We start from the raw sequence: 1,153,433 nt of genomic DNA, 5'->3' as shown, positions 1-1,153,433 counted from the left end.
ATGAGCAGTATTTTTATATGCACATAATTTTTATTAAATTCTACTTAAAAAATGTGAACCCTGCCTTTTTTCACTTATCATGGGTAATAAGCATCTTATCAGATTAAAAAGAACTCAAAATCAATCACAGTTTTAATGACTGCATAAAATTTCATCATGACTGTGTCATAATGTCTTTAAGTCATTGTTATTTAGGCGGTATTTCCTTTTTCATTGTATAAATAAAGCTATGATAAATATCTCTGTACATAAACATTTTTCCACATCTCTGATTATTTCAATTATATGTCTAAAGTATAATTTTAGGTTAAAGAGCATACATTTTTAACATTCTTGATACATATCACAAAACCAATGTCTAGAAATATACACGATGTCCCCACCAGCTGTGTATGACAATGCTGGTCTCACAGCCTTCAAACACCAGCATTAAGTATAGCATTTTTAGAAACCTTTGCTGATTTTATCAGAACCAGCAGAGACCAGCCCCACTTGCATAAGCTCAGTCGGGGTTGAGCCCTGCTCTCTGGGCACGGCCAGCTGGAGAAGCTTCCCCTGGAAGAGACTCAGAACTGGGAAGCTGCTGGGGAAGGCGGCAGTGGGAGTCTCAGAGTAGGGTACCACTCTCAGGGAAAGAAGGGTGTGTGGGGTTTGGGGGAGCCAGGAGAGCACCCTGGAGGCACTTTAAAGCTTGGGCAGAGGCAAAAAAAAAAAGGGGGGGGGAGGAGTGGTAGGAGAGAGGACCTAGAAGTGCAGGCAGGAAAAGACTAAAGAGAAATTTTACCTAATTCATGGCTTTGCCCAAGATCTCCAGGAAATTGCCCAGTCACAGCAGAAATATAAATTCATCCATCCATCCATGCATTCATACAGAGCATACTTGTACCTAGTATGTCCTGTGTACAAACAATGCCACGGGCAATACACAGACCCTGCCCCCAGGCCTCACACAGCTGTGTAAACAAGGCATCACTTTCGTTAATGACAGCATCCGCAGTGCTTCTCAAACTATCAGTGATGAAGGCCAGGTTCGTCATTTTCCCTGAGGCATGGACAATTCGGTGGTCCTACTGTGCATGGCTAGAAAACAGCTTCCACCACAAGCAACTAACTGAGATCTGTACATCACTGAAACTGGTCTATGCTCTGCTCAGTGAAACAAGGCCATGGACCATGAGCTTGAATGTTGTGGCGATGCCCAGCTGCTATAAAGCTTCTAAGTGCTTACCCTCAACTTCTGTTCTTCTCTCGCCATAGAGCAGTACCAGACCACTCTTGAACAGCATTGCTCTAGAGCGTAGTTCTAGAATCTACAGCATGGGTTCAAATCCTACCTCTGCCACCCTATATTACAGATGGCAAGTTACTTATCCTCTGTGATCCTTAATGTCCTCATCTGTAATATGGGGTAATAGCAGTACCTACCTCAAAGAGTTGTTTGGGCAAAATAAATGAGATTATGAAAGCAAATTGTACAGCGCAGAGCCTAGCACACAGTAAGCTACAATAAATTCTCTCAATTCCATTTGAGCCCAACCTTGTGAGGTTAGTAGGAGTATGGGTAACAAGTACCTCCAGAGTTATGGGTAAAATGCAAAAGCTGGGGAGGGGGTGGAGAAGGGTGTTCGTGTTACTGTGTTCCTACTGTGTGCCAAAGACATAACATATACTATCTCATTGATCCTCAAAATTGCCCTGTGAATTAGGTAGTATGCCTATTCTGTAGATGGAAATGAAGATTCAGAGAAGTGAAATAATTTGGCCACCATCACACTGCTGTACATGGCTGAGTCCAGGTTGAAATCTGTAGGGGCTGGGCCTGGAAAGAAAGGATGGATGGATAGATGGATGGATGGAAAGAACGTGAGCAAGGTGAATGAAGGGTCAGGTAAAAAGCCCCTGCCCTGAGTTACTTGTTTGCTGTGTGCAAAGGGCAGCTGAAAACAGCTGACCTATATGGAAGTTGTTAAAGAAATCAGCAGACGGCCCTGACCCTTTGCACGTGTCCTTGGAAATAAACACAGGGAGAACTTAGCTGAGGAGGCCTTTTTCTCCTTCAGAGTTTGGTCTCTCCTCTCTAAACACTATGTGTTTCGAGTAATCGTTCATTCCTTCGCTAATGAGCTCAGCAGCGAAAAAGCAGCTGCAACAGAAACCCAGGCCTGCCTGGTTCCAAGCCTTGTTCTTTCCGCTAGGCCACACTGTCTCCCTTGGCTAAGTCATGTTCTCTCTTCCTGTGAAGGAATCTTTTCGGCCTGAGGCAGAGGCCCACTGCAGTAGATTGCATCAGTGTTCTCAATTATTCATCGCCTTACCATCATGATAGAATTATTCTTCCCTGCCCCATCGACTGAGCTGTGGTCCTGTGACTTGCTTGGAATGACGGAACGTCAGCTGCACATCCTGGCGGCAGCTGTAGGCGCCACTGCCTGGCACCACCATGTTGTGCCCCAAGCCCAGCATGGCCCAGACAGCGGCTGCTCCTGACGTTGAGTCCGTGTATGAAGACAATTTGGGAAGGAGCTTCGGCCAGTGTGAGAAGTCAGCCTGTGTTGTTGGACACGCGGTGATTTGGTGGCGGTGGGTTGGGGTTCACACACTGTAGCTTAGTGAAAGCTGACCCGATACGCTCACTTCTCCATCCAGCTGCCCCTCACACCATGAGGCTACAGGGAAATGCCAGAAGGACCACATGGCTTGGAACAGGCCCCTGACCTGGAAGGCTGGGTGCCCTCTCCCTCGAATTAAGAGCCTGAAACCCGCCTGCCTGTTCCACTGAAAAAGCTGGAACACCTTGAGAGGGTTGTTACCATCCAGGGTGCTCAGCAAGCCTGTGCTGGGGATGAGAGCCCAGGCTCCTGCTTCCCTACCTCCCCAGAGCCCAGCCTGGAAGGAGCAATGCCCCTTGGCAGATGTCTTGGCCCCAGGGCTGGGGTGGAGCAGGATGCTCATGACTCAGCTGTGTGGGCAGGCAGGGCTGAACCTGTTGGATGTAGATAAGGGCCCCTCCCGACTCCCACTCCCTCTCTCCTTCCTTGATGTTATTCCAGGAAGGTAGGCTTTCCTTTTGCTTGTTTTGAATGGGTAAAAAAGAGAAGGCCAGAGCACTGGCCTGGGGATATCTGAGGAACCCTCACACAGGAAAGCTGTGGTGTCACATTACTGACCCCTGAGTATCCTTCTGGTCCCATGGGCTCTCCAAGCCTCAGAGGCTCCCACCTGAAGGGTCATCAAAATCGCCTGCAGAGCGTGTACCAGCCCCACCCGGGGCCGCCACTCACAACAGCGCAAGTTGCTTCCTGCACTGAGGGGACCCAGCTAAGAAGGCAAACGGGGCCGGAAGTGCAGTCCAAGTTCCACAATCCAAGGCGGTGCCACCACCATAACAGGGCTGCGCTCCTCAAAAGAAAGAGGGATTTTTCTCCACTTAACGGCCCTATTTGCCAAACCACATCCCAGCAGGATGGCGTGTGCCCCGAGCAAGCACTTTTTTTCTATTTCATGGAAAGATAGCAGGGACCATGTCCGTGCCCAGGAGATTCTGATTCATGCATTGGGGAATCCTTATTCTAAGGTGGTTCTGAAGGTCAGTTGGCTCTGGGAACCTTGGCCCTGGAAAATCCCTGAGCTTCTCAGCCCTCCTTAGGGAAGGGCCCCTTCAACTCCAACAACAGCTGTGTGCTGGCTGAAGATCCGCCCCCACTCCCAGGTGATGTGACTGGCCAATCTCCAGCCTGGCCTCCCACCTGCACGCCAAGGCTGGTATCACAGCACCCCCAGTCCACACCCCAGCTCTGCCCCTGGGAGTCTCCACCTGTGTAGCCAGATGAGCAGTTTGCTAGAGAGATTAAGAGGGGTGAAGCCAGCCCCAACAATCCCCAAGGCATAGCTGTGAAGTAAGAGGCCCACTCGAGGGGTCGGGGGTACTGCAGACTTCTTGGGACTAAAGATGGGAAGATCTGGTGGGAGGACTGAATTCTGATTCTGAGCAATCATGCCCCTTTTCGGAGTTCCCTGTAGGAGCTACTCTAACCAGGAATTCCAAAAACTGGAGCATGAGGCTTCTAAGGGCCCCAAACAGCAGAACAGCATGTGATAGCCAGCTAATGGAGACATCCCACCCTCACCAGGGCCATGACTCCAAGAGAGGAGCCTAGGGTGCAAAATTTAAGGAGGCACACACTCAGTCGTGCAGGTGCCCTGAGAGTGTACGGCACCACCTCTTGAAATCTTGCCCCTAGTCAGGCCTAGAGTGGTGGATGTCTCAACTGCAGGGTCTTCTTCCTGCCCAATGTGCACCCACCCATGCTGTTTGGAGATTTGGGGCCTTGCTCAGCTTCCACAGCAGGGTGAAGGTGAATCTCTCTCACTTGAAGATCTGAAATTGAGGTCTTTTCCTGTGCAATTAAGAATGTGTTTTCAGTAAATGCAGAAATAGAATAAAATAGCAAACAATGATTGAGAGAACAGGCTCTGGATCTGATCTTAGTAAGTGCAGATCTGACTCTGGAGGTCTGTGCTAGGCCTGGGACTCAGCATTTCCAACAGGCTCTGGGATGAGGCTGATGCTATTGCTCAGGGACCACACCTTGAGTGGCAAGGATTTAGATGACCTTGATCCTGCGCAAGCTACTCAGCTCCACTAACAGAGATACCTTTTTTTTTTTTTTTTTTTTTTTTTTAGCCAGACTGGATTCAAGGCAACAGAGATACCTTGAACCCAACCAGTCACATACCTTGCAGGTACTGGTGCAAAATTGGTGCAAATTTCAAGACATTAACTGCAGAGCACTAAAACAGGCACAGGGCCCTTTGAAGAGCAGGTGCCCCTGGCAAATGCCTGATTCCCATAGAGTTGTTGAGAAGACTCAACAAAGCTAACCATGTAAAGCACTTAGAAAACACCTGGGGGATGGTACATCTGTGAAGATGTTCCTGATCATTATTGACCAGCCCCAGACAGCCTCTCCCTGAACATCTGGACTATCCCACTGTGAGCTCATGTAGATTGACCTTCACTTTACAAAGGAGGAAACCGAGCCCCAATGTAGGAACTCAAAGGATAAATGTTGAGTGAATGATTTGTGGAAGTCACAGTCAGGCCTTCAGACACCCAGGCTGGGGCTCCTCTTTCTGAGCTGTCTCCTCCATGGGCAAAAAGAAAAGGTGATGACAGCAGGGAGGTAACACTGCGTCTCTCAGAAATGCCAAGGACAGCATGAGACTGGGTGGATGGAAGGATGGAAGTTGGCCTTTAGGAACAATCCTAACCATTGGATCACTCGCCTGTCAGATGTCTAGAGATGTGTGTTCTGAGCCATTGGTAAGAGCCTGGAATTATGCAGGAACTACAGAGAAGTCCTTGAATGTTTTGCCTCTGAAATGGACCCAGGCCACTGTGCTTTGTGGGTTCTTGGTCTGCTCTTCATAGTTTTTCTCTCTCCTCCCTTACTGCCACCTGCCACTTCTCATTGCCATTAGGCTGCCCAGCTCTATAGCTACTCTATAAATTGCTTACAATCTGATAGACAAATAACCGGGGTTTTTAGAATGGTGTTCAAGATGCGGATAAATGGCATCTGACTGGTATCCAGTCGGTCATGTGCATGTTTTTTATTTTCTGTCTTGACATAATATCTTGACATCTTAAAAACTCCCTAGCTGTGGAGAGACTGCCTCTCCCAAGGGCTAGCCAATTCTTAGAAAAAGCAAGAGCTCAGCTGGGAATATGCTTCTGATATATAAAGTAACCAATCCTGAGCCATCCCTTCTCTATCTGGCCCATACACCCCAGGAGACAATATTTCTCTGTCTTAATCATCCCAGGGCCAGGTGCCAGGCAACAAGGGACCACCCCTATAGCTTAGAGCCCCCTGAAATTATTCAAACTAGCTAATCAAAACCATTTGCCCCACTTTACCTTTCCCCCAGAAGCCCCAATAAAACTCTGACCTAATGCTTTCCCCTGGCTCCTGCCTCCCGACCACCCTTGGTGTCTTTCCCACGTGGCCCTGCGTGGCGAGCTGTGCCTCTCGTACCTAGGATTTTTGAGTGAGTGTAGCACAGTTTGTTTTCCTGAACCTCTCCCATGTCTCCCCTGTGGCCGTACCTGGTTGACCAGCACATAAAAGAATACAAAGCGCAGTTTCTCCAGGCTTTCTCTGGTTTGCCTGATTTCTGGTTCTGTACTTTGTTTTGCATGAGTGAGGTTGCTAACTATCGAATTCTGAATAAGTTATTGCTTATTGCTGTAGCAAGAAGAAAAATGATAATAGAAAAATTGCGGGTTTTAAAAATTATTGCCACTATTACTATTTTAGTTGTCATTATTAGGATAAGACTGGCAGTGGATTTCTGAGGTTATTCAGATCGGCTCTTCCTATCCCAAGTCAGGGTGTTCCATGCTCCAGTAGTGACTGTGACTTCTGTTTCCAATGACCACCATCAGTCAGCTTATTGCCCTTGACAGATAATTTCATTTTTCCAGGGCAAGGCGCTATGTTCAGAGGTGTGATGAGCTATCCAGCCCTCAGATGTGTGGCCACCGCCAACCAGAGACCAGAGCATAGACTCCTCTTCCCTCCCTCCCTCTTTCCCCTCGAGGTGACCTGTGATTGGCATAGGAAGGGAGAAATGAAAGGGTGAGTCCAAGTGTCCAAATGAGGCAGGCCACCCCAAGGGCTGAGTAAGGCCAACACCCAGAAGGTCCTCCCCACTCCAGCATCATCCTGCTTGTCCCTCAGACCACCTCAGACCCACATGGGAAAGCCACCAGCACTCTGTCACCATAGCTTAACATCAATAATAACGATAGCTGGCATGCTTGGGGCACTGTGCTGAATTGTCCCTTAATCCCAACAGCTGTGTGAGGTAGGTGCTGTTATTCTTCATACCTGCAGGTGAAGAAACAGGTTAAGTGACTTGCCAAGGTTGTTTAGGTCTCATTCCAAACTCCAGGCTCTGAACCTGTGAGGTGCACTGAAATAGTGTATCACATTCTACGGAGATGACCTCCCAAGGAGCAGCCCAGCGCAGAGGCCTGCTGCTCCAAGGACTTCTGAGTGGAAGGCAGGACTGACTGGATGAATGAATGCAGGAGATGGAGGCTTTTCAGAGGGCCACACAATTCCAGGGATCTTCCTGGCCCTGCAGAACTGAAATGCTCTAGGGTGCCCTCGGGTGGCCTCCTCAGGATATTGCTGGCTTCTGGAAGTGGATATGGGGAGGAAGTCCATCACCTATGATGCTTAGATCTCTGAGAAATAGGCCTGGTGGAGAACAGTCTATATTTTCTCCATGACCAGGAACAACTTGAGAGAATGAAATACCTGTGAGTGAGAGATGCAGAGGTGCTCACTTGCAGAGCGCAGACCTGGTGTGGGGCCGCCCAGGTGAGGCCTGGAGCAAACTCCCTGCGAAGCCCATTTGTATTACCACTACCAGTTTGGTCAGCTGGGGCTGCTGTAATAAAGTACCATAGACTAAGTGGCTTAAACAACCACAGGTGTGGGAGGTCAGATAGGGCAGGTTCAGGACCTCTGAACCTTAGGGCTCATACCAGGTCCAGCTCTGCAAGTGGTAATGTGGCTGATCTCATCTAAAAGGCTCACAGGCTGGACCCAGGCTACTATCTGTATATATGTGCACAGGTACATGCTTACATGCAAGCACACCCACACATACCTGTACTGTTGCATGTGCCTGCACACACGCACATAGGCCAACCTCCCGGGCTTCTCTAACTGCCGGCTGGTCCCAGTCTGCATCTTGGCCCAGGAGTGGGATAACAAGCACAATAAACAGACCTCCTATTTACACATGGCCCTTTGGGCCCTTTTTTCTAAGCCAGTGTTGTCCAATAGAACCTTCTCTGTTTATGGAAATGTTCTATATCTATTCTGTTCAATACCACTAATGCTAGTGTGCACTAAAATGTGGCTAGTGTGAGGAACTGAAGTTTAAATATTTCATTTTAATTAAAATTCAGCTACATGTGGCCAGTGGCTAGCAAATTGAACAACACAACTCTAGACTAATAGGGATCACCACGCTTTCCAAATTGAAAACCAGGACTCACTGTCTGAAAAATGGGAGTGCATGAATAGGGAAAAATATTTGAGATTGAGATTGGACTGATAATTCCTGGACTCTTGATGTGAGCTTGAGCCCTAGCTCAGGTTTAAACACCTCATCTTTGTCCGTCATTTATACATTTTTATTTCTAATCGTCACAGCATCTGTGTAAAGAGAACAATCTTACTCCCATTTTGCAGATGAAGCAACTGAAGCTTAGAGAAGCTACATGTGGCCCCAGGTCAGGCCGCAGGCCGTGCTTTGGCCTCACGCCCAAAGCTGTCTGATTCCAAAGCTGGGTCCCCCCACTGGACCCCCACAGCCTTAGACTTTGTTTGTTTGGTTGGTTTTTGAGGCAGAGTCTTGCTCTGTTGCCCTGGTAGCGAAGCGTGATGTGGCATCAGCCTAGCTCACAGCAACCTCAAATCCCTGGGCTCAAGTGATCCTCCTGCCTCAGCCTCCCAAGTAGCTGGGACTACTAGCACATGCCACCACATTTTTCTTTTTTGTAGAGATAGGGTCTCACTCTTGCTCAGGCTGGTTTCTTTTTTTTTTTTTTTTTTTGAGATAGAGTCTCGCTTTGTTGCCTAGGCTAGAGTGAGTGCCATGGCTTCAGCCTAGTTCACAGCAACCTCAATCTCCTGGGCTCAAGCAATCCTCCTGCCTCAGCCTCCCAAGTAGCTGGGACTACAGGCATGCGCCACCATGCCCGGCTAATTTTATATATATATATATATATATATATATATATATATATATATATATATATATATATATGTTAGCCAATTAATTTCTTTCTATTTATAGTAGAGACAGGGTCTCGCTCTTGCTCAGGCTGGTTTCGAACTCCTGACCTCGAGCAATCCGCCCGCCTCGGCCTCCCAGAGAGCTAGGATTACAGGCGTGGGCCACTGTGCACTAGCCCTCTCTCTCTCTCTCTCTTTTTTAATAGCTGCTCTAACTCAAGGAATCCTTAGACTTTTTAAAGTCAGTTCATGGGAGGTGGTCCAGCCCTGCCACACAGCCTGGGGCACTGCTGCTGAGAGAAACTGGGCTAAGGAGCCCTCTGAGTTGAGTGGCTGAAGAGAAGAAAGTGGTATGTCTAGGAGAGAAAGGGAGTGGCCAGACACCTCCTAGCAGAGAAGAGGGAGGAGGCAAGGAGGCTGCTGTGTGGGAGGTATAATGTCCGGGGCCCTCCTCCTGCCTAAAATCCTTTGCTTGCTGTCTGAATGCTACCAACCATAGGCTGATTTTTTAAAAAAATTATTTAGTTTATTATTTATTTATTTTTATTTGTTTATATTTCAGCATATTATGGGGGTACAAATGTTAAGGTTACGTATATTGCCCTTGCCCCACCTCCGTTTTTGCTCTGTGTTTAAGATGCAGTTCTCTAGTCCCTCTGAGGAAAAGGGGGAGGGTTGTATGGAGTGGGGAGGGAGGGAAGGCAAGTCTGGGTAGAAACCCACAAGGGGAGAAATTCAGTCAAAGGGCCTTGAGGACACATGGTTCCTGGGGGCAGTGTGGGATGAGCAAAGCAGGGAGAGGGTGGGAAACGGGAAGACTAGATTTGGGGAAGCACCAGAGGCAACCTTTTCAACCAGCTTCAACTCTAGGCTGCTCCTCTCTGGGCTCTCCCGCTGCCTTGGTTCCCTCCTGCCCCACTGGTCTTTGCATGCATTGCTCTGCCCTCTACTCCCAGTCCTGGCCGGCATCTGCCTGATTCACCCCTCTTCCTCCTCCTTCAGTGCTCAGCTTAAAGGGCCCTGTCTCATGGAGGTCTTTCTGGCTCGCAGGCGTTACACCACGTGCACTGTGTGTGCTCACAGCATCTGCACCTGCCCTGCGTATGCTCAGCCCTGTGTCTAATGGCACACTTGCTAGGGTTGCTATTAGGGTAGCGTCCTGCTCCCTCACTGGACTCGGAGCTTCCTGAGAACAGGGACCATGTGTGGGTTTGCTCTTGATTTTAGACACACAGCTCGCTGCGGATGCCTGGTGCCTGGGTGCCACACCATACGTGTCAGCTGAATAAGTTACACGAATAAAGGTGAAGCCCATCCACCACAGGACTTTCCCTCTCCACAGAGAAGGTGGGCCTTCCCAGGCTAATCACCAGAACTGTCATTCGTCCATCCCCAAATCCACCCTAACTTCTCTCATGCATGGAAGCTAATGTGTACCGGTTTGAATGCTTTGGCTGTAAGGAGGCAAAAAGTCAACCAACAGTGGCTTAAACCCAAGAGAGATGTTGTCATTTACTTAAAAAGAAGTCTAGAGGTAAGTGATTCCAGGGTCAATACGATGGCTCCGCACTGCCATCAAAACCCAGGCTTTTTGCATTTTTCTGCCCTGTCATCATCAGTGTGTTTGTCACATTCTCTGAAAACAATGTCTCAGGCAGAAGGAAGGGGACAAAAAGGGGCTGGGAGAGGCCATTTGTCTGCAAGATCAAATTAAAAAAAATTCAGTGGACATCCATAGAAGCCTCTAGGGTAGTACTTATGACATGATTTTGTAATTACTTTTTTACCTGTGACCACCCTGCCCTCTACTCTCTGCAGCCAGCTTGTTCACAACAGAGAGACACTGTGTTTTAGGGCTCTGCTTCCCCAGCCCAGCCCTGTCCAGGCACCCATGGTGCTGGCAGAAGAGTGAGCTCTGAAGGGCCCAGGAGTGAGAGGTGGGGAGGGGCTGTGTCCGTGGCCAAACTGGGGAACGAGGAGGGAAAGTGGGCATCAGGGTGCCCAAAGAACAGAAAAGAGGAAGTGGCAAGTCAGAAGAGACAGGAGTGGCAAATATCAGCACAGCTGGGAGGGAAGTGCTGAGAAAGGAAGGGTGTGGAGCCTGAGGTTTGTGCCAATGCAGCTTCTTCCTTTAAGCCCCACAATGTTTCTTCCATCTCAGTGGGTATTGCTTCCTTCCAGCTAGGGTGAGTGTGTGGCCGTCACTCTGCCCAGAAGCATCCAAACAAGTGGGCCCTGGGATGGGTATTGTGGATGGCTCCTGCAATAGTTGGAGGAATTCAAAGATTTTAAACCCACCTCTTCCCACCCATATGGTCTAATGGAATTGAATGCTCAACACCAGGCAATTTTTTTCTAAAAAAGGAGGGGAGGGGAGGCTAAAATATTTGTGGTAAAGAAAGAAGGAAGTGGACCCAATCCCCTGTCTCACCGCATCTTTCCTCCTGTTGTCCATGTCTCAGCATCTGGCATTCTCCCTGGCCTTGGGTCATGACCTGTCTGAGCAGGGTTCCTGCTGAGACTTCCATGGGTGTGGGAGGAAGCCCACAGGGTCAGCAACAACATGCCCACTGCTCCAAACCTACTTTGTGCCTTGAAGTGGGTTCAGAGCTGTCCAGGCCCAGCTCTTGTCCATGAGGGCAGCCCAGTTTCCCCAACCCCCTTCCGTCCTCCCTGACGTTGGTCCCTGGGAGGCAGGTCTCCCCTCTCCGTACCTTAAGGAAGGACATCATCCCAACTAGCTCAACTGCTTTGTCTTGTCTGGGTCGTTTCCAACAGTAACAATTAACTAGTAGCTAATACTAGAGATGAAAACATTTTCATAGCTGGTGTACACTGCCTGAAACAAAACATACCTAAGTGGTTTACTAAACACATCAAAACCCAAAACAAACTCAATATCTAACATTTAAAATATTCAGTATGACTCTCAAATTACCTTTTCCTCCGGAAAGATAATCAGAACAGCAGTCCCTGAGAAATTCTCCACACAAGGAAGAATATTATTGGGTCCGACAGGATCTCTGCCCTAGTTGCTGAGAAAGGGGGAGGATTTGGGCTTTACCTTGGGGTTTTCCATGATGATCTAGGCAAAGGGAGCTAGGAATCAAAGACCAGGGACCATGGCTGTGGGACCTTTGAAGGTATGGGGAGCTCTGTAACTTGCCCTGCTGAGGTTTCACTGTCCCTGGGCCCTGGCTATAGGGACAATCAGTAATGCCTCTTAAAACACAGCGGCCAGTGTGATTGCCTTCAGCTGCAGCAGAGAGAGGGCAGACCTTGAGCCGGTTTGCGGAGATGGTGTGCATAATGTTTGGTTTTAAGAGAGATGGAGCGAGGCCCCAGACCCCGAGGAGCCAGACCTCAGGCCGCCTTCCTCTGGGGCTTCTCCAGGCTCCAGGAGCCTTTCCTCTGCCCATTGGGAAAAACTCAAGGAGCCAAAGGACTTGGGAAGGTGGATGTGGGAGATGGCCGGGGTGCACTGTGCTGTGGAGGGCAGGGGGGATGCTCGAGGTGGCTGATGACTATGGGTTGGTGGGTGGCATGCTCAGGTAGAAAAGCTACACTATAATAGCTCTCACAGTCCCTTATAACTGAAAGCATCATCCAAACACTATTATAAAATCATCGTGCTGTCACTTTAAGAGAACTTCTGCGCAGTGGCCACTAGGGGGCAGCCAAGTCCCACGAGGTTGAGACCGTCACGGGCAGTAAGGTCCCTTGGTCCACGAGGGAAGGGGGCAGCCCTGTGGCCGTGGGAATGCTGTCAGTGCCGGGCCCAGGGGCCCTGAGGCGAAGCTGACGCAGATCGCCTTTCCGGGGGCTTCCCCCCGCGCTCTCTGGAATCCCTGCCCTGTGGCCCAGGGCCCCTGCGGCGGCTGTCCTGGAGGAGCTCCTTCTAGGACTTAGGTCTCCTCCCCTGGGCTCTGCCGAAAGGCTGGCTAATCTGAGAAACTCTTGTACGCTAAAGAGCCAAGGGGATGACAATGTCGTGTTTAGCCCTTCCAGGGTACTCGGACCTGGGGATTTGATCCCTCCTGAGTGTGTAAACTTAGTCTCCTCCGGCCCCGGCCTGCTTGGGGCTTACAGTACCTGTAGGACACGGTATTGTTCTGGCCTGTTCTGCCACTATTGTGAGACCGTCCCCCAAAGTCTCTTGAACACAGTTCCGAGATACCCCGGGAAATGCCTTTTAGCCTCCACATACACCCCAGACCTCCAGAGTCAGTGTGGGGTCACCTCCTGGGCTGCTTCTAGCACGTCAGAGGAGCTGGTGCACCCACAGTCACACAGAGATGCCCTCCGTGTACCAAGCCCAAAGCTGTATCTTGCTCCCTCGGATCTTAGTAATATTCACAGCCAATACTTACAGCCACTCATCATGTGCCTGGCACTTTTGTAAGTACCTATATACATTTTATCTGCACAACAACCCAGTAGGGGGAGAACTATTATTATTATCATCACCCCTGTTTCACAAATGAGGCATTTGAGGCCCAGAGAGGTTAAGTACTTTGATCAAGGTCACACAGCTGGTAAGTGGAAGCCAAGATTCAAACTCAGGCAGTCTGACCCCTCAGCTGGGGGTCCAACCAGTCCACACACTGCGTCTTTAGAGAGCGAGTGAGACTGCATTTTCGGTCTGTCCTCATAACCTCCTCCTTCACTAGGATTCAGTCAGGGAGAGACCCTTGCCCTACTCACTGCTGCCCTTCCAACCTCAGGCTTGAGGGCCTGGCCCTCCTTCCTTTAGAAGCAGGTGTCTGCCAGGCTGCTCCTACAGACTCCGAAGCTCCTTCCCTGCTGCTGGGGCTGTAGAGAGCCCGCTGGAGAGAGAGACTGGCTTTGGTTCGTAGACGCCAGGTGGAATTTTGGCAACCTCTTTTACCAAACACTGTAAGCTGCCAGCCACCTCATCTGGCTGCCCTAATGTTGGTCCCTATGGCACGTGGAATTATCCCATTAGAGTCAAATCGATAGCAGCATCACAGAGTCAGAAGGAATGTTAAGGCTCAAGATCCATCCTCTCATTTATTTTTGTTTGTTTATTTATTTATTATTATTATTATTATTTTTTAGACAGAGTCTCACTCTGTTGCCCAGGCTAGAGTGCTGTGGTGTCAGCCTAACTCACAGCAACCTCAAACTCCTGGGCTCAAGCGATCCTTCTGTCTAGCCTCCCAAGTAGCTGGGACTACAGGCATGTGCCACCATGCCCAGCTAATATTTTCTATATATTTTTAGTTGGCCAATTAATTTCTTTCTGTTTATAGTAGAGATGGCGTCTTGCTCTTGCTCAGACTGGTTTCGAACTCCTGACCTTGAGCAATCCGCCCGCCTGGGCCAGAGTGCTAGGATTACAGGGGTGAGCCACTGCCCCTGGTGTATTTATTTATGTATAGCCAGCCAAATTTAGCAGTGAAGGGGTTATATACCAACTTTAGTGGCACTAATGTTAATAAGTTCTGATAACCAACTACCATCGGACCAGCCCATCCTCTCATTTTACATAAAATAAGAGCCCACAGAGATGAAATAACTTATTCAAGTTCACAAAGCTCAATTGGGCTGAAGCCATAACTAAAATGGGACCATTCTGTTAATAGTAACAGTAACAAAATGATGGCATCTAACATTTATTAAGGGCATAACATTATTAAGGGCATGCTATGTATAGGACCAGCACTAAGCCCTTTACATGCACTATCTCATTGAATTCTTTCAATAGCCCTGTAACCTAGTGCTGTTACTATCTCATTTTACAAATGAAGAAACTGAGATTCCAAGAGATTAAGTAACTTGTTCAAGTTCACATAGCTTGTAAACTGTGGAGCTGGGATCGAGCCCAGGTTTGTCTCTGACTCCAAAGTTGCTGCTCTTAATGACAAGGCACATAAGGGAACCACAGGCATACTTATAAAACTCTTGTGAGAACCTGGGCAACATAAGGTGATCCCATCTCCATAAAAAATTTAAAAATCAGCTGGATGTGGTGGTGCACACCTGTAGTCCCAGCTACTCGGGACGCTGAGGCAGGAGGATCACTCGAACCTAGGAGTTCAAGGTTACAGTGAGCTATGATAATATCACTGCACTCTAGCCTGGGCTACAGAGTGAGACTGTCTTAAAACAAAACAAAAAACACCTTTTGTGAGGGGAGAACAAGTCTGGTATATAATGACACATGGAGACAGGTCACAACCATACATTCCAATCCCCTCCTACACCCAACAAAACCCCATAGAGGGGATGACATGGACCCAGGATCCCCTGGGACAGAACCTGAACCCTACATATTATTTAATTGATCTATATAGAGTCAGGGCTGGGGAAGAGTAGGTTATAGGAATAACATCAGGACCCAGGGAGGGGAAAAACACTGCCATAAGTGAGGAAGGATCCTGGTGGCCAAAGTGGCTGTGATGCAAGGCTGTGCTGGGCCCCGGCCTGGTCCCCTGGAATGTCCGAGTGCTCTCGAGGAGAGGGCTTTATGGTCAAGCCCAAGGAGCCTTCCTACTGGGGCTCGTGTAACTTTGCTATAAGCCCTGCACCCTAAGGAAGGAAGAAGAGGGAGGCCTTTCTCTGCTGGCAGAGAGGTGACTGAGTGTCACATGGATCTGTGTTGATGCTATCAGGAGATGGAGATCTGGAGGTGGCAGGTGGTGACAGCACCTGAGGAGTGGAGCCTTGGCAGCGAGCCGGGCAGTGCGTGGGCTGGTGCAAGTCTGAGACACTTCCCGGGACATCGACTCAATGGGGGAGGCCCAGAGACCTCAGGACTTGGGCGGGCCTGTTCGTCACTGGGGGCAGAGAGAGCCACATTATGTGGACCACAAAGCTCAATTTCCCATTCTGAGCCCTTGGGGGCTCTGCGGTCAAAGCAGTCCCTTCTTGCTATGCCTTTGGTATGAGTACAAGGCCTCAAAGTGTGCAGGGGAAACCGGCTTCCCAAATACACCTGGTCTCTGCAGGCAGTCTTACTGGTGCTCCAACCACCTGGCAAGAGGGTCCCTATTCTCTCTAGATTTCAGAAAGATAAACCAAACAATGGAAAATCCATGGCAGGGCTGAACAGCCAATTCTAGTCCACAAAATCTGGGCTGAGAAGAGCAGGGGAAAAGGGTTCGGGAGGTGTGAGCTGGGCTGTGTCCCAGAAGCTCCCCGATAGGGAGCTGGAGCGGGAGAAGGGGACAGAGGTTCGTGTTGGTGGCAATCAGTGCCCACACTCTAGGTGTCATCTTTGGGTGACGTTGGAACCAGGGCATATAGTTTCATTTACTTTTTCCTCTTCGTTGTGTGTTAAAATGTTTTTAACATTATTTTCAATATATATGTAGAACTGTCACATGGAACAAAAAGGGATATAGTGAAAAGTGCGTGCCCCTCCTGCCCTACAGCAGCCACTATCGATTGGTGATATCCGCCCAGTACTTTACAGCTTAAACAGTGTGTCCCCATAAGTTATCTCACGGGACCCCAGCAAGGACTTTCTGAGACATGTTGGGCTTAAATTATTACTGTCTCCATTTACTGATAGGAGGTCCAGCTTCAAGAGCTTTAGTGACCTGCCTAGAGTCAAGCACCTAAAAAACGGCAGAGCCAAGAGTTAGACCCTGGTGGTCAGAGCCCAACTTGTGAAGCCTTTGAGTTATGCTGCATTGTCTCCCTTAGCCAAAGAGCTCTGGGCTCTTAGAACCCGGAATGTGCCGTAAATAGTTCGCCTTCTACAAAGAGAAACTTGTGGTTGGTCAGGAAACAGGAAAAATTTCATCATTTCTTGAGTATTTACATTCCAGAGCAGGCTGTTCATTCTCTGCTCGCGGGCAGGTTTACAAGGACACTTCTCCTCTGTGTTTTAGATAATCCTACAATTAAAAGTCAGCAGCGGGGGAGCTTTCGGGGGAGACAGAAGATCCTGTGTGGACTAGTGTCCTAGGGCTGCTGTGACAAAGTAACACAAACTGGGTGGCTTAAATCAATAGAAATGTATTCTCTCACAGGTTAGGAGGACAGAAGTCTGAGATCAAGGGGTGGGCAGGCTTGGTTCCTTCTGGAAGCTGTAAGGGAGAACCTGTTCCTGGCCTCTGTGCTAGGTCCTGGTGGTTGCCAGCCACTCTCGGTGTTCCTGAATTTGTAGACATGTCGCTCCAATATCTGCCTCTGTTGTCAATGCTGTGCTCCCTCTGTGTGTGTGTCTTTTTTTTCTCCTTTATAAAGACACCAGTTATTGAATTTAGGGCCCACCCTAATCTAGGTATGACCCTGTTTTAACTAATCTTGTCTGCAAAGAGCCTATTTCCAAATAAACTCATGTTCTGAGGTACTTGGTGAACATGAATCTTGAGGGGACACTATTCAACCTAGTGCTCTCCGTTTTCCTGTTTTGTTCAGTAAATAAGGATGACACTTCCAGAATACGGAGTCTTCCTTAACCAGCAATGTCCCAACTCGGGAAAGTGGTGCCCACCTTACAGGGAGGGGAAGGAAAAGGAAGTGAGGCAAACGGAGGGACCCGCAGAGCAGCTGGCAAACTGCTTCTGGCTGACGCCAAGACACAGTGCACACTGGGCCTGGGGGTGGCCAGGAGTGTATCGTTTTAGCTGCATGATTTTTTTGGGCCAAAATACTTGTATTTCAGTGAGCATGAAAATAAGAATGGGACAGAGGGAAGAGAAAAGGGAGGGAGAAGCCTGGCTATTTGTAGGGGCCAGGCCTAGAAGAAACGATGGATGGATGGATGGATGGATGGATGGATGGATGGATGGATGGATGGATGGATGGAAAGAACGTGAGCAAGGTGAATGAGGAGTCAGGTGAAAATGCCTGCAGGAAGCTGCTTGTTTGCTGAGTGCAAAGGTCAGCTGAAAACAGCTGACCGATATGGAAAGAAAGGATGGATGGATGAATGGAAAGAACATGAGCAAGGTGAATGATTTGCTGTGTAAATATCAGCTGAAAACAGCTGACCTGTATGGGAAGTTGTTAAAGAAATTAACAAACAGTCCTGACCCTTTGCACGTGTCCTTGGAAATAAATATGGGGAGGAACTTAGCTGAAGAGGCCATTTTCTCCTTCAGATTTTGGTCTCTCCTGACTTCTCCTCTCCTTTCCTTTCCTCTCTAAACACTATGTTTCAAGTATTCATTCCTTCACTACCAAGCTCAGGAGCAAAAGAGTAGCCACAACAGCTATTCATAAGAATGACCAAAAACAAAACAAAACAAAAAAACAAAAAACACAAAAAAGGAAATAGTTGGGAATTAATTTAACTTGGAATAAGTGATATTTTTTCAAAGAAAATTTTAAAGTGGAAGAATAAAGGAAAACATGACTGAATAAAGAGATAGATCATGATCCCAATTGTGAAGTCTAAATAGAGTCAAGACTAGAATGGAATATAAAATTAAAGACAAAGTGAGGCTGGGTGCAGTGGCTCACGCCTGTAATCCTAGCACTCTGGGAGGCCGAGATGGCAGGATTGCTTGAGCTCAGGAGTTCAAGAGCAGCCTGAGCAAGAGTGAGACCCTTGTCTCTACTAAAAATAGAAAAATAAATTAGCTGGACACGGTGGCACATGCGTGTAGTCCCAGCTACTCGGGAGGCTGAGGCAGGAGGATCACTTGAGCCCAGGAGTTTGAGCTTGCTGTGAGCTAGGCTGACGCCATGGCACTCTAGCCCAGGCAATGGAGTGAGACTCTGTCTCAAAAAAAAGAGTCTGGGCTTGGTGGCTCACACCTGTAATCCTAGCACTCTGGGAGGCCAAGGTGGGTGGATCATTGGAGTTCAGGAGTTTGAGACCAGCCTGAGCAAGAGCAAGACCCCATCTCTACTAAAAAAAAAAAAATAGAAATTAGCTGGACAACTAAAAATATATACAAAATATTAGCCCAGCATGGTGGCATATACCTGTAGTCCCAGCTACTCGGGAGGCTGAGACAGAAGGATTTCCTGAGCCCAGGAGTTTGAGGTTGCTGTGAGCTAGGCTGATGCCACTGCACTCTAGCCCAGGCAACGGAGTGAGACTCTATCTCCAAAAAAAAAGAGAGAGAGAGAGATGTATCATATAATTTAACAAATAGGAAAAACTCACCTGGAGTATAAATGGGCCAAATCTAAAAAAATTTTTTGGGGGGAAAGAAATTTGATGGTGAATTTAACCAGTCATTGCTATATTATATTTTATTGGGATAAAGACAAGAAAATTTGGCCAGGGGAATAGAATAGACTCTACAGAAACAGATTCCAGTTATTTAAGGAGTTGATAAAAGATGAATAAGCATCAACACAATGTTACAAGAAAGAGTCACTATTCAACAACTACCATCTAAATGGAGGACGTCAGAATGGATCAGAATTAGCTTATATCCATAATTTTCACACCGTGTACTACAGTACATTTCAAATGGGTCATAAAAAGCCAGAGAAGGAAATGGAAAGGCAAATGTGTTTCGACTGTGATGAGGAGAAAACATTTTGACTATCAACAAAATAAAGATCAGAGACAGGATGGACGGATCCAAATGTGTTTTTAAAAGCCTTTTTGTGCCACAGACTGTAATAAAGCAAACACAAAAATAAAAGCCACAGAAGAGGGAGATATATATATGGCAAATAAAGCTTTCTATCTAAAATAGCTAAAGAACTAATCCACCCTAAAAAGCCAGTATCCTGTTCCTTTTTGACAAATAGTCAAAGAAAATGGAGAGTTTACACAAAAACTTTACATAGAAAATGAGCAGCCCCACTATGAATCTTTTTTTTTTTTTTAGAGACAGAGTCTCACTTTGTTGCCCGGGCTAGAGTGAGTGCCATAGCATCAGCCTAGCTCACAGCAACCTCAATCTCCTGGGCTCAAGCGATCCTACTGCCTCAGCCTCCTGAGTAGCTGGGACTACAGGCATGTGCCACCATGCCCGGCTAATTTTTGTATGTATATATTTTTTTAGTTGGTCAATTAATTTCTTTCTATTTTTAGTAGAGACGGGGTCTCGCTCAGGCTGGTTTTGAACTCCTGACCTCGAGCAATCCGCCCACCTTGGCCTCCCAGAGTGCTAGGATTACTGGCGTGAGCCACCGCCTGGCCCACTATGAATCTTGAGCTTGCAATGGCAACAACTTTTATGTTGTTATAAAAAATCAATTTAAATGATAAAACTTAATGTTTAATTATTCAAATTCCCTGGATCCTAATTTAAGCAAAACCTACAAAACAGTTCCTATCCTTTGATTTCATAATCGTACTTCTAAGGAAGTAGCAAAAGGAAAATAATGTTAAAAACCCCAGATTTCTATGAAGTATTCATTGCAGTGTTATTTAAATAGAAAAAAATTATAAACTAACCACTTGCACAACGATTTCTAAGTCAGTGTTTCTCAAAGCGAGGTCTGAGGACATCAAAATCACCTGGGATGCTCGTAGACTTGCAGACTGGGGCCACACCTGAAACCTGGTAAAACAGAATCCCTGAAGGGAGCCTAGGAATAATCATTTTATCAAGCAGCCGGATAACTCATTACTGTACTGAAGATTGAGAGCCACTAGACTAAGCAAACCACAGACCGTGAGAACATGTGGAGTACTAAAGAGAGTTTCAAGTAACAGACCTACCCATGTATAGAAGTGAGAAAAGGGAATAATGATTATTACAGAGAGAACCAAACCCTACTGGCAATGTCTTAGTCCATTTTCTGTTGCTTATAACAATATCTGAATCGGGATAATTTATAGAGAAAAGGAATTTATTTCCCACATTTACAGAGGCTGAGAAGTCCAAGGCTGAGGGGCTGCTTGCTGGTAGGAACTCTCTGTAGTGTCCTGGGGCAGCGAGGGTGCTGAGCATGCTAACATGCTGGCTCATGTCTCTCTTCCTCTTCTTACAAAGCCACCCCCAAGATAATCCATTAACCCATGAATGGATTAAGCCATTCATGAGTGCAGAGCCCTCAGGGTCCAATCACCTCTTAAAGGTCCCACCTCTCAATACTGCCACATTGGGGATTAAGTTTCAACTTGAGTTTTGGAGGGAACACTCAAACCATAACAGGCAGCAATGACACATGTGTGAGATGCCCACAGGCATGGCCACAACAGGACAGAGTGACTAAAGTCATTGGATTTTTGTAATGTTATTCTTTGTTCTATAAATTGTTTTAAAATTTTATCATGGTCATAGTTTCCATTTATTTGTCAAACTCCTGGGAAGATCACTGGAATAGTTAACAGAATATGTACAAAGAACCTCCAGGACTCTTGCCTCAAGCCAGCCCTGCCTGGATACTACCCCTTCCCTTTCTCTGCCTTGGCACCCCAGTCCTGGTGACTAACAGGCCCTGTCTGCCTTGGGTTCTGTCCAAGGCCTTGCATCCCATAAGCATCACCCCACTCTGTCCTTGGCCATTGTGTGGGGGTGTAAGTCCTCTCATCAGGATAGTTCATTGACCACACATTTTTGCACCAGATAAGACCAAATAAGGGGGACGAGGGAAGAGCTTCCTGGAGACTGGAGGCTGTTGAGTATTTCCTTTTCAGGATGTAGAGGGGAGACGAGTCTGATGGGATGTGCTGCAAATGCGGTTCTGAGCTTCTCTGGCTCCCAGAGGGCTTACTTCCCTGAGGGCCGATCCTGGAGGCACAGAAATGCCACCATCGCTCTGCTTCCCACAGCAGCCTCCTTCCTGGAACCTTCAGATCCGTTCTTGCCCGGAGCCTTGGGGCTTCTTGCCAGGACCTGTGGGTGTCACAGATAGTACTGTCCAGCCAAGGTTGGCCAACCACCCCCAAGAAGGCTGTGCAAATACCCAGGACGCCAGGCCAGTGGGCACCTGTGTGTGGGAGGATCATCCTCTCTATGGTGGAGTAGCTGGGGGATATCGGGGGTGGTCAGGCCAAGCCCAGCAACACACCAAAGGTTTTATTCTTAGCACTCTGGGGCCCTGGGGGAGAATACAAACTCCTTTCAAACCAGCTCGTCTCTTCCTGGCCCTGAAATCCCGGCTCTCACCGCTTCCTGGCTATCACATAGTGACCCCCTCTAGGTGGTACCCAGTCTCCACCAGCCTTGCATAGTCCAGCTGGGGGAGCCCCTTTCCCATGAGGGAGACGACACTTGGGGGGAGGAGTTCCTTCAGGACACCAGAGTGACACTTGGGAATTGTTACTCTGCTCCCAGCCTCCATCCAGCCCCCCATAATCTCACTGCCACCTTCAGCCCTTTCCCATGTCCTTCCTGTGGAGGGTGGGGTGGTGTGAGATACATCCCAGAGAGCAGATTCAACACTTTCCCAGGCCTTTGTGCAGTGACCTGCCCTCTGGAGAGACAGCAGAGGACAGAAAGGGCCGAGGAGACACCGACAGAGGGCTGAGGTCCTGTTGTGACTTGCGTAGTGGACCTTTCGTCTTTCATCCCAAAGTACTTCTGGAGTGTCTATTATGTGCCAAACACCGTGCTAGGAAGCTACTGTACAGGCAAAGGGAAAACTTCTCCTTCATATTCTCAAGTTTTGCTGAAAAATCAACTCACAAAAGACAGATTAAGTGGAGAAAAGGTGTGCAAGTGTATTAATGTGCACACAGGGAGAATCGCAGAGTGATTACTCAATATCCCGAGTACAGATGCTCGTACATCCTCCTTCTTAGGGGAAGGGAGACGGGGATGTGTGCATGACTTCAGGGGGCGAATTAATGATTTTTAGGGGACTTCAATGAGCTTGAAGAACATACAGTGGCCTGGGACAAAGTCTGTTGGGCCCGCAGAGTAGACAATGGTTTATAACAAAAGTCTGTCCGGGTTTGTTGACAGACGTCTGTCTTTCTTCCTGTGATATGAGTTCAGTGCATGAACACTCAGGGAAGGAACCAGGGGTGATTATTTTCTTTTTTGGCAGGTCCAGACTTTGGGCAGATAAGGAACTTCAGAGAACATCCTGTGCTTTGGGAGACACAGGACTGAGACACAGGTGTGGAGAGAAGGTTGGAGAGACCTTGCAGCTGCTGCTTTAGTTCAGCACATCCGAGTGCCATATTTTGGGGTATTGGTTTCTGAGCCCCAACACTACAACCACAAATAGACAGACATGACCCTGCCCTCATGGAAGTTACAGTCCAGGGGAGGAGGCAAAAAATAAACAAGTAAGCAAAGTGTCACAGTGATATAATCAAATTGTAAAGAGGGCCAGGCACGGTGGCTCACGCCTTGTACTCCTAGCACTCTGGGAGGCCGAGGCGGGCGGATTGCTTGAGGTCAGGAGTTCGAAACCAGCCTGAGCAAGAGTGAGACCCCGTCTCTACTATAAATAGAAACAAATTAATTGGCCAACTAATATATATAGAAAAAGATTAGCTGGGCATGGTGGCGCGTGCCTGTAGTCTCAGCTACTCGGGAGGCTGAGGCAGGAGGATCGCTTGAGCCCAGGAGTTTGAGGTTGCTGTGAGCTAGGCTGACACCACGGCACTCACTCTAGCCTGGGCAACAAAGCGAGACTCTATCTCAAAAAAAAAAAAAAAATTGTAATGAGCGCTCAAAAGAAACAAACAGTGATAAAAAATTACTGGGATTCTGCTTTGGATAGGATGGTCAGGGAAGGGCTCTTGGAGCTGAGGCTGGGTGGCAGGGAGCTGTTGGCAGGGGAGAGCAGTAGGCTCAGGGAACGGCCTGCAGAGGAGAGAGCTTGGTGCCTTCAAGGAACTTCAGGTTCACTGGGGTTGGGGTTCAGTGAGTGAGCCCCAAAGCCTGTGGCATGAGATGGTTGGTGGGGTGGGCAGGAGCCAGATCAGGCGACCAAGGGATTTCAATTTTTGTCTGACTCTAATGGGAAATCACTGGAGGATTTTAAGCAAGAGACACGATCTGATTTAAATGTTCAGACATCACTTTGTCTGCAGGTCTGAGAACAGTCTGTGGGGGCAGGCATGGGAGGAAGGGAAGCACGTAGGAGCCCCTGCAGTGTCCGGGTGAGAGGATGCTGGCTTGGACTTGCTGGTGGAGTGCAGGGAGAGAGAAGTTGGGGGATTTGAGGTCGATTGGGGCGGTACTGTCTAGTGGACTTCCTGATGCTTCCTGATGGGCTGGAGTGAGGAAGAGGGAGGAGTCGAGGCTGCACCCCAGATTTCCAGTGTCAACAATCCAAAGATGGGTGGTGCCATTCACCACAGTGGAGAAGACCAGCGGGAGGGAGGGGTACAAAGAATGGGAAACGGGAACAGGTTTGCTGGTCTTCAAACTTATCCCGATTCCAAAGTCAAGAAACGCATTATCTTATGTTCCTTCTCTGTCTGCCTATAAAACCCCACTTTTATATGGGGTTAGTCTGTGGTTGAGCCCAGTGAGTCAAGAGTTCGGGGCTAATAGATAATAAAAGGAGCCAGTTTGCCATTTGAGGCCTCATGCTCCCAGGCTAGGACCCTCGCTCCCAGCCCAGTCAACCTCCTCCCGGAAACTCCACGAGGCCTCTGCAAGCCACATTGGCAACAGCTCCCAGGACAGGATGCTCTGGCCCCAAGATATTTTGTCTCATCCCTAATCTCCCTGAAGCCTCCCTCCTTTTCTCAAAATGCCTTATTCAGGGGATAAAAATTGTGCCTATATCCTAGGGTTATTGTGAAAATTAAATGAGTTAGCCTTTTTTTTTTTTTTTTTTTTTGAGACAGTCTCGCTCTGTTGCCCAGGTTAGAGTACAGTGGCATCGTCATAACTCACTGCAACCTCCATCTCCTGGGCTCCAGCGATCCTTCTGCCTCAGCCTCTTGACCAGCTGGAACTATAGGTGCACACCACCATGCCCGGCTAATTTTTCTATTTTTTCGTAGAGATAGGGTCTTACTTGTGCTCAGGCTGGTCTTGAACTCCTAGCCTCAAGTGATCCTCCTACCTCGGCCTCCCAAAGTCCGAGGATTACAGGCATGAGCCACTACACCTGGCCATGATTTAGCTTTTTAAATACTAAATGTGGAAGGTCTTGAGAATAGTATCAAAAATGGGCTCTGCATATTTTAGTAGTTGTAGGTTTTCATCAGTATGTGTCTGTCCTCTGGGGGGAAATGTCTCTTTAGCGTAGTAGACATTTCCCTTCTCTCAGCTGCAGAAGAGGAAAGGATGGATTAGTACTGGACTAATGATAAGTTACAGACTGGCAATTTTGGGAAAAGGTGCAAGGCTGTAAAATTAATCCTACCATATTAGAGCTTGAAGTGGACCTAGGAATTCATGAAATTCGATAGTTTCTAAATTCCAGACATCAGAGCAGTACCAGTCTACAGTGATGTTTTCTCCAATCTAGGGCAATATAGAGAAACAATATGCACAATGTAGTAGATTTTTCTTTAATTTATTTCATTTATCAAATTTTTGATTTTTTTCCTTTATACTTTTAGCATTAAAATATCCTTTCATTTATAAAATGTTGTTGGGCTGGGAGTGGTGGCTCACGCCTGTAATCCTAGCACTCTGGGAGGCCGAGGCGGGCAGATCCCTCAAGGTCAGGAGTTCGAAACCAGCCTGAGCAAGAGCGAGATCCTGTCTCTACTAAAAATAGAAATTAATTAATTTTCCAACTAAAAATATAAATAAATAATTAGCCAGACATGGTAGTGCATTCCTGTGGTCCCAGCTACTCGGGAGGCTGAGGCAGGAGGATCGCTTGAGCCCAGGAGTTTGAGGTTGCTGTGAGCTAGGCTGACGCCATGGCACTCTAGCCTGGGCAACAGAGTGAGACTCTGTCTCAAACAAATAAAATAAAATAATGTTGTTGATATTATAGTTTTTGATGATGTGATTATGATGACTAATGATGATTTAAAATGGTCCATGAAATTCAAAATCCTTTTACAAATGTGGAAACTGGGTACAGAGAAGAGATGTGACTCACTCAAGGTCACGAGTCTGGTTTGTGAGAGAGCCAGTGCTAAAACCTACGTCTCCCGACTTTCAGTCTAATGCTCTTTTCTTTTTTACTTTAAGAATCTAAGGACCATCAACAATGCTCTTTTCACTGGACTCATCCACAGCTTGTTTACGTCTGCAAGTGACTGAAACCCAACTCAAACGAGCTTGAGCAAAAGGGAAATCCAAGATGAATTTCAACCAGAAGGAGAAATAGATTCTTGGCAGGAAAAAACACTGGATGTTCATGAAAGCCCTAGAAATAAACCTCATCAGAAACAAAGTCTCCCCTCTCTGGGTCAAAACCTTTGACTAGTCTTCCCTGGCCTCTTCCTTATTTCCCACCACTACCACTACCTTCATCTCTCTCTCTCTCTCTCTCTCTCTCTCTCTCTCACACACACACACACACACACACACACGCACGCACGCACGCACACACACACACACACACACACACACACACAGTGCTCATTCTGAGCAGGGCCCTCAGGACCCATTTTTTGGCTCATTCCACACTGACTCAAGCCTTCTCTCAGGATGTACCAGCCATGAGTGTCTAATCAACCCCCAATCCAACCAACCTCTCTTCCTTGGGGACAGAACATCCTCCCCAGCAAAGATGGTCACAACACACCGTCCCTAGCAGACTTTCAGCCATTGTTTATTAGCTTGGTAATTATGGGAAGCATCTGCATTTTCTTTATTGTGTTGGTGATGATCTGCACATACCCAAAGAACTAAAAATAAATGGCAGGAGGTCTGACTTGTTTGAAGCTGAGTAAATGTTTATTTTCTTAGAGATTGAACCTCCTTGATACGGACATAAGGTTACACGGATGTGCCTTAGGCCCATGGACTGTGGTCTGTGGTTTGAATACACAGGAGGATAGGATTTACACCAAAATCCTTAGCTGTGAAATTTCTGTCCCACTCACCTTACCCCACTGCTGGATCACAGCCAAGGCATGGAAGACACTCCCTGTTGGCCTGGTGCTGCCCTGATTCTATTTCACCCCAGGCCTTGACACACTGAGCAAATGGGCTCCCTTCCCTACACCCTACTTCCTCCATCTGGCGAATGGGCAGGAGGAAGAGAAGGCAAGGAAAGAAGACAGAGTATTGATCCTAATTGTTGTAGTGCCATTAGTCCCTGACAAAGCCGCAGAGCTCGCCTTTTCTGTAATCCACTTTTCTCCAAACAGAGAGCCAATATTCCAGGAATATTGAAGCCATGGGATGAAAATAAAGCATCAACTTTTACTTATATATTTTTTGGGAAAATAAATATGAATATAATATAGAGTAGAATGCAAAATTTAGATGAACTTTTTTAAATGAAAAATTCAACTGAAAAGAAATTTCCCAGTTATGGCTGCTGCTGTAGGTCAAGCTAACAGACCTGGGGTCCAAGTTCATGCTCCTCTGGCTTAGAGGAAGCTCTACTCCTCCAAGTCCAGAGAAGCAGACCTCATCTCCTGGGGCCTCAGCATAGGCCAGAGATATTTGACAAGGTATGGAGAGGGTTTGTGACAGAGGGCAGAGGAAAAGTCAGTCCTCCAAGGCCCTGGCCTTCTTTCTTTCCCATTTCTTCCCACTAGAGATTAAAATGCACTAGGTAGCAGTCACCAAGTGCAAGACCCTCTGCAGTGAGCCCAGGTAAGCACTGTGTGTGTGGTCACTTACAAAGGGGTAACTCCAAGAGAGGGCCCATATGTAATCTACTCCCTAACACTCAAGGCTCAGTAGACACACTGCCTAGGGCCCTGTGATAGTTCATTTCGTGTGTCAAATTGACTGCCTACATTATTCTGGGCATCTGTGCAGGTGTTTCTGGGTGAGATTAATATTTGAATCAGTAGACTGAGTAAAGCAGATTGCCCTCCCCAGTGTGGATGGACCTCATCCAATCTGATAGAGGCCTGAATAGAATAAAAGAAGCAGAGTAAGGGAGAATCAGGCTCTTTCTGCCTGACTGCCTTCGAGTGGGGGGACTTTGGTCTTCTCTTGCCTTCAGACTCAGCCTGGAACATACACCATTGGCTGTTCTGAGCCTAGCTTGCCAACTGCAGGTCGTGGGACTTCTCAGCCTTCATGTACAGCTTTCATATACATGAGAATACATCTCCATCTTACTGGTTCTGTGTCTTGGAGAACCCAGACTACAGGCCCTCCACTTTAAGGGGCCCATAAAAATGTTCTAATTTTAATTTCTGCAATCATTAGAAGGAGAAGATGACTGTAATAGTAATGAATGAATCAAAGTTGGATTATATGTGTCTTTATACCAATATAATCATAAAATCCAATTTTTAATACATTTTTATAGAAGAATGAGCCCACAAAGGCGTACGTGCCTAAGACCCATGAAAGGCATGACATGGCCATGCTAACACTCACCTTTGGAGGGTTATGCATCCTTGTATCTGGGAATCAATGTCTATGCATTGGTTCAGTGGATTGAGCAGGATGGTGTTTCTATGGCCTTTCACTGACCTTGAAGAAAAGGTTATTTTTGGAGTGGTCGTCTTGAGTTTTACCTAATAATGGAAGAATTGTGGAAGTGTGCAGAGGGGGGCTGGGCCCAGCAGTGCAGAAGTAATCCAGAGCCAGGTGCGGACAGGTAGTAGCTTCTCCTTCAAAAGAGGGGACAAGCACCTGTCCCTGGCTCTACCCCCAGTTCTCCTCTGTGTCCTGTCCTGGTTCTTGTCTAATGAGGTTGACCTGGCTCTCTCTCACAAATGTTCACTGTGCACACATGATGTGTGAGACACTGTTCAGGGCAGAGGTAAACAACTGGATGCCAGCAGCCTTTTGAGGCACACAGCCTCGTAAACAGGCAGGTAGAACCAAGTACAGAGTTCGATGAGAAGACATATGTTAATTCTGCCTGGATGCACCTCGAAGGCTTCGCAGATTAGGCAGCACTTGAGCAGCGATTGGAAGGACAAATATGATTTTGACCATATATTCGGCCTCGGGAAAGGAAAGGGTGGGCATGTATCCTTCCAACCTCCCCTAGGGAGGAACTTGATTTTAATGAGTGTCAGAAATGGGATAAAACTGATGAAAGTTACATTGAATGAGTTCTGTAAATCGTGGGCCAAAAATTACAAATCTATTTATTCTGTAACAGTGCAACACTATTTCCTCCAGTTAAGAAGTAGAAACAAATATAAACTCAGAGTACTATGTCATAGAAGACCTACCACTGCCACAAAGTATTCTGTGCTCCACAATCTTTTTTTTTTTTTCCGAGACAGGATGTCACTGTGTTGCCCAGGCTGGAGTGCAGTGGTCTTATCATAGCTCACAGCAACCTCAACCTCCTGAGCTCAAGCGATCCTCCTGCCTCAGCCCCCCGAGTAGCTGGGACTACAGGTGTGCACCACCACGCCTGGCTAATTCCCACAGCCTTTTTAATCATCTGCAATCTTGACAGGAAAAGAAAGGGGCAAGCAGGTGGCACGGCACAAGCAGAGGGGAGGAGGGCCAGTGTTCAGGGAATGGCAGGTAGTCCTGTATAGTCAGAAACAGTGGTGCAGGAGCCAGGTGCAGTGGGAAGCACTGGTAGTCCCAGCTACTCAGAAGTCTGAGGCAGGAGGATCCCTTGGGCCCAGGAGTTCAAATCCAGCCTGGGCAGCATGGCGAGACCCTATCCTTAAAAAGAAAAGAAAAAAGAAACAGGGTTGCAGGAATAGCATGGCCCCAGTTAAGTCCCTTGACCCGGATGAAGAACCAGATACTAAGAAAGGAACATCCTTGCTCTCTGGGGGAGAAGAGTGGCCCCTGGATGGTAAGTGTGATAAAGTATGCATCCAGAGTATATTTCTCAGCCTCTAAGCTGTAATCATCCTAGCTGATTTAGGAACTATATAGTTTAGAGTGACATAATATAATATAGCTCAGTCTTTGTTCTTGGTTCCTATATGGAGCTCCTAAAACTCTTATAATTTCCTAAGTGATTGGAGAATCTTTTCTTATTCATCCCTCTTTAACACACCTGAGTTTATGCTAATGAGATAACTCAGGGTGGGACCCCAGATAGCTTCAGGATGAGGCCTGTTTACCAGAAAGACCAAAGATATGATTAGAGGGTGGGAACTTTCAGTCCTACACGCTGACTTTGGTGGAGGGAAGAGGGGCTAGACAGTGAGTTATAGAAACTCTTGAACATCTGAGATTCAGAGAGCTTCTGGCTTGCTGAGCACATACCTTGCCCTATGCATCTTCTCCATTTGTCTGTTCCTGGCTTGTATCCTTTATAATAAAGTGGTGATCATAAGTAGAGCCCTTTCTGAGTACTGTTCTAGCAAATTATCAAACCTGGGAGGAAGGGGGTTGTGGGAACCTCCATGTTTGTAGTCAGCCAGGCAGAAGTGTGGGTCACTTGGAGACCCCACTTTTGGCTGGTGTCTGAAGTGGAGCAGTCTTGTGGGACTGAGCCCTTTAGCCTGTGAGATCTAACACTAACTCCAGGAAGATAGTGTCAGAATTGAAGTTTATTGTGGGACACCCAGTTTCTGTTAGAGAATTGGTGTGGAAAAACTGACATTATTTAGTGTCAATAAAAGCACAGATTTGGTGTCAGAAAAAAACATGCACAAAGAAGTGATAATTCACAAGGAAACATCATCAATTTGGCTTAAGGGAGGCAATTCACAAAGCAGCTCATGCACTTTACAGTTTGTTTATGACTAATGTAAAGTCTTTTTGGCTTTGGAGCTAAGCCTGTAAGAAAGGATCCAAAAAACAGGCTTCCCAGGAAAAACTAGATCTTTTGTTCATTTTCATGGCAAGCTGAGAGGCCCAGATAGAGGCCCTGGAACACACAGGTTCTCCCAGCTCCCCATCCTCTCTGCAGCCGGATTGGTATAAGGGGGTCTTGGGCCCAGCCTGACTTCCAGTGATGCCCTCGGTGCCTTAGGGCAAGTTGCTCCCCTCTTGGGCTTAAGTTTTCTCATCTGTAGCATGAGAGGTACCAGACTGGATGACTGCTAAGGTCCACCAGCCCTTCAAGCAGAATTCCGTGGCTCTAAACTCAGGGCGGTGCTAGAGGACACAGTAAAATAGCAGTGTAAGGTTCATCACGTTGAATAACAGTGAGTGTGGAGTAAAGGAATTCTTCAGGGAAGCCAACAGTCTCCAAAGGACTCCTGCCCTGCCCCCGAGCCAGATGCACTCTGCGAAACCAACATCAGAGAAACGCAGAGGGACGGGACGCTGGCCTCCAGGTCGGCGGAGGCTGTGCCCCGGTGTCCTGCCAAGCACCCACTACAGTCCTGGCTTCTCCCCCAGGTGTCCTTTCCCGGGAGGATCGGCATGGTCACCACCTACCACATCTTCAGGGCCTGCTCATCTGATGAACCGTGAGGACACTGAGGCTCATTCAATATGTACATGACGCAGAGCAGGGAGGGAGAGCCGCTGTGCTGGCTGATAGGATCTGGGTTCAAAAGGTGCCACTGACTTGAAAGATAGGCTGAGGCTAACAGGATTATGTTTAACATGGAAAAATGAGGAGGGGGGTCAAATGGGGAGAAAGGGGGATGGGTCTAAAAAGGTCAGCGAGGCCAGGCATTGGTAAACTACAGCCTGTGTGCTAGATCCAGAATGCTGCCTTTTTTGGGGGACGGGGGGACACAGAGTTAGGGCACAATGGCATCACCATAGCTCACTGCAGCCTCAAACTCCTGGGCTTAAGCAATCCTCCTGCCTCAGCCTTCTGAGCAGCTGGGACTACAGGTGTGTGCCACCATGCCTGGCCAATAGCTGCTGAGTTTTATATCTTACCATTTTAGTCAAAAGAGAGGCACTCAAATTCAAGCACCCAAGAAACAAATTGATCAGATTAGAGACAAGCTTAAATTTAGTGACAACCTCTTAGGCAATCAACTGGCCTTGGGGGCAGAGTCAGAGATGAACATGGCAACTCCTATAAGGACTGCATGGATGAAATGTGGGGGGAAAGGTGCAGTTTCCAGCAGGAAGCCTGGAGAGTTGGAGGGGAAATGCCAGGGGAGGGGTGGCAAAGGGAGTTAGCGGACAACAGCGCTGGCCTGTCGTGCTCTGAGCAGAGATCCTCAGTCTGGATTCCTGACAAATCCATTAGAACATAGTAGAGGTAGAATTGAAAGCAGTGGGGATATTTAATCTAGAAAATAGAAGATCTGGCAAGGACATAGTGATTCTCTTCAAGGCTGTGAAAGACTGTCCCATGAGAGGAACACTGCGACACTCCAAAGAGTCAAACTAGGCCCAGAAGGTGGTCATGATTACAGCCCGGCTTCAGGAAGAACTTCTAACCATTTCACCAAGCAGGATGGGCTCAGTCTTAGGAGGGGCTGCGCTGGCATCCCGAGGGCAAACCCGCCAACTCTGCTAGGACTGCGGGGGATGGGATTCCTGCCTTCCTGGACTGCTTGTTCTACCTGCACGTCCCCCTGCAATACTAAGAGTCTAAGCATCACCATAAATTGGTCACCCAGTCTGGCCAAGAGGATTCAGGAGGAGCCAACTGCAGCCCAGGCTGAGTAAAGTCTGCAGTGAGGGAGGACAGGACCTGCACTGGTGTGATCCACACTGCCCACAAGGCAGCAGCTGCCCTCTTTATTATTATTATTTTTTTTAATTTTGAGACAGAGTCTCGCTCTGTTGTCCAGACTTGAGTGCTGTGGGGTCAGCCTAGCTCACAGCTACCTCAAATCCCTGGGCTCAAGCGATCCTCCTTCCTGCCTCAGCCTCCCGAGTAGCTGGGACTACAGGTGCCCACTACCATGCCTGGCTAATTTTTCTATTTTCAGTAGAGACGGGGTCTTGCTCTTGCTCAGGGTGGTCTCGAACTCCTGACTTCAAGCAATCCTCCTGCCTTAGCCTCCCAGAGTGCTAGGGTTACAGGTGTGAGTCACCATGCCCAGCCAGCCTCCACCCACTTTAGAAGAGGGTTGTTGTGGGCACTCAGGAGACCCTGGGAAAGATGCTCTTTCAGGGCACACCTCTTGCTGATTCTTGAACCGAAGGCCAGGGGGTGGGGCATGGGGGTGCGGGGGTGGGAGGGCGAGGAGGAGAGTCTCCCACTGCTGTCCCTAGCACCCTGTGAGCTGATGGGCAGAGACAACACACTCTCAGAAACAACTTAAAGGCTAAGATAGTGCATGTGTTGTAGCATCAAGGCCTTCTCTCATTTTACAGTTGAGGCCCAAGTGACCATATGCTTAAGCTACTGGCAGGGCCATGATTAGAATTCTGCTCTCCAGGGGAGTGCGGGGGAGTGCTTAGGAGCACAGACCGGAAACAGGCCATCTAGGTTTGAATCTTGACTCTGCTACTTACTAGCTGTGTGACCTCCAGCAGGTTACTTTACCTCTCTGTGCTACCGTTTCTTGATTATAAGACGTGACTAGAGATAGCACCTACCTCAGAGGGCTGTGTTAAGGATTGCATTGGTTATTATTTCCAAGGTGCAGAGGTGGTGAGGAATTTGCCCCCAAGATGACATAGACAGGAAGAGGCAGATCCAGAGTTTGAACCCACACTTGCCTGATCCTGAAACCTGAGCTTCTCCCCTCCGTCCCTGCTCCTGCCAGCCATGCCGGCCCCTGCCGCCCACAAATGGAAACCTGTTCTATTGTCACCTACGGAGGATTACTTTGGTCAAGCCTGCATGTGCTAGAAGCTTGAGAAGCTTCTGTCCTCACACATGGGGAAAGTAAGGCACAGTACAGTCACAGTGATGGGTCACCCCACCCCACCCCGGGTCACCCCACCCCACCCCCATCCCCGGGACGTGGTACTGAGTGGCTGAATCCTGTGCCAGATGTCTTTTGAGTCAAGTTCTTGATGTGAAAGTAGCCAGTGTGCTCTAAAGCTGCTCCAGTTACCCCCTGGGGGATCAGCTTGGCCCTAGGGCTCTGTGTCAAGGAGGCTGGGTTGGCCAAATTGACCCTTTCCCTGGTTTCAGGTAATCCTGAGCCTGTCGGCCACGTGCAGAAGAAGTCTCTGAGAAGAGCAGGAGTGGAGCAGATGAAGGAAAGGCATCCTGCCATCCGAGCTGGGCCGTGCCACAGAGCATCTCTGTGGGGCTCCGTGTCCCACCTGCCCGCCCCGTAGGCCTCACAGCAGCCTGCTCAGGCACCTGGGATGCTGACTCGCTGAATCCTTGAACAACCTTCCCTCAGGTCGGCTGTCACCTTCCTGACCATCAGGGATGTATAAATAGATTTTAGCTGCACCTATTTTTGCCCCCAAAAGTTGCTGATGGGCTGAGCTGTTCCTTATCCCGTGCCAGGTCAGGTTGGTGTCCCTGTCTCTGTCTCGGTGGGTTAGAGGTTCAGAGCTGGGATGGGAAGCTGCAGGGGGGAGGGTGGTGGAGAGGGGGCGGCTGAGCCAGAAATGCGCATGGAGGGCAACCATCTGCCAGGCCTTGGCCGAGGTTCCCGAGCTGCGCAGGGAGTGGCAGAGGAGGCACCTGGGCTTAGAGCTCGGCCAGCCGTGAGCCTCGGGAAGACAAAGGACACAGTGGGGGTGGCTGCAGTCCTAGAGCCTGGCTCTGCCACTCATCAGCTGTCTGGGCTTTGGCAATCTCTTTGAGCCTCAGCTTTCTCGTCTGCAAAATGGGGGAGAATCACACCTGCCTCTCAGGAAAGCCTTAAAAAAAGACATCAAGCCCTTAGTTAGCACCAGGAGGAGAGCAAGAGCTGGCTTGAGGGCAGCATGGGGTGGGGTGAGAGGCTGGCTTCCAGAGCCAAGCTGCTTGGGTCCAAAGCCTGGCTCTGTCACTTACTGGCTACATACCCTGGTAGGCAGGGAGGGGGTGTACTTAACCTCTCTGCTCCTCAGTTTCCTTACCTGTAAATAGATATAGTAATAGTTAAATGCTTTCTGTGATTGTTATGAGCATTTAAATAGCTTAGTGCTTGCAAAGCAGTTAGAACAATGCTTGGCACATAATTCACAAGCGTGTGCTAAATCCGAGGCTGACATTCTTCTCCATCCTTACAAGCCCATGCAGCTTTACCTGCTGAAATTCCATTTTAGCCACTGGGAAAAAAATTCTCCTTGAAACTGTCATCCCTTCTTCCTTCTAAGGATGGCACCTTAAATCCATTTCTCCTTCGTGTGGCACTAATGGTGTGGCATGCCCTCACCTTTCCCCCAGCTTTCTGGACCCTTCTGCAAAGGTCAGCTGGGGCTTCCTGAGTATGTGGAACTCAAACACCTGTCCAATGTACTCTACAATCTGTGTGCACTCATTCATTCATTCACTCATTCATTCACCAAACATCAATGGGCACCTATCGTGTCCCTCCACTGGGCACTGGCAGCATAGGACAATAAGCCAAGGTCTCTGCCTTCAAGGAGCTCACAAATTGAGAGGCGGAAACTAAAAAGTAAGAAAACATGTCATGAAAGTGGACTTTTTCTTTTTTTGAGACAGGGTTTCACTCTGTTCCCTGGGCTAGAGTGCAGTGGTGTCAACGCAGCTCACTGCAGCCTCAAACTCCTACGCTCCAGCAATCCTCCTGCCTCAGCCTCCTCAGTAGCTGATATTTTGGAGACAAGGAGTCTCACTGTATTGTTCGGCTGGTCTTGAACTCATGGGCTCAAGGGATCCTCCCACCTTGGCCTCCCAAAGTTTAGACCAGCCACCGCTCCTGGTCTAAAGTGGACTTTAATAAACTTGTATGATAAGGGGAAACCCTGGGCCCTAACCCAGGCTGGGGGGTGGGAACAGTTTTCTGGAGGAGGTGACGTCTCCTGAGAGACACCCTGCCCTGGTCCCAGTGAGCACATTGAGACGTTCCTGGCCTGTCTCAGGCTGCTCTGGCCTCTCCGAGGGTGCTGACCAGCTCTGGCTGTGGCTTCCCTGCCCCGTCTCATCCTGCACACCCTCATCCTCACCCTCCTCACACCCCACTGTCCCTCGGTTTCTCATCCCACATGCTCCCTCCCACGACCAGGCCTTTCCGGGGCCATCCCCTGTCTGCAGGGTTCTTCCTTCTCCACTTTGGCTTTCAGTTAACGACTCTCTTCTTTTAGATCTCGGTGCAATTGTGACTTCCTCCAGGCAGCCTTCCCTGACCTCTCTGATGAGGTGGAACCCCCCATTACTGATGCTCCTACAACTATGTCCTCCTATTTTGTAGTTCTGACATACTCATCATGTGATTATCTGATTCTCATCTCTCCTAAAGAGCAAAAACAGGGCTGAAGGAATAATTGAACTAATTAATAATAAAGGGGTAAGTAGAACCATGTGTATGTTAATCCTGAGAGACTAAAGAAATTTCTGCTTCATTTATAACAATCACTTATTTATAATTATTGATGATAACTATCATTTATCATAATAATGACATTGAAGAAGGGTTCATTTGTTTGTTCATTCATTCAACAAATATTAATTAAGCTTCTGCTTTGGGTCAGGCACAGTTCCCAGTGCTGAGATGAAAAAACAGTGAAAATTAGACGTGCTCCCTGACCTGTGGTGTTTATGTTCAGGTGGAGAAGACAGAAAATAAAGAGATAAACAAATACATAAGGAAAAAAAATCACAGACTTTGGAAAGCAACTGGTTATCACAGCCCCCCAGCTGCAGGAGGGACCTTCAGAGCTTGTCCTGCTCTCTGGGAGCTCACAATGAGGAAGATGACATTGGCCCAAGAAAAACAGGAAATCTCTTTGGAAAAGTCCAGCCAGTGAGCCAGGCTCTAGCCACTGTGAAAGGACTCCCTAGTGTAGGCTGAGTCTCTTGTTGGTACCAAATGTCCAGGAGCAGCAGAATGGCTGGGCTGAGAGATGACAGAACACCTGAGGCCTAGGCTGGCGGTAGACGATGAGGGCATGGCTGCTCTCTGGTGCCAGGTGTCCCAGAGTGCTGCTGTCGGCCGCTGATCCCTGTGGCCTGACGTTCCCCTGCCTCAGCAGCCAGGAGCGGGAAATGGAGGAGGAGCTGGCCAACTGTTGTGGCAGCCAGTCCTGCAGCCCTTGAAACCTGAGGAGATGGCTGAGGACAGCCCTTGCCTCTGCTCCTCTGTCCCGGGGTGAACTCCAGGCTTCAGATCTTTGCTGCACTGAATGAAGGACCCATTACAGTGGATCCAAGGTGGGAGGATGGATTTCTGGGATGAAACCAGAGTGAGGGGTGAGCCCCCCCCCCCCGCTCCTCCTGCCCCCTGTGGTGCACTGTCCCTCATAATAACACCTGCCAGCTCTCCCTGGTTCTATCAACAAATGTTTATTGAGCTCCTACTATGCGCCAGACACACAGCAGGCTGGGTGCAGGATATGGCAGTGAAGGAGACACGCTTCCCAGCATCCGCCAGATCATTTGGGCAATACTTTGTTTTTTCTAAAGCACTTGTCAAGATTTCAGTTGACATTAGTCACAATCCTGCGAATTCCAGGAGAGCATTCCCGTTGTTCCCATTTGATGGATGGGCAAGTGGAAACTGAGAGCAGTTAAATAGTTTACTTAAGGGGAAGCAAGATAGAACCAGCTGCCCAGGTTTCTTTTAGTCCTTTCAGTGACCACCCACCACCACCACCACCACGAGGAGTCAAGAAAATGGTACAGTATTTACTGGTACAGTAAAAACAAATACAGAATTGGTTTTTAATGGTTCACCATAACCATTAGAGTCTGATAGAAAACTGATGAATTAGGGAAGGTATTGTGGAACCCCTTAGCTTGCTTTCCCTAGTCATTATTTCATTTTTTAGTACTTTCTTGTTGAACAGAACCGATGTCCTTCACAGGCAAGGGATAGATTAGAGACCTATTTAAAGTTCTTGCTTTCACCAGGCACGTCACGCCCTGATGCCCATCTTGAAAAGCCCTGCTTAGAAGGCCTTCCTGGCTGCACACAAACACAGCTTGGTTTAAAGTTGAAAGGCCCGTTGGTTACACATAAGCTCCCTGAGGGTCAGAGACGCAGCTTATGCTTCTGTGTCTCCAAGCACCAAAGAGCACGCTGTTCCCCACGTAGGCGCTCAATAAACCCTAATTGATTAGCTGATTGAGAACAACAATTATATAGTTGAAGTGCCTGGAAAGACAATTTCCCAAAGGCTGCCAGCCAGCTGGGGGCTCAAGGGACAGGTGATTTCAAGTCAATGTGCTTGCTCATCCCCAGGCGAGTTTAAAGTGAATGACTGAAGCATTATGCTAGAACAGTGCGAAATTGCAAACACGCAAATACCCAGCAAAAAGGGGAGAGCTAAGCTAACTGGGTTATATTAAGATTCTGGAAGATTCCATAGTTATTTTAAAAAGCAAGTATGTTGTCTATTTTAATACAGAGAAATGTGTATCAGGTACCTATTTCTGGGAAAAATAGAATCTGAAAATAATGTAGAAATATACATACATACACTTAGAAAGACAAGAAGAAAAGTGTGGTCTCTCTTTTTGTGTGTGTGTGTGTGAAGTTCATTTAGTAAAGGAAATTATAACAGGGTTGTGACTGTCACACTCTGTGGTGTCCTGGGAGGAGTCCCAGAGCCAGATCCTTGTGCTGCAAATTATGGACCATGTGACCTTCAACAACCCACTCTCCTGATCCTCAGTTTGTTATCTCTGAAGTGGGAATTATAACACCTGTCCTGCCTTTCTCGCCAGATAAGACGATTGTAAGGCAATTAAGTATTTATCCCACAGAGTATAACATTCATAGGTTTTGGTGTAGAAATAATGTATTTGGTTATGGGGTGCTGACACCTGGCTCAGGAATGACACACACCTGGCTCAGGAATTACAAAATATACAACACATAAATGTTATTCTTTCTGGAATCCAAAGTCTTGCAAAATCCCATGGGTTGTGGGTAAAGGAGCAAGGTAATGTACGAAGCACATTAGACATACTATTTTATTTATTTAACTTAACCTTCACAATAATCCTATAGAATAGGTTTTATCATCCCTGTTTCATACATGAGAAAAAGTGTGTGTAGAGAGGTTAAGTAATTTGCCTTCCTATTAATAATAAATGGTCCAGGCTAGATTAGGACCATTCCAAAGCCCAGAATTTTGGCCATTATGACCACACAATCGAAAATCCAGAAATGCTTGCTGGAGTGGCATGTGCTTGCACTTATGAGACTAATGAAGGAGAATGTTTCTCCTAATAGCTTACATTGGTTGATGGCATGCTAGGCACAATCATTGTCTCGTTTCATCTCCAGGAAACTGAGGCTTAGATACCGTGTTTCCCCGAAAATAAGACCTACCCAAAAAATAAACCCTAGCAGGATTTCTAAGCATTTGCGCAACATAAGCCCTACCCTGAAAATAAGACCCAGTGATGGCAATACTTTGTTTTTTCTAAAGCACTTGTCAAGATTTCAGTTGATATTAGTCACAATCCTGTGAATTCCAGGGGAGCATTCAACAAAGACCCAGTATGGCTACCCAGCATATCTGCACAACCCATGCATTTCGTCTGGGAGTGGTAAAGAAGACGAGGAGCCCTTCTCATCTTCCCCATCGTGACAGCTACTATCCCAGAGGTGACTGGAAAGGTGCGGGCAGCCCCACCAATGAGGTCGTCTCCCCCTGTCAGGTCCCGGCCATCCTGTGCCTGCTGCGAGCTGAGGCTTTGAGGGGAAAGTCTCCTCAGTGAAGTGAGGAGCGGGGCGCTCCGCTTTAGGTATTGTGTGTCCCCACGGGGAAGAAGGAAAGCTGTGGCTGCCATTTTACTGTGATGATGTTCCAGAAGAAGACGACTTAACTATATTTGAATAAATGTAGATTGTAGTACTGTACTTAAAAATAATAACACATTCCCTGAAAATAAGCTCTAGGGTGTCTTCTTGAGGATAAATATATGTAAGACCCTGTCTTTTCAGTGAAACACGGTAGGTTACATAACATCAAGTGAGTCAAGGACCTGGTATTGCAACTCCAAAGCCCAAGATGTTGGCTCTTTTGTTGGGCAATCAGGAAGCGCCCAGGAGTATGTGGAGGGCGAGAGGCCACATTCCAGAAAGACTGAAAAAGGAGCTAGTTGCAAACAGTTATGAAAATGGAACAATCTGGCTTCTTCCATTTTCTGATCCTTCCCCTTCCCTTTCTTTTTGCTTACTGTCATCCTCCCTCCTTCTGGACAACAAAGTCAGCTGTCATCTCACAGACATGACATGTAAGCCAGGATTGAGTGTCTTGCCTTCAGCAGAGTTATAGGAAGGGATAAAAACAAAGGATACACAATGTCAATCGTTATTTCTTAGGATGCTCTGAGCACATGCAGAGGCAGAAACAATGAGATATTTCTGCAAAAGATGCCATCTGGTCCTGCTGGTCAGCAGGTCTGAGACCCTGGGGGAACATAAGCAGTGAAAGTCAGCAAAAGAACACCTAATGTCATTTTGTTTTCATTTCTAAAAGGATCCAAGGAAGAGGCTTGCCCTTTGGTGTTGAAGAGGTCCAGGCAAGGTTCTGCCTCCTGCCTTGACCCTTGGTTTAGTTTGGCAGGTCAGATTGTCCCTGTGGGCAAGTGAGGCAGGTGCTGGGTACTAGCTGTCCTTGACTGCCTGTCTGTAAGGAACTCCTGGGGACCCTATGGCAGAAAAGGACAGTAGCTAAATCTGATTAATCCCAAGTGGATCTGGTCAGCATCCTGGAGTATTCATAAAATTAGAAATGTCATGATATGCGTTTCTGGGTGCTTTATAGTTTATGAAAAGAAGGGCTTAGCTTGGGGCACCCCTGCATTGGAGCTTCTTCCAGCCATCAACAGAGCCAAGCTAAGACTCAGGAGTAGGTGAAGGAGGGGCTGAGCACAGTCTGTAACAGGTGAGGTCTCTGGAGGTGGGGTGGAGGTTAGATGGGAGATATTAGCTCAAAGCATGAGCAGCTGCTCATGAAGATTAGGCAGGGGGAGCATGAGGGCTAAAGATACAATCACAGGTGATGGTCAGATGTTTAAAAAGAAGTCAGGTGGGGTGGTGCGCACCTGTAGTCCCAGCCACCGGGAAGCTAAGGCAGAAGAATTGCTTGAGCCCAGGAGTTGGGGGCCACAGTGAGCTATGATGACACCACTGTGTTCCAGCCTAAGCAACACAGAGAAAAAGAATTTATTTAAGTCAGGTTTATAGCAGGAATCCAGACTGCCACATAGTGAAGGTTGTCCTTGTTATATAGAGTGGGGAGAGGTGTTGGTTACAAATAACAAAACCAGCTAACATAAACAAAAATGATGGCCAGGCATGTTGGCTCATGCCTATAGTTCCAGCTACTCAGGAGACTAAGGCGGGAAGACTGCTTGAGCCCAAGAGTTGGAGGCTGCAATGACCTATGATCTCGCCACTGTATTCTAGCCTGGGCAACAGAGCAAGATCCTGGGTTTTTTTTTGTTTTTTTTTTGAGATAGAGTCTCACTTTGTTGCCCAGGCTAGAGTGAGTGCCGTGGCGTCAGCCTGGCTCACAGCAACCTCAATCTCTGGGGCTCAGCGATCCTACTGCCTCAGCCTCCCGAGTAGCTGGGACTACAGGCATGCACCACCATGCCCGGCTAATTTTTTGTATATATATTTTTAGTTTGTCAATTAATTTATTTCTATTTTTGGTAGAGACGGGGTTTCGCTCAGGCTGGTTTCGAACTCCAGACCTTGAGCAATCCGCCCGCTTCGGCCTCCCAAAGTGCTAGGATTACAGGCATGAGCCACCACGCCCGGCCTCAAGATCCTGTTTTTTTAAAAAAAGGATTTATTGGCCGGGTGCAGTGGCTCACACCTGTAACGGTAGCACTCTGGGAGGCTGAGGCAGGTGGATCGTTTGAGCTCAGGAGTTTGAAACCAGCTTGAGCAAGAGCGAGAACCCATCTCTACTAAAAAATAGAAAGATATTAGCTGGACAACTAAAAATATATAGAAAAATTAGCCGGGCATGGTGGCGCATGCCTGTGGTCCCAGCTACTCGGGAGGCTGAGGCAGAAGGATTGCTTGAGCCCAGGAGTTGGAGGTTGCTCTGAGCAACCTAGCACTCTAGCCTGGGCAACAGAGTGAGACTCTGTCTCAAAAATAAATAAATAAAAAATAAAAAGGATTTATTGGAAAGCTGTGTGGGCACCTCATGGAGTCAAAGAAAAGGGTGAAGAACAAGCTGAGAAAACAACAGCAACCCAAACACTTCCAAGCATCTAGGTATCAAGAATTATCAGACAGTCTGTTTAGGTTTTGTGTTGAGATTCAAATTAAAGAGAAAGAGGCTGATAGTTCTGGTTTGGGTCAGGAATCTATCCTTGGCTTGGGGAAAGGAGGACCGACCAATACCATGTCTAATGCAAGAGGGGTCATTCTGCAAAGCAAGAACTAAACTGTATTGCAATTAGTAAGAAGGCTTTAAGCTTCCACTAGGTAGAGTGCTAATTTGTCCTGGTTTGCCTGGTTGGACATGGAAAGTTCCATGTTCTGGGAAACCCCATACTCTAAAAAACTTCGACTTCAGGCCCCCTCACCATTTGGTGGAGCTTTATAAATCTGAAAACTTCATCAAGAGTTTCTTAAAGCACCCACTGCGTGCTGACATCATTCCGAAGTGTACTCAGGGCACAGTGACGTCTGCATTTCTGGTCAGTGAGAATTCAGCCCGCCTCTGGAAGCACAGTAATGGACCCTCAGGTAGACACTATCTCTTCCCTGGGGGTGAGTCAGGGTCCTCTGTCAGAGCTGCTCCTTGGAAGACTGGTCGGTATGGTAACGTTCTGGGCTTTCCTCAATGTCTTCGTCCCTGGTTGGCTGTCAGCCTCCCAGGACCTAGCCTGGTCCCTGAGTCACTGCAGCAGCAGGTCAGTTCTCAGGCTCATCTGAGTTTTCAGAAGGCACCTGGCAGAAGGTTCTTACCTTGCTATGAGGGGAAAGCTTTCATCTAGAAACAGGTTTCAAACCTGAAACCTATAGCCAGGGGCCCAGGCTTCAACCCAAGAGAAGGTAATAGGATCAAACAGAAAATCCCCCCTCCGACCCTCATACTCCCAAACATTTTAATTTAACTTTGCAAATAGCACTCACATGGGCTGGACTCTTAAAGGTATCCTGGATCTCAAGTGCAAAAGGACATTGGGCACATCACAAATCCTGCCCCCCTGACAGTCTCTGCTTATGATGAAACAAAAGAGTGATTTGCAGAGAAATGTAAATCCAGGGGTGTGGACTGTTTGCCAACAGACCATCTCTGTAAAATAGGGCAATAATGGTGGCCACCTCAAACAGGGGAAGATAAGAGAATGCAGGGAGGGCGCTCAGCCCGGTGCCTGGCTGCAGCTGCAGTACTAGTGGTCGTGTGCTAGCCATGGAAGGAACCCCAGCTGCTGTTTCAATTTTTAAGACCTGGCTCCTCTAACCTGCCATACAATGAATCAGCCGCTCCCTTTTCCTGTACCTGTTTCCTTCCTTGGTTGAACCAGAGGGCAGTGTGGAGGCGCACCCTTCTGAGAGAGGTACCCTGGGAAGACAAGGCAAGGCTATGGCCATATGGAGCCGTATTTAAGCATTAGACTGCTGCAGAGGCTGGGCAGATTTCAGAAGATGTGGCCAAAGTCCTTGGCATTAGCTCTCCTGACTCATTTCTGTCAATGCAGTGTCGCTAGAGGGTCCCTTTGGATTGGGTGAGGAAGGAGCAGAGGAGATGAGGAAGGAAAGCATCTGGAAATGGGCACCCATTGAGTAGGGTGCAGTGGGACCTGCCAGTTAAGAAGGGTCTTGGGTCCCTTCAGTCTTCCTGCTCAGGGCCCTGCCTCTTGCCTCTTGTGCGAAACTCCAGAAAGTGACCCTGTGTCTTTCTGCTTGCCTCTTTCTTTCTATAACATCCTGCTCTAAGGGAACCGCCTTATAAATTTTATATTGACATGTAAATGACTGCTGGGGCTTTATGCTAGCTCATTTTCATAAACGGAGAAGCTTTCAGTCAAAGAAACAAATACCTTTAAGTAAGTGAGGGAGGCAGAAGGCCCTCCCAGCGACTAAGAAAGCACACTGCCCACTCCATCCAGAAAACTACCCGTGTTCCATAGCCTGGCTGTGGCAGGAGTCCCTGGCCGTTTGGGTTTAGCGGAACTGGGCAACGTTTGAACCCTTCATCCTCCGCCTGAAGTAGGAAAGTGGGCAGGGACGTGGTGGGGGGAGGCCAGGGAAGTTGCATGGAGCAGAGGTACACAAAGTAGGGCTTACTCGCCCCAAGTGCACTCCTCAGGGAAGGCAGGGGTGCGGAGAGCAGGGCAGAGCTCTGTGTCTTCAAAGCATGACTCTTCACTTAACTTGAAGCAAGGGGCACTGGCCTTCTGGCTCTTTAGGGTACCCTCAGCCCCACCTCTGCCAGGCTCTCCTGCACCATGAGACATCCCAGGCCATGGCTGGTGTGTTTGAGAGGAGCTCGTCTCATGGAGAGGTGCGGCCAATTTCAATACTGTCTGGGACTCACCATCTGCCTCAAGGGCTAAGACCAAACTAGGCCTGCATCACATTATGCTACCCAAGTGTTGGGGGTAAGAGGGTGTATTCAGGTTATCAGAGCAGGTCCAAAAAAAGGACTGGCAGGGAGTGCCACCTGCCCTTCCCCAGGGCAGCCCCACCCAGCAGCCCTCTTTGTTCAAGAAGGTCCTGGCCCAGCAGCCCCTGGGAAAGGGGCTCCAAAACAAAAGAAACAGGCCAGGCACTGTAGCTCATGCCTGTAATCCCAGCATGCTATAGAAGGCCAAAGCAGGAGGATTTGATTAAGGCCAGGAGTTCAAGACCAGCCTGGACAACAGTGAGACCCCATCTCTACAAATAATAGAAAAATTAGCCAGGTGTGGTGACGTGCGCCTGTAGTCCCAGCTACTCAGGAGGCTGAGGCAGGAAGATTACTTGAGCCCAGGAGGTTGAGGTTGCTAGGCCGATGCCACTGCACTCTAGTCAGGCAACAGAGACCAGTCTCAAAGAAAAAAGGCACACAAAACAGAAGAAACAGAGCCAGTCCTGGGACACAAACACCAGTATATCTTTATGTGCACGAATGTGAGAAGGAAGAGACAGAGAGACCAACGAAGACACAGAGCAGGCAATGGGTGCACAAACTGACCATGTGTCCTTCTCAGGAGCTGCCCAGCTGGGAGACAGTGCCACCTCTGCTTCAAAGGCCCTTTTGCAGAGTCAGGGCCTGCAGCTCCTCTAGGTCTGGGGTGGCCTCAGGGTAGAAGGCACTCTCGCTGCCATAGCGCGTCTAGGGCTGGGCCTCTGACCTGTCTTCACCCCCCAGTGACGATGTCTGCACAGCCCAGAGCTTCATAAATGCAGGTTATCATGAACTGACCCACTCAGCAGCTGCCCGCCTCCCCAGGAGACCCATTCAGAGCGAGGGACCAGAACAAAAGGGCTTCATGGGCACACCTTAGGTATTATTGCTGTGAATAAGCATAGGCCATTGTGACTCACTGGCATCAAAGAGGGGACAGGGGACGGGATGCCTAGCAGACATTGGAAGTGGTTCAACCATGCAGGGCAGCACTTTGCAACCAGTAACTCAGAGATGCTGCCATGTCCAGCAGAGAGAGGCCCAGGATACCAGGTGCAAGGACAGCCCACCAGCACCCCTACTGCTTAGCAGGGCTGGGATTACTCCAAACTTTTGAGTCCCTGGGCACTAAGGGATTGGGGGCCTAAAGATACCCGAAAAAGTGAAAGTTGAAGTCTGAGATGCCCCTGATGAGATCTGAACCTGCAGATCCTGTGGTCAGGCCACAGGTTGTTGCCACCCGTTGTTGGGGGCTCAGTGCCCTGTGAGGGGCAATAGGAGCAATGGGGCACTAGATGTAGCAGAAACGATGCTGCACGTGCCAGGCACACAGGCTCACCCCGGGACCTCCTGCACTTGGGAGCTTACAGGGCCCAGAGAGAAAATGGTACCAGGGAATGCCCACAAGGCAACGTCTGGAGCGGCAAAATCCGGTGGGCCACCTGAGGGGGCTTGCTCTGGCTGAGAATTATGTTTTTTTTGTTTTTTTGTTTGTTTTTTTTTTAATCTTCCTGGTCAATGTGGAAATGGCTGGCTGAGAATTATGGAGACCTTATGCTGGGAGACATCAACAAGCTGGCCACTGGATTCAGTTGTGGAAGGGGAGTGTGAAGGTGGACAGTGTGGCCTTGGGGTCCACACACCTAGATAATATGAAATTGAGGGAGGGGACCAAGGAAATTATGGCCCAGAGGGAACAGGAAAGCCAGACAATATTCTCCCTCTGGAATCCTCTCCACTCATAGAATGGGAGCAAACCACCCCCGCCAGGAGCCCGATTCCCTGTAGCCCCCAACACCTGGGAACTGGGGCCATAATGAAACCAAAGGCAGGGCTGGTCCCTGCAGAATGTAGTTCACCCCTGGATTAGAGGGGCCTACCCAGGGAAAAGGTGGGGAATGCCCTCCATTCTTCCCTAGACAGGGCCAACTGCAGAAAAATCCTGCCAAAGGCAGAGTCTCCAAGTCTTTCTCCTGACCTAGGACGCCACTGCCACCCACCCCGGCCCCGGCCTGTGCCCCGGCAGAGCTATCTGCATGGGCTTGGTGGAACAGCCAGCAAGGAAGAGATCCTCTCCACAGATGGTATTGTCACTTTTTAATGACCTATAAAAAGGGAAAAGCTAATTTCTATCTAAGAATCCTAGTGTGGTCAAGAAGAGACCAGGTACCATGGGATGGGCCACTTTCCAATGGACGCCTCCCCTCAGAGTTGGGGGCAAAGCCAGAAGTGTGCTGGAGTGAAGATTCACCTGTCCACTGCCAGCAATGGACCTGTCATGGGGGCAAGAGGGGCAACCAAGATGACAAGGCCCAAGAGTGTGGCAGGGTTAATACTGCTTAAGGAGCAAGCTCAAAGAGCCAGCCTCGTTGGGAGGAGTCGGGGAGAGGGCAGCCCTGAGAAGGCTCTGCAACAGAGCTGGGGCTAGGGCAGAGCCAGAACTGACCCATTCCCACAAAGGATGCTCCAAGAGCCTTCCAAGGCTGCAGGGTCCTTTCTTCCTCACTCGATCTCCAAGGGTCTCAACGCAGTAGCTGCCTCCTCCATCCCCTAGAAATTAGACTGCCCAGTTGGCTAGGAAATAAACGAGTCAGAGCATAGATGACCTAGGACTCTGCCCCTCTCCACTTAGCTGTCTTACCTCTAGGCCCCCACTGTGGATCCACCGGGCCCCTCTCAGCTTGACTGGAGGGTGTTATTTGTTTTCAGCAGGGCCCACCGGACCAGAGGGGGTGGGGAGGCATACCTCTGGAGTGCCCCCGGCAACAGGCCAGCAGGAGCGGTGGACAAAAGGCTGCGGGACAGGTGGGGCCTGCCTGGCAGCTGCAGTGTTGGCCAGGGACTCAGGGATGGGGTGGGTGTGGTGGCCACCATGGACAAAGGGCCGCTAGTGGTAAAGGCCTTGAAAACAAGAGAAAAGGGGAAACGCCACCGAACGCAGGGGGATTGAAACCTCCAAAAGCCCAAGGTTGGTGGGAATCCAGCACCACGGGGGCCCCCAAAAGGCCAAGGGAGCAGCGTGGGGAGGAGCCACGGGACGGTCTCCCAGCCCTTGCAGACCAGCCCTGCTGCCAAGCAGCCTCCCTGCTGCCCAGTCTCGCTCAGGCTGCAGCTCAGAGGCCCCAGGGAGGTATTGGTTGCAAGCAAGCACCTGAATATTGCCTAATGGAACCAGCCAAAGCCCAGCTAAATCCCGGTGAGCGGGAGGAAGGTCAGGCCTGGCCTCCCGCCCATGGCCCCATGCTCAACGTCCCTTAGCCAGGACAGGGCCTGCTGCTTCCACAGTCGACCGTGTAGTCCAGTCAGCCACAGGCCTCCTGCCGCCAGCCTCCGAGCTGGGCCAAGATCCATCACTCTTCCCAATGTCCTTCTGCTGCCTTGACATCCTCCCCCAACACCTGGCCACCACCCCCAGCACCAGCCCACTCTGGAGGGCGTGGGGCTGTGGGTGCCCCACACAGCTGAGGCAGGCCCAGGCCGGGCTTGTGCTGCACAGGAGGGGCAGCCCCACCAGCTTGGTCTCTTTGTCCATGAGTTCCACGAGAGAGCCCCAGGCCCCCCGCCAGCCTCCCTACTCAGTCGGTCTTGACGTGGCCGTTGGCCAGGGCCAGGGGGCCGCTGGGCTCCCCCGGCTCTGCGTCCTTGTCGAAGCGGAGGCGGAGGGTGTTGCGGATGATGAACTGCTCCATGATGAGGGCCCCGCAGAACCAGGGCACGGCGTACTCCAGGGTGATGAGGCCCATGAAGTCAAAGTCGAACTGGGAGTAGTCCCAGGGGCAGGCGTTGAACTGGCGCAGGATGAAGCCAGTGGTGAACTCCCACAGGTAGGTCCAGAGCGTGTAGATGAGGCAGCGCAGCAGCAGCGGGCAGCGGCCCCGCAGGCGCAGGTACATGCGCTCCACGATGAGGATGGAGGTGCCGTAGATGAAGAGGGCCCACACGCTCGTGACCCCCGGGAACTTCCAGTTCAAGTTCACCACGAACTCCCAGGCCGCCGTGAACATCACCTCGCAGAAGTAGCCGTGGATGGCGTACAGGTACCAGCGGGACAGCGCCGTCAGGGGCTCGGCAGAAGCCATGGTGCAGACTGGGGCTGGCTGCCGGGGACACAGAGACACGGGTGAGGGGAGAGCCACCGCTGCTGCCACCCCCCGCAGCCCACGCCTCGGGTGTGACCGGCTGGCGGGGATTTCAAACCTGCCTCTACTTTCTCCGTCCCCTAGGGAGGTGTCTACTACACTCTCTCTGACTTCTTTGGATTATCTGTGGTCAACTGCGGCGTTGGCTGTCTTGCGCCATCAGTCACCTCCATGTCTAGGCTGCCGGCAGATTTCTCACCAGGCCCATCCACTGGGGACCCCATGTCTTCCCTCATTTCTGCTCCAACAATTCCATGTCACTCACATTTCTGAGATCTTTCTACATAACCTATCACATTTGCATTCCTGTGTGCATGCATTTTAACCATTTTAAGTGTACCAATCCAGTGGTATTAACTATATTCACAATTTTGTGTAACCATCACCACCATCCATTTCTAGAAGGTTATCATCATCCCAAACTAAAACTCTGTACCCATTAAACACCAACTCCCCATGCTCCCACCCTTAACCCCTGGCAACCACCATTCCACTTTCTCTAAGAATTTCACTACTCTAACTGCCTCACACAAGTGGAATCATACAAATACTATCCTTTTGTGACTGGCTTACTTCACTTAGCATAATGCCTTTAAGGTTCATCCATGTTGTAGCGTGTCAGAATTTCCTTCCTTCTTGATGCTGAATCGTATTCCATGTACAGATCACATTTGTTTATCCACTCATCTGCTGATGGACACCTGGGTTGCTTCCACCTTTTGGCTACTGTGAACAAGGCTACTATGAACACAGGTATACCAATGCTTTCAATTCTTTTGGGTACAAACCCGGAAATGGATATGCTGGATCATACGGTAATTCCACAGTTAACTTTTTGAGGAGCCACCATGCTGTTTTCCACAGCGGTGGCACCATTTTACATTCCCATCAGCAATGTACAAAGGGTTCCAATTTCCCCACATCCTTGCCAACACTTGTGATTTTCTGTTTGTTTTATAATAGCCACCCTAATGGGTATGAAGTGGTATCTCATTGTGGTCACATTTGTCTCTGTCACATTAAATGGGGTTTTGGTGTTTAGTTTCAGTGTTGAGGAGAAACCAATGAATTGGCAAAAGAAAGAGTCCTCCCTTCTCTTTATGTCCTGCCCACCCTCAAACCCTGCCAGTCTTCACAGCCCGGCTCCCATCCTGCTTCCCCGAAGACCAGGCTGACCCACAGGCATCTCTATGTCTTTCTCGCCTTCTACCAGTGACTGCGTGGACCACTCGTTTGGCCCATTATCAAATGGCACCCTACTAACTTTTGATCCAACTAGCCCATGTGAACTCCTGAGGGCAGCAACTATTGTGCAGCCCTGTGTTTTGCACCTTTGGCAAGGGCCTCTTCTGAGCAGGCCCTCTGTAAATGACATACCCTATTTACGTGCAGGGTGGCGTGGGAGAGCTCCGGGCGGCATCAAGAATGGGAAGGCAGGGGACACCCAGCTTGACATCTCTGCCAATGCCCTCTTCAAGGTGGGAGAAGAGACAGAGGTTAAGGAGACGACATCTGCAGGACACCTGCCTGCCTGGGCACCCAGCCTCATTTTTCAGCTAAAGCAGGCCTGGTTACTGTACCTGCCCCCCACTATGCATTGCCTGGTGTCTTCCATTCACATTTTGTCCTTGGTTCTTATATAATTACGACTCATATGCAGGTCAGATAGTTTTACTTCTATTTTTTTTTAGATGACACAATTGGGGCTCAGAGAGGGGACATCATTTGCCTCATATTCCGGGGCCAGTAAATGGAAGAGCTGAGACTAGGACCAGTATCTCTTGTTTTCTACTTCAAAACTCATCCCACCGCATACTGCGACCCTTCTCCTGGACATGTGTGCCTAATGTCACTCCCCTGCTCAAGAACATCCACCAGCTCCCCATTTCCTAAGAAAACACTACAACGTCCCTGGCCTGGCATTCAAGGCTGTTCATGACCTTGCCCCAAATCTATTTTTCCAGCCTTATTCTCTCTCACAATCCTGCTCTCCTTGGCTTACCCCCATGCCTTTGCAGCTCCTATTCTTGCTGTTTGGTGTGCCTTTGTCCTCTTACTTCCACAGGTACAAACCCAGCTTACAGGCTACTTTCGGAACAAAATCTTTCGTCCCCTCAGCCCCAAGTCCTCTCTTCCTCCTCTGAATTTTCATAGCACTTACTCTGCCTCTTCCTCTTCAGCACAGATTTTCTGTTGAATTGCGTAGAGAACTTTCAGTCCCCAGCCAAACCTCTTTCCTGTGTTCTGCACCTATATATTAAATATCTTGCTCCTTCCTAAACACTTCCGCCTAAATGTCCTATAGGTACCCCAAACTCCTTTCCTAAATCAAACTCATTGTCTTTCCCCAAAACCGATATCCCTCCTAGGACCCCATCCTGATTAATGGCACCACCGTACACCCAGTTAGAAGCTGGAGGTAGGCTGGGCACACAGTGGCACTCGTGTAGTCCAAACTATTTGGAAGGCCAAGGTGGGAGGAAAGCTTGAGTCCAGGAGTTGGAGGCTGCAGTGAGATATGAACACACCACGGCATTCCAGCCTGGGCAACAGAGCAAGACCCTGTCTCTATAAAACTCACAAAGAAACAAAGAAAAAAGCAGCAGCAGCAGCAGCCAGAGGCTCTGGAGTCACTTAGCTCCCTCTGTCACATGCCCACTCTGAAGTGAGTGAGAGTAGGGGCCTTGTCTGTCTGGTCCGGCACTGTATCCCCAACACAAGCATATAAGCCTTCCCCACACACACAGTAAGCAGTCCATACAAGAATGAAGACGCTTCTTAGGCCGTTAGCAATTGCCACGTAACAAATCATCCCCAAACTCTGTGGCCTCAATCACCTGTCATGTACTATTATTACAGCTCGCATATCTGTGGGTTGGTGCATCTTGGCCGGCCTTGGCCATGAGACTGTGAGTCATCTGGGGCTCCTGGCTAGGGCAGTGCAGCTGAGGTGGCTCTGCTCGCCTGTCTCTCGTCCTCCTCCTGGGCTCAGACTTGCCGGGCATGCTCTCGTCACATCCAGGGCAGAGGCCGAGGTGAGCCTGCCCGGCTGCACAAGTGCGGCTCAGGGCTCCGGTTAAGGCATGCCCACAAACTTCCCATGTGCCAAGGCAAGTCACTTGGCAAAGCCACCAGGTCAGCCGCTAAGTCCTGCCCTTTCTACCTCTTAAATGTCTTTGGAATCCATCTCCTCCTTCTCCATTCCTCTCTTCTCATTGCTGCTCTTCTGGTTCAAGCCCTCATCATGTCTCACATGGACGACTTCTCAACAACTGTCTCCCAGCTTTGCCTTGTTCCCTCCCAATTCACTGATATAAAAGGGTCTGTATGTAGAGAGCAATCTTTCTAAAACGCAAATGTGATGTTTCTCTCTTACAGCCCATTAGTGGATCTTCAGCATCTACAGAGTAAAGCTCAAACCCCTAGGGAGGGCTGGCAAAGCCCTTCACAAGCACTCTCTGCCTCAGATCCTGTCCTCCAGATCTCTACACTGCAGTTTGTGCCACCTGGGACGCCCTTCCCACCTGTGACCTTTCTTCCCCCCACGCCTGTGAGGCCATACTCCTGTTTCAAAACCCAGCTCCTCCTCCATGAGGACTCTCCTAAACACCCCACCTCCCACCTCCATGCCCTCGCTTGTCTGTGGTCCCAGTTAGCACTCTGCCCTGCTACGACTCATCCAAAGGCCAGCACTAGTAGCCAACAAGTAAGAATGTTTAATACAATATTGAGAAAAAAGATTCAAAATCGAATATTTATTTAACATGACTGATTTTGCAAAGGCATACATACATGTAAATAGACAAAAAACTTAGCAACAATCATCTCTGGATGGTGATATCATGTGACTTTTTTTCCTGTATATTCTAAAAGTTTTTCCTAATAAGCATGTATAACTTTTATAAAAATAAAATTTTATCTTAAAAATGCTTGTTGAGCCCAGGACTTGAAAGTTAAAGTAAGCTATGGTTGTGCCATTGCACTCCAGTCTGGGAGACAGTGCAAGACCCTGTCGCTATTTAAAAAAAAAAGAAAGGTCTTTGTATCTGTGTAACTGAAAAAAAAAAAAAAAATGCTTGTTGAATGAATAGGTATTAATTCTCTTGGTACCTTGTATTTAGAAGATGTCCAGTAAATTTGCCAAACCAGTGAACCTAAGGAAACCTGAATTCATGTAGAGTTAATGCAGGTTTTTCCCTCCTGAGCCAACCTAACAATAAACCATGACTCACAGTTTAAACATGTTGAGTTGGTTGAGCTCAGGGGCTCCGGATCCTAACTGCCTGGGTTGCAATCCTGGCCGATGCTCCTGCCTGTGGGATCTAAGGCTTGGTACCCCTGACTGCTCCGTGCCTCTCTCTCCTTATAGGTAAAGTGAGGATAATAAAAGTAACTACCACAGAAGGTTATTGTGAGGATGAATGAGCTAATTGACCTAATATATACACACTACCTAGAATACACCAAATGCTCCAGAAAGGATAACTGTCATTTCTGACACAGAGCCAGACTTCTGGACAGTCCCTCCTGCTTTGAGCACACCTCCTACCTGAGGAAAGGTCACTCTGCCCCAGCCCTTGCCAGCCTCCAGGCAGCCTTGCCTGTCTGGCAGGTTAGGTCTTCACCTCTACCCTGAGCACCAAGCCAGGGAGCCAAGAATGCCTACGAGGACAATAATCCCACATATAGCCCCAAGAGAACAAAACTCCCACATACAGCCTAGGAGAGTAACTGTGAGCTGCCAGTGTCCCTGTGGCTACACAGGGATTACTTAAAGGGGAAGGAGCTCAGAACCAGCACTGAGGGTCAGGCCTGAAAAGAGGTGGAATGAGGCTGGGCAGGATGGGTCTGTAATCCTAGCATTCTGGAAGGCCGAGGTGGGAAGATTGCTTGAGGTCAGGAGTTCAACACCAGCCTCAGCAAAACCCTGTGTGTACTAAAAATAGAAAAAATTAGCTGGGCATGGTGGTGCATGCCTGTAGTCCCAGCTACTTGGGAGGCTGAGGCAGGAGGATTGCTTGAGCCCACGAGTTTGAGGTTGCTGTGAGCTAGGCTGACACCACAGCACTCTAACCTGGGTGACAGAGTGAAACTGTCTCAAAAAAAAGGAAAGAAGAAAGAAAGAAAGAAAGAAAGAAAGAAGGAAGGAAGGAAGGAAGGAAGGAAGGAAGGAAGGAAGGAAGGAAGGAAGGAAGGAAGGAAGGAAGGAAGGAAGGAAGGAAGGAAGAAAGAGAATGGAATGAAAGGGGCACAGCCTCTTACACCCTCATTTTATCCTATATTGCCCCCCATCTTAGGTGAGGGGAGAACAGACTTAGGCTCCAGTCACATACCAAGGAGGGGCTGTGGCCCTGGGGCAGGGCAGCATGGGCACAGGGATCTGGAGACCACTCAGCTTCCCAGCTGACTCAGGCCCCTCTGAATTTAGGTCTGCCCACCTGGCCTGCACACACACCCCTGGCTCTCCCAGCCCCCAGGACCTAGGCTGGGGGAAGGGGCTCCCTGCTCAGAGGTACACTCCTACATCTTGACATGACTGCATGGATCTCATTACTTGGGCCAGCCCCCGCCTTGACGCTAACTTTAAACCTGCTCTTCTAGCCTCTGATCTCTTCTTCCCGGGACGGCCAAAAATGGTTTCCCAACCAGTAACTAATCAGATGTTCCAGGCTCTCCCCCTACCCTACCCCATCAGGTAACTTGGCACAGCTGGACCCCAAAACCCTACAGCAGCAGATGAAAGGGGTAACTGTCAAGGGAGAGAAGAACCTCGGGTGAAAGAGGGCTGGGATGGCAGCTCACAGTGCGGTGGGAAATACTGGGATTAGAGGCAGGGAATTGGCATGGGTACTTGTTCAGAACACCACTCCCCAACCCATTTCAAATAATCACAGGAGCCATGCTTAAACTTTGAGCTAGGACAGGCTCACCAACCCTCTGCTGGGCACAACAGGCCCCCCCTCACTCCCCCACCTGACCTGCCATGGCCCAGGCCCCTTCCAGTACCTTCTCGCTCAGCTGTGGGACAAAGAGCCTGGGCAAAGCCTGCAGCAGGAAGAACCAACAGCTCTGCGGACAGTGCCTCTTTCTCCCCTGATAAATACAACCATTCTGAGTAATGTGACACAGGACAGCCCAGGGACAAAAATTTAAAGTGGAGTAAAGAGGAGGAGGGCATAAGCAAGAGTGAAAGCTGGGGAAAGAGTTTCAAGATTAGTGGATGGTTTCGTAAGCGGGATTTGAGAGAAAAACACATAAGAGCCCTCATGCTTGATGAAAGGGCCTGGGGCCACGCAGTCCCAGCACAGGCCAGGACTCAAGGTGACTTGTCAGGGCAGGGAACTGCCCCTCCAAGGGAACTAGTGACAGGGAAGGGAGCTGGCCTTCAGAGTAACTCACCTGCTGCTCTCTGAGCCTGCTGACCTATTCCCCAGGGGACAGAGGGCAGTGTGAGCAATTGAGAGGGGTGAAGAGTTATAGGTCTAAGACAGGCTGGAGGCAAAACCAGATGCCCCTGGTTTTGTCAAAAACTCCCATGTTGGCCGGGCACGGTGGCTCATGCCTGTAATCCTAGCACTCTGGGAGGCCGAGGTGGTAGATCGCTCAAGGTCAGGAGTTCGAAACCAGACTGAGCAAGAGCGAGACCCCGTATCTACTAAAAAGAGAGAAATTAATTGGCCAACTAAAATATAGGGAGGCCAGGCGCGGAGGCTCACAGCTATAATCCTAGCACTCTGGGAGGCCGAGGCAGTGGATCACTCAAGGTCAGAGCAAGAGCGAGACCCCGTCTCTACTAAAAATAGAAAGAAATTAATTGGCCAACTAAAAATATATAGAAAAACTTAGCCAGGCATGGTGGCACATGCCTGTAGTTCCAGCTACTCGGGAGGCTGAGGCAGAAGGATTGCATGAGCCCAGGAGTTGGAGGTTGCTGTGAGCTAGGCTGATGCCACGGCACTCTAACCCAGGCAACAGAGTGAGTCTCTGTCTCAAACAAACAAAAAATCCCATGTTGTTCCAGGAAGTTAAGGTGCCACCACACAATGACTCAGGGAATTTCTGTCCAGAGAACTATCTTGCTAGAACATTGGGATTCCCTTCCCATGCAGGCAGGCCTTCTTCTTTCACTTCTCAAGCTTCACTTCCCACCCCTTCCAAACCCACCTAAATCCCCACAGTTTCATGCCCTCAGGAGACCCACATCCCTCCTAGGAAGCCCCTGAGGGCAAGGCAGTGGAACCAGTCCTGGGAGGCTCCATGCTGGAGGTGAGTGCAGTCCATGGGAGGAAGAAGTTGCTCTTCCATGTGGGCTAAGATGCAAGGTCTGAAACTACCCTGAGCTTCCCCTGCGGCCATCAGTTAGAGGGGGAGGAAAACAGGGCTTGCTTCAGGGCCAGAAGGGAAGCAAGTGGAGGGAAACACCTGCAGCCAGTGATGGCTCAGATACCACAGGGCTCCACACTCTTGCTATAGGCAGCCCCCAGGAAAGCCTTAATGGGGATCAGTGATGCTACAGGCCGTAATGGGGTCCTCCCCCACCTCCCAACTCGGTACTTTCCATGTTAATCCTCAAGCCCATTTTAGAGATGGGGAAAGTGAGGCAGAAAGAACCTACATTCTTTTTTTTTTTTTTTTTTGAGACAGAGTCTCGCTTTGTTGCCCAGGCTAGAGTGAGTGCCATGGCGTCAGCCTAGCTCACAGCAACCTCAAACTCCTGGGCTCAAGCAATCCTCCTGCCTCAGCCTCCCAAGTAGCTGGGACTACAGGCATGCACCACCATGCCTGGCTAATTTTTTCTATATATATTAGTTGGCCAATTAATTTGTTTCTATTTATAGTAGAGACGGGGGTCTCACTCTTGCTCAGGGTAGTTTCGAACTCCTGACCTCGAGCAATCCACCCGCCTCGGCCTCCCAGAGTGCTAGGATTATAGGCGTGAGCCACCGCTCCCGGCCAGAACCTACATTCTTACAGCTATAAAAGGCAGAGTAAGAATTCAAACCCCGCAAGTCTGGCTCGAGTCTTCACTCCTAATCAGCACACTGCACTACCTCTGAGGCTGACCGCAGGCTGCACAGACGGCATTACCATTTTCTGAATTTCTGCTTCTGGAAGGCTGGGATGGTACGTGGAGAGACAACAGGAAGCAATGAAAAGGACATGAGCTTCTAGGTAGATCATCAAAGCTCACAACTGGGTGTTAGAGCTACCAAAGGTTCCCAGCCTATTCCTCAGGCCAAGTTCTGACTGGATCCACACAAAGTCCTACATGGTCAAAGCTGATTCTCCCAGGACCATGGCAACTGCCAACCTTCAGGGCCTCAAGGTATGTGCCATTCAAAGACCTCTCACCAGGACACAGATGACCCAGAGCCTCCTTGGCTACCAGCCCACCCCAGTGCTCCTGGGAACCTCAGACAGCCAACCCCTGCCACAGAAACACCAGCTGAGAGCACCGCCTAGCGTGCAGGAAGCCCAGGAGCCATCTACCTGGGGCAGCAGCCACAGTACCAGGAGCAACTGTTCCACACACAGGATTTTAGGGGCCTCAAATACTAAGCAGTCCCAGCAGAAGGCACAACAGGGCGAGTGGGCTTGGAGAACGGAGTCAGTCTTAGCATAGAGGTCCACAGGGCTCAGGAAGCAAAGGCATTTGGCATGTTGCCTGGAATGTTCTTCCCAGGCCTTCGCGTGGCCACCTCCCTGTTATCATTCAGGTCTCAGCCCAGCTGTCACCCCTCAGACCTTCTCTGGCTCCCCAATCCATGATAGCCTCTGTCACTCACATCATTCCATCTTATTTTCTTCATAGAACTTTCACTTTCTGATATTTTGCTACTTATTTATGGTCTGTCTCTCCTCAGCTAGAATGAAAGCTTTATGAGGGCAGGCCCATTGTCTTGTTCGCTGCTGGGTAACCAGTGCCTAGAGTGTGCCTGGCAATAGCAATAATGACTGGGGAATCCATGGATGGATGGATAGTGGATAGGCCCCTAAACACTGATGAGGGCAGGTATAAACAGCTAGCTGGCTTGGCCTCTCTCTTCTCCTCTTTCGTAGGAAATACAGCCTTCTAAAATTTTTAATTCTAGCATTTTAAAATATCTTTGTTTTTTCTGATTACAAAAGTAATGTGTGCTCACAGCTAAAATTTACACGTTACAGAAACGAATGAAGTAGAAAGCAAGAGTAACCCATAATCTCATATCTTAGTGAAAGTCACTATTAATGGTATGTGGTAAAGTCATCCAAATTAAACTTCGTTTTAAAAGAAGCCAATCCTGACCCATGTCTCTCAGTACAAAAAAAATAAATAAGTAAAAAAAGCCAATCCATGCATCACAGAAAAAAAATAGATAAATGCACACAACTAACAGACATTATCATTTCCCCTTTATAATCTTTTCCCCTGTGTGTTATTTTACAGGTTGCCTTAATCTACTTACACTGCAACCTGCTGTTGATTCATTGTACTATAACTGTTTTTCCAAGTTGCTATATAGCCTATGTGCACATTATTATAGTAGCTGTATAATATTCCACCAAGTGAAAAACTATAATTTACTCAACCTAGATGTTGATTCCACAAAGGGAACAACTGTTTCCCATTTCCACTATTACGGATGATACCACAAGAAATATCTTCTGGCCGGGCGCTGTGGCTCACGCCTGTAATCCTAGCTCTTGGGAGGCCGAGGCGGGCGGATTGCTCAAGGTCAGGAGTTCAAAACCAGCCTGAGCGAGACCCCGTCTCTACTATAAATAGAAAGAAATTAATTGGCCAACTGATATATATATAAAAAAAAAAAAAATTAGCCGGGCATGGTGGCGCATGCCTGTAGTCCCAGCTACCCGGGAGGCTGAGGCAGAAGGATCACTGGAGCCCAGGAGTTTAAGGTTGCTGTGAGCTAGGCTGACGCCACGGCACTCACTCTAGCCCGGGCAACAAAGTGAGACTCTGTCTCAAAAAAAAAAAAAAAAAAAAACAAAAAAAAAAAAAACTAAAAAAAAAAAAAAAAAAAAAAAAAAAGAAATATCTTCTGGCTGGGGCGCAGTGGCTCACACCTGTAATCCTAGCACTCTGAGAGGATTGCTTGAGGCTTGAGGTCAGGAGTTCGAGCGACCAGCCTAAGCAAGAGCAAGACCCCATCTTTACTAAAAATAGAAAAATTAGCCAGGCGTGGTGGCGCACACCTGTAGTCCCAGCTACTTGGGGGCTGAGTTAAGAGGATCGTTTGAGCCTAGGAGTTTGAGGTTGCTGTGAGCTTGGCTGACGCTACAGCACTCTAGCCTGGGCAACACAGTGAGACTCTGTCTCAAAAAATAAAGAAACATCTTCTATGCCTTTGATAAAAGAATTCAGTCCTTTTCTTCTGTAGGACTATTTCCTAATAAGAAGTAGAATCACTAATATCTCCAAGTAATATGAAAAAAGAAAAGAAAAACCAATAGAATCACTAGACCAAAGGGTAGAACCGTCTTAAGGCTGACGGTGTAGACTGCTCTGGGAAGACACGTCATGTGGGGCCTCCCATCTCAGTCACATTCCAATCAAGAGAGGCTTTTACGTCCTCAAATCCCCCTCCTACATGGTCTAGGCTTGCTCACACCACCCCAGCTACAAATCCACTCAAGAACACCCTTCTTGGGCCGGGCGCTGTGGCTCCCACCTGTAATCCTAGCTCTTGGGAGGCCGAGGTGGGCGGATTGCTCAAGGTCAGGAGTTCAAAACCAGCCTGAGCAAGAGCGAGACCCCGTCTCTACTATAAATAGAAAGAAATTAATTGGCCAACTGATATATATATAAAAAATTAGCCGGGCATGGTGGTGCATGCCTGTAGTCCCAGCTACCCGAGAGGCTGAGGCAGAAGGATCACTCGAGCCCAGGAGTTTGAGGTTGCTGTGAGCTAGGCTGACGCCATGGCACTCACTCTAGCCTGGGCAACAAAGCGAGACTCTGTCTCAAAAAAAAAAAAAAAAAAAAGAACACCCTTCTTGACACCCCACCCCCAGTTATAACCTAGTTTTGCAAACCCAGGCTAAGTGGGAAAACAGATTCTAGCCCTGAGTTGTAAACTCAACTGCGAGAGTCAAGATCTACCTAAATATCTACCTAGTTACCCTTTTTCCACTCCCTGCAAACTTCCTGCATGGAATCCAGTCAAGACTGCAAAGGTGCCAGCCCTGCCTGCCTACCTGCCTTCCAGGCAGGTCCCTTCTGCTCATCCCCGATCCCACCATTGGACTGTCTGCCCTGTATAGACACAACAGCCTTCAGGCCAGACATGCCTCTTGGGCTTGGGAAAGCAGCCAATTGTCATTTTTAAAAGCAGTATCAAGGAAAAGCTAAGAGACTGAGCTGGGAAGGAAGGCCAAGTGAGGACAGGCAAGGTTGTGTGGCTAGGGGCCTTCTCACCCTACCTGGAGCTAGCTACTCTTGCTGAGAAGAGATGATGACTCATGGCAGAAGCAGGAGGACTCGGTTCCTCCTGACCCCCTGATGGTCACTTTTTTTTTTTTTTTTGAGACAGAGTCTCACTTTGTTGCCCAGGCTAGAGTGAGTGCCGTGGCGTCAGCCTGCCTCACAGCAACCTCAATCTCCGGGGCTCAGCGATCCTACTGCCTCAGCCTCCCGAGTAACTGGGACTATAGGCATGTGCCACCATGCCCGGCTAATTTTTTGTATATATATTTTTAGTTGGCCAATTAATTTATTTCTATTTTTGGTAGAGACGGGGTCTCGCTCAGGCTGGTTTCGAACTCCTGACCTTGAGCAATCCGCCCGCCTCGGCCTCCCAAAGTGCTAGGATTACAGGCGTGAGCCATCACGCCCAGCCTTGATGGTCACTTTTATGGCAGCTAAGGCTTCACAAACTCCCTCATCCCTCAGGGCCCTGGATGCTCTACTCAAGGGACAGCACCACATGAATTGCTCATGGCTGCTGGGCCGAGTGCAGTCCCAGGTGAGGTACCGGCCCCCCTGCACGGATGTAAAGCCCAATGGCCAAAGTAGACGCTATCTTCCAGGTGTGGGTGTCTGGCTTCAGTCGTGTCAGCTGAGCTGGGTCTGGCCCAGTTTGGGGTGGCCATGTGGCTGTAAGATGGCTCCAGCACTGGACATGGCCTGATATTTGACACGGCCCTCCCACTCCGGAACTGTAGCCCTGTGATGGGCCCCTGGACAGGAAGCAGGCTCAGAACTAGACCTCCAGACCCGCGCTGTTAAGGCGCCAGGCAGGCAGCTGGAGCTGGCAATCCCCTGGGTGCCCGTAACATACTCACTTATCACACCCTGGAGTGCGCGGCTCAGAACAGACATCAGGATCACTGCCCAGGAGTGTCCCGGGTTCACCTCTGTTGGCTGGGCCTCGGTGCCATTCTCAGCAATGTAGGCAAGCACCAGCCCCAGGGCTTAGCTGATCCTTGGCTGGTGGGCTGGCAGCTTCCATGTGTCCCTGGGAATAAAAGAGGAGGCCTTCATTAGTTTCAACTGCCCCCAGCAGATCCAAGGCAAACACTGCAAGGCCCTGGGCTCTGGGCTCAGCACTGCACACTCATCCTGCCCTGGCCACCAGGGCCCTTTCCTGGAAACTGCCACCTCCTCTGTGCTATTCTGTTTGCTCAAGTCTGATTAATCCAGCCACGTGAACCTGTGGACAGTCCATACATGGCCTTAGGACTTAGGGTTTCTTGCACCATAACTGAATGTGTACACACTTGTTAATCTGAGAGGGGATATAATTTTAGAATCCATTTCCATCCTCATTTAGCTTCAAATTACACTCTCACCTTCACCCTGTAGCGGGTACATCTGTTCTCAAGGGCGGTCAAGAACCCCATGGAAGGCAAACAATGTAGGACATGTGTTTTACCATTTGGGGAGTCAAGAACAACCACACAGAGGACCAAGCAAACAAACACACTGTGTGCTAAAAGCCCCTGCCAGCAGTTCCACCACCCTAACATCTATATAGCTCATTTTATTATTTTGCTATTATTATTACAGCTCTTTTTACTAACATCCATAACTGGCTACAAGCTGACATAAATCCTACTTTATAATGCCCTTTGCCATGTACATATTTTTAATAGTATCCCTAAGACTTGACCAATTTATAGAGATGCCAACATTTTTTGTTTTAATATGAAGGCGCTGAAGCTTCCCTGAGAAGCCCCTGGATATAGCACCATCTGCACATGCCCAAGGACAGCACTCAGGCCCAGCATGGCCCTACAGGACAGACCAGCCGCTCAGAAGCTAAGAACAGTATGTGACTGGGGGTGGGAGCTGGCAGTGCCTTGTGGCTGGCCAGGCTGGGTGGAGCAGAGGTGCCAGCCTGCGCTGAAGCCCACGCACACTTCCCTCCCCTACCCACCCCCCAGGCTCTCTGAGTGGAGGCAACTGTGGGGCAGCAGGGGAGCCGAGGAGAAGTGAAAGGGCAGGGGGTAGGGACCTGAAACTCACTGTGTGCATGTGTGCTTTTGGGAGGGGGTGCCTCCCTGGGGCCTCTGCGATGACAGCAGAGTGGTGAGCTGAGGTGCTCGGTGCTCAGCCTGGCCTCCGTCCCTCCCCAGCTTCTCCACAAACAGGAAGCTGCAACCCTCTCCCACCTATCCATTCTCCTCCCAGCCTGGCTGAGGGTGGGCAGGGGTCACCCTGGCACATACCTATCACTTCGAGGAAAGGGCTTTAATGGGACCCGTCTGACACCCTCCCCCATGAGCCGGTGCCTGGGGAGTTCACTTCTACCTATGGGCACTTCCCCTTCCCTAGGGCCTAAGCAGGCCACACAGCACAAGTCAAAACAGAAACAGAAACCAAAGACCACATCCTGCCACACAGCCTGCTGGTTACTGCAGTCAGCCCTGGAAGCCCGTTGCTTGCAGGAGTGCCGCTGCAGCAGTCAGAACAGGTTCCTCTTGGGATCAGCCTTTGCTGGACACCTCCTGCTCCCTGGTCTGTGGGCTTTCCCCCCAGGAAGCTGGCGGGAGAGGCTGAGATCAAGGTGCTGGGGATCAGGTGCTGGGGCCCACCTCTTCCTCCAAGTGGACAAGCTGTCTGCACCCCCCTCTGACACACCCTGGCCCCCAAGAGGAAATCCCAGGGGACATAGGGCATGGGACTCCTTGGTAGACTATACAACCTGAACCGGAAGTTTTTGGAACATATGAATGTATGACAAACCCTTATAGCAACTAACACGTGGGTAGAACGCATATCATCTCTCATAATTCACTCAAGACACCTGTGGGGCAGGGAATGCAGAGGTGATCACGTTCATTCTAGAGATGAAGACACTGAGGTTCAGGATGATAAGGGATTTGGCCAAATCCACACATTGGAATGAAGTCGCTCTCTCCATACAGCATGCCTTCCAATTGCTTCCCACCTGAATCTCACCCTTAAGGCATGCACGGGTCTGCACATACCAGTCTTCAATTCAGTGGAATCTACTTAGTCATTCTGTAAACCACTCATTTTGCAAACATATGGCTCAGTTTGCCCACCTGGCTTCTCCATCAACAGGCCCACGGTGGTCTGGGAGCACGAAGGAACAGAGACCACCGCTCAGGGTTAAGCTCTGTCATCTCTCTCGCCTTCTTCTGTAGCCACCCACTCCCTCCTCCTCCCAGACCCTGCTCCAAGCCCACTCTGTGGCACTGTCCCACTTCCTCTGGGTCATTCCATCACTGATGTTCCCCCACAGGACATTGATCATCTTTCTTTTTTTTTTTTTTTTTTTTTGAGACAGAGTCTTGCGTTGTTGCCCAGGCTAGAGTGAGTGCCCTGGTGTCAGCCTAGCTCACAGCAACCTCAAACTCCTGGGCTCAAGCGATCCTCCTGCCTCAGTCTCCCAAGTATCTGGGACTACAGGTGCAAGCCACCACATCTGGCTAATTTTTTGTTTCTATTTTTAGTTGACTGGCTAATATTTTTTCTATGTTTAGTAGAGACGGGGTCTCGCTCTTGCTCAGGCTGGTCTCGAACTCCTGACCTCAAGCGATCCTCCCACCTCAGCCTCCCAGAGTGATAGGATTATAGGCGTGAGCCACCATGCCTGGCCTTGACCATCTTTCTATTGAAACTTGTCCCACCTTAAAATTATTTCCTACGTGTCTGTTTCCCCCACCACATGATGAATTCCTTGATGCCACAGAATTTCTGTTGGATGGATAGACATCCAACAGCATCCAAGGCAAGCTGCAGAAGGGTCCAGCTATATTTGTGGGTGACTGAATCATCCAGTGTTACTAACCAAGCATGGTAACATCTGGCATTTCTAATTGCTAGGCCACTATCCTAGAAGGGCTTTCTCCGCAGAGCGCCATAAACATTGGTTTACAATGGTCGAGGTTATCTCAGCAAGATGAGGGAAATAAGGGTTGCATGCTCTCCTTCCTCCCATCTGCAAGAACCATGACACGGACTGAGAGGTGCAGAGAGACAGAGTGGGTGGCTGGACCATACAGAACACATGTCCAATGTCACACCTCCTTTACAGGGAGCGCTGGGGCAGGAACAGAGCTACCCAGGCAACCTGAGACACTGTAGGCTCCTACATGGGCAAGGGGCCAAGAACAGGTTCAGGTCAGAGAATAACAATGCCTATTCTGTCATTTCTACAATGTGCTGGCACTCTCAAAATGCACATCCACGGTGGCTCATGCCTGTAATCATAGCAGTCTGGGAGGCCAAGGCAGGAGGATTGTTTGAGCTCACGAGTTTGAAACCAGCCTGAGCAAGGGTGAGACACCATCTCTACTAAAAATAGAAATTAGCTCTCTCCGTCTCTCCTCCCCCCGCCCCTCCCCCCTCCGCCCCGCCCCCGTAAAAAAAAATAAAAAATAAAAAAAAAAAATAGAAATTAGCTGGACAACTAAAATTATATAGAAAAAATTAGCCGGGCATGGTGGCGCATGCCTGTAGTCCCAGCAATGCAGGAGTCTGAGGCTGAAGGATCATTTGAGCCCAGGAGTTTGAGGTTGCTGTGAGCTAGGCTGATGCCACAGCACTCTAGCCTGGGCAACAGAGTGAGATTCTGTCTCAAAAAAAAAAAAAAAAAAAAAAAGCACATCCAGTTTTCATGCACGTAGGATTCATTTCCCAAAGAGGTTTAACCAGCAGCTGCTGGCAGGAAATTCCCTCTGCATCATTTTCTCTCCTCCCCTGTAACTATTTAGAGTAAGCTGGGTTTGCAGGTTTGGGTCTCTGTTTCTCTGACTGGAACCTAACAACCAAATCTACCCCGACCCCCACCACGCCGTCTCCATGGCCTGGAACCTAAGCACGCAGGCAAACACTAGCCCCTTTTTGCCTGTACTCCTCTGCCTTAACCCTCCCCAAATTGCCCTGTAAAGGAAAAAAACAGTCTTCTACGCTCACATGCAACACAGAACACTTCTGTGACCAGATGTGGGGTTTCCCCACATGCCAAGCAATTCTCCAGCGGACACTAACTGGGCATCCCAAGTTCATTTCAACTCTGACACTACCTACCCTGAGGTAGGTAGATGCCACATTTTGAAGGCTCAGACCTGCAAGACTACCCCCACTTCAGATGCCAATCACAAGCAGTAGGTTGTCACCTACACTCCTGACCTCCAGCCTACAAACCAGGGGTCCCAAGACACCCTACTTGGGCTCAATTAATTTGCTAGGATGGCTCATAGACTCAAGGAAACACTTACCTTTACCAGTTTATTATAAAGGATGCAGGTGAACAGCCAGATGAAGAGGCAGACAGGACAGAGGTGCGGAGGCAGGGCACACCAGCACCTCCACCGGCTCAGCAGCCCAGCAGCTCATCAAACCTTCCTCAAGAGTATTCATATAGCTTCCTGGAGGTCCGTGGGTGGGGCTGAAAGTTCCCACCCTCTAATCCTCTAATCATTTGGTCTTGCTGGTGACAGGCCCCATCCTGAGGCTATCTAGGGGCCCCACTCTAAGTCATCTTATTAGCATAAACTCAGGTATGATCAAAGGGGGTTAATATGAATAACAAAAGACACTCTTATCATTAAGAAAATCCCAAGGGTTTTAGGAGCTCTGCGGACAGGAACCCAGGACAAATACCAAATACATTTCACTTTATACTACACTCCCCCACCCAGGTGCCCACAAAGTAAAGAGAAGATGCCCAGGGACCCACTGGGGGTCCCTCTGCTTAATCAAGGCCCCCAGTTCTTCCCACATGACCCAGAACAACTGCTTTTACTTATCCTGTAAGCCCAGCCCTGAACACAAATGGATCTGGCAACTTCCCAAACCAAGGAGTGAGCACGCTCAGCCCAGCTACAGATGCAGCTGGTATTCCAAATCCCCCTGGGGAAAGGATGTGTCTGGCCAGTTCCTCCTGGGACACTAGGAGGGTGCTGACTGGCACAGGGAGAGCTGGTGGAAGGGGAGCCAGCCCCACCCCCCAACCCCCCATCCCCCGCGCTCTGTCCTTGCACTCTGTGCCCCCTCGTGCAGGGCATGGGATCTGTATTGCCCTGCATGCCCGACTCTTGCCCTCATCTTCTGTCTCACTTGGAGGCTACCTCATCCTGCCACCCTCCTCTCCTCTCATCTTCCCCCCATCCAGCCCTCTCTACCTTATACACTCCTTCCCATGTGCCCCCTAAGCAAACCCTGCTCACTCAATTCTGACACGTGGAGGGTGGTCTCTGGTCTCATGCTCCTTTCCTCTCCCCCCCCCCCCCGCCCCCCAGCCTGGGTAGCTGCTGCTCTGCTGAGAGGCTGGACAGCTGCTGGGCTCTCTAATTAGCTACCTGGCCGCCGTCCCAGAGCGAGGCATGTGTTACTGTAAAGAACCGCCTCACCCCCTTCACCAACAGTCCCCTCTGCAGATCCCGTCAGGCAGCAGCAGAGGGGCCCAAGAATCCCCCTCACATGACAACAGCAAGGCTCCTGTTGGCTGGGAAAGAAAAGGCAATGGCCTCACAGCCTCACTGGCGCAGTGACCAGGGGTTTATCTGGGTTCTCCCCATCACTGCCCATGTCCTTAGTGTGTCCCACAGGTGACCCCCGACACTGTGCCTTCAGGGGCAGTGGGGATCCTGCAGGTGGAAAGTCTAGAAGGTCTCTCAAAAGGCAAGTGACACCAGGCGCTGCTTTTCACGGCCCCGCAGAGCCAAGCCACCCCAGAGATTTCTAAACAACCAAGAAGGCCTGCGGTAGCTGGTTTGTTTATTCAAGGTGTTGTATCTCAGTATGTTTGCACACCTGCTGAAGGCCAGGCACTGGACTCCTGTGACCAAGGTGACGCCTCTGCCCCCTGGGAGCCACAGGCTGATGGGAGACAGACAATGAGTGGTGAACACACCGCAGTTGCTGATATTATGCCGATATGATGCCGCAAAGATGTGGAAAGACCTGGTGGGGGACAGAAACAAACTGGATGCTGGACGAGTCTTAAACATTAAGGAGGTAGCATTTGGGCCTAGATCAGAAAAGATTCAGGGATGGATGCGTGCTCCAATCAGAGGTCATCCTGGGACCTTCATGGGAATGACCAGAAAAGAGCTGATCACTCTGTTTTCAGGTGACTTGGAGCTGTAAGGACGTAAGTCTGAAGTTGACAGGGTGAGAGTGGAAGCAGTCTTGAGAGAAAGAGAGAGAGAGAAAGACCAAGTCCAAGGGTATCTATAGGAATCCTGGATCCGGCTGTTAAGGATGAGCCTTGAGAAACCCCCTAAATGGGCTTTGAGAGCCCCGACACTGCCTGCCAAGCAATCAGTTTTCCCATTATTGAAAGCAAAAGGTATTAACAAACTAGGACCATCGGCTGCATGCATTTATTATTTATTTATTTATGAATGAATGAATGAATGAGACAGCTTCTCACTCTGTCACCCAGGCTGCAGGGCAGTGGTGTGATCATAGCTCACTGCAGCCTTGACCTCCTGAGCTCAAGTGATCCTCCCGCCTCAGGTAGGACTCCAGGTGCATACCGCCATGCCGATCCACCACTGCCAATCTACTCCCCAAAACACAGACCACATATCCACAGTGAGATACGATCACTGCCCAGACTTTGTAATTTCCCCGATTGGTAGAGAAGATGATTCGCCTGACCTTGCCAGCAACTTGGCACACCCTGACAATCTTCTGCAAACAGGACTCATGACGGCTAGAGACAAAGCACAGCCAAGAATTGGCAGCACAACAAACAGATTTTTTTTTTTTTTTACAAACTCCAGAACTGCACTACCCAATTTGATAGCCACTAGCCACATGTGGCTATTTAAATATAAATTTTAATGAACTAAAGGTGCATAAAGTAAAAAATTCAGTTTCTCAGTTGTACTATCGGTATTTCAAGTGCTCAATAGCAACATATGGCTAGTGTCTACCATACTGGGTAGTCCAGATATAGAGCATTTTCATCACCATGGAATGCTCCATTGGGTAGCCCTGCTCTAGAACTTACAAAGGGTGAACAGAAGGCCACCAGCACTTAGACCTAAAGTTAAGCTCCATTCCCATGCTCTTGGAAATCTTTTCCTTCTGAACAGACATGCCTGCCCTCCCTCTCACTCTCAGGCTCAGGCCTAGTTAAAGGCTGCCATTGTGAGAAGGAGGGGAGGGTTAAGCCTTGTTCCTAAAAATCACTATCTACTTGGCTGGGCGCGGTGGCTCACACCTGTAATCCTACCACTCTGGGATGCAGAGGTGGGTGGATTGCTCAAGGTCAGCAGTTCGAAACCAGTCTGAGCAAGAGCAACACCCCCGTCTCTACTAAAAATAGAAAGAAATTAATTGGCCAACTGAAAAAATTAGCCGGGCATGGCGGTGCAAACCTGTTGTTCCAGCTACTCAGGAGGCTGAGGCAGAAGGATCGCTTGAGCACAGGAGTTTGAGGTTGCTGTGAGCTAGGCTGAAGCCATGACACTCTAGCCCAGGCAATAGAGAATCTGTCTCAAAAAAACAAGTCACTATCTACTGTCTGAAGAGTGACTTAAGTCCAAGAGGCCAGGAAAGGGCCCTGGCTATTGGGTGAATGAGGCTAGCCCTTGGATCTCGGGCTACAACTCAGATTAGGGGGTGCTACTTGGAGTGTTTAAAAAATCCCACACCATTTATTCTTGGCCTTCTATGTGCCAGGTAGCTTCCACTCAGGCCATCTCATCAGTCCCTTCTGCAAGTTTATCAGGCAGCCATCAACCCTGAGGCAAGCGAAGCTCAAAGAGGTTAAGGGTCTTACTTACGGCCACAGCTAGAAAATAGAAGGGCCAAGGTCTCTACCAGCACTTTTTCCCCTTACACCACTCATGACAGATGGGCACGTGTGGACAGAAATGAGAGTGACTTGATTTACCCAAGGCAATGGGCCACCTACAGTTGACAACACCAGACAATCTCACATAAGCTACTCCCGGGGCTTGGGAGAGCTGCCTTCCAAAGGTATAAGCCTTGAAAGGTGGAGGCTGGTTCTTGAAAGACACCACACCAGAACCACAGGGAGGTCTAGCCGATAAGATAAACCTGGGAGGGGGTGAGGGCAGGGTGCAGACAAGCGGCAGTTCTCCCAGGGTAAAGAGGGAAGGGCATGATCCAAAGTTTTCTTAGAAGGTATCTGGACCATGTGCTCCTTCTCTGCATCCCCATGTCCTGGATAATACTTGACACCGAGTAGGGACTCACTCTCCAGTTGCTGATGAGAGGAAAGCAGGGTGCAGGCCCTCAAAGGGGAAGGAGCCTGAAGTTCAGGGGCATTGGGGGAAAGACTGAGGAACAAGAGTTGTTCTGGGGGAGCCATGATGGTCGCTGTTTGTTCTCCACCTGACCCAATCTGGACTGTCCCTTTCCTTTAAGGAATAGCCCACAGGCTGGTACACACAGGGCTGGGCACTGGCCCCAGCCACGCCAGGCACTCCCACCACGAGCCATAAGCCCAGCAACCCCAGCTCAGCCACTTGCTGGACAGCTCCATCCACTGAGAAAGCAAGGAGCCTGTGACATGCTCAAAATAAGGCTCCAAACAGCAGTTAGGCAAGAGTAATTAAAGGCAATGTTATCTCAGTCAGTCTCTCATTAGCCACGTAATTAGACTGCTGAAAATAATTAACATTCCTTTTGACAAAGGAAACAGAGGACCCATTACATTCATTAGGACAGCCTCAAACCAGCCTGAGGAAGGCAGAGAAGAGAATTTATTAATAAGACCGAAAGAGGTTACATAGCTTTCTCAAGGTCACAGTGCTAGCAAGTGCCAGGTCTAGGATCTGAAGCCGAGCAGGCCGTGTGCCTGTGGATTCTATGCTCCACAGGAGGAGCAGCTCGGGGGGCTCCAAGTTTGGAGCCAGCAGATCTGGGGTACAGGAGGGGCCCTGAGTTGGTGGTTATTGGATTTGGAGCAGCCAGGCCAGTCAGCCCCCCAGCCCCATCATGCCCTGGACACTGGGGTGGAGGGACAAGGGGACACCCAGACAAGCTCCTGCCAGTGCCCAGCAGGCACATGCCACCCTCCTGTCCAAAAGCAGTGGGGCTGTCTCCAGTGCACAGGACCAGCACTCATAGAGCAGGGACCAGGAAACCTCAAGACACGACAAAAAGAGCACATAACCAAGGCTCACCCAACATTTGACAAAAATCAAGGCTGTGGAAGAAGCACCAAATTTAAAAACAGAATTTATAGCTGAGGGCTGGGCACAGTGGCTCATGCCTGTGATACTAGCACTCTGGGAGGCTGAGGCAGGTGGATCACTCAAAACCAGTCTGAGCAAGAGCAAGACGCCATCTCTACTATAAATAGAAAGAAATTAATTGGCCAACTAATATATATAGAAAAAATTAACCGGGCATGGTGGCGCGTGCCTGTAGTCCCAGCTACTCGGGAGGCTGAGGCAGCAGGATTGCTTGAGCCCAGGAGTTTGAGGTTGCTGTGAGCTAGGCTGACGCCACAGCACTCACTCTAGCCTGGGCAACAAAGCAAGACTGTCTCAAAAAAAAAAAAAAAAAAGAATTTATAGCTGGGAAACAAAATTAATAGTACCAACAAAATTAAATGTTTTAAAAAGTATTATTTAGCTGCATACTAGGTACTAGAAAGAAAAAAAAAAAGTATTATTAATATCCTCTGAGGGATAAGAAGGACTACTGTGTCTGTGAAACAAAGGAATGTTGTTACCAAAAAAATAAATATCTTAGAAATGAAGGAAATATACCATGGTTAAGTCTGGATGAAAGAGTAGAGTGACTAATAAAAACTCTATACAGTTGTCCCTCAGTATCCATGGGGGATTGGTCTCCACCCCCAATGGATACCGAAACCCTCAGATGCTCAAGTCCCTTACATAAAATGTGTACTGTTTGCATGTGACCCACACACATCTTCCTGTATACTTTAAATCATCTCCAGATTACTTATAATACCTAATACAATGTAAATGCTGTGTAAGAAGTTGTTATACTGTATTGGTTTTATATTTGTATTATTTTTAATTGCTGTATTATTTTTTTCTCAAATATTTTCCATATTCATTAGGTTGAATCTGAGGATATGGCATCTGTGGATGCAGAGGGCTGATTGTATATTTCTACTTTTCTAAACTTCCTGTATTACTTTCAGAATTCTAAAAGTTATTTTTTAAAATGCCTGGCATGAGGTAGCTGCTTGGTAAGATTTTGTTGAACAAGCTGAAAGCGGACAGGGGATAGGTCCTGTCCCCTGCACTAACTGCTGGCCCTCTCCAGGCTGGTCCATAACTCGCTGTCCCCCAGTCACGCCATCCGCCCACAGGATTCCCCCACCTGGAATGCCCTTATCTCCTGCATTTGCCTGTACTTCGATGTCCACTCCAAGACCCTCGTTAACCCAGCTTGATCCCTCCTCCCCCAAACTCCTAAGTGCACCTAGTTCTCCAGGGTTGTGGAACAGCTCTGGTTGAGTTGTCCTGAGTGGTCACAGTATTGACAACTTATACATCCCTTACCTTTCAGTGAGGCCAAATCTTGTCTCCCTAACTCTATCATAGGCTGCTTAAGGACACAGGGAAGGCACTAGCCTTCCTCTTACTTATACCCCACTGTGCCCAAACAAAGCTGAGGAGCTTTTGCAATAACATTCTTTTATGTCATTCGAGTGAATGACGATTGAACTGTTGTTTCTGGTGGGAGTAGGAAGAGGAAAACAATTATAGAGATGTGGTTACTCAACAGGGCTGGGCCCAACATAGCCAGGCCCTTCCCTATGGGTGAGGCCTCCTCTAAACGAGGCATCTGGTCCTGGAGAGCTCTGAACTCCCACTCCTTGGGCTGGGGTGCAGAAATACCTTGCAAACTCAAAGTGGATGGCTGGCAAATCTGGAAGCAAAATATTGATGAGGAGTAGGATATTTATATGGTCTTAAGATGTCTCCCACGGATTGCTTATTAGTAGGAAGAGGAAAATGTTAAATATATAGTGAAGAAACCGGACAACACCTTGATGGAGTATTCAAACGTAACATCACACATGAGGGCAGAGGGCCACCCAGTGCCTCTGGGTGTGATACACGGGAAAGGATGCAGCATCCCTCATGTATATTCCAGCCAGAAATGCATAACCCAGAGTCTAAACACGCGGCAACATCAGACAAATGCAGAAGGAGAAAATTATATTTAAAAAGGGGGGGGCTTCTATATTCTTTAAAAAATTCAATGTTATAAGAGACAAAGAAAGGGCAAGGAACTGTTCTAAATTAAAGGAGACTAACGAGGAATGACAACTAAGTGCAGTGTGTGACCCTAGACTGGGGTCCTGTACTGGAGAAGCAAGATGCTGTCAAAGACACGGGGGTCAACTGACAGAACTGAATAAGGCCCGCAGAGCAGATAACATACCGTATCAATGGCCAGTGTACTCAAGGTTATGTAAAAGAATATTCTTATTCTGGCCAGGCACAGTGACTCATGCCAGTAGTCCAAGAACTTTGGGAGGCCAAGGCAGGAGGATTGCTTGAGGCCAGGAGTTCAAGACCAACCTGGGCAACATAGCGAGACCCTGTCGGGGAAAAAAAAGGGGGGGGCCTTATTCTTAGGAATATGTAGGGGCCATGATGTAGGCAGCTTACTCTTTATGGTTCAAAAAAAAAAAAAATTAACCAGAGAGAGAACACAAATGATAAAGCAAGTGGGGAGAAAATGTTAAAAAAAATAGGTGAATCTGGATAGTTTGGAGAATAAAAAGTTTGGAGGAAGTGGAAAAAACAACAAAGGGGACCCTCCCATAGGACGGGTGGGGTACAGGTGGAACAGATGTAGGGGGAAAATCTAGGGAAAACAACATTGGTCATCAGAGGTCTTCACTGGGGACAAAAATTCCAGCTCTGGGATCTCTGCCTGCCAAAATGTCCCTCATGGAAACAGTTCCTCTCCCAGTTTGGCCCTTTCTTTTCTTGCTCCTCCATTGATTTACTCCTCTCTCTCCCCAAGATCACCAGTCTTCCGGGAGATCTCCATCCCAATGCCAGAAGACAAGGTTAAACTTTGAGGTCTATTAGTGTATATAATTAATTAATATTTCCTGCTGACGTTTTGACACATGCTTTGTCCACAAGCCTGTAACAATGAGTCAGGCTATACGTGTTAAAGCACTGCCTTCTGAGTGTTTTCTGATACTTCATTTCCAAAAAGTTCTGTTACTAGTCCCAGTCACATTGGCTAACATAGGCCTTCTGGCCATATTCCTCCCTTCTGAAATCTCATGCAAGCAGATACTCTATGACACCCCATGACCATCACAATCACCTAATTCCAAACTAAAGCCCCGTCCCCTAATTCCAAACTAAAGCCCCCAGACACAAGCACAATCCCCTTCCTCAGGTTCACTGCCACAGCTATATGTTGCCACTTTAAATAACGCACGGCCAGACAGCTGAAAGTGTCTTTAAAGAGACTCACTGAGGGCTACAGGGACCCAGGCAAACCACTGTATTGTACAAATTCATTTACTTATTAATTCAGAAATCCTGTCTCCTGTGCAACCACTGAATGCTCTATAATCTGGCACATGAAGGCCGAATCACAACAACAGGGCTGATTGTTTTCAAAATATTGGAAATATAAAATCTTGGAAACTCTGTGACATCAAACATCAGAAAACTAATAATAACTTATAGTCTTACAGTGCTTTTTACTTAAACAAGCCCTCTCAAGTTCATCTCATTATACATGCATTCATTCACACATTCATTACACATTTACTCAGTACCTATTTTGTCCCACCGGGTACATGCAAAGACCACAAAGTCAAAGGCCCCAGCCCAGACTGAAGGAAGCTGACATTCTATATGGTCCTGGATTGCCCACTGGCACTGCACATGCTTGGGGCACCAGCCACAACGGGGAATCAAAGAAAATTATTTTAAGGAGGAGAAAATGAGAGAGAATCAAAAAGAAGCTATTTATGGCCTCAGCACACACACATATAAATTTTCTGGTTTCTAAAAATGCAGCTTTATATTATAATTTAGAATTATGTTAATTTATTTTTAATTACTTATGGGACCTTAATATTATCAGTGCTGAGGGCCTCTAAAGGCCTTAATTCAGCCCAAATAGTAAATCAGGGGTTGTGAACCTAAATGCTAGCAAGGGTCAAGCAGCCAACACAAACTGGTGAAGACTATTAAGAAAGCATGATTGACAGGCTCTGTGAGTGATTTGTCGGGACAGGGGAGGAGGAGAGAGGAGTTGAAGATGACACCCAGATTTCTGGCTTGGGCAGTGGGGCCCAGGAGAAGAGATGCAGGAAGACGCGTGAGTCTCGGGACCCACAATGAGCTGTGTTTCAGATGTTCTAAGTGTGAGACGCCCACAGGACATGCAGGAACAGCCAGCTCTAGGTTGGAGACAGGTGTGGGACCCCAGCTGGAGGAAGCACCGCAGAGGAGGAGCATGCTAGGGAGAGGTGCAGGGGTGACAGCCCGGACTAGCAGGTGATGAGGCACTGTGAATGGGCCTGAGGAAGGACCAGGGAGGCAAGAGGACACCCAGGAAAGGGCCTCAGGACACCCAGGGAAGCAGAGACAGGAGAGTGCTCAAGGCCACGGTCAACTGCAGAGACAAGTCAGGGACTGGGAAGAGTTAGCACAGAGGTCACTGATGACCATTTAGGAAGAAGTGAGCCAGGCATGGGATGGGGGGTGGTGAGCATGTGCCTCTAGTCCCAGCTACTGGAGAGGCCGAGGCAGGAGGATGGCTTGAGCCCAGGAGTTCAAGTCCAGCCTGGCCCATACAGCAAATCCCTATCTCTATTCATTTAATTTCTTTTTTTTTTTTTTTTGAGACAGAGTCTTGCTTTGTTGCCCAGGCTAGAGTGCCATGACATCAGCCTAGCTCACAGCAACCTCAAACTCCTGGGCTCAAGTGATCCTTCTGCCTCAGCCTCCCGAGTAGCTGGGACTACAGGCATATGCCACCAAGCCCAGCTAATTTTTTCTATATATATTAGTTGGCCAATTAATTTCTTTCTACTTATAGTAGAGATGGGGTCTCACTCTTGTTCAGGCTGGTCTCGAACTCCTGACTTTGAGCAATCCACCCGCCTCGGCCTCCCAGAGTGCTAGGATTACAGGCGTGAGCCACCTCGCCTGGCCTATTCATTTAATTTTTATATTTATTTGTTTGTTTGTTTGTTTGTTTGTTTAAGACAGAGTCTTACTTTGTTGCCCTGAGTGCCCTGGCATCAGCCTAGCTCACAGCAACCTCAAACTCCTGGGCTCAAGGGATCCTCCTGCTTCAGCCTCCTGAGTAGCTGGGACTACAGGCACACTCCACCATGCCCAGGTAATTTTCCTATTTTTAGTAAAGACAGGGTCTTGCTCTTGCTCAGGCTGGTATCAAACTTCTGAGCTCAAACGATCCTCCACCTCGGGCTTCCCAGAGTGCCAGGATTACAGGCATGAACCACTGCACCCAGCCAAAAAAAAAATTTTTTTTTTCAAAAGAAGGAGGGGAAGGAGATGACTGAGACAGTGTGTGTGACTGACACGTGAGAATTAGCTTGTTTAGGAAAGGAGAGAGAAACGCTGCTGGAGGAGAAGCAGAGGTGAGGGAGGTGTCCTCCCTCCTTTCTTCCTTCTTCTCTTCCCTTCCCCTCTTTCTTTCCCTCCCTCCCTTCCTTCCTCTTCTTTCCAGATTAGGGAGCTGAGGGTGCTTAAATGCTGAGAAGAAACCACAGTGAGGCAGAGCTTGGGGATGGGATATTAGCAGTGATATAGCACAGATATATCTATGTCTAGAACCTAACACCCTTTCTGAAATAAACACAGGGGATTTTTGCACGGTTTTAATATATGCTGAACTGTCAAGGAATGCCATTAGCATGCAAAGTGAGGGGATTCCGTACTTGATGTTCTTTGGAACTTTAACAAGAATGGTTCACCATTTTGGAAAACCACATCAACCCCAGCAGTACCTCACCTGGTATTTGAGTCTCCCACACAATACACCTGTATCTTGTGGGTATTTGTAGATATTACACTTTCAGTGAGTCTATGTAAAGGTTCAAGCATCTGACTGCATCCTTCTGTCTTCTGTGTGGTCATGCCCAAGCAACCACATATTAGAATATGTGATATTATATTGTTGGGGCTCAGAAACTAATACCTCAAGGTCTCTCTGACCTTCTCCCTCCCCCCACCACCGATTCTCCCAAAGGCAGGATCAAGGTCTCTGAAGTTCCTTTATCTGCCTAAGATCTAGACCCATTGGGAAGAACAATTGTTTTTTTCTTGCCTTCCTTAAAAGACCAAGAATGTAACCACACCTGTAAACACTCCTGAACAGACCCTTTATAAATTAATCTCTGTTCCTGGATCCATTCATTCTCCTTACTAATCCTTTATTGTCTCACAACAGAAGTCTTCCCTCTCCCATAATTTGTTTTGCCAGGATGGTGTATAAGCTTCTGAACACCCTTAGGGGGTGGGCTATCACTCCATGATTCTCTCTGTGTGCACATTAAATAAATGTGTGTGCCTTTTCTCCAATGAATCTGCCTTTTGTGAGTTGATTTTTCAGAGAATCTTTAGAGGGTGAAGAGAAAGCTTTCCCTGGGCCCCTACGGTATTGTAACTATTAAATAATTTTCCCTTTATTTCTCTTTAGAGTATAGTTGAGGCATTATTGTTACTCCTAAAAACTTATGTATATTGGTAGGTCATATTATCTATGAAATTTTCTTTTTTTTTGAGACAGGGTCTCACTCTGTCACCCCAGCTAGAGTACAGTGGTGCCATCATAGCTCACAGCAACCTCAAACTCATGGACTCAAGCGATCCTCCTGGCCTCAGGCTCCTCAGAGGCTGGGACTACAGGTGTGCGCCACCATGCCCAGCTAATTTTTCTACTTTTTGTAGAGATGCGGTCTCGCTCTTGCTGAGACTGGTCTCGAACTCTTGAGCTCAAGCAATCCTCCTGCCTCGGCCTTCCAGAGCAGACTAAAGTCTTCTACTGGTATCAATATGATGTTCCTAAATGATGGGTACACAGACAATGTCAAGCTACAGGGCTTACGAAAACTGTGCAGGTGGGCACCTTTGGGAAATTTCATTTCCTTGATTAATTCAAATTATATTAATACTATATCTCAGCATTTTCCAGCCTAACAACAGTAGGTAGACGACCACAAGTCATCTGTAGGGGCCAGGGAAATGATAAATGGTTCAATGTCTTTTAGGCGAAGTCAAAAAAAAAATAGGTGCCAGGCTTGGTCTGTGGGATATCTTCCCTAATGGACAAGAAGATGAGTAAACAGTATGTAAGAGGATGCTTAAGGATATTTATGGAAAATGCTATATCGTGAGGAATCATGGACCGGAATAGGGATAGAAAAGTGATGATCCCAGAGGACCTACAATAGGTTAAAAAGGAAGGGCCAGAAGTATTTACAGCTCAGACTCTGAAAGGGGCTGGTTATTTAATAGTGGGGGAAAGGCGGCCTCAATTCCCACAGGCATGACCCTCACTGCCAAACAGGGACGAAGGGTAAAAAAAAAAATGTGCCCTTCAATGAAGAGGGGATAGCTGATTCTTGTGTCCTCCACACAACCTGAGGACACCTGGGGGCTGGGAAGAAAGGAGGGGAGTGGCCTCCTGGCTATGGAAAGGTCCAGAAACAGGGCTTGCCTAGCCTGGCTCTGGCACTGACACTGGCAACTCCGAGTCGAGTCACCGCTCCTCTCAGTTGCTGCATCAAAAATATAAAATGCAATAGAACATGTTAGATTCCATCACTGTGCACTTTTGTATTGTTTTCATGTTTTTCCACGTGCATGTGTACTTTTTCAAAATCTTAAAACATCTGGTCAGGCCAAGCACACCTGTAATCCTAGCACTCTGGGAGGTTGAACTGGGAGGATCGCTTGAGCTCAGAAGTTTGAGACCAGCCTGAGTAAGAATGAGACTCCATCTCTACTAAAGGCAGAAAAATTAGCTGGGTGTGGTGGCAAGCACCTGTAGTCCCAGCTACTCGGTAGGCTGAGGTGGAAGGATCGCTTGAGCCCAGGAGTTTGAGGTTGCTGTGCGCTAGGCTGACACCACAGCACTCTAGCCCAGGCAATAGAGCGAGACTCTGTCTCAAAAAAAAAAAAAAAAAAAAAAATCTGGTCAAAGCAATTATAGAAATTAAGCAAACTGACTCTCAAATGAGTAGCTGCATCACCTCCCAGATGAAAGTAGAAGAAGGCACATTTGTGCTCCAAAGAAATATCCACATACAGGAAACGCTTCCAGGAACCAGTCTACAAGCCTCTTTGCATGAGCTAACTTGGCAAAAGGGCAACAGGGCCCCACCCATGTTGAACTGCAATTAATGCAAACCTCCAGCAGGTACCCCTCACCCTGAGGATGGACCAGTTCATCCTCGAGTCATGGCAGTGGGAAGAGGAAACGACTTCTTGGTTTAGGAGTCATGCAGGGATTGATCCACAGACCAGGACGAGGTGAGGCAAGAGAGGCACTCGCCTCAGGCACAAAATTTAAGGGAGTGCCAAAAACCTTAGTAATCAAGATGAATGATATTTTTTAAAAACCAAATTGGTAAACCAGAAATGTAGCTATATTGGAACCAGGGCTACAGTTAGGGAGAAGCCAATGAGGTGGGGTCCCCTGTGAGGTTCTGTGATATCCAAAGAGCCCAAAGACTTAGTCCACTCCCAGCACTAATAGCACCACAATCCCTTACCTGAAACCCTTGGAATTCATAACTTTTCAGATTATTAAAAAGGTAATGTAGAGCACAGACCATAAATAACATAATCCCCACAATAGGGTCTGGGGTGGCACCTCCTAATCAAACTTATTAACATTTCTGCGGTGACATCTATGAGCATTCAAACCTTGTGATGTGAATAGACCAGCAATGGCCTCCTGTTAGTCCAGATCAGGTTTTGCTATCACTTGAGTTAAAAAAAAAAAACTTTTGGGGGATCTTGGGGGCAAAAAAAATAAAAGCTTTCAGTATTAGAATCTTTCAGATTTTGAAATTGCAGATAAAGGACTGTGGGCCTTATTAGCACGATGTTAGGTCTCTCAAAGAAGAAAGGCACAGCCAGGCACAGGGGCTTGTGCCTGTAGTCCCAGCTATAGGTAGGATGAAGCAGGAGCATCTCTAGAGCATAGGAGTTTGAGGCAATAGAGCCCTACAATCATGTCTTTGCTCAAATACACCTTTGTGGGTAACCACTGAACTCCAGCCTGGGCAATATAGCAAGACCCCATCTCCAAAAAAATAAAAAGAAGAAGAAGAAAAGAAAAAAGGCAGCAGATTCGACCCAAAAATTTTGTTATAAACTTGTGCTGAAAAGAGAAGAATGTCAGAGAAAATATGAGTTGAGGAGAGAAAAAAAAGCAAAGAGAACTACAACATCCTTGCTAGTGATCATCCAGAAGAAGGCAATTTCTAAAAGTCGGTCAAGTCCAGAGCAGACTTATCAAAATATGTATTTCCGAACAGCCAATCAACTAATATTATTAAATACTTTCTGAGTGTAAAAACCTTGCGAAAGAGTCCAGAAATGTACTAAGATATACAAGACAAAGTCCCAGCCCTCAGGAGCTTAAAAGTTTGTGGGAACAATAAGATAAACCTAAAATCATAGAATATAAAAAACCAGAGGGATCTAATCCACATTCACAATTTAAAGATGATGAAACCAAGGTTCAGAGCAGTCGAGGGTCTTGCGTAAGTCAGCAACAGGCCAATAGTGGCATGGAAAGATCAGGACCTGTATTTGCCATCTGCCATTTACTGCCCCTTGCATAAAAGTACAAAATTATTACAACTTAGTGATGAAATTTCAAGAGGAATTAAAAGATCCCAGCAGAAGTGGTTTTGGTCAAATACACCTTTGCAGCAGAGATGGGCTCTGACTTTTATCTTTCTTTTCATTTTTTCCTTTTTTTTCTTTCCAAGAAAGCAGGATGTAGATAGGCTCTGACTTTTAGAATGACTATGATTTGGATAGGCAGCAAGGCAGATGAGGGCCCTCCAGGCAGGGGACAACATGAGGGGAGTGGGTGTGTGCATGGCAGGTTAGCTGTGCAGATGGATTAAGCTATGCTAAAGGGTGTAGAAGAAAGAGAAATAAGTTTGGAAAAGCAGGTTAAGGCAATGCATGGAGAGCTTGAATGCCAGAATGAAGAACCTACAACTCCCTCCTAAGGTAGCACGTGCCACCTTTGTAACTTGGCATGGCTGCCCGCCAACCTAGTGAGAAGTGACAGAGTGTAATGGTTTAAAAGCACACACTCTTGGGTCAGATTCCTTCCATTTGAATCCCAGTTCTGATACCAACTGTGTGACCTTAGACAAGCTGCTTAACCTCTTTGCCTCAGTTTACTCATTTGTGAAGTAGAGATAATACAAGTACCTCCCTCATGAGGATTAAGTGAGAGCATGTTTACCGCACTAAAAACAGTACCTGGCATTATAAGTTCTTAAATGTTAATGTCATCATTAACCTTTTTATTTAAGTCAGTTTTTTAGTTAAATATGTACTGTAGCCTTACCCTAAGCAACAATACCTATGGAATCATGGGCTTACGGTGACAGCTATGGTTTTGATGATATACATATAACAAGATGTTTAATAGAAAGTCTTAGCTAAGGCACTGAGACACAACAGGCATAATGCTCCCAAGTGTGACACCAGACAAGGGTGCACTTTTTCAAAAGAGACATGCAATGACCTCTCCCCGACACTGAGGAAATGAAGGGTCAGAACAGGCAGGGATTGGAGGAGAATCTCTGGGGAGATTTTGGGACTACTGTTGGTGTGCTGTGATCCCACCCTACCCCCACAGAGCATTTGCCCTCCCAAAAAGCTGGTGACAGGGGCTTTACGAGGCCCATTCAGGAAACTTGGTGTCTGTCCCCTGCAACTGGGAGGACAGGGTGGACTGGCATCTGACCACCTCCTAAGAAATCAAGCTCGGGCTGGCATGAGGACAGAGCAGGCCTTGTTTAGGAGGGCGGCTCGGAGAGCCTGAAGGACCTTAGCTGAAAGAAGCTGGAGGTGAGTCGCTGGATTTTAGGGGCTGAGGAAGGAGCAATGATCTAGAATAGAGGATAATTTACTGTGTTCAAGACTGTGGAAGTGAGACATCCCAGCAACTGAGAGGGGAGAGGGGTCTCTGAGAAGCCCAGGAATGTGGCCACAAGAGAGAATCAGCATTAAACACCTGCCAGGCCCAGGGGCTGGAAGCCAGATGACAACAGTGCTGACTCGTGAGCACATCCCTGCCCTTCCCAGTCCAGTGACAAAGGAATGGATGTATTAAGTGCTTAATTAAGACTATGTCTGTGACTTAAAGTGACCGCATGACCTTCTGCTGCCTATGAATGACCAAGAAAGTTATATGGCCTGAGTTTTCATCCAAGGGCAAGGAAAGAGCTAATCCCACTGGAAAAACATAAAGGGACAGTGGGAGGCAAAATTAAGTGGCTTGATGAGTACATCCCAATGAGTCACGTTTCTTTGCGCTCATTAGAAACATAGCTATTAAAATGAAATGTTTGTCCCTGTACTATACCCCCCAGTGGCAGGGTAACAACCATTAGAAGTAACTAGTATAGGGCAATAAGGACCTAAGGAAAAAGACCAGCAGGGACAGAAATACCAGTTTGGTGCGTTCAGTGAGAACGCATTTGCTCCTCATCCTTGAATGTGATGAAATGAAAATAGAAGATGTGCCAATGAATGGAAGAATCCCAAAGTCCTTAGACAAATGGCTTTGTTCAAAAGGAACTCAAGATAGCCCAAGTCCGTGAGCAAAGAAGCCGTGAGCCCTGAGCTCCTGGGCTGAGTTTATGTTTTGGTCTTGGCCTTTCAGGTTGAGTTGGGGCGGCAGAGGACACATGTGCTCACCAAGCCTGAGTCCCCCAGAAAGCACCAACCAAAGTCCTCAAGTTCTGGAGACCTGCATGGTGGGGTGGGAGGGAGCCTGGGGGAGAATCCTGGGCTGCACCAGGCCCTGAAGTCCACCATGCAGAACGTGAAACATTCTCCCAAACCACAACTTTACTGCTGCCTTCGTTTGGGTGCTTCTCCCCTCAGGGACAGTCAGAAGATGAAGGGGGAGGTGAAGTTTAAGTTTTAAGACAAGGTACGAGGGGCACTCCCCACGGCGCCGGAAATAGAGCACAGGGTACACAGACACCGCCTGTCAGCTGCCCCGTTGAGACAGTCAAAGGGGTGACTGCACCCAGTCCCCCTTCACAGGAAGAGACTTACTCCACCTCTGACTTTGTCCCTTAACCTCCAATGTGGCTTCTTTCTCCTTCAACACCACCTCTGCTCTCCCAGCTCTGACTTCCTATAGTTCCAGACCAGCTGAATTATTCCCTGAGAAAGGCCAGAATGACTCAGTCTACTTGGCCAGCCAGCATTCTTACTAGAATATATGTTAGAGAATATCTTGTCCAACATTTTATAGGTGAAAAAAAAAATAAAGGCCAAAGAACTCATGTCATATGCCCAGAGTCACTGAGCAAGACAAGAGCCCAAGTCTCCTGACCTTTATCACACTGCTCCGTTACACAGCATCATGCTAACTCTCAAAGAGGGCTCAGCTCCCTGCCCGGCCGCCACCTCATTCCTCTTCTACAAACACTCCGAAATGGTGGGAGAGGCTTAGAGTTGGCATGCCTGGAAACAATCAGGAATGGATCTCAATTAACTAGTTGCTGGTCACCTTTGAATGGAGAAATCAGTGGCCATAAATACTTTCTCAGAAGAACAAGAGGGTCTAATGCTTGCTGTACTTTGCAGACTTTGCAGAGTGTACCCGGGACCCCAGAGTCACAATCAGGTCTCCACAGCTGGATTGTAACAATGGGCAGGGAAAGGCCCAGAAACTAGGCTGGAGAATGAGGACTAGAGTCAAGAACCTGCAAAGATAAGCTGCTATGACTAGTGGCAGTAGGTAAGAGAAAGAAAAATGCTGCCCAAAGAGCTTGTTAAGCAAGAGGAAACTTTTGAAATCAAAATGAAATGGGGTTTATGAGACACATTCCTATGCCAAGCAGAAAGCCTGTTCCCCTTCTAGTAACTCCCAGGCCATCTGGTCTATTTCCCTGCTGCAGGGTATTGACCTCTCTCTGCTTCCCGAACATTCACTGGGATGCTGTTTTTCAAATAAGATTGGTACTTCCATCTCCTTTTACCTAGCTGTGTTTAATCCACATCAACTGTCCTTCTTTTTATTTATTGATTGATTTTGGTTTTTTTAGAGACAGGGTCTCTCTATGTTGGCTAGGCTGGCCTCAAACTCCTGGGCTCAAGCAATCCTCCTGCCTCAGCCTCCCAAGTAGCTGGGATTACAGGCGTGGGCCACTGCATCCAGTTCAACTCTCCTTCTTATATGCTAACTCACACTACCTCCACTTCCACTTTTACCCTCTCCCCAACATTTGTTCCATCACTTGATCCAAGGCTATAGAACACAATAGAACCAGACACATCTCAGTTCAAATCCCAGTTTGGACACTCACTAGCTGCATGATATGTGCAATCACTTTATTTCACAGAGCCTTAGTTTTTCCAACTGTAAAATGTGGATAATTAATAGATATGTCATTACTGTGAAAGGAGGATATATGTCAATATATGTATATTTGTACATACATACATGTATATACATATATGTAAATATATGTATATTGTGCTTAGCCCAATGACTGACATATATTAATTAATAGTAAGTATGCAATAAATGGTGGCTGTCATTGTTATTGCTATGATCACTGAAGCCAGCTAAAGCTCCATTTGCGGAATTAAGTCTCAGAAGGCTGAAATGGGCTGTCCGAGGTCACACAAGTGAGTGAATCATGGAGGGATCCCAGATTTCCTGATTTCTGAAGCCTTTGCCAACCATCAGCTCCCACACAAACGACATCATTGCCCAATGACCTAGAAATCTGGGTATCTGATCACATCCAAGTACCACAGCTGGTGATTTAATAAGCACTCACCATGTGCTAGAAATTGTACAGGCTATATGAAAGCTTTGAGGCATCCATAGGTCAGTACAAGAAGGTCGCCTTATTGCATATAGCAAGCATAAAAACAAGACAAGACACAAATCTGAAACCATGGCTTGTGTTGCCCAGTGGTGACAATATTTCTTATCCATATTTGTTTTAAGAAGGTAGATGTAAGACCAGTGCTTTGGCTGCCTGACTCCTGGCTTTGAAAAGGCCTTTCTGATTGGGAACAAGAGGGAGAGAGACCCTACTAAGGACTAGGGAGCAAAATGGGGTCTGGCCAAGGGCAGCTGTGAAAAGGGAGGTAGGGGTAAGTCAGTAGGCTAAAAACAGGTCCCTGTACGTGCTCCAAAGATCGATAGCTATTATCAGCAAGGTGGGCTTCTTGCTGTACCAAGGCCTGTCCCACCGCTGACTGTGCAAGAACTGAAACCATGGAGCCCCAGAAAGCACATCTGATCTTAAAGCATGAATCACCCTTTAGAAGCCCAGAAAAGAATCCCCTCTTTGTGGTCCTGCAATCTCCTTCTTGGCTGCCATCCCCAGCTCTGAGGAGCTGGTGTCAAGGCCTTACTAAAACTCAGGGTGAGTGACCTTTCTGATGGAAACGGACCATTCCAGAAGCTCATGTGACAGGGGTGCCTCTTAATAACTGAAAGGAAACAATGAATGAATGAACCAGCTAGAAGGCATTCGTCATTTGAGGCTAACTGCAGCAGTCAGAAGTGGATAATCCAGTACGTTCTGAACAAGGGGCTTCTGGACAGCAAAGGAGTGGCAGAAAGTGCTCTCTCCCTTATCTATTAGATCTCCCTGCATTAATCGACAGGCAAAGTCTTTTATTTTTTTAACTGCCAGCCTTCTGGAGGATGCAGCAACAGGAAGGAGCAATCTGAGGACCCAAGTCCTGTCCGTGTAGACTACCCTAATTTCAAGGATGCTGTTCCTTCTACGACACCAGCCACTTTGGGAGCTAAGAGCCCTGAAAGGATATCCAACTCCCTTCAGGGGAGCCAGCAGAGAAAGGATATCAGGGAGCTGGATGTTCAGAAATGGGAATTGGTAGTAACTTTGGTTATTCCTCAAACTGCTAGCAGACTGGCTTGTGACTGACCCTAAAGGCAGCAGCACCAACATTAGAAGAGGGAAAGTTACCTTTTGGAACTATCTTTTGAAGGAGCAGGAGTCCAATATTGCTCTGTGACATCAACCCCACTAAATTTATACATAGGGGAACTGATGTTAACATAAACATTAAGTACAGCCTTAGAGGGGAGGAGAGCCGGAGCCCATACCTGCGGCCTGATGGACATGAGCACAGGCAAGGGAGGAGGCCCTCCTGGGAATGTGAAGGATACTTACTCAGCCCCAGCTCTATCTACAGATGTGTGTGTGTGGGGAGGATCCACTTCCTTTTCCTTCAATCACAGCAGCACGGAGCATCCCATAGCTCGAAGTCTGAGGCAAATGCACACCTTGAACCAAACATACCAGTACCTAAATTCTATGAGTACATCTTTATCTTATAATGGAAAAAATACAACCTTTGGGTCTACTTGGGTACTTGCTTCTAAACACTCTTAAATCCCAGGAAAGGAAAATTTCCCCAACACATGCATTCACACACACCGCAGCCAGGGTGCTGACTATCAATGTGACTCAGTTTCCCTACCGTAAGCCATAACTCCACAGTGCCCCTCCTAACCCTTCCCCAAAAGTCAGCTTACACTTTACTTCTCAAACACAAAGCCTCTGATTTCTGAGAAGTGGTGGTGGAATAAACAGATCTGGTCAGAAAGGCTGAATTTTTTCCTGCTCAGAACACCAGAATCCCTTTCCATATTCCCTCCTTGGCCAGGTGTCGCCACAAAGGGAACTGAGAGTTTGCCAAGTCAGAAATCATCCTCACCTTAAAAGGAATTTTCTTGCAATTAAAAAAAAAAAAAAAAACCAAACCACCTTGTTTATAAGTTGGGGATGGGAAGGGGAAGGAGGGGGAGAGTAAAGGGATACAAATTTGAAAACAGCCAGGCTGTGGGAGGGTTATATTCCTTCTCTCCCCTCAAGGACAGCCAGATCTGATATGGGCTGCTGATAAGACCAAGCTGCTTCACTTTACTGCCCTTACCCAGATCTCTCTTTATGACATCAGAGTCCCCAATATCATTGTAGACCCTTCTCAGAGCTTAGAGGGTGATTGTCACTAATGTCCTGGCTGGACACTGTCTACCAGGAAAAATCTCACCAGGAAGGAGCTCCAAGACTCCCAGAGAGCAGAGCCAGACAGAAGAAAACACTCGCTGCCTAAGTGCTGTAGCGAGAGCTTTTCTGATAAAAACTATACTTTTAGAACCAACACTGAGCTTTCCCTATCACAAGCTGTAATTTAGCCCCTTCCTGTAAAATGACACCTTTCCCTTTAGAAACAATATATAAATCTGATACAACTGAAATAAACACAGTATAATGCTCACTAACTCATTTAGCATCTTTCGTTTAAGGACTGGAGGCTCTTAAATCACTTTATAAATGTAAAAATTCATGCCTCATCACTTGAAAACAGGGAGTCAAGGGAGTATCATTTTCCTATCTTACAGTCAGCACATTTGAGGAACATGCCATGGAAAAGCCCATTCTCTCACCATTGGAGGTGGCAAGGTCAGGCCTCCATATATATCATCGTCCTCAGGTTGGAATAAATAGCCTGGGATAAACCCAATGGCAGATTCAGTGATAATCAATCCTGCCCAGTTAGAGGGGAAAGGTCCCTAGAGGTGGCACTGGCTGTGCTCTCTGATCTAGCACCTGTACCTGACTTTAGCCACAAGTTCCAGGGCCACGGATCTATAGCTCAGGGGACTTCATTTTCTCCTGCTACCCCTTACTGGTCCTGGAACCTCCCTCACTCCTATATCTATAAGTGGCCAAAGTCAACACTAAATAAATTAGCTTGTCATTTCCCTCCAAGGATCAGCTCCCCACCAACCCCCAGCTGTCTCCCCATTTGCCCACCTCTGTCTCCAAACACAGAGTTTTGCAGAGGGATGCTAAGTTTAGTCTGAGAGCCTTTCCATGTCTCTAAAGCAAGTGTCCCGGCAGGCCCACCCCTGGCCCAACCACTGGTATCATTAGCTCACTCACAGGAACAGGTGGGAGAGTCGCCAACTAGTCCAGTGCCTTCTGGCTCCACAGGCAAGTAGAGGTGGCTCTGCCTTCCAACCAGGGCAAAAAAACCTGAGCTACCTACCAACGGACTGTCCTGCCACAGGATGAAAGCTGGTGGGCACATGAAAGCTGGCTCAGAGCCAGAGGCACATTGTTCCTGGAGACACAAGGCCAGACCCGTAAGCTGGCCTGTTTGTTTTCTAGAGAAAAAGACACTATACACCCCCAGGGCAGGCTGTTTGGCCCTCCCCTTGACCCCTCTTCCTGGCATAGCAAAGACAGAAACCTAGGCCTCCTGATGACCCAGGTCTGAGGGCCAGAGAAACCGCTCATCTGTTACTAGGGTGCTGAAAACACTAGAGAACCGGTGAGCACAGACCCCAAGGTTATGCTGGCAGACAGCTCCCTGCGGTCCTGCTCTCTTCCTGGGAGGAGAGCCTTGAAGCAGCATCAGAACAACCTGCCACCCCAAGCTCTATACCTGAGGCAACCAAACGTACCCCCAAGGAAACCTGGAGAAAGAAAGGAGACACAGTTCAGGGAAGGAAGGGAAGGGGGTCTGTTTGCGACTGGGCATAGAAAGAGGGAAAGGAAGACACCTGGGAAAGAGGCCAATGTCTCTCTGCCCTTGCCAGGAATAGGACTGTAACACTGCCCAGCCCAGCCCAGCATCTCCCACCCAGGACAAGAGATCAAGGAGAGCAGGCGGAGAGCTGGCAACCAGGGGGTTGGGCTGGGCCCGGGGGCATGGACCTGGGGAGGAGAGTACGCCTAGGTGTGCATTCCATCATCGCCCCATTTTTTCATGCACCCCTGGGGAGAAGGTGGCAGGGTCATTCAGACAGGGCTCCCTCCCCTCTGGCAAGTCCTCAGCCTCAGCCTCGACAGGGTCTGTAGTTTCCACTCCCAAGCTCTGGCTGCCCTTCCACCCGGACTGGAGCCCCCACCCGCCCTCCTGAGGCGCCCTCCCGAGTGCTCTCCGCTTGGAGGGAGTCGGAGGGTGTCAGCCTTCTGCTGCCTGAGATCCTCAGCTTGCCCCTTCCCCTCGTCGCTCCCTGACACCCCTTTGTTTCAGGCGGGGAAAGTTGCCAACATGCACCCCCTTCCCCAACACGCCCCCCTGTGCGCCCATCCCCCGCAGGGAATCCAAGCACGGGCGCACCATCTAATCCGCGGCTCGCTCTCGAACCGGGGCAGCCGCCTCGAAACCGAAAGCAAAGAGGAAGTGGGATCTGGCAGCGCCCCCAGCCCGGTCGCCCCGTCTTCCCCATCGCCGCCCCATCGCTCGCGCTCCCCGCGCTTGGCGCTGCCCGCCCCGCACGGCCACCTCTGCGGGCGGCGGAAAGGCCTCTCTGCGGGCATCAGGGGCACCTACCGGTGCGGGGCCGGGGCCGCGGGCAGGGGCAGGGCAGGGCCGGCCGCCTGCCGGGCGCAGGTGCCGCCAGGAGCGCCGTCTCCGCGGCTGGCTCCCGCTCCTCCTCCCGCGCCGGGACTCGGGGCGCTCTTCTGCGCCGCCTGCTCCCCGCCCCCACGCCCGGCGCCCGGGCTCCCCCCGCGCTGTGTTGCCGGCCGTGCCTCCCCCACGCCACCGGCCCTCCGCCGCGCCTAGTCCCGCATTGTGTGTCTGCGCCCGCCGCGGACGCGCGGGGGCCGGGGGCCTGTAGCCGCCGCTGCCCGGGCGGAATGCAGCCCCCGGCGGCAGCGGCGGCGGCACTCACCCATAGTACGGATGCGCGCACACTGCACATGCTCGCGTCTGACAGGCGCTCTGCCCCGGGCCCCGCTTAACTCCTTGCTCGCCCGCTCGCCCGCCGGGCCCGCTGCCCGCGGCGACCCCGCCGCATCCGCCGCCTTCCGCTGCCGGGGGTCGGCCCCTCCGGCATCTACAGGCGCCCCCCTGTCCGGGCCGTGGCGCAGGTGGCTGCGGGGCCGGGCTCCTCCGTCCTCTCTGCCCCCACCACCCCGCCTGCATTTGAGGTGTCTGTCGCCCGGGAGGAGAGGACTAACCCGGGCCCCCCACCTGCTTGTGGGAGTTGTGGGGACCGCATGTACAACATCCACTGTGGGTACCATGCAGGCCTGGGCTACCTGAGGGCCGCGGTCCACATGGTGTGACAGACCCACTATGTGCCAGCGTCTTGTTCCGTGCAATCCGTTGGTTGAAACAGCCATGCGAAGTCTTTTTTATTATCCCCATTTCCAAGATGGAGAAACTGTGGCCGGTGGAAGTTAAGGAATTTGCCTAAGGCAAGGCCCACAGTTTAGTTTATACTGCAAAGATTAAAGAGAGTATGTCCTTTCAGAGGTCGATCTAGATTCTTTTATTGGGAAGTGGGAAATGATGAGTGCTATCTGGAAAACCTAGAGATTCTAGAATATGTTCATTTTCACTTTTTTTTTTTTTAGATGGAGTCTCGCTATGTTGCCCAGGCTAGTGCTAGTGTGGAACTCCTGGGCTCAAGTGATGCTCCCGCCTCAGCTTCCTGAGTAGCTGAGATTACAGGCGTGAGCCACCGCGCCTGGCTGGGAGATTCCGGAATACGGAACGTGGCAAATCGAGGTCGGGAGCCCTGATTTGAGATGGGTCGCCCAGACTGGTCCTGGGTCCTGGAGACAAGGCTGAGCAGGGAGTGGGAATGCCATTCACCGGGCATTGGGTGCCTCAGGCAAGAGGAAAAGACATTTAAAAAATGTATTATTCCCCCTGGGGGTGTCCTTTTGTAACTAACCCCTCCAGAGAGGGCGCCCTTTTCTAATTCTCACACAAACCCTATGCGTGCCTGAACCGGATGTTAGGGGTCTGATGGCTGCTTCTCAACCTGTGGGAGGGAGGCGGGGAGGAGGAGGGATGACGAGAGCCTGCGGACCTTCCCTCTTTTTATAACATGCCACAGTGACTCAGAGGTTCAAGGCAGCACAGAGTCTTCTAAGAAAAGGATCCTGAGGCTCATCCAATCCAGCTGGTCTTGCTCCACTTTGGGTGAGAAGATGGGCTGCTTTCCTCCTGTCCTTCTGTCTGACCTAACCTTTTTTTTCCCTAGACAAGATCGTGTTCTGTCAATCATGCTAGAGTGCAGTGGCCTGATCATAACTCACTGCAACCTTGAACTCCTGGCCTCAAGTGGTCCTCCATCTCAGCCTCCTGAGTAGCTAGGAATACGGGTGTACAACATGCCCAGCCAATAAAAAGGTTTTATTCATAGAGACAGGGTCTCAATATGTTACCCAGGCTTGGCTCAAACTTCTGTTCTCAAGCAATACTTCCTACCTCAGCCTCCCAAAGTGCTGGGATTACAGGCATGAGCCACCATGCCTGGCATGAGCCTAATATATAATTTTTTCTTTTCTTTTCTTTTCTTTTCTTTTCCTTTTCTTTTCTTTTCTTTTCTTTTCTTTTCTTTTCTTTTCTTTTCTTTCTTTCTTTCTTTTTTTTTTTTTTTGAGACAGAGTCACTCTGTTGCCCTGGGTAGAGTGCAGTGGCATGATCATAGCTCACAGCAACTTCAAACTCTTGGGCTCAAGTGATCCTCCTGCCTCAGCCTCCCAGAGTGCTAGGATTACAGACATGAGCCACCTTGCCCAGCCCTGAATCTAATCTTAATCTGATTTTGTGCCTTCCCCTACTTGTCTGATGAGCCATACATCTCCTATCAAACTCCTGTCCCTGGCCAGGATATTCAAAGATAAAGGTACATCCCAAAGCTGGCAGTGGGCAGTGTCTGACCAGGAGTTCTAAGCCCATCGCCATACATACGCTGTTCTTGGGCTGGCCAAGCCATTCTTCTCAGAAGGAAAGCCCTGGGTTTCTGATGGGAGCAAGGGAGTTATGTTGAATTCCTCAGACCAGCATAGGAAGTACATAGCCATGTGGTGCCAGTGGCAGCAGCTCTTGACTTCCGTGAGTTTGTTTCCTTTTCTGTGAAAGGGAAGTATCACCTACGTCATGAGTATATCATAGACCCAATGACATAATGCATGTAAAGTCCTCAGCACACAGTAGGCATTGACAACAGAAAACTATTTTCTGCGGGGGGATTCGGCAGAGAGAAGAGAAAGAGGTGCAGGGCTGCAGGCAGGCATATAGACTGTCCCTAGGACACTGTCAGAGAGGCAGGGGACAGCCCCCTCTCAGGGATGCCATGGTGAGAAGCAGCTTCGGTTAGTCTGGCAGCAAGGTGCACCTGATGAAGAGGAGAAGAGGACATCCCCCGCACCCCTTGCCGTGGAGGCATAGTACTCCCACTCCCGTTCTCTATCTGTGGCTGGCAGCTGGCTCCGCTCTCCCAGGCTCCGGGAGGCAGCACCGTGCAGAAGGAGGCATAATGCGCTGGAAGGGCTTCAGAAGCTCTGAATGCCCGGCAACTTATCCATTAGGCACAGCGGGGATTAGGGGCCCACAAAGATGTTTGAATTTCTTTTAAAATCAGAGGCAAAAATAAACTTTGAGGTCAAAGAAAATGTTTTCACATATAATATTGATATTTTCATCCTTTGACTAGAAGCCCAGATCTCAGTTACAGAATCAGAAAGAAGGAAGAGTTAGGAACTAAGGCACAGACTTGGCATCATCCCGTCTTTACTGCATCTAACTCTCCCATGGATTTAACTCATTCTTTACAGTAGGGATCATTTCTTCCTAACAAAAATTTATATATTGCCTTACAATAGATATATTTTTCTCTTTGAGTAGGGTATCTATTTTTATCCTCATTTTATAAACGAAGAAATGAAGGCTCAGAGAGGTTGTATGGTTTGGTCAAGGTTGTATGGTTTGCTAGTAAAGGCAAAATGCAGTTCAAACTCAGGTCTTCCAGTATCCCATCCAAGTTCCTTTCTATTTGCACCAAGATTTCAGATAAGATCAGTTGTGTGCAGGGAAGAACAGTCTGCTGCAGATGTGGACTCTTTTTGAGAGAGAGGGTCTTGCTCTGTAACCCAGACTGGAGTGTAGTGGTACACTAATAGCTCCCTGCATTCTTTTTTTTGTTTTTTTTTTTTTGTTTTTTTTTTGTGTGTTTTTTTTTTCATAAACATACAGAACAGGAATCCCTGCATTCTTAAACTCCTGAGATCAAGGGATCCTCCTAAAATACTGGGATTACAGGCATGAGCCACCTTGCCAGGCCAGAAGTGGACTTAAATACAGCATCTGTAACAATGTGTGGGTTACCTGGCTTTTTACTCAAAGAATGTTGAAAACTGCATACAGAGTTATGGGAAGGGATGGGGAGGGTGACCCTGAGTGCAGGTAGGCACAGTAATTGTGGTGCTAGTGATTCAAGTACAGTTGAAGGTTAGGGGGCCTGGGACAAACCAAGCTCTGTTGTACTATCACACATCAAATGATGCCAGCCCCTGCTTTGCCTGCTTGTTTTATCAAAGCAAGTCAAGCTGCATGGTGAACTGGGCCAGCCATAGACTTTGCTCAGGCAGACTTGGGTTTGAGTTCAGACTTCACATTCTCATTGGATGTCAGCCTATTTCCTCAACTGCAAAATAGAAATGGCAATAATACCCACCCCCAGGGCTGTTGTAAGAATAAATAAGATGATGCATGCAAGGTGCTTAGCATAGTTCCAGGCACATAGTATATAGGTAATAAATAGCAGTAGCTCCACACTGTCACGTAAAGTCCCTGCCACAGTAGGCAGTTAGTAGTAGTTCTCTTCACACTTCTCTTCCACCACCAGGCAGAGAAAATCTTTTAAGTGTCTTTGTAGTCTCTAAAGTGCCTTGAACATGTTAGGTCCTTAGACTTATTTTCTGAAAGACAAGAACTTTCCTGCCCTTCCTTCAAAGCAAACCATCCATAAAGGGGTTGCTCTTGTCCACCATAAGTAATTTTCTTGATGACTTTCGAAGGGAATCAGAAAGATTTCTTTATGCTTGTTAGACAAGATTGGTTCCCTGGGGGCTGCCCTCTGACCACAAGTCAGGAGAGATGTGGCTCAAGAGGGTGATTTTGGTGGAGGGACTGGCCTGCGGCCAGATCAGAAAGGGTAGGAGAGGGAGGTGGAGGATGGAAATTAGAGATCAAGGGAAGATCACATACGGTCTGTCTTGGATGCCATGATTAAAAAAGAGGGAATGGAACTAGAAGCAGAAGCAGCATCAAAGTCAAAGGCAGTCTTGCATTTGGAATTATTTGGATGGGCTTTACAGGAAAACAAGCTGGATGAGAGAGAACTGGGGGATAGGGGTGTGTGGGTATGGTCTTGGGGAGAGGAGTCAAGGTAATATGCTGGCATGTGAAAACAGGGGGAGTCTCTTTACAACTTCTCCTTCTTGAAATAGGAAGGAAAGCCCCTTCCTATTTACATACAGAGGCTAAGGAATGTGAACGTGTATTATTTAGGATGCTTCAACTGCAAGCAATAGAGACCGACTTTTGCTGTCTTGCTAAAAAAAAATTATTAAAAGGATATGATCAGGTGGCTCACAAATTTGAAGGGAATGCTGGCAAAACAAGCTCGAAAAGACTAGGAGCAGGCCAGCTGTGGGAGTCCAGGTAATGGGAAGTAATTGAGAGTGTCCTCAGGGTTCTGCTGCCAGAACAACTCCATCTTGTTATCACTTCTGCTCAAGTATCAAGAGTCAGGTTTGCCTAAATTGAGTCATGTATCTACCTTCTCTCTTGGCTAGGGAAGGGTCCAGCAAGACGCCCTGGTGTAAGTCCTACTAGCACCAGGCATCATAAGAGGGGAGCAGCGAAAGAAATCAAAGGGCTGTTACCAAAAGGAAGGGACAGGCTGCTAAGTAGTCCCTAAATAGCAAGTGTCCATGGATCAGTATAGGGACTTTATACGTGACTCCGTGCCCCATAAGATTCCTTTTTTAAAATAAACTTTCTTTTTCCTTCTTTTTAGAGACAGAGTCTCACTCTGCTGCCCAAGTTAGAGTGCAGTGGTATGGTTATAGCTCACTGAAGGCTCAAACCCCTGGGCTCAGGTGATCCTCCTATCTCAGCCTCCCCGGTAGCTGGGATTCAGACTACAGGTACGCACCACCAATGCAAGCTATTATTATTATTATTTAGAGACGGGGTCTCACTATGCTGCCAGGCTGCGCTCAGACCATGGCTTCAAACAACCTTTCCAAAATGCTGGGATTACAGGCATGAGCCACCACACCTAGCTAGACTGTATTTTTTAGAGTAGGTTTAGGTTCACAGCAAAATTGAGCAGAAGGTACAGAGATTTCCCATACAGTCCCTGCCCCTCCACCTACATAGCCTTCCCCATTATCAACATTCCCCACCAAAGTGGTACATTTATTACAACTGATGAATCTACAGTGACACATTATTCTCACCCAAATTCCATAGTTTACATTAGGTTCACTCTTGGTATTGTACATTTTATGGACATGGACCAATGAATAATGACATGTATCCACCATTATAGTATAAAATGGTATATTTTCACTGCCATAAAAATCCTCTGTGTTCTGCACATTCATCTTTCCTTCCCCACTAATCGCTAGCAACTACTGATCTTTGCACTATCTCTATAGTTTTGGCTTTTCCAGAATGTTTCATAATTGGAATCACATACTTTATAGCCTTTTCAAATTGCCTTCTTTCATTTAGTAATATACATTTCAGTTTGCTCCATGCCATTTCATGGCTTGATAGCTCATTTATTTTTGGCATTGAATAATATTCCATTGTCTGGATGTACCATAATTTATTTATTCATTCGCTTACTGAAGGACATCTTGGTTGCTTCCAAGTTATGGCATTTAAGAATAAAGCTACTGTAAACTGTGTGTAGGTTTTTGTATAGACATAAGTTTTCAACTCAAGTCCTTTGAGTAAATACCAAGGAGTATGATTTCTGGATTGTATGGTGAGAGTTTGTTTAGTTTTCTAAGAAGTCGCCAACTGTTCTCCAAAGCAGATGTACCAATTTTGCATTCCTACCAGTAATGAGTGAGAGTTCCTGTGGCTTCACATTCTCATTAGCATTTGGTGTTGTCAGTGTTCCAGATTTGGGCCATTCTAATGGGTGTGTAGTGGTATCTCATTGTTGCTCCCTGTAAGGTTCTTGGCTATGAGAGAAGGTGAAGGGAGAAACAGGTAAGCCCCAAGAAAGCATCAGGAGGCTCTGAAAAGTACTGGGACAGGAAAATATATATTGCTGAATAATATCACTTCTTGTGCTGGAGCCTATATGGAGCTGGGTGACACATCATTATCACCCAAAGTCCTTAATTTACATTTGGGTGAGTCCATAAATTACATTATAAAGGCAGACTTTTTGTAGATGTCACATAGCTATGATCTATGCTCAGGAATAGGTGAATTGTGATGAAGCAAATGCAAAAGGTCATTAAGGATGTCCTTGAATGTTTATAAAATGTCACAAAGGGAGAAGAAGCATTAGGCCCCAAGGAAATGATCAAGTTCACTGCAGTTTTATCAGAAGGTTTGCTATCCATATGTTCATGTGGGAAAGGGGTTTGCACTATCACAGAGGTCTCAAGATAATGTGTCTTCCTACTTTGGGGGATATTTAAAAGCCCTGTCCTCTCTCTTTTCTCATCATCAGAAAGAAAATGCAGGGGAGAAGGACTATGCAGTATTCATGAACACCTTGAGCCTGAAAATGAAGAACTCACAATTCTGTGATAATGTGAATTCATCCATAAAGCATTAAGACATTAATGTGTGTGCACTAAGACAGCCCTGAAAATTAGTGCAGGTTCATAAGACTGGCAGTAAATTAAGGAGGGAAAAGGCCAAAGCTAAAAGAAATCAAAGTGAGAATAAGAACACACACTGAAACCATATCCCTTCATACTTTTAAGTGTGGGTTTAACTGTGAAGGGTTAACTATTCTAAGGGTTAACTGTGGGTGTAACTGTTCTAAGTCTTTGAGGGAATAGAGGTGACTATGAAACTTGGGAATCGTGGGGGTGAGCCCCATTCCACACACATTCCCTGTACTCTGCCCCCCACTCTGCTACTCTCATTTCCGTCTCAGCAGTCAGCACAGATGCTGGGCAAATTTAAAAGAATTTCTGCCCTAGAGATTAAAATCCCAACTCCAAGCTGGTCACCTCCCCTCTTGTGCCTCCCTTTGCCAGGATACAAGAAGCTTAGGAGGGACAAAGGAGTATTGTTAAGGAGAGGCTGGTTATAAGAAGGCTTTGCAACTAAAAGCTTTTATGCTGCTATCTAAGCCATTCTGCCTGGGGGGACACTGTGTGCCTGTCCCCACTTCGCTGTATCAGTTCAAAGAGAAATTTCAGCCAAACGCACTGATTGCAGGAGGATATCTAGGGACTTGGCAACATTAATAGGTTAAGAATTTCTGTCACAACATTCTCATCCAAGTCCCAACTAGGTCCTGGGATAAGATGGAGTGGAAAATCTTTCTTTTTGTAGATCTTGAATCAAAAGATTTCTCCCCATAGGAGCTGGCTGAGAGGCAGCCCAGCCTGGAGCACGGGGGTCTGGGGTGCAGATTGCTGCACGGGAGGTAAGGTAAAACCTGTCTCTACTTTTTACCCTCCTTGTCCTGGACCTTCTAGGAGAACTCTGCCACCTTCAGGAAAGGCTGCAAAAACATGAGGGGTTGACAATCCCAGAGAATTAATTCAGCTAGTCTCAGATGCTAATTAAGTAGAAAATATGTATTCATTGCCTAGCACTGTACTGTTTTGAGGACTGGGCCCCTGTCTTCAAGGAATGTGTTATTCAATTCAACAACCATTAATGCACTGTGCTAAGGATTAGGGTCATACAAGTAACAAGGAATGAAATTGAGGTGTATGGAAGATGAGGACAATACAAGATGGTCTATAACAAAGCATTATGCTGTGCTCCAAGTCACCGGTTTAAATTCTGCACCATGCAGTGGAAAGTGTGTGATTATTCGTGTTCTACAAGGGGGCTGTTTTCATGGCCAACCTTTATCTCTACCGCATGTTATTTGTAAATAAGCCCTCTAGTTGGCTCAAAATTGACCAGTATTTATAAATACACACTTCTGTCAAAAGACTATTTGATCCTCTTTCTTGCCCACAGCTTAGGTCGAGGTCTGCTTTCTCTTTTGTCCTTCAGCAAGGTACAGACTTGGAAAGAGGATAATGACATCTTTGATGGAATTTTTTTCACATCCGTGGGCAGTAATGTCAGGCATAGAGTTGTGACCTCCCCAGAACTGCAAGTCTATGTTCACAGTGGGTAGGCTAAGAAGGGGACTGGTTGTTCCAGGACCCATATTTTTTGTTTGTTTGTTTTTTAGAGGCAAGGTCTCCCTCTGTTACCCAGGCTGAAGTGCAGTGGTGTGATCATAGCTCACTGTAACCTTGAACTCCTAAGCTCAAGGGATCCTCCTACCTTAGCTTCCTGAGTAGCAATGACTACAGGCATGTGCCACCACATCCAGCTCATTTTTGTTTTGTTTTGTTTGTTTGTTTGTTTGTTTGTTTTTGAGAAAGGGTCTTACTCTGTCTCCTGGGGTAAAGTGCAGTGGCGTCAGCCTAGCTCACAGCAACCTCAAACTCCTGGGTTTGAGCTATCCTTTGCCTCAGTCTCCTGAGCAGCTGGGACTACAGGAACATGCCACCACACCTGGCTAATTTTTCCATTTTTTGTGGTGATGGGGTTTTGCTCTTGCCCAGACTGGTCTTGAACTCCTGGCCTCAAATGATCTTCCAGCCTCAGCCTCCCAAAGTGGTGGGATTACAGGCATGAGCCACCGCACCCAGCCTGGGAGCCCATCTTGACCCTGTAAGTGCCCTGTAGTTGTATGATGGGAGATTGATACTCTATCATATCCTTGAGCTTTTACTACTTAAATCAAAATTCATGCTCTAAGAAGATACTGGGCCCAGTGGGCCCCTATCCCTGTCCTAATTGCTAATTTTTCACCAGGCTGAATTGAGGTAGTTGGTGCCCTGGAATTCTAAGAATGCCAAAGGACAGGTCATGGTGGTCTCTGGTGCTGCAGGTAGGACTATGGGTGTTTGTGGAGGAGTAAGAAGGGGTGGAAGAAAGGAACTTCTTCCTTGAAATCATTCACTATGCTGCTCCCACCCAGAACCTCACAGTCAGGGCTCTGGGCTACACTCAACTAGCTTCAAGTTCCTTCTTTCCTCAAGTGGAGACAATGGCTGAATAAGTCATTTCCCCTGCAGGATGTGAAATGGGCCTAGATTAGAAGTAGGGGCTCAACTTAACTCTGTCCCCAGATTTGTGTCTGCTCCTTCAAGACTTGGACAACCTCCAGACCACAGGAACATACTGTATAATAGGAATCCAGTAATGCTGTTGTGGTCATAGCTTAATTGCTTTGAAGAGATAATAGGGATCCAGATAATATCAAAAGTATGTGAGTACCCTCTGATCTTAACATTGATTTCCCAACTCCCCCAGGTCCTGATTGTCATATCCCTCCCCAGTATCTTAACCACTTGCAGGCAGGACTCAAGGGGTTGGCATTATACTTGAACAATGGATGGCAATGGGGGCATATTCTGGCTCCTGGACTGGCAGTTTGTGGCTTTATTGAGTTAGTTGTCAACTTCCCTGAATCTCAGCTTTCTAGCTTACTCATGAGATCAATACTTTTAAAACATTTTAATAGCTTTATTAGAAAAATGATTCATACTCCTTGTAAAACACTTACATAATATAGAAAAGAACAAAGCAGAAACTAAAAACATTATGCCAAATTCCTACACCCAAAGATAGTCACTGTTAATGTTTAGAAAAAAATCTTCTACCCATATTTATATACAGATATACATATAGTTATATATACAGTTTTACACAAAACAAATCATGTTCTACATACTTTTCCAGAAATTGTTTCATGTGACAGTAAGTAATGAATATCTTTCCATGTCAATAAATATAATTTTCAGCCAGGCACAGTGGCTCACACCTATAATCCCAGCACTTTGGAAGGCTGTGGCAGGAGGGTCACTTGAAGCAAGGAGTTTGAGACAAGCCTGGGCAACATAGCGAGACCCCCATCTCTACAAAAAGTTAACTGGGCATGGTGACACACACCGATGGTCCCAACTACTCAGGAGGCTGAGGAGGTAGGATTGCTTGAGTCCAGGAGTTCAAGGTTTCAGTGAGCTATGATCATCCAATTGCACACCAGCCTTTATCTGTGGCAGATCAAAGAGATTCTTAACCTGCAGCTTGGACTTTGTGAGTGTCTTCCTGCTCCATGCCTGTGACATGGCTGGGTGAAATGCTTGCCTAGAACGAGTGCCAAGCTGATGGTCTGTATGTGCTGCTTTAGGTCCTGTGCTTTGCACAGAAGGAAGAGGTACACATTGTTTGGTGCCAGGCACCTGGCACTGGGAATGGTGAGAATGTCCTTTCATCTTTCCCTCGTCTTTTAATACCATGAAGTTTTCCAGTCCCATTCTCTGAAACTGCAAAATTGAACAGAAACAAAGTATGCAGAGTTCAAAGTCTCCACTTCATCAGAGCCTAAAGCCCCATTAACCACCATATTTTGAGGTGACCAAAGCATACAGTGGTCACTCCAGAAGGGAACAGATCTGGCCTTCAGTGTGTGAATGCTGGGGGGGTTCTGGGTCCTTGAAGAAACAAGCCATCCTGGCCACTAGATGGCGCTGAGAGATAGTCTCCAATCTGCAGGCCCGTCATGCCTGGGACTGTGAGAGGGAGGACAGGTATATCCTCAGAACTTTGACAAAGAGGAGCAAGCAAGGAGGCTTCCAATGGGGTGTGAGCCCTGACACTTCTGTAAAAACCTTGAAAACAAGGGGAAGTTCTGATCATCAAAGGAAGTAACAGGCCTATTGGTTTCATGCTAAACCACTGGGAGGGAAGGGGCAGGGGAGCTGCAATGGCTAGGTCCTCTCATTCTGTCCATGCATTTCACATCTTTCCTTTTCTGTGAATCCTGGGGTGCTTGTTGGCTCACTCTCATTGCAGCCACTCAGCCTGGAAGGTGCACTGCAGGGGACTGCATGCATCCTTGAACACAGTGGCTAAAAGCATGGTCTTTGGAATCAGAGCAGAGTTTGAGTACTAGCTTGGCTACTTTCTTTCTGTCTGCACTTAGCAATGTCACTTGGCCTCTGTGAGCCTCAGTCTACTGATCTATAACATGGAGATAAAAATAGCTTCTGCTCCAGAGAACTGGGAAAATTAAGATGATTCCTTGTAAAATGTTTCGAAGGTCTGGAACATAGTCATCTGTCAACAAATATTGGCTTTAAATGTTTTGACTTTCAATTAGGAGGTTAGAGAGATTTCATTTGTTTGCAAGTTGGAATGGCTGGCTGCATCCCAGGTGTGTTTGGGGAAGTTGCCTCTCTTCCCATCCGGCCATTCTCTCAGCAGCCTATAGTGGGTTTTGCACGGCAGCAGCCCCCCATTGCCTAGATCAGAGCCCAGTTCTCTATCCCCAGGCTGAGGATAGCAATCATGAAGGCCCTGCTCCTATTTCATAGTTGGGCAAACAGAGGCACAAGAAGTTGCTGAGACTGTCCTCAGATCACAGAACAAAGTGGCCACTGAGCAAGAGCTCACACTCACAGCCCTGTTGTGGGGAGAAGGGGGCCCACCCAGACCTTAGGCTCTTCCCATCAAGGAAAGGAGCAGTTAGAGGAGGGAAGGTCAAGGAGTGTGAAGAAGCCCACCAAGGTCCAGTTGCCCTGGAATGAGCCACATCTACTCCTCCACGCCCTCCCTCTCCTGCAGTGAGTGGCCCACCATGTTCACGCAGCACACGTGTGTTGAGTATATGCAAGCAGGACCCTTGCTCATCGCACCTCTCATGTTGTCAGCTCAACTCTGAGATGAGTTGCTGGTGGGACTCGGGCAGAATTGAGTTTGGGGATGAAGTATGGGTGGGAAAAAGACGTTTCTTCCTCTCAGCTTTGGTGTGACATCAGCTGAAGAGATAATAACAGCCGGCATTTACTGAGTACTTACTAAATGCCAAGAACGAGCTAAGTGTCAGAGCTGGAAACTGAACTCTGGAAGTGGAACCCCAGAGGCCCATGTATCTGCAGCTGCCGCACATGTCATAAAAGGAGACAAGTGCTACAGCCAGCTCCCTCACTGGCCTGAGTTTCCTTGGCTTCCTGTGACCCCAGAGTCTCTCCCCACACCAGCTCCCTGGGCCATCGGAGAAGCTGCCACCTACTTAGAGCCAGTCCCTGCCCAGCTCCTCCCTCCCCCAGTTGATGTGAGCAGCCATTGTTTTCGTCTTTGATGAAAGCTGATGGAGAAATAAGGCAGCTGGTTTAAAACTGTGATGTTGCAAGTTCTAGAATGATCTAGAATTCCAGTTAGATAGCTGGATTTATCTGGTCCTTATTCCTATTCCCTGAGCTCCACTAGCTGCCAACTCAGCTGCCCTATCTCCCTCCCTCTCCTGCCCCCATCCCACTGAGCCCCCATCCACCTGGCTCTCTGCTGGGCAAGCCCACAGCTGCACTGGACAGATCATTTTGCATTGATGTATGTTGTAATTGCATCGGTTCTGCCCTGCATTCCCCTCTGGGGCTGCTGCTCTCTGAGAAGATCACTGAAATGATGAAAATGAATATGACATATGGCATGCCAGTCAATACAGACCCCTGACAGGTCCCAAGGGGCATGAAAATACAGCCCCCTAGGCCTGCTGAGCTGAATGGCCAGGGGTGGGGCCTGGAATCTGTATTTTTATGTCAGGATTTTATGACATGACATTACATTTGCAATCACTATCTACTTCATCATTGGAATCTAGGCACTCCTTCCATGCCACTCCTTTCTGTTAGCTTCCAAATCCCTTGTCTTTGGGTACCTTGCTCGTCCTTTACACCTTTATACCTTCAAGTTCTCTCCTCATCTGATAATATTTACTAAGTGTTGATAATATGCCAGGCACTGGGGCAGGCCCTTTATCTTCATCTTTGAAACAACCCTCTAAGGAAAGAATTCTGATTCCTGCTTTACAAATGAAGAACCCCTCCCCTCTCCATCCTCTGCCTGGCTCTCTCTGGCCCCAGAGCCCACACAGCTGCACTGGACAGATCATTTGCAGTGATATATGTGGTAATTGCATCAGTTCCACCCTGTGTCCCCCACCAAGATTCAAGGGCAGGCAGGCTAATTCCAAAGCCAGTGCCTGGCTGGGCATGGTGGCTCATGCCAGTAATCCCAGCACTTTGGGGGACTGGGGCAGGAGGATGGCTTGAGCCCAGGAGTTTGAGGTTGCTGTGAGCTATGATGACACCACTGCACTCTAGCTGGGGTAACGGAGTAAGACCCTGTCTCAAAAAATAAATAAACAAACAAAACCTGTGCCTGGGGTTCATGGGTCATATTTGCCACACTTTCCATAGTGCCTAGAAAATAACAAATATTCAATAAATATGTTAGTATGTAACTGAATGAATAAATAAATGAAAGAAGAGCCCATGCTTAAAGTTAGGACACATTCTCACACCAACCCCCATCTCCCCATCTCCCTTTCTATTTCTCTCTCTCTCTTTCTTTCTCTCTCTCTCTCTCTCTCTCTCTCTCTCTCACACACACACACACACACACACACACACACACACACATACACACTGAGAATTTGATCTCTGGGCTATTTCATTTCCTTCCTACCCTGCCCTTCTTTGCATGTCCAATCACTACCCCTCTCCCAGCTTGGATGGTGACGCTGAGACTGTGACCCAGCCCATGGGTACCCCAGATGCTCCCACAGATTCAGCAGTAGAAATAACCTGCCTTCTCTGTGACCCAAGGGCGACCAAGCTCTGCCCCTGGCTTCTAAGGCAGAAGGCTGGCCCAGGACTGGTCCCAGGGCTCCTGGGAGTCTGAGAACCCTTTCTGCTCCTTCCAACAGCAACTGAGAACCAGGCCCTGAAGGCAGAAGGAGGAGTCTTTTTGGTGAAGCATTTTGGTGAAGTAGGAGGGGTCTCTTTGGATACCAGAGCCCTACTCAGAGAAAAAACGGGGGTGGGGGGGTGGGGGGGGGTGGGGGGGTTGGGAAGTAGGATTTCTAGATGGCTCATTCATGAGAAGATGAATTGTCCAACATTTCATCAGTTCTCCTTAAGTTATTCTTGTCTCCCAAACCATCTGCTTATCTATTGTAATCCTGCAACAAAGACAGCTCCTGGTAAACATTGGACCTCAAATATTTGTTCAAAGAATGAATAACAAAAGCTGGCATTTATAAATCACTAGCTATGTGCCAGGCACAATACTATCTCATCTAATCCTTTCAACATACCTAAGAGGCAATAATTATTACTATCACCATTTTACAAATGAGGAATTAACTCAGAACACTTGAGCAACTGCCCAAGGTCACATGACCACATAAGTGATAAAGCTGGACTTGAACTAAAGTGAGGTCAGTTCCAAGGTCCCATTTCTTTCCCACAGTGCTGCCCAGGGAACCAGGCCCAGACTAGTATGCTGTTATATTGACTCTGTAGGAATTTAATTTTTAAACATTGCAGCCTAAATCTTGTGGTGTGTGTATACAAACTGACTCTCCTCTCACCCCTAGAGCGGTTAGTTAGCATCTGAAGTGTTCTAATCAGGAACCTGCACTCCAGAGCTTGGTTACATAAGCACTTCAAGCAACATCCAAATCTACACCTGAGGGCTTAATGTGCTTGAGGGATGCTAGAGATAATCTTTCATTGGTAAAATAAGTGGTTTTCAAAACTTGGAGTTGACCAGGAAGATGACCTGCCCTGGCATGCATGAAGCGTAAGAACGAGACCAGGCCAACTGCCAGACTCTTTGGAAGCAGGCTGTGACTGTCTTGTACCTGCTTGACAATATATGTATATTTGGCAGGATCTGGCCCTTGCCATTTTTTTTTTTTTTTTTTTTTGAGACAGAGTTTCACTTTGTTGCCCAGGCTAGAGTGAGTGCCATGGTGTCAGCCTAGCTCACAGCAACCTCAATCTCCTGGGCTCAAACAATCCTTCTGCCTCAGCCTCCCGAGTAGCTGGGACTACAGGCACGCGCCACCATGCCTGGCTAATTTTTTCTATACATATTAGTTAGCCAATTAATTTCTTTCTATTTATAGTAGAGACAGGGGTCTCGCTCTTGCTCAGGCTGGTTTTGAACTCCTGACCTCGAGCAATCCGCCCGCCTCGGCCTCCCAGAGTGCTCGGATTACAGGTGTGAGCCGCCTCGCCCAGTCCCTTGCCATTTTTAATATCCCACCTGTAGGAGGTTATAGAAGAGAGGGCAAATGGCCTCCTCTCACCTCTCATGTCTCGTGGCTGCTAGTACAAGAACCCGACAATTGCCAAAAGGCCAAATTGGTTCAGACTAGTTGACAGTGGGTGCCCATCCTGGCCTCATCTCTTCTCACAAGACTGTCCTAACTGATCCTTCAACTGAGGGCACGTGATGTCCCATCTCTCTGCTCCATGCTCCATTCTCTGTTGTCAGGCCACCTTTAATCATAAGCTAACATATGTGAACTTTAGGTGTGGTGGTGGGTACCATTTTCCTGTGGATTCTTTGAGGGATCGGGGGCCTTTCCAGTAGGCTTCTGGGGCTCCCTGCTTCCACCCCAGCACTGCCTGCTCTCCTTCCTCCACCACAGCACCAACCAAAGGTGGAACCCAGATGGCCTTTTCTTTATGTCAGCTCTGCAAAATCCCCCTCTGTAGGATTTAACTGTGGGACTGTGGTGACTCCCTAATAATCCTGCTTGTTCCTCCAACTCTCAAATGTTCTGATCTCAAGGGTAGCAGTGCTAGGAAATAATTTCCCCATTCCACAATAGGACAAACTGAGGTAGGAAGCAAGGAATTGGCTTAGCCAAGCTTACAGTCATGGGCATCTAATAGAGTACCTGGAACAACTTAAACTCAGCTACTATAAGTGAATGAAAGGGAGGGAGGGAAGGAGGAAAGACAAGAGGGACATCAGTGTTAGCTGATGTTATTGTCTGCATTTGACCAGTGACCACGGTTTGACAGTTTGAGTTTCAGTTCCATGGAAGGCTACATAGAAAGTACCTTAAGACAGAAAGATTAGCCAGGCCCAGTGGCTCATGCCTATAATCTGAACACTCTGGGAGGCTGAGGCAGGAGGATTGCTTGAGCTTAGGCATTTGAGACCAGCCTGAGCAAGACTGAGGCCCTGTCTCTACTAAACAGAAAAATTCTCTGGGCATCATGGCGCATGCCTGTAGTCCCAGCTATTCGGGAGGCTGAGGCAGGAGGATCGCTTGAGCCCAGGAGTTTGAGGTTGCAGTGAGCTACAGTGACACCACTTTACTCTACCTGGAGCAAAAGAGTGAGACTCTGTCTTAAAAAAAAAAGACAGAAAGATTGTGGGGGGAAATGTGTCTGACACATCCCAACCCTTAATCTCAGGGTTAAATTAGAGATGGGCCGGCCTAGAGGTCCCCATGGCTTCATCCCTGGGTGAGTTGGTATGTGGGCTGTTGTTGAGGGTGCCCAGGATCTAGGCCTCCCTGGAGCCAGAACAGCTGCTTCTGCTGGTTGGGGACCAATGGGGAAGGTGGAAGAGATACAAGAAACCCAACAAGAGGACCCATAGGAGGGAGGCAGAGAGGACCATCCTAGGGTGCCTGCATGGAGTGGCTGGGATCAGGTAAGCAGGCAACCTCAGCAGGCTGATGGGACAATCCCTAGCGTCAGGTGGGAAACTCTACTGGGCCCTCTAGTATCCCATTGGCTGGTTATTAACTGCATCACCCCAGAAATGCCAGGGTCCAGGGCTGTGGGAGTCACTCTTCCCCTGTAGCAGGGGAAGGGATGAGCCTATTCTCCTCTAGGCATCCATTAATTCTGGTGAGTACTGGGTAGAGACCCATACTAATAAATAGAAGGGTACATAACACAGCTGTAAAGGACATTATTGGGACAACTGGGGAAATTTGAATGTGGCCTACATAGTAGATGATAGTATTACATTGATGTTAAATTTCCTGAATGTCATTATGTTAGGAGAATACCTTGTTCTGAGGATGTACATGCTACAGTATTTAGGGATGAAAAACCATGATGTATACAACTAATTCTCAAATAGTTGAGGGAAATATATATATATATATATATATATATAGAGAGAGAGAGAGAGAGAGAGAGAGAGAGAGAGAAAGTAAATGTGGCAAAATGTTAGTAATTGGTAAATTTAGATGAAGAGTGTATGGATATTCAGTGTACTGTTTTTTTCTTTCTTTTATTGATATATAATAGCTACAGATATTTTGATGCCTGTATATAATGTGTAATGATCAAATCAGGGTAACTGATATCCATCACCTCAAACATTTATCTTTTCTTTTTGTTGGGAACATTTCAAATCTTCTCTTCTAGCTATTGTGAAATATACAATAAATTATTGTGGACTCAATATACTAATTTTACAACTTCTGTAGTTCTGAAAATTTCCTAATAAAAAGTTGGAGGCAATGGAGAAAAATCACCATGACATACTTATAGAGCAATTATTGGATCCCAAAATTTATGTAGCTCTATTATCTGATTTAATCTTAAACCCCAGAGAGGGTCACTGATTTTCATATCAAAGATAAGGAAACTGACTCCCAGACAGGCTAAGGAATTTGCCCAAATTCACAAAGCTGGGATGAAAACAGAGCCCAAAGAGAGAGGGAGGTCCCATGGAGAAGTGCTGCTGGGACAAGGATAGCTGACACTTTCTGAAGCGCCCACACATAGTGTAGGTTGGTGCTGTCTCCTTTGAGGGCCATTTGGCAACATCTTCTGAAATGTAAAATCCACATTGTGTTTAGAGCTAGTGATTTCACTTCTAAGTATTAAATCATAAAAATAGTCCCATATGTGAAACAAGAAGTGTATACTAGCTGTGCGTGGTGGCTCACGCCAGTAATCCTAGCACTCTGGGAGGCCAAGGCAGACGGATTGCTAGAGGTCAGGAGTTCAAAACCAGCCTGAGCAAGAGCAAGACTCCGTCTCTACTATAAATAGAAAGAAATTAATTGGCCAACTAATATATATAGAAAAAATTAGCCAGGCATGGTGGTGCATGCCTGTAGTCCCAGCTACTCGGGAAGCTGAGGCAGCAGGATTGCTTGAGTCCAGGAGTTTGAGGTTGCTGTGAGCTAGGCTGATGCCATTGCACTCACTCTAGCCTGGGCAACAAAGGGAGACTCTGTCTCAAAAAAAAAAAAAAAAAAAAAAAGAAGTGTATACTAAGGTACTCATAGTACAAAGGTACATAAAAGTCAAAGATTGGAAACATCACATATTCGTCATTAGGAATATTAGGAAACCACCAAAAAAGGCAAAGCAGATCTAAATGCTGATATGTCACACTTAGAGTCAACAAATGATAATGTCATGATTAAAAAAGCAAGGGATGTTTCTTTAGTATTAAAATGTGGATGTGGGCCAGGCTCATGTCTCACACCTGTAATCCTAGCACTTTAGGAAGCTGAGGCAGGAGGACTACCTGAAGCCAGGAGTTTGAGACCAGCTTGAGCTACATAGTGAGACCTCATCTCTACAAAAATAAAAATAATTATCTGGGAATGGTGGCTCATGCCTGTAATCCCAGCTACTTGAAAGGCTGAACTGGGAGGATCGACTGAGCCCAAGAGTTTGAGGTTGCTGTGAGCTACGATGATGTCACTGCACTCTAGCTGGGACAACAGAGTAAGACCCTGTCCCAAACGAACAAAAAAAGGTGGATGTGAATACATGCACATGAATATATATACACATGAATACATATGTATTACGAATACATATAAATACATGAATATTTATGTATGTATAAAATATGCTCAAAGGACACATACAAAAACTTATCACAATAGTTGGATTGGGGAGGAGTCATCTGTGGGAGAAAGGACAGGATAGGAGGAAGACATTTTTCATTGTTAACCCTCTGTATTAGTTGAAATATATACCATGTGCTGATTACCTCTTCAAAGTGGATAAATAAATGAATAAATGAATGAATCTCCCTGTAGCAAAATCCAGGCGACTTGCTTTTGAGCTTCCTTAGGCAACTTCTGGAGTGTTGAAGGGGATAGCAGAGGCCCGTCTCCCACAGAACTGGGGCTGATCTATCCCAGTCCCCAAGAGCTATAAAGCCATTTGCAAATTCAGCCCTTGGAGTCCCATTGGCTCAGTTAAACTTTCACCCTCAGCCTCCTGGACTACAAGGACCAGCTTTCCTTAGAGTCTGTGCTCTCAAAATTGTGCATGAGAATCCCCTGCAGAGCTTGTTAGGCAATTTCCCTGCCCCACCTCCAGAGATGCAGATTCAAACGGGGGTGGGGCCGGTGGATTCTTCACGGGTGCCTGGGCTGAGACTTCCAACGCCCATTTGGAGAAACCTTTTGGAGAAACGGGCCCTGCTGGTGTTTTCCTTCTCTTCAGGCCTTGACTGAGATTGCCTGCAGGGTTGTGGAAGAAAGCAGTTTTGAAACGCGGATCCTTCCCAGCAAGCGTCTCTATTTGCATCTTCCTTACCCCATGCTCACCTAACCGAATGTTGAGGGTTCCAATTCCCTCCGGGTGTGGGATTACATTGGGTGAACCTTGGGACTGCTAATGCCAGGGGAGCGAACGCTGATGACTGCCCTGAAGCTACCTGGCAGGCAGTGTCCTGCCTCTCTGGCTTCCTGGCCAGAAAATAAATAACACATATATAAGCAAGTTACATTCTGGGCTACGGTGACTTTATTTTTTTCTCCTCCTCCAAATTACAAAACAGAACATTTGGTCTGCCAGTGGGACAGACTGAAATAAGGACTTCTGTTCCAAACATCCGGGCGTTAAAGTTCTCACAGGTGGCCGGATAAATCCTCTGGCCGGGAAAGTCTGGTCTGGTCCCCCAGCCCGCGTGCGTCCCAAGCTATTATTGATATATTGATATTTGGGGCGTGCAGATCCCAGGGGCGCCCTGGCCGCCCCCTGCGGCAGCTGGCGCGGCCTCCGCGGGGAGCTCCGGGCCGCAGCCGAGGAGACTCCCGCCGCCCCCGGGACCCCGCAGCCCTCCCCGCCGCCCCCGGGACGAGCCCAGCGGTGCGGAGAGGTGGGAGGCTGGGGCCTGCTGAGGTCATTTCCTGTGCCTCTCCGCGAGCTGCCGGAGAGCCGAGCCCGGCGCTCTGCCTTTAAGGAGCGGGAGGGAGCCGAGGGGAGGAGGGAGCCGGCGGAGCGTTGAATGGGGCGCCGCGAGGCTCGGCGGCTTTGTGCAGCGAGCCCGCGGGCACCCCTCCCGCGCCAGCCTCGCCCGCCCCGCCCACCGCGACCCCTGCTGCCGGGGAGCGGAGACCCGGCGGCCGCTCGGGACTCGGGCGAGAGCGACGCAAGGTCAGCGGCGGCGGCGCGCCGAGGGCGCCCGTGTGCCGGTGCGCGGCGGGACGCCCGCCAGCTCGCGGAAGGTGAGCGGCTCCGCGCGCCCGCCGGCCGGGGTGGGCTCGGGGGTGTGCCGGCGGGGCAGGGCGCTAGGCTGGGCGGCGGGGACGCGCTCCCTCCGGCCGGGAGGGCGACCCGGAGCAGGTGCCTCCCTACCTGGGAGCGAGCTCCCAGCGGCGGGGAGCGCCGGGAGCCGCGGCCGGGCGTGGGGAGCCGGAGCCCCTGGAGACCCGCGCCGCGAGGGCAGAAGGAACCTTCCTGGGGAGGACCTGGAGTTGGGGACTGGCTCGATCCAGCTGCTCTCGGAAGGGGCCTCGGCATACGTGCAGGCTCCCACTTTGTTGTTGGTGCTCGCTGCTTTCACCCCTCCCGCGCTCCTCCCCACCTCACCTTAGGTTTTTCCTTTTATTTCCCCTGTAATTTCTGGGTGGTTCTATTAGGAGGTCCTATGGGTCAGGATAGACTCTTAGAGGCCAGTCAGCCAAGCAGAAAAGAAAACAGGTTGGCTCCGAATGACATCTGGAGCATTGTGTCCTAGGAGGCTTAGAGAGGAATCGGTCACCAGAGACCGAGGTGGGGCGGGGGAGCCTTACCGGGTGGCAGAGGCGGTGAGAACGCTCATCTGGAAAAAGAATTCTCTCGTTGGATTGTTGCCTGCCAGGGTATCTCCTCCGTAAGCTTTTTACTATGAATCCATCTCATGAAACTCTTCCGGACAGAGCCTTGGTTCCAGCTAAAACGCTTCAGAGATCATTTAAACAACTCTCTCAACGGAAGACTTATGGGTCCCCTCCATCAAACTTTTTGTACCGTCTCGTATGTGCCAGACACCGTATGTAGTGCTGGTAATATCAATTAACATTTTATAGAACATCAATTTTAGTGTTTCCACGTATTATTTACCCCCATTTTACAAAGGAGGAAACTAGAACTCAGAAAAGTGACTTGCTCAAGGTCACATAGCTAAAAAGTGGAAGAGAAATGACTGCAACCCAAGCCTCCTTCCTAAATTACAAATGTAGGGTTTGGTCCACTATCTACCACGCTCCCTCGGGCCGCTGCGGGGGTCTGCTCAGAGCTGGATTATGGTGGGGTGCACCCCATGGTCCCAAATTCATTGAAACTGGCAACTGAGCTGAAAACATGTGGTGCCTTTTCCACTGTCTTCAGAAGTCACCAGCTACAAGGGAGAAGTATGTCCTGCCCACCCCACTCCCCCAAGGGGCCTTCCTCAGTACCATCCCCTTTTCTCTAGGGGGCTGAGCTCTGTGTGAACAGTGTGCTCCTTAGGGGTTGGAGAATGCTTTATTCCTGTGGATGCTGAGGTGCCAGGATTCCCTCCCCCCTCTTTTGGGTGACTTCACTGCAGGCTGGCTGCTGAGGGCTCGTCCTGCCCTTCTATCAAAAACTAGTTCAAAACTGACCTCCTCTGTGGAGAAACAGGCACTTCTGACTGGCTGAAGTAGGAATTAGGAGAGCCTCAGGGGAGGGCAATTTGAACTGTCGAGCAATTTCTAGTGCCAGACAGACATCCCTTTAAATTCTACAATTAAATTTAAACTCTCCTTATTTAAATTCTACCACAATTCCATTTCTGGGACTCTATCCTCCAGATATACTCTGATGTATGTGAAATAACGTATATCATATGAAATTATATGACATGATGTATATCGCTGAATATTCATTGCAGCCTTGTTCATTTTAGCAAAAGGTTGGAACAACCCAAATGTCCATCAGTAAAGGGCCCTTAAAAAAGATCATATAATAGCCACCCAATAGAATATGCTAAAGCTGATAAAAAGCATAAAGCAGGGGCCAAAGCAGGAGGATTGCTTGAGGCCAGGAATTCGAGGCTGCAGTGAGCTATGATCATCCCATTGCACTCCAGCCTGGACAACAGAGCGAGACCCTGTCTCTTAAAAAAACATGGAGAGGCCAGTCATGGTGGCTAACGCCTGTAATCCTAGCACTCTGGAAGGCCAAGGCGGGCGGATTGCTCAAGGTCAGGATTTCAAAACCAGCCTGAGCAAGAGTGAGATCCGGTCTCTACTATAAATAGAAAGAAATGAATTGGCCAACTAATATATATTCAAAAAATTAGCCGGGCATGGTGGCGCATGCCTGTAGTCCCAGCTACTCGGGAGGCTGAGGCAGGATGATTGCTTGAGCCCAGGAGTTTGAGGTTGCTGTGAGCTAGGCTGATGCCATGGCACTCACTCTAGCCTGGGCGACAAAGCGAGACTCTGTCTCAAAAAAATAAATAAATAAAAAATAAATAGATAAAATAATTTTTAAAAATCACACGACCTCCTTCTTGAGGGGGATCTGGTGGTGAGCACATCTATGGGCCACATCTCTTATGTTGGTTTGCCATTTATTCGTTGATAGTAACAACAGCTGTCATTTATCAAGTGCTTACTGTGCACCAGGCTTTTGTGATATCTCTTTTAATTCTCAAGAAAATCTTGCATTATGTGATCTATGGAATTGCCATTTCTGAAGGTCAAAAATGGTTAAATGTTGACAATTTCCACAACAAAGCCCTCAAAAAAAAAAAAAAAGTTGACAGTTTCATATGGCTCAACCTAATATTAGTGCCCTCATTTTCAAATACTGTTGCCCTGAATTTCAAAATGGAACTGAGGTTCAGAGAAGTTTAAGGTCACAGGATTATTTAGTGCCTGAGCCAGTAATCAAACCCAGGCCTATTGGCACCAGCTGTTTTTTTCCTCAAGGGGTGCTGTACCTGGTTGTCCTGGCCCTTTCTTTCGATATTTAGATCCCCGAAGCCTGGGACATGCTCACCTCTTTCTTTGTCTCCCCCAACATAGTATGAAATGTGATGCAGGCACCCAGTAGCCGTCAAATGCATGTTGCTGGCTTGGTCAGATGACAATGCTGAGATCAGAGGGAATTGTCCCCTGTTTCTGCTTGCACCCTCCTCCCAGCTCCATCCCCCAAAGGGGACACAAAGTTCTTTCTTTCCCACAAGTGGGCAAGCGGGCAGCCTAGCCTAGCAGAGTACTTTTAGAAGATGGTGGTAGCCTATCACTAGCAAGTGGAAATCACAAAAGATACACTCAGGGAATGAATCATAGTGGGGTAACATAGGAGAGCCCAGTAGAAATTGTACATATACTAGAAGCCCTGTTATCTTCTGATGCATCATGCATCCTCTGCAAGATAGAAACAGTGAGCTTTCTGGGCCCTGCAGTGACCTCTGACCTCTTTCTTTTAGGCTTCTGTATGTTGCAGGGAGATACCAGGTTTTCAGCTGTAGAATTGAGCCTTGGAAACCACAGAATCTTTATTCATCTTTATATCCCCAGCCTTACACATAGGAATCACTTAAAAGTTGGTTGAATTTAAATTTATTTGTTTATTTTTAATATATACATGCCAGGGAATACTAGGTTGAATTAAATTAAATCTCAGCATTTTGTCAGTTTCTGGTCAAATCCCCAAACTTAGCAGAGAGATCCCAAGTCAAATTTGTTTGCTGAGATACCGGCCCTGAGTTTGAGGTCATCTAATGACTCCTGTGCCTTCTCACTCACTACCCATCCTACCCCAGCTCCTGCCTCTGAGGCATATCCCTACTGTGGTTTCAGTCTAGGGTGTTGGAGGATTTAGGGAATTCCAAAGCAGGCGTCAAGGCCATGGCAGTCATACGGCTCCCCTGCCCAGAAGTTTAGTGTGCTGGACACCAGTGGAATCTAAAAAACTGGGTTTCATAAGAATGGCCATGAGTTGATGATTACTGTAGCTGGGTTTTGGGGACAGGGATTTAATGTACTATGCTCCCTACTTCTTATGTGTTAAAGTGTTCCAGAATAAAAAATGAACAATTGAGCTGAGTTTTGTTCCCAGCTCACTTCCCCCCTCTCATTTCCCCATTTATTTTTGCCATTAATGTTGTATTTGTTTTAGGCTAGCCTGGTAGTATGAGACATGTACCACCACCGCTAAAGCATTATGGAAAGAGGACAGTTCTAGATGTTGGAAGATCAGGATTCTCGACCCAGCTCTGCTACTCCTTAGCTCTGTGTCTCTAAGCAAGTCATAGATGTGATGAGTGTTCTCATCTGCTGACTGTGAATAATTGCACTTGTCCCCCATCTTGGGGATAATGAGAGAAATAACATGCACATCACGGTACCTTGAAAAGCTATGAACCGTTCTGCAAATGTAAGGTATTCATCTCTGCATATCCTTGTGCATCTTTATGGGAGGTACAAGTGCAAACTGACTGAGCAGGTGAGGTTCTACTCACTGGCATCTTCCCTTAACATCCCTTGTTTTATAGCTGTTGCTCTGACCACCTGCTTCTGTCGGAATAGCCTCTGGGCCTTGGGCTTGGCAGCAGGCACCTTGCTCCAGATCTGTTTCAAAACTTCTTAGTTCTCCTCACATGCCAAGGCAAGCCTAGCACGAGTCCCAGCCTCCTCAGGAACTTGCCGGCATCCCTAAAGCAGGGAGAGGATTAAGCAGACCACTTGATCAGGTTAGAACTGTGATGTCATGGAGATGCTTGATTGGAGAAAGCACTCCTAAAGTTCAGGGCTAATCTCAGAGATCAGGGGTAGGCAGACAACAATGACATATTTTATTTCCAAAGTCCCTGGAGATTTTGATAATTCGGGTTTTCACTCTGCCCATGGAATCTAAGCAGCAGCTTTGACAATCAGTAGGAGGGAATTAAAATTAATCAAACTGTTTCAACTACACAAAGGATTAAGTTTCTCCTGCCTCTAGGTTTTACTTTTGTGCTTTTACTGTTGTTCTTTAGCCCTGAGCTAAGTTGCAAGACTCCCAGGTCCTAGTCTCAGATCTGCCATTTTTTTTTTCTATTTATACAAGGAAAAGCACAATCTCCTTAAAGGACAAAGAAAATCAAACATGAAGCCTCCTGGCCTTCTCTGGGAGCCCTACAAGGTTCTGTTTTGTCTTTTCAGCTGTGATCTTAGCTCAGAGAAGGTCATGTTTTGTTTTTGTCTTTTGTCTTCCTGCCCGTTCCAGTTGGTTCCAGTCTTTTGAGGTGGGGATCGCTGGGAGGTCACAATGTCGGGATTGTTTGGGTGACAGGGCTGGGAGAGGAGGGCTGAGGGCATGTGTGCAGTGTTCTGAGGAGCCAGAACCGGAAGACTCAAGACACCCCACCCGTCAGTGGTTTAATTGTTGGGCCTTTCTCTACAGAACTACGGATCCTGATTTTTAAATGAGAAATCAGGACACATGGTAAGTGTCAGTGCTCGTGGACATTATGAGGTCAGAATATTTGCGCCCAGGATGCCTGGGAAAATCTGGGATATAGGTTCAACCTAGTGCTAGGGCTTCTGAAAGATCCAACAAAATATTTCTCTCATTAACAGTCCACTTCACTCTTTGTGAAATCAGAATTCTTTTTGTTTTTTTTTGGATGGGTAAAGAGCACAGTGGCTAAGAACAAGGACTTTAGAACCAGAATTCCAGCCCCACTACTTACTAGCTGTAAAACTACCTGAATTAGCTTCTCCGTTCCTCAGTGTCCATCTGTGTACGTGTGGACAAGAGTGCCTACCTATTGTCTCATCGGCTGTCATGAAGATTAAAGAGGACACATGTGCCTGGAATACAATAAGAACTCAATAAATGATAGTTATTTGTAATGTATAATGAGAGGAAGATCCTTGTAAAGGTCAAATGTGAGGGGAGAGGCACTATTGGCAATTCACTCATCGAAAGGATTACTCTGCACTATGGTCATATTTGGCAACAGTACAGGAGGTGGCTGGGTTTTCTGAGGCCATGTGGCTCCTGAGGAAGGAAAAGGGGATTTAAAAAAACAACAAATTTTTATTATGGAAAATTCCAGGCATATATTCAAGTAGAGAGATCAGTATAAAAACTCCCATATACCCATCTTCAAGAATTATCAACATTTTGACACATCTACTGCGTCTTACCTCTTACCCTGGAGAATTTTAAGGCAAATCCCAAACATTATTTCTTTTCACCTGTAAATCATATTTATCGGTAACAGATGACATTAAAAAAAATATTAACCTAAAAATTAATTATTCCTTAAAATAATCTAATACTAAGGTAGCCATATGTCATGGTTTGGGACAGACCAAATTTATGCTTGTTGCCAAGTGTCATTAATAATGCCCTAGAAGAAGGGGGATTTTAAAAATCCTGATGATGGATGTGTCTTCCAGGCCTCTTCTCCTTCTGCTCACTTTGCCTGCACCTCCTCTCCCACTTATACTCAGGCATCCTTTTTCTTATTCTCATCCTCCACCCAGTTTTTCTTTTCTAAAATATGTCCAGGAAGCCTCTAGGTAAATCCCCCTGGCCGGGGATATTATAGGTGTCTACTTGATTTGTTCTGCATTTGTGCCAAATTTTTTTCCCGAAGACGTGTGGCTTTCTCTAGAGATTGCAGCAAAATATCTAGCAGTTTTCTGGTTTGCATCTTATAACTTGAAAGAGAGGAGAGGGTAGGAATCTGTTCCAAATCAGGATGATTCAATGACAACAATTGGAAGAATCCCAACTAAATAGAAAATTGTCAAGGAAATGCAAAGTATTATATTTTCTTTCTCATCTAACATCTGCATAGGTGGAGTAGAATAAGAAATAAAGTGTAAGCCAGGATTCTGCCTCTCATTAGCTATGTGACTTTGGATGAATCTGTTACCCACTTTAAGCCTACCCTAAACACATCCCCCCTCCCAAGTCATTTCCCTTCCCTGTCCCCATGTATCCACATATCAATTGGCAGTTATGACTACATTGCAATTTTGTAATTAGACTTTCCTAAGAGCTCCTTGAAAAACTCAAAGACAGAGGACGTCCTATTTACTTTTGCATCTCTAGTGTCTAGAACAATGTCTGGCACTCACATGGTTGTTGAATGGATAAGTACGTGTTAAATGGATAACTGAATGAAAAACAATTGAGCCCTATTCTTTCGCTTCTGTCAAAATGTGACTAGGTCCTCCTTAAGGTTTCTTAGGTTTCCCGGTTTCTGTTCAGCTAACTTAGGACTGAGCAGGATAGCCTGAGGTGAGAAAGGCAAGGATGTGGCCGAGGGGAACAGGGACACTAACTCTGCCGCAACCCTGTTTTCTCTGTCCTGCTCTGCCCACCGCCCCTTTCTGTGCTGAACTCCTCCTCATGCTCTCATTTCTCTTTTCCTCTCTTTGTTTGCTGGTTTTAGGGCTCCCTGGAATATCCCAAAGCCGATTCCATCATGGCAGAACTCAAGGTGGAGACTCAGGCCAGTGTAGACTGGCAGAAACGCTGCTTGGCCCTGGAAACACAGCTTTTCCGGTTCCGCCTCCAGGCCAGCAAGATAAGGGAGCTGCTGGCTGACAAGGTGAGTCCCGGGGAGCAGGGAGCTGCCTGTCCACGTGGCAGAGGTCTGTGGCAGAGCGTGCCAGTGTTAGAGAGGAAGGCGGGGAAAATACACTTTCCATAAGATGCTTTGCAACACGTGCAAAGTGAAACCCGAGGTAGTTTGTTTTGTTTTGTTTTGAAATCAAACTCTGAGCAACGTCCTAAGCTGTCATCTTGCATTCTTTTCTGCCCTGCCTCATCTGGTACACCAAAGGAATGGTGCAGATCTCCTTGGTCCTCCACCACCTCTGGAGTCACTTGTGGCCACCGTGGACAGGTTCTATCATTCCCTTAACGTTTCTTCCTCAATGTAGGGAAGGATGATGTTTTAGGAAAGAAAAGTGGAAATCTCCACCCTTCTGTTCACCCTTTATTAAGCATATGAGCTACAGAAGGCAGCCTGGTTTCCTGGTGACAAGGACACAGGCTTTGGAGCCAGGTCTACTTGGTTCTGCTGCTTACTAGCTATTGTGACCCTGGGCAAATCCTCTCCTTTCTAAGATGAGGACACAAATGTCTACCTCTCAGAGTTATTTTGAGAATTAGATCACGTATATAAAGGTCCTGGCACAGACTAGTTCTCAAATGGGAACAATTTTTTTCTTTAATCTTGGGTGGACTGGTCTGGAAAACTGACCACTTTCCAAAAGGTTTCTATGGGAAGATATATTCTAAACAACTGACTTTCAGAGACATTTTTGAGCATAACCCATCTAAAGAGTGGAGATCTGCACTTAAAATATATTTATATACATATCTTGGTCGGGCGCAATGCTATAATCCTAGCACTCTGGGAGGCTGAGGCGGGAGGATTGATTGAGCTCAGGAGTTCGAGATCAGCTTGAAAAGAGTGAGACCCTGTCTCTATTAAAAATAGAAAAATTATCTGGGTGTGGTGACGAGTACCTGTAGTCCCAGCTACTTGGGAGGCTGAGGCGGGAGGATCATTTGAGCCTGGGAATTTGAGGTTGCTGTGAGCTAGGCTGATGCCACAGCACTGTAGCTCAGACAACAGAGCAAGATTCTGTCTCAAAAAATAAAAAAAATATATATATATTTATAGACATATCTTAAGTGAATTAACCATTCTCCACAGTTTTGTTCATAGTCTCCATCTGTTTAGCAAATGCTTCTTTTATAGTTCAAAGGTAAAATTCAGCTCACCCCTCTCTAAGTAATATCAAATCTTGATTAGTAAAACCTGAATAAATGACTTTTTTTTTTTTTTTTTTTTTGAGACAGAGTGTCACTTCTGTTCCCGGGGTATAGTGGTGTCAGCCTTGCTCACAGCAACCTCAAACTCCTGGGTTTAAGCGATCCTCCTGCCTCAGCCTCTCAGAGTAGCTGGGACTACAGGCATGTGCCACCATGCCTGGCTAATTTTTTTTCTATTTTTAGTTGTTTGGCTAATTTCTTTCTACTTATAGCAGAGATGGGGTCTTGCTCTTGCTCAGGCTGGTCTCGAACTCCTGACCTTGAGTGATTCTTCTGCCTTGGCTTCCCAGAGTGCTAGGATTATAGGCATGAGCCACCGCACCCTGCCGACTTTTTTTTTTTTTGATAGCTCTACAACCTGAGGTCCTGAAAAACAAGTCAATGGTATCACCATGGCTATAGGGAGTGGTCTTGGACAAGCCTGGACTAGAACTCTCCAACCTTAGGTCTGTTGGCATTGTGATTCCTGCTAGGTACTGCCAATAGAAAAGGAAGAATTCAGCCACATCGGGACAGGGTGCAGGCCTTAGACAGTGGTTCTCAAAGAGTGGTCAGAACCATTTTGCCAGAACCCCCTGGAGAGCTTGTTAAGTGTGTATATTCCCAGGCCCCACCCCAGTCTTCTTGGGGTGTTGTTAATAATGTGCTGTGTTTAACAAGCTCCCAGAAAATGGTTTTTACACTATAAAGTTTGAGGTCCTGGCCTCAGGCTATGGCATTGAGAGAGGAGTGTGAGAGAAGGAAAGGATAGGGAGGGAAGGAGTCAGAGAGAGAGGTCTGACTCAGAGGGAAGAGACTTCTGTTTCTAGTAATAGGGACAACAGAATAACCTAAAAAAAACCAAAACAAACCCTGAACACCTAGAAATTTCAGTCCATGTTGACAAACGTAGTAAAAAAGAAAGATAAAAATAAAAAAAAAGAAACACTTAGAAATACTAGATTAAATATTTAACCCTCATAGTGCGGCGGGCCGAAATATCGGCTTTTGTGCCCTAGATGTAAAAGCCGATATTTCGTTTGGCCGCACTATGAGGGTTAAGTTATCCTATGCAGACCTGAGCTGAACAAAGTAAGGGGAAAATGGAGTGGTTCTCAACTCTGGCAGCTGGGGCCAAGGGATCCCTACAGTAACTTAAGGTTTGAGGTTTGAATTTTAACATCTGTGGAAACAGAGATGAGGTCTTGTTTGTTGGAAGCTGGAACTGAGAATTCTGCATAAAATCAGGACTCTGTACCCCCATAATATGCCGAAATAAAAATAAAAAAAATTAAAAAGAGGAAAAAAAAATCAGGACTATTAAAGGGCTTACCCTAATGAAAAGGTAGACAAGAAAAAGAAAATCATCCACCAGCACAGGGAGATGACAGCAGTGTCTCAGACTTAGTTAAGGCTCTGGTAGAAAAAACAAAAGTACTGAAAAAGAAAAGTAGCCAAGGTGGGAGGATCACTTGAGGCCAGAAATTCAAGACAACATAGGAAAACTCCTTCTCTACCAAAAATAAAAAAATTAGCTGGGCATAGTGATGCCCTCCTGTAGTCCCAGCTATTTGGGAGGCTGAGGCAGGAAGATTGCTTGAGCCCAGGAGTTTGAGGTTGCAGTGAGCTATGATCATGCCACTGTATTCCAGCCTGGGTGACAGAGTGAGACCCTGTCTCAGGAAGGAAGGGAGGGAGGAAGGAAGGAAGGAAAGAAATTGAAAACATGAGACAAGAACAAAACACTATCTATAAAGATTAGGTAGACTTGAAAACCCAATAAAACTTCTAAAGTGAAAGTGTTTTGATTGAAATTAAATTTTCCATGGATAGATTAAACATCAGATTAGATACCATCAATGACAGATTTAATGAACAGTAAGATAGACCTAAGGAAATCATCCAGAATGCAGCCCAGAGAAATAAAGATACAGAGGCTGAGTTGTGGATACTAGAATGACAAGATTCTATATCCACCAAATAAGACTCCAGAAGTGGAGAAAAGAATGAAGGAGAGGCATTACTTGAAGAGATAATGGCTAAAAAGTTTCCAAACATTGATAGAAGATGTGACCACCTCAGATTCAGAAGCAGAATGAGTCTAAACGGGATGAATTTTTAAAAAGCCATGCCTCCTGTATTAGCTAGATCATAGGTTGGCTGCTACTAATGTAAGAACAAACCCAAAATAACAATGGCTTAAACCAGACTGACATTTCTTTCTTTCTCATGTAACATTCCAGGCATAAGCAGCCCAGCTCTAGGGTGTTATACTCTCATGTTTGAAGATGGTTCACTCCATATCCACATTGCAACCCCTCCCTGCAAGTCTGTGACCCAGAGGTTGTATCTATTCTTTCTGCTCATATCCCATTGGCCACATCTTACCCACATGGTTACACCCATCTGCAAGGAAGGTTGGAAAATGTACTCTTTATTCTGAATAACCATGTGCTCAGCTAAAAGTTGAGGGTTCTGTTTATGTAAGAAAGAAGGAGAGAACAGATACTAGGGAATAACCAGCAATCTTTAGGTCTAGAATAATAGGAGGAATAGTAAACAGAGATAGAATATATATAACTTTCAAATCAGTAAAGCAGGGAATTAGAATAAAGAAAGTCTATTAAATCCAGGTAGAGAAGAAAAAAAATATGTAGAGGAAAAAAAGGAGTAAATAGAAGGGACAAAATGCAAGGGTAGAAATAAAGCCAAATATATTGGTCACAAGGCAACATATACAAGAATGTATATTGCAGCATTGATGTATGAAAAATTAGAAATATTTAAATAGCAATGGGGGATGAATATACATATTTGCTATATTTGTATAGTAGAATATTACAGTGCAGTTAAAAATGAGTCAAGTAGAGCTGCATGTGTAAGATCAATAAATCTCAAAACTTAACACTGAATAAAAAACATCAGAAGAATAATTACAGTATAATACAGTTTATACTGTAACCCTGCAAAAACAGTACTATCTGTTGTTTATTATTATCTTTTGTTTCTTATCACAGCTCCACACTCACGGATTTTATTTTATTTTTTATTTTTTTTTTAAGCCTCTAAACATTTGGCATACGGATTTTATATATTTGAGAATAAACATATGATTTTAATTGAACAAAAGGTTCACTGCTAAAAAGAGTTGAAAATTATTGTCTTTTTTTTTTTTTTTTTGAGACAGAGTCTCACTGTGTTGCCCGGGCTAGAGTGCTGTGGCGTCAGCCTAGCTCACAGCAACCTCAGACTCCTTGGCTCAGGTGATCCTACTGCCTCAGCCTCCCGAGTAGCTGGGATTACAGGCATGTGCCACCATGCCCGGCTAACTTTTTCTATATATATTTTAGTTGGCCAATTAATTTCTTTCTATTTTTAGTAGAGACAGGGTCTCGCTCTTGTTCATCATGGTTTCGAACTCCTGACCTTGAGCGATCCGCCCACCTTGGCCTCCCAGAGTGCTAGGATTACAGGCTTGAGCCACCGTGTCCGGCCTATTGTCTTTTTTTGTTGTTGTTGAGACAGAGTCTCACTCTGTTGCCTGGGCTAGAGTGCCATAGCATCAGCCTAGTTCATAGCAACCTCAAACTCCTGGGTTTAAGCAGTGCTTCTGCCTCAGCGTCCCAAGTAGCTGGGACTACAGGCGTGCACTACCATGCCTAGCTAATTTTTACTACATATTTTTAGTTGTCCAGCTAATTTCTTTCTATTTTTTTTAGTAGAGATAGGATCTTGCTCTTGCTCAGGGTGGTCTTGAACTCCTGAGCTCAAATGATCCACCCGCCTCAGCCTCCCAGGGTGCTAGGATTATAGGCATGAGCCACCGAGCCTGGCCAAAAAAATCATTGTTTTTGATTACAACTGTTAAAACTATTTAATAGCTAACCTGGGGGTTGCAGACTCAGATGTTTACAGATAACTTAGATAAGTGCGACTGTGAAGAGAGCCAGGTGGGTTCTGGGAGAACTCAAGGGGATGGGCTGAAGCCACTTACTGCCATAAGAATGTATAACCCTAGGTATTTTTACCAAACGCAAATAAGGCAAAAATATAAACACAACCAAAATAAAAACACAACCAAGTGTACCAGAAGGAGAGGAGTAAAATGGGGGCAAAGTACACAGGGCTTCAACTATATCTGTCATAGTCCATTTCTTTTCTTTTCTTTTCTTTTTTTTTGAGATAGGTTCTTGCTGTGTTGCCCAGGCTAGAGTATAGTGGCATCATCATAGCTCACAGCAACCTCAAACCCCAGGGCTCAAGTGATCCTCCTGCCTCAGCCTCCTGAGTACCTGGGACTAGGCATGCACCACCTGTTAAACACCATCTGTTTAACTTTTCTATTTTTTTGTAGAGAAAGGGTCTTGCTATGTTGCCCAACTCCTGGCCTCAAGCGACCCTCATGCCTTGGCCTCCCAAAGTGCTGTGATTACAGGTGTAAGCCACCACACCTGGTTAGTCCTGGTCCTTTTCCTAAAGATAAACATCAAAAGCAGATGTGACAAAAATTAAGGTTCTATAAAGGTGAATGGTGAATATGCATTTTTAAAAAATTATTCTTTATGTGTTTCTGTTTGTCTAAAATATTTCATAGTAAGAGATAAAGTAGCACAGGTAAAGTGTCTCCCTGTCCTATTCTTCAGAGGCCAACAGAATAACTGAAAAGCCTTAAACACATCCTAAACAAATACCTTCTGTCTCTACAGCCCCTGGGTCTGGGTAAGCTGAACTTTCATCATATCAACCCCTTCTTGTCTTCAAGGCTGTCTGATTATCATGTAACCAGAATGCCCACGTAGAAATGCTGGAGGCTCATAGTGTGACAGGCAAAGAAAGGGGCAGGTACAGACACAGGGCAGGAAAGACCGGGAGTGTGGGAGGGAAGAGAGAAATGAATCTGGACTAGGGACCATGGGGTGGGACACTTAAGTAAGGAAAAGGGCTGGGACATTAACGCAACACTGGACCTCTTGGCAGGAAACCTTAAGGCCATAAACACTGAATTGTTCAGTTTTGGGGTTGTGCCTGTCCCCTCTAGTCATCCCCAAACCTGTAGGACAGGTCCAGCAATTCACGAGGGATTTTCCTCAGTAGTGCCAAGGTAAGTTTCAGATTCCAGGGAGAGATACCTCAGGTTTCTTAGGAGAGCTCCCGCGGGTGTGCTGGGGAAGCAATCACGATCAGTCGCCATCCATCCATGGAGGGAGCAGGGAGCGTCAACTGACTCTGGCGGGTCCTCTCACCCGCCTGCCCCCTACCACTCTGCGCAACTGGCCTGGGGAGATTGCATGGCCCGTATGCCCGAGGGCTCACTGCCAGCTCTCTTGCAGGGCCAGCAAAGCCTGGGTGCTTCCCAGGGGACTGTCTCTGCTGGGATCAGACCTGCCACTGGCTGCAGAGGCTTGGAAGAATGCCCTTCCTCCTTCCCCAACACACAGCCTATTCATACATACTCCCTCTTATAGAATTGTCATCCTAGACATGGAATAATCTGCGATAGAAAGAAATCTTTTTTTTTTTGAGACAGAGTCTCACTGTGTTGCCTGGGCTAGAGTACTGTGGCGTCAGCCTATCCCACAGCAACCTCAAACTCCTGGGCTCAGGAGATCCTTCTGCCTCAGCCTCCTGAGTAGCTGGGACTACAGAGATGGGCCGGCATGCCTGGCTAATTGTTTCCATGTATTTTTAGTTGGCTAATTAATTTCTTTCTGTTTTTAGTAGAGATAGGGCCTCGATTTTGCTCAGGCTGGTTTCGAACTCCTGAACTTGAGTGATCCACCCGTCTTGGCCTCCCAGAGTGCTAGAATTATAGTCATGAGCCACCTCGCCCAGCCAAGAAATCTTTTTTTAAAAACTAAAAGTCAAGGCTGTTAAATAATCCCTTACCTAAGGGAGAGGGAGTCAGACAAAGGGTGAGAATTGGAGGCAAAGGGTAAGAATTGGAGGCCTTTGCTGGGGCACCTCTCAGAACTGCTGTGTTGCCATGGTCACCCAATTGCCAGGGCCACCCCGTTCTGGAGCCAGATCAGCCATGGGTTCCCCTCTGTCTCGTAGAGGAGTCTGAGGCGTGGCTGATGATTCAGAAGGCACATCTTGTGCTGCTCACTGGGCGCCATTTTCCCCAGCTGTCTCTCTTGGCCCGCTGGAGAAGTCATAAAGGCTGTTCAGATTAATGGAAAAATTGACACTGTTCTGAGAGGCCAGATAAGTAGATATTAAAATATGATTCTTCCTTGGACTTTTTCATTCTTTTTTTTTTTTTTTTTTTGAGACAGAGTCTCGCTTGTTGCCCAGGCTAGAGTGAGTGCCGTGACGTCAGCCTAGCTCACAGCAACCTCAAACTCCTGGGCTCAAGTAATCCTTCTGCCTCAGTCTCCCGAGTAGCTGGGACTACAGGCATGTGCCACCATGCCTGGCTAATTTTATGTATATATATATATATTGGCCAATTAATTTCTTTCTATTTATAGTAGAGACGGGGTCTCGCTCTTGCTCAGGCTGGTTTCAAACTCCTGACCTCGAGCAATCCGCCCGCCTCGGCCTCCCAGAGAGCTAGGATTACAGGCGTGAGCCATGAGCCACCCGCACCCGGCCTTTTTCATTCTTGCTCAACCTGTTTGGCTGTTATCCCATCAGAAAAGTGGGGGTATAAAGTCTACCTACAGAAGAGCGTTGTAGGAATTATCATGATGAATACACATCATCAATATTAGAACTAATAGAAAGTTTTTATTTATTTACTCCTTATCTGCTTCTAAAAGAGATTTGAGGGGATTAATAAAAGAAGAAATAATATAATAAAATGTCTCTCTTTGTAGCTTAAAAATATCTAACTGAAGTGGCTTTTTCCAGTTCCAGTGTGAATATGTGTACTTTCCATCTTCCAGAATCACTTACCAGCTTTGCAGCCAAGGCTTTGAAGTATAGTAACTCAGCTTTAGATTTATATACCAAAAATTTGTAGTTCAGGAATTTTGGGGGGTAAATAAATGGGTCAGTTCAGTCCCTTAAACAAAAGAACAATGAATATCGCTCCTCCCACCTCAAACTATGGATTATACAGAGGCAACAGTAACCAGTGTTACAACATATGAATAGAACACAAGACCCAGAAAAATATATCTTTAAATACCTCACAGTTTGTGATAAGGACAGGTACCATAAAGGAAGAGTACAAAGGATGTTAGGCTTACCGTGTGTGTTTCCCCGAAAATAAGATAGGATCTTATATTTATTTTTCCTCAAGAAGACACCCTATGGCTTATTTTCAGGGGATGTGTTATTTTCCCCTCAAAGCCTGAGCTTTCAGCACGCACAGGATGGCCGGGACCTGACAGGGGGAGCCAGCCTTGTTGGTGGGGCTGCCCGCACCTTTCCAGTCACCTCTGGGATAGTAGCTGTCACAATGGGGAAGATGAGAAGGGCTGGTCGTCTTCTTTACCACTCCGAGACGAAATGCATGGGTTGTGCAGATACGCTGCGTAGCCACGCCCATCACTAGGTCTTATTTTCGGGGTAGGGCTTACATTGTGCAAATGCTTAGAAATCCTGCTAGGGCTTATTTCATGGGTAGGTCTTATTTTCAGGGAAACACGGTAGTTGAGTAAAATCATCACAGAATGGGTCTATAATCTCTGTGCTCACAGATATGATTTGCTTTGGGAGGAGATGCCTTCTAGAACATTTATTCATTTCTCTCTCTCTCTCTGTGTGTGTGTGTGTGTGTGTGTGTGTGTGTGTGTGTGTGTGTGTGTGTGTGTAAAGAGAGACAGTTTTTAAAAATTGTTTTTCTACCTCCCTATTTTTATAAGGCTGTTCTCTTGCCCGCTGTAGTATTTCTCAGGAACCATAGCACTGATGCGCTCTGTAGTTCTGTGAAGCCCTTTGGAAAGAGAGGCTGATGTCGGCCCCAGGGTACATCCCTGAAGGAGTCAGCTTTGTTTTTGTTCTGTGGCCAGGCCAGTGTTTTTCAGAGTGTGGTCTGTGGACCATCTTCATCAGAATCACCTGGGATTTTCTTTTTAAGCACTGTCTGGGTCCATGCCTAAGACTTGCTAAATAAAAAACTGTGGGCAAGGCCCAGGAATCTGCATGGTGACATGCTCCACATGTGATTCTTATGGCCTTGAAAGTCCTCTTAAACAACTAACCTGCCACTAGCCTCTGTCGTGGCCTTGCCTCTGGCCCCATTCCCCATCTTTCTAGTGGGTACCTTGAGGCCCGTGGCTCAGAGGAGGTTGTGGAGCTGTGCGGTGTCATGGAGCCCACAGACAAGCCTTAGAGCCCTTTCTTGTCCCGGCGCCACACGTGTGCATTTTATATATTTGGGAATAAGCATTTGGTTTCAATGGAACAAAAGGTTCCATTGCTATTTTTTTTGCTATTAAAAAAAAAAGTTGATTCGTAGTCCATTTCTGACGAAAAAAGAAAAAAAAAAGTTGAAAGCCATTGTCTTTGATTACCACACACTTGTTAAATGGTTTTAACATTTAATAGCTAACCTAGGGGTTGCAGACTCAAATGTTTACAGGTAACTTAGATAAGTGAGACCGTGAAGAGAGCCAGGTGGGTTATGGGAGAACTCAAGGGGATGGGCTGAAGTCACTTTTATTGCCATAAAAAAATGGAATCCTGGTATACCAGATCTGACTTTTTGAGAGAAGCTGGAGATGGGACTACAGGCATGTGCCACCATGTCTAGCTAATTTAAAAAAAATTGGGGGTGGAGCTAGGTGTGTGATGGCTCAAGCCTATAATCCTAGCACTCTGGAAGGCCAAGGTGGGAGGCTCCCTTGAACTCAGGAGTTCAAAACCAGCCAAAGCAAGAGCCGGACCTTGTCTCACTAAAAATAGAAAAATTTAGCCAGGCGTGGTGGTACGTCCCTATAGTCCCAGCTACTTGGGAGGCTGACACAGGAGAATCGCTTGAGCCCAGGAGTTTGAGATTGCTGTGAGCTAGGCTGATGCTATAGCACTCTAGCCCAGGCAACAGAGTGAGACTCTATCTCAAAAAAAAAAAAAAAAAAAGAAAAAAAATTTTCTTTTTTAGAGATGGGGTCTCGCTACGTTGCTCAGGCTGGTCTTGAACTCCTGGCCTCAAATGATCCTCCCACCTCGGCCTCCCAAAGTGCTGGGATTGCAGGCATGAGCAACCACACCTGGCAGGACACTCTTGAGATGAATAGTTGGCAACCTCTGGCTTAAACCCATTCTTTTTTTTTTTTTTTTTTTTGAGACAGAGTCTCACTTTGTTGCCTAGGCTAGAGTGAGTGCCGTGGCGTCAGCCTAGCTCACAGCAACCTCAATCTCCTGGGCTCAAGCGATCCTCCTGCCTCAGCCTCCTGAGTAGCTGGGACTACAGGCACGCGCCACCATGCCCAGCTAATTTTTTCTATATATATTAGTTGGCCAATTAATTTCTATTTATAGTAGAGACGGGGTCTCACTCTTGCTCAGGCTGGTTTCGAACTCCTGACCTCAGGCAATCCGCCCGCCTCGGCCTCCCAGAGAGCTAGGATTACAGGCGTGAGCCACCGCGCCCGGCCTAAACCCATTCTTTCTGTAGGTGAATCCCAACTAGTAGGACTATGTAATCTATCATCTAAGCCAGGTCACTGGAGAGAGAGTGAAAGGAGGCTGTGTTGCTTATTATGCTGAGACAACAGGTGAACATTAGACTCTCACAGGCAAACTGGTCTTCCTGGTCCTACATGCCATCTTTGTATCGGAAAAAACCAACAAGCAGCTTATATCTATGCAGTGCCAAGTGCCAGGTCATACACATGTGCTTTGTATGGGGCATCTCGTGTAATCATCACAGCACTGTAAGACGTGGATGCTGTCATTGCTCTTTTTTTTTTTTTTTTTTCTGGCGGTACACAGAGGCACAGAGAGGTGAAGGAATTTATCTGAAGCCACACCGTGGTGGAGTTAGTCAGGTTCCAGAGCCTCAGCTCTTACCTGTACCATTCTCTCCCATGGGTGCAAGGCAGTGGGAAGAATGCTGAACCTCCTTTTCAGACGGATTGTTGAGACCCAGGACTACTTGGGGAGCACAGAGAGCACCCATTGCTCCTGCCACCGTGACGCTGATGTTTCACAGCGTCACTGCATGTTACAAGGAGCTGTGGGCGTGGGAGCTAAATACCAGATTGGCGCCAAGTGCATTTCATCGGGTTGCTGCAGCCAGCTCTTATGTGCTACCTAAACCTGACACCTCCTTGGCTGGCCTGTCAGCCCAGATCCACACACTAAAAGGACAGCTGAGGACACGATCTGAGAGGGGGAACAGGACCCAAATAAAGGGTGGCTCACCCATAGCGCCAGCTTTTCAGAGCTCCAGATGTGGCCCTTTAAGCAAGTGTGAAGGAGAAAGATCTCCCCTCATGAAAATGTTGATGCTGGGCCTAAAAGAAGCGTTTGAAAAATGACATTTCAGCATAAGACACTCCTGAGAGTACTCCAGGAGCAATAGAAAGATTCATTTTCATAAAAACAAAGGGAAACATGATGTTAAAAATACTCTTTTCAAACAAGGATAGCAGGCTGGGCGTGGTGGCTCACGCCTGTAATCCTAGCACTCTGGGAGGCTGAGGCAGGCGGATCGTTTCAGCTCAGGAGTTCAAGACCAGCCTGAGCAAGAGTGAGACCTCTGTCTCTACTAAAAATAGAAAGAAATTAATTGGACAACTAAAAATATACAGAAAAAATTAGCTGGGCATGGTGGCGCATGCCTGTAGCCTCAGCTACTCGGGAGGCTGAGGCAGGAGGATTGCTTGAGCCCAGGAGTTTGAGGTTGCCGTGAGCCAGGCTGACACCAACGGCACTCTAGCCAGAGCAACAAGAGTGAGACTCTGTCTCCAAAAAAAAAAAAAAAAAGACAAGGACAGCAGAATGTTGGAGAATGTTGGTAATTGTTGGAGCACAGTAACAGATACGTGGATGGTCATGGTACTTTTCTTAAAAAGTTCAAGATGTTCGAAGTGTTTTCAACATTCCGAAACTAGTTTTAGAGAAATAAAGAGTACTCTAGCATAAAAATGAATGGGAAGTGCTTTGAGTGTGCAGTGTCCTTGCCGAGCAGGTGGAAGGACTGGGAGAGTCCAGCAATGAGACCACCTGGCAGTGACAGAGACCCCAGCTCTGAAGGGGGCCTTGCCTTTCCATCCACCTCGGTGGTAGCATGGCTTAAAGGGTTGGCTCATAACATCCCCAGGAGAAATGCTTGCTGTGTCGTCAATAACAAAATGATTTCTGGCTCTGACCAGTGTCATTGACCACTCTTGACCCAAAAGGAAGTACCCATCTGGGAGTTAAGACTCAAATTTTGTCTTCACTCTACCTTGGTCTCCATCTGCAAAGCAGCAAGACAAGTTTTTCCATCAGTCGAAGTTAGAGAATACTAGATGATTGTTGCCGATTCAAATGAAATATGAATTATCACTTCGTGTGAAAATCCTATGCCTTCTTCTGGGCTACAGCCGTTACATCTAAATGGTCCAACTGAAGGTCAATCTAGGAAACTTGTGAGAGTCCAAGGCCTTCCTACCTTCCCATTCCACATTTCACTTTATTCTTTTTTTTTTTTTGAGACGTAGTCTTACTCCATTGCCTGGGTAGAGTGCAGTGGTGTCATCATAGCTCACTGCAACCTCAAACTCCTGGGCTGAATCAATCCTCCTGGCTCAGCCTCCAGAGTAGCTGAGACTACAGGTGCATGCCACCATGCCCAGCTAATATTTCTATTGTTTGTAGAGACAGGGTCTAACTCTTGCTGAGGCTGGTCTCAAACTCTGGAGCTCAAGCAATCCTCCCACTTCAGCCTCCCAGAGTGCTAGGATTAGAGGCATGAGCTACGGCAACTGGCCCTCATTTTATTCTTGAAAAACAAAACGTTCCCAATCACTACATTAGTTAGACTGTTTCTGTGTGGCTAGCTTAAGCAAATAGGGAATTTATTAGATCCTGGAGCAGCTCACAGGACTGAAGGAACTGCGCAGCAACCATGACTTGGTGACGTTTGTGTACCTTCTCCAGCCTCTGATTTCTTGATTTCAGATTCTAGATTCTCAGGGAGAGAGAACCTGGTTGGTCCACTCAGGTGTGGTATTGAAGGGGAAGGATTATGTAGGACTAACCTGGTCACTAGGGGCCACCACTGCGTATCAACCCCCACCCCAAATAGAATCCTCTTGCTCTGGGCAGCCAGCCCTATAGCCATAATATTGATTTATGCTGTGCTGTTATCTGCCCCGTAGCTGCTTAGCAACTGTTTGAAGGTCAAGGAACTCCTCTAGGACAGGCACGAGGACTGTTTGATTTAGGACAGTGTGTCTGACTGTAATTGATACTTGAGTCTGACCAGAACCAATCTACCACTTAGCTCAGTCAAGAGGTTCAGTCATGTTATTAAACCAAGGAGAGGAAGGAAAGAGGAAGGGGCCCTGGCCTCAGCACAAACACCTGTCAAAGGGGGTCCTATCCATTGGGAGCCTCAGGGGCATTTTTGTCCCATGGGTCTTAAATCTTGAGTTTTACTTGGGATTTTCAGTTGAGCATAACCCCAACTCTCTGCCAAAGGAAATGTATCCAGGAAGCATCTGTGTCTCTCCAATCCCAGAAAGGAATGGATGAGGAAGCCCATCCTAAGAAAAGGGGTTCCCCAGGTTCTTAGACATGAGCTGCTGCCCATGTAGCTTTCCTTTCACTGTCCAGCACTGGGATGTGGGCCCCTTCTCTTCCACCCTTTAAACAAGGAAAGCAGAATTTCAGCTGGGAAGGAGAGAGATTGGGGAAGAGAGAAGGAATTGCTCAGTTCACTGGAAACATCAAGCCAGGGTCCAGGCCAAGGGGAGAAGGTTGAGTGGCCAGAGAGAAAAGGCCAAATCGTCAGAGGTGAGGTTGGGCCAGAGCTTGGAAAGTGAGGGGGCACTGGGCCTGTCCCGCCTCGAGGCACGATGCTTCTGGTATATGTTTACTGCACACGTGTTGCTCTGGGGCAAGGCAGGCTGAGGAAAGAAGCAGCTGGCTCCAGCTAGGCTGTGGCACATGGCGTTTGACATGAGAATCAGGATTTGCTCTGCTCCTGCAGCGCCTCTGTGCGAGGGTGTGCAGCGTGGGCAGTGCACGGGTGGGAGCCGACTTCGGCCTACGCTCCACCTACTCTTGAAGAGATGCTGTGCGGGCTGTGGGCTCATGAGTGGCTCCTTTGGCTTCAGCTTGGACCTGGTCCCTGGAGGTGCAGGAGCACCGGTCCCCTTGCCTGGGCTGCTTGGTGGAAGATTCTAGAACTACCAAGCTCCTCAGTCTGGAGTGATGCCTCTATTGGCAGCAGGATAGAATTTTAAAAAAATGTATCTTGAGCCTCTCTTTCTCTTTGTAGTCCTTTAAGGTTAAAGAAATTAAGTAAGAGGACACCCATGAATGTCTTTTCAGGCAGGAGTGTCCTCAACAGCGGGTGAGGAAGTATTTGTTTCCAGCCAGTGAGATACTCAGGGTGGGGAGGAACATTCTCGACCAATGACACGAGGTGGGCCTGCATGCGACAGCAGAATGGCCCTGCCTGTGGCCCAGTGCTGAGAGGATGGGGCCTTGGGGAGGGGAGACTGAAAGCAGGGTTGGGTGGAAACACTCGTGAAGAATGACCGTGGTGCTGCTGCCCTCTGTGGACACCCTACGCCAGGGCGAAAGAGCCAGGCCCTCACTCCCTCAGCAGAGAGGAGAGCAGCCACTCGCTCTTCACAGGCCCCGTAAACTCAGGGTCAGGGAGCTGAGAGTTGCCATGAAAATCTTTACCCCGACACCCTTGAGCTACTTGAGATGGGCAGTTGAAGCCTGGCCTGTGTACAGTGTGCACAATTGGCTCAAGTGGCCTTGAAGCCATGTTCATAGTAGGGACATGGCACTTACAGCTCCTCTTCCTCTCTGGCCGAGCAGATGCAGGATCTGGAGCAGAGGCTGCTGGAGGCCGAGCAGAGAGCAGAGAACGCCGAGACCCAGGTAACAGGGGCAGAGGGTTGGAGGGAGTATGCTGAGGAAATGACATCGGGCTTTGCTGGCTCTTCCGGGGACACATGTGAATGAAGGAGTCTTTGAAAGTAAGGGTCAGTGCAGTGAGTGGGCGTGTTAGTGCAAATAAGCTAGGCTATCTGTGGAAACACATAGAGTCTGAAATCTCAGTGGTTTATCACATTGAGTTCTCACTCATGGTGCCTGTCCCCTGAGGGTGAGCAGCAGTTCTAGTTCAGCAGCCTTTTAGGGGTCCAGGCTAAGGGAGCCTCCCCTATCTGGAACCCACAGTATTCTTGGTTGCTACTCAGGGAAAGAGAGCTAGATGCTTGTGCACCAGCTTTTAAATACTTCCACCCAGAAATGATGTGCCATTCATACCCGGAGCCCATAGATTGGATCAATTATGTAGCCCCGTCTAACTACAAGAGGGTTGGGAGACAGGGAAGCACGTGGAAATCCAGCCAGCGGTGCATAGCTCTGCTGCAGGGGGGCCAGCTCTCCTAGGCCATTTGTCCTGCCCAACTCGTCCCTACTGGGGCCCCCAGAGGTAGATTGCTCAAGACCTAGCTGGCTTTTCAGAGTAACCAAAATGAGTTTCTTCCTTGTCAGCTCCTCTTTTTTCCCAGATAAGGGCTTTATCAACGGTCATTTAATTAATTGGCCCAGACTGCCCTGGGTAAGGGCTCTGCCTGGGAGTCACAGGCTGGGGCTTCAGGAGACATCCCATCCCACATTATTGACCATGGCACACACCACATGGGTGGTGTGAGGTCTAAGAGATCATTGGTACTTTTCAGGTGGGTGTCATGGAAGAGAAGGTAAGACTGTCCAGTCTGCAGAGCGTGGACTCAGCAGGCAGCCTGCATCGGAAATACCAAGTGCTGCTGAAAGCTGTGCAGGGCAAGAATGAGCTCATCAGCCAGCTGGAGGCCCAGCTGGAGGAGCAGGTAAAGGCTAACGCACACCTGAGCACCTCCCCCTCTAACACCTGCACTGCCGGGCCCCCAGCTTCTCGCATTCCCTCATGAGCCTGTTCTTTTATGTGGAGATGTAATTACAGGAAGGTCGGTTGCTCTCACCTCTGTCCATCAGAAGCCAGGCAGAGGGTATGGTAGGTAAAGGACCTTAGAGGCAGAACACCCTGGCTGTGAATCCCACCTCTAGCACCTGCTGCCTCTGACTGTGGGCAAAGTGCTTAAGTCGCTGATTCGCATTTTACACATTATAAAAGAAGAGTTACAATACCTCATGGGGCTGTGGGGAGAATTAACTTAGGTGCCCTGTGTACGGTGTCAGACACAGATTGGTGCTTGGTAAGGAGAGCTTTTCCTTCTCCATCCTGGCCTTTCGTGCCCTGCCAACACGTGGTATGTGATACTTGGCTGTAACATGACCAGAGACACACAGAGCTGGACGGTCAGCCATGGTCAACTGGTGGCCAAAGTTTCTCAATGAACTTGAAGAGGCAGAGACCAAAGTTGCTGCCACCTCTAACAATCGGGGCCTCCCCTCCTGAGCATGTGGGAGCCCAGGAGAGGCCACTGCCCAACATCTCAGCAATAGTTAGCACCACTGCTCCAGAGAGGACTTCTGGAGCATCCCCTGGCCTGCTCCTCCCCTTCACAATCTCATTAACTCCATCCTGATTCTGCCCCTTCCAATTCTGTCCCTTCCCTCTGCTGTTGGCCTTGCCTACCCAGCTTTTCCCTGGTGCCGAAGCTCCATCATTTCCAGCTAAAGACCCCACGGTGCGGTCATATGACTTTGAATTTCCTGCATGTATCTTCTCCTTGAAGGTTCCAACTGATCCTGGGAGTACCTTCCAACCATCATGGGCAAATTTGTAGTCATTCGTCAGCATTCACTGAACATTCCCTTAGTGGATGTATGGCCCTTGTATGCCTCGGGGCACCTTGTGTTCCTGAAAAGTCATGGGAAAGTTTTGACATATGGACTCTGCAATCAATTTTTCCATTGAGATTTAGAGATACCTTATTTTTTCTTTTGAGTGGTTCAGTTAGAAGAGGCAGCATCCTGGGTATTGGTGGGCAAAATGACTCCCCCTTAAACTCCTTAGTTCAGAAAAAAATCATTTTATAATTATAATCAATAGGTCAAGATCATAATAGAAAGAATGCCGTTCCATCAGCCAAGAGATCTGGTTTTAGTCGCAGCTGGGCCATGAACTGACAGAGGCAAGTCACTTCTCCCTTCTGGGCCTCAGTTTCCACAGCTGTACAAAGATGATATCCAGCTAGGTCAGAGGTCAGCTGACTTTTACCGTAAGGCCAGATAGCAAACATTTCAGGCTTTATGGGCCACATGGTTTCTGTCTAACCGCTCAACTCTGCTGTTGTAGCTTGGAAGCAGCCATAGGTAACATCTAAATGAATGGGCATGGCTGTATTACAGTGCAACTTAATTCACAAAATAAAGTTTTGTGGGAGTGGCAGCAGGTAGGTGGGGGGCTGGATTTGGCCTGAGGGCCCTAGTTTGCCAAACCCTGAACTATGAGACCTTTAAGGCCCTTTTAGCTCTGAAATACTGAGAATCTGATGTTTTCACACGCCCGACTCATTTCCACACACTCCCTGATTTGGAGCTTATGTCTGTCATCTTACAACTGTCAGGCGGTTTTCCCCTAGAAGTGTGAGGACAGCTGCTGTTGCTGGTCTCGGACCTGCTTAGCGTGAGCCCGTCGTCTCCGTGCTGTCTGGATCAGGAGCTGGCTCTCATGTAGAACTGCTCGGCGCCTGAGCCTCGGGCACTGTGCTGTACACTCTCTCTCGCTCAGTCCTCAGAGTGGCCCAGCAAGGGAGCTGTGCCACCCCCATTTTAGGGGTGGCAGTGCAGGCCCAGTGTCTCACAGCAAATAGGCCCTTCATGTAAGATCAAAGCCCACGTTCCATTCTATCCCAGGCTGCTGTCCTTTAGATATAAACCTATCTAGTCGTCCTCTACTCTTTTGATTATTTGGAGGGAAATACCTCGGTTATATGTTAATTTAGCCTTTTTTGGGGGGACAGTCTCACTCTGTTGCCCGGGCTAGAGTGCCATGGCATCAGCCTAGCTCACAGCAACCTCAAACTCTTAGACTCAAGCAGTTCTCCTTCCTCAGCCTCCCATGTAGCTGGGACTACAGGCAAGTGCCACCATGCCTGGCTAAGTTTTTCTGTTTTTAGTAGAGATGGGGTCTCGCTCTTGCTCAGGCTAGTCTCTAACTCCTGACCTCAAGTGATCCTCCCACTTTGGCCTTAGCCCTATTTTTTTTAACTATAAAGATAAAACATACAAAAATACCTATAGTAAAAAATGCAAAAAGACCGGAAGGGTATAAAATGACAAGTAACACTTTTTCTCTATCCCCTGCCCTTCATGTCCCCTCCTCTCTGTTGACATTCCTTGTGTATGGAAGCACAGCATTCTGCTTTCATTTTGTGGATGTGCCATGTTTATGGAACTAATCCCTTATTGGTGAACACTTAGACTGTTTCCAGTTTTGAGTTTTTTTATTTTATGTTGCTTTATCGAATAATACTGCAACAAACAACTCCTGATCAATGGTTTTGTTAGTTCAATGGTATATACATATAAAATGTTGACAGATATTATCAAATTGCTCCCCAGAAAAGTTTTGCCAATTTATATAACTAGGGTTGCTCCCAACATTCCTGACAATTTGGGGTAATTTCAAACTTTTAACTTGTATTAGTCTAAATTTATTGGATTGTTCATTTCAAATTAGCCCTTTGTATGTGTGTCATTTGTGTTGCAAATCCTTCCCCAGTTAACCTGATTTTGTTTTAGGGATGCTTTTTTCTTTTTTTGGTCATACAGTAACTTATAGTGGTAATATGTATAGATTTATTAGTCTTTTCCTTCATGGCTTTTTAGGATTTGTATTATGCTTAGGAAGGCCTTTCCCACTTTGAGAATTTTTTTTAAGTCATAACTGAATTTATTTTCTTCTCCTGGGCCACGCCGATCTAGTCACTTGATGTTTCTTCCAAGGGTTTCCCCCCTCCAGAGAATTATTCACTCTCCTGGTAACTGTCATGATGAGCTAAAGGCCCTCTCTTTCCCATAGAAGCAGATGAGAGCTGAGGAAGCAAAAATTGTTCAAGAAAAAGCTGCCAAGATCAAGGAATGGGTGACATTAAAGTTAGCAGAGGTGAGTCGAAAACTCATCCTGGGGCCTGGGCTTGGGGTGTGGCCGGGGCTGCCCTTGTGCCTGTCGCCTTCTGTTTGCGGTTCCCTGACTGACCTTCACCCATTTGTCACCCATTTGTCCCCCATTTGTCCTTCTTGCTGTGACACCTCACTTCACTCTACTTTCCTTTTGTCTTAGTCAGGTTTCCCGAGAGCTCCTAACAAGCTTTGTGCTATGTTTAAGTTTGGGGAGAAGGAATGAGTCTGAATCCTGAAAAGTCCCCTCAGTTTCCTTCTAAGGAGCTCACAGACCACTGTCCGCTCTCTCCACTTTCTCCTCTGGACTCTCTATTCTTTTTAACTTTTTTTTCTTGTGGTAAAATATACATAAAATTGACCCTTTCGGCTGGGCGCGGTGGCTCACGCCTGTAATCCTAGCACTTTGGGAGGCGGAGGCAGGAGGATTGCTCAAGGTCTGGAGTTTAAAACCAGCCTGAGCAAGAGTGAGACCCCGTCTCTACTAAAAATAGAAAGCAAATTAATTGGCCAACTGAAATATATAGAAAAAATTAGCTGGGCATCGTGGTGCATGCCTGTAGTCCAAGCTTCTCGGGAGGCTGAGGCAGAAGGATTGCCTGAGCCCAGGAGTTTGAGGTTGCTGTGAGCTAGGCTGATACCATGGCACTCTAGCCCAGGCAACAGAGTGAGACTCTGTCTCAAAAAAAAAAAAAAAAAAAAAAAAAATTGACCATTTCAACTGTTTCTTTAAACGTACAATTCAGTGGCATTAAGTACATTCACATTGTGCAAGTATCACCCCTATCTATTTCCCAAGATTTTCATCACTCCAAACAGAAACTCTGCCCACTAACGTGGACTCCCTATTATCTTCCCCTTGCCTCTGGCAACCTCCATTCCACTTCCCTCTCTATCCATTCATTGTTGTAGTTCAACACTTGCAACATAGCTTTATTTAGGAAACTCGGGACTAGAAGCTGCAGTGCTACCAGCAAACAAATAAAAAACCACCTCTTTCTAAACAAAAGGAAAGGGAAGGGCAGTTTGGAAAAGGAAGAACATACACCTCTTCTTCCTCTGTCCTCCTGAGACAAGCAGTTCACACCTGCAGGAGGGCATCAGCTCATTTTACCTCCCTTCCCCTTCTTCAGACACACATCTCAGATCACCTGGTAGATTGCAAGTTCTTGGGAACAGAACTGATGGCTGGTTTACCTCCATATCGCCACTGCCCCAACCCTTGCTAAAAAGAGGCTCAATAAAAGTGTGTTGGATTTAATTTAAAAGAAAATTCAGCAACCATGAGGATGGATGTCATAGATATTATATTGAACAAAACAAGCCAGACCTAGAGCAGGACATACTGTATAATTCCATTTACCTGAAGTTCAGAAATGGGCACAACTACACCAATGAGTAGGGATGCACACTTAGATGGCAAAACCCAGAAAGCAGGACAGTGAATCTGGTAAACTTAGAAGAGTGGTTATCTTTAGCAGGGACTATGTGTGAGTGTGAAGGGGCTAGTCAGACGGTTGTCTAGGTGCTGGCAGATTTCTACTTCTTAGCCTGGGTGCTATCACCTAAGTATTAATTTCAGAATCATTTGTTAAGCTGTTCATTGATATGGTATGCACTTTTTTTTTTGAGACAGAGTCTCACTTTGTTGTCCAGGCTAGAGTGAGTGCCGTGGCGTCAGCCTAGCTCACAGCAACCTCAAACTCCTGGGCTCAAGTGATCCTTCTGCCTCAGCCTCCCGAGTAGCTGGGACTACAGGCATGCGCCACCATGCCCGGCTAATTTTTTATATATATATCAGTTGGCCAATTAATTTCTTTCTGTTTATAGTAGAGACGGGGTCTCGCTCTTGCTCAGGCTGGTTTTGAACTCCTGACCTTGAGCAATCTGCCCGCCTCGGCCTCCCAAAAGCTAGGATTACAGGCGTGAGCCACAGCGCCCGGCCTTGATATGGTATGCACTTTTCTGGATATGCATTATATTTCAAAAAAATTTTTCTAAAAGTTTAAAAATAACTAGAAAAGAAAGTGCAGGAGCTGCCAAATTGTATTCTGTCCCAGCCCAAACCCGTTGGTATGAAGGGAGGGAAGCAGTCAGGGCTGTCTGGGAGGTCAGCACTGGATTATCGGGACACCAAAGGCTCTTTTTCAAAGATTTGGGCTTTTAATCTTATTTTTAATTATATGCCCAAACTTACAGGCTGGATATTCTAAATCTTCATTTTTCCTTTTCCTCAGCTTGAGACAGAGAACCAGCACCTGAAAAGCTGTAATCAGCACCTGGTGGAACAGGTGGGAGCCCTTCAGGATGCGCTAGTAGGTACGTGCGCATGCGTGTGTATGCGTGTGCAGTGCGGTGGGGGGCTGAACCGAGCGAGCTCTCAATGTGCCTGTTTTTGCCCCAACCACAGCTCTTCAGATGGCTCCTTCGGGGAAGCTGCTGGTGGCCCCCCAGGGAGCCCCAGAGCAGGATTCTGTTTCTTCAGGGCCAGTACCGCAGACTACAGGCAAGGACAGTGGTCCCCAGGCCCAGGGTCTGAAGACGGCTGTGCCTGTACCTTCTCCAGGTGCCCTGCGGAGCAAGGACTCTGTTTCTGAAGCAGGAAGCCCCTTGGAGGATTCCAGTTCCAGTGTGGTTCGCTCTGGGGAAACAGCAGAGGGCAAGACCCTTCAACCTCATTTGGAAACAGAGGGCTCTCCTCACCGGCTGTGTGCGAAGCCTCGTATCCCCAGATGTGGTTCAGCTTCTTGGAGTGAGGGCCTGGTCACCGCTCAGGGAGGGATGCCCCCTGGGATAAAGACCTGCGCTAGGGAAGGTGTCCCTGGCAGCAGCCTGACCCTGCCAAAGGTGCGGGCTCCTGGCACGCCCCGGGACAGCATCCAGGTGGCCAAAAGGCACCACAGCCAGCCCCAGGTGGGCCCCGGGCACTTTGACCACGTGGTGAGCATTGAGATTGGGGCCTTCTCAGCTCTCCACTCCTCTGGCCTTCGAGCACTGGAGGCCCGAGCTGAGTTTCTGGAAGAGCCAGAGCAGATGGAGATGGAGGAACCGCCCCTGGCAAGGAAGAAGGAGGAAAGAGAGAGCCGGAAGGCCCCCGGAGCTGAGCTGGAGGAGGTGGAGCTGGGGAAAAAACCGCCCACACCCCCCCTGCACCGGTTTCCATCCTGGGTAAGAGGCGACCTTGGGGCTGGGCAGGGGGCTGAGCTAAGCACAGGAACTGCTGGAGCACATCCACCTGCTGAGCAGGAGATGAGGCTGGTGTCCTTGTGGCCCTGGGAGGAGGGGACCACGACCCTGCACAGACCACCCAACTTGTTTACCTCATTTCATCTTTGTTTTGGGGATTTTTTGTTTTGTTGTTTTTCATTTTTATTTTTTCTATTTGTTGACTGGAAGATGGAATCATTTCATCTTTGTGACTCTTTGAAGTGATATGGTATAGTAGGTAAGAGCACAGGTCCCAGAAGCAAATCACTAGGGTTGAATCACTAACTGTGTGACCCTGGGCATGTTACTAATCCTCTATGCCTCAGTTTTCCTATCTGTAAAATGGGAATAGTAGTACCTACTTATTGGGTTGTTGTGAAGGTATTTGCAGTCATGGTTCACAGTAAGTGGTATGTAAGGGTTGCTTATTTTTATTTTTAGCTTTAGCTTCCTTCTTTGTAACTCTGGGTAAAATGACATGTGGTGGAATTGCTCCAGAAGCAGCAGTCTGGGGTGGGCATGGGAGATGCAGAGGAAGCGTGACTGGCCGTACATTAATCTTTGCCAAGCCGGGCGATGGGTACATGAGGTCCATCTTTATATAATTCTCTCTGCTTCTATGTCAGACATTTTCCATGGTAAAATATAAAAATAAAAATGGGGGAGTCTATACAAATGGCATTCCACAGGTCATCATTGGTGAGGAGGACATGAGGGTATGAAGGGCTTCGCACAGAGCCTGTAGGAAGGATCCTTCCCTGTGCAAGGTGCTGTTTGTCCTTTTTACAGATCAGGAAATCACTTTCCCTCACAGACTTAGGTACTTGCCCAAGGTCAGTGGTAGTTAGTGAGGAGCCAGGCTTTAAATGTAGGTCCAGCTGCCCCCGAAGCCCAGCTCTTACTTTCCAGCGATATGCCCCTTAGGGGACATTGCCAGAGCAGATGTCAGCCTCTTACTCGTGGGCAGACCCTCAGGTGCTGCTGTGGCGTGAGGCAGTGCCATGGTGGGCATCTGAGTGTCAGTTCCTGGCAGCAGAGGGAAGGGGGTCTCCTGGGGAAGGGGGTTTCGTCAGGGTGGTACCACTCCACACCACTGCTTGGGAGACCTGTATCTTCAGCAGCACCTTCCAGGGGCTCCTTCTGAAATGCTGGTTGAGCAAGGCTCACAGCCCCGGGCTGGGCTACATCCTTACCCGTGAGCTCCCACCAACTGCTGATTGCTACAAGGATACCTGCAAGACTGGAGACCCAGCCGAGCCTCAGAGCAGGGCCTGAAGGAAGACTAGGGTCTAGAAAAGTGCAGGTCCCAGGGGCTACCGACCTCTGCCTGCTCTGGAGTCCTAAAGCAGAGATGGGGAGTGGGGGAGCATTCGGGCCAGGGATGTGGCCAGAGGGCTCAGCAGAGAGAAGTGTTGCCCACTCCTGCCACTTTGCACAAATACAGCCATGTCTGTGACAGGTCAGAGTGGGTCTTGTGCTCTGCCTGTCCATGCTAAGTGTGTGTGCATGGTGGGGGGGGTGTGGAGAGGAGGAGAGAATAAGTATGTAAAACACTGCAGATGACACTCTCCCCACATGAACATCGGCCAGACTGGGCGTGAAGGTGTTAAGGCAACATCAGGTCCTCCCACAGCCCCTCCCCTGCTCTCAGCCCACCCTGGGGACCCAAGAATCACCCAAAATAATTTAAGGAGAATCTGTCTCTGGTTTGCAGTCCTCTTTGTAGCTTGCTCCTGAGGAACATAAGACCCAATGTCAGCTCCATCAGGTCCCTAGGGCACGATGGCTCCTGTTGGACCGAGAGCTTAGGGGAACCCACGGTGGCTGGAGAGCCCAGCCTCTGTCTCTCAGGCAGGACCAGCTGGGCCATGACTATATGGGAGAAAAACAAAGACTGGAAATTCAGAGAATGACATTTCTCAATTCGAGGGAGTGGGAAATACTTATGTGCCTTCAGGGTTTGTGGAGCATTTTCAATCCTTAGATTAGATAACCTTTTGTCAAACAGTCCTATGTTTTGTTTAATCTAATTCCTTCAAGTTTCATTTCCTCTGTGAAGTTACAGGCCTGTCCTTGGTTGAATTCCGTGACCACTAAGGGCAGAAATTATCTTTTGGATGCCTAATTTTGCTACTTGGACCCAGCATATCTGCCCAACGTGAGCACAGGAATGCCATGCCCGGCTACAGTGCCCCTCCTTGGCACCCTTCCTCATACCTTGCTGCACCCCCCCTCCCTCCAGTTATCTCAGCATCTCATTGTGGCACTCGCCAGCCCCACCTCCTCCCCGCACTGGCCCCAGAGCTGCTGCTCCCGGATGTCCAGCTGCCTCCTGGAGCTGCATGGCATTCCTCTGAAGGCTGGTGACCTCACCTAGTCAGCCTCTGTGACTCACAGTCACCTGAGCAGGCTGTTGTTTTCCCTTTAGGGTTAGTGGAGAAAACAGATATGGAAAGGCATAGGTGGGCCTCATGGGTTGTTTGGGGAGAAATTAAGGACATTAGAAAAAGCTCCCCGGCCAGTGGCCTACTTCAGCCACCCGGGCACCCTTAGGACAGGCATTCTCCCATAGAAGTGTCCTCTGCATTGGTGTCCCGTTGGGCTAAACAGGCTTCGTAGGTTAGCCCTGAAGCCTAACCATGATATGATATAACATTCTTACTATAGGAAAAAAGAGCTCTGGGTTCCAAAAAACTGTCCTACAAAAGAGCATGCCCTTGAGGCACACACCTGTAGTCCCAGCACTTTGGGAAGCCAAGGTGGTAGGATAATTTGAGCCCAGGAGTTTGAGGTTGTAGTGAGCTGTGATGACACCACTACACTCCAGCCTGGGCAACAGAGTGAGACTCTGTCTCAAAAAAAAAGAAAACAAATAACAAAAACATGCCCTCCTTGTGTGGCCCTGACCTCCTCATTATCAACACCCCCAACTTCTGGGATGAGACCCTAAGACCCGAAGGTCTCTAAAACAGGCAAGGTTCCTAGCAACAGGTTACTGAGCCCCTCTGCTCTTGGACCTCTTTTGCCCCAATGGGAAGGGTGGAGGCAAGAGAGGGAATGAATAACTGTTGGGCACTGACTATATTCCAGGGGTTAAATGCTTACGTTAATCATTTCATTTGATTCTCTCAGCAGCTTGAAAGGTAAGTATTACCTCCGTGGAGGAAAAGGATGCTAGAAATGAAGTAACCAAAATTCCTCAGCCAGTCCCTGGCCCACTTTGGATATGGACCCGGGTCTGCCCACCCCCAGCACCATGCTTTCACTTGCACACACTGGAGGGGCTGCTCTGGGAACAGTCCGGGGCCCTAACCCTCCTGGGACCTCTCATTCCAGGAGAGCCGGATCTACGCCGTGGCCACATCGGGCATGCAGCTCTCAGATGTGTCTCCCAAAAGTATTGCTGCCTACTGTGGTGAGTCCCAAGTGAGGTGCAAAGGGATCAAATGCCCAAGGTGGGAAGAGTGGGCAAGCCGGGAAAAGAATGAGCAACCCCAGGGCCAAGGTCGCCTGGCACCCCGTTCCCTTTCCCAACAGGTGAAGCTCAGGTGGGATCACGCAAGGGTTGCCTAGGAGGGAAAAAGAAGTCCTGCAGGTTCAGCTCATCACAGGGTTGTAGCCAGCCACACAGCTGGAAGGGACCTTCGAGGGTCCTACAGCCCAGCCTCCCACGAGAACAGGTTTCCTCCTGCAGGATGAGGCTGTGGGTGGGAGGAGCCCCAAGTGCCCTGATCTAGATGAATCCAACCCACTGGCTTCTGAATCATAGCCCCTGCATCGAGGGGAGAGCCCCATAGCAGCATGATTAGTAACTCACGTTGGCAAGAGTCAGACACGGTGCAAGCCTCATGGAGCATGAGATGATTAAAGGGCGAGGCTTTGTAATTCCATTGTGATGGATTTTTTACTGCGTGGGGACCACGGTCCCCAAAGAAAGTTAAAAAGATTGGAAAGGAGGAAGAAAAGATGAACAAGGCCTTGGACTCCCCTGAGATCTATATCACCTGGTCTGCTCCTGGAGGGAACGCTGTCTGCATAGCTCCCCCCTTCCTCCTTGTCTCCTCAGTCTTATGCCTCCCCCACACCCTTCCTGGGTTTTACCACCCAAGTTAATCTCATCCCCTTTTCCCTGCTCAGCTTCAAGCCCTCCTGCCCTTGCATCCCCTGGGCCTTTCTCTGGTCTCATCTACAAGAATGTCACCGTGCCTGTCTACACAGCACTGAAGGGGGTAAGAAACTGCTGTGCAAAGAGGGGGTGTCGTGTTCAGGAGAGGCCCTTGGTCTTGGCATGCAATGACTCAGGTAGGGCTCTCGGGTCAGGCCACTGCTCTCAGTGACCCTGCTCAGGGAGCTCAGCCCACCATATGTCATTTTGTCTTATTTATTTTTATTAGGTTGTTGTTATCAAAACTCTACATTTACAAAAATTTGATTCAGTATGAATGTGGCCAAAGTAAGTTTAGGTCAAACCTATGGCTGCTTCACCTCTCTCCATCTTTCCTCAAGTCTGTCCCACTCGCCAGGTGCTGGAGGGCAGCGGGGCTCCTTCCAGAATTGTTTAGATATGTCAAACACGTATTACCATAACATCACTACCTGTTTTTTATAACAAAAATCAGATACAACTGCAACATGATGTTTTCAAACACATTTTTGTCTCTGTTCTTGGTTTTTCAATCATAATAGTTACATTTCATAAAACTTTTTTTTTTCCTCTTCGGGAAAAACTTTTTATAGAAGAATAAAAAACCAAGAGCAAAATTTCCTCTCACATTGCTTTTCCCTGATTCCTAACCCCAGAGGCAACAATCATTAATGGCTTAGTGTTTTATTCTGTAAGGCCCTTTGATGGCTTTACAAATACAGACATTTCTCATCCCCTCCCTCCCTCCCTCTCTCTCTCTCACACACACACACACACACACACAGTAGGGATCATATACATGTCATCTGTACCTTAACTGTTCACCTAGCCATAAATGGCAAGCAGAAGTGCCGTCTTCCCTATGTGGCTGCCGGTACCTTTGGTATAGATGCACCCTAAATATTATAAGCTTTCCGATTATTATAATTTAGGTTGTATTCCTGTTTTTCTCTAAAATCAGTGTTGCAATAAACATCATTGTACAAATATAACTTTGTGAACTTACATATACCTATCTCTGTAGGATTAAGTTCTAGAGGTGGAATTTCTGGGCAAATTATATGCATATTTGATAATTTTTGACATACTGCCAAATTACCTTCTAAAAATGCCTTACCGGCCACAGCATCCTGTTTCCCATGTTCTTTACATATTCTCACCAACTCTGAGATAATCAGTCATTTTAAATGTTTGTTAATGGAGACGATCTCTCATTGATTGTTTGGAGGATGTCCCCACGTATTTTTAAAGCTCCTGTCCCATGCTTGCCCTGTGGTGTGGCTTTCTGGCCCCCTAGTGGCAGAGAGCAAGGGTCACAGCGTGTAGGCGGTTAGTCTGGATGGAGCAGCTGCTTTGGGGACCACAGAGGATGGTGTCTTAGGGGGAGGGAGGCCCAAGGAGGAGCTTGGAGGTAATGACACAGAAGCGAGGCCAGGAGGCAACTTGTGCTGGAACAGTTTTTCCAGAGCCCTGGCTGGGCAGTAGCCTCCACGTTGCCACAGACCGGCTGTATCGGCCACATCCACGGTACTTGGAGCCAGAGCGTGAGCTGCAGTGGGGGAGGGGGCCTGTCTTGCAGAGAGCCACCCAGATCAGCACGGTGCCCCTTGTGGATGAGTCCTCCGGGTCCGATGACGACTGCAGCTCTCAGGCGAGTTTCCGGACCTCGTTTCCCTGCTCTGAGTCCAGGAAGACCAGTGGACTAGGCAGCCCTCGAGCCATCAAGAGAGGTACAGAGGAGGGGGGGGTGTAGCAACAAGGAGCTCCTCACCTCTTCCCATGGGCACTTGAGTACGGGGGTCCCTGCTTGATCTGTGCTGTGACCTCCAGCAGCTCCACCCTCCCTAGACTTAGGGGTCCCTCCCAGGTGGGTAGGGAAGGCTCTGCAGCTCCCGGGCTGTGTGAGTTGGAGGTGTGCGACCCGGGCCTTGACCCCTCCTCCCGTGTCAAGGTGTCTCCATGTCCTCGCTGAGCTCAGAGGGGGACTACGCCATCCCCCCAGACGCCTGCTCGCTGGACAGCGACTACTCAGAGCCTGAGCACAAACTGCAGCGCACCTCGTCCTACTCCACCGACGGACTGGGCCTAGGAGGGGTGAGCTGGGAGCACGACCCACACCCTGCTGGGGGCGGGGGACGGGGTGGGAGCACAGCTCCGGCAGAGGCTGCATGGGGCCCTCAGCACAAGGTGCAGGGCCTGGGCTGGGTGGAGGGAGAGGGCATGGGGCTGGGCTGGGGGGTTGCGCAGTAATGGAGGCAGACACACGCAAACCCCAGGAGGGAGGGAGGAGGGAGCCTGGTGAACTCCTCAGCATACCAAGAACGGCCAGTTGCTGAGAGCCCACCACGGTGCACGGCCCTTGTTTGATCACCACTCTGACCCTGGAATGGTAACTCCAGCTGACATTTACTGAGCTCTCACAGCGTGCCAGGCGCTGTGCTCAGTGCTTTTCCTGCCTTGTCTCATTTCTCCTCCTGATCCACTTGGCATTATTACCCCATTCTGTGGATGAGAAGCCTGAGGCTCTGAGACATGCTACTACCTGTCATGGCCGGCAGTAATATGGATCTATCCAACTTCCAAGCCCTCACCCCATACCTCTCTGCTGCCCTGTCCCCTCTCCCCACTCCACAACCCTCCACCCAGTCTGGCTGATGTGCCTGGTGTTCCCAGACCACCTTGCCTTCTCTCCCGTCTGTGCTACCTTCCTCCTCTCAGCTCATCTTCCAGGGAGAAGCTGGCTCTTCCTTTAAAGGCCTGTTCAGGTCTAGCTCTTTCCTGATGTCCTTCCTGGCCCACCTCTCCCTCTTGCAGCCCTTGATCTGCCATCTTTTCAGGGTGAGGTCTTCCCCAATTGTCGTGGGAGCCCTTCAGTGGCAGGACCACCCATGCTTTATTCAGTTGCCTCTGAACCCTTAGCAGGGCATGGCACAGTGAAAATACATGTAGTAGGTGCTCAATAATTTTCTTTTAAAAATTGATACCAAAGCCGTGACTCAGCTGGACCATTTAGGCCTGTGTGATGTCCAGGAGCCCCAGGTAATTTCCCTTTTCTGTTCCTCTCTTCCCTCCACACTCTTCCACCCCTCAGGAGTCACTGGAGAAGTCAGGCTACCTGCTGAAAATGGGGAGCCGGGTGAAGACATGGAAGAGGCGCTGGTTCGTCCTGAGACAGGGACAGATTATGTACTACAAGTCCCCGGTGAGAGCCTCCTCCCTGGCACTCTAGTCAAAAGGACCCCACCCAGATAGATGCTGGACTGTGTGAGGTGGGACGGAGAGGGCAGGTGTGGCCCAGGGCCAGAAGGGCAGAGGTCTGGCAGGCAGGGAGAGGCCACCTGACTGGGCATCCAAGTCTTGGAGCCACACACGGGGACAGAGGCTGGTAACCAGTGTTCACAATGGAATAAGGCGGAGACAGGTAAAGGCAGCTTAGGCCAGTTGGCCTGGCGAGTCCTTCTTCCTTCAGAAGCTGATTTCCTCTATGCCCAGTTCTGTAAAAGAACTTTCCCAGGCTGCCCTCACATCACCTAGAGCAGGGGTCCCCAATCTATGGTGAGCTGTGTAATTATTTCATTATATATTATAGTGTAATAATAATAGAAATCAAGTGCACAATAAATGTACTGCACTTGAATCATCCCCAAACCATCCCCTTCCCTGCCCCCTGCCTGGGTCTGTGGAAAAATTGTCTTCCATGAAAATGGTCCCTGGAGCCAAAAGGGTTTGAGATCACTGATCTAGATTGTTCTAACAAGCGAGTTGATTGCCTCCTCCAACCTTCTTCCTCCACTGTTTGGAATTAAGGAGCCTTGGATATAGGAACTAGTTGATGGGACCTCCCTGAAGAACCAATGTTAATGTTTTAAAGAGGGCAAAAAGGCCTCTTGTGCGACTATAAATGACTGGCAGTGACTGTTGTGAACACCACGATAAGGATTCTGGGCCTGTGTGCTCAGTAAGAAAGCATGCCGAGATTGATTGGTAACATCTGCAGTGACACTGGAAAGGGTACTAATAGTAATACATATGTCATTTACTTGCCATACTTGGTATAAAGGATATAGTAGAAAGAATTTAAGGGCTTTGTAGTTCAGTAATAACCAGGTGGCTTCTGACCCAATTTTAAAGTCTCATTCTATCCTTTTTTGTTTCTTTAGGGTTTTTTTGTGACAGAGTCTTGCTCTCTCATCTTGGGTAGAGTGCCATAGCATCAGCCTAGCTTATAGCAACCTCAAACTCCTGGGCTCAAGCGATCCTCCTGCCCTACCCTCCTGAGTAGCTGGGACTACAGGCATGTGCCATTATGCCCGGCTAATTTTTTCTATTTTTAGTAGAGGTGGGGTCTTTCTCTTGCTCAGGCTGGTCTCGAACTCCTGAACTCAAGCACTCCTCCTGCCTCAGCCTCCCAGAGTGCTGGGATTACAGGCATGAGCCACCCAGCCTGGCCACATTCTATCCTTTTTGAGGCCTGGGTCAGAAGGATCCATGTTTCTAATTAAGGTTCCATTTAGCTATTAATTTTTTTTTTTTTGAGACAGAGTCTCATTCAGTTGCCTGGGCTAGAGTGCCATGGTGTCAGCCTAGCTCACAGCAACCTCAAACTCCTGGGCTCAAGTGATCCTTCTGCCTCAGCCTCCCGAGTAGCTGGGACTACAGGCAGGTGCCACCATGCCTGGCAAATTTTTTCTATATATATTTAGTTGGCCAATTAATTTCTTTCTATTTTTAGTAGAGATGGGGTCTCGCTCTTGCTCAGGCTGGTTTCAAACTCATGACCTTGAGCAATCCGCCTGCCTCGGCCTCCCAGAGTGCTAGGATTACAGCACTATGGCTATGAGCCACCATACCTGGCCTTGCTATTAATATTAATAGAACCAGAATCTATAATAAGTTACCCGCCATAACGTAAGTTACCCACCAGGCATCTTGGGAATCACTATCCTGTTTGCCTGTGACCTGGAGTAAGCTGTAAGGGGAAGGCTCCACACTCCAATCACTTTCCTCCCTTTCCTTCCTTTACAGAGTGATGTCATCCGGAAACCTCAAGGTCAAGTGGATCTGAACTCCCGTTGCCAAATTGTTCGAGGGGAGGGTGCCCAGACATTCCAGGTGAGCTTGCTCCTAGCAGCTAGTATTCAGACAGAAGAGGTGCTGGGTTTGGATATGGCTGTGACTGAGACAAAGATGGGGCAAAATGAGCATGAAGGAAAGACATGACATCAATATTTGGGTGTAATCCTAGTTTGTGAGTATGAGAAAGGAAGAGGAGACAGAATGTGAGAGGTGGAGGGAAGGAAGGAAAGACAGGGAGAAGAGGAGGAAGAAAAGAAGGGAGGGAGCCAGAGGGTAGGAAGAAGGAAGGCCCAGTGGGTTCTGGGGTCTGGGCCACCCCAGAGCCAGGTCCTGGTTATTCCATCCTCCTGTCTTGCTACCCCTGGCCCTGTGTCTCACCCTCCACAGCTCATCTCTGAGAAGAAAACCTACTACCTGACGGCTGATTCACCCAGCCTGCTGGAGGAGTGGGTCCGGGTGCTTCAGAGCCTGCTGAAGGTGCAGACCACTGGGCCTCCAGCCCTGCCTCGGGGTGGCACCAAGCCCACAGTCAAGGGCTGGCTGACCAAGGTATGGCATGGGGCTGACAGCAAAGGAATGTCAGGGGAGCCAGGAGTGGGAGTGCCAAGGGGTGGTGAGTCCCCTTCTTATATCATACACGGCTCCTTTCTCCAGGAACTTCCTCACAGTGATCGCTGGTTGGCCTTAAACATGGTCTGACCACAGGTGATGGTGACTGATACCCTGGAAACCAAGATCAGGGTTGTTAGAACAACTGTTCTATCCAACTGCTTGTCTTGGCTTTCTTAAAAAACAAAAAAAACTATTTTCAAGACAGAAGAGGGACAGGAATGTCTTATACCTACTTTGAGGTCATTAGGGGTTGCCCCCATCCCCACCTTGTACCCACCACACCCCAGCCTCAATAGTGGGAAAGACCCAGACGAGGTAGTTGTGGTCATTCACAGACTTGCAGGATCCCCGGCCTGCCCTGAAGACATTTCAGTTAGGGCTTTCTGGTTGTAAGGAGCAGAGAAATATTTGGTAACTCCAAGAAAAGGGAAGTTAACAGGGAAGCACGTGAACTAGACCAGAAGACCGTCAGGAACCAAAGCACCTCGTGCTTAGCAGCCTCAGTGCTCGCGGGCTCGCTCTGTCTGCTTCTGCTTCCTCATTCAGTCTGTGTTTGTGTCATTCTCCTCTGCCTGTGTGTGGTTTCTGTTCCCTGCCATGGCCCTTACCTCCCTGACAACCCTGGCCTCTGCCAATCAGCAAGTTCTTCCTGTTTTCACATTCCTGGGGGGATGTCTGATTGGCCTGGTTAATTGTTTAATGGCAGGTCATAAGGCACTAGGGTGCCACGTGGTGCCCACCATGGCTTCTCGCTGTGAAAGGGGTGGTTCCATTAGCAGGGAGTCAGAGTGGCATCCCCACTAAGGACCTGAGTTTGACTGTAGGTCCAAGGTCACCTGGTTCTCATAATGTGGATCATTTCTGTCTCACAGGTAAAGCATGGCCACTCCAAGCTGGTCTGGTGTGCTCTCATCGGGAAAACTTTCTACTACTATCGGAGCCATGAGGACAAGGTATTTCTTCCACCTCCTGTAGCACCCACTCTCCTGCTCCCCCTAAAGCACATTACTGTGGCTCCATCCACCCCACCTAACCCCATGACAAGTATAAAAGCCAGTTGGCTGATCCCTCCAGAGTGCGTGGCCAAGTGCATGTGGCTGGCAAATTGTGCCTGTGTGGTCCATGGTGCTTCTCTAGGCAGGCCTCATTCTGCTCCTGGCCCGGCTGGGGAGCTGCAGTCTGCATTGCCCACCTCCCCGTGCTGTCATCCGTCCACATCCACACTTGCCAGCCCTACAAGCCCAAGCATTCAGAGAGAAGAGACTCTCCCGTCCCCCACTGGCTCTCCCATTCACGGAAGGCTCATGTCCACAGCGACCCCTGGGCTGTCTGCCTGTGCGGGACGCGCGCATAGCGGAAGTAGATCGATCCTGTGACTCAGACGAGGACTATGAGGCTGGAGGAACTGGCCGGCTGCTTTCCTCCCACTGCACCCTGGTGATCCACCCTCCAGAGCACAGCCCCACCTACCTCCTCATCGGCACAAAGCATGAAAAGGTAAGGAAGGGGGCTGGGCCTCCGTGGCCAAGCTTCTGATCTTCTTTCTCTCTTTCCCCTGAGCTTCCCAAAATTCAAGTTTGTTTCCCTGTTGGGCAGTGTGGCAACTAATACTCTCTGAATGGGAATATTCCTTTATATTAAATTCATTACCAATGACCAGTGTCTCTTCACTGGGGCCATGGGATGAAACTTGGAAACTTCAGTTCATGTTCACCTGATCTTGAGTCTTTCCTCTTAGAGACTGTTGACCTTTTCTTGTGCCAACCAAATTAACTGAACCCTACCATGGGCTTGGCCCCTTCAAGACCCTTCAGATTCCCCCCTCTGGAGGCACCCCACACTGTGCTACAGCAAAGACGGGCTGTCCACCCCCCTCACCACCCTGCCCTCTGAGGCCCTGCAGACAGAGGCCCTCCTTGGAGCTCTTGCCTCCACTCTTCTCACCATTCCTATCTGGTGGCTTTCTACCCTCTTCCAGGATACGTGGCTTTACCACCTCACAGTGGCTGCAGGTGGCAGCAGTGCCAAGGTGGGCACTGCCTATGAGCAGCTCATTGGAAAACTGATGGATGGTGAGGGAGACCCAGGTAAGGCAAGGGTGGCATTGCTGCTCAGGGTGGGGGGAAATGGCTGGGTGATTGTTGGTCAAGAACACAAAGCACTGTTGTGCCATGAAGCTGGTTTTAAAACATCTAGGCCACAGAGGGGACTTCCCATCCCAACTCTAGGGCCCCTCTGTCTCTGGCCAAGATACTGCAGTGACCACTCTGAATCTTGGGGGGTTTATCTGGGAAGCAGACTTTCCAGGGACTGTGTAAATGGTTTACTTTGTTCAACCTGCAGCTTTGCTGGCTGGGCAGAGGGTTGAGGAAAGAAGGTAGCTGGTTAATCTGTAGTTAGAGTTTGTTAATCAATAAATGAAACCTAAATAGGCATCAGGCTAACCTAAACCTAGGCTGTTTGGGGTCTTTATTTCCTACTGATCCTCAGGATCCTGAGAAACTAACGAGTGACACATCCCTCAAAATCCCTTTACTACTGCTCCGAGGCTTCTTTATGTCAGGCCGATTCACATACTCCTCCGCCCAAACCTGACACTCTAAGTGGCCTCCTCTGCACACATCCTCTTGCACTCAGACACCCACAGCCTTGCACACTCACTCCTGCTGCAGCTCCACGAGGAAGGTGGTGGCCTCCGCCTGTACAGCCTTGCTGGGAGTGTGCTCGCTGCATTGCACACCTGCATACCCCACTCTATGGAGGATAAGCCCAGCACAACCCATGTGTTCCCGATAAACCATTATCTTCCCCACAGATTAAAGTCGGGGGTAGGTGGGAGGTGAGTATCCTCGGTGGTAACTGCTGCTGCTCTCTGGTGCTGTGCTTTGGGCAGATTCCCCCCTCTGGAGGCACCCCACGCTGTGCTACAGCAAAGACGGGCTGTACACCTCCCTCACCACCCTGCCCTCCGAGGCCCTGCAGACGGAGGCCCTCAAGCTCTTCAAGGTAAAGAGGGAGCGTAGCTCAGGCCCACTGCTGGCAGAACCCACACCACATTGTTCGGGCTCTGCCAGGAGCAGCTTGAGCCCACTGTGGTGACGCTTGGGTGGAGGAGACCCATGCAGTCAGGGGGTGGCCCACAGAGGGATCTGGAGGAGAAGGGACAGAAACTCCCACAGGGTCCCTGTTGCTTCCTTTGTGGCAAGAATGTAATCCTCTCCCTGGGAGGGAGGAAGCTCTGGAACATCATGCACAAGTCCTTGGGAAATGCGGATGGAAACTCTCCCTCAAGGAGCCCCCCTCCCTCCTGTAGTTAAGCAGGAAAGGCCAGGTTCATGTTGCCTCTGGACCCGAGAGATTCTGACCTATTTTAGAACATTCTTTGTGCCCATCTGCATTTTCTATTTTTATAAAAAAATGAATTTATCTTGCTTATGTAATGGAAACATTAAGAAAAGGAAAGATCCTATCCCTTTCAGTAAGCATCTATGCTCTCAAGCAGTAAGAGTGCTTCTCTTAGAAAGGGCTGTCTCTTGGTGAACTTGAGCATCCCTCGAGCTCTGGGGGAATGGCCCAGGTTGTTTGCCTCTCCGCTTAAAGTCAGAGACCCCATTCAACTGTCAGAGATGACAGTGACCCAGGGGCTGTCAGTCCACCTGTGCTCACCGTCGTTTCCCTCCCAGTCCTGCCAGCTCTTCATCAACGTGCCTGTGGAAGCCGCCTCAGTGGACTACCACGTGTCCCTGGCCCAGACGGCGCTGCAGGTCTGCCTGGTTCACCCCGAGCTGCAGAGCGAGATCTACTGCCAGCTCATGAAGCAGACCAGCTGCCGCCCACCTCAGAAGTATTCCCTCATGCAGGTGGGCCTCCCCAGGCAGAAGAGCGGACAGGAGCCAATGGCAAGGGCTGCCCAGGTGGGAAGGGCAGGCATGCACTGAGCCTAGCCAGCAGGTGTCTAGGTGCTTGAAGCTGCTTCGGTATAAGCCATGCTGTCCGTGCACCATCAGATCGGGTGACTGCCGCTCTGGGTCAGCCTGACCAACTGGGCCATCCCAGGACCCACTGCATCCAGGGCTTTGGTTTGGGGAAAGAGTGCTCAAGGCTCTGCAGCTCAGGGCTGTGAGGGCAGGTGGCGCTGCAGACCCAGCACTCACCCCATGTGCCTGTGTCCCTGACAGTGCTGGCAACTTCTGGCTCTGTGTGCCCCACTTTTCCTGCCTCAGCATCACGTCCTCTGGTATGTCAAACAGCAGCTCCAACGCCATGCAGATCCCAGGTGAGTGAACCTGGCTGTTTCCTGTCACTCGAGCACGGCCAACCGCAGCAAGAATAAGAGGGACGAGGAGAGACTAGGACAGAGCAGATCGCTCCCACCCTCTCTGATTGCCTAGTGGTCAGGGAGACTTCACCCATCATTGTGCACATAAATAGGCACATGGTGATCTGGGCATGCTTGGTCTTCAGTGCACACCAATCCATGTGTCCAAGGATGTATTGTGACAGCTCTCATGTAAAGCCACATTGCTCCCAAATTGTCCCCAAATGCTCATTCTCTGTTGCCATGTCCCCTGGCTTCTGGAAGAAAATATCCATGCCAACAGCCAGCTACATATAGGTCCTGAATGACAAATTAACACCCAGACCAGAGTCTGCAGGGCTGTCCTCACAACCTGCCCCAGCTATAGTTTTGGTCTTGGCTAAGTCTGGGTAGGGACTCAGGGTGCCAAGGTGGCAGGATAAGCAGAGTCCCTAACAGTCTTGTCTTCTCTTGCCTTTTAGAAATGAAACTGGCCAGTATGCCACCTACTGCCAGCGAGCAGTGGAGCGGACCCTGCAGACTGGGGAGCGGGAAGCCAGGCCATCACGCATGGAAGTGGTGTCCATCTTGCTGCGCAACCCCTTCCACCACTCCTTGCCCTTCAGCATCCCCGTGCACTTTGCCAACGGGACTTACCAGGTGAGGAGGCTAGGCGTGCTCCCTGCCCCGGGTCTTCTGTTGCTGTCCCAGGGGAGAATACCTTTGAGCCAGGTGGGTCCTAAGGCTCCTTAGGCTTGGTAGATTCTTTTTAAAAAATCATCCAGCCCAAAATGTCATTGGCAGATTCTTATCAGGCAAATTAGCAAAAGGGATGGGCGTAGGATTTGGGGGTAGGACTGGGGTGGTTAGTGCCAGTATGTAGGGAGAAAGGAGCTTGGATTATAAAAGTGCTTCACTGGTGCCCTGGAAATAGATCTCTTGAACCCAATGCATGAACAGCAAGGCTGAGTCACTGACCAAGAAAGTGACATAAGAAAGGGCCCCCAAAATACTGTCAGTACAGGAGGGACCAAGCTCACGTCCAAATCCAGTTTCCAAATGGGCAGGCTCACATCCCTCATGCACCGGCCCTCTGCATGTGAACACGGAAGCTGACTTGCTCTGGCCTCTCGAGTTCACCCTGGCTCCTTTCCACCTGCTGTGCTCAGACCCCTCCACTAGCCCTAGCGAGCGCCTCTCAGGAAGTTTGTTCTGGGAAAATCACTTCTCCCCCGACAGGTGGTTGGTTTTGACGGCTCCTCCACAGTTGATGAGTTCCTCCAGCGGCTGAACCAGGAAACAGGCATGAGAAAGTCATCCCACTCTGGCTTTGCCCTCTTCACAGATGATCCTTTCGGCAGGGACCTGGAACACTGCCTGCAGGGGAGTGTCAAGGTGACAGCCTCCCCACTAAGCCAATTGAGCCCCTCCTGAGTCCCCTCCCAGCTCAGGGATATTGGTGGTGGGTAGAGAGCCCATCTAGCGGGTACCTGACTGTTCAGCAGCCTGTTTGGTGCTGATCCCAAGGTGCTACCTGGGTCAGCATTCCTGTCATCCTAAAATTTACCTGGGCAGGCAGAGAAAAGCTGACCTGTTGTGTGCCCTTGTCTCTGGAAACAAGATCTGCACACCCTGCCTTCCTCAAGTGGCTGTGCAGCATCCAGAGGGGAAGCCTCTTAGATCAGTGTGTTGACAGGGAGGCCCCACAACGCTGCTGCCAGTTCCATCTGCCCTCTCATAGGCAGACAGTTCTATGCCTAGACCCACTAGGTACCATGTTGTACAAGTGCACCTCACTTTTACCTTTTCTGCTGGGGCCCATGCCATGCTTCTGGGTTCAACCATATTCTAAGAGGTAGGTCCTTATGGTACGCCTGCAAGTAAAGACCCTTGAAGGGGATTTCATACTGATCTTGTATTGTGGCCTGGGACTAGTACCATGGCAAGTGTTAAGTGTTTCTGGGAACCTGCTATAGCACTTGATGAGTCTTTTTTTTTTTTTTGAGACACAGTCTCACTCTGTTGCCCAGGCTAGAGTGCCATGGCGTCAGCCTAGCTCACAGCAACCTCAAACTCCTGGGCTCAGGTGATCCTCCTGCCTCAGCCTCCTGAGTAGCTGGGAGTACAGGCATGCGCCACCATGCCCGGCTAATTTTTTTTCTATATATATTAGTTGACCAATTAATTTATTTCTATTTTTAGTAGAGACGGGGTCTCACTCTTGCTCAGGTTGGTTTTGAACTCCTGACCTTGGGTAATCCTCCCACCTCGGCCTCCCAGAGTGCTAGGATTACAGGCATGAGCCTCTATAATCTTTTAATGTTGCCTAGCAAAGCTGTGCCATGTATCTTTGTAAATGTCTGGGCATCTGTAAGGCTCTGTTACAACAGATCTCTGGGTATGTTTGTTGAAGAGGAGAATGGCAGTGAATAGAATGGAAATAGAGCCAGTGATATGAGGCCATGTTTTTTGATTGGCACCTGCCTAGCCTCTGGGGAGGCCCCTCAACTGTGAAGGTGTTGGGGGCAGAGTTCCTGGCTTTGCTGCTCCCCATGCTCACAGTTCCTCATCTGTGAGGGAGTCCATGGGTTCTGGGAGCATCTCAGGTCCTGAGCATGAGGCCCCGCAGGCCAGCCTCCTGATGGGAGGACCTCACTCAGCTTTGCTCTGCTTGGCCCAAGTCCAGCTCTGGCTGGACCATGTTCCCCTTATCAGGGGCTTTCCTGACTTTCCTCTTTTTGCCTCTTCAAGATCTGTGATGCCATCTCCAAGTGGGAACAAGCCCTGAAGGAGCTGCATGCTGGAAAGTCTGAGGGTGGGACACGCGTCGTGAAGCTGATATACAAGAACAGGTCATGAGCACTACATGAGGGTGGGGCCAAACACAAGGGCTGAGTACCAGCTCATCAACTCAGCTAGTGACCTGTCTGGACAGGCACAGGACCCACAGATGTAACACTGCCTGGTGGACACTAGCTGGGGCCCAGGCTGGCTCTGCTTTTGATCCTCTGAGACCCAGGGCAGCGCAGGCTGTCAACCTTCCCTGTACTGTGTGTGTGCACATACGTGTGCATACACATGCCAAGAAAACAGACCAACATCATGGGAATGCTGCACATGTTACTTTATCAAAGTGGTTTTGTGTGATTACCAGATAGTTAAGGCTAAAGTATAAATAGCTCCTATACCAATTCCAGGAAATGCAAAAGTAGACATCCTGACTTTCTATCAATTTGAGTAAGAAAATCCCATCCCAGTATGTCTCTAGGCAAATAATTTCCATTAGTCCTTGGAAGGTTAACGCTAATAAGCTGTGATTCCAGGTACCAGATTCTGCTCATCAAATCCAGTAAGTCTAATGGTATATTTGGAATTAACTATGTCTTCCTGTTGGCATGAAGTCTGTATGGCCCTACATCTGCTCTGTGTCATCCTTGATTACATGTTTCTGGAGGCAAAACAAAATAGGCTCATAAACAGTGTAAAATGAGTAGTTTCTCTTTTTGGGAATCAAGATAACAGATCCAGAGAAAGCCGTCTCTCCGGGATCCCAGCTGAGCCCTGGCTTCTTCTCATTCTCTTCCCTGTAGGCTGTACTTTCGCAGTCAAGTCAAAGGGGAGACGGACAGAGAGCGGCTGCTCCTTGCCTCCCAAGCTAGTGGAGAGATAGTGGCAGGGAGGTTTCCTGTCAACAAGGAACTGGCCCTCGAGATGGCTGCTCTGATGGCCCAGGTAAGGATCTGTTCCTGAGGCAGGAGGGTCATGCCATCTGAGGGCTGAAACACGGAGGTTCTGCAGATCCTGTGTTGCCCAGGAGAGGGCGGCCTGGCCACCTCTGGTATGGAGCACAGCTGACTCCTTCCTCATTGCAGACACATGAGCACAACGATGGACTTGAAATCCAGAGACCTGGGTTGGAGTCCTAGCTACCTTCCCACTGTGAGATTTTAGCCAAGGCACTTCCCTTGTCTATCCTTTAGTTTCCTTCTCTGTATGTATTTTTTATCTTGATTTATTGAAGCTCAGAGGGTTTAAGTAACTTGAGCCAGGACACAAAGCTGGTACATGGCAGAGCTGGGATTTGAGCCAGGTGTCTGACTCCCAAGGCCAAATTTGGAACGCTCTGCCATGCTCTAGGGTCTGTAGCATCTTCAATCCTGTATCCCATAGCTTTTATATATATATATATTTTTTTAGTTGGCCAATTAATTTCTTTCTATCTTTAGTAGAGACAGGGTCTCGCTCTTGCTCAGGCTGGTTTCAAACTCCTAACCCTGAGCAATCCACCCGCCTCAGCCTCCTAGGGTGCTAGGATTAACAGGTGTGAGCCACTGCTCCCAGCCTCTAAGGTCTATAAATCTTGAGATGACAGATTTTTCCACAGTGTTTTTCACATCCATTCGTACCCCACCAATTAAATAATAAAGTAATGGCTTATTTCACCTCTCAAACAGCACCTACCTGGCCCCCTATACCTCTAGATTCTTGATTGGTCTCTGCATGTGTTCCTACCACAGGTAGAATATGGGGACTTGGAGAAGCCTGTCCTGCCAGGCCATGGGGGCACACCCCCTGCCAAAGCACAGCATCTCCTCCAGCAGGTCCTAGACAGGTTCTACCCAAGGCGCTACAGACACGGGGCTCCCCCAGAACAGCTGAGGTAGGTAGGCTGCAAAGTCTTGTGGTCCGTCCCTGTGGATGGCCTTGGAACTGGAATGAAAATATGTTGGCACTTCATTGGCACCCTTTCTCTCCATCTGCCCAAACCAGGCACCTGGCAGACATGCTGACCACAAAGTGGGCAGCGCTGCAAGGCTGCTCCCCTCCTGAGTGCATCCGCATCTACCTGACCGTGGCCCGGAAATGGCCTTTCTTTGGTGCTAAGCTCTTTGCTGCTCAGGTAGGTGCCAGTGGAAGGAATGGCCCACACACTCGGGAGCACTCTTAGTGTCTCCTGGAGCCGTGTCCTGTCTGCTCGTCCGGAGCTAGGCCAGTCTGCAGCCCTCACCTCCACCCTGGCAACACCAGGGCTCGCTGTCTCCCCACCCATTTCTGGCCTACTCCAGACTTCCAGATCCAGAACAGAGCTGTGATTCATTGCTTATCTTCATCTTTCCTTTGCTGACTTCTCAGTGCTAATCCTGAAAGAAAAGATAGGATCGACTAATTCACTCACAAGGATTCAGACTTGATATCACTCTTGAGTGCTTTCATTTTTAAAAAGTTTGCAAGGTAGAACAATGTATAACCTAAACAAATACATCTCCACTGGTGTGGCATGGCACATGGGAATCACACTACTCAGGTGACAGTTAATTGCACCTCTCTGTGAAGGCCAGTAGTAATTTCAGTGGGAACTTTTCTTCACCAGGTATCTGGTGTGTATGAACTTTATAGATAATCACAGGCATTATCCCGTGCTCAAAGCTAGATGGTGATCCTGTTCACTAAAACTACAGATGAGAAAATGGACATTTACTCATTCATTCAACACACAGTTGTTGAGGTAACTCCCACTATGTCCAGTGCTAGCTATTTGAGGTTATAAGAGGTGAGCAAATCGGATACAGTCCTTGCCTTCATGGAGCATCCCTTCCAGTGGGGGAAATACTCATTCATCAAATAATCATATGCATAAGTCATTCTCATTCTCTCTCTCTCTCTACATATATATATGTAAAATTTTAACCAGCTGTCTTAAGTGCCATGAAAGAAAAGTATAGGGGTATTATAAAGGCATATAACGGAGACCCACTTGGTCTGGGAGGCTGTGAGAGGCTGGGAAAAGCTTCTGAAAAAGGTGACATGTTCATCTGTCTCCTTCTTGGGTAGGAGAAATAGATCTTCTGGATTACCCTACTGTAGCCTGGGCAGTGAAAATTAGTCATTGCAGGAAATGTCCACTGAACAGTCACTTTCTTACTGGTAGGGATAAAGCCCATAAGGTTGCATTTTTTTCTTTCTTTTTTTTTTCTTTGTTTGGTAGAGATGGGGGTCTCACTCTTGATCAGGCTGGTCTCCAACTCCTAAGCTCAAGCAACCCACCCATCTTGGCCTCCCAGAGTGCTAGGATTACAGGTGTGAGCCACCCTACCTGGTCAAGATTGCATTATTGCTTTCCTATTTCTTTTACAGTCCCCAGGAAAATGGTTGAAGCCACATGCACTTCAGTTGGGAGCCTGTGGAATCCTATGTTCTTGAGAACTAGGAAAAAGCCTATTCCTTATCCCCAGGACAGAGCAGCCAGGGCTGGCCTGTATTTTATAGCACAGAGCTTTCCATCCAGTGTACTGTGGCAGCATGGGTTCTAGGTATGCCTCGAGAGTGATCCCCTCTGCCCTCGGGATGGTTAGTAGGTGGCCAGAGCCCCAAGGCTAGATGCCTCCTGACACAAACAGCCTTATCTATTTACTGTGTATACAGTACAAATACCATCTTCAGATCCACAGATGTGCCTTCTCATAAAGTCCTTACAGTTCAGAATCTCTGTGGATATGACTGATGAGATTTTTCTGTTTCCCCAGCCGGCCCAGGTGTCTTCCAAGGAAAACACTCTGCTTTGGATTGTGGTGAATGAGGATGGTGTCAGCATCCTGGACCATAACACCATGGTACGGCAGGGTGAGGGCTGGCTCCCTGACCCTCCTCCTCCTGAACACTGTCTTTTCTTCTCCTCTCTGATCTCAAAGGCCTGAGCCAAGTGACCCTGGTTTCCCTACCCACACCCAAGTTGCTGTTCTCTAGTCTAGACAAAGCTTGTAGACATTCAAGATGAGTATCTCCAAATTATGACCACTTCAGAGTTCTCCCTTCTTGGTTAAGGCTTCCTGTGCCTATAAGAGACAGGGAATGCTGGTTCCTAGCTCAGGGGATAGGTGGAAGGTTCCCCCCAGAACTAACTGGTTCCTTTCCACAGCAAGTGCATGTCACTTACCCCTACTCTTCAGTGATGACCTTTGGTGGCTGCAGGGATGACTTCATGCTTGTGATTAAGTCCATTCCAGACCGAAGCTCTGGAAAAGGCCAGATTGAGAAGTTGATCTTCCGGATGGCTGCTCCCAAGGTGGGTCTGACAGCTGCTAAAACATTTTAATCTGATCTTGCATGATGTAGTGGGCTTGAAGCTTAGAGGACTAGAGTTATGACTGTGTTCTAGATGGGCCCTACCCTAAATAAAATTATTTGTAGTTGGGACAAATAAAAAGGGTTCTGGTGGATTTGTATATAGGATCACTGTTGGGCTAGTAGGTAGAAGAACGAGTTAGGAGGGAGCTGACTTTGGTCTAGCTACCTACTACTGTGCTCTTTACTGGAATTCTCCAAGCCCCAGCACCACACAGGCCTGAACTGGGTGCCCACTTGCTCCTCTTCTTTGCAGCAGACCCCGGGTAGAGCAGCTTCCTTTGTAAGGTGCTCTCATCTCACCCCTGGGTTCTGTCGACCCAACACTAGGTACAAAGTGGGACAGTCTCCACACTGCTCCTTCTTCCTTGTGGTCTTAAAGATGGCAAAAAGACTTCTTTTGCTTTAAGGACTCTGTTCCTACTCAGTACAGAAAATGTTGACCAGCAAAAATAATAATTACAAAGGCTCAGAAACCTAAGTTCTGATTTATTGTTCCTGACTCCCTGCTGAGAGTAACTGGAAACCCTGTTCTCCATTATCCTCAAGTTGAAGTTTGCCAAACCACCTCCTCCTTTTATTACCACCCCCGCTAAAGAAGAGGATATACAGACCTCTTACCCAAGAAGGCCCCCTTCCCTGGCTGTAGAGCTAACCAGAGCAGAAGGTTGGTCCTCCTTTTCTCAGGAGGGTACTGTGTCTCAGAGGACTCCTAGTCCAATGCTCATTTCACTAGGCCTGTAAACCTTACAGTAATGATTCCCTTTGGGTATTTTCTCCCAGGTGGGTATTTTAAGAGATTAAAGAAACCGAGGCCCAGGAAGGCTATATACCCAATATAACATCTACATCTAGTAAGTGAGAAAGTTAGGATTCAAGCCACGGCTAGTTCAATTCCTTCACTTCTCTGACCTCTCCTTAGATTGCGGAAGCTACCTTCATCATGGCCAGCTACATGAACCATTGCTCGGCAAATGTGAACCCATCTACCAACCCGCCAGCAGCCCGTCAGCTGTGGGACCTGGATGGACGACAGTTCTTTGCCTCTGTTCCCCATGCTACCAAGGGGCCAACGTTGCTGTGAATATTTCTCCTACCCCTTTCCCCACCACCACTGGTGCCTCTGGGATTAGAGATATATATCCTGGGGTGTGATACTACTGTGATGGGTCTAACAGCCCCCCTCCCATTTGTTCTGTGGAATATGTATCTCATTGTCTGTGAAACCTTTATTCTCTACATGCCTTATAATGTTTCAGGGCCCAACTTTTAAAAATCCAGACCCAATGTAAAAACCACTTACTCTTCATAAGAATAATGACTCTGGATGCTACCTGATTCTAGACATAGACAGGGATAGTCTACTGTTACTGAGGGCATCAGTGAAAGTTGGGGCTTTCTGCACTGATACTCTCAAGGAAGCTAATATTTTTGTATAGTATATGGTCCTTATGGAGATTTATACTTGAAGTTTTCCAAACATCCTTGAACAGAATAGGACTAAAATTTCTAATTCACCTGGACGCTTGACAAAAGCCTAGAACTCACTAAAACCGGCCTTCCTTTTCCAAATAGGAAAGGTGTTAGCAGGGATGGAGAAAAAGGAATAGACTCACTTTTCCCCTTTATTGGTGAGTAGGCATTTGTAGTGCCCCTTCTGGGGCAGCAGCTCCTATCCTTGCAGGGCAACACACTATCCCTGCTAAGATAGAAGCTCTTTTCCCTCACACTGCCCTATAAGCCAAACCCACTACTAATATCCAAACAAGGGCAGTGGGAGGTCTGATCTGACCTCTCCCTGTCTCCTTTTAATAACTGGACAGGGCTCAGCAAAGGCTGTGCTCACTACTGTAGGACATGGTAGTCATCATTTGTTTCCCCTTCTTTGGAAAACCAAGCAAATGCACTCTGCTTTTTGCTGCTGTCAGACCAACTAAGATGAGTCAAGAACACAGAAGATACCCCAGGCTCGTAGGCCTGGATGTTCTCCTATGGACTTCTGACGAACTTTTGCTAGGAATTAGTTTGAGGGCAAAGAGTACATAATGTGATATAATATATGTCCTAGCCTAAGAGCATTAGGTAAAAGAAATAAAGTTTCTTTTACCTTTTGCCTTCCTAATAACACCACAATCCCCCTCAGACCTTCTGATTGAATACAGAGGAAATGATCTTTGTCTATACCCTCCCCAAACAGAAAAAAACAAAAGAGTTCATACTCTGATTTTCCAACATCTGAGAAACTGAGTTTTATTTCATAACTCTAAGGCAGCCTTACCATTTGTTAAAAAGTAATGAAAACTGTATGGGTTTAGCGGTAGCACCCAAAAACCAAGCCTTTAACCTCAACAATGTGTGTATGTTACGCGCTGCAAAAACTACAAGGCTGAAACTAGTTACCTAAAAACACCTTAGCTGCTGTAAGCCTCTCCTCACTCACCCTTTAAAACTTGATAAGCATGATGGAAAAAAGCACATCAGAGTCTCTGCCTTTTAAAAATTAACTTGACTTTGCAAGTCTGGCAGTTTTACAGTCATTTCTGTTCCCATCTTTCACCCCAGGATTTGGGGGTCTAGCTAGACATTTCTACCTCGACCAAGTCACATGGACCATGGGCTCCTAGATAACTCCTGCAGTGCTAGTGTAAAAGAGATTACAGCTCTGGTTTGTAATATCTTGAGTCTCTAAGGCCAATATGGATAATAATATCTCCACAGGGAGTTTAAAAGAAAGAGTAAGCAAGAATGGAGTGGTGCTCATACCAAATTTGGGGGTCAAATATTTTCCCTATTCTCTTTCCCAACCCTTCAGGAATCTTCCCTTAGTTTATTAATTTTATACAGAAGAAACTGCCTTAGAAACAAAGGCTTTTATAGTTTATTTATTTATCCTTCTTTAACATGGAAGTCCCATGTCTGAAAACCAAAGTTAATCTGTCTGGCCTTTTGTCTCATCCCTCTTGGCAAAGCAGCTTTTGAAACAATAGAAAATGCTGATTAACAGAAAGCTATTAATGTGCCTGAACCCATGACTGAAATGCCATGATCTTGTTTGTCAATAAAAAGCACCTATCTGTGAACCAGGTAATTATTTTGTGTTTTGGAAGGAGATCTGTTTATTAAAGAGAGTCATCATAAATTAACCCTGTACAGAACACAGGAGCTAGATGGACAGAGACTACTCTTGTGCAGGATATTTCTTCCTGCTAACCATTACCTGAAGGATTTGACATTTTTTTTTTCTTTAACTTTATACAAGGGTACTATGCAATTGAAAATTACACCTTTCTCAAGAATTTGATATCAGTTTCCCACTGTCTTGTTCAACAAATATCAACACAAAGTAAACCTGAATATGCTTAGGAATTTCACAAAGTGCTCTTTGCCAACATTAGATATATCACGTCAAATTCTTAAGGTCTCTCCTCTATTGGTAAAGTAGGAAAAACCTTCAAGGGGACCACTATGATACAAAGAAATACATCGAGTTAGAGTTCCAGTCACCTGCTCTATGACTCTGAGATCCACTATAGCCATATAGTTCCCCGAGCTGTGTCTACCAGACGGTTCAGAGTACACAAATAAGCCAGCCACTATGGCTTAGCAGTTATCTCCCACAGAAGTCAGTACTGGCTTTTTGAATGCTGGGACTCACGGACTTGTTGACATGGTTTTCTGATGTGCCAGGATCTCCTGGCAGCTCCTATACACTTCAATCAAGCAGTCCAGCCGGGGCTTGGAACTCTGAATTACAAAGGGGAGAAATGCAGAGTCAAGGTGAACATGAGACAGTGCTTAGTGGTGCTGCATCCACATACAACCTCGCTCTCTCACCCACATCAAGTGGTCTCAATGGCAAAGGCATGAGATCAGAGAGGTAGAAGTTCAGGCTTCAGAGCACCTTGCTGGGGAGAGTCCCAACTAGGCTCATAGCCCAGCCTGTAAAATATGCAAGGCAGGAGATCAAAAGATAGCTTTTTAATCTGTCCAAATGTCATGACCTCCTTACCATCTGTAAGAGCAAGTAAGAAGAAAGACAGGGATGGACCCTCTTAAGAAATGCCACAAGTTGTGAAACAGTCCTCAGAGACAAGAAGGCAGTTTAGTATGCAAATATTGAAAAATATTTTGTACAATTAAATGTAACACAACCAAAATTAACAACTAAGCCACAGAATGGGAAAAATATATGTGGAAAGTATATTTAATAAACATTTGCGCCGGGCGTGGTGGCTCACGCCTGTAATCCTAGCACTTTGGGAGGCCGAGGCGGGCGGATTGCTCAAGGTCAGGAGTTCAAAACCAGCCTGAGCGAGACCCCGTCTCTACCAAAAATAGAAATAAATTAATTGACCAACTAAAAATATATATACAAAAAATTAGCCGGGCATGGTGGTGCGTGCCTGTAGTCCCAACTACTCGGGAGGCTGAGGCAGTAGGATCACTGAGCCCCGGAGATTGAGGTTGCTGTGAGCCAAGCTGACGCCACGGCACTCACTCTAGCCTGGGCAACAAAGTGAGACTCTGTCTCAAAAAAAAAATAAAAATAAAAAAAAAAAATAAATAAACATTTGCTACCAAATATATAATTATTAAAAATATATTTCTAAAGCAAGTATCTCACGGTAAAAAAAATATATATATAAAGAATTGTTAGAAATGCATAATATCTATTCTAGATTCTACTTGGCTAATAGAAAAGATGGATATTTTAAAATAAGAGGAAATATTGGTGGAGCGCTGTGGCTCACGCCTATACTCTTAGCACTCGGGGAGACCAAGGCAGGAAGATCTCTTGAGCTCAGGAGTTCAAGACCAGCCTGAGCAAGTGCGAGACCCCACCTCTACTAAAAAACAGAAAAAATTAGCCGGGCATGGCACACCTATAGTCCCAGCTACTTGGGAGGCTGAGGCAGGAAGATCACTTGAGTGCAGGAGTTTGATGTTGCAGTGAGCTATGATGACACCACTGCACTCTCAGAGCAAGACCATCTCAAAAAAAAAGTACAAATTCCCAAAAGTAAAGTTGTCTAATCTCCAGAGCCCAATCTCAAACACTAAAAATCTATAAAATTACTCATAAACTTTAATAAAATAATTTTGAAATATAATACAAAATAATTTTTTTTAGCTTAGCTGTCTTAAATCCTTTGAAAAAGGAAGGGCAGTGAGGCAGGGTTAACTGTATATATAAATACATAAATATTTACCTATAAAATAATTTATATAATCATATTTGTATAAATTTTTTTTGTAAGAGCAAAACAAAAAACCTGAGCATGATTTAAAAAGCTAGCCAAAGAGTGGCTAAATAAAGTTGATATTTCAATATGATGGAACACAATATAATTATTTAAAATAATAAGTATAAATGGGCTTTGTAGAATGTATGTTAAATGATTTAAAAAGCAAGGCACAACATAAATGTTTAATAGTGCGAGTAGCTCAATCAATAACATCTAAGTAAAAAACTGTACATTAGTAGATTGACAGAGTCAAAGTAGATAAATGGTGATTTATAGGCAGAAGTTGCTATGTATATTTGATTTTTTTCTTTAAAATTTCTATTCCTAATATTTTTGAAAGCCTATATTTGCCTCAGAGAGGAACTTAGGAAATAACTAAAATCCTAATTCTCCCTAAAAATAGCTATCAGGTATCTTCTAATACTCTTAACAACAGAAGTTTACATTCCCACTGAACATAAGTGGCAATGGATATTCAGAAAGAGGAAAAGATAGAAGATTTCATTGAAGAAAGGTAAAAGTGTTCTGTGCTCACCTGGAAGACAGGTACTACTTGGGATATCCCATGTGGTTCCACTGGATCCTTCAATAAAATGCAGAGGTAGTAAATCACTTTCTGCTGTAAGAAGAAAACCAAATAGCAGAGGTCTAAGTGAAACTCATTTTGTGTTCTTTTTCTTCAAGGTAAGGCTTAAAACTTTTTCATAAATGGTTATATCTGAGTAGAACACATGATAGTTAGAGTACGAACACATGATAGAAGTGAGTAAGAAATATATTCTTATTCTTTAAGTGGAAAAAAGACCACAAAAAAAAAAAGAAAGAAAGAAAGAAAAAAAAACAGAGATAATTTTGGACCTGGGATGATAGATGATACAGTTGAAATGCTAACTCCCTTATCCACGAAAATCTGCTGTATGTCTTTAAAAATAAAGGGATTTATCTTTTCAATATAAATTACTCTTTTATGGTTTATAGACATACCAGCCAGAAAAAAATATTACAACTATTAGAATAGAGGGTCCTCACTTTAGGTATTAGATTTAGATCGTGGAATACGCCATGAGCCAGCTACTTCCTCCAGAAAGGCCTGTAATACTCATCTCTCAAATACTTACCATGTAAATAGCCTCATTAATGACAACATCCTTGACCTTGCCCATCTCTATAAAGGTAGTGCTTTCTTTGCCTGAAGCATAGGATGATGTCATCTGGATGCCAAGGGAATCAATGATTAGCAGAGTCTCCTGATCAATCTTCACAAAATGGAGGTAACCAAGAAGGCCTAAGAGGGTGATGAAGATGGCAGCAGAGAGGATCATGCTGTTCTGAAGAGAGAGCCAGACACAGGTGGTAAGAATACCAAGTGGTCCTCTCCGCATATCTGTGCTGTATAACAAGTCATCTCTAGACAAGGAAGAAAAAAGCCTTTGTTCTGCTGAGTGGAACAGATAGGAACATACATGCAGGAAGAGGAAATCCCTTTTATTTGGGCTGACAACAAATGGATAGGTCTGGGGAAAACCTCCATCAGCAAATGTCCAGCATCACACCAATCTCAGAAATTTTTCTTCCAAAACTGCAACTTAAGGACCCAAATCTTCTCACTCCCTCAGCAAAATACAGATGCTTATTGACTTAGGATGGGGTTACATCCTGATAAACCCATTGCAAGTTGAAAATATTTTAAGTTGAAGTTGAAAATGCATTTAATACCCTTAACCTACTGAACATCATAGCTTAACCTAGCCTACCTTAAATGTGTTTAGAACAGCCTGCAGTTGGGCAAATCTTCTAACACAAAGCCTATTTTATAATAAGGTGTTGAGTATCTCATATAATTTATTGAATACTGTACTGAAAGTAAAAAACAGAATGGTTATGCAGGTATTCAAAGTACAGTTTTTACTGAATATGTATTGTTTTTGCACCATCCTAAAGGTGAAAAATCCTAAGTCAAACCACTGTAAGTCAGGGACCATCTGTACATAGGACAAAATCATAGCCTGAACAACTGTAAAGTGCTTAGCACAGTGTAGCAGATGCTACTCCTCGCCTAATAAACAGCCACTCATCCTTCCTAAAAGAATTTGGAGTGAATCATGATTGGTTTCCACTCCTTCAGCCAATGATTGGTTTAGAAATGGACATGGACAGAACTCTGGCTGATGAGATGTGAGGAGAGGTCTGCTAGAGGAGCTTCTGAAAAACTTAGTCTATCTTAAAAAGATGTAAGAGAAGATCCCTTCATCATGAGGTTTAGATGCCTGGAACTACTATGCCCTCTGCCAGACGAAGTAGATGGCTAGTAGAGGACAACTAGAGGACCCTAAGGGTGGAAGTGTAGTTCCTGCACATGGAAGACCAAGTAAAGGACAAGTAGAGTACACTAAGGGTAGAAGAGCAGCAAGATGAAAAGAGCCAGAGTCAAATGAGCCTCTTACATAAACTCTGGAGCTCACCTACATGACTTACTGTTTTGTTAGCAATAAAGGTCCTCGCCTGTAGTCCCAGCTACTAGGGAAGCTGAGGCAAGAAGATGGCTTGAGCCCAGGAGTTGGAGGCTGCAGTGAGCTATGATGATGCCACTGCACTCTAGCCTTGGCAACAGAGTGAGACCTTGTCAATAATAATAACAACAATCCTTATCATTTAAAGCTTTTCTAGTTGTTCGTGTTACTTGCAGCTGCCTGTGCCTAAGTTATATGTTAAAAGCTTAAAAATTGGTGTCTATTATTTATACCCTTGAATCTAAGACAAATTTAGAACATTTCAACATTTCTGAAGTTCAAATGTGTTCTTCTATTAATGTGTGTTTCTTTCATGTGGCACTGTTTTCTTTTTCCCAGAAGCTATTATTTAGAAGGCTGACATAGGAAAAAAATCATTGATGACCTAGAATGAGGGAAATTCAGTAATTCTGGACTGCATTCCTTCAGGGCAGGATGATTCTATTTGAGGGCTGTCACTAAGTTACTGCATTTGACCAGTGAAGTTGACATGGCAGATATTAATTCCATTTTAGAGATAATGAAAATTGAGGCTCAGAGAAAATAGGAATGAGTCTGGAAATTGAGCATAGAAACCATGCATGTCGGAAATTTCATAATTCTTTAGAAAGTACTTGAAATTGGAAAAGAGTTTGGGAGAAGGGAGGGTTAAATTGCCTTGAAAAACAGAGATTAGGAAGAACTAGAACAGTATATACACATACACTTGTGGCATCAAAGACAGTTTGTGGAAGACTATGTAAGGTATTGTTAGCAGTAATCCCTTTGAGAAGTAGGCGTGATGGATAAAGACGATCCACTAAACAGTTCTTTGAACTCTTGTAATTAAATAACTACGAGCCCGTACTACATACAGAACGCGGAAGTTAAAGTTTTAGACTGTTGTGCAAGAACCCGATGTATACGGGTGGATCCACAGAGCGCATCGGCAACCCTGGGAGGGAGAATGTGCTGTACACAGAAGCACAAACTTCACTAATTGTAATGAATAGAGCTGTCCAGCAGCCGAATGGCGTCCACAGAACCAAACAGCGAGTTTCCGCTCTCTAGTCCTACCACTGTAGGAGGGTCCGACTAAAGGTCCGGGTTCGACCAAAACCCAAAAGATCCTTCCAAAGCCGAAACCCCCGCCTCTGAGCGCGGGGAGGGGCCCACCGGCCATTACCTCACAGAGTGTGAAGAGGCCGTAGGCCGCCAGCCACACAGTGCAGGTGACAGCGGTGAGCGAACGCAGCGAGAGCCGAGGGCAGCTGAGGCAGAATTCCCGGCAGGACGGGGAGTAGTAGCGGCGCTGCAGTGCCAGGCGGCCGCCGCAAATATCGGAGAAGCTCCGCTCTTCCTCCATGACCCGATTGCACACACGCCACCCTAGCCAGCCAGCGCCGACTCGCCGGCTCCAGACCCGCTTCCGGGGGCGGTGTCAGCCCTTCCGCGCAGGCGCAGTTGCGTGCCGAGACAGGTGCCTGGGTACAGAGCTGTAAGTTCTTAAGAGTCTGGGCTCAGCCCGGATTCTGTGATTGTCTCTTTCCGGGGACTCCTAGGGACCAACAATTCAGCGGACAAATTAAAACCTCTATTAACATGCTTTCGCTCGATATACTGATTTCTTGTTTTTCAGCAAGAGTGAGCTCCAAGGAGACAGTCCACAGATATTCATTCATTCCACTTATTCATTCCTGTGGCAGGTATTACAGTTTTAGGTGCTGAGGGATACAGCTGTGAACAGTCTTGTCAAGTAGCTTCCTTTCTAGCAGAAGACGAAGTGGAAATAACTTCAGAGAGTGTTGTTGGCAGTAATATGCCGACTGGCAGGAATGAACTGGGGACTTCAAATAAGGCAGTGAGGAAACGTTTCTCTTAGTAAGAGACACTGGAGTTACAAGGATGAGGAGCCAGACTAGTCTGGGGAAGCTCTGAAGGAGGAATTTGCCAGAAAGGACCAGGAAAGGCGGAGCCTCCAAGGCTGGAATGCGGTCGTCTCATTCAAAGAATCAAAAGGCCAGAGAGGACCCCATTTTCATTTTGCCAATTGGACTTATGTCTTTATTGGTCATTCAAGTGGGGCAAAGGACACATCCATTTAAAACTCAGGCAAACTGGTGTTTGTCTTGTATCCTGTCAAAGGAAACAAATGGAAAAAGAAAAAGGCCAGAGAGGCTGGAGGTGGGGAGAACAGTTGGAAGTTGGGGAGGTATGTAGGGGTCATTGCTTGGAGCATTCAATAGGCAGACAAGTCTGGCTGGGAGGTAAGTGAGAGATGTAGAAGGAATGGATAATAAAACTACTCAACGCATGGGTAATAGTGGCTTGTGGGTTTACTTTTTACTTATAATGTGGCCCAAAAGTGGCTGTGTGGCCTGTCAAAACAGTTGTGGTGCTTCAGCCCCACAGCATCATCGTGTTTTAAAGAGTTGATCCCTTTGTGTATAAAGATAAATGGCATAAAGGTTTCACCAGCTTAAAGTCTCCCTGATGAATGTAAGGTTCAGTTTCTTCATGCAAGATTTTGTTTCTCTTTTCTTTTTCTCGAAAGGATTCTCTTCAAGTATTGCTTAATTTTTCTAATCTTATTTCTGTGCCTTGAATCTGACTGATTAATACACCCCTTGTTTGTATATATCAATTCATGTCTTTTATAATTATAAAAGTGATATTTGCTTATTGTAAAAACTTTGAAAAATGCAGAAAAGAAGAAAAATTTAAACCACCCATATGTTCTACCACTCAGAGATAAATGCTGTTAATACTTTGAGGAAACCTTAGTCCTGGAGTTCTTAACCAAGGCTCCATGAATAAAATCAGGGTTTCATCTTTAGTTTCATTAACTTTTCATTAAAATTTAACATTTCTTTTGATTATTAATGTAGGCAACAAACCAATTAGTGTTAGCAGTATTTGTCAGGCCAGGCGTGGTGGCTCACGCCTGTAATCCTAACACTCTGGGTGGCCGAGGCAGGCAGATTGCTCCAGGTCAGGAGTTCGAAACCAGCCTGAGCAAGCATGAGACCCCCGTCTCTACTATAAATAGAAAGAAATTAATTGGCCAACTAATATATATAGAAAAAATTAGCCGGGCATGGTGGCACATGCCTGTAGTCCCAACTACTTGGGAGGCTGAGGCAGGAGGATCGCTTGAGCCCAGGAGTTTGAGGTTGCTGTGAGCTAGGCTGACACCACGGCACTCACTCTAGCCTGAGCAACAAAGTGAGACTCTGTCTCAAAAAAAAAAAATCACAAATCTTTTCATTTTGTTGTTAGTTATCTCAAAATGTCATTTCCAATCATTGCTACTTCAAAATTGCAGTAATTATTAGACCTACCACTAGATGTTCTCATTTAATGTGTCAGTGAAAAGAAAGATATTACTATAACACTTTTTTTTTTTTTAGACAGAATCTCACTCTGTTGCCCGGGCTAAAATGCTGTGGTGTCAGCCTAGCTCACAGCAACCTCAAACTCCTGGGCTCAAACAATCCTACTGCCTCAGCCTCCTGAATACCTGGGACTACAGGCATGCGCCACCATGCCCTGCTAAGTTATATATATATATATTTTTTTTTTAGTTGTCCAGCTAATTTCTTTCTATTTTTTTAAGTAGAGACGGGGGGGGGGGGGGGAGTCTTGCTCTTGCGCAGGTGGATCTCGAACTCCTGAGCTCAAACAATCCACCTGCCTCGGCCTCCCAGAGTTCTAGGATTACAGGCGTGAGCCACCATGCCCGGCCACTATAACACATTTTAAAAATATTTTGATAACTATATTTTAATTCAGATGGTTTTCTTTGAAATCCTACATATCAATGCATTCTAAAATATTATTGTGGCCAGGTATGGTGACTGACACCTGTAATCCCAGTACTTTGGGAGGCCAAGGCAGGAGGATTGCTTGAGCCCAAGAGTTCGAGGCTGCAGTGAGCTATGATCACACCACTGTAGTCCCAGTTACTGGTGAAGTGGGGCAGGAGGATTGATTGAGTCCAGGAATTCGAGGTTGCTGTGAGCTATGCTGATGCCATGGCACTCTAGCCCAGGCAATAGAGCAAGGCTCTGTCTCCAAAAAAAAAACAAAAACAAAGATGATAAAATACTTCAGGCCAGACATATGGAATAAATAATAATTTGAATTTTAAAGGATAATAGTAATATAAGTTAGGTATCCCGTATCCAAAAATGCTTAGGACAAGATATATTTCAGATTTTGGATTTTTTCAAGTTTTGGAATATTTGCATATACATAATAAGATATCTTGGAGATAGGACACAAGTCTAAACATAAAATTCATTTATGTTTCATAGACATATCCTGAAGGTAATTTCATACAATATTTTAAATAATTTTGTTCATCAAAGAAAGCTTTGACTGCAACCCATCACATGAGGCCAGGTGTGGAATTTTCCACTTGTGATGCCATGTAGGAACATCATGTAGGAACTCAAAAAGTTTCAAATTTTGGAGCATTTCAGATTTTGGATTTTCAGGTTAGAGATGCTCAACCTGTATATTTTAATCTGCTATTCACTCCCCCAATGCATTATAACATAGAACTAGTAATTTACCTCTAAGCTATAGGTCGTGGAAAACCACTAAAAGTGACATGCAGAATTAATATGATACTTTGGAAAGGTCAATCTGGTGACCCTCAGTAGGTGCTCAAGAAGCAAAAGGTTTTTGCATTAGCACAGGAGGGCCTGAGGCAATCTGTGCCAATATCAACTTTAGGAAACATAGAAAAGGAGTGAAAAAATTGGATGTGGTGGCCCATGCCTATCATCCCAGCACTTTGGGAGGGTGAGACAGGAGGATCAGGCCACTGCACTCCCGCCTGGGTGACAGTGTCTGTAAAAGAAAAGAAAAAAAGAAAAAAATTCAATGTGGTGATAGGCAAGAGAAAGGAAAATACCAAAATGATTTCAATGAATAGCACAAAGTATGACAGTATCAGTGACTGAATACCTGCCCATGTCCTCACCCATTCCTGGAGGTCTTGTTTTTATTGTTTTGTCTTGTGTTTTGAGACAGAGTCTCACTCTGTTGCCTAGGCTAGAGTGCCGTGGTGTCAGCCTAGCTCACAGCAACCTCAAACTCCTGGGCTTAAGCAATCCTTCTGCCTCAGCCTCCTGAGTACCAGGGACTACAGGCATGTGCCACCATGCCCAGCTAATTTTTTCTATGTATATTTTTAGTTGGCCAATTAATTTATTTCTATCTATAGTAGAGACAGGGGTCTCACTCTTGCTGAGGCTGGTTTCGAACTCCTGACCTTGAGCCATCCTTCTGCCTCAGCCTTCCAGAATGCTAGGATTACAGGCATCAGCCACTGCCTGTAAGGAGGTCTTGTTAAATAGAGGTTGCTTGTGCCCTACTCCTAGAGTAACTGATTTAATAAATTTGGGGGTGGGGCCCAGGAGTTTGCATTTCTAACAAGTATCCAGGTGACGTTGATGCTGCTGGCTTAAGACCACACTATCAGAATCATTGCTTTATACAGTATCACTGTGTTTGTTTAATTAATGCCTCAGACACCTTTCTTAAACCAGCAGGGGGAGACAAATATACAATGATCCTCTAAAAATAAAATGCCTTAGAGCAGCAGTCCCCAGCCTTTTTGGCACCAGGGACCATCTCCAGGAAAACAATTTTTCCAGACATGGTGGGGAAAGGAGGAAGGGGGTGGGGGCAGAGCTCAGCTGCTGATGTGAGCAATGGGAGCAGCTGTAAATACAGATGAAGCTTCCCTTGTGCACCCACCACTCACCTCCTGCTGTGCAGCCAGGTTCACCTGTGGCCTGCTGGTTGGGGACCACAGCCTTAGAGTACTAAAGCTCTTTGGAGTTATGTCGTTGCCATGGAAACTTTGAACTATTTTGGAGAGCAGCATGTAAATTGGCATGAGATGAAATAAATTTCAGTGTTTATGTAAAAATTCATTTTGGCAGGAAAAATATCTAGATTCTTGCATGCCATAGTGTCATGGTTAAGAACTTGGAATGTGGACTCAGACAGCTCTGCCACTTACATTCTGTGTGACTTTGGCAAAGTTATTTGTCTTCTCTGATATTGTGTCTTCTGCTTTAAAACAGGCCGTATTTTATAGAATTGTTGGAAGGTTAAAGATCTTAGAACTTTTGTTGGTTATTATTAAAATATTTTTAGATGTTAAAACTCTAAGTATTTAGTATTTTCAGCTCTTTATCCTGCCTAAAATTTAGAAATAGTCCAAATATGTGGAGTACTACTCAGCCATAAAAATGGTCAACTAATACTTCTTATATTAACCTGCGTAGAACTGGAGACCATTCTTCCAAGTGAAATATCACAGGAATAGAAAAACAAACACCGCATGTGCTCACATTAAATTAGAACTAATCTAGCAACACTTTCACGCACCTACAGAAATAACACTCTTTGGAAAACAAGCAGGTGGGAGGGATAGGAGGGGATGGGTAAATGGGTACAGTAACTTTGACTCAAACTGTACAAAAGCAATTTATGTAACCAAAACGTTTATATATCCATAATATTCTGAAATTAAAAAAAAGAAAATAGTCCAAGTATGTTGCTATATTTGGTTTTTAATAACCAGTGTTCCCATTATTCAGGTAAAGAATTGAAAACATCTAGAAGGTAATTGCTTTGTAAATCCTAATTTCTCCATCCAGAATACCTAAGGTAGGGTCTGTATTAGCATGCCTGGCCCAGAAAGCTCTAATCTATATTTCATCTCCTAGCCCAAATTTTATCAACCCCCAAAAGTGGGGTAAGAGTGTCTCCGGGACTTTGAGTAAGAGATGGAACGAAGCAGATATGGATGCTTGTCTAGGCAAGGCACTCGCCTGGGGTCCGGGCAAACCAGGCCCAACCCAGCCATCCCTTGGGTAGAGTTAGCATTTGCGGGGTGTGAACAGTCGCGATCACAGAAACCGTGTCAGTTCGCGTGTTCCGCCGCGTCCATGAACTTGGCAGGGGCTGGAGGTTTTCTGCGAAGGGACGCACCTGTCCGTCACCGCGCTCTTACTGGCTAGGCCCGGATTTTGGCCAGAAAGAGCCAGCATAAGCAGCAGCTACGAGTGCTCGGCAGGAGAGCCCCGGCAGGCGTGCGGTGACGTCGTCGAGGGCGTGTCCCGGGCCTCCGCGGAGCAGTGGGCGGGGCCTGCAGGAGGTGTGCCGGGGGCTGGTTGGGGGCGCGCGCGGCGGGGCCGGGGCGTGGCCGAGGTGGCGGCGACGTCACAGGGCGGCGCGGGGGGGCGGCGCGGCCCGCGCCGGTAGGTGAGCGAGCTGCGGGCGGCGGAGCTGACTCGGGCACTTACGCCGCACGGAGCAGCCTCCGCCAGGGCCGCTCCCCGCGCTGCGATGATGTCCGTAAGGGGCGGCCTCTCGCGTCTCCTCCGGACGCAAGTGCGTTCGGTCCGGAAGAAATCCGTCCACTCCGTGGCTGTGATAGGAGCCCCGTTCTCGCAGGGACAGGTGAGGACGGGGACCCGAAACCGCGGGGCGGGATCACCGCCCCCCAGGACCCGGAGAAGGCGGCGGTGGGGTGCGGGGACCGAGGCGAGGAGAGGATGGGCACAGGCGGCGAGGGCGAGAGCAGGGGTTCCCGCGACTGGGCACCGGGGGTGCACGTGGGCTCCCCCGACGGAGGATGGAGCGAGGCAGGCAGGCAGGGCGGGCACCCTGTGCGGGATGAGGGCAGTGGGTAGCGGGAGGGCGGGATTCTGCGGCCTCCCCAGGGAGCGAGAAAACGGCGGGTCCAGCCTGAGGTGATGGAGGGAGGGAAGGAGGAAGGGGATTCCATGGAGGGGCTGGAGGAGGTGACACCGGCCAGAATCCCCGGCGGAAAATCAGCGGGGAGGAGGCGATAGAGAGCGAGCGGAGATTCACGGCTTCAGGATCCATTCCCTCGGAACAAGCTTGAGCTGGAAGGAGCCCGGCGCTGGCCTCCCCGGCCGCGGGAGGAGGGGAGGGGCTGTTTTGTTCTCACTTCAGTGAAAGGAACCTGCAGTCGGGAGAGTCCACTGGTGGAAAAGCCGGGTCTCTGGCTCCAGCCAGCCGCACACATGCCCAACCACCGGATCCTAACGCGGCTCAGCCCCTTCCTTGGCTTGGCAGGTTGATTTGATTCCAATAATGGAGCTGATTTCCCCCTCCTTCCCTGCAAGTGTGTGATGAAATGACCAGACCTCAGAGGTGGAAGGATAGTAATAGATGGAAGGGCTAATGCTGTCACAGGTTTTTGGAGGAATCTATTAGGAATGAAGCGCAGTATAGTAGATTGCTGTATTTTTGTGATCTAAACTGGTTTTTTTCAGTCATCTTCCCTCACATCTGTCATTTATGTGACTGACAGAAAAGAAAAGGAGTGGAACATGGCCCAGCTGCGATAAGAGAAGCTGGCTTGATGAAAAGGCTCTCCAATTTGGGTAAGAGGCAAGATTTTATTATTTTTTTAAGTTAGAATATACTTTTTAAAATTTTAGAGACAGTTTCAGTTTGTTGCATAGGCTGGAGTGCAGTGGTCCAAACATAGCTCACTGTAACCTCAAACCCCTGGGCTCAAGGGATCCTCTCACCTCAGCCTCGTGAGTAGTTGAGACTACAGACTTACGCCAGCACACCCAACTAATTTTTAAAATTTTTTGTAGAGACAGGGTCTTGCCCAGGCTGGTCTCAGTTGGCCTCAAATGATCCTCCCACTTCAGCCATCCAAAGTGCTGAGATTACAGGTGAGCCACTGCTGGGTGAGCCACTGCACCCAGCCTGGATTTTATTTACTTACTTATTTTAGAAACAGGGTCTCACTCTGCCACCGAGACTGGAGTAGAGTGGCATGATCACAACTCACTGTAACCTTCGACTCTCAAACTCAAGCAATCCTGGCTCAGTCTCCCGAGTAACTGGGACCACCACACTCAGCTAATTTTAAAAATTTTGTAGAGATAAGGTCTTGCTGTGTTGTCCAGGCTGGTCTTGAACTCCTGGCCTCACGCAAATCATCCCCCCTTGGCCTCCCAAAGCATTGGGATTACAGGTGTAAGCCACTGCACCTGGCCCAGGTAAAGTCTTTTTTCAATAAAGAGAGTAATATGTGAAAGGCAAGGAGGTGGAGTGAGGCAGGGCCTGAAAAGCTGCTAGTTAATGCAAAGTGGTGCTAAGAATGCTAGCTCCAGCTGTAACTGCACTGTTAACCTTTCCCTCTAAAGTTATAGCTTTCCTCACTCAATCATGAGATGCTTATGCTTCATCAGTTTCACCAGTTTCCTCTGTTCCAATCATTCATTATGACCAGGCATAGTGATTCACACCTGTAGTCCCAGCACTTTGGGAGGCCAAGGTGGGAGGATTTTTGGGGATAGAAGTTCAAGACCAGTTTGGGCAATATAGCGAGATATCCTGTCTTTACAAAAAATTAAAAAAAAATTTTTTTTAAATCATTCATTTCCTCTCTAGGGTTAATAGCTTTGTATTACTGTAAGCAGAGCTTAGCTCTGTCTTTTTCAAACTTACCTGATTATGACAATCACATAAGTGACTTGTTAAAAATACAGATTCCTAAACTCTACAGAAGAGTCTGGTTCATTGGGCCTGAGGTGGGACCCATATATGTGCTTTTTTAGAGACAGGGTCTCACTCTGTCACCCAGGATGAGGGGCAGTGGTGCCATCATAACTCACTAAAACCTTGAACTCCTGGGCTCAAGCCATCCTCCTACCTCAGCCTCCTGAGTAGCTGGGACTACAGGCATGTGCCATCGATGCCCAGGTAATTTTTCTATTTTTAGTAGAGATGGGGTCTCAAGCTTGCTCAGGCTGGTCTCAAACTCCTGGCCTCAAGTGATCTTCCCACTTCAGCCTCCCAAAGTGCTAGGATTAAAGGCTAAGCCCCTGCACCTGGCCCAGATTTATGTGGGGTTTTTTTTTTTTTTTTACAAGCACCCCAGGTTATCAGAAGTAGAGTTACTGTCTTTTGCTTAGGATAGTAATAGTACTCTGAGCTTTTAGAACCAGAACTAAATCTAACCCAAAGATAAATACCTTTTTTATTGTAATGGAGAACTCTTCTTTTAGTAACAGGGTACCAATTTTTAATACCTTTATGGTAGGAAGGTTCTTCCTTATATTTAACTCAAATGTTTCTAGCTGCTGTTCAAGGCCATTTGCTCCATTCACTTAGGACTGTTCATATATCTTTTCTGGCCCTGTAAGTGCAAAATGTGAAGCATCAGGGAGATCCTGGAGATAGTGTTAATAACACAATCTAGGTGAACTACAGTCCCCTCCCCACTCTGCTCTGAAATCTCCTCTGTTGATTCCAATGGAAGTCATCTCCTTCCAGAAAACATTATCCAGCAAAATAATGAAGTCACTGAAATCACCTTGAGTTGAGGTGTCCTTCATAAACCTCCATCTACAGATGAATGTGGTTACTTGGATTGAATACTCAAAACTCTTAAAGAATTGCAGCTTCTTCTTCAATAGGTTCTCTCTCTTAGCCATTTTAATAACTCCAAATTCAATACCAAAGATGAAAAAGAAACCACTTAAAAGCTTAAGTGGTTAAAATCTTAAAATCTTCTTCTTCTTGTTCTTTTTTTTTATATTTCTTCCCAAGGTAAATTCCAATGATTATCTTCTTTTAATGTGTCACAATTTACCTAATGGGAGGAGGTTTTTATTTCTGCTTATAAATGAGGATACTGTCTTTTAAAATACCTTGTACACACTCTGCCTTTTTTAAAGGATCATTTTACACTGAAGGCAACAACTTTTGGTAATCACTATTTTTAAATGCTGGATAAATCTCTGCAGCCCATCTAATGAACTACATCAGGCTTTGCTCGAATTGCTAGATGGTCTCTAGATTCTGCTGGAAGAGACCCCTGAGGAGAAGCAATCTTAGGCTCTTACAGAGGAGGCCTTTTATAATATTCAGCTGAGGCTGCTGAAGGGGGAGGGGCTCATTTGTAACAGCTCCTCTTACTCATGCTTTATACACCTCCTTTCTGGTCACAGCTCTTGGTATTTTTCCACTCCAACCTAGGGGAAGTCACTCTCCTTGAAATACTATTCCCTAGGCTGCCTAGTCTTTAAACTCCCAACCTTCAGTTGTGGTGAAGCTTCAGTTTATTTGGTCTTCCCTTTCATTTTTTTCACATATCTTTGGCTGTACAATTATAGCCTTACCATGTAGCTGACTGGTAGCCCGGTGGCACCGGCAGTCTGAAATAGAATCTCACTGCACATTAAATAAGATTGTGGCACTCAGCAGATTGCAACATGTGGTTTTGGCTAGTCTCCTGGAATATGTTATGTTGGAGGAAAGTACCAAGAGAAGTTTCAATTGCTCTGTTCCTAAATAGTACCAAAATAACTAAAGTCCTTCCACCACTTTCAGATAAGCAGCATGGGTCAAATTTCAAGGGAGAGAAGACCCATTTAGGTAACTTTCACAAATCTCTTTGTTCTTTGCCTTTGCCATGGTGTTACAGGCTGCCAGTGTTGCCATGGCATCAGTTAAACTTCCTGTTTTCTTGAATGAATGTATTTGGTAACTGGGGTTGTTTTTTCCTTTCTCTGGGCTCACTAAGGACACTTAATGGTTCTCTCAGGTACTCAATTATTTTAGTATATAAAGAGGGCCCAAGAGAAGTGAAGAGACATTGCTCTGGTAAGGCTCAGAAGTAGTGCATCTGCTCCTGATCTGGTTAGCGCTGATAGCCACGGTAGTTTGTCCCTCTTTCTTCAGGAGATCAAGTGTTTTGTTCTGTGCGTAAAGATAGCTGTAAACTGAGATTAAGATTTGGAGGTCTCCCTCTTTGTAATTATGGTAATTTGATCCAGCTGTGGTACTGAAGTGGTGACAGCCACAGGGACAACTATCTAAACAAACTTGCCACTGTGACCAGACCAAGGAGTCCTAGAGTTCAGGAAGCCATTTGAGAGCTATTCTGGTTGCACTAAACTGGTTGAGGACATTTATTCTTCCTGTTCCACTTGATACCCTGTCAGATAGTAGAACAGGAATCTCTTTGGTTGAGACTCAAGAATCTGGGTTGCTTTTGTAAGAACTGCTGATAGAAAGACCTTGAGGTAGTTGTTTAAACTTATCTTTGGTGTAAGATCTTTGATGTGAGATCTATGTGAGTTGAGGCTTCTGTATTTGCTTTCAGCGGTTGGTAGAGAATGTTAGGGGTCACAAGTTTAGTTGTGTGTTAGTGATGCTTTCGCTTGGCTTCCATTCTACCATTCCATTGAAACTGCCTTGAGCAAGCTCATTGATTTGTCAGCCTTTATTTTGCTGACTTCTTTATCATAGCTGACTTCTTTGTTCCTGAAATATTCTCCTTTGTTAGCCCAGATTCCCTCTCTCCTGAGTCTCTTTTTTCTATTCCCGGAATTCCTGGTCCTTCCCGGACTCCCTTGTTGAATCCTCCTCTTCTTCCAGCCTACAAATGTTGATGTCCCCAGTGTACCGTCCCTAGCATTTTCTCACAGAGGCCTCCAGGGACCACTCTCGCCCATTCTCCCCTTCCTCTTACAACTCTGACCTTCCCCTAGAATGCCAGGCTTGTTCCTCCAACTCTGTCCAAGTAGCCTTATTTTACTAACAGGTGTCTCACGCTCAGTATGTTCAAAACAAAGTTCATATCTTCTCCCTCAAATCTGCTTCTCTGCTGTCTTCCCACTGAAATACTATCACTCTATTTCAGCTATCACTCATTATCTAGATACTCAAGTCAAATTCAGAGACCGTCACAGTTGTCTTCTTCCCTTTTGTCCTTTATACCTGCTGACCACGCAGTCTTGTTGATTTTTACCTCCTAAATGATTAGACTCCTTCTCCATAATGGTACTGCTCTACTATCCCTCTTCTCACACCCAGTTATAACTTTCAAATGGTATCTCTTGTCTCTGTTTTGCCTTTCTCAGTTGGCAAATACCTTCTGCATTGCCACCAAAATGGTCTAAGTGCTAATCTGACTGCATTTCTCCTATAAAGTCTTTCCAAGGCTTTCTTTTAAATACATCATGCTCCTCAGACATATCATTCATATACCATCTTGACTAATCTCCCATATCCATGTTCCACTTGCATATATTACTTTGGTGTTTTCTTTTTTAAAAAAAATATTTTTATTTTACTTTTTTTTTTTTTTTTTTGAGACAGAGTCTCACTGTGTTGCCCAGGCTAGAGTGAGTGCCATGGCGTCAGCATAGCTCACAGCAACCTCAAACTCCTGGGCTCAAGTGGTCCTCCTGCCTCAGCCTCCCGAGTAGCTGGGACTACAGGCATGCGCCACCATGCCCGGCTAATTTTTTCTATGTATATTAGTTGGCCAATTAATTTCCTTTTTATTTATAGTAGAGACGAGGTCTCACTCTTGCTCAGGCTGGTTTCGAACTCCTGACCTCGAGCAATCCGCCCGCCTCGGCCTCCCAGAGTGCTAGGATTACAGGCGTGAGCCACCGCACCCGGCCCCCTACTTTTTTTTTTTGAGACAGTTTTGCTCTGTCACCCCAGCTACAGTGCAGTGGTGTGATCATAGCTCACTGCAACTTCAAACTCCTGGGCTCAAGTGATCCTCCTGCCTCAGCTTTCCAAGTAGCTGGGACTACAGGTGTGCACCGCCATTCCCAGCTAATTTTTCTATTTTCAGTAGAGACAGGGTCTCACTCTTGCTCAGACTGGTCTTGAACTCCTGACTTCAAGTGATCTTCCTGCCTCAGCCTCTCATGGTGCTAGGTTATTTTACATTTTTTTAGAGACTCACTTGGTCACCCAGGCTAGAGTGTAGTGTCTCAATTGTAGCTCATTGCAACCTCCAACTCCTGGGCTCAAGTAGTCCTTTCACCTCAGTCTCCCCAATACCTGGGACTATAGGTACTCCCCAGCATGCTTGGCTGATTTTTTAAAAACTTTTTGTAGAGATGGGGTCTTACTATGTTGCCCAGGCTAATCTCAAACTCCTGGCCTTTGTGAGCGAGACTCCATCTCAAAAAAAGAGATTCTGAGAGTCACCCAAATTAAATAAATTGCCCTTCTCCTGAAATTAGCCACAATAAGTTGCTGTTGCTTGTAAGTTAATGATCCTGACTGATAAGCTAGTTTACAAATTCTAATGACAAATTGCCTTGAGGACTAGACTACTCAAAGCTATATCTTCTAAGGAATTTGATAAATTCTTTTAGTTTTTTTGTTGCTGTTTTCCCCCTATACTTGACACATCTTGTAAGTTAATATAATTCATTAGGTTACAGTTTCTTTGGCCTTTAATCTAGAATTATCTTATTTCCTTGGATTTCATCAATTTCCTGCTCTCTTTGTGCTTTGATTTTTGAACCATCATGTTCCTTAATGTGACTTCTGAAAATAGCAACCTAAAGCTTTAAGTAGCTTAAGGATATCCTCAATTTCTAAGCATACCTGGTTGTATTAATAGTAAACGGACCTACCTTAACGTGCTACTGTGATTTAAAAATTATTTCATTGTTCTATATGTTGAGCATGGTGGTGGTTACAGATTGTATATATTTGTAAAAACTCATTGAACTTAAAATGTAAATTACTATAAAGTATGCCTCAAAGTTGTTTAAACATTTTCAGGTTTATTGTTTTTGAACTCCTATCCTCAAATGATCCTCCCACCGCAGCCTCCTTGGGACAGGTGAAAGGAGGGTAGAAGGTCAGAGAGATTCTATTTCCTGAGATCTGCTCCTGAGGCCTAGCACACCCAACATTCTAACAAAAGACTGTAACAGGGGCTATGGGAATTACAAGCCAGGAACCATGGACAAAAACCAGTGTGTATATATATATCCTAACACCACACAAATGTAAGGCCTCGCTGCGAAGGTGCTACATGGGAGATAAGGAAAGGTGAGGAAGGGAGCCTGTGCATGTCTGGAAGAATAGAGTGTCTCAGGCAGAGGGAATAGTAACTGCAAAGACACTGAGACAGAAAGGTGCCTAGAATGTTCAAGGAACAAAAAACAGTAGTGAGCTCCAGCAAGCAGGTGCCATGTGGGAAGGAGTGGGCCTTCTATTCTCTTATCTCCAAGTTTTCAAGAAAAGCCAGAAATCTGCATTTTTCTGGGAAATCTGAGTTATTTAAAAATATTATATAGTGATGTCAGTGAAAATGGTATTGTAGGACCTTCAAAAATTCTTTCAAAAAAGGAATGGGAACATTGGGCAAAAATTATAACATCAGAATCAGTGTTCTTAGAACTCTTTGGCTTATTTCCAGGATTGTAGCAATCCATAGAACATTCATTTAAGAAAAACCGTTGAACCTCAGCAAGATCATCAAGCATTGTGGCATTTTGTTTTAAAGATGCTCTTTTCACCTTTACTGCTTTTTTTTTTTTTTTTTATTCAGAGATGGGGTGCAGTAGCTTGCTTATAGCTCCCTGCAACCTTGAACTCCAGGGCTCAAGTGATCTTCCTGCCTCAGCTTCCCAAGTAGCTGGGACTATAGCCATGCGCTACCATGCTTGGCTAATTTTTTATTTTTTTAGACACAGGGTCTTGCTATATTGCTCAGGCTGGTCTTGAACTCCTGGCCTCAAGCAGTTCTCCCACCTCAGCTGCCCAAGTTGTTAGGATTATAGGTGCAGGCCACCACACCTGGCTTTTTTGTGACTATTTATTTATTTATATTTTTGAGACAGAGTCTTGCTCTGTTGCCTGGGCTAGAGTGCCATGGCATCAGCCTAGCTCACAGCAACCTCAAACTCCTGGGCTCAAGCAATCCTTCTGCCTCAGCCTCCTGAGTAGCTGGGACTAGAGGCATGCAGCACATTGCCTGGCTAATTTTTTCAAGTTTCCCGGCTAATTTCTATTTTTTTTTATTTTTTTAATTTTAAAAAAATGTTTACTTCTTTCCCTTTTCTTGAATATGGTGGCACAGAATTCTTTCTATTTTTAGTAGAGATGGCGTCTCACTCTTGCTCAGGCTGGTCTTGAACTTCTGAGATCAAATGATTCTCCTACCTCGGCCTTCCAGAGTGCTAGGATTACAGATGTGAGCTACCATGCTTGGCCAGGGGCTTTTGTGGCATTTTAACTTGCTCTATTCTCATACTGCCTCTTCACAGCTCAACCATAGTCCTGAAAACCAACAGTTTGCAATCACAGTGAAAACCAAGAGCCTGGTAGTCACTGGAGGGGGCAGAACAGGGTTGGAGCTGCTTCCTAGTTGATTTCCAGAAAATTGTCATTTGACCAGTCTGGTGGTTCCTTAGAATTCCTCTCACAAGGTTGTGTTTATTTGACCAACACAAGTCAATAGGGAAAGAATAATCATCAGTAAATGGAGCTGGGACAACTGGATATCCACATTAGAAAAATGAATTTGAGGCCAGGTGTGGTGGCTCATGCCTTTAATCCTAGAACTCTAGGAGGCCAAGGGAGGCGGGTGGATTGTTTGAGCTCGGGAGTTAGAGACCAGCCTAAGCAAGAGCGAGACCCTGTCTCTACTAAAAAAAAACCAGAAAGAAATTAGCTGGACAACTAAAAAAAAAAAAAAAAAAAAATTGAACACACACACACACACACACATATACATATGTTAGCTGGGCATGGTGGCGCATGCCTGTAGTCCCAGCTACTCAGGTGGCTGAGGCAGGAGAATCACTTGAGCCCAGGAGTTTGAGGTTGCTATGAGCTAGGCTGACACCATGGCACTCTAGCCTGGGCAACAGAGTGAGACTCTGTCTCAAAAAAAAAAAAAAAAAAAAAAATTGAACTCGTACCTTATACCTTATATAAAAATTAACTCAAAATGGACCAAAGTCCTGAATGTAATGCTAAAACTATAAAACTGTTAGAAAAAAACATAGGACTGAATCTTTGTGACCTTGGGTTAGGCAATGGTTGTTTTAAATATCACACCAACATCATAAGTGACAAAAATGAAAATAGATAAATTGGACTTCATCAAAATTAAAAATGTGGGTCCAGGCATGGTGGCTCTTACCTGTAATCCTAGCATTCTGGGAGGCCGAGGCAGAAGGATTGCTTGAGCTAGGAGTTTGAGACCCGCCTCAACAAGAGAGATCCCGTCTCTACTAAAAATAGAAAAATTAGCTGGGCGTTGTGGCATGCACCTATAGTCTCAGCTATTCAGGAGGCTGAGGCAGGAGGATTGCTTGAGCTAAGAGTTTGAGACCCGCCTCAACAAAAGAGATCCAGTCTCTACTAAAAATAGAAAAAATTAGCTGGGCGTTGTGGCGTGCACCTATAGTCTCAGCTATTCAGGAGCCTGAGGCAGGAGGATTGCTTGAACCCAGGAGTTTGAAGTTGCTGTGAGCTAGACTGACGCCACAGCACTCTAGTTTGGGTGACATAGACTCTGTCTCAAAAGAAGAAAAAAAGTGTTTCAAAGAGCACCATCAAGAAAGTGAAAAGACAGCTCATAGAATGGGAGAAAATATTCACAAGTCATGTATCTGATAAGGTTCCAGTGTCCAGAAGACATAAATAACTGTAACAACTGAACAAGTAAGATAATTCAATTAAAAAATTGGTATTAGATTTAAGTAGACATTTCTCCAAAGATGTTACACAAATGGCCAATAAACACATTAGCCATTAGGGAAATGCAAATAAAAACTACAATGAAATACCATTTTGTACTCACTAGGACGGCTGTAATAAAAAAGATAATACCAAGTGTTGGTGAGGGTGTAGAGAGATTGGAACTCTCATACACTACTGGTGTGAAATTGTGTAGCCACTTTGGAAGTTCGACAGTTCTTCAAAAAGTTAAATTAGTGGGGGGCAGTGGCTCATGTCTGTAATCCTAGCGCTCTGGAAGGCTGAGGTGGGAGGTAACTTGAGGCCAGGAGTTTAAGACCAGCCTGAGCAAGAGTGAGAGACTGTCTCTACAAAAAAATAGAAAAATTAGCCATGCATAGTGGTATGCACCTGTAATCCCAGCTGTTTGGGAGGCTGAGGCAGGAGAATTGCTTGAGCCAGGAGTTTGAGGTTGGCAGTGATCAATGATAATGCCATTGCACTTTAGACCAGGTGACCAAGTGAGATTCTTACTCCAAAAAAAAAAAAGTTAAACATATAGTTATGTGATTGAGCAATTCTATTCCTACATATATATCTAATAGATTACAAAACATACATCTATACAAAAACTTATATGCAATGTTCATCCATTATTCATAATGGCCCAAAGTGGAAATGACCCAAATGTACATCAGTTGACAAATAGATGAGGAAAATTTGATCTATCCATAGAATGGAGTAGTATTCAGCCTTAAAAGAATAAAGTACTATTTTATGCTACAACACGGATGAACTTTGAAAACATACTAAGCGAAAGAAGGCAGATACAGAAGGCCATACGTTATATGATTCTATTTCTTTGAAGTGTCAGGAATAGGTAAATCCATAAAGACAGAAAGTAGATTAGTGGTTCTCTCATGTGGCTTTATCTTTCGCTCCTTGTGGTGGTCTCATCTCCAGGCCAGGCCATTTTCCACACCACTTTCTGAGCACGAGATCTAACATGCAGATTTCATTTGTCTCTTCCTGCATTTAGGATCCATGCCCTGTCCCCTCCTCCCACCTCTGAGGTCCTCTGGATGCACCCTAGGTTCAGGGGAATTGTACATTGTTCTATGGGGCTGAAGGTATTATGGGCCTCTGTGGTTAGCTCTTCCCTCTCCCCTTTTATTCCTGGCTAATACTTTTAAGACTTGGATTTTGCCTCTTCTGAGAAGTCCTCCTGATTCTTCCCTTCTGGGGTCCTTGCTCTCACCACATCCTGTGCACAGCTGGGTCATAGCAGCTGGCACTGGACTAGACTGCCACTTTCCCTGCCTGGCTTCTCGCCAGGCTCTGAGCTCTGTAAACACTGCAGCCATATCTTATCTCTGTATCCCTAGGACTTAGCAGAGTGCTAGGTCCACAGAAAGTGCACAGTAAACATTTGTTGAAGGAGATAAGGGGGCAAAGCATCCTGGCTTTTTCCTGTAACCTTATTCACCATCATGACCCATGATGGATCTTTCCAGATCACACTTTCCTGTCTTCAAAATGACTTTCTCAGAAGCTACCTGTTTTCTCAGATTTTCAAGAATGTATGACTGAAAAGGATAATTATCACATATCAAACTTAACTCTTTAACTCTTCCAGTTGAATAAATAATAATGGCCAGTTATTGTCCCCTTTTTGAAGCATGTGTTTTTAAACCAGGATGTAGGTAGATAATGATGACTGCCTCTTTCTTTTAAGAGACAGGGTCTCACTCTGTCACCCTGGCTGGAGTGTAGTGGCTATTCACAGGCACGATCTTAGCTCACTGCAGCCTTGAACTCTGGGCTCAGGTGATCCTCCAGCCTCAGCCTCCTGAGTAGCTAGGACTATAGGCATGCACCACCATGCCTGGCCAATATTTTAAATTTTTTGTAGAGACAGGGCCTTTCTATGTTGCCCAGGCTGGTCCTTTTTTTTTTTTTTTTTTTTAAATGAGACAGTCTCACTGTTGCCCAGGCTAGAGTGCCATGGCATCAGCCTAGCTCACAGCAACCTCAAATTCCTGGGCTCAAGCAGTCCTTCTGCCTCAGCCTCCCCGAGTAGCTGGGACTACAGGCATGTGCCATCATGCCCAGCTAATTTTTCTCTATATATTTTTAGTTGTCTAACTAATTTCTTTCTATTTTTAGAAGAGAAGCGGACTTGCTTTTGCTGGTCTCGAACTCCTAAGCTTAATCGATCCTCCTGCCTCGACCTCCCAGAGTACTAGGATTATAGGTGTAGATTATAGGCATGAGCCACCAAGCCCGGCCCCAGGCTGGTCTTGAACTTCTGGCCTCAAGCGATCCTCTCCCATTGGCCTCCCAAAGCACTAGGATTACAGGCATGAGCCACCATACCCAGCCTGATGACTGCTTTTGTCAAGTAAGGCTGACCTCTACTTAGTTTAGACAGATGCTGTTACTCCTTTAATATCCAGAACAACACAATTCAAAGGCAGAACCTAAGGGATTACAGTGATTGCTTTCAGAAATCTTTGAATAAGTTTATGGAATAAAACTTATTAATTCTTTTCTATTAATAACCAAACTCTCATGGTATTGAGGGTATATATATATATGTGTGTTTGTGTACGGATACTCAGATTTGAAAAGAAGAAAGATGTTCTTGGTTCCCTCCTTCACCCCAAGAGAAGAAAACCACAGAATAGGAAAAGTAGAAAACACCTTCCTGTGTGATCCAAGAATTGAGTCACAATAGGGTGTGGCATTGTGGTTAAAGCTTTCAGAGAATTGATGTTCCAGAATTTAATTGGCTTAGCCTTTATATTTTTTCATAGGAAATGTAGAATATTTAAGCACACTGTGAGATTCTTTAGGAACTTTTTTTTTTCCTCCTCTACTCTGAAGGAATAGAAGCCATTTCAATGAGAAATCAATGGGCCTGTGTTTGTGTTTCTCCTTCTCACCAAAAAACTGTCTTTCAAAATGACTTAGTCATATTACAGATTTTGGGAAGTCTTAGGTTACACCATCAGTTTCCAGGAAAAGAAAAAGGGGGGGGCAGGAAGAAAAAAACCACAAAGATGTCTCATCCAATTGATCTAATCTGTAATCCTCAGCATGTGTCAGATCTTTCCTTGTTATCCCATTTAAACAACTGTGTGAGGTAAGACAGGTTTAGAAACTGAACTTGGTTAGAGGTCTTGACTCTGGTAAGTTGGGGGCAGATGGCAAGGATTCTTTTCCTTGCATTTAGCGTGGCACTTGGCTAACTGAGGCCATCTGCCATGTATTCTGTGCTTTTAGCCCATAGAAATATGGAATGCAGTCCATCTGGTTTGAAGTTTCTTGGCCCAACTCACCAGGATGCTAGCCCAGGGTCTGGGGCAGGGAGCTACATCAGGACTGTATGGGAGAGTTATAGTCACCAGCCTGATGTGCCTTCCTGTAAATCCTTTCTGGAACAAGGGAGAATGTAAAGAATTTTTAAAGATCACATGCTATAAAGACCAGTACTCTATCCCCAGAGATTGTTGCTATTTCTTCCTCTGGTTAGATACCAGAAAGATTGAAGTTTTGTCAGATCTGTTGTTTTCAGAGAAGCTTGACAGTCTTGTTCTGAATGAGAGTTATGATTTTGTGACTTAATGAGGCCAGAGGAACCCTGTTCTTACCTCTACTCCTGCCTGTGCTGGGACCAGGTTGTTAGGGTGCCAACAGAGGACAGTCTGAGAAAGCTTGAGGTGGCTCAACCTGATCTAGAGATACTTAGAGGGTTGACATGAGTTAGAGGGTTGACATGAGTTTGGTTCAGAGAGGCTTAGTAATGTGCACCCATCTTCAGAAGATAATACTATCTGTTCTCCTTATGCAAGAAGGGTAGATGTAGCTGGGGAGTCAATTAGGCAATACATAATGGGTGTTGCAGGTCATCTCAGTTACTAGCTATCTTGAGCTAAATTTTTCAAGTGTGCTTTGTTTTACTCAAGGATCACATTCATGCAAAAGCATCTATTAACACCATGTTTGTATCATTTGATCTTCAGGTTAACTCTGGTGTATGTTAGATGGACATGTCTGAGGTGACTCTCTTGGATCCCCATGGTTACCTTCCATCTTTGAGCCCCCAGTGCCACTATCCCTGTCCCCTCTTCCTCCATCATGGTCTTCACTGCCTCTGAGAACACCTGCCTGTTGCAGAGGCAACAGGAGAGCAGAGTGAAGAGGAAGATGTTGAAAGGGCTGGTTAGAATTGTCTTCTCTGGGACAATAAAGTGAACTAGAAAACATAGGTATACTTGTGGGATATACTTTCTTTTCCTAGTATACCAAATTTATTTGGGGAACTGGGTCTAAGGAGCCAAATAGCTGATTTTTAGATATCTCAAGGCACACGGTTCTTGGTGTTGTACAACCTCTGAGAGTTAAATGTACTAAATAAGATTCAGATCTCTCCATTTTATTGGTGATAACCAAATGAGTTTACCTAAATAACAGTCTCTTCAAAGGTTATTATCCAAATCACATTTTAGAGATAAGAAAGAAATTTTGCTTACTTCAAATGGCCTGAATTAACCCTGGCATTTTTTCCTCTAGTTTAGACTTTAGGTAACATAGCAACTTTGTTTTTTAAAATGCTGGTATTCTAGATACAACTTTGAGGTTCTAAGAATTAATGTTTCCCCGAAAGTAAGACAGGGTCTTATATTTATTTTTCCTCAAGAAGACACCCTAGGGATTATTTTCAGGGTATGTGTTATTTTTATTTAAGTATGGTACAACAATCTACATTTATTCAAATATAGTTAAGTCGTCGTTTTCTGGAACATCATCATAACTCTCCAAACCCCGAATTCCATCCTGAATTTCTTGTGACTCTATTTCCTTTAGAACCATTGGCCCTAATCTCTCATGTCAAGCAATAGAGCTCTCATGGGGCAGATGAGAAGGGCTGCTCATGTCTTCTTTACCGCTTTGCAACAAAATGCATGGGTTGTGCAAATACGCTGCATAGCCATGCCCATCACTAGGTCTTATTTTCTGGGTAGGGCTTATATTGTGCAAATGCTTAGAAATCTTGCTAGGGCTTATTTTATGGGTAGGTCTTATTTTTGGGGAAACATGGTAGCAGGTCCATCCCTTCAGGAGACCAGGAATCCCCTTTGCATGAGTGAGTCTGTGATGTTAGAAGTTATTAGTACCCTCTCAGCACCAAGTGAGATTATAGGCTTTGTTTTTCTTCAGGTTTCACTGATGTGTTATTCCTGACGAGTCTTACACATTTCCAACTGTTAGGGACAGTTGGGGAAAACTGCAAGCTAAGAGGCCCCTAGCTTTTCCATCTAGTATTCTGCCTTCTGCCAATAGGCTACCTATGTCTCAGTAGACTCTCTTGTGTGTCAGCCCACTTCAGTATTTTTGTTTATTTTTTAACTAACCACTAATGAGGAGTCAGCCCACTTTGAAACCCATTTCTCTTGACTTGCTGGGAGCCTGGGTAGCTGGAGCCATCAGTAAGTGGAAGTCAGAGCAGGAAGGAGAATGATGTTCCCTTATGCTTTTGAAAAAAACACTTGCTCATCCATCACATTGTCTTATGTGAGTCTCTAACCAAAGGGTGATTCAGGTGCTCTAAACAGTTGGAGCTATTTAGCCTTGCTGAATTTCTTCCTCTGCCATTTGTGGATAATGTACCAGCAGAGGATGTGAGGACTAGCACGTATTTGTAGAGTGTCTAGCAGAATGTGGTGTGTGGGGGCAGATAATTCTTCTGTTCCATTGCCTCTTTTCCTATCACTGGCTTCTTCCAGACATTCGCTCAGTAGCCCTGAAATATTAATAGAAGTGCTGTTTGCAGATATTGCTAAGGTCAGGTAGAGCTGTTTTGATTTCTTCCCCACCACCTGGTTGCATCATTCTTGTTGGTGCACTTGTGTTCTTGTTCCACTCTGATGGAGCCTGGAGAGGTTTATCAAGGCCAAAGGTAACATCTGGGTCTGAAAGATCAAGATCAGTAGTATTCAGTGTATTTTATTACCAGCACTTGGGGAGAGAAGCAATAAGGCTGTGCCAGTGTATAAAGAGCAAGTGAAAAGTGAGAGCCTTTCAAATTGGTTCCAAATCTGCTTGACATGAGAGCTGCTTTGAAGTTTCAGGTCAGGCTCATCTTGTCCTACAATGCCTCTGAAAAGAGAAGAAACAGCAGCAATGAAACAGTAGGTCTCATGTGACCTAGACTTGCAGATGAGTTGACCTGAAGAATAGAGTTAGAGAAATGGACAGTTTCTTAAGCATGAGAGGCACATATTGCTTCCATGTTATATTGCTGTCTTCATTATTACTCTAAGGGTCTTTAAAAATTTGTGAAACCATTTCTTATACCCTTTGAACTAGAAGAATCTGCCATAGCACTCTGATATAAGTTTTAATATTCAGTTTATTCTGCTCTTAACCTCCCATCAGCCTACCCATTTCTTTCAAAAACAGTAGCCAAAGGATTACAATTCATCTTCTTACAACCAGATTATTGCATTGCTCCCATATTCAAAGTTCTCATTACTATTAAATTGGTCAACTCTTTTCAGATATGACATGTGTATGTCTTCTTTTGGGCCCTTGTTAACCTTTGAGAAACCAATCCTGGGTTCTGTACTGTACTGGTCCTTTGGTGCCTTGATGCTATTGGTACAGTGGACATTAGAGGAGAAAGCTCTTAGGCTACATCAGGATGGCATAATATATTTGCTGACTCAGCTCTGTAATGAACTAAAATAGTTAAAAATAACATAAATTGGTAATCCCAGAGCAACATAAGCATTAGTATTTTCTTTTTTTCGCTACTTTTCTTTTTCTTGTTTAAAATTTTATTTTTACTCGTGAAGTGGAGCAGTGGGAGTGGAATCTGTAACTGTCTGTGATCAATTAGTTGTAAATGCCACTGTACTTGGACCAGCCCATAAGCTTTAGTACTTTGAGTTCCTATAACTTAAAGGTTATAGCGGTAGAATAAAAGAGTACTCATTGTGGCAGAGATTGCTAGCTATCCACCCAAATCCATTCTCTTCTTCTTCTGGACATGATCTAGACCTGCATTTGCTGGCCAGTGCCACCTGAGCAGGAGTGATGTGCCACTTCCAGGACAGGGCCCTTAACACATTGACTGCCACACTAGAAAAAAATTTTCCTTGGGACCACAGTGTTTTATTACAAAAATAGAGTAAAAACTTTCAAAATAAAACTAATTTAATGAAAAACTTGTTATTTTTTATTTTCTGTTTTCATTTATTTATATTATTATTTATTTTTTTATGAAGGGGTGGGAAGTTGTGAGGAGGGGTGTTCAGTTGCCTTGTTTGTTTTTGTTGAGAAAGAGTCTTACTCTGTTGCCCTGGGTAGAGTGCAGTGGCTTCACTGTAGCTTGCTGCAATCTATAACTCCTGGGCTCAAGTATCTGTCTGCTTTAGCCTCCCAGGTAGCTGGGACAATAGGTGCAGGTTGCAATGCCCAGCTGGTTTTTCTTAACTTCTTTTTGCTAGAGACAGAGACTCACTCTTGCTCAGGCTGGCCTCGAACTCCTGAGCTCAGGCGATCCTCCAGCCTCGGCCTCCCAGAATGCTAGGATTACAGGTGTGGGCCACCGCGCCTGGCCTTTTACTGTTTTCTGTGTGTGAGTTATATGCAACTTGACAAATAGTTCTCGCAGCACCCGTGAAGAGATGTGTGAGTTACATATGCTTCATGAGGCCCCAGGCTCAAAACTAGGGTGAGTTAAATACAACTTACATGGCAGTTAATGTGTTAAAAGAGGAGGTGTGCCTTCTCAATGCTTTCTCCCACTGCCTTGAACCTGGGGAGCCTAGCCTTAGCCATACAGATGACGAAGTCCTAGGTATGGCAGAACTACAAGCCAGGTCCCTGAATCACTACATGGAGGAAAGCCTCCTGCTGACTTGGAATACCCCCCCTGGATGTTAAAGAGACAAGAAATAAACTGTTTGAGCCATTATTTGGGGGGGGGGGATTGCTAGAGTAGTTAACTTTAATAACCCTACTTAAAAGAATATTATGAGCCGGGCGCGGTGGCTCACGCCTGTAATCCTAGCACTCTGGGAGGCTGAGGCGGGCGGATTGCTCAAGGTCAGGAGTTCGAAACCAGCCTGAGCGAGACCCTGTTTCTACCAAAAATAGAAATTAATTGACCAACTAAAAATATATATATACAAAAAAAAAAAAAATTAGCCGGGCATGGTGGTGCATGCCTGTAGTCCCAGCTACTCGGGAGACTGAGACAGAAGGATTGCTTGAGCCCAGGAGTTTGAGGTTGCTGTGAGCTAGGCTGACGCCACGGCACTCACTCTAGCCTGGGCAACAAAGTGAGACTCTGTCTCAAAAAAAAAAAAAAAAAAAAAAAAGAATATTATGTATTGTATTTATGCATAAAGGTCTACAAGGATACTGTAGTCAAGCCTGGGGAGTGGGATGGTGACTTCCACCATTATACACTTCCTCATTCAATTTTACAAAGAATTTCTATTTGCCAGTAAATGAAGAAGGCAGAAAAAAGTAGCAAAACAGTGCTGGTATAAACTTTACTTGTAGTTCCTCCTGGGTCCTCAGTGAACTTCCTCTGGTCCTATTAGCACAGCAGTCCCCAACCTTTTTGGCACCAGAGACTGGTTTCAGGGAAGACAGTTTTTCCACAGACTGGAGATGGGGGGTGTGTCATGGGTCAGGGAGGTTGTGGCGCTCAGGAGGTGATGTGAGGCCTGTTTCCTAACAGGCCATGGACTGCTACTGGTTAGAGGCTGGGAAGTTGGGGATCGCATCGTTAGCATTCATTGTCCCTAGTCCTTACCTGGCACTTAAAATTGTACAAATTAAAGAGCAGAATTGGGAGCAGGAGGGTAGTCTACTCAGGACCTCTCAAGATATTAAACCCTTCAGGGGGTCTGCCCTCAGCATCCAGGTCTGCCCTGGATCCCCTTTGTGGATCCAGAAACACAAGGCTTGCTGTGTGTGGGACTCATCAGGCTTCCAGACCCAGAGAGACTCATGTTAACTACACTGAATTAACCAAAATGCCCATGCACGATTATGTTGAGCAATAGTCTTTCCAGCATCCACTGGTCTGGAAGCCCTTGCTGGTATGAAGGAATCTGGAAAACCAAGTGAATAACCGGAAGACTGTTTGGTAAGAAGAAATCAGAGTAAATGGAGTTGACCTGGTGTCAGCGCATGTGTGCATGCTCCACGCACTGGGCCAGGCTAAAAAAGAAAAAGTAAATGGAGTTGGATGATTTAGGAGAATCCACTCTGCAGATTGTGAATTCATCTGGTGAACCACCCCAGAGCAGAGTTACTCATCTAATGACTAAAATCCCTTTATGAAATTCAGTTTGTCTTCCTGGAGAGCGTTGCTATAAGACTGCCAAATCCAATCCTCTGTGGGCTTTTTAGGCTTTGTGCAGCTTTTTCCTGATAATACAAGTGAGCAGAGTACTATTTTCTGTCACACATATCTGAATTTACATCCTGTCCATGATTGGACTTGAGTGTTCCCCAAGTTCTGTGACTTATTTTGTCTACTGGATTGAGCATCTTAAGTCCCCTGTATTTCTTAGTGGTCATGTGAGTTTTAATTAATTAAAGTGCCTGGCAAATATTTCTAAAAAATTAGTTAATATTAACATTATTTTAGATTATAAATTTAAAATCATAGGCCAATATTATAAAACACCAGGCATATCCTGATGTCTTACATCTAGTAAGAACCTAATGATGTGGTTTGAGGAGGATACAGAGATAAACATGGATGTTGAAATAGAGACACCCAAGAATAGACACACCGTTCAAGATCTGTCCACTGGATGATTGTGTTGGCAACAGAGATAAGATATCTATTTGAAGGTTAATTAAGACTTTATTGCTAAGTCTAAAGTTTAAAGTGTCCTTCCCATATTTTGAGATTTGGTGAAGTCCATAATGACTTTACTCATGGCTTTTTGTCTTTATAAAAAAATTTTTATAGTTGTTTTATTTGGTCATTTTTCTCTTGGTTCACAATGTCTTTGGCCCGCTGTCATATTTTTCTCATCCCCCCCTTTTTATTTAGTTTGGATCTTCTCTGGCTTGGGGCCTTTTATGTGATTATTTCTTAAAATGCAGTGACTGAAAGATACAGAATTCTTGCTGCAGGTGTCTCTTACCTTTCATTAACAATAGGATAAGGTTTTCTGCAATCCCTTGGTTTGCCTTATGTTCCAGGCCATTGTTGGCCTTACGGGTTTATGTTATGGTCATTGCTTGTCAGATTTTTACATTCCCTCAAAAGTTTGGCTTTGGATTGAGTTTGGGTTCAAGAGGTAAAGCTCAAAACTATATAGTTTAAATTCATGATGAGTCTGTGCTGGTCTCAATCCAAATCTTTAACACCAATTTCTGCAAATAATAAGATATACTATTTCTATTTCTGTCCTCTTGACTATCTCCCCCACCCTCAATACCTAGAATCCAGTTTGAGAATCAGGGCTACAAGAATACAATCTATGATAACATTTGCACTCTGATAGTTCAGATCCCTTTTTGATAGAGTTGGATTATTTAGTCCTCACCCTAAATGTAGCATCCAACATGAGTGGACAAATATTTGAAGCTGTCAGAATATATTGCTAGTTCTTAAAATGTTAGAATCAGTAGGGATTCTTCTGGGAAACAAACTGCATAGTAAAGAATACAGCTTAAGCACCCCAATCTGGAAATCCAAAATGTTCTTTTTGAGTACCAACATGACATCACAAGTTATTTGAACACATTATTTTTTCTCTGTATTAATGGTACGTCATATTTTTTCCTGTTAAGTACTATGGTATGAATAAGTATAAGAAAATGATTGCTTCTCAGTAGCATATAAATTCAGAGCCAGGAATGATGATGATGCCAAACAACCATAGATTGTCCACAAGGGTGGCTGAGATAGTGACACCTTTGCTTCACTTCTTTTTTCTTTTCTTTGAGTCAGAGTCCCACTCTGTTTCCCAGACTAGAGTGCCGTGGGATCAACGTAGCTCACAGCAACCTCAAACTCCTGGGCTCAAGTGATCCTACTGCCTCAGCCTCCCGAGTAGCTGGGACTACAGGCATGTGCCACCATGCCTGGCTAATTTTTTTTTGTATATGTATTTTTAGTTGGTCAATTAATTTCTTTCTATTTTTAGTAGAGACGGGGTCTCACGCTTGCTCAGGCTGGTTTCGAACTCCTGACCTTGAGCGATCCGCCCACCTCAGCCTCCCAGAGTGCTAGGATTATAGGCGTGAGCCACCACACCTAGCCCCACTTCTTTTCTTTTCTTTTGGAGACAGGGTCTTGCTCTGTCACCTAGGCTGGAGTGTGGTAGCATCATTATAGCTCACTGGAACCTCTTAACTCCTGGGCTTAAGTGATCCACCTGCCTTGGCCTTGAGTAGTTGGGATTTCTGGTGCACACCACCATACCCAGCTAACTTTTTGAAATTTTTTGTAGAGATGGGGTCTCACTATGTTGCAAGTCTAGTCTTGAAAACTCCTGAACTTCCACTCCCAAAGTGGTGGGTTTATAGGCATGAGCTATCACACCTGGCTCTGACACCTTTGCTTTCTGATGGTTCAGTATATGCAAACTTTGATGCACAAAATTATTTTTAAAATTGTGTAAAATTAGGCTGCGTGTAGTTGCTCATGCCTGTAAATCCTAGCACTCTGGGAGGCTGAGGCAGGAGGATCACTTGAGGTCAGGAGTTCAAGACCAGCCTAAGCAAGAGCGAGACCTTGTTTCTACTAAAAATAGAAAACTAGCTGGACAACTAAAAATGTATAGAAAAAATTAGCCAGGCATGGTGGCACATGCCTGTAGTCTCAGCTACTCGGGAGGCTGAGGTAGGAGGATCTCTTGAGCCCAGGAGTTTGGGGTTGCTGTGAGCTAGGCTGATGCCATGGCACTCTAGCCCAGGCAACAGAGTAAGACTCTATCTCAAAAAAAAAAAAAAAAAAAATCGTGTAAAATTACCTTTAGGGTATGGGTATAAGGTGTATATGAAACAAGTAAATTTTGTGTTTAAACTTGGGTTCTAGCCCTAAGATATTTCATTATATTCAAATATTCTAAAATCCAAAAAAATCCCAAACACTTCTGGTCCCAAGCATTTCAGATAAGGGGTAGTCAACCTGTATAAACATTGGAGCCACATGGCCTAGATTTATATCCTGATTCTGGCACTGAGCAACCATGTTACCTTGGCTAGGTTACTTCTGTTTGCTTCAGTTTCCTCATCTACAGGATAGGCCTATTTTAGTTGCCTCACAGAATTGTTCTGAGTCTTAAAATAAGGATTTATGTTAAGCAGTTAGAACAGTGCCTGGGACCTTGTAAATAATCAGTATTTCTCTTTTAGGATGCTTCAGATTGACTCTGTATTTACTAAAAAGTTTATAACATGAGAATTTCTATGTGTATTTTTGTCCTAAATCAATAATACTTTTCTTTAAATTCTATTCATTCACCTTGGTATTTTATTTCCAATCTATAACTCCAGGATATCTCAGGTCTAATTGCTACTAATTTTGTGATTGTTAGGTTAAGGCATTCAACATCTCTGGGTTTCAGTTTCCAAAGCCCAGCTGCTTTTGCTAAATGGTGTTCATAATAGGATCAACCATACAGGATTGATGAGAAGACTGAGATAATCCTGCCACAATCATGTGAACTTTGGAATTTTACTGTGATAAAATGTTTATGATGTATACATTATCACAAGTTGTTATTTGTGACCCAGGCAAGTAAGAGTTGGAATAGCATATAAAATTCATCATGTCATCCTTCATTTGTTCCCAGGCTGCCACCTAAAAGACTTTGGAGATTTGAGTTTTACTCCAGTGCCCAAAGATGATCTCTACAACAACCTGATAGTGAATCCACGCTCAGTGGGCCTTGCCAACCAGGAACTGGCTGAGGTAGTTAGTAGAGCAGTGTCAGGTGGCTACAACTGTGTCACAGTGGGAGGAGACCACAGGTAAGCTGGGAGATGGGGTGGTGAGGGGCTGGATTATATGGTGCTTTGGGCTAATCACTGAGCTTCTTTCTCAGTTTCCTTACCTGGAGAAAAATACCCTACAGAATTTTTAAGGTATGATATATATAATGGTATTTTATTTATTTTTTTATTTCGGCATATTATGGGGGTACAGATTTTAAGGTTTCAATAAATGCCTTTTCCCCACCTCCCCCCCCAAGTCTGAGTCTCCAGCATGACAGTCCCCCAGATGGTGCACATCTACCTCATTATGTATGTATATACCCTCCCCCCTCCCCCATAATGGTATTTTAATGTCTAAGATCATGAGCTGCCAAAGGTACCATGTAATTTATTTATTTTTGTGCCACACATTGTATAGTAAGAGGGTGTGTACATTCAGACACAGCAAGTTCAAAGTTAGACTAAGCAAGAATTTTAGGCACTGTGTTTCATGCTTATCTCCTGGGAAGTTTTCTTAAGACACTATCTTATGACTTTGAAGAATTGGAAAGAGCCATTGATAGGCTGAATTTGGTCATTTTTGTTAGCATTTCTCCAGTAGATTTGTTAGAGATCCTCCCTTTTTGTGTGAATACCGGTACATTTTTTACCTCCACAATATGAACCCTAGGTGGCATACTAATGCAATCAGTCTTTTGTTTTTTTGGGGGGGGAAATAGGGTCTTGCTCTGTCCACCCAGGCTGCTGGAGTGCAGTGGTATGATCATAACTCACTATAGCTTTGAACTCCTGGGCTCAAGTGATCCTCCCCACTTCAGCCTCCTAGTAGCTGGGACTACAGGTGTGCACCACCACACCTGGCTAAATTTTAAAAATTTTTTGTAGAGACAGGGTCATGCTATATTGCCCAGGCTGGTCTCAAACTCCTGACCTCAAGCAGTCCTCTCACCTTGGCCTCCCAAAGTGTTGGGATTACAGTCGTGAGCCACCACACAAGGCCTGACTGATCCTTTGCCTCTTAGTGAATCAGCATGTACTTTGTTGAGTACTGTTCTGATGTTTGTTTAGCAATGCTAGGGATTGTAGGAAATAAATAAATACACATGGAATAAAAAAATTTTTAAAAATATTGAATCTGTTTGGGTACAGTGGCTCACAGTTATAATCCTAGCATTCTGGGAGGCTGAGGCAAGAGAATCACTTGAGGTCAGGAGTTTGAGACCAGCCTGAGCAAGAGTGAGACCCCCATCTCCACCATATATAGAAAAAAATTTAGCCAGTTGTGTTGGCACATGCCTGCAGTCCCAGCTACTCAGGAGGCTGAGGCAGGATGATTGCTTGAGCCCAGGATTTGGAGGTTGCAGTGAGCTATGGTCACACCATTGCACTCTACCTGGGATGACAGTGAGACTCTGTCTCAAAAAAAAAAAAAAAAAAAAAATTCTACAGAATTTCAAAGGAGGAAGAGATTATGAGTCTGGGCTAGAGTAGGTCAGCTTTCACAGGGGAGTGTGATTTGAGCCAAGTAATAAAGGTTTTTGGTAGAAAGAAAAAAGGTATTGAAGTACTAGGAGTATTAAGTACACCATACATAATTCTCAGTTAATCCTCCTAACAATGCTATGAGGTAGATATGGTTTTATTTAATTTATTGCTGGAAGCACTGAGGGACAGAGGTTAGAAAACTTATTCAAGCTGGGTGTGGTGGCACGTGCCTCTAGTCCCAGCTACTTGGCAGGCTGAGGTAGGAGGATCACTTGAGCCCAGGAATTTGAGGCTAGCCTGGGCAATATAGCTTGACCTCACTTTGGGGGGGTGGGGAAGAAAGAAAACTTACCCAAGGTCTGGAACCAGGAAGTAGCAGAGCTGAGAGTCAAATCAAATGTGACTTATATAACAATTATTTTCCCTGAGGTGCTCAGAGTTTTTCAGATCACTAAACTTAAACTTTTCAAATCACCAAAGTTAAATCTTTGTTATATCTGCAGACAGGTAGATTCCTCATTAGGAATAAAATTCAGGTAGAACAAGAAAGTGGTCAGACCCAAGTTCTCTATTGAGATGACTACATCATTCAATTAAATCAACTAGACGATGGGTCTCCTGCCTCCTTAGCTCAGTGCTGTCTGTGGAATTGTGGTTATTTAGTTTTTCCCCTGGTAGGTCTCACTCTTGGAGACTACCTATCAATGTGGTTATCATAGTATTTGGCTTTTGTTTTCTTTTTTGAGACAGAATCTCACTCTGTTGCCCTGGCTAGAGTGCCCTGGCATCAGCCTAGCTCACAGCACCTCAAACTCCTGGGCTCAAGTGATCTTTCTAATAGCTGGGACTACAAGCATGCACCACCATGCCCGGCTAATTTTTTCCATTTTTGGTAGAGATGGGGTCTCGCTCTTGGTCAGGCTGGTCCTGAACTTGTGAGCTCAAATGATCCTCCCGCCGTGGCCTCCCAGAGTGCTAGGATTACAGGCGTGAGCCATTGCACCTGGTCAAGTCTTTGGCTTTTCTTTTGCCTATAGTTATCTATATTACAGCCATGTTACCACTAACCTATTTCCTATTAAATGTTAAAACCTAGGCAATCTGGAAGATTCTAGAGATGATGGGATAAGTATATACCTTGAAGTATATACCTTGAACAGCTGTTGAACATTTTAAATGAAGAGGCATTTTTAGGTTACTGCTCCTTTTATGTAGTACAATTATCACCTTAATTAAACCAATTCTGATTTAAACAGGCCAAAAATATTATCCCTATCTTATAGACAAGGAAATTGAAGTCTACAGAAGTTAGATGACCTGTCTCCAGGCACACAGCTCTTCCTGGACTAAAACTTTGGTATTCTGGCCGGGTGCGGTGGCTTATGCCTTTAACCCTAGCACTCTGGGAGGCTGAGGTGGGAGGACTGCTTGAGGTCAGGAGTTCGAAACCAGTCTGAGCAATAGTAAGACCCCATCTCTACTGTAAGTAGAAAGAAATTAATTGGCCAACTAAAATATATATATAGAAAAAATTAGCCAGGCATGGTGGCGCATGCCTGTAGTCCCAGCTACTCAGGAAGCTGAGGCAGTAGGATTGCTTGAGCCCAGGAGTTTGAGGTTGCTGTGAGCTAGGCTGACACCACAGCACTCACTCTAGCCTGGGCAACAAAGCAAGACTCTGTCTCGGGGAGAAAAAAGAAAAAAAGAAAGTGTAGGAGAAGGGACGGAACATATTGTAGTGGTTTTTTTTTTCTTTTGAGACAGAGTCTAACTTTGTTGCCTAGGCCAGAGTGAGTACCGTGTCATCAGCCTAGCTCACAGCAACCTCAACAAAGTGAGACTCTGTCTCAAAAAAAAAAAAGAAAACCAAAAAACTTTGGTATTCTGACTTAATCCACTGCCTTTGCAGTTTGACTAGACCATGCTCTCCCTCAGAGGGGCCCAATGTGGGACAGGGAGCCTAGAATGCTGTCTCATGCTGTATTGACCAAGAAGGACGGCTGCAGTTAGTTCTTAAGATGCTTAAGCTGCATTTGCCATCTGTAACAAAGTCCTTGGTTACTGGGAAGCTGGGCAGCTTTCCAACCACAATCTCATCAGCTATCTCCCTAGAGTTGAGATAGGACAGTTGGCTAACGTAAGCAGAACCCTAGGATAAGGAAAGGAAAAAACAGAAAAACACTTAAGAATATTTGAATGGCTGGGTGTGGTGGCTCACGCCTGTAATCCTAGCACTCTGGGAGGCCGAGGTGGGTGGATCACTCGAGGTCAGGAGTTCGAAACCAGCCTGAGCAAGAGCGAGACCCCATCTCTACTTAAAATAGAAAGAAATTGATTGTCCCAACTAAAAATATATAGAAAAAATTAGCTGGGTGTGGTGGCGCATGCCTGTAGTCCCAGCTACTCAGGAGGCTGAGGCAGGAGGATCGCCTGAGCCCAGGAGTTGGAGGTTGCTGTGAGCTAGGCTGATGCCATGGCATTCTATCCCGGGCAACAGAGTAAGACTCTGTCTCAAAAAAAAAAAAAAAAATTGAATGCCTTGCTAATGTATGTAAGGCAACATGCAAATAAACCTCTGTTTTATTCAGTGGTCTAAATGAGTTCTTTAATTGGGGTGCCCTGTTACTTTATGTCTTTAACAGCCTTTTCCCCCAGTTTTTTAGAAGTATCAATTACAAGCTTTCTAAAAAATTGTAATGCTTTGTAATTTTTATCCTTAAAAAGTTAATATAGGCCGGGCGCGGTGGCTCACGCCTGTAATCCTAGCACTCTGGGAGGCCGAGGCGGGTGGATTGCTCAAGGTCAGGAGTTCAAAACCAGCCTGAGCGAGACCCGTCTCTACCATAAAAATAGAAAGAAATTAATTGGCCAACTAATATATATAATATAAAAATCAGCCGGGCATGGTGGCTCGTGCCTGTAGTCCCAGCTACTTGGGAGGCTGAGGCAGGAGGATCGCTTGAGCCCAGGAGTTTGAGGTTGCTGTGAGCTAGGATGACGCCACGGCACTCACTCTAGCCTGGGCAAGAAAGCGAGACTCTGTCTCAAAAAAAAAAAAAAAAAAAAAGTTAATATAACTGATTCTTTGGAAGTTAGACTTAGATCTCTCAGGTCTCTATTAAGTGATATTAGCAAAATTTTTTTGACTTGTTCCAAATTGACCACATCATTTAACTGGATTTCACTCAAAAACCAAATATTTAAGGTAATTTTCTGCACCAAGGCTATTGGATCAAATTACATGGCTTCAGGGGCAGCAAATGACATCTGTCACACTGCTGAGATAGCCAGCCTTGAATCTTTAGAGCTTTATATTTATCCCTCACTCAAGGTTAATCTTTGGGAACTACAACTCCAGACTCTTATGTCACCCAAACCCAGCCTCAGTCTATGCCCTAACTTTGCACTGAGAACAGAGTGTAAACTGTGTTGGCTGAGGACATTTGTTATTGGTGATGTTTGCCAAGCAGAGGGTCTTGAAAATTGTATCTATTCTTTGCAGCCTGGCAATCGGTACCATTAGTGGCCATGCCCGACACTGCCCAGACCTTTGTGTCATCTGGGTTGATGCCCATGCAGATATCAATACACCCCTTACTACTTCATCAGGAAATCTCCATGGACAGCCAGTTTCATTTCTCCTCAGAGAACTACAGGACAAGGTCAGTGGTCTGAAATGAAAGCGGATGGCTTATAGGGTTATCCCAGGGCTTTGAAAGTTAAGTAAGATTTCAGTGAAAAATGGGTTAAGTGTGGCCTTAATTTGTTCATCAAACACTATTATGGGCCAGGCAGTCTGTTAGATACTATAAAGGCATATAAAGATGACCAGGACATGGTCCCTGCTCTTGGTTAAAGGCTTGCAGGCCACACACCACACTCTGACACATTGGTCTAGAAGACAAGTAAAACCATGATTACCCCTGGGTAGTATTTTCCTGAGCTGTTCTGAGGACACAAAAGTCCATATTAGGCATAGACTAGAATCTGTATATCCCTCCCCTCAGGAACCAAGTTAAACCAGGACAGCACAAAGATTATTCATTAGGCAGAATTCATGTTTTGCTGTTGGCAACTTGAGGTGGCAACTGGGTTATGCTTGAAGCACCAACTGTAAACAATTCAGTGATGTGTGAAGGGATGGAAAAAGGCTAATCAGTGGCATTCCTGCTACTAGGTGTGTTAATGAGAAACCAAGCAGCCTTAGAAGAAGAGTTTGTTCTTGAGAAAGCTGTACTGTGTTCTTCAGCTGCCCTTCTGAAACATTTCCACTTGTATGAGGGCTCTTTTCCAGATCAAGTGTGTCTTGTATTGCTTTAAACATATCCTGTGGGGTAGCAGAAGAAAGCAGACTCTATACCTTGGGAGCAGACTCTATACCTTGGATTATCTTGGTGAGACCAAGAATTCTTGATTAATCCTGTCTATTCCTCTTCATAGGTACCACAACTCCCAGGATTTTCCTGGATCAAACCTTGTATCTCTTCCCCAAGTATTGTGTATATTGGTCTAAGAGATGTGGACCCTCCTGAGCAGTAAGTTGATGATATATTAGGGTTAAATTTTGGATCTGCCTTGGCCAATTATGTTCCATCTGAAAGGTTGATGCTTGACTTAAACTGTTGTAGGTCATTTAAATGCAAAACTCTCCTAAATAGACATTTGTTAAAAATGATTTTTAAACTAAGGACTCCTTCCTTTATATCTCACCACAGTTTTATTTTAAAGAACTATGATATCCAATATTTTTCCATGAGAGACATTGATCGACTTGGTATCCAGAAGGTCATGGAACAGACATTTGATCTGCTGATTGGCAAGTAAGTAATGACAATGGATGTCTATTTCCAGGTCCCATAGGGAATAGGGCAAACTCCCATAGGGCAGCATACTTTAGCCTCTTTTTAAAATTTTTCTTTTCACCTTTCCTTCCTGCTAGCACCATGATCTTAGAGTTTTGCCTGTCTCTTGAGGATAGTAGCTTTACTTTTAAAACAAAAGCAAAACATATAAAAATTTCAAATAGTTCAGAAAGACATAATATGAAACATAGAACATATTCTTCCTCTGGGGTTAGGAGGGGGTTTCCTTTAAGTCATCGCCCAGATCTGTCTCTCATGAATTTCTCTTCAGCTCCATTTGACAGGCTTGTCTTTTGAGATGAGAAGCATTCATTGTTCCAAATGTCCCATTCTTCCCTGCCTCACTATTGCTTCACCTGAGTTTTATATCAAGCAAATCTTGGTAGTGTAGAAAGATGGCAGATGAATGCCAATCAAATGTTAGCTTTAAGAGCATTTTCCCAATACCAAGTCTTTACGGTGAGTAATGACAGAATTACTACCTAGTAGTATGTCATTTTTAAGCTGTTAAGAAATTTAGTTATCTGACATAAGGTATTGTATGTTAGTTTCAGCCATTGGACACCTGGGCTAAACTGAAGTTAGAATTGGAAGATGTTAAGATTGCAGACATAGATGTCAATGTGAATGGATAAAAATAAATAAATCACTAAAAATAAAAAAGATTGCAGACATAAAATCATAGTTAAGTCAGCTGCTATTATATTCAGAGAGTAACAGCAACTGTAACCCAGATCAAGCCAACATAAATTAGAATGTATCAGAGCTCAATCTCATATGGAAGTGAAGAATTCCCTCTATTGACAGTTATTCATGCAAGAGGTTTTAACGCCCAGGATAAACCAGAATTATAAATTGGAGTTAGCATGTTTGAGGCATGCAGAACAAATAACAATATCATGAAGGTGGTATGTAGGAAGTTAATATACTAATCTCAGTAACTTCCTGAAATAGAAAACCTAGAAATATTATTAACAGCTTTATTAACAGTTACCAGGACCAACAGCAATAAAAATCAAGGAGTTGCAAACCACAGGAAGGTTGAGCACAACCAAATAAGTATTCTCTTATCCTCTTCCTTTCCAGAAGACAAAGGCCAATCCATCTGAGTTTTGATATTGATGCATTTGACCCTACACTGGCTCCAGCCACGGGAACCCCTGTTGTAGGGGGACTGACCTATCGGGAAGGCATGTATATTACTGAGGAAATACACAATACAGGTATGTAGCAACCAGGCGTGCAGCCAGTTAACTATTGTGTAAACATGCTGAAGTCTCTTGCCTACAGGAGGTTGTTTCTACTATTCCATGTCCTTGTAGACTTTTTCCTTCAACTTTTATAGCTAATAATCATATGGTTAGGCTAATAAAGGGATATAATCATTTAGAGGCATATTTGGACCTAGCTCTTAACAATCCATGGTAAGGTAATATTGAATACAAAATTGTGTCTACTTAGACATTTATTAAATATAAGAATAAACTGCCACACTGATGCAGTTCCCTGTGTCTGAGTTATATAAAGGTAGATTAAGATAAGAAGACAAGGCCAAGTAGCTATAATTTTTACTTTAATGTTAAGAGGTTGGCTGGGCAGTGGGTCGTGCCTGTAATCCCAGCACTTTGGGAGATCAAGGCAGGAGGATCACTTCAGGCCAGAAATTTAAGACCAGTCTGGATAATGTGGTGAGATGCCATCTCTATAAAATATTTCAAAAATTAGACGGGCATGGTGGCATGCACCTGTAGTTAAATAGCTACTTGGGAGGCTGAGGCAAGGAGGATCACTTGAGCCCAGGAGTTCAAGGCTGCAGTGAGCTGACTATGCTACTGCATTCAAGCTTGGGCAACAGAGTGAGACTCTGTATCTGAATGAATGAACAGATAGAGGCTGCTTCACTGGGAGTTGGGAATTTGGAGTTAAAGCTGTTCTCTTGAAGATATCGGCAAGTTGGACAATATCTTGGTTCCTTTTTTGTAGGGTAAGTCTTATACTAGAGCTTGTTTGATAGAATCTTTAATAAGGGGATAGAGTTAGATGAATGGCTGACAGAAATAGTAAGACGAATTCTGAGTTATCAAGAGTGGCTACAGGGGTTCTCATACTTATTTGCAAACAGTTTCCATTTCTGTCAGAAAGCTTCCGATTTTAGAGCTATTTTAAATAACCTTTCATTCCAAAATTTAAAGAACTACCACATGATACTGCTTCAGTAACCATCTCATGAAACTGGGGTATAGACAGAAGCATAGAGATCTCATATCCAAAGGTCCAGGGTAACAGGAAACTCTTGACTAGCTGGGACAGAAATTGCACTGAGAAACAGTCTCACTGGCTCTGGAGCCTGCTAGAACTTTAGGCAATACAGAAAGGAAAATGGTACTTGTCTATAATATATGACACTGGCAAGTCTCATTCTCAGATCAATTAGATGTTGCCAGTGGTCCTCGGATTAGTGGCCAGAGAACATGGAGTTCAGTCCTCTACTTTGCTTCCCAATGATACCACTAAGAGCAGGGGTTTAATAATCTCTAGCAGTTAGATGTGGCAGTGGTCATGCCTTATCCCTCCTTTCCCCTGCTGCAGTATGATTTTTTTTTTTTTTTTTCTGAGACAGAGTCTCACTTTGTTGCCCGGGCTAGGGTGAGTGTCGTCGTGTCAGCCTAGCTCACAGCAACCTCAAACTCCTGGGCTCAAGCAATCCTACTGCCTCAGCCTCCCAAGTGGCTGGACTACAGGCCATGTGCCACCATGCCTCGCTAATTTTTTCTATGTATTTTAGTTGGCCAATTAATTTCTTTCTATTTATAGTAGAGACGGGGTCTTGCTCTTGCTCGGGTTGGTTTCGAACTCCTGACCTTGAGCAATCTGCCCGCCTTGGTCTCCCAGAGTGCTAGGATTACAGGTGTGAGCCACCGCGCCCGGCCTGCAGTATGATTTTATTCCTAAAGATTGCCATGACACTATCAACCAGATACATAAAGCAATTTGCTTAAACTAATTTACAGAGTGGCAATAGTTCTGGAAACATAGGTAATATATGTATGTTTTTAATAGTGCAAACCCTCTTGATTACTACTAGAGTATGCTAAAGTACAGGTTTAGTTAGTAGAAATCAGAAGTTTAGTCAGGGACCCAGGTCTATGTGCAGGAAATGATGGAAATGCTACAGTAAAATGCCTGTTCATTAGAGTTTTGCAGTGCACTTGACTATGCATTGCTAACAAGGGAAGACATGCTGACCAGGTGTGACGGCATCGAGCATTTCATGTATTAGAAGATAATATCAATAAACCATTAGATATATTCACCTATGTTTCCAGACTTTAGAGCTACTCTAAATATTCTCAGATACTTATATTCTTGAATGCTAGTTTGTTCAGATGATTCTTCACCTAGAATAACCAACTAAAAAGTTAAATTCTCTAGAAGTGAGGCATGTAGGGGGGGTAGGGGAGTGGAAGGCAGGTGTGAATAGGCTCTCTGGTTTAATCTTCCCTGCCCCTCAGCCTGCTCCAGGCCAAAGAATAGTGCTGAGAACTTTGGAACAAGTTATCAAACTCTCAAGGAAGGTAACTGGAGTCCAAATTAATCAACATATGGCTGAATCTTCCCTTGATCAAGTATAAGATACTAGGTCAGTCTGCTCTAAGATAAATAAATGTGTCAGATGTGGTACCTGCCCTCAGAGCTCAAGCTTGAAGGGGTGAGAATAAGGTTTGCAGTAATAACTAAGTTTCAGGGCAAATGATGTGGTGCTTTAACAGATACAGCATTAGAGTTCAAAAGTGGGAGTGGAGTTCTGGCTAGTAAGAAGTAGGAGATTTTCTTTGTCTTAATATTTCCCTATTTCTAGGCAGGCATCTGGAAGGTTCCTAGTCATACTGGGGATGGCACACATGAAGCAAGTTGGAAACCTCTGCATCCCTCACCAAGCCCCTTCCTTTTCCAGAAAGCCTGATAGCTATGCCTATTATGTTAGTTGAACAAGGATGATTTTTAAAGACTTCTTTCAAGCCTACTCTAGTATACTAGTATTTTAACTTAGCCAAGAGGATGAGGTGCAATGGGCTTCCTGACAAGATAGTTTTATAGTAGAAAATGACTCTTGTTTTTACCTTGGCTTTTTCTCCCTGTCCAGGTGGGATGAACCTCACTGAGAGTAACAGCTAGGGAATTTTCTGAGATTTTGTAATTGTTCTTCCAGGGTTGTTGTCAGCACTGGATCTTGTTGAAGTCAATCCTCAGCTAGCCACTTCAGAGGAAGAGGCGAAGGCTACGGCTAGCCTGGCAGTGGATGTGATTGCTTCAAGTTTTGGTCAGACAAGGGAAGGAGGACACATTGTCTATGACCAACTTCCTACTCCCAGTTCACCAGATGAATCAGAAAATGAAGCATGTGTGAGAATTTAGGAAATACTGTGCATTGACATGTTTAACAGTGGGCATTCCAGAGTTGCGGGGCATTTGAGGAAACAGATAATAAGTGGTTTCCTAGGTCAATATTGCCTTAATGAGAACATCTGCACATTTTCACAATTGTAAAGTTTCCCCTCTCTATTTTGGTGACCAATAATACTACTGTAAATGTATTTGGGTTTTGGCAGTTCAGGGGTATTAATATGTTGTAATACTATGTAAATTTAAAGTCATAAACAGCATTTATTACCTTGGTATATCATACTGGTCTTGTTGCTGTTCCTTCACATTTAAGTGGCTTTCCATCCTTCCTCCCTCCTCCCACAGTCTGGCTGCACAGTGCATCCTTGAACTGTTAGCCTACAGCAGCAACACACTTCATTCACAGGGTCAAAGTTCTGGTCCACAAAGCCCTCTCTATAAAAAGTTCAATGCTTGCGAAAGAATTTGTAGTAAACCAGGCCTCCCAGGATGGCTAGCTCCAGTAAGATGATGATGGAAAGCAGCAGCTTGTTGGTTGTCACTCTACAAAGAGAAGAAAAGTGGAGAGCAGTCAGAAGTGTGGATAACCTCCTTAATACCATGTGGTTTGACCTGGGACCAAAGCTAGATATCGTGAGGTAAAATGAGTTTTTTGTTTGATCACACAGCCACTTGGCAATAGGTAAGTAAACATAAGGTTCATCAGCTGTAGCTTAGAGATAACACTGTCTACCTCACAGAAATTGAAAATTGGGACAATAAATACCAAAGCATAAAAACAGTTTCTTGATTCTCAAACATTTTCAAATAGTAGTTACATTTTCTACAAGGAGGGGGTTAACCTAGAAAAAAAAAAAATATATATATATATATGAAAAAGTATACCATTTCTAAAATCAAGGTGAATTGTATTTCACAGTAGCAGAAATACAATCTCATTTATCCAACCATATAGAGCCACAGCAGTTACATACTACAGCAGTGAGCCTATGTTGGGAGAAGGGTTTGGGGCAGACTCTCTAGTGTCAAAATCCAGCTCATGGATAGTCCCGCTTTAAGATATGTAAGCCTGAGTAATGTTTTTCAATCCCTTGTAAACTTCTTCCCTTCTTACTCTCTCTCCTCTATTTCTTCCTCTGCTGTCCTATAAACTCAAATGGATATCTCTATTATAAAGTTAGTATAAGAGCATCAAAAAATTTATCTTTCATTTACACAAAGAATCCAACCTCTGGTTCTCATGTTTACTATAGATTCCTACCTGTTCCACAAGGAATTTGCCACTGTTTAGGAAAACTCCATCCCTCCTGCTAGTTCTATGACTAGGTTGTAGTTTTGTTTCATGCTTGGCCACCTGTGGCCAAGGTCATGCATACTGACCACTTACCCCTAACTTCAGAGTCTCACTCTGTTGCCTGGGCTAGAGTGCTGTGGCATCAGCCTAGCTCACAGCAACCTCAAACTCCTGGGCTCAAGTGATCCTTCTGCCTCCTGAGTAGCTGGGACTACAGGGATGTGCCACCATGTCCAGCTAATTTTTTCTATATATTTTTAGTTGGACAATTTGTTTCTATTTTTAGTAGAGATGGGGTCTCGCTCTTGCTCAGGCTGGTTTTGAACTCCTGACTCTTGAGCTATCTTCTCGCCTCAGCCTCCCAGAGTGCTAGGATTACAGGCATGAGCCATTGCACACAGGCATTATGGTTTTTTTGGGGGGGGGGGCGGGAGGTAAAGACTGCTTTATTGGTGGCAGTTAGCACAAGTCAATAAATATTGGCCAGGTGTGGTGGCTCACGCCTATAATCCTAGCTCTCTGGGAGGCCAAGGCGGGTGGATCATTTGAGCTCAGGAGTTCGAAACCAACCTCAGCAAGAGCGAGACCCCGTCTCTACTATAAATAGAAATTAATTGACCAACTAATATATATAGAAAAAAATTAGCCAGGCATGGTGGTGCATGCCTGTAGTCCCAGCTACTCGGGAGGCTGAGGCAGAAGGATTGCTTGAGCCCAGGAGATTGAGGTTGCTGTGAGCTAGGCTGATGCCATGGCACTCACTCTAGCCTGGGCAACAAAGCGAGACTCTGTCTCAAAAAAAAAAATACTGATCCCCAAAAAGCTCAGTTATTTATCATAACTTATGTAGAGAGCTGAATGAAAGTGAACAAAGCGATTGCTGGGCTGATAGAAGTCAATCCTGCCTCTTGAGAAATGAAGCCATAACTAGCTGATATATGGCAAATGCTTGTGTACCAACTGTAAGAACCATGGTGGCTCTATAAAGGAGAACATCAGCTACCTTACCCTTTGGATGCACTGGAATTCCACTATTGCTCTGAACCAGCTTTTGTTTCTCTGGAATTTATTTTCAAAATGCCTGCATGAAGCAATGTGTATGGTCCTCTGGGAAATCTGACAGAACAGGCAGGTTCTGCTGCATCTGGGCTCAGTCATTGCCCAATAACAGTGACGACAACTCGAAGTTTTTTATAAAAGCCTATTTCTTACTAACAAGACAGAACTTCCCGAAAAATAAATGACTCCTATGAAAGGCAAGTAGAGCCAAAAGCAAATACTAAGCAGTAGCAGTGAAAACTGTTTTCTAATCAAGTTTTTACAAATATATTTCAAGGAATAAAACTCTATTATTGCTATGTGCTGTCTTCTCTAAGGAATGTAAGCTGGGATTAAATGTCCTTTTAGTGGAGAAATTTTCCACTGTTCCAAGTGAGAGCAGTATATACTTTTAACAAAGGTTTTATCCTTACATATTTAACTATACAAGCCCATATGCCTTTATTCTGATTGGCGAGGTGGTATTAAGTATAAGGGGACTGTATGGTATTAAGTGCTGAGGTCCTGTATTAGGACTTTTGTAAGTTACTGTTTTAAGAGTTAAGAGAAATTTTGTAAAACTTACTTTCTGGACATTGAACGGAGAATCTTTCGACTTTTGCTCAAGTTTTCACTCGTGTTTACCAGCTGAGAAGAGAAAATAGCAATTATTTCACCCGTCTTCCAAAAGTAAACACTACAATTTGAATATTCCTAAACTAAATTAAGGGGGTGTATGTTGAAAAACTCCAAGAAATCTAACCAATTTAAATGATGACTTCTGAGTATAAGCAGAAGAACCTGGAAAGGACAAGATACTTTAGCATATTAATCAAGTACGCTTAGGATTCACTGTATCCAAAGGTTGTTGTGGGGACAGACTTCTGAGACTGAGCTAATCTTTCACCTTGGCTACTCAAAACAGGAAGTCTTCAAATGTACCCAGCCAGTGAAGTGACTTTGAGAAATTTAAGATTTGAATTTCATCGGCCAAATTCCAAGAAAGCCTCTTGAGTTGTTTTATGGGTTGATGAGTTACTGCTTTTGAGATCTGGTTATCTTTTTTCTTCAAGAGACAAATACATTGAATTATAAAAGGATTTGACCCCCCCCTGGACTTTTCCCTTTCGATTAATAGCAGGAGGGTATAATAATCTAGATAGCTAGAGGGTATTTTACCTCCTGCAGATGGCGACCTGCCATCTGTTCCCATTCCCCAGTGGCCTTGATAAGTTGATCTCTCAGCTCATTGCTTGGCTTTTAAATTTAAACAATCTACCTAGTATGTTCAAAAATCAAAACACACACTATCTGCTAAGCAAGCTGCATTCTCTATAGCTTGCCTTGAATTTAGTATTTTGTTAATTTTCACTGAAGAGGGAAGGGTATCATTCTGATTTAACAATGGAGAACTGTAGCTATTAAGATGTATAAGAAAATCTCAAATCCCCACACTGAGCTAGTATTTTCCTGTCCAAATCTTGGCTATAGCATTTGTTTTTCATTTTGATTTGCCTCATGTTAAGAATATAGCATTCCATTGACAAATTGTATTATTTTTTAAATTCCTATGTATATTAATTCATTTATAGAAAGGAAGATGAGTTACTATTAAAATGAGTTATTTCTCAGAGCCTCTTAAAGTGATAGATTAGAGGTCCCCGATATAATGATCATTTGGCCTAAGTATTTGTTTTCTTCCCACAATGATCCTTACCTGGGGTAACAATAAAGGGTTATAGTCCAAGATTTAACTATAATTTATCAATCTATAAACTGAGTGGTATAAGAAATTAAAATCTAAGATTGGTAGCATTGAATCCTTAAGTGCCTTTTTATAAATTATTCTCTTGCCAAAGAATGAATACAGGAATAAGGATGAAGTGGCTGCAGTCTTACAAACACAGAAATCAGATTCCTTCAGTCTTTTTCTTCATTAAAACAAATTTCCAATGATGTCTAAATCTTAAGGGCAACATTATTTCTATGGGAAAACTCTCAGCTAAGCAAACTAAAAATTGAGAAAAGTGTAAGAACCTAAAGAAGGTTATTCCCTGGATTCAGAACTGCTGTAGCTTCTGGTCTCAGTATGGCATCCACTCTTGCCACTTTCCCCATCTGCCCAGACTTACTCTGCTCTTGGTACGTTCCAACTGGTCTCGTTGTTCCCCCAGCTCTTCTATGATTTCTGAGCCAATCTGGTCAGTCTCTGTGGCAATCCGATGAGAACGCTCAATACTTTGGGTGGCTCGGTTCAGACTTTCAGTGCCTTGCAGTAGCAATGCCCTTTGAGACTGTAGCCGATTCTGAGAGGAGTATGGAAGGGAAATGTTAGGCTTCTTCCCTAATCAACTGGCTGCCAACACATTCCTTATGACCTTCCTTGTGTAAGGGGATGTAGTGAGCAATAATTTCCATTACTTTTAAAATAGAACCAAAGATGCTAATGAGCTACAAGACCACAGACCAAAGCAAAACCTGGAATCAAATCAACAGGATCACAACACCTCCCATTCCACTGCTCTTTTACACTTCAGCAAGGCAAGAAGGATGGATTAAAAACACTGGAGCACTTTCCCTGTGTTTGTGATGAATTTGAACTGGTCCATGTACCTCTTGGACCAGGAACTTTTGAGAAACAGCAGCTCAGATTTGGGAGATGCAAGAGCTGCCTGATGATGCATATAGCCTGTAACTTCAGTGCTGCAAGTAAACCAACTAAATTTTGCAGCCCTAGAAATGACTCACTGAAGATTCCCACTTGACTGGTACTGAGGATTGAGGAACTACGAATGAGTTACTTTCTCAGTATATAAATCATTTGTAAGTCTAAGACTCTACCACATTCTGGAAAACACTTGTGACTGTACTCTTGGTGAACCCCCAAAATAGTTTCACCTCCGGCCAATTACACCCAAAAGCAAAAACTTCACAGTTGCCACACTAGTGATTTACTCTTGGGGAAGGTAGTATCTGGGGCTGGAGTACGCTTCCCCAGCTGCCCTAATTTCCCAAGTGCCTTAATTTTCTAAATTCTCACCGAAATTTTACTCCACTTATAATCCTAAATACAGACAGCATGAGGACAAAAGTAGCCTTTGTCAGGCCAGAATTAACAACCACTGACAAATGGGGGCAGCTCTAAGTTCTTAGCTATTCAAAGCACATAATATACAATCAAAAGGGGCCCAGCTCATAGGCATATTACAGAGCAGGTGACTACTAGCAATAGGATGCTACCAAGAAGTGAAAGGATGGATTCCCAGAGCAGCAGTAACAAGAAGCATTTTCACTTAATAAATGGAATACAGACCAGTGGATGAGGAAACCACTGACTGAGGTTCAAATAAACTCAGTTATGTTAGCTCAAAGGAAGAAGAAAGTTTTTAAAAACAAAAGATGCAGATTTTCAACTGATTAGGCTAAAGAAAGCAGGAAAAGACAATACAATCACATAAATCAACCTTAGACAGATTTGGAACAATAATCCTACTGAAGGTGTTAAGTATATCTAAAGTATATTTTTATAATTTCCGAAACTAATAAACTCTAAAGCAAAATTACTTGAACTTATCCTCTCCTTTTTGGTAACAAATAATCAAAGTCGGCCGGGCGCTGTGGCTCACGCCTGTAATCCTAGCTCTTGGGAGGCCGAGGCGGGCGGATTGCTCAAGGTCAGGAGTTCAAAACCAGCCTGAGCAAGAGCGAGACCCCGTCTCTACTATAAATAGAAAGAAATTAATTGGCCAACTGATATATATATAAAAAAAAATTAGCCGGGCATGGTGGCGCATGCCTGTAGTCCCAGCTACTCGGGAGGCTGAGGCAGAAGGATCACTCAAGCCCAGGAGTTTGAGGTTGCTGTGAGCTAGGCTGACGCCACGGCACTCACTCTAGCCTGGACAACAAAGTGAGACTCTGTCTCAAAAAAAAAAAAATAAAAAAAAAAAAATAATCAAAGTCACATTCACAACTCCCATTTAACAAGCTCCACCTGCCTGCCATTTTCCAGTCCACTTTTATTAGTCACCTTATATCTGCTTCTGATTTGTAATGATCTGTGTGTCCATTTGAAAAGTTTGCATCATTCTCAAAATATCTAGTTTTAACATAAACAATGTCAAGCCAGTATCATTCTGAATGTCTCTTTTTTTTTTTTTGAGACAGAGTCTCACTCTGTTGCCTTGGCTAGAGTGCCACGGCATCAGCCTAGCTCACAGCAACCTCAAACTCCTGGGCTCAAGCAATCCTCCTGTCTCAGCCTCCCAAGTAGCTGGGACTACAGGCATGTGCCACCACGCCCAGCTAATTTTTTTCTATATATTTTTAGTTGGCCAATTAATTTCTATTTTTAGTAGAGATGGGGTCTCGTTCTTGCTCAGGCTGGTTTCGAACTCATGGCCTTGAGCGATCCGCTCACTTCAGCTTCCTAGAGTGCTAGGATTACAGGCGTGAGCCACTGCGCCGGGCCCTGAATGTCTCTTAAGACTATAATCAGGATGCATCGTGAAACAAGATTTGTTTAAAATTGTATTACTAGCCTTTCTATGTATGTTCAGTCTGTATTGGTGGAGCCCTTTCCATTTCTCTTCCACACTACTCGCCAAGCAATTTTTACTTTGTACTGTTATTTGTGGAATATAATCCAAATGCAGCCCATTAAATTTAATATTTGTGAAGTTTTATTTAATTCCTTTAACTTTCCAGCTTCTTTAGATGGTTTCAAAATATAGATTTTCAATTAGCCCAATTTTATAAATCTGAAGGCTAGAAAGGCAACGTGGCTCACCTGCCATTACAACAGAATAAAGTGTTAGCCCCTTCTTGAGAAACATCTTGCATTCTCAATTGTATTTCAGTTGTTGGGCCATCTTGACATTAAGGTAAAGGAAAGCTGGATTAATTTTGTAGCAATACTCTGATAAATTAAAAACCTAGATGAGTGTTTTAAGCATACTTGTGAAAGTGATTCTAAAATTTATATATGACAATAAAAGCTCAAGAAGAAATTAGATCAATAGGTCAGAATTCAGAAATAAGAATAGGTAACATATTTTTTATATATTAAGGACACAAAGAATGTGCATACAGTTTGGAAAGATCTGCATTAAATAGAGTGGGTACCCCAAGGGAGAAGGGGAATTGGATGCAGAAAAAAGGATAAGAGTGGAAAAAACAAGTCTATGATGCACTGATAACATGAACTATACTCCACAATATGGTTAATTCTGTACCACAAGCCGTTGAAGAAAATAAAACAGCTAAAGCTTACCATATGCTCATTCTCTACTGCGTATGTGCCATATTTCATGTCTCCTCGGCCCCCAGGTGTGGCTGTCAAAGGTGTGCTTCTCACCTCCCGATGGAGTTTGGCAAGGTCCTTCCGGTAGTTTCGAAGCTTAGACATCATGGGGTTACGGAAGGAGAGAGGTGCATAACGTAGTTCCTCCTCCATCTCTGCCAGCTGGGAAGGCAAAACGTAGTGAGTAGATGGCCTGGTTCTTCCCTCTCTCATCTGGGGATATGCCTAGTTTGGACTAATAAAACCACAGACCACCCCAAATAAGTATTCAACCATACAGTATACGAGGCAGCGATTATGTCTGGCATGTTTACCTCATTCTTGGTACCTGGAATAGTACCTAGAAAGCACAAAGCAGGCACTCCAAAAATATGTAATGAATGAATGAAAAAACTAACAGAGGCACTTTATAGTTTATTAAATGTTTCTATATATATTCTCTCATTTAATCCTCACAACAAATAAATATGGTAGGAAATACTTTCTCTACCTCATACATAAGACTTAAAGAAACCTACTGAAGATTACACAATTAGAGTCAGGATTCAAAATCTTCAAATTATCAACTCTTTTTAATATTCCAAGTTTTCAGCCTGGTATTGTTCAAAATTGCTATCAAGAAGCGCTTTGAGCCTGGGCGCTGGTGGCTCACCCCTGTAATCCTAGCACTCTGGGAAGCCGAGGTGGGTGGATTGCTTGAGGTCAGGAGTTTGAAACCAGCCTGAGCAAGAGCCAGACCCTGTCTCTACTATAAATAGAAAGAAATTAATTGGCCAACTAATATGTACAGAAAAAATTAGTTGGGCATGGTGGTGCATCCCTGTAGTCCCAGCTACTTGAGAGGCTGAGGCAGAAGGATGGCTTGAGCCCAGGAGTTTGAGGTTGCTGTGAGGTAGGCTGACACCACAGCACTCACTCTAGCTTGGGCAACAAAGTGAGACCTTGTCTCAAAAAAAAAAAAAAGAAGCTCTTTGAAGTCTACTATAGTAAAAATGATAGGGGTCTGGCATCAAGGTTCTTCTCTTTTTTCTTCTCCTCTTTCTGAAAATCAGTTGTTTATCTCCATATCGGAGATAACCAGGGGCCCACAGAGAAGGTTGCTTTGCAGAATCAGATTTCCATTTTTTCTGGGATAAGTAAAATCTAACACCTAGACATGTTCACAAGAGGCCCTAATTATTTTCCACTGCCTGAGATGGCCAGAGTAGGACTGCTAATTTTGCTAAGTTCAAAGAAAAAAAAAATCTGAGCACCAACAAGTAAATCAGCTGTAGCTAAGAGATTTTTAAAATGCTACTAAGATTTTAAATGAACAAGGAGACTGGCTACATAACAGGTATCATGGATATGCACAGCTGTGCATGTATTAATAAAATTTCTAGTACTTCCATTATGAAGGAGATAGCTACCAGTCTGATGGCCTAGTTGTTCTTAAAATAGATGCAGAACAGACAAAAGGATGCAGATAAGTTTCCTTGTCAGAACTTCATTGGGATAATTGGGAAGCTGACTTTCAACAAGCAAGAAGGAAGTTCTCTGGCCTAAAAAGAATTTTTCTTCTCAGTATGTTCTAGGGCAGCAAAATTTAGGGGCAACTATTTCCATGGAGTACTACCAGGGATCTGGATTTTAGCCCCAATCTTAATGGATTTGCTGAAGCTACAGCATAGTGAGATGGAATTAGAAGGACTCTTGCTTCCAAAGGGTTAGAGGGAAAAAAAATTGTTTTTAAAGAAAAGCCACAGGTTAAAAGGAAGCAATTATTAAACTGCTTAGCAACCTGAACCAACTTCTGACAAGCTTTGGGTCCTGAATGGGAACACATCCTGTTCATGCATGTTCTGCCTGAGGTACCAAGTTCAGCTACTATGCTGTCTTGTAAGACAGAAAGGAACAAGGTTAGAATCACTTCTGAGCTAATTTTCTGTGGCAATAAATTTAATAAAGAACAATAACCTATCTTAATGAAAAGGTCTTAAAAAGAGATTTAAAAAGACCATTTGGGCTGGGCGCGGTAGCTCACCCTGTAATTCTAGCACTCTGGGAGGCCGAGGTTGGCGGATTACTCGAGGTCAGGAGTTCAAAACCAGCCTGAGCAAGAGCAAGACCCCGTCTCTACTATAAATAGAAAGAAATTAATTAGCCAATTAAAATATATAGAAAAAATTAGCCGGGCATGGTGGCACATGCCTATAGTCCCAGCTACTCAGGAGGCTGAGGCAGGAGGATCACTTGAGCCCAGGAGATTGAGGTTGCTGTGAGCTAGGCTGATGCCACGGCACTTACTGGGCAACAGAGTGAGACTCTGTCTAAAAAAAAAAAAAAACCATTTGGGTAAAGATATGAGAATGCCCTTACTACTCACACTAGCTATATATGTGTGTGTGTGTGTGTATGTATATAATATATATATTATAATATATAATATATATGTGTATGTATATAATATATATATTATAATATATATATATATACACATACACACACACACACACATATATATATATATATATTTTTTTTTTTTTGAGACAGAGTTTCACTCTGTCTCCCAGGCTAGAGTGTAGTGATATCATCATAGTTCACTGCAACCTCAAACTCCTGGGCTCAAGTGATTCTCTTGCCTCAGCCTCCCAAATAGCTGGGACTATAGGCCTGCGCCACCACACCCAGCTGGTTTTTCTATTTTTTGTAGAGACAAGGTCTCACTCTTCTTCAGGCTGGTCTCAAACTCCTGGCCTCAAGCAACTGCCCTGACTCAGCTTCCTCAAGTGCTGGGATTACTGGTGTAAGCCACCACACCTGGTCCAGGAATATATTATCAAAGACTCCTATTTTAGGAAAGTCTTCAAGCTTTCCCCATTTGTGTCTGTCAACCCCCCTCAACACCTATTCCCATCAATTAGCCTCATTTATTAATAGTAAGAAATAGTCAAAATCAAGATCAACAGAACAATTAATCTGTAATCAGGTCATACCATTACTTCTGGAAAACATCAACACCAGATAGAAGAGGAAACAAAGACATGCTCTAAGTTCTCACCGTTTCATTTGCTTCCTGTTGCTTTTCATCAAAATCTCTGATCAACTTCTTCTTCTCTTCTAGAAAAAATAGGTAAGTTTCAAATATCCATTACTATTTCCATACATTTGTAAAGGCCATTTCCTCTGTTTAGAATAAACTTCCCATTCCTCCCAAGTTGTGGGTGGTTGTACTTATCATCCCTAAAAGGCATTTAGAAATGCAAGGGGAATTGTTATCACAAAGACTGAGGGGGAGGGAAGAGGAGAAGGGTATTACTATGGATATTTAGTATCCAGGGAACAAGACAACCCATGTTTGGGACAGTCTTGCATAATTATTTGGTCCCCAAAGCCAATAGCATCCCTACTAAGAAGCACTAAGCTAGTCATTCTCAACCTTTTCTCTCCCCTCATCCTGAGGAACCAAGCACACTTTCAACAGTAAGAATGTTTACTGATACTGGTTCTCTAAAATCCCCGTCCCTACCTTCATCCCAAAGGTGAATCACTTCTTCTGTATAAACCTTTATTCACTAATTTTCTGCAAAACAGATTCAAAATCCACCTACTCTGCTCACTGGGAGGCTGCATGGTGTGGTACTTGTCTCTCCCTGGAGGTGGCATAGGTAATGACTCTCAATAGTGAGAATTTCATTCCCTTTTCAGTTGTCTTTTAGCCTTTCCCATGATGTCATTTTGATGCTAATGTCTTTAATATCTAAAAATTACCAGTCTCCCCTTAAAACAAAAATAGAACAGCCTTCAGCTTCAAAGCAATAACATCTAACTAAAAGAGTATTATTTTGCCTTCACTGTACTTTTTCTGATCATTTATAGATTATACAGGTTTTCCATTTAAAATACATAATTTCCTTTTTAAATAACTATGTATTAAACAAATGTGTTTTACATGAATTAAGTTGATATAAAGAAAACAAGTAGCCGGCGCAGTGGCTCACCCCTGTAATCCTAGCACTCTGGGAGGCTGAGGCGGGCAGATTGCTCGAGGTCAGGAGTTCGAAACCAGCCTGAGCAAGAGCCAGACCCCGTTTCTACTATAAATAGAAAGAAATTAATTGGCCAACTAATATATATAGAAAAAATTAGCTGGGCATGGTGGCTCATGCCTGTAGTCCCAGCTACTCGGGAGGCTGAGGCAGCAGGATTGCTTGAGCCCAGGAGCTTGAGGTTGCTGTGAGCTAGGCTGATGCCATGGCACTCACTCTAGCCTGGGCAACAAAGCAAGACTCTGTCAAAAAAAAAAAAAAAAAAGAAAAGAAAAGAAAACAAGTAATAGTACTTGGTACTCCCTCCTTATTTGGGTCCTAAAAAGATACTTGGACTTGGCAAAAATTGTGAAGGGTGTACTGGAATCTGTCACCTGGTAAACATTTGTATAGGGGGAAAACCCTGGTCAGTAATGGGGGTTAGGTTCTGGTGCCAGGTTTGGGCCTGCCTCTGTATGGACAACTTTTTTCATCTCTTTGGGACCTGACCTCCTTCCTTGGCTATAAAATGAGGAAGTGGGTCATCCTTCCATATCTTAACAAGCAAAAATTAGCCCCATTTATGAGAAGCTTGTTTTTAAGAGTTCTACTGCTTAATGATTCTTTAAAAACCTGTATACATCCAAATTAATGTTCTACCTAGAAATCTACACATATTTATTACCACAAAATTACCATTGCTTACAATATTTTTTTAGCTCATCTTTTGAGATTTCCTTTGCATTATGCGGATACAATCTTTTATTTTTTTTGAAGTTGTGGCAAAATATACATAACATTAAATTTACCATTTTGACCATTTTTAAGTGTACATTTCTGTGACATTAAGTATATTTGCACTGTTTTGTAACAATCACCACTATGCATCTTTAGAACTACTTTGTCATCTGAAATGGAAACTTCATACCATTAAACACTAACTCCCCCATTCTATGAATTTGATTACTCTAGGTACATCATGGAAGTGAAATCATACAGTATTTGTCCTTTGTATTTGGCTTATTTCACTCAGAATAATGTCCTCAAGGTTCATCTGTGTTGTAGCATGTATGGGAATATGGTCCTTTAAGCTATGCATTTTTCATTCAATGTGACTCCTAAATACAAGCTGCCTCTTCCATCAATTGAAGAAAGAGCAATCTCTTCTAATGCCAAAGCAAGCAGATAAGTTGGGTTCTTGGAGAGATGACATGTGGGTACTCAATATGCCGTACTGAGATTTTCTTGGATAATTTTGTCTACCCTGATTTTCATCTTAAGCCCTTTCTAACCCAGCCCCAGATAAGATGCAATGTTACTGCAATGCTTTATATGGATTTACATTTCGTTAATCATAACAGCATCTAATATATCAGTTGTCTGCTGCTTTTTAACCACTTCGGTATGAGTGTCAACTATAGTCAACAGCCACAGATAAAAGCGCACAATAACTACAGCCGACAGCCGTGATATGACTTTTCTAATTTTTCATTTATCAAAATTGTGAACATTTAAAAATAAACATATATGTATATATTACCTATTCTGATTTACGTTACAAGTAAAGCTGCCTGTAAAGTAAAACAAGCTTTCAGTGCTTTAAAGCTTTCCTCATCACACAAGAGCAAAACAGATTCATCGTCAATGCACAGCACAAACTATTGTGGGGACTATGAGTGCTGGCTATGGGCAAGGTTTCCCGGCCGGTGATCGAGGTACTGAAGTGGTTAAGTGATCATAAATCAGTTTGAATGTGTATGTTCTATATTCCCAATCTGAGATCACACTCCTCTAGAACAGGGACATTTACTTTGTCTTTTCTACTTTGTCCATAGCTTCTAGAACTTTAAATTTCCTTAGGTGTACTTCCTGAAAGAACAAATGACAGCACCCCCTTTACTGTGTCTCACTGCCATGTGACAATCCCTTAATATACACAAGGCATTCCAGATGAACTATTTCTCCACATTGCTCACAAAACCTGTGACTCCATTTGTTGTTTTAAAAAAGACAGGGGAAAGTTCAGCCATGGCAAATGGTATACAACTTACCATCGTGGTGTAACTGAAATAAGCACCAAAGCAGCTGTTACCATTCCTGGGGAGTTGTGTTCTATGTTTTGAGTTTTTTTTGAGACAGTCTCACTCTGTTGCCTGGACTAGAGTCACAGTGTCACTGTCACAATGACCTCAAACTCCTGGGCTCAAGCTATCCTTCTACCTCAGCTGCCCATTTCAAGTAGTTGGGACTACAGATGCATACCACCACACCTGGCTAATTTTTTTCTATTTTAGTAGAGATGGGGTCTTTCTCTGGCTCAGGCTGGTCTCAAACTCCAGACCTCAAGCAATCCTCCTGCCTTGGCCTCCCAGAGTGCTAGGATTATAGGCATGAGCCACTGCGGCTGGCCAGGGGCCTGTGTTCTTAAGCAGCAGTGAAACAATACCTGCAGTCAAGAATGGCAACTTCCATGGAGCAGTATCATCATATTATTTGGTAATAAGTTACAAAAGTGCTGAGTTTCATCACTCCTCTGAATTTGCACATCTTCAAACTCAAGAACCCTCACTCCTGTTCCAAGCCAGACTATAAGAAGCAGCACTATACACATACCTGTATTCCCTTCCCAGCTCTGATTTTTCTACAACCATGTTAAAAGGCTCCTCCTTTATTCTTCTTTTGTTAATGGGTATGAAAATCTGCATTCTCAAGAGGCAAATTCTAGAATTCATGGAAAGTAACTACATAAATGAAAGTAGGGGGAGAAAAGGTAGCCCACAGGACCTCTATTATCATCACTGACTTCCCTATGTTAGGGAAGTTAGTTATGCTCAGTCTTTTTGGAGTTGGAATATTCCACTTTTTACATGATTTCATAAAACACATACTTCCTCTGATTAGTGCTCTATAGCTTATATACTTTTAAAAGAAATACAACTGTTTTGAAAACAATATGAAGAACTTCACTACATTTATGAGATCCTTTGTGACTTTGTGAACTCCTCAGATATAAAACAAAAACCAAAAGCCTTTGAAATCATTCTTCTGATAATGAAGCCAGTGAGGCAGATATCTAAAGGTTCAAAAGAGGCTGATCCCTACTCAGGTGAAAAGATCAATAGCTGCTTTTTATGTATTAGTCTCAGAATTGTGAATCTAATGAACGTTAGAGCTGAGATGAGCCTCAGAGAACATTTAGTCTAACTCTCCCTTAACAGCTGAGGAAACTACAGCCTGGAGAAACTGAGTGCTTTCCCCAAGGTCACAGGAGTAAATGTGTGACAGCACTAGTTCTGGAATGCAAGTCTCCTGTCTCCCAATCTAATGCTTCTATAGATTACATATACAATTCATGGGTATGTTTGTGCTCCCAGGATATAGTCTTTAGCAACTGGTATAATTTGTTAAAAAAAATAAGAAAGGGTCAGGCGCAGTGGCTCACGCCTGTAATCCTAGCACTCTGGGAGGCTGAGGCGGGCGGATTGCTTGAGGTCAGGAGTTGGAAACCAGCCTGAGCAAGAGTGAGACCCCGTCTCTACTATAAATAGAAAGAAATTAATTGGCCAACTAATATATATAGAAAAAATTAGCCGGGCATGGTGGCGCATGCCTGTAGTCCCAGCTACTCGGGAGGCTGAGGCAGAAGGATTGCTTGAGCCCAGGAGTTTGAGGTTGCTGTGAGCTAGGCTGATACCATGGCACTCACTCTAGCCTGGGCAACAAAGTGAGACTGTGTCTCAAAAACAAAACAAAACAAAAAAGAAACCAGCCTGGGCAACATAGCAAGACCCCATTCTCTACAAATAATAAAAACATTAGCCAGGCAAGGTGGTGTGCACCTGTACTCCTAGCTACTTGAGAAGTTGAGGCTGCAGTGAGCTATAATCATACCACTGCATTCCAGCCTTGGTGACAGGGCAAGATCCTGTTTCTTTTTTTTTTTTTAATTTTAGAGATGGGAGTCTTGATCTTGCTTAGGCTGGTCTCAAACTCCTGACCTTAAGACCCTCCCACCTCAGCCTCCCAAAGTGCTGGGATTACAGGCGTGAGCCACTGAGCCTGACCTGAGACCCCGTCTCTTAAAAAAACAAAAACCCAACAGAACTGCATCGTGGGTAGAATGGGCACCAGAAACAAGAATGAGCCACTGCAAACACCACTATCCCCCACCCCACAAGCCTTCCCAAACCAGTCAAATGTGAGAGACTGACTCACTCTGAGACTGACTCTGCTTCCTTTGGTAAACTGGGGGATGGTGACACCATTCCCTGGACATGAAATAAAATGGAAACAGTCAGTTCTGAAAAACAGAGCTAAAGATAATCCACCTTAATGTTCACCCAAGGTGGGTGGCCTCTCTTCTTTATTGGGTCTGAATTACCAGCCTAAGAATGACTGATCTTGGCCCGTTAAGAGCAGAGCTGTGGAACTAACTGCAGTTTAATCAAGAGCTCAAAAATATGCAATTAATTTGATTTTGGCACCTCACTGTGGCATTTCTACAACCTACATTTTCTATTTGTAACTGACAACAGTTTAGAAGTTAAAAGCAACCCTCTCAACCTGTTTCCTTATCTGCAAATAGGGATTGTAAGACTACTGACCTCATAGGGTTGTTTAAAAGGGTTCAAAGAGATAGTACATATAACAAGGACTTAGCAAGTGCCAAACATAGTAAGGGTTCAATAAATAGGAACGACCATTGTTTCTGAAAGTGAGTTCTTAGGTAGGAAGACTTAAGAGAAAAACAAAATTCACCAGTATAAGCTACATGCTAGGACTGTATTATGTACATTATGCAGTGCCTACTAATTCATGATGGGCATTAAAATTTATGAAGTGGTCTCCAAAGTAGAAAAAGTGGATTCAGAGACAAGGCCCTGTATGTTTCTTAATTAAATTTAATATATTCAACAAATATTTAACAGTATGAATGAGGTAGTGAATAAGGAGATAAAGCTGTTGAATTCTTATCATAACTGTGGAAATATATGTATACTTTATTTACCTATCCATTAAACAACTAAGTCTATTACCAGCAACTCAGAGGTATTTTGTGCTTGAGTAGAAATTCACACTTTTCTGATTGCCCTCTTGGCAGGAATGAGAAGGTTAGACAACAGGTGAATATAATTCTTAGTCTGTTTTGTCTTGCTGTAACAGAATACCTGAGACTGGGTAATTTATAAGGAAAAGAATGTTATTTCTCTGAAGGCTAGGAAGTCCAAGGTTGAGGGGCCCACATCTTTTTTTTTTTTTTGGAGACAGAGTCTCACTGTGTTGCCTGGGCTATAGTGCTGTGGCATCAACCTAGCTCACAGCAACCTCAAACTCCTGGGTTCATGTGATCCTTCTGCCTCAGCCTCCCAAGTAGCTGGGACTACAGGGATGGACCACCATGCCTGGCTAATTTTTTTCTATATATTTTTAGTTGTCCAGTTAATTTCTTTCTATTTTCACTAGAGACGGGGTCTCGCTCTTGCTCAGGTTAGTCTCGAACTCGAGCTCAAACAATGTACCCGCCTTGGCCTCCCAGAGTGCTAGAGTTACAGGCGTGAGCCACCGTGCCTGGCCGGCCCACATCTTTTGAGGTTCTTCCTGCTTCCTATGGGTTATCCAGTGGAGGAAGGTGGAAGGGCAAGAGGATGAGAAAGTAAACAAGAGAGGGGCAAACTCACTTTTATAGTAACCCACCATGGCAATAATGAACCTACTTGGCATTCATTTATTTATGAGGGCAGAGTACTCAGGGCCTAATCACCTCTTAACATCCCATCTCTTAATACCATCACAATGGCAATTAAATTTCAATGTTTTTAAGCTTACAATACCCAGTCTTCCCAGGTTGTCTCCCACTCAAGTACTAACCAGGCCTGACCCTGCCTAGCTTCTGAGGTTAAGAGGTCAGCGCATTCAGGGTAGCATGGCTGTGGACTGAATGTGAATTTTGGAGGGGACAGTCAAACCATAGCAATAACTAATTCAGCTTTCTATTTTTCAAAATGGAATGCTCTTTTACATTATTTAGCCTTACAGAAATGAAAGATGTTGCAAAAATGAATTTAGGGGCAGACTGAAAATATAGTCTACTCTTCAACCACATAAGATCTCATCACACTCCTGCTCAATAGCTTTTGACTGCATACCATCATAAAAGGCACAAACCTTCCCCAATGGACTATGAGGTCCCACCTGATCTGCCCCTGCCTACCTTTCTTCTTCGCTCACTCCATTCCAAACACACTGACCTTCCCATTCTTCTTTGAACACACCAGGCTCATTTCTGCTTAAGGGCCTTTGCAGTGATATCCCCTCCTCTTGACACTTCTCAGATTTCTGCATGATTTACTCCCTCACTTTATTCAAGTCTCTGCTCAAATGCCATCTCCTTAGAGAAGCCTTTCACAGCCACCCTATTTAAAATTGAAGCCACCTCGCCTATTCCTTTTTTTTTTAAAGCCAAATTTAGCAGTGGGATTTTATACCAATTTTAGTGACACTAAGTTAACAGGTTCTGAAAACCCACTACCATTGGACCAGCCATCCCCTATTCCTTTACCCTGCTTTATTTTTCTGTATTGCTCTTAACATTCTCTTAATATTTACATATTATCACCCACCCACTAGAATGGGGATTTGTGTGTCTTTTTTAACTGTATTTTGCAATATTAACCAGCACCTAGGACAGTGCCTGACAACACAGCAGCCTTTCAATAAAGATAAATTATACACACATGAATTTCATTCTCTCCAGAGTCATTAAATTGACATGACCTTGGATAAGTTCTCTCTCTCTCTTTTTTTTTTTTTTTTTTTTGAGAAAGGGTCTTATTCTGTAAATGGGGCTAGAGTGCAGTGGCTTCATCATAGCTCACAGCAATCTCATACTACTGGGCTCAAGTGATCCTCCTGCCTCAGCCTCCCGAGTAGCTGGGACTACAAGGCTTGCACAACCACACCTAGCTAATTTTTCTTTTTTTTTGTAGAGATGGGGGTCTCGCTCTTGCTCAGGCTGGTCTTGAACTCCTGAACTCAAGCGATCTGGGAGGCTCAACTTGGCCTTCTGGAGTACTAGAATTACAGGCATGAGCCATCACACCTGGTCCAAGTTCTGACTCAAGTAAAAACAAAGTCTTCTCGTTGCCATGAAAATCTATTTGTCCAGAGGTCAAGAACTATAGCAGATTTAGGGCTAGAAAAGTATAGCTCTTTCAGACAGAGCTTGCAGCAACTTGAACCTTGAAATTAAGAAGCAGTAAATAGTCTAAGTAGTAAGAAAATTCAAAACAAAGTCTCAATGTAGATATATATACTAGATGACTTTACTGCAGCAGCCTACTCAACATGAAGAGAATGAGGATAAAGACCTCTATGATGATCCACTTCCACTTAATAAATAGGGAAGCCAGCTGCCATGTTGTTAGCAGCCCTATGGAAAGGCCCACGTGTTGAGGAACTGAAGTCTATGGCTAACAGCCAGTGAGGAACTGAAGCTTGCCAGCAACCACATGAATGAGTTTAGAAGTTGATTCTCCAGCTCCAGTTGAGCTTTGAGATGACTGCAGCCCCGTATGACAGCTTGGCTGCAACTTTGTCCTGCAACCTTGATTCAGAACCACCCAGCTAAGATGCTCCCAGATTTTGGAGCCCCAGAAACTATGTGAGTTCAAGGAATCTTTTGCTTTCACCTTTTGCAACAATCTGGATGGAACTGGAGACCATTCTCCTAAGTGAAGTACTGCAAGAATGGAAAAACAAATACTGCATGCATTCACCATTAAATTGGAACTAACTTATCAGCACTCCTGTGCATAGATGGAAGTAAAGCTCAATGGAAATCACACAGGTGGGAGGAGGAGATGGGTAAAATTATACCTAATGTGTACAATGTACACTATGTGGATGATGGATACATTTATAACTTTGACTCAAGCTGTACAGAAGCAATCCATGTAACCAAAAGATTGGTACCCCTGTAATATTCTAAAATTAAAAAAAGAAAAAAAATAATAATAAAAAGAAAAAGGAAGGCAAGGTACAGAAAAAAAATTTCAAAACAAGACCACATCTAAACTCCACAATTCTAGTTTTAAAGACTAACCCCATAAGTAGAATTTACTAGTATTTACCATTACCCATAAGTTATGATTTTTTTTTTTTTTGGTTTCTTAACCATTTTTATGCTACAGATCCTTTTTAAGTATAGTGAAAACTATAGACCTTCCATGAAAATAACGTTTTTGAATGAGTAAAATACAAAAAGCTACAAAAGAAACCCATTCTACTGAACTACAGGACCGCAGATTTAAGAACCCCTATGCTCTTCTTGTCACAGTGAAAAAGAGAAAATTTTACTGGCCAAGGAGGCATCCAGGGAGACGACACCCGCCGTCCATTCCTGAACACGCCTTCAGTTCAGGGAGGTCCTGGGCACCGGGACCCAGCCAGCCCTCGGGGGCGTGTCTTGAGGATAAGGAGCGAAGGGGGCCCGGGTCTGGGAGGAAGGTCCGCGGCTGAGTTCTCCACGGCTTGGCCCACCCCCAGCCTCACCTGTCCCTGCCGTCCCAAGCAGCCGCCCGGGCACCCCTTGTAGGTCTTCATGGATGCCGCGGAAGATCTCATGCAGTTTCTCGAAATGCTCCGAGGAGGCGGCGGAGGTGGCCATGGCGCAGGCGGCGCTCGAGCGGCGGCCGCCGAGATTCTGGGCGCTGGGCCCGCTCCTAGCCCGGCGGTCAGCCGCCCAGCCCCGTAGCCATCACGGCGACCGCCAGGCGACCGCCGCCCAGGATGAGGCGCTTCCGGGGCCGCGGCGGGGTCCTCCCGAGTCGGAACGCCCACCCCCTCCAGCCTGTCACTGAGGGAGCGCCGGGCGCGAAAGCCTGACAGAAAGTCGCGCGTGCTGTGCTGCCCAGGCGTCTCTTGGGGGTGAGTCCTGTGCCGAGGCGAGCGGCAGTTTCAGAACCCTGGAAATATCCCTTCTGCGGTTGAGAAAGGCGCACAGCGAAAGGGCCCTAGGGGACCCACGAAGCGGGCAGCTTGGCCGCCTCCCTCCCCGGCTCCACCGGCAGGAGAGGGGCGGGCACCGTATTGCATGCCGGGGGATGTAGTTCGTCCGGAGAACGCGCCCACTCGCCGGGGGAGCGCACGTTTTCCAGGGCGGCTGGTTCAGCCAGCGCCGCTGCCGCCAGGGGTCGCCCTGGTGGGCGGTGGTTTAGCACCTGTTTGCGCCTAGACGTCGTCTTCGCTATCATCGCACTTTGCTTTGCCACCCTGACTTCCTCATTTCGCGTCCTGACTAAACGTTAGCTTTCAGCCCTAGAAGGATAACAGGGCCAGGGGCCCGCCTGCCCCCGGAGGTAAAGCACCTTTACTGGGGAAGTCAGGTGGCTCCCCACGCTTTCAGAAATGGAACCCAGGCGGCATAAGCACTCTTCCTCTAGCGGCCTGGCTGCCTAGTGCGCTAGACTGCCTGGTGCGTTTGTTCACAACAGGTGTTTGTTAAGTGTAGGCGTTGTGCAGGAATCTGGGCATATGTTGGTGAATGAAACAGATTTACTTTCTGCCCTTGGGTAATTTATAATACAGTATGGAAGGTGGACCAGGCTTCATCAGGTCTCATCTGCCGCTAAGTGTAATGTGTTACCAATTACCAAGTCCTTTCCAGCACTGCATGGGTATAAATTCTTATTTTCACTGATTTGATGGTTTGTTCAAGGAGCCCGTTCTCAAATGTTTGGTTGGGAGCTCAATACTTAAACTACCCATGTATATTAAAAAATATGAGAATATTCAGGGGAAAATGCTTTGTGATTATATCTTAAGGGCCCTCATTTTTATTAGATCGAGTTAACTGACCATTGATTCAACACACTTTTGTTGAGCTCTTAATTCACGCTGAGCATAGAGAGATGACAAAGTCTGAGGTCAGTGGCAGTGTACTGTGATTAAGTCCCACAACACAATGCTGTGGGACTTGTCACAGTACAGAAATAAAGGGCAGGTACAAAAAGGAGAGATAACACATAGCATGGGGTGATCAAGAAATGTGGAAAAAGTGATCTTTGAACAGTGTCAAAAAAGTGGGATATGGGTGAATGAATTATCAAATTACAACTTAAATTAATGGCTTGTGAATTTAGATCGTACTGTAGCTAGACTCTGGAACAAATTACCCTTTAGAATGAGAGATAATTGCATAACTGTAATGATGAAAAGTGTTTTTTTCTTTTGACTATAATTAAACTTTTAATTCTTAGTTTTTATTCTGGTAAATAAAAACAAATAATCAAAAAGAATTTTTATTTGTCATTGACAGTTCAATATAAATTAAATAAAAAATTAATTCATTTATTCTACTGCACTATTATCAAATTTTCCAAATTTTACATAAAATGACCATTTCTAAATATTATAGTTTAATGGTCAAAAGAAGTTCAACAAAAGATTAGTAACTTACAAATATGAGAAGTAAAGACTGTGGTCCTATAATTCTTTCCCCCACCAAAGTTAAAATATAATTGTCAGTCCAAGAAATCACAAACTCTTATACTAAAATATTCCAAACAAGTCATGGCAACATTACCAACTCCTCAGACTTCCTTTGGCAGCATTACTTTTGATAAAAGTTCTCCAAATAAAATAAATGTTGGCAAATAGACATTTGAATCTTGCCAAGATAATGTAAGGAAATGTAAGATTATTAAATTGACTCTAATTAATTACCAATATCAGTCCTTAAGATAATTCTAAGGTTGTTTTGCTTTTGTGCTTTGAATTTTTTTCTGCCACATTGATTGGTGTTTAAGACAGTGCCTCATAAGTTTTGCATGCTTACCCTCAATTCTTCTATAGTTATATATTACTGTCTTTTGCTGTTTTTTAAATCCTTAACTAGTCCTTTCCCTTCAGGAAGGGACTAATACAGTATGGAAGGTGGACCAGGCTTCATCAGGTCTCATCTGCCGCTAAGTGTAATGTGTTAACAATTACCAAGTCCTTTCCAGCACTCTATGGGTATAAATTCCTATTTTCACTGATTTCATGGTTTGCTCAAGGAGCCTGTTCTCAAATGTTTGGTTGGGAGCTCAATACTTAAACCACCCATGTATATTAAAAAGTATAAGAATATTCAGGGGAAAATGCATTATCTCCCAGGATTCTTTTTTTTTTTTTTTTTTTTTTTTTACTTCTTCCCTGCTACCCACATGCTTCTTGGTGGGTAGTTACCAACATATACAGAATCTGCTTCCCTTTGCAGCTGTACTCACTTGTATCAAAGACTGGATGACACTGGTTTGCTTCATCTCTGATTATTTACCTGCACTAGGTACCAGCCACTGTTTCTTTGTGGCTGTTTTGAATTTTGTGAAAATTACTCCCAACTGTATAAACATAAAGAAGACACACAAAGATATTCACAATGACAATGACCCAAAAGCCATTCCTTTCCTCTTCTGGTTCTTCTAAGAGAAACTAAGGCACAAAAAATAAGGCCTCTATGGGTCTGGGGTCATTAACTGAAATCAAGTGGCCCACCTTCTCATAGTGTTCCCTATATTACCCACTTGTTGGTCTGAGAAACAGCAGGAAAATGACTGTTTGAACTTGATTTTTATTTCTGCATTTCCCCACATTTCTGCCCTCCCACAAGCCTCACAACTTCTTAGAAAAGGAAGCTCTTCTCTGGTAGACATGGGAAAGTGTCTTTAATAGCAGTGGCCTTAGGCTTAAGGTCATGCCGTAACAGATTCAATTAAGAATTTCCTGAAAGAATCCAGATGTTGGTGTATGACAGCTAAAGAGGTGAGGAACAAGTGCTGCTCTTGAGCCAAGCCATTGTGACTTACAGAGTTTAGCTGAGGTTACAGTGTGGCCCTCTTGAAGTGAAGATTGGTTGGTTGGGAAGAACTACATTGTGAACAAACAGGGTAGAAACTAGCCCAAATTCCCATAAGTAAACCGTGACATAGCTAGATTCTCCTAGGTAGTAGTAGGTTTCAGAAGGAAAATATGAGCTGTGCAGGTCATATAAGGGTCTTCTTATTCTATAATATATCTCTAGTAGTAAATCTGGACAAATGAAAGGCATTTAGACGAATCTGGCAGTGTAACTGGGTTTTAACTGGACACCACACAGGCAAGACTAGAAGTTTTTGTTTTCTTTGTGGTTAAGGTTTTGGCCACCTTGAAGGACAATCATTTTGGCAGGAAGTACTGTATAGTCTGCTGCTGTCTTCTTTTGTGCCCAACTGCCACTGCCTGTCAATCCATTGGGAGGCCCAGCAAGTCACAACTGACATCCCACAGCCGCCTTGCTATTGTCTCATTACGAGCCTGGGCAGAGACCCATGCCACATGGCAGTCACTGGAAGGGAAAGAGAGAGGTTTGAAGCATAGTGTTAAGAATAGAGTCTACTTCTCTGCCTGGCATAAGGGATATGATAGAAAAACAACCCAGGGACTGCATGTGCTCTAGGAGCTTCATAAAGCCAGTGTTTGTCCTATCTCTTCTTTTTCCAATCTCTACACCAGAGAAAATGTATATGCCATTTGGATTTTTCTCACTAGATCACCTCTGATCAGAATGCTTCGTTTGATTTATAATGCATATCATCTGGTATTTATATTCTCCTTTCTATGTATATAATGTAACTCTCAAATCAGTGCCTGCCTGACATCTACGTATATCCATCTTCTTCAATTAAGTCTGGAAAGTTCACTCTACAGGGCCTTGGACAGTGTCATATAGCTGACATCTTGCTATTTATACTGGTCACAGATAGATGCTTAGAGTGGTAAGAAAATACTGCTTATGTCTGGACTACTTGCAGATATAACTGTTTGTAAATTCATATGACAAGTAAAGACAGTTTCAAAAACAAGAGAAGGTGATAGCAAAAAAAAAAAAAAATTGTGACAAGTTACCAGGTATGTCTTAGTCCATTTTGTTCTGCTGTTAACAGAATATCCCAGACTGGGTAATTATAATATAATGAACAGAAATTGAGCTGGGTATGGTGACTCACTCCTATAATCCCAGCAACTCTGGAGGCTGAGGCAAGAGGATCACTAGAGGTCAGCAGTTGGAGAAGTTTATTGGCTCATGATCATGGAGGATGGGAAGTCCAAGATGGAGGGCCTTCTTGCTGCATTATAACATGGTGGAAGGCATCACATGGGCAAGAGAGAGGGAATTGGATCCAGCTCATCCTTTTAAGGGGAACCCACTCCCACAGTAATGAACCCAGTCCCAAGATAATGGCATTAATCCATTCATGAGGGCTGCCCTCATGATCGAATCACCTTGTAAAGGTCCCATCTCTCAAGACTGCTGTATTAGTGCTGAAGTTTCTAACACACGAACTTTGGGGGATACACATAAATCATATACCTTATCTTCATTGCTGTAATTCCAAGTACCGTAATTCTGTTAAATGCAGAAGGGATGTCCTAATTGCATCATCCAGAAATTTTCTCAAGGACAATTCGCTTACTCATTTTTATATTTTCTGCCTCTATTACACAGCAGGTATTAAATGAAGGTTTGTTTTGTTTTGAGACATAGTCTCACTCTGTCACCCCAGCTAGAGGGCGATGGTGTCATCATAGCTCACTGCAACTCAAACTCCAGGGCTCAAGAGATTCTCCTGCCTTAGCCTCCCAAATAGCTGGGACTACAGGGATGCACCATCACACCCAGATAAGTTTTCTATTTTTTGTAGAGACATCATATGAGGTCATAACAGTAGGCCCTAATCCAATAGCACTGGTGTCCTTATAAGAAGGGGGAGAAACACCAGGAATGTGTGTGCACAGAGGAAAGGCCATGTGAGGACACAGGGAGAACATATCCATTTGCAAATCAGGAAGAGAGAAACCAAATCAGCTAGCACCTTGACCTTGGACTTCCAGTCTCCAGAACTTTGAGAAAATAAATTTAGGTTGTTTAAGCCACCAAGTCTGTGGAATTCTGTTTAGGCAGCCCAAGCAGACTAATACAGCTACCAAGACCATCCAATAGGGAAAAAATAGTCTTTTCAACAAATGGTGCTGAGATGACTGGACATCCCCACACAAAAGAATAAAGGTGGACCCCTATCTCATACCATACACAAAAATTAGCTCAGAATGGATCATAGATCTAAATGTAATGCTAAAATTATAAAACTATTAAAAGAAAATATAGTAGTTGTTATGATTTTGAATGTGTTCCTCAAAAGTTCATGTGTTAGAAACTTAATCCCTCTGTACTCATGAATAGATTACTCTCACTATCACAGGATTGGGTTTGTTATCACTTGCCCTCTCGCCATGTGACACTCTCTGCCAGATTGTCACACACCAAGAAGACCCCCAACCAGATACCAGTGCCATGCTCTGGTAATGGTAATAAATCTTTGTGACTTTGGATAATGCAATGGTTTCTTAGATACGACACTAAAAGCATAAGTGACAAAAGAAAAAATAGATAAATTGGACTTTCTTTTTCTTTCTTTCTTTTTTTTTTTTTTAAGACAGAGTCTTGCTTTGTTGCCCAGGCTAGAGTGAGTGCCTTGGCGTCAGCCTAGTTCACAGCAACCTCAAACTCCTGGGCTCAAGCGATCCTACTGCCTCAGCCTCCCGAGAAGCTGGGACTACAGGCATGCACCACCAAGCCCGGCTAAGTTTTTCTATATATATTAGTTGGCCAATTAATTTCTTTCTATTTATAGTAGAGATGGGGTCTCGCTCTAGCTCTCGCTCTTGCTCAGGCTGGTTTTGAACTCCTGACCTCGAGCAATCCGCCCGCCTTGGCCTCCTAGAGTGCTAGGATTACAGGCATGAGCCACCACGCCCGGCCCTAAATTGGACTTTCATCAAAATTAAAAACTGTACCTCAAAGGACACCACTAAGAAAGTGAAAAGAAAGCCCACAAAGAATGGGAGAATATTTGCAAATCATACATCTGATAAGGAACTTGTACCTAGACTATAAGGAACTCTTGCAACTCAACAACATGCAACATGAATGACACAGATCATAAGTACCTAACTCAGCTTCTAAATAGAGAGATCCCTTCCTCTAGAAGTTAGGGAAAGTTTCATTCATTTAACACATACTTTGTTCCAAAACGGTGCTAGGAGCTAGGAACACAGTGAGTAAAAGAATCAAGACTACATAACAGGGGTCAAGCATGGTTGCTCCTGTCTGTGATCCTAGCAATTTAGGAGGCCAAGGCAAGAGGATTGTTTGAGGCCACTAGTTAGAGACCAGCCTTAGCAACATAGCAAGACCCCTTCTCTACCATAGGCCTGCAGTGCCAGCTATTCAGGAGGCCGAGGCAGGAGTTTGAGGTTGCTGTGAGCTATGATGCCACTGCATTCTAGCCTAGGAAATGGAGACCTTGTCTCAAAAACACAGAACAAAAAATAAAAAAATAAAAAGGGTATGGTATACCAGACAAATCCAAATTATTTCCTTTGGGCAATAAAATATCATCTCTAAAACCAGAAAATTCATACCTGAAATGTTTCCCATTTAGAATCTCAAGACCTTCTGTTAAGGCACAGTACAGGCTGGTCTGGGCTCCCTGCTGAGGAGTCTTGATGCAGAAGGAGAAAAGCCACCACATACATCTCATGAAAGACGAGTGCCGAACCAATTCAGACTGGACCGTGCCGGGGTGTACAGAATACGCCGTAACGCCAGAGCCTGGTGGGAGGGATGCCGTGGAGAGGGGAAGATAGGACTTAATTTTGAACAGCCAATGACAAAAGATGTAAATAAACATGTGACCTTCACACATGGACTCCCTTCCCTTGGTGACATCACAAGCACTGTGCACAGTAGTTTATACCTCCATTTCACAGATTAAGAAGTAGGCCGGGCGCGGTGGCTCACGCCTGTAATCCTAGCTCTCTGGGAGGCCGAGGCAGGCGGATTGCTCGAGGTCAGGAGTTCGAAACCAGCCTGAGCAAGAGCGAGACCCTGTCTCTACTATAAATAGAAAGAAACTAATTGGCCAACTAATATATATAGAAAAAATTAGCCGGGCATGGTGGCTCATGCCTGTAGTCCCAGCTACTCGGGAGGCTGAGGCAGAAGGATTGCTTGAGCCCAGGAGTTTGAGGTTGCTGTGAGCTAGGCTGACACCACGGCACTCACTCTAGCCTAGGCAACAAAGCGAGACTCTGTCTCAAAAAAAAAAAAAAAAAGAAGTAAAGGCTCCGAGAAGTTATTAATTGTTATGAAGCAGCAGAGCCAGGACTCAACCTCTCAGCAGCACTTCACACTGTTGACCACCCCCTTCTTGAATTCCTCTTTCTCATTGGCTTCCATGACCCCACTTCTCTTCTGGTTTTCCTAATCTTCCTGGCTGCTTGTCTCAGTTTCCTGAGCCAGTTCATAATCTTCTACCCAAACATTAAATGTTGGAGTTCTCATGGCTCACTGAACTCCCTCTCTATGATATTATGGTGTTCACATTTTATCTACAGCCCAAACTGCTCCTCCGACCTCTAGACTGACTGTGAGAGCCAGCACAGAGGCTGGTTAAGGGCATGGACTTTGCAGACAGACTGCCCAGGATCAAATCCCGGCTCCACTCATTAGCTGTGTAACCTTGGGCAAGCTCCTTTTTTGTGACTCATTTTCTCATCTCTATCACAGGGCTACCACACGCCAATGCTCATGCCTATGGTCCCGGCTGCTCGCAAGGCTGAGGCAGAAGGATCCCTTATGCCCAGGAGTTTTCTATAAAAAATAAAAATTAAAAACAACTCAGGGATAATCATAGTATCTATACCTCACAGGGTTGTTCTGAGGATTAAATGAGTTCATATAAATTAAAGAGCTTAGAACAGTGCCTAGTAATTACTCAATGACACTTTTGTGCTTGCTACTTCAAGTTCCCAATCTTTTATTTTTTAAAAGAGACAGGGTCTCACTTTGTTGCCCAGGCATGAGGACGGTGGTATGATCATAGGTCACTGAAACCTCAAACTCCTGGGCTCAAATGATCCTCCTGCCTCAGCCTCCTGAGTAACTGGGACTACAGGTGCACACCATCACACCCAGCTAATTTTTCTATTTTTTTTTTACAGACGGGGTCTTGCTATGTTGCTCAGACTGGTCTCAAACTCCTGACAATAAGTGATCCTCTTACCTTGGCCTCTTAGAAGTGCTAGGATTACAGGTGTTAGCCACTGTGCTCAGCCTGAGGTCCCCAATCTTTACTGAAAACGTTGGTGCCAGATATGTATCAATTTTTTTTCTGATTTTAGAAAGGTAATATGAATATACACATATACTGTCTATTATCTAATCCCACCAATATAGGTGAAGTTTTGCTGTCAAATGAGTTTTGATAAGCTTGCAAAAAAATCAGTATTTTCAGGCTTTTGTGGATGTTACAACTGTAGAGAAAGGACTGTGGGCTACCCATTGCCTACCTGACATCTACCCTGGATGGTCCATGGTAATGAAAACTCAGATGTCCAAAACTGACTTCTAGTTTTAAGACCAACCCTGGTTCTTGCAGTGTTCCCTACGTGCCCATCAGGCACATGGGAGCAGTTCTTGACAATTCCCCATCTCACCATGTACATTCAGTCAATACAAGCATTGTGGTTTTCATATCCTAAATATCTCTCAGGTGTGCTTGTCTGCTACCATCCATCTCCATCAGCCTAGTCCAAGCTACCCTGACTTCTTGCCTCGACTTCTGAAATCAACTGCTGCATCTACCCCTGCCCCCATTTTTAAAAGGCTTTAATTTTAAAGGTTCCCATTGCTCCTAAACACTAAAACCCTACAGTGGCCTCTAAGAATTTGGTCTCTACCTACTCCACCAGTCTCAGCTCAGATCTCTATTCCTCCTGCTTTCTACACTCTAACTGTGGTAGCCTTGTTTCTGAAACCGAGCCCAGACCTTCATACATTCTTTCCCTTCTACCCAGAATGTTCCTCAGCCTCCTCACACCTGTAATCCATTTAATTTTTTTTTTTTTTTTTTTGAGACAGGGTCTTGTTCTGTCGCCCAGGCTAGAGTGTAGTGGCATCATCACAGCTCACAGCAACCAAAAACTCTTAGGGTCAAGTGATCCTCCTGCCTCAGCCTCCTGAGTAGCTGGGACTATAGGTGCATGCCACCACACCCAGCTAATTTTTCTATTTTTTGTAGAGACAGGGTCTTGCTCTTGCTCAGGCTGGCTTGAACTCCTGGCCTCAAGCAATCCTCCCACTTCAGCCTCCCCAAATGCTAGGATTACAGGCATGAGCCACTGAGCCTGGCTCGTTTGATTTCTGTTTTCTTTTTTTTTAAATTTTTACTGAATGGGTCTGTGTAAGGCCCATTTAATTTCTAATCATCCTTCAGGGCTGAGCTTGCAACTCTCCTCCTCAGAGAAGTCTTTCCTGAACCTTTGGTGTGAATAAGGTCTGCCCACCAATACCCTCCAAAAGCCATTATACGTCCTTGTACTTCTCCTTTATATAATAACAGTTATTACAATTATAACTAAATAGTAACAACAAAAAGGAAACAATCTAGATGTTAAGGAAATGGATAAACTAAGGCACATCTATACTACGAAATACAATGCAGCCAGCAAAATGAATGGGATAGGTCTATATGTACTACATGGAAAGATCTCCAAGATACTGTGTTAGAATTTCAGTTCCTTGTGTATGAGATATATATATACAAATATACCTATATACACACATATATATGTAAATACATAGGAAAATTACTGGAAAAGGGCACAATGAACTGTTGACAGTGGTCACTTGAAGGAAGAAAAGTAGGGTTGGGGAAGGGGAATAAATAAAGAGGGGTTTTCACCTTTAATTCTATATACTTCCATATTATTGGAACTTTTTGCAATGAGAATTATTCATGTATTACTAGACTGATTTTACATGTGACAGTCTGAATAAACACTTGCTAATTGACTGTCTCCCCATTATTTTATTTTTTTTCCTTTTTTCCATGAAGCCGCTGGTGTCAATGTCTCCCCCACTAGATGTAAACCAAATTAGGGAAGAAACAGTGCCTGTCTTGGTCAGCACCATCCCCAATCCCCTAACGCAGTGCATGGAAGAGCACAGGCACTGAATCCATGGCTGCCAAATGGCTCAATGGATGAATCTTCTGTCACTCCAGAGTTCTTGCACCATGGCTACTTTCCACCCAATCCTCACAACTACCAGGGTAACCTCACTCATGTGTACTCTCCTTTTATCCAGTTCTCACCACTGGACCCATCTTTCTACCCACAGGTCACCCTAGCTCCCTGACCAACTCCTTGGATAGTTTTAATCATCCACTTACTCTTATCTATCCCCAGCTGATAAAACACATCATACCCTGGGCACACACTGGGCAGATGCACTGAGCTGACCACCCATCTCACAGCTGCCCATGTGGTATAATCATCCTATTCTATCTACGGGGTCCCTGTGCCTAATCCCTTGGGCCTGAATTCTGCCTGTATTAATTCCTAAGCATTGCTTACCCTAGATTTCCCTTTTCTTTATTGGAAATGCCGAGTAGAGAATGCTGAGGACCTCTGTCTGTGACTGGAGATACACCTTCTCAGGCACACATTTTCCTCTTCTCTGACCCTTTGCTGTTACCATATTCCTAGTACCTCTTTTATTCTAATGGCTATATCTAGCGTCAGTTCAGGTCCCTCCCTCCTACTCAGTCTTACTATGAGTAAAAAATCTTGACTTGCTCATGAGGCCTGAATTAAACTATGACATAACCTGTGAAGTAGTCCCATCTTACATATGAAGTCAGTCTTAAAAGGTTAAGTAACTTACTGCAGGTCACAAAGCTAGTGTAAAGCCAATCCTTTGGACTCAAAGTCAGAATCTCCCTGTCCCCAGCTAGCCACCTCCAATATTCAGTTGCAGGCTGCTTACTGAAACTATACCCAGTTACAGTCATGGAAGCAGGTACTGTCCAGGTGCCTTCTGGAAAACAGTTTCCACGCCTGTGGCTTTTAGCTACCTCCCACTGACTTGTGTTTCCCATGCTCATGTCTTCCAAGCCTACCTTTTAGCCTCCGGGCCAGTTCCTTGGTGAAGAGAATGTTGGCTAGCTTGCTGTGACAGTAGGCCAGACTTGCATTGTAGAATTTCTCACCCTGCAGGTTATGAAAGTGGATCCTTCCAAGGTGATGTGCTAAGGAAGACACATTTACTATTCTTGATGGGGCTGATTCCTTTAGTTTCTCCAGCAGCAGATGGGTCAGGAGGAAGTGACCTATTGAAAAAAACTAGAATTAACAGAGTTCGGGACCAATGTTGGGGTAAGAGGAGTAGTGAGCACGGCTCAGCTATGGGAGACAGAGAATTCAGGAATAAGGTCTTTTGCCTCAACTTTTTCTTATCAACTAGAGAATAAGTTCAATGAGGGGTTAGAGAAATAGGAACAGCCAAAGACATGAGACACAAGGTAGGTCTGGACTATGTGAATATAAATATAAAGTCTCAACTCATTCCAACTTTGGTTAAAAGCATTCTTTTTTTTTTTTTTTTTTTTTGAGACAGAGTCTCTCTTTGTTGCCCAGACTAGAGTGAATGCCGTGGCGTCAGCCTAGCTCACAGCAACCTCAAACTCCTGGGCTCAAGCAATCCTCCTGCCTCAGCCTCCCGAGTAGCTGAGACTACAGGCATGCGCCACCATGCCCGGCTAATTTTTTTTTGTATATATATATTAGTTGGCCAATTAATTTCTTTCTAATTATAGTAGAGATGGGGTCTCGCTCTTGCTCAGGCTGGTTTTGAACTCCTGAGCTCGAGCAATCTGCCCGCCTCAGCCTCCCAGAGTGCTAGGATTACAGGCGGGAGCTACCGCGCCCGGCTGGTTAAAAGCACTCTTTAAGAGTAGGTGGTCTCTACCTGATGCTGTCCACAAGGATCACTACTAAGAAGGCAACATAGCCCCTGCCAGGGCTTTCAGGTAGGATCAAACTATTTATTATTCACACCTGGTCTTTTATGGCCCTGATGTCCAAACATACCACAAAGGAGGCTCAATCTGATCCCTAAGTTTCCAAGGAGAATTTTGGTCCCCTCTGGCTTTGTGATAGGGCCACATTTCTTACCCAAGTGGTTGACTCCAATGTGCATTTCAAAACCATCTGCTGTCTTAGAATAGGGACACATCATCACTCCTGCATTGTTGATCAAAATGTGGAGGTGCTTTTCCTCTGTAGGGAAGACAAGGAGGAGTGTGGAAGTAGCCAGCCACAGCTGTTACATCTTAGAAATCTGCCTCACACCCAGGCCTTGAAAATGAGAATGCAGGACTTCAATCTTTCCTCCATTTTCCCTTCACACTTATTTTGTTATTGTTTTTCATGGTTAGACTTTAGTTGAATCCTATATACTTTTACTACAGAGCAAAATTCCATTTTGTACTACCAAATGACCTTTCCAATCTTTCTAGTTCAGGAGCTACTTACTGCTTTTGGGAAGTATTCCATCTACCTCCCCAATAGAAAGACTTCCCAAGCTGAATGGAAAGATTCCAAAGCAAAGGGAAAAGGATGTTCTATATGCACCCCTGGCACTGGAATTCAGGTCCTCAAAGAAATATTGGTTTCACTTCTTTGTTACATCATCCAACTCTCTCTCATGGTTCATTTCCTCCTGTGGTTTGTAAAACGTTTTACATGACAATCATGATTGTCTGGAGGGTAAAACATTTTGGCCTGTATGTTGTCATCTGTAGCCATCAACTGTCATCTCTGTAGTAAGCGCCAATAAAAAATGACCACTCCGGGCCAGGTGAGGTGGCTCACACCTGTAATCCTAGCACTCAGGGAGGCTGAGGCGGGTGGATTGCTCAAGGTCAGGAGTTCAAAACCAGCCTGAGCAAGAGCGAGACCCTGTCTCTATTAAAAATAGAAAGAAATTAATTGGCCAACTAAAAATATATAGAAAAAAATAGCCGAGCATGGTGGTGCATGCCTGTAGTCCCAGCTACTTGGGAGGCTGAGGCAGGAGGATTGCTTGAGCCCAGGAGCTTGAGGTTGCTGTGAGCTAGGCTGATGCCACGGTACTCACCCTGGCCTAGGCAACAAAGTTAGACTCTGTCTCAAAAAAAAAAAAAAACCACTACGATATGTTCCGTCCCTTCTCCTACACTTTCTTTTTTTCTTTTTTCTCCCCGAGACAGAGTCTTGCTTTGTTGCCCAGGCTAGAGTGAGTGCTGTGGCATCAGCCTAGCTCACAGCAACCTCAAGCTCCTGGGCTCAAGCGATCCTATTGCCTCAGCCTCCCGAGTAGCTGGGACTACAGGCATGCGCCACCATGCCTGGCTAATTTTTTCTATATATATTAGTTGGTTAATTAATTTCTTTCTATTTATAGTAGAGACAGGGTCTCGCTCTTGCTCAGGCTGGTTTCGAACTCCTGACCTCCAGCAATCCACCCGCCTCAGCCTCCCAGAGTGCTAGGATTACAGGCGTGAGCCACCACACCCGGCCATCCTACACTTTCTTATAAAAGCTTTCTAACTTCTTACGGACTTTAGAACATGCCCAACTTTGCTGGTGTGTCTTCTCAGGTCGATCCTCAAATTGGGCTTTCAGTAAACCTTTATCAAATTATTTCTGCCTCAACAGCCTTAATTTTGGCTGACAGCCCTTTGTGAATCTCAGCCTTATGTAAAGCCTCAGATACAGCTCCAGCTCTCAAGGACCTGAGGCCTTGTCTCCTATCCCTGTATGGGTGTTTAGACCCCAGATCCTGAAAAGCCCATATTGAGTTCTGATACTTCATGAGATTTTTGCCTTCAACTTTTACTCACTGCTATGATTTCCTGAATTCCCTTTTTGTTTCTGCTTCTTGAGGATGTCCCTTTGACATAAATCATGTCCCAGTGATCATAATGATTTCAGCTGCATGCCGAAAGTTTTTCGCTATATTTTATCTACCATTTCTATGTATTACAGGGAGAGGGATCTTCTTCCTTTCAGCTAAGTTCTGCGATGTTGATCACAAGACTCACAACATTCTCTTTGGTTCTACACTTACCTGTTAAGAAGCCCTCGGCAAAGGCTCGAATAGATTTAGTATCAGACAGGTCCAGTTTCCGCACCAACACCTGCTCATTCCCGGTCACAGTCTGGATCTCTCTGGCCACCAATTCCCCCTTTTGCACATCCCGGCAAGCTAAATATACACGGGCTCCTGTCAACCAATTAGAAATAAACTGTTGGCTCTGTTTCTGAGTGGGCATTACAGACCTAATACTGATGTTGAATGTTATTTTCTTTTTTTTTTTTTTGAGACAGAGTCTCGCTTTGTTGCCCAGGCTAGAGTGAGTGCCATGGCGTCAGCCTAGCTCACAGCAACCTCAAACTCCTGGGCTCAAGCAATCCTCCTGCCTCAGCCTCCTGAGTAGCTGGGACTACAGGCACATGCCACCATGCCCGGCTAATTTTTTCTCTATATATTAGTTGGCCAATTAATTTCTTTCTATTTATAATAGAGATGATCTTGCTCAGGCTGGTTTCGAACTCCTGACCTCGAGCAATCTGCCCACCTCGTCCTCCCAGAGTACTAGGATTATAGGTGTGAGCCACCGCGCCCGGCCTGAATGTTATTTTCAACATTTCTTAAAAAACAGGAATTTTTACAACAGAAGTATCTATCTGAGTAGCAAAAAGAGTAAGAAAAATCACTAATACTTAAGTGCCCATTACATGTAGAGCACAGTAGTAGGTTCAGACCAGCAGATCAATGGAATACTTGGGTGTTCTTGAATTCCAAGACTGGGAAGAAAAGATGAGAATGATCACCACTGTGAGGGGTAAAACAGCAGTAGCAGGAAGGAATTAAAAACAGGTAAACTTGCCTCTTTGAGCCAGCTCTTTGGCTGTCTCCTTCCCAATGCCAGTGTTAGCTCCAGTGACCAGAGCCACCTTCCCAGGAAGCTGGACAGTTGATGTACAAATCCCGCTGGACAGCATTTTCCTGCAGACAGAGAAAAGCTCATCAATTCTTCATTCTCCTGTCTCAGCCTGGGGTTTCTGCAACTCCCTGTGTCTTCAGATCCCAAGGCTGAAGTTTGCTTTCATTCCTTCCTCTGTTGTCCTTTTCAGATTTAAGGGAAGTTGGAGGGACAAACACAAAAGTGTTCTGTTGTTGCTCAAAGAAAAAAGTGATTGGTAGCCAGGCATGGTAGTGCACTCCTATAGTCTCAGCTACACAAGAGGCTGAGGCAGGAGGATCACTTGGGCCCAGGAGTTTGAGGTTGCAGTGAGCTATGATGAGGCCACTGCACTCCAGCCTGGGTGACAGGGCAAGATTGTCTCAAAAAAAAAAAAAAAAAAAAATTATTGTATTACAAGGGCAAAGCTTAGAGCTGCTCCCTGGAGTACAAGAAATTGGATGAATATTTGCTTAGCCAGGCACCTGGCTTTGGTTTGAGCTCTAAGCCACTTTTGACTTAAGAAATCACAAGACTCAGCCCAGAAGAAGAAAGAACTGATCTCTGTATGTCAATCTGCCCACAACTGACATTTTATGGCCTTGAGAAATGGCTAATCCAATACAAAAAGTTAAAATTATGAAAGCTTATGAATTTGGGACAAAACAGGGGGAAAAAACCCACACTTACTCACACACACTTAAGACAAAGAAAAGATGTAAGTAAGTGTATGTACAAAGGGAAGCTGAGATACAAGTCCTGCTTTGTCTAATTATAGTCCTTGTTCAAAGCACCAGCCTATACTGCCTTTCCAAATGAATGCATGCACAAACAGTATTACCAGTTCTTAGATTGTTCTTTTCTCTTCTCTGCGATCTTGTGACTCTGGTTAAAACAATCTGTTGAGCAGGAAATACATTTTAAAAGAGCATTTCAGCCTTTTTCACTGAACTTGGAATTGCAAGGTACATGCTCCTAGCCACTGAAGTTACCTGCTTCACACAAACAGATCTACAAGGAGGCAAACTAACTCATGGTGCCCACCAACCATACCTCCCTCCCCAGAGAATAAGCCTCCCAACTGTTTTCGACGTCCCTTCCCCTTTAGTTGCAAGAGTGACAACTCAACAGTGTTAAAGTTGGTAGTCAGTTAGGTATGAGCAAGGGAGGAGGGAACAGTTAGTGAACTGGCTCAAACAGCCCTTGAACAAACCAACCTGATGAGAAGAAAAGAACCATTAATTTCCTAGCACTGCACAGGTACAAGTGACCTTTCCCCTATTATATATAAGTAAGAACAGAACGCGCCCAGCCTTCTCTGATTTCAACAAATAAAAACAGCAACCATGGCCGGGCACGGTGGCTCATGCCTGTAATCCTAACACTTTGGGAGGCCGAGGCAGGAGGATCACTTGAGTGCAGGAGTTCAAGACCAGCCTGAACAAGAGTGAGACCCCCATGTCTACAAAAAATAGGAAAATTAGCCAGCATGGTGGCACACACCTGTAGTTTCAGCTACTTGGGAGGCTGAGACAGGAAGATCGTCAGAGCCCGGGAGTTTGAAGTAGCAGTGAGCTATGATAGCCCTACTGCACTCTAACCCAGGTGACAGAGCTAGATACTGTCTCAACAAAAGAAAAATAAAAAGCAACCTCTCAGGGTTCAGGGCAGTTGCTCCTTTCAAGCCTGCCGACTCCTTGTCTTAAGAGCGTACTTTCACTTCTTCACAAGCCTTTCCTAAGTCTGTCTGCTTTCACTCAATAAACTTGCCACTACCTCTCCGTTGTAGACACATCCTGAAATTCCTTTCTGTGACATTATCAAGAACATTTACACTGGTGACATCTTCGTGGTGAGCCAGCCTGGAGATTATTCCATCCCTGAGTGACCTGTGGTGAGTATGGCTGTCTTCACCCTTGACAGCGGATTGGAGGATTTTTCTTCTTTTGCTTCTGCAGGCTTTTCAGTGAGTCACTAGAACACAACCCCGCTCCATCAGGCTGACTGTGGCTCTCCCAAAGCAGGGTGGCAGAGGGTCACTCCTCAGGCCATGTAGATCTAAGCGGTTGCCAGACGCTGGGTGACACCAGCCTAGGGAGCTGACTTCCCCTCCCTGCCAGGAGCCCATGATTCATTCTCTGTGGCTACCCCATGCTTAGTCTCTACTGCTAGATTCCATTCTTATTTCAGAGTACTTCTTTGCTATTGTGGGGAAAAGATGTTTGCGATTTATTCTATCACTTTGCAAAGCAGGCTTGCTCTTTCAGAGGTCTTTCTGATATTGCTGTGTTTGTTGTCCCTTTCGGTGGAGGAATTACCGGCAGAGATGGGGCAATGTGGGGGGAAGGGGGCTTGGACTGTGAAGCTGTTTGGAAGTGCCCAGGCGAACTACACTCCCCACGTGAATTAAGCATTTGGAGGCAAAACTCTATTCAATCAAATTTTACATGGAAATCGGGAGAAAAGCCGTTCAGGCACAAAAAGCCCCACCCCCTTTAACTACTGTGTCAGGGCTGAAAGTGCTTCATCAGATCCAGGAGAGACAAGGGTGGGATCTCCAGAGGTCTCGAAACCTGAGAGACGCCAGCTTTAGAACCATACATCCCAGCGCAGGACCGCTGATAATTGGACATGGCCCATATCTCTCTACTTCGTGGAGGTTAGAGGTCCTTGAGAATAAAACTCCCTGGACAACTTCTCACCCCAACCCCTGGGGTTTGAGGATGCTGGGGCAGGGATGGAAACCTCCCCTGGGGCCACAACCACTAGGCAAAGGAGTCCTCCTCTCCAGCACGCAGTAAAGTTTGGGATGCACGGACTCAGCAGGACAGGCAGGAAGAGGTTGGGGACGCCTGCACCCTTCTCTTTTTGCTTGATGAGCCTTGGAAGGCTTCTACTTCAGGGGTTAGAAGCCCTTGTGAACCTAAGGGGTCAGAGGCCCTGTGTGCTTCCAGGTTTTGTCTAGGGAACCAAGAAAAAATGGGTAATACTCTCTCCACCACCAAAGACTCTTCCTTCAGCTATATTTTCTGGAATTGGAACTTTTCCAAATTAGACAGTAGAAAGAAGAAACTTCTGTTTCTGTATAATACTGCCTGGCCCCAATATAAGCTAGGTGATGGGCAGGTCTGGCCAGTAAATGGCAGTTTAAACTTTAATATAATCCTTCAATTAGATCTTTTTTAGTAGACAGGAAAGCAAGTGGATAGAAGTTCCATACATGCAAGCCTTTATGGTGCTCAGAGAGGACCCTGATGAATGCAGTTCCTGTTTTGAGAAATGCTGACCAGGTGGGCCATGCTCACCTTCCCCCAACCCCAGTTTCAGACTCGAAGACCCAGCCACCTCCAGTAACCCCTAAACCTAACTTGGAGACTCCTTCCCTGACGTTTTCCCCAGATCACCAGCCCATATACCCAACATTGCCAGATAAGCCTTCAGGAACAGATCTCCTTTGCCCTCTGCAGGAGGTAGCACACTGGCCTCTGGGAACTACTCAAGTCCAAATCCCTTTTTCAATATCAGATTTAAAACAATGCAAGGAATGTTTAGGTAAGTTCTCGGAGGACCCTGATAAATTTACTGAAGAGTTCCAAAACCTGATCATATTCTTTGATCTGACTTAGAGAGATCTAGTGGCTGTCCTACCCCACTACTGTGAGAGAGAGGAAAGAACTGGAATTTGGACTGAGGCTCAGGCTTATGCAGAGGCTTTACGTGCAAGCCAGCCCAGCAGGTACCCGGTAGGGTTGACTGCTCTTCCTCTCACTGACCCTCAATGGAACTATTAGCCCGGGCAGCCAGGGCCAGCCTTGACAGATCAAGGCCCATGTTTCACAGCAGAGAGAAGCTATCTAGGCCACATTTTTGAGTCCAGGCCAGTGGAGGCTGTTGGTCCAATGCAAAGAAGCCACCCTGCACACAGGACCACCACAGACAAAGAAGGAATTTAGGGCATTTTGGGGCATGGCAGGGATTTGCAGGATTTGGATGTCCAGGTTTGGATTTACTGCCACGCCTTTATATGATTTAGTGCAATCTATTCTCAACCTCCAACAATATCAACCTGTGTTTAACTGCTCTTCTTTCTCTTCTTTAGACTTGGTGGGAGCCTTCTTCCAATCTCAAATCCCCAATATCACTTGGAGTCTATGTCCTGGCAGAGAACTAGGACGCCATGGATGGCAGGGATCAGTTTCCATGTAAATGTTGCCCTATGGTACTCCATTTTCCCCTGAGCTCCCTTGACAGAGAGCAAGAACTCCTGGGCCCATATGTGGGGATGATGCCCCTACTAGCTTTAAGTAGTCACAGAAAACGAGACCTCCACCCACACCCCCTTGTAAGATTTCAAGGGCACAGGTTTCCTGAGGGAAGAATATTAGAGTAAGTAGTCAAGTATGAGCAAGAGGGGAGGAAATGGAAAAGTTTAGTAAACTGACTCGAAGAAACAGCCCTGAACAAACAGACCTGAGGAGAAGATTACGAGCCATTAATTTCCCAGCATTGCCTGGTACAAAGCGACCTTTCCCCGGTTATATATGAGTAAGAACAGAATGAACACTGACTGCTCAGCCTTCTTTGACTTCAACACATAAAAACAGCAATCCCCTGGGTTCGAGTCCATCGCTCCCTTTCTTGAGAGCATACTTTCACTTCTGCACAAGCCTTTCCTATGCCTGTCCACTTTCACTCAATAAACGTGCCACTGTCGCTCAGTTGTGTGTGCATCCTGAAATTCCTTTCTGCAATGTTAGCAAGAACGTTTATGCCAGAGACATCAGGACCCGTACTTAGCTCTTTCCTCTCCTTTCCCAGCAGGAAAGAGACAATCAACTACAAAAGTCCAACTCTGGCCGTTTTACCATGACCTTGCTAAATTGGGGATACAGCCCTAGGAGTATAATCATTCTCAGAGAGATCTCACTGAAGCATGAGCATTATTTTCAGTTCAGGTTCAACTTTTCAATGAGATTCCATGTGGATAAGAGGATCCCATAGTGAAAAGAAAAATCTATGTTTTCATTTCAGTGTGAGCACCCATGTGTGCCTACAGGTGAGAGCACTGAGTGTTCAGAGGGGAGAAAAAATACAATTGGAAGAGGGGCAATAGGGAGGAAGGGAGGGAAAAAGGAAGAAAGACTGTTGCAAGAACTGACAGTGTGATTTGGCCCAGCTTCAAGTTAGCCCCTATGAAAGGACTGTCTCTCTTCATTGGTCCACCGTCACTACTGGTGACTTACTCAGAGCCAATCAGCAGGCTGCCCGTTGTGCAGTCCACTGCTGATTCTCTGGGGCACTCAGCTAGCCACCTAGGCTGATGTGTCACCTGTCAAGACACCACCTCTCATTCTCCCTGCCATCCCCCTCCCCGCCCCCCAGCGCATAACTCAGATCCCCCAAGCTCCAGCTCCGAAGGCAGGACAGGGCTCACAAGCAAACACTGTTCCTTTTTGCTTCTCTCCTTTACAACAGAGAAAGAGAGAACAGCAACAAGAGAGCAAGCAATGGTGCTAAAGATGTCTCGATTCCCATCAGTTTTAGAGAGCAAAATGTGGACTCACTCCTTTGTGCTTCAAAGGCTGGTTCAAGCCACGGGATTTAAGGGGGAAAGAGTGTTCGGGGCCACACCCTCCCTATTCTAGGGTCTGAAACCTGCAAAGCTGTAAACACAAGTGTTTGAAGGAGCCTTGCCCTCGGGGTTCCCTGGAGCCAGACTCGGAGTTCTTAGGCGAAAGGAGGGTAGGAGAAGCAGGGGACCCCGGAGTGCAGCGCCCTTCCCGCATCCAGGACAGCTGGACCTCGCCTCCAACCTACCGAACTCTGGGCCTCGGCCATCTTGAAGCCCCCCAGGGGAGTCTCCCAAAGAAAGCGCTTCAGTGAGGACCACGTGCCCCCGGAAAGACTTCGCAAGACAAGGCAGTACATTTGCACAGACCTGATTTGGGGCGCAGCCACGTACAGAAGGAAGGGGAGAAGGAGGAGCAGGAGCAGGAGCCCAACCATCTCGGCGGGCGCAGCGGCAGCGCAGGCAGAATGCCCCAGCAGCGCTAGCCGACTATGGCTTCTCTTCCTAGGCAGGACCTGCCTAGTTCAAATTGCGACAGCGCGGGGAGCAGGGCCCTCTGGGACGTGTAGTCCGGGGCTTGGCGGCCGCTGACAGGCTGCGCTAAAGCGCCGCTTACCGGCGCTGGGAGAAGTTGGCCCATGCTCTAGGCAGGTGCACGCCAAACCTCCAACCATCTAGAGCCCGCCAGAGCCTAGGGCCTGGGGGTCATCCAGCTAGCTCTCCCTCTGTGAAACCTCCCCAGTTCTCTATCTCCCCGGGGCCCAAATGCAGTCCCTCATGCTCTTTCCCCCAATCGGGGTTAGGCAGTTACCGCATAGTTTCTCCTGGAGGTCAAATGTGGGCATCTGGGAAATGTTCTAAGGCTCATTACACAGGAGAGGAACGGTTGGAATCTGACAGTTGGTAAAGTGGAAGGAGCTTGAGGGATTCCTTTATCCAATGGAGAGGAAGCATTGGTCCTTGAAGACATTCCCAGGAGAATTATTTTATAGGGTCTATTTTGAATTAGGATGGTAATATGATTTTCCTGGTATTTGATTGAGTGTTCATTGACAATAGAATATAGTTTTCCTGATGACTTGGGTCACTCAGGGTAATGAATTTGTCAGATTAGCACTGTTGGTTTTGCCAACTCCCGAAAGTATTTAATCCTGCTATGAATTAAGGCCATAAACATGTTCTCTGTGAATAGTTTCAATAGTTTCTTTCATCTGAGGCCTATTTCCTGGGGAAGAAGGTGTGTGTGTGTGTGGGGGGGGTGTCTTAATAAGTCATTATCTGTCTGTGATTCTCTGACTGCACACAATAATATTTTCTGGTTCTTTTGCATAATTTCCATTTGACTTAAAGACACATGTTCCAAGATCAATTTGAACCAATATATTTTATAGCCATTGTAGAGAAGAGAGTTTCCTTCTTATAATACAAATTCCTACTAGTTAAACATTAGATTATATAGTAATCAGCACATTTTGTCACACCGTCATTAGTGTGTTAGGGTATTTGTATAGGGTTTTACAATATTTGTATAGAGTTTCATAACTTTATAAAAGCCTTTCATGTGTTTTGTTCCTTATTCATTCACTCATTCATTTGATGAATATTTATGGTATTCCTGTAGTGTGCTAGACACTGTGCTGAGGTCCGGCAGGGGACCTGGAAGACATGACCTCTTCCTTCTCAGAGCTCATGAACTGTCAGGGAGGACCCTAAACAAATGATCACTGTAAATAAATCATGATGATGGTCATAAGGGGAAACAATGAAAGTTTGGAGCTTATAGCAGGGAGGCTGCTCCTGATCGAGTGATCAGGAAAGACTTCTTTGAGGAAATAACATTTGAGCAGAGGCCAGAGGAAAGTTAGTAGGCAAGAAACATACAGGCAAGAGTCCTTTGAGCAAAGGAAAGAGCCCACCTGAGGACTCAGAGTCAGAAAGAGCAGGGTGTGCTAGAGCAACAGAAAACATTGATCTAGCTGGGGCCCAAGGGTAAGGGGGGGTGCCTGAAATGGCAATAATAAGCAATGCTTAAATAGTGCTGATTATGTGCCAGGTCTGGTCCAAATGCTTTATATATGTCAACTCTCTTGATTCCTTCAACTCTATGAGTTAAGTACAATATTTTCCTTATTTCACAGACAAGGAAACTGAGGCACAGTGGAGGTTAAGTAAGTTATCCCAGGTCATAATGGCAAAGCTAGCATTCAAACTTAACCAGGTTATATTCAGGGGCCATTATGCCCTTAACTCTTGAGCTATATTGCCAAAAGGTGAAGCTGGAAACCTTCTCTCCACCTGTATGCACATTTGCATGTCCACACAAAATTTCTTTCTTTCTTTTTTATTTTTATTTATTTATTTTTGTGACACAGAGTCTCACTCTGTTGCCCTGGATAGAGTGCAGTGGCGTCATCATACCTCAGTGCAACCTCAAACTCCTGGGCTCAAGCAATCCTCCTGCCTCAGCCTCCCTAGTAGCTGGGACTACAGGTGCACACCACCAGCTAATTTTTTCTCACTCTTGCTCAGACTGGTCTTGAACTCCTGAGCTCAAGTGATCCTCCTGCCTTGGACTCCCAGAGTACTAGGATTATAGGCGTGAGCCACCTTGCCTGGCCTAAAATTTCTTTTTTTAAGAGACAGGGTCTCACCTTGTCAACCAGCGATCATAGCTCACTGCAGCCTCAAACTTCTGGGTTCAAGTGATCTTGCTGCTTCAGCCACCCAAGTAGTTGGAAATACAGGCACATGTCACCATGCCTAGCTAATTTATTTATTTATTTTTTTAGAGATGGTGTCTCACTATATTACCCAGGTTGGTCTGGAACTCCTGGCCTCAAATGATCCTCTTACCTCAGCCTCCTGAGTAGCTGGGATTACAGGTGTGAGCCACCATGCCTGGCTTACCCGCACAAAATTTACATGTAATTTCTGGTGGTTTAGGGACACATTGGAACCATCCATGTAACTCAGATTAAAAATCATTGGTTAAACCTAATAATAGAAGATGGGTAAGCAGGTGAATTGCTTCAAGAAACAGAGAGAGAACAGAAAAGACAGCCTTGAGGAGCACTAATGTTATGCAATAGGTAGAGGGAGGGAAGCCTAAAAATGGACTGGGAAAAAGGGACCAGAGAGGTTGGAGATGTATCAGACTAGGTTCAGTGAGAAGAGAGAAACCATGTGATAATTTGAACAGGAAAAGTTTAATATTAAAAAAATTAACTGTAATAGAGGATTGGAGTAAGAAGGACTGGCTAATATAGGGATTGTTAAACTTTTTCTGAAAAGAAAAACAAATGTTTTAGGATTTAGGGGGCAAACAGTCTCTGTTGCAGCTACTCAATTCTGCCATTGTAATGTGAAAGTGCCCTTAGATAATATGTAGACAAATGAGCATGGTCGTGTTTCAATAAAAATTTATTTACAAAAATAGACAATGGGTGGATTTGGCATTTGGTTCATGGTTTGTCAACCTGTGGGCAAGTAAAAAAATGGAACTCTAAAGATTTTTTAGGCCGGGCGCTGTGGCTCACGCCTGTAATCCTAGCTCTTGGGAGGCCGAGGCGGGCGAATTGCTCAAGGTCAGGAGTTCAAAACCAGCCTGAGCAAGAGCGAGACCCCGTCTCTACTATAAATAGAAAGAAATCAATTGGCCAACTGATATATATATATAAAAAATTAGCCGGGCATGGTGGCGCATGCCTGTAGTCCCAGCTACTTGGGAGGCTGAGGCAGAAGGATCACTCGAGCCCAGGAGTTTGAGGTTGCTGTGAGCTAGGCTGACGCCACGGCACTCACTCTAGCCTGGACAACAAAGCGAGACTCTGTCTCAAAAAAAAAAAAAAGATTTTTTAAAAGAGCAGATATAATTTAAAAAATAGCAGATATGATCACTATAATATTATACATGATAGTCGATACCTGGGGCTGAGATAGAACTCCCAATAAGAGGCCCCTTCCACTCCTGGGCTGCGGCCCAGATCCTGCTGCAGGGAGCACAGGTATGGCACGGTCAGGAAGTCACTGTGGTGCTGCATCAGTGGTGCCAGGGAAAGCCATTCACAGGGCGGTGTCTCACTAGAGACACTCTGCTACAAAACCACCTGAGGGGGAGGCAATGCTGGAGGAAGCTACTGGCCACTGAGTGCTGATGGAGCCCCGCAGGGGAGAAGCTGTGTGGACTGCAGGAGCCTGGCATTGGCGAAGCCAAGTTTGCGGCAGGAGGCTGCTGGACTAGTTAGTACACCAGAACCAGGGAGCAAATCCCTTCCCTCTTGCAGTGTCCCTCCAGTGCCATCTATTGACAAAACTGAACGTCATGCCCGAGAACAAAGAGAAAAAGAATTAAAGGGTCCATCTCTATTTTCACAGAGCAGGCAAGAAATATGAATGGGAGCTGAGAGGCAATCAGTTAATAACTGGCCCAGGAGGGCAACTAGAGAATTGTAGTGTAATACATTTAAAATGTATTTTGAGAAAGTAGATACCTAGATCTATAGAAGATAAAAAGTTGAGGGGGGGATGAAGGATAAAAAAGCTATCTATTGGGTATAATGTACAGTATTGGGTGACAGGTACACTGTGGCATGCTACAATTCACCCAGGTAACAAAAAACACTGTGCCCCTAAATTTATTGAAATTTTAAAAATCATCAAAAATTGATAAGTTAGACTTCATCAAAATTAAGAACTTCTGCTCTTTGAAAGGTAATAAGAAAATAAATCACAGACTAGGAGGAAATATTTAGAAACCGTATATCTGATAAAGAACTTATCAGAATGTATTTTAAAAACTCCCAAAACCTGGGATTAAGAAAAAAAGACCCCAATTTTCTAAATGGGTCAAGTGCTTTGAACAGATACTTCACCAAAGATATACAAATGAAAAGATGTTCAGTATCATTCATTACTCACTAGGGAAATTCAAGTTAAAACCATAATAAAATACCAACTAAACTACAATGGTTAAAGTAAAAAAGACCAACAATACCAAGTTGTGGTTTTTTGTTTTTTGTTTTGAGACAGAGTCTCACTCTGTTGCCCTGTCAGCCTAGCTCACAGCAACCTCAAATTCCTGGGCCCAAGTGATCCTCCTGCTTTAGCTTCCTGAGTAGCTGGGACTACAAGCACATGCCACCACACCCGGCTAATTTTTTTCTATTTTTAGTAGAGATGGGTTCTCGCTCTTGCTCAGCCTGGTCTCGAACTCCTGAGATCTTTCCACCTCGGCCTCCCACAGTGCTAGGATTACAGGCGTGAGCCACCGCACGCAGCCCATACTAGTATCAATGAGAATGTGGAGCAGCTGAGACTGTCATATATTGCTTTTGAGAATGTAAAATGGTACAACCACTTTGGAAAACAGTTTGGCAGTTTCTTAAAAAGTTGTGTGTAGGTTAAACATACACCTATCATATGATTCTCAAGTAATTTCCCACAAGAAGTGAAAGTTTACGATACAAAGAATTGTACATAATGATCATGGAAGCTTTATTTATAATAATCGTGAACTAGAAACAACCCAACTGTCCATCAACAGGTGAATGGAACAATTGTTATATATCCATACAATGAAATACTACTCAGCAATAAAGAAAAGGAATAGACTTTTGATACATGCAACAGCCTGAATGAATCCCCAAGTAATTATGCTGAACAAAAAGAAGCCATACAAAAAAAGAGTACACACTGTATTAATCCATTCATATAAAATTCTAGAAAATGCAAACTGTAGAATATAGAGTGTGGTGACAGCAAATTGGTGGCTTCCTGGGGATAGGAAGAAGTGGGGAGGAAAGAGAAGGTAGGGATTACTGTGGGGAACAAGGAAACTTCTGGGGGTGATGGACATGTTCATTGTCTTGATTGTAGTGATAGTCTCATGAGTGTATATAAATATCAAAATATAAATATCAAAACTTTAACATGTGTAGATTACTATATGTCAATTATACCTCAATAAAGCTCTAAAAACTGGAGAAGTAGATACTGCTCAAGTGTGCCATGCCACTGAGAAATCAAGCAATATAATGTGGGTTGTGGGAGAATAAGCAGCCTCTACTTCAGAAACTGCAAGCAAAGAGGCGCTTCAGGACAAAGCCAGGTTTCTGTTGAGGCCAGCAATCAGAGGGAACGTTCAATGTGAAGGCTGAAGATGTCAGGAAGTTCATTATCCATGAGAAGGGAATTCCAGTGAGAAGTTTGGGAGAGAGGATTGTGGGCTTGGTTGGGGAGAAGACAAATGAGTTTATGTTTGGGGATCTTTAACATGAGGACTTAGGGTTCTAGGAATGATATTTAAGAGACAGGAAGGCTCTTAAGGTCTGGACCTGGAAACTGGGCCAGTGTCACTTCTGTATAGTCTATTGGCCAAGGAAGTCACACAGATGTTACACAAGAGCCCACTGAGATTCAAGGGGAGGGGACACATAGACCTTACCTCTCCATAGTCAAGAGACCAAGAGAATTTACGCCATCTTTAATCTGCCACAATTGTGTTCTTGATAAGAATCTAAAAGGATATTTCACAAGTGAAATTAGGCTTTTGGTCTTCTTGTACAATTACTGAAATTGCAATTTAATGCCTGTAAAGGCATTAAGCATTTTAAAAAATTAGTTAATTTTTATTGGGATATAATTAATGTATCATAAAATTAACCCTTTTAAAATGTACAGTTCCATGGTTTTTAGTATACTCACGAGGATAAGCAATCATTACCACTATCTGATTCCATACATTTTCATCACCCCAAAAATAAACTCCATATTCCTCACTCTAGTCATTTGCGGTTCCCCCATCCCATCCCCTGGTAACTAATCTACTCTTCTAGATTTGCCTATTTTGGACATTTCATATAAATGGATTCATACAGTAAGTGACCTTTTGCATCCAGATTCTTTTCAGTTTGCATAGTGATTTCAAGATTCATCTATTAACTGTCAGGCAGTTAATTAATAAAAATATAAAGTCATTTCTGGATTTGGTGATGTTTGAGGCAATTTTTTAAATTTCACATTTTGTTTGTTTGTTTTTGGAGACAAAGTCTCACTTTGTTGCCTAGGCTAGAGTGCAGTGGCATCTTCATAGCTCACTGCAGCCTCCAACTCCCAGGCTAAAGAAATCCTCCTGCCTCAGCCTCTCAAGTAGCTGGGACAATAGGTGCGTGTGACCATGTTCAGCTGATTTTTCCATTTTTTTGTAGAGATGGGGTCTCACTATGTTGCCCAGGCTGGTCTTTGAATTCTTGGCCTCAAGTGATCCTCCCACCTCAGCCTCCTAAAATGCTGGGATTATAGGCTTGAACCGCCTCACTTGACCAGTACGTAATATTTATTCATAGTTTTATATTCTTTTTCTTAAAAAGAACCCCCTAAATTGAATAGACTTTAGGCTCCAGAACATCCAAATCCACTTCTGATGGTATTTTATTTCATAAGCTGAATTGTGAGTCAGAGTGAGTATTCTTTATATTATTCTCTATGTTCTTTGGTTGATCTCAAATAGAAAATAGTAAAAATATTTTTTTGTTATTTTTTTCTCTACAAAACTAATTCCATTCCCTTCTGTCTGAAAAGAGTAAAATATTTTTAGTCTAGGAGGCATTTGTTTTCTTTACTGTCCTCATCCTGATGTTGGATGCCTATGCCTTTGCTGATTGCTGTGGGCACTTGAGCTGGCAAAAGCTTTGCGTAGCTTTGCTCCTCTATCCTGGCACCTCACCATAGTGCAGGGTTAAGGCCTGGGCTTCTTTTTTTAAAATTTTTTTTGAGACAGAGTCTCACTTTGTTGTCCAGGCTAGAGTGAGTGCCGTGGCGTCAGCCTAACTCACAGCAACCTCAAACTCCTGGGCTTAAGCAATCCTACTGCCTCAGTCTCCCAAGTAGCTGAGACTACAGGCATGCACCACCATGCCGGGGGTCTCGCTCTTGCTCAGGCTGGTTTCGAACTCCTGACCTTGAGCAATCCGCCCGCCTCAGCCTCCCGAGAGCTAGGATTACAGGCGTGAGCCACCGCGCCCGGCCAAGGCCTGGGCTTCTTGCTCCACTTTTATTTTTTGAAATTTCCCCAACATTTAATTGCAAAATATCTTAGCTTCTTTTCTTTTAATACTTTACATCCCATTTCAGTCCTGAGTACCTGGTTTGTTCTTTTTCTAATTATCCTCTGTAGGAGTGACTCACAGTGCACTTCTATTGGAACTCAAATCTTGTAGCACTTACAAAGCTGCAAATAATTAAATAAGAAGATTCTAGAATTTTATAACCCTAGAGAGATTACTGTAAACTCGGCCATCTTCACCACTATTTTTTTTTTTTTTTTTTTGAGACAGAGTCTCGCTTTGTTGTCCAGGCTAGAGTGAGTGCCGTGGCGTCAGCCTAGCTCACAGCAACCTCAAACTCCTGGGCTCGAGCGATCCTTCTGCCTCAGCCTCCCGAGTAGCTGGGACTACAGGCATGAGCCACCATGCCTGGCTAATTTTTTTTTTATATATATATATCAGTTGGCCAATTGATTTCTTTCTATTTATAGTAGAGACGGGGTCTTGCTCTTGCTCAGGCTGGTTTTGAACTCCTGACTTTGAGCAATCCGCCCGCCTCGGCCTCCCAAGAGCTAGGATTACAGGCATGAGCCACCACGCCCGGCCTTCACCACTATTTATTGAATATCTGTGATGACACAGATATTCAACCAGAATATTCAACCAGAACCAAACCTTGGTTCTAGTTGCTAGGAGAACACAAAAATGTAGACCTATTTCTGGCCTTAAGTGGTGGAGATAAGAATTTGCCTAACTAAGCTACAAGTCAAATCATCATGACCACCTTACAGAAAAGGTAAATACAGAGTATGGGAGCAAGAGAAGGGGATGATTGATTAGGATGGGTGAAAGCTTCAGAGAGGAGGTTTATGTAAGTTGGACCTTAAGGACAATCAAAGATTTCTTAAGTTGAAGAAAATTCCTACGATGTTAGAAAGGTTTTTTTAAAAAGCAAATATGGAGGCTGGGTGAGTATGCTCACCCGGTAGCCTATAATTCTAGCACTGTGGGAAGGCAAGGCAGGAGGATACTGCTCCTTAAGGTCAGGAGTTCGAGAACAGCCTGAGCAAGAGTGAGACTCCAGTCTCTACTAAAAATAGAAAATTAGCCAAGCATGGTGATGCATGCCTATAGTCCCAGCTACTCAAGAGGCTGAGGCAGGAGAATCGCTTGAGCCCAAAAGTTTAAGGTTGCTGTGAGCTAGGCTGATGCCACAGCACTCTAACCCAGGTGACAGAGTGAGATTCCACCTCAGAAACAAAAACAAAAACACTTGCGCATTTCACTTTATGTAAATTTTATATCAAAAGAGAAAGCTATAAATAAATATGCCCAGCTAATTTTTCTATTTTTAGTAGAAACAGGATCTCGCTCTTGCTTAGGCTGGTCTTGAACTCCTGAGCTCAAAGGATCCTGCCTTGGCCTCCCAGAATGCTAGGATTATAGGTGTGAGCCACTGCCCCCCGCCAAATGCACAAGTCTTAAGAGGATATTTGTTGTTTTGACAAATGCCTAGACCCATATAACCCAAACCTCTATCAAGACACAGAACGTTTCCATCACCTCAGAAAGTCACTCATGAGAGGTATGTTTTTGAAGTGTACATATGCACAGATCCCAGCCATAACAGATTAATGGAGTGATCAGAGGTAGACAGAATTAAGCTGTGAGAAGGTAAAGGTTTGAAGGGCAGAAGGATTAGTAGATGGCCAGCATCCCAGGCCCTGAGAGGGTTTAATACCCTTGCTGTGGACAGTAAGCAGGTTAGGGATACTAAGTATGACATTACTGTGCTCTAATTCTTTTCAATAATACACATACCAGGCTTACCCTGTAAGCTCTACATTTTGGAGGGCAGTGGTTCTCACAGGGGGGCAATTTTGCCCCACAGTGGACAGCTGCAATATCCAGAGACATTTTTGGTTGTCACAAGAGGGTAGTACTGCTACAAGCATTTTAGGGGGTAGAGGCTAGGGATGCTGCCAAACATCCTCCAGTGCACAGAACAGCCCCTCATAAGGAAGAATTGTCTGGCTCAAATGTCAACAGCGCCTGCCACAGGTTAAAGGTAAGGGTTGCTGACACACAGGGGGAAAATCCATGGAAGCTACACACTAGCAGCAAACTTTTTTTTTCTTTCAGAAAGCTAATGTGTTTATTTCACCAACCAACAAAAGGAACACATTTTTTTTTTTTAGAAGAGGTAAGACAAATACAACACATGTGATTCCTTTCTGGCGTGCTGTTTGGGGTAGGGACCTGGGAAGAGTTCCTCATGGCTGGGAGTGGATATAACAGCGTGGTGTTTTATAGGCTTTTTTAGGGAAATGGGGCAAGGGCTGCAGGAGGAAGATTGGAATCATGACCTTCCACTTGTCTCGTCTGGCTTCCAGAATCTGTGATTTGAAGACTAGAGGAGAGGAAAAGGAGGAAGGGAGGAAGAGAAAGAGAGGCTCTCTCTGAATAGGGTAGCCAGGACAGGGAGAACCAGGTGGCCCCTGCAGTAAAACCGCACTTGATGAATTCCGGCCAAAGGTCAAATCAGCAAGCAGCTTCCCAGCTTTGCTTCATAGCATGTAATGCCCACAGATCCTTGCCTCAGTTCAACCGTGGGAGGATGACTGACCTGTGAATCTGACCTGTGATTCGCACACGGTGCGGCAGGAAGAGGACCCTTCTCAAAGCTGTTTCAAGGGATGAGTGCTTTGTCATCACTGACTTTCAGATCCATTCCTGCACTGGGTCTTGGTGGTGTTTTCATCTCTGTCTGTCTATGACATATCTATGTCTCAGGTTGAAAGTTCCTAAAAAGCAGGTATCAGGTTGGTCCATGGCCTTTTTTATGTTGATTACAATGGTGAAATGGGTGATGACAGTGGTTTTGCTTGAGTGGTGAAACACATTTAAGAATATCTCGGCCGGGCGTGGTGGCTCACGCCTGTAATCCTAGCTCTCTGGGAGGCCGAGGCGGGCGGATTGCTCAAGGTCAGGAGTTCAAAACCAGCCTGAGCAAGAGCGAGACCCCGTCTCTACTATAAATAGAAAGAAATTAATTGGCCAACTGATATGTATATAAAAAATTAGCCGGGCATGGTGGCGCATGCCTGTAGTCCCAGCTACTCGGGAGGCTGAGGCAGAAGGATTGCTCGAGCCCAGGAGTTTGAGGTAGCTGTGAGCTAGCCTGACGCCACGGCACTCACTCTAGCCTGGACAACAAAGCAAGACTCTTGTCTCAAAAAAAAAAAAAAAAAAAAAAAAAAAGAATATCTCAATACCAGTTTAAGAAATGGCTTTATTTTGTGATATTGCAATGATTAATATAACAAAAATAAACACATACATTGTTTCAAAGTGGTATGAGTTCTTGACCAAAATTAAGGCTGTTTATATAGAATTTTTTTTTTTTTTTGAGACAGGGTCTCACTGTGTTGCCCAGGCTGGAGTGCAGTCAGTGGTGTCATCGTAACCCACAGCAGCCTCAAACTCCTGGGCTCAAGTGCTCCTCCTGCCTCAGCCTACCTAATAGCTGGGACTACAGATGCACATTACCATACCTAGCTACTTTTTGTATTTTTTTGGAGAAATGGGGTCTCACTATGTTGTTCAGGCTAAGCAGAAATAATTTAGTAAACGTTTATTGAAAGCCAAATGTGAGAATCGACCCAGGAAGACATAACAACCTAGTTAAATGTGTTTCAAAGTCTGTCGCAAGTTGGAATGCTTTTATAAGAAAGTTCAGGAGAAGGGAGGGAGACTCTTCTCAGAGTTGTCCTTTTACATTGCAGGGTACAATACAGAGGTTACAATCATTGGCTAAAGATAATAACATATAGGCTAAAATGTTTTAATGGGCAAGACAATCAGTAAAAGTTCATGATTTAGAAACAAGTCAGTGTCCTTTTCAACATCAGTAGGGTATGTACTGGTATTTATCAGTACAATCATTACATCAACAGTTTGAGGGCACGAGATTTTCAGAAATTCACAATAAGCGTTTTCACTCAGGGACAGTGTGTAAGCCACCAATAACACCACCTTCCCCAGGTGGTTAATTTGGAAGCCTTCCAAATATGATCTGTAGGTTATCAGGGTTTTCTGTTTTCTTTAGCTGAAAATTTTAAGTTTTAATAGACCATAGGTTATAGTTTCACAAGATACAAAAAGGTACATCCAGTGAAAAGCCTGCTCCCACTCCTGCCTCCCTAGAAGCAAACATTGTTAATTCACTTCTTTATATCTTTTCTGAGATATTCTATGCATATGCTAACATGCCCATATATCCCCTCTGCTTTTTAGACAAATGGTAGCATGTTATAAACACCGCTCTGCTCCTTTTTTCACCTAATATATCTCAGAGATCATTCCACATCAGTATGTTTAAAATTATTTATTCTTTTTCATAGCTGTAGAGTATCTATGGTGTGGCTGTGCTATTGATGGACACTTAGGAGGTTTCCAAACTTTTGCTGTTATACACAGTGATGCAACAATAACCTATGAATGCACGGAAGTGGAATGTCTGGGTCAACGGGTATGTGCGGAGCTTTATTAGATGTTGCCACACTTCTTTCTATGGAGGTTGTGACAGCCGACTCCCGCCCACAGTGCGTCACTAGCAGTGTGTCAGTGTTATTTCTTCACATCTCTGCCAGTGAATCATTTTAATTTTAACCACTTTAATTTAATTTTAATTTGCATCTTTCATGAGTGAGGTTGAAGAGCCATTTGCATTTCCTTTTCTGTAAACTGTTATTTCGAATGGGTTGTTAATCTTTTTCTTATTTATTTTTTATATACTAAATCAATTAGACTGTGTTTATGACATATGTTGGGAATACTTCCCCCCAGTTTCTCATTCATCTTGCCTTATGGGTAGTAGTTTTTGTCATGAAGATTTTCTTTTAACTTTATTTTTTGATTTCTGGTTTTCTTGTCTTACTAGAAAGATCTTACCACTCTAAAATTGTTTAAACATGTGTTTAATGGTTCTCCTTATATTTTAATGGTTTCATTTTTCATATTTATGTCATTGGTCTATTAGAATTTTGCAAGGATCAAGTTTACTTTTTCCCAACTGGAAACCTATGTGTTACAATATTTTATTAAATAAATCATCTCCCCCCATTTATTTAAAATAGCAATTTTATCATATCTAAATTCCCAAGTGTATTTGGGTTTATTTTTTGCCTTTCCATTCTGTTCTTTTTCCTTTTTTTTAGAGATGAGGTCTTACTCTGTCATCCATGCGGAAGTGCAAGGGTGTCATCATATCTCACTGCAACCTCAGACTCCTGGGCTCAAGTGATCCTCCTGTCACAGCCTCCCGAGTAGCTGGAACTACAGGTGTGCACCACCATGCCTGGCTAGTTTTTCTTATTTTTTGTAGAGAAGGATTTTGCCGTGTTACTCAGGCTGGTCTTGAACTTCTGGCCTCAAGTGGTCTACCCACCTCTACCTCCTAAAGTGCTGGGATTATATGCATGAGCCACCACACCCAGCCTCCATTCTGTTCTTTTGATTTGTCTGTCTGTTCACCTACAGGTACCAAATTGTTTAAATTATTATAGCTTTGTAGTACAGTTTAACATTTTGGCACAACTAATCAATAATCTGATGGTGGTCTTTGAATTATAAAGTTTAACACTTGTTTTTAGGAAGCTATTTGTGTATTTTTGTAATTCTAGATGCCTTATATTCCTTCTAACATCGCCTCTCCAGAAAACTGTATGTTGTTCTTTAGGACTCTCCGCCTCCCAGACAAAATCAAGAGCAGTTGAACACCAGCTTCATAAATGCAGGAGATTTTGGATTTGAGTCAAGAAAAGTCCCCCCCCCCCGGGGGGAGGGGAGGGTAAAAAGGAAAAAAAAAAAGGTCCCTTTGTGAATTATCTGATCATTCCTTGTTCTGATAGTCAGGTCCACAGCTTCCCAAGGGACAGAAACTGTGTCTTTCTAGTACTTGGCACAATGCCTGGCACTGAGAAGCACTCAGAAAGTGTGTGTGGAGAGGATGAACTGATGAAGAAGGGAGTCACCACCTGGCCCAGGAGTCTTGTTTCATGCACGAATCTTCCTGGAGGCTTCTCTGGCTTCACAGGAAGGAACAGAACTGGGCATGATTCCTGGGGTCCTGCCCCAGCTCCCTGCCTGCCCTCTTTTCCAGGAGGACAAGGGCTAAGTGAACAAAGGCAATGAACCCCACTTACCTCCTCCCATCCTCTCACACATATCCAGAGGCTCTGAGAGTTTCTGCTAGCTGTGTGTGTGTGTTTCCCTTCATCTTTAACAGTGTTCAACTGAAACTTCACTCACATTCATTGCCTCTCTGTTTTCTACACCAAACCCCTGAGTAAAGGAAGTGGGATAGCAAGGGAGAAAGGAATCAATACAGCTGCCTCCTATACAGTGTTTAGTGTATGCTAGTTTCTATCTCAAATTTTCTACCTATTTAATAATTAAATACTTAAAATAAGTCAGTATATATATATATATATATATATATATATATATATATATATAATTTATCATGCCCATTTGTATAAGTGAGGAAACTGAGTCAATGAAGAGGGTTAGTAACTTGCCCAGTGCCGTGGAGCTTGTTAAGTAGATGATCTGGGATTTGAACCAGGAAGTCTAGCTCTAAAGTCTATGCACTTAAACACTATACCCTTTCCTTGTAATGTGCATGTGTGTGTTAACTCCATTGAAGGCCGGGTGTGGTGGCTCATGCCTGTAATCCCAGCACTTTGGGAGGCTGAGGCAAGAGGATCACTTGAGGCCAGGAGTTTGAGACCAGCCTGAGCAAACATAGCAAGATCCCATCTCTACACAAATACAAAAAATAGTTGGACATGGTGGTGTGTGACTATAGTTCCAGCTACTCCAGAGGCTGAGGAAGAAGGATCACTGGAGCCCAGGAGTTTGAGGTTGCAGTGAGCTATGATGATGTCACTGCACTCTAGCCTGAGCAACAGGGCAAGACCCTGACTCAAAGAAAATAAAAGCTTCATTGAGTATAACATAAAATGCAGAAAAGTAAGCCGGGCGCGGTGGCTCACGCCTGTAATCCTAGCACTCTGGGAGGCTGAGGCGGGCGGATTGCTCGAGGTCAGGAGTTCGAAACCAGCCTGAGCAAGAGCGAGACCCCGTCTCTACTATAAATAGAAAGAAATTAATTGGCCAACTAATATATATATAAAATTAGCCGGGCATGGTGGCGCATGCCTGTAGTCCCAGCTACTCGGGAGGCTGAGGCAGCAGGATTGCTTGAGCCCAGGAGTTTGAGGTTGCTGTGAGCTAGGCTGACGCCACGGCACTCACTCTAGCCTGGGCAACAAGCGAGACTCTGTCTCAAAAAAAAAAAAAAAAAAAAAAATGCAGAAAAGTGTACAAAAGTGTATAACTCCATAGATTCTCACAAAGTGAGCGTTCCTGTGTGCTAGCACCCAGATCAAAGAACAAAACACTCCCAGCACCCCTGGAGCTCCAGTCAGATCCACTCCGAGTCACTGCCCCTTCTCACTAAGGGTAACCACTCTCCTGACTTCTCTTTCCATTCTTCTGTTTTTTTTTTCCTTATCCTTCTATTTTATTTTATTTTTTGGTTTTGAAATTTTATGGGGGTACAAATGTTTAGGTTACATATATTGCCTTTGCACCACCCAAGTTGATCATTAAATAGAAGTATTTTAATCACACTTCCATCATGGGGTCTATTGCTAAAGTTATAAATATTCTATATTTATATTCTTATTCTATTTTTCAGGAGTAGAGGTGGGGGTGGTTGAGAGAACACATTCCCCATATAAGAGAAATGATTAAGGGTGGGGAGTTAGGGGACAGTTGCTTCAGTTCCCTGCATTCTCTTTGCCTAAGAGTAAGTTTCTACCCTTTCCTCCCGTCTCCTCCCTGCCAGGACTACATCTCCCAGCAGGCTGTGCTCTGACAGCTCTCGGATTTAAATAGGATTCTGGGCTCTGCTTAGAGTCTGGCTGTTGCTGAGCACCCAGGAGCGAGAGGAGCGGCAGAAGCAGCCAAGAGCTGGAGCTAGACAAGGAGCCGGAGCCAGAGTTGGGGTTGTAGCTGGAGCAGCACCAAAAGCAGCAGCAACTAAAGAAGTTGGGAGATGTTGGTTACCTTGGGACTGCTCACTTCTTTCTTGTCTTTCTTGTATGTAATGGCTCCATCCATCAGGTTTGTCTTAATTCAACAACTCACAACAATAGTTTACAAAGCCCTGCCTTGGAAGCCTGTTCTCGGCTGCTGCAAGGAGAGAAAGGGAAGGAGGCTAAGGAAGAAAAAGTTAGGGCAGAAAAAGCAGGAAGGAAGGAGGGGTTATACCATGGCAGAAAGTGAGAGGGAAGCACCTGGGGCTGGGCAGGGGTGGGGCTGAGTTGAATTCTGATGCTAGTGGAAGGCTGTGTGGACGTGGACGACTGTGTTCAACAGACAGCTCGGGTGGAAGTCCTTGCTCTTGCACTCTGTTCCCTTGGGTTTCTCTAGAGCTCTACCTCTCCTTTTGAGGTGCCCTGCTGGGTTGTCATTGGTGGTCATTGTCAAAGGATTTACTGCTAAGTAGAAGCACTTTGGGAAGGAAACAAACTCTTCCCTTTGAGACTACCCTCAAAGATACTAATGTTTTGGGATGGCTCTTTTGCTGTGGGCTTTCTGGAGGTGTCAAAGAAATATGTGTTCTGAGTGGAGAACTGAAAAATTGTGGATGATAAAGAAGGCTAAACGGACTTATCAGGGACAGAGTGTTTTTCTAGGTCCTGCACAGAAACTTGGGCTTAAATTCTAGTTCTGCCACCATTAGAAGTGAGTTGAACTTCTTTTTTTTTTTTTTTTTTTTTTTTTCTGAGACAGAGTCTTGCTTTTTTGCCCAGGATAGAGTGAGTGCTGTGGCATCAGCCTAGCTCACAGCAACCTCAATCTCCCGGGCTCAAGCGATCCTGCTGCCTCAGCCTCCCGAGTAGCTGGGACTACAGGCATGCGCCACATGCCTGGCTAAATTTTTCTATATATATTAGTTGGCCAATTAATTTCTTTCTATTTATAGTAGAGATGGGGTCTCACTCTTGCTCAGGCTGGTTTTGAACTTCTGACCTCGAGCAATCCGCCCGCCTCGGCCTCCCAGAGTGCTAGGATTACAGGCGTGAGCCACCGCGCCCGGCCAAACTTCTTTGAGGTTCACTTTTCTCTGCTATAATGTGGAAATAGTATTGGAGTGATTGAGAGGATTCAAATGAATTATATATAAAAAGTGTCCAGTCTAGTGTCTGGTAGGCAGATAAATGTGCAGGAAATGTTAGCTCTGCCCCTCTCTGGTCTTCTATTTTGGATTTGTAAAGTCAACTTCATGTATAAGAGGACTCTCTGCACAGAGGTCTGAACAAGGGAGGCTTTCTGCCTGTGTGCCCATGGCCAGAATGAAATCGCTAATATGACCGCAGAAAGCCTCTGAACTGCCCTACTCCCTAAAGCTGGAGAGGCAGCCCAAGAGCAGTGTTTGTGTATGCGGCCCCCGAGTGATGCTTCCTGAAGACCCACTGATTCCACTAATGTTCATCACACATGTGTTCTGTCTGCGGCTTAGAGAAGGAACCTCTAGAGATAAGAGCTGGATATCCTTGTTATCTAACAAGGAAGGTCCCCATTGTCTCTGGATCAAGAGCGCTTACTCTGTTTGTCCAGATGATCATTTGTGGCTTCTGAGCAAATGACTTATGCAGCCAGTGCTGATGACTACCTTGCCCGTGGAAAAATGATTAAATTTTTCAGGTCTCCTGACTATAAATGAAAGGTTCTCTTTGAGTCTTGATGACTTTAAGTATCTCAATGTGGGGTTGGGAAGGATGGTGCATGATGCTCTTGTTTCCCTTGCCGATAGGAAGTTCTTTGCTGGTGGAGTGTGTAGAACACACGTGCAGCTTCCTGGGAAGGTGGTGGTGATCACCGGCGCCAACACGGGCATCGGCAAGGAGACGGCCAGAGAACTCGCTCGCAGAGGCAAGTGTTTCCGCTTCAGTGTCCATAGGGCCGTGCGTCCTGCCCTTCCCATTGAGGGCTCTTGTCTTTCCTCCCGGGCTTGGAGGCTCTGACTAGGAATTCAAGGAACCTGGGATTCAAGTCCAACTGTGACACCAACTTACTCTGTGGCCTTTGACAAACTTTGCTTCTTCCCTACTCCCTCCCTGTTATATAAAATAAGGAAAACAATGATGTCTGTGTATAATATTAGTCAAGTCAGTTATTCTCAAAGGAGACACTAAGCAACATTAAATATCAGAGTATAAAACCAAGGCTTCTGGCCTGGGGGTAAGCTGACAGCAAGACGACTGAGCAGTACTACCGTGAAAATCCTGAAGTAGCAACTGGGCCACTCCACTGCTTCAGGCATGGCTGGGAGAAAGCTCTGTCCACCAATCCCAAGCTCATCTACTCCGCCTCTTTTTCAGCCTAGGATCTGAACACATTGTCCCCTCTTTGTCTTGGCCCCAGGAGCCCGAGTATACATTGCCTGCCGAGATGTACTGAAGGGGGAGTCTGCTGCCAGTGAAATCCGAGCAGATACAAAGAACTCCCAGGTGCTGGTGAGGAAACTGGACCTATCCGACACCAAATCCATCCGAGCCTTTGCTGAGGGCTTTCTGACAGGTGAGACCCAGATAGGCAGCTAAAAAAGCAGGAAACTAGGTATGGGAGTGGCTGCCCTGCCCTGGACTGGCCATGGCCCTTGCATCAGAACCATCGTTGATCCCACTGGGCAGGTTCTGCCGCATGAACCAGCAGGACAGGGATGTGGCAAGGAGGTGGTGGGTGGACAAGCTGGGCAGGATCCTTATCATCTTTTTGCCTCGGCAGTGGGAATGTTGGTGTCAACTCCCTGTCTGGGCTTGCGCTGATGCTACTCTCTCCTTTCATTCTGACGAGCAATGCTCTGTGGCCATAGGCACTAGAAGAAGTTGTGCTGCTGCCAAAATTCTTCTGGGTCTTGGTGAACAACTGGCTTCTACTAAGGATTATGAAATCCATGAGTGACAGGGACCGTGTCTGGCTTGTTTTACCACTGGATTCCCAGTGCCCAGCAGAGTGGGCCTGGCCCAGGGTTGGTATTCAGTATACATTTGCTGAATAAATGAAGGAACAGTGTCCTGGAAGATATGAATAACTAAAGTCAGAAACCCAGTGACAGTAGATATTGACTATCACTGAGATAGGTCCAAATAGGGGATAGTTATTGAATGCTGAGGCAATACCTTGTCTTACTTGGTCTTAGAAGAAAGGAACAGAGTGAGTGACTCCTATTAAAACCTTGCCCCAACAAAGAGGCTTCACAAACAAAGGCAAGGGGCAAATACTCAGGACTGTGACAGGCAGCTAGTGGACTCCTTGCTAACCACAGGGCCTCCTTGGTTGTGCTCTGTAGAGGAGAAGCAGCTTCATATTTTGATCAACAATGCGGGAGTGATGATGTATCCATATTCCAAGACAGTTGATGGCTTTGAAACCCACATAGGAGTCAACCACCTAGGTAAGTACCTTTGGGAGACTGAAAAGTGAGGCATACCCCACCTGTTCTCTGCAGGAAGATGACCCTGTACCAGTGCTCAGAATCTCCAGTGGTCCTCACAGAGCCTAGGATTCTAACAGACTGGACACATGGCTTGTTGCTCACTGTCCCTCTCCTGACCATCCTAAAAAAGTGAGATCTGCCTGCCCATACCATTAAGAAACCCCAAATTTCAAGAGATACCAGGGAGCAGAATGTCATTCTTGGATGGGGCAGTGGCAGTGCAAGCTTTGCCAGGTGGAGCCCGGGCTGGGGGTGTGCAGGAATCTGGGTTTGGCTGGAGAGGTCACATCCATATAAGGGCCAAGAGAGTGGGCAAACCTGGAGAATATGAGATGCAAGACAGGCTGGGGTTCAGAGGTCAAGGTGATGGCTCTAGAGAGGAGAAATGTTATTTTCCCTGATGATTCCATCCTTCCCTCTGTATTTGAGTGTACTTTGGCACACAGTTGTATAATCATGGCCAGAGGGAGTTGGAAGCTAGGAGGTGGGTGTTTCTCCTAATGGGGGCAACAGAGAGGTACAAATAAATATAGATTAAGTATTATTACCTTACCTATAGCCTAGCTCTGGCTTTTGCTTTGAGGAATCCACCAACTCACACCAACTGACCATTAGCACTGTGTTACTCGTGGGATCAAAATTTGTCCACACTGGAAGACAGAAAGCTAATACTGATTTCCTGTCATCAGCTCTCATCCCCTGAGCCTGGGCTGCCATTCCACTCTTCAGTCTCCCCTGCTCACTCTCCTCACAGGCCACTTCCTTCTCACCCACCTGCTTGTGGAGCGGCTGAAGGAGTCTGCTCCCTCACGGATAGTGAACCTGTCCTCGGTGGCCCACCATATTGGCAAGATTCGCTTCCATGACCTCCACGGTGAGAAGCGCTATAACAGGACTTTTGCCTATTGCCACAGCAAGCTGGCCAACATGCTCTTCACTCGAGAGCTAGCCAAGAAACTCAAAGGTAAGTCCAGAGAAAGTGCCAGGGTTAAATAGCAAAAATAGGGTCCTCACACCAGATTAGAGGTTCACAGAAATTTATGAAATCAAAGACTGTCAAACATGCACATTTCAGTAATAGCTCTGTGCACTAAGGAGAATGAGGTTATAGATGGGATTAAAACAGAGTCCTTACCCCCAGGAAGCTTTAAATGGAATAAGGGTTAAGAACTTCATAAAGTGACATTACCTTTATTTCACATTTTATCTCGTCTATCTATTATCTTATTTGATTTTCTCAACAACTCTTTGCAACAGGCAGAGCAGGCATTATTACTCCTATTTTATAGCTCAGAACTGAGGTCCAAGGAAATGGCTGGCACAAGATTATATGGCAAATGAAGGAGTCAGAACTGGACTATGGATGCTGTGCCTTAAATCCAGAGTGCTTCCTTCTCTGTGCTGTTTGCTAAAGTCCATGTGGTCAACTGAGCTACAGAGCTGTCACTTCCTGGAGTCAGGGAGCTAGTGCTGGATTTCAGACCCCTGGGCACAAGTTCTCACTCTACCATATACTGGCCCCATGTATATGTGGACATGTCTTTTAACCTCCCCTGACTTTATCTCCTCAACTGTAAAAATCGGGTAAGGCCAGGTCTTAATCCTCAATAACTATGCTCTCCTCGAGTATTAGATGAGCTGCTGGCTCTGACATCTGCAAATCTAGGACACCATTTGCTATAGTGAATAAGCCAGAGTTTGGGAACAGTGGTCTTTACTATCAGAATGCCTAAAGTAGAAGACAGGGTAATCATAAAAATAAACAATAATAATTCTAATAATAATTGGGAGTTTTATGTGTGCCATGCACTATTCATATCAACTCATTTAATATTTACAACATTCCTATGAGGTTGGTGCTATTATTTTTCTCCGCTCTACAAATGAAGAGCCAGGCACAGATAGATTAAGAAATTTGTCCAAGCAAATTTCCTAGCTGAGCCAGGATTCAAATCCAGACAGTCTAGGTCTGGAGTCCATGTTCCTTGCACTGGGGTCAGACATTGGCCCTGCAGCCTGCTAGGTATGACCTTAGGCAGTTTACTTAACCATTCTATGACTTGGTTACCTCAGCTATAAATGAGTATCTTTTTTCTTTTTCTTTCTCCTTCCTTCCTTCCTTCCTTCCTTCCTTCCTTCCTTCCTTCCTTCCTTCCTTCCTTCCTTCCTTCCTTCCTTCCTTCCTTCCTTCCTTCCTTCCTCTCTCTCTCTCTCTCTCCCTCTCTCCTTCTCTCTTTCTTTCTTGAGATGACAAGGTCTTACTCTGTTGCCCAGGCTGGAGTGCAGTGGCACCATCATAGCTCATTGCAACCTCAAACTCCTGGGCTCAAGCGATCCTCCTGCCTCAGCCTCCTGAGTAGCTGGGACTACAGGCATGTGCCACCACACCCAGCTTATTTGTCTATTTTTAGTAGACGCTGAGTCTCACTCTTGCTCAGGCTGGTCTCAAACTTCTGACCTCAAGGGATCCTCCTGGCCTTGGCCTCCCAGAGTGCTAGGATTACAGGTGTGAGCCACTATGCCCAGACTAGTTTTTAAAATTTTTTTGTAGAGATGGGGTCTCACTATGTTGCCTAGGCTGGTCTGGAACTCCTGGCTTCAAGTGATCCTCCCACCTCCACCTTCCAGAGTGCTGGGATTACAGACCCAAACTACCACACTCAGCTGAGCATCTTAATATTCCACCTTACAAGCCTCTTTAAGAATTAAATAATATATGTAAAGCATGTAGCACAGCTCTTGCACATAATAAGTACTGAAAATAATTTTGGCACCAAAGGTATCTTGGGGGGCATATTAACCTTCCATAATCTCCATCAACACCCTTCAATCTAATAAAACCTAATAAAACATGCTTGCCAGGCAAATGCAGCTAAAACAAGTTCCTACCCCTTATCTTTCAGTCAGATTGCTACCTCTAAGCAATTGATAATAGTACTTAGTGTGTGTATTGTTGTTTTATTATGACTACTTAAGCCACAGTATAAAGGTGACATTGAAATAGAAGGATATTTAACCAGGAACTCCTTTTGGAGCATAGAAGGTTGAGAAGGCTATAGATCTTTCTGGAAGAGATCAATTCATTACTTACCAAATTCCGCCTGGCTAGGGGTGGTACCCTCTGAATCCTGGAGTTACATTTCCTGAGTCCCTTCTTCTCACTTGTGTATTTTGTGCAGGAGATGAGCTGTTTTTCTGAGCTCAGAGTGTGTCCCCCGGTCTCACTGTGCCCTCTGTGTCCTAGGCACGGGAGTCACCACCTACGCGGTGCACCCAGGCATTGTCAGCTCTGAGCTGTTCCGGCATTCCTTCCTGCTGTGCCTGCTCTGGCGTCTCTTCTCCCCCTTTTTCAAGACGGCGCGGGAGGGGGCGCAGACCAGCCTGCACTGCGCGATGGCCGAGGGCCTGGAGCCCCTGAGCGGCAAGTACTTCAGGTGCGTAGAGGCAGTGGGAGTTCTCTCCACCGCCTGTGTGCTTTATGAGGACCAGGACTTGCAGGGCTTTTGCACCCTGAGTGGCTGAGTTTGTGCCAGGTCTGCAAACCAAATGCTATTGCTTTTCCAAGGAAACTTACGTTAGAAATTTCTGTTAGAAAGAGTTGCTTTTATGGCTCGATTTTATACCTGTGTGTCACGGTTCCATGTAAATCTTGTAGCTTTCTGAAAGCTGTCAAAGAAGACTGTCCCTGTTGGTCATGCCATGGAAAGAATGTCAGCAGGCTCTCTGGATCCTTTTTCTCTTCCTTTAAGCATTTGGTTCACTTGATTCGTGAATTCTTTAGTACCACTTAGCACAAAGTGCTGCCATGATTGGAACTATCTGTTGGGAATACAGAAGTAGAAATTTCAGTGTTGAATCTCATCACAAACTCAATGGCAACTGGAGCCTGGCAATAAAGGGAAGCCCAGGGTTAAATTTCCTTCCTTTTCCATGACTTAATCCAGCCCAGTCTGCCCTGCTGTCCCATCTTGTCCAGGCTGTTCATGGGTGTACCATTTATTAAGGGAAGCACTGGAAATGATCTTGGTGTCCAATGGTAGGGGAGTGGATAAATGACAATAGCTAATGGTGACTGAGCTTTCATAATGTGTTGGGCATTATTCTAAGTGTTTTATATGTATTCATTCATATAATCATCACAACTCTGAGAGGTAGGTAATATTATCATCCCTATTTTTCAGATGAAACTGAGTTATAGGATAATTAAGAAACTTACTCAAGGTCATATAGTTCATAGTGGTAGACCTGGGATTTATACGCAATCTGGCTCTAGAGCAGTGCAGGTCAATGTGGTTGTCACTAGCCACATATTGCTATCAAGCACTCGAAACATGGCTAGTCCAAATTGAGATGTGCTGTAAGTATAAAAATGCATACAAGATTTTGAAGATATACAGATTGAGCATCCCAGATCTGAAAATCTGAAATCCAAAATGCTCCAATGAGCATTTCCTTTGAGCATCATGTCAGTGTTCAAAATGTTTTAGATTTTGGAGCATTTTGGATTTCAGATTTTCAGATCTGGGATGCTTAACTGGTAAATACAATGCAAACATTCCAAAATCCAAAAAAAAATTCATAATCTGAAACACTTCTGGTCCTGAGCATTTTGGATAAGGCACTGAACCTATAGTATGGAAAAAGAAATGTAAAGTATCTCATTAATAATCTTTTTATTGATCACATAAAATGTTTTGGCTATATTGGGTTAAATAAAATATGTTATTAACCCACTATATTGATATATAATTAATATGTTACTAAAATTAATTTCACCCATTTGTTTTTAAATGCGGCTACCAGAAAATTTAAAATTACATATGTGGCACACATTTGTGGCTTGCATCATATTTCTATGGGACAGTTGCTATTCTAGAATCTGAGTGTTTAACATCACTGCCTTAAATACATGATAACATATTAGTCATTAAATATAACATTTTCAAATAATAATGGGAAAAATGGTGATATACTGTGAGAAAAAACCTACAATACAAAACTATATAATTATTCATTGTAAATTAGAGAATAGTCTGGAAAGATACCCAGCCACTGAGTGGTAGTGTTTACTTTTAGGGAGCTTGAGGGAGAATCAGGCACAGTGTAAAAGAAGATTTTAGCTTTTCATTCTAAGTATTCTTTCATTATTCAAACATTTTAGAAAGTCATATATTTATTTATTACTTGCATAATTAAAAATATTTTTTAACCAGGGAAAGATATCCTCCCCAAACTAGATACAGTAGGATCCCAGTTTTATACAAAGGAAAGAAAGAGAAAAAGACTACATATCCATTTATACACAAACAAAGCAAAAAAAGATTGTAAGGAAAAGCAACTCAGTGATAGGCTTTTGTTCTTTTATCAGTACTGTATTTTCCAAATGTTATACAGGACTTTTATAATTAGAAAGAAATGCCATTTTAAAAAACCACTATGAGAACTGTGCTCTGCCCCCACCCCCTCATCCCTCTAGTCCTCAGGCCCCTGATCACTCCAAAACAAAGCAGGGGTGTTTAGCTGGGGCTCGTGAGACACAGGCGGGTCTGTGGATACAATTCAAGCAGTCTGTGAACTTAGTTGGAAAAATAATTTCATCTTTAATTTCACTGACCTCCAACTGAAATTTAGCATTTCCTTCAATTATGAATGTAAGCAATGAACCACAGTATTAGTTGCAATACCCGTGACTTTGTCACCAATAAAATTATAAATATTTTCATATGACATTGCAGTTGTTAGCAGGCATCTCAGAATGTCTCCTTTGTTCACCACTGCTTTAAATCTGCTGGTTATTAGAACTAGTGCTAGATTTTGTTATACATTAACAAAGAAAATCATGTATTATGATACCACAAATTTGTTTTAAAAATATTTAATTTAATTTAATTTATTTATTTTGAGACAGAGTCTCACTCTGTTGCCCAGGCTAGAGTGCCATGGCATCAGCCTAGCTCACAGCAACCTCAAACTCCTGGGCTCAAGCAATCCTCCTGCCTCAGCCTTCTGAGTACCTGGGACTATAGGCATGCACCACCACACCCGACTAATTTTCTCTATTTTTAGTAGAGACAGGGTCTTGCTCTTGCTCAGGCTGGTCTTGAACTTCTGACCTCAAGCAGTCCTCCCGCCTCAGCCTACCAGAGTGCTCAGATTACACAGGCATGAGCCACCATGCCCAGCTAAAAATATTTTTTTTTTTTTTTTTTTTTTGAGACAGAGTCTCACTTTGTTGCCCAGGCTAGAGTGAGTGCCGTGGCGTCAGCCTGGCTCACAGCAACCTCAATCTCCGGGGCTCAGTGATCCTACTGCCTCAGCCTCCCGAGTAGCTGGGACTACAGGCATGCGCCACCATGCCCGGCTAATTTTTTGTATATATATTTTTAGTTGGTCAATTAATTTATTTCTATTTTTGGTAGAGACGGGGTCTCGCTCAGGCTGGTTTCGAACTCCTGACCTTGAGCAATCTGCCCGCCTCGGCCTCCCAAAGTGCTAGGATTACAGGCGTGAGCCACCACGCCCGGCCTAAAAATATTTTTAAACCGTGTTTCATATCACAGTTTCTGGAAATCCAGCATATGATACTGTTTATATTTAGAGACATATTCTGAAAAGGATACCATAAACATCTCCAGACTGCCAATTCTCATTCCTGGAATTTACCTTCTTTCTCTGCTTTCCAGTGACTGCAAGAGGACCTGGGTGTCTCCAAGGGCCCGAGATAACAAAACAGCTGAGCGCCTATGGAATGTCAGCTGTGAGCTTCTAGGAATCCACTGGGAGTAGCTGGTGGAAGATCTGGGCTTTGTCAGGCCCAGTCCACCCCATAATGAAAGGGGACCAAGGAGAAGGCCAGCCCCAAAGGGTTGTCCTGGCTGGTTGCTGTGAATCCTGCCTACTCTGATCCTCCAGACCCTTCTGGAAACGTTTGCACACCCCATTGTCTTGTGAAGGTGGCTCTCGGCATGACATGTTCACACCTACAGAACATTCTTCTCCAACAATTGGAGAGTTGGCAACCCTCAGGAGTTGGGGGTGGGGTGCAGAGGACTTGGCAGATCCTGGACTGGGCATGAAGGTGGCAGAAGAGTCTGGGCAACTGGGGCAATTTCCTCACCAGCACCAGAAACTCTAGCCTGCATGCTCAGTTGCTGCAACAGAAGCATCAGCATTATGTATTTCCAGGGGCTATAGGTTCAAACTCTTGATTGTTCTCTTTCCTTTTTGAAATACAAGTCGCAATTCTAGAGTCTGGACCAACTCAGGAAGATCTCAGCTAACCTTGGCCAAACTAGATTCTTTCCTCTGAGCATCCTGAAGTCACTGTGTGAAGGATCTTCCCATTTTCAATCTTGCAGATGATTTCTTTTTCCAAAGAGTTCCCTTTACCTCAATTTTTAAAGGAAATAAAAATTGTGCATTCATCTTATTGCCTTATTTATTTTCAGGGGAGCAAGGGAGAAATGTAGCAAAGAAGGGAAGGCAGTCTAGTTTCTTCCAGTGCTAACATTTTATTATCTAAGAAGCAATAGGAGTGGCTTAAATTACAGAGATGCTGAGCTCCCCTCAAACTAGGGCCAGAGGTAGGACTTCATTTAATTTGATACATAGATGCAGGAAAACCAATCCCTGATAATCCTTCTACCTAAATTCATACCTCTTCTTCCTTCTGGCCACCCTGCTTTCCTATGCTGTGGCCTAGATGATCTGCTTCTTGCCTCAAGTGCTGAAGGTCACCAAGCAGAGGTGGAGAGATGTGCCTAATTTTTCAGCCCATTGACTCAGGAAGCCATGCTTATTGGCTCCAGTTCTAAGGCATCCAAAGAGCATCTGGTGACACAAATGCTCTTTTCTTCAATAGCATGCAAAGTTAAAAAACAAAACTATGGAAATTTTCAAATAGACAAAGGTAGAGCAAATAGTATCATGAGTCCTCATGTACTTGTCATTCAGCATCAACATCATCATTAACATTTTGTCAATCTCATTTCCCCCATGACATTTGTTTGGTGGGTGGGAGTAAGCTATTTTAAAGCATATGGCAGGTATCATACCATTTGCCTGTAGGTGCTTTATTGTGTATTTCTAATATGAACCTTTGTTTTTTACAAAATCACACCACCATTATCACTCTTGATAATGGTAATAATTCCTGAATATTGTTTAAACTTGGAGTTCATTTCCCTGTTTGTCTCACAAATGTCTTTTAACTGTTGGTTTGTTCAAATCAGGGAAAGAGAAAATTGTCCTTCTAAAAAGAGGAAGCTTTTCTTTCCAGAAGCCTGGCAAGCTCCTTGTGGCTCATTAGCCTGAACTGCATACCAAGCTCCCTTCTGAACCAAACCCTGTGGCTAGGGATGGGCTATGTTAATTGGCTTAGGCCAATCACTACCCATACCTAGAGCTGGGCTCCATCCCATCCACCTCACCCACTGGGGAACATTATAGCTAATGTAAAGCACTTACATTAATTAGGAACAGATTTCCTCACAAAAACCCTTTGGGATAGGCCCTATTTTTATCACCATTTTAAAGATGGGAACACTGAGGCACAGAGAAATTAAGTAGCTTCCTAAAGTTCACACATCAGGTAAGTGGTAGGGCCAGAGTTGAGAGGGAGACACACGAAGCCTCCTGTGTAGCAAAATGTTTTCTTTTGAGCATCTGGGTGTAGATGGGTGGAGGCCAAAGGGCGTCCACCACAAGGGAGGGGAAAGCCTTGGGTTCTATAGAGGGTTTTTTCTGGGGTGGGGTGGGGGGAGTGAGTAACATCTGCAGAGATGGGGAAGGGGTAGTTCCATCCTTATCAGAGGGGATGGGAATGCTGGCATCGCTACAGCTGTCTGTGGTCAGAGTTAGATTTACAATCTTGGACTCTTCATACTCCTGCAGCTTTTGTTTCACAGACTTTATGATCACAATCTAAGTATTGCCTCCTATACATGCTTTTCGAGTTCCCATCCTAAACCGACCGTAGGGTGGAGTCAACTCCAAACCTCTGCTCTTACCAGCCATTCTCTACTGCTTCTCACGGTGGAGGAAGTGGCGAATGCCCCCAACGAAAAATCCAGTAACATGAATAGGAAAGGGAAGGACTAATAATGGGGAAGCAACCATAAATATTCACTACTGGGACTATGGTCTGTGCCTTATATGCTGTTGGGTCCAGTGGAGAGCCTGGTAAAGAACAAAGGGAAGGGCTGGGTGCTGTAACTCATGCCTGTAATCTTAGCACTCTGGGAGGCCCAGGCGGGCAGATTGCTCGAGGTCAGGAGTTCAAAACCAGCCTGACCAAGAGCGAGACCCCGTCTCCACTATAAATAGAAAGAAATTAATTGGCCAACAAATATATATATAGAAAAAATTAGCTGGGCATGGTGGCGCATGCCTGTAGTCCTAGCTACTTGGGAGTTTGAGGCAGAAGGATTGCTTGAGCCCAAGAGTTTGAGGTTGCTGTGAGCTAGGCTGATGCCACGGCACTCACTCTAGCCTGGGCAACAGAGTGAGACTCTGTCTCAAAAAAAACCAACCAACCAACCAACCAAACAAACAAAAAAAACAGTGCAAAAGTAATGCAAAGCTGGGAGACACAGCATACAGGGCATTGATGGTGACCTTGGATGTCTTCTCTGGACAAGACAAACAGAAAACTTACCAAGTTTGCCAGAGTGTTAGTATGATTGACTTAAGGAAGGTCATCCTATTCTTTTTTACATATATATATATATATATATATATATATATTTTTTTTTTTTTTTTTTTTTTTTTTTTTGAGACAGAGTCTCACTCTGTTGCCCGGGTAGAGAGTACAGTGGTGCCATGGCTCCCTGTAGCCTCAAACTGCTGGGCTCAAGCAGTCCTCCTGCCTCAATCTCCCAAGTACCTGGAACTACAGGTGCATGCCACCATGACCACCTAATTTCTATTTTTTTTTTTTTTTTTGAGTCAGAGTCTCACACTGTTGCCCAGGTTAGAGTGCCATGGCATCAGTCTAGTTCACAGCAACCTCAAACTTCTGGGCTCAAGTGATCCTCCTGCCTCAGCCTCCCTAGTGGCTGGGACTATAGGCATGTGCCACCATGCCCGGCTAATGTTTTCTGTATATTTTTAGTTGTCCAATTAATTTGTTTCTATTTTTAGTAGAGATGGGGTCTCGCTCTTGCTCAGATTGGTTTCGAAATCCTGACCTTGAGCGATCTGCCCACTTTGGCCTCCCAGAGTGCTAGGATTACAGACGTCAGCCACCACACCTGACCTAATATTTACTATTAATATTAATATTTACTGAAGGAGGAAAATCAGGTGGGTGGAATAGGGTGCATTCTATTTTAGATGTGCTAATGTTTTTAGGTGCAGATCAGCCACGTGGCAGCCAGGAGGCAGTCAAAAGGCAGATCTAACATGGGAAAGAATTAAGGGGGACAAATTTGGTATAGAATTCAGGCACCAAGTGATTGCTGAAGCTATGGGATTGTGTGGGAGAGGGAATAGTTAGAACCTTGAAGAATTTGAGTGTTGTAAGTGGGATGAAGAGAAAATATAGCCAGAGAAGCAAATAATCTGTATAGGAGATGGCACTTGATATGAGTCTGAAGGAAGGGGCTTGACAATGGTAGACTGCGGGGGTTGGGGGTAGTGGAGGTGGTGGAGGAAGAGTTCCAAGCAGAAGTAACAACATGAAGAAATAGGTAGCAGAAAGCACTCCACCAAAGAAGCCATTCAGTAACCAGATGTTAAAAGAATTTGTTGTAGAAGAACTGGAATTCTCAGGAATGGGCCAGTCAACACTGTCACTGTGGAAGAGGAGATGAAGACCAAGAAAAGGCCATTTCTTCTAGGGTTACTGTGACTATTGATATTTGGTTGCTTGGGTATTAAAAGAGTCTAATAGCCTTTGATCTACTTTGCATAAGCTCCAGCCAAAGATATCTGGTAACCTTGAAGTGTCTCAGGTTTCTAAACATCGTCAGTGCTCACCTAACCTAGATTTAGGTTATAGTGTTCCAGTTTTCTCTGTTGGGAGACATCTTTGTGCTATGTTCATATCAGGTGGCTTTCAGGTCTACTTTCGTCATTACTGTTTGTTATGTTTGTTTTTAGTGCTTTTTTTTTAAATGAGAAATTGGATGAGATCATGTTTCTGGGGAAAATAGATAATGGCAGTGATGTCACTGACCACAGACCAAGTGTCATACTGCAAACATATATGTCCTAAGAGGGTTACAAGAAAACAGTTCAAGCTAAGTTTGAGTTTTGCTTTCCCCAGAGATTCCTCATGTGGTTTCAGATTCACAATTTGGTTGATATTGAAAAGACATATAGAGTTTAAAAATGACAAACAGCATTTTAAAGAGTTTCAGAGGCCAGGCCAGGCGTGGTAGCTCACACCTGTAATCCTAGCACTCTGGGAGGCTGAGGTGGGAGGATTAACGTGAGGTTAGGAGTTTGAAACCAGCCTGGGCAATAGCGAGACCCTGTCTCTATGGAGGAAAAAAAATTAGCCAGCATAATGGCGCATGCCTGTAGTCCCAGCTACTTGGGAGGCTGAGGTGGGAGGATTGTTTGAGCCCAGGGATTTGAGGTTACTGTGAGCTATGATGACACCACTCACTGCATTCTACGCAAGGTGATAGAGAGAGGCTTTGTCTCAAAAGAAAAAATTTTCCATTTTTCATCCATCAGACTGGCAAAGGTCTAAGAAATCTGAGAACTGTTGGGGCAAGGGTGCGAGGAGACAGCATTCTCTACACTGATGGTGAAAGAGTTAATTGCTACCACCTCTTTGGAACATACCTGGCAATATTTACCAAATGTACTTCCACTTTGACCCAGCAATTCTGGACAAGATAATTCATTGCAGAATAATCTGTAGTGGCAAAAGATGGCAACGACCAAAAATGTTCATGAGTAGAAACTGGTTAAATAATTACAGCATATCTTTACCATGAATACTTTAGTCATTCATGCCTGTTTATGTATAAAGTAGCTCTTGAACTATATAGTAGAAACTAGTAACATTGGTGGCCTCTAGGAGGGGACTGGGCTGGGGGGACAGGGATGGCAGGGACTTTTCACTTAACCTTTCATACTTTATGAATTATTACTTATATCCATCTCGCCCCAACTGATGCAAAAAAAAAAGGGGGGGGTTTTCTGGTAGTAGAGAGAGTACCAATAGTTTTTAACAAATAGGAAACATGAGATAAATGCTAACCAAAGAGTCATCCAGTCATTATGGGCATTATTTAGAGAAAAAGGTTAAGAGTTGAAGGCTGTATGATCTTTCCCACTCACCTTTTTTTTCCACAAGGAAAGAGGATGGGAAGGGTAGGAGCGAGACACACAAAGGAGTCATGAAACCAAGAAACTTGTCAGATCGACACTTTATTGTGGCTTGCTTGTAGTAAAACATTCCACCCCTCGACAAGGATGTTGATTTAGTGGTGGTGATGTTTTCTGCTGGAGACCACAGTGTGATGCTCAAAGGCCTTTAGCCTCATCTTATGTCAGTCTAGTCAATGGTTCCCTATTTGATACTTCAATTAGTTAGAGGAAAAAGCCAGGAAAATCTGGTCTTAACATCCCTAATTAAGATTTGTGACCCATTAGTATAAAGTGCTTATGCTCAGTGCAAAAAGGACAGACTCAGAAGGGCAAGCAGATGCCAGGGAATGTCATTTCCTGGGGGATTGATGCGTCCTATGACTCAAGGAAAGAAAAAGTAACATCAGCCCAAAGGGATCCAGTATTTTCCTTACAGTCTTTCTCCTCTCTAATAGGACCAAACTTTTAATCTGACAGACGTCCATAAGGGTTATTTATTTTACTATTAAGAAACTTAGTTCAGAAGGAAATCCACAGGGTTTCTAAGCACTAGACACTGACTTTAGCTTCTAGTTTCTGTTTGACTCAGCATCAAAGGTTAGAGCAACAGGCTGAGCTCTGGCTGGTGGGAGGCTCAGAGCCCCAGAGCTTTTCTTTAGGCTTCTCATTTGCAAATCAAAGTCACTGAGTATGACAAATCCTTTCCCAAACACTGTCACATCTCAGTGGGAAGACAAGCAAGTGCATGTTAAAAAGCACTTCACTTAGTTTTCCACCAACTGCATGTGACCTATTCCTTATGCCCTTGTTCTGACTCTTGTCCATAGGCCCAATTCTGAAGCTAACCCCTGACTCCCTCTGTTAAGACAGAGAAAAGAAGTGCCCTGACTTCTCAATGGCCCCAGGTGTCTGCATATCCATCCAGTGGTCCTGAAGGGACTGAAAGGAAGCAGGAGAGAAGAGGAAGTAGTTTTCTAACCAATTCAAGGGGCACAAACAGGACTGCAACTCAAATAGGTGGAGTCTAGACATTCAGTCCTAGGATCCAGGCTACCATATTTCTTCCCAGAGTCTTAAAGAAGGAGGCATGTTCTCTTACCCACCAACTCTGCACTAGGGACATTCATGAGAGCCAGCTCTGTGCTTGTGAGCAACCCGATACCGCTTTTGGATGGTTTGCCTTTCTCGCAAATGTGATGGTGACGCTCCTGCCAATGCGTCAGCCGCCCAGACCTGATCGGAGGTGTACACACTCACAGCTTTCCGATGCCGGCACCTGAAAACACTTCTATTCAGACTACCTTCCAAAGATGCACGTTGACTCCTTGTACTTGGGAGAGGAGATACCTGGAAAATTTTTATTCCACAGGTAGCACTTGCCTCAAAGCCATCTCTGAATTTTGGGAAGGGAAAAGAGGCGATCCTTTTGGCGTTATTCTATAATTTTCTGTAAAACCCCTCTAGTTGAGAGGAACTACTACAGCATGCCCACATGGAGGGGACTGTGTACAAACAGGAGCACCCGGGTCAAGAACCAAAACGCAGGGAAGGTTTCCAGAGTGGCAGGAGTCTAAAGTGCCTCTTTTCAATGGAGGAGAGTTTCATTTGTTCATAAATGCTTGGGTGTAAACGTCAGTGCACAGGAGCATGCATGTGTGTGCACATATGTGTACCACACTCACTCACTCACTCTGAGGTAGAAAGAACTGGCCATCTCCAGATGAACACACACAGATACACACAGATTCCACAATTTTACAGAAACATGGCACTTGTGTGAAAGGTCCTGTTCTTGCCCGAGGAGGCAAGTAGGGTCCAATCCAGCTCTTTCCGACCTGGGGCAGAGCCAGACAAGTCCCACTCCACAGGAGGAAAGAGACGAAGGGCACCACCATCACTGCTGTTGCCAAAGTTCTCAGGCCACATTCCCTTGCCCCCTTGCCCAGGGTCACTTTCTGGAGCCTGAGCTGTGGGCACCCCGGGGGTGGCTTGTCAGAAGCCACTGGGCACAGATGTCTTGCACAACTGCATCCCCACTGCTCTTGGCGGCCTGCTGCACCTGCTGGACGAGGGCCGTAGCCCGAGAGTGTTCTTGCTTCACGGCAATCAGGTAGGCAGAACGCAGTTTGCAACATGTCAGGTAGGCCCGAACCTGGCAGGCAGATATAAGACAGTGGAAAAGGAACCATCACAGATGAATCAGAAAGCTCCAGCTGACAGATACCATCTCTCACCTACCAAATTAATAACTCGGTTCTTGCTTTTCATGATATTATAACAACTCTTTAAATATTCTGGACATAGGGTATTACACTGTGTTTTTTTTTAAATAGTATAAAAAGTTATTACTAACAAGCTAAGAATTTAAAAAACAAGGCAGGGCGGCTGGAATCTGGACTCTGTCCTCTCCCTCTGAGGCACTTCCTCACTGTCCCAAGCTCTCTAGCTTCCTCCTGCCTTCACAGCCAGCACTGCCACTGCCCACGAGTTGTGATTTTATAGTTATCTGCGTGATTGTTTCATTGATGTCTGTCTCCTTGACTAGACTTTAAGTTCTATGAGGACAGGGATAGTGTTTGCTTCCTCTACTCCTTGTATTCAAGGTGCCTAGCACAGGGCCAGGCATCTAGTAGACATTCTATAAATATGCATTACATGAATGAATGAATAATGAATAAGCCCTCATACCTCCCCCCAACGATGAACACATAGATCTCCCTTCTCTATTTTTCTGTTTTCAGCCTGCTGAATTAAATTTTTTTTAACAGGAAATTTGGAGAGGAAAACAGATATACACAATTAGAAAGGTCTCATAAAGGTCTAACCTTAGTCCTGACTTGACTTCTCTAGTTTGGATGAGAGGCAGCTCAAAGTACGTGCATGTGTGTGTGTCTCTCCCAGGCTGTCCATCTTATGAATCCCCAGATTGGGGAAGAGGAGAAATCCTTCCTTCCCTGGCCCTGCTCTCATCAGCAGTCCCCTGGTTAGCCAGAATCCTGCGCTGGTAAACAGCGAGGGCCTCACGAGCTGCCACAAAGCTTCTACCAGCAGCTGCCTTTCTGACACAACAGTCCCTCCGAGTTAGTAAAAGGGACTCTTTTTCTTCATGTATCGAGGCTCCACCTTTTTTTGTTCTTGGTCACTAACATCCTTCTTTCCTGTCTAAACTCAATTACAGATAGTCTCCTGCAGCTAGATGTCTGGCATGTTCTGAGGTCACTAAAGTGATCAACTCCTGCTACTTGGGTGTCTGCTTGCTGCTCCTAAGATGTGAGCTCTTTCCAAGCCTTCAGCTCCACTTAGCACCTACGTACACTACATACATATCACAAGCTGGCAGGCAAAACTCCTATCAAGAAAAGAAAGGCATTTTGCCAGAGTCTGGAATATAAGCTCAACGAAGTTGGTTTTTGGCGAGGTCTTGTAACCTGAGATCTCTTAAGTGCATTAGTGTCACTGCTGAGAGAAAAAAACCTGAAAAAATAATAAGGGGTACCTAGATTTTAGTGCCTGTCTCTTCCAAGGATATACCCTCTGTCCTGCTTAGTGAGAGGCTCAGTGAAGGCTTGAAAAGAACCACAGTCTGAGAACTAGGGGACCTGGGTGTCTGTCCTGGCTGTTAGGATCTCATTCTGATTCCAGGAAGGTAATTTTCCACATTGCAGAATGTTAAAATTTCATCCTTTCCAAGATATTGCAAAAATAAATGAAGAAATGTTTAGAACGTGTTCTTTAACTCTGTGACATAAAGACACCCAGGAAATTCAGTCCAGGAATTAGTAATATTGCCCCAGGGAACAGGTAAGAAGCTGTTCGCCTGACATTAGTTTTCATCACGAGGGACTCAGCTGCCAGATCATTCCTCTGCTGATGGCCAGGGCAGCTCAGACTGGTTTGGGTTTCTCCTGCCTCTCCTGGCCTGGGAGCCTTCCTGCAGATGGCGGCAGGACCCATCCAATAGTTAGCAACAAATGGGGACAGCTGGGAATAATTTTATTCTGGCTGGCACCAATTTCCCAAACAGGGAAGAGCCTTTCATAATCAAGGAGAATGAGACACTAGTGGACATTGTTGGTCCAAGGGTTGGGTAAGGCTTTTCCTCACTGAACCTTTTCCCCTCCAGGATAAAGAAATACCTGCTCACTCTAGGAACCTCATTCAGTCAACCTAAAGATGGTAGGGAAGAATTTCCTAGGGCTCTCTCAGAGAAGACTGCAGTATAAAATGGAGATTCAAGAGCAGCCTAGGACACAGTTGTCCTGGGGACAAAGAATTGGGAAAGTGATGTTCACTTGTTCCCCACCTATTCTCTCCCTTCTACACCCCATCCAGATTCCAGCTCCACCTCTGGAGAGCAAAGAAACTGAGATACAAGGTTGTATGGGAACTATTGTGGGAAACAAGGGATAAAGGTGACAACCAAGCCCAAGGTGCTATTCATTAGCACCCCAAGAGTTTGGAGACAATTCTGCTCACCTTGTTGTCATCATTGTGTATTGCCTGGATCAGACCCTCAAGTTCCTGAGCAGAACAGAAACAAAGCAGTTGTGAGAGGGAGAACCCAACACAGTTTTAGCCCAGCCACTCTGACTTCAGGATGGGGATGCCTGCCTGACTTTTTTTGCAGTTGTTTTTTAAGAGATAGGGTCTTTCCATGTTGCCCAGGCTGGAGTGCAGTGGCTATTCACAGGCACAATCCCACTACTGATCAAGCATGGGAATTTTGACCTGCTCCATTTCTGACCTGGGCTGGTTCAACCCTCCTTAGGCAGTCTGGTGCTGCCCTGCCCTCAGGAAGTCACCACATCAATGCCAAACTTAGTGTGGACACTCAATCGGCATAGTGCACTATTGCCCAGAACTCCTGGGCTCAAGTGATCCTCTTGCCTCAGCCTCCTGAGTAGCTGGGACTACAGGTGTGCACCATCACACTCGGCTGACTCTTATTTATATTTTATTTATTTATTTATTTTTGAGACAGAGTCTCACTCTGTTGCCTGGGCTAGAGTGCCATGGCATCAGCCTAGCTCACAGCAACCTCCAACTCCTGGGCTCAAGCGATCCTACTGCTTCAGCCTCCTGAGTAGCTGGGACTACAGGCATGCACCACCATGCCCGGCTAATGTTTTCTGTATATTTTTAGTTGGCCAATTAATGTCTTTCCATTTTTAGTAGAGATGGGGTCTCACTCTTGCTCAGGCTGGTTTCGAACTCCTGACCTTGAGTGATCCACCTGCCTTGGCCGTCCAGAGTGCTAGGATTACAGGCGTGAGCCACTGTGCCCAGCCTGACTCTTCTTTTTAAATTTAACTCCCACTATAAGAGCAAGAAAGGAAATCTAACCCTAACACTAAGCTTGAGAATTTGGGGAGAAGGAATAGCTCCCAAGAGGCCTGCCTATCTTTGGCCTTCACAAATGGGGGTGGTTCTGTTCACCTACAAGGAAGCCACAGGGGTACAATTTTGTAGGCAATATTCTTCAAAGGCCACCTATTGGCTCACCCTGGCCTCCTCCAGAATCTCAGGGAGAAGCTCAATTCCATTGGTCCATAGGCACTTCCAGAAGCAAACAATATTAGACAATGGGAGGTCAAGGGACACCTTCTGGGGATAGAGGTCATCACTATAAATTTTCTTTACAGGGAAGGTCGATTAGAGTGAGGCCATTATTGCAGAGGGATCTTATAGAGGTTCAGGCACATTATGAGGAACAGAAAAACAAAGAGGGGGATATGAAGACCTGAAATAGATAGAGAGCCGAGAGGTATGGGAGAGCACTCACCTGGGGTGGAATTCTCTTGAATGCTTCCAGGCAGTTGAGGAGGATGGTGTCCCCATCACTTTTGGCTGCCACGCCTGACTCACTAACACACTTGAGCAGTCGTTGTATCTCGCTGTATTTCCCCTTCTCCACCAACTGCCGGGCAGCTCTGCAGTAGGTCGTGGCAGCATCCAGCTGGAAGTCCTGGAACAGGGCATGGGATGATGGGCTTAGGGAACAGCAATAGAGGAAGGGACGTGACATCTGAAAAGCTCCCACTATGCTCAGTACACATAAGCCACATGGACTGTAGTCACAATAGAAAATATGAATATAACAAACACAAAATAAGCATAAGTTCTTTTTTGGACTTAGACATTTAGGAAGCATCCAAAAAAATTGTAGCCTTAATATCTAAAAATGGTAATATCACTTGCTGCTGTGGCACTTTCTGAAAAATTCTTGTCAAATTTCCAAGACTGGTTCATTTTCTCTCTAATGAGTCACCTTTTTCTTGGGGAAAAGGTGTAGGGGGCTGGTATTTTCTACACTGGACACCTGATGCTATGCTCTGTTAAGAGATGCCTAAGTGTTCAGAACAGACCAATTCACCAAAAGATTGATTTGCTTAAAACTGCCATATAAACACCTTTAGACCTGGTCTAGGATAACTCTTTTGCCACAAGGCCTGGGTGGAGCTGCCCCATTGCCTGCCCACCAGGGATATCTGTGTGTGGAGGGCTTTGTCCAACACTGCAAATGGGTGGGAAGAAAGACACCTGACTGATGATTTATGAAGCCACTGATCCTCGAGACATGCATAATGTGTACAGTGCTCTGCCTACCCTGAACAGTGATGGTCCTCAGTCGGCTCCTGGGCATCTGCATGAAGCTGTGTGGTGGTGGTGGGATCTGGAGAGACTCTGCCCTTGTGGTTTCAGTGCCCTGCTCTAGCCCCTATGACAGTGCCACAGCTGCACCTGTGTCCTTTCAACACAAGCAACAGACAAGGTACCCTAGAGCCAGCTCCTGTGCAGACAGAGGATGGAGAGGAGGGGCAGCCCCTGTGGCCAGTGGAAAGGCCCTGGCTACCCCTTCCAGCCACACTTCCTTGCAAGGACAAGCAGTGGTTCTGCAGGCAAAAAGCTGTGGGGAACTGTTCTAGACCTGGCTTCTAGTATTTATTTGAAAGCTTTTGATGAATTTGTCATTGGTAACTCAGCTTTTGGCAAAGTGGCCTAAAGTCTTGAATTTGACACACTTCTATAAGAGCCACCTCCTTGATTTCAGCCCTAGTACATGTAAATCTACTTTTCTTGGGATAAAAATTTTCTAAAGAATAATCTCCCACGAGATTATAGTCAGGTGCTGCTTGCCCTTGGTATAATCTGGAGTAATTCAAGTCATACCTGCAGAACACGGAATGCAATTCCAAAACCATCTTCTACATTTTTCCCTCCCAGCATGACCTGAAAAGGAGGGGAAATGTGATTAAAGAAGCAATAATTACTAGAGTAGCCTCTCAATCAAGAATGATGGCCCTTATTTATTCAATTATTCACAAATATTTGTTGAGACCCTATTAAGTGCCAGGCGCTAGGGATATAAGAATAATCAAAATGTACTTGGTCCCTAGCCTTCTGTGGCTCACATTACAGTGGAGAGGCAGCCATAAAACACCTGAAATAATAACTAGACAATTACAATTGTGACAAGTGTTCTGAAAAATGAGGACAGTTTGCTAGGGGTCTGAAACACTGTACATACCTTGCAGGCAACATCCATTTTCATGTGGTTATTTCCAAACAGGGTTGGCAGAGGCAAAGTGGTGATCTGAGAGGTCCCAGCACTTTCACACCGATGTAAGAACCTGGTCACTTCCATTTGCAGCTGAAGTGTGTTCATGTGCCTATGGTGACAGAACACACACAGTCCAGCCTCATGAGGGGCCTCAGGAGTGAGGTGACTAGGGCTGGGTGACTGGGAAGTCAGGATAAGATGGTGATGGAAAAGGCAAAACAAATGATGCAGAGACCTCCAAGTACCCTCTGAGGAGTTATGACAAGACAAAAATGGGTGGTCTACTGCCACGCACAGACTCATAATAGTTAAGGTGCACTGTGGAATTGGATAAGGTCCAGCATTTTCTGAGCACCTATGTACCAGGTACAACAACAGAGGCCAAGAGAGATATGAACTCTGCCCTCATTGAGTTTATAGGCTAGAGGAGAGATGTATAGCACACAGAAACATAAAATATTTAATGATTAAGTCTCTGAAGGCAATAAATGGTAGTGCTGGAGCATTTATGTTAGATGTTATGGTCTAAGCAGAGGGACTGGTAAGTATAAAAGCTGAGAGGAAGAAAGGACTTGGTGTGTTGAAGAACCCTGGGAGGCCAGTGACTGACACTTAGTGAGGAAGAAGAGAGTAGCAGGAGACAAAGATGGAGAACTTGGCAGGGACCAGAACATGTAGGACCTTTTTTGCCTGGTGCAAGACTATTGGAGTTTAGTCTGATGGTAGCCTGTGATCTTAATCCTCCCTCTACTCCCCACTTCCTCTATAAACTCCTCCATAGGCTTTCCAGGCTGCTATTAGACACTGCCATCCAGGGATGACTCATTTTAGAGTTTTTTTAAGGGTTCATGGATTAAGAGCAGCTTTATCACTAAGAGACACTCAGTTCCAGCCTTTCTGCCCTGCACCAATGGTCCCCTGAGCCTTGAGCTACCTTGACACATCAGCTGCCGTCATCTTTTTTCGGAAGAAGGTGGTTTTCTTCCTTCCAGAGCTGCGAGAATTTTCTTGGAGGTAGATCTTCAGGTGGTCCTTGGCCTTGAGCAGCCATGACAGCTTCTCTCCCAGTTCTGTATATGACTTTGCTTTGTGACTGAAGAACCGAATGCATGTCATGGCCGCCCGGACTTGGTCCTAGAAGAGGAAAGTGAATGTTCAGGTCAAAGGAAATCAGGGATATTGGAGGTGGGCTGTGATGAGAATGCAGATCTGATCTCCACCCATGAAGCCTGGCTGTCAGCACCCACGCCCACCACCAGCTGAACTGCTATCTTGTGTCCATCATTCCAAGGTCCAAGAGATCCTATAGTGCACTGACTGGTGGAGTTCTTGGGTAGGACATTATTCCACCACTGAAGAGATCTAAAAAAAAGATGCTCCTGACTCTCCATTCAAATTGGCTTCGCTCTTACTCTGGCATTGAATAATTCAATTTCTCTGTAATTTAGTATTGACAATCTTCAGATAGATTGGGAGGAATTTGTTCCTTCTCCCTTCGTGCATTTTCTCTAAAACCACACTTGCTTTTCTATCATTCTGTATGAATTCTGCATTCATGCCTCATGCTTATCTCAAAACTACCACATACTTCTTTTTTGAGCTTTACATTCATTGCATTCTAAAGAATGGCATTATTGACAAGATTAAAGTTTGCCTCTAAATTTAGGATACAAATCCTAACGTTATTTAATAATGCTAGACAGGAACATGGATTTGCTCTAGGGTTAGTCAAACAGCAATGCCAGGGACTGAATGGCAGTCTTGTTCCCAATTAGCCTCCCCTGCATGGCAGGGCATCAGCAACAGAGGTAGAGGACAGGAAGAGGCTGTTATTACCTTCATAAACTGCTGTAGCTCATACAGAATGTGGTAGTAGTTTTTCTTCTGTAAATGTTGGCAGGCAGCAATCAGGTACTTTCCCCAGCTCTCCAAGGATGAATCAATAGATTCTAACAAGTTTTCCAAAGCATGTAGCTTCCCGCTTTTATAGCTTGGCTGGAAAATGCCTTCTATGAAGACTTCTGGAGGACTCTCCTAGAGCAGGGCAAGGTGAGAAGTCAGAAGTCTTGAGCCTGGGTTCTGGCACTGTCTGGAATCCACTTACTTACCTTCAGCATCCTCCCCTAGTAGTGCTTCTTAACCTTGTGTGTCACAGATACCTTTGAGAATCTCATTCTAGTGACTGCTTCACTTATCTCCTTCCTTTTACAGAAAAGCTCCTTGATGGAGTCATCTACATTTGCTGTCTCCAATTTCCCTCCTGTGATTTTCCTCTTGAATACACTCTAATCTAGCTTCTGTGGCCATAACTCCATCAAAACTACCCCTTATGTCAACAGTGACCACGAAACTCTTAAACCTAACAGTTAATTCTTGGTCCTCAGCAGCAGCTTTTTTTTTTTTTTTTGAGACAGAGTGTTGCTCTGTTGCCTGGGCAAGAGTGCAGTGGCATCATCATAGCTCACTGCAACCTCCAACTCCTGGGCTCAAGCGATTCTCCTGTCCCAGCCTCCCGAGTAGCTGGGAATACAGGTGTACGTCACCATGCCTAGCTAATTTTTCTATTTTTTGTAGAGATGGGGTTCCACTCTTGTTCAGGCTTGTCTTGAATTCCTGACTTCAAGTAATCTTCCCACCTCGGCCTCCCAGAGTGATAGGATTACAGGTGTGAGCCACTGTGCCCAGCCTCAGCAGCTTTTGATATACATGATGGCTTCTTCCTCCTTGAAAAACTACCTTTTGATTTTTAATTTAAATTTTTATTTTTAATTGGGAAAAAGTTCCTTATTTGGCCTCTAGGATTTCTCATCCTTTCCAGGTTTTCTTTCTACATCTCTGCCTGCTTCTTCTCAATTTCCTTTGCTGATTCTTCCCAAACTCTCCAGGGCTCAGGAGGAACCTGTTCTCTTTTTTCCATTTATACTCGCTCTCTTGGTGATTTTATCCAGTCTCATGGCTCATTATCTATTTGTTGGCGGTGCCTAAATCCATATGTCCAGATTGTTCATTCCTCCTGAACTCTAGAACTGTATATCCAATTTACATCCAATTGCCTATTTAACTTGTCTTTTTGGGTATCTAACAAACTTAACACTTCTAAAACTGCACGCTTGATTGTTTCTTGAAATCTGCTGTTTCCTCAGTCTTTCCTTTCTCAGATGGTAACTCCATTCTTCTAGTAATTTAGGCCCCAAACCTTACAGTTATCCTTTCCCTCACACTCCTCCATCAAATTCACCAGCAAATCCTATTGGCTCGACCATCACAATACACACAGACTCTGACCACTTCTCACCACCCTCTCTGGACCACGCTGGCCCAAACCATTTGCCTGGATTACTGCAATAGCCTCCTCCCAGGTCCACCAGCATACCAAACTGTCTCTTTTCTGCCCAATGCCAACACATCAAACTGAGTGATTCTGTTACAACATCAGCTGGATCATGTTACTTCTCTGCCTACAATCTTCCAGTGCTTTCCTTTCTCATTCCTCACAATCAATGATCAGGCCTGTGCTTGCTTCGGCAGCACATATACTAAAATTGTAACGATACAGAGAAGATTAGCATGGCCTCTGTGCAAGGATGACACGCAAATTCATGAAGCGTTCCATATTTTTGCTTCGTATGGAACCAAAGAAGACCCCGAATATCAAAAGCAATTCTAGGCAACAAAAACAAAATGGGAGGCATTAATATGCCAGATATCAAACTATACTACAAAGCTGTAATAATTAAATCAATATGGTATTGGCACAAAAATAGGAATATTGACCAGTGGAACAGATGTGAGAATCCTGATATAAAACCATCCTCATATAGCCATCTAATCTTTGACAAAGCAGACAAAAACATACGCTGGGGAAAAGAATCCCTTTTCAATAAATGGTGCTGGGAAAACTGGATAGCCACCTGTAGAAGGCTAAAACAGGACCCACACCTTTCACCTCTCACAAAAATCAAGTCATGCTGGATAACAGACTTAAACCTAAGGTATGAATCTATTAGAATTCTAGAGGAAAAAGTTGGAAACACTCTCCTAGACATCAGCCTAGGCAAAGAGTTTATGAAGAAGTCCCCAAAGGCAATCACAGAAGCAACAAAAATAAATAAATGGGACATGATCAAACTAAAAAGCTTCTGTACAGCCAAAGAAATAGTCATGAAAGTAAACAGACAACCTACAGAATGGGAGAAAATTTTTGCATCGTATGCATCCGATAAGGAACTGATAACTAGAATCTACTTAGAACTCACGAAAATCAGCAAGAAAAAAATCAAATAACCCTATTAAAAAGTGGGCAAAGGACTTGAACAGAAACTTTTCTAAAGAAGACAGAAGAATGGCCATCAAACATATGAAAACATGCTCAACATCTCTAATCATCAGGGAAATGCAAATCAAAACCACAATGAGTTATCACTTAACTCCAGTGAGAATGGCCTTTATCAAAAAGTCTCCAAACAATAAATGCTGGCGTGCATGCGGAGAGAGAGGAACACTCCTACACTGCTGGTGGGACTGCAAGCTAGTTCAACCTCTGTGGAAAGCAATATGGAGATACCTTAAAGCAATACAAGTGAATCTACCATTTGATCCAGCAATCCCATTACTAGGCATCTACCCAAAAGATCCTATGACACTCTACAAAAAATACACCTGCACTCGAATGTTTATAGCAGCACAATTCATAATTGCAAGGCTGTGGAAACAGCCCAAGTGCCCATCAACCCAAGAATAGATTAATAAAATGTGGTATATGTATACCATGGAGTACTATTCGGCTCTAAGAAACAACGGTGATATAGCACATCTTATGTTTTCCTGGTTAGAGCTGGAACCCATACTATTAAGCGAAGTTTCCCAAGAATGGAAAAACAAGCACCACATATACTCACCAGCAAACTGGTGTTAACTGAGCAGCACCTAAGTGGACACATAGGTACTACAGTAATAGGGTATTGGGCAGGTGGGAGGGGGGCGGGTATATACATATATAATGAGTGAGATGTACACCATCTGGGGAATGGTCATGCTGGAGACTCAGACTTGTGGGGGGAGGGGGCAATGGGAATTTATTGAAACCTTAAAATCTGTACCCCCATAATATGCTGAAATAAAAAAAAAAAAAGATCAGGCCTGTTACCTTTCTGATCTTACCTACTGTTACCCTGTCCCAGCTGACTCTGCTCTAGCCACCCTGGCCTCTGCCCTTGTTAGTTCCTCTGCCTGGACTACACTTCCCCCATAGATCCGCATGACTCACTCCTCATGTCCTTTACTCAGATGTCACCTAAGACACATGGTCTAAGATTACACAAGCAACCCTCCCTCTTCCCCTGCCTTTTCTTTTTTCTTATTCATCACCCACACTATATATTTTATGTCCCATGTTTATTGTCTCTTTCCTTCCTATAATGTAAATTTTATAATGGCAGATTTGTCTGTTTTCTTTTCTTTTCTTTTTTTTTTTCCACTGCTGTATCTCTAGTGCCCAGAATAGTCTTTGACTATTTGATAAATATTTCTTAGATGAATGAGGAAACAATAAACATTATGGACTGACTCCTCAGGAAAGGATATATACATATTAACCTCCCTGCTTCTGAAGCTCACCTGTGGTTCAGAGATCCTGACTCATAAACTCCCATTCCATGGCAAAAGAAAAGAAGTCACTTTGGCATTTGACTTTAGATTAAGAGTAATCCATGGAGAGTAAAGGATGACTATAAACTCATAGTGGTATAACACACTGGCACAGCAGCACTTGCCATGAGCTGTTTAGAAGCAGAGAGGATCTGGGTTTTGAGAATATCCATAGTGGGTGAAGGTTAGGGCTCCTTTTCTGATTCAGGCTATTCCTAACTGGGAATCAGACCCAATCTAAAAGTTGCAGGCCAGACTTTAAGAAGCAGGGTCATTAGCTCTGTAGGAAAGATGGAATTCCTCAGAAGAAAAGTACCTTAAGAACTTCCATTTTATCCATTCATCTACCTACTCATTGACTAATAACTGGTACTAGGCTGGGTACCTGAATACACATAAGTGAAATATAGGTCTTCTTGGTCCACATCCAATTATAAACAAATAGTTGCAACCCACTGGGATAAATGTAATAACAAGTACAATGGTGGTGCAGAGGAAGAGGTGGTTGATGCTGCTTGAATATTCTGTGAATGTTCAACAGAGAGGGTCTGCAAGGATACTGAAAGAATAAACAGGAGTTTCTCAAGAAAAAAAGGAGGGACAGGGCATTCTAGGTAGAGGGAACAGCATATAAAGACTTGTGAAGGATTGCAGAAGGATTGCTTGAGCCCAGGAGTTTGAGGTTGCTGTGAGCTAGGCTGATGCCACGGCACTCTAGCCCAGGCAACAGAGTGAGACTGTCTCAAAAAAAAATAAATAAAAAAGACTTGTGGAGATATGACAGTATATGGTATAATCAGGAAAATTTAAGTAATTTGATGAGTCTGGAATGTAGGGTACAGATAGAAAATAAATTGGAGAAATGAGAGGCCTGATTCTGGTGGGTCTTATAGTCTGCTAAGGAATTTGGATTTCATCCTGTGGCTGTGGGGATCCACTGACAGCTTTTTAGGGAGGGGAATAAACTCAGTGTATTTATGTTTTAGAAAGCTCACTCTGGGGGCAAAGTGGGCAAAGGGGCAAAGAGAAAGTGCTAGAAACAGAACACCTATACCTTCTAGGCCTTCAGGTGTAATTTCCACAATTTTTTCCTGCTGTCCCTACATGCTTGAGAATAAAGGCAAGATATTTCAGTTCAAGGATAATGATTACAGGAGATAAAAAGAAGGCTTCTTCCCTAGTTGTGACGAATATAAAGCAAGAGCAATGGGGTCACCAGCTTATGCCAAGCTAATTAAGTAAGCAGCTTAACTCTTTGGATTACAGTTATCAGAGAGAACAGACCTGGGGGATGTCCAGTCTCTACCTCTAAACTCATTTGGAAACTGAGGAAAAGGAAAAAAGCATTAAACTCCAAATAAGATGACTTCCACATTATTCTTGAGACCTGGTTAGTAGCTAAAACACAGTCAGTAGCTAAGCAGTGGTGAAAACACCTCCCTCACTGTCCTGTAGGGGTATGGTCACCATGATTCTGCAAACTGCTGATTTCACTTGGAGCAAGTCTAGAAAATAGGTCTATCTGTAAACTTTCATTGACTGCCATTTTGATTTAGGGTGACAGAATGAAATTAAGGTTTGCTTTGAGCTCCTTTTATTTTCTATGAAATCTGGTACACCTCAGACAATTTCTCAGAAAGTTATTATGGAACATTCAGATAAAAAAAGGAACACAGCCAGGTGCAGTGGCTCATACCTATAGTCCCACCTACTATTAATAGATGGGCTGAAGTGGGAGGATTGCTTGAGTCTAGGAGTTCAAGGCCAGCCTGGGTCCCATTTCATTCATTCATTCATTAATAAATAAATAAACACATAAATAGAACTTTAAAAAATGAAAATCAAAAAGGAATGTCAAAGGGTCATGGTGAAACAGCATGTTGATTGCTTATCAGTGGCTCCAAAGAAATAATGTCTCTGGTGGGAGGGGGGAGAGGATATGAGAGGAAAACAGTAGAGCACATTCTCCTTTCAACATATATTTGGGGTCCAAGTGTAGGATAGGTGCCATGGGTGCTTCCTGGCCCTTGTGGTAACAACTCTGAGTGGACCAGCAGCTGGGCCAGAAGCTGGACACCATCCCAGGCCAGGTGGGCAGGCGTGCGGGAATGGAGAGAGCTAAGCAATATGCCCAAGGTCACACAAGACTCATACCACACATCTCATTCTTGAGACCATGCTCTTAACTACTAACCAATTCTGCTACATGTTTTGGGAGAATGGATGACGTGTGCCACTGCCAGTCAGGATGGTGATTTGGGATCCAGGCTAAGATTTCTTGCACACTCATCCAATAATGGTTGTGTAGACAGAGTCTTCCATTTTGACCTCACTCTGCCAGAGATAATCTCACAGCTCAACACTGGGTTAACCATAAGGGGGGCGTATCATCCCTCTTAAAGCCAACTGGTCCAAGCTAGGCGAGCTGTGTTGGTGCGGCTCACCTTGTTGAGGAGGTGCAGCAGGGCTTCCCGCAGGCAGCTGTGCCGCATGTAGAAGCTGATGATGGCCAAGTTGGTGCTATAGTTGTGCAGGTAGAAGAGGCATTCTTGGTAGTAGGTGTTGTTCATGACCTTCCCATCAGGAATCACCTCTAGAGAGAGGCTCTTGGTCCGAAGAGTAGCCTCTAGTTCCCTCAAGGTGGCAAAGTAATCGTCATCTTGCTGACAGGAAAGGAGAGAGTGAGAGAGAGAAAAACAGAACTCAGTAAATTCTTGGCAGTCACTAAAAATACTGCTTTCAAAGAATATTTATCAATGTGGAAAAATGCACACAATACAGTTTTAAGGGTAGAAAAACAGGATTCAAAATTCTATATATTAAAATATGGCATATCTTCAATTTCACTAAAAAATATAAAGAAAATTCTCCAAAAACTTAATACTAATTAGTCTGGGTATGGGATAATGTGATTTTTCTCTTTTTAAAAATAGTTTTCTATACTTTCCTTTAAAAAAAATTGGCTCTATTACTTATATAACCACATATAGTTACTTATCTAACTATATGTAATGGAAAAAAACAGAATATAAACTGGGAAGGCTCTGAGCCATGACTGACACCTTTAGTTGAACTTAAGCTGATCCTTTTCCCAGGTCATCACTGTTCCTGGGCCTGCCTCCCTGAGGTGGGCATTCTGCCTGCTTTGCTCTTACCAAGGATATGATGGGCCTCGCTGTGGACTCCAGGTACTCAACCACGTCCTGTACCAGCCTTGAGCCATGACTCAGCTGATTGAGGTCAAATGGGGGCTTCAGACAGCGACTGAACTTCTCCCGAGCTGCAGGGAGATTCCCAGCTTTGAGGCAGGCCATGCCCCAGGCATGCCACGCCCCAGTGGTATCGAGCCCAGTCTTTGTGGAAACCTGGAGGAAAAATTGCTCCTTTTAGTGAGATGTAGCTATACTCAGATTTGAAAGTCTCAAAGACCTATTCTATCCCCAAGCTACCAACCACCTCACCGCTCCCCACACCCTGGCAAACTGGTCATGCCCTAGATGCTTCCCATGGTCAGGACAACTAAGAGTTGGCAATACCTGTTTGCAAGATGAAGCAAAGCTAGCTCATTATAGTGGGGTGGAAGCAAGCTTTGTTTCTGCCTCACCTCAACGCCCAGTTGGTAGTACTCAGCTTCCAAAAGCTGGTTCCTTAGCCTGGTCACTGCAGCTGGCTGCAAGAGCTGATCCAGAGATGGCACGTGGCGATAGGCAGCAGCAACTAAAATATTCAGTACATCCACCTTGCTGATGTAGCTACAGGGGGGAAACAGGCAAGGCAGTGAGGCTTCCCAGGGTCTTACGAAGAATAGTTGTTGCTCAAAGGTTTTCTATTCCATTTTCAACGTGAAATGTGATAATGAGAGTTGAGAGGTGCATAGCATAGACACAGAGAGTGAGGCTCAAGAGTCACATTCTTTGAATCTCAGCACCATCACTTAGTAGCTCTATGATCTGGAGAAAGTTAGTTAACATTTCTCTGTCTTACCCATCTCTTACCCATCTGTAAAATGGGTAGTCATGTACTACATAATGACAGTGTTAACAACTGACAGCCTATATAACAGTGGTCCCAGAAGATTATAATACCATATTTTTACTGTACCTTTTCTATGTTTAGATAGGTTTGTTTATTTTTCTTTTTTTAAAATTCTTTCTTTTTTTCTCTGTTTTTACTAATTCCATAATAGATATGTTTAGATACACAAATACTTACCACTGTGTTACAAATGCCTACAGTACTCGGTACAGTAACTTGCTATACAGGTTTGTAGCCTACGAGTAATAGGCTGTACCGTCTAGATTTATACAAGTACACTCTGTGATGTTCACACAACAACAAAATCAACTAATGATGCATTCCTCTGAATGTATCCCTGTCATTAAGTGACATGTGACTGTAGTAATGGAGTTTTAGGGATAAAATGAAATAACCCAAGTAAAAGGCCTTAGGATAGTGCATGGAACTTTTTTGGCAGCCATTAAATGTTAGATATTAATGTTTACAGTAGGAACACTCAGGGCTCCTATTTGAGGCAAGGCCTTTACATTGAATGTTGGGACTTTATAAGTTACCCATTTACTTTTTGGTCCTTTGGAACTCTCCCTTATGAAAGGATCATAGATTCAGTATCCTGGTTAGTTAGTTAGTTAGCACTCCTGGTTAGTTCAGAGAGCACATCACTACCATTCCCTGGAGGGACTGCTGGGCAAGGGCATCCTACCCCTTCACTCAGATTCTGGACTTGACATCTTCTCCCTGGGCTAAGGATGGGCCCTCAGTGTAACCTACTAGGATTGTCTTATTACTCCTGTAACAGATGCTTATAAAAACCTTATAAAGACAGAGAGGCCAGAGGGCTGGATCATTCTATCTAGCGCTGCCTGAAACAAGCCTACACTCCAGGTTCCTGAATCTTGTCTCATAATTCCAGCAAAAAACTCTGTGGATCCTGACTTGTTCACCAGTTTCCCTGGAAAGGGATTCTGTACATCAGTGACTCATAACCTAGTAGGGATGGGGTAGGGGAAAGTATAATCTATAAAAGCATCAGTACAATAATATATTTATACACTTAGAAAATGAAAACATTTGAAATAGGTAGTTTGAGTTTTGTTTTTAAACCTGTATTTGTTTGTTTGACTATCAGAAGGGGGTCTGAGCTAAAAACAGGAGATTTAAACTGATTTGCACAGCAACACACATGAGAGATTCAATGTATTCTCATCAGCAAATGGGACCATTCCCTGTCATGAGAATATCTGAATGCAGGGTGGGGGAGAAAGAATGTGTAATTTGAAACCACTGCTGTAAACTGTCAAAGAAGCTGAAGATGGTACGTTAGGGTGGGTGAGAATCCTACCGAAGTGAGAACTTCTCTAATTTCTGCGGTCCTCAGGCTAAAGTGGATATTTCCTTCATCTACATTAGATTTCCAAGGAAGTACAGGACTTGATGTTAAATTTGTTTTCCCTTCAATCTGAGTATCTTTTTCTTTTCTTATTTACATTTCTGATATTTGATATATATTTAGATTTTTAAATTTTTTGCCTTAAATCTTTTTTCATGTTTGTTTTCTACCTTTTGCTACATGGAGAGTTTTCTGTTTTTCCCCTCCTATCCTTTCCTGTGAATTTTGTAGATTTTTGGTTCTTTTTTTTTTTTTTTTTTTTTCTGCCATTCGAGAAAGCAGGAAAGATTTTTGGTTCTTTTCATGGTTATTTAGAAAAACTTCACTTAACATATATCTATTTTTTCATTTATCTACTTGGAAAATGATATAGAAGCTATTTGCCTCTTGATTTAAGAGTAAAATTAGCTCCTTTTCACTTCCTTCTACTTTCTTTCTTACCTCCTTCTGCTCTTTTCAATCTTCTAGCTTTTGTTAAGAAAAATATTAAAAATTAATAGCATTTTTGGAGTACACAGTATATACCAGGCTCAATTCTTCACCCTTCACATGGGTGATCTCATTTTATCCCCATAACAGACCTATAAGATAAGTATTATCACTTCCATTTCATGGAGAGGAAACTGAGGCCCAGAGGATGGAGCAGACTTGTCCAAGTTTACTAAGAAGTAGTGAAGCTGGGATTCACTGTGCTCCATTTTGGTTGGTAAGTTTTAGGTAAGTACTCAGAGCAAGTATCTGAGGGAGGCATTTATACTCCAAAGAAAATTATACCCTCTGCTCCCAAATCTGGTTAGGACTGAGTGCTGGGAACACTCATCATGAGTCATGCGTCTGGGTGGACAAGCAGGGAGTTGGGAGTTTTCATTGTCAAGTTAATAAATGGAGTCAAAGCAGGTTGTACAGGAACCTGAGGGAGGTCTAATCACACCTTTTCCATAGACACTTAACTTTATGACAGTTCCTACATTTGACACAGGGATAGACCAATCCCCAGATTGCTTTTATAGATCTATTATCCAAAACCCACTGAGGTCATAGTCTGAATTTGGTTAAGACTGGCGTAGAGTTTTATTCAAGGCTAAGCACTGTTCATTCAGGGAGGATACCTTTTCTTTAAAAGCCAGAAAGTTCTACATAGTCTAAAGGTGCTTCCCTAAATGAATTTTAATTACAAATTAACCAGTCAAAGTCTTTACTTTCTGACTGAGTATAGCTAGAGAAAACTCTGCTTTGAGGATCCACTCTGAAAAAGAAAAGGACACAGGCTGGACACAGGCTGTCTAGGTAGGTGAGGAAGAATACTTGGGATCTGGTAACAGTACTTCATCAACATCAAACTGAGATGCAAAGTATTTCAGCATTGCGTCTTGTCAGAGAGGATGGTGAGATAAGAAATCATACTGGGGTCAGAAAAAGAGGCCGGAGAGAAATAACCACCACAGAAAAGAACAGAGACGCATTTCTATATACCTGTCACAAAGAGCCAAGTCCTGGCTCCGGCCAGCCTTGACGAACATCATCTTGGCGCTGAAGAGCAGCTGCTTCATGATGTCTGTGAGCAACCCTGCATCCACCTCTGGGTTGGCAAGGCCCTTGGACAGCCTGCAGCAGTGCTCAATCAGCTGGTGACCACAGGCAGTGCTGTCCCGGTGCAGATTCAGGATAGCAATGCACAAGGAGGCGCTGGGGGCCTGGCCAGGATGGAAGAAGGGTGAGACAAACTCTGAGTCTAGGGACCAGAGCATTCTTCAAATGCAGCTGGGTGGCAGAAATGATTCTTCCCCTTTCAAAAGGTTAAAAAAACACTAGAGGGAGGTGCCAAATTCCATGGCAAAGTAGAAGTGGAACTAAACTTATTTCAGATGTTCCAAGTAGCACTGCCAAAGCCCTGGCTGCCAGGTTTTGTCATCTTACTGGAAGAAGGTGCTGTGTCCACATGTGACCTACTTCTTGAAATGTCCAAATTGGTCAGGTCCCCTCCTTTTTATGGTCTACTGTCCTACTAGTGCAAGGCCTCTTTATTGCTGGCTTGGACTATAGTGGTCACCTCGCTTGTCTGACCATCTGGAGGAACTTCTGCTTTAAGCCATGGATATACTACTGCTACATTAATATTCTTAAAGCATACTCGGAAACCTTTCATAGCTCCCTGACACCTACCAAATAGACATCCCTTACTGCAGAATTCAAGGCCTTATACATAAATAATTCTTTACAATCCTACCTTTTACTACTTCTCTATTAACACTATGTTCCCTCCAAATTAAACAACTTCCAATTTTCCAATCAAGTCCTGCAATTTTTGACACTGTCTTTCCTCAGACATTTTAGTGTTATACTCTTTGTCTTTCCTGTATCCTCACTCTCCTCACAGCTCTCAAATTCCTGATTGTCACACTCCTACTACTCTTCCAAGGCTCATCTTAAATGCTACCTCTTCCACGAAGCCTCTCCTGGTCTCCTCTTGTATACTCCCCAAGATGCTCCTCATTTTCTGCCTTTCAGATTTACTTGTCTTAGCCCCCATATTATTACACTGTAAACCAGTCAAGGCCACACTGTGTTCACCTACCTCTGTATTTCCTGCCATCCTATTATACATCATAAGAAACTTAAATGACCATTGCATGTTATTGCCATTACCTGCTCATAGTAAAATTCACTCCGCACTAGTTCATTTTCCTCCTCTTTCAGATCCAAAATCCATTCCACTTCATCTGCTTTGGGGATTTTCACCACAAATGAGTATGGTGGGCTTTGACTTTGGGAGCCATCTGGTGCTGAGAAGAGAGTTGCCATTCATGTGTCAGTCACTGGCTGGCAGTTCAGGCTGGCCCAGGTCACTGAGCTGGCATGAGATGCAGGCAGATACATGCCTGTTATCTGAGGGTCGGTCGGTCTGTCTATCTATCTATCTATCTATCTATCTATCTATCTATCTATCTATCTATTTATTTATTTATTTTGAGACAGAGTCTCACTTTGTTGCCCAGGTTAGAGTGAGTGCCGTGGCATCAGCCTAGCTCACAGCAACCTCAAACTCCTGGGCTCAAGCAATCCTCCTGCCTCAGCCTCCCGAGTAGCTGGGACTACAGGCATGCACCACCATGCCCGGCTTTTTATATATATATATATATTAGTTGGCCAATTAATTTCTTTCTATTTATAGTAGAGTCGGGGTCTCGCTCTTGCTCAGGCTGGTTTTGAACTCCTGACCTTGAGCAATCCGCCTGCCTCGGCCTCCCAGAGAGCTAGGATTACAGGCGTGACCACCACGCCCAGCTGAGGGTCCCTTTCTCTCTCCTTGGTTCCTTTTGTTTCCTTTAGAAGACCCCACTAAGCACCTCAACCCTTCTTCCCCAGGCATAGACCTGGGATGAGAGTTACAGTATTTGTTACACAACCCTGTGGCTTCACATGAGAAACCCTGAAAGCTGCATGTTTCTCAAATGAGTGGCTGAGCCACTGGGTACTCTAAAAACTAACTTGCTGTGGAGGATACAGACCAAACTGTTAACAGTGACTACTGAGAGGTAAGGAGGGAGCATTCGGAGGTAGGATGGTGGTGAAGGAAAACCTGGGGAAAAAAAAATCAACTAAAAGTTAAGGACCAAATTCTTTGGTTGCTGGCCTTCTCAATGCTGAAAGCTAGTGGGCTGGTGAGGTAGGTTAATATGATGAACTTTAGCGGAAACAGGTTGATAGAAATGCCAAGAATTTTCTTTGGCAAACAAGTTGGATGAAATTGCTATTGAGTGCATCAGTTGCAGCTGACACACTGAAGATAAAGTCAACTTGAACATAACAAATGAAGAGTAACAGAGAACGTGATTAAGCTTTACCTTCTGGTTGTCCTGAATTCTCCTCTGGTACACTGGAAACAGAGAAAGAAAAATTAAATGCTTGAATCACTTCTCTTGTTTCGAGTTTAGTTTAGTGTATAATATTGACATTTACTCTCTTATTCAGGTGAAATATCAGAGAATCATCCATAACTCTTTTTTTTTAAATTAATTAATTATTTTTCTGAGACAGAGTCTTGCTTTGTTGCCCAGGCTAGAGTGAGTGCCATGGCATCAGCCTAGCTCACAGCAACCTCAAACTCCTGGGATCAAGCAATCCTACTGCCTCAGCCTCCCGAGTAGCTGGGACTACAGGCATGCGCCACTATGCCTGGCTAATTTTTTCTATATATATTAGTTGGCCAATTAATTTCTATTTATAGTAGAGATGGGGTCTCGCTGTTGCTCAGGCTGGTTTCGAACTCCTGACCTCGAGCAATCCGCCTGCCTCAGCCTCCCAGAGTGCTAGGATTACAGGTGTGAGCCACCATAACCAGCCATCCATAACTCTTTTCTCTCCTTCACCTGCCATGGCTACTCACCATGTCCTGTCTATTCCACCTCCTAAACACCCCTTTAAATGTTCCCATCTCTCTTCATCCCTGCCCCAGTGAGGGCCCTCATCATTTATTGCTAGAGTATACAATAACTTCCCCGTTGGTTTCCTTGATTCTGTCAACCTATTTCCTACTTTGCAGCTACAACAAGCTTTCAAAAATGCAAATCAAGTCTTATTATGGGTCTGCTTAAAATTCTTCAGTAGCTCCTCAGGCTAAAACATCCCACAATTGCAGTTCAGCAGAGAAAGCGCTTTATGACTTGGCCTAGCTATATGTTGCGGCCATCTCCTGCCACCCATGACCTGTGTTCAAGCCATAGCAAAGTCCTCCCTGCTCTACAAATGCCCCTGGTCAACTGAGCTAGTGTCACAAAACACTAAGCCCCAATGCCACAAGCCAGAGCCCAAGTCTATTACATGCACAAAGGGCCAACCAGTCACCCCCAGCCCATGATACCAGGGAGCAAGCCCAAGCCTTTGTGTCAGTCACTGCCCAAGTCCTCCCAGCACTCCGCTGCCAGCAGCTAAGTCCAGGGTACACCAGCCCAAACCCGAACCCATCACCTACCCATTTACAGTTCCTCAAATGATCTACATTTTCTCCTGCCCCTACCTTTGCAGTTATTACTCCTACTTCTTAGGCATGCTCTTTTTTGGCTTCTTTTCCTACTAATTCCTCATCCTCTAAGGCTCATCCTTGAAGGGTTACCTCTAGGAATCCCCCTGACCACCTGAAATAATCTGTGTGTGCCTCTGCCACTGCATTGATCAAAACCTTACGGCCTATTTCTTGGCTGTCTCTCCACTAAAATGGAGGCTCTTTGAGAGCAAAATTATAGAATTACAGACTCCCCACCAATACTAACTGCTCATTTCAAATCTCATTAGTATAGTAAATGGGTAATTCTTGTCACCTACTCTGAGGGAGGGAAGCAGTAGTATGCCAGGGTCCCAGAAACTATAGAAAAAGTATGGTATGTCTTCCTTCCTAGGAGATCAGTAATCATCCTGGTAAATAATGACCAAAAATGTTCATATTAATACAAACATAAAAATGCTATTGAACAGAATATGAAATCTATTTAAGTCTATAAATAAAACATGGAGAATTGAAAGTAATTTTGCTTCTGGATAGTTGCTTTGGCCCATATTCCCAGATGCTCTAGGAGTCTTAGTTTCATGCTCCTTTGCTACTAGAAGTACTAGAAAAAAGTGAGCAATATTGAGCCAGCAAACACAATCTTGATCTGTCTTGCAAGAGGTATGAGCAATCTTTGAAGTGTGTCACCAAATGAACTATGTATAGGAAAGTGTGGGGGCCCTTCTAATAGTGGGTAAGAAGCCAGGCTAGCTACCTAGATTAGAGCTGATGAGAGCAATGCCTAAGCACTCAGCAGGTATGAACGTGTCCCTTTGAGTCCAGCTGAGATCAACTGAAGCAAGAGTGCCTGGAAAATAACTTAGTTGGCAAACCAAGAACCAAGAGTCCTGATTTCACAGAGAACATCATGTAAGAGGCTGAACAGTGCTTCTTCATACCCCTACTTTCTCTCTTAGTAAGGTCAATCTATAAACATTTCACTGTAGAGTTAATGGCATTCCAGTGTGAATGTTAAATTAAATATTTTTGTCAGAGTTTCAGATTTGAAACACTCTCCATAATGAGACTCCCAGGAGTGTAAGGAGGGTGCAGTGGTCAATAATAGTAACAGCCCCGCTGCAGGACACTTACTCTTTGTTGTAGTAACTATAGCACTGGTCACACACACGAGTGGGGTTCTCTCTGCAGCCTTCCACCACCATTTTCTTAGTGGAGCAGGAACTGCACACTAGCCGGCCACAGCGACGACAATGATGACGCCTGTTAAACTGGGGAATACCATTGGCAAGAGAAAGAAGAGAAAGTGAGATTGTCATCAATCCATTTATAGTTATATTAGTCACCTGTGACTTATTAAGAACATCAGGTGCTTGAATCTTTATTGAAAAAGAACACACCAGTACTTGCCCTCAAAAAGCTGACATTTTAAGATATCTCTCAGCTGATGGGCAAAGGTGCCAAGTCACGGACAGTTTTGCAATAGCTCCTTAACAAGTACTACTTGTATGTGGAGGCAACATGTGGACACACAGAAAAAAGTAGTGGGGAAGACGTGACCTTTCATCCTGTGAGAATCACATTTCTACATGGTAGTGATGATAATGATGAAAAAGTATCCTTTTTCAAAGTGCCTTTAAAGTACTGCCTCATATTACTATGAGAGGCTGATAGAAATATTATACCTCTTTTATAGATGAGAAGGAAACCGACACAGAAATTATATCACAATTTTCATCAGCATTGAGCTAATGTGCCAGGCAGGTGTTAAGTATGGTGACATGTGTTATCATGTTTAGTTCTGACAGCTCCATGAGCCAAATAATATATCATCCCTAGTTTACAAGTGGGCACATGAGACTAAAAAAGTTTATAGTCACATTGCTATTAAGAGAACCCAGGTCTTCTGTCTCCTGAGCCAGCACATATAACCATTGCTAGGTCATTTGCCTTATTGTGAAAGACATGGGAGCTTGAAATAAGATCCCTGACACTTGGTGACCCCTCCTGACTCTCTTTTGTTATCTGATGAGAATGGCAATACTTAGAATTTAAGCCTCTTTGAGGGTGTCTACTACTTGAATCCAGAAAATACGGGTCAAAGATAAACCCAGTCTTAGGTTTGGCAGTTCTTCTGAAAATACCTATATCCTCTTGGGGACAGGAGGTGACTATAAACTCAGTCAGGCTCATGAACTAGAATTTTCCCTTACTTTCCCCTGCAGGTAGAACTAGAGACTGATGCCGCTTACCATGGTGAAGTGCTCCCTGCAGCAGACCATGCAGATGCTCTCTGTCTCATCTGGTACCCACTGGTGCCTAGCAGGGGGTGTGGCTGGGGGCACGAATTCCAGCGTGGGTTGACTCGGTGGGAAACTCTTCTCCCTCAGACTGGGGGAATGTACAACAGAGACACCTGGGAGCCAGAGGCAGAGGTCAGAATAAATGGTGATCAATATACCAGCTTATAAATGAAGATGGAACAATAGAATTTCACTATTTCAGAAACTCTTTTGAAATAATAGATCTAGTTAATGATCATCAGTGGCTGTTTGTGTCACAAAAGTGAGACTACTGGACGTTGTGTGCCTCCTAATGGAAGTGTACAACGCCACCTATCCAAAAAATATTAAGCCTGAATCAAGTCAGGCTTCTAGATCTAACTACTAGTGTACTGGAAGTTCAAAGGATGAAGACTCAGATTATCATACGGAGGCAGTCGGCAAAATACAGAATGGGGGAAGTGCCACAGGACAAATGACTTAGTTTCCACCACAAATAAAAAAGAGGTAGGGGGGAAATAAAAAAGATAAGAGGCAGGGTACCTGCTGATTAAAAAAAGATTAAAACATATTTTAGCCAAATGCTATATGTGGATATTATTTAGATCTTGATTCTAGAAAAACTAATTATAAAAAAATCTTTATGACATAATTAGAGAAACTTGAATACTGACTGGATTTGATAATAATAAGAAATCAATTCCCGGCTATGAGTCTATGAATTAAAAAAAAAAAGAAAAAGTAAATCATTATTAATTTGTTTCTAGGAATAATAATGATGTTATGGTTTTGTTTTATAGAAGTCCTTACCTCTTAGAGATTTATATGAAAATACTTATAAATGAAATATTATATCTGGGATTTGTTTCAAAATAATCCAGTGGAAGGATGTGGGACTATATATGAAACAAGAATGGTCATCATGAGATGATAATTATTGTAGGTGGGTACTAGGAATGTGAGTCTTCATTGTACTACTCTCTGTCTGTCTCTCATATTACAAATTTTCCATAACAAAAAGCTTATATAGGTTGGGAGTGGTGGCTTATACCTGCAATCCTAGCACTTTGGGAGGCCAAGGAAGGAGGATCACTTGAGGCCAAGAGTTCAAGACCAGCCTAGGCTAATTTCTCTACTAAAAAGAGAGAAATTAGTGGGACATAGTGGCACATGCCTGTAGTCCCAGCTACTTGGGACTCTGAGGCAGGAGGATCACCTGAGTCTAGGAGTTTGAGGTTACAGTGAGCTATGATCATATCACTGCAGTCTAGCCTGGGCAACAGAGTGAGATTCTGTCTCAAAAACAAAAATAAGCTTATATATATATACACACACACATATATACATGATGCATACTACATGTATATACACACATGCACATATATATTAAAAAAATAAGTATATACATATATATATCTGTGCCAAAGCTGCTGCCTTCTGCAGATGCATGAAGCTGCTCATATACCTGCAAATCTGGGCCCTCCTTCAGCTCTGCTGTTTACTGTGAAATACGGCTAATTCTCAAAATATTGCCAGGAAATGTTACAGTTTGCTTTATAGTATAAGGAAATTTAATGTGGCTTTAACTTAAATTTCCCTAGTGAGTAATGATATTGAATATCTTTTCATTTGTATATCTTTGGTGAAGTATCTGTTCAAAGCACTTGACCCATTTAGAAAATTGGGGTCTTTTTTTCTTAATCCCAAGTTCTATGAGTTTTTAAAATACATTCTGACTAGAAGTTCTTTATCAGATATATGGTTTCCAAATATTTCCTCCTAGTCTGTGGTTTATTTTATTATCTTTCAAAGAGCAGAAATTCTTAATTTTGATGAAATCTAACTTATCAATTTTAAAATTTTAATAAATTTAGAGGGCACAGTGTTTTTTGTTACAAGGGTGAATTGTATCATGCCATAGTGTACCCGTTACCCAATAGTATACATTGTACCCAATTAATAGCTTTTTTATCCCTCATCCCCACCCCAACTAGCTGCTGATGCCCAGAAGTCTGCTTACGCAAGGTGTTATGTGAGACTCAAAGCAACACAGACTTCCACCTTACCCAAAACCCCACATAAAAGCTTGCTGCCTTATTTCCGTGACAAGGCAGATGGCAGAGATTTTCTCTCCTGTCTTTGCATTTTGGCCAAATTGAATAAATTTTTCTCTATCTCCAAGTACTGGTGTCACAGTGTTTGGCTTTAGCTGTACATCGAATACATGATCCTGGATTTGGGGTTCTGCAACAGACATATTGCCACAAACAATGAGAATCAATTGTATGTTGAATCTTTTGGGATATACAAAGCTGGAATGAACCAAGTAAAATAATTAATAATGTCATAACTGGAAATGAAAAAAGAGGCAAAAATCAGAAAGTCAGAATAAGGCAAGATTGAACTAGAAAATTTAGTGAATAGGCAGAAACATCTCTTACCAGGAAGAGCAGCAGGAGAGAACTCTGCTGATGGTGATCTAGAGAGGGTCTCGGGGTCTGAAGCCTGATGGACAATTTCCTGGAGGTGAATCACAGAATCTGTAGGGAGGGAAAATGCTGACAAATTATTGGCCTACCATAAGCATCTTTATTCACTGCGTAGGCATTTAGTTCAAAGATCTGTTGGCTTTTCCTATAAACTGTGAACCATTCAATTATGTTGTATTTTAGTCCTCAGTGCAGTTACAATTTCATTCATCCACTTTGTTTTTTGTTGCTGTTGTTTGTTATTTCAAAATATTATGGAGGTACAAATGTTTGGTTACATAAACTGCCTTTGTACCACTCAAGTTAGAGCTACATGTATGCCCATCCCCCAGACAGCATGCACAGCACCTGTTAGGTGTGAGTTTACTTAAGCCCTCCTTCCCCCTCCCACCTGCCCAACATTGATTAAAGTTTCATCCACTTTGAAATGGTTCCTTCACAAATACAAAGGATAAACCAATATAAAAATGTGATTAGATAAAAAATAAAAAAGGTATATTATCAACTATGAAAAAAAAAAAAGATCTGTTGGCTTTACTTATGGCCATTCCATGATTCTACTAGATATATTCTAAGCCAATACCATGCATGTTTCTTAAATTCCTCAAAAAGCAAACCATGTTTAGGCACATGAGATAATGAAGCAGACACTAGGATTCTATAAAATCAATCTAAAATGCCCAGAAGGAAGACATTTAAACAATGTCCCTGGAGGGTAGAGAGTAAGAAAAAAGAGCTGGCTGAGTTAGCTCACACACACACAAGTGATCTCTGATGTGACCTTGGGAATAAAGACACTCTCAATACAAAATGATGGCACTTGAGAGCTCACCACATCAAGGCTAGACAGGGACTATTTGCAGCATATTTTATTTCCCAGAACTTTATTTATTATGCATGCAGTGGTTATTTACCACCATTTAATTCTAATTAGTCTTCTACTTCTTCTAAGACCAAGATCTCTCCAAATAATAAAGAGCTCTCTTTCCTGAAGTGAATTCTATTCACTCTCTATCAACCCAAAATAATAAAAGAGAAGAAATTGTAGCCAAAATAATAAAAGAGAATGTAGCCATGGCATTTCCTCCTCCATGTAGAATTCCCTTCTAGGATGCTGGCAGTTACCTGATCGTTTCTCCCTCTGAGGGTATGGAAAGTCCAGGGCTTTCCCTGCATATCTGGAAAGCAGCGTGTCCACCTCGTCCATGGTGAAGCCAATCTCCTGCCCGGCCAGCAGCCGGTGCAGGGTCTGCACTGCCATTGTGGCCCAATCCACCTTCATGTTCATGAGCAGCTGCTCTAGCATGAGCAGGGGATTAGAGGACAAGTGGGAATAGCTGGCCCGGTGCTGTTCAGGGAGGGTCAGCAGAACCTGTTTGTGGGGTAGATCCATAGAGTAAAGGAAATAGTATACAAATTTCAGAAGAAACTTGAGATTCTCATGGAAGGGGAAGGGTGCCAGAGACCAAAAGGTCCATAGCCAACTACTGAAATTGGTTAGTAGTCTTTTAGAAAGCAAGGCTGAACTACATCTAAATCTTCTGGGTAGCGTTTGGGTAGTACTTCAAATACCTTCACTAGATGAGGGGTTGGTAAACTTTTTCTATAGAGGGTCAAAGAGTAAATATTTTAGGCTTTACAGTCCCTAAGGTCACTCAACTCTGTCAATATAGCCTGAAAGCAGCCATAGGCAAATATGTAAATGATAGATGTAAAGTAACTGTGTTTCAATAAAACTTGATTTATAAAAGCAGGCTGAGAACTGGATTTGGTCTACAGGCAGTAGTCTGCAGACTCCTGGCCTAGACCAACCAGGCATGGTTGAGTTCTCCATGACCCTTAATGCCACCAGTCTATTTGAGGCTTTACTTAGAATGAACAATACAAGGTGATGTCAGTGGACTGCTGAAATCCGGCACCTGTTGTGTTCTAAGTGATGACTATAAACTCCCTTTAGAGGTCATGATCACTAGGTATGAAATATGTTCACCGGCTCTGCTCACTGCTGCTTTTCGAGGGTTCACCTACTTAGATATAGTGCATCAAAAGGAAAAAAAAAAGGTGTATCTTCTTTAGGAATATTTTATGTAGTTTACTTCTTAGCCAAGTGGGCTGGTGGTTATGTTCATAGCTCTCCTAGCACTCGTTCTATTTGTGGGACAGTATACAGGCTACAAGTCAGAATGCTAATAATTAGAAGAGTGCCAGAGGACCTCAACTCTCCCCAAATTCTCTTTCACTGGATTACTTTTTCTAGTTTGGAATTACTTCTATTAGTGTCTCCAAAGTTTCACGTCAAAGATAAAGATCTATTATCTCATCTATTTACCTACACAAATAACTCTCTTCCAGTAGCACAGACAAGTTTATCAAGCAGTAGTTTTAAATGCTCACATCAGAATCCCTTTGGTAAACATCCATCCCTATCCCAAGACCAGATTTAATTGATCTGGGATGGAGGTCAACTACTGGTATTTTTTTAAAGTCCAGGTGATTCTAACATATGGTCAGAATTGAGAAGCATTGATATGGCAGATGCCATGGAAAGCATATAAAGTCTACTTAAGAGGGCTAGGTAAAATTCACTACAGAGGTAGGCAGGAAAAGAATGGCAAATCCTATGAGACTCATAGGAGGTGGGCTGCTAGGGTCAAGGTTTTATATAGCACAGGCCAAGGATGGCAGGTGCTGGCAGAAGAGCCATTGAAAGGCAAGTTCTGAAGTGGGAGCTGGGACCACAGTGCTCCCTCAGGCATGCTTTCCCAACACCCCCTTTCCCTCTTACCTTGGACCCCACATATAGCGCCTGGATTTCACGGTGTCGGACAGCAGTCAGTTGTCCATAGAAGTGGGTGGTGAGGTAGTTGGCCAAGAAGTGAGAAGTGGCCAAGCTAGGGTGCTGGTCAAGGGATTGCTCTGTGACCTCAAGGCACATGGTGGGGTCGGGGATCCTTTGCAGGAGCTGTTGCAGAAGAGTAGAGGAGGAAGGTGAGGCCTGCATAAGAACTCTTAGATCATCCTTGTTTTGTTTTAGAAAGGAATAGTTAAATTTATTCATTTTGGACTAACCCTTTCTCTATACTAATTTTTTTTTTTTTTTTTTTTTTTTACCATCCCTGTAGATTCACAAATGTACCACAGCTTTGACAGGACCAGAATTCAGCAGAATCCTGGTCCCAGCTGCACAAGCTGCCTCAGCTGGAACCTAATATGGGGCTAGGCACCATCTGCCAAAGATGACTGTATCAGCTCCTGAAGGACATGAAGGGGTAGACCTTGTACTGCATGGGATTCAATAAGAAAAAAGCCATATGATTTGACTAGCCTTCTTGTTCCTACCCAAACAAAAAATGGAAAGAATTGGAGGCTTACTTGCAAAGCCTTTTCATGATCTCTTCTTTCTAGAAGGTGGAGAAGATGCTTTTGATGTAGGCTGATTAAACATTCTCTTGGAATGGGGTATAGGCAGCCCCACTCCTCACATAGCTCATACTCCTAGAAGGAAACACACACACACTTTCAATCCTTTTAAAATACTGGCCTTGTCACTCCTCCAACTTTTGCCTGATTTTTCTCAGTAGTTGTAAGTCTGCTAAGCCCCAGAAATGTTTGATAAGTGCTTATGGAAACTTCACTATGGGATTGAAGTGAGATTAGCCTCAGCAATGTTTGATGAGCACTTATGGAAACTTCACTATGGTATTGAAGGGAGATTAGCCCCAGAAATGTTTGATGGAAACTTCACTATGGGACTGAAGAGAGATTACAAACTCAAAGGATGAGAGTGGCAAGGTAAATTATAAAACTAATTGAAGCAGGCTTACTATTAATATAATTTTCCTCTTAGTTCTACTATAAAAGAGAAAAGCAGATGATATATGGCAACTGATACTTGATGTCAGCCCTGAGGAGATTCTAAGGAAGTGAGAAAGACTGAGAAGATTCTATTCAAGGGAGACAGCACTTACTCAGCTCTAATTGTTGCCATAAGAATGGGCAGGCCCAATATTGTCAGAATTTTAAAAATTGGAAAAAATTTATTTTTTAAATTATAATGTCAGGGCTTTGTCCAAATCTTCCAACATGGTGGTATCTGGAATACCCTCCTACAACTCTGCCTGAGGCTGCCTTCTTCAGGGTGTGTCCTTGTTTTTCAGGCTATATTAGGTGCCTTGCCTGTACTCCCACAATCTGAACTTACTTCTGTCACTTGATATATATTATGTTGCAGTCACATAGGGATGCATCTCACATTACTCCTCTCCCAAGATGTGAACCGCTCTAGGGTAAGAAGTAAGTTTAATCATCTTTGTTTACTACCTTCTATCACAGTGACTAGCAGATAACAGGCATGCAATAAATGTTTCCTGAATGAATGAATATTTGAATGAGCATCTACATTTTGAACTATGGGATATCAGCTCCTTAAAAGGTAGATAAAATCCTATTTAGTGCTGGAGTGGCCAATAAACACATGAAAAGATATTCAAATTCACTAGTAATCATGGAAATATAAATTAAAACAATAATGAGATACTGTCCTAATGGCAAAAAGTGAAAAGTAGGACAATATAAAAAGTTGGCAAGGATATGGAGCAGTAGGAACTGGGGGTGGAAGTATAATGGGGCAACCAATTTGAAGAGCTACTTGGTAACATCCTGGTAAAGGTGAGGATGCTCATGCCCAATGACCCCATAATTCCACTGTAGGTATCCATTTTATATCTAGTGTACACAGTATAGAAAATCTCACATATGAATGCAAGGGTGATAAGAAAGTGTCCATAGTATTATTCTTTATATTAATACTTATCTGTATGTTGGCAAATTTCACAATAAAAAAGACAAAGAATATAGTGTAATTATTTAAAAAATGTGGCCATTGATGCATGGAAAGGGGTCTACACAACCAGCAAAGGAGGATGAAGGGAAATACCACCCAGGAAAATGGTACCTGTGCTTCTAGAATCATGTTCATGACAGCTGATGGGTCCTCAGCACAGCAGTTCCTCAGGGTCTGCCAGTCACACCATGCTGGGGGATCCTGCAAACCTAGAATCTATGGAAAGGCAGGAAAATCCATCAAACCACATTGCAGCTTCTCCATCCATGAACAAGTCATTAGTGTGTCCAGGGATGGACCATCCCTAGACCTCTGTCCCAAAGTCAGGCAGTCAGAACTTGCCAGGAAAGAGGAAAAAGAAAGCAAATGGGTCAAAGATTCCTCAAGAGAGGAGCGACCTTATCAGGAAGTATTAAACAATCAGGGAGTACAGGCTGAGTGGGAGGCCAGGATTGGGGGCTGTCACTGGTGAGGTCAATTCTTAGAGCAGGGGTCCTCAAACTTTTAAAACAGGGGCCAGTTCACTGTCCCTCAGACTGTTGGAGGGCCATTGGAGAGTGTGGTGCACATTCCACACATGCACACTATGGGCTGGGACAAGTCCACTGCTAAGCAGGACAGGCAATGGTGGCAAAAATACCTGGCAGGCCGCATAAATGTCCTTGGCGGGCCATAGTTTGAGGACCCCTGTCTTAGAAGGTCCCATGCTTCACAGATTATTCAGCCTTCTGGGGCCACTTGTCCCACACTCCTCTACTCAAAACTCCACCTAAGATATTCCTCTGGCTTGAATGCTCTCTGAGATCACCTTCCATGCAGCACTTTAGCTCTGCATGAAAACTGCTGAGGCTTTAAGAAACAATGGTGATATAGCACCTCTTGTATATTCCTGGATACAGCTGGAATCCATTCTACTAAGTGAAGTATCTCAAGAATGGAAAAATAAGCACCAAATGTACTCACCAGCAAATTGGTATTAACGGATCAACACCTAAGTAGACATATAGGAGTAACATTTATCAGGTGTCGGGAGGGTGGGAGGGGGGAGGAGGGGATGGGTATATACAACCAAAACGAGTAAGATGTGCAACATTTGGGGAATGGACACGCTTGAAGCTCTTACTCGAGGGGGGAGGGGGGCATGGGCAATATATGTAACCTTAACACTTGTACCCCCATAATACGCTAAAATAAAAAAATAAAAATAAAAAAGAAAACTGCTGAGGAAGACTGAAAAGAAAACGTTTTCATTTGCCATTTTCACTTCCCCTGGTGGGGCTCTCGACTCTGTTCTCAATGTGGGAAAATCAGAATATATTTTATATTTATTTTATACTTGTTATGTAGCTGTGCCTCCTAAATCTGTCTCCTTAAGTCTCTTGAGCTTGAATATAACACTTATCTCACAAAAATCTTTCACTTTTGAAATTGTCACTTCCAGACATCCTTTCAAAATGGCTCTTGAAATTTAGCTGAAATTTCAAACAATCTTTCTTCAAGACGTAATATAGAAAAAACATACACAAAGCTCAAATATACATGTGGAACAAGTTTTTGTGGACTGTGAAGTACCATTCTAATGTTAATTCTGTTATTTTTACCTTTGCTTGATACAAACATATTTGAAATTATAGGAGCAAATAACACAGGAACCAGAGAGAAGGCCTCCTCACTGTTCACCTAAGAACAGAAGCCAGATGCAAAGCAAAACCCATAACTACATTTTCTGTTCCTTAAAATCCTCCATCATATGAGGACAGGCTGGGGTTAGCAAAAGGGTGAGAAACTGTTTCCTTTCTCTTGATGTCAAGGCCCATACCTTCTGATATACCCACAGCTCCGCTAGCTTCCTCTGAAGCTCACACTTTAGTCCTTCCTGGATAGCTGTGTCTGAAATGCAGTAGGCCAGGATCTCCAGACATGACTCCAGGGGCCACCTGTCCACAAACCGTAGGGCCAGCCGACTTCTCAGAGATGCATCCTTCACAGGAAACAGGTATTGCCAACCTTCTTTGTCTATAGGACAAAAAAGACGCCCAGAGGCAGCAATCCTGGCAACTGAAGAGCTTGAGAATCCACATTACTTCTTAACAGAAGGGCTTTGTTCCATTTCATAAAAACAGGAGCTTGGAGGATCCTTAAGAGCCATGTGACCTTAACAAGTTTTTATACTTGGAACCATATATGACAAGGAGAAATGTTATACTCCTATGTTTCCCTTTGTGTAAACCTGATCTCCTTTCAGAAAGGAGAGAAGGAAGAAAAGAGAAAGGAAAGGAGAAAAGGAAGGAAGAAGGGAAGGATGGGAGGGAGGGAAGACAGAAGAAATGAAGGTCTGTACGTTTTGGCATGCTGCATATATAGCACCATTTGTCAGTGGAACTTTAGTTTTCCCTACAATTTCCACTCTATGCTATACATAACTACTTGCAAGTTATTTTGGGTAAACTAGTTTTACTCCTTGGATATTCTCTGTCATCATTACTTAGTAGGTCTCTCTCTTCCACATCCATTTCACAGATCTGATTTGGGAGATATGAAAAAGACTCCAAGCAATTAAGACCACACAGCAAGTCAGAGAGTTTCTCTACCTTCTCAAGGATGGATTTTCTCTTTTCCACAGGGTGGCCAAGCTTCCAAAAGCCATTCCCTATAGCACACCCAACTCTTGCTCTCCTTAGTGGAGTGTTGTAGCTCATTGGCTTTCCACTCTGGTTACACATTGAAATCTTCTGGGAGCTTTAAAAGCAGGGGTCATCAAACAGACCCATAATCTGCTTTTATAATAAAGTTTTATTAGAATATAGCAATGTTTATTCCTTTATTAATTGACTATGGCTGCTTTCATGCTGTAATGGCAGAGTTGATTAGTTATTTTATTTTTTTGAGACAGAGTCTCACTCTGTTGCCCAGGCTAGAGTGTCGTGGCATCAGCCTACCTCACAGCAACCTCAAACTCCTGAGCTCAAGCAATCCTACTGCCTCAGCCTCCTGAGTAGCTGGGACTACAGGCATGTGCCACCATGCCCAGCTACTTTTTTCTATATATATTTTTAGTTGGCCAATTAATTTCTTTCTATTTTTAGTAGAGATGGGGGTCTCGCTCTTGCTCAGGCTGGTTTCGAACTCCTGACCTGGAGCAACCCGCCCGCCTTGGCCTCCCACCAGAGTGCTAGGATTACAGGCGTGAGCCACTGAGCCCCGGCCTGGTTTTTTTATTAATACAACTAAGACTGTATGGGCAACAAAGTCCTTTACAGAAAAAGTTTGCTGAGCCCTGTTTTACAGTGAATACTTGCCTGAACCCCATCCTGGGCCTCTGGGGATGGAGCCCAGATATTTGTGGTTTATAGAATTCACAACAACAATTGTGATATGTAGGATTGAGAATATTGGTTATTGGTTACGAATGCCTGTTCTAAAGTCAGATTTGGGTTCTAAGCTCTACTCCACCACTTACCAGCCTGGGCAAGTTTTTTAACTTCTCCAAGTCTCGGTCTCCTCTCAATAACGTGAGATTATGTTGGTAAATTTCTCTAGAGTTATTGTGAAGATTAAATGTGATGATATATTCAGTGAATGCTAAATATTACCAGTAGTGAAAGAGGAAGGCATAGCTTTCTGCTTACCACATGCCACAGCACAGCTGAGGACTGCATCCTTTATGCTGTTCAAATCGTCCACATCTCGCCCATACACTTCAGTGAGCTGAAGGGCCCGGGGCCAATCTCTGGCCACTAGGGCCTCCTCAAAAGCCTCAGTCAGCACATCTAGGGCATTGGGGGAATGCAGGCCCAGAAGAACAGTAGAAAGACTAGCCTGCCCGCAGAGACTTGCTGCCAGACTCTGCCCCTGCTGAGAGGATCCTTGTAGAGGCTCCCAGGTTGCCTGGAGGGAGGCCTCAAGCATAGGGAATTGTTCCAGAAGGCGCTCACATTCCCGGGCCACCTGCTCTGCAGTGAGAGGCACCTCCCTGCGGCCTCGAAGCTCCTTCCATGACAAGCTGGGCTTGGTGACCTTTAACCCTGGGGAAGCCCGCAGGCAGGCCACCATAGCCAGTAGCTTTGAGCGAGATTTAAGGAAGGCCAAGGTAGAGGAGGTGAGGGCTGGGGGTGATGAATCCGTTGGGGAGGAGTGGGCCTTTCTTTCCAATGTGGGATTCTCAGTTGGCCTTGGGGCACTCAGTGTAGAAAGTGGGAGGTCATCCAGCCAGTGGGAGGTGTGCAGCTGAGCCAGGATGCCCAGGCGGGTCAGGAGGGAGGATGTCTGCTGGCTTTGCCGGGAAGAGCAAAGAGCAAGGGGCTCACAGCAGCAGTTGACGATGACCTGTGGCACACTTAAGCTGAGACCCTCTCGGGCCAGAAGGGTTGCCAGCCTGGAGGGGGAGAAGAGGGGTCATGCAAGGCCTACATACATAGGCATCATCACCCAACCTTACAATTTCCTTATGCTTACACAAACAAATGTAAATGCAGGCTCTTAATTATTCCCCTTTTTTAAAAAAAATTTTAAACATAAAAAGTAGTCTGTTAGAGACACTGCTCTGCCCCTTCCTTTTCTACTTAATAACATATCCGGGAGATCTGTCCATATCTCTGTACAGAGGGGACTCTCATAAGTTTTACAGCTATATGATATTTCATTATGTGGCTCAGCCATAATTTAACTAGTCTTCTATTAGTGGACAATGGAGTTTTCTGATCTGTTGCTATTACATACTAGGCTGTAATGAGGTGATTTTATACACGTATCACTTAATATATGTATAATAACGTTGCAAGTTAAGTTCCCTAATGTGGACCACCAGGTCAAAAGGCACATGAATTTGTAATTTTAATAGATACTGATAAATTGCCTTCCCACAAGGGCCATTTATATTTCTGAGAATGTTTGTTTTCCCACAGCCTAACCAACTATTGTGTTATCAAATTTTGGGATTTTTGCCTACGAAGATTCACCCATTAATCACATACTTCCAATATAAATGTTACAGGTGTCAAGAGAGAAAAAGAAAGAAATGAGGCATGATGAATTTTAATATAGCTGTATAAGAGTAAATGCAAAGTAAAGGCAAAGTCTGGAAGAAATCCTCACCCTCTGTACTGACCACAAGCACAACTGACCTTGGATTTCTTGATGAAATAATCAGGGAGGCCTATGGCCAATTAGATCCTACCTGTCTGGGGGGACTTGTCTCTCAAGCAGGAGATGTGACACCAGTTGGGAAGAGCTTTGTTGCAGCAGAACAAATGGATTTCCTACCTTGACATCCACATGATCTGCAAAGGTAAAGAACATGACCTTTGTTTGCATCACTGGCTGCAATAGTTCTGAGCCCTATTTCTCAGAATCAATAAAAATTAGAGTCAAAATGAAGATAACATTGAGAGCCTTGTTAATTCGTTCTAACTAAAGGGTACTCTCAACCTGACACTAACCACAAGTTTATCTACACCTTGCCATTGCTCTAAAGGCCTCCAACCACAGACAAACTTCAGTGGGTAGGTCTAGTCACAGACAGCTTGCTTCTGCTCTCTTCAACATGACTGAAGTGCATGCAGTACTTACTCTAGAGACTCAAGTAAGAATCTGGTACTCTTATCAGACACTTCATTCCTCTGCTGAGTCCTCAAATCCAAAATGGACCAAGTCTAACAGAGATACTTCTGAACTACCTAATTCCACGAAAATTTATTGAGTTTGCCATGTGCTGTACAACTATGTTAGCAGAAAGATAAATAAAACAGAGATGAATAAAAGAGGAGGACCTTCCGAACCTAGTGTCCTTGGCTATTGCCCAGAACCGCTTAATCAGGCACCCTTCCTCTTCCTTGCCCTGAACGTTGCAGGCTGGCCATGACACCATATCCACTTTCTTGCTACTTACCAGGTTCAGAGCTCAAACTCCGAAGGAGAACTGCAGCCAGGGTGCTGCAGTAACTGAGGAAGGTGCCCATGTAGTCAGTCTGTTTGCTGCCTGCTGGGGTCTGTTTGCCCAGGTTCTTCTGGAGGAGCTGAGTCTGGATGTGCACAGGGTGTGTCTCTGCCTCAGGAGCTTTCTGGGCTGCCTGTTCCACCAGGGAAGAGAGTGGAGGACTTCTGGGCTCTGAAAGGAGTATGGCAGGAGAAGGGATGTGGGCTTTAGTCTGTGCATCCAGCTTTGGGTCAATTTTTGACACAATATGTGAACTGGACCTCCTATACACTGCATGGGGCATCCTATCACTTGGGGCTGCAATTACAAGGCAGATATAAAATCCTGTCAGTCACCCAGACACGTGGCACTAGGCCAGAAAGAGCTTTGAGTTTGGAGCGTATAAAACCAGTCTAGGCATATAGTTTTATTTTTATCCTGGTGTCTCTGGGGTACAATAGCTCTATGAAGAGCATGTCAATCTTTTGTGGAAAGGTTGATCAATATTTACAGAGTAACTGCTGGCTGTATTTTTCATTAAGAATGAAAATGAGGAAATGGAGTGTTGACCACCTTCTCAATTAAGAGGTAGGTGTCTTACCAATAAGTCTAGAGTAAAAATAAAATTAAAAAAAGATGTAGGGAAACAGGTTAAGTTATGAGACGTGCCCTGGCTAACTAAAGGGCTGCCTAAGCCTCTGCTCCAAAGTATTCCTTTACTGTCAGCTGTTTCCTTTCCCCAGTTCAGCCCTTAACCTGTTGCCCAGCAGATGCACATACCTGGCAGCTCTAGTGCCTCTCTCAGTGACTGAAGGACCTGATCCAGCTGCTGGGAGAGGGTGGTGTGGCTGGCAATACAGTCTTCGGTTAGGCTGGGCCAGCACATCTGAAGCAGCTCCGTGATGCTATACCGTGGTGAGCCTCCTCCCTTTTCTTCTATACTCTCTATGGAAAGCAAATGAGAAGGAAAAAGTGAAGTCTGCTGCTGACCCAATGTTACAAGTCCAGGAGAAAAAAATGGGACAAAAGCAAATCACCTGATTTAGTCTGTGCAGCTGACATAATTGGATAATTGAGAATCTTACTGATTTGCTGAAGAACAACTGGAAAACCTCGAATGCCATCAGCATTGAGAAGTACATGGTCTAACCGTCGACCTGGAAATAGATGAAGGAAGAGGGAATCCAATAAAAAATTAAGGTATTTTTAATCCTTTGTTTACTTGTGAAATTTTACCTTCTTTGATATTAAGGAAGAAATATATGCTGTGCCATTTTGGACGACAACAAGCATACCTGGTTATTCCATGCTTGAGGTTCCAGGACTACCTCTGGCAAGATATCTTAGCTGTCAACAGCAGCGGATTCAGAATCTCTGCATTTCCTATGGAATTGCTGTTCCAAGCCACTTGGGCACTTCTTGTGGATTTGCTTTGGTTCTGCCCTCAGCTGTGGACTTGAGCTGGGATCATATCTGTCTTTTGTACTTGCTTTAAGTATTTTCTTGACAGTCTGACTATACTATAAACAACTTTATGGACAGGGATTATTCCTGATACCTTTCCTATGCCCCCATATACTTGGAATAATCTAGAAACACAGAGTGTACTAAGTTAATTCTTACTTGATTGTAATGAAACTGTTTTAGCTATTAACAGCTTGAATAATATCTCTTTTCTTTTTTTTTTTTTTTTAAACAGAAGGTAACCTGTATCTCTTTTCATTTTAGAATATAAGTGTTAATATTAGATGAGGGAGAAGCCAATCATTGGACAAAAATAGCATTGTGTATGCCACAGTATACTTTCTTAGAAGGACTAAGTGAACATTAAAAGACATTTACCCAATAGCTCAGAAGTGATCTGGAGAGGTGTGTAGAAAAGAGTTAACAGAGCAGGCCTAAGACTGCTATCTTTAGAAGGCTTGCTTGCAAGGTTGCCCTTGGCTGGCATCTGTGGACTGGATTGGCAGTTTCCTACACTGAAATAAAACTTTCCTTAATTAATGAGAGTGGCTTACTGGGCCTCAACTGTTTGTATGATGGAACATCTGCTTTCCTTCTGGGACTCTGAAATTTTTTTTTTTTTGAGACAGAGTCTCACTCTGTTGCACAGGCTAGAGTGAGTGCCATGGTGTCAGCCTAGCTCACAGCAACTTCAAACTCCTGGGCTCAAGCGATCCTCCTGCCTCAGCCTCCCGAGTAGCTGGGACTACAGGCACGAGCCACCATGCCCGGCTGATTTTTATATTATATATATTAGTTGGCCAATTAATTTCTTTCTATTTTTATGGTAGAGACGGGGTCTCGCTCAGGCTGGTTTTGAACTCCTGACCTCGAGCAATCCGCCCGCCTCGGCCTCCCAGAGTGCTAGGATTACAGGCGTGAGCCACCGCGCCCGGCCCACTCTGGAATTTTTTACATGCTAGGCAGAAGGTGTTTTTGTCCCAACAAAAACTTTGGGCCTTGAGTCTCTAATGAGCTTCCCTGTAGACAACACTTTCCAAAGTGTTGGCACAACTCATTGGTGGAGGAATAAGTATGTTTTGTATGATTCTACAGGGAGAAGACTATTGGAAGTTTGTGCCTGATTTCCTCCAGATTTTATCATGAGCCTTCTCCCTTTGCTGATTTTGCTTTGTATCCTTTTGCTGAAATAAATCTTAGCTGTGAGTATAACTATATGCTGAGTCCTGTGAGTTCTAGAAAATCACTGAACCTGGGGGGTGGCCTTGGGGACCCCAGACTATCCATATCATAACCTATTCACCACTCCTCCCTCCACACTGCTGAGGTAGAACACGCTCCTTTCTCCCCCACTACTCAGTCCTTCCAATGTTTGGTGCCTGTGTTAAGGATGGGTGGGGAGTAGAACTTTGCTTAATTGTATCTTCATATACCTCTCCCTTCACATACCTGTTCCTCTAAGAATTCCATACACACATTCTGAGACATTATTAACCCCAAGGTATGATGGTCTCTCCAACTGTGATTCATTAAGTTTTCCCTTACACCTGGTTTATAAGTTCAAGACAGTCCTAGGTTTTAGGTTAAGTGAGGTTCATCAGGAGGGGGCATATAGTCTAAAGGCTCCATTTCCATTGATACCATTTTAGAGTGTATATTTTTTTCTTGAATTTATCTGTAAACCAGAAAATACTTTCCTCAAATGACTGCAAATTGCTGTCTATTAAGAAGGCAAGATTCTCAACAGATTATAAGCCATCAGATTGGACATGAGGACATTTAATTAATAATCCTTTCTCTTTGTCCTCCCTCCTCCAATAACTACTTTCTTCTTTCACAACTTATCAAGGCTCTGATACCCATCTCCTCGTGTGAGAATAAGGGATAAAGCTAAAGCAGCACACTCACCACGGCTTTCAAGGCTACCGTTCAGACGCCGTTCAGCCGTTTCCAAGAGCTGCTTGCAGGTTTTCCAGAGCTGGCACTGAGAGCAAGCTAAGTCAAATGCAGCCATGGCAGGAGGACTGAGGTCTTCCAGAACCTCTCGCAGGGGGTCAGTGGGTTCCACCAGACTAGTGCTTATCCAAAAGTCCTCCTGGAGTGTGAGGATGGGGTCTCCAGAGCTGCTGAGCAGCTTGTCAGTCACGTCAGAGATGGAGTAAAACACCATTCCTAGCCACCCAGCAGTGGAAGAAAAAGTAAGGGGTTAAAATGATTCTAACTACTACTTTCATTACGAAAAGTAGTTATCTTAAAAACATCTGAGGTGCATCTACACAAGATGTCTTCTATGTATATTAGCACTGTCATTAAAGCCCACTCTTGAAGCATCAAAACAATGGCATAAAAAGGAAAACCAAAGAAAGTCAGAATAGTCCAGATGAGGGAAGGCTTCTTCCAAATGGGATCTAAAATTAGTTTGAGAAGGAATGAGGTGGATCTATGTGTGCTAATCTGAAAAGATCTCTGAAACACATTGCTAAAAAAGCAAGATTGATAACAATATCATCTTCGAGAGCCGACTTATATTAAAATCAAAAAGGATATGCATATATTTGTGTGAATAAGCACAGTAAATTTCTGGGAGAATACATAAGGAGGAAAGCATGATGGTAACTTGACATATAGAGCCTAGACCAGTAACAGATGTGAAAAGTGAGACAAGATTCCACCTTTAAGATATGAAAGAATGAGCTTTTTTTGCAGTGCAGCCAAGGTCAGGAATTGAGATCTGTGAATCCCAGGCCATAAATGTTAATACATAATTTCTCTACTTTACCAAACAGCAAAATAATATGTTTTATCCCTGAATCATTACATGCAAAGGAAATAAACTCCTAAGCATTTCCTCTAGCCAGAGATAGTGGCCATCAGATCACATGGTGGAGACAGCCTTCCTGCTTTTCAGTTTAAGTCATATAGGCCAAGCTTAATGGACTGGCTCGAGTGGCGGTATGTGAACACCACAGTCAGGGAGGTTGGGCACAGCTAGAAAACTACTCTCAATGTGTCAGGATTGTTGTCTTTCAAGGGAGATGTTCTGCTTTGAATTTCTGCTTACCCTGATGAAGAGCCTACGATATGGGTGGTTTCTCCCCTCCTACCCACTCCTCCCAGCCACCTCACCACCTATGGTGGCAGCAGGGAAGTCTGACCTGCTGCTGCAGCACTGCCAATGGCCTGTAGAGTTGAGCGGCCACTGCCAGTTCTTCGAATGGTGTTGCTAACCCCATCAGGGTTCTGGTTTTCAATCTTGTGCTCTACTTGGGCCAGCTCTTGGATCACCTCCTGATAGCGCTCCATGAACATCAGTTCCCCTGAGCTGGGTGAGGACTTTAGGTTGAACGTGAACACCACCTGTCATGGGAGGAGAGGGAAAAGTGTGAGCCATGGTAGACCCACTGAGTCAGGAAATGTCTAGAGATAGGAGATCTTGTCAACCACTAGACTATGGCCTTAAGATGTCTGCTTTGCAGGTCAGAGAAACACTCGATGTTATAGAAGAGTAGATAAAATATAAGAATTCATAAAAGTCAGTAATATAACCACCAAAGCCTCAGTAGAAAATAGGCAAAATATGTGGACAATTTCAGAGGAAATATATATAACTAATAAATAGATGAGAAAATGTTTTCCCTTATCTGTAATCCAGGAATTTAAGTAACAATATCATTTTGCATCTATCATAATAAAAACGTATAAGAATAATCCTCGGGGATGGTGTAACATTAACTGTCACAACTTTTTTGGAAAGCAATTTGGCAATCTATAAAGTTTTAAAAATGGCCAGGTATGATGGCTCATGCCTATAATCCTAGCACTGTGGGAGGCTGAGGCTCAAAGGTCACTTGAAGTCAAGTCAAGAGTTAGAGACCACCCTGAACAAGAGTGAGATCCCATCTCTACAAAAAATAGAAAAATTAGCTGGGCATGATGGTATGTGCCTGCAGTCCCAGCTACTTGGGAGGTTGAGGCAGGAGGATCACTTGAGCCTGGGAGTTTGAGATTATAGTGAGCTATGATGATGCCACTGCACTCTAGAAAGGGTGACAGAGTGAGACTCTGTCAATCACTCACTCACTCAATAAATAAATAAATAAAAGATTGTATTTCTTGATACAGTAATTTTTATGAGAAACTTTGTTAAGGAAATCATTCAAAAGGCTTAATGCCTAAAGGCACTATTGATTTCAACTGTTACAAAGTTGAAAATAATCTAAATGTTGAGCAACCGGGAAATGGTTTAATGCAGCTACTTGATCAAACTATTGTAAGGTCACTAAAATCAAAGTTACAAGGCATATGCTTATATTGTATTATAAAAATGATATGATATAAAGTTCTAGATTCAAAATGATCTCAGGTATATAAAAGTCATATGTATCTTGGAAAAATATTGGTTAAAAATATACTATATGTTTAATATTGGCTCTTCCATACAATAAGGATTAAAAGTAATTTTATTTTATTGTTAATACTTTTTGGTGTTTTCTTATAATATGCATAACTTATTCTGTAACTAGGTTTAAAAAAGAAAGTTTTTATTAAAAAAAAGAAAGATCAAGGCTCAAGGACAGGATGTGGGGGACATTTAGGGGTAAAGTGTCATGGGAACCCCCAGCCTACTTCCTCTGGATCTGGGTATAGGAAAGGCTGAGGACAGTCCTCTCTTCACCCGAGGATCATAATTATCACTATTATTAAAGCATGAGATCTAAAATGATCAGAAGAAATTAAACAAAGATTATTTTATTACATAGATTTTTCCTAGATTTATTCCTGAATAAGTGAATTCACACAAAAGACAAATACTGACCTATGTGTGAAGAGACTCTCATAAATATACCAAGAGAGTTTTAAAAATTAGAAGAGTGATATTTTATGCTGTTAAATTTAAGCAACAGCAGAGGCCTCTTATATTTCTCAGTTTTTACTTTTAATTCTTTTAAAATTTCATTGAGATAGAAAAAGCAGGTATTATATTTAACTTTAATTTTCAAATGAGGATACTGAAGCTCAGAGAGGTTAAGAATCTTTCTGATTATGACTCTAGTGCTACCTTACCTAAACAACACAAACATTCTAGTTGTTTGCTAGCTCCCTGTACTTCTTGTATATTAAACTGGCATTCTATTTATTATTGACAATTGTCTGCATGCATCATAATTTTTAACTAAATACAATATGTATGTGTTCAGAGAGGAAGCACAGGGAAAGAAACAAAAATTTCAATGTTTTGAAGTAGTGAGATTATGGCTGAATCTCTTAATTTGTGAAAACACCATTTATATTAAGAACACAAACAGGTCAATGTGTCTAAATTTGCAATGCTGAGGATGGGCCCGGACACATGGAAACTCCCTCCTGCTTCTCCAGCTCGACGTGGACCCCCAAGTGCTCCTGGGTGGCTCTGGTTACACATGCATCTAACTTTACTTGAGGCCTAGTGGGCCATAGCCAGCTAGGGGGTGACTTAGCATTCTTTACTATGATAAAGTACAACCTAGGCCCTCTTCACCTGATGAGCTTCTGCAAAGTTCCCCCGGAGGATGCAGGATGCCAGCAGTGACTCAGGTGGGGAGAACATCATGGGGATAAGTGAACTCTGAGGTTGGGGCTGCAACCGGCCATCCAGATCATTCTGCCCAGATGCAGCGCTCAGACTTCCCTCTGTTGGGACATAAGAATGCAGAGTGCCAGAGAAGCAAGAGAAACTGAGGAAACACTATAGTGCTGCCACCTTCCACCAAACCTCTTCTCTCCTTAGGGTCCTTTTTCTAAAAGGTCTGTAAGTGGGTCTTGATTTTTCCTCAAATGAAGGGCAAAATTATGCTATCATCTTTGAATATAAGAAGGGGTACCTTCTTATATTCACCTTCCTTGGGTATTCACTTCTATTTAATATTTTACTCTCTTGATGGGAAACTCATGTGTAAGCGAAATAGCCCTTTCCCTTTTCACAGCCCAAATCTTTTTGGCCATCTGCAGAACTAACCTTCTTGAACACAGGCATGAACTGCTCAGTCCTGGTTTTTATACCATGGTGTACGGCAACTCTAAATCAGGGCAAAGCTGCATGAAGTTGGCAGCTGGTTGGGACCTGCATACCTGAAGTACTTGTGCTCAGCTCACTACTTGTACTTTCTAGCGATGGGTTGCAACCTCTGTCTCGTCCATCTAGAGGTTTTAGGAAGAAGAAAGAAAATCAATTAACTCTATACAATACAGGAAGTGTGAAGTTAGCTTGAAAACTAAGATCTGGGTAGAGTGAGAAGACAATGGGTAACTACTACACCGGCTGCTCCTTGTACAGCAAAGCGCAAGCTCCTATACACCAAAGGCAAAGGGTGGGCTTAATATGGCCTCAAGACTCACTTGGGCAGGAACCTATACCAGTGGTTCCCAACCTGCAGGTCTCAGGGCCCCATAAGCTTTCAAGTTACTTCTAGGGGTCAGTGACCACCACCTGCATCCTAAGCACTGGCAATATTCAGAAAAAAATAAAAGCCCAACTATTATGATCAGGAAGTAGTAGGGTACAAAGGAGGCCAGAATATTTTCTGACATAGAAAAAGGTGTCCTCATATTTGAAAAGGTAGAGAACCAAACTACAAGACCTTTCTAGCCAAAGACCATGATATTCAAAGCCATGATGGAAAAGCTTCTTCTCAACACCAGCTTTCCTGAAGTGCTAAGGCTTTCAAGCAGAGGCTAAATATTACTTAGTGTGGTTATTCAAGGGCCATATCAGCCCCAACCTCATTCACCGTTTGGGCTGCCCTTTAGAAGGAACATGCCACTGTAGGAAAGAGATGATGGACTGTTCACTCTTGGGCTAGATGGGTCAAGTGGATGCAAACTTTGTTTTTTGACCCAAACCAATTAATTAGTTTAAGGGTGTTAGCAACTCAGCCTTTTAGTTTTTCTAGGTTTCTCTCATGGCATCTTCTACCTTATGCAGTACACTCACCTTTCTGTTGCCAATCATTCTTCTGAGCTTGGTTCAAGAACCTACTAATTCATGAAATAAATCTGTTTCCCTGAGTTATGTAGGCTACCATCATGGCCCCGTCTAAGAGATTTCTTCTGTTTTAGGCAGAGACTCAGGTGAGTTTAAATTTTTCATGTATGCTGTCTACGCAGGTAAATTATAAATTCTTTGAAGGCAAAGGCCTGGTTTATGCCTCCTCCACCTCCCTCAAGATACCTAGTATTGTTTAGCACATAGGAAACCCTTATGAATTCCTCATTAATTATTTAAAAGATCAGCACCAAAGCCATAATGGAATTTGATTATCTAATACTCCTTCTTTATGTGCCTGCATTAAACTCCTCTAAGAAAAACCTATAAACAGAGTCAAAAGACAAAATATGAAAAAAATTATAGCACATAATGACAAAATATTTTCCTTAATGTCTAAGGAGCTTTCTACAATTCAATAGGAAAGAGAACACAATAGAAAAATGGACCTTAGACATGATTAGGCAGTTTAAAAAATTACTATTAAAGCAATGATATATCATTGTTATATTAATTATATTGATGAAGATTTTAAAAAATTGATACTACTCATTGTTGATGAGTGTAGGTACAAATAGGCAATCATGTATAGTTGGTAGAAATACAAATTGATCTATTTTTTAAAAGACAAAATTGGGTAATATCTGTCTATATTTTATATCTGCATGTCTGTGACCTAGCAGTCCTACTGCTAGGAGCTTATCCTACTCACATAAATATGCAAGACATGTATAAGGTTGTTTATTGCAGCATTATTTATTAATATAATAGTAAAAAACTGGAAACAAATGTCCATGAACAGGGTATATATGACAATGGAATACTAAGCAGCCTTTAAAATGAAAAGTGAAAGAAGTTTGTTCTCAATATACAATATGATGTGTGTATATATAAAAGGCTATATGTTTGCATTGCATGGAAAATTTCTGGAAGGATATATAGAAACAATTGACAAGGGTTACCTTGGGGGAGTTGGAACAGGATAATCTTATAACACTTTGTTTTGACCATGTGCTCTATCTTAAAGACTATTAGATGAGTGGCAATATACCACTTGCCTTGTGCATGGGAGCAAGGTACAGGGAGAGAGCTCTTCAGATTACCTGCACGGCTCCTTCTTGTCCGGCGACCCCGGCGGAGACTGGAGTGCCGTGTGGCAGTAGGTCGGTATCTTCGGGAAGGTTGCTCTTCTGTAACAGCAAACCCAATGGGACATACAGAAGAGTGACCAACTTTGATTTGACCCACTTCTTAGGGGAACAGGTAGGGGAAGGTTTGCACTGGGCTCTGAGACATGGAGCAACACCCCAGTGTTGTGACACTGGTTGCTACGGTGATGTGCCCTGAGTTATGGTGTGGCTCCCATGCATTCCTAGCTCTCTTCCATGTCTCTGGGCTTTTTCTCCTTCCCTGTCTTCTGGACCCACCAATTCTGCTCCCTCCTCTCACCTGAGCCCTGGTTGCTTGTTACCACCTTGTATCTCCATTGCGCCTCAGAGAGAACCTTGGAAAACCGGTGTAGGCGGCTTTGCAGTCCATCTTTGCTTCCTGAGCAGCTCTGGCCTTCTGGAAGCTTTGGCTTCTCAGAGGGACTGTGGCTGCTGATCTCATCCAGTTGCTCTTGGAGAAGCCTCAGGAAGGCCCCTATTGCAAATTCATCAGCCAGGAATGCACTGATACCACTAGTAAAGTGCTTTAGGTCCAAAAAGCTATGCCCATGAGGCCCTGGGTAACTGTCTTTTGGTTCTTCCTTCAGACAGCTTGGCATTGTATAAGCAAGGCTCCTGGGGACTCCTAGTGGAGCCCGTTCTGACTTTTGCTCAGGTTGTGGTATGTGCTGAGGGCTCTCTGATGGGGACCTTAAACCCAAGGGGCCCTTCCCCTCAGTGTCATCATCGTCAGCATAGTCCTCAGGCAGGTGAGGCTCTGGGTGAAGATCAGCAGAGGTGATGAGAAGCAATGAGAAGATATTTTCTAGAAGTTCCAGGCACAAAGAGTCAGGAATACTGCAGAGATACTGTTGACACTTGGCCAGGTAAGTTGAGAAGAGATTTGCAGCACCTATAGAAGCATGTATAAGGAAAGAGGCCAGATAAAGAGAAGAAAAGATAGGGAATACGAACATTAGAAACATTACTTGCCAGAATCAAACATTCTTACACCTTTAGCTCATTTATTTATTCCTCAGAAGAATAAGAGAGACTACTCAGCATGTCTCCTCATGACTTGCACAAAGATTTTGCTACTTTAACTAAAAGCACAGCTTACTGAACACTCATTATTTTGTTTCTGTCTTTTTAACATTACATTGTTCCTCATTCCTAACAAGTACTCCATATTTGAGTTCCAGGAATGAAGGTAATGCAGATGTAGATTCCTTACTTCTCAATTCTATTTTCACTTATTCTTACACTAAAGGTGACCACAAGCTACTGAGATCTCTTAAGAAATACTCAACAGCCAAAAAATGACAATGCTCAGAGGTGAAGGTCTACTCCAAAGCTGGGAGAGAGTGATAACTAGTTACAGAAAGCAAGTTAAGGAATTATAAGTTATTAAGAAAAATGAGAGGGTACGACATTAGGTTGGTATTTTTCATACTATAGGCTGTGACCCATGAAATTGATTTAGAGGGCTGCATTTAAAAAAATGAAATAGAGCAGAAAAGTAATCAAGAGCAATGCTCCATTTGGAAAAGTACCATTTCTTAAAACTTGGATTCAGTTTACACACACACACACACACACACACATATGCAAACACACAAATTATATACTAGGTGCAAACTGGAGTGGCATGTGGATTGTAGATAAAGTAAAAAGAGTTTAGAAAACACTGCATTAGATGATCAGACTCCATTAAAATTTAGGCAGTCACTTGCTTTCTCCACGCCCCTTTGATCTGATACATGGATGAAATTATTCCTGGGCACCATAAAACCAAGGCCACTCCCTTCCCCAATTCTGGTGGAAGAGGGTAACCACAAAAAGCCCTCACTGTGATAAGCTGTTACCAGCTTTTGCCAGGAATGGGGGGAAACACACTGTACCTGGGAAGGAGAGAGAGTCATCCACTCGCTCTGCAGCTGAGGCCAGGTCCTCAGAGGGGCCGTGTTTGCAGTCATGGCACTGGGAGTGCTGGTGTGAGTTCACGCAGAGGGCATAGATGGCATACTTCATGGCACAGAAGCCCTGGTAGAGTGTCAGGTTCGGACACTGGCTAAGGTGCTCAGGGACTAGGACATCAACTGAATCTGAATTGTAGAGAGAAACAAGAAGAAATTGAGAGCTAATTCTTTCAGGCATGGGCTACAAGTATGTCTGAAGCAAAGAGATGCCATACTTGTAGGTTCTTTTTTTTTTTTTTTTTTTGAGACAGAGTCTGGGTCTGTTGCCCTGGGTAGAGTGCAGTGGCATAATCATAGGTCACTGCAACCTCAAACCCCTGGGCTCAAGTGATCCTCCTGCCTCTGCCTCAGCCTTCCCAGTAGCTGGGACTACAGGTGTGCACCACGCCTGGCTAATTTTTCTATTTTTTGTAGAGTCAGGGTCTCGAACTCTTGACCTCAAGCAATCCTCCCACCTCGGCCTCCCAGAGTGATAGGATTACAGGCATGAGACACCATGCCAGGCCTGTGCTTGCAGGTTCTTACCTTCTCTTCTTTCTGTCAGTCTGATCTGTGTCCCTTCCAGGCCTTTTCCTCTAGTCAGTATCAACTTTCAGTCCCCTCTATTTCCTTTTCCCCACTGACCTCCCTTCTACATAGCCCATGACTGGTATGTAGTATTATTGCCTAGGGCCAGGACTTGCAAGCACCTGAGAGTCAGTGCCTCCTTAAATGCCTCTCCTGCCTCACCCTAGTCCTGGCCCTATCATTGCCCCTCTTTTGCCTTTTCCAAGTTCAAGTGTCCCAGTGGGTTGCTGGGATTATTAATAGATTTCAAATACTGTACTTCTCTGAAAGGCTTTTATACTTGTATGTCGAAGCCAGAGTTCTAGTTCCTTTAGAAAATCTGCTAAACAAGCTGCCTATCTTTCTAGGAAAAAATATGGAATAATAACACTGGTTTTCCAATTAGTATTAATAGTAGGTCTTTTTGAAAAATCAACCAAAGCCACATCTAGGTTGGAAAATCTATATTGCCATATGAAAAAGTTTGTGTCTCCCAAAGGCAAGTGTCCCTGGCCTCTGTGGCATGTTGTAAATATACAATGATTTGATTTTTGAGAGCAAAAAGAAAGAGCTTCCTCCATAATGTATACATGTATCAAAATATCACATTGTATCCAATAAATATACACAATTATTATTTTTCAAGTAAAAATGAGATTAAAAACAAAAAAAGAGCTTCCTAATGGAATCTTGAATTTAAGCAAAGATCTAAGGCTAAAATAAGGCTTTGTTATCATTTCAGGCAAATCTTTCTTCTAAACCTCTTGATCTGTTACATGGCATATGAAGCAGATATAGGAGGGAAGGAAGGCGCAAAATATGTTCTGAGAAAACTTAGGAAGCATGAAGTGATTTGCTAAGACTTTGTATAAAAACTTACAGCGACAATGCTGTATATTTGGAGGGCAGTTCCTAATTTTGTTTCATTGGAATGAGGGAATGAGGGTATACTAGTGGTTCCTGAGATGGTTCTACAAGTACTGTGCTCTTGGGATTTCCTACAGCTCACCAGAAAAATGGGAGGAATGCCCCTCCCTATATCCCATAATCTGATTAGGACAAACAGTGCTAATTTAAAGGACACCTGCTGGACCAACCTCTTGATAAATCTCAGAAATAACCCCTAGATAAATCTTATGCTGGAATAAATATGTGCAAGATTGTCCTAAGAGGGAATCCTGGTCAAGTTATTCCATTACCAACTCACCTTGCTGGAGGTCCTTGGCTGGCACCTTCTGTAAGAGCTTGAGAACATCTTCCTCCCTGAGGGCTGGAAGGTTTGTAAGGTGATGGAGAGTGTAGAGTACTGAGTGGTTGTCTCCACCATGTAAATGACTCAAGAGATCTCTCTTTGGTATGGGGTTGCTGAAAGGGAAAGTTGAGAGGATGAAAGGGAGGCAGTTTGTATACTTGCCCTGAAGAAAAACCAATCTCCATTCTCTCTTGTTCTTCCTCTCCTGCCTATACCACCACAGGTTACATTTCACTTCCCCAAACTCTAAATTTTAGCTGTTCTGGGATAGAGAATGACATTTATTTACCCTCAGGGATGTAGTTGCATCTAATCAGCTCTACTAGTCTATAGAGGACCTTTTCTAGGGCCTTTCTGGTTAGTAGGGTCTAGAAAGGGCCTGCAGATAGAATTTCCTAACTTATACACTCTTTCTAGCTTTCAAACTGACACAAGCTTCCCTAGCTGTACTTGGAGTAAGGGCCCCTTACTACTTCCTCCTCTGCCCACTGTACTTTAGGAAGTGCTGGTGAGGTGGGTGAGGAACAGGATAGGAATCCAGATCTAGGATAAGATATCCGGGAAATGCAGGGCCTCGCACACACACAGTTCAATAAGCATTTGTTGAATAAAAATGTGATCCAGGATAACATATAACCAAGAATGTGGATGACATTTACTAGCTGTGTGTGACTTTGCGTAAGTTATTTACCACCTCTGGACTCCAGCTGGCCCACCTTTATTTTTATTTATTTATTTTTTTGAGACAGAGACCTACTCTGTTGCCCGGGCTAGAGCGCCGTGGCGTCAGCCTAGCTCACAGCAACCTCAAACTACTGGGCTCAAGCAATCCTGCTGCCTCAGCCTCCCGAGTAGCTGGGACTACAGGCATGCACCACCATGCCCGGCTAATTTTTTCTATATATATTAGTTGGCCAATTAATTTCTTTCTATTTATAGTAGAGACGGGGTCTTGCTCTTGCTCACGCTGGTTTCGAACTCCTGACCTCGAGCAATCCTCCCGCCTTGGCCTCCCAGAGTGTTAGGATGACAGGCGTGAGCCACCGAGCCTGGCCTGGTCCACCTTTAAAAGGGTGATAACATTGGTATCTACCTCACAGGATTATTAAGCTTCAGTGAAATTATCCACGTAAAGAGCTTAGAGCAGTGCCTGGCATATAGTAATTGCTCAGGAAATGAGAGCTATTGTTCTTTTTATTATCGTCATCCTAAAACTACCCTCTAGTTATGACCTGATGGCCATGGTGAAGCTAATCATTACTTATGTTTCCTTCCTGCTTTAATAGTTGGAACAGTTATTAGTGGCAGGTCAACATTTCAACCTAAAACATTTATGTGGAAGACATCTTGAAATGGCTACACACATGGAGCACAGGGTCAAGTGTGCCCAATGGTGGGAAGGGGGCTGACTGCACAGGGCCATACCTGCTCTGCTGAACACACCACTCCAAGACCTCCAGGTGAGCCCACAGCCCATCACAAGCATCCCTGAGGAGCTTATCACAGCCTTGGTCCTATGTTGATATGGGAGAAGAAAGAGATGCTAACTCAGGCACCTGGGGTCAGAGATTATAACCAACTTCAGGACCCTGCATTCTGCATAAGCCCAAAGCCTCATGGCAGTCACTTCTAGAGCAGCCTGGGGTACAGAATGAGATTACCTGGGTCCTGTGCAGTGTCTGGAGCAACCTCTTAGCTGACTCTAGGCTCTGGCAGTGTGTCCAGCCCAGGAGCACGAGCAGGCGACTAAGAGGCCTGAATTCTCTATCTAGCAGGCAGCTGAGACTTGGGAAGTCCTCCTCTTTCAACAGTGTTAGTGCTGTTACCTGTAAGCCAAAACAGGCTGCTATAGGTAGCTGTGTGGACTAGAAAGAATGCGTTCTAGCTTACTGCTTATTAAAGAAAAGAAGTTAGTCTGAGATAACTCTATCTCTACAAAATATAGAACAATTAGTCAGGTGTTTATAAAAACACTAGACTGCAAATTCCTTGAAGGCAGGGACTGAATTATCTTGTAACCCCAGCTCCTAGCATAATAGTACTTGGCACACAGGATGAGATTAATAAATATCTATGGAATTAAGCTGAAGCTCAGATGCAATCTGGAATAAAGAGTTTACAGTGATTATATTCCCTTGTCAGCGAGGCAACTTATTGCTGCCACTGCTTTTTCTTTCTCATACCCTCCAGAAAGTGTACACAAACACAGCATTATAGTTTCTACCAAAAGACCAACATAAAAGGACTGCAACTGTAAGTATGAATGGTACTGATTCTCAGAGCCTCCTTTCGTCTGAGACTGTGGCATGGACAGAAGCAAATGACTCTCCACTAATTAGACTACTTTGTGTTGGATAAATGAGTGGGAGAGAAGGGAGGAATGAAAAAGCCTGGGGAGAATCCCTGGGTCCTTCTGTGTTGGAGAATAATTAAGCTTGACTTACCAGGATCTGCTCAAGGAAGTGCTTGCTATTGCTCAGGCAGTAGAAATAGGCCACTTTCCAAGCCTGGGCTGGGTCAGGATTGGAGAAGAGGGCTAGCATTGCCTGCTCGGGATCTAGATGATCTGGTGAAACTGAACATCAAACCAGACAGGGTTATTGGGAAACCAAGACCTCTTCTTTTCTAAGATAGAGCCCATTTGAAAAACCAACTGATGTGAGACTTTGTACTCTTAAGCCAGGTTTTCCATAGTTTATCTTAGAGTCTTTACTTCTTTCAGTTGCTTCTGGAAAGCTCTTTCCTACTATTTCTATGACTTTATCCCCCCTCCCATCATTCCATCTTACACTAGAAAATCTGTACCTTTACCAAAGAACATCTTACCCATTTTTGATTAACCTCTCCTGTTAGATGTCCTGAGCAACATGGAAGGCACCAGTCTAGAGGACTTCAGAGAGGCTGGGCATATTGGATTAACAAAACAGAAGAAAAAGCAGTAAAGGGAACACACCTTTTCCTGAAGTTGTGGCCCTCGGCAGCTTTTTTGTGACCTTCTCTGCATAGGTATGGCCATACAGGGACACCAGGCCTCGCCCAGCCTTGTGCAGCAGACAGCCTAGCACCTGTTCTTCCCGCAGGGGACTCCCCTCAGTCCTGCAGGCTTCCAGGAGTTCCTCACACAGGAGATGCAACTTAGTTCCAAGTGGCTCTGCAGGGCAACGCAAGGTCCGCAGGGCTCCGTAGATGGCACTGACTACCCCAGGGGGCCCTGAGTCAGGGCCCTGCAAAGTTTGCAGTGCCTTTCTAATCAGGTCCACCAGTGCATTCTGCAGAGGCTGGTGACAGAGACCAGTGCTGTCATCTTCCCCAAGCAAGAGCTCCAGCAGAGCCTGCGCTGGCTGAGGAGTCTGTCTCAGAAGATCCCACAGCACAGAGAGAGCTTCAGAGCTGAGTTGCGGAGTCCAGCTCTCCCTCCTCTGATTTCCATCAGGCACAGGGCTGACTGCACCTTGTGCTAAGGTCTCGTACAGCTCCTAAATACAGGATGAAGAGAGAGATAGGTGCTGGGCATGTCTAGAATGTTACCATTTGTATGCTTTGATGCTTTCCTCTTTTTCAGCACATATATATATATATATATATATCATGTTTCCCTGAAAATAAGACAGGGTCTTATATTTATTTTTCCTCAAGAAGACACCCTAGGGCTTATTCCATCAAAGTCTCAGCTTGCAGCACGCATAGCATGGCCGGGACCTGACAGAGGAAGCCAACCTTGTTGGTGGGGCTGTCCGCACCTTTCCAGTCATCTCTGGGATAGTAGCTGTCACGATGGGGCAGATGAGAAGGGCTGCTTGTCTTCTTTACTGCTCTGTGACAAAACCATGGGTTGTGCAAATATGCTGCGTAGCCACGCCCATCACTAGGTCTTATTTTTGGAGTAGGGCTTATATTGCGCAAATGCTTAGAAATCCTGCTAGGGCTTATTTTATGGGTAGGTCTTATTTTCGGGGAAACATGGTAAAATAGTAGAAGTAGCAAACACTTCTGTAGCAGTTACTATATTCCAGACACTGTTCTAGGCTCTTTACACAGAAAAATCAAATTAATCCTTATAACAACCTTAAGAGGAAGACATTATCCCCATTTTACAAATAAGGAGATTGAGGCTAAGGAAGATTAATTCAATTGTTCAGTGTCTCCATGATCAAGTTATTACCACCCCACTACCTCTGAAATGTGTACTGGTGATCTAAATCAAGGACTGCAAACTCATAGATCAGCTAGGTAAGACATTATGCCCTTCTAAAGGCCTTTAAATTCAATTTTAAAAAGAACATTACACATCAGGGCCGGGTACTGTAATCCTAGCACTCTGGGAAGCCGAGATGGGAGAATCACTTGAGGCCAGGAGTTTAAGATCAGCCTGAGCAAGAGCAAGAAGCTGTCTCTGCTAAAAATAAAAAAAAAATTAGCTGGGCATGGTGGCATGTGCCTGTAGTCCCAGCTATTCAGGTGGCTGAGGCAAGAGGATCACTTGAACCCAGGAGTTTGAGGTTGCAGTGAGTTATGATAACACCACTGCACTCTATCAAGGGTGACAGAGCAAGACTCTGTCTAAAAAAAAAAAACAAAAAAACATTACACATCAGTTTTTAGACCCTGATCTAAATCTTAGCCATGCTTTAATGTATTGTCTATTCCTTATCCTTCCAGAAAACCCTTCCTAATACCTCCAACCCACACAACTTCAATGTACTTAAAATTAGTACCATATGGTTTAGTACATAATTGTATTGTGTGTATATTAGTCCTTCCTCCCTAAGCCCTTAAAAGCAAGAACCTCTATAGCCTATCTTCTGTTTGTGGGGTGATGGTAGAGGGAGGAAAGGGGGTGGGGAAGTAGGTTATTTCCCACCCTTAAACACCATACCTATAGGTAGTGCTCAGGGATGCCTCTTTATTAACTGCCTCAGAGATGGATCACAAGACCATGAGTCCATGACCTAATACAAGTGACTTAAATCCTACTGTAAATATATCTTTAGTTAACTGGTGGCAGAGTCATTAAGAAAATAAGTATCGAGCCTCAGAGCATACCTCAGGCACTTCAGTATTAACTGATATATGAAATATACGTATAAATAACAATTAGTTTGAATCTGCCCCCAGAAAGTTATTGTGAGGATTAACTCTAATACATTCAGCACACCTGTTATAGAAAAGATATTCAACAAATATTAGTTCCTTTTCCCCTTTATATTCCCTACCATCTCCTAGTAAAATACTCAAACATCTTAGTTTAAATCTAAGTTATATGTTCCTTCTACTCGACACGAAAAAAATCTGTAATCCACAGCTGTATTATCTACTGCTGGACAACCCATCTCAAGAATTCTAAAATCAGATGTTTACCCTAACTCTAAACTCTCCTCAAAGGAGCCTTTACCTTGCCTTGTCTGAGAACAAAGTATAGCCAGCTTCTTGGAGACCTGTCTCTGCTGGGTGCCTGGAAGCTAGGAGCCTGAAGCTCGTTGAGTTAACTGCAACCCTGGGCAGATGGTCCCAGGGCCCTCTCTCACCTTGAGGATGTTCTCTGGAATGTCACCAGGGAGGTCTTCTGACAATAAAAGAAACTCAAGCTTTTTCCGGAAAACAGCTGGGAGTAACTTCTAAAAGAATCATAAGAAGGAATGATAGAGATTAGGTACATGGTTTAATTCAAAAGTTATAAGTAAATATTTCTCTCCAGTTAGTCTTATTTCTGCAATTTCTCTAAGATAATGTACTTTTAATCACTAAATTCCTGGATGTTTGCAGATACTTTCTTTATAAACAAAAACAGCTAAACTTGGACATACGCCTCTCTTAAAAAGTAATACTTAAAGCCTACACTGATCAGCTTCAAACTCCAAAGTTTGTTCATTTCCTGTGACCTTTTTTTTTTTTCCACTGGAGGTCTCTTCCCAACAATCTTCCTTGCTGTGTCCAAAATACCTAGTTATGGGTAAGCCTGGGAGAGTATGGCCCACATGATCCTCTTTTGGTCCAAACCCCTGTTTTTGATATTCACTATCCTTTGCATATCAGTGGGAGAAGCAAAGTATGGGGGTAGGGATGTAATGTATAGTAAACACTTATTATATACCAGGTACTATGTGCTGTATTTTATTTTTTATCATTTAATTTCCAAATCAAACAAACCTATGGCACATAGTTATATATTTTCAAAAAGAATCTTTTATAAGAGGTGAAATGGTTAGTTACGAAGCATTTTCTAATTAGTTCAAACAAAAAGGAAAATGTGATCCCAATGTTTGTTAATGAGATGTGCCATCAGAGAGTCTAATGTATAAATAGAAAGCCTCTGACTCTTCCTGCACCTGCTTGTTTCACAATAACTTCCCTTCATCTGGTCCTTAAAACTCAAATTAAAGTCTCCCTTTCTCCGGACAAATAAAAATAAGATTAGAGTCTGGGACTAATCCTGACAAATACTACTTTTGAGACATTTGTAAATCAGGCCTCCGGTTAAAGTTTCCCAAGGATGAGTTTTATTGGAAAGCAAGAAGCAACTGTAGGATTTTGTGTGTGTGTGCATGTTTGTGTGTGTGTGTGTGTGTGTGTTTGAGAGAGAGAGAGACAGAGAGAGAGAGGGAGGAAGGGAGAAGGGTTTAGAACACAAGATCATACTACCTCCATTCATGTACCATTCATCACATCAGAGGCTAAATATGAGCTAATAACTCTTGGCGCAAAATCTCATTTCTTCTTGCCATGCTCTTCCCTAATATGTGCACCAATGCCATGTGAATGCTTGTATAATATCTATGATTGGAAGTTGGTGGAGAAAATTCATGTTGGAAAGCTGAAGATCAGTGTTTCTATTGAAGACTAAGAAAAAGGATTGGTGTCTAAGACAGCAAGCTGGTTAAGACTTTATGACTTCATCTAGAATTCTAAAGACTGATTAGTTTATACTTATTTTACTGGTAAAATTACTTTAAGCATATGCAGGGTTACAAATAACTAACATTCTTAAAACAGGCAAGAATTTGCTCAATATTTCTAGATTTTCCTTTTTTTTAAAAAAAGTAACTTTTTAAAATTAAAACATTTTAATTATGGGTACATAATAATTATATATCTTTATAGAGTACATGTAATATTTTGATACAGGCATACAATGTGAATTAATGAAATCAGGGTAATTGGGGTATACATCACCTCAGACACTTATCATTTCTTTGTGTTAGGAACATTCCAAATCCACACTTCTAGTTATTTTAAAGTATACCTTAACTTATTGTTGATTATATGAGACATTTTGTTGTGTTATCAAATATTGTTCATTCTGTCTAACTAACTATATTTTTGTACCCAATTTTTCTATTTGTCTATTAATTATATTTGCAGTTGCTTTATTATTTTTTATTTATTTATTTTTTTGAGACAGAGTCTCGCTTTGTTGCCCAGGCTAGAGTGAGTGCCCTGGCGTCAGCTTAGCTCACAGCAACCTCAAACTCCTGGGCTCAAGCAATCCTACTGCCTCAGCCTCCCGAGTAGCTGGGACTACAGGCATGCACCACCATGCCAGGCTAATTTTTTTCTATATATATTAGTTGGCCTATTAATTTCTTTCTATTTATAGTAGAGACGGGGTCTCGCTCTTGCTCATGCTGGTTTCGAACTCCTGACCTCAAGCAATCCTCCCGCCTTGGCCTCCCAGAGTGTTAGGATTACAGGCGTGAGCCACCGCACGCGGCCTAGCCATCCCCTTTTTATCCCCCTGTCCCTGCTACCCTTCCCAGACTCTCGTTACTCTGTCTCCATGAGATCAATTGTTTTTAATATTTAGCTCCCACATATGAGTTAAAACATGTGACATTTGTCTTTCTGTAAGCACAGGTTTTCTTACCATAAAAGCCAGTCATGTTCAATGTAGAAAAATTAGGATATACAAATGAGCAAACTAAAAAAATATATATATAATATATATATATATACACACAAATGTATATATATTTATCTCACACCACATCTTCTTATTAAAGAACTATCATTAATATGTCTAAGGGCATTCAGACCATTTTCTTTCTTTCTTTTTTTTTTTTGAGACAGAGTCTCACTCTGTTGCCCAGGTTAGAGTGCTGTGGTGTCAGTATAGCTCACAGCAACCTCAAACTTCTGGGCTCAAGCAATCCTTCTGCCTCAGCTTCCCGAGTAGTTGGGACTCCAGGCATGCGCCACCATGCCTGGCTAATTTTTTCTATATATATATATTAGTTGGCCAATTAATTTCTTTCTATTTATAGTAGAGACAGGGTCTCGCTCTTGCTCAGGCTGGTTTCCAACTCCTGACTTTGAGTGATCCTCCAGCCTTAGCCTCCCAGAGTGATAGGATTACAGGCGTGAATCACTGTGCCCGGCCCAGACCATTTTCTATACACATCTTTATGTTCATATGCCAAATGTACTTTTTTTCTAAACTGCTTTTTCCCACAGAGCAGAGCATGAGCATCCTTTCACATCTGAAAATTCATTTACTACATGATTTTGAATAGTGGCATAGTATTTTACATATAGATATACTTCCATTTATTAACCATCCCTGTATTGTGGACATGGGAGTTGTTTCCAGTTTCCCTCTAATAGAAGCAGCATAAAAGTGAACATCTAAATCTTTGTACACACACTTGTACATGTAGAAAGAAATCACTGCAAGATAAAGAGGCAAAAGGAAAAAGTGAATGAAGGAAATAGAATCACTGTGTCACCTAAGAGTTAAAAGGAAGCTTTTGGCAGAAGATGAAAGGCTGCAAAAGGAAAGGCAGCCAGCAAATCCCTAGAAAATGAACACACCTCCAAGATAATGACTGACCTGGTAAAACTACTTCAAGAGTGCATTTGAAGTCTTGGTCCTTATTTAAAGTTTTAAAATTCTCTGAGGAACTAAAATATTCCCACAATTTTTAAAACAAGTAAGTCACTGGAACTTTAAAGACTAATGATCTGTGAAGCTGGGAAAAACAAGAAAAACTCTTAGCCTATGCTAAAGAGCCAGGGAAGTGAAATCTACCACCTGACATGGTTGAGTAACTGTCTAGAAAATAACCAACCAACAGGCATGAAGTAAGCTGAGGGGAAAGTTCACTGGGTTTGACAAATTCCATGTTTATACTAGAGAGATCCTTAATCAGTAACAAGAGTTCTTTTCTTTTTCTCTTCAAAGATACTATTTTAACTATGGTATTATTAATACTATTTTAGCTCAGGTTTTTTCTTTTAAATCTGAAACCATAGCCAACTCTTAATTATCCTGGGTTCCTTATTTTTCAGCCTTGCTCCTCTTTCTTTCTTCTCCTGCTAGTCTTTTTATCATTTTTCATTGCTAGACAATTGGCTAAAGTCTGGATAAGAGATACATCTAAATAAGAAATTTCTGTTACTTTTTGACAGCTATGGGAAGAAAGATAAATGTCATGCAAAAATCGAACTAAGGACAAAATAATTCTGATGACCTAGAACAAAAAATAATAAGAAAAATTAATGTGAATTATAGACATTTAAAAAATAGAATTTTTGGTTTTTTACTTTTAAGTCACTAAGGGGTAAAAAATAACATTGAGGTAGAAAAAGCATAGGACTAGGAGTCAAAAGATCTTGGTTTCAGTTCTGCCAACTAACTTTACTGTGTGTCCTTGGGCCAGTCATTTCTCTTCTGAGTCAGAGGTTCCTTATGTAAATCTTAAAGTCTAAGGCCGGGCATGGTGGCTCACGCCTGTAATCCTAGCACTCTGAGAGGCCGAAGCAGGTGGATTGCTCGAGATCAGGAGTTTGAAACCAGCCTGAGCAAGAGTGAGACCCTGACTCTACTATAAATAGAAAGAAATTAATTGGCCAACTAATATATATATAGAAAAAATTAGCTGGGCATGGTGGCGCATGTCTGTAGTCCCAGCTACTTGGGAGGCTGAGGCAGGAGGATTGCTTGAGCCCAGGAGTTTGAGGTTGCTGTGAGCTAGGCTGATGCCACAGCACTCTAGCCAGGGCAACAGAGTGAGACTCTGTCTCCAAAAAAAAAAAAGAAAAAAAAATCTTAAAGTCTGAGGTTCAATATGAAATAGCCTCAGAGAAATTCCTTTAGTGGATATAAATTTCTGATAATTAAAACAAACTTTCTAGGCTGGGCGCGGTGGCTCACACCTGTAATCCTAGCACTCTGGGAGGCCGAGGCGGGCAGATTGCTCGAGGTCAGCAGTTCAAAACCAGCCTGAGCAAGAGCAAGACCCCGTTTCTACTATAAATAGAAAGAAATTAATTGGCCAACTGATATATATACAAAAAATTAGCCAAGCATGGTGGCACATGCCTGTAGTCCCAGCTACTCAGGAGGCTGAGGCAGTAGGATCGCTTGAGCCCAGGAGTTTGAGGTTGCTGTAAGCTAGGCTGACGCCACGGCACTCACTCTAGCCTGGACAACAAAGTGAGACTCTGTCTCAAAAAAAAAAAAAAAAAAAAAAACCAAAACAAAAAAAACCCACCAAACTTTCTAGAAGGGATTTAAATGGAAATTTTCCTTTGAAAAAAGTACTTCCTTAATAGTTTTCTTTCACTATTAATTTGCTTGCTGTTTTTATATTTGGTAACTTTTAATTCAATTCATGTGAATTAATGGGGCTTGAATCTATAGTATTTCACTGTATTGGATTAGTTAAAATAAGATTTTTTGGAAGAAAAACCAAGTTTCAGCTCAGCTTATTCTCTATTATTTGAGTGTTGAGTAGATCCAAATGTTACGGGTTCATATTTTATTTGCTATATTGTCACTTTAACTAAGTAACGCAAAGTTCTCTTCAGGCACATGACTCATAGTCATATTTAACAAAATGGCATCACCTCAAATAGTATATATGACAACATATGTTAGTGAATTAATGAATGAGTGTATGTAAGGAGACGGCAATAAAAATTTAAGCCATGCTTACTGTCAATACTGAGAAACAGTATGACAAACTTCATAATAAGGGAAGTAACAGACAGAAGGGAAACCCCATAACTACTTCTAGTTCTTCTCAGTCCTGGCCTCAGGAAGAAATTTAAACATAAACTTACTTACCTTTTCCCGGGCCAACCATTTTTCCAGTACAAGAAGCCATACCCAAGCTAATCTTTGAGGGTTGATGTTCTGCCCACATCTGAAAAAGATGAAAAGAAAGACTTTGTAAAAAAGAGTTTCTAACTGACCTTTTCTATTTTGTGATCCAATATTTAGATTTCACTGCTCATTCTGTTTTAAACCTGAACAGGCAAGACATTTTCGTACAGAGATATTTTCAAACATATATGACAGTTCAATAAAACACTAGAACCAGTACAGAGCTAGCAGCTTTCATAAAAATAATCCCTCATGTTGGTTACAAACTTAGCACGAATTAAAAATTAAAAAAAAATGTCAATCCCACCTCCATTTCCCTGTCTAGTCTTATTTTTAAACAAAATAACAATACAGAGAAAACCATAATAGTTAATGCTATCTAAAGTATAATCTTGAACATGGAAAGTGAGTCAAATTGCCTTAAAGAAAAAAAGGAACTTCACAAAAATTTATTTTTAACTATATGCTAAAAACAGGATTATAGGAATTCATAAGCATCTCTTTGAAGTTAGGAATTTAGACAATAACTGGCTAGAACTCAAATATAAGGGGAAAAAATAAAGGAAGGAAAGAATCACTTAAGTTTCTCTGTTCTATATGTGCTAATACAATACTTAAATAGTATAACATAACAGTCAAAGGGAAAGACTAAAACAATATATTTGACTCCTATACGACTAGTTGTTAATAGCACTGCCAGGAAGAACTTCATTAAAAGAACTGTTGTTGCCAGGGGACAAGGAGGGGTCATAGTGTAAATACAAAGAAGTAGCACCAAGGTGTTAGGGAGTTCTCTTGGGTGATGGAACAGTTCTACATCCTTATTATGGTGGAATTACATGAATCTATCTATGGATAAAATGGTACAGAATTACAAATGAAAAAAATGCAGATTCAAAAATGGTGAAACCCAAATAACCTATATAATGTTATTAACAGTAATGTACCAACATCAATTTCCTGATTTTGATATTGTACTACAGCTATCTCAGATATCACAATTGGGGGAAGCTGGGAGAAGGATACACTGGACTCTTATTTTTGTGATTTCTGTGTGTATCTATAATTATTTCAAAATAAAAAGTTTTAAGTGGATTAACTTTCAGTCCTTTGTTAAAGCTACAACAATATCTTCAATCTCATAAGAAAGAAGAGAGCAGGTTTGCTTTATCAGAGGAAAAGAAAATACATTTCAATGCAGTTTCCACCATCTACATTAATGGTGGTAAACAAAAATTGGTGGTTTCAGGTGTACTTTGGTGGCCAGGCTTAAATCCAGTTGCAGATGATAATTTAAAGCCAATATTGACCAAGTAATGAGTATGTATTACAGAGGAAAATTTTCCGAACATGCGAAATACACTCCGCCTCTGCTAATTCTTCAGAAGGTAGTTGAGTGGGGCGTAGTGACCAGAGCCCAAATATTGAACCATGTGGCTTCCGCCCTGAGACTGCCTGGATCCCTTACCTCAGCAGATCTGGACACATCACCAGTGCCTGAAGTATGTCTTCCACCCTCTTTGGGATATCCCCTTGTGCCTCGTGCAGCTGAGGTACACATGCCTGTGCCAGCTCCCATTCTCCCCTCCGGAGGCACTCACAGAAAAATTCGAAAAGCTGCTTCTGGGAAGCATCTTCCTCTTTTCCAAATGGATGATTCATTTTCCCAGCACAAAGTGCAGGGAGATAAAAAGAGATGAGTTATGCCGAACACATTCTCAAATTTTTCATTCGTGGAGTAACTCCTAGAAACCACACAAACGAGAGTGAGAAGAAACGGAAGGAACTCTCTATTTAGACAAACCAGCTACAACTGGCCCAGCTGGGAAAGGCGGGACTTACTTTCCTAATTGTAGTTTTAAGTTTAATTTGACACATTACTGTCTCTTTCTGAGAACTGCTACTTTCTCCAAGGGGTGGATCCCATCTCTCTACCCGGATCCAATATTTAATGTAAATTGTCGTATTAGCCCGGGGCGGCGCAGACCCATAACTCCACTTCCTCATTCCCTTCTGAACTTTATGTCCAGTCGTACTTCAAATTCCCCAGGTGGTCGCCTTCTCAAGGATAAGAAATTCAGTAGGAACCTCCCTAGTTTGAGCCCTCTGTTAAAGCAGAGGACTGAGGATCAGGAGACGAATCTGTGTCAGAACTGGAGAGCAGTGAGGGGTGGGGCGCAGGGACCTACAGGGGTCTTGGACAGCGTCCCCGCCTTCTCTGGGGTGCCTTACACTCACCTGCTCCGGGTGTCCAAAGCAATAGAGCTTCCAGCGCAGCCATGTTTGAACCGAGTCAGGTGACAGATCTCACTCCAGACAGTGGTGGTGGTGGGTGGTGGTGACGACGGAGAGCGCCACTCCTATTGGCTCAACGGTGGGAAGATGAAAATAAAGTGCCATATTTGTTTGAATCACGTGACGCCACCTCGCCAGACTAGGGAAAGCTCCGAAAGAGTAATTCTGCTACCTGCCTGCAGACTATCTCAATCATGACAGCCCCTCCGCTCAACACCTTCAATTCTTCATTCGAGCGAGCAGCTGGCAAGAATAGCTATGCCACTTGTTTTGTTTTTCTTTCTTTCTTTTGCTCTCTTTTTTCCCCTAGCATTTGAAGTCAACATTTACTGAGTGCCAACCAGTGACAGTGTTTTGCCAGGCGCCGCGGATACCAGGAGCTAGGAGACCTGGGCCCTCCCACATTATTATTCTATATGCTTGGGCTCTCTTAGAATCCCAGAACTCTACGGTCTGAATTCCCACATTTTTCTGCTTCTCTCCATTCATTTAGTTGCTCTTTCCCCGATAACTGTTAATTGAACAGTGTGCTAGGTCCTATTTTAGAAGTTGAATAACATGGCGGTTTCTCTCCTCAAGTGAGGGATGCTGACCAATAATTAGGATACAGTCGGCTAAATTAAAAGATAGAGGTATGCACAAGGGATATGAGAGCAAAGAATGAGCAAAGGCTTTTCGAAAATGTAATCTGAAACCGAATCGTAAGGTAAAATTTACTAGGTTTCCTCATCACAGCGGCGACTTTTACACCAAACCAGTTTGTTTTCCCTCATGTTCTACAACTACGGACGCCCAGGTTTTCTCAATATGTGTGTTTCAAGTTGAGTAGTTTGATTCAGCATTTCTCAAACTACCACCAAAAGGTGGTGAAAAGAGCAAATTAAGCAAAAAGCTCTCTTCCCAAAACTCTTCTATGATGCGTGTATTGTCATCCATTCCTCAGAAAACCCAACATGCCGTTCTGGTCCATTAACATTTTTAAAAATGTAGTGATACAAGAAAGAAAAGAAAAAATTCCAAGCAAGGTTTTTCCTTTTCTACATACTCCTCTTTGTGATGTTCCTCCGCTGGATTTTGATAATCACTATATTGAGAAACTGATTCGGATTCCATTACAATTATAAAATTATAAGATAGAGTGTTAATTTAACTACAGTTCCCAGCAAGCAGCGCAGCCGATCTGGGCCTCTGTCTGCCTCTGATTGGATAGAACGGCCAGGGCGACGACCCAACCAGCGCTTCGGTTGTTGGTCTGCGGCGCTTTCCACACTGGGTAAAGTGTGGGGGAAACTTTGAAAGTTGGAGGCTGCATGTCTGGTACTGGAAAGTTTCGTGTGTGTGGAAGTGTGGGGAAGTGGGGTGCGTTCATTATTTCCTGTTCCTTCCCTGGGCCCGTAGGTATCGATATTGGGGAAGCGGAAAGTCTCTTGTGGGTGATGGGCACGCCCCCCTAAGCCGGCAGGGATCTTCACTGAAACCCCTCTGCGGATCCTGGAGCTTTTAGTTTTCTTTTGAGGGTGTGCTTGGAAGATGCTCTTTGTTGGAAAAAGTTGAGTTTAGGGGACTCTGGGTGATGTTTTCTTCTCTTGATGCCCACCCTCAGCCTTTTTCTACTTTGGGCAGTTTGGAGTCTAGGCAGGGGAGCCTGTCATTAGGGGAAGAAGAGGGGCTGTTCCACTTCCGATGGTGGTGTAGAGCGTTGAATCTGGAGTCCAATCCCTGGGTTGGAATGCAGGCCCCACCATTTGTCAGCTGTTTGACTTTGTGCAAGTTTCTCAATTCAGTGCCTCAGTATCTTTATCTGTAAAACGAGGTAAAACATCCGAAGCGCTTGAAACAGTGTCTGGCACGTAATTAAGGGCTCATTAAATATTAGCTATTACTGTTACTTCACAGTTTTCGTTGAACATCTGGCATGAGGATTTTTCTTTTCTTGATGATAAGGGTGAGCGGGTTCAATCTCCAGGGTTGAATATCTCCCCTCACCTCTAATCCACATACTTGGCGTGCACACATACATACCCGGCAGGAATTTACTTACTTGTTCTAGTGGAAGAAACAAACTTGCAAGCCATAATAATACATTGAAAAGATTATCGAACAGATATGTATGAAATGTGATGAGAACATTGGAAAGGAAGAGACCTGACTCTAGAGAAGGCTTTGTGGAAGGAATTCAGAGAATCAGGATGGCACTTGTGTAACTAGTGGTACCATGTTGCTGGAGAGCCGGTAATGTGAGATGCAGCAAGTGATGTTTGCTGAATGAATTGATAATGGTAATTGCTAACTTTGAGCAATATGTGCCAGACACTACCCAAGTTCTTTAATCTGAGTCACTGCAATACTATGAAGTAGATATTAGAATCATCCTTGTTTTGCAGATGAGGAAACTAAGGCCCTGGGAGGCAAAGTAATTTTGCCAGGAAGGCTAGGATCTGAGTCATGCAGTCTTACATATGAGTGAGAATGAAGTGAAGGACCAATTTTTGAAGGTTTGTTATGCAACCCTAAGAAGTTTGGAATTTATCCGTTGGTCTGCTAGTCCCATAAAAGTGTTAAAAAGATAAGAATGACTTTTTAGGGAGTTATTTCTGGCATGATTGTGACACTGATCTGACTTGCAGGCCAATTTGGGGCTTCTTCCTTTCTGCTCCCACAGTGCATTTATTAATAAATAGCAATTACAGTATATGGCATGGCTATAGTTATTTGTGTATACATCTCTCGACTGTGAGCACCTGTAGGGGAGGGCATATGCTTCAATTATTCTTTTACCTGAGAGTTCAGCAGAGTGTGTATTTAAGTGTCTGTGGAAGGAGCAAATTAAAGAACAAATGAATAGAGAATAGGTTTTATTTTGGTAGAGTGGAGAATAACCAGAAATAGTATGCAATACTCTAGGAAATTGATGATGGAAGTGTCCCTATTAAGGCTAAGATAGCACAATTGGTTACTGTTAAAGTCCCTGTAGTTTGGAATTTACAGTGTTTTTTTAAGTTTTTAAGTTTTTTTTTTTTAATGGAATTGAATTTATCAGTCTAAATGGTCATTGCCTAGAACTGCCTGATCTGAAAAGACACAGGCAATGATATTGCAAATGTCACTTGGTTTTCTTTTGGGGGAAACAGAAATCAATACTAACAAATACCCATTGAGAGAAATGAAGGGGATGTATATTTTGTGTGTGTTTGTGTGTGTGTGTGTGTGAGAGAGAGAGAGAGAATGAGAATGAGAATGTTTTAATCTGATTCAGAGAATTTAGGTGATAGAAATAGATATTTTAAATAGAAATTTGGACCATGATATTGGAAATAAGCAAATATCTACATTCTCAGAATACATATATTTTTGTTACAAAATGTTATTTCTTTTTTTTTTTTTTTTTTTTTTTGAGACAGAGTCTCACTTTGTTGCCCAGGCTAGAGTGAGTGCCGTGGCGTCAGCCTAGCTCACAGCAACCTCAAACTCCTGGGCTCGAGTGATCCTTCTGCCTCAGCCTCCTGGGTAGCTGGGACTACAGGCATGCGCCACCATGCCCGGCTAATTTTTTTTTATATATATATCAGTTGGCCAATTAATTTCTTTCTATTTATAGTAGAGACGGGGTCTCGCTCTTGCTCAGGCTGGTTTTGAACTCCTGACCTTGAGCAATCCGCCCGCCTCGGCCTCCCAAGAGCTAGGATTACAGGCGTGAGCCACAGCGCCCGGCCTCAAAATGTTATTTCTTAATAATTATATTGCTTTATTCCTTGGAACAATGAAGGGTTCCTTCCTCTACTCTCTCCAGAGGATACTTTGACATCTCAGTGAGATGCACAGCCTTTCCTTCACATGCATTATTAAGGGAATCACAATGATTCTGTTCTAGCTCTCTGAAAACAAATATCTCATGAGCCTCATTTATCCCTAGCAAGGTACAACAAGAGTGAAATTTAATCGCATGTGGGAATGTAAATAGCTAGTGTAATAAAGAACAATTTTGGTTTATAGATAATACCCACGATAATAAAATTTCATTTGATTCGGAAGGTTCTGACTCCTAGAAAAAGGAAATGTTAAATAAGATTATGGACTTGCAATAGAATGTAATGGTTAAGAGGGTAGGTTTCAGAGTCAGATTGCTTGGGTTAAAATTTTGGATATATAATTTCTATTTTCTGGTGGCAATGGACTAGCTAACCTTTGTAAGTTTTAGTTTTCTCACATGTAAAAGAGGAGCCAATAATATAATTTCCTTGTAGCGTTGTTGAGAAGATTAAATGTGATAATTTAGGTAAAGGTTGGAACAGTGCCTGGTATATAGTAGGTGCTCAATAAATGTAGCTCTTATTGTTACAGTACAATGAAATAAAGACTTTAGGAGTTCAGTTTCTAAATATGCCTTGAAGGTTAATTACATATCTGAATAAAATTTATAAATGTATTGAAAATCTTAAAAGGCTATATAAATGTGAAGTGGTAGTCATTTAGTGAGTATCAAAGAATTGTATAAAATGCATATTCAGAGGGTGCCTGGTTTCTCTGTGTGTATGTCTCTCCTATTTTCTTAGTAATGTTTAAAAAACTATATATTTAATTTTGCATGTGGAGAAGCTTAAAGAATTTTTTATTTTGTAGAGTGTGTTGGAAAGCCCATCCACTATCACTTATGTTACTTTCTGATGTTTTTTCAAGGTTTTTTTCTCTGCTGGAGCTGGAGGCATGGGTAGCAAGAAACTAAGACGAGTAGGCTTATCACCAGAGCTGTGTGACCGTCTAAGCAGACATCAGATTGTTACCTGTCAGGTAAAATTCATTTAAATTTTTTCACTGAAAAATTTTATATATTAAGTATGCCTTAATTAAACCTTAAACCTGAAATATGAAAACTTAAGTTTATGAAAATATATTAATGATGGTGCATTTCCATAGACTAATTTTAAATAACAAGTCACTTGGGGTGCATTTCCAATTGTGATTTCATTTACCCAAATTCAATATTTTTGTATTTTGAGGGGAGAATGGTCATGGCATAAGGTAAAGTACACCTGTGTCATTTTTGGGGGGTTCTAGAGAAGTTTTATCCACTTAAAATAAATTTTGTAATTACATGAGAAATATAACTCAAATGAGATGGTATTCAAAATGGATGATTTCATATTGATGCAGCCTGAGAAATATATAAAGCAGATGTTGCATTTTTAAGCACAATAGTGAAACAAATCTCTCTTGGGAGGACAAATGAGATTTAAGGTTTTATCTTAGGATTTTATTGAGAGGACAAATGAGATTTAAGGATTTTTCTTAGGATTTTATCCTTAATAAGACTGATTTTCAGATCACGGCTACAATTTTTTTGAATTGCTTTGTATGTTAAAGATATCTTTGGTTCCTCTGTTATAGATTTTTAATAATTTTCATGTTTGTACTTTGAAGTGTTCTTAAAAGTATGAAATTTAATATTTCATTTCATAATCAGTTATATTCTTTCTTAATTATCAAATACTGTCTTAGAGTGAACTCCTAGCTTAGAAAGAAACTCATTTTATCCAGATACTTTCTGGGCATATATTTGTGTTCAAACTCTTTTTGGCACAAGCTGCAGTGCTTATATACACCTGGATTGGATGCTGCTGCTAGTGATGTTACTTGGTGTGTCCTTTGTTATATGCCAACTAAACTGGATATTTAGAAGATAAGACTGTGTTGTCATATCTTTTAGTTAAGGCATATTTAAGGGGAAAATAATGCATAAAACTTTGCTCTACAAAAAATTACACTTTTCTCTACATATGGACAGTATCAGTTGAATATTTCCTTTTAATTCCAATATCTTTGTTACACATATATGTTTAAAATATTCTTTTTATGTCACTTTAGGACTTTTTATGTCTTTCCCCACTGGAGCTTATGAAGATGACTGGCCTGAGTTATTATGGTGTCCATGAACTTCTGTGTTTGGTTAGCAGGGCCTGTGCCCCACAGATGCAAACGGTATATTTTTATTATGATGTGATTATGAAATGATTCTTTATCTCATTTAAAATCTTTTTTGGGATGAGACAATTATAAAAATAGAAATAAGTACCTCAAAAATATTGAGTCCATAGAGTTAGTTCTCTAATGAGAATATATGTGAAAAATTTATGTAGTTTGTAAACTCATGGGAGACAATTCCCAAATATGGGAATTAGGGAGCAACAGGAAGTTTTTATTTTTTTCTGTTGCTGATAGTGATATTTCAAAATGTCATCTTTCTCTGTTGATTGATTGGCTAGGATTTGAGGGCTTCATGGTTAAATGATAAATACTCTTAATTTTAGAATGCGCCTTTTCCTATGCAATACTGACCTTTACTATCATCATTTACTCTACATCATAAAGTACACATAATTGTACTTATTTAGAAATTTTTTTTTTTTTTTTTGAGACAGAGTCTCGCTTGTTGCCCAGGCTAGAGTGAGTGCCGTGGAGTCAGCCTAGCTCACAGCAACCTCAAACTCCTGGGCTCAAGCAATCCTGCTGCCTCAGCCTCCCAGAGTGCTAGGATTACAGGCGTGAGCCACCGCGCCCGGGTTATTTAGAAATTTTTAAAAATTTTATTTAATTATTTATTTATTTTTAGAGACAGAGTCTTGCTCTGTCACCCATGCTGGAGTGCTATGGCATGATCATAGCTTACTGTAACCTCAAACTTCTGGGCTCAAGTGATCCTCCTGCCTCAGCCTCCTGAGTAGCTAGGACTATAGGTGTGTGTCATTATGCCTAGCTAATTTTTTAAAAATTTTGTTTTGTAGAGGTGAGGTCTTGCTGTGTTGCGTAAGCTGGTCTCAAACTCTTTTTTTTTTTTTTTTTTTTTATTGAGCCCCAACTTAAGCATTATGGTCTCAAACTCTTGATGTCATGAAATCCTACCTCTCTCCTCCCCTCTTAAAGGGCTAGGATTTCAGATGTGAGCCACCCTGCCTTGCCCTCTGCTTGCTTATTAATTGAATAAATGACATTTAAAAATTTATCCTTACTCTTGAAAAAAGTTGAAGTCTTTTAAAACAAAATAGTCGTTTGTACTATTTTGTCACACTTTGTATGTCATGACTATAGCTTTTCAAAATGTAGGTTTGGGGCATGGTAGAAAAGATCTTGTTTTCTCAGAATAAGAGTTGTCTAAAAGTTCATTCAGTGCTTTGCAAATGTATTTATTTATGTGAACCATAAATTATTTACCTTATTACCTTGTATTGAAATTTGGTAACCACTGAGCAATAAAGTAAGGTGCAATTCTCTGAAGAAGGAAATAAGGAAGGAATGTTAGTGTCATTTGAAACTTCTGAAAACAACAAATAAAATATTTGAACAACATATTTTCTTTTGCTCAGATTTAGCTTGTGATCTAAAGAAAATATTTTGAAGACAGGATAGTCAGAAGGAGAATTAGAATTGGAGTTAGGAATCGCCACTAGTATTGGCTTTTATCATTGATTTCATTGTTTTGAACAGCTCTTTGTTTTATGGGAAAAGATAGAAAGTTAAAATAGTATATGGAAATAGTATGTGCAAAACTGTGGATAAGGGGAGATTACAGGTCTGTGTACCTGGCTTTAGAGATAGATGCTAGTCCCAGAAGTTTTTACCCCACTATTACCCTCTTCTAGCCACCATTATTCTTTTTCAGAATGATTGTTTTATCTTCCTGACAGATCTCCCAGCTTTCAGTATTACTCACCTTCAAGCTGTTATTCATTAACCAACCTGAGTATCTCTTTGAAATGATAATTTGTTACATTAGTTTCCTGGGACAGCTCTAACACAAATTACAACAAACTAGATGGGTTCAAACAACAGAAATTTATTTCCTCATAGTTCTGGATGCCCGAGGTTGGAAGTTATGGTGTAGGCAGAGCTGTGCTCTATCCAGAGGCTCTAGAGGATAATCCATTCTTTGCTTTGAAGGATAAGCCTCTTCAAGCTTTTGGTAGCTGTTGGCATTCCTTGGCTTGTGGCCACTTTTCTCTGTTCCATCTCACATCACCTTTTCTTCTGTATATTGAATCTCCCTCCGCTTCTCTCTTATAAGGATACTTGTGGTAATATTTAGGGCCTACGTGGATAAACACGTAGATGATTATCTCTTCATTGTAAAGTCTTTAATTTAATCATCTCTGCAAAGACCCTTTTTGCAAATACAGTAACATTCACAGATTCTAGGGATTTGATGTGGCTGTCTTCTGGGTAGGTCATTTTTCAGTCTACCACGCTTCTTCAAGCTATTCTTCACCAGCCAATCTGAGTATCATCTCTGCTTTCTCTAGTATAGTATCTCTTATTAATTTTGTTGTAATTGCCTCGTTTCTAGTCCTAATTTCATGGTCCCTGGTTGATTATAGGACTGTTATGTCATATTCCCACAGTCTGGCATGGTCCTTGGTACAGAGTAAATATTTGTTGAACAGATAAATAATAGAGGAAAAAAGGATGGATTGGGGTTACAGCTGCTAAAATCTAGAGAACTGGAGTTGGTTCATGTTTTTGAATAGATATAGAGGTTGAAAAGAACTTAATCATTTTCTTATACAGGCTTATGGAATGAAGGCACAAAGGTCTGCTGATGTCTCACCAGGGTTCTTACCTACTACACTTTCTGCTTTGGATGAAGCCTTGCATGGTGGTGTGGCTTGTGGATCCCTCACAGAGGTAAAGGAAAAACTTTTAATACCTTCAGAGCCAGGAAAAAGAGTTTACTTTGAAAACATAAATTATTTCTTGAACATTAATCTGAATTAAATTGAAGCACTTCAAGAGTATGGTTCCCCACTCAGTACTTCGTATATAGCTCTGCAAACAATGGTATTAAAAAAAAAATCTTTGTTAACTAAATTTTCTTAGGTTGCTCTTTCTTTGAAGTAACGTAGAAAGTGATAAATATTATGAAATAATATTATGAAACAATTTGGGGAAATTTAAAAATGATTATTATTAGAATTATTATTTATTAGAATTATTATTATAAATTAGAAAGGAAGATTTGAAATTTTATTAATATATGGGCAAATTATAACTAAAGTGAGCTATTGTTACTTTTTTTATAGATACAATTTGGTCTAGGAAGTCATAGTTGTTTGATTAGTTAATATTGTTGCATAACAAATTATCCCAAAACTAAGTAACAACAAAAAACATTTATTGTTTCTCAGATTCTTTGTGAGTAGCTTAGCTTAGCAATGTTGGCAAGGGATGCAGTTATCTGAAACTTGTTTGGGGCTGTTGGATCAGTTTCCAAGGGGCTCATTCACATGACTGGCAAGTTGGTGCTGGTTGTGGGCAGGAGGCCACAGTTCCTCCCCAGCTGGGCTTTCCGAAGACTGCTTGAGTCACCTGACATGATGGCTGACTCCCCCAGGGGGAATGGTCCCAAAGAAGGCAAGAGGGTAATTTCGATGACCTAGCTTTGGAAGTTACATACCATTGCTTCTGCCACATTCTTGTCATTAGAAGTGAGTTAAGTCTAGCCCACATTCAGGGAAAGGGAAATTAAGCTCTACCTTTTGAAGGAAGATGTGTCAAGGATCTGAATATATTTTCAAACTTTGAAAACTGCTTATGGATGTGGTGACTTGACTTTGTTTACTAATACACTCCTGAGGACAACTTGCCTGAAGGTTCTAGGGGCATGGATACTTTCAGCAAACCACTCTAGAAAAATAGATTCTTTTCTTGCATTCTGGTAGTCATAATTTAACTGTAGATTTTTTTCCCTTGAAGATAGAGATCCTGTTTTAGATACTATACGTTATTATTTTTATTTCCTTTATTCTAAGATTGATTTAAAGGTGTATGTGAGCTATGCCTAGTAGATGCCTAGTAAATAGTTGGTAAATGAGTTAATTAATTAAAAATAAACCCCTTCACCCTTGCTGTTGCAGTGTACTGCCACCAGGTGGTGCCAGAATCATAACATCTTACATAATGTTTTTGGGCTCAAGTTGGACCAGCTCAAATAAGGTGTTTTTTTTTTGTTTTGTTTTGTTTTTCATACTAGCAAAATACTTTTATTATTTTTATAATGATAAAACAAAGAAAAAAAATTTTTTTTTTGGTGTATACAGAGTTAAGGGCAGTAAAAGAATAAGGGAATTAATAGGATTTCTATGTACTTTTGATGACAATAAAAAGTTAACAATACCGTTTGCCATAAAACTTATCATAGCTCCCCCAAAACACATATATAAGATCATAGTTTAAAAATCTATAAAAGTAAAAAATATACAGTTGGAAGCTCTAACGCTTATTCTGTCTTTAATATAAAATTGTAAACATTTATTTACACAAAGCAAATGTGTGTAATAAAAGCCCGAGCGCCCTTTCTTCTGAGTCGTGGCTCCTGGAAGATGGGGCTGTGCACAGAAGCAGGGTCATCTCCTCCCGACTCCCAAAACCAGATTTATAAATAAAGCCATGGGCAGCTCCTGGGGGGACCCCAAGAATCACATTTTATTTCAATAAGGTTTTTTCTTTTCTTTTTTTTTTTTTTTGAGACAGAGTCTCGCTTTTGTTGCCCAGGCTAGAGTGAGTGCCGTGGCGTCAGCCTAGCTCACAGCAACCTCAAACTCCTGGGCTCGAGCGATCCTTCTGCCTCAGCCTCCCTGGTAGCTGGGACTACAGGCATGTGCCACCATGCCCGGCTAATTTTTTATATATATATCAGTTGGCCAATTGATTTCTTTCTATTTATAGTAGAGACGGGGTCTCGCTCTTGCTCAGGCTGGTTTTGAACTCCTGACCTTGAGCAATCCGCCCGCCTCGGCCTCCCAAGAGCTAGGATTACAGGCGTGAGCCACAGCGCCCGGCCTCAATAAGGTTTTTAACAACAGTGATCTATAGTCATAAACTTACTTATTTAAATAGCAAAAAATTTAACTTAAGATTAACTAGCAAATTCTTTCTATTTTTTAAGTTTTAGAATAATTTTCAGTATTTTTACACTTAGCTTTATTAATTCTAATTCCAAGTGGAAGTTTCAATCCTTTTAGGTGTTTTGTTTGTGATCTACTTGGCTGACTTGGAGTATAAATACTCTGACTGCTTATTAGTGGCAAGTTCTTTACTTCTGTTCTAGCTCCAGGTAGCCTCTTTAATCTTTTTATGTTTTTCAGCTGAGTACAGTTTACCTTCTGTTAAAAAACAAAAGTACTTTTGCTTTCATTATTATTATTTTTGACCCATAATAATTGTACATATTTATGGGGTAGAGTGTGATATTTTGATATGTGTATATAATGTGTAATGATCAGAGTGAGTAGCATATCCATCACCTTAAACATTTATCCTTTCTTTGTGTTGGGAACATTCAAAATCTGTTCTTGTAGCTATTTGAAAATATGTAAATAAAAAATATACAATAAATTATTAATTATAGTCACCCTACATATCATCCTATAGAACACTAGAACTTACTCCTATCTAGCTGTACTTTTTATCTATTTACCAACCTTTGGCTATTCCCTTCCACTCCCCTACTCTTTCCAGCCTTGTGGTAACCTTTATTCTACTCTCAACTTCTGTGGGATCAACTTTTTTAGCTTCCACATGTGAGTGAGAACATGTGGTATTTATCTTTCTGTGTCTGGCTTAATGAGATGTTCCCCAAGCTTATCCATGTTGACACCAATGACAGAATTTTGTTCTTTTTTTATGATGAAATAGTATTCCATTGTGTATATATGCCACATTTTTTTTTAATCCATTCATTTGTTGATGGACATTTAGGTTGATTCCATATCTTGGCTATTGTGAATTAGTGCTGCAGTAAACATGGAAGTACAGATATCTCTTCAACATACTGGTTTTCTTTCCTTTGAATATATACCCAGTAGTGAGATTGTTGAATCATATGGTAGTTTCAGTTTTAGGTTTTTGAGGAACCTCCATACTGTTTCCATAAAGACTGTGCTAATTTATATTCCTATCAACAGTGTATAAGAGTTACCCTTTTTTCACATCCTTGCCAGAATCTATTATTTTTCATCTTTTAAATAATAACCATTCTAAATGTGTAATGTGGCATCTCATTGTGCTTTTTTTTTTTTTTTTTTTTTTGAGATGGAGTCTCTGTTGCCCAGGCTAGAGTGAGTGCCCTGACATCAGCCTAGCTCACAGCAACCTCAAACTCCTGGGCTCAAGCAATCCTGCTGCCTCAGCCTCCTTAGTAGCTGAGACTATAGGCATGCACCACCATGCCCGGCTAATTTTTTCTATATATATGTTAGTTGGCCAATTAATTTCTTTCTATTTATAGTAGAGATGGGGTCTCACTCTTGCTAAGGCTGCTTTCGAACTCCTGACCTTGAGTGATCTGCCCGCCTCGGCCTCCCAGAGTGCTAGGATTACAGGCCCACCCAGCCCTCATTGTGCTTTTGATTTGTATTTACCTCATGATTAGCAATGTTGAGAATTTTTTCATATACCAGTTGGCCATTTGCATGTCTTCTTTTAAGAGATGTCTATTCAACTCATTTGCCTGTTTTTTAATTAGGTTATTTGAGAAACAAAGTTTTATATATATATTTTATGTAAAGGAAATCTATAAATATTAAATATATTAAATTAAATATATCCTACATTTTTAATTAGGTTATTTGAGAAACAAAGTTTTATATATATATTTTATGTAAAGGAAATCTATAAATATTAAATATATTAAATTAAATATATCCTACATTTATAAGTTATGCATTCTTATGAGCCTATGACTCAATACAAAAATCAGAACAATACCAAAACAATTGAAATTAACTGTGCGCCTTCCTGATCTTATCTTTGGCCTTTTTTTTTTTTTTTTTTTTTTTGAGACAGAGTCTCTCTCTGTTGCCCAGGCTAGAGTACAGTGGCATCATAGCTCACTGCATCCTGAAACTCCAGGGCTAAAGTGATCCTCCTGCCTTTGCCTCCCAAAGTACTAGGATTATAGGCATGAGCCACCGTGCCCAGCCTCTTTGGCCTTCTTTTGGGAGGTAAACTCCATCCTGAATTTTTACCATTCTCTATAGTTTCCTACACCTATAGATTTCCTTTACTTCTATATACTTACATATGAGCTAGAAAAACATTTTAGTTTGTTTGGCTTATTTGTGAGCTTGTAAAATCATGTGTCTGATTAAATCATTCCTCATATCTCTTCTATGAATTGCTTTTCTTAATGTTGTTTCTAAAATTTATCCCTGTTGTTACAGGTAGCAACAGTATAATTCACTTTCATTGCTGTATCATATTACATTGTGAAAATGTGCCACAACTTATTTATCTCTTCTTCTGTGAGTGAATATTGGATTGTTTCCAATATGCTGCTAGTATGAACAAGTCCTGTGAAAATTCTTGTATGTGTTTCCTGGATCACATGTGCAAGTATTTCTTTAGGGCAGGGACTGACAAACTATTTTCCAGTGTTCAAATCTGGCTGCCTGACTTTGTAAATAAAGCTTTATTGTAACACAGATATACTCATTTGTTTCTGTCTTGTCTCTGGATGTTTTTTGATACAAGGGCAGAGTTGACTTAGTGTGACAGAGACCATGTGGTCTGCAAAGCCTAAAATATTTACTGTGTGGCCCCTATTTAGCGTATCTGCCTTGGAGTGATTTGGTGGTTACAGGGTACATACACAGGTAACTGCAAAATCAGGACAGATTGTGCCTGTTTGCAGTCCTACCAGTGGTTCACAAGTTTATCTTGCTCCCTATCTTCTTGCCTTTATATTAGAATACTTCTGCCCATCTTTGTGATCTTTGTTTTCATTTTCCTAATTACGAATGAACTTAGACATCTCTTCATAGGTCATTTGGATATTTTTAAAACAACTTTATTAAGGTATAATTTAAATACCATACAATTCAACCATTTTAACTGTATAATTTAGTGATTTTAGTAAATTTATAGTTGTATAATCATCACTACAATTAAGTTTTATAACATTTCCATCAAACGTTTCCATGAAAAGTTCCCTTGTACCCATTTACAGTTAATCCCCACTCCTTAGCACTAGGCAACCATTAATCTACTTTCTGTCTCTATAAATTTGCTTTTTCTAAACAATTTCTTATAAATGAAATCATATAGTATATAGTCATTTGTGTTTAATTTCTTTCACATAGCATGCTGTTTTTGAGGTACAGATATGTAGCATATATTAGTAGTTTGGTTCTTTTTATTGCTGAATAGTATTCCATTATATGGATATAGCACATTTTGTTTATCCATTCATAAGTTGATAGACATTTGAAATGTTTCCAGTTTTTGTTATGAATAATGCTGCTGTGAACATTCATGAACATGACTGTGTATGTGGAAATATGTTTTTGTTTGTCTTGGGTAGAGTCCTAGGAGTGAAATAACTGGATCATGTTAGATATATGTTTAACTTTTTAAGAATCTGCCAGACTGGTTTCCAAAGTGGCTATATCATTTTACATTTTCACCAGTAATGCGTGGTGGTTTGTTTCTCCACATCCTCACCCACAACACTGGGTATTGTTTATCTTTATGATTTTAGCTTTCCTAGTGGGTATGTAGCGATATTTCATTGTTGTTTAATTTGTATTTCCCCAATGACTAATGATATTGAACACTTATTCATGTGTTTATTAGCAATTACTATCTTTTCTTTGCTGAAATGTCTATTTAAATATTTTGCTCGTTTTTTTTTACTTGGTTGTTTTCTCGTTATCGAGTTGTAAAAGTTCTTCATATATTCTGGATACAAGTCTTTTATCAGATATATGATTTGCAAATATTTTCTCCCAGTCTGTGGCTTGCCTCTTTATTTTATTAATGGTAGCTTTTGAAGGGCAAAAGTTTTTAATGTTAATGCAGTCCATTTATCAATTTTTTTGTATTATAGATTATGCTTTTGGTGTTATCTATAAGAACTTTTTGCCCAGCCAAGGACATGACATTTTTTGCTATGTTTTCTTGAGAAGTTTTATATTTTTATTTAATAGATTTTACATTTAGGTCTGTGATCTATTTTGAATTAATTTTTGTGTATGCTTTGAGGTAAAGGCCTGATGGGATTGTTTTTTTCTTTTGCATGTGAATATCTAATTATCCTAGTGCCAATGAGGAAAAGATGTAACTTTTCCTTATTTAATTATCTTGGTATCTTTGTCAAAAATAAATTGGTCATAAACATAAGGATTTATTTCTGGACTGTCAATTCTTTTCCATTGATCTATTGATTTTTAAATATTTTAAAGCTGTTTTTATTTCTTTTTGTGTAGTGCTTGTTAATTTTTTAAAAATTGGATGATCTTTTTATTATTGATTTGTGGGGATTATTGATATATTATATATACTATTTTTATAGTTTATATGTGTTGCAAATATATTTTACTTATCTTTCCACTTTCTCTAAATTTTTTTGATTGACCAGATACTATTATTTTTAATGTAGTTGAATTAATCAGTCTTCTCTTCATGATTAATATTTTTTGTGTCATGTTTAAGAAGTTCTTCTATTCCCCAACATCATAAACATATTCATCTGTTTTTTTCTTCCAGAATCTTTGTTTTACTTTAGACATTTAAGTCTTAATCCATCTATAGTTTATTTTTGTCTTTGTGGTGAGGTAAGGATTCAATTTCATTTTTTCCCCTCATGATTAACTACTTGACCCAGCACCAAATTTTGAATAATCTCTTCATTCTCCAGTAATGTTCAATGACATCTTTTTCACATATCAAGTTTCTACGTAAGTGTAGACCTATTTCTGGCTTTCTATTGGGGTATTTGTTGATCCCTGGATCTTTATTTTTAAAAATTTATTTTAAAATTTTAATTGGATTGTTAACCACACAGATTTAATTACAATGTCATTCTATGATAAGTTTGAATATCTGGTAGGGCAGATCTTTAAAATTTTTTATTTTATTTATTCTGTAGATGAATTTGCAGAGAACTGACATGTTTGTAGTAGTGAATTTTCCTATTCTATCCACAAATATAGTATACATATTTGATTTCCTTTTCTTGTTTTCTTGCCCAGGGTAAAACCTCCAGTGTTGTCTGAATATATGTAATAGGGGGCAAGCTTGTTCCTGATGTTAAAAGGAATACTCTTCTCATATTTTAGCATTAAGAATGACATTTGAGCCTTATTGAATCAATTGACACAACCAGATAGCACATTAAAATATTGAAGTAATGTTAAATTTACTGAAGTTGTTAACTAATACAATTATGCAAGATAATATCCTTATTCTTAGGAAATACATACAAGTATTTAGTAAAGGATCTTGATGTATGCAACTAACTCAAATGGTTCAGAAAAATATGTATCATACATGTGCATACACCTACATGTACACATGTGGAGGTAGGAGAGGGCAAGCAAAATGATAAAGAAAATGGGGCAAAATGCTAACAATAGGTCAATATGGTAAAGAATATGTAGGTATTCTATGTTCTATTCTTAGTATTATAATTTTCCTATAAGTTTAAAATTATATCCAAATAAAAAGTTAAAAAACATCACCAACACCATGATGTTTGCTGTAGGTATTTGGTGGATATACTTAATCAGAATTAAGGAAGTTTCTTTCTTTTCTGCATCAACTGAAATGATTATATTATTTTTCTACTTTGATTTAATAATATGGTAAGTGACATTTATAGATTTTGTAATGTTAAACCACCATAGCATTTCCTGGGACAAATTCAATGTAGTCATGATATATTATCTTTTTTATGAACTGCTGGATTCAGTTTGATAGTATTTAAGATTTTTTATATCAATATTTATGATAGATATTGAGCTGTAAGTTTTCTTTCTTTCTAATTCAGGTGCCTATCTGAATTAGAATCAAGATTATACTAGTTTGGTAAAAGGAATTGTGGAATATCTCTTTTTTTAATATTCTGTAATAGTTTACATATGATTAGAATTATTTGTTCCTTGAAGATTTGGTAGAATTCGCTTGAAAAATTGTCTGGTGTTAGTATTTTCCTTCTGGGAAAAATTTTTAAAAAAATTCAATTCTTTTAATGATTATAGTACTATTCAAGTTTTCTACTTCTTCTTGAGTAATTTTGATGAATGATATTTTTAAGAATTTGTACATTTTCTTTATGTTTTCAAATTTATTACCACAAAGTTATTTGTTGTATTCTCCTAACATTTAAATCTGGTTTTATATGTGGTTTTGCCTCTTTTTCTATTTCTAATATTAATTACTTTGTCTTATCTCTCCCTCTCCATTTAAAAAATCTTATCAGATGCTTGAGTATTTTTATAACCTTTTCAAAGAACTGTTTTTTATTGTTCTTTATTGCTCCTCTCTATTATTTTCTTGTCTTCTGTGTCCTTTATTTCTATTATTTTCTTTTTATCTCCTTCCATCTATTTTTTTCTGAGATTATTATTTTTTTCTTTTAACTTCTTAAATTGGACATTTAATCCATTAATTTTCAGTTTTTCTTCTTTTTACTCTGGTCTTTTAATGCTGTGAATTTCCCTTGTAGTATTCTCTTTTTTTTTTTTTTCGAGACAGAGTCTCACTCTGTTGCCCGGGCTAGAGTGCTGTGGCATCAGCCTAGCTCACAGGAACCTCAAACTCCTGGGATCAAGTGATCCTTCTGCCTCAGCCTACCAATTAGCTGGGACTACAGGCACGAACCACCATACCTGGCTAATTTTTTGTTTCTATTTTTAGTTGACTGGCTAATTTTTGGTTTCTATTTTTAGTAGAGACAGGGTCTCCCTCTTGCTCAGGGCTGATCTTGAACTCCTGATCTCAAGGGATCCTCCCGCCTTGGCCTCCCAGAGTGGTAGGATTACAGGTGTGAGAGCCACCGTGTGCGGCCAAATGAGTGTTGTTTTAAGCTGCTAAATTTGTTGTAACTTGTTGGGTAGCAATAGAGAACAAATACAGGTATCAGTGAAAATATCTAATTAATTGTATTGCATGATCTTTGTTTCTGGTTAAAAAGTCATAACTAGGGTCCTAGATATCAGGTAGATCTGGTCAGGGATTGGAGGGTTGTAAGGCCACTTGTTGAATAAACTTAGGCTACGTCCGGAGATGATTGAAGGAATAAGAATCAGTCTGGAAACACTGTCATTTTTATAGTTGCTCTTCCCTGAATTTAACTTCAAAATTTCCTAATTTATTTACCATCAGTTTTGATTAATGTGAATGTCACTGAATCTGGGTATATTTATATATTCAGTTATAATAACCAGATGAAAAGTAGAACTGGAGAAGTACTACTCATGCCAAAAGCAGAACCAGCAGAGGAGAAATCAGAGATACCAACTCTGCTGAATGGCTAAAGGGAGTGAACTACAGAGCTTTGTTCTATTCCCTGAGAATAGCAAATGCCTTACGTATGGAAGCACATAATTCTGAATTTCTTATAAATGAAAATTAGTAGTAAAGATATATTTGAAGTTTAAACTCTAAAAGTTTTTATTATGTGGAAATTAAACCAGTTTGTGGCCTTCTCATATGAGATAATGTAGATCAATATTTCTTAATCTTTTTTTCATTATTTTTCATTTTTATCCCCTAAGGAGTCTTTTTAATAATTTTTTCTTAACCACACCCCCATCCTCCCTGCCAGTGAAATTTTTTACCACACATATACCATATATCTGTTTTTGTACTGTATGTATGTCTGCGCTTTATATATAAAAAATAAAGTCCTCCCCCTCTTCCAAAACCAAGTTTTACCCTTGGGGTCAATATTACACTTGCTAAGAATGTATGAGATAGACACCATTGTGACTAGATAAAATTAAAGGTATATTTAAAGAGATTATCATAAAAGGTATTTTCGTAGTGTAATCTCAAGATTACAGGACTAATGAACTGGTCCAAACTTACATTAACAAAGAGACAAAACATCTGCATAGCTTAGTTCAAGAGTACCTCTAGGAGAGTAAAACTGTGCAATACTGCCAAATCTTTACAACACTAAGAATGATGATTATACCCAAATCTTTGCTATAAGTAATAAGAAGTGACGTATTAATAGCACATTTCTACATTATTTGTGTTTCCTAAGTCATTTTTATGCTTTATTCATGATTCAAGGAGTCTAGGTATCTTCCTTGCATGGGGCAATTTTGCTTTGGAGGTGACTTCCCTGTTTCCATATGGTAAAGGCAGGATGCTAGAGTTCCATTTTAGCATCTGTATTTTTCCTTGTAATATTGTAGTTCTTTTTCTTTCTCATTGGCAGGATTAGCTGTGGGCTCCATAATCACAGGAAATAATAAGACAGGGGTTGTAAACTTAAATGCCTGTGAGCACCAGGCATGAAATAGAAATGAATGAAACAGTGCAATGTAAGACATAAATGCTTTATTAGTCTATTTTGGCTGCTGACAACAGCAGAAAACATTTATTTTTCTTGATCACAGTCTTTAGGTAGATAGGACAGCGAAGGTGGGTCTTATCTCCTTCAGGCTGCAGTTAGATTCAGATTGGCCCCACAGGCAGAACAGCAGCACAAAGACTAGGGAGAGATTTCAAATGGGTGTTCCTTGAATATAATCTGCTGACATTATTTGTTTATCTTGTTCAGTGCTTTGAAAGGCAAGATAACCAGGTCTCTGTCCAAATACAGGAGTTTAGTATATGTGGTAGATTGGATTGTTGTTCCCAATTCTTTACTCACTCTGTAATTTAGAAATAAACAGTCTTCTCCCTGATGGTTTCCTAAGGCCTTTTTAATGCCATGTGTTTAATGAATGCTGTAAAATGAATGATTATATCCCTTGATACTGTTTGATTTTTTTTTAATGGTGCAACTTGGCATACTTGTCATTTCCAGGTCCCCTTGCTTTTTTCTCTTCTGTTCCCCACTTTCCTCTTTATCTTTCCCTTCCTGTTTAATTCCAAAACAGCAGCCATCAGTATGAAATAAGAGGGAGTAGTGGAGAGAATCCAAGGTATAAACTCTTCCACATGTTAATATAAAGTAATTTAAGAGCAAGGTTTCTTTCACAAGCCAAAGTACAACCTGGCCTTTTTGAGATTCTTTGCTTTTTTTTTTTTGTTTTTGTTTTCTTGAGACAGGGTCTCACTCTGTTGCCTGGGATAGAGTCCAGTGATGTCATCATAGCTCACAGCAACCTCAAACTCCTGGGCTCAAGTGATCTTCCTGTCTCAGCTTCCCATGTAGCTGAGACTACAGGCACACAACACTCTGCCCAGCTAATTTTTAAATTTTTTTGTAGAGATAAGATCTTGCAATATTACTCAGGCTGATCTCGACCTCCTGGCTTTACGTGATCCTACTGCTTTGGCCTCCTAAAGTGAGAGAGTTATTAGAATGAATTTTGTAGGTATGAAGACCTACTCATATTTCTACATAATGATTGAGCAAATGGAGACAAGTAGTTAGATGCTAGGGGTCATTAAAAAAATGTTATGAAGTTTCCACATGCTCTCTTGTCTCAGAAAAGAGTCAGGCAGTCCATAAATTTTCTTCTGTCAGGTGTTGGCTTTGCAGATTACCTTGTCCTGTTTCCCTCATCTTGAATGTGGGGAGAGTTAATAAGATTCTAGGTCCTAACAGGTCTTGGTTTCACATTATCTCAACTGTGTAATTTAATTTAATATTAAAATGAGTAAGCTTCATTTTTACTTTAGTACAATTACACTTTCTTTTCTTGGGAATACTTCTCTTTCGTCTTCAAACCAATTATTAATATTTGACTCCTTTCTGATATCTGAGTGATCTTCACTACTAGTTTTCTTTTAGTTCTTTTACATTTCTCAGGTAGGGTTGATAAACTTCACCTCTAACTATATGAAGCCAATTCTGTTTTACTGATGTTTTCTGTGTGTAAGTGTTATATTCACTCTGAGTTTCCAAGAAGCAAATAACTTAGACTCTTCTGGTTTGGCATGTTTTCTCTTTCTAACCACCATTGGGGCTGAAGCTGAGAGCTGAAAACAACTTGAAATTTTGTGGTTTGGGTGCTACAATTCAGAGCTAAACTATCTAAAGTAAAATTTATTACTGTTGAAATGTTTTTACCCACTAAGTAAACCTGAAAACATAATGAAATTTAACTCCAGACAGCCCATAAAATTGCATATGATATTATTATTATTATTTTTTGAGGCTAGGAAGAGAGGGAAAAGATTTATGAAGATATGAGATTGCTAAAGAATTAGAAATTAGTTATTAATATTATAATTTAAAGTAAATGCTATTGTCCAAACTCAGAAAAAAACTCAAAATAAAAAAAATAACCAAACAAACCCAGAAATCTCTTACTGTTATTCACATGATGTTCTACTTTCTTCAAGACTATGCTGAATCAATACATAAAAATAACTAAGGAAAATGCCAGTTGTACTTGTTTAACTTCTCAGATTTTTTTTTTACCTGTTTTCTTTAAAGATGAAATAGTAAATTAATACTTAATATTTTCATGGTATTTGATACTTTACTGAATATTTTCACATATATCATCTTTTTTTTTTTGAGACAGAGTCTCACTCTGTTGCCTGGGCTAGAGTGCTGTGGTGTCAGCCTAGCTCACAGCAACCTCAAACTCCTGGGCTCAAGCGATCCTGCTGCCTCGGCCTCCTGAGTAGCTGGGACTACAGGCATGCGCCACCATGCCTGGCTAATTTTTTCTATATATTTTTAGTTGGCCAATTAATTTCTTTTTATTTTTAGTAGAGATGGAGTCTCGCTCTTGCTCAGGCTGGTTTTGAACTGCTGACCTGGAGCAATCCGCCCGCCTCTGACTCCCAGAGTGCTAGGATTATAGGCGTGAGCCACCGCACTGGGCCTGAAAGCCTTTTTTTTCGGTTTTCTTAACAGCGAAAGACCGAATACAATACATTATTAGTAACACTGGGGACAAATTTGTTCTTCCTGTCACAGTAAAATGGATGAAATAAAACATAGGAAGCAACATGGCAGCAACTTAATTGGATTCTTTTGTGAACAAATGCTTTCAGAAGATGTATAGAAATCATTGAAGATGATTTTTTTTTTTTTTTTTTTTTGAGACAGAGCCTCACGCTTGCCTGGGCTAGAGTGCCATGGCATTAGCCTAGCTCACAGCAATCTCAAACTCCTGGGCTCAAGCGATCCTCCTGGCTCAGCCTCCCGAGTAGCAGGGACTACTGTGTTTCCCCGAAAATAAGACAGGGTCTTATATTTATTTTTCCTTAAGAAGACACCCAAGGGCTTATTTTCAGGGGTTGTGTTATTTTTTTTAAGTACAGTACAACAATCTACATTTATTCATATATAGTTAAGTCGTCATCTTCTGGAACATCATCATAACTCTCCAAACCCCTAATTCCATCCTGAATTTCTTACGACTCTATTTCCTTTAGAACCATTGGCCCCAGTCTCTCATGTGGAGCAATAGAGCTCTCATGGGGCAGATGAGAAGGGCTGCTCATCTTTACCACTTAGCCAGGAAATGCATGGGTTGTGCAGATACTCTTTGTAGCCACACCCATCACTAGGTCTTATTTTCGCAGTAGGGCTTATATTGCGCAAATACTTAGAAATCCTGCTAGGGTGTATTTTATGGGTAGGTCTTACTTTCGGGGAAACACGGTTACAGGCATGCGCCACTATGCCTAGCTAATTTTTTTCTATATATATTTTTAGTTGGCCAGTTAATTTCTTTCTATTTCTAGTAGAGATGGGGTCTTGCTCTTGCTCAGGCTGGTCTCAAACTCCTGACCTTGAGTGATCCTCCTGCCTCGGCCTCCCAGAGTGCTAGGATTACAGGGCTAAGCCACTGTGCCGGACTCATTGAAGATGATTTGAAGCATCAAGAATTAAAACTAATTATTAGATGTGGGAGGATGCTGTATTTAAAGCACAGATATTTCTAACATGGCCTAATTATCGTAGCTATGTTTTGTTTCAATACTAAAATGCACAAAGAATTCATTTTTCTGTGCCATTAAAATCTGTATTAGGGAAGATATATTCTCAAAAAATAAATGACTTTGTGAATATAAAACAATGATTAGTATATGAAGGAATTTCATGGAATAATGGTAATGTTTTAACTTTTTAGGAGTTTAGTTTGCGTATGTGTATGCATTTGTTGGAATTTATGAAATAGTGGACTTAATGATTTATGTATTTCATTGTATGTAAAATTTACTTCAAAATAAAAAAGAATCATGTGTATGGTTCTTTTTTGGTTAATGATATGCATATTGAATTGTCAGGGGAAAGTACTTTGACTTACTTTGAAATGCATAAAAAAGCCTAAGATGGATTGGTGAATGGATCAATCATATAATATGATATAGTAATTGTATAATATAATAAATATAATAAAAGTTATAAATCAGAGCCTTGGTAATGGATATATGGATGGTCCTTGTAAAATTCTTTCAACTTTTCTGTTTCATCATCCTTAGGCAATCTATTATAACACAGAAGTTGATGTCAGATGTGCAAAGAGTACTTTAGGATGTTATTAATGTTAATTTTTATAAAATGACCATTAAAGTATAGAATCTCTAGGTGCTCTGTAATGAGATGATGAGTAACCATGAAAATCATTTAAATCACAGAGCTGCTCTGGTTATCTCACAGCAAAGATTATAAAAGAGTTGTTGAACTTAAAAGATGGGTGAAGCATTTTTTAAAATGAAAAGACAAGATATATCAAATTTGCTGATCCTTTTTGTATGACAAGTGGCTATGTAATATGCTACATTGCAGAATTAAAATCAACCAACCAATCAATCAATAGAACACTCTTACTCTATTTCTTCAAAGTAAAGGTGATTTAACAATGACTGAGAGAGTAACAGCTTTTTTAAAGGCTAAGATAAAAACAGAGTGTTTCTAAAATCACTGTTTGGAAATATTTCTTTTATCATGTGATTTTTGTTGTCAAAGATATGTGTGTCTTATGAAAACTTTTCTATCTACACTCTTAAAACTTGGAACCAGGCACAGTGGTGTGCATCTGTAGTTCCAGCTTCTCAAGCGGAGGCAAGAGGATTGCTTGAGCCCAGGAGTTCAAGTTTGTGGCGTTCTATGATTGTGCCTGTGAATAGCCACTGTGTTTCAGCCTGAGCAACATAGCAAGGCCCCATCTTTAAAAAATTAAACAAATTTGGAACAATATTTTGTATACTCTGAAAAAATCTTTAGGATAAAAAGTTTCAGTCAATGGGGTTAGGGGATGGGGAAAGGGGAGATGTTGAAAGGATACAAAGTTTCAGTTAGACAGGAGGCATAAATTTTAATGGTTGATTGTACAGCTTGATTACTATAGTTAATAATGTGCTGTATATTTCAAAATTGCTAAAAGAGTAGATTTTAAATGTTTTCACGATAAAAATGATGAGTATGTGAGGTGTGATAGATATATTAATTAGCTTGATTTAATCATTCCACAATGTACTGTATACATACATCAAAATATCACATTGTACCCTATGAATATATATAATTATTACTTATCAATTTAAAAAAATAGTAAAATGAAACAGAAAAACCCTGCCACATATCAGGTAACACATGAATATCTTCATAGAAATTCATCAAACTGTTCGTATATGATTTGTGTACTTTTCTGAAAGATTGTTATGCTTCAGTAAAAATAAATAAATGTAATTTAAAAAAAGAGAGTCTCAGTAGATTTTTAAACCACTTGTTAAAAATTCACTGGTTTAAAACCACTTTTTGAAATGCAACATCTTTAGATTAGTGTGTAAGAACAATTAATTGACATGAGACAAGATGGAAATTTATTAGCCAAAATACAACAAAAAATTTTGCATAATTAATGGAAGATATTTAAAAATGAACATAGTGATTTAGTTAAGTCCAATAAATGAAGTATTTCTTTAATTTCAGTCCTCACATCTTTGCAATTATCCTTTCTCAGCTATTCAGCCATTACAATTAAGTACTGAAATAAGCCGAACTTAGGACTTGACATTTCAATCACTGAATTACAAAATATTTAAATCATTATTTAAAAAAATACAATTTTTTAAACCCTATACCTTGAGGACAATAAAAAAATACAAATAAAAAAATTATTTTTATTATCATTGTTCCACTAAAAATGATGTTTTCAGGAGAGTGAAAAGATCTTTTGTATGAGTAATAAATATGAAACTATTTTAAAGTTTGTAGTCTTATTCATTTTTAATTGCTATTTTGTGTGTTTTATACTATATAGAACATATTAGTAAAATAGTTTGTGTATAATAAATATGAATATATTGGAGGACCGTATTAAATTTTTTTTGTTTGGTTTCATTGGTTGGTTGGATTATGTGATCACAGAAATTTGGAGAACTCTTATTACTCATACCTCATAATCTGGCATACTATTATTGATAGCAGTAATTATCCTTAAAGTATAAATCATCATTTCAGAGATTATAAATCAGCACATAGTTTCTAACATGTGAGCATTTGTTTTTTAAGATTGAGCCTTGATAATTGAAGTTTACTTTTGGTCTCAATTCTAAAACAGGGGTTCTCAAAGTATAGAGCAGCATCAGCATCACCTGGAACTCATTAGAAATATAAATTCTTAGTTTGCATCCCAGACCTATGGAATCAGAAATGCTGGTTAACAAGCTTACCGGGTGATTTTAATGCTCACTGGAGTTTGAGAACCATTGATCTAAATGACTTAGATTCATGGATCATCCCTTCTTATTTCTTCCTACTTCATAATATGTCTGAGATAATTTCTTTAGGTCTATAGTATGTCTCAGTTTTAGCTTAGACATTTTTTCTTCTCAATCTGAGATTTTTTTTTCTTCCTTCCTGTTTTCCCTTCCTCCTATTGTGAAAAACTGTTCATTAGTGTTATTTTTACAAAAGGGATAGTGCCTTGGTTCATAAAATTGGGTGCCACAGGTAATGTGACAAATAGCATATATTTAAAGGAGATTTTTTAACATTTTAAAATTAATTTTGTTAACTATTTCCAGTTAGACTTGAATATGCATGTGATTAATTTCCTATTCTTTCCTGTCTATACTCTCTTGATTTTGAATTTTGTAATCTCAGAATAGCTTTCTGCCAACTAAAATTTCAAAATATATATTTCAAAGTATGAATCACCTAGACTCAACAATTGTTGAATTTTGTTTTATTTACTTTATTTCTCTTTCCACACACACAAATATACACACATTTTTTTCTGAGCCATTTGAAAGTAATTGTATATATCAAACCCTTCACCCATAAATATTTTATTATTTTTTAAAAAATATTTTACTCTTAAGAATAAAAATCAAAATAGCCCCTAATGGGACTGATACAATGTTATTTTGAAAGGCCAATTTACAACAAAATGCTAAACCATTTATTAAAGACTTTTGAATATTTTCAGAGTCCTACTATAAATGTCTTAATGAGGAAAAGGTATAGAACTCCAAGTTTTGAATGTATAAGTGAATGGAACTTCCAGCTTTTCTCAACCAAAGTTTCTCTTTTGAGCTACAAAATAAGAGGATGATTTGAGTGACTATTTTATCAATTTCTCCAAGGATAGTACATAATTGATACCAATCCATATGCACAGGGAAGAAGTTAATTACTTACAATGAATGTCTTAGAGCTTTGGGACCTAATTCTTTCCGAGGAGCTCAGGTTAGTTGGACTGCATATGTGGCAAGCTCATAAAAGGATTTTGCTTTGATTGGTGTGAGATGTTTATACAAATAACTTTTTTTTTTTTAGATTACAGGTCCACCAGGTTGTGGAAAAACTCAGTTTTGTATGATGATGAGCATTTTGGCTACATTACCCACCAACATGGGAGGATTAGAAGGAGATGTTGTATACATTGACACAGAATCAGCATTTAGTGCTGAAAGGTAGAAGATTTTATTATATTCCATTATAATGTTTTACTTTTATGATTTATATACAGCATGGAACGTTTACAAATAGTTAAACATTTACCTTTGTTTTTTTTTTAGAACACAGAATGCTAGATACTCTTTTAAAGGAATTTTTCTTTTAAAATTGACAAAGGAAGCAGTTTGTTTCTTTTTTAAAAAATTTCTTCACTTTTGAAGGAACTTTTTGTCTTTTCTATTCCTTTCTTACTGGTATAAGTGGAAATCCTGGATAAGCTGTGTTTTGCAGAAAGTCAGGAAGAAAGAAGTTGAGAAAATAGGGAAGAATTTAAGTAGAAAATGGGGAAGAGGGAAAACTAATAGGAAAAATGGCAGGTAAGCTGCTTTGGAAATATAGATGCTCTTCTACTTACAATGGGGCTACATGCTGATAAACTCATTGTAAGTAAAAAATATCTTAAGTCAAAAATTCATTTAATACTGCCAATAACCTCATTGTAAAGTCAAAAAATTATAAGTTGAACCATTGTAAGTCAGGGACTGTGTATAATTTCTAGCTGGAAGTAAAATATTAGTGAGTGGATACTCATAAGCAGGGGTGTTTATACATCTGAAGATTGAGTCAGTTCTGTCCTTAAGGTATAATATAGGTATAGTCCTTTAAGGCTTTCTCTAACTATGTCACTATGAATCAGATCTCTCCCTTATTTCTCTCTAAAGAGAGAAATCAAAGTATATTACTTGACCAGATGAATTTCAGATAGATTATTTTGCCTAGAGCTTATTACTTGCCTTGCTCTATATCTCTTGGTTATCTATTCTTTCTGAGTATATGCCACTGTCAGCTCTTTGAGTTTGTGTTATATCTTTGTATCTTCAAAGCCAAACCAGTGACTGATACATATTAACTGCTCAGAAAATGTTCATAAATAAATGAATTGGCAAGTGTTACTTCAGATGCTAAAATCCAGATACCATTTCTTAATAAAAGGAATGAGGATTCCTTGGGGAAATGACTGATTCTAGTTCTGGAGTAGGAAATTTTTAACTTGAGTCTGAAACATATTGGATAGTAAGAAAGCAATTAAAGACTCTTGAGGGGAGTGTCCAAAAGACTCACAAGGGGCTCCCACTGGCCAAAGATGAAACAAATTGAGCATCAATAAGAATAATAATGGCAGTGGATTAAAACATGAAATATTTTAAATCCATGAGTCTATAATTATAGTAACAGATGAAAGGGAACTAATTGATTTCCATTGAAGGATTCTGAAGAAGCAACTCATTATTTTTAAAATGTGTAAAAAAATAAAAATCCAAGCATGTATTCTTTTTCTACATGAACTATATTACTGAGTAACAACTAGGTCTTTATATAAATGTATTCCAGTAATAAATGAAGAAGGAATGATAGAATATCACCAAGTTACAAACACTAACAATCTAATGGATCTAGGGATTGAACATCACAAAAAGACAACTAGTCATTGGGATACTTCCAGATGGAAGAACAATCAAGCTTGAATGTGATCAAGTCTTCAGATTCAACTACCAGTCTGCAACATATATAGAGAACACAACACAGTACTCTAGAGGGATGCGATCAGCAGAACATCCTGGTTTCTTTAACAAATAAATTGTAAGATTAAAAAAGAGTTAGAGGAGGAGACTTTGGATTGAAACAGATTTAAAAGATGTAGATCAATTGCAATGTGATGAACTTATTTAGATCTTGACTTAAATAAATAGTTAAAAAACACATAGAAGCATAAACATGTGAGACCAAGGAAATGTAAACATGGAAATATTCATATATTTGATACTGAAGCTCTTAAAGATAGTGGTTCAAATTGTTCAAGTGAAAAGTACTTAAATGCCAATGACTAGCCTTCAACTGACAAAGCAAATAGGTATTAAATAGCCAATTAGCTCCTAGATAGCTAATGTATAAGTAGCTCTTACAAAGGTCCTGGGGAATTTGGTTAAAGAATTCAAGAATTAAGATTATTCTTTAAGATAACAGCAGTTCAATTTACTGTAATTGGATTCCTGCTTTCTGTGCATCACATGCAAAACTGAGTTTAGGATGTCTTCTTAAGGAGTAAACTGCTGCATGATTCCACTATTACTAGTATTAAAGTTCAGAGCAGGTTAAAAACCATATCAGTAAATTGGGTGATATCAGCATAAACACAGTAATAGGTGACCTGTATTCTGGATTGTCCAAATTAATTTGTGGAGATTTTTGTTTCTTTGTCTTTGCATATAAGCCGTATTCACTTTTTGGATCCTGCATGTTTACTTACTTCTCCTTCATCTCTTTTTCTGCCTATGCACATGTTAATACTTTCATCAGAGGCAGGTTGGAATATGAAGAGGTAAAATTTTAGCCCTTTTGTTGGAATATTTTGCATAATTCGTAAGCTCTTATGAAGGTCATTTCAAAGTAGCAATTGAAATTTATATTGCTTTTAGCTTTTTATTCCATTCTCCATAAGGCTTAAAAAGTGTGGTCATCTGCCTCCCATGTGGAATGGATTTTAAGGTCTGGTGATGGGGTCAGGTCGAATAAAAAATTCCAGTGCTCTTTGGTATAGACGCCAGATTTGACATTCTTACACTACCTTTTAGAGTTTGTCATGACGAGTCATAGATTGGAGTTGGCTCTATAATGTGTAATCACATTTCATTTGTTCTGTTGTTACAGGATTGCTTGATTCCTATTTGGAATTATCAGGGAAGGTTTGTCAGTCAGTTAGGAAATCATTCTGCTGCAAGTAACTGAACACCCAAAATAAAAAGAGCTTTATTTTTCTCACATAATAAGACCCGACTAGGTGGTTGATGGCACTGGTTCAGCTGCTCAGTGATGACAGAGAGACCCAGGGCTGGTATGTTTTTAGATATCATATCCAATCTGTGCTGAAGTCAGTGGGAAGGAAAAAGGGCCAGCTATATCTTTTATCAGGAAAGTATACTTTTTCCAGAATATTGGCCTCCTCCCATCTACAGATTTCATTTTCATCCCCTGAAATCCTGCAGATTTCTCACTGAGCCACCTCCATATGTAAAGGAGAATGGAAAAGTGAGGGGAAAGATCATTATAACAATCATGATGAGTTGTCTGGCTGGAGCTGGTTAATATTGCTGCCTGAATAAAATGAGGGCTCTTATGGCAAGGAAGAAGTGGAAATGGATGTTGGGTTGGTACTTACCAGTGTCTGGTCTGCTGGAATTGCTTCTGGACTTAGAAAAGAGGTAAAGCAGAGAAATATGAAACTCAAGAAAGAATATATGTTAGCTCTACATGTTTTAGGATTATCTTTACTTGCTTACAAAGCAAGCTGTCTGATCAGCACAAAGGAGAAAGTATTTGAAGGATTAATATGAGGGAGGATTAGAGGATTGATATATAGAGAATTTAGGGGAAGTGATAAAAAGTAGAAAATAAAATAATTTCTTCCTATGAATATTTAGAAATCTTTTTATCAAGAAAGAGAGAAAATAGGAGCAGTTAAGGAAAAAAGACCCTTAAGTTTAAATGTATTAAGGAAAAAAGAAGAAAATCCTACAGATTATGTACTTAAAAGCACTTGGAAAGATTAGTTATATTTTTAAAAGCAATACTAACTAGTTAATTTTATATGTCTTATAGAGGATAATAATCTAAAATGGTATGTTAATTATGCTTCTTCATCCTAGAATGTGATTATATCTTTAGACTGTTTAATAGCTAATAATATAGTCTGGTACTAACCCTGGGGTTAGTACCAGACTATACTACCCAGTACCTGGGGTAGTCTCTGGGGTATTCAGAGACTGCCTTGGGGAGAGGGGAAGGCCATGCAGGCGAAGTTCTGGATCCCCTTCTTTTGATTGATTCAGGAAAAATCTGTTTATTTTATTTTTTTTTTATCTATTGGACTTCTGTTCAAGATCTAATGTAGTCTTAGATACCAAATGCTTAAATATACTTGGAGAATGTGGATAAATACATTAATCCAGTGACTCATCCCCATATTCTATCTAGTCTATGAAAATTTTGGCAACTGTGAGAATTACAGCATTCATGAATTAATGGATAATATATTATCCCTGTTATTTTAGAAAAATAATAGATAATTAGAAAAAGATGGAACTGTGGGTTAAGAATAAAAAAGAAAGGTATTATGGATAGTAAATAGTAATAGAGGTTTTGAAATAAAGCTTTGGGAGAAATAAAATAGATCAAGGAAAATAAAGGTGGGTTAGAATTGCAAATTGAAGGGGGTCAATAAGTGTGTTGGAAAAACTGAGGGATCTGGGGAAGTAAGACATGGGAGCTAGGAACCTGGAAGGTGGGCACCTGGAGAGGCAGGATATAGGACTGGAATTTAGGAGGTAAAAGTGGAAATTTCCTGAGTTGCAGTGAAATCAGAAAAGCTTTAAAAACTGGGAAGAAAAATATAGTCCAGCAGGGGGGGAAGAGGAGGAAGATATTAATAAAATAACCACTAAAATATAAAATTATAACTAAGTATACAAAGAAGAGGTACATGTGCTGGTACTCTGTGGAAACAATAGCTGAGCTTAGATCTGAAGGAGCTGCTGTATTTGGTGTGCACGTTACCTCTCAGGGTGCCAAGTGCCACACAGGTAGTGCTCTTTGATTCCTACCAGCTACAGTCATGTGCTTCATAACAAAGTTTCAGTCAACAACAGACCATGTGTATGATGGTAGTCTTATAAAATTATAATACCATATTTTTATTGTACCTTTTCTATATTTAAAGTTTTTTTTTTTTTTTTGAGACAGAGTCTCACTTTGTTGCCCAGGCTATAGTGAGTGCTGTGGCATCAGCCTAGCTCACAGCAACCTCAAACTCCTGGGCTCAGGCAATCCTCCTGCCTCAGCCTCCCGAGTAGCTGGGACTACAGGCATGTGCCACCATGCCCGGCTAATTTTTTCTATATATATATATTTTAGTTGGCCAATTAATTTCTTTCTATTTATAGTAGAGACGGGGTCTCGCTCTTGCTCAGGCTGGTTTCGAATTTCTGATCTCGAGCAATCCACCTGCCTTGGCCTCCCAGAGTGCTAGGATTACGGGCGTGAACCACCGCGCCCGGCCCTTTTCTATATTTAGATACACAAATAATTTGCCGCTATGTTACAATTGCCTATAGTATTCAGTACAATAACATGCTGTCCAGGGTTACTAGGATATACTATATAGCCTAGGTGTGTAGTAGGCTCTACCATCCAAGTTTGTATAAGTACACTTTGATGTTTGCACAGAGATAAAATCACCTAACAATGCATTTCTCAGAATATATCCCTGTCATTAAGCAGCACATGACTGTATTAGAGTGTCACTCTTTCTGAATCAGTATATAAAGATGGTGACATAGCAGGCATTGGTAGCGGCCAGTGTGATTTTAGCTGATTCTGAAGGCAGTACTAGTGTGGTATTAAGACAAGTGACCTATTTGCTAGTTGTTATAAATCTAGAGTCTTTGGCCCAGAGAGAAACAATAGGGGAATAAATTCCCTTTTATCATTTTTCAAGATGGTTTCATGATTCTGGATAGATTTTCCTTAATCCAGTTCCAGCTGCCTTATCATTTATGAATCTAGATGAATTAGTTGAGAGAAAGATCCTGAAAAGTTTCTAGAATAGAAAGCAGAAATTAATGATAAGAACTTATTACTGTAGCAAAACTTTAGAGTTTTCTGGAATCTGTAAGGAACCAATAGATTCACATTATTTTGTTTTTTATTTTTTTATTTTTTTTTTTTTTTGAGACAGAGTCTCACTTTGTTACCCAGGCTAGAGTGAGTGCCATGGCATCAGCCTAGCTCACAGCAACCTCAAACTTCTGGGCTCAAGCGATTCTGCTGCCTCAGCCTCCCGAGTAGCTGGGACTACAGGCATGCACCACCATGCCCGGCTAATTTTTTTTTTTCTATATATATTAGTTGGCCAATTAATTTCTTTCTGTTTATAGTAGAGATGGGGTCTCGCTCTTGCTCAGGCTGGTTTCGAACTCCTGACCTTGGGCAATCCGCCCGCCTCAGCCTCCCAGAGAGCTAGGATTACAGGCGTGAGCCACCGCGCCCGGCTCACATTATTATTATTATTTTTTTTTTTTGAGACTGAGTCTCACTCTGTTGCCCAGGCTAGAGTGAGTGCCATGGCGTTGAGCTCACAGCAACCTCAAACTCTTGGGCTCAAGCAATCCTTCTGCCTCAGCCTCCCGAGTAGCTGGGACTACAGGCATGCGCCACCATGCCTGGCTAATTTTTTCTATATATATATTAATGTTGGCCAATTAATTTCTTTCTATTTATAGAAAGATGGGGTCTAGCTCTTGCTCAGGCTGGTTTTGAACTCCTGACCTCGAGCAATCCGCCCGCCTCGGCCTCCCAGAGAGCTAGGATTACAGGCGTGAGCCACCGCGCCCGGCCCTATTTATTATTTTTATTTTGGCATATTATGGGGGTACAGATTTTAAGGTTTCAATAAGTGCCCATTCCCCCCTCCCCCACAAGTCTGAGTCTCCAGCATGACCATTCACCAGATGGTGAATATTTCACTCATTATATATGTGTATACCCGGCACCCTCCCCCTCCCACCTGCCCAAAACCCTATTACTGTAGTACCTATGTGTCCACTTAGGTGCTGTTCAGTTAATACCAATTTGCTGTTGAGTATATGTGGTGCTTGTTTTTCCATTCTTGGGAAACTTCACTTAATAGTATGAGTTCCAGCTCTAACCAGGAAAATATAAGATGTGCTATATCACCATTGTTTCTTAGAGCTGAATAGTACTCCATGGTATACATATACCACATTTTATTAATCCATTCTTGGATTGATGGGCACTTGGGCTGTTTCCACAGCCTTGCAATTATGAATTGTGCTGCTATAAACATTCGAGTGTAGGTGTCTTTTTTGTAGAGTGTCATTGGATCTTTTGGGTAGATGCCTAGCAATGGGATTGCTGGATCAAATGGTAGATTCACTTGTATCGCTTTAAGGTATCTCCATATTGCTTTCCACAGAGGTTGAACTAGTTTGCAGTCCCACCAGCAGTGTAGGAGTGTTCCTCTCTCTCCGCATCCATGTCTGCATTTATTGTTTGGAGACTTTTTGATAAAGGCCATTCTCACTGGAGTTAAGTGATAACTCATTGTGGTTTTGATTTGCATTTCCCTGATGATTAGAGATGTTGAGCATTTTTTCATATGTTTGTTGGCCATTCTTCTGTCTTCTTTAGAAAAGTTTCTTTTCAAGTCCTTTGCCCACTTTTTAATGGGGTTATTTGATTTTTTCTTCCTGATTTTCGTGAGTTCTAAGTATATTCTAGTTATCAGTCCCTTATCGGATGCATAGCATGCAAAAATTTTCTCCCATTCTGTAGGTTGTCTGTTTACTTTCATGACTATTTCTTTGGCTGTGCAGAAGCTTTGTAGTTTGATCATGTCCCATTTATTTATTTTTGTTGCTGCTGTGATTGCCTTTGGGGACTTCTTCGTAAACTCTTTGCCCAGGCTGATGTCTAGGAGAGTGTTTCCAACTTTTTCCTCTAGAGTTCTAATAGTTTCATACCTTAGGTTTAAGTCTGTTATCCAGCGTGAGTTGGTTTTTGTGAGAGGTGAAAGGTGTGGGTCCTGTTTTAGCCTTCTACAGGTGGCTATCCAGTTTTCCCAGCACCATTTATTAAAAAGGGATTCTTTTCCCCAGCATATGTTTTTGTCTGCTTTGTCAAAGATTAGATGGCTATATGAGGATGGTTTTATATCAGGATTCTCACATCTGTTCCACTGGTCAATATTCCTATTTTTGTGCCAATACCATATTGATTTAATTACTACAGCTTTGTAGTATAGTTTGATATCTGGCATATTAATGCCTCCCATTTTGTTTTTGTTGCCTAGCATTGCTCTTGATATTCAGGGTCTTCTTTGGTTCCATACGAAGTGTAAAATTAATTTTTCTATATCTGTGAAGAATGCTGATGGGATTTTAATAGGTATTGCATTGAATCTGTAGATCAGTTTGGGTAGTATAGACATTTTGATGATATTGAGTCTGCCGATCCATGAGCATGGTATGGATTTCCATCTGTTTACATCCTCTGTTATTTCCTTCCTCAGTGTTTCATAGTTCTCCCTGTAGAGGTCTTTTATGTCCTTGGTTAAGTATATTCCAGGTATTTAATTTCTTTGTTGCTATTGTGAAGGGAATTGAGTCTTTGATTTGGTTCTCAATTAGATTGTTGTTGGCGTATATGAATGCCTCTGATTTCTGTGTATTGATTTTGTATCCTGAGACTTTACTAAATTCATTGATCAGTTCCAGGAGTTTCTTGGTTGAATCTTTGGGGTTTTCTAGATACAATATCATATCATCAGCAAACAGTGAAAGTTTGATCTCTTCTGCCCCTATTTGGATACCTTTGATTCCATTTTCCTGTCTGATTGCTGTAGCCAAGACTTCCAGCACTATGTTGAACAGAAGTGAAGATAGTGGGCAGCCTTGTCTGGTTCCAGTTCTAAGTGGGAATGATTTCAATTTTTCCCCATTCAGTATGATGTTGGCTATGGGTCTGTCATATATGGCTTGTATCATTTTTAGGTATGTCCCTTCTATGCCTATTTTCTTAAGTGTTCGTATCATGAAAGGGTGTTGAATTTTGTCCAAAGCTTTTTCTGCATCTATTGAAAGAATCATGTGGTCTTTGTTTTTGCTTCTGTTTATGTGGTGAATTGCATTTATAGATTTACGTTTGTTGAACCATCCCTGCATCCCTGGGATAAAGCCCACTTGGTCGTGGTGGATTATTTTTTTGATAAGTGTCTGGATTCGGTTAGCTAAGATTTTGTTGAAAATTTTTGCATCTATATTCATTAGGGATATTGGTCTGTAGTTTTCTTTTTTTGTTGCATCCTTTCCTGGTTTTGGTATCAGAGTAATATTCGCTTCATAAAAGGTGTCGGGGAGGTTTCCGTTCTTCTCGATGTTGTGGAATAGTTTCTGCAAGATAGGTACTAGTTCTTCTTCGTAAGTGTGGTAAAATTCAGGTGTGAAGCCATCTGGACCGGGACTTTTCTTTTTAGGGAGATTTTTAATTGCTGTTTCTATTTCAGCTGTTGAGATTGGTCTGTTCAGGGAATCTATTTCTTCCTGGTTGAGCCTAGGGAGGCTGTGTGTTTCTAGAAATTTGTCCATTTCCTCCACATTTTCCAGTTTGTGTGCATAAAGATTTTTGTAGTATTCATAAATTGTATCTTGTATCTCTTTGGGATCAGTTGTGATATCTCCTTTTTTGTTCCTGATGGAGCTTATTAGAGATTTCTCTTTTCTGCTTTTCGTTAGCTTAGCCAATGGTGTGTCAATTTTGTTTATTTTTTCAAAGAACCAACTTTTTGTTTTATTAATCTCCTGAATAGCTTTCCTGTTTTCAATTTTATTTAGTTCTGATTTGATCTTGTTGATTTCACTTCTTCTGCTGGGTTTGGGGTTGGTCTGTTCTTTTTTTTCCAGCTCTTTGAGTCGTTTCATTAGATTGTCTATTTGTGATCTTCTTGTCTTTTGGTTATAGGCATTTATGGAGATAAACTTTCCTCTCAGAACTGCTTTAGCTGTGTCCCAGAGGAGTTGATAACTTGTCTCTCCATTGTCGTTTTCTTCATAGAATTTTTTTATTTCCGTCTTGATTTCTTCATTTATGAAGTAATCATTTAGTAGGAGGTTGTTTCATTTCCACGTTTTTGTGTAGAAATGTGAGTTTCTGTTATGGTTGATTTCTAGTTTTATTCCACTGTGATCTGAGAAGGTACATGTTATGATTTCTATTTTTTTAAATTTCTTGAGATTTACTTTGTGTCCTAGGATATGGTCAATCTTAGCGAATGTCCCGTGAGCTGATGAGAAGAACGTATATTCAGTGGATTTTGGGTAGAATGTCCTATAAATGTCAGTCAGACCCAATTGTTCCAGAGTTTTGTTTAAGTGCATTATTTCTTTATTAATTTTGTTTGGAGGATCTGTCTTGTGCCATCAGTGGGATGTTGAAATCTCTGGTGATTATGGAGTTGCTATTAATCAATTTGCTTAGATCCAGTAAGGTTTGCTTTATGAAACTAGGTGCACCTAAGTTGGGTGCATATAATTTAAAATTGTTATCTCTTCTTGTTGAAGTGTGCCCTTCACCATTATATAATGACCCTCTTTGTCTTTCTCTACTTTTGTTGGTTTAAAAACTAAATCGTCTGAAATTAGAACTGCCACGCCAGCCTTCTTTTGGCTTCCACTTGCCTGGAATACTGATCTCCACCCTTTTACTTTTAGTCTATATGCATCCTTGCAGGTTAGATGTGTTTCCTGAAGACAGCATATACTTGGCCTGTATTTTCTTATCCATTCAGCCAGCCTATGTCTCTTGAGTGGAGAGTTTAAGCCATTCACATTTATTGAGAGAACTAATAGTTAAGGTAGGTTATTGTTCATTCTGTTGGGTTGGATGTTATTGCTTTGATTTCTCTCTTGAGCTATTGTATTATCTGGCCTTTAATCTTTGGGTTTTGGTTGTTTTTATATTCGTGAGTTTTTATTATGGTGCTCCGTGTATAACACTGTTTTGAGTACTTCTTGTAGGGCTGGTCTTGGTCAATTCTCTGAGCCTTTGCTTGTCTGAGAATGTCTTTATTTCTCCTTCATATATCAAGCTTAGTTTTGCAGGGAAGAAGATTCTAGGCTGTGCATTGTTTTGTTTCAGAAGAGTGAGAATGGGGCCCCAGTCTCTCCTTGCTTGTAAAGTCTCATTAGAGAAGTCTGGTGTTATTTGAATTGGCTTTCCCTTGTATGTTACTTGCTTCTTTTGTCTTACAGCTCTTAGAAGGGCTTCTTTAGTTCATATTTTGGTCAATCTGATTACTGTATGTCGTGACGTCTTCCTGATTGCATTGAATCTTCCAGGGGTCCTCTGAGCTTCTTGAACTTGTATCTGGAGATTTTGAGCAAGGCCTGGGAAATTTTGCTTTATTATATCTTCAAATAGCTTATCCAACCCTTGAGTGTTGTCTTCTTCCCCTTCTGGTAACCCTATGACCCTGACATTATGTTTCTTCACATCATCCCAGATCTCTTGTAGGCTTTGCTCTTTTCTCTTGTTTCTCTGCTCTATCTCTGTGACGGTTTTATTTAGTTGGAGGGTGTTATCTTCAATCTCTGAGATTCTTTCTTCTGTTTGATCTACCCTGTTCCTGAGACTTTCCACTGTATTTTGTAGTTCCCTGAATTGATTCTTCATTTCCAGGAGTTAGGTTAAGCTTTTCTTCATGTCTATTTCTTTAGTGAACTTTGTTCTAGGTCCTGGAGGCTTTTTGTGGTTTCTTTATGTTGGTTATTGAGTTGTTCTTGCAGGTCAGTGAGTGTTCTTATGATCCACATACGAAATTCCTCTTCTGTCATTTTGGTTGCCTGATTTTGGTTGGTGTCCGTTTCTAGGGGGCTGGTGCTCCTCTTTGGGGGTGTGTTTTCCGTTTGGTTCTTCATATTTCCTGAGTTCCTTCGCTGATTTCTTCCCATGTCAATCAGTTGTTGTTTCTTTTCTTTAGGTTTTTGTTTGGGTATTCACACGCCTTGTTTAGTTTCTGAGCCGAGTAGGTGGTGTCTGTGGGTGAGATTCGACCACTCCCTGTATAATGAGTCAGTGGATGCCGTGGAAAGGCTGTGCAGGATGTCCTCCCTGTCAGTAGATGGCGCTTGCTTGGAGGAACAGGCTATGCTGTTGTTTTTTTCCCTGTTATCAGCTCTTGTTCCTGTAGAGAGGCAGTGTAGTGCCTCAGGTGGTTGGTGGGGCCCTGGGACTTCCAGATGTGTCCTTCTCTCCCTTTCAGTGAGGGCTGGTCTAGGAGTGAGTCTGGGTGGAACTGGGTTGGGTAAGCCTGCCCTCAGGCACCACCAAGGCAGTTAGTTAGCAGGGGTCAAAGTTCTGTTCTCTGCTTACGGGAAAAGCTGTCTGGGAGGGCCTGGAATGGCCCTGCTCAATCAGAAAATCTGTGTTTACGGGTGGGGGTGTCTGAGACCTGCAGTCTGGAGCGGGCCTCGCTTCTTTCCACCCTCCCCAACTCCGCAACTACTCCTGGGCCTCTGCCAGCAGGCCAGACCACATGCCACCGGGCCTCCCTGGACTGTGATGCTGGCGGGGTGGTTCCCTGCGCAGGAACGCCACCTGGGCTGGGCGCAGGGCCTCCTTTTGGGAGGAGGGCTGCCCTCTAGGAAGCTGATCTGCCCCTGAAGGCACACACACCTCAGTAGGCTGTTCACATATATCCCTTCTGTGCCCCGGGCAATGCGAGACCTGGGTGCATGGGATCTGGTCTGCAGGTCTGACCTCTGGGCCCCAGAGTTCAAACTATATCCCCACCAGGGAGAGGAGTGCCAATTCACCCACAGGGAGCCCAAGTGGGGTCTATGTGTCTCACCCTCAGGGTCTGCACCATTCTCCTGGGATCACCTGAGGGCTGACGGGTAGGGAGCTCACAGTCTGAGTTCCCCTTAGTCAGCTGTAGGATCCCAAAAGGGAAGGTCCTGTTACCTGGAGGTGCCTCTGGCTGGTGGCTATATTGTGTCTCTGGGCAGCCCCGGGTAGGGTTGGGGGAGGGGAGAAGGAGGCAATCTGGCGTCTGCCATGCAGCTCGGGTCTGTGCACACGGAGGTGCCCCGAGGGATTTGGGAGCCTGGTGTCGCGTCTGCTACAGGCTTACTGGCGGCGGCCATCTCTGGGCTGGTGTCCGCAGGTCTCTCCACCCACTGGGGAGCCCACCAGCAGTCCCAGATGCAGGGGAGGGGAAAGGTGACTAATCCACTTACCCTTCCCACTGGTCTCCGGGCTGCTCTGGTGGTCTCAGCTTCCAGTTCTCCTCTGTAGCCTCTTCCCGTGGAGTCTCCTGTGGTCTCAGGTACCCCTCCTTCCGGCCCTTGTCCTCTGTATGCTCATCTTCTTGCTTCTTTTTTCTAATTTCTGCGAGAATCTGTCTTTTCTGCAGAGATACTCTGTCTGGCGGTGTTTCTCTTCCGCCATCTTCCGTTACTTTTATTTTTATTTATTTTTTTATTTTTTGGAGACAGAGTCTCACTCTGTCACCTCGGCTTAAGTGCAGTGGCGTCATCATATTAATAGCTCACTGCAACTTCAAACTCCAGGGCTCAAGGAATTCTCCTGCCTGAGCCACCTGAGTGGCTGGCGCTACAGGTGTGTGCCACCACACCTGGCTAAGTTTTCTATTTTTGGTACAGATGGGGTCTCATTCCTGCTCAGGCTGGTCTTTAACTCCTGAGCTCAAGCAGTCTTACTGCCTTGGCCTCCCAGAGTGCTAGGACTATGGGTGTGGGCCACTGTGTCCCGCCATTGAGGGTTACTTTTAAATTTTGTTATGGCAGATCCCAAGTACAGTTATATATCATTAATGACAGGGATATGTTGTGAGAAATGCATTGTTAGGCAGTTTTGTCATTGTGGGTGCATCGTAGAGTATGTTTACAGAAACCTAGATGATATAGCCACTACACACTTAGGCTACATGGTATAGCTTATTGCTCCTAGGCTATAAAAACCTGTAGAGCATATAACTGTATTAAATATTATAACAGAATGGTAAGTATTTGCCTGTCTAAACATAGGAAAGATAGAGTAAAAATACATTATTATACTCTTATGGGGCCACTGTTGTATATGCAGTGTGTTGTGGACTGAAACAGCATTATGTGGTGCATGACTGTAGTCTATATTCTGAAACTAATTTAGCTTCACTACTAAGGTAAAACCCTTCTGAGAACTCTACCCAATGCTCAGTGTATAATGAGGTCTCTTTACACTTGTGAAAACTATTCCCATCCTTTTTTGAGCACTAAGAATTGTTCAGTCTCATATTTTCTGCTGGTTGTTTCCTCAACCTTGGGTAGTTTCCTTTTACACATACACAGATTAGTTCTTGAGTGGACCTTTCTGCAGATCTCCACAGTGCCCCTCTGCACCTTCTTCCTCTCTGGTACTCTGCCCCATAAATTCTTGCTACTTTGGCCTTCTCAGTCTCTGATACCTATCTTCTCAACTCAGGTTGTCTACCAGGCTTCTGTTTGGTCTCCCTTTTCTCTGTTGCAGCTTGGGAACTGCCTCTGGCCGCAATTGGGGTGATCATAAGCTCACCTTGTTTGTTTCCTTTCTCTCAAGGATCATGGTTTTGAACTGTCTATTGTTTAGTGTCTGAAAATTGTTGTTTCATAGATTTTGTCTGCTTTTCTAGGTTATGATTGCAGTGCAATTCCTGTACCAGTTAATTCTTTGTGGACAGAAGTAGAAATCCCTTCTATTCATGTACCTCATGTACCTTAAGTCCCAGCCCTGTTCTGAAACTTATTTTTACATTTTTATCCAACCCAATAGCAGCATTTGAAATGGTTGATCACTCCCTTTTTCTTGAAAAAATTTCTTCAGTTGGCTTCTCGGAACCATTTTCTCTTGATTTTACCTGTACCTCCTTGGCCACTTCCTCTCAGTCTTTTTTGCTGGATTCTCATCTTTGTAACTTCTAAGCTTTGGAAAATCCTGGAACTCAGTCCTGGGAACTTTGCCCTCCTATATCTGTACGTAGTCCCTGATGTCATCCAGTCCCATGATCTTTCAAATCTTCTATATGCTGACAACTCCTGGGTTGATATCTGAGTTCTGAGCTTTCTCATGCACTCCAGATTCATATCTGTTTGCCTGTTGATGGGAGTCATGGATGGGCTTACATACCTGGATGTCTTGATATGTCCAAAACTGCATTCTTGATTCTCTCATGAAAAATAAAACATATAAACATCAATAACCAAAACCTTGATCTGAATCTAGTCTTCTCCACTTCAATAAATGGTCATCCCATTCTTCCAGGTGCTCATCCAATCAGTCAAGAAATCATTTCAGTTCCTCTTTTGAACTATATCGTGGGTCCAGTAATTTGTAATCTCTTGAGCTATTAGTTCCCTAGGTTAGGTCACTATCAACTTCTGTCTAGAATGCTGAACTAGCTGATTTCCTTCCTTTCACTCTTGTCACATCTATAGCCTCTTCTCCATTTGACAGCTAGAGCAATTCTTTAAAAAAAAAAAAAAAAAAAGTCAGATCATGTCAGTCCTGCTCCTAGGCTTCCCATTTTACTAAATAAAATCTATTTTAGGTGTATCTAAATATGAAAAAAAAATAAAAAAAAATAAATAAAATCTAAACAAAGTAACACAGACTTAAAGGTCCTATGGGGACCTGTGATCTTGGTCATGGCTAGCTCTCTGACCTTAGTTCCTATTATTCTCTTTCTTGCTCCCTGTGTTCCAGTCACAGAAACCTCTTTGCTGTTCCTCAAACACACCAGGTATCTCCCACATCTGGGCTTCTGCACTGGTTATAATTTCATCTTCCTGTGTGCTGTTCCACTGGAAATCCACATGGTTCATTAAGCTTTTGCTCAAATGTCACCTTATTCATGAGGCATTGTCAGGCCACCCTACATAAAATAGCACTTGCCCAACCTGTCACATTCTGTTTCTTCTTTCTGCTTCACTTTTCTTAAGAGTACTTATTACCTGATAGATAATGTATATTTATTTGTTTGTCTTCTTTAGTAGAGTGTAAACTCCATGAGGGAAGGGTTTTCCTTTTATTTTGGGTAGTTTTTGTTCATTGTCATATCCTTAGCACTCAGAATGGTGCCTGGCATATGGTAGGTCCTCAATAAATATTTGTTAAATGAATGAATCTTAAGTGCATCTTTTGAAAGGAATACTTTTATAAAAAGATATCCACTAGATGGCATTGTTTTCAAACTTTGTATCAGGTGTCCTCAAACTATGGCCCAAGGGCCACATGTGGGTGTTTTTGCCCGTTTTTTTTTTTTACTTCAAAATAAGATATGTTCAGTGTACATAGGAATTTGTTCATAGATTTTTTTAAAACTATAGTCCGTCCCTCCAACGGTCTGAGGGACAGTGAACTGGCCCCCTGTTTAAAAAGTTTGAGGACCCCTGCTTTATATAATTAATGTCTGGGAGCAAAAGATAGGCTCTTTTCTTTTTCTTGCCCTAAACAAAGAAGATCTTTATGATGTTACTATGATTAATGTGAGTCATGTGGAATACTACATTTGTGTTTGGTTTTTGATTTATATTTTTTCAGAGTTTTCTAAAATAAAAAACATTTGGAGAAACTTAAAAAATTATAGCATATTGGTGTGTAAGTAACTATTTATTCCATACAGTTACTTAGCATGGTAACTGTGAACAAAGGTAGTTCATGTTCATTCATTTGGCCACAACTCTTTCTGAGTGGCACTACTGGAATGAGAAAGCAGCAATAAGTTCCAGAGTCTTTCACCACTTAAGCTACTAGCTGAAATCCAGCCTAGTGCTAGAGGGCAGAAAATTGTTTCAGCTGTTCAGTTGTTGTTGCCAAGGAGTTAGGTACTCTCAATAAGGTTGCTAATCAACTGGACATGCAAATTTTGAAAAACTTCTGTCTTTCTGGTAGATGTTGCCATACCTATCCTATTAAAAATTGATGAGTTCCAAGTGCTATAGCTTTTTAGCTGACTTCTCGGACTAGCACTAAACTCAGCAAATAGTTGCCCTAATTAAAAAAATTTACACACTTCCTCCTCAGACTTTGCCTGTTCTGCCTGTGCCAGTGCCATCTCATTTCTTCTAGCTTCCTCGCTTACCTCATTTTCTTTCCTATCCTCTCTTACGCACTTTTCCTGAATGATCATTTGGCCCATTTTGTTCCCACACTTTATACCTCTTTTGGTACTATTACTTGCTCCTGAAGTATTTTTTCTTCTTCTTCCTGTTCAACCTAATTATGTTTTTTTCTTTTCAAATCGCTCAAAAATATATTTTAAAAAAGTTGTTGACTAGTTTTCTTTTATTTCTCTCTTTTCCTGTTTTAGGTTTTCCCCTTTCATTTCTGATTATAGTATATGTAAGGGACTTATTTTGTTTATCTCTTTAAAGTTCCCAGCCTTTTCTCAGAACTCTTTAACTATTTAGAAATGAAAACACTGTTCTTTTGTGCTTTTGAGTCTCTAAATGGAACATAAAATATAGGATGGTTTTTGTGTTTACAGCCTCTCCTCCCAGTCTCCCTTGGATGGTTAAGTACTAGGGCTGGTTAAGAGTCATTTTAAATGGGACACAGTTATACTCAAAGAGTTATATTTTTAACATTTTAACCAGAAATATTTGAAATTTCTTGTACTGTTCTGCATATCTTATAATACTAATAATGATAGTTATCTCTGTTTCAATATGTCTCTCTCCTGTGCTTGGCCTACTCCATATGTTAGATTTGTGTTTAGAAAATAATTTTTTTGTTTACTAAGAAACTATTGGATAGCATTAATTTGTTTAGATAATTAACTTTCAGGTTACTAAGAAACTGTTTCATAGCACTTAATTCTTATGAATTAAGTTTCAGTTGAGAAAGCATATTTTTCTGGGATGAGATGTGGAGACTTACTGATATCTGATTATTAAAATGATAATATGATATTTATTCAAATATGCTTCTTTCATTCAAGAAAATGAAAGCATTTTTCTTATTTACTAAACATGTCTTATAGTTAGTCAAAAATGTCATTTATAAAAAACATATTTAATTCCAGAAAGATAAATCTCAGAGACATTGTTTCTTGCTCCAAATCAGATGAGATTCAAAACCTTTGCTGGTCTCATGCTCTGACTGCTAACCTGTGTTAATGCTTAAAAAGGAGAGCTTACATTTTAAACCTATATTTTAAGCCACTTTGCTTATATCTGCTGTATTGATAAAGCTTATAGGTTTTCCAGATAATTCATTAGAGGTTCAACAGTGTGGCTTTAAATATCATTGACTATTTTTGTTTGTGCTATTTTTTTCCTCCTCACAGACTGGTTGAGATAGCAGAATCCCGTTTTCCCAGATATTTTAATACTGAAGAAAAATTACTTTTGACAAGTAGTAAAGTTCATCTTTATCGGGAACTCAGCTGTGATGAAGTCCTACAAACGTATGCTGTTTTAGATTTTGATATTTTAGTAATGCTTTGAAGATTTATGTTTTGTTTTTCATGTTTTCAGTGCCTGAGTAAAAAAAAAAAATTCTTACATATTAGAATTATGGAAAACAATTATTTCAGTGTTCTTTATTTGCTATAGCCTTTTGGATGAAGTCTTTTTTTTTTTTTTTGAGACAGAGTCTCACTTTGTTGCCCAGGCTAGAGTGAGTGCCGTGGCGTCAGCCTGGCTCACAGCAACCTCAATCTCCTGGGCTCAGCGATCCTACTGCCTCAGCCTCCCTAGTAGCTGGGACTACAGGCATGCGCCACCATGCCCGGCTAATTTTTTTTGTATATATATTTTTAGTTAGTCAATTAATTTCTTTCTATATTTTGGTAGAGACGGGGTCTTGCTCAGGCTGGTTTTGAACTCCTGACCTCGAGCAATCCGCCCGCCTCGGCCTCCCAGAGTGCTAGGATTACAGGCGTGAGCCACCGCGCCCGGCCATGGATGAAGTCTTTTTTTAAAAATGAAAAAAAAATATTAAATGAATAAAATGTTTTAGATTTAATTAATTATTTAAGTGGCATATGAATTATCTATTGTTCCATTAACAAATTGTCTCAAAGTTAAGCAACTTAAAGCAGCAAACATGTTATCTCATATAGTTTCTGAGGGTTAAGTATCTAGGAATGGCTTACCTGGGCCCAAGGTGACTCAAGAGGTTGTAGTCAAGCTGGTGGCCAGGACTGTAGTTATCTCAAGGCTTTCCTGGGGCTGGAGTATCTGCTTCTAAACTCACTCAGGTAGTTGTTGGAAGGCCTCTTGCTGGGTATTGATAAGAGGCCTTTGTTCCTCACTGTGTAGACCTCTCCATAAATCATAACAGAACAACTTGCTTCCCCCAGAGTCATTGATCTGAGAGAGAGAGTGGGCAAGTGACAGAGTATCCAAGATGGGAGCTACAGTGTGGGAGGTGTCTGCACAAGGATGTGAAATACCAGGAGGTGGGAGTAAATGGGGGCCATTTGAGGACTGGCTACCGCAAGTAGTGTTACTCTAAAATTGGAAGCTTTAGCATTACCATGGTAAAACCAAGAATTCTGAATCTATACAAAAACATTTAGCTTTGTTTCCAGAAAAGTGCAATATGTATAGAGGAGCTGAAAATAAGTTATGTTTACTGAATTCTTGCAGTTATTACTGTAACTCAGGGAAGAACAATTTGTTGTTTTTAGTTTGATTAACCTTTGAAGTACTCCATTTGTTATATCTTAGATTCATCGACTATTTTACAAATTCTATTTTTGTAGGATTGAATCTTTGGAGGAAGAAATTATTTCAAAAGGAGTTAAACTTGTGATTATTGATTCTGTTGCTTCTGTGGTCAGAAAGGAGTTTGATACACAACTTCAAGGCAATCTGAAAGAAAGAAACAAATTCTTGGCAAGAGAAGCATCCTCACTGAAGTATTTGGCTGAGGAATTTTCAATCCCAGTAAGTTTTTCTTCTTTTCTCTTTTTCCTTTTTTTTGTTTTCTTTCTTTTATATTAAGTAACAAAATTAGAGGAAAATGTAAAACAGATGACTTTTTAAAGGTATTACAGTCTAATTGCTGTAGCAAATATCACCATCATCTTAAAGTAGTTCATCTGCTGAGATTATTTTATTCTTTTCATAATTTGTGTCTGGAGCAGATTGAAATGTTGTTTTAGAAAGTTCTTACAGTTACTCCTTTTCTTCCTTCTCCTGGTTTACTCTTTGTGTATGTTTTATATCACATTTGTCACACTGTGATAAATATTAAGTAGTAAAACTTTATGAAATTGCCTAGATCATGTAATCCTAGCACATTGGAGACCAAGGCAGGAGGATTGCTTGAGGCTAGGAGTTTGAGACCAGCCCGAGTAACATAGGCAGACCCCATCTCAAAATAAAAATTAGCAGGATGTGGTGGCACATGCCTATAGTCCCAGCTACTCCTGAGTCTTTGAGCCTGCTAGTTGGAGGTTGCAGTGAGTTGTGATTCTGCCTCCACTGCACTCCAGTCCGGGTGACAGAATGAGACTCTGTTTCAAAACATATATTAAAAAAAATTTCCTGGGTCTTTCTCTATGCAATTTTATTTTATTTTTTTGAGACAGGGTCTCATTCTGTTGCCTGGGCTAGAGTGCAATGGTGTCATCATAGCTCACTACAACCTCAAACTCTTGGGCTACAGTGATCCTCCTGCCTCAGCCTCCCAAGTAGCTGGGACTACTAGCATGCACCACTGTGCCAGGCTGATTTTTCTTTTTTTTGTAGAGATGGGTCTCACTCTTGCTCAGGCTGGTCTTAAACTCCTGGCCTTAAGCAGTCCTCCCACCTTGACCTCCCAAAGTGCTCTAGGATTATAGGCGTGTGCCATTGTACTGGGCCTAGGTAATTTTTTTTACTGCAGTCAATTTTGTAAGTATTTTAGGTTTAGATATTGTGTTCAGTGCTGTTTTGTATACAGTAGGATTTCATTTGCTTCAAACAGTGAGAGGGATTTTTGGAGTGATAGTAATGAAAATGCCATAAGAAAACCTTGAAAGATTATTGCTGGCATAGATTTCAGTAGTGAACATTGTGAACAGGGTATCTGAAGATGAGGGGATATTGCAAGGGCTTATGGTGTATTAGTTATAAGATATAAGTGTATGCTGAGTTATATTCCGATCTGCAGTATGTAGGAGATTTCCACTTGTTCCATAGCGTCATCAATATTCAGGTTTTTCAATTTTAGTCATGCCTCATCTCAATAGAAAAAATTCCTTAAATTAGGATAAAATTGGATTATGATTTTATAATTTTTAGATTTGTTTTTAGAAAATTTAATTATGGATCTTTGTAACATAAAGAATATGAATAAATAGTGTAAGCTACCAAACAGCATTTGGGATTTATTAAGCCAAGCAAAAAGTCAAGGGAGATCTATGCACACTGCACATATAAAAAAAAAAAAAAAAAAAAAAAGAAAAAAAAAGTCAAGGGAGAAAATGTAGCATACAAAAAGTTTTATATATTTTAATGGTTTTTTAATTCATACTTTGGATTAAAGTCAAGTGCTATAAAGTTTATCTTGGGTTAATGCTCAATTTTATTATAGTTGGTTAAAATGATAAATTCAAATTCATATTTTCCCTGGTCAAGGAGAATAAAGGAATTTAAAAATATTTTATAGAGCTATTTGATTGAATGGAAATTCAAGTGTACAGTTGACTATCCATATCCATGGTTCTGTACCCATGGATTAAACCAACCACAGATAGAAAATATTTGAAAAATTAGAAAAGGATGGTTGTGTCTGTACTGAACATGTACAGGTTTTTTTTTGTCATTATTCCACAAACAATGCAGTATAATTACTATTTACATAGCATTTACATTGCATAAGGTATTAAATTAATTGAGAGATGATTTAAAGCATACAGGAAAGTACACATAAGTTATAAGCAAATATCATGTTATTTTATGTAAGGGACTTGTGTATCCATGGGTTTTGGTATCTATGAGGGGTCCTGGAACCAATCCCTGAGGATATAGGGAGATGACTATATATGCTTATTTTATTAATTCCATACTGTTGCTCAACTTAATCCTATGCAAAATGTGAAAATTCACTGTTTTAAAAGTTGTGTTTGTTTTTAAATAGTAATTGTAGGCTAATGCTTTTCAGTTTTTCTGAGGTGATTTATTTTCCTGAGTGAGAAAAGGGCTCTGCTCTTTTTGTTTTTAATCAAACTCCAAAAAAAATAGGTACTTAGTATCTCCACATTTCTCTGTATTTGCAATTGTTTCTCTGTTTAGAGATAAATGCAGAATATACTATGTGGTTATATAATAGTGTAGTATTAGTTTTTTTGTGACAAGTAAGTATTGGTTTTAAAAGGCTTTTGAAAAATACTTTCGCTAGGAAATGTCAGAATTTTCCTAGTCTAATTACCGCATTTAAATGGAAAATCATGAACTTTTATGTTATATTTTGAATAGATGGCTTCATATAGAATGAAATGTTTTAAAACGGTATGTTGCTGTCGGTTCATTTTATTTTTCAAATTAGCAAACCTGTACCTCCTTGCAGTTGCTCTTACATGCCAAGAAACACTTCTCCCTCAAGAAGTGTTTGCTGTTCCTCAGCCTGGAATATTCCTCCTCTAAATAGCATATGCGTATTCTTTCCTGTCACGTTATTAATGAGGAATTCCCTAGCCATATAAATATTAACCACACCCACCTTTTCCAGGTCTTTTACTATGTTTTGTTTCTCCAACACAGTTTTCAGTGTCTAGTATGTTATATTTTTATATGTTCATTGTTTATATGACTATTCCACTCTATAGAGTAGTTACAGGAACTTTGTTTACTTTGTTAATAGCTTTATTCTCAACACCAGAAATAGCACTTAACACACAATAGGCACTCAGTAAATATTTTTGAATGCATGAATTGCATTCAAAGCCAGATACTGGCTTTTCTTCTTAGACTTTAGTTAATCTTATATCTATTGGTAATAAACTTAAATGTAAATATTTGCTTTTAATCCTATATTGACCCTATCTTTCTATAATATCATTTATTATTTTTAATAGTAATAATATATAATTTTAGGTGGCAGAATGTCTTATAATATAGGAGCTATACTCAGATTATACTGGCATCTTATAGGAAGAAAAAAAATTCTTAAGATTCTTAAATTTGGAAAAGGTTTTAAGAGATCTAGTCAGTATCAAAGACAGACAAGAGAAGAAGAGAGTCTATCTCAGTTAAGTAGAACTGATAGGTGAATGTTTCATGGCCTCTGAGGATTGGGTGGGAAGTCATGATTTTATAGATGGCAAATAAACACATAAAAAGATAGTCAAAATCATTAGTCATTAGGGAAATGTAAATTAAAATGACAATGAGATAACACTACATACCTATTAGAATGGTTCATAAAACCCTTCTGGACCTTTCTCCCTCTTCCCTAGGCTCAAGACTCAGGGATGGTGGTTTTAGGAATTAGGAAGAAAGGTAAGAGAACAGTCTGTTTAGAAGAACAGTGTTTTCTCAAACTAGTTTAAGGTATCGACCCCATTTGAAATGCAGGTAATATTCTCATAAACCCCCATTGCTGACTTCAGTTTTATTTTAATATCACAGAAATATATAGAATTATAAGATTAGCAAATAACTTTTTATATTGAATCATACTTATGAAACCATAAAGGCAGATTGCATTTATAAGCAACACAGTATTGTTCAAATTAATTATGCTAACTTATAGCATAGATGATAATTTGTCAAATTAAATTATTGCTTATAATATACATATATCAATTTATCTCAGAGAAGATTCTTTTCGAAAAAAAAAATATCCCTATTGTGGTTCATGTGATGACTCAACTTTCCCACCTTTCTTTATTTGAACTAGTACTACAAAACCTTCTATTTGAGAAGGGTAACATCATTTGACTCTCTGGTGGGCATTTAAGTTTTAATTCTGTCATTGTACTTTTCTACATTAGTCCCTGACAATTAGAGGTACTAATGGATATCACTTGATTGAAAGAAGACATATTAATGTCTTATGAAAGTTTTCAATTATAAGATGGCTACACTAATATTTAGAGACTATCATTGAAATGAAAACATAAAATTAAAAATTTCTCACATTTTATAGATCTTTGTCTGCAATTTGAGAGACACAGTTGTCGAAGTTCAGTAGAATCATTTTTTCTGAAGTATATGGAAGAGGTGTATAAGGGATACTCTGGTACTGAAATAGAAGATACAGAACCTTTGTCTTTTTAAAGCATGTTCACACTAGTATTATGAAAAAATATATATATATCCCCTGTGACGCAAAGAACAAAGGACACTCCTCTGCCCCTCCTGACCACTGGCCTAAGGCAGGGATGCAGGTCCTAGCTTTCCAAAAGGAGTAGGGGATGTTTTGAAGAGACATAAAACATTTTTCCAAACCATTTCTTCTTCTAGAGTAGCCTCAAGGTGAGTGAACACTCTGAATGGAGAAGAGAGAAAATGAACAGAAATTTGTAGGATTTCCAGAAGTACTTGAGTAGGGGAAGAGATTCCCTTGCAAACACCAGAATAGGAGTTGGATTGTTCTTATTTGTATAGTAAAGGAAAGGGTATCCCCAGAAAGCTGATAACAACATGAGTAAACTGAGGAAACATACAGATATATTTATCTAATATAATATACTTATATTATGCTTGCAGAAATCAATCAATTGCCATCTCTAGGTGACATGATAATGGATAATTCATTTTCTTTAGCTTTTTATTGTTTCCAGTAAAAATTGTGAATGACTTTCGAAATTTAAAAATGTTAAATTAATATTTTTGGGGGAAGTCAATAGAGCAAAGGCAAGAGCATTTGGGCAGATGCTGTTGTCCTTTGATCACATGTGGCCAGCAGAGAGAGCTGGTGACCAGCACCGTGAGCCTTCAAGGGAAGCCCCAGACAGCCTGGCCTGAGGTTCTTATTATAGGGGCCAAAACAAGAGTAGAAGGAGACAAATTTAGAAAGCAAAGAAAGTAGGATGTCACTGGCAAAGAGAAAAAAAGTAGGGCTTGAGAAAAATATTATAAACAGTTACAAGGAAGTGGCCGTGTGCCCTGTGAGACTCCTGGATAGGGACATAAAGGGCCCTGCATAGGAAGTTCCACACCTGCACACCTCCTTTCCACCTGCTTACCTCTTCTCCACCTGCTCCTCTGACCTGCTCCACCCTCAACCCACCAGATCTGTGGGCTGCTGTGGCTGCTTTAGAGGCTGTTGCTCCAGCTGTGGGGGTTGTGGCTCTAGCTGCCGTGTGCCATTCTGCTGCTGCAAGCCTGTGTGCTGTTGTATGCCAGCCTATTCTTGCTCCAGCTGTGGTAAAGGGAGCTTTGGTTCCTGTGGGGAATCCAAGGAGGACTGTGGCTCTTGTGGCTGCTTCCAGTCCAGCTGCTGCAAACCTTGCTGCTGTTCCTCAGGCTGTGGGTCATCCTGCTGCCAGTCTAGCTGCTACAAACCTTGCTGCTGCCAATTTAGCTGTTGCAAGCCCTGCTGCTCCCAGTCCAGCTTCTGCGTTCCCATTTGCTGCCAGTGCAAGATCCAAGATTCTGAATCTAGGCCTTCCAGTTTCTCATGTTTGGTGAAACCATTTCTATTTTTTGTTTTCGTTTTCGATTAAGATTCATGCAGACATTTCTTGTAGTTTCCCTGAATCTGCTCCCTTCTGCACATCCTCTCTGAGGCACCTGCAACCTTTTTCTACTTTTCGTTCATGCACTTGTCTCCTTCCCTGGATCAGCTCTCTGTCTGGGCCCTGTATTTATCTCCCCACTCAGGAGAAGTGTGTTTGCTAGCCCTGGAGAAGCTCCTGCTTTGAAGTGGGTGTCTAACTGACTGCCACAGTTGGCCCCTGACTTCTGCTTTTCTTGGGCTTACTGAGATGTAAGGTCTGACCGACTTGTCCAGATTGATGTTTCTAAGTGTTCAGCTGAGAATTGTTTTAATCACCATCTCTACAACCATTGGTACCCTGGGTCCTCTTGGGCCACTTCCTATTCTCCTTTGACCCACCTCTCCAAGAAGTTTCCTTCCTTCTTGTTGCCTCCAAGTTCATGAACAGAAGCCATGTCTTTGGCAGCAGTGAAAAGGTGGATACCTGCCATGCTGTAGAATTTTCTAATTGAAGGTCTTAGTTATGGCTGAGTGGCAGTCTTCAATTTTCCAATGAGTACAGGGTTGTAGAGAAATGAGGTGATTTATCTAAGACTGCTCAAGAAGTCATTTGGATAATTGAATAATCTCACTTGCCACTTCTTTCCTGGATTATTATTACAGTATCTTAATGGGTCTGCTTCTCTCTTTTCTGTATAGGTAATAATATGTATAGGTATGTACCATTGCTGTATAATTTTCTCAATCTTTGATCAGATCCTTTTTCTACTTATACTCATTGTATGGTACCATATTATTTTTAGAATAAAACTACTAGACTATAAGCACTTATTTGTTTGGTTTACAGTTATAGCCTTTGCAGCTAGGACGGTGAATGGCACATAATAGGTGCTCTAATTAATATTTGTTGCATGATTAAGTCTAAATTCCTTTTTTTTTTTTTTTTTTTTTTGAGACAGAGTCTCGCTTTGTTGCCCAAGCTAGAGTGAGTGCCATGGCGTCAGCCTAGCTCACAGCAACCTCAAACTCCTGGGCTCAATCAATCCTCCTGCCTCAGCCTCTCGAGTAGCTGGGACTACAGGCATGCACCACCATGCCCGGCTAATTTTTTCTATATATAATAGTTGGCCAATTAACTTCTTTCTATTTATAGTAGAGACGGGGTCTTGCTCTTGCTCAGGCTGGTTTCGAACTCCTGACCTTGAGCAATCCGCTCGCCTCAGCCTCCCAGAGTGCTAAGATTACAGTCATGAGCCACTGTGCCTGGCCAAGTCTAAATTCCTTATATGATATTCAAAGTTTTCTTTCTTCTGGCTCCAACCTTCTCCTACATTGTATTTTTCCTTCTGTTCAGGCTGCTGATCTACCCCTACCTCCCTGTGTTTTTCTACCTTGGATGTCCTCCTCTTTCATCTCTTCCTTTCTAAATTTTATTCTTCTATCCTGTCTGAGTTCTCAAGTTCTGCCTTTTCCCTGAGATTTTTGTACCACTGTTTTAGCCTCAATTAGTTCTACCTTCTTTTGTATACATGATCTTAACTTCTAATTGGAACTTTAATCATTTTTTTTATCTTGCAATGTTATTTAAATATTGGTCTGTCTATATCTGAACTCCTCAGTTATAAGACTCCCTGGAAACAGAACTATTAATATGCTCTTATACATCCCCCATAGCTGCCTATATTGAATAGTGTCCATATTGAATAGTGTCCTATATTGAGTAAGTGTCTAATACATATTTGTAGAATGATTGTATCACACTTTTTTTAGTTATGTAATTTCTGAAATGCATTTTTAATTAGTACCTAATTCAATTCTTGTATGACTTAAAGGGAAAACATTCTAACATTCATTCTAAAAAGTGAAAAGATATTTGGAAACTAAAGCTTTGGTGTCTCTATTCCCACCCCTTCTCTTTTAAAATTGAATGTAGAGGATTAGCTGATAATTTGAAAGCTCTGGGCCTTTAATTTAGTATAATGTATGAACTTCTGTGAGACATCATTGACCTGTGATCATTAAGGTGGGAATTTAACATTAGTTGTTTGTACATAGTATTATTATAAGCCTTATTTAGAAGTATAACAATGTAACAATATCAGATTATATTCTACTTTATTATTTTTACTTACCAAAGGAAAGCATTGTGGGGAAATTGGATCTTGAATGAAATCTACTAATAGCTCGATGTTTAATTAAATTCAAATAAACAATTCAAAATACAGTCTTGGCTGTATGAGAGTTTGGTCAAAGGATACATTCTTATGTTTTTCAAAGACAAAATTGTTTCTCTAGTTGATGTTTTGTGTCCTTTGCATTTCTTCAATGTGTCCACTGAGTTAATATAGTTACTTCCAAGTATGTTTGTTGGTAGTTTAATTTTATATTTTAAAAAGCTTTGTCTTTTTTTTTTTTTAATTCCTTTTGTTTTCCTTTGAGAAGAGCTTAATTTTTTGGCTTCCTAAACTTGACTTCTTTTGGGAAGCTTCCAGTCTCATCATCTCTGTTTTTTATCAGCTTACCAAGTTAATAAATTTATTTCTCTGATAGCTTATGATTTAAATAGAGTTTGAAGTAACAGACGAAGTTTTAGTCTTAAAACAGAAAAGATCCCTGAATAGCCAAAGCGATTTTGAGCAGGAAGAACAAAGCTAGAATCTTCATACTTTCTGATTTTACAAGGCTATGGTAATCAAAACAATATGATACTGGCATAAAAGCACACGTACAGACTGATGAAACAGAATAGAGAGCCCAGAAGTAAACCCATGCATATGTGGTCAACTGATCTTTGACAAGGGTGCCAAGAATATACAACAGGAAAAGGATAGTCTCTTTAATAAATCGTGTTGGGAAAATTGGCTATTAACATAAAAAAGAATGAAATTGGACTCTTATCTTACACCATACACAAAAATCAACTCAACGCAAACTAAAGACTCAAAGGTAAGACCTGAAAACTTAAAACTCTTAGAAGAAAACATGGAGAAAAAGCTTCTTGATAGTTGCCTGGGCAATGATTTCTTAGATATGACACAAAAAACACAGGCAACAAAAGCAAAAATAGACAAGTGGGACTACACTGAACTGAAAAGCTTCTGCACAGCAAAAAAAAAAAAAACAACAAAAAAAACTATCAACAAAATGAACAAACAACCTATGAAATGGAAGAAAATATTTGGACACCATAAATTTGATAAAGGGTTAATATTCAAAATATTAAGGAACTCCTACAACTCAATGGCAAAAAATAAACAATTAAAAAATGGGCAGGGCGACTTCTGGGGCCCTCCTCTCTTGGGGCCCCAGAATCTCGTCCACTATAAAAAAAAAATGGGCAAAGGAACTGAATAGACATTTCTTAAAAGAAGATAAACACATGGTTAATAGGTATCTGAAAAGATTCTCAGTATCACTCACTGTCATCAGGAAAATGCAAATCAAAACCACAATGAGATATCACTCACACCTGTTAAGATGCCTATTATAAAAATCAAAACAAAACCCAAAAGATAACAAGTATTGACAAGGAGAAAAGAGAACCTTTGTTCCCTGTTCACTCTTGGTGGGAGTGTAAATTTGTGCAGCTACCTACTATGGAAAACAGTATGGAGATTCCTCAAAAAATTAAAAATAGAACTACCATATTATCCACCAGTCTTACTTCTGGGCACATATCCAAAGGAACTGAAATCAGGATCTTGAAGTGATATCTGCCCTCGTATGTTCATTGTAGAATTATTCCCCAAACCCAAGACATGGAAGCAACCTAAATGTCCATCCATGGATGAATGGATAAAGAAAATGTGATATATATATATATACACACAATGGAATATTATTCAAACTTAAAAAGGAAGGAAATCTTACTATTTGTGACAACGTGATGAACCTGGAGGATGTTATGCTAAATGAAATAAGCTGGATACAGAAGAACAAATACTATATGATCCCACTTATATGTAGAATCTAAAATAGTTGAACTCATAGAAGTAAAGAGTAGAATAGTGGTTGCCAGGGGCTGAGGGTTGAGGGGACAGGGACACAGGGAAGTATTGGTCAAAGGGTACGAAGTTTCAGTTATGCAAGATGAACAAATCCTAGAGATCTACTGTACAACATAGTGCTTATAGTTAATGGTACTGTATTGTATACTTAAAAATTTTCTGAGAGAGTAGATCTTATTTTGCATTCTTATCACACAAAGGGGGTGAAAGGAAACTTTTGGAGGTAATGGATATGTTTATTACATTGATTATGGTGACGGTTTCACAGGTATATACTTACCTTCACACTCAACAAGTTGTATAGCTTAAATACATACAGCTTTTTGTATGTCAAAAAAACCAAAAACCAGAAAACAACTTTAATTATCCTAGTTAGAATGTTTCCCCTTTATTGAGTATAATAATTGAAGTAGGCACTTAATTAACTTTGTAAGATTTAAAAACTTTTTCCAAACATTTAAGAATCTATGTAAATACATAACACCTGTGGTTTAAAGGTTTTATCTATTTTCCAATACAAGTGAGATAATTTACAATGGAGGCTATTAAAGTTACGTATTTCTCATTTGAAGAATTTGTTCCTTCCCCCCCTTTGGCCTTCTGTTTATCTTTGATATTGAAAGAGAATAATCTTATCAATTTCACATTTCCCTATTTGTTTTGATTCCTTAATGTTGATTCCGTCTCTTCTGGAAAATGTCTTATTAAAAGTAAATACCTTAAATCAGAGGATAGCTCTTTAATCCTAAGGCTACTCTGATGGTCATAGGAGAGAATAATGTTTATGGTTAGAGAGCAAAGGTTTTTGTTGTTCTTACTACTAGTGGTTTGAATCTAAGCTCCTTGTAAAATTAAATTTTGATCATAAATGTTTGGGCTTTGAAGTCCTGTCTAAGATCTGAGACCTGATTTAGTATCTCGAGTTTGTGTTAATTGTTTTACTGGAAAAAATAAGTAGACATTGATAGTTTTCTAGTTTATTTAAATAGTCTACAGGTTTGAAATGCTGGTAATAATAAATAGTTGCACCTATGGAGTACTTACTTTTTTCCCAAGAATTGTGGTGAGCATATTTCAAACATTTTCCATTTAGTACTCTGAGTAACTATAAGGGCTACAGTTTGAACTCAGATCTGATTCCAGTGCACCTGCTCTTTTTCATAATGGAACACTGCCTCCTAATATAATACTCAAGATTATTCTGTTCCCTCGCCTCTTATTGTAGCACTGAGAGCCGTCAATACTCATTCTTTCTTTTAAGCCTTTTCAAATGGAAAGTCTCGTACTTTGCTTTATGCTTTGATTGCTGTTTGAGAGTGTAGCTGCAGATGTACTTCTATATTAGTGCTATCAGTATTTCAAGTAAGAGAAAGAACTTGAGTACTTGCAGCTTTGATTGCTTTTTTGCCTACGTATAAATCATATGTGCATGTTTAGAGTATAATTAATGCCTTTTATATGCCAGTGAATATGCTAAAGACTTGTGGTGTTTCAGTACAATATTCTTAAACCAGAATTTGCAAACTATAGCTTATGTCCTGTAATGAGGTATGTTGTCTTAGGAAAATAATTCCTAAACACTTGTACTTTGGACCTCTCTTGGGGAACACTGAAATACAGACAGCCTCCTAAGATTCTGCTTTGAGGTTTCATTAAGACTCAAAACATGCTGTGACCGGGCAGGAGACATTTTAGTTTTGTCCCATTGCCAGATGTATCCAGTAAAATTGGCTGTTCATGAATTTAATTAAAAGTTCCTAGGAACTTAAAACTAAAGGTAGTTTTTATAGGCATCATGACTCAAAGGATCTTTTGTGTATGCATTGGAAGGAGGGCCAGTTCTGATCTAAACTGAAATAAAGCTATGCCCATAGTTATGAGAACCAAAGGGCAGTATTTTAAAGAAATGTTGAAATTATTGTGAAGTTTTTTAATGCTCCTAACTTAAAGTCACTAAAGTTACTTTTATTTCTTAGACTATATTATAATTAATTTACTATTTGTTATTCTGTATGATCTTTAGCTTAATTTACTGGATTGCTCGTTACCATGGGATTGCCTTGCCCTACAGCCTTGGACAGTTCTCTGTCCAACAATAACCTTTTCCTTTTACTTTGCTCTTCTGGTCTTTGGGAATCACACCTTGAATATTAAGCATTTCGTAGAAGCAGCATGATTCAGTAGAAAGTATCTAGAATTTCAAGTCAGAAGATAGGAGTTAATGCACCAAATGCATTACAACTAGCTATGTAATCCAGGACCAGTTAGTTCTTCTCTCTGAGCCTCAGTATCCTTATCTGTAGAAAGGGGATAAAAGTTCCTACCTCATAAAGCTTAGTATTATTACCACTAATATTATTAATAGATAAATTATGTTAATATATTGCTAGATTACTAAACTTTATAGAGGTTTTTATTATTTATAAATCACTTTCGTGTGTGTGTGTGTGTGTGTGTGTGTGTGTGTATCTATATATTTTTTTTTTGAGACAGAGTCATGCTCTGTCACCTTGGCTAGAGTGCAGTGGCATGATCATAGCTCACTGCAACCTCAAACTCCTGGGCCTAAGCAGTCCTCTTGCCTCAGACTCTTGAGTAGCTGAGATTATAGGCGCGTACAACTGCCTATAATTTTTCTATTCTTAGTAGAGACAAGGTCTTGCTCTTACTCAGGCTGGTTTCAAACTCCTGACCTCCAGGGATTCTCCTGCCTTGGCCTCCCAGATTGCTAGGATTACAGGTGTGAGCCACTGTGTCTGGCTCTACATATAATAACTTTATAAGGAGATATATATTTATATCTATCTATATCTATGAAAGGTCTTTATAAATTCCAAAGAACCATGTGATTATTAGTTGATCGTTCTATAACCAACCAAATCTGATTTAGTGGCTGTTTTCAGCTTTAATGATTTGAACAATGAATCAGAGTTTTCTAAACTCAGATAATATATTCTAAACACAGATAACTCAATTTCTGTTTAGCTAAAATAAAAGTTTTGAAATGTTTTCTAACTAGTGTTAAGATTTGTTTTAAGGCCAGGCATGGTGGCTCACACCTGTAATCCTAGTACTCTGGGAGGCTGAGGCAGGAGGACTGCTTGAGGTCAGGAGTTTGAGACCAGCCTGAGCAAGAGTGCGACCCCATCTCTACTAAAAACAGAAACAATTAGCCAGACTACTAAAAATAGAAAAAATTAGCTGGGTGTGGTGATGCATGCTTGTAGTTCCAGCAATTCGGGGGACTGAGGCAGTAGATTGCTCCAGCCCAGGAGTTTGAGGTTGCCTTGAGCTGGGCTGACGCCATGGCACTCTAGCCTGGACAACATAGTGAGACTATGTCTCAAAAAAAAAAAAAAAAAAAAAGTAAAAAGAAAAATAAGGTTAAAAAAAAAAAGACTGAGGATGTACCTTCACTATAAAAATAAAACACAAAGTGTCAAAGTGAAATGCCAGAGATATCAACCGTCAAACTTAGTACTTAAAGAAATCAGACATTTCATACTTTATGGCCCTTTACAGAAGAATTCCAGCTAAAAAATTTGGAAGGAATGATAGGAGATTATTTTGAAACTCCTAAAAAAATACATTGATTTAGGCAATAATCATCAAGGGATGAATGTTGAGTGAAAGGTTACATATAATAATGAGTGTTCTAGTCCTTACTTTATGTACATTATACCCCTTTACTTAAATGTGCACCTAAAGTAGTAGAATGTCCTTCAATTTGAGTTTGCTTATGATGAGATGCAGAATGTTCTCTTTTTGACATGATGGCACAGATATGTGTTCTTTTCAGAGTATCATAGCAGATGGTACATGGTATTGATTTGTGCCATTTCTGGTGATGTTAACTGCTCTAATCACTTTGTTTAGGAGGTACCTGCCTTGTTTTTCCATTATGAACTTACTGTTTTCCCCTTTGGGATCTTGTGAGGAGTTACATTAAGACTGTGTAAATATCCTGTAACTCCTCTCAAATTTTTATTATTTTAGCATCCATTGATGCTTCTTGCCTGAATTAGCTATTACCATGATTCTGCCATTTTGTATACATTTAGTAATCGACTTTCTGCTTGGGAAGAGATTTCTTTTTCCTTCATTTATTATCTATTTATTTTTATAAGCATGGACTCATGGATTTGTAAAAATTAAATAAGCTATTATGTATCATTAGTTATTTTGATCCTAAAATTGTGCCAGAATTGTCTGAGAGCCCCTTCAAGCTGGCTTCTATGTCCTTTTGACATATCATCATCTTTCTTTGAGGTCTTTCTTACTTTCTGACATAAAGTGATGTTCCATGCTTATCTTGTACTGTACTTTCCCAGCTGTAAGAATAAGAATCAGTTCCTGTTCCTGTTAGTAGAGAATAGTATGTAGAAACCAAAATCTGGGCACTTGGTGTGGTCGTTGATTCTAGGTTTTCTTTTAGTAGACAGGACTAGGAAAAAAAAGTGTATGTGTATGTATATATTTCTACATCTGTGTATTTGTATATTTACCTATTTCTATCTATGTAAAATCACGAATTCATACTGATACTTCCAATTCTAATCCAACACCACTGGGTTCATTCTATTCTTCCTCTTTCCATATTTGTAACTCCCTTACCCAATAGTGAGAAACCTGGCTCCCATTGATCATAGTACGTTTACCTATTTACTCAGTTGTAGAATACACAAAAAGGAGTTTCAGAATTGTTAACTTTTACCTCAGGGTGAAAATCCCTACCATTTAGAATTTACAATTTGTTTGGGGTTAAAAAAAAAAGATCTTTGGCCCAAGGGAATATAGTTCAAAGACCAGGTTCAAAAGTTACATTGGTTTGCCCTCTACCTACCCTACCTCAGTGTGATTATGTTATACATTTGAAATATAGTTCTATTACTATACTAGTCTCTTATTCATGGTTTTGATTTCTGAGGTTTCAGTTACCTGAGGTCAGCTGTGGTCTGAAAATATTAAATGGAAATTCCAGAAATAAAAAATTCATAAGTTTTAAATTTTGTGTGTTCTGAGTAGCGGTGTGAAGTCTTGTGCCATCTTGTTCTCTGCTACCTGGGGCAGGAATAATCCCTTTGTCCAGTGTACTTATGTTATATATGCTACCTTTCTGTTAGTCATTTAGTAGCCATCTGGGTTATCAGATTTTGAAAATATGGTACCATATATAGGGTTTGGTACTATCTGCCGTTTTAGGCATCCACTGGGGATCTTGGAACACATCAAGCAATTCTTTGGCAGATTCACTAGCAGACATCAGTTGGGTGTCTTCTGATTTAGTTCAGTTCTAACTCTGTCTACTTGGAGATAGTATCAGATCCCACAGGTTGAGGTTTCTGTCCCACAAGACTGTCTTCCACTTCAGATACCAATCACAAGCACAGGTTATGACCTGTGCTTCTGACTGGCTTGCTATAAATTAGGCTTCCCATGACCCCCTCTTTGGGTTTGATCAATTTGCTAGAGCAACTCATAAAACTCAGGGAAACACTTTACTTGTGTTTACCTAGTTATTACAAAGGATATTTTTTTTTTTTTTTTGAGACAGAGTCTCGCTTTGTTGTCCAGGCTAGAGTGAGTGCCGTGGCGTCAGCCTAGCTCACAGCAACCTCAAACTCCTGGGCTCCAGTGATCCTTCTGCCTCAGCCTCCTGAGTAGCTGGGACTACAGGCATGCGCCACCATGCCCGGCTAATTTTTTATATATATATCAGTTGGCCAATTAATTTCTTTCTATTTATAGTAGAGACGGGGTCTCGCTCTTGCTCAGGCTGGTTTTGAACTCCTGACCTTGAGCAATCCGCCCGCCTCGGCCTCCCAAGAGCTAGGATTACAGGCGTGAGCCACAGCGCCCGGCCTACAAAGGATATTTTAAAGGATGTAGATGAACAGCTGGGTGGAAGAGATGCATGAGGCAAGGCATGTGGGAATGGGTGTAGAGGCTCCCCAAACCCAGTCCTTTTAGGTTTTCATGGAAGCCTCATTATGTACACATGGTTGATTACATCATTGGCCATTGGTGATCAGCTTGACCTTGAACCCCTTTCTCCTCCCTTACCCTTCAATCATGTTTTGGTCTTTCTGGTGACCAGTTCACATCCTGAAGCTACCTATGCACCCCCACCAATCATCTCATTAGCATACAAATGACACTTTCATCACTCCAGAGAGTCCTAGGGTTTTAGGAGCTGCACATCAGGAAACTAGGACAAGACCAAATATTTATTTCATTATATCGTGCTCTCTATAGCTTCTGTACAAGTCCTTTGTATTCATTCTGATCATACTTGCCTTCGTCCTATGTGCACCATGGCTGGGGGGTTTGTTGCTTTTGCTGGACCAGGATGGCACACTCTGCCCCTATTTTGGGGATATTCCATCCTTCCAAAAACACATGGTCTGAGAATGTGGAGAGGTAGTTTTACAAAAGAAATGTGGTATATTATAACTGGGATTAGGTGCCAGTCAGAAAGAAATAACAACTATTTACTGCAATATCTGAGTGAGGTTTATTGGAAAAACCTGAGTCTTTGAATTGAGTTGAATTAGTGAACACATATAATAAATTGTGGTATTTTGGAGAAGGGAAAGGGCCTGAATGAATTCTTTCCAAATAGGCTCTTTCTTTTTTCCGAAGTACCAGCAATAGCTTACTATTTTTTTCAGAACTGATTCCTCTAGCTTTATTGCCTTTTATCATCTTTGCTGTAGGGAAATGACGTCAGGTAAGTAGTGAGTGTGAAGGAAAATAAGCATAAGTTCCTTGTTTGCCTGCAGGTTTAGTTCTGCCTACTAGACCTACTGCCAAAGACACATAAAAGGCCTCTCTCCAGCTTTTCTCTTGACTTTAGGAGGAAAATGTGTCATTCTTACATAATGCATAGAGTAAATATCAAATTACATACTTGTACCACAGGAGCTTGATTCTCTTTGTTAGTATTGTCTAAAGTTATAACATGTAAAAAGTCTCTGTCCTTACTTTCTAAGCCTAGTAGTACAAAAACATAAGATTTCCTTTTGGAGCCTGAAGCTTTTTTCCTCCATAGCTCTTATTTAAGGAGGATATGTAATTTAGATGTTTGAATAGGAATAGAGGAAGTAGCCAGAAACTGTTCAATAGTTCAGTTAAAATACATAATAGCATGTGTTTAAAAGTGAATCTTTGGAAGAAAGATTGGAAAATCCTGGATAAAGTCATATACCATGTACCACAAAGACATCCCTGCTAAGTAAAAGTGGGAGGAAGCAGTAGCAGTACATATTCTACAAAGGCGTCCGAGATTCTTATGTACAAGTTTCTTTGGAAATCTTGTTCCTGTCTACGTAGTTGTAGGCTCAAATAAATTCCTAGTCTTGCCAGAAATTTCTGTTTGCTAGCTTTTGAGTTGAGTTAATGCCATCATATTCTTTTGCCTCACACAGCTTCCTCCACTGGTCCCTGTTAGTATCCATTTTGCTCAGGGTGGGTCGTATGTATCTCATGGGCTTCTCCTTCTCCCCTTCTTCTTTTAATTTATTCTTCTCTACCTGGGGGCATTGAAACTGATAAGGCCCTCTTTTGTGTCCTCCAAGGGCCCCAGTTCTTTTCTTACCAGGCAAGCTACGTACTCTTGTAGTCCTTTTTTGGCCCTTTGGCCACTGTAACAAGTAGGTAATTAACTATATAAATCTCTATTTTCAGATGCTTTCAGTTTCTGCAGCTCAACAAGCAGCCATATTGGGACCAAACTGCCAGTATGTCCTTCTTGCAGATATCTTCATCTCTCAATCTGTATGACCAGTTTTATTGAAGTACCCACTTAGTTAATGATGCCACCCCCAGAGTCCCAAGCTTGCCTTCCCTTAGTTCTCTCCCTGGGAGAGTTAGTTGAATGTACCAATGAGTTTGTTACTTCTTGGCAAAACTTGGGGGAGCTATCTGGACCTGATTGTTGGTGCTGTCACTCAGATTTGGGCATTTACTGCCTCTTGCTCTCACCTGTGGGCCCTAGTCACTGATTTTGGGACAATAGGACAAATGCAAATTAACATCATGTTAGATTATGATCAGGTAAGTTTAGGAAACATTATTGCAGGTAGAAGAAAACATAATCGGATTTTTACTTTATAGTACTTAAATTATCACTTAAGTAAAAATTCTTGATGGAATTGTACCTTTAATTCTTCCAGAATTGAAGTAATACGCTTTGTCTACTTCAGGGTAAGAAACAAAAATTAGCATATGTCTGACTATGTGGACTGTAGAGTGTCAACATCAGTTATTTCTGACAACTCAGTTGAGGATGTGAAAAGACATGGGTTTGGGTCAACAAGATGGCTGACTAGAGATGCCTGACATTCATACCCTTTCCCCCCACCCACAAGAAAGGACCAAGGCAATGCATAAGTAGCTAAGTTTGACTGGAGTGTTGAAGGGAGAGTGCTGGAGTACAGTGGGAGAGTGGAGAGGTACCTGTGGTGATCTGAAATCCAGGAGAGCATGGAGGTACTCGGTCTCTGCAGCTCCATTTCCCCTGCCTGCGCTGGATCTGCCTGGAGTCAGATCCAGTGTTGACTTCCTGTTGTGGGGAAAAGGTAAGCAGAAGATTCCCACCAGCCCCCATGGCCACCACAAAGAACCTACAATCCTTACAGCAGGAGGATCTCACAGTTCTCACAAGCCTTGAGCCCAGTTTGGAGAGCTGCCAGGAATTCATACAGCTGCATTGCTCTGGATTAGGAACACATGTGTATACCTGCCCTCACCCCCCTCCCACTGTAAGTCCAGCTGCTGCAGCATGGCATAATCTTGAGACCAGAACCACCTCTGGAATGTGCCCTGCTCTGGGGGCCAGTAGTCACTACACCTCTCCAGCACTGGGGCTCCATCTTTATTACACCAAGCCCACATGACTGGCTGAATGCTACAACCCCAGTTACACAGAGCCTGGGCCCAGGATTGGCTATGACTTTGGTCCCACACAGCAGGGGCACCAACTCTCACCGCTGTACTTCCAGTTGGAGGAACAATCTGGCAGTCCTGCCCAGAGTGAACCTGCCCTCAAATCAGCCAAAGTGCTATGCACCTTTCCCTAAGCAGGAGAGGTCCCTGAGCCTCCGAGTACCTGATGCACCCCTGGGTCAATGGAGTGGCTATGTGCCCATGCTCAGGACCTGAGAAATATAATAGCCCCACAGTGCCCCTGTGCCCCACAGACATGTCTCTGGCCTGTACCCCCAATAAGGGCCTGAGAAACAGTTCTGTAGGCCACTCCTGGTGAGCACATCCTCAGGCCAGCCAAGCAGCTGGGAGCCTACTTCTTGGACCTGAGAAACAGCACTGTGGGCCACCCTTGGTGGACAAGCCCTGGGTCAGCCAGACAGCCATGTAGCTGCATACTGGGCCTGAGATATAGCACTGCAGGCTGCCCTTGGCTGCCACGACTCCACACTGGCTGAGAACTCTATTCCGTATCCTAGGTCTATGAAATATCCCTGTGGGCCACCCCTACAGAAATGTCTCCAAGCCAGCTGAGCAGCCATGTAGCATGTCATAGGCCTGAGAAACAGTCCTGTGTTCATGCCTGGCAGACACACCCCCAGGCCAGTAAGCAGGTTTGCACCCACATTCTGGGCCAGTGAAACAGCCCTGTGTACTGCCCCTGGCAGAAATGTCCCCAGGCTGTCTAAGCAGCTGGGTGTCTGTGTCATGAGCCAGAGAAAACAGCCCTATGGGCCACCCCCAGCAAACACATTCTAAGGCCAGGTGAGAAGCCATGTGACCACATTCTGGGCCTGAGAAACAGCCTCATGGGTCATCCCTGGCAGGCATGGCCCCAGGCTGGCTGAGCAACCCATGTTCCTGTCTAAAGAAATAGCCCTGTGGCCCCAACCCCAGTGAGTCAGACCCCAAGTTGGCTGACCCACCATGGGCACACCCCCTGCTTCAACCTGAGAAACAGCTTGGTGAGCCCACCCCTGGCAAAGCTGCACCACTTTTGCCACAAATTCTCTCAGCCTAGGCCACTCAGAAACTCACAAACACCACTAGTGTGGATTACAGCTGAAGAAACTACATGGAGGTTATTCTGCTACATCCACCTAGAAGTAAGGCAAACACACTTCACTGAACTGACAACCCAAGACCCATTCACAGGAATAAGTTTTTCCCTATGAATGCTACTCCATAAAATTGGAACAGGCAACTTTCCCACCAGATACATAGAAATCAATATGGGGGCACATTAAACATGAAAAAGCAAGGAAAAATGACACCTCCAAAGAAAAACAAAGATTCTTTAGTAACAGACCCCAATCATAAGGAAATATATGAAATGCCAGGAAAAGAATTTAAAATAAAAATTTTAAGGAAACTCAGATATAAGAGAATACAGATAGACAATTCAGTGAAATCTGGAAAACAATTCATGATTTGAATGATAAATTCAAGAAATAGATAGAAAAAAGAACCAAAAAGAAATCCTAGAGCTGAAGGATTAAATGAATGAAATAAAAATACAATCAAGAGCTGCATCGACAGATTAGACCAAACAGAAGAATTTCTAAACTTGAAGATAGGCCTTTTGAAATATCACAGGCAGACCATAAAAAAAAAGAATAAAAAAGAAGGAAGAAAGCCTACATGATTTATAGGACACCATTAAGTATCAAACATTCCATTTATGAGCAATCCAGAAGGAGAAGAGAAGGGTGAAGAAAACATATTTGTTGAAATAATAGCAGAAAACTTACCAAGTCTTGGGAGAGAGATGGACATTAAGGTCCAAGAAGCTCAAATAACTCCAAATAGATTCAACTCAAATAGGTCCCTCTCTGAGGCATGTTATAGTTAGATTGTCAAAATCAAAGACAAAGAAGAATTTTAAAAGTAGCAAGAAAAAGAGCATCAAGTCACATGTAGGGGAATCTGCATTAGAAAAACAGTGGATTTCTGAGCAGAAACTTTACAGGCCAGCAGAGAATGGGATGATATATGCAAAGTACTGAAAGAAAAAAAAACAAACAATTGGCAGTCAAGAATATCATACCCAGCTAAGCTATTCTTCAGATGAAGGAGAATAAGTCTTTCACAGACAAGCAAAAACTGAAGGAATTCATCACTACTAGACTGGCCTTATAGGAAATACTCAAGAGAATCTTATACCTGGAAATGAAAAGAAAACAATCGATAAAATGACAGGAGTAAATTCTCACCTATCAATAATAACATTGAATGTAAATGGATTAAATTGCCAATTTAAAAGAGATAGACTGGCTGAAAGGATAAAAAAACTGAGACCCAATTTAATGCTCCCTATAAGAAACTCACCTTCCCTATGAAGACAAACATAGACTGAAAGTGAAGGGATTGGGAAAAAATATTTCATTCAAATGGAAACCAAAAGCAAGAAGTAGTAGCTATGCTTATTTCAGATAAAACAGACTTCAAGTTAAAAGCTGAAGAAGAGATAAAGAAAGATATAATAATAGAGGGATCAATTAAGCAAGAGAATATAACAATTGTAAATATATGCACAGCCAAGACTGGAGCACCCAGATATATTAAGTAAATATTATTAGATCTAAAGGGAGAGATAAGCCACAATATAATAATAGCTGGAGACTTCCACACCCCACTCTCAGCACTGGACAGAAAATCAACAAAGAAACATCTTGTTTAAACTGCACCATGGATCAAATGGACCTAACAGACATTTACAGGACACTTCACTCAACAGCTGCAGAGTACTTATTCTTTTCATCAGTATATGGAACATTCTCTAGGATTTACCATATGTTAGGATAGAAAGCAAGTCTCAATAAATTTTTAAAAGTCAAAATTATATCAAGTATCTATCTGACCACAATGGAATAAAACTAGACATCAATAACGAAAACATTCTAAACTATACAAATCCATGGAAACTAAACAATATGCTCCTGAATGACCAGTGGGTGAAGGAAGAAATTAAGAATGAAATTTAAAAATTACTTGAAACAAATGAAGATAGAGGCATATCATACCAAAAACTATGGGTCATAGCACAATCAGTATTAAGAGGGAGGTTTATAGCAATGAATGCCTACATAAAAAACTAGAAAGATTTCAAATAAGCAAGCTAACAGTGAACCTCAAGAAACTAGAAAAACAAGAACAAACTAAACCCAAAATTAGTATAAGGAAAGAAATAAAGATCAGAGCAGAAATAAATGAAACTGAAACTAAAAAAATACAAAAGATCAACAAAACAAAGTCTATTTTTTGAAAAGATAAACAAAATTGACAAACCATTAGCTAGATTGACTAAGAAAAAGAGAAGACCCAACTGAAATCATAAATGAAAAAGATGTCACAATGGATACCGTAGAAATTCAAAGGATCATTAGAGATTGCTATGAACAACTACCAAAATTGAACCAAGAAGAAATAGAAAACCTAAACAGACCAATAACAAGTAATAAGATTGAATCAGTAATTAAAAGTCTTCCAACAAAGAAAAGTTCAGAACTAGATGGCTTCATTACTGAATTCTACCAAACATTTAAAGAATTATGAGAAAAAATAGAATAAAGAATTAATACCAATTCTTCCCAAACTATTCTAAAAGAATTGAAGCAGGAGGAATTCTTCTTAACTCATTCTAAGAGGCCAGAATAACCCTGATACCAAAAACCAGACCAGGACACAAGAAAATAAACAAAACTACAGCCAATATCTCTGAAAAACAGACACAAAATCCTCAACAAAATATTTATTCTAGCAAGCCAAATCCATCAACACAATAAGAAGACAATGCACCATGATTGAGTGGGATTTATCCCATGAATGCAAGAATAGCTCAACATATGCAAATCAACAAATGTCATACATCACATCAGCAGAATGAAGGAAAAAACTACATGATCATTTCAAAAGATGCAGATAAAAGATAAAATTCAACATTCTTTCATGGTAAAAACACTTAATAAATTAGATATAGAAGGAAAATACCTCAACATAGTAAAGGCCATATATGACAAACCACAGCTAACATTTCCTCTAAGACTTGAACGAGACAAGGATGCCTACTCTAACCAATATTATTCAACATAGTACTGGAAGTCCTAGACAGAGCAATTAGGCAAGAGAAAGAAAGGGAATCCAAACTAGAAAGGAGGAAGTCTAATTGTCCTTGTTTGCAGATGACATGATATTATACATAGAAAAACATAAAGACTCTACCAAGAAACTCTTAGAACTAATAGTTTAATTCAGTAAAGTTGTAGGATACAAAAATCAGCAGCATTTTTATACACAAACAACAAGCTAGCTAAAAATCAAGATGGCAACCCCATTTATAATAGCTACAAAAATAGAATACCTCAGGAATAAATTTAACCAAGGAGGTGAAACACCTCTACAAGGAAGGTGCTACAATAAAGCACTGATGAAAGAAATTGAAAAGGATACAAATGGGAAGACATTTCATACTCATGGATTTGAAGAATTAATATTGTTAAAATGACAATACTACCCAAAGCAGTCTACAGATTCAGTGCAATTTTTACCAAAATACCAATGACATTCTTCAATGAAATTTTAAAAAATTCCAAAATGTTTTTAGAATGGAACTACAAAGGACTCCAAATAGCCAAAGCAATCCTGAGGGGAAAAACAAACAAACATAAAAAACAAAGCTAGAGGTGTCACACTACCAGACCTTAAAATGTACCACAAAGGTGTAGTAACCAAAGCATTATGGTACTGGCATAAAAAGACACATAGGCTAATAGAACAGAATAGAGAATCCAGAAATTAAATCCACATATCCACAGCCAACTGATTTTTGACAAAGGTGCCAAGGATGCCAAGAGACTATCCTACTGAAGGATGGTCTCTTCAGTAAAGGATAATGGGAAAAATGGATATCCATATGCAGAAGAATGAAACTAGATCTCCACTTCTCATCCTATACAAAAATCAACTATGGATCAAAGACCTGAATGATAAGACCCAAAGTGATAAAATAATTAGAATAAAACATACTTCAGTATACTGAAGGAAATACTTCAAGATAGTGATCTGGGCAAGGATTTTATAGTTAAGACATCAAAAGCACAGAAACAGATGCAAAAATAGACAAATAGGATTATCAAACTAAAAAGCTTCTGCCCAGCAAAGGAAACAATCAACAGAGCGAAAAGACAACTTACAGAATGGGAGAAAATATTTGTAAACTACTTACCTAACATACCCAGAATATACAAGGAACTCAAATATCTCAACAGCAAATAAACAGTCTGATCAAAATGTAGGCAAATGACCTGAACAGACATTTCTCAAAAGAAGACATACAAATGGCCAACAGATATATGAAAAAATGCTTGATATCTCTAATCATCAGGGAAATGAAAATCAAGACCACAATGTAGTATCATCCCACCTCAAGTAGAATGGCTATTATCAAAAAGACCAAAGGCAAACAAACAAACAAAAACCCCAACACAACAAATGCTAGTGAGTATGTAGAGAAAAGGTAACTCTTATATACTATTGGTGGGGATATAAACTAGTATAGCCACTATGGAAAACAGTATGAATGTTCCTCAAAAAGTACAAATAGAATTACCATATGATCTAGCAATCCCACTACTAGGAATTTACCCAGAGGAAAAGAAATCACTATATTGATAAGACATCTGCACCTCTATGTTTATTGCAGCACTATTCACAATAGCTAAGCTATGGAATCAACTTTGGTGTCCAAAACAGATGAATGGATAAGGGAATTGTGGTATTACATACACAATGGATATACATACTTCAGGATTTCAGCCATTAAGAATGAAATCCTGTCATTCTTGGCAACAAAGATGGGACTGAAGGACATTATGAAAAGTGAAATAAACCAGGAACAGAAAATTAAGCACTACATGTTTTCACTCATATGTGGAAGCTTATAAAAGTTGATTTCATTGAAGTAAAAAGTTGTTGAATGGAAGATACTAGAGGCTTATATGGGTAAGAGGAAGAAATGGATAGGGAGAGATTTGTTATAGCATACAAAAATACAGCTGAATAGGAGAAATACGTTCTAGTGTTCTGTGCCACTGTAGGATAACTATATTTAACAATAATATATTATGTAGTTTCAAATAGCTAGAAGGAGGATATTGAATGTTCCCAACACAAAGAAATGATAATGTTTGAGATGATGGATATGCTAATTAACCTGATCTGATCATTATACATTATATATGGAAAATCACTATGTACCCCACGAATATATACAATTATTAATTATTATTATTTCAATTAAATGAAATAAAATTAAAAAAACAGAGAAAGAAAAGACATGGGTTCATAGTACCTGATGCTGCCATAATAAGACCAAACTGAAACAACAAATGTGGCTTAGTTAACTTTCAGGTTTCCTGGTGCCTTTGGGATAAAGGGAGCTTTAACCACTAGGTGGCGCTTTTTAATTAGAAAGCACTGTAATCACTCCATTGCTGCCACTAAGATCAATATGGCCTGCTTAGTGAAGCAGTTGCCTGTGAGAACAGCAGGTGGTAGTCCTAAGAGGTAAGTTTCAAATAGAGAGAAAGGAAGAGATAAAGATAAAAAGAGAGGAAAGAAGTAGGAGGGCAAGAGAAGAGAAAAGGAGAAAATAATCAGGCATATTGTAAAGGAAGTAGTAAAATGCCATCAGTAATTATAATACCTTGGGAAAGTGGTACCTGTGACTGACTGACTTTCTTTCTTTCTTTCTTTCTTTCTTTCTTTCTTTCTTTCTTTCTTTCTTTCTTTCTTTCTTTCTTTCTTTCTTTCTTCTTTCTTTCTTTCTTTCTTTCTTTCTTTCTTTCTTTCTTTCTTCCTTCCTTCCTTCCTTCCTTCCTTCCTTCCTTCCTTCCTTCCTTCCTTCCCTCCCTCCCTCCCTCCCTCCCTCCCTCCCTCCCTTCCTTCCTTCCTTCCTTCCTTCCTTCCTTCCTTCCTTCCTTCCTTCCTTCCTTCCTTCTTTCCTTCCTTCCTTCCCATTCGTTCATTTCTTTATTTACTTTATTACCATGTATTCATTTACTTGACATACATTTAATGGGAATCAGGAATTCTGGCTGAAGATAACATGGTGAACAAGATGCTGTTCCTACCCTCTGATAATTTAAACTACTAAAAGTAGTTTAAAATATCTGAACTTAAAATCTTGATCTCCATACTCTATAGAGTATGTTAAATAATATGGGAAATAATACTTTTTAGTTTTAATTTTGCTTGTTTCATATTCTCTCTTTCATTCTCCTATCAGAAAAGATTTTCTGGAACTAAAAAAAGCTCTTGTTGACATACTTTGAAAATTAGCTCCTTGAGGGCAGGAAGTGTATATTATTCAGGAATCTGGAATATGTAGTTCAATACCTGATTCTTATTAATGGTGGTGGGGAGCGGTGTCCTTGTGTTGAATACTGGGATCAGATGGAACACCTCACATCTTCTGATTGTAGTTTACAGCCTTCTTGGCTCTTTGTAGAATTTAGGCTTCTGACTTTGAAGACTTTACTGGAACACCATACTGCCTCCTCTACTATACAGCACATTACCATTGTTGCCTGTTTACAAGGTATCCTATGTTTTTTCACAGGGATGAATTCTTTTGTGGTAGAGTCTATTTCTAATTTAATTCATTAATTTAGTCAGTGTTTGGCAGGTGGTGAATGCACAATAAATTTTGGTTAAATGAATGAATAAATCTGACTAGTTATAGTATAATTAGGATAAAGTAGCTTTGTATAGGAATCCTTTCTGAGAGGGTTAATTTTTGCATATATGAGAAAGACCTTCCTTTAACATTTTTCACATATATGAGAATGTGCAGGCAATTACTTTGTTTGTTTGTTTGTTTGTTTATTTATTTATTGAGACAGAGTCTCACTTTGTTGCCCAGGTTAGAGTGAGTGCCGTGGCATCAGCCTAGCTCATAGCAACCTCAAACTCCTGGGCTCAAGCAATCCTACTGCCTCAGCCTCCCAAGTAGCTGGGACTACAGGCATGTACCACCATGCCCGGCTAATTTTTTCTATATATGTTAGTTGGCCAATTAATTTCTTTCTATTTATAGTAGAGACAGAGTCTTGCTCTTGCTCAGGCTGGTTTTGAACCCCTGACCCTCGAGCAATCCGCCTGCCTCAGCCTCCCAGAGAGCTAGGATTACAGGTGTGAGCCACCATGCCCGGCCCAGGCAATTACTTTGAAGTGTAAGATATAGTATACTTTCAAAGATAACAAGAAGATACACCAGTTGTAAGATAGAGATGGATTTATAGTGTCAATTCTGTAAAGATAGCTCCTTTAAATTTTAATGTAGATTCTTATGCTTCATCTTGAATAAATAGCACAAATATAAGCATCTTATTTCTAAAGTAATAAGGATTGATGACACCTATTATTTTACTATTTCAGGCTCTAGGGCCTGCTGAAGACTCATCTTACAAAGATGAACATTGGAACCAAGTTAAAGTCAAGTAGAGAAGTAAGAGATGGGCAGAGATGGACTTAACTGTGTTGGAATTCTACTATACCAGAGGATAGTGTTAGTAGACCAACATCTATTTATTGAATGCCAGAAGTTTCATATTTAAGAATATATATTAGTAAATAGATTCATCATTTCATTTTTTTTTTTGTTTTTTTTTTTTTTTTTGAGACAGAGTCTCGCTTGTTGCCCAGGCTAGAGTGAGTGCCGTGGCATCAGCCTAGCTCACAGCAACCTCAAACTCCTGGGCTCAAGCAATCCTCCTGCCTCAGCCTCCCGAGTAGCTGGGACTACAGGCATGCACCACCATGCCCGGCTCATTTTATATATATATGTATTAGTTGGCCAATTAATTTCTTTCTATTTATAGTAGAGACGGGGTCTTGCTCTTGCTCAGGCTGGTTTTGAACTCCTGACCTTGAGCAATCTGCCCGCCTCGGCCTCCCAAGAGCTAGGATTACAGGCGTGAGCCACCGTGCCCGGCCCATCATTTCATTTTATTATTTATTTATTTTTATTTTTATTTTTTTGAGACAGTCTCACTCTGTTGCCTCGGCTAGAGTGCTGTGGCATCAGCCTAGCTCACAGCAACCTCAAACTCCTGGGCTCAAGCAATCCTTCTGCTTCAGCCTCCGGAGTAGCTGGGACTACAGGCATGCACCACTGTTCCTGACTAATTTTGTTTTTTCTATATATATTTTTAGTTTGCCAATTAATTTCTTTCTCTTTTTAGTAGAGACAGGCTCTCGCTCTTTCTCAGGTTGGTTTTGAACTCCTGACTTTGAGCGATCCGCCTGTCTCGGCCTCCCAGAGTGCCAGGATTACAGGCCTGAGCCACTGCGCCTGACCTTAATTTATCATTTCAGACTTTAAAATGCTTGCTATTTTTTTTTTTATAAGAGCAAATCTTGCTGTTTAATGTGTAAGAACAGAATTTTCTTCAAAAGCCAGAAAAATTTAATAGCTTTATTGGGTTATAATTCACATACCGTACAATTCATCCTTTTAAAGAATACAGGATTTTGTTTTTAGCATTATTCACAGATTGTGCAACTGTCACCACAGTGTAATTCCAAAACATTTTCATCACCTCAGAAAGAAACCCTGTTTCCATTAGCAGTCACTCTCCATTTCCATCTCCCCCCAGCCCATGACATCCACTCTTTCTGTCTCTATAGATTTGTCTATTCTGGAATTTCATAAAAATGGAATCATACAATATGTGGTCTTTTGTGACTGGCTTCTTTCATTTAACATAATGTTTTTAAAGTTCATCATGTTGTAGCATGTTATCGATATTCTTCAGGCCTTTTTATTGCCAAATAATATGCTATTTTATGAATATAACTTTTTGTTTATCCATTCATCAGTTGATGGACATTTGGTTTATTTTCACATTTTGGCTATGATGAACAATGTGGTTATAAGCGTCCATGTACAAGTTTTTGTAGGGACATATTTTTTCATTTCTTTTGGTTCTGTACCCAAGAGTGGCATTGCGAGATTATATGCCAACTCTGTGTTTAATATTTTGAGGAACTGCCAAACTGTTTTTCAAAGTGGCTTCATGATTTTACAATCCCACCAACAATGAATTAGGGTTCCAATTTCTTCACCTTCTCATTAAAGCTTATTATTGTCTTTTTTTTTTTTTTTAATTACAATCATCCCAGTAGTGAGTATGAAATGGTTATCTAGTGGTTTTTATTTGTGTTTCTCTAGTAGCTAATGATGTTGAGAATATTTTCAAGTGCTTATTGACCATTTGTGTATCTTCTTTGGAGTAATACCTATTTAAATATTTTGCTTATTTTTAATTGGGTTGTTTGTCTTTTTATTATTGTGTTGTAAGAGCTCATTTTATATTTTGGACACAAGTCTCTTAACAAATACTTGATTTGCAAATATTTTCTTCAATTTTGTCCTTTTACTTTCTTGATAGTGTTCTTTGAAACAGAAATATAGGTACAGAAAGATAAATACAATATTTACAACATGATGAAATAAAGTGGTTTAGAAGTGTTGGAATATGTGCTTAGTTGTATTAGGTAGGTTGCCATGAAGGGGTAACAGTGTTATCTTTTATTGAAACGCAAAGCTGTGCCATAAGTCAGTATGTGATACAATTATAGGAAGCCAAAAAAGAACAGAAACTACTTCAAGAGTGAAACATAATGTCCTCTAGTACAGTGGTTCCCAGCCTTTTTGGCACCAGGGACTGGTTTCACAGAAGACAATTTTTCCATGGGCAACGGGGGCAGGGGAGGAGAGGCAGAGCTCAGGCGGTGATGCCAGTGATGAGGAGTGGCTGTAAAGACAGATGAAGCTTGGCTCACTAACCTGAGCACCTCGTCTCCTGCTGTGAGGCCTGGTTCCTAAGTTTCATGGAAGACAATTTTTCTGTGGGGGTGGGGGTGGGGGTTAGGGGGATGCAGAGCTCAGGCAGTGATATGCAGTCCCATTCCTAACAGGCCATGGACCAATAGGCCATAGTCCAGTGGGTTGGGGACTATAGCTCTAGCACATAACACACCTTCTTCCTATCTTTGTATTCTCCTAGTTACAAGCTAGTCAGAGAAATGCTAGGGTTTGGGATAGTAAGAAGTGAATAGTTATTTCCTTTTGTGGCTTAGGCAAGATATACTATTAGAAATATGCCTAGAAAACAAAACAAAACAATAAACAATAAAGGACCAACTGGTTCTAGGAAAGATAGTTCTACTTTTGTCAAGTTACCACAGAGAAATGTTCTCACAATTAATCAACATCATAGTGCTGCAAGCTATTGTCTTTCTTGTTCTTTAAGTATAGTGAGAGTAACACATTGGCAGCAAAACTCATATTTAGATGGACAGCAGGAGGTAGGTGGGGAAAATGGAGTGTGTCTTTGGCACAGTATTAATGGAGATGTGACCCCAGTAGTCATTGAGCAGGTGGATGGCTTTGATGAAGATGGAGTGACCTACTGAGCTGACTGTGGCCACTTGCCCATATTGTTGGCTAGTCTCTCCCAATATTTCTCTTGAGAGCATTTTTAGGCCCCTTATCACAGCTTCAACTTGATATTGAAATGCAGTGGTAATAATGAGTATCTTTGAAGTTGAAGTAGATTAAGAAATGATCATATCTGGCAAATTATAGGCACAGTTAAGTTTTTTGTTTTTTTCTTTTGTATGTTAGGGGCTTGAAATAGAGCACTAATAGCCTTCTGAAAAAGATGTCCACCTTCTCAAGGTTTTTGCATGGACTGGCATATCAAAATCAATATGGATTCTTGATCAAGGCTTTCAGCTGGATTGTGTGAAAAGGTGTGGGTTTTATAAAGTAGCCTGGCATATGCTCCAGTGCTTTTAAATTTTTAAAATTTTTGTTTTTTCTACAACATAAGAACTAATTTCAGACTATAGATAACATTTATGTGAACAGTTCCCCAAACTTTGTTTCCTCAACTATAACTATTAATATTAAAACTTTTGGAATAACAATACAGTTGTCCCTTAAGAAAAATCCTTTATATGGATGTCTTATGACTGGCTTAAATTCTTTAGACACCTTCTTTCCTGACTCCCCTCTAGATCCAGAGAGATATCTCATATCTCCTTAATCTTATGCTTTGAAAGCAGAATGAAGAGATGAGTCAAAGAAGTTTTCTAACACTAATACTTTTACGGGAGGTCACACAACTTAATTTTGAGTCTAAAGTAGCTGTAACTGTCAGTTTTGCTCCTTCAATCTGATGGGACACGTTTGTAAGCATAAGCATATTGCGTAATGGTGACATAATTGAGAGCGTAGGCTTCATCCTTTGGAACACAGCTCCCAAGAGAATTGTGTTCAGTACATATCTAAAGATATATTAAGGTGATTGTGAAACTCCATGCCATAAAATAGCAGGAACTTCTCAATTTGTGTATAGTTTGCTTTGTAGATGCTGTCCTTGAGTAGAAAACAGTTGCTGTTTCAATGTCATATTGGCATCCATGGTTAAGAATAGCTCAAATATTATTAATTAAGCTTTCATGTGTGATAATGTAGTCATCCAGACTGAGTCCTTAGCACTCTGTGACTCTTGAGGAAATGGTCTTATTTGACAATTTCAGTGCCCCCTGAGGTTTTTATCCAGTGTGTGATGAAGTGATATAGTGACCGTTATATTGATTTGCAATCTAGAGAGATAATTAGTAAACTGCAACCTGGGGATAGGAGGAGGTCTGTTATATAAGAAAAATAGTGACCAAAAGAGTGGTATTTGTTGTTGACCAGCTCTGACTATGAAACATTTAAGGCATTTGGGCTCTAATTTAAGAGATTAGTTGAAAAATAATCTTTTGACATTTAGTACTCCAGCAGGTACTGGGAAATTAGAGCAAGTAAGACATAATTCCTTATCTTGAGATACTAAATTTGGTGGGGGAGACATATATAGACAGATACTTTTTTTTTTTGTTAAATGAGGCCTTTACTTTCTTTTTTTCCCCCTCCAATGTGGAAACACACACAAAAGGGAGCAAAAAGAGGGATTACCAAATCATTTTATGTACAAGTATGTACCCAGTGTGTGATATGTGTCATCTTACTCCTGGATGTAAGCTTTAAAAAGGTGTAAGCCAAATTGTGTGGGCTTTTGTATAGATCTTTGCATAAATTAGATAGTATATATAAAATTGACAGTGTAAGAGAAGTACTAAATTCCTGTTTAAAAACAAAACTTCAACATCTGTGGCAAAAACTATATATTTTTTAAAAGGCAGGAATTAAATAAATGATAATTCAGAATAGTGATGACCAGTGGGAGGGAGGCAGGAAGATGCGATTTGATAGGGGCCCATGTGTAGCTTCATTAGGATTGTGTTTAGTCAGCTGCTATAACAAATTACCATAGATTGAGTAGTTTAAACAACAGGTATTTATTTCTCACAGTTTTAGAAGCTCAAAGTCTGAGATCAGGGCGTCAGCATGGTCAGGTTCTTGGTGGGCGCTCTCTTCCTGGTTATGTCCTCATGTGCCTGTTCCCAACATGGAGACTCACCTTCAAGACCTAATCTAAGTCTAATTACCTCTCAGAAGGCTGTATGTCCTAATACCATTTCATTGGGAATTTGGATTTCAAAATATGGATTTTGGGAGGACACATTTAGTGCACGGCAGATTGGAAATATTGTAATTCATAAATTGGGTGGTGAATTCATAAATAGATGTTCTGTAATTAGGCTTCATAACCTACATATTATATATTCTTTTGTATCTATCAAATGTTACCTAATTTTAAAAAAATCAAGATATTTTAGTAATAAAACATTTCCTAATCTGAATTTCTTAAAAGCTTTTGCTTAAGTTTTGGGGGAAAAACTGAACTCACCCAGTTTAGCCAAACTGTCTCTCTGCTATCTTTTTACTTTATTCATCCATTCTTCTATTTTTTTTCTTTAATTTTTGAAAAAGAATAACAGTAATGTGGAAGTCTTTTCATATGGCCTGTCTTGTTTCTCTGCCCTATAAGGTTCAATGTACTCCGTGCAGAACCCAGCTTATAAGTCAAAGTATTCTGTCTATGTGTATATCTGTATTTAATGATGTTTTTACTTGTCTTAAAAGTTTTTTGTAGGGTTTCCCTATTTGCTGAGTAGTTTTAGAATTGAGGGTCATCTGTAGGGAAAAAACCAGAAAAATACTATTTCCTCTTTCATCTGTGTCCCTATTTATACAAATATTCACTGAAAATAGCACCAATTTTCTGGGAAAGGTCTTGACTGAGACTTTTCTCACCCTCAATGTTTCCTTCTTACAACATGGTCATGTGCTTGCTCAAGCCTGGCTTATGAACCGTGTAGAATATTTATGGGATTTTGTTTTTTAAGCCCTACACTGTGCACATGATGCAGTATTTAATTTGGAATGAGCTCTGAGTTTAGTCACACGTGCTTCTTGTGGTGTTTATCTTGGAATCCACAAGTAGTGGGGAAGTATTTTTGCATTTTATACATCTGGACATTGTTCATGGTCTGTCTGTGACTTGGGAATTCTATGTGGGGCAAAATCCAAAGAACAGTATTAAAAATAACATGGAGTTATAATGACATCTGAGTCAAACCCTTGAGAATACCCTCCTGATCCCAGCAAAATTTGCTTTTGAGGCAGTGAACTTTTTCAATTGTGTGGTTCACTGTTGGCCTGAGGAGAATGCTGGGATTACAAGGTTACCTGACACCCTTGCATGTAGGCTAATGGGCTTTCAGACATTCTGAAAGTCTACAGCAGATTTGGCTTTTAGGGACAGGATTTTGCTTTGATTTTGCATGGGGTAAGAAAGGTAAAGTGAATTCTGCTCACTGCTGCTGTGCCTCTGCCACCCTCTTGTTTCACAAGCATCATAAGAGACCTGTGAGGGTCTCACCATTCACTCTGTTGATCCTGCCTCATTCCATCCAGCTTAGAGCTAAAAGTTGACCCTGAGTACACCTTAGGCTCTGTGTCAGGGCTAGAGGGTTTAGTAACCTTATCCTTCCCTCATTTCACATGAGAAGCTGTTGTTTTAAACAGGATTGGACATGGTACAGCACAGTACCTCCTCCTTTTGGCTGGGGGTCTGCTAGAATGGAAAAAGTGGAAAGGCATGTGCAGAACCTTGCTTGCTGCTCTTTGAGTAAGTTTGCATATGGACAGTATTGCTTTTTGGCCCCAGCCTAGTTTTTTTTCATTCACTTGTCTCATCTTTTATGCAGCTGCAGAGAACAGGCTGGGAAAGCAGAATGAAAGCTTCAAACAGATTTGCACTTGAATAAAAGAAAGTGATTTCTCTTGTTCAGAGTACTGACCAGTTTGGGTAGAAAGCTGTTTGCTTTTTTACTTTCTGGTTAAGGACTGTTTGCTTTTCTCTCTTTAAATGTAATAAAGAGAGGAAAAGCTAATAAAGTAGTTGGACCTGCTGGTTATAATTCATAGAGAATTTTAAAATGTGTTTAATAAGTTCTTTCATATGATTATAACACAAATAAATAATTGGAGGGGAAAGGTTAAAATCCTGTTGAGGTTTAAGAATCAGTTCAATATGAGGCAGTGTGTTTGGATAAGATAACTAGGAGCTGTTTCTCTTTGCTGGTTTCTTTAGCCTTTCCTTTGGGGTTTTTCTCCCTTTACTTTCGTAATACATTTTGCAACTTTCAGTTTAAAAAGTATCCATAAAAGTTTAAACTTTTAGTAAATAAACACATCTTATGCCCTATGATAGGAATCACAACATAGCAGAGAATAGCCTGACTTCAGCTGGAGAGAGGTTAATGGTAGGAACCCCAAGGATTGATACCAAGATCATGCTTGTTTAGTGTTTTAATGACTCCAAGAGGAAATGGTGAAATCTGCTGATGACACCAAGTTGTTTCTGCTGATCCAAACAGGGATTTCTGGGAAGCTTCTTCAGAGTATTTGAAATAGTGAAAGAATTGGGCAATGTAGTGGTAGACACACTGAACTTAAAGTGAAGGTTTATGTGAAGTAGCAAGAGTAACGTCAAAGCCTTCCAAGTTCTCTGAGAGGAGGACTGTGTAGTCTCTATAATTTAGGACTTGGATTTGATTCCTACCATGAAAGAAGACTGAGGACAAAGAACATTTTGGTATATAGAAAATGAAAACTATTATGGCAATAGTTGCAATTATAAAGTACAGCAATTTAAAAATATGGTATCTGAGTTCTTTCCTTTTTAATGCCAGCAGTAATATATCATTTTTCTTTTCTTTTTTTTCATTTTATAGCCCAGCAAGCTAAGAAACAGCAGTAATATATGAATATCTAAATAGGTGCTGCTTCCCTTAAAATGGTCATGGAATATTATGTGCTCATTTTATTCATGTTCCTTTTTTGGTATATTCTTTTGACAGTTTTCTGTGGTGTCTAGTCTTGGAGTTTGTCTAGATTTTTGAAATAGCCAGCTGTCAGTTTGAGCCAAGTGTGATGAATGAGATGGGTAGTCAAACTAAATAATAGATTTAAAATATAACTGAAATATAAAGTAGTAAAACTAATTTTCTTTTATTGCTTCCAAAACTGATTCTGAAGGAAATTACTAATGAGAAATTGCAAAAATATTTGTGTAATAGTAGTGTTAGATTAAATTCTTAGTTGATATATCTCATAAACATCACTCATTTAGGTATGTAAATTACAGAAGCTTGTGAAAATATTTGTTTCATTATATTATAGACACACCATGTTATAAGTGACCATCTCTTTTTAAATTTTTTTCTTTATGTCCTCCCAGGGTACTCTTAGGGAGAAAGTAGGTGGTTGTATAGTAACTGGAGATACCCTTAAGACATTGATATTTTCTGACTACAGCCTACATCTATGCAATGAAAAAGACCCTGTGGGTTAAAAAATAAGGGAGGTACTGTCATAGGAGTCATGGGCTGACCATCTATATCCATCCATCCATCTATCCATCATCCATCCATCTATTTTAAAAGAACATTGAGTCCCAGCCCTTTCTCTTAAGATGCTTGGTTTTATTTGCATAGTGGTATATCCATATGAAACAAATAAATAGCAGTCAATTGCACCAATGTGAATGGAGTATGTCAATGGTTTTCAAGCTTTATTTATGGAACCTATATTTTGATTAAGTGGGGTGGGTTCAGAATGGTGCTGAATCCTTGCCTTCTATTCTCCTCCTCCTCAGTGAGAATCCCTGGAGTAACTTTTTTTTTTTAAAGAAACAAGGTCTCACTCTTTTACCCAGGCTGGTGTACAGTGGTATGATCATAGCTCACTACAGCCTCAAACTCCTGGACTCAATTGATCCTCCTGCCTCAGTCTCCTGAGTAGCTGGGACTACAGGCACATGCCACCATGCCTGGCTAAATTTTTAATTTTTTTTAGAGATGAGGTCTCACTATGTTGCCCAGGTTGGTCTCAAACTCAAAATAATTATTAAATCATGCATCTGTCATCAGAACTGTATAGGACAAATTCTACATCATGCTTTATTTCAATCCAGTCTAACAACATTCTATCTTTTAGGCTTTTTGGGGTATATATCTATTTTTAGAAAGTATTATTTTATGCAGGGAACTTGTTAAAATACCTGGGCTCTACTGTGGAGACTCTGATTCTATATGTCTGATCTGGAATTTGAAATCTTTGTTTTTAACAAGTGTCCCCAATGATTCTGAAATAGCCAGACAGGGGCCTTGCATTAGAACCATGGTATTTTATTCTTGGGCTACCCATATCCACTTAACTAGAAAAAGGAAGTCCTCTGCTTTTAAATAGAAGTTCTCCTGACTTTTGTCTCATTTTAAGTGTTTAAATAGAGAGAGCTATGAAGGCAAAAGTCTGTAACAAACTTAAGTATGTTGCGAATTCGTATCTTTATAATAACTTTCAGAATAGGGAAGATAGGATTGGCAAATGGAAAATTTTAATTTTGTTTTAATATTCTCAGAAGAGTCAAGAAGAAATGAAGTCAATCTTTGTAGCGGTTTCTGCAAATAAACTCTTTTCTGACTCTCTAGATAACTTATTCTCTATACCAATGGTACAGTGACATAGTAAGACCTCATCTCTTAAAAAATATATATTATTATTTCAAACCAAGTGATAGTAATAGAAAGCTTGTTATCATGGATAAGAAATAGGTTCTGGAGCCAGATATCTGGTCACTTACTAGCTGTGTAAACTTGCAAAGTATTTAATGATCCCTCTGTGCCTAACTTTCCTTATCTGTAAAATGGAGATGGTACTAATGGCACCTGCCTCAAAGAGCTGTTATAAAGATTAAATGAGATGTTGGATGAAAAGAACTTAGGACACTATTTGGCACAAAGTAAGCCCTCAATAAAAGTTTATTATTTTATTTATTTTTTTTTTTTGAGACAGAGTCTCGCTTTGTTGCCCAGGCTAGAGTGAGTGCCGTGGCGTCAGCCTAGCTCACAGCAACCTCAAACTCCTGGGCTCAAGCGATCCTACTGCCTCAGCCGCCCGAGTAGCTGAGACTACAGGCATGCGCCACCATGCCCGGCTAATTTTTTTTTTAATATATATTAGTTGGCCAATTAATTTCTTTCTATTTATAGTAGAGACGGGGTCTCGCTCTTGCTCAGGCTGGTTTCGAACTCCTGACCTCGAGCAATCCGCCCGCCTCAGCCTCCCAGAGTGCTAGGATTACAGGCGTGAGCCACCGCGCCCGGCCAAAAGTTTATTATTATTGTTACTGTCCCTCTAATGTATAGAGGTAAACATTTTGGTCCCTATTGTGATGCTTGTTTTATAATGAATTCAGGCCTACTTAAGAAGAAAGTGAAAAGAAAGCAGGCCAAATGGTTGCACAGATAATAGTAACGTGTGAGTAGAGCCTAGGTATAGATTGTGTGTGTGTGTGTGTGTGTGTGTGTGTAGAGACGTAGGTATTTACATCTAAGTATATTATATAAAGGTATATAATGGGAAACCATACCATCTATACTGTCTTTCATTTCTTTGGAGTAGGACTTTAAAGTGACAAATTCTAAATTTGCTACACTTCTCATTTTTGCAGAACTCTGGGATAAAAACCAACAAAAGTGATGTGATCTGAACAGACACAGTAGATGGCGCTTTAGACTTAGTTTTTAAAGAAAACAGTACTAGGAGGAAAAAGAGAACCAAAGCACATTTTAATGGCTCTTTTTCACCACTCAGACAATTTCATCTTAAGAGTACGTGCCTCTAAGAAGTAAGGCTTTTTTTGTGTGTGTGTGTGACAGAGCTGGAGAATAATTTTAGCAAAAATAAATCTCCCAGTTGCTATGTTTGTGCCAGGTTTGTCACTTGGAAAGAATTAGTTGTGTTTTAAGCCACAAATATATAAGGAAGTTATTTTCTTTCAAAACATTGCCTTATTTATGTGTGTGGGGTTTTTTTTTTTTTTCACTGTCTTTGTCTCTGTATTTTAATATTTTTGCTCCTAGCTTTTTTTAGGCCCTTTATTGCTATTTTATAGAAATGTGGTTGTAAAGTTAATTTGAATTACATCAATATGACAATAATGTAGTCTTATTTTAAAATTTAGCTATATTTATCCTAACATGCCTTAAAGTATAGGCTCTACGTTAAAGGAGAATATAGTATTTTTGATACTACTATAGTACGCTTTGCATAATTCATCTTATTTAATCTTAGTACTAAGTAACATCTTAGTACTAAGATTGTGTGAGGATTATTTTCCCTGTTCTAGGTAAATAAACTTTGCCAAGCTCATGTAGTTTAGTAGCTGTAGCAAGAGTTTAATCAGTGTATTAAAGTGGTATTTTTTGAGCACTTACTATGTGCCAGGCATGCTAAACACTTGAGCATATTATATAGTGGCCAAAACTGACCTGAGCCCTTCCCTTAAGGACCTCATAATTATTAGATATTTGATAGAATTTCTTTGAAATCTGTAGATTTGGGTCAGGAAGATGCAAAGATGAATTTAAGCGTTATTGTGACTGGTAGATAGGCCAGGAAGCCCTTTCAACAAAAAGAAAGAAAGAATCATACCTACTTTGAATGTGTGACTATATTAAAATATTTTTTAGGTGTACTTATTATAGCCAAGGGAAAAGCCCTCCTTCTCCCTCCTTCCATCTCCCTCCAACTCTAATAGTTAAATAATAAAATTAACAACAACAAGAAAGCATAAGCTAAACTGTCTTCTGTATAAGAATTAAGCAGAGTAAGGAAAATCTGGCTATACGAGAATGTCAAAATTTTCCACTGATTAAATATTATAAAATATCTAGAGCAAGAAAGTGTTAGTAGTGGGCATCTGAGAGATTAATGTAGTTTGTACACAGTCGAAGGCCATGGTAACTTCTAGATGACTTTTCTGTTTCCATTTGATGTCCAACCAGCCTGGTAAGACCCCAGATTGCCAAGTACCCCTTTCATCTTGGGGCATTTAACATTTTTCTTCAATTGATTTCTCTTTAAAAAGTTTCACTTTATTATTTTCATGTGTGATACCAAGCTCCTGTGATATTGAAGGGTATGTGATTGATGAGGAAACAAAGAATAAGTTTTTTTTTTTTTTAAGACTAGACATTCTGCTTGAAAAGAATAAGTTTTAAATTGAGGTCCATGACTGGGCTTCAGTAAGTATATGAAACTCCTGAAATTGTGCAAAATTTTATGTGTATGTACTTAGGAGAGTTATTCTGGGAAAAAAGTCCATAGCTTTCACAAGATTATCAATGAGTTTCATGACCCTTAAAAGGTTAAGAACAGTTGTAATTAGGACTTTACCCACAGGGGTCTTCAAGATTCATTCCAGTTCAGGATCATGGAAAGAGAACTCTCTTCCCAAATAGGCATCTGGGAGAAGGAGGGGCTCTTTGGGTTCCTTTTTTTTTAGAGACAGGGTCTAACTCCGTCACAGAGACTAGAGTGCAGTGGCATTACTGTAGCTCACTGTTGGTTCCTTTTAAGGACTACAGTCTTGAGTTTCTGAGTGAATTTGGGATTTGAAAATATGTGTTTATAATAGAGTTTTGCAATTCTCAGCTCTCAGTAGGATATCCTGTTATGAATTGAGGGATACCTTTTGGGGAATTTGAAAGTCTTTCTAATTCAACCTTTAATCAGATTAATGGTTATTTTTAGAAAATGAAGTAGAAAGGAGTTGGACAGGGAAAAAAGTTGTTACATCTTCTCAGTGGAATAAACACCTGAAGAAATTGATTCTTAAACTGGAATTTATAAATTTGATATTTCATTACTAGTTGAAAGAGTTCCCAAATTTTATATTGCATCATTGGTTAAAGGATTTCCTTTAGATCAGACAAAAGTCTTTGGTATTAACAATTTGATAATACACATTGATATTGTGCTGTTTTTTTGGGGGGGGCACAAGTTTAAGGGGAGAAGGGCTGGGTATACTTCTTTTGTTTTCCTTATCACCTGCTATATCCTAACCTTTGCATATATTCTAGATATCTGGATAGTTATAACTTAAACTTGCAGTTTATATTTCTGATTAAGCTGCTAAATATGGTTTATATGGAGGAATGAAGAAGTAAAATTAGATTTTTTAATTTGATATATTTAAGTCCCTTACTTTTATCTAATATTTTTTGATTAAACAGTAATCTTGTGATACTAGCCTTATCATACACAGTACCTATCAATTGGGTTGAGGCGAACATTATACTAAATAATAAAGGTAAAGTATTTAGTATCTGGAACTTAATAAGTGCTTACTAAGTACTAACTATTGCTGTTGTCATTATCATCATCATTATTAATAACATCTATATTACCTATTCCCATGACTGAATGTACAGTGTAAAGCATAAATAGTAAAATCACCCAGAGACAAGGAAGAATGAGATAGTCAACTTGATTAACCTCTTGTTTACAGGAGCAGATTGTTCCAGAGGTTAGAAGACAGTTTCCTACAAGACATGTTTAGCTTTCATTCAAAGATTGATAGCATTATAAATAGCTCTCTGGATGTGAGAAAAAGATAATAATGGCATCAAATCAATTATAAACTTCATGAGGGCAGGGAGTGTGTCTGTTTTTTTTTTTTTGGCCTTGTGTCCTTAGCTCTCATTTTAGCATCTGGCCCATGGAAGGAGATCCATTAAATATTTGTCATTCTCTGTGTTTTCTTCTTTGTCTTTCTTTAGCTCCTAAAAATAGTTGCTGTTTTCATATTCATAATTTCTTAGTAGAAAGGCATATCAGTAATGTGTCTCTCTTAGAGTTATTGATTAAAATGCAGATCTTTCTTGGAAGGGAGCTGTTTTGTTTGAAGCAAATGACTTGGGAGACAACTTAAGAACATTCAGACTTAAGGTATTTTTTTGTTGAAAGACAAATATTTGGTCTTAAATCAAAAAAATTATCTTCATTTGTGTGTAAGTCAGGAAACTCCTATTATTTAAAACTTAATTTGCTTTGTATATTGATATATATATATGATAATGGAAAAATCTGCTGTATGAAAGAAAGGCACTGTTTTCAATAAGATATTTAAGAAATATTCTTTACTCTGCTATTTTTGAGGAAAACTTTACATAGCCCATTTTCGTCTATGTCTTCTTGACCCAGCAAAATATTTACAACTATAACAAACATGACGTTTTCCAGAAATGAATACTGATAAAAAAGAAGTATGACTACTGTGACAAAATTAGGTAAACAGATCTATTTATTAAGGAAAAGATTTCTGTCTTTTAGAGTTGTATATAGATTAAGTATGAAACTGAATGTACAGTTAATAGGTTAGTATTCCTATTACATACTTGACTCTGGATGTACATAGGCTCAGAGCAACTTGTAGTCTACAGGAATATGTGTAGTTACGGCTTTATTTTTAAATGGACTCTCATGAGGCTTGATTGGATCTGGGATCACCCAAGATTGAATTCAGATTAGGGAACATTTGAACTTCTCTGGTCATTGAAGTGCTATCTCTATTTCCTACAAATGTACAATGAACTCTGGATATCTTCTGAGGCAGAGTAGAAATAGTACAGATCTCTTCCAACAGGAATTGGGGTCTGGAGATACATAGTTCTTAGCAGCACTGTTGCAGTATTTTTGTTTTGGTAGCAAATTTGCTTACACTATGTAGGCATTGCTCAGATATTGTAGGTTTGGTTCCAGACCACCTCAATAAAGTGAGTATCACAATAAAATGAGTCACAAATTTTTTGGTTTCCCAGTGCATATAAAAGTTATGTTAATACTATACTGTAATCTATTAAGTGTGCAATACCTTAATAGACTTATAACAATGTGCATACCTTAATTTAAAATACTTTATTGCCAAAAAATGCTAACAATCACCTGAGCCTTCACCAAGTTGCAGTCATTTTGCTGATGGAGGGTCTTGCCTTGATATTGATGGCTACTGACTGATCAGGGTGATGGTTGCTGAATATTGAGAGGCCTGTGGCAATTTCTTAGAATAAGACAACAATAAGGTTTGCCACATTGATTAACTCTTCCTTTCACAAAATATTTCTCATGCTGTTTGATAACTTTTTTTTTTTTTTTTTTTGAGACAGAATCTTGCTCACTGCAACCTCAAACTCCTGGGCTCAAGTGATTCTCCTGATTTAGCCTCATGAATAGCTGAGACTACAGGCGTGTACTACTGTGCCTAGCTAATTTTTCTATTTTTTATAGAGGCAGAGTCTGCAGGCTGGTCTCGAACTCCTGAGCTCAAGCAATACTCCCACCTCACCTCCTAGAGTGCTAGGATTAAAGGCGTGAACCACTGCCCTGTCCTGTTTGATAGCATTTTACCCACAGTAGGACTTTTTTCAAGATTGGAATCAGTCCTCTCAAACCCTGACACTACATCATCAACTGAGTTAATGCAATATTCTAAATCCTTTGTTGTCATTTCAACAACGTTCACAGCATCTTTACCAGGAGTAGTTTCCATTCAAGAAACCACTTTTTTTTTTTTTTTTTTTTGAGACAGAGTCTCACTCTGTTGCCCTGGCTACATTGCTATGGTGTCAGCCTAGCTCACAGCAACCTCAAACTCCTGGGCTCAAGCAATCCTTCTGCCTCAGCCTCCCGAGTAGCTGGGACTACAGGCATGCACCACCTTGCCCAGCTAATTTTTTTTCTATATATTTTTAGTTTGCCAATTCATTTCTTTCTATTTTTAGTACAGACAGGGTCTTGTTTTTGCTCAGGCTGGTTTCAAACTCCTGACCTTAAGCAATCCTCCTGCCTCAGTCTCCCAGAGTGCTAGGATTACAGGTGTGAGCCATTGTGCTGGCCAAAAACCACTTTTTTTGTTCTTCCATAAGATGCAACTCCTCATCTCTGATTTGTTCAAGTTTTATCATGAGATTGCAGCAATTCAGTCACATCTTCAGGCTCCACTTCTAATTCTAGTTCTCTTGCTATTTCTACTGCATCTGCAGTTACTTCCTTTACTAAAGTCTTGAACCCCTCAAAGTCATCCAGGAGTGTTGGAATCAACTGCTTCTAAACTTGTCGCGCTCGCCTCGCCAGCAAGGAAGACGCGGCAACCGGAGTTCTTCTGACAGCGCTTTAATGGGGATTGCTTAACTGGTTACATGCGGAGGACGCCGAGGCGTTCTCAGCAGCTGCTTATAAAGGCAGTAAGTACACTGGGCATTGTCTGATTGGATAAGGCACTTGGAAGGGAGGAGACAAACTCTGCACATGCGCTGAGCACTTGTTTGTCAGACTAATAGCAGGGTTTGACCAGGAAGCGGGCGCCATCTTGGAATGGCGTTGCCACCGTGCCCCACATCAACTGGTGTTAATGTTGATATTTTGAACTCCTCCCAAGAATCAGGAATATTCTTTTTTTTTTTTTTTCATTCTCCAGGAATATTCTTAATGTCTAAAATAGTGTATCTTTTCCAGAAGATTTTCAATTTACTTTGCCCAGATCCACAGAGAAATCATAATCTATGGCAGCTGTAGCCTTACCAAATATATTTCTTATAAAAGAAGATTTCAAAGTTGAAATTATTCCTTGACTCACAAGTTGCAGAATGTAATGGATGTTGTATTAGTAGCCATGAAAGCAACATTAATCTCCTTATCCATTTCCATCAGAGCTCTTGGGTGACCAGATGCATTGTCAATGGGTAGTAATATTTTGAATGGAATCTTTTTTTTCCCCCTGAGTCGTAGGTCTCAACAGGGGCCTAAAATGTTCAGTAAACCATGCTGTAAACAGATGTGCTGTCATCTAGGCTTTATTGTTCCATTTCTAGAGTATAGGCAGAGCAGATTTCACATAATTCTTAAGGGCCCTGGGACTTTTAGAATGGTAAGCAAACATTGGCTTCAACTTAAAGTCACTAGCTGCATTCGCTTCTACCAAGAGAGTCAGCCTATTTTTTTGAAGCTTGGAAGCCAGGCATTGACTTTTCTTCTTTAGCTCTGAAAGACTGAGATAGCATTTTTTTCCAATATAAGGTTGTTTTGTCTACATGGAAAATATATGCTGTTTTTTTTCCTTTTCTTTTCTTTCTTTTTTTTTTTTTCCAGGCATACATAACCAGAAGAGAATACCTGTTGTTTAGTGTGGCCACCTTCATCAAGGATCTTAGCTAGATCTTCTGGTTAACTAGCTGCATCTTTTTTTATCAGTACTTGCTGCTTCACCTTGCACTTTTATGTTATGGTGGTGCACCGCTTCTTTCCTTAAATCTGATGTACCAACCTCTGCTAGCTTCCAACTTTTCTTCTACAGCTTCCTCACCTTCCTCAGCCTTCATAGAATTGAAAAGCACTAGGGCCTTCCTGTGGATTAGGCTTTGGCTCCAGACCACTAAAACTCTCCCTATCAGCAATAAGGCTGTTTCACTTTCTTATTATCCCTGTGTTCAGTGGAGTAGTACACTGGATTTCCTTCAAGAAATTCTCCTTTACATGCACAACTTGGCTATCTGTTTGGAGAAAGAGGCCTGGCTTTTGTGCCTATCTTGGGTTTTGATATGCTTGCCTCACTAAGCTTAATGATTTCTAGCTTTTGATTTAAAGTGAGTGATGTATGCCTCTTCTGTTTACTTGAACACTTATAGGCCATTATAGGGTTATGAATTGGCCTAATATTAATGTTGTATCTCCAGGAAAAATGAAGCCTGAAGAAAGGAAGAGAGACAGGGGAATGGCCAGGTGGTGGAGCATTGAGAACACACACAGCATACATTAAATTTGCTGTCTTATGTGGGTGTGGTTTAAAAGGCTTAAACAGAAAGAGGTAACAACATGGTTAAAAGTTTTGAAATTGGAAAGTTGGAACATGTTTTCTCTTGATCATATGATCCCAAGAGTCACAAAAGAGTAGGCAGAAGGATTACTATTTTATAAATAGGCAAATGTTCAAGTTTATCTGAATTTAAAATATTAAATTATATCTTAACCATACACGTTTTTGTAACTTATGTAAATCGTAATTGACTTTATACTATTCTGTTGTTTTGTGAGGTGATATGATGTGGCTGCAAAGTTGTTATAGTTAACCCTGAAGGTACCTCATTCTTATTTGCAAAATAAACCACATTTTCCCCCCGTCTTATTAAACCGATGGAACCATTTTCTAGCATATGGAAACATTTCTGTACCTTATGTTCTTTTGTGCAAATAACCCCATGTGACTCACAAATGTTGAAAAAGCAGTAGATATTTCCAAATGCTGTTAGAATTGTCAAACTAATATATCCTATAGGTATTAAAAAAAAACAAAAAAGTCTTCGCTAGGGTAAACAAAGACCAGAATGGGGTCTAGTCACTGTTTCCAGTAAAGATTAGTTGTTCTTACTACTCTAATTCCAGAATTTTTAAAATCATTTTGCTTATGTTAACACAAAAGATTCAAGAGCCATCTCTTCAGGTAATTAGTTGTTGCACAAACCATATGTAGAAATTCTCTCTGCCTTCATTTATAGAGAGAAAATGGTAACTGTAAGTTAAAAACTTACAGTTGTAAGTTGTCCAAACTTTCCAAATATAATAATCTATTTTTAAGTATCATTGTCAATAGCAAAATACACACAATTGTGAGATTTTCAGCAGCAGTAAAATCTGTGCATGGAAGAGTAAATAAAGTGTTTTTTGCAGTGTTAACGAGTGGACAGATATATGGGAAGAAGTAATATTAAACTTTGTCATACATTCTGACAGTGTACATGAACAGACCCAGAGTGCTTATAAGGATTGTAACATATCATTGCAATAAGATGTGCATCGTGTGGTCTACATGTGTTCCAAAATGACATATTGGAATTTGGCCTTGTCCAAAAATATCTTTTGCGGAAGGACAAATGGTATAGTTGCTGTCTTCAATGGGAAAAATAAATAAGTGACATCACAACCTTACGCTAAACTTAATGAGATAAGGTAAGGATGTCCACTGAAAAATTGGCTAGGAATGGAAGGTAGAGTTGCAAGGGAAGAGGGAGGAAGAGGGAAAGAAGCTTTTTAAGAAGTAGAAATAGTTGAAAATATTAGGGTATCTAATATTGTCAGGAACACTGCATGTAAGAGATTATGGCAGAGTGCAACTTCAGAGCTCACTCTGAGAATTTTGAAAGCAAAGGCAAAAAGTGTTTTTTTTTTTTTAACACTTACTACTTGTGAATCAGATAATCTTTGACATCTTAAACTAAATGCCTGTGTATACATCAGCTGTTTTGTGAGACTTCATTAATTTAACACATACTCTAATCCTGTCTAGAATAGAATGCTAAGCATTGCATAAAGAGCAAGATGAATAAGATATTGCTTCTGTCCCAGAGAATTTATTATCTACTAAGGGATGGAATGTAAATGTTGAAACATCTATAGAACAAAGTAGAATTAACTGTCCAAGAGGCTATGTGGTTGAGACAGATCTAATCCATTTGTTAGGATGAAGGACATTGTAGTATGCGTAGAATTGGACACATTAAGATGGGATTGGGGTAAGAGGCTTTTGGTGAAGAAAATAGCACAAGCAAAGATGGAGTAGAGGCATAGATGTAGGACATATTTGCGAACAGGGAGTAGTTGAGTTAGGGTGAAGTATAGGTTTTGTGGAAGAGAGTAGTGGGAGATAAAATGGCAAATAAAGCTTAGAGTCAGGTCATGGAAATGTTCAAAAGTGAGGGTGAAGATTTTGAACTCTATTCTCTAGGTAGTGGAGAGTCCATGAAGGCTTTTTAGCACAGGCAGGATAGGTGCTAGGGAGTTGTGCTTTTGGATGATTAATGGAAAGGACATAGTAGAGTGGGGAGAGATTAGAAACAAAAATTGAAATTAAGGGGTCATTGCAGAGGCCCAGATGAGAGATAACGACATAAAGTGTGGCAGTGGAGATGGAAGCAAAGCAAAGCATTTGACAGAGTTAGCAGAACTGAGCCCTGATTGTATGTGGGAAGTAAGGGAAAAGAGAATTGGAGCAAGATTTGCATCTGAGTAACTGGGGTGGTGGTGGTGCCATTAGCAGAAAGAAGAAAATTAGGAGTTGGTTTGGGGAATTTAGAAGATGTATTAAGTGCTTGAAGTATATGTGTAGGGGCATATAAGATTTTCCAGGAGAAGAAACAGGAAGAGAAGATTGAAGACAAAGCCTTGAGAAATACATATGTTTTGGAGTTTGATAGAATAAAAGAAGTTGGCAAGAATGGTCAAAGAGAGGAGGAAGAAATCAGTACAGCATTCTATTAAGAAGTCTCTCTGAAGCTGTGTGACCCAGTTTTACTGCAACTGCTGTAGTTTCTATTGTCTTCAGACTCTTCTGTCTGAAGACAGAAGGGACATCAGTTATGGTAGCCTTCTGACTTGAGTTAATTTCACTGTTCTTTCTATCTAATCATCACAGAAACTATTAGGACTGATAATCAGCAGAATGGTATAAGGAATCAGAGGCCTTACATTCTCAGTGCCAAGGTTATATACATATACCATTTCCTGAGCTCACTTGATAGATGAGATTCTTTGTGCTTAATTCCCCACTCGGGGCAGACTCAGTGAGTCTGTTGCGTCTTTTCCTGTATCTTTTGACTGAAGAAAATTATATTAGACATTTTGTAGTATAGAGCCAGTATCTCATGTTTGCTGGCTCTCATGTTTGCTCTCTAGATCAGCATGTGACATGGAAATCAAGAGATGGAGGAATTTTAGGGAAAGGATAGTCAGTAGTGTCATATGCTCTACTCTCCAGAAGAAGAGATAGATGATGATTAAGAAAAGACCCTACTAGGTGTGGTGGTTTTGAGGTCACTGATTGCCTTTGAGAAGAGAGTTTTGGTACTATGATGTGGGTGGAAGCATCCAGGATGTTAAAGAATTAGTACATTATAAAGAATGAACTTAACTAATGTAGACTATTCTTTAAAGGATTTAGGAGATGAATGGGAGGAGAAAGATGAAATGTTAGCTATAGGATCACAAGGCTCAAAGGAAGACTTTTTTCTTATCTTTTCTTAAATGGGGAAATAAGTGTATTTGTAGACAAAGGTAAAGGAGCCTTTGGAGGAGGAAGTAGAGAAGGTACTGAGGAGTGGGGGCAATTCATGACTGGTAGATTTTAGAGGTGTTTGGAAAGAATGAAATCAAGTATATAGGTTGATAGGAATCTTTAGAGATCAGAGGAGTAAGAGATAGAAGATGGGTGGAGGTACAGGGAGCTTCCTGGGGGAGAGGACAGATGCTGACGGAGGATATACCATAAAATCTTGGGTATCTCATTAAAGAAGATAAGGCTATGCTAAGAATGAGGAGAAAGGGGAGAGGAGAAAAGATATGGAGTAGTTGCAGTAGGAAATAGTTAAAATGAAATAAGTTGCTGAACTTCAGTGAGGCAAAGTTGGGGACAGATAGTTAATTTTATTTCTTACCTTTCTCTAGTAAAATTCATGTTTTTTGCTTAGAAGTACAGAAGAAAGTTCCATCAAGGCAGCATTCAGAAATGTGAAGAATTTTGTTGTCAGCTAATTCATGCTTATGCACTTATCTTTAATCTAGAAATACAAATGATGATAGTACTCTTACTAGCTATGGCTGGATCACAAAAAAAAAAAAAGAATGTACACTTAGGATTTAAAAGTACTTTCAAATGTTATAAGAAAACAGAATTTCATTAGGGAGTTGTCCTAGGAATGTAGCTTGGGATTTTGTCTACATTCTATCACTCAATGGCATGGTTTTATATGGCACTATTTGCCTCTTCTTATTTCTGATTTCTTCTGTTTCATATGACAGATATTTCTCTAGCTTTGGAAATATACTAAATCAAGAAATAGCCTAGCATGTAAAAGATGTTTGACTCAATCCAAGAAGACTTTTAATTTTCAGATATTATAGTGATAAAATGAAACATCACATGTAGAAATTGCTGTGATAGTTCAGAAAAGTGAAAAATGTTAAATTTGATGTATCTAAAATTAATTATATTTAATAAACTTGACAAACATTAGAGAGCAGTGCAGAATTAACCATCCAGGAGGACTGTGTAGACAAGACAGATCTAATCCTTTTGTTAACATAAATGCTTCGTGAAGGAGAGACATGTGAACTGGGTGTTGTAGTACTTGTAGAGTATAGACAGATTAAGATGGGTTTGGGGTAGGAATTAGGCTTTTGGCAAAGAAAATAGCATGGGCAAAGATGGAGCAGAGGGGGAGATGTGGGGACATATTTGGGAGCCTTCTTTCTTTAGTCGCTTTTCTTAGAGAGACTTTAGGTAAACTGCTTGATACTGTGGAAGGTACTCAGTCCAGATAACAACATCTTGTTTTGTTTTGTTTTACTTTAAGTTGGTTGTCTGTTTTTTAGTTTTTAACTGTTACTGTTAAACTTGGAAGAAAATAAAGAACAGAGACACCAGATTCTTTAAATTTGAGCAGCCAATATTTACATTCAGTTTAACTGAATGTTAAATATTTTTAAAATGTTTTTAAGTACCTACTATATATAAGATGATGATGAACAAGATACATTTCCTTCCCTCAAAAAGTACATAATCTGTTAAGAGAAATTTCACTTAAGAAATTTGATTTCAGTAAATTATGCTTTAAAATTCAATATATTAAGCAATATAAGCAAACCAAGTCAGGCATAATATTTTATATTCTATTGTAACTCTAGAGCTACATTGTCCAATATATTAACCACTAACTACATGTGGCTATTAAAATGAATGAATGAAAATTAAAAATTTAGTTGCATTAGCTACATTTTAAGTGCCAGGAGCCACATGTCAATAATGGCTATCGTATGGAACATCATAAATGTTGAACATTGCCATTATTGCAGAAAGCTCTGTTGGGTGGTGCTGTTCTAGAGTTATAGAACATATTTTAATTGTTTTGGTCAGGTGATTGGCTTATTATTTATCTTTTCAACAAACCTTCATTAAATGCTTACCATGTGCCAGGTGTTATAGTAGAGCCAGGTGATAAAAGTCCCAGTTCCTGCCCATAAGAACCTTCAATTTTGGGGAGTCACGGTAAGGGAACAGGTGAATAAAATAGGATGTGATAATTGCCACTATAGGAGGAGAAATCCAGGAGGCTGTGAAATACGTAAGGAAAGGTACCAAAGCAAAACTCAAGATTTGTCTTTGTGGAAAGTTGAGTAGGTGTTGGCTTAGTTAAACTGGGGAGAAAGCATGGTCCAGACAGTGTAAAACTCATGGATATGAAAGAACATGGCACATTTGAAGAACTGAAAGATGTTTGCTGTGACTGGAGCTCAGATATTTTCTAAGGTCTCTTAATTCAGAATCATTTTAATGACATGTTTAAACTATTTAAAAAACAGATTCCTTCCTTTTTCAAAACTGGAAAGACAAAGGTCCCCCTGCTCCTTCCCACTCTTTGGCAAGCTTATATTTATAATAATATTTGTGGGTTCCACAGTCAGAGGAGAACTAGAAAAGGTAAAAGGAAAAGAAATTTGAGAAAAAGAAGGACCAAGGAGATGAAGATGGCCAGAGGAAGTTTCAGAAAAACAGAACAGGTATCATTTGATGGGGAATGACAGTACCATTTATAACACTCGGAATCCTTGTCTCTACTCAATAATTCACATCAACCATTTCAAAAGTTAATATCCCCAAGTGGTTGACTTGGTGTATGAAGTAACTATGAGAGAATGTTTTTTGATAAGAGATTTAAAAATTGAATTTCTGTCTGGTTCATTTCATGACAAATTATAATAGATTTTGCTGTATTGTGTTTTCATGAGTCTATACCCTTATAGTGTATGTAACCTGGAAGAAATTTAAATGCTATTATTCTGTTTTTATAGGACAAAATATAGTCACTGTCAGATTAAGACTTAAGGTTACATGAGGAGTCAGAGATAGAGTAGGATCAGAAAACAAAAGAATTGTATCTCCACTCAACCCTCACCAGTTCCAGAGACTATTATATGTATTATACAGAATACATTGCACATAATAAATCTCTCACATTTTGTAAATATTTAGCTGTTGTTGATTTATTTCTGCCCCACTGGCAGCCGTCATGTCTCTGGTCTACATTGTGAATGTCTGTTTATGTGTCTGTGTCGACATCATCTGCTCTGGAGTGGAGCCTTTATGGAAGGTAGGGATCATGTCTGTTTATTTTGCATAATAGTTAGCATAGAGCTCTGTCTATGAAGCTTTATTTTTATTTGATGATGATGATGATTTTCTTTATGGATTTCTTTCCTGTCTTCAGATTGACTACATCTTCTGATCATTATTAATTCAGTGGAAATGAGAGGTGGAGTTAACTGTTGAATGCTTAGCCAGGCTGGGCAGCAGGCTTTCTCACATAGCTATATGAGGTCTTATGCCACCACAAAGAGGCACCGTCTTGTAAAAGGATGAAAAATACAGAGAAGCCACCCACGTTGGTTTTCATGAAGGAAAAGTTTGGTGTCTTGTCTTACCACCAAGTGCTTGTCAAATAAACTTGGTATGAAGTCAAGACTGAATACAGTAAACAGAAAACTCAGATAAAAGCTACAGTAAAAAAAAAATTCCTCTTTATTTTTATCCCTATTCTTATTTGGGATAGCCTTCTGGAATAGCATTGAAGGATAGAATGTAAATTTGATGAGATGGAGCTGTAGCCAAGTGAATAAGGTCTTGATACTTTTTGACTATGCTGTAGTTATAAACAATTTTTACTAGTGTATCCTCCCTTCAAAGCATTCATCTTTTTAAACTTTTATCACTAAATTACAAAATTGGATATCCAAAGTTATTCATGTGGATATAACTATTAAGTTTAGTTTTGTTATTAAAATGTTCCAGATACTAAAAAGAAACTTCCTAGACTGACAAGGTAGCTTTTTAATACTTCCTTGAAAACTTTTCTTTTCCCCCTTACCTTGCCTATTCTTCCCTTTCTCTAGATCTATCATGAATTTTTCTATTATATTTCAAGGACTCTGTAGAGGTTTCTTGCCATCTTTTATTATAATCAGTTTTTTATATTACTTTTTGGTGTTAACCCATTATAAATGATACTACTTCTTATATTATTTGATTTCTGTATACATTCTTCATTTTTATGTTTTATTCTGTAACTTATTAAGGTTTATACATGTAAAATAGGAATCAACTGCCAATGTTATGAGCTCTGAAATTTAGATTATGATTTTTAGATTTTGAGAATGTTTCTGTTTGATTGTCCCAGTTCCTTTGGTCAATACTTTCTTTTGAAATTTATGTTAGCTTCAAAAATAATGATAACCCAAGAATAAATATGCTGATACATCTCTAAATGTTATTAGATGACTTGAGTAAAGTTTATAAAACAGTCAAAATTTACCATACCATGTCTTCTTTCTAGCATATATATTTTGACAATGAAAGCTTTTCTTTATTTATTACATATTTGCCTATTCCAGCTAAGAATAAGATATTCTTTAAAAGTACTTTATAAACTTTGTAGAAATATGTTATAAAGTTAATTCTATGTTAAGTGTATAAATATACTACTTGACTATATAAATACTATTCCTGTTGAACAGATGAAGAATCAAGTGTAGAGGAGCTAAATTGCTTGTTCAAAATCATAAAGCTTGGTGGTAGCTGAGACTCAAATTTAGAAATGATTTGATTCTACTTTACTTGATCTTTCTATAATATTATTTCATTTCTTCTCTTAAAAAATTCAAGTCCTTTATTATTGTTTTCTTTAGGTCACCTTTGTTTTCTTAGCCATCAATAAAGGCTCTTATTTTCAGCTCAACACTTCAGCAAAGCTTATAGTTTTTGTCTTTCATTTTAGAAAAATAGGTATTTGTTCCACAACCTTTTCTGGTTTTTAGGAATTTGATAGCATCAGAGTTAGTGTAGATATAGCAATATACTCATAATGTATCTAGGAGAAAATAGATTTAGGAGAAATATTATTTGCAAGAGCACTGGCTGGAGCTTAGACTAATCAATGATTTCCAGACTTTCAGAGGAATTTCCTTCTTTAGATACAGTTTTGATGGAAAAATTTTCTGAGGCCTGTATTTATTTAACATCTGAAACAGAAGAACAAAATCAGTCATGAGGAAAGTAGGAGAGGTTTTCATTCATATCCACTGTGTGCCTCTGTCTCAGACACAGATTGTATGCTGATGATCAGAATGCTGACACAGCTTATTTTCTTATTTTTCAAAGACCACAATGTACACATAGCTTAAGGAAGAATATTATTCTTGGAAAGTTATACATTTTTGTATGACTGACATAAAGACATTTAGGCCTTGGCTTGATACTTCAGTTCTCTTAGAACTTATGGCTATCCTGTCAGAAGCAAACATCTTGAAAACAGTATAGTATAGTTGAAGGAAACAGTCCTACCAACTGACTTGCTTAGGCAAATTATTTCCCCCCTCCTACTCTAGATTTTTTTTCCTAGAAATCCATTTTTTTCTAGAAATACATATACAACATTTATGTGTGTGTGTGTCTATCATCAGTGCACAAGTAATAGATATGTACATTATGAAAAAATTTAGGAAATTCAGATAGAAAAGAAATCAGGAACTATAACAGAAAAGTATCAACATTTTGGTGTATAGCCTTTGTGCTTTTATAGTACATGTATGTGCACAACACATAGACTCACATATATACATATATTCAGAAATAATAAAATGGGTTCATATTGATTAAAAATGAGATCGAAGAACTAAGGAAACAAATTAAGGACTAGAATACCATCATTGCAGAACTAATATGTGATATAAGTAAGGAGTAGAATAGAAATGGCTAAAAATATAATGGTTTGGAGCAAAAGCTTGAAACAATCAGGGTAAACACAGGAGTAAAAGACAAAGATGAAAGCAATTTGGCTAACAGTGATATAAAACAAAGACCAGTTAACAAAAAGATTGCTATTAATAGTGTCTATGAGGAAGAGGACCCAACAAATTGAAATACAAAAAAAAAATTTAAAGAAGTGATAAAGCAAAACTTCACTGAAACGAAGAACTAAATCTTCAGATCAAAAAGATACATTGAATACTGAAAATTGGTAGAGAAGGAGCAATATCATATCCTGATAGTACTGAACAAAAGAAAGACTTCTTCAGTTATGCAAGCAAAAGCAAAAATCATCTATAAGGAAGAAATTTAGACTGGTCTCAGGCTCCACAACAATGCACAATACTAGAGGAGCAGTGTCAACACAGTTCTGATAAAAGAAAGTATGACTCGAAAACTCTGTCCTGAGCCTAGTTGTTGTTGAGGGTTAGAGGCAACAGGCATATATTCTCAAATGTGAAAGAACCCAGAGAATTTAGCATCTGTGAGACCTTTCTGACAAAACCTACTTGTTAAAGTTTAGCCAACCAAGAGAAGAATCAAACTAAAGACTGGTTGTGATATTAAATATATTTATGTATAAATGTAAAAACTTAGAAACTGTGGCAACAAAACAGAATGTAAATGTTGTACATCATAGCAAAGTAAAACTAATATATACAACAAAAATTGGCAGGTAGGTGGAAGGAAGATGGGAGTAAGAGATTATTAATCTCTTTATCATTCATAGCAGCAATTCATCCAGAACTGTCTCAAATTTAAAATGGTTTAAAAGTAATGTTAATCTACTCTCTTTATAGTTTTTATCATTTTTCTTAAATGTAGAGGGATTTTTCACAGTTAATGTTTCTTTAATGAATAAGCATTTATAGCTAAGATTTAAAATTCCGTCTGTTTCATTTGAGCTTTTGTTAATTTCAAGTAAAAACAGAATTTATATTTTTATTTTAAAAAGTGACTACAATCTTAAACCAGAAATAATACGTTTATTTCTATCCATGCATCTATTTGTATATGTGAATTGTCTTCTGGGATAATGTCAACTAACTGTTAATACTGAATACTTCTCAATGGTGAGATTTTGGATTATTTGTTGCATTTTTTCTTTGTGTATTTTGTATTATTTGAATTTTTATACGAAGAATATATTAAAGCAATACAATGAATTTTTTACTTTGAAAAATGAATTTATACTTGTACAATTTTATATCCTCATTTCTTTTCTTTTTTTTTTTTTTTTAAAACAGAGTCTCACTTTGTTGCCCAGGCTAGAGTGAGTGCTGTGGCATCAGCCCAGCTCACAGCAACCTCAATCTCCTTGGCTCAAGCGATCCTACTGTCTCAACCTCCTGAGTAGCTAGGACTACAGGCATGCGCCACCATGCTCGGCTAATTTTTTCTACATATATTTTTAGTTGGTCAATTAATTTCTTTCTATTTTTAGTAGAGACAAGGTCTCGCTCAGGCTGGTTTTGAACTCCTGACCTCGAACAGTCTGCCTGCCTCGCCCTCCCAGAGTGGTAGGATTACAGGTGTGAGCCACCACGCCTGGCCTTATATCCTCATTTCTTTTTAAATTTATCATGATCCTTTTCCTCTTGCCATCATTTTTAATAGCTGCACAGTATTTTATGGATGTGTTATGTTTCTTCTTCTATTGCTGATCTCAGTTTCTTCATCTGTAATGACAGAGCTGGACCAGATTAGTGGATTGCAGTCTTTCTCTTTAAGCTGTGGAATCCTTCCAATAAATAAACAATTTATAACTCTTGGCTTAGGCATCTCATGTGGAATATAGTTTCAAAGCTGTGCAGATTAGGTAATTTCTGAGGTTCATTCCGTTTTACCACCATCAACTAGTTTTTTTCTTAGGATTTGTGTGTGTGTGTGTGTGTGTGTGTGTGTGGCTTTCCATATGTTAAAAAAAATCAGTAATAATCATAATCTTAAGAATCAGAATTTTAAAGTGAAAGATGCCTTTGAAAACCATCTAGTATATTTGCCTAAATTTTATACATAAGGAAACCAAATTGAAGTTGTTTCACTAACATCATACAGCCAACTGAAATGAATGAGACTTAAGCTTAGATCTTCTGACTTCTTATGCCTTTCTTTCCCTTACAGTACACATAAGTATATTTTTAAAAAATGACGAGCAGAGAAAGTGACAATTTTATCTTAACTCATATCACACTTATACTAACATGTAAATGTCAGGAAATATACTTAATTTATAATATATTTATTTTCTTTTTCTGGAAAAGAGATCAGCAAGGCAGCCGTTATTTCTAAACTCTCAGAATTAGAAAAGAAAGTGAGTGGGATTCTGGCGAGGAAGAAAGCATTTACTTGTCAAAGATTTGGAATTTACTGTGGTTACTAAGATTAAAATAAAACTAAAACTTGACTTGGCAGAGGATTAAAAACAAAGCAGCCCCAAAGTGTGTGCACATCATGGAGAAGATGCCATTATTCCTTCAGGCATCCAAGGGGGAAGGGAATATTGTTTCTTTGTGTTGCCAGAGCTGATTTATTTAGTTATGATTTCAACATGCCTGCAAGGCAAACCCCAGAAAACATTACACAACTACATTAACCAGAACAAATGGTGTTTTTTTTTTTTCTATACCTCCCCCTAAGGTTTTTTAAACAGCAGTGGGTGTTTTCTTTCTTTCTTTTTTTTTCTTAAATTGTTTAAACGGCTCTGATTATGTTTGACTATTGGGTGTGGCAGGATTTACAATCTTAAGTGGTAGTACTGGTTCCTGAATAAGAAAGAGAATTAGAGGTGATGTGACTTAATTATTGGAATGTGTAGAAGAATGTAAAGTTGTGAGAGGTACTATGGTCTACGCAGGCTGCTCTTAGTAATAGATCTTCTTGTTAAAAAGCCTTGTTATTGTTGGGAATTTATTTTAGAAACTACCAAAGAAGAAATTTGACAGAAAAGTAAAGCAAACCACCTGTCTCATATTTCCTTTCCACACAGGCACTTTGAGGAGATATTTTAAATATTGTCAAGTGGCATAGATTAGCATTATCACTATTTTCACAAACTTGAATTAAACTCACATGGCATTGTGCTAGGTGCAGCACAGAGAAAATTAGCAAACAAGATCCTTATCCTTTTGGAGTTTAATAAGAGTTGTTATCCTAGCAAGTAGTTCAACAAATCCCAAACTCATTTTTCTTTACATATTCCAAACATGCTCCCCCCCTTTTTTCATTTTTTGTCTTCCTTAATGGCCTCCCCATCCTCCCAGCTGGAAACCTCACATTCATCTTGAGTCCTTATGTTACCTTGGTCTCCACTAGCAATCTATTAACAAGGCCTGTCTCTTCTTTCTCCAAACATGCTTTGAGTATGTTCATTCTCTCTTCTCTATTCATATAGCCATTGCCCCATTTAGGCCTTTTCATCTTTCATTTCAATTCTTTGGAGAGCTGCATATCTACTTTCAATTGTTCCATTTTCTAATCCATCCTCCATACTGCTGTCAAATCTCTTTCTTTAAAGGCAGATCTAATCATATCATTCTCTAGCTTAAAAACCTAGAGGATGGATCCCCATTAATGTGTGAGGGATAAAGTCTAAACTTAGCTTGTCATGCCAGGGTTTCCTAGTCTGGCCCCGATCTACTTATTCTCACCTTGTCTTCTGCCATAATTTCCCCCCACTCCCACTCCCTGTTGTCTGATACACCTATACATTTACTCTAGTTCCACCAGCTTCTTCGTAGTTCTCTGAGCTTTCTTTCTACTTGTACTTTTGATCATGCCATTCCTTGCCCTATACACACAGGATACTCTTCTTTGACTGATAAACTGCTTGTATGGAGGAATTGAGGAAGCCAGGATTTTATAAAGAATATTCTTTACAAAACAGGACAAAAGAAACAAACTATATGCATAGAACCAAGCAATAGGGTCAACCACCATTTGTTAGGGACCGACCTTCCACAGCCCCACCGGACAGAAAAGCAGAGACATTGAGGATGCAGTCACACAAGAGGAGGTTTATTTTCTGGCTAGCCAGGGTCCAAGCCCCAGAGCACCAACGCAGTGGCCACTCTCACAGGCAAGGACCCCGACCGGAACAACGGCATGCCTTTTATCCCCATGGTGCACAAGCTGCGCACAAGCAGACTATGCATGGATCATGCGTTGACCTTTAAAATGATTGGTTGCCCACTATTGCCTTTTGAAATAATTGGTGGGTTGGTTGCCCTCTATTGCCTGATGGGCCAGTTGCCCGTGCTTCAATGACCTCATCCCATAATTCCCCTTACAGCGGTGTAGCAAGCAAGCAATGACCAGAAGCAAAGGTTTGGGGTTAGCTCATTGCCCCACCCAAGTAAATTCCCGACAATTGGAAGAATTCCTCTGCCCTTCCTCTATCCTACAAATTCCTCTGCCCTACACATTAAAGCACAGTTCAGATTAGTAGCTACAGACTACTTCCTCTTGGGCAAACTAGGAGGAAGGACTTGATTCCAGAAGGTACTGGAGCCACAGCAGTGACAAAACTGGTTTGTAATAGTATTGAATGAATGCCTCCTTCCTATTAATACAGATAGCGAAGAGCTAGCTCTTAGTTTTATAGCTGGGGGATAAAGGAAAATAGCCACAGTAGATTTCTGGTATACTAGTTAATTTCGGGAATTAAGAGAAAACTCTTTACCTTCATCTACCTATTATTCCTACCTTATCTCACTTTCCAAGGAAGTAAAGAATGGAACCCTCAAGACTAAGAGTCTTCACATTGATGTATTTTAAAAATTACCCTTCGCCAGAGATGGTGGGTTTAAAGAGTAGGCTGGCCGGGCGTGGTGGCTCATGCCTGTAATCCTAGCACTTTGGGAAGCCGAGGTGGGTGGATTGCTCAAGGTCAGGAGTTCGAAACCAGCCTGAGCAAGAGTGAGACCCCGTCTCTACTATAAATAGAAAGAAATTAATTGGCCAACTAATATATATGTAGAAAAAAAAATAAAAAAATAAAGAGTAGGCTGAATGAAGGAAAATAGCAGCTCTCTTTCTTGAGTTAATGAGGAAGCAGAGGCCTTTCTCATGCTTGTACCTAGTCATGCTTCTCCCTAACCTTGGCATATTCCTGCTCAACTTTTGTCCTTTGCATCTACTCTGCTTCTTTTTAAAAGTTAGTTTTTATTTATAAGTAATATTAATGTATTATTTTCAAAACATTTGGAATATCTGTAAAGGCTACTTTGACATTGCCCTCATCATGATCATCCCTGATCCTAGTTGGTGTTGATCCCTGATCTGGTGTTGTTGGATCATCCCTGATCCAACAACACCAGAAAATGATGACTGTGTTCAGTTTGATTTTCTATCCCTTCAGTCCTTTTTCTATAATTGACTTAGAGATAGATGTATAGACTGATAAATAGGCTTATGACATATAGTATTGCTGTGTGTATGCATGTGCTTTCCTCACAGAAACAGCATCGTACTTACTCTGTCTCTCATTCTGCAAACTTGCTTTTTTGATTCAATAGATCTGGGAGATCTTTTCCTATTAGTACACACAGATGATTTATCACATTTTTTTCAACTTCTGACACATAGTATCATCTTTAAAGCTAGCTTAACCCTTTCCTTTTCTCATAGTAACCTGATATGGACAGTTAGAAAGAAAATGAAAAAAATTTTAGTAAGCAAGTATTGGTTCTGATGCCAATTAACTATGAAGAGGGTTGCAAGTGTTGGCTTGGGGTAAAATGTTATCCTTAAAAATTAGACTATCTTAGAAAAACTGTTCAAAGGACAGCACTGACATTAATATCCTCTTGATGGAAATGAAATGTGAATTTGCAGTATGTATACATCTGGTTTTCTCCTTTCTATATGCCTAAATCCTCCCTCCTCAGTTGCTTCTGTTTAGCACTTAACTTAAATTCCCAAATTAATTCAATAAGCAAATTTGAAATCTATAAAATGAGGGGGTTAGGTGATCTTTTAGAGCTACTACAGCTCTAGGGTTCTATTAAGTTATTGAAATAATTTATTTTCAGAGAATATATTCTGATAGAAATTTTTCTGTCCTTTAGGTTGTACTTAATTATGAATATAAATAATTTAATATTGAAATAGATAAAACATGTGCTACTTGTCACTCTTCGTTGAAGAATATTTATAATGATCATTTAATGTTCAAAGCACATCTCTGAAAGGACTTGATAACTGTCAAGTATTATTATTGCCACTAAACTATAGGCTTAATTAGATTATACCACTAGTATTTGCATTTCTTTTTCTTTTTTTCTTTTTTATTTATTTTAGCATATTATGGGGGTACAAATATTAAGGTTACATATATTGCCCTTGCCCCTCCCCCCAGTCAGAGCTTCAAGTGTGTCCATCTCCCAGATGGTGCGCATCACACTCATTATATATGTATATACCTGTCCCCTTCTCCCCCCTCCCACCTGCCCAATACCCTATTACTGTAGTACCTATGTGTCCACTTAGGTGCTACTCAGTTAATACCAGTTTGCTGGAGAATATATCTGGTGCTTATTTTTCCATTCTTGGGATACTTCATTTAGTAGAATGGGTTCCAGCTCTATCCAGGAAAATATAAGAGGTGCTATATCACCATTGTTTCTTATAGCTGAAAAGTACTCCATGGTATACATATACCACATTTTATTAATCCGCTCCTGTACTGATGGGCACTTGGGTTGTTTTCCCTCTTTGCAATTGTAAACTGTGCTGCTATAAACATTCGAGTGCAGGGGTCTTTTTAATAGAGTGTCTTTTGTTCTTTGGGGTAGATGCCCAGGAATGGGATTGCTGGATCAAATGGTAGATCCATTTGTATCACTTCAAGGTATCTCCATATTGCTTTCCACAGAGGTTGAACTAGTTTGCAGTCCCATTTTCTTTCTTTTTTTAACTATATGACGCTAAGAAATGTAGAGTTGAGTCAAAGTGAATGAGAGCTTCTGAGAAAGTAGTTGTAAGATGGTTGTACTTATTATATACTTCTGAGTATTCAGAGATTTAAGAGGTACCATCACATACCAGGAGCAAACGGTTGAGAGTCAGGAATTGGGGAATTAGTCCCTGCTCATCACTGCCTTACTTTGTGATTGCAGGTTATTCCTTGCTCTTTTTTTTTTTTTTTAGCATCTGTAGAATTTATTCAGCATAACCACAGAGGCATTGTCTTCATGCTGTCACACATAGACACAAACACAGATACAGCACAATATCCATATTTAGCCCAAGTGCATTCCTTCTGAGGCTCATTTATATGTCTTCATATGCCACAGCTCATCATTTAAATAATGGATATTTTCAATGCCAATTCCTTTGTTGATTTTCTCAATATCTTCTGCAGACATCTTCATGACTCCAACACATAGAGCATGCTGTTTTCCTTCTGCCATGACAGCAACAATAGTATCTACTGCAGCAGGGTAAAGCTTAGCTCCAGGAGAAGTTAAGCCTGGACACATGATATTTGCTCCACTGAGTACAAATTTGATGGCTCCTTTGTCAACCTGCTGGTGTGGCAGGATAAAAAGGATATTTGTGAAGTAACCTTAGGGTTGGGTAAAAAGGCCCCTCTCTTTGTCTAAAAAACAGTAATTCTCCATTTACTGTAAGGATTTCTATATGTTCATGGCATCGGACTATTTTGACAGGATCTTTCTTAGGCATGATTTGATTAAGCCATAGTTCAATACCTGGAAATTGCTCTATTAATTGGTTCTTAATACCCTTAATAACTGAGGTTTTCAACTGGATGCAGTTGGACACATTTTCTTTTTCATCAGATTTCTTGAACATGATTCAAGGTGAAGGGGGCGACGATAGGGAAGGGCCCGGAATGGGAAAGAAACTGAATTAGCAAGGGTCCGGTAGATCCCCTTACTCAAGGAAGGTTGGCACTGACAGTCGGAGCTGTTGTCATCCAGAAGGCGAGAAAGCCAGCCGCTTTATGGCTCTTAGTGAAAAGTAACTACTTCTGCTCCTCTGAACTCCACGTCAGTGCTTTTGCCAACTCCTTTTTCTATTCCTTGCTTTTAAATTTTCCCAGCTGTTACATGTAGTGGATTATTTCTGACTCTCAACCTACCCAGGAATGTTTTGTGAAATAATAAAGATAACCACTGCAGGTTATTTTGTGCTGCTCAGTAAAGATTCTGTACAAATTAATAGTGGTGGTAGAGTAGATATTGTATTATTTAAGAAAGTTCTTGAAAGGAAGAGAAGTACCCAGAGTAAGTCACTTAAAATTTTTATTATTTTTTATATAATAAAATTTTATTATTTTTCTTAGGCCTACAAAAAGTGTTCTATGTTAGGTAGAACAATGCTGAAAACTTACACAAAAGCAAAGGTTTGTAATTTTGTAGGAGCCAATCCATGGTGGATATAGTTCTCTCCAACTCTAATGTTCTGTCATTTGCTGCCTTCTATAAAAGTTAACAGCCCACCTTTTAGTGTTTTTTTTTTCTTTAGGTATATTTGGATTTTAATGTTTGTTCAAATATTCTCCACGAGTTCTGTTATTTAAATGACCTTGAAATAGAAAGTACCGTGTAAAATTTGCTACTTTACTTGAATTTTAACACTTTCTATAGAGTTATCCTGTCATATTCTCTTTCTAAATTCTACTTCTCACCTTCTTGGATTGGTTGCTTTTTGTTATAAAAACGTGTAAGAGATTCTTACCCTCCTTGAAAAATACTTGCTGTTCTTTTAGTTGATGCAGAACACTGGTAAACTTTCTCTTTAGAGGAAAACAATTGTAGACAAAAGGAGGTATTTAGTTGAGAGAAGAGTTTAAAGAAAGCCATTCTTTTCTCATTATACTTCTTTTCAAATTGCTGTCACCCTAGGTGGTATGAGAATTCCTTCAAAGCTTAGTGTACAACTGGTGAACAAAACTGACACTTTAATTGCTTGAAGTCCAGTGGTGTTTGCTGTGTATTTTCAGTGTCTGTGAATTATTCTGTTATGATGTGAAAAATAATGAAGATTATAATTTTTAAACTATATATTTCACAATCAAAGTATTTATAAACACATATGAAACTTATTCTAAGTATAACCTATACTGAAATAAGATGGTCATGTTTATAACTCAGTAGGTAAACTACCCTGGAATTTCAGACCAGGCTTAGCTGAAGCAAGACATTTTAAACTGATATTGTAAGGAAGGATCTGTTTCCTTATTCAGTGGTTTCGCATGAACTTAAAAAGATGACTTGTGTTTGGTTAGTTACCAGTTTAAATTTGTTGCACTTCTTATGCTAGTGGAAATATTTTCTTTCTAGCTGAAGATTTAATAGAATTGGTCTTGGAATATGGTTACTTTTTTGTTCCTCTTAACAATTCAAATCAGTTAAGTAACCCAGAAGAGCAATTAAAGATGATACCATTGACTTGCTTTGCATCTCTCTTGTTTTTCCTTTCCTTATCTGCAAACTTAAACTGAACTGCAGCTTTATACTTAAAAATAAATTACTGTTGAAATAAAGACAGTTTAATAGCGTTATAGAAAACGATGCACACCACCTGGGGGATGGACACTCTTGAAGCTCTGACTTGGGTGGGGCAAAGGCAACATATGTAACCTAAACATTTGTACTCCCCTAACATGCTGAAGTAAAAAAATGTTCTGACCTGGGATTATCTATATTATAAATAAATGCAAATATAACAACAGAAAAAGAAACTATGGAAAATGGAAACAAGAGAATGGACTGTAAAAGGTAGGATTTGAGCTGAGTTTTAAAGAATACATAGTTCTTGATGTATTCTAGACTTCCCTTTGAATATTTTTTGTTCTATGTAACTGTTGTATGTTATATGAATAGGTCATCCTGCCTTGGTGGAAAGAGTGGATATTTGTTTTCTAACTACAATGTAATCTTAATATGTGGCCTGGGATGAGTCACATCACTCTGCTGTGCCTTAATTTCTCCATCTGTAAAATGATAATGGCTATATAATTTGATATTTATTTAATTCAGTGGAGGCAAACCTTTTAAAGTATAGAGATGGCTTTTACTATGAATAAATTTAAGATAGAAGATAGCATTGCCACAATAGTGCATTCTTCTACCTTTAAGAATGGTACCATATATTTTTTTGGCACAAAAACAAGGATTAGGCTTCCAAGGCCTTTTGAGTGCCTTATGCGTGTTCCAGCTGGCATTAATCTTAACTATCTTGTACTCAGCATCTGGTTTATTCATGAGACCCCTATAATTAACCAGTAGTACTTTTCAGTCTTGTCTTTTAGGAAGATTTATAGTATACCTCAGGTGGTATCAGATAGCAGGCAGAAGACTGAATAGCTAGCTCTCTTAATTTAGAAAAATTATGTCTCCTTGATACCAATATTGTTAAAATAAGATATGACTTTTTAAAAAATCACTTTTATTCTGCATTTGACATGATTGACAGCTGTACTATCTGAACAACCTAAAGAAACTTAAGTTTCTTGGGTGTGGTTTTAGAGTCTTAGGAAAGCTGGGAAGAAACTATACTTTACAAGGGACAGGCTTATGGTGTATTCAGTAGTGTTAAGCAAGGAAGAATTATTAGGCCAGGTGCCTTTCATGTCTGTATCTGTCAGAGTGAAAAACTGTAGAGGCAAGAGTTTGTCTCAGTAAAATTGTTCATGTTTATTTACTGAGGGCAAAATGACTTTTTTTTTTTTTTTTTTTTTTTTTTTTTTTTTTTGAGACAGAGTCTCGCTTTGTTGCCCAGGCTAGAGTGAGTGCCGTGGCGTCAGCCTAGCTCACAGCAACCTCAAACTCCTGGGCTCGAGTGATCCTTCTGCCTCAGCCTCCCGAGTAGCTGGGACTACAGGCATGCGCCACCATGCCCGGCTAATTTTTTTTTTTTATATATATATATCAGTTGTCCAATTAATTTCTTTCTATTTTATAGTAGAGACGGGGTCTCGCTCTTGCTCAGGCTGGTTTCGAACTCCTGACCTTGAGCAATCCGCCCGCCTCGGCCTCCCAAGAGCTAGGATTACAGGCGTGAGCCACAGCGCCCGGCCTAAAATGACTTTTTAATATAGGCAAAAGTCTAAATACTTTATAGGTAATCAATATCAAAGTGGGGTAAATTTATTTTCTGATTGCTTATCAAGTTGATATACATTCCTCTTGCTGTGTTCTGGTTAAGCTATAATTATCAGAGAAATCTTGTTAAACAAGATTTTCTGAAATGAAGCCTATTAATGACATCAATTTTTTTGGTTTTCTGTGGACCTATTGTTATGGCATGAATTGAGAGCTGCTTGAGCAACATACTCATTTGGAAAACTTTTTACCTCAAATTTTGCATAAAACCTATGTCTTCTAATGGAAAGGGCAAAGTAAGAGGCAACACTAAATTTCTAATCCTAACTCATTTCCTAAAAATCCCTCAATGATCAAATTGCCTTGTATGAGTAAATCCCACAAGGATAGGGGTTGGTTAGTTTCAGGATATCTTATCTAAACATTCTTCTAGGGTCAGGTCTATACTGGCTAGACCTATAGAAATAAAAATTAGCAACACAGTGATGACAATGTAAGTAGCCATATCTATCAGCAGTTTATAATCAATGATATCTAAGGCTGCTGAAAGGTCCACTGTAGTAAAAATTCTAGCTCTACCCTTGACTCTCCTTAATGACCCTAAGTATTTTGGACTAAAGTCTGTAAGCAGACTTGACTCTAACCTGGAATCTGCTCTGTATTTCTAGGTAAATAGTGTGCAAAGTTAGGAAACTAGATCAAAATAAGACTTATATTACACCTAAAATAAATTGTGAGAGAGTGAGAAATCGGCAGAAAGAAGTTTTAGTGAATAGGACCCTCAAGGGAAGCTTAAACAAGTGTTTGCTGCCATCAGACTTTTTTTTAAAATATTGTCTAAACTGTTACTGTGGATTTTATGTAAATTGTTCATGCTAAACATTTGCATTATATATTCCTATTCCTTTGTACTTCCCATTTGATGAAGTTTTCAAACTGTGTTTTGCTGGAGGGAAAAAAAAAACCCCAAACCCAAACCACATAGGACAAATTGAATTACAAACCTGGTGTGGTCCTTTAACTCAATTACATCTAATTTGTGTTATTTTAGTCATCCTGGGTGGCAGCTGTTCTATGTAAATGCCCACAAACATTTTCAATGTAAGAATTTGTCCTGATTACAACTCTTTAAGATTGGTAGTAATCTATTTATATTTTAAGTGGCAAAGTTATAGATTAATTTGGTGTATCAGGGCCATTTTAAAAATTAAAAATTTAGTTGGTTTGTTTTTTGAATAGACTTTTTAAAAATGATCATCTAATATTTATTTTAAATGTTAATAATGTCACCTCATTTTCTTATTTTTTATGCTTTTAGTTAAGTTTCTTCTAAAAATAGCCTCTTAATTACTTTATTTAGGCAATTATGAATTTGGAGGCAAGGCAATATGGAATTTTATATTTTGATATGCCCAAATAAATATTTTGACATTCTAATCCAAAATTTGAGAGGATTTGGGAAGAAAAACATGAAAGAATATAGATTCAGGATTATTCAGTTCATTTTACTTCACATGAAGGTTTGAGTTAGAATTGAGTTAGGATTGAGTGTGAAATGCAGCAGAAATGAAGACCTTGAAACCCAAGAAAATCATAAAGAAGCTGACACAAAATCACTTATGTGAATGGTGCCTGACAATTGATATTAACTCACCCTTCACTCATCTTCTAATTATTTTTCTGTTATTTTCTGGAGATTCATCTTTTGAACAAAATATTCAGTTTAATTCACTGAGCATTACTAACTTGGATAAGAAAGGGATACTTTTCATCTTAATATTTGAAGTGAAATCTGCAGAATACAAATGCAGAAGAGAGAAGGACCAGTTTTCCAAGGTGGACAAATGGGACAATGCTAAATTTTAGGGAATTACAATCAAGAGATACTATCCAACAGAGACAGAAATGGAAGAAAAATCTTACTACCTCAAAAATGATCTATGATCTATGACTATGTTTAGAAAGCCTTTGCTTGTATACTAAATTCAGTAATTTTCAATTAGTAACTGAGTATCTGCTATGGACTAGGTATTGTTCTAGGTACTGCGATTTCAAAGATGAATAAGCTAAAGGTCCCTACTTAGGAAGAACTTACAATGTAGTTGAAATGACAAACATGTAAATAATAATTTATAGCACCATATGGCCCCATAGTTATTAATCAGTTATTGGATGACCCATAGACTTAGGAATATAAATTGTTCAAATTTGTAGTGTCTATCAGCTGTGCACACTTTTCCCCTACTCATTTTCTTTATAAGGGAGAAAGTAACAATTTGATCACCAATTATAGTAAGCATTTTCTTAGACATTATATAATTTTTATTAGTTGTGAACTATACCAAGTTCAATAACATGTGAAAAAACTTTCATCATCCTCTATATTCCTCTTTCATATCTCACACCATCTACCTATGTTTTATATGTTGAAGCTTTTTATTTTTGGTTCCTTTTCTGCCTTATTTTTTGTCGCTTTGCTAGCTTCACATCTATACTAGTTATTTATTGCTATAACAAATTGCCCTAAAACTTAGTAGCTTAAAACAATAAGCAGTGGCCGGGCGCGGTGGCTCACGCCTGTAATCCTAGCTCTCAGGGAGGCCAAGGCGGGCGGATTGCTCAAGGTCAGGAGTTTGAAACCAGCCTGAGCAAGAGCGAGACCCCGTCTCTACTATAAATAGAAAGAAATTAATTGGCCAAATAATATGTATAGAAAAAATTAGCTGGGCATGATGGCGCATGCCTGTAGTCCCAGCCACTTGGGAGGCTGAGGCAGAAGGATTGCTTGAGCCCAGGAGTTTGAGGTTGCTGTGAGCTAGGCTGACACCACGGCACTCATTCTAGCCTAGGCAACAAAGCGAGACTCTGTCTCAAAAAAAAACCAAAAAAAAAAACAATAAACAGATATTATCTAATAGTTTCTGTGGTCCAGTAATAACAATATCTGTCTTATTCACATGTGGACGATAAATATTTAGACATTCAATAAATATTGTTGAATGCTACATAAATGGATTCTATTATTTAAGTTGAGGTTCTTATCACTTCACACTTAAATGGCTCTGCCATCTTCTTTGCTGGGTTCTGATCTTTACCTCCATGCTGTTTTTAAAACCATGCTTTCGAAAGAAATTTGTGCTGTTGTTTCCCTTATCTATAATCATTGGTGACTCTCAGTGGCCTAATCTTCCAAGCTTTTATTGGTCTCCTTGGTATTCAAAGCCTTCTTTAATCCAGTCTCACCATATTTATTCAACCATATTCTTTAACAAACACAACTTTACTTAAAGTGGTTGTTTATACCTTAGATCAAACCCCATCCCTATCCCTAATACCATGTTCAGTTTTACTTTCTTGCTTTAATTAATGCTTTAATTCCCTCACCTGTAATGCTTACCCTTCTTGTCTTTAAATCTTGCTGATTCTCTCTCTGCTCAAATCTCATTATATTCCTTCCACCTCTTTCATAAAGTCACTTTGCACTTTGCTGGCCTAGTTTTTAATCTTTGAATTCTGGTTGTACTAACCCTCAGTATCCAACAGTGCATTTCTTTGTTTTTAATTAGTTTAATTGGGTTAATTTTTCTTTCCAACTAGATTTCCAATTTTCTGAGAACAAAATTCTTTCCTTTCTTGTGTCTATTATAGTATGCTGAATACATGTTGGTTGGTTGATTGAAAACTTAGAAATCTTGGTTCAGCTATAAAAAATCCTTTTTGTGATGCTGCAGAATGAATTTTGACTGTCAGAAACATTCATGAGGATGAGCTGGGACTTTAGGATAGTTTGGAACTACATTTCATCATTTTCCTGAAGAAACACTGCTGTACGAAGAGATTAATTTAAAAAAAGTTTCCTCTGGCCAACTATCAGAATTGGCTTTTAGGCTTGAACTATCAAAGCAAAAGTTTCAGAGTTGCCTAGAGCAGAACAAGTATTAAGTAGCAAGCAATGCAATGTCTCTGATACCTAGCCTGTTGGAGCTATGGGTCTGGCCAAGCCCTTTGGCGTAGATAAGTAGAACAAGGAATTTACATTTATCTTCTCTGTGTGGAAAGTTTTATGGATTTGATTCACAAAGAAAGGGCAATAATTGAAATTTCGTGTCAACTTCTTCTCATTATTCACCAAGAAAAGTTGAAGTTGGGTAATAATGTTAGTCAGAATATAAGTACACATACAACCTAAAAATAGTGTAGAGGCTAATCGTGTTCCATAATATTCTTAGTATGTTTTTTATACCTGCCCTGGAGAGTAAGACCTCAGAGCTAGTGGGAAGTAAAGCTCTAGTGCTTTCAGTACCTGTAAGTTAAGGTCTGTGCTTTTTGCTAAGATATAGTCTATTTGCATTATTAATTTCTACCAATATTCCCTGTATCTTCTTATTTTTTTGGTCTCCCTCTTTCTCTGCCTTTCTCTTCCTTTTCCTAGTTATCCTCGTTCAGCCATAGGTAGAATGTTTGCTCATACTTAGAGTATAAGAGGAACATTTGACTTTTCTTTACAGCTATCTAAAATTCTATTTTGGTTTGTGTTTTACAATTATTTATAATATCAGTCTGTGATTTCAATTATTATTTTCACAGTTTTGGTTTCCTTGTGGCTAAATTACTGGTGTTTTTACAAAAAAAGCCCTCTCCCTCCCCCCCTCCCCCCGTTATTTGTGTGTATAGGTGTTTTAGCCAAGATTCCTGTCTTTAGTACTGGAGTATCTGAATTAGAAAAATTAAGGAAGTGGAAAAGGCTAAAGCTCCTGATTCTTACCTTTTATTCTTATAGGTAATGACTTGCGGATACATTTGTTTGAGAAGATAAAGCATATCAGTTGTGAATTTACCTGGTTAGTGCCCCTAGATCATATCAATTAATACCTCCTACCTCTGTATTTCTTCCTCATAAAGCCAATGTGGTGATATTAGCTCTGTTACATCTTTTAGTTTTCTTCTTTACTCATCCCACACTTTCCACACATAGCCCACTTCCCTTCCCAGTGGACAGCCCCCTTGTATGATTAAAGGTAAAAGAGGTAAAGAAGTGAGAGGAGAGAAAGAGTGAGGGAGGTGCAGAGGCAGACATGAGAAGGTGTCAGAAACAGGTCTGAGTGTAGCCCTCAAAGGACTCTACTGCCTTGTCTAACTGCTGCCCTATTCTGCCTTGTTCCCATTGCATCATTTTAATATTTCTAAAAGGAGTTTAAAATAAGAATTAAACAAATTTATTCAAATTTTAGCCCTCAACATTCAAATAAAATTGCTTTTCTGAAAATCTCCAATGATGTCCTTAAAACCAAATCTCATAGTTTTTACTCAGTCACCATCTTGATCATTCTGCTGCATCTTACACAAATTTAAACATTTCCTTCTTGAAAAAAAGAAAACTTACTGAATACAACTTTTGCCACATGAAACTTTGTCTAATCAGCTTCATTTGAAAGTGCACATTTCATTTGATAGCATTTGCAAATTGTTCCCTCCCCCAAACTGCCACCAAAACTTGCAATGTGAAAATGCTTCCATATGCTGAAAACTAGTCTATTCGTTTTACTGAAAAAGATGAAGGAAAAAGCATATTTTACTGGCTAGCTGTCTTATAAACATGAAACTACAATGTGGGCAGATTTGGCAATGAAAGCCCCTCAGAGTTCATTGTAAACAACTCTGCAACCATGAGGCCTCATTACTGTTCAAGATGTGTGTGGAGAGTTGTTTTTGCACCACAAAAGTAAATTTTTAAAAATGCAATTGTGATTTGTATATGGTTTAAAAATATTTTAAACACAGTTAAAATATAGCATTAAACTCATTTCTAACCGATTTGGACATTTTAAGTAAATAAATACTTTTGCTTTCAGATTTTTTTGTGTATCTCAAGACATTTTAATAGCCATTACTCTGGTCTGGGCCCCCAACATCTCATGCCTAGGTTATAGCAATAATTTCCTCCCTGATTTCCCTACATTAGTCATTCTTTCTTTTAACTCTGTGCTACCTGGTGCTACTAGGATAATCTTGCTTAAATAACATTATGCCTTTTTCTATCAACTGATCTCATTTACCTTAATCTCACTAATATTTCTCTCAAAACCTGATTTGTAATTTCCTTTAAAGGAGTCTTTGTGATAATCCTATCTGGCCCTATTTTTCCACAGTACTTTTGAATTAAGCTCCTATTCTATTATTTTTAGGTTGATTTATTGAAATATATATATATTTTTATTCTCGTATGTCTGTTCTTTTCTTCCCAAGAAAGAACACTGGATATCAGGGTGATAAAAACACTATCTTCTATTTCTTTTGACTGTAGTCTAGTATACTTTTGAGCACATAAGATGTTAAATATATAATGTGTTACTATATGTTGTCAAGTTTAATATGGTGACTGTTTGTTTAAATCACATAAATTATCAAACAGAAGAGCTGAGTGATGGTACCAGTACAATGCTGAATATACATAGTAGAGACTATAAAATAAATCCTACTGAAGTCTCTACTTAGTCTTCTTTAAAAACTTATTGCTTAGCTTTTAGAATGAATGGTTTTATCTTTCAAATAGAGAAATAGGTCTGGGGTTCATGTAGTTATAAATAACAATTTCTTTATTTCATTTCTATCACTGTAGCATCTTAGGCCAAAAAAATATTGTAAAGAAAAACTTTAGTAAAGAAGATAAAGTTAGAGGACTGATACTACTTGATTTTAAGATTTATAAAACTAGAGCAATTAAGGCAGGATATTGGCATAAAGATAGAGAAATAGATCAATGGAACAGGATGGAGAATCCAGACACAGATATATTTACACACATGAGCAGCTGAAGTTTTTTTTTTTTTTTTTTTTTTGAGACAGTGTCTCACTCACCCGGGCTAGAGTGCTGTGGTGTCAGCCTAGCTCACAGCAACCTCAAACTCCTGGGCTCAAGCAATCCTTCTGTCTCAGCCTCCCAAGTAGCTGGGACTACAGGCATGCACCACCATGCCCGGCTAATTTTTTCTATATATTTTTAGTTGTCCAATTAATTTCTTTCTATTTTTAGTAGAGACAGGGTCTCACTCTTGTTCAGGCTGGTTTCAAACTCCTGACCTTGAGCGATCCTCCCGCCTTGGCCTCCCAGAGTGCTAGGATTATAGGCCTGAGCCACTGTGCCCAGCTGGGCAACTGAGTTTTGATAGATATAAAGGCATAAAGACAATTCACTGGGGAAAGTCCTGTCTTTTAAACAGATGGTACTAAGACAATTGTATATCCATGCAAAGAAAATGATTCATATCACATACCATATAAAAAATCTAACTCAAAATGGATCACAGACTAAAATGTAAAACCTAAAACTATAAAAGTTCTTAAAGAATACATAGAAAATTATTGTTACCTTGAGATAGGCAAATGTTTCATATAGATGCCTTCAAAAGCACAATCCATGTAGGAACAAATTGGCAAATTAAATATCATCAAAATTTAAAATTTCTGTTCTTTAAAAGAGAATGAAAAAACAAGCCACAGACTGGGAAATAATATTTGCAAAACATATATATGATAAAGGACTTATACCCAGAATATATAAATAACTCTCAAAACTCAATAAGAAAATAGACAATCCAACCAAAAAAGCAAGACATATCACCAGATAAGATATATGAATAACAAATAAACGTGAAAAGAAGCTCAGTATCATTAATTATTAGAGAAATGTAGATTAAAACTGCAGTGAAATACTATACCAAATAACACTCCGTATCCCATAAAAATGCACAGTTATTACATGTCAACCAAAAAGAAAAAGAAAAAAAAATTAAGACTCACTGTACAGTGTTGGTGAATATATAAATATCTTATACCATGCTGTTCAGAATGTAAAATGTATGGAATGAAAAATGGTACAACCATTTTGAAAAACAGTTTGGCAGTTTTTTAAAATGTTAAACATATACCTGCCATGTGATCCAGCCACTTAGCTTTTTCCCAAGAGAATTGAAAGCAAATGTCCATGTAAAGACTTAGACATGAATGTCATAGTAGCCTATTTTTATTTTCTTTTTTAAAATATTTTTTAATTATTATAACTTTTTCTTCTTTTTTTTTTTTTGACATCTGAAGTTCAAGATCAATAGTAGCCTTATTTTTAATAGCCAAAAACTGGAAGTCACCCACATGTCCATTGACAAGTGAATAGGTAAACTATAGTATATCTATATATTGGAATACTTTTCAGCAATACAAAGGAATTACTTATTGGTACATGTAACAACATGGATGGTTCTCAAAATAATTATGGTGAGTGAAAGAAGCCAGTCAAAAAAAGAGTACATATTGTATGACTTCACTTATATAATATTCTAGAAAATGAAAAATAATTCTGTCCTGATAGCAGATCAGTGCTTGCCTAGGGCTAGGGAGCAGAGGAAGAAGAAAGGATTACATGCAAAGAGATGCAAAGAAACTTTTGGGGGTTAAGGATGTTTCACTATCTTGATTGTGATGATAGTTTTACAGGTATATACATAATTCAAAGCTTATCACGTTGTACACTTTAAATATATGTAGTCTATTATAGTTCAATAAAATTATACCTCAATTTAAAAAGAAAAAATACTAAAAAAGGTGTTAAGCATACAGTTCACCAGCAAAAACATTATTTAATGTATACATTAACATATTAAAAACATATAGTTTATATATTTATAAACATAAATATAACAATTAACATATACATGATTGAAGAGGCTCTATCTTTGGTTTTATAGAGTTGCTAGAATGTTATCAAAGGAGAAGACCATTTCGTAATTATGAAATTATTATACCCTGGCCATCCAACACTTTATTCTTTCATTCTATGTAGAGAATCTGTACCAGCTACAGTGATAATTTTTTTAAAAAAACTATGGTAGACCATCTCAATCTTTATCTAAATATCAATATTTTCCTTCTTTCACTTTCTTGATAAAGTCTAATATTTTGCTTCTTCTCAGTATGTTCTCTTAAACAAAATTATTACTAACCAGGGAGTTGATTTGTAGAAACCATGTAATACTGTTACTACTGTATTGGTTAAGTAGCTAATTTATAAAATAATTTGGTGAAGGAAATTCTTGGGTTTTATCACAGATGAGGACTCAGAACCAAGCAGTATAGTGGTTAAAATAACAGTCTGAGCCAAGTAGAATGTTAGGATTTTCCGTGTATGTCCTATATTGTGCTTTATTTATCCATTATGGAAGTAAACTCAGACTTCATTGATCACTTTATATAAAAAGGAAAAGAAAGAGAAAAAAAAGAGCAAAAAAGAATGGTATGTAGGCCTCCTTATGTCAATATCAGTCTGGATAAAAGCAAATAATGCATTTATGCTGAAGAACAGTGACACCACTTGGATAGCTCTGTATTAACATGTAACAATGTACAAAAAGTATACAAATTTGTTAGCATATTCTCACTGCAAAATATCACCAAGTTTAGGGAGTAGCAGATACTAGGAATGTTTTTTATTTTCTGTATATAATGATGTTTAAGAAATACTTAAACTTGGCCGGGCGCTGTGGCTCACGCCTGTAATCCTAGCTCTTGGGAGGCCGAGGCGGGCGGATTGCTCAAGGTCAGGAGTTCAAAACCAGCCTGAGCAAGAGCGAGACCCCGTCTCTAAAAAAAAAAAAAAAAAAAAAAAAGAAATACTTAAACTTGATTTAAAATTTCTGACATCATTTGTCTAAGATGAGTCTGCATAGCTAATAGTCCTTAGTTTTGTTTTTGTTTTTTTAAATTTCAATTATAGTAATAAGGACACCAGACTAGTCATTTGATTTTTGTTGTTGTTGCTTTTTGTATTTAGGGGGAAAGTTGTGACCCACTGGCAATTTAGGTTGAAATAACAATGACAAACAAGACTGTGTTGAAAATTGTTAGGCATATCTCTTGAGGGAAAACTACATTGGTCAGTGAAAAACAATCTAGGTCTATAGTTATATAATTTAGGCAAGTAAAAAAAATTAGAGCTAGGTTTTTATTAAAGATTTAGTTTGGGGGTGTGGTGATGTGCACCTGTAGTCCCAGCTACTTGGGAGGCTGAGACAGGAGGATTGCTTGAGCCCAGCAGTTTGAAGTCACAATGAACTATCATGACACCACTGCACTTTAGCCCAGGCAAGAGAGCAAAGACATTGTCTCAAAAATAAATCAAAATAAAAAAGTAATTAAAAAAATATTTAGTTTGGTTCTTAGAAGTTTGGCAATCCCTGATGAGTAATTTAATAATAATTTATTTATCTTTGTGAATTAATTCTGCAAAATACTGCCATATGTTGATTATTGTAAATAAGATATCTTCTTGTCCCAACCCTCCTAACCCTTCAAAGGTCCTTCATTCCCTATGGTCCAAGTCATTCCTCCTTGGATTTAATATTCAAGACCTTTCAAAATTCCTCACTGAGCTATTTTTTAACCCCTTGTGTCACTGCTCTTCAGTGTGAATTGCCAGTTTCTATGATTTTTCTATTACTTTCCCTGTTGTCAATCTTTGTTCAGTCTGGGCTCTGCCTTTACTATCTCTCTGTGTACCCTTCTAAGCCCTACAGTGCTTCAGGTACCACATAAGTCACATCAACATTAAGCCTTTCCTGGCATTCTATTCATACACATTATAAATGCCTCCTTTTGTGCTGAGTTGTCAATGCCGGTGATCACCAAGGAAGGGCAGTGGGAAAGATGCTCAGGATGTGGTGTGGTGCAGGAAGAAAAATGAGAGCTGTGTGAATATTTTTATCTCATTCTATATAAATTTTATTTTGTATGTGTGTTTTGTAATGCACATGATAAATTGGCACCCAAATAGAAGGTATAAAATAATTTAAATACATATGTTGAGGGAGTGCATGCCCAAAATGTTTTAATAATGGGATATACACCAGAAAGTTAGGAGACCACTGATTTATGCTACTAATCCTGTATCTCTAATCGTCAGGGTTTTTTGGTCATTTGTAAAGTTAGTTCTTGGATTAGGTTAGATTAATTCTAATGTATTTTTTAGCTTCAATGTTCATTGAGTTAAAAAATTATTTTGAAACAATTTTAAGCATACAGAAAAATTTTAAGCATAGTATGATCAGCTCCCAGTTCACATAGTTTTTATACTGTTAACATTTTGCCTTATTTCCTCTTTGTCTTTTAAATACACACACATATATATACATTGTACTATACTTTTGTTCTGAACTGTTTGCTAGTAAGTTACAGAGGTTGTGACCATTTACCTTAAATACTTTAGCATGTGTCCCTTAATAACAAAGACATTTTCTTACATAACCACAGTTATTGATCAAATTCAATATAATTTAATATATAGTCCATATTCAAATTTGCCTATTGTCCAAATATGACCTTTATAGAAGTTTTTTCTCTAATCTAAGGATTGAGGGGTTGGAATTTTGTTGCCACGTCTCTTTAGTTTCCTTTAATACAATGGTTTGTTAGCTTTTCTTTGTCTTTCATGACACTGACATTTTTGAAGAGTATAGACCTTTAGTTTTTTATAATGCATCATTTGGGTTTATACAACTGTTTCTACTGTACCTTGTACCTTGATTTTTAACTTCGTTGTAGTTTAATTCTGCGTGTGCTATGTGCACACACAGTGTGCTCCTACATGTTATGGCATTATGTGTTTATGTTGAGTCCTGTTTTCCAAACTAGATTGTAAGTTCCTTATAGACAGAGATGATTCATCCTGTTAGTTTTTATTTCCCACACTTCTAAAGCACATTAAAACTTAGCCTATAATAAAAGTTAAATATATTCATTAAAAGTTCTTACATATTCTATAGGTTAAGGAGATGATTTAAAACATAGAGAGATGATCAATATCAGATTAATTAACTCTCAGTAATTAAAGATGTCAAAGAATGCCATGGTAACAATAGCAGCAATATGTTTTATTGAGTCTTTAAGGAAATTAGATACTATGAAGCATAATGTAATATGGAGCATGCACAGAACACTGTGAATCCTGTACTAATTAACACGTGAATTCTTTTCATCATTCATCTGAGGAAATCCTTTGCAATAATGTTTGACCTCTTTTCCAAATACAGAGTTCTAAAATAGCATTTCCATCTGACCTGGTATTTTAGTGGGCAGTGAAATTAGCATGAAAGTTCTTTGACTTTTAAAAACATGTTTCTCAAGATTGAAGATATCTTAGGTTGTCAAGAAAAGGTCTCTTATTATCCTTTTATTATTACATAAGCATACTTATAAGAAAGTGACTCCTCCAAAATCTTACTGGCAAGTACAAGTAAGAAGTTTTCCATTTGAAGTCATCTTTCAGCATCTTTTAGAGGCTCTGATTTCTATGGCTTATCACTTATTTGTAAAGGTCCACAGTAAAATTGAACTTATTTAGAATATTAAATCAGAAGGCTTTCAAAAACTCTTAGAACATTGTTTTTTTTCATAACTTTCCTAACTATTATCTGGGGTAATTATTAATCTCAGTTGGTTATTTATCTCTGAAGACCTATATTAACTCTACATTTATCTGAACTTACTGAATAACTCCTCATTACTCAGCACATACTTTAGTGAAGAGATTCTTAAGAGTAACGGCTGACATTCTCCATATTGTGGTTTTGTCTGTGTATATGTGCCTGTGGATAGCTTGGCAATCTCTTCCTTAGTGAAATAACAGCCAGTGTGGTTCAGCCAAAGTTTAGAGGAATGAAATAACTGAAGTGGGAGTTTTTTTGTATAATGCTGAGTGATACTATCTTTGGCTCTTTCTCATTGAATTCGTCAGGTAGTAGCTAGTATTTCATTGCTATGGTAGGTATTACAAACAAAACAAAGCAAACAAACAATAAAAACTCAACAACAAACAGGAAATACTAGGTAATTCAGATTATCTACTTTTTTTGCCCAAGTATGCAGCCAAGAACTCTTTATGTAACTCAAAAATATATGCTTAAGTCAGAATCTGATTTAGAGAATGTAAAACATCTTGTCTACTTTTTTCCAAGACAAGGTTTAATAGGAAACTGGTGATGTACTAATTTTTTCACAGACATGGCTTGAGAATATTTTATATGCTTGCTGATTTTTAAAAAATAGAGTTCTTTGGGGCTTATTTCTACTGCAGCAGGAAGAGGCACTGTGATTCACTAAATTGTGTGAATTAAAGGCATGATCAAGGAACAGGCCATTGAAAATGATGGCCCTGCAATATTAAAAGTGCTTTAATCTTCTGTTTTTACACGTTGAATTTATCTTTAATTATATGTGATGACATTTGATTACTATACATTAAACTATTATAATGTGGTTTGTAAAATGTAGTTTGTAGTATATAATAACTTCAACACCCATTTTTCTGTAGATAGCAGTTTCCAGAGCAACGTTTTAGTTTTTTTTAAGTGAAAACTATTAGACTTCTGAATTAGCAGACATCTAGAATGCAAATATTTAGTGGTCAGAGTATGATTCCTGTATAATAAGTATCATGAATGTGCCCTGTGGGACTCAGTATCTTATTTTAATAGCGGTAACAGAATTATGCATGGTGGTTTCCTGGTCTGTCCACCAACTGGTTGTTTTACTATAGATAAATCACTTAACTTCTCTGAACCTTTGAAAAATGAAAGTCTTACACTAGATGATATGCAGAGTTTCAGTTCTGAAATTCTATGATTCCACTATTCTATGATATCTTTGATGGACAGAATATAGTAGAAACTCCTGACACATTTTCTAAAAGAAAGGTTATTTTAAAAATATTGTGTGAATCAATTTTTTTTGACTTTTCGTTTTAATATGGAAATGAGATACTTAAAAAATGCACAGTGACTTTTTTCATCTTGTGGGGAGGGGCAGTAAGTTGGTGGGTAACCCCACTATAGGCCACAATTGTAGAGAGAAATTTCATTTGGAATTTCCTGTTTTATGCCAGTACCTTAGCCTTGAGGATATGATGTCTTTCTTTGAAATTGTCTTCTTTGCTTGCATTTACATGCTCAGCCCTGGAATTTTCCCAATTTTAGGCAATTATATGCCCCTGCTATGAAAGGTCCTTAAGCGTTTGAACCTGATCCTTATTCTCTAGGGGAAATTATAAATTATTCTTTCTTTTCAACTGGTAGCCAGATATAGTGATTTGAATTTTAATTCCATGTAATCAATTTTGCCAATACTCTTAATAGGACAGTCAATCAAAAAACAAAAGGAAAAATGAACAAACTAACAAAATCCTACAAGTCCGGTGGTTATTTACTGAATATCATTAGGGAACATAATATTCCAAAATTTTTTAATCCTGAATTTTGCTTATTTTTGCCATACATCCAGTTCTTTACTTGCTAGGGAGATGTCTTCTGTTGTAAAAAAAAAAAAAAATCTGCTCCACATAATTATTGGGTATAATTATTTACTGCCTAACAATTAAACAGTGGAGCTTTGATTTGAGTTTGTTTACTGGAGAGTCATAGTATGTTTTATCTATAAGTATTTTGGGATTTTTTTGAACTAAAAACATACAAATACGTATAGTTTGTGGTAAGTAGATGACATAGCAAAAAGCAAAACTGGAAAGGTATGATCCTACAGCTGTATATCAATCATAGTTAATGGTAGACCATACACTAATTGGAGAAGAAAATTAGTATAGATAAGTCAAAACATTAGATAGTGAGTGATTGCTCTTTATTGCTATGAAGAGCTTGGGGAAAAGCACTTGGGAATAGGAGCCTGGCACTTAAAACTGGCAAACCCATTCTTGGTGTCTTTTTTTCTCCTTTGCCTCTGCAGCTTGGGCAGGATCCCTTGAGATGGAGCTTCAGGCTGAAAGATGGTGGAGGAAAGAGAGATAGGGCAGATCACAGCGCATAAGGCAATAGTATCATTAGGTTTTCTCTTTTTCTTGTTCCCTACAGCTGGTGAATATGAAGTGAATCCTCAGTAAGATTTCAGATTAGATGATTTAAAAGATGGTAGTTAAGTACTCAGAAGGAAAAAACTATCTTTAGGAGCCAGTCTGAGTTTATGAAAAAATGTTATGGTAGATTAACCTAATTTCATTTTTCTTTGGAAGACTATTAGACTATTGATCACACCATATACGTATCTGAATTTTATGAGTTTTTGACATGGTTCATCATGATACCGCTATGAGCAAAATGGATAAAGAAAGAAGGGATGTTAAACCTATAAGGGGTCATAATAGCCATCTCCTAATATCTGATGGGCATCCATAAAGAAAAGAGGTTAGAATGAAACTATGAGGCTCCAGAAGGCAAAATGACAACCAATTGTTAGATGTTATATGGAGATACATTTGGCTCCATGTAAAGAATAGCTCTCTGGTCTTTAGAGCTATCCAAAATATGAAATGGACTGTGCTGGGAATTAGGTAGTGCATTTTCCAGGGTGTTGCTCAACTACCTTCTGTGCATGTAGTAACTGAAGAAAATTTATTCATCAGACAGGAAGTAAAACAAGTTGATTTCTAAAATTCAGTTTAACTCCTTTTGGTGGCATGTTGCCTACTTGTTTATAACCAGTTTACTCCCTGTCATTTGGCTAAGAAGCAGACAATATCTTTGACCATAAATTGATAAACAGGATTCATCTATATATGTTATTATCAAAACTTACATAGATGTCTGTTGCTTTTTCAAGCTTTATTTTTGTCTAATCCTAAAAGATCTTTGTGAAGTTATAAGGACTTAACATAGTTTAGAAGGGAAAATAAGGGAAACATATATATCAAAATATATTTGATATGTTTTGTTTAGCAACAAAAACAAGGTGGTCATACTGCAGGTATAAGCTAGTGCTATGAAATGAATATATATAGATACACAGAATAACCAAGTGCATTGGTTTGTTCACTCATATGTTCTTTTACTCATTCATTAATTTATAAATACTTTCTGGATACCTGGTAAGTACTGGTCTCTCTGCTAGGTACTAGAAGATTGATACATACTGTTAATACAATTTCTCTATTTATCTAAAAATCTATTAATAGGTTCTATTTCTTAATATCTGTCAAGAAATATTTTTATTAAAATAATAAACAAGTATCACTTTTTCTTTTTTTTTTTTTTTTTTACCTGGACTTGAAGTATTAAAGTATCACTTTTTATGATGTAAACTATAAAGAAAAGTATAAAAGAAACTCTTGAAAATCCTGATTTTAACTGTATATTAACTATTGTATGTATTCATAGAAAAATCACACCTTTATGTACTTTAGCATTAACATTGTTTTGAAACTGAATTCTGCAGTAGAATTTAGTTTTTCAGGGTTTTCTTCATTTAGTGTCAGAGTTTTCTATATTTTCTTCTTTTTCTTTTTTGGACTGTTAATTTCCATATTGCTCTTTGAAAGGAAAAATAAAATATTTTGTAAGGGGTTTAAAAATACACATTATCCCTCTCAGGAGGGAACAAAAAAAAATACACACTAACAACTGTTTTTTCAGGAAAAAAGCCACTCTTGCTTTCTTGGCTAAATGTGTTTTTAGCTAGTTTTAATTTTAATGTACATCATTGCTAGGTAGACAAGAATGATCTTGAAAAAGAAAGCTTTTGAAATATTAAGCCAATGAAGGCATTGCCCGCAGGATAAGTAAATAGTTGAACATATTCACTGGTTACATGGCCAAGTTTTATCTTTAATTTATTTTAATATAAGATGGTTACTGTCTGTCTTTCATCTTAAAAGTATACCCTATTAACAGTAGCTTATAGATCATTATCAAACCCAAGTATGGTGGGTTAGTAGTATGTAGTTTTACAATTAGGAATATAAAAATGAGAAGTCAGTGCTCCTTTCTGTGACTGTAGGCAAGCAGGGTTTATGGTAGGAAGGGATTCCTGCTGGTTGATCTTCAAGTCTTATCTAAACATGTCTAAAACTGTTGCTACTATCATTTGTCTTTCTCTGGTTTTCCAAGATTCATTGGCAAAATGTTAGCTCCTGCCTACTAATCTTCCCATCCCCAATTCATGATCTTCTCTGACATTTCCCATAGTCATCTCAAGATTGCAGAGAAATGGAAGAGATATTTGTATACCCACGTTCATAGTGGCATTATTCACAGTAGATATTCCTGAAAGGTGGAATCAACCCAAATGTCATCAACAGATGAATGAGTAAACAAAATGTGCTATGTAAATATAATGGGACACTATTCAGCCTTAAAAAGGAAGGAAATTCTCATACACTCTATTAATGCAACATGGATAAAGCTTGAGGACATTATACTAAGTGAAATAAGCCAGTCACAAATAGACAAATAGTATGTGATTCCATTTATATGAGGAATCTAGAGTAGTGAACAACTTGTAGAGATAGAATGTAGAATGATGTTTTCCAGGGGTTGGGGGAAGGGGGAACTCTGATGACACAGTTCTGGCAATTGGTTGCACATCAGTGTGAATATATGTAATGCTATTGAATTGTATACTTAAAAATCATTAAGATGGTACATTTTATATTATATATTACTATAATTTAAAAAACAGAAGTTTCAAAAACAGTTCAAAACATTAGTTAAACAAAAACATTTCTTTTGCATTAAAAAGAAAAGATTGCAAAGAAAGAAAAAAAAGCCCTCCACCAAAACAGACTGGTTACCAGACTAAGGGATTGGATCTTCAAGGTTTGGGCTGTAAGACAAACTCATGAAAGAATATAATTAAGCCATTTACTCCACATGTCCAAAACTTGAACTTAAGATCTTTTTCTCACAAATTTGTTTTTGCTTCTTTCATCCCAATGTCATCCCAACGACATACAGATATCAACCCACACTTCTTTTTTTTTCCCCTTCCAAATACTATCAGTGGCCTAGTCCTGCTGATTATATATTAATTATCTTTTTTAATATACTTTCTCTGCATTACAAGTATAATTTATTCATCAAGTAATATGTAATTATATTGTATTTTAGAAAATGTCAGCACCATGAGGAAAAGAAAAAGTAGGGTAGGGTGGGGATTTGGGAGTGTGGGAGGTGGGGAGAAAGCTGCAGTTTAAAAAATGGTGGTCTGTTAAATCTAAGACATTAAACCATGAAACTACTAAAATAAAACATTAGGAAAACACTTCAGGACATTGGTCTAGATGAGGACTTCTTGAGTAATATCACCGAAGCACAGGCAATGAAAGCAAAATTGGACAAATGGGATCACATCAAGCTGAAAAGCTTCTGCACAGCAAAGGTAGCAATCAACAAAGTGAAGCGACAACCCACAGAATGGGAGAAAATATTTGCAAACTACCCATCTGAGAAGGAATTAATAACTTGAATATGTAAAGAGCTCTAACAATTCCATAGGACAAAATCAAATAATCTGGTTAAAAAATGGGCAAAGGATCTGAATAGACATTCTCAAAAGAAGACACACAAATGGCCAACAGCTATTTGAAAAATTGCTCAACATCATTAGTCATCAGAGAAATGCAAGTCAAAACTACAATTAGATATCATCTCACCCCAGTTAAAATGGCTTTTATCAAAAAGACAGGCAGTAATGAATGCTGGCAAGTAGGTGGAGAAAGGGAACCCCTCATTAACTGTTGTTGGGAATGTAAATTACTACAACCACTGTGGAAAACAGTATGGAGGTTCCTCAAAAAACTAAAAATAGAACTACCATATGATCTAGCAATCCCACTACTGGGTATATATTCAAAGGAGGGTAATTCAGTATATCAAAAAGATATTGCATTCCCATGTTTATTTCAGAACTGTTCACAATAGCTAAGATACAGAATCAGCCTAAGTGTCCATCAACAGGTGAATGGATAAAGAAATTTTGATACATATACACAATGGAATATTATATCACCACAAAGAGAATGAAATCCTGCTACTTGCAACAACATGGATGGAACTGGGGAACATTATGTTAAGTATAATAAGCCAAGCACAGAAAGGCAAATCTTGCATGGTCTCACTCATATGTGAGAGCTAAATATTAAAAACAATAGATCTCATGGAGACAGAGAGTAGAATGATGGTTATCAGAGGCTGGGAAGGGTAGCCGGGAGTAGGGGGTTAAAGTGGGGATGGTTAATAGATACAAAATATAGTTAGGTAGAATGAAAAATATTTGGTAGCACAACAAAGTGACTATAATCAATAATAAGTTAGGGTATACTTTTTTTTTTTTTTTGAGACATAGTCTCACCACTCTGTTGCCCTGGTAGAGTGCTGCAGTGTCAGCCTCGCTCACAGCAACCTCAAATTCCTGGGCTCAAGCGATCCTTCTGCCTCAGCCTCCCGAGTAGCTGGGATTATAGGCATGTGCCACCATGCCCAGCTAATTTTTTCTACTTTTGGTAAAGACGGGGTCTCGCTCTTGTTCAGGCTGGTCTCGAACTCCTGAGCTCAAATGATCCGCCTGCCTAGGCCTCACACAGTGCTAGAATTACAGGCGTGAGCCACTGTCCCCGGCCATGAACAGGTATTAACTTTGAAGGATTCCATGTGTCAAGCGAGGGAAAAAAATGGTCTGACCCCTTTACATATGCAAAAATATAACTTCAGAGTCTGTCAGTAAGCTGGAAGAAATGGATTTCAAAGATGTTTTTAGTATCAATAATGAGGCTGCAGTTTTCTTCATTAACCAATGGTGAAATAGATGAAATGGTTCTGAATCAAGGTGATCATGATAATAGTGATGATGAAGATGACATTGTTTTACACTGCAGGGAAAAAATGTCAATAGACAACATGGTGAAATGTGTAATGGGCTTATTGAAGGACAAGAGCAGTGTGCATTCATAACAGAACAAGAAATCATGTCAGTTTATAAAATCAAAGAGAGACTTCTAAAACAAAAATCATTGTTAATGAGGCAGATGACTTTGGAGGAAACATTTTAAAAAGCCATTCAGCAGAATGCCTCCTCATTCTTAGAGGAACTACTTTCTGGTCCCTCAACTGCTTCTGATGTTTCTTCTCACCTAACCAAAAAAAAATAAAAATAAAAAAGACTGGGTGCTGGAGGCTCACTCCTGTAATCCTAGCACTCTGGGAGGCTGAGGCAGGAGGATCATTCGAGCTCAGGAGTTCAAGACCAGCCTGAGCAAGAGCAAGACCCCATCTCTACTAAAAAAATAAAATAAAAACAAATTAGCTGGACAACTAAAAAAAAAAAAAAAAAAAAAAAGGCCGGGCGCCGGTGGCTCACGCCTGTAATCCTAGCTCTTGGGAGGCCGAGGCGGGCGGATTGCTCAAGGTCAGGAGTTCAAAACCAGCCTGAGCAAGAGTGAGACCCTGTCTCTACTATAAATAGAAAGAAATTAATTGGCCAACTGATATATATATAAAAAATTAGCCGGGCATGGTGGCTCATGCCTGTAGTCCCAGCTACTCGGGAGGCTGAGGCAGAAGGATCGCTCGAGCCCAGGAGTTTGAGGTTGCTGTGAGCTAGGCTGACGCCACGGCACTCACTCTAGCCTGGACAACAAAGCGAGACTCTGTCTCAAAAAGAAAAAAAAAAAATATATATATATATATATATATATACACAGAGAGAGAGAGAGAGAGAGAGAGAGGGAGAGAAAGAAAAAACTAGCCTGGCATGGTGGCACGTGCCTGTAGTCCTAGCTACTTGGGAAGCAGAGGCAGTAGGATTGCTTGAGCCCAGGAGTTTGAGGTTGCTGTGAGCTAGGCTGATGCCATGGCACTCTAGCCCAGGCAATAGAGTGAGACTCTGTCTCAAAAAATAAAATTAAATGCTTTTCTTTTATGAAGCACTTGGCATGTCACAGAGGTTCATTAAAAGTTGGTTTCTTTCCCCTTAGAGTAAACATAGGATGGAGGAGCAGTTAATTTTAATTATTACTGTAGAATTCTTCAGGGAGACGATGACACTTGAATTGTACCTTGACAGGTGAGAAGGATTTTAATATATGTTAGATGGGTTCCAAGCACATTCTGCTTTTAAGGAATAAAATGAACAGGGACTCAGAATGGTGGGGAAGCCTGAAAGTATACTTATGAAAATTAGTGCAGTCCAGAACCTTAAGAAAAGCAGTTTAGATCTTAAAAAAAAATCTAACCCATAGTAAAAGTATACTTCTGTAGGCCATTCCTATTTACTGCCATGACTAATAAATTTGGGAAGGTCTGTGGAAAATTCCTGTGGGTTGATATTTTCTTAGCCATTATTCAAGACTGCTCAAAATTTATATTCTAAGCTGATCATTTCATTGCTATTAAACTCTAGATCACGTTCCCAAGTTTCCAAGAGTTTGCTGAATTGTTTTTCTCTATTGTCTGTGTCCTTGGGTTACTTCCATTTTCCATTTTTTTCTTTTTTGTCCTATAAAAATTGATTTCCTAGGCTTTCTAAATGATTGATAATGTGAGAGTACTACAAAGAATTTTCTTAGACTTTGGTAGGCTCACATTTAGTACAAATATTGTCAAGGGCTTCCTAAAATATATAACAAATATACTTTCCACATTTCTTTTAGTAAAAAATTCTAAACTTAAGTATTTTTATTTCATTAAGGTTAAGATTTGTCCTGTTAAGATTTTTTTTAATCTTTTGAATTACTTGTGGCTGGGCGCAGTGGCCCATGCGTGTAATCCTAGCACTCTGGGAGGCTGAGGAGGGAGGATTTATTGAGCTAAGGGGTTCGAGACCAGCCTGAGCAAGAGCGAGACCCTGTCTCTACTATAAGTAGAAAGAAAATTAGCCAAACAACTAAAAATAGAAAAAATTAGCCAGGCACAGTGGCACGTTCCTGTAGCCCCAGGTACTCAGGAGGCTGAGGCAGGAGGATGGCTTGAGCCTAGGAGTTTGAGGTTGCTGTGAGCGAGGCTGACACCATGGCACTCTAGCCCAGGCAACAGAGTGAGACTCTGTCTCAGAAAAAAAGAAAATTACTTGTTTGTTGCATTATTAAGAATCAGATGGTTTCTTTGATTGAGTTTGTTCATTTCTCCAGTGGTAATTTTGATCTTTCGGTCTGATATTGTTTGGTTTGTATCCTGAAGCTCTGGAACATTTTCGAAAAAATAAGCCTCTTGAAGAAAGAGCTTATCATCCCTGAAAATGATTAGACCAGAAATGGGAAAAATGAAAATCAAATATCACCCTTGAAATGTGGATTTCAGTTTTTTAAAAGCCCTTCTCCTCTATTTCTGATAACCATTTTTTGGAGTCTGTCCCTTTGCCTCTCTGTCATAAGTTCTCACCAAAAAATCCTCTTGTGTTTGTAGTAGAATTACATTTAATTCCTAAGTTGAGGAGAATTTGTATTGAAGAATGGGAGTTATTTTATAATCAAATTGGTTATTTTATCAGAAAATTGGTTTTTATATATAGATTTTGAATCCAGAAAACTTGTTTTACCTGCTTATTAAAATAGTTTGTAAATTTTCTTGTATTTTCCAAGGAATCATATTATATGTAGTGGCAATTTTTCTTCTTCCTTTCCAAACCTCATACTTCTTTATTCTTGAATAGAAGTGGTGATAATGGGCCTTGTTTTCTCCTTGAATTAAAGAGATTCCTAATATATAATTTTTCTGTTAGAAAGTTTCTTTTTGTTGCTAGATTGATGGAAGTTTTTTTCTTAAGTGATGAATCCATATAGAATCAATAATCATTGATTATTCACACAGTAACATTTTATGTATCCACTCTGTTATTAATGGATTTTGGGGCACTTTCAAATTTTTGGCTTGTATAAATAGGGCTTCTATGGACATTTTGGTGAACATATTTACATGTTCTCTTCAAACTAGGTATTTAATTATTAGGACATAAGGTATGCATATACTTTATGATATGCATATGCTGTAGTGATGTTGCCAAACAGTTAAGTTATTGAACTAATTTATATTCTTACTAGCAGTGTTTTAGTACAAGTTGCTGTATGTTCTTGTTGGGGCTTAATATTTAACTATTTCATTTTAGCTATTCTAGTGGGTATGTTGAGTACATAATATTCTGTTAATCTATCTTTCCTTGATGATTCAATACATAAACACCTTTTTCATATGCTTATTGGCCATTTTTATAATTTCTTTTGTGAATTGTGTATTAAAGTTTTTGTCCTTTTAGGTCATCTGCCTTTTTCTTGTTGATTTGTACAAGTTCTTTGTATATTATAAATACTAGTCCTTTGTTGGATTTATGTACTATAAATAGCTTACCTTAAGGGTAGATTTTTTAATCAATTATTCAGGTTTTTTTTTGTGTGTGTGTGTGAGACAGAGTTTCACTTTGTTGCTCAAGCTAGAGTGAGTGCCGTGGAGTCAGCTGAGCTCACAGCAACCTCAAACTCCTGGGCTCAAGCAATCCTCCTGCCTCAGCCTCCCAAGTAGCTGGGACTACCAGCATGCACCACCATGCCCGGCTAATTTTTTCTATATATATTAGTTGGCCAATTAATTTCTTTCTATTTATAGTAGAGATGGGGTCTCGCTCTTACTTAGGCTGGTTTTGAACTCCTGACCTCGAGCAATCCCCCCTCCTTGGCCTCCCAGAGTGTGCTAGGATTACAGGTGAGCCACCGCGCCTGGCCCGTTATTCAGTTTTTAATAGTTATTCAAATTTTCTATTTCCTTTTGAAATCATTTTAATAACATTTTTCTAGAAAGTTGTTGATTTATCTAAAATTTCACATCTACTGACATAAAGTTGTTTATTCAATCTCTTATTTTTGGTATCTTCTCAATTATTCTAGAAAATTATTAGTCATTATCTCTTTAAATACTGTGTAAACAAGCATATATGATTATATGTGTATATTTTTATTATAACTGGTAGCATGCTTTACATACTATTTTGTAGCTTGTTTTGTTCATTTAATATTTCTTGGGAAATCCTTGCATTTCAGTATGTATGGAACTCATCATTTAAAAACAAATTCATAGTATTTAATAATATTATGTGATCATTTATTTACCCAGTGCTGTATTGATGAGCATTTGAATTATTTCCAGTCTTTTGATGTAACAAGCAAAGCTGCAATAATGATAAATTCATAAAGATGAATTTTTAGTCTTATAAAGTCCTGGGCTGCTACATTATTAACTTCTATGTTCATTGTTTTGTTTTTAATGTTTTAAGTCTTTTAAAAACAGGTATAATTCACATGCAATAAAATTCACCATTTTAAAGTGTACAGTTCAGTGGTTTTTACTTTGTTCAGAGTTGTGCAACCATTACCACTATCTAACTCCATAACATTTTCATCATCCCAAAAAGAAACCCTATACCCATGAGTAGTTGCTCTGTATTCCTGCCTTCCCCTCAGCCCCTAGCAACCACTGATCCACTTTCTGTCTTTATTTATTTGCCAATTCTGAACATTTCCTATAAATGAAGTCATACAAAATGTGGTCTTTTGTGTTTACTTCTTTTACTTAGTATAATGTTTTCAAGATTCTTCTATGTTATGATATGTATCTGTACTTCATTCCTTTTATAGTTATGTAATATTCCATTGTATGGATATACCATATTTTAGTTGATGGATATTTCTACTTTTTGACTATTATGAGTTATGCTGCTGTGAATACTTATGTCAATTTTTTGTTTGAACATATGCTTTCAATTCTCTTGAGTCTATACCTGGGAGTAGAATTGCTGGGCTATATAGTAACTCTATGTTTAGCTATTTGAGGAACTGCCAAACTGTTTTTCTTAGCAGCTGTACCTTTTTATATTCCCACTGGCAGTGTGTGAGGGTTCCAGTTTCTCCACATCTGTATCAATCCTTGTTATTTTCCTTAAATTTTTTTTTTTTAATTACAGCTTCTTGGCTGGGCATGGTGGCTCCCACCTGTAATTCTAGCACTCTGGGAGACAGAGGTAGGAGGATTGCTTGAGCTTAGGAGTTTGAGACCAGCCTGAGCAAGAGCGAGGCCCCATCTCTACTGAAAATAGAAAAATTAGCTGGGTGTGGCAGAGCATGCCTGTAGTCCCAGCTACTTGGTAGGTTGAGGCAGGAGAATTGCTTGAGCCCAGGAGTTTGAGGTTGTGGTGAGCTATGATGACACTATGGCATTCTAACCAGGGTGACAGATCAAGACTCTGTCTCAAAAAAATAATAATAATAAACAGATAAAAAAATAAATAAAAATTATGGCTTCTAATGAATCTGAGATAGTATCTTATGGTTTTGATTTTCATTTTCCTAATGACTGATGATTTTGAGCAGATTTTCATGTGCTTATTGGTATTTGTATATCTTTTTGGAGAAAAGGATCTTCTGCCCATTTTTAATTGGATAATTTGTCTTTTTATTGTTGAGTTGTAAGAGTTATATTTATAGAAATATTTGTAGTATGTATGCTGATAAACAGCAAATATCTCGTGATATGTTCTTTTAAGTCTGTGAGAGAAAACATGTTAACTCCTAATAGAGAAATGGCCAAAAAATATAAGAAAGAATTCACAGAAGAATAAATACAAGTAGCTAATAGTAAAAAAAATTGTATTAATCAAGGAAATGCAAATTGGAATAGTGACATGTTATTTTTTGCCTATCATATTTAAAAAAGTGTGATGCCTTTTGTGGGTGAATATGGGGTGAAATTCTCAAGTAATAGTGGAAATGTAAATTGGTATTATCTTTGTGGAGAATATTTGACAACACTTAAAAATTTGATATCTTTATATAATTTGAATCAGTAGTGTTCTCAGAATTTATTATTAGAAAATTATCATTATTTTACATATAGATTAAGTACAGTAATGTTCATCCCAGCATCATCTTTAATGGTGTAAATTTGGAATCAATAATAAAGTATGGTTGTTATTTATAGTAGAATATTTTATCATTATTAAAATTCATATTTTAAAATATGAATAAATTGTTCTTCACATAATGCTAATATTAAGTAAAAAATAGCTAGATATAAAGCTATGTAAAAAAGTATGATAACAATTTATGTAAAACAACAGTCACCCACACAAAACCATCAAACATGCACACATACACACCTATGTATATAGAATAAGAGTGAAAAGAAATACCCCATCATATTGACAGTGATTATCTTTGGGTGGTAGAATTTTTTTTTTTTTTTTTGAGACAGAGTCTCACTTTATTGCCCAGGCTAGAGTGAGTGCCATGGCGTCAGCCTAGCTCACAGCAACCTCAAACTCCTGGCTCAAGCAATACTCCTGCCTCAGCCTCCCAAGTAGCTGGGACTACAGGCATTCGCCACCATGCCCGGCTAATTTTTTGTATATATATATATTAGTTGGCCAATTAATTTCTTTCTATTTATAGTAGAGACGGGGTCTCGCTCTTGCTCAGGCTGGTTTCGAACTCCTGACCTCGAGCAATCTGCCCGCCTCGGCCTCCCAGAGAGCTAGGATTACAGGCGTGAGCCACCGCGCCCGGCCTGGTGGTAGAATTAAATTTGATATATATTTTCTACTTTTTATTAGTTCTGAATTTTTTAGATTTTCAAAAATAAATACATATTGCTTCTAACAGACAAAAAGTATAATGATTATGAATACGATATTTTTATACAGATAAAATGGATTGTTATGGCATGGTGAGAATTTTTCCCATATAGCCTTGGAATTTTCTTCCTTTGGTTAAATGTTGACAGTTGTGAACTAGTTTGCTAAGGGATAGGGAAGCAGCATTGAAATGGAGTAGTTTAAATCCCAAAGAGTAAGAAAATACCTAGGCAAATAGTGTCCAAAAACTCTTCATATGCATTGCTAACTTGTCAGTAGTTAACATCTATGAAGTGATAACTTTGTTTTTCTTTCCCCATTGCTTATAGACTCCCATTCCATCATTTGCTAAGCCCATGTAAATAGTTCACTGTTGTAGAGATAAGCACTAGGGCCATTTGAGTAGTTCTCTCTCGCTCTGATCCTTTTTGAAAACCTATCACTTTTGCCTTTTAATAATACATTTTTAAAAATTGCTATTGGTGTTTTTTAAGTGGGATTTTCCTAAATAAGGAGAACCATCTCCCTGGTTTTAGGATCATGGTCTCTAGTTATAATGGAGTTCTCATCACTTCTCAACCTTTTGGCTAAGATCAAGTATGGAGTTTTCATATTATATCTAGGGTGAAAATCAGAGTTAATTCAATCTTATTTTGCATTTCCTGTATGCTATAATCCTGATATTAGGGGTATAACAAAGAATGGACTGGGATCCTTGCCATTCTGTGGTTCTCAGTGAAGACTTTATCTTATAGTATAGGGGTAGAGAATGTCATAGTATTAATAAATAAAAGAATGTGCTTAGAGGTCAGACTTCATGGGTTTAAATACCTGTTCTATAATTTACCAGTTTGTTATTTACCCTTTTAATAGCCTCATCTGTAAAGTAGAATTAACAGCATGATCTTCTATCACTTTCTGTTTCCTTATCTTTTCCCCTTTTCCTCATTGAACATTTCACTTCTGAAACGTTATTTTTTTTGTTCATTTATTCATAATAATGTAAAGTTCTAGGGGACGTGTATCTTTTCTGGTTTACTCATATATTTCTAGCATCTAGTAGAGGGTCTGCTACATAATAGCTTTCAATATTTCTGTTCCTTCTTCTTGGGAACATTCTTCCTACATATATCCAATAGATCATCACCATGCTTCATTTAGTTCCCCGCTCAAGCATCACCTCTTTAGAGAGGACTTGCTAGATTTCTTCTATAAAATAGCACCCTTTAGTTTTCTCTATTTTATCCTGCTTTATTTTTCTTCATAATACTTAACATTACTGACATTATATATATATTTGCTTTCTTGCATATTTTCTGTCTTTTCCACTAGAATATTAGATCTATGAGTGCCAGGATTTTGTTTTGTTTACTTCTTTGTCCCCTATTTCTTACTAGACATATTAGGCCTTGCTGAATGAACAAATGAATAAAATTGTTCCATATATGGATGAATAAGTACTTTACTTTACTTTACTTTATAGGGTTGTTATAAATTTGAAATGAAAATTCAAGTGTTGTACTTCCACAGTGACTAATATAAGTAGACACTTAATAAATGTTAGCCATATGATAATGTCACTCAGAATTTCTAATTCTTACAACAAATTTGCAAGAGTCGTATTTTTATTACTATTTTATAGATGAGAAAATTGAGGCTCAAGATTTAGTTAGATTTAGATTTAGTCTGGTTTGGAAGGGTTATTTCTGGGATTTAAACTCTAATTTGCTTAGTTCCTTAACTACAGCTCTTTTTATTTTGCTACATTGCTCTCAAAGAAATCAAAGGAGGCTTCATGGAGAAGGTAGCATTTGAACTGGCTTTGCAAAAGATGAGTGGGAGTTTGCTTAGCACATAGTGGAAGGAAATAGGTTCTAAGCAGAGAGAACACCATGGGCAATGACATGAATTATGGTTGTGCAGGTGCATTTGTGGGAAAGAACCTGTCTCTGGCACATATGCTATGGATCTGAGTTCTCCAAAATGGTAGCCACTTGTGGCCATTTAAATTAATTAAAGTTAAAGTAAAATTTGTTCTTCAGATATACTAGTTGTATTATAGGTGCTCAGTAGCCACAGGTGGCCAGTGGCTACCATATTGGACAGTATTGATAAGGAATATATTCATCATTGCAGGGAGTTCTGTTGCACAGCATTGTTATAGGTAGTTAACACAAGACTAGATAAAAAGGACTCTAACACCCCAATACACTAAAATAAAATTTTAAATAAAATAAATTTAAAAATAAAAGGACTCTAACAAATTGTTTACATAGAAGAGAATGGAAAAGAGCCTAAAATTTATCAAACTACAAATGCTTTAAAATATGGGGGGCAGGGTGGTTATTGGAAAATCTAAACTAAGCAAGCTTTAAAAGGCCAGTTAGGCTTTTGGTGTGGTTTTCTTTCTTTCTTTTTTTAATAGATGGGAACTTAAATTTATTTGGCTTGGATAGGGATAGAAAACCAAAAGCTTTAGGAATCTTGAAAAATCACTTCATGGATATAGATTGAAAATCATCTAATGCCTTCTCTCCTGTCCGCACATTAGCCTGGCATGCCAGAATGAATGGAAGCATACACTTGGGATAGCCAATCCCTGATCTAGACTCTGATCCATTTAGATTGATCTTCTGTTAGGAAAAGAATTGGCTGTACCTAATATGGATTGGTAGTAATCCATAAAATACATAAGAGTTTATATTCTGGCTCTTCTCACTTTATTAAAAGTACACATACAGCTTCACAATATCCTTATGAGATTGGATTTATTTTCTCAGATTGCAGAAGTAAGAATACAGGCTGATTTGTCTAATAACTATTATAATAGGTGGCAGAGCCAGTATGGAGTTTCATATTTTCTAACTCAATAAGCCATGTGCTCCTCAAAACACCTTTATAATAAGGCCACATCTCTTTAACCAGGATAGAAGTAATTTAAAACTTTTAGGACCAAGATGAGGAGAGCTGAGATGAAAGGTCAGATGAGAAGCCTTAGTGAAGTGACTGTTTTGGGAACAAAGAGTTGATCCTCAAAGTCATTGGAAGTGGTGCAGTCTGCTAAAACTTTGATAACTTACTTGATTTGCTTTACTGAAGAGCAACTGGATGAGAGATTATTTTTGGTGCTGGGAGTCTGATGTAGTATTGTAGGCAAAAAATGACCTGTGCTTGGACTTAGTATGAAGAGATTTAAGGGAGGTAGATTAAGGTACATTTTGAAGAAAAAATACACATAATTTGGCAAAAGTTGCATTATTCTAATAGGCTTAAAACGTTGGTCTTCCCAATTTTACTCAAGATTGTGTCACCCTCTGGACTAATAACATGTTGTTTACACCTATATCATAGTAGTCATTACAGTCAAACTTCTTTCATTCTTTCATTCTTTATTTTAGAGATAAGTGTCTCCCTATGTTGCCCAGGTTGGACTTGAACTCTTGGGCTCAAGCAATTCTCCTGCCTCAGCCTCCTGAGTAGTTGGGACTACAGGTCTGTGTCACTGTGCCTGGCTCAAATTTCATTATTTTTATGCATATTGTCTGCCTGTCTTACTAAATTTTGAGCACTCTAAGAACTGACCTTTTTTTGTACTTTTCAGTACTAAATTAGGGACTTCATAAATGTTTGGTGAACTGAAACTAATTATCTTAGACTATTCCATTTTATTCTCAAATTTAATAAATTATCAGTTTGTGACTGCTTATTTCTAGGCTCCCTCAATCTTTTTGTGTTTATCTATGCTTATTTCCACTTCTTTCCCCACACTAATTCAAGTACCTGCCACTTGTTTTGTAAGCAATTGAGTAGTCTCTTAATTTTGTTTCGTTTTGTTTTCCTCCAGTCCTTCAACCCTCTAATCTAACCTGCACAAGACATGTAGCTTACTCTTCTTCAACTATTGCTATTATCATTTCACTTTTTCAGTGGCTTGCCATAGTCCACTGCTTTAAGTGATATTGAAAGCTCTTTTTATCTAATTGGAACCTTTCTTCCCACAGCATTAAGAAGAGTTGTAAGGAGTTGAATAGTTGCTGTAAGACTTGCTTATAGATGTGGTTAGCTTGCTGTGAGATTATAAAGATTCTGAAACATAGAGGAAAATAAGAAATGACTTGAAAATAATGCAAATAACATATAATCAACCGATTGACAATGTGATTTCGTCCACAGATTCTATAGAAATTTAGAGAAAAAGATCACTGAAGTCTTGGGTCATCAGACAGAGCTTCATTGGAGAAATTAACAGTTATTTGGGGATCTTGTATCATTTATTCACTTTATTTATTTAGATCAAATCTCTCCCTGTTTTTCTGATACAAATATATATGATTTTAGAGTAATGGGTTCCATTTTATTAGTATAAAAATATTTCCTATGTCAGAAGAATTCAGATGCTTATAAACAGATATTCTTATGCATATGTAATTATTTTTAATGTTATTGGGTCTCTTTGCATTATTTTGAAAATGCATACACCTGAGCTGTTTCTTCTGATCAGTTTATTTTATGGACATTTTGAAGTCATATTGGAATAATTTTGGGGAAAAGTAGAATTTTGCAGACATTATGGCATTTAAGTATCTATCATAAAATTTAGGTTTTATACAGGGAAACATATTGAGTTCAATTTGTACTAAACAGAGCTTGTCAATTATATTGTAATATATGTTCAAAAAGTGCTATATTTATGTGTTTTCTGTATGTTTAGCTGCTCTGTTTGTTCCCAACAGGAAAACAATATAAATTTCTTTGTATTTGAGATGATATTTTGGATGAAAGAAATGTAGGAGAGTCATACAAAATAGTAAAAGATATCAAATGCTTTGAAATAATACTTCTAATTTTCCAGGGACTTATAAGAATGGAGGAAGTAAATTTTTACTATGAATTTTTAATGATTGAGTTGGTTACTTCTCTGATGACTGTTTTTTTTTTTTTTTTGGAGACAGAGTCTCACTTTGTTGCCCAGGCTAGAGTGAGTGCCATGGCGTCAGTCTAGCTCACAGCAACCTCAAACTCCTGGGCTCAAGCAATCCTTCTGCCTCAGCCTCACGAGTAGCTGGGACAGGCATGCGCCACCATGCCCGGCTAATTTTTTCTATATATATTAGTTGGTCAATTAATTCCTTTCTATTTATAGTAGAGACGGGGTCTCGCTCTTGCTCAGGTTGGTTTCAAACTCCTGAACTCAAAGGATCCACCCGCCTTGGCCTCCCAGAGAGCTAGGCGTGAACCATGGCGCCCGGTCCCTGATGACTGTTTTTTTTTTTTTTTTTGAGACAGAGTCTCACTTTGTTGCCCAGGCTAGAGTGAGTGCCGTGGCATCAGCCTGGCTCACAGCAACCTCAATCTCTGGGGCTCAGTGATCCTCCTGCCTCAGCCTCCGGAGTAGCTGGGACTACAGGCATGCACCACCATGCCTGGCTAATTTTTTGTATATATATGTTTTTAGTTGGTCAATTAATTTATTTCTATTTTTGGTAGAGATGGGGTCTCGCTCAGGCTGGTTTCGAACTCCTGACCTTGAGCAATCCGCCCGCCTCGGCCTCCCAATGTGCTAGGATTACAGGCTTGAGCCACCACGCCCGGCCCCTGATGACTGTTTTAACTAATTAATTCTGTAAGGCAACTCATTTGTATTGATGTGGCATGTCTAACACTTTACTTACCAGTATTCAACTCATATCTATTCTCAGTCTGTAAAGAGGGTTATATATGAACCCACACTTACTATTTTTTGCTTAAACTTTATTTACTTTTACATTCTTGAACAAAATGAATACTTTTTTTTTTTTTTTTTTAGGCATGAGTTAATTTCCTAACTCCCATACCCATTCCAGTTTCTAAGAGCCTTCTGATTTACAGGCTCTCAAAAATCTTTTCCCTTCCAATTTTAATTTAATTAATTAGCCTCTTTCTAATTTGGAACCTCAGTTTGAAAACATGTGTGTTTGATTTGGCATTAGCTTGGGTATCTTACTTTAAAGGAGATCCTAAAGCTTTGATTTTAGATAATCACAGAAGTGTTCGCTGAGCAGCATCTTCGTAGCTTTGGGGAAATAGGAAAACAACCTTTCCACTAAGATTATGATTATCCTTGACAGTCGCATTTATTATAGTTAGGTGCAGGCTGTACCAATTCCAGTTTAAACAACTGGACTCTGAACTTGTTTTTGTTCTGATTAAAAAGTTTATTTATATGTTCAGGAATACAGAGGCACAACCTGTTAACAGCTGTAAATTTGGTTGATTAAGCTGTGTGTAGACAAATTTACTAGGGGGAACTGTTCCCTAAAAATTCCAGTTCACTTACATATGAAGTTAGTCTGGCTATTTCTCACCAGTTTCCATCATTTCCTGCCAAGAATAATAAACATTTTCTTGCAGAGCATTGACACTAAAGGTTAGAAGTGTTCGGTGTTTTATCAATCACACTGAGCTGTCATGAATCTCAATAAACAAACAGATATCTATGTAGATGCCTGGAGAAGCAGTTAGACCCTAGAGAGATCATTACTTTCAGACAGTATTCCAGACCGTTTCAAAGTAGGTGAATGTCAATAATGAAGCGACATTTATTGTAATGGAAATTACGGATGGTTGGGTCTACATTTTCACTTACTTACAGAGGTCAGGGAAGCTCGTGCTTTTAGTGGATAATTATAGGCTGCAGTCAGAAAATATGTTTTCTTAATTTGGTATAACTGTAGATGCTTTTATAATATAAATGTTATAATAAAGGTGGGCTTAGTAATTTAAATTTATAGTATTTAAAATTTCCCTATAGTGATCTGTCAGGCAAATTACAGCTCAGGGGATGGCCCACAGCATCTTCTGTAGCACCCACAAGTTAAGAATGGTTTTATGTTTTTAAATGATTGTAACAAAAGTAGAGAAAAATATGCAATCAAGGCTATATATATATGGAGAGAGAGAGAGAGAGAGAAAGAGAGAAAGAGAGAGAATCCTCAAAGACTAAAATATTTATTATCTGGACTTAAAGAAAAAGTTTGCCAACCTCTGGTTGATATTAGTAGTAATAGTCATGAAGATGATCTGTTACAGGATCTAAAATGTGTCATCAGTAAAGCAACGAAGCAGGATGAAAATAAGATTTCATAGTTTTGGTATTAGGGTATTTTATTTCTTATTTAATATTAGAGTATTTTATTTCTTATTTTCAGGCAGTATATAAAATAGAGATAATACCAGTATCCTTATAGAGTTGTTAGGAACATTAAATCATGGCTTTTTGTAATGCCTTTTACACATGGAGGACAATAACCCTTAGCTGTTGGTATTGTTATAATTATATGTCAAATGCCTGACAGTTGTTTCTATTTTGTTTTATGTGTCTTTTTCCTGTTTTTTCTCTGCCATATTTGTGTTATGTTTAATTTTGTAAGTCACTTGAAAATCTTTTTGATTTTGGTTGCAATGCAAATTTTAAGTGCAGCAGTTTTGTTTCTGTTCCTATGGCTATGTAACAAATTACCTTAAAACTTGGTGACATAAAACAGTTATTCCCAGCTACTCAGGAGGCTGAGGTTGGAGGATCACTTGAGGCCAATAGTTTGAGACCAGCTTAGGCAACATAGTGAAACTCTGTCTCTAAAAATTAAAAAAAAGCTACTTGGGAGGCTGAGGTGGGAGGATTGCTTTTAGCCCAGAAGTTTGAGGCTGCAGTGAGCAATGATTGCACTCCAGCCTGAGTAACAGAGTAAGAACTTGTCTCCAAAAAAAAAAACAGAACAATGATTTATTATGGTCACAGATTCTGTGGGTCAGGATTTGGGCCAGGGCACAGCATGGATAGCTTTTCTTAGTTCCACAGTATCTGAGGCTAGAAAACTCAAAGGCTAGGAGCTGTAATTATTCATTAATTCACGTCTGGCAGTTGTTGCTGGCTGTTAGCCCCAGTTCTTCTCCACGTGGGTCTCTCTATGTGATCTCTCCAAATGGACTAGTTTGGGCTTCCTAAAAAGTAGGGGTGTCTGGGCTCTTCAGAGTAAGCATTTCAAAAAGAGAATGATAGGCAGATGCTGTAAACTTTCTATGAGATAGCCTTGGAAGTCACAGAACATCATTTTATTGTTCATCAGAATAATCATGAATCCAACTAGATTCAAGGGGAGAAAAATAGACTCTACCATTTGATGGAAAGTGGCAAGATTCTGAAAGAGCATGTGGGACCAGAAATATGGCTGAAGCCATTTTTGGAAGTACTATCTACCACAATCATATTACTTTATTTAATAATCACGTATATAGCATTTAATCTATATCTTGGGTACTATTCTAAGTACTTCACAAATATTAATTCATTTGATCTATCACAGTCTTATTTTATGGATGAAGAAACAGAATCAGAATATTGGATTAACTAGAATACAGCTTTCTCTGACCTTGATGGACAACAAAGAAGTTACTATGATATTTTAAAACTTGTATAGTATTATAAAACATTTAAAAATATTTCAAATGCAAAATTATATTTCCTGTACAAATCATATCAGAATGGATTTAAGAGAGGTGTAGTTTCTATTAAGTAATTCTTAAATGAGTGCAAAGGTTAGGCCTCTAAGATTCCATCCTTAGGTATTCTTGGAGCTGGGATGTGGTAACTAAGTCAAAATTTCTTATGAAGCAGTACCCAAATGAAGACATAAGTTATGAATAATATTTTATGTGATAATAATCTTAGACTGACTTACCAAACTTGATTGATAAATTGATTCTGTGTCCTTTTATGATAATAAATATAATATCTTGATCTTGGTGTGATAATCTTACCTAATGGCTATCTTTTCCTTTGTTGGTATTGAAATAAGAACTGTTTATTGATAAGGTTAGTAATTTGGGTTATTTTAAAATCTTTATTATTATTGGATATTTTATCAGGGACAAAGATTTCTTTTTTCCTCCATCTCCTTCTTTTCTTTCTTTTTTTTGTTAACAGTTCATGGAAAAACATAACTTTGCATGAGTGATTGTTAGACATATTTCAAGCCCTGTTTCTTTTTTTTTAGATTTGTTGATTCTGCTTTGGAGATTTATCAGTCTCTGACCAAGTTGCTTAGAGGCTTTAAAATCTTCTTTGTCTCTTACAACCCAGTAGTGCTATTTTAAGGGTGGGCCAAAGTGACTTTTACCCTGGTACATTTGTGACACAGTTATAGTTACACTATATACAGATATGGTTATACTATATCTCCAAGTCTCTATATATGAATATATAGCAAGTACAAGGTACACAGATAAGAAAAGGGTATTCTTATTGGATTGTCAAAACTGAAATGGAGTATCTAGCATCCTTTTTGAATATTTAAATGAAAATTTCTAGTTGGAAAATTTGAGGTATTCTTTAAAAATAATATTTAATTGGGAGTACATGGAGAAATTTACATGATCAAAACTTGCCAAATCTAGACTCATTTTATTTGTTTAAATTTATTGATCTTAGTGATCTAAGATAGAAACCTGTAGTACTTTAAATGTGAATGAACTGATTATATTGACTGGGAGACATAATTTAGAGGGATGTATTATTTCTTTTCAACTTAAAAATATTATTAAGACATAATGCAAAAGGAAAAAAAAGGAGCAAGTAGATTTGGTACTATCTTGTCTACTGCTCATTCATTTATTTGAGAATGCCAAACCCTAAGCTCCAGATCATGGGGTGGAGCAGGGGGCATACTTCATTTATGTGAGAGGTAGTGTGATGAGGTGGTGAAGAGCAGGGGCTCTGGAGTTAGACTGACTGGATTTATAACTCAGCCCTCCTGCCATTTGTATGATCTTGGACTACTTTATCACTCTGTGACTCAGTTTGCTTGTGTGTAAAATGACTGAGTTATCTCAGTGGTAGAAATAGCATCTACCTCATAGTGTTATGAAAATTAAATGATTAAATATATGTAAAGTATTTAGGACAATGTTTAGCACATTTAGAACTCTTATGAATAAGAGTTCATAAATGTGAACTCTTATTCATTAATTCAGTCTTTCACTCACTCATTAAAGATACAATTTATTGAATACCTGCTATGATGGGGATACAAAGATGAATACTCTGGAGTTATGAGTGGTAATAATGAGAGAAGGCAGAGGTATATTATAGCCATTATGACATAGAGGAGTGATGTATGTTATAAAACAGATATGTCAAAGTGCTATGAAAAGAAGATGGAGGGTTTTTTTGTTTTGTTTTGTTTTAATTTATTATTTTAGCATATTATGTGGGTATAAGTGTTAAGGTTACTTATATTGCCCATGCCCTCCTCCCCCCTCGAGTAAGAGCTTCAAGCATGTCCATCCCCCAAACATTGTACATCTTACTCGTTGTGGTTGTATATACCCATCCCCTCCTCCCCCCCTCCTACTCTGTTGTTTTGTTTTTAAGGCAGAGTCTCTCTCTGTAACTCCTAGAGTGCAGTGTCATCATCATAACTCACTGCAACCTCAAATTCCTGGGCTCCGGGGATCCTCCTGCCTCAGCCTCCCAAGTAGCTGGGACTTCAGGTGTGCGCAACCACACCCGGCTAACTCTATTTTTTGTAGAGACAAGGGTCTTGCTCTTGCTCAGGTTGGTCTTGAACTCTTGACCTCAAGCAGTCCTCATGCCTCAGCCTCCCAGAGTGCTAGGATTAAAGGCGTGAGTCACCATGCCTGGCCAAAGATGGAGTTTTTGATAGCCTTAAACAATTATTTCACTTTTCCGTGACACCATTTATTCATCTAAACATGCCTTATCATTTATGGACTTTTTAAAATTCTTTAGCAGGAAATAATCTCTCCTTTCTTGGCATCCCTATATCATTTTATCTTACAGCAATTATCATTTTCTAGCTTGTTAAATAATTATTCATATCTCATCCACTTTACTTGAAGACTTAAACATTTCTGTATCACTGACACCCACTCAACACTTAAAAATGCTGCATAAACATTTACTGGGTGACTCAAACAGCAAAACTGATTAAAATGCTTAGATATCAGCCTCTGCTTCCAATTTCTTAAGGGCTTTTTAAAGGCATAAATAGGTAGAGAAATAGGCAGTTCAAGGGTGAAATAAACATGATACATGAATAGCTCACGGACTGACTAATCAGAATAACTATCTGGGATTCTCTGAGGTAAAAAGCCCCAGTTTGTAACATTTTCTATTTTCCTTGATATGAATACTCCCACCATGGCCTGTCAGGTCCCTAACATGACATCATTGCATATGGAATTGGGAAGAGATGTGCAGTAGAATACCATTATATAGTAATTCCATCAATTAGATGCAACAGTTAAGTAACTCTAAGAGCAAAGATAATAGTAAAATGTAGTAACATTATTAACAATGAGTTTTGAGTATTTTTTATCTTTGTTTTAATAACATTTAATTGTGCATTTATAAATTTTAACTTTTAATAATGGCTTTGTTAAACAACTGGCTTAGAAAATTCCTGAAAATTTAACAATCAGCCCTTGTGAACCAGTACAAGCTGACTTACATATCGTTTTATCCAGGCCCTACTGTTTACTGACTGTGGGACTTTAGCTAGTAATTTCACTGCTAGAATCTATGCTACAGAAATTATCTGCAAATTATAAAAAGCACAAAGACGTTCATAATAGCATTATTAATAATAGCAAAAAGTTGGAAGGAATCTAATTGTTTAAAGTCAATTGTGGTTAAGTAAATTAATTGGAATGCTTTCTGGAATTAAGAGTGACTTTTTGAAGGCTTTATAACATGGGAAAATGCTATAAGGCTAAATGAAAAAGAAAAAAGAAAGAATGTTAAATATCTAATTTATATATAATTGTTAAAATTTAAGAAAATATAATGAAAAAGACACCTGCACTCGAATGTTTATAGCAGCACAATTCACAATTGCAAAGTTGTGGAAACAATCCAAGTGCCCATCAATTCATGAGTGGATTAATAAAATGTGGTATATGTATACCATGGAGTACTATTCAGCTTTAAGAAACAATAGTGATATAGCACCTCTTGTATTTTCCTTGATAGAGCTGGAACCCATTCTACTAAGTGAAGTATCTCAAGAATGGAAAAAAAAGCACCACATGTACTTGCCAGCAAATTGGTATTAATGGATCAACACTTAAGTGGACATATAGGAATAACATTATCAGGTGTCGGGCGGGTGGGAGGGGGGAGGGATATATACAAACACAATGAGTGAGATGTGCAAAGTTTAGAGGATGGTCACGCTTGAAGCTCTGACTTGAGGGGGGAGAGGGGGCATGGGCAATATATGTAACCTTAACATTTGTACCCTCATAATATGCTGAAATTAAAAAAAAATTAGGAAAATATAAATATGTCAATGAAAAGGAAATGTCGGTGTTTGGAGATGGTAAGGACATGGCTTTGTTCTTTTCTTTATCCTCTTGTTCATTGTCTAAATTTCTAATAATAAGCATATTTTATATATAATAAAAATATAATAGCATTTTTGTCACAAAACCAAATTCTAATTAATAGTTATAATTTTTGTTAAACTAAAAGATATTATCAAAATAAATCTATTTTAGATATTAAATATTTTCCTCTAACAACCAATAGCGCATATACAAATTGAATTTGCTTTTTACAGATAAATGCTGAATTCCTTTTTGCCTTGAGATTTTATATACTAGATTTTCATGGACAATTTTGAATTTTTATACAAGTATCCTACATTAAAAAACAAATTTTAACTACAGAATTACCTATTTTAAAAATTGCTTAGGTAATTGAACAGCATGTCACTTTAAGAAAATTGAAGGTATATTCTTCTAAAATTGAGTCTGGGTCTTGTGTGTTCCACATTTCTGTCTAACCTATGCATTGTTAAAATTTTATTTGACCATTTATAGCTCATCTTAATTTGTGAGAAATTTCTCAGACTTTTTCAAATTATCTTCAAGTATAAGCAGATAATCTAATTTCACACATTTTTAGAAAATATTTTTAACTTTTTTTTGTTTTTGGTGCTATGACTCATATATTTTAACTATTTTTCCTGTCCCTTTTTAGTCAATAACTGGTTAACATTAGTAGACAATTTAGACAAGGTAAGCTTCTGTGTAATTTTCTCCCTAAAGATTAAGAACTGATGGAAAAATCACTTAAGTCATACCTTGTAGAAGGAAAATGCTTTTTTGATGACTTTTTTAAAGTACTAATTTAAATGTTGAAGCAAGTTCTATTAAGTTTTTACCCTTATTCCAAGGTTGTAATGTCTCTTACCACTTTATTTCTTTGTTGTGGATGAGTTTCAACAAGGATTTGGTTTTTAAAGTAATATTCTATATTTTTATGGGGGAGAAATTGAAGCGTTCCATGATCTCTTGAACTCAGTGATCATTCCCTCTTAGGAACTCCTAGTACTTATTTTTGTTCCTTTTATGTTTTTGTCCTGTACTATTGTTAACCTTCTAAATTATTCAGCTTTTTATGTGTCACGATTGTGTCTTTAAAACACCATAAACTCCTTGAGGTCAGAGACTTGTGTGTGCCATGGGGTATACAGAATGGGTAAATTAGCTTTGAGGTAAATAGGCTGAGGTCAAAGCTTGATTCTTCAGCGTTACAGCTATGAGACTTTGAGTAATTATTCTTTAGGCCTCAGATCCATCTCAGAAATGAATATAATAATCCCTAGCTTGTAGAGTTGCTGAGAGGATTAGAGATAAAATATATAATGTTCCTTGCAGGTAATAATCATTCAATAAATGGTTAGTTATTACACATTTAGTAATAATTGAGTGGATGACTGCTACAGGAAAAATTTGAATGGCTGATTACTGAAGTAGCCACTAAACACATACAAAAAATAAAATGAAATAAAAATAAATCTCTATCAAAACAGTTTAGAGAAATTGCCAGGTTATAAAGGAGACTTGCAAGGAAACTGAAAAGGAATGAATAAAGAAATAGAAGCAAACCTACAGAGTACTGCCTCAGTGGAGAAAAGAGTTTCAGAATGTTGAAATGAATGATTGACAGTGGCAAATTTTACAGAAAATTCAAATAGGAAGAAGGTTGTGAATTGGTCATCTGTATTATTTACTAATTCCTATTGATATTCTTTTTATGATCATTATTGACAAACATATAGGACTGAATATAAGACATGCTGGGAAGGAAATGATTTAGATGCTACAGTTGACCTTTGAACAACAATGGGTTTGAATTGTATGGGTCTACTTATACTCAAATTTTTAAAAAATCAAACGTAGATCAAAAATACAGTATTCCTGCTGGACTATTAATAATATTATGCTGAAAATACAGTATTATTGCCAAATACTATTAACGAGAATCTGGTTTTGTGACAAACCTTGAGAGGCTGAGGCAGTAGAATTGCATGTGCCCAGGAGTTAGAGACCAGCCTGGGCAACATAGTGAGACTTGTTTCAGGAGGAATAAAAGGCAGTTCAGACTAACTTGTTAAAACACAGCATTTCCTTTACACACAATGTGCATGTGTAAAAAACCCCCACAAAACATTAACAACAACAAAAGAAAATACAGTATTCCTGGGATGTGAAACCTGGGTATAGGGGAGGGCTAACTGTGGGACTTGAGTTTGAGGGAATTTTGGTATACAAAGCGTCCTGGAACCAATCTCCTACATATATGGAGGGACACTGTAATTGTATAGTTACGATTAGGATGGGCCTGGTGTGGTGGCTTATGCCTGTAATCCCAGCACCTTTCAAGGCCTGAGTAGGAGGATCACTTGAGCCCAGGAGTTCCAGGCTGCAGTGAGCTATAATCATGCCACTGCACTACAGTTCGGGTGACAGAGTGAGACTCTGTCTCTTTAAAAAAAATAGATGACTGCATAAAGAAAAGGAGACATCTATTTTATTGGTACCTGTGCCTTAGCATATTGTCACATTGTCTAAGATGGCTGCTAGAGCTTCAGCTGTTGCATTAGTATTACAGGTAGGAGGAAGGAGAGAAGATCAAGAATATGCTCCTTCCCTTTAAGGACACTTCTGGGAAGTTACACATAACACTTTCTCTTTGGCTACAATTTAGTCACATGGCCACAACTAACTGCAAGAATGACAACCAGGACATACTGGGCATCAATGTACCCAGATAAGAATTGGGTTCTTATTGCTAGGAAGAAGGGGAAAGTGGGCAATGGGGGGGGGGCAATTCATCATCTGTGCTGCAGTAACCATTTTTATTTTAAATGTTGTAATATTTATTAGGTGATTGATAATGTGTTGGCATTTTTTTTGATTCTAAAAAATACATAGAAAATTTGAGTTTCTTGAGATCATTCATGGAATATATTTTAGTTACTAGTCCAGATCTAAATAAGGTTATGAGCATGGTCCCAATCTTATGGGATTCTTTTTCTTTGTAAATGTTTGAACTGTCCTGTTTTTTTTTGAAACAGAGTCTCACTTTGTTGCCCAGGCTAGAGTGAGTGCCATGGCGTCAGCCTGGCTCACAGCAACCTCAATCTCCGGGGCTCAGCGATCCTACTGCCTCAGCCTCCCGAGTAGCTGGGACTACAGGCATGCGCCACCATGCCCGGCTAATTTTTTGTATATATATTTTTAGTTGGCCAATTAATTTCTTTCTATTTTTGGTAGAGACAGGGTCTCGCTCAGGCTGGTTTCGAACTCCTGACCTTGAGCAATCCGCCTGCCTCGGCCTCCCAAAGTGCTAGGATTACAGGCGTGAGCCACCACGCCCGGCCTTGTCCTGTATTTTTAAAAAATCACTTAAAATTATTTTTAAACTTACACTAGAAATACACTTCCTTTTAGAAAAAATTAGGAAATACAGAGGACTAAAAAGTAGATTAAAAACTACCTAACTTGAACATTTTTAGTGAACATTAACATTTTTGGTGAACACCTGTTCAGATGTTTTTTGTTACTGTGTAAAAATCCATTGTGTGTAACACGTACAGAGTTTCAGTTTGGGATGAAAAAGTTCTGGAGATGGACGGTGGTGATGGTTGCACAACAATGTGAATGTATAGAATGCTACTGAACTATATACTTGAAAATGGTTAAAATGGTAAATTTTATGTATATTTTATAGCATGAGATAATACTCAACATATTATTTTGTAATTTTCTTTTTATATTCAACAATGAAAAGAGAACGTTTTTCCGTGAAAATAAATATATTTTTGCAGCATGAATTTTGTGGCTGAATATTTATTTTATTTTTTGGATGTACCACCTTTTATTGAGGGGAATGTTGAAACAAATAAACAGGAGTGTTAGCCCTTTCCTTTTAAAGTGGATTCACAGAGAGCTTTGTGATGCATGGCAGAGGACCTGGGGAAATAACCAGATGGTGGAAACTAACCCCCCCCCTGGGTCCTTACACTGTGTCTGCCTTGTTCAAATGACTCTCTAAATAAACTGCTTTACTGTTCTGATGTCAACATGGCAGCTTTGCTTTTTCTTTTCACATATAATTTTTTTTGTCTACAGGATGTTTATTCCAGACTAGTGGTTCTCTTGGATTCCTTCCCAAATAAGATAATGTCATATTAGAGGAATCGGGGCAAAAGAGAAGCATAGTTGGAGAATATCACACCATTAGAAATGGTTGCTTCACACAGGATCAGATGCCAGTGGTGGAGGGCATGTCTGACATTTTGGCATTGCTATTCCACTCTCAGGAAGATTCCTTTCTGATTGGAGGTCTGGGAGATGCTGTTTACCCCACAGCCAAGATGCTCATCATTTTTCCATACCTTCATTGTCGCAGAATTATTGTCCTCCCAAGTCCTCCCTGCCACTTTTAGACCACCATTCTTTTCACCTGCTAAAAATACTCAGCCTCTTTGAGGATGCTTTTGGTACCTCGCTAAACTGTTCTTTCTTTTCCGTACTGTCATTGACAGTTTTCCCCCCAACTCCCCTCTACTCACTCTGTCTTCTTTGTAGGCATACCTTGGAGATATTTTGTGTTTGGTGCCAGACCACCACAATAAAGTGAATATTGCAATAAAGCAAATATTGCCATAAAGAAAGTCATGCAAATATTTTGGTTTCCCAGTGTGTATGAAAGTTATGTTTATACTATACTGTAGTCTAGTAGATGTGCAATAGCATTATGTCTAAAAAAATGTACATACCTTAATTTAAAAATATTTATTGCTAAAAAATGCCAACGATCATCTGAACCTTCAACGAGTCATAATCTTTTTGCTGGTGGAGAGTCTTACCTCTGTGTTGATGCTGGTCAGAGTGCTTGTTGCTTAAGATTGGGTTGGCTCTGGCAATTTCTTTCTTTCTTTCTTTCTTTCTTTCTTTCTTTCTTTCTTTCTTTCTTTCTTTCTTTCTTTCTTTCTTTCTTTCTTTCTTTCTTTCTTTCTTTCTTTCTTTCTTTCTTTCTTTCTTTCTTTCTTTCTGTTATTTATTTACTTATTTTTTTGAGACAGAGTCTCTGTTGCTCAGGCTAGAGTGCAGTTGCGTCATCATAGCTCACTGCAACCTCAGATTCCTGGGCACAAGTGATCCTCCTGAGTAGCTGGGACCACATGTACATGCCACCATGCCTGGCTAATTTTTAATATTTTTCTAGAGGCAGGATCTCACTGTGTTGCCCAGGCTGGTCTTCAACTAGTAGGTTCAAGCAATCCTCCTGCCTCAGCCTCCCAAAGTGCTTGGATTACAGGTATGAGCCACTTTGCTTGGCTGCAATTTCTTAAAATAAACAACAGTGACGTTTGTTGATTGATTCTTGAATCAACTGAATCTTCCTTTCATGAAAGATTTCTCTATAGCATGAGATGCTGTTTGAGAGCATTTTACCCGCAGTGGAACTTCTTTCAAAATTGTAGTTGGTCCTCTCAAACCCAGCTGCTGCTTTATCAACTAAGTTTATGCAGTATTCTAAATCCTTTGTTTTCATTTCAGCAGTGTTCACAATGTCTTCATCAGGAGTAGTTTCCGTCTCAAGAAACCACTTTCTCTGCTCATCCATAGAAGCAAGACCTCATCCAATCGAATTTTATTATATGATAGCAGCAATTCAATCGCATCTGCAGGCTCCACTTCTAATTCTAGTTCTCTTGCTATTTCTATCATATCTGTAGTTACTTCTTCTGAACTTTTGAACTCCTCAAAGTCATTCATGAGTGTTGGAATCAACTTCTTCCAAATGTCTGTTAATGTTAATATTTTGACTCCCTCCCACAAATCGTGAATGTTCTGGATGACATCTAAAATGGTGAATCCTTCCCAGAAGGTTTTTAATTTACTTTGCTCAGATCCATCAGAGGGATCACTATCTACGGCAGCCTTACAAAATGTATTTTTTAAATAAGAAGACTTAAAAGTTGAAATTACTCCTTGACCCATAGGCTACAGAATGGGTGTTGTTTTAGTAGGCATGAAAATAACATTATTTCCTTGTCCGTCTCCATCAGAGCTCTTGGGTGACCAGGTGCATTGTCAATGAGCAGTAATATTTTGAATGAAATCTTTTTTTTTCTGAGTAATAGGTCTCAACAGTGGGCCACAAATATTCAGTGTAAAGAGATGCTATCATCTAGGCTTTGTTCCATTTCTAGAGCACAAGCAGAGTAGATTTTGCATAATTCTTAAGGACCCTAGGATTTTTGGCATGGCAAATGAACATTGGCTTCAGCTTAAAGTCACCAGCTACATTAGTTCCTACCAAGAGAGTCAGTGTATCTTTGAAGCTTGGAAGCCAGGCATTAACTTTTCTTCTCTAGCTTTGAAAGTCCAAGATGGCATCTTCTTCCAATATAAGGCTGTTTTATCTACCTGGGAAATCTATTGTTTAATGTGGCTGCCTTCATTAATGATCTTAGGTAGATCTTCTAGATATCTTGCAGCAGCTTCTATATCAGCACTTGTTGCATTACCTTGCACTTTTATATTATGGAGGTGGCTTCTTAAACCTTGTTAACTAACCTCTGCTAGCTTCCAACTTTTCTTCTACAGCTTCTTCATCACTCTCAGCCTTCATAGAATTGAAAAATGTTAGGGCTTTGCTCTGGATTAGACTTTGGCTTAAGGGAATATGTTGTGGCTGGTTTGGTTTTCTATCTAGACCACTAAAACTCTATCACCAATAAGGCTGTTTCACCTTCTTATTTGTGTGTTCATTGGAGTAGCACACTTAATTTCCTTGAAGAACTTTTCTTTTGCATTCACAACTTGGCTAACTGTTTGGTCTAAGAGGCCTGGCTTTCAGCCTATCTTGGCTTTCACATGCTTTCCTCACTAAACTTAATTGTTACTAACTTTTGATTTAAAGTAAGAAATGTGAGAATCTTCCTTTTCCTTTAACACTTACAGTTCATTGTAGGGTTATTACTTGGCCTAATTTCAATATTGTCATGTCTTAGGGAATAAGGAGGGTGGAGGAGAGGGAGAGAGACAGGGGAATGGCCAGTTGGTGGAGCAGTCAGAACATACACACCATTTATTGATTAAGTTTGCTATCTTCTTTTTTTTTTTTTTAATTTTTTTTTTATTTTTTCTTCTAAAACAGATAAATCTAGAACAAGGTTTGCTATCTTGTATGGCGTGGTTGATCATGCCTCAAAATAATTACAATAGTACCATCAAAGATCAGTGATCACAGATCACTATAACAGAAAAAATAATGATGAAAAAGTTTGACATATTGTGAGAATTACCAAAATGTGACACAGAATCACAAAATGAATACATGTTGTTAGAAAAATGGTACTGATAGACTAGCTGGACAGAAGGTTGCCACAAACCTTCTGTTTGTAAAAAAATGCAGTATCTGCAAAACATAATAAAGCAGAGCGCAATAAAACAAGGTATACCTTTACTTGTACATCCATTTTTTTCTCATTTTTCTCCCAATATCCTTGACTTCTCATTTTTTTTAAAACCATAACTTTGATCCTTTTTCTTTTATGCTAATTTTCTATCCACTTTCACCTCTCTTCTGAAATTCTGATGTTTTCCTCTCTGGTTATAATTTCTCTCTTTCCAGCTTATACACCAAATCTTTATCCTTATGGAGACTTGCAATTTTTATGGGACAAGTTCCTAATTATCTTTCTCTTCAGTTTAAATTCTATGGGCTATAACTCTAATGTCTCGTTTGTTAACTAAGCTCTCATGCACCATCATCATTCATACCTGCCTGGTACATTCCCAACCATCAGTGACTTAGCTTCTGTGATTGCTCTGGAGCTGCTGAATTCATTTGGAGAAAATTACAGAGTGAGGCAAATTAATGCCACTATAAATTCATGGGCACCCACCTCATCTGGCCTCTCAGCATTACCCTGAATGAGAACAATAAGTAATAATATTGTTTTATTTCCTAAATAACTCTCTTAGCTATTCTTCATAACAACATACTTCACATGGGGCATCTTCTTCCAGTTTCAGCTCATGCCCATTATCTCACACAGATCTTTTCTGGAACACCTCATGTATAGTAGTTCTCACAGAACAATCTCAATCCCATGACCCTGTTTAATTTCCCTTATTATAATATCACGATGTGGAATTATCTATTTATTTTTCATTTTAAATGTTCTCCTACAAAAACTTGAGTATCGTCATGAACAGGAAACTTATATTTCATTTTTTACTGCTGTAACCTAATGCCTAGAATAGTACCCAACACCTACTAGGCACTAAATAATATTTGTTCATAAATAAGTGACAATTTCAATTATTTCCCACTGTTCTCAAACATCTGACACATCAATTCTGTCTTGATACTCAGCAAATGACTACTTTTAAGTCAATGGGAAAAATAGAAATCTTTAGATGGAAAATTCCTTCCTCATCTACCATCAAAACTCCAAACCTTCTCACGTTCCCCCCACGCCCCCTTCATCCCTTCTGTTTTAAAACAAAAGGTTTTTGTTATTTTCCTAAAGCTTTGGGCACCATCTTCATCCACTTTAGAGGGATTCTGATTTTTCTCTGATTCTTTCTCTGTTTTAAATCCTATATGAGCATGGACTTTGCAATCAGAAATACTGAGATTCAAATTTGAGGTCCTTACTGTAAAATCTTGGACAAATTATAGAACTTTTCTCAGCCTCAGTTTCTTCATGTGTTAGTTGAAAATAATACCTATGCATAGAGTTGTTATGAAGATTAAAGAGATAATATCTTTAAAGTGCTAAGCACCGTAGCTCATATATAATAAGCACTCAAAAGAAAGGTCCTTGTATTATTTTTACCTCCGTTTCTACTGGCTCCTAATGTTAAATGTCTCTCATCTTGAAAAATTGTTCTACTTGAACTACATATTTAGGTTTCTCTCTCTCTTCCCCATCACAGCTCTTCTTCACTTTTTACCTTCTATTCATTTTGGAATCCACATCAGGCTGGCTTCCCAAGCATTTCAGATTTTATTCCTAATCTCAATACTTTCCCACTCCTCCCTCTCCAAGTCTGTTCTGCTTCCAGTGACTTCATCACCCATAGTTCAAGTCAGAAACCTGGTAGAGGCCCTTGTCTCCTTCTTTTGCCCTCCTTACATTCCATCATCAGAATTCTAATAATTCTACCTCTTAAATAGTTCCTAAATTTTTCTACATGCATTTGTCTTTGGATGCCACCATTCCAGTCCAAGGTACTATCATCTCTCACAGGATTGTGAAAATAACCTTCAACCGTTCACCCCTTTGCCACACTATTCCACACTCCACACTGATATTGTTATTCCCCTTTCTAAACATTCCAGTGACTTCTTTTTGTTCTTATGGCAGAGCTCTTCTTGATCAGGCCCTATCTCCCTCTTCAGCTTTATGTTGTACCACTGGTCCCCTGTCCATGCTCTATTGAATTTAATTTCTTCCTGTTTCATTCAGCTTTCTCTTGCCTCTGAGCTTTTTCACATTCTGCTCCTCTGCTTCTTTCATGATCCCTCTTTGTGTAATTCCTTCATAGCCGCTGGTTTCAACCTAAACTTTACTTCCTTAAGCTACCTTCCCTTAGGCTTGGTGTCCCTGTGGTCTATTCTATATTACTCTGTCATGATAGGGTTTAGTACACTTTTCAGTTCCTTGTCTCCTCCCAAGATCCCGGAAGGCAGGTGTTATGTCCTTTTTGTTCTCTAGTGCAGTTCCTCGCCTATAGTAGATACTCAGTAAAATTTTGTTGAATGTTGTTGTTAAATAATTAATTCAGGAAGGAGAAAAAACATCCTATATAACAACGTATGTTAGGACTTAGGGCTACATATGGTATTCCTCCTGTATTTAGCTTTGAGTATTTGCTTAAACATAGTAAATGTGGAAAATAATAATGCTGCTTTTCAACACATGTCCTTATTTCTTTATCCTCACACATTCCCTTGGTTTTATATCTTTTATTATTTGTTTTTATATCTTTTATTATTTGTTTTTTATTTGTTACAAACACCAGATCTTTTTTTCCTTACTTGGATGCTTTTGAGTAAAAAATGCCACTTAATATCAGCACTTTTGCCAATTTTCATTCAGTCTTCCAGCTGTATTTGGTTGACATTTACATGGATAATATTGTATATTTTTTCATTTATAAGTTTTGATAAATCATACAGTTTTCAATTCCGTACATCCTAAAAGATAATGAAACCCACTGAGTTGTCTGGTTCTCCAAGTAGCTAAATAGAAAGCACTAGGCGGGCAAAGGTATGTGGCTTACACTGTTTTCGACACTTTGCAGCCCCTCCCATCGGTGCATGGAGATTGCTCAAGGGAAACTGTTGATGGATAATGATCCTTTTCTTCCCAGTCACCATTGAGCTGAAGTAGGTTATGGGGCTGAATCATCCCCAGGGAAAAATGAATGTTCTGGGAAGAGCTGGATGAATATAACCTCCTAGCTAAGTTGCATTTTCTTCAAGTTTATTTATGAAAGATTCTAGAAGGCAATTGACATTAATAGTAATTTGTGTTTGATTGTGTTGTTCCGAAGATAGAAGTCTTTTTTTTTTTTTAATGTGAGATACAAATGAAGCACTATACATTAATTTTCCTTGTCTCTCTTATGTGACCACTATTTGTTAGTAGTTTGGGGGAGATTTTGTTCATTTTTTTATGTGCCTTGGATCAGAAACATAGTTAGAAATAGTCCTAATCTTGAAATTACTGGCCTTTCATACCACTGGAAGATAGGATTTGTCCAAACTCTTTATCTGACTCAGAACAGAGTAGACTTTTATTTATAGATCAGTAAGGATTATTTGCCTTCTTAAGCCGACAACAAGAATGTTGAAAAGATAGTTTATTTAATATAACCTGATTTGATATAAAATTGACATCAAATAGAGTTATTTAAATAATGGATGTCTCTTGTACACAGTTTCAGGCAGATACAGATATGACTCTTAGGAAAAAAGGTAAATCTCTTGTTTTAAAGTTACCCAGAGGAATGTTATGTGGACAGGGTAATGAAGTTTCTAAAGCAAAAGGCTGTTAGGGATGGGGTCCCCAATCACCTGTAGTCTGCAGCCTGTTAGGGACCAGGCCACAGAGCTCCGCCACCCTGCACCCCCTCCAGTGGAAAAATTGTCTTCCATGAAACTGGTCTATGGTGCCAAAAAGGTTGGGGCCTGCTGCTTTAGGGAGAAATACTAAGCCATTCTATATTTTCAAAAATTTTTTTTCTGATAATTGTCTATACCCAGAGAACCTGGAGGATTCATCTGAAGAGCTTGGGATGTCTAATGTTGTAGGTTAGGCAAATGTACCATCATGCATCTTGGATTTCAAGCAGAAATAAGAGGAGGTTAAGACTGAAGGGAATTAATTTTGGGCTTCCAAAATTAAATATATTCTAAATCCTTATTGGGGAAAGATCTGCTTCCTGGTTGCAAGATGATCTCTGGTTCTTTTAGACTCTGATTAATTTAATTTATGCAGTTCTTTTCCCATATATAAATTAATCTGTAGAGTCTATACTCACAGATTTAATTGTTATACGTCTTATTTTCAGAGTCTGACTTTTTCTTTTTTCTTTCTCTTTTTAAAAATAACTTAAGGTACTTGTTTGAAAGATTGGCAGGTTGTCAGTTTTATAGTGTTCAAAAATGAGCTGTTTTTGCTTTATGTACATGCTCAAATACTCTGTGAAAACATCAACTAATACAAGAAAACTTCAGATCTTTAAAAAGTGAAGAATTATTTTCTCACAAAATTAACATCCTGTGTTATGTTCTTGTGAGATGTGAAAATAAGAAAATATAACATTAATCTCACCATAGTTAAGTACTAATATACAAGGAAAGGCTCTTTTTATTACTGTTTTACAACTTTACCACTCCAGAAGGTTGATTCTAGCTGCCATTTATAACCCTTTTTCTATGGGGAAAATATATCCATAGTTCGACATGGGACAGCAATCAGAGCAGTTTCTCCATTTCATCATTTGCGTTCAATACATCCTCTAAATGCTGCTCTGCTGTCATGTGTTAGTAATTATCTGGCATTTGAAATGTGTAGTTATTATGAATCAAACTTCTAGGGAAAATAAGAAGTAAACTATTGCCTTCATCATACATTCAATAGTTAATAAATAGAAATTATATGTATTACAGACATGAGAACCTTTGGAGTGGAGTTTTAATTGAAAATACTATATACCAGTCCTTAATAACTTAAATGCAAATTCTGGCATCTATCCAAAAATTAAGTTTCAGTTAAGTACAGTTGTTTCATCTTACAAAATCATTTTCCCACCAAGAAATCTTGGCAGCCATATTGATTACTTTTCATGAAAGAGGCAGATGGAACTATGAAGAGGCCTGGAATCTATTTTTTTTACACTAACTTTCTAATTCCTCATTTTTTAAAAAATGTCAGGAGCCAGACCTTGAAATCAAGTGTGCTGATTTTTTTCTCTGGTTTTCTAATCATGAGTCTAGTTATTCTAGTTATCTCTTAACCTATTCAGAAGTTATAATGTGTGGTGACAGCATAAGTGGAGGTTACAGAAGGAGAAGTTGGGTATGATCTAGATGGCAGTTTATGGGCTTAGTTTCAAAGACCATTTTCACCTGGAAAATGAATAAGAAGGGTCATCAGGCATTTTCCTCTGATTGGTGGTTTATTTGTTCCTTGTGTTCCATCTTGACCACCATTGGTCTCTCAGTATTCTCTAAAACCTCTCTTGTCTATGTCAGAATTCATTTATTTTTTTTCTGAAGAGATCGAAGCTTTTGTGGTCATTATTTATTTGTAGCCTCACAATATTCTAGGGAGCTAAGTAGAAATTATGTGGCTCCATCTTCATTTTTAAAGCCAAGTGAGGAAGAGATAAATCTCTTCCCCTGGGTTACAAAATGAGGCAGTGGTAGAGGCAGAAATAGACTCCTTAGTCAGAAACATCCTCCAATTCTGGCCCTTACATCTAAGATGCGGTAGATTGTTTGGCCTTTCTCTAAACAGGCCTTTGACATTTAGTGTGTGTGGAAAGTATGTACTCCCGTCAGAGTTTTGCTGTGTAGTTATTCTTTGCCTGTTAAAATAATGACTGGAGGACTGAAGAAAATAGAAAGAACATTCAAGTCTTATTTCAGCCTCTGCATTTAGTACATGTGAGCTTTGGTTAGAGTGCTTTTATTTCCTGGGAATTACTTTTATGTCTTTATACTTGTCTTAGAAAGAATTTTTCTTCAGGGCACTGCTGATATTGAGAATTTTGGGGAAAATTTTTTTATTCAAGTTTTATGTATGAAAACTAAACTTTTGAAATAATATATATTCCAATACTAGACCAAATTGAAAGAAAAGATTTGGGGAGATAACTGCAAAATTCTACATTTTAAAATGTAGTGTTTAGTGCCCTTTCTTTAACCTGATTAAATTCATTGCAAAAATGTATTAAATTAAAAAATTAACTTAATTCATTAATCTATACTGTTATAGATTAAAGTTTTTAAAACTAACTTGTTTACCTTATAATAAATATTTTTAAAGGAACTTTTCAAGTAAGTATATTTTGTTTTAAATATTTATAACTTGGTAGTTATTTCATTTGATAATTTTAGTTGTTTTGCTTTTTTTTTTTTAAGTATCCATAATGCATATTGGAATTTTTTAACACAAGACAGGAATTGTTTTTCTTCTTTCTTTTCTTAAAGGGCTGCCTCTCAAATTAACCTGCATGCCTAAACCTGTGCTATAATTCAAAGGGAACACTTGAACTATTGTGTACAATCTTTTTACAAAACACAAGTTAACAGCACTGTCCTGCCAATGTCTTAAACATTGCAATTTTTGTAAAATCTTTCATGTGCCTCCAGCATTTCCAATTTGTGAATGAGTCTTCACTATATTTATCCTGTTGTGTTCTTCCATGTTTGTTTTGCAATGTAATAACACTTGACTGTTGTAAATTTTTCCATATGCTCCATCTTGTAGAGGTAAACAATATGTGTGCTGTACATTTCTCTGAGCTTTGAAGACTTACTTTTGAAATAAACAATTCCATAGAATTTTACAGTAGGTTTTAGAAAGTCATTCACACAAGCATATTTTTTGGCAAAGAGAAGGTAGCTGAATTTTCATCCTTTTAATATAAACTGGTTAATTGAACTTTTCCAGGGGACTAAATGCAACTTAACTGCTTTTAGTTTTTCAAAGATTTACCAGGGTGATGCATATTTGTGTTTGAAAGTCTTTAAAAGTACTAGTTAACATCATAAATGACTGTTTTGTGGAATAAGTTCTCTAATTCTCTGAGTGATTTGCTTTGGCTAGAGGGATTAGTGAAATAGCTGTGGATTTGCTTGTAATTTCCTCTTTTATCTTTTACAAATTAAAAAGTTGGTATTGGCATGTAATGATGACATCTAAAGCATTTATATTGTGGTAGTTGTTTGTCTCATAGAAAGAATCTTTATGATTCAGTTATAAGTAGCTATTCTTTTACTTTTGGTTCCCTTAACAAATCAAGTTTTTCTGACCAGTTTTATTTGTAAAAATCAGTGCAGATGTCTTTATTCGTAGCTTGCTGTCTTTTTTCTCCCCAAATATCTATTGCCTACATTCTACACACCCCCTCCCCCCAAGATGCAAAGGTGCTTTTATTATTTGATTTCCTCAAGGCTTTAGGGCAGATATATTTCATAAGTTTTACATTGTTAACTATAAACGTGGCTATGTAAAATATACAAATTGTATTATAATATCTGTAGGTTTATTTTTGTTGTTTCTTTAACACAAAAAATTTACCACATTTATGCAAGAGATTTTAACTTAGAAAACTCAAAATTGATATGTAAATCTGGTGATAGTAGCAGAAATGTGTGGGATGTGGTGGAGCCTGCTCCTACCAGCTCCCAAGATCTAATGATTAAATGTTCAGAAGTTTTGTGTGCTGGTTATCAGTAAAATTTAACCTATATAAAAATACAATTATTTAAAAACAAAAATAAGAAGTACTGAACACTTAATACCTCATAACTATTTTTTACTACATTTTATTATTATCTATGCTCTTAAGGTTATTTGTATCTCTTGTCATCTGTATTGAAAATACACTATAGTGGTGTATAATTACTGTGCATCTCTTCACAACTGTGTGTTCACTGACACCATGTTGACAGCTTCAAATCAGCCATGATAGAAGTTTTAATACCATAGAACTCAGCAAACATAACAAATCAGGGCTTGATTTATTGTTTTGTTGATTGTCTAGATTTAAAATGATGGAGAAAATGTTAATAAAGCATATTAAATTTAGAAGTGTGTCATGCCTATAACCATTATGGTATGAATAACAAAAAACTTGAGAAAATATTCGTTTGGTACAGTATTTGAAAACTGTTATCCAATTCATTGAAGAAGTGGTTCACATCATGGATAAATGAATGAGTAAAGTTCTGACATAAGTCTGTGTTCACTTTCTTTTTATTCATTAACTAGAACAAAATCTTTAGCCTTCTACAGCAGAATTGTAAGGATGATATGTTGCCTGATGATATGATATGTTGTAAGGATGATATGTAAGGATGATAAGTATATCAGACATCAAATGCTACATACATCAGGAAGCTTTTTATAGTTTTCTTTTGAAAACCATGTTGCTTGCAACACGCCTCTTTTTCTTTTCTTTTCTTTTTTTTTTTTTTTTGAGACAGAGTCTCACTCTGTTGCCTGGGCTAGAGTGCCGTGTCATCAGCCTAGCTCACAGCAACCTCAAACTCCTGGGCTCAAGCAATCCTTCTGCCTCAGCCTCCTGAGTAGCTGGGACTATAGGCATGTGCCACCATGCTCGGCTAATTTTTTCTATATGTTTTTAGTTGTCCAATTAATTTCTTTCTATTTTTAGTAGAGACAGGGTCTCGCTCTTGCTTAGGCTGGTTTTGAACTCCTGACTTACGCAATCCTCCCGCCTCAGCCTCCCAGAGTGCTAGGATTACAGGAGTGAGCCACTGCACCCGGCCTAACACGCCTCTTTTCTACTCATATTTGATCCTAGATTTCCTATTTGCAATAAAAGTTACTGTTAAAAGGTATGACAAATTCAATTATAAAGTATTCAATGATCCACATCCCTTTGACCACAAATTACCTTAAAAAACTTTTGTGGTAAAAGAGAAATATCATGGCCGGGCGCTGTGGCTCACGCCTGTAATCCTAGCTCTTGGGAGGCCGAGGCGGGTGGATTGCTCAAGGTCAGGAGTTCAAAACCAGCCTGAGCAAGAGCGAGACCCCGTCTCTACTATAAATAGAAAGAAATTAATTGGCCAACTGATATATATAAAAAATTAGCCGGGCATGGTGGCGCATGCCTGTAGTCCCAGCTACCCGGGAGGCTGAGGCAGAAGGATCACTCGAGCCCAGGAGTTTGAGGTTGCTGTGAGCTAGGCTGATGCCACGGCACTCACTCTAGCCTGGGCAACAAAAGCGAGACTCTGTCTCAAAAAAAAAAAAAAAAAAAAAAAAAAAAAAAAAGAGAAATATCATAATGGTGCATCTATGAAATCGTAGCCTTCCTTTTCTTGGGGGAATAATCCTATTGTTAACCCACTGTTAGTAGGTAGTTTAGATTGGTTAATTTAAGTATCAAAGAGGAAAATAGCTATATTCAACAGAATTTGTTTTCCTTAATCTTGTGGATAGCTTGATGATTCATGATAGCATAGTTATGCTATATCTATGAGTAAGTATGAATATGAATATTATTTGGTTAAAGTGTGGCTTCTAAGACCAGAAGGTATTCAAATGTGCTTAGCACTGTGTCACACACATGCTCCTTATAATAGGATGATCTGGTCAAGGTCTTGTGTTCAAGGAACTTGGTAACCCTGCTTTAATTGATGTTTCCCAAACTTTAGTCAGTTGAATATATATAATTATCCTTTTTATTTTTGTCATACCTATGTACTTCTTGTACTTTTATTTACTTAGTAATTTTTTAAATTGACTTTTAAAGTTGGCTTTATCTTAAGTGATCGTACTCATGAAATCTTGGGTTTAAGGTGACAGTTACTTTTTTTTCTAATACCTATTAAAATATTACCTAACAATCATAATTTTAAAAAGTTTTTCCTTGTACCACCAATGGTATGTGTACCATCTTTGGGAAATATTGTGCTAGTGATAGTAATAACTGGGCATTACTAAGCTCAATAGTTTTGTTGATTCCTCACATCAATGTTATGAGTTAAGCATTGATATCTCTATTTAATAAATGAGAAAACTGAGAATTCAGAGAAGTTAAGTAACTTCTGCAAGATCATAAGGCAAACTAGAACTTACCTGACCAAGAGCTATATTAACCCTTGTTCCTCACAGCAGCATTGGTATCACCTGGAAGCTCGTTGGAAATGCAAAATCTCTGGACCCACTCCAGATCTTCTGAATCAGAATCTGCATTTTAACAAGCTCCTCCAGGTGATTCTTATGCACATCAAAGTTTGAGAAGTGCAGAACTAGAATTTTGGGCATTCTCCCTCCCGTATGAGAAAATGGATGACTTGGTTGTTGGTTGGGCTGATCTCCTTTTCTCTATGCAGTGTTGTTTGCTTCATGCCATGCTGTTCTGAGCTACAATTACTTTTAAGAAATTTGGTGTTGATGAGAAGGTAGGAGAGAATATTCTCTATCATTTTGATTATTTTTCTCTCCTAAAGTCATCATTTGTCCATTTTCCTTAACTGGGATACCAAGACTAGACTGAGGATCAACATTTTCACTCATCTCTCCTTGTTTCTTTCCTCAGCAGCCACAGAGCAAGTTCTTGCCCTTTGTTATGACCTGGTCGTTCTTTTCCTGCCTATCCAAACCTATAGGCCCTGAGAACTGTTCACAAGTCTATAACTAATTCTCAATTCTTCCAGGATGGCTTTAATAGTATGTATGCCATCCTGACTCTTGGCTTCTTTCCTTCTCCCTCCAGTTCTCTGCCACTCAGCTATTTTACTGCTTGCTTTTCTTTCTGCTAAAATGTGCCTACCTCTGCATCCATGAGGCCTCTGTTTCCCTCCTACTGTGCACACTTCTGTTTCTACCTTTTGCTCTTGCTTTCATAATTGTAAGTTTCATATAAGCAGTAGCCTTAGGAGACCCCATAAAGATAATCTGGAAATGCTGAAGGTGTTGGGAATTTGATGGTGTGATCTGGGTTTATCAGTATGTCTATGACTGACAAATGTAGCTGGCTTTAGATTCTGAAGTATTCCAGTACAGTTATCAACATTTCATCAGCCTTTGTGGTTTCTTCATAGAGTTTTCCTTTGAATCCTATGTCTGCAGCATTTCTAAACACTGCCCCTGGTTTGTACAGTTACAGGCCCTCTTTCTTGATATTTATTTAGTTGTTTATTCAGTCGCCAAGATGATTAGTTATTTGAGATGAGTAAAACTTGGACCTATTCATGAGACCAGAGCTTGCTTTCTTGCTCACTGGTGGCTAGATACAGGCCATAATTGTATTTCATTTTCTTAACTTTGAATGGTGTTAAAGGGGAGTTAACTCATTTGAATTATAGGAGGTATTGAAAGAAAACTATATTATGCATTGTATTTTGTAAAGCAAGAAACAAAGAGAAATAGTTGTTTCTTAACCATAGTAATTTCAGACTCAAAGATTTGTTTATTAGCCAACTGTAGACACACCTCTTCCCAACCCAGATTTTATTTTTATGGTCTTCAATTTTGCAATCATTTAGAATTGAGGTTTTTTTTTTCTTTTTGCCACATTTTTTTGTACACACCCTTTTTCCCTCCCCTCTGCCATACTTTTGTTTCCTTGAGAAAAGGAGAGTCCCTCTTAAAGTGTAGAATAAACATTTCTTTGTCAAGTGTGACTTATTTATGCTTCAGGGGTTGTCAATGTATACACAATAGAGAAGGCAATGGAAGCTCCTAGGCATGCCAAGTCAGCACTTTGTGCGTGTTGGGGCCAAAGAGCACGTTAAGCAAGCTAAAAATTTTTAACAAGTCAGAACATTTTACAATTTCCATATTTATCAAACATGTCAGGGGATGGGATCACAACGCCTTCCAGGGATTAACTGCCTCTTGGACTTGAACTGTTTCGTTAAGATGGAGGAAGCCAAGTTCTCAACACCCCATGATATGCTCTAATAACCACAAGAGTCAGAATGTAGGTGATCCTTGCTGAATGAAAGGTAATCTTAAGGCTAAAATGCTCTTTGAATGGAAAAAAAAATCTTCTCTCAAGAGATGAAGTATGTGTGAATCTTTCTAACAGAGCTTAGGAGTTTAAAGTTTATTTACCTAGAGCTTCAGTTTTATTAATTCTCTGGTTGGTGGTTCTTGACCTTTGACACTGAAAGACTTAAACTATCAAGCCTAAATAAAAGGCGTTCAGAAACATGAAGATATTCTGAAAGAGGGGTGGTGATTGGTTTTTTGGGGCTTGGCAAAACATTGTAGAGTTATTATTTGTTTTTAAATGTCTGGGGTTTGGCAGATCATAAAATGCAGTTTGCCAAGCACTCTCCTTTGAATTTTAATACAGGAATATCTTGGGTGGATTTTAATTGGTGATTCATTTGCATTATACTGATCAGAATGCTGTTTTGGAAAAGATATTTGATGACATAAATATTAGGAGCTTTACAAATAGTCTTTTAATACCAACTTTTTCTAAGATGGGAAGAAAAATGGAATTCAAGCTCCAAATATTTTCAGTAAGATTTTGGATTTGGAATCTTTAAGTAGTAATTTCCAAGTTTGCCTGTATCATTTTCTTCACAAAAGCGAACCAGACTCTACTTCTCTGGCTTTATCTGCAAATCTTTAGAAAACTTGCAGAGCTCACCTGCAACTTTGAGCCAATATTTAATTTGAAAATTAATGTTAAAACAGGGTTTTCAACATGTAAGTAGAGAGAGTAGCCCTCTTCTGGAGAAACAAGTTGGAATTAAAAACAAACAAGAGAGACTAAGCATAAGGTGGATCTTTGGTTCAAAAGCCAAAATGTTAGAGATGGCAAACCCCCTGAGAGGACAAAAGTTATATAAAGTGCCAGGAGATAGCTTTTCCATTGCAGTTTGCACAAAAGTTTGTAAAAGAAGGAAACATGCTGAGACTTTACAAATGAGGACAAAGCCATAAGCTTTTTAAAGAACAGGGAAAGGACATGGCTAAATATGGCACTCAACTTCTTACTGCTCATCAGGTTGCAACAAAGCATGATGATTAAAAACAGGTTTCTTCTTGTCTACTGTCAGCTTCCTATCTTTTGTAACTGGCCCAGAAAAAGCAGTGGCAGCAACTCAAATGGACTACTCACTGTCTCCTTGAGAAAACAACAATGCAAACAAGCACCCCACATTTTAAACAAATCGAGGTGGATATTTTCATGTTCAAATTATTCTGAAACCAAAGGGCAAGAAGTGTAAGTGTTGGGAAATTCTAGTTCTGAATTCTATTAACCAGTGTAAGGAGAAGGACGGGGTGATAGAGACTCTTTTATTTGCATCAAATAGTTGGATGAAGGAGGTTGTAAGCATATCATTGGCCCAGTGTTGAGGAGTTTCTTCTCTTAGAACATATGTTCTTCAAACTGCTTAAAATACCAAAAATCAAGATCTGTTTGGAGTCACTGACCTTATCCTGGCACTGACTTAGCTGGTCAGAGTATTAGGTGGTCTACAGAAATCCACACTTGTTTAGGTCTAAACATTTTTTATTTGGACTGACTTTTATGTAATTCTTTAAGTTACTAGGCATTCCTTTCAGCATAAGAAAAATTCATGTTTTCTTCTTCTTAAACTTTGGTCCTGGTTACCTTAAAATAGACCAACTCAAAACAGATACCATTTATTTTTCATTCTTCTCTTTTTCTCTTCCTCTCTGTCTCTCTTCCCCTCGTCCCTTTTTCTCTACCTCTCTTGTCCCTTTCTTACTGGTTATAACCTAATTAGAGGATGCTTATCAATGACCAGTGGGAAAGAACATTATCAGATTGACTTTTTGCCTAAATGTAATCTATACTGCAGTAGGCAGGATTTTTGTGAGATTGAAAGCAAAGTGTGGATCCCATGAGTCTGATGCTTGTTTTTTTAGAAAATTGAAATGACTTGCTATGTCATTTGGAGTGTACCTTAGGTTTGGATAATAAAGAATATAGATAAACATTTTAAGGGTAGCTCTTGTTTTATACTTCTTATCTCCCATAGCGCCTTTTACAATTGTTACTGATTTTAATTTGGTTAATTCTTGAATGTGAGGATAGATTATTTAATTCTGTATCTTAATATATAATCCAGAAGTGATAAATGATACTTTCTGCCAAAAATCCATTAACCTCACAGGAAACAAAATCCAATGAGGATTATATTTAATAGAAATAAAAAGTAACTTAATTTAGTCTTTATGAGCTGGTTTTTTAGAGAAAGGCATAAAATATTCTACACATCTGCATTTGAAATTAAAATTAAGAAGCAGAGCATTTTCATGAGTAAGTATATGAAACAATAATTTAAAAATACCTTAGCTCTGTATTTATTACTGCTCTATAGTAGATATTATTGACTTGTGACAGGCCAGGGTATCTATGAGGTAGGAGAAAAGGGAGCAAGATATGCAAGCCCTCAGAGATGACGATTTAACTGCTTAATGGCACTTTAAAAAAACAAAAGGTTGTTAGGGCTTTCTTCGGGTTTAAAATGATTAGATTTAAAAATATATAAATATTTGAATCCTTTCTTCAAGTCAGGAAGCAGAAGCTTTCTTTTTTTCTTCTCTCAGATGCAGCAGCAGCCCTGGCTCCTTCTATGGAAATTGCAGAATATGTCATCTCATTCTAGAGACGGTTCAGTGAAATAGCTAATTTGTCTTGTAGTCTTTTAGAACATTGTTCTAAAAAACTTTTAAAGCCCTTTTCAAATGTTGTGGTTGTCAGTATAAAATGGGACTAATTATTGACAATATAAATCAGAAAATTATGTTGAGGTCCAGTTTAAGCTCATTGGATGAAGAATCTTTTGTTCTAGTATAGTGTTTATGATAAGTGTACTTTTTTTAAAGTTAAAAAATAATAGGATTTGGGTTTTTTTAAAAAGTTCTAATATTTCCTATGTTTCCACAATTTTAAGAGACTATTTAACATAATATGCTCACTACCGGAGACTTTTATTATAATATATATCTATATTTAGAAGGTTAATTTATTTGTATCTACATAAATAAGATTTCTACTTAGAAGTAAGCCTCTGAAGGGTCTATTTTTGTTTTTTGTACATTTTAACTTTTTATTCTTTAAGACCAGAAAGCAAAAGAAAGAATAGCAGGCAGGTAGCTCTCCAAGAAATAGAAAGAACTAATAGAAGGCAAATTAAAGTTATGGGAAGCGTGATCTTGTCACCGAGGAAGCCAAGGTGTTACAAAGAGGGAGAAGAGAAAATTTTATCAGTCTCTATTTGTCAGGGGAAGTAAATCCCTCTGCCTGACCTTCATTTGTGCAAAATGTGTTAAGCATTTTACAAATATTATCTCCCTTCATCAACACTATGAGGGTGGGTATTGTTATGCCTTGAGCTTGTGTTTCAGGGAATATCTACAAATGAGTCTGCTTCTTTAACTGGGCTTCACTGTATGAGGAGAATGCAGATAACAGAAAGAAAGCTAGACATTTTTCATGGATGCCTTTTATTTTTTGAGGTTTTATTTTGGAGTGAAGGAAGAGGAATCTGTCCTCTTTAAAGAATGAAATATTTTTAACTGAAACCTTATCTGTACTGTTGAGTGTGTCAACAAGTTCTAAATTGTGAAGAAGTCTTATCAGAAGAAAGGCTGCTTTGAAAATGATATTGAAATATTTGTTGGGTATTCACTCCTCCAACGCCTAGATGAAGTATATGAGGGAGTAACTGAATTTTACAATATTTACATAGCTACATAGTGAGCAATCAAAACATTCTTTAGGTATTAAGTGGTTAGATTGGCCTGCCTAGAGCTTATATGACAAAGAGAGTCCAGGAATCAGTAAGTTGTGTACTTTGTTAACTGTTAGAGACCCTGTGGCAGGCCAGCACTTACTTGTAAAGGTGCCAGAACATATCAGTGGGTAGAGATTGCACTGATGCTTGTCCCAGAAAACCTATCCAACTGAGGGCTCCAGCTCCTCCGCTAACACCCAAGGCCTCTCCACCTGTCCTTTGCATTCACTCCTTGCCCTATCCTTTACCCTCTAGATTACAAATAGCTCCTGATTCCCCCAGACTCCAGGGCTCCTAGAAATGACTATTAAGACTTTGAGACTTTACAGTAAGAGTTTCCAAACAATCCTTCAAAATACTAAATATGTCTTGGGTTTGCCCTTATGTACCTATTACCGTAGCTGAGATAACAATCCTGGTCTTCATTACTCTCAGTCTCTTCACCAGCCTTTTAGCTTCTCCCTTCACTACTCACTCTCTTACGTACTTTTCCAGATTGATCTTTCTAAAACATTTCTTTTGTGTCATTCCTCTGCTCAAGAAGGCCTTGAGCATCAAGCCTAAATTTTTCAGCTTGTCCTTCGAGGCCCTCTGTAATCTGTCTTTTCCCTACCTGGCACTTTTATTTCCCACTCTAACATGAAGCTTCCTTTGCAGTCTAGTGGTATGTATTTCAACTTGTATATGTCTGGTTGTATTTTTTCACAGGTCTAGAATATCATTATTTTTAATTTATTGAAATCTTTCTAATCTTCAAGTCCTATTTTTTTCTATAAAGTATTCCCTAATTTAGTCTACCTAGGTGTTTCCTTTCTCAGTACTTATAAACAAGTCTTATTTTTATGAAAGTTATTTTTCCCCAACTAGATTATAAACTTCCTTATCACAGAAACCATGATGGTAAAGCAGATTCCCTTCAAAAGCTTATTTATTTATTTTTCTTCTCCAGTTTTGTCCTCTTCCCCATCACTCACTCCTCTTTGGTAATTAACATCATTGCACTGTATATCCTTTCTTTTCTTCTGACTTATCAGTATACCACCATACCTTAGTGTGTATCATTTTTTTGTCTACAGCAAAAAGTTTCTTTTTTCCTCATAATATTACATATTTTCATGTAAAACATTTCTGAATCCTACACAAAGATATAAAGAAATAAAAAGTACCTGAAGTCCCATCGCCATGAGCAGTCTACCATGGAAATTTTGGTGATTGTCTTTTCAGGCATTTCTATTCTCACACACACACACACACACACACACACACACACACACACACATACATATTCTCTCTCTCACACACGTGCGCGCGCACACATACACATATTCTCTCTCTCTCTTCACACACACACACACACACACACATTGATATGAGTGCCATAATGTTTTTTCATGAATGTCTTTTTAAAAATGCAGATTTTTTTTTAGAGAAGGAAGTTAACCTCCCCTCTCCTCCTTTCCCTTTTCCTATCATTTCTTTAGGCATCCTTATTAAGAAGCTTTATGTCTAAGCATTCACTAAACCCATTTAATCATATACAAATACATTATATATAGCAGTATAAATAGGGAAGAGAAGTGTATTTTGCCAAAATGTGACCATCTTATGTACACTTATTTGGATCTTGCTTTTTCACTTAACTATACATTAAGAAAATCCTTCCTTGAGACATCAAGGGATCTGGCTAAAAGAAAAAAAAAAAAAAAGAAAATCCTTCCAAGAGAATATGTCTAAATCCAGAAGGAATATTAACAAGGGAATTGAATTAATAAGGAAGAAATTTGACCTGATGTGAAATAGGAATATATCAATAGCTTTTCTCAGTATCATTAAATAACCAGCTAAAAAAAGAAAGAGTAATTGTTCCATTCACAGCAGTGTCAGAAATCTTTAAGATGCTTAAGAATAGGAGGGAAAGATTTCTAGAAGCCCAATTCTCTAAATAGCTGCATAGAATGGACCAGGCAGGTGGCTCAGGCTTATAATACCAGCACTTTGGGAGGTCAAGGCAGGAGGATTGCTTGAGGCCAGGAGTTTAAGACCAGCCTACAAAAAAGACCAGCCTCATCTCTACAGAAAAAAAAAAAAAAAAAAGAACAAATAAATAAATTAGCTGGATATAGTGGCACTTCCCTGTAGTCCTAGCTACTCTGGCCAGAAGGTGAGGTAGGAGGATCACTTGAGCCTGGAAGTTCAAGGTTACAGTGAATTTTGATCGTGCCACTGTACTCTCACCTAGGCGACAGAGTGAGACACTGTCTCTAGAAAAGCAGACAAAAAACTGGATATAATCATGTTAAAGTTTACATGGAAAAATTAATGGTTGAAAAGAACCAAGAAATTTATGAAAAAGATTACCTTCTTTTTAAATTTAAATAAAATACGTATTCAGTGGTTTCACTGTGCTACTAAATTCTTCTACAACATGACTTTAAATGGCTGCAGAGTATTTTGACATATGAATACACTATCATTTATTTCACTAATTTATTTTTGAAATGTATGTTGCTTGTTTTCAATATTTTTTTGCTATTATATATGCCATAGGGAACATCTTATGGATAAATTTTTGTGCACAACCCTGTTGTTTCTGTGAAATAAAAACCTAGAAGTGAAATTGCTAGGTAAATTTTCACATTTTTAAGACCTCTTTGCCATAAGAGTTCTCATTATTACACTTTGCTAATAGTAGATTATTAATCTAATTCCTAATGGAATCTCTGTTTACTTGACAAGCTGAACATGTTTTTCATGTCTGTGTGACATTTATATACTTTTCTTCCTTGGTAATGCAGTGTTTTCAGGAAAAATATAAAGGGGTCAACTTACTAGCTTTCAAAACTAAAAAGAAAACTCCCTTGAGGTTTAAGGCATTTTGACCTGTAAACTGCACACAAACAGGTAGGCTTATTACACCTAATAACCAAAAGACAGACTCCGATTTTGTTGAATGTGACAGAAAGATCTGGTTCCTCTTCACCTCAATCTGCTGCAGCCTCTAGGGCAATTAGAACATTAACTATCACATCTTAAAGAAATAAGTTATAAGCAACACTTTAACTTCTGGAGCATTCTATACCAGGTAGCTCTTTTTTTTTTTTTTTTTTTTTTTGAGGGCTTAGAGCATTTAATAGGTAGCTCTTAAATTAAAATTTCTTCTTAGATTTAGTTTGAGTAACATCATCAAAGTGTATTTCTTCAACTTCTGCTATTAATCAATAATAGTAATAATAACTAATATTTAATATATGTGTCAGACACCATGCAGTATACCTGACATGAAATATTTAAATATTTTTCTCTTTTTGCTGATAAGGACACTTACCTGTAAGAGCAGTTAACTAACTTACCAAACTATCAAGTGAGAGAACACAGCCTTGGAGTTGGTCTTGTTACCACTAACTATAATCACTTCATCTATTCAGTCTTTTCTTTCCTTACCCTAACTCTTTTTTTTTTAATTTTTAATTTTTTCATATTATGGGGGTACAAATATTCTTTCTTTTCTTTTATTTTATTATTTTTTTTTTTTTACTTTTTTTTTTCTTTATTTCCTGAAAAAATGCTGACTGAGGGGGTACAAATATTGTTAGGGTTACATATATTGCCCCTGCCATTCCTCCCCACGCCCTCCCCCCCACCCAGCCTTACCAAAACATCAAGCACGTCCTACTCTCAGGTTGTGCGCATCGCACCTATTTTGTAAGTGTAAATTCTTCCCTCCTCCCCCCTCCCATTTGCCCACCACCCGATAAAAGTTTGTTTGTTTGTTTGTTTGTTTGTTTTTTCCCCTTTTTTGACCTTTGGGTTACATTGTATATCTTAGCCTTTCCCTTGGAAGGTTTAGATGTATTCCCTTTCCCCCCCCACTATGCTCACCACAACCCTAAGATGTGTATCTCCCCCTCCCCCAAACCCTACTGGGCACTATCCCCATTTGAGCATCATAGTTTTAATCAGTCAGTACCAATTTGAAGGCAAGTAGATGTGGAGCCCATTTTCTTGATCTTGTGTCACCTCACTTTGGATAACAGGTTTAAGCTTAATGCAGGATAGCATAAATGGTGCTAATTCACTGTCATTTCTTAGAATTGAATAGAATTCCATAGTGAGCATATACCAAATTTTAGTTATCCACTTGTGAATTGCGGACACTTGGGTTGTTTCCATGATCTTGCAATAGTGAATTGTGCTGCCATAAACATTCGGGTGCAGATGTCTTTATAGTAGAATGTCTTAAGCTCTTTCGGCTTACCCTAACTCTTGCTTCATCAATTTTAGTCATTTCTTGATCTCTTTAATCTTTTTCTCTCTTGATATCTTCCTTTGACCTGTCTCACTGCCATGAATTCTTGTTATATGGATACCAAACTGTGCCTTATTCTGCCTCTATGTTCTGTGCATTCTCACCCATTAGTTTTTCAAGTTACCATATTTGTATTTAACCTATTAAGGTTGGTCTTCATCTGCAGAAAAAGGGAATAAGATCTACTCATTCAGCTAGAAAGAAAGAATGGTAATTTCTTTTTTTTTTTGAGACAGAGTCTCGTTCTGTTGCCCAGGCATCATCATAGCTCACTGCAACCTCAAACTTCTGCATTCAAATGATTTTCCTGCCTGAGCCTCCTGACAAGCTGGGACTACAGGTGCGTGCCACTAAGCCCACCTAATTTTTCTATTTTGTTGTAGAGATGGGGGTCAGGCTCTTGCTCTTGCTATGAATGTCTCAGAACTCCTGGCCTCAAGCAGTCCTCCCACCTTGGCCTCCCAGGGTGCTAGGATTATAGGCATGAGCCACCATGCCCAGCCAGAAGGAATGGTAATTTACCTTAATGTTTAATTGAGCTCTACTTTTTAAGTACTGATTAGTTCTCTATTATATTTACAACTATAATGAAGTTCAAAGTTATATGGAACTTTGAAAACTCTTTTGAAAGTTAATTTAGATATAGGAGTTAGGATTTGAAAACAGAATTATATTATAAACTTAAGCAGCCTTATAGTTTTTACTTAATATATAAAATATGTGAAGATGCATTTATAAACATTTAAAAAACCACAGAATTTGAAAATATTGTCCATTTCATATCAAAATCCTTTCAGTCTCATAGATGTACATAACTTTGTCATTTACTAGAAAAATTGCTAATTGCTATATTTTTTTCTCTTCCTCTTTCTAATTTTTAATTTATTATCATTGTGCTAAGAGTAAAGAGTAAAAAAAAATTTAAGTGGTGAAAATAAAATCTACCATCCTATCAACTTCAAGTTCTCTATTATCTTTTAGTTCTTGTTAAATAAATTGTTTTTCAGTTGTATTTTTCTTTTACATTTATATAAGTGCTTTAATTGATGGAGAAAAGAATATATGAAAATCTGGCAAAGAATTAATCAAATTTTTGCCTGAGTTATATTATGACCTATGATACTCAATTTTATCTATAGTGTGTTTAGCAAAGGCTTCTTTATTAATGACATTTGTTTTGGGTAGAATGACTTTCAAGGAGTATAATCTGTCAGTTTATTCACAGTTGGTTTACCCATTTTCTGACTTTTCTGTGCCCTTTTTAGTTGCATACCTTTGACCCTTTTATTTGACCTTTCCAGTAGAGGGCAGCCATAGGTAGAGAAAATATTTACTTCATCAATTGACTTCCAATTTAATTGTGGAATAGGCAATACATGCATTTTTTTAAAGTATTTCTGCCATAATATTTCCAATCTCCTAGCTCCCTCTCCAGCCACTATTACCAGTCTCAGAAGTATGCTTCCAACGATAATCTATGCACACACAAGTATGTATGGGCATATCTACTTTTCATTTGTACAGTTGTATATCATATTCTTTTGAACCTTGCTCTTTTCAGCTCTTTATAAAGCTGATTCATTTTTTTAATGTTGCATAGTATGCCATTGTATCTTATTTGGTATCATTTATTTAACTAAATGTTATTGGTGGACATTGAGTTTCTTTTCTGTTTTAGTTCATAAATAATACTATATATATATATATATATATATATATACTTTTAAAGTGTTAGTGTACATATGTGAGATTATCTGTAAAACAAATCCTGCAATATGGAATTTCTAGTCAAACAACTGTGTGCATTTAAAATTTTGATTGTGTGAAATTGGCTGCAAAAGAAGTTGAACCAATTTATACTTCCACCAATAATACATAGGTATGTCCTTTCCCCCACATTTGCCAACTGAAGATATTTCAAATGCCAGCATTTTATATCATACAACAGACATAAAAGACACCATTTAGTGAAAAATACTTTGTTTTATCCCAAACAAAATCATTGGTTATCCCTTTAAACCTCTAGCCTCTTATCTTTTTATTCTCACATAGCCAATATTCTCTTCCAGCAAGCTTAGACCCCCAAATCAGTCTCTTCCCCTGACTTTCTTTTGTCTTCTACATCAGTTGTCCATGGGTGTAATTTGATTCCACTTCTGCATTTAGTACCTTGTTTCCATTTCCACTGCCATTACCCTAACTCAGGCCCTTATAATATCTTTTGGATTATGATAAAGCCAACTAATCTTCCATTTTAAAATTTCTCCCTACTGTAATTCCTTCTCCCAAGTGTTGTAGTTATCTTCACAAAATCTGATTATATAAATGCTTTGCTTTTTAGTTATTCCCCATCCAACTCTAGATTTTTTACCTCGACCTTCAAGACACAGTGGCCTGGCCTTATCTTTCCTTTCCAGTTTTATTTCTCACTATTCTCTCTGTCTCTCTTGCTGTCTCTCTTTTCTCCTTTCCCATCTCTTGTATCTTCCCTCTCCCCTATCCTCTCTCTCTTTGTCTGCCTTCCCATGCAAGCCTAGCTGTAGTTAGTCTGGATTTTTCATCATTTCCTGGACAGCTCTCTAGTTCCCTGCTCAATTCCTTTATTTTCGCTGTTTTTTGCATCTGCCTGTAATGTTCCCTTCTGCGTTTCTGCTAGATGAAATTCTATCTATTTTTTAAAGCTTAGATTATATACCATCCCTTCCATAACATCCTGTTTCCTTAGCCAAAAGTAGTCTTTTTTCTTCTATGTGCTATATAATATAATGTATTTTGAGATATTAATATTAAATATGTGATATTATGCATTTTAGTTTTAAATATCTTGTTTCACTCAGGAGATTGCAGACACTTTGAGAGCAGGGACAATATCGTATCCATCTTGGTATACTAATCTATCTTACCCAGTAATGTGTTTCTAGTAAACTGAATTGTAAATGCTGAATTTAAAAATCTCTATTGTATAGTGATTTTACAGTTTTCCTCATTGTTACTATTTTTTGAATGTTTTAAAAGGCTTAAAAGTTTTGCACATGTAGAGAAGAGTAGCTGAATTAAAACTTGAAATATCTTTCAGAATTAGTGCCCAAAAGGGAGTGAGATGTCAGAGGAAGAACGTCTTGGAAGTTATGCAGATCTAGACAAGCATCCCAGTGCCTCGACCTCTCTTTAGCTGTGATTGTGTAAAACCCTGAACCTGTTCTCTTGTCTTTAAATCGAAGTGATTGGAGTAGGTCAGTGTTTCTTAACCTATTTCTGTTACAAAGCATGTTAGGTTATGTGTGTGAACATATTCCCATCAGCATACTTAGATTTTGATGGAAGACAAAATAATTGGAATGATTTAATTTTAATTGGATTTTATAGTTGCCACAGCTATTTCTGGTGTACCTGGCACACCTCAGAATGCAGCATACAAAAGATAGGCTGCAGGTTATATGTGAGCCTCTCTCTTGCTTCCCAGTGAGCTGTAACTCTTTTCTCAGAACACAAGTGGGTAAGAGTGAGGTTATTATAAGAATAACTTTGAATGTAATTAAATTATACAAACATTAGTCAAAACATTCACAGTATTTTAATTATTTGTAGGAACATATTATCTTACAATTGATTTTGATACTTGATCTTATCAAATAGTTATGAACTGCTGAACAACAAGATCTTGAAATTCTCTTCCAACTCTCTGGTTCTGATTGTTAATTCTCCTTTCCACAGTATAGTTGGGAATGAGAAGACATTGAAAGTTTCCAGCAGTTCTTTGTGACCTGGGCTTTTGGTAACATAAGAATAGGGGGAAAATGCTTTCAGTTAAAGTAATTGAACATCTACTGAGTATTTCCTATTAGGGTTAAAATATCTCAAGTGAAAGATAATTTGGTTTTATATGAGGATCCATTTCATCAAATTTATTGTAATCTATCTAATGGCTTCAGTCACATTAGCATTAACCAGTAGCAAGATTATGAAAGAATTTGTGGGCAAGAGCATGGAAAGTGCATGGTATTTTATTCAATAAGGGTTTGAGAGGGTAAGGAATTCAGTACAAAAGAGGACTGATTACCTTGAGGGGAGATGACCTTCCAATATACCCACCATTTGACTGTTGGTCTCACTGTGGGAATGAGTCTTACAGAAAAAGAAAGATGCTCCAGGCAGCCATATGCCCTTTGGTATCATATGAGTTGCTGTCTTTCTCACACTTCTTAGAAGGCAGTAAACTGTTGGAACTAACCGATGAGCATACATGTGCACAGAAGGAAGTAAAACTCAGTGGAAATAAAGCAGGAGAGAGGGAGAGGAGGGAAAGGGTGAAAACCTACCTTATGGGTGCAGTGAACACTATTTGGGTGGTAGGCACACTTATAGCTGTGACTCAAGTGTTACAAAAGTGATCCATGTAACCAAAAACATTTGTACTCCCTTAATGTTTTGAAATAAAAAACATTTTAAAAAACTACCAGCCCAGAAAAAAAGAAAAGAAAATATAGCTATTGTGATGTATTTAAAGAAATTTTCAGTATAGTTCTCTGAGAATCAGTAGGATTATCAGTGGAAGCACACCATACCACACGAATAACAAATTTAGTCAATAAGAAAAAAGCAGTAAACTGTCAGGACCTGTCACTTCTTGGATAATACAAATGATGGGGCCATTCTGCATCTATGATTTTTTTTTTATGGTAGCCTATTTTATTTACATAAAAATCTAGGGTTATCTCATTTGAATTTAATCAAGCTAATTCTAATGAATTTTCTCTGGGGAACATAGCTTATGAAAGACAAAAGGTAGAATGAATGGTCTTAGTGGCCCCCAAATTATTTGAAACTTTCATTTTTGATATTCTTTCATGGCTGCTATAATAAATTCCTGTCTTTGGCTTTTTAAAGAAACTCTGCTCTGTTTTCCATAATGAATGTAGAAATCTATATTCCCACCAACTGTGTATACGAGTTCCTTTTTCTTTGCATCCTCATCAGCATTGGTTATTTTTTGTCCTTTTGATGATAGCCATCTAACTGTGGTGAGATGATATCTCATTGTAGTTTTGATTTGCATTTCCTTGATGATCAGTGATGTTGAACATTTTATCGTATACTTTACCATTTATAAGTCTTTTGAGAATTATCTGTTCATATCTTTTGCTAATTTGTTAATTGTATTATTTATTTTTTGGCTGTTGAGTTGAATTCCTTGTATATTTTGGATTTTAATCCCTCATTAAATGAATAGTTTGCAAATGTTTTCTTCCATTCTTCAGGTTGTCTCTTTACTCTTAATTGTTTACTGTGCTGAAGCTTTTTAGTTTTATATAACCCTGCTTATTTTTGCTTATGTTGCCTGTGCTTTTGAGGTCTTAATCATAAAATCTTCGCCAAGACCAATGTCCTGAAGGATTTCTCCTATATTTTTTTCTAGTAGTTTCATACTTTGGGGTGTTACCTTTAAGTCTTTAATCTATTTTGAGTTGATTTTTGTGTATGGTGTGAAATAGGAGTCTAGTTTACTTTTTCTGCATGTAGATATTCAGTTTTCCCTGTACCATTTGTTGAAGAGACTGTCTTTTCATCAATGAATGAATGTTCTGGGTTCCTTTGTCGAAAATTAGTTGGTTATAAATACTTGGGTTAAATTCTGAGTTCTCTGTTCTGTTCCGTTGGTCTATGTGTCTCTTTTTATGCTAGAACAATGCTGTTTTGGTTAATATGGCTCTGTAGTATACTTTTGAAGTCAGGCAGTATGATGCCTCCAGCCTTGTTTTTTGTTTCTTCATGATTGCTTTGGGTATTTGGGGATTTTTGTAGTTTTGTACAAATTTGAGGATTTTTTTTCCTAATTCTTTGAAGAATGTCATTGGTATTTTGATAGGGATTGCATTGAATCGTAGATTGCTTTGGCTAATATGATCATTTTAATAATATGTATGCTTCCAATTCATGAACATGGATGTTTTTCCATTTTTTTGTGTGTGTCCTTTTCATTTTTTTTTCATTAATCCTTTACAGCTTTCATTATAGAGGTCTTTTACCTTCTTGGTTAAATTTATTCCTAGGTACTTTTTTGTAGCTATTATAAATGAGATTGCTTTCTTGATTTCTTTTTCATCTAGTTTGTTATTGGTGTATAGAGATGCTACTGATTTTTATATGTTGATTTTGTATCCTGCAACTTGAATTTGTCTATCAGTTCTAAGAGTTTTTTTGGTGGAGTCTTTAGGTATTTCTATATATAAGATCATATCTTTTGTGAACAGGGACAATTTGACTCCTCTTTTCTAATTTGGAGACCTTTTATTTCTTTCTCTTGTTTCATTGCTCTGGCTAAGACTTCCAATACTACGCTGGATAAGAGTGATGAAAGTGGGCATCTTTATCTTGTTTTAGTTCTTAGAGGGAGAGCTTTCAATTTTTCTCTGTAAGGTTTGATGTTGGCCGTGGGTTTGTCATATATAGCCTTTATTATGTTTAAGCACATTACTTCTGTACCTAATTTTTTGATAATTTTTATAATTAAGGGATGTTGAATTTTATCGAATGTTTTGAGATGATCATATGATTTTTGTCCTTCATTCCGTCAATGTATTACACTTATTGATTTGTTTATGTTGAACCATTGTTGCATCCCTAGGCTAAATCCCACTTGGTAATGGTGTATGGTGTATGATTTTTGATATGCTTTTGGATTTAAGTTACTAGTATTTTTTAAGGATTTTTCTACCTATGTTCATCAGGGATATTGGCCTGTAGTTTTCTGTTTTTTGTTGTGTCCTTGATAATGGCCTCATAGAATGAGTTTAGAAGAATTCTGTCCTCTTCCATTTTTTTGGACTAGTGTGAGGAGAATTGGTATTCTTTTTAGAGTTCTTCTTTAAAGATTCAGTAGAATCTAGCAGTGAAGCCACCCAGTCCTGAGCTTTTCTTCGTTGGAAGACTTTTTATTCCTATTTAATTTCATTGCTTATTATTGGTCTGTTCAGGTTTTCCATTTATTCCTGATTCAATATTGATAGTTGGTATGTGTCTGGAAATTTATCCATTTCCCCTAGGTTTTTCAATTTGTTGGCATATAGTTGTTCCTGATAGTCTCTAATGATCCTTTGTATTTCTGTGGTATTAGTTGTAATGTTGTCCTTCATTTTTATTTATTTGAGTCTTCTCTCTTTTTTTAGTTAGTCTAACTAACTAATGGTTTGTTGATTTTCTTTTAAACACAACTTTTTGCTTTATTTGGTTTCCATTTTATTTCTGCTCTGTTCTTTATTATTTATTTCCTTTTACTAATTAGGGGTTTGGTTTGTTGTTTTTTAGTTTCTTGAAGTGCATTGTTATTTATTTGAACTTTTTCTACTTTTTTGATGTAGATGTTTTTTGCTATATACTTCCCTCTTAGTACTGCTTTTTCTATATCTCGGTAGGCTTTGGCATATTGTGTTTCTGTTTTCATTTGTTTCAAGAAATTTTAAAATTTTCTTCTTAAAGATTTCTTCCTTGACCCATTGTTCATTTGGAAACATGTTGTTTGTCCATGTATTGTACAGTATTCAAAGTTCCCATTAATACTGATTTTTAGTTATATTCCATTGTGATCAGAAGAGATACTTGTATGATTTCGATGTTTGAAAGTTTGTTGAGGCTTATTTTGTGGCCTAGCATATGGTAGATCCTGGAGAATATTCTGTGTTTTCATGAGAGGAATGCACATTCTGCTGTTGTTGAATGAAATGTTCTGTACATGTCTGTTAAGTCCATTTGGTCTATAATGCAGTTTAAATCCAATTTTCTTTTGTTGATTTACTATGTAGGTGATATATCCAATGCTGAGAGTATGTAAGTGACTTGATGCTTTTCTCTTGCATTAGAATTATCTGTTTTTCTTATACTTTTGACAGTTTGACTGTAATGTGCCTTGGAAAGGACTTTTAGGGTTGAAACCATTTGAGAATCTTAGAGTTTTCTGAATCTAGATGTACATATGTCTTCCAAGACTTGGCAAGTTTTCAGCTATTATTTTATTAGATAGATTTTTAATGCTTTTTCCTATCTCTTCGTCTTTGGGACTCCCATAAAGTGAATATTTGGTGAATATTTGTTTACTTAATGTGTCCCATAAGTCCTATAGGCTTTCTTTGTTCTTTTAAATTCTGTTTTCTTTTCTTTTCTTTTTTTTTTTTGTCTAACTGGGTTGTTTCAAAAGACCTGTCTTGAAATCTAGAAATTCTTTCTTCTGCTTGATCTAATCTGTTGGTGAAACTTTCTATTGAATTTTTTATTTCATTCATTGAATTCTTCAACTGCAAAGTTTTCTGTTTGATTCTTTTTAATGGTATCTATCTCTTTGTTGAATTTCTCATTCAGATCATAATTTATTTTTCTGGTTTTGTTGAATTGTCTGTCTGTATTCTCTTGTATCTCGCTGAGTTTAAGATTGTTATTTTGTGTTTTCAGGCAATTTATAAATTTCCATTTTCAAGGATCAGGGACTGGGGAATTATTGTGTTTCTTTGGTAGTGTCATGTTTCATTTCTTTTTTTATGTTTCTTGTATTGCTGTATTTACATCTGTACATCTGGTGGAATAGTCACCTTTTCCAGTTTTGTTGAGTGGCTTTCATGGGGATAGATCTTCACCTGGAGATGTGCTTTGTTTTATTAATTAATTAATTAGAGATGAGCTCTTGCTCTGTTGCCCAGGTTGTATTGCACTGGCATGATCATAACTTACTGTAGCCTTGAATTCTTAGGTTCAAGTGACCCTCCTGCCTCAGATTCCTAAGTAGCTAAGATTATATGTGGGAACTACTGTGCCCAATTCAGATATGTTTTAGTGTGTCAGTTGTGTAGGGTGTGTTGGCTTTGTTCTGAGTAGGTGCCCTTTGTGCAGTTTCTTCAGCTGAATGTTGGTGATGTCTGTGAGTGCCTCAGTTGCTTAGGCTACAGAGTTTTGTGCAGCTGATCTGCCTACATTAAGCTCTCCTCCTGGGGGGGGGGGGCTCCAGGCTGATCTCTCTTCTAGGAAAACATGGTGCTGGTCTACCAGCAGCTTGACTTGCGCAGTGCTCTCCTGGGGCAGGGTCCTAGGCTGGTTTGCATTCTAGGGAAAGTATAGGGCTGGTTGGCCTATGACTTTTCTTGGGCACTGCTTCCCTGGGACAAGGCACCAGGCTGGTCCTCACTCAGAGGAAATATGGGGCTGGTTGGTTTGAAGCTTGGCTTAGGCACTTCTCTCCAGGGGGCAGGGTGCTGGGATGGTCTGTGCTGTGGGGAAGCATGGGGCTGGTCAGCCTATAGCTGGCTTGGGTGCTGCTCCCCTGCAGGTAGGGTGCTATGGTTGTTCACACACCAGGGAAGCAAAGGGCTGGTCAGCTGGTGACTTTGCTTAGGCACATGTGGGCAGAGCACCAGGGTCATAGCTGTTCTCCTGGATATAGGCTCTGAGTAGCTAGGGTCAGGGTGCTGCAGTCCTTGGGATAGGGAAGACAGAGCACCTCCTATGTAGCTTGTTCCCAGGGTTATGGAGCTATAGCATCTAATCTTAGGAATGGTGTGCTACTGCATGTGAGTGTGGTAAAATGGCAGTGGAGCATCAAATTGGGGAGGTGGAGTGGCTACTGGCTCTTGGAGGAAGACACACTCTAGCAGTGGCTATGGCTGTAAGGTAGCACCTTATAGTAGCAGCTTGGGTCACAGGGGAAAAGGGGATATAACATGGGCTTCTTTGCTAGGGCAGCACTGGTATGTGAATGCCTGCCAGCTCCTCAAACTGAGCTCTGGGTCTGTGAGAACTACAGGATTCTCCAGTAGATGCCAATTACTGTGGCAATCATAAGGCCTGCTGGAGGCCACCTGCTTACCTTCCCCCTGCATAGGGAAGTCCTTCCTGGTTCTGCACTGATCCCAGATGAGGAAACACAGTGGCAGCGGCAGGGAGACTCACTCCTTTTTCTATGCAGCCATCCTAAATCCTCATGTTCCACCACTTCCCTGCTGTACTTTTGCATTCTTCCTCAGGTACTCCAGTTGAAATATAGCTGTTTATTCATTGCTTCCATCCTTTTTTTGTTGGGTAAGTGAGCAACAGGCACCTCTTGTCAACCATCTTGCTGACATCATCCTCCTGATTTATGTATTTTGAGAGAAGTATTAAATAGATTATAGGGTTAAACAGTTTCTACAAATGCCTTTTGTTCCACGGTCCACCATTCAGTTTGTAACTTGTTGTCTTCTACATAGAGAACATGTGTTATACTTTTCTACTCCTCACTGGGCCTAGCATAGGACTCAGTGTACAATAGACAGTAAATCCTTGAGCAAATTCTATTTTTCCTTTAGCTTTTGTTATGAAATTAGAAATGTTTTTGTACATCAAAGAACCCCAGTAGATTGGGAAGAAAATGTTTCAATAAGGAAGTGGGAGTGGGATGCTAGATTTCCCTACATAAACAAGATATGACCCCTGCCCTCAAGGATCTTACTATTTAGTATGGAAGATAAAAGATGTTCAGAAACAACTGATAAAGTTAACATATTTAAAGTGACATAATAGAATAAAGTGTTTTTGAAATTGAAAGGAAAAAGAAGAAAGTCACACTGGGAGGATCAGAAAAGACTACGTGGGAAGAGTGGCGTTTGAATGGGCTCTTAGAGAATAGGTCTGATTTCACAATTAGAAATGAAAGGGAGTGCATTCCAGATAAAGGAAAGGTATGATCAAAGAAACAAAGGTGAAAAAGTGTGGGAACAGTTCTTAGATTGGTGATAACTCCTTTTAAAAAAATAACAGCTTTTAATAACACTTTCAGTTACAATTTAGTGGTTTTTAGTATATTTACAGAATTATGCACCCGTCACCAATATTCAGTTTGAGAACATTTGTAGCACTCTAAAAAGAACCCTGTACCCATTAGGAGTCACTTAAAATTTCTCCTTCCCTCCGGACCCTGGCAGCAACTTCTCTATTTTTTGTCCCTATGTATTTGCCTTTTCTGGACATTTCATATAAATGGAATCATATGATACATGGTCTTTTGGGACTAGCATTTTTTCCCTTTGAATAATGTTTATCCATATTTTAGTATATAGTCGTACTTTCTTACTTTTCACTGGCAACTAATATTTTACTGTATGGGTATACAGATAAGAATAGAGGAAAATCAAAATGCCACTGAGCTTACTATTCTTACTAGGATTCAGCCATTTTTTTTACGATTAAATATTTCTCAATTGTTGCAGGCCTTTGGTTAATTTCCAGAGTTCCGGAAGAATATTTTGACAATTTTGCTGGTGTTCTTATTGCTTTAATGAACTAGCAGATTTTCCAAGGTCCTTGTCCTGCCATTCTACAGTTGCTTCTCTTGAATACTCCTTTTTTTCAAACTTAAAATAATATTTATTACATGACATTTTCTGTGGGGGCAGGACCTAGGTCCTGTGCTTTTAAGTCTCTCATAAGCTCCACCCAATGAGTTAGCAAGGAATACAAGTCTTTCAAGGCTCTTCTGAGGAGGGATCTGCTTCCAAACTCGATCATTTGGTTGTTGGCACAAAGACTCAGTTCCCCATGGGCTGCAGGCTGCCCTGAGTCCATGCCATGTGACCCTTTCCACAGCCCAGCTTACAGCCTGGCAGCCTGCTTCATCACTGTGAGTGAGCAAGAAGAACCAACCAGATGGAGATCATCATCTTTCACAAGCTAACCTTAGAGGTGATAATCTACCACTTCTGCCATATTGTATTTGCTAAAATTGAGTTGCCAGGTTCTGCCTGTAGTCAAGGGAGGGGATTATACAGTGGTGTGAATACCAGGAGGTAGGGTCATTGGAATTCTCTCTACCACCATTATACGTTCAATAGCTGACAATACTTCAAGAATCTCTAAAGTAAATTGGCAGTGTCCGTTTAGTTGGTGAAGGCAGGGTGAAGGGGAGCCTCTACCATGAATGCCAGAAGCTCTTATGTGCCTGACTTAATTTAATCTTAACATCCTTCCTGTGATGTAGGTATTTGTGGCACACTCTGCTAATTTTCCTTCAATATTCCTTCTTCCATTTTTTCATAGTAAAACAATTTTTATGGTTGCCTAGATAATAAAGACTACATTTCCCACCTTCTCCTATAGCTAGGTGTGGCCCATGCTTAAGTTCTGGCCAATGTGATGTCAGCCAGGGTGTTGTGTGGCAGCTTTCAGTAGCTCTCCTTAAGGGAGAGCTAGCAGGTGTCCTTTCCTCTTCTCCTTTGCCCTTCCTCCATCCTTCTGCTTGGAATGTAAATCTCAGATGATTAAGTTGAGATCATACAACTAAAGCAACAAGAAGGAGCCTCTATGCATGAAGTTGTGAAGCATGATACCAGCATTGTAGTGCCTTTTGAGCTAGAGACCATACATTATTATCTTTTTTAAACTACTGCAATTTGGGTGAACAGTCACTGCAGCTGAACCTAACCCTAGCTAATTCAGAATTAGGTACCCAGAAATGGGGTGTAACATGTAATAAAATAGGTGATATGGGCTTAGTGCAGGGTTGGCAAACTTGGGCTGTAAAGGGCCAGACAGTAAATATTTTAGGCTTTGTGGGCCATATATGGTCTTAGATACAAATTCTTCCTTTTTTAAAAAAAAAACAATCTTTTAAAAATGTAAAATAACATTCTTAGCTCAACCGTTTAAAAACAAAACAGACATTTTTAGCTCAAGGCCCAAACAAACATCAAGTAGTTGGATTTGGTCCTGGAGGGACAGTTTGCTGGTGACTGGTCTAGTCCATGATTTTATATCTGGGTTCTCTGTTCTGTTCCACTGGTCAATGTCCCTGTTCTTGTGCCAATAAAAAGCTGTTCTAATGGCTATAGCCTTGTAGTATAATTTGAAGTCAGGTAAATTGACACCTCCTAATTTGTTTTTATTGCCTAGGATTGATTTTGCTATATGGGGTCTTCTCTGGTTCCATACGAAGTGTAAAATTATTTTTTCTATATCTGTGAAAAATGATGATAGTATTTTGATAGGGATTGCGTTGACTCTGTAGGTCACTTTGGGTAGTATAGACATTTTAACAATGTTGATTCTGCTGACCTACGAGCATGGTATATTCTTCCACTTGTTTATGTCCTCTGCTATTTCCTTCTTCAGTGTTTCATAGTTCTCCCTGTAGAGGTCTTTTACCTCCTTAGTTAAATACATTCCAAGGTACTTTATTTTCTTTGTTGCTATTTTGAAGGGAATTGAGTCTTTGATTTGGTTCTCACTTTGACTGTTGTTGGCGTATATGAATGCGTCTGATTTCTGTGTATTGATTTTGTATTCTGAGACTTTACCAAATTCATTTATCAGATCAAGGAGTCTCTTTGTTTAATCCTTGGTGTTTTCTAGGTATAATATTATGTCATCAGCAAAGAGTGAGAGTTTGATCTCTTCTGCTCCCATTTGGACGCCCTTAATTCTGCTCTCTTGAATACTCCTTTTCGTTTGTTGATTTTTATGTCAAATGCAGGTTGGTGTCATATGTGGCTGAGCCTTGATTTTCTTTAGGCTCCTGAGTAGGGGTATGGCCTGCTATGCCTTGATCAGAACTATGCCTTAGAAACTGAAACAGAGAATAAATGCATCCTTGTATTTAGGGGCACTTTCTACAGACAAATGAAAATCATTTTGTGGAGAAAACATGGCTGCATAGCGCACTGGATGGACTTGAGGATATGGAGGGAAGTATTGTGGGCTGTATCAAACTTAGCTATTGCTTGTTTGGAATTGGGCTTCTGTCAGTTTCCTAACTGGGATAATATCTCTCCATACAGAAATGTTCTGTGGGCATAGAGATACTTTTCCATACCTATTCTTCACAGATAGAGGAGCTGAAAGTAGAATTTTCTTTAATAGTCACATCTCAGTAGTCATGTACAGAAATCAACTCTCTTACCTTGATATATACTTTATTAAGTTATTCTTAGCAAGTACAGGTAAGAATGAATGGGCTGGGGAAGGTTAACGTGGAAAAGAGTGAATATAAGGGAGTGATAGGGCATCTCCCTTCAGTAGGGTTAAAGATTGACAAAGGAAGGTAGAAGAAATTTATTTAAATTTCTGTAGTCAGAAATTTAGTCAGAACCAGGACCAATGGATCAGAGTTACAGGAAGTCTGATTTTTTAGCTCCATCTAAAAAAGGACCAAACAATTAGAACTGATTTCTTATGTTCAAATAATTTTTAGCATGAGGCACTTTTTAGGGAGATGGTCAAAGAAATTCCTGATTGGGAGGGAGTTTGAACTATATATAGTCTTCTTACTTGAAGACTATGTATAATATTTTACATGTATTGAAACAGCTGAAAAGAAAAGTGACTGGCCCCAGATTCACCTTTGGTTCATTTCTACTATTTACTACCCAAAAGGGAAATGTTTCCCTGAGAATATAAGGGATGGGACCTCTCAGAATTCAGGGAAAAGATGGACAAATAGACCTCAGAAAAAGAGGGACCAAGATAGCTCGAAGAATCTTAGCTGAACTTTTGTTTTAATGCTCTGTCATTGAGAAGCTTAGCAATTCTATGTGCCTATAAGTTCAAATTCTTCAATGAGACACTCATATTTACTTAGTTTGAGTAATAAGTCAACCCTTGATTCATTCAGCTTTAGTCAAGGAGTAAGGGTCATTTAATAGCAGCAAGGTAAAAATTGGGGTAGAGATGGGCTTTCTCCTCTGGATGGTGGTCAGTTCTAAGAGGAGAGAAGGAATAAGTTGTGGGCTAGATATCCCCTGAGATAGTTATTACATTTCCAAAAATGTCAATGGTACAAGTAGGGCTAGGATCTTGGCTGTTTAAATCTATTTCAGACAACCAGCATGTATTGTATAATTAATATAAGTAAGGTGCCATGCTAGATGATTGGTAGAATGCACAAGATTTGATCCCTGTCCCCAAAGTATTTACAATCATTCTATCTAATACACTATTCATTATTTTAAAAATTATTTTTATTTCTTTTTATTTTTTTATGTTAGCATATTATGGGGGTACAAGTGTTAAGGCTACATATATTGCCCATGCCTTCTATTAATAGGTCATCCTGCTTGGATTTTACTTTGGGAAGGCTAGCTCACTGATTATGTGGACAGGATCCATATAAACTTTTGAAATTGAATGTTAAAAAATACTTTTCTAAATATCCACATATGTAATATTTGTGTGGACCAATCCTAAAAGACTATTGTAACCTTAGACTCCAAGAAACAAACAAAAACCCCAATCTTCTATCCCTAAACAGACAAAAATAAGAGTTGAATATCTTACATTGCTAGGGATATATCACATTAAAATATGCTCTTATTCTTATGTGTACATAGGTGGAAGATAGCATTTTCAATATCTATGAGCTAATCAATATCCTAGGTATGTCACATAGGAAACATACATATGACGTGCAGATATTATGCTTATATAATCTAATTCTAATCTTTATTTTCATTATTTTAAGGAGATATATATATTTATTTCAGTTGAATACCTAAGATTTTTTTTTTTAATTTATTGTCTTGGTTTTTAAATTGCATTTAGGTTTGCAGTGTTTGAAAGTCATCATTTCTGGTTTACATTCAGCTCTTGTTCTTTCTACCAGTGGAATACTTTATCAACAGAAGATTATAAAGTAAAAGTAATATGATACATATGTTAGGCTCTAAGCCTTTACCTTTTTTCTTTCCAATTAATAGTAAAGAAGACTGTCTAGGTGCAATGTCATGTTAAAATCCTATAAAGGTAATTAGTAGTTAACTTAGCAAATTGCTTGGATGTTTCTTAAGAAACAAACTTTAGCTATGATGCAAGAGATATTTGATTTCTACGTGAATAGGTCATTGGCTTTATCAAGACCTTATATTTAACTATATCTTGTTCTGTTTAAAATCCTGGATTTGTTTTAAATGGTTGTGTAAATTTTTATGCTACAAAGGAGTTAATATATCTTTTTGTTTTTGGAATCTTGCTGACCTTAGAAACCAACCAGCTTTGCCATGGATATTTCTCAGAGCCTATTTTTACAAAATAATCATTTTCTTTTTTGAGTCATTTTAATTAAGTTGTTTCCCATTGTTCACATATTGTTAACTTTCCGCTTTGCTGGTATGATTTCAGGAAAGGAACACTTAAGGCATACGTTCAATCAAAACTTCTGCATGTAAATTATTACCCACTCTCCTTTTTTTATTTCATGTAGTCTTGGCATATTATGCTTAAACTGTGCTCAAATTCTGCTTAGAAAGTTATTGTTCCATTGATATGCATAATATTTATGGCCATTTAAAAAAATATACATGAATCCCACAGAGATCTTAAGCTCTACCTGACAGTAATATTTAACATTTACTTCTGCTTAAACTCTGATATGTTTAAGAAAGCAGAGGGTACCATAGCAATAGTTTTTCTTTTCATATTAGTTTAAGCATACTATCAGTGTATGTAAAAGTTTTAAAATTAGAATGAGCCTACCTATTTCAATGAAATATAAATCTTTTTGTTGATTTTTATTTTATTGCTGTTGTTCTTAGCGTTATCTGAATATTTAGTCAAAAGTACATTAAAGGCGTACAAGATGAACATTTTTGGTTTTTAATAGGCTATAATCCAATATGAAAAAAGTACATTTTTATCAATGGCACTATAATTGGGCCTTGCTTTTTTTTTTTTTTTTTTTTATCCAGTTTGACAATCTTTGTCTTTTAAATGGTGTGTTTTGTAATGTGATTAAGTTTATTAAATCTGTCTTTTTGTTATTTGTTTTCTATTGTCCCTTTTTCTTTTTTTTTTTTTGGAGATAGGGTCTCATCCTATTACCCAGCCTGCAGTGCAATGGTGTCAGGCATCATCATAGCTCACTGCAACTTCAAACTCCTGGCTCAAGCAATCTTCCTGCCTCAGCTTCCCTAGTGGCTGGGACTACAAGCAAGGCAATCATGCCTGGCTAATTTTTTCTATTCTTTGTATAGATGGGGTCTCACTATATTGCTTAGCCTGGTCTAAAAGTTTTTAAAAGTTTGTATTTTTCTCACTATGTAGGATATTAGACTACATCTATGCCATCTATTGTAAAACTAATTTTATTCATTCCCATCTATTTTTAAAGGATTTAAGGTGGCATGCGTGCTCTCTTGTGCTCACTTTCAAGGGCTCTCTCTCTAATACACAAAGCTCCTGGAAGTCAAAGATCATGTCTTTTTCTCCTTTCTCCTCCATCTTTTGTCACTGGCTAAAATTATTTTCTGTATGAATGAAAGTGATAATTATATATTACCTAGTAGTTCTTGGGTGGTTCACAAATTTCCTTAAGAAGAAGTAGGAACAACAAATGGGGTCCTTCTGTGATAAATAAATATGAGAGCAGTTGAGTGTGACATCAGGAGACTCAACCTTAGTGTTCTTACTGAATCGTTACTTTTGTAAATCTGTAACTTTTTTTTTTTCATGTTGTTCCTTTGCTGCTTCATGCCTTGATTTTCCCATTTGCAAAATGAGGATAGGAACAGTTGCTTCCCATTTACTTCATGAGAAATTTAAGGATGAATGGGCTAGTGTTTCTTTCCCCAGATGTATCAGCTTAATCTTGTTTGTTTATTTTCTGTCCATACTTCTGATTCCATAATGTCCAATTGTATATATTTTCCATTCTTTTATTTACATTCTTTTCCTTCTCTGGGATTTTTCAAAATCAAAGCACGTTAATCACATTTCATAATGCACTTGAGTATCCAAGATACTTTTCAGAAGTAGGCAAATGTTTGAATAGCTAAATTTGCTTTTGAGTGTCTATCAAAACCCAGGGCCCAGACCATCAAAGGGTGTAACAAGAGGGGTATCTCCAATCTGCAATGCTGATCATTTTCCAGGTGAATGTTTCAGCCTTTTCTGAAAAGATTTTTCTAGTCTACTGAGATGCCTTCTTTTCTTGTAACCTAGATGATTGGTTTTAAAACAGTGCCATCCATGACCAACAATTGAGTTTGGTTTGTACAGGGCTCTCTTTAAGACTGTTAACTGAAAAGTCTAATTTCTTATCTGAAAAACAGATGTTTTACCATGATACTCATTATGTATGTGCTTGGCCTGTCTGATACTGATAGATAAAAAGAAAAATAGTTGAGGCCGGGTGCCGTGGCTCACGCCTGTAATCCTAGCACTCTGGGAGGCGGAGGCGGGCGGATTGCTCGAGGTCAGGAGTTTGAAACCAGCCTGAGCGAGACCCCGTCTCTACCAAAAATAGAAAGAAATTAATTGGCCAACTAATATATATATAGAAAAAATTAGCCGGGCATGGTGGCGCATGCCTGTAGTTCCAGCTAGTCGGGAGGCTGAGGCAGCAGGATTGCTTGAGCCCAGGAGTTTGAGGTTGCTGTGAGCTAGGCTGACGCCATGGCACTCACTCTAGCCTGGGCAACAAAGTGAGACTCTGTCTCAAAAAAAAAAAAAAAAAAACAAGAAAAGAAAAATAGTTGAGTAATCAATATCTGGTATCTCCATCAATTTTGGATAGACTATTAACAGGTAAATTTCATCATGAGGGGAAAAAAAGAAGGCATTGAAACTTAGAAACAAATTTACTCATTGATAGAGTTTCACTGAAGGTCAAACCTCCCCTAACCATTTATGAGGCTATGCAAAAACACTGGCCCTGATCTGATTTGTGAAGCCTAATGAGAGCAAGTACTTAGTTGGAGAACCAAAGCTCTGTAGGATAGCCTGGAGGAAATTATCTTGTCCTTGAAGACTTTGAAGTCAGGAGTTAACAATTATGTCTCTGTCACTCTGATATGGTTCTCACAGAATTTTAAAAATTTTGACCTATAATGAGATGCCTAAAGGATGTGATTGTTTAGTACTGTTTGAGTACTAAATATAGTGTCTTACAGAGATTGTAGGTTTGGAGTTGGCATGACTAATACTGAGTTGTTTTTTGTTTTTCTATCAGAAGGCAGTCAAAGATTCAATTGCTTCTTGAGCCTCCTCTTAGAATGTGTGAGCAGGACTGTGCTCCTAGCCCAGAGGAGCATCTCAACTTTCCTTTAGCTGTGGCCACAGGACATGTGTTCAGGTCACATAATCACATCATTAAATAATATATGTATTACTTACAAGGAGAAGAGCTAGGGCAGAGTCCTATTTGATGGCATTTAAGTTTGGAACCACTTGTATCAAAAACTTTTTTCTGTGTTTATAGGTATATCCTAATTTATCTATAATAAACATTGAAGTATGAAGGAGAAAAGTTATTTCAAAAGTCTGTTGCAGGCTACTCTGAGGCTGTAGTGACATTGAATGAGAGCTCTGAAGGAAATCATGGTTCTTTTTGGGAGGATCAAAGGCCAATGATGGACAAATTAATTAGATCAAAAAAATCTTAAATTTTTTCCTTTTCACAATTAGGCGAAAGAAACTTTATCAGTAATCACTAATTAAACTTTAATATTGCTTCTTTTTCATTGCAAGTAGAGTGTTGATTTGAAGAGAAAATTATTGAGGATAAAGCTGCCATAGATGATTTTTTTTAAGTTAATTACTATTTTCATAGGAGCCCTTTTCAGTTCCATGTTAATGGAGTGTTGAAGCACATACTTTGACCTACTTATTAATGAAACTTACTGATTTATAGAGGAATAAATAATTCTTTTTCCCTAATGAACAATTATGTGATGTTTTGGAAACTAATATATTTTTTTAATTTCATTTTCATTTGTTTTTGAATAGGAAACACATTCACATAGTTCACAATTTCAGAGGCACAGTGCTGTAGGTAGGAAGAAATTTTTTGCTGACTCCATTCCTCAAGCCACTATATTAGCTCCATTGAAGGCAGCTCAAGTTACTAGTTTCTTTTATTTCTGTCCATAAATATTTTATGTATCTATCAAAAATATATGTTTGTGTATATGTATATATATAAATAAGTTAATAAAAACAATTTTCCTCTTTTACACCACAGCTTGGTTACCATACCTATTGTTCTACACCTTGCTTAACAATTTATTATTATTTTCATTTAACATATCTTGAAACTCATTCGATGTTGGTACATAAAATGCTGCTTCCTTGTTCTTTCTTATGGTCTCATGGTATCTATTGTATGGTTTTATCACATTTTAAAAATTAGGACTTTATTCTTAGGCATTTATGTTGTTGCCAGTCTTTTATTTTCATTACAATGACTAATGTTGTTTTCTGCTTAGTTTTCACTTTTGAATTCATTTCCTAGCTTTTGTCTGGGCCTAGACATTAGTACCAAGAACTGAGATATTTATTTTGTTCTGACACATCTGAGGTGTCTGTATATAGACATGTGCTGCTAAGCTGTCTAGTTCTAGTCTCATTCCCCAGAATACTCACCTAAGGCAAAACCTATTTATTTATTTATTTTTAGTTTTTTTTAATTTTTAATTTTTTTTATTTTAGCATATTATGGGGGTACAGGTGTTAAGGTTACATATATTGCCCATGTCTCCCTCCCCCCTCGAGTAAGAGCTTCAAGCATGTCCATCCCCCAAATGTTAAAACTTATTTATTTTAATCCTTATGCTGTACAAGTGTTGGGTCACAGCTCCTATTGGCAAACTAGAGAGTTCCAACTACTAACCTGTGTTTTCAATTACTGTGACATAGCCTATGTTCCAGTTAGAAGAGACAACCTTTATTTGGTGAGACTCAAGTAGTGTTATTAAAAACTGTATCGATAGAGTAAGGTTAGAAAAATGGGAACCATCCAAAATCTTAGAGTGAAAGGGGAGGACAGATTTTCAAAGCAGTTTTACTCATTGATTTTAAGATCTCTATATATAATTTTGGCCTACATCAGATAATTCTATTTAGGACACAGCTGGTACATTTGAAGGTCAAAAACTCTTAAGGTAGTAATTGGATGGAGTAATCACACAGCAAAGCCATTGAGCAGATTTGTGGACTCATGGCAGGTTACTCTAAATCTTGATATCTTACAAAGCACAAGAAAGGAATATTGTCATGACAAGCAATGGAGGTTTTGATACATAATCATTGGAGTATTCTTTTTCGCTAAATTTTACATTCAACATATCATGAACTGCTGGTCTTTTAGCCTACTCTGATGTTGTACAGTGCATTCCTTAAAACTGTGGTATCTAGGAAAGTAAGTTAGTAGAAAAAAGCCATTAGAATTGTTATATATTAGCATTGGTTTGATGATTACTTGTTTAAGATAAAAATGAAAAATATATTTTATTTCTTGTCAGAAAAAATAATCAGTTGCTATTCATGCAGATAAAGCATCTTGATTTAGATTTCTTGTTTTTGTTTTTGTTTTGTCTTCTGAGAGAAACAAAGAGTTCTGCTGATTTATTTGTTTTTGTGTCTTGGGAATGGGGAGCACATCAACAAGTACAACAGGCAATAAAACTTACTCCCTAACTAGATTATGATTGGTTAAATACAGTGTGGTGTATAGTAAGCCTAAAAGTGTACCAGTTAAGAAAGTGTTAGCTTTGACATTGGTGAGAAATGATGAATGGCTGGATTTGGGTAGTGACTGGGCCCTTAGTGTGCATGCTCTGAATTTGTTGTTAGAATTCCAAATCAAAATCAAGGATCTCATTTCTCCATGGGTCTAAGAGAGATTAATGGTAATATCTGTGGTTTAAATTTTGATAAGGATAGAGATTTTATGATAATCCTGGGCTAACAAAAACATCTTTTATTGGGCTACATGTCATCACAATAAATAAAGAGAAAAGAAGTAAAATTCTAAATTCTTAAGGTATATAGAAGTAAATCAAATTTATTGGATTGCTGTCATTTTCCATAAATGTATCTCAGTTAGAAAGCTTTTTTATTTTTTTTAACAGAGTTAGCCTCTTTAATCCCCCCCTTTTTTTGTCTAATAATTCCTCTTATTTTCTATTTTTCCTCTTCTTCCTTTTCTTCAGATTTTTGGAAACGTTCTCTTGTTGCAGCATTTACTGCTATCAATTGTACCCGGAAAGCTTCCTGTGTACTAGCAGTACTGTGGGTGTGTGTGTGCATGTGTGAGAGAGCGAGAATGAGGGAGAGACAGGGGTGAGGGAAGATTGAGATGGGGGGAGATTGAGGGAGGGAGAGAAATAAATGGTGTCTAAGGTAATTGTGCTGATTTTTTTTCTGTCCTGCTTAAGAGAAGCTTCAGATGTCTGTTTGGCTCTGGCTCAGTTGCTCTACGGGCGTAACTGAATAAGAGGGTTGAGGAGGGGGCGAAGGCAATTAAAACCTTGAACATCTTAAATGCCCTTCCTAATTAAGTGGTGAGGATGGAAAGTAAAATACCTTCCTAGGCTTTATTTTTGTTCTCCCTTTAAAAGTCTGCCGAGGGATAGGAGTTCATGTCCCTGAAAAGGACAGAACTTTCAAGATAACAACTCTGAAAAAAAAGTTTTAAAAAAATTCTCATTATTTTCTGCTTTTTATGAACTTTCACATAAAGCCATCTTTATTCGATTTTCCTGGACCCCCTTACCTATATCCTTCTCCCCACTCTCACTAGTCACTCCAACTTTGAAGCACCCAATTCTCTGGAGTATTAATGGAGACAGTTCAAGTATCTAACTGCTATGTTTCCTTTGTTCAAGTTGCTTTTGGTCCTTGCTGGGAAATGCTCTGAAAACTGAACCAACTACCGAACACAAAGGCCAACGGTGTTGTCCCTCCTGGTAACGCACTGTGTGATTTGTTCCCACCTCCTGTTCACAACTCATTAGTCCCTAAGTACAGAAAAGGTTGCTCCTCTGGAATAAAAGGAATGGACCCAGCTCGGAGTCCTTTTTTGCCTTTTCCTGTGTTTTATTTGGGTGCACTCACAGTTCTCCATCTTCATTAGTGACCTGGCAGGGGGCTGGCACAGGGCTGAGACTAGCTTTTGCTGATTCCCTGGGGTGTATCAGAGACCTCAGAACTCAATGCCCTACTATAAAAATAAAATACTGTGCTTCAAACGACCTTTTGACGGAACAAAGCCATACATCCCAATCTGCCTAGGCCTCTCAAGTTGCAACCGTGCCAAGCACCATTTTTGCATTTTGCACATGCCCTCCCACCTCCCACTCCCCACTTTTTTCCCTCCTCTGAATGTGGTTCTTTTGGTATCCTCTATGTAAGGTAAATGTTTATGTGTGTGTGAAAATGCAAGCTTTGGGAAAGACTATTTGTATTTGAAGCATACTTCAGGATAGTAGTTTCTTGTGAAAGAAGTAGGCAGCAGATACTTGTGGGCTTTTAGGTCCCAAGTGATATCATTTTAGATTTATATCTAAAGTTAGGAAAGTAAGTGAAAACTAGAGATGCTATAAAAAAACTGTGTTACATATTTATAATTCAGGTTATTTTTCCTGATTTTCCGGAGTGGCCAAATTACTATCTTTTTTAAAACCCAGGTACCTGGAGACCTTTCCCTGACTCTAGAGCCACATGTATGTATGAACTGTGTAATAAAGTGTGACACTAAGATGAAGATGGTGCATTCATTTTGTCTCATTAAGCTTCTAGCGTTTATATGATATAGTTCTTGAGAACTGATTGCTATACTTATTTTAAGGCAACATGGGAAAATAAAAAGAGGGACCTTTTGTTATTGAATAATCAACCTAACTTTAGAAAACCCAACTGTCTTATCCTTTGACTGTTTTTACATCATATTTAATAGTTATGATAGCAGTATAAGATTAGCAGTTTTAATAAATTGTTCTAAATTCTCAAAGTTTCAAATTACATAGCTATCACATTTCAATAATACTTTTAAGGCTATATGCGATATTTAGGGCCTTCGTTTGTACAATATTAAGTTATTTAAGAAAAATTCCTTTTGATTCTATAGGAAAATAATATACATGTGTAAATGTGTGATGTTATTTTTGGTTTGTGCTTTGGTTTTGCAAATGTGCCTTAATTTTCTACAGAAAGTATATGGTAGACTCTTTATTTTTTAAGAAAAAGTTTATAGAAATAAGAGATACATATTTTCATAGTCTGGGACTATGTTATTTTATATTTGATATTGCACTAAAAAAAAAGTAGATTGTCTCTTCCTCCCTGGTACTATAAACAATGGTGAGAGGAACATCCTGGTACTCTCCAGGGTATGTACTCAGGGGTAGCATTGTAGGGTCATTAAGAATACACATTCTGAAGGTCACTAAGTACTGCCCTGTTGCTTCCTGAAATGGCTGCACCAGTCTATATCCACCAGTAGTGTATGAACATTCCTGCTGCCCCACTTTCTTGCCAACATTTTATATTTAGACTTTCTCTCATTTTTTCAAACCAATAAGTATAAGGTATTTAATTTTAAGTTGCATTTCTCTGATTACTCATGAAGTTGAGTACTTCTTTTATATACTAGTAGTTATTTGGCTTTTTACTATCATGACTTGATTTAAGACTTCATGTTGATATAGATCTTAATTTTGAGTTGGTTGAGCATACTGCTTTTTAAAATCTTATACTTTATGCTTTTTTGGGGCCAGAGCCACAGGATTATTCTCTGGCATTTTTTTCTGTTAGCCATCTTTATATTTAGGTTTTAATTCATCTGGAGGTCACCTTTGGATAGAATGACATTGTCGGAGATAGCAGATTCATAACTTTGGAATACAGTGCAATGGTTTGATATGAATTAGAGGCCTTACTGCATCATGGATACATTTTGAAAAGAACATTTAACAAAAAATGTAAGAAAATAAGGCTATGCATATAGCACATTATTATTTATGGAACTTTAAAACACATATATAAATATATAAAAAAAACACTTTATATTTTTCAAAAAAATATTCTGTATCCAAAGAGATGTAGACAATGAAGTTTTTGCGTATGCAGTAGGAGAGGATGGAAGAGTAAAGGGGGAAAAAGAAAACAAAATAAGCCAACAGAGGGGCTTTGCATAAATTGATAATAAAAGTAAACCTTGGAGCAAGGAGTAGTCTGGGGATGAAGTGAGTATAATTTAGGAGAGATGATCAGAAAATAGGTTAATGATGAACAAAAAAGGCTAATTGAAGAAAAGTAGAAACAAAATATTTTAAGTGTTAGGATTCATAAGTAAGGTGACTGTTGAGGAGAAAAACGCTCCTCAATAACTACATCTGGTGGTGCTTTTTTAGCTTTTAAAACATTTTGTGGGATAAACAGGAATTTCTCTTTTTTCCCTTAGGTGAAGGTATCTGTAAGAAGGAAAGCAGATGTTTCTTTTCAAGTACATGTGTACACCTGCCATGAGACAAAATGAGTAGTTACTATTGAGAGCAGGCTCTGGTTATTTTTTACATTGCTTGTTAAATTAAAATTCTTTTCCTGGCAAGTGTAGGTTTATAATTAAGTCATTTATCATATGTTCTTTGGCTTCATCTTAAATTTGATGATGTACAGAAGCAACATGTGGGTGGTTACTTAGAAACTAGATGAATGAGTTATTTCATTGACATTTATCATTTGATGTGTAGGTTCTTCCTATTTATAACAAACATTAAACACTGACTAATTATATGCAACTAGAAGAAAGTGAAAAAAGGTCTTAGTTGAGAATTGTGTTCTCAATTTATTTTCAACCCACCAACACTCTTGAGGAATGTGATACACTTCCATTAATAGAAGTCATGCTCTCTTGGGGTCATTCTCAATTATATTACAGTATAAAGAAGTCTTCTTTTGCAAATATAGATTCTATATTTCCCTCCCTTCACTTTTATGTATATTATTTTTTGGCTGAATTAGTTCTGTTGCTACCTACCTTCCTCCCTCCCTATTTTATTTTTGTCTACACATTGAACACTATACTAGCACTTTATATGTATCTTATATGTTCCTCATTACAACCTATATATTATAGATAAAGACTCAGAGTGGTTAAGTGACTTCTCTAGGATCATATAGCAATAAGTAATAGACCAGAATTGGAAGCCAAGCCTAACTCCAAAGTTCATCTTTTTTCTACTTTACCATATTTTTAAAGAATATTCTATAAAATTCACATTGCTATAGCATGTGATGTTTTCAATAGGCCCCTTAATTTTTGAAGAGGACTTTAACCCTGCCTTCTGCTTTGGCAAGCTTTGGTTATTACTAAAGCTTTAAGTTGTACCACAGAAAATCTGTATTCGGGTTCCTTTTAGAGGTGAGAACTTTTTTTTTTTATTTCAGAATATTACAGGGGTACAAATGTTTAGGTTACATATATTGCCTTTGCACTGGCTGAGTCAGAGCAGCTACACATGTGCCTATCCCCCAGACAGTGCGCGCCTCACCGATAAGGTGTGAATATACCCACCTTCTACTCCACCCTCTCACCTACCTGACATGTGGAAGTAACCCAATGAATGTTACTTCCATATGTGCACATAAGTGTTGATCAATTAGTGCCAATTTGATGGTGAGTATATGTGGCGCTAGTATTTCCATTCTTGTGATATTTTATTTCAGAGAATGGGTTCCAGCTACATCCAGGATAATACAAGAGGTGTTACTTTACCATTGCTTTTTGTGGCTGAGTAGTACTCCATGATATACATGTACCACATCTTATTAATCCACTCATGTATTGATGGCACTTAGGTTGTTTCCACATCTTTGCAATTGTGAATTGTGCTGTTATAAACATTTGAGTGTAGATGTATTTTTTATATGATGTCTTTTTTTCTTAGGGTAGGTGCCCAGTAATGGGTAGTTTTGCTTTTAGCTCTTTGATGTATTAGTTCTTTGACATATCTCCATATTACTTTCTATAGAAGTTGTACTAGTTTGTAGTCCCACCAACAGTGTATGAGAGTGTTCCTATCTCTCCGCATCCATGCCAACATTTGTTGTTTTGGGACTTTTTGATAAAAGCCATTCTCACTGGAGTTAAGTGATATCTCATTGTGGTTTTGATTTGCATTTCCCTGATGATTAGAGATGTTGAATATTTTTTCATATGTTTCTTGGCCATTAGTCTGTCGTCTTTTTGAAAAGTTTCTGTTCATGTTCTTTGCCCACTTTTTAGTGGGATTGTTTGATTTTTTTTCCTTGCTGATTTTCCTGAGTTCTATATAGATTTTAGTTATCAGACTTTTATCAGATGTATAACATGCAAATATTAATATTTTCTCCCATTCTGAGGGCTATCTATTCACTCTAGTGATAGTTTCTTTGTGCAGAAGCTTTTTAATTTGATCAGGTTCCATTTATTTGTTTTTGTTGATGCTGTGATTGCTTTTGTGCTCTTCTTCATAAATTCTTTGCCTAGGCCGATGTCTATAAGAGTTTTTCCAGCATTTTCTTCTAGAATTCTTATGGTTTCATGCCTTAGGTTTAAGTCTGTTATCCATCATGAGTTGATTTTTGTGAGAGGTGAGAGGTGAGAGGTGTGAATCCTATTTCAGTCTTCTATATGTGGCTGTCCAATTTTCCCAGCACCATTTATTGAATATGGATTCTTATTCCCCAGTGTATGTTTTTGTCTGCTTTGTCAAAGATCAGATGTCTCTATGAGGATGGTTTTATATCTGGGTTCTCATTCCTGTTCCATTGGTCTATATCTGTGTTCTTGTGCCATAACCATGCTGTTTTGGTTACTATAACCTTGTAGTATAGCTTGAAGTCTTATAAATTGAAGCCTCCCAATTTGTTCATTTTGCTTAACATTGTTTTAGCTATACAGGGTCTTTTCTGGTGCCATACAAAGCATAGAATTATTTTTTCTAGATCTGCAAGAAATGATGTTGGTATTTTAATAGGGATGGCATCAAATTTGTAGATCACTTTGGGTAGGGTTAACATTTTAACAATGTTTATTCTGCCAATCCGTGAGCATAGTATGGCTTGCCATCTGTTTATGTCCTCTGCTATTTCCTTCCTTAGTGTTTCATAGTTCTCCATGTAGAGGTCTTTCACCTCCTAATTGGAACCAGACAAGGTTGCCCTCTATCACCACTTCTTTTCAACATAGTGCTGGAAGTCCTAGCCAGAGCAGTCAGATAAGAGAAGGAAATCAGGGGCATCCAAATGGGACCAGAAGAGGTCAAACTATCACTCTTTGCTGAAGATACAGTTATATATATAGAAAACCCCAAAGATTCTGCCAAGAGACTACTGGAATTGATAAATAAATTCAGCAAAGTCTTAGGTTACAAAATCAATGTAAGCAAATCAGTAGTATTCTTATATGCCACAGCAGTCAAACTGAGAACCAAATCAAATACTCAATACCTTTCACAATAGCAACAAAGAAAATAAAATACCTAGGAATATAATTAACTAAGGAGATGAAAACTTTGAACTCTGTTGTCCATTTGCTCAAAACCTGCTTGTCAGAAGAGGTATTTGTAGAAAAATGTGTGAATGACTTACTCTGCATCCATTTCTCTGGATTGTCTGCATTTTAGTTTCAGGCCAAGTCATACCATCCAAGAGCTATGTACTGGGACTTAGCTGCTTTTACTCCTTATAGAAGTCCTCCCTCTCTCCTTCCCTCCCTCCTTTCCTTCTTCTCTGCCTTTTTTCTTCCCTCCCTCCATCTTCCTCCCTTCCTCCATTTTGATTTATTAAGTCACTGGCCTTCAGTGGTGGATATAGCAAACAGATGAGTAAAATTCACTATTCTGCCTGTGATCGAGTTTTCACTGAGGCACCCACATAATACACCATACCACATGGTCTGAGAGGACTTGGAGATGAAATTCTTCTCAGATCTCAGGGTCAGAAACAATGATTTATATGGTTATTATGAATTTTACACTTGATTATATTTTCTTCTTTACTTTGGTTACTAGGAAAGATAGAGTCAAATTTGCAGAACATCTCTAATAGCTGTGGAAGAATAAATGATATATGTTTGTGTGCTGTTTACTCCTGGCATTATTAATCTGGGTTCCTCTTTGATCTCATGTTTTTAATTATTTATTTTATGTTCTAAATGAATTTTCATAAACTTCCACAAATCATTATGCTGATGGTGGATATAAATATATTATACAAATAACATGTATAAGGACAGTTAAGCTTTCGTGACTTGATAGTTAAATCACATTCCCGCTAGGAGTGTCATGTGTACACATTCATCTTCCTTATTTGTTTTCCTCCTTTTTTTTTTTATCTCCTACTCATTTTCCATGTTTATTATGGATTTCTCTCTTGACTAATAGATTTGTAGAATTTCAGAATTGAGTATCAATATAAAGAGCTATTTTTTCTGAAAAATTAGTCTTGTATTTCTTTATGTTCATATTTTTTAGTAAAAGTATGAATTTAATTTTTATGAAAACATTTGCCTCCCTAAAGAAACTTAACTAATTTGGATATGTTTTTATCTGAGGTAGGGAAATTTGGCATCACAAAGGAATGCCATTTATAAAAGTTTTTGAGAGTTTCTATAGAATGTGATGTATTTTTCAGCTTGTTCTCATGAAGGTAATGAATTCACTGTCTATTGGCTAATGAACATTTTTAATAGGATGTTCAGCTGATACTTCAGACCATTTCAAATGTCACGTATCATTCTTCCCCCAAGTGAAGTTACCCCTGCCATTTTCCCTCCCCTACTCCATTCTATTTTGGCGAAGGATGCAACTCTGCACCTAGTCACACAAACTGTATACATGGTAGTCAAGTTAGACTTCTTTAATCAGTACTCAGCCCTTTATATTTTACCTATTTACAGCTGACCCTTCTCTGTTCCCACTGCTGTTACCTATTCCAAGTGCCAAGTGCCTTGCACATAACCTTGCCTAAGCAAGCACTAAGAATTCTTGGTTGAAGAAATGAAGAAAAGAATGAATGAATGCCTGACAGATTGTCTTAGTTTCATTGCTTCTGTCTTGGACTACTTTAAAAACTATCCCTCTATTCTGAACCCTTCTAATCCATGTTCTACAAACTTATCAGAATAGTATTCTTAAAATGCGAATCAGCTCCTGTGACTCCTGTGCTTAAAATCTTCAATGTCTCTTTCCAGCTTCCAGGATTAATTTAGTTTAGTGTCAAGGCCTTTCATGCTAAGTCTCCTGATCTTTCTGGTTTTACTTCCCACCATTTCTCTCCACTGCCCTTATTGTTCCATCACATGGCCACATGCTCCATTTCCTCCCACATGCTGTTCATTCTGCAGAATGCCTAACTGGAGCTTCTCTGGGAGAACTCTACTTACTCTGCCAGTCTGCTTTAGATGCTCCTCCTCCTTGTTCTCATAGCCTTTTCTGCACAATCTCATGACTCTTCCAATATTAAACTGTTATCATGACTGACTGACTTATCTAGGGGCTTTCTCTTAGTCAACACAGATTCTTTACTCCTAGGCAGTTTCCACCATTTCATGAATAACCAATGATCATTTATTAACTGACTATGGAATAGAATAAGTTTGTAGGTTATAATCCAGTCTAACCATTCATTCCTTTAATAACTATTTACTCAGTACTTACTATGTACCAGATACTGTTTGAGAGACTGCAGATACCACAGTGAACAAAACAGTACCTGCCCAAGCAATTAAATGCTAGGAGGAAAATGAAGAGGGATAAGGAAATTCTAAAGCATATGGTCAAGCAAGTTATGTCTTAAGAGGGGACCTTTGAGCAGAGACCTAAATGAAGTGATCGAGGTGCTGGGGAAGGACAGCTCCCAGCAGAGAGAATGGCATTTCTGTGCATATGTTATGTAAGAGGCAGGCCTGTTCTAGAAGTTCTCGAGATAGCAGAGGACAAGATTGGTAAACATCAGCATTGTTTATTGTTTATGTAGTCTGTTCTTTTTCAATATTTTATATCATAATTCAAAATCTCTCCTTTCTTTAATTGCTTGATTTTCTAAGTTGAAAAATCTCAACATGAGAAAGTCCCTTTGTTCTCCCCAACTGCTTATCACTTCCTACTCTTTTCTATGGAGGAGACGTAGTTACTTATTGTTTAGAGATCCCAAACCTGGTAGGATACTGCTCCTGGGGTTGGATTCCCCACCCCCCCATCCATATTTAATCATGACACTTAGGGTTGTGTGAAAGTGTTTTAGGTTTTTATGTCTTTGAGGTTTGACCTGAGTTGTGGATGTATATAAAATTCCTTCACTGAAACTGGATATAGATCCTACTGACTTCCCTTTCCCAGCCTCCCACCCTAGCGTATGACCCCGAGTAAAATCTTCTTAAACCCTTTGTTTCAGCAACACAAAAAATCATAATTTTGGATCTTATTCCTTGCTTTCCCACCTGCTTACTACAGTTAAGTATGCTCTGTGGTACAATTTCCTATTCGTAAGCAGGGCAGGGCACCCTACCAGTTAAGTTGTAAAAATTTATGTTTAACTAAGCCCCCATACCCTTGAAGAATAGGAGCTACAGGAATGTAAAGTCCAAAGGAAAAAAAGAAGAAAGAAAGAACATTCCTAAGAAAACTGTAAATTTGCAAATTTGTTGTCCTCTGGTGGCAGCTGACAGGTGGAGTGACAACCCAACCAAGTAACACTGGGCCCTTGTGACGGGAGGGAACTTAATACTGTGATTGTTCTGCTTAGATGGAATTGTGTGGGGCTGTGCCAGCTTCTGCATTGAGAAAGCCCAATCGAGCAGAAGAGTTTTTGGTTTCTGTATTTAGAGCTGCCAAACAACTGAGGAAAACCGATTAAATCTGGAAGGTGGCAGCTCACTCGACAGGCTTCTCTAGGCACCTTTGAGGAGAATCAAAGATTAAATAAACACCACATTTTATGAGAGGAGTATGGGGTGACAAGGAGTGCCTGGATAGGAGTTAAAATTTCAAAGGATGAGAGAAGTTCTCTTTGACGTTCTTCCTCACCAGACTGTCTTATGACTTTGTTTGTGCATGGATTAGAGTTTGCCCATGTAAACACATGTGTGTTTGTTGGGAAAGGAAGAAGATAGAAGTATATTTCCAAAGACCTCAACCATAGAGTGAAAGATGATCAAATATAAATTTCTTTATTAGAAAAAAAGCCTTTAAAAACTATTTTGTAAATCATATCAGATGCTTATTTGCCTATTGAACATGTAAACTTGCTGGCCTGTTACACAGAGGTTGAATTTTAAAAGTGTATAATTTTTTCAGGAAAGATTTATGGGATTTCAGTATGGCTCTTGTCTAAAGTTCAATAAACTACCTCTGGTCAGGTGGTACTTGGCTCCTCTTATTTACTGGGTATGGACTCCGGTCTTACATCCATCCCTCCATTGTACTTCACTTTTTTTTTTTTACCTTTACAAATAATTTTTATTGCCGCTTAACTTACCTCAAGAGGCTATGGATATTTAATTGGCTAAAAATATTCATTCTTTTCTAGATTTATAGAGTTTTAGAGGTCATTTGCCTCTCCCTCACTCCGGCCCGCATTTTGCAAAGAGTAGACTGAAGCCCCAAAGGGTTAAAAAATGCCTTGCTCAGGTGCATTCAGCTAGCAAACAGGTGTGCAGGGGCTCCACCTACATTTCCAACCCCTGTACCAATGCGTGCCTCTTGAGCTGCTTAGAGCTCAGTATTGCATATGGTGAAGAGAGCTATAGCAGTTTACTTTATTGACTTATAAAGAATAATTGATAAAATAATTAAATGAATTCCCTGTATAATTCAAACCCTCATATGAGTCACCACCATAATAGTTTCAATCTCTTTTTCCATCAAACCTTTTATGAGAAACTAGGAAATAAATTACCACATTGAGTTTCAATTTGTTGTATTTTTCTTCCTGCCATAGAAGTATGGTGATAAAAAAATAAAATGAGATGGCCCAAAGGCAAGTAACCAGAAGGTAAAGCCAAAGGTAATAGATTATTAGGGGCCAATGACTGAGATTCTAAATTATTACTCTTATGAATATACTGTGGGTTGCTATGATGATTGTTACAATGTTTTATATCTGTCTCTATAACCTACATTCATTTTTCATTTCTTTTTCCTAGTGTGCAAAGTTAATTTAAAATGTTAGTACAAATTGAGGAAGGGAAGGTTCTCTAGATTTCATTAGAAGATAGACTGAGCAGGGATAGATCCTTGCCTCTAGGACAAAGGAGAAGAAAATATATTCTTGACTGCTTCAGACAGACTACTTCAGACAGGGTGCAAATAATTTTTTAAAAAATTAATTTTAAAAAGGGCATTAGTATTAAATAAGCCCCCAAAAGAAAGGTACTTTATAGATGTGAAATATAATTAATTACTCCTGTAAAAATGTAGGGAATTTTGCAGGTTAAATATATTTTGTTCCTATTAGAAGTATCAGTTGACATTTGTCAGTATTAGGGGCTGTGGTTTTTGCAAGGCCCACCCTCCTGCTGTGTTTGTTTTAGGGAATAGAACATACCTAGTCACAGTTTTCAGAAGGGCTGAGTAACCTGCTTCAATGTGACACTAGTTCTGTTTATGTTGGAGACAAATCCCAGAAAATGAAGGTAACAAATATACAGAGAGAGAGAGTGTATCAGAGAGATTTTTATTTGGCATTTTTACTGCCAATAATGTACATAAGTTTTAGTATTTAGTGCCAGGTCAGGTTTAAGGGACAGTTTCTATTTCTGGGTGATTTTGAAAGGTTTAAAGAATCAGCAAAAGATTATATAACAGATAATAGAGAAGAATAATTCTGGCTTCTATACAACCTTGCAAAGATATGAGGGAAAGCAAACTGCTGCTTCTAGGTGGTATTTTTTTGTTTGTTTGCTTGTTTTTGTTTGTTTTTTAAAGAAGTTGAAAAACAGAGATTCTTTGAACAAGGCCTTTGTTGTCAAAAGTTTCTGAAGCCACCAAACCAATTAATACTATTGTGAGCAATTTAAAAAAGCAGGTAAACTGAGAAACGAAGCACTTAAAAGATAGGCCTAGGGTTACATGGTGTGACCAAAACTGAATTCTGTGTCTTAAAACTCAGTTATCTAATCTCCCCACTCCATTGCATATTCTACTAGCATTCATTCAGTAAAGTACCTTTCATCGCTGCTGGAGTCTCACTAAACACAGTGGCATTGGAACAGGGTTATCTCCAGACACTGTTGACATCATGTCTCTGCCCACATACCAATTGGGTGAATATTGGCCCACATGATTCTTGTAAGTGGATTACAAGAAATCCACGATTGATTTCATTCACTTATGAAACCAAGAACTTTCCCTCCTGAGCTTCTTAATGAGATATTGTTATTCTTTTCTTATGCAGGCTACAGGTTGGGGCTTGTTAGCTCTCTGAATTCTTGGGCACTGAACCGAGAAAATCAAATCCATGATTTTACTGTGCTTGCACAGAAGTTAGAGCAATTCGTAAGGTTTATACTTTATTTTTACTTGTTTTATTAAGAATACAGATGTTAATAAACTGTTGAGTCTGCCCAGGAGGCAGAACTGTTGTTTTGGGTGAAACTAAATGACTCCACTTCCTATCCTCATGGAGTGACAGATCAAAATGGTGGGAGAAACTTTAGTTTGTGACTTCTTCACTTTAAACTTCACGAATTGTTTTTCTTTTTCCATTTGAGAAAGATGTTTTAAGGTTTATTAGGAGATAGCAGTGTCCTTAAAATAATGCAAGAAACCAAATTCCAGAGCTTCTAAGTGTTAAGAGTTAGGAAAAGCTCAGGTAGTAACTAACTTGGGACAATTTGCCTTATTAACTGAGATTCAGTTTCCTGAACTAAAAAACAATTGGATTGGTTCAATTGCTTCAGGCTCCTAGGTTCTCATTAGAGAACTCTGTTGTAGTCTTACATGGCTAATAAAAAAGTTTAGATATGTGCATAATTTTATTTTCTTTTAAAGGAGATAGTTTGTATTTGTCAGTAGAATTTAAGCTTTTTGTATGTGTGATTGGTTATACTTGCCTATGCATGTAAAATTTTAGGTGGTTAAAAGATACGGTGGTTTCTTTTGGAATGAAAGTTTATTTGTAATTATAAGTAGACTTTTGCTTTTGTTATAGTAAAAATGGTCTTTTAAATCCTGTTCTAAAGTGAAAGCAACCACTTTTGTTTGGTACAGCATTTAAAAGCATAGAAGCAAGGTTTAGCAAAGTTAGTGACAGGATTATATAGCTTGTATTTATTGGGTCCTCTAAATTAAGGTCATCTTCCTTTGATTTGCAACTATGGAAATGAAGTAGAGGTGGAAAAAAATTGGTTTTTAAACCAATTAGTAATGAACTAGTGCCAAGTTTAAAGTGTTTCAGAGTTTTGTTGCCATTTATTAAATGTAAAACAGTAGCTCCCTCTTAATCTTTTTAGAAGATAAAACTGCAGGAAATGAAAAAGCAGTTAGTTGAAACAGCAGAAGGCATTTTTAGAGGCTGCATATGGTAACTGGACTTGAATTTTGGTTTGAGCATTAGTTTTTCTATTTTCCTATTTTTACAGATGTTTCTATTAAATTTTGAGAAACTATGGCAACCCCAAAACTAGCCTGGCATTTTTGTGGGGTTCCTTTTATCTTTTCTACTTTTCTGTCTTTATTTTTTAAAAAATGCCTCAGGGAAATTTATAGAAAATAAGAACCTAAGGAATATTTCGTCCTATTTTTGAAAAATTAGAGTACCTCTCAGCATTATTAATATAATTACATTTTATTATAGTCAATGTAAAATAGACATGGTAGGTTTCTTTATTTCCAGTTGTTCTGTTAAGCCTTGATCATTTCATCCTACCTGGCATAATGTTTTCTAGCCTTCCCCATATTCAACAACATCAAATATGCAAAAGATAATTTAAAGGTGAACTGCATTGTTTGTTTTGTGCCACACTGAAGTTGTCAAAGTTCTCCCTTGTTATTATCAGATTTGCATTCTCTGGCTAAGTTATTTGTACTTCCATTCCATTCATGTTATGGTATTGCTATAATTCAGCGTATTATTTCATTGGAACATCAGGCTGTTTATGTTAAAGTCAGTAATTTCATGATGATTATGATGATGAGACCTTACTTTTGCTAGATACTATATTAGACATTTTTAAAATTCATTTAACAAATATTCATTGAGTACCTTCTAAGCCCCAGGCATTGATCTAGGGCTTAGGTTGTTTCTAATCTATATAAAATTCTGCAAGGCAGATATTGTTTTAATTTTATAGATGAAGAAGCTGAGGCTAAAGAAGAGAACAAATTTTCCAGCATTCTATAGCCTGTGAGTGACCAACTTTTATATTTGATTCTAGTGTGTACTTTGCTCTATTCAACTGCCTCATGATAGATCAGTACTATTTCCCTATTTATTAATATGTTTATAAACATCCAGGATTGGTCTGAATGTGCTCAACTATGGATTATAGTTAAGCTGACACAGATATGGCATAGGATATGAAGTCCATAAATAATTATTTGTTTTTGACCTTGGTACCTCAAGAGAGCTAGAAGGGATGCTAAAACCTAGTACTTTGAACATCATAAACATACAATACTTAGGAATAAATTTTACTAAATATTTTGAGATTTGTACAATGAAAACTAGAAAACATTTTGAAAGAAATTAAACCTAAATAAAAGGAAGGATATCCTGTGTTCCCAAGTCAGGAGACTTAATATTTTAAAAATGGAAATACTCCCTAAATTGATCTACAGATTCGACATAATTCCTGTCAAAACCCTAGATGACACTAACATTCATTGGGACCCAGAATGGCTAAAACAGTATTAGAACAATCTTACAAAAAAGAATAAAGTTGGAGGACTCGCACTTTCCAATTTCAAAACTCACTACAAAACTATAAACAGTGTGGTACTGGCATAGGATAAAAACACAAATAAATATATTTGACTTTAGAGTTGAGAAAGTAAACTTTCATTTATGATCAATTGAATTTTGATAAGGGTACCAAGACAATTCAATGGGGGAAAGAATAATCACTTCCACTAGAATAATTTAACAGTCAAATGCAGAAGAATGAAGTTGAACTCCTACTTCATACCATATATTAAATGGATCAGACACCTAAATGTAAGGTATAAAATTCTAAGAAGGAAGCATAGATGTAAATCTTTGTGGCTTTGAATTGGGTAATGGTTTCTTGGATATGACACCACAAGCACAAGCAACCAAAGTAAAGCATAAGTTGGACTTCATCAAAATTAATTTTGTGGTTTTTTTTCTTACATACTTTTTTTATTGTAATAAAATACACATAATAAAATACCATCTTAACCATTTTAAAGTATACAATTCAATGACATTAAGTCAATTCACAATTTTGTACAATCATCACAACTACCCACTTCCAAAAAATTTTGTGTTTTAAAGTATACCGTCAAGACACTGAAAGACAATCCACAGAATGAAATAAAATAATTGCAAATCTTCTATAGGATAAGGGTCTACTATCCAGAAAATATTAATAAAAACTCTTATAACACAACGAAAAGACACATAACCTAATTAAAAACAAAAGAATGTGAATAGACATTTTTCCAAAGATGGTATACAAATGGCCAATAAGCACATGAATAGGTATGCAACTACATTAGTTATTGATAGATTACAAATTAAAACCATAATTAGATATCACTTTATACCACTTTATACCACTAGGATGGCTATAATAAAAAAAGCCAGACAAGAACAAGTGTTGATGTGCAAAAATTGGAACCCTCATACGTTGCTGGTGAGAATGTAAAATAGTACAGCCATTTTGGAAAAGTTTGGCATTCCTCAAGAAGTTAAACAGATTTACCATAGGGCCTGACAATTCTACACCTAGGTTTATGTCAAAGAAAATTGAAAATATGTCCATACAAAAACTTGTATGTGAATATCCATAGCAGCATTATTCATAATAGCCCCAAAGTGGAAATAACTCAAATATCAACTGATGAATGAATAAACAAAATGTAGTTTATTATTTAGCATTGAAAGGAATAAAGTACTGATACATGCTTCAGTGTGTATGGGCATCCTGTTAAGTGACAGAGGCTAGTCACAAACGGCTACATATTATATAATTCCATTCATACGAAATGTCCAAAATAGGAAAATTCATAGAGACAGAAAATAGATAAATGGTTGCCAGGATCTAGAGAGAGGGAAGAAATGAAAATGTTCTAGAATTAGATACTGGTGATGGTTTAGTAAACTCTGTGAGTACACTAAAAACACTGAATTTTAAAAGAGTGAATTGTATGTGAGTTATATCTCAACAAAACTGTCACATATGATTTTTACAAACCTATTGGCTTTGGAGGTTTCGATTCAATCTACCACTTCAATTATCTGTTTGTGTCTGGGTTATTTCAATTAAAGTATAATGTAATCTTTATTATCCATGAAGACTTTCAATTTCTTTATTTTTATCAATCTGATTGTCTATTGCTTTATTTTATGCCAGCTAGCCTTATTACATATAGGCAGAAACTGATACAGAACAATATGATGTCATATTTCTTTCCTGATTCCTTTTTTAAAATACTTAATGTTATAATAATTTTCAAACCGGGAGTGGCACATTGTAATTATACCATTTGGAAATAGGTTTATTTTCAAGAGTGTAGATTGTATTTATATAGAAACCGTTTTTCCTGTCTGTTACTCATAGCACTTGATGGCCACACACTTGAAATGCTCCCTGGCCAGAGCATAAGAGTCTTGGGGAGTCAGTGTAGAAATGATTCATGGTTTGATAAAATGCAGGCAGGTTGAATATGACTTTTATAATGTGGCTGTGAGCCCAGTTTATGGTATGAATTCATACATGTCTCTTTCTTTTGTAACCATGGGCTCAAAGTAGGTTTTATTTCTTAAATGCTCTGGCATGATGCTAATGAGAAGTGTGAATGTCCTACCCAAAGCATTATGTAACAGGAAGCAAAGTTTTCTGAGGAAAATAGGAGGTCGGTAGAAAGAGGAGATCAAAGAGGAAATCAAATCTTTGCTAAAGGATGGGGTTTTTTCCATGGCATTCCCAGTACATTTCTCCCGGGGTGTGCTTGGGGATCCTCTGCTGTAGTTGCTAGATAATATTCTCTCTTATTCAGGGTGATTGGATAAAGAAACCAGTTATTTGGGGCATGAGTGTAGACAGCAAGGAGCCATGGTTCTTTATGTGGTATTTGGCCCAGGCGTTCTTGCTACTGATGGAAATATGTGGCTGGAGGGGAAACAGTGGGCAGCAGTATTTGATAACATGAGGTATTGGCAATACCAACTTCATTTCTGATCTTCCCTTTTACGATAGATTATATTTTAACCTCTTGTCAAACTGAATGCTAAGTATCCTTGCAGTCAATGTCTGCCAAATCTGTGGCATACTTTGAGAGAATTCTGTAATTCTGTAACAGAGCTTCAGTTTCCAGCCATATTTGAGTTGTTAATTTTAATCAACTATTTCACACATTGCTCCTACTTACTTGTAACTTCTCCATTTTGCCTCTTAGTCATTCTGCCCAATTCAAGTGATGGCAACCTCTAAATTTAGCTCCCACAATCCTTGACTAACATTCTTATTGTTGCTTACAATGGCCCCATGGGGAGATGGTATATTTTTAAAAAATCTTATCTTTTATTCTTTAAAGCTGTTTTGAACTTCGATAACTAGGAAACTCCATCTTAAATTAGAATAGATTATTCAACTTTTAAAGGTGGGTTAGGAGTAGATATCTTAAATAGTGGTCGTTTATGGTTTCATGCTACAAAAATATTTTAATTATCACACTATCTTGAAGTTAAATGGAATCTTAAGATATTATCACCCTTTTCTTCCTAGTAGAGTACTTCAGCTAAAAACATCCTAAGCAATTAGCAATCTTATGTAATTTTTAAAATCTCTTAAAGAAATTAATTCCAAAGTTTACCAGTTTTTACTGTCAGGGAAATTGTGCTTTTAAAATTTTTTTGTTGACTTCCTTTGGCAGGGTTAATTCAGTTTTCTCATTTATTTTTCCCTAAATATAATAATTAGGTGGATGTTGAATATATTCACCCTCAACATGAAGGCAAGTCATTCTTTTCTGGTTTATGCCAGATATTTTTCTTGTAAAGAGGGAAAAATCTCATAGACCAATGACTTCATAGTTACCCTTGAGCTTGATCCAACTTTGAATTAAAGTTTGGGTTGAGCTAAATAAACATAGAAAGATCACAAAGAGAATTCTGGTTTTATTACCTAGAGAGGTACCTAGATGTAAGTACTATATCACCAGATGGGAGACCCCAGGCCCAAATTCCACTGAAGTTCATGAATATATATCTGTTATTTCCAAGGACCATCCTATTTAGGAGCTATTGAGAAATTAGAAAAGTAAGTTTGCCATGTCTTCTGTGAAAGGTGGAAATTTAAGATAGGGACAGAGCTGTCTATAAGGCACAGCAAGGTGTGTTCTTTGAGGCACCCTATGGCATTGAAGATCCTGGTGGGTTAGAAACTCAGAGAATGGTACAATGAGCATAAGAGGGAAGGTAAAAAGTAGAGGATGAGGTAGTTAACTGTGCAAAATAAATTGAAAAGTATTCCCACTATTCCAATAACTTTGAGACAGACATCTTGCCGTTAGTACTTAGGTAAAGGGACAAAACTGAATTTCCTCCCTTTGTCATGTCTGTCTCAAGAGTTATTTCCTGCCTTGGATGGAAGGGAAGGAGAGAGCAAAGTGGCATTACTTATTTTAGATTCTCTTTTTAGATCTTTGGGTCCTGAAGCCTTATTGATGAAAACGTTTGGTGTTCATGAACAAAAGTGGGAACAATAATTATTATTATTATTGAACATAAGCACTGTGCTTGATGCTTTAAGGACATTATTTAATCTGTACCACTCTATTATATAAACATTTCTCTATAAGTTAATATATGTAAAACACTTAGAATAGTGCTTGAAATAGAGCCAAATAAATGTTGTTGTTAATACTTATTCTAAAGATAATAGAGCTATCTATACCTGAGGCCCATGGTTTAAAATAGTATGCAGTATTGTCTTTCTCCTTCAAGAACTCAGCTTCTCTTACAAAAGTCTTCACTGATATTGTCCTGTACGTGCATTTATGTTCATACTTGTTTTTCAGTTCTATATTCTGACTAGTTCTAGTTTGTGAGCTCTAAATCCTTTTATTCTCCCTGCACTTATCCCTAGGGAAGTTCATTCTTCTAATTATCAAGATCTGGACCAAATTTATTTAGTGAGAATGTGGAATTTTTCTTACAAGATTTTAAAAGGACAAGTAAGATAATTACATGAAAGGATCTGTTTAGGTTCTTTTTGCCTTGTAGGGGGTGGACCAAATAACCTTTGAATCACTTCCACTTATATAACTCACCATTTCAGCAGGACAGCAACATTTCAGGCCAAAGTTCAACTTTTTTATTATTATTAAATTCTTTTATTGTCGCCAGGAAACTAGAGAAAATGAATTCTTCACAGTATGCTTGTGCATGCAACTTGAAACGGTTTGCACACTAAATGAAATTAAATGAAAGACAGCTGTTGAGAAAGAGCTATCAGAAACTGATTAGGTTCTATTAGAGGAGAATAGAGGCTAGGAATAAGTTTTCAGAAACAGGATATCAGTGGTTTAAAAAGAAAGCAAATTTACACACACAAAAACTCTCATGTGGTTGTTCTGTTGCATGTCTTTTCAGTTCATCCATCTTAAATTATTATTTGCTTTTGGCGAGTAGGTGTCTGCTTTCAAGGCTTTTTTTAATATATCAAATGTGTGGCAGTTCTTTCTTTTCTGAGAAGTAAATACAGCACAACCCTATTACAATGCCATCCTAAGTACTTTGGTTTTGGTTAAACTGAAAACCCAGTAGTATTTACCAAACCACTTCCTTTACCCAGTATGTCTCTGTTCCTGCAAAATACAAAAGAAAAGGGCCATCTTGGCAGGATGCCAGAGGCACCACCCAGGTCTCCTAAAATGGCTGTTGGCAAGAAGGGAGCAATTACATCCCATAGCAGATTCAAAGCAGATGATCACCTGTGATGATAAGTATTACATTATTAAGTCTTTGATTTGTGATTGTACTTTGTGCTTTCCAGGCACTGAAGTTATGTTATCTGTGCAATGCTCCCCTGTCCCCACCAGACCTCACTGCTCATTGTTTGGGCATGTGTTCCCATGGTTTACCCTAGGCCCTTCTACTGCTAAAACACTTTACTCTGCAATCTTCCAACCTTCCTGCAAAAGGATAGCTCATAGTAGGTCTCTGGCAGGCCCTCTAGCAGTAGGTACGGGTGTTACACAGAACTGGCTTTAAAGGAAATTTTTTAAAAAGCCTTTTTGGGGTTTTACTGTTGAAGTGTAACCTATCCACAACATAACCTTATACAGGAAATTCAGTTAGCATTCAGAATTAGAAAAACTAGAATAATGTTGAACTCATAGAGATTTAGCCTCTGGAGCTTCTCCTTACATTGCATTTTTATGTTTTCAACTCATTTAACAATGGTCTTCCATAATTTATTGAGAGTCAATCTCAAGTGCCTGCCTTTGAAATATCCCTCCACACCTTCTTTGTTTTTTATAATTTAGAATACAAATCCATGTTCTTTCCCTTGGCTGAGATTTGGAGTTACATGATTCATATCTGTAGTCACTACTCTCCCCTCTATCTACCTTATCATAGTATAGATCCTATCACTGCCTCTGGAATATCTGAACCAAAGTCTCCATGCAAATGGCACCATATTCAGTCTCGCCAGCCAAGCACATGGGTACATTTTCAAACTAAATCATAGGAACATCCTGGGGATCCCATAGTTCCCCATTATAATGCCACATTTGGAAATAAGAACAAAGATTGAAATGTGAGTAGTCTCTAATTTAGATCCAACTTTTTCTCTTCCCAGAAGAACAGTGCTAATAAAATAAGTATACTTCTCTGATATAATTTATATATAATCTTTATGAATGAGCAAGTGACCTCCTGGTGATTACAGAACAACTCTTTTTTTTTTTTTTGGAGACACTCACTTTGTTGCCCAGGCTAGAGTGAGTGCCATGGCGTCAGCCTGGCTCACAGCAACCTCAATATCCTGGGCTCAGCAATCCTACTGCCTCAGCCTCCCGAGTAGCTGGGACTACAGGCATGTGCCACCATGCCCTGCTAATTTTTGTATATATATTTTTTAGTTGGTCAGTTAATTTCTTTCTATTTTCGGTGGAGACGGGGTCTCGCTCAGGCTGGTTTCGAACTCCTGACCTTGAGCAATCTGCCCGCCTTGGCCTCCCAAAGTGCTAGGATTACAGGCGTGAGCCACCGCGCCTGGCCCCTACAGTACAACTCTTGCTTTCAGTATAACTTACACAGAGGGTCAAGTGCAAGTTCAGAAGCACTAGCAGGGTTCCCTACCTTTAAAAAGACATTTACTGAAACAAGTGTGATTATTGAAAGTGGGCTGTGGACTTCCCAGTGATTTTGTGGTGAGAATATTTGCTTCTTAATTCTGGAACTATTTCTATTAATAGTAACTCCTTTGAATGCCTTCTTCCTTTTTCTCAGGGGTGAGCTCCAGAACAGATACCTTCTTATAATCAGGAAGTTCTCGAGCACTCATTCCATGAGTCATGGCTAGAAGGTACAGGTCTATGGATAATGAGGAATATCCTACCTCTTATTTTCCCTGTATCACACAAAGAATCAAATCATCAGCCCTATTACATTGTTACCTAGAGGAGATTTAACTGTTTGTATAACTTGCCTCATATATTGTTTCCCTTTGCTTTCTCATTCATTCAGAAAACATTTATTGAGCAACTGTTACATGCGGGCACTGTGCTAGGATTAATGTCAGAAAAATTGGTAAACCAAGTCCTCTGCTCTTGAGTTTATGATCTGGTGAGCTGTGAGAAAAGTGTTTTTTTTAGTTTGTTTGTTTTTTGAGTGCCAATGTGATGATTATTTGCTGTTAATGGCATTTGTGTCAATAATAGGCAATAATAATTTATCTCCTTCATTTAGCCAATATAATCTTTATTGCCTCCACCATATGATCAGCATTTTTGTCCGCCTGGCCAAAGATGAGATGACAAAATGTGCATAGAGATTCATGATGACACAGCCACAAATAAAATTCTTCATGCAGATAGTCTTTCTGAATTCTTGGCAAAGTTTAATTTTTAATATTGTGAGCCTAAGCTCTAGTAATTCAGATTTAATTATCATGTGATCAAGCTGGGGTGATAGTTGTTAGTGAAGCCATAGGAAATCAAAGCCAGCAGCTGGGCTGCAGCTGTGTCCCAGCTGGTTTTATTTGAGATGAATTCAGAGAGAAAAGTGGCAGCAAGCTTCCCAGCTCCAGGAGATAGTATTTTTTGGTCACACAAGGCAATACTTGCCAGATGTTTTTTGAGTCAGTGCAATTAACACTCAGGAAGTGAGAGTTCAGTAAAAAGGTATTAAGAATACAGTGCATGTTTAGCGGGCATGTCATCATTGTTTCTTTTTTACAAATTAAATAAACTCACAATATTTACCTTGTATAATTAGGCAACATGTTCCCTAAATTACAGAGACATGCTCTAAAGGTTGGCTATCTTAAAGTTCTCTGAACTCTCATAAGATTTTGACCTATGATGTCTAATTTTTGCCTGAAAATATTTTATAGATGCTACTGAGAATTGTATATTAATGTTTAAAATATATTTATTTGGTTTATTGATTTTATTAACTCTTACTAGAAATTACATTGGCTACTTTTACTTTTCCTGGAGGAAAAGTATTACTTATAACTTAGATTAATCAGTATCGTCCCTTTTGTAAAAGATACTTTAATGAAAGCTAGAATAAAATTTTTGCCATGCATAATAACAAAGAGTGGTTAATATCCATAATATTATATAATAATAATTTTACCAATCAATTAAAACAACTCATAAGGAAAATAGTTAAGAGTTTTGAACAAGTAGTTCATAGATGAAGAATTTTAATTTGTAAATAATAAACTCACTAATGCTTAAATGCACATTTTGGTATGTTCTACAAGAAGGCTCTTCCTCATGCATTAAATATTCGACATAAAGGTATGATACTCAATGAGGTTGGTGTAAATAAGGAAAGGTTCCCTTATACCAGGCGTTCTTAGAGGTTCTCTTGGGAATGAGTTTTCACAGTATAATAAGGCTTTCCTGTATATAATTCTTTTGATCTCTGCAGCATGGATTCCATGCTTTATAATTAGATTAGATTACTCTGAGAAGACTTTATGACTTTCAAAAAACAAGTAAGTTTTTTTCTCATGTATGAATGCTCTGATGCACTCTGAGAACTGATTATCTGGATACCAGGGTAACTGGAGGGAGCTCTTAGCATAGTCACTGCATTGATAGGCTTTGTCTTAAGTATGAGCATTCTGGGCTTTTTTCACATTTGATCTGTTAGTGAAGGCATCCACACAATTAGTTCATATGTAGGTTTCTCTCCTGTTTGAATTTAATGATGTGGTTGAAGAACTAATTTCTCAGCTAAAGACTTCCTGCAGGTACTACAGTCATGAAGTTTCTCTGCAATATGAACCTTCTAATGAATAATCAACTCTGACTTCTGTCTGAAGGCCTACCAACATTCAGTGCAAACACAGAATTTCTCTCCAGTGTAAATTTTCTGGTATGAAAGAAGATGTAATCTTTTGTTGAGAGTTTTTCCACACTGAGTACATATATATGGTATTTTTCCTGTGTGAACTCACTGATGCCCTAGGAGTTGTGGCACCCTGGTGGTTCTATTACTTTATTCTGCATATTTAAGATCATTGTTAGTGACAGCCGTCTAATCTTGAGCCATGACAAACCCTGCAGCCTCACTGAGCAACATGCCTTGTACCAGATTATATTTGTTTTATATCTCAATCTGTTAAAGTGGAATTGGATTATTTTGTGTTACATAATTGAAATGGTTCCTAATTACATTACTGGAAAACCGTTTGTTTTATACTGACTCATTTCTACAGGTTACATACTGACTTGCCATAGACTTAATCCTTCAGCCATGCAATGTGATATTATATAATCAAATGGCAGTTATTTTCCTTATCTACCATCTTTGTGTAATAGTCTTTCAATTGATGTTCTTGAAGGATAAATGTAGCATTTTGTTATTAAATGTGTGCAGTTAAAAATGATGGTTTCTGTATTATATTTTATATCAACATGCTAAAATTGGTACAGCAAGAATAGTTGCTTTCTCAATCTTATTTTAGATGAATTTCTTATTATCAAACTGTGTCCTAAATATTTATCAACTTTTATTTCATTTTCATGTGTCTGATGTACAAGTAGAGATATTGGTATTTCCCAAGTCTTTAATAGTTTAATTTATATTGGATATAAAATGATTTGTCAGAGTTTATTATTACATATTTTTATAAGTACTGTTTATTGAATGTTTATACATAAGACACTGTGAAGAATATTTTATAATAAATAAAATGCTTCTGTTTCATATATCTCATTTAATCATCTTAGAAATTTTTAGTGTGAAACTAGGTTTTCAAATTGGTAGTACTTTCAGTCTGGCTAGGTAGAGCACCAGTAGCAGTGATTTGAAGTGATTCATTGAGAAAATCTATAAAACCAGAGCAATGTAGGCTAAATTATTCAAAACTTGTTCAGAAATAAAATTTTGTTTCAACCTTCATAGGATTCTGCCCTTTGATTAGTGAGAAAATATGGTCTCTCATTAAAGCAGAGAATTTGAGAGTCGTGACATTATATTGTGAACTTTTAATGTTTATTGTGTAACTCTCTGTAAATTACTACATTTCAATTGCAATGCTGAATGAATGTGATTAACTATTACCAGGGCACATTTTGTACATTCACAAGCTTAGGGCATCTGTGAATACTGCTTGGTTTTGGGTTAGTTGTGTTTGTTCCTGATTCTGTGTCCTATTGAATTGGACTTTGCTTATATAAAGAAAAGTCTATAAAGCCACAGGCAAGAAAAGTTGGAATTTCTTCCTTGGGGAAATCTCAAGTGCAGAGTTATAAGCAAATATTGAGGTTCAAAGTGGACAATATAATGAGCACATTCAAGGAATTAGTAAGTATTTATGTAACACTTCATGTTTACAAAATGTTTTACAGCCATATTCATTAATTTACATAAGTCCCCTGGAAGGTAACAATGTTATTACATCTGTTTTATAAGCAAGACAGGCAAAATATAGGCAAATTAAGTGGCAGAAAGGAAGAGAAATTAAGACATTGATTCTAAAGCGTGGTCCTAAATCCTAGACCATGCTGCTTCATTAGGAAAATAAAGAAATAAAATGCTTCTGTTTTGTTACAGACTTGTGCATGGTTCCTATTTGGGTAATTGTTTATATATATTTACATAGTTTTAGATATTATTTTGTTATGAGACTCAAAGGTCTTCCAACACAATTCCAGTAAATGAATATCCAAACTTATTAAGTGATAGATAAGATCTCAAATTATAAATTCTCCATTAAATGTTGCAGATGTCATGACTAACAGGTTGGTAAATATGTCTGGTAAATGCTCAGTATTGGTCTACATAGAATACTCTGTGGCAAACAGAGGTATCACCCAAGAGAGCAGATCTTGGTAACCATACACTGCCTGTAGGCTGCTCTTTCTCTGTCACCTTGTTTCTCTTGGTACTTTCCTTCTCCCCCCATAAAATAGCAAATTTCTGCTAAAGAGTAATAAATTTGCCCAAAACTTCAAAATGATAAAATTAGAAGATCTTCTATAACAGAAGAGATTAAAAATAACTCAGAATCTTATATTAGAAAGCAGAGGGTGAGATGATAAATTATTGTATTCAATTAACTTTTTTTTTTCAGTTACTGAGTGCCCAGAAATTGCTTTAACACCCTGAGGTGTGACCATAAGGTAATGAGGAGCGATTTTTAAAAATAAATATACCATAAGGTACACTGTTTAAATGAGTGCTATTCTTTGGTGTAGCTACTCTTTACACTAATCCAATGATGCTGTCATTGCAAGAAATATTTTTAGAACTCGTCCTTTTGAATTGCCTTTAGAGGCCATTTATGAACTGTAAAGGAAAACAGTCTCACATTGACTTAAAGTCACACCATATTTTTTTAATCAATCCCTCCACTGCAAAGAAATTTATTACCCAGATAGATTACTGACCTTTTCACTAGCCTTTGTTTTGCATTAATCTTTCTTTTCTTTTTTGTGTTCAAAATCTGTTCTATAATTTTAAAAAATAACAATTTGCCATCAGTGAGGATATTTATTTTTTAACTTTTTATTTTGAAAAAATTTAGACTTACAAAAAAGTTATAGAAATAGTACTGAGAGTTTCCATATTTCCTTCACCCAGTTTCCCCTAATGTTAACATTTAACATAAGCATAGTACAGTTATCAAGATCAGGAAATTAACACTGATAAAATATTTGGTAATCTATAGATATTATTTAAATTCCTCTGATTTTCCCCACAAATATTCTTTTTCCTGCTTCAGGATCCAATCCAGGGATCCTACATTACATTTAGTTGTCATGACTCCTTAGACTCTTCTAACCTATGACAGTTCCCAATGAAGACATTTAAAGAAAGTACCCCCCCTGCAAAAAAAATAAGAAGAGGAAAAGAAAGAGCCGTAGACTCTGAATGTAATTTCAAAAATATCTCTGTCTCTGTTGCTATCTTGTCAATTCATTCTTTCATTTATTTGATTTCTTATAAGCCACGTGCCAAATTTGTGCAGGTTGCAGTAGTAAGAAGAGTAAGATAATGCTTGAGTACAAATGAGCTTACAGTATGTGAAGGTAACAGACTTATCTATCCATAACCACAGTGCAGGTGTATATTGAACTCTGAGTTTTTTCATAGTGTTCATAGTGCTCAGAGTCTCTTGCATCTCTATCTTCCTTTCTCTTTTCTCTGCTATAACCTTGGTTCAAGTGTTCACAATTTCAAGCCTTGTCTATTAGTTTCCTAACTGGCCTCTCTGTAATTATTCTTCCCTTTCCAACACTTAAAATACCTCTTTTATATGTACCATCTCTCTATTCAGTAACTCTTTGTAGCTCTTGCCAAGTTAGATTTCATAATTTCACAATTTCTTACCTTGGCAGCTTCAGTATTTCTGTTAATTGGTGGGATTACTCTAATAGCCTCCTAATAAGTTGCCCCATAATTGGTCTTATATCCTCATATTGTAGACGGAGTGATCTTTTCAAAATGTAAATCTGATTATAGGTGCTTTGCTTAACAGCAATGTTTCATTACCTCTAGGTTACCATTCAGACTCTTTAGTAAGATCTATTAGGCCTTGTATGATCATGATCTGACCATTAGCTACCTCTCCAGTGCTGTTTCTCCTAGCTTTCTCTTTCTCTTTTCAACTCTCTATCCACTAGGATTCTTTCAAATCCCCAAATATGCCCCACTCTGTCCCACCTCAGGGTCTTCGTATGTATCGTGTTGCTTTTTCTATCTGGAGCAGTTTTCAATTTATACCATTTTTCCTGTCAACAGCACTCATGGAGAATGGAGTGGAGCCATTGCAAGCAATGACAACAGGAGAAACATTTTAAGGATAACTGATGCTAGTTCTTGAGTGATGTAGACTAATCAAGCATGAGTTTGGCCACTAGGTGCTGAAAAGCAAACCCAAATTTTAGTGGCTTAACACAATCACAGTTTACTTTTTGTTTACATAAAGTCTAATGAGAAAGTTTCTGGTTGATGGCACCCCAGGGCAGCCCTTCTTCAAGGACTAGGGATTTAAGTTGTCTTGTGGCTTGACTGTGCGGTATCTTCTGCATTCAACCAGCTGACATGAGAAGAGAGGATGTAGGATCAATAGGGATGTTTTATGACCAAGCTTGAAGTGCCATATGTAGCTTCTGCCTATGTTATTTTTTTCTAGAACCCTTTAATGGGTTAAAAAAAGTTTTCTTCTATTCCATTTGCTAAGAGTGGTTATCATTAATATTTATTGATTTTTTTATTGAATGCTTTTTTTCCCTATATTTTTAAGATGATTATATGCTTCTCCTTTAATCGATTAATCTACTTTCTTACTTTGTAAGTAACTTTGCATGTGTGTAATAAACTCAACTTGGTCATGACTTGATTGTATTTGAATTTTACTTACTAATATTTTATTTGCAATTTTTGCATCTACATTCATTAGTGAGATTGGCCTCTAATTACCCTTTTTTGTACTGTCCTCGGGGTTTGTTGTCAAAATTATATAAGTCTCATTAAATGAGTTGAGAGTATTTCTTCTATTAAATTTTCTGGAATGGTGTTGTAAAATTGAAATGATTTGTTTCTTCATGTTTTAGTGAATTTGTCTCTAAAATCATTTAGGTTAGGTGGTAGTTGTGTGTATGTGACAATATTTAATACAGTTTCTTTAATGGTTTGAGGACATTCATATTTTCTATTTCTTCCTGAGTCAGTTCTGCTGATTTATATTTTTCTTGAAATTTGTCCATTTCATCTAAGTTTTTAAATTCATTAGCATAAAATTGTTTAATATGTTCTTATCTTTTTAATCTCTGTTATGTCTTCAGTTAGTCTATAGAAAAATCTAAATTTTAAAATATGTACTTTTCATTCTCTGTCACACCAGGTTTGTCAGTTTTCTTAGTCTCTTCAAGAATCAACCTCTGGCTTTTTTGATCCTCCCTATTTGTATCTTCCCTCTCCTATTTTATTAATTTTGTTTCCCTTATTTCTACCTTTTTCGTACTCTGTGTGTGTGTGTGTTTAGTTTGTTGTTCTTTTTCTAACTGCTTTGCCTCAACCCTTAACGCCTTAGTTTTAAGTTATTCTTTTCTAACATAAGGCCATACATTTTGTTCTAAGTCCTAGTATAGCTGCATTCCCTAAGTTATACAGCATTATCCCAAAGGGTGATATCCAGGAACTTTTTCTTTTAGAATTCTTTGAGGTCAGTGTGTAAAGTGTGTTCTTCACAGTAAGATTCATATTGTTCCTGTCAGATGCTTGTGAACACTGCAAATCCAGGGACACTACCAAACCAGTTCTTAATGTTAGATTCTAAGCTATAGGTTTTCAAGCCATGTAAGTGGTTTAAATTTCTAGCCCTAAACTCACATTAGCCAAGTTTTAGTTAGAAATTCTCACGAAGGCAGAGATCTTTGTTACCCAGGGCCTAGAATGGTGTCTGGCAAAAATAGGCACTCAGTTAATATTTGTTGAATGAAGAATGAATGAATGGGGAGACATTACTCCCCTTTTTCTGATCCATTTAGAGCCATGTCTAGAGAAAGGCAGGTCTCCTGCTTTAAGGTGGGTTTTTCTATTTTACTCATGGAGAGTATAACCCTTTGGGAGTTTCAGTTTTTAGTAGGGGTCCTCATTTAATCTCTTCTCCTGCTTGGATGCCAACTTTGTCACCTATCCCCCAACTCTGTGCCATGTGCCCAATTACATCCAAGGTTCTGGTTCACTAAGAATTGGTAGTTGCTTTTAGGAGAGAATCCTACCAAGTTTTTCCTTCAGAGACATGTTATTTTTCAGTTGTTTTTTGGCTTATAGTTATTTCTCTTACTTAATCTCCAGCCGAACCATACTTTAAAAAGACATATTTTATATTTCAGCCAGAATTTTTTATGTATAATATACTCATTTTCTATTATATTGCCAGTAGTGTAATTCTCTGTAACTATTTCTTTAGAAGAGGTATAATATGAAAATTAATATGGAGGAGTTGGTTGAGTTCATGACATTAGATCTTTACCCCATGGAAGTTATAGATTATTTTCTTTTGTGTGTTTCAAATTAGAACACTTTTTATTATTGTCTCATAGGTTAATAACACTGCTATCACTACTCAGTACATACTACTGTACATCAGGCATTTTACATGTATTTTTTCTAATCCTTATAATAGTTTTGCAATGATGGTTTATTAGCTTTATTGTAAAAGTGAAGAAACTAAAATCATTTTCTAATGATTTCAGGCAGTAAGAAATTGTAGTAGACATGTTTTATGGCATCTACCTTCCACATGATTCTAAGGGATGTTACCTCACCTTGTGGAGGGGTAGCAGCCATGGTTTGTACCATACGATCTCATCCCAGCCAAGTAGATAAAACATACTAACTTGACCTGAGGATCCATGATCTGTAGGTTGGTTATTACTCTTACCAACTTAAAAGCTAATCTGGGCCAATCAGGTTCTCCCTCTTCAACATGAATTTTGCTAGTAGTCAAAATTTTCTTTCAAAGATAAGTGTTAGGAAAAACAAAATAATCAGGGATTTGTAAATGGTCCAAGTTTTGAAAACAAGTAAAAAAGGGCTATGTTTTTTAGCCTTCTGTCTCCTTTATCTTTGTAAATCAAGTATTTCTATTTAAATATGAATTACAGCCTAAGAGACAACACAATAACTTGTCCTATAAAATTACTCTTTTTTTAATTTTTCATCATATTATGGGGGTACAAATGTTAAGGTTACATATTTTGCCCATACCCCCCTCCCCCCTGCCTGAGACCCAATAAATGTTATTCCTAATATGTCCAGTTAAGTGTTAATCCATTAATACTAATTTGCTGGTGAGTACATGTGGTGCTTGTTTTTCCATTCTTGAGATACATCACTTAGTAGAATGGGTTTCAGCTCTATCCAGGAAAATACAAAAGGAGCTATATCACCATTGTTTCTTAAAGCTGAATAGTACTCCATGGTATACATATACCACATGTTATTAATCATGTATTGATGGGCACCTGGCTTGTTTCCACACCTTTGTGATTGTGAACTGTGCTGCTATAAACATTCGAGTGCAGGTGTCCCATTTGTAGAGTGTCATTTGATGTTTTGGGTAGATGCCCAGTAGTAGAATTGCTGGATCAAATGGTAGATCTACTTGTATCGCTTTAAGGTATCTCCATATTGCTTTCCACAGAGGTTGAACTTGTTTGCAGTCCCACCAGCAGTGTAGGAGTGTTTCTCTCCCCATCCATGCCAGCATTTGTTGTTTGGAGACTTTTTGATAAAGGCCATTCTCACTGGAGTTAAGTGATATCTCATTGTGGTTTTGATTTGCATTTCCCTGATGATTAGAGATATTGAACAGTTTTTCATGTGTTTGTTAGCCATTATTCTGTCTTCCTTTGAAAAATTTCTATTCATGTCGTTTGCCCACTTTTTGATAGAGTCGTTTGATTTTTTCTTGCTGATTTTCCTGAGTTCGAAATAGATTCTAGTTATCAGCCCTTTATCGGAGATGTAGCTTGCGAAAATTTTCTCCCATTCTGTGGGTTGTCTGTTTGCTCTCTTGACAGTTTCTTTGGCTGTGCAGAAGCTTTTAATTTTTTATTTTTTTTATTTCGGCATATTATGGGGGTACAGATTTTAAGGTTTCAATAAATGCCCATTCTCCCCGTCCCCCACAAGTCTGTCTCCAGCATGACCATCCCCCAGATGGTGCACATCTCACTCATTATATATGTATATACCCGCCCCCCTCCCCCCTCCCACCTGCCCAATACCCTATTACTGTAGTAGTACCTATGTGTCCACTTAGGTGCTGCTCAGTTAATACCAATTTGCTGGTGAGTATATGTGGTGCTTGTTTTTCCATTCTTGGGAAACTTCACTTAATAGTATGGGTTCCAGCTCTAACCAGGAAAATATAAGATGTGCTATATCACCGCTGTTTCTTAGAGCTGAATAGTACTCCATGGTATACATATACCACATTTTGTTAATCCATTCTTGGATTGATGGGCACTTGGGCTGTTTCCACAGCCTTGCAATTATGAATTGTGCTACTATAAACATTCGAGTGCAGGTGTCTTTTTTGTAGAGTGTCATTGGATCATTTGGGTAGATGCCTAGCAATGGGATTGCTGGATCAAATGGTAGATTCACTTGTATCGCTTTAAGGTATCTTCATATTGCTTTCCATAGAGGTTGAACTGGCTTGCAGTCCCACCAGCAGTGTAGGAGTGTTCCTCTCTCTCCGCATCCACATCTGCATTTATTGTTTGGAGACTTTTTGATAAAGGCCATTCTCACTGGAGTTAAGTGATATCTCATTGTGGTTTTGATTTGATGATTAGAGACATTGAGCATTTTTTCATATGTTTGTTGGCCATTCTTCTGTCTTCTTCTGAAAAGTTTCTGTTCAAGTCCTTTGCCCACTTTTTAATAGGGTTATTTGATTTTTTCTTGCTGATTTTTGTGAGTTCTAAGTATATTCCAGTTATCAGCCCCTTATCGGATGCGTAGGATGCAAAAATTTTCTCCCATTCTGTAGGTTGTCTGTTTACTTTCATGACTATTTCTTTGGCTGTGCAGAAGCTTTTCAGTTTGATCATGTCCCATTTATTTATTTTTGTTGCTGCTGTGATTGCCTTTTGGGACTTCCTCATAAACTCTATGCCTAGGCCGATGTCTAGGAGAGTGTTTCCAACATTTTCCTCTAGAATTCTCATAGTTTCATACCTTAGGTTTAAGTCTGTTATCCCGCGTGAGTTGATTTTTGTGAGAAGTGAAAGGTGTAGGTCCTGCTTTAGCATTCTACAGGTGGCTATCCAGGTTTCCCAGCACCATTTATTGAAAAGGGATTCTTTTCCCCAGTGTATGTTTTTGTCTGCTTTGTCAAAGATTAGATGGCTATATGAGGATGGTTTTATATCAGGATTCTCACATCTGTTCCACTGGTCAATATTCCTATTTTTTTTGCCAATACCATATTGATTTAATTACTACAGCTTTGTAGTATAGTTTGATATCTGGCATATTAATGCCTCCCATTTTGTTTTTGTTGCCTAGAACTGCTTTTGATATTCGGGGTCTTCTTTGGTTCCATACGAAGCGTAAAATTATTTTTTCTATACCTGTGAAGAATGCTGATGGGATTTTAATAGGTATTGCATTGAATCTGTAGATGAGTTTGGGTAGTACAGACATTTTAATGATGTTGAGTCTGCCGATCCACGAGCATGGTATGGATTTCCATCTGTTTACATCCTCTGCTATTTCCTTCCTCAGTGTTTCATAGTTCTCCCTGTAGAGGTCTTTTACCTCCTTGGTTAAGTATATTCCTAGGTACTTTAATTTCTTTGTTGCTATTGTGAAGGGAACTGAGCCTTGATTTGGTTCTCAATTAGATTGTTGTTGGCATATATGAATGCCTCTGATTTGTATCCTGAGACTTTACTAAATTCATTTATCAGTTCCAGGAGTTCCTTGGTTGAATCTTTGGGGTTTTGTAGATATAATATCATATCGTCAGCAAACAGTGAAAATTTGATCTCTTCTGCCCCTATTTGGATACCTTTATTTTTTTTTTTTTTCTTTTTTTTTTTTTTTTTTTTTTTTAGACAGCTACACATATGGGTGCCTATTTGGATACCTTTAATTCCATTTTCCTATCTGATTGCTGTAGCCAGCACTTCCAGCATTATGTTGAATAGAAGTGGAGATAGTGGGCAGCCTTGTCCGGTTCCAAGTCTAAGTGGGAATGATTTCAATTTTTCCCCATTCAGTATGACGTTGGCTATGGGTCTGTCATATATGGCTTGTATCATTTTTAGGTATGTCCCTTCTATGCCTATTTTCTTAAGTATTCGTATCATGACAGGGTGTTGAATTTTGTCAAAAACTTTTTCTGCATCTATTGAAAGAATCATGTGGTCTTTTTTTTTTTTTTTTTGCTTCTGTTAATGTGGTGAATTGCATTTATAGATTTACGTGTGTTGAACCATCCCTGCATCCCTGGGATGAAGCCCACTTGGTCGTGATGGATTATTTTTTGATAAGCGTCTGGATTCGGTTAGCTAAGATTTTGTTGAAAATTTTTCCATCTCTATTCATTAAGGATATTGGTCTGTAGTTTTCTTTTTTTGTTGCATCCTTTCCTGGTTTTGGTATCAGAGTAATATTCACTTCGTAAAAGGTGTTGGGGAGGTTTCCGTTCTTCTCGATGTTGTGGAATAGTTTCTGCAAGATAGGTACTAGTTCTCCTTTGTAAGTGTGGTAAAATTTGAGTGTGAAACCATCTGGACCGGGACTTTTCTTTTTAGAGAGATTTTTAATTGCTGTTTCTATTTCAGCTGTTGAGATTGGTCTGTTCAGGAAATCTATTTCTTCCTGGTCGAGCCTAGGGAGGCTGTGTGTTGCTAGTAATTTGTCCATTTCCTCTACATTTTCCAGTTTGTGTGCATAAAGATTTTTGTAGTATTCATAAATTGTATCTTGTATCTCTTTGGGATCAGTTGTGATATCTCCTTTTTTCTTCCTGATGGAGCTTATTAGAGATTTCTCTTTTCTGCTTTTCGTTAGCTTAGCCAATGGCATGTTAATTTTGTTTATTTTTTCAAAGAACTGACTTTTTGTTTTGTTAATCTCCTGAATAGCTTACTTGTTTTCAATTTTATTTAGTTCTGATTTGATCTTGTTGATTTCACTTCTTCTGCTAGGTTTGGGGTTGGTCTGTTCTTCTTTTTCCAGCTCTTTGAGTCGTTTTGTTAGATTGTCTATTTGTGATCTTTTTGACTTTTGGTTATAGGCATTTATGGAGATAAACTTTCCTCTCAGAACTGCTTTAGCTGTGTCCCAGAGGATTTGATAACTTGTCTCTCCATTGTCATTTTCTTAATAGAATTTTTTATTTCCATCTTGATTTCTTCATTTACGAAGTAATCATTTAGTAGGAGGTTGTTTAATTTCCACGTTTTTGTGTAGAAATGTGAGTTTCTGTTAGGGTTGATTTCTACTTTTATTCCACTGTGATCTGAGAAGGTACATGGTTTGATTTCTGTTTTTTTAAATTTCTTGAGATTGACTTTGTGTCCTAGGATATGGTCAATCTTAGAGAATGTCCCGTGAGCTGATAAGAAGAACATATATTCAGTGGATTTGGGGCAGAATGTCCTGTAAATGTAAGTCAGACCCAATTGTTCCAGAGTTTTGTTTAAGTTCATTATTTCTCTATTAATTTTCTGTTTGGAGGATCTGTCTTGTGCCGTCAGTGGGGTGTTGAAATCTCTGGTGATTATGGAGTTGCTATTAATCCATTTGCTTAGATCCAGTAAGGTTTGCTTTATGAAACTGGGTGCACCTAAATTGGGTGCATATATATTTAAAATTGTTGCCTCTTCTTGTTGAAGTGTGCTCTTCACCATTATATAATGACCCTCTTTGTCTTTCACTACTTTTGTTGGTTTAAAAACTAAATCGTCTGAAATTAGAACTGCCACGCCAGCCTTCTTTTGGCTTCCACTTGCCTGGAATACTGATCTCCACCCTTTTACTTTTAGTCTATATGCATCCTTTTAGGTTAGATGTGTTTCCTGAAGACAGCATATACTTGGCCTGTATTTTCTTATCCATTCAGCCAGCCTATGTCTCTTGAGTGGAGAGTTTAAGCCATTCACATTTATTGAGAGAACTGATAGGTAAGGTAGATTACTGTTCATTCTGTTGGGTTGGATGTTGTTGCTTTGATTTCTCTCTTGAGCCATTGTATTATCTGGCCTTTTATCTTTGGGTTTTGGTTATTTTTATATTCGTGAGTTTTTATTATGGTGTTTCGTGTGTAACACTGTTGTGAGTACTTCTTGTAGGGCTAGTGTTGTCTTGGTGAACTCTGAGCCTTTGCTTGTCTGAGAATGTCTTTATTTCTCCTTCATATATGAAGCTTAGTTTTGCAGGGAAGAAGATTCTAGGCTGGGCATTGTTTTGTTTCAGAAGAGTGAGAATGGGCCCACAGTCTCTCCTTACTTGTAATGTCTCATTAGAGAAGTCTGGTGTTATTCGAATCGGCTTTCCCTTGTATGTTCCTTGCTTCTTTCGTCTTACAGCTCTTAGAAGGGCCTTTTTAGTTGATATTTTGGTCAGTCTGATGACTGCATGTCGTGATGTCTTCCTGTTTGCATTGAATCTTCCAGGGGTCCTCTGAGCTTCTTGAACTTATATATCGAGATTTTGAGCAAGTCCTGGGAAATTTTCCTGTATTATGTCTTCAAAAAGCTTGTCCAGCTCTTGAGTGTTGTCTTCTTCCCCTTCTGGTAACCCTATGACCCTCACATTAGGTTTCTTTACATAATCTCACATCTCTTGTAGGCTTTGCTTTTTTCTGTTGTTTCTCTTTCACTGTTTTATTTAGTTGGAGGGTGTTATCTTCAATCTCTGAGATTCTTTCTTCTGTTTGATCTACCCTGTTCTTGAGACTTTCCACTGTATTTTATAGTTCCCTGAATTGATTCTTCATTTCCAGGAGTTCGGTTAAACTTTTCTTATTGTTTCTATTTCTTTAGTGAACTTTTGTTCTAGGTCCTGGAGGCTTTTTGTGGTTTCTATGTGTTGATTATTGAGTTGTTGTTGCAGGTCGGTGAGTGTTCTTATGATCCACATACGAAATTCCTCTTCTGTCATTTTGGTTGCTTGATTTGGGTTGGTGTCTGTTTCTAGGGGGCTGGTTCTCCTCTTTGGGGTTGTGTTTTCCGTTTGGTTCTTCATATTTCCTGAGTTCCTTCGCTGATTTCTTCCCATGTCGATCAGTTGTTGTTTCTTTCCTTTAGGTTTTTGTTTGGGTATTCACACGCCTTGTTTAGTTTCTGAGCCGTTAGGTGGTGTCTGTGGGTGAGATTCGACCACTCCCTGTATAATGAGTCAGTGCCATGAAAAGGCTGTGCAGGGTGTCCTCCCTGTCAGTAGATGGCGCTTGCTTGGAGGAACAGGCTATGTTGTTGTTTTTGTGTCCTGTTATCAGCTCTTGTTCCTATAGAGAAGCACTCTAGTGCCTCAGGTGGTTGGTGGGGCCCTGGGACTTCCAGGTGTGTCCTTTTCTCCCCCTCAGTGAGGGCTGGTCTAGGAGAAAGTCTGGGCAGAGCTGAGTTGGTTATGCCTGCCCTCAGGCACCACCAATGCCGTTAGCAGGGCTCAAAGTTCTGTTCTCTGGTTCCAGGAAAAGCTGTCAGGGAGGGGCTGGAATGGCCCCACTCAGCCAGAAAGTCTACGTGTGGGGTGGGGCTGTCTGAAACCCGCAGTCTGGAGCGGGCCTCGCTTCTTTCCTCCCTCCCCAACTATGCAGCTACTCCTGGGCCTCTGCCAGCAGGCCAGACCACACGCCAGCAGGCCTCCCTGGACTGTGATGCCGGTGGGGAGGATCCCTGCACAGGAACGTCCACCTGGGTTGTGTGTACGGCCTTATTTTGGGAAGAGGGTTGCCCTCTAGGATGCTGTTCTGCCCCTGAAGGCACACATACCTCAGTAGGCTGTTCACATATATCCCTTCTATGCCCCAGGCAATGGGAGACCTCAGTGCACGGGATCTGGTCTGCAGGTCTGACCTCTGGGTCCCAGAGTTCAAACTATATCCCCACCAGGGAGAGGAGTGCTGGTCCCAATTCGCCCACAGAGAGCCCAAGCTGGATCTGTGTCTCTGAGCCTCAGGGCCTGCACCGTTCTCCTGGGATCACCGTGGCAGCAGCACCTGGGAGGGCTGGCGGGTAGCAAGCTCACAGTCTCAGTTCCCCTTAGTCAGCTGTGGGTTCCCAAAAGTGAAGGTCCCGTTTCCTGGAGGTGCTTCCGTCTGGTGGCTATATTGTCTCTTGGACAGCTGGGGGTAGGGTGGGGGAGGGGAGAAGGAGGCAATATGGCGCCTGCCTAGTGGCTTGGGTCTGTGCACACGGAGGTGCCCCGAGGTATTTGGCAGCCTGGTTCCACGTCCGCTATAGGCTTACCGCTTGCTGGCTGCATCCCTCTCTGGGCTGGTGTCCGCAGGTCTCTCCACCCGCTGGGGAGCCCACCAGCAGTCTCAGGTGCAGGGGAGGGGAAAGGTGACTGATCCACCCATGCTTCCCGCTGGTCTCTGGGATGCTCCGGCGGTCTCACCTTCTAGTTCTCCTCTGCAGCCTCCTTCCGTAGAGTCTCCTGTGGTCTCAGATACTCCTCCTTCCGGCCCTTGTCCACTCTATGCTTGTCTTCTTGCTTCGTTTTTCTAATTTCTGCTAGAATCTGTCTGTTCTACAGAGACACTCTGTCTGGCAGTGTTTCTCATCTGCCATCTTGATCCTCCCTCTGCATAAGCTTTTTAATTTGATCAGGTCCCATTTGTTTATTTTTGTTGCTGCTGTGATTTCCTTTGGGGTCTTCTTCATAAATTCTTTGCGAAGACCAATATCTAGAAGAGTATTTCCAGTGTTTTCCTCTAGGATTGTAACAGTTTCACAGCTAAGGTTCAAGTCTGTTACCCAGCGTAAGTTGATTTTTGCTAGAGGTGAAAGGTATAGATCCTGTTTCAGTCTTCTGGATGTGGCTATCCAGTTTTCTCAGCACCATTTATTGAATAAGGATTCTTTTCCCCAGTGTATGTTTTTGTCTGCTTTGTCGAAGATTAGTTGGCTGTATGAGGATGATTTTATATCTGGGTTCTCTGTTCTGTTCCACTGGTCAATGTCCCTGTTCTTGTGCCAGTAAAAAGCTGTTCTAATGACTATAGCCTTGTAGTATAATTTGAAGTCTGGTAAATTGATACCTCCTATTTTGTTTTTATTGCCTAGGATTGATTTTGCTATACGGGGTCTTCTCTGGTTCCATACAAAGCGTAAAATTATTTTTTCTATATCTGTGAAAAATGATGATAGTATTTTGATAGGGATTGCGTTGACTCTGTAGGTCACTTTTGGTAGGATAGACATTTTAACAATGTTGATTCTGCCGACCCATGAGCATGGTATATTCTTCCACTTGTTTACATTCTCTGCTATTTCTTTCTTCAGGGTTTCATAATTCTCTCTGTAGAGGTCTTTTACCTCCTTAGTTAAATATATTCTTAGGTACTTTATTTTGTTGCTATTTTGAAGGGAATTGAGTCTTTGATTTGGTTGTCACTTTGACTGTTGTTGGCATATGTGAATGCCTCTGATTTCTGTGTATTGATTTTGTATCCTGAGACTTTACCAAATTAATTTATCAGATCAAGGAGTCTCTTTGTTTAATCCTTGGTGTTTTCTAGGTATAACATCATGTCATCAGCAAAGAGTGAGAGTTTGATCTCTTCTGCTCCCATTTGGACGCCCTTAATTCTGTTCTATTCTCTGATTGCTGTAGCAAGGACTTCTAGCACTATGTTGAATAGAAGTGGAGATAGTGGGCAACGTTGTCTAGTTCCAGTTCTAAGTGGGAATGCCTTCAATTTTTCCCCATTCAGTATGATATTGAATGTGGGTTTGTCATATATGGCTTGTGTCATTTTTAGGTAAGCCCTGTCTATGCCTATTTTGTTGAGCGTTTTTATAATACAAGGGTGTTGAATTTTGTCAAATACTTTTTCTGTGTTATTGAGAGAATCATATGATCTTTATTTTTGCTTCTGTTTCTATGGTGAATTACATTTATAGATTTGCATATGTTGAAACATCTCTGCATCCCTGGGATGAAGCCCACTTGGTTGTGATGGGTTATTTTCTAGACAAGTTCTTGGATTTGATTGGCTAGGATTTTGTTGAGATTTTTTGCATGTATATTCATAAGGGATATTGGTTTGTAGTTTCCTTTTTTTGTTGCAGCCTTTCTTGGTTTTGGTATGAGGGTTATATTTGCTTCATAAAATGTGTTGGGGAGGCTTCCATCCTTTTCGATGTTGTGGAATAATTTCTGCAGGATAGGCACCAATTCTTCTTTGTAGGTGTGGTGAAATTCGGATATGAAACCATCTGGTCCAGGACTTTTCTTTTTAGGAAGGTTTTTTGTTGCTTTTTCAATTTCAGTACTTGATATTGGTCTGTTCAGGAATTCTATTTCTTCCTGGTTGAGCCTACGGAGGCTGTGTGTTTCTAAGAAATTGTCTATTTCCTCCACATTTTTCCAGTTTGGACACATAGAAGTTTTTGTAGTATTCATGAATTATATCTTGTATCTCCGTGGCATCAGTTGTAATTTCTCCTATATTGTTCCTGATGGAGCTTATTAGAGATTTTTCTTTTCTGCTTTTCATTAGTCTAGCTAATGGTGTGTCAATTTTATTTTTTCAAAGAACTAACCTTTTGTTTTATTAATCTTCCATATAGTTTTCCTGTTGTCAGTTTCGTTTAGGTCTGATTTGATTTTAATAATTTCACTTCATCTGCTGGTTTTGAGGTTGGTGTGTTCTTCTTTTTCCAGCTCTTTGAGATGATTCATTAGGTTGTCTGTTTGTAATCTTTTTGACTTTTTGATATAGGCATTTATGGAAATAAACTTTCCTCTCAGGACTGCTCAGGACTGTCTCTCCTTGCTAGTAAAGTCTCAGTAGAGAAGTCTGGTGTTATTCAGAATGGCTTTCCTTTGTATGTTACTTGCTTCTTTTGTCTTATAGCTCTTAGAAGGACCTCTTTAGTTGATATTTTGGTCAGTCTGATGACTGCATGTCGTGACGTCTTCCTGTTTACATTGAATCTCTCAGGGGTCCTTTGATCTTCTTGAACTTGTATCTGGAGATTTTTAGCAAGGCCTGGGGAATTTTCCTTTATTATATCTTCAAATAGCTTGTCCAACCCCTGAGTGTTTTCTTCTTCCCCTTTTGGTAACCCTGTGACCCTCACATTAGGTTTCTTCACATAATTCCACATCTTTAGTAGGCTTTGCTCTTTTGTCTTTTGTCTCTGCTCTATGTCTGTGACTGATTTATTTAATTGGAAGGTGTTATCTTCAGTCTCTGAGATTCTTTCTTCTGTTTGATCTGCCCTGTTCTTGAGGCTTTCCACTGTGTTTTGTAGTTCCCTGAATTGATTCTTCATTTCCAGTAGTTTGGTTAAACTTTTCTTCATTGTTTCAATTTCTTTATTGAATTTTTATTCCAGGTCCTGGAGTCTTTTTTGTTTTCTTTGTGTTGGTTATCCAGTTGTTCTTGCAGGTCATTGAATTTTCTTAGGATCCACATTCAAAATTCCTCTTCTGTCATTTTGGTTGCCTGATTTTGGTTGGTGTCTGTTTCTAAGGGGCTGGTGCTCCTCTTTGAGGGTGTGGTTTCTGTGTGGTTCTTCATATTTCTGGAGTTCCTTTGCTGATTTCTTCCCATCTTAGGGGAAGCCTCTGGGAGGTGGCTATATTGTCTCTCTTAGCAGCCCCAGATAGGGATGGGGGAGTGGAGAATGAGGCAATATGGCTCCTGCTGCGAGGCTCGGGTCTGTGCACACAGAGGTGCCCCAAGGGAGTTGTGAGCCTGTTGCCACCCTGGTACAGGCTTACCGCTCACAGGCGGTGGCCATATCTGGGCTGGTGTCTGCAATTCTCTCCAGCTGCTGGGGAGCCCACCAGCAGTCTGGGATGCAAGGCAGGGGAAAGTTAACCCCTCTACCTCCCCTTGCTTTTGGTCTCCAGGCTACTCAGGAAGTCTCTGCTTCCAGTTCTTCTCCGCAGCCTCCTCCTGTGGAGTCTCCCATGGTCTCAGGTACTCCTCCTTCTGACCCTCCTCTGATGTATGCTCGTCTGCTTGCTCTTTTCCTCTAATTTCTCCTAGAATCTGCCTTTTCTGCAGAGATGCTCTGTCTGGCGGTGTTTCTCATCCACCATCTTGCTCCACCCCCAAAATTACTCTAATGCTTTACTAAATCTCAAATATTTATTAGACCAATGGAATTAGGAAAAAGAGCCACTATGTGTTTACAATTTCCCTGCTTGGAATTGCAATTGCTTAATTTTAAAGCAATTTTACTGAATTGGCATATCCCTTTATTATAAGTCTACATAAAAATGTATTTATTTATTCCCTTCAGTCATTATGAATTCATTTATTCAATAAATATAGTTTTTGAGCACCTACTGTGTTCTCAGAATTTAGCTGGTTGCCAGGGTTACAGTGTTTAACAAAACAGACTTGGTTCTTGCCATTATGTATTTATATTCTAGCAGGGAAACAGACATAAAACAAATAACTGCACAAATAATCACTGAATCAGTCACAAATATTTCTAAAAAAAAGTAAGATATATAAGCACCAGATAGTCAGGAACTAGCATAAAAAATAAATATTACAGATAAGTCTCAGTCATTTTGGATATAAAAATTCTAAGTAAAATACTAGCAAAAATAATCCAGAAGCACTTTAAAAGAGTAATTGCCATGACCAAATGGGATTTATATGATGAGTGTAAGGATAGTTCAATATTAGAAAATCTGTTAATATAATTTACCACATGAGAACATCAAAAGAGGAAAATTATAGTATCATCTCTGTATATGATAAAAGGCATTTTACAAACTTTATCATATATTCTTGATTAAAACCCTTAATTAAATAAGAACATGTATTTTTATTGACTCCTTAGTACATACTAGGCTATTTTCTAAGTACTTTATGAGTTTTAACTAATCCTTTCAAAAGATCCTATGAGGCAATAATATTATTATCTTCAGACACATAAAGAGATTAAGTAGCTTGCTTGCTCAAGACCACATAGTTTATATATAGAATAATGGAGTCCCAAAGTCTATACTATATTGTCTTTCATGTAGGATACTTTATATACATCTATAAAGTATATATAAATATTCAACTAATATTTCCAAAAGAATATAATGTGTCAATATATATGTTCATGTATATTCATATATATATTTATGTGTGTCTATATAGACACATACATACACACACACACACACATATCAATTGAAAGGCCAACATCTTGCTTAATAGGGAAAGGCCAGAAGCATTTCCATAAATTTATTAAGCCAATGGTAACCTCTGTCCTTATCATTTAATATTGTTATAGAGGTACTAGGCAAAGGAGTCTTATATGATATGAAAATGAAATCAGCAATAAAAATAAATAAGAAATGAGGAGCATTAACCATGCCTTCTAGCTAACATAATTGTGTATCTGGATAACCTAAATGACTCAACTAAAAAACTTACAAGAACAAGAGAATTGATAAAAACCAATTGTCAGAAAGAAGAGCAATTAGGTGGAATTAGCCACATTTTTATAAAAAAGTATTAAGTTACAATAGTTTAAAGACTGTGGTGCTGGTATAGACAGCTAAATGGAAAATACTGGGATATCCAAAAATAAGTCTGGAATGAGTATAAGATAAATATATATGAAAATTTCACATGATGATGTTATTAGCATTATATATCACAATGAAAAAGATGGAGCATTCAGTAAATCTTACTTATTATGCAAAGAAATGAAGTTGGATTTATACTTTAAGTCTTATCCTAAAATAAACCCCTGAGTAGAACAATGACTTAAATGTGAAAAGTTAAATCAGAAAAATATTAGAAAAAAACATCAGTGACAGTGTAAGATAATCTCTGCATGATAATATAAAACTGAGAAGCCATGAAAGAAACGATAACTTTAAATACTTAGAAAACAAAATTTATATACAGCAAGAAAATCCATTATAAGCAAAGTCAAATGACAAATGAAAACCTGGAGAAAATATTGCGCACATACCACAGTCCAAGACTATTTTCTTTATTGAATAGAGAACATCTACAAGTAAGTTAAAAAGAACAGTGACCAAGAACCTGGTAGAAAATGGGTAAAGGACAAGGACAGATCACTGAAAAGTAAGCATAGGTGACTTTTAAGCTTTAAGAAAAAGATGCCCAACTTTGCTCATAATAAAAAACGAAATAACATTATTTGTCAGATTATTGAAGATAAAGAAGTTTGATCCAGTAAGGTTGTCAAGAGTTTGAGAAAGGAGTTGGTTTCATACTTTTGGTGGAATTAAAAATTGATACAACTGCTGTGAAGGAAAATCTATAAAAATTTAAATGCATGTATCCTTTGTCTAGGCAATTGCACTTTAAGGAATTTTCCTACTTTTGTACTTTCATTTGGGCAAAATGACATTAGCATAATTATTGCATTATTATTTATAATAGCAGAGGATTGGATACAACATAATTATCCATCAGTAGGAGACTGATTAAATATATTATTGTACACCACGGAATATACTATGCAATTGTTTTAGAGAATGAGGAAGTTCTACATTGGTAATGAAACAATGTCTAAGATGCATTGATAAATAAAACAAAGTGAGAACAGTATGTCTAATATGCTACCATTTGTATAAATTATACACACACTTAGAAATGCATAGCTTATCTTTATTATGAAGTCGTTTCCAGGGAGGGGGTAATTTAGTGTCTGAGAAACAGAGAAAAGAGAGAGACTTTATTTTCACTGTAAATTCTTTTATATTTTATATCATGTTCAGGTTTTGCCTGTTCCTTAAAAATAACCATATAAATGTCAGAAATTTAGTCTTTTTAAAAGTGAGATGATATCAATTCATGGTTGTATCTCAAAAACCTTATTAAAAAGACTTTCATGCATGGAATTTCATTTATCCATCATGGATGAAAAGCCTAGTTGGCCCTGCTATGATTTGACTTTGTGTTTCTGCAGGCTCTAAGTATTCTAAAATGATGCATTAGCTCCCCAGGCTCTGTGTGTATCAGAGACCTATGATGTGTTATTTGAATCATCTGGTAAATAGATGTTTAAGGGTGGAACTCTTTCACCCATTTTTTTTAAAAAGACATTTTATTTTGTAATGGTAGTACATTGTGTAATAAACACATCTGAGGATTGGAGCCATCATTTTGGAAATGTCCTTAAATGGAAGGAGGAAATGGTAAAGTCATAATACCATCAAACAGTGTGGGTTTAGCCATATTTTTCTATCCCTACTATGGCTCTACTGGGTGACTCTGAGTAAGCAGTTTCATCCAGTTTTACCTCAAGTCTTCACACTCCTAACAGAGGAGCAATTTTGTTGGTTCCTTTCTTATTCACAGAGTGGCATATTAAGATTTGGGGTGACTTCTAGCAGTGAGACAAAATAGGTTTTATATATAAGATGGTGTATATTTGCACTTAGATTTTCATGTGATGGCATTATTCTTTGGGGCCACATAATTTTTCCTAAAGCAAGATAGTGAAATAGCTCCTTGATGTTAACTGAGTTTATAAATTGTTTTTGTTCATTTTGAATAATAGGCCTCACAGTTTTAATAATAAAAAAAAAGAAGATAGGTTTTCTTACACTCATTTTAATGATGAGATAAATGTACAGTTGAAAGAGATTATGTAACTTAAGCTCTCATGACAAACAGGTCACAAAGCTAACTTTTCCCATATAATGTCATATTTGATGAGGTAGGTATCCTTATTTGAAATATTACATCAGGGAGTAAGTAGTATGCTTTATGGAGCACTAATGCCAGCAGTCACATTATTGAGCCCCATAGTAGGCACACAACAAAGTGGTTTGAAAATTGGATAGGGCTGTAGCATTCATTTACGCAGCATTCAAAACACAATAAATTCTGAGTCGTCAAGCAAGGGGAACTGCAGAATTTTAAGAGGGTGAGAAATGAATTGTCCTGTGTTTACTTCTTTTTTTATCCTCTCATTTTCTTCATTGATGTTCTTCTCAGATGCCAGAGACCAGTCATTGTTGCCAGTTGACTGGGCTCTGCTGGCTCATCAAGGGGGGCTGTGGCAGTGCTTGTTTCCATGAGAGCTGGAAGAAAATCTGCAATGGAAAAAGCACACACAGTCTCTTGTAAGTCAGCTGCCTATGTAATTCTCAGGGCCCCATGTTCCTCTGATTGTGAACTTGGTCTGATAGCTTTTAGAACTGGAGCTTCATTAATACAAATGACTGTGCATGCAAGCTGAGCTTTACTATCTGTGAGCAGTGACAGAGTAGTTTGATTAACATACACACATCCAGGTTTGTAAGAAAAAGCTGCGCAATTTGATTTTTTTTTTTTTGAGACAGAATCTTGCTTTGTTGTCCAGGCTAGAATGAGTGCCGTGGAGTCAGCCTAGCTCACAGCAACCTCAAACTCCTGGGCTCAAGCAATCCTACTGGCTCAGCCTCCTGAGTAGCTGGGACTACAGGCATGTGCCAGCATGCCCGGCTAATTTTTTATATATATATATCAGTTGGCCAATTAATTTCTTTCTATTTATAGTAGAGACAGGGTCTCGCTCTTGCTCAGGCTGGTTTTGAACTCCTGACCTCGAGCAATCTGCCCGCCTCAGCCTCCCAGAGAGCTAGGATTAGAGGCGTGAGCCACCGCGCCCGGCCCGCAATTTGATTTTGATCAGTTTGGTAGCCAGGAGAATTGGATATTCCTGGGAAAAGAAAAAAGCACCACATTTCTGGAGATATTGTAACCATTCAGGTATTTAAGAGATTTTTGTTTGTTTGTTTGTTTGTTTTTATTAGATAAATAAATCCCTTTTTGGATGATCAGATAGTTGATCTTAAATATCATATAATCTGCCATGAAAACTGGTGGTAGACTCTGTTCCTAGAACTGTAGTTCTATTGAGGCCCATTCTCATGCTGTCATTTAGAAGTGTAATAAATATAATCAAGTACCAAAGTCCCATTAGATCACATGAAAACAGTATATAAGGGATCAAAATGATACCTATGAAGTAAAGTAAGACATTCTGTACCTGATCCTCATAATGTTCATTAGTATTTATGTTGATGGGCACTCAGTTTCATCTTAGTGTTTCCCCATGGTTTCTCTTGGTGCTTGATCTGATATGAATAACCTGGTTGCAATAATTGTAACGAAGATTGAATTATATACATCTTTGTTTTGTAGCCATATAGGTTTTTGTGCTGATAATGTTGCTTCTTTCCATAGTAACAACAACAAATCATTCTTTTTATCAGTTTTTAAATATTCACATTCAAATTTAGCACTTTTAGTTTATGTGGCCTTATTTCCTGATCACTCTACTGCCTTGGTTCTATTGTTGTGTATTCTCCTTTTCTGGGGGAGCTGTTTGGCTTTGGTGTATACCAAAAGAAGTCTCATACTCGGCAGTTGCAAAATTACTTTCCTTCTTTATGGATTATTCTATATTCTTGTCTTCTAGTCCTAAAGCATGGTCGGCCAAGATTAGGAGTAGCCGTCAGAAGTGTTCTAGTCTTTGGACAACTGTATAAAATTATATCTTCCCCTAACCCCCAAAGAAAATGGGCTTAATGTGTGACACTATGATTAGGATGAGATTGCTGCTGGGTGAAGAAGAAGCTGTGCAGTGAATTTCTTGACAGCACAAGTGCTTTTTACCTCCTTAGTCCCTGAACTGCAGTATCTGTTCCACACCAGAAGTGAGCAGCTTGTTTTCCAATCAAAATGGATTCTTATGCAATTTGGCCTTTTTTGGAAATTAGGTACACTTTCCAACTTATATGTTTTGAGGCCCTTGGGTATTTGAAACATTTCCTAGTCTACTTTCCCAGACACAAAAGATACCATGTGTGAAGTATGTGAAATGAGAATGTCAAGGTGTTTGGGTGGATTCTTTCTACAGAAAATTATATTTGCTCATTGTAGTTTCTCTATAAAGACTTTAACTAAGGGAAAATCTAAAAGCACCTCTTCAGAGCTGAAATAAAATATGTCTGCTGGCATAAATAGAAACTTCCAGAGCATAAGCCAATGAGCCACTTCAAATACCACCTCCTTTGTGAAGCCTTCCCCGTGCCCTTATTAAAAGAAAGTAGTCATCCTCTGCTCTGCTTTTCCAAAGCACTTTGACCATCCATAAAAATGGTTATCTCATACCTCAGTGTGCCTAGAATTATATTTTTTCTTATCTCTCCCTATCTACCATTGAAATCAGGGTAGGGATTTTTGTCTTACTCAGTTTTGTATTTCCCAAACTATTATGCCTAGATCATTCAATGTAGCCACAGATCAGGCACCCACCCCAACCCACCTGGTTTCCTCTTCTGAGTAGTTTGTTCACTCCCCCCTCTCTGCTAGAATTATGTGCTCTTAAAAGCACTATTCACACACTATTCCAATGAGTTGTTTATATAGCTGTCTCTTCCATTAGACTGCAAATTCCATGGGGATAGGATGAAGCCCTCCATCTGAATTTGAATGAATGTTGGGTTTATTCAGTGAATAGTGGCCTTGAGTACATAAATGTGAAAGCTAGGGGCCCATTTTCCACAGTTAACTGCACTGCATAATAATAATAAAGCATTTTCACATTATACATAATACATATACATGCTATAGTGCTTTTTATCCGTGGAGAACCACAAGTGACAATGAAGTTCATTATATTCATATCATCATGACAAGGAAGGATATATTGCTTATTAATTCTTACTTAAAGAGTTATTAACTCTTACTTAAAGAGTTAATCTCTTAAAACCTAGAGATGATAATCTATCATTTCTTTGAAGGTTAAATAGACTTGATTGGTATGTCCTTTTTTTATGATCTGTTATCAGAAGGACTTGGATTTTTGTGTTTTCATTATATACAATGATGAAATTGCCTGTTAATTAGTTTGTGTTCCCCAGGAATGTAAGCTTCCTGCAAGTAGCAAGTAGGCACTGTGATTATGCCCAGATTCCTAGCATAGCGCCTAGAGAGCATGGTGAATGATCAACAAGTATCTGATGAGTGGAATAGAAAAATAAATGTGTGATACAAGTAGAAGAACCTATACGAATTCTTTGTCTTAACTCTAACGGGAAAGTTCTTTTTGGTGCTTGGTATGAATCACAGGAACCAAATGGCTTTTGAGAGAAATGTTGAAACCTTGTAAAGATAGTGGTCCTTAGAAGCTAGAATATGGGTCTAGTGTTGATTGTGCCAAGATTCTTCCTTTAGAAGACTAAACGTCATTCCTTTAGAAAATTAATCCCTTTTGTTTCTCTCTGTCTTAGATTCTTACCCAGAGAATGAGACCTTCAGTAAAGGTAATTGTGAGAAGAAATCAATTAGAACACAAGAGTAAAGTTACTCAGCAGTCAAATTTTCTGACCAAATCTTACAGAAGTACAAGTTTCATTAATAAGGAGTTTATAGATCCTACTCTGTACACATGTAAGCATGAAATGAACTTGGTAACAAATATATAGCTCTTAGGAAGTTATTCCCTTACTCTTAAAGTAGCATTGAATAATTTTAAACTCTCAAGCTACTTTTTGTAACCCTCTACTTTAAAAGTTAATATGTAGTTTGTCATTGAAATTAATTTTTTTTACTCTCAAAGATAACTTCCTAGAGATAGGAAGGTATCTAGTCTTTCTTTTCCTGTTCTTGTGAAATATAAAATATGCCAGTTGCAGTACCATTTACTACTTTGTATTTTTCTCTCTTTTATCATCAGGGTACTAGTCTTGCTTCTGGAGGAATATACTGTGAATGAGAAAGCCATAGAAGGATTTAGCTGTAGGAGATCCTAGAGATCCTTCATTTTCAGCTTTTTCTTTTATAGATGAGGAAACTCAGGCTCTGAGATATTAATTGACTTAATTAATATTACAGAGCAAGTCCATGGTAGATCCTAAACTAGAACCTAGATCTCTTGACTACCTGTTTAAGCATCTTTCTACTAAACCTTATGGTTTCTAAAAATGTATTAAATGGTAAAGAAGGGTGCTCATTTCCAGGCAAACATTGATTGTTGAAATTGACTTTGAGAATTCTATGAGTTAAGAATTTTTATGACAGCACATAGCTTAAACATAAAGACTTAGATATAACACATTATTCTTTAAGTAGACATAATGTAGATACCACAAGGGAACAATAGTGAAGTACTTGCCACTTAATCAGGGAAATGAAAATGAGACTTTAGAGTTAAACTAGACATCAGTAAACAGTGGGTCACAGTGGAAATTTACACAATTGTCTTAAAGAGTATGATCACAAGTCAAAAAAGACTTCACTGTAAAGCTGAATAGCAGGTATTAACATATCCAAAGAATGAGTGTATCAGTCAGAAAAGATGTTGGTCTACTATAGAAGCATAGACAAGGTTGAATCACGAGGTAAAAGTTGCCGTTGTCTACTTAAGCATAGTATACTTCAGTGATTCCCAAACTTCAGTATGTTTCAAATTAGCTGGAGGGCTTGTTAAAATACAGATCACTAGGCCCTACCCCCAGATTCTTATGGCCCAAGAATTTGCATATCTGACAAGTTTCTAGATAATACTGGTGCTGGTTGGAGAACTACATTTTGAGAATCACTGATCTATGGGTATAATAGTTTTCTATTGCTGTGTAACCTCAAACTTAGCTTAAAACAACACCCATTTGTTAGCTCACAGTTCTATACGTCAGAAATCTAGGACAGCATGGCTGAGCTCTCTATTCAGACTGAAATCAAGGTATTAATATTTGCAGTGTTCTTATCTGGAGCTCAGGGTCCTCTTTCCAAGCTCATTCCTGTTATTGGCAGGATTCATTCCCTTGCAGCTATTGAACTGAAGTACTGTGTTCTTGGTATCAGCTAAGGATTATTCTCAACTCCTGGAGGTTGCTCACAGGTCCATAGAGGCTGCCTTCAGGGAAGAAAATGTACTAGTCTGGCTGACTCAAGTGTTTCTGGCCTATGAAGCAATTGAATTTCTTTCAGGGAATTAATAAATCAGCATACTGGTTATATACATCAGCCTCTGTGAACTTCATTAATGTTGGTCTCTGTTTGCTGTGTTGATCAGATTGGGTTTTGAGACTGATTAGCTGGGATTCAGATCCTAGAATGAAGATAAACTCATTAAGATGAAAACTAACATTGAGGACCAAACTGGACAGCTAGCCTACCCTCATAGGCATCATTTCTCTATTGTTTCACAACTATACTTGTTCTTCAGACTTCTCATTATATGGCATATCCTGGATTAAAGCCATGGTTAAAATTAAAATGGAAAAGACCTCAGAAATTCAAACTATTTTTGTGTGGAAATTAATTCTTTTACTGAAGCCTTGAGTTCTCTGAGCAATATAAAGTTTCTGAACTGAAGTAGGATCATGAAAATAAAATTCTAAAACATAAAACAGTGGCAACTTCACTTCCCATGGGAATCCCTGCAAACATTAGAGAGGAGTGCATGGCAGTCACAAATGGTTGAGAGTTGTCAAGTAAGGCTCCATGATTTGCTAGTTTTTAATGCCTGATCTATATGTCCAATTTTGTGTGTGTGTGCATTTATCAATGGCTCAGAGGTTCTTTTATGCATATTTGTTTAGCTGATTTTTTTTATGCAACTCAAATATCCAAATTTAGAATTCTTAAATTCCTTTAGGGAAGATTGATAAACAGGATTTTTCTTAGTTCATTCCTTTGTCAGATCAGGATGGTCTCCCATTGTCAGAGAAAAAAACTCAATTTCTATTTGAGTTCATTCCTGAAGTCAGTGACAACTATATCAGAACACTGGTAAACCTTTGTAGACTTAACTGAAACTACATCAAGCCTAACAGGCTGAAATGTCACTTAGAGTTTAAAGAGTCAATTATTGAATATAAGACTGGAAATACTTAATTTTATAGAAGTTAATATGAAAAAGACTTAAAATTTTAGTTGACCATAAACACAATCTGCCATCAGTGTCATTTGTGACATAGACTTTGGAGCTGCAGTAACAGAAGCACATGCCCAGATTGAAGATGGACAGATTCTCTCTTTCTCTGTTCTAGTCAGACCACCTTTTGTTTGACTGTCCTGTGTTCAGAAAGGTTTTGATAAATGAGTTTATTTAGGAGGGAACCAATCAGGTTATTAGATTAGAAATCAAGTTTCGTGAAGTATAGTTCAACAAACTGTTATTATATAGCCTAAAAAAGAGAAGACTTTGGGGATATGTTTAAGTTAGGACTCTTAGTTATATAAACTAGTTAAGCAATAACATATCTTATTAGAAGCATGTCAGAGAGTTTACAGAGTCCAAGAGAAGGTGTAAGAATCAGGTTTAGAAAGGACAGGGACCTCCACACATGTGCACTGTGGAAAAAAAAAGAAGAAGAAAAAAAAAAAAAAAGAAAGGACAGGGACCAGAACAGCTTAAGAAGTGTCAGAAACCTGGTGATCATATTCTTTGGGGCTTCATTGCCAAAGTGATCACACACTCCAGCACTTTCAGTGTTTTTGTCAAGATTCAAAACTAGAGGGTCTGGCTTGGGTCATATGTTCACCCTTTGGCTAAAGAATGGCCATATTCCTACTCATAGTCCCATAAGACTTCATTTAATAGGGTAGAGGTAATTTCCTGCCAAAGAATTGCGGTGCTGTTATCAAAACAATAGGGAAATGTATGCTGTACAGACAAAAAGTAATAAATGTCCACAACAGGTTATATGATCATAATTTTAGAATATTTAGAAAGTGAGGGATGAGACTTGGTAAGGATGTAGGCATTGCTTGGAATGTCCAGGAAGGCTTACTGTGTCTCAACATGAGGAAAAACGTTCTAACAATTAGAGCTGTTAGCAGGCTGCATTGTGACACTGTGGACTTCCCATTTATAATAGTGTATAGGATATGATAGAATCACTTTGGTTGCATCTGGCAGAAACTTGACTTGAACTAGCTTGGTAAAAAGAGAAAATTATTAGAAGGATATTAGGAGTAACTCATGCAAACAAAGAATTGAACGAACTGTAGGGAGGCAGACATCCCACTGGGCCCCAGAAACAACTAGAACCAGAGACTCAAAATACAGCTGTCCTTATTTCTCTTTGTTTCTTCTCTCAAAGTGTTGGCTTCATTTTCTCTCTGCAGACTCTCTGTCATCTACATCATGTGAAACATGGTTGCTAACAGTGCCTGGGGTTTACATCTATAAAACTATAGAGAAACTCTTTCTCTGGCACATTTAGTGAAAAAATCTTGGGAAAAAGACTCCGGTCCAGCTTGGGCCACGTGCCTAACTCCGAGCAAATCAACTAAGGCCAAGGCGAAGGACTCCTAGTTTGGTTCCAGTGCCTTCTCTGGACTAATCTGGGGTGTGGGGAAAAATTGGCTCTTGGAAGAATCACAATTGAGAAAAGCAATTCACAAGAAAAAAGGGATTCTTTTTCTATAAGGGAATGTGGTTGGCAGACAAAATGAGTGTCCATCACTCTGTCACTGTATGTGTTCAAGGTTGGATCTGTCAGAGACACTAGATAAAGGATTCTTAAGTTGGTGAGAATTTGAACTGGAAGACCCTTAAGTACTTTCCAACTGAGGAAAGCTATTATTCTAGCTGTTTTTCAAGTAAGGCAGGTATATAATGGGTTATATCTGGAATTTTGTTTTTCTGTGTATTGCAAATCAAGAATTACCTGTTTGAAAACTGAAGAATATTTACTCAGCTATTGTTGAATTTGAGAATGGAGAAAAATATTCTCTAAAAATAAATGGTGAGGCTGGGCGCGGTGGCTCACGCCTGTAATCCTAGCACTCTGAGAGGCCGAGGCAGGCGGATTGCTCAAGGTCAGGAGTTCGAAACCAGCCTGAGCAAGAGCGAGACCCTGTCTCTACTATATAATAGAAAGAAATTAATTGGCCAACTAATATATATAGAAAAAATTAGCTGGGCATGGTGGTGCATGCCTGTAGTCCCAGCTACTCGGGAGGCTGAGGCAGAAGGATTGCTTGAGCCCAGGAGTTTGAGGTTGCTGTGAGCTAGGCTGATGCCACGGCACTCACTCTAGCCTGAGCAACAAAGTGAGACTCTGTCTCAAAAATAAATAAAATAAAATAAAATAAAATAAAATAAAATAAATAAATAAATAAATAAATAAATAAGTGGTGGAAGAGAAGTCATATATTGTTTAAAAAATGGAACCTAGGGATTTAAAGTCACATAGATAACCTTCAAAGAGATAAAACACTATTAAGTCTGAATGACTTGTTTTAAGATGATTTTGGCTTTTTTGAGGGAAAACTTTTTATTTTTAAATAATTATAGATTCATATCAAGGTACAAAGAAATGTATAGGAAGGTCATATGTAACCTTCACCTGGCCTCCCCTAATGTTGAATCTTGCATGACTCTAGTACAATATCAAAACCAGGAAACTGACATTGGTACAATCCATAAAACTTATCCAGTTTTCACCAGTTTTACATGCACTCATTCATGTGTGTGTATGGGTAGCTCTTTGCAAATTAATCATGTGTAACTACCACTACCATCAAAATACTTACCCGTACTGTCACCATAAGACTCTCTTGTGCTATCTCTTAATAGCGACCCCCACCCCATTCTGGATTCTCTAACCTCTGATAACTTCTAATTTGTTCCCTATTTCTATAATTGTGTTAGTTCACAAATACTATATAAGTGGAAATATGCAATATGTATTCTTTTGAGGCTGACATTTTTCACTTTCTTTAAGGTGTGTCCAAGCAGTTGCATGTATATATAATTCATTTCTTTTTACTATGGAGTAGTATTTTGTTGTATAGATATATCATGGTTTGTTTAACCAAACCATGTAATAACCAAAGGGTATTTAAATACTCTCTTAAGGATATTTAAATAGTTTCCTGTTTGGGGCTATTATGAGTAAAGCTGCTGTGAACATCCATGTACAAGTTTCTATATAAAATTAAGTTTTTGTTTGTCTGGGATATGTGTCTAAAAGTAACATCCTGGGTTTAAAAGTAACTATCAGACCATTTTCCAGAGTGGCTATTCTATTTTATATTTCCATTAGCAATGTATGAGTGATCCAGAATAATTTAGTGTTATAATTAATTTTTATTTTAGGCATTTTGATAGGTATGTAGTGATATTTCGTTGTGATTTTAATTTACATTTTTGTAATGGCTAATTGATGTTGAACCTCTTTTCATGTGCTTACTTGCCATCTTGAGTGAAATGTCTATGTGTATTTTTTTGTGTGTGCATTTTCTGATTGGATTGTTTTTTGTTTAATATTGAATTTTGAGAGTTCTCTTTGTATCCTAGATACAAGTCCTTGGTTTAATACATGGTTTACCAATATTTTCTCCCAATATGTAAATTGCCTTTTCATCCTAACAGGGTTTTCTCAGAGCAAAAGTTTTAAATTTTGAGGAGATGATTTTAAGTAATGAAGCATAGATTTTGCAGATTTGTGATTGATCTAGAGAATTTTGAATTTCGAAGTTAACTGCTCTACTTCTTTTTCAGCTCGGACATGTTTCCAGTGCAGGTGCAGTTAAATTAAAGATGAATAAAATTATTCAGTACGCAGTGTTCAAGTGCAATGGAATGCCTGTGTGCTCGCCTCTATTCTAACACCCATTTTTCTCTTTAGTGGTGTTTTAATTAAGAAAAGGAAAACCCTGCTCTATTAAGGAAGTAGTTTCAAGTTTCAGCAAGATTTTATTACAGACTGGAAAGAGGACATACAAATCTACTTGCACCAAGACTATTGTAAATGGGCACCTCACATCACTAATATTTTCCTTTTTCCCAGACATACCGGATAGTATAGCAACATTCCATGTTGTGTTGTTTGTACGCAGTTAGCCTTTAGCTTTTCCTTTTGGCCGTTCATTTCTTCATTCCAGAAATAATGCACAGCTACTAGTGAGTCAGGACTGTGCTAGGTTCAGAGTTATAATGGGAAACAGGGTAGACATAGGTGCCGCCCTCATGGAGCTTACAGTTTAGTTCTTGTTTCTTATTGTGACAGGCTTGTGTTGCCTGTAAATGTTTCATGGATTCAAGTTAATATCCTTATTTCTCATTTCCTGTCATGAAATCTTCACTCATCCAAAATACAGCATCTCAAAATCTTAGTGAATGGTTTTTATGCTTTAGGAGTGGCTACATTCCACTAAGATTAAAACCAAGCCAAGTAATACAAGCATACACATGAGAATATGCTATGAGGAGAAAATTCTCATATTTAGTTACTTTTTTGCCCACTGGGGAAATTTTTGGTAAAGCCTTAAGTTACCTAAAGAGTGGTTAAGGATTCTAAACATGAGATCCCAGAGCCTACCATTTACCTTATCCCGTAAAAAGAAGTCCAGCCATTTGAATAAGCCAGTTAATCAAATGTCTTTTTCATAGTACATGTATTTTTAAAAATTTTGCTCTTGTATCATTTTAAACAACTAAAAACTGTGATTCCATGTTAGTTTTATGTTATAAATGAGACTTTTCCTATCTGTAAACTGGGTGACCTATTTGTAGTATGGTTTATGTGTGACTTGCCCAAACATAGACAAAATTCTTAAATAGGATCTAAACTGTGTTTTTATTTAAAAATCAAAATTAGTTAAGAATCAACATTCTGAATTGAAAGTTTAATTTTGAGTTAAATTATTTGCTATTCAATAGCCTTTAATATTTTGTTTTGCTGTGAGCTAGGTCACATATGACAAATTTTAGATAGATCAGCCATATTTTTTAAAGTTTATTACAACAAACACATATCATTTACTGCCATGTTTTATGTTCTGTGCAACTATTAACTAATTAAATCCTCACAATAAATCTGTAAGTTAGCTATTATTAGCCCTATTTTACAGATGATGAAACTGAGGCACAGAGAGGCTAGGTAACATGCCCAAAGTCACAATTAATAATTGGCATAGCCAGAATTCAAAACCAGTTCACCTGGCTCTAGTGGTTATGCTCGTGACCACTACACAGTGGTCCCATATTATGGTTAATTATATATATTTCCATATAACACAATCAAAGCATCGAACTGACATTTACCTATCTTTGAGAAAGCAGTATGGAGAGGAAGTATTGAAATATAGAAGCTTTTGGTAGAAGGAAAATTAGACTTAGAAGATTTGACATCACCATTATAAGCTATATAACTTTGGGAAAGGCCACTACGTTAGTTTCCTATTGCTATTGTAACAAATTACCACAGATTTAGTGGCATAAAACAAATTTATTTTATTTTATTTTATTTTTTGAGACAGAGTCTCACTTTGTTGTCCAGGCTAGAGTGAGTGCCGTGGCGTCAGCCTAGCTCACAGCAACCTCAAACTCCTGGGCTCAAGCGATCCTCCTGCCTCAGCCTCCCGAGTAGCTGGGACTACAGGCATGCGCCACCATGCCCGGCTAATTTTTTATATATATATCAGTTGGCCAATTAATTTCTTTCTATTTATAGTAGAGACGGGGTCTCGCTCTTGCTCAGGCTGGTTTTGATCTCCTGACCTTGAGCAATCCGCCCGCCTTGGCCTCCCAAGAGCTAGGATTATAGGCGTGAGCCACAGCGCCCGGCCAACAAATTTATTCTTTTATAATTCTGGAGGTGAAGAGCTTAAAGTCAAAGTGTTGGCAGGACTCTGTTCCTTCCAGAAGCTTAAGAGGAGAAACCATTTTCTTACCTTTTCCAGCTTCTAGAGGCAACCTGCATTCCTTGGCTTATGGCCTCTTCTTTCATCTTCAAAGCACATCACTCCAATCTTTGGTTTCATTGTTACATTTCCTTTTTCTGTTTCGACCCTCTTGCCTCCCTCTTATCAGGTCTCTTGTAACTACATTAGGTCTATCTGGATAGTCCAAGATAATCTCCCTATCTCAAAATTCTCAATCACATCAGCAAAGTCCCTTTCTCCATGTAAGGTAACATAGTCACAGGGTAGAGGTTAGGATGTGAACATCTTTGGAGGGCTATTGTGCCGTTACCATAGTCACTTTATCTCTGTGGATCTCAGTTTCCTCAATTATAAAATGAAGGGCGGCCGGGCATGGTGACTCACGCCTGTAATCCTAGCACTCTGGGAGGCCGAGGCGGGAGGATTGCTTGAGAAGTTTGAAACCAGCCTAAGCAAGAGCGAGACCCCCATCTCTACTATAAATAGAAAGAAATTAATTGGCCAACTAATATTTATATAGAAAAAATTAGCTGGGCATGGTGGTGCATGCCTGTAGTCCCAGCTACTTGGGAGGCTGAGGTAGCAGGATCGCTGGAGCCCAGGAGATTGAGGTTGCTGTGAGCTAGGCTGACACCATGGCACTCACTCTAGCCTGAGCAACAAAGTGAGACTCTGTCTCAAAATAAATAAATAAATAAAATAAAATGAAGGGGCTGAACTAGGTGATCTTTGAGGCTCCTTCCAATTGTGAGAACTCTGAAATTTCCAATCCAATTCAATTCTTATTGCCTTCATCAAAAGGAAAGCTTTCAATATTGGAATCTTATTTGTAAAATATTTTTTTCATATTTCACTTTAAATTTCTTAGATGAAAAGTGACAGGATAAATAGAAATTAGTAATAGAGGAAGAAAGAATGTAAGATGCTTAGATCTATAAAAGCCAATACTCTTTAGCGGAGGTTTGAATGAAAGAGGCCTTATTGTAGCCGAACTTTGGGACTCACATTGAGGTGGAGGGTCCTTATAGATTTTTAGCAGTACATTGACTGATTTAGAACTCTTTTATTAGACAGTAATACAAAAGTATAAATGAAACTCTATTATTATTTTGCATTTGGCTATAAGTTACAAAAACTCCAACTCCTAATGGATTAAGCAATAAGGAAATGTATCATCTTGTTATTTCACATAATGAGGATACATAGCTGGTAACAGTGCAGCAGCTCTGTGATTTCTTTAAGAATCATATGCCTTCCATTTCTCTGCTCTGCCATTTTTAGTGGGTAGGTTTTGCTGTTAGATGGGTTCCCCCATGCTCACAGATGGCTGCAACATTTCTATCACATCCTTACCCACCACTATCCAAAGGCAGAAAAGAGACCATGTCTTGTGTGACTTTTTATACTGGGCCCCTAGGAGATACTGTCCCTTTCACCCCTTGTAAGCATGTTCATTGGTTTTACTCGGTTGGTTGGTTGATTTGTATCTAAAGTAGCCTCTCGGTTGGGTCAGTAATTAGAATGAAGTTCTAAAGACAATGCACCACCTATTCACAGTTTTATTTAAAGATGTAATGATCATAGTAATTTGGTACTCAATATCCATTCTGTCCCAGATGATCAGTCTAGTCATATGTGGTCCAATATGGTAGCCATTAGCCATATATGGTTATAAATTTAAATTAATTTTTAAAAATTCAGTTCCTCAGTTATACTAGCCATATTTCAAGTGCTCAATAATTGTCACATATAGCTTAGGCTACTGTATTGGACAGCACATATAACAAAATACTTCCATAACTACAAAATGTTACAACATGAGGTCTGGTCAAACAATGATAATCCCATTCTCCTTGCCTGAAACTGATTTTAAAATGGAGACGTAAAAGAATTCTGGTCAATAAAACGTGTGGAGAAGACTGTTAAGTGGCTTCTGGGCCACTTGAAATGGGTAACGGGAGATTATGATATACTACCATGTGCTAGCAGGTGGCATTGCTGAACTAATAGTGGAGGTTTGAGTGGCATTTCATTGGCTAGGAATTCTGCTGGTGAGAGAGAGTCTGCTCTTGTCCATCAGGAATTTGGTTTGTTTTGAAGTATTGTAGGTAGGGAATGGCAACTCTGAAGCCTGCCTCCCTTGGAGGTCATATAGCTAGGGAAATACATAGATGGCATCAGGGAGGGTCTATCTATCCAATAAATATTTACAAATCACTTGCTATGAGCCAGGTACTGTTCTAGGTACTGAAAAGATAGTAAACAAAACAAAGGTCCTGTCTTCATGGAACTTAGAATTGTTACAAACAAATATGTAATACATTTTCAAATTGAAATAAGTGTTGAGAAGAAAATAAAGCTAGGTAATGGGATAGAGTGAATGAAGTAAACCTTAACTAATGCCTAGATCTGTGACTTTGTTGTTAAAAGCTCAGGTGACTTAAGTTTTTCCTCTAGGAAGAAGACATTTAATTTATAGGCTGAGTTTCACAGCAAAAAACTATAAGAGCTCTGTTTGGATTTGCTATTTGCCAAAAGAAAGAAAAGTTAAATTAGTTCCTGAGAAGGCAGTGTATTGTTCTGCTACTTGAAAATTAACTTTTGCCTGAGATCATAGGCGATCTTTGCATGACTCAATAATAAGATGAAGTTTATTTCTAGTTTGATCATGTTCCTTTATATCTTTTGCTTTATCTGGAAAACTTTGGCTATCTAAAGTAAATTTCTGGCCTCTAGCTTTCTCAACCATAACATGGGATTATTAATAATAATTTCAAATCAAACGGGTTCTGGAAAGATCTACCATTAATCAAAATAATATAAAATGTTTTATAAAGTTGTAGACCAAAGGAAATATAAAGCATTTTTATTAAAATTGGACAAGTCATTTAATCCGAGTCTTAGTTTTTCTGGTGTTAAAATAAAGTAGTTGTAATGCTGTCAAGAATATTAGTAAACATATCTTCTCTGTCAGTGATGGTAGAAATAGAAATTGATGTAACCTTTCTGGAGAGCCAGTTGGCAGAACAATTACAAATTCTTTAAAATGTGAGTACCTGTTTACCCCAAGGAATAAAATTGGACAAGTGTTCAAAGATGCATATTTAAGGATGTTCATCTTATTATTGTTTATAATTGCAAAGACAGTAAACAACTTAAATATTCAACAATAGGAATTTAGTTCGTTTATGGTACATTCCATGTGGAATTCTATGTATCTACTAAAGATGATTGGAAAGAAGTTCACAGTGTATTAGCATTTGTGGTGATTTGTGTGTCTTCATTTTGGGCCACTGCAACCAGGGGTTGTAATTGTGATAACTTTTTAAAAAAATCTAACATTAATAGCATGTAATTATTGAGCATTGTGGTATCCTTAGCACTATGCTAAGCTTTGTTCATATATTATCTCATTGAAGTTTCATGTTAACAGTACTGAGCAGGAACACTTTGGAACTTCATTGTGCAGATCAAGAAACCAGAGGAATAAAGAAACTTGTCTAAGACCTTAAATTTAGAGATGGCAGAGTGAGAATGTATACTTGGCCACTGACTGAGCCTACATTCTGAAACCATGGGCTAGACTGCCTATGTACTATCTCTAGGTTCTAGATGGGATAGTTACCACAGGTATATTGTGGAAATTCCTTCACATCCTTTCCTGTAACAGCATCCTTATTTGAAAGTACTTTGACCCAGGCATATGGTAAGGGAAGAGGTGGTCTACCCTTTAATATGGAGATCAGCAACCCATAGTCCATTGGTCAAAGCCACTCTGCCACTTGTTTTTATAAATCAAGTTTTATTGCAACATAGTCATGTTTACTCATTTATTATCTGTGTCTGCTTTTGCACTACAAGGGCAGAAAAGAGTGGTTTCAACGGATTATCACATGGTACATAAAGCCTACAATTTTTATTATCTGGTCTTTTACAGAAGTTTGCTGATGCCTACCTTAATACATTAGAAATCTAGAAGGCTGTATATCCTATTACAATGACCACTTTTCTTTTCCTTAAAGAGAGTAATTAAAAAACAAAACGAAATAAAAACCACAGTTTAAAAAATCAGTAATATAGGCCACAAGCATCTAGGAAGTTGCTGAGGGTTTTCTGAGACAGTGAACAAGAGCAGTCTATTTCAGAACTACTGAAGGCCCTCTGTGCATGGCTGATTGGCATTCCCTAACTGGGCCTTTTTCATTGCCCTGACACTGCCTGTTGCTCCTCTTAGAAGGAATGTGTATTCACAAATGAGGCGCTCCATTAGTCATGGTGCATTTCCTGGGCCCTGGAGATCTGGGCATGATATCACCAAGGGCCAATGAGAAAGGATTCTCTGTAGCAAGCACTCAAAACTCTTTATAGGACTGTAGACTGTATGTTCTGTTCCTAGCCCTCAGGGTGTGATTTGAGCTTGCCTTGCTCATCAGCCTTATTCTGGGCACACAAGTCTAGCTTCCAGCCCAAAGAAGCCAGGACAGGCTTGAAAATCTGCAGAGCTGCAGGCAGATTCCCATTTAGTATTTTTTTCCAGGGCTCAGGTTTTTATTCCCAGAGTTTTCCACTTCTGATGACGTTTTTGCTTCATGTGGTGAAGGGTGGGTGGTGAAAGATGTAGTCTGCATTAGATAAAAGACACTTGACAGTTAAAATTTCTGGGTAAGTATAGGTTGATGGCATAACAAAATCAGAAGCATACTTCACTGTTTTGTTACATTGCTTTGCGTGTAGTTTAACATAATAAAAACATCTTTTAACAGCAAAGGCTCTTAGCAAAATTAGTGTGGCTTTAAAATAGAACAATTACCAAAGGAACCTTACTGAGGGGATTAGTAACTCATTAAATCTTTTATCTTCAAGAAGAAAAGAAACTTTAAAAAAAAATTCTCTTGGGATTTAACCATTTTGGATAAAAACCTCTCTATCTTTGCCTCTGTTTTCTTCTCTCTGTTTCTTTCTCTCTGCTTCCTAATTTATATATTTATTTATGAAAATGATTTGTGGAATTTAGTGTTAGAGGTAACTTTGTTAATTCTGTGTACCAGAAAAATCTATTGAAAGACTTGTTTTCTAATTGGCTCAATCTTTTCCTAACAAGCTATACTTGTAAAATTCCCTCTTTAAAAATTATTCAAGGAAACTGAGGCTCAGAACTCAATGTGAGCTTACAGACTTTAATGGTTTAATTCAGTAATTAAACCCAAGAGCTGTGTTTTCCAATCTTTATATGCAATCTATGCTTGAATGAGAATGATTCCTATAGTATTTTTTCCAGTTTGAATCCTTTTTGGTGAAGTCAAGGAGAAATTGGGAAAAGCAGCCATCTTTGTTAGTATGTTGACTGTGGCTGTTGACTATATACCATGGAGGATCCTGCCTCTACCACTTCTAAAAAAAAATTCCTTATTTCTGCAAGATGATTTTTATTTTTTATAATTATAGAGGCTTTTATTTGAAAAATTTACTTAAAAGCACATTAATTTATCCTTATTCCCTAACATATATACTAGTAATGAAAGGAATTTCCTCTAGAACTGTGTAATATACTGGAAAAGAGGGCACTTTTTAGCACTTCAGAAATTATCCTTCAAAGATCTCTAAATAGTTCAAAACATTAATTACTAAAGTTTCAAAACATCTCATAGAGATATTCTAAATGATATTCTTTTTAGGTTTTATAGGTCAGGAAGCTAAGGTACAGAAAGATTAAAAATTCTGCCGTGTGTCATTCATGAAAGGAGATATTGAATACACAAGTCATTCTTTTATCACAACCCTTAAGAGGACAGCTCTTTGTGTCTTTACATAAAATTGTTCTTGTTTTTCTTTGATAGCTTCAAGCTTTGCTTCATTAACAACAATGCTTATTTTTCACAACCTTTTGGGACAAAAACCCAGGTTAGTCTAGCCACGGCAGACTGGAACAAACCCTCTAAGGGATGGCTTATCTAAGTGTGGGATGTGGGGCTCCATGCACTCTCCCATCGTCTCACTCTTGGCAGAGTACTTAATTTTCCTTAATCCCATCCCCCAATTTCTCCCACCTGAACTAATATTTGCCACCTTTCTATTCAGATGGTTGTCATGACTAGTGATGAGTTAATATTGATAAAACACTTCTAGCCTTTTGGAGAAAGGGCTTATAAAAGTACACAATTAGCCCTGGCTCTGATACCAGTCACAAGTTTCCTGAGTGTACACTAGATGCCCTCAGATTAGTTAACCAGATCCTTGTTTTTGGCAAGGATAGGCTCTAGAATGAGGTCTGCTGCTGCCTTGAGAAAACACATCTGGTTTGAAATGTTGAAAGCCAGGTGATCCTTAAAGCAGCTACACAGTAATGTCTTGTCACTGCTTCTGTTTCCTGCTAGTTTGGGGGGCAGCGGGTGCCTTCCGCAGAAACCCTGCCAGAGGGTTGGCATACCATGCTGATCATCTCATTAAGCCCTAAACTTTCCCTGCAGAAGAAAACTCTCAAAAGGCTATTCCAGGATATGACAATGAGAGGTCATGACAGATAATCAGATCAGTTTATGAAAAGTTAAGGATGAGTCATGTCACTTCTAAAAGTGTTGGCATCAATTTATTCCACAAAACCAAACACTGAAGGAAGAAAAGCCTTTAGTCTCATTAAGGAGCCCAGACAAAAATTCCACTTAATCCATCTTTCTTTTCCTTTTCCTCCAGCTCAGCTGGTATGCAGGTGTAGGGCAGCTTGGCAGAAGCTTTGAACATTTGGAAAAGGGAGTCATTACTGAAAGTCACTGACACACACTTCCTTTGGAATGCTGCTGATGTCATGGAAAACCAGGACCTTAGCAATAACCCCTAACAACCAGAGCTACAGTAAACAGTAAATGTTACCTCCACTAAGGCATTGGTTTTTAAAGAGTTTTTACAGGCTAGTGCTTGCCAGCCACAACTCATAAAAATGTTCTTATAATTTTACCCTACTCTCTAAAAGCGTTGGATAACTGCTGAGGTTTCTCTGCCACTTGGGAATGCAAAGCCAAATTCACGTCATTTTCATGGTTTACTAATCAGAATTTATGGCACTTCTTTTCCAGTCCTCTTCGTACTCCCTGCTATGCTCATGGGCTTAGGTCTGGTAGATTTAATACTTATTCAAAGAAGTCTCTTGTCTTACTGAGTTGTCTCAATTTCTAGTAATGGGGTGAATTGATATGCTAGATTCTGACTAGTGGTTTATTAGTCTAGTGGCTAACTCAATCTGGTTAATTGGTAGCACTCACTCCATAGGTTATATTCCAACCAACTTAAAACAACTGGGCAAAGTGACAACCTGCAGCTCAGACTTTAACTAGGTGCATAGCAAGACAATAAGCAGCTTGTGCTGTCATATAGAACTGTCAAAAATGATTGCTACCAGTAGTTTAAGAAGCTGTCTTAGTCTTTTTTGTGCTGCTGTAACAGAATATCCAAGACTGAGTAATTTATAATGAACAGAAATTTATTTGGCTTACAGTTCTGGAGGCTGGGAAGTCGAAGACTAAAGGGCTGCATCTGGTGAGGGCCTTCTTGTACATCATCCTATGGTGGAAGGTGGAAGGGCAAGAGAGGGAGAGGGAGGAGGGAGAGAGAGAGAGAGAGAGAGAGAGAGAGAGAGAGAGAGAGAGAGAGAAAAGATGGCCACACTCCCTCTTTTATAAGGAATTCACTTATTCCCAAGATAAAGGTATTAATCCAATCATGAGGGCCTAATCACCTCTTAAAGGTTCTGTCTCCCAGTATCGCCACATTGGGTATCAAGTTTCCAATACATGAACTTTGAGGGATGCATTCAAACCATAGCAGAAGGCAAAAGAAGGCAGAAACTAAGAAATTGGGAGGAATGTTCTCTAAGGGTTGTCTGTTTTTAGAAGAAATTGGTGGAGTATTATTAGGTAAACCAAACCCAGCATGGCTCCAAATAGACCCTTTCACATGGTGGGAAGAAACAAGTGCTAGCACTGCCTTTAAAAGTGCTAGCACTTTTAAAGTCAAAGTCATTGTCAAGTCATTGACCATATAATTTATCATCAAAATTAGGATACTTTTGAGAGTGAAAGGGCTCTATTAATAATTACCTGGGGTAATAGAAGTAAGCTGGGACTGTCCCAAGCAAATTAAACATATGGTCACCCTTGTTATTGTGCCAAGAGCTACCATCTAACTATCATTTATTAAGCCAGCCATTAAAGAGACTTGTAAGAATGTAGAACAATGCCACTCTTCTTAAGTTGCTTTAGAAAATACAGTTTTTTAAATGTTATTTATGATATTATGGGTTTATTAGTGGTAGTTTTAAATGAATTAAATAAATACTTTAAAATTAATAAAATTAATAAATACTTTAAAATTAATCAATTTTAATTTCTAGTATCATAAATATAGATATAAATTCTACAAGTCCATAGTAATTTTTAAGAATACAAAGGGCTTCCAACACCAAAAACTCTGTTTTTCAAACAGACCTTTCTCTCTGCCTAGGAAGGAATGTGCAGGTAAAGCAAGATAAATTTCTGGACAAGAGAGACTGCTTAATCATTGTTGCATCTACTATACCACCTAGCAAAATGCCTTGCATATAGTTAGTAATCTATGTGAATATGGTAGACAAAGCTCCTGTGACAACTCTGGAAAGTTACCATGTTCTCTGATGTTTTGGTGTTACTTTAACATTATTATTTGGTTGTTTGACATCTTTGTCTTTTGATATTTAATGTGTTCTGTGTTCTGGTACTCTTTGTTAAATTTATTTTGACATACCAATAATGGTGTCATTTTTTCCTTCAAAAGTTTTATGGAATAGATCAAATTCTCACATGAAACAAGTATGTTAGATAAGAAAACGTAAAGAATAACAAAAGTGAGACTTCTTTCTTTTAACCTACCTAATTCATGTCTGTCCTTCATGTCAGGTGTCACTTCTTCCCTTTGCCTTCCTAGACCTTCTCAGGCTGGCTTAGTGCCCCTCACATGTGCCATCAAAGTATCCTTTATCGCTACACCTAATACTCTGTGTTCCATTTACATTTTGGTTTCCTCCAGTCACCTTTTAGTGCCTTTATGTCAGAATTAGAGTCTTTAACCTTCTTATTCCCAGAATTGAATAGTGCTTGATAAAGGTTTAATACTGAAGAATATCTGTTAAATTGAAATGTATGGAAAGAAGGAAAAGTTAGCTAATTTCAGTAGCTAGGGAAGTCTTTTTTTTTTTTTTTTTAATGTCATACAACATGGTTTCCATAGTCCTAGAAAGAAAAAAAATGTTTTGGAGTAAAAGAAATCAGGGGTTGAAAAAAGATAGATTGCTTTGTTATGACCTTGCTTGCAAATTGATATATATATCCACCTACCATTTACTCTCACAAACTCCTCTTCAGAGTTAGAATCTTTTGAGCTCTTTAAGGGTTACATATTTCTGAGTATGTGATTTCTCTTGATATCAGGAATTATTTCCATTGGCAAAAAAGGAAACATTGTGAAATAATTTTTATAATACAGGTTTAGTTTTGCCATAAATAACATTTCATTTTTGTTTTTTTCTTTCAAATGAAAATATTCTCTTCTGAGTTTTAAATTTTTTCCTTGAGTTAGAAATATGATATCTTTAATACCTACTTAATTTAATTTAAAAGATATCTCCAAGGCCTGAAATTAACCTGTAGTTTTATAAATCAACATGACAGGATAAATGAGGCCATAGTTTATTTGGGTAGCAGCATCATATGTTATGATTTAATAGTAGTGGCAATTATATATGATAAGTAGAAGTAAAAATCTAAGTTATATGAAACTAGTCTTTATTTATTTATTTATTTTTTGAAACAGAGTCTCACTTTGTTGCCCAGGCTAGAGTGAGTGCCATGGCGTCAGCCTAGCTCACAGCAACCTCAAACTCCTGGGCTCAAGCGATCCTGCTGCCTCAGCCTCCGAAGTAGCTGGGACTACAGGCATGTGCCACCATGCCCGGCTAATTTTTTCTATATAAATATTAGTTGGCCAATTAATTTCTTTCTATTTATAGTAGAGACAGGTCTCACTCTTGCTAAGGCTGGTTTCGAACTCCTGACCTTGAGCAATCCTCCCGCGTTGGCCTCCCAGAGAGCTAGGATTGCAGGTGTGAGCCACCTCGCCTGGCCTAAAACAAGTCTTTAATGACATGCGTTCTACTTGGTTTTAGTTTGGGTCTTTTTTCTGGGTGCTCTTTGTTATATGTCTCTAAGTTTGTTTCTTTTTGGGGGAACCAAACATTTTAGATAATTAATTACCAAACTTACATGCAAATTCTTTTTTTTTTATTTCAGCATATTATGGAGGTACAAATGTTTAGGTTACATATATTGCCTTTGCCCCACCTGAGTCAGAGCTTCAAGCATGTCCATACCCCAGACAGTGCACACCACACCCATTAGGTATGAATAAACCCATCCCCTCCTCCCTTCTCCCACCTGCCCAACACCCGAAGAATGTTGCAAATTCTTGATCCAAAAGCAGAGAGTGAGAACACATCATAGTTTTTATCAAGTCTCCATTACAAAAGGGGTTGGGGAAGATTATTATGTTGTCTGAGATGGAGTCCTAAAAGAACATGGTGATTTTTGTGCACAGGTCACTGGCTAGATGGGAATGGGAGAGCTGGGTGCTTGCCCTGACTTTGCTACTCTCTGAATAGTAGTGTGATTTCAGCAGATCACCTTATTTCTCTTAGCTACAATTAGTTTCCCCATCTGTAAAATGAGGCTGGATTAGATGATGTTTAAGATACCTTACAGATCTGGTTATATAGTTTGTTCTGTACTCTGTCAGGATTTCATGTTGTTGAAGTCCCTAGTTGACAAATATGGTGTGAGAGGAAATGATACATGGCAGAGTCCTCAATAGCCCAAATGGACTTTGTCCACACTTATGTGCTAATCCCCAAAGAAGAAGAAAATACAGATGGGCTGGGGGCCGAACATGAAAATGGTGACAGTGAGCAAAATATTGAAGCAGACAGCTGAAAGCTTCATTTCCTGGCCCGCCTGCCATGGGAAAGGCTGAGCCTGCCAAATCCTTCAGGGCATCAAGGCCAGAACTTTGGCTAGTTCTTATTTTGAGCTCCCCCGACACCACACACACAAACCACATAGGAAAATTGTCTCTCTCCCTTTATATTTGTGCCTTTTGGCTACACTTCTATTTATGCCAAGTCCTTGCTTAATCTCCTGCCTTCCAGCTGTTACTATATTCTGCCTGTTGCTTTCTGGGGGCTTTGAAAAGCAGCTGCAATCTTCAGAGGAGGCACAGGGTGGTGGCGTTGGTGGAGGAGTATTGTAGGGCTGTGTGGACTTTGTCTGAACCGACAGCCACTTTTACCTGGTTTACAGGCAGTCTGAACAGTGTTCTCACTCTCCTTCCTTGGCAAATATTAGAACTGATGGCTTTAATTTTTCTCCCCTCCCTTCGTCTTTGGGGAGTTCCTCCCCCCCCCACATTCCTCAGCCTTTTTTTCTGCAAACATCCTGTGGAGGATTTGGTTTGTCTTAGGTTCTTTTGCCAGGCTGCTCATCATCTTCTTTTTTTTCCACATAAAACATATTTATCTATTGAGAGAACTTAAGATGGATAACCAGAACATCTGTACTCTCTCACAATCTAGACATTTGACCCCTTCTCAGCTCTGACAGTCATCCCAAATCACTGGGTTTTCCAAGGCCCAGAGAGCTCTTGGCCATTTGTTGTCTATCCAGCCCCAGCTGTTGGAGAGCTGGTTTTGGTGTACTTTCACCCCGGCCTCTGTTGTTTCCACACAGAGCTTGTCTGCATACATCTTGTATTGGCTCTTAGTGATGGCAGCTGAGCAAAGAGACACTTGGTTCTCATCATTTTAAAAAACCAAGGAAGAATCAGGAAATCTGACAGAAGAATCTTGGCTGAATAGAAGGAAAAGCCATGTATCATGAAGGTTTTAAATCATTCCACTGTGTACAGACTGACTTTGTGGCCTGAATATTGAAAGCAAAACAAAAGGAAAACCCTACGCAGTCATTGTCTTTCGTAGTAGAGAATTGTCTTATGTTGATTAACACAATGACTGCCATGTGAGTTGTATTTAACTCAGGCTACTTTTGAGCCTAGGCCCTCATGAAGCAAAACCCTGCAGTTGGTTTGTGAAAATCATAATTATTGATGTTCTTATTGTTACAATTAATATTGACAATGTAATTCAAAAAATATGGATTGTGTTGCATATAACTATGCACAGAAAACAATAACAAAGAACAAATTAGAAAGGATTGTTTTGTTTTAATAAAACACTGTGGCCCCAGGGAAAATTTTTTTTCTAGTGTGGCAGTCAATGTTTGTTAATAGAGCTTCTTGAGATATTAGGTTATTAAATATGAAATGCCTGATTTTGAATCAAAAGTATAGTTTATTATATTTCAAACAAGAAGCATTGCAATTAAAATATGCACCCAAACTATTGACACAGTTTTGCTATCTTAACGGTAGCTTGTTTATGCCAGTAGCAGTGAAGAAGCCTGGAGAGGGAGTGGCAATGAAATCGCAAAAGGTATTTTCCACAGCTTGTTGAAAATTGAATATTTTTCCTTGCAAGAAGTGGTCCAAAGCCTAGAAGAATTGGTAGTTAGTTGTCACAAGATCTGGTGAATACAGTGGGTGACAGAGTTTCCAAGTCCAGCCTCTGTATTTTGAGTACGTTGTTTATGTTACACGTGGTCGAGCATTGTTTTGCAAGAAGATTGGTCTGTGTCTAGTGACCATTCTCAGCTGCTTAATCGCAAGCATCCTCATCATTTTATCCAGTTGGTTGCAGTAGACGTCCACTGTAATCGATTGATCAGATTTCATGAAGCTGTAGTGGATAAGACCAGCACTTGACCACCAAACAAACACCATTAGCTTTTGTGGATGAATATTCGGTTTGGGGCTGTGTTTCAGCACTTCATGTTTGTCCAACCAGTGTGCTGAACACTTGCAACTTGTTTCAAATGGTCCAATATTGTTGTAATAGTAACATCAAACCTTGCTGCTAATTCATGCGTAGGTTGAGATGGATTTGCTTCCACTACAGCTTTCAGCTCATCATTATCCACCTTGGTCTCTGGTCCACCTACATGGCTCATTTTCAAAATTAAAATCACCAGAAGGGAACTTCTCAAACCATTGATGTACTTGTGCGTTCATTAGCCACATCCTTCCCAAACACTTCTTTGATATTTCAAGGTATCCGCGCTGCATTGGTTCCACGAGAGAACTCATATTAAAAAATAACAAGTTTTTGACTTGTCCATGGTTTCACAAAAATTGCTCTAAAAAGAAATGTGAAAGATAATCACAAGCCAACATGTGTGTTTGAAAGGCTGAGGATGTACCTCACAATAAAAATAAAACAAGAAACATCAAAATAAAATATCAGAGAAATCAACTGTCAAACTTAAGGAAATCGGACATTTCATACTTAATAACCTAATACAATGGGCTGTTCTTCTCTGCCACTCTTTCTGGAAACTTTTCAAGTATCTTGCCCTATACCTGAGAGCACCAGCCCACACTTTTGTTTATATAAGAGGAACTCCACATAGTCTTGAGAACTTTGTAAAAAAACAAACTAACTCAAAGCATGTCTGTATTGGGGTTTGTCTGATGTTTTTTCATGTCTATCTGTATTTTGTTTTTTATTTAAGATAATTAAAATGTTAATTGATGTTAAATTCAAACATGAGTCTGATAAAGTTCTTTGGTGATAGAATCTTGCTTAACTTTGTATGTACTATATAATGTCTTTTTTATTCATATTGGGAATATAATACTACAAAGCCACCTTTCTTTCATTTCTGCCTATATAGTCTCCTCAATCCTTGAGTTGTTTGACTTCCTTATTTCTAATATTCAATTAACCCTTCTGTTACTCACTCTTTCCCATTATTCCATGCTTTTGCATTGTATACAATTCATGGAGTCAGTATGACAAAACATTAGAGCTGGAAGGGCCATTAAATGTTAACTATCCAAATTCCTCGTTTTGTAGATGAGAAAAAGCCTACAAAGGGAACATGATCTGGCCAATGTCATACACATGCCAGAGCTCAGGCTCACAAGCCTTCTGACTTCTGGTCTAGTGTTTGTCCACTTTACCTCCTAGCCTCTGTGTGTCAGGAGTTTTCCAAAGCACCAGTGATAACTCCTTCAACAAACGGAGTGCATTCTGCTTGAAAGGCACAGACTTTGGAACCAGACAGATTTGGGTTTGAATATCTGGTTCTGCCACCTACTGGCAGGGTAAGTTAGGCAAATAACTAAAGCTCTTTGGGACTGTTTCTTCCTCTGTAATATGGGAATAATTACAATAATACTTTAGAGTTATTGCGGGTATTACATTATATAACCTACGAAAAGTACTTGTTACACATATTGTGTTCAATAAATTATTATTGTAGAAATCTGTTCATATTTTATGTTACCTGTTATATGTGTAAACAATAATTTAAAATAGGTTTTTATAATTGGGTATTCTGAGCCTCTCTTATTCAATAGTATATTCCTAAACTCAGTATTAGCGTATGAATGGAGTGAATTGTCTGGAAATGAATTCCTGAAAGTTATTCATATCATGACTGTGATTCATGCATTTCCATTTTCTTTATGGCTTTCATCTGTAATTAGCTGTAGTACATCTGCATCTTGTCCAAAAACTTTTGTACAAGTTGACCTCACCCAAAAAAAGGCATTTGTAGAGTCCTTGGGTTTGGCCCCTACTCTTCATATAGCTAAACACTAGGATATAAATCTAGAATATAATCTGTGTAGAATGTTATATTTACATTTTTGAGAAGTTTAGAATACTTAGTGTTTTTTTGAAACTTTCTGAACTGTATGATGAACAGCTTCAATGTAAAATTACATGTACTTGTTTTGAATATAGGTAGAAGTTATCGTATATTCAACATAAACAGGCCCAAGACTCCAGTTAAAAGCAAGCAGTTCTTTTCTCCTATCTAGCCAAAAGAAGAAAAAGAAAAAAAGAAAAGGCAGCAGAACTACATCGTTGAAGTCAGTAGTAAAGGGAAAAGGAATGAGTTAGGCAACAAAAGCTAAGATGGAATTCACAAGGCTAGAAGCAAGGAAAGAAAGTTTAGGAGCTTCAGAAGAGGCAATTCGGGGGAATTTCAGTTGAGGGCCTCTCAAATTGCCTGTATGTTGTTGGCTGATTGGAATGCACTTAAACTTGAATTAGAAGGGAGGACCTTAAGAACTAGACAGAAAGAACTTTTCTTCTTTAATAGAGGGCTCAGGAGAAAGAGCTTTGGCTTAAATTTTAGACAGAAGTTAAGTGCAACTAGAAAGGCACTGTGTGCCTTGCAGATAGTGGATCCTTCTTATGGAACCCTTAATTGTCAGGAGACTTTCAAATTCTTATAGTTTGGCCCATAACTATGGTTAGATGAGTAAAATCTGTAAACACTGTTAGGGGTTTTTGATTGCTTTTTCTGTAAGGTAAGGTGTAACAGTGTTGGAGAGTGGAGTGGATGTTCCTTGTGTCTATTTGTTCCCAATGTCAGTGTGTTAGATTAAGAGGCTTAGGCTAATGGTTTCTTAAAGACAAAAGCAGGCATGATTACGGAGGGATATTGGATAATCAAATATGACCAGGAAGTAGAATGTCCTATTTTGCTCTATTTTGGGTTTATCCAAATGAGATCAGACCAGAGGAATTTGGCAAGCATTGAGGCTCACCACTTAGAACTACATGAAATAGTTGTGGTGGCAAAAGAATTTCTCCAGGAGTCGTATTCCACTTGAGGCATAACAGCCAGAGATTCCTCATCCTTGAGGGGAGAGTGTCAAAGTTGATAAATTTTAGAAAACTCAACCGAGTTCTATAAACTCCGGAGAAATAGTTCAATTGGATGATACTGGCACTATGTGTTTCTGTATTTTTCATACAGAAGACATACTATGAATAAATGTGTCCTGGAATCCACTTTTAAAAATGAGCTCTTCCTTCATTTCATATCCTCTCATTGAAATTTAATATGTTACAGTTTAATAAATGAGAAGATTATAAAATTTTTAATTTTAAGAACTTGTGTATGGCTTTTTCTGTGTTCTGTTTGAAATTCTAACATGTTAACCTTGCCATTTCTTAAAACATTCTCTCAAGAGCACTTCACAGACTTAAAATTTACATTAATGTTCAGTCATTCCCTAAGCCTTTTTATATTCTATTATAGTAAACTATAGCTATCACTACATTTCATCATCTTTGTATTATCCCTTGTAATCTGATGTCGGTCCCTATAGCTCCCAATTGTTTTCCTTTCAAATACTTCATTGACTTATAAAACATTCATTTTTCAATAAATAAATAAAATATTTCAATAAATATTTTTTATTTAATGATGAATGAAGAAGTATACTAGTTTTCTATATTTTTAAACAACTGTTATGGAGAGAGAATTACAACACAGTAGGAAGGAATTACTGTGATTGGAGTCAAACATGGAACCCAAAATGGTAAAGCAAAGGAACATTTAAAATTTTTTAACAGCTTTATTGAGTCATAACTGATATCTACTAAACAGCACATATTTAGTCCAATGTGATAAATTGACATATATTATATATATACACTCATTATCTAATCATTCCCACACTCAAGATAATGAACATACCCTTCATCCTCATAAGTTTCTACATGACCTTTGTAATTCATCCCTCCCACCCTTCTCTGCCTTTCCCTTCTCAAGCAAACAAACCACTGATCTATTTTTATAATCTATAGATTATACTGCATTTTCTAAAGTTTTGTATTAATGGATCATACAGTACAAACTCTTTTTGGTGTGGCTTTCTCAGCTTAATTATTTTGAGATTCATCCCTCTTGCTACATGTGTCAGTACTTTTTACATGCATCAGTTCATTTACAGTTCATTTCTATTGGGAAGTTTTCCATTGTATGTGTGTGTATATGACATTTGCTTATCTATTCATCTGTTCGTGGTCATCTTGAGTTCCTTTCAGTTTATGGCTATTAAGAATAAATCTATGAACATTTGACTACCTATTGTTAAATAGAGGTATACTTTTTTCCTTTTGGTAAACACCTAGGATTGGAACAGCAAGATCATAGGATTGGTATATATTCAGCTTTGTAAGAAACCACCGAATTGTACCATTTTGCCTTCTCACCAGCAATCAACTAGAGTCCTATTGCTCTGCATCTTTGCTGGTATTTGATGATGTCATTGCTTTGGATTTTAGCCATTGTAATACAGACGGTCCTCAACTTATGACGGTTTGACTTATGATTTTTTGACTTAACAATGATGTGAAAGCAATACATATTTAAAAGAAAACTTACTTTGAATTTTGATCTTTTCTTAGGCTAGTGTTATGTGATATGATACTCTCTCATGACGCTGGGAGTGGCAGTGAGCCACAGTTCCCAGTCAGCCGTCTGATCATGACAGTAAACAGCTGATACTGTACTCTACACTATACTATTTAATAAATTACGTGAGATATTCAGTACTTCATTATGAAATAGGTTTTGTGTTAGATGATTTTGCTCGATTATAGGCTAATGAAAGTGTTCTGTGCATGTTTAAGATAGGCTAAACTAAGCTATGATGTTCAGTGGGTTAAGTGTATCAAATGCATTTTTGACTTAGAATATTTTCAATTTATGATGGGCTTATCAGGGCATAACCCTACTGTTAAGTCAAAGAGTATCTGTAGGTATGTAGTGGTATCTTAATGTTTTAATTTGCAATTCTCTAGTGTCATATGTTGGACACCTTTTCATGTATTTGTTACTTGTATATATCTTCTTTGATGAGGTGTCTGTTCAGATCTTTTACTCACTTTTTAATCAGGTTGTTTCTTTCTTTCTTTTTTTTTTTTTTTGTTTGAGACAGAGTCTCACTCTGTTGCCCTGGCTAGAGTGTTGTGACATCAGCCTAGCTCACAGCAACCTTACACTCCTGGGCTCAAGTGCTCTTTCTGCCTCAGCCTCTCGAGTAGCTGGGACTACAGGGATGCGCCACCATGCCCGGCTAATTTTTTCTGTTTTTGATAGAGACAGGGTCTTGCTCTTGCTCAGGCTGGTCTAAAACTCCTGAGCTCAAACAATCTGCCCACCTCGGCCTCCCAGAGTGCTAGGATTACAGGCATGAGCTACCGTGCCCAGCCAGGTTGTTTCTTATGAATCAGTTATAAGAGTCCTTTGTATATTTTAGATATAAGTCCTTTATCAGGTTGTGTTTTTCAAAGATTTTCTCCCAGTTTGTGGCTTGTCTGTTCATTCTTTTAACAATGTCTTTGGCAAAGCAAAAGTTTTTGATTTTAATGTAGTCTAACATTAATTTTTTTTATGGGTTGTGCTTTTGGTATTATATCCAAAAGCTCATTGTCAATTCCAAGGTCGCCTAGATTTTCTCCTATGTTATCTTCTAGGATTTTTATGGTTTTGCATTTTGTATTTAGTTCTATGATCCATTTTGAATTAATTTTTGTGAAAGAGATAAAGTCAGTGTCTAGATTCATCTTTTTCCATGTGAACGGCTAGTTGTTCCAGCATTTGTTCTTCTCCATTGAATTGCCTTTGCTCCTTTATCAAGGTTCAATTAACTATATTTATGTCAGTCTGTTTCTGGACTCCATTTTGTTCCATTTATCTAGTTACCTATTTTTTCACCGACACCCCACTGTCTTGATTACTGTAGCTTTATATGTGTGTGTATATGAATCAGACAAGGTCTTGCTCTGTTGCCCAGGCTGCTGGAGTACAGTAGCTATCCACAGGTATGATCCCACTACTGATCAGCACGGGAGTTTTGAACTGCTTCATTTCTGACCTGGGCTGGTTCATCCCTCCTAGGCAACTTGGTGGTCCCCCACTCTTGGGAGGTCCCCCTATTGATGCTGAACTTTGTTTAGATACCCAGTCAGCATAGGGCACTATAGCTCAGAACTCCTGGACTCAAGCAATCCTCCAGCCTCAGCCTCCTGAGTAGTGAGTTGCTGGGACTACAAGTAAATGCCATGATGCCCAGCAGATTACTTTAGCTTCATAGTAAGTAAGTCTTAAAGTCAGGTAGTTTCATTTCTCCAACTTTGTTTTTCATTTTCAATATTGTATTGGCTATTCTGGGTTTTTTTTCTTTCTACATAAATCCTTTTTTATTTCCCATCTCTCAAGGATCATTGTCCTTTATTGCTTGAAGTCTAGTGTCATGAAATAAAATTATTTCATATGTTTTGTTTCTTTAAAAATATTTTTGGTTGTTTTAGGTTGTAAGGTAAATCAGGTCCCTGTTACTTCATCTTGGTCAGAAGCAAAAGCGCTCAAGGATCTTCTTTTAAGTTTTCAGTGGTGGTTATAGAGATGACCTATTGGTCAGCAAAATAAGGAATCTCTAACTGAAATATCCATGATGTTTCATCTTAAATTGAGAGTTAGGAAAGAGAATCTAAGAATTACCGTTATCTATACTTTCTCCCACTCACATCCTTCACAAACAGTTGCATAACAAGTTTCTTGTATACATTATTGACCGCATTAATGGGTAGAGTATTGAATTTGGAGGGGAAAGGTAGAACAAGCCACTGGAATGATCAGTTGCATTGAACATATGTAAAAGGAAATGATGCAAAGGGAGCTAGGTTGGTATCCAAAGTACAGTATTATATTAATTTCTTTATAGTAGTAAATAGCTGTGAGATTTTTGTTGTTGTTTGTTTTAAGTTTTTATTTGGGCTTCGCTGAGGAACCAAGTGTTTTTTGGCAAGAAAAGCAGGGAAAAAATACAAAAAAGCTAGAAAAATGCATGTTATTTCCTTCCTATTCTTATGGCTCCAATAACGTCATCCAAGTCAATAAATGTTTACAGAATCCAACTAGACTGTGATAAAGTAATTCCTGCAACTGCTTTATCCTTTTAAGCTTAGTCAGTTTGAAAAGTAGAAAAGATCATGAATAAACAGCAGTGATTAGAATGCAAATGTGAATCTAGGATCCAGTACACAAAGGTTTTTTGCAATTTGAAGCAAGTATGAGTTTTGGATTGACTAGGCCTCATAGCAGAAAGAGACCCTTCTAACTTTCACTGGTAAACACAAAGACTTGGAGTTCATCTGCCCAGTTTATGTGGCTAATTAGCACATAAGAGTTTCTTCGATAGAAGCTAGTGAAGTAAGAACTAGATAATATCTTGGAAGATCTTTTTTTTTTCTGTCTTTCACTTCTTAGAAGAGAGGCTTAGACTGCTGAATTGGAATGGATTAAACAAACTTTTAAATGAAGCCCTGTTGTGCTGGTTGCTCTGCCTGCTCTGTTGGGGCAGCACTGGTTCCAGGGAGAGAGACCACAGTTTCTGTTTGTTTGTTTGTTTGTTTGTTTGTTTTCAGACATCTTCCTATGTCATCATATTTTTTTTTTTTTTTTATTTGTGAGCCAAGTGTTTGAGATTGGTGATGTTGACAGAACCCTTGCAGAATGGAGTTCATCTCCACAGGGAAAGGCTTTCATATTTCAAGTTTTGGAATTCTAGAATATTTTACTATTACATTGTTTTTTTTTTTTTTTTTTTGAGACAGAGTCTCACTTTGTTGCCCAGGCTAGAGTGAGTGCCATGGCATCAGCCTAGCTCATAGCAACCTCAAACTCCTCAAGTTTGAGGAGGGCTCAAGCAATCCTGCTGCCTCAGCCTCCCCAGTAGCTGGGACTACAGGCATGCGCCACCATGCCTGGCTAATTTTTTCTATATATATTGAGTTGGCCAATTAATTTCTTTGTATTTTTAGTAGAGACGGGGTCTCGCTCTAGCTCAGGCTGGTTTCGTACTCCTGACCTCGAGCAATCCGCCCGCCTCGCCCACTATTACATTGTTATTTCTAGTTTTTTTTATGCCTCTTTGTATGGAAGATTGGTCTCCTCTTTTATTAGGGATAGTCCCCTTTTAAGTTAAGAAAGCATTTTAGAATATCAATTCCTCTCTCTCTCTCTCTCTCTCTCTCAACCTTTATGGAATGCACAACAGCATATCTTGCTGTGCTTGGGTCTTAGTTTGGCAATTCGTTTGTGTGTGCAGTATGCCCAGAAGACTTAGACTTCTTTTTTTTTTTTTAAGTATAACTTCTATGTTTATTCATATTTAACTTCATTCTAATAGGGTCATTGCATACTGAGTGATATTTATGAAGTATTTGGGAAACTATAAAATGTTTGAACTATAATGAATTATGATAATTTCAATATATTTATTAATTTCGTTTTATTAATAATTCATCCAAGGCTATTCCCAAAAGTTTGAAAACAGAAACCTTGATACATTTTTTTTTCTTCTGGCAGGATTTTGAACCTTGTACATAAAATTGTAAACCTTTGTTTTGTATTATGAGTCCTTAATCTGATTCCATAGCATCTCTGTAATTAAAAGAGGATGTTGCCATTTATAAAGGACTTACTTTTGGTAGTTGGGATTTGGAGAACTAGAAAATATTATTACTATTAACTTACCTCCCATAAAAGAGTGCTATTAAAAGTTCACTTAATACAAGTGCTTCCTTTTCTTGGCTTCGAATTTAAACAGGATTTCGATAAGCTAATTGATAGGGGGTGATTAACATTTTTATGTATGTTATATGAAAGTGGTGGCATTGTGAAAAATGGGGATACTATAATGTAAATAATAAAAGGTATAGAATTAGCCCAAGAACTGTAGAACTAAAAATAGTCTTAAAAATCACTTGGGGCCAGGGGTGCATTCCTATAATCCTAGCATTCTGGGAGGCCAAAGGAGGAAGATTGTGAGGCCAAGATTTCAAGACCAGCCTAAGCAAGAGCAAGACCAAGTCTCTAGTAAAAATAGAAAAAATTAGCCAGTCATCGTGGCACTTGTCTGTATTTCTAGCTACTCAGGAGGCTGAAGCAGGAGGATCACTTGAGCCCAGGAGTTTGGTGTTACAGTGAGGTATAATGACATCACTGCACCCTAGCCCAGGCAACAGAGCGAGACCCTATTTAAAAAAAAAATCATTTGGAGCATGGACTTGATAGATGAGAAACCTACTCTCCTGAAGCACTGTCAAGCCTTGCCCAACAGAGCTAGTTAGTGCAGATGTAAGGTGAGAACCTAAGTCGCATAACTGCAAGTTCACTGACCTTTCTATTATCGTGTTTCCCTGAAAATAAGACAGGGTCTTATATTTATTTTTCCTCAAGAAGACACCCTAGGGTTTATTTTCAGGGGATGTGTTATTTTCCCCTCACAGCCTCAGCTTGCAGCATGCACAGGATGGCCAGGACCTGACAGGGGGAGCTGACCTTGTTGGTGGGGCTGCCTGCACTTTTCTGGTCACCTCTGGGATAATAGCTGTCATGATGGGGCAGATGAGAAGGGCTGCTGGTCTTCTTTACCGCTCCACTACGAAATGCATGGGTTGTGCAGGTACGCTGTGTAGCCACGCCCGTCACTAGGTCTTATTTTCGGGGTAGGGTTTATATTGCGCAAATGCTTAGAAATCTTGCTAGGGCATATTTTATGGGTAGGTCTTATTTTCGGGGAAACACGGTATATTCTAATTATTTTCTGTTTTTAGAAGCAGCAATCCTTACAAGCTCTACATCCCGAATATAAACAATAATAGCAATGACAAACTATTATTTTAAGAAATATGATTTAAACCTATCTGTTTGGTTTGTTTACCTATATTTGGTTTGTCAGAAAGTTGTAGGAGTCAGGTGTTAGGTAGCACGTGGCCTCTAATATTATTTTCAAAGTCAAATAGAAATCACTAGAGAAGAATCCTCTTGTTATATAAACTTTTAAACCATTTTAAACCTAAACACTCAACCATTTGAGTGTTTAGAAAGTTGTGATCCCTGCTGTGATGGTCCTAGAAGACATTGCACAAACCACAGCTGGCTATTCTTGAGACTATAGAAAGAGAAAGAGCTTTTGCCCTCCATGTATCCCATGGAATGAATAATAGGCAACATTCAGGGAGACCTAGCTCATTGCAGATTATTCTCACCACACCCTTCACATAGCCTTTTTCCCCCTTGTCCCACCTGATCCCAACCTGCTGTGACTAAACTGAATGAATGGGAACCATTGTATGAATCAGAAGAAAAATGTCTTAAATACATGAAGTTATAATGACTTGGTAAGTGCTATAAAAATACTCTGTAACTGAATTGGAAGTTGCATCATCTATGCCTATGGCACCATGGACTGGGCCCAGATGGTATAATTCTTCAGTGTAATACTGAAGTAATTTTTGCTCTGCCAAGTAAATGGTTTAGATTTCAAACCTATGAAATGCCAAGCTATAATTTTTCAATTCCAGTGAACCACAGGTATAAATTAAATTCCTTTTACTTCTTGCTATCTTCTGTAGGAAAGCTGAACCAATTAAAAAGTGCCCTTGTATGAATCTACAAAGTGAGTTTTAAAATCAGTTAATATATTTCAATGCCTATGTATTATATAGCACTGCTCTTTTAAATGTATAAAACTCCTTAATAGAGTTAAGTCCATTTCATTTAGAGAAAACAATAGTTTTTATACACATATATTGTAATAACAATAGAAGTAGCATATCATAATGACAGAACATGGGAAGTCAGAAAATCTGGATTCATTTTTGCCTCTAGTATTGATTCTTCACTTGATACAGTTTAATTTCCTTTTTCTTTAATTTCTATATCTGCTAAAGGTGAATAATAATACATTCATTGGCCACACAGAGGTGCTGGGAGAATGAAAGATAAATTCTCCCAAAAGTATTTGAGTTGCTTAGAAGAAAGACTTATTTAGGCAAAAGTTGTTTCCATTTTCTATGTTGTTATTTCTTACATTCAGATACCACAATAAGAGCTTTGAAGGATTTGGTTATTTTTCATAACTTTTTTTGCGGGTAAGGAAGTTAATATAATTGCCTTCATTTTATAAATAGAAAAGCTAAAGTGCCCAAAGGATTTATTTCTGGGCTTAAAATCAGTAGCCCTGTATGAGAATAGGGGGAAATTGGTAGAAATATAGATACGATAACATTGGCCGTGAGTTGATAATCGTTAAAGCTGATAATGGGGGTGTGTGTGGGGGAGACCATCACTGTTATCATATGTACCTTGTCTATGTTTGAAATTTTACATAATAAAAATTTTTAAATATTGTCCATTTTTTAAAAAGAATAGCCCATTTTCACTTACATGGTTCTTTAAAAATGCTATTGAGTCTGTATCTCAGGCATAGATAATTATTCTTAGGGCCTAGCAAAAAATTTACAAAGTATTTATATTCACAGAACCTGAACACTGACATTTGAGTTTCATATTTAGTTTTTATATTCTATTTCCAATGCAATCTAAACCATTCACTCTTTTCGGCACTTTTGACTTATTATATCATTTCTTTGGAGTTAATAGATTACCTCTTTTTCTTATTCCCATTCCAGATACTTGTCACCTTCTCTTCATCACTGTTGATTTTAAATTTCATTTTTGTATTTCTGGATATTGTTTGGAATTATAAGCAGTCATTTATTAACCCAATTACTTTATGCTTCAATGGACTTGTCAGTGGGTGGCCATGTGAATTATTTCAGCTTTTAGAGACAAAGATCAACCATGCTATCCTATACTCATAACAGAAAGCTGCCAACTTCCCCATTGTAGGATCTTATAATCGAAGGACATTTGAAACATGTGAGAACACTTCTATTAAAAAAAAAAACACCCTCAACCTGGGTTAGTTGCACTGATAAACTTTAATGGTTAAAGCTTGTCATTTCATAAGCTCACAGATGACGCAAATGCTGAACTGGAAATAAATACTATGATTTGTTTTTAGGCATTAAAGGAAAAAAAAATTACAATAGCATCAGAACCTTAGAGCTAAGAAAGATCTTCAATAATTATCTTATATAGATTTTTCAATTTATTTATAAAAAAAAAAAACCCTTAGATTAGAAAGACCAAGTAATTTGCTCAATGTTACATATCTTAGTACTGGTAGAGCTGGAACTTGAACTTGACCTTCTTAGCTTTCAATTCAGAGTTCTTAACTAGTTTGCTACTCAAGTGCAATTTAGGTCCTTGATGTTGTTTGTGAACACTAAGTATGTCTCTGCTTCTTACAACTTATAAATTTTACTCTATTTTGCAATGGCCTGCCAAGCCTACTAGAGCCTGAGGCAAAATGAAAGACCAAGGATACTGATCCTGTCTTTATTTAAAATACTGATATTTTCTTCACCATGGATTTTGGCATTAATTTTGATTTTTAAAATATTTCATTAAAATATTATTTATCTTCACTCTGGGAGGCTGAGGCGGGCGGATTGCTCGAGGTCAGGAGTTCGAAACCAGCCTGAGCAAGAGCGAGACCCCGTCTCTACTATAAATAGAAAGAAATTAATTGGCCAACTAATGTATATATATAAAAAAAATTAGCCGGGCATGGTGGTGCATGCCTGTAGTCCCAGCTACTCGGGAGGCTGAGGCAGCAGGATTGCTTGAGCCCAGGAGATTGAGGTTGCTGTGAGCTAGGCTGACGCCACGGCACTCACTCTAGCCTGGGCAACAAGCGAGACTCTGTCTCAAAAAAAAAAAAAAAAAAAAAAAATATTATTTATCTTGATTACTGAGTTTTTTGGCAGCCTCTAAAATTTTGTATCTAAGGTGGGTGCCTTGCTTGATTCATCCCAGTCCCAGCCCAGTTATTTTGCTTTAATCCACTTACTCTATAAATCCCTTCTTTCAGCTTTGGGGTGATAAAATAAAATGAACCTATGAAACTTTTATAAGCAAATCCTTACCGTTGATCACCTATAAATGATGGTAGAAAACAGAACAAACTGGAATTTGCGAGTGCTATTCATTGGCTTGATTGTTAGTAACTTAAAGCACAGTAATTTTTGGCTCCATGAATATAAACTTTCTTAGAATGTCTAGCAGCTTATTGAAAAGAACTCAAAGTTAAGTCATGGATTCTATTGTTCTATCCTTCACTGTATTGTGTTTTGAGCTCTTATATAGTCGTGTTTGCTTTGATTTCTATAAATTGGGATCGGAGGAAGGAAACTCTTTATAGGCCCGTTATGTTTATTATTTTACTTGGTCTGCTCAACTACTATTTGAGATAGGTATTTTATAGAATTGAACTCTTGGTTCCAAGTGATAAAACGCAATTCACACTGACTTAATTTAAAATAAAAGGGAGTTCATTAGTGAACATAATTTAAAAAGTAGATATTTTTTAAGAAGTAGATCTCTCTCTCTCTCTCTCTCTCTCTCTCTCTCTCTTCCCCCCCCTCTCCCTCTCTCCCTCTCTCTTCCTCTCTCTCCCTCTCTCCTTTCTGCTGGGTTGCCTTTATCACCATTCAGGCTTTTCCCTGCACAGTATCTTCAGGTTTATACTCTTCTATAGGTTTACCTTAGCAGAAAGGGAATGGATCTTTCCTGATTCCTTCAGCAAAAGTCTCAGAATTGAGTATAATTGGCTCAGCATAGGTCACATGCCCATCCCTGAACCAAACAGTAAAGCCTGGGGAATGCAGTGATTTCACTGCCTAAACCTGGTTCATGTGCTCATCCCTGGAGCAGAGACTGGACTGAGAGTGGAAGAGAGCTGTTTTTCCTAAAGGAAGAGAGGACTTCTTAACTCCTTTTCCCTTAATTCCCCCAAAAGAGATTCTGGACAGGCAAAGACAATGTCTGCTAAAATCTTATTATTCCCATTTAATTTATGAGGAAATTGAAGCTTAATTAAGTTAATTTTCAGAAGGCTACACAGCTGAGTGACAGTTTAAATTTTGACCCAGATCTGCCCAAATCTAAAGCCCAATCTCTTTTCTCCATACTTTGTTGTATTCCTGTAATACTGTGCTCCTTCTCCTAAATGTGAAATACGGCAAAAAATTACCCAGCCTAAAATGTCAATAGTGCTAAGGTTAAGAAACTTTGCTTTATAGGTTCCATTTTAGACTATTACTATTAACATAAATTTTGAAAGAAATAAGTAATACAGAGCAAGATTGAAAGAATTCAAACATTTAGGTACAATTAAGTAGTCTCTCAATTCAGAGAAAGTTTATTTAATTTTCATAGCAGTCAACTTTAGAATATTGAATTCTCTTATTTAGTGGGTAAATCGAAAGAGAATTTAAATTCCTTTAAAATTTTTCTTGCAAGTTTTAGCTAACTTCCTGTGTGTAATTTTTCATCCTAAAATAAATCATGTAATTTTTTCCTTAAAATATAAATCTAGAGATATTTTAAATTGAATTCAGTATGCTTTAAAAACAAATATGTAAGTTTATTTTGAAAGCCTTTTAAAGATTTCAAGTGGAAGATCTTATATCAGAGGAAATAATTAAAAAAAAATTAGTCTAGGCATGCCAAGAGTTTGGATGATAATAGGAGATTTAATAGACTAGAAAAGGTACAGAAATTTTCTTCCTATGAGGAAGTGCTTTGTGAAAGAATAATGAGCTGGGTGCAGTGGCTCACGCCTGTAATCCTAGCTACTTGGGAGGCTGAGGTGGGGGAATTGCTTGAGGCCACAATCCTATGACCAGCCTGGACAACATAGCAAGACCCTGTCTCTAAGAAAAAAAAAATTAAAGAATAATGAAAGTAGAAGAGGTGCATTTAATGTATGATAGCTGCTAGTTATTGGGTTTGACACTTTAGAGAAAACAGCCTTCTTGTTTAATGACATGAAAATAGTTTGAACTGTCTAACTTCTTGAGACTTGTAAGTGGTTTCTGAATTGTGCATATCTGCATGGATTCGAGGAAAGCTATGCTTCTGTAGTCAAATCACAGATAGTATTCTGGCAGAATAGTTGAATGATTAGAGTGATACTACAGATGGCATTCACATAAGAAATCTTTCACAATCAAGCAAATCAAATTTATTGTTGGAGTTAGAAGACTTGGGGCTTAGCATTTTCTAATTTGGCCCGTTTTATACAAATAGTTTTTCAATACTGTGTTTCAAATTCTCATGATTCTGTGCATGCATGGAATTATTAATACAAATCCATTCATTTCTCTGGTTCTTTTTAACCTTATCAGACCCAACCCAGATCAACTAACATTTTCTCTGATTTCAGCTGAATAATTTCTACTTGCTTTGATAACTAACATGGATGACTTTCTTCCCACCTCTCCTAACTGCTTCATGGTCCTTTAGCTCATGCTTGTCTCGCCCAATTATTTGGCTTCACTTCTTCACCTGACCATACTGTCTAATCCTGGGAATACACATTGCTTTTTGTATTCTATTTTTGTTTGGCTTGTCTTCCATCCGCTGTATTAAATTTCTTCCTTGTTTATTACTTCTACCTCCTTCTGCTTCCAAGGCCCCATGACTAGCTCCATATCCTTAGACTTATCTATTTCTTAGTTCATGTCCTCATCTACTAAGGTATCTGATATCTACCCACCTACCATATTTTAGTAAGGCGCATGTGTATAAACAATCCATCTTTTCATTGCTAACAGAATCCAATTTGCAGTTTCCTTGCAAATAAGGCAGCTGCTGATCAAATCACCCAAGGTCTTAATCATTAGAATGCAAGTTCCTTTGTCACATTAGGAGGGACAATAATATTTATCTACAAGAAAAAAGTCAGAAAAATACCTTAATGATGCTGGATAAAATATTATATTAATAATTTATTATTAATATAGTCCTATTTTACTTGAGAAGAAATGTTCTTTGAGATTTGAAATTCCTTATCTATTTACAAATATTTTCCTGGTAATATCAAAACTTTATTCCTCTCTACAGCTTTGTGAGGTGGGTCGGTATTCCCAGTTTTATAGAACAGAGAGATGAGAGATCACTTGACTAAATAAGTAACTTGTTTAGAATTTCAGAACAAACTAATTCCAGAGCCCTTGAATTTTCTGTTTCTTAATTCCATTATATAAATATAAAACAATTTCTTTTGCAGTGCTTATTTATATGAATGCCTTAGAGTATTTCCTTTCCCTTAATGAAATCATGAAAACTATTACCTGGTAATGAAATTGTTAGGTAAGAAGAAAAATGAACTAAGTACAATGTACCTGAATTTCATTATTGCCTTTTCAACTGACTATAATGGAGACTCTGGGTTCTAAGACTCTCCTTTTGAATTATAAAAACTACACTCATTTTATGCTAACTTGGTGAAGTTCCTTGAAATCTTTTAAAAAAACAAACAAACAAAACTTAAAGTACAAAATGTTATTATTGATTAACTTTAATGACCCTTGTTTGTGTGCAAAGTTCCTAGGACTTTGCCGGAGCAGGTGATGCCCTTGGTGAGCATTGTGAAGTGTGATGGGAACCAACCGTGTTTTGGTGATTTCTTTTGGATTTCTAAGACTGTTTTTCTGTTGGGTTGAAGTGGGGAAACAATTTGTGGAACTGTTTTCAGGGCTGCGAATGAGTGTGTTTGGGAATAAAGAGTGCATTCCGATAGTTTGTTAGGGGGATGTTAGCTGTTCAGGAAAAATAACCCTTACCAAAGGTAATGGCTCCCACTAGCATTTTCAGTAACATGTACCAGATGTGGATAGTTAATTATTCTCAGATCTGATATGTACCTGCCAGCCAAGGCTAATTTTATTTTCAGTAAACAGTGTCCAAAGGTCCTAGCTATTCATTTGATAGGATAGGGCCTGTTTGCACTTATCTATTAATAAAAGCACAACACTCCTTTAGTTTTCCTTTCCCAGGGCCAGATAAAACATTTCAGACACTCAATGTGTTTGTCTTAGTAAATCAGACAGAGTAAACAAATCTGGTAGATTAACTGGGTAAACAGAGAGTGGTTAAGTGTTACCTTTGGATTTTAACTCAATGCCATATAAATAACATTAATCGCATGGTATTTTGAATAACCTTTATGGAGTAAGACAGAGTTGTTGTTTTTTTCTTTCAACCAAGAGGGGCATAGTATATTTCTTAAGTACTTTCAGATGTCTTTCTGTAGAAAGATTTGAAAATCACTTTAAAATGAAATTTATTCTTTTGTCCCGTTAGTAACTCATTAGGAACTTTGCACCAGTTAACATTGCATATAAACCTGGAAACCTCTACGGTTCATCTCAGAAGGAAAATAAGACTGCATGGTGGCATGCGAGCTTTGAGGTAATGGCCATCTAGAGGTTATTGATTTAGATGGAGCAGTGAGAAGGGGGTCAGCTTTTATGGTGAAGACAGGGGTAGGTAGGCAGTAATTCAGACTTTATTCATCCAGACTTTTTCTCTTGGATATTAGGGTCAGAAGTACTACTTATTTTGTGATGTAGTTGCTTTCTTGTGAGAACTGGCATGAAACAGACCAGTTACTTCACCCTAGCCAACAAAGCAGTATTATATCAAAGTTACTTCCAGTCAGCCCACGCTTGCCCTAGATTTGTGCTGGTGACCTGGTGGTGCAGGGCACTAAGTCTCATGCCAGCTCTCTGCATCATCTTGTCTCATTAAACTTTCTTTTTTAGTAATGACCAAAACAACTCTCTTTACCAAGATATATTATCTTTATAGCTTTATATTTAAAGTTGCAAGTACTTTATAAAATTCTTTTTAGTTTTGCATGCTGTGTAATAATAATTCACCTAATTTGGTAAACATGTTATGTAAAGGAAATAACTGAAAGATCTTAGAGAAAATTTCCTACTCATAGGGGGATTGTCATGCTGGAAACTCAGACTTGTTGGGGGAGGGGGGCAAGGGCATTTATTGAAACCTTAAAATCTGTACCCCCATAATATGCCGAAAAAAATTTTCCTACTCACACTCCTCCTTACAATAATCTCTGCATTCATATCTTACTCCATAAGAGGGTGGCCTGGCGCAGTGCCATGAATATAGTGCCAGGTACTCAGTGGTAACATCCTAAGGGTGATTGATGATGATGATAGTGTAGGGGAGAGAGTGAAAAACAGGAGCTTGGAGATCTGTATTCTGTTTTCAGCTTCACTTTAATGACCTACTGGGAAACCAGGCACATTATTTCTGCTCTTTATGTTTTAGTTTCTCCAGCTCTACCAGGAAGATAAAGTCCTAGTCCATTTGCTTACCTGACAGGCATGTTGTTAAAACTAATGAGAGAAAGTGTAAAGTTCTTATAATCTGAAGGATAAAAGGTGCTATAACCAATAGGTAGAAAATATGATTATTATTTATACAGTACAGAGGAGTAAACCTTTGGATTAATCTTTTTTCTAGTATTTTACTAGTCTTGTATTTAACAATCATTTACCACATTTATTTGTTTTTCTGTTCTTAGTAGATCCAGAGTATAGTAAAATTTATGGCATGGCTTTCAGAAGGGCTTATTTTGTTATCTATACCAACTCTTTACGTAAATAAAATATTTTTAGCTATTAATCAAGTTGCATCTTCAAAGTGTCTTTGATTTGAAGTGATCTGAGAATACTTTTCTGGAGGCGTAGGCTAACTAAAGTAGTAGGGAAGAGAATGTTAGAAAAGTGCTGTTGAATTCATAACTCCAATTAGCACCAATCTGCTAATGATCCCCAAATCTATATATTTCTATGCCATATATTTTCATGATCTCCAGACCCATAAGTCCAGTAACTAGTCAACTTCCCTACCTGGATATTCTGTAATAATTTCTAGCACAACATGTATAAGACTTAAATTAATATCCTAAATTAATTCCTATCCTTAAATTAATTCCTATTCCTATATTTCCTTTCTGTGAATAGAATCACCATCCACCCCATCTCTCAAGCCAGAAAATCCTTACCCCATCCCCTCAGTTTCTATAGATTTGACAATCTTAATATTTTATGCCCCTTCTCTCCATCCCCCTATTACTACCTTATTAAGCTCTTGCTCTTCTGTTACTAGACTGCTGTAATTGTCTTTCTGTCACTACAGTCTGTTTTCCATACCATTTCCATATTAACCTTTCTCAAATGCAAATCAGGAAGTATCCCTTTCTTACTTAAAAAATCTTTAATGGCTTCTTGTGTGCTATAAGACAAGGTTTAAACTCCTAATATAACCAGTATAGGTTATTGAGATCTTAATGATCTTTACCTTGTTTCTAGTCTTGAATCCTCTGGTGGCCTCTGTTCCAGCCACACTGAAAGTTTGCTGGTTCCAAAACATGTCATGGTGTTGATTAGTCTGCACTCTTTCTACCCCACTTTTTTAATTGGCAAATACCTATTTTATTTTATAAAACCTGAAGTCTTTTGTAACTCAAGTGGAATTGCTCACTCCCTCCTTGTATGCCATCATGCCCTGTATATGCTGCTTACATAGTTTCTATGAAACCTGTGGCACTTATTTTGTATACATCCTTCTCTTCCTACTTGATTACCTGAGAGATTGTATCTGGGTCATTTTTGTGTTTCAATGTCTCACTCAGTCATTACCACAGATTAACGACTTGGCTGATTGACTGAATGGAGAGGTGGAGTAAAATCCCATGACCATACCTTCCTGCTTAAATTCCACCCTCTTTTCAGTGTTGCATGGAAATGACTTTTAAAAGTACTCAGATTAAGATTTGATAGGTAGACCAGACTTTTACTTAATTGGTATGATTGAAGGGCCAAGAGGAATGCTCCTGTAATCCCTATACCTACCCAGAGATTTCATACACAGTCTGACATTTCACCATGAAAACTCATTTATTAGAGTTCTAATTTTCTACTTATTACACTCCCTGCCCTCTTTATAACTTTATAGTTACAAAGTCCTTCCATAAGCATTATCTTATTTAATTTTGAAAACAACCTCATGAGATATATTTTTATTATATATACTTTAGAGATAAACAAATGTAACTTCAAAGCAATTTCCTGATCTGCCTAAAATTATTCCATTGACGTGGTGGAGCTGTGGCTTGAGTCTAGGTCCACTGTCTTTGGTATCCTTTTCTCTGTAGCCTCTTGTCTTAGAAGGAGGCATAAATCTATTTGCAGTTAAATACTATAACATATATTAGTCGAACAGATAATTTTCTTTGTGCTAGCTCTCCAAGAGCAGAATTCTGAAGAAATGAGTTTCGATTGCTAAATTGGGAAGGAGAATTAGGACAGAAAGAAGATAGAGGATAATTCTGGAGGCTGGGACAAGCCCTGGCAAATTAGACTTTGATTAGATACGACAGTGGGCCTAGGATGAACAATATTGTAATGTAAATGTACCAAATTTCTATTTATTTATTCATCACTTATTTAACACATCAACTGCCATGTGAGTTGTGTTTAACTCATGCTAGTTTTGAGCCTGGGGCCTCATGAAGCATATGTAACTTACACATCTCTGTACGTTGGGAGCCATGTGAACTATTTTCAAGTTACATATAAGTCATGTACAGAAAACAATAAAAAATGACAAATGTTTCATTAAATTAGAAAAGATTGTTTTGTTTTTGAAATTTTCATTCTGTTTTTGTAATAAAACACTGTGGCCCCAAGAAAAAAATTTTTCTTCTGGTGCGGCAATCAATGTGTTAACTACATTTTAATTTGACCTTAATAAAAGGTGTATAAAAGTTTCTGTCATCACTATATTGATAATTATCCAGTTCTTATCAAAGTATAAGATGTCAAAAATCATATCCTTAATATCCCAGGAATGTTTTTAAAAATCTTTAATGTGATTGTTTCATTGGGAACATAAGTTGGTTTTGACAGTTAACGCTGGTGGAGTTATGATTTGCTGCTTGTTTTTCATTTTGGAGGCTTTCTTCAAAAGTCTGGTGATCTTTGGCAACCTGTTCATATGAAGAGTAAGAGGTATATATGTTCATGTTCACAGGCACACTCACAGACACACACACACACACACACACACACACACAGACACACACGTGTACTGGAAGCTCTAGGTATGGAGACAGGTTTGCTGATGGGTGTCTTCATAAGATGGTGTTTTGGCAGGGATACCTCTCTTTTGTTGGTGGATTGCCAAGTGTCTGCATCTGCATGTCTTTTTATCTCTTTTTCCAGAGAGGAACCTTCCAATTTTTTTTTTTTTTTTTGAGGTTAAACAACTGGTTGCCAGAGTTTGGGGAGCTGAAGGAGGACAAGAGGCTAGAGGTGGGGATGTTTTCTCTCCCAGGATATAGACTTTTACATAATCTCTCACTTTGTTCAAGTCAGTTCAGTTCAGTTCAATATGTAGGATATAGCATCTAAACTTGTAAAACATGGGTAGGATTTGAACACAAGGAGGTGAGGAAATCTTTCTGCAAAAGGAAAAATATAAGTAAAGACATGAAATTAGAGGAAAAAAGTAGAGTGAATGAGAAATAGCCAATAACTCACTTTACCCTGGGTGAAGCATACATGAAGAGCTGTAGTAGAGGAAAAATAAAACTAGGAACAGAGCCTGAAGCCTTAAAGACAAAACCAAGAAGCCCAGACTTTCTTCCGGAGGTGTTAAAGAGCTACCTTCTGCATACTCATTCATATTTACTGGTCAGTTTCTGAGTGCCTGGTCACAAGTGGATACTTAAAAATTAATAAGACTCTGCTTCTGCTCTGTGACTTTGACACAATTCACTTTTTTTAGTTGAGGTCTAGAAAGGGAGAAGACTTCATATGTATAATGCTGGAGCTCACATATCCTAAGAAGGTTATCATGCTTGTGAGGCTTGATATTCTTTTTTGTGATTTGTACCTCTATGATCGTCACACTGTTTTGTTAGAATATGAGAGCTTGGAAATGTCTCTCATAATTTTGGCACTAGATGTTATTAGGTATGGCACAAATATCACTCCTTGGGGTGGCCACATAGTCATGGAACCAGAGACACTTGGATGGGAAGAGGTGCTAAAGTGGTGGTCCTCAACCTTTTTGGCACCAGGGACTGGTTTCATGGAAGACAGTATTTCCACAGACGGGGGTGGGGAGTGGGGGGCAGAACTCAGGGCAGTTGGAGCTCAGGTGGAATGCCAGCAATGGGGAGTGGCTGTAAAGACAGATGAAGCTTCCCTTGCTGGCCTGCTGCTCACCTCCTGCTGTGTACCCCCCCCCCCACCATTCCTAAGTTTCTTGGAAGATACTTTTTCCATGGATAGGGGGTTGGGGAGCCAGTGTGGGGCAGAGCTCTGCAGCCTGGTCCCAGTACTGGTCCGTAGCCCAGGGGTTGGGGACCACAGCTCTAAAGGACATTATTACTTTGTATATGGAATTGTATTACATTTAATTGAAATGGATTTCTAGGATTTTACTCCATCTAATCAGGACCAAAAATATAAGACATAACTTTTGTACACTGCCTAGCATGGTACTGAGTTCTGCAAAGGCCTTTTGTGCTTTTTTTTATTTTTATTTATTTTTTATTTTTTTCTTTTCACCAATACACCTGGAAAGCATCCTTTTGTGCTTTTGATGATGACAATTCTGATGATTTAGAAGCAGTTTTTGCCCATATACATATACCATTGTAAAGCAGTTTTTTCCTTTACCAACAATCTAGGTGGAACATTATTTTTATAGATCTTTTATACAAATTCTCTCCTTCAGACTGTTTGAACCTTAAAAATGTGATATGATTACATAAGTACTCTGGAATTTAGATTAACAGCATTCAATTTGAAAATCTAATCATCTCATCTAAATATCATTAAGTTATAATAGGCTGATTGATAGGGACCAAGGCTGTTTTCTCCGGGTGCTGCATGCCTTTCACTCAGCCATCCTTTTCAAACCCAGTTGTTGATAAAGGGGTCTATAAATCTTAATAGTTGGAGACAGTTTAAAAGCATAGTTCACTGGGTAAGGTCACACCCACTTAAGTGACCTATTTTGTATACTTTCCAAAAATAGGTTAATTAACTTAATAGAAATAATAGGACTCTCATATTGATGTGCAATTACTACTAAAACAAGTTTTTTTTTCTTTCCAAGTGAACATGATGTTCATGAAATTGCGGGCATAATAGCCATGACAAGAACCAGGCTTAGCAAGGCAGGTCATGTTCAGAGAGTACATTTCAGACTTGCCCTTTAAAATCCTCTTTTATTCCAGGTCCTAGGAGATGGGCATACCTCCATCAAAGCATTTCATTACTGGCACTCTCCTATTTCAGTTTTTAGGAGGGATTATTTTAGCTGTTGTTGTTTTTCTTATCACTATAATAGCAGTTTATGTAGCTCTTGTTCCCTGAAGACTCCAGAGTACATAGAAAGCTCCATGAATTTTGGTATTTTTTCTTTTTAAATTTGAGGCTGTTTTCTTCATTCTTCTAATATACGATATATTTGCTACCCTATGAGAAACATGGTTTGGTGGATATGGTGTAGAAGGGCAAGAGAGTGTACAGACCAGAGTCATATTTAGGACTCCTAAAGTAGCCTGCTTTCATATTTTTTGTTTGTTTGTTGAGTACCTGATTCAAATTTTCTGTGTCCAGAGCATTTTACCTACTCCTAGACTTCTTATTGATGGTTATGACTTTCTTACTCTGTTATCGGTCACTAACTTTGCATAATTTGATTTTTCCATCCATTTGTTCCTTAAATGTTTCTTTCTTGAGTACATGGGTGTTTATTATATTACTCTTTGCAACTTTTAAATATATTTTAAATAGCACATTACATTTCGAAAAGTTAACCTCTTCCCCAAATCTGACTGACATTTTGTATCACAAACAACTCTCTGTATGGATATTGCTGAGTCCTGATGGCTTGAGTTTTCCTGTGGCTCACATGGCCTGAGAGGCAGTTAGTGATGCATATTCACAGAAGGGCAGGTTGTTCTTGCACGGTAGTCATGATAGGTGTATTTTGAATTGATGGATGTATGTTGAAATGATGGGTACATTTTGAACTGGAGGTTCTCGATGAACTCCGAATTCATCTTACAGTATTGCCATTTCTCCACTTGGCTTGCACTGCCCTGCCAACACAGCCCTTTCTAAATGAAACAAGTCTTTGTGTGTGTGCATGTACACAAAAAATAACAAATACTACTCCTCTGTGCAATCTTAGCTGTGATGGAAAGAACCATTTAAAATCTCCCGGTCCTAGGTTCTTCATTAGGAAGATTCCTTTCTTACAGAGGGTTATGATGACAAAAGTTCAGTTTTCTGACATCTTTATTAGAGCATAGACAGATGAGAGAACTCTTTAGTTTTATGTTAAATGATGGAACAGTTAGTTCCTTCTCCATAGCAGGAAGGAATCCACTCTACTTGAATTTGGTACATTTTTTTATTTCCTAGGTTAATAATGGGTTTCCCTCTCAAACATTTTCTCTAGAGTTTAGCAGCATCTCTTCCTTGAAAGCAAAGACCTCATTTCCTATTTCTTTCATATCCTCTAATTTGCCTAGCATAGCATCCATTTCAGAGCAAGCATTCATTAAAAGCATTTTAGTTAATTAACTACAAAATGTCTGGCTTGGGTTTAGGAGAGAATGAAAGAGTGGGCAGGAGAAGTATTGGAACACAAAAGAATTAAGATCAAGAGGATACTTTTTTATTACTAATTTTTTTCTAATAATTATATGTTCCTTGTGGAAAATCTGGGAGCACAAAATGTTTTAAAAATCATCTATCTCCTCCTAGGTGTGCTCCTAAGATAATTGAAAATAAATCGTACACAAATGTTCATAGCAGCATTATTCGTAATATCAAAAAAGTAGAAACAACCACAATGTCTGTCAGTGGATGAATGGATAAATAAAATATGGCAGAATATTATTTGACAGTCAAAAGAAATGAAGTACTGTTGCATTTTACAATGTGGATGAACCTTGAAAACATGCTAAGTGAAGAAGGTTTCCACAGAGGAAAACATATCGTATTCATATGAACAAGGGAATCTATAGAGGCAGAAATTAGATTAGTGGTTGCTTGGTGCTGGAGGTTGGGAGTTTATGAGTGATAGCTAAAGGGTGTAGGATTTATAGGTGATAAAAATGTTCTAAAATTGTTTGTGGTAATGGTTGCACAACTCTGTGCATGTATTAAAAACTGTTGAAAAGTTTTCAATATGTGAATTTTATATTATGACAATTATATCTCAATAAAGCTACTATAAAAAATTAATCACCTAAAACCATATCCTGAAATGACTTCTGTTAACATTTTGTCATATTTCCTTCTAATCTTATTTTATATAAATTTAAAGTTTTTACATAATTAAGCTCATATTTTACATATAGTTTTTATATAGTATATATTTTACTTATCATTTTATCATGAACATTTTCCCATCCTATTAAAAACTTTTTTTGTAAAAAGAATTTTAATGTTAGCAGTGTGGTTTATTTCATGATTGTAACATAGTTTCCATAACCGTTTTTCTAGATGTTGAACATTTAGGCTGGATTTGTTTTTTCAGGATTATAAATAGCAAGTTGCCTTTTGGAAAGGCTATAAAACTTTCTATTCTCATTTCTGAACATAAAAGATTGATGTAAACACACACACACACACACACACACACACACACACACACACACACACACACACACACACACACACATGGATTGATGCCTTCATTTAGTTATAGACCAGGGTTTTCAGAAACAAAAGCTTCATGTCTTGGTTTTGGCCTTTGGGTAGAGCAAAGTGAATTTCTGTCAGGACTCACAGAAAGGGCAAGCCCCACTGCCCAGGAGTTTGAGGCCACTCCTCCACCCCCCAGGACGTGGCCAGAGTCTCTTCCTTTTCTGGGTAAACAGGTGAACAGGTTCTCAGCCTGACTGAGTTCATGTATTTATAAAGAGGTCCTCTTTTTTTGAAGAGATTCTAACTTATTTGACCTTTCATCAGTTTCTCTTATTTGGAACTAAGAGCCTGACAGAGTGAAAAGGAAATAAGGCATTTGTGCAGTAACATTTTCTTTGGAGAAGAGGATTCAAGATTATGTCTTTTTTTTTTTTTTAGAAAGTTTTATTATTTTCTAGAGAAAATATAAAATACAGTGTTTTAGGCAGTGATTACCTTTTATCTTATCATATTTTATACCCTTATTTTAAGCTGGTGAAAATATTTAAAATTTCAACACCTCTGTATCATAGCCACATTTAAATTTGTGTATTCACCAGCCCATTTTAATATACTTCTTTCCATTCTATTCTGTTAGGTCTTCAATTAAACAGTACCTCCCCCAATTTCACTTTGTACCTTCCCTCCTGCCTTAGATTATCCAGTTCTCATTGAGAAGTAAGGAAATCTGTTGTCAGTTGTTGAGAGAAGGATGTGGATCCTGTATGTTTTTCTGTCATTACATTCTTAACCTATTACATGTGTATTTGTTCTGTTCTTACTGACTTGACCTCTGATCACATTGTAAAGTGCAAGCATATTACTTAAGGAAAGGAGAACCAGGCACTAATAGGTTTGTCCCTTCATTAGCCAGGGCCCAATTCATAATTTCTATTTTCTAACTTGGAAGGATAAGAAGCTTAGCTAGATTAAGAGACTTTCCTAAGTCACATAACCATTTGCAATAAGCTAAGAACAGGATTGCGAACTCTTGCTGAACTCCTCCATAAAAATCCATAACCTTGAGGGGGCTAGTTCATATAATATGTAAGAGTTTATACAGGTAAGAAAAATAATTTAATCGCTGTACATCTAGATTGAACTGATTTCTGCCAAATTTAAAGTAAAGAAAGACCCTTAAAAAAAGAACTTAAGAAAATTAAAATGATGTGACCTGAACCATGGTTCCTTTCCCATTCAATTATTTCCTTTTAACCACTGATGGCTTTTTGTGCTTGGCTGGGTATGTTTCCAGCTAGTCAAGCCTATGTTATGAAAGAGAAATAAGACACTTAATCCTATGAATGATTAACCTGCATTGGCCTCCCTTCCAACTAGCTTGCCCTTCCTGTATTGTAGTCTGTTTACTCGTTTCTGAGCCAAATCTCTAAGGTCTCTTATTATTGAGTGTAGGGACACCTGGATTACAGGGAGTTGGGCCTTTGTTTTAGTCTGAAGATGATATGACTGATTACACAGCTCCAGGCATTTGAGTTTTTCAAAGGCATTTTTAAGTTTATGGCTTGTGAAACCTAGTTAGTAAAATATCATTTTTAAATTTTACAGATGAGGAAGTTGAACTCAGAGAAGTTTTATTTGCCAGAAGTTCCATAACAGTTCAGGGGCAGAATTCAAATGAGTGTACACTCTTATATACCTAGCTTAGTGTCTAACTCATGGAGGCATAGTTTTGTTTCTCATTTGTAAAGCCAAATAAGACTGGCTGGAACCATTTGTAGTAAATACATTTTTGTGTTTGATCTGTTTCCATGGAAGCTCAGACTTTAAGATAGAATGATATTCTCTGTATTCTTTGCAAAGAGCTGATTGCCATCTTGCCATACTGTCTGTGGGAGCATCCTGACCTCAGAACCCAAGATTTTATTCTCTTAGATAGCAGCCAATAAGTACAGTGAGACCTAAGTGGGGATTTAGTCTTTGGGCTGCAGATTTTGAACAGGAAGTCCTAATCAGGATCTTAGAGGTGACAAAAACAGAGTGATTATTCATTGATTTAGATTCCAAGGTCTGGTCACCTTTTGTGGAATAAGAATCACATGGAATATGAGTAATTTTGTTACAGGTCTCTAGGATTTGGTCCAGTAGCACAGACTGTCTCATTTCTTCAGTAGAGGGAACTTAGAGGACAAATGACTTCCTCATTGTATATTGAAGAGCAGCACTGGAATATGGGGTAGTATCCATGTTCCTGGCTTCTTTCCTTGAGCTGTAACCACCAGACTGCACAGATAAATATTTACTTAAGGAAGAATGCATAGCTTTGAAAGAGTGAAGGTATAAGAAGAGTAAAATATACAAACTACTCCTACATAGGTCATTATGTTGACATTTGTGGTCACATATTGGTCCATGAAGGGGAAACTTGTAGCCACTGAAACCTCAATCACTAGAAGCTTTCTCTGCAGGGCATCTTTGTAATTATGGCACTGACTAGCCCAAGTCTTAGATTATTTCATCATGATGTTTCCAGTTCAGTATTGACTATTTTGTGATTAGCAGCTGCCTATTAATTCCTACTTCACCACTTATCTTCTTAATGACCCTAACAAATTTTGCTGTCTCTTCTTACTCTGTGCGTACTAGTTTTTACTCTGCACGTTCAGACTCTGGTGGTGGAGTTGCTGATAAGGTTCACTTTCTGGTAGAGTTTAGAGTTCAGGATAGTCAGGGGGAAAAGGTGGTTCTAGCACAGTGGGAAAGAAAACATCATTCTTTAACTAAGATAAGGATATAATCATGATGGACCTCAGTGTCTCCAGGCTAAAATAAGAACAACTTAGATATAGTACCTTGAGTCCTTTAATGAAAGCTATTTAAAAAAATGTATGACTATAGGATAGGATACATTGGAAATACTGAACAGTGCTGGAGTAAAGCCAACAGCATGTGGTTAAGACCTGGGGACATTGGGTTAGATCAAGGTCAATGACTAAAATGCTCTTCCCCTGATATACACATGACTAACTCCCCCACCCCCTTCAACTCTTTGCTGAAATGTTATCTTCTCAATGAGGCCTACAAACCTATTCTGACCCCCCTATTTAAACTTGGAATGAGTTGAATGAACTAATTGAAACCTCATGTTGATTAATCCTCTTTTCAGGGACTCAACTGCATAACACAAGAAAATTTAACACTATAAATGGTGAACTCATTGGTACAATCCACATCTAAGGTCTTAGCTCTATTCTCCTTGAAAATAACAGTATTAAGTTAGTGTAAATATTAATATTTGCCCATGAGAAAGGAATAGAATGATCTTTCCCTTTCTCCAGCTATACTTTGTATCCTGGGATCAGCATTTCCCAGAAAGATTAAACTGTAGATGAAATAAAGCAACGCACTGCTTTAGTTGAAATACGGATTTTTTTTATATACTGATGTACCACATTATTCCCCCTGATTTTTACATTTTTGTTTTTCCATCTGAGGCTTGCAACTTCAAACTCCTTTTTCCATTCTTTTGCTGTCATGAAGAAGGAAAGAATTCAAGGTATATTTACAGATCTTAAAGAAAGTTGGTATGTTTACAGTGGAAATAAAGCCTACCCAAGAGTTACAATATTTGAGTTTCATAAGTCAGGCAGAGTAATTTAATTGTTGAATGTGTCATGCTGATTATTTCCATTTTATTCATTGTAGGCAGGCTTATGAAGACTTGATTAGGTACACTTGCCCATGGACTTCCCACTTGCATTTGGAATGAGCTCATCATACCTCATGAGCGTAGCCGGTCCTTTAGATGGAAAGTAGCTAAGAAACACCTATTTTACATTGTAAAAGATGAACTATTGCTAACATATTTTATGATGCTTTTGTTTCTAAATGAGTGCTGGGCATGACACTAACTGTGCCGGTTCCTCACCAATTTAGAGTTCTTTTATGGTTCCCCAGCCAAAGTCAAGTTCTGGAATTATGGTTTCTATTTAAATTCCAGCTGGCTGAGATAAGTTATCAGTTAATATTCATACGTGGGATTATCATCTTCTAGTAATTTCAGGATATTGGTAGAAAATGTGTGACTCTGTCTAACCTGGGTTCAAATTTTTCTAGTGTTTCTTATTGTATGAATTTTGTCAAGTGAACCTGTCTGGAACCTCCACTTACTCATCTGTAAGACCTGATAGTTCCAAGCTAATGGCTTCATGATTTTTCAACTACATACTCACTTTCTGAAATAGTTACAATAAAATTTACATGTCTTATCATCGAGATGTTGCCTATTTTTCCTTCCCTTGCTCCTCTATCATGGCAAGTGATATAGAAGCCTGCTTACTGCACTCATTAGTAAATTTCCAGACATGTGCTGTCACAGCCTGGATCCTCCTGCTGAGCTTGGATTCCATTTGGGTGCTGTGTTCTATTAGCTGGGCTCTCAGAGTGTGTGCCAACTTTCCAATCTATCTGATCCTTAAAATATCCCTAGGAGATGAAGAGGAGGCAGATTTTATCTCTTAGGCATGCATCTTGGAAAACATACCAAATAACACCTATCTCCTTTTTCTGGGGCGTTCTTTGGATGGGTGGAAAGTGAGGCACAGAGAAGTTAAGAAACTTATCCAAGATCCACAACAGTAACTTGTAGAACCTGAGATTCAAACCCAGGTCCAACTAGTTCCAAAACCTGCATTCTTAATCAGTATGCTGTTGTCAAAGAGTTAGCTCTCAAATCTTTAGTCATTACTACAAATAAGATAACAAAATCTAGTGCTGAAATAGTGAATCATGAAATTTATATTTTACTTCTCAGCTTTATCAGTGATTTCTCCTAAGACAACTCAATCATCATTAGATAATTTCTCCACAAGGAAATGAGGATCATGATATCTGTCACTCAGAAATAGAATAAGCATTAAAAACAAACAGAATAGCATCTGTAAAAGCCCTTTGGTCTCTAGAGAAGATGAACATAATTCTATGAATTTACAGTGTTAATATTTCATATTGAAGACTTCGGAGCAGGTTTATTTTAAATACAAAAAGATAAACTTTGGATCATGCATTCCCTGATTGTGGGAAATAAATGGTAACCAACCTTGAAATAAATAGTTATAGCAGTGCCAAAAGAGGGTAGGATAATGGAACAATATCACTCAGGTAACTACCAGAGAAGGCTTCTGGATTATTTCAATTAGCAGCAAGAGTATGTATTTCATGGGCCCAGGGTATATTAATCAACTGCACTATGCCAAGACTGAGCTCTGTTTTTTTACTAGAGATCTGTTCTAAATCACTCTGTTCATAATATTGTCATCAAGTTTGCCATCCACAATTGAGGCATGTCACAAAATGAGCAAAAGAGCTTTTTTCCCCAGAGTATAACTACCAAACGAGCCAAGAATGACAATATTGAGTACTAAGACTTGTTTCTGTGAAATGTTTTTCTTCTAGCTTCTAGAATGCCACTGAGTATACAATGCCACATTGACTTCCAAGGGCAAACAGCATATAACTCTATACACAGACACACTCAGTGATGTTTTCCCTTAAAACTTTTAAGAGCACCACCTTTCTCTAGGTGCCAGAAAGACACTCAGTCCACCAATAGCTGCCGCTGCTATTGTGCATGTGTGTGTGCATGCCTGTGTGTGTGTTCCTGTGTGTGTGTGTGCTTGCACATGTAGGCATCTGGGTGTTTTATTCTTGTTTTTTAGAATAATCCTTGTTGCTGGCCAGTATCAGAGTGATCGAATTACATATACTTCACTGATTTCCATCTACCAAAATCCATCTTTCAAGTTTAACTAGGTATCCTTAATGGACTTTTCCTTAAAAACATGCAATCAATCACATGTACTTATCTTTTCTCTCACTATGATAGAGCTTAAGTCTACTTGTAAGGAGAAAATATATAAAAGCAGCTCTAAATTGATGAAGGGGACATGGGGGCAAGAGATTGAGACAGAAAGAGAAAAGAAATGGAAATAAAAGGCACTTAAGCTTTAAAAATATCAGCTTAAGCTCCTGACAACATATATAAATATTAATAAATTTACTTTAAGAAAGCCTCCCAAGGGTTAATAGAATTCAACTTTCCAGTAAAGAGGTTGAAACTTTCTGGCATTTGACTAACCTTTCACCCTGTCCTGTTTATTGATTATTGAGCCATTGTTCAGATGACTAGATGCTGAGCAAACTTTAAAGAAAGTTACCTTGCCTGAAAACATTTTCCTACTCAGGTATCTTTAATAGCTCAATGCACATGACCTTGGCATTGCTTGAAAGACCACAGCTCACCTAAGTAGGCAGAATACCAGGTCATCTCAGCACTGCTTTCATAATGTTCTTTTTCTAACATTGAGCTGGTGACCATGCTGCCTTCTTAATTTTGCAATAATCAGGATCTTTTTCATTTTCCTTTCCTTCCTGCCTGAGGCTATCTGACAATAGCAAGCATAAACTGAAACCCATATTTCTTTGCGGAGTAAACACAGTATGAATACATTGATAAGTCACTTTTATTTTATTTTATTTTTTTTAAGTATTTAGCCACTTACCAAAATGGTACATCAAATTGTTGGTGTAACTCAATTAGTTGAAATATTCTTTCTGAGGCTGTAGGAGAAAGACTATTATTATTGTTTCATATCAGTGGTCCCAACCTTTTTGACACCAGGGACTGGTTTCATGGAAGACAGTTTTTCCACAGATTGTGCAGGGTGGAGGCATAGCTCAGGTGCTGTAAATACAGATGAAACTTCTCTCCTGCTGTGTGGCCCAGTCCCTAACAGGCCACAGACTGGTACCAGTCCATAGCCAGGGAGTTGGGGACTACAGTTTTATATGATACATCATTAGTTTAGTTATGTACCATTTCCCATTTTGCAGTGTGCCGTACATACTTTCTTTTTTCTGTCACCGTTCCCTCTCTGCCTCACCTCTCCAGTCTCATGAATGAAGAGATGGGGGTTCACTACCAGGCAGTAGCCACAGGAAGAGCTGGCATTAGAGATTGGATTACCACCTTGATTATCCAAGTAATTGAACCTGTTGAATCACATTTCTTCTCAAATCCTTCTTTTTAAAAGTTTGAAGCTCAGGCCTTTTGATTTTACCTTATACCTTTAAATCAACAAAGAAATTTTTAGGCTGGGTCTGGAAGGCTGTAACTTCTTCCTAGTACTGGCTGATAGCTGGCATATTGGAAATTGGCAGAATGTAGGGTCAAGAGAAAAGGAAGTTCTCAGTAAAGTACCATGAAAATTCTCCCACACTTTAACACATCCATTTCATTTCCCTGTTTTATATGGCTGGCAATTGATGTTGTTTGGGTTTTTTTAAAAGTCAAAAACCAAAAAATCATCCTGTCCCACTTTTTTAGGCAGACTCAAGACAGGATTCTTTGAGGTCAGAACTAGAGCAAATTATTTGATTTTGTTGAAGAGGCTGAAATGGGAAACACTTTGAAATGTAGATAAAAATTGCTGCTCTGGTTTGAATCACAATGAATGCTAAGTGTTTGGTTGTAGAATGACTGTGGAAATGTGTTTCTATATTGGCATTTTGACAGGTGAGACCAATGCCACCTTGCTGCAAAGTATTCTAAAATCCCTTCTTCCTTCATTAATATTTTTCCTTTGAAGATAAAGGAGCTGTTTCTAGTATGTGTTAATCATTCCTTTTACTATTAAATTACTATTTATTGGTATGTGATTTTCTTGCAACACTAGCATGTCATAGATATTTTTCATATATCCCTAGATTTTCAGGCTTTGTTTTTAGAATGAAGCTCTGTTTTCTTTTCTTTTCTCTTTCTTTCTTTCTTTCTTTCTTTCTTTCTTTCTTTCTTTCTTTCTTTCTTTCTTTCTTTCTTTCTTTCTTTCTTTCTTTCTTGCTTGCTTGCTTGCTTGCTTGCTTGCTTGCTTGCTTGCTTGCTTGCTAGAATCTGAGGATAAGACACATTTTATGTAGTAAATTTAAAATGTTTATATTCACTTTTTGCTTTTTTATCTAAAAAGTTCAAAGCACTTGTATCTATTATTACCCTGAGGTCATGCCTCAGACAGATGTACTTATTGTATCTCTGACCTACAGATAGGAAATTTAAGCACAGAATATTAAGGGCGTGTAACAATACATGCCGTGTACTTAGTAGATATTCAGTAAATGTGTGGAACTTATTGAATAGTAGCAGATTTCCTTCTGATCTTAGCCTAGAGCAATGCTTCACAGTCTTTCTTATGTCATGCTACACATAGAAATTGATAATATTTGCAGGGTGTGGTGGTGCCTGCCTGTAGTTCTAGCTACTCAGGAAGCTGAGGCAGGAGGATCATATGACACATGGAATATTTTTTTCAAAGGACATCTCTAGTAATAGCATAATATTAAGAGGTGCACAAGTTGAAAAACACTATGCTACATTATTGTTGTAACTGTTGAAAGTAAGACTACCATAGAGAGCATATGTTAAAGTGCTAGTCTGGGACATGGATAAACAGATGATACATCTTTCAGGGAATCACACCATAGGATTGTTATGCCTTACATCACACAGGAGATACAAATGGCTTGTAATGAGCACCAAAAGCTAGCACTCTAGCCAGTTCAGCTCTTACTTCAAGATAGTTGGTTCTTGCACAGGTAATAAAAAGTACATATGTGTGTGGCAGGGGTGCTCCATATTCCAGCCTTTACTCCCACCTGGCATTCTGTGACTAGAGCTTGGCCTATGGCACCAACAATTTCTCAATAAATAAAATGTATAGATCAGAATACTGCCTAACTTAGTGAGTCACTGGAATGGTCAAAGTTTTGTCACCTGTCACCTTAAAATATTACAACTTTGAGTAGATTCTGAACCATAACCTTCATTTTTAGAGTATCTAGTTTGATGGAGTACAGTTTTGGGAGCTCCATCTCATTCATCTTTATTTTGCCTAGAGTACTATTTTGACCAAACCTACAGCCTGCTTACTAATGACTCAGTTTGCCCCAGCTAATTGTGGTGTGAAAGTAGATAGTCCTGTCCATTGTTAGATGAGGGGGTTATAAATGCTGAAGAGGGCCTATGTAGAGAAGTACTCTTTTTAAGTACTTTGATAATGAAGGTGTTATCATGCTTATCATCGTGCCATTGAGTGCTTTACAACATTTCAGGCACAACTCTAAGATCATGTATTTCATCCTTACAACAACCTTATGAGGTAGTTGCCATCATTATTCTCATTTTATAAATAAGGAACCAAGGCAAAGAGAAGCTAAGTAACTTTTCCAAGGTCACACAGGTAGTGAATTGCAAAGCCAGAATGCAAAACCAGCATGCTTGGCTCCAGAGGCTGTGGCCTTATGCTCTACTTCTTCTCTAGGTAGCTGGGGTGGAGAGAGACACCTTGGTGAGCAGAAGCATGGAATATAGTAATCATGGTGGCTTGGCCCTTTGCCAAGTTATACTTCAAGAGGTACAGGACTGAAATGGGGAAATCTGGAAGGATGAAGGGTTCTTCTCGGTGGGAGCAGCCATGCTGGCTGCCATGGCAAGGTTGGAGCCTGCCTGGTGACTACAGTGAGACTTCCTCTTCATTGGTTGGGGGCACTAAAGTGGGGAACTGGCAAGATAAGCGAGCCTCACGTCCATGAATCACCTCCACAAGGCAGATGAGGAAAGAGGAGTGGACAAACTGGTGCTTTGTACTTAGATGAGCAGCACATAGCCTAATGTGAAAACTCATGCATTAGTTGCATCAATATTTGGATGCTCTTTGAAAGACTTCTGGGGAGAGGTAGGAGAATGATTTGAGGATAGGTTTTAGTCTTGACCCTGTGCCACAACAAACCAAATGAAACTCTCCTTGAGCAAAGGTAATCAAGATGAAAGTGTGTTTACATAGATGAACAGTAGGATTTATCCAGCGACTCTGGAAGGTAATCCCCGGGTTCAGCGCTCTGTGAATACCATACCATGTTCCTAAGCTGGTAAATTACTGTGGGCTTTTATGAGAGTAGACTGTGGGAAGCATCTAGATGAAATTCAGCCTGTTTTACCACCAAGTCCAGGGCCCACTAATGCACTCCAGGTGTGCAGGCTGCCCAGGCTTTCTACTTTGGAAGCCTCAAAGAAGAATTTTCATCCCAAAGGGAAGCTTTTGAAGAATACCAAGGGCCTTTCTATCTCCCCTGTTTTTTGTATTTTTTTTGCTTACATTTGGTAATTGGAGATATTTGTGGTGTTAAAGCCGGACTTGTTCCTTCTCAGCCTGCCTCTCCAACAGTGAAATTTTAAGCCTGTGGCTTCCATTATTCGAAGCAGTGATTTTTCTGCAGTGTCCCTCAGATGTAAAAGGAGAACGGCTGAAATACTAGAAAGGGGGTTATAGGAAATCACCAAACAACAATTTTCCACGTCTATAGATCTTTTTTCATCTGAAGGCAAAAGAAGCTAGTGAGGGTGCCTCCAAAAGGAGGCTGGGCACATTTAAAACTCTCTGGTTGTAGGCTAAGGAACTAAAGATCAAAGGCCTATGTCCTCAGGATTACACAGTGAGTCACTGGAAAAACTCTGAGTAAAAGTCAGGCATCCTGTTTTCCAATCTTATATGGTTAATAAGTGCAATTGGCTTTTAAACAGTACACTTATTTATTTCATTTAGATCCAATGGCATCCTAAAGAATATAATTATGTGTGCATTATACATTACAATTTCCAAGCCCTACAGCATTATGAGGTATTTTGCCATGATAATACAGTGGGTCAGGTGAAAAGGTACTTGAGAAGCCCTCATGTCTAATGTGTGGTCTCTGCGCTCCCATGGGATTGTGGCCTCCCTTACAAACCACTGCCACTATTCAGGCCAACTTGTGGCTTCAGTTTGGAAGTTCTCCTTTAAGACAAAATTTTCCAAAGCTAAATTAACAGCTATGAAGTGTACTGGGTAACTCTGTGATTTACTTTTTTCAATTTTGACTGCTATAAGCTTTTCAGTTTGTTGCCCAAGTAGTTCAGCTCAGCATGTTGGTTTTAAGTTTATCTCCAAATGTAATGATTTCGTATGTTATATACACATATGTTTGCAGAGTTAAGGGTAGAGGATTTGCTTGAATAGAGAATATGTAAGTTCTGTAACTGTTTTAATATTCCATTCAGTTTGGATTCTTTTTCATATATCCTCTTTATATATATTAGTTTCTGATTACAGGTCTCACCTGACTATAAGATGATGGGACCTGAAATAAAGATGGTTAAATTATGTGTGTGTGTGTGCATGTGTGTGCACACACATGCTGCATACATGAGAGTGTTCATGTGGTAAAAGAGAGCCCTGGAGATGTTTAATTTTCTCGCCAACTGCCAGAACTGGAAGAGGCATCTACTGGAGAAACATGTTCTAAGATACCTTCCCTGTGCACATTCTAAGAGGCCCCTTCCTGGGGGTGATGCTGAGGCATTTACAAACATGCTTTGTTTCTTAGTGATTTAAGGGGTACGGACTCTCTCTGACTGCACCTAGGGAGGTGAGACATGGGACATTCACCTTTGGGGCCATCCAGGAAGTATATTGGGGTCAGGAAAACTTTTACAGATCTCTTGAAATGTATTTAAACATCAAGCTGGCAAGAGTATGATGAAAAGTGAAAAGAACATAAGCTTTAAGCCACATAGACTAGGGCTTAATGCTAGCCCAGGCACTTCCTGTGTATAACTTTAGGTTGATTAGTTAATTGCTATGATCCTCAGTTACCTCTTTCGTAAAAATGAGAATAATAATCAGTACCACACAGATTTGTTGTGAGGATTAACTAAAAATATGTATGTGAAAGCTTCTGAGATATAGTAAACTTTCAATAAATGTTAATTTTGCATTCTCCCTCTCCCTCTTGCATATCTGATTTAGAAAATCTGTGTACTATAATTTGTTTCAATTATGCTCCCCACCATAAAACACTATTGAAGTCTTCTCAAAGCTTGAGTGGGCATTTGGACTTTGCTGAATCTTTTCATGATTATAACACATATATGATTCCATCTGTTATTTGATATTCTTAAGCTAGGAGAAATTCAGATAGAATAAGAGTTTACTGGCTGGGTGCGGTGGCTCACGCCTGTTCCTATCACTCTGGGAGGCCAATGCAGGTGGATCACTCAAGGTCAGGAGTTCAAAACCAGCCTGAGCAAGAGCGAGACCCTGTCTCTACTAAAAATAGAAATAAATTAATCAGACAACTAAAAATATATAGAAAAAATTAGCTGGGCATGGTGGTGCATGCCTGTAGTCCCAGCTACTCAGGAGGCTGAGGCAGAAGGATTGCTTGAGCCCAGGAGTTTGAGGTTGCTGTGAGCTAGGCTGACGTCATGGTACTCTAGCCGGGGCAACAGAGCAAGACTCTATCTCAAAAACAACAACAACAACAACAAAAGAGTTTACTGATAAGCAGTTAATTAGCATGCTATTGGTATTTGTCTAGCCAAGCCTAGTCAGGAGACATGGCCCTAGACTGATGAAGGTAGCCTGATCCAAAACCATGTAGACTTCTGTGCTGGCCCACATGGCCCTGGCCATTTTTCACCTGTCAGGTAGCCTGTAACATGGCTGTTGTAATGCATAAACCCCCAAATATCAGTGACTTAATAAATACATATTTATTTCTTGCTCAAATAAAGTTTAATTAGAGGTTCTTGATTGGTGAGAGACACTTCTCCAAGGAGTAATTCCAAGACGAAGCTCCTTCCATCTTGTGGCTCTGCCATTTTCAAAAAAATGACTTCTGATGTCATAATAGAAGAAGAAAGAGCTTGAAGGGAGATCATGAAAGAGGAAATGGTAGGTTCTTAGAGGCCATGCCTGGAAGTTTGTCACATCACTTCCACCCATAGTCCATTGGCTAGGACTTATATGGCCATACTGAACTACAAGGAGAACTAGAAAATATGGTCCAGCTATGTGCTAGGAAGAAGAGGAAACAGGTTTTGTGATGAGCCAGCAATCTCTGACAAATGTATTTGTTGGTTCAGCCTTACTCTCCCAGACCTATCTATATTCCTTTTGTTTCCTTGATTGACCCTTGTTCCAACTTATAATGTTAGTTTATGATTTTGATTTTAACTTGATTAACTCCTTATTTTGGGGATTTTGACTTACTTAACTTGCACTCATCTGATATCCCATTGATCCAGATTCTTGACCTGGCTGCAGTTCCACTCAGAGAAGATTAGAATTGTTCAGAATTAAAGAGAATCTTAGATAGCACTGGGTTTGACAATTGTTTTGTTTTGTTTTTGCTAGAGGCATTTCTCTCCAAAGATCATTGATAAGTTTACTTGTGCATAGAACCAAAATATGAACATCTTCAGAACAATATGTGTTTCTGATGCTTTCTTCTTTGTAATGGAATACAAAGATTGGAAATACTAGAAACCTATACACCCAAATGGTAATAATGTTGTGTCTGGTAGTGAGACTAGGGACGATTCTTTGTTTCTGGGTTTATTTTGTTGTTATTTGTTTTGTTTTGTTATTGGTTTTTAAAATTTGCTTCCAAATTTTATGCAGTGGAAATGCACTCCTTTGTATTTACTACCTTCAGCTCAATATCTCTTAAAATGTAAAAATCATTAAAAACAAAAAGGATGGGAATGATTTCTAGCCCCACCTACCTCATAGGGTTTCTATGAGAATCAGATGAAACAACGTATAAAAGTGCACTTTGAAAAATGAAGAATAATTATATGATAAAGTATTGCTGGCATGTTAGCCTTAAAGAAATTCAGAGTTTCTGTATAGGGCAAGTGGAATGGCAGAATTCTTGAATCTCTTGAATTCACCATTTGGATTTGCTGTTCTTCCAAGAGGAGGAAATTCCACAGACCCAAAATGTATTTATTTCTCACAAAGACAATAACTGAAGATTATTTGATGCCAATATAGACTGACAACAGTTCATCAGTATTAAAATCATCATTTTAAAGGCTGCAGGAAAAACATGATCATAGCATAGAATACAGCATGTTCTTGAGTAAGTTAGGGAGGAAGAAGAGAAGACAGGTAGATGAGGCTTGCCTGCTAATCCAAAAACTCTTCCTTTGGTATGTTATGTGGACCACAGAGAAGTGTGGGGAACCTGCTTGTTAGTGGTAACTCTCACATGGAAGCTCTTAGTTCACTTATCCGGCTTCCCACAACCTCTATGATTATAGGCCACCATTGAAAGATTTTATTTAAATTAAATTAATCCTTCATATGTTTTTCTGTTTGTAAAAGTAGTACATACTCATAAAATTCAGACCTTTGAGAGTTGTATTATGGAAAAAGGGAAAAAGTCTCCCATAATCTTAGACTGCTATTAACAGGTTTGTATACAGTCCTTCAAATTTTTTTCAATGCATATATTAATGTATTTACTATTCATTTTCTTAACGAAAAATGTGTTTACATGTTATATGCTGGTTTGCACATTTTTTTTCTTTTGCTACATCTTGGACATATTTCATAAGTGGATTTTCAATACCACTTTTATTTTCTCATATTCCTTCAAAGTCCCCTTAGTCCCTGATTTGGGTGGTATATACCTTACAAAGTTATATACCAAAGCAGTTGCTATAGGCAACAGTGTTAGGTTTGGCCATGGCTCTGCTTTTGTATAGACCAATCCATTACTTTTGGTTCTTGTATTGATAGTGTAAATCATGAATTAATGACTTCAGGGAAGGAATTTTTTTTTTTTTTTCCACTCTGACATTCTTTCTAGCAATGGGCTCGTGAAAACTAATTGAATTTAGAAGTGATGTTGCTCTGTTCTGGAAAGACGGAATGAATTACCCACCTAGAAACAAATCTGATTAAGGCATTCTCCTGTTTAAAAAACTCATTTTGACTTCTTTTCTAAAGGATAGAATGCAGATTCATTTGCTTGGTTTCTAAGACGTTCTTGGCTTACCTCTCTAGGCTCAACTCCCAACATGTCATTGCATGTACATGTGCTTCAGACACACTGATTTCTTGCTGTTCCCTCACCTTTGTGTTTTGTGGTGAATTTCCCTCTGCTAGGATGTTTTTTGCTAGCTTCCCTGCTTTGGTGAAGCTTATATGCTTGCTTATAGCTCTTTGGTGAGGCTTTGCTAGATCTACTGGCAGAGGTCCTTCTCTTTGTTTTCTACTTCTTTCTATTATGATAATTCTAATTCTTTAACCATACCTTACCTGTCTTAATCTTTTAAATTTTTATTGCATAATTTGTTATTGTTATATTGTCTATTGTTATAATTTACATACAATAAAGCACATAAATCTTAAGTATGCAGTTGATGAATTTGTCATGTCTGAATTTCTTCCTAGACTATGAGCCTTTAGAGGATAGAAACCATGTTTTATTCATTCTTGTATCCCCAGAGGTATTGAATAAGTGCTGGAATGAATGTAAGTGACCACTTGATGATTTTCTCAGTCCATCCAGTGTTGATTTCTTTATGGAAAAGTGACATCAAGTGACAACAAGTGTTTGTTTGTTTGTAGGAGTGTGAAACTAAGTAATATTTATTCATTTTCTTGTCACTAACCTCAAAAGTTAAGAGATACAACCTAAAATATCATTGATTTCCTCAATGGCAGTTATGGATCAATGGATAAAAACAAATTTTCATCCATGTTTCTACTCATTTGATAAAATTTTATCAAATTTTATTTGATAAAAATAGTTTCTATAGTCTATAGTCAATATCAAATTTTATTTGATAAAAATATAGTTTCTATAAAGTCTATAGTAACTATGGACTTTAAAACTTGAGATATTAAACAGCAAAGAGATATAGTTAGTATCGAACTACCTTTCCCTTACTATTTATTCCTTATAGAAGAAAGCAACTACCACTTCTCTTAAATTTAAATTTCCTTAAATATCCCTTTTGAAGAATGTTTCTTACCATTGCTTGAGAAATGGAATGATGTTTAATTCCAAAATTACATCTTCCAGTAAGAGTCACTGACATATTAAAGGAAATTATATTTACATATGCTTTTTAAAAGCTAGATATCAGAAAACTTGCTCGGAGTAATTTGATTCAACAAGAGGGTTTAGTAGTCTTCTTTGAAAGGTGATCCTGAAATCAATCCCTTTCATTTACATTAGCCCCTCAAAGGAAATAAACATATTTCCCTGTTTAAAAGGCTGGCCCAGTTACCTTTCTTGTGCTAGAAAAATCCAGGCTGAAATATCATTACTTGGCACTGATTCAGATTTTAAATTCTTCTTTGAAAAGTAAATATAGAAAAAGGTAAATAATAGCACCAAATGGACATGTTTTTTCTGTTATCTTCAATAACCTAGCCTTATCCCTTCTTAGTTTGTTTTAGTTTTATCATACAACTATTCATGTTCCATTAAATAATTAATGAGCTTGTTTATTCACATAATCAGCCATTATTGATGCCTGTTATATCCAAGGTGCTCTATCTAAGGATAGCAAGATGAAAAGCTCAGAATAAAATTTTATCTTGACTGTCAGAATAAAAGTTTTATTCCTTATGGTTAATTGGCTGAATTTAACAAGTGTCCATTTAGGAACTACTCTGTGCTCAGCACTGTTCCAAGATCATAATCCATAGTCTTTCTAGATGCTAGTATTTTATCCCATTGATTTAACACATTGACTACCACACTGGGAAAAAAATTTTTTCCTTGGGACCATGGTGTTTTATTATGAAATAGGTTAAAAACCAAATGATTCTTTCTAATGTAATGAAAAATTTGTTATTTTTTATTGTTTTCTGTGCATGAGTTATATGTAATTACATTATCAATATTAATTGTAATAATAAGAACATCAACAAGTAAGATTTTCATGAACCAACCAACTGTAGGTTTTTGCCCGGGGGGGCCATCCATCATGTAACATGTATACTACAGCATGGCAACATGAGTTGGCTGTGCACTATGTGGCTCCCAAGGTAAAGAGACATGTGAGTTACATATGCTTCATGAGGCCCCGGGCTCAAAACTAGTGTGAGTTAAATACAACTCACATTATTTAATGTGTTAAATAATGGCTAATGAATTTTAAGTTGTTTATGTGGTTAATGTTATACATTTTATTAATAATAATGAAAGATTCAAGAAAAGTACTCTTTCTTGGGAAATATGTATCCTTTTAATTCCCAATATTATTTCTCTAAATATTTTTAGTTAATGCTATGTTACTTCAGGCCTTTAAAAAAAACAATATCCTTTTCTAAAAGGATGTTGTAAATACCAAAAAAGTATTTTTGTTAGATAAATGTTATTGTTCATTTTTTAGAAGAATTGAGTGGTTTGTTGGCAAAGTTGGGAGTAGAAACGTAATCAGTTAAGTCTTACATTATGCTTAGAAACCCAAGTTCTGTAGTGTTAAGATATGAACTAGCAATAAACAGACAAAAATTAAGCATATGTGCTTGGATCGTGATTAAAGGAGGCCATGGATCAGGTGTGTTGAAACACAAACTTCTGTATGACAGAGTTTGAAACCATTATACGATCAGGTCATTTAATAGGACAACCCAATAAAAGGTAACTTGTGGCCCTGTAGTAAGAGTCTGTCCCTAAGTACTAAGTGATATGATTAACTACCAACCGAAATGAGAAAAGTCAGCCTATGTTCTTCCTTTAGTTTTCATCTGTTACAGGAATGGGGGAAATCGTTCCTAGAATTAGGTCCTGAACCCATCCTAAGATTTGGGGGATTATGGGCAGCCTGGAAGATCCTTTCTTCCTGTCTTCTTTGGTTTCTTTTGCGAGCTCAACTATACTCAGGAATAGGTTTTCATACTCAAAGAAAACTCTGATTGCTTTACTTTTAGCCTGTAAATCAAAGGGTAAAGCCTTTTTCTGTTGTCCTTAAGAGATTTCTGCCCTCAGCAGAGGGCAGAGAAAGAGTATATGTAATTAATCACTTGAGAATTGTTTACCACTATAATCTAGAGGGCATTTGCCCATGGCAGGCAGTAAAGTTACCTTGGTTGTGTAAGAATAACCTCAGTAGTTTACTTAGACTGTTCACAAGTGTTTGGACATTTTTCAAGGGCTGTCTGAGACTGACCAATTAGCTTTATTTTTCACTGCTCTTCTCAGATTCACCTTTACATGATCCAATCACATTGAGAGGAGTGGGGGTTCCTGAAATTGCAACATTACTGACTTCCCAGCCATGTGACACAGCTTTTCAGACACCGAGTTAAATTTCAACCCAGACATCTCTCTTCAATTCAGGTCACCTACAGGCCAGACAAAGCCAAGGTCATGTGTTGAGCCAATATAAGGAGTTTTGTTGGTTCCAATAACCATAATGTTATTCACTGTTTGAAATACTATACCATGGTTAATCATAAGTTGCAGCTGTTGTGTCCTTTTATTTATGAGCCCTTAATCAAGAGGACACAGCAAGGGCCACAGTTTGAAAGGAGCCTTTCATGAAATCTTCCTTTTGGATGCTTGTTCCTCTTTCACTGTGAAAAGAGGAGGACTTCATGTTGACTTGAAAAAGTTACTGAATAGTATATATTGGCCTCTCTGAAAACAGATTTTTAATTCCAAATTTGAATGATGAAATTGTAATCTTTGTTACAGCTAAGGACAATAGAAACATGAAGCCAGTGCTCTCCAAATAATTCATTTTAATTGGTCCCAAACTTTATTAAATCTTTTGTGTCAGACATCAAAAGTTATATATTAGCTCTCTGAAAACAGACTTTCCTATCTAGAATTCAAGTTATCTATTTGTCACTACATGTTTCTGCTGATGTTAAAGTAAACAGACCAGAGCTCTTTGGGCAGCTCTTTTTACTGGCCCCAAGCCTGATGGATGAAACCTTAAATGTCAGTCAATCTCTCTCTCCTTTTTTTAACTTTTCAGTTTTATATCCTACCGTATTTTACGAGAATTCATCTTGTGAGTTATCCTTGTTAAAAGAGGAGCATATCTAGGAGTTTGAATAGGATCATTTTATGAATGAATTTTGGAACAGATTATTTAGATGAGTAGATTTTTTGATCAAAGAATTTAGTGATAGGTTATGTTTTCAGATTTGTTGATTTGTTAGCTTCATCCTAAGTTGGATTTGTAACACTAAAGCTGATACAGCCTTCTTTCTTTGAGACACTCAAAATGTTCACTAACTTTAAATTCATATTTTTTACTGATAACATTTCTGTTGATTTCATTCATGTGAACTATTGCTCTTCACTTGATGATCCTATGTGAACCCTCTGCTCTCGCTGTACAGGTTTCATGTAGTCCCCTGAATACAGCATGCATGAACCCACCTTTATGGCTTGGATGATACTATCGCCCCAGAGAATATTCTTCCCTCATCTTCTACTTACTTAACATCCTTCAAGAGAAGACTCAAATGCTACTTCCATTATTAAATTTGCCCCTTGATTTCTATTTGGACTTAAATACTACTCCTTGTACTACTTTATTTGACCCGTTACTGAAGCACTTAGTTCCCTCTACTTTGTGTTTTAATTGATTTTATACATGTTTTTTTCCCTTTATGTGAGGCAAATTTACTCAGGTTCAGGACCAGATCTTTAAGCACCCAGATGATTGCCTTCGCAGAAAGTTGCATATATCTCTTGTTTTCTCATATATAGATTAAAATAATGGTATTTAGATTTCTCAGAACTGCTACGAGAAAGGGCTAAGAAACTGATAGTAAAACACTTGGTCAAATTCAAAATTCTCTTAAAAATAGTATTGTTCTCATAACAATTATATCAAGTTTTCAGTGACAGATGTATGACATAATGATCTGCCTTTTTCAAAGATACCTAAAAATTAAGATGGACAGTCAGCCAGAATAAAAGGTGAAAAAGGTGACACAGATAACCTCTACCTCCAGTCTGTTTTGACCAAGTCAGATTGAAGCAAGAGCACTGACAATGAGCTTTTCTGATTGAACATGTTTGTTTAGGCCTCCTTCAAGCTTCTTAACCTCTGCCTTCCTCTCTACTTTTATTCACATTTTCAATGCTCTGTTTTGGTAGGATAGCATGTTAGAAATAGTAGGGATCCCACTCATTATACCAGCAACTGTCTGTCCTCATGTGATTAACACTCACTGGGCTGTTTACTACCGGGAACTCAGAGGGAAATGGCATGGGACATTAAAACAAACAAACAAGCTAAGAGCGCTGTCTAGGACCAAGAAACAGATATTGGAATTGTTTAAATAATTAAGCTTATGAGTTACACTTTTCCCCTTTGCAGCACAGATCAAAATCTTCACTTGAGGAATATCTCAACATCACAGTTGCAAGTTACAGTGGAAAATGTTTTTCATTTTGGAAAGAGGCAGTTGCTATTTTGTAATGAAAGACAAGGACCACTGGAGAGAAAACTTGCATGCAAGACCAACACAGCTTGATGAAGGGAGCAGAGTTTAGTTTAACCTCTAAATTAGGAGATGTTTGTTTTAATTTTACTGCTAGTCCAGTCAAGAAATATTAAGTTTCTACTATGTTCAGGACTGCTAACCATTATGGACAGTACAATAATAGTAGAAGACATGGTGTCTGCTCTTGAGGGAGTGAAAATTGAATAGATAACTCATATACATCAGGATCAGCAAAAGAATAGTGTTAATTAAGGAGTAATAAAAGTGCCGCATGGCTAACTACAAACCAGAAGGCAAGAAACCGAAAGCTATGTAGCAGCAGGACTTCTGCTGATACGTAGTGTTGGGTTTCAGGATTATTCTCCATAACCCATTTATTCTCTTTTAAACTCAGGACTATACCTTCCCTCTACCAAGTACACAATAATAATCTGAATAATGTTTATAACTGTAAACTTAGAATTTTGAGGCTCTTGCAAATCTATAAACATGGAGTAAGAATGAGATATGACAGTGTGATAGAGGAGGACTTTTGAAGATTCATTAATATACTAGTAAAAGGAGTAAAAGTGCTTTTGTAGTATGATTATAATGTTAAAGATATTCTTCCTTTGTTTTTTTTGTATAAAATGTAACTTTTGATCACTAAGTGGCAACTTATAAGAAAAATCCACCCCAAGTTGATTTGCTCTTCCTTGACTTTAAGAAATATAGAAAACTTCATTTTCCCTTGAGACTGATTACTTTTTCATTTTTATTTTACTCCATTCATTAATTCATTCAGCATATAATTATTATACTAAGTGTGTCCTAGCTGCCAGACCTTATAATAGGATCTGGGGCTATAAAGTTGAAGAAGTCATGAGATCTATCTCTAAAAAGCTTGTAAGAAGAAACCAAGGGGGGGGGGGGGAATAAACTCCTACTATTTTAAATAGTTAGAACAGATTTTTTTCTATAGTTAAATTTGAAGTAAACTGCAATTTTAGCTAGATTTACTGTGTCATCTTCATTTACTCATTTGTTCACTCACCCATTCATTCATTTTTCAAGTTAATGGGTGCTAGAAACCTGAGTCATCCTTGACCTCTCCCTTTCATTTGCCCTCCAACTGCAAACAATCACCAAGTCCTTTCAAATGTCTGTCTCCAGGATAAACATTGCATCTGTCATCTTCTCAACATATTTACCATCTTGCCTACTCCAGTCACTTCCTAACTGGTCTCCCAGTTTCCAGTCTTGCCTTCCTCTAATTAGCAGCTTTCAAATTTTGTTGAGTGTGGCCCACAATAAAAAATACATTAATTATGACCCCAGTACACACTTTTGTTACTGTGTAAATTTGAAATAAAAGATTCACAAAATAATAGATACTTTTACTTTGAATGATATATTCTGATATTTTAAAAATTCTATTCCTTTTTCTTCTTTTTCATGCTGAGCATGATCAACAAAACTAATTTTATGACCCACTAATGGTTTAAAATATACTGTTCCAATCATTTTCAGCATAGCAATCAGGTTGATAGTTTTCTATTAATTCCCTGCTCAAAATCTTTCATTGGCTTCCATTTGCACTCTTAGAATTCAACCTAGAAATAATAGTGTGCCCTACAAGATCCTGAATGGTCTTTTACCTCTGCCTCCTCTTCACTCTTTCCTGCTTCTCAACACCTTCACACAGTTTCTTTCCAATCCATGGAATAATAGTCTTCCTTCCCCCGTCTTTACTTGGCCAACTCCTGTTATCCTTTACGTCTCTCTGTCAAGATCACTCCTTTAAGAAAGTTAGTCTCCCCTTATAGTTCCTATTCTTCCTCTTTATTTTTATTTCATTGTATTTATTATAATTTTATAATTATGTGTTTCTTCGTATGACTTTTTGTTGAATATTGATGGCTCCCACTAGATTGTGGGTTCTGTCATAGCTAAGATCAGCTCTGTTTTGTTTATTGGTATGTCCACAGTTTCTAGTACAGTCCTAGCACAGTCAGCAAATATTTTTGATGCCTACTTTGTGTCAAACTTTATGCTTGGCCTTAGGAGCACAAAGGTGAATAAGACGTGGACTCTGCTCTCAAGGAGTTTTTTTGGCATGTAATGTGTCTGAAGACAAAATATCTAAAAGGCAAAATAGGTTAATAGACATATTAGAAAGGATATTGGAATTATTCCTATAAACAATGGTTTATTTAGTTTAAGACTCTAACTGGAAGAAAGTTTTCCTTATTTACTCGTAATACAAACTCAAAAGAATGACAGTGGTATTGCTGAAATGACTGAATAAACTTCTGACTGATGTTTAGAAGAATTTAAGTCATTGATAGGTGCCTTTTATTTTTAATGTTATTTCTATATTATTATGCAATTCTAAGGTTCAGAATATTAAAGTTTGAAAGAATCTAACTTGATACTGAGACTAGTCTCCCACTTAATGCTGGAATTTAACATCCCTGTCAGAAGTTCACTAGACTTTGCACCCTTCCAGTAGTGGAGAAGGGTTTTGTTACACAAAACAGCCTATTCTATTTTGGGACAGTTTGAATTGTTAAGAAAATTTTTGTTATATTGAACTATTTTTCTACTCATTTGTCTGCCATTTGGAGTCATGAAGGTAAGTTTGCTCTGTCATCCACAGAGCAACCCTCCAGCTATTTGTGGATAGCTAACTTACTCAATAAATTATTTTTTCTCAGTTAAAACAATCCTAGTTTCTATAGTTATTCCTCATATGAGATGATTTCTACACACTTTCTCTTCCTGTGACTCTTTTGACATGCTCCAGTTTTTCTGTATCTTCTTTAACACTTGGCACCTAGAATAGAGGAAGCACTCCAGCTATATCCAGACCAGTGTGGAGCACAGGGGACTATTTTTTTTCCTTACTCTGAACACTATATTTCTGCTAATCTGGCCTTAAACTGCATCAGGGTTTTCAGTAGCCAAATCACAGTGTTGGCTCATTTAAGGTTCACAGTCAGCTAAAACCCCTAGATCTTTTTCACATGAACTCTTGTTCAGCCTGGTTATTCTTCCATCCTTAACTAAAACATGTAACAGTTTTCTTTCTTATATCCATGTAATACATTTTTACATTTATTCCCATTCAGTTTCATTAACTTCAGACCAATCTTCTAGTTAGTCTTTCGTAAGGTCTACAGGCTTGGCAAAAGAAAAAACTCAAACTCCCGTGAATACCACAAACAGTTATTTGCTTTAAGTTCAGGAAATGAAAAGTTGTGCTGGTTTTAAGTTTCTTAAATTGCCTCCCTCCTCCATCCCATCATCCCCCCTCAGTGCTTTGGTCTGAGGCCCAGCGGAGGATGTCTGCAACTAGACTCCCTTTAGGGAGGGCCTGACTCTCAACCTCCTCCCACTTCCATTCAGTAATAGCTGGGGTCTGTGTTGGCTAAGCCAAGGGAACATCTTCCAGCTGCACTCAGAAAACCTTTGCTGCCTAGCAATACGCCACCTACTTGTACTGTAGCATTGTCTGGCAGGTTTGGCCCATTGTCTCCTAGAGGAAATAGAAAACAACCCCCCTCCACCCTCCAATCTCTTTTGTCCCCACAATCCAGCTCTGGAAAATATCTGAAGGCCACAGAAGTGGGAGTACCCTTTGATGTTTATATTGGCTGGCTCCTTTTCCTTTTTACTTCTTTTTTTAATAATCAGGGTAGTAGAAAATGTGGAGAATTAACCGCATGACAGCAACAGAGGAATTCATTAGAGAAACGGAGATGAATTCTGCTCAGATTTCAGGCTCTCAGGCAGGAGTCACAAAGGAGTAATCGTCTTCTAGTTGTTTTTAATCATTTCTTTTGTGGCACCTTCCTTGTCCATGAAACCAATCTCAGTGTCCGGCATGGGGGAGCCTGAGAACATAGGCTGTGCAAATGGTGGCTTTGATTTGGGGATTACTACAGCAATATTAACCTTTTCCTTCTAACTTTCCTTTGATAAGCTGGAACTTGTCTATCTTGGAGAAGGCAATGGACAGTGTTGTCATTGCTTTTACTTAAAGTGTTATCCATTAACATTTGTTTTAAAATTGGGAAAAAGTATTCATAAAATTTTACTACAAAAAATTTTCAAATAGGTCAAAAGGAGGAACAAAATTTTGCAAGTGTATTCTCTTCTAATTTAATATCCTCAGAGACCTTTCCTTTTATGAGCCCCAAAGGCAGCCTCAGTGATGGCTTACCCTGTGACTTAGTTAATTATACATAAAATTTTACTTGAAGGTACTCAGTAAAATATATGAATGATTTTCTCTATAAATGTATAAAGGTGGCAGTTGGGTTCCAAAAACTACTAGTGATACTAAGATTGCACTCCCAGAGTCCAAAATAGTCCTGACTGCTTTGCTTAAGTGGTAGATTTTCATTGCTATTCCAGTTCCTCATGAATCATTTTTAAAAACCCAATTATATTAGGAAGTTTCATATTAAAATTATTTAAGAGGAAAATCTTTCCTCAAGCACTTTCATATACTTCAAAAGATTGTATTCATATATAATTTATTGATTTTATATATATAATTTGGATCTTATAAAGCAAGTTCTATAAAGTCCCTTCTCAGTTACACTTTGTAGCATAGTTCTAGGTAATATATCTACTTAAAAGCAAGGAAAAGACAGTTTTGGATTTTAGTGATGTTTCTAGAAAGAGACTTGTTTAACCTGAAGTACTCAGGCATATAATTAATTTTAAAACCATTTGGTTTTAATGTTAAGGTAATTCAGTCAACTTGTGCTTTCATCAGACATTTAGGGCCTAAGAGGGACAAGTTTGTATCAGAAAACATTTCCCAATGAATATTATTCTCATGGCTCATCTTAGGACTTAAGCTCTAGAACTTACTCAGATACTGAGAACCAGACCATTGGCAAGTAACTCACCTTTTAATGCTGTATTTCTCCTACTTGTCAAGTGGAAACATAGGTATTTGTCACCCATTTGTCAATGAGAGCAAATACTGCTTATTAATCTTTTTTGTGTGTCAGTGATAAGCAGGAAGGAATATAACTACGGGGAAGGCTCTGTGGAAGAGAGGAGACTTGAGTAAGGCCTAGAAGAATACATAGGATGTTAGTCAAAGACCATTTTTCTGATAGACATTTAAGATATGTTGCCTGCTTCGGGGTTTGGATTGGCATAGAGGAGGCATGAAGGCCATGTAAGAAAGGGAGTAAAAGCATGGGAAGGAAAAAGGTCATACAGGCATACGTCAAGAGATTTTGCAGGTTCGGTTCCAGACCACTGCAAAAAAGTGAATATTGCAATAAAGTGAGTATCACCATAAAGTGAGTCACACATTTTTTTTCGTTCCCCAGTATACATAAAAGTTATGTTAATCTTATACTGTAGTCTATTAAGTGTGCAGTAGTATTATGTACTTTAAAAATACATTCCTTAATTTAAAAATATTTTATTACTAAAAAAATGGTAACAATCATCTGAGCAAGTAGTAATCTTTTTGTTGGTGGAAGGTCTTGCCTTCGCATTGATGGCTGCTGACTGATCAGAGTGGTGGTTGCTAAAGGTTGGGGTGGCTATAGCAATTTCTTCAAATAAGACAGTGATGAAGTTTGCTTCATTGATTGACTTATTTTCATGAAGATTTCTCTGTATCATGCACTGTTGTTTATAGCATTTTTGCCATGGTAGAACTTCTTTCAAAATTGGAGTTAGTTGTCTCAAACCCTGCTGCTATTTATCAACTAAGTTTTTATGTATTCTAAATCCTATATCATCATTTCAGCAATGTTCACATTATCTTCACCAGGAGTAGATCCCACCTCAAGAAACCCCTTTCTTTGCCATCCATAAGAAGCAACTCCTCATCTGTTTATGTTTTATCATGAGATTACAGCAATTTAGTCACATCTTCAGGCTCCAGTTCAAAATCTACTTCTCTTGCTATTTCTACCACATCTTCTGTAACTTCCTCCACTGAAGTCCTGAACCACTGAGTCATCCATGAAAGTTAGGATCAACTTCTTCTAAACTCCTGTTAATGTTGATATTTTGACCTCCTCCCAAGAATCAGAAATATTCTTAATGGTATCTAGAATGGTGAATCCTTTCTAGAACATTTTTAATTTAGGTACTTTGCTCAGATCCTTCAGAGAATGACCATCTATGGCAGTTATAGCTTGAGGACAAGTGCAAAAGTTTCAACTTGCTTGGTGGAATAAAGGCAATAAAAGATAGAAACAGCTTACTTGGAGGGTAGGAGAAGAGGTTTCATTTTAGGATTTTTGGTTTGGTTGTTTTTTGTGTTTTTTTATTTTTTTGACTTTTTGTTTGGAAGTACAGAAAAGTCGCAAGAATAAAGTAGTTCACATAGCAGTTAAATACCTTTACCCATATTCATCTATTGCTAATATTTTAACACATTTGCTTTATAATTTATTCTATCAGTCATCTGTCTATGTATACATACATATTTTTTTCTAAACCATTCATCTTGATTCTTTACCTCCAAGCACTTCAGTGTGTATTTCCAAGAAAGGGGATATTCTCTTACATAACCATAAGACAGTTATCAACTTCAGCAAATTTGGTTAAATACTTTAATCTACCATTTGTATTCCAGTTTTGTCAGTTGACTTAGTAATACCATAGTGTCCTTTATAGTATTTTTTCTCTCCAGCACAGGATCCAGTCTAGGATTAGGTATTGCAATTAGTTGTCATATTTAATTGTCCTGTCTCTTTCCTCTCCTTTAACGTGGAACATGTCCATAGCCTTTTTTCATCTTTTATGACTCTGACATTTTTGAAGAATTTAGACCTCACCCCCTTGCTTCAAAAAAATCTGTCCAGTATTTCCTTATGATTAGATTTAGGTTATGCCTTGTCAGTCAGGTGATGTTTTATCTTCAGGTTATCATATCTGGAGGCACACAATGTCCATGTGTCCCTCATTGCTGATGTAAATTTCATTCACCAGGTCAAGGCATTGTCTAACTTTTTCTCTGTATAGTTACTGTTTTCCCTTGCAATCACTAAGTAATCAGAGGGAAGCACATATCTTGCTCTTCATCACTACCCCCAGATTTTTAATTTATTGATGATGTTTGTGTAATCCAAATTTTATAAGATGTCTGAAAATCATTATTTTCCAACTCTAACATTCCTTCCACATTTTCCAGCAACATAAGACATTTTCCAATAAGCAAAAGCTCTTTCTTCTCTTCATCTGTCCGTCCATCTCTTACCAATTTGCACATATGAATGTCTACTCTTTTCAGTGGTTAATACTTTGCTTAATTATTTTGGTGCTTAAATTGTCCTAGATTTAGCTAGTATGTTCATATCCCCACCATTTTTTTTTTAGCACTTTCTTGCTTTTTGGCATAAGTTAACCTGGGCACATCTTGTACCTATCCTGCCTTAGCTTTCAAATCACTCATTTTTCTAAGAAATCCCAGTCCTTTTTTAGTGGAAATGATATTAGAGAATAAGTTCTGTGCATAGGTGTGCTATACTATTGCTATTGAGGTATCTTTGCTCCTTGGCCTTTTCAATGAACAGAACTAGGGGAAAAATACATGTGTGTGTGTGTGTGTGTGTGTGTATATATATGTATATATACACACACACACACATACATATATACATATTTTAGAAATCATGAATCCACACTGATACCTCCCATTTCAGTCCATTCCCACAGGTTTCTTACTTGCTCAATTCAGTTTTATATGGCTTCTGGGCTTGAAATAATAAGGCAAAATGGTAAAGATGTTCAACATGCAGTAGGGGGAGATAGAAAATTGAAACTCACTTGCAAAGGTCAAGTTTAGTGATTAAGATTAGGAAGTGATCCATACAGTGTGGAGGTAACTACACCTAGAGTTTGCCAGATTCAAAGGCAAGAGTGTAAGAGAAAAATACTGAAAGAGAATAGAGCAAAGGATGGCTCTGAATTTTGAGACACGTTAAGAAGTTATGGTAGGAGGAGAAGGAGATAAATAAGAATAGCCTAGGGAAAGAGATGTAGACAAGGAAGTAAAAAAAAGAGGAGAGCCAGTATTGGGTAGAGTCATGGTGATCAACATTAGAAAAGAATCTCAGCAGTCAACTACTGCAGAGTGTCAGAGAAAATTGAAGACTGAGACTGAGTCTTTGGATTTGATATTTGATTACCAAAGATTTTTTTTTTTTTTTTTTGAGACAGAGTCTCACTTTGTTGCCCAGGCTAGAGTGAGTGCCATGGCATCAGCCTAGCTCACAGCAACCTCAAACTCCTGGGCTCAAGCGATCCTGCTGCCTCAGCCTCCCGAGTAGCTGGAACTACAGGCATGTGCCACCATGCCCAGCTGATTTTTTCTATATATATTAGTTGGCCAATTAATTTCTTTCTATTTATAGTAGAGACGGGGTCTCGCTCTTGCTCAGGCTGGTTTCTAACTCCTAACCTTGAGCGATCCACTCTCCTTGGCCTCCCAGAGTGCTAGGATTACAGGTGTGAGCCACCACGCCCGGCCCCAAAGATTTTTAAATCTGAATTTAGGAACTCATTTGAGATTTTTTGAGAGTATAACTTTAAAGTATCAACCCAGCTTACATTAATTGATATTTCTTTAATGTTTTTGAGACATTTACATTTAGTTTTTCTTAACCTTTTAGGTATAGTCACCAAATATTATTTTATTTTATTATTTAATTGTATGCAAAGCAAGTTGTGCTCTATGTATAAAGTGCCCAAATCTAAGAGGCATTGTAGACAGGCTATTTTTAGGGAACTCATGTTTTTCTTTAAAAGCTTAGTTAGCATTTGGAATTGATATACAGTATAATGTTTAAAAGCAAAACAACATATTTCCTCATCCCCCAAGAGGTTTCTTAAAATAGCATATAATCTTACCTACAGTGGGAAAAGCCTCAAATTTTATAAATTGGGTTGGATCTAACCCAGATTACCTGACCAGGAGAGCCACCAAGAAAAACAAGGTATCGTAAAGGTTATAGTAATGGTAACTAAGAAATTTGTGTTGTGCCTGCTGGGCCTCACTAAAAGCAGTGACCCAGCCTGTGGCTACTGGCATCATTTCTATTGCTGAGACATGCTGTCTTTTTGGAGAGAAGTCCAAACCAAATCTTTGCCCACTTTGAAAGCCAAAATATTCTTCTCATTCCTTTCAACCACAGAAAGGGCTGAGCTTTTGCTAACAGGATCCATGTCTGTGTGACCTGTTGATGTATCAACCTGTTTTCTATGCAGTATATAAAAATAAAAGGTTTAATTTTAGCTGCTTTTCTTCACAGAGTCATGGAGTGTTACAAGTACAAGAAGCTGGAAAGGATCTTTGAGGTTATTGCTTTAAGGCCCTCACTTTCCAGAGCAAAACACAAGGCTCAGAGGGGTTAAACAATGTTCTCATGGCCCCACAGCTGGGAAATATGGTATAGCTTAAACTCAGGCCAACTAACCCTTCACCCAGGTCGGCAGCTGTATCATACGTTAGAGCATGTCTACTCAACAGTAGAACCTCTTTGGAGTTACACACTATACTCCAGATGCTGGGTATCAAATCTGTGTGGTGACACACCCTACTATAATAGAGTTATACTGTGCTCAGCAGCACTGTAGTAGCCAGCACCCACAAACAAACTCTCTGGGCAATCTAAAAGTAAAATCTTTATTGAACTAAATGGAATCTGTGGAGATCTTTGATGGGCTTGTCTTGAGGTAAAGTCCTGCTGTGTTGAGAGATTTAATGTGTTCTCTAGGGTGTAGCGTTTTGTAGAAGTCCCTTCCTCTTTTCATGATAGATGACCCAGTTTGGGGACTAGGAAGATTTTGTCATCCTTCATATTGCACGATTTGATGACATCAGATTCAAAATGGTATATATTTTTCTTTTTTTCCCCCAATAAAGAACAATTCTACTCTAGTACTTCGGTATGTAATACTTTGGGACATGTTGGAACCTTTTTCCATTTCATCTGATTTCACTAGCAATTATTTATAGAATTCTGTGTGAGGCAGGCACCATGCTAAGTACCATGAGGATAACAAGCACGTTGTCCTTCCGAGGGTCTGCACAGTGACAGACACGTCTGGTTTACAGGGCCTCTATTTTCAGAGAGATATTTTCATAACTCTCTCAGGGAAAGTTGTCCCTCCTCCTAAGATTCTCTTACAGAAGATACGTTTTTCTAAGAGAATTTTAAAATTTTCTTTGTTGCCTTGTTTCCTTAATTTTTCTTCAACATTTAAAAGAGTAAAAGTGAGGACAAGGAGAATATGGTCTGAAAAATGTAATGGTCCCTTTAAATCTACTTTTGGGAAGACAATTTAAAAATATTCTGTACCCTTAGAGATCTATTGCTCTTTGAATACACATAACCTTAACTGCTACCATGTTAGAATAGGTGTTATGTTTAGGCATCCACAGAAAATATACCAAGAAATATTAGTGGTAATTCTTTTATTGTAACCTTGGTTTTCTTCCTCTTGCTAATCTTTTTAAGGCTTGCCAGGCTGTAATATTCCTCCAGGGAGTGGAGCACATGATCTTTTTCCTTATTTAGCACTGGAATTTCATTAGGCTCTATCAATCTGAGTGAAACACTCTAGGAATATCTTTAGAATAGTTCTATAGTTAGAAAAGTTGAGACTAGGTAACAAGGGATCTATTCAATAGAACCACAATTTTTATACAACATGCCTGAAACAAATAAAGGCTTATAGTACTTGTATTGCAATATTGAAATATATCACAGCCAAATACATAGGACTATCTTAAAAACTTCTTGTATGTATGGGTTTTATTTTAAAGATGTTAGGAGTGATAATGTAGCATTTTATATACATACATGACTAGGCCTTGGTCTAATTAAGGGTAATGGAATGATCATTGTTTGTGTCTTGGTTGCCTTCAGTTGTCTTCATTGTATGTGTCTTGGTTGCCTTCCTGGCCGGGTTGTAGTGGTAGCTACCACTGCTGTAGTACCATGGAAAAAACACTGAACTTAAAGCAATTCCTTACCTGTAACAAAAGGGACAACAATCCTACCTCATGGAGTTTATGTGAGCATTAAAAGAAAAAATACTGGCAAAGTGCTTTGAAATTTCTGTAGCATTCTGCAAAAGCAAAGAAATGTGCTTGTGATTAATATCACGATGACGTGGAGTGAGTTATTCCCCAGATGTTCATATGATTGTCCAAAAAGAATGGGTAGGTCACTTCATCAAACAGAATGTATGTATTACAGAAAGTCCCAGTTTGAGTCATCGAGTAAAATGAAGGGCAGTGGGAAAGTGTACTCCATTTAAAATGTTCGTTTCATTTTTGCATTCTATTATTTACCAACAAAATGGTTTCACTTCATTTCCAGTCACTTTTGCTTTCAAGTTCTCAAGCTTTGATTTAGTGTCAGTGATGTTCCCACACTTAAGCATTTACATTGTCTTCCTTGATCTTCTCTCTGAAAAGTTTGTTTCTCTGACTAATGTATTATAGTCACAGTGAGAGCATTGCTCATGGTGCATTTCCTAGGTAGGAATGTCTAAAATCAATAAGTGGCCTAGCTCAGAACATGCTCTGTTACCCCCCACCCTAGTCCCCATCCCGTGCCTAGTAACTCTGATTTGTTTGAGTATAGGGCTACTTCCACTTTCAGTTCAGGGCCTGACTGCTGGGACACAGCTGGGACAAGAATTGTTTGTCTATCACCAAAGCCCATGTTCTTAGCCAGAGAGTCAAAAGTTTACAGAGGTCAATATAAAGTCCTAGACTTAGGTTAACAATGTATTGGTTGGTCCTAGTGCAGTGGTGTTTACAACTAATTGATCACAACCAGTTACAGATTCCTTTGTTCCTTCTCCACTCCCACTGCTTCACTTGACCAGCCTTAAAAATAATAATAATAATAATAACAATGTATTGTGTTAAGTCTTAAAGGAAGGAGGGATCTTGGCTCGATAATAAGTAATGGGGAAAAGATTTAGGGACATTATTGATAGCAAACTCAATGTGATTCAATATTATCATGTACCTTATTTTAAAAAAGAACAACTAATATGAATCTGAGGATGCATCATTAGAATGTAGTATTTTGGCCCAGAGGTGATAATAGTTCTTCTATTCTAATAGTCCATGTTCAGAGTACTAGGTCAGGTCATTTATTAAGGAGGTCTTTGACTGTTATAATCAGGAGAATAAGAGGTCTGGATTTGTATCCTAGGAGGAGAAATGGTGAACTCAAGATGTTGGCTTAGAAAAGAGAAGAACCAAAGAAGAATATGAAGACCATCTTCAAATATTAACAGACTCGGGAGGCTGAGGCAGGAGGATCACTTGAGCCCAGGAGTTTGAGGTTGCTGTGAGCTAGGCTGACGCCACGGCACTCACTCTAGCCAGGGCAACAAAAGTGAGACTCTGTCTCAAAAAAAAAAAAAAAAAAAAAAATATTAACAGAGTTACACGATGAGAGAGAGAGTAGACTCTATTGGTATTTAAAAGAGGCAAAAGTCATTTTTTCCTCATTCCTTATTGAGAAATAGACTCAGGCATGAGACTGATAGCAAAATGTCAGCTTTATGCCAGCAAAACCATATTAGAGAATGTAGCTTGATCTATGGCTACAACCAGGCGTTTTGTCTCCTTCCTTTTCTCCTTTCCTTTCCCAATTAAACACATTTTCAGAGCCAGGCACGGCAGCTGGACACTTGTAGGCCTTTCCTTGCAGGGGTAGGGCAGCTCCTGTGTGAAGGAGAAAAAGAATATGTATGCATCCTGGCTTCTCCACTCTGAATGAGAGAGAAGGGAGCCCAATTCATATCTGCACAAAAGTTCTTCTTGGAACCTTTGAAGAGGGCTGCATAAAAAGTCAGAATGTTACTCTAGCAGGAAGGTCCCTCATGGAAACCTTAGGGCAGGGGAATTGTGTTTCCTTAGCATTTGTTGGTCTTAACTCCAGTGGAGCAACCAAGCCAGTGGGGCACTCTTGTCCCTGAAATGTTTGGCCTCTGTACAGAATTGTGTCAAAAAGACTTTTCCAGCATTGGAGTTTGGGGAGTGTCCAGATGACTTCTAAAGCCCTTAACTCCCACCCCCACAAGATTCATTTCAGATCAGTTAAGACACACATTAGTATGCCATAAAAACTACAAGTTAAGCAAGTTGATAGTCTAAGGGATTCATTTATTTGAGCAATGAGAGATGGTCAGTGTTCTAAGTGCTATGGCTCGTCATGTTCTAGAGGTGGCTTTGCTCTAACTGTTCACCAGTGTTTTGAATTAAAGGGAATTATAGTCTACAAATTTATGCACATGGCACTTCACAAAATAGAAGAGGCCAACTTCTGGCCTCTCATATCCACATGCAATAAATATAGCTTGTGTCTTTCCCCCAGGACTCAATTTGTAAGCCTCTTTATTGCATTGTGCTGTAGTAACAATTTCCCAGTTTTGTGGGCAATCTGTGAAACCAGCCTCCTCTTTATTTCAACTTTGTTGTTGTTGTTTTTCCTTTATACTATGAATTAAATGAATCCTTAGGGGTTCCAATTATATTATGGAAAAAAGAACTCAGAGTTCCAAGAACCTGAAGAACAATTTGTTTTCCTCAGCTAGATATTTAGGACCTTTAGGATTTGGTTATCGTTTTCAAAAAATTTCTTTCTTTTTTTTATTTTTGAGACAGAGTCTTTGTTACCCTGAGTAGAGTGCTGTAGCATCAGCCTAGCTCACAGTAACCTCAAAGTCCTGGCTCAAGCAATCCTCCTACCTCAGCCTCCCAAGTAGCTGGGACTACAGGCATGTGCTACCATGCCTGCCTAATTTTTCTGTTTTAGTAGAGACAGGGTCTCACTCTTGCTCAGGCTGGTCTCGAACTCCTGAACTCAAGCAATCCTCCAGCCTTGGCCTCCCAAAGTGCTAGGATTACAGGTGTGAGCCACTGCACCCAGCCTCAAAAAATTTCAAGAAGATTAATCATCCCTGTTACCTCAAATGGCAGAGATTGTATATTCAGTTCTCCCCTGAGTTATCATTGTAATAACCTCATGTTCTTATATGGTTCTTCATACCTTACAAAGTGCTGTTTTACATGCAATAATTATCAAAAATAATCCTGTTTGGAAGGTGGAGCAGAGGAGGCCAGATGGGTATTATTGTCCCCATCTCAGAAACAGGGAGCATGGAACTCAAAGAGTGGTGGTGGTAACAGTTATAACAGATGTTTTCTGAACACCAATTCTGTGCCAACTACCTGTGATAGTACATTTAATTCTTACAGTACTTCAGTGAGTCAGGTACTATTATCCCCATTTTGAAGTGGGGAAGCTGTGGCTCAGAGAATTACTTGTCTAAGGTCACACAGTAGTAAGTAGAAGAACCAGAATGAGACCTGGGCTTTCTGATTCTGATATCCATACCCTTATTCATAAGATTATTACTGCGGGAGAGATTATCAGTCTGCCCAAGGCCATTGGCTGCCTGGTAACCTAGGCAGGACCAAAACCTATATCTTTAGACTTCTTAGTACATCTTCTACATCCTGTAGCTGCTTCACTGGTTTTCATTAACTTTGGGCTTTTTCAGTACATAGAGAGGAAACAAATGAAAGCTGAGCCAAATTTTGCCCTTGTGACATAATGGTACCTATTTAGTACCAAAGAGAATCTCAGGCTCTTGTGGGACTTTTAAATGCCTAATGTTCTCTTCATATTCTGTTTCTTCTTCATCACAGCCACCACCACCACCACCCACCATCAGTAAATGCAGGTGGTTCTTGTCCTATAGTGATTCATATATGGGCCTGTGCCACATATACCTATTTTCCTACTTTCAGCATTAATAGAGGCAGTATGTTTCTCAACCAATTTTGGGGAAATAAGTTCTCATAATAAATTCTCAGAGAAACAAATAAGAGCCAGTGAAGTTCAGTGGAAAGAGTTCAGACCAACCTTTGACATCAGCCCAAGCAGAGTTAAAAACCCCAGCTCAGGCTGGACATGGTGGCTCATGCCTATAATCCTAGCACTCTAGGAGGCCGAGGCAGGAGGATTGCTTGAGTTCAAGAGTTTGAGAACAGTCTGAGCAAGAATGACAGCCCTTCTCTACCAAAAAAAAAAAAAAAAAAAAAAAAAAAATTAGCCAGGCGTAGTGGTGTGGGTCTATAGTCCCAGCTACTCAGGAAGATGACACGGGAGGATCGCTTGAGCCCAGGAGTTTGAGGTTGCTGTGAGCTATGACAATACTATCGCACTCTAGCACTCGTGACATAGTAAGACCCTGCCTCCAAAACAAAAAAGAAATAAGCTCCAGTTCAGCCTCCTTCTAAAAGAGAGACCTTAAATGAGTTGCTGAATCTTACTAAAAGCCTATTTTTACATTTTAAAGTGGAGATAACACATGACTCATGGAATTGTTAGAAAGAACAAATGGAAAAGAGTTAAAGTTTAATTGGGAATGAACTTTATGGTAGGTGCTATTCTTGTGTTTGCATCACATAATTCTCTTGACAGCCTTGGGAGATAGGTATTATTATCACCTGCTGACAGTAAGAAGACTGAATCTCAAGGAGATATGATAAGTTTCCCAAAGTGAGCTCTACCTTGGGGTCTTGGAAAAGTTTAAGAGGGCATTAAATCAGACATACTTATTTCAGTTTCCCCAAAGCCAGGAAGTATCCCTAAATCTCCCCAAAGTTTTCCTAAGTAAAGCTATTAAAGTCTTCTTAAAGAATCCCATCTAAATTTCATTATCCCAGCGGTTCCTTCACCTTTTTATTTGTTGCTATGAAATTAAATCTAGAATTACAAAGAACTATTTCAAAATGTACACGTTATTCTGTTGTATGAATTTATATGGGATTATCCTGCATTATCAGGGATCAACAAGGGTATAAATACTTGAATAAGACCTCATTTCCTTGGACTTCCTTACTTCTATCAACAGGGGTCAAGGAGAGCCTGGACAATAAAGGTCAAAGCCTCTCTGATCCCACACTCTTAGCTTAATCACCACTATTTGCCTTGAACAATCTAATCTCATGATACCTTCCATCCTTGTTTAGATTAGTCACTGAAAGAAGCCTGACTTGTAGGAAACCCTTTTTCTCCCAAACTTCGATTCCTCTATTCCATTTCTTTCCAAGTCCTGTGTCCTCTGGAATTCAGCATCTGTCATCAGCAAAATCTCCTATGTCCTTAACCCCATCTCAGGACATTCCTTTCACCTTCTACTCTAACAGAAATTTGGCCCTCTCCTGGGCATGCTGTGTCCCCTGCATTCCTCTTAAGTGGCAGCAATGTTATCTTCCCCTGTCTTCTACCATGAAGCCTAGCAGTGGGTTGGGTGTCCTCCTTGTTCTTCACTGCTGCTTTCAGACCATTCTTCATCCTCACCTCCCCAACGCCCCCCCCCCATTTGAATCTCATGTTAGCCGTTATGTATAGACTTCAGAGAGCTTAATCCTACACAGTGTAAAAGTACATCTTTGTGATCAATTAATAGGGAGTTTGTGGCTCTTTTATAAAGAAAGTAGATAATGGTCCCTTGATCAAAAACATAACTGCTATTTCAGTTAGTCAATGCTCTGTGATGGGGGTGTGTGGTACAGGGGAAGTTGGTTCAGCTCCATGAGGCTGACTGAGGATTGGGGCCTTCACCCACTCTGAGTCCAGAACTGTTGTATTAGTGGGTGGAAACACTATCTGGAACATCCTACAGGTATCTGTTCTGAACACTGAAAATGTACAGTCCCTGCCCTAGAGTGGTATTTATAAGATTTTTTTTTCTTGGTGGGACTGTGTGGCTATGGGCCAAATTAAATCTGATATAAGCCTCCTCACTTTCATAGTCTTTATGGAGGAATGAGACCAAAAAAATGTGGGGCAGAAAGTTGGACACTCATATAGAAGAATATTTTTCTGAAACAGAGGAAGTCATGGAAGACTCAGGGTCTAGAGTATAAAGTGTATACTTAATTTTGAAAGGACAACTTACATAGTTTAGCAAGACCTTCTGGTTTAAAGTTAGTCTCAAATAAGTAAGAGGGCCTTGTTGGATTTCTTCCTAATTCTCAGTAGTTACCAGAGGTCAGAACTATTCCTTATCTGTAAGTAACACGTCTTTAGATTATAGCCCTAATGGGGATATAACTTTAATATTGTACAGTTAAACCAACTTCACACTATTTACAAGACATGTCATACAACACTGAAAACAAGAAATTAGAGTATGTGGAAACTATGCTACTAAAATTAAGCTGCATAAGGAAAATTAATGTAAGCCTGTAAGTCACAGCTTGACTTCTGTTTCAGCAGCTGACCCAGGGGCAATGGAGCCAAAAACAATTTTAAGACCTGTTCTGTTCTGACTTGTAAAGCTTATTTGATGTTGCCCCCCCATCCCACTTCCAAGTGAATACCAGAGGTTAGGGAAAAGATTGTAATATTGCCTGGTTCATTTCTGGTGAACTTTAATTGTGATTTCAGTAAGGTAAGATGTCCCCTTTTTGTTAAGTATTATTGGCAGTTGACAGTACATGCCATTAACAGTTTATGTGGCTGCTAATAATATTTGCAATACTCTGAGGATAGACCCTAGAGAAATACATGCTTTTTGGAAAGCATGCTAATCTCTGAATGATGACTTAATTTTGCTATTACTTGAATGTGAGTGCTATTGATTAACATTTGCTTCATATCTAATCAAGAGACAGAAATTTCAAATGCATAATGGCATTAGTAAATAGGTCTTTCTTTAGAGATGAAAAACACATAGTTCAGATGAAAAAGACTGTGAAAAATTGCCATGATTATATCAGAAAATTTATACATTTGTGTTGAAAAAATAGTCAGCCAACGTAGTTTACAACATAATCCAAAAGCTTGAATTTGTAGAATTCAAGTATAAAAATATGTATTTTTATACATATATTTTTTTCAGTATAAAAATATGATATATTAGATGGTGGGATATATGTGTGTATGTGTGTATAAAATCAAAGCACAATATTGCCACCTGGCATTATTAGCCATGGGAGATTATACAGCCCAAAATAGAAGTTTTCACAGACAGTGATGGGAGAGCAGGAATGATTCAGTAAAATACCACGTGTGGTGACAGGGCAGTGGGAACATTTCTACAGCCTGACAAATTGGGTAAGTGAATGTAAGGCTGACAGCAGAGACACTTTAAAAATTAAGGGAAAAACTACAAACTACTGAAAAGATTAATAAAGAGAAGGGAACTTCTAAGTAGCTAAAACTCCCAGCAGGGGAGTGTTGTTGATATACAACTGCACCTGCAGCTTGTGTATCAAAGCTTTTCAGTTCCTTTGTAGCAGGAGAATTTTTTTTTCTCCCACGAGGGTGCTTTATGAAGGAAACCTATAGGAAATTGGAATTATTTTAAAGAGATTTACTTTAACATTAGCTTGGTTGGACTTCATCGAGTCCATAGCGTGTCTTTCCTTTTATCCCACTTAGTTACCTGAATCTTAAAATAGAAAAGGTCTTCTCTAGAGTAGCATCGCGACAAATCCACAAATACGGCCATGAGAATATTCTCAAAGTCCAAAAGCCTCTGCCTTTATTTTAGAGACTTCAGAGGTGGTGGAGAGCCCACAACCTCCTTTTGTAATGTTGCCCTCTGTTAAACTCTCACTTTAAGGTTACTCTTTCTTGTGTCTGTCCTAAATCTCTTATATGATCTTTTGAGCCCTTTTCTTTCTGCTCTAGCTTCAGGGAAGATGGAAAACAGCTGGTTATGATTCTTATAGTCTTAAAATTCTTATATACTCGAAGAAATTGTTATTATTACACCCCTTTGACTTAGGATATTTAGCTAGAATCATTCCCATCACTTCAGTATTTCATATAAATCTTATTTTCCAAGTCTAATCAGCTTTATGGCTCTCCTTTCAACCATCTGGATCCCAGAATTTGATGCTATAGTCTATAGGGGCTGACCAATTCTTTAATAAAAAGATTGTTTTGTGATTTCTAAGTACTCCTTCTTATGAATCTCATTGTCTTGTTTGAATTTTTAACCTATAATTTTTAATTGAGTGTAATTCACATATCATAAAATTCACCTATTTTAAAGTACATAATTCAGTAGGCTTTTTTAGTATATTCACTAGGTTGTACAACCATCCCCACTATCTAATTCCAGAACATTTTCATTACCCCCAAAAAAGAAATCCAATGTCCATTAGCAGTCACTCCCTATTCCCTTTCCTGGCAACCACTAATCTATTTTCTGGTTTATGGGTTTGCAAATTCTGGACATTTCCTATAAATGGAATCATATACATTATGTCACTTTTGTATTTGCCTTCTTTCATTTAACATAATGTTCTCAAGGTTCATCTATGTTATAGCATGAATTAGGATATCATTTCTTTTTGTAGCTGAGTAATACCCCATTGTATAGATACCCACTTTTTTCTTATTCTTGCTTGATTGTTAAACTCAGAGTTACATTAATGCCAAATAATCTACTCTATTCTCCCCCTAGGTATACTCTGTCAAATTTGAGTTTTTGAATCTTCTTTAGCTTTTAACTCTTTATTCCTCAATTTAATAAGACCCCTTTGAATCCCTGCTTAAACTGCCCAACGTATTTTTTACAAACTGAGGAAAAGACTCAAGGCCAGCCTATAAACCTGCACAGAACATTACTTGTTCCATTTTAAAAATTGATATATTCATTATGTTATGGATATGATAACCCCTTTTCATTCATTAAGTTTTTATTCCTCAAAAGTTTGGACATTCACTAAATAGTTTTAGTGATCAGTACTTCTGGAAGCATGATAACTAGTTTCCTAGGTAGCCCTAAAGAGCAGGGGGGGTGGATGGAGGTGTTTGATGGCAGATGTCTGGTTACTATAAAACCTCCTTCTTGTTGCTAATGATGATCATCTGTTCCCTTACCATGAGTGGACATATAAAGACAGCTGGAGGAAATTTTTAAGAGCATGGATTTACTCCTATGAACTTCAGACAGATTTGAGCTTGTGTTTTGTCTGTGCTATTTGCTAGAAATTGTACCCCAATTGTTGCATCTATGAAATGGAGTAGGAATACCAACCTTGTAAGTTTGTTGTGCTCTTTAAGTGAAATAACTTCTATAAAGCACTTCACAGTGGTGTCTAACATATAGCATCTGCTCAATAAGTGATAGTTATTATTTTTATGTGAAGTCTTGAGAATTTCAAAAAGAAATAAATGGTATAGTGGCCACTGACCTCAAAAGAGCTTAGCACTCTAGTGATAGAGGCAAAATTGACAATTGATAACCTTCAATTTAAGAACAAAGAAACTTAGGAAAATATACTGAGCAGAATAGAAAGTGTAAAAAATAATTTGTCATTTTAGTAAATTTTGAGGATAACTGTAGTATAAGTACCACTGATATTAAGAAAAAAATGTTTTTCTTACTCAATTACTCATAGGAGTAGTAATCACCGTGAGGGTTGGAACTCCCTTATATTCACCTCCCTCTGCCTGGAAGTACCTCACAAAATCACTCCGTAGAGCAGTTACCCAAAAGGTATTTATTGAATTGTTATCTACAGAATTGTAGATACTATCCTTGATTCTCTTCTTACTGTACATTTTCCCTGGTGATCCATTTACTTGTATGGTATTCACCCGTACCCTGATCAGTCCCAGATCAGTCCCAGATCTCTGCTTCTAGCCCAGACTTCTCCCCCGAGGTCTAGGCCTATGTTTCCAGGTGCCTGCTGGAAATTTCCTACTGGATGTTACATGGCTACATCCAACTCAGAATGCCCAAGTCTGAACTGCTAGTCTTTCTTTCCCAAATAAGCATCTCTTACATTTCCCATATCTTGGCTAACAGAAAAAAATCATTATCTGCACAGTTGACTAAGTTATAATTTGGAGGCATAGAAACTCTCCCTGTCCCTTTCCTCCAGTATCTAATTGAATATATTTATATTCCTCTTTCTCCTGATTCAGGATCCCCTCCAAGACACGGTTTCTGTCTCATTACTTATTATCCCTGCCTAGCCCAAGGCCTGACTTAGGATATGTATGTTGTTAATAAATGTCTAATGAATAGGAATTTTTTATAGTTTTTTGTTTTCTATTGAGAGAACACACTCACATACACACTCACAAATGTATGTATCTGGGAGTGCATACATGTAGTATTCACTAGTATTCACACAGGTCTTCAAGTTCACCAAGTCTTGTCCAGTCCTTTAACTCCCACAATTTATTGGTGAGATTGTCGTATGGCACAAGCCTCTAGACATGTGTAATTGTTAAGGGGGCGTGGATTGAAAATGCCGCCATGATAACTCTTAAGTCCTCTGGCTAGTTAAGCTACATATCCTATTCTGCCAAACTATTCTCAGACATTTCTCATTTTCTTTCTCCTTTGTTAACAAATTTTTGAAAACTTTTTTTTTTAAAAAAAAGGAAATAAAAGAAAATCCTACCCTAAGAAATTATCTTGGCCCCAGTGAGAATATACTTTGGATTCCCAGTTGACCATTTTCCATTCTGTCACTAAGATGTATTGGGAGAAAACAACAAATAACCCCTGAGCCCTGCCATTGTTTCTTTATGGTTTATGTTTCATGCTCTGTTGCTTAGCCGACAGGGAGGGAGGCGTAACTGACAAACCCAATTTCTGTAGCTCTGCTGATATCATCCATGATTCAGAGCCACAGTGAAAAACTACAAATCAACCTCAGCCACAGTTTTTTGTTGTTCTTCTTACTGAGAAACAAACATTCACAGACAAAGAAGTTCCATGTTTGCCAAGTGGGACCAAACAATCCCAGGGTGGAATGAAAAAAATTGTGAAACTATAGGGGGTGAAATTATTGAAACTATAAAAAGCAAATGACTTTGTTTCCCTGGTTTGCCAGACCTTTTAAACCACCTCCTTTTATGCAGTCTCTATTGTGCACTTAAGCCTGTGGTGTTTATTAGTTGTTTTCTCATCTTGAGATTGGATTGAAATTGCGTGATTCTATTACAGTACTTGAATAACTTCTCAAGAACCACTTTTAGTTGGAAAAATTATTGTACAAATAGCCTCTCTAGAATTTAATTGTATTGTTTCCCAATCACTGCCTTTGCCAATATCTCATTAGCTGTGTAAGTGATGTTGCTGTGCTTTCCTTTACTCATGTATTACTTCTGCTTGGCGTATTTAGCTTGAGCATTTTACTGCTCAAATTCTACTCGTCCTTCAATATCCAACTTACATATCATCTCCTCTCAAAAGCCTTTTAGATTCATATTATTATGATCTCTTCATAGGTATCCCGATCTCTAAGTACCTACTTTGTGCATAATGGGTATCTGACAAATATTTATTAAGTTAATATTAATATATGGCTCAGGAAATTGCTAGTTTTAAACTATTACAATCTTATTTTTTATGTAAACAACAAAAGACATATTAAAGAGTTATTTTCTTTTTAAGCCTCAACAACTCATATAGAAAACACAGGAGAAAAGTATGTTTGTTAAAGAAAAAAATTTAGACATACTATTATGCAATTTAGAAAAAAGATTTTTTTCCTAATATATTGTAAATTAGAAAAATTGTAGAAAAACCCAGAAAACACTGTAGTGACAAAACATGATAAGTAAATTGTATTTCAGCAATTCATTGCTTCTTAGATACCATTGAAGTATCTGCACTCAGGGAGGAACAGTGCAGAACACAAACCCAAACCTACTTGTATTTGATACACATTTTAGGATCCCTATTCAGCTTATTTGCTTTCTTGTTTGTGTTTTACCTGGATTCTTATTCTAATTGTTTGGAGGAGACGTAGTTAGAAATATGCTGAGAACTTGGAAGTAGGCAGTTCAAGTTTAAATTTGTTATAAAGAAGCTACAAATAATCTACTTTTAGTCTAAACTAAGGTGGCCTATAGTTTTACAAACCAAAGCATGATCATGGGATGCTAATTTAGGGAACTCTTCTGCAGAAACCATGACACAATCAGCTTGCTACTCAACAGTCAGAACCATAGTTGGAAATTGTGCCCAGGTCTGCAATTTGTAATTAACGGGTAGGGGTTGAATCTAGAGGTGGCTGAGAGTTCACCCACAAAGGTGATTAAAGGATTGGGAAAGAACTATGAGGGAATTTAAAGAAACTGGGATTAGTCAACTTGGAAAGAAGGATAAAGGGCAATTTAAAAGCAATCTTTCTGAACATAAAGACGCTTAGCAGAACATAGTGACCAGTGTTTTCCATCTCACCTGAAGACAACACAAGAGGCTTAACCTGAAGGGTGAAGGATTTGGAGTAGACATAAGGAAGTATCTACTAACAGGCAAAATTGGAGAGGGCTACTGAGAAATATGGTAGAATTTTCATCTCTGAGAATTAAAAATATATATTTTCTATTCCCAAGTGTTTCAAGAGGAATCTTACTTAAAGACAAAGGCATGGACTTGATGGCTTCCTGGAAATCTATCCATTGTGTGATATTATTATTTTTAAAATCTTACTCATGGATAGCAGGGAGGAGCAAGTACACCAATCAAGTCAGGAGGCAGCATGATATGGAAAAAAGGACACCAGGCTGACAGTCAATTGATCCTGGTTTCTGTCTGGGGTATATTGCGATTAGTTGAGTGTTCTTGTACTTGTCACTTAACTCCTCTGTGCTTAGTTTCTTCATCTGTAAAATGAGAGTGCCAACCTAAATGGCTTGGCAGTTATGGTTTCTTATGTAACTTTCTCGGAGGGGCCTTTGTGGATAAGATGAGCAGCATGTGATAAGAGCTAAGATGATGAAATAATTTTTGAGACTTCTGGACAATTCTCAGTGCAAGTAAAAGTGTGATGTTATAGAAGATGCCTCTGACTTACTCATCTCCATGTGACAGGAATTTGCCATTTTTTTTTTATTTGTAACCATTTATTAAGTACTTTGTGTCAGGCCTGAAGATGCAAAATGGACTAAATATAGCCTTACTCTCAAGGAGTATTTGTGCTGTGGGTGCTTTAGATCCCTGCTGCTGTTTGATTTTTTTTTTTTATTTTTTATTTTTTTATTTTTTCTTTTTATTTCGGCATATTATGGGGGTACAGATTATAAGGTTTCAATAAATGCCCATTTCCCCCCCTCCCCCCAAAAGTCTGAGTCTCCATCATGATCATCCCCTAGATGGTGCACATGTCACTCATTATGTATGTATATACCCGCCCCCCTCCCTCCTCCCCCCTCCCACCTGCCCAATACCCTATTACTGTAGTACCTATGTGTCCACTTAGGTGCTACTCAGTTAATACCAGTTTGCTGGAGAATATATCTGGTGCTTGTTTTTCCATTCTTGGGATACTTCACTTAGTAGTATGGGTTCCAGCTCTAACCAGGAAAATATAAGATGTGCTATATCACCATTGTTTCTTAGAGCTGAATAGTACTCCATGGTATACATATACCACATTTTATTAATCCATTCTTGGATTGATGGGCACTTGGGCTGTTTCCACAGCCTTGCAATTATGAATTGTGCTGCTATAAACATTCGAGTGCAGGCCGGGCGCGGTGGCTCATGCCTGTAATCCTAGCTCTCTGGGAGGCCGAGGCGGGCGGATTGCTCGAGGTCAGGAGTTCAAAACCAGCCTGAGCAAGAGCGAGACCCCGTCTCTACTATAAATAGAAAGAAATTAATTGGCCAACTAATATATATATATACAAAAAATTAGCCGGGCATGGTGGCGAATGCCTGTAGTCCCAGCTACTTGGGAGGCTGAGGCAGGAGGATTGCTTGAGCCAGGAGTTTGAGGTTGCTGTGAGCTAGGCTGATGCCATGGCACTCACTCTGGCAACAAAGTGAGACTCTGTCTCAAAAAAAAAAAAAAAAAAAAAAAAAAAACAAACATTCGAGTGCAGGTGTCTTTTTTGTAGAGTGTCATTGGATCATTTGGGTAGATGCCCAGCAATGGGATTGCTGGATCAAATGGTAGATTCACTTGTATCGCTTTAAGGTATCTCCATATTGCTTTCCACAGAGGTTGAACTAGTTTGCAGTCCCACCAGCAGTGTAGGAGTGTTCCTCTCTCTCCGCAGCCACGCCAGCATTTATTGTTTGGAGATTTTTTGATAAAGGCCGTTCTCACTGGAGTTAAGTGATATCTCATTGTGGTTTTGATTTGCATTTTCCTGATGATTAGAGATGTTGAGCATTTCTTCATATGTTTGTTGGCCATGCTTCTGTCTTCTTTAGAAAATTTCTGTTCAAGTCCTTTGCCCACTTTTTAATGGGGTTATTTGATTTTTTTCTTCCTAATTTTCGTGAGTTCTAAGTATGTTCTAGTTATCAGTCCCTTATCGGATGCATAGGATGCAAAAATTTTCTCCCATTCTGTAGGTTGTCTGTTTACTTTCATGACTATTTCTTTGGCTGTGCAGAAGCTTTGTAGTTTGATCATGTCCCATTTATTTATTTTTGTTGCTGCTGTGATTGCCTTTGGGGACTTCTTCATAAACTCTTTGCCCAGGCCAATGTCTAGGAGAGTGTTTCCAACTTTTTCCTCTAGAGTTCTAATAGTTTCATACCTTAGGTTTAAGTCTGTTATCCAGCGTGAGTTGGTTTTTGTGAGAGGTGAAAGGTGTGGGTCCTGTTTTAGCCTTCTACAGGTGGCTATCCAGTTTTCCCAGCACCATTTATTGAAGAGGGATTCTTTTCCCCAGCGTATGTTTTTGTCTGCTTTGTCAAAGATTAGATGGCTATATGAGGATGGTTTTATATCAGGATTCTCACATCTGTTCCACTGGTCAATATTCCTATTTTTGTGCCAATACCATATTGTTTTAATTACTACAGCTTTGTAGTATAGTTTGATATCTGGCATATTAATGCCTCCCATTTTGTTTTTGTTGCCTAGAATTGCTCTTGATATTCGGGGTCTTCTTTGGTTCCATACGAAGCGTAAAATTATTTTTTCTATATCTGTGAAGAATGCTGATGGGATTAATGCCATTTTAAAGGTCTCATGTGTTGTAGGATGAAAGAGAAATGACTCTGTAGAATAGACATCTGCAATAAAATCTGGATTAATTTGCTTATAGCCCGTTTCAGGATAGGGTAGTCTCCAGGGTATTGGGAGTAACTAGGCCCTTGTCTCCAGTCCTACGCTCAGCTACATTCCTGCAAGGCCCTTATCATATACTGAATAGTGCACCCTCTTCATTTGGTCAGTCACTCTGTCTCCAGACAAGGAGAATGGCCCTGAAAACTGTAACCAATAGGGCAAGATCCCAGCTATAGTTTGGAACGTTCTATGTCTTCTTAGTTAAGCAAGCCTTCGATATGGGGCAGGATTGGAGTGATGTCATAAATCTGTTGTATCTTTGTACTCCATCCAGCTCTCAAGACTGCCTCATCTCTTTGACAGAATGGTTATGACCAGTTTCTGGTGCCATTATGGGTCTTCCTCATCTCATACTAAAATTTCGACTTTGACTAGGTTGAAGCAACTCCTATCATTTCTAGTATGTCACTGTATTCTATCCCTGCTCTTCAGAATCAGTTAAACTTTTTCAACCTGGTATCCAGCTCTGACAAGGCATAGAGGAGACCAAGCCTGTAACCAGCTGAGAGGTTATAAAAAGCATCAAATTGTAAGATGGTCTTATATAGGTAGCTATCTCATTTAACATAATGTAGATTATATTAGTTAAGGCTTTTTGATTGCAAGCAGTAGAAATTAACTTTGGCTAACTTAAAGGAAAAAGCAATTTTTGGATGGATATGGAATAGGCCATAGAATTGAAGGTAAAGTAGAGCAAACAGATTTCCAGAGTAGAACAACTCTAGGAACACAGGAAACAGAAACTAATAGACAGTTACAGCAAGGTACCACTGCTGGGATGAATCCACTCCAGACATTCTCTGGTCTTTATTTTCTGGCTAATCATTCAAATACCCAGAACAGAGTCAGACTGCCTAGCTTGGATTATAAACCAACATCTTGGCCAGGGGAAGGCCCTGCACCTTGGATGGCAGTCCTACCAGCATTGCCCATAATGAAGGTTTGGGGTAGTTCCCCAAAGCCAAAGACTTTGGAAGTTCCTACCAAAATAAAGGGAGGTTCAAAGACAACAGATGCCCACCATAAAACCTGTTCTACAGGAATAGATTTAGCCTTACAGCCAAAAATATGAGCTGCTATGCAGGGATTTCTGCTTCTTAGAAGTTGCCAAAAAGACTTTTATCTAGCTTAGGAGTGCTTGGCTGTGAGTTTAGTGTTATTTTGTTTCCAGTGTACTTTTATAATGTAAATCAGTAAACTAGCAAGAGATGTCTTTTGGTCATTGTTGACTGGAGTAGAATGAATTTTGAAAATTCTTGGAACAGGAGAAAAATTACCATCATCATCATTATCATATATGGAAGACCAAAATTAGGGCCAGTCATTGAGATAAAATGTCAGAAGAACATCTCAGCTACTTTCTTACTTTTGAGTTGTGTAGATGGACAGGATTTGAGTCTTTGAAGGCTTTGACTAGAGTGACTGACTCAAACAATTAGCCAGAGGCATATTTCTGCTTCTATAGGCTGAGAGATTTGTAACAAGAAACCATATTGTGGATAGTAGATTATAATAACAAAGGGGATTTTAAAATGAGGATGGCACATTGGTTTGGAATGTGTTCTCATCTGTATTTACTTATTCCTTCATGCTTTCTTTTTCAAGTAGGTGACCAGCTGGTTGCTACCATTTCCTTCTCTCTTTGCCTCTGTTCTTGATTTCTTTCCTGATTTCTTATCCTCAACCACTCTACTTTCCTTCCTCCAATCCTGTGTTTTCTCTCTGAATCTTTTTTTCTAACCATATTTTCCTTTCTCCCCTTCTTTTCCTTATTTGGCCATTTAGTCTATAATTTGTTTCTTTTCCTGAAATTCCTTTTCTTTTTCCTTCTCCTCTAAGCTACCATTCTAGACCCTCTCACCCCCAAGCTTTTTATTTCTTAGCTGTTAATCCCCAATGTTTACTTACCTAAATGCCAAAAGGCAAAATCCCCAGTACCTTTCCCCCATGCCAATGCAATGAAAATCTGCAGCTGTCATTTCTCAACAGGTTCCTTGTGACCTATAAATCAATGAATAAGAGCTGTAACTGTGAACGTTTACGTGTATAAGTTTGTATGTATACATGAGATGTATGACAATGTTTACTGAATGGAGAGGGACTTGGATCTTTTCTGATAGGAAAGAACTAAGCAGAAAACTTTGCCTCAATTATTTCTGTATTAAATTAGTGGATGAGATCCTAAGAAGTAATGTAAGGAAAATAGATGACATTAAAGAGAAAAACAGGGAGAGGAGACCAATAAAACAATTAGGCATTAGAATACGCTGCTAACACATTATTGATAGTAGACACAAGAAATGTATTATGCATGCAGTGATAGAACAGAAAGCAGAGCTGGGAAAGAAAGAGATGGTAATAAAAATCCAAGTGATTCATATGTTTAAATGAAAGAAGGTAGAAAGAGGGCAGTGTACATAATGTGAAGGGGCAAGAAAATGGAAGTAGAGCCATAACTGGTGGAGACAAATAGATGAAAAATAAGAGAAGCCCTTCTTGCATCAGTAAAATATTACATGTTAAACAGCAAGCAGGGGGAAACTGCAGTGTCTGCAGTATTTTTGGGATATACAAGCTAGATAATACTAAAGTAGTATCTTTAAATAGTAACTTCAGAAATCAAGTCTCCAATAAAGGGAATTGGAAGAATTTGAATAGATGAAATAAGGAACAGTGGTAAGTGATACAAACCATAAGCAGGAAAAGTGATTTTAAAATGGTACTGGCACATTAACAGCTGGCAAAAAAGAAAAGCAAGATGGTGCTATATTCCTGAGTGTTGGGAAACCAAACTGGCTTAAAAAGGAGCAGACACACCTAACTATTTGCCAAGTATTGTGTTAGGTGCTTTACATGCACTTCTAATTTCAACCTCAGTATACATAAAAGTGAAGCCAGGGTCTGAGAATGATATCCATTGGGAGGAAAAAACAGAGGGAATTTTGTGAGCCTGTTCCAAAGTCATAAGGCTCAGGGGGAATTACTTTGATTTTGTCAAGTCAGAGTGAACAGCCAGGGGCAGCAGACATAGGATATTGTCAGAGGTAAATCACTGGCTCGATCTGTTCTGTCTTACTGCAAGGTCAAAGGACTAGAACAAGCCAGCCAAATGTTTTCAACCATGGAAATCCCCTAACTTTCCCAGTGCTGTAGTCCCACAGTTCTGAGGTTTTACTCACAGGATGGCTCCCTTCCAGCTTTCAAATCTCTCCAAGTTGATTAATCATTTTCTTGTTCTGACTCATTCAGGCCTCTAGAAAATAGCTGTAGGTACTGGATGGCCTATGTAGATCAAGTAGGTCAGATAAATTGATAATGGTCTATAGAAAAACCTAGAAGATATTGCCAAAATCTTTTAAGCACACTGTCTTCAGATGCTGGTATGTGGGCTCTGGCCAAAGGCTTTGTCTTATTCATTTGTTTGAAACAAAATATTTTCATGAGTATTAGAAAACTTGGGTATGTATAAATATGTTAGTTTCAGAATGTAGGGTCAGCTATTGTAGGCCATTTACCTAGACAGTAGAATATCATTGTGACAGTTTATGTCTATTTAGATGGACTATGGGCCACATAATTACTTACACACCCCTAATAATAACAATAGCAGACACACATATAGTGCTTATTATTTAGTCAGGCACTGGGCTAAGTGTTTTTTCCTGAGATCATATTCACAGAACTGAAAGTTCAGTTTTGGTTGTGTGAGCCAATACATATATGCCAATTACATTATTTTGTCTGGCTAATATTCTTCATCATGAAGTTTATTTTAGAAGAAATGTTCATTTTTATATTCGTGATTATACTTTTAAGTCATACTGGAAAGTCCACTGCTCTTGCTTTTGTAATACTTTAATCTTCTGGTTTATTCGTTTAGTTTGTGGACATTTATTAAGTACCCGAGTGTATTAGTCATTGGAGACATAGTTGTAAATAAGACTTTACTCCAGGCCTGAAGTTATATATTGTGTTAGTGTTTTGTGATTGGTAGGAGCAGAATACTTAGGGAAGCACAGAAGCAATAGCACATATTTCTGCCAAGGAGAGGACACATTTGAGTTGAAACTTCAGAATATTTAGAAATTTTTTAGATTGACAAGATTGGGAGAAGCACTGTCAATACAAAGAAAAGCAATGTAAATGTGAAGAGGTGTGAAAGAACATAGTGTGTTCAGGATAAAATAAGACATTTTTTATGGAGTTGTGGCAGAAAATGAGCCTAAATAGGTTAAGTTGGGGTGAGATTTTGATGGATCTTATGTAACGTACTGAGCATTATCCTGTAAGTACTGGAAGGGTTTATGGAGGTTTTAAAGAAAGAGAGGAACTTCATTTGATTACATTTTCAGGAAGAGAATTCTGACGAGAGTATGGTGTGGAGAAAGGGTTAAAAGAGACCAGTTAGAAAGCTGCTGTATAGTCTAGAAGTGAAGCGAAAGGACAGATTTAAGATGCATTTCAGAAGTCAAATGGACAGACTGAATGACTGATTGGATACAGGGATGGATGTTTGGGTGACACTCATGTTTAAGGACTTACGTATCAGGGTGGATCATATGATGCCTTTAACAAGAAAGTCAGAGGAAAAGAAGCCGTGGGTAATGATGAAGTCACTTTGTAACATGCTGAATTTTAAATTAAGGCACTGATGAGACGTTCAGGTGGAAAAGTCCACCTGAATGTCCACCAAGATGACCATAGTATGGGTCACGAAAGAGAGGTGAGAAATACCTGAGGTACAGTCATGTCCTTAACCACGGGAATATGTTCTAAGAAATGTGTCCTTAGGTGATCTCATCATCGTGAGAACATCGTAGAGTGTACTTACATAAACCTAGATGGTATAACCTACTACATACCTAGGCAAATCTATATAGCATGTTACTCTACTGAATACTGTAGATAATTGTAACAACTGCTAAGTATTTGTGTATCTAAACATAGAAAAGTTACAGTAAAAATATGGTATAAAAGATTTTAAAAAATAGTACACCTGTATAGGACACCTACCATGAATGGAACTTGCAAGACTGGAAGTTGTCCGGGTAAATCAGTGAGTGAGTGGTGAGTGACTGTGAAGGCCTAGGACATTATTGTACCTATTGTATACTCCATAAACACTGTACACTTAGGCTACACTAAATTTATTTAAAAAGTCTTCCTTCTTCAATGATAAATTAACTTACCTTACTATAATTTCCTGACTTTATAAACCTTTAATTTCTTTTAACTTTTTTTTTTTTTTAAAAGCATACCAAGTGTTCCATCTTTTAACTTTTTGACTCTTTTGAAATCATACTTAAATCAAACACAGGAGAAAATGATATAATCAAGAAAGGAGGTAAACACAAGATATATGGAAGCTGCTGCTGGGTAACACAACATACTATTTTACAGTAAACTTTTAAAAAAATAAGTAGAAGGAGTATACTCTAAAATAATGATAGAAAGTATAGTATAGTAAATACGTAAACCAGAAACATAGTCGTTTATTATCATTATAAGTACTGTATACCATACATAATTGTATGTGCTAAATTTATATGACTGGCAGCGCAATAGGTTTGTTAACACCAGCATCACCACAAACACGAGTAATGCATTGCCCTGTGATGTTATGACAGTGATGATGTTACTGGGTGATAGGAATTCTTCAGCTGTTATATTGTTACTGCAGTGTCGCTATGTGGCATAAGACTGTATTTGAAGTCAGAACTGCCTATTATATCAATTGAAGCAGAAGAGAAACAGGGCCAAGGACTGTAGAGTGTATGTTCTGTTGTTGTTTCTTTTATTTTTTAAAGGGACAGGGTCTTGCTATATTGCCCAGGCTGGCGTACAGTGCCTATTGACAGGCACCATCCCACTAGTGATCAGCATAGGAGTTTTGAAATGCTCATTTCACCCCTCCTTAAGCAATCCGGTGGTCCCTGCTCCTGGGAGGTCACCATATTGATGCCAACCTTAGTGCAGACACCCGACTAGCATAGCATACTGTAGCCCTACACTCCTGGGCTCAAGCAGTCTTCCTGCCTCAGCCTCCTGAGTAGCTGGGACTGCAGATATGCACCACTATGCCTGGCAAGAATGTATTCTGTTTGGATTGTGTATCATATTGCACAGAGTTTTAGGAATCATTAACTGACTGGGGTGCTGCAACCATGTTTGTTGTTTCTGTGGCAGAACACACTTTGGATTCTGTTCTTTCCTACACATGACTAACAAACTTTTTAATGAGGTTTGAAGCCTTGGTCAAAGGCTAGTAGGACACTGACCCCCTTCTAGGCGATTATCTTGTGTCTGCCTTGGGGAGGAGCTGGGGAGTTGTTCTTTGAAACACATAAATGAACGCTCCGCTCAGCTTTCCCTGGCTGACCTGCATTCCAAGCAACTGCTGGCTTATCTGTATAGATTTGCAGACATCCACGCAAAGAAGTATCATTTGTATGCAGCCCCTTTACTAATTGTAACAATCTGTTCCTTAAGTCTCTGAGAAAGCAGGCAAATTGATTCCCCAGCACCTGCCCATTTTCGAGGACACCTGTATGACCCTTCATCAAATCAGCTGAACACTCCCCTTAATTCACCTGCTATTTCAATCATGTGAGCAGTGATGTTTCTTCCTCAAAACTGTGTGTCCTGGGAAATTTCTTCAGAAGAGAATTATTGGAAAAAAATATTTTTGCTGTGGAGCCAACTCAATGATTTAAATCTTTTCCAGCCTACAGAGCACCTGGGTTTCAGTGTCTATTCCCTCCTGACTCTGGAAGAATGACCTGCGTCTTGAACTGAAGCTCATAAGCACATTGAGAAACTATGAGGCTATTTCCTCCTGCTATTCAATGAAGCAATGAAAAGTAAACGAATTCAGAGAGTCCAGAGCCAGTTTTAAGTATTACAGGATGGGGCCTAGCAGCGTACTAGAGCTTATGAGCCTTGGTTTTACTGCCATATGCATTAACTGTCTTGTGCAGGCTGCTGGAGCTACCTCCCTCCCAATTGCTACATTTTGTGTGTGTGATGATAGTTGACTTGCCATTACTTATGCTTTTGTTTCACTGTACTTCTAACAGTTAGCACCTTATACCAAGAGGCCTATGATAAATATCTGCTAGCTGGTTGGATTTTCCAAGTTGTGGAGGTTACTTAGCATGTAGAAGCTTCTGAGTTCCTTGAATGTAATCCTCTTTACTAATTGCAAAGGAGAGGTCCCTGTATTGCTCCAAGGTCACAAGCTGGCAGCCATGGGATTTTCTGGCCCACAGAGATATTTTACTTAAGTCTCTCACTCATATCTTTAAAAAATACATGAATTCAATGTCAGCATTTAAAAATTAAGAGATATATAAAAACCTAGGTTTCTGACTATTCTTCAAAATTGGAAGATCTGGCAGTATTGGGCCACATTCTTGCAAAGTGACAGTTCATTAGACCTGAGTAACTACTTCCCCCTTTAGAGAGGGGATGCCCCTTCCAATTTGCCAAAGTCCCTATCACTTCCTATTTTTCTTATATCTAAGCCTCCTCACTCATATATGTTGTGTGCCTTGCCTCTATGGGTTTTTACTTTTAGACTCTGATAGTAAAATTATTTAGACACTTGCAAATTAGCATGATGTTTCAGAAAATTTTTAAATAGCTCATACCATCAAATTCACTCATTTAAAATGTACAATTAGATATTTTTTCGTTTATTCACTGAGTTATACAACTATTACCACTATCAAATTTTAGAACACTTTTACCCCCAAAAGAAATCTTGTACCCATCAGCAGCCACTCCTTGTTTCCTCCCCATACTCTCTCTCCCAGCCTTAGGCAAACTCTAATCTCCTTTCTCTGGATTTGGGTTGTTTCTTTCTGGTTTTTAGCTATTAATATTACAAATAATGCTACCATGAACATTTATATACAAGTTTGTGCATGGGCATATGTTTATAAGTTTCCATTTCTCTTAGGAATGTTCCTAGGAGTGGAATTGTTTGGTATATGTTAACTCTATGTTTTAACACTTTGAGGAACTGCCAAATTATTTTCCAAAGTGATTGGGCCATTTTATATTCCTACCAGCAATATATGAGGTTTCCAGTTTCTCCACATCCTTGTCAATGCTTTGTATTGTCAGTCTAATAGCCATTCTAGTAGTTATGAAGTGGCATTTCATTGTGGTTTTGATGAAAAATTTTTTTACAAAATGTAATTCCTTAATTTTTATAAGGAAATGTTGTTGATAGATTATGCTAATCCTTACTCATCACTGGGATGCTCAGCTTGGTCTCAACTCTTAAAACCAGACCATATAATGTAATACAGTGTATCCCTGGCATGTGGTCTGTGGACTACCTGCAGTGAATTCCAACTTGGGGTTGATGTGATGCTTGTTAAAAATTCAAATTCCTGGATCCCACCAGGGATCAGAATATCTGGGGTTAGAGTGTGACCTTGGGAAACATGTGGTATTCCTCTTTTTTCTGGATCTACATAAGGGAACTGGACATGATGATAACTATGGTCCTTTTCAGCTGTAATGTTCTGCAGCATTCTGTGAACCATTTTTAGGAGACACTAGTTCCACAGGAATCTTGGCACCTTAACAGCAACAACAACAAAATGACATTTATTGAACAGTCACAACATATAAGGTGCCATGCCAGTTGTTCAAGCCACATATATAACTAAGCTGTAGCCTCTGTCTTTGTGGGAATACACTATCCTGAAGGAGACTCATTCCATATAAGACACAACTGTTATCTGAGGAAAATGCATCTACTCTCCCATCACTTCCTTTGGGAGGACTGGTGTGTGTGTGTGTGTGTATGCATGTATGCATGCATTGCTTACCTGTGACCTTTTCCATGCCCATCCCATTCTCCTCTTTTCTGATTCCCTTTCTCAAGGAGTTACAAATAGCACCACAGCCACTCTTGGTGGTATTGAATTTAGCCTGCACTGAGGAATCCTAAGTGTGTCAAGTCTGCTCAAGAGCAATTACAACCATCCCTTTGGCCTGACTCGGAGAAGTCACAACTGCTTCTCCTCATACCCTTACCCTCCAGGGAAGGAAGCAATTGCCCTTCTCCAGCTTCACACTCTCCTCCTCAAGAAACTGTACTTCTCCACAGTCCTGGGGGTTTTTGTCTTTTTTTCCTTCTTTTTTTTTTAATGGAGCCCCAGGAGTCCCACTCCAATGTGTGGCTTTGATATGTTTTCTTCAGCTCACTGCTCTCTTCTTTTGTTCATTGCTCTCTCTCTTCTTCCACCAGCCCATTCTGTAAGCCCAGCCCAGTGGTACTGAGACCCTGGAGCCTCCTTTATAATCACAACCAGGCCTCTTTGTCCAACAGAATCTGATATAACTATCAGATGTTCCAACAATCTCATTTCAAATATGTTCCATTGTCCCCTTAAATACACTTTACTGACAAGCATCCTGGTTTTTGGTTGAGAAAATTTGGCCAGTCTAAGTGTAATTCAATATCTGGATTAAGAAAATGAAAGGTCTTAGGTGGATATGAAAAGCTACATTAGTCACATTGTTCTGGCCCACAACTGTTCCTCATTTTTATGTAGTCAGCCCACTCAGAAGGCCACAGTCTGGCCACGAGAACATCCATAGAGGCCTCAGAACAGAGAGACCTTCTCACTAAGTGTGGCACTGATACTGTCCAGGAACCCCATCCCTCTCTATGAGCAGCAGGGTTTTTTATAGGGCACCCTTATTACCTTGGGTGCCGTATCTATAATAATAAAGAGCACCTTGGGTCTTTAGTTTTCTTCACCTCAGAACAGACCTCATTGTGTCTATTTGGAGCCACAGCCCAGGCAATTCTGTGTGTAATAAGTGGGATGACTTAGAACAGCACCTTTCACTCTTGGATCTGGAAACCTTTAACAGCCTCAACTCCACTTCTTTATACAGCCACTTAGGGAAGGATAGACAATAAACAGGAACTTCTGGCGATTGCCTGGTCAGGGGGAGTGGAGAGAAAAAGAAGATGGTGTCCACTAGCAGTGCAAGCTTTTTTTTCTTTAGGCCAATATAAATTGTAAATGACCATGGTGCTTTTTGTACAACATATATGTAAGGAATACTTCTTGGTTACCTGGTATTTCATTAGAAGTGCTTTACTCATCAATTGCTAGGTGGTTAAAAGGTAATGAAGGATGACTATTTCTCTAACTAAAGAAGGACAAACTGTGGTTTCAGCTGGCTCAGAACCTTGTTCTTTATGGTGAGTCACTAGTAGAATAAGATAAAGCGTCTAGAGTACAAAACACCTCTTGTTTTCATGCGGCCTGATGTTTGTTCATACCCCTGCCCTAGATTACTTCTCAGTGAAACAGGTTCTATTCCCATTCCTGTCTCAGCTCACTAATCGGTGACGCCAGACTCAAGGACTTTAGCCTATGGAAATTTGCCTCGATGTTTTTCTTTCTGAAAAATTATATTTCCTAATATTTTTTATACTGTTTATAAATTTTTATAATTTATGTTTTATATTTTTGTAAGTTAAGCTATCAGAGAAAGAAAGGTTATCTTACCCTTTTGTTGAGTAGGTTAGGAGGAAGGTGAGAAGGAAATCGAAAGGAACCAGCACTTGTTCTATCTCATGTACTATTCTGGGCACTTTTCACATGTTGTTATTAAGCTAAAGTAAAACCAAATTCCTATGGCACATGTCTGCAGAGAAAAGCAATTCTAGTGAGCTTGTCATCTTTTCATGGTTATTCTTTTAGGCAGGAGCTGTTTTTATGTTATCATAGCTTTAACCTCAGATACCTACCGGGGCCTAGTCTATGATATTTTCTTATCTTTTTCCTTTAAAATGTGGCTCTGGTATACATAAAACCCTAGTACATATTCTTCACTCTTGTAAGGTGCCATACATACAGGGTTGAAACCTAGCATCAAACAACCTTTTTCTCTTCCCTCTTTTTTGTTGTTTTTTTCCTTCCTTTGTTGGGAGAAAACCATCTTTATTCTAATTTTAAATTGTCAATCATGGTATCATGATAAAATATTTGGTTTCATCATTTTGGCTACAATTGGTTTCATTTAAATTTAAATTCTTTCAGTTCTCAGATTTTACTTTTTAAAAATGTGTAATTTCTGCATGCCTTCCCCTGACCCTGATCCCAGGAACTCCAGCCTAAGTATTTTTTTCCTACCATTGCAAGACCATCATGTGATTTTCCTGCCCAATCATGTCTCTCTTCATGAATTCTGGTGCTACCCCACCCCCATCTCTTCTGAGCTGTGCAACCTTGGGCACGGACTGCCTTGGTTTCCCCATCTAAGGACATTCATTGGGCTGTTATGAGGATTAAGTGACTGTGACAGTGTCTGTCCCGTCTCTAGGCCTTCCCTGCTTGGGTTAACCCTGTATACAGCTGCTAGATCAGTGTGTCTCAGCCTGGTCATAGCTCGGCTCTAAAGCTTCTCTGGTTTCTGCCATTTGTGCTTCAGTATCTGAGGTCCTTTCCATGCCTGTCTCTCACTACTCCCCAGCATAAACCCCCGTCGTTCAGCTAGCCTAGACTAGTAAGCATTTCATAAAGCTACATTTGCTTTCTTTACTTTACACTTGGCTTAGTCAGTAGTCACTGATTCATTCTTTGCCCAGGCCTGAGCTCGATTTTCGTCTTTGCTCATCAAAAATCCCATCACACTTCAAGATACCCTCCTAGTCATCTTGACCAGGAGGTGACCGCCAACCTCTGCGGTAGACCTCTGGATAGAGTGAACTCCCAGGTAGTCTATACTTGTATGGCATTTGTCAAAGATTGCTTGGAAATAGAAGATATTAACACATCTTGTTTCCCCTTCCAGATTGTAAGCCCCTTGAAGATAAGAAGTCTAGTTTTTCTTACATGTCAGTGCTTAACAAATATTTGTTGAACAAACAAATAACAAATCCCCTTTGGCACCTTTATTTCTCCTCAGTTTGAATTCAGTAGTTTCTTCTGATGTTCAAACAGAGGAAGGTAGAGTATACAGCAATCAGGATTTTGCCTTACTTCATCAACATAAATTTTTTGAGTACCCGCTAAGTGTTAGAAATTGTGCTTATTGCTGGGGTTAAAAATAATAACTATAGCTACAATTTACTGAACCCTTCCTAGGTGGTAGGCACCATGCTAAATAAATACTTTCACACATTATATTGCTTAATACTCATGACAAGCATATGAGGAAGATATTATCAGTGTATTATTACATAAGCTGTGGGTCAGAGAAGTTAGTATCTTGCTCATGGTCACCCAGCTAGTCACTGGTAGAACCTTTTAGTTATGGGATATGATCTGCTCCTAGAAGGACATGACCTTGGGCAAGGAGGCCCTCTGAAGCTTAGGCTGATCCTAAAGAAGCTAATGCTGGAGGCTGTCTGCTGACCAAACTCTCTGTAGCTGGATAGCAAGTCCTTTCTTGAGTGGGGTTCTGAGCTGTGTGTTTTAGCATCTACTACACAACAATAAGACCATAAGTAGTGTGTGCCTCATGTATTATTATCACTGATATTAATTTAAGATGTGCTTTTCAGAATTAATTTATATCTAATAGCTAGAACTATTTATACCAGAAATTTTAAAGGAAATCACTACTTGTTCCCTTCAAATCACTCATTGCTTTGATTCACATATGATAATCAATAACATTTCTTTCCTTTTTTTTTGTAGCCATAGTTTTTTGGTGTTATAATTTTTGAAAATGTATGCTAAACTTGCCTAGAATTATCATGCCTGTTTTCTAGTTAGGGACATATTTTCAAGATGATTAATTTTTTTAACGTTTTCAAGTTTTGGGAAACTAAAATCTCTGTCTTCTTTCTATAAAGCATTATTCATATTTTCCCTAACATAAACTTCCATATATTATGCAAACTTTTAGGCAAAATAGCAATTTTCTGCCAATTATTCAGATTTCTAATAGTTTATCTTTTTACTTAAGTCATCTAACATGTAAGGATTATTAAGTAACATCACTATTAAATTGTCATGGTTGGTGTCATTTTGTATTTTCTTGGGTCTAAACCTTGCTGCTTGTCTTGATCCGGCCTTTTCCTTCCTTGGGGAATTTAGTTTCCCTTTGTTCACTTATTTATAGCTCTGCTGTGGGTATGGTTTGGACCCTTGGTTTTTATTGCTTTAATTGCTCTGTAGTAATTGACACACTATACACATTCCAGGTCCCATATTCCCTTTACATATGGATATACACTGCTCGATGACTCAACTAGACTATAATGAATCCCCTTTATTCTGGGGCAATGTTGAGATTCTGGGTTACTGTGTTGGTCTGTTTCCTTTAAATACAGGACTGACAGCATCGCCTACTGGAAACAACTGACCTTTTATTTTTGCTGATATTTCATCATCATGGGTGCATCCCAATCTAATTACATGTTGATTTGTAATCAACACAGGCTTCCTCTCATTTAATTTTGTGTTGATTTTACGTACCTTGTGTTTGGAAGTCTTCAGGATTATTATATAAATTTTAGTTTTATCAAACAGATTTCTTTTTGTGATGGCCTACTTCTAATCTATTACTTTCCTATTCAGTTACTCTGTCAACTTATGTTATCTGTTTTTAAAAAAAGCCTAAAACACACTGGTATGTTTGTGGGCTCTGTGCTGTCATCTAAAATGTTATGTAAAGTACTATTTATGTTGTTGCTGTGAATTAGTCCAGTGGCCCACACCTCTCTGCTATATAATAAGATATAGTTGGCCTTAGGAGTAAAAATAATCTTAACAAGAATCCTTACTGAAGTCTGATTTGGGTACAATGAGAATTCATCAAAAACATAGAAGCTGTATTTCCTAGGAAATCGTGGCTTTTTCCTGTATTTGGGAGTGGTGAAGTATACGCCCAAGAACTTGGAACAGATACAGCATTGGCAGACAAACAAAAGATCTTTAGGGCAGGACTTCCTTTTTATTCCCCTGAGCTCTCTCTCCCATTGTCTTGGGGAAGATGAAGCAAATACCCAGACAGAAGCTGCTTCGTTATTGTCTTGTTTTGATAGGCTGCTTGTGTTCAGTGATTCCTCTGGCTCATAGTGTCTGCTGGACAGTTGGAGGCTTTTTGAAGCCATTGTATTGTTAGAGAATAATTAGAGTGTGTGAAGCAGGGGGTAGGGGTTAACAACAATTCTTTGTTGCAAGCAATTGCTAGTCTTGGCATCGGTATTGGTAACAAGGCCAATCTACTGGAAGGAATCGAAACAAAAGATGGAAAGGTTGTGGTTGGTTTGTCTAATCCATCCAGCAAATCCACCCATGCATGGCCATTGTGCCCTGTGAGCTCTCTGGAAATGCCTTTGGTCACACTGCATTCCAAGCCACTGGGTGGGTGATCTCTGGGCAGTCTTGCACATGGATTTCCTAGAATGCTTCCCATAGCAAAAATGGGGATGCACAGGTGTTGTCTTGGCAGTTAATTGGCATACTTAATTAAAAAAAATCCCCTAACATTTGAGTAGATGAATGGCATGATATGAAAGGCTTATGTTCTTTTTCTTGGAAGGAAGAGCTAGAGAAGGTCATAACACAAAATACCTGAGACATGTCAATGGTTACCAAGGTGAAAACACCTAGGCAGAACCATGACCTATGTCATCATTGTCTCTTCCATCGCCTCCAGGCCTGTCCTGGTCCTAGGAGTCTTAATCCCATTTGTATTGTGATCTAGAGGACATCCAGTCAGGGTGTCCAGCAAACTGAGGTGGCTATAAATTTAGTACTTCAAAGATACTGGTTCTTATTGGAAAGCTTTACAAGCTGAATAGCTATCTCCTCTCACCAGTTTGAGAAACTAGAGCTTCTGTAAATTCTGAGTCAAGTGGACTTGCAGCTATGATTGATTGATCAGATTCTTGATATATTAATAATACATGGCAGGGGTGCCTTACATAGGGGCCCTGGGGTTCTATTGGAGCCCATCATTAAGATTTTTATATTATTAGTGTGATCTACCAGTGTGTGATGCTTCGTATGTCCTCCTCCCAAATCAGCTTTCCAACAGAGGTTCCCACGCATGGAGAGGCCTGCCCCAAATATTTGGCTTAAATTGTGCAACGTAAGTTACCCTATATCTCTCTTCCTGTTGCTTATCAAAAATGACAGAGACACAGAGGCAGTTTAGAAGTGGAGGTAGGCATGTCTCCAATGAGATTTATGATATTAGATACATATCCCTAAAAGGCGAATTCCTGCTCTCACAAATTGAGTAGGGTTCTAATCCCACAATCTGATTTAGGCCAAGGATGACTTACATTTGAAATCCCAAACCAGGACTGCTCAAGATTGGTATTGAACTCTAAGCAATGAAGTGGAGGTAGTGTTCACCTACACATTATCCTGAGAGCGGATCTGCTGCTCGTGGGCCTGTGTGTGTGAGGAGAGGTGGTTGTTAGGGAGCAGGGGGAGGTGGTGTGGCGAGTGAAGGAGGGAGACAGCAGTGTGCTTATTTTCAGTGTGTCAGCTGTTCTGGAAGGTGGCCAAAATGAATGAGCTACAACAAACCCTCAGGATTGTTCTAAGCCAAGCAGAGACAAGGTCTCTCCTTTTAAAAAGCTTTGTGGAATTTAGACTTAAAGTTTTGTGTGTATTTGATTTGGGGCAAATGTGAAATCCCTGAACATTCCTAGGAAAAATGTTAGCTCCCAGGAACACACAGTGGACCCTAATTGCCTAGACAGAAGTATATCTTGATGTAAAAAAAAGAATCCAGTGCTATTCTATTTAGCCTTCTGGCTCTGTTTGGCCAGTGGAGAAAGATTGATGAGAACTCTGATTAGATCTGTTTCTGTGGCCTCCAGCAGATTATTTGAAAGACATGAAAAAATCCTTTTGAGATAGGGGGTAGAGGTTCTAATAGATGGTGGAAAGGAAAGGGGTAAATCTTCCAGGCCAAAAATGTGCCAGGATGTATACAAACATAACAACCAGGGAGATTGAGCAAAGCTGAGCTTTTTTTTAAAACAAGGCACTGCCATCATCCTAAAGGAGAAGGAATCTGGGATATTTAAAATAAACAAGGTGGCTTCCATATGGGAAGAGCTTGTGAACCTGGTGTGGTTGTGATTTCTGTAACAGAAGTCAACAGCTGGTTTTTTTCTAGTCATGAGTTATGTCCTTTACTGGCAGTTGTGTTCCAAGTTTGATCTCTCCTCAGTGTGACTTTGGTCTGACGTTCACATCATGAAAACTCCAGGCTGTTTTTGCTGTACTCCCAAGTAATGTTGACATTTCTAGGGAGAGAGGAAATCTGGTTAAATAGAATTCTTTTCTTGGCGTTGTTAAAAATATTACTAAAAAGAGCGAAGTGTATTTTCAGAGCTAAATGGAAGTAAAGCCTTTCTTTGTAATTTTGAAAGGCCAGGTAGGTGGCTGGGTAAGCACTTTCGTGCAGCCTGTTTGTTTTTGCCCACAGTGCTTTCTGAGCAGCTCTGAGAGATTCTGATAGAGGCACAAACACTCCCACTATGGTGTACAGTGGCCATCTCTCCTAAAACTGTCTTTTCTGTACTGTGAGTGAAAATTTATACAACTTTTAGGGTGTTTCTGAAGAATTACAGTATAGCTGGTCTGTTATGAGCTTTGAATTTTCTTTGAATTTCACTATCAAAAGCAGTACAACAACTTATCATCATAGAACTGGAAGGAGGGGGTATTGAATTTACCTCTTACTTTTTGCACATTTGGAAACCGAAATCGAGAGTGGTTAAGTGACTTGCTTGAAGTTACACAGCTAGTTAGTGTGGGAACAGAAATGAAAAACTGTTTCCCGATGCCTGGTTTGTTATCACAATGTAAGCTCTGCCCACAAGAAGAAAGTTCAGTTCAGATTCTCTATAATTTTAAGAACTTGCACGAATTTACCAATCTTAGTAGAAACAGCTAATCAAGATTCCTTATTCTCAATGGAACATAATTATAAGGAGAAACAGTTGGAATAACCTAATTTTAACTGTAATGCTAATTCTTTGTCTAATGGGCAGATTTTTTCAATGTTGCATGACATACTTTAGCATTTTCTTATTTAATATTTCTTTTAACCCTGAAAGCACTTACTTGAGAATGAACACTAGCACTCACAGACAAGTTCAAAACACAGAGGGCCACATGTATAGACATGACAGCCATAACCCAGAGAAGAGAATCATGTAGTGGGGGAAATGGTCTTCATGGTGCTGCATAGTGCTTTATTTTTTTATTTCTTTTTTTTTTGAGACAGAGTCTCACTCTGTTGTCCAGGCTAGAGTGAGTGCCGTGGCGTCAGCCTAGCTCACAACAATCTCAAACTCCTGGGCTCAAGCGATCCTCCTGCCTCAGCCTCCCAAGTAGCTGGGACAACAGGCATGTGCCACCATGCCCAGCTAATTTTTTCTATATATATTAGTTGGCCAATTAATTTGTTTTTATTTATAGAAGAGACGGGGGTCTCGCTCTTGCTCAGGCTGGTTTCGAACTCCTGACCTTGAGCAATCCACCCGCTTCGGCCTCCCATAGTGCTAGGATTACAGGTATGAGCCACCGCGCTGGGTTTGCATAGTGCTCTATAGTTTACAAAATGCCTTCACATATGTATCTTATGGATCCTCAGGACAGTGTTGTGAAAGCAGGAAGAATGGATATAAGTACAGTTGTTTTCCAGAAAACGAAATCAAAGCTCAGAGATTCTGTGTGACTCACCAGCATAGCTAGGAAGCTACTGAACTGGAACTCAAACCCAGACTTTTACTCCAAGCTCACAGCTCATTTTATTACTTCATGATGCATTGGTTGCAGAAGTAATAATGCTTTAAAAAGCAATCCTTGTTCTTTCTGTTTATTTTTTCCTCTCTTCTCCAGGGCAGAAACTGCAACTACTATACTTTCCCTGCCCAATTCCAGTTTGTATTATTATATTCATGATATTTACCTTACATGGAGGGAATAGGCCTTTAAAAAATCATTAATGTGGGTTTTTGAGGTTATGTCTTTTCTCCTTCATATTCTAAACTTCAGACTTAATGCTCTTTGGTTTTCCATTTAAACGAGAAGGACTGTTGTAATTGTTGGCAATGCCTGCCCAGGCCACCAGAGAAAATGAAAGCTCTTCATGTTTAGAAAGAAAAAAATTGCAATTTAGTGAAGTTCATGATTCTGTTTTTATTCTTCTAATACAGCATGTTATTTTTTTTAATTCTGTTTTTTTCACATATGACACTAGGTGGCAGGATAACTGCATCACAAAGCACTGTGTCCTTTGTTTCTTGTTCCTTGGGGGAATCAGGGACCTGAATAGTGAGGCATATACCATCTGTAGCTACATGACATTGGACCAACTGACCTGGGCCAATATTTTCTTGACAGGGAACTGGCTGCAGTGATTCTAAAACATATGCTTCCAAGATACTGTCTTTAAGGTTTCCTTCTTTCTTTTTTTCCCCAGCTCCCCTGCATTTTAATTTTTCTGCCCCATTGCACTCTGGTAGTAGAGGGCAGACACAGCCTGCAGGCAGCTGCTTAGAAATGGCAGATTGGGCTGGATGTGCCCAATGGTGCTGGCACTCTTGTCTCTGCATGCTCGTGGGTTGTTAAGGGTTCAGGGTTAAGGTGCCTGAGTCCTTGCCCTGAATGGCACTAGACGCTCTGGCAGAGGGGCAGTGGTGGCTGGCCTACGTCAGCTTGAAGATGCTGCCTTCGTTAACTCAGGTAAATAGAACAGGTGTTTTGTTTTTGAAGAGCAGCATGATCTTGATTTAGCTCTTCTGCTGGTTTGGAAATACTGTGGCATGGTCAGTGGGACATTGCCTCCAATTTTTTTTCCTAATGATTTGCTAGTGCCTGCTAACCCTGGATGCCTCACATGCCACAGGACACACTAAGCTAAATAAAGCTGCAGCATAAGCTTTGCCCTTTCATGTTGTGAAGAGTATGAACTTGGGTTATAGAAATACTTCTTTGGATTTTTGCTGAAAAGGAAAAGAATAGCATTAAAACAAAACAATACATACAACTAGTAATAATTCTCTAAGTATGCTCAACATTAAGGAACTCCAGTAAATCCAAGTCTAAAAGTAGAAAGTTGATCAAACAAAAATATTTTATTTTAATTACAAAAGCATTCTTTATAACTGGAACTACCATTAGATTTCATTTAATGAATTCCTGATGTGAATTATAAATGATTTCATCTACAAAAAATTTAAAAAATTATATTTCAATCTTGACTTTTTGGGAACCCACTTGTTGCATAAAACAAAAACCAACTGGACTATAGTTTTACACACATACTTATATACTCCCTACATTACTTTCTGACTGGGAATCCCAGGATATTTTTTAATTTTTAGCTGGGGGTCCTGGTAATTCCTAATTTTGCACACACAGCACTGACAGTCACAGTAATCAGCGTAATCCTGCAGGTTAGGAATATGGGGGTTTTGTTTATTTGTTTGCCTTCCAGAGCTGCAATTTTTTCATAAATGATAAACTATATGACTTTTGAGAATACCTCAAACAACATATATAAATCAAACCAAGGATATTAATTGCAGGCCACCACCATAGTGATACTTTGAAGCTAGGAGAGTGTGGTGAGACATTCTTGTTTGTTACGGAAGAAATGTCATAAAAATTCCAAAGCAGGGCTCAAATTTCCAGAGGGATAAGGCCTCTTTATTGTTTCCTCTAATAGTTGCTTTGGCACTTTAGTGAATAAATATGTTGCACAAAATAACACTAGATGTAGTCTCTGAACTTTTTAGCCTGGCTTTGCTCCCACTTTTGTATTTAGCATCCATTCTGAATTATTTACTTATGATATTTTTTCTGTTGTTCTTCTCTCCTCCTTCCTGTCTCCCCAGGATTTGTCCCGTTTTTCTTTTCACACTCCTCCAATTAATTGATATCTTCTGCTCTTAGGACTACAGCAAATATGTCTATATTTTTATGTGGCTCTTCACTGTGCAGGCTATACTTTTAAGTTTCTGGAACAGAACAATGGTAAAAATGAGTCACATTTTGCTTCTATATTTGTTTCTGAGTCAAGAAGCTTGATTTTCTTATTATAATGCCTGAGGTATAGAGCCATATAGGGAAATAACCAAAATTTAGTCAAGTCCTTAATTATTAATTATTAATAGGTGTTTTTAAATATTACAGAGTTCTTTGGATTTGTATTTCCCAAATGTAGTACTTTTATTCTTTTTATCCATAGGGGGGAAAAAGCATACCCCAAATGGCAAAATCCTCCCCCAAATCACCTGGGAAAAGGCCTTTTGGATGTTGCCCAGGCCCGCTCACAGCCCGAGGACAGCCAGCATTAATTCACTGAGGAGCTCATACCTATGTCTCAATGACAGCTCAAACCAGACACCTGAGGGGCTGGGGTCTAATAGAAAATAAGTGCATAGAGCTGAGGGGTAGGGAACATTCATAGGAGGAGAGAGAATATTGGCAAAACATGATGTCTGCCCCAGCGAAGCAGCAGTGCTACAGCCAGAGGTTACCAGAAGTTCCAGCACCTCCACCTTCGTGGACACAAGCTGTATGTATCAGCTTACCATGGTTTTCAGTATAAAAAAGCCAACTAATGTTTTTGAGTGTCAGTTTATTGAGCTCTCCAGTACAGCCTCATAACTTATATTAATTGGGAGGAAAATGCTTCCAGAGAAAAGAGAGATGTTGGACAAAACAACTTTGTCTTTGACTAGTTGTCAAGGCCCTGCTGTTTGGAGTCATTGACAAGTCCTTGATTCTTGTATGACAAACCCAGGGAAAAAAAGAAGTGATTCATCTTCTTCTATTGCACCTTTCAAGGAGGATTTTTTTTTTTAAAACAGATTTTGTTTATGGACTTAACATCACTGGTAACAACCAGTGGGTTTCAACTCTTTGCGAGGTATAATTTACTATTGCGCTCCTCTCTCCGAAGTTTGTGCACCTTGAGGAGCCCTGTCCCATTAAAATTCCTTCTTAAAAGCGTAAGGTGAAAGAGCCAAGCAAGTGCTGTTTTTTTAGAGAGGAGTGTAGCTATACAAGAGGTCCCAGTCCTTTTTCTATTTTAAATGCTGGTAAACAACTTGAAACCTGTTAAAGCTTTTGAAGGAATGTGGAAGAGCTGTCCTTTTGACTCTAATGTTCAGGAAAATAAAATAAAGAAAAGAAATTTAAGAAAAGAGACTTTCCCATGATGGACTCTGTTCTCTGAAGTGTCCTGCAAGTATGACATCCATCGCTGTAGGTACATGAGCTAACTTCAGCTGCCTTCATGGCTACTAGGTCCAACACCTCTGCACATTGCCCTACTGAATTTTTTTGGACTTTAGTGCTGTACTTTTCCAGCTTAGCCCTTATCTAAATGTAATATACTATTTTTTTGTTTTGAAGGTAAGACAGAATAGTGTTGTTTAAAGATGGCATTCTTCATCTTTTAATGTTACAGGAAAAATAGCAGTGTATGTTATTACTGAATGCAGTTCTCACTCAGCCATATTATCTCAGTCATGTACATCAAGATTGACCTGTCTGCCATTTCGAGAAGGCTTCATAACCTGTACGGTGCAGGAAGGAACAGGTTTTAATTGAGATTTAAAAGGAATGTCTTTCACAGCCAATACCCTTTCTTTTCGAGTCCCTTCTTTCTTTTTCATTTTTCTTTTTCTTTTTTACCAAAGCTAAAGGGTCTTTTGCAGCTTCTACAAAAGAGAAAGAGCTCAAATTCTTCTTTTAATCCTGTTGCTGGCTAGGCGCGGTGGCTCACGCCTGTAATCCTAGCATTCTGGGAGGCCGAGGCGGGTGGATTGCTCAAGGTCAGGAGTTTGAAACCAGCCTGAGTGAGACCCCATGTCTACTAAAAATAGAAAGAAATTAATTGACCATCTAAAAATATATATAGAAAAAATTAGCTGGGCATGGTGCCGCATGTCTGTAGTCCCAGCTACTCGGGAGGCTGAGGCAGTAGGATCGCTTGAGCCCAGGAGATTGAGGTTGCTATGAGTTAGGCTGATGCTATGGCATTCACTCTAGTCTGGGCTATAAAGTGAGACTGTCTCAAAAAAAAAAAAAAAAAAAAAAATCCTGTTGCCTACAGGAGTTGAACATACCTATAGCCAGGCAGGCAAAATTTGAAAACAACAAGATGGTGACTTAAAAAAATTGCATTTTAGGCCGGGCGCAGTGGCTCACACCTGTAATCTTAGCACTCTGGGAGGCCGAGGCGGGCGGATTGCTTGAGGTCAGGAGTTCAAAACTAACCTGAGCAAGAGTGAGACCCTGTCTCTACTATAAATAGAAAGAAATTAATTGGCCAACTAATATATATATAGAAAACATTAGCTGGGTATGGTGGCACATACCTGTAGTCCCAGCTACTCAGGAGGCTGAGGCAGGAGGATCGCTTGAGCCCCGGAGTTTGAGATTGCTGTGAGCTAGGCTGACGCCACGGCACTCACTCTAGCCTGGGCAACAGAGTGAGACTCTGTCTCAAAAAAAAAAAAATTGCATTTTAGCTGCAGAAATTTTGAGCTTTTTGAAGAATGATTATGTTCTGAATTTCTTGAAAATATTCTGTGTTAGGGACTCAAATGGGAACTTTATTATTCATCCCAAGTGCTTCAGAAATTATATTTATCGGAGTGGGAGAAATAGGAGCCATATAAAACAATGTAAATTTAGCTTGGATATGTATTTTTGAATTTATATTTAAATATGGTTCTAGTTTGTATTCTGGAAATTCAATATACTCCCTCAAGTCTTAATCTATTTTCCTACTTCTTTACAACCCCACCTTCCATCACTCATACACACACATCTTTTGCCAGACAATGGAGAAATATACATAGTATTTTTAATAGAGTCATATTTTCTATAAATGGTTTTACAATTTTTTCTTTTTATGTAGCCACACTGCAGAAAACATACATTTCATTCTTTTTAAGTAACTGCCTATTAAGTCATATTGAATACATAATGTGCACATTAGGTACCTTATATAAACATAATATATGTCTTTAGCCCCTTTGTTATTGATGGGCATTTATAATTTTTCACTCTTTTGAGCAATACTATAGTGTTATGTTCTTTTTTTCTATTAAAAAGGTATGTTCCGCATTATAAATTTGGTCAAATTCTCCATTCAAAAACCAGAAAAATATAAAGAAGAAAATAAGAGTCACTTAGTCATAATCCTCTATTGAACGATACCTTTAACATTCTGGTATATTACCTTCCAGGCTTCTTTCAATGTATCTGTTTATTATAATAAACAGATATCTGTTTATTATAATCATGCCATCTATATAATTTTTTTCTACTTAACTTTATATTTTAGGTATTTTCTCACATCTTTAAATCTTTCTTTAGAAAAAAATTTTCTACATGTTTTTTCTTTTGTGTTCATATCTTTTGTTCCTTTTCTATGACAATATTAATGTATCTTTATATTGATTTATAAGAACTCTTTATATAGTAAGGACATTAACCTTTTGTCTCATATTTTAATTATTTTTCCCAGTGTTTCATTTGCCATTTAATTTTGTTTATGGAATCATTGATATGCAAATGTCATACATTATTCTCTAATCAAATATGTCAGTATTTTCCTTTATAATTTCTTTTAGGCTTAAAGAGACCCTAAAAGAATCTGTAACAGTAATAATAGAAACTTTATTTTTTGGCACTAATTAGCTGACATTTCAAGTGCTTTATATATATAAATTGCTATGTATTTACTCTTTATAGCAACCCTATGATATAGGTAATATTATCTCTGTTTCACTGACAGGAAATTAAGGCATATAGAGTCATATAGATGGAAGTGGCATAAATGAGATTCAAACTCAGACAGCCTGGCTTATGAGCTACACTCTTACCTACTACATATACATATATTGCTATATATTTTACTGGTATATTTGGCCTCAAGTATTACGCTAAATCCTGCTTTGTCATAACAATCACTAATGACAAAGAAGAAAAATACTCATTTTCTTCAGTTTTTTGAACAGGTTTTATTTAATTCTAATTTGTCTGGATTTTACTCTGATACGTTGTGTGAGGTGGAGCACATATTTGACTTGTTCAACTAGTCAGTGTCACCACTTATTAGCATTTCTTTAGAAACTTGAAAAGGAATTGCCTTCTCTAAGAAGCCTGTATAATTAGTGCCACTTTATGTCCTTCCTTCCTTCCTTCCTTCTTTCCTTCCTTCCTTCCTTCCTTCCTTCCTTCCTTCCTTCCTTCCTTCCTTCCTTCCTTCCTTCCTTCCTTCCTTCCTTCCTTCCTTCCTTCCTTCCTTCCTTCCTTCCTTCCTCCCTCCCTCCCTCCCTCCCTCCCTCCCTCCCTCCCTCCCTCCCTCCCTCTATTCTTCCCTTTCTGTCTTCCTCTCTTCCTTCCTTGAATGTAGTGGCATTATCACCTCACAGCAACCTGGGCTGTGAGGCCCAACTCCTGGGCTCAAGGGAATCCTCTTGCCTCAGCATCCGGAATAGCTGGGACTACAGGAGTGAGCAACCACACTGGACTTCAGTTATATATTTCTTTAGAGTTCTTGGTTTCAGCAATTTTTGCCTGCATGATTTTGTGCAATCTCATGTTGCTTGTCAATTAAAAAGTTTCATAAAATATCAGGGACTATCTCTTTGTTTTTATTCTTTTTTTTTTTTTTTTGAGACATAGTCTCACTTTGTTGCCCAGGCTAGAGTGAGTGCCATCGCATCAGCCTAGCTCACAGCAACCTCAAACTCCTGGGCTCAAGCGATCCTCCTGCCTCAGCCTCCCAAATAGCTGAGACTACAGGCATGCGCCACCATGCCCGGCTAATTTTTTTCTGTATATATTAGTTGGCCAATTAATTTCTTTCTATTTATAGTAGAGTTGGGGTCTCGCTCTTGCTCAGGCTGGTTTCCAACTCCTGACCTGGAGCAATCCGCCCACCTCGGCCTCCCAGAGTGCTAGGATTACAGGCATGAGCCACCCTGCCCGGCCTGTTTTTATTCTTTATCTAAGAATACAACAAGAGTTTCTTAACCTAATGTCAATTGACACTTCCCTTCCCTTAGCTCCCCAATCCCTACTCCCTGCCCCCCAAATTCAGGAGATCTATGAACTTAGGTGAGGAAAAAAACACTACATCTCCATTTTCATTAACCTTAACTGCAATTGATTATTTCCCTCAATGTTGAGTGTAGGCAATAAACCACAGTAGTATTAGTAGTATACTTTCAACCACAGGTACTTAATATTACAGATACTTAATATTACATTTTAATTGTTTCAAATATCTTTATACTCATCACAACTTTGACATTATAGTATTTATATTAGGCCCACCACTAGATTTGGCTATTAATGCATTAAGAAGCACATTTATTAATATTTCAAATATTTGAAGTTAATTTGAAAACTGTATTATATAAAAATTGATTTCCTTTGTAGTCCTATGTATTTTATTTTATACACTAAAATCATTTTTTTCTGAGAAGGGATCCATGGCATAAACATTGTAAGGAATTCTTGTCTATTAGAACGTAAGGCACACAGTTGGGCTTTATAAATACTCACTGAGTACTAAGTAATCAAGAGGTGATTTTTGAGAGGAGACAGAAAACAGTTTAACATATTCCTCTCTAACGCTTTGATTCTTTCACTTCTGGAATGATTCTCTTTATCCTAAATAGTATTATTTGTTCACTTCCTTCCCCTCTCCTCACCCTTTCATCTTCTCTTCTCCCCCATTTTTACTTAGCACTTTTCATTCTTTCTCACTCTCTCTCTTTCTTTTCATTTCTTTCTCATTGTCTTTCATATTTACTTTGTTCTTTTCCCCTTTCTTTTGTTTTTTTCTCCTCTTTCTCTCCTCCCTAAAAATATTAATATCTTAAGGAGTTTGTGTTTCAACTGTTTTCAAAAACTTTTCGTCTTTCTGGTCTAAAAATGAATTCAAGGACAGGGATTAGAAGGGTTGATAGAAAGAGTTAATAGTGTTAACATCAACAAAAAGTTGAAAGCAAGATTTGCCAAAGATATTACCTGGGGAAAATTAAGAATTGACCTTAGATAGCACCTACCTGGTTTGCTTGCCTGGCTCCAGGAAAGCCTGTGTACCCTGGTCTGGTTTCATAATTCTAAGTCCTGCTTTCATATCAACTCCTTTTATAAATCATTTCCCTCATAAGACAATCATTCACTCTAATTTTGACCCACAGGGAGGGAACTGTTATGAGACAGTGAGACCATTAGACTATATTGGTAAGTTACAGTCATTTATTTGAGATTAGTTCAAAGGTGTACATATTTATGGACAATGGTTATCACATAATTTTATTGCTTAAAGTGGAACTTTTGATGCCTGTAATAAGTTAGTATTTAGTTTCTGAGACACATATACCATGGCCTCACCTATCTGTCGCAATGTAGTAGTAGTCATTGATTATGGATGCCTACTTATACAATCTGTATGACCATAGAATTTTTCTTTCTTAAAGTAATTTCTACATCTGGGATGATGCCATTTTTCTATGCTGTAAACATTAGCTCATCTTACAGCTAATATAAGCTGAAAATTAGAGGTGCCTGGGGGAGGGAAATGAGGCAGATGGATTGTTTACATGAGTGCTATAGTTTCACTTTTTATGCACCAGTCACCTTGGAAGAATTAATACCCTGTAAGTTTGCCAATCAGATTGCTGCAGTCATCTCTAAACATTCCATTTGGTTTATTAGAATAATAAATACTGCACAAAAAAAATTCATCTGGATCCAGGATATTATACTGCGGTCAACAGAAGAAATATGTGCTGTACCTTGCCTCTGACTAGACTAGATTTTTGGTCAGGTAACACACAATGAGCTTGACAAGTAGATACAGATTTACCCTACTTGGGTGTGGAATTTGAGGACTAGTTATCGGAGGTATAGCCCTTAGAAATCTTTGTCACCTGGCCAGGTCTGGTGCTGGTGGCCACTTCCTTCACTGGCTGTCATGCCCCTGACCATCTGATGTTGGCTGAGTGGTCTGTTTGGAAAGGATTAAGGGGTCTCTCCTCATCCTACCAGGTAGATTTGGATATCTGTTGTCACTTCCAAAAACGACTTATTGAAAAGTCCATTAAATGTTTCATCTAATTTTGTGACTATGACTCTGAATTAATTTCAGTTGGGGAAGCTTTTGTATTTACATCTGGCTTTTAGGTCCCTCAGTGATATGTCCTTTCTTGTCTCATACAGCCTTGTTCTCACTGTTCCCCAGGAACAGGGAAAGAGCCCAGGAGGTCACACTGCTCAGTCATGATACCTCACTGTTTTCTTTCAGGCTGTTTTCCTCCTCTGTAAACTTTCCCTTTTTCCCTGAGGCCTACCTTACATGTTTCCAAGGCCCAGGTCAAATCCCAACTCCTTCATGAGCCTTTTCTCTTGATTTACTCACTTTACAAGTCTCTTTACCTCCCAATTTCTAGAGATCTGACAGCTGATACAAAAAAGAAAAACATTTGGCACAGGAAGCAATCAAATAGAATCAGATAAAGACTAAAATCATAAATATAAAATCTGGTTATATTCATATAAGGTATATTAAAGAAATCATAAGTAATCAATATTTCTAAGAACAAAGTTGATATTTTAACATTTTATCGCCAAGGTATAAGTTCTAGGAAAAAGAAATAAAATCTGAAATTAAAAAAAATTACAAAATGGCCAATGTACTAATCAAGTTAATTGTAGCATTATTCATAAAGGGAAAAGATCCTTTGTTGTTTAACAATGAAAGAATTAAACTATGATAAACACACTTAGTACACTATATTTATATTAGCTGATAATTTTAAATTAAATGATGATTTTGAAAACTATGTATTAATAAGAATCTTTGTATAATGTTGAGCAATGAAAATAATATACAATCATAAAAATAAGTATATATGGAGCAATATGAGAAGGGAACATGAATAAATGACAGTTGATTGTTAAGGTGGTGGGATTGGGAATTTTTTTAGTTTTATTTTGATTATAACAATATTCTAAAATCCTGAAGTTTATTATATGAATATGTTAGGGTTCTAAAGTGTTTTTCTCTGTGACCACTTTTGGCATCCTAACTCAATTGTAAGCTCTATAAAATTGTAGTCCATGTCTTTTATTTCTAACATACCCTGTGCTTTTAAAATAGTGGAGAAGGCCGGGCGCGGTGGCTCACGCCTGTAATCCTAGCTCTTGGGAGGCCGAGGCGGGCGGATTGCTCAAGGTCAGGAGTTCAAAACCAGCCTGAGCAAGAGCGAGACCCCGTCTCTACTATAAATAGAAAGAAATTAATTGGCCAACTGATATATATATAAAAAAATTAGCCGGGCATGGTGGCTCATGCCTGTAGTCCCAGCTACTCGGGAGGCTGAGGCAGAAGGATCGCTCGAGCCCAGGAGTTTGAGGTTGCTGTGAGCTAGGCTGACGCCACGGCACTCACTCTAGCCTGGACAACAAAGCGAGACTCTGTCTCAAAAAAAAAAAAAATAAATAAAATAGTGGAGAATCACAAATAGATAATTAATGCTTTTTATTAATGGATAGATTTATTAGTTATGGGAAAAGTAAGGACATTCAAACTAAAGCACAGAAATTGATATTATTTGAACACTTATTAAGTGCTAGACACTGGGCTAGGTATTTAGTATAGTTTATTTCATTTAAATATTTATAAAACTCTGAGAGAAAGTTATTACTACTTACCTTTTAATGATACAGTATCTAAGATTCAGAAATATGGGTGACTTATGTGAGATGATATGGCTAGTAAGATGTGAAATCAGGTTTTTATTGTTTTTTCTTACTCTAGAAACATATCTTTTTAACCAGTAATATGTTATTGTGACCCTGGAAAGTTCCCATGAACTTTGGATCTTAATAAAATTTACAGACTCTGGGTTCACTGACTGAGGGGTGTGTGTGTGTGTGTGTGTATTACTAATAATGATTTCTGTGATTCCTTGAAAATATAATTTATCTTATAAAACCATATCATCTCAAGGATAGAGTCCACAGTGCAGACCATGATGTCAAATTGTGTATGTGTGTGTGTGTGTGTGTGTGTGTGTATGACTAATAATGATTTCTGTGGTTCCTTGAAAATATAATTTATTTTATAAAACCATGTCATCTCAAGGATAGAGTCCACAATGCAGACCATGATGTCATATTGTGTGTGTGTGTGTGTGTGTGTGTGTGTGTGTGTGTGCTATCAAACAATGAATTCTGTACTTTTCCTGTGGCTGTATTACCACTCCAAGGTTTCCCTCAGATTGCCTGTTGTTTGAGGGCAGGTCAAGAGACAGTTTAATAGAGAACATTGTTCTCCCTCTCTCACACACCGGTACTGTTTAAATTGGACTTTTGTGGTCCTAAGGAATAAAGACCCATCAAGCTAGCTTAGATAACAAGAGAGATCTAAATCATGAGCCAGATCCCCATGAGTCATGAGGAGAACTGATGAAAACATATTCAAACAGGAAGAAATAGCTGGTGCAAAGGCCCTGGGGGTAGGAGCAGAACAAAAAGAAGGCCAGTGTGGCTAAGAGACTGTGTACATGGGGAAGGGAAGAGGATAGTGGGTGCAGTGATAGTAGGGGAGAAAAAGTAATATCTTTTCCTCACCTATTGCAAGGTTCATGGTTGATACCCCTATAACAAAAGACATATTAAACAAGAGAAAAGCATAACACATTATTTAACCAAAGTTTTATGTGATGCAGGAGGCTTGAGAAAGGAAGACCCAGACCTAGGGAAGACTATTTTTATGGTTAGGTTTGATGAAGAATGGACAGTGGTGTAGAAGTGTGATTGGACAAAAGATGACCTAATGGTAATAAACTGGGGGGAACTTAGCAAGGCCTGTTTGTTCAGATTCTTCTTGGGCTTTCTGTTTAGCATTCCTTCCCTCTGGATATAGGACAAGACATTTGTCACATGAGGTTCTTCAAGAGAGAAAGTCAGAGAGACCTTTCTGCTTCTATGATTTTCTCAGTCTCCTTCAGTTTAAAATACTCAGTATGCTCAGGTACCATATTTTGGGGTAGCATTTTCTGTACCCCATCATGCCATAGACTAATTTTCTCACATTTACAGGAACATTCAATAGCTAACATAATCAATTCCCTGATACTATATTTGGAGATATACTTGGAGAATAAGTTCTTAAAAAACAATAAGCACATTTGCAAAAATTGTTAATCTTCCATTAATTTGTAAATGCCTAATCTAACCTTTGTCTTACCCCAGACTTCAGCTGGACTGCTCCTTTTAATGCATTCTGCCTAGTTTCTTAAGAATTAATTTTCTCTTAAGGCCTTACATCTTTCAAAGACTTTTAGGCCAATTGGTCACGAAGACCCTTGCGTGTCCTCAAGACTGTGTGCTGTGGATATTGCAGCTTAAGGAAGCATTCTGAAACCAGGCATCTTTCACAGCCTAGTGTAGAAGTTATTGGCCTGCAGTTTTTTACCGGCTTTCTCTTTCAGAAATCTTCTTTTGTTCCTGCCACTCGGCAAAAACAGGAAAAAGAGATCTGTGTGAAAGAATGCTCTCCCTTTTCCTTTTGTGGTGATTGTGTATCTTAAGAGAAGGCCTCAAAGGTTCCCGGAGCTGTCTGTCTTTTCATGTAAATGGAGCCCTTAAGCCTATTTAGAAGTGTGCGAAAAGCCTGTGGGAGTTGAGGTGAACCAGAGAAGTAGCATCAGTGCCCTATTTAATTTATTCAAGTTCAGCTGTGCACTCTCTTTCTTGTATATAATTAAAAATACTCAGAATTGTATTTTGCACTTGTACTTTTAATTAAATGCTTTGCTTATTACTGTATACACATATTACTGTGTAGTGTTATAACTACAAAATCATGTATTTTGTACTGGGAGATTTAAGGGATTTTCCAGGGTAATTTTAACTATGTAAAATTTGCCTCACATGCCAACTTCAGAATGCAATCTCCACATAAAATGCAACCCTCTATGTTAGATATTTTTACATCCCTGCTTATCCCAAAGTAAAGGAGCAAGCAAAACTGGGACTCATATTCACCCCTCACACCTCACCCCCAAACCATTAATGGGTATTGAGTTGATATTGGGCCCTGTGAGAAGAAAAGAGTTGAGGCAGAAGGACCTTGTGAGTTTTGAGAGAGAAACAAGGAAATCTGAGGCAGGACACAGTAGGCCAGGGACTGTAAAGTCAGGCAGGAAAGGAGACTGAGGGGATAGTTCTTGGGTGAGACAGTTTTCCTCTAGTGGATGCAGGGCTCAAAGTGATGCTAGCTGTGTGGGTTGGTAGAGTTTGCTGGGTAAGTATTAGCCCCCTTTTCATAGAATCCCTTCACCTCCTAGGAACACTCACTGTGCATTGTTTCACATGAATATTATTGCAGTGTGTGTGTGTGTGTGTGTGTGTGTTGTGTGTGCACGCACATGCATGCACTCGTGCATTTGTGATTTGCAGACAGAGTAGAAGGAAAGAGTAGCAGTGCAGGAAAGAGGAGATGGGGCATGAGGATTTAGGGTACAAGGTTTTAGGAACAAGTTCTGCCTTTTTTTGTTCTGTGGCTGGGGCACTATTAGATGGGAAGACCTAAGATACTGGGGGATAAGGGAGTGAAGGTCAAACCTTGCAGCCCCTGTCACAAGCTGTCCTAGGAAGACACTCTCTTCCTGCCCACCCTCCCACCCCAAGGTGAAGTCTGTTTAATCAGATGCAGAAAATGTTCTGATTTGGTAGTAAAGAAAGGTCAAGGAGCCATTCCCATACCCCACTTAAAGTTTTTTACCAAGTATAATTGAAATTTCTATTGATGGACCCCTGAGGTGGGATTTTCACCTGCCCCCAGCCCAGTTCCTTTAGAAAGTTAATAGAATTCTGAGTACCAACTTCCTGGCTTAGAATCCTTTCCACAACTTTTAGTAGTGATGGGGTTCAGGACATGCTATCCCAAAATACGGCATCTTGGCATTTGTGAAAACTGCAGAAGCAGAAAGATCATTTTCTCACTTTCCTCTTGCTCCTCTCTCTTGAAGCAGGTCATAAGACCCTCATTCAAGGGATGCCCTCCCTATATGTGGAGGAAAAGAGCATCTTTAGCTCTGAAGACACAGGGACTCAGAGAGGAGTCTGAACAAACAGGCCTTGCTAAATTCCCTCCTGTTTATTACCATTAGATCATACTCCCTTTGTCCAATCATACTTCTCCACAACTATCTACCTCTTCATCAAACCTAAGCATAAAAATAATGTGTGTTTACCTGTTTCCATGGGTCTTCATTTCTGAAAGCTCCTATGTCACATAAAATTTATGATGTTATGCTTTTGTCAATCTGTCTTTTGTTATAGGGGCTAAGCCATGAACCTAACAATGAATGAGGGCAAAAATTAATCTTTTTCTCTCCTACAGTGCTATTAGTTTTTGAGCAAGTCTCCTAGGCTGTTTCCTTGTTTGCATCAAAGAGATGACACCTACCCCACTAGTCCATTGTGAGAGTTGAAAGCAACAGGGTACCTGCAAGCATTTCCTTGCAACTTTTGAAGATTACCTATAAACAAACTGCAAACCAGCAAGAAAGTTTGAACACAAAATTCTAATGCATAATACAACATTTTAGTCAAGACACTCAAATCTAACCAGTTTATGTAAAAAGCATAATTGCTTGTTTTATAGAAGCCAAGGAGTGAAAAGGGAGCAAGGATGCATATCGTATCACAACATAGAAGGGATGGGGTGGGTGAGGGCTCACATGCACATAGTGCCAGTGATGTTAATATATTTTTAGTTAAAACTCAAATAAGATTTTTAAACTAAAATCTTATTTCATAATGTTCATTATTAATACTTAATTTTAATTTTACATTTTAGATTATGTACTTAGCTTAGGTTACATATACAGTAAAGATTAGTATATTTCACAATGCTTTTTCCCCCCTGACACTAGTTCCTATTTGAACACACAAAGCTATACTTTTCTGTAAGCAAAAATGAATATGTCAGGCTTTCAATTCGGAAACCTGAGTCAAAGCAGCAGTCTCTGGGAGGAGGAAAGTTGTAAGGCCTACATTCGTTCATAATGGGTTTAGCCCTTCCCCCTCATCTGATATTTTCTTGTGGAAAACATCTGGTTTAAATAAGTACAAATGGCAGTCTTGATCATCAGAAACAAGAATGCAAAAATCACAAACAATGTATAGTAGGTAAAAGGGAAGCCAAAAAGCAATGAACAAAAAAAAAAATCAGAAGCAAATTTATTTTATATGTAAATTTCACCCTTTTTGGTGTTTATCTTCTAACTGCCTTATACTTTTCTCCTGGGAACAGCTAACACCCCCAAAACCTGGGGGGGGGGCAATCATACCATTTTGGCCAGACCCTGGAGGTAAGTGGCTCTGCAAACATACCCTCTAACCCATGGCCCTTCCTTGCCACTTCAGTGGTATTCACTGAAAACAAAGGAAAAAGCTCTAGGGACTCCTATTGCTTAGAATAGGGGTGAGGATTGTGTTGATTCAGGACTATGGCTCCTAAATTAGTAGGACTATTTTGACTAGCTGGTAATCAGAGGTAGAGTTGTCATATTGGTAAACATGCCTAGCCCATTTGGGACTACTGTAAAGGAAATCTGAATGCGTAAAAACTTTCTAGTCTTCCTAGAGTTCTATGATTGGGATTGAGGATGATTTACAGGCAGGGATGGAGTCAGACTGTTGACATAGTATTTGATGTTTATAGGCTTGGTGAATTTACTGGAACAGAAAAGAAGAGAAAGTTTTCTGAGTAGGTAGTGTTTTAGAAGGCCAGGAGTTTGTGAGAAAATTTAAGCCAGTGAGAGAAACTTTGGAGTATCTGGGGCCTCTCTATTTGTGGGGAATGCCAGAGGTACAGGAGGCGTTTCCCAGGAGATTTAGCTTTTAAAGAGTAAGAAAGGTAAAATAAATACAAGTTGGTTACTGGGGCTTCTGTGGAGCCTTGAGACATTTATTGGGGTAGGAGGTTGAAGCAGGGATTATTTCAATCAGAGAAGAAGTTAGGTTATTAAGTATGAAATGTCCGATTTCCTTAAATACCAAGTTTGACAATTGATATCTTTGACATTTCACTTAGACACTTCTTGTTTTATTTTTATTGTGATGATACATCTTCAGTCTGTCAAATGCACATTTTGACTTGTGATTCTTTCAAATTTTTTAGAACCATTTTTGCAAAACCATGGATAAGTCAAAAATTTGTGTTATTTTTGAATATGAGTTCCATTGTGGAACCAATGCAGCACAGACAGCTCAAAATATTAATGAAGTGTTTGGGAAGGATGTGGCTAATGAACACACAGTACTTTGATGGTTTGAGAGTTCCGTTCTGATGATTGTTAATCTTGAAAATGAGCCACATGGGTGACCTGAGACCAAGGTGGATAATGATGAGCTGAAAACTCTAGTCGAAGCAAATCCATCTCAACCTACATGTGAATTATCAGCAAGGTTTGACAGTAGTGCTCCCCAAATATTGGACCATTTGAAACAAATCAGCAAGGTAAAGAAGCTGGGTAGATGGGTTCCGTATGAATTAAATGAGCATCAGAAGAGAAATTATCTCAAAGCTTGTCTTTCTTTGCTGTCATGACATAAAAGTGAATCATTTCTACACTGTATTGTTACATGTGATAAAAAATGTATTCTTTTTGACAATCGCAAGCATTCAGCACAATGGTTGGGTAAACACAAAGTGCCAAAACACAGTCTAAAACCGAATATTCATCCAAAAAAGCTATTGGTGGTCCAACACTGCTAGTATTTTCCACTACAGCTTTATGAAACCCAGTCTGATTGATTACAGCGGATGTCTACTGCAACCAACTAGACGAAATGTTGAGAGGATCCTTGCGATTAAGCAGCCAAGAGTGGTCAATAGAGACAGGCCAATTCTCTTGCAAGATGACACTCAACCACATGTTGCATAAACAATGCTGCTCAAACTACAGAGACTGGACTTGGAAACTGTCTGTCATCCACTGTATTCACCAGACCTTGCACCAACTGACTACTACTTCCTCCAGGCTTTGGACCACTTCTTGCAAGGAAAAATATTAAATTCTTAACAAGCTGTGGAAAATACCTTTTGAGATTTCATTGCTACTCTCTCTCCAGGCTTCTCTGCTGGCAAAAACAAGGTACTGTTAAGATGGCAAAACTGTTTTGATAGTTTAGGTGCATACTTTGATTAGTCATACTGCTTCTTGTTTGAGATATAATAAACTACACTTTTGACTCAAACTCAGACATTTCATATTTAATGACCTATAGAAACTGGTTTAGGAGGATTGGAGAGTGCTGAAAGAGATGTCAGCTTTCACAATCCAAGGAAAGTGGGTGGCAGGGAGTGTGAGAGAGAGATGGGTCAACATTATGTTTTAACCTCCTTCTTTGTCATTTCTCATCGACCTTGACTGGATATTACGTATTCCAAATGAAAGGGGTACATATAGAGGCTGCAATGGGTAGTAGAAAAACATGGAATATGGAGTCTGAAGACCTTTATCTCTTGGAACTTTACCTCTAAAATAGCATCTAATACTTCCTACAGGATCTGGTGTGAAATAAATGGGATAATCTAGGTCAAGTGGATTAGGTAGAATACTGGCTAAGTGACCAGACATCTTGGAATGAGTAGGATGGTCTTGGATTTCATCTTCCTATCCTGTATCCAGCTCACTTTACCATTAGGGCTTCCTATTACCCTGATGTCTGCAGTAAATAGCCCCTTGTGGACCTGTGATAACATTTATTCATGGTTAAACTAGAATTCTTAAACTGAATTCAGAGGTAGGGATATAATGGCAGAGTTACTATATGTTTGGGACACTGATTTGGACAGTAAAGTTTGGTCTCTTAAGACTTATCACTCATTTATGGCTAAGTGTATGGCAAATGATTATGTCACTTGTGAGTATTTGGCAACCATTTCCTCAGAATCTAATGTGTACCAGGTGCTGTGCCGATGGCACAAAATGAATGAGACATAGCTCTTATGTTTAAGATGCTCTCACACCAGTGTGATAGATTGATGTGAAAATAACTAACTGTACAATATAAGATAATAAATACTATTCTATTTATATGAATCAAGTAGCACAGAGGAAGAAAACAATTCACTGGAAGAGCAAGGAAGAACTCATAGAACAGGGAATAGATGGCTAGTGTTTTTTTTTTTTTTTTTTTTTTTTTTTGAGACAGAGTCTCGCTTTGTTGTCCAGGCTAGAGTGAGTGCCGTGGCGTCAGCCTAGCTCACAGCAACCTCAATCTCCTGGGCTGCAGTGATCCTTCTGCCTCAGCCTCCCGAGTAGCTGGGACTACAGGCATGCGCCACCATGCCCGGCTAATTTTTTTTTTTATATATATATCAGTTGGCCAATTAATTTCTTTCTATTTATAGTAGAGACGGGGTCTCGCTCTTGCTCAGGCTGGTTTTGAACTCCTGACCTTGAGCAATCCGCCCGCCTCGGCCTCCCAAGAGCTAGGATTACAGGCGTGAGCCACAGCGCCCGGCCATGGCTAGTGTTTTAAGGGATGAATATGACTATGCTCAGCATAGTGTTGGAAATGCACATTTAATTAAATATAATGCTGCCAAATTGAATTAAGCACATGCATTGGGTTTATAGATGGATAGTCCCATCACATTTCTTTATTCATAGCTCTACTCATGAGGAAGTTCTTGTCTAACAAAGTGATTGGTGTCGGCAGTATTAGGAATAGGTTTTAGGTCCCTATTTGGGCACCAGAAACAGTGGGGGAGAAAAATTATCTTTTCCTCACCATCGCAAGGTTCATGATTGACACCCCTAGAACTAAAGTAGATCAGTAAAAGAAACGTAACAAAATTATTTAACCAAAGTTTTATGTGTCACATAAAGAAGCCTTTAGAAATGAAGACCCAGGGAAAACTGTATTTTTGTGGACAGTCATGCAGAAGTATGACTGTAAGACAGAAGGGTATGATCTAATGGTGATAAACTGGGGGGACCTTAGCAGGCCCTGTTGTTCAGATCTTCTTGGCTTCCAGGTATAGGGCAGGATAGGACTTCTCTGGAATGGAGGTCTTAAGACCTACCTTTAGTTGGGGTTGGTCAGTGAATTCTTTAATGGCCGGCATTAGAGGGGAAAGGCAGGAGAAGATCGGAGTGTGACCTTCCTACTTCTGTGGTTTTCTCAGTGTCCTTTAGCTTAAAATGGTTGGTATGCCAAGGTGCCATGTTTTGCAGTAACATGTTCTGAGCCCCAACATTTCTCTGGAAGGTGGATGGTTTTCTGATCAAAGTAATCAAAGCAATATGTTATAAATGAGTAGAGAGCAGACTATGAGACCAAATTCTGATACCACTACTTAAGAGCTGAGTGTCTTTTGACAAAATGCTTGTATTCCCCGTGGCTCTGATAGCTTAATAAAATAGAGATGATAATAGTACCAGCCTCATAAGGCTGTGCCTCAAGTGCAGTGATAAATGTGAAAATGCTTTGTAAAGTGCTGTGAAAATATGTAAATGTTATTATTTTATCAAAAATATCAGCACACCATTTATTTATGTAGTTCTATACATTATGCAAAAAGTTGTGGGGAGATAGGACCCATCTTCTAGGAAAATGGAATCAGAATTCTGACCAATGCCTTGAGCTTGTTTTAAGTGCTCTTTTCCCTGAAAAGTGGACTTGTAAGTCTACCCTAGTGCATTGCCTCTGAGGAGCTGATATTCTTCAGCTGGGTTAAAAACAATTTGAAAAGAGGAAGAGTATTGTGCTCTCAGCAAAGACATTACTCTTTTTGCTCTTTGGAAATTTTTGCCCTTTTGGTTTTGAGCTCTGATGGTGAGCAATCCGGCTGATTCAGATCCCCAGAGTAGCCAGTAATGGGAACACTGTAACAACCACAGATATTAAAAACGTACCTCAATTTGGGTGACCAGGGTAAAGCAACTACATATGCTATTATAGGGAAAAAAATTCCTTTATGCAAACCTAAAAACATAATTTAATGTCATTGCATATAACATCAAAGAGATGATGTGAAAGAGAATATGTTTACCACTGGGAGATTCAAATGAAAGAATTAGTCTTCTAGACAAAGGCACTAGAAGGAGAATAATGAAGATTGATAATTTCTCTTACTTATGGGAAGCAAAATTGGGAGATTACATTAACATCAAATTTTCTAAAATTTAATTTATATACAGGCAAGTTTATAGTTTGAATTTGGGCACACCTATTGCAACCAATGACCTACCCTCCCCTGGCCTCAGGGAAACAATGATTTAGGTTTCTTTGTTTATTTTAGAAAGGGAGTCTCACTGGTTGCCAGGTTGGCCTCAAATTCCTAGCCTTAAGTGATCTTTTTGTCGTTATAATTTTGCTGAAGTTTAATTTCAATTTATGTTTTGCTGGTTGGTTGAAATGATATTTGAACATCATCAAAATTTGTGATTAGAATTCTCTCTCTTTTAGAAAGAGCAATTCCAATAACTTCTCTGAGCCTTAGGTTTTTTCATGTTAGTGAGGATAATAATTTTCTATACACCTCAGAAGTTTGTTATGAAAAATCCAAAGAAATAATAGGTGAGAATTAGGTGTGTAGGGTTTGATGATTTGGCAAACATTAATGTTAATTAAAAGAACGGTACTTCTAGATATGAGCTATTTTGTAGAGGGATTATGCCAGAACTCCCATGGTATGTATAGAAACTCTTGAAGGAGAGTCCTCAAATATGTAGAGGAAGTTACCTTTGAACTATTTGGCTTGTGGGCCCAAAATCAATCTTGTGTCTCTCTAGCTGACTATAGAGGATTATAGTCTGTTTGGCCAATATATCTGAGTTATCATCAGATCAATCATATCACTTTGTATATGAATATAATAAAAAATGTTAGTTGTTGCTTTCACAATGCTCTGTCATAATTAAACAATCCCAGGTTCCCACTGCCCTGATTCTTGGATTGTCAGTTTTATGGTTTCCATTTTACACAGATAAAACTGAACTTTTCAGCTTTCAAGTAATATGCAAGAGGCTTCCATGCAGTGTCTCAGCTGCTTTTATGAATCACTGCTGTTTTAAGGAAGTAACCTAAAGACCATTTTTATTGGAAATTGAGTGGAAAGGAGAGACTAACATAGAGCCTCTGATAGAGTTCTTGAACAACAAGAAAATAATTGCATTTCCTGCTAGCTAGAGAAGCAAGGTCAATTTTATCCTACCATTGTGGGAAATATCACTTTGGACACTGTAGATATACCTCACATATCCAGGTCTTGCTTATTTTTCTTCAGTGGATGGTTAGAATGCATATATATGTGTGTGAGTGCACATGTAAGCACATGCTGCCATTTGCCTCTGGGTATGTGATCATGGTGTAGATTGCACATTTTCAGAAAAGACAACTGATCACCAGCAGGTCACTCTCACTTCCTCCCGTGTACATTTTGTAGCTTCCCCATAGGGAAGTGAAACTGATGGTGGGTTGGAAAAGATTGAATTTGCTGAAGTGGATTCTGCCAAGTTGCTGTGTATGGATGACCATTGTCCTTTGGGGGATAATAGCAGGAGTTATAGATTCCAGGCAAAATGTCTACTCATATTTCATCACTATTAGAGTCATAAACCATGAGCTCTGTGGGTTCGTTCACATGAGACAGTAATGAACCAGGAATCAAAAGACCCGAGTTTCAGCTTTATCTCTAAATGTCTACATATATGTGAAAGTAGCTCTGTGTATCACTGTGGTTATTTTCCCTCTTCTGTCTTACCAGCTCCATGAAACTGTCAAATCCTCAAAGGCACACTGCATCTTTAATTTACACAGTATTCACTTCTTCATCTTTATTTGTTCCTACACTACATTTGGTAGAGATGTAATAAGTACTTACTCACTGATAGAATGAGACCACATCTTGCCTTGGATGAACTGGAATTCTATTCGAAAGTGTTTCCAGCTAGAAATGTTATGCTTCAGTGCCACCACTATTGTTAAGATTCAACTGGAGCAGCCATAGTGTGATCAGATACCTTCTCCCCTCAGGTGTTACGCTCTGGACACTGAGAAGGTGGGCTATGAGAGGGCCTCCTTTAGGGGTCATCGCCCATTGTGCTCCCATGTCTTTGGGACCAGCTATTCTAGACTTTCCACTTCTCCCAACACTTGGCAGCCTGAAGAAGAGCTTTGGTAGATAATTTCTTTTCTTTCTTTTCCAGCCAAGAGGGATTGAATGCTTATGAATATTTTAAGTGGGTTATAAAGAATACAAAATCTGTGCCTTGAGGTGGGAGGGATTAAATGTTGGAGTTTAACTCCTCAGAATCAGAATATTTTTAAACATAAACCAGATCATTGCCAGTCTACTGCTTCAAACCCGCCAGTGACCTTCCGCCATCCTTACAACCAAACCAAAGGCCTCAGTGCCAGCCTCCAAGGCACTGCCTGGCTTAGCCCTGCCCTCTGCTCTGACCTCTCTTCTCACATACTAACCTCCAGCCACACTTTGGGTTCCTGGGGCATCCCAAGTTTCTTTCTCCTTAGGACCTTTAAACTCATCTCTTCTGCCTGGGACTCTGCCTAGAACTCTGTGCCATCCCAGGATTGTCACTCAGATCTCAGCCTAAATGTCCTCTCCCAGACAGGCCTCCCCAACCGCCCTATCAGTATCCACGTCCAGTATTTTATTTCCTTGTGTCACTCATCATATCTGAAATCATCTTGCTCATTTCCTAGTTTTCTTGTTTATTGTTGGACTGACTGGGGTCTCACTCAGAGGGACAGACAGAGGCTTTATTAGTTCTGTTTTCTGTTGTTACCCAGAACCTGGAATAATGCCTGTCACCCTGTGCTCAGTAAACACACGTGGACTCAATGAGGGATTGAATCTAAAGTCATTTACCTCTCTCTTGGCTTTTCCTTCTCTCTTTCCCTTTCGCTCTTTCCCTTTCTCTCTTCCTCTCTCTCTCTATCCCTTTCTCTCTCTCTTTATCTCTCATTGTGGAACCTGCACCATGAAAAGCACTGTGATCCAGTGCTGGAGCACAGGTGTGGAGTCAAGGTCCTTGGTTGACCAGCTCACTTGACCATAAGCTTTTGGTCATGCACAGCTGCCAATTGGAAACAATTATTATAGCACCATCCTCTTTTTCCAGGGGTCAACAGGGAAATCAAAAGTAGAAATAAATCCAAATAATCATGTACTACTTTACTAACAGCCCTGGGAATAACTTTGCAACTTAACTTCCATTACCAACTGGGCAATTCTGCTTTTTCAGTTCCCTTACTTCTTATACATCTTGCATTCCAGCCAAATACAGGAGAGGCCCTATAGAGTATGTGCAGCTGGGAGAAGATGGTTCATTGGGGGCCTATTCATAGAGGAGACCAAGCGCCAAAATTTAGTGACCAGCCTTAATTCTTCCTTATTAAAAAGTATGTAATAGAAGGATGAGTTCTTGGTGTCTTTTCTAATAGAGGAATTCTTTTTTTATTTGGATGAAGAGATTATCTCTGTAATTTCCCACAGTTTTAGACTGAACTCCCCAAGTAACGAGCTCTTAGGCTTTGTGTACTCATGGAAAGTCTAATATGGTTTGCCGTGTTGGTTTTTCTCGAGATATCACATTGGGGTCACGGGGTTCAGCCAGTTTTCGGCTGTTATGCAGTGAAGTTTTATGGGAGTAGTTTTATAATGTTAGCATCTGTAGACTAAGAGCTTGCTGAAGACATCACCCAGATTGCCTGGGAAAGGCCACTTTGAGAATAAATTCTTGATGGGTAAGATATTTAGCTCTTTTCTTTTTTCCCCCTTTTCTTAGCTATAGCCACCAACCTTACCATTTCCATCTGTAATGGCAGATGAGCTGTGTATACACTTTCTTCTCTACTTGCAGTATACATTTTTGCAAGTTGGGGGACAAAGCCACAGCCCTTAGCTTTTTAACTTTTCTGCTGCTTTTGTATTTCCACACAAGATAAGATGTTAAAGGGCTAGAAGATTTCTCCTTAAAGATTTTTGGTGAAGAGATACTGAACTGACTGTATAGTTCCATGCTTGCTAGCCTAGGCTCCATCAAGTCTATATTCACATTTCTCTTTTTTCCATGACGCCTCTCTTACCCACTTTGTTTAAAATTGCAACCTATTCCCACACCTTATGCTACTTTTCCCCTTACCCTAGTTTGTTTCCCACAGAAATGATCACTTTCTAACATACTATATCATTTATCATTTATTGTGTTTGCCTCCCACTACTAGAATATAAACTCTGCAGGGAAGGATTTCTATCTATTTTATTCATGTTGTATCGTAAGTGCCTAGATCAGCCGGTCCCCAGCCTTTTTGGCACCAGGGACTGGTTTCATGGAAGACAGATTTTTCCACAGGCAGGAGGGGATAGTTTTGGAATGATTCAAGCACATTACATTTATTGTGCAGTTGAACCTCTCTGCTAATGATAATCTGTATTTGCTCCTGGTGCCCAGCACTAGCATCACTGCCTCAGCTCCACCTCAGATCATCAGGCATTAGATTCTCTTAAGGAGCTCACAACCTAGAACACTCACATGCACAGTTAACACTAGAGTTTGCGCTCCTATGAGCATCTAATACTGTTGCTGATCTGACAGGACGTGGAGCTTATGCGGTGATGCAAGTGGCCATAAATGCAGATGAAGCTTCACTTGTTTGCCTGCCATTCACGTCCTGTTGTGTAGCCTGGTTCCTAACAGGCCATGGACCAGTACAAGTCCATGGCCTAGGGTTTGGGGACTGCAGGCCTAGAACAGTGCCTGGTGCATAGTAAGCCCTTGATAAATATTTGTCAAATGAATTCACTGACATCCCAATAAAAAGAGAGATGTAATGTAGTATAGTGATGAAGAATGAAATGATCCTGGTTTTGACTCCCAGCTTATCCATTTACCAACTGTATGTCTTCAGAAAGTGATTTAACCTCTCTGAGATTCAGTTTTCTCACCTGTAAAATGATGATTCTAGCACTAACCTTGAAAATATGTTGTGAAGATTAAAAAGATCAATAAAGAGGCAATATAACATGGCAGGTAAGAGGCAAGGCTTTGTATTCCAGTAGATGTAAATTCAGGGCTTTAGTTTCAAGTTCTGACTCTCCCATTACCTTCTACAATTTTTATGAACTCTATAAGCTCATTTTATTTTCCCGTAAAGTGCATATAACACCATGGCCTACTTCATAGGACAGTGGTTAGGATTAAATGAGGTAATCTCCGTGAACTGCTTAGCAGACTGCCCAGCTCATAGTAAGGGATTGACCTAATTGAGGACAATGATAATGATAATATCTCAAAGGTGCATAGCTTCATTGCTCCCACATAGTAATTGCTCAATAAATGATAGCTTTGAAGAAAATTAAGAACAACTTTATTAGAACTCTGGGAACCTCCTAAATTTGCCATTTTCTTTGTGTTCTCCCTTCTCCAAGGGGGTGTGGGGCAGGAGAAAGGCCAATGCCTGAGGTTATCTTTGAGATATTTGTTTCCACTTGAAAATGAGACAGCAACCAATTTTCATGTGCTATAGTCCTTTCTTTGTCCCATAATCTGACAGTTCTGTTATGATTTTTGAGGTCATTTTTAAATTTTTTGATTTAGTTACTGTAGAGGCTCTTCTCCACCAGGTAATAATTGAAGTGGGCTTTTATAGCTCAGATGTGTAGTCAACTGGTTTGGAGCTAAGGGAATTGGCTGCATTGGCTGTGGTTTGGGGAGATTATAATGTCTGAAGGGTTCCATTGGCTTCCACTTCCTTCTGCAGACTTGTAGTAAAAGATGAGCGATACCTCTTCCCAGCTCTGCACCTCATTTGCTGTGTGAGTCTTAGTAAGACACTTTACCATTGCTGAGAACCAGACCCTCTTACTAGACTGCCCAGGTCTTGCTGGGCAGTCTTTGCTACATCTTGCTGTGTGACCCTGGCCAAATTATTTAGTGTTGTTGCATCTTATTTTCCACCTTTGTAAATAAATAAATATTAAAAATAGAATGATGCTGCATCGTAAGGTTTTGTGAAGATTAAAGGAGATATTACATGTAAAAGGCACTTTAAAAGTACTCAATATTTGTTGCTATGTGTTCTTTATTAAAAATTGCAGTTCTAGTACCATGATACTTTAAGTTTATGAGCACTTTCTATATTTTGAGATTTCTAGAACTTCAGCTTCTGCCCACAGTGTCCTGTGGATGTCCTGAAAACACCTACTGAAGAATATCTTTGCTTAAAAAGAGCCATAGTTGACCACTGAGTCTTCCTAAAACTGGCTAAACACAGTTGCCTCTCAATTATTTAGTATAGTATAGGGAAATAACAGAGATTAACTGAGGGTTGTGATTTTGTTCAAGGTGATGTGGGGAGGACACTGAGGTTAGCACAGCTCCTGAAAAGACTGCTAGCCAAAGTTAGGAAGTCTCACCGGCTGTTTTTGTCTGGTGGTCAACTTTGAGCTGGAGCTGATCATACTCATGTGTATCTCTCCGTCTTCTTGGTCCCAAAGGTCACAGGCCAGACTGAGCTCTAAAGACAGAATGCAAATTATTGATATTACAGTGCAAAATTAAGCTGTTCTGTGCACTGGATAGGAATGGTGAAGTTCCCCTTCAAGGCGAGTTAAATGAGAAATCAAATTACTGGACAGTTGCTTTATAAGTACAGAACTGATAAGAGGAAAGTTCAGTGATTCAGATGCTTATGCTATCAAGCTTTGTTCACCTGGTATTCTGTCTTCATGGTGCCATCTCCCTGTCAGGTGGCCTGTGCTCATTTGAATCACACAGGGCTTCCTGGCAGCTTCCTGGTTGGGTTTGGAACCAGCACTGCCATCATTTGATTCTCTAACTATCCTCTATATGTAATTTTTTAGCTGACAGACGTCTTCTTCACATCCTTCTGATATGTATATTATTTTTTTAATTTTCTATTTATTTGTTTATTTTTTAATAGGCTCTCATTCTGTTGCCCAGGCTGGAGTGTAGTGGCACAATCATAGCTCAATGGAACAATCCTGGGCTCAAGTGATCCTCCTGCCTTGGCCTCCCAAGTAGCTAAAGCATGGGCGCATGCCACCAGGCCTGGCTAATTTGTTTTTATTTTTATTTTTTGCAGATACAGGTTCTCTCTATGTTGCCCAGGCTTCTCTTGACCTCCTGGGGTCAAGTGATTTTCCTGCCTAGGCCTCCCAAAGTGCTGGGATTACAGTCATGTGGCACCATACCCAGCTTATTTTTTATTTTAAATTTTATTATTCATCAAATAAAACATGTATATTATTTTATAAATATAATACTATAATAGTATAATATTTATTTTATTTTATTTTTTTTTTTGCCTCAGTTTCTACATCTGTAATTAGTATAATATTTAAACTGAAAAATAACACTTCCTTGCTGAATTTTCCAACTTCCTTCTGCTGCTTATTCTCTGGCAGCAGCCGGCTTCAAATCTTTTATTGTTGATTTTGCTAGTTACCCCCACATTTTTAACAGATATGCTTGAATTGCTATATCTTAATTTTTCTATTTGAGACAGGATCTTATGTTTTCTATGGAAGACAACCATTGAGCACTTACATCATTCTCCTTCAGTTTCACTCTTCTCCTTATTTTTTCCAGTATGGGTATATATTTATATTTAGTTGCTATTTACTGTGACAATGTAAATATTCATGGCAGAGCTACACAATGTACCATGATTATATTTACTTCCTGGCTTCCTCTCTGGAAAACACATTTTTCTACCCATCCCCATCTTTGAATCAATAAGACATATAAAACCATAATTGCCATGCCTTCACCACACCTAACAAAATTAGCAATTCATTAATATCATCTAATACTTAGCCCACATTCAAATTTCCCTGATTGTCTCAAAGATATCCTTTACAGTTGGTTAGTTTGAATAAGGACCTAAGTAAGGTCCATAAATTGCATTTGATTGTTATATTGCCTAATTTTCTTTTATTCTATGACATTTCCCTACCTTCCTTTTATTTATGATATTGATTTTTTTGAGAAAGTGGATGTAGAATGCCCCATGTTCTATATTTGTCTGATGGCTTCCTTACTGTGTTTTTTAATTTGTTCTTCTAGATCTCCTGTTTCCTTAAACTGGCAGTTATAGCTAGAAGTTTGATTAGATTAGGAGTTAGGTGGGATTTTTTTGTTTTTTGTGTGTAGGGGGGTTGGGGCAAAAATACTGTATAAGTGGTGCTAGTACTTATTTTATCTGTCACACAGCAGTAATATCTGACTGTAACGCCTTTGATGGTGATTAAATTGATCGGTGGGTTCAGTTGGTGGCAGCTTGATCTTCCCACAACCAACATCTCTATTAGCTTTTTACCTATTGGTTTTAGCACCCATTGATGATCATTGTCTAGGTCCATTGTCTAACGGGGCACATTTTCTGTCCTTTCGTTGTGTGACTTTGTCCTGAGCCAGTGAGTGCTGGAACTCTAGAGGGCCATTTATTTTCTCAGTTCCAAGTGTGTGTTAGAGTTAGGGGCTTCTCTGTGACTCCCATGTACCATCTGATAACTGACTAAATTTATATGAAAGTAAGATTGTTATAATTGTATTGATTTAAAAAAAAACATTTTTTTTTTGAGCCTCAAGTTGAGCTTTGCCGTTGGCTTTGAAAACATAAATGACAAAGTAGAAACCTTCCTTTTCAATCATGTTGGAAAGTAACTGGCAGAGAAAATGGACTTTAAAAAAAATATAGTGGAACAAATAAGGTGCCTCTGCTTTGGTTTATAATGCCTCCTTTCTCCAGGGTAGAAAATCCTGAAGTCCAACAGGGTCTCTTCTGCCTATGGGGGAATTGGAAGGGAATCTTCCAGGACAGGCACTGATGACACACAGTCTTTTGAGGACTTTTTGGTTGTTGTTTTGTTTTAGTTTTTACCCCCCCTGGTTTGCTAAGAAGTCTTTCATAAAGATTTTTCCTACACTCTGTTGCATATGAATTAGAGCTTTTCCTTTCCTCTGTAATGGAGCCTGTTACCCTTTGATGTGTTTTAGCAGAATTTAGCAGCTAAATACAGATTGAAACTAACTCTCCACATACACATGTCCTTAAACTCTCTTAGCTGACAGGTTTTTTGTTTGTTTGTGTATTTTTTACTGCAAGAACCTGTCCTGTGAGAACCAACTTCAGGGGCAGGAGATTGTGGAGACACCTTGCTTCTCCTTCATGAAACGCTGGGCCATGCAGGTGTAAGAGGAGGAAGAGGGGAAAGGAGGTCCTCCCCAGGGTCTCTCAGCTGAAGGCCTGTTCCTATGCTTTTCAAAGAGTTCCTTTTAGAGATGGATGAATCCCTGGTGTAAATGCCTAGTCTATTATTGTAGAAAGAGACAGGTTGGTCACCTTGTTTGTGACTTCTAGTGTTCCAGAGTTTAAGGCACTCCTCTGAAATACTCTGCAGATCCAAATTCTTATAATTTTGGGGCATCTCTTGCCATTTGGAATGACCTTCCACATAATGCTTAATGTCCAAATTCTGCCCTTCTTTCAAGGTCCAGATCAAATGGCACCTTCCCTGAGTCCCCCAGTGAGAAGTCATCTCTTCCCATCTCCTAGGCTCTCCTAAACCTCTCTTTTCACCTCTCTTAGGACAAGAACTATTTGCTCCCTTTCATTATAGTTCAGTCACATACTCATTTTATGTCTTTTTTTTAACAGAAAATGTCTTATTTTGCTTTAACCATAATTAGTATTTGATAAATATTAACATTCTGATTTTAATAAGAAATAAATTGAGTAATTTTATTTTGTCATGTATTTAGCTTATATTTCAACTATGCTTCAGATATTTATAAGAGAGTCTGTCAGTCATATATACAGCCAGATTTTTTAATCTTAGAAGACAAAGGAAAAGAATGTATAGGGGGATTAATATGGAACTATAGTCAGAAGAGCTAGATTCAAAACTCATCTCCAAGGCCGGGCGCGGTGGCTCACGCCTATAATCCTAGCACTCTGGGAGGCCGAGGCGGGTGGATTGCTCAAGGTCAGGAGTTCGAAACTACCCTGAGCAAGAGCGAGACCCCGTCTCTACTATAAATAGAAACAAATTAATTGGCCAACTAATATATATAGAAAAAATTAGCCGGGCATGGTGGCGCATGCCTGTAGTCCCAGCTACTCGGGAGGCTGAGGCAGGAGGATTGCTTGAGCCCAGGAGTTTGAGGTTGCTGTGAGCTAGGCTGACGCCATGGCACTCACTCTAGCCTGGGCAACAAAGCGAGACTCTGTCTCAAAAACAAAAAAAACAACAACAAAAAAAACAACTCATCTCCACCACTTTAGAATCACTGCTTTAGAGCAATTGGTATGTCATGAGGGCTTTTTCTGACACAAACACAAAGCTCTATGGCAAAAGTCAACAGTAAATTTATTAAGGATATAGTTGATCAAAAGAGGGAAGAGAAGAAAGGACTGTGTAGAATTAAGAGTAAGTAGATGGTACAGGGATGGGGCCTTGGGCTCTCAAAGCCCTTCAAAGTGGTAATGTGGTACTGGCTGAGGAAAGGAGGTCTGGAAGGGAGTCCCACTTCAGCTGCATTGGGGGAAATGAAAGTACCAAGCCCATGGGGTACTCAGGGCAGAGAGAACGTGGTGGGTGTTGGGAAGGGAAGCTGTAAATATAAACTTTACTCTTTAACCTCCTTGCAGTCTTGCCTTGAACCTGCTTAGTCCCAGATATGGCTTTCTCCCACTTTTTACTACCCCTGTCCTTAGGAACTCCTTGGCTGAATTTATGAAGGGAACTACGTCTAATAAACTGTAAACAGCACTTACAGTGAGCCTCATATTGTAACAGATGACCACCCTCAGAGACAGTGGGTTCTATGTTATTAATAGACAAGACCTACATAGAGAAAAGAGTGAAGCCAAGATCCAGTTCTACTGGACATCACAACTTACAAGCAGCTCATCCGTTTCAGAACGCCAGTGAGACCCAGCTTTCTCATGAGGGTTATTATTTTACCAACACTCTGCCTCTTTCTGGGAGGTGTATTCCCCTTCAGGGTCAAGGACTATGAAGACCATGAGGTATGGAGTCAGGCCTGGGTTTGAGTCCATTTATATGCTGTAGACTTTAGACAAGTCACTTTCCCTCTGATATGGACAGAGATGCAATATATATGTTATTGCCAGTGATGAGGTTCAGATGATTTTATATTCATATATGTGTGTGTGTTTTATATAGATAAATCAATACCACCTTCATTATTCTAAAGCAAAGTAAAGAATTCTTCCCCATTACCGTGTTATTTCAAAGACTGCAACATCTTGCCACAAGTGAGAATCAGCCATGTTGTGTTTTGATGGCTCTTCTGCCTACCAGTGCAAGCAATTTCCTATACCTCTTGATACCTTGCTTTTATCTCCTGTGAAATGGGCAAGAATACTAGTTGTTCTAGAGAAGAAACTTATCGGGAGAAAAAAATGTATAAGGTAGACACAGGGCTAGTTAGTTACCATTATGCTATTTCCAATATTTCCTATTTCATTTCTTCCAGCGAGATTTAGAATGCCACACAATAGTTTTCCTGGAGCCATGCTCGAAATGGTGAACTAGTTGAAAGAAGTGATTTTGAAGTCACATTGATGTTGCTGCTTGCTATAGGCTAGGCAAGTCACTTAATACCTTAATCCTTAAAGTGGAGGAATAATGTCAGCTAGCTCATCGAGTTGTGATGAGGATTAAAGTAGGTATGTAAATAAGGCACTGAGCTGGTGTTTGGTATCTAGTGGGTTCTCAGTAAATGTTAGTTTTCTTCCCCTAAACTATATATTGCTCTTCAATTTTCACCCTCATCAAATAGCATTTATTAAAAATTCCAAGTAAAACATGGGACCGAGTGCTTTAACTTTAAATAAAAGGATGCTAAGGGAAGATCAAGCTTGGGGTAGAGGGCTGAAGGAGCCAGTTGTGTGTGTGTGTGTGTGTGTGTGTGTGTGTGTGTGTGTGTGTGTGTGTTTGTGTGTGTTTATTTGTTTTATAATAAACAAGAGTGGCTTCTCATCTCCTCTCAAGCCTGCTGAGTCACTGTTCTAGCCCTTTGGCCCCATGATCTCTGGCTGTGTCTATGGAACACAGCAAATCCCACAAGAAACCAGCACTAATAAATGGCAGAGCATTTTGAGGGATTTTTGTTTGCATTCCTGTGCTTGCTCTCCTGGTGAGATAGGAAACCTTTAATAAGACTTTTCCTAAATGATGTTGCATGTGAAATGGAGATTTTTTTCTCTCTGTTCTCCTAACAAATGACCATTTCATGAGGTTTCTTTTCATTTTTCTTCTTTCCTGCTTCTCAGTACATTCCACAAAGAGCTTATTCCTCTGCTGGTTACTGATTGATGGTTCTACTCTATGTGCCCTTTAATTTTGCAATAAACCAACAAGGAGTTGAGACCACAAACTTAAAGAGCATTGACTTATTTGACTGGATTCACTAGAGCAACAGGCAGATTTAGTCATTTCAGTGTGGTCCTGGGGAGGGCAGGAGGAGTCCATGAGAAGGAGCACTGTGTTGTCCATAACCAAGCAGAAGAGAGCTTGCTTGTCCTCTGATTCCAAAGCAGCTGGGCATCTGTACTCAGCAGTGATCCTTTTCCAGGCCTTGATGGGAGCAGGAAGTCCACAAGACTTGCTTATGGCTCCCGGATTCTGAATGCAGTGAGACTTTAGCTATGAAGAGATGGATAGTCACTGCCCACAGGTTGCGTCCCTGTTTTCAAAGGGATTGTGGTGCACCTTGAAGGATTGCAGGAATAGCCATAAACCCTTCTCAGTTACCAATTGTTAAACAGTCTGGCCTCTTGACTTCAAAGATCAAGGACAAACCTTTGCCCCTACCACCTCTGTCCCAGCTGTGTCTTCACCATAAAGCCAGGGGCTCCATTGGATGCAGAAGCACTAATACACTTCATCAGTTGATTTCCAAATACATTAAGAATTATTTTATTCTTATTTAGCCCTACCATTGTACAGAGTAACCAGTCTGAAAAATAATATGAACATCATTTCAAATAGGAAAACAAGAAAAAATTTCTTAAATGGTTCAAATGGATCCTAAGTAAACTAAAGATAGCCTCTGTAGAGTGTTTAAAAACATAGATACTGTTATCATTTATATTTAAGGATTGTTCCAGACCCCGTGCTGCTCTCTGTGGGTTGAAGTGAAGCTGGGACTACAAATGCTCAAATGGAATTTGTCCCAGCTGTGAACTCTATTATAGATCCCAGTGTTGTTTGTGGCTCTACCACACATAACCAGCTAACTGCCCATTCTTATTCTGTTCGTATATGGCAACCTTTCTTCTGAAACTCTCATCATCACATTTTAGCAGAAGTGAAAATATTAGCAGAGTGGTTAGCGGCCAAGACTGAAATAGAATCCAGGAGTATGTGTCTTTCCCTTGCCATACCTACTGGAGCATGGTTCCTCCCAGCCCGAAGACTCAATGTTTCCAACTCTACCAAATAGAATTCTACCAGTTGACTGGTTTCTTCTTGCTGCTGAAAATTTATTTTATATATACTTAAATAAATTCTTTGTATGTGATTTCATATACTTAAATTCTTTATATGTGATTTTGTGTTAAACAAAACATGTGACTTGGTCAGTCTAATATCAGCAAATGTCTTGCTCTGAAGAAATGAATCCACAAATATACATGAGGCCATGAATTTTCATGTTGAGAACTTTTTATGTGGTAGAACCAGTGTAGGCTAGAGAACCTGGCAGACTTGGTTAGAGTCTGACTCTCCCATGTGGTAGCTATTCGATCTCAGAAAATTTCTCAACTTCTCTGAATCTGTTTCCCCATCTTCAAAACTAGGACAATAATGTTTACTGCACTGAGTTGTGAGGATGAAATGAGCCAATGTATCAAGCAGTTGGTACAAGGTCTGATACAGGGGAAGTGCTCAATGAATGTTCATTTCCTCTCTTCTCCCTTTACTCCTTCATAATGGGGTCAGGGATGCATAAACACATACAATCGCATGAAATTTCACTGTAGGTTGAGGGAGAAGAGTAACATATGTGGCATAATTATAGAAAAATTCTTGTACTAAATTACTTGATACTGATTCTAAAGTAGTATTAAGAACTGAGAGATCAGTTGCAGCTAGATTAGTTAGGAAAGATTTCATGGAAGAGTGGGGATTTGAATTGGTCCCTGAAAGATGGAAACCTAAAGAAGTATAAAGGAGGCTATTTCAGAGTGGGGCATTTGTGGTGGGAATAAGAGACAAAGTGGGTAAACCATGAGAATTATAGAGATTAGAATGAGAATGTCAAAAAAGCAATTTTCCCATTGGAAGTGGATCGAATAATGAGTAAAAAGGTAATATTTGTTAGGCATCTATTAGTTAGCTTTGTATGCTAACTCATTTATCCTCAAGTAGGTGTGATTGCTATATCAATTGTACAGTTGAAGAAAGTGAGGCATGGAGAAATTAAATAATCTACCTGAGTAGGTGTGGCATAGGTAATGTACAGCTAGTAGGTAGTGGAGCTGAGATGGAAGCCCAGGGGATCTGACTCCAGAGCGCATCCTCCCAGCACATGGCAACTGCTTCTGTTAGTTCTCAGATTCCCTCACTCTGCAGCGAGGATCAGCAAAGACCATTCTGTGGACATACTCTGAAAAGCATGAAATATCATACACGTGTAAAATGGTCTTATTATTCTTGTTAATGACATCAGATGAGAGATGACAAATAGCTACCTGAAAGTGGGGAAGAAAAAATACAGGTTAGCACCCATGTGCAGTTATATTGGATAAGTTTAGCCAATGTGCAGAACACATGCCTCACCATCCCCTCTAGCAACTCAGAGGCCTGACACAGCCTCACATTTCCTATTGGGGCAGTGTTCCAGGTGGCCATTTCCAAGCCACCAGAGTGAGTGTCAGAGACTAAAAACCTGTTTGACATCTGGCATTAGGGCTTGTGCCTCAAGTATGATCTGCCCTTGGCCAGGACATCTGTTTTAATGGGCTCATAGCACATGATTGGAAGTTTGCTTATTAGTGACCGTGATGGAAGATCTCCAATCCAAAGACATCTCTGTGGAAGGAAGCCTGCTCCTCACCCTGTAAATATTTAGCTATTTTAATGTATTTGTTTTGGACCTACTCTTCTTATGTCTCTCCTGTGTTGACTCTGTTTAATTGTAGGTTATTATTATTTGTCTATATTGATGTCATTTATTTAAATATGGACATAGCATTGCTTCAGCTCCGCCCCCCCACACACACACACTTTTAAAACTAACACTTTACACAATATCCCTTCCTTGAGGACATCAAATAAATACTTTTTGTTCAAGAGCATATCTGATGAAGCTGCGGACTTGGAAATTTGTTCTTTCTAGCCTTTTGACCTTCTTTTGAACAGGTAGTGAGTGACCTTTGCTCTCATTTTATGTTATAGATTCATTCTGGAGATAGAATTGGCTGTACCTGTCCAGTCACTGAGTTTGGACAGCCCTGGGTGGTTAGGATGCCATCTGTGCTGGTGGCATAGAGGTATAAGGAGTCAGACCACAGTTGGCTCATCCTCCACCAGAGGTTCCTCAGTGGCTGGGTGAGACCAGAAGCTCCCCAGTGCTTCAGCTCCTCTCTGCCATAAGCCACTATAATTGTATCTGGAGCTGGAGGGTATCAACGTTGGTGTTTATCAGGTTGGACTCCCCCACAAGCCATATTTTCAGACCCACAGGGAGCAAGTGACTCAACAGAACTGTTTCCTTGGTCTCAAATGAGTCTAAGGAGGGGAAATCAGTTAGTACCAGCCATCTGTACTGGACTGATCACCAAGCTGTGTCTTTCTAGTCCTTGCAAATCACAGGGAGGGGAATCCCCAGAGCCCAGGCTACACATGAATAGAAAGCACCATCAAGTAACAAAAACACTTGAAAAGGTCAGCAGAAACTTGGGGGAGTGTTGAAAATTCACTTCTTCTGCCTTTCTGTGGAGCTCAGTGGGCAGTGGTAAGGAAGTAGGTGAGGACAACCAAAGGAACTTCACACAAAAGCAAATTGGCCACAGAAAACATATAGTGCAGCTGAAGCCTGGTAAGACGGTTTCTTCCACATTCACATGAACCTTGGAGTCATTTGATAATCAGCCTTGTTCTTCCAGGCCCTGGCTGGTGGGAGACCTTCCTGGCTACGTGCTAACTGCAGAATTGCACACAGTTGGTGACTACACCGCTGGAAGCCCCATGTGGCTGCACTGTCACAGTTCACCAATGGCATATGTTATTTCCTGCAGTAGGCCCAAGTTCACTGATAGGATGCCACCGGGTTTGGGCTGAAGGTAGAAACAGTGCACCAGCTTGCTATTTGTGGCCTCCTTAAAACTGTCCACCCCATCTATGACCCCAAATTAGCATGGGTCCATTGGGCAAGTGGAACAGCATGCTGCCAGCTCTCCACATCTGTGTCTACTGCATGGTAGCTGCTGGTCCAGTTTCCACTGCGCCCTCCCCCCCCCCCCCCCCCGCATTGTGTGCCCCTACCCCACCCCCAGGAGAAGCAGGTCAAAGAGAAAGCTGCCTTACAGTACCACGCAGTTATCTTGTATGTTTATTTTGGCCAAATGGCAAACACAATTCTATCTCAGTTCATATCCTCTGAACTTGGTGGTCTAAGCAATGGCTGCAATAATGTGGAAACACTACTGTTATCAGTCCCCTCTGTGATTGAGTGAGTGTGTGTGTGTTCAAAGCTCAGGAGATTCTTTTCACTTCCTCTATCTGCATTTCCTTAGACTGATCCACTCTCTTCTTTAGGGGCCCTCCTACTGGGCAGATATGTTTCTCTAGCTTTGGCTATGAATTTCACAGTGAAATCTACAGAAGAGATTTTTCCTCAGGGTTGATAATAAGCATGGATTCTATTAAGATTAAAAATATTCTGGCCGGGCGCGGTGGCTCACGCTTGTAATCCTAGCACTCTGGGAGGCCGAGGCGGGCGGATTGCTCAAGGTCAGGAGTTCAAAACCAGCCTGAGCGAGACCCCGTCTCTACTATAAAAAAATAGAAAGAAATTAATTGGCCATCTAATATATATATATATATATATAAAATTAGCCGGGCATGGTGGCTCGTGCCTGTAGTCCCAGCAACTCGGGAGGCTGAGGCAGTAGGATTGCTTAAAGCCCAGGAGTTTGAGGTTGCTGTGAGCTAGGCTGACACCACGGCACTCACTCTAGCCTAGGCAAGAAAGCGCGACTCTGTCTCAAAAAAAAAAAAAAAAAAAAATTCTCACCATAAGCACAAATTATTTCAAGTTGTCTACCTCATTCTTTTTTCCCCTCCTCTCTTCCTCAACTGCTGCCAGTTGGTTCTGTGTAGAATGGATTTCCTAAGGTTGCAGATGGTGAGAATCAGTGACAATGGTGGAATTTTGAGTACAACACTAACACTAATGTGAGTTGAAACATATGAAACATGTTTTCTTAGCAGCTGCTACATTAACAGTCATAATATATTCATTCTCTTCATATCTTTTGTGGACTCAACACTTTTAGGTATCGAAGGGTTAGGAGCATTTCTCAGAACTACACAGCAGGTTAGTGACAGAGCCAGAAAAAAAGGCTGCCCTACTCCCATATCCGGTTTTCTTCAAGCCAAATTGAAGTTTGCTCCTTTTACTACAAATATTTCAAAAGGAAAATCCCCTGTATCCTTTCAGATTTTCCCAGAAAACAATTGTCATGCAGTCTTTCAAGATGGAAGTAGCAGGCTAGAATACCTTATCCATTTTTTATCCTAGAACTGATAGTGGATTTCCCTGAGCTGAAGCTTAAGAAAAAAAAAAAAAAAAAAAGCTTTTTTCCATCATGGAATGATTTATAATTTTCCAGAGCTTGGCAAAACTAAGCTAGCGAATAGTAAAACCAGATTTGTTTTTGTGACACTCAAACTCCAGAATATTTTATCTGATTTTTCCTCACAACAAATATTGGATATCTCTTTCCAAACCTGGAGATAGACGGGAAGGGGATGGGATGGGCAGGGGCATGAGTCTGGGAGTGTGGCCTCCTGACCTGCTTTGGGGGGACTACCTGCTTTTCTCACCTTTTCCCCTCTGCCTTCACCCTCTGTGCTTCCTCCATCTCTCTCTTTCCTCTGGCCCACGTCTCCTACTACAGCAGACATGTTGGGGCAGACACTGTCATGGTTCAGGAGCAAGAGGACAGTATGAGGAAAACCACTCCAGGGCCTTTCTCTCAAGCCTTGGTGATGAAAGAACTCAATGGACCTGAACAGTTTCTCACAGGAAAGTTCCAGCCTCTGTCTCCTTAAAAAGCAAGGGATTCAGGAACCCTTAACAGAGCCAGGATTAAAACTTGGAACTTCTGACTTATTTGGATAGAAAGGCCAGGTCACTGTCATATGTGGCAATTAGGATCATTTCAGACACCAGAAGTAACATTTTAAAAACCGTGCCTTAAGCAGATAGACCATTTTTAGTGCAAAAAGAAAAAAAGATTATGCCCTCGGACCTGGTGACAGGCAGAGCCTAGTCACTTTGAAAGTGCTAGATTTAGCACCAGGCAGTTGGTGAATAGAGTCAGCACCCACATTCTCTTCTTGCAGCTCCTTCTTTAGCTGTCCAGGGTATCCAGGGGCTGCCTGTTTACTTGGGAGCTGCACGTATCAGGATGATTACTGCACCTAGCGATCCTGGCCCAGTAAAAGTGATTCTGAAACTTCTCTGATGCTCTGTGTTAGTGGGCAGGAGGTCTTCCTCCTGCAGGTGTTTTTATGGGTATAGAAATGCCCCTGAGAGGCCTGAGGTTGCTTCATGATTCCTCTAGCCTCGCCTGCCCTTTGAATTCTGTTGCAGATAGACATGAGTTCCCTAAAAAGATTTGATTTCCAAACTTCTCTGGAAATGATAAGCCACATGTAGCAGGGACCCCTGAAAACCACCAAAAAGATTGACAGAATTCATGTAGGATTATCTCATCTACTTGATTCATAGAAGCTAAAACTATTTGCCTACTTGATTTATGGTTATTTATTAGTGTTAGATTAGAGGCAATTTTTTTAACCCCCACTTTTTACCAAATGCACTAGAGTCACCTGCCTGAGTGACTCTAGTTTACTTGGTGGAAGGTCTCTTGTCACAAGACTGGGTTTGTTACAACGTAGCATTTTGACCATTTTTCAGTGTATTTCCAGACACTAGTTCCCTTTGTTCATTACTTTTATAGATTGAATTCTCTAGACAAGGACATTAAGGCCTGGAAAAGTCCAGGCCTTAATGATAGTTGCTCTGTCCTCTACTCTGCCCCTTGTTCCCTTAGCAAGGAGAGTAGGCAGGGAGGCCTGCATGCCTCTCTTCTCATCTGTACTAGTGATCTCAAGCAGGTGACTCTAGTTCTCTTGGTGGAAGGTAGGGCTTACAAAATTTGCCTCTCACTTGCCCCTACAGAAAGCTAAATGATGGCATTTGTCATATTTTTGGGTCTTTAAAAAATCTGACTTTTAGAGTTATTATTTTACTGATCATGAATATCTCTTCTGGTGACCAAACACACCCAGATATCACATTCTAAACTATTGTATCCCTGGTTGACCACAAACCCCCTCAGGCCTGGCAATTCTCTGTTCTAATTTCTCCAGGGCTGTCACATTTTCTCTCTTTGCACTATATTACATACCCATGGAAGGCCCCAGTGTACAAAATGACTACTTACAGAGGCCCCTACAAAGGTACTTCTAATCCTGCCGTGTAGGGTAAACAGACTAGACATAGATATATATAGTCGCCCCTTAAGGCAGAATGTATTCTGGGCCAGGAGCAGCAAGCTTGAGTAGGGTGTGGTGTAGTGAGGTGTAGTCTAGTCATAGCATAGCTGAAGAAAGATGGGTCAGGTGAAGGTAGATGGTCTGCACTGAACATGTAGATTTGCAGAGAGTCAGGCTCAATTTGTCCAGTCTCCTAACCCTTAGGGCTAATGACCAGCTCATTCTCTTTCTACTCTATTATCTCAAGGTATTGGCTGTCTTACACTATTTTTTTAATACTTAGTGGAAATTAGTCCTATATTTTTGTTTGTATGTGTGTTGATTTTCATGCCCAGGATTCTCTGCCTTCTGACCAAAACCACATTGATTTTCTAGCCATCTGCTTTACCAGTTCATCTCATTTTTAACTGTTTCCTGTCTCTCCTTCTCTTTTCTCCAACTTAAAAGTCCTGTTCTCTGTGAAAGCAGGACCTATGCTTAGGAATCCATACACTGAATTTCCTTCTTTTTTAGAGATCTTAATTGTTGCCTTAAGCTGAGCGTAGGTATTGGACCACAGTACACAGAAGGGTTGAATAGGATGTGTTTAGAGAAGCTAGATAATGCAAGGGAAAGCTAGGAATTCTGGGGCATGGTTTTTGAAGGGAGAAATCCCCCCATTTTGTCTTGAGGAGAAGTATTAAAAATTGGATTCAATGTCTATGTGACATTATATAAGGACCCTTTTGTATTCCAGTGTATCTCTTTAAGCATCCTATAGCCAAGAAGGCAATGCAAAGAAGACTTGAGAGTAAGTGGTCTCTCCATATATAAAGTTGAGTGGAGATAGTAGTTATTTTATACAATTTATAGGGCTTCTTATTCCCCCCAGTGGGTGAATGGTATTCTTCCTGAAAAGTAAACTTTAAGCCGGATTCTACTCCTGGCTTCAGATGTAACCATGCCATTAAAAATATGTATCTTTCCTTTTGTCCAAGAGTCCCATTCTGGTCTTTGGATTGTAGTTGGAGGTAGTGATGGTATGTTGTATGTTTTCAGTAAGGTATACTTTTAGGGAAATGGCAAAAATAGCAGATGTACTTTCAGTTAAAATTTTATTGCTTTTGAACATATAAACAGCAAGTATTCGTTCTTTGTCTCCAGTGGGCTATGTGCTACACAAAAGGAAGTCAGGCATGCATTTTCTATGTAAATAAGCAAGGTACAAATCAGCAAAGGATCACTAACAATCATGATGCGAGTAACATTTACCGTAGGCCGGATACTGTGCTAAGGATTTTATACTCATTATCCAGTTTAATCCTCAAAACCCTGTAAGTAAGTATTATCATACCCAGAGAAGTTATGAAATTTGCCCAATGTCACACAGCTAATAAATGGTAGAGCCCAAGATCTGAACTCAGGTCTGATTCCAAAGCCTTTGTCCTTCCCACTGTATAAGTTGCTCTTACACAAATTCAGTACCCAGCATCAGAAGCTTCAGTCTTCCCAATAGAGCAAAGCAGCAGGAAAGCCCCTCTGAAGTGTCTGTCATGATTCATTTTTGGAAACCAGGTAGTATTAAGACTCTTTTCATAACTTGTATTTTATAAGTTGTTTTATGAGTGTAGTTTTCAAGTGTCCTGGTTGCCTCAGAGGAAAACACATCTATAAGCTTCTGCCCAAGTCATGATTATTTGTAATCAATGCTTTTGAAAATATTTTCATTCTATCATTTTGCTTAACACAAATTTAGAAAACCACAATAATTCAGTAAGATGGCATAATTAGCAATCCCCTAAGCTTGGTTGCTATGTATCCCGTCAGTGATTTGGCGTTAAGACTTATACCAAAAAGGGAGAAGATTATTGGCAAAACTAGTTAGGAGCTTGTTCATTTGCCATTGGGGAGTGAAAATGTTTTCTTCCGCATCTACTCTTTCATCAGAAGTGGAAACGAGTGTGGGTATCTTTTGAAGTACATCTGTGGTTTGGTTTTAGGTTCTGCAGGGTATCATTTCATTAGTTCTGTACAATAAAATCATCATCTCAGTATAAGTTTTCATTATAGGACCAGTGAAATAATAATAAAATTGAGAAAAAGTGGTCTAAATATTTTATTCAATGCCTTATTTAATTTAATAAGTTTCTAGAGAAGACATACAGTGCCTTTACCTCTTGATTTCCCCCATGTGTATGGTGACATACTTTGCATGGTAGGTGTTCAGTAATTTTGTTGTTGTTGTTGTTGCTCTTACTATATCATTGGAGTTCTGGTCATTTTCACCAGGCAATCATTTAGAAGAATCACAGCTCTAATAAAAAAAATTAGAGCTAACATATTTAGATCATTAAGAAGTTTCATAATTATTTTTTACTAGGACAGAGATTATTATTTTGTTCATTGCTAGACAAAGCATGTAGTATTTTCAGAGGCAATATCAGTATCTTACTGGCCTTGCTTTAAATAATGACTAACCTTTTCTTACTAAGATTTTTATACAAATTCTTTGCAATTAAACTTGGAAGGACTAAAATTGGTGGAAATGATTAAGTACCAAAGTATATCCTGATGTAGAAAATAGTGATTTAGTATTCTATTATTAGAACCCATTATCTGGTTCTAATAATAAGTAAAAGCATGTGACATATACTAATTTATTAAGATATATATATGTCATCATAATAATAACAATGACTTCCATTTATTGAATATTTACTATGTGCCAGGCACTATGTTAAATACCTTACATTGATTACCACATTTAATTCTCATAACAATTCTAAAAAGATAGATGTTATTTTACTTATGAATGAATGAAGCCCAAAGGTACACAGTGTCAAAGTCACAATGTGAACCCAGTCTTATGTGAACTCCAAAGCTACCCTATTAAAAGGAGAGAAACCAACACAAGTCCTTATTCATACTCTTGTATATGAATAGTTTCTTAAAAGAGCAGGCTACTTGACCATTTCAAGCCATTTTAGTTGGAGACATATCTTATTTGATTCTTATCAGTCCAGATGAAAAGTAGCAATACAAAAGAATATGAGGGATAAGATTAGCAAATACTGAGTGGAATCCTGCAATATCCGATCATCACTGCAGAGTAACCGGAGACTCACGAGCCCAGTGGACACACAAAGAACTTAAAAGATTGCCTTTGCTAATAGAGTACTTCATTTCTTTACCTGACCTTGCCATCCTTCTCCCCTCTCAGCCTTCAATTAAGCTGCCATTGGTACAGGATTTATAATGTGTCACTGGTCCATTTAAGAGACAGTGGCAGAGGTGTGGCTGAAAAGCTGGATAATAAAAAATGGAGATGATTTCCATTTTCTGTTCAAATCAGGGTGGCAACGAAACCATAGTTGGCTCTTGGTTCAGACCACATAGTCTGGCTAGATGAATATTTCAAGCACTGAATTGTGCACTAAGTGCCTGTGCCCTTTTCAGAAGGGACGTTTCCTCTGAGTACCCAAGATGCTTGCAGTTTCTACCCACGATGGGAACACCCAAACCTCGGAAAATGATTGTGGTGTTAACCATGTTATAATTTTCAAGAAGTTAATCTTATTCTTCCTGTAGGTTTCTAAACAATAAGGTAGATTTTATGAATGAGAATTATTTCAGAAAAGAATAGTTTCTTAACTGTACTAAATGTGAAAATACTGTGTGTCAGTGGACCATGTAAATTAGGTAGTTTTAGAGGCCTTTCCAGAAATTTAAAATGTTATGAACCTTATTTTGTATAGGTATGATTATGTTAATTTGTGCTTTAAATTCTTAGTGAAACTTTGGACTTTTGTTAGAATTTAACTAATTTAAAAGAAGAATGTTATTTCTTTAGAGATGAATCTTATTCCTGTTTTATACATTTGTAAATAAAACTCTGACTTTTGAGTTAATAAGTAAAGAAGCCATAGATATCCAAACTTTAAGTTATTACTTTTATTCACCAGCAATATCTTAGGTTGTGGATATAATTTTAAAATTAAAATCTGATAAATTGTGTACGTGTGCATCTTAATTGTGGTTAGCCTTCTTTAGCTAATATGGTAACACCTCTCAGTCCCAATTTACTCAGCATTTAGAAAGAATTGATTACCGTTTTAGCTCTGAAAAAAGTCAGCCTGTTTCCTCGGTTTTCCGGGTTTTGAATGACTGATAGGCCTTGCCAGATATTCTGGCCTAAAGATAAAGTTGGTGAAAGTCAGAGCTTGGATTTTCCTACCTATGTATTTATCAGTCTTCTCCCAAACCACAGTCTGCCTTTTGATGGCTCTAATAATTAATTTGGTCTTCTCTCTTTTTCTTCTCCCCTCCCGCTCTCTTCGCCCTGTCTGTTCACAGGTTATCTTGACGAATCAAATTACAACCCATCTGAGTGGAGCCCTGGCTTCTCAGGCAGACCTGGTGTCTCCAGCTGATGATTTGTCCCTGTCTGAAGGTAAGAGATCTATCCTAGAGAGGCTGAAACTTGACACTGACATACAGCTCCACTGCCTCTCTGCCTCCTGTTGAGAGCTGGGAGACATGGCTAATAGGCCCTGGCCAGTGAACCCAGCTGGAGCCTGGTGATTTAGGCTTGGCCGCCTTTACCAGCATCTGATCTCTTCTACTTGGAGAGTCTCTTGCCCTGTCTCTGTAAATGAGCTCCATCTGAAGGCTTGTCACTCCTCTGTGGGTTGTTTCAGGTCCTTAATACAAGAGCTGGTGAACTGCTAAATGACTTTGTTTTTGAGACTGATGCGCAAAGGTTGGCTTTACCAGTGGTTCCATATCAATTTAGCTCTTTATTTGTGCTGAGTTCTGTGGAACTGGCTAAAAGTGTACCCCAGTTTCATGTGTTGGAGATTCCTTATCAGCTTTACAGAAAGATTAAGAAAAAATCTCTACATTGGTAAATCTGCAAAATTTTCTCCACCATCCCCTGTTAGCAAAGGTCAGGCTGGCTATGGTTTTGATGGCAATAAGCTTCATGCAGCTGGGGGAATTACACCAGCAAGCCAGAGCTTGGTTTCTAGTTTTATTGAAAGTTCTTACTTGACATTTCTGACTTCTCATTGTAGTCTAATTGCTTTCAGGCAGAATGCTAGGGGCCTGGGTAGATGTACATAGCTCTTCCAGGCCTCTCTTCCCTTTCCACTTTCTAAGAATTGTTCATGATGGAATATAGGGGACTTTTAAGCCTAGCACAGCTCCTGACTGACTTCCCAGGTGGTCTTCTATGGATCAGCCCTGGTTTTTGGCCTCAGAAACTGCAAGAACCACACTCTGCTTCTTGGTGGTGTCTTTCAGTGTAAAAATGAATGACATTTATTAAAATGCTTTGTGTACCCTCTTTCTACATTCAGTGATGCGTTATCATCCCCCGTCATCTGGGCTAAAAACTGGAATCATCTAGAATTCCTCTCTCCTCAAATTTCATTCGTCATCAAGTCTGTTTAGTTCTTTCTGCGTACATCTTTCCTCGTACATCTTTCCTCGTACATCTTTCCTCTGTCCCTCTTTTTTGTCATTTGTGTTGTGATCAGCTGACTTATTAACTCCCCATTGGATTATTTTAATAAAATCCAGAATGGCCTTCGCAGCTCTAGCCTCTGTCATTTCCATTCTGACGTTGCTAAATTATACTTCCTGAGCCCAACTTCTTTCTACTGTGTCACTCTCCTACTCAGAAATCTTGGAATTTTTTTTTCTGAGAATGGTCTAACATCAGTAAGCTGATTTAAAAATATACAGGGATTTGTTAGCTTGCAATCAGCCAGGGTGAAAGTATTTACACCATGGAAATTAGCAAATGCTAAAAATCAGATTTTGGGGGGAGGTAGACCAGTTTCCAGAACACCACTAGATAGAGTTAATGCTTCTTAACCCTTCATAGTCTGTTCTTTCTTTCCTATTCAACCTTGGTTCCTACCAATACCTTATGTGATGCTCCCATACCAAGTGTGCCTATCTTTTGTCTGTCCCTGCCTATTCCTGGCTCCATGCCTCTGCAGAAACAGCTCACCCTATCTAGAATAGTTTTTTTCTTTTTCACTTCTACTGCTTCTTCTCTTCCCAAATCCACTCCTTCAATGGTTATTTAAGGACTACCTCTTCCACGAAACTTCCTTGTCTGATTCTCTCTTTCTCCTTTGAGTCCTTTCTGCCTGCTCAGTTATATAAAGAAAAAGTCTAGAAAAAATAATTTAACCTTTCATGTTTTTCTGACTAAATTGGCAGATTTTTAAGGATACAGACTATATCATATTCTTGTTATATCCGTGTTGTGCCCCAGTGACTAGTAGAGTTCTAGGCACATAGTGGGCAGTGAATAAGTGCTGAATGAATATCATAGTAAATACTTCAGAAGAACAGTAATCGTGAGAATCACATAAAGCACCCATGAACATCATTAAAACTTGTTATGCTTATTACACACATGGGGTGGGAGAAGGGGAATAAACCAGCCTAGTGGGTACTATGAACATTATTTGGGTAATGGGCACACCTATAGCCAGGACTCAAGCACTACAAAAATGATCCATATAATGATCCTAAAATATTTGTACCTCCTTAATATTTTGAAATAAAAAATTATTGCATACACACATATACACAAAAACACACACTTACTTAGCTCTGAGGAGACAGAAGAGGGTATCTTGCTTCCTTGTTTGAAAACCAATAAGTAATAATACTTTTCTTTGCCTTGGCTTCCTGGTTTATCTTAAGCAAAGATGAGGAATAAAACACATACAAAAGAAATTGCTTTGGGGCTCTAGTGTAACTGCTATAAGAAAATGGTAAAGTTGTGTTCATAGCAAAGGGAGAGTTACCAGCTTATCTTTAGACAACTTTACCTTATTATGAAATCCAAAGGAGAATGGAAATAATTGGTTTTTCTAGATCTTTTTCTTATATATAGCTGAGCAGGTAAAAAGGCTGTAGAAATCTTTTTCCTAAAGTCTATAATGAAGCTTCTTACCAGTAAATTAAAATGGAAAAATTTCTTAGAACATTTATAGCTATTCAAATACATTGCAGTGGTTGTTAAGTTCCTATGATTTATATATATATATATATATATACACACATACACATATATTTATCATATATACATGTGTCGCTTTGTTGCTTTAAGCATTCGTTGTATCAGCTTTGCCATTGAGTTATTAACTGTGATCTTTGTCAGGTCTTTTGATCACTTTAGGCCTCAGTTTCTTCTTCTGTTAAATGACAGGTTGAATAAATAGAAGATTTCTCAAGTCTTTTCTAGCTCTAACATATAAGATCATGGTTGGGCGGGTGGGGTCTGAAGATCTGGAACATTTACCATTCGTGGGGTTTTAATTCTGACTTACAGAGTGGGAAGAATGACCGTGAACTGATGTTGCCCTAAGATTAAACTTAATAAAAAGGATCTTCAGAAATCTTAGCACCGGTACTTTGGTATATCTGTTATAGAAATGTGTGCAGGCTGGGCAGGGTGACTCACACCTGTAATCCTAGCACTCTGGAAGGCTGAGGCAGAAGGATCACTTGAGCTCAGGAGTTCAAGACTAGTATGAGAAAGAGTGAGACCCTGTCTCTAATAAAAATAGAAAAATTAGTGAGGCATTATGGCGAGTGCCTGTAGTTCCAGATACTTGGGAGGCTGAGGCAAGGGGATTGCTTGAGCCAGGAGTTTGAGGTTGCAGTGAACTACGATGAGGCCAATGTACTCTACCTGGGGCAACAGAGAGATACTGTCTCCAAAAAGGAAAAAGAAATGTGTACAAACCAGTGAGGGTGCAAACACACTGGGCACACTGGGATGAGGGTGATTTTGTAACTTTGGTCAATTTGCATAAGTCCTAAAAGTTCCATTCTCCCAAATGAATGGGATAGTTTGTGAAGGGCAGGCTGCAAATTGGCATTGCCCGTGTGAGGTATTATTTTAACTAAATAGGGAAAATTTAAGGCACAAAGGTCTGAAGCAGTAGCAATGCTGGGAAAGTCTTTGGCCTTTGGGGTCCACTTCTCCCTTCTTTGGCTTTCCTACCTGGGAGCTATATAACTCAATAGTGGAATGAAACCTCAATGAAGGGAATTATAACGTTATCTCAAGCAGTGAACATGGGTCTACTTAATCCAAGCAACAACCCAGCCACAAATTTAATAAGGGGGGGCGGTGGGGAGCTGCAACAGAAAAACAAAGAACTCTCAACTTTACAAACACTGGGAGGGCAACAGCTGGTCAGCCGAGATTAAAGGAGCGTGAGAGAGCACCTCCCATCTCCTGACTTCTCCTCCCCCATAGACATCCCTGCAGCCAGCCAGCGCTCTCATTTACAGCCCTGTGCAGATGACCTTGTTCCAGTTAAGATAGGGGCGCTTTTGATCTCAGCAGGAGGATGCTCTGGGCCTGCAGCTGGCAGATATTAATAGTACAGGATCTGTTGGAGTGGAAGAGATCTCTCAGTTGGGCTAGGTCACTCATATTCCTTCCTCTGCGTCAGAGCAGAAGAGACTTCATTTCCCTGAATCAGCCCCTGCTGGGTACTCTTCTTAGGTCAACTCAGATCATTTTATCACTGGCTGCTCTTGGTTGCTAGTCCTCACCCTACAACTGTTTTCAAGGGGGCACTGTTTAAGCAGTGCCCTCTGCTTTGCAGTTGAAATCTATTATAGGACAGGGCAGACCTTGGGCCTAGCCCATCTTAGTGTGTTTCTCTCCCTCACTGGTTTGCACACATTTCTGATTGTGTATGTATTTCTGTGGCAGAGAGATAAAAAGACAGACAGACAAGACCAGAAGTGTACACAGAGGGAGAAAGAGCATTACAGGGAGGAGAGGCTGTTATAGGTATACCAAAGTATCAATGCTAAGATTGCTGAAGATCCTTTTTATTACGTTTAATCTAGGGCAACATCAGCTGACAGTCACTCTGTAAATCAGAATTAAAACCCCATCAGTGGGTGAATTCTCCTGATCTGCAGACCTCTTCCTTCCCATGATCTTATACATTAGATCTAGAAAAGACTTCAGCAATCTTCCATTCATCTAACCTGTCATTTAACAGATGATATAGGGGCAGAAATAAGTATTTTTAGTTCTATATTCTATACTATTCTAAACCAGGCACTATGAGTCAAAGTATTTTCTTCTTCAGTTTTTGTTTTATGGACAGAAACTCAGCATGTAGACTACTATAGAGTTCAATGATTAGTTACTGTGACTGTTTTGTAGCCAAGGATGTTTCTTATCCCTTGATAATTCTTCCTTATGGTCACTGAAGATACTAAGGACTGTTGGACCTCAGTTATAGGGAGCATCTCTTTTCTACTGATCCCATAATGATCAGCAGAGAAAGGCTATAATAGTCCAACTGGCCTAAGATGCCATATCCTATTCTGAAGTCACGTGGGATTTGAGCTGAACTGGCTGAGTCCTCACTTACTGGGGCACAGTTGGTAGATGAGATTGACAGACAGTGACAGTGAGCCCTGTGCGAGATTGAAGCTCTACTCAACCTAGACCATTGGCTTTCTTTCTTCTGATGATTTAACAGAGTAGCAGTTACTTCAGTGTGGTTACATGGCCCACTTCAGGAGTCCCAGATGGCTTTATGGAAAGGAAGACATTATTAGGCTGCCATCCTGGCATTGCTAGCATCTGGCATGTTAGTATCCTTTTATCTACATTAATTGTTTTTGATAGATCATAGCACATGGAAACTAAAAATTTTAAGTGCATGGATGGGTTGAGGAAAAAACACAAGAAAAAAAAGCAGTACTTACTAGAACCAAGAGTGGTTTCCAGTTGTAGTGTTGGAAGCCTTTCTATTCTGATTGGAGTCAGGGGAATTGATGGCTGAAATCATGTGCAAGAGAAAGTATTTTGGGATTCATATTCCTAGCAAGCCATCCTTGCAAAAAGCTGGAGTCCATTTTAAAGATTATATGCAAGTTCGTGGCTTGTGTTCTCTTTTAAAATAAATTCAGCAAGCAAGAGCAGCTCAGAATGGTTGGGGCAAATCAGGGACTCATGGTTGTGAAAGAAGCAGACTTCAAAGCATGGTATGAATTTTCGAGTTTTATTTCCACTCTTGCCTTCCAGCTGGATCTGCTCTGGGTTTACTGCAGGATGTTTGAAAATGTGGCTCCCTGCTAATCTCAGACAGTTGCTATGATCAATGGTTTCTTTCATTTCCGATAAAAAACACTGGTTTTCTGCTTAAATTGTGTGTACTTTTAGCTTTATTATTATAGTTGTGATTTATTGTCCTGCATTACCCAAATTTGTAGTCTATTAACCATAATCTTTAGGGTGGGTTGGTGAAGTTAGCAGAACCTTCTCCATTGTTTAGCTCCAAGGCTTTTCACAGCCCAAACTCAAACGGAATGCTCATTGGTTTGTGTAGGACCATGTACAAATGGGTATGGGTGGAGCAGTTTAAAAAATCCACTCCTCGGGGATGGTGCAGGTTGGCTATAATTAGTGCTTTGAAAACATGGTATCAACATGTGACTACAAGGTTAATATTAACAACTATGATCAACATTGTTAACAGTATTTCCATGGTATTTTTAAATGTCTTAAAATGATAAATTTCTTAATCCACCTCAAGCAACTGAAGCATGAAGGAGAGAAGGAAACTGCTCAAAGGCCACATGGTAAGTGAGAGGTGGTATGCTGGGAACAGAAGTCAGAGCCCCTCCCATGAAATCTTAGATTTGGACACTGTTGCCTCTTAGGAGTGATTTTTGGATAAAAATGTATAAGTGTCCTGGTGACCTTTCAGTTTTTGATTCCAAAGCCACAGACATATATCAACACATAGGACTTCACATGCCTCTATTCACAAGGGCACACACGCCCGCCCTGTTCTACTCTCCCTGGTATTCAAGAATCCATGGCACTTGACTGGGCATATATGACTTCCAGCAGCTGTTTAGATGTCATGAAAAGCCTAATTTATAGAAAAAGATTAAAAGCCCCCCAAAATGTGTGATGTTTGGCTACAGAAAGCCTAAATATTATGTGAGGTAGGGAGGCTAGAGTTGAGAAGAGATGGGTACAACCTACAAATGTCAGAAAACCTATAAATATCAAAAGGGAGAGGAACTTGTGGAGGATTTTCAGCAGGGAGGCCAGGGGGCAATATAACCACAGCTGAGAGATCAAAAGGAGAAAGGGAACATGAAAGTCAACCGCCAGGAAGTGCTTCTTGGTCAGGAGCTCTGCTTTGCTGATGCTAGTTCCATGAAGGGAGACACGTTGGAAGCACAAGGTGTGTTACAATCAAGTTAGACCAGAGCCAGGGAGTTTTCTGTAGGGAGCAGTCCTTGAGATGGTTTGTGTGAGAGCTGTGCTAGATGTTTTGAGAGTATTTTCCCCTCACCTTCAGACCTCTTTACCATCTAAGATTTACTGTCTAACTTTCCAGATCTGTACTGTTCCTGTAAAGGTCTTAGTGTCAGGAAGGGTGAGAACACCAAAGCAGCTTTGTCAGTTGCCTCAGCTAGAGACATGGCAGGGCCAAAAGCCCACAGAATGGGATGCCAAGAGGTGGTGTGATCCTGAAGCCTTCAGGTTGAAAGGATTCTCCGAGAAGAGATCCTTGTTTGCTATCATTGCAGAAAATTCTGTCCCAAGTGTGTGAGGCCTCTAGGTCAGAGATTATAAAGAAGGAAAGAATGGCTGGTTTTTAGGAGTGGTGCCATGGCATAATTTAGTTGGTATTGTAATGTGGCATGAAATACTTTCAGAATTCATTTGTGATATTTACTTGGATTTAGGGAAGGATTATAACAAGGTTGGGCAAGGTGGTCTGACTTCAGTATGATCCAGCTGAGGAGTCATGTCCATCCATTCCAAAGCCACATGCCCAGTCAAAGAAAATGGACAATCTCCCCAGATAGAGTAGTACTGTCCTTTGATCAAAATTATGGAGTGATTGTGTTTGTCCTCCAGAACCGTTATTCCAGTGGTTCTCAAACTTTAGCATGCATCAGAATCACCTGGAGGGCTCATTAATGTACATATTTCTGAGCTCCTACTCCCAGAGTTTCATTTCAAATCTTTAAAGGTAAAGCCCATAAAACAAATATCAGTGAAAAGTGGTTACCAGAGCCTAAGGTGTGGATCCAAGGCCCAGCCAGGAAGAACCTCCTTGCTTCTTTCGGGACCAAACTAGAACTGAGGGAAATAGCTTACCCTTTGACTGGATAGTATAAAATTAAGATAAACCAGCAGAAAATCCTGTCTTAGGATCATTAGAATGTAAGTTCTTGAAGGCAGGAATTTTTGTCTCTTTTGCTCCCTGCTGGATCCCCAGAGTCTGGAATAATATTAACAGTTATAGCCTGGCAATAATAGTTAATAAATACGTGATGAATGATTGAGGTATCTACAGCTACAAGAATTATTTAAAGTTTTAGACCTGTGTTCACTTAAAAGAAGCATGAAATTGCCATTATAATTTTTCTCACCAACACATCATGTATGCTCCAAAACACAGCTTTGGCTGTGTCCTTGCACTAACTGTATGTGATAAATGGCACTAGGCAGTACAGAGAAGGTGTCAGGAAGGAAGGAACAGAAGCCTATATCTCAGCTTTTGAAGGAGAGATCTTCCACATTTACACAAGGGTGGTGATGGAAGTAGTTTAGTCTGATATGCAATAAGGACATTTATTAGGTACCTATTATTTACTAGGTCATGTGCTAGGCAGGTGCTGGGGATACACAGAGAGAGCTACAGTCTCTGTTCTTTGGGAAGCTCATAGTCAAGTAGTGGGGGAGGGTGGCGCAAGAGTAAACCAAGAGTTCTTGCTACGATGGCGCTGGGTTCAGGATACTGCTGGGGGAGCACGTAGGTGCAATCCTGGTTTGAGGATGGGGCCTCTCTAGAAACTTTATAACAAGGAGACATGAGCTGGATCTGGAAGGATTCATACCAGCTCCTAAGTGGACAACGAGAAGGGGAAGCTGCTCCTGGCAAAGGGAGAAGCCCATGTAATGGATCCAGGAGGTAGGCAAGGGCTAGACTGTGAGAGGTCTTATTTATCATGCTATCCATTTGAATTTTTTTCCTGAGAGTGATGGGGAGCCATTGAAACAGGGAAGTGACAGATCATTTTGCAGTTCGAAGAGATTTTTCAGGCGGTAATTTACAGGTTAGAGAGGATGGAGATGAAACTAGAGAACTTGGATTTAATCTCTTTGAGGGGAACCACTTTTGGGCACAGTTATCCCTAAACTTCTTAAAGCAATGTGAACTTTATAATAAGTTTTAACCATTCTAAGGTCCTGGGTGGCCAGGTCTGGTTTTGATTTCCCATCTTATCAACCTAGGAGAGATGTCTTGGGTTCACCAGGCTTCTGAGTAATACCACGTGGGCCCTTCATTTATCAAGGTGCCTTAAAGTTAATGCAAATGTCAGGCTATCTGTAATCCCTTGCTAGGAGGTAAGAGAAAATGGCAAATGATTTACAGTACTAAATGGCATTATGGAAATAAATACATCTTTTATGTTCCTTTTGCTGATGATTGCAATAATATTGAGTGCCTACTATGCATCAGGCACTGTACTAAGCACAAAAGAATTCAGCAACTTTGTGTTGTTCAATTATTGCACTCATTTTAGAAACAAAGAAACTGAGGCACTGAATACTTCCATAACTTGCTAATGATTACATACATAGTGGTTAGTGGGGATTTGAACCCAGAGAGTCAGCTCCTGAGTCTGTGCTCTTGACTAGTACACTATACTCAGCTCTTCAAGATGATCATAAAACTACCTCAAATAGAACTTATGATCACATATTTCTGTCATTGTCAGAGTTGAGAGGTTTCTACATGTCAATATAATTATGTTGCTTCTTTGTATGCATGCTGAAGTCTTTTTACAGACAGGCATTAGAGAGGCAGTGTGTTTTCAACAGAAGATAGAGCACTGCATTTGGAATTGGGAGACTTGTGTTCAAGGATCAGCTCTGCCACAAACCGTCTGCTACTGTGAGCAGGTCAGTTAACTTCTCTGGGCCTCAGTTTCCACAGCTGTACACCTAGGGATGGCATAAGGTAAAGCCAGTAGGCCTTTTCAGTTGGCTGCTTCCATTCATTCTGTCTTCAAATAGTAAATTGATGTGTTCTCTTTCAAGCCCCAGACAGGCTCCTCTGTTCATCTTTTAAAGATGCACAGAGCATACCCCAGGCTGCACCAATCCTTCTATGAGCATTTTGGCAATCCCTTTGTCACATTATTATATTGGTTATCTAGAGCAACTATCTTTTGAATCTATAACCCATCATTTTTGAGCATATTAACCCAAAATACGTAAAATCATTATCCATAAAATATATAGCATTACTATACTAAATTGTATAAAGCACACCAGAAGTAGAAATTTTTAAAAAACAAGGTAGGTTCTAATACTTTTTTTCCACATCCCAATGAGTCAGAGTTTGCCTTCCTCTGTGAGTATTGTTCAACTTTTCTCCCTTCCTTGTTTTCATTGCAGAGCTCTTTACTGTCCCATGAAGAGTGGCACTTAATCCAAAATTTGAGCATTGACTCCATTCATTCAATTGTTTATTCATGTATTTGTTTATTAATTATGGAGCACCTTAAAAGTGAAATGCTTACTGGAGGTAATAAGAACAGTATCAGGCTTGGCTCCTGCCCGATATTGTTATATCAACATATAAACATAAAGACTAATTCTAATTTTTGTCTGCTTTATCTGGTTGGAACTGCAGAATTCCTGCATACTGTAATGAAGCTAAATCTTATACCTAAACTAGCTATATGCGTTGCACTACAGTGGACAAAACAGGAAAAGATAAAAAAACAAGGAAAGGCTAGACAATGAGACCCACTCACATGAAACCATTAAAGTTACACTGTAGCACAGCACCTAGTAAATTGCAAGGGTGAAGGGCAGATTTTTAATGTCAGAGGCATCCACAGAAAGGAGAGATCATCGTGATCTTTGTGATGGTGGTTTGGACCACCATCTTAGGATATCAGGACAGAACTAGGGTAGACGCCCTGACCTGGCCTGTCCTGAATCACAGTGTATGCAGAGCCCTGGGTATTGGCTAACAGACAACCTCCATCACTGAGTTAGACCCACTCATAAAGTGGCAGGCTGTGAACCAGTACCATGTTTCACTGAGAACCTGCCAGGCTAGCCAGGGTAGCTTGCTGTAGTGTAGCAGCTGTAGTGGGTGACTATTTTTCTTGGCCAGCTATTTATGTGCACCACATCAGATAAGCTGCCACTTGGTTCCTATGCTTTCTCCAGACACAGACAATTAAGTACATGCTGGTGGAATGGTGATGTTAGGGAACCTGGCTTTCCTGTGCTGATCATCTTGGTTTCCTGCCCTCCAGGGCTAGAGTTTGGAGGTGCTATTGAAGCAGCCTTGAGAAAGCTGTTAACCCTTGAAAGTTTAGCTGTTCATCACCAAGTATATGGAAATATAGTTTGCAGCCAAAGTCTTACCACCTGTGACAGTTTTAAATAACTATCAAAATCATGATTTAATTAATTTACCCCTCCACTTAGAATTGGTTTAGAGAAGTAGGAGATTGCAATTCACAGGTCTTTACTGTTCTTGTAACCAACTTGCACTCTGAAGTTGAGGTAATCACCTGCGCTTCTCAGTTTATTCATCCATGACCTGGGCTAAAGTTGCCCACGTCTCTGGTGAAATTCGTAAATGAAACCTCATCTACTTGGGTTCCAGATTTTGTGAGAAGTCATTTTTCTTCATGCACATGGAAAAATCAGCTGAGACCAGCATGATTAATTCTAGACAGAAATTAGAATAAGCCTAAGCTAAACAGCTCTCCCAGGGAAAGTCATTTAAAATTGGTATATGTGACCCCCCTATGGCCTTTGACCAAGTTGCATTGGGAACCATGATGGGCATGGAGGAAACATAATCTTGTTGGCCTATTGATAAACATTCATTCCTGCAATTCTAAGTGTACCTGGAATTTGTGAGAAGTACATATTGGAGAAATCTTTAAAAATAAATGAGTTAGTAATGCCCTCTCTTTGGGAAGAGGTAGTTGCATGGCGGAATTGACATTCCAGTGGGAAGGGCCTGGCAGAGAATGAGCGGGAGAGTAGGTGTTGATCCCTGGAGAGCAGATTATGGTGTGCCAGGCAATAAGTTGCACCATGAGGAAAGGAGTCTAGAAAAGGGAGGAGACTCATGAGAAAGGAGGTGACTTCTGTTGACAAGTCACCGTTGTTCAGACTCAGTGGGGATGAGAAAGGAAATCCAGAAACCTACATGACAGCTCCTCTTAGGTTGGATGAAAATATTGATATATTTTTTTTCCTAGCTGGAATTTGACAGGGTCAGTTCATGTCTGGGTTTTCAGCACTTAATACAGGGCCCTTTTGTCTTGGGAGGCGGCTGGACTGGTTTTTCCTCCAGGCAGGTGCACAGAGGGCGTTTATTGTAGCCTGAAACACAAACACCAAGCCCCTAGGCCTTGATCCACACACTCTCCAGCGTGGCTCAAGGAAATAAAGTGAACAATGTCTCTTGCAACAGGCGAGCACTGTAAATGCCACTCCTGAATGAAATATTTCTTAAAACTTTGTATCCGTAACTTGATCATCTCTTAAAACTTAATTATATGTCAGGGAAAAGGAAGCTATTGGCTCCTCCAGCTGTCCAGGTTGAGCGAGAGCACACAATGGAGCATATCCGATTCTCAGCCTTACTTAGGTAATCAGATTAATATCTCCTGAATTGAATTTACCCTTTTGATACGGAGTCTTTCAGCTGCCTTGTTTCACATCTCAAATTCTGACAAAGCTGTGCGGCCTTTGAGTAATTTCCCTGAAATCTATATGCGGGAAGCCTGTGCTCTTTCGAGCACTTTTTGGAACTTGTACCAATTAAGTCTGTCTCTGGCACACTTTTAATGGCATGCTTTCCCTTGAGTCAACAACTGCTCCAAAATCTGAGGTCATTTGTTTAATTTAAAAGCAAAGGTTATGGAACAACCATTTCAGGCTTCACCAGCCAAGCCCCTGTGGCTTTGAAAGGGGAGATGAGGCAGGGGAAAGGCTAATAAACTGGATTTCTTATACACAAAATAAATTAATTACTGTGTTTCTGTTAAATCAGTTTCAAACCAGGTTTGTCCACACTCTCCCTGCCAACTTAGCTCTCCCTTTCTCTTCAAACTCGTCCTCTTCTGAAGCTTTCATACTCATGATTGAGCTTTGCCCCCTTACTGTTGTTCTTGCAAAACAAACATCTGGACTAGATTTTTGTCAGCTGGAGTTGAGAGAGAACTGTAAATGATGCAGTGATTTTTTTTTTCATCCTTATTAGATTTATTTATAGCCAGTCTGAAGCCAGGAAACATGCTAGAGTCCTTGATTGGAGGTTCTCGAGGAATGTACAGTGTATGGTATTTTCCCCCCTGTTGTTTTCTAAATAATATCAAGGATAGAATTACATAATCCCCAACTTGAGTGTCTTTTTTTCCTGAAGGACACTTCATTAGGACTTCTTGTGCGTCAGAATTCTTCCATTGTATTAGCTTATCCCATATGCCTTCCTTTCTGTCAGTGAGAGCAAAGGAAATGTAACTGGCAAAGTATTTCTGAAAAATTGTAAAGATGGAGAGTGAGTTTCTGGTTGTTCAAGACACAAACCAATGACATGGGTATTTTCTTTTGCCAAAGGAACACAACTTGGATCCTATTCCTCCCTCTTCCTCTTAACAACCTCTAAAATCTTAAAGCTGCCATCTCCAAGAATCTCATTCATTAAGATAATAATAGCCACTACAGAGCTTAATAAAATAATTTATAAAATATTTTGCTGTGCCCTTAGATCTTATTAAACAACAATGCCTTGGGATTTATATAATTATTTAAGAAACAAAACCTTCTAGAGAAGGCTGAGTCAGATGATGATTTCTTGAGGTCCTTTCCCAGTTCAGTGATTTGAGATGATTCTTTGATTTTCTTTCACTGTCATTTATATCTGTGTCATTAAAAAAAGAAGACAACTGTTTGGGAATGAGATTTGCTACACCCATAGGCATTTTCTTCTTCAGAGAAGACACTGTTTAGCTTTCTGTCACCACAGTCAGTCATCCTCAGCCTGAACAATGGAGCTTAATGTTCTCCATCTTGCTAAGTAAGGGTTAGTCTCTGTTGTTATGAAAGTGAATTAAAACCAAATGCACTATCTATTGGAAAAGCTGCCATTGCTCTCAGCTCATAGTCAATACTGAGAGGGAAAAATAAAAGATGGAAAAATCCTTGCTGTAATAACATAGTACTAGTTATTTCATAATTAGGCCTATGAACATATCTTTGATGCAACACCACCCTATTCTATGATGTTCCCCTGTCTCTTAAAGATGGGAGTTTTATATTTAGCTCTTGGAAATGTAAATAGATTTCTTCATGAGTTATTTGCTTATGGACTGGGAAAGCTATTCCATAGCAAGACTGTTCATTAACTAAGAAAGCATGAAAGATAGTTCATGTTCCCACCAAGAAAGGTGGCTGTTTCCACCTGCCTTATGGGAAGCATTTGAGGCACACCAGTCATCAAGTGTGGGTGTCTGCCATCCACTTTCCAGTTATCAAAGTAAAAGCCAAGTTAATGGCATTGGTACCAACAGTGAAATGGGCCGTGGAGAGATCATTACTCATCATCGTCATGATTCAAGGCTCTGGATCAGAAAATGGGAGGCCCAAAGGTAAAGAATGTTTTTCAAGTCAAGAAGAAAGGAGAATCACAGAAAGGTAGAGAAAGGTGAAGGGCTAAGGAGAATGCAGCTGAACATTAAGCAACACTGCATCTCCCATGATCATAAAGCCAAATCGTTCCTGCTAGCTTTAGCTTTTATTATTTTGGGAGATAAAAATCACATGGTGGATGAAGGGAGAAGGCTGAGGCCATGGAGTTCCCAGTCTGTACTTAGAAACTTCCACAATATTTTAATAATAATAATAATGATCACTTTTATTAAATCTCCCCAAAGAAACATCTTTAAAGGCAGTGTTATTTGCCATAAAACATTCCAGCTAATGGTAGAGGCTGCATGTTTGCCAAAGATGTGTCAAGTGAATTGAGACAGCACCGCTGGTATTGGACACTGACAGAGTTAGTTCCTCCAACCAAAAGAAATGAGTAATCATGGGGAAATGGTGATTTTAGCTATGCCGCTTAGGGAATTTTAATAGAATGTGATGGTATAATATATGAAATAGACATACCAGGATGTTACATGTAAATTAACTCAACTATCATGGGAAACATAATTTGATGAATACAGAAGTCTGTGGGGTATTATTTGATTCTGCATTTTAGTATTATTTTGGAGCCATTGTCAGGCATGGACATTCTTTCATTTATATTCTTGTTTTCTATAATTCAAGGCCTGAAAAGTAAATTAGTTTAAAAGCAGCCAGTTGCCTGATAGCCAGTACTGAAGAGATTTGTAAAGGCTTGTGAGGATGCCCGCATCTCTCCTGTGTCAAAGCCCTCTTCCTCTGGCAGCTTCTGTAGGTGGTGCTGGGTAGAAGTGAGATCAGAGGCCCTGTGCACTCTAGAATGGAAGGGATCACATCAAAGCTTCCTGCACTGTTTTCCCCTCAGGCACCCAAACCTGATTTAGTCTTATCACCTGATGAATTTTCAACTGTTCTACCTTTTCATCCTCTGTACTTGTGTTTTTTACAAAGCCACAAAGCCTGTAAACCGCATGACAGATATGATCACAACATTAGGAGAGAACTCCATGCTGTTGTCAGGACCACCATTATAGGTACGAGTGCTTGAGACAGGATGAGTCAGGTTGGATGTGAGTGGGAAGGAGGGCTTTCTTTTTAAAAAGTAGATCACCTTTCTCTTTAAGGAAAGCTAGTTTGTCTAAAAGAAAATGAAACTCCAGAGGGTGGTGAGCAGCCTTGCTTGTTTGCACCAGCCTTTTCTCTTGCTTGTTTTCATTAGCCCCTTTGTAAGCCATCTCACTTCCTCTCTCACAGACTGTCCCAAGATGTTGCAGTCATGGTGCACGCTCTCTTGTGGAGAAAGTTGTGGCCATGTTGTTCTCCCATCAGGGAGCTCTTGCCTGTCCTCAGATAGCTTATTAGAAGTGAACCTGTTCAGATAGTGGCCTTCCATCCCTTGCCTCTTACCTCCTCATCTCCTATTTTCCCAACTATGTATACCTTATCTTTGTATGGATGAAATTCATTTTCTCCAGAAAGTTTTTGTGAGTGGAGAGATGCAGAGTAAATTGTTAGTGCCATGTCTACTTCGTTAACTGCAGCCCAACATGTAATGTAGTTTAAAAAAAAGAGAGAAAAAAGAAAAACCAATAAAATAAATTTTAATAGACTACCCCTAGGCAGCTTTGTCTGAAGAGGAAATCATTGCAAGAAAATGAGACTTAATAAGTGGGCCATTTGGGAAGCAGGCAATGGCTATTTTAAAGGCTTGAAGTTTTAACATATGTGTATGCCTTTTTTTCCTCATCTCTTGCAAATAGATAATGGTTTACATCAGGAGAAAATTCAGTAAAAAAAGCCTTTTTTTTATTTCCAGGAAATCTGGTCTCTGTGTTTCTGCAGCCAGTGATAAATGACAATGCTACCAGCAGTGACCTAGGACATCCTGAATTCTTGCTCTTATGAAGAGCTTGCATTCTCTTTTCAAAGAGTATCCTGTTCCTATCACAATTCTCATGTTATCTCAGCTCAAGATCATCTTTTTTCCTTCTGTTATCATACTTAAAATAGCATCAATGCCGTTTAGAAGACTCTATCCATAGATGCTGATACCATTTGTGGGGAGGGCAGGATTTAAAGAAAAGGTAAATGGATATTAACCCCAAACATATTGTAATTTAGAACATAGACCTGTTGAAACTCAGCATTGTTATTTCAATTCATGTTGTACAAATCAAACAAATATTAGTTTGTTCTTTTGGGGGGAGGAGAACTGAGTGCTTTTCATCGACAAAGGCCCAAGTCCATATAGAATAGTAGCACAATGGAGGAGAAATGTGTGTGTGTGTGTGTTTAAAGTGCTGGTGAAAGGTGTATGTTATAAACAGAGAAGCTGTTTCTGATTATGAAGATTGATTCCATTAGTCCACACTGACACCACCTAAATAAGTGGGAAGAGCAACATGCAGTTCCCTGGAGCCTCTCAGTTGCATTATATCCTTGCCATGTTCAAAGCAGAATGTAGAACTGATCCACTAGTCTGCTCCCCTGCTGCCTTCCGGTTTAAAATGTGTTACAAACTAAAATCCAAAGGGAGAAGACTCTATTGGTTTACTTCTGTTCCATGCAGGCGTTCAGGCAAGGGCAGTAGGAAGGGTCACTCCTCACAGACCGTGGGGATCCCACCTCCCCAGTCTTAAACGCCTCATCTCACGGTGGCTGGGTCAACAAGTACGTCCCTCCCCCCTCATTTTTCCCTGAACCAAGGCAGCTGGACTTTCAAGGAAAAAATAAAATAGCCCAACCCTGGTAATCACTCAAATAGTTCTCAAAGCCTGATTAAACTAGAATGTCTTGTCCACAGTTCCTTTCGTAGTTCATGGATTTTGCCAACATAATTATCAAGCTTTTAATGTTTCTCTTTTCCACTGTCTTGTTTTGTTTGGCTCACTTGGTGATGTTATAGCCTTTCTATTTGAAGAGTTAGTGCAAGATAAAATGTTGCTAAGAGCAATTTTGTTAGTATTGAAAATATTAGGAAAGAAATGGAGGGAACAGCCATTGTTAACAAAATAGCTTGGTTATAAATATTAATCTTAGAGGAGAATTAAAGACATTTGAGCCATTGATGCAAAATATCTTTGTTTTACTAACCATAGAAAAAGCCCCTGGCTGGGGTTTCTTGAGGAGTTAAAACCTGAGGTGGCCAAGACCAGTGGTTACAGATTTCCAGCATTGTGCGACCACCGGATGATTTTAACTTTCGAAGTTTACCAGGAAAGGGTATGATATAAATTTTGAGGTCTTTGCTGGCTTGTTATTCAAAAGATTATTTCAGTTTCAAGCAGCTGATCACAATTGTGATTGCTGATACCTGGTGAATTCTAATACTCTGCATGGGAACCGCACTACATGTCTGTGGGGGCCTTCCCATCTGCTCCTTTGTGAATCTCTCCTCCTTTCAGTGCCTCCAAACTTGGGCCCCAAAGAGGGATACAACAGCTGAATGTCATTCTCTTGGGCTTTGGCCCAGCCATGCATCTTTCTGGAAGGATGACTGAATCCCATTCTTAAGTCTAAAGTTCCTCTTGATTAGCTGCTCCTTTTGTTTGTTGTTTTTAACGGCATCTCTGTCTTTCATGGGTAGCTTACAGGGATGTGTTTGAGAGCCCCTTCCAGCTGGGAAGCTGCCCAACTCCCACCAGCTGAGTCGGAGGATGGCTTCCCTTTAGTTCCGCTGCTGCCTGTGGACTACAAGGACTCTACTTCCAGCCCTGGCCACAGTGGCCCTTGTCTGCTGTGCAAACTTGGCTCTCTTCTCCGGGTTTTCATTCTGCAGCCATCTGGGCATTTGGGGCACCCCTCTTATCTTAGTACCTTGGCACTCAGGACCACATGTCATCCTGTCATAGAGATGGAAACAAAGGAATCCTTTACCTCTGGCTTGCAGTTCCCCTGGAGCCATCATAGGTTGAGTGACAGTGAGGGAGATCTTGGGGGTTGGGCGTAGGTCTGGAATGATGTAAATGGTTTTGCTGATAGGAGGCATTTGGAATGGAGTGACAATAGCTAGGATTGTTCAGTATCAGGATTCTTAGTGCCTTGCTTCCTCCTTTTTCCCTTGGCTGTTTTGAAATCGAGGAGGAAGGAGCATAAAAACCCCTGTGGTTTTTTTCTTTAATTTTTATTTATTTATTTATTTTATTTTAGCGAATTATGGGGGTACAAGTGTTAAAGTTACATATATTGCCCATGTCCCCCTCCCCCCTCGAGTCAGAGCTTCAAGCGTGTCCATCCCCCAAACGTTGCACATCTTACTCCTTGTGGTTGTATATACCCATCCACTCCTCCCCCCTCCCACCTGCCCAACACCCAGTAAATGTTATTCCTATATGTCCACTTAGGTGTTGATCTGTTAATACCAATTTGCTGATGAGTACATGTGGTGCTTGTTTTTCCATTCTTGAGATACTTCGCTTAGTAGAATGGGTTCCAGCTCTATCCAGGAATATATAAGAGTTGCTATATCCCCATTGATTCTTAAAGCTGAGTAGTACTCCATGGTATACATATACCACATTTATTAATCCACTCACAAATTGATGGGCACTTGGGTTGTTTCCACAGCTTTGCAATTGTGAATTGTGCTGCTATAAACATTCGAGTAGAGGTGTCTTTTTCAGAAAGTGACTTTTGATCTTTCGGGTAGATGCCCAGTAGTGGAATTGCTGGATCAAATGGTAGATCTACTTGTATCACTTTGAGGTATCTCCATATTGCTTTCCACAGAGGTTGAACTAGTTTGCAGTCCCACCAGCAGTGTAGGAGTGTTCCTCTCTCTCCGCATCCACGCCAGCATTTATTGTTTGGGGACTTTTTGATAAAGGCCATTCTCACTGGAGTTAAGTGATATCTCATTGTGCTTTTGATTGCATTTCCCTGATGATTAGAGATGTTGAGCATTTTTTCATATGTTTGTTGGCTATTATTCTGTCTTCTTTTGCAAAGTTTCTGTTCACGTCCTTTGCCCATTTTTTGATGGGGTTGTTTGATTTTTTCCTTGCTGATTTTCCTGAGTTCTAAATAGAGTCTAGTTATGAGCCCTTTATTGGATATATAGCTTGTGAAAATTTTCTCCCATTCTGTGGGTTGTCTGTTTGCTCTCTTGACAGTTTCTTTGGCTGTGCAGAAGCTTTTTAATTTGATCAGGTCCCATTTGTTTATTTTTGTTGCTGCTGTGATTGCCTTTGGAGTCTTCTTCATAAATTCTTTGCCTAGGCTAATGTCTAGAAGGGTATTTCCAACATTTTCCTCTAGAATTCTAATAGTTTCACACCTAAAGTTCAAGTCTATTACCCAGCATAAGTTGATTTTTGTGAGAGGCGAAAGGTGTGGGTCTTATTTCAGTCTTCTACATGTGGCTATCCAGTTTCCCCAGCACCATTTATTGAATAAGGATTCTTTTCCCCAGTGTATGTTTTTGTCTGCTTTGGCTATATGAGGATGGTTTTATATCTGGGTTCTCTGTTCTGTTCCACTGGTCAATGTCCCCATTCTTGTGCCAGTACCAAGCTGTTTTAATGTTGCTGTAGCCTCTACAGGAGGAAGCTTACACTTAGGAGCTAGCATCTTCTGTGTGCCAGAGCAGTGAATCTAGCTTCCTATTAAGAATTCTATGTATATCACCAGCTTTTTAAATTCCTCCTCCATCAACTGCTGATTTAGGGAGGGTTTGATCAGAGTTATTCAGTCTTCAGAGAAGCATCCGGAAAGATTGGTCCAAGAGTGCTGACAGCAAGTTCACTGTAATTGTCCTGCCTAGAGAAAAACAAGCATTGATCAAAGGGATGGTTCCACTGCCCAGTTTACTCCCAGTTCACTGTGTCCTCTTCCATGCCTTCCCCTAGTCTTCTGACCCCTATGTACTCATTCAGATCCCTCATCCTGCCCAGACCCCTCTTGAAGGTAGTCAACAAGGCATGAGCTAGCCAAAGAAAATGCAGCTAAGAAATGTTAAATCACTTCCATTTGGACTTCGGTAGTCAGGTGGGCTGCAGCTCCTTGAAAGGCAGCCTCGAAATGCTTGCCTCTGTTCAGAGAGTCTGATTTCACATTTGGCTGCCGCACATTTGGTCCCTGGCATTTATTCATACATTGAGAGCCCAGAGCTTCCACACGCTTGATTCTGTAGAGCAGAGTAATATTCATAAGACAAGTCTTGGCTGTGGAGTCAAAAAGGTGATGCCATCTCATTTCACTCCAAGGTGGGTTGGTCTCATTTATTTATTTTAAATAGTTGAGGCAGCAGACACACCGGGAAGGTCAGAGATTCATTCAGTGTCATCCACTGTGTCATCCACTTTGATCCTCTGGCTCCTGTGACAGGTGCAACGGTCACTTCCTTGTAGAACATGAGACCAATGTAATTGGAACCATGGGTTCTAAAATGTGGCTTCCCCTCCCTCCACCTACCACCACCATCCAGTTGCCAGAACCCAGTCAGTTTTCTGTGAAAAGGCAGCTAATGACACTTTGTGTGGGTTCACCAGAAGGCCTTTCAGTTTTTGTCTCATTTTAGTTATATATCTCAATTAAGAAGATCAACTCTCCACATGTAAGATTAACTCTCTCTAGTTTTCACAGTTTCTTTCGAAGAGCCACCCACTGTCAGTCCCTGATCTTATGTCTAGAAAACTTACAAGAAACAATGGAGTTCAGAGTACAGACTGATTGTTTCTCCCGAATCACTGATCTTTTATGTATCTGTAAATGAGTGAAGAAGGAATGCATATTCTCTGGAACAAGCTGGCTCTACCACATGGTTTGAAGTAAATGGCCATTTTATTTCTTATTAGGAGAGACATGGAGCAGCTTGGCAGTAGATCTGTGGTTGGGTAATCAATCTAAGAACCATAGCTTTCTTCCACATAGGAGAATAAATATCCATCTTTGGTCAGATCAAAGCAGGCCTCTTGGACTATCTGATCTTTGCAAAAGGCCCTATGTTGGGCCAGCAAACAGTCTTTGCATATATTGCTCCCTGTGTTAAAAAAAAGACCATTTTAGCATGTGTAAATAATAAGGTCTGCCAGCATTTGTAGCTTTTTAGGCCTAAAGTAAAACTTTATTTTCACTTGAACTGACTCTGTATCAGTTTTCTACTACTAAAACAAGTTACTATTTCCCTGAGTTTGAAGAAAAGTGAATATTAATTAGGACTTGTCTGAATGAGAACAACAGCATTACTCTTCAGGTAATATTATAATAAATACCATCTTACATTTATATGGAATTTTCTTTAGGGCAAATAAAGTTTATATAGTCCATCATTCATTTACTTGCTATCACATTGAGACAGTTTAGGTATTTGTATTAACACTATGTTCTCCATCTGTAAAATGGAAAGAACCAAAGAACTTAGATGGATTACAAGAAAGAATACAGACATTTGTATGATCTGTTTCCAAGATGCTGCTTAGAGCTTTTAAATTTTGTAAGTTCTGTATTTCACCTACCCAAGAGAATCTGGGCAATGTATAATTTGGGCCAAGATACAAAGGCCCATGGCCAGTTTCAACTAGACAAACAAATGGAACCGGTACCAGTTTACCAACCTGGTGCAAATTCTGTGCTGGTCAAGGAAGTGTTTTTCAAATCATGGGGAACCACTAGTGAAAATCCATTGGTGCTTTGATGGTGGCCTTTGGAGATACTTTTATAATTTGAAACCATTCCCATAGCAGGCCCAGGGGAAAGTCTTACTTTAGCCAACATGCAACATTAGGCAGAAGAAACGAGGCCTTTCTGATTGACCCGTGGGTGGGCCCTCTTCCACATGTTTCTAATTAGGGATGCAAGAAAGAGTAGATATTCTGTGGTACTTTCCTTTCCTTCTCAGCTATGAGACAGAACAAGAGTGCCTTTGTGATGACCCTTGCAGAGCTGTTTACATTTGGTGACCTGCCTGAATGCTCCTGCCAGAGTGGACGCACCTCTTGGCTGATGAGGAACAGCCTTGCTATCTGTTGCTTTGGTAGACCTTGGAGGTCAAAATGAAAAATAAGAGATTTCCCTGTTGAGTAGTCTAAGTTAATTTTCTTAAAGATTTATTAAGGTATAATTTATATAACATAAAATTCACCTATTGTAAGTATACAATTCATTTTTTTTTTTTTTTTTTTTTTTTTTGAGACAGAGTCTCACTTTGTTGTCCAGGCTAGAGTGAGTGCCGTGGCGTCAGCCTAGCTCACAACAACCTCAAACTCCTGGGCTCGAGTGATCCTTCTGCCTCAGCCTCCCGAGTAGCTGGGACTACAGGCATGCGCCACTATGCCCGGCTAATTTTTTTTATATATATATATCAGTTGGCCAATTAATTTCTTTCTGTTTATAGTAGAGACGGGGTCTCGCTCTTGCTCAGGCTGGTTTTGAACTCCTGACCTTGAGCAATCCGCCCGCCTCGGCCTCCCAAGAGCTAGGATTACAGGCGTGAGCCACAGCGCCCGGCCACAATTCATTATTTTTTAAATAAATTTGTAGAGTTATGTTACCATAACTACAATCCAGTTTTAGAATTTCAGTTGGACTTATTTTGAAAATACCAAATAATCATAATTGGAATGCAGGTCATGGTGAAGTGCAGAATAAATTTTTGAGGCTATCTTGGGCTAAGGAAGATGGCCACCCAGGAAGTCATTTGAGACATCCAACTCTCTAGCTTCTCAAAGTTCATGAAGCCTTGAGATTAGCATTTATGTTTAGGAAGATTTTCCATATTTTTATTCACCAAATGGTATGACCTACTTGAAAAACCTGAGAAACTGCTTTAGAACCTATGTCACATGATGACATCAGTTAATGTTTCTTGATTATAAAGAGAAGGTACAGAAGATGAGAATCTAAGCTCCCCTCAAAGAGCTTATAGGCCACTTGGAATATCTCATCAAATGTTTATTTACTTGTCCTCTCATTTTCAAGTACTATGTTAGGTACTGCAAACACATGGATAGTGAACCAATGTCCATACCTTTAAGAGTAATAGTTTGGTGGCTTATATGATTTCAATATGATGTCATAAGTTCTGTGGTAGAGATATCAGAAAGGTCATCAGTAAAGACATTCTAAAAGAGATGTTACGAAGAAATAAAAGACATGGTTAATAAGTTGATCAGTTCTGCTGCTGTTCATTGAGTACCTGCCCTCTGCTCTATTTGGACAAGGCTCTGTGAGATTTGGCCCCTGCCTTCAGAGGGCTTTATAATTGCTGAGAGAAACAAGTCCATTACTACTTCCAATTAGATGTAATATCTGCATAAGAGCAGAAAAATCACAGTGCACTAGAAATTTGAAGGAGAAGGAAGCCTTCCCAGAAGAATTACATTTGAGCTGAATTTTGACAAATAGTTGGATTGGGGGTAGCATAGGTGAGAGTGGGAAGCAGTCCAGAGGCAAGATGTGAGCTTTGGATGTGTTCTGAGAACAGTAAATAATAGAAAATGGATTAATACTATATCATATGGTATAAGATATTTCTATATACTCATGTCAGAAACAGGAAAATTAAGAGAATCACAAACTCTTCCTTCCCTTTCCTGTATAAGGAAGGCTTCCCAGAGAAGCAGTTCATTTCACTTTGGCCATTATGCATGCTTTATGCTAAGGTGATATGATTAGTTTTCTTCTTTGATTTCTTCTTTCAGGACCATCATGTGGTCACTGCCAACTAGGCCACCATCAAAGCACCAGTGGATTTTCACTAGTGATTCCCTATGATTTAAAAAGCATTTTTTTTCACTAGTACATAATTTGTGCCAGGTTGGTAAGCTGGAACCAGTTCCATTTGTCCAGTTCAACCTGGCCATTTGTACCCTGGGCCAGAAGTTTAACGTAATACTTTCAAGAAAATTTAAAAAGCCAACAACTTGAAACATTGGTTGCCAGCCTTTGAAAGTAGATAGGAGATCTGAGAAGAAAAAAAAGGAATGGTACTATTTGCTTAAAATTCCCAGAAACCTATAGGCTAAACCTATTTCTAAATTTCAGTTGCTAAAGACCTTGAACCAGTGGTTGTTTGGGGATATTTTGGAAAGTAAGGAATATTGTTGGCTTTCAGTCAGGAAGGAAAGAACTCAGTTGTTTCAATTTTACCAAGGAAGAGTTTTGCATTTGTTTGTTTGCATGGACAGTCCACCTACTGTGTGGCCTTGTTCACGACATGGCCGACCTCTGTCTCTGGGGTCAGTGTGAATAGCTGGGCTGCAGCTGTAGCTAGAGACAATGGCCAGCACTGTTGGGCATTGCCCTTTAAGCCCCAAAGGTTAATTTCATAGTATTTAGTAGCATTGAACCTGCAAAAGAAAATGCTGCTTTATTTGGGGAGAATATAATTTCTGTATGTGTATTTTTTTATGAAGAAGAAAGATTTTTAGAGGAACATGACTTAGCCTATTGGCTTTGCCAGAAAAGCTAAAAAAGCAAGGGGTTAGTACTCTTAAAAGTGGCATGTCTTAAACGTCAGCTGAGCAATAATTATTTAAATGCCATCAGAGGGGAAGTCCCTTCCCATTGTTATTTTTTCTCTAGACTGGGATGCTTAAAAAAAAAAAAATCCCTGTGTGGGGAAACCATCTTTAAAAAACAAAAACAAACAGAAAGTCTGTGAATTTAATACTGTATTTGTTGAGAAGTAACAGCCCTAGAAACTGTGGGGATTTTTTTTGTTGTTTTGGTAACTTTGCTTTGCCACTCTGCATGTTAGAAAGGGCAAGCTCTTGGCCACTGTTTAAGGTTCCCAAATAAAATCCAGGATGCCCAGTTAAATTAGAATTTTAGATAAACAACAAATAATTTTTTAATGTAAGTACATCCCAAATATTGCACTGAGACATACTTATGCTAAAAAAATTGTTTATTTGAAATTTAAATTTAACTGAGCATCCTCTATTTCTTTTTCCTAAATCTGACATTCTGTTTTACTTTTATAATAAAAAGGCTGTACAAGGAGCCTGGGAACTTTTATGATTACTGAAAGTCACCATCAGGTTTAAAATAAAACAATATATGATATAAAACTTTGAAAACAGAATCAGATTAGCCATACCAATGTGAAGGGAGTCTTTTCTCATTCCTTTATCTTCTTGGAGCTAGCTCTGATGATCCAATTCTATTAGGAGTGGCCCTCCTAGATGTACTCTAGCTCAGAGTCAGACCTTGTAGACCACCTGGATGGCTTCTGAGTTCCAGCTTTAACTCAGATGATCAGGTCAGAACTGAGGTTCTCTTTGAGATAAAAAATGCTTGACCTCTTTAGGGTGGCTTTGGACCCTCTTTAGTTCTTGTTTCTATAAAATTCCTACCTTGCCTAGTGAAGTGGGGTCTCACTAGACATGTCTTTGAGAATAATAATCACTATCCTTTACTGATAGCTATATGCCTGATATGTGCCAGTGCTTTACATATATTTCCTATGTCAACCCACATGAGTTCATTGCCTCCTAACAACCCTAGGGAACAGATATTGATATCCCCATTTTACAAATAAGGAAATGAAGACCCAGAGAGGTTAAGTAACTTGCTGCACATCACAGAGCCATCGAAAGAGCTGGGATAAGCATTCAGGTTGGTCTGACTCCACACCCCTTCACTAATCATTGCACTGGCACATGTGGTGCGCTTAGAGCCCCACTTTTCTGCTCCCTCTCAACCCCCCATGACTTGATATTGGAAACATCCTTTTCTCTCATGATTCTTTACTGGTTGGAAGTGATACAGAACTTCCTGTCTGAAATTGGCCCTAAACAATCTTTGTCTATATGTGTCACACAGCATTTCAGTAGACACAGAAATCTGTGTGCTAGAAAATTAACTTTGGAGGCCTCCTATTTTATCTGAAAATAATTACACCAATGGGAAAAAAAGCCCAGGGACTTTATTATAGCAGTTTAAAATGTGTCATCATTTGAATATCTTTAAAGAGCCTGAAAAGACTCTTAAGCATTAGACTGTAAATAGCTAACAGCTTTGAGATGAGCTTACATAGGAATCGCATGATTGTTCTGAAATGGCTGTTCTTCTAAAGGCTGCAGAGCTCCCAGCACTCAGCCCACTGTCCTGCCAAAGGTGAGGGCCTGGCCCCTCTTGCCACCTATTGCCTCCTCCCTGCTTCCCTTTTTAGTTAAGAATCTGACCAGCACCATTTTCTTTTTGAACCAACACATACTCCTTCTGGTTCACTCCCTCTATGAAATGATTTGTCAGCATTTCGATCTCATTAAGTAAAAAGTTTTACTTGTTCCAGCTGGGAAAGTTCATGAAGTTAGCCATTCCATCCCATCATCTGCTGTGGCCACAATTGTTAAGGGTAAAATATCTCTATGGGTGTGGTCTACCAAGTATCACAATAGCATTTTTTAAACTGTGGGTTATAGACCCAAGGGTCTGGAAGAATTTCTTTCATAGGGTCACACTAGAACACTGCCTCTTTCTGGTTAAAAGTTCTCCCAGCCTTTCTCCTCCAACTTTCAACCTGTTTCTCATGTTTCTTTGCCCTCTGCAGTAGTGTAGCAAATCTCCCTTTTCTTTTCCTCTGCACTCTTTGCATCTGTGTCTTAGTCCCCCTTTTGCTACCTTTCTCCTACTTCCTGTTTCCTATAACCAGTAACTCTTCACAATTTTTAAAATCGAATCTATTGAGGTCTAAAAGGAAATTTAAAACAAAAAATGAGAAACTAAAGAAAAAAAGTAGCAGTAGAAAGCATGATGTCACAATCTTTTCCCTTAGCCTCACACTTCTGAAAAAAGTAATCTTGTTCTATTCTCCAAGACTAGGGCAGCCCCAGCCACCCCCACCCCTTTTTTCCTCCTCACATCCCTCTTTCCTTTTCTAACTGATCTCCCCACTGTGGATCTAAGTTAGTTTGCACCCTTGGTAAACTTGCAAATGTTTTGTTTCCCTCCTTTTGAGTGGTGGAATGCTGGTGCCACAGGGGCTTTCAGGAACAATTTAATAAGTGATGATTTTAGAAGATTTCAAAAGAAGCTCTGGAAAGACATTATTGATAGTCCTTGCCCTTGGCATATTGTTGCCTCTAAGAGGCTCAGCAAATAACGGCATTTGATCCATTATATGCTCTTTCTTGGTAGTAGGAGTAGCAGCACAGGTATAGACTTTGAACAAGTGACTTAAACTCTATGCTTTTGTTTCTCCCTTTATAAAAAGGGCAAAATGATCATTCTGGCTTCCTAGCATTGCTGTGAGGATCCAATGAGTTAATATTTATAAATCACTTAACAGTGCTTATTAGCACATAATAAACACTATATTAAATAAATGTATAAAATGAAGCAAATAATAATAATAATGTCTTTCTTTTAATCCATGCCTGGAGAACTATATTCAACTTCTGTGTGACACCTTGATGGTCCAAAGTAAATCTAACTGGCAGTTTGCAAGGCTACAGGATAGCACATTGCTGAATTTCACTCAAGGATTTTGACATTTGGGCCTTGATATACCTTTTCTTATCTGTGTTTTGTTCAGATTGATTGACTGATTATTTCCCATTCGAACGCCCCATTCAGATTTCCTTCCCCATCCCCTCCACATGTATCAATTGCTCTTGCTGCCTTTACTTCATACTGGCTGCTGGCATGTGTGCCCTATATTATTGGGTATTTATTTAAGCACAAAGTCTTTTTCCTCTTTTAGGCCATAAGCTTCTTTTGAAGGCTGAGGCCTACATTTCTCATATTTGTGTATTCCTGTGCCTTGCACATAAGTGGCACTCTATCAGTGTGTTTTGATTGGCTGATTTGAGCTTGTACAGATCAGGAAACAGTTGGCCTAATAGAGCTAAGTGGCACCCAATAGAATCTTGCCGCTAAGCCCCATAGCTGCCCTCTGTTGAAAGGTCATTGTCTCCCTGATTTGGGTTAGGACAATTCTGAGCATCTAGTGTAGGCCTGAATAGAAGGAAACTTCAAGGAAAGCCACCTTAAAGTTAGGGGTGTTGGGGGAAGTCTGCAGGGATTTGACTGGGATGAAGAGAAAGACTGCCTACAAGCAAAAAGCTTAAGGCATTGTCTTTTCACAATTACCAGGAATGCTTTGTATAATGTATATATTTATATGTACATGTATAATGCAAATGGCTGCCTCTGAGTATGCTCTAGCTTTGCCAAGTCTAGAGGGAAAGGGACTAACCCAGAGCTTAAGAAATCACGGCACCACTGCTAGAAGGTGTGCAGGTGGGAGCAAAAATCTGAAAATCAGTCACCAGGGTGCCAGGATTCATATCCTGTGCAATTGCTGGTGAATGGGATAAATAAAATTAAGTGGACAAAACTGTTTTCTAAAAGTAAATTCCAGTACAATGGCATTATATGTCTTTACTCTCATAAATATATTTACACAAACCCACATGGCCATGTAGATCTCACATGTAGAAGATAAAGTTGGAAAGCACAATTGGAAGAATTAAAGAGTACTATGTTTTATTCCCCATTGTGAGGCGGCTTTTGATGTTTGTTAGATGTATGGTTTTAATAACCTTGACCAATAGATATGGTGACTATGAAAATTTCAAAAGGAGAAGCAAGAACACAGAGAAGGAGACATCTCTTCTTTCTCAGGGCAAGCCTTCCCAGCAATACTCAGCCCAGAGCTGTTTTTCCTTCTAGGGGAACACAGGGACAAGATATATAGTCCTTTCCGACCCAAAGACAGGAACACTCAGGGAGACCATGGGATCTGGAAGTGAGTATAGATTGGAGGGATGTGGTATCCATGGTGAGACTGGTACTAGCTATGGGCTGGATGGTCAGTCCATCTGAGGCAGCTCAGCATTACTGCCAGTGCATCTGAGGGCAAGGTCCCTTAGAGACTCAAAGACGTGAGCATTCATTCCTTTGTTCCTTCATTCTGTAGCAAACCTTTACTGAGTGCTTATTATGTACTAGATACTGGGATGAGCCCCCACTTGTGACCTCACTGGGCATTGAGTCTGAGGCCTTGTCAGCTAAGGGTGACATTCCTTAGGGAACTGGGAGGCCTGCCAAACAGGAGGCACTGGGGAAACCTAGCCCTGCATCAGAGAAAGTGAAACACAGATGCTCAACACCCAGACAGTGGAAGCAGAGGACAAGGCATTTTTCTGAGAGTTCAAGCTTGATTTTCAACTATGATATTTGAGTAGAGTACATGCAGAAAAAGTCCAGAGGCCCTGTTGACCAGGACGCACCATTGTGAATCCTTAGAATTTACACAGACAGCCAGGAGCAGTAGGTAAAGAAGCTGAGAAAAAGAGCTATGACAGGTATCTCCAGTCACCAGTGGCTAGAAGAGTTCGCTAACCTCTTAGAGGACCATAAACAAAATCACACCCACAGTTGTAATATTATAATTTATTTTTAAGTGCCTGCTGTATCAGTAAATTGTATGTAGTTTACTTACAGTGCTATTTTGGTGGCTCTCAAATAATCTCTTGTTTTATGTTCTAAAGTCCACTCAGATAGTGTTAGAATGGACCGTTTGAGCCCAGGTAGATTCAACAAACCATCTGCTCCCAATCTGCCTGCCTGGGAAGGTATGACACTTGGTGAGCCTCCCAGGCCTCATCTCACTGACTCTGTTGGTCCCCTGTTATCATGGGCGCCACAGAGCTTTATAGTAAATTGCGTAGTAGTAGTTTTTCTTTCCCAATGAATTGTGTGCTTCTTGAGGGTAGGTATCCTTTCTTATTCGTCTCTCTAACACCTGGCACACAGTGAGATCTAGAACCAGGACTGGCCCATTTTGGATGTGCTGGCCTCATACAGTTCTAAGCTGACACAGGGCTTGATTTGCACATGCTTTGGGTTTCAAGTGGCATCTTCTAGTGATATAAAGGACGTCTTTATAACTTTTCCCCTGTCATATCATGTAAATAATATATTTCAGATAAAAACTTTTGGGTTTCATGTTGTAGATTAATGGTGAACATAAATTTTCCTTCTAAAATGTGCCTATCTTTTTTACTCCTTCATATTTTCATTCCTGCCCATTAGTTTTACAGTCTCTGGATCCCTGTTCAAGTTTACTTTTCCTTGATATTAATATCACCTTTCGGGCTGCTTTTGACCTCTCCACTTGTGCTCTGGTTCAGTAGTGCTCATGCTCTGCCCTAGTTATTCCTCACTTAGACCATATGGTATTATCAATGCAAATGAGGCATTACCTGCTTATCTCCTCCCTAGCGTTTATGCCTTCTTAAGGGAGAGCTCTGTTTTATATGTCTCTGGGTCTCCCATAGCAGCTAACATGGTGCCCAGCTCTCCATGAGCCGCTCGACAAGTATACTCTAATACAGTTTCATCAGTGAAATGAGGCAGTTAGGAGCAGGGACGAGCATTTCAGTGGGACTACCTGGGTTCTAATCCTAGCTCCTTCACTACTTTTACGACTTTGAGCAATCTGCTAAACTTCCCTATGTCTCGACTTCTTCTTTAAAATGAGGATAATAGTAGTACCTACCTTATCAGGATGTTTTGAGGGTTAAATGAGTTAAGATATGTACACCACTTAGCACAGTGGCTGGACCATAGCGAGAGCTATCCTCATCAAAAACAACCATAGGTATTCAGACTCAGAAGTTAGGAGTTTGGATAAAGAAAGTAAATTCCTCTAGGTTATATTTCTATGACATCTGAACTGGAATGAACCTCTTCAGATTCCTCAGAGTACTTTGTGCCCTGACCTTTTTCAACACAGGGACTATGTCTGCATCAGTATTACATAGAACATCTTGATTAAGAGTATTTTTTTAACCTTTAGTCTTTGACCTTTATTTGTCTTTTGGTGTATGTAGCAGGTATATTGCTTTCACCAGATTCCCTAAGGGGAAATCCATGACCCAAAATATTAATAGCTTAAAAACCACTGAGGGAGACACTGATATTCTATTAACAAGAGCGAGAGGGAACCCAGAGACATGGGTGCACACTCAGGATACTCAACTGTGGCTACCCATAGCACTTACCATCCTACTGTGCCATAGAACTTAACTCTATAATTTATCTTAACAAGTGCTTTAATGGCTCCCTATTAAGTGTCAGGCACTGTGCTAGGTCTAGGGACTAGAAAAATGAATGAGGCATGATTCCTGCTATTAAGATGCTCAGTTATAGCAATTTCTTTTTATCTTTTATTAAACACTAATGAAATAATTTTATTATTCATTGATGAGTAAAACTCGTCTCCCTAATTGAACTTGCTTTGCACTTAGTACTGTCCCAGACACATTTACCTACTGTGCTATTTGCCCCACCATTACCCAATGAGAAGAAGAAGCGACAGGTTGTAAGGACAGGTAGGGACTTGAGGAAGGTAAAGAGGAGGCAGCAGGCTTGTGTCAAGAAAGCCAAGCAGTTCTTCTTCCAGCCCACTCAGGATCTTTGGCTAGGTTGTGAGTAGAAGACTGAAGGCTTTTCTGGTTGATGCGGCCGCTTGCTGCCTCCCTGTCACTCCACATCTCCACAGGCCAGCACTGCGCATGGCCAGTTGGAGGGCACACTGCTGGGGCTGGCTCCATGGCAGAGAGCTGCCCAGGCCTGTGTGCTGCCGGGGGCCCCATGCTGGAATGCCCCCAGCCCCATGCCACCACCTGTTTCCGTCAGCACTGCTTGCGTGATCCTGACTGGGTAATTTTTGAATCCCACTGTTATTGATTGGATGTTAAAGCTTGTTGCTGATTGGATGTTAAAGTTTGATGCTGATTGGATGTTAAAGCTTGTAGTTGATTGGATACTTTTTGAGCCCTATCAAGGATATAAAAGCAGGAGGAGAACAAGGAAGGGGGGCAGAAGATCAGAAGACACCAAGAGAGCTGTAATATTAGGTGTGCTGAGCCTGCTAGGGAGGAATAAAGGCTGTTCTCTGACTCGACTCTTCGTGTGTCTCTTGGTTCTTTCCCCAGTCAAGAGCTGTAACACTAGCTTGTACACTTGCTGCAACATGGTCACAAACCTTCTTGTGCCTAGGGTTGGCCTGCATTCAACTCTAATAGAAACAATAGTAAATGTTAGGAGTAGACATAAAATGAGTGCAGGTTGCCATTAGAACTTTTTCTATAACCTAGTTACTTTTTCTTCAACCTAATACATTGTGTGTTATATCAGCCAGGATCCAATCAGGAAAGAGAAGGCACTTTTAATTTGGATGATTCTGGAGAAACTTTAATAATCAAAGGAGTACTTTCGGTGGAGTGGACGGCGTACAGGGAAACCCCAAAGGTAGGCTTGTGTAGTACTCCAGAGCTAATTATGGTGGGGCTCCATTAGTACCCCTGGCCTGAGAAGGTGAGAGAACAGGCTGGTTTCTGGAAGCAGGAAACAGAGAGGGCTGTATGGCAATGATTACCCAGTAAGATCTGAGAGCTTCTGTCCAGGAGTACACCAGCCCCTCACACAGAGCCACTCTGTCCTCCAGTCTCCTGCTGTGTCCCTCAGTGGCCAAACCCAGGAGAGAGTCCTGTCGGTGTGATGAACAGAGCACAGGTTCTAACGGCAAGGAGCAGGTGGAGGATTGAGAGTAAATCTGGAGGGACACACAGGAAGATATCCACAAACATGCTTTCACACTTGATTTTAGAGTAGGGTATGTTTTTTTAATTTTATCTGTTTTGGCAAGCTAATTTTTTAATAGGTTATAAAATATTTCTGCCATAGTAATTGCACCATCAATTTGATGATCTCAGATATTTTCCCCAATGTCTTACTAGTTTGCCCTCCCACCCCCTTTTTTAAGGGAAAATGGTATATGAATTAGCCTGTTTTTCTCCAGAGCACACAGAAAATAAAAATACTATTCTTCAGAATTTATTTTTTTTAATTTTTTTTGCAAATAGAGTTGTTCCATTTCCCCTCTCATTTTCTGTACACTGCTTTCTTCTTCTACGCTTAGGCCAACAATATATTACGTTTGGAGACATCTAGCATGGTGCTTCCCAAACCTTTCTCAGCCAAAGACTCCTTTGGGAATCCAACTAAATTTCCTGGTTCCTTTTTGCTTTTAATACCAATGCCCATATTACCCAATAAGGTTATTTTTATTACTTACAAATATTTTTATAATTAACTTAAGACTCAATAAGGAACCAAAGGTAAACAGACTGTAATTATTTCAAGTTCTAACCACTATGAGTGGATAGTAATCTTTGAGAAGGTATTATTAAAACACAGTATAAAACAGTCATAAATTAAATGTCAACTTATAATTACAAAGGAATATCTGTAACTATAAAAGGCAAAATAAACTAGAATTTAAAATTTAATCACCATGCCTTAGTAAACATGATTCTGGTACATTTCAGCACTGTATTTGTGTTTTAGAATAGGATTTTGTCTCCTAATTATTCACTGATATGCATTCATTTTGCTATCATATCATACTAGCAAAAAGCCCCTTAACTCATTCTCAAAAGGTAGGGAATTTACTAGAACAGCTATCCTACCTTTGCCTAGAGCCCCACAGGCACTCACTTTTCTATGGAGCCTTCTGTCCCTTTTCCTTTCCCATAGACCTCATACACCTTTATCCAGCCTTGTTCTGGGGCCACCCTGCCTATTTTACTGAGCTTCCCTAAAGTCACTGCAAAATTTTGATCAGAACTTTACTGAACTAGGTAACAAAGAAATAATCCTTACAGGCTTTAAGTATATGCTTCTTCTTAGATCTATGGGAGCAATTTCTCTAATTCTTGGGTTTCACTCCCTGAAATTACACGGAAAGGACTGTATCTTCTCAACCCTTCTCCCTGTATCCTGACCCAACAAACATTTATTCCTGTGCATTGCTGGGCAATGCTACTGTTGTCCTTAATGTCCTTAAGTATTTGAGGTCTTGTGCTGGTACTGAGCCAACAGTCAGAAAGCTTGTCAATGGATTTATTCTTTAAGCCTCTACTGATTCCATACTACCTGTCACAACTATGCCATTGCGGACACTTGAAAGCCATGAGGAGACACTGAAAGAGCTATGAATAGAGGAGTGCTGTGTTTTCCCCTGCCCAGCTCCCCATCTTTTGAAAACAGCACTTCACTTTTCTTTTGGGGAACTACCACCCCCAGCCCTACCTACTGTTTTGCTTATGCCAGTTTGCCTGTGCATTCTGTCGCTTATAAACCAGGCTCCTGAGTAAAACATCCCCACATCTGAGAATTCAACAATTTCTGGGACTGCCAGTCCCATGGAGGCCCCAAGCGACTGAAAAGATACTAAGATCAGCTTGAGAGAACTGCAGAATATCTTTCCTTTGCTTTGGAAAGCATGATGATACACATACAGAATTTGGGAATTCCAGGAGGAAACTTGGGACTGATAACAGGGTATATTTTACCAGCTGTGTGTGGCATCTGTGATTAAATGTGTTAAAACCCTGTGGGGTCTAGTTTTTATCTTAGAAAAGACCATTCTAAATTATTTAAGGATTTTTCACTTTTAAAGAAATTAGTGTTAAAAATATTTTTTTGATAGCATAAAAGTTTGAAGTAAAGAATCAATTATGTTGGGAAAAAAAAAAAAAACACTTTAAAATCTAACATGGTGCTAGAGTATGTTAACAGGAGCCTGGCATGAAAAACTGAGTCACTGTATTCAGCATTAATAAGACACTTAGTAGCAAAGCTCTCATTCAGCTACCATGCCCAGCTTGGGCCTCTGCATTTTCAGAGGATGTGGAAAGCAATTGAAATGATTAAAAACATGGAAAATCAGATCTCTGAAGAGCGATGAAAGTGGGCTATTTAACCAAAAGAAAAGAAGATTGAAGGGAGAAAATAAATAGTATTTATATATAGAAAGAGTTCTTATAAAGAAAGAGGTGACCAGATGTTTTCCTCCTCCACTAATATACTAAGAGAATATTGCCTTAGACTTTCATTTATACAAAGGAAGGATTTTTTCAAGCAGATGGGTTTCTGGTATTGGGTGGAAGGTCAGACTAGATGGCCTTTAAGATTCCTATTTACTAAGGTTCTGGATTACCAGATTCAGGATGTATTCATTGAAAGAGTTATGAGACAGGTGCAGTGACTCAAGCCTGTAGTCCCAGCTACCCCAGGTGCTGAGGCAGGAGGATTGCTTGAGCCCAGGAGTTCAAGGCTGCAGTGCAGTATGATCACTATGGCCTGTGAATAGCCCCTGCACACCAGCCTGGACAACATAGTGAGACCCCATCTCAAAAAATGAAAAAAGAAAAAGGGTTGTCAAACCACCTCCTGCACATCCTACAGGTAAGCTGAAGAAACACTGGCTGGTTTGGTTTAGATGTAGTTTTGTCCAGGATTTACTTCCAATACTAATAACATGCCTATGAAGAAGCAAATATTGTATGTGGACAAATAGCACATCAGCAAAAAATAATCAAATACAAAAACATACTGGAGGTAAAGTAATAAAATCTAGGATTTCTGCTCTTTCAATTTAGCTATTAGGCAGCGATTCACAATTAGTTTCTCCATTAACTAGATAAATGAGGCAAATCATGGGAAAGCTTAGCATTGGGACAGTGTTTCTGGAGAGGTTGAATTAAGTGTATGGGTTCCATATTGAGCCAAGAGCTCTTAATGTCAGCTTTACTAGGTATCTGGCGTATTTGCTACTGTAACTTGACTAGTCTAATTTGGGATCCAGAAACTTCAAACTAAGACTCAGAAAAATAGATTTTACTTATGGAAATAATTCTAGTTTTATGTATGGAAAAGGTATTCTAAAGAACAATAATAGCTTTGGCATTATTACTACTTGGATGAATTTAAAAATTATAAGTTTTAAAAAACCTAATGTCTCTATGTTGCTCAACATTTTTCTATACTGATTGGGCCATTTCATGAAGTTCTGTGTGGAGACTCAGGATGTTTTGTGTAAGTACAAGCACCCCTGACTATAGTTTTCATGCATCCATATACCTACTAATTAGCTCTACAATTGGGTTCTGCAATTTCCCGGGCCACATTGCTTAGACAGTTTCCACATGTTCCACAGCATAGTCATTTCCCCTTCATGGAGCCTACGTGGTCACTTAAAAGTAATTTATCTAGGAGGCTTCCAGCCTTTAAGTGAATCTGCTAATAACAGAGGTTGTCTGACTTCACAATGAGTTATTCTGAATATATTCAACTAATAATTTCTAGGTTTGTAGTTTTCAAGTTATAGGGAATAACTGGGAAGAGAGAATATCAATTCTGCAAACATGTTTTTGAAAGTATTAGAGGAAGATTTGCTGAAGATGGTGATTTTAATGGAAAGGGACCTCACAATAACCAATTCATACTCATTTTCCAATTGAATTATGCAAAAGAATTAATTTACAAACAAAACTAAGCAAGCAAGCAAACAAAACACCCCCAAACAACATCTAAAACCCAGCTTCCAAAAAGAGTTCACATTATATGCTTGCTTTTTTGAACTGATTCATAGAAACAAGAAGCTGGTTTCTAAGTTTATTTCCACACTTCCCTCTGAACCCTGTCTTGTTGAAAGACTCAGGATATCAGATTCTCTCCCATAATTTCCTTTCAACAAAACTTACTGTATTACCTACCCATCCCCCAAATATAAATGGCAAAAACAGCTGGCTCTTTTACTCTTGTTATACACACACAAACACAAATGAGATACACATACATATGTATAATATACATCTCTGCATATATAAACACACACTTTGGTCATTTATTTTTTTTAACAGAATAAAGGTCATTAATCAAAATACAATTCATTTTAACAGTTGAGGCTTGACATGAGATGATTATTCCAAGAAAACCCAAGGAAACTAAGCTCCCTTTCATAGTGTTGTTTTCTTTCTAAACCTCTGTAGGGTGCATGGCTCTTCTCCACTGAGAAAGTTTGGGACAGCACCATGGAGCAGCCTCCTGGCCTACATGTTAAAAGTCTAAGTTGTCTTGGGGAAGGAGCTTATCCCATATATTCACTTAAACAGAAGAGAAGATTTTGCATCTGTGTATTTCAAATCTAGGCTATCTCTAGTTAGCCCTAGGACAAAGAAAACAAAAATATTCCCCCCTCTTCTCAAAAGAAAAATCTGAACTGCAGAGCAATAAATAAAGCTAAGTATGTTTTTCTTATTCCAGTTCGGTTTGGTTTCATCTTTTCTTTAACATTTTGTAAGCTGAGGAGAAATATTTTAAAATCATGCATGTAATCTTTTTTTAGAAAGTTCAAGAGAGTCCAGAATTTTTCTCCTTCATTTGCCCAATAGAAAAATGGGCAAAAGGTATAAACTGGCAGTTTTTAGAAGAAACTTGACTATTTAACTTTTCAAGTCATTGAGGAAATAGAAATTAATATAAAAATGAGATACCACTCTTATCTATCTGTTTGATAAAACAAAACAAAACCCTAAACGTTGGTGAGCATATGAGGAATAGAAACTCACACTGCTAAAGTGAGAGGAAATTGGTGCAGTCGTTTTGAAGAACAGTCGAGTTAGATATAAACAGGCATAAATGCTGCAGCCCAGTAACTACAATCTAGGTGTGGGACTTAGAGATACCCTATGCTTCACAGATAAGATTAGTACAAAAAAGACTGTATTTATATTTATTTTAAAAGGCTAGAAAGATGAATACCAAATTCTTTTTTCAATTTATTTTAAAAAATTGATAGATAACATGTTTTTATCTTTTACAACATAGTGTTTTCAAGTTACATGTACATTGTGGAATGGTTAAATCTAACTAATTAAATAAAGGTATTATCTCATATAGTTACCATTTTTGCAATAAGAGCATATAACATCCATTCCCTACATTTTTCAAGAATGCACCATATCATCATTAATTATAGTCACCTTGCTATACAATAGATCTCTTGAAATTTATTCCTCCTATCTAACTAATTCTGTATCCTTTGACCAACATCTTCCCATCCCCCATGCCAACCACCCCAGCCTCTGGTAACTACCATTCTACTCTCTGCTTTAAGTTATCAACTATTTTAGATTCCATATATGAGTGAGATCATATGGTATTTGAGTATTTGTCTTCCTGTGCCTGGCTTATTTCATTTAACATAATATCCTCCAGTTTCATCATTTTGTTGCAAATGGCAGGATTTCATAGTTTTTTTTTATGGCTGAATAGTAGAGTTGACCCTTGAATAACACAAGGGGCAGGAGCACCAACACCCCCACAGTCAAATCTACATATAACTTCTGACTTCCTCAAACCTTAATTACTAATAGCCTATTGTTGACTGGAAGCCTTACTGGTGACATATTAATAAATGATCAATTAATACATATTTTGCACGGTATATGTATTATATACTATACTCTTATCATGTAAGCTAGAGAAAAGAAAGTGTTATTAAGAAAATCATAAGGAAGAGAAAATATATTTATTGTTCATTAAGTGGAAGTAGATCATCATAAAGGTCTTCATCCTCATCATCATGTTGAGTAGGCCAAAGAGAAGAGGTTGATCTTGCTGTCACAGGGGTGGCAGACGTAGAAGAGGTACAAGAGGAGACAGGCATACTCTGTATAACTTTTATTGAAAAAAATCTGTGTATAATGGACCTGCACAGTTCAAACCCATGTTGTTGTTCAAGGGCCAACAACCACAACTGTATTCCATTGTATATATATACCACTTTTGCTTTATCTATCCATCCATTGATGGATCCTTACATTGATTTCATATCTTGGCTACTGTGAACAGTGCTGCAATAAACATGGGAATGCAGATATTCCAAATTCTCAATAGTGGTTGTCAATGGAGGAAGAAGTATAATTAGGGTACTTGAATTTGATATATATATTAAAAATATATATATATATATTCACATATAAAAAAGAAAAACTGAAGAAAATATAGAAACGATGTTACATTTTTCTCTGTACTTGTCTGTGTTTAAATTTTTTTCAGAATTAAAAAAAGAAGATAGCCATTCATGCCATTAACTAATACAGTCAGTATACTTTAGTCCAGGGGTCCTCAAACTTTTTAAACAGGGGGCCAGTTCACTGTCCCTTAGACCATTGGAGGGCCAGACTATAGTTTAAAAAAAAACTATGAACAAATTCCTATGCACACTGCACATATCTTACTTTGAAGTAAAAAAACAAAGGGCCAAAAACACCTGCATGTGGCCCGAGGGCTGTAGTTTGAGGATGTCTGCTTTAGTCCTTCAGTAATTTGCATCTTTCCAGTCCTGAAGCAGCCGGCTTTCCTTTATTATACCAACAGATTTCACCTGTCTGGAGCTGATTATAAGCTCTGTGAAAGTGACATTGATAAGGCCTGACAATGTGGGGAATGTAGAAGAGACCTGGAATCTTTTTATTTTTTTCATAGCATTTCATAGAGTCGGAAAATAGCCTCAGGAATCATCTAATATAGTTCTTTTATTTATTTATTTATTTATTTATTTATTTATTTATTTATTTATTTATTTTTTTTTTTTTTTTTGAGACAGAGTCTCACTTTGTTGCCCAGGCTAGAGTGAGTGCCGTGGCGTCAGCCTAGCTCACAGCAACCTCAAACTCCTGGGCTCGAGTGATCCTTCTGCCTCAGCCTCCCGGGTAGCTGGGACTACAGGCATGCGCCACCATGCCCGGCTAATTTTTTTTTTTTTATATATATATCAGTTGGCCAATTAATTTCTTTCTATTTATAGTAGAGATGGGGTCTCGCTCTTGCTCAGGCTGGTTTCGAACTCCTGACCTTGAGCAATCCGCCCGCCTCGGCCTCCCAAGAGCTAGGATTACAGGCGTGAGCCACAGCGCCCGGCCTAGTTCTTTTATTTAAATGAGGAAACTGAGGCTTTGAGAGGCTTGTTCAGATTCACCTGGCTAATTAAAGGTAACGTAGTACAGAATCTATGACTACTGATTTTGCAGTAACAAAAGTATTGACATATGTGAATTAATGAAAGTTATGCAATGCCTTCACCATTGATAATCAGGCACCCACCATGGGTTTGGTATTGTGGAAATATCCATTAGGCAAGCAATACTTTAAGAGACTAGAAGGAAAGAAGTGAAAAGTCTGTGTGGTCACTACATTCTAGAAGCAGAATGGCATAAAGGTTAAGAGCTTTATCAGGAGCCACACTTGCTTAGATGTATATCCTGGGTCTGCTACTTTCAGCTGTTTTACCTTGAATAAGTTACTTAACCTCTCTGTGCCACCATTTCTTTAATTTTAAAAGTGAAAATAATAATAGTACCTATTACAGGGATTATTCTGAGGGTTAAAAGAGTTAAAAATACAGTATGTGAGAATGATGTCTGATATATGTGTTCAACAAATGTTAGCTCATATTGTTACATCATTTGTAAACCTATTGAGGAAACAGAATGTTTAATTATGGTTCTGCCATCTTTTGCCTTAAACCACATACCTGTCTCTCAGAACTGTCATTAGGATCTTCCTTTGTATTTGACTTGGATGAGTCTCAGTTTTACAGTCAAGGAAGCAGAATTCAAAAAGGTAAGATTATTTACTTGTCCAGAATGATGTTATAAATGCATAGTAGTAATTACATTTCCTTTTCATTTTATTTCTTCACTCAACACTTATTCATCCCTTTTGGCACACATGGGACTACGCAGGGGAGATACGAAGCAATGACATTGATGGAAGGAGTAGAGGACTCAGTCCTCAGGGGTCTTACTGTCCAGTACCCAGATTGCTATCATGGTGTACTCCAATCAATTACCAGCAGGTTCTGGAAATTTTTAAAGAAAGAACTACTGCTCCCCCCCCCCCCAAATTCTTACAGTCATTTTGACAGAAGTGCCTTGAAATTTAGCATAAGATGAGAAAAGAGTTCCACTTGCTGCCAAATTTACATCTGTTATACAGGAGAGGTTTCTAAGTCTCAAATCAGATTCTCTTACTGTATCAATTTCTTGAAACTAGTGCCATGTTCCTGATGTGCCTTTCAGACTACCAATCCATTCACTGATGGAGAATTCATTCCCAGAGTTTGCAAGAGAGCTAACTATATCTTTATCTGTTCTTATCTTTATCAGTGCTTCTTAACCAAATAATATAGCTCTTAAAAGATGCATTTCTATAGAGTAGAATACTATAAATTTCCTTTTCATGGTTGTTATAAAAATATTTAGTAAATGTTACAGTAATTTTTCTTATATACTTCAGAAAAGATCCATGTCTAAACTTGACATAAATTCTTCTGTCAAACTAATAAGAGGGTGATTTTATTTCTAGTTTCCTTACTAATTTATTCCATAATTTGGGTGTTAATCTTGCTGTCAGATGAATACAATCAACTTTTGGACTCAACTTCTTCCTGTGCAGGGGGGAATTTCTGTACCAAATTCCCACATAATTGCCTCTTTTGCACACACTTACATTTTATTTTCATTTGTGCCTAGCCTAGCCCGCACAACCTATAATTGTCCAGCTAAATAATGTTTTTAAAGATTTGATGCTTCCAGGCAACAAAATGATTTAGATTTAAAGCTTTAGGGGATAGTTTATTGATATGTGAATCCAACCTGAGTATCCTTAGAACGTAAATCTCTTCAAGACATATGATTGAAGTATTGAAGTTGACCACAGTTTGTTCAGTGTGAAAGTAGATGCTAAAATTAGCCATTACAGCATGCAGGTTTGTGCAAATGGCATGCACTCTTGCATCCTATGGTTTTTTTCCCTCCCCTATTGGTCATTGTTATCTTGGTCCAAATGTTCTTTTTCCTTTGATTCCTAGCTTTCTGCTACCTGCCACTTGTCATTCCACTCTCCACTGAGCTTTTCAAAATTTCACCTTGCCTAGTCTCTCTCTATCCTATATCTGATGAATGAGAATCCCTTGGGTGTTTGTGTTTCTAAAAACCTCTTCAGGACATTCTGATGCTCAGCCTGAATTAAGAACCATTCTCTTGCCAGGTGCAGTGGTATGTATCTGTAGTCCTACCTACTCAAGAGGCTGAGGCTAGAGGATCATTTGAGCCCAGGAGTTCAAACCCAGCCTGGGCAACATAGTGAGCCCCTGTCTCTAATAGAAAAGAAAAGAACCATTCTCTTATTGCCTAAGTTAGAAATCTCTTGTTTGTTTGTAATTAATTGAAACCTACTCAAACTATCTTAACAAAAAAGAGAAATTTTCCATGCCATAAGGAATCAGGAGACTCTCACAGAACCCTAGAGCATGAAATCCAGTTGGGCTTCATAAAAGACCAGAGCCTCAAACGAGAGCACTGACAAGGACCCAGGGAGCTAGTCCCTGCTCCCCAGGTGTAGCTCTCTGCCTGGCTCCCTTCAGAGCCTCATGGATTCAGATTTCTGCTTCTCTCTGTATAGGTGCTTTCTTCCTTTTCTCTTTCTCAGCTGGCCACTTTCACTGCTTGGTGAGCACATGGCCAAACATGGTACATCTCCAGTACCCGAGTTTGTATGTCCTTAGTTCAGCTTCCCAGCCCAGGTGGACTAAATTCCTGAGAGAGGATCTGATCAGCCTAGCACAGGTGATGAGTCTGCCCTTAATACAATCAGATAATATGGTTTAAATGTGGCTGCCATGTGTGGGTTAAGATTGGAGGCTATTTAGATATCTCAAAGTGTGTCTTTATACTTGCAATATCTTCCATCAAACCCCAGATCTATACCAATAACGTTTCCGATTTCAGCTTCGGATGATATTTTCACCTTTAAGGAAGGTGAAAAGCAACACTTTCCACATATTGGGGTTGATTTAGTCTTGCAAATGCCACTAAGACAAACATTGAATGTACTGTTCTCTTTTTGTGCCTACTTCTCCCTCTTATAAATATGAATCAGTCTAAATGTTGAGAAAATTAGAACCTTGGGAAATCTGCCTCTCCTAAGAAGTAAAAGTTGAAAGGTAGTAGGGTAAAATAGCAGTCTAATGGCACAGTCATTTTCTGTAATGTATATAATTTTAATCATCACAATAAAGAATGTTTAAAGGAATTGAGGTAGTTTAATCATAGACAGTGCTGAGATGTGACCATATAATGATCTTTTACAGAAAAGGTTGCTGCTTTTTCTTTGTCTACACAGGGTTAAGGGAAAAAAAATGCTTTGGGAGGAATGTAATATAGTATCTGGCACATGATTAGCATTCAAAAGTGTTTTACTAATAGTGCTTACTTAGAAATATTTATAAGTAACTACCAGGTAGTTTTGAACCATTGGAATGAGTTACCAAGGAAGTAGATAAACTTTTTTCTTTCCTTTTTTTCTTTTAACCATCAAAGGAAAGCAGAAATTTCACCCCAAAATGTAATTCTCTGAGATATTTTGAGATGGCTATTCAGAAGGCCTGGCAACAGGAATAGCCCTGCCAAGCTGCCTTTTGTGGAGGAGTTTGCATCTACAGAGAAAATCTGCTTTGGTGAAATAAACAGCCAGGCTTTCTCTGCCCACCCCCTCAACCTTGTTGGGATCTAGGAAGGATTGGCTCTTGGAAGAGAGAGATTGAGAGTTGGACACATTTGATGTTCTAACCAAAACTTACTCTTTCTGAGGGCTGCTACCTACGAGGTTTCACCTCTATAACAAGACTGCCTTTGCTAGCCACACCTTCCCTCTTCTCTCCCTCCCTTGGCAAGAAAGTATCTTGCCAAGCTCCAAACCCCTATTCTTTCTGTTAACCTCAGGATGGTATAAAACTTCACCATCTGTCCTTTTCTTTGAGTTTTTCAAATTTTGTGTGAATTTCATGCACACCTGTGCACATTAATTAATTTTGTATGCCTTTTCTCCCATTAATCTGCCTTTTGTCAGTTGATTTTCAGTGAACCTTCAGAAGGGGAAGTTTTCCCAGCCCCTGTACCATCTTACCACCGTCTTTCATATATGGGATAGCTGAAGACATCCATGACAGTTGGCTCTTTCTAAGAGATCTAAATCTGGTAGGGGAAGTAGAATATGAAAGCAATGGGCAGCATTTTGCCTTTGGTGCTCAGAAATTTCCCCATGCTTTCACTTGTCTTGTTCATCCTTATAGGTTAAGAAGTGGGAAACAGGGTTCACTGTGTATGTGAACAGTTAGAGCATCAGTCATACCTACAATTTAAAATTCTAATTTTGCTGATATTTTCACCTTCAGGAAAGGTAAAAAGTGAGGATTTCCACATGTCAAAAGTCATTTAACCTTGCAGATGCCTCTATGGTGATATGGGCAGAGAGAATGTTAAGTTAAAGCCCACTGTTAAGGACTAAATTAGAATTGAAAATAAATTTGATCTCTTTAAAGGACAACAAGAACCAAGGTGACTGTATTTCAGTGAATTGTAATTCCAAAAAAAATGCATGATGGATAAAATAAATCATAGAAACATAGTGAAGGGTTGAGCTATAATATATAATGGGAAAAATAAAAGCTAAAAATGATAATTGATAAATGATACTGTATTAGAATAGCTTCATCAGTAAATGACAGGTCATATATGGAATAATTGATAATTCCTAGAACATACCTTACATCATTAAAGCAGTAAGCAAAAAGCATCTTCATCAAGTTTTGTGACAGTCTGAACCTTAATTTCTTTGCCAAAAGCTAAGGTAGAAGCAGTTATAAGTAATGTTTTAAAGTAATTTGTAAGTTTATGATAAATACAAGTGACAGATCCAGTGGAATTTATTGGCTAATGTAATTGGGAATTCTAAGGGGTGGACCTAAATGGGTTTCCAACAATGACACCATTGTTCCTATTGCTCTTTCTATAATATCTCTCTGCTCTGCTCTTCACCTGTTGGTTTTATTCGTGGCAGATTTTGTCACATGGTAGCAAAGCATCGTCTCTAGTCTTTAACACTTAGGATCTCATAAGGCATGAGATTCTTTTTCTTTCCAACTTTAAGCCAGTACCCTCAAAAAAGCCGTATCAGCCCAGTGGATCACTTGTCTCTACTGGTGGCAGGAAGACGGTGTCTCCAAAGTGGGGCTGGGGCATTTCTACAAAGAAGAGGAAGGCTTCTGTTATCAGAAGAGGGGGATGGGATGTTGAGCTGGCAGAAGAACATATGTCCACCATTACATTACACAATTGCACAAGGTATACTTTCACATCTTGTGGCAAACAAAAAAAACCCTTCACTAATGAAAAAGAAATGTGGTTTTAAATATTATATGTCGTGTAAGAAAAAAAATCAAGGTGACTTTTAATATTTTCTCCATTCCCCTAAGTTACAACTAATTATTACTTCCTCTTTGCTCCTCAAGTATTTTGCATATCCCTTGACTCTATCACATGATTATCTTTCTAACATAGGCCTATCTTCCAGAAATAGCATGTGAACATGTGAAGATAGAACTTTGTCTTTTATCTCTTTATTTCCGGTGCCTAGTCCAGTGCCTAGAACACAGAAGATAGTTTATGCTTATTGAATAGAACTGAATTCCTGAATTCTATCATATCTACTGGTTAAGTTAATTTAAAAAATAAAGCCTATTAAGCAAGGACATAGGGGAAAAGTACTTACTCTCTGTGAGGAAAGGTTTTCCCTAAGCCACTCTTGGCCTCTCTGCATCTTCATCACTCCTCCCTCGGGAAAGTGGAATGACTTATCTGATTGGTGAGTCTGGGATAAGGAAGAACTTCTCACATTTAGGTATTGTTCTCCACCAGCCATAGAGGGAGCCAGTTTTGGAGAACCCCATTATTGCTATGCATCCATACCTTGTCTCCTACTTTCTCTCTCTCTTGAAGAGTTTAGCTTTGGATTTAATAAGCAAAAGAAATCTTTACCATATAATATAGCCTATCAAATGGGAGTAAGAATTAGAAAGACATAGAAAAGTTTATCATTGTCACCATGTGAAAAGACATGTGGGGAAGCAGATAATTTAGTAATGATCAATACTTGTGGCTTCTAAGTATTATAAAATCATAAAAATATAAATGTCCATGTTTGGCCTAATGATACTTACAGATTTTTTTGAAATGTTCAGTTTTAAATGAATACCAACAAGTGCTCAGAGTTTTCTGTCTTGTCATCCTCAGGATGCTCATCCCAAATCCACCTGGACAACAAATCTTGGAGCAATCACTTGTTCCCTATCTTTAAAATATATCTAGCCCTTGTTCTCTATTTATGCTGTTCCATTTTTATTTATTTAATTTATTTTTAATTATAAATTGACAAATTATGGTTGCATATATTTATTGGACACAAAGTGATGGTATTATCTGTGAATACAATGTGGAATTTTCGGGGCTGTATGGTATTTCATTGTATTAACATATATATACAGCATATTTTCTTATCCATTCATCTACTGATGGACACTTAGGTTGATTCCATACCTGTGTTATTGTGAATAGTGCTTAAATGAACATGAGAATGCAGATATCTCTTTGACATACTGATTTCAAATCTTGGGATTGTTGGATTATATGCTAATTTTATTTTTAGTTTTTTGAAGAAACTCCACAGTTTTTCAGGATACAGGGTTCCCTTTTCTCTATATCCATTTTTTCCCAACTTTTGTCTTTTTTTTACAATAGCCATTCTGACAGCAGGTGATATTTCATTGTGGTTTTAACTGGCATTTCCCTGATGATTAATGATATTGAGTATTTTTTCATGTATCTTTTGCTTATTTGTATTTTTTCTTTTGAAAAATATCTATCTGTTCAAGTTCCTAGCCCATTTTAAAATCAGATTATTTATTGTCTTTCTTTAGAGTTATTTAAGCTTCTTACATAGTTTGGTTGTTAACCTTTTATCAGATGTAGAGCTTGCTCGGTAAGTTGTTTCTTCTCTCTGTTAATTGTTTCCTTTTTGTGCAGAAGCCTTTTGTTTTGATGTAATCCCATTTTTCTATTTTTGCTTTTGTTGACTGTACTTTTGCGGTTAAATCTAAAAATTCATTACCCATACCAATATCATGTAGCTTCCACCTCCCTCCCCCCCCCCGCCCCTCATCTCTTTTGATGGGTTCATAATTCAGTTGTGGAAAAGGTGTGTAATTTAATGTTCCCCTCAAACTTCACAAAAGGATTTCAGAAAGATCCTGTATTTGTCTTTGGATATGTACAGAAAATAGATTAAAAACTAAATGTGTTACCATTTTCTGTATTATTTATATCCCATCTTTTTCCAAAACAGATTTAAGGTGGCTTCACCTTTGGCACGATACTGTAACCCATGACATTCAAAAGCCACAAGGACAGAAAAAGAATTTTCCAGCACACCCTGAAGCACAACTTCATTTGATATGGTTTCCGAGCCTAGAATATAATTAGGAAGGCACTGATTTCTTATTGTTGTTTTAAAGCTAAAAGATCCTATTCCTCCTCCTCTATTCCTTCTCACGGTGAATAACTTCCACTAGTTACCTGGTCACCAAACCAAAAACTTGAGATCAACTTAACTTTCTCTCCTTTGTTCTGCCATTTCCCTCAGCCACTCAATCATTAAGATTTTTTCCTTGATAACTTTCTTATTCAGCCCTACACCTAGTGTCTAAATTCACCCCTTGAATTTCTCTTTCCTAGACTAGTCCAGCAGTCCCTCTCTAGAGTTCTTCATTCCCTCTTCTGCACCATGGCCAAAGTGCATTTTCTGACATACAATGTGATTGTGTTGCTTTTGCACTTGAAATTTCTCAGTGTCTTTTTACTGTCTCTGGGATTTAATCCAAACTCCTTAGCATACACAGAGGGACCTCAAGGATCTGGCAGCTGTGAGTTCTCCAGCTATATCTCTCTGAATAGTTTCCCTCTTGGCCTCATTTCTCCATTGTCCCTCTGCCCCCAAAATACATACACTAGAGCCATTGTGAATTAGTCAGAGTACTTCTTATGGTCTAGGCTGTTTCACATTTTGAAGTTGCTTTTGCTATTCCTCTGCCTATAATTTATCCCTTCCCAGCTTGCCTTTCCCCTACTCCCAAGGCTGGTACAGCTTTCAGAACTCAACCAAAGTGCTACCTCCTCTCTGGAGCTTTTTTCACAACTCACTCTCAGGAAGAATCAATCATTCTTTTCCTTGTGTCCCCTTCCCTGCCTTGTAGTCCTCAACATAGTTAGTTTTGGGTTTTGTTTTGTTTTGTTCTGTTTTCATGAGTTGTTTGCAACAGTGTTTGCCTTCACAAGACTGAAAGATCCCAGGGACAAAGTCCAAGTCCTGCTCCTTCTGTTGTCTCTAGTACCTAGCACTGTACCTGATACTATAGCAATATTCCATAAAGTTCTGTTGACTAAACTCATGTTATATATGCACGAAAGATTAACAGTTTAGAAATTTTTCTTAATGGCATTCCTTTACTTCCAGTAACTTTGGGGAAATAGATTTAGCTCTTCCCACAAAATGTTTAGGGGTCCCCTACATTGCAAAGATTTGGCTCTAAGACGCAGCCTTGGCCAGGTGCAGTGGCTCATGCCTGTATTCCCAGCACTTTGGGAGGCCACGGCAGGAGGATCACTTTAGATCAACCTGGGCAACATAGCAAGACCCTGTCTCTACACACAAAAAAATTTTAATGTAATAATTAGCCGGGCATGGTGGTATGTGCCTATAGTCCCAACTACTCAGAAGGCTGAGACAGAAGGATCACTTGAGCCCAGGAGTTGGAGATTACAGGGAGCTATGATTGCACCACTGCTGTATTCTAGCCTGGGTGACAGAGTGACACACTGTCTCTAACAAAAGAAGAAGAAGAAGAAGAAGCAGTCTTGTGAGCAGATGAACAGCAGCAGACTTTGCCTATAGTAGTTTTATCTACTGATGTTATTAATAGCAGCCTTTGTTCCTTGTCTGGTACAGAGGGCTGCTGGTGGTCACTTTTGGTCTTTATTGTAACACCCACACATAGTAAAGATTGCATGGGAATCCAAAACAGAAGATTGCATGGGAATCCAAAACAGAAGATAGCTATGTGGTTTGAGAGAAGGCTTTAAAGCTTTAGAGAACCTCATCTTTCTGGAGCAATTTAAATGTGTACCACCCCAGGGCAGGGATGGAATAATGAATTTTTCTTTTCAGGCCCTGAAAATCAATAAGGCAAGAGAGAAATAAAACTGTGAAAAATGCTGGTAAATTAGTTCACATATTGTCTATAGCTGAGCTAATACAATGTGAACTAATACAATGACCAAGTGGCCATTGTATGGACCATGGTCTCACAGGGCATGGAGAAAAGTTAAGTGAAAAGGACATTCCTTCAAAGAGTTTACAGTCCAAAGGTGTTAATGTCACTGAAACTAATACACTTTCTGTACCAGCCTCTGATGATAAAGGTAGACTACTTTAATTTTTAAAAATTATATAAAAATGTAAGGTACTTTGCAAAGCACAATTTTCTTAGGCCTGCTATGGTAGCAAGAACAGTTTATATTGACTGAGAAGTGAAGAGTCTATCGTATACTCATAGTCTAAATCAGAGCTTGCAAGCTGGTGCCCACTGAGCTAGAGTCATACAATATTTTCAAATTCAGGAAATTTTTAATAAAAATTAAGATTTCTTACTTGTGGTTTCTTTGTGATCTCAGGTGTAAATGGTTCACCTATGACTTGTTGGTGTGAGGGAAAACTGTACAAAGGCATTCAACTTTGAATAAATGGATTCTGATATAAGTTCAAAGGGTATTTAACTAACTTGTGAGCTTCTAGGCATAATGCATATGTTTGTTTAAAAACAAAAAAAAGCAATTGAAGATTAACATTGCCTTTGTCTCACAGTTTAGATCTGGTATCAACAAACCTTTTCTACAAAGGGCCAGATAATAAATATTTTAGGGTCTTCATTGCAGCTACTAACCTCTGCCATTGTAGTGTGAAAGCAGCTATAGACAATATGTGAACTAATAAATGAGCATGACTATGTTCCAATAAACTTTATGGACACTGAAATTTGAATTTCCTATAACTTCCACATGTCACAAAATATTATTTTTCTTTTGTGTTTTTTTTCCTACTATTTAAAAGTATAGCAGCTCTTCTTCGCTCACAGGCCATATAAAAACAGGAGACAGACTTCATTTCATGCATAGCCCAAATGGACATTAGCCGATTTTGTCATTGTAAAATCTTGGGTGTAGGCTCTTTTGACCTGATTAGCCCAAAAGGAACATGCTAGGATGTTCTGTCTTCTTTATGGGGCAAGGGAATTCTCCTTTCCCTACTTTTTCATATTCAGAGGGATCTTGGTTGATATCCTGCTTAAACATGGACAAGCCAAGTTGCTCACCTTGTGTTTTCCAAAGCCTTAAAAGCTAGTCTGCATTTCACACAGCCCAGGTGATGAGTGAGCCTTGTGTTTTCTATGAGGAACTTTATCCCTTAAGCATCTGAATCCCAGTCATACTTATGCATGGAAAGGCTAAGTAAAATCTATTAATATCCTAGCTAGAAAGAAAACTATAAAATTACACATATATGCAAGCTTGTGTGTATTCTGCAGTTCAAAGTGTAGTCAGCAAAAAAAGCATACATGCTATTGCACTGGGAGGAAATCGGTGTCTTTGAAATCAAATACCCTGCCATTGGCGTATCCAAGCTTGAAACCCGGCTGCAGCTTTTAGCTTCCACCACATGTTTACATTGGAAATCTCTCTGTGCGCATATAGAGTTTGTTCTCTTATGAAATCATGTCTCTAGGGAAGGATAATTTAAAGCCATTTCCGTTTGTTATGTCTGAGCTGAACTAGACTATTAGGGCTTGTTAACGCTGGATAAACTTGAGCCCTATAACTGCCTTCATCTGCAGATTATAGAATCTGTCCAACAAATTGCATTCTGATTTTTTCAGAATGATGGCTAAACAAGCAAGGGCCTTTTAATTTATTTTCTATCACCATGGTTGTCTTAGGAATCATAGTTTTAACTTTCATGCTTACTTGGTATAACAGAGATGATATTACTTTTGAATGGGCCAAATCCAGAAGTAATTGAGACACTAACCTACATTTGTATGATACTATAGCGAAGCAAGCAAAGTCAGAAAATTGCTGGCGAAGCATCTTTTCTCAGAGCGTCTCCCTTTCCCCAGGCTTAGCATAAATCAGTGTTAGGTCCACTGAAATACCGTGTGTGGTCTGCATTTAGAAATTTCATTTGAAAATTATATTGTGGCAACCATGAGGCAGACGGATAAACTAAAACAAGTTTTCTTTAGGCTAGTGTTAAGTGAATAGAATTAAGTGCAGATAGATAGATTCCCTGATTTAGTGAAGGGGATGTAATGGTTCCTCAGGATCTCTCATTCCCTCTGCCTCCATTCCTCAAACCCCCTGAACACACTTACTGTAGTGCTTACATTTAAGTATGTGGCTTATTATCATTCTCCAATTTAGGTAATGGGATAATGGAACATAGGAGTTATATCTGTTTGACTTCTTCTGTGAAAGAATCTAGCAGAACTGCCAGTACAACTTCAGTAAAGTCATAAATAGCAAGAGGTAGTAGTGTGACTATACAACATGGTATCTCCTAACTCTAGGAAAGGAATTCAGGCTTATCATCAGTGGCTCCACTGAATTCAAGTCTTTTCAATAGACTTGTAAAAAGCACTGGCCTAAGCCCTGTGGTTGGTGGGATATGGGGACAAATAAGACATGGACCCTGTTCAAAAGGCGACTGTGTATACAAAACACCCGTATCCAGACCAGTCTCAAAGAATGCCAGAAATGAAGGACAGACATGGGATAGTGGCATTTTGAGTGAGAACAGGGTTTTACCTGTCAGGAGAGAGAGGAATCTGCTAGACTAAGGGAACAGTATGAACGGAAGTCTAAAAGTAGAAAAGTACAGAGCATGTCGAGGTAATATGGGAATAATTCCTCTCCCTCCTTCCCCTCCTCCATTCTTTCCCTTTTTCCTTGATTCATTAATTATTTAATGAATGCTAGGGTAAACCAAACAGACATGGCCCCTGCCCACACAAAGCTTATGGTCTAAATAGAGGAACAGCCATGAATCAAGCCCAAAGTAAATAAGAAATTGCAGCCTTGAGCCTTACCTCAAAGGAGAGGGGTGCATTGGCTAAGAGAGAGCATTACAGGAGAATCAAACATACTCTGTGAGTCTGTACTGAAGAGATATCCTGCAACCTGAAGGGAGAGCAGGCGTTGACTAGAGGAGAGTGTTCCTTGGAGAGGAGTCAGTGTGTACACAGAACATGGAGAGTCTACAGAAGAGTAAGCGTATGCTCAGGTTAGACCAGAGAGGGAGAAAAGGGAAGCCACTGATCTGTTTCAAGCAAGAGGTAGGGTAAGGTGATGAGATTTGCTTGCTAGAAAGATCACTCTGGCTACAGAGTAGAGAGTGAATTGGGGAGGTAGAGAGGGAGTCCTGCTGGGAGGCAGATGCAGTTGTCCAGGGGGGATAGTCTGAGTTTTTGCACTGGAGTAGTGGGGGGTGGGGATGAAGAGAAGGGAATTCATTCAAAGGCTGATTTTGAGCTTGGCCTTGGATACATTGAATCTGAGGCATCTCTGAGACTGAAAACACATCCCAGGAAGCTATAGGAGTCCTAGAGCTCAGTGAAGAGGTCTGAGCTACAGAAAAACATTTGGAAGTCATCTCCCTGTAGGTGATAACTAAGTAGCACTCCTTTCCCTTTAAAAAGTTTAGATGCTGATAATGAATGTGGATAAATAAATATTAATTGAACGAATGAATGATATATTTGATTAATGGATGGTATTGGATGAGGAGAATGCACAGAGTAACAAGAAGGCTTACACAACTGTGTGGTGCTATATTTCTCTAAGTATTATCAATTGTGATGATGGCCAAAGTGAATTTATTTTCCCTGCGACCACGTCTAAGGTCTCCTATGATACATTCTGAAAGCTGGAAAGAGCCTGGTAAGTGACCAGGCCATTGCCTGATCCACGTGGAAACACCTCTCCTAACCCTTTCCCCTGACCAGTGGGTGGGCTGTAAGAGTTCACACAGAAGATAGTTGTTTGGATTGTAGAACTCTTTTCCCAAAAGAAGCTTTTAGGTTCCCAGGCTGATGCCACCATAGACCCTAACTGATCAAGGTCCTTTCTGTGAGACTTTACATTCAATAGGACCTTGGGATGCCAGGACAGGTTTCCCTCACTGCTGCCTCCTCCCATCCCACTTGCTAGGCCCTGGGAGACAGGACATTTTACATTGTCACTGGGAGGGGCTTAGTGACCTCAGAGAGGGAGCTCCAGGGGCTGCTGAGACACCCACCTGCAGCTCTTCTAGGTCTGTGCCTGAATCCATTCACTCTCTTATCTTTTCTGTGGACCCCCAACAATTGGCCTGCCTGTGTTCCTGGTGGGATCCAGGGAAAAGGTTTGATGGGGAGAGGGAGGATGGTGCTATTTCCACCTGTGTTTAGCCCACAGAGTATAATCATAAAACTTTTCCTCGATGCTCTAATTCCTGAAGCAATTACATAGCTCATTGGATGTTTCTAAGGATTTTTATTATTAGCAATGTCAGAAAGCAAGTTGAGAGCAAAACAGCCCCTTCTGGGCCTCTTCCCTAGCCTCCCCTTATTTTGTATTGTTTTCCTTAGACCCAGGATGAAAACATATCTCAATTTCTGAGACAGTCTTGGTTTGCAACTGGTGTCTTGGCATCACTGCCAGTAGCACCCCTTTCCCTTTAAAAAGTTTAGATACTGAATTATGGTCACTCTGTGTAACCCTTTTCCCTTTAAAAAGTTTAGATGCTGAATTATGGTCACTCTACGTAACCCCATAGTGAAAGATACAGTAATGTATTGGTAGCAATGGTGGATGTGCAAAGGGCTTTATCTGCATTTTAGTGAGAGGAAATGAGCCAGCAGAGTCACTTCCTTGGTATTTTGTCCCAGCAGCTGGACTGGGCCTATATGTGTGTAGGGGTAGGGAAGGGGTTGTGGGAAACACTGGAAATGGGAATAGGATGTTGTCACAGAGGTGTAACCAGACTTGCCATGGAAGACTAACACTGGCACTTTGGCAAGATGAGGTGAAGGACCAGTAAGGTGGGTTTCCAGGCAGCTATGGAATAGCAAAGAGGATACAAATTTGGAGGCAGAGGTAGATCCAGGTCGTAAAAGCACAAAAGGTGGGGTTTGGGGGAGGGGCCTGGGCCATTGTTGTCTGGTTGTTGCAGTAGGGGTAAGGGGAGTGGCTCAGGAAGACCTTCCCTATGTCCAAATAGCTATGCTTCTATTAGAGGCATAGTTCTAATAGCTTCTGAGCAGTTCAGGCTGTCCCACTTGTGTAACCACATGTGGTACTTCCAAGCCCAGGGGTCTCTATGAGATATACTTAAATCACATGTACATACTATAGGAACCACCTGTGATGTTAAGCAAACAAACATGTGACCCTTTCTCATCACCACTTCCATGAAACAAAAAGTGATTTAGAGCTGTTGATTACAGTGGTAATGTTTTCTTGACAAAAAAATTACTTATAAAGAATATTAGAAAAAGAAGCCATAGTCACTACTGTTTGTGGTACTATATAGGTGACATGCCTATTATAAAACTTGTGCATTTTCTAAGAATTAAAATTAAAAGCTGGAAAAATGAAGTTTGTCACTCCTGGGTACTCACAAGTTTAAAAATCCAAAGATTTTATGCTGTTTGGTGGGGGAGGTAAGTTAGGTTGGCTCTTGGGAAACTGTGGGCTAGCCTCAGGGCTCACTCATGATTTGGGTAAGAAAAAATAAAAAGTAGTGAACTCAGAAATGAATTTTGAATTGGGAATCCCATTTCAACTCTGAGGCCTGACATGCCTATATGTAAGCCTCTTGGCCTCAGTGTGACTCTGTTTCCCTTTCTGTAAAAGGAGGAGATAACCCCAGTTTTAGAGTAGTATCTAAGTATCTTTTGGCATTTAGGAAAAATTCCTGTGAATTTTTCTGACTAAGAAGAACCCTATCTTGTCATTGGAGGGGTCCAGGCAGCTGCCTAGGAGACCCTACTTCCAAATAGTAGAGATGGCACTCTTGCTTTGGTGGGACTAGTGCAAATGCGTTTTTTAAGTCCTATTTATTATGTTGCCTATTTTCAGAGACAGAACTTTTTCGTTTAACTTTGAATTGCATAAAGAAAACACTAATACAAATTTTATTGAGTGGTAGATTAGCTCCAATGCCCTCAAAGTAGGGTGAGCATTTTAAAATTCACCTTAATATTATCTAGAACTCAAAGGATTTGTCTGAAAAGTTTAGCTCCTTCATTCTGTTACTAGCTTCATTCTGATTCTGGAAACAACAGAAAGTAAAGTGGATCTTGGGCTTGTGAGTCTGCTAGATTCTCCAATTTTGATCCACCCATGTCACCTGGAGATTTTCATTCGCCCCATTCTATTCCTGACATTATCAAACCCTTTCTAATATCAACTGGCCATGACTGTCTTTCTGGCAAATACCACTTCAGACCCAGACTAAATAAAATTCATGGGAATTGCTGGTCATAGTTTGGGATTAGTCTAGTGGTTTGGGATTTTTTTACCTCTAAAATAAAAATAGAGTTCTAGTTATTTTTTTATAATTTTAAAAAAAAGATTGAAAGTACAAAGGGAAAATGGAAAAGTCAATTTAAATCATACTGCTGAGAGAAATAACATTTTAGTGAACAACTCTGTAATATCTCTTGGAATGTACATATTATTAGGTTGGTGTAAAAATAATTATGATTTTAGCATTGTTGAAATTTGCCATTTGATATTGGAATACATTCTTAAATGTGGTTATGTTTACATCATTTTAATGCGCATTTCTGGCCATATTTTTTTCCTAATGACTTATTACTTGCTGTTTATTTTATATTTATTTTAGACTATGGAAATGATGTTAGACAAAAAGTAAATTCGAGCAATTTTCTTGTTCAAGTTCAAAATAGGTCATAAAGCACAACCACGCATTTGGCCCAGGAACTGCTAACGAACTTACCCTGCAGCGGTGGTTCAAGAAGTTTTTAAAGGAGACAAGAGTCTTGAAGATGATGAGCACAGTGGCTGGCTGTTAGAAGTTGACAATGACCAATTGAGAGCAATCATCGAACATCATCTTACAACTACGCGAGAAGTTGCCAAAGAACTCAACATTGACCATTTTGCAGTCGTTCGGCATTTGAAGCAAATTGGAAAGGTGAAAAAGCTCAATAAGTGCCTCATGAGCTGACCAAAAGTCAATTGTCTTCTCTTCTTGTACACAACAACAAACCACTTCTTGATTGGATTGTGACGTGCAACCAAAGGTATATTTTATACAACAACCAGCCATGAGCAGCTCGGTGGTTAGACCAAGAAGTTCCAAAGTACTTCCCAAGCCAAACTTGCACCAAAAAGGGAGGTCATAGTCACTGTTTGGTGGTCTGCTGCCTATCTGATCTGCTACAGCTTTCTGAATCCCAGCGAAACCATTATATCTGAGAAGTATGCTCAGCAAATTGATGAGATGCACCGAAAGAAACTGCAATGCCTGCAGCCAGCATTGGTCAACAGAAAGGGCCCAGTTCTTTTCCATGACAGTGCCCAACTATCAGTGGCACAATGAGCACTTCACAAGTTGAACAAATTGGGCTACGAAGTTTGGTCTCACCCACCATATTCACCTAACCTCTCACCAACCAACTACCACTTCTGCAAGCATCTCAACAACTTTTTTCAGGGAAAACACTTCCACAACCAACAGGATGCAGAAAATGCTTTCCAGGAGTTAATCGAATCCCAAAGCACAGATTTTTACGCTAGAGGAATAAACAAACTTATTTCTCAATGGCAAAAACATGTTGATTGTAATGGTTCCTAGTTTGATTAATAAAGATGTGTTCGAGCCTAGTTATAATGATTTAAAATTCATGATCTATAACCGCAATTACTTTTGCACCAATCTAATATATCTATATATGCCATTTTTAGAAAACGAAATCATACTGTACTGGCTGGGTGACCCTTCTTTTTTCACTCAACACTCTTTTGTGGACAACTCTTTGTCCATAAATAAAGACTGACCCCATTAATTATAGTGGCTATATATAATATTCCATGAAACAATTGTGCCATTATCCATTTATGTATTTCCAAATTATTGTTCACTTAGGTTTTTTTCTGTCTTTTACTATCATTAAAAAAATTGTAATGAACATCCTTTTATGTCCAGATTTCCAAACCTTTCTAATTATCTCCTTGGGATATATAGGCATACCTCAAAGAGATATTGTGGGCTCAGTTCCAAACCACCACAATAAAACAAATATTGCAACAAAGTGAGACACACAAAGTTTTTGGTTTCTTAGTGCATATAAATGTTATGTTTACATTGTACTATAGTGTATTAAGTGTGCAATAGCATGTCTAAAAAACAATGTACATTAATTTAAAAATATATATTTTTTTAATGCTAACAATCATCTAAGCCTTCAGCAGCACATAATCTTCTTGCTGGTAGAGGGTCTTTCCTCCATGTTAATGGCTGCTGACTTATCAGGGTGGTGGGTTGCTCAAGGTTAGGGTGGTTGTGGCAATGTGACAACAATGAAGGTTGTTACATTGATTGACTCTTTCTGTCATAGAAGATTCCTCTGTAACATGTGATGCTATTTCATAGCATTTTATCCCCAGTAGAACTTTTTTCAAAATTGGAGTCAGTCCTCTCAAACACTGCTATTGCTTTTTCTATTAAGTTTATGTAATATTCTAAATCCTTTGTTTGTCATTTCAACAATGTTCACAGCATCTTCACCAGGAGTAGAACCGATCTCAAGAAATTCCTTTCTTTGCCATCTATAATAAAGCAAATCTTCAAGTTTTATCATGAGATTTCAGCAACTCAGCCACATCTTCAGGCTCTGCTTCTAATTCTAATTCTCTTGCTATTTCTACCACATCTGCAGTTACTTCCTCCATTGAAGTCTTAAACTCCTCAAAGTCATCCATGAGGGTTGGAATCAACCTCTTCCAAATGCCTGTTAGTGATGATATTTTGACCTACTCTCAAGAATCACAAATGTCCTTAATGGCATCTAGAATGATGAATACTTTCCAAAAGTTTTTTAGTTTACTTTGCCCAGATCCATCAGAGGAATCACTACCTACCGCTATAGCCTTATGAAATGTACTTTTTAAATAATATAACTTGAAAATCAAAATTATGTCTTGATCCACAGGCTGCAGAATGGATGTTGTATTAGCAGGCATGAAAACAACATTAATCTCCTTATACATCTCCATCAGAGCTCTTAGGTGACCAGGTACATTTTCAATGAGCAATAATAATTTGAAAGGAATCTTTTTTTCCTGAGTAGGTCTCAACAATGGGCTTAAAATATTCTGTAAATCATGCTGTAAACAGATGTGCTGTTATCTGGCATAGGCAGAGTAGATGTAGCATGATTTACAAAAGCCCAAGGATTTTTGGAATGGTAAATGAGCATTGGCTTCAACTTAAAGACACCAGCTGAGTTAGTCCCTACCAGGAGAGTGAGCCTTTCTTTTGAAGCATTGAAGCCAGACATTGACTTCTTGTCTTTAAGCTCTGAAAGTTCTAGATGGCATCTTCCTCCAATAGAAGGCTATTTTTTCTATATGGAAAATTTGTTGTTTGATGTGGCCACCTTTATTAATGATCTTAGCTAAATCTTCTGCATAACTTGCTACAGCTTCTCCATCAGCACTTGCTGCTTCACCTTGCACTTTTATTTTATGGAGATGGCTTCTTTCCTTAAACCTCATGCACCAACCTCTGCCAGCTTCCAGCTTCTCTTTTGCAGCTTCCTTACCTCTCTCAGCCTTCATTTTTTTTATTTATTTTTTTTTTTTTGTAGAGACAGGTTCTTGCTATTGCCCGTGCCGGTTTCAAACTCAAGTGATCCTCCCACTTTTGCCTCCCAGAGTGCTAGGATTACAGGTATGAACCACCATGCCTAGCCTAACCTTCATAAAATTGAAGAGAATTAGGCCGTTGCTGTGGATTAGGCTTTGACTTAAGGGAATGTTGTGGCTGGTTTGATCTTCTATCTAGACCACTCAAACTTTCTATCAGCAATAAGGCTGTTTGTTTCACTTTCTTATCATGCATGTGTTCACTGGAGTGGCACTTTTAATTTCCTTCAAGAACTTTTCCTTTGCATTCACAACTAGACTAACTGGCTCGAGAGGCTGAGTTAGTCCTAGTTTTGGGCAGTCCCAGTTTTTGACATGCCTTCCTCACTAAGCTGAATCATTTCTAGCTTTACTGTAGGAGATGTATGACTCTTCTTTGCACTGAACACTTAGAGACCATCGTAGGGCTATTAATTGACCAGCTTCAATATTTTTGTGAATCAGGGAATAGGGAGGCCCAAGGAAAGGTAGAGAGAGATGAGGGAATGGCCTATCAGTGGAGCAGTCACAACACGAACAGCATTTATCAATTAAGTTCACCGTCTTATATGGGCACAGTTTGTGGTGCCCCAATATGATTAGAATAGTAACATCAGAGATTACTGATTATAGATCACCACAACAGATATAATAATAATAATGAAAAATTTTGAAATATTGGGAGAATTGCAAAAATGAGACACGAAATAAGCACATACTGTTAGAAAAATAGTACTAATAGACTTGTTTGACTTGGGGTTGCTGTAAACCTTCCATTTGTAAAAGATGCAATATCTGAGAAGCACAATAAAGTACAGTACAATAAAAGGGGTATGCCTGTGTTCCTGAAGTGACATTGACAGGTTCTATGCATGTCTCAATTTTCATGTGTATTGCCAAACTGCCTGTGGGGAGTGTATCAGTTTGCATGGCCACAGTAGTGTTTGCAAATTCTTGGTCCCTGTCCTATTGCCCACACTGGTAGTTAAATTTTTTTTCAGTCTTTTGAGTGAAAATGACATCTACTTACTATGTTTGCTTTACTTTGATTACTAGAGAGATGGAAGGAGCATCTTTTCGTATGTTTATTCCTCAATTGTATTTCTCCTATCGTGACTCGTTTGTTTGGTCCTGTCTGACAACTCTGGGAGGCTTATGGTCTGATTTGTCCATGGAATGCAGGATCTGGGCTGTAAATTATTTTTCAGTTGGATTGTATGATATGAAAGCCTATGATAAAGAAATATTTACAAATCATTAGAAAGATATTTTAAGAATATCCTGTTTTATGATTAACTATACCATAGAATTTGAATGTCCTTAACAAAAGAGGAAACTCACAATGCTAATTGGAGACATGCCAGTCCTAGAGAAGGTAGGACTGAGCTGCGCCCCTGTGCTGCAGTCTCAGCATGTAGTGACAGAATTGCTGGAAACCTCTCCTAATTCATACTGTGCCGCAGAGGAGCAACTGCAGTAGTGGAGCACTCCCAACCTGCTCCACACTGCCATAGGCCAGCCTCTCTGAGTTTTATGATGCATCTGAAATGGAGTTTTACTGCATCCTCCCTCCAACTTACAAAAATCCATGGGGGAGGAAAGAAAAACAGAACCCACCAAGAGGAACAAGCAGACCTGTCCAAGGGTGGGAATTGGCTTCTCCATAAGGCAGCAGGAGAGTAAACTACAAAAGATATAAAGCACACCTTGCTTTAATCCTTTCCATCCGCCCAGAGCCCCCAGAAAGCTCATAAAGTCTCCCTTTCTGGGTGATTGGATTCCTTTAGCTCAGGGGCAAGCAAGGCATTTTATTGTTTTGGGAGAGGACTCCAGGGAGCTGGGGAAAAGGAGAATGGCAATCCCTGGGGGAGAATGAAAACTAAGTCCCCTCTCTGCTTGCTTCAAAGTATTGAGTGGTAAATACAAACAACTGCCACCTACAAACATGGGGGTGGAGGGGTGGTGCTGGGTGGCCAGGCCAAGTCAACTGCCATTAGGCAGGGCCCTGCAATTCCTAATGGCAATTGCTTCCCTCCGAAGCCAGATATATCTGCAAGTTTTTTCACCTTTTGAGGGCTTCTCTTGGCTACCCCAAAGGAATCATTTTGAATGCTCCTGGCAAAAATGTTGCTGAAAGTTGTGGGTGGTGTGTTTTTTCTTTTTCTAAAAAGGTGATGGTTCTTCTCTGCCAGGATTTAGAAGCTAAAACTGTCTGTTCTTTTCGTTTGAAATACAGACTTTGGAGACCAGTCCTTTCAGACACTGAAAGAAAGGAGAAAGAAGGGGGAAAAAAAAATCCTCCAGTTTGTCTTTGGTCTGCATACTTTTTGGTTGTTTGCTTTTAACCTTTCTCAGTGTTTGCAGGGTGCAGGGCACTCGGCCTAGTCATCCTGGGCTAGGCTCCTAGGCCTCAAACAACAAACACTTAAACAATCAAAACAATTTATTTGGCAGTTAAAAGACGAATCTTCTAAAAATATGTCTAGCCTTATTCGTTTTTGAACTCCTGGTGAACGCAGAAGAGAACATGCACTTACTTGTTGTTCTCCATTTTGTGGCCCACCCACTCTTCTGGACCTTCTCTTATCCTTCTTCACTTCCTGTTCCCCAAACATACACGTACACTGAGCTGCTTCCCAGCTCAGATATACCTTTCTAGGCTCTATGCCTTCGCAGGTGCTTCTCCCCTCTCAGAAATGCCCTCTCTCCACCCTTCTCTGGGTGAAGTTTTCCCCACCATGAAAGGCTGTTCTAAATGCACTGACCTGCCTCACTGGGCATATCTTATCATTCTTTCTATGCTTCTTTCTTTCGTTGTCTGGCATCCTTGAAAGCGGGGCCCAGCCTCTGGAGTCTAGCACAATGCCTGTAATGGTAGTAGCAGCAATAGTATCCATGTTAGCAGCAGCAGTAGCAATAGTAACAATTACCCTTATTGGTTGTATGCCATGTGCGTGCTAGGTCTCATTCATATGCATTGTCTCTAATCCTCCCAACAACCTCATATCATAGGGGAGATTAGCTCCATTTTATAGATGAGGAAATGAGTTTTTGTGGGGCAGAAAGTTGTGATACCTTTCCCCATCCATCATAAGGGTCATAGCTGACACTCAAAGGACAGGCCGACATGAAAAAAGCATAACATTTATTTAATCAAAGTTTTACATAACATGGGAGCCTTCAGAAATGAAGACCCAAATACCCAGGGAAAACTGTCTATTTTTATGGTTATGTTCAATGAAGAATGGACAGCTGTGTAGAAATGTGATATGATCTAATGGTAATAGACTGAGGGGTATTTGTTCAGATTCTTCTTGGCCTTCCTGTAGCATTCCTTCCTCCTGGGTATGGGGAAGGACCCCTCTGGAATGAGGGTCTTAAAGTAGATAGGAAAGGAGAGAGAGTGACCTTTCTAGGTTTTATGGCTTGCTTTGAGGGAGAGGGGTTCTAGTTTCTATAAACCACCTTGGGGAAGCGGAATTCCAGTTTCTATGACTCCCTTTGGGGGAGATGGGAGACAAGAGGGCAGGAGAAGTTCAGAGAGAGACTTTTCTTCTGAGACCTTTTAATATTCTTTAGTTCAAAATAGTTAGCATGCCAAAGCACCATATTTTGGGGTATTGTTTTCAGATCCCTGACATTTACAAGTTAAACTCACCCAGGATCACATAGCTAACAAATGGCTGGACCAATGTTAGAAACCAGGTCTTACTCATTTCCACCCTATTTTAAGACCTCTTCTTAGGTACTCAATAAATACCTACTGAATGAATGAACAGCTATTAAATTGTTTTCTGAGCCTGAGGAAATATTGCCAGGAATTTCAAGAGCCACAGCTTTTACACTTGGTCTCTTAGTTTTGTTCCCTAGGGTGTTAGTTCCCTCTTCTTCAGCATCCAATATCATCTAGTCTTCTGCTTTCGTCTTAAGAATCATATCCTTTCATCATGTTTTAGCTCTGGGCTGTGGAGATGGAGAAAAGGGAGAGCCTCCTGGTCCTTATCCCATGTATCTTCTTTCCTTGACCCAGTCCTTGTTTCCTTGAAGTCTTTATAATCACCCCCAAATAAAGAAATCACCCCTAAAGAAGTCACTGCTTAATAGATCTAAAATAGTTGAATATTAGCCACTTCATAGGGTTCAAACTAATACAGTGCATTTATCAGAAGCCATAATAAGATGCCTAACTTCCCTCATGTAACTGTTGTGAGAATTAAATATACATAATACATATAAAGGACCTCTAGTGCCTGGCACATAGCTCTAAAAAAACAATTAGCTCTTTTCATTATTTTTATTAATCCTTGACTGGAGTACTAAAATTTCTAAATGGGAGTGAGCCATGAGAAATACATTAAGTAATATTAATAATTATTGCAGCAGCTAATATTTATTACTATATACCAAGCACTGTTTTAGGGATTTCTTAGATATTAACTCATTTATATTAACTAATTTTCATAGCAATCAGATGCTATAAGTATTATCATCAGCCCATATTACAGGTAAGGAAGTAGAGACACAGAGAGGTTACATTGGGGAGTTTGGGTTCAAGTTTCTGGTTCCAGAGCCTATATTCTTTTATAATTATCACCACTCTGAAAAAGAGTGAGCACTGGGCCTAAAAGAAATATAATAGAAATGTATTATATTCAGTTCCTTCTCATCCTTATCTCTCATTTGTATTTTCATGGGAATGAGTATATCTGTGAAAGCAGATGCCTCGGGGTTTCTCACATGGTCATAGGCACCACTGGGAGGCAGGAGGGCAGCCAGAGACATTTTTCTGGTAAACAACTCAAAATGGGCAGAGCCTTTGTGCAATGAATCCAGCTTCTCTCAAACTGGTATTTTCCAGTTGCCAACTTAGTGCAAAAACCTGCATTACCACATTTGAGACTGTGAGGAAAGGTTTTTGGTACAAAATAATTTTTCATATTCAGCAAACTTACAACTCTTGCTAGCCCTGAGACTGCAAAATAGCATGTCTCCCTGTTTTATAGAGGCCAAAACAAATTCTATGGATAAACAGAATTTTTAAAACTCTTAATATTTTTAGAAATTGGTACTGTGCATAGAGTAATTGTTTGGTGCATTAACATAGATGAGTAAACAGTAAAAAGAGATATATACATCTACACACTACATATTTCTTTAGAAAATACATGCATATATAAAAGGAATTTTATAGATAAACTATATGATGTGTGTGTGTATATATATATATGAATTAATATATGGTATTTAAAATTTGCTGGTTTATTTGTGTTTTCTAAATTTTCCACAGTACAGAAACAGGAGCATTTTCACGTGTGCAGGCTCCGAATCAAGCAGGCCTCCTCATTCCAGCACGTGCCCACTCTGACCTCCTTTCCCATTTTTGTTTGTGGTTGACGTAGCTCTGTGGTTCAAGGAGGAGGGCCAGGGCCCGGTGTCATCCCCAAGCGTAAAATGCGATGCTCTAACAAGTGTCTCTCCCACCAGGGAGAGCTGGAAACTGATGCGGGCCTGAGTGTGCGCGTGTGCGCGTAGGTGTTGCAGGTAGAGGTGCCAACTTAGACTCAAAGGCCACCCACAACTGTTGTGCTTCTGTGTGCCCATGTGTCAGATGGAAGTCGCATCACCGGCTCTATTTCACAGAGATTCCCGGAGAAAAGGTAAAATCCACGAGTTGGAGTCCACCAGAGAAAGTTGTGCGGTGGGAAGTCACACTTATGGCTGGACTCATGCCCGTTATTCCACACCTGCCCTGAGCAAGAGCAAGGCCACTGTGGCCTTTCTTCTCCAGCGAAGGCACAGTTTGTGGCAAAGTGAATGTCTGTTCCTTATTTACTTTAGCTTTGCTCCACCATCTTCCCTCCCCTATGCGCGCATCCTCTTTCTCCTCCGCCTCCACGTCCCTGCTCTGCTCCCTGCATTGCCCTTGTCAGTCCCCGGTCTGCCCCCCTCACACACCCCAGACCCAGCCATCCCCCTCAGCCCTGAATGCACTCTTCTCCTCTCCCCTCTGCTCCCACTCGCTCCTCAGGGGCCTCAGAGGAGCCTCCTCTTGACTCAAGACACCCATGAAACAGAGGGAGACGCTGGCGGTCAGCGGACACTTTGTGCGGAGGGCCAGTTAGAGGCCAGATTGACCAGGGTGAGCAGCGGGGCGTCCAGAAAGACGCTTTGCTTCTGGGGAATGGGAGCCTAATCCCGTTACAGGATGGATGGAGCCTCCTGGGGCCTACAAGCCTCCTTCCCGCTGTGCCCGGAGGGATATCATTGGAAGACGGGGCTGTGGAGGGCTCCGCTCGCCAGCAGCCCCCCTTCCTCCCAGCCCCTTCCATTCTCTTTTCTTTTGCAGTGACACATACTGCAGTGCCTCTGAGGTCATTTGTTTCCCACAGCCTCACAGGGCGCTGTGGCAACAAGGGGGACAATGATCTCTCACAGGAATGATGGGAGGCCTTGTTTTGCCTTAAATAAGCCCCTTCAAGGGAGCAGTAAGGTCTGTTGTGTGTGTGGTTTGTTTTTTTCAGAAAATCCTCTTGCACGTAGTTCCAGTGTGAAGTACTCAGGCAACTTCAATTGAAGACATAAAGAATCCTATGTGTGTGTGTGTGAAGGTTTAATTTTATTTTTATTGCTGCTTTGAGACCAGGATTGTGTTTTCCCTTCTGCCATTTACCCTTTTCCCACTCATGCTCCCTGGACCCCAGCATTCTTGGGATAGTTTTAGGCAGGAGTTGGCAGGTGTTGGGGGCAGAGAGATGCCCATGTCTGGGTGCTGGCCTCTGACTGCCCTGGTCTTTAGTGAGGGAGCTCAAGGGTTGGTGCAGCAGGGATTTAGCACCCCTGCACATTTCTCATCCTATCCTGGGGTGTGAAGAAAGTACTGGGGACTGGGTAGCTAGGGCTGGGATTCACAGGAGAGTGACAGTGGAGGCAGGAGGAAAGAGTACTTTGTGGGCCACCTTAAAATAGACCATCAGCTTTAATGCCAGAGCTTCAGGGGAATATGCTGAAAGAATGAATGTATTCCTACATATGGTATAAAGAGAAGTCAGGTCCTGTGCCTGATTCAGCTGTTTAATGAGGAAATATGTGAGGTTATTTCTTCTCACACCTGATAACGCCACTAGAACACAAAGAACTATCCTATTTGTCATACTGCTCTCTGTCTAGTTTTTTAGATCTTCAAACTGCTGAAAGTAGTTTAACCTTAGAGACTGCATGTGCAAGCATTGTTATCTGCAACGGCTTTCTGTTTGGTGAATCATGCTGTATCATATAATCTGGATATTTCATCAGGAGAAACTGAGGTTAGGCAGTTTAAAGTCTTTCCCCAAACCACATGAGGAATTGATTTCAAGCTTGAGATTAAAACCCTGATCCTTTCATTTCCAGATCATTACCTAATCAGTGTGATCTACAAATTCTTTTCCGTGTTCTTAAAAAAAAAAAAAAAAAAAAAAAAAGGCAATCAAGACATTTTCTTTCTCTCATTTGAGCAGTATGTATTAGAAAAATTCATCTGTATAAACTGTATGGGTGTCTAAATTATATTTTTCAACTATCTTTTCCTTTTTATAACTCAAATCTCCCACTGTTAATAAAATTTTGTTCTCCTTTTTGACATATCAGACTCAAAAATTATTGGCTTTATGGTTGGAGTACCAGAAGAATATAGTATTTTTTCATTTACCTTTTCATTTCCTGACATTTTTTCACTGATAATGTGAATATATTTGTAAAATACTCTGGCAGGAATGAAAGTTTTCCAGATATTTCAGTTGATTATTACAGACACAGTGCAATTCAAAGACTAGTGTCACCTTTTGGTAAATTAAAGAAACTTTTTTTTTGATAACTAGTTATCCTTGAGTTTAATAAACTTTCCTAAGATTAACTCTTAACAACCTTAGTGCAATTTTTAACTGTTCACAGTTTTAAAATGGGAGTCCTGGAAGTTTTGATAAATGGATTGACATGTTGCCTTATTTCTTTGGACCATCTGTTAAATGCTTATTCTCAACTGAAGTATTATTCATCAGCTTCGAGTAACAAACACATGATAGGCAATTCTAATGAATAGCTTCTGTCTGTGATAGTGACAGGACATTGGCCAGACAAACCATCTTTACTCTGGCCGTGATAGAAGCATCCCAGTCTTAGCTAAAGCTATACTGACTCATTCTTCAGTATTCATTGTGAAGGAAACAACAATAACAAAAATAAATAAATAATAGTAACTAATATGTGACAGATTATGCATGACGAAAGAAAACCTCTAATCTATAGTCATAAATAAGCTAATTTTGAAGATGTTTTACTTTAAGTAAGTGCAGACTGTGCCTAGTCTGTCTCACGTTGATGGACGCTAGCAGCCTTCCTCTGGGACTCACCTGAGCATCCCCCCTTCAAATCTCCCATGTCTTCCAGATGCACACAAGAGAGTTTCATTAAATCCAAAATGGCAACCAAAAATGTTGAATAGCAACAAACTGGCAGTGGTGGCTTTAGGAGCTGATAAATAAATAACAGGCTTGTTGTCCCACACCCTAGTTTAATGCTCTCAAGAGGTTCTTATGTTGCTCGCATTAGTGGGCATGTAAATGAAACCCCTGTTGGCCTTGGCAGATATTGGCCTCTTCCGTGACCTTGTTTGACTGAAACAAAAAGTCATTGGTGGAACAAAAATTCAGAGCTCTGAACTTGGATGAAAGAAAAGGGCAATTCTCTGAATTGGGTAATTGGATCACCCTCCCAAGTGCCCTAGGGCTTATATCAAACATATAAGAAGGGGATTAATAACTTCAGTGTATAAATGAGCTTCAGGCAGCTTCCAACTGTAACATTTCACTCTCAGGAGCTTTAGGACATAACAGATTTTTCAGAGCGTTTTGAAGTGCTCTTTATAAAATGCAGAAAGGGACTACAGACTACTGTGGAATCCTTGTAATTGTGCATGGTCCAGTCTGACGGGCAGGCAACCTGAAAGCCTCTGCAAAATGGCCACTTAATAAAACTGTTCATGAAATATATTATTAGGACTGAAAGATGATGGCAATATTTTTTCAAATTGTGTTTGCTACTCACTGCATCATGATTTTATAATCTAGACTGAATTAGATAAACCTGTAACATAGAAAACTCCTCACCTTCATATTAATATTTCTCACAATTGAGTCTGAGGACTTCAAGACTTGACAAAGATCTGTAAGCTGATGTGTGAGTTGTAAGGGTCCATCTGAAAAGCTGAGAATTTGTTTATTCATTAATTTGTTCACTCAATATTTATTGAACACTTACTGTCTATCAGGCTTGAAGATATAAGAAAGCATAAAGTAGAGCAAGACTGATGGACAGACATTTGAAATGCAGATTCGTAAGGATTGAAGGAATACATGGGAAGAGGACCATTACTTCTCAAAAGTAGGGAAATCCAGAGGAGACTAATGGAGGTGATGAAAGATGGTTGACAGGGCAGAAAAATAGAGAAGAGTATTCCAGGTGGAGGGTACAAAACACTCAAAAAGGTTACCCACAAAGGCTGAGTTGGTGATTAATCTGGCCCAGGTAAAAGATGCAGGCCAAAATCATTATTCTTCTCGTAGAGGAGAAGGATCAAGAAGCAGTTCTGTTGGGTCCTGAAGAAGCAGGATTATTAAAATGGAGACAAACTTCTGGTGTCACAGCTTGGGTAGAAAACAGGAAAGGAGAGAAAACTTCTGGAAAAAAAATTGGTATGAAATGTATCTTTATGGGTATGGGTATTCCGAGACTTCTGGCAACCACATAGAAAAAAAGAAGTTGTGGGGAAGCATTCTAGAATTGATTCTTAAAATAGTTATAGACCTATATGGATGCCAAAAAGAATTAGCAGAATCTTGCCATTTATTAAATATTTATTGCTGATTGAGTTTAGAGGTGGTATTTTATTACTGAGGAAATATTACTAAAGCTAGGTAAAGGTGCTTCTAGGAACCAAAATAGAATACCAGGAAGCTGATCAGGAAAGGAACTAACTTGAATCATGTAACAGGTACATATTTTCAATTTTCTCCTATAATTTTTATAGAAACCCTGTGAGGCAGGTGTTTTACCTGTATTTTCACAAATGAGCAGACAGCCTCCGAGAAGTTAATTCCTCAGAATCCCACAGCCAGTATGTGGCAAAGCCCAAATCCTTTCCATTCATTCTCTATTTTCCCACCCACCAAGGCCAAATCTTCAGGCTGCTGCCCACTTGCCAGAGTAAAGACAGAATATTGAATTCTTTTATATTTGTTTTGATTTAGTTATTGACTGTGTTTTTCTTCCCATAAAGTAGATGTGCTTCATTCTCTTTTTTTGTTTGTTTTTCTATAATGCCTGGGTGCTTCCAGCCAGAGATGGCAAGTAAATTTCATCTTGCACTCAACTCCAAGTGGTTGGTAGTGGCTGCCTGGACTGCTATATTGTAATTGCTCAGCAGCTGCTCTCATGTGTTCTGTGGTAGGGCAGTGGTGGTACACATGCTCATACCTGCCATCAAGGCTGCTGCTTTTGCATCTTTGCTTCACCCTTAAAGTGGTGAATGAGAGAAATTGTCTAACATCCTAATAAAAGAAAGCCATGCCTAACTCCCAAAATTTTAAACACTCCACTGCTGTGTAAAGAAATGAAATAGAGCAGTGAACTTGTAAGAGAGATGTGCAGTCTAAAAATTGGAAGAGAAAATGAAGTATAAGCCTAAATGAAGTACATTATAAACATCCGAAATATGACTATAAAATTAAGTTTGGATTTTGCAGCTAATTTTCAGGGTAGTTGCTGGAGCCTGTTTTTGTGTTTTCTTTCCTTCTTTTCTCTTTCTTTCTTTTCTTTCTTGTTCTTATGCTTTTTATCCTCTGTGTGAAGGTGACCACCTGCCCCCCCCCCCACACACACACATACACATACACACAAAAGCAAAACCAGCCTTCCTGAATCCCTTGGCTGTAGAGTTTAGCCAGTCCCCAGCTCTCTTCCTTGCAGCTAGCACTTGCTTGTCCTGAGGAGGCCAGGTGATTCATCCCTCTTGAGAGATGTGACATGGTTCCACACTGATATCACCAATTGGGCTCATTGTTTGAATCCCCAGAGTATGTGTTTATTGATGTTTCATTTAAAAAATAAGTCACTGAAGGCAAACAGCTTAGCATCAATGGGTTTGGCTATTTGTGAAATTTGGAAACACATTTGAGAAGCTACAATCAGTATCTCATTGGTGTTGTATCAACTTGAACATATTGCCCTTCAGCACACCAGCTCTTGCGTGGATTGTGTCCATTGAGTTGAGTTGTGGAAACCCTCCCTCAGAAAATTAGAGCAGTATTGATGATCCACAAGGCATTGTTATATCCTCTAAGGTTCTCTCCTGATCATACCATGGTTTCTTCTTGGATAAATTGTGAAATGAGATTCTACCTTTCTCAAGGAAAAACGTATTAGCTTCTTGATTTTGGAATTTTGGTGCAACTCAGGCAATGACATTCCTCTTTCACAAACTAAAATAGGTGCTACATTCTTCATTTTCCTTCCCAAGACATTATACTTATTTCTGGCTGCTAGGTTTCATTCTAGAGCCTCTTACATTTAAGTAGTGGATAAAATAATCATATTGTCTAGCTCAGAACAAGTTGTTGAATTAAAGACCATGGCCTAGTTCTTTCTCTGGATCACACAGAGGTCATTTCTATACAAAAAGTGCTGTATACAATATATAATTTTAAAAATTATCTTTCTTCTACTTTGTGCTCTAAAAACAAGCTTGGAGAGGATGATTCTCTGACAGGATATGGAAATGGCCTTGGACTGTGTCCAGGGTTAGTGGCACAGCTGCTTTTTCCTGCAAGGGACATCCACATCCAGAAGGGGAAAATACAAAGTTAAATATATAACGGAGGCTAATGACTGAACCTATTAACAAGAAAATGGAATTGCCTGTTACACAATCCGTCTGTAATGTCATATAGCCATTGGCAGGAATTACAGTTTACATTTAGAAGACATATTTAAAACTCTTTACCAGAGGGCAACTGATCCAATAATGATGATAGCAACAACCACATCTACTTAGAGTGCCTAATAATTTTAAAGTTCCTTTGTATAGCTAATTTTATATTCATTAGTAAGGCTAGTAGTTGGTTGGAAAGGGCTGGATTTATAAAGCCAGGTAAAGATTGTGGATTTTATTCTAAGCTTGATGCAAAGTTTTAAGCCAGGGATGGACATGACTTGATTTACATTTTAGAAAGATTATTCAGCCTGTAGTAGGAGCACAGACTATAAGGGGGCCAGGTGAAAGCTGAGAAACCAGTCAGGAAACATGACACTAATCCAGGAAAGAGATCATGGTGGCTTGGACTGGAGGGTTGTGGTAGAGGGGATGAGAAATAGTCAGATTCAAGATAAATTTTAAAGAAATTGCTTATAAGACCTGTAAATAAATTAGATATGAAATGTAAATATAAAAAAATCAAGAATTATCTCTATATTTTGGGGCCTAAATGACTCTGAGAATGGTTTTATTTTTTTCATCCCTAGAGTTATTTAGGCTGAAAAATCTAGGAATGTTGGGGAGAAAGGCAAATTGGGGTGGGGGATCAGGGTAGTGATTAAGAATTCTGTCCTGGAAAAGTTGAACTTGAGATGTCATACAAGTGTAGAATATCAAGGCAGCTAAATAACTTAGTCTGGAGCTCAGGGAAATGGGCTAAGCTGGAGTCAGGAATATGGCAGAAGATTAATCCTAGAGTACATCAATATTTCAAAGTGGAAAAGAGGAGGAGAAACCTGCAAAAGAGACTGGGATGGAAGAGACAATAAGGTGGGAAGAAATACATGAGAGTGTGATTTTTCTGGAAGCCAAGTGAAGCAAATATTTCAAGAAGGAAGGAGCTAGGCCCGGTGCTGCTGAGGGGTCAAATAAGATGAGGACAGAGAGTTGACCCTTGGGTATGACACGATATAGCCAATGGTGACCTTGACAAGAGTGGTTTGAGCAGAGTGTGTTAAGTAAACCTCCTCTGAGCACTCCCCTGTCTCTGTCTGTACTCCACCACAGGGTGTCTATAGGGTGGAGGCTATCAGAGCTTTTGCCTCTTTCCAAGATACCCTACTTGGCCGAAGTTGTGGAGCTTGAGGCATGTCTCCCAGAGGCAAGGCTGACCCAACTCAATCTGTCTCTCACTGTGTTGCTTAGAGATACTCACCAAACAGAGTCAGTCATCACCCTACATCCATACTACGCTTCTTTTATATTCATGAAAAAACTCTTGACTCTCATATGTGCATGTACTACAGACCCAACAGTGAGTGTTGGGGAAAGAGAATGTTGACTAGAGGACTTCCCAGATGGTATTTATGTACTATGTTCTCTGACATATATTTGGACATACTCAAATGCTATCAGTGTGCTGAGGTTAATTAAAAATCTGATATTCTAAGATACTTGCTGGTATTCTGACAACTAGAAAATTAAAAAGTTGAGCTTATAAGTCATTAAGAAGAAACAGTGAAATTAAAGGGAAGATACCTTTTTTCTTTTGGAGTCCCTGAAAGAGCAAACAAAATGTTTTTCCCTGTTTAAGGTGTCATCATTACCTTTCACATCCCTTTTCACTGATTCTCTCCAGGAATCCTGCTATGATGTACTCCATTCTTAGGGTAATGATATTTGCTTTTGTATCTCTGTGAATCTCACAAGTAAATAAAAATAACTACAAATAGTACTATATAGTAATTTCATCAAACTAGCTCCTTTGAGACTAGCTATGTGCGTATATGTGTGTTTGTGTCTCCACTACTTGCTCATCACGTTGAGCGAGTTATTTGCCACTGCTTACTAATTACCCTAGGTATGTTGCATTTATAATCTTATTTAATCTTCAAAACTGCTCGATCATTGTCATTGTACAGATGAGGATATAGAAGCCCAGAAAGGTTTAAATGGCCTGTTCAAGTAAGTTGGAGAGTCAAGATTCTAACTCCATTCTCTATTTCCAAAGCCAGAGATCTTTCTACTACACCACACTGACTATATTATTTAGTCAGTGATAATAAGGGCTTGGTCATTTGCATTTGTGAAGCATCTTTTATTTGAAGAGCTGAAACTCTGTAAGCATTATCTTCTTTGTAATTTGGAGAGTAGGAAAGAGCCCACATTTATTGGGCACTTTATATGTGTAAGACATAATTTTAGGCACTTTCACATACCATATAGCTTATATTATCTTCATTTTACAGATGAGGGAATGAAACTTAACAGAGAAATTAAGTAACTTGTCCGATATCACACAGCTCACAAAGGAGTTAAGAGTCAATCTTGGCACTTTCCCTCAGCAAACTCTAAGCTCCATTGGAGCAGGGAGTGAGTCTGGTTTTAATCACTGTTAGATCCCTAGTGCCTAGTACAGGGTCTAACTCTGGCATATAGTAGGTGCTCAGAAAAAAAATTATTGAGTGAATGTGCTATAAGCTGAATTAGAATGCATTGAACTTTGTGTCCTGCTTCTTGGTGTCTTGCAGTGGTTGTCGACGTGATGCAATGAGAAGATTCTGAGAATGAATCAGAAAATGCATGCATGTTTCTATTGCAAAACTCTTGCTCTTCTCACAGCTATGCAACGTAGGTGATAGAATTGCTTTTTTATTTTTGGGAAAACTGAGGTGCACAGAAGTTACCTTAGCAAAGACTTTTCAAGTCAGTGGACAGTTTGTGGCACAACTGAAATCTTGAGATTCTCACCTTTATAGCCCTAACCACTTAACAACCCTGTGGTCCTGGTGGGGTTATAGCTTTCCATAAATCTGGTACTTAATCATTTAAAGAGATGGCAATTTATCTTAAATACGCGCCTCATTATAGATGTGACACACTTAGCACAGATGGTCTCAGAAGTTTTTCCTGGCTTCCCTTACCCTAATAGTATCTAGTATGTTAATGTCAATATTAGCTTTACTGTTTTAGGTAACTTTGGTATGCTTCTCATTAGCTGGAACTGTAAAGAGCTCAGTTTTACCTGCGCTGAGGGATCGCTAAATTCCTATTGGCATATGAATGCACAGTCCCATTTCGAAAGTGAGGTCATGTTTCTCCTGGATTGTGCCTGAATCTGATGAGCCTGGGCTGGCGTGAATCCGAGACAATGAAATAATCACACCCATTAGCTCACCAGGGCCCTATTAAGATGTGGCCTGGCTTTCCATCCATTTCTCCTGCTTGGAAAAACTGACACAGTCATGATTTGTAAAGGTTAGTACAGATGGAACTGCTTCAACAACTAAAAGTTAGCACTACCCTATTTAAACTTGGGACGGGTCTGCTGCTTGATCTCAGGAAATAGCACTTTGGGAGCCAGGGTGCAAGGATGTTCTTTAATCTCTTTGTGTGTGATAGTAAAGTTGAATTTTCCTAATACTCTTTCCCTCTTACCGGCTTCAGTGGCTAGGGGTGCGCTCTGGAACAGTAGTTCCCAAACTTTTCACTTTCTGTTATGTTTCTTTTTATAGACCACACATTTTGAAAGTTTGGGTCCAGTAAACAAACTGTAATGGTTAAATAATGGTTTCGTTTTCTCATTGACACCTAGCATCTATCATTATGCTGAATCTTCTGCCTCAGATCTTCCTCCCATGGTGCTTTCTCAGGGACGCCTTCCCAGACCCTGTGCCTGCTCCCGAGTTATGGCTGACCATTACACTTCCAGAGTACTCTTCATCTCAGACATCTCTTTTCACAAGTATAACCAACTATTATTTTTGTAACTGTTTGCTTGTATAGGCTGCAAGGACAGAGACCACGTCTGTCTTGCTTATAGCTGTTTCTCCAGTGCCTGTGGCTTTGCTTGGTACATACTAGGCACTCAATAAACACTTGTTGAATGAGTTAATGAATTGGCTGATTTAATTTCAGTGAAAAAGAAATGTGTCCCTTATATTGACTTGGGGAGTCTTATTCTATGTAAATTTGATAGGATTTTTGAAGTGTTGACAATAGCTTCAGTGAAAATCACCAAGTTTAAAATAAAGGTTAACTCTGGGTAGGAGACAAGGTGATGCTATTGGAGAAAGATTATATAAGAGGCTTCTGGAATATTTTTAATATTCTATTTCTTAAGCTGGAGGACTCCTAGGGACCCAAGGGCTTCAAACTTACTCCTGAACTGAAAGGACATGCCTAACAAGCCACCTGCTATTTATTTCATGCACTCCCAGTGCAAAGCTGTTGGAACCACTTAAGGATTTTATAAAATGTGAGGATGTTATTAAAGTAGGCTTATAACTTTACAGCTCTTATGATTGTTCACCTAATTGCCTTGAAAAGTACCTGTTTTTCTTTGTTCACATCTTTGGAGACATGCAGAACCACTGCAAACAAACCATCCTGACTTTCCTTTTGTATCTGTGTCTTCTTGAACCCATCTTACTCCCCTAAACCACACATTGAAACTAACCCAGATTAAAATCAAAATACAATCCACCAATCAGGAGTGGTTAGTTGAGCACCTACTGTGTGCTTTATATTACAAGCTATAATTAGAATGCCTTGAGTCTTGTCCTGAGCTTCCTGTGTCTTACAGTGCATATGATCATGTAAAAATGAAAGTTTTCCGAAAGTTATTGGAAAATGGTCTGATGTCAGGGAAGTTTTTCAGTCTTTCCTAATGTACTGATGCCCTCTGTGTGAGTCACAATCTTTGGAAGTATCAGATTTCTTGGAAAAACCACAGCACCTGTCAACACAGTTGGGCAGAGACCCAAAGTGGGGTGACTTGTGCTGCATTGCCTACTAGTATTCAGAGACCACCTAATACCAGAAGCTTGCTAGGCCCACTTCCTGTGGAGTGTCAAGGGAACAGGCCCAGTCAGTCCACTCATCAGATTGCAATCAAAAGTTGCTTGATAAATCAGTAAGGCTGAAAATATTCTTGGCAGTTTAAAAAGGCAATGGTAAGAACATGCTTTCTGTAGTTACAATGAGTTCATTATTCAAGGGCCGGAAGTAACCAAAATCATTGATTGGCTAATTATACGTAACCCAAGGGTCATAATGCTTCAGTCATTATGTGGGAATATTCATAAAGCATTTGAGTTCAGCTCCAATAAAGAGGGGAAATGCACCTAGGGACATTGCAGGGTAAAAGTCTGGGAATGTAGATAGTATAGGATGTTACCAGTCTGAAATGGAAGGATTTAATATATTATTGAGTTTTGCAAACAGATTCTTGGAAAACAGATTCCCTAAGTCTTTCCCAGCTTTCAGATAGGATGTAAAACTAAAGGCTTTAACCATTACTTGTGGTTGTCTAAAAATCTACCCTATTTTTCTTCGGAAGGGAAGCAGTTGCCTTAACACCCTGGCCAGATTCCCAACATGTACAGGGTGGCCCATTTAAAACAGGCCTGTGGATGCTTCAGAGTGAGGGAAGGGGTTTGTTGTAAAGCACCATGTGTATGTGGGTGTTTAGTGAATATGAGCTGATTAAATTGGCCACCCTGAATTATAACCTCATACCTTCTATAGTTCCTCTCCAGTTTTTAGCTCAGGACCATATTCTTCCTACTTTTCTGCCTAAACTTGTTAGGCAGAAAATGCTCCTGCTATTAAAACTGCTTATGTTTTCTATCCAGCATTTCTTTGTTTCAATGATGAGCAGAAGCACCCAGCCTTAGAAATACCTTTCAAATTGCTCGCCCTGCTGCAATGATGTTCTGCATCGGTCACATCCACATCACTTCCCCTTGAAAACTTCTCGCCTCCATCTGCTTCCCTGTCTCTGGCCTAGCACAATACTAGTATCTGTCTAGAGCAGATAGCGAGCTCTGCCACAAACAGAAGAGGTCTTGTCTAAAGGAAAAAGCTCTGCTCCAGAAATCAGTCAGGGCTTGTGGTTCATTTTTGCTAATAGCCATCTGTATGGCTTAGGGGAGTCACTGTCTTCACGGGCCCAAGTTCCTTAATTCCTAAACGGAAAGCATGAGGCAAAATCAATACTTCTCAAATTAGGGGCTGTGTATTCTTGGGGTCTACAGGTTCTATGAGATTTTAAATTTTTTTATGCTTTTACTTTGAAGATTTTTTTTTAAATTATAAAGATAACACTTTGTTATTAAAAGACATTTTCAAAAAGTAAGTCTTAAGTTTAAGTTGGTGATTCTGAAACTTAGTGTAAGGTCTCCTAGAGGTTTTAAAATGTGTTTTGGAGATATCAAATAATTTTTCTCTTTTAAAAGGACTCCTATATCACTCCATTTTGAGAACACTGGACTGTTTCCATCTTCTCTTCTCATAAACTGAATATAGAGGTAGGACAAAATATTAACTTTAGCTTTCTTATCCTCATTCTATTCAACCTAGTTACTTTTGGACCACTTCAATGTGTTTAAGTCTTTTAGCATATGGGCTTCTTTTGTTTTCATAACTGAAGTAATTCCTGTTTTCAATTACTATATATTAAATTATAAAGAGTATGTTTCTGTAATAGTTCCTTCCTTTTCCCTTTAAGATCCAGATCATTTAATTTATTAGTGACCAACCTGGTTAGTTGAGATCCCCTTCTTCTATAAGATTTCTGTGTTGGTTGAAGTGAAGAGCTATATAGTCCATCCCTCAGTATCTGCAAGAGGTTGGTTCCAGGACCCCCCCCATACCAAAAGTCCCTTATGTAAAATGATTTGATATTTGCATATAACCTATGCACATGCTCTCATGTACTTTAAATCGTTTCTAGATTACTTATAATACTTAATACAATATAAATACTATGTAAATGTTGTTATATTATATTTTTAAATTTGTATTATTTTTAATTGCTTTTTTTTTCAAATATTTTTGATCACTTTGAGTCCATGGTTGGGGAACCATGGGTATGGAAGGCTGACTCTACAACTCTTAGCAGTAATCCCAAGATTGAGCAACCACAACAGTAGTTTATGTATGCATTCTGCTTTTCTAGTTTATAAAGTGCTTTCATATGCATTATCTCTTGGTTTTCATTGCATTCTTGTCAAATAAATGAAGCAGGTAGCATGATCCTCATTTTACTGATGAGAACACTCAGGCCCAGACAGTTTGCCTCATATCTTCTGACTCAGTCTCCTTGTTCTTCCCAACAGTGCTTCTTCATCCAATAACAACAACAGATATATTCCATACCTGTTATTTGCCATATGTGCTGTTCCAGGAAACCATAAGTAGAGCTTCTCATTTAAGGATACACTGACATTGCCAGGCTTTGCTCAGTCTGACATAAATCACATGTCATTATTTACTAAAAGACCTAGCTTGTCTCATGTAGTCCCGTTCTTGGTTCATAAAGGTACTCAATAAATATTTGTTGGATGATGAGTGAGTGAATGAATAAATCTAAAAAAGTTATCCCTCTGTTTGAAATTTATCCATTAGAGATAATTTTTGCTGCACAGATTTTTGCCAACATTTTTTCAATTTCCAAGTCAATTGGATTTGCTCAGAGACTGCCAATTATTGTAAAGGGGAAAGAAAAGGGAACTGCTGGTGGGCAAGCAAAGGAAATCCCCTTTCTGCCTTTATCCACCTTCTTGTCTATAATTGGTGTCCTCCACCTCAGAGTGGACATAGGAAATGGTATCATTTTGTCTGTTAACTGAAAAATCTTCCTCCCACCATTAGGAGAGGAGAGGAATAATGGAAGCATGTGAAGAGTAGGTGGAAAGGCAGACAAATGTAAACAAGTTGGAAGGTTGGGATGGAGAGCAGAAAAGTTGGTGGGAAGACAATTTCTGTGGTCAGGGTATGTCTGAATGGAAAAGAGAGAGATGTTTGTCTGCTCCTCCCATAATGTGGTTTGGCTACTTGCCCTCTACTTCCCAAGAGAACTATTAGTGACCAGGGACATCACATTTTAATCAAGGCAGTTCTCGCTGGCTGGTAAGCTAGGCTCCCCTGGGTGTGGTGAAGTGATAGCAGGGTGAAGAGTTAGGCTCCTGGTCATAAAGGGATTCACTCACCCTCTTCCACTGTTGGTGGCTGCCATCGTAGCTATAAACATATAGTGTGTATCACATACTCATAAATGCTAGTTATTGTCATATGATTGCATTGTGTATGAAAGTAGATTGCCCAGAAAAAGTGATTCCACTTCATTTTTATATACTCATTATTCCTGAACCACTTCCTGAAGTTCTAGGCTTTTATTTTGCTGCCATTCTCTTAAATTGCATCTTTCTCAAAGCCTCAGGTTTCTGGAGATGTTCTTGTGCTGAAAGTGTGCTTCTAAGTATCAATAGCTTCTGGGAACTATGTGAAATTATCTGACTCTGCTTGGCCAACGAGGAGGCTACTTTCCCTTCCCAATTACTCCTCTCTGATGGGAGTTGTTGGTCATCTTGAGAAGCTAGAAATGTCTGAAGGGCCCAAAGTGAACTTGCAGAGCATATTCAGCCAAACTGAAACACACGATTAACTGACCACACACCTGGTCTCGGGATGACATCTCACTCTAGGAGTAAACGCCAAGGGTTGTGGTTAGTGCCCCAGCAGGCCCCAGGTGGTGAGAGTTAATATACAACTATGTTTTCTGCCAGGTAGTTTTCATCAATTTCCTCAGGATGTCAGTGTGTGTGTATAATTAAGAGTATTTAATCATATTATAATTCCCCACAGAGAGACAGAGTAGAGGATGAAGGATCACTGACTTTTACAGTCTCAGCAAGAGTCATCAGTTGAAAAAAATGAAAACAGAAAAATGCCAAGTTTCTGGGCTGTGTCTATGCCATAACTCATTCAGAAGTCTGGCTGTCACCCACCACCTTGGTGTCATTTCATTGAAAATGTAATCCCAAATCTTTTGTTGCAATCTCAGGGCTATCACTACTTTAGTATTAGGTTAGAACATGAATTACAAAGGAAAACTCTTCTAATTCCTCCTCCATCAAGGCTAGACTTGTGTACACCCACATAAGGCAACCTTTGGTTTGAAAGAGTGATGACTCCAGTCTTGTAAAAATCACTGAGGTAGGCACCCAATCATTTTAATTTTGATCTGATCAATGGGGTGAGCACAGTTTAACTGGCATGTGTTCATAGGCTTCTGAATCAAAAGAGCAGAATGTAGAGCCATCAGTTGAAGCCATGGAGTCATTTTCATGTCCTTCCATATTCCAAATCCTTCACTCTTTCCCATTTCTCCATATATTCTGTTTCTTTGTCCTGTCAATTGTCAACTTAGCTGCTGGAAATAATCTCTCATTTTTGATGAGGAAACCAAGTCCCAATGACAGTAAGTGACTTTTCAGAGTCACACACCTCTTAGAATCTGACTCACAAGAATTCCAGTCTTTCTACTTTATCTGATGGTCTTCCCTGGGAAATATATTTTTACCTATTTCTAAGGAAAATGTACCGATATGAGCTTCACTTAAAGCAATATTGACTTATTTTCTAATTTGCCCCAAATCGATCTTCGTGAATTTCTGTTAAAAAGGCACGGAGTAGAGTTTCTCTATGATTAGATTTTAACACTACTTCTTCCCCTTAGTCAATAACAGTGTCACCATAAGCAGACTAGGTTAGGTATAATGGAAATCACCAGTTAAGTCTCTACTCCAGTTATTCTTTTTCAGGAGGAAAGAGTTTTTGCTGTTTCTGTCCAGTCAAGACCTCTCCTACATGGGACCCTGACCATCATTTCTATTGTTCCATCATATGGTTACCTCAGATTATCTTTGAAACCATCAGGTGTAATGGCCAGTGGATGCCAAATACATGAAAAGTAAGATTTGGGATTAGGAGGCTCAAGGGAGATGGATATATAGGGAAAAGATCTAGGAAGAACAAGAAAAGGGACTGGCAGAAAATATATTCTGAGATAAAGTCCATTTGTTTAGCTCTCATTAGTGGTTTATTTCACCTAGAATTTCTCAACCTGGGTACTATTGAAATTTTGGGCCAGATTATTCTTAATTGTGGATGGCTGTCCTGTGTACTATCGTATGTTTAGTACCATTCCTGCCTTTTCCCATTGGGTAGATGCCAGTAATATTCCTCCATTTGTGACAACCAAAAATGTCTCCAGACATTACCAAATACCCTAGGGGGCAAAGCCACGGAGTAGGGGGAAGAGTTGTCCCAGGTTGAGAATCACTGATCTCACTCAGGATTTTATCTTTGACACCAGCACCATAAGGTATTTTGTGAGAGGACAGAGTGGCCTTCCTAGTTTTAACCTCAAAAATTAGGACCCTACCCCAGGCATTCCTTATCTAGTGCAAATACAAATTATTTATTTGTTCATTTATCTATTCATTGTTCAAAGAACAGCTGTTGCAGATGACGCTATCATCAGACACTCTGCTAAGTCCAGATGAAAAGACAACTTCCCCAGAAGGACTTAGAACTTAATACTCTTCAAATTCTACTCTGTACAGTTGATTTGCTCTCCAGTGCTAATGAAGTTAAGATTTTGAAGTTGTGTTCACTTATCTGTCTTTAACTTGGACCAACCATTTCACTGACTGGACCAGCACAAATGTATCCTGGCTACTGTAAAAAACACTTTAAAGAAAAGACATATCCTACTGATGGTATGCTAATAGCTTCTTGGGATATGAAAGGGAAACTGAAAGGACTGTTGGAGATAAGAGGGGGAAAAGCTCTTATTAAATCACTAGCATAGTGTCACTTGGCTTTTTTCTGGCCTAACTGGGTACAGCCCCCTTCAGTCTTAGACCACTGTACTTCCTAATAACACACAGCCTTGTTTATGTTCATTGTATTCCTTCAGTTTACTCTGATCCCTCTTTCTAGATAAGAAACTACAACTGGTTTAAAAATCAATTAATTCTTAACTTGCTCGTAAATTTCCCCCCATTAGAAAGAAGCTATGTCTTTTATAATTTGGTGCTAATTCCCCGTCAGTATTTTTAGTCTTTTTGGATACATGTAAGTTGGATTCTCATTAAACAAGATAGAAATATATTTTACAACCTAACTTTTTAAAGCATCAACCATAAAATTATAACATCCCTCATTCAAGCTTTTTCACAATTTAACATGTACCAGTGTACCAGGTGTTCCCAACCCAGGGCAGTATTGCTGCCCTGGGACATTTGGCAATGTCTGAAGTCATTTTGGTTGTCACAACTGGCAGGGTAGTGGGTGATGCTACTGGCATCTACCCAGGGATACTGCTAAGCATCCTACAATGCACAGGGCAGTCCTACAACCAAGACTTACCCAGCCCAAAGCTTCAACAGTGCTGAGGTTGAGAAACTGTGTGGTGTATAATACAGATATACAAGCTGGGGGTGCAGATAACTGAACTAGATGCTGATGGCTTGTCAGTTTCACCTCTTTAGGATATCCTTCTCTTTTAACAAGGAAATTGTGATTAGTTACTTCCCATGAAAAGCATCTGACCTGTAGAGTTGGAAAGAGTGTCCATTTCTAATGGCAGTGAGTGACAAAACCCATAATGAAGTTCTACCTCCAAGAATGTTATATTTGGTTTCCTCTGAGCGTTACTCTCAGCACCCAGTGTTCAAGGTCTTCACCTGTGTCTTTTGCTGTCCCTCATCACGCATAGGATCAGGGGTAGAAATACTTCCCCAGACATCATTAGGTCTAATGTTAACACTGCTAGCTAGTGAGCTTACAACTGATCACTTTTTACTATTTGTCAATCCCAAGACCCCATTCTAATAAGACAGAGGTAAGCAGGTAGCCCCCAAGAAGGTCACTGGGTAGGGAAGTTTGGGAATGTGGTTGTGAGCAGGAAGTACACTTTCTGTTTACAAGTTTTCTTGTCAGTACCTCTATTTAGGTATTAATATATACATTCTACTGAATAACTCAGTGGCCACTTAAGTTTCTTCTCATGAGTCAGCTTTTCACTTTGTAAAAGCGAAAGTCATTTGTATCAATGAAGTTTATCTTAATTTTTTTGTTTCTCATTACCTTATTGAATGAAAGTATTAGATAGAACAAGAGGGGAAAATGAGGCTTTTTTCAAAATGCATAAATCAGATGTCTTAAACCTCCTTTTTTTCTAGAAAATCTGTTGTTTATATGGCTGGAATTTTATTATTAAAGAGATTATTGTGAACATGAATCAACACACAGAAATGCAAGGTAGGATTTTCCAAAAGAGCTATGTCCTGGCCTCAGTGCTGACTGGCACAATAATGCCACCTGGTATCAACAATCATTAGAAAAGAAGTCCAAACAAACCCCAGAATCTGTTATTATAAAAGAGTTACAGGGCAATGGGTAACTTGTGAAGCAGTTGTTTGCTTCCCAAAGTGGCAAGGTTGGTATGTCTAGTCTAAGTTTGCATGAATGTCATCTAGCACATGCTCTGGCAGTGGTACTCTACTGCCTGTGAAGAAAATGGTTGCACAGTCTGTAGACCTGACTAAAGGGTATTTATTTTGGGATCAGAATAAAAGTTCTCTTTTCTTGTTTTCATTCCCAAGTTGCAAGTTATACTCCTTTTTAGCTTTCTCATACATAACTGCCTACCTTTTAAGCAATTGTTATAAGAAATTCTATCTTAAATATAAAACAGCAAGAATATATTAAAAGTAGCTTTGCGTTTCTTCTAGAACCAGAGGTCAGTATCTCTCCAAAGCTGTCTGAAAGACCGTCTTCCCACCACTACACCTCAACTGTGGGTGACAATTGTGTTTAGAAAGTGGTTATAGCTCCTTTTCATACAGGATGATTACTCTTTGGCCATGACCTTCGGGATGGACGGAAAGGGCTGAGCAGAGTTAGATAGCACCAGGACAGAGGAGAAGCTTGTGGGAGTGCATTGCAAACAGAGATGGGCGAGTTAAGTTACTCAATTGCCATCTGTCTCTGTTTTGCTAACTCATTAGCTCGGACACCACATTGTGTTAATCCCCACTTCCCCTGGCTATGAGCTTGATCCAGATCTCAAGGGAACAGTGAGACTGCTCAGCCTGACTCTCCCGTCAGCTGGACCGCAGCTTCTCTGAATCAGGCAGCATGCCAGGCCAGCCATCCTTCACTGCCACATCACATCAAGGTGAAGCCTTTCCCCCAGTCCCCAGCCACAGACATGGAAGACTCTGGACTTAGTTCATTTTTCTAAAAGACTCTTCTAGACAGTGTGATAGATTTTGGCCTTTCACTCCCTAGCACTCCCCTCCTAGTGCCCCCTCAAGGCAACTAGCAATTTCAGGCTTGCCACTATGGAAGTTTGATGGCACTGTGTGCCCACCAGCTAAATGTTTGCATATGCCTTCTGTGTCTCCCAGAAGAAAAGTCCACCCAGCAGCTATGAACCAATGAGTAAGGCCTAAATTGTTCCCCAGGACTATACCCAGAAGTACAGGCTTACTTCTGGTCCTAATATAGCATGAAGAACATCTAATGATGACATTTAGGGAGCTTTCTGAGAATAGTTGTTCAGAAATGTCATTGTCTCTGCTAATGAGCTGACTGGAATATGAAAACTGTTTCTGTTGACTTATTTTGACTTCTCTGGCCCTAAGTTTTCCCATTTGTGAAAGGGTGTTTTTCTGAGAAGGACTAGATATTTTCTGAAGTCTTTTTCAGCTTTAAAAATGAAAATATGCTGTACTTATTAATAATGAGATTTGCTAATATTTATATGTTGCCAGACACTACTCTAGACATTTAACATATATGAACCCATTTAATGGTACCTAGGAGGTCAATACTATCTCTGATTTATAGATGAAGAAACTGAGGCACTGAGAGGTTAAATTATTTGTTCAGAGGCAAACAGCTAATAGGTGGCAGAGCCAAAATTTAAATCCAGAGATTGGCTCCAGAGTCTGTGCTCTTAGGCACTTGTTGTGGTTACTTAAGACGGTCCCTTAATTGCTTCATTGATCTGTTCCCCTTATGTTCTTTCCAAAGTTTGCAGGTTCTCAGATGTGTTCTCATCAACATTTAGGACAGAATCCTTTGGAGGTTATTGTTGCCTCCCTTTTGCAAATGGGCACTTTGAGATAAAAGCAGGAACTTATAAAGGCCACACACAAGTTATTGGCAGAACTCAGGTGTCCTGCTTTTGTGCTGGGGGCTCCATCTGTTAAGTTTCTCTTCTACTCATAATTAGGACAAGCAGAAAATTCAGATATGACCTGCTTAACCCTTTCAACCAGGGCAAATGAGGAATAGCTCTATAGACAATTCAGTTAAATTTCCAACTCAAGTGTTGAATGATCTATGCAGTACATAAAGGCATTTACAAGCCTGTGACTCACACAGATGTAGCAATAACATACCATTCCCCATTCCTTCTTTGCTGTAAGGCACCAGCTGCATATCTTACACTTCTCTGGAAGGCAAGAGTTACCGCATATTCTGCAACTGTCCTCCCACATTCAGCCCAGGCAGGGCTCATCCAAGAATTTTAGCAGCAGGAGATAATGGAGAGCTTGCTCTTTCTGGTCCTTTCTGACTGTCTTTGCCTTGATACTGCCTGGTACCCCAGTAGCCCTTCCTCTCTCCTCTAGTCCCACTAGATTGCATGTGCCTTTTAGCATTGGAGGTTCTGAAAGTCAAGCAAGAACTTCTCTTAATGGCATTCAGTATCTCCCTCTTCCCAATCACAAAAGGGTTTCCTTTCAAGCAGTGGGAACATGATTGTTTCTGCCTCTCATTTAATCCTTCCTTTCCAACTTACTGGCACTATACCACCTGCAAAGATATCCCAGAAACAAGGATACCATATACAATTTAGGTTGCTCAAAAACTGGTTTGTGACATGGAAAAATTGGAATCGAGATGAAACTATGTTCATTGATATTACCTCTCCTGTGCAGGTCTGGACCTAATAGAGTGGAATGAACAACAATACTGAAATACCAGACTTATTTAAGCGTTTAAATCACCATGTGATTTGGGTTTTCTCAGCAAAGCTAAACCACTGACCCATTTCCCTTCAAATCCAGTTCCATGTTTAACTGAAGACACACAGAAATAAATGTGTGTTGGCAGGAAGACAAACCCCGAGATGAAGCAAGAGGTATGTTGGCTGATAGAAAGGCTGTTATTTTAATTTCTTTTACATTGCAGCAGTCTCAGATGGATAGTATCCAGGTAACTTGTAGCGCCTGCATCTTATTAAACTCCTGTTTGATTCAAAATTTACAGCTAAAATGCACCTGGAATACTTCAAGTTGGAACTAGATTTGGTTCATATTTTCTCAAAAGAGATGTACAAATTGATTGTGCAACCTACAGCAAGTGACATAAGAACCTTCAGAATAAAATGGTACATTTTTGTTAATAACTTTATTTCTTGATTTATAAATCCAACAATGCTGATTTATTGTCTACTATTTGACAGGCATTATGCCTCTAAAGCAGGGTATACCCATGGACAGCTTTTCTCTATATCTATTTTTATTGCAAGTGACAGAAACCATACTCAAAGTAACTGAAGCAGAAAGTGAGATTATCATAAGGATACTGGCATATCTATAGAAACTAAGGACTGGGATGCAGCTGACATTGGGAACAGATGGAACCAGTGTTAAATACCATTAAGTTAGCTTCTCTCTCACACACTCCATTGCACACACATACCACCGCCATCACCACCAAGTGGATGTCCTCCTAGACCTGCACTCTTGATACAATAGTCACTAGCCACATGAAACTACTGAGCACAGGAAATGTGCCATAAGTATAAAATACTCACTGATTTTAAAGACTGAGTATAGGGGGAATTAATGTAAAATGTCTTAATTTTCATATTTATTACACATTAAAATTATGTTTTGGGTATATTGTGCTAACTAAAAGATATGATTGACATTTATTTCACCTGTTTATTTTTTCATGTAGCTACTAGAAACTTTTAAATTACATATGCGACTTGCATTATATTTCTGTCAGACAGTGCTATTCTTTTGGTTGGTTTTACCAAACATCTGCAGCAACACAAATCTCCCCATGCTTTAGTTAGCCTGACTTAGCTTAGTTGAGGAACAAGAAGGGATAGTCAGAGACATACATCGCCAATCAAATCTCTACCATCCTGCTTCATCCTTTTCCCTCTCCTTTACCTACCATTCATGGTAACTCCTACTTGAGATGAAACACTTTCTTCTTTTTGAAAGTGGATTTGTACATTCACTCCTTCAAAAATATTTTTTGAGCCCCTTTGCTATGCCAAGTCTTGCATTAGGCACTGAGGATACAAGGTCTTTGCCTTCATAGAGCATCCCTTTTGCCAGATTCAGCCACTTTTAGCTTATTTTCATGAATGTAGGCTCGATGTGGGAAGTGCACCTCTGGCTGCATCTAGTCAGGGCTGAACATTAACCCCAATAGTGAGCCTGATCGAATGAAAACTTGGATTTTCAGATTCATCATTAATACTGTGTTGTCAAGGGAGACAGCAAAGGATGCTGATATTCACAAGTCAGGATCCTTCAATGACGTAAATTTATGTTTCTCTTCCTGGTTTAATGAAGGCAGATTCTAGAGTCCCTTTCTCAGAGATGGAGCTATGGAGATATGGTTGTCTCCTCCTGGTCAATGCCACCATCCAAAGAAGACGACTGTGCAATTGAAAGCACAGTTTGAAATATCCTTCCCTTGCCCCCCAAAAGAGTCATTCCTCTAGACTTCCTGGCAATGTATGGGAGGCAGCCTCTGGATTCAGTTTTTTGTTTTGTTTTGTTTGTTAGGCAACTTTTAAAATGAAGTATAACGTACAAACAAAAAAGTGTATACATCATAAGAGTACAGCTCCATGTACTTTCTCAGTGAACACACATGTATAACCAGCACCCAGATTGAGAAACAAAACGTTAAAAGCACCCAGAAGCCCCCCCCACCCCGTTTTGTCAGGATTTCATCCCACCACTCTACCCTCATCCCAAAGGTAACTAACCACTAAATGGACTTCCACCACCATAGATTAGTTTTGCCTGTTTTTGAACTTTATATAAATGGAGTCATATAGTTGGACCTCTTTGGTACTGGTTTCTTTTCTCAACATTATGTTTATGAAGTTTTACCCATGTTGTTTTATGTACCAATAGAAAAATATTGATAGCCAAAAAGGAAAATAAAAATTATAAACCTACTATAGTAAGATAATGTAAAATACGAATTTTTGTAATTGTAACCACTTTTCTATGTATATAAATATTTATGTAAGTTTTTTTTCAAAAATTAGACCATAATACACATACTGCTTTGTGATTTGCTTTTTTGTTTAATATCTCAGATCTGCCAACATATTCTAAATGTTAGTCTATATTAATGAGGCTGCATTCTGAATTGACCTGAAGGTAATATAGAAATGGAAAGGTAATATAGAAGTGGAAATTTTTAAAAAATCAATAACACACATTAGTATTTATATTTATATTTATATTAATCATTTTGTCAGATTTAGATTTGGTCCATCCTCGTTAGGCTTCCAGAAGACTTCCAAATAAAAGTAATAAACAAATGGAACACTGCATTTCTAGGGTAATCTGATACTGAAGACCAAGTTGGGCCTGTTTCTCAATGAATCTTCTGAATTTTTCTCTACTATTTTAAACCCTGGTAATGAGTAACAGATTAGGAACCAGATAATTCTGAGAGTGGCTTGTTGGAGTCTCTCTGTTCAATTCCTGGCTTACTTTATAACCTGGGACAAGTCTGTAAAATGTTCCTTATTTCTTAGATGAAGAGCCTCATCTCCACATCTGTTTGGGATCATAAGAAATAATACTTACATAACATTTTGGAGTCCTTGAATGAAAAGTTCCTTGGAGTTGCTGACTGTTCTTAAAATTTCCTCAACTAACATTGTGGAAATCCATTGTTATGGATATAGTTGCTGAGTTGGGTCATAACTAGATTGCAAATCTTGAGTAGTGGAAAAATCTAAGCCTTGAAGTTCTGGTTATTTATTTAAAAAGCTACCCATTTATTTCCTAGATCTTCATACTGTGAGCTTAACCCATTATAGTTTTGATTTACTTGCTAATTCTTCATCCTTACCCATTTTGGATTGCCTCTATTGGCATATGCCATTGGGTTTTCCTAAATGAGGTCACCTAGAACACTTGTATTCTGACATTGACTTTACCCTGCAGGGGTGACAAAAGTAAATATTCCTGTTACCCAGTAAAACTTGAGTTTATGGACTGAGACTCCTCATATACTGTCAGAGATGCTTGGAGACCAGCACTGGATGAAACTTAAAGAGAATATCCTGTAGCTGGGAAATGTGCTGGACCCAATCTATGCAGAGATACAATTGTTGTAGGGAATTTAAGAGTTGAAAGGGATATTAGAGGCTCTCTAATCCTACTCCTTCATTTTTCAAATGGGGAAACCAAGGTTGAAGGAGGTCACAGAATGAGTTGGTCACAGAGCTAGGTAAGAAGCTTACTTTGATGTTTCATCAACTACCCAGGTATCTGCACTATTTAGGAAATATAGGGAATCTTTGTCTGAGGAGTGATTAGGGTAACTTCTAGACCCCATTACAGTAGTGTAGTTCCTGGTAGGATCTAAGGTCTTACTCATCTCCAGGGTACCTGACAAGCTGAGAGTATTGATTTGTTCCTCTCCAATTCAGGATTGTGATGGTGAGAGGAATTTGGCATTTTATCTAATTAGCATTGGAAACTTGGCTTTCTTCTGGAGAATTCAAAAGTTCAGTGCAGGAGATGTTTACAAGATACCTTCCTCCAGAATTAAGTGGTAGAGATCAACTGTTATTAAATGTATAAGGCAAGCTCTCTCTCTCTCTCTGTCTCTCTGTCTCTCTCTCCTTCCTTCCTCCTTCCTTCCTTCCTTCCTTCCTTCCTTCCTTCCTTCCTTCCTTCCTTCCTTCCTTCCTTCCTTCCTTTCTTTTCTTGTGATTTTTTTTAAACTTGTTTCTGGTGACCTCTTAACCCCTGCTATTCAAATTCAATTATATTTATGTTATTAGTTATCGAGTCTTTAGTATGCAGAGACGCTGGCTGATCTTGCCCTTCCAAAATTTTGGAAGGTCAACCCACAGTATGGGCTAGGTCCAGAAAATGAGGATATTTCCAGCTCACTGGAGACCATCTTGGCCTTGAGCAGAAATGGGGTCTGAATCATTACCTAAGAGACCTTTGTAGATTGTCACAGTTGGCAGCCTCAAGCCTTGAGCTAATCCTGGAAATTCTTTAACTTCCCAGAAAGAAGGTTCCACAAGGGTAGGCTGACGTCCTCAGAGCAGATGGAATAGAGCTTGCAACCAGTTGCCTTTACAGCCGGACTTGGAGATAAATAAAATTATATCCATTTTATTTTAAATCATGAAGCCTTTAACTTTCAGGAGATATCTAGTCTTTACTCCTTTTACTCTGTATGTAGAAGGAAAAAAAAATGCTCTGTAATCACTGAAAGAAAAGCAAGCAAACTTGTTGATTCAGTTCCCATGGTGAATGCAAGGCAGACCAGGCCAATAGAAACAACTCAGATATTACAAAAATGTGTTTCTTTCTGGCAACTGCACAGTCAGTCCTTTATATCCAGTCACTGCAGTCGGCCCATCACCCAAAACACTTTCCAAGGTCATTATTCTGGTTGTGGGCGCTGCTTTTCCTATAAACAAATGTTGGTTTTAGTAAATGTCCTGTTTCTCCAACTCTCTTTGTGGCAAATTAGGAATAGAAAAGCATCATTTAGGAAAAGAAAGTGTAGAAGATCAGAGAGATGAAATACTGCAGGTTTCCTACAGGTTCAGACTTATCTGGCTCAAACAACACAAATTATAAACTATGAATCCACCTGTATAATCCTGTTTTAATTAACTTGAGGAAGGCACATCAATGTTATTTGATTAAAATGAAATTCTGTTTAAATGGAAAACCACCACCTCAGAGTACATTGGGGCATTGTTCACATGGGTTTTGGGGTTTGCAAGTGAATCCTATATTTGGAAAAACCAAAGCAAGCTGTCTCTTTGGGACCTTCTTATGCTTTGGAGGACTTGTCATAGGTTCCTTGGACTGTAGGGAATGCCTCTGGTTAGGACTGAGACACAGCTCAAGACATTGTTTGCCAAGTTTTCCTTTTATAACCCTTCTAGTTTTCAATCTTCCTGTTCCCTGCTTGCCTCTGTTTCTCTTTAGTCCTTGGCCTTGATGCCCCAGGATCATCTCTCCCATTGTCAATTTGATCCCCACTGGGTGGACAGTGGATGACATAGGGTACTCTATGAAGAGACAAAATGTTATTTCAGGCTTACAAGAGGAATGACCTCCTGATGGTCACAGGGGCTGGTGAAAAATAGAACCCATCTTTTGAAACTTTCACTTCACCAATTATCTAAGAGCTGGAAGGAACATGAAAGATTCTCTAATCTAAACACCTTGTTTTCTGAGGAAGACACAGACTCAGAGGTGAGGAAACGTCTGAACTAGTTAAGGCCATTCACAGGGGCCTGTCCATTCACTGGGGCCTGTCCATTCACTAGGGCCTGTCCATCTCAACCCATGCCCTTTCCCCTCCAGCCCAGTGCCCCAGTTCTGCGGACCTGTTGATTACAACACAGCCCACAGCAAGAAAATCCTGCCCTGTCAGCAGAACAGCTTTACAAGCTGACATAGGACATGTGCACATTTGGAGTTAGGGGAATGGCTGAGTTTTAGTTCCAGTTCTGCCTCTGCTTTGTTGGCTTCAGCAAGTCACTTCTCCTTCCTTTGTCTATTTCCCCTATTGGTAAGGAAAAGATAATGAACCTTTCCACCTATCAGGCTCACTTGAGTGTTATAAAGAATAATGAGGTGATATTTGTAAAGTGCTTTGAGCTGCTGGGAAAGAGGAGGGGTGAGCTCAGTAGAAAGCATTATTAGCTGGAAGCACTTATCAATTGAGCTGTTTAACAATAGTGGAGAAGAAGAATACTCAGAAATGAATTCCAGGGACTAGCCCTGCTTTGAATTTAGGAGGAGGATTAGTGGGGACCTAATAGGTATTCCACTTCTCCAATTTCTTTAGTGTACCGTCAAACTAGGAAAGGTAATTACATTCTTCTGTGTCGGATTCAGCCTGGAGTTTCAATTGGGATGTCAAAGTGTGCTTGTCTTCTATTCTCATACTGGGGCTGTGTTATGTTGTGATTGTTAAAGCCTTGGGCATCTTCTGTCCCTCGGGGTAATTTCACTGAGGAGCTATACAAAGTAATTTCTATGCAGTGGCTGCTGGGCTGCTGTTTATAAGGTTGATTAGTGGAGCTTCTAAATCTAAAGCGCCTGGGGAGCAATTTGGATGAAGCAGGGAAATGAAAGGCAAAGTCTTTATCATGGATGATCTTTTTTGACTGTGCCGCCCCATGGGAATTTTCTCAGTAACTCAGATGCATGTACAGTGCAATACGTGGGGCTTGGTGACCATTGTGGCACCCTTTCTCACATGGAAATGAAGGCAGGTGAAGGTGAATTTGCCAGGTCACTAAATATATTTAGAGCTCCCTTTAACTTCCTTTACTCCCACAGAGGTTTAGATGAGAGATGTTTATGGGGATCTGACATGTGTGGGAATGTTTCCAAATGATTATTCTGATAAGCAATCTGTTTCTCCAAACCCAGCCACTACTGTTTCAAGACCCTCAGCTCTGAATTCAAGTCTCTCTCATTTTCAGGGCCAGGGAAGAAGAGAGAAAATGTTTTGAGCTTGTGTGGTCTCCATGGTCTGAGTGAACAGTTAGCCAGGAAGAATGTGGCTCCCTCCTTAGTAGACAGGAGCAAGGCTAAATTTTATCATAATCTTCTGAAGGATGTAGGAAGAGGTCAAGATGTCATTGGGAACAATAATTTTTCTGATCAAAGTTATATTAAGGAAATTACACTGATTGCATCTTTGTCCCTTGAAGTTTATGAGCCTCTTTGTAATCACTGCTTCCGCACACCATTCGTCTCCTTCCCCATTCTCCAGGCCTCCATCTGCAGGGGCTGTCGGGCTCTTCCCGCCTAGAAGGACAGGTCCGCCAGCTGGCCAGAGGGTCCTGTACTAGTGCTGCTCTTTAATGACTTGGGAGTCTCCAATAACAATCCTCCAGTGTGGTACAGCCCCAAGCAATGAGTGTATGGGAGTCCCATTTCCTTGCCTGACCCACATATATACATGAACACACCCTGGGCACCCGAGACCTCTCTGCCCTTCCTCTTGTCCCACGTGCTGCGCAAGCCCCCTTTGAATCTTGCATCTCTTTGGGGACTGACTCAGACCTCTTGAGACCGCCTCTTGGATTCCTTCCTGAGTCTGCCACCAACTTATTTTTGTGTTTTCCTCAGCAAATCACTTCTCTGCCCTGAGAATCCATGACATAATATAAGATTTACTTGGCAGAATTCTCTGACCTTTTTCAAAGACCCAGATTTCTTGTTTATTGTAGTTTGAAGGTCTCAATCCTCTAAAAACATTTGTAATATTTTCTTCATTTCCCTGTCCCAAGGTGTTTATTTTATCCCAGACATGCCTCCCTTGGTGGGGTTTCGGGCGAGGATGCTGAGACTTTGGGCCCTGGCTCCTGTCCTTTCCTTCACCTCTGCCAGGGCAAAGACCAGCACTGAGCTGACCTTCCCAGGCCAGCCAGAAGAGAAGGCTGTGGACGCCCGCACATCCCCATTGCTGCCCACTGTCCTTCCCCTCTGTGGCCACAGCTGCCTCTCCCCCCCACCCCCGCCTGCTCTTTTTCTCAGTGAGGCTCAGCGCCAGTGCCCCAGCGAGCTGCTGGGAACAGAGGTCTGTCCCCTGCACTGGCCTCGGCTCCCCACACCAGAACATTCAGGCGTCAATGGGAAACAGCAAGATCTGTCAGCATCGCCCCTTTCTTCGGGGCTTTGAGGGCCACATTCTCCACGGCCATCTGTTCCCTTTCACCTCTCTGGACAATGTTGCTTTTTAAAGCCAGCGATTCTTCCTCCTTGATCCCCTCCTCTCCCGCCTCCCCTTCCTCTGTGTTCCCACCCTTTTTACCTCTCACCTCTCTCTTTTCCCAATCCTATGAAATTAGCCTCTCTTAAGATAAAACTTGCCCTTCCTCCATTCAAAGCTGTTTCACAACCACTATGGATTTTATTTAGAGTTTTTATTTTTACATTTTTTTTGAAGTGAAGGCTTGCTACTTTTAAAGTCTGCGATTGTCTTGGGGGTATTCTTTTGATAGAGAAGGAGAGGGAGGATAGAAAAACTTTTCAGTTGTGAAAAAAGAAAATACAGAATAATAATGAGTTTTAGGTTCCTGCTGGCAGGCACTTGCTTCTTTAAAGAGGGGACCCTCCCATTCCTTCCCTTAATGATCAGTTTAAGGAAATTTTTATGCCCTTGCGATCTTTCCACCATTTATTTTATTATTATTTTGTTGTTGTTGCTACACTGTTGTTGTGCTTTTTCTAATTTAGAGTCTAGACTGCTGTGAAGCTGGTACAGTGGTCCCTTTCACCTTGAACACAGCCACGTATTAATACAACTAGAGAGGTGCCTGGATTCCGGCAAGGAGTCGTGGTGCCTACTAGGTGAAGCAGTAATCCTGGCTCAAGGAGTGGACACGAAGAGGTGTCTGTCCCCATACTGACCAGTGGCCAGGTGTGAACCCTGGGCACACCACTTTCCTTAGGGAGATGATAATAGAACCTTTTACCTCAAAAAATTCTTAACATCTGATTCTTTGTGCCATGACTTTGTTTCATAAACAAGATGAGTCTGTGGTAAGGTCATGAAAACTTTATAGGCCATCCTGGGGTAAGGATGTTATACTAATCCACTGTGAGGGTCTGACTCAGCTGCTGACGCGGGAAGCATTCAGAACGAGGACTCCCAGCCCTGGCTGCCTGTCAGCATTGTGAGGCCAGAGCACAGGTCCTGGAGCCAGACTGCCAGAGTTTGAATCCTGTCTCTGCCTCTCACTAGCTGTACAGATGTAGGTAAAGTTTTGTCACCTATAAAATGGGGGCACTAACAGTATCTACTTCATATTGTTGTTGAGATGATTAAGAGATTTGTTATTATGTAAAGCACTTAGAACCGGTTCTGGCACACGGTAGATGCTTGTAAATGTTAGCTATGGTTATTGTCCCTCTTCCCATCCCACAGCCACATTACAGATGAAAAAATGGGCTAACAGGCTTTCTGCAGGGCTTTCTTACTCTCACATTTCCCTCCTGCTGCTTTATTTTTTCATTGTAGAATTAACACTGATAAAAGAAATAATGTAATTATCAGTAGGGTTGTAATGATGATTAACGTAGCAATTCTACTTAGAAATGTCATAAAATATAGAAACATCCAAAGATATAAAAGGACATACGATTGTACACTTCTGGCAAAGAAGATGAACCAGATGTGGAGATTATAATCCGTAGGAAAGCCAGTCATGATTTTGGCAATGGGGTTATTTTACATATTTTTAGTTGGACAAAATCTGGAGATTTATTTTTCTTTGGTATCAATTTCTAGAAACCTATCATATGACTAAGAGTTTTCCAACAATAGGGAGAGAACATTATTAAAATATGGTTTTCTAGAAAGGCACAGATGACTCTGAATAACAAACTGAATATTACAACTTAATGAGGAAAAAGAAATGAATGGGGTGTCCAGAAAATGGAAGGGGTGGGAATTCCATGAGTTCTCCCTCCCAGAGAGGGGGACAAATGGTCACTGTTGTAATACTTTCTAAATGGCTTAAAGAAACAATGAAAGGAAAAATAACAAGTCAAAAAACAGGGTTCAAATCCTGGCTCTGTCACTTGCCAGGTGGCCTTGGGCAAATCACTTTCTTTATAGCTCAGCTTCCTTCCCTAGAAAATTGGTATGATAATGGTACCTCCCTCATAGAGATAATGTATTTGAGGTGTTTAGCCTAGCTCTTAAAACACGCTAATTACCCCAAAATGTTACCTCATAATTCTTTACTGGAGTATCTTATATCAACTGACATCTGAGACGTGGGACACATTACACGAAGTTGGTGGTCTTGATCACTTTGCTGATGCTGGTCATTTTCAGTAAACCCATAGTGCTGTCCCATTTCTGCATAAACGTTGGCCTTCGAGGAAGAAGGAAATTGCTTTGCTTAAGAATTCATATTTTGCAGATGTGTACTGACTGCCTACTGCCACCCAAACCAGTTCCCCTCAATTAAAATAACCCTGCTGGTGTCAGCACATTTTGTTCCTCAGTTCCCTTTCCTGCCATGAGGCGGCTGCCTGAAAGTACTTGACTGTCCCCCTCTGGGACTGGGACTCTCGTGAGAAGGGATACTTGAGGAAGTTAAAACAAGGTTATCCCCATTGCTTAGGACCACCACACGCTGGCAATCTGTACATTGTTTGGACCTTGAAACTTGTGAGCTGTGAATTCCTGTCACAAATGGAGTTTCCTTCCCTCCTGTAGCCCCAATTTGTTGTGAGCCTTATGTTGGTGTAGTGGCCCTAGGGACATACCTCATGTGAGCATGTCCCAAAAAGGAGAAGTGCAGCAGCTTCTCGCCTTGACTCAGGAAGCCCAGATGGTTGAGGAAACGCAAGTTGTACTGCAGGACCTCAGCAGCCAGAGTGAATTCACCAGAGTGGGAAAAGGAAAACCCTTTGGCTGTTACCTAAAACTCAGGCAGCCCAGGATGCTGGGATTGCCTCCACCAAACTATTTAACATTCTCCTTCTTCCCCCTACCCCCATCTCAGAGGCTGCAGGGGCAGCAGACACACTGGAGGCCAGCATTCCATTCCCGCCCACACCCATGATCTGTGCTGATTCCTATCAGGATCCTTCTCCTTCCGAAAGAGGCCAATGGAGATGGGGAGGGAGGAAAGCATAACAGTAAATCTTCACACTCTGTGCAAAGTGATAATTAAAAGCTTTGTCGATGATGATGCACTCTCTAATGCCACAGGGAAGCAGCAGAGATGGCAGGATGGCAGAAATTGTAGAAGGCCTGGGCTCTGGGCCTAGCTCTGCCTCTAATTAGGTGGGTTTCAGTGGTCAAGTCACTTCTCTGGCTATGAAATTGGAATAAAGATTGTACCCATGAGGGGTCAGAGGAAACACTAAATTGAGTGCATCAAATGCGCTTATGCATGCTGGAGTTTTCAAAGCACCTCAGGGCTTCTGTCTTCTGCACCGGTGCTTGTGCTCTGTTCCTGTTCTCACTAAGGAAACAAAGGAGATCTTGAACCCTGAAAGCTGAGCCATGTTTGGTGTCTTGAAGAAATGCAGGTCAAGAAGCATGACTGAGGAGGGACCTTAATGAGGTTCCCTGAGCGAGGATCCGCCCAGCACCATCCTTGGCTTGTTTCATGCACAGGCTGTCGGCTGGCCCTCCTATGCACCAAGCCTTTCTGAACTAGTGTTTTGGGTGGCTCCTCTAACACTCCAAGCAGATGAATTTTGGCAGTTCTAAAGAGCATTTACATCTCTCTACCCTATTCCTCTTGGGAAGTAGGGTGGGGGATTAAGTCAGTCTTAAAAACTGGGCCAAAGGGCATTCTCCAGAATGATGTCTTCCAAGATGAAAAGATATAGAGCCACATCACAAGATACTAGGTGGAGACTTTCTAATGCGAATGCATCCATTACAGTACACTGACTGTCCCTAGGGCCTAAGGAGTCTACAATTGCAAGCAAAACAGAGAATGCCTAATATATGTTTTTTTCCAATGTTGGTGTATATAAGGGTCAACTGGGAGAGCTTTTTGAAAATGCAGACTCCTGGGCAACACCTCCAGAAATTCTGATTCATTAGGTTTGGGATGGGGCCTAGGATTCTGCATTTTTAAAAGCAGATGATTCTGATGCACAGAAAACATAAAAGACAATGCCCTAGTAATTTCTTCAGAGAGCCAATACTGTGTCCTGATTTGGTATCACTGACCCAAGCAATCTTTCAGGACAGGGCTGAGCTATATTTTCATAGTAATTTTTTGTGTGTGTGCGGGGTAGGGGAGAGCTCAAACCTACAGAAAAGTTCCAGGAAAAGTACAATGAACTCCCTAGATACCCTTTACCTAGATTGTTAACATTTTGCTACATTTGTTTTATCTCTCTGGCATACTTTTGTGACCAATTTATTTTTATAATATTGTTGATTTTTTTATTATTCTTTTTGCTGAACCATTTGAGAATAAGTTATAGATACCATGACCTTTCATCCCCAAATACTTAAGTATTTATCTGCTAAGAACAAGAACTTCTCTTACATAACCACAATACAATGATCTCACCCAGGAAATTAGTATTGATACAATACTATTATCTAATATACTGGCAATATTCAAACTTTGCCAGGTGTCCCAGTAATGTACTCTATGGCAAATTTTTTCCAGGATGCAGTCCAGGATTAGACATTGCATTTAGTTGAAATGTCTTTTTGCATTAATGGTTTTTTAAGCCACTGGTGTTTTCACAGGAATATTTTTCTTCAAGAACATATTTCCTGATAAACAATAGCATTTCATTTCCTCTTCTGTCCTTACTGTTTGCAAAGAGCCAGGGATGCAGTGTGGGCCTGAAGCAAGAGCAGGCTTACCCAGGCTGCGTCGACTAAGGCCTTAGGAAAGGACCTTTTCCCAGTCCTGGGTTTGCCCTGTAAGCTGATTTCCAAAGGCAAACCACAGAACCGTTAGTGTGTCCCCTAGCTCTTCAGTCAAGTGGGTTGTCACTTGGCTTTCTCATTCTCCAAGCTACTTCCTTCGATATATAAAGCTACCACATTACTTTACTATATTTCAAATCTCTCCAGGAATAGTGACTTATAAAGGATTTTACCCTTCACAGTTCTCTCCAAAGGCAGCTTGCTGACTGTACACTTCTGGGGTGGTTTTTTTCTAGCAGTTGGGGTTATACCCAATCTGAGATCAGAATAAGCAGCTGTATTCCTTCTGCCTCAACCAGTGTTGCCTGAAACAATTATCAAGTGGTCAAAAAATGAGATGATGGCCGGGCGCTGTGGCTCACGCCTGTAATCCTAGCTCTTGGGAGGCCGAGGCGGGCGGATTGCTCAAGGTCAGGAGTTCAAAACCAGCCTAAGCAAGAGCGAGACCCCATCTCTACTATAAACAGAAAGAAATTAATTGGCCAACTGATATATATATATAAAAAATTAGCCGGGCATAGTGGCACATGCCTGTAGTCCCAGCTACTCGGGAGGCTGAGGCAGAAGGATCACTCGAGCCCAGGAGTTTGAGGTTGCTGTGAGCTAGGCTGACGCCACGGCACTCACTCTAGCCTGGACAACAAAGTGAGACTCTGTCTCAAAAAAAAAAAAAAAAAAAAAAAAAAAATGAGATGATGACCATGTATGATACACAAAGCTTACTAGAATCCAACTCTCGCATCCTTCTGCTGCCTCAGATTCTACAATGGGAGCAGGAAAGCCAAACTCCTACCAGGTCAGCTGATTGGTGTGACCTGAGGAATTCACAGCAAGCGGACAGAGAACATTGTGGGGGGCAAAAAACAACATCATTTCATGTAAGCATCTCCCTGGCTTATCTTGAATGAAACTTAATTTCAAAAAAAAAAGAAAAAGCTACAGATTTCTTTAAATGGTTGGGGTTTTGTTTTATTTGTTTTATTTTGCTAGTATTTACTAAAGGGAGGTATGTGTTTTCTATGATAAGTGAATTTATTTTTAATTAAAAAGTTCTTTCCAAAAATTCAAAAGACTTAGCTACAGGTCACCATTTAGGATATTTTCCCTCTTAAATAGAAGGTAGCAAGAGGAAAGTTGTGTTATTGGAGAAAAGGTTCAAGGGATATGACCTGGAGAAGGTTGGGAACTAAGCTGGTGGGAGGAGATTGCTTCTTTCTATTCACTCTGGTGCAGTTCTTCTTAAGCCTACTGTTGTTTTCCTAGCTATCTTTGAGGACCCTGATGATTGTCATTGCGAACACCAGAAGAACCCTATGAAGTATCCCCTACAGAACTGTTTGGTTGACAGATTGGCTGGTTTCTAGACTGACCCTTTTCTTATAAAGTGAGCACCCTGATTCCGGACAGTTCCTACATGGTCTTTCTATAGGGTGACCATACATCTTGGTTTGTCCAGCACATCCCAATTTATCTCTGTTATCCCAATATAATTATTATTAACATGGCCTCATTTCATTTTTAAAAGTGTCCTGGTTTGACGATAACTTACATGATCACTCTAACACTTGAAGTATTGGGAAACTTGAAGTATTTTCTCTCCATACAAAAGCCAATGGAGCTGTTTGAGTGATTTGTGCTAGTGCACAACAGTCTCTAGCCTAGTAATTAGCTCACCCCTGCTTCTGCCCCACCTTCTGCTGTGGAGGATAAATCCATCTCACACCTCTTGCATTCCAGAGGTTCTGATTGCCCCACCTTTTCCTGTCTTCTGCTTTGCATTTCTTACCTTCCTCAGTAATGTATTTTACTTTGATTTGGATTGGCCTAGGTGTGTTGTACAAGTGGAGTCTCATCCACCCCTTATACCTCTAGCCAAGAGACATTGGTAATGAAATTTTCTGCTTTACGAAAGTGAAGCAGCCTTATTCTTTACCAGACCAGATGATTTCCTCAGTGGGCAGATGGTATCGGTATGGAGGCAGTTAGTACATGGTTTTATGCTTCAGATCTTTATTTGTAAATCTGAAAGAAGACTAATAGTTTTAAAGTGTTTTGAGAATCTCAAAGATAAAAAAGATTATAAATAACAAAAGATTTTTTTTCTTCTAAAATGATAGCACAGATACTGTGGTTACTTACTTAATACATAGCGTGTGGTCTCTGGGCCATGGCAGCTGATAGGTTTTTTCCAGTGCTCTATTTATAGAGCTAGGTCAGAAATATCACTTCCGTTGGAACTTGACCTATAGACCATTGTCAATTTTAGAGACCAAGGTAGTAGAGTGCACACTAAATACAGCTGGTTCACAGGTTCAGTTAGTAAACCATAAACCCCCAAGGAAATTACTTTTGCTGGAGGATAGATGTCTGAGCCTGTCTCAATCTCTTTTATTTGATATCTTTGCCTTGTGGCCTCACAGAGCTTGTAGGTGATCTTGAATCCTTAATGTAAAAATAGCCTATTCTAGGCAATCTCCCTCTTTTATAATCCATTCATCCTCTTCACCTTTGGTTGCTGAAATTCTTTCTGCATTGTATAGAACAAGAGCTGATGATCCAGCAAGAGAGGTCACTTAAACTACTCTGGGAAATTTAGGGAAAAACAGATCTAAATTATTTCCCTACTTCATCTTTCTGTTGGGGGTAACCAAGATTCTCAGTCATTTCTCCAGTTCAAATGGATAATCCAATTTAAAAAACATGCTGAAGCATGAAGTTTTAGTAAGTAGGATAGACTAAGAAAATCTTTAGTCTGGAGAGAAATCTGCTATCAGGAAAAAGACCACATGTCTGTACTCTCTTCGGGCGTAAATGGGTGCTAGGTAGGTCACAGCAATTCAAAGACAGCACGTGGAATAGAGCATTCTCAAACTTCCTGGAAAAAGTGAGGTTCTGAATGAGGAACTAATTTCTTGCCATCAAAATATGGTAGACTCAAAGTTTTTTAGTACAAGCAGGAACCTTTGAAATCATTTGGAACAACCTCTTCTTGTCATGGATGAGGAAACTGAGGCTTAGGTGATGTAACTAGTCATTTCCAAGGCCTACTCTGATGTTCTTTGTTACACGACTCTCTTCCTCCCACCGGGTCTCATTAAAAGTCCACAGCTGAGTCAGAAATAGACCTTCAGGTTCCTACCTCCCAGCTGCAGCTGACCATGCCCTGTCATGCATTACACAGAACATGCTTCAGGACGTGAGAACAAGAGATAAGAAACTTACCTAAAGTCAGTTCCAATGGCAACATACCATCTGCTTCCCTGGATTTATTTCAGTCCTGAAAACATTTACAGGAATTTTTATTCCTTTTTTCAAATTTCCTCTTTCTAGTCTCAGTAAGTTGCCTTTCATCTGAAGGGAGAGGAGGGACCAAATATCCAGAATATCCAGTCCTCCAAGGCCATGAACTTTTACTTCCTCTCTGTTCCTATTCTGGGAGTCATTGCGTTGGGTTTTTTTTTTTTTTTTTTTAAACTCATTTTTTTTTTTTACATGGAAAAGTCTGTTCTTTTAAAGTCGACCCTTTTGCTACAGGGCAAACATTTTTCTGTTATGCACTAGAGATTCTGTTTGACCTCCCAGAAATGCTTAGCACGGGAGTCATAAATTGAAATGTTTTCAGAGAAGGAGCTTTCTCATTAAAGGCTCCCCAAGAGGCCCCTTCTAAATACTGACACAGGTTGGTACCAGAAGCCCATTACCTTTTTGGAAATCAAGGCTACATAGCAACCTGGTTATCCTCCTCCAGTCTGATTGCATGAGGGCTACACCTCATGTGTACAGAGCAGGGAGAGAGTTCCTTGCCTGTCAGAAATTTGTCTTCATAACCAACTCCTACTCCAGATGAGTAGGGAATTGGATCCAAAAGATAGTAGTCATGAAAGATATTTCAGAATCCAAATCCTGTTGTTTTAACTATTTCATAACTAAGCTTTACTATCTTGCCTCATTATTAACAGAATAAAAAATGTAGAAGATACTGATTAAACTTTTTTCCCTAGAATTTCATCTTCAGTGTTTGATCATCAATGTTCCTGTCATTTATACACATCAAGTGCCTTCATCTAAGGGTCACCAAGAACTTTTGGTTGCCTGGAGGCAAGAATTATTATTCACATTTTACAGATGGGTTAGCAATCACAGAAAGAGAACATGCTTTGACTTACCTAAAAGAGTCTCTGAGAGAGTGGGGAATGAATGTTCCCACAGTCTTTTATAGAGAGCCCTGACTTCAGTGTGAATAAATTAGATTTGCTCTATGTAGCTTACCAGAAACATCTGCAAGCTCAAACCTGTAACAATGAAAAATCCTCAAAACTGAAAATATTTTCAAAGCCCAGTTCATTTATTTGATTTTTATTTATATTGTAATTAACCAGAATCCAGACAATGAAGTCATACTGCCTTGGCAGGTCTAAATATCACAATCATCAAAAAGGAGAGAGAAGCAGAGAGTGCCCCAGTTTTTAGTACTTCTATTTCAAATGAGCATAGATAAAATTCACTTATCTATTTCCTGACCAATTAGGTCATTGGGCAGGAAATCACCTTTTCTGAAAAGCCAGTAAGCAGATTCCTCTTACCTTAAGTTTCCCATAAACAGCACTAATGTTCATTTATGCCAGCTCTCTCATAGGAATGCTTGAAAGTCAAAAGACTTAAGAAACCAGTAAGTTTTCTAGTTGAAAATAAGGTTACAAATTTATAATAACTGATAACTTACCCACCTCCCTCTCTCAAGTGATCCTACCTCTGTAATCACCCTTCAATTGTTTTTCTGTATTTGAGGCCCTATTGAGTGAAATAACTTTCCAATCCTGACCAGATTTTTAAGCCTCCTACCAGAGAGGGTCAGTTGGAGGCCACCTGATTTGCATGAATCCAGCTGCTGGGCCAGTTGAACGAGGTTAAATCACTTGCCGAGGCAGGGTATGTGCTGTCTTTCTGGAAACCCCTTGCCCAGGGTTATCGCCATACATCAGAACAGAGGAAGCTGAGTGTGGAGCCTGAGTGACTTACGGAGTTCAGATAAGCAACAAGGCCCTCACAGCACACCTCCCAAAGATGAGCCGTTGGGCTCTCAGGCTTTTCCTAAGGGCCCTTGTGGGCTGGCAGAATAGCAGGTTATTTGACTTGAGAGACATGGTAAACTCAGAGAAGGCTAATTGGAGTAGTGGTTAAGACATTGGAGTAGTGGTTGGCCTGGTTGTCTTCTTAGCCAGCCATGTGACCTTGGGAGAAGGACTTAATTAGTCACAACCTCAGTCTGTCAGTAAGGACGATAATATTACCTACTTTGTAGCGTTGTTGTGAGGATCAAAAAAGATGTAACTAAGAGATGAAGCTCAAAGAAGACATAAGCCATCCCTTTATAAAAGGCTCACATAGTGCCTAGCATACTCGTATAGTACCTTTAAAATATTTTCTTTTATTATCGTTAACCTTCAAGACCTTGCTGTTGTTACTTTTGTGGTAGGTTAATGTTTGTAAGCACTCTTGAAAATATATCTCCTCAAGCTTACTCATTTAAGGTTTCCATTGGAAACTTTTCTGTGGGCTTTTGCCCTCGTGGCCCTTTTTAGGATTTGAGTTTACCTGTCTAGAAAACAGCGAAACATATGGGTACTTTTTTATACTGTTTTCATTGGTTTAGCAACATGAAGTTCTTTAAATAGTCACTACCGGCCCAAATGTGGCTCTGACCTCTGAAGACATCCTGTGTCTTCTTTTGGACCTGAGAAACTCCTACAGTTTAACACACACACACACACACACACACACACACACACACACACACACACTTAACTAATTAGCAACTCCTAATTATTCACTTGTAACTTTTTATTAGCAAACTTTAAAGATCAGCTTCACTTCATCCTATCACTTAGCAGGCATCTAAGCAACTAGCTTCTAGAGTTTACTTGAAAAATGTAAACCTATTAACTTTAGCTAAACCAAGGTAGAATTAAGAATGTAAATCTGCTAAAACAAGTATATGACATACTTCAAATGTTAGTGGAGATAACTTATTAATTAGTCATTTAATTAGTATTTATAAGCATCCTCTCTGTCTCAGACCTTGTATTAAGTGATTCAGGCATGCTTGCATAAATCAGACATGGACTCTGTCAGCCTTCTTATACAGTATGCACGGCTTAACGGATATGTTCTGAGAAATGCATCTTAAGCAATTTTGTCATTGTATAAACAAAGAGTATACTTACACAAACCTACACGGTATAGCCTGCTACACACCTATGAAGGCTATATGGTATAGTCTGTTGCTCTTAGGCTACAAACCTGTACAGCATGTTACTGTCCTGAATACTGTAGGTAACTGTAACACATGGTGCTTGTATATCTAAACATTTTCAAATATATAAAAGATGAAAAATGGTACATATGAATAGAGCACTTAACCAGCGATGGAGCTTACAGGACTGGAAGTTTCTCTGGGTGAGTCTGTGAGTGAATGTGAAGGCCTTAGGACATTACTGTATGCTACTGTAGATTTTATAAACACTGTTCTCTTAAGCTACACTAAATTTACAAAGAATATTTTTATTTCTTCAATAATAAATTAACCTTAGCTTACTATAGCTTGTTTACTTTGTAAATGTTTTAATTTTTTTGACTTTTTGATTCTTTTGTAATAACACAGCGTAAAACATAAACATCACCCAGCTACACAAAACTTTTTTTCTTTATATCCTTATTCTGTAAGCTTTTTTCCCCTATATATTTTTTTAACTTTTTAAACTTTTTGTTAAAAACTAAGACACAAACACACATTAGCCTAGGCCTACACAGGGTCAGGATCATCAATGTCACTGTCTTCCACCTCTATATCTTGTCCCACTAGAAGGTCATTAGGGACATTATCATGCACGGACCTGTCATCTTGTGTGATAACAATGCCTTCTTCTGAAATACCTCCTGAAGGACCTACATGAGGCTGTTTTATGGTTAACTATTTTTTAATAACTAGAACAAGTATATTCTAAAATAATGATTAAAAGTATAGTATAGTAAATACATAAGCTAGTAACATAGCTGTCTATTATCATTCTCAAGTATTATGTAGTATACATGATTATACTATACTTTTATATGACTGCAGTGTAGTAGGTTTGTTGACACCGGCATCACCACAAACATGTGAGTAATGGGTTATGCTATGATATTACCATGGCTGTGATATCACGAGGTAACAGGAATTTTTCAGAACCATTATAATGTCAGGGGCCACTGACATATATGCAGTGTGGTGTTGACCTGAACATTGCTATGCAGTGCGTATATTAAGTGCATATATTAAGGGTGATAAGAAAAGCACATAAGTAATATGCCACAGGATAGAAAATGGCAGTAATGTAAGAAAGTAAAAGTATTATGGAAGTTTAGAGGAAGAAGACTTATTTCTGTGACGATTAGAGAAGTTGGCCTGTAGGAAGTGGCATTGAAGGCAGGGTAGATTTGGGGCAATGGGCATAGAGGAGTTCCAGATGAGGAGGAGACACAGAGAAGTAATTAAATTGAAGCAAAGGTATGTGAAATGGAGTGGAGAGAAGAAGTGTGGGGCAGGTGGGGCACAGGGTAGAAGGTCTGTGAATGCCAATGTTAGGAATTTAGAATTCTCTGAAGGCACTTGGGAGCCATTGAAAGTGTTTGAGCATGCTGCTTGTAAGTGGCAGTGGAGTGCATAGTTGTGTGCTTGGAGCTGGTTAATGAGGCAGCAAAATAGAGGATGGGCTTTAGTAGGGAGAAACTGACAGCAGCATGGAGAACAGCCTTAAACAACTAAAGCAGTTGCCCCCAGGTGAAAGCTAATGTGGGCCTAAGGGTGGGGTAAGAGGAATGGAGGGTAGGGAATGGACATAAGTGGGATTTTACCATTAAATCAGTAAGACCTCACAATTTATTGGAAATAAGGAGCATGAAAGGAGGAGAAATTTAAAAATGGAGCTGAGGTTTCAAAACAGATTAACTGGAAGTCCAAAAGAAGGAACAAAAAAGGAGCAGTGAATTTATGTGGGAAAATAAGAGCTTAATTTGAAGATATTGAATTTATGGTACCAAAATTCATGATGTCAAGCTTACAGTTCTTATGGTGGAAAATGGTGGACAGGTGCTGAGACAAGTCAGAGATTGAGACAAAGGTGTAGAAACCATCCGCATGGGGGTGTCATCCTCGTCAACAGTGAGGCTATGCCATGTGGAGCTGACATTGCACGTTTGATGGGAATGAGGCATATTTGTATGCTTTTAAAAATTTAAAAAGGTAAAAATTAAGCCAACATTTTAAAATCAGGAGGTTGTACTTAAAATATTGATTTCTGTCTTTTCTTTTAAAAATCAAAAGATATGACTATGAATTTGCATTGCCATGTGACAACAGCAAGCTAGAGCTGCAAAGAAGCTGCCTCCTTGAGATCCTAGATGAATTCTAGATTTCACCACAGCCCCCACTACCTCCCATCATCTCCTGGGGCTTTAAGATTAAAAGTCAGTTGCTAAATCTAAAGAGATAATAAGTAAATGAATGGTTGCCTAGAGCTCAGGGCAGGCAGGGAATGGGGTGTTGGGGGCTGATGACCAATGGGTATGGGTTTCTTTTCAGGGTGACGAAGTGTTCTAACATTGATTGTGGTCATGGTTGAACAGCTCTGTGAAGATGTTAGGTCATTAAATATGAAGTGTCCGATTTCAGATCAAAAGTGTAGTTTATTATATCTCAAACAAGAAGCAGTACAATTAGTCAAAGTATATGCCTAAACTAGCAACACAGTTTTGCTATCTTAACAGTAGCTTGTTTATGCCAACAGTTTAAGCCTGGAGAGTGAGTGGCAATGAAATCATGAAAGGCATTTTCCACAACTTGTTGAGAATTTAATATTTTTCCTTGCAAGAAGTGGTTCAAAGTCTGGAAGAAAGTGGTAGTCAGTTGGTGCAAGGTCTGTGAATATGGTGGATGACAGAGAGTTTCCAAGTCCAGTCTCTATAGTTTGAGCAGTGTTGTTTATGGGACATGTGGTCAAGCGTCATCTTACTAGAGGATTGGCCTGTCTCTGTTGACCAATCTCAGCCGCTTAATTGCAAGCCACTTCATCATTTCATCCAATTGGTCGCAGTAGACATCCGCCCTAATCAATTGACAGTTTTCATGAAGCTGTAGTGGATAATACCAGTGCTGGACCACCAGACATCATTAGCTTTTTGGGATGAATATTTGATTTTGGACTATGTTTCACACTTCATCTTTATAAAACCATTGTGCTGAACACTTGCAATTTTCAAAAAGAACCCAGTTTTCATCACACATGACAATATGGTGTAGAGATGGTTCGCCTTTATGTCATGCCAGCAAAGAAGGGCAAGCTTTGAGATGATTTCTTTTCTGATGCCTATTTAATTAATGCAGAACCCATCTATCTAGCCTCTTTACCTTGCCGATTTGTTTCAAATGGTCCAATATTGTTGGAATAGTAACATCAAACTTTGCTGCTAATTTACATGCAGGTTGAGATGGATTTGCTTCCACTATAGCTCTCAGGTCATCATTATCCACCTTGGTCTTGGGTTACCCACATGGCTCATTTTCATTATTAAAATCACCAGAACAAAACTTCTCATCCCATCAACATACTGTGTGTTCATTAGCCACATCCTTCCCAAACACTTCATTGATATTTCGAGCTGAGCTGCATTGGTTCCATGATGGAACTCATATTTGAAAATAACATGAAGTTTTGATTTATCTATCCATGGTTTCATAAAAATTGCCCTAAAAATTTTTTGAAAAATAATCAGAAGCCAAACCATGCATTTGAAAGACTGAGGATGTACCTTCACAATAAAAATAAAACAAGTATCAAAGTGAAATGTGAGAGATATCAACTGTCAAACTTTATACTTAAGGAAATTGGACATTTCATATTTAATAACCTTAAGAGTAAAAACTGTTAAACTGTACACTTTAAATGGGTGGATTGTGTGGTATGTGCATTGTCTCAATAAAGCTGTTTCTAAAAATGAAAATATAGTTGCTGTTGCCCTTGCAGTACTGGTTTTCTTATAGCAGAAAATATTTCTCTGTCAACATGCCTCTATCAAAAAGGAGAAAATGAAAGGTAGACTGAAAAGATTGTGAATTTCAAGAAAAATGGAAGAAACTATTTCTCTTTGTGGTAGTAAAGAATTTATGCATATTAATATGCAAACACCTGATCTCTTTATTAATGTACATTACTTTCCTAGCCATTGAAAGCACCTGATAAGAGACAGGAAAAAATGTGGTCATGCCCCACTCCCTGAGGTCCACCCACAACTAAGAAGAGAGAGAGAGAACAAAGGCAGTGAAGGGAAAGGAGTAATCAACATGGTAAAAGGAGAAGTAGAAGAAGCCAATAGATTGGATGCCAAGGAAGAGGAAGCTTCGTCAGCTGCTGACAAGAGGTCAAGGAGGATGAGGACAGAGAAGTCAGGAAGTCATGGGAGACCATCATGGGAGACCAGCAAGAGAGCCGAGAGTGATGAGGCCAGAGGGAGGTCCAAAGGCCCAGAATGCATTATTTAGGAGTTAGTATTTTATGTCAGGCATAGACACTGAAGGATTTTAAGTAGGGGAATGATATGATCAGATCAGAACAATGTAGATTATTTGTTTTCACATGAATTTATGCATGTTTTGAATTGCATGCAAGATGAACCAAGGTCACCCCAAGTTTTATTCTTCCCTATGCTAAGTTCTCCTTCAGTCTGAAATCCTCAGGCTTGTTGAAACCTCAGTTATTGATTTCTATCTAATTTATTCCTGTACTTGCTTGAACCAGGAAATATATATATGGTTGGTGTTTCCTAACACAGGGTTCCCAACCTCAGCACTATTAGATTTTGGCTGCATAATTCTTTGTTGTGGGGTGCTATCCCATGTATTATAGGATGTTTAGCAATGTCACCAGCCTCTACCCTCTAGATGCCAGTGGCACTCCCAGTTAGACATTGTCAATCAAATCACCTCCCGCTAAGAAGCCTTAACTACATTTATCTATTGTAGCATCTGGGCCAAGGAGCTTAAGGCCATGTGCTGTTGGTAGAACATGCTGAAATGTGTCTGGCCTGGAAAAGAGGACCAATTCCTACTCCACACTGAGGGGTACAAATCAGATGATGCAGTGAGGACATAACAAACGAGAAACTCAAGGCCTCATTCTGTTTTAGCTAATTCGGTGGAATTCAGCCTTTCTGTACTTAGTCTTCTCAGTGAAAAGAGATGATTTCTGCAGTCTAAATATCCAACTTTTCCCCCTAAGGCTAGGATTCCGGCCATGGCTCATAGCCAAAGTGGGCACAGGATTTTTGAGCTTCAGAACGTGCTAGATATGGTAATGGGAGCTGCCTTCTACGTGGCGGGACTTGGAAGCTTGCCTCTAAGAAGAGGGTGGGAACAGAATGGTTTTCTCCTAGTGCTGTCAAGAGAGATCAGTAAAGCTTGGAGATGTAAGATAGTAGCTGAAGAGCAACTTGGAGTTGACTAGGAGCTCAGATAAAGTTTTACTTCAGATCCTCCTCTTATAGGAAAGTCTTAGCAGGTAAAGGAATGCTTCTCTTGGAATAAGGATGTCTAAAACAGATTAGATATGAAACGTTGATATCTTCCAGATTCCTCTTCTGGGTGTGTGTATACAGGACTGAGAGAGCAAAGGAATTTTATATGTATATGCTACCACTTCTATATTGATAAGGAAAATTGAGTTAAGACTCTTATCAAACTAAAACTATCTAACTCTATTAAACTGAGACTATTTCATAACCAGCTTTTATTCTGCAGAGTAGCATTATGGATATTGAGTGGCTTGATTCATTATTAACAATGGCTCCAAGCTGCCTTGCAGTGCAACCTCTTGTTGATATATACCTCTGTTATTGTTTAGTCCAGTGGTGGTCACTTTCACTGAGGCTGAAGGAAACCCATGCTGGTTTTTATATTTTTAGTCTCATACTCCTTAATCCCTCTACTTCTCTAATTCATCACCTTCCATGGTAATGAACTGAGCCTCCAAGTACTCTGTGAGCAATGAGTAATGAGTGGACTTGATGTAAAATGGCATCATAAGAAAGGGCATCCATAAACATGATTTTTCCCTGTTTCATTTCAGGCACTTCTGGATCCAGTTGTGTGACAGCTGCACTAGGAAACACCTGGAGTCACAGTGTGAACACCCGGTTGATTCTCCAGTACTTGGATTCAGAGAGAAGACAGGTGAGTGTTTTGGCAGTATTCTCTGTGAAGTTCAGCAATCTTAGCAACTTCTGAAAGTATTGGCCACATTGTCGGTCCTTGGCCAGCACTGGCAAGGTGGGCATAAAGAAACCAAGATCCCTGCTTGCTCCAACACAGTGGAGAGATAAATCACACATAGGAAAAAAATATAAGAATAGATCTCATAGAGTTAGCATTCTCCCAATATTCATAAATGGCTAAAGACCACACCTCTAAGAATCTCCAATTCTCCATCTCTAAATGATGATTTCACTAGATGATATTTTTTGAGGACTAGATAATTTGTATATAAATTGAATAGTGATGGTGCTTTTTCTTGGGGTATGTATGCTTTGAAAAACCTTAGGCTAGATATATCCTGCCAAGCAAATAAACTATTCCACAGTTACTGGGTACTTTTACATTAATGCACAAGCCTGTAGTTTAAAGTAGTGAATGATGCTAGAGAGACCTTCAAAAGAATGATGACTTTCTCAGAGCTTGCTATTTATGGCTTTTATCCTGGCCTCAAGTGAGAGTCTCCCTACTTCTATCCAGAAAGGTGATCTTTCTATTCCTTTTTAAATCTTCTTTCCCCACTATAAAGAAAGAGACACCACTGTCTGACCCCTTTGGAAAAATGTTTCATAATCAGGAAATTTTATTTTTTCCCTGATGTCTAACATCAACTTTTTCCTATTCTGTAAACAGATTCAATCACTTGCAAGCAGGAGCAAGAGGATGAAGTGATTGTTCTGATTTTTTGTATAGGACAGAATTCAGAACCCGTATTTGCCCATCATGCTAAACATATTAATATATCAAATTCAGGCAATTAAAAAGGCATGAAATATTGCACTAGTCATCCTTTCTGGAGGAGATGGTAGGAAGGGTGTTGTTGCTTTTACCTGCATTAAGTAAACTGGTTCTTTTTCGAGTAGGCAGGAATCATCAAAAACGACATGAGCTATTATTGCATATTCCGGACATAACTTTCTGCATACCGTTGGTTACAGACCATAGGATTCTTCTAGGTTTGCTTAGTGATCAGGTCAGCCATCTCCTGAGAAGATAAGGCTGCTGGTTTCCATTCAGGGAAACAATCTTGAGTATTCAGGCCCTGGTGGGTTCATTACCTCAGTGGTACCTTTTCCCTGATGATTCAAGTATCCATTACTTCTCTTTTTGGTGGAACATATTCAAAATTATTTCTGGAGAACGTAATAACCTTCAGTTTTTACTCTAGGTAGTAAATCATGTTAAATAAACCTTGTTTTAGCTTTTGGATCATTAAGGATTATCAAACACTCCTGCCTAAACTCTGTTTGAGGCAGCAAAATTCCTTGTGAATCAGTGTTGAGTCATTCATTTCCATGGATCCTTGACCTACTCCTTGAAAACTTGTAGTTATCTCTGTTTTTGATTTTAGATAGCATTCTTACCATAACACACTGGTTTTGTGATTTGGTCTGTTATATATGGTAGCATGGAATCAAGGCTCCCAGATTCTAGTTTTACAAATTCCAGTTAGAATGTATGGTAAATAAAGAATTGAGAGCTACATTTTAATTTTCCTTTTGTTTTAATAAATTAACCAATGTCAACAGGAAGCAGCTGGTAGGACAGATGCTATTAATATTATTTTATGTCTCTTTGGTGACTGGAAGATGTTGATGGCTCTTGGCTGGTAAGGTCAAAGGCAGGCCACTGGTCACAAGAAGAACCAGGAGCAAAGTGTGGATAGATCAGTGATAGTCTATCAACTCATATCCTATTAGATGTGTCAGTAGTGTTATCTTAATTTACAGAGAACAACTTGATATTATCATTACTAATCAATCAGAAGCAGACTTAAATGCCTTTGAATCATGTTTTCAAACAATAATTAGAAATTAATGTAAAATATAACCAGTGTTAAAATGGCCAATCCAGGCAAAGAACATACATTTAATTGATCTGTAGAAACAGGCATGCCTTTTGAGACCAGTTGTTAAATTTGCAGCCTAATAATGAGGATAAAGTTCGATATAGCAAATATGTCTCTATCTAATGACCTTATCTTGCCTTAGCAGAGGATGTACTTAGTGATTCACTGAGTCTTTCCTGTGATCTTATTTCATGACAAACTATAAAAGCCATGTGAAGATAAGCTTTTTCTGGGATACATGCACAAAAGAATACTTTAACCCTAGCCTTTAAAGTAATTGCACTAAATAATACTTTCTTACAACATTACTTAGTAGGAGAACATACCTGGATCATTCTAGGGTAGTCAGACCTCCAGGACACCATCCACTTGGAGAAGATACTAGGTATAATTTTTTTGTATTGGTTTATTTGGGTGTGTTTTTTTTTTTCTCCCAATATATAAGCAGAGGCCACTACACCAAGGGATCAAGGTTATGGGATGAGGATTATGTTTTATCCTGTTTCTATGACATTGAGCTCTACACCAGGGCTCTTGAATGTGAGGCTTAGCCTGAGATCACAGGCCTGGAAGGGGGTTAGGTCAAGCTGCGCAGATCTTCGAGCTGATTAACCCAAGAGCTGAATTGTGTAGTCCGAGGGAAGGCGTCCTCCCTGCCTGATTATTTTCTTTACACCCTGGAAACTTTGTAAAATTATATAACCAAGAAAGAAATCTCCTTATCAGGGCACAAGCCAAGTTAATTCTCTTGTTTATTCTGCTTCAATGTTTGCAAAAACTCTCTTAAGAAGCTGGGAAACATTTTCTTTTGGACTAATTTAGCTTTTTTCCATTTGACTTTTATTTATTCCTTTCCAACTCTGCTTCAATCCTACCCCACCCTTTCTGCAACATTTTTATTCTTACCAAAGATATGTCCTTAGAGCAGAATTAAAATGGCCTCTACTAGGTTTTGTTGTTATTGTTGTTTTAAATCATCAAAAATATATTTTGGTCTACCCTGTGCATGGCATGAGGATACAAAGAAGTAGAAGACACAGTTTCTGCCCCTGGGGTCCTCTGGTCTAGCATGGAAGACCATATATATATATATATATATATATATATATATATATATACACACACACACACACACACACACACTCACACACTCGCTCATGGGTAATCAAAATGCAGTGCAGGAGTTAAAGAACAAACTAAAACTGAAGTACTATCCCAAGGCAGTGTTTGATTAATTATCTAAAGAGTGGTTAAAACAGTAACCACTCTGAATCCAAAGGAAGGTAGAATCGACAGCAGCATACTAAGTCTTTTCAGGAAGAGGTGGGATTTGAGGACCACCTTAAAATCAATGCTTCTCAAACCTGGCTGCACTTTGGCTCATCACAAGGCGTTTATATAATACCAATGCCAGGGCCCCTCCCTGACCAGTCAAATCAAAATCTCTGCCCATGGGGCTGGGCATCAGTGTTTATTTTATTTGTAAAGTTCCTCCAGGTGATTCTAGTGTGCAGCCAAGGTTGAGAACCCCTGCCTTAAATAATAGATACAATTTGGTCAGTCAGAAAGGGGAGGTGCTGGGGTCGGGCGAGCGGCAGCAGAGGAAGAGCAGGAGGGCGGTCCTTGTCGTCAGAGGGCGCAGGCTGAGTTTTGCCTTGGAACAAGAGCAAAGGGTTTGGGCACTCATTAATTTGACAAACCTTTATTTAATCATCTCTTCTCTGCTAGTTAACTGTGCTAACTGGATGCTAGAGATTCAAAGATAAGTAAGAAATGGTTGATACCCTCTGCAGTGGTTCACAGCCTGCTTGGGGAATCAGATAAACATGTAAACAGGACTGTAAGAGCACTGTGAATTAAGTCAGTAGAGGACATGGAGAGCCCTACAGCTAAGGAAGGTTCTGGAGCGATGAGATGAGTGAGGCAGTGGCATGCAGGGCGGACTGGCTGAGGCTTTCACTTGGGAAACTCTTGAGGTAACCAAGTGCTTTGTAGCAAGGGCTGGAAAAGCTTGAGTGAGGCTGGTTATGCTTGAAAGAAGGATGAAAACCCAAGGAAACATTCACAATCATACTATTTCTCATCAAATCCTCATAAAGGCTGTTCCTATAAACCACAGATGGGATTATATAAGTTTTCAAGTGCCCTAGAAGGAGTAATGAAGCAAATTAATCCTGACTCAGTCTCACACCCCCTTGATGAAATAAATATTATGATTCTCTTATTTTAACAAATTAGAAAAAGGCGACTTTTTCATATGGGAGGTTTATTTAAATGGCCTTTATAATAATATTTTCATCTTTATTTAGAAGGCACCCTGAAGTTACAGAACACTTGAAGGGTGAGCCTAAAGTGCCTAGTCAATTGTTGACAGGACCACTAATGTTACTCCAGCTCCCGATCCTCACTTGAATCCATAGGCTTTTCTGAAAGTCTCAGGTTGTTTTAAGTATTTGGTGTTTCCTTTCTGGTGATATAATTCTTCTCCCAGTGTCCATCTTATATTTTCAAAGACTCAACATCATCACTGTGAAGGCTTCCCTGACACCGAGAAGACTCTGTCCCTCTTCCCTCTGGCCCACATTTGTACTTAGCACTTGTCTCTATTCTTGTACTTTTGAGCCCTGAATCATGAGCCCTTGAGGTCTGTGACTGAATTTATCTGTGTACCTTCAGAGGCAAGGACAATGCTTGACACTTATGCAGTTGATACATTCATTTTTAAAGAGAGGGAGAGAGGGAGAGAGGGAGAGAGGGAGAGAGGGAGAGAGAGAGAGAGAGAGAGAGAGAGAGAGAGAGAGAGGAAAGAAAGAAAGAAAGAAAGAAAGAAAGAAAGAAAGAAAGAAAGAAAGAAAGAAAGAAAGAAAGAAAGAAAGAAAGAAAGAAAGAAGGAAGAAAGAAAGAAGAGAGATTCATCTATGTGTGAATCCAGTCTTGAGGATGAAGGACATACTGTTTATTTAGAATCACTCTTCCCCATAGGAAGTGAGTTTTATAGTTTAATCATTCTATTTAAAGTATTAGTAATTGTCAGTTGAAAAGGTTAGCATCAAACCTTGACAATTACAAGCAGATGCCTATATAGAAATACTATAAGAATACTGAATGTAGGAATGCTTTTTTGCAGAATCAGCCTGTTGGGGACTGTGGAAAAGTAGGAGGCAGACTTCCCCAGGGATTCTTATGGGAATTCCTTTGTGTTAGCAAGTCAGAGCCCTAAACACAGAACTAGGCTGAGCAAGGGAGGGATCCTGCAGCTGCTTTCAGGGAATAGGCTGCATGAGGACTTTGGGGAGAAGGTAAGAAGTCTATGTTGCCATCGTCCACAAGTCTTAACTCCTCTCTGTGGTTGGAAGGACTTAATGAAGGACTGAATAACTAAAGAAAGGATGATAAATTTCCTTTCCCAGATAAGCAGAAGGGTAGATTTGGGGCAGAATGTCAGGCCTAAGTCCATATTCACCCAAAGAAAGACACTGAAGGTGATGTTTTACCTAAGTCCTAGTTCCTCCAAAGAGGGACTCAGGCTTAGTTGCCCTAACTCAAAAATGAGTGCCTCTCCCTTGGTAGAATGGTTCCAATTCATGTGCTTGTTCTCTTGTGTGGGGCGCGGTGTCAACGCCATTACAAGTTGGCGCCTGTTTCCGGCTTTGCCTAGAGCAGCAAACAAGTTCAGCACACGCGCAATTGTCGGTTGCCCTGTGGCGCGAGCATGCAAACGAAGGGTCCTGCTATGGACTAATGCTTTGGTGGCTCGACAGCTGAGCGGCCTATCCCAGCTTAGGGGTTGTGCTTCTAGGGTATATAGCAGCCTGCGCGCTGCTGGGCTGGGTCTTCCGCATCATGTAAGTCTAAAGGGAACCCCATTAAAGCACTGTCAGAAGAACTCCAGTTGCCGCGTCTTCCTTGCTGGCGAGGCGGGCGCGACACTCTTGTTTTCTACTTCAGCTTGTCTGCTGTTTTTAGGCAAGGACTGTGTGTGTGTGTGTGTGTGTGTGTGTGTGTGTGTGAGAGAGAGAGAGAGAGAGAGAGAGAGAGAGAGAGAGAGAGAGAGAGAGAGAGAGAGAGAGAGAGAGAGAGAGAGAAAGAAAGAGAGACAGAGACAGAGACAGACAGACAGACAGACACTGGATCCAGCCAGAGGAGAAGTTTGGCTGTACTGCAGGGGTGGGGGAAAATTATTTTTAAAGCATAAATATCTGCAGAAATAGCAAAGGGAACACAGAATCCCAGCCAAACACATTGCTTTGGGTATAAATGTCCTCTCCCTTTCCAGAGCTGCTCAAGTGTGAAGTCTAAGCCCCTGACTATATTCTTCCAACAGAATTGCTATAACAGGTATTGAACAGATTGGGAAAATGGATAAAAGGGGAATCCACAATGGTGACTTTAAAAGGATCTTTTTTTTCAAGTCACCAGGCAAATATATTAAAATCTAAGGATATCTTACTTGAAAGTGTGAAGTAACAGCAATGAATATAGTGAGTTGGTACTCACAGAACATAAGGACAGGTTCCATCTGAGATAAAGCAACACAGATACCCAAGTAGATACTTCCTGTTTCTATCACCACATTTAAGTTAAGAATATCAATATCTTTCTTACCACCTACAAACAAACAAACTCCCTGGGGCTTCCTTTGAAGAAAGCCAGTCTACCCAAGAAATCACTATTTCTAAATGACTTCAGGTAGAGAGAACTGTCTCTTAAAGAGGTTCCATTGGAAATTGCCAATTAGAAATACAATTGCTCCCATGTTTGTGACGGGGTTCCTCTGTCCGGTGCTTTGACCATGATAGACCATGTGTCTTTGCTGAGAGGAAGATTTTGAGCTACATGGGGCCGATAAGTGTTCAAATAAAAATAAAAACCAGGCAAGGGTGAGGAAACTACCATAGGACTTTAAACATCATTTTTAATCTAGTAGAGTTGTAAAATTAATTGTTACCACCATTTCAAAAAGGAAAAGATACTTTAACAACAAAAAGTAGAAAGGATACATCAGTGAATAAAGAATACATTTATTAATGTATTTAAACTGAATACATTTATTTTTATGGCAGATTTAGTACATGTCTTTATTTCTCTCTTGGAGGATCATGGGCTCGAACCACCAACGGCTAAGTGACTAGTCCATTCACAGAGCATGTAGGTGATTTATCCTCTGATGAGTCACTCATTTCACCAGCATTTATACTTCTGTCGTTCTTCTCCAACTCTAACTAGTTTTATTTTTATACACTGTCTGGTACAAAATCCCCTTATGCAGTGACCCTCCCAACTCTAACTTGCTGAACAAACTAGGCCAAATACCTGGGTGAGAGATTTCTAGAGAAATACGAACTGTTGCAGGAAGTAGAAGAGACATTGGGCTTTGGAACCAAATTGAAGACCCTGTTGTCTGGCAGGGAAAGAAAAATGTTTTCAGTTGGGAAACAACATCGGAAACCGCTACAAGATCTCTTGGACGAGGCACTGACCTGAGAGTCAAGGACATTGCAATTTATTTGGCTCACTTGAGAATGAAGGTTGGACAGGATGTTGTATTTAAGCCTTGGTTGGTTAGCTGTGAGTGAAAGGAAAATGGGACGAGATTGTTTGTTAGGGAAAGCAAAAGGGAAAGAAGGCCTCGATATCTGTATAAACTATGAACTGATTGACAAATGAATCAGCACTTTCACTAGAACAAAATCATTTAGTATATGACAGTGTCCCACCTGAGATACAGTCTAGAGATCATCTTGTCCAGTGAGTCTCAACTACAGAAAGCTTAAGAATCCCAGGCATTTATGAACTGTGCAGACCCCAGGCTCCACCAGCAGTGCTGGACTCAGGGTGAGGCCAAGCCCAGGAGCTGCAGTTTTTAGCAGGCACTTCTGGTGATTGTCACTTGGGTGGTCCTCAATCCAGCTGTGTTCTAACACCTTAATTTTATAGATGGGGTAAGCAATTGAGATTAAATGATTTATTCATTGTCACAGGATTAGTAGCAGAAACAGAAGAGAATTCTCCCAATTCCGAATTTGTTGTTTTTTTCACCTTAATCTGGTGACTTTTAGTAGAAAATGTAAACAAAGAAAGTCCCCAAACTCAGTCAAATTATTGGGTTTGCAGGTGATGTGATTTTATATCTCCTGTGACTTTCCAGTGGTTCATAAAAGGATTCTACAGAACTCTGCAAAAAAATTTTTAAAAAGCACCGTCTCCCCCCACATTGCAATGAATTACAAAAGTCTACTTTTAAAATTCTTGAGCCCAGACACATAAAAAGGCAACTTTTTCCAAGTTGAACTTCACAATTAGCATAAACTTCCCTATTCACTTTCCTTATAGACAACATCCTGCAACAGGGCTGGCTGTGCTGCCCCTCTCCTACAGATGGTCATTTGTGCTCACAGAGAGCCACCCTTAAATCCTGAGCTTCCTGTTGCCCATCTTCAAAGGCTAGCAGCGAGCCAGGAGAGAACCAGTTTTCTGGTCTTTTGTTTGTCTGGTCTTCTGAACATGGAAGAAGGTTTGCGGTTATGACATTTTTGATTCCTGCATCTGTATTTTGAAAAGGCAGAGCGGGACAGAAGGAGGAAGAGAGGCCAGAGGCAGGTGCTAGCCTGTGCTGTGAGGAGATCTATTTCCTGCCATCTCAGGGTCCCATAGTTAATAGTGGAGGGCATCCTTACTTGGTTCCACTGCTCCAGGCAATGCTAATTAAAGCTCATTTGATCTTCTGCTGGTGGAAGGGAGTTAGCCTTTACTGAGTACCTATGAGGTTGCAGGCATCATGTTTGCCTGTTGGTGCTTTATTTCCATTAATCTCCACACCAACCCTTCTGCATGGATCTTATCATTTCCATTTTTACAAACAGAGAAATTTGGCTAATAAGATAAATAACTTATATTCAGTGGTAGTATCAAGATTTGAAATCAAGTTTGTATAATTCCAGAGCCCAAGTTCTTCTTGCTATACTGTGTTCTCTGAGATGTAAGGTGGTGGTTGGTGGTGGTGGTTTTAATTTTTTTTAAATCTAGGAATAAAATGAGGGGCTGGAAAATGAAGCCTTAACTTAGTGATGTTTCTTTTAGCTTGCAATGAGTGGGCCTCATAATCTTTCTCTCTGACTTTACCCAAGGATGACTGGATCTAGAATGTCATTTAGTTTACCTGCAAAGCTTACTGAATTATATATTAGAACAAGCACCTCTCATTCTGAGGGACACAAAAGGAAGGAGATGGTGAGCTGCTTCTTGCTTTTTTCTCTTGCTATTGGTATTATTCGGCTTAGAAATACTCCTGGCATACTACTGTGATTCCAAAATGCTCTTTGCTTTGTCTGTGTGCATGATTTGAAAGCTTGTCACATATGTGGCAGAAGCAAGTCCAACTTGGAGTATTTGTCATCTGGCTGCTGTTGCTGGGGGAGTATCCCTGCTGTGAGGGGGTACATCGCCTGGGCCGGTGGCCTCTGCTTCTCTCCTGGGGTGGCCGTGGCTGTGACGTGCACAGCATGGTACAATGCTGGTTTGCATTTCAAGTCCTTTCTTGATGTCACCAATTGGGACAGTGGGTGGAGTGGGTGGCTTCAGATTGGGGGGCTTCAGACCCTTCCAAAATTGTCATAGCTTATGAAATTAGGGGTGGAGGAATGGGAAGCAGACAAAAGATTTATATGATGAAAGTGTGAGGGGAAGTGAATCAAATAAGTCTCTAGCACTCGGTTTGAATTTATGTAAGTCTGATTATGTTACCATAACATTTTCTGATATGGTACACATTATCCAATGCTTGATTGATTGTCAAATACAGTATAAATCATTGGGCTCTCCTGATTTCTGCTGCTCTAAATAATTGGGAGTTTTCAGTTACCATAGAGTTGATGCAATCACTCCTCCCTTCCCTTAGCCTTCTCCTTACCCTGTTGCCCTTCTCCCTGCCACCAACCTTCCCTGGATTTTTAAATTAGTAAGTGACTCCTGGCAACTGACTTACAGTTAGAATGCTTGAAGCAGAAATTTTTTCCACTGAGGGTCTCTTGCTGGAAGTTTCTCTCCTTGGCTTGGCAAAGCTTAAGAGTTCTGGCATCTCAGACAAAGACTGTGTGTGCTTGAGTATTGGACTCTTGTTTTATTGTTACCAAAGGGACTATGACTTTGAGAACACCTTTGGAGAGCCAACCTTCTGTGGTTATATCCCACTGCCTGTTTTCTGAATCCTCAACTCAGAATTGGCAATGAGAGATAGAGCTGGGATCATGATCCAGGACCCAGTAACAGAATTCTCTGAGTGTCAAGGATCCAGAAAGAGGCACATCTTTATACACCTTAGAAAATGAGAACTGAGGCACCTGGTATATCTGGGAAGGATTGAGAACAAGCCACCCCAATCCCCGGTTTTCTGGTTGCTTGCTCTGTCTATCCAACCGTTTATTAAGAGTTTCCTTTGTGGCAATTACTCTGCTAAGTGCTTTGTGGGCATTTTCTTATTCAAATCTTACAACAACTCTATGAGGTAGGTATTACTAGGAATATGTTATAGATGAGTACATTGAAGTTTATGGAGCTTTAAAACTTGGCTATAAATCCCATGGCTTCTAAGGGGCAAAGCCAGAATTTTCCTTCTCCTTTGTTTCCCACCCCCAAACATATACATACACTCCCTCTTCTACATCCCTGGTTTTTTCACCTCTGTCCCATAACTGAGTCCCCTGCTAATGTAAGATTTTTTTTGCATGCTGCTTGGAATCCGTTGCAGAAAGCTTTCCTTTCAACCCCTGTAGGGTGGTCACCTTTGATGCTTGTACTAGCTGGAATACTCCCTTCAAAGAGTAGAATGATCCATTGCCTTGAAAGAGCTTTTTCCATCTCTGTTAAATAATTAGTTATTTCCTATAACTATGTGGCTCAATCTGGCAACAGAACACTTTTGAGAAAGAATGAGCTTCACAGAACAGGGTCCTCTGAGTCTTGCCACTAAGTCAGGGAAAGCCCTGGCACTTCCTCGATGTTTCCAAGTTTTGGCCTTTCTAGCCACTGTCTTTTCCATGTGCTGGGTTTGGCTTGGGTGTTATGCCATTTATTGTCAAAGAATAAAGAAAAGTTGCTGTGGAGTGTTGCCCACAGTGGGAACAGACCTGTGCTTATCTGTCCACGGTCTTCTTCAGTGAGAGCTCACAGGGCCTAGGAAGTACAGTGGTGCACCACGTAGATAGATCCCTTCATGAGAAGTAGACATACAAAGGATATCAACTTCTTTAATTTTCCTTGCAAAGTCACTTTTCCCACATAGTAATCAATTTCATGATTTACCTTTAAATTGTTTCTGAATTGTCTTTTCTTCTCTGAAAGTATTAACCCAGCACCTGAATTAAGATTCAATCAATGTCTAGTGAAATAGGAAAATTCTCTGGCAGTTCTGTGATCTTTCACTGGTGTCTCCTAAAACAAAAAGGCTCAATGGGTCCACCAATGGATTCTAACCACTATACAGCTGTGCTTATACCAAGCTGTTCTCTCTTATTTATAGCTACTTCTACAGTGTTCTCTCCTGATATACTGTTCCCTACTGACCTGCATTAGAATGTTAGGCTCTTCTCTGGGACTGATCTCTACTTCCTACTTCCTTGTGACTCCATTCTGGCACTTGCTTTGCCTTTTTATGCCAGCCTTTTCTCACTCAGACCTTGCTCCAAGACCCTGTGACTCCAAGATCCCGGTAATTGGCTCTGCTATGAGTCAATTAGTATTTGGTCCCATTGACTAGAGGCCAGTCCTTCTCAGGAACCACCTATAAACTCAGTTTTAATTAAACAGCAGTCTCTAGGACCCCTCTGCACAGAGGATCTTGCTACATGTTGTGGTTGTCCAAAGGCCAGGTATTTTCAAAGATAACTCACTGTGATAAGGTGGATGAGTGACTGCCATAGCATCTGTGACATTTCGGTCACTTTTTTCATCTTCTAAAAATCTAATATTTTTTCCTCAATTAAGAAAAGGGATATGCCATGCTTTGAATGTATCCCCCAAAAAGCATGTGTTGGAAACTTAATGGCCATTGTAACAGTATTAAGAGGCGAGACATTTAACAGTTGATTTGGCCATGAGGGCTCTGCCCTCATGAATGGATTAATGTCATTATTTCAGAAGTGGGTTCCTTGTAAAAGGACAGGTTTGGCCCTCTTTTGTCTCTCTCTCTCTCTCTGTCTCACCCTCCCTTTGCCCTTCTACCATGCATGATACAGCAGAAAGGCCCTCACCAGATGCCAGCCTTCAATCTTAGACTTCTCAGCCTCCACAACTGTAAGAAATAAATTTATGTTAATTACAAATTACCCAGTCTGTGGTATTCTGTTATAGCAGCATAAAACCGACTAAGACAGTATGTATTACAGCTTAATATCTTTAGTAATAAGCCTCCTAGAGACTGTAATTCTATTTAATAATAATAGCCCTCTGTGCTCTAACCATAGAGATAGATCCTCTTCTAATTCTTCTATTTTTGTCTAGACAAGATAGTAAGTGTATTTTGTGTTTGATATCTCCCTTTCCCCTTCATCCCTGCCTCCTTTGTTTCATCTTTCACATCTTTTCTGGGTAGATATGTGCGCCAAATGCTGGGCGAATGAAGTCAAGTAAAGCCCAATTTCCTGCCCCAAAGAACTACAGTAGTAGAGGAGAACACCTAGTGGAAGGAAGCAGACATGTGAATCAGTACAAGAAGGTGTGAGGGATCTGTGAGAAAGTGCAGTGTAGACATCAAAACTGAGATGGTCAGAATTCTCAGCAGGAAAGGGATAGTCTGAGAAGGATTCAGAGGAGGGTATGATGTTTGAGACAAAATTCGAAAGGATGCACTGGTATTTGCCAGCTTGATGTAATAGGATGCTGAGGAAGCTGTATGAACAAAGGCTCTGAGGTGGAAACTGCAAATAGTCCTTTAGAGCTGCAGGGGAGGGTGTGTGTCTATACAGTGGGTGGGGGAGGGGGAGGAGTATGGGGCCTATAGTAAAAGATAGAGCAAGCAAAGAAGGGCAAACCAGACTTGGTCCTGAAAGCTTTCAGAAACCCCACTGAGGAACTCCCAGCAAGGCTGTGTCATCAGATTTGTACTTTACAAGGCTCCCTTTGGCCAGAGTTTGCCATAAGGATTTGGAGGGATTTGAGATAGGATGCAAAGAAATGAGGGCCAGAACCAAGACAGTGGCTGTTGAGATGGAGAAGAGGGGAGAGATATGAGATGATAGGAAGACAGCATTTAAGCACAGAGAGAGATCTGCAAGGGTTTGGGAAGGGGGGTTGTTTCTGATGTAAGTGAGTGGATGGATGAGGTTATCCCTCACTGAAATGGGCTAGGAAAGGAGAAAGAGGAGGCCTGGGAGGAAGGCAAGAGCTGGCCCTGCTGGAGACATGTGTAGTTCCTTGCTTATGTGACAGTGTATGGCTGCTTCCAGTCTATCCAGACCTCAATGATTGCCATCAGGAATTAGTTTGGAGATCAGAAGGGATTTCTTATACCTGTGCAGAATCTTGAGTCAAAGTTTTCTCTTTCCCTACCTCTCACCACTGCTTTCAGTCCATGATTCCATTCTTTTCCACCCTCAGTGTTATTTCCTTCTTTTAGATCCCTGGTTCTATACAGAGACAGTGGATATCAGGATGTGTGAAAAATGAAAGGTTAGGAGACGCCTGCTGGGAAAAGCGAATGGGAAGAGTGCAGGCTATTTGCAGCAAAGCACCTGTGTTCAGGGAGATGAGGACCCTCTAGACAGCTGTGTCTTCTTTTCCAGTGAATTCTGGCAAACTGAAAGTCTCAGGGTATAGTGTGGCATTAGTTCCTAATTTGAAGAACTAACAGTTGAGGCTTTGAGGTTTTCTGAAAGATCTCATCTACAAATTGGGAATCGGGAATCCTTTTGCCTTAGTGGGTCATGCCAGTAAATAACACATTTGCTCTCAGATTCATTCACTCCTTGCCCTTCCCTTGCTCTGCTTGGTACCACAGGAAACTGACCCATGCAATTTATATTTCCCAGGTTTTCTTTCTATTGATTCGGGTTAATTTGGGGCCCTGGAGGGACGATGAAGGGCAGAAATATGAGAAAAGCCATGTTTTGTTTTGTTTTTTTGCATACCCCACCCCACTCTGCTTTCAGTGGTGTCCCAGACAGCGATATTATTAAATGTTTCTCTGCCAGGACGCCTGTGTTTTCAGCCCTAGTTGGTCTGCTCTCCCTTTGACTCTAATAATAGCACCTCTTCCTTGATTCCTCTAGCCCTAGAGATGGTGGTAGTTTGTTGTTGGTTGACTCGCTTTCACCTATTTTCCTTTCAGCTCTTCCAACACATTTGAAACTAGTTCCCCAGATTTGAACTACCTGAGGTCAGTCCTGTTTTTCTGATGGACCTTGACAGATATGGGTCGACATAGGCTCTGGTTGGTACATGGTTAGTGTAAGATCCCAAATCTGTTCTCCATTGGCCCTGTTCCCAAAAGGACTCCTCTATCTACTATGGTTCTTCAGCCCTGAGAGTTGGGCTCCTGGGCTGGGCTGTCTTAGAGGGCAAATACTGTGTAGTGCTTTCTGAATGGTATGAGAAAAGAAGCCCTTTTGGCCCGGTCTCCTTCCTGTAGGATGTTCCAAAACTCTCCAGATGTATTTAAGCTCAGGAAATGTTTTATTGGCTGGAAATAATGTCTCGTGGAGATTGGGAGTTTGAAACCCACAGAACCTTCTCTAAAAGAGGTGCGTTGAAATGTCCCAGGGTCTGTATGCACACAACCAAACCCTGCCCCTCCTGTGGTGAAAGCATGGCAGGCTACCATCCTTTAATTGGTTGGTGTCATAGAAGAAGAGTTAGCATTCTCTAAATGACCTAATGACATGAAGCAGAACAGCTCCAAAGGCCAGAATTCTCTCCAGGAGGAAAAGGATTAGTAAGTGGTTAGTAATGTATTTGGATTCTAATTCTGATTCCACCTCAGATTCTATAAGGAGACTTCTGCAACCCCCTTCTTTGGGCCTTGGCCAATAATTATGGTTGTGAAATTGACCTAAATCATAATAAATCTTTTCTAAGGCCACAGTTACTAACTTAATGAATTGGAGCATTCTGAGATTCTTGTGAGGATAGACATCATCCAACTGCAGAATACATTATTGATTTTTTTTTTTTCAAATAGGCCATGGCTTTTACTTTGCTGTGTTGCCCACATTTCATAGCAACTTTCAGGAGAGACTCTGTTTGGGGATGAAGATCATTGCTGTCTTAAAGCATTCATCAAGAAAAAGTAGAAGTGGAAGAGCTATATTGTGTAGCTTCTCAGTTCCTTCAGCATTAGGCCAAGAAGTGGAAAATCATCATCATTTCTAGTCTGTGGGGGCAAAACTTGAGAAATTGCAAAGAGATTATTACATGTTCCATCACTACAGGGAATAGCTGAAACTCCATCCTTTTGAAAATGACTCAAATCCAATCAAATATTGATTTATTGGGGCTATGTCTAGGAAGTTACTAAATTTAACACAGTAATCACTAACCAGGATACTTATGTGATTATTTGATGATGCATAGAACTTTATAGATCTTTGGGGTCAGGTATCTGTTTTATATTAAAAGAGTAAATGGTTTTAATGAAAAGGAAGCAGGTGATATGCATCAATGTAACTGTAGTTTCTGTGTCTCTCAAATGTCAAGCATTGCATGACATTGTTAGTTCTTTCTTCTGACCAAGTTTCCTTCATTAGTCTGTAAGGGAGCCTATGAAATGAATCATAGTCCCAGAAATAACCGAGAGGACATTTACATTTGAGTGCATCAAAAATCTAGGACAATTTTTTAAAATTCTTTCAGAGATTAAGATTTATTTATGGATTCTAGTATATAATTTACATACAAAAACCAATGTCTTCATCTCTAGGTACGTAGAAAAAAAGATAAAAGAGATATTTCATTGTGAAAAAGATAATGATATTTTAGAATTAAATTCTAGCTCTGTCTCTAATTAGATATGTGATCTCAGGCAAATGACTCTGAGTCATAGGTTCTTCTTCTATAACAGGGTTACATGATCTGGAAAATGATTGCATTTTCTGGTTCTATGAAGAAGAAGCCGTGCCATGTTACACCTCATTTACTATTTTGTACATTGGGAATATTCTCATTATCAGTAGGGCTTGCCACATCATGTGTTTGTGCCAAACTGTAGGATACAACCCTAGCAGTCTGCTCAGTTTTTTATTTGGCTGATGACTTCCTCTTGTAGTATGTCTTGATAGGTGGTCAGAGGAGTACCTCTTTGAATCCACCTACAGAGCTTGTTAAAAATTCAAATTCCAGGACCTTCCCAGACTAAATCAGCAGCAGTGGGTATAGAAATCTGCATTTCTTGCAAATCAAAACCACAATGAGATACCATCTAGCACCAGTGAGAATGGCTTATATCAAGAAATTCCAAAACAACAAATGCTGGCGAGGATGTGAAGAGACAGGAACACTCCTACACTGCTGGTGGGACTGCAAATTAGTGCAACCTATGTGGAAAAGAATTTGGAGTTACCTTAAACAGCTAGAAATAGAAATACCATTCGACCCAGCAATCATTGTTGGGCATCTACCCAAAAGAGCATAAGACATTCTACTATAAAGACATCTGCACCTGAATGTTTATGGCAGCACAATTCACTATTGCAAGATCATGGAAACAACCCAAGTGTCTGTCAATTCATGAATGGATAATTAAAATTTGGTATATGCTCACAATGGAATACTACTTAATTCTAAGAAATGACAGTGAACTAGCACCGTTTATGCTATCCTGGATTAAGCTTAAGCCTGTTATCCAAAGTGAAGCGACACAAGATCAAGAAAATGGGCTCCACATCTACTTGTCATCAAATTGGTACTGACTGGTTAAAACTATGGTGCTCAAATGGTGATAGTGCTCACCAGGGTTTGGGGGAAGGGGAGATACACATCTTAGGGTTGTGGTGAACATTGTTGTGGGGGAAGAGGGAATACCTCTAACCCTTCATAGGGAAAGGAAAAGATATACAATGTAACCCAAAGGTCAAAAAAAGAAAAAAAAGAAAACTTTCATTGGGTGGTGGGCAGATGGGAGGGGGAGGAAGGGAAGGATATATACTTGCAAAATAGGTGTGATACGCACCACCTGGGGGTAGGACATGCTTGATGTTTTGGTAAGGCGGGGAGGGGGGGGGATGGCATGGCAGGGGCAATATATGTAATCCTAACAATATTTGTAGCCCTATAATATGATAAAATAAAAATTTTTTAAAATTGTAAAAAAAAGAAAAAGAAATCTGCATTTCTATATTCCTGAGCAATTCGTAGGGACATGCAGTCTGAGATCCATGGCCAACTGACAACACATAGTGTAGTGTATGATGTGCATTATGTTTACTCTCTTTACTGTTTGCATCCACTCTGCAGGGGCCTAGCCCCAGGCCTACTACTGACTAGATGATTTCTTCACAACCTTTCATCTCCCTAGGACTGTTTCCTTATTTATAAAACACAGGGGCGGGAGTATTAATCTCCAAGGAATCTTTGGGTTCAAACGGTCCACCAAAATAGTTCTCTAGTGATCTGTGAGAATTACTGAACCTACCTTAACAAATCCTATTTCTTGCATGCCTACTATGTGGTGGGCATTGTGCAACTTTTATATGTATTTCACTTATTCTTTATAGTAACCTATGATATTATTATCACTCACACTCAACATTTAAGGAACTGAAGCTTAGAAAATTTAAGTAACTTGTCCAAGTCTACTTAGTTAATAAGTGGAGTTGCAGTGAAGTGAGATTAAACTGAGGCCATAAACATATAAAGAATTGCCTGGGTTGCTGCTCTCCTAAAACTTATAAAGGCCACTGTGCTGCTCATTCACCCTGTGCTCTACTCTCCCAGCAAAGGAGCCTGGTTTTGGTTTCTTTAGATGTTTACTTGGCCTCTTGCTTAAGCATTTGCCTCTCCTACTCAATAACAGTGAAAGGAACCCCACCACACACACACACACACACACACACACACACACACACACACACACAATCACAGGGCTGGAAACATTTTGTTTCCTACAAAAAGTTTTTTTGTAGCCAGCTCTGTGGTTGAAAGTATTTTTTCTGTGGTTTAGGGATGGGTTGGATCCCATCTCTTCTTGGCCAGTGTCTGAGAACTCAGCCTGTGGCTTCCCTTCAAGTCAGCACATAGCAAGCTGTTTTTTGAATGAGTGTCTAATGATGTTGAATGTGTGTACAAGTGGACAAATAGGTCTGTTTGGGTGTATAAGAAATGCATGCATGTTCCTCTAGTCCTTTCAGGACAGAGAGAGCCTGGGAGTGGTTTTCCACATGCTGTACATATCAATGTAGCTTTTAAGTTTTCATCACTCACATGACAACCAAAAAATTCAGATGCTGACAAAATGAGAGGAGAGTGATATGTGAGCCTTATGTGGATTTGTAAGTAATCAGAAAGGCAGGGAATCTGAGATCTTGACCTGTCATATTTCTTTCCATTTTCAAATGCTCTAAACCAAGGCAGGGTGGTCTGATGGTAATGCAGAAGATGGGAATTCTGGGATCTGCCTCCAGCGTGGCCACATTCAGAGTTTAGGACACTGACCATTGTCCAGCCTTGGATAAAACTTTTTCTCAAGGACTACATTTCCCTCTCAAAAAGCATAAATTTATTTTATTAAAAAAAAACCCTTTGCGCTTTTAAGAATAAAAGTTCCTCTAGTAAATGATGAATTTTGAGTATTCAAACAGAATTCATAGGTAAGAAATATTACTAGTGGTAAATTTATTTTCTTTACTCATAATTCAGTATTTACTCATAATTTACATGTTTCCAGTAAGACTTTGTAGTGTGTGGTGGTGCCTAGAACTTTTCCAACTATTCTCCATGGCCTGTCCGTGAATATTCCATTTCTTACATTCTTGTCAACCCCCATGAAGAAATGGCAGTCTCTGAGTTCCCACTGTTCAAGGTTTTAAGTGCTGCATGCCTCTCTGTCATGCCAGCACACCACCATGACTGGAGAATTGGTAGAGACAGAGTTTGCTATGTTGCCCAGGTTGGTCTTGAACTTGTGGCCTCAAGCGATCCTCCCACCTTGGCCTCCTAAAGATCTGAGATTATAGGTGTGAGCCATTGCACCCAGCCTCAAGTATTTTCTTTTAGAAGGGCCAGGATTGAGATAGACTCAGCATTAGAGGCATTGGCTGCAGGGGTGCATTTACCCTGGGATGCAGAAACTGGCCCATCTAAGTCAGTCCCGTGGGAAAGAATGACCACAGGGTGATCATGGGTCACCAGTGGGGAAAGATGGCATTTGCTCTATTTTATCACACACAGCAGTAGAGCTGTTCTCACAGGAGGGGTTGTTAGGGTTGGGTGGAGGGTAGTGGTGGTGATTTTAGTAAACCAGTTTTCCAATGATGGGGGTATGTGTTTCTGTTTTTACCCCTTAACAATGAGACAACAACCCAAATAATAGATCCCTCAGTACGTTGAAATGCCAAGGCTAAACAAACTGGTGGAACTCTGCGGCTTTGGCTCTTGGCTCCCATGCATATCCATGCATTAGGGCCATGGCTTGGCAGTAGACAAAGTGGCTGTGCAGGTCCTCAGGGAGCTCTCTGGCTTTGTGGCTTCCTTTGATATGCAATTGAACCTTGGCAAATTTTTCTTCTCATGTCTCTGTTTATGAGGTCCAGAGGTAAGCAGAGACCCTCATTATGTAGCCCAAAGCCAAGAGCAAACTAAACTACAGGATGTCTTCCCACACTCACACCCTGCTTGCAGGCTAAAGAGCTGGCCCACAAGGCTTACGACAAAGGGACCAGTTAGGGGAAGAGACTGCTGAATTCTCTTCCCAGCTTCACCCCAGTTCTAAATCTGTAAGATTGGTCAGATCTCTCAAACTTTTCTCCTTCAGAAGCATAAGATGTCTTACTTAAAAAGGATCAGTGTAAGACTACTAATTTACTGGTTTCCAAGACATTAGTGCTTAAAAACATCAACAATAACAATACCTAACATTTTATCAAGCACTTACCCATTGCCGGGTACTAAAGTGTTACACATGTAATGACTCATTTAATTATCACATCTTTGGGGTAAATACTATTATCCCCATTTTACACCTATAGGAACTCAGTCCCCCACAAAGAGGTAAATTGTGAGTTGTTCATCTTATTCTTCACCAATTTAAGGTATAGTTCTGCAGATATATTTTATAATTGACTGGCTCTCCTGAACTCCACTTTCCTTAGTCTGTAACACTGGGCCACAGATAATAAAAATCATTCAAATTATCATTCCCAATTGCTGACTCACCTTAAATTGTAACTGGGTCTTGGCCATTTTTAAGTTAAATCATTCTTATATTTGAGAAGCCTGAAACTAGGACTTTTCCAAAGTCATGAACAGGTGTACAGAAAGTTATTTACTAGGTAAACAAGTGGGATGATCCATCGTATTGAATTTGTATACTAAAGTGGAAACAAATGCCTTGGGCTGAGAAAGATTTAAGGAATTGTAGGCAAGGATTCTGTTGAGGTGCCAGGATCAAGCAAATAGACTCTAGAGGGGCTCCAAAATGATGCTGTATGCCATGGCATGGTTTGGCATCTAAGTTCCTACCCATTTCTACTATAGCTTATGCTTGCTTGCTTTTCTTTTTTTTTTTTTTTTAATTTTTTTAGAGACAAGGTCTCACTATGTTACCCAGGCTGTTTTTGAACTCCTGGCCTCAAGCAATCCTCCTGCCTCAGACTCTCAAGTAGCTGGGATTACAGGCGTGAGCCACCCACCTGGCTCCCTTTGTCTTTTCTATAGCTGCCCCAGAGAATGCTGATAATAGCATTAACAGCTGCCATTTTTGTGCTAGGCACATAAGAGCTATGCAAACATGATCTTTACAATACACTGTGAGGTGGGTTTTTATAATAACACTGTTTAGTGTGTATTATTTACCCACTCTGAATTTATAGATGGGGAAATAGGCTCAGAGAGATTAAGAAGTGTTGAGGCTAAAACAACTAGTAAATGTTAGAAAAGAGACTCTAAAGTGACTTGTAGCAGCTAGGTTGTCTTGGTAGACATCTGGTATTTTTGCTTGCCCTTGATCTCTTCTTACCCCTTCTTTTAATACCTATACCTTGATTTTCCTGTAAGGAAACAACTCTCTTCAATTTTCAGTCTGTGTTGTCTACTTAGGGCTAATTGTACCCACTGGCTTCAGGTCTTGACTAATGGAAAGATGGCATTCCTTTTCCACAGAGATTGGTTTGTAATAGTTGGTTAACCCAAGCTAAACTGAGTAGAGTAAACCCTGGACTTTGCTGAACAATCTGAGTTGCTAAGTTGGTAGAACATAAGCCTGGAGTTCCTGGTGGTTGTCTTTGCCATTGTACAGAGAGAGGGGACCCACTTGAGAATGACAGAGTAGTCAACCCAGAGTAAAATAAAACCAAAAGATTGAGAGAGAATGTTGGGGAGGATGAGCAGGGGCTGAGGCCCTAGATCCAACTGTGCCTGAGGACAGTTACCCCTGAACATTCCAGTTAGGTAAGCCAGTAAATTTTGTTTGGTCTCAATTGCATCTCTGTTATTTGCAACAGAAAGAATACTAAATAATACACACATTCGATGCTCATAGTTACTTACCAATTTGAGGCCAGAAAATTCTAATAAATGAGAACCTTTATCATTAAATTGATGATTTTATCTTCCTATTAGGTAGAGACAAGTTCTGATTATTCAGGTCTACCTTCCTGGTTTCTAGATTATTCTATTCCTTTGCTTTTCCTCTTCTTCCTTATGCATTTATTCTTCCTCTTCTTGTTTTCCTTTGGCCTTTTCGTTATTCACCTCCACCACAATAGAGGGAAAAAAAGCATGAAACTTACATTAAACAGCTTTTCTGGTTTATAAGTCTCTTTGGAAAGGTTCATATAAAGAGTAAGTTAAAAATATTGACTTAAAAGCAATTAAAAAATCATTGTGGGGTTTTACTTAGCCATTCTATCCATGGTTTTTTTTTTAACCACATATTAAGCTTGATGAAAATCCTTGATGTCATTGCTTCCACTATAAAAATATAACCTTTTCTGGGTTAGTCTCACTTAATCATTAATGATGAGCTGTAAAATATTCTTTCCAGTTCAAAAATGGCATCAAATAAGTAACTAAGATGAAATTAGTAATAATTTTGGAAATGTGGTCATTTAGAAAGCTGATATTTACTGAACACTACTGTGTACCAGGCTAGGCTCTGGAAAAAACAGAAATAAATAAAACATAATTTTCAAAATCTAGCTGGACCAGCAAGTCTCAGAACCACTGACCATAATGTCATGTGATGGGCAGGAGGGTAGTAAAAACATTTAATGACTGGTACTGCATAGGAAAGAACTAGGCAGAATAGATTCCACGCCTTGGGGGAAGGGATGTGGGTCCTTGACACCCCCTTTCCACTGTGCCAGGCAGTATCCCCCGAGTTGCTGGACCACGTAGGGCAGTCCTGGGTCTGGAGCAGCAGTGGGGCACTTGTAGAGCTTAGGGGCAGCAGCTCTTTGCCAAATGGCACAGCAGTATTTAGTATTTGAACAACTGGAATGGCTCCCCTGATGCAGTCAGGCTGAGTGAGAACCTGAAAGTTGTTCTGTGATCGGGGCCTCCTCGAAGTGTATCTGGTGAGCCACTCATCCTGCCTGAGGCCAAGAGAGAGGGTGAAGAATAGCTTCACAGAGGGGGTGACTTTTGAGCTGGGCTCTGACAGAATCCATTCGGAGAGAAGGAAGAGCCCATGTAAAGGCCCTCCTGACATGTTGACTCTGCAGAGCCAGATTTGGGAGCGATCAGGAGCGGCAGAGGTGATAGGTGAGGCTAGAGCAGCCCTTGGCCCCTCCAGAGAGGACCTGCTGAAGGGTTTGGAAACTAGGTAGCAGGGAACTCAAGGTGGTTTTCAAGAAGTGGAAAAAGTGGCAATCCACTAGTGAGGACTTTTGGATCATATACCGGGATCTTAGTTGTCTGATGGAGAGAGAAAACTCATTTTAAGATCACATAGATATGTGATCCATATACTCTACTAGGACATCTCTTTTATATATTGATCAGATTAATCCAAGAAACCTAGAAGTATAGGCCCTGGAGTGCTGTTCACCCTATAAACAAGGAGCTGGGAAGCAAGTGTTTTTAGCATGTGTCATCTTCTGGATCCCTGAGGCCTTCTGGGTTACCTCAGAGCTGAGCCATTTAGCTTCTTATGGGCAGGGACTTCATCGTATTCCTCTTTGTCTTCCCTAATATCTAGCTCCATACCTGGACACAGGAGGTACTCAGTAAATATTTGTTGAATTAATATAACATTAAATAAGTCACTCAGCTCTAAGTAATAATTGTTTATACTTGTTATAAAAATGGTTTTATATAATTTCCAATGTGTCTGTCCTTTTTTGGTCTTGTATTTTCACTCTTGTGTGGTCTGCTTTCAGTGGCCCTCAGCTAGAGTCTGCCTGCTCAACAGGCAATCTCTGGCAACAACGAATTGCATACCCTGGCCTGGTTTGCTGACTGCATCTGGAAGAACGTGCATTCTCTCTTTAACATGACTTTCCCTACCTGTATAAAGGAGAGGTTGCTTTTGCTTATTTATTCTGAAATGGAAGACAAGAAAGTAATGCATGCTAGTTATTAACCACTTCAGTACAAGTGTCAACTATAGTCGATAGCCACAGATGAATGCTCACAGCGACTTTAGCCAACAGCCATGATATGAAGGCGCACAGCCGAGCCTTGACTTTAGCTGACAGCCGTGATATGACTTTTCTAATTTTTCATTTATCAAAATAAAATTGTGAACATTTAAAAATAACATAATGAAAACATATATGTATGTTACCTATTCTGATTACAAGTAAAGCTGCCTGTAAAGTAAAACAAGCTTTCAGTGCTTTAAAGCTTTCCTCATCACACAAGAGCAAAATGGATTCATCGTCAATGCACAGCACAAACTGTCGTGCGGACTATGAGTGCCAGCTGTGGGCAAGGTTTCGCAGCCGGTGAGTGTTGTACCAAAGTGGTTAAAAAAAATCGAGCAACATAGAATAATAAAGAGTAGGAGGAAAAATCCTCCAGAAGTTTCTATGCATATGTGAAAATATGTATGTGCTCCCCTTATATGATATTATGTAACCTACTTTTTAAATACTCCATACATCATGGATAATCTTTCTGTGTAAATATACATAGTTACTAATCCTTTTTCATAGCAACATAGTATTCATGGAATAGATATACAGTAATGTAGTCAAGAGGATGATAACATTAAAATGAATGAAATTTTGCATTTCTTAAACTCATATCAGAAAAACTTAAAAGTATTTTTGTTTTTAATTATTAAAAAAAAAAATTATCCAAACAAGAGAAGTAGCAATATAGTTTCATTTAGAAAATGGTTAACTTAGTGTATGAATATTGTAGCCAAGCTTGCTTCATCATTAACCTTGTCTAACCCTGCTACCTAGGGACCCCAAAGGGCATACTAAATATTTTACAAAGATTGTATAAAAAGTGTTCTGTACTGGTATGAATTGAATGAATCTTTAAATATAATTGTTGTTTTTAAATATTTTTAGTAAGACTTGCCTTACTTGGGCCTCTCTCTTGAAATCCTAATTTTAAAGGGAAAAGATGGCTCAGAAAACTGTTCCAGGTCACCAATGAGATGTCCTTAGGCCCATACCCCCAGATGTCCCCAAGATTATACTCTCTCATCTTATGACTCCTGAGTTAGAGATCCTGCAGCTGTGCCTGAGGAGGACTGAGGTCTCCAGGCTCTCCGGTTGCTGAACCTGATTTTTCGGTTTTGTTTCCATTCTCTTTTCTCTTCCCTTTTTTTTCCTCTTTGGTATCTCATTCCTCCTAGAGTACTGACTGAGTCCCCTGGGGATGAATCTGCCTGCCGGTATATACAGAAATCCAGTGTCATTAGAGTAGTTATCTCTAATTCATTCTTCCTCCCTGAGCATTGAAGAAAACTCATGTGGGCTCTTGTCTTTGTGATAAAAGCTTTTGTCCCATAGTAATTAGGCAGAGCTCTAGTTTACTTCTAAAACATGATTAACTCCTTGGGAAGGAGGGCAAAAAATTGAGAGTTGTTATTTAAGATGGGTACCCTAGTAGAACAAAGAAGAGGCTTTTCCCATTGTTATGCCTCCTAATTAGGCCAAGCCCAAGGTTGCTGTGCACCATTCCAGGAGGCAATTTCCCCCACTAGTAAGAGGATAGGAGCAGAGGAGTGACAGAATGAAGCTGACATCAGAAAGGCCCCAAAAGAGGTTAGGACTTTTCAGATCTTCTGGACTTGCTTCCTGTCCCACCTCTGCAGGGAGCTCGTACCCCACACTCTGTTCTGTGCTTCCTGACATAAAGACTCCCTCACTCTGGATCATGGAGGAGGGGCTGCTTTGCTTTATTCCTCATAACTCTCTATATTGCTTGACTTGTTTACAGTGAACATGTGTTTTTTATATAATCAGAAAACCCTAAAGCCATATTCATAGTGTGTGGAGGGAAAAGAGAGAGAAAATCAGTTGCTTGGCAAATAATCTCACAATGTAGTCAAGTCAGCATTAACAATAAAAAGGGCACGTGCAGTTAGGATTCTGTAAAAGGGCCCTAAGAATTCTGAACAGGGCTCATCCTTAGCATGATGACACAATAGGAAGACTTTGCTTAAAGTTGTCTGTGACAAACCTCCCACCCTTCCTCTGGAGACTCAGTGCCAGGACATGCTGGACCTCGCAAAGGGCCCTGTCCAGACTTCTCAGTGCAGGGGGCATTTTATATTAGACAGTTCTTACCCTTTTCATGGTCAGTGTTCATCTGGATTCTCCACTTCAGAGCTCAGTGTTTCAGGAAAGATAATCTGTTGACTCATTCTAGAGAACGTGCTCTGCCTGACGGTACGTGCGTGTGTGTTATCTAGGTAGATGGTCTGAAGACACTGACGTTAGTGCAACGTATGACTAATGAGAATTTTAGACTCTGAAAAGTCAAATGGGGGGTGGGGATTTTGACTAAGGACCTTCTGATAGCCCCAGATCAGATCCCACGAGTGGCAGCCTGGTGGGCTCACTTGTTCTTAGGCTTCCTAAATAAAAGTTCTGGGCATAGGTAGCCAGCCCCTCCCCTCTTTTGATCAGCAGGCTTGTTTGACTGACCTGTGTTTCCGTTTTCTCAGGAAAATTGGGATAATAATGGTATTTACCTCAGAATGTTGTTAGGAGGATTACATGTTTTAGAACAGTGCCTGGCATACAATAAGAGTTGAATTACCAAATGTTAGCTTTTATCACTGTTTTTATCCCAGGTCTGCCAAGAGTTGCGATGTTTGAAGTAGGCCCCCCAGTGGAAATCTGGTGGGTTCTCAAAGAGATAGGATAGTTTTTAAACTCCTCACATAGCCAGCCTGGTTGCTATGGAGCTCTTCTTACCAAGTTCTTTCTAAAAGCCTCATGCAGATCCCCGTTTCTTGAATTGTTTCAGTCTATGAGCCAATTTCTGTGGGCTAAAGATACCTAATTCCCCAACAATACTTGATAAATGAGTCATTCTGTGTTTATATATGTAAGATTTAGACAGTCACATTAAAAATACAAAAGACCAAGCTGACACATTCCTGATTATGCCCTGAGAACACGGGCAAGAGTTATTATATAAAGTTTATTTTCCTCCATCTTCCTGAGCTTGTCACAAAGATGAGCTTGAAAGGGAAGGATGGGTACCCCCTCTAGTCTGTGTTACACCCTTTAGCTCATCTGAAATGCTGTCCTGTGTTTCTTTCTTGTCCTTTGCCTTTTTTTTTTTTTTTTTTTTTTGGCTGGAGGAGAACTTAAGGGAAATAGTTAGAATGCTGTGGTAACAGGCAGAATTAATTTGACCATGTTCTGAAGAAAGAGCATGTTGATTTCTCACTAGTGTTGGTTCCTCCACCCATCAGAGCAGGGCCAAGGATGTGGTACAATACACAAACCAGTCCCATTTGACCAGCTGTTTTTGAATGTGTCAAGCCCAGATTTCAGCCTCTTTACATAGAAACATGTTGCCTTCCTTGAATTGGTTCCTGTGAGACTAAAGAAGATCCCGTGTGGCCCAAGCATGATGTAACAGGGATGTGTGCTTCAGAATTCAAGACACACCCTCTGAGTTCCTGGCATCTTTTTACCATAATAATCACACAACCACAGCCTTCCTTCTGTGATCCTTGCAGGCCAGAGCTGCCTCGCCTTGGCTGGGTTTTCTAGTGGGCTTGGACAAGAGGACCAAGCTCTGTTTCCTGTGGATCTGTGGATGGTGCTGGGAAGTCAGGCCTGCCTAACTGGATGTCCAGAGAGTTTAGCATTTACAGCTGGACAGAGCTCTTGTGCATCTTGTTTTTCTGGTCATTTCTATACTCCCGATTTAGGGTAGAGAAACAGAATGGGTCTCTGTAGTTCGAAATCGCCTGTGACAGTATTCTATTGCGTTAGTTGGAGCTAGATTGAAGTTTCCAAATTCAAATAATAATGAAATCAGTTCATGCTTAGAATAGGTGATCCTTATGTTAACTTTTGATTTAAAAAAAAAAACTTTAAAAATAAAGTTTAAATATAGTATTTGATAGCCATGAACTTAGTGATAAAATCAGTTCTCACTTCTTTTAGAGCACCCAATGGTAATATTAACAAATGCTAACATTAACAGTTTCAGTAATGGTTAGAAATCTCATTTTAAACCTAACCATATAGTTCTACAACCTGTGTGTGAAGTTGCACATTAGCCTTACACACATAGACACTCCCACAGTGGCAGCAACGAAAGGTAACTAGACCTTTGAACTAACACTTTAGCCTTCAAAACGGGGCAAGTTACTAACTCTCTTGCATTTTAATCCCCATAAGGTTCCTATGATGTGCTAAATTTTTCACTAATTTCTTTCATCTCTTTGATCTTCACAGTAAGACTGTGAGGTCAGTATTACTGTGCTCATTTGAGAGAAGAGGAAAACAAGGTTTGGAGAGGTTAGAGTGCCCAAAATCATATAGCCAAGATTTGAAGCCATGTTTGACCAAATTCATAGCATGTTACCTTTGGTACTAAGGATGATTGTACTTGATCCTAAGCCACCTTTTTTTTAGCCCCATATAATCATGATTTGATGATAGCTTAAAAATTATATTCAGCACCCTTGAGAGGAGCTGTTTGTTATTAATACATATGTATAATATATGTAACTAACCCTCAAAGCTGATATTATGATAATGCCACCAAATCACTACCTGATTTGAGATAGAAGAACTAAAGCATGCCTCCTCTTTAATGTGGAGGTTGGACCACATGTTTACTCCTTCTCATGATCCATCTGAATTTATTTTAGTATGATAATAATAATATTAACAGGGCAAAAAGATTATGAATCTCTTTGAGACATCAATAGGTTTCAATAAAATATTAGACATTCCTCTGCCTTGCTTCTAGAATGTATCAACCAAAAAAAGATTGAAGGATTATTTTTGTAAATTATCTCCGTATATTAACTCTACAGTGGATCCCATCAGTTTACAAATGGCATTTAGAGTGCTTCTAATTATCTAATTAGAGTGCTTCTAATTATCTAATTTCTATTTAAATAGGATCACCAAACTTTGGAAAATGCCTCTCATATCAAAGAGAGAAGAAAACAAACAGAAAAAAGAACCATGAAGAATTAGAGATAATATGAGATTCAGAAGAAAACTTAAAGTATATTTAATATCCTCAGAGTTAAAGATGATATAATAACAAGAATAGGATGCACTGAATTAGAAATGGGGGATAAGAAAGAGCACCTAGAAAGTAAAGATATCACAGCTGACAAATTCATTTAAAGGGTTGGAAGATAATACAAAGTAGCATTATTTGCCATTTTAAATTATGTGTAAGCATTAAGTTGATTAAAAACAAAACAAAATAATCAGTTCTCTAGGGCTATGAAAACTTTTAAAACAGAAAAGTAGGTGTCAGAGTTGAGCAGGCAGAGATAGCAAAGATAGATATTGAATCATGATGTTTAAAATTTTGGCTTGACAACTAAAATATATATATAAAAAATTAGCCGGGCATGGTGGCACATACCTGTAGTCCCAGCTACCCAGGAGGCTGAGGCAGGAGGATTGCTTGAGCCCAGGATTTGGAGGTTTCTGTGAGCTAGGCTGATGCCACGGCACTCTAGCCTGGGCAAGAGTGAGACTCTGTCTCAAAAAAAAAAAAAATTGGCTTGGGAGACTCAACTTCCAGAATGGTGAAGCAAGACATTCCAAAAATCTACCCTTCCATAAAGCAATAAGAACATTGACAAAAACTCAAAATAAACTTTTTCAGAACTCTAGAAATTAAATAAAAGCTTGCAAATAATCCAGTGAATATTTATATGAGAAAAACAAGTGAATAACAGTAAGAACAGCGAGATCTAATGGCATTTTAGTTTGCCCTAATCCCATACTCCTCTCCCCAGTGCTACAATGCCTCGAAAGCCACCACTCTGGCATCCTTGGTAGCTTTGAAAGCTAGTGTGCTAGTAGCTTCTTAGGGGAGTAGCATAGGTTTGGAATGTCACAAAAGCCCTGTCACAGAGAATTGTTATTATTTGACCTGTTTTCCAAAAAGCTGTATTCTCAGGGCTTGTCTTTATTTGATGGAGACTCAGAACTTGGTCTGTGTGAACAACCCTACCCACGGGGCATTTGTTGGAAACAATCAGTGGCAATTGCTTACTGTCATGGCTGCCTAAGGCCTCATTACCAGGTAGAGCTAACAAGAGGCTGACCAAAAACATTAAAAAGAAAAACTGAGGAATGAGATGTCTACAGGAAGCTTTATAAAGCTCTCACATATACCAGGGAATCTAGAAGGCTATACCCCAGGCTTTGCTTATGCCAAAGAAAGACCTGAGAAGACCCAAAGATCTCACTCTGGTTGACCTTGAGGCTCTGTGGAAGATGGAAACGAAGAATAAGATAGAGTTATAAACTGCTTGCTGGAGTGTTAAATGCATGCTCTAAAACATACACAGAGGCTAAGGCTGAGAGACTTACTGATTCATGGCATTTAAGGAAATTTGTTCAATCATTAGTGGACCACTAAGTAATTTCATACACAGGGATTCTCAATGAAATTGACTGACTGACTTCTCATCAGAAACCATGGAAGCCAGAAAGCAGTGGAATAACATATCCAAATTACTGAAAGAAAGAGTGTCAATCAAGAACTCTACATCCAGCAAAACTAGTCTTCAAAAATGAAGGAGAAATTAACACATTCCCAGAAAAACAAAATCTGAGAGAATTTGTCACTAGTACACCTGTCCTATAGAAAATGCTAAAAAAATAAAAAAATCCTTCAGGCTGAAATGAAAGAACATTAAAGAATAGCTCAGATCCACATGAAAAAAAGCATACTGCTAAAGTAAACACATAAATAAATATAGAAGACAACAGAGTATATTTTTGTTTATAATTCTTTTCCTCTCCTATCTGATTTGAAAGACAACTGCATAAAGCAAGAAATGTAAAACTGCCTTAATGGATTCGGAATGTATAAAGATGTAATTTATATAACAGTAGTACAAACGGGGTGGATAGAGCTATATTGGTGCAAAGTTTTTGTAAACAATTGAAATTAAGGTGGTATTAGTCTGAACTAGTTTGAAGTTAAAATGTTAATGGCAATCCTCAGGGCAACCTCCAAGAAAATAACTCAAAAATCTAAAGTAGAAGAAACAATAAGAGAATTAAAAGTATACACTAAAAAAAAAAAAAGTCTAACACAAAGAAGGCAGTAATGGAAAAATAGAGGTACAAGAAAGACATAAGACATACAGAACACAAATAGAAAAATGGCAGGCAGATAGCCTACTTTATCAATAATTATATTAAATGTAAATAGATGAAATGCTCCAATCAAAAGGCAGAGATTGGCAGACAAGATAAAAAGAAACCATAATCCAATATATGCTATCTACAGGAGACCTACTTTAGAGTCAAGGAAACAAATAGGTTGAAAGTAAAAAGATGAAAAAATATATGCCATGCAAAAAATAAACAAAACAGAGCTGGAGCAGCTGTGCTAATATCAGACAAAATAGACTTTAAAACAAAAACTGTTACTGGAAACAAAGAACATTTTATAATTATAAAAGGGTCACTCTATCTGGAAGATGTAATTATTATAATCATATACACCTAACAGCTGAGCCTCAAAATACATGCAGCAAAAACTAATAGAATAATAGAATTGAAGGGAATAGACAGTTCAATAATAATAGTTGGAGATTTCAATATCCTACTTTCAGTAATGGATAGACCAACTAGACTGCAGCTCAGCAAAGAAACAGAAGGATTGAACAACACTATAAATCAACTAAACCTAACAGGCACCTATAGAACACTCTACCTAATAACAGCAGGTTCTTCTCAAGTATACATTGAACATTCTCCAGGATAAATTATATATTAGGCTATAAGACAATAGCCTAATATATTTCAATAAATTTAAAAGATTGAAATCATACAAACTTCTCCAATTATCATGGAATAAAATTAATAATAACAAAAGGAAATTTTGGAAATTCTAAAATGTGTGCAAATTTAAAAACACACAGAGACACACTTCTAAAAAAGCAACAGGTCAAAGAGTAAATCACAAGGAAATTAGAGAATACTTTGAGAAAATGAAAACAAAACTTATGTGATATAGTTAAAGCAATACTTAGAGGGAAATTTATACCTTAAGTGCTTATATTAAAATTTAATATTGCATGTAAATTATACCTCAATAAAGCTAATATTACTATAGAAAGAATTAGTGACCCATATTTTTGACTGTATAAATTTGCATACTACCATATATATGTAGTCACAAAATTCTCTCTGATTCTAGTATAATTCAGAGAAAATAACTAACACTTTCAAAGCACATATAAAATTCACTGAAAAAAAAAAACCCAACATAGTTTTTAAAATGTATTAACAAATATTAAGCTTATAGTTAATTATATACATACTAAAGTATTTAGGGAAAAGTGTACTGATGTTTGCAATTTACTTTGAAATGAAACAATAACCAAAATAAGATGGGTTGATGGATGAATAGATATGTGATAAGAACAAGTATAATGAAATGTTAATGGTAGAACCTGTTGATAGGTTTATGGGTATTCACTGTAAAATTCTTTCAACTTTGTTGTATGTTTGAAAATTTCCATTAAAAAATGTTGGGGAAAAGACAATAAATTGAAAATGTCACTTTGACCCTGAACTATTACTGTTCCATAATTTACTAAGTACATATCTTAATGATTTGAAGAACTTAATGTTGTCTTTAACAAACTAGCTCTTTCTTAGACAATACTTTCATATAGTTATAGGTAAACGTTTTGAAAACAATCGCCAGAGAGATGTTATAAAAGAGTATAATGGTATTCTAAGAGGGAATAAGATCTTATAGCCTCAAGGTCAAACTTCCTAGTAGACTCTTCCCAGAGTCTAGAATTATATTTCATCAGGAATTCAGATCAGCTTACTTTCTGTCCCTTAATCTCTGTAGGAAAAGTTGTAAAGTAGGCTGCATGTGGACAAATTAATAAATTCATGCCTGGTCAAATACAGTTCATTTTTCCACCCTGCCATTTTCCAGCACTATATTACTTCTACAGATCTTACTTCCCCATTTCGAGAAGGCAGTTTAGATGCCACTGAACTCATTCTCTGCCCTCCCTCATAACTGTGAAGCTGTTGGTATTGAGGCTTCAGTGTTCCGTGGAGAGTGATTTTCCAAGTGATGAAGCAGATTCTAATCGCAGACTGGAGCTGGCTCTCTGCCACCTTTCCCTCTAGCTCTCTCAACACAATGGGGAATTCCTATGAGGATCGCTGGGTACACTTCAAGCCCCCCTGATTTCGTGGCCTCATTCCAGTCACAGATCTTCCTGTCTGGAGCATTTCCGGCCCTTCTGTCCCTTTGCTTGGAGAGTTCAGCTCAACCTGGGGAAGGGACAGAAGACTTGAGGTTATCAAAAGCCTGTTGAATTATCTGATGCAAGACTAACTGGTTTGTTTGCCTCCCTGGCTCTCTTCCTGGGCTTCAAAGCAGCTGAGAAAACAACCTTTTTCTAAGTCTTGGACAAGGAGGAAAAACCCTGGCATGAAGGATTTCTGTCGCAGACACTTGGCATAGCTAGAGGAAAGGTTTGTTTAACTTAGCAATGGGTTTTTATTAGCCCAGGACTCCAGTTGAAGTGAGATAATAGGGTCCCTGTAGAAGGACATTTCAGAATCAGTGGGTTTCCTCCCTAGCTTCCCAGCAGGACCCTTGCATGAAGATGAAAGTGTCAGACACATTCAACAAGGAAATCCCTGCTGAATTCATCAACAACCACATAATCTTGCTGATCATGAGATGGGATTAAAAAACTAGCAGGACAGGAAATTGTGGATGGATACAAAGCCATATTTCTGAGCTATCTCCCTCAACTGCCTCTCACTATAGTTTTCTTGGCTGAACATATTGCATTGTCTCCGGGCCCCTGCATCTTATAGCAGAAAGTCGGGATAGAAAGAAATCCAGTCCTACCACCTGCCCCTACAGGAAGAAACTCTTCTGCTTACACTTTCCCTCTGCCAGCTCACTTCACTCTGCCCTTCACCCCAGCTAATATGAGATTTGGGATAGTGGGAGGGAAGGGGAAGGAAACATAAAAGAGGAAGGATTCATTACCAGTGTCAAAGGAAGCCTTTCTGGAATAGGAATTAGAGAAGAGAAAGTGGAAGAATAGGTGCCAGCTTACCCTCAGCACGTGGCTGCCTCTTCATGTCTGCTTTCCTGGGCTACAAAGGCAAAACTCATTTTTTCTTAAGGTTGGAGTTTTATTATAGGAGCTCATGTAAACTGCCAGGACCAGAACTCTATAAAAGCAGCCTCGAAGATAGCCTGCACCCAAGGTTCCTGACATCTTTGTGCTGCCTGCACCATACTGGTCTTTTTTAGCCACCCACAGAGAAGGGCCGGGCTGGGTTGCCCTAGGTGAGGGTCATACCTATACTTTAAAAGGAGGGCATAGGCACCATCCCTAGAAGGTGTCTCCATCCTGGAGAAGGCCTAGGGTTCTTATGCCCAGCACGTTTTGTCTTGTGGCTCCTTTTCCACTTTCTGAGCCTCTTAGAAGTGGGATCAAGCCAGGAAAAACATGTGATGCTATAGCAGCTGAAACCAAAGACTAAACTTTGGGCCTGCCCAAGCTGAGAATCTTGGCAGTGATTGACTGGGCAGCCTGCTCTTTTCTATGGCATCATCTAAGTCCTCTAGCTTTGGGGGAGGGGGAACCAGATAAGTCCTCAAAATGAGTATGAGTCAGTAGAGCTTCTATGGATCACCGATTTGTGCATTTATTTACTCATTCATTCATGCATTTCATGAATGAATGAAGCTTCTATTATGTATACAGCACCATACTGGAGGTTTGTGGGACCAGAAGCAGCAGCAACAATGATGATCTTCTCTGCTTTCAAACAGGTGGTAGTAAATTCAGGTAACATTAACTGAAAACTGAAAAAAGCAGGAATAATTATCAGAGAGTTCAGATGAAGTGTGAGGGACTTAGAGAAAGATGACCTTAGGCTAGAGAAATCAGCATAAACTTCTGAAAGAGGTGGCATTTATATGGGGTTTGAAAGGCAGGTAGGATTAGGACATTCAGAGATGAAGAGCAGGATGTGTAAGCTTGTAAACAGCTAAGGCACCCCACATGGATGCCCCATCCAGTTCCCTTCTTTGTCTTGAATCATGCAATATCCACGCTGCAGAAAAAAATGCCCTTATTTGCTGTTGTATCTTCTGCCTTATTTGATGTATTATGCCAGTGAAGTGGAGATTGATCTGCTTCAATCTGTGCCAGATTAGGGGCTGCCATTGTGGTGGTTAAAAGTATGGACTGTAGAACCAGGTAGCCTGGGTTGGAACCCGGCTTCAGCACTTATAAGCTACCTACCTCCAAAGGTTGTGGTGAAGATTAACATCTGTTGGTGGTGATGGTTCTCATCATCATCATTATTAATAGTACTGTGGGAACCTTGGAAGGCTCCCCCACCCACCCCAGTCCTGTTGCACTGTCTACCATTATAGATCCATTCCCTTACTTTGAGAGTTTTATATTAACTTGCAGGCACACCTGAGAAGGGTAACATCGAATGGTTTGCCAACCATAACTTTAGAGCTAGAGGAAATCAGCTGACAGCTTATTTGATGACAGCAAAATATTAATAGATACCTGAGTGGAGGGACATAAAAGGGTGAGGAGAGGGTGTGTGCAAGGAGAAACCTATGAGATCCAAAAGCCAACTTCTTCCACATTTTATTTAGAGTACGTAGGCCTCTGTGTTTCTGCTTGTAAGCTAAGAGAAGCCTACACACACACAGCATAGGGATGAAGTGAAGAACAGTGGGAAAATGCCCCCCCCCCAGTCATTTTAGCAGCCCCCAGCTACTAAGCACTGCCCTGGGCCTTATAGAATGGAAGGGAGTGAGATCAAAGGAAATGGCCCTGATCTTCTCAGTCTTATGGGGAATTCAAAACATGGATCTAGCCGGGCGCGGTGGCTCACGCCTGTAATCCTAGCACTCTGGGAGGCTGAGGCGGGCGGATTGCTCGAGGGCAGGAGTTCGAAACCAGCCTGAGCAAGAGCGAGACCCCGTCTCTACTATAAATAGAAAGAAATTAATTGGCCAACAAACATATATATATAAAATTAGCCGGGCATGGTGGCGCATGCCTGTAATCCCAGCTACTCGGGAGGCTGAGGCAGGAGGATTGCTTGAGCCCAGGAGTTTGAGGTTGCTGTGAGCTAGGCTGACGCCATGGCACTCACTCTAGCCTGGGAAACAAAGCGAGACTCTGTCTCAAAAAAAAAAAAAAACATGAATCTAAGAAATAAGCTGAGGTAGAAACAGGTGGCAATCTTCTAATAAGTGCAAACATACAGCATGTAAATTGAAATTGAATCTGTCTGGCCTAGAATAGGGACTCAAATGTTTGCGGGTGGATGGATTGAATGCCCAAGAATGAGGGGCAAATGGTAGAATGTCAAAGTAGAGAAAGCCCAAAGGCTTCCCTGTATTGTCTGTCTGCTGCCACTGGAATGTCAGCTCCATGGTATCAGGGACCCCTCTATCTTTTCCCCTGCTATGTATTCCCTGCACCTACGATAGTGCCTTGCACAAAGAAAAGAGCATAGTAAATACTTGTGGATTGAATAAGTTCATGGATGGGTGTGTGGATGGTATAAATAATAGAAATTACTTCCAGATGGTAATGGGATCTGGGATCTAGTACTAGTGCATATTATGTATACTTTAAATGTTCCTCAAAAAATTTTAAAATATTGGTGCCCACTTTCTTTGCAAGAATGGGTAAAGAGAGGAGAAAGTGTATTTATTAGAATTCAGTTAAAGTTGAGCTAGTCTGATATGAAGGAAATATTCAAGAGAAAACAACCTGGCTATTTGTGGGAGGTGGGATTAACAACCCACAATACCACATACCTACCATGTGGAGCTCCAGGCTTTCTGAGACATATGTGTCTACATTCATTCTTGCTCAATGGCATATTTCTGTGAACCCTTAGAGACTTCCAAAGCCAACTTCACACATTGCACATAGATTTGAGTGTGATCAAAATTTTTCACCAGGGCCTTGGAGTTTTATTAGACAGCTAGGCCTCCCTACAGGGCAATATGTATTGGAAAAGATAGAATGACACTTGGAAACAGCCTAAGTCAGACAGTGATTAGAATACTCCAAATTTGTGGGAAGAACACTCCAAATTTATGGAATGGCTAAGGATCTGAAACAGAACAGCCTAAGTTATCTGCTAAGGGGTGGTTTGCTTTAGAAAAGTTTAGTTTATAGTTCAAACAGAAGAAAGGCACAAGGTCATGGGGTATTAATTCAGATCTGAAAAAACAAGAGAGGAGGCCAGATGTGGTAGCACATGCCTATAATCTTAGCATTCTGGGAGGCTGAGACAGAGGAGGATCGCTTGAGGTCAGGAATTCAAGACCAACCTAAGTAAGAGCAAGACCGCATCTCTACCAAAAATAGAAAAAATTAGCTGGGAATGGTGGCAGGTACTTGTAGTCCCAGCTACTGAGGGGGCTGAGGCAGGGAGGATCTATTGAGCCCAGGAGTTTGAGGTTAGAGTGAGCTATGATGACGCCACTGCACTCTACCTGGGGTGACGCAGTGAAACTCTGTCTCAAAATATAAAAATAAAAAGAGGAATCTATGTGTAGTCACAAAGATACATGGCAAGCATTACCTTTTTTCCTGAAATATCCTGGGCTAGAAAGGTAATTTACACTTTCCCTCCACTAGTACATAACACTACAGAATCTGCAGATCAGAAAACCCATATGGGGGCATGGGCAATATATGTAATCTTAACACTTGTACCCCATAATACGCTAAAAAAAAATAGACATCCACAATCTTGGCATTAAAAGATTTGAAGCTAAAAAAAAAAGCAATATGCATCAGGCCTATGCCTGTAGTTCTAGCTACTTGGGGGGCTGAGGCAGGAGGATCACTTGAACCCAGGAGTTTGGTAACCTAGGCAGCATAGCAATACCCCATCTCTTTAAAAAAAAAAAAACACACACACACACACAATATGTGTCTTCAACTTAGTCCTTATTACTATTATGTTTGCATTGAAGTGTTTGTGGTCATGGATTGCTTTGGGCATCTCACCACCCTAATTGTTCTCCTCTGGTTGTTTTCCAATTTGTCAGTTTCCCTTTTAGAATTTGGACCCCAATCCAGACATATTGCATCAAGCATGGTTTGCTGGGTGAGGAGGAGAGCAAGACTATCACCTCTCCTGTTCCAGATACTGTGTCTCCATTGATATAACCTGAGACCACACTAGATTTTTAGAGTCACATCACACAGCTGACTCATACTGAACTGCAGTTAACCAACCCTCCTTTTTCCGAATACTAAATCTCGTCTCCCTCATTCTGGAACCAATATTCGGTGCTCTGTTCTCAAGGACAAGGTCTTACATTTATCTCAAAAAATGTGCATCCCAAAAGATATATTGGATTTGTCCTAACATTCTAACCAAATTGAGATTTGTTTTGATATCATGATTGTCTAGTCTATGAACACTTTCTCTAAATTTTTTGTCTTGTTACCTTCCCATCAACTTAGCATCCCATCAATGAATTTAGTTACATGATCCACAAGTCCAAATATTGCCTCTTCAATGAGATCTCATGCTATTCTCTTTAAAAGTGACCCCTCCTCTGATCCAATACACTTCCTATACTGTTTCTCTGCTTTTTTTGTCTGTTGCACATATATGTATTTTAAAATACTATATGTTTTTTTTTTTTATTTTGGCATATTATGGGGGTACAGATTTTAAGGTTTCAATAAATGCCCATTTCCCCCCCTCTATATGTTTTATTTATTTCATTTACTATCTTTTCGCTGCCTTTAGAAAGTAAGCTCTATTAGAGCGGCAATTTTTATCAGTTCTATTTGCTATTGGATTCCATGTTTGTTTTATGGATGTAGTGAACACATCAGTGTTCTCATCCAGGTCAGTAAGACCAAGCCTAGAATCTGGTACATTCTACCAGAGGTTGCTGCCCTCATCAGATTGCTGCTGATCTTTTGATCACTTACAGATCCACTTAATGGTATTAGCATCCAGCTCAACTTGTCTTCACTTTATCCAGAAGTCTGTCAAGAGAGTTCGTCACTTTTTTTTTGCTGAAATCAGATATTTTATGTTGGTGGTAGCTCTGTGATCTATTAATCTGGAAGTTCTTTTCCAAAAAAAGGAAGTAGGGTTCATCTGACATAACTTATCACTTCCTCTTTCTAACTGCACACAAATCATCCTTTTGATGACCTTTTTTTTTTGAGGTGAGGTCTCACTCTGTCACCCTGGCTAGAGTACAGTGGTGTCATCATAGCTCACTGCAGCCTCAAACTCCTGGGCTCAAGTGATCTTTCTGGGCAGCTGGGACTACAGGCACATGCCACCACACCCTGCAAATTTTTCTATTTTTTGAAGAGATGAAGTCTTGCTCTTGCTCAGGCTGGTCTCGAACTCTTGACCTCAAGGAATCCTCCTGCTTCAGCCTCCCAGAGTGCTAGGATTACAGCTGTGAGCCACCACTCTGACCTGATGAGTCATTTTAAACTCTACTCTGGAAAGGGCATTCATCAGTGACATGCCCAAACTCCCTCCAAGTCTGAGATCCTCTTGGCTGAGGCTTGTTTCTAGAGTGGGCATTAGAGGATGGAGCAAGCACTCCACAAAGGTGGAAGGCTTAGGCTCAGATGCCACTGTTGTGTCGCATTGGAATATCACATCCTTTTTTTCTGGGTCTTAGCTTCTGCAGTCTATCAAATAACAATGGTAATACAATTTTCAAACATATAGTACAATACTCTATTGATTGCTATTTATTTGTGCCCTTTTGGTTTTGTGTCTAGTTGCTACATACAGACAATAAGGATCTGAGATTTTAGATATATTTAGTTTATTTTTATTGCTATTTGATCCAAAGGACTTACATGTCTCTTATCCATTTCCTTTTCTCCCCATGCTTTCTGACATAGCTGTAGTTTAGGTCCTTATGATCTCTTCACTGAATTATCGCAATAGCTCCAGGCTTCCCATCTCTTGCTTCTCCATCGTAGACTCTTCAGTCAGGTGAATTGCCTGGAACGTGGCTATTCAAAATGGGGTCTGTGATCACAGCATCATCATATCCTGGGAGCTTATTAGAAATGCAGACTCTGAGGCCCCCCTCCAACCCTACTGAATCAGAATCTACATGTCAACCGGACCTGGACTGAGTGGTGGCTCATGTCTATAATCCTAGCCCTCTAGGTGGCTGAGGCAGGATGATCACTTGAGGTCAGCAGTTCTAGACCAGCCTGAGCAAGAGCCAGATCTCATCTCTTCAAAAAATAGAAAAATTATCAATTACCTATTACCAGGTAATAGTAAAATTACCTGGTGGTGTGTGCCTATAGTCTCAGCTGGTCAGAAGCCTGAGGCAGGAGGATCACTTGAGCCTAGGAGTTTGAGGGTGCAGTGAGTTATGATGATACCACTGTATGTACTTTAACCAGGGTGACAGAGCGAGATTCCATCTCAAAAACAAACAAACAAACAACAATAACAACAACAAAAAAAAAAACAGGCCCTGAAAGCAATTCATACCCACATTAAAGTTTGAGAAGTACTGTCTTTTCTTCTGCCATGCCATTCCACTTCTAGGAGGCATCCTTAACATGCACATTGAACCATCTCCAAACTATCTCAGGCAGAAAAGGACCTACCTTAATTTTCAAATGAGATGTTTTTGACATGCAGATGTAAATATTCACCTATATCTTCTAGCCATTGGTTCTGAGAATGATTTAAAAGTTTATCTAGATAACTTAAAGCAGTTGTAAAAATGATTGACACTTCCTTCTGGTAATAGCAAAGTATATTGTGTTTTGGCAAGTAAGGATTAGGTGGTACTTGGGAAGCATATGTGTTGGGTTGATTGGAAATGCTTCTATTATTTATTATGAACTTATGATGTGTTTGACACAATGACAGGTATTTTATATGCTGACATTAATCCTCACAATAATATCATTTAGGCAGGTGTTTTTATCCCCATTTTACATGTGAGGAAACTGAGACTCAAAAGTATAGGTTGTCCAGAGTCACAGTATTAGAATTCAGCCTGCATTATAGTAACACAGACATCACAATGCAGTGGTTGAGACAAGGGGCTCTGTCCTGAGGGGACAGGTGACCTGGGTAGGAGGTATCGATGATCTCTGAGGTCACTCAGTTTTCTGGTCCCATGCTGCTTTGTCACCACCAGGATGTTGTTCATATCCATGTGGTTGGAGCTGATTCCTGTCTTGAGAAGGGGGAAAGGGAAAGTGAAGGGCATGCAGTTTTCTTATGAAAACATTATCTAGAAGATCTACCTGTCATTTGTACTCAAATTCTGTTAGTCAAAGCTTGGTCACATAGCCACACCTAGTTGCAAAAATAGGAAGAGAAATGTGGAAACTTGGGGAGTTATTTACTAAAAGGAAGAAGAGGAGTGGCTAATAGGGGAAAATTATAGGCTCTGCTATAGGCACCAAGCTGATTAGTGGAAGGGCTAGATTCAAACCCTATGACTAAAACCCATGATCTTCCCATCACATTTTTCCACCACTTCTCATAGTTGACAGTGAGTAAATGTTTGTTGAACTGAGATAGATTGAGATATCATGTGTAAGCCTTTTTATTGTTTGAAATTATTTCTTCCTTCTCCCTTGCCTCCCTGATTACTTAAGTGGTTCTGCCTGAACTGTCACTATTTTTCATGATGTTATTTTAATGTATAAAAGAGAAAACTATTCATCTTCCTTCAGTAAAAATACTATAATAAAGTAATCTACCAATTATTAGAGATTCTGTAGAACTATATGAGCTGTGTTAATGGATTAACGATACTGATTTTTTAAATGACCAAATAACTATTTCCTTTAAAATAGGTGTAGTCTTAGTAGAATGCCATTGCTCAAAACATTTTTCACACTTTGTTTTGACTGACATTTTATCAACTCTTGCTGCACTATTGCTTCATGATACCACCATCAAAATCTCAGAGATATACAGCAATATTTAACTCATGTATATGTTACTCTCCAGGGGGTTAACTATTTAGGCTGGTCTTAGCCTGTTAGCTCTGTTTCAGTTATTTCTTACCCTTCTTTGAAATAACAGACTAGCATGAACTTATTTTTCTCTGGCAATGTCAGAAGCATAAGAGAACAAGTGAAAATATTTGAGGCTTCTTGAAGCCTAGGCTGGGAACTGGCCCAACCTATTCGCTAGCCAAAGCAAGTCATATTGGCTAAACCCACAGTCAAGCACCATGGAAAATGTACTACACCTTAATTAATTAAGAGAAAATAGGCCAGGTGCGGTGGCTCATGTCTGTAAGCCTAGCACTCCGGGAAGCTGAGGCTGGCGGATCGCTCAAGGTCAGCAGTTCGAAACTAGCCTGAGCAAGAGCGAGACCCTGTCTCTACTAAAAATAAAAAGAAATTAATTGGCCAACTAAAAATATATAGAAAAAATTAGCTGGGCATGGTGATGCAGGCCTGTAGCCCCAGCTACTCAGGAGGCTGAGGCAGACAGATTGCTTGAGCCCAGGAGTTTGAGGTTGCTGTGAGCTATGCTGATGCCATGACACTCTAGCCAGGGCAACAGAGTGAGACTCTAAAAAATAAAAAAGAGAGAGAGAGGAAATATATTCACATGGTAAAGGACTTGGTGAAAGACAGGGGCCAACAAAGAAACCCGCCATTGCTTTGCCTTTAGCAAGCTATTTTTCGTCTTGCAATGACAGTAAATCTTTATGGGTAGCTTTGATTTTTTTTTTTTTTTTGAGACAGAGTCTCACTTTGTTGCCCAGGCTAGAGTGAGTGCCTTGGCGTCAGCCTAGCTCATAGCAACCTCAAACTCTTGGGCTCAAGTAATCCTGCTGCCTCAGCCTCCCGAGTAGCTGGGACTACAGGTATGTGCCACCATGCCCAGCTAATTTTTTTCTCTATATATTAGCTGGCCAATTAATTTCTTTTTATAGTAGAGACAGGGTCTCACTCTTGCTCAGGCTGGTTTTGAACTCCTGACCTCGAGCAATCCGTCCGCCTCGGCCTCCTAGAGTGTTAGGATTATAGGCATGAGCCACCGCACCCGGCTGAATTGTTTTTGTTAGTAAAAATAGCTAAGTTTATGATTAGAATAAGAGAATCAGACTAGGTTTATCTTTGAGCAGAATGATAGCTAGTTAGGCATATGATATAAAATAATGAGATTTTCCTAAAAGAATTGGTTTAAGAATATGGCATTTGGTGGTAGCATAGGTGGAATAAATGTATAACCATTTAAGATCACCACTTTAAAAGGAAAACACTCATTTGCACATTTGGTTCTATAATAGCTTTTTAAGAAATAAACCTTATGACTTATATGTTACTACTTTTTTTCAAAATGGGAAGAAGGGTGAATAGAGGCTCATCCCCTGATCCTTTGACTAACCCTGGAAAAATATGCTTTATTGCAGATTCTCATTGCCAAATCCCCTCTGGCTCCCTTCATCTCATTTGTCTACACCATCAAGGAGGAAGGCCTGGTTCTTCAAGGTAAGGTCCTTGGATCAAGCTATTTCTTTAAGTTGATTATGCTCAGTGCTGTCCATTGCTAGTGGTAATTACTGCTGTGGTCCTGACAGAAGCTATTTCAGGACAGAACCAAAGGCCAAGATGAACTGGCCACCCTGATAAGATCAAGAGATTGGCATTTGTGGCAAGAATTTGACAGAGAAGACTGAGGTGGGGATGAGGGAGAACTACAGAATTTCAAAACAGAGCGAGACAACCAAAAAATGGGGATCAAACCAAGAAAACTAGAAAGTGCCACCACCCCAGTCTTCTTCACAGATTCTGTGGAGAGAACTGGTCCATGAGGCTGTCTCCCACCAGTGTGGAGGGGCCAGCTCCAGGAGCTGGAGAGCCTGTCGGGTCCTGCACCTGCAGGGCACTATATCACGGCTCCATGGGCCCTGTTTCCCCCGCTCTTTCTGGCTACTGTGTTTCCTTTCCCTGTGCTGAAGTTCTGACAGGGCCCTCCTGCTGAGGACCAGGCCTGTGGACCTTTACCTTGTGACATGGGCTTGGGACTTGAAAGGAGCTGAGTTCTTGCTCAAAGTAAAGCACCTCAAGGCCACAACCTGGAACTCACTGATCTACAGTGGTTATTCATTCCCAGATGCTGTATACTGTGGTGATTAGGAAAGACACCCAACTACAGGTCTTTTCAGAAAACAGTTAAAGTGAAGGAGTAAATTCAAACACCATTAAACTTTAAAGAATCATCTCACAGAGTCAGATGTCCAAAACTGCTTTGTGGATTAAAAAGGGTCCCCTTAGAAGGGCTCAGGGTACACATCTGTCCTCTACTGTCAGGCAGGCCCTACCCACAGAGATGCACAGGCGCACATCTGGCCTGAACCATATTGCCATTGCTGTTGATGGGAGAAATATCTGTCTTGTAGGATTTTGTAAGTTGAGTATTTTTCCCAGGTTTGTGAAACAAGGCAATGAGTGCATTGCAAAGATCTAGCCGGGATTCTGTGGGGCAGGCAGAAGAGTTCACGCTTCTAACAGAGAAATAGGCTGCAGCCTTCCCTTTCCTTCCCCTTCTAAAATGTCTACTTCTTAATGGACTTGCAAAACAATGTGTTTGTTTGGCGAAGCTGATCTCCACAGCAGGGACTCTTGGGTCCACGAAATTTGGGGTAAGAACTACTGACCTTTGGCTCTTAGCCTTTGACTTATGCTATCCAAGTTCCTTGGTAAATATTTTTTTTTACAATTGCAAATATTGTTTTCTGACAAAGAGGCAGAGATTTTAAGACCAGATTAAGCAAAGCAAACAGCAGGCCCCTTTGTTACATACTTTCTAAGGGTGTATAACTAATAAGCAATCAGAAAGCTGGACTTTTATTTACCCATTGCACAGTGTGGCTTTCAGCTCTTCATTTTTAGAGGCTTTCTTAAAAGATTAGAAGTCTAATAAATAGCAAGTTTAGATGGAGAGTGCAAGAAATCCTATGGAGGATTACCAGATAATTTCAGGAGGGAAAGTGTTAGTTCTGCTCAGATGGCTTCTATTGAGAGCCTTGCTATGATGCTTGTACCTTGATCACTGGGCATTTTGTGAAATAGCATTTCTAAGACTGATCTAATTTGGATGACTTTTGGGATAATATTTGTAGGAACAAGATTCACTGAGTTGCCTCTCTGATGCTTATTGCTAAGATAGTCATTTTAACAGGGAAGAGGAAGTTGTTTAGAGAAAATAGAGACTGGAAATACAATGAATTGGTAGAGGTTAAAAACTGCAAGGAATCACTGTTGGAAAACAGGGACAAGGTAGATTACTAAAGGAGGCTGACTTGGAGCTGTGTGTCTAGGAAAGAGAAAGTCAGGAAAATATCTTATGATGCAAGAACCACAACCAGTAAGTAAACTGCCTGGGAGACCTCAGAACCTCACCTGGTTGCTTTCTAAGTTGTTTTCTCTATTTCACTCCCCCAAGCTATATTTCCCTCTCTGAGGTTTTCTGGAGTCAATAGAACCCTTCTGCTCCTGGCAGCAATGCCACTGCAAACAAACCTGTTGGCACTCCCTGTCCGCTTGCTATGTGCTCCCATAGACTTTGGGAAAACAAAAAGGAGATCTGCTCCCCAGAAAAACGGGGTTTCCTCCTTTATTGGAAAGAACCTTTTGATTTCAGTTTCAGCTGGGGTGATCCTGGAAAATCTCTGGAGCCCTAGTTCTGTCAGCTTGAAAATGAAAATATTAACCTTAATTTAAGACTTCAAAAACTGCATGGCAACCCATTGGTGGATTGTGAAATGAAATAGATGAGTCGCAACCAGCATTTTAAAAAGGAGAGAGAGAAGAACAAGGAACAGAGAATAAAAAATATCAGATTATATCACATATTGTATAATTTCATAAAATATTTATTGTATGATTATGTGTGTGAACATACACATTATGAGTTTATGTATGGGGGTAGCAGTATAAAAAATGTTTTTCTTACTTAGACTGTAGTAACTAGCCTGGGTGATCTCAATGGCCTTCTCACTTCAGCCTTATCTGATTCTCCTAGGAGATGATGTACTTATCATTCACTTAGCTCAGCACAGTTGTACCCTTGAGATCTCCACACACCGGAACATAAAAGCTTATTTTTTTCCCCATTCTTACCAGATGACTGAGCTAAAAGACACCTGCACAATTCCCCAGGTTTAAAGCAAAGAAATCCTTGATCTGTGGGCGGTAAACTTGGAAAGGTACCAGCAGTCAAAGCCAAGAAGTTTTCCTTGGTGAGGGGTTGCTCTGGCAGGGTAGCCCCTAGCTGGCATAGAGGTTGGCACCAGGAGCTCTGGGTGGGCTGTGCAGTCCATGTCTGAGGGGCTTAGCGACAGAGAGTGGCAGGCCTGGAAGAGTGAGGGCAGCTCCTGTGCTACCAGCTGAGAGATGCTGCCAGCCTCTGGGGCTGACATTCAGTCTTGGATAGAGCCGCCTGCCTGGAGTGGTGGGAAAAGCTACCTGTGGGGATGGGCTGGAGGCTGTTAGGAATGTGGGAACAATCCCTCAGTGCCTCTTATCCCTTTGCAAGCCCCAAGATTCCTACCGGCCTGCTAGCCAGCGGGTTTTATAATACCTGAAGAACTCCTGAGTGCACAAGCAGAGGAAGGGAATAAAAGGTGAGGACAAAATTCGATTTACCGGCTCCACAGGCCATTCCCCTCACCCATTCTCAAGGATTAGGATGCTGAGAACAGTGGCAACTGGGGGCCTTATTCCCTTCCCTCCCCTTTGTTCACTGGGATGGGAAGGACAATAAAACGGCAGGCTGGAGAGACTGAGGGGCTGGTTAGAGATTTCTCAGGCTGCTTTTTGAAACACTTGAAGGAGCCGGTTCATGCTATTGTTGTAGTAAAATAGAAAGCGGAACTATTCTCCTTTTGCAAAAAAAAAAAAAAAGAAAGAAAAGAAAAAGTAGAAGAAAGGAAACCCACCCTCCCGGCATCTTCAGGAGGCTAGACTCAGGGCATTAGCATGGTAATACCATCCTGTTAGCATCTTCTTTGTCTGGGATCACAGGCTCTGGAGCCTGCACGGTAGATGCTGGAAATACTTAGGCCCCAAAGGAGAGGGAGCTCAAAGCACCAGCTTGCTGAGGGTTCAGACTCCCAGAGGGGCCAGGTCCCAGGCAGAGAGTTCAGCCCCTTTGCGCAACTAAAGTTGGAAAGGTGTGGTGGGAGGGAGGAGGATCTCATGAATCCATTTTTTCTTTTGTTCCCCAGAGTTCACCATGAAAGTTCCAGTGCCCACCAAGTGGAAAAGCTTAGAAGTTTGGCTAGCCTCTTAGAGTGACGCTAGGGTTGCTGGGGCCTAGTGGAGAGGAAAAGGCTGGAGCTGGCCTTAGGAAATCTGCTTTAATGGGGTGGCCCACATGGCTACAGGGAGAGTTTACAGTGAACCCCGACTTGGCCCATGTCTCTAGCAGTGTCCTTTGTTTCCCCAGCAAGCCCCAAATGTTGTGCCGCCCAGAACGCAGCTGCAACTCGAGGCCAGGAATAAAGATCCTGTCACTGAAGGCAGCCAGACTGTGTCACTGACGCGGCAGGAGGCCTAGGGGGAACCCAGGGCGTGGCTCTCTGGGTGCCATCCCAGTTCTCCTGGGGCTCGTGGGATACACGCGCCTGTGGACTTGGTGAAGCAGATCGTAAAGAAGGAAGAGGCTGCTCCAGCAGGGCCCTAGTTTACTCCTTTTCCTCAGGAATCTAGGGAGCATTTGAAAAAGAAAAGCCACATTAGTTTGAACAGGACAGAAGATGTTTTTATATTGTTTTTACAAAATCAAGCTCAGGTATGGTGGGTTGAATTTGGATTCAGGTGCTGTCCTCTACTAGTTTGGGTTTTAATGAGCAGCATAAACCTTGGGAAGGGACTGAGGAGCTCAGAGACCAGGGCACCCAGAGATAGGTACAGAGAAGGTGTGGAAACAACTGGTTTCTTTTTTCTTCAACCACTTAGTATAGGACCCAGAAGAAAACAGAAAACAATGATTTTTTTGTAGAACTGGAAAGCTATGTGCCTCATCTTTCTTGCTTTGCTTTTACAATCAAGAATGGTTTGTTTGATCGCCCTTTGAAGCATTATCGGGAGAGGCATTAATCTCCTCTATTTGTTCCCTTGTCACAAACTTGGGTTAAATTCTTCTACCCCATTTTTTTAGTCACTGAGCCAGCTGGATGATTTATTGAAAAAATTCTTTTCCCCCCAAATACCACCATCTGAGTTCATCAGATTTCAGTTTCAATCAGTAACCCATGGAAATGTTTTATGCCTGCTAGACTCAAAGTGACCCAGAAGATTCTCAGTGTTTCCATCCAGATACGGAGGTGTCTGTATGCCACATACCTGGCACAGCCTGGCATTCTTATGGGAACCTGGGCAAAGAGCCCTGGAATTCAGTGGAGCAGAGAGAGTGAACCTTTCTCCCAGAGGTCACAGAGAAGAGAGTAGAACAGGGGTGTCACATTGTCTGGCCTGCCAGGTGCCACTGCAGTCTCAGAAAGTTCATCTGGGCCAAGGTATTGTCCTTTGCTCCTTCTGCCTGCCTCTTGTTATGAGGCTTCCTAGGGGAAAGGAGGAAAGGACTCCCATCTGCCCGGCACTCTTCTCTTTTAACATCGCTTTACACCGCTCCCTCCATGGCACCTTCCCACGTTGGCCCTCTGCTTGGTTCACTTCTTTTCCTTCGGCTGTTAGCCTCAAAGAGAGATTTTGTCAATGTTGAAAAATATTTTTAATACAGAACGATACAGAAAATCACAAAAGAAAAGCCATGAGTCTAACACCCAGAATTAACAAATGTTAAATTTTGTCCCATTTGTTTTAGGTATTTTTTTTAATTGCAGGAATAAAATGTGACTAATTTCAAAACTTTCTCCTCATTTTTCATTCCTTCCCAGAAGTAAGAGTTCTGCAGGGTTTGGTATACATCCTCCCCTCTGTTCTAAAAAACTTTTCTACATTTATGTGAATCCATACTTAATGATTCCTTTTAAGTGCACTCTTAAATTTGCATAACTGGTTTATTATACATATTATTTTACAACTTGCTTTTGTCACTTAACATTACGTTTTTGCAATATAGCCATGTTGATACACCTAAACCATGTTCTTTCACTTTGCTTTAGGTATCCACATCCATTGTATGAATAGACCACATGTTATCCATGCCCCTAATTATGGAAATTTTGATTATTTGTAAGTTAATTAAGTTTGTCACATGTGTCTCTCAGTATGCAGGTATGAAGGTTTCTCAGGTATATGTCAAAGACGGAATGACTGGTCAAAAGCTATGCATGCACATTTTCATCCTTGCTGTATCTTCCCAAATTGCTCTGCAAAGAGGTTTACTAACTTACAATCCTTCTGGAAATAGTGAAACAATTTCTATGCAGCTGTGGATAATTTTAAATTCATTGTGTTTCCACAGGCAATCTTCGTATGCATTCTTTGTGGATGTCTCTTTTGTCTCTGCCGTTGGAGTGTAAGCTTTCCAGAACCTCTAGCAGGATCTTCTGCACAGTGTGTGTGTTTTATGTATGTGCTTAGATGATTAACTGATAAATATTTCTTCATTCCTCCTAAAGTTAACTGTATATATTTCCCAGAAAAACAGCTTTTAGTCTCCTACAACACCCTAGTTTTCAGGTGAGGGAACTGAGTTTCAGAAAGGTGAAGTGATGTTCACTGCCTTAAAATTGGGTTTGTAGCCCTTCCCAAATACTCAGTCTTGGCTCCTAAGATTTTAGAAAATCAGAAATGGGTTCAGGCCCCCTCTCTTCCATCCTGCCAACTTCTGTAGCAGCTTATCTCTCAGGCTTCATGGGCCTCTGTTGAGGGGATACTCCAGGCCTGTCCTGAATCTTGAGTCTTGAAATTCTAAGCTAAAATGGATCAATCACACTGATATAACTATCCTTCAAGGCACTCCCTAAGTGTGATTTGGTTATAAGTGTGGGTGTAACCACAACCTAAATTAACAGTGGTGTACGAGGTAGAGATTTACTGCTTTCTCACTTAGTACCGTGGGTCCAAAGTTGGTATGGCAGCTCAGCTCTACATGTTTGTCCAGGGACCCAGGACAAACATGTTTGTCCAGGCTATTGGCTTGTTGCTCCATCATATGTAGGGTATTGCCATTGTCATCATGGTCCAGAATGGTTCAGCATCATGCCCTCCATTCAGGTAGCAGGATTTGTGTGGGATAGAGAATGGTGGGGGAGGGAAAGCATCCCCTTCCTTTAAAGACATTAACCAGAAGTTACACACATTATTTGTGCTTATATGATGTTGGCCAGTCTATAGAGGTATGCCAAGAAAGGCTGAAAATGTAGTCATTAATCTGGATGGCCATGTACCCAGCTAAACCTTTGGAGTTCTATTGTCATGAGAGAAAAAGGAAGAATGAATATCCAATGACACAGCCCTCACAGAGGAGGAGCCCAGTTGCAGAGATTAGGCCCCAGGGTGCAATAATATACACCCATGGTTAGGCTTGTTACATAATAGAGTTATACTCTTCAAATGTAGCATAAATATCATGTATGTTAAAGATGCCATCAGAACCCTCCTTGATTCCAGAGTCTAGAGCAGAGTAGAATTTCACAGTCAGTTACTTTACCAAGGATCAGCACGCAAAAATCTTGTTCTCCCCACCTAAAACAGAATCTCCTTCAGGCAGAAACTTGAGTATGTGTTTTGCTATCATGCAGTATGCAAGAAACTTGAACACAAGCTACTAGTACACATTTTTTTTTCCAAAATATTTTTTCCTGTCTCCCCCCCCTTTTTTTTTTGAACATGGAACAAAATATTAGAGAAAAACTTTATGCCAAGGCCTGGATGATAGATAATTAGTCTAGATTCACCCCTCTTTTAGAACCTGGCAGCCATTTGGCTATCTTTGCAGAGTTAACAATTTGCATTTGTGAAAATGCCCAGGTAACAATATCAAAATATGTTAAATCAATTCAGGTTGTTGATTTTCTTTGAAAATCTCTTCAAAAAGTACTTGGTGTTCTTTCTGGAATATGATTTAAGCTCCATTTAAGTGTGTTCAGTTCAGCAGTTATTTATTGAGCATCTATTGTTCACAAAGCATGGTGCTTAGGGCTCTGGGAATATAAGGTTGAAAAAAAAAGTACCTTCCTTTTAGTAGTTCAAAATCTAGTTAGGAGAGATGTAGATAAATAAGTTTAATCTAAAGCAAACTGCGACACCTATTACTAAAATTCAGACAGTGTGCTGTGGAAGGATAAGGGGTCTAGACTTATTCCAACTAAGATGATTTGAGGAGGGTCCCTGAGAGTATGCGGGACTTCAGCTTGTGAATACTGCTGAAAACCACATTCCATTGTCTCTTGAGGGAAGCCAGTTTCTTTTGCTGTTTGAGGGTAGATTTGGGGACAGTGGGGAACGCTGATTAGTGACGAATGTTGGATCATGCTGACTAATGTGTTCTAAATGGATGGACTCAACAATAAAGGGAACATTGAGAGTCAAGAGTTCAGATCCTGAATTTCACCGTGCGATGAAGTGTAAATCACTTAGCTTCTTACTGCTTAATTTTTTTGTCAATTAAAATGTGCTCATGATGACAATCCAATAAGTCACCTTGACGAGTAAGTGCTTTACAAACCTTAAGAATAACAGAAATGCTTAACAATAACCCCCGGGACAGGCTTATGCAACCTTGGGTCATTCATAGTACACACAGAATCAGAACATCCATCACATGCTGCTTGCTAGCCATGCGAAACTTTTATTTCCTCACACATGCCATGAGAACTGACAAACAGTGAACTGCACTCACAAAAACTGACAAATAGAGGAGCTTTTGAAAAATCTTACTCTCTACCTACTGGGGCGTCTGTGTCTTTCTACAACAAATGTCGCCACATAACTAAGAGCTTGCATTGCATACACAGCTCTTTCTCTCTTTTGACATCTCCCCAGCTAGACTGCTTGAGAACCTGGCCTTCCATGTCCAGATGTTTACTGAATTCTGAAGGCCCCCCAAAGAGCCCAAGTTCTTTTGTTGCTCTCCGAATCATTTCCCACAGAGACTGACCGATGTCCTGAAGGAGCCCTTCAATAGGAAGGATGAATGAAGGCTGAGGAAGACATGACCCCCTGAGGCTTGCCCACATCCACCCTAACAAAGGGTCTGAGGCGCAGCCTTGTAAGGAGTGTTTTGGTCAGCAGCGTCCCTATGAGAGGCCAAGTCTCCCCCACAGGGCTGCTTTCAATGGCTACCATCATAGTGGAAGTACTGGGCATTTGTTAAGGGCTGTGGTATGCTAGGTATAGCACAAAACATCTAAATCATGGTCCCCTGCCTTTGTGAGGGCTTCCTGGCTACAGATGGCAGCTGGCTTTCTCAGGGGAAACTACCTCTTTCTTGGGGGAAGTGGAGAAAGCAGAAGAGGGGCTCCGTTTCTTTGGATGACCTCTTCCCATCCAGTGCAGCTAGTCTCCCCTTTTGTCTACAGCTATCCAGGGGCACAGGACCTTAACCCACACCTCTGCTGTGCTTCTGGGTGTCCCTGGTGTGCGAGGCGGGTGGCTCTGTGGGCAGTAGCGACGGAAGAGGCCTACTGCTGTAGGAAAAGTTTCATTTAGATTGCTGGTGGGAACTTAGTGCATTTCATGACAATATTTTTTTCCAAACTTTCTCTCTCTCTCTCTCTTTTTTTTTTCTTCTTTTAGGCCAACAGAGGCCATAGGGATACTGTGACCTTTGTCTAGAGCTGATGGGGGCGTGATTTGTGAAATAAAACAGGACCATGCTGCTTGGAAGAAGGAAACGGAAGCCAACATAATGGGGATTAATTAGTTGATTGCTGTTGAGATGGTAACAGATTTGCTCCTGGACCATTGAGCCAGCGATTTCAGACCTAGCAGGGAAGGTGAAGATGAAGAAGCCTTTGTTCAAGTCTCTAGATGTGTAGGGCTGAGGGCTTTGCCACCATGGGATGTCAACAGCCATAATAATAATAATTTGCACTTATATAGCACCTTTCAACCAGGCACCTCAAAGCGGTTTAACCACATTAATTAATTAAAGCCCACAATCCCCCTGGGGAGAGGAGGAGGATGACTAACAAGATTTGTAATTACAGGAGGGAACATTTCCGAATAAAGTATTGTCTGCCACATAAAAAGAGTAGGTGTAAAGGAATTGGGGTCTCCAAAGAGTAACTGATTCAGAAATGAAGTGTTGGGGGAGGCTGGGGGTGGGCGTAGGCATGGGGGTCTGCCTTGTGCCAGAGGGAGGCCGAGGGGCTCAGAATTCACTGACAGGTTTAGGTCCCGCCTAGAAGTGGAGTATGTATGGTATTAGTAGCATTTGAAGGTCATTAGTGGCATAACTATTGTAGTGTAAATTCAAGTTTCATTGGTATATTGTATATATCCGGGTGGAACAAAGAGAGAGATTTATGCAGAATTTAATAAAGGATGAAATGATTTCTTTATATTTAAAGCCCAAAGCTTCAGTCAATTAGCAAATAAACCAAGTGGTGACCCATAGGATAATTTAGTCATTTCCAGTAGAACACCCAGCCCTCCCGCTCCTACTGCCACGAAGCTTCTGACTGAAGCATCAGGCTGGGTTCAGTGCAAGGTCTGAGGGCTTCAGCCCCTTCAAAGCCAGGCATTAAATCTTTCCAGCCTTCGGCCTGTGAACCCTCTAACCCGAGTTGTTAGTAACCTCAAGCTGTCCTCTGTAGAATCACTTTCTACCTGTTCCCCCTTCAGAAGATTTTAAGTGCCCTGGGGGCTAGAATCAAATCTTATCCTATTTTGTGTCTCCTGTTAGCCCACAACAGAGTGCTTTACACAAAGTAGGTATGGATTGATGAAGAATGGTTGAACAACTGAGTCCTTCAACAATTCAATATTTTTGACACATACCAAGGAGGAACTTAAAAACAACAGGATGTGTGCCCATCTTTGAGAAATGTGTTACAAGGAATGGGAAAAGACTCATAAACTACTAACTATGATGTAAAGCAGAATCACAACCAAGGCCCATGCTGCAAGAGTAAAAGGAAGAGCATCTTATCAGCTGGAGTGACTCAGGGAAGGTATTCCCAGAGAGCAAGCAGGTGCTCTGGGCATTGGAAGGCAAGAAGGATTTGGTAAACCTGGAAGAGGTTAGGGAGGCAGATATTCCAGGCTTTGGCTGTGTGTCTCTGCAAGAACCTGTGGTATTCAAAAAAATGAGGTTTTTTTGAGTTTTTTTTGCAACCAATTAAATGTGTATTTCCTTGGAATTCTTATGATATGAATTGGCTAAAGAGATTATTTGAGAAACTGGTGTTGGGGTTCAGGATACCCCAAAATATGGCATGTTGGCATTTGAGAAAACAGCAGAAGCAGGGAGATTACTATCACCTTCCCCTCACCCTTGTTCTCCTGAAGCAGAGCATAAAACCTTCATTCCTAAGGTGCTCATCCTACACCCAGAGGAAAGGAATATCCTTATCTGTGAAGACATGGGAACAGAGAGAAGAATATGGATAGGTCTTGCTAAGTTCCCCCCAGTTTATTACCATTAGATCATACTCTTTTTTCTTCTAATCATATTTATCTATAACTGTCTACTTGCCACCAAACCTTAGCATAAAAATACACAAGTTTTCCTGTTTCTTTGGGTCTTTGTTTTTGTAGGCTCGCATGTCATTTAAAATTTAAAGTATTATGCTTTTCTCTTCATTTGCCTTAGCCATGAACCTTGCAATAGGGAAGAAAAAGATGCTACTCTTTCTCCCCTACAATGTATGGTGCCTAACATGGGGTGGCTGAGACACTTCACTCATTCTGGAGCCTGCAGATAAGATCCTGGGACAACTGACAAAAAGCCAGTGAAATAAGAATTCTTACCAAGGTCGGCTGTCCCAAATTGAGACAGAGCAGGGACCCACCCCACTTGGGGTCCCCCAAGCCTGGAAATAAAGGAAAAATCTAGAAACCTTTTAAGGGAAATTCCAGGCACCTAGCTAACCTTGGAAAGTAGATGAGCAACCTGCTATGCAAGAAGATGTAACAATCTCCCAAGCAGGCCAGAGCCATAAGATGTTTTGGTTCCCTATAGAAACTAAAAGATAACATCTTAACATATGTTATTGAGTTATTTTTCAGAAACCCCACCAGATGGAAAATGCTGACCACTATCATGTAGCTAGGGGGGAACTGAGGACTGAACTCTGTCCTTCATTCTCTGTTCTAAATTTCTTCCTGAGGGGCTTGGACAGAGTCACACTCACAGGCCAAACCTCAACATTCTTTTCTGCTGACCCCAAGTTTTAGACAAGGCTTTACTTTCTTAACCAGTTGCTAATCAAAGAATCTCTGAATCTACCTATGATATGTAAGCTATAGCTTCAAGATATCTCACCTTTTTGGGCCAAAGCAATGTATAACTTCCATGTATTGATTTACAATTTTGTCAGCAACTTCTGCTTTCCTGAAATGTATCCCTGCCCTTTTTAAAAACCCTAGCTTATGAGTCATCTGGGAGTTCAGGTCTTAAGCATTAGCTGTCCATTCTTCTTGCTTGGTGCCATGCAATAAATGCCTTTTTCTTTCATTACAAATCTCAGTGTCAGTGTCTGGCTTTACTGCACTGGGTGAGCAGACCCCAGTTGGGTTTGCTAATAAGATCCCTATCTGTAGTACTCAGTCAAGAGAGGAAAATAAAAATTTCTCTTTATCTCTTTCTTCCCAAATTCAGATTAGCAGGAGAAAAACATTTGTTTATATTGTGACTCTCTGGATAAATTTGATTTCAGAGTTCCCCATTTGCTATTGATCCTTTCTCTCCCAGGGACAGCTATCTCTTTCCTTGTTTGTCTCGATTTATGTCCTCATAACTTGGCTTGATTTTCTGCCTGTCTGGGCACGTAAGTGGTCAGTTTTGTGTATGTAGGTACCCAACTTCATGTTGGAGGCCCCAAGAATGTAGCCAGATAGAAATGTGTGTTTCACCCCATTTGCAGCTATCATAACAACAGTTGTCAGCTCTCAGAGGGTGAGTTCTCTGTGTCTTTCTTCCTTTTGGCTATCTTTGGCAATGATTCTGGGTCTTGGGAGGGTTGCTTCTTTTTGTATCTTCTTTTGAGGATGTTTCTTTTGTCCATGGTTAAGTCATAAAAGGCTTATTGGTTTTGGTTCTGAGTCACTTAATAGGTACTTTAGGTTTAAAAGAGGATAAAGGTAAATAAATATATATGTTTTTCTCTTATTAATCTGTCTTTTGTTATAGATATCTCAGCCATGAATCTTGCAACAAGTGAGGAAAGGATATTTAATATTTTTCTGCCCTACATTGGGCAAGATGTCATTTCTTCTCTGTTACTCTTAATTTGGTCTCTCTTCATTTTCACTCTCTACCAAGAAAGAAAAGCTAAATAGTTCACACATTAAAATGGATTACTCAAAAGTGTTTGGAAAAAGTAAGGGAAAGACATATCCCAATCCAAAATGTCAAAGATTAAGTGGCTTTCTCCTTGAAACTACCTTTCTGACCCTAGGAAACACTAAGACAGTACCCTATACCCAGTGATTGATTGACAAATCAATACAGTACTGCCCAAGGCCCACCAGTACTTTTTATCACAAACCACACTGCAGGGACAGGCCCTAAGTACTACCTCTGCATATGGAGCACTGGCTGCATGTCTGATGCACACTTTGCACATATGAGCTTTTCTAATCCTTCTAACAATCTTGTAAGGTAGGACTTTGTATTATTCCTTCTTTACAGATGAGGAACTGAAGCATTAAGTGTTCAATCTTTCGCTGGAAAGGATGGAATGTGGATTTGAACCCAGGCAGTCCCACTCCCTCCTCTCTCACTCCTTGCCCATGTAATATTTCTTTTCATAGCTATTATAATCCCTCTTACTCATCCTCAATTTACAAAAGCACTCAGCACAATACTATACACACAATAGTATGGGAACTCAGGGAATATTTTCCAAATAAAAGAATCGCTAGTGGCAAAGCTAGTAGTTTGATCTACTCTGAGCAGTGCCTGCAGAAGGCCTGGGCAGTGATGCTGAGAATATGCTACCTCACTGCCATCTTCTCTTTTTGCCATTATTAAAGATTAGGAGACATACACAAAAAAGTTGCCCCAGGGAATGTTCACAAGAAAGAAGATGCAGGTGGTATTCTTCCCCATGAGCTGAAAATCTGCCAAGGAGGTGGTACTACCTATGACATGCTAGTGAGGCATCTTTTATTGTTAATTACTTATAGTGAAAGTAATTAATAATGCAGTTTAGAGATTTTTTTTAGATGGGTGTGTGTGTGTGTATATATATATATATATATATATATATATATATATATATGGGAGGGGGCAAAGTCCAACTTTGTCTCCGTAACTGTACTAGAGGTACTGGTCCTCTAGTACAGTCCTGGTGAAGATTCAGAAGGGCGTGGTCCCTGTCTGCATTAACCCAGAGAGGCCAAACTCTATGCATAATGTCTTTTAGGTTGTGTGTTGTGGACAAAGCAAAGTTACTGCTCAGAGATAGGACTGTAAAAGTTTGTCCAGTAAAACCAGGCTTGCCAAATGAGAATTCTGGAAATGGAGGATAAGGATTAGGTAATGGGGGACAAGTGGGTGAAGGCAAAGGGAAGTGAAAAATTATCTGATTCTGGTCTAAAAACTGTGGTCTTAGAACCATTTGGAAGTGATGGAAGGACGGTGCTCATTACACTTCTCATCTGAACATCCTAAGTGTGAGAGAAAACACACTGCCTACTTCTCTGAATTTCAGTGAAGACAGGGTCAGATGGAGCACAAATTGTCCAGAACTTTAAATAAATCCTGGAAGAGAGAAAACCGATAAATCACTGGGTCCAAGTCAGGACAGACTTGGTTTTGCTGCCTTAGAAACAACCCCCTAAAATGTCAGTGACTTAAAACAAAGTCTGCGCTTGTCCGAGACTCTCCAGACAAGCCTCCTCCATGTGACAACTCAGTACTGCACTTCAGTATCTACATGTGCTTCCACAATCACCACAGCAGGGGAGGAGTGGGGAGAGAGAGAAAAAGAGAGAGATTGAGCATTGGTAAGTAGTCATGAGCATGGCCAAGCAGTCATGCAGCCACTCCTGACTTTAAGGAGACAGGAAAGTACAAACTCCCTCTGTGTTTGGAAAAGAAAGGGGGGTGTATATTAGTGAACACTTGTAATGCCTGCCATATACTGCTCTACCCAGCAGGCTTGCAAGTATTTCCTTCTTTCATATTCACTCCTTATATATACCTTTCCCTTGTGTTATGTGGCATATATCAGATCTATGGGGTAGAGCTGAGGAAGGGAGACCAAATAGTTTTGCAGCCCATTTTAGTCCACAGGTGACATTTTTGAAACAGAGGGGTGCCCAGGAAAGACCAGTTCACTCTGGATGCTTTTCCCCTAGAGCTGTCAGACACTAATAACTCTGGGAAGGAATGATGGGTTGAAGGGGGCCATGGCCTGATTTCAATAACATATTTAAGATAGAACAACTAGTTTTGAGTTGCTCAGGACCAATCTGTGAAAAGGCTTTTGGAAATGTGCCCTTCCACATCCATTTCTTCCTTTGTTACCAGATGTGATGCAAATTCCCTCTAAGCCCTGTTACTTTTCCAGAAAGCAGCTCTCCTTGCCGCAGAATAAGAGAACCAAAAACTTTCCCTTATTATTCTTCCAATAATGAATTCCTGCTCTGAGTGGGCTGCCTCCATGTGTTTTCAGTCAAGTGCTGATGGAAGCCTTGCTGGGGGACATTTCCAAGAGGCTGTGGACATAAGAGATGAGGTCTCATATTGACAAGAACTGCTCTTTGTTTTCCTTCCACTTTAGCCCCCCAGAGCCCTGAAATCAGAGATGAGAAATGATTCATAAGCTCTTGCTGGTGAACTAACATGGCTGCCAAGCCTCTTTGCTCCTTTTAATCAGGGGGAAAATATTGTGGTTTTAAAGCTTTTCTCAGATCTGTGGACCCGGATTTTAGTGACTTTTAAGGGACTTTCTCAGACCAAACCAGTTCTTTAGAGATGCCAAGACTTCCTTTCTTCAGGACTCAAACATAGTCCTGGCCTACTGACATCATAAGAAGAAAGGGAGAAATTAGGCCACACCATTTCCTGCCTAAAACCTAATCTCAGGTACACAAGCTGCTTCCCAGTACCTATTGGTAGGCCATACTTGCTAAGAGCCAGCCTACTCATTCTCCCCAAAGCATATGTCTTCAGATAATAATTCAGTTTTCAACCAAACTAAATGGAACTGTACAAACTTTTAGTTATAGTTGGGCTGTTTTCATTAGGAAGAAGAGTCTCAGTTATCCTGGTAAAAGGGGACAGGTGTTATTGAGGATATAGGTGGCAAGGAACTGGAAAGCCTTTAGAAGGGGAGACAGCCCTGGGAATTCATTATCCTGGTTTCTCAGCTTTTCTCTGCATGTCTGTCCAAGGCCAACCTCTCCAGCAGACTTGTCCTACATACTGTAGTTCTGCTTACTGAAAACTCCAGTTTGCATGTGACTTGTCCTGGTGTCCCCTCAGCCTTTCAACTTAAGTTCCCATTGGCTTTTTACCTTGGTTAAACTCCTAAGAGAGAATGTGATTGGCTCAGCCTTATCTTAGTGTTTTGTCTCAGACAACATCATTGGTCACTAACCAGCCAAACAGTTGTGGGCTGAGGAAGTCCCTGAAAACATGGCAAGACTAATGGGCAAGGCATCTTCCAGTAGAGGGGCTATGAGAGGATAAGACCATGAAGATCTCTAGTGTACTTTTATACCCTTGAACTGGATTGCTGTAAGCATACCTCCTCTTCCCAGGCTTTGGAGCAATTTCCTTTTCCCCAAAACCAGACATCACCAGAGATAAGAGAAACTTCCATTGAGGAACCCTGTCAGAGTGAGCAGGAAGACATTCTTTCTTCATTAATCCCCAAGACCTCCTCTGACCCCTTCAAGGATCCCTAGTCTCCATGCCTGACCTTGCCTTTCCCCAGGCCCCACCCTCAGGCCTTATGGAGCTCTGCTCCCAGATTCATGACTAGAAAGTACCAAACAACTTTTAAACTAAGGTTTAGAACACAAAAGTACTCAGTCTGGATCAAATTTTTGCCAACTGTGTTCTCCCAAGATGCCCAAAGCTCTTCATTAGAAGTTATTCACAAACTGTCATGTGGTGTTGCCCTACTTCAATAGAGTCGAAAATCGTGCTTTGTCTGAATTCACATATCAACCAGAGGACTAGGGAAAAATTGGATTAGGATACTAGAATTTGCCCTTTATTCATTAAATATCATTACATTTATACCTCATCTGATGTGTGAAAGCTAAACCCAAACCATCTGCATTCAAATTTCAGTAATTCCATATTCTTTTCAGTGGATACGAGGTTAGGAGTGAAGTAGAGGCAAATCTAAACAAGTCTGTGTTTCCTTGCCCTTTCCTGAGCTCAGAATATGTCAATATTGATTACATCATTGGTCAGACTTTGTCCTGTGACTGACACTTTCATCTACTGACTAAAATTGCAACATTTTCCCTAGGAGCCTATGATGGCAGAGAAGGTAACTCTGACGGTGTTCCTAAACCTGCTGCTGTGGGATTCCAGAGTCAGCTCCTCCGGATCACTTCCAGATCCCTGCTCGTCCCATTTAGAATCTGATGTTGAAGTCTATTGCCATTGGCTGTCCTCTGGGGCCAGAGAACCCATCTGGGGTTTGTCTAGTCTCCCATGCCAACACCATCATCTAAACTCCACAGTCGTTACCAATCTAACAGCTTGAAAGTTGATGCAGAGATGAAGCAGAAGCCAGTTTGGCTTCCTCCCAGTTCTCTATGTCCCTCTGGGGTTAATCAGCAACTACCTATCTTTGTGTCAATAACATAAGCCTCTCTAACTAGAACACCTGGTGGAAACCCATGGGCAGGTTTAAGATGAAGCAAATTTTGCAGTAATTAATCTGACCTTCACTCTATTTAAGCTGCACTCAGAATATCCAGACAAAAACAGCTTGCTGAACCCAACCAGCTAGCTGGATGGACCTATAGCTCTCAGTGCTCCTTAAGCCACCTTGGGTTTTCTAATATTTTCCATGTCCACACTGTAACTCCAAAGTCTGTGAACTTTAAGCAGTATCTCCCTATTTCATGCATACACACAGAGTTTAGTGAAACAGCCCGAGTCCATCCTACTGGTAGAATTCTTTAATGGCATCTCCCCAGCCCTTTCCCACCCTCAGAGCCCATCCTGATGGTGGTGTTCACACCACTGGGGAAATCATAGACCTTCTTAACTGGGATTACCAATACCTACTCTTAGTGGCTATTGAGTGTCAGGTGATTGCTTATTCAGGGAAAGGTGGGAAAGGGGTTAACAAGACCAGGGGCATATAAAAAATAGTTCTGTGCTGTATTAGTTTGCTCAGGCTGCCATTATAGAATACCACAGAATGTATGGCTTAAACAACAAAAATTTATTTTCTCTCAGTTCTGGAGGCTGGAAGTCCAAGATAAAGGTGGCAGCAGGTTTGGATTCTCCTAAGGCCTCTCTCCTTGGTTTGCAGACGGCACCTTCTCTTTGTGTCCTCTCATGGCTTTTCCTCTGTGTGTGAATTCCTAGTGTCTCTTCCTCTTTTTATAAGGACACTAGTTCTGTTGGATTAGGGCCTTACTCTAATGACTCATATGACCTCATGTAACCTTAATTGCCTCCTTTAAAAGGCTCTATCTCCAAACATAGTCACCTTAGGGATTAGCACTTCAACCTATGAATTTTGAGGGGACACAGTTCAGTCTATAACTGATCCTGCCCTTCCAATCTGAGTGGGAGAAAAGCAGATATTGGCCAAGAAATGCAGTTATGACTGTGTGCAGTTTGAGAATTGCTAAGATAGGAAGGATGCATGAGACAGGAAGAGTGAAAAGATTGATGGATGGATACATGAATGGATATTTAGATGGAAAGAGAGATGAATGAATAAATGACTTTGGTAGTGTGTTGATAGCACCAGGACAGAAATTACATTTTGCTTCTTTGGGATTGTAGTTTTTTACAGTATAGGGGTTGCAAACTCAAATGCTCATGCTAGCCAGGTAACGGAGTTGTAAAAAGAGGCCAGATGCAATAATAGGGAGTTATAGGGACTGATAAATTAGAGATAGCATGCCTTATAAAGGGGCAGGAGGTGTTAACAAAGACTTTCTCCTTGAGTCATGATCCTCTGAGTCCTCTTTCTTATTAGGCTCTGACCTTGGGCTTCTGTCCTTGGCACTGTCCAATTTTAGCAAGACTTCTGCTGAATCAGTTTAGCAAGTATCCCCTACCCTTGGTATTTGATCACCCTCAATATCTGATCAAATTCCTCCTTCCCCCCCTCTCAATATCTTATCCCCCTTGACTGCATTCAGTAAGAATCTCGCCAAGTCAGTTTAGCTGGAATCCCCCCTAGCCATGATGTTCCCTGATAGTCATTTTCCACCCACTGATCCTCCACCTTGCTCCTTAGTGATACATTTCCACTTTTGCTTGTTGAATTCAGACTTGAGCTCATCTCTCCCTGCTACTACAAAACCCTATTGTACTGTCCCTTCTTGAGTAAAGTCTCCTTTAAGGTCCTTAACAAGTGTCATGAAAAATTTTTCTTTAACAATACTTGGCTACAGTCAGTTGTTGTCATGTGGGTTGCTGGCCTAACTTCTGATTTTACAAGGGAAGCCAGAAATCTGAATTTCCAGATGAAATCTTTCCTTAAATAGACCTTGAAATTCAAAAATTATAAAATACTGTGTAAGCCAAAGAAACACATACACACACATATATATATTCTGAATGCATGCTGGGGGCTGGAAGACTACCACTTACTTACAGTCTACCACTTACTAGCTTTGTAATCTTGGGCAATTATGCATGTACTTCATAGAGCTGTCGTAAGGATAAAATTAGTTCATGCATGTAGGTACCTAAACAATGCCAGCTGCTTAGTAGGAAAGCAGTAACTGTGAGCTGGTAATATTAGCTAGTATCATGAAACCTCTTGGTTTCCTCATCTGTAAAATGGGGACAATTGCCTTTCCTATCCCCCAAAGGATTGTTGCGAGGGTGAAAGAAGAACATATGTATGAAAGACCTTGAAAAAGTATATACATTGCTAAGAAATACACTAGGCATTACTTCTGTTACTATCCCTGTAAATGAGGCACAGCCTTTCCCAGTGCAGGAATGGGATCCCTAGGAAGAGGAGCAGATAGTAACTATTAATTGTCATTTTGTTGTTCTTAGAATTTGGTTGATTTTTTTTCCTTTTTTATTATGAAAATTTTCAACATTCAGAAAAGTAGAGAAAATGGTATAATGAACACCCAGATACCCTTATCTGATCTAATAATTATTAACATTTGCCATATGTGCTTGACTTGGTGAGTTTTCCTGGCAGATATATGAGAATGCAATGTGGCAGAGATGTGATAAGGAAGTGGGTGAATTAAGGCGTAATTGTTGGTGCTGACTGGGAAAGCTGAGGGCTTTAACTACCTCAGCCACTACTTATTTTTTCAAAAAAGCAAGTTCTAATCAGGTGTGGATGGCTGCCTTTTGGCTAGGACCCCAGAGAAAGGAATTTTGTACAGGGTAGGTTTGTTATAGACAATACATTGTTACCACCTTAAAGAAAATTGTATAAATGGGATAACAGAAATGATTTTATTTATAAGATTTTGATATGTTGTTATTTTTAAGGTTTTAATTTTTTGCAAAGAAATGTATTTGTGTATTGCTCATGCAATGGAAAATAAAAATTTCTGGAGAGACTTTCAATATGGAAATATCTCTGACACAAAGAACTCAGGAGTTGAAATTGTAGTGGATCTGAGAGAAGTCTGGTAAAATCAGTAATAAAAAGAGATGTTGGTCACTAAAAATGAAAGGTTTCAGAAGCAGAAACACTCAGATTCAAAGAAAGTATATGCTAATTATAAATGGTTCCTTTCTGGTAAAGCATCTAAAAGATTCTCTAAGACATATTGCCCCATTTCTCAACATCAACTATTACTGCATTTAAATGCTAACACTCTCCCTGGAAAGGATGTCTTACAACGTGAAAGCAACTAAACTTTGCTTTAAAATTCTATTATTCAGACTCCTCATTAATTTAAGCTGACATTCCTCCTCAATTGGAGCAAATCATCAAAGCTTTATTGTATTGAGAACCTTGAATTCAGCAACAAAGAGTGTGGGATATGAGGGAAAACGTGGGGAAGGGGAGAGTAGAGAGCTCCCAAGGCCAAAGAAGGAAGGGGAGGGGAGGAAGGCTGCAGGAAGGACTGCAGAGGGAAAGATGGAGCATGGACAGGACGAGAGGGAAGGAGTTAGAAAATGGCTCAAATGAACATGGTAGAAGCAAGACAAGCCTGCAACTTTGAGATCAGACATTTTTCTCCAGAGTAAAAATAAAAAGGGAGCTAGGATATAGGGAAAGGGAAAACATTCCTTTTCTTCATTCAGGTGCCTCTCTAATCTCCTTACCCATGGCACTCTGCCCAGTGGCTCAGTGCCTGCCAAGAAGCCCACCCTACAGACCCTGAGGCCTTGGAGCTCCAGCCCTCTCACCCCAGTGTCTGGCCAAGTTGCACCTCCACCCCAGGCCCCAGCAGGGTGCCCTCTCGTCCTTTCTGGTGTGATTGACTATGGGATGTGGGATATACTAGATGGAATGTATTGAGTTCATTGTTGAGGCATAAGGCAAGGAAGGATCTTTGAAATGTGAGGACATTATCTCAAACTTTCATTTACCGTCTATGATTTATCACTAGAATATAATGAGACTTATAAGACGAGCTTTAAAGCCTAGGGAAAACCGAGTTCCTTCAATGTGTAACTTTAATAAATAAAATATTAATTTCAAAAGCCAGAGTAGTCCCAGACAGTCTTTTCTCTGCACCAAAACAATGCTCAAGGACACAAGAAACTCACACAGACACTGTGAAGCAGATAGCTCCTAGCGTCCAGCAACCCCTCTTAGTCCAAGTCGGGGGAGCTGCAAGAATTCAGTGCCCAGCCCAACACCTTCCAGCTCTGGGTCCTCAAAGAATGGATATAAACTCCCTAAGTCCCAGTTTCCCTAGGTGTAAGATGGGAAAAGAGATTATCTGCCTAATCTTAAAGCCAAGGGGCCTGTGAGGATGACACTGTAGGAAAAAGGTTTTCCAACCTTCACGGAAGATCTGAGCCTAGTTTACTACAATGACTCCTCCAGTTTTATGACACAGATCGATCATGCCATTTCTCTGCTCAAAACTCTGAAGTGACCTCTTTTTCACTTCAGGCTGAAAACTAAGTCCTTCCACTGGCCTATAAAGCTACCCCTGCATTCAGCAGCACCTGCTTCCCTGTCTCTCTTTCTGCCAGGAACACCTTCCCCTTAGGGCCTTTGTACTTCCAAGTCCTTTGCTAGAATGCTTTCCCCAGAGGGCACCATAGCTGACTCCCTCACCAACTTCCCCCTGATAGTGGGGTGACTCCCTCACCTCTAAAGTTTTGCTAACCTGTCACCTTCTCCATGAGACCTACCCCGGTTAAAATTGCGGCCTGCTTTTCTTACCCCCATCCTGTTTTATATTTTTCCAAAGCATTTATCACCATGCAACAAAACAAACAGCTCACTATGCTTCCCCTTCACTTGTGTGTCTTCCCTGCTGCAGTATAAGCTCTGGAGGGCAGTCATCTTCGATTTGTTCACAGATGTGTCGTAAGCACCTGGGTTGGATCTTTCTTAGAGGTCCAGAATATAAAATCAATAAAAGAAGGGCTACTCCAAATAAAGGGAAGTATGGGTTCAAAATCTTCCTACCATCCTTGCAGGCTGTCCATAAGCAAGTGCCAAAACTGCTGACATTTGCTCTCATGTGTGAAATCAGTTTTGAAGCTATAAGGTGCTATATAATGTCAGATCCTAGGGCCGGGCACAACGGTCTGCACACATCAGGTGCCCAGCTAATAAGGGGAAGGGAACTAACATTTGTTGAGCAGCTATTACGTGATAGGCAGCGTCTGTGCCCCGTGTACCGTATAAGTGATCTCATGAAACTGTCAGATCTTTTACCATTATCTCTCCAGTACCTCACACCAAGCCTGGCTTGTGTTAAACACTCAATAAATGCTCATTTATTTCTCTAACGACCTTCTGAGGCAGGTACTATCATCTCCATTTGGGAAGGGCCCCAAGGTTCAAGTTTAGATAGCTTGCTTAATGTCATACAACTCGTGAGTATCAGAGCTAAAATTTAAATTCTTAACAGACAAGCTCCAATACCTCTGATTCTTTGAGAGAATGTAGGTTAGACGACTCCTCCGAGCTTCCCGGAAGCAGACCTGTCTCTGGGCTGCACCAGGAGATGGGAGGAGGGGTATTTCTTTTTCCACCTGGGCTCACTTCCTCCCTTTGTGCAATTGGCTCACCTGTGCAGTTGGCTCACCTGGAAGGGCCTCCTGCTACCTTTTGATTAATGGGTCTGCCCTTCCCAACCCCCCCCCCCCCCCCCCCCCCCCCCCCGCTGGATAGTCTCTAGTTCCTAGAACTCTAGCCCTGGGAGAAAGCATCTCCATAAATCTCCTAATACTTTATATACCAGGTTAGAATTTCTCTTTGGAACTTTTGAGTTTGTTTCAGAATTGCCTTGAAAGGCAATTAATGAAATATAGAACATCAGGCAGGTTTTCATTTTCTGGGTGCTTTTATTTCATCTAGAACCAACCGTGGCCTTTAGAATCAGATTCTCCTTCTTAGAGACTCTTTCTGAGGTTTCATATTCAAAAAGTCCAGGTTGGAGAAGCTAAGGGTTCAATTGAGTGTCGGAAACGACCAATTCCATCAGTATTGTTCAATTGGCAAAAGGGGTAGTTCTTCAGTATGTGGGACTGTCCTGTGTACTGGGGGACATTCATCCTTCCAGCCTTATCCAGAAAATTCCAGGAGCATTCTCCAGTCACTATAACAGTCAGAAGTGCCTGCAGGCAATATTCTAAGTACCCCTAGTTGAAAGCACCAGCAAGGGTATCTCTGAAAGATGGCGAACTGGGGGCAAATACTACTAAGTTCTGCCATCATATAGGGGATGCAGGCACCTTCCCTCCCAGTGTGAGATGCTTCCAATCCTTGTTACCTTTGATGACCTTTGTTTGCCTTCAAGCCTGGTCTTGATGAGCATTTATTTTAATCTCTGATTTCTGCCATATAAAAATGGAAGGAGAGGGAAGGAGAGGAGGAAATTACTGAAATTTTCCCTGGGCTCATATCCTCCTAAGAAGTGTCCTGTTCTCTGGAATGACAGTGGACCCAATCAAGTTAATGATTGGGAGAGTTTACTAAATGTAGATTCCCAGGCCCAGCAGTCATTCTGGGATAAGAGATAGAAACAGAAATAGATGGATTCACCAGGACCCAAGTATTGGTCTACAGCCAGTGAGTCTTCTCCACCTCTACCCCACATCAGTTCTACTTGTTTGTGGATCCCTGAGTACCACTCATCTGCCCTCCAAGGCATAGTGGGTTCTCTCTGATTTCTAGAAATATCAACATTCCCTGCAAGATCAATGGCCAGAATCAGGATCTTCTACTAGGGCAGGGATTATATAACTCCCTGGGCCCTGGAAGAGCATGACTGTTTATCAGGAACCATCCAGAGAGGCTGCCAGATGAATCACTGTCTGTTCTTCTTGCTCTGCCTCTTTTTTTCTCTTGGGCATGATTACCTCGCATGCCAACGCCCAAGTTCACAGGCCATCTATTCCAGCCCTGCATCCTGCCTGCCCCTTTTGCTGGGAGTGCTTTCTGCAGCTCTCAGTGCATCCTGTTTGTTCAGACCCCTTTGTCTTCCACTGGTGCAGCGGGAGAGAGGATTCCTCCGAGTCCCTTTGCTTTTGGCTTTGAAATCAGATCCTGGCACACCTGATTACACTCAATAGCTGGAAATGGTAAGGATGTCCGATGGCAGAGGGCTCTTGTTTTAAGTTCTGCACACCAGGAAGGCAGGGGGTTGGGTCTCCTCCTCGGGGTTGCGCTGGAGGGGGCAGGATGCTCTGGCAGAAAAAGCAAACAGTGTAACTGAAGGGAAATTCACTTTAAAAGAAGCTCAGAGCACCATAAGTCAAGAGGCATGTAAGCCTTAAGCGAAGACACAAAGCAAGGCTTAGCCCATTCCTATCTCCTACATCCCTAGACAGGAAACATTTAATTCCTGTCCAAGGGGCCAGGAGGGTCAAAACTGTCTGTCCTGCTTTTTCTGTAGAAGTGTTGCCTCTGAGACCTTAGCAAAGTGGAATAAATAGCAACTTGCCCTCCACCACGGTGAAAAGCTCAGCAGGCGTCAGAGCATTAAAGGACAGCTGAGATGCTGCCCTAACACACTCGTCCCATAGCTTGGAAAGTCATTATGAAAATCTCACACAAAAGGCACAAAGAGCATCCATGTGCCCATACGCGGCTTGAGAAATGAAATATTACTGATGAGTTAAAGCTTCCTGTGTCCTTTTGGTCCTGTCCTTCCATCCCAGCTTCCTCAGCAGTAACTGTTCAGCTGTTCACAGGCATTTCCTTATATGACCCAGTGATGTGCACATCCCTGTTTGGGGTAATTGCTTAACCTTTTTGAAGCTCACTGTATTCATCTGTAAAAGGGGCTTTTGAAAAGATTAAAGGAAATGCTTTATGATAAATATTTGGCTGTTGTTCTTATGTAAAGGAAAAAGTCAGCAGAAAGAATTGGGTCAAAAGCAAGGCCCTTCCCAGCCTGCCCCTGACTTGCCCAAACAACTTCCTCTCCTCTCTGTAGCGATCTTCCCCAGATATGCCATTTGTTTTCATGCCTCTGGGTCAATGTGGATGTTGTGCTTACTCACCTGCAATGCTTGTCCCCGGTCTCCATCTTTCTTCAACACTGGGTTCCAATGTCCCCAGCTCTGGGAGGGCCCAGAGGCAGTGACTCCTTGGTGCTCCAATGGCCCTATATCTCTGCCTGAGGACTTGCAAGTATGGCCATGATGCTCTCGGTGTGTCCATCTGGCTTTCTCACCGAGCTGCACGTGCAGCAAGGATGGACAGGGTCTTCTTTAGCCAGTGGACTGGCCCATTGCCTGCTGGCACATAGCAGGCCCATGTTAAGTGAGTGAATGAATTCTATTAAGAACATTCGTGATTCATGGGAGGAGGTCAAAATATTAACATTAACAGGAGCTTGGAAGACATTGATTCCAGCCCTCATGGATGACTCTGAGGCATTCAAGTGTATGTATGAAGGACAGTTCTGTCAACAGACTACAACTTTACTGCCCCAGTTAACACAGGGCAGTCTCCATGTCCCCATTTCTCCTTATAAGAATTTTTCTCTTTAAAGTCCCAATCTTCTCTGTCTTGGAAGCACAAAACTAAAAACTCTCTCTAAACTCCTCCAATGAGGTTGGAACAAATAGAATGGGAGTACGAACTTTCCCCATAACTGCAATAAACAAGTTTCACCCTGGGTGGGCTTTATGCAGGCCTTGAACATCTTTTTCTAGGTGTCTTGATACTTGTGTTCCTTTTCTTCTTGCAGCCTGCAGAAATTCTTAAATATAGAAATGTGCAAACCTGTTCATCTTGCCTCGAAGATCCACTTCACTGCCACAGAAACAAAATGCTGGGAAACAGTAGTCTGGATATTAAGGTGTTCTCGCCCACACCCATTGTTCTCTGCTAAAACCTTTGGTTGCTGCTGTGTAGACTCAGCTTTAGTCATGGGATTTTAGGGGATGTGTCTCAGAAGTGGGATCAAGAACAAGCCCCACAGTGATCTGCAGCATAAGCTGCTGTGGTGCCGTGGCGCTGAGAATGGCACACAGGTCTGCCCAGGAAGGGATGAGAAATGGGAACGAGAGCAGGGGTTAGGCTGTGCGCACGGGACACACACGTATGTTTTTTTTTTTTTTACTGTTTCTTTCTTTTTAAAACATTTTTCATTTTTATTAAGGGGAAATTCATATAATATGAAATTAACCATTTTACAGTGAATAATTTAGTGGCAGTTAGTACATTCACAATGGTGTGCAACGACCACACTTTTCTAGTTCCAAAATGTTTCCATCACCTCAAAAGGAAAGCCCATACCCATTAGGCAATTGCTCCCCATTTCCCCCTCCTCCAAGATCCTGGAAACTGCCAGTCTGCTTTGACTCTGTGGATTTACCTATTCTGGATATTTCATATAAATGAAACTATACAGTATATGACCTTTTGTGTCTGGCTTCTTTCACTAGCGTGTTTTCAAGATATATCCATGTTGTAGCATATATCAGTACTTCATTCTTTTCCATGGCTGAATAATACTCCATTGTGAGGACAGACTACATTTTGTTTATCCCTTCATCTGTCAGTGGGCATTTGGGCTGTTTCAGCCCTTTGGCTATTGTGAATGTTATATTGCTATGAACTTGTGTGTACATATATTTATTTGAATATCTGTTTTAAGTTATTTTGGGCATATACATAGGAGTGGATTTACTAGGTCATATGGTGATTCCATGTTTAACTTTTTTGAGGAACTGCCATATTATTCTGCACATGGCTGAACCGTTTTATATTCCTACCAGCAGTGTATGAGCACAGTCAGATTTTATCCCTCTGGGACTCACATTCTAAAGTGGAGTGAGGCCCTTCTAAAGGGCAGAGTTCCATGCACATGCAGAACTCACAGTCTCTATGTGAAGACACAAAATTTGCACAAACACATGGACAGAGAAAGGGGAGAAAGTAGAGCTCTCAGCAGACAAGTTGAAGGGTGGTTCAGAGAAGTAGTAGACTTTACCCATTTCCTTGCTGAGCTCTCCTTAGCTAAGGAAAAGGCAGACTGGAGATTCCACTGTCTATTGTGTCTTATTTTCACTTCTTCCCAGTTAGTCCCCTCTGTTACCCTGTTCTCAGGACTGTAGGGACACAGTGACTTTCCCACCCCTGGCCAAGTTCCAGTAAACATTGGGGACTCTGTTAATGTATTATCCAGTGTTCAGAGCTCCCAAATTTGTGAAGACTGAACTCTACACATGCTACTTGTCAACATCTGTGAGCCAGAAATAGGAGGAATATCTTCAAAAAGGAAGCTACAAACACAAAGTTATTAATAGCAGCTATTGAGGGGAAAAGCAAGGCCACCACCAGAGCCCCAAGGAATTAGACTCATCAGAGGGAAAAGGCATAACACTGGCTCCTTCCTCAAAACCAGCTGAAAGGAGCTGAGATCTATGTTAAATTTTGTATATAATTATCATTTGACTGAAAGAATAGAAAATACTATTGTATTATGATTTTCCTTCCCTTACAGTCTGGTAGCTGAAGCGTCAGCAATTTTGGAGGGAAGGCCCTGTTGACAGGGGCCTGGGAACCCCAGGAGAATGTCCTTTCTATGAGACATGGACCTTTGTGGATGAATAAGGGCCTGAAGGAGGAAATAGACAAGAGGGGTCAGAGAGCTAGGCCAGAGGGGCATTTGAGAACAGAGAGGAGTTGGGTCCTGGACCTTTTCTGTGAATGTGGCCTTGGGAGGTTGGCAAGAGGAGAAGATGAAGAGTGTGAGCGCTGAGACCCACCACACAGTGAGTCTTTGCAGTTCACTCATAAGCCTAAGGGGCAAAATGAGTTAAAAAAAAAAAAAAAGATAATACAGAGAAAAAAAAAATGCCAACATATTTGGCTAAGCACAAGAGGCCTGGGACTTAGCACTGATTTGAGTCCCCTATTGGATGCAGGGGGTTCTGGTTTTTTGCAGGGTAGAAAGAACTTCACTCCCTGCTAAAAAATAAAAAATGAAGAGCCAGATTTTCCTTCATAGGTGGTGGATTCCACTCCCTCCCTCGGGCTAAGTGGAGAACAAGTGATGTTCCTCACCAGCCAAAGGTGAGAGCTCTTATCTGGACATTGTAGTCATAATCCAGTGGGACATTTTGCAGGGTTAGTGGATGTAGTAGGTTGAATAGTGGTCCCGAAGGGATATGTGCACATCCTAACCCTCAGAACTTGTAAATATGGCCTTATTACATAAAGGGTCTTTGCAGATATAATTAAGGATCTTGATATGAGATCATCTTGGATTACCCAGGTGGGCCCTAAATCCAATGGCAAGTGTCCTCATAAGAGACACAAAGAGGAGGCGACAGTGTGACCATGGAGGCAGAGATTGGCGTTATGCATCCCCAAGCCAAGGAACACCTGGAGCCACCAGAAGCTGGGAGAGGCAAGGAAAAAATCTCCCCTAGACTCTTCTGAGGAAGCACAGCCCTGATGCCACCTTGATTTTGGACTTAATGGCTTCCAGAACTGTAAGAGAATAAATTGTTGATGTGTTAAGATATCCAGTTTGTGACAGTTTGTTGCTGCAGCCCTAGGAAACCAGTACAGTGGAGTTGCATAGAGGGACGAAGTGACTGGAAAGATATAGAATCTGATCATGCAGAAAACTGAGTTTAGTCCGTGGGTCTGCTGCAGGTGTCTGAGGTGAACTTTCTTAAACTTTGTGCTAACAGGTCTGTTTCCTCTTATGTTCCTCATGCATTTACTTCTCATGGCAGAGAGTGGGACTCACGGTTCACCCAAGGGCACTACTCAGTACTGAAGTCCAATCAGAGCTGACATCTATTTGACATTGTGGTGATAATAATGACCACATTGTATAGAAAGTTGAACATGTGCAAGGTGCATCACTTACATTATCTCATTTAATCCTCAAAACAGTCCTCAAAGTTGGTATTCTCATCCTCATCTTACACATGAGGAAACTGAGGCTCTGATCATGTAACAGGTTATTTGTCAAATGCAGGGGGAGCCAGATCTTGAACCCAGCTTTGCCCTGTGCTTGATCCAGAGCATTACAAAAGGCTCAAGCCCCACAGAGACAGCTGGGCCAGCATCCCACTCAGCTGCCGGATGAGAAAGAACGTATTTATTTATGTAGCAGCACTGGCATTCGAGTTTCTCTTTGGCAGTGAGGGTTTGAGTGATGGATTGATTGAGATTACAATTGCTGAGATGACCTGGTTAGATCCTGCTAACAGCAGATGAATAGCAAAACATCTGTGTTCAGGGGGAAATGTAGTCAAAATTGGGACCAATCAAGTTCCTCTCAGCCCCAAGGAGTATTTCCTCCTTCAGTCCTTTATTAAACCATAAAGGTCTATGTGTAATAGAAAAGACATTCTCCCAAGGTTCCCAGGCCCCTGTCAGGAGGGCCTTCCCTCCAAAACTGCTGACGCTTCAGCTACCAGACTGAGAAGGAAGGAAGATTATAATGTAATACTCTGAGGTCCTCTCTGCTTTCCACCATACTGGGAAAGGAGATGAAACCCCTAACCAAGTGGTCTCTCTACTGTGAGAAGCTGGGCAGTTCACTGCTGAGTTTGTCCCCTGCTTTTCCACAAACAGACGGCCCATTCTGACATAACTCACTGCCCTAGCCGGAATGACAAGAAAGAACACTGGCGGCTGAGAAAAGCTCTGATGAGGTCTTTTCCTGGGGCAAAGTGACACTTTTTGGAGTCTCATCCAAATCCATGGACTGAACTCAGGTGGGATCTATTAATAATAACTCTCAGGGGTCCCTGTGCCTTTCACAGAGTTACGTTTCAGAGTTTTGGGAGATCTGGGCTGATCTCCCTCTTGCCATGGCTTAGACTGGGGCGTGGCTAGTGTGGCAGCTTCTTCCCTGTCCTCCCAGCATTCCGCGTTGGAGGGAGTTCAGCAACAGGGAGACAACCCACAGGCCTGCCAGATTTCCTCCCATGCAGACCTCCGTGCAAGATAAAGTCAGGCAAGGCTCTGCCACAGGACAACAGCATAATAAATCCCCCTCTGGCCTCCTCCCGGACTTATTGTTCTATTACAGTTGTTTTGAGTATGATCAAAAGGAAGGAAGAGCTCTGTGCTATCAGACTGAGGAAGAAGGATGCTCTCCTGACCGCTCCTGTTGCCCTTGGCCACCCTTATTTTAAATGTGAGGAAACCGAAGGGCAACTGCAGCCTAACCCCGTCTGCATCATGAAGAGCAACTAGCCGAGGCCGAGGCCCCACCTGGCCCACAGGGTCAGCAGCCCTTTGGGGCAGGAGCTGGAAACAGGCCCTGCAGCAACAGTTAGCTGTTGTTAACCCCTCGGGCTGAGAACTTAGGCTGTAAGGCCACAACTGTTGGAAATAATAGGCCAGAACAAGAACTTCTCGAGTTTGGCTAGCCTAGTGCCTGCTTCTCAGAACAGTGAATTGCTCAAGTTCTTGGGAAACAGAGTCAACTTCAGGACTTTTGGGCTTTCCTACGCCTACCCCAGACCCAGGCACGGGCATGGGGTGGTGTGTGACATCAGTGCCACGGCTGGATTCCTGCAAGGAACTAGAGCAGAAAGCACCGGCTTTCCTTAAGCTTTGTACTTCAGAGGTAGGAAGGGCGGGCCTGAGTGTTCCTCTCCACAGACTCGCAGGCTCAGGCAGTTCCTCGCCTCTCACAGGCTCTGCCCCGCTCAGCGCCCAGATCCTGATTCACCAGGTGCCTGGCCACAGTGTTCCTGCACCTTTGTCTGGGCCGGAGAGGACATCAATGTGCTTCCTCAACCAGAAAGGTGGTTTGAGTTCGGCCAAAGCAGCCCAACCAAACAAGCAAAGCTGTCAGTTGAAAGCTGGGGGCTGCTGGGAGATCACACGGCAAAAAATGAGAACCATTATCAGTCTCATCCCAGCCCAAAGGAGGGAGAGAGCCTTTGAAGCCACAGACAGGCTGAACAGAAATTTCCACCTGAGAGACACTGGAGATGGGAGGTCAGGCTGCAGGCAGCCCCCACAAAAACTGATCAAAGCCTGCTGCAGAAGGGAGGGGGAGCACAGCTGCAGCCCCAACTTCCCCCACGGGGCCACCCGGGGCTTTCTGAAGGCAACCGGGCTGCCTTTGCAGGGGCCTGTGGGAAAACCCAGCACAGGCACGTTGTAGCCAAACCCCCAGAGCACTGCTGGGAGAGGGAAAAATAACCCCTCAGTGGTCCCAAAAAGAAAAGGGAGGGAATCAAAGCACACAAAAAATGCAAAGACCACCCACCTGATGAGCGCTTACCTTTCAGAAACAAATAACTCCTGGCTTCCAAGGCGTACTTCTAAAAGAACAAACGGACTGAACACTCCGCCTCAAAGCTCCATGCACCAGGGGATTTGTGGGAAGCCGTGGCCTTGTCTAAGCATCAGAAGCTTAATTTAAAGTGTGTTAGCCGCCATGGTGCCTATTCAAGGGCTCCCCCGCATCCGCTCTCCTCCCTGGGAACCTGAGAGACAACAAGATCCCTCATTTAAGGAGGGGCTGGACCCTGTGTGGATGCCTTTAGCGTAGTTCTCTCAGACGGACAGCTCTATCTGCCAGAGAACATTCTGGGGGCATCTTCCAGTGGGATCCAGGATGATGAGGGCACCTGTGAGCAGGCTCTACCTTGGATGCCTGTGTGGATTCTGCCTGGACTGGCCCCTCTGTGGCAGCCTCAGCCCAGCCTCCCTGGCCTCCCCCTCTGCCCTTGGGCTTAGAGGACTGACACTTTATGGGGCCTACAGTTTGGTCTTTTCCGAAGTGGGTGCAGCAAAGCAAAGCCATTTCCACTGTGTTCTCTCTGTCTTGAAACAATGGAAAGCTCTTATCTCTCTTGGGAATGGGTTTGGAGGGAGGGTGGAGGGGGATAATGATGTGGAGGCCTTGGAGGTATTTTGGTGGAGGAGGAAATGGGTTGCCCAGGAGCCCTGGGGGAAACTGAGATGAGACAGTTCCAGAACCGCTGGTTTAACTAGCTGACATTCTTTCCAAAAGGCATGGACAAGCCTGTAGGACTAGACAGAAGGCCTCAGGGAATAGAAACAGACCCAAGGAAGAGGCCAATGCTACAAGAGGAGCTCTGGTCTACCACTCGCTAGATCGATATCTTTTTATTACTTTGCCCTGAGAGATGGATGGGAGTTGTCTCCATTTTACAGGTGACAAAACAGAGACTCAGAGAAGTGACAGAGACTCTTCAAGGACTCATAAGGAACTGTGGAGCTGGAATTCAGCCCTCAGGCAGCCTGGCTCTAAAGTTCACAACCTCTCCTGCTCAACCCAGTCCTGCCCTGCCTCTCAGGGCTAGGAAGATGGTAGCAGATGTTCCATAAATATTTATTAAATTGAACTGACCTGAGCAGCCAAACACAGAGGCCTCTTCCACCCTGACCAAGGGAATCCTTTAGGTGGTCCAGGTCATAGAAAGAAATTCTCTGAAGCACTAAATGAAATGCAGCTCTGAGGTGCAAGGAGGCCTTTTTGGAAATTAATACCTAATAAAGTTTAGGTATTAAAAGAGGAAAAACAGAAGGGAGCTGGAACAATTTAAAAAGCAGAGTAGATGAATAATAAAACTTCAAGGTGTTGTCTTTCATCTAGGCAGCACAAGGTGTTTACAGGCGTTAATTACATCTTCATCTCTGTGGCCGTTTCTGAGGTTGGTAAACGCATGTTTTAGGCATGGATGCATTCCGCTACCAAAGCTCCAGCAATTCTCCCCAAGGCGAGCAGAGTGCAGAGCTGATCTGCACTGGGAGAATGGTCTCTTTCTGCGAACCGGCATTGGGTGTTGCTGTCTCTAGTCGTGTTTCCTGACTCAGCAAGTGAAACCAAGGCTTTTGTTGAGTCATTTGGGAGTCAAGGGGGCCAGAAGGTCTAGGAATGAAGGTGAGCAAAACTGAGGCATTAGGCCTCCACTTTGGCCTGCACACAGTATATTTAATAAATCTCCCCTTTGTTCACCCATGTGCATGTTCTTTAATTTAGGCATGTGTTCATTAGCATACATCATTGGGCTTGCTTGCTCACAGTCATAAGGGTGCTGAGGCCTGGGCTGGGCCACTCACTTTAGGTAATGCCACTCCAGCCAACAAACGCCTCCAGTGATGAAGGCTGGAGAAAGCTGTCTGGGCCAGGGTCCATCCATGAAGGTCAGCAGGGAACCTGCCCCTACTGGACTATGGGACCAGGATGTGGAGACTCAGACAGCTAGAGATGAGAAAGGGAACCTACATTGAAAAGGAGTAATCCTTATGTGGTTAGTTCATTTCTAATCATGTCATTTCTTGGCTTAAAAAATAATTAACAGTGGCCGGGCGCGGTGGCTCACGCCTGTAATCCTAGCACTTTGGGAGGCCGAGGATTGCTCAAGGTCAGGAGTTCGAAACCAGCCTGAGCGAGACCCCGTCTCTACCAAAAATAGAAATAAATTAATTGACCAACTAAAAATATATATACAAAAAATTAGCCGGGCATGGTGGCGCATGCCTGTAGTCCCAGCTACTCGGGAGGCTGAGGCAGTAGGATCGCTGAGCCCCGGAGATTGAGGTTGCTGTGAGCCAGGCTGACGCCACGGCACTCACTCTAGCCTGGGCAACAAAGTGAGACTCTGTCTCAAAAAAAAAAAAAAATAATTAACAGTGATAATAATAGCATATGGCTTTTCAATGGCTCTCCATTGCCAAATACCATTAAGCACAGATTCTTTCAGTAGACACTGGAGCCCATTGATGATGTGGCTCCATCAGGGACCCCCAGTCTTATTTCTTGTTCTTCTCTTAATTTCTGTGCAGTTATTTCCAAATTGTAAACTGCAGACCTGTGAGGGTCCATGGAGTTTCAGCAAGGGCTCTATAACTCTATACACCACACCAAACATGGGCAGCAGCCTGAATCAATAGTATGTAAAATTCAGGCTAATTTTTAAGGGCTGTTGAACTTCTAGCAGTTCATCGTCATTGTGTGTTTTCTTGAGTATTAAAGTTCAACAACTATTATGAAAAAGGGCCTGGCATTTTAGTTGTGGGTTCCAAACTGGGATCCAAGGTACCCCTCAGAGATTCCCTAAAGTACAGATATGAATGGGGAAAGATGGGGATGGAGCAGGAGCAGATAGGAAGATAGGAATACTACCCATGACACACACACAAATAACTCATCTCTGTAACCAAAGAAACTCTGTTCTTATCAGTTTTGTACACTGGGATTTTTAGTAAGATTTTGTTTGTAGAAACGATTCTGCTGGGAGGAGAGTAGGGTGGAGTTTACAAGCGAAGGCTGCAGACAAAGTGTGTGCACTTCTAGCCAGCCCCTTGCCACAGTTCGTGGGGCAAGGTGAGAATGGTCCGCAGGCCCACTGTGCACACTGTGAGTAACCTGTGGCATGCGGGTGATGCAACAGAAGACCTTCTCTCTGGCCAGGTCCACACAGTAGGAACCCTGGGCTTGTTAGTGTCCTAGATGCATGAAGTCCATGAGGCTCTTGGAAATGACAGATGAACTTGCACATTAGCCCATCTTATTGTCAATGCAAAGCCAGTGTTCACTTTGCATATGCACTGCTGAGAGAGCCCTTAGAACCCTCACTGCGGTGGGGGAGAGGTATAGAATCCTCTATATACCAGCTTTTCTTGTGGCCCAAACTTCCCAGCAGGGTAGTGGCCTCTCAGGGACCACTTTCATCTTCTTCAGTTTCTACCCACGTTAGTCTTTGCTTGTGTGGCTGGTGCCTCCCACCCAGGCTTTCAGAGGGCACAGTTGTCCCCAGGCAGCCTGGGCCCAGAATAATTGGAGTACTAGGAGGTGATGAAGCAGGACCTTGAGATCGGACTTCAAAAATTATTTAGCTGAGCCTCCATCCTCCCAGCCTGGATTCAGACAGGGTAACAAAGAACTCCTTGGAACAGTCCAGAACAGTGCTCATTAGTGAGTGAGTGAAGCTCAAGCAGGAGATTGGAAGGAATGCCTTTGTTTCTGCTTTCCACCCTGCCGCCCACACTCGAGTTTAAAAAGCCACCTCCCCGACACTCAGGCTCAGGGTAAATGCTACAAAACGGGATGGCAAACCTCTCATGACCTCCTCTCTGTTGCATGAATGCATGTTAAAGGCGCAGGAAGAACAATGGCAAACAGACCCAGGCCTGTCACGGCTGTGTTGGAGCCAGCTGGAATGTGTATGCGCACACACATACGTGTACAAGCAGGGGGATATAAACAGGCTTGGCTCCCCAGTTCCTGTGTGCTGGGGTGTGCTGAGGGGGTAGAAAGTTCCGTGTGTGTCTGGGGCAGGGGGACACCGCATGTCTGGGTGCTCACATTTCTATATAGGAGCGGAGATGAAGGGGAAATTTGGGGAATGGATGTATGTCTGTATGGGCAAATCTCGTCGCTGATGTGTGTTGGGGAAATTGAGGGAAATTTTGTGTTTGGGTGTGTGGACATGCATGGCGGGTACCCACACTCCAGTGTGCCGGGCGGGGCGGGGGAGGCTGAAAGAAAGTTTTAAGATTTTTGTGAATATTCTCAGTTAGAAAAAAATCTGGCAACTCCCCATACCACAGGTTGGTACACATTCAATGCTTGCGAAGTTCATTTCCTGTACTAGGTACCAGCCCTTGTTTATACAGGACACAAAATGTGATTGATAGCAAAAGCTCCACGTCCAGGCGTGAGTCGAGGGAGGGTGTATGTTCAGAGGGTGGGGAAGGAGAGTAGACGGAGGTCACAGCCTGGTTACTCTTGAAGGACAAATGAAATTAATTTTTATTATTAATCCATAATTCTCTCCCATATATGTCCCATATATATAGAAGGGAGAGAAGACAAAGCGCTAATTTTCCAATATGTCCTCCTTCATTGCTCCAAAGCCGTTTGGCACCCAGTCTGCTCAGCCAATAACAGCTTGAGCATCCTTGTGTGTGTTTATGGGTTTTCAAACTTGTCTGGCTTGCTCTACTCTGAGCTTTAGCTTGTGAGCCCAGCTCCAAGAAGTGTTTATGAGCTTTTTGACTTTGCTTTCTTCTGGCTCGGCTTTGTTTGGTAGCACAGAAGGGCAGAGATTGACTTACATGCTCTGTTCTCCGTGTGAGGGCTCCAGATTGCACAGGGTCCTTGGACTGACATCCTTCAGTGAAGTTGTGGAGTTTGGCCAAACAGCTCAGTCGCATACATGTGAGCAGCCATTTCTGAACACCTCAGTATGGGAAGAAACTGCGCTCTACAAACCAACTCTTTGGCAGGTGACCTCCTCAGAGCCTATCTTGCCAGTTTGTTCATCCAAGTGGCTCATAACAGACACTCACTGACTGCTAATTAACCATTCCATTGAAGGGCTATAAAGCCATTACCAGAGATGCGGGGTGCCAGCATCACTCTTCAGCATAGCCCAGGACCTTGTGAAATCAGCTGTCCTGAACACCCACCTAGGTTCCTGATGCATCCATGTAAGAGTCCTGAGCCTCTGCTCTTCCTTGAGTCTAGACTCAAGGAAGCAGGGGCAAAAATCTCTGGCTGTTGGGTTCCATGGAACAGAGAACCTGAACCTACCAGGAAACCAAGTCTAGACAGAGCAGAGCTTTGAGGATTGCATCCACAACCCTTGGTGCTGTGGGAAGAAGAGGGTACCAGGGGATGCACTGGAGGCTCACAGAGAGGCAGAAGCCAGAGGTGCCATGCCATGTTCTCCATCAGATCAAGGCCTAAACCCTGCTGAAGGCTATTTCTGAGCAGAGACCCTTTGACGAGGGGACCCAAAGATTCTGATGGGGTCATTTCCCAGGCTTTGCCCTGGTCTAGTGCAGGGCTCCAGTTGTTTATGGTGTTGGGAGGTTGCTTTGTACTCAGTCCCTGCTCAGTTGGAGTCCCTCTGTCACCCTTAGGCAGTTCACAATGTCTAGCCACTGGGGTCTTTTGAACAATAGCAGGGCTCTAAAGATTAGAACCTGTCCCGACCCGCGGGACCTTTTGTTACTCGTGGGGGTGAGGGGGACCGTGCCTGAAAGAGATGAGTGAGAGAAAGAAACGAGACTAAGCGAATGATTGTCAAGGTCTGTTTTATTTAGATTTTTAGTAGGTTTTATAAGCATATAGAAACAAGGAAGTAGAAACAAAAAAATAGAGTGTTGACGATGAGGCTTGGGTCTGGGTTAATCAGCTCTAATCAGCATCTTATCAGTATCTTGTTTTTGACTGGTTATTTATTTTTAACTTGGCAGGTGGTCGGGAACAATTGCAGTCAGCATACCCTGGAGCATCTCGTGGTCAGCAAGTCATGGACTGCATTTTTTTCGGAGCTATAGCTGGAATTTTTTAGGGCGAAGTCTGTGCGTAGGACGAGTCATAGGGGAGTTGAGGGTCTTTGAGGGTCTTTGCCTCTAACAAGAACCTCAGTGAACTGTGAAACTCTTTTGAGGTGCTGCCTAAAGTACAAGGAGAAGCTTGCTAAGGAAAGGGTACCTGGGGACAGCAATGGAAATGGAAACAGTGAGGTATAGACCTTTATCCTGTATAGGAATTTTAGCTCCTGTTAGCTGGATACCTTTGCATAGAGTCAAAATTCTATGCAAGCTAGTGTGGCAGCCTGTTGGTCTGTGATTCTGTTCAAAGCCCAGTCATAACCAACCTCTAGGGCAAACGTCCTCAAACTACCGCCCGAGGGCCACATATGGGCCGCCTAGCACATTTATCCAGCCCTCCGGATGTTTTTATCACCACTGCCTGTCCTGCTTAGCAGCGAACTTGTCCCAGGCCCACAGTGCGCACTCTCCAACGGTCTGAGGGACAGTGAACTGGCCCCCTGTTTAAAAAGTTTGAGGACCCCTGCTCTAGGGTGTTCCAGCCCACTATGATTGCAGCCTGGGGAGATGTCCTGCCTTGTCTGGAAGGGTCTACCCCTGGAGACCAGGCCTGGTCCTGCAGGAAATGTGTTCCTATGGGGAGAACCCTGCACTTGCCCCCACTACTCCATGGCAGTACCTTTCTTGGTGTCATCTGTTTACCTGCCAAGTCTAGTCCCTGAAAGGATGCTGATTTCTCTGGCTTCCCGTCCCGTCCACAAACACAGCATCATCCCAACAATTATTTAGCCCCTGCAAGCCTTGGAACAGTGCCTGACTACATTTCTAGTGAGTAGCATTTGCATCAGAGGCTCTTCACTCAGGGTTCCTTACAAAGGGGTTTGCTTTTAGAGAAGGGTGAGGTTACCCTGCTTTGCCCTCCCCAAACACCCATGTGCCTCTCCATCACTGTGCCTATCACGAATCATAATCCTCCCCTTGGTCTCTTTGCCCCAGCTGGCCTAGACGTGCCTGAAGGCCAAGAGCATTCTTAGTGGTGCACTGGGGGTGTAGGGGCAGCCTGGTCCTGAGGGAGGGAGGGCCAGTCTGGGGCCCAGAAGGCCTGGGCCAAGTACCCCCAACACTCACCAGCCACTGGGACTTGGATGAAGGTGGCTTTCAAGGGGTACATGTGGTCTGGTCTATATGACCCTCATCCCACTCCCTGATGCTCAGTGCTGTTATTTTTACCTTGAAAATGGAGACATATTACCCCAAGCTCTCACCAGATTGTGCAGGAATCCTATGAAGTGGCCAGGGTGACAGGCATAATGGAGCGGGGTTATGTTGGAGCTCCCCAGCTACCTCCATTTCTGTCATCAATGAGCAGAGATTGCTCTGTGACTCAGAGGCCCGGCCCTTCCTAACTGTGCTGTTTCCTGCATGAACTTCAGTGAATTGTTTTATGTCAGGGACTGTTTCTTCATCTATGAAATGGGAGTTTGGTATTGTCAGGGCAAGTATTTTGAATGCTTAACTGAGTGGCAAGATTGTTGGCATTGCTTTTTATTGTCCTTAGTTAAATGAGCATAGAGACACTTTCCTGAAGGGTGATGTTTACAAGGAATCTAGACTTTGGGATGAGGTGGAAATTGGGTAAATCCTAAATCTGTCTTTTGCTCTCATGTAAGTGGAATTCCTGCCCAATAAGATTTAGTACAGTTCTCTAGCTCAGGAGCCAGCAAACTTTTATTATAAAGGGGCAGATAGGAAATATTTTCATTTTCGTGGGCCACAGGGTCTCCACCACAACTACTAAGGCAGCCAAAGGCCATACATAAACAAATGGGCATGGCCATGTCCTAGTAAGACTTTACTTACAACGTCAGTCTACGGGCCAGTTCTGACCAGTGGGCCGTGGTTTGCTGACCCCTGCTTTAGCATATGGGCTGTGCCCAGCAAACACTTGGGAAATTAATTTGTTGAAGGTAGGTGAGTAGCCTCTGCTAGTCCAGATCCTTGATTTTAGCTCTGTTTACACAGGACAGGTTCTGACTTCCTGCCCCTGGGTCACAGCAGCAAGACCCTCACCTCCTCTTAACTCCCCTCCCCCAGCTTTGAGAGATCACAGGCTTGCTCAAACCCAGCTACTTAATGGAGAGCAGTTTTTGTGCCTTCCAGGATCTGTCCCCCTCCCCCTCCCTACCCAGGGCCTCTCCCCTCCATCCCGAGTTTGTGGGACACACAATTTGTAATCTCCTTAAAACCAAAGAAGCGAAGTCTCTGATTCATGTAGATTAAAATCAGCTGCAACCTATTAATGGCCCAGAGCCCAAGACAGATTTTAGGAAACAAAAACACTGGACCAAATTAGACTGAACTGGCCTCTGTCCCCAGGGCGGGGAGGGGGAGTAGGAGGCTGAGATGGGGGAGTGTCCATGTGGTTTTAATTAATTTGGATTCTCTTCCTAAAGCGAATTCAGCCGACACAAAGCATGTGTAGCGCCAGGGCAGTGGCCAGCCTTGGGAGCCCAGCTCTCCCTGGTAGAAGCCCCGGGTGCTGTTGGGGGGCTAGGGCTGGTTGTGTGTCTATAATTAACAGTTTTCAAAGTGGTTATTTTGGAAAAGAGAATTTCAGTGACGCGTTAAAGTCCTTTCATCAGCCATCAGCTGGCGTCCCAAGGCCTTTAGCAAGGCCCAAGCCACTTAAGGCTTCAGAGAGCTTTAAATTCCCAGGGTCTTGTTTGAGAATGTGGAGGCCTTCGCCATGGGTTTTATTAGCCTGATAGTTGCCATGATTTTCATAATGTTGTTTGGTTACTGGGATCATAAAATGTTTCTCTCTTCCTAGAGTACCTAGAATCATTAAAAAGAATAAAAGAAAAGCCCCTGCCTTTACAGAAGTTACATAACATACCTACCATGGCTCCCTCATGGGAGAGGGGCTGGCCAGCTCTGGGCTGGGGAAGACCCTAAGGCTGGAAGGGGCAGGGCAATGAGCCAACACCCAGGCCAGGCCTCCCTCCCATCTGAGGAAACTGAGGCCCAGAGAGCAGCTTCCTGAAGCCGGTCTGGAATCCCACTACCAGACTCGAGGTCTTTCTCTTCCTGGTAACTCAAGGCTGTGAATAGAGTGGAGAAAGGTAGAGGAGTCTGCATTCTGCATGACTAGTGCCTTGGGACACTTCTAAGAGTGGAAGAAAATGGTCAAATTCACAGGCAGCTCATAGTCAAACGCTACAGAGGACAGAGGAAACCGGGGCTGATGCTGACATTCCTGGCCTACGGGAGGGAAGTCTCCTCTGAGGCTGGAATGGCTGCACTGAGGCTCTGAGAGGAGGAGAAAGGCCACTGGAGCCTTCACTTGGCATCCACAGCCCTGAGTTGTGGAAAGAAGGGAAATAGGTACCAAATCCCACAAGCCGCAGAGGTGATTTCTCACCACTCTGAATACAAAACCCTGGAACCTAGTCAAACTCCCAAAATCACCATAGGGGGTGATAGGAACTTTGGTTAAGCCTGTATTACCTAATAAATAGAACATCAGCCTGACTTTACTTCCTATTTTGATGATGGCCACCTTCCAGAACCTTCTTCCATAAAGGACACGAAAAATATTCTGGGAGAATAGCTATTAAATAACCTATGGTACTTAAAAACAATGGATGAGCTCCAGCCCAACAGGCCTTTCTCTCAGTAGGATACATGTAAGAACTAGTCCACAATAAAGCTAGGAAGGCATGTTGAGAGGGTTAGAGAGTGTCAGAGCTGGGCTTTCATTTTATAGTTAGGGAAACTGAGGCCTCAGAGAATGTCTAAAGTCATATGGCCCAGAGTCCAGCACAGGGCTCCTGACTCTCAGTCCAGAGTTTGCTTGACTTTACCACTCTTCATGAGGTCATCCCTCTTTCGGCTTGATAGTCTCACTCATTCATTATTTACCGACTACCCACTATGTATCAGACACTTCTAGATGCTGCTAATTTTGTTTCTTTGAAGTTTTTAGAGGTAGAATAAAAGAGATACATTTCTGTGGAATGCATTAAAGAAAGAAAGGAAAATTTCCCCCCAAATCCAGGTTTGTAGGAAAGTCAGGGACTCGCCTTTGTGGGCCTGGGACATCGTTGGGAAGTGCCTGCTCTTTTGGGCGAGACTTTCAGATGGGTGTGAAATATTGTCATGTGGGGGTGAGATTTACCCAGGCTGCCCCCACTTGCAGCCAACCCCTCTCTCCCAACAGCCAACTAGGCAGTGTGGCCCAAAGGGTTCTGGGAGTGAAAATCAGCAGGGATTCTCTGGATCCAAGTTTGAGTGAGGGCTGGCGGGAGCCCAGGCCAGCTGAAGGCGGACGGATTGCATGGGTCCCTGAGTCTGTTTCCTATCATTCTCCTCCTACAGTTCACTTGTCAGTCCTTTGCTCTTGTTTACCTCTGTGTGGATAGTTCCTCAATTATAAATCAGAGAACTTGGCACCGAGTTTTGGATTATCTGTGATCTTTAACTTTCCCAGGGTAAAAGAAATTAAACGAGCAAATCTCTTTGTTTCTCATGGTTCAGCATCCAAATCATGGAAGTGCTGCTCTGTGTAGAATGAGCCAATCCTGGGCTACCTCTGCCCCCACCCCTGCACCCAAGGTAAGCAGTCACGCAGGCATGCATTCGGTTATTTAGTCAACAAATATTCAGTGCACCTACATGGCAGACTGTATTTGAGAAACTGGAGGTACAAAATTTGTAAAAAGGCAGTGTTCCTTCTTACCGTGTTTACATCTTAGTGCCAGTGACAGACAGTAAACAAACTAACCAACCAGACATATATACTAGTGATAAGAGCTTTGAAAAAAGTAAGCAAGGTAAGAGATGGCGGTGAGAGGTCAATATTTTATATACAGTGGGGTCAGAAGACTTCCCTGAAGAGGTGACATTTTGGCAAAGATTGAGTGAAGAGAGGGTAAGCCATGTTCAATCAAGGAAGAATATTGTAGGCAGAAGGAATAGCAAGTGCAAAGGCCTGGGACAGGGACAAGTTTGATGTATTTGGGGAACAGCAAGGAAGCCAGGGACTGGAGCAGCACAAACTATGGGGGGCAACTGTGATTCACGTCAGGCAGTGGGCAGGGGCCAGCCATGGAAGTGGCGACTCTGGGTTTTGTGCTAGCATCATGGGACATCTTTGGAGGTTTTGGAGCAGGGGAGTAATGCAGCAGAGGTGAACATTCAAAAGCCATAGAGAGGCGGATGGCACAACAGGCCAGCTTGGGTTGCATGTTTGCCTTCAGACACACAGCTGCAGAGGGTAGCTGCACCTCATAGGCGGTGCCTCCAGTGGAAACCTTTGAGAGCTACGTGTTTCAACAGGGTGAGGCTGGGCCTGGGAGCTCACCACCTCTCTACCAATTAGTCTTAAGCACAGAAAAAGGAAATGCTGCTGCTTAAATAGCAGGGTTGGAACCTGTGAGTCAGAACCCTCAGCCAACTGGGACATGGTGCCCTCTGGGAAGTTGCTGGTGCAGGGTCTCAAGCCCCCAGCTGGGTTGTCTGGCCACCCACTGGGGCTTCTGTTGGGGCCTCCAGACACACTCAGAACAAGCAGGCTCAAATATAGAACCAGCCTTCAGGGGGTCTGGCTTTATTTTTGGCTGATTGTATAGTGTCTAGTCAGTTTCCTTCCCAGGGCTTTTCACTTTGCAAAATGCAGGCCATCTCTCTGGGGAGAGAGGGGAAAGGCAACAGCCTGGACTGGGGGCTCAGTCACCCCAAGACACAATCCTCACCTCATTGCTCCACCAGATTTAGGAAAAGCTACGGAACCTCCTAGAAGTGTGCTGGCCAAGGCAGTAGCCATTACCCATGTGTGGCTATCTAAATTTAAATCAATTAAAATGAAATAAACAATTCAGCTCCTCAGTTTTACTTACCAAATTTTAAGTGCTCAATAGCTGCATGGGGCTGGTGGCTACCATATTGTTTTGGATAGTGCAGATACAGAACATTTCCATCCTGGCAGGAAGCTCTCTTGGACGGTTTCACTTCTTTGAAAAGGAAGTAACCCATGAGAACTGGACACGTTTATACGCACAAAGCACAGAGTGCTTTGCCTACCTCATTATAGGTGCTTAGCAAATGGTAGTCACCATGATTCATCATATGAATTTCCATCTCTGCCCTGCTGCTCACTAGTTATGTGGCAAGTCAATCAACCTCTCTGAACCTTAGTTTTCTGACATGTAAAATGGGAATAATAAGTACTGCTGAGCACATACCCCACAGCATAAAATGAGCCTTATTTTTCTCAGTTCTCCCTTCACTCATGGGAACTTCCTCAACAGCCCTCAGCTGATTTATCTAGACCAGAGTTTGGAAACTCCAGTCCTGCCGTACTGAGCAGGAAGCATGACATCTTGTGGCTCCATAATGGATCCTGGAGATATTATTAGCCATTTTGAAGGCTTTGACTATGGTTAGTGGTATGAAGTTCTAATGAAACAAGTGGACACCTCTGATCAAGAAAAATTATCATTTGTCTCATGTCTGATATTTGTCCTGCTCTGATGCTCTGTAAGAAGTCACGCTGTGGGTCCCCAGCTGCAGGACCCTGATTCCCTGGCTAAATATGTTCCTTCTGTGGTGCAGCTCTCAGAGAGAGGCTCTCTGGTATCTTGGTTTCCAATCAGTCTTCCTTTTTCTACTGTGGGGTTTTGTTGTTTAAATGCTTATTAACTGTAGGCATTTGGTGGGTGGAAGTTGGGATTTGCCTGGGGCTGGAAGGAGGTTATTCACCAGGCCAGGCAGGATAAGGTGTGGTTTTGAGTTGAAGCTGAAATCCCCTTCACCTGCTTAATGCATTTCAGGGGAGATTTGTTTTCAACTCCCAAATTACCTGCTAGGATTTCTAGACCTGAGATCCTATCTCCACTGGCTGTTTTCTTTCATTTCCGATAAGAAAGATAAAGAAAAAAGAGAGGCTCAAGAACAACATTCCTTCACTCCCTTAAATAAAATTACATACAGTGAGTGATTTTCTCGTCTTCTACAATGCGGGCAGTAGGAGGGCCTGACCTAGCCCTTAGAACCTCTGCTCCCTGGGAGGCGTGGCTGGGACCTGCAGAGAGCAAGTGCAGCTGAGGTTTTATAGAAAACTCAGGGAGCAGCCCCTATGTAAAGTGTGCAATGGCACTTTCTAAATCCCCACTCCTTCAAACTGCTCCATCTGCATCTTTCCCTTCCTAAGTGATGGCACTTCAACCTTCCAGCCATTGAGGCCAAAAGCCTTGGAGTCCTCCTTAATACCTGTCTTTCTCTCATACCCCACTGCCAAGCTATTGGAGAATCCTATGGGCTCTGCCTTCAAAATCTATCCAGAATCAAACCAACTCTCACCACCCTCACTGGCAACATTCTAATGTAAGCCACCAGCATCTGAACTGCAATAATCTCCTAACGATCTCCCTCTTCCCACTCTCCACTGACTGGCCTCCCTGCTGCCACCTGCCCTATGTATGGTACATTCTCAACATAATAGCTAGGCTCTCCCTCAAGCCCTTCAATAACACTTACCACTTTCTAACATATTATATAATTTGCTTATTTATTATGTTCACTGTTTCTCTTTCTTCCCTCTTCTAGAATTGTAAGCTCCATGCAGGCAGGGACTGTTTAGTTTAGCACTCTCCTTCCAGTGCCTACAAGCATTTGGTTCAGAGCTGCTCTATTTTGCCCACTAATGACCGCCTTTTGGAGACGTGGACTGTTCAGGGAGCCTGATCTGAGAACAAATGGAGCTGAAGCAAGCCCCATGCATTGCAATGCAAAAAAATTTCAACAACCCAAAGTTATGGGGAGTATTAAAACTCATAAGGGAGTCTCCAGTAAACTCATGGTCAGAAGAAACAGAGATAGAAGGAATTGTGTCCAAGCTTGTGGGGGTAAGTTAGCAAGAAGTTGCCTAAATGATGGTATAACTATGAGCAACTGGCCAAAAATAGATCGATAGATAGATAGCAGAGACTTTCTAGGGATATGGACCAATTCATTTATTAGCAGCTTTCAAATGTTTTGGCCTTAAGGACTCCTTCACACTCTTAAGATTTATTGATGACCCCAAAGAGCCTTTGTTTGTGTGAATTATATCTATTGATAGATCCTGTGGTCTCCAACCTCTGGGATAGCCCCCAAGATCCCCATCTCCTAGTATTTATGCCCTTGTATATTCTCCTCCCACATTGAATTAGGGTTGGTCTGTATGACAAATGGAAAATGGCAGAAGTGATGGTGTGTGATTTCAAAAGCTAGGTCCTAAAAGGGACTGCTGGTTCCTAGTTGGTCTCTTCTGTTCACTCTGTAGAAAACTAGTCCTTGTGTTTTGAGTACTAGAGACAGGCCTAAATGGAAAGGAACCAAGGTCTCATGTCAAAAGCCAGCAACAACCAGTCAGGCTTGTGAGTAAGCTCCCTTGAAGGCCGATCCTCCAGCCCCCAGTGAAGCCTTCAGATGACTACAGCCTCATGAGAGACCCTGAGCCAGAACTGTGCAGCCAAGCCACTCCTGAATTCCTGAACCACAGCAATCATGAGTGATAAAAGATGATTATTGTTGTTTTAAGCCACTAGGTTTGGGGAAACTTTGCTATGCAGTGATAGATAATTAAATAATTTGCCATATTGAAAAAACAGAAAAAAGATTTAATATTTATTTGTTCATTTAAAGTTTATTCATTAATATGAATAAATTAATATTTAGTAATTTATTAAAATGCATACATTTATTAATTCATTTAAAAGATAAAAATAACATACTTTATTATAAAAATAACTTTTCAAAAAAAAAACAACCCCAAATTTAGTGAGAAGAGTAACAGTGTTTTGCATTTTTGCAAATCACTTTAATGTCTAGCTTAATAGAAAACAGCTGGATTCTCATATCTACTTCTGCATTCAATCAGCTGTGATAATGTTGTTTTGGTTGAAGTATGTGAAGGAGACCTAGCCTCACATAGATATGTTGCTGGAAAAGGGAGGAATATTTTAATAGCTTTTTCAGATAACTGTGGATATTCGTCTTTGACATTATACCAAAACTCAACAAATGGTAGATTATTAAAGGTTGGTTGCAATGTGGAATCTGAAACTATATCAATGAACTTTTTGTGCTCAGTTATTTAAAAATGCATTTGGTCTGGCTTTCACTTTGAATGGATCTTTTGCCCATGCATGATTTGGTAATACTATGCATGGGTCATTTGGAAAATATTGCTTCACTAGATTATGCAGATCTTCTGAATTTGATATACTTCATGATGAAAACTAAAAATCCATATTTGTTAATATCACCACTGACCTCATCAGAAACTTCCGTTAAGTGTTGGAAAGGCTTTAAGTTCACTGTGGCAGACACAGGTTTTTAAAAATTTGAATTTTTGCTTGAAGCTTCTATTTTGGCAATAAGTATTCCCAGTTATTATCTTTCTTGAAGTAACAAGCTCAGTTTGTTCATTTTTGAGGAAACATCTGTCAAATAACCAAGTCTGAATAACTATGGTTATTTGATCCTTTTGAGCATCGTGTTCCATGAAAGTGGCTAGTTCGGCTCACAACTCAGGATATTCACACAAGTGCCTTTCCTCCAGACAACCAGCATACTGTAGGATGCACCAGAACTGCTCGAGGCTTCTTTGCCAAGTTGTCACACAGAATAGTAAAAAACAAAGTGTACTTTGGGCAGGGTTTCATAAAATTAATAATTTTTTATTGCTTAATCTAGGACATTCTTAAGTGAAACTGGCTTCTTTTTTTCTTTCCCCCCTCAGAGTTTATAGCAGTGAGGAGTACCATGACTGCCAGTATAGTCTGGCGCCAGCAATTTTACCCAAATGTCAACACAGTGACGAAGGCAAATAACATCTTGGCATTATTATGAAAATAGGTTTGACCTTGCAGATACCTTGATAGGGTCTCAGGGGTCCCTGGGGCCTGTAGATCTCACTTTGAGAACCCCTGCTTTAGGGAAATGGATGTCATTCTATTACTATAGCATTTATAGGTGAATGTGCTAAGACATACATGTGCCAGGTCTTCATGCAAAATTAGAATGGCTGCCAGTTATTCCATAAGCTAGAAGACATATTAGTAGACATCACCTTATTCTCGTAGATGGACTAGATATGAGGCAGGTTCTTTATTTAAGGGAGATTAGGGTAATTTTTATGCTTTTATTTATCCCACTTGTAAAAGGTATATGGATGGTAGTGAGGAAGCCAGGCTCTGAGCAATTCTTCAGACTGTCGGTGTTGAATACATAAAGTAAATAAGGGCTCTAACACTTGCACCCCTTCCTTTGTAACTCTTCTTCCCCCTTCATCCAGTGAGCAGTGAAAGCTCAGTGGACTGCCAAAGACACCCTTTTCAGAGTAGCAGGGTTCCTTCTAGCTCCAGTGTAGAAGGGGGCAAAGTTCTCACACCGGCAGCCTCACAAATGGGCCAAGAGAAGCAGCAGGCCCAAAAGGCTGCGTTTGTTCAAATGGTCGTGGCATCTGTGAGCATTTTATCACTGTGGAAGAACTAAAGACACTGCCTCCACCAGAGTGTCTCGGAATTCTCGTGTGGTAGATTTAGAGCGAGACAGGGAGGGATGTAGTTGCTTTTCATTCTTGCTCCGTTAGGCTTACACATCCTCTCACTGCAGACGTGCAGAGTAGGCCTGAGCCCCACACCCGACTGGGCTCAGCTATTTGGTGAGTGATTATATAGCTGTTCTGCCTGTGATTGCAGGCCCCGCGCAGGCGGGAAACAACAAGCGGTTGTGTCCCGAGCCCTGGGAACTGGAGACCTTTCCACATCTGTTCGCCTAGTCGGGGGTGGGAGGAAATCATCAAAACCTTCAAACATGGGGCCAGAGCAGGGAGACAAAGGGGAGGCCTTAAGCCGCTGGCGACCCTGGGTCATATGACCCCACTACAGACCTCCCCCATCCCCTTTCATCCCCTCAGGTCCCCGACACTCAGCCTTTTCATCCTTCTCCAGGTCAGCAGGATCAGGTTAATGTGAGTTGACCAGAAAGCTTATCAAATGAAGGCAGAAGCAGGTGTTTGAAAAGCCCTTCCCTGCTGAAAGCTGGGTTGAACAAGGTTAGCAGTGTAGCTGAGGCCAGCATCCTACACTAATTGCATTTTCTTTCCTGGAGCTCTTTCTCTTTCCCCTTCCTCTCTTTCTGGTTTGGAACCCCTCAAGGTCTCTGGGAACCAGTCATCAAAACAACCCATTCAAAAAGCTAAGGATTTAAGGGGGAAAACCCTAGGGGATGTGATATCCTGGGCTGAGCAGTGGCCTTTCTATGCCAGAGCCCAGGAACTAACATTCAGGGGCATCCAGAGGTTTCCCCCTAATGTGTGCTAGAACCAGTTGCTGTGGGCTTATAAGAATTGATTGCACACACCTTTTCCCAACTTCACAATCATGATGTCATGTTGGTAGCTTGAAGTGAGCATGGTGGGAATATTTATACCACAGAAATCAACCAACTACAACCCAGGACTCCCCCCACTCTGGAGCTGGTTGTTAAGCATTTACCAGCACACCAGTGCCTCTACTGTAGCTGTTGTCACTTCACATATGATTTTCCGCCCAATCACCTCAGTATTTCCTAGGGAAGAGAGATGAGGTGGGATAGGGGTGTTGTTATTTAACATGCAGATTTCCTGGCCAATCTGAACTAACTGAATCAGATTCTCTGGAAGTAGAGCCTGGGGGAAGCTTTTTTAGCAAGTCCCTAAGGTTATTACATTCAATAAAGTTTGAAACTTCAGGCTTAGGGAGTAGAGAGAAGAGTGGGTGTGCATCTGGTTCTTGGCATCTGGAAGAAACAACTGGCTTCAGTCCCAGTTGGCCTGAGAATGGACAGCTGTTTTCCCTGGAGATATAAACTTCATGACAGGAAAAGGAGGTGGGAACTCTGGGGTCCCAGCTACCCACTGACAACATGATTGGTTCTGCCTTGCATCTCAGGATGTCTTCACTTTCCAACTTCGAGACCTTGACCCAAGACAGCATGAGAAAATGCCCAGATGTGTGCACCAACGTGAAGAAAGTCACTGTCATTTGCACCACTGGTGGGACCAGTGGAACCCAGGGAAAGTCCACAGTCAGTTCTCCACATTAGATTGCTGAGGACAGTGTTTTTCTTTCAGATTTTCACAGATATTACTAGGAGCTTTCACAATCAAGCATGATTTGTAAAGCAAGGACCTTGTCCACTTTATCCCACTGAACTAGAAGAGAAGATCTTTTAAGAAAGAAAGAAAAAGAGAAGAAAACAGGAGAGACATCTTTCTTTCCCCAGATTTGAAACAGAAAGTTTATTAAGGAGCCCAACTCTGCTTTAGACTTGTTTTGCACCTGCCCATGGGAGTGGTTTAGATTAATTTTTTCAGAGAATTTGACTGTGTTTCATAACAGCCCAGGGAGATGGGTATTGATGAAAAAACAAAGATCAGGCTAGGTAGTGTGAAAAGAGCCAGTGAGTATAAAAGCTGGGGTTTGGACCCCAATTTTTGTGGCCAAGAAACCAATACACTTTCCTTGCAAGCACAATGTAGTACTTTTTCTATGTGTAGTTGGAACCCAGAAGAGACCTTAATAGGCAACTAGGGTAGTGATATTGGACACATGAGCTCAGAGGGCTCCCTATGTCCCAGTGCAAATTCAGAAACATAATCCAAAGCCACATGTAAAGCTTTCAGGGTTATTGGCTATTAAATTATAAACTATTAGATTATTGGCTATTAGATTATCCACTGTCATGGATAATTGAGAGTCGACTGTGTTTATGTATATAATTTAGGCACTCCACATATTAGACATTTAGGCTAGCAGCAGTTCACTAAATTCATGATCATGTGATAATGCCCTATACATTTGTTCTGTTCAGGGCTTTTATTAAACATGAAACCTCATCAAATGGACTGGGGGAAGAGGTCAAATGGCCTGTGATCTCAAGTATTTTTGACCAGGTTTCACTGCCTTTCTTATGCCCAGAAACTCTCTATCTGATGCCAGGACCCATCTCCCCTTTGAAACCATTCACTCAGCAAATAACCTACTATGTGTCACGCTGGGCATGGAGAAGAACGGGAGACAGATAAATCTCATCTCATTCTCATGAAGTTTACAGTCTATTGGGAAAAAGATACTATAAAAATAAACACATGATTACACATTATCTTAAGGACTATGAAAGAAAAGCGCAAGGTATAAAGAAGTCAATTGTCTTCAAAGGTTGTCCAAGGCGAGAACACTTGCATGAAGACCTTGCTGGTGGATTTTTGTTTTGAATGATTTTGGTGGCATGGGGTAGGGGTAAGGGACATTGAGAGTTCTGTTTGGAATGTCTGAAAGGGAGATGTCAAGTAGGCAACTAAACATACAAATCAGGAGAGATTCAGTTTGGGGGTCAGTGGCAGGGAGGTGCCTCAAACTCTCCCGCTGGATGAGATCAGTTAGGAATGGAGTGTACAAGGACAGGCAGAGACCGAGGCCTGCAGCCTGGGCCGCCCATGTGCAGAGCTCCCAGAGAGGCAGGAGTCCTGGAAGCCATCTGCAAAGAGTGTTTTAGGAGTGGAAAATGTGAAAGTATAAAAATCAGAAAAGCAACTCAGGGCCTCCAGGACACAACTGACTCCTCCCTCCTTTTCCCATGAGCCAGGCAGGCTATCTGTGGGTCACAGAGAACTGGGGCTCTCAGAATTTGAACAGCTGGCTTGTCTCGGACAATGCTTCATGACTCTAAATTATTACTGTCTTTTCCTTCCTCAGTCCCAAGCTCTTTGCCCCCTGGAGCTTCTAAGTGTGTGGGTATTAAGATGAAACCAAATAAACCAGTTCACACAGATGGATAAATAATATTTAACCAGCTAGTTCTCTTTGAGATATATTGTTGAAAAGAGGCAAAGCTAACCCTCTAATCTGTGGAGTGCCAGGCAACCTAATACGTTTTAGGCAATGCCCTTGCGGAGGCAGACACAGCGAGGTTGGGGCTGTTCCTTTCTAGCTTCCCTACCTTGCTCCTGTAGCAACTTCTTTTCTTCCTCCATTTCTGAATCCCCAGAGTGTTGGGAACCTCCAGAAGCTTTACAGTGGTTCCTTTGGCACCAGTGGCCTTGCCTCTGACGGTTATGATAGCTGACGTTTATTAAGCACTTAGTATGCCAATCGCTTTACATGAGTTAACCTCATTTAAACTTCACAGCAACCCGTGAGGTTGGGTCAGTTACTGTTCTCGTTCTGTGGGTGAGGCTGCGGACACGCAGGTGGTAGGCTAGGATTTGAAGCCGGCTCCCGCTCCCAGTTGCTCACCTAGGGAAGTATGGGTGGGATATAAACGTGAGACTGTCCATGTTTGGGTTTGCTGGCCTGAGAGTACAAAAATGAATCTCTTTCAGTGCTTCTTATGGTTGGTAGAAAAAACATAAATAAATCCCTGTTACAGTTCTCTGAGGCAGCTCTTACTAGGCCTGGCTCAGATTGGCCCCATTCCGAGGGACAGGAAGACCAGCCCAGGTCAAGCCATGTAGTTGCTGTGTACAAACAAGATGGACTTACGTGGGGTGTCAGCATCTGTCTCTTGAGAGAGAAAACTGAAAAATGCATCTTAAACTCCTAGGATAAGGTTGAAGACACAGTCTTTTTAGGCCGAACCTCTTGGGCAGACCTGAAGGGACCACAAAAGAATGTGAAGCCTCCCTCTCCGTTTCTGGGATGTCTTCACTCTTCTCTCTCTGCAACAGAGCCTTTGGAAGGCTCCATAATCCTCATCTCCTGACTTAGAGGCCCAGCTACACTTTATAAAACAACCCCAGAGCCATCTGATTTGAAGCATGTACCGGCTTGTGTGTGAAAGACAGTAATTACCTCCAATTCCAGTTAGGAAAGCTGAAACCTGCCTTTTTCATGCCTCAAACAATTATCGAAGTGCCTTTTGAAGCTCTGGATAGAAGAGAAAAGCAAAACAAATCAGAGCCAATTAGAGCCTGGGATTTGAGGGTGGCTTAGTTTTGTGCAGTGGGACTTGGGAGGAACTGTGGGAGCGGGTCAGAGGTCACCCCAAACCTCCAGCTGCCAGCCAACTTTGCTTGTGCCAAAAGACCATTATTTTGCATTTAAAATCAGTGCCCCTCTCCCTGGCTCAGAAACAATTTGCCGGAATAGCCTCTGCATCAGCTGTGAAGAAGGCTCCCTGATTAGATAAGGCCTGGAATGCATTTGATGTTGAGCAAAACGGTTCTCTGACAGCTTTTCTTACTTGCCATTAGAATGTTTTTCCCTCAGCTGAAACTTGGTGAGATAAACTGAATCCTCAGGGACTCTTTTTGTTTTAGGGTACATATTTGAGGAATTTATGTGGCCCATGTACCATTTGGAGTTAAAGTTCTTGGGCCCTGAAGCTCTTCTGGGCTCAGTGATGGAATGTGGCCACTCAGAGGCAGGCTGTTAAGAGAGTGGAAAGCAGAATGCCAGACATGAGGTCAGAGGACAGCAGATGGCCCTGGGGCGGGGTGGGACGCTCATACTCCTTTATAGAAACCAAGGACAGTTCTGTGACATTCAACACTGCCACCAAGTGCAGAGTGGGAGGTAGAGTTGGGGCATGGAGAGTCAAAGCCAGGTTAGAATGGACTTGGCCAAGATCTGTTGTTCATGAGACAGACTGTCTGGGAGGCCTTTTGAATTAATAGCCTTAGATTGACTGGTAGGGCAACATGGCACTGTCTAAGAGGCTCCCTTTTGAGTTTGGTTTAGGATAGGGTAAACAGTAGGCACCAAAGAGCCCTGAGAGAACCCACTCTGCCTTATTTATGTCCCTAACCCAAGCTGAGTAGAGGAGCTTTCTCTTGGACCTGGCATAAGTACTCAGGTCTCCATCTTCTTGTCACTTACCCAACTGACAGTGGGCCTTGATGTTTACCCTCTGCTACAAGAAATGGCTTTTGAGAAACTGTCTCTTGGTATGTGCAGGGGATAGGTGCCAGGACCCCCTCATATACCCAAATCCCAAATACTGAAGTCCTGCAGTCAGCCCTCAAGAACCCATGTATACAAAAAGTCACCTTCCATATATGTGGGTTTCACATGCCAAGATTATTGTATTTTCCATCTATGCTTGGTTGAAAAAAATCCTCATATACATAGACCCATGCAGTTCACACCATGTTGTTCAGGGTCAACTGTATTCTTGTAGAACAAAACAAAAGGGACATTGCTTAGGAGTGTGTCTGCTGCATGCAAGATGGAGTAAGTATCAATGTTCTGGTGGCATCAGAATAGCCAGATCTCTGACTGTAAGAGAAGTGGGTCATGTCTTAGTTCATCTTTTGATAATGATGGCAGCTAAGACATAACACAGCTTTCCCAAGTACCAGACACTCTTCCAAGGCTTTTGCGAGTTTCCCTCACTTCCCCCTTACTCCAGCCCTCTGCAATAGGTGCTATAATTATGCTTGGATTGCAGATGAGGACACTGAGACACAGAAAGGACAAGCCACCTGTCCAAGGGCACACATGGAGTCTGCAGTGCTCCTGGAGGACCAACTGAGAGAGCTACTGTCATATCCTGAAGTGACTTACATCAAAAGTTTAAAAATAAAAAGATATTTAAAAATTACAGCTTTTCATGCAGGACAGATAAAATTGAGAGAAGACCAGAGCAGAGTATGAAAGATAATTGAATGGATAGAGTAAACCCCGACTGGGCCTCACTCCTGCACCCTCCTGACAGAGTTGTCGCAAGACCAAGAAAGAGAAGCACATTGCGAGTCCTGCACTTACTGCCCAGCATGTAGACAGGCGAAACATACCCACAGGCTCGAGCTAGGTTTCATGTTGTGCCTAATAGATCCAAGACAAGTGATTAAGGAATATTCTAGATAACTTTTTCTGAGATTTTGAAACTGAATTATCTGTGAAGAATGCTCACATTCTCCTACAAACTGTCCCTTGTGGTCACTGTTCAGGGGGATTCCAGGCTACCTGTGTCCATGGTTTGATCCCACAAGAGATGGCTCTTTTTTAGGTTCTGACAGGGCACAGAAATATGGTAGCCCTAGACTTCAATTGTTTGCGTTTTCTCAAGACGGGTCCTTCTGTTGCCCTTTAAAGGCCATTTATGATTTCCCAACTTTTGCTCTGAAGCAGGCCCCCAGGGATTCATTTTCTGTGTGCAGCAGAGATCACCAGCTCCTTAGCAGGCACTCAACCGGGTTAAGCATGTCCATGATAGGAGTTCTCAGCTTTCCATTTGGGGCTTAGGATAGGCAGAGTAATGGCCTCCCAGAGATGTCCACATCTTAACCCCTGGGACCTGTGAATATGTTATATGGCAAGGGGCAATTAAGGAGGCAGATGGAATTAAGGTTGCTAATCAGTTGACTTTAGAATATGAAGATTATTCTGAATTAAATAGGTGGGTCTAATGTAATGGCAAGGGTCCTTAAATATGAAAAAGGGAGGCAGAAGAGTCAGTGTCAAAGTGACACAATGTGAGAAAGACTCAGCGGGCCTTTGCTGGCTTTGGAAATGGAAGGAGCCATGAGGCAAGGAATGTGGGCAGCCTCTAGAAGCTGGGAAAGGCAAAAAAAGTGGATTTCCCCCTAGAGCCTCTATAAAGGAATGCCACCCTATTGACACGTTATTTAGTCCAGTGAAACATGTGTCAGACTTTTGGCCTCTAGAACTGTAAGATAATAAATTTGTATTGCTCTAAGCCACGTTTGTGGTAATTTGTCACAGCAGCAATAAGAAATTAATTCAGAGTTATCACGGTGTCTAAACACAGGTCACAGGACATAGAGGAAGTTGTCCCATAACCTGGGGGTTGAAAACCATGGTAGCCACCTCAGCATTTTCCCAATGACCACCTGGAAATTCTCACTGTCCTCCTGGCCAAGACCCATTTACACGTGAGCATTTCAGCCATCAGAACTTCCCAGGCTGGGGTCTCTTCTTGACCAGTGATGTTCCACTTGTGGCAGCATTGCCAGGGACTGTCCTCAGTGTGGTCCAGACACCCTCTGGTATCACAGTGAGCTGCTTTTCACGCCTGCCCCAAATGCCAGAGGCTTCTGGCCAGCACAGGTCCTGGGGATGCTTCTCCCATTCCAGATAGTCGGCCACAACTTCAATTAGCATGACAGAACCATGGCATGCCACATGCTGGGAGCCAACCTGAGCCTTCCTTGGGTTTGAGAAGTTATCCACTGGAAAATATTTGTGATTTGTGATTTTCTCTAATCTTCCATCATTCCTCTCACATGAACATCCAAGTCAAACTTTTAAGCTGGGTTAACAAACTAGAATTCCTGGGGTTTTGGCTCACATTCTAACTAGCTCTGTAACATTGGGAAAGTTACTTAAACTCATTGCGCCTCAGTATTCTTGTCTGTAAAATGGGGAAAATATATGAATATACAGTCAAGTGCTTAGTGAACTGTCTGGCATATGTTCAGTGCTATAAAAGTGTCAATTGTTGTTGTTCTTGTTGTTATTATTGAGTGAGTCCCAAACCTCCAGGCATTTGACATATCAGGAAAACCAGCTTTCCATGGTTTGCCAGATACAATCTTGTGCTGCATAATGATGCTTTGGTCAATGACAGAGAGCATACATGATGGTATTACCTAGGTGTGTAGTAGGCTATACCATCTACATTGGTATAAGTATACTCCATGATGTTTGTATAATGATGAAATCATCCCACCAATGCATTTCTCAGAACGTATCCCTGTCATTAAGTTATGCTTGACTGTGTTATATTCCAGCAGTTGAGGTGCAACTTCCACCAGCTGCACATGGTGTGGAAGCTCAGATGTGTACCTCTTCTTTTATAAGTCTTTTTTTTTCCCCACGAACATCTCCTTCAGGAAGCAGGCTGTGGTGTGCCACAGCCAGATGAGTGATTACGGGGGAAGACAAAGCCTGTGTGTTTAGAGTTATGCAAGCGTGGTGGGGAGAGGGCATCTTAGTGCTGACTCACACGCACTGGCATCCCTGCCTGATTCATCCAGACTTCAGCAGAACTCTCTGCATAGGAGACCTCTGCTCGGTGAATCTCAGCTCACTGCATGGCCAACCAAGAGCCTCTAATATGTAGGCCTCTTGGTCCTTTGGGACTTAGTTCATAGGTCCCCAAAAGCAGTGAAGGAAAGGGGAGAAGACTGGCTCATTTTCAGCCAGGAGGTACCCCTGGCATGTGGGACACTTCTTGGGTTGGACAGAGGCCATTCACAACAGGCTGCTCCTTCTGCATGTTGCAGCTAGCCTGCCCGGACAACAGTGTGGCCTGAGTCTGTGCAGGGGAAACAGGCTTTTAAGTGGCTGCTTGAGGACAGCTGCAGGATGCTTTGGTCTGTGACTTGCCCAAGAGAGGTTTCTGGACAGATCAGGGAGCTTGGGAAAGAAGAAAGTTACATCTATACAAAGTTTCAATTATAAACAATGTAATTTTTCATAATAACAACATTAAAGAAAAGTCTCCATTTTTTTTGGTATCATTGGGACTGAAAACGTAACTAGGTTTCTCTATTTTATTTTAACTTTATTCCCATAAAAGAGATTTGAACTACAATATTTTATCAAAGCAAAAACCATTAGAACAGCTGCCTGAGCTAACCTGGGAACCTAGACAATTTAGCTTCTTGACCTCTAGTATATGGGAGAAGGAGAAACAGGGGCAGGGGCGGGGGCAAGGGGGAGAACGTGCTTCCTCTGTTTTCCGTGCTGTTTGTTTGGGGCCCACGAACCAGCCTGGGCCCATGGACCAGCCTCGCTGATGTCAGACTCAGGCATGCTGACTTCCAGGATCACAGCATAGCAGCAAGGATGAGGGACATGCCTAGGTCTCAGACAAATAGCACATTGTGGGAGAAAAAGAATGTGCTGCACAGACAAACCAGATTTGTGTTTTTGCTCCTCCTTTCACTTGGTGTGGTTCAGACAAATTACATAACCTCTCTGCAAAGAGGGAAAACTTCCTTGTGCTTGTTGGTCTTGGAAGGATTGGAACTACATAATGCACTGATACAGTGTCTGGAGCACATCAGGTGTGTAACATGTGAGCAGTGGCTATTTTAATTAAATATAACAACCAATTGGGCCAAAAGCCAGCTAATTTATAGAATCATGTATCTAGAAAAAACTGCAAGAAGTCAGCTAATATAATTATGCATAGAAGCAAGCCTGGAAGGAAATGTATTAAATAATGATGATTATTTCTGGACAATGGGATTATGAGGATATTAGTGTTTTCTTCTCTATATTTTTTTGTGTTTTCCAAATCTTCTTTAATTAAATATGCATTTTACCTGAAATATAAGAAACGTTATTTTTTTTAAGTCTTTAATTTCAGTTTGCTGGCTCTGCTCAGATTTGCACTAAACCATTCAAAACTAGAGTTGTCCACCTGCTGCTAAAGCCGTGGAGAAAGATTCTACCAGTAAAGAACACCTTCCACTTTTATTCCATATAGCCTGAATGGAGCATAACCCCCAAATAGTTTTTAGCCTGTTATAACCTTGCTAAACTATGTAAGAGAAAAATTTCAGCCATTGAAAAATGTCACCCAGCACACTTCCTCTGTTTTGCCTTTAGCTACCAGGAAGCCTTGAACAAATTTAATGCTCAATTATAGTAACAATTAACTCAGGTTTTTGGCATAATTATTTTCCTTTCTTCCTCTATGGTTTAAATTTCTCTTTCTTATTTAACCAACTTTTCATACATGTGTCTTTTATTGTAAACTACTTCAGGTACCCTTTGAAATTTGGATATAAATCATAAAGCATAGACAAAATAAAGTTTTACCTGATCTCTTGTAAGAACCCATGGTCAGCTTGTTAAAATTTATATTACTAAACATCTTGACCAGTAAGTGTCAAGAAGGAGGCATGAGGAGGATGAAGGCGAAAGCTTCTGAGTCAAGGTCCTATATTGAGTAGAAAAAAATGTCCTGGCAATTATGGATTTGTTTGGAACTAATTATTTACCCTTTAAAATGATTATGTAATACTCATTCTAATATGTGCTGTGAATATCTATTGAGTGTCAGGCACTGTTTTAAGCTTTATCCCATTAATCTTTTGAGGTAGATATTATTATTTCTAGCTGTTAAATGAGAAAACTGAGGCTCATAAGGGGGTGGGCAAAAAAAATGAAATAAAAATAAATAAAAAATAGAAAACTGAGGCTCAAACAAGTTAGACAAGTTGCCCCCAGTCTCCCAGCTGGCAAGTGATAAGTCTGTGGATGAAACCCTGACCTGTCCAACTTCAAATAATTCCCACCCCTGCTCTGCTTCAGAAAATACAGATTTTCTTTCTCGAGGTAGATTACACTGAAACAGTGAGCAGGGGTAAAGCCACAGGTTGGCTGAGTTCCAAATCCAGAAGCAGGACTAGAGGGTCCTGTGGAGTTGCAGGGACTGCAGTTGCTGGAAGCATGGGAGATTAGACTCACTGTTTGAAATGAAACACTGAAGTGGAACTTTCTCACAATGGAGAGGAGGTTGAAGAAAGCTACTCCTGACCCTGCCTGGGACCATGGATGGCTTCTAGGAAACTGTAGGCCTGTGGAGGGAGGAGAAATTGTTACAGCCCAGCAACCAGAAACCAGGAGAGATGAGGTATGAGAATTGGGAAGGAAACAGACAAAGCTATCTTTCTTTAGCGATAATAAGATGGCTTACACAGAAAATCCATTGTGTAGGAAAATTATTATAAATACTAAGACAGTTCAGCAAGTTTGCTGAATACAACATCAATATAGAAAAGTCAACAGCATTCTGTAGGCACTAGATAAAACTAATTAGAAGAGAGAGAACAAGGTGTAACTGGAGGAGAATGTTATGTCAAAGGAGAGTTTTTAAAGATGAGAGACACCTGAGTACTTTGTACACTGATGAGAATGATCCAGTAGAGTGTTAAGAAGTCGATTGTGCAGAAAAGAGAGGTAGAAGACCTCAGGCAGAAGTCCTTGAGACATCAGTAGAGAATGGAATCCAAAGCACAGTTAGAGGTGTTTGCCTTTAATGGGAGCAGGGTTGCTCACTCCATAGCAATGGGAAGGGAGACAGATGCTATGCCAGTAGTTTCATACATGTCATCATGGGGAGATGAGGGAGTTTCTGTCTGATTATTTCTGTTTTCTCAGTGAGAAATGAGATGAGATCATCAGTTGAGAGGGGATGATCATTGGAGGTTTGAGGGGAGAAGAAAGAAATAGTGACCTTAGAAAAGTTAAAATGAACTTACTAGGGGAAAAAATGTAGCATTTCTGGGCAATGTTGAGTACTCATTTGAGGACTTCAGTCACTGGTTTAAAGTGTGATCAGTCAACTCAGTTGAATTATTTTCTCCATTAATCTTAAATTGCTTCAGGGATCCTGCAGCCTAAGCCAATAGCTGGGTGTAAGTAGATCTGGGAGTTTTGCTAGGTGAGTTTGACATGAGGAGAGAGGGTTTGTAGAAGGGTGTATGGCAGCGTTTATAATAATGGACTATGGAATTGATCACGGGTACAGAGAAAAACAAGGACATGAGAGGAAGTGATAAATAGGACAAAATAAAACCAAACAAAAAAACATGCAAACAAGCAAGTGAGCTTATTGGAGATCTTATTGAGGTCAAAAAATGGAAGGATGAAAATGGCAGTTGGCATATGACAATTGAAATCTAGACTTGAAAGGTGGTTGACGGAAAGGCTTGGCAATGGCAATGTAATGTGCTGAGGAAAGTGGAAGAACAGATCCTTGGAAGTGAGGAGGTCAAGGAGCTCAGAGACCAAGGAGGTGAAAGTCATCAAGAAGGATGACAGAAATAGGGGTGAAAGGGAGGAGGGCGACTTATGTGCTCAAGTGTTCGATACGTGAGTCATGGAGGGGTTGCTGATGATAGCAGCGGACTGGCAGAAGGGTTAGTCTGAAGAAATGAGCATCCAAATAGCTGTGGTTTTCAAAGGAGAAAGGAGGAGAAAGGGTTCGGAAGTAGCAGAAGCAGCAAGGAAGCCAATGTTCCCATCTTCAGGCTCTGGGATATGTGACAGGGAGAAAAAAGCAACCCTGCTTTTTTTTTCTTTTTTCTTTGACTTGGGGAAAGCCACACCCTCAGGGCCAATCCATTTCATCAGTTAAGGCGTGAAGATGAACAACATGTTCAAAGAATTCCAGAAAGCTCAGTGGAATGGGTGGATATTGGGTCAGATATTAATAACACCACCAACATTGTCTCTCCCTCCACTTCCACCCGTGATGGAATGTAAACTCCGTGAGGATGGAGCCCTTTGTCTATTTTGTTCACTGATAAATCCCAAGGACTAGAATAGTGCCTGGAACATTGTGGATGCTCAATAAATATTTTTTGATTGAATAATAGTGGCTAATATTTATTAAGCACTAATGTGCCGGGGATACTCCTAAGTGCTTTATATGTATTATTATTATTACCCCCGTTTTATAGATGAGGACATTGAGGCACAGAGAGGTTAAATGAGTTGCCTAAGGCCACGGGGCTAGCAAGCAAGTGGTAGAACTAAAATTCAAACACACTGTGGCTGTGGTTTGGCTCTAGAGCCTCTGTGTTCCTAAACTCCAGATCACCCCGCCTTCCTACGGTTAGTGGAGGTGCACAGCCATCTCAAAGTCAGAGCCCAGGTGGTGGTAAATGACCAAAGAGGCCAGACTTCTAGTGGTGACTGAAGTTAAAAGTTAAGCAATAAGTATTAACACTGATTTTTCAAAAGTTAGTCAAAAAGCTAGTCTAGGGCATTTGCTACCCCTAACGTCCCATACTCTTGTTCGTCTCTCATTGTGACCCAGGCACTTTCTGCTATCAGTTCCCAGATCTTTTCACTTTCCTTCCCCTATATCTTCACCCCTATCATGCCCCATCCTCCCCTCCACCCACACACATCTCCCTTCTGTGTTATTTTTAGTTCCTGCATATCCCTACTCTGACACCTGGCAAACCCTCTGCCCTTTTCCACTAACTTCTCTCAAGGACAGTCAGGTACACTGGAACCTAATGTCTAAGCATGTGATATTGACGCATCAATCTTACGACAGCCTGAGGGTCACCAGGCTGACTCACTGTCATATTGAATCCAACTACAAACTCATCCTGGGAGTGCCCTTTGAAGTGCTAGGATTCTGTTGACTGTTTTATGAACAGCTCATACTATGAAGTGAAAAAGTAAATGAACATTTCAACATTTCAAGGAAAACTGAGGGAAAAAAGTGTGTGTGTAACTGGGTGGAGGAAGCCTGGGATGGAGCCACTGTTTCTGTGTTAATCCTCTGTGTCATCATCCCTCAGTGAGATATAAGGTCGCCGGGGTCAGGGCACGTGAAAGGTCTTGACAAGCACTTGGTAAACTGGACCAAAGGTCAGTACCCGCAATGTACTGATGCTGCTAAACCCGTGAAGGTTCTTTGGGTGCACGCAACAGAAATACCTCTGGCTAACATAAGCCAAAGAGAGTTTAAAAGAAGGATATAGGGTACCCACAGGATTAAGGCTGAAGAACCAATCTTAGGAATAGGCAAGAAGCAACCAGATTCCAGAAGTTAGGAAGCAAGAACCACAACAAGGGTCACAAAAGTCTGGTCAGGATACTCCACTTGGATAGGATGAAATTCCTAATGTCTCCTTTCTCTTTGTCCCTCTGTTCAAAATTCACTTTCCATTGAGGCAGTGTCTGAGTGGCCTGACTTTGGTCAAAAGCCTCCTGATTGCCAGCAATATCCACAGACTCTATCCTATGAGGAAAAGATAATCCCCAAAAAGGAAATCAGAGCGTTGCTGGGAAGGAGAAATCTGACACAACAGACATCCACAATTCCCAAACCCTCCGTGGGTATTTAAGAATTTGTAAAACCTTATTTCCTCTCCAGCTACATTCTCAGAGTCCATCCCGGATTGGTCTAAACAGAAGGACATCTGCCAGTACCAGGCCCAGGCCTGCTTTCACATGCTCATCTACATCAAATAATATTTCTATGGAAGGAACTATTAAATTTACTGTCACATAAATGTTTCCTGGTAGCCCAAGTTAGTCTTTGTAAAATTGTCTACCTCTATGGCTTGGAGCTAATTTTCCTTCAGTCTTTAAATTCCTATCTTGTTATTGATTTAGATCCTTATGGAAATTTTTAGTATTTCCTCACCTTTTTATAATAAATAGTTTTTTTTCCCCTTTGCTACTTTTCCTACTTGTTTTCTTTCATTAAAAATTGGGACCCAACATTTCTAGAATGACTATCACAATAACAGTACATGTATCCTTCAAGAGAATCCTCCTACCTTAATGTTGATTAAAGGGGCTTGCTCTTGGAAAGGAGCCATGAATCACTGAAATCTACAGGGTTTTTTGTTTTGTTCTGGTTTGTTTACCTCTGCGATATCCTTTTAAGATCAGTGTAATAGGAGAACCATCGTAAGGGATTATTGGAAAAGAAGAAAAAGCCTTCAATAAAAAGTACTATCATTTCAGTTCTTTTAGACTTAGCCCATATTTGGGGATTAAAAAGATTTTTAATGAGGTATTTTGAGTTAGACCATATATATCATTCCTTTGATAAAATTGGTGTCTGCAGCAGTAGTTTTCTTAATCATCCTTCTTATTTCTCTATTTAGTTACTACTTTTTAAAGTATTTTCACATACATAATCTCATTTTATTTCTCAAATGAAGAAAAAGAGGTATTAGAAGAGATGTTTTGTCCCCATTTTATTCATGTGGAAACTGATTAATCAAAAGATTATGGGCCAGGCATGGTGGCTCATGTCTGGAATCCCAGCACTTTGGGAGGCTGAGGCAGGAGCATCGCTTGAGCCAGAGAGATTGAGACCAGCCTGGCAATGTAGTTAGACCCTGTCTCTATTTTAAAAAGGGGGGACTATGATTTACCCAAGGTCCAGAGCTAGTTAGTCACAAAACCAGGCCAAGATGTCTTCATTTCTATGCATTTGCTTATTTAGAGATCTCAAATTGGGGGCATTATCACGCTTAGATCTTGCTAAGAAGGTACCCTGCCTTGAACCCCACACTACAAAGGTCCTAACTCCAGCTCTTTCCAGGCCCATGGGCCAAAAAGATGTGACTACTCTGAGCCCATACTCCTGGTTCTAGACCACACTCTGTGTCCCAGGACCCCAGAATCCTGTAAATGCCACTAAGTCCATTTGAGTCTGTCCTCCCAAGGGCAGTCTGCACCTGTGATGTGTGTAGCACTAAGCCGAAGGGGCAGCAAGGCGTGGCTGTTTGGGGTGTGGGGGATAGACAGAGCTTGGCTCGTGGGCTGAGATGTCCACAGGCTGTGCAAGGCCCCTGGTAATGCAGGACAGAGCTGGAGGTGGAAGGAAAAAGCTGAGGCCGGGAGCCAACTCTCCCTCTGTTGCCCATCTCTGTGAGCAACTCCAGGGTCTCCCAGAACTCTGAATTCACACCTGGCTTCCAGGTCTTTAGGAAGGCATATTTTTTTCATTGTAGGCAGACAGAACGTATTTTGTTTAACAGTTGGTGAGCTTGATTTATACCTTTTAAATATTTAGACATATGATATGTGGGCCTCCATTTGTGCTCTCGCCCCAGGCCCTGCAAATGTTTGGGGGTGGGCTTGCAGTATGCCAGTGTATTTTGTTTGGCTAGCACACTGCTTTTTTTTAACATCTTGAATTAGTTTCTAACATTAACAATTGGGAGATTTCATATAAGAATACAGATTTCTGGTTTCTTTTTTTAAAAAAAAACACAGAAAATCACGTAATTCAGGGCCCGCCTACTTGTATGGCAAAAAGGAGCTGGGGCTGAGCAGGAAGAGCCTGCTCTGGATGGAACCGGGCCCATGTTTGCTAATTGGCCACAGTTCCCACCTGTCTCTCTTCACTCATTTTGGTGACCTCTGACCTCTCTGGCCCCTGGGGGCATTTGAGTTTTTCACCCCTGATTTAAGTCCTTCCTTGGTTATGTCCTTTCTATATAAAGCCACTATGCTGTCCCACTTAACACATTGTTTTTGCCTCTTCTCTCCAACTTCCGTCAGATATGTTTTTTTTCCCATTAGCTTAGTGTAAATCCCTAAATTTTAATATAGACAAATGCCTATAATTTTGGCATCTTATTCCCTAACTTCTGAATCTTGAGGAATCGTTGAAACAGCAGCTAGGAACTTCAAGAGAGCAGTCTCTCTCTGCGGGGATCCCCCTTTCTCCATGCCATGCCAACTGGAAACCCAGCGCAATGGATTTTCTCACTTTGACCCCGGTGAGGGAGGGAGATTTTTGATAACTGACAAAGAGCTTTTGTTCAGGTTTGTGACAGGGTAGATCAGTTAGCCCCACTGCAAGGCCCCTTGCTTCTTCCAGGTTCATCTTCCCCTTGTTCCCCCAAAGAGCCCCTAGCCCTTCCTCCACGGGGCCACAGCCCTCCTCGCCTCCAAGTCGCCAGCACCGCCTCCACTCCGCCCGCCTCTCAGTCTGGAAAACAGCTTTGCACATTAACCTCCAGGGGCATTCACTGGGTTTCCAGCGGGGTCCCCAGCCCCACAGGCTGCCAAAATAGGCTCTTTACACTCCATAGATGGGAGAGAAAAATCTGCTTGTTCGGTTGCAACTGTCAAGCAAAGGACGTGCTGAGCTCAGATAGAAATAGCAGCAGGGTCAGGGCAGGGCAAGGCCTCAGCATTTCATTAGCTCGGCCCAGCTAAGGGTGATTAAATGCACACAGTGGCCCATGAATGGGGCCATGGAGGGCAGCCACACAGTGCAGCACAGAAAAATCATTCTTTGGCTGCTGTCAGCCGGCTGAATGGGACTTAATTATCGGGATAATGAGAACTGATTTTCATTGTTTTAATTTTGGGGAAGGGGTGAGAAAGGAGGGACTTTTTTCCCTCCTCTGGGTGAAAGGATGCTAAACTGTGGCCTCTAACAGGGGCCCCATATCCTGCAGGCTGCTGTTGGCTGAGCCTCCTGTGTTTGCTGCTCTTTACTGATGCAGTAAGAGAGTGTGAGGATTGTCTTGTGTCAGTGTTTCCTTTAGGCCCTATAATCCTGGCAGGATGTGTCCTCATAAGAGCATGTCTGTGCTGGCACCCACCCCGAGCAGCTGTACCAAAGCAGCAGGGACAGTGAGAAGCCACTGGGCAGATCTGCCTATGTTTAGCCCCTTCCAAAGGCTTCCAAGACATGAGGGGATCCTACCCTGCTTTTTTTTTTTTTTTTTAAGTACAAGATCTAGAGAATTCAAACGATCTGCTCAGGGCAAACATTGCAGAATCCTGAGTTCCTTGCACCCTCTTTGAGGCTCAAGAGCCTAGGGCTCCAGACTACATCACAACACTATAGGGCTCATTGAAATTCTTAGAGCCAGAAGTCTTTGACAATTGAGATAAGCTCTGACTAATTCACCTGCCACCCTCCCAAGATCTTGCTCTTCATATAGAAGTGAGAGTTATTTATTTCCCAACTTGATCACTCATCTGTCTGTATAACAGGTACTGCAGCAGGATAGTCAAACAATGCATTTTTGCAAGGGTGGGTTTAGCAGGGTTCTAGATGCTATGGAAATATGTAATGACACATCCCCCTAAGAAAGTCAGCTGGGGAGATGGAAACAATTAGTGAAACACACAAGGGGGCCCTAATGGAATGTGAATCTCTGGCTAGGAGGAGAAGAAAGAGAGGGTGGGCTCAAGGACAGCAAGGGGCACTTTGTGAAGAGATGAAAGCTTGTGAAGGCTCCAAGGTTGAGTAGAATTTCAACCAAGAGCAAAGAGTGGAATTGGGCGGTGTAGAAAGAAGGAAACAGACATTGTTGGAATGAAGAATCTGCATGGGGAATAAGATTTAGTTGCAGAGTAGGGCCAGGTGATGTGGAATTGTGAAAATCAGGTAGAGCCTGCTTTTTACTCTCCCTAACTTCATCTTTGGCCATAAAATGTGGTGGTTGTTGGTATTGTTTGATTTAATGTTCATTTTCCCCCTCCAGTTCTTCAAAGATGTAGGCAAAAGGAAAAAGGGCATGCTCTCTTTCATAGAACACAGAGAAGGAAGGTCTCTTTGATGTTTCAAGGTTTTCAGGTTTAGGCTAAAGAGCAGTACTGGTGCCTTCTCCAGGATGGCCCCAGCTGTATCTCCAGGGGCATTCCACAGATCCTTACTCTGCTCAGTTCAGTTTAGGCTCCTCTTTTCTTGAAGACTTGACAGGCTATAGATTAAGTTCCTCAATTCTGGCAACTGGATTCTTCGTGGCAAGGAAGAGATAGCTAAGGAGAACTGGCTGGAATAGGTGAATGGCCTACCTGGCCCCTTTTCAAACAGAAATGCCATAGTCGCTTCCAGAACCCACAACCCATATGCAGTCTTCATAGAATGTGCCTGTGTGTGAGAATCAATTAATCATACCTGTCAGGACGGGGAATGGCCTCTCTGGTTGAAACAGTGGCTATATCCCTCGTGATCAAATACTCTTTTGCCTGGAAAACCCATGCAGGTCAGAGGGGAAAGTTGAGTCTAGCTGGCATGCAGTATTCCTAGGGTAAGTTTTCTCCCACTGCAATTTGCCCTGAAATTTTATGTCACCAAAACAACTACTTGTAGCAAAGCTCTATTGTCAGTGCAATCCTTTGGGGCCTTGTTTGGGCCTGAAACCATTCATTTCTGAAAGAAGAGAAAGTAGAATTTGTAATAATAGTTCTCAATATTTATACCTTTTGTTTCAAGATCTCCAGGCACTTAAAAATGGTTAAAGTGGGCACTCTGTAACAGTCTATCTTTTACACAGCAGTCTGCAAGATCGTTTTCAGAAACAAACCTAATCTTATCTCCTCCTTTATCGAGCTCCCCATTGGTTCTTTATTGTCTATAGAAGTGGTCTACAGATTTTTTTTGTTGTTGTTTTTTTGGTTTTTTTTAAGACAGGGTCTCAGGCCGGGCTTGGTGTCTCATGCCTATAATCCTAGCACTCTGGGAGGCTGAGGGGGGCAGATTGCTCGAGGTCAGGATCCCATCTCTACTATAAATAGAAAGAAAGTAATTGGCCAACTAATATATATAGAAAAAATTATCCAGGCATGGTGGCGCATGCCTGTAGTCCCAGCTACTCAGGAGGCTGAGGCAACAGGATTGCTTGAGCCCAAGAGTTTGAGGTTGCTGTGAGCTAGGCTGATGCCACGGCACTCACTCTAGCCTGGGCAACAAAGTGAGACTCTGTCTCAAAAAAAAAAAAAAAAAAAAAGACAGGGTCTCACTCTGTCACCCCAGCTAGAGTACAGTGGCGTCCTCATAGCTCACAGCAACCTCTAACTCCTGGGCTCAAGTGATCCTCCTGTCTCAGCCTCCCGAGTAGCTGGGACTACAGGTATGCCCTACCACACCCAGCTAATATTTTTATTTTTTGTAGAGACAATCTCGCTCTTGCTCAGGCTGGTCTCGAACTCCTGAGCTCAAGCAATCCTCCTACCTCAGCCTCCCAAAGTGCTAGGATTATAGGTGTAAGCCACCATGCCTGGCCACTCCAAATGTTTTTGACTGAACACTCAATCAGTAAACAATTTTTGCATATATACTTCTAATATATTTATTTTTATATTATACATAATGTATTACTTTACTACATTATGTACAGTATATAACATACACAAAATTAAAGTTTTAAGAGGCTGAAATAAAGATAACATAAGCAGTGTTTTAAAATATCTTGCTAATGGTGATAGCTTCATACTATCATAGCTAATATCTCAAAGCACAATAAATATGTCAGGCAAGATCCATCATAAATGACAGTGAATGTAAAGTCTTATGTCTAATAGTTTTTGTGAAAATTTCTAATTGTTTTGGCTTCTTGTCACAAGTGAGTATTTGGTCGTTGTTTTCAGCTTGTAATATGGCTGGAGAGAACTTGTTCTAAGGGAAGTGTCAGTGCTACTATTCTTAGTATTTGCTTGTACTTACACAACTAATATTATTTTTGATCTGTTGCTTCTATGCAGAAATATTTTGAATCCACTTGTCATATATATGTCACATATATGTTATGTTAAATTATATAACATCCATAACCCAGTGAGTCAGGAACACACCAACTGTGGTGATTCATATGTCATTGAAAATGCAGGGGAGGGGAGGCTGAGGATAGCACTGTCACCCCCCTGCATTGTGCAATTCCTAATGTAATGCAGACTCCTGCCATGGAGTATCTCATGAACCGTTCATGACATGTGACCATGGAGGGAATAAGGACCCCATTGTCAATGTATGTATTAAATATTATAAAGCCAAGTTTCTTATTTCTCAGGTAAAAAGTAAGTTAAAATTCTAACCCTTTTTTCCTAAGTTCTAATGAATCATCTTGTGTCACTCTGGTGCATGCATCCCATTTGGAGACCAAAGGTCTGCAGGTTGGATTTCAAACACATTAGTATTGACTTAAAGGGTCCTACTCCATTCAAACTCAGCCCACCTTTGCAGTCTCATCTCCCATCATTCCCTATCTTATACCAAGGAGACTTCCCATTGCTCCTTAAATATGAAATATTCTTTAATAACTCCATTCCTCTGTACTTACTGTTTCAGTCAACTAGAATGCCTTTCTCTTGTTCTCTACGTTAACCTAAGTTAAAATCTTTGAAAGTTCTGATTCCCTCAGACCAGAGATCAGCAAATTTTCTGTAAAAGTCCAGATAGTAAATATTTTAAGCTTTGCAAGCCATACTCTGCAAACTACTCAATGCTTGAGTCTCTGCAAACTACTCAATGCTTGCCATTGTAGTGCAAAAGCAGCCACAGACAATATGTAAACAAATCAGCATGGCTGCATTATAACAAACCTACTTTACAAAAATAGGCGGTGGACTGAATTTGGATCTAGGGCTGTAGTTTGCCAACCTCTGCCCTAGAAAGCTTGTCACTCTTCTACTATGGCTCTCCTTCTAGCGTTTTCGCCACGATTATGTATTTCTGAGCACATCTTGCCCAAAGGACTGAATTCCTTGAAGTCAAGACTTTTATTCCTATTCCCTGAAAGCTAGAAGTCTGGAACTAGAAGCCATTCAATAAAGTATATTGTTGAATATCAAGAATTACCATTATGTTCCTGGTGGAAAAATGGAGAAAAATTCTTGCATTGAGTACAAGATTGAATGGCTTATTTCTAAGATTTATCTAAAATAAAAGATTATATAAAAATCCTAATTAATAAGATTAAAGCATTTGTCTTGAGTTGGAACTAGGCTTTCTCACAGGTCAGTCAGTGTCCTGCTCACCTGACCAGCAGTGTTCATTTTCTGTCACATTGTTTTGGTCTACATCTTCAATAGAACCTAGAGAAGCACTTCATTTTCAACCACCCAGCCACCCCTGAGGCCAACCCCTCTCTCTGTATGGTGCTTTATGGTTTTCAAAGCAAATAGCACAATTCCTGTTTTATAGATAAGGCAACCGAGACACAGTAAATGACTTATCCTATGAATAATACAACTGAGGCTTCTGATTCCTAACCTAGGACTTTTCATTGTACTAGACAGCCTCTCAGGTAATTAGAACAAAATGGCACAGTGCAAAATTAAGTCAAAGAATAAATTAATCCCATTTGAAATTCCAAGGAGACCTTAGGACAAATGTATATCAGAATTTCAATGATATTTGGTGGAGTTGGTCCAATGGAAGTGTAGATACCCTGCCAACTTCGCAGAAGATATATAAATATCAAAATCAGTTTATCTAACCTTCATTTATCTTGGAAATACACAAATTTAGACTAGAACTTGGCTTGAATGAAGAGATTCACACCAAGCCTGCATCCCCACTACTCTTGTAAAATGTTTCATGAACCCCAGTGTTGAAGACCTCACTGTTTTGTTTGACTGTGAAGGCCGCCTACACATACTAGCTGTTGGTGCAAGGTTAATACTGACTCAGAGGCAAGAGGACCACTGACTGAATCACCACCACTTACTACAGTTCTCTGCTCTGTATTCCTTGGAAACCTCTTGCCTTAGTTTGGGCTTAACCCAACCCACTTAGAAAGAGAGAGCAATTTTACAGCCCCGCATGGAGTGACTCCAAGCCAATCGTATCTATTTCCAAATGATCTGACACAGCAAGAGGATCATATTTCCTTTGGAGGCTTGGCTGAGAATACTTGGTGGGTTGGCCACATTGAACCAAAGTGAATAAAATAAGACTGTCAAGAAAAAAATCTGAAAAAGCCCCTAAGGAGGTAGGGCTAATGAAATGCTCAGGTCAGGGGTGGGGTGCTTTCTGGGGAGATTGAAAAAACAAAGAAGGACTAGGTGACCATGTGTGAAATTCAAAAAAGTCAACAATGATTTTGGGAAGCCAGACAGATTGGCATATGCCCAGTGCTCTCTGAGAACAGGCATCAAGCCTAAAAAAATTCACAGTATCTACTTCTTATTTTTATTTTTACCTTTAATCAGATTTTTTAATTGAAATTTGTTATGGTTGGTTACTTGTTCACCTTCCCCCCATCCTGCCAAAGGAGGCAAGGATTCTGAATGCATTTGCCAAAGACCCCTGTGTTCAATTCTGGTCTTAGGGAATAGTGATTAGGGAGTTCCAGGGATGGGATGTGGGAACAGCAGAGGGGTTAGGTTTCACTTAAGGTCCTTGGAAAGAAATAAATAATCTGTTGTTAGGATGAAATGAAATTGGTTCTTCACAAAGCATGTGAAGGGATGAGCCAAGCCCTGGAACTGGCTCCTAATCCAGATGAGTCTCTAGTCAGAGGGATAAGGGCATATCTTTGAGCAATAGATTTCATGAGCACATATCTGGTTCATTTTTCTCAGCTTTGGTTGTGCAAAACTATTTTTAAAGGCAAAGATTCAGTGAAAGCTGTTCCTTGAGTGAGAAGAGTTGTATGCCTCTGGGCTGTACACTTGGCAATGGACGTCTTCATACTTCTTTTTTCCACCCAAATATTATGGCCATTGGAGTATTTGCAGGAAACAGTTTTAAAAAGACAACAGTCACTTCCCTTTGCTTCATGCTCTTCATAGTCAACTCAACTGGCATGTTTCAGACACCTGCTGTGTGCCAGGCATTTTTTCAGAATGGAACAAGACTGCCCTTGCCCTTCATGTCTTAGCTATCTAGGAGAAAAGATGATATTATAAGAGGTAGGAGCAGAAACAGTGTGAGGGACATGATGGAGACTGAGGGGAAGGAGCCATTGCATAGAAGCTTCACCACACAGCAGATGTGAACAAAGGGAGAAGGCGTGCCCATCAAGCCCTGTCCATCACTCATTTGTCCACACGTTGATTTCCCCAAATATTTATTATCTGCTTGTTATTTGCCAGGAACAAGGGGCTTGGGATTCAAAGATGAACAAGACATGGAACATAGAGTAGGGGGCTGGGGGGAAAGAGGTAGCAGTGGAAGAAGGAGCTGAAAAATAGATGGGGCCACATCAGTAGGGGTTTTGCTTGCCAAACTGAACTTTGTTCTGCAAGTAACAAGGAGATTCAGAAGGTCTTTCTGAGGTGACAGCACAGATATCCACCCCACTCCCTTATTTCCTGCCCTGTGACTTAGAAGTACTTTATTCATGTATCTGTTTTTGTACCTGTTTCCTGTCTGGTTCCCTTACTGGGATGTGAGCCCCATGAGGACAGGGACCCTACTGGTCATATTCACCATTGTGTTCCCAGTTCTGGGCACAAAGTCTGGCACATAGTGGGCCCTCAGAAAATATTTACTAAATGAATAATCATATCTGTGTTTAGGCCGTTGTCTCCAGTTTGTAGAGTGGAGGAGACCCGAGGCTGGGAGATCCTGTAGGAGGGATATGTAACAGCGGAGAGGTGCTAAGAGCCTCATCCAGGGCAATGGAGGCATAGATGGAAAGGAGAGAGATTTGGGAGACTCATCAGAGTTAACATTGACAGAGCTTAATGAAAGGGAGGGTTCAGAGGTGACGTTAAGGTTTCCATTTGGATGTCTGAGTGGGCTGATGATATCACTGACTGACAGAGAAAACAGGGGAGGAACCTGAGGAGGGGCTTGTTGTGGGAAGCAGGAGAGCGTGGATAATGAGATCAGTTTTGGACATGTGTGATTTTAGACAGCCATAGAATGTTCAACTGGAGATGTCCAGTAGACAATTGGAAATATATGTGGGTAATTCAGGAAGAGGGCTGGGGCTGAGGTCACAGGTTTTTGGTGATAAATGAAGCCAGCCTAGGCTAAGTCACTCAAGGAGAGCACGCAGAATTGGAAGAGAAAACAGAAGCCTAAACCTGTTGCAAACACATTCTTGGGCAGGAGGGTGGGAAAGTGGAGCCAGGGGAGGAGCAGAAGGTGCAATCTGAGTGGGAGGAGGGGAAGTATGAGCCCCCAGCTAGGACAGAGCAGAGGTCAGTGGGCCTGGGAGCTGCCATCTGGGGCAACTTACTCCACCCAGTTCTTACTGTGTGAATGTTAATGGGGAGCTCTTGGCAATTCTGGGCCAAGAGTGGAAGACATCTGAGAAAAAGAGAAACACATCTGTGTAGTTTATCAGGACTTTCTCCTCCTAGCACACCCTGAGGGAGGGGCCAGATTCAGTTATATGCTGAATGGTCTGGCTATTTGAAGATGTCCTCAGCTTGGAAACATTTTTTGTGTGGCTACAACACAAACACCAGTAAATCTTACCTTTCATCACTTCCAACCAGGAATGGCTCTCACAGATTAGACAGGTGCTTAACAAATGGTGCACACCTTGGGGTCTGGGTTCAGGTTCCAGCAGGATAACTGTAGGTGGCTTCTGGCTCTAATGCTCTCAGGGAGGAGTTTTCTTCTGGAGGCTGGTTCACATGTTAGTGCTGATCTTGACCTGACCTCAGGATTAACCTCCTTCCTCAGCACCCCCTGCAGCATGCAGTCTATCTCTGCAGACACCTCACTCTGCCTTCCAGCCACTGAGGTGCTACCTGCCACTTCCTGTCTACCAATACAGGGCAGTCATTCCTACACACATTTTTTAGTCACTGAAACTTCTGTGGATGTGAGATGAAAACTTTAAGAGAAGCCCAGTCCACAAAACAGACCAGAGTGGAGCTGCCTGGGCTCGAGGGAGAAGTGCTGGGGTCCAGGAGTCCTGCTCACACCTCGGAGCCCTGGAGCACCCCATCCCACAGTGAACGTTGAGGCAGGAGAAACGCACTGGTGCTTCAGCCTGCACTCCCAGCTCCTTCCCAGTCTCTCCCGCTCTGTGGCACTTAGGTCTCTCCTCTTTCTGAAACTCTCAGAGAGTCACCGCTGAGGGTCATGTGTCTCCACCCTCGTTTCCTAGGCAATTTTCCTCCCAGGGGGAGGAACAACCAGGCTGGGACAAAGAGTGTTGGGACACCCTGACACGGAACACATTCCCCATCATTCCTGTTCTCAAGACTGAGAACTGAGCACCTAGACATTCAGGCCCTTTTTATTAATGGAGTCTGTGCAGGTTGACCAGAGAGTCCCTGGAAAAGGCAGCTTGGAAAGGGAACTCACAAGACATGGGTGTCCACTGAAGAGCCCCCACCCCACATACACAGGGAAACTCAGTGGAAGGGACCCTGTCTGGGAGGCCGCAGCAGTTTCCTTCTGGAGAGTGTAAGGGGAGGGAGGCAGGAGGAGCAAGGAGAGGCACTTTCTAAAGTGGGCAACACATTCTCATATTCTTTCTCTGTTAATTGCTCTCCTCTTTCTAGAAGGCTGATATACTGAGGCTTCCTCCCCCACACCCCTCTTAGTACTGCGTGAATCCTGTCCTTCAGTCCCCCACCTCACTGTCCTCAGTGTCCCCTGTGGCTCACCCATCCCAGTGCCCAGCCCTGCTGCATACTTCTGCTCAGGCTCCTACTCAGGCTCATGCGTCACGGCTATTCATCTTGTTTAGTGCTTGGCTTGGCTGCAGATGCTGTAAATATGGTAATTTTAGACTCCCCGATTGGAAAGGATTGCAGGGCGGCTTGCAGGGGAGGAGAGCAGTTTGGTTTCCTCTGTTGGAGCTGATTCGGGATGGCTCTGCCGCCCCCTGAGCACCCTTCTTCTCTAAGCTGAGGCCCCACCAGGCCCCCATTCCTAGTGTGGAATTCTGACTTCTCAGGGTCTGGGGAGGAGTGAGAGGGACAGAAGGGACATCTCTGGGCTCTGGGCTCTTGGCCTGGAGGACTGTGGGTTAGCACAGAGCACCGCAGCCAAGAAGGCCAGAGGTGCTGTCAGTGACGTACGGGGTGGGGGTCCCGACCCTGCCAAGACAATGCGGAGTGAGGCAGGCTGGGGATTAACTCCCCACCCAGCGCCTGAGCAGGGCACACCCGGGATGAAGTGGGGCCCGTGGAGGCCTCTGACCCTCCTGAGCTTTCTCCCTTTTCTGTTCTCCTTTCTCTCTTGACCTCCCCCATGGGAGGCCATCAGTCCCCAGGGCCTTCTGCCAGGCACTCCCAGGGTTGTCAGCTAATCCCTCCTCCCACCCTTCTGGTGCATAAAGACCTAATTTGCATTTGATTACAGGACCCCTGAGCGGGTCAGGGAATATTCAAATCTCTAGGGAGTGACTGTGAGGCTGACATTTCAGGCGCTGGGAGTCTGGGTGGGAGCTGAGAGAGTTTTGAACCCCAGGAGTAAGTCAGGTTCTTCAAAAGCCACCAGATAAGCTTCCAGTTGTCTGTCTCGTACCCTCAGAAGGACAATCCTATTTCAAGGCTCTTGACTGAGTCAGACTTGGAACATCCCCATTTTCGGGCCACTGTCTGTAGTCATAGAACCAGCCAGCCTCGGAGCGAGGAGGGAGCGATTTGGATTTCCAAACCCTTACTTGACTAATGAGAAGAGACTTGTGCCAAATCATGAGTCCAGATAACCACAAGATTGTTAGCCCATATCTGGTGCTTAGTCCATGCCATGAACACATTTTTTATAACAAAGATCCAGAAGAAGGAAAGAAAGGCCTCATAGGTGTTTCTCCAAGTTCTGGAAGCAGCTTCAGTGGAATCCTGCTGCTCTCCCTGTTGAGCTTGTGTTTGGTCACCTTCAGTGACAGGAAACTTGCCATCCACACGGCAGCCTATTAAAACTGTGGTCGGCTCTGCCTGTTGTCCAATACTTCTTTATTGCTGCGAGTCTCCTGCTGTCCACCACATCTGCTTTAGTGGTGGGGTCAGGCCCAGGTGGAGGGCTGGGGACTCAGAAGGAGGGCGCAGGTTGTCATGCTACAAGAAAAGAAGTAGCAGGACTCCTCTGGGGTCCAACCTGGAGAGATTTTCTCACCTCAGGCAGGCTCTGCCCCCTTTACACTCATTAGAGTACGGCCTTCCTGTGCACCCTTCTGGCTCATGAGGTGCCAGACATTTATATTTGTTCACTTTTCCTTCTGGAAATGTGAATGTGTGGGCATTTTACTCGCTTTTCAAAGTGAGGGATCCTTTCCTGGAGGAGTTAACAGTCCTTAGGTTACGTGCCCTCTGACAGTTACCGTATAGCAGTTATCTGTGGGGGGAGCTTAAATGATTATTCACTGAATCTTCCATGCTGAAGATGCATTGCAGTGAAACCTAACTGGTTTGGACCAATTCAGGTTTTGGTTTGAAGAATCTCAGGCATCAAATATCCTCAGCAAAAGAGTCTTATTACTCTCCGACCTGTAGAATTAATCAGAATCACAGCTAACAAAATCTTCCCTAGGAGAGAGATGTGACCGGTCTACTTTTTAAAATAGATGCGCCTCATGTGTAAACAGCATTTTGCCTGTTGGAATGTAAATGGATGTTGTTGGAATGCTTGGAGACAGTTTGTTCTTTTAGTGGATTAACAATCTCTCCCTGAAAATATTGTTTCATGGTATTTGCTAAGCACACCCTTCCTTCATGTGTAATATGGGATTTCGTATCAGCCAGCCTAGATGCGTCAAACCTTTGGAAGCTTTGCTGTACCTGATCTTAAATAACCCTAGCAGTGATCTGGGTTCTGGACAGGCTGAAGTGAGACATGAATACAGGGTTTCTGGAGAGATTGGAAAATAACAGCAAATTAGCCAGAGAAGGAGTTGGTTTCAAAAATACCTAAAGAGAGGCATTTATAACAATGAGGAATAGTCAATAGAGAAAACAAACATGCTAGTGAATGACTGTGCTAGTGGAGGGTGGAGAAAGAAAGCCAGGAGATCGTGGAGGGGTTTAAGAGTTTAAAATTGTTTTCTCTGTATAAAATTCCCATGAGCCCCACCACACCCAAATTCCATCCTTCCAGAGGCCTGGTAAAGCACCCTTCTCCACACTTCTCTCCATTCCCAGCCCCAGGCCCATGCATGGGCTCCCCATAAGTTTGCTATCCCTATCCCTACTTCTGCCCCATCCTGTCCTCAACCCCAGATCACTGTCCCTACAGGTCACTTCCTTGTTTCTACTCCCTTGTCAAAAAATTAAATATCCATACTCTGGCTCGACAGTCCACACCCCATGGTCTGGCTCAGGGGACCTTTCCAGCCTCACGTCTTGTGTGTCGTAGGTTTGATGCCCAAGAGCATGGTCACCAGTCTTGGAGTACTCAGACAGTGCCTGGCATGTGGTACATGCTCAGCAGTTATTATGGGTTCATAATCTATCTCCTTGCCTTTGCCTAGGCCACTCTTCCCCTCCCTCTCTGTGGGGCAGGACTCTCCCCTTCATAAGAAGCGCCTGCCTCTCATCTCCGATAAGTGCCTCATGTCAGCCATATTCTTATATCTGAGCAGCTCACAATATTTATGTCCAGGGCTTATCTCTCTTTCTGGAATGAAAACACCTCCAGGTCAGAGGCTTTCTCTCACACTTATTTATAGCCTCTCGGCACCTAGCACAGAATGCTGTACACAGTAGATGCTTAGACTGTGAAATCCTTAATTATAATGATAACTCTACTTTATTAACCATTTCCCATGTGCCAGGCATTGGGGACTTCTCATCACAAACCAAATGAGTGTTACTCGTAGTTCCATTTTATGGAGTAGGAGATTAGGGTTCAGAGGATTTTCACTTCCTGAAGAGCACAGGTAATGAACCCAGATTTGTCCATTCTAGAATGTGAACTTGAACTCATAAGGGCTCTGTTACATTCCTCTCATAAAGACTTAGGGACTGTGTCTTTCCCTAGGGCAGGGTTGCAAGTTGGTGTCCTGAAGGCCAAATCTGGCCCTTGAATGTGTTTTTTTGGCCCACGCTGTGTAAAAATCGGGAAATCTTACATCACCATCTAGATTTTTTACTTTGCTGGAAAGCCTGGGAGATCCAGTATCCCTGAATTTCAGCATGGCGATGCTGGCTGCTGCTGAGAAACAGCTGTCCCGGTGGCTTTTCCACAGCTCCTGTTTGCCTGGCCTGGGGTAGAGGAGCATTTGAGTTTGCATCTTCTGCACTCAATTGACCAGTTCAGCTGTTGGTATTTGGGGTAGGTTAATTCCTGGTTACATAGGACTGCCCCATATGTTGTGGGGTGTCTAGCAGCCCTGGCCCCCAAAGCACTAAATCAGCAGAATGTTTCCATCTGTCCTTTTGACACTCTAAACACACTCAGACATTTCCGAAGCCCCTGGTGAGGGCTGCCACACCATATCCTGTTGAGACCCACCAGCAGATAACCCTTGTCTCACCAGTGCTAGCACATAGTAGGGCCTCAGTTAAATAGGTTAAAAAGACCTAGAATGCCACATGAATTACTGAATGGTTCCGCATGTTAAAAGTTCCCATGAAAACAGAGGCAGAAAAATGCAACAATCATAGTGTTTTAAAAAGAAATTATCTGGAGCAAATTTAGTGCATTCCCCTAAACACCTGTCCCATGATGGAAAAGAAATTAGCAATAACACGTTCCCGTTGAGGCATTTCCATTCTGCACGCCTCAGTTCCCACTGTAATGTTAATTGGTTATGGTTTTCCTTGCTTCTAGTCCTTACATGTAACGAGAGTTACTGTGCAGCTGTCAACCAGGCACCACCCCAGGAAAGGCTGCATTTAAAGGGATAACAGAGGAACTGAATCCCATGCAGCTTTTCTATAGAGAAATGGTGGTGTTAATATTTGGGGGGTTTGTTCTAATTATAAAAATACCATATGCTTACAGCAGAAATTTTAGAATGTAGTAAAGTACTAAAAGTAAAAATTTCTCATAATCTCATCACATAAAGATAATCATATATTTTTATATATTTCCTTCCAGTCTTTTTTTCCCCTACGCACACATATTTGTGTTTGTTTTTGCTGATTTTGTTTTGCTTCTGGGATTGTACTGTTTATAAAGCCTTCCTTGCCATCTCATGGCTGTAGCATGATCAGTTTAACCAATTCCCTTTGGTTGGACATATAGTAGCTTCCCTGTTTATGCTGTTATAAACAGTACAGCAATCGTAAATTGCTTCTTTATTCATAAACATTTTGGGGTCATTCTGATGATTTCTATAGAAAGTGTGATATGGCAGCTAGTGCAAGAAGAAATCATCCCCTCTGCTGAGGAGGTGAAGTTGGTTCTGGCTCTAGAAGAGATGGACTGAGTCAAGGGTAGACTGAGGTCTGGGTAAGGCATTTCCAGGCAGGAAGAAGCTCGTGGTGTTGAGTTGGCTCCCATGAGTGCAGCTGAAGGCGGGCCATCTGCTGAGAACAAGGGGAGGGGATCGTGGGTTGGGGACTTGGAGAGGGTGGAGATGGTTTGGAGCTCCCACCGCATGAAGGAAACAAGGGCTTAACTGAAACATAAAAATTGCTTGGCAGCACTGAGAGCCCAGTCGAGTCACACTGTATGATTTAGTGATAGAGGCCATGGGCACAGACATGCTGCTTTCCAGGGGGTGGGGGGGTGAGGGTGGGATAGTAGGATTATTTCAGGTTTGGGAAATGGCCTGACAGATCCAGCCAGAGGTCAGAGGGGCTGACCAAAATAATAAGATTACTTTAACGCATAAGTAAAAATAGTCCCTGCAACCTAGCAAACAGAACTAAGAAATTATCTTTGTCTACTAAAATGGCTTTACAGACTCAACATGCGCTGGACATGGACCCAGAGTTCCTTTTATGGTATAATATTAATAATAACCCTTTCTACAGCAGCTCACAGTTTGCAAAGTGCTTTACACAATGCATTAGCCCAATTTTGTGGGGTTGGAACCCCCATTTTGCAGAGGGGAAAACTGAGGCTCAGAAAGGGTGATTCGCGTAAGTGCCGACAGGTAGTTGGTAGTGAAATCAGGCTCCAGATCAGCTCCTAGGACAGGTTCGTGATAATTAATCCATTCTCTTGAGACTACCTCTTCTGTCCTTGTGAGATGACTTTTGTTGGAAAACAAATATCTCCTACACCTGTGACCTTGACCCCCTGAGCGAGAGGAATGAACCAAGTGAGCCAACAGGAAAAGCCAGTTCTCTCCATGTTTAAAGCGTGGTCTCAGGGTTCTACTTACCAGACTGGTCTCCTCGCTGTGCCTCGAACAGACCTTGCTCTATCCTGCTGCAAGACCTTTCCCTTTGTAGGTGGTTTCTACACCTGGAATCTTCTCTCCCTGATGTGGACATGGCTCATTCTCTAACCTCAAGTCTTTAAGTATTACTTCCCAGCGGTGCCTTCCCTGGCACCTTATTTTAATTGCACTCCTCCTCCCACCACCTCCCACCTCTTTCTTCCATTCCTGCTTTATTTTCCTCTGTAGCATTTATCACCTTCTGATACACTAGCATGTTATTTATTTTCTTATTTCTTATTTGTTTTCTCCACTATAATGTAAGTGTGACAGGACACACTTTGCTCTCTGCTGTTTCCCCATGCCTAGAGTATGTCTGGAATCGAGTAGATTCTCAAGACAGTAATTGTTGAATGAATAGCAGCAGAGGTATTAGAATAAATAAAATATTATTTTTAAGAGTACTAGCACATGACTAGTTCATAATAGGGAATCAACATGTGTTGGTTACCTTCTCTCTTCCCATCTCCTTTGTTAAATGTTATGAGCTCAGCAATCATCTTTAAAGTTAAAATATTTGAGGAAGAGACAGCACATTAAGCCTTAATGTCCAGCGCATGAAGCAGATATTGCAGAGGAAAAACCCACACTGGCTTTCAAGAGAAAAGGGCGAGTCACACTCTGAATGAGCCATGGCCTGTCTATTGGGGGTTGGGGCCCGTGGTCTCAGAAGGTGTTTCCACAGCTGTGATTCCACCCAGCTGTGAATCAGGGTGGGTGGAGCCTGGAAAGGCATGAGGGACCCAGGTGGAGTGAAGCCTCCCCTCTCCCACCTGCTGCAGTTCCTGCCTTCAGGGCCAGCAGGCCAGGTGAATCCTGGCATGTCTGCCCACTGGCCTGCCATGGGGCTGTGGAGGGTCCCTTCCCTTCAGCCCGGCCCCTGCTGAGTTTCTCCCTTACACACAGCATCGGTTTCTTCATTAGACAGGCACCGAATGTCCGCTGTGTGTCCAGCCCTGTGCTGAATGAAAAGACTCAGACTCGTGGCTCCTAGGATTAGAGAAGGGAAGGGGGACGGACTTCAAACGTGAAGGTCCGTCCAGACCCAGAGCCACCTTTGGGCAACCCCAATGTCCGTCAGACCTTCCTGTCCTACTTGGGGTCTCTTCCTTCCCAGGGCCTTGCTCAAGCCCCTTGCTGGTACCAGCAGTGCTCCTAGCTGCTCTCTTTGTCACAGCCCCCTCAGCACACCCTCCTTGCAGGTCCCTCCCAGATTGCCACTGAATGCCAGAGTCAGGTGGAGGAGTATAGACACCCAGAGGGCTTCTCCTGGGACAACAGCAGGTGCAGCAAGACTGTGGGGGAGAGAGGCTCACCTGTCCTGAATGTCAGGTGGGAGCCATCGTGGGTGAGGAGGGAGGGTCAGAGACAAGGGCGTGAAGGGAGAGCACACAGCAGCAAGGAGGCCCCAGGAATAGGGGTGGAGTGTCCAGAGAAGGGGAGGTGGCCAGAAAAAGAAGGAGTGAAAGGAAGAGATCCAGGGGTAATTTTAGCATGTGAAACCTGAGGAGCAAATGCCCCAGGAGGTTTGGGAAAAGGTTTGCTGTGAAATGCACTGCAGGAAACCCTGCAGTTGCACGTGTTTCTTGCAAGAGCAAGTGGAGGCCATCTTCTAAGGAGAGCCAGCCCCATTTATACAGATTGCAAGCAGTTTTAATACATCCCTACCTGTCATCTGCAAGGCATCTCAGAAGGGTTCCTACTTCCCTTTCTGGCCTTGCTTCCTGCCACCCTGCCCAACCTTGTCCCACACCCTGGGGTTCTCACTGTCCTCTGAATGAGCCATATGCTTGCCGGCCTTCCCACCTCCCATTCCATCATGGGAGCCAGGATCCATCTGATCATTGCCATTTTTCCTTCCTGTGTTTCCAAACCCTGGCTAGACTTCAAGCCTCTGCCCAGAACCTTCTTCACCTCTTCTAGGAAACCTTTTCTGGCCACCAGGAAGCATCTTCTGTTCCTCCCACACCTCTTGTTGAACTTTTTCATAAACTCCCACACATGGGGTCTTTATTTTGATGTACATGAGTTAAGTGTTCCATCAACTACAGATGTTTATTGTCTTATGACAGGGTTATGTCCTGATAAACCCATTGTAAATTGAAAATATCATTAAGTGGAAAGTGCATTTAATACCCCTAACCTACCAAACTATCATAGCTTAGTCTAGCCTACCTTACATGTGCTCAGAACACTTGCATTAGCCTACAGTTGGGCAAAATCATCTGACACAAAGCCTATTTTATAACTAAGTGGTGAATATCTCATGTAATTTATTGAATACTGTACATGATGTCAAAATTGCTATGTTTTCATACCGCCATAAAGGCAAAATCCTTAAGTAGAACCATCATAAGTCTGGGACTGTCTATAGATGAAAATTCCTTAAAAATGAGCACTCAGGATTAAGATTCCTTTAATTCTTCACAGACTCCTACAATGTTGTGCACATGGGCCCCTAAATCATTGTTGACTGAATAGACTTCCCAGGGCAAGCCCAGAGAGGCTGCCCATAGAACGGGTTGGTAGAGGAGACAGCCAGCATCCCACATGCCTGCCCCCTTTGGGTCTGGTCACTAGAAACAAACTCCAGTGGCCTTGAAAAATTAATATTGCTGTCAAAGTCGCCTGCCCTTCAAAGGAACAGGTCCTGATAGCTCTTGTTATATGTAAAGTGGAAAAGGTAACATGACTGTTCTCTGCATTTCCTGCCTTTCAATTGAGTGAGGACAGACAGATGATTTATTGTGCATTTCCTAGCCTCTCCTTCACCATAGGAAACCAGCCTGAAAAAAAGGTGCAAATTTTAAAAAGATGTATGAGTGTTTTAAGGGGGATGGGGAAGAATTCCTGTGTACCATTAAAGTAAAAAAAAAGAAAACTCTCTAACAGCAGGACTTCTGATCTAGAGGCATCCTGAGCATAGATTTATGCCATCCTCTGAGAGCTCAAAGAAGGCTGTGACATCTCATGCTCTCTTAGCTCTCCATTTCCAGGGGATAAGCTTGGGCTTAGGGTAGTGGCAGTGTGGCTTTAGCCATTAGCCCTCATCATGGGGCAGCAAGGTGTTTAGGGGCCTTCATAACCTTTCAAGTGTTGGTTTCAGTTGGAAACAGTTGAGTACCTCTACCGCATACTTGCCCCTGAGAGAGAGAGCCAGGGAGAGGGGCTGAGAACGAGGGGGGGGGGCTGAGCAGATGCAAACCCAACTCTGACATAAAGGCTTTGCTCCATTCCACTCTGCAAGGAGAGCTGTATTCATTTCCCAGGGCTGCCCTAGCAAAGTACCACAAATTGGCACTTAATTGGGTGGCTTAAAACAATAGAAATTTAATGCATCATAGTTCTAGAGGCTAGGTTGAAATCTGAAATCTGAAATCAAGGTTGCAACAGGGCCACATTCCTCCCAAAGGTTCTCAGAAAGGGCACTTCCTTGCCTCTTCCTAGCTTCTGGTGATTGCTGGCATTCCTTGGCTTCTAACTGCATCACACCGATCTCTGCCTCCATTGCCACATGGCCTCTTCCCTGTGTGTCTGTGTCTTCATGTGGTGTTGTCTCTGTGTGTCCCCTCTTCTCCTCAGGACACCAGTCATATTGGATTAGGGGCCCATCTACTCCAGTATGACCTTATGACCTCATCTTAACTTACATCTTCATTACATCTGCAAAGACCCTATTTCAATATGAGGTCATATTCGCAGGTACTAGGGTTAGGACTTCAGTATATCTCTGGGGGGAGACACACAGTTCAACCCACTGCAGGAGTCAAATGCTTATTTGACTAGGGGAAGCCCTAGGTTAGTAAACCAGTTATTTTGTGTGTGTGTGTGTGTGTGTGTGTATAATATATATCTGTGATTTGTATTTATGTATTGTCATATATGTATACATACACAAATACCTATACATATATGTGTATATATACACAAATACCTATACTATAATAGGTATTTACCTATATATACCTATAATATTAATAGATATTTGTAATATCTATTACACAAATACCTGTGATTTGTATTTATATAGTGTCTCATATAGTGTCACATATATATGAGACACTATATATATACACCCACATATATATACTATATATGTAATATATGTATACTATATATACACACACAAAGAAACCTATACATATATGTGTGTATATATAAATATCCATAAAATAATAGGTAATTACCTATATATACTTGTAATAGATATTTATAATATTATACAAATACCTATAATTTGTATGTAGTATCATATATATTATATAAAACTATATGGCATTATATATGTCATATGTATAGCACTATACAAATATATAGATGATGCTGTATAAATTTATTAATTAATGGAAGAAGACTTCAGAACTCCTGTACTCCTTTTTCTGTGGTTTTTCCACTGAAGAGATGGTGGGGCAGGTCTGTCTTTGCCACGGACACTGGCACTGGCGGGCTGGGCTCTGAGGAAATCTCAGAGTGTGGATGGACAGAGCCACGCGTGTCTGCCGCGGTGAGCCTGGTGCCGCGGAGCAGCAGCGTAACCTACCTTGTTTTGGATAAGAAAACCCAGACCCAGAGTCACGAAGTGGCTCATCCAAGTCCACACGGGCACAAACAGTCCTAGAAGCAGCAGTCACGCCTCCACACACCCAGCAAGGGTTTCTTCCACTCAAGCCACTTCCCTTCTCTATCTCCTCCTTGCCCCACTTTTCCAATGAATAATCAGATTTCTCACTGACTTACTTCTGCGGAGCATACCCAGATGTCATAGGTAATCACGAAAATAGAACTATTTTCCATTCAAATGAGCTGAGAAATGATTTTTCATGGAGGTTTTGCCACATGCCAAGGTTAAAGTACTTTGTGTTCAGTTGTTTTGGAGTTGTTGGTGAAATGGAAAAAAAAAAAACACTTTTTCAATTTCATAAAAGATTTTTTTTTCCATTTTCTCAAGCTGCAAACTAACTGACTAAAAGCTTCATCTCATATTCTGCACACAGTGGCCTGCCTGTGATGTCTTTGTTCCTGACTCAGGGGTCTCTCAGGGGCTGCCTCTTCCCTCAATCTCCTTGAAAGTGAGTTCAGAAACACTGAACTTGTGTTCACCCTGCAGGCACACTCTTCTGCCCTGAGTTGCCTACCTTTCTGGGCTCCACTCTGCTCTCTCCACATTACAAGGCTGCTTGACTTCACTTCTGGAAGCCCTAGGGCCTGATTCTCTCTTCATCCTGCTCCCAGGGTTATTCAGCAGGGAACAAAAGGGGATGCTGCTTCCCAGCAGGAAATAGGCCTGATTCAGGAATGCCTGAAGTGGAGTTCTGGAAGCTTCTGCTTGGAACTTTTGATGGAGAATCCAGAAGTGCCAAATGGACTGGCAGAAACATTGTCCAGCCCCCTACATCTTCCTCTGCCACTCCTTACTTCCTTTCATTGCAGCCTGCCCATGCAAGAACACTTGTGCTGGGACTCAAGTACACAGCGAGCTCTTTGCACAGTGCCCACATCCACAGCCTCTAAGGGACCGGAGGCTGGACTCAGCTTGACACCAGCTGGCTCCTGTTTGGCCAAGTCTTGCTTGTGCTCAACACATACCCTAATTCATAAAAAAAAAGCCCAAATTGCAGGCCTCAAGCTTTAGGGAACATCAGAATTTCTTAAGAAGCTTATTAAAAATGCAGATTTCCAGTCCCACTGCTGAAAGTCTTATTAAGGTCTCCTGCAGACCCTGAGCATCTGCATGCCAAAAACACCCCAGGGGATTCTGATGCTTGTGGTCTAGAGGGCACCCTTGGAGATCTTAGCCAGGCATGCTTACATGGGGCCTCTGGAGGAAGAAAAGACCAGAAGTGTGAGGGTAGAGTCTGAGGTACAAATATAAACCAGGCAGGCCAGGGCTTGGGCCTGGGGAGGAGGTTAGAGGAAGGGGAGTTCCAGGTGTGACTGCTCAGGGACCAGTGCGGGTACACTGCTGGGGACAGGTTTAAATCTGTTGCCAGTAGAGGTGCTAGTGGAGCCTTCTCTGGGGTCTGGCCACCCAGCCAGAGACAGCAGGCCACCAAGCTGAAATGCCATAATTCTGGGGAGGGAGCTCCCCCAGTGTCCGGCTCAGCTTGGTGAATAACAATCCTGGCTTTGGAATCCTCTGTTGGATCCTCTGAGTCCCAACTTGTCCAGTCTCTGGGTGAGCTTGAGCAACCTACGTACTCTGGGTCTCAGTTTCCTGTCTGGCAAAGGAGGACAATAGTACCCACGTCAGAGGGTTATTGAGAGGACTGAATGAGGTAATATGTGCAAAGCTCTGGTGGCAGCAAGGGCTCAGCGTTCTCAGAGCTGCTCCCATCTGTCTCACAGCGCATCTCTGAAGCTGTCTGTGCAGAATTAGACCACATGAATAATATGGATAGTCCATAAATGTCCTCCTCTCCCTGCTCCCAGACAGCTTTTGGTTTTTCCTTGTCTCCCCGAGAGTCACCCCACAAGGGCCAGTTTGTAATGAACAACCCTTACAACAGCATCAACCTTCCTCTCCAAGTGCACCCACCTCGAAGGACATTTGCAGCCTTCCGGCGATGCCGAAAGAACTGCTCAACAGATGGGGGCCAGACCTCTGCAACTGAGAACTCCGGTTTTGAATTCCAAACCTCCGCCTGACGAAGACTGTGTGATCTACAAGGTGAGATAGGGAGTTTAAGGTGGGAATCAAAGACTCCTAAGCAGATGGGGAAAGGAAAGGGACATATGCAGAGGCCCAGACAGCACCCAATTAATCCTGCCTTTGCCAAGTCAGCTGTGAGTTCTCCGTGCTAGTCTCAGCCTCTGAGTACTTTCTGCCTCGGTTTCCCCCTGCAGGGTGGAGCCAGCACCCATAGACATGTTGTGGCGCATAGTGAACTAACTCCTTTTACGGGCTGTGCAACATTAGGAGCACTGAGGCACAATATTATTATCCGATCTCTGTTCTAATGATCAGCCATGAGGACCTAAGCAAGTAACAGTTGCTATAGCTTTACAAAGACAAGACACTGATTTATCAGTTCATCCCCCTGGTGCCCTCATCGATAGTACACATCTAAAAGACATCCTGCTAGTGAAACCAGTGTTGTTTTGCACTCATCTGGTGTATGGTACAGACATCACAAGACAAGTATTCCAAGGCCAGAGAAGTGAAAAAGCACTAAAGACCCCTCTGGAAGACTGTGACTCAAAAACCTCTGGGCATTTTCTGGATGGAGCGCATTGCCTGTACATCCCAACACTGACCACGTATCGCTGCAGAGGAAGATCCTAGTCCTGTACTCCATGGAGGTCCCTGGATGCTGCCAGTCCTGCCAGAGTTCACGACTGGGCACCGTGCAACCGACCTCTCTCACCCCGGCCACCTCCCTGGCCGGTAGGAGGGCAGAGGCTGGCAGAAAGGCCTCAGTATGCCTTGTTGACTCTGTCGAGTTCAGAGAGGGCTTCACATTTGACTTGGCGAAGGAGAAAAGTTCTTTATTTCCCCTGTCCTCCGGGCCTGCCAGCCCCAGGGCTGAGGCAAGCAGTTTCTTCCTGCTTCTCTGACTCCCACACCATTACCTGCGGGGTTCAGTGAAAAGCTCCATGCAGACGGGGCCAGGCTGGGCGTGCAGCGGGCCTGCTCTGTCCTCCGTGCGTGCTCCTTCCCTTCCAGCCCAGCCAGCAGGCCTTCCCAGTTACACTCCAAGCTGGTTTTTTCTTCCTTTCTTTTTTCCCCTAAGTCCAGAGCCCAGTTATTTACCCAAAGAAAACAGGGAAGTGACAAGGTAACAGAGTACACATGTTGTGAAAATATGCAGGCTGGGGCTGAAGAAAAGAAAACATTCTTCCATAAGTAGCTGCCTTGTTAATTCATTTTTTTGCTCCAGATTAGAACCAGCCATTTCTTGTGCGCCTTCAAGCACCTTCTGTGGTTTCCTGACAGCTGCCTGCAAGGGGTGAGATTTGGCTTGAAAAATGGGCCATCGGTCATACTTCAGGGGGGAGGGCAGAAACCAAAATTCCCAGATTGCTCAAATTCACTGCTCCCTTTCTAAATGGAAGACGAAAGAGGGAGAGGTGGTGGGGAGAGGATTGTATAAACTTTGAGGCGTAACTTGATTTTCCATATGAAACGACAGCTCAGTAATGAACAGTCCTTGGAACGTGCTTTTTTACCTCCTCTTGAAGTTGGTTTCCGATGCCTGGCAAGCCCGTGCTCTGTAGCCTTGAGTAACGGCCACAGGCCGATTCTTGGCAATTAAAAATAATATTGGCCCTGATAGAGAACTCTTGGGTTCTCCCCCACACACATACACACCCTTTTCATTACGTGCCAAAGATCACTTTCCCAAACCTGTTTCGGAACAGCTGGCCGCATCGGAGGGGCAGGCTTCAGCCCTGCACCCCCTGCATGGACTGAGAGGCTGGAGTTATTAATAGCATTTGCTTTGCCCGGTGCTTGGGGCAGGGAAGAGGTGATCTGTACCTTTTTGGAAAGCTAGTCCCTAATCAGTTTGGGGCCGGGGTTTTCTTCACTGGGACTACAGAGAATGGCTGATAAAGTCTGAAGAGATGCTCGCTGTGGCCAACATCCCTTTGGTACAAATCTTCATGCTTCTCATTTTTTCCCTCATCAATGTTCCCTGTCTCCTTTTCAGCCTGTGGGTGTTGGCCCGCAGTTCCGCTCGGCTGCTTTCGGGAGAGCTCACGCCGCAGAGGCCTGGACGCTTCCTGTGAGCATTGCTGTGGCCCTTTCTGTTCCTAAGAGGCCACTGGAGCTGTGCAACCCACCCTTGTGTAGGACAGGTCTGTGAGGAAGGGGGGCTGTGTTCCTCCTCCCGAGAGAGCAGGCCGGGGCAGGTCTGAGCTGCGGCAGGGCTTCGCAAACATCACTTATGGCTGCAGCGTTCGTCAGCTTCCCACGACCAGCACCCGGCAGCCTCAACCTCAGGATGGACAGAAACTCTACTGTCTCTTCTCATGGCTTACCACCACCTCCGGCACCTTCCCAAGAGCTGGAGAGGGCTGGAGTTCAGGCCTGGCATGGTGTGGATTGTAGGTTGGGTCGAAGCTGAAGTGGAAAACCTTGAAAACAAGGCAGATTATGGGTCTGAGGATGAGGTTTGGCTTTCAGGTGGACATTTCCCATGGAGCACAGCCACGTAGTGCCCATGGCCTAGTTGTTTGCGGGAACCTGAGAGCAACAGTGTTTGGGGCTGGGGCTGGGAAGATTCACCTTAGTGACATCTTTAACATGGGCCACCAGGTTTCCTCTGGGTGAACACAGCCTCTCTCCTCCCTGGGCCAGATTCCAGCCTCTGGCCATAGGTGAAAGACTCTGTTTCCAATTATTGTTTTGAGACATTCTACATCCAGTGCATAAAAACACAATAGTGACAGGAAAAATACACACGCACGCACACACACACACATGCCACATGCACACAATACAAAGGTGTTCCCATCCCTCACTCTAAGAAGGTCAGAGGGCCCTTTTCTCATTCCAGTCCTTGATGTGGGTCCAAGGGAAGTAGAGCCTTTGAAGTCAGCCACAACCACAGCAGGGCCAGCTGCAAGGGTGTGGACGGGAGGCCGACAGGATGCCTTGCCTTATCAGCGGCCGATCTAAGGCCCTCCTGTAAAGACCAGGTTTCCTCCGGCCAAAGGTGACTTAGAGCCATTTGTTCAATAATCTGAGGAGACTCATTGTAACCCAGGGGCAGTTGGGATCAGCTCTAAGTTTGGAGTATCTGTTTGGAGCATCTGTTTGGAATGTCTGCGCAGCCCCCGGGAGCAGAGCTCAATGTATTCTAATTCCAGGCAAGCCCGTCCCTTGGACCAGGTCTTCAATTTCTCACATCTTAATTTCCGCTATATTTAAAATGCCTCCAGGCAGCAAATAGTGGTGCAGGGGAACAGTCCTTGGTGATGAAAATCCACCAGGGAATTAAACCTTGGTAATGAAAATCCACCAGGGAATTAAATCTGTTGACATTCAGTTACAAGAATCAGATATTGGGCTCCTCTGATTGTTGCTGCAAAGATTTTTCTGTGGGTTCTGGGTAAGAGTGGTCCTCAGATTCCTCCTCCTACCTGCAGACCTCTGCCTTCTATTACCAGAATCCAAGGTTCAGAGCGTTGGAGGGCTTTGATTAGCATGGGGTCCAACATCCCTGCAGATGACTGTCCTGAGGCTTGAATTCTTCCAGGATGGGGTGCTCATTATGTCTCTCATAAAGCTGTCCGAGCCATCATTTAAAAGTTTTCGCCCACGGGAAGTTCTTTCTTATATGGAGGTGGAATCTGCCACACTGTGACTTTGTTCCATTGACCCCGTTTTGCAGTAATTCTCAAGAGCTGGGCAGAAGTGTAGCCAGGTTCAAACACCAGGGGGAGCAGGCACAGAAAGATGCTTCCCCTTCCCCCATCCTCTCTGCTGTCTACGTCCCCTGCCTGTCCATTAATACTTTGATTACATTTTGGACAGACTGATTCTTGCTTTCACCCTAATATATTTTCATGATTGGCTTAACGCCTTCATGTTGGTATTATCTTTTAAAATACTGCTGAAAAGATGCTATTTTTGGAGAATGGTGTCTCACTCCATTGGGTTCTCCCGGTGCAGCTGGGGAGGGTATCTGGAGCTCTTGTCCCTAGGAGTGTTTGGCCACTCTCATCCTTCCTTAGCACCACTGTGGCCACACACCACTCTTGCTGAGGGAAATGGGACTGTTTGTATCCCTTGGGTATGTTGGGGTAGAAAATTTGGGAAGTACTCTTCTAGAATAAGGTAAGCTCCCTCTTATTGGTGCCAAGCCCTCCCACTTTGCTGGATTTTGCCACCCTCCCAGGACTCTTCCTTCTTGATACCCGATGAGAAACTAACTTTACATAGCTATTTACTAGAATGTTAGCTCTGTTGGGGACAGATAGTTTGTGTTCTTTGCTGCTCTGTCCTCAGAGTCTATAACTATGTGTTGAATGGCTGACCTGGTTTCTCAGATGTAGCTGATAAGGCAAATCCTATGTTTAACTCTTACACTTTGTGCTAAAAATCCAGAGAATAAACAAGAAGGTGAATCTGGCTTTTCCCGCATAGAACAGTCTTATCTATCATCCTTGTTAGATATTAGGAAAACAACATCAAGGTCAAATTTCAAACAGCAAGTAAGTAGCAAGGCCAGACCAACCGCTCAAGCTTGAGCACTCCTTGTCTCATACGCCCTGTTACAACAGCTTCACTCATGCTGTGATCTTAATCCAATTGCAGGAAGCTCATACTCACTGAGAATTGTAGGATCTTACCCCCACTGCCAGATAAACCTCCTGCCACGTCCTCTTCCACAGCTCTGTTCATAGCTTTGGGATCACAGCATAAACTACAGAGCTGGGAGAAACTCCCCAGTGCCTCAGTGACCAGGGACACGTTCTGGTCTCTCTTGACTCTGAAGTCTCATCAAATCCCACCTCGAAAGCTACTGCTTTCATCATATCACTTCTCAGCTCTAGAACCTACAAGACTTCCTTGTGTTCTCCAACATCAAGTCTCAACTTCTCTGCTTGGCTTCTAAGGTTCTTTTTCTCTAGCCCCGCCTCGCCTGTCCAACCTGATTTGTCATTGTTCTTCAATGCATACTCCCTTCTACTGTCTGTGGTCAAGCCATGTTGTTTATTGCTTTCCCATGCATTTTGCTTGCTTCTTTTTCAATATGATTTTGTTAATGTCCCCCATAGGCTCATACCTTCTTTATTTTTTTTTTTAAAGATAGTCTCTCTTTTTAGAGTAGTTTCAGGTTCAAAGAAGAATTGAGCAGAAACTATAGAGCATTCCCATATACCCTCTGCCCTGCACATGCACAGCTTCTCCCACTATCAACAGCCCACACCACAGTGGTGCATTTCTTACAATCAATGAACCCACACTGAGACATCATTATCACCTCAAGTCCATAGTTTACACTAGGGTTCACTTTTGGTGGTGTGTATTCTGTGGGCTTGGACAAATGTATCATGACATGTATCCACCATTATAGTACCATACAGAGTAGTTTCACTGCCCTAAAAATCCTCTGTGCACTGCACATACCTTCTTTTTATCATTCTATTTTCTAGCCCAGTTGCAACAGATAGTGCAAATTCTACCTTCGTCACAAAGCCTCTCCCAGTGGCTGTGGTCCACACAGATCTCTCCCTTCCCAGGGTTCCTGCAGGACACCCTTGTGCCATTATTGTCTCCCTCCACATTAGCTCTGTCTCTATAACTAGAGTGTAAGCTCTTGGTACTTGGAGTCCACCATTGTGCCTGCACTATGGTAGGCGTTCCCTAAGCAAGGCTTCCACACCGTGCATGCAGCTCAGGGGTCCCATTCACATCAGGTCATGTAATGCCATAGCCCTGTCCACAAGTCCTTCGTGATTCAATAAAACCCAATCCAGGAACCAAGAAAGAAACGATTACCCTAATCATGATTCAGTTCAATTCTTCAGGTGATTGATTGTTGAACAGCTACTATGTGCTAACCACCAGTGATACCAAAATGAGTAAAATGGTTGATCCTCCCCACCAAGAAACTAATCTTATGACATGGGAAAGTAAGTAAACAGATCACTGTAATACAATGTGAAAACTCCTAAGATATGAACATGTTAAAGATATGGCACTTGATATGTAGCTTGGAGGATCAGTAGGAATTTGCCAAATAGGTGAGTGGGTGGCGGGCATTCCAGCAAGAAGGGAAAAAATGAAAGTATATGGCATATTTATAGAGTTGCAAGTGGTAAAGTTTATTTCTTGATGATAAAACAGGGAGCCCTTTCAGAATCCATAGGAACATTAAAAAAAAAAAAAAAACAAAACAGGGAGCCCAATGGTTAAATGTTTGCCTGTGGTCCCTAAGTGAAACCTATACCAGATTATTGGCACAACAGGATTGTGTGTGTGCTCACCCTCAATTACTGCTTCTGGAGTCAGAAAGGAAGGAATAGAGCCCCATACTGCTTGGCCACCCTTGCTCTTCCCAGGGCTGGGTGGAGATAAGCCACAGACCCTAGTGTGTGTTTCTCATTTATACTACCCTGTGTTGCTCTGTGCACAATAAGGCGTACCACTCCAGCAGTGGAGTTGGATCCTTCTAGAACCCTCACTAGACAGCCTCAGGAACGGGCAGTTATTCTCTACAGGCTTTTCCTACAAAGCTTGCACTGTTGGGGGCATACCTCATAAATTCTTCCTCTTCTGCCTTTTCTTCTTCCTCTGTGCCCTCTTCCTCCTCTTTCTCATCTGCTGGTATTTTGAATATTGGAAGTCTGGTTAATTAGATCAAACCCAGAGTGGGCAAAAATAGAGGCCCCTTAATGTGGATTCCTCTCCCCAGCCTGGTTGCCAGGTGGTTGTTGGCTGCCATGGTGGACCTTGGATGTGGCTTGGCTTCCACAACGCGTAGCCCCATCTCGGAGTGTGTAAAGGGTATTGGGGTCTGATTAGGTAAAAGGGCTGGGGCCCAGTGTTAAGGTTCTGGGCACCTCTCATTTCCCCTTTCTCTGTTTCCCCTCTGCGTCATCAGCAGGAATTTGTTTAAGGCTTCTAGAGCTTGTCTTTGTTTCACCTGGGAAAGTCCCCACAAGGAGAGCTAAGATCCCCCCAGAGGAATGGGCTGGAGCCCTGACCTCTGTCACCCGAATTGTTTAGGCAGAGAAGCCCCCTTGGGGGTTAGAAGGGTGATCAATTGGCAAAGTAAGAAGCAAAGACCTCTCTCTGCCGCTCCTCCTCTGCTCATTGTGCTCGGAAGGGCAGCGGGGTCAGCGGCAAACTGAAGGGCCAACCAGCCATGCCCTGAAAGAGGCTGGCTTTGTGTTTCAGGAGGGAGCGCTCTTTCTCCCCTTGGATGCACTCGGATTTCACAAGTTACAGGGAACCTGTCAACTGCTGTTTTCATTGTATGAGGCTCACAGGGAACTTGGATATAGGGCAAGCTTGTTTCAAAGAAGGCAGGAGAAAGAAAAGTCCTGAATAGCTACAATGTGCTGTCATATGCAGATCACAGCCCCAGTTGCTATGGGACACCTCTGCCCGCAGAGAGGGCAAGATGCCGAACGTCCCTTATTGACGTGACTGCCTCCTTGGTGATGGGAATGCCACCGCTGAAAGGACTCGGCCAGCAGCCGACGCTGCCATGGGCTCTTGGGTTTGCCATGGAGCCGGCCTGACAGCAGCCTGAATCCCAGCAGCCTGCCCCCCACTGGCTGTTCAGTAGGGAGCCCCCTAACCTGGGGCTGAGGGACTCAGGCCAACCTAATCCTGGAGAAGTGAGGAGGGGCAGGTAGGAAGAGGTCCCTCTGTACGGGCACCCGGTGTTTGCTCACAGAAGGGCTGCGGACAGCCATGGCTGGGAACTGGGGCCTGATGTTAAAGACAGGTTTCAGCCTCTTTGTTTGTCTTGCCCTCTGAGAACACTTGGCAATAACATTCCTTTCCTGGCGGGTTCATTTTGTAGCCCACAGACATTGTTTTCTTTCCCCTGTTTACCTAATGTGGCCCAGAGTAACAGGACAGGCTGTGCCAATGGGAGGGACGAGTGAGTGAGCCTGTCCTGGAGGCTGCTGGGTGCCTGTACCAGGTCCCTCTGCCCCGCAGCCCCCTGCCCTGCGTCTACTCACCCCACCTGTGGGAACAGAGCTGAGCATGGGCCGGAGCTGCGGGGAGCCTGAGATTACAAGAGGGCCCAGAACTAAAACTCTCTACAAGGGGTCCTTTGACTGTAGGGTAGGGAGGTCTAGGATGAAACAAGGCCATGGGAAACTAGTCTTGCCACTTGGTGTAGGACAGGCCAGTGGGATCCAGGACTGGAGGTATCTGGAGAAAGTCATGGTGGGACAATGTACCAGGGGAGGGCACTGTGAGAAATATGTTTGCAACAACTGTTCACGAACACTCTAACTAAAGAGACAAAAGCACAACCAGGTTCTATCAAAGGGAGTCTAAGCCTGGGGGCTGTGGCTAAGCCAGGGGGTTGGGCCAGGGACCTTGGCAACCTTTGTAACCTTCTGATAGTCTTGTTTCCAGCCACTCATCCCCATTTTTACCTCCAGCTAAACTTCTCCCTGTGGAGGTTACCAAGATAAATACTTAAGGCCAGAACCCTTCCTTCAAGGAAGCTTCAAACCTAGTAAAAGAATAATGCCTGCAAATAGGAAGCTATAATTTAAGACACTATGATCAACAACCTAAAAGGAAAAGCCCTGAGGGCATTCAGAGGCCTAGGGGACACACACACACACACACACACACACACACACACACACACACACATTTAATCAAGTTCAACTTTGTAATAGCTTTCCAGTTTGCAAATCACTCACATGTATGGCATTTCCTTTAAACTTCACATCAGTCAGTGATGGGCCTTGTGGGCCTGAAATGTAAGATGTAATGACCATTCCAGGAAGAGTCTTGAGCATTGGCAGAGGTGAGGGGTGGGTACTGTCAAAGCAATGGCAAGTTTCCCGATTCCTGATTGTCTGGGGCACAGGGCAGGCACCTTGTGAGCAAAGGCTAGACCACCAGGCTGAAGGCCGCACGGGCTGGGGTACTGGACTGAAGGGCGGTTTTCCCTTCTGGAGGCTTTAGGGGGGAATCTGTTCTCTTGCCTTTCCAGCCTCTGCAGGCTGCCCACATGCCCTGACTCCTGGCCTCCTCCCTCCATCTTCAAAGCCAGCAACCTGCAGCTCTCTGACCATTCATTCTCCCATTGTCACATCTCCCCTTGTGATTCCTCTTCTGACCCTCTTCTTCTAAGGACCCTTGTGATTCCACTGTGCCAACCTGGATAACCCAGAAGACCGTGCCTGTTTTAAGGTTAGCTAATTAGCTACCTTAATTCCCCTCTCCTTGTAAGGGAACATATTCATAGCTTCTAGGAATTAGGACATGGACATCTTTGAGGGGGCATTATTCTCTCTGTCATATTTGGTTAGTTGGTCAGTTATTATCTGGTCAGTTATTGGTTGTTTGGTTATTAGTTGGCTGTTTTTTCAGAGTTTCCCTCCCTCAGGTCCCCACCCAATATCTAGATCATCAAGTTCATTAAAAGAAGAGAAAAATAAGAGTGAACAGCCTCTAAGGGGAAGAAGAGCTGCTAACAGCTTCACCGAAAGTGGTGTCAATTTGATCTCATTGTCTATCAGAATCAATCTATACAGCACACTCCCAAGAACCAGAATATGCGTCATTCTGGGGAAATTTGTTACAGACCCCAGGATAGTTCATATTCCATACAAAAACTCATCCTCAAGTCCTTGGTTTCTGTCTCACGTCCTCTGGCTTAGAAGCAGGGATGTTTATAATCCACTTTTAAACGGCTGGTCAACTTTTGAGATTTTGTTATCTCTAATCCAAATATACTAGTGGGTTTTGCTAAGTGTCTTTGGTTCCCTGAAGCCGCTCAAACCTACAATGGGTTTGAGTCTCTCCCACGCCTCAGCTGCAACCCCCATCACGCACCCAGCCCAACTGCCTCCCAGACTTCACATCTTGCGAGCTGGACTGTGTCAGCAGCTGCCCAGCTTTCTAGTGTGGAAGCTGAAGCTTGCTCTTCAAGAAACTCATCCAAGCTTTTGAAATATGATGTGGGCATTGGTCACTTGCTCTGAGCTGTCCCTGCAGCCGAGTATTTCCTTGGTACTCCAAAACCATGGGGTGCCCCACTGCTCCCCTGCAGACTGTCACCTGGCCTCCGTAGGGTCTGCCCAGGAGCTGGGCTGCCAAGGCAGCTCCCACCTGATCCTGGACTCACTCATCCCTGTCCACAGCTTATCCTGCCTCCCCTGTGTCCTAGCTTCTAGGACTGACCTTCCCGTTGGTGACTTCAATCTTGACAGCCTTTGCACCTGTCAACCTTGACTTCCTGTCTCCAAACCGCCTGTGTTGCATCAACAGCATCAGTAGCAACGTAATGGCTAATGCATATTGAAGGCTTACTACGCCCCAGCACCATGCACATATTTGCAAATTTAATCCTCATGACACCCCTGCAAAGAATGGGTACTGCTACATTTTGCAGGTGAGGACATAGAAGCACAGAGAGATTAAGTAGCTTACCCAAGGTGATGCAGGTAGTATGTGACAGAGTCAGGATTCAACCCCAGGCCCAGGCACCATCATCTCTTACCTGGATTACTATTGTAGTTGCACTCTTTCTACTTTATCCTATTTGCAGTCGACCCCCAGCAGCCAGGGTGATCTGCGTACAATGGATCACGTCTCCTCTGAGCTCGGGGACCTCCCCCCACCAGTGCTCTCACCTCACTCCGTGAAAGCCAGAGGCTCACAGTGGCCTACAGGCCCACTGCTGTGTCCCCTCACTCTCTCCTCCTCTCAGAGAGGCTAGACTCTCACTGATCCTCAAGGAAACAAGCATGTCTGCCTGGGCTCCTCCCCTTCTCCCCATCTCCCTCCATGCTTGCTTGGCTCCAAGTCCCTTCTTAGAGAGATCTTTGCTGACATTCTCCATTTAATAAAACCTAACCCTAACTTTACTGACATCCCTACCAAAAGACTCCCAGTCCCCCTTACCTGCCTTCTTTTTCTCCATAAATGTGTTACCAAGTAACACATGAGACATGTATTTGTTGTTTATTTCCTGTCTCTCTCACTGCGAATAAAGCCCCAGGAGGGCAGGGCCACTGTGCTTGTTGAATGAAGGGGTGAAGCCCCAGGACTTCCCTCAGAAACCTGAACTTCCGGCCGGGCGTGGTGGCTCACGCCTGTAATCCTAGCACTCTGGGAGGCCAAGGCGGGCGAATTGCTCGAGGTCAGGAGTTCAAAACCACCCTAAGCGAGACCCCGTCTCTTCTAAAAATAGAAAGAAATTAATTGGCCAACTAAAAATATATATACAAAAAATTAGCCGGGCATGGTGGCGCATGCCTGTAGTCCCAGCTACTTGGGAGGCTGAGGCAGGAGGATCACTTGAGCCCAGGAGATTGAGGTTGCTGTGAGCTAGGCTGACGCTGCGGTACTCACTCTAGCCTGGGCAACAAAGTGAGACTCTGTCTCAAAAAAAAAAAAAAAGAAAGAAACCTGAACTTCCAGGGAGGCTCCAGGCCACCCTCCAACCTAAGTCTGTCCCTGCGCCACCAAGGCAGAAGACTTTCCATTCAGGCCACAGATTAAGCCTTTAGCTTCACTTTAGTATTCAGTTCCCTCTACAAACAGGGACATGCAGCACATACATATTGAGCTGAGCTCAATTTTCAGTTCTCATTGGCTGCCTTTTTGGGGGGTTTTTTGGGTGCTAACTCATCTGTTGAAGGAACTCCAATGCTCTCCCCTTCCCCCACCCCAACTCCAGCAAGCTGAGGGTGGGAAACAGCTACTCCTTCACTGACAACACCACTGACCACACAGGTCTTGGCTGTCCACCCTCAGAACTCTGTCCAGCCCACTGGATATTATTTAAAATAATCAAACTGAGAAGTCTTTGTGGATCTCTCCCAAAAGACAGCTTCTGTCCTCCCACCCACCCAATACGTCAGCAGCCTGTGCAGAGGGCACCCAGAGGCTGCCTGGCATGTCAAGCGCGCTCAGGGTCCACTCTGAGCCCATCGGTCCCACTCTCATGGGACAGGGAGGCTGCTCAGTGGACCTTGGGCCCATGAAGCAGGAATGTGTCACTGAGGCAGCCCTGTAGCCTGAGATCCCTGCGGTAGCAGACTCTGGCTTATACCCCCATCATCCTTTTCCAACAGAGGATATTTATTTGTGTTTTTTCGTGGCTGGCAGCAGGGCAACACCTGTGGTAGCCTCATTAGTCAATTCCAAGAGCTCCTCAAAGGAGGGTGAAAGCCTGCCAGTTTAGCGAGGATTTTCTGTCTCACGTTGCTATGAGAGGTGGGAGGGATTAGGGAAGTAGGCCAAGAGGCGAGAGAGGCAGGGGGCTGAGCAGAGTCTTCTTGTCCAAATCCACTTTGAGTCTAGAGAAAAGGAAAAATTATATTTGACCAGTTTTCTGATTGCCTTCATAGGTCCTTAACTGTTAATAGAAACACCTTAGTTTCCAAGAGCCTTCTCAAGAATTACTATTTCTCTAATGGGAAGCCAGGGAGATGGGCTTAGATGGTAACAAGTTGTGTCTTTACTGAGTGTCTGTGATGTGCCAGGCATTGTGCCGAGCTCTGTAGAAGCATACCTCCCCGGGAGTGCCGCAGCCAGGGTAGTCTGTCAGAAACACTGAATCAGTGATGCTATCAGGATTTGGGGGATTATTCCCAGTTGGAAAATGAGGACATTGAGTCTCTGAGGGGTCGCATGACTTTCCCAAGTTCATACAGTTTCTATAGAGGGCCAGAATCTGAACTCAAGTCTGTCTGTCTCCAAAGCTTAGACAACAAGCTCCCCCCCTGCCCCTTCCCCTGCCGCCTCTGTTCCCCATTTCTCTGGATGTCACCAGGCTTCAATTTTCCCCAGATGAGAATCTATAAAGGTTTGGGGTCCCGCTGACATGGATTGACATGAGCTCAGCGGGTGCTTCTCTCGATCTCAGGCCCCATTTGGGAAGACCATTGAATCCCAAAGCCTTGCCTGGCAGATTCCAGAACACAGATTCCATCTCCCCAACACCCACACACCCATGGTGAGCTGGGCTTCTCCTAACAAGAAGGCTGGGCAACTGCCAGGGCCCTCGACCCTGCTCATTCTGGAAACTTCAGCAGCAGCAGCCCCCCCACCCAGGCTTATTCCCCAGAAGGCAGTCAAGTTCATCCTTTGGACACCAGCGAAATTTCAAAAGAGTCAACATCAGAAACCTTATACTTTATGGTTTAGGGCAGTGTTTATTTTGAAATACATATAGGAAGATATATTAATCAGGGTCCCAGCAGGGAACTGAATCCTTTTCAAAAATGTTTCACTGAGAAGAACGTAGTGAAGGGACAACTTACAGATGGTTTGCAGGGTTCAGGGAGGCAACAGGAATGTTGAGGCCCCCAGTGACTAGCAGAGGCCAGAAGCTGTTACCACCCCTGAGCCTGAGGGAGCAAAGGAAGGAAATAGTGTTGCTGGGGCCTGGTGAGAGCTAGAAGCTTAGAGGTGGCCTCCTGGTGGGAACAGTGGTCCCAAGGGACACAGCCCCGGCCAGGGCACTGAAGCAAGGAGGGAGCTGGGAAGAGATACCCTGTTGGCCTCCTACCTCCTGCCAGTGCCTCACATTGGACAGATCCAAAAGGAAGCAAGAGGGCAAAGGAAGCCGGTGATTCAGTTCCTAGTGCTCAGCCTTACGAGACACACAGCAGGGCAGCAAAGGGAGAAGAATGGACCTGAAGGAAGAAGGCAAGTGGAATAACACATACAGGGGACACCTTCATCCTTTTAGTGATTAGGATTATGACTGTTCCACGCCCGCCTGCCATTCCCATCTCAGTGGACCTTGAGGTTTGGGGGAATAAGAAGATAAGCCCCACTGGAAGGTGGAGGATTCATTGGGCTTAAAACCCTTGTTCTAGGCAAAGTCTCCTGGCAGCCTCTCCATGGCACTTGGCGATAAGGAATGAGCCTTGTTTTCCAGATAGAGATGCTAGCGCAGTGGGCATGCCTAGCCCTGAGGAATGCAGGGAAACATTCTTAGGAAAGGATCCAGGCGTTGGTACTTTAAAACTTCTAGGTAGGAGCCATCCTTGCCTCAACAATCAGATCAGTAGTGCCCCTCTGAACTTTATTGCTGGATTGGTTGTGCTGGAGGCAAGAACTCGTTTGCACCTTGAGTACTCCGCCTCCTGACTCAGAGTCCGTGCTCTTTGCAGGGCTTCCTGCTGCCTTGGGATCTGCTACAGCAGGTCCCAGTGTGTGCATACTTCCAGAGCAAAAGAAAACTTTTAATTATCTTTTATCAAGAAAAACATGCTGGACAAAGGAGGAACCAACAGGGACATTCTCTTTGTAGTCTGCTTAGATTCCCTGGAAAGCAAGCCTGGGAGGCCAGGGTCTGTCGGAATATGAGAGACCAATGCCCTTTCCAAGACTTGTCTAAACAAAAGGCTCTTACAAACTGACAAGGAGTTATGAAGGAGGTAGCAGAATTTCCAGTTTGGTTCCAAGTCTTTTCTGGCCTTGACCTTTAGCCTAAAAGCAGAGAGCCGAGTTGATCTCCATGATTACCGTAAGTCAACAGGAGGCACAATGGGGCAGAGAGAGAGTTGGGGGGCAATGCTAGGTTTGCATGTTCTGGGCTCATGGAAAACCAAGAACTGGCTGCCCCTCATAAGACAACTGGAGCAAAGCCACTCGACCTGCCTTTTCCTGTGGCCTTGTCCATGATTTTAATCATTTCGAAGATGAAAGCCCAGCCTCCAAAAGTAATAACCAAGAACAAATCCTTTCTCTCTCCTTTAGTCTAAATGCAATGAGATGTAAAATATTTATTATTCTTGTGATTTTACTCATCATTCATCTGATTTTTAATGTTAAAAGAAAAAATATCTAATCCCGGGCTGGCCGTTGCCATGGTGTTCTCAATCCCAAGCCATGAGCTTGGGTCTAAAGTTCACCCTTCACTTTAGACCTTCCTCACACCTCAGCCTGGATCCACTCTGCAGCTCTACCTGGGACCCGGTCCCAGCCCTTCCGCCCACCAGCCCTGTGGCCCATGGTAACTATTCCCCTGCTGTAGGTCCCTGCTTCCTCGCAACAAAATGAAAGGGTGAGGCCAGCTGGTCCCAGGTTGCCCTTCCTGTTCTTCCCTCTAAAAAGAACTTGCTGGGCAGCATCTCTTTAGTCCTCTGCAGCTGAGATCAGCCTCTCTGCTAACACACAGACCCACTCAGTCCATCCGCCCCCGCTTTCCAGCTCTGCGTTTTGGACTTATCTCACCTTGCCTTTCTTCCTTTCTTGTCACACTTGGAGACAAAAGTGTATTCTCTCTGAAATTCAGATTCTTCTGTGGTGTGTTTGTCTCAGGGAGCTGTTCCTCAGTTTATAAAAGTAAAATCTCTTTCTCGTTTTCTTTTAATATTGGCCATTTCTGGAAACTGGGTTTATGTCTTAGAGGTATAGTGCATTGTCATTGCCTTTTCTGAAATCTGTCCTCCAATCTTGGTATGAATAGGCCTGGATATAGGCAGATTGTCCTAAAACCATAAATGATAATTACAGTACTGACAGCTACCGTTTATTGTTCATTTGTCATTTGCCAGGCGCAGCTTCTTATTTATAGTGTGGTTAGTAACTTGGCCAGGGAGCTGAGGCCAAGCCTGTCTGACTACAGAGCCCACTGTCTTAACCACTGCATTGAAAGGTTCCTCTCTGCCTGCTCTTGTTTTGTCTGCCTATGCGGATGCAGGGACATATAGCACCGCCCCACCCAAGCATACTCAGCCTCTTGGGACCCACTTCAGTAGGCATTGCTTAGGGTACACCTCACCTCTGGTTCACAAGGCCCCAAAGCCAGGTACCAGCACACAATCATCCCCAGGTGCAGCCATGCCCACGGACTCCTGCCTACACAGTCGGCCTTTCCCGCACTCAGAGGGAGTCTCACTGCCTGCTTCTCTGGATGGAACCTTGGATGTAGGGTCTGAATTGTTTTTACTCACAACACTTCTGACACCAAATGTGTGGGGTTTTTCCTATACCAGCCAATTCTCCAACCCTCTGGACAACAATTGAGTGTCCTAAAATTCAATTCAATTCAATTCTGACACTGACTGCCCGGAGTTAGTGACAGATCCCACAGGTTTACGGGCTCAGTCTCACAGATGGTCCCCACTTCAGATGCTGGTCAAAAATCCCAAGTTGCCACCTGCACTCTGACCAACCAGCTATCAATTTGGAGGTTCTTCCAACCCCCTCCTCAGGTTTAATAATTTGCTAGAATGACTCAGAAAACACAGGACAACACTTTACTTACTATTTCTGGCTAATTATAAAGGTTGCACACACACACAAATAAAGGCAGGTACTTGGTCTGTTTTCTCAGAGTTGTATCCCCCTCCCATTCAGAATACTGCCTGCCCTGTTGTGGGTGCCCCATTTATTAAAGGAATGAGCAAAGTCAGACATATCCTCAAGGGTAGGTTCAATTCAGAGGGAATGTTGGGCGTGAGTACTGCTTTGCAAGACTTCAGGCATTCTTCCTCATTCTGTGGCATGTGTTTGTTGACAGCACACTGTCAAAAGCGTTGCTGCCTAGGCAAAAGACTGTGGCAATGGCTGTTGGGACTTGTTGCTAATGGAAGTAAAAGCAAAGAAAAGCAAAGATGAATAAAGTAATATTCCCTCCATGAATAATGTGAAACAACAGTTTTCTTAGAGGTTTCAGAACCTACCAGCCCACCTCATGCATGACCTGCTATGCAATTAGTCAAAAACAAATTAAAGACAAAACTTCACATCTGAGGCCCAGATCCTGAATATTTCTGGATAACCTTACTCCTTGAAGGACATATCAATTCACAGGCAAGGGCCTTTATTATAAACCTCAAAGGCCACGTTTAAAAGGAGTAGATCACAGGATTTTGAGGACCCAAATCCAGAAGGGAGTTCAGGGAAGGTGGTCTGGACTTGGATACTGTGCCCAGATCCATGTGCCTTCCAACACATGGCAGATAGAGAGGTGACAAGAGAAGGAGGAGAGGAGAGTACACTTGAGGCATGTCTGATAGATTTGTCATTTGACCTACCCCAGACTTAAGTCTTTGGAAGTATTGGAGTGTTCAGTGATGTGGGTCATAAGCTTGGTTTCCCTCTAGCTCACTGTGTGGACCTGGGTAGGTTGCCTGGCTGTACCCATCCACCCTTAGTAGCCTTTTCTCTGGCCCCTTCCATGGTCCTATACAGAGTAGAGAGATAGGACACAAAGCAGGGTCCAGAGGGTCTCCTGGCAGTCACTGATGCCGGATTCAACCCTCTTGACTGTCTATGTTGAGAAGACCAATCTGCTTTTGTACACACAGCCCCACTCACCTTGAAAACTCAAGGGTCTAAAGACAAGTCACTTCTCAGCCTCCCAGAAGCACCTAGTCTGTGTTTCAAGTCCTTTGTCTAGATGCTTCCAAACTGCCAAACTCCCCCCTCCTCTTCCCTCCAGCTACCACCAGGGAGATATAGACCCCCACCAGAGGGGGCCAGAGGAGGGACCTCTTAACTTCCCAGACAATGAACTGAGGCAGCTCAAAGATTTATTTTGTTTCTGGAGCATAAGGACTTAGCGCAGGTCCGCTAGATCAAAGGCGTAGCACTAGCCGGGCTTCTCTTTGACCAAGTACTGGGAGCCAGGCTGGGGTGTTTGTGTTTGAGGGTAGGGTTGCCAGATGTCACAAATAAAAATAGAGAACACCCATTTAAATTTGAATTCCAGATAAACAATGAATAATTTTTTAGTATAAGCGTGTTCCATAAAATATTCGGGACATATGTATACTGAAAAATGATTCCTTGCTTGTCTGAAATCCAAATTGCATTGGGTGTTCTGTATTTTATCTGGCAGCCCATTTGCCTGGTTCCTCAACACATCAGCAACTCCCAAATCAGCCTGGGCAGAGCTGGGCCTGATGCACGGGGCACAACTTACAGCTCCAATTTCTGTTCCCCACCCACGTCCCTTCCAAGAAGGCTGGCCGGCCCCGCTGTGCCCGGGGAGAAAATTCTCACAGCAGCTCGCAGGCAGTGTGTTCCCTGTTGGTCGGCACACCACGGCCCGAGGCAGAGATTCCTCAAGGGCGCAGGGATATGTGAAGGGACTTGTCACAACACTCTGCCCAGGATGGGGAGGCATGGGAGGTGGCAGCGCCCAGGAGGGGAGTTGGTGGACAGACAGGAGAGGGAAAGAACCCACAGAGCCAGAGCACAGAGCTTTGAAGGGGACTTTGAAAAGTACCCCCAGTGACATACTGATGTCCTCCAGAGCAACCACCTATCCTGCCTTCCGTGAGACCTCTGCTGGCTCCCACTGTCCCGGGACTAAACAGGGGCTGGGCTCCAGCTCCCTCATTTTCCCTCCTCCCTCAGTCTCCTTGATGTTCTGGAAGGCACTCTGAGAGCAGAAGCCTTGTCTGGGAGGCCCCGCCACTGTGCCCCACCTCCTCGCCTGCGGCTCGCTCCCTGGCTGGCTGTGGCTTGGCTTGAGTGTGATGATTAGTACTCGGCTGCTCCCCCAGGTCCAAATCCCACCCCCACCTTTACGAGCTGTGTGACCTTGAACTACTCAGTGCTCTGCATCCCAGTCTCCTCATCTGCAAATGCGGACTCTTGTCAGGAAGAAACAAGTTAATAGACGGGAAGTGTTTAGAACGATGAGCAGCATGGAGTAGACCCTGAGACACATGCGGGCTTTATCCTGCCCCTGCTGCTCTGCCACTACTCCTCTGTCACCTCTGCTGATTTTGTTCTTAGTTCCAGCCCTTCCTGAGCCCTCTGCCGTCCTTGGAACACACACCTGCCCCACTCCTCCCACCGTCTCCTCCCCATGTCCATGACACCGTGCTCTTCTGCATTTCTTCTGCCTCCTTGACATCTCTCCTTCCTTTCCACAGTTACTGTCCTCCCTCAGTCCCATCCAACCAGGCCCATTTCCCCAGGGGTCTAGCCACGGTCCTGTTCTCGTCTGTCTTCAATCCTTTTCCCTTGGAAGTCCCAGTAACAGATGGGAGGACCAGGGGTGGAGGCTGGGGTGTGCACAGCTCTTCCCGCAGGGCCGCAGCGGCCGTGCCTCGGTGGTCATCTCTGCAGCAGGGCTCCCGGGGCCCAGAGGGTGAGGGCACATCTGCTTTTCACTTTCTACCCTTCTGTGTGATTTAATTTTTTTTCCATGAGCATTGTTTTTATGATAGTCATTGCAGCAATAATGTAGATTTTTTTAAGAAGAAGAGATGGATTACTTCTAACTGGGCTTTCAGGCCTTCTTTGTTGAGTAATCTACCTTTAAGACGCGATGGGAGGAGGGCATTCAAAGTGCAGATGGTCCCCTACCTACGATGGTTTGACTTATGATTTTTTGAGTTTACGCTGGTGTGAACACCGTAGACATTCAGCAGGAAGCAGTATGATGCTCTCGTGCTGCCAGGCACCAGCAGGGAGCCAGTCAGCTGTGTGAGCACGAGGTTGAATAGCCATACTCAGCAGTGCAGGGTATTGTCAGATGATTTTGCCCAACTGTAGCCTAATGTAAGTGTTCTGTGCATTTAAGGTAGTCTAGGCTAAGCTATGATGTTCGGTAGTTAGGTGTATCGTATGCATTTTTGACTTAAGGATATTTTCAATTTATGATAAATTTATCTGGACATGACCCCATTACAAGTTGAGGAGCATCTGTATAACAGTCTGAACAAAGGCTGTTCAGAATAGGAGTAGGAGTAGGAGGCCCGGAAGTGGATGAGAGCCTTTGGCACCTGCAAAGAAATTTCAGGCCTCGCCTAGTGGAGCCAGAGGACATGGTGGGGAACAGGTGTTTTGGCAGGCCAAGAGGATCTTCCAGGGTCACTCAGAACCACCCAGGAGCCCACCCTCCCCCTGTAAGGCAGGCCCTAAATGCCCAAAGGATCTCAAGCCTCATGAGTTGGTCAAGGCCAGAGGGACGCACCTGGGAGAGTGTAGGGCTCTCTACTGGCCTGGACTCTGTCACTGTGCCTTCTGGGACTGGCTAGGGTAGGGGTGATTTTAAGGCACAGGCAGGCCCTGTCACTTGCTAAGGCCTTGGGTCCACTGGGTTTGCCCATTGGGTTTGTCGATGGTACCTGCGAGCCTGCCAGGAGGGGACAAAGATCTTCAGAGACAAAGTGGCCCTTAATAGTGATGTAAGGAGGAGGAGGCACTGTAAAATGGGTTAGGAATAGAGACACACCCCCTAACATTCGAGGGGCCAGGCAAGAGAACAATAGAGGCCAGCTTCCATATGTCCAAATACTCAAAAGTTACAAATCAAGCTAACAAACTAGTAAATATAATATATTCTCTCCTCCTACCTTGACAAATACACCTTCTTGATACCCTGAAAGCCAGGCTTGAGTTTGGAATTCGTGGACTCCTCAGAGTTCCACGCTGGAATGTGATGGTCTGAGGATGGCCAGCCCTGGGCTAGCTTCAGACCCTGGCTCCGTCTAGCACTAGGATGGGCCTTGGGTACACGTGTGTGGATACTCAGCCCACTTGTCCAAGCTCCACATCTCCCACAAGCCACTCTGGGCCACCCCCTGAGGCCTATGGGTGTACACACCAGTATCATGGTCCCCCCAAGTCACCCTTGGGATTAGGCTCTGAGGAGTGGCCAGGGAATTCCTCGATCCAAGTGTCTGAAGCAAGGCCCAGCAGTGGGGCATGTGTGAGTTGTTGGTAGACATGTTTCTTTAACCTGTGAACACCTTGCCCGTGGCTGGGCTGTGGCTAGAGGAGAGCTGCAGCATACCCCTGCCACATGGGCCACAGCACCAGCCACTCTTGTCACCAGACGAGGGCCAGTGCCCAGTGGGAGTGAGGTTAGCCAATGACAAGTGGAAGGAGGAGCTTCGGAGGTTTCCTAGAAGAGTCCTCACAATGCCCAGGCACCTCCCCTGTGCTGGGGCTGGGTGTCTGCCCGACACCTCGTGCCTCGAGGTCATTCAGGTGTCACCGTCTCACGCTCCTGACACAGTGGGGAGCTTGTTTTCCTGAGCTCACACTCCCTGACTCTAATCCCTACCAGCCTGTGCCACTTGGCTGGCCTCCTTGGCAGAAAGATGACAAAAGGACGTGCGTGTCTCTGGAGAGTCAGACCCCTCGGTTGCCGGAACCCAAAGCCTCCTTGAGGCCACGTGAGCCAAATGCTGAGGGTCCTGAGCTCCAGTTACTTCCCTGGTTTCCTTTCACCTTTTACGGCAGGGTGTTGGTGGGTGTCACTCAAAGCAGGTTCATTAGTTGCAAAGGAAGCATGAGCCATCCTTTCCTTCTCTCCTATGCACACGCACCTGCTGCACTGCCTAGACCAGCCTTTGCTGTTGAACCTCCCGTTCCAGGGTCTCCCAACGTCTGCCTGCACTCCAGCCAGCTCACCTCGTCCTCTGTGCTCCTTGCCTGCTCCCAACACCTGCTCACAGGCCCTTGCTCAACTGCTCTTATTTCTGTCCAAATCCCCCCAATCCTTCAAGGTGCACTTGAAGCTTCGCCTTCATGAGAGGCTCCCAACACTTCCACTAATCCTCCTACTCTATCACCTGTACTGGTTACCACCTGGTCCCTCATTTGGTCCACGGATTATATTATGTCAGCACTTTATACCATACGGCGTTTTTATTCTTTTATTGTTACATAAAAGTCATAGAACCAGAAGAGATCTTAAGGATCACCTGGTCCAGCGCTCACTTTCTGAAGATGAGGAAGCTGAGAGAGGGGAGGGTTTCGTAACTTGCCCAGGCTGAACCCGCTGGGTTTGGCAGAGCTGGGCATTCCACTCAGATTACACTCGGCCCTTCTGACCCAATCCGGTGCTTGCCCACTGGCCCCTGCTGCCCCTCTCCATGGGCGTCTCTGTTGCCCACAGGATGGGGCAGTCATGGAGGGCAGTCCCAGGACACGCTCCTCAACTGGGCTAACACCAAAGCTTAGAGCCGCACCCACTTCTGTACACCCTATGTTTTTTAAGTTTTTCACATTTTAATAACCACCAGACAAAAAAAGTAATTAACAGAGGTCACCCAGATTTGCACAGACCAGCCTTGGTTCCCTGCTGTCTCCCCATGGGGAACTTCAGGAACTCCCTTTTCTTCAGAGGGAATAAGCCCAGCTCTGCTTCCCCGCGGCTGGGAGGCCAGCTCCTTTTGCTCCCGTCATCCCTTGCCTTTTCATTTTGGGAGCACAGAGAGCTTCTTAGCCAGTCTCCCCTGGGACGTTCCCAGGGGCGGAGGGGGAGCCCCAGGTGAGAGGCTGGTAGACTGCAGTAAGCAGCCGAGGAACAGCCAGGCAAAGGGCTCTAAGTTACAGCAAAACTTTAGCAGAGGGTGGGATAGAGCAGGGAGGGGCTGGGGACAGGATGACCTGTCCCAAGGAAGGCCCCTAAACTCTAAGTAAACTCCCCAATTCATAATAAGCCTGAATGGAGCAGAGCAGACATTTCTTTCTCCCTCTCTCTCTGGTTGTCCTGCTCACTGCAAGGAAGAAAAACAGAATAATGAGCCACGTTGGAGAGTGTCACCCGAGCAGCTCCGGAAAGACGTGGGCAGACGCCTGGCTGGGCGGCTGACTTTCTCTGTTTCTGGTAGAGATTTTATAAATATTCGGGGAGTTTGATCTGAGGCTGTTGGTGGGGAGGCAAGGAAAGCTGCAGAGGGGGGAGATAACTCAGCCCACGGGGGTTCTTGGACCTCTCTGAGGCCTGCTTTTCATTAGCGTCGCCAAGGCAACGGCTCATCTGCTGCAGAGCTCATCATAGCCCTGCAAAGCATCCACAGCACGTTCCGCTTTCCGTTCCATAGAGGTTGGCTGCAATCAGTCTCCCTCCAAACCACCCCCACCCCATCACCCCCCAGCCTGTGGGAGAGAAGATAATCAAGGGGGGATTGAAAAACTACAATCACAACTCTCCAAGGCTGGCGTGGTGAGGCAGGACTGCGACAGTCCTGTTTCTAAGAGCGTCGATTTGCCCTGAGGACTGTGCAGAGCTGCGCAGTCGTGAGCTCCGAGTAACCAGAAGGACCTGTAGCAACACGCCAGCTCGTTCCTGCTCCAAGGTGCACACCCAGCCTCGACTCTTGTCTCCTCCCTGCCTGACCCGACCTTTCCCCTCCACACACCTTTCTTTTTGACCAAGGCAAACATTTGCAGAGTTCCCAAGAAACAGCCTCACCGGTCATTGTGCTGATCGGTTCCAGATGCCCACATAAGTGCATGCCCATGTGCGTCTCTGGTTTTAACCAAGGTGTGCGGTGGGTTGTAGAAGGGTGGTGTCAGGAGAGGTGGGGGCAGGCCATCGGGTAAAGGGAGACCCATGTTTACAAAGCAGTGTGAGAGTGGGTGAGTGGACCCAAAGGGGAGCGCTGGGTAGGGAATGTGTACCCAAAGCATGTGACCTCAGCCTCGCAGACACTCCCCTTCTCAGAGTCCACCCTGTGGGACTCTAGGCACCCGTTTCAAAGGTGGCTCCTAGCTGTGAGCTCCACGGGGCCAGCAGCCAGAGAATCCTGCTCTCTGCTCTTTGTCAGTGTGCAGCATGGCGCCTGGACATAGGAGGCCCTCAGTAGTGTCTTGAAAGAAGGACCCATCTGCCGAGGCGAGGGACGGGAAGAGGCGTCAGGGTGCCTCGGGGGCTGGGGCTGGGTTTCCTGGGTTGTCTTTCTGGCCTATCTTTGTGCTCAGCAGCAAAGCTGAGCACCGGCCTCTCCCAGCCCCTCCTTTCTGTGGAATGTCGATCAACCCCAGCCCTCCTAACAGGTTGGTACTCCGAGCCTTGAGCAAGCCCTAGGGAAATGTGGACTCTCAGGCCATAACTAGAAAGCCAGAGAAGATCTCTCCTCAGCTAGAAATGGAGCAGAACCAGGAACCCAGGACATCGGGGCTCACGCAAAAGCAGCCGCTTGCTCTCCTGCTTCTTGCTCCTACTTTTCCCACTGAGATTGGCCCTGGAAGAGCAAACCCCTAATTCCTAATTCCTAATCCTGCTGGTCTGAGCAGGAAATTCCTGTCAGCTTGTAGGACAGGCCATTTGAGAGCAATTTCATCACATCTCTCCCCCGAGATACAGAATCGTCTCAAAGTCTTATCCCAGCCCTGCGGGAGCAGCTGTCCTTCTCCATCAGCTTCTGGGCCTGTGAGGCAGGCCCCTGGCAGCCTTCGCTACCCAAGGCTGATGTTGGGTTTTTAACACACAGCCAAGTAATAGGGAAGAGTGAGATTTACAATAATTAGATGCATAGCGTAGCTGCCTGGGCTGCACGGTGCGGTTTTCCGTCCGCTCTGGCATTCCGGTGGGAAAGATGTACCAAAGAGGCAGAGACATGGCACAGACGAGCGAGGGTTAAAGAAGGCAACGTGGGGTAGATCCCCACTCCCTAAAGTGTGGGTCTGGGGCCTGCAGCAAGCACATCACCTGGGAGCTAGTGACAGATGCAGAAAGATGGGTTTGGTGCACAGCACATAGAGTTTGAGACACAGTGGAGAACAGGAAGGAACATGCGGGCCCTTCCCAGCCTTGTGGATTCTAATTCCAGCTTTGTCGCTTGGTAACTATGTGACTTTGGGTAAGCTAAGCCCCCTCTCTGAGCTTCTGTTTCCTCACCTGTAAAGCAGAGGTGATGTGACCTATCATAAAGGGAGGATGTGGGGCATGAGCTGGGTGTAGCAGGCCCCCAGCCCAGTGAATGTTAGTTAGCAGCACCGTGTCCCTCGCTCGGAGAACATCAACATTCTTTGCTCCTCCAAGGCAGGGGAGTGCAACCCAGAGGTCCAGCTTCAGCCGGTCCTCTTGCCATTCACGTTTTTACTTCCTGGGGGAATTTATAGTCCCCTGACCATGAGCCCTGTGGCCAACAGTGGTTGCCTTTCATCTGCAGTTACCCCATGTGAAATAAAGACCCAGGGTATCCTCGGAGGGCCCGGCTGTCTATGCCAGACAGCTGTGGGTGAAGGAACTGGATGAATGTGGACAGGCAGGGTAAGGCCTTGGAGGGGAGGGAGAGGTTCTAGGAAGAGGAGACACAACATCTAACTTTCATAATGGAGCCTTATAAATGGCTCTTTGACGGTTCCCCGCAAGCAAGTTATATAGGGTCTGGATTTCATTTCTCTCACTGTCTATGTGTTTCCTTGAGAGACAGTAGGATCCTGCTCTTGTCAGGGGGTTAGAGTTTTAATCGGCTTCCCTTTGTTTGTGTTGGTGTGTTCTGCAGCTAAAGTTCCCTCCCGCTTGCCTGAGCTAATATAACGGAAAAGCCACAAGGGTCTGCAGGGACCTCGAGATCTCCATAAATGCTAGGATGATTTTGCAAAGCCGCTTTCCCAATGGGGCTTGGCTGAAGCTGCTTTTCAAATTAGTCGTGTGGGGGGAAGAAGGAGGAAGAGCTCTTGGGTGTTCCTTGGAATGTACTGGCTGGGTGACCGGGGCGGGTCACTTACTCTCCCTAAGCCTCGGTTTACTCCTAGGATGATAAGATGGCCATGCATGTCTCTACTCTTTCCGGGGATGGCAGACGTGCTGGAGGATTAAATGAGATGCTACTTGTAAGGAACATGGTACAGAGAATGGAATACAGTCAAAGAATGGTAGCTACCATTTTTGTAGTTATTCAAAGAGGTGAAACTTGGACAGTTTGCCTTGGCTGAAAATCACAAGAGAGTGCCTACATTTGCAGACAGCCAGTATAGCCTCCCCGCTCCTGTGCAAGTCAGCAACTGACCCTCCTTCCCCTGTCTTCTTTCTTTAGCTGCAGGAGTTGAGACATGTGGCTCACCAGGTTACCCCAGCACATTAAAGCTTTAAATAAATACCCATTCAAAACTGCCCTCACCACTGCAGCAGGCCTCTCCCTCGCTCTCCCCTCCTCTCCTGCCAGAAGCCAGGCCAGGCCCAGCCCTGGAGAAGGTATCTCCTCCGCACGTATGCTGGTCCCAGGGGCCCTGCACGGGGCAGACAAGGGTAGTCCTGATCCAGCACAGACTCTCCTCTTCCTGGGTTTGTTAGAAGCCTGACCAGGCCCCTAGTCTTATGACTTCAACAGATGTTTCTGCTTAAGGAGCCCTGGCATCTTTATGGCCTGTTTTTTCCATTCCTGCCTCTCTTCCTCTGTCCCAGCAGCCCTGAACGCAATTTGGGCTTTATTTTCTTTCTAATGGTTATAGGGATAGAAAGGACTTTTTTTTTTTTTTTTTACCCTTTTTCAGTTTTTGCTTTTTCCTTAGCTCTTCAAGTCACACACACACACACACACACACACACACACACACACACACGCACGCACGCATACAAATTCCATATGTGTTCAGATCTGTGCCCATGGTGTGTATTTCCTTAATGTTGCACTGATATTTATTGTCACTCCAGACTCAGCCCGTCTCAAAGCCTCACTCCTTGCCTCCACTGCCTCTCACATTCACCGCCTGCCTGGCCTCACATAGATCACCCTGGCCGGTGATTAGGGTGTCCACCCAGGTGCCAGTTCTGAAAGCTAGTGCTGACCTCGACCTCCAGCCCGCCTCTCCAGCGAGACATGAAGAGCCTCCCTGTCTGCCTCTGCCAGCCTCTGTGCATCCAGGGAGGTTTCGGCTGACTGATCGAGTGAGAGCTGAGACTGCAGTTGCCACTCATCTCTTCAAACTCTGCCCCGCCAGCCCGTCTGCCCAGGGTCAGGTGGAGCCAAGTTGACAGTTGTTAAAAAATGGAACCAGTTTTCCACAGGCAGGTCACAGGCTTAAAACCAGTCTGGCAGCTTCTCATACCAACACCTGTAATTCCTCCCAGCCTGCCGGCATGGCAGCGTTTGGGGTCACCTGTCCTATCAGTCTGGTTCCCAGAGCAAAGAAAGCCTGGAGACATCAGATCTTCAGCTTTTGGTCTGTTTGCATCAAAGGCAACTAGGGCTGAGGCCTCTTTATTGCCAATTGAGGAGTGGACCTCCGATTCTCCTCGGGGCTCCCACTGTGGGTGTTAAAGGACTACCTGGAGTCCTAAGTATTGACACCATCTGGCTGCCTTACCTGGGGTCAGACCCATTGCCTGCAAGGGGCCATGCAGTCTTCAAGTCTCTGCAAGCATTCTTCCTAATAGGACAACGATGCCGACTCACTTTTCAGGGCATTTTCACAGTTAGGCTAACTGTCCACTACCCCAGACTGTCACAGCCCATGCTGGTGGGGTCTTTAGAATGTTCCATCTTCACTACCCTTGCCACAGAGGGCCTTTCCAGATGGCTGAGCTAAGCCCCCATGAAGTATTCACCAGGCGACTGCACCCACCTGCAAAGAGCCAGGCAGCCACCGTCCCCCTCCTCCCCTCCTCATTCCAGTGGTATTGCCATGTGCATCTCACCAGTGACCCTTCACTTCCCTGTTTTCTATTTAAACACATTAAAACTCTGGTTCTTGTTTGTTCACGTTTGGTAGCTGAGTTGCAGCATCTTGCCCCCAGTGGATTAAGTGAGGCTGCTTGGAGAAGGCAGCAATTGTAGAATGAGTTGGGTTCCCAACGGCCTAATGACACATGCAAGGACAATGGGAAATGGAAGTTGGAAATACGAGCAAGAAGAGTGCCATCCTCCATGCTGGCTTCTGCCAGGGGAGCTGGACATGCTGAGCAACAGCCATGCTCTTGGAGTCTTGAGGACACCTCTGCCATTTGCTATACTCGTCACACGTTCACTGATCAAGAGCAATAGAGGAGCTGTCCCTGTGGCTTTTCCATCAGTAAACAAACCCCTTGAGGACACCTCCCCCCCAACATGGATGCTTCCCCAGAAACAACTACATGGTGATCCGAGAAACTTCTGATGGTTAAAATCAAATCAGCTGGAGGAACCCTATGGGGTCTGAATCTCTTCTTCCCTGGCCATTCACTCCTTGCCAGTGCCAAGCCCTCTGAACATGTATGGCAGGTGGAGTGGGCAGTTGTTTCATTCTGGGGGCTCCCCAGGCTTCCTCACAACCAGCGGCAACAAGTATCTCTCGCCCTATTGCTAAGGAGTGCCGGGTTCCTGCTGCCATGTGTGGGGATCTGGCTCTGCCTGGGGAGATATTTAGGGATCTGGAATCCACACTGGACTTGCAGTCTTGAGCCCTGGGGATGTGGGAGTGACCCGCCAGCCACCTCGGTGTTCCAGATGGTCCTACTTTCTGTCTTGGGTCCTGCTAGAGAAGCAGAGTCCTGGGAAACTGCCTTGCCGCCAGCACAGACTCATGGGCAAGTGACTTCCAGGTGGCCAGAGGGAAGCTCACACTCTCTGTCCTCTGAATATCCTATTCCCCGAAGGCCAACCTATTTCTTCCAGGTGGCTGTGGTGCTGTGTCCCCTCAGTAGCAGGAGTGAGGGAACGGATGCTTTCCAGGACTTGAAGCACCAAAACCCCCCCTTGCAACAGGAGGCCCTGCTTCCATGGGCTGATAGGGAATGGCTGAAACCCTGGATGCCTTAATTGCACCATAAATGTGAGGGGGAGGTGCAGAGGGGTGTGCAGTGGGGTGTGTGTGTGTGTGTGTGTATCAAAAGGAGGAGTCTGTCACAAAAAAGAGTCCTGAGTGGCCCAAAATGCTTTAAACATATGCATTGCAGTTTTAAAATGATAATTGTAATACTAACAATTGTTTGTTGTCATTTATTGACATTGTCATTAATGACATTTGCTGTCATTTATTTTCTGTGCCAGGCATAGTACTTTGAATATATTATCTCATTTAATTCTCAAAAATCCCTGTGAGGTCCACTTGTTACTATGGGACTTTTCAAATGGGAAAGCAAGCATCGAAATTTGGGTCAATTGTCAAAGATCATAGATTTAAGTACTGGCAGGGCCAGGATGAGAATCCCAGAGCCCAAAATCCTTCTGGCCATATATAGTAATAACAGCAGCAACTACTTTGATAATAGTAACTGCCAACTCTTTCTGTGCACTTGTGGGCCAGACACTGTTCTAAGTGCTTGACATAGATTCACTTAATTCATTCTCACAACACTTTGTATTTGCTATTACTATCTCATTGTACAGATGAGGAAACTGAGGCACAGAGCATTTTGGCATTGATTTCCTTCAGCAAATCTAACCTGAACAGCTCCTGTGTGCTGGGCACTGCACTAAGACTGTGTTGGATACAGAATTGAGTAGGGCATCATTCTGGGATCTATTATCTGGGATCTATAAGCAAGGTCTATGGACATGTCCATGAGAATGAGCTCAGGGTAGCATTCCAGATCTTGATATGTGGTATGTAAGAATAGCACATCCTAGGGTATCTGGGAAAGATGAGCACACCAGGTCTCCAGAGAAGGAACCCAGGCACAGGAGCAAGACAGAGTCCTGTTGTCTAAGTCCTGAGGTCAGAACTGGGCCAGCAACGGGGCTAGTGGAAGTGGAGCTATTTCATTTTCTCCTTCAGGGTGGCCTTATGAGCAAGACCCCAGAGCTAGGCTGCCAGGTTCATATCTTCACTCTACTAATCCTTAGCTGTGAGTCCTTGGGCAAGTTAATGAGCCTCTCTGAGTTTCAGTAGCTTCTGGAAAACGGGGATAATAACAGTGTCCATCTCCTGGAGTTGTTGCCAGGACTAAATGAGTTAATACATGAGAGCCTCTTAGAACAGGGCTGGGCCCACGGTTGGCTCGCGGGTGGGCTCTCAGGCTCTCATCAGCCTAGGACTACACTGGGCCCTTGGATGCGGAGGAGGCAGAGGCTGCAGTGAGGGACCGATAGGAAGGGAGAGGAAAACCGCAGTAGGAATAGATTAGGGCCTGTCCCTGTAGTCTTGGTGGAAAGGGAGAGATGAAATCTAATGGGACAAGAGGAAATTAATATCCTTGGAGTGAAAGATTGGCGAACAGACATGGGGCCCTTCCTTCTTAATCACCAAGAGGCCAAGATGCAGGTGCCTGGCACCTGGGCTGGCTGGGGACTTTTTCAGGGCTGGCATTTATAGTGGTGCCACTGTTGTCCTATTATGGGCATCATGAAGAGAGGCTCCCACTGTCTTTGCACAGCTCCTCAATCAATGAGACAGGAATATTGATCTAGTCCCAGCATCCCCTCTCTAAACTTCCCCACCCTTAGTCCCTGGCTGGGGAGAAAGACGGGGGTGGGAAGGGAGGCGGTGGCAGGCAGCCGCGCTCCATGGCAGTAAATCTTCCTAGAAGAGGAGACAGCTGCGCTCATCAGCCTGTGCAGTTCAGCTCAGAAAGAATCCTTCCACCCCCAGAAGCCCCCGCAGCCACTTGGGAAAGGAATGGCTCACTGGGGCGCTTTGTTTGTGTACGTGGGGCTGTCAGACCGGGCAGGGGTGTCTGGTGACATGTTAGAGCAGCTGAGAAGAGAGGAGGACCTTTTGGAGGTGGGACAAAAATGTTTGCCTAAGGGGACGCTTGTGATTCCCCAAGCTCCCCACCCCCACTCACTTTTAAGAGCTTGTTCCAGGACTTTTCATATGCATTTGAGGCCATAATTTTCTCTCCCGCAAATTTCAAGAGAGTGAGAGAGGAGGAGAGTGTGTGTGTGTGTGTGTGTGTGTGTGTGTGTGCATGAGCGCACACGCACATGCCAGTACTTCTTCCCCACCCGTGCTTCTTTGCCCGTTTCTACCTTTATGTACATTCCCCACGCTCTGTCCTTTGAACTCAGTCTCTCTTCATTCACTCTTCCTCCACCATCCTCTTCAGGAAACCTCAGGGCCTCAGAGAAAGGCAACGGGGCCTAGACCTTGCCATTCAAATGAGAATTTCTTCCTTAGCGGTCTTGTCTAACAGACCTGGAGATGTGTGTAGGGCCATGGGAATGAGAAGGGGGGCAATGGAGTGGCACTTGGCCAGTCCCCCCACCCTGGCCCAGCATCCCAGGCATACAGCCCCTGCCCTTCCACCTGGGAGCACATTTCCTCACTGGCTTGCTGCTAGGCTAAAGTGCCAGGAATATGGAAACAGGAGGTGTACTAAGGCACACCCCATGTGGCAGCTTGGGTTTCTGGAGGCTGAGACAAACTGGGAACCAGCAGCCTAGATTTTGCCCCAGTTTCTCAACTGGGAGTTTGCTGGGTGATCCTGAGCCCATGCCTTCCCCTCTCTGCCCAGGCAAACTGTACCCTTTCAGTAAACTGCTTGGCATGCTGGGAGCCCTGGGCCTTTTATTCTATCCCCCTCCCGTTATCTACTCTAATGGAGTGACACCAAAAACCCTAAACATGAAAGATGATTCAAAAACGATTCACTCTGGAATGCATGCTTGCAACTGCCCCTACAGATTTACCTTGCTAAAGGCATTTAGCTTCTATTGCTATTACAAGCAGCTTGCCTTTCTTGCAGAAAAGATGGCCAGGGTCAAAGGGGAATCAGTCAAGGGATTCTGTTTTGTCTGAAATAATGCATCTATGAATAAACGAATAACTTGTCTTTTTACAAAAGGCAGTTATTGAGAATGACTGTCTTTTTACATTTGAGCACATTCAGGGCTGCCCCTAGCTTGACTAGATTAAATTTGTCTTATGTTCTGAGCAAGGGTTATGAAGTTTGTCTGGCCCACCAGATGATCAATGGCTTTTGAGGAAGGGCTAAATGACTTATGGCCAGAACAAGGGAGCAGCCTGCGTCAGTCTCCCCAGAGTCTACATCATAGTATTAGGTCATTAAATATGAAATGTCCAATTTTGAACCAAAAGTGTAGTTTATTATATCTCAAACAAGAAGCAGTACAGTTAATCAAAGTATGCGCCTAAACTGTCAACACAGTTTTGCCATCTTAACCATAGCTTGTTTATGCCAGCAGCAAAGAAGCCTGGAGAGCAAGTGGTGATGAAATCACAAAAGGCGTTTTCCACAGCTTGTTGAAAATTGAATATTTTTCCTTGCAAGAAGTGGTCCAAAGCCTGGAAGAAGAGGTAATCAAGGTCTGGTGAATACAGGTCTAATGAATACAGTGGATCTGCAAGGTCTGGTGAATACAGTGGATGACAGAAAGTTTCCAAGTCCAGTCCCTTTGGTTTGAGCAGCGTTATTTGTGTGACATGTGGTCGAGAGTCATCTTGCTAGAGGATTGAGGATTGGCCTGTCTCTGTTGACCAGTCTCAGCTGCTTAATAGCAAGCATCCTGTTCATTTCATCCAATTGGTTGCAGTAGACATCCACTATAATCGACTGACCAGGTTGCATGACACGGTAGTGGATAATACCGGTGCTGGACCACTAAACAGATACCATTCGCTTTTTTTGATGATTATTCAGTTTTGGATTGTGTTTCAGCAATTCATCTTTATCCAACCATTATGTTATTGTAAAAAAGAACCCATTTTTCATCACAAGTAACAATATGGTATAGAAATGGTTTGCCTTCATGTCGTGAAGGCAAAGAAAGGCCAGCTTCGAGACGATTTCTCTTCTGATACTTGTTTAATTCATGCGGAACCCATCTACCCAGCTTCTTTACCTTGCTGATTTGTTTTGAATGTCCAATACTGTTGGAAGAGTGACATCAAATCTTGCTGCAAATTCACACATAGGTTGAGATGGATTCACTTCTACTACAGCTTTCAGCTCATCGTAATCCACCTTGGTTTCAGCTCACCCACATGGCTCATTTTCAAGATTAACAATTACCAGAACGGAACTTCTCAAACTATCGACGTACTGTGCATTCATTAGCCACATCCTTCCCAGCTGTCTTTGGGAATATTTTGTTGATATTTTGAGCTGTCTGTGCTGCATTGGTTCCACCACGGAACTCATGTTTGAAAATTACATGAATTTTTTACTTATCCATGGTTTCACAAAAATTGCTCTAAAAAATAATTTGAAAGATAATCACAACCCAAAATGTGTGTTTGAAAGACTGAGGATGTACCTTCACAATAAAAATAAAACAGGAAGTGTCAAAGTGAAATATCAGAGATATCAGCTGTCAAACTTAGTAGTTAAGGAAATTGAACATTTCATACTTAACAACCTAATAGTTTATAATAGCAAAAACTGGACACAGGCTCAATGTTTAAGCATACAGTATTAGTTAAACTAACATCTGTACAGTGGAATATTAGGCAGTCACGAAAATTATATGTCAGAAGAAGGCTTTAATGTCATGGGAAAATGTTCACAACATATCACTAAAGGGGAAAAGCAGATTATAAAGCAGTATACATAAAATATAGCAGTTTTGCAAGAAAAAAATTGTGTACTCTTTTTAACTGGGAAAGTATGTATAAAAATGTTAACAGTGCTATCTCTGGGTAATAAAATTATGCTTGACTTTTATTTCTTTTTTGGAATTGTCTCTATTTTAAAATGTTCATATATTTTTCAAAATCAGGGGAAAATACATAAAAAATACCATCTGAGGGACCAGCAGATGTGTTTCCTGTTTCTTATCCCATGTCTATTCTCCATTTTATTTTGGAGAGTCAAATCCTCAGCCCTTCCCACAACAGATACTTGTGGAGCAAGAGGCACAGAGTAGCTGATGTCCTAAACAACATCCCCAAGGTGAATTTCTCACCGATAGTAACAGCTTTGGAAAGGTTTCATTTCCACCTGGCACTGGGAATTAATCATGCCCAAGCCATATTTTTCTAATCAGTGCTGAGCATCTCCAAAGGATCCTAAGTAAGGTTCCAGGGGTTCACAGAGGACAATTATAAACCTTGACAGCTGCCCAGTGGGTTTTCAAACATGAGGGTGATTCATCCCTTCTCCTAGGCCTTTTCACAGCATCCTATTGCTCAGAGTTTTAAAAATCTGCTGTCGCAGTGAGAAAGAAAGGGGCTGGGGAGAACAATGGCCCTTCTCCTTTTATGGAGGGATGATGAAGGGAATTGAAGAGAACAAAACTAAGGACTAAGACAATTCAGCTTTGTTTGTCTGGTTCAGAGGACAGAGGTCTCCATAGAGTAGTGCTGGATGAGTGGACGGAGGCAGTAATAAATGAGTTCATAGAAGGAAACAGTTGGGCCACGGTAAAATCTGCTTGCAGAATAGATAGGCCTTGGTGCATACCATTTCTGTCACAGATTTTAAAGAATGCGTCAAGCTTTCGGCTACTCATCACCATCTCCTTCCCAAGCAGAATCAACATCATGTCTCTTCTCACCATAAGGAAACGGCCAGCTGTCCTGAAGTCACTAATCCCATCAGTGGCAACACACCCAGAAGGTGGGGGTGGGGAGCGCAGCTGTCCTCCTGGCTGACTGTTCCAGCGGGTCACCTCTGCTGCTCCAGGGGTGCCACATTACCTAATTCTGGTACACGGTCAGATAGTGGCTTTTCTTGGCCAGCCTGTCCTTAGAAAATTCATTCCCCTGTTGTATTGGAAAATTCCTCTTGTGCCTGTCATTGCACACATCAGGAGACCAAGGTTTCCATTTTCTCAGAAGAAATTAACCAGCTACTGTCACTGAGACCAAGCCTGTTCCTGGAATTTTTTACTCATCCCCTTAAAGCCATAATCTGGGAGAGGCAGTCTGAGGCAGGGGCCTGTGTTCTCCTAAACCAGAGAAAGCAGCTGAGGCCAGGCTGGGTGCTGTGCATTGGGTCTAGAGATTCATACCCAGTGGGGCGTGGTCAGCTCAGCCTTAGCACTGACATCGTTTAGTGTCATTCACTTCTGATCATCAGAGGACGTGAAGGATGGCAGAATGAGGGTGGGAAAGGAGGGGCCAACCAAGGACCACTTCTCCTGCAGCATGAGACTCTCACGACCCCTACTCTTGATAAGGTGGTCTTACTCTTGATAAGACTTCTCAAAATAAAAGAGCACAGACATAGGTTGACCCTGATAGAAAGAAGTCTACCCTATCCTTGCCAGATCACAAGAAGAGATGTTCATTTTTCACATGATTGACACAGAAATGTAAAGAACTGTATTTCAGCGGGCACAAACCCAGCAGAGTAAACAGAGAATCCTCACTGGGTGAGCTGCTGAGATTTGCTAAAGCAGGGAGAGTCCCATGGTGGTCAGTCTGATTTTAAATCTAAATCCTCAAGCACAAGTCGCTTCTTAGGAAGAGAGATCTACTGATGCACAAAGTGGTGGGATCAGTAGGAAATCCTTAGGTCTTAACTATTTATTATCAATAATGATGAATCGAAGCTGGCTATTGAGATCATCGTTAGACTAGGCAAAGCACACCAACTCATACCTCATTCACTTATTCATGTGTCCATTTAACAAATATCTACTGAACACCTTGTTTGTCCATGCACCAAATACCATGCTAAAGACTGAGGATTCAGAAATACCTCCAGAAACTTGCAGCCTGGGAGGAGGAGCACTCAGGGAAACTGAGAGGCTACAGTTAGGTTACGTCATAGTTAGAGGCTAAATCAAAGTAGGAAGAACAAGCCACAGGAGTAAAGAAGCGTGCTGCTGACTCTACCATGGCTTCTCACATGTGAAGAAGGGGCACATCACAGTGAAGGGGACTCGTAAGTGGGTTTGGCAATGAGTAGGAGTTTTCCAGGAGATTGGACTGTATTTTTTAATTATAGATGTGAATTTGTTGCACTATGCATTTGAGCTCCAGGGAATCAGGAATGCAGTGGGTGACAACCTTTCAGAGAACATGCACAACATCTGTTAGGAGCCATGGCTGTGCTCTTTGGCAGTGAGTCCAGAGGGCCAAGGCCCAAAACAAGTCTTAATGTTAGGCAGACAAAGAGCTCAGACCAGAGTCCTAAAGACAGTGGCGTGTTCATCCAGGGACTGCTCCTCCTTAGGAAAAAGAAGGTCCAGCTCTACGTAAGCATGTAGAAAAAATGCCAGGACACAGACTAGAAAGAGCTTGCAGAGTGGCAGGTCCAAGGCTGCCATTGGGTTTTTCTGTCCTTTGGTTCTGCCCCTTGCTCCCTCAGCCCACCATATCTGTCCCCCTGTCCTCTGAGCATTTGATGAACATCTACTCATGGTTCAAGACTCAGCTCAAATGCCCTCTACTCTAAAAAGATTTCCCAACACTCCCAGGGTGGATGGCCATCCCCTTCCTTGCCCCATCCCCACCCTTAGTGCATGTCCATTGTGCCTGTAAGAAAAGTCACCACATTCACTGTGTGTCCATCTCCCTGAAGGCAGGAAGTGGGTCCTTCCCGTCTCTATAGCCCCAGTGCCTGGTGAAACTTTCATTAAATGGATTCAGGTTGCACCAACATGCTTGTTTGCCTTGTCGTTAATAGAGCAGGAAGATGTGGCCATGGCAAAGTGCTTCCTGATAAAATCCCAGAGTGTCTAATAGCCCTGTTTCACATACATATGGTGAAACTACAGTGGGGAGAAGGGAGGCAGGTCCAGGTTTGGTGTGTGTGGTGACCCAGGAGTGTAACAAGCATTCCTCAGGCTGGGGTAAATCCCACCAGGACTGTGTTGAAACCCAAATTCCTCAGAGTCCTTGGGCCACTGTCCTTAGACAATTCATTCAAACAAATCAAATGAAATCCTAAACAAGCTAGAGCCTAGCTGAACAGTTTCACAGTGCCGAGCTCCAGTGCGTTCTGGAAGGTTCTCCCAGACTGTGCCTCCAGAAGGTCAGCATGGGGAGGAGCCCCACAGCCCCAGTGCAGTGTCAGGTTCTTTTCTGTCAGCAGGCCTGGAAGAGCCTTTAAGAAAATGAAGTATTATTGTTTGTTTGTTTTTACAGTGACTCAGTCTGTAGTAACTGGGTTAAAGTCCACTTTGAGAAAAGGAGAACAAAAGACCTCCTGTTAGTGCTGGAAGTTTGCCTCTTAAGATATCACTGAGAGGAACTGGGAAGAAAAAAAAAAAAACCCCAGCAGGGCAGAGGAAGCTGCAGGCCTTTAGGAACACAGCAGCACTTTGGAAAGGAAAACACGGCCAGCTTTCATCTCCAGCGCCCTATCTGAGCTGGCCGCTCCCTTTGCCGCTGCTTTATGGCCTACTGCAGTGCTGACCGTCGGCCACAGGCCAGTGCCCTATTCCCACACTCTTTGAACAGAGGGGGACTGCCAGGAGTTGTGGCAGTGTTGGTAAATCTCCATATCCAACCAACCCCAAGCGGAGGAGGAGGGTACTACAATATAGGTAGGATTTACCATATGCCAGATGCTATTCTAACATTCCATATCATAACTCACTTCATAAACACCAAGGAGGCTCAGATCCTACTTCCCTGGCTGCAGCAGAAGTTGCACAAGGTAGAAATCTGGCCCTTCCCTGGTTAGGAAACCCATTGGTCCTAGAGCAAGCAGAGGAGCCACGGGGCTAGTAGCTCCCAAGTGAGGTGGGACCAGATTTTCAAGCGGTATCTTCTAAGTTGCAAAGTCAGGCCATCTGACTCCAAGGCCTGAGGACCTAACCCCACTCTCTTCAAATGAAAAAAAAAAAAAACAAAGTCAGAGAAACACAAGACAAGAAAGTTTCTCTTCTCACAACCTTCCGTTGGATCAGCCCCACCTAACTAAACTTGTACCTGTGTCCTCTGTCAGTCTGCTCTGTGGAAATGACATTCTCACCCACGGCCACCCAGATCATGAGGTGGGTCTATACCACCAGTGCCATTCTGGTGTTGGTCCACTGCACCTTAGCTGTAAGAAGCTAGAATTTTCTGTTCCAAGGCTCTGAAAGAAGGATGGACACAAGCAGGAAAAGACAGAAATTCTCTGAAAGTCTCAGGTCCTTCCTCGGTTCAGAACTGCTTCATATCACCCTCTTGTTCCCTAGGGGTAAATATTAGGCCTTACTCTGCATATCCTAAGTCCCTTCCCCAGAGAGGCTGGGACTTTGGGGTCTCCCAACTTAAATAGTCAACTCTAATCATTGTGTTTCCTGAAGAAGTTATATTTTTGCTGACTTCTGACTGAATACTGAGGATCCTTCAACAGAAACCCCAAAATGAAAATGTTATTGACCTAATCCATACTCTGTCTCTTCATGGCTTCCCTGTCCCACGGGATGCAGCAGGACGGGTGTGGGAGGTGATGGCTGAGATCATTAAGCAGCCGCTGTGCAGGGCTGGGCCCCTGGTTTTCTGTGTAGCTATGCAGGGCCTTGGAGGGATTCTTCACACTAACAAGCAATGGCTCCGCAAACAATGACTTGAGTGCAAGACCCGAAAGAGGATGATCCAGTGCTCTTTGGGATGCTTCTCTCTTCGGCTGACCTCAGGGGGAGCAGGCCTCTTGCGGAATCACTGGAGATTTAGGGCCTAATTAGACTCTGGCATTGGGCCAACATGCTGATGGCCCCTTGAATTTCTCAGGTCCACCCAAGTGGTATTAAACTCTGGACTGGGAATGTGTACTGCTTAACTGATCCCCCAAGAGCCAGTACTCATTAGCTAAGAGCTCACAGGGCTCAGCAGGTGGGGACAGACTGAGTCCTGGGAAGCACAGACTGACTTAAGTTAATGGTCCTTCCATCTGCCCTCTCTGGGGCCACAGAGGAGGGCTCTGCGGATCAGCCCCACTATTGGGAACTTTGGCATTCCCTTCCTTCCCTGGCCTGATAGAGCCCAAGATCACTACCAGAAGGGACCAGATCATTTTCTTAGTGGGCTGTCCCTGATATTGTTTGCATTTAGAGAGCGTTTTGCTTCTGAGCACATGAGTAAGTTTTGCACAGTCTGAAGCATAAGGACTGGGATATTTCCATAATTTACAGTGCTAGGGAATTTCTTGCATGACAGTACTCACAAAACACAAACCAAGGACTACATGCTTTCTTGAGTTTGAAAATGTTGATATTGCTTGGTCTCAGCATTTGCTGGTAGCAAATCCATAAGCAGAAGTGAGCTACTTAGGTTCCCGTGTGGTCCAAGACCCATTCCCCAAGCCCCAGACCTGGCCCCAGGATCCCTCTGGGATTATCCTGCAGCCACTCCCTGGAGCATCAGACCCTGTAGTGCGACTCATAGCCAAGCCTCACCAATAAGTTGGGGAGTCCTGGCAAGATGTGGGTGATATAGGAATGGCCTAACAGTAGAAGAAGAGCTAGGTAGGATACCCCCCCCCATTACAGACTAGCATTGGGCCCTTGGTTGGCAGTGTCATTCTCATCTCGGCCACAGTTTCCATGCTTATAAACATAAATGATGATACCTGCCCCCAACTTTTGCACAGCCTGAAGCATAAAGTTTCAGGCTGGGAGAATGAATTAATGAATGTTTATTGAGCACTTGGAGTTCTTTGGAGAAAGGCCTTTATAAATATAAGGCATGATTAAAGGATATGAGTTTGCTAACTCTCAGAGGAAGGACTTAATGGGATCAGGCCTGCATATCTTGATGACTGAGTTTCCTTCTTTATTCCAATATGCCCAGGGCTCCTATCACTCAGCTCTGCTGCCTGACCATGTGGTTGTTATCCTGGTTTTTCCTGTCCATATATTCATAGTAGGGTTCCCACAAATGCTGCCCTCCTGCATGCAGGCCCACTACCTCCCCCCTCATTATCAAATCCAATGGCTTTTTCTCATTTTTCATTTCCCTGTCCTTTCTGGGACATGACACTGGTCACTACCTCCTCCTTACTTTTGAAAGTCTTGCTTTGTGGTTTCCTCAACCCTGGCCGTCCTGCTGCCCTTCACCATTCCCATGGGCCTAGACTCTAGGTCTTCTTTTCCTTGGCCACCCCGCCTGCACAGGCCCTTATTGTCCCAACCTGCTTGATCCTTTTAAAAACTCAGCCCTGGGCAGCAGTGGCATGTGTATGTTCCTGAACTGCCCCCAAAGACCTCTCTGCACCATCTTTGACCTCTGGTCATCCTCTTCCCAAACCTGTTGGTCTCCTCACCTTTCCTGTGGGCTTCCCCAGCTCCGTCCACCACATGGCCTGCCTTCCTGCTTGTCCACCTTCCCGCCTGGTTCCCAGGCCCAGCTTGTAATCCCTGTCCCAGCAAGCTGTCAAGCTAATGGAAAATCTAGCAACATATGTCATTCTCTAGGGTACCATGACAGAGTCATATCCTGCCTACATAGACACTCATGCAGATAGACACACAAACTGACACGTGCTGAGATATGCATGTATAGATACACAGAGACATACAGACACATATACACACTCATGTAGACATGCACCAATGAAGACACTCAGAGAGACACAGACATACATGCTCATGTGGACATACAAACACTCCTACACACACATGGGTACACTCATCCAGATACACACAAAGACATGCAAACAGGTACACACAGAGACACGTGGACAACACATCTGCTCAAGTAAGCATAAACTCAGTGACACACACAAAGGCACACACATACACACTCAGAGATGATGTTAACACAAACATAGACACATGCATAGTGTCAGAGCCACAAGCATATACTCACATACCCCTCCTCACTGCCTTCCCAGCATCCCGACTGGCCAAACTGATATCCTCACCCCCTCTGAGTAGTTGATTGTCCCTCCTCCCACCTTTCCCCGTTCCCATCTGCATGGCCAGGGTTCTCCCGAGAAACAGGACCAACAGGGCATTGCGTGTGGGGGGATGGGCAGATGGGTGGACAGATTTTAAGGAATTGGGTCACATGATTATGGAGGCTGACAAGTCTGAAATCTGCAGGGCAGGCAGGCAGGCAGGCAGGCTGGAGACTCAGGGATAGATGGTGCTGCAGCCTGAGTCCAAAGGCAATCTGGAGAAAGAATTCCCTTTCCTTCCGGGAACCTCAGTTATTTCTTTTAAGGTCTTCAACTGATTGGATGAGGCCCACCTACATTAGGGAAGGTAATCTGATTTACTCAGAGACTACTGATTTAAATGTTAATCTCATCTAAAAAATACCTTCACCGCAACGTCTAGACTAGTATTTGACCAAGAATCTAGCCGAGCTGGATTCTAGTGTATGGCCTAGCCGGGCTGATGCATAACATTCCCCATCACACCATCCATCTGGTCAGCAGTGCTCACGTACATCTCCTAAAACTGCAGTCCCCAACCCCTGGGCAACAAACCGGTGCCAGTCCTCGGCCTGTTAGGGACTGGGCCGCAAAGCTCTATCACCCCGCCGCCACCCCCTGTCTGTGCCAAACCATTTTGAGGGCCCAGTGCTGGAAGACAAGGATACACATATCAAAAGCTACTCTGATGTGTTCCTCGTCTCCTCCCTCTAATTTCCCAAGGCCAGCGCTGTCCTTACGACATCTCTGATCCCCAACAGCACCTGGTGTGGTGCCTTTCACAGATTAGGCCCTCAATTACTTATGGATTAATTAATTTTATTCTTTTTATTGATGTCTATATCAAATTTACTTGAAATATTACAGGTTTTTGGAACCTCGCTTATGAAATTACGAACTATGGTGCCAAAATCCGTTCCCACTTTTATTTTTGAGGTACAGATGTGGAGAGACATTTCCATCATCAGGAAGGTAGATACAATATATATCCCAGGACATGGACAGCAATCTCTAGGGATGGGACTGTGGGTGGTTTCTATTTTACTTTTTATACTTTTCTGTGTCTTCCAAACCTTCCTCCATGACCATGTGTTACTTTTACAACCATAAAACACAGTACCTGTTTTTGTCTCACATCTTTTCACTTCTGAATCTGAGGAGATTCAGGGTCTGCTCTCGGCTCTTTCTCGGGCCCTCAGCAGACCTCTTGGCTTTCCTTTGAAAATAAGGCGATCTGGGACTTCCTTGTAAAAGTCTGTGAGGTCATAAAAGGTAAAGTTAACTGCAAACGGTTGTTCTGTTTTAATTATGTTCAAGTGTCAGGTAACATGGAACGTCTAATGAAAGCATTTGGAGAGTTAATGATTACTGCTATTGTCCCACCGCTGTTAGGAGGGGGCCCAGGGAACGGGGCGTCTCGCCCGGCCCCTCCCGCAGCCTGTCCGGCCCGGGCGGCTGGTCCTGGGCTGCCTGTCAGCATGTTGTCAGGCTGCTCCTGTGCCAGACAAACAACACCCAGCCATGGTGGAAGCGACTGTTCCTTGAACTTTGTTTCAGCCCCCGCCTGCCGGGGTCTCCGGAGGGACGTGTTCACCTCTAGCCCAAATGAAATGGAACTTCAGAAAAACCACAGCGGAGGCCACAGTGGCCTCCGGCCCTGAACTTTGTATTTCTTAGACTGCCAGAGTCACCAGCTGCTGAGGGTCATGTCATTCCCCAAAATGTGAAGGGGAAACCGAAGAGCCTGAGGAGCGTAGACATCTTATAGCTGGACAGTCTGTCTAGAAAGTCGCCCTTCACGGTGCGGCCAGGTTCGGAGAGAGCGGCTGGAGGCCTGGGAGGTGGCATGAGCCCAGAGCAAGGAGGCCAGGCCCACTCTGAGGCTGAAATTCCAAGAAACTCACCCTGCGCAAGGCCAAGCTTGTGCAATCCCCTTCATTCTGGAATGGATCCTACACAAATTTCTGGGGTTCCCAGTGTGATATTTGATAAGTGCAAATGGGCTGAAAATATTCTGGAGATTTTTCGGTTCTGTACAATTAGCAGTGGCCACCGAGGCCTATCTCGCCTCCTGCAGTGTCTCACCAGTGGCTGCACCGGCCAGGCAGGGCCAGTGTCTGTCCCTGATCACCTCCAGTCAAATGTCTGCACCCCGCGTGCCTGTAGAGGAAGGCAGGGGCCAGCTCCGTGTCCTGGCGGGCCCGCAGGCCCTGTAGTCGCTCCTCGCCCCTGCCTCTCAACAGCTGTGACCACAGAAAATGCCCAGGGGCAGCGCCATGGTCCCCAGCCAGCTATCCTCTTCCCTCCCTCTAAGTCACCAAGCATTTTAAAGAAATCTTAGCACTTATCGGCCCAACCTCCACATTGACAAGCAGTGGTCCCCTATGGCTCAAGCTCCCTGAGGACGGGCAGGGCCTGCTCTGGTCTTGGGTACCTTTGTGTTCTGAGAGCCTAGCACATAGTAGGGCTCCACAAAGAGGTGGTGAGTGAGGGAGGGAGTGAATGAATGGCTGAGTGACCTGACTCCTGTGTTTCCTTCAGAGAGTGATGCTGTGGACAGATCACATTTTACTCTGTCCCCTCAGCTTTTCAGTAAAACGAGCCCAGCAGTGTTTGTTTCCTTCCAGCCTCACAGAAGTGCTGGCATCAAGTCAGCAATGGCCACGGGCTCCTCAGATGCCCACCCAGCGTGGCTGGGGGAGCCCCGGTCTCTCTCTCTCTCTCAAGCATGCACAGCAAGGATGTATTAACACCAGCCTCTGTGTCTGTTCCCTTGGGCTGCCGTAACAGAGTACCACAAACTTGCTAAACTTCTGGGAGCTCTGAGGGAGAACTTGTCCCAGGCCTCTCTCTTGGCTTCTGGTGGTTGCTGGCGATCTTCTTGGCATACAGACACATCACTCCAGTCTCTGCCTCTGTCCCCACATGGTGTTCTTCCCGGGTGTCTCTCTTCTCTTCGTGTAAGGACAGTAGTCGTATTAGACGAAAGGTCCACCCTACTCTAGCATCCTAACTAATTACTTCTACAACAACCCTATTTCCAAATAAGGTCGCATTCTGAGGTTCTCGGAAGGACATGAATTCTGGGGGGGACACTGTCCAACACAGTGCAACCTTCCCGCCCTCCTTCTGCAAAGTTTCATCTTGTTCTCCGCCTCCCCGTGACCTCAGGGCCCTCTCCTTAGCTGGGGCGTGAGCTTCTGCAATGCAGTCTCATTCGTCCACTAGTCTAAGCTGTAGTTGGTAGCAGAGAACAGGGAGTGGCTGTCTGCCCCACTGTTTCCCCTCCATGGACATGGACACTCTGGGGACCCCTGAACTCTGAAGTCAGTGTATCCAGCCCAAGCCGCGCATTAGAATTACCGGAGCGTTTAAAACACATCTCAACCGAACCACACTCCCAGGAACTGTGGTGCCCTCGGTCAGGGTGGGACCTTGGCACGGGTATGTTTTGAAAGCCCATCAGGTGGTCCTAATGTGTAGCCTAGGACCAGAGCAACTGTGTCAGATGCTGTGAAAACAGCTCTCTCTTTGGGCTAGGGAACGTAGCCACCTCACATTCATGAGGAACAGGGGTTTCTGCGGCTCACTGCCTGCTGGGCCTTGGATACCCATTAAAACAGCCAAGCCAGGCTTCTCAGGGTGGACCCCGGGCAACGCTTCCCACACTCCCCTACCAAGTACCCAGGAGGCAGGAGAGAGCAAATACATACTTTGCAGGACTTGAAATAGACTGCAGCAAGCACAAAAACGTGCTTGAAGTTTTCTGTTTTACTTTTAAAATTCGAATCTTGCATCTTTTTCTATAACATGGCCATTTTATTTTACAGTAAAAAAAAGAAAAGATTTTTTTTTTCCTCCGGAAATATCCGAGTGTAGAAATGAGGCTCCAGGAAGATGTGCCATATTTAAACTGTGGCTTTGTATGCTCCTTGACACACCATTGGGTTCCCAGGTTCCTGGCTTTGAGCAGCCAGCCACAGAGAGTTAGAGGGGACAACAGCAGGTCTGCTTCACCTTTGGAAGGGGGCACATCTTAGAGGAAAGCCTAGGCCTGGAGAGGTTCAGTAGCTCACCCCAGGGCCTAAAGTTTGTTATTACCTGGGTGGGAGCTGTACCTCTGCACCCACCGTTCCCAGTAGAACCTACTGGGTCAACTGCTGATTTGCTGTGTGACTTTGGATAGGTCTCTTTACCTCTCTGTGTCAGTTTTCCTGCCCATAAAATAGTGGTGTGTTCTATTCAACTCCTAGACTTGTTGAGGAGGCTCACATGAGAGGACCTGCATGGAAGCACTTTGAAATCATGGAATCATGGAGTGTTGTGTGTAAAGACAAGGGGCTGTAACTGTAGTTCCAACCTAACACTTTTGAGTGAGGCAGGGTGATTCCATCCAGAGTGAGCTTTCCAGGGTCATGCTGGGCAGGCCCCTGTCCGAGGAAAAGCCAGTGTGGAGCACCCTGTCCCTCTGAGCCCTCCGAGAGGTCCAAGCAAGCGCTCAGCGTTCCCACTCCAGGGAAGGCTGAGGCCCCGAGCTCGCGCCAGCACTCGAGTTTGCTCTCCGTCGGTCCAGGCTTTTACCCGCCCAGCCCCAGACACGGTGACAGGCTACGAAAGCATTTCTCCCAAAACAGCCTTCTTATCCCTATCCTGAGAACACCTTTTCAAAAGGGGGATGACTGGCAAACATGAGCGGTGCCAGCACCCTCTTCCTCCTTTCACAAGGCCACAGAGACCATCCCCCACAAGCCACCCCTTCCAGAGGAAGTCCGCAGCCACCCCACACCCCCCTCGCAGTCCTAGGCGGGCCAGGCCCTCCAGCCCTTCTCTGTTTACACTGGGAGATGAGCTTCTGCCGAGCTTAAGTGCAGTTCTGGCCCTTTTGTTTGTTTTTAAGTCAAGTTACAACTTTGCTCCTGGATTTATTGCAAATTCCATTTATCTTCTTCTGCCCAGGGTCTCTGCACAAATCCCGTAAAGCTTCCCTCCCCCACTGTGGACAAATAGCAAGGGGCGCAGGGAGAGGGTGGGGAGCACACAGACGCTGGGGGGGGGCATACCCTAAGATGTCCCAACGGGTGTTGGGGAGAGAGAGCGAGGCTGCAGGTCACCCGGGGAGGACAAGGCCAAAGGAGGGCCTCCACCCTGCCTCCTGCCCCGTCCTCCCACCGGCTCCACAGGGAAGAAGAGCCAGGCGACAGGCAAGGACTCCCAGACCTCAGGGAAGGGGATAAAGGAAGAGGGTTCTGCTTGGGAGGGCAGCGGCCTGGGGCAGTTTCTAGTAGGGGGTGGTATGACGGCCCCAAGAGGCCTAGAAAGGACGCCCACGAGGGGCTGGTCTGACAAGGGCCACATGCCCATGGAGTTCCACCCCAGGCACCAGGCACGGCACAACATCTGAGAGTTCACCCCCTTCTCTGAGGCTTCCCAGCCTGGCTCCAACACCACCGTTCCATAATTTGCTGATGAAGAGCAAACAGCTCCAGACCGAAGCTCCCCAGGGAGAGAAAGAGAATCAAACTGAGCCGAACAAATTGAGAGCAGGGAGTCCAACCTTGCTGCTGGCTTGTCTGTCTAAGACAGGAAGTGCCTGCTGATGGCCTGTCCTTCCCTAGCGCTCCCTGGCTCAGGAGCATGTAGGAGACATCATCAGCTCCAAAGGGCTTTGCCCTGCAGCTTGGCGAGGGAGCCCCAGGCTGGGAAAGGGGACCCACTGGCCTCTCAGTGCCCAAGGGCTTGACCTCAGAGTGGGGTTCTGACCTTCCCTGGGCCAGGGGAGCAGCTGCAGGCAGCCGGGGTGGCTGTAGAGTGCTCCTGGGCAGCAGCTGAAGGAGTCACCTTTCATGCCTTCCCCTCGGCACCACAGTCCCAGGGCATGAAGCAGCCTCAGCATCTCAGCCCAGGACCTCAAGGAATGGGGTTAAGTGAACATGAACAGGGCAGCCCCCTCCGCCTCTGGGAGCTCTCCTGGCTTCCAAACAGGTGCTGTAGCTTAATGAACAGGAAGACTTTCCACAACAATGTCATCGGCCGAGGCCCCGGGTGAGCTCTATCCCTTTTGGCGCTGTAGAGCCCTGGTCCTTCTCTCTGTTGCCTGTCAGCTCTGCCACTGGCCCAGCCTCCCCCCAAGGCCTCCCCTCCTCTCAGCCTCCAGTCGAGGCCTGAAGACCCCCAGACACCTCCAGCTGCTTCCCTCGAGGCCTCCGCCACTGATGTCCGCTCTCTGGCTACAGCTTCCTCCCCTCACCACCTCCTTCCTCCAGCTCTCAGCTTGCCTCTTGGGGGCCCCTCTATCAAGTCCCTTCAGGAGCATCTCTGGGCTCCCTCACCAGCCTGATCTCAGCCATTCCAGCAAGCTGTCATCTGCACCTTTGGACCCCTCACCCCCTGACGTTTCTGGGCTTGCCCTGAGGGCCCCACCCGGCTGACCACTCCGTTCACTCTGTTCCTGCAGCTCCCAGGCCCTCAGAGGGAAGCGCCACGCTGGCTGCATGCCTCTCAGGTTTCCTCTCCCTCAGAGCCCCAGACCCCAACCTCTACTTTCTACCTGCAGGATCTCTCACCACCCCCTTACTGAGAAGGTGAGGCCTTCCCACAGGAGCCCTCACGTCTCCTCCCACCCCCCTGAGAGCCCCCTCGATCTGAGGGCAGCGGATATCCTGCCTCCTCTGCGAAATCCACTGATTGACCTGGGTCCAAGATGGCAACACTCCTGTCTCTCCCACAGCAAGTCCTCACGGGGCTCAGTCCTGGATCAGAAGCTGCGTGTCCACGGGTTCTCCAGTGCTCCGAGCTCACATTTACTTGGTCTGAAAAGCAGCGCCCCAAAGTGTGGCCACCTCTTCCTTATCCTAAATGGCTCCGCTTGGCCTGCTTTCTCTCAGCATGACATCTTTTCTACTCACATTCCCTTTGTCACACACTGCCCACTCCTGCCTCCTCTCCTCAGGCCCTGGCCAGCAGCCATGCCAGAGCCAGTCTCAGTAGGCTTCTCAGAAGCCAAGCCCATTGCCATCTCCTTGCAGTTGCTCGGTTTCCCACCCACTACTTGGGCTCCCTCCGTGGTTCTCCTGGTCCCTTCTGCCAGGCTCCCATCATCCTCTCCAGCCAAGTGCTCTCGCTGCTTCCCTACCTGCCGGCCGCCTCTGCCAACATGTCCCTTCCGTCCACCCCATCCATGTCCATTGTTACTTCCATGCGCCCCAAATCTCTAGCTGCTGAAACCCCCACATTTCTCCCTGCCTGCTGGTCACCTCTACACAGACACCCTGCAGAATTTCTGCACAAAATCAAACTGATCATCTCCTCCCCAAACCCATCTCTCCTCTTGAGGTTATCTATGTCTGTTTATGTACCTCCACCCTCTCCATTGCCAGACTCAGAACCCTCAAAATTCTCTTCTACCTCTCTCTGCATGTCTGACCAACCTCCAAAAGCCTGAAGAATCTAATTCTGCACTATTTTTTTGATGCCTCCCCACTCTGATGTAGCTATTAGAATTCAAGCCCTTCTCATCTCTCCCCTGGACCTCGTCTCTTAGCCTTTGGGCTTCCCCTCCTGTGGTCCACCTGTCCTTGGTTACAGAGCCCCTCATAGTGGCCTTTCTCTCTTTTGGAAACTCATGCAGTCTCCACCCTGTGTGTGGCTCCCTGCCAGGGGCAGGGCCTCACCTGGCCTTCAGCCCGACCTTACTACAGCTGCTGTCACTCAGCAGATGTTGCCTGAGGACCTGCTGTGCGATATGTATCTATGCTCAGATCATAGCCATCTATGGGGCACTCCCAGAACTGCCCCTGCAGCCACCTCGTTTGCTGGCCCCTCTTTTTGTTTACTTGCTTCATCTGCCAGAGACACCTCCTCTTCTTTGCTCTGATGTCCACCTGTCAACACCTCATCCAACCATTCTCAGGCCTAGCTCATCCAAGAAACCTGTAATATTCCAAAAGTAGAGTCAATCTCTCTTCTTCCTCATTCTCCCTTAGGGTAGTGTTTGCTCCCTGTTACAACTGCATCTGAATGTGTGTGTGTGTGTCTGTGTGTGTGTTATTAATATCGCCCTCGTTGTGTACCCTTGCAGCCCTCAGTTCTTATTCAAATGTCATATCCTACACATATTTTTTTTTCAAGAAGAAGGAAAGAGGACTATATTAATTTGCCGGCAAATGAGGAAGATGGAGACTTCTGCCGTTGTCCTAATAATAAGCAGAAAGACAGAGCTTTTAAAGGGTGGGTTCTCAGCCTCAGGTGATTGCTGTTCAGCTACTGTTGATTCTAATGGTCCCATCTCCATCCCCTCTCTGCTGAAGACAATCTCATGACTTCCATCCAGGACCTCCCTAGCGTAGGCCATCTCATGTAGCACAAACAACAAAAGACATTTACCTGCCCCTCCCAACCACTGGCTGAGGCAGGGATGCAGGTCCTAGTTCTCCAAAAGGAGTGGGGATGTTTTAAAGAGACAGAAAATATTTTTGCCATTTTTTTTTCCAGGCTATTCCCTCTGTGACATATTTCTCATTGTCAATATTTCCCTTCCATATCTATGGGAGGAGGGGTGACTACTCTGTTACTTATTCCCCCCTGTCAATGTTATCCTTCCAAAATTTTTCCCAAGGGTTTTTCCAAAATTTTAAATGGAACTTTCTCATGGTACAACAAAACTTTATAAACAAACAAACACAGACAACATAGGGAATCCCCAACACAAAATGCCAGGACTAGCAAATAAATAGGAATCCAAAGGGGACTGATGCCACCCTAAAATGCCCTGCTATCGGGTTCCCAATGACTTCCCTGCCACAAGGCTGGAAGGTTCAAAACCCTTTCCAGATGGCGGCCTAGTCCTCCCTTTCCCTGGGAACTGCAAATGAGCTCCGAATCCAAACTAGTTTCCCTACTTCCAGCAGCCTCACAATTTCACCCCAAACAAACAAATAACCAATAGGAAGGTGTGAAAACCTCCCAAATGGGTGAAATCAGGGTCTCAGAGTACACCCTGGGGAACTTAACAAACAAACAAATGGTCATGGTATCCAGACACTTCCCAAATCTTTTCCTTCCTCTCAACTCAGTTCAGGTTGTGGGGAGCTGCCTCCATTTTGGGGAGGGAAAGATGGGACTTGCTGGAGCTAAAACATGCTCTGGCAGCTGCTGAGACTGTCATGTACTGTCTCACCTGGAAAAGCAGCTGCTCCTCCCAGAGAAGACTCACGGCTTGTCCCGGGGCTGCTCCCTGCTTCCTCCAGCAGTTGCTGGGTGCCGGTGAGCCCACCCAGGGACACCAAATCTGTAACCAAAAGCTTTGCACTTGTCTTTGAGGCCACATCAGAAGAGCAAGGAAAAGTGATTTCAGGAGAAGGAAAGAGTTTATTAATTTGCCAGCAAATGAGGAGGATGGAGACTCCTGTCTGAAATGCCATTGTCCTCCCTACACGTCATTAATAAAAGTTTGTTGCGTTTGAATCAGGTCTGATTTCCTCATTTCACAGATGATAAAACTGCGGCCAGAGTTGGCCCCAGGTCAGAAAGCTGGCCAGCAGCAGACTCACGTCCCAGCCCCGGTTTCCTGATACCTGATGCAGTACTCAGGAAAATAAGGAATCCCAGGCTCAGTTGCCTGATGTCTGTACATGCCCTCCACAGAAGTACTCACCTGTCTTCTCTTCTGTTCTACCTCCTACAAACTGGGCAACTAAAATCAGGACAGAGACCCTGGATGAGCATCCAGGGGTTACCCAGCCTTGTTTTCCAGCACCACTTGTAGGTCTACACTTAATATCCAATTGCGAGTATAATCCAGTTTTTTGAACCTCCAGGGAAATTGCTTCCTTGTCTCTTTGAGCAAAGAAGGTTATCATCTTACAATGTCTCCAGTGAAAAATCTCTTTCCTTTTCTGTAAATCTTCCTCCCACCCCCTCCCACCCTTGCTGCCCATGCTGTATCTCATTGCCTCCAGCTAGGTCGTTTGTGGAGTAGTCGGGGCTGCTCCTGCCCTCCTTACAGCACTGTCTTTGTTGCAGAAGGACTTCTGAATCTTGTTAAGCCTTGCACCTCCTGAGAGAAAAGGTACCATATGGAAATAAAGCATATCAACCAATGAGTGTGTTTTGTAAAAGTTGAATAGGACACCACCTGTCCATAGGACTGCCCACACTGAGTAGTCACACAGGCAGTCTCCCATATAAGTATGGGAATTTGGAGAGGGCTAAGCTTTTTCACTTGAGAAAAGTTACGTATTTTTTTGTGCCTGGGCACACATAGCACAGAATGCTCTCAGCCCTGCCACCAGATGTGGCCTGGGACATCACAGAGCCTGTTAGGTCCACCTTTGTTTTCTATTCTCCTTGCTTCCAGTCTGGCTGTGGCCTTACTCCATATTCAGCAAAGGATCATGCATGAGGCTCAAATTCTTGCTGTGAATTTCAAAGAGCTGGCTAAGTAAATAAAATTATCATGCCAACCTGAGATGGCATAGATTGCATCAATTGGGGCCAGTAGCAGAAATAGGCATTGTGAAAGTGCTCCACATTGCCTTCTGTACAACTTGGAACAGAAAAATAGCCATTTCTCTTAAGGAGCTGATGTTCTCTTTCAAGGGTGAGCTAGAGCAGGCTGACCCAGAAAAGAGCCCTCACAATTGAATGCTTTAGCTTGCGTGGGAAGTCCAGCTGTCTCAATGGGGCCCAGGAGACAGACTGACGAGGGAAGAATTCTTGTGTTTGGGATTGGGCTTGAAAAGTCTCCTGTTTGTAACACCCAACTTTCAGAAGAGCAGAAAGAATTTCCAGCTGTCATGAGGGTGAGGGGAGCTCTCTTGATTCTGTCTAGGGCTGTTTTTGTATTTTGGACTCTTCTATCCCTCCCCCTGGGCTGGCCACATCAAACACCCGGTCCCATGGGCCACTTCTGGAACAAGAAGACCCTTTGCCAGTAAGAAATACAAGGGGCAAAAGGACAAATATTGTGTGATTCTGTTCATATGAGGTACCTAGATCCTAATTCATTAGGATCACTCTGTATAATGCAGACCAACATAAGAGTCTCAGTGGAAACTGTTCTGCAAATGCCCAAGAGCCTTCATAATATCCTTGGGAGGCTGGATGGCAGGCTATTTCTCCATAACCTATTCAAAAACACATTTTAGTGTTCTAAGAAAGACTCAGTTTTTGGAGTCAGAAAAATTGGGACTTAAGTTCAGGATGTGCCATTGTGTAGTCAGTCATAATGTCCAATTTAAATTTAAAAGCCTAAGATCAAAAGAGTGGTGAATGTGAATATGTTTTTTGTAAACTGTGAAGAGCCTCACTATCTATCATCTTTTATCCTTTAGTTGAACCTGTGAACAAGTTAGTAATATAGTTTAAAGAACTCATACTGCAAGAAAGTAAGCATAGATACTAAAATACAACCTGTACTGCCTGTTACAGGATTTTTCAGTCTTTGGAGGCAGCCTGGTAGCAACCATAGCTGAGCATAAAACAAAAGTCTTAAGAGCTGGACTTTTTTTTTTTTTGAGACAGAGTCTCACTTTTGTTGCCCTGGCTAGAGTGAGTGCCGTGGCGTCAGCCTAGCTCACAGCAACCTCAAACTCCTGGGCTCAAGTGATCCTCCTGCTTCAGCCTCCCAAGTAGCTGCGACTACAGGAATGTACCACCATGCCCGGCTAATTTTTTTTGTATATATATTTTTAGTTGGTCAATTAATTTCTTTCTATTTTTAGTAGAGACAGGGTCTCGCTCAGGATGGTTTCGAACTCCCAACCTCGAGCAATCCGCCTGCCTCGGCCTCCCAGAGTGCTAGGATTACAGGCGTGAGCCACCACGCCTGGCCAAGAGCTGGACTTTTTGAGAAAACAGATTCTATAGCCTTCAAAGGGAGGAGATGGCCTGAGTTAAACCAGATATTGCTAAGAAGAGGCTCATATTAAGCCTTTATCAGTTATCAATACTGGGACATAAAGTCATTTATATCAGATCTTTATTTTTTTAATTGAGATGTAATTCACTTACCCTAAAAATTCACCATTTTAAAGTGCATAATTCAGTGGTTTTTAGTATATTCACAAGATTGTGCAACTATCACCACTGTCTAACTCAGAACATTTTCATCACCCCAGAAAGAAACCCCATACCCTTTTGCTCCCCATTCCTCCCTCCCCCGGCCCCTGGAAGCCACTGTATTTTCTATCTCTATGGATTTGCTTATTCTGGATATTTCATATAAATGGAATTAATACAATATGTGACCTTCTGTGTTTGGCTTCTTTTAATTAGCATAATGTTTTCAAGTTTATCTATGGTGTAACATGTATCAGAATTTCATTTATTTTTATGGCTGAATAATATTCCATGGTATGAATAGACCACTTTGTTAATCTATTCATCAGTTGATACACATTTGGGTTGTTTCCATTTGGGGGCTAATATGAATGATATGGCTATGAACATTTATGTATTGTATGTGTAGATATATATTTTCAGTACTCTTAGGCACAAATCTTGGAGTGGAATTGCTACATCATCTGGTAATTATGTTTAATTTTTTGGCAAAACACCAAACTATTTTCCAAAGGAGCTGTACCATTTTACATTCCAACCAGTATTATGAGGATTCCAATCTCTGTACATTCTCACAACACTTGTTATTATCTGTCTTTTTTTTTTATTATTATAGCTATCCTAGAGGACATGAAGTTGTATGTGCATTTTTGCATGTTCTTGTTGACCATTTGTATATCTTCTTTGGAGAAACATCTATTCAAATCCCTTGCTTATTTTTAAAAATTGGGTTGTCTTTTTATTGTTGCATTGTAAGAGTTCTTTATATATTCTGGGTATAAGTCCCTTATCAGACCTGTGAAATATTTTTCCCACTCCATGGGTTGTGTTTTCATGGTTGTGTTATTTTTAATGTTAATGAAGTCCAATTTATGTATTTTTTCTTTTGTTGCTGTTTTATGTCATAGCTAAGAAACCATCAGCTAATTCAAGGCCACAAAGATTTATTTCTTCTAAGAGTTTTATATTTGTAGCTCTTATAAATGTAAGTTACATTTTTTTATCCATTTTGAGTTAATTTTTATATGTGGTGTGAGGTAGGGGTTCAACTTCAGTCTTTTATCTATGGATATCCATATGTCATAGCATCATTTGTTGAAAAGACTATTCCACTTCTATTGAATTACATTGGTAACCATGTAAAAAATGGGCCTTTCTTTTCTAAATAAACACTTAAAACTTTAAAATATTTTCCAAATTTTAAAGGGAGAAAGGAAGAAGACAGACATGAAAGGTCACATAGTGTAAGACTCCACTTACATAAAGTGTCCAGAATAGGAAAATCCATAAAAACAGAAGGTAGATTAATGATTTCCAGGGGATAGAGGGAGGAGGGACTTGGGATTGACTGCTAATTGGTATAGAGTTTTTTTGGGGGGAGATGGAAATGTTCTAGAATTAGATGGGCTGACTGTTGCATAATATAGTGAATATAATAAAAACCACTGAATTGCACACTTTAAAATAGTGATGTCTTCATTTTCATTCAGTTCAAAATAATTTCAAATTATCTTTTCATTTTCTTCTTTGACTCATGGATTATTTAAAATGTAATGTTTAAGTCCCAAACAATGTGAATATTTTCCAAACAGTCTTCTGTTTTTTATTTCTCAGTTTAATTATTTTCTGATGAGATTTCAAATTTTAAAAATTGGTTTAGTGTTTTTTAATGGCCCAAATTATGGTCTCTCTTCATCAATGTTCCATGGGAACTTGAAAAAAAACATTCTGCTATTGTTGACTAGAGTCTTCTATAAATGTTACTTAAGCCAAGTCGATTGATGGTGGTGTTCAAGTCTTCTATATCCTTACCGATTTACTGATTTTTCACCAATTTGTGAAATATATATATATTTTAACTATATATATATATATATATACACATATATATATACATATATATTCAAACTATAATTGTGGATTTATCTTTTTTCTTTATGTTTTATCAGTTTTTATTTCATGTATTATGAAGCTCTGTTAATGTAATGGGTGCACTCACATTTAGGATTGTTATATCTTCTTAAATTTTTCTTTTTTATCACTATGAAAGTTGGCCCTCTTTATCTCTGGTGATATTCATCATCCTCAAGTCTTCTTTTTCTATTATTAATATAGCCATTCCAGCTTTCTTATGGTAAGCATTGCATAGTATATCTTTTTTTCATTCTATTACTTTAAAACTATTTGTGTTTTTATACTTAAAATGGATTTTTGCTTTTTAAAATCTAGCTTGATGACCTCTGGCTTTTGAGGTATTTGTACCACTTGCATTTAATTATAAGTACATGTAATATACACATTTGGTTTAAGTATACCATCTTACTATTTGTTTTCTATTTCTCCCATCTATTCTTTGTTGCCTTTCGCATCTTTCCTTGCCTTCTTTTGAATGAGAGTCATTTTTCATTATTTCATTTTATCTAGACCACTAACTTTTAGCTATATGCTCTTATCTGTTGTGCTACTATTGTTATAAATTTTGCTTCTGTGTATGTTATGAACTCCATAGTACTTTGTTATATATGTGTGTATATATATATATGTATATATATATTAATATTTTAAAGAAATTCTTAAATGAAAAAAAAGTATTTTATATTTATTTTTGTGTTTACCATTTCTGGCACTCTTCATTCTTTTGTGTAGTTCTAAGTGTTATTTTCCTTCTCCCTGAAGAACTTCTTTTAACGTTTCCTGTAATGCAGATCTGCTGGTGGTGAACTCTCTACACTATTATTCATCTCAAAAAGTCTTCAAAATGCCTTTATTTTTAAAAGGTGTTTTCACTAGATACAGAATTTGAGGTTGGTCCTTTTTTTGAAGTACATTGAAGATGTCATTCCATTGTCTTCTGGCTTGCATAGTTTTGATCAGAAGTCTGCAGTAATTCTTGTGCTCTATATAACGCTATAAAATATATCTTTTCTCAGACTGCTTTTAAGATTTTCTGTTTATCACTAATTGTTAGTGACTTTATTATGGTGTACCTTGGTATGGCTTTCTTTGTTTATCTTGGTTGAGGTTCATTGTGATTGTTAGATTTATGGTACTTACAGTTTATATCAAATTTGGAAAAATTTTAGCCATCATTTTGTCAAAAATTTGCTCTCCTTCTTTTCTCATTTTCAGTTACAAAAAATGTTAGACCACTTCATATTGCCCAACAAGTTGAGTATCAGTTCATTTCTTTCTGGGTTTTTTAAAAATCTTTTTCCTTTTTGTGCTTCACTTTGGATAGTTCCTATTGCTATTTTCAGTTTTACTGCGTTTTCTCCTATAGTGTCCATTTGCTTTTAATTCTAGCCACTGACTTTTCATTTCAGATATTATATTTTTATCACTAAAAGTTCCATTCTTTCCTCATTTGTGTTTTTCTTTAAATCTTTGAGTACATTTTACATACTTACAACAGTCTGTTCATTTCTGTCCATTCGGTTTTGTCATTTTCAGGATGTTTCTATTGACTGATTTTTCTCTTAGTATGGGTCACATTTTCCTGCTACCTGGTGAATCTAGTGATTTTTGATTGGATGTTGGATATTTTGAAGGTTACATTGTTTAATGTCTATATATTTGTTTAAAACTTCCTTTAAAGAGTGTTGAGTTTTTATCTGGCAGGCAGTTATTTATTGATAAGATTATAAACAACGGTGATATAGCACATCTTATATTTTCCTGGTTAGAGCTGGAACCCATACTACTAAGTGAAGTATCCCAAGAATGGAAAAACAAGCACCACATATACTCACCAGCAAACTGGTATTAACTGAGTAGCACCTAAGTGGACACATAGGTACTACAGTAATAGGGTATAGGGCAGGTGGGAGGCGGGAGGGGGGTGGGTATATACATACATAATGAGTGAGATGTGCACCATCTGGGGGATGGTCATGCTGGAAACTCAGACTTGTGGGGGGAGGGGGAGAAAGGGCATTTATTGAAACCTTAAAATCTGTACCCCCATAATATGCTGAAATTTAAAAAATTAAAAAAAAAAAAGATTATTCCTTTGGAGACATGTTTTAAGCTTTGTTACAGTAAGCCTAAACTTTTTTTTCCCCCCGCTAGGAATACTTTAGGCATTTGGGCATGACCCTTATTGAGTCTCTACTAAATGCCCTGAATCATCAAGCTGGTTGGTATTTGTACACCTCGTATGTTCCATGTGAATTCTATGAGCTTTTTAGCTTAAAAAAAGCTCATAGACATCTTTGCCCAGACTTATGAAGCTTCACTATGTGTGTACATCCTTAGTATTAAGCAAACACTCAACAGGGCACTTATACAGATTTCTGGAGCTTTTCCTGCAAAGCCTCATCTTTTCTAGAACTCTGCCCCATAACTTCCATGTAAAGTCTCCTCGAATTTCACTTTTGTCTTTTGACTCAACAAGACTACCATGCTTTGCTTGGGATTTCTTTCCCTGCTATAAAGTCCAGAGTATGTCTCCAATCAGAAATTGAGGTGATCATCCACCTCATTAATTTTGTTAATCTCAGAGATCATAGTTTTCCACTGCCTGTTGTGCAATATCTGAAGCCATCAGTACATTTATTTTGTCCAGTTTTCTAGTTGTTTATGGTGGGAGGGTGAATCTAGATCCTGTTACTTTGTCATGGCCAAAAGCAGAAATCTTAAGAACTGGTTTTGATAAAGAAATGGTAGATGATAGAGGGCAGGCCCAGAAACTAGACATTGAAGATCTGAGTGGGGATTCCAGGGTATAGTGAAGCAGCAGAAAAACTCCAGCATCTGCAAGCCATGCAGAAACAGGTATGACAATGGAGAAGGAAGCAAAATACTTGGAGGTAACTAAAAACAAATCTCACCTGTGTTCCCAGGCTATCTTCCATTTGTATCTCTAGATCCATTCCCTACCCTTTTCCCTGGCTTGTGTCTCAGAGCATTGACCTGTGTAACTGCATCAATGGGGCACCTTTGAACTGTAGTTTCTAGTTGTGCCCAGACAAAGAAAGGTATAAACAGGAAATTGGGAGGCAGAAGGGTTGTTTATTCCCCTAGTTCCTTTCCTGCCAAATCATTATGGTTTAGTTTTGCCCCTCCACCACAGGCCACACTGTCACACTGTCCGGTCAGGCAGACCCCTCCTTACAGGTACTCTGTGTTCTGCTAACTATTCCTTCCTCTTGACTCTTCAGACATAGTGATGGTAATGTCTCCTCAATGTTATTTAGCCTCAACTCACAGGCTTTCAGGATTGTTCTTTTTTAAGTGCCAAAGGAAGGAAGAAAAGCTTCATCTTTCTCTGCTGCACCCCTTTTAATAAAAGGATTTGTTCTGTAAAATTTGGATTCAGTCAAAAGGCCACACTTAAGGACCTGGAAGGCCACGTGTAGCCTTAAAGCTGCAGATTCCCCACCCATCATTTGTTAGTTCCCCTAAACCCTGCCCATAGCTTGGTAAATAGTCTCTTCATTAAATTTTGCTCTTTTTGCCACCAGAACCTGATTGATACTAGAGGGTTGTTGATGCTGCCTCTACATGTGAACTATCTACTGCTCACTAACTGTAAGACCTTAGGCAGATCACTTTACTGACTCTAGCCTCAGTTTGCTCTTGGACTAGCTCTGACCACTTGAGTCCTTATAAATCAGAAGCTCAAACACAGGGGGCTGTACCGCACAAGAAGTGCTCCCTCCCCATCCCCTATCTTTTTTTCTGTCACTTACTCCTATCCTAGAATTCTTAGCTTAGCTCCTCTGCTTCATAGGGTAACCTGAGTCCCTCGCTCCAGATATTAGCAACAGATACAAACTGGTGAGGACCAAGAGAGCAGGAGGCCAGATGAAGACCACTCACATGGAAACAACCATCATTTGGGGATCATGGTCATGGTCAAGTTCATGCAAGCAACTCAGCTGTTATCCCTGGCTAGTAGGGCTCCACACACAAGGAACTCTTTTCCCTTCTGATACATGTTCTCTGGAGAAGACTTATTTTTATTTTTTAACAAGAAAGATTAACAGCATGAATAAAGAAAACTGTTAAAAGGTAGGGAATTTAGATAATAGGCAAGGCAAAGTTTTAGAAGGTTAGTCTTATTTAAAGGTTAGCCCTGAAGTCAAGAAAGCAAGTTAGACAGAGCTGGGCACTGCAGCCTCCCCCAGGTTGAAGCAGATTTAGAAATGGAACCCCAAGGTATGGTGAAAGGAGCCCCCGAGCAGGAGGAGCCAAAGAGTTAGTGACCATCTAGCCTGAAAGACATTAGGCCACAGTGAAGATCATCAAAGTGAACGTATAACCTCTTTGGCAAGCATCCCCAAATCCCTGTCTTGAGAAAGGGAAAATGAAATGGTCTCCCACCCTTCTGTGAAAACCCATTAAACCTACTTGCCTTCCTGGGTAGGTTATTTTCTGCAGAGTTCACCTTTTGTGTCTTCTCCTTGATCAAAGGAACACTTAAGGCCCCTTTGAGGCTTCTAACATGGCACAAGTATTCACTTTCCAAGGCTGACATTCTTCCTAGAGTTTCACTTGACCCTTACCCCAAAAATAATGAACCTTTCCCCTAATCCGGGTGGGACTCAGTGCCAAAGCCTCCAGGGCCACTCCTGGGTCAGCATCCCCCCCCCCTTTTTTTCCCTCCAGGACTCTGTCCAAGATTTTGTGTAAAGTTGATGCTACTCTGGGAATCAGACCTCCTCACCCTTACTTTTGGATAAGCTTACACATGACATGGCATCCTTTTTAGAAAAAAGTCCAGTGTTTTCTTGTTATTTGTTGATGTTAAAGGCAACCAAGATTTACCTGAGAACACACCCAGGCAGGTTGTTGGACTGGATCCCCTCCAGGAATCCAGCCATTCCCAAGTGGGTACTGAAGTCATGGAGGGCCTAAGAACGGCACCCTTCCCTATAACCTTTATATGACCCCTTCTGACCTCTCCTAACCAGGGGTAGCTGTTGTAACCTGACTCACTGTGTCTGACTGTACAGGTCTGGTTTCTGATAAGGCCCTTCCACGAAAGAAGAGCCTTGAGCTGCTCACACTATTGGTTCAAGACTTGGAGAGTATTGCCCTTTGGCCCCTAACCCTTGACCCTTACCGCAGTGAACTATTTTTGCTGGGCCTCCCCTAGGGAAAAGCATATACTTAACATTTTTTACTGGAGGGAGAGAAGAGACAATACACCCAATGATTTGCTATTGTTAGAGTAATTAATACCCCAAATCCCTAAGTAGGAGTAACTAATAGGCATAAGGGTCTTTAACTCTTCCTATTCTCAAATGAATCTAAAACTTGTTTTCCCTACCTCCTGTCATCATGTTTCAGGCCCTCACCTGTCTGCCCACAGCCTGAATATACTTGGTCTTGGATGGGATTTGGAGGAAGCAGATACAATGCCTTGTAGTTGGCAAGTGGCAGCTCTGGGGTTTCTATAAAGGAGAACCTAGAGATAGAAAGCTGGGTGATACAGGGGCTAGGGGATTTTTCATGGGGCTGTTTGTATAGTAAACACTCTATTTTTCTCTTAGATTGCTTGTTTATTTAGGATGGCTTTAGGGGAAGCCCATGGAGATTGGAGGTGAAGGGCAAGGCTTTCCCAAACCACCCCTTGGCACCAGCTTTGTAGTTGGCAATCCCTGCCTAAGATGGTTCAACCCCTCATTAGATTCTTTCACTTCTCACTTAGTTTTTCCTTTCCCTTTTTACTCACTTAATCCCTGGCAAATCCCATCTCATTATTCTTTGTTTCATTCATTCATCTATCCATTTACCCACCCACTCAGCCATCCACCTATCCATCCATCCATGATAGCAGCTCCTCATCAATGGGAAACCTAAGCCCCTCGTAGAGAGCACCTCTATTTTTTTCATCCAGGCCCACAGGGTCATCCCACTTGGCTTCACATCCCAAGTGATGCCCACAGCTGCTGATGGTGTCATATACATCTCCACAGACACCGTTCTCCTCTTGCCATTTCTTCCCATCCTGTTCTCTTCTACTCTTAAGTTACTTTCTTCCTCTCTCTCCTTTTCCTTTCTCCACTCCCTATGCTTTAGGCCTACCTATGGCAGCTACCATGGATGTTGTGCAGCCCTTCAAAACTAAAGAGGGGCTGATATCTCCCTGCTCACAGACTCCCCCCATCTCTACAGTTACCCCCAGTTCACCAGGGGCAGAGCTAAGCCAATCTCACTGGCCACCAGCATCTGGGTTAAGGCCTCAGTGGGGTCCCCAGGGCATCAAGCCTCCAGGCTGGGGCCCTAGGCTGGTCATAGCACATCCTACAGGAGGGAAAATAAGCTCCTGAAGCAGAAAAGGCAGCCTTTCCTCCTGTTGCTATTGGAAACAGAACAAGAAAGCCAGGATTTAGTGGCCCAGCAAGAATAAAACAATGCTGTCAGTAATCAGGGCCCAGCTAATCTGCTTCCCAGTGGTGACGTGGGTTTTGTGCACAGTGACAATGAGTGTAACTGGACCCGGAGCTCTGGGGTGCAGGAGGCAGGCCTCTGCAGACCCGTGGGTGCTAGAGGACAAGGCAACATCAGGCCCACAGCAGCTCTTCTTCAAGTCATTAGTTTTTTCCTAAAGAGGGGTCAGGCTGGGCACAGAGCTAGACACCTGTGGTCCCAGCACTTTGGGAGGCCAAGGTGGGAGGATTGCTTGAGGCCAGGAGTTTGAGGCTACAGTGAGCTATGCTTGGGCCACTTTAGCCTTGGCAACAGAGCGACATCCTATCCCTAGAAAGAAAATAAAAAGAGAGAGATATCATGCCCAGTGCCTAGGCACGTGGAATGGTTGGGCAAGCACGCCTCTAACTGGCCTGCACCCCTACGCTCCAGTTACCCCTTCACCATCTGCGCCTCCACAGCCCTGTCTGTCCTAGAATCACTGCCTTTATGCTGGAGGGACCTTGGCAACCACCTGGCCCCAACTCTCTCAGGAGCAGAGGAACCCTCGTTTGGGAGTAGACCCTCCACAGGGGCCAAAACACAGGGGTATCACAGAAGGGGGAGCCATTCTAACTTCCACTACACTAGATGGGGAACAAATAAATTCAGTCAACCCACATCATTTTGGGCCACAACATGCCAGGACTAGTGCCGATTCATTCTGATTACTGTAGACATGGACCCTTTCCTCCTGAAGCTGAGTCTAGTGGGGAAGACAGAAACAGATCAAGTAGTTAAAGTGAGATTCTGTTTACCAAAAGGGGGTTCACACGGGGGGTCACAAGTCTGAGGAGAAGGTGGTCAGGGAAGGCCTTTCTGAGGAAATGGCATTCACAAGGAAGGCAAGGCAACTCACTTCCTCTCCCAGAGCCTAGCACAGGGCTTGGCACACGGTAGATATGCAGTAAATGTTTGTTGAATGAATGAATGAGGAAATGAACAAATATCTCTGTATTTCATCATAGCCCTCAGTTACTTACAGGATTTGATGCTGGGACTATTAATGTATCCATTTACCAAAAAACCCAATTACTTAATGTCATGATTGCTCCTGAGGTCTGTTCATGTTATGGACGTGCTATGTGCTGCTCATTCCATTTCAGAGGCCCTTATGCCGGGTCACAGCTGGGGAAGATGATACCCCTGAGATCCCACTGGGAGTCTTCCAGACTCACCACCCCCACATCCTTAGACCACACCACGGAGAACTCTGTAAATGAATTCATCAAAGCAGGGAAGGCAAGCCCCTTGACAGGTGATTGGATTTAGATCTGAAAGCAGAGACGGGTTAAAACTTCCTGCTCCCAGATGTCCTAACCACAGACCAAAGCTCCAAAGGAGGTGAGGGGAGAATAGCATCTTCGACCTACCCTCTTTTTCTCAGAAGGGAGTGAAGGGTTCTTGGAAATTCCCTTAAAGCATCCAAATGAGTAAACCCAGCGCTGTTTGCTGTCAGGTTTCCGGGCAGGATTATGGGCAGACTGGCCAGCTGTTCTATCCCCCAGGACTTCCTGAACTTCAAAGACCAAGTTCTCTGTCCCAGCAAAAGGGACCCTGCTATAAAATGACCCCAAACTCTCCCAGACTCAAAATATGCCCACACTAGGGTGCTGCTCTTGGGCCTCCAGGAAACTGTCACTAATGTATAGTAATAGGATCCTCTTCCCCACCCCCTCCAACAAGCACCTTTCCAAGAAGAGAAACAGGAGCTAGTGACATTGGATAGAGGCAGGGCCACCATATATAGTTGTGCAGGCTGTTCACTGCAAAAATCCAGCTCGCCCAAAAGGCAGATGGGGGCTGAAATTCACCTTGCACTCTGCAAAGCTGTGCCTGGCATGGCTGTATCCACACAGAGGAAGGGGTGCCTTTTCCTAATTTGAACATGGGTGCCGTATGAGCTAGTAGTGACCCTGGGTGGAGAGCCCAAAGAATTGCATCTGGGGAGGAAAATAAGCCAATCACTCCCTTGCCACCACCCAAACATTCTAACCAGCTGTTCCTCAAATGACCAGATATGCTAATAGGGCAGACTTCTTAGAAGGTAATAGAATATGTTGGACAAACCAGTAGGACCAGTAGGGCTTTATGTTTTATTTTTCTATGTACTGAGTTCAGATGACAGTGAAAATCGAGCTATTGAGATGTTCTAAGGAAGGATCAGATGTCCTCTTTCTGTTAAACTACTTTAAGGAGAGTAAAGATTTACAATATGTGTAACTGTGCTGTTTTGGAAACACCAGGGGTTTGGAATCTGGCCTAAACACTGGGCTATCACTTTGCTTACCTTGAGCCTGCTGGTCAGGAAGTGGGCTCCTAAAAGATGAGGTAGAGTGGGCATTTTCTAAAAAAACCCCAAAAGACCCTCCCCCATGGAGGTCCAGGCATCTCACCAGAGAACACCTTCCATACACAGAACGATTAGCTCTCGGTGCCATCTAAATGGTGCCCTAACGTGGATGTGCTGCTTGGAAAAGGAACTGTGATTCCAGCACTTGCTTGATGGATGCAGAAAAAGGGCTGTGCTCCCCTTGCTGATTGCTTTGCACTGCGGGGCATTTCCCAAAGGCAACTCATGCCCGTCCATGGTCAAGCGTGGTCGCCCTCTCACATGCCCAGCATGGCGTGATGGCTCCCGATGGCATCCTTTGTTATGTGCCCATCTTCCCATCTCCTCAAGGCCGAAAAGGGGCGAGCCATGCCAAGAGGGAACACGGACAAGGGACAGCGCCTGCCAGTCACAGCTCTCCTAGTGCTCCTGGTGCCTCTGTACACCAGAGCATGAAGTAAGGTCAAGGGATGGAACTAAAATGCTGCCTGAGGCTCTGGGGACCCCCAACCTCAGTTTCCTGCCCTCAGAGCTCTAAGTCCTCCACAGCTCTTGGACCAGGCAATTACTTGTGAGCAACTGCTGGCCTTGCCAGAGGGAAGCCCAAACTCATCCCAAGTTTTAAAAAAGGAGCTCTCAGGGCTGTGCAAAACTCAGAAAATGCATGGGCAGTACCTGGTGGTGGGACCAGTATCATTGGCTCCCGTGTGATTCTCTCAGGAAACAGATGCCCGGAGCAGTTGGGAGGGACCCTGAGCACTTTTGTTCCCAAGTGGGAGCCCCTCCTCTTCCCTCATGATCCATTTTGTTTTCTCTAAGCAAAAGCTACTTGTGCTACCTCAGTCAGGACCTTGCAGACAGTTTCACATCCAGAGCCTTCCTGTGCCTTGTGGGAATGACATAGGATAGGGGCCAATGATTCCCGAGCACCTGCAGCTGTCAGGCGTGAGCTAAGGGTTCACGTTACCAGCAGGATCTCATAAAATCCTCATACAACCCTGAGATGAAATACTGTTACTATTCTTATTTTTACTGATAAGAAACTAGAGGCTCAGAGAGTTTAAGTAACTTGCCCAAGGTCACACAGCCAACAAGTGGTGGAGCCAAGACTTGGACTAGGTCGTGTGGCTCTAGTGCACACACTTCTTACCACCTCATAGCATGGGGAGTTCCAGGTCTTTAATGAAGTCAGAAGGCTGAAATATGAGGGAAGATCACAGCTCCCCCAAAACTCGCTGTCAGCCAAGCTCTGCCCATGTGGTAAGATGCCTACCTGAGGCATTTTACTGAGAGCAGGGACTCTGCCTGCCTGACTCCTCTCTGCATTCCCAGTGCCGAAACCCAGGCCTGGCTCAGGAAGAATGTTACTTAGAAGAATGAAGGAATGCCTCCTGAGCCACCCTTGTCCTGCCTCTCTCCTCCCTCTCTCCCAAGCTCTGAGTGTGCCCTAGGCTCAGCAGGCCCCCAAGCAGGCACCAGTTTCTATTCACGATGACCTATGTTCACACTTCTTTAAGCCGGAATGGCTTAAACATCCGTGTCCATACATGGGCAGCTGGGGAAGGTCTTGAACATATGAAGGTGTCCTTCCGTGAGAAGTGGGCTCTCAAGTGTGCCTGGGAGCTCCATGAATGAGTCCTGGGGGCTCACACCAGCGTGGGTTTCCTCCCACCGACAGTTTTAGCCCCCTTCAGGTTCCTGGGGCTGCCACAAGAGGGACAAATCTAAGCAAGAGATTAGTAAGTGCACCTTGGCCTTGATCTGCTCTCCCTGAGCGGCCACAGGGAGGTTCAGGCTCCCTGTGGTGTGGCTGGCTCCCAGGTGGGCCCAAGCAGCAGTGATAGGAGATCTCAGGTATCAAATGTCAAAGATCAGAAGCCAAGCCACATAAGCACGTCAGGGTGCTGTTCCAGCTGTTATCCTCCACATTTATCCACCAGAACAGCTCGACAGACCTGTTGGTGGTGAGGAGGGTCGAAATCAAATGAGACAGGGCATCGCCCTCAAGGTGCCCCCATGACACTGATGAGACCAATGCGCACATGAAGCAGTCAACCAACAGGACAAATGTGTGGGACTGTGGGCCAGGCACAGTGCTGAGGGGAGGGTGGTGTCGGGGGCCTGCAGGGACAGAGAAGTCTGAGATACAGAGCCCTTCAGAGTGGCTGTGACGTCAGGAGGGCCTCTCCTCTCTTCCACTCCCCATCCAGCATTCCATTTCTGTTCAATTACCTACTGCTACACAACAGATACCCTAAAATTTAGTGACTTAAAACAATGTATCTGAGGAGGGAAAGAATTGAGGGCTGCCATCTTAGAGACTGTCTACCACAGCTTCCTTTATGTAAAGATAAATTGTCTTTATTTAACTGAGAGAGAGAGAGAGAGACAGGAAATGAGCTCTCTCTCAGCTGGAGACGGAGAGAGAATTTGTCCCTGTGTTTAGAAGAAGGTACTTCTCCAAGTCCCACTCGACCCTGTTCTCTTACCTCACATCCCAAGGTACATTCTTAGACTGTGTCCTAGGCCCAGAATTCTGGAGCCAGAATGTGGAAGAGTGGAAAAAAACACTTATATCATCCTAACTAATCGGCCCACACTTGAGACTGAGTTTGCTACGTGACTGCTGCCACGAAATTATCTGACCTTGCTGCAGTGTGGCCTTTAAGGGACATGATCTGGTGCCAGTGATGTCCCAGCAACAGTTGCCATGGAGACTTGAAGGTCAAGGATGGTAAGGGAGCTTCTTGCCAAGATAATCTTACATAAAAATCCCTTTACTTTCTTGTACCCACCAGGTAATTGAGCTGTGAAGGAAAGAGAAAGAGCCATAAATTCCTCAGATGTGTGTCCACAGGCAGGGCAGGGTGGGCTAATGCTGAGACCTGCCATACAAGTCATGAGATCTCCCTTTGATTCCTTCCACTTCCCCTGACTTGCTTGATGGGGCTGTCCATCTAACCTCACTGGACACGGGCCCAGGAGCCTTGTTTGGAGGGCTGCGGAATTATCTGGTTATTTGAGGCTGCCTTTCCCATGCATCTTCATGACTCACACACAGTAACTCACTTCTCAGCCTGACACTGGCTTCCCTCAGTCTCTGCCAGCCACTCCCCATTACTACTGGGGGGCAATTGTCAGTGTAAAGCAGAATGGGGTACTCTGCACATGCCATCCCCAGCCAAGCCACTCCTAGCCTCCCTACTTGAAAGAACTTTTTGATGTCCTTCCCCAAGAACAACAAAATGTATTTAATAACTTCTATTTTCTTTTTTGCTTTTTCTCTTTCTTATACATAAAATTGTATTAACTATATATTCCTTGGTTTGTGACTCAGTCTCATCTTTGTACCATGCACACTCCACTTCTATTTAGCTATTTCGGGTTTTTTTTTTTTCTTTTTAAATAAATAAACACCAGCCAGTCAGCCCACAACCCAAAACAAAACAAAAGCTAAAGCCTTGACAATAACCAACATATCTTCCAAATTCCAAATGACAGTAAACAGGAAAATGAATGAGCTGGTCCCCAGCGTAAACAAGACAGAAGCAGCCCACTCGTATCAAAAGGTTTCACATTTAGCATCCAAAGAAGGCATCTTTTCCAAATGCCTTGATTTTTACATGACCCAAGTGTCCTATTATTCCCGGTCATTTAAAACCTGGGTTCCCAATTGGGCTATCATTTTATTTTAATGATCTGTGCTTCCCACAGAAACATGGGAGATGGCGATGTCTTTCTTCAGTTAAACACGTAACGGACTGCAGATGAAAGGCAGCTTCTCTTTCAGCCTGCCTGGGGCGCGGGCCGGGAAGGGGTTAACGCCGCGCCCGGCGTACCTGGGTGGAAGAAGGTCCGGAACCCAGCGCCGCGCATGCGCCTGGCGGAGCCCTGTGCGCGGGCGCCGGCGGCTCCGGGCTCCTAGGCCGCCTCGGTGCACAAAGGCCCGCTTTGTTCTCTCGGCTCTGTTTTAAATATCTGACGAATATTCCCCCCATCCCTGCGCCAAATCCCCCGGCCTGGCTGCAGGAGCGCCACAAGGGTGCATTGTGGGGCCGGGCGAGAGCGAAAGTGGGCTGGGGGCGGCCGGCCCGTTGGGGACGCCCCGGTTTCACCCAGTTGACTCAGCCATATGGATGGGGGTGGGTGCAGAGGATGCGGGGGACGGGGGACTGTCCTGGTCATCGTCTTGTTCAGTCGCAGAAGTAAAAATTGGAAAATGGGGAGCATGGCAGTGCACAGAACTGTTTCCACACTAGGCCTGTAAGGAGGTGCTGGGGTTTTAGCCGAGCTACCCTGCACGTCCTCGGGGGCATGAACCTGCGAAGCTGCGCACTCGGTTTCTTATCTGGCCATCGCTGTACATATTTAGAAAGTGCCTGTCACTCAGACACTTTGAAAAGCATGGCATTCCAGCGCAAACCAACCCGAACAGGGTGGAGGGGGGGAAATCCTTCCTTTCCCCCAAGCATGGGGCCCAAGAGAAGCTGCAGCCACAGCCCTTCCTGCAGCCACAGCCTCCAGCCCCACGCAGTGCCTGGCTTCATTTTAGGAATGGCCCCTCGGGAAAATCACACCCTCCCTGGTTTGGTCCCTCCCTAGGGGAAGCAGGGATGATTGGGATGTGGTTCCAACAAAAGTAGGCTTTCAGCTGGCAAGGGAGCGGCCCCGCCTCTTCCCTACCCTTGTCTTGCTGGCATTCATCCTGGACAACCAGGTAGCTTTCCTTCCCAGCTCAGGTGTTTACTTGCATTGTCTCCAGCGGAGTGGGGGTTGAGGGGGAGGGAGCCGTTGAAAAAATAAGAGTCACAAAACATGTTTCCCAATTTCTTATTTAAAGGTAAAGAAAACACTGCCATTCAGACTGGGTCTTGGAAATTCAAAGCAAAACACAAAATGTGGGTCTTAGCAACCTGAAAAGTAAACTTAATCTTAAATTTAATCTAAAAGAGGTTTTCATATCTCAGCCTGTGAACAAAGCCCCCAATAGCCCTCCAAATCTGGAAGGGAAATTGTGACCCTTCCTCCCAGGGCAGGTGAGGGAAGAACTGGCTTGGAAGGGTTTGATTCAGAAGCAAATGGCTTTGTAGTTTTGTTGTGCTTGTTCTAGGATTGACAGGGAGCCCAAAAGTCCTCCCTCTGTCTCTCATAGTTTGTTGTAAATCTCAGGGCCAGACTGACATTTCCCTGCTGCAAAGAGCACATATACCTCGTAAAATATTTCTTTTTAATCACACTTTATAATTTTCACACGTCACATTTTGCCAATACTCTAATACCTGAATATTAGAGCTGATTGCTCACAGACCAATCATCTTATTTTGTAAATGGGGGAACTTGTCTAGAATCATTTAGAAAGACAGGGCAGAGGCCAGCCTGGAAGCCTCTAACACACTATTTAGTCCTGTACTAAAAGACCAGATTTTCACCTACCACTTCCTCACAAAATCCTTACTACATAAGGGGGATTCTGACTCAAGAGTAAGAAGCTTTGAGGAAAGGTTCTTGGTATTCAGATAGCTTTGAGGAAAGGGAGTCTTTTCTCAGTATATCCCACAGAACTGCTGAGTTTGCAAGGACCACACTCACTGCAAGCTTAGAGACATAAGTCACGTTCCTGCTGCCAGGGTTGCTAAGTGGCAGACAAATCCCGGTGTCTGTTTCCAAGCACTCTGCAGCCTCCTGAGGGGTTTCTTCAAGCAACACTAAGTGTCCTTTCACCACTCTGTTGGCCAGTAAGCCCCCTATCTCTGGAGAGGATATGGCAGCCTGCTCCCACCTCCTCCCATTGCCCCCCACCCCCACAGATCAGCCTGGAGCCACACTGTATGGGAAAGTGTTACCTAGAACTTGACCTCCCTCTGGGATGCCTGTGCAGTATTTTACCAGCTGTGAAATAGAATGACAATGCTCATGGCCCCTCTCCCTTCATGTACCTCCAGACTCAGAGATGCTGGAAAGGTTGCTTGAGCATGTCTGCGATGCAACACAAGCTACTTGGAGAAAAGCCTTCACCAACAGCCTCATTGCATGGCAGTGCCTGCCCATGTGGGCAGGAGGTGCCAGGATTTATACCCACTGAGCTTCTGAGAGTGGGATCATGCTCGTTCACTTCTGGCTTGTACCTTTGCCTTTGGCACATCTTTTTAAAATACATTCTCCATTGATCTACACCACCACCCCAATCACTTGAGCCAACCCATGGTCTCAAGCTCTCCCAGGTTGGTGGATGAACTCACATTTCAAGCCATCACGTGCTAACACTGCCCGCCAGCCAACAGTTCCATTTCAACAGCATCACCTTTTGACTGCTCAGCAGTGTTTGTGCAAGTATTTGAATATTTTCTTGCATTTTGACCCTATTACTTTATAAGAATGAGTGGAAATGGAAAAATGAAGTGCTGATGCTAGTGATAAGAAGGGCAGGTCTCACAAACCAAATGTAATTGAGACAAAGATGGAAATCATTAGGCACGCTGAAAGTGGGGAGTAGTTAGCCCCAATCAAATGCTCACTGGATTTAAGCCAGTCAACTGTGTGTTCAATTGTAAGGAAAAAGAATACAATTAGAGAGCATATATGAAACTCTGGACATATATGGTCAAAAATTGTGTCTCAAAGGCAGTGTCATTAGGGATTTAACGTATCCCGTCAATTCTAAAGCTGCATTGATTTAGTAACAGTTTTTCAGGGCTTGCTTGGGAAGATGCAGTGAGACTGGAAATCAAGAAAATACAGTGATAATATTGTCTAGCTCCCTGGGAACAGAACCTTCCCTCATAACAGGCAAGTGTGCTGCTTGCCTCTTGCCTGTGACGAGGGGGTTTTCAGAAAAGCGTTAGGTATGAAAGGAGGGAGCAGCCTAGAGAGCGACACCATCTCTGTGGGAGTCCCTGCAGCACCAAAGCCAGGACAAGGACTTTCATTTGCTAGAAGGGATGGAACGAGACTCAAGAGAGGCCTCGGGCCACAAGATTTTTGCAGCTCCCATGTGCTGGCTGATAGAAAATCAAGAGAGTTAAAAGCAAAGAATATGGGGTGCGCCTTTTCCTCTTCGGGCGCCCACTTCTTTTACAGCCATCTTCCCAGTTCTCCCTGGGGGACATGCTTTCCTCGTCCCCACTGCCTGGATTGGCTGCCCCGCCTCCTTGACTGCCTGGCCAGCCCTGGCTTACCCGGGAACAGCTCAGCTCAGCTCAGCCTCCCTGGGCTCCGGTGTCTGCCGTGTGCCGCGTGCTGGCCGCCCACCTGTCCGTGTTCCTTCCACACCGTGTGACCGTTCACCTGTATGTCCTCAGCATCCACACTAGGCGGCCCTCCATCAGTGCTTTACTAGGTGAAGCAGGGCAGGAAGGAATGGTGGGCTCTCAGGGAGACCCCTTCAGCCCAACACTATTGACCTGTGCTGCCAGGTGTGACTTAGTACAGCCACTTTGGACTTCTTAGACACTAAACAAAAAACCCCTTTCTTTATTCTCCAGAAGCCAAACCATTTGTTTATAAATTCTCCTCTCTTTGCCCCCAAGTCCCCCTCTCTGGGGCCTCTTGCCCATCTAGTGTCTTACCCTTCACATCCCCTGGATGGTTCTTTAGTAAAACTTTCAGTAAGTCAGTCCACTGACTTCTCCATCAACTGTGGGATGCCCGCTGAATTCTTACCACTTCCCTCAGGCCAAAACAGCCCAGAGTGCTCTCTGATCCGAAGCATGTCTCAGGGAGGGCAGCCAAGTGAGTGCAAGCGCCGCTCGGCCGTCTGGGACTGTGATGTGATGTCTGAACGCCTCTTTAGGAACACTGCAGCCCTTTCCAGGGGTGCCATCCAGACGGGGGACGCCCTCACAGTGGTCTGGGGGTCCTGGGGAAAGAGGTGGGAGTAGCCCCGTTTTGCACTCCTCCACTCCCTTTTTCTTGACGTAACACACCCGTCCCTGCTGCCCTTGGCTGTGACAATGGGAAGCAACTTCCCAAAACGGCGAGGGGAGCCAGCTCAGAGAAGCCCACCATTGGCCCACTGCCCACCCCACCCAGCGTGACAACCAAGGGGCCTCTCTTTGAGGACACCATTGCCATCGCCTCCTGGCTACACTGCTCTCAGCACGAGTTAGTTCCACTTACTCTCCAGGCCTTGGGACCTCTTCAAGCTCTCTGGGGCTGTGCCCAGAGTCCACTTGATAGAAAGCTGATTCTTTTCCTGTGGGGCAAACAGCTCTGATCAGGACATGTCTGTCAGGGGTTGACTTGGCAGAGCTGTCATGCCAGGGCTCTGATGCGTCTTTTTTGTGTGATTTCCCAAAATTCAAGCAGGAAAACATGCCTTGCCCCAAACGGCTGGCTCCCCCACTGGCATTTGCATTCCCCCAATGATGTCTGAAGGGAGCCAAAAGCCAGCCCCCAGCGAGGACAAGGCTGTAATTCAGCAAGGCTCCAGTGACATCCCGACCGTGAGAGTGCAGCTGGGGCAGTTTATGAACAGTGCTGGAGTCCCAGGGGGAAGTCAGCCCTGTTCTCTAGCCCACAAGCGTCTATTGTTTGCTTTCTTGTTTTTCTCCAAATGTTTAGATGTGCTCAGAGCACAGAAAAGCCCGAAACCAAGGCCACCAGCCAGGGCAGTCCTGAAGCAGGGAAGCCTGTGGGCTGGAACTCTGTGGGTCTCCCCCACCCCGACCCAGCTATTCCCACCTCTCCCTAAGATGTGATTGTGCTGGGGGTAGAGCATGAGGGGGTGGCCTCTTCCCAGCCAGGGCCGCTTGGACAACAGAGGGTTGTTCTAGCAAGTGAGGTATGAGACCACAGCTCATGCTTGGTAGCCAGGCACGACTGCCCAGGTGGACCGAGACAATCTGGACAACTTTCTTCTAATTACTTGTGACTGACCAAGGCTGCTGAAGTTTGACAGGAATAATCGAGTGCCGGACCCCTGTCTGTATCAAGAACTTGGGCTCCAAGTTTCAACCTCTTGAGTATGACTCCTGGTTCCAGCTCTTACTAGCTGTGCAACCTTAGGCAAGTTACTTGGCCTCTCTGAACCTCAGTTTCCTCCTATGTAAAATGGCTCCTACGTCATAGAGCTATTGTGGATTCAACAAGGTAACGAAGCTAAAGCACTGACACAAAGTGAGCTCTCAATACATATTGGTTATTCTTTACATTATTATCATCAGTGATTACTATTACACTATCCTGAAGCCACCTCCTTCCTGTGCTTAGAGCATCCACTTTTGCACTTAAAGGGAATGCCTTCGACGGTCTCCAGTTGTAGGTCAGAGAACAGCTGCGGGAGAACGGCACTGCCAGAGGAATGAAGGATAAAGTGCCTTGTGATGTAGGGGAGGAGAGAAAACGTGCTCAAAAGCCCGTTGTCGCCTCCGCCTCCCCTCAGCCCCAGATCCCTTTCTCTGGGGCTCATATTACTTACCCTCCCCATGACTGGGCTCCTCGGCCCACCACGTGGCTCCAGATTTGCAGCAGGCCCACTGAAACCTCCCCAGCCCTGGGAAACACCTCTCCCTTGCATACCCACGTGAGCAGCCACCCCACCCCCACCCCGTCAGCCCTGAAAGGGCATGGGGGTGGGGTAGAAGTGGAGTCTCTAGAAATGACGCAGGTCAAGGGGGAGGCAGCTCCAGGTGAACTCCGCAGGTCACAGGGCGCAGGTCGGGGGTGCTGAGTGCAGTTTAGAGACTGGCCTGAGGGTCAGTGTGAAGGGAGATGGACAGAGTGGGAGGGAGGCGGGGACAAGCCAGAAAAGGTAAGAGCAGAGACAGGTCCTGGGGGACAGTTCACATCCCTATGTGGGGCTCTGGGGCTTCTGCCTCAAGAAGCAGAACTATGATGACACCCCCTCCCACACCCTTCGGATTCATTAATCCTTTCAAGAATAAAGCTCTGGGAGCCTCGGTGACAGGGCCATATGGTTTCCTTATCTTCCTTATCTTCCAGCACTCACCTTCCATTTGGAATGTTTATCCCAAGATAACGATCAGATTCCACTTAGGGTGATTGAATGGGGGCCTTTGAGTATGCCCCCCCCCATGTGTGCACACACACACACACACACACACACACACACAATTTCAAATAAACGGGCTGATCCGATAACAGATAAGCCTGAAAGGCCGTGCTGATGGACAGGGCTCCCAGCCCTCCACATACCCTGACCCCATTTCCCTTCAAATGTCCCCCTCTTTGACCTGGGCAGCTCCACTCTTACCTGCTTTGTATAGAAGAGGGAGCTCTGGGAAAGATTTCCATTGAGCAAAATGTAACTGCTCTAAACTATGTTTTGAAAACCAGAGATCTGATGCTAAACCAGCAATTTTCAATAGAAATGTAATGTAAGCCACAAATGCAAGCTACATGTCTAATTTTAAATTTTCTAATAGTCACACTTAAAAAGGTAAAAATAAACAAGTGAAACTAATGTTAAGAATTGTATTTGTAATTTATTATATTAGCATTAATATATTTATTTACTATAATTAGTATGGTAGTGCAAAATATCATTTCAACCTGTAACCAATATAAAAATTATTTGTGAGATACTTCAACATTCACTTTTTTGCACTTAGTCTTCAATGGCCGGTGTGTGTTGCATACTTACAGCACATATAGTCAGAATAGCCACATTTCACGTGCTCAACAGCCTCCTGTGGCTAGTGGCTTTGTGTTGGGCAGGGCAGATCTAGGCAGAACATACCCAAAACCTGGGACAAGGACAGTCTACGATGGGTGCAGTGGCTGTCACTCTTGAGCTGGCTTCCAGAGACGGCCCCTGTGAGAAGATGAGCAGTTCACAGCTTTGCTCTCCGTCTAAACCAAGACCTAAACTCTTCTTGCTATCCCTCCTCGCCCCTCCCCTCCCAGGAAGAAAAACACACACACACATTTTTTTAAATGACAGCAATTTTTATTGCTTCTAATTTAACGTCAGTCACTTCACTTGCTCATAAAGTGAGGGGCTTTTTCCTGCAGGCATATAAAAGTGAAGATGGTGCCGAGTGTCATCTAGCATCAGAGCCGCGGGCTCTACTGCGCTTTGCCTGAAGAGGGGAGGCCTGGCTGGAGGAGATGGAGTCAGCTTTGGGTCACTGCTGCCAATAGAGGCTCCCTGGTTCCAGGGGAGGGGAGACACAGTTCAGACGTTAGCAGGACTCTCCGGCCGAGCGTTCACTAGTCAATCAGATACCACGTCTAAATGACCACTGGTGTTCTGGATGGGGACATGGAAGAGAACTGAGTTGGTGTTTAGAGATTGTGTGCATGCTTGGTCTCTTCTGGTCCTAGAGAGTCTTGGCTCTGTTCATTTAAACTGTTCATTTAAAAATGTAACAGTTCTCCTGCTGGAGCAGAGTAGGCCCAGTGCCTCCCTGATCCTCAAATCCAGACAAACACATATAAAGAGAAGGATGGAGGGGAGTCCTCGGGCAAAGCGGAAGGATGTGGGAGGTGCCATCCGTGAGCCCCAAAGGAAGGCAGGCAGGGAGCAGGCTCCTCCCCACAGAGGCACCCTATTGACATTTTATTATATCTGTATTTGTTGACTGCTGCCCTGTTTTGTTTCTTGCTGCCTCCCCAGTGCCTAGAAGAGTGCCTGTCACTCCTAATAAACACACGTGAACTGAATAAACAGTCCCAGGAGGTTGTTCCAGGCACAGGGGGCAGGCCTGAAGGCTCTGTGGTCTTAGGAATAGCGAGAGGATAGGAACAAGGCAGTGAGAAAGGCAGAGAGGGGTGGTGGTCTGCGTATGTGATTCCCCCAGTGATGGGGAGGCAGAGAAGAATTTGCAAAAGTGGAGGAATGTGATTGCAGCACAAAGGCAAGCAAGATTATTTTGTCAGCAACATTTGGATCCCATTGGTGATGAGAGACATGTGGGCCGGGCAAGGAGACAATTGTGGTAGTCAAGACAGGATGTGAATAAGACATAAAGAAGTGTTTCATCAGTGGGGATGGAAAAGAACCAGGGCTGTGGTAGCCAAGTTAAGGAGTGGGAAGGGTAGGCCCCAGTGTTCAAGAGCGCCTCTTCCCATGCCCCAAAGTATGGCGTGCGCGTGCGCACACACACACACACACACACACACACACACACACACACACACACACTTGCACACACAGGCTGCCCGCTGGGAGCATTCATTCAAAAGCCCCCGTCCCACATTCTAGCACATTCTGCAAACCTTGCTTTCTGCTTCAAGCTTTGGTCTTTGTCTTCTGTTTGCTTCTTCCCGTGGCTGGGAAGGTTGCCTTGTAGAGAATGAGAACTGCAGGGCCCAGAAACTTTAGAGGAGGCAGTGTCTTCTCCAGTAACAGGTTCGCTTCTGGCTAGTTGGGAGAGGGAAGAGACCTCAAAGAAGGTCACTAGGTCCCCTGTGAGAGAAAGAGGAGAAAAGGCCCAGTGAAGAAAGGCCTGGAAGAGCACAGGAATCCCTCTGTGAACCGGGCCAGAGAGGGCAACCGTGAGCTGACATCCCGACTCACACGTCCACACATGTGTGGGCCACGTGAAGGGGCTGTAATTGAGACTGGGGGCCCTGAGGGGGAGGCGAATGAGTTTCTTAGGAGTGGGTGGGGACATACTTGGGGATCCAGCTGAAACAGGACTTTATTTTTAAAGAGCCTTAGATTGATGTCTCTGCTAGCCTAAATATAACTGAGCAGCCAACTTCTTCCCAGCCAGGCCAAGCCTCCGAGCATGCTCCAAGACCCTGTGTTTAAAGAGAGCAAGAGAGAGCGGGAGAGAGGGAGGAATCCACAGATGGAAAAGGTCACACAGTTAGCCCTCTGAGTGCGCTGGTGGGAGGGAGATGGATGAGCTGGCTGTGTACACTCTGCAGTCCCCTGGCCTCACCCTCAAGGAAGAAAGATCCGGACTGCTGGGAGTGGGGGAGGGAAGCCAGCACCCAGCTTGTACCTGGAATCCAACTGGCCCAGTGGGGGATGAGTGAGACCCAGGCTTGTGCGCAGAGAGCCTGCAGTGCAGCGGGAGGGCAGGCGGGCTGAGCTAGCGTTCACCCCGCTCTGCTGTAGCGCAACGACCGGCCCATCCCCTGGCACCCACAGGCACAGGCCCATGAGCATCCAGAGAGGCACTATTCCGTGCAACTGGAGGACCTGAGCAGCCCGTCTCAGAGAGGGAAGGATCTGAGATGGGTCTCAAAGGGCAGGGAGGATTTGGACAGAAATGGAGAGAAAACAGCGGGAAGCAGAGACAGACGCAGGCAGGGTGTGTTGGGGGACTCTAAGCAGTCAGAGTCGACAGGATAAGCATGTGAGAGAGAGTTAGGGCTGGGGCTGGGGGAGAAGATTAGAGCCTGAAGACTTGTCCTGGAGTCTGTAGGGAGAGGGGAGCCGTGAAGAGCTGGGGGTAAAGGTAGCGACACGCCCAGGTGGATAAAGGAAGGCCAAGGTGGCGATGAGGCGTGGGGGAGAGCTTTCCTGGGGGGGAGGCGGGAGCCCAAGAACAGGAAGGTCAGCAAGGGCTCTGCGTTGGGTAAGGTGATGCTAACTGCTGTAGCACACTCCCCAGTCTCAGTAATGTAACACAATAGAGGTTTATTTCTTGCTCACATAAAGCTCATTTGGCACAGAGCTGAGGGGTAGGGCTTTGCTTCTGGAGTAATTCGAGGATCCTGAGGGAGGGGGGCTCTGCCACCTTCAACGTGTGGCTCCGGGTCGCCCTGGAACTGACATGCACCTGGCACAGGAGAATGCCGAGGCTCTCGCAGGAGCTTTTTCTAAGCCAGGCGCTCCGTTGCCAGAACTCAGTCATGTGGCCCCACCCACATCCAAGGGGGCCGATGGGTAGTCCCTGGCTGGCCACGCACGTCTGGTGGTCATCTCTGCCACAGCACAGAGACAGGCACTGAGAGCTGAAGGAGTGTGTCAGCAATAGAAATGCAAGAGTGGGAAGTGGGGAGAGTGAATATATTTAGGAGTTAGCAGGAAGAGCCAGAGACGGAAAGCAAAAGGAGGCAGAGGGGACAGAGGGAGAATAGGACAGGCTACAGTGACTGAGAAAGAGCCCTTTGGTTTGACTCCCACAAGGCCAGTGAAAGAGGCAGACAGAGCCAGGTTGTAAGGCTTTGGGAAGCAGCCAGCAATGATTCCCTTGTAGTTTCCGTAAGCTCATCCCTGCATTAGGCAGGCAGGACCCCTGGTCAGACATTAACTTTACCTCCAAACACCCAGGGAGCCCCAGAAGGGACCCCTTTGCAGAGATTCTCTGTGGTGTTGCGGCAGGAATATGACTTTGGATCAGAAGATCAACAATCCAAGACTAGCCACCTTTACTTCAAGCAAACACCTTAATCTCTCTGAGCCTCAGATTCCTCATCTATTAAATGGGCATACTGGTAGCTTCTTTTCAAGCTTATTGAAAGGGTCAGAAGCAATCTGCTTTGTAAAGTGCTTAGTCCAGTGCCAGGACATAGTGATTTGTGCAGGAAATATTGATAGTGCACAAACTGAGGGTCAGGCACCTTACTGAGTGTTGGGGATTCAAAGGAACCAAAATTTCTGTTCTCAAGAAGCTTATGCTCTGGTAGGGTCGACAGACACAGAAGCAGATCCGTAAAGCATAGCATGGTAAATACAATGATAGTGATGTTCCCAGAGGAGGGAGACCCAGCCCTGGCTTGTTGAGGGAAGTGACTGGCTGGCTTATAGTAGAGAAGAAGAGTTCGCCAAGGGGTGGGCTGGAGTATTCCAGGACAAAGGAACTACAGCAGCAAAGGAGCAGCAATGTGCAGCAATGAACAGCAAGATGATGTGTGTGTTGGGGCAGGTTCTGGGACATGGTTGAGGTAGGAATCTCACAGAGGTTAGTGTCTCTGACCCCAACATTAAAGCAGAAGTGATGAGAAATTCAATGGGAAATGTAGGTAGGATCCTGAACTTTGAGACCTTATCTACTGGTCTTTAGTCTTTACCATGCAGACAATGAGTAACCATTGAAGTTTTAAGTAGAAGACTAATAATGGTCATATTTGCATAATGAACTCACCATGATTGCTATTTGGCGGGGAGATTTGAGGGAAGAATAGAGGCAAGGAAGCCTAACACATAGTTCAGATAAAAGATGATGAAGGTCTGCAGAGAGTTATGGTAATAATAATGATGAGTACTTACAATCATGCCTACTGTGTGTTGCACGTGTACCACATGTGAGTCCTTTGCTAAGGGATTTAATTTCAAATTTCACTTGTTCATTGCTGGTGTCTAGGAAAGCAATTGATATTTTTTGATTAACCTTGTGTCCTGCAACCCTGCTATAGTAGCTTATGAGTTACAGGAGCTTTTGTTGATTCTTTTAGATTTTCTACATAGATCATGTTATCTGCAACAAACACAGTTTTATTTCTTCACAATTTGTATACCTTTTATTTCCTTTTCTTATCTTATTGCATTACCTAGGACTTCCAGTATGATGTTGGAAAATAGTGGTGACAGGGAACATCCTTGCTTTGTTCCTGATCTTAGTGGGAAAGCTTTGATTTTCTCAAATTATTTTCTCACCATTAAGTAAGATGTTAGCTGTAAGTTTTTTTTTGTTTTTTTTGTTTTTTGGTTTTTTTTGAGACAGAGTCTCGCTTTGTTGCCCAGGCTAGAGTGAGTGCCGTGGCGTCAGCCTAGCTCACAGCAACCTCAATCTCCTGGGCTCAAGCAATCCTCCTGCCTCAGCCTCCCGAGTAGCTGGGACTACAGGCACGCGCCACCATGCCCGGCTAATTTTATATATATATATTAGTTGGCCAATTAATTTCTTTCTATTTTTTTTTATAGTAGAGACAGGGTCTCGCTCAGGCTGGTTTTGAACTCCTGACCTTGAGCAATCCGCCCGCCTCGGCCTCCCAGAGTGCTAGGATTACAAGCGTGAGCCACCACGTCCGGCCCAGCTGTAAGTTTTTTGTGGATATTTTTTATCAAGTTCAGGAAGTTCCCCTCTATCCTAGTTTACTGGGAGTATTTTATTATGAATGGGTTTTACATTTGGTCAAATACCTTTTCTGCATCTAGTGATATGATCATGTGATTTTTTTTTTAGCCTGTCAATGCAATGGATTACATTGATTGATTTTGGAATATTGAACCAGCCTTGCATACCTGTAATAAATCCCACTTGATCATGGTATGTAATTCTTTCTATACATTGTTGGGTTCAATTTACTAATATTTTGTTGAGGATTTTTATATCTATGTTCATGAGAAATAATTGGTCTGTAAATTTTTTCTTTTCTTATAATGTCTTTTTCTGGTCTTAGTATTAGGGTAATGCTGACCTCATAGAATGAGTTTGGAGGTATTCCCTCTGTTTCTATTTCTGAAAAATATTATAGCAAATTGGTATAATTTCTTCCTTAAATATGAGATATAATTTACCAGTGAGACTATCTGGGCCTGGTGCTTTCTGTTTGGGGAGGTTATTATTGATTCAATTTCTTTAATAGACATAGACCTATTCAGATTGTCTATTTATTCATGTGTGAGTTTTGCCAGATTGTGTTCTCAAGGAATTGGTCCATTTCATTTAGGTTATCAAATTTGGGGGCATAGAGTTGTTTATAGTATTATTCCTTTGTTTGTTTATTTATTTATTTATTTTAGTGTCAATGGGATCTGTAGTGATGTTCCCTCTTTCATTTCTGATATTAGCAACTGGATAGTAGTCCTCTCTTTTTCTTTTCTTTGTTAGCCTGGCTAGAGGCTTACTGATTTTTTTTCAAAGAACCGGCTTTTGGTTCAGTGAATTTCCTTTATTGATTTCCTGTTTCCAATTTCATTAATTTCTTCTCTGATTTTTATTATTTCTTTTCTTCTGTATGCTTTGGATTTAATTTATACTTCTTTTTCTAGTTTCCCAGGTTGAAGCATAGGTGATTGATTTTAGATCTTTCTTCTATTTGAATTAATATATGCACTCAATGCCATAAATTCCATTAAGCTCTGCTATCTTTCAGTTATTGATTTCTAGTTTAATTCCATTTTGGTCTGAGAGCAGACATTGTATGATTTCTATTTTTTTTTAATTTATTAAGGTATGTCTTATGGTCCAGAATATGATCTCTTGATGGCTGTTCCATATGAGCAGAAAAATGTGTATTCTGCTATTGAATGAAGTAGTTTATAGATATCTGTTATGTCCAGTTGATTAATGGTGGTGTTGAGTTCAACTATGTCCTCACTAATTTTCTGCTTGATGGATATGTCTATTTCTGATACAGGGTGTTGAAGTCTCCAACTATAATAGTGGATTCATCTATTTCTCCTTGCACTTCTATCAGTTTTCACCTCACATATCTTGATGCTTTGTTGTTAGGTGTACACATGTTAAGGATTGTTATGTTTTCTTGGACAATTGACCCTTACGTCATTATGTGATGCTCCCTTTATCCCTGTTAACTCTCCTTGGTCTGAAGTCTACTCTGTCTGAAACTAATGTAGCTACTCCTGCTTTCTTTTGAATAGTGTTAACTTGGTATATCATTCTCCATCCATTTACTTTTAATCTATATTTGTCTTTATTTTTAAAGTGAATTTTTTGTAGTCAACATATAGTTGTTTTTTGGTCCACTCTAACAGTTATTGAAGGGGAGTCCAGAGGAGGATGGGAGCATCCGGGGAATAAAGATTAAACCAGATCCCTATAAAATAAGCAAGCACTTTAGCCAAACAATTCTATTTCCTCATTTCAAGGAGGGGAGAAATAAGTAGTCACAGATGGAAGATAAAATTCATCTTCTTCCCTGCCCTTTATTACTTCTTTTTATCCTACTTCTCTGAGAAACAGGTAGACATGTTCAGAACATATAACTCACTTAAAATATTAATGCTAAGCCTGTGCCAAGAAATCAGAGCAGTTCCCTGTGTCTTCCCCTTTTCTAGGAGGTCTGGGAGAACCATCCACCCCTCCCCCAAGGCCCTGCCTCAAATACTGCAGCATCAGGTCCCAGCTTGTCCTCTCACAGAGCTTTGCAGGTTCCCAGGAGAGGGGAGCAGCCATGAAAAGTGTGAGTGGGGCCTTACTCTGGGAAAGACTCTGGAACCAGTAGGCCATCATCTCGCAGCTTCCACTTTGGGCTCTGCCTCTTCTGGTGGCTGTCGCCAGCCTTTCTCTTTGTTGTTGCCCACTCTTGCCTCATGCTCCCCCCTTATTTCCTCCATTTGTTCCTTCCCCCTCTGCCCAATAATTACCTCTCCTCCCTTCCCCTTCTAGGAACCTTGTTTTAGGCTTGACCTGGGCATTGCTGGCATCCTAAATCATGCAACAAACATTTACTTGTTCATCTGTTCATGCAGTGAACACCTACTGAGCACTAAGACATGAAGTTGACCCTGAAGTCTCAGGGAGTGGGGAGGATTGTGTAGGGCCATAGTGTCTGACCCTCTTCCGGTGCCCAGGCAGTGGACCAAGACCCTTGTTCTGTATTTAGTCACATGGCCATAGGACCTACCTCTTTCTGCCACTTCTCTGCCCCTTGGAGGAACCCCTGGAATCCTTTGGTGGCTTTCAAAACCCTCTGGAGCATAGGAGACTCTGTGAGACCATCTAAGGACCATCTGCACATCTTTTCTCAAAGTCTGGATACCTTCCTGGGGCCTCACCTAGAAACAGGGCCAGGGTTCCCACTACTGCTTTTTGAAGCCACAAACTATCCTGAAAGTTGTATCTGTTGTTCTTCACAAGTCTGCACCCAAAAAGCAGGGATATGTTAGAAGTGGTACCTCCACCCGTTTCCCACCTAACCTTGGAGTATCATTAATGTGGACCTTCCTTGTGTGTCATCAAATGTCAGTAGTGAAGGTTTTAACCATGCCCTGTTTGTTTGTTTTTTTAATAGCTCCACCTCCTCCAAAAGGGTTTCTCATGATAGGGAATTTAGAAAATACAGAATTCTATAAAGCAGAGAATAAACATAATTCATAAGATCAGTTCTCAGGAAGAACCGCTGTTGGCATTTTGTGAGTTACTCTCCTGTGCATGTTGCTTTATGTGCTTGAGATCATAGCTCTGACCCTGCTTGATTAGTTGATTTCTTTGTTTGAGTTTTTAATTGTGGTAATATATACATAATATAAAATTTACTATCTAAAACTTTTTTAAGTGTACAGTTCAGTGATATTAAGAATATTCATATTCTAGTGCAACCATCACCACCGTTCATTCCTAGCACTTTTTCATCTTACCAAACTGAAATTCTGTACCCATTAAATACTAATTCCCCATTCCTCTCATTCTAAACCTCTGGAAACCACCATTCTACTTTCTGTTTCTATGATTTTGACTGCTTTAAGTATCTCCTGTAAGTGGAATCATATAGTATTTATCTTTTTATGATCGGCTTATTTCACTTAGCATGATGTCCTTAAAGTTCATCCATATTGTAGCATGTGTCAGAATCTCCTTCCAAATAATATTCCATTGCATGTATATGCAACATTTTGTTTATCCATTCTTCATATCAATGGGTTGCTTCCACGTTTTTAACTATTGTGAATAATGTTGCTATGAATACGGGCATACAAATATCTCTGCAAGACCTTGCTTTTAGTTCTTTGGTATATATATCCAAAAGTGGAATTGCTGGATCATAATATAATAATTCTGTTTTTAATATTTTGAAGAACTACCATACTGTTTTCCACACTGGCTGTACCATTTTACATTCCCACCAGTAGTGCACAATGGTTCCATTTCTCTGCATTCCCATTAACACTTTTTGTTTTCTTTTTCTTTCTTTTTTTTCCTTTGATAGTAGCTATCCTATTGGGTGTGAGGTACCTGCTTGTTTTTTTAAGTTTACATTATATTGTAAGTATTGTCACTAAAAACTCTTCAGATACAGATCACTCCTCCAATTCCTCTATTATTGGGAATCTAAGATTTTTAAAATTTCAATATTTTTGCTAATTTAAATAAAATTGCAACAAAGATTTATTTGTGCATAAATCTTTGCAATTTAGATTACTTCCATAGGCAGGGATTGCCAGATAAAATATAGGCCACCCAGTTAAATTTGAATTTCAGATAAACAAGGAATAATTTTTAGTGTAAGTACTCACAAAATATTGCCTAGAACAAACTTATTCTAAAAAAGTATTCCTTGTATACCTGAAATTCATCTTAACTGGGCATCCTCTCTTTTTATTTGCTAAAGCTAGCAAGCCTACCATAGGTACAAATCCCTGGAGTGGAATTAAAGGATCAAAAATGAACATTTCCAAGGTTCTGGATGCATGTGGCCAAGGGCTTTTCAGTAAAGTGGTACCAGTTTACTCTTCCCTGACAGTGAATGAGAATTCCTGTCTCCCCACAAAAGTGTTAGCCTTGAGTTATTTCATTTAAAAATAAATGACACTGCTTCTTTGATAGGAGGGAAATGACCATTCATAAAGCTGTGATTGTCAATGAAGCTGACCCTTCATTTCCAAAGGCCTTTTGTACTTCTCTCTCTATAAACTATGTGTTTCTGTCCTTTGCTCATTTATCTTTTTGTTTTTCTTGTCAAACTACATGAACTCTTAAAGGATATTAACCTTGTGTCTCTCACATTCTGTTGCAAATATTTCTCCCAGCGTCTTGTTTGCCTTTTGATTTGGCCTGTATTACTTTCCAAAGACAAGACATGTAAACACTTTATGTATTTTAATCTCTAGGTCCTTCATGATCCTTCTGTGGCTTTTAGTTCAGGATCTTTCTCATTTAAAGAGTAAGTATATCTATGCACCTATATGTGCTTCTAGAAATCTGTGTGGGTTCTTTTTAGTATTTTTTTAATGTATCTTTAAACCATATGGAGTTTCTTTGGAAATGGTGTGCAATCAGTTTCTAAATTATTGTTTTCCTCAAATCTCTAATTTGTTTCAACTCTATTTGCTGAATAAAATCCTTTCCTTCTCAATGATTTGTGATGCCTCTTTATTCTCATACAGAAAGAAAAATCCATTTTTCTTAAAAGTGACCTTATTTATGTCACTTAATCTTTCTGGGCCTCATTATATTAACTATACAATGAGGCTATTTCGTAATTCATTCGTGTATTCAACAAATATTTATTGAACATCTTCTGTGGCTTGGGTATATATGTAAGATCTCTTCCAGTGTTACAATTCTAAATATAAAGGAATTTCTATTTATTTATGCTCATATCACTGGAAGAAATTGACATAATTTGCTTTACCTGCTGATTTTTATTTCTTTGTCTGTTAATCTATTCTACAAAGCTTAATTTTATTCATATCTTTTCCAGGAGTTTTACCTCATTGCTGCATCATGTCTTATTGATTGCATTGGCAAAAACTTCAAAATGATTGTTATATAGTAAAACTGTTATATATATAGCAAAAGTGATAGCTGACATCCTTGTTTTATCTCTACTTTTAAAGAGAATGCCTTTAATGTTCTGTCATTAAGAATAATAGTTTTGATTTAAGGTAGAAAGTATTTTCATGTTGGGTTCCCCCCCCCCCCACTCCCCACCCCAAGACAGAGTCTCATTCTGTCACCTTGGTAGAGTGCAGTGGCATGATCATAGAGCAGTGCAACCTCAAACTCCGAGGCTCAAGCAATCCTCCTGTCTCAGCCTCCCAAGTAGCTAGGACTATAAGTGAGTGCTACCACGGCCAGGTAATTTTTTCTATTTTTAGTAGAGATGGAGTCTGGCTCTTGCTCAGGCTGGTCTCAAACTCCTGAACTCAAGGGATCCTTTCACCTGGCCTCCCAGAATGTTAAGATTACAGGTGTGAACCATTGCGCACAGACTCATGTTGGCTTTTGATTTAAGATAGAAAGTATTTTCACATTAAGAAAGTAATTTTCTCTCATTATTTTTCTAAGAGGTTTTTTAAAAAAATAAAGTCAGAGATTCTTGATTAACTTGATTAAATGTATTTTGTAGACTCTATTAAGGTTATTGTATCATTTTTTTTCTTTGTGAGTTTTCCATTTTGAAGTATAAGCACTAGTAACATAGTGGGATTGCATGAGGCAAAATCAGGATGAATATACATAGTCCTTACCACATTATATTATATGGTGCTTTTGAGAACAGCAATTCTGAACTTGAAATACAGGTTAAAGCCTTGATTGCACACTTCTATTAATAAAAATCCTGGAGCACACACACACATATATGAGAAGAGAAATTTGAGCACATACATTTGTGTGTATGAGAAATGAGTGTGCAGATGTTCCATAGAACTCTACATGCCCAGGGTAGAATGAACCCACAAAGATCGCACTGATACTTATCTTTCATATGACTGGTCTCCAAGGCAGGATACATGCAAGTTGATTTATTGGGATAAGGGGAAAAGATTAGAATGTCTATTTTTGGCCGGGCGCTGTGGCTCACGCCTGTAATCCTAGCTCTTGGGAGGCCAAGGCGGGCGGATTGCTCAAGGTCAGGAGTTCAAAACCAGCCTGAGCAAGAGCGAGACCCCGTCTCTACTATAAATAGAAAGAAATTAATTGGCCAACTGATATATATATAAAAAATTAGCCGGGCATGGTGGCGCATGCCTGTAGTCCCAGCTACTCGGGAGGCTGAGGCAGAAGGATCGCTTGAGCCCAGGAGTTTGAGGTTGCTGTGAGCTAGGCTGACGCCACGGCACTCACTCTAGCCTGGACAACAAAGCGAGACTCTGTCTCAAAAAAAAAAAAAAAAAAAGAATGTCTATTTTTTATTTACTGTAATGTATATTATAAAACACAGCAAATTAAAAACTTAAAGGATGAGATAAAAAAGAAGACATTCTAATCTTTTCTCCTCCCGCAATAAATCAACTTGCTGGTATCCTACTTTGGAGATTAGTCATATAAAACATAAGTATCAGTGGGATATTTGTGGGTTCGTTCTACCTAGGGCATGTATAGAGTTCTGTGAAACATCTGCACACTCATTCCTGTCAGTCACAAAGGATCACAAATCATGTATTTGAATTTGAATATACACAATTCAAAATGCCCCCTGAAGCTTAAAGGAGAATTTTTATTTTTTTTTAAGTTTTTTCTTAAAGGAGAATTTTTAAACTAGTGGGTTAAAGCTCAGTAATAGCAGAAGCACACACACCTACAGACACACACACACACACAGGAGGGAAAAACAAGTTATTCAACTTTGCCTGACCTGGAGTAAGTTATGCGGCCTCTTTGGGACTCAGTTTCCTCCTTACTAAAATGACAGGGTTGGGCCAGATGCTTGCCAAACCCCTTCCCTCACTGACATTCTGTGACGGCGATGACCCTGCGGGGAGTATCGGGTTGTGGGAGAAGCAGACCTGCGTGTCAGTCAGCAGGGCGGCTCTGTTATTACACAATCCAGAAGAGCACGGGCCCAGGATTGATGAGCAGGAGCACAGTGTGCACTGAAATCCATCCCCGCCGTCCCCAGGGGCAGCCCTGGTACCATTCATAGCAATGGAACATGGAAGAGTTGGAGAGGATCAGGAGGGATCAAAGAAAGACAACAGAGGGATGCAAACCTTGGAAAACAGGCCTAATGAGGAAAAGCTGAAGAAATGGAATTCCTTAGGCTAGCAGAGGATACATCAAGATGGATCTAGCTTCAAGCTCCCAGCGGTTGAGCAGGTTCATAGCTATGGTGGTACTCTTAGGCAAAGCTCTTTTTGTTGCAAAGAACAGAGACCTACCCAAGCTGGCTCATGGAAATGCACAGCTAGGAACACAAGTGTGACCTGGCCTCGCAGGAACAGACAAGCTGTGAGGAACTCAGGCATCTCTTAGGGGCTGTATATTCTAAGTGAGAACCCCTGCTTGGTTCTCTGCTCTCTGCTTCCAGCTCCCAGTCTCCACTTCACTGAAGGGTCAGCCTACACGGACTATACCCCTATACCCCCACGTGACTTTTCAGCTGCAGTGCCCATTGCCAGTTGGCTCATTCTTCTCCTTTTCATTTCTAGATTCCCTTGAAAGGGTTTATTTATTACCCTAGCTTATCTTTTTGTGCCAAGCCAGATCAATCATCTGTCATTATGGCTAGCCAATAGGTAAGTTACCCTTAGGTCTGGTGCCCACCCCTGGGTCCAGTCAAACGTGAAGCGGGCAGGTGGGCCATGTGCTCCCAAACATGGCTGTGTGCTGGCCGGGCGCGGTGGCTCATGCCTGTAATCCTACCACTCTGGGAGGCCAAGGCGGGAGGATCGCTCAGGGTCAGGAGTTTGAAACCAAACATGGTCGTGTGGGGCAGATTTCCTCCGATTAACGTGTGAGCAGACTGGCCATGATGAACACCTTCAGCAAAGGGACCAGCTATCTTTTAACCTGGTACTGACATGAGAACAAAGTCAGTCTGACCCTGAGCTTTTATACAGAAGTAAGATGTGATTTCTCAGGACACCCTTTGAAATGATGGGAGACTCCTTCTGCCTAGAGGCATGCTAATAGAGTGCTTCCTTGTGGCAGTGGCCCGGGCTGTAGGGCTTCTGAGGGTCACCTCTTGGCCCACTGGTCTAGGGGAATCTAAAATCACTACCCCCATGGAGCCTAATTTCTTGCCAGAATGTCTGATCTTTGCTGATGGGAAGTCAGCTATTTGAGGACTTTACAAAGCACCAATTTCGAGTAGCCACAGAAAGAGTTTCACTGCTTAATCAGAAGATGCTGAAAACAACCCAAGGACCTCTGGACCATCCTGGGTTGGCTTGACCTATTTTCGACCATGAATGGACATGAATATCCAGTTTCTACCTGCTTTTCTGATCCAACTCACAGCTCAGTGGCTTTGAGTGACTATCCTCTCGTTCCTTAATAAGACTCCTCTGTGCGGCATCCTGCTTAGAATCCCCAGCATCTTCTAGATATAGAAAAGGAGACAATGAACGAGGGGGCAGGATAATTATTTATGATCTTTTTCCTGTGCTGGGCTCAATCACACTATCAGCCTCAAATATAGGTGGGCAAAAATCCAATTACCTCAAAGGTAAGGACCTTAGAACATAGACTGCAAATTGGAGTAAGGCTGTGTCTATCCAAAACACAGCTACGCAGACACTTCACTATCTAAAATCAGACCAGACCCTGAGGAGGAGCCAAAAAATGTCTAAGCAGCCAAAATTATCTACACAGGCTCATATTGTGTATTTAAAGTAGCATATAATTCAAAACAACTGTGTTCCCTAGAGGGCTGGATGGCCTATTCCCCGTTAAGAAAGACAGGATGAACCTTATAGAAATAGGAAAAGCTAGGTTCCTCACTCATATTCTATTTACTTTTTGTTTATACAGAATTTTAACAAGTTTGCATATCTGGTTTCTCAACCCAGGACAGACTAAAAGAAGCAAATGAGACTAAAAGAAGATGGGTCATGCGGATGCTCTAGGGAAAATAGCATTTTCCCTCACAATGGGGAAAAGTAACTTCTGGCCACAAGAGAAGAGATTAAAAAATGATTTTAAAAAAGAAAAGTAGACTCAAGAACCCCAAAAGCACAGCAATATGAATAGACACAAGTGGCCACACATATCTCAAAGGTTTTGACACTACTGCAACAACAGCACAGTAACTGAAGTTTATAAAGATGACCCTCAGCAGAACAAAAATGTTAAATTAAGATCAGTATTAATATATTCTATTTTAAAACCTGATAAGCATATGACTTCTTTTTAGAAAGACTTCCACCCAAAATGCTTAAGTGTTTAAATGTGACGTGTGGAAGGACAAACCTTAAGCTAGCTGGAAAGCCCCACTACCCAGAATGACGTGCTTTGTTCTAGATAACTGAGGTTTTGTTGCCGCTCGATTCAAGCCTTGTAGACTAATTCCTAAAGGATGGCAGGCACCTAGTCAGCCAGGGAAATGCTGTTGCTTTGACTTATATGCTATTTGGAACAAACCAACAGGAGTTTAAGGAGGTTTTACTGTATTTGGTTTGCAGGCTTCGCTTGGCACCGTCTCTTTAAAAGGCTGCCTGCCTTTGAACTAATCCTCTATTTATAACCCAGCTGGAGAGAGGCCTCGGCAATGTATACAAATTCCTAGAATTTACGGAGTGCTGCTCACGTAAGCCCTGAGCCCGCATCCAGAGCTCCTGCCTCGGCCCTCACTTCTCCAGAAAGCACCCTGGATCGTGCCGGAAACATCTTGGGGCTGCAGTAGACGGGCCACCTGGCATGCCCAGCACCCCGCATTCTTGGTGGGGAGCACAGGGCACGTCTGGGAATGGGGCATGAGCTGGATTAGGCTCGGTAAACACCATCACTCACTCTTGACGGCCTGCGCTGTTCTGACGCCCTTTCCTAGCGGCCAAGGGCTGAGGCCTCATGCGCAGCGTGCCCCTATCAAGCCGTTCCTTTCTTATAACTCATTCCCTCCCCCAGAACGACGCCAACTTCACATTTTCCTTTTTTCTCCCTTGCACAAATTATTGCAAGTCATGGCAGTCTAAATATAGCGCACAGTCTGCTCTCCAGATGCCGAGGCCTCGCCGTCCGCCTCGACTTTTTCCTGATGTCTTTCCAGCTGCCTCTCTGCTCTCGCTTTCCTTTCTCCTTCTTTCTCACCTTTTCTTTCTCCCTGATATTCCTGCCCTCTGCCTCCCAGGCTGCTCTGGTCTCTCCTGTCTTTTTACTTCAAAGGAAAGTTCTAGAGCCCCCTAGCCCTCCAACAGCGCTGGCGGTGGTGTAGGCAGATAATCTAGAGAAGTGGCAAGAGACGCAGAGTCCTCCAGGGCCCTCAGCAATGAGCATCTGTGGGTCTTCGCCTAACCCATCACTTCCTTGCTTTGCCCAGAAGCCATTTGTCCTCCTTCCTCCTCATCTGTTTCTTCTTGGGTCCTGGACGCCAAAAAGCGACTGGTCACTCCCTCCGTTTAACAACCTCCTGTGTTACTGGAAAATAGCTATTAGGACGCACTTCAAGCCATTGCTTTCTTGAGGTTAAATAATATCAATTCCTTTTGTCTTCTTCATCAGGGATGGGTGTCCAGAGCCTTAATCATGTTCCTGGACTCTCTCTGTACCATCTCCAAGTTGGCCACCGCCCCGCAGCACATGGGGCCAGGCCTCGAGTCTGCTGACCTAATAAGGGATTGACTCCTGCTTTGTGGGCAGATTGCAGGAATTTACCTGATGCTCCTTAATCACAGGCCCCTGTCTAATTTTAAAAAAAAGTGCTACAGTGGTGATGTGTATTTATGCCTAACTTGAGGTACACTCTGATGATAGATTGGTCCTTTTCTGCATTGAAAGCAAAGCATCTGATTCATGTACACTCTTTATTCCATCCTTTTCATTATGCCTGCCCACTCACTATTAGTCAACTTTAAGTCCTAACGTGATCCCCAAGTGACCCATGTCCTATAACTATTAAGTCAGTATGTCCATTTACTTCTTCAAAAACCAGTTACTGGAAGTAGTGGCGTGCACTTGTAGTCCTAGCTACTCGGAAGGCTGAAGCAAAAGGATGGATTGAGCCCAGGAGTTTGACTGCACTGTGATTGCATTTGAGAAAAGCCACCATACTCCAGCCTGGGCAACATAGTGAGACCTCTGTCTCTAAAAACCTACATAAAAATTTAAAAAAACCATTATTGGACACCTCTTTAGGACAAGCACTGGAGGAACACATAAGAATTTGCCTCAAAGAGACACAGACTGATCCAGGGCTTCTTGATGTCGGCACGATTAACATTTTGGCCACATAATTGTTGTGTGGGTTGTCCTGTGCATTGTGGGGTGTTCAGCAGCATCCCTGGCCTCTACCCACTAGATTCCTCTACCCACTCGCACTTTCCTTCACACAAGTTGTGACAACCAAAAATGTCTCCAGACATGGCCACATGCCTTCTGGAAGCAAAATCACCCCAGGTTGGGAACCATTGGCCTGGTGGGATAGATGGATTTCCAAATGGTTAGTACAGTTCAAAGAAGCCCTCCAATAGGGGCGTGAACACAGAATGGTGCATGGAGTCAGAGGGCACTTGAGTTGTGTTCTGAAGATGAATACAAATTTTCCATGTAGAGCAACGTTGGAGGGAGGACACTCTAGGCAGGGGAAATAGCATGTGCAAAGGCACGAGGGCGTCACAGAACCGTTCACCTGCTGACGTGGCGCTGCGTGCGTAAGAATAACAGGAGATGAGGGTGAATTGGGCCTGGCCCAGTGTATAAAGAGCCTGTGTGACTGGGATACTTGCACTCGATCCTGAGGGTGAGGGAAAACAGGGAGGTTTTGGAGCTGAGGGATGTGATAAACAGATGCATTTTGGGTGTGATGGCACAGTGAGGGGGAGCAGCTATGGTGATAGTTCACAGAAAGATGACGTGGGTATGAAGTAAGGCAACAGTGCTTGGGAAGGCATCCAGCAGGGCAGTATCGGAGACAGAATGTGCAGGACTCAGCCATGCAAGCTGTCGGGCAGGAGACAGAATGGAAGTTGGAGGTGACCCCACTGCGTCAGAGCTGACGGGACCTGCTGGGTCAGTCTTAGCATTGAGGCCTTTTTCTATCCTGGAGACATTCTGGAGTTTGGTCTGTGCCCACCTTGTCTGGGAAGATGAGGTTTTGGGGGACATTTCACACCAGGGAGTGTTTGTGCTAATCATTCCTCCGTGCTTGCCTTTAAATCAGGCTTGTGGGAAGCATCTGGGGGACAGAACCCACCCTTTAGGAATTGGGTCAAGGAGCTGAGCTTCTAGTTTCGTCTCGGTGCCTGGCAGTCAAGTGGCTCTGAGCCTCAGTTTATCCGTTTGTGATCAGAGGAGAGCCCCCCGCCCCACCTACAAGGATGTGGTGAGTGTGCGTAGGGCTCTTTCCGTGGGTGGTTTGGACTCCCAAGGGCACTTGGCAGTTAATGCCTGCAGTTGGCGAGGCTCGTGAGCGGTTGTAATCAGGCCTGATGGGAAGGCCCCCGACTCTACCGCGGCCTTGAGCAGCTGCCAACTCTGTGACCAGGCCTGCTTCGAAACTTGCCTGCAAGATATTTTTTTCAGGATGTCTGCTTCCTGCAAACAGGCTTCCCCAAACCTTCTCAGGCTCCAAGACACCCCTTTGGCCATGCATCCCGTTGTCCTTCATGGTCCCAGCTTAGTGGGAAACCTCAAGACAGGGCCACTCAATTTGGCATCCTGCACAGCCTCCCCTCCAGCTCCCTCCCTGCCTTCCAGCTAAGTTACAGTGATAGGAGAGCAGGAGGCTGGGAAGGAGGCAGCGTAGACAGAGGCTGGCCCGGCTGGCCAGTCACAGTGGCCTCAGCCTGCTAGGTAACACCTTCCCCAGCATTTACTCTGGGTGGGCTAGGTGGGTGGATGGTGCCAGGAGGCAAATGGTGAGTGAGTGAGTGTGTGTACGTATGTGTGTGTGCACGTATGTGTGTGCGCATGTGTGTGTGTGAGCTCGCTGTCCCGCTCCCAGGAGCCCTGTGCTGATGGCGATCTGTCTCTCAGCGCAGGAACAAGGGGCTGCTTTGTTGGCGCGCCTATCTCTTGGTTTCTGATTCACCCCGGGCCACTGCAGCCTGAGCAGGTTCACAGCTGCTCAGGGATACACTTTCCAGCACATTTAGGACTTGGAACAACCCCAGGTTTCAGGAACACATGGTGATGGGGGAGGGAGGGGGTTCAAATAGACTTGGAAGGGGGGAAGCGAGCTACTTCTTTCTTTCTTTAAGACGAATCTCCATTTTCATCATCTGATAGCAGGAATAGCATCTGAGGACGGCGGATGAATTGCAAACCTGCGCAGGTCGGGGGAGAGGGCAGGCGTGTGGGGGGAGATGGGCAGATTTGGTTCATCTTGGCTGAGGTCTTCTCATGCAGCCGGGTCCCCTCTGACACGCAGTTCTCACTCCAGTTACAGCCTCCGCCCAGCCTGGGCCCGCCAGGGACGCCCGCCCGCAGGGCGCTCTAGCACACAGGAAGTCAGCCGGGTGGGCCTCTGGCTTCCGACAGCCAGCAGAGGGGCAGGGGGAAGCTGGAGACTGGCGCTAAGAGCTGGGGGTCTGGGAGCACTAGGGCTGGTCTGACATATCAGCGGGGTCTCTTCTCTCTGTTCCTGGTGGCTGGCTAAGGAGGGGATAGAGACTGTCCCCTCCCAGCCTCTGTCATCTCCTCTTCTCTGAGGCAGGTAACTGCCTCATGGCAGACAGGAGCCAGGTGATGCCCATCCCAAGTATTCTGCCCACATTCAACCACAACCATTCACCCTTCCCTCTGATGTCTGTTGAGGGCCTCCTAAGAGCCATGCATGGGCCAGGTGCTGGCTTTTAGCAAGGGGCAGAGCACAGTCCCTGCTGTCCAGGAGTCCCCAGTTTAATGGAGAACCTACACACATTGGTGCACTGGCCAGGGCAAAACCAGACCGGAGGGCCGCCAGTGCCTTTGAGAGGCCTGGGCCCTGCTCACCTGGCTGAGGCAGCCAATCCTCTGCCACCATCCAGCTGGGTGACCCGGGGCAGGTTTCTCAGCCCACCCACAGGGATGAGCATAGGTGCCCCACCTACCTCCCCGGGTGGCTGCAAGACTCAAGTAAGACTGCACAAAATCCCAAGGTAGAAACCCTTTGTCTAATTCTCAGCTTCCTCTCCTGCTTTTCTCCACGGAGTAGCTGAGGACTGAGGCCCGTCTCGCAGGAACCCGTGCCAGAACAGGGAGGCTGGTGTGTGCTGCAGGGCTCGCGGCCCCTCCCAGCCCCGGCCTCTGGGCAGTGCTGCACAGAGCTGGCCTGTGTGGGGGTGCGGAGCAGCTCCGGCTCCCACACAGAGCCCCTTTCTCCTGCGCTCCCGCACAAAGCCCGCTCACAGGGTCCTATTCAGAGGGCCTGGTGATTGAAAAGGCAGCCACAGGCCAGCAGAGTGACCTTTGGGCCTGCCTCGGTGGTGGCGAGTGAGTTAGGCCCCCAGCCCCTGAGTCTGCACCGACACAGCAACGGGGTGGGGAGGACAAGGCTGAGTTCCTGGCTCCCAGACCCCTCAGGTCACTTGCCCCTCTGCTCTCCAGTGTCCCCATTTATAGAACAGGGTCAAAATGACCATCCTCTTTGGGGTATATGGGAGGAGGGGACAGGGCATAGGTGTTTGGAGACTAGATGAGTTTGTAGCTCCATAAAAGGGTTTAAACTGCATGGTTAAAACAGGACAGAGCCTTGGTACAGACGAGTCACAGTGTTGTCTGATAGAACTTCCTGCAAAAATGGCATGTTCCATAGCTGCACCATGCAGTAGGACAGCCACTGGCCATGTGTGGCTATTGAGCACTGAAATATTCAGCTAGTGCTACTGAGAAACTGAACATTTAATTTAATTAATTAAGTTTCAAAGGCCACACTTGACTCGTGACAGCTGCATTGCACAGCACAGGTCTAGCAGAAAAGGAGTGCTGAGGCTTTGAAGCCACAGACTCAGGTTCAAATCCTGACTCTGCAACTTGTAATCATCACTGTGTGATGGGGGCATGCTGCTTTATCTTATAGGACTCAGTTTCCCCATCACTAAGGATGCAGTTGAATAATAACACTAAGTGAGCCTGACAGGGGGCCGAGCCCCAGCGCGCAGCTCACAGGCGCGGTAGCTCATCCTGCCACACTGCCGTGGCCAGGCACACGCCCTGCAGAGATCCGTCTGGGGGCTTCAGGTTTCTGAGCTAGGGAGGAGACGGATCCAGCCTCCTTCTTCCCAGATCAGTGCCAAGGCCTGTCCACAGGAAAAGGTCGCCTCTCCCCAGTGTATGGAAGATTTGACAGAGCAGGTCTGGAAGCCTTGCAACCGGTTGTCAGGCTTGGTCCTTCTGCTGCGTGCCCACCTGCTTAATCCTCCATGAGCAAACATCCTGGATTCAGGTGGTGAGCCTGCTGGCCCCAGGCTGAACAGCGATGTGGCAAGAGGACATTCCCTGCCCCAGAGCTCTGCTGCCAGCTGCTCTCCTCCCGAGCTGTAGCCGGGTGCCAGCTTTCTTCTTCCTACGCCTGAATCAAAACTTATCCCCATGTCCCATCCTTGTAAGAATCTGCTCATTATTTTCCTAAAGGACAACTGCCTTGCCTTGGGCCGGGTAACAAAGTCCTCCTAAAGTGTGGCTCTGCCTTTCCAAGAAGCCCATGGCCACCGCAGGACCCAGCAGGAGTGTCAGGCAAGGTGGGAAGCAAGGGAGGCTCTGGGCCGGGCCAGCAGGTGAGATGGGGCAGGGAGAGCTCCCCAGGCTGCTGCTGGGGGGCAGCCACGTCCTCGGCCTTGCTCTGTGGGAGCCTCTGAACCAGCCACCCTGGAAACCCTGGTGCTACCAGCCATGCCAGCGGGGGCTGCCCAGACCAAGAATCTGGGGCCCAGGACACTCAGCCCTAGCCAGCACTGACAGGCCTGTCCTCGTGGCGCATGGCACCAGGGCTTCATCTAAGTGATGATGGCCACTGGCCTCCATGCTCCCCCTCCCCCACCTCAACAGTGACCAGGTAGGAGAGCTGGCAAGTGCCAGGGAGCCAAGAGTCACAGAGTGAAACAGCCCTCACAGTGCCACGGAGGTTGACACTTTCTCCAGTGCCCCTTCATCTCAGGTGCACCAAGTGTACCCACTCCACACTGCCTCACAGTCCCTCTGCAACGGGGAGGCGGGGAGAGCTTCACTCCACCCACAGAGGAGCAGATGGGGTCCAGCAAATCACCAGACCCTCTGCACTAGCTTCCTCCCTCCCTCCCACCCCACACCCCAGAGGATCATCCTCGTCCTTATCCTCTTCATCATCAGCCTCATCATTAAGTGCAGTTTTGTGTGGAGCATGCTTTGTCGTGTCACTGATCATCTCTCGAGCTCTGTAGTAGATACTATTATCCCCATTTCACAGATGGGGAGACTGAGGATCAGAGAAGTTACTACCTTGTCCAAAACCACACAGCTCCTTGCAGGTGGGAGAGAGGATGTGCAGCCCAGGCTGTCACCTCCTGCTCTGCACAACCACTCAGGAGAGAGGAGCAGGAGGGAGGAATGGCTGGTGGAATGGTCTCACCTCCATAACGTGCCACTGAGCCCAAAACAGAGTCTACGCTGGGGGCGGGGGCCGGCTGCTGGGGGTGGGGGGCGCCGGCAGGAAAAACGCTGCAGAACCAGCTGCAGAAGCCTGCCGATCTCTCCCTCCACTCCACCCTTGTGGAGCCTTTTCTTCCAAGCCAGCCTGTTCCACTGGAAAAACAATCTCCCCTGCCTGGGGACTTGGGGCCTTGGGGCCGGCTGAGCCACCTTCTGGTCTGTCTTCATTCAGATCCCATTTCTCTCCTCCCTGGGAGTCGGGGGAGGGAGTCACGCTGGGGAAGGCGAGGGTGAGGCTGAAGTCTTCATCTGTCCCCCTTTAAGCGAAGCAAAGAAAAATAGCCCTTTGCCAAGATCTTTCATCTCAGTCATTTACTCTCGCAGATGTTTTCTGCAGTATAAACAAGAAGCAAAGAATGTTGGGGAGGAGAGGAGGGCGGGAGGCAGGCAGGAGGGGAAGGAGGAGTGAATCGACAGCTTTGAAATCTGGGCCTGCAGAGGGCAGGAAACAGGACCTCGGCAGGGTCCCTACTGCCCTGAGAGCCTGTACAACCTCAGGACACTGCACTAGGCCAAGTGAAGGGTCACTCCCCAGGGTGTCTTTGAAAGGAGGTTCTGGAGAGGCAGCCCAGCCCTTGAGTGGGTGGCCTCCCCAAACACGCTCCCTCTGCCTAGGAAGCAGCACACGGAGAGCAGCTGCTGGGGCCCTCTGGGCTCGACCTGGAGCCGTGCCCGGCAGGGCGCACACCTGCCCACCTTAGCACTCCCTGAAAGCCGGGCAGGGCTCTGGGAAAGGGTGCTCAGCCTGCTGCCAGTAGAGCTGTCCCGATAGGAAGTGCGGCACCCACATGGGCATTAGGATTTCGTGGCACCAGGGGGTGAAGGAATCGTGGGCTGAGGGGGCTGGAGGAGCACGTCCTACAGTGGGTGAAGAAATAAACCCGGGAAGTCAGATGTCTCTGAGTTCACCATTTCCTGGGGTTCCTATTGATGTCAGTAGCTTTGAAACCAGCACGCCGTGGATTGCAAACTCGGATGTGGACGGAGTCTGGCGGTGACCCGCAGGAGTGAAGCTGGCTAGGGCTGCGTGACCTGAAGACGGCGGGCCCGTCTAAAGGGGGCAGCCGCAACTCGGTTTCAGCTTGATATTTAAGAGCCCAGAAACCCAGAGTTTTGTATAGAATCTCCTGTTTTTAAAAATACTTGTACTAATTAAAACAAAAACAAAAACAAAAAACTAGGTCGGCCACATGAGGCGTGCCTGTGGGCAGGTTTTAGTTTATAAATCATGGGTTTGAGATATTTGCAAAATGTTGGTTGAATGAATAAATGCTAACTTGGTGCTAACTTTTCCTGTTCCCAACTTAACAAAGAGATTTGTGAGTGAAGGTTGAAAAAGAATCAAATAGCAAGCTTTTATTGGGCACCTTCTGTCTCCCCAAAATGGAGCTAAATATTGCAATAGATTCAGAGAATCAGAGGACCTGGTCCCAGCCCTCAAGGGTTGATGCTGTGGTTGGGAGACAGAATGACACAGGAAATGAGACCCACCCTTGGTGGTCCTTGGTTACGTGCACAGAATGTTTAGGAGAAGGGGAAAAACTGGCAATGCTTCCCAGAGGAGGCAATGTTTGGGCGGAAGCTTGAAAGATCGGTAGAAAGAGCCCCTTATTTCTGGCTATTAGTGAATTCTGAAACTGGAAGCCTTGTCTGTCACCCAGCCCAGGACATTGAGAACTCTGCAAGACCAAGAACCAGGACAATGGACACAAAGAAGTCCCTGCTTGTTAAGAAAGAGTGGCCACCCTACATCTGCCACGACCAGGCCCACCTGCCTATACTCACTGCCACCAAATTGTGTAGGGTCTCCAAGGGACAGTTGGTGCCTGGGCAACCTGAGCAAAGATTCAGCCATGGAGGAAGGAAGAAGAGCCATTGGGGCAGGAGTGACAGGCTGGCCTGATGTTCAGCAACCTTTTGAAAGGAAAGAGGGGGACAGACTTTGCACAAGGGCCCATGAGGGTTCCTAGGCGCCCGTGATTTCCGGCAAATGGCCACAGCTTTGAGCTTCTTACAAAGAAGAGAATAGAAAAGGAACCAACTCTGGACTTCCCATGTATTCCTCAAACATACTGCAGGTCAGAAGTAGTTATTCCCATTGCACAGAACAGGAGACAGACCAGGAAGTAAACTCCCTGACACAGGAACAGTGTCTGCTGCTGCTCACTCTGGGACCCTTGGTGCCTGCAGGCGTCTGCACCTAGGAGCTGATGATGTTGAATGGAAGTGACTTGTCTGAGGTCTCATGGCCAGAAGTAGCCAAAAGGAGATTCCAACCTATATCTGCCTGACCCCAAAGCCCAGGCTCTTTCCACTACGCTGAGGAAATCTGCATTTCCTAGGATTCCCAAAGTTCACCTAAAGGGGAATGCCCTGCGCTGAGTGCTGGATGGCCCCAGGGTGGAGGACTAGTTGGTGCGCGTGCTCAGTCATCAGTCTCCAGGGCCGATGAATTGCTGGAGTGAAGGAGGTGCAGCGTGCAAACATCACTCATGTGGCCAGGCATTCCAATGCGACAGAGATCCTTGGAAGCAACATGGCCTTCCTTTTATTTGATGCCACAATCTCCTCTTCAACAGCTCTTGGTGTGACCACCTCTAGGGAGAGCAAACCCATCACCTCATGTCCCAGCAGGCTGAGCTCCAATCTGTCACCTTTAGCCATCACCCCCTGGTCTTTGGGTTTTCTTTTTGCCTTACACAAACGATGTTCCTCAACATGGCCACGTCCCAGACACTGGAAGATCTCTCTCTTATTTGCCTTCTCTCCCATCTGTCTGTCCTGCTTCTCCTTCACAAGCTCCTCATGGGACACACTCTCAGGCCCTCTCCTCCATCCCCATGTCTCTCCCCAAATGTAGTCCAATTTCCTTTTGCTTCTCCTTTGAAAGTAATACGGTAGCATTGCAAGACAGACCAGGAAAGAGTCTAGCAAAAGAAACACTTCTCTCATCCTCAACACTCTTCTTCAGCTAATGTTGCCTAAGATTATTCTCCAGTGAATGTCACCTAAGATTACACCAGTTTTCTTGGTAATTGTGCATGTTGAGTTATATCAACTTTACCCTCAACACTCTTCCCTCTTCCTGGACATGTATAAATCCACTTGTTTTAGGCTCAAGGTTCCAAATATGCATTTAATCCTATTATAGTTCATCTTACTACTTTCAGCCATCGTGAATCCACTGTTGGTATCTCTGGAAATTTTAACTCTGTTATCCAAGGTATGAGCTACTCCTTCTAGCAGAAAGTGGGTAAGCCTGCCCTCTGGAAGTTCTTCCCAGTCTCTGATGGAACTGCTGAAATGGAAGGGCATGGGAGAGCCCTGGGACACTGATGGGACCGTCTGTCCAGGCTGATTTTCGTCTGTTTATCAGCAGCTTTAGGGCCAGTCACTCAGCACATTCCCAGCCACTCCAGTTATGCTTTCATTGTCCCCAAGAGGGCCATTACGTACTTGCACGTACTTGCTCTGCTGCCTACTGCAAGGCACGAGCCCCCAGTTTAGGAATACTATCCCCCACTAAAAAAAAGTGCAACTGGTAGGTCATCTCTTTTCTTGGTGAATCCATGCCAGTTTCTAATGATCCGCACTTTCTTTTCTGAGCCCTCAGAAGCCATCCATTTGCTTGTAGATGAAAGAGATTATCCCTAAACTTCAAAGTGGAAGCCCTTGGACATGTTAAGCCATCGTACCGGGCATCTCCATCTGCCCCTCCAGAGCCACTGTCCATCCTCCTCTCCCCTGCTCTGTGCCCTAGGAGGCTGACCTTGTGGATTGATTACTGGATGTTCTTGCCCCCTGGCTTCAGTTGGGTTCAGCCAGTGGGAGGCACCAACGAGGGATAGGAGGTTGGGATATTTATTCCCCTGGTACTACTCTACTGAGCTCCTGGTTAGCTGAGTCTCTTCACTGCCCCTCTGTCTAAGTCCATAGCCCCTGTTGGGTGGCTGTCTCCTACAGATACTGTCTGACACACCCCTCCCCATGCCCTTCGCGCTCCCCACTGCTGCTAGTCCGGGGGTTTCACCATGCCCTATTGGCTTCCTTTACCTTGCCATAACTTGTAAGTAGTCCCATTTGTAATTCTCCTCAATTACCCCATTTGAGTAAGCCATCTCTCTCCTGCCAGGAGGCTGACTGGTGCACCCATACTTTACTACCTAAGTGCTCAGGTGTGGGAGGGAGGGTAGGTGTTGGTGAGAACAGCATGGGAGTTAAGTGCAAAGGATTTGTGTTCTAACTGACCAGGCTTGAATTTGATGTCCACCACTTTCTGTCTATGGCTATTTAACTTCTCTGAATCTTTGCTTTGTCTTCTGTAAAATGGGAGCAGTAATCCTTTCTCGCAAGTTTATTGTCAAGATGTAATGAGATTATATTTGCAGAATACTAAATTTAGCATCAGGTGCATTGTAGTCACTTAATAAATATGAGTTCTTCTAGATTATTATTAAGAGAAAATCTAATCATTACGGTGTTTCTTTCATGAGAGAATCTGCTAGCAATAAGCTGCAAGGCTTTACTATTGTGGCTACTAGGGAATTTGGACATCAAATAATCTGCCCACACCTTATAGGAGAAAGAAAAAGTAAGCATTGTCGTTGTTGTTATTTTATTAGCTAGAGAGGCAGTCAATTCTATTACTTACTTTTAAGAGAAATTTTTACCAAAGAATACTCTTGGAGGCTGTTTTTACCTCCTATCTGACACCCTGCCCCTATCCCATATCACAGTTTCCCACCTGCAGAGGACGATTCCTATTTGTTTAAGCTAAGGAAACGTGGTACCCTTTGGCCTGCCCTTATAGAGCTTCTCCCAACCCGATGATGGCCTTACCAAAATAAGGCTCAGAAGAGAGTCTCTTAACTTTGTCCAAAAGCTAAATCTGAAAGAGGTCAAAGATTCTCTGGTCAGTCCCATTTCACTGAACTATTTTTAGCTGGCTTAGGGCAAAACAAGGGTCCCCAAGGATGTAGGCCCCGTGAAAGCTGGACATCCTGCCAAGATGGAGGAATACAGCCATCCCTGTTGGAAAAGAAGGAACAATTCCCTCCTTCATTGCCCCAGCATATCTATTTGCTGCCAGTGAGTCTTCCACCTGCTCTGTCGTGCTTGCATTTGATCACACTGGGTTGATCTGCTTATTGCTGCGCCAACTCCAGCCCTTGCTCCTCAGCCCTTGCTATTGAACTATCAATGTGTCAGCTCATACTCTGGGCCATCTCATGCCCTATTATACTCTATGTCCTGTGTCAGAGGCTTGGCCGTTTTCTGGATGTCTATCCTAATGGAAATGCATGACGAAATGACCTGGATTCTCAGCCTAGAAAAACTCCTTCTCCCAGCCTCTCTGCCAGTGCCCCTCACTCCTGTTTCTCTCTCCTGAGATCTCCAATCCCTGCCATGTTCTTCCTGTCCTTTCAGCCCTTTATGCCCCTACTTACATGGATGCACCAAGGGTAGGCATCTTCCTGCCCAGATATATCTGCCCTTCCACATGCTCCTACGTGACCTCCACTCTCTGACCTCTGTTGCTGAAATCCCTGGAGCTAGAAAACCAGAGATGTTTCCATGACTTTTAAGGCTTATATTGGCAAGACAGCAAGAAGCATGGAGTGAGGGGCCAAGCTCAGAGTTTCTTCCTGACCCCAGATTGCTGTGGAGGGTAATGCCATGGGAAGGTGACCTCCCCACAGCCCTGGGGGTTATCCTAATAGGATGACACAAGTGGACACTCATATCAGGCTCCTCTGTTGCTCTATCTCTCAGGCAGGATATTGGGCAGTTGTAAACTGAGTTTTAAGCTAAAAGATGTGGATAGAGCTTCATTCCATGATTTATGGTCTAGGCTAGGGTTTCAAAGACTGTATAAAGAGTTATTCCTGGCCAACCTCCTTATTAGTCTTATGTGTAAAATAGAAACATCACTTTGTCAGAAATATACTACCCCCACCCCATCCCAAACTGTGACTATAATGAGATTCTGGAGGAGAGATACTGGCCATAGGGCTGGTGTTGGAAGAGGAGCTAAAGGGAACACTTTACTAATAGGACTGTATCACCCAGCAGTGGCAACTGTACCAAGCACATCTGGAAAGGGATCTAGGTCAGTCAAAGAAAGGGTGAACCAACTTCCCATCGGCACTGCCCCCAGAGATACTTTCCCATAAATTAATAGATTATGAATGCTTAGGCTTCTAATTTGTCATTTTAACTAATCAGCATTCATCCACTCTTTTGGCACCCATCCCCCAGTTTCTTCATGGGGAATCCCACACTGTCCCTTGCTCTCACTCAGTCCATGAGATTTCAGCACAGCCAACTTTGCCCCCAGATCAGAGTGAAGCACAGGATCCCGGCCTAAGCCAATCAGGGCCTCACATTCTCCTGGGCATAGTGATTGGTTTAGGAATTAACATGTGATCAGTCAGAGCGAATGAGATACCTTAAGGCTTTCCCTGGGACTTCTGGGAAGGAAACTCACTCTTTCCCTTTGAACTTCAAATATGAAAGGAATAGAGCCTAGAAGTGCTGTCATTTTTCTGTCACATGAATCCTGAGTCTGAAGCCACCATAGCAGAGAGAAGAGCTAAGAGACAGAGAACAACCAAGTCCTGATAACATATTATTCTAGTCCTAATCTGGATCTTTTAATTGCATGGACCATTGGATTTCTCTCTTGCTAAAGAAGTTTGAGGCAGATTTTCTGTCCCTGGCAACCAAAGAGCCTGAGTTTACAGTCGTTCAAAAGTACATACATAGTTTAATAGAACTAAGAGAAAGGAGACAGGGCTGCCACCAGGCTGGTGGTTTGCAAGCACTATCTGTTACTCAGGTGCACGCACAGAGGCATATCATGTGCTTTATTGTGAGGAGACAGCACAGTACAAAACAGGAGGTACCCACACAGGAAGAGGGAAAAACCGAGACAGGAAGTTCCACCAGCAAACATCACCTCTTTAGAATTAAAATCACTAAAAGACAAGCCCGTTTTTGTTGACTTTAGTCTTTGTTACACCACATTTTGTGTATTTAATATATTAATAATCATTACTGCTACAGTGAAATTCTCTTATTTATACCATCACAATTTATATTTCCCTATAATTTACTCCCTTTCCCTGTGAATTAATGCAAATATCTATTAATCATGAAATTACTTTCTGTAATATGCTTTTCCAGTATATCGACCCAATATATTGGTCAGGGTTCTCTAGAGAAACAGAACCAATAGGATCTCTCCATATTTAGATCAGATATAGATATAAATATAGAAATCGGCATATCGATGTGGACAGAAGTGATGTCAGTCGCTTTCAGGCCTGGCCCTCAAAAGCATCTCAGCAACCCTCCAGCTCTCTCTTCCCTGACGACAGCAATCTTGAAGTCCCATGTTTCAGGTGACATAGCCACTGAGATGTGGGGGTTTATTTGCCACTGCAGTATAACTTTCCCATCTGACTAATGTAGCTGTCTATGGAGATGGACATAGATGATATACAGAGAAATTGACTTAAAGGAATTGATTCATGCAGTTATGGGCTGGGGGCAGTGATGAGTCTGAATTCTGCAGGACAGCAGGCAGGTTAGTGACCAGGTAAAAGTAGATGTTGCAGTCTTGAGTCCAAAGGCTGGAAATGCAGACAGAATTTCAGCTGCAATCTGAAGGCAGAATTCCTTCTTCTTTAGGAAACCTCGATCTTTGCTCGTAAGGCCTTCAGCTCATTGAATGGGGCCCATACACATTTTGGAAGGTGATCTGCTTTCCTTAGAATCAACTGATTGTCAGTGTTGACTTTATGATAAATCACATCTTAAAAAATACCTTCACAGAAACATCTAAGCTAGTATTTGACCAAACAACTGGACAGCCTATTCAAGTTGACACATAAAATTAACCATTACATCCAGTTTGAGTCCGTATTCCCACTTGCTCCTTTATTTATTAGTAAGGGCTCAGCTTTGGATTCTTAGGCCAACGCAAATGTAGACACTGCAAATAACACACTCCCAATGAGCTCTGTTAGTTCCCAGATTAAGAAAACCCATGATGATCATTCAGTTCAGGCTGGACAGAAGGCTTTGTTATTTCTGTGGCTGTTAAAGTATGTGAATCAGCTCTTATTTATTAAATCTCCCTTGGTTTACTTTGCACTGTGTGTAGAATTCTCCTTCCAGCTACCATCCCAGAAAAGTACTTCGGCCCTGCCCCATGGACCCCTAGTGGCAGAGGGTGTGTCCACAGTGTCCTAATTTAAGGCAGCCTGGCCTTGGCTGGTGGGGCGAGGCAGCTGCAGCAGGAGAAAGCATTTGCCCCATCATGCTGCCTGGGGGAGACCATGGCCTGGCGCAGATATGGAGAAGATGGTTCACAGGCCTGGGTCTGCTGGGGGACCCGACTATGGCCCCAACAAGAGCAAGTCATTACCAATCCCTGTGCTGTCAACTGACGGGCCTCAGCCCTGCCTTCTGACAGCCTGGGAATTATCTACTGACACCACTAAACTAGGTGCTCATTTTTATTCTCTCCACTTACCTGCTAAAGGCTCCATCTTAACACCAAGCCTGGGGGCATTCTCCAGGACACCTCCCTAAAGCAGCCACATTCTTGTGGGCACCAAGGCCAGGAGGGCACGGTGGGTGGCAAATCAGCAAGCCTTGTCAGTCCACAGTACCCCTCTGCCTGTGGCCTCCTGAGGGTTTCTCTGAGGATGTTCTTTAGGCTTAAGGGCCTATGGCTGATGACCCCAGACCAAAGCCTGTGATGACGCCTGCTCAGCAAAAACCATGTGCTCCACCACATTTCCTGGCCTCCCTCGCAGTTCAGTGGAGGCCATATGACTGGACTCTGGCCTAAGGGATATGGACAGAGTGATGTCAGCCCTTTCAGAGCTGGCCCTTAAAGCATCTTAGCAAACCTCCAACTCTCTCTTCCCTGACAACAGCAAGGTTAGAGTCACATGTTTCAGATGCATAACCACTGGGATGTGGGGGTCCATTTGTCACTGCAGCATAGCCTTTCCCATTCTGCTAATGTAGAGCATATAAGGGATTGTTCCTCCCATCCATGGACCCCCTCCACGCCCTGAGCCATCTCAGAGGGGGGCTGTTCCTCCTCCATTCCCAGGTACACTGATCAGTGACATCTCTCCCAACCTCTGGTGAAATGACCTCAGACACCTGTTGTGCTGATGGTGACAGGCTGGGAGCAGCATCCCTGTGTCTACAGCTGCTCAGGGTCCACTCTGTGCCCAAATCCCCAAGGAAAGGCTACAGCTGGTGAAGTAATTAAACCAAGGTGGGTTTTCCTGAAAGAACTTTTACAGCTTCGAGCTCAATTTTGTTTTGTTTTGTTTTGTTTTGTTTTTGAGAGTCTCACTCTGTTGCCCTGGCTAGAGAGCTGTGGCGTCAGCCTAGCTCAAGGCAACCTCCAACTCCTGGGCTCAAGCGATCCTTCTGCCTCAGCCTCCCAAGTAGCTGGGACTACAGGCATGTGCCACTATGCCCGGCTAATTTTATATATATATATATATATATATATATATATATATATATATATATATATATATTTAGTTGGCCAATTAATTTCTTTCTATTTTAGTAGAGACAGGGTCTTGCTCTTGCTCAGGCTGGTCTCTAAATCCTGAGCTCAAACAATCCTCTCGCCTCAGCCTCCCAGAATGCTAGGATTACAGGCATAAGCTACCATGCCTGGCCTCAAGCTCATTTTGAAGGAAAGAAAAAGGATTTCAAGACATAAACAGTGCTGGATCCCTGCTATTTTAGTTGAAGTTGAAAAGAAGTTATCTTTGCTGGAGTCCAGAGACAGAGTCTTATCTGTTGAGAACTCATGCAACTTAAGGTTCCTTCATTACAGAGAGACTAGCAGGCCTGCCACGTGGCGTGACCCATGAATGTGGGTGGGACTGCTTGGTATTTTCAGACTGCTGGAAACAGTGGCCTTGTTGATTTCAGAGAGTCCCAGATTAGGCTGATTTCACTATTTTTAATCTTTCCGGAAATAAGCAAAGAAGAGACGTCTAATTGCAAACAGACTGAACTTTACATAGGAAATATCCCCCAAGGCACCTAGAAAGTGTCTGAAACCCTACCTGCCTCCTCGCCTCCCCTACTCCCCTCTCCAGAGCACCTAGGAAGGCCTGAGGCTGCAGATGGCCTTGGACTGGCCAAACCAGCCCAGCCAGCCCCTTGGGCCTGAGGGCAGGGGCTTTGGATGAGAATCAGGAAGACATTTTGCCCACAGTTTGAACCATGGCTTTGGGAAGGCTCTTTGTTCTCTCGCCCCCATTATTTTGGGTTTTCTGGTCTTTCTCTATTCTGTGCTTGTCAAATTCCAGGCATGGAAGGATTTCAAACACACTATCAAGCCTGCCGCTCACACACACACACACACACACACACACCCGCTCCCAACCCCACTGCATTCCCACCACAGTCCCATTTGCCGCAGAGCCCTGGGATTTGTAGCCAAGTGGGGCCCAGTAAGAGCTTTTTAACAGTTCACATGGCTCTGGCCTGCCCTAGCAGCTCCAGAGTTGAAGTACCAGCCAGAACCCTGGGCCTTGCTGGCAGCTGTGCTGCTGGGTCACTGTGGGAGGCGGGACAAGGCCCTGTGGCCTGCTGTGCCTCAGTTTCCCTGCCTGTCAGTTTGGACAACCATGACCGCAGCTAATTCTGAATTGTCTGCCTGCTGGTGGGACCAGGCACTGGGAGAGAGCCCAGATTTATGGCACGGAAGTCCCAGAATGAGTCAAAGGAGAGAGAGACCAAAATAGATCAGGAGCCAAGTGCCCAGAAAGGCAGCCAGAAGGGATTAGACACGCTGCGGAGAAAACCATCCCGATGACTTTACTGAAGACGCTTGCTCATAAACAGCCACTCTGTTATTGTAACTTCCACAGCCCAGGCCGACCCTTCCTTGCGACAGGAAGTTGGGATTGGAGCCGTCCATGGGCCCTGCTGTTGCTGAGGTCACCCTGGGAGCTGGGGCTCTTCCAAAGGAAATCAGCATGGGGCTTTGGGGCTTGGCGGAACGGCTGGACAGATGGACAGTCTTTGAGTGAGAAAGTCATGGTTATGAAGCAGGCAGGAGTGGCAAGTGCCCTCCTCCCTGCCACGGCTCTGCCGGTGGGAGTACGTTTTTCTTTGTGGGCATTTCTGATGAACAGCCTTCTTCCCTTACATTTGCTTCTTGGTTTCATGAATCCATGTAGAGGGCACTAGGCCAGGAGCACAGACAGAGAGAGAACCCAAGAACTGCTACCATTGTTCCTGTCCCCAAGAGCCCCCAGTCTCCACCCAGCAATGGCTTCTCCACTCATATCCTTTGTCTCATTACAGGGTCCATCTTTTCCCTCCTGGCCATTTGCTCCTTTTAATCCTCCTTTCATGTGGACAGCAGCTCTGGCAGTTCTATTCTACCCTTGTCTTCCACTGGAGCACTTTAGGCAACAATGGAAAAACTGGATTCAGGTTTGCAAGCAACATGGTCTAAGGCCAGAACTTGTCCGTTTGTAGATAGGAGCTCACAAGTATCTCATTTCTGTGGGGAAGACCCTTTCTTCCCTATCACTGCCAGCTCTCAACCACTCATCCATCTCCTGCTCATCTCTGCTGGAAACGCTACCAGCCAAGACGAGCCAAGCCAAGCAGGTGTCTGTGGGCTCACAGACCCTCCACGGATGAGGGTCTCTACTGTGGCTACCAGATTGCACTCTGATGCCAGCCAGCTCCTGGCGTCTGCTACTGGCTCTCCCAAGATGGTAGCCTGTGGAGATTCAGCCCAAACGCTCAGTTCAGCCTCCTCCCAGTCCAGCTCTGTTGGCGAAGTGAAACTCCCTGCCAAGGGAAAGCCAGCCTGGACTGTCCATGGGGCAGCCACGATAACTGGGAAAACCACCCGTCCTGGGCTGATCCATGTGCTTTGAGACTTACATTCAGTGGGCCAGCATGAGGAAGGAGACAGGAAGAAGGAGTCCAAGGCAAGTGTCAGAGTTTTTGGAAAAGCCATTGCTGGCAACACATCTTTATCTGGAAAATAGCACACAGGAACCTACAGTGAAAAGAGAAGCTTATAAAGCCTTCCATAATGTAGCCCTATCCTACCACCTCTCCAGTCTGCTCTACTGTGTCTTCCCTAATGTGAATTCACATTGGCCAGGCCCACAAACCCACCCCATACCCTACTCCATCCCTGCTCTTTGTCCTTGCTCATTCTATTCCCTTTGCTTACAATACCGGTCTAGATCTTGGCCATCTTCTGAGAGGTCCGGCTCCACCCTGGCCTCTCCCAACCTCACCCTCCAACAACCCCCTGGGAAGCCTGGAGCTTACATTGCCTCTCCTTCTCCACTCACTGCACTTTTTGTCTACTCTACGTGTTTATTTATTTATTGAAGACCATCTTAACATGTACTATTTCAGATGTGTTGGCTTTGTCTCCCTAACGAACCTGTGTATCCCCCAACCTTGTCCCAAGGATGCCTCCACAGTGCTCTGAACGTTGTAGGGCCTTAGACAATCCTTATGGATTTGATTGGCAATCCAAAAAGGAATTTAAGTGATCAAAAAGATGCATAACCAGGAAGAACTGTAGAAATGTTCCTCAAAAGTATGAGTGTGAGCCCAGGTGGTCCCTTCTTGTGGGCAGGGGTGTAATGGGGTTTTCTTTCTAGGCAGTCCTCTGATAGTCCTAGAGTCCCACAGAGGCCTAGGGAAGGTGGTGATTGGGTGAACAGTATCCTGCGATCAAACAAGACCATAAACGCGAAGCCAGAGAAGCTAAACAGTGTCAGCTTTACAACTCCAGGTGATGAGAATGGTATTTATAGATTCAGTGACATGTGTGAAGGGGGGAGTCCCAGAGGCTAATATTTTAAGCTTGACATCCTGAGGCCCAGACATTCTGTTTTTATTCTCCTCCCCATCCTTCCCTCCTGTAGCCCCTGGAACTTTCCATGCAATTTGGACAAAAGCATGAAACTTCTATTGTTTCTCAACCCTTACTACTCCTAGTGAAGGATTTAAAAACTGCTTTGTGGATGGGTGATTTGTGAGGAGTGGAAAACATTCTGAGGCCTCAAAATGGCATTTGCCATTACACCAAAACTTCCATCAGAGAATTTCAAAATTCTAGGCAGAGACAGAGGTCTTTCTGCCCTCAGAGAACTCCGAGGACAATGGAGCTGGGAGTCGGAACAGTGAGTCCTTATTTACAAATGGACCCATCTTGGCCCAGGGGTTCTGGGGAGTCTGGGTCTACCTATTTAAGAACTTTCTTTCTCTTAAGATAGTTTTTACACTGGATAGCAGTTTCTGAGGCACATCTACAAACAAAGGGTGGGAATCGAAAACTTTGCTATTTATGCGGTCCAGAATAAAATGGGGAAATCAGTGTTTTCCTTCAGAGCAATCTAGAAAGTACTAGCCAAAGAACAAATTACAAACAGCTACACCAGCGTCAGGGAAGTCCCATAGATCATACGGGATGGAAAATAACCATGAGATCATCGTGTTCATCTCCCCGGCGCCTGGACAGTCCGGATGCAGCTTCTCAATCTCCCTTCCAAGGGTGTTTCAGGCCTTACCTTTCTCTTGCTTTGCGCTGAGAACAGAGCTCCTTATTAATCCCCCCACACACACATACACACCCCCAGGGGACAGGCAGCACCTACAAAACACAGCTCCTGGTGCACGAGAATTAAGTCCGGAACATTCTCTACTAGGAGGTTGCTTCACTGTTTGTAAACAACTCTAGATGCTCATCCACAGTTCACCCCACCGTTCTGGGCGGCTCCGTGCACCAGCCAGACCCGGCCGAGCCGAAACACACACCCAACCCTGCAGTCACTTCAGGACCAAGCCCGACATATCGAAGCTATCGACACAGGAAAAGAGCTGTACCTGTTTTCATACTAAGAAAAGCAGATAGCTAATCTGTACCAGGAAAACAGATAGAAATAATGATCTGAATACAACTTGACAATTTTTGTTTGTGCCAAAGGAAGCGTATATAGTGAAACATGCACACACACACCATACACACACATATACACGCACTCACATACACACGTACCCGTACACACACTTACACATACACATGCACACACACACTTTTTTTCTCCTAATAAAAAAATAATAAATGCTCAATGCAAAAACCTTGGAAGATACAGAAAAACACAACTAGAAAACTATTAATAATATTTTGTTGTATTTCCTTCCTATATTCTAATGTATAATATATAACATATGCTATATATTATATAATATATAAATGAAGAGGTATACAGAATTCTTTTTTATATATGCTTATATGTGAATATATTTGTATATTTTATTTAAACTTTCACATAAAATATAAGAAATCATCAATTTTGTCTTTTTATTTCTATTCCAAAGTAACTTATATTAATTGTAGAAAATCAGAAAATGTGTATGAGTCAAAAGAAAGAGGTAAAGATTGTGTATATTCCCATCATTCAGAAAAGAGACATTTCACCTGCTGTATGCCCTTCTCATTTATTCTAAATATATACATATAAGTGTAAAATGACATGTCTACTTATATAGAAGTAGCATCAGTATATAGTTCCAGTCTTTCAATAAGCCTGGGGTAACACCAGGGAACATCTCAAACCATTATATTTCCCTTTCCCTTCCAAGTCATCTCATGCTATGACGTCCCAGCCATGGACCTACATGGTCACTTCCTCCTGGGAAAGGGGGCACTGCTTGGGACAGTGAGTCACTACTCAGCCTTGAGGGTCTGTACTGACTCTCTTGAGTCATTAGAGGCTTTGTGGAAAAAAGATTCTTAAATTTCAACATCTTCCTTTTATATAGCAAGAGCAAAGCCAAGTGGTCTGGTATATGGAACTTTACTATGAGCCACAGTGCATGGTGTAGATAGTTTAAGGCAATTTCCCTCCAGATGGGAAGGTAAAGTAGAAAGCTTTTCCAAATCCAGAGGAGAAGCAGAGGAGAGAGAGGAAAAGAGGTGGCAGTCAGTCAAGCAAGGCCTTTCCTGCCTCTCTTCCTTGGGATCATATCTCAGGGACTGGGGTGTTAGTAACAACCAGAGGGAGATGGGTGTTGGGGGAATCCAAAACAATCTAGGTTGGGGCCCTGCCTTTCTGAGATACAGTTTGAGGAGATTTCAAGTGTCTCGGACTTATGCAGCACAGAGCCAACATGGTGCCATGGGATGCGTTAGAAATGACAAGGGAAGTGCCATGACAATGTCTAGCAAATGTGCATGAGACAGCACTCCTATTCTTACAGCTTGCTTGGGTTTCTGATATCTTCATGGGCCCAGCATGGCAGCAGAAGTGCTGAGAAAAGACCTGGGCTTGGGACAAAGGGGCCACAGTTTTTTTCAACCTTTCATTCTAAGTCCAGGGAAGAGGAATATGGCAAATACGCTAACATCCTAACGCTGTGTAATTCAATTCTATTCGATTGAATTCCCACCTGGTAGGGGAGTGCAAAGAGGAAGCCTCAGTGAATTCGGTGCAATTCATCTGCACCACTGTGGTACACAGGTTATAAAAGTGGGATTAAGGTAGATGCTGGGGGAGCCTGGATATGGGGACAGTTTCACAGACACTGTGCTGCTGCCCTGAGCTGTCAAATCTCTGAGATGGTTAGCCCAGGCATTGTGCTGTCATCCTCCTTTCAATGGCCTTTCCCTCCTGCCCTGCCCTTGAGCCCAGCCATATGTTCTTCTCAATCCTCCCAATCTGCTCCATCCAACCTTCCTTCTACCCCTTGCTTCCATGAGTCTTAGAGTGTTCATGGTAGTCGCAGACTTAGGCCAGAGAGAGGTAGGCCTTAAGGCCATGGGGAGAAAGTCAGAAAAATGGGGCCAGAATGATAATCAGGGTGGAAAATGGATAATAATACCTATTATTATTACTATTGTTTGTCACTTATTCTTACTATGTGCCAAGCACTGGTTCAAGCACTTTACCCATACAATATGAGCTCATATGTTTGGGTTAACTCATACATTAACTCATAGCTCAAATGCATGAGTTCATACTATATATGTAGCAACCTATGAGGTAAGTACAACTATGATCCCCATTTTAGAAATGAGAAACTTAGGCTCAGGAAGGTTAAAGTGACTTGCCCAGCGTCACACAGCTAGTAAATGGAAGCCAGAACACCACCACGGCAGGCTGGCTCTAGACCCTCACAGTAAGCGAAAGTTTGGGACACCAAATGCTCTGAGCTAGACCAAGGCAACTGGCTGTATGTGGGCATTTGGTTTAGAAATGCAGGCTGATCCATAGAGGTTTCAGGGAATCAAAAACCAGCCATAACAGCTTTTGGATGACTTCCTTGTAAGCAGGGTGTTTAGCATATCTGTGGTTCCTGCTTTGCGGCACTGGAAACTGAGGCCCAGGGAGATTGGGGCTATGGGACAAGCCCGCAGTTGCAGAGGTAGCTGCAGAAGAGTGGAATCTGCATGTGTGTTGCTCACTATCTGGGACAGAGCCAGCGTTCAGGAAGGTGTACATGTCTATACCCGCACAGGTGCTTCTGGAGGAGGCAGGCGTGGCGAGCCCCCTGCTAAGGAATGCAGCGAGGGAAAGCACCCTTTGTCTCGCTCTGGTGGCTTTCAAGCAAAGAGCCCAGAGTGCTTTGCAGGCGTCCATTCATGCGCTTAGTGCCTGAGCTACCCTGGCTAAATGACAAGCCTCTCCACCCAGCATCCAGGGACTGTGTCTCCACACGCAGGCAGGGCCAGTGGGAGGTCAAGATTAACCAGAGAAGCTATGCTTTTGTTGCAGGGCCACACGAGGTCGTGGGGGGGAGGAGTGTTGGGGGTGCTTGTGGAAGTGAGTGGTCCTTGAATGCACCAAGCATGGAGCACCCAGAGGTTAGGAACAGAGGCCACGTGCTTTCCACTCAGTGGGCCTTGACAGTGGCCCAGTGGAGCAGCCACACATGCTCCTCCCTTTGCCACAGATGAGGGAACTGAAGCTCAAAGTCAAAGCTGGAAAATGGTTTCTGGAACCTCAAACCAAATCTCCTGGCCCCTATTGCAGGTCTACCTTCACATATACCATACTGCCTTGAGCACCGATGGCATTTAAAATCCCAAGCAGGCTGGGCCAAGGCAGAAGGATCACTTGAGGTCAGAAGTTTGAGACCAGCCTGGGCAAGAACGGGACCCCATCTCTACCAAAAATAGAAAAAGAAAGTCAGGTGTGGAGGTGTGTGTCTATAGTCTCAGCTCATCGGGAGGCTGAGGCAGGAGGATCGCTTGAGTCCAGGAGTTTGAGGTTGCGGTGAACTATGATGATGCCACTGCACTTTAGCCTGGTAACAAAGCAAGACCCTGTAGCAAAATAAATAAATAAATACATAATAAAATACCAAGCAGAAGAGGCACCTCTTGGGCCTAAATCGGGCTTTCCCTGGTGCAGACTTGCCTAATGACTGGTGCACTTGGGCCCTAGCTGGTGGCAGATAGACTCCTGGGGCACCTTCCAGTTGCACCACTTGCCCTGCCCAGGCCTCTCCACATGGACTTAACACTCTCATACACGCTCCTTCCTGTCCTCAGCGTCTCTTCTCCTGCCCCTTCACCAAGCCTCCCTCCTTTCAATGCCCCCCATGAAACCACAGCTGTCTTCATGGAAGGAAAACCATGCCACCTTCTCCGTTGGCCCTATGCTGCTCCTTGGATCTAAGCCCTGTAGTCCTCAACTCAGTGTGTCTTATGAGCCCTTGTGTTCTTTATTCTTGGGCATGGCTTCAGCTTTGGTGTCCTCCCCCGTATATGCTTTCCTATATGCCCAGCCGCATGTGCGGTCATTTTGCCCAAGGGAAGACACCACCCACGCACGCAGGCACTGGGGTCCTTCCAGCAGCTCCAGCCCAGCGAGGACTGTGACAGAGGCAGCGCATTGCTTCGGCCGGGCCTTCCTGGGTCTGTGTTAGCACTGTAGGCTCCTCTGGGGGCTCCTGCAAGGCCCCACGCCAGGCTGGTAAGACGCCGTCTGTGAACACAGAAGCACAGGTCTTGGGCAGGCCTGGCTTTCCCCAGCGGCTCCAGCTGTGCTCTTCCCCTGCCCCAACCCCCCACTCCACCTTCACAGTGTGCCGGGCACTCACCGTGCTTTATCTCTGTGAGACGCACTACAGCCTTATGAGGTGGATATTTCTTTCCACATTTACAGATAAGAAAAATGAGACTCAGAGAGATCGAATAACTTGCCCAAGGTCACATGCTAACAAGTGGCGTGGCCTAGATTTGAACCACCACATCCTTAACCACTGAGCTCCATCGCCTTGCTCAGTCCACGTGGGCCAGTCAACAGGCCGTCCTGTTTCTGCGGCGAGCTCTGCCTCAGGCCTCGGACAACACCCTCGCCACCATGATTTACGCTTGTGAGACCTGAGCCAGATCTGAGTCTGTAGAACTTTATCGAAGAATGGATTGATATTTCAAAGAGACAACAAAGGGGGTGGGCAATGACCTGTTTTACCCTCTTCCTGAGCCGATACTTGTTGAGAGCCTTCTGTGTTCCTCCCACTGTTCTAGGTCCCAAATGAAATAAAAATCCCTGCCCTGGTGGAGCTTACAGTCTGGTATCTTACACAGCATGCCACGTGGCAACAGGTGCTGAGAAGAAAGACAAGTCAGGAAGGAGCAGTGAGGAGTGCTGGTGGGTGGGGGTGGCTGGCTCCCTGCACAGGGAGATGAGGGATGGCCTGGGGCCTCTGCTTTCCGTAGGGAAGGGTCCTGCTCCCAGGCAGAGAGTGGTGGTAAGACTGTGAGGGTTTCAGAGGGCACAGGGGTCTCTAGCCCTCCTCATTTCTGCTGGGGGTGACGTGAAGGCCTAGGTCTAGGAAGGGGCAGCCGGTCGGGAACCCCAGCTGCTGTTGCATGGAATGGCCTTATTGATCATGACACTGGGTCCAGAGTCTCTCCATTCCCCCCGAGGGAAGGAGCTCTCTGCAAGGTTTTCATCCTGGGCTAGCCCCATCCTGATCCACCTCCTTCCTCCTCCCTGCCCCTGCCCCCACCCCCTCAAATTGGTTTGGCCTAAAGCCATGCAATCTTACCCAAACCCGAAAAATATAATTAGAAAAGTAAATATGTTAGCCAAGAGAGTCCTATACTGCATTTCAAAAACAAATGTAAGTAATTTTAAAACATCACAGTGGGAGGGGAAAGGAAACACGTGGATGGCCTCCTAAGAACCAGGTCCTTTAACACCTAGGCTCTCCCTTCAACCAACCCTCACTGCAAACTTGTTTCACTTTATCTTCTGTAAGATTAAAAATAAAAAAGACTTAAACAGGTAAAGTAACCTTACTGAAGTTACATAAATGTCAAGGTTGAGTTTTTAACCGAGTGCAATTAACCCCAAAGTCTGTGGTATTTCTACATCTCCATCAAGTCCCAGGTTAGCCATCTCTGCAGAAAGAATAACTTTGGGCAAACTACTTAACCTCCCATTGCCTCAGTTTCCCACCTGTAAAATGGGTATGATGGTGGTAGCTAACTTACCCTTCTACTTCAGTTCTGTTCTGGTAATCACATGAGCTCATGTATACAAAAGGCCTTTAGAACTTTAAGGTACTGTGAATATATAGTATAATTCTCACCTTGAATTTAGAAGTGATTATGGATTTTCTACCATCTAACCTTGTTGGGATCCAGTGGCAGATTTTATTTTAGAGTATCTGGTTTATTTTCAACATTCCTGTTCTGATGGTCTCTGGCTGCTGGCTATAAATTCTCTCATCTGAGTTGCTCTCTTCCCAGCAATTATCTCCTCTTCCACAGAAGTGCCTCAGGCATGCTCCTTATTGCTCAGTTGTAGGTATTCCATAATGTCCTTTCTTTGGGGATCGCAATGGAGTAGCCTATACACACTTCTTTTCAGTAGAGTGCTGGTGAATGTTTAATAACTGGCTTTACAATTGTAGATCTGATGTGAATGTTGGTTGATAATTACATTTACAATAATGAGTAAGACAGAGTGCGACAACAAAGACGTCTCTCAGACAACTTCACTTGTTTTTCCATGAGCTTTCCATTAAGCTACTTCTTTACTATATCAGATAATAGCTTTTGAAATCAACAAAACAACAAAACAAGCCCTGAGTGTAAAGTTTGCCAATTTCTGTGGTGTAAATATTCTCACCACGGCCAATTTCAAACTACCAATGTGGCATTACTGACTGTGGAATTGGGAAAAGATTCACAGTAGTATACCACTCTATAGTAGTCCCACCATGTGTATTAATAGAAGACACAGAATTCGAAAGTGTAGATTACAATAAATTATAGTAAAATAATTAGGATGTGATCTGGTGTCAGTATTTATTATCTTTGTCTTTAACATAATTATTTAATTATAAGTTTATATCATTTAATTGTAATGATGGCTGTGTTAAACAACTTCTTCACAAAATTGCTGAAAATTTAACAATCAGTTTTCATAAGCCCACGCAAGCCCGTTTCAGCACACCAGTGTCCCTGTCCCTCTTCCCGTTAGCCCCAGTGGGCCTCATGTCATCTGATGGCCACACCCTTTGTTAAATAGCCCCAGCTAGGCCAGGTCCATGTGAATCAAAAGAACATTAGTCAATGCTCAGCTTCTCCAAATAAGCAATGCTGACGGCTTCGGTCCAATGGAGTGACTTAATGATCTGTTTCCTTCAATAAACTGTGATTTCTGAACTCAATTCAGATACCTGAGCATCATAGTAAGCTGAGAGTGAGGCCTGAAGGCGTTCATGATGTAATATACTAGGTTTAAACTTGGCAAGCAGATGACATTGTGAGAAATGGATTTTCTTAGGTCGATTTTGGGAGTTTGGGGTGTTTTTTTAAGAGTTAAGCCAAGGCAAAAAATAACCCTTGTAACACATCACTTCACAGCTGGTCAGCCTGGGAGAAGCTATTCTGGGATATCCAAGCTAAGGCGCCTCTTTTAAACTCTAGGCAAACTGGAATCAGGATGTGGGGTTTCTATTTCTGTCTATGTCACTGACTTTCTATGTAATCCCTGGCCAGTTAGTTCCCTGGCTGGTGCCTCAGTTTACCCTCTGGTGAAATCAAGTCAATTGCCTTTACTGAGGGCATTAGACTTTTGAACTCTAGAAAATGAAAAAAGATAATTTGTAGGGTTTATCGAAGGTTTTGGAGAATCTACTTGAGGTTTTCCTAATGAGTGGGGATTCTAGGAGGAGCTGAGTTTAAGTGGACTCTTGTAAGAAATGACAAATGAGCAAGGTTTAACAGAGAGAAAGAGGAAGAGGAGTAGAAAGAAGATGAAGGAGAGAGGGCCTCCAAGCAATGTCCAGGGAAAATGTCAGACAACTGACTTGAAAAACGGTGTCCAGTGTTCACTTCTCTACAACAAGGAGTATGTGCATAAGATGAGTTAGTTACAGAGGAAAAGGCAGGCAAGATGTGGCTGATGGGTGCTTTTTGTCCGGGTTTGATGAGAGAGTTTCATGAGCAAGGAAGGCCTATGATCAAAATTATGGTTCTGAGTCCTGCATGGAAGATGACCAGGGAGTGGGCAAACATGAAGGCAATACCAGCTTCCCAAATGCCTGCATAGCATTGTGTCCTGGGCCACTGTATGAATAACCTCTCTCCTGGTCATCAGCAGGTAGTTCTCATATAAGCTTCTCTCCTCTGCTGAAGGTGTGAGCCAGCCCTTCGGATGAACAAGGATTAGAAGGGATCACTGCATACTTTGTATAATTCCCACCATGCCTTGGACTTATATCATCTCACATTTTTTGTCAGCAGCCTAGAGGGGAGGGGGCCGCTATCCCAATTCTAACATCAGAGCAACTGAGACCTACAGATATTAAACAACTTGTCCCAGATCACAACTGAGAGTCAAATGCATCACTTGGCCACAGATCTTATGCCTTATCTACAACAATCTGCCTCTGTTAAACCTAACTAGCCAGGTAACCTTTCCCATCCATAGGCCAGACACCTTTTGAAATAAGAAGCAATTTGCTCTCTAGAAAAACTGAAAGGCCAGAAGGGTTGTCCAACACTCTAAGCTTGAAAGAGTCCCTTCCAAAAGTTCTCTGGAAAGCCCAAGGATTCTGCATTCCAAAGCCAGCCAGATTTGAATTTCCTCTATAAAGATATAGTCCCTCCTGGTTTAAAGCATACCCATTGTCATTAAGCTAGTTGCACGTTTTGTAATAACTTTTGCTTACACCACAAAATTGACATAGATTATGGAAACACAAAGGCCTTGGAAAAAAGGCCCAGAGCCCCTGGAAGTCATTATTCCTTCCTTTAGCAATTGCTGAGTTAAGCACCATAAATATGGTTCCCATCTCGCTCCCTTCCCCCGCCCTGCCCTCCCCCTACTCGCACGATCTGCTGGACATATGTTCAGAAGAAAGCAGGGACTTGGGGGGGGGGGGGAGAAGAAGATTCACATGTCGTGAATCAAGAGCTTGAGCATTTGAAAAGAAAAAGTGGGGAGAGGGTGGGGAGTTTGCAGCTCTGGAAATGGAATATCCAAAGGATTTATTGCCTTTGAGTATCTCACAAGGCTGTTTTTTTTTTTTTATAAAAATCTGTAACTTATGGCATTTTTTTTTTGTATAGGGCAGTAAACAAGAGCTCTGAAAGGGGAAGGAAGCCAGGAGAAAGCCAGCTCCATTCGTCACGCAGCTGCACATCCTGTCACAAAGGACCCCAGTTGAGTAATCGCCCAAAATATGCCTGTTATTTTTTTTTCTGTCAGAAGAAAATGGGGCCTGCCAAAATGTACTGTAAAAAAGAAAAAAAAAAAAATCTGATCTCTCAGGCCCAGAGGGGGAAAAGGAAAATAAAGAAGAAACAGGCATAATTCCTCGGCGTTTTTCAAACCCTCTCCTCAGCTTGTTTTGAAAAGAAAAAGCCTTCAGACTCCTCACCGCAGTGGAGCTCGCCAGGCTTGAGGAAATCTGGCTCCCTGCGACGTTCCGGGTCGAGTCCTCACCGTTATGTGGTTCCGAGAGCTTAGAAAGAGGCAGGGAGAGACAGAGGCTGGGAGAAGGGCAGCTCAAGGGAAGAGAAAGAATTCACAGAAAGGACACTGAGCAAGTCCTCTGACGCTCTTCAAGTGTCCCATCGGGAACTGCGCAGCCCACCCCGGTTCCACCAGCCTCGCGCAAGCCCAACAGGGGCCACTGACTTCCAGCCGGTGGCCATGCCTGCTCCGTGAGCCTTCCTGATGGCCTCACCAAAACCAGCCCTGTCTCAGGCCTCCACCGTGCCCTGTGCTGTTTGGGCCACGGATTGAACAACAAGAACTTGTGTGGAAGGACATCTGGCTCTGGGGAAGCCTGACACGAGCTGGGGAAGAACCAGCTGGCTGGTCAGAGGATCATACCACCTCAGGGGGTTTCCTGGATTGACTTTCTAAAACTCCTAGATGAGGACAGACTCCTGGTGGGGAAACTGAGGCACATCAAAGGTGTTATAAAGCCTTCAGTTTTATAACTGCCTCTGTCCCATGCTCTTAAGCCCATGGCTCTCAGGACCAGGACACAAGGGATGGTCAATCCAAGCACAGAGTGCTGTTGGAAAGTCACAGTCTCTCTCCTGCTACCATTCTGACCTTGGGGAAAGGGTCTTTCATATCCAAGTGACCAAAAACGAGCAGAAAGCCTTCTCCTTAAGGAGGAGAACAGAGCCCTGCAGAGGAAGAGCAAGGCAGACACACTGTCCCTTTGCTTCCGACTCTCTGGATCCCTTCTAGAGGAGACAGCCCCACTCCTGCCTCCACTGCACAGGGGCAGGCTGGAGGAGGCCCTCTCCAGGCACACCTCAGGGCACCTGGGTCCTAACATGTGGCTGCTTGGCCATCCTGGGCCAAGGGTTCTCTCTTCCTAACCCAAATACCCAGTCAGTCCCCTTGATAATTGCTGCAGGAAGGCCCAATTTTGCCAAAGTCGGGGCCTTGCCCAACCCTTCAATGGCTTTGAGCCTTCCCATCCTGTCTGAGACTCAGTCCCAAAGCCAGCCCTGAGCTTGGGGACCCATGCCTTACATGGCCACTGCTTCCCTGGGGACAGCTGGCTGACAGCTTAAAAAGAGACTGGGCATGGCTTCCTGCTGAGAGCTGGCCTGCAAGTTGGAAGGGCAGATTCTTCCCCGGCCTCCTTGTTGAATTGCTGTGGAATGTCAGTCAACTCAACTGACCTCTCTGTGATAATTTTTTCCTCCCTTCAAGATTTATCAACTATTAATCGGAGCCTCTATATGCCTGCGGCGTGGCGGTGCTGGGGACTCAGGGATAAATAGCACAGATACAGTCCCTTTCTCCTTGTGCAACCTGGACAGCCTTTTCCATTCCTGCTTCCCTTCCTTCCTTCTTCCTTGAGTTTCCCGATGCCAGCTCCTTGGGTGGGTGAGCCAGGGGTGGAAAGGCAGGGATAATAAACACAACAAAAAATAAACCCACACACCCTCCAAAAACCCTGCGCTAATACTAGTACTTCCAAAATGCTTACAGATAGAGGACAGTTCCTTAGCAACCTGATCATAATGAAAAGTCCACAAGGGCATCTGGAATTTACTCTGTCAGACAGTCCAGCTTATCGGGAAATGAGAAGGACCAAGACCATCTTGTAACACACAAATGATGTTAATGTCACTGCCTGTCACCTCACTTATGTCAAACCCCAGTTACAGGAGTGACCCGTTGGGACTGTCCTTGCCTCAGCCTTCATTGCATGAAGCACCTGAGGGCTGTTGTCTTCCTCAGGGCTCAGCCCCTTCCTGCAGCCAAGTTGAAATTGGAACTGTCAACACAGGCCCTCTGACTAATGTTCCAGGGTGACAGGCCTGGCACATGAACGCGAGTGACGCTGTCATCCCCCGAATCACAGGTGAGTGAGGTCTCTGGAGGTGTCCACCCCCACACGAATTTCCCTTTGTGGTGGCAGTGACATCTGAGTCACTGAGCATGGGGCCATCATTTAGGTCCACCCCTCCCCTTCTCATGGCCCAGAAGGAAACTTAAGGTGGGTCATCGTAGCAGAAAAGGCTCCACTTCCTCTGAGCTCCAGACAACAGGTCTCGGCCCTGTCAGGCCTTGCAAGCCTGCGGTCGACAGGCACCCAGGTGACAAGGTCTTCCTCAGCCCGTTGTTCTCTTGTTAGCCCTTTGGTATTTCAAAGCTGACGAGGTCAGCATCTTCTGGGCTGCAGGAAACATGCCTGCCAGGTGCACCTTTCAAACAGCTGATTAATATGTCTTGCGTCTCTGGTCACAGAACTGTCGTCTAAGGGTTGTTGAGATGACTGGCGAGCTCTGCTCCTGTGCCTTTGGGAAACTCTACCCTGTCAGCAAGAAGCCTTCAGCTGAAGGGTACAGATGTAGGTCGGAGAGGGTAAAGCTCTAGTGTCCAACAAACCACATCCTACATGAAGTGAGAAATGGCGGACTCCTTTAAATGCAGGGCCCCAGGGCCTGTGACCCCGGCTCTGCTTAGGAAGCCAGCGCAGCGAGGTTTAGCCAGACCCATGCTGGAGACGGTGCAGCGAGAGCCTTGCTGTGCGGAGAGTGAGTGGCCTGACAAAGCACTTACTGACCAAGGAAAATCAACTTCAGGTGCAGCAGGAAAGGTCTGGGACCAAGAATGTCTGGGGTTTTGAGACACTGGAAAAGATTGCCTAATAATGTCATGGGCTCCCTTCCCTGGAAATATCTGAAAACAGGGTAAGTACTCTCCAATCTTGGATGGGTCAGCCTCAGCTTGAGGTGAGGAGATGGCTACATCAACCCATGGAGAGGGCTCGCCAGCAACTTCGAGTCTGTTAAGGTGGCACATTTTCACACAAAGAAAGACGATGTTTTTTATTGTGGTAAAAAATACATAACAAGGCCGGGCGCTGTGGCTCACGCCTGTAATCCTAGCTCTTGGGAGGCCGAGGCGGGCGGATTGCTCAAGGTCAGGAGTTCGAAACCAGCCTGAGCAAGAGCGAGACCCCGTCTCTACTATAAATAGAAAGAAATTAATTGGCCAACTGATATATATATAAAAAATTAGCCGGGCATGGTGGCGCATGCCTGTAGTCCCAGCTACCCGGGAGGCTGAGGCAGAAGGATCACTCGAGCCCAGGAGTTTGAGGTTGCTGTGAGCTAGGCTGACGCCACGGCACTCACTCTAGCCTGGACAACAAAGTGAGACTCTGTCTCAAAAAAAAAAAAAAAAAGAAAAAAAAATACATAACAAAATTTATCATTTTAACCATGTATAAGGGTACGATTCAGTGGTATTAAGTACATTCACGTCATTCTGTGACCATCACCACCATCACCTCCAGAACTTTTTCATCTTCCCAAACTGAAACTCTGTACCGACTGAACACAGACTCCCCGTTTTCCCTTCCCCACAGCCCCTGACAACCGCGGTTCTGCTTTCTGTCTCTGTGACTGTGACTACTCTGAGCGTCTCGTGTGAGTGGGATCACACAGGATTTGTCCTTTTGTGACTGGCTTGTTTCACTTAGCACAATGTCCTCAGGTTACATCCATGTCGTAGCCTGTGTCAAAATTTACATCCTTTTTAAGGCCGACTAATATTCCATTATATCTCTCTCACATTTTGTTCATCCATTCATCCATGATGGACACTTGGGTTGGGCTGTTTCTATCTTTTGGCTGTTGTGGATAATGCTGCCATGAACTTGGTTGTACAAACAACTGTCCCTGTTTTCAGTTCTTTTGGGTCTATATGCAGGAGTGGAGTTATACAAGAAAAATATTTTTAAAGACAAAAGTGTTATACGCTAAAAGATGTCAATCCTCACACTATGATCCAATATGGAGAATAAATACCTTAAAATAGTAGACAGTAAGACTAGGCGAGAGGGACTGAGGAAGCATGGAAGAGAGAGCTGGGTGGTTCATAGAGCAATCTGAGAAGGCTTCACGAAGGAGAGGAAATTTGAGCTGGATTCTAATGGATAACTAGGAGTTTACCTGGGAGGAAAAAATGGAGAAGGGTAGGAAAAGAAACAACCCTTTTTAAAAAAGAGTAGACAAAACATTAAATGCACATATCTTTTGACTCAGCGATTGCGCTGGTAGGAATTTTCCTGCCGTTGTCTTCACACACATATACCCAATGCACATGTGCAAAGATCCTCATGATGGCAACATCTGTAAGACATATAAACTGGAAATAGCCTAGGTCCCCCTCACTAGTACACTGTTACATAAACTAGGGGACAGCCATCCTATGCATTCCTATGCAACCATTAAAAAGAATGAAAGAGTCTCCATGTGCTGATATGGCAAGAATTCCAGACTTATTTTTAATTAAAAAAGGAAGATGTCAGTATATGCCCAAATTCTTTCCCTAGAAGAATATGTAAGAAACTATTTAATAGTCATTATTTTTGAGAGGAGCATCTGTAATTTGAGGGAAGAGAAACTAAATTTTCATGTTATACCTTCTAATACTTTTTTTTAAAGCTCTGTGTGTATATATTACATTTTTTAAATGTTAACAGGGCTCTCAGGGTGATGGGATTGTGGGCCATTTTTATATTCTTTGTGTTTTTTTTAATGTAAAATATTTTAAAGAGGAAAGCAGCTATTTTTCTGGAATTGTTTAGTCCCAGTGGTTCCCAAAGGCAGAGGGATGGAGCAGACATTTAAAGGGCTATCCTCTGTCTTTTAGAACTTTGCACGCATTCCTTTCAGGACAGAACAGTGTCCTCATCTTCTGAAGAGAGACACAGGGAGACAGTGATAAGAGAACGAGGTCGAAGGCTCGGGGCCAGGGAAGTGTGGAGCTGGGGGGTTCCCAGAGTGCCTGTCCAGCCATCCTGGGCCCTGAGCCCTCCACCTCTTCTGCACTTTCCTGTACTCCTGGTGGGGCCCCACGTCTCCGGGACAGAAACCCAGCCACACAGGGTTAACCCTTGTGCTTTGCTTCACTGAGCCTGGTTGAGGAGGGGCTGGAGGCTGAGAGAGCCCCAGCTCCAGGCAGCATTAATAAAATGCAGGTGTTTGTAGAGTTGCTTTAGAGAGAAGGGGGAAAAAAGAGTCCTGACTGCAGCAGCACATAGAAACCGAAAGCCGAGTGTGGTAGAGAAAAACGTGCCTGCAAGTAATGAGAAAGCATTTTGCAAAGAGCGCTTTGGCTTTGGAGTCGAGAAGAATGCGGCCGATTCTGGCACAGGCCTGCCCTGTAGCTCCCCCTGGGTGTGTGTGTGTATGTGCGTGTGCACATGTGTGTGTGTGTGTGTGTGTGTGTGTAGATGTGTGGACACAGGCCCTGTACACACACACACACGCACACCCACACCCTGCCACCACCCATCTTTTCCCAGCGACACCACAGACAACGTGGATTTGGCCTTCACTCGCTTTGACCCATGGTTGATTCTGACACTCCCTCCGTCACCGTGTCTGTCTTTTCCCTCCTGTCTTCCTCTCTCTGGCCCTGTGCCCTGTACCTTCCTTCCTGCCATCATTCCCTCCCCGCTGGGCCTCTGGTAGACTGTGTCTCTGTTTGGCCGGCTCCTAGCTCTGCCTGCCTCCCCACCCTTTCCCAAGCCCCACCTCCCTGTGGTCAGGAGTGGAGTGGAGGTGGGGTCCCCCAGCCCCTGCTGCTCCAGCTCTGGCACCCTGGAGACTCGAGGTGGTGGGAAAGCAGGCACCAGGAGGGCCTCCCTCCTCTCGGCCACCTCAGGGCAGGAAAGGGATGAGGTGGCATCGGATGGCTGTGAGGCGGGCAGCAGCTCTGGAGGTGGCTGGGCCCTGCAGGGTCCTTGGTCCTCCCTCCCACACACCCCCAGGGAGGGGGAAGTTTCAGACAGCCCCTGCCTTTTATCGGGGTTCTCTTGTTTGCCCCTAAAGCAAATTCTTCCTGTGGTTCATTTAGTTTGACTCCTTGTCTGAGACCTCCTGAGGAATACAACTATAAGCATGTTGTTCAGACACAGGAAAAGGCTTCAGGAGATCAGGGTGGACCCTGCTGGGCCCCAGGTGGGCTGGCGTCTGAACAGGAGGCTTAGCTGGGGGTGAAGCTCCTCCAAATGGACATAGGTTCCAGGTACCACAATGAGGGATGGCTGTGGAGATGTGTTGGAGGCTCCTACACTGCCCCTGAGAGTGGGGGCGGGGGGGTGAAGAGAGAGAGAGAGACCACTGAGCCAGAACCCTTACGGGGCAAAGGCCTGCCCAACTGCTTGATAAAAATGTTCCCCGGAATTCTGCACCCAAGGTCAGAGGGGGCAGGGGCTGGCAGGAGCCCTCTCCTCTGGCCTGTCTCAAATGGGAGGACCAAGGTCTAGAGGATCAAGTTTTTACTTTCTCAACTTCCATCCTCCGCCCACTTGCCTCCCCAACTCCCCTCCTGCAAAACCAGATGGAACAGGGGCAGAGGGGCAGCAACCCAACTGTCTCCCCCTCGCCCCTGCCCACAGCCCACAGGCCGGGGCACCTGTGGAGGAGGCAGGCCTGGGAGTGCTGAGGACTCTCCCTACAGTGTAGAGTGGCTGGGGCTGCCTGTGGGACAACTGCAAGCCTTGGACTTGTCACTTGGAATAACAGTGGGAACCATCCAGGAAAATCCAGGATGCAGGGCACCCCCACCAGCACAGAGTGGCCTGGGGGCCCCCTGTGTCCCTACACACAGCCTTTCCTCCCCTCTGGGAGTGGGGTGGGGGGAAGCCTCGCATCCTCTGTGCCCCACCCCCGTCTGAAAACCTCGTGGCGCTCTCGGGGCATTATTCTTCCACCGCCCTGTGACTGGTAGCAGAGCGCGTGAGGAGCAGATGTTTCTAATGAAGAGCCCAGCCCAGGGCCCTAGAGGTAACAGGCAAGCCATGCAGCCCGGGCTCTTGTGGAGGGGCCGCAGCCCCCAGACCTCTGAAAGCACAAACTGCGCGGTGAATGGAACACACACTCACTTGAATTCTCAGCTCCTTTCAGGAAATTGCCAAGTTAGCCCTTGGCTTTCTCCTTCCCGATGCCCGCCCCGTTTCCATGGCAACCGCCTCCCCATCCCCAGGAGCCTCTCCCGTCCTGCCCGCCCCTCCTCTCCACCACCCTCCGCGTCTCATCTGTCTGGGTGGGAACCGGGATTAGAGTTCATCGGCCGGGGATGCTTTCCCAGGGCCGCTTTGCCTTCGTGATCCCTTTGCGGCAGCCCCGGCCCCTGCCCCGGGCTTTTCAAGTCCCCCAGACTTAATGACCAGCCTGGGTTTCCTCCTCTTCTCTTTCTCTGCCTCCAATAAAGCCAGAGAATTAACCCAGGTTTTAAGTGCCCCGTTCCAAGCTGCATATCAAAGGGGGCTTCCCCAAGCTGCTTCTGCATTTCAAAGGGGCTGATTTATCACTTTCACTTAAACCCACACATTTTGGGGAAAGAGTTTTACTCAGAGGTCAAACTCTGGAAAAACAAATGGATCCCCCTTCACCCCCTCCTGGGGTGCCGTGGGCTATTAGTGTATAAACTGCTGGGGGTAGGTGGGAACAGGCTGCCAGCCCACTCCTCAACAGCCAGGGCCCCAAATCAGCGCTGTCCCCCAAGGGCGTTGTGAGGAAGAGGGGGACATGCCTGGAAGGTGCGGAGAGGAGCTTCCAGGCTGCTGCTCCTGGTCTCTGTGCCTGACACTGGCCAAGTGCTAAGGTCCACTTCCTGTTTCCTCCACCTCTTCTGGAAGCCCTACCACCGACCCTGCGCCCTGAGCACCCTCGGAGCCTGTGCCAGCACTTCCAAGGGAGGGTGCTCCCTGCCTGCCACTCTGCCCCTCCAGTGCTGCGTGGCCAGTGTCTCCTGATGCACATGCTCAGCCCCTGCCTCTGTTTACCCAGCTCCACTGGGGGGAAGCACGGAGCCGACAGGAGCCCTTGCTACAAAGATCGCTCCTCACTCCATCCCCCTGGATTAGCTGGGAGGGTCCATAGAACCTGCACGTAGAAGCTTCTCTCTCCCTGGAGAGAGGTGAGGACCCAGACAAAGTTTGGGGCAACTACACAGGGCCTGGCAATGTCTGCAGACAAGGGGACAGGCGGGAACAGGGCGGCAGGAGTGAAAGTGCCACAGCACGTGTGAATCCCTCCGGGTACCAGGGCAGGTGCCCAGAGCAGGGAAGCCCCTCCCATCGTGTTGCAGCCGCAATGCGGTGGACTTCCCTGGCCAAGACTCGGCAAGCCACCTGTGGCATGACTCCCATTTCTACAGCCCCTGTCCTCTAGGAGTCCAGGCTCCCTGCAGAGCGAATTGTTCCAGACACAGGACTTCTGAAGTCACAGAAAGAAATAGGGGACAAAATAAAGAGCAGGGCAGGGAGCCAGTGGTCCCCTTTCATCTTCATAATATTCCTCAGGACCCAGGAGCTCGATGACCTGCCACCCAGCATTTCACATGACACAATGGACTTTGAGCAATAGATGTGTCCCCCAGAGGCTGTCTGAGGGTTAAAATAGTGAGAGTCAAGTAATAATTTTAGATATCTCAGGAGGGGTTGATCTTTGTATGGTATTTTCATACAAGTTGGATAATTGAGATAATTGTCCTGTATCATGGGTTTGCTTAAAGCCAGGAGCATTGCTAACAATAACATGAGCACCGGCTGCTGTGGCCTGGCCCTCCCGCTGGATCTGCAGGCTGTCAAAGGCCCCTCCTAGATGCTGGCCTCCCCACTTGTCTTCCCTGGCATCTTTGCCCTGGTGACACCTGAGTCATCCTCACAGCATCTTCCTTCACCCCATCTGTTGAGCATCCAAAGCTCAAGATGCCCTGAGGAAGGAAGAGGAGAGAGAAGGCTCCACCTTGCCGTCAGGGGTCTTCCCCTAAGGTCCCCGCCACACACAGGCTGTGTTTGACCAGACAGCTACGGGCTACGGTGCGCAGATCCAGGTCATTTTTAAGGTCGCTGCAATGCAGGCACCGAGCACTGGCCTCTCCAAAGGCTGTCTTTATCCAGAGACTCATTTCCTGGTTTTGTTTCTTCTCTGTCCCTCTCATGAGAGGAGGGATAGAGAGGGAGAGAAAGGAGAAATCTCACCTTACTAAAGGATGCTATTTTGTATCTTTTCCCTCTGAACTTTCTGGGCATGTTTCTCCTCCTCTCTGTGGATTCAACAGCTGTGCCCCTCACCCCTGGACTGGGCCTCCTCCTCCCCTTTGTCCACCCACCCTTCTGCAAAGCCTCAACGCCGTACAGTAATCTCCTCCATGGTGTTTCTCTACCTGGTCTCAGGCTCCCCGGTAAAGCCATGGTCCTCTGCCGGCCAGAGCTCACGTCTCTGATTCAGCAACAGAGGCAGGTGTTCAGGGCAATCTGGGTTAGGTCCACTGCAGACCAAAGGAAATGCCACCGGGCTGATTCAGGGCCTTCAGAAGTGAGTCAGCCCCCAGCCATCAACCATCGCTGTTACCCAACATCACACCCTCATTATTCATGAATTCTTCTCTTCAGTTTACTAGACAGCAGAGCCCAGCCAGGACTTGAGTGCCTCAAGATGACTTACTGGCCTGCTGTGGGCTGCCCAGCAAGTACGTGCCCTGCCTCTGCATAAAAACTGGTGTGTAAGAGCACCAAGTTGGGAGGCTCGTGCCTCGGAGCATCTTCCCATATGCCTCTGGGCACCCTGAGCAGGCTGTGCTGTATTCCACACCTTGGGAAAATGTCCCCATGAATGCGATGAATGGGAAGGGTCCTGGAGGAAAGTTGGGAGGGCTAGGTGGCCCCCATCTCTGCCCAGCCCTCCTTTGCCACAGTCAGGCCGGCACCTCCGCCGCAGCCTGCATCCTATGGTATAGACCAATGTTACTTTTGCTTTTCATTCCTTCTATGGCCAAAGTGAGGACCTACCCAGTTGAAGTTGGAATTGGATGGTGGCTTTCCTTCATATGGGGTGCAGGGGGACTTTTCTGGGTATAGTGGAATAATGTTGCAGCCACAAACATGGCTTTGGAGTCCCAGATGCTTGGACTCAAATTCCAACCCTGCCATGTACCAGCCCAGCAAGTGACTTAACCTCTCTCAGCCTGTTTCCTCTTTTATAAAATAAGAATAATGATGACGGCAACCCTGTAGGCCCTTGTGAGTCCTGAATGTCATCATGCACATAAACACCTGACACACAGTAAGTGTTGTCACTGATGTTATTACTACCATTATCACCACCATTTTCCTTAAACCAAACTCTTCTTTAGCATAAGAACCCTTGTCTTGTTTATTTCTGCATCTTCAGCACCAGGCACGGCAAAGTAAATGGTAGTTAAACGGAACTTTAGAAGGTGAGGAGTCCTAGAAGGAGGGAATGGCATGTTCAAAGGTCCTGTGGTAGGAGATGCATGGAAAAATTGAAGAAAATGCCATAGGAAAAACATGCAATTATTAGCCACAGGGTCCAAGCAGATGGCTCACCTGGCCTCCTCCTTCCTAATTTGCATGGCGAGACCACTGAAGCCTGGGGCCTCCATGCCCCCTCGGGGCCTTCTGCTCCCCTCGCTGGCCAGGAAACGTCCCACAGGACAGAAACACCTGAGGTGAACTGCACCCCCAAAGACTCAGGGAAGTAGAAATATAGGAAGAGAGGATCCCAAGGCCTTTTATGTTAAGTTACCACAAAAAAAATAATCCTCCAAACCTGTCTGGGCAATTTGTACTTGGAATTGGGTAATTAGGAGGTGGTGGGGAAGGAACCCCGGGCAGGGGCTGTGGTTCCCGGGGGAGAGAGAAGATCTTTACAGACCAAGCCAAAGGCAGGGATGGGGAGAGATAAGAGGGGTCTGTCTTCCGTTTAGCTCCAAACCCTCTGCCCCAAACATGCCCATGCCACATGGGAACGGCCCGGTGCCACCAGCCAAACTGAAAACTTATCCCCTCCTCCATGCCCCCCTCTTCCAAAGTCTTGGAAAACTGTCTTCTTCCCCATCCTTTCCCCCTCTCTCATTCTGCAAGAGCCTGCCTCAACTTCAGCTGTTAGCTCTCCCAGGGGCACTCGCATTTAACAAAAGCAAGAGCCTCAATGCCCCACAGGAGGGGCTCCTGAATGGTTCCCCTTCTGGCCCTTGGGACAAGGTTTCTGTACCAGCTTGCTGAAGCCTGGGGACAGGAGGGCAGGTCTGAGGAGGCCGAGTGCCAGTCAGGAATTAGGCCCAAGGTGGGTCCCCCAACTCTGTCTTATCTGCTATAACCTAGTTGTGCTGTGTTATTTTAAAGTCGGATTTGTTGAGATTGAGTTTACATACAGAAAATCCATCCATTTAAAAATATAGTTCCATGAGTTTTAACAGATGCATGCAGTTTTGTAACCATCACCACAATCAGGATGCAGAACATTTCCATCCACCCCTCCAAAGTTCTCCACTGCTTCTTATATCAACCCCTGCCCCCGCCACAGCCCCTGCAAACCACTCATCAGGGTTTTTGTCTCTTTAGTTTTTTGCCTTTTCCACAATGTCATAAAAATGAAATCATATGGTACAAAGCCATCAAAGTTAGTCTTATTTCACTTAGCCCAACAGCCTATATAATATATTTTAATAACATAATATTATATAATAACAATAATCTTTGTTATTATATGCATGAGAAGTTCGTTTTCACTGACAAGTAGTGTTCTGCTATATGGAGGTATGACAGTCTACCCCATGCAGTAATTAAACAATGTTTGTGTTGTTCCTAGTTTGGGGCCATTATAAATAAAGCCATTATCAGCATTTGTATACAGGCATTTGTATACAGGTTTTCATGTGGACATAGTTTTTATTTCTCTCAGTAAAAACCTAAGAGCTGTATTGCTAGGGCATATGATAAGTGTATGCTTAACTTTGTACCAAACTGTTTTCCAAAGTGGCTGTACCATTTTGCATTCCCACCAGCATTGCATGAGAGTTCCAGTTGTTCCACCTCTTCCCCAGTATTTGATATTGTCAGTTTTTTTGTTTTAAATGTTTTTTATTTTAGCTATTCCAAAGGTATGTAGTAGTTTCTCGTTCAAACTGTAATGTGGTGATTAATGATGTTAAACATCTTTTCAGGTGTTTATTTGCCATTCATATTTCTTCTTTGGTGAAGTGTATGTTCAAATATTTTGCCCATTTTTAAAAATTGAATTGTTTTCTTCTTATTGAAGTTTAATTCTTGAAATGAGGTGGTGTGAGTCCACCTAGTCTCACTGTGTTCGAGACCCTCCTCTACAAGCCTTTCCTCTTTCCCGTGGTCTTGGCCAGGAAGCAGAGGCTGGACAGTGCTCAAAGGCTATGACTGGCCTTGCAGGGCCTTGAGATGCAAACCCTGCCAGCTCAACTCCCATCGTGCCTGCCTCCTCGGAATGCCGATGTGCTTCTGGTTCTCTGCTTTTGCCTAGTGACGTCAGGCCTCCAGGCCTTTGCCCACCATCACTTCTGCTGGAAGACCCTCCCTTGGCCCCATCCCACTCCTTTTCCTTCTCTTGGGTAATTTGGTTCATCCTTCAAGGCTGGTTATTTCCCTTCTCTGATCCTCAGTTTCTCATCTGTAAAATGAGAATGATCAAAGTCCCTCTTCTTTGGGTTTTGGTAGGGATTAAATGAGTCAATGCACATGTAAATAAATATATGTAAATTCAAACTTACGGTAAATAAATATAAATACCCAGTAAACTTGGGTATTTATTTGAGGATGCGACACCCTTGATGCCCACTGCTGTCAGGAAAATGTGTGAGCACAGCTCCCTCCCCATATCTGTCACCCCAGATGGGGGTCAAGGCCATCTGAGCAGCCAGATGTAGAGCAGCTGCTTCCAGGAGCCTGTGCTAGGGGACGAGCAACAGCCAGCACTGGGGACGGCTGCCCCTGCCTCAGTCCCTGTGAGTACCACTCCCGTGCCACGTAATGTGGGAACCCCTGCCTGATGTGGCCTGGGTGTCCCAGGATCCTTGGACAGTGATGGGTCAGGGACATGTCAAGGCCAGAGCGACCAGACCATCTGCTCTGCAGGGAGGAAGACTACTTGCAAGGGGAAGTAGCCTACTTACTTTCCCAGCCCTGGGAAGCAGAGCCCTGTCTACCCTTGAGGTTAGGTCCCCCTGAGAAGGGGATCAAGAAAGGACCAAGAACACCCCTGGCTTTATTCTGGGGCAGAGGGGAGCCCTTCAAACAAAGAGAACCATCTGAACATGACAGCCACTGAGGAGCAGACGGAAGAGCAGGGGAGGGGCACAGAGGCAAGAGCGAGAGGTTCACGTCCCTGCTCCCCTTCACGATGTGAGTCACTTTCCTGAGCTTTGGGTATCTCTTCTGTCCTGAGAAGACAGTGCCACTGCCCTTGAGGGATACCTGCTGCTAGAAGGAGCAAATGGAAGCTCCAGAGAGAGCCCTGTGCGGCCAGCCCTCCTTCCCAGATCCAGGCTGCAGGCCCGCCACTGCCAGCTCTACCCAGGGAGGGATGTCACATTCCTGGGAGTCCGAGTCAACACAAAGGGCTCTCTAGGGAACAAGGAACTGGGAAAAGGAAAACCAGCTCTGGTTCTTGGCGAGTCTGCCCACCTCCTGCAGCCCTCACAGCCAGGGCCCCTGAACAGGGGCCTGACTCACAGCCCTGGCAGGAAGGAGCAGGGAACTGCCCCCTCCATGCCCCATCGGTCCCCACCTCCTGGCTCCTTGGGCCCCTCTCCTTCCAGCCCCGGCAGAGCCGAGGAGGCCAGTGGGGTCAGGCCGCTGCCAGGCCCAGCGTCTAGCTGCGGGGTGGGAGGAGAGGGTGAGCAGGGCAGGGCGGCTGCCAGAGCCTCAGGAACGAGGCAGCGCATTCCTTAGAGTCCATTCAGCTGCTCAGCTATTTCCTGCCTGCTCCAGCACCGCAGGCTCCCCTGCTCCTACTTAGCCTGTCCTGTTTACCGCCTGCCTCCTGCAGCCTGCAAGCTCCGCAGCACCCGGAGAGCCCCCTGGATGGAGGACGGACACACACACAGGCCAGGCCAGGCCTACTAAAGCTTGACAGGTGGAACGACACTCTCCGGTAGGGGCCCCCAGGGCCTGGATCGTCCTCAGGGGTAGGGAGCACTGGCCAGGCCTTCCCCAGGGTTGGGACATCGCCCTGGGAGGAGGAAGACAACACTTCCCAGGCCTGGGCTGACTCACGGGCAGTGAGTGTGAGTCACACCTCCATGAGATTCAGCCCGTGCCCTCTGGTGGCCTCTTCGCTGCTGGAGGCCCCTGCCAGGTGCTTGTCTTCCCCAATCTTCCCTCCTGGCCGCCCCCACCCACACCGGCACAGCTGAGGCAGACAGGAGAGCACCTGTGTCACTTTTCACTTAAAGGCTCCTCTGTGACACCAACTTCCTATGGGAGAAATCTTTGGGGTTTTCTAATAACAGATATGGGGATCAAAGACTTGGTTCCAATCTCAGCACTGCCCCTTTCTACCTCTGCTTCTTGGGCAAATTATGTAACCAATCTTGGCTTTTGGTTTTCTTCCCAAAAGAGTAATAATAATACCTATCTAGCACACTGTGACAATGCAATCATATAATGTTGTGAAAGTTCTTGGTATAAAATAAGCCATCAATGCACGGTAATGAATGCTATTACTATATAGGGATAAAAAGAAAAAAGTTCCCTTATATATAACATTTTTTAATTTAAAGTATATATATATATATTAAGAGACAGGGTCTCACTGTGTTGCCCAGGCTGGTCTCAAACTCCTGGGCTCAAGCAATCCTCCCACCTCGGCCTCCCAAGTAGCTGGGACTACAGGCATGAGCCACCATGCCCAGCCACCCATTCTTAAAATAAAAGTAACAAATTCTAGTCCCTATGAAACTGTGGACTGATGTGAAACAAAACAAAAGCAGGTAAAGGCCGGGCATCCTGACTCAAGCCTGTAATCCCAGCGCTCTGGGAGGCCGAGGTGGGAGAATCCAGTAAGCTCAGGAGTTCAAGGCTGCAGTGAGCTATCGTTGCACCACTGCACTCCAGCCTGGGTGACACAGTGAGACCCTGTCTCTAAAAAGATAGATAAATAAATAAATATAAGCAGGTAGAAGATTTTCTCTAATTTCCATCTAATGTCCTCTGGCTGTAGAAATTGTCCCAGCCCCACTGGGGAGGTAGGGATGGAGGCGGGCAGTGAAGTGCAGGGTCAGTTTGGCGACTGGCGGCTCCACGGGAGGACCCAGAGAAGGCTGCAGTTGTGCCCTGAGAAAAATCCATCCCCTCAACTCAGGGAAGCCCCCTGGAGCCCACCCTGCAAACATAAGGCGCCCTCATCCCAGACGCCCCCGCCCTGCTCTCTACCACAGGGCTTCTCAGCCTCGGCTCTTAACAACTTTAACCAGATAATTTTTTGTTGTAGGATGATGAGCAGTATCCTCGACCTCTGCACTCTAGATGCCTGTAGCGCTCCTTCCCCCTACCAGTGTGACAACCAAAAGTGTCTCCAGACATCGCCACACATCTCCGCCCATCGTCGGAACCACTGCTGTGGGCACTGTAGCGGGCTCCTGGGTCCGCCCATCCTCCCTGCACTCTATTTTGCTCTGTGTCAGCCCACACTTTCACGAGGACGAAGGGGCTAAGGGATTTGTTATCTTTACTTTTAAAAATGCTTGGTGGCAGGGGCGGGTGGGGGGGGGTGGTGCGCAGTGGCTCATGCCTGCAGTCCCAGCTACTTGGGAGGCTGAGGTGGGAGGATCGCTTCAGCCCAGGAGTTTGAGTTCACACCTCGCCCCAGCCCTGGGCCTGGCCAGGACGGCTCCCCCAACACTCTCGGAGGAAGCAGAGCCAGCCAGCCGCTGCACCTCAGGAGGGCGGCAGGGCCCAGCTGCCAGCAATTAGAATGGGTGGGCTGACTCTGCAAGGAAGGCCCATGCTGGGCCAGGGAACAGTGTGTAGAGGAGCCAGCGGGGCAGGAGGGAGGCTGGGGACAAGGCAACAGGTGGTGGTCTGTGGGCCCTGTCCTGCCACTTTCTGCGTGGGCAGCAGCCTGCCCTGGGAGGCCACTGGGAGCTGAAAGGGAGCTCAGAGGTCCCGCAGCTCAGCTGTACTCCCCCAGCAACCCTGGAAAGTCCAGGCCCAGGGCAGACCACAGGTGTTCAGGAGGCCCAGGCTGGGTCAGGGAGGTGACAGGGGCCAAGTTGAGAGCCTCACACAGGGATAGGGACTGGGACACAAAGCTTCCAGTGCAGCGAATTATATAAATGCTCTTTGTCCAGCAGAGGGACAGAAGACAGCCCCAAGAAGAAGGTGTCAAAGGAGAAACCAGCAGGCTTCATGGGGGAGGTGACTTTGGAGCAAGTTTTGTCAGAGGACCAGGAGTTCTCTAGACAGAGAAGCAGGTGGAGGAGGAGTGTTCCCGAGAAAGGGCACACAGTCCACGCACGGGCAGGAGGTGCCTGAAGAACAAGCAAAGGCCGGCAGGTCTGTGCAGCTGGTCCAGGAACCTGGGCAGCATGGTTCTGCCCTGGGGCCCTAGTGAGCGTGGGGCGGGTCTGTCTCCTATGGAAAAGGGCTGGCAGCATGAAGATGAGTGGCCAGGTCACCCAGTGCCTCATTCTCCTCTCCAGTGACGTTCAGGTCACCCTGGCGCAAGGTGACCATGTGCTGGTGTGAGTGAGCTACCTATTGCTCCTGCAAGAGACCTAAGCCCAGGCACACCTTGGCCTTGGTCAGTTCCATGGGGAAAACACTGAGATTCCCCTGCCCTGCACAGTGACAGAAAGAGGTAGCAGTCACCTGACCTGCAATCAAGTGTTTGAAACAGGGTCTGAACGCCCTGGCTCTCCCCGAGTCCAGCATCCCGCTGGGGGTTAACGTTCTCCTCGCAATGCTCTGGCCCACCGGGGCCACACATTTCCTCCAAGCCATTCTGGAAAGTCACCACAGCTGCAAGCCCAGCCCTCACTCACCCCAGGGCAGGGAGAAGATCAGGTGGAGCCCGAGAACCCAGGGCTCACCCTGGCTGGAGGAGACTCCGCCCTGGCCCTGCCCCCGTGGGTCTGTCCGGTCACACCCAGTCCCAGGAAAGGGCTAGGACAGCTTCCATTTCCAACCTGTCTGGGCCTCTCCTTTCTTGCCCAGGTAGCTCTGCTGGGAAAACCTACAACAGCTGAGCGAGCTTTTCAGGATTGGCTTGATGCCAGGGCAAAGGATGGGTTGGCCACACGCAGTAATCTCGTGTGCTGTCGAAGTACTTTTCTTTAGCGGATCTCAAAACCTTTTACCTACCAGAAATAAGGGTTGTCCCAGCTGTGTGGGAGGACCCCAAGAAGAAGGGTCACTCGCTAAGCTGGTAACAGCTTTGCCAGTAAAATGAATGCTTCAAAAGACTGGCTCTAAGGGAAGCAAAACAACAGAATCAAGGCTAAAATTACATCCCTAATAAATATTATTTGAAGTTAAAAGAGAAGTTCACTTTATATGGAAATCTATACAAACTGAATAAGCACAGAGTGGTGAGAGTGTGTGTGTGTGTGTATGTGTGTGTGTGTGTGTGTGTGTGTGTGTGTTCGGGGAGCGGGTGGGAAAGAACAAGATGTGGTCCTCACTCTCCCTTCCTCTGTCTGCCTCCTGTGGCACAAACCTCTGAGGGTCCCCTAACGTGGAAATCTGCCCATGAGAGTCTGTCCCCTTGGTTGCCTTTTCCTCCTCTACACCCAGCAGGGCTCAGCGCTCCCACTTGAGAGGAGACGGCCACTGCAGGCTACCTGTGCTCTTGACGGGCACCTGGATATCCTCCCTGAAAGAAGAGCCGTTCCTCGGGAATGTCCTTGTCGTCCCCCTTCCTTTCCCACTGCCACAGACCCCCACCGACTCACGCTTAGCTCCCCCATGTGCCATTCCCACCAATCGTATATGCTGTCAACCTGAAATCCTGCTAAGACTGGCCCCCCACCCTTGTGCAAAGGACATTGCCCAAAATTCCCCAGCAGGACATCCAGGACCCTCCCCAGACTGATCTTCCACCCCTGGTCCCCCCGGTCCCCTTGCAACATGAAGTCTCCTCCAGATATTTCATTGTCTGCTTGCTGTTCCCACATATGCCTTGAACCTTCCTCCCTCTGCACCCTTCCAGATCCTTCCCACCCATGCTTAAGAACCAGCTCTGCCACGAAACCTTCCCATAACAAGGCCCTTTACAAAGTCAGTTGCTCAGGACATCACATTACCGCCTTGGGTTCAAATCCCTCCCTTCTCCAAAGGCCTCATTATCTGTCTTCCTGCCCTGCCCTTCTGCACACACTGCCCAAGCTGTGTGCTATCTGCCCTGAAGACACTGAGCTGCCAGATTTAGAAAATAAAAACTCCAGGATCCCAGTTAAATGTGAATTTCAAACAAACAACAACAACAAAAATTAGTATTAGTATAGTCCATGTAATATTTGGAACACACTTATGTTAAAAATGTGTTGTTTATCTGAAATTCAAATTTAACTGAGGATCCTGTATTTTCTTTGGCAACCCTACAAAGAAAGCACAAGCTCATGTCTGATGCTTTCCATCTCCCTCAGGGGCTTCCTCGGGACCTGTATTGTTGGTTGATTTGGGGGGGGGCGGGATTCAGCAGAGAATCGCCAGCTGCTGTTGGCCCCCAAACCCAGAACCCACTTAAATGCATTTGGTCCCATCTAAACATCTGTAACCAGCTCCTCGCAGACCATCTGCAAGAACATCTCCTTCTTTAGTACCTCATGTGCTCCTTACACGTTTATTCTCAAGACTGCACAGTGGCAAATGGGTTTCAGGCAATAAAATGGAGCATTTCTTGCTAACCAAGAAGACAGGAGCCCTGGAGCCAGGCTGCTTGGTTTCAAATCTCAGGTCAGCCACAGAGTGGCCGTGAGGCCTCAAGAAAGAGATGTAGAATCTCTAGGTCTCAATTTCCCCATCTACAAATCAGCGATAGTAGTGATACTAGTAGACCCTACCTGATGGGGTTGTTGTGAGAATTAAATGAGATAGTGCATGGAAATTGCTGAATACTCTGACTCTTACAGGGTATTCGGTAAACGGTACCTGACCTTGTCAGTGATTACCTAAGACTGTCAGTGGCTGCTGGCACCTGCACAATCTCCTGTCACTGTCTGCTCACCCAAATGGTGGTCATGTGTGAATGTGCATAAGCAACAGAGCTGTGGCAGAGTCACAGACGAGGGTCCCCCAGGGGGAAGGAGGTTCTTCGTGAGGAACTCTCAGCTCTCGGTGGGGTGGAGCATGATACACAGTGGCTTCCTCTAAGAGTGCAGTCTGTCCCCACTTCTCCCACCAAATCGCAAACCATTATCCTCCCTTTTCAAGCTCCTGAAAGAATGAGTCTCACATCTTTAAAAGACTGGTACAATACATGAGTGGATTAATAAGATACGGTATATGTATACCGTGGAGTACTATTCAGCCATAAAAAATGGTGCAGCCAGGTGCGGTGGCTCACATCTGTAATCCTAGCACTCTGGGAGGCTGAGGTAGGAGGATCGCTCAAGGTCAGGAGTTCGAAACTAGCCTGAGCAAGAGCGAGACCCCGTCTCTACTAAAAATAGAAATAAATTAATTGGCCAACTAAAAATATATAGAAAAACTTAGCTGGGGTGGTGGCACATGCCTGTAGTCCCAGCTACGTGGAAGGCTGAGGCAGAAGGATTGCTTGAGCCCAGGAGTTTGAGGTTGCTGTGAGCAAGGCTGACACCATGGCACTCTAGCCAGGGCAACAGAGTGAGACTCTGCCTCACTCAAAAAAAAAAAAAAAATGGTAAACAAGTACCTCTTGTATTATCCCAGATGGAGCTGGAGACCATTTTTCTAAGTGAAGTATCACAAGAATGAAAAAAAAAAACAAAACACCACATGTACTCACCATCAAATTGGTACTAATTGATTAATACTTATGTGCACATATGGAGGTAACATTCACTGGGTATCGGGCAGGTGGTGGGGGAGTAGGGGATGGGTACATTCACACCTAATGGGTGTGATGTGCACCATCTGGGGGATGGGCACACTTGTAGCTCTGACTTAGGTGGGGCAAAGGCAATATATGTAACCAAAATGTTTGTACCCCTATAACATTCTTAAATAAAAAATTAAATTAAAAAAAGAAGACTGGGGCCGGGCGCGGTGGCACACACCTGTAATCCCAGCACTCTGGGAGGCCGAGGCAGGCGGATTGCTCGAGGTCAGGAGTTTCAAACCAGCCTGAGCAGGAGCGAGACCCCGTCTCTACTATAAATAGAAATAAATTAATTGGCCAACTAATATATATAGAAAAAATTAGCTGGGCATGGTGGCACATGCCTGTAGTCCCAGCTATCGGGAGGCTGAGGCAGCAGGATTGCTTGAGCCCAGGAGTTTGAGGTTGCTGTGAGCTAGGCTGACGCCATGGTACTCACTCTAGCCTGGGCAACAAAGCAAGACTCTGTCTCAAAAAAAAAAAAAAAAAAAAAACTGGTAAGAACTGATATCCTTGATGAAATGGCTGGCAGGTTCTAGACCTGACTGGATGTGGACAGAGAAAGAGCTAGCATTGACCTTCTTATGTGAGCCTCAGGGCCTAAGGGAGAGAGATCCTGTGCTCAGATCCTTTTGCCTCCTGCCCATCCATCCTCAGATCCCCAGCCTTCCATCTGCTTCTGAACCTCAGCGTAGGTGGGGTACCTTGGCCTTTATGAGCAGACTCTATGTCAATTCAACAAAAGCTCACTCACCAAAGGATCCATTTGCTCAATGACAATTCTTTGAATTCACTCAATTCACAAATTTGACAAGAACTTCTTGAATATTCTCAATGAATATGTTTTTCTTAACAGCAATTTAAGGAATTTTTTGTCAAAAGCTCAGAGGCTTAGGATGATTTAGTTTTCTTATAAATACACTCGTTTTATGAATGTATTCTTCTATTAAATGTTATTTGAATTAAAATATTTTATTTTTTATGAATATATTCATAAGAAATATATCCATGAATAATATATTGAATCAAATAAGCATATATTCTTAATGTATAGTTACTAACATATTTAGGCAGAAAGCAATCAGATGTTCATGGAAAATAAATTCATTGAGTATATTTCAGAAGATTGTTTCTTAAATGAAAACTAACAAATTTGGTAAACTCAAAAGATTGGTAAATGGACTTTCAGAGAATTGGCCTGCTCAAGAGAGAAAAACAATTTTTCCCTGTTGTTATCTGTTTAGGATTTGCTTCTGAGAACTTCTGGAACAGTGGTTCTCAAACACGAATGTGCATTAGAATCGCTGCAAAGCTGAACTGCTGATTCTCGTATTACAGCCCCAGGGGATTCTGGTTCTAGGTGGGGCGGGGCCCAGGAATCAGTGTGTTACATACAATTCCAAGGTCACTCAGATACCTATGGATCGCACACCTCACTTTGAGAACCAGTTTTACCATGATGGAGGAAATAATCATGAAAAGTCATCGTGATATTCTAAGACAGGATTTTTTTTCCCTTCTTTTAGCATGCTTTAAAATTACATTTAGCCTTAACACTAATTTTTTAAAATAATAAAATGACCTATATCCCACCGTTCTAACACAATTATTTTTTTGCCAACAGCCTTCAGCATGCATGTATATTTTATTGATTGCCAAATATACATACTCATTTATATTCTACCTTTTTTGTTTCCTACCATATAAGAAACATTTTCCACCATTCAGCTTATAGTGCACACAGATTTACTATAATTTATTCAATTAGTCCCCTAATATTTCATATGTACTATGTGCTGTGTCGTTTCCAATTTTTAGGAGCAGCAAACATCTTCCAACCATCTTCTTTTTTGCTTCTGTTCAATTTCCTTAGAGCTCATTTCCAGGACTGGAATTAGTGGTATGGTGGGAACCTATAATGGTTCCCTACAGAGAGAACACAAAATAAGGACCTAAGACCATACCTGGGATGATAAGAAACAGGGATATTGTAATCCTCATTAAGTCACTCTCTTGGAGCCTTAGAAAAGGGCCCTAGAAAAGGGTCACAGTTGGTTTTATAGATCAATTTAAGGTCACGTCATTAAGGAAATTAGACAAGTAGGGATTATGAGCTTCTTACAGAACGATGATTTTAATGCAGCGTGTATGGGAAGGCCTGAGACACACTGTAGGTACTTAACGTGTTCCAGTATGTGATGCATAATAAAGATATAGAACTTAGCTCGTTAACAGCCTGGCATAATTGAATTGCATCATTAAGTCATTAACACTCCTTGCCACACCACCCAGCACGTCTAGAGGCGTCCCACTGAGTCCCAAGATCTTGGGAAGAGTGAAGCCAACTCCCCCACTTCCCATCCGGCCCTCTCTTGGGCTGCTCTGCCAGGAGAAGAGGGAAGTGGAGGTCTGTATGTAACAAAAACCATCAGCAAGTCTCACTTCCTACCTACAGCTGAGGTTGTGACAGTTTGCTTACAAACCAGGGAAAACCAGGAGGAAAAAGCTGGCTGTTCTTCAGATGTGTAATGTAAGGAAATTATTTTGCTTTCACTCCCACGAAGACAGGACCTTTGTCTCATTGATACCATAGTAGGTGCTCAACAAATAGTTGTGGCTTGAGTAACAGATAGCCTTTGCCTAGGCTCATAAAGACTGCCCCTTGCCAGGCACAATGGCATGCACCTGTAGTCCCAGCTACTTGGGAGGCTGAGGCAGGAGGGTTGTTTGAGCCCAGGTTGTTTGAAACCAGCCTGAGCAACACAGAGATGCCCCTCTCAAAAACAAAACAACAGACTGTCCCCTAGGCTGCCTCTCCCCGATGTGCTCTGTAGGGGGCGCTCTCACTACTGCCTTTGCTGCACCCATCACCTGGGATGTGGGCACCTGTATCTCTGCCCTGGACAGTGCTGACCTTGACTTTATTTATCTTCTGGATCCAACCTCTTGGAAACTGTCAACAGTGCTCACTCTGGACAGGTTTTTTGAACCTAACAAAAGGCAGGCATGTGGGCGCAATATGTCCATCAGCTGGTTGACCATACCAATAGCTATAGAGTCCCACTTCAGCGGGGCATTACAGAAGCATCCTCTGTCTGGAAATTTGAGCCCTGGTTCTTCTTCCTCACCTGTCTTCTCTGTCTCATTCCAACACACTTGAGTTTTCCTCCCTCATTGCAGAGGTGGCATCTCCCTTTAGGTCTCCACCTCCTCTCTGAGATCCAGCTACCCCAGCTAGGAAGTATGTTTGTAAACCCTGAACCAAGGATATTTTTCCTTTCCCTGTTTTCAGTGTCCCTGAAGGCACAGGATCTCTTGGAACCTCACATGAGACTTCATGTGAGGACCCATCTCCTATAGCCTACCATCTCCTACAGCCCCACCGCTTACTTTACAACAATCAGAGATCAGTTTGATATACGTTAAGGGCAGAGCTTTGGTTCTGCAGACCATACATTTGGGTGGGGACAGCAGCTGGGGAGCCACCTGCCTTCCCTGTCCCAGTTCCCCCAATTCTGAACCTCAGGCAAGAAGTGGAGAGGAGTGCTTCCTGCCCCGGCCCAGCTGTCATGTGATGAGCCGGAGAGGGCGGCCTCAATCCAGTTGGCCCAGGTTGAGGCTCAGACAATCAGACACCTCCTAGTTCCCACGCTCAGGCAGCAGGCCTGAAGCAGAACTGGTTTCATAATCTTACCTCTGCCCCGTGCTTTTTACAAAATGATCTGCCATTTGGTTCCCACATCACAATCATAGTATTTATCTATGTAAAACAGCATCTCATTAAAAAAAAAAAAAAAAAGAAAGAAACACATCACCATTGGCCCAACCCCTCATTAGAGTATAATGTGCAGGCCCTGGGCACACCCAGGGTGGAACCCACGCCCAGACTGGTCAGGGTTTTAGGCCTATCTCACTAGCTCTGTCCCCACCCTCACTCCAGTCCTCCTGAGCGAACTGCGCTGCTCCCCAACTCTGTGTGGTGGGAAACAACAGAAAGGAGCCCTTTGGGACTGCACAATGGGTTCATTGGGGCATCCCCTCCTCAAGGAGCCTTCCCCTCCAGACTGTTAGTCTATTTAAACCCCTTCCTATTGCCTTCAGCCCAGCTTCTACAGTGGTATTTGCTGACTACTGACCTATTTTTGAGAGCTCGTTTGGAGGTTCTAGCGGGGGAGTGCAGCTACTCATATACCCCTGACCAAGAATGATGCTGCTCTATCCGGGAAGGTCGTCCCCTTCCACTGAGTGCCCAGCTGTGGAAGGCACGCACGTGGACCCGTGAGGGAGGAAGGGGACACCCACCTAGCCAGCCGGATCAGCCTCAACCCAGCGATCAACGGGGCGACAGATGTCACAGCCAAATCACCCTCACATCCTACTGACCTATTTTTACCTTTGTTTCTCACCAGAATGATGGGCCACGAGACCATGAAACATATTACATTTTTCAGGGCCTAAACCAGTGCTTGGCACATAATAGGCCTTCATTAAATATTTGTGGAATGCTCAATTTAATTTTTGACCTCATAATAGGCAATTCCATGATTGTTTCTCTGCCAAATGGCTCCCCTCCCATGCTCACTTGAAATACACCACCCTTCGGTTGTAAGCAATCCTTTCTATCCTTGGCACGCAGGGTCTTGAAAATAAAAGCTAAAGTGCTTTCATTTTGAACAATAATCTTATGCTTTTTGCATTGACTGGACGACCTTCATTCAGTGTGCAATATTTAAAATGTACAGAAAAGAAATAAAGGTGTAACAGCTATGTACTCACCACTCAACTTGAAAAAACTCAAAGCTTTACTACTACCACTGACACCCCCAGGCTACCCTGACACCTATTCCTCCTCCCTCCCCTTCAGAGGAACCTATAGCCCAAATTTGGTGCCCATCTGAGTTTTTCAGTCAGTCTGTGTGCGGTTTTCTGTCCATATGTCCTGCAAGCTGGGGCCAGACCTGCGTCTCAATCTCAGCTCCGCCCTGCACCGCACCTGCACGGTGCCCCAGTTTCTCTATCAGTAAAATGGTTGTAATAATACCTGTCTCTTCCCCACTTCTGAGTGTGCAGATGCGTGAGATAAACGCAAAGTGCTTGGAGCATCAGGGAAGAGAGGCACTAGATAACCCCACGGGGGCAGCCGGTGCAGGAAGTGGCAGCAGGCACCCACCACAGTTTCTCACGGCCCAGAGGGGCGTGCCGGCACGTTCACCTTCCTGTGCTCAGCGCGTTCTCAGCAGCCCGCCAGCTCAGCCTCATCTCCACTGGTGCTTGCAGGAGCCCATGGCTGAGTCAGGAGACAGCCAACACCCGCTCTGACCACGGGGACTCATTTCATCCACAGAATGGGCAACCTCTCGCCATGCAGCATTGGGGGCCTTCCTGCCTCCCCTCCCCGCCTCTTTGTGAACCAGGGCTGTGCTGTCTACACAGCAGGCTCCTAAGCAACGGTGGTGACCGGGTCAGCTGTACTCCCGATGAAATGGGCAGGAAGGGGCGGGGGTCCACTTCCTGCAGTTCTCCTCAGTACCACCCAGCAGCGGTGTCTGAGGCAGGTGTGAATGCACTTCCCAAATAGTCCAGTGAGATCTGCAAAGTTTAAGATTCCCTGGACTCAAAGAGAGAAACAAGGTTGAGAACACAAACTCAACTTAAAAAAAAAAACCACATAGAAACTAGACAATTCCCACATACGGCCATCTACCCACATTCGCACCAGTTGTGGGGAGCACAGCAAGAGCTGGTCCAGGGGGCTCCAGACAGGCGATGATGGAGGTGGCACAGTCGGTGGACAGGGGCCCTGGGCTGAGGTTTGCCCAAGACACCATCACTCGACTGAACCAGTAGAGGCCCCTGAAGCAGTGTGAGTGTGGTCAAAGAAAGTGGCAAGCATGGTAGGTAAGAGAGTTCACTAACACAGATGTTATCTATGGTGGAGAAGTCACTGTCATCAGAAAATATTCCCCCATGTGCTAAGTGTTTTCAGCACTCAAGCCCGGGAGGCGATTCGGAACGCTGATGTTGCAGACAAGAGCAAGCACAAGGCAGCTCCTGGCTCCTGTCCTTGAATCTCAAGGCTCCACTGCCAATTCCAGGCACTCATCCTGGAGCTGGTATTCAGGACAGCCCTTCAGGTAGCCAGTGTTCCCAAAAAATCCCAAGGAGGTGGTCCAGAAAGCTGGCCACCACCGAGGGGCCCCAATGGGAGAACTGGAAGTACAGATCTCTGACGGGGCTGTCAGGAGTTGCTGCAGATAAGAATGGAGAGGGTCAGGGTGGAAAGCAGGGCCCCTATTGGGAACCTTCTTGGTGGAAAAGAAAGAATCCCAGGCTGGTGACCAAGAGAGCTGAATTCTAGACCTAGCTCAGCCACTTACACTATGTGATCTTAGGTGAGTCGTTTCATCTCTCTAGGCCTCAGTTTCCTCATTTGTAACATGAGGGGTTGGGTTGGATTATGTCTAAGGTTCGATCACATTAACATCCTATAGACAGCATCAAAGGACAGGCAAGGGACCAACACTGAGATATCCCGGGATGTAATGCTCAGGGCCACCCGAGCAGAACAGAGTGTAGAATTAGAGCTGGTATTTGGGAAGCCTCAGAACAAGCTGAAGGGCTTTCCTGCCACCAGCAAACCCTGCTTCCCACGGTCACACACGGTAGCCTGACCTCCTTGCCCCCTGGTCAGAGTGTGAGCCAATGGGCTCCACGTTGGGCAACCCAATTTCAGGCCCAGCACTTATGCCGGCTGTGTGACTTCAGGCAAGGCAGTTATCTTTTTGCCATGCCTGTTTCCTCATCTCTAATAATCTTTGCCTCCTCCCTGCCCCATGAGGAGGCTGTGAGAATTCACTGAGTAATGTCCACAAAGCACTTAGCTCGCAAGGGGAGAAGAGTCCCACATAAATAGAAGATGACGAGGATTGTTGTGACAGCTGCTTGGTTCCCTCAGCTATTCCCCAGCCCTTCATTTGCTGCTGATGGAAACTAACCTGTTGTGAGTCACTATTGTCTCGTTCTCAGAGTTCAGTGAATTTCCCTAGAGCCATCACGTTCATATCTAGCCTCACGGCTAAGTGAGGAGACATCAGAGAACAAGGCTAAGAAAATATGATGCCGCCACTTTCCTAACACCTGATTCCACTTTGCTTTTGACCCGCTAGACTGTACGTTTCATAAGGGCAGGGACATCTGGGCCACCACATTGCACAACTGCAGGAGGGACATCATCTGCCAGCATTGAGTTGAATGAATGAATGAATGACACAAACTACCTAGCTAATATTTGGGTAGAAGAAAGGAAACTAATATTTTTGAATGTCCACCATGTGCCAAGAGCATTTTATAGTCTTTATTTCATTTCTTCCTCTCTGCAGCCTTATGAAATCAAAATTATTCTCCCATTTTATGGTTGGGCAAACTGAGGCTCAAGTATTAAGTAGTTACCAGGGTGTCACACCAGGTGTCACACCAGGTGTCACACCAGGTAAGAAGTAGGCATAGAATTTGAATCCACGCCTGTTTGACTGGGTTCCAGACACAGTGCCTTGAATGTGGGTATGGAAAGGAGGAAAACCCCTTAAACCAAGAGACGCTGAGACACCCTCCCCAAGAGGGGTTTCAGCTAGACCAACAGGGTAATAGCGTGGGAAGGGTCTTGCTTGCGAGTGATAGGGAGGCCTTGTCAAACCAGGCTCTTAGGCAGCAAGTGGTGGTTGAGACAAAGCCCACGTTTCAATAAGTTTTCAAACCCTTCGGGAGAGGCAGGGGAGCCTGGGCTGTCTCTTCACCCTTCCTTTCTGCCTATTTCTACCTCCAACCCCTCCACCCCAATCACACACATACACAGGAAATCCCTGCTCCAAGGTCTCTCCACAAATAAAAATACACAGATAGGCCGGGTGCGGTGGCTCACGCCTGTAACCCTAGCACTCTGGGAGGCCGAGGCGGGAGGATTGCTCGAGGTCAGGAGTACGAAACCAGCCTGAGCAAGAGCGAGACCCGTCTCTACTATAAATAGAAGGAAATTAATTGGCCAACTAATATATACAGAAAAAATTAGCCGGCATAGTGGTGCATGCCTGTAGTCCCAACTCGGGAGGCTGAGGCAGAAGGATCGCTTGAGCCCAGGAGTTTGAGGTTGCTGTGAGCTAGGCTGACACCACGGCACTCTCTCTGGGCAACAAAGCGAGACTCTGTCTCAAAAAAAAAAAAACAAAAAAAAAAAAACACAGACACACAACGTCTACTCTCCTTTCCCAGCAAAACTCCTCAGTTGCGAGGAGACCGGCGAGAACTGGCAGGCAGGAGCAGGTGCGGTAAGAATTACATAAAGAATACGAGGCGGTCTCTGCCTCCACATGGCTGAAACTCAGGAGCTCAGGAAGTAGCTTCATTCTCCACTCCCCGCTGGGGCCTTTCCCGGGTGTGTACAGTGTGGGCACGGCTGCCCCAGCACGGGGGACCGACCCGGGCTCAACCCCTCCATTGCTGAGCTTTGTTGACCTTCATTAGGCCTTTGATATAGGAATAATAATCTCTGCTCTGATAGCAGGAGGAACTGTGCTTTCCAACACCACAATGGGCCTTGTTTGAGGAGCGGCCCTTAGGAGAGCCCGCGGGGAGAAGTACATATTTACCCAGGCCTGTGGCACTTGTAAAGGAATTATTGACGGTGGAGAGGCCCTTCCAGCGGAATGTATATCTCCAGGTGTGGTGACTCCCCTCACCTGGGGCCCGATAACTGCCGGATGCCCCCGCCCCGGCTAACTGTGACTTCCCCAACCACTGCCTGGAGTACGGTGCTGGGACTGAGCGAGCTCAGAACTCCTCTTGTTCTTTCCAGACATCCACCGTACTCAGCGCTTTCAACTGCCAAGAGATGAGAGTGTTTAATAGGAAAATCTGACCAGAGCTTCCCTCGCTGAAAGACAGACAGGACAATTCACTAAACAGGGAGCCCAGCACTGAGGACTTGTGCTTAGACTCGTGGGCCCACGTCCCAGCTCTGCCAATACCTGCTGTGTTAGTGTGCTAGATCACAAAATCCCACAGCCCGGGGAGTTTAAACAACAGAAACTACTGTCTCGAAGTTCTGGAGGCCAGAGGTCCAAGATCAAGGTGTCTGCAGGTCTGGTTTCTTCTGAGGCCTTAATCCTGGGTCTGAAGATGGCTGCCTTCTCGCCGTGTCCTTGCACGGCCTTTCCTCTGTGCATGCTCGCCCCTGGTGTACAATTTCCTCTTTGTGTACAGACACTAGTCAGATTGGACTAGAGCCCACCCTAAAAGCCTCATTTTAACTTAATTACCCCTTTAAAGGCCCCGTCTCCAAATACAGTGGCATTATGAGGGACTGCGGGTTAGGAGAGACACAATTCAGCCATGGCACCTGCCTTGGCCTAATCGTCTTCCCATTCCACGCCTTTATCTTCCTCACTTGGACCCCATTTCCATGCTGGTGGGCTTTCCAAGGAAGACAGTATGTCATATGCCTTAGGAAGAATTGCATATGATGAATGTTGAGGACAGAGTAGGAAGCAGTCAAGGGTCACCGTGAGCTAGGCTTGGAAAGCTAGCTGCATGAGCAGGAGATCACGGACCGCACCCAGGTAGAGACCACCCTCTCTTTGCAACGCTCTCTCCTTACTCCCACAGGCATCGTGTACAGAGTGTGACTCAGACACTTCCTGGTGAACTCAGGCCTCTGTTAGTTAAATAAAGGAGACAGATTTCTGTCTCCACAAAATATCCGATGCTGCTATTTTTTTTATTAATTTTTTTTCTGGGCCTCAGGGGTAAAGAATTGAGTTAATCATACTATTGGATTCATGTCATTGCTGTACCCACGACATTCCCCTCACACCAATAGTTGCTATACTAATGTGTTTCTAAAGATCCCTTGATAGGTATATATCCTTATAAAGTATATGGTATTATGTTATGGGAGTTTATATTTTCAATTTATAAGTGGTATGCTCTGAGCAGTATTTGGTTTCCTGCTCCTTTTTTTTTCCAGTTCTAAGGTACTATCATATTATGGTATGTGCATGGAACTGCCTGCTTCTTTGAGCTATAAGATTCCACAGTATGTGCCCACCACAGTCAGCTTACTCACGCGCTCGGTGATAGACAACTAATGCCACCAATGAGGCAGAAGCAAATGCCCTGACGACCTGCACAGTTGCTCTGAGGGAGAATCCTGGGCAGAGTTTCTGTGCCCCAGAAAGACACATCCTCGCTGCACCAAACCCTTCCAGATTGCTTTCTGACCAAACAAATCTACTTAACAAAGCACTTGGTACAGTGCTAAACTTATCAGCTATTAACAAAAGAATTCTATACCCCGGGCATCAGGGTTTAACCCAGCTCTGCTATGGGCTGGCTGTGGGATCTTATGTAAGTCATATCACGTGTCTGTCTGGGCCTCAGAGTGCTGGTTACAGATGAGTATGCCAGGCAACGCCAGCTCAAGGCCAGCCCTAACGCCCCTGGGGTGGAGAGCAAGATCATGGAGAAGAAACAGCTTTAACCTCAAATCTTGGCTCTGGAAACCTTAGTGAATTACTGCAGAAGACTATTTCCTCACCTTAACTTTCAGAATCCATATGGGATAGGAGTCCTTTGGTAATGAAGTGAAATCAGAACGTAAAGTGCCGTACATAAAGTCCCTGGCACTTTGAGGAGATGTTCAAACAAATATCAGTTCTCCTTATCTCTGCCTGACCTATATCCCTTTTACTGTTTCATTTTGTTGTTTTCAGTTGAAGAATTCTGAAATTTGTTAGAATTCTAAATTCTGACAAAATGTATTGTTCATTCTTTCTCTCTCTCTCTCTCTTTAATGAGGTGTAAATACATACAGTAAGGTCCACTAATCTTTTTTTAATAACAACTTTATTGAGATATTCTCATACCATAAAATTCACCCTTTAAAATATACAATTCAGTGGATTTGACTATATTCACAGAGTTGTGCAACCATCACCACTATTTAATTTAAGAACGTTTTCATCATATCAAAAAGAAATCCTATGCCCATTAGCAGTCACTACCCATTTCATCCTCCCCCAGCTCCTGGCAACCATTAATCTACTTTCTGTCTACTCTTCTAGACATCTCATATAAATAGAATCATCCAATATGTGGCCTTTTGTGACCAGCTTTTTCGCTTAGCCTGTTTTCAAGGTTCATCCACGTTGTAGCATGGATTTTTTATTGTCAAATAATATTCTACTATATGACATACCACATTTGTTTATTCATTCATCAGTTGATAGACATTTGGGTTGTTACCATTTTTTGGCTGTTATGAACAAAGCTTCCATGAACATTCATGTACAGATTTTTGTGTGGACATGTGCTTTCAATTCTCTTGGATACACACCTAGGAATGGAATTGCCGGCCCTATGGCAACTGTATGCTCAACTTTGTAAGGACCCACAGAAGTGTTTTCTAAAACACCACTTTACCATCCCACCAGTCTTATATGAGGGCTCCAATTTCTCTCCATCCTCTCCAGCCTTGTTATTGTCTGTCTTTTTGCTTTAGCCACCCTAGTGGGTGTTAATTGGGTATCTTATTATGGTTTTAAAGTATACTAATCTTACATTAACAGCTTGATGGATCTTTACAAATGTATACACCTAAGAAGTCGTCACACTGATTGACATATAGAACATTCCTCTCATCCCACTCCCAATCACTATCCTCCTGCCCAAGGTAACCACTGTTGTGCATCATCGTAGATTAGTTTTCTTGTTCTTGAACTTTATATAAATGGAATCATAGAGTATATACTCTTTTATGTCTAGCTTCTTTCACTCAAAATATGTGGCCTCAGTGGTGTCAGTTATCTGCTCTTTTTTATTCCCATGCTGTATCCCATTGCATTCGTATACTACAATCTATTTATTCATTCTCTTATTAGAGGACATTTGTGTTTGTTCCAGTTTGGAGTTATTATGAATAAAACTGAAAAAGCACTCTTGTGCATTTCTTTTGGAAGACACATGAACTCATTTCTCTTAGGTGTATACCTAGGAGTGGGATTGCTAGATCATCTGGTAGCTTTAGCTTTAGTAGATGTTGCCAAATAGTTTTCCCAAGTGGTTGGACCAATTTATACCCCCCACACGTAGTGTATGAGCATTTGTGTTGTTCTATGTTTTCCTCAGCACTTGACTAGTCAGTCTTTTTAAGTTTTAAGTTTTTGAAGTAAAAGTTGTAGTTTGGGTGTATAATAGTATCTTATGGTGGTTTTCATTTGTGTTTCTCTGCGACTCATCGAATTGAGCATCTTTGCTCACTGCCTTTAGTCTGAAACTGAGCTGAAGGGGTCTGACAGACAGCACTTACCTCTCCCTGGTGGTTACTGAAAGAGCTAAGGATTGGGGTACCCCAGGGGGCCCCATCAAGCGTGAGGTCTTTGTATCCCAGATCCTCGATCATACTCTACTAATTATGAAATCAGATGGTATGAGTTTACTTATTGATTTTTGAATTATCAATATTTTACCTCCAACTGCTAGATCTTTCCTTGCAATATGTTCTTAACCCAAGAGAGAAAGAGTTTTATTAACGTAACTATACGAAAAATTAACCAATTTCAAGGCAAAGACTTAACTATGTTTAAACAACAGAACTTTCCATTTAAAAGTTAAAGTCAGATGAAGTTATAATCGAGTAGTTAATGAATGTTTAAGTTAGTGCTTCTCTTTGTTTTTTTAAGTAGAAAGTTTTCATTCTTTATGTTAGCTTAATGGAAGAAGCAGTTGAAAGAGACTCAGTTATTTCTCAAATTAAGTTTACTGTGCCCTCAAGTTAGGGAGAGATGATGTGAGAGGTGAGAGTTTCAGAAGATTCCTTAGGATAACCACATCATACAGGGCTCTGGGAGAGGGACATGGAATGGGGGTTGGGAGGATACCAGGAGAAAGAACCACTGAGGCAACTGAGATGTGCCGCTCCCAACCCCTCCACGCCAGGCCCCACGTGAACAAGAGCTTCCCACCCAGCAACAGACTCCCATATCCTCTGCCCAGTAAATACTCCTAATGTGTTTATGTCTTGTTAAGCTCTTGGGGCAAAGGAATAAGCCCCATGTTAAAGCAAACAGAGCAGAAATCATCCCACAACCTTTATCAAATACTAAAACAATTTTCAATGTGGAAAATTTCTTCTTAATAGGGAAATGGAAAATTACAGATATAGTATCACATAATCTTAGAGCTGGGAGGAACCTTGGAGGTCATCAGCTGAACCTCCAGCCTAGTTCTGTAATTCACATGACAACATCTCTGCTGTCCTCTCCTTGAATGGTCCTGCGACTTTCTCAGTACCTCCAAGGAAGTTTTCCACTCATTGCTGGGTAATTGTTAGACAGTGGCTCTTATGTTGAACCAACATACTCCTTCCAGAAAATTCACCTTCCTTCATAGTTTGAATGAGTCTATTTTCCTCTCCTTTGTGAGATCCCTTTGAGTATTTCAAGGCTGCAGGCCTGACCCCCTCTGTGTCTTTCCTCCCCAGGCTAAGCATTCCCAGTTCCTCCAAACACGCAATAATCCAGTATAAAACTTGGCCACCGACAGGCATCAAGTCTATGGTGTGTAGTCTTCCTAACGCTTCTTTCCCTCATCATGAAAACCAGATCCCCATCAGCTACTGGGACAGGACACTTACTCAGGAAAGTTGCCCAAAATTACAGACCATGCTTCTGCGACAACTTTGCAAGTTCTCTCAGTGGAGAGGGAGGTGGGGCATGCCTTATCAGATAGGATGATTTAATTTTTTTACAAAAGTTTTTAACAAGCTAGGATATTTTTAGGATATAAAAGTGACACTGTTCATCCCAGTCTGGAATGAGCCCAAGCAGTTTTCCCAGGAAAGGGGTGGGTTCTTGCTAATCCTGTCGCACACTCTAACTTAAAGTATTTTCCACGTACCCATGAGTATAGAACAGTAGTACCTTCAACTACTGAAGCTTCCTTAGTCCTGGTTGTATCTACCTGGGCAAAGTGGCCCACACCAGCACAGGTGAGGGAGAGGACATGGAACTTCAGGGTCAGAGTTGGCACAAAGAGCTCACGTTCAAGCCTTACCTGGTGTGTTGGTAAACTGGCTGCTTCACTATCCCATGTCTCTAAAGCCTTGACTCCAGTGGGAAATACTAACAGTACATTTGTGAGCCTGTGCACAAGTATGTATAGAGACACATACACACTCACACACACAGACACACACATCCTTAAGGCCTTTCTTATCGGCACCCCCACTTGTGTTGAGCTATCCATCAGGGGCAGAAAATAAAAACCAGGTATTTACCAGAAGATTCCTGGCCTTTCCATACAGGCAGAATGATTTTACGATAAAGGCAATTTTGAGCGGCCAGCAAAACAAGACAAAGGTCTTATTTGGTTTATCAAGCCCAGGTTACGCCCATTGTTCAGTGGGCCAAGCAGCGTTAATGAGTACCCGGAACTCTGAATAGAATCTTTACTAAATAAATCTGTGTAGATATTCTTGCTCCCTAATGATAAAGTACTACTTCTGGTGGGAAGGCAAAATCACTAAGATTTTAGGCAACAATCTTTCCTTACCTATAAAACAGGGAGTAATGCCTGCTCCAGAGATATAAGCAGATTTTAATTCTTTGGAAGGAAATCTATAACTCATGCCAGAAATGATTGCCAAAATAATGCTAAATGGAGCTTTCTGGAAAAAAGGCATTGTGATTATAAGTCCTAAGAGAAACCCCTCTTCCCAACTCTGTCTTATATTTCCATGCAAACACACAAAGGGGAAAACTGCATGATTTTAAAACCAAAGTATCCTATTTTTTAAAAATCCCATATCAAAATTCGAGAATGCAAAAGAGATATAATTACAACACCAAAGGGGATGGTTATGAAATACCAGTAATGGTTGATAAATGCTGAAGCTATTCAGTGAAATACATACACAAACCTTTGACCAGAAGCACGGATGTTAGAAGGTCACCATCAGCGTGATAAAAGCCTCGGAACACACCTCTGACAAGGAGGAAGGTAATTAGAGAGCAGGTGTCTCCCCTTTGATGAATACAATCTCTGAGAAGCCCAGCTTGAGAGGGAACTAGAAACGATCAACTATTGTTTTGAAAAGGGCTTTCCTGGGGCTTCTAGGGTTATTGTGCAGCCCATTCTACAAACCTCTCATCCTCCCTCCTGGTTATCAAAACAAGTCTGTAGGAGATGCCTTCTCAGGAATGTATGATGCTCTGTTTAATATGGAAAATGGCCCTCCCAAGGCCTGGGAAGAAATGAAGAAGCAGATTTCCTCCGCAGCCTTCATGCTACAAACTCCGATCAAAAGCCTTACGGGGACGCCAAGGGAAGGAACAGTTTAGCAGGGTGCATAAGAAAGATCTGGAAGTTGTAGCTTCTTCAGAAAGTTGCCTCCCAGTCTAATTGAAGGAATCTAGAGGATTAAGTCAACTCTAAGGACGATTCAAGTATTTTCTCATTCAAGTATTTTCTTCATTTTAGATTCTTATAAAGAAAAGTGGGAACTGTTTCCTCCCTGCTTAGAGAAGGAAGGTGGGAGAAAAGCACTTGGTGCCTGGAGTTACTACTCTCAACAGGGATGGTTGAATTTTTAAAAGGTTAGCAAATAATAAAACATGTTGCTTTTTAATCAGGCTTTTGTGACTCTCAGCCTATGGACTTACTAGTTGTGTGATCTTAATATCGCTGAATCTCCATTTCCTCATTGATCAAATGGAGTTAAAACCTACCTCAAAATTATTATAAGGATTAAATTAGTTAAATAAAGTTCAAATTTAATCCCAGTACCTGGTCCATGGCATCCAGGAAAGAGTAGCTGTTATATTATTATGTAATTGACTTTTCATTGTTGATTCATTCATTGACTTGGGATTTTGTGCAGAAGAATCAATATTATGAAAAATCAGTTATTGTGTTGGTAGACAATGCTAGATTTTAGAGTATAGACAAATAATTTAGTGCTGAAATCCATGTGACTCTTGCTTCTGCAATCCTGAACAGATGACATTCCCAGAAGATCCAACTGGTACGTGTCTGCTATAATATAATGATCAGAGCCTGGGTTTTAAGTCAAGCATATCTGAGTTCCAGTTCCAACAACGCTACCAACTAGCCACGTAACCATGAAGAAGTTATTCAGAAAATAGCAAATAAAATTTATAAAGCATTTGCATCCTTTGAATAATACCATGTTTTCTTCTTATAATCAGTTTTATTAGCAAGATCTTGCTTTTTTAAAAAAAATGAAAATTTAAGCACTCTTTCAAAGTTTTTGTGTTATCTTTAGAAAACTACATTATGTAAAGTTTGGAAAGCAGAAAAGAGAGAATAAAAATCATAAATCCTACCCTTCTAACACAGCCCCTATCTCCAGTGTGTTCTGTTGCAGGGAACACATCCTCAAGGCCAGGTTATGATCTTGCTCACCTGTCTTCCCTCCCCCCTTCTCTCAATTGTTTTACTGGCTTCTTATCAGGCTCACAAAAACAAACAAGCAACACACACACACCCCTAAACAGAAGGAAGCAAAATATGTAGACTTTAAGAATTCTATCAGGGCTGGGGCACAGTGGCTCATGCCTGTAATCCCAGCTCTCTGAGAGGCCAAGGCAGGAGGATCGCTCAAGGTCAGGAGTTCGAAACCAACCTCAGCAAGAGTGAGACCCCATCTCTACTATAAATAGAAAGAAATTAATTTGCCAACTAATATATATAGAAAAAATAAGCCGGGCATGGTGGCGCATGCCTGTAGTCCCAGCTACTCGGATGGCTGAGGCAGCAAGATCGCTTGAGCCAGGAGTTTGAGGTTGCTGTGAGCTAGGCTGACGCCACGGCACTCACTCTAGCCTGGGCAACAAAGCGAGACTCTGTCTCAAAAAAAAAAAAAAAAAAAGAATTCTATCAGATTGACCTGTGAGGGAGGGAACTAGAAGAACCTCAGAGAGTTTTACCCAATTGACACTTGACTCCCTTGAGTCTTCACATCTTGATTAGTGGTCTGTTGGATGTTTTCCACCCAGAAATCTCTAACAGGAAACCTGAGGAAAGGCGACCAAAAAAATGGAATGATATCAGCCATGGAAAATCCATCTGATGTTCCTAGTGTATTTCGTTTGGGAAGCTGAGTGCTGACCATGGACCTCCACAGGATTAACAAGAAATAAACCCAACAGAAATGGACTACTTTCTGAAATATATAGGAAAGGAACACTTACTGAGGAGACACGAAAACAAGTCATATATTCTTTGGGACATGTTTACACTAAAAAAATTATATGTCATTTATCTGAAATTAAAATTTAAGTGGATGTCCTGTATTTTTTTTAGTGTGTTAGGTTTGGAGTGTCTACTTTTTAATATATCTTTATTGAAATATAATTCACAAATAAAAATTCATTCATTTAAAATGTACATTTTGAGGCCGGGCGCGGTGGCTCACGCCTGTAATCCTAGCACTCTGGGAGGCCGAGGCGGGCGGATTGCTCAAGGTCAGGAGTTCAAAACCAGCCTGAGCGAGACCCCGTCTCTACCATAAAAATAGAAAGAAATTAATTGCCCAACTAATGTATGTAATATAAAAATCAGCCGGGCATGGTGGCGCATGCCTGTAGTCCCAGCTACTCGGGAGGCTGAGGCAGGAGGATCGCTTGAGCCCAGGAGTTTGAGGTTGCTGTGAGCCAGGCTGACACCACGGCACTCACTCTAGCCTAGGCAAGAAAGCGAGACTCTGTCTCAAAAAAAAAAAAAAAAGTAGGCCGGGCGCGGTGGCTCACGCCTGTAATCCTAGCACTCTGGGAGGCCGAGGCGGGCGGATTGCTCGAGGTCAGGAGTTCAAAACCAGCCTGAGCAAGACCCCGTCTCTACCAAAATATAGATAGAAATTAATTGACTAACTAAAAATATATATACAAAAAAAATTAGCCGGGCATGGTGGCGCATGCCTGTAGTCCCAGCTACTAGGGAGGCTGAGGCAGTAGGATCGCTGAGCCCAGGAGATTGAGGTTGCTGTGAGCCAGGCTGACGCCACGGCACTCACTCTAGCCTGGGCAAGAAAGTGAGACTCTGTCTCAAAAAAAAAAAAAAAAAAAGTACATTTTGATTATTTTAGTACATCACAGAGTTATGCAGTCACTATATGGTGTCTGGCAAATGGATTGGTTTTAGAGCCAAGAGGCTTGCTGGAGAGTAAATCTAGGAAGATAGAGCAGTAAGGACAGATAGAGAAGAGGTTCAGAGAGAAGGCTGTGATATTGTGCAATATACATTTGGTCTTTCATGTGGCCTGTTTTAATTTGCTAAATCCAACACTTCTACCTGGGGTGTGGGGCAGCAGGTGGAGAAGACAGGCAGAAGAAAAAACAGGCAGCGACTCTGAGCCATGAAATGGAATAAAGTGATAGAAAAATATGAACTGTAAAAAAGGTTTGGGTTTAATTCATAAATATTAATAATAGTTGTCAATGTGTAACACAGAGAATGTCAAGGTTTCACAATTGAGCCTTTTCTAAAATGTAGGCAGTTGCCCATCACAGAGTGGAACTGTGTCTCTCTACCAGGGCTCTCCTGGGTGTCTTTGGGCAACAAGCCCTGGGCCATGTGGATCCGGGTCAACGCCAGCATGAGGGCTCCCACGTTCTTCATGTTCCTCCCCATCCACCCCCAACTCTCACAGAGGCCGTCCCCCATTTCTGGAAGAGCCTCTGCATGCTGGTCCTATCCTCAGTCCACTGGGACCCACAGAGCACCAGGCACCCCAGAAACAAGGGCAGCACCAGGTCACAGGGGAAGCACTCAGCATATGTGTTTGTTGAATGACTACCTGAACCCACCGGTTCCCTTCAAAAGCCCATCCCCAGCATTCCTTCACCACCCTCGTTTTCCTTATGAAAACTCCATAGCTTCCCTCCCCTTGCACACTGACCCGTGTGGAGGGGGGTGGAAATTTTGCTCATCAGCCCTCCTGACACCACCCAGTCTTCCAGGGCAAACAGCCCTGCCCCGTGTCCATCAATGCTTTTTCCTCCCCAAACATTCTGGCGACGTGTGTCACTCTGGGCGTGAGGTTTTCCCCATGGTAGCTCTGTGCGAGAAGTCATCTTTCATGTGTGATCCTGTACCGAAGAGTGAGCAGGGAACGTGACCAGCACCCACACAGACTTTGACGCATGTAAGTTTAGGCATCTCATAGGTGTTTGGTCCCGTCCAGGAAGTAGCCGGCCATGAAATCAGATATGGGGAGGAAGTTTGTCCGTGGGAGGGGCTCCCTTACAATAGAGGCTGCAGGGACCTGGGGAGACGGGAATGCTATTATAGCTGGGCCGAGAGGCTGCGAACTGCGGACAGCCAAAGCAGCCCGGGCCAAAACTTTTTCGTCTGTCTCCAGGTATTCGAAGTGTCCCACCCAGGTGTCACCGTGAGTCCAGCCAAAGCTTACTGAATTACTCCATCCATTTTAAGGAGTAGGGTGTCCAGGGAATATTTTTGATTCAGTAGCTCTTAATGTTCTGGTTCCTCAGTTATAAATGTATCAGCTGATGGAAGAAAACACACCAGTTAGCACACTGACTTCTGAAGAGTTCCGCTCTCAGCTGTGACAGCAGACAAGATGGTGAGATTACGAAACTTTTTTACTCACAGGGACTTCCTAAGAATCCAATTTGTTTTCCATTCCCTTGATTCTTTGTTCATGGTAGGCACTTGGTAAATATTAGTTGAATGTCTGAATGAATAAATGAATGCGTGAATGGCGACACAAAAATCTTCCTGGGTGGATGAGACTGGAACCTGAGACCAGGCAACGTGCTGTTGTGGGAAAAGCCCTAGAACAGTCATCTCTTTACCACATGTAGTCTTGTGACTGGGACAGGTCACTTGAACTCCATGGCCTTCAGCTTCTGTGGCTGCAAATGGGAATCACCTCCTGCCTTAATGAGCAGTTTGAGAATCAAACAAGATTTCATATGCAACAGTGCTTTTGTGACCACAGGCTGCTGTATAGACCCGGGATAATCCGATAGCACTCAAAACCCAGTTCTCCCCGCTTCAGCTAAGTGATCTTGCTCAAGTGAGTTAACCTAACCAGGCCTCAGCTTTTTTTTTTTTTTAGCCTACAAAATGGGAATCATAATCACACCAACCTCATTGAATTGTCATAGAATTTAAATGAGATTATATGCACGCAAGAGACGGAAGCTGAGCTCCTGTTAGCGTCTCTGCTCTGGGTTGCCACTGTCCATATTTTCTAAATGGCTTGTGATCCTGCATTGCCCAGACTTGTTTCTCTGCCAATCCCCCAGTCAGCAAGTACATTAATTGGGTGATAAGTGATTCCTTGATCTTTTTATTATTGTTGTTTGATTGTGAGCATTAAAGCAGGTGGCCGTCTGATTGGCCATAGGTCATGGATGCAAAGCAGCTGCAGGGGTATCTCAGGATTGTCCCCTTATCACCGTCCTGCCACCCAGGTGTTTCCTCACCTCAGGAGCCGCCCTCTAGGTTTCCTCAAATTGTGTCTTTCAGAGGAGGCCCACCCATGGAAGCCAAGCTTCGAAGGAACTGACCTCGTGCGCGTGAGGAAGTACTTCGCGGGGATGGCCAGGCCACCCTCTCAGGAAAACACTCTGAGCTCTCCTCCCACGCCCCTCCCCACTCCCAGACCCTCAGGCAAAAGCGGAAGAACCCAGCGAGCCCTCCCACCAAAAGCAGCCCGATTCTCTACTCGCCTGGCTATACCAGACAGGGGTTTTCCTTTTTCCTTTCTGAAAACTCATTTTAAGACTCTGGAACAGCGTGTTAGTTTATACTATTCATCTCTCTTCTTAAGCCACCACCACATCACCTTACCGACTCTGCTTCCTTTGTGTCATCTGGTAGGTGCCACACTTTTAAGGGACTTAAAAGGGACTTTAAAAGGCACTTCCAACAGCGCCAGACTGGGAGCTCTCATAGTCTGAAGCCTCAGGGGGTTACACGCAGAGTCCCGTACACCTCTGTGTCAGGACAACGTGCTGAGACCTCTCACCCCAAAGTACTGGGACAAAGTCTCCTGTCCCTTGTCACAAGTTTTCACCAAGCCCAAACACATCTGTTTGGTATATGGA

At 41.7% G+C, this 1,153,433-nt stretch overlaps 9 protein-coding genes, 2 non-coding genes and 1 pseudogene across 26 annotated transcripts; 6 read left to right on the top strand and 6 right to left on the bottom strand.

Moving 5' to 3' along the window:
- Positions 1-46,265: 46,265 nt before the first annotated feature.
- TMEM229B (transmembrane protein 229B) lies at positions 46,266-88,768 on the bottom strand. 8 transcript variants are annotated; one of them, XM_076003927.1, is made up of 6 exons: positions 88,682-88,707; positions 65,014-65,140; positions 60,607-60,779; positions 49,702-49,795; positions 48,898-49,050; positions 46,266-48,282 (listed from the first exon to the last, which is right to left on the bottom strand). In XM_076003927.1, the coding sequence occupies exons 5-6, from the start codon at positions 48,925-48,927 to the stop codon at positions 47,761-47,763; spliced, it is 552 nt and encodes a 183-aa protein (XP_075860042.1). In that variant the 5' UTR covers positions 48,928-49,050; positions 49,702-49,795; positions 60,607-60,779; positions 65,014-65,140; positions 88,682-88,707; the 3' UTR covers positions 46,266-47,760. The 8 variants fall into 8 exon arrangements, with proteins under 8 accessions (XP_075860042.1, XP_012636563.1, XP_012636557.1 ...); XM_012781109.3 differs by lacking the exon at positions 65,014-65,140 and having other exon boundaries at positions 88,682-88,768; XM_012781103.3 differs by lacking the exons at positions 65,014-65,140; positions 88,682-88,707 and adding an exon at positions 88,339-88,668.
- Positions 88,769-109,096: 20,328 nt separating this feature from the next.
- Positions 109,097-163,632, top strand: PLEKHH1 (pleckstrin homology, MyTH4 and FERM domain containing H1). 2 transcript variants are annotated; one of them, XM_012781117.3, is made up of 29 exons: positions 109,097-109,345; positions 116,527-116,685; positions 131,835-131,897; positions 132,707-132,856; positions 135,997-136,080; positions 138,332-138,413; positions 138,661-139,262; positions 142,638-142,716; positions 143,439-143,530; positions 145,025-145,175; positions 145,397-145,539; positions 146,537-146,647; positions 148,471-148,557; positions 148,909-149,070; positions 150,006-150,086; positions 150,448-150,630; positions 151,112-151,220; positions 152,027-152,139; positions 152,817-152,993; positions 153,312-153,409; positions 153,913-154,090; positions 154,670-154,825; positions 156,182-156,282; positions 157,021-157,162; positions 157,948-158,090; positions 158,201-158,330; positions 159,955-160,041; positions 160,347-160,493; positions 161,475-163,632. In XM_012781117.3, exons 2-29 carry the CDS (start codon positions 116,560-116,562, stop codon positions 161,634-161,636), a joined length of 3,939 nt encoding a protein of 1,312 aa, XP_012636571.2. In that variant the 5' UTR covers positions 109,097-109,345; positions 116,527-116,559; the 3' UTR covers positions 161,637-163,632. The 2 variants fall into 2 exon arrangements, with proteins under 2 accessions (XP_012636571.2, XP_012636572.2); XM_012781118.2 differs by having other exon boundaries at positions 138,505-139,262.
- Positions 156,540-169,713, bottom strand: PIGH (phosphatidylinositol glycan anchor biosynthesis class H). Of its 2 annotated transcripts, XR_012919711.1 has the most exons (5): positions 169,474-169,713; positions 166,917-167,126; positions 166,334-166,417; positions 160,365-164,296; positions 156,540-158,571 (listed from the first exon to the last, which is right to left on the bottom strand). XR_012919711.1 is itself a non-coding variant. In XM_012781119.2 (4 exons), the coding sequence occupies exons 1-4, from the start codon at positions 169,651-169,653 to the stop codon at positions 164,204-164,206; spliced, it is 567 nt and encodes a 188-aa protein (XP_012636573.2). In that variant the 5' UTR covers positions 169,654-169,713; the 3' UTR covers positions 156,540-164,203. The 2 variants fall into 2 exon arrangements, 1 of the variants encoding a protein (XP_012636573.2); XM_012781119.2 differs by having other exon boundaries at positions 156,540-164,296.
- A 602-nt stretch (positions 169,714-170,315) lies between these two features.
- LOC142871782 (small nucleolar RNA SNORA27) lies at positions 170,316-170,441 on the top strand. Its single transcript, XR_012919970.1, has one exon. It is a non-coding gene; the product is annotated as a small nucleolar RNA SNORA27 (small nucleolar RNA).
- A 5,099-nt stretch (positions 170,442-175,540) lies between these two features.
- Positions 175,541-209,832, top strand: ARG2 (arginase 2). 2 transcript variants are annotated; one of them, XM_076003925.1, is made up of 9 exons: positions 175,541-175,772; positions 176,653-176,725; positions 176,948-177,028; positions 198,665-198,842; positions 203,794-203,953; positions 204,732-204,826; positions 205,007-205,111; positions 206,240-206,376; positions 209,364-209,832. In XM_076003925.1, exons 1-9 carry the CDS (start codon positions 175,659-175,661, stop codon positions 209,567-209,569), a joined length of 1,149 nt encoding a protein of 382 aa, XP_075860040.1. In that variant the 5' UTR covers positions 175,541-175,658; the 3' UTR covers positions 209,570-209,832. The 2 variants fall into 2 exon arrangements, with proteins under 2 accessions (XP_075860040.1, XP_012636575.1); XM_012781121.3 differs by lacking the exon at positions 176,948-177,028 and having other exon boundaries at positions 175,542-175,772.
- Positions 209,799-230,268, bottom strand: VTI1B (vesicle transport through interaction with t-SNAREs 1B). Its single transcript, XM_076003926.1, has 6 exons — positions 229,749-230,268; positions 220,232-220,290; positions 217,162-217,353; positions 214,022-214,195; positions 212,476-212,537; positions 209,799-210,100 (listed from the first exon to the last, which is right to left on the bottom strand). Exons 1-6 carry the CDS (start codon positions 229,861-229,863, stop codon positions 210,004-210,006), a joined length of 699 nt encoding a protein of 232 aa, XP_075860041.1. The 5' UTR covers positions 229,864-230,268; the 3' UTR covers positions 209,799-210,003.
- Positions 230,269-232,789: 2,521 nt separating this feature from the next.
- On the bottom strand, positions 232,790-251,612 carry RDH11 (retinol dehydrogenase 11). Of its 2 annotated transcripts, none has more exons than XM_012781123.3 (7): positions 251,509-251,612; positions 245,054-245,172; positions 244,231-244,386; positions 242,295-242,399; positions 241,241-241,450; positions 236,700-236,889; positions 232,790-233,562 (listed from the first exon to the last, which is right to left on the bottom strand). In XM_012781123.3, exons 1-7 carry the CDS (start codon positions 251,511-251,513, stop codon positions 233,460-233,462), a joined length of 888 nt encoding a protein of 295 aa, XP_012636577.1. In that variant the 5' UTR covers positions 251,514-251,612; the 3' UTR covers positions 232,790-233,459. The 2 variants fall into 2 exon arrangements, with proteins under 2 accessions (XP_012636577.1, XP_012636576.1); XM_012781122.3 differs by lacking the exon at positions 251,509-251,612 and adding an exon at positions 251,067-251,224.
- A 15,112-nt stretch (positions 251,613-266,724) lies between these two features.
- RDH12 (retinol dehydrogenase 12) lies at positions 266,725-277,130 on the top strand. The gene is made up of 7 exons (XM_012781129.2): positions 266,725-266,932; positions 268,629-268,747; positions 269,240-269,395; positions 270,168-270,272; positions 271,069-271,278; positions 273,559-273,748; positions 276,998-277,130. The coding sequence occupies exons 1-7, from the start codon at positions 266,865-266,867 to the stop codon at positions 277,098-277,100; spliced, it is 951 nt and encodes a 316-aa protein (XP_012636583.2). The 5' UTR covers positions 266,725-266,864; the 3' UTR covers positions 277,101-277,130.
- A 5,551-nt stretch (positions 277,131-282,681) lies between these two features.
- Positions 282,682-348,597, bottom strand: ZFYVE26 (zinc finger FYVE-type containing 26). Its single transcript, XM_012781131.3, has 42 exons — positions 348,532-348,597; positions 347,762-348,038; positions 346,255-346,333; positions 340,718-340,807; positions 338,146-338,668; positions 337,637-337,767; positions 336,854-337,018; positions 336,618-336,706; positions 335,148-335,305; positions 333,317-333,520; positions 331,717-332,328; positions 331,371-331,457; positions 329,355-329,423; positions 328,765-328,916; positions 326,402-326,603; positions 325,155-325,418; positions 322,820-322,939; positions 322,563-322,727; positions 321,756-321,974; positions 321,045-321,147; positions 319,498-320,243; positions 317,688-317,884; positions 315,980-316,084; positions 314,398-314,520; positions 313,811-313,987; positions 312,151-312,397; positions 310,978-311,076; positions 308,507-308,670; positions 307,389-307,525; positions 305,098-305,129; positions 303,899-304,035; positions 302,726-302,946; positions 299,450-299,597; positions 299,001-299,210; positions 298,290-298,508; positions 292,036-292,233; positions 291,134-291,333; positions 290,167-290,308; positions 289,809-289,868; positions 288,421-288,603; positions 287,115-287,159; positions 282,682-284,790 (listed from the first exon to the last, which is right to left on the bottom strand). The coding sequence occupies exons 2-42, from the start codon at positions 347,953-347,955 to the stop codon at positions 284,587-284,589; spliced, it is 7,620 nt and encodes a 2,539-aa protein (XP_012636585.2). The 5' UTR covers positions 347,956-348,038; positions 348,532-348,597; the 3' UTR covers positions 282,682-284,586.
- On the top strand, positions 293,712-293,818 carry LOC142871620 (U6 spliceosomal RNA). Its single transcript, XR_012919855.1, has one exon. It is a non-coding gene; the product is annotated as a U6 spliceosomal RNA (small nuclear RNA).
- A 1,215-nt stretch (positions 348,598-349,812) lies between the features above and the next one.
- On the top strand, positions 349,813-1,114,325 carry RAD51B (RAD51 paralog B). Of its 5 annotated transcripts, none has more exons than XM_076003922.1 (11): positions 349,813-349,861; positions 353,266-353,376; positions 354,451-354,564; positions 357,145-357,261; positions 375,287-375,423; positions 393,360-393,479; positions 394,782-394,965; positions 752,178-752,274; positions 863,046-863,149; positions 906,327-906,405; positions 915,628-920,223. In XM_076003922.1, the coding sequence occupies exons 2-11, from the start codon at positions 353,293-353,295 to the stop codon at positions 915,642-915,644; spliced, it is 1,053 nt and encodes a 350-aa protein (XP_075860037.1). In that variant the 5' UTR covers positions 349,813-349,861; positions 353,266-353,292; the 3' UTR covers positions 915,645-920,223. The 5 variants fall into 5 exon arrangements, with proteins under 5 accessions (XP_075860037.1, XP_075860038.1, XP_075860035.1 ...); XM_076003923.1 differs by lacking the exon at positions 915,628-920,223 and adding an exon at positions 1,112,005-1,114,325 and having other exon boundaries at positions 349,822-349,905; XM_076003920.1 differs by having other exon boundaries at positions 349,822-349,905.
- Positions 456,112-456,752, bottom strand: LOC142871456 (malignant T-cell-amplified sequence 1-like; annotated as a pseudogene).
- Positions 1,114,326-1,153,433: the final 39,108 nt, after the last annotated feature.

This window comes from Microcebus murinus, chromosome 6 (assembly GCF_040939455.1).
Source record: "Microcebus murinus isolate Inina chromosome 6, M.murinus_Inina_mat1.0, whole genome shotgun sequence".
NCBI lineage: Eukaryota > Metazoa > Chordata > Mammalia > Primates > Cheirogaleidae > Microcebus > Microcebus murinus.
Note: the sequence above shows the minus strand (reverse complement) of the source record. Positions and strands in the feature narration are given on the sequence as shown.

Bases quoted from the DNA above. Each gene is read 5' to 3' on its own strand.
- ZFYVE26 (XM_012781131.3), bottom strand. From the start codon at position 347,955: ATGAATCATCCATTTGGAAAAGAGGAAGATGCTTCCCAGAAGCAGCTT. The intron at 338,669-340,717 runs GTGAGAGAGGGC...TCCTGTATTTAG, and splicing joins TTCCAGAGAACATCCTCAAG to GAGCTGTACGAGACCTTAGC. The intron at 320,244-321,044 runs GTAGGATCTAAT...CTCCCCCTCCAG, and splicing joins AGACAAGTCCCCCCAGACAG to GCTGGCAACCCTTCTGGCCC.
- RDH11 (XM_012781122.3), bottom strand. From the start codon at position 251,134: ATGGTTGGGCTCCTGCTCCTGCTCCTCCTTCTCCCCTTCCTTCTGTAC. The intron at 236,890-241,240 runs GTAGGCTTGGAA...CCCTCCCACCAG, and splicing joins ACTGGCCCGGAGGCTAAAAG to GCTCTGGCGTTACGGCGTAT. The intron at 233,563-236,699 runs GTATGAATTTTC...TTTCCCTTCCAG, and splicing joins CTAAATGGGAAACATTTCAG to TGACTGCCATGTGGCATGGG.
- VTI1B (XM_076003926.1), bottom strand. From the start codon at position 229,863: ATGGCCACCTCCGCCGCCTCCTCGGAGCATTTCGAGAAACTGCATGAG. The intron at 217,354-220,231 runs GTGAGAACTTAG...TTGCCTTCCCAG, and splicing joins AACAGGAAGCAAATGAAACG to CTGGCAGAGATGGAGGAGGA. The intron at 214,196-217,161 runs GTAAGCTTTAGC...TACTCCTCTCAG, and splicing joins CAGTAGAGAATGAGCATATG to AATCGGCTACAGTCTCAAAG.
- RDH12 (XM_012781129.2), top strand. From the start codon at position 266,865: ATGTTGGTTACCTTGGGACTGCTCACTTCTTTCTTGTCTTTCTTGTAT. The intron at 266,933-268,628 runs GTTTGTCTTAAT...CCTTGCCGATAG, and splicing joins GTAATGGCTCCATCCATCAG to GAAGTTCTTTGCTGGTGGAG. The intron at 271,279-273,558 runs GTAAGTCCAGAG...TCTGTGTCCTAG, and splicing joins GCTAGCCAAGAAACTCAAAG to GCACGGGAGTCACCACCTAC.
- TMEM229B (XM_012781109.3), bottom strand. From the start codon at position 48,927: ATGAACCTTAAAGGCATTATGCTAAGTGAA. The intron at 48,283-48,897 runs GTAAGCCAGTCA...TGTCCCCGGCAG, and splicing joins AAGGCATTATGCTAAGTGAA to CCAGCCCCAGTCTGCACCAT.
- RAD51B (XM_076003922.1), top strand. From the start codon at position 353,293: ATGGGTAGCAAGAAACTAAGACGAGTAGGCTTATCACCAGAGCTGTGT. The intron at 354,565-357,144 runs GTATATTTTTAT...TTTCTTATACAG, and splicing joins GTGCCCCACAGATGCAAACG to GCTTATGGAATGAAGGCACA. The intron at 375,424-393,359 runs GTAGAAGATTTT...TCCTCCTCACAG, and splicing joins TCAGCATTTAGTGCTGAAAG to ACTGGTTGAGATAGCAGAAT.
- PIGH (XM_012781119.2), bottom strand. From the start codon at position 169,653: ATGGAGGAAGAGCGGAGCTTCTCCGATATTTGCGGCGGCCGCCTGGCA. The intron at 166,418-166,916 runs GTAAGTATTTGA...TTCTTCTTACAG, and splicing joins TTAATGAGGCTATTTACATG to CAGAAAGTGATTTACTACCT. The intron at 164,297-166,333 runs GTGAGCACAGAA...TTTGTAATTCAG, and splicing joins AAGTAGTACCTGTCTTCCAG to AGTTCCAAGCCCCGGCTGGA.
- PLEKHH1 (XM_012781118.2), top strand. From the start codon at position 116,560: ATGGCAGAACTCAAGGTGGAGACTCAGGCCAGTGTAGACTGGCAGAAA. The intron at 138,414-138,504 runs GTACGTGCGCAT...CCCCAACCACAG, and splicing joins CCTTCAGGATGCGCTAGTAG to CTCTTCAGATGGCTCCTTCG. The intron at 160,042-160,346 runs GTACGGCAGGGT...TCCTTTCCACAG, and splicing joins TCCTGGACCATAACACCATG to CAAGTGCATGTCACTTACCC.
- ARG2 (XM_076003925.1), top strand. From the start codon at position 175,659: ATGATGTCCGTAAGGGGCGGCCTCTCGCGTCTCCTCCGGACGCAAGTG. The intron at 177,029-198,664 runs GTGAGCCACTGC...ATTTGTTCCCAG, and splicing joins CCAAAGTGCTGAGATTACAG to GCTGCCACCTAAAAGACTTT. The intron at 203,954-204,731 runs GTCAGTGGTCTG...TCCTCTTCATAG, and splicing joins TCAGAGAACTACAGGACAAG to GTACCACAACTCCCAGGATT.